Source organism: Camelus dromedarius, chromosome 11 (genome assembly GCF_036321535.1).
Source record: "Camelus dromedarius isolate mCamDro1 chromosome 11, mCamDro1.pat, whole genome shotgun sequence".
Classification (NCBI taxonomy): domain Eukaryota; kingdom Metazoa; phylum Chordata; class Mammalia; order Artiodactyla; family Camelidae; genus Camelus; species Camelus dromedarius.
Genome location: NC_087446.1, coordinates 21,789,534 through 22,942,966, shown reverse-complemented (window position 1 = coordinate 22,942,966; position 1,153,433 = coordinate 21,789,534). Strand labels below are relative to the sequence as shown.

Below are 1,153,433 nucleotides of genomic sequence, written 5' to 3'. Positions count from 1 at the left end.
TGTTTGGTTCTTCTCTATTATAATATCAACTGCCTTAAGACATTTGGTTCTTGTTGGATCCATGCTTGTCCTATATTATTTATTTCTTATTATGTTAACTGAATTTTATATCTATTTATAACAGTCTTTTTGTGTGAAAGGATATGATGCTCCTGGGTCTCACTTGAATGATTTGGTAGGAGGTGAAGTTCAACCGTTGCTGTTTGAAATGAACCAGAGTCGCATCTTCTGGGACAGGAATCCCATTGTTCCTCCCCAGTGTCATTAGCCATCTTGGGCATTGCTCTTTCTCTCTAGTGCTTTCTCTCACACTACTCATTGCTTCCAGCTTCTATTTTGTCTCTTTATGTTCCTTCAAATGAAGGATCCATTTCTTATCTTACATTGCAATTCTATATTGTAAATAGGTCAATTGATAGAGATAGATGAGCTAGAGAGAGATGTGGGTATATGTGTGTATGTGCATATATACATAGTCTTGTCAGTGTTTATGTGTAGGTGTCTGTTTCCTTTTAATCAACTATTAAATGCTGATGTTATAGATTTAGTGATAAATTTTGAGAATTGAGAAGCTCAATGTACCTAACACATTTAATTTATTTTCTATACTCTGAACCAATTGAATGATAGAAATGGAGGGGTGGTCAATGTATCAAATTTTAGAACTTCTAGATTATATACTTTAGGTACACAACTACTATGATTGTATCATTGAATTAAACCAGCTTATCCAACCACTCCAAACAGTCAGTGCTAGAAAACCAATGTTTTTTCCTATGGTCTTAATTCAGGACCACTGATCTAAGTAAGATGATTTTAGTAAGAGTTGCTAACTTTTGTTAAATATGCATAATGATTTACATATATTTACATATATTACATATGTATTTTTTATAATAACCAATTACATAGAAGTGATTTATTCAAGACGATAGCAAATACATGGTCAAATGTGGATTAGTATACAAAAGCCTCACTCATACCATTGACTTTTTTTGCCCAAATAATAATTTTTTTTCAAATAAGTCAATTTGTTTCAGTAATAATCTAGAATCAATAATTTTCTTGTTTGGATTATTGTAACAATTATGAAAAAGAAAGGGAAAGTATGAGGGGAATGTAGAACTCACATGGTGCTGTACAATAAAATGATTTTAAAAATAACAAAAAAAGATGAGACAATGGCAGATGACTCTAAAGTCCTAACCAAAGATTTGGAGAAGACAGTGACATTCTAAAAATAATTTGATAGTCACTATGCATGACTCAGTTTGATATCAAACAAAATAAGCATTTGCCAGATCTTCTTACATTACTTGAGTTGTATAAAAATAATGAAATCAGAAGAAAAAAAATAGAACCAAGAGAGTATGGATTTTCGAGAAGTAGATGTTTAATAGTTAGGAGCCAAAGAATGATCAAAGAAGATTCAAGTTTAAAATCCTATGACATTTTTAAAGGAGTTCATTGGTAAGATTTGCTAGAACACATGAGACATCAAAAGACTGCAAGGAATTAAGAGTCTTTGTGTGAAAAGTAGACAGTACCTTCCTGTTTCTCTTCCAAATATATGTAACAGAGGATATACTTTGGGTTATTTTACTTTCAGGGGCAATACACTTTGTTGAGCCAAGTATGTTTTCTTCATGATTAGAATTCATATTTACTGATGGCATGTGTTTTGTAAGGTAATTCAATATGATGAATATCAATCAATAATCTAGCTTGTCCTGGAATTGATTTTATAATCTCTTGACTAAGATATAGCTAAGAGAGCTGCTCTTTTTCTCTTCCTTCCTTCCTCCCTTCCTTCCTTCCTTTCTTCTTTCTTTCTTCCTTTCTTCTTTCTTTCTTCCTTCCTTCCTTTCTTTCTTTCTTTTTTCTTTCTTTCTTCTTTTGAAACTATATATATATATATAATTTATTAGAAAAAAACACTCTTATGAATAATCTGATTCTTCCAAGACTGATTTGTGACAGTTGGTGTGACAGTAAATTTTCATTACAAACATCTCAGGTGAAATAAAGGTGTGTATTTCAGGAGAAGGATCATCAGGCTACTAGAGTCCACCTTCCTGATGACTTCTGAAAGCCAGATACTTTTTTTCTCTCTGGATCTACCCTTAACTAATGACTAACAGGCATGTGACAGTTGTAAGAAAGATCCAGCTATTTGCCTTAGGTCAGTTCAACTCAGAGGCAAAATTTACACTCCAGAATTCTTCTGTAGGACCAAGTCTATGATAATTTCTGCATGGTTTAGCTTGAAATCTCATCCTTGTTTGGCTTCCTCCTATGTTCTGTTCCATTTCCTACATTTCCCTTATTGGTTTCCCCTCATAGAACTTTATCAATTTATCATTTGCAAACTTATCCTCAACTCTGGAGTCTGCTTCTGGGGAGACTGTCCTAAGAAAGTGCTTCATGAGATTTCTGGGCACTTGATTTATAGCATATAAAGGATGCTGTGATTAATTATCCCAAGTATGTATCAGTCCAACTGAAATATCCTTAAAAGCTAGAATAATCTCCATAATACTATCCATTTATTTAAAAATTTTATTGAGCACCTATATGTATAAGGTCTTGTGGAATCACCAAAGCAAATGTCATATCCTAAATTAAGAAGCAAGACTATGGAAGAGGTTTTCAAAGGGTTCTAATTTTTTTTAATGCTTTTTCACTTTCACTCACATTGTAAAGTCTGAAAGTACCTGGAGTTGGAGGCTAGAATAGGACTTACCGACAAAGCTAGAGTTTACTCTAAGTTCCACTTCTACCACCAGAGGATGGGGGAAATAAAGCTTTCAGAAGACTCAGTCATCTTGATTAATGCCTGTAAAGAGTGCACTGGCCTTTGAGTCCTATAGAGATATCTAAAGCGATAGTGATGATATCACTAGCAGCTTGGACACACACACAAGTGGTAGAAATAGAGCTGCTTTGGGTGACGTACCCTCCCAGAGCTTGTTGGGATAAAGCACCTGTTTTTACCAAGGACCTCATGTGTGCCATGCCCCGAATGAGTTAGCATGGTTTTGTCTTGGACACTATCCAAGAAAACTATCTTGAGGTGTAAAATGACTTCAGATACTACTATGAACTTTATAGTGGAGCCAAGATCAAATGACTAAAATGTGCAGAGATGTTTTTCCCTGATCAAGGCATTTATAGATAACTGACTGCCAGCCCTGAGTGATGGGCAACATCCATAGAGTATTTTAAAAGAGAAAATCAAATTAAAATATTTTCAAGTCTGTGAGTTGAGTTTTAACTTTCCTCTACTCCTACATTTTCTCTTTCTCTATACTCCAACCCTGCAAAGATTAGAAACTTTTATTATTATGATAAGAAAGGGCAGACTACCCAGTTTTTATGACTCCAGAAGACATCACTCCCATTAAACAAAATGTAGATGCTGTCTCAGGACGTACGCAGCATGGCAGCTCTGGATAAGAGACATAGAAGTGTTGTCCGGGAAAAGAGAAAAGTGAACCAGTCGTCTTTCTGGATAGACTTGAATGGGGTAGGGTCAGGTAATAGTTTTGAATTTAAGACTGAAAATTTGGCAAACACACCTGACTAAACTTTCAAATGACTGACCAGAGACTGCGTTTTATGCTTCGGAGTCACCAGATACTTTCTGTTACCTAAGTGTTGCCGTAAGAGTCATGGGTTTTAGCAGACAACTTCCAGGAGGGTGCACAATGATCTTGCTTACTGATACTCATCCCCTTGTAGAGTCTTCTCCCTTTGAGTGTGAACTAGGTCCAGCGACTTGTTTCTAATGAACAGAATATGGCAAAAGGGATGTAAGATTAGGTTCCCAAAGACAGTGAGTTCTGTTTGCTGGCATTTTTTTTCCCCCTAACCTCACACATGTTTACTCTGATGAGGCCAGCTACTGTGTTAAGATCTGTTGTATGGAGAGGCCCACAGAGCAATTAAGTGAGGGAAGCCTACGTTCAACAGCCTGTGAAAAACTAAATCCCGTTAACCTAACAATGAGTAGAATGAGCTTAGAAATGTAAATATGGTCAAGTTTACAGATAAGATCACAGCTCTGCCAAACACCGTGATTGCAGTTCTGTGAAAGAAGACGCAGAGCCTGAAGGCCCAGCTAAGCCATGTCTGGGTTCCTGAGGCACAGAAGTGGTGAAAGAATAAATGTTATTTTAAGCCACTGAGTTTGGGGGCAACTTGTTCCAAAGCAATAGATAACTAAACATGACCCCTGCGTTGGTTTTCAGCCACAGGGTTGGCAGGATATAACCCCAGCAACTAAATGCAAAAAACAGTGAGACGCAAAGATTTAAAAGTTTTGTCTTCTGTTTATACTCCAGAGGACATGCTCTAATAAATGTAATCATTGCAAAGTCTGAATAAAACATGTTATCTGATTTCAGCAGTTTACAGTCTCAAAAGGGAGATTTGCACCAAAGCAGGATGTTGTGAGGAATAGCTAAACATGTATGTACTGTGGAATACGAAGCCCCTATTTTTTGAATTCATAAAATCCTAGAAAGCTTTGAGTTTTCTTCATCACCCAGAGCTCAGAACTCATACTAACAATCCATTGTCTCCATTTAACAGTTATCTCAGTACTCTACAGCTATCACCTCTATTTCACTGTGCTTTCACGTATGTAAAGTTCACCCACGCAGACGCATGCGTGCTTGCACATATGCATGCACACCCACCCTCCAGGAGGGGTTTACACTTAGAAGACTACGTTGATGATTGCAATGGCGGTAGGAAGAACAGAATATGTATTTGTGTCCAAACAATATACATTGATTCAAGTAGAACTTTAAAGAGCAACAATTACAGTTACTACTTCCCTCCAATGATAAATTTCTGTAAGTTATTTCACTGTGTAGGGGCCTTGATCCCACATCATCTCAGCGTTTAGTTATCCAGGCAGCACCTTCTCCCTTGTAATTATTTGTCCCTTCTTTCTTATGAACAAAAATAACTTCCTCTAATTTTCCACATAACACACTTGGTCCCTTCAGTTTCTGAGGCCCTTAGCTAATAGCTGTAACTCTAAAGGTCAACTTTCCTACCCTAGTTACTCATTAAAATATTTTCTTATAAAAGCAGGAAGGTTTTGAATGAAAATGAGTTCTGTTTCAAGCTGCTACTTTTCACCTGGGACAGGAGTTTGACAGTGACCTTGTTTAGATAGGAGCTATGGACACTGAGGGGTGCTCCCCATGTATCGACTTCTTTTTAGAACAGAAGCAGTCACTCCCCCTAGCTGCTTAGAGGGTGACAGCTGAACCTGACAGAATGCCCTACACTGAAGAGCGACCAAATTTGGAACATTTCTTCTGGGGAAAGTCGGTGCCGATGAATGGCCAATATATTGGGGCATAAAGATCTTGATTCCTTGCCACAATATTCTCCCTTTTTCTAATCCTGCCTCCTTCACTACCCGCTTTATGTTGATCATTCTTAACAAATTTCTGCATACAAACTCTATGTGCAGAACTTGTGTGTTGATCACTGTCAGTAAATCTTTGCTTTAGTCTTTTATTCCCAGGGAACCTAACCGACAAATATTGGCAACATATGAGTAGCAGCCTTCAGGAGGATGTTAATGAGATGGATTTTAGATATGTTGGATTCTGTGTACTGCTAGATATCCGGTGTAAATTGTTCACTAGGTAGCAGAGAAAACAAATAGGAGAGAAAGCAAAGTTGAACATGTAGATGTTGGAGTAATCAATATACTGGATATATTTTAAATCACATGAGTTAACTCTTTTTATTGAAAAGTGCTTGCCTTTGGTTTCGAGGAAAACCAAATGGTTTTTTGTCAGGATTTTTTTCTTTGAATTCACCAATTAATCTTCACCTGCTTATTAAACAGTCTAATTAATTCATCTATTAAATAACTGATTTATTAAACTTATATTAACTGAATTCCTAATGTACCAAAGAAGGTCTAAGGTATGTTGTTGTGAACAAGATAGAAAATTTTCCAGCTAATGATTAAAAGGAGGCAGACATTAATAATGTGACAATAATAATCCCAGCAAAGATTGTGATATGTGAATTTATGCGATGTGTTTAGCATTACAAATGAGACCAGTGTAGTTGGAAAGTAGTAAGTGAAACAGGAGAATGTACAGAGATGAGTTATAGAGCTTGACAAGTGTCATTAATTACAAGCTTTTAGACCATGCTTCAAATTTATGCTTTATTTTAGTAACAGTAGGAAGAAGTTGGAGATCTCATACAACAGATAAATTAATTCATTTATTATTTAAACCTGTTAAGTACGTGTTCTGTGCTAGTTTATATTTTTAGGTGTTGGGGTAACAGTGGTGCACAGAACAATGGTACTTACTTGTCCTGTATCTACATTCTAATGATGCAAGAAGTTAACAACAGAAAAATAAATAATAGACAAGAATAATAGAGAAGAAAATAGACAATAAATAATTTTAATAAAATATCAGGTAATGATAAAACTCATGCAAAAAATAATAAAACAGCATAACAGAATAGAGAATGACAAAGGATGTTAATTTAGAATGAGTGATCAAGGAAGACTTTTTCGGCACAGACCCTAATAAAGCATCAGAACAAAATATGACAATAGTTTTATTTATTACAATCATATTTACACTTCAGATTATTGTGTTAGCTGCAAAAAATTCATTGAGACATAGATTTGAGAGTCACAAGCAAATAGATGACTTTTAGAACAACTGATATTAGATAAGTCCTCTTTAGAAGAGAGTGTAGAAAGAAAACAGATAAAAGAAGAAGCAATGGGACTTCAATAAGAGACTTTCAGGTGAGAGGAAATAGAAAGTCCAACTGGAATTGGTTAAAAACAGTATAAAGTGGTGAAAAGTATGAGTCGAAAAGCATGAATGACAGTTTTGAGAAATTCTCCTGGGAGTGGAAAAAGATGTGATGGTATCTTGGGTTGGACGGGCACATGGGATCAAAGGGGTCTTTTTGGTAATTCTATTATGCATTTTGTTTACTAGTGAAATATATTCTTAATGATGCAGAATTTGGTGATGTGGTGAAGAGCAGAAATAATTTTATGAGGAAAATTCTTAATTATGGGGGAGAGAGTATGAGCCAAAGGCAGAGGAAATGGATGTGTGTGTTTTGTGTTCTTAGGATTATAAACACTCCTGTGCAGAATTCATACATTTCTACACATTGACTATTATTTTATTCATCAGATTCTGTGTTACACCTACTAAGTTTACATACACATAGTACTAGGAGAAATAAAAACCAAATGAAGATGGAATTTTATGTTACCATTTTATTGGGACTTTTAAAACCTTGCATTACAGAATATAAAGAGATTTGATACCTTTTCTTTAAAGAGAGTGAGAATAGAGTACATGTAATGATGTTTTCTGTTTGCTTAAAGTAACATTCAAATATATGATTTCACACTAAGTCACTTCCATAAGTTACATCTTTGGTAGATGACAATTCCTGATTGGTTAATTTCTTTGGCCACTTCTATCCCTTCCCATTTCCTTTGTGAAGACCGTTATAAAGAGGAGTTCTTTCCACTCGGAACTAAAGGCAATTTAAAATATATTTTCAAAAGGGTTTCTTATTTTTATGGAAGTTATTTTTAAAATACCTTTTCTCTATATACCACTCACCCAAGCATTATATTTTTAAGTTGGAAATAGCTTATTACTTTATTTCTTGATTCAATACATCAAAATCTTGGTTTTATGTGAGCATTTGAGATATTCCTCATCCAAATATCAAATACTTTAGTTAGAACTTACTATTCTTTGGTGAGATAAATGTCTTCAAATAGTAAAAAACTGCAGAACACACAGACATTAAAAAAATCAAGCATGACTTAAAAAAAGTTGTTGATGTGTTTACTTAATTATTAACATCTCCATCATTTTATATTTACAAATGTAAGTGTATCATCAGAACTGTTGTGTTTCTAATCATAGTTTCCTGGTGCTTTTAAAGAGTCACAGGAGAATACACAAGGCACAGTGATAAATATCTGTTGCAGAAGAGACAATCTTCTCTTTACTGAAATCTAGAAATGTCTTGCTTCTCTTAGATCATCAACACTGTGCATCATTAATTTGTAATACATTTTTCAGTTTCAAAAGAGAACTAAAAAACTGATATATTCTCAAACTTAGGAGGGATTCTTTTATTTTCACCACAAAATTCATTGTGAAAAATATGTAATTTTTAAAAAGTTCCCTTTTTAATTAGCTTTTTTTAACTAAGGAAAATAATTACAAAAAATTTTTTAACTGCTCATTATAAGAGAATATAAATTGCAATAGGTTATAACAATTCAGGTTTATAGTAATAGTTTGTTAACAGTAAGTTCTGACACAAGAGTATGTGCATTTAAACACTTTTAATATGTAAATCATGCTGTCCAAATTCATTGGTAGTGAAATGTCAGACAAACTGTGATATTGTACAATAGAATTTAATAAGCAATGCTTTATAGCAGAAATACCCACACTCTAAACAAACAAACAAAAAATGTATTCAATATGTCAGGTGGTGTTTCAAACATACAGGATATTTAAGGACTTAGTATGCGTTAGAGAAAACTGTATGGCTGCTTCACGGTATCGGCTAGAGAGAATTAAATTTTAGACTTAATGTTAAATGTTACCTACATGCCAAGAAAAAAAAGTGTTTCTGTCTTCATTTACTTCGTGTGGATATGTGTCAGGGACTATTCAAGTCACTGGAAATATAAAAGCAGTCATTTCTACCCTGTTGTCTTATTTTGTCTTCAAGCTATTCTGTGAGATATTAATATCTTCTATTACAGTGGATCACAAAACTGAGAATAATGAAGATATTGTTGAGTTGTAAAATCACCATTATAATCCATGCCTCTCTGAAGCAATGGACATTTTGAGGACAACACCAGTTTGCTATATTTATTAATAGAAAAAGGATAATAAATTCAGCCTTCCAAACTTAGTTCCATACTACTATCTGTTTAAGATAAAGTTAATGAAAATAGTGTAATAGTTTTTCCATTCACATTCATTGCTTTCTCTGTGATGAATGTTGATTAAATTACATCCCATAGAAACAAGGGTCCATTTTTCATTATGAATGAATCACAGTTTTAAATATTTATTTTCTCTAAGTAAGGAAGGGCTTAAGTTGTTCAAATTAAAATCAGTAAGAGGGTGACTTTTAAAAGATGATATTATACCAAATTACATCAGGCAAGGACTATTATAAAGATAATCACTTATGATTGATAAACCTGATAGGATTGAAGAGATAACAGAGTTACATAATTTAAAATACATATGCCTAAACTGTGTGAACTCATAATTATAAACAAAGAACATAAAAGTTTTGTACTTTTGGCTCGTATTTCCATGTTATTATTCTGTATTATACATTTTATTTGAAAGATGATTTGCATTCAGTTTTGCAATTGCATACGTGACAATTAAGAGAAGTTTCTGGGCAGTTAGGCTCAAAGATCAGCTCCCATTATTTGGTTCCAACTTATCCAGTCTTAAACTTTTCTTGTTGACATCAATCTTTTCCTTTATTATGAAACTTTGCTCCTTTCTCTGAGAGGTTAACTTCTTACCTCATATAGAAGAGGCTAAAGCACTATCTAACAATTTCATTCTTGTTCCTATAAGATATTGTGAAAATCCATTAAATAAAACTATCCAAGAAACCATTATTTAATGTTCACTTTAACTTAAATAATAATAGAATTTTATATAACATTTAACCATAGAAATAGTGTGCAGCACTAAATATTGTATATAAAACTCATTTTCCCCTCACATATTTTCTCACTGATAGCCACACTGCATTTTTGGTAGCATTATTCTCCCAGTGATCTAGAATTGAATCACTTGATCTACAATTTCACTTTTCATATTTTCCATATCTACTAAAACTTATAGTCCATGTTATTTTCTTTCCATCCCACAATCATTGTGTCTTTAGAAGTTTTGCTGTTTATATCCTATGATGTTCTATGATACATTTATTGACTTCCTTTTACCTATTTTTTTATCTGGAAGAAATGTAGTCAAATTACATGCTTGTGGAATGGGGGAGTTGATAGGACTTGTTTGTTTTGTTTGTTGGTTGATTGGTTGGTTGGTTTTGGTGTCCCTCAACTTGCCCGTAGGTGAGGTTGAAGCCCTTCTCAGACCTACTCATGGGAGCAGGGTGACCTGCAGTGCACTTTCTAAGGTGTCTGTTGTACCCTGTCTCCCTTCCCAACTGCCTGAGCCTCAAACACTGAAAGGTAGGCCAAGTGAGTTTGTACAGTCCTGACCATATCTTTCAATCCAGACTTTTCCTGCCTCTTACCTTTCTACAGGAATTTATTGTTAAACTGTACCTTTCTCAGGATGCAATGCAGTATCACTAAACACTTAATGTTTTCTGCCATACTAGTCTGTAGGAGTTGCATTTTCTGAAAAGCTGTAAAAGTGGTGTTGGGGAGTTAAGAGTAGAAAACAGTCACCTGGAACAGACACTTACTTTCAAAAGGTTAGTGACAGGAAAGTGGAGAGAGAGTTTCCAAGGTTTCTGTTTGATACCACTGTATTTCTCGGAAGCAGGGGCAAATGGTAGAAAACAGCACATGGCCCCACATGCTTTTAGTCATGCAGGGCTGCACTTGTTCCATGAGGGGATGGAAAGTCCTGCAACTGACGGTGTTAATAAGTGTGATTTATATTCAGTTGATGTTTATCCCAATTGCTGGCATTTTTTAAATTGGCCTTAGGTTTAGTACTTTTAATGAGTTTTCATGTGTTTCTTGCTTTGGGAATAGTTTAAAGGAAAGTAGAAAGAAAGTGACTCCACTTTAATCCAGAAGTTGTCCCCAACTTTCTTTTTTTATAATGTAAATATTGAAAGGGTTTATTTTATTTTTCTTTTGAAGAATCCATGAAGTAGTTGGTTTAGTCATTGTGCCATCTGTTTTTTTTTTTTTCCCCTTTTATTTTTAGGAGGAACGTGTTTTGAAATTTTAGTTTAATTAGGAGAGAAACAGAACAACATAAAAAGCAGATGAACATGAACGTGTAGAGCACTCAGTGTTTGCTTTCTTTTGAATCTTTAAACATCAGTTAATATTACTTTTGTTTTTTCGCATGAATGCTGCCATCAGTTGCCAATAAGTATTTGGGGACAACTTTGAAAGCTTGATAAAAAACAGGCCCAGATGGGCAAACATTTTCCTTACCTTTTCATCCTGGTTATTTTGACCAAGTTTTTTCATATGCATTATAATGAAAAATATGTACTTCAAATAAAATATAATTTGTGCTTTTATGTAAGTATGATCACAACTGGTTTTCTCTATAACCTAAAAAAAACCTAATTTTGTAATGATGGCTTAAAAATCTAGGAATAACTATTTTAATAATGTACAATATTATTTTAATTATTTATTATTAAAAGTCCAATACTTTATACACATTTCCTTCCCTAGTTTTAATAGTGAGATTATACTCAATTAGTCATTGTTAGTTGCATAAAACATCATATCTACATTTTAAGGATATTTTATTATACAACTAAAAACAGGTATGCCTATCTTTTGAAGATCTAGTACAAAAATAAAATACATTTAAAAAAATACAAACAAGGAAGCATCTCATGGTGTCCTGCCAGAATAATCCTGATGAGATGAGATGTGAGATAAGCAGTATGTTCTTAAGGAAAAGAGTGAGGACATCAGGTCTCACACAGATTGTGTTTTGGGAATTTTAAATAAACAAGAGATCCAGATAGGTATGATTAAGCTAAACAAGAAGGCCTACATTTTTTAAGTGCAAAATATTGTCACTTTACATACTTTCTAAAGCTTTCTATTTTACTTTTAGTTTTAACATATAACCAATTAGATTATTTCTGGCATAAATGTGTGGCGGCAGAAACAACTAAAGGAATTTAAGAACCATTTTTCACATGTGAGTTTTAATAAAGTTGAATAAAAATTCACTTTAAAATGTATTCACAATTTTTTAATGTTTTGTTACATATACATCATACATATATATGGCAGAAAATTTGGAACATACTGATAAGAAAAAAACCCTCTTATTTTCTTTGCAAAACTCCAAGAATATAAATAGTACAAGGTAATATTTTTCTAATTTAATTCTCTGTTAATAAATGTATTACACATTAAGTTTTGAATGTGTTCCTCGAATAATTTAATAAACGAATAACTAGGAATATCCAAAATAGTTAACAGAAGTTATCAAGATGTATTTCATTTTTGAACTCTTATATACCAATATATATTTGGAAAATAACTGCTGAATAAGAATAGAAGGAGGAGAAAGAAGTCAATTAATATGTGCAAAGCAGCATTTTAAGTGTTTACATGTCCAGTGAGCTAGAAAGTTTTGTTATCTTTATTTTTCCAATGAGGAAACCAAGACACAAATAGGTAAAATATCTTCCCCAAGTTTTTTATAGCTATTAAATGTTAAAAGCAGAACTTGATTTTAGAAGTTTGACTCAAAGTCTTTTACTTTTAATCAATATTTATTCTGATAGAGATAATTAGGGTAGGTATACAAAATGTGAAGGTGAAAATGAAGATGATATGAGAATAAAATCTACCATTAGGAAAAAAGATAACATCGGAGTTGATATTAAGGCTATGTTCCACAGAATCCTAAAGGACATGACTTTCTAATTTTTCACTCCTTACTAAACTTCATATTCTCCAAATTCCCTCAAGGTCAAGCTGGATGTTCCAGCCTTCACATCAACATTTTAGCCAACCAAAAAGAAAAGGCACAGTTGTACCTTAAAGGAACCATCCTGAATTTTATACATATTCTCTTCCCTACATCTTAATAGTCAGATTATACTCAAATAGTCATGTTAGTTACAAAGGAAATTGGAGTTTTATTATGCTAAAAATTAAATGTGACCTTACTCTAAAACAAAGGGAAAACAGATGTTAGGTTAGAGTTAGCAGTCTCTGCCACATAGATATCATCACAAGTAATACATACAAAAAAGTACAAAAAAAGTTTACATTTGACACAGCTATTGTGTTGAAGCTGAGATTTTAGTTTAGCAACTTGATTCAAGTTAATATAGCAACAAGGAGAGATACTAATGGGGAAAAATAGGTTGATTGAACTGGTTTGAATACAGATAACTTTGGAACAAGATTATAATGAGGATTCACCTAAGATACTGAAAATAATAAAGAAAAATTAAGACAAGTATAAAACCAAAATTATATTTTAGCTCTAAGTAAAATATTCCCTAAGACAAAGATATCTAATTTTCACTGGATAGAAAATTGTACATATCCATCCCAGTGCAGAATTCGTTGAGAATTCATTAACTATATTGCCCTAATGAATGTGAGGAAGCTCCCACTGATAGTTAGAACTCATCTAACTATAAATAAGTTACACTTCAGCTACCTTTTCAAATTGCATAAAAAGTATTTAATGTTGAAGAGTTATATGATTAAAATTTTCTAGTTTAAAAGCTTATAAAAGATTAACCCTAACTTTTTCTTTTGGTATATGAAATAACATAATCTTCTTGGAATTAAAACTTAATGAAAAGTAAAGGCCATTAATATACCCAGTGATCTTTAAAAATCAATACAGCTAAAAATGTACATTATAACAAAGATTACTTACCTGGGAAAATGTATTTAGTTTTTAAATCCAATTGAAGGAAAAACATTATATATAATTCACTCAGACAACCACTTTTCAAGGTGTTCATCCTAGTTTTGATGTAAAAATTGTCAGTAATGCTTGAACACAAGACAAACAGAAGGTATTTATACCATTATAGTAATCTTCTGTACCCAATTAATTTATTCATATTCACTAGGATAAAATAAAGGAAAACTCTGGATCTGAAAAGATAGACAGGATAGAAATATAAGGATCAGTAGAGGAGGAAGATTGTTCACTCAAAAGTTCAAATAAAAAACAGACATAATGAGGTGGGAAGCCCCATAAAAAGACCACAGGACCCCCAAGCAGCGTCACTACTCTCCTGCCAACACCATCTGGTTCCCTGGCCCAGAGGCTCTATCTCACTTTTTGCCTCTGAAACGGCTTACTTACCCCTAAAATTCTATTGGTTCCCTGAGCTCACTTCTGATTGGTTATTTCCTTCACTCCTGATTGGTTATTACTCTCACTTCTGATTGATCTACTCCCCTAACTTCTGACTTGTTAATTTTTTACTACTTCATTTGCATGGAGCTCACTCCTGATTGGTTATTTCTCTCCCTCCTGATTGGCCTATTTCTACAAAGCTTGTTCCTAGTTGGTCAACTTTTGTTATACTTTATTTGCATATAATGTTACAAAGTGTAAACTGTCAGCATATAAAGGCCTGTGTAAACCTACAGATGGGGTCCAGAGCTTGGAGTGTTAACTCCTGTGGGCCCGCTGGCGTAATAAACCTGAGCTCTCCAACTCTCCGAGTGCTGCTTGGTCTCTCGATCCAGGTTGCTGTCACAACTGAGATGTAACACCAAGCTATAACGCTGAGCTGTAACACATTTTTCCACAACAATAAATCTTAAGTATTCAAAGATGATTTGCATTATTCCCTGGAATTCTGGCAGTTCAGTACTTTTATAACTGAAAACTGTCAACTTATGAAACAAAGAAGCAACAAACATTCTTTAAATTCTTCACCAAAGAGAAGGAAATTAAAATATCATTTCAGAGGAGTCAGAAAGATCCTTCTCTTCAGGAAAAGAAATACTCCTCGGTAATACATGTTGAGGGGTAGCCATGGAAACAAATCACTAAGATCTCCTGCTTTGGAGACCACATAGCTGACCAACAGTCCCAGCTGCTGCTGCTCCTTTAGATGTACCATCACATCTATGTCCATGCCATCCTTCTCCGGAGCCACTCCTGGCTAATTATTGAGTGGGGCAGGATACTGGCACTGAACCTTTCCTATGGAAAGTAGGACTCATCTGGCAGGTGACTGGACTCACCACTACCCTGGCCAAAATTTTCTCAGAACTGCACTGTCATGTGAGACTCTTTCTACTCAGCCGCCTTCCTTCCCATTCTCCTTCACAGGCCAGATCTGCACTGTGGTCTGAAGTTTCTCCTGCTTCCTCTCCTTTATTCTTCACAGTCATTTTCCTCGACAAATTTCTTGCATATCTGATCCTATCTGGCCATTTGCTCCTTGAGGAAGCAGAACTAATGCATTTTGTGTAGGAAGTTACATCAGGAAATGAATACTGGCAGCCAAGATACAGGAAGTTTTACATAGTATATAAATTCTCAGGATAATTTGATTGTTAATATTTGTAACTCTTAGCGGCAGAAGATAGCTGATTTTCCTGGGGTTCTTAGAGATAAATTTTAAAGGCAGGAATAACATAAAGTTGGCATGATTTTGAATTTTTGATCTGATTTTAATAAACTAAGGATTTTGTTTAATGTGGCACAGAACTACTTATATATGGAGATATGTCCTCACATAATGTGAAGTTTCAGAGGTATTTCTTTTCTCTTTAAAGTTTCTCCGGCAACTACAAATCTAAGTTCTTGAAAGAAGTCAGTGAAAATACCATAAACAATATTGTTCAATAAATTTACAAGTGAGAGATCGATGAGACCCTTTATATACTTATATAATGGACATTTATGCTTTCTTTTTTTTTTCTTTTTTTTTTTTTCATTCATGCTTTAGAAGTAGATTCTGCATTTTTTCCTCACCATATAATCCAATAAATTAAATCAGTCTTTATGGAAACCTTACCTCATTTTATGCCATTGAATCCTTATTTTTTTGCACCTAAAGTGATAGTTTTATTAGACTGACACACAAACATGATAATGTTTATAAGTCCCCTAGCACAGACTATAAAAAAAGTTAAATTTCACTAAAATACCCACATGTAAGTTGAACTGAGATCAAGTGGTTTAAGAAATTTGGAGGTAATTATAAGGAAAAAAAATCTTGTAGTCTAAAATAGTCTTTTACATGCTATTCAATTATCATAATATAATTAATATGAAATTATTTTCTTATTGATAAACACAAGTAGATTTGTTTGTGTGTTAGAGAAAAAGACAAGTTAAGAGCCAATTAAAAGTTATGCTTCATCACTGTATACAGATTATTGTCCATCCTGTGCAGTTTGATTTGAATGAATTATAAAGCAGACATGAGTAAAAAGATTCAATCAGTGGAAAAGACGTATCATCTAGATCAGTGAGAAAAACAGTGTTAAATAAGGAAGCTCTCTCACCAGAAAGGTATTTACTATACTAGGTTGAATAATGCACCCGCCAAAAAATTTATATTCACCTGAAACCTAAGAATGTGAACCTCCTTGCAAATGCAGTCTTTGCAGACGTAATTAGTTAAGACATGGTCATAGGGGATTAGAGTGGGACCTAAGCCAATGTCTGGTGTCTTCATAAGAAAAGGAAGAGAGACTCAAGACACCAGCACACAGGAAAGAAAGGCAGTTGTTGTTAACAGAGGCAGAGATGGAACTGATGCAGCTGCAAAGCAAGGGTTTACAGGCAACAACCAGAAGCTGAGAGTCGGCAAGGAAGGATTCTTCCCTAGAACCTTCAGAGGAATAACAGCTCTGCTGACATTTTGATTTCAGGCTTTAAGCTTCTAGGACTGTGAGAGGATATATTTCACTTTTTTCAAGCCACCCAATATGTGGGATTTTCTTATAGCAGCATTAAAAAACTAATTATGGATATCTTTCTAATATAAAAATTATTTTAGTCATAAATAAATGTTTTACTCTTGAATTATTCATAGATTATTTCACCTTATTTTCAAAGGGATGGGCAATTTAAAAATATGGGACAGTCTTATAATCTGTTACCAGTATACAAAAGAGAAATATTTCTGATGCTGGTACGACAGCGTTATCTTTGAATTAAACACACACATATGAAACATTCTCTGTAACCTGTCACCATGACTGAAAGCAAAATTTTTACTTATGCTGAAACAACAACATTATTTGTGTATTAAGCACGTGCATGTACACACACACTTACATTTATATTTTCCACAATAAATGTAACTGAAAGAAAAATGAAAGAAAGAGTTTTAACTAATTTAGTACTCATGACAGTGTAAGCAACCGTTGATATTCTAGGAGCAAAAAAAATATATGATTATCTTTTTTTTAAAGGTTTAATAGTCTTTTTCATAGAAGCTTTAATTTTACAGAATAATTAAGCAGAAATTAAAGGGAGTTCTCATAGAGCTCCTCTTCTTAGTGTCTTGCATTATTTTACACTTGATGAATGAATATTAATACAATATTATTAACTCAAGTCCATAGTTTAAGTTAGAATTCATTCTTTCTATTATGCAGTTAAATGGGCTTGACAAATGCATGTCATGTGTCCATTATTACAGCATCAGATAAAACGGTTTCAATGCCCTAAAACTCCTCTGTGTTCTCTTCATTCATACCTCTATCTCTCACCCTAAATCTCTGGCAACCACTAATATTCTCAGTAATCTCTATAAGTTTGACATTTTCAGAATGTCATATGGTTAGGAACGTACAATAAGTAGTCTTTTAAACTGGCTTCTTCACTGAGCCATATGCATTTAAGGTACTTTCATGTCTTTTTGTGGCTTAATAGCTCATTTGTTATTGTCACTGATAATATTCCATTGTATGAATATATGAGTTTGTTTGTCCATTCACCTATTGGAGGATATCTTGATTGCTTCCAGTTTGAGGCAATTATGTAAAAAGCTGCTATAAACAACTGTGTGCAGATTTTTGTATAGACATAACTTTTCAACTCATTCATGTAAATATGTAGGAGCAAAATTGCTGGATCCTATGGTAAACCTATGTCTAACTTTGTAAGAAACTGCCAAAATGTCTTCCAAAGTGGCTGTATTATTTGCATTCCCTCCAGCAGTGACTGAAGGTTTCCGTTGCTCCAGATGTTAGTCAGCATTTGGTGTTGTCAGTGTTGTGGGTTTTACTCATTCTAATAGGTATGTAGTGGTTTCTCATTGTTGTTTTAATTTGCAATTCCCTAATGATATATGATGTTAAACATCTTTTCATATGCATTTTCACAGCCTGTATATCTTCTTTGGTGAGGTGACTGTTGAGATCTTTTTGTCCATTTTTTAAATCGGGTTTTTTCCTTATTGTTGAGTTTGAGGGGAGAACATGACAACCCTGATTCTGGGAGTGTTGTAAAAACAGAAAAACGCTGAAAACTGGAAGCAACTGCCACCATCAGCTGAAGGGCTGTTGTGTGGCTTTGCTGGCAGAAACAACAAGCAATTGGGGCAGAGAAGTTTTTTTCTGTCTTGTAATTGCCTTCTAGATCCCTCTGTTGGCAGAGCTTAACAAGAAGTTAGCTGGTAATGGGAGAGATGGTGGCTCCTTTGCTGTTAAGCAAGGGAAAGTAAACTAAGCAAGTATGCAAAAAGGTATTAATGATGTGATAGTCTATAAAGTTTTATCATATTACTCTTCAAAGTGCTGTATAATTATATTCAATATAATAAAAGGAATTCTCAGGAAAGGAGGTTAAAAAGATAATAACCACAGTCAAAAAATGGACCATTCTTTTTTCTGAAAATGTTTTAACCTTAAAAGGAAATTTCTTCTCATCCAGAGACCTATAATCTTTCAGTAATTGTTTTGAATTATTTGTTACTATGTTAGCAAGTGTTTAAAAAAAGATTTTTTGAATAAACAGTACAGATTTTCACAGTATGACCTAAACTTATATATGATGTATAAATTTTAATTTGTCTGAACTGTAATTCCTGCACATGGAATTACATATATTGTAAAAAGCTTCTCTGTTTTGAAAATGTTTTTTTCTTTCAATGCTTGTGAAAGGCAAATCCTTCTATTGGATATACCTAGCGATATTTAGTTATTTACAAGTGCTGTGGGCTGTACAGCACTCAAAACCCATTTGTTTCAAAGTTGAACTGTTAAAAATATGTGTATGACATTTATAATCCTAGAGGTTCCATACAGTTATTATTAACGTTTACAATTAGATTTTTGCCATATTAGCACACAAAGAAACTATACAAATGTAAAATGCAGCATTTCTAAACATTGTGCAAACATTTCATATTTCTCAGTATATGACCAAATAGAGAGTGGCTTAAAATTATTCAAGCATATTCTGCTTTACATTTTAAAAATCTGAGAATACTTCTGTAGTTCTAGTCTCACAATATTGTCTAGATTAATATTTTTAGAAGACATATATTGGTTGGTATTGAGTTTTTTTGATGATAGCAAAATTCAAGAAAATGTTGCAGAATGGTACTGTAATTTTTGTTGCTTCAAGGAAGATCCCATAAAAATCAACATACAAGTTATGTGTGTGTGTTGTGCGGGGAGGGTGTGTGTTTCCTTTTATTACTAGTCTGTTCAGTATTTTATTCAGGAATGGATATGACATTTTATCAAATATATTAAGATGTATCATATATTGATTTTATTTTAAATTTATACTGTTATAATAAATGTTATGTGGTGGTGAAACTATCACATGTTAGATTTAATAATAGAAAATGTACCAAATAAACTTGTGGCAAGATGGCTTCTAGGCAAATGCTGAAATTTGGGTATTGTTGCTGCATATAAGCTACCAAATAAATGGATAAACTCAGAAAAATAATTGGACAGATTTCATGTAGATAAGAGGTAATGTAGAGAGCCCAAAATTCTGGATGGGAAATAAAACTGTATCTTGTTTCCCACCTCTTCAGTCAGTAAAAGATTCTCAAATTAAGATACAACCTGGGGACACAGGCAAAATCAAAATCATGGGAGTCACTTTGATAAGATACCTGAAAGAATAAAGATGACATCTAGAAGATCTTTTCTTTTGAGCAAAAGAACTTATAAAAGGCATAAGTTCATGGCTTTACTAAAGAAAGATGTACTTAAAGACTCTTAATTATATCTATAGGAAAATAGATGTCTCTAAAATAATTATGGGGTTAGATTGTGACAAAGAAAATTGAGGGGAATCAAAAACATATAAAATCCATGAAGTTTTTAAGAGAAATATGTTTTTAATAGTGCAACAAGCCTTAACTGAGATGGTTCAAGACGAGAATAGTAGTCTTGGTCTCCAACTTTCTACAGGTATGAAGAAGGAGGGGAAAGTTGTTCATCTCCAAAAAAGCACATTTTACAATTTCTCTCCAGAATTGGCCAGAGAAAATGATGGAAAAATAAGGATGTCCTAGGGCATATCCAAGAGTCCTGGAGACTACTGAAATGGCAAAACAGTCACAGGAGGCAGAATCAGTGCCTAATAAAAGACATCTCCTATCCCACAGTTAGGAAGGTCTGCCATCATTTTATCCAGCAGGATTTCAGGATGGTTATGGACAAAAGAACAAGTGACTGCTATGTGTCTCAAATTATCTAAATATGCATTTTTATTAAGGATATTCTTTCCTTGTTCTACCACTATGTGTTGAGGAGATGTTTTCTTTCTAGCTCATAAATCTTTGAATCATAAGGAACTAATCCAAATTTGATGTTGATATAGATCCCAAGATCTTTGGTTTTGGGCTTCATGCTATGATTAGATTAGGGTCCTGGGATGAATGTGGACATGTAGTAAGCTTGTGAATAAATGTGACCGAGAGCACACTGCAGTTAACAGAATTATTGGCTAATATTCTTTATTTCTCCCTCTGTCCATGACCATATATATATATAATAATATATATATTTTATATATATATAAAACTTTGTAGTTTCCTCCATAACAAGTCAAAGTGGCTTTGGTCAAAAGCATGTGGATGGAAGTAATGATGTGCCAGTTCTAAGCCAAAACCTTAAATACCCTTAAGTATGTACTGATTGTTCACTTGTGCTCTGCAAACACTATTAAAAGGCATTTCTTAGCTGACCCACAGGTCCATGAGAAAAGCTGTTGCTTTGAATCAATGAGTTTTTGAGTGGTTTAGTATACAGTGGTTTATAAACAGTAGTTTATTTATCATGATGCTGAAAGCTAACTGATACAGTTATGGACTTAAAAGTGAATCAAATGATGAGATAGTTATAAGAAAATTTGATAACATACTCTTAAACTGTTTTCCAGGTAAATGTAACAATTTATACTCCTTTTAGGAATACTGATAAATTCATATTTCTCACATCCTTACCAACAATATATAGTCTTAAATTTTTATTTTTTCATTTTACCAATCTAATGAGTGATTAAGTCATAGTAAAAATGAGTTTCCAATGATTTTCAGCAACTATTGTGAATTCAATGCTCATATTTGTATGGTTTATCTTTAACAGTTTGGCTTTTTGTATTAATATGTAGGAATTTTCTATTCCTTCCTTGGCAGTGTGAGTTCTAAATATTTTCCTAAGTATGAAGATTTTATTGTTATGTGGTTAATTAATCATTTCCACATGCAGAAGTATATAATTATAATGTAGTCAAATTTATTATTTTTGATTTTTGGTCTTTTAAAAAACTTCATTTACCATGATGTCCAAAAGCATTTATACATTTTTCCAGGTTATTTTTGTAATCTTGCTTTACAAATACATGCTTGTCATGTATTGAATTTTGTCTCCCCCCAAAAAAATATGTTGAAGCCCTAACTCATATGTGGTTTAATTTGCAAATAAGATTGCTACAGATGGAATTAGTTAAGTTAAAATGAGGTCATACTGGACTAGGATAGACTATTAATCCAATATGACTGGTGTCCTTATAAGAAGAGGAAAATTTGGACACAGAGACAAAGATAGATCAAGGAAATACCATGTAATGATACAGCTGTGAGCTGAGGAATTCCAAAGATTGAAGGCCACCACCAGAAACTATGAAGAGGCAATGAAGAGTTTTATCCAGAATTTCAAAGGAAACTTGGTCTTGTTGACATTTCGATTTTGGACTTCTAACTTCCAGAAACTGCGAGAGAACAAATTTATTTTTTAAGCTACCCAGTTGTGGTAATTTGGTATATACCTTCTGGTGTAGACCATGTATCTCAAATTCTTATCCTTCCCTCCACAGTAATACAAATCCTATCATTTCCTAAAGAATACAAAGAAGTATTATCATGTCAGAGGACAAGTCCCCTTTAGGAATTCCAGGTCAAAATCAGATATATCCATTGGTATTCTACTCCTATTGCTAAAATATTACTGTAGTTATTATAATAAAATTACATATTCTGTAATAGAAGAACCTGCTTTTTCTTTTTGATAGGCAGCAAGAAACCAAGAGATAAGTATTCTTATACTGTGTTTAATAATATGGACCCTAAAGCCAGAGTGGTGTTTTCAGATTTAACTCTGTGACTTAGTAGTTGTGTGACCTTACACAAGTGTTCTAATCTCTCTGCAACTTAGTTTCCTCATGTGTAAAAGGAAAATAATTATAGTGACCTATAATAATAATGCAACTCTTGGAACTAATATGCATATTAAATAAATGAATGCATATGTAGCAATTAGAACTGTGGCTAGCAAACAGTAAGCACACAACAAGCATGATCTATTGCTAATATATACAAATGCATGTGTGTACAGGCCTTAAAGCCTGTAAATTTTTGAAGGTAATCCTTCCTGATGAACCAGTAATCCTCCCATGGTAAAACTTCCCCATCATATTTTAAATTACGGAATTTCAGGACTGTCGCAGCTAATACATCTTTAACAGACGTGTCTTTAGCTGATAATGTGAAAGTCTTAGAATAGGTGAATAAGTTAATACTTTCCTTCAGTCAGTTATATTAGTGAATCTATAATAATACCCTTCATGGATGAAAGGTTTTTAAACAATGTGATAGGAAATAAGACTGCAGAAATATTTTGCAGGATCAATAGAATATAGCAAAAAGTTACACTCCTTGTTACCAATTTAAAGCAACTTTCTCTCTGGGAAAAATTCTTTCTTTCTCCACTACTTAGTAGCTGTATGATCTTGTACTAGTTTTGTTTTGTTCGTTTGTTTGTTTTTTCTATATCAGTTTCTCATGCAAAAAAGTTGATAGCATAGGATGTGTCTAATAATGCTGTGAAAATATGAGATGACACATGTAAACACCAACTGTAATATAGCAACCTGCAAATATTGAACTTGTTTTCATTCAGACACAAAATTGAGTTGCCATCATTTACTCTTCTCTTTTTTTAACAGAACTAATCATTTTGGATCTGTCTTCAAAATATGCTCTGAACCCCACCTTTCTCCATCATTTCTACTGCAGTAGTCTAACTCAGGGTTCCAATGGTTTTAAGCTGGGAGCCCTGCAAAGTTGCCCTGACAAATTTATTGATTTTGCTCTTGCACCCACTCCCTTTTCAGACTATTCTCACACACTAACCAGGGATTGCTTTTAAAATGTGAGTTAAATTGTATTACTCCACGTTTTCATAACTATTCACACACTGCAGTGCTTCCTCATTGCATTTAGAATAACACTGAAAATCTTTAATAAGATCTACTCTCATCTCCTTGATATTCCTTGAATAAGTCAAACAAATTTCCACCCCATGACCTTTGCACTTGCCACTTTTTGTTTGACCAGTTATTGTCCAGACATAATACATGACTGAGTATTTAATTTCATTCAGGCCTCTGATCAAAACTCATAAATTTCCTTTACTCTTCTCTATCATTATATTTATTTGTTGCTGCTTCACATATGTTGTGAGTTTAGTGAGTATAAGTACTCTGTTTTACTCAGAGTTGTAACTTAAGTGCCTAGAACAGTGCCTGGAATGCAGTAGGTATTAATATTAATTAATTTAATTGCTATCATAATTATTATCTAAATAAGGTCCAGAGAATATACATCTCCCCTTTAAAAAATGCTATCTTAGTCTCCAAGTTGTCCACACCAGTAATCTAGATAATATAGCAATCTTTACTCTCTCTCCTCCCCTAATTTTAGTCCTACTTGAAGTACTATTTTTTCTAATTCCAAAATTATTTTAAATGTCCCCCCTTTTTTTTCCATCTTTGCTTGTAGCAGTTCATCTCACTAGTCAATTATTGCCACATTCTGTATTCTTGCTACTCTCCAATCTATCCTCCACATGGGAGAAAGAACTTTTTGTGTTAACCCAAATGAGAAGCACTTCCATTACACTTAAGGTGATGCTAAAATTCTACTTGTAAAGCACCAGATATAGCAATTGACAAAGTAAGTAAAATTTTAAAAGAAGATGGGTGTGGTTTTATGCACTTTAGAAGAAGACTGGTTAAGGATACCAAGCAAACACTTGAATTACGTGTGTGGAGCATTGGTCAGGAATTGAAAATAATCATTTAAAAAATGAGAATCAACAGAATTATTTCTTCTAAGCCTGACCTAGTGATAATAATCTTTCTAGTGCACTGACTATTTAAAAATACATCAAGTGTATTAAAATGAAAGTTAGACTCGGTGATTAAATCATGAACTGAAGCACAGAAAGACAGACTAAAGGTGAAGAAAGAAGAGCAACAGCAGAAAGTTGTAAAAAGAAAAGAAAGTAAGATCCAGATGGTAAGCCTCTTTTTCAAAGTGAGTTAGTTAGATACTACAGAAAAATCTGTAACTTCATGTCTTGATTCTAGACCTAAGCACGTGTACACACCAATATATTCTCATAGTCTTCTTAGTCTTTACCGGTTGGATGTTGGAAATCTGCAGTCACAGCACACACACACACACACACACACACACACACACACACATACACATACATCAGTGATCCATCAGGTTATAAAATTCTAAGACAATTTCAATGAAGAAAAAAAATAACGAGCTATTGACTGTAGTTCTGTTTGTCCCGGTTTTTCTGTCTTCTTCCTTAGATATTTGATAAGTCATTTTAGAACTTCAAGTAAGAAACATGTATAGTTTTAAGACATTCCATATAACAACACATAAATAGCCAAAATGATATGAAAGAAATATCCATAACCAAAAATATGTTGAACTAAATGTAATTGTATTGTATTTTTTTACTTTCTTTTGTCAAACCATGTTCTGCACTTTTTTTCATTTTACAGAAGCAGTGTTTTAAATTCATCTACTAATGCCTCTAAAGTCAAAACTGGTACCTTTTTCTCAATCCTTTAGTTTTAATACGTTATTTAAATAAACAAGACAGCAGCTTTAACATATCAAATGAAGCCAACTATGACCCAGGTATAGGCTCACCCTTTCATAGTCCCCAAGTCTCCTATTCTTTTTAACTAGGAACATTTGTTCACAGATGATGATATAAAACTGACAAATATTATCTGACAAGCACCTGGTACTTATTAAATAAGATCTAAAACTAATAATAGATCATTTACCTTTTTTCAGTAATATAACTCAATAAAAAGAAACTGATTAGAGCCCTTTTCAAATATATTAAATATTATTATTATGGAAATATAACTAAATAAACCAATGCTTTTTCTAAAATGTTAAATTTAATGTTGCTCATGCCCTGCCCCTCTTTACCCTAGGTACAACCTCTTAATTTCTTCAGGAAGAATTGCTGTCTTTAGTTCACCAGCTAGAGTGACAATCTCCTCAGCAAGCCCATTGCAACCAACCATTATCCACCCAATGCAATCTAGTAACAAATCAATCACATGCCAATATAGAGATCACCATCACTGAATATTTAAACTTTCTTCTCTCTAATAAGAAACAACTCAATTGAGATACAGCCATGATTTTTAAAAGTCAGTCTACCTGATCAAAGACTCACCCTTTTAGTAAGTTACAAGCAGTTAAATAGTAGTTTGATCTAATTAAAGAGTGCTCAGTACTAGAAAAAGAAAGTAGCTGAGAGCAGAAGTAGAACACTGATTTGCCAATGGCATCTAATTTATACAATTATGGAACATCTGCTCTCTCGAAGTTCTGTTTTTCCAATGAACCCACAACTTATGCTAAAATTTTTCAGGTTGAATTCTGCAAATCACGAGTGCAACAAAATTGCAGTCAGAGGATGTTTATATTTATGTAATGATCTCAGTTGAGACAGATTGGGGCAAATTTTATCCAAAAAGTTTAGGAAGGGGGAAGAGAATAAACTTTCTCTGCCCTAATTCCTTGCAAAAATATTCCTATATATGGCATTCTTAAGATATTTTTGATTGCTGTCTTCAACAAGATGACATTTTGTTTAATTACATACAATCTTTAGATATTGACCCAGCTAAAAGTTAAGACGTCCTTATAGTTACCGCTCAATTCAAAGACTTACATACATAGAGATGATCATTCAAAACATCATAATTAACTTTCTTTTAAAATAGCCCATTCTCCCTCAGTATTATTCAGTATCTGTGAACATATACCCCAACCCCATGCCCTTTTGCATTAGGAGGGTAATCCTGCACATACTGAAAAACCCCAAGTAAGGTATTGCATTGGTCAGCTCAGGCTACCATAACAAAATATTACAGACTAGGTGGCGTAAACAATAGAAATTTATTTATCGCAATTTTGGAAGCTGTAGATCCAAGGTCAGGATGCCAGTTGGTCAGTTTCTGATAAGACATTTTTTGGCTTGTAGGCAGTTGTCATTTCCCTGTGTGTTCACATAACTCCTTTTTGCAGAGAGAGAGAGAGAGAGAAAGAGAAAGATCTCTGGTTTCTCTTATGACACCAATCCTATTGGATCAGAGCCCTTTCCTATGACCTTAATTGCTTCCTTAGAGGCCCCACCTCCAAATCTAGCCACCCTGGGGGTTAGGACTTCAACATACGAATTTGGGGGCACACAAACATTTAGTCCATAACAAGTATGCTGTGAGATATTGTTGCCGAAAGATCGGCCCCGGTCCCTGATGAGCCGAATAACCCAGAGACAAGGTCTTGGAGCTTAGAAGAAAAGAGGCAATTTTATTGCTTTGCCGGGCAAAGGGGCCTCACAGCAGGCTAGTGGCTTCAAAACTGTGAACCCACCTCGGGGATTGGGTGGGGTGGTTATATAGCCATAGCTCAAACAACAGAGCATCGATAACAATCAACAGAAGCATTCTCTCATCAGAAGACTTAGAATGGCGTCGTTATGCCTCTAGGCGACCAATTCTATAGAGGCTAGCAGTTGTCACTTTTTTGCTCTCTTTATCTCTTAAGCACTCAAGGTGTGGTCTTCTTCGTTTTAGCCTACTTTGTAAGGTTACAGTTCTATGACCTTCTCCCTGGAGATCGACTCAGAGACCAAGCATGATTATAGCTTTGGATTACTGGAATAGAAACAGTAAGATCAATAGCTTTAGTTTTAACAATGGGCCTAGAACTGTGAGTAGCAACCGGTCAGTCAGGTCAGTTTACTGTTTAAGGGCAAGCATAAGAATAAGCAATCTGTTAGCCTAAGTGTGCCCATTTTATTAATCTTCCTTCAATAGGAGAGAAATAATGAGAGGAAAAGAAAATTCAGTTCTGTTTTAAATATCAGTTAAAGTAGTGCATACTTTCAAATGTAAATATAATACATTCAATTATCAACACAAGAAGTGGAAAATAACATACAAGCTTTGAATAGGAGAACATTTTTACTTTAATAAACCTTGTCTGCCAAATGTTATCATAACATATGCACAATGGAATGAATTTCAGCAAAAATAGATACTTTTCAATTTAAACATAAGGATGCATGCAGCATTTGGAATTTTTGACTTCTATACTAGTTGTTTAAGTAACACAAGTTACCAAAATAAAATCACAACGGAATGAAAGAATGGGTTTTTTATTTATTTATACAGCGATATCAGCAGCAGTCCTCAATTCATGCAAAGGTCAGATACAGGTTATTATGAATCATGCTGGTACAGTTTTATGAGTAAAATAACCTTTGACCTTCACATTTCCAGATGTTACTATTTGCTGTTTAATAGTCAAAACAGCTCTAACCCACACTGAGAACTGGCAGGAATTCATAGTACAGTAGATCGGGGCTATTTATTTTACGTGTCAACAGAGTTTGGGCGTGTCCCCAGGCAGTATATTCTCATTAATCACTATTCTACACATGTTGTCTAAGGATTCTTTGAATTAATGGTTGTGTACTGGTCCCTTTTTCCTTCCCTTCTGTCTCTCTGTGAGTAAATTGTTTCACCTGCATTAGCACAGAATACAACTTCATTCACTTTATTCAAGATTGAGAAAAACAGTTAATGTTCATTCCTCTGCCTTTCTACGTAACAGAAGTTTTGAGCACTCCACAGATGCAGATATAAAACACAATTTAGAAATAGTGCTAAGTAAATGTGATGTAATACATATTTTATTTAGGAAAATGGGTCTGAGATAACTTTATTATCACTTTCCTTTCTAACATTAAAAATACATTCCTGAAAAACAGCATGGAGTTCATCATTAAGAATCTTTAACTCGTTTGTAAAGATAGTTATATCGGAAGTGAATTTCTTTATACTGTCTATCTGTAATTAAGGATTTTTTTTTCACTTCTTTACTAGCTAGTAGAATCTTTCATTCTCAATAACCTCAGATTGAAATACCAAATTGGAAAAAACAAGAAATAAGTCATTACCACTTGTTAATATATCATATTTATTTATTTACATAAGCCAAGGAAAAGAATCTCATAATCATCCTCATAATTAGAATTTACAATATATTTATCTCAGTATATAAGGATAAATTTACATAATATCTGCTTATTTTTAAATAGTATATGCAATGTAGTTGTAAGTTTAATAAAAATATTTAGTCACTGCATTTACTTTTATAGAAAAAAATTTTAGATTTTTATTAATCCTGTTACTCACTTTTAGAGTCAAGAATTGGTAAGATTGTGTTTTGGGGAAAGTTATAATATTGTATTTCCTCTTGCAGTTCCATGTGCAGCACAATAATGTTTTTCCTCCTAATGTTCTCCTTCTCTTCCTCTTTCTCTTCATCCCCTTATCCGTGATAAGTACTTATTCTGTGGCATTCTATCAAATATTTTATGTGGAATCTATTATTAAACCTCACCACATGTACAAACACTAACAATCCAGATGTGTTATCCTTCTTCTTTTATCGAGAAGGAAATAAAAATTGGGGGAGATTAACTCACAACCATTCAAATAGATGCCAAATATAAATGAGCTGAACTTGTGAGACTATTGCCTCGTTGGAGTTAATAATATTCCAGGTAAGATATTCAGATTTTACAGGTTCTATGGGTAGAATATTCCAATAAAGGGACAAAAAAGAATACGTTACTGTGGTTCAGAGTGGAAGAAAGAACTACCTCTGAGTGTCGTGGATTCACTCTCAGTTGTCCCTGGACCAGCAATGTCAGCATCACCTAAGTATTTGTTAGAAATGCAGATTCTTAGGCCCCTATCCTAGACCGACTGAATCAAAACTAGTTGCAAGTCAGCAATCAAGCCTTCCAGGTGGTGCTAGCTTAATCTGAGAAGTTTCTGTGTTTTTACTCTCTCTAATTGATTGAAATTTGCATTCTGTGATGAAAATACTCCTTTGTCAGAAAAAGTTCTCTTGGAAGGACTTTCAGTACCTGATCGGGGATGGGTGGGGGAGGCTTTTAATTAAGGAGAAATGAGTGGAGAAGAATTAAGTGGACATCTTATGCATTCCTTAAGGAAAGAAAGATACTCATTGAAAATACTTCTTGGCTATTGTTCATATCCTCAAATATACAAATATGAGTCTTTTTCCATAGGTAGATGAAAGGGATATTTATATTGGGATAAAGGCAGAAAGGATGCACACAGACGACAATGGAAGAGGATGAGGGTGCCTTGTAGTGCTGGGAACCTAAAGATGGTAAGCCACAGCCCCAGGTAGAAGCTCCTTCTTGGGGATGCTAAGCCAGTCACTCCAAGGATTGTCTTATGAATTTGTACGCCTATTTTTTTAAATTTATTTCACCCCTTTTTTTTTTCCTACTGGTTACCCTAGACTATTATTTACCTAATAGAATTCACTTCATTTTAGCCTTACTTCTATTAATGAGTTTAATCTCTTAATTGGTTTTCTATTTTTATCTTACTTAAAATTGTACTTCAGTTTAACCTAGATCATTTTATTTACCCTCTTAATTTTGTTCTTATTTTTCAGTTTAACTCTTTGTAGATATTTCTTAGTTGCAGACTAATTATTTTTCTTTATATATCTTTCGTTTTAAATCTCATCCACTTTAAGACTATATAGAATAATACGAGCAATCACATCTTTACATACACATTCCAGTCTTGATCACCTGGAATTAGACTTGCTTATGACAAGATACTAGTGTTTGGACGAAGCTCATTTTCCAGGAGGAAAAGGACACAGCAGTTTAAAAGTGATTGCCAAAACTTTTTCCACATATAAGTATATTGGCTTTTTGTCCAACATAGTCAGGACAGTCCTTATTTTCACCTATTGTACAAAAGTAATTATTAATAACACCCAGTTTAATGTTCAAGTATGCCACCATTTGAACTATAAATTAAATAAATACTCTAACTGTAGGGAAGTTGAGCTAAGCTTTGGGCTCTTCTCTGTATATTGGCCAGTGTGATGCTGTGATATAATAAGAAATATATAATTAGTTTTCATCCCTGGTTTCTGGCACAGGGGTCCTAAAACCCTTCAAATTTCCCTTCTGATAGGATGGAGAGGACAGTCCTTCGTTACTTATAGTAAGCACCTTTCACCCATTCCTGAGTTTATACTAGTTAAGTGAGTCTTAGAGAATGGGGACTGGTTACCAGAGAAACCAACCACATGATTAAAGGGCTGGAGATTGATTTAATTGACTAATGATTTGATTAACCATGACTATGTAATGAAGCCTCCATAAAAACTCTAGCCAAAGGGATTCAGAGAGCTCCTGGGTTGGTGAACAAACTGAGGTTCAGGGAAGGTGGGAGTCCCTGGAGAAGGCATGGAAGCTCTGTGACCCTAAATTATACCTTGTCCTATATACCTCTTTATCTTGCTGCTCATCTGTATCCTTTGCCATATCCTTTGTAATAAACTGGTGATTGTGAGTAACTATGTTCCTGAGTCTATGAAGTATTCTAGCAAAGTATTAAACCAAAGAAGGGGAGTCATGGGGGCCTCCAATTTATAGCTGATCAGTCAGCAGCACAAGTGGCAACGTGAACTTACTATTGGCTTCTGAAATGGGGACTAGTCCTATAGGATGGATCTGTGGTGTTTAACACCATGCAGTAAGTGTCAGAATGAATTAAATTGTAGGACAACCAGTTGGTGTCCACAGAAAGTTGGAGAATTGGTTGGGGGTGGGAAAACTCCCACAGATTTGGTGTTAGAATATTATTATAGTACAGGAAAAAAATTGCCTTTAGCTAGCAAACAACAAAAAATACAATTAACTTTCATGACCACACTTAAAAATTGAAGCTCCTTCTGAACATTCTCCCTTTCCATCCCCTGCTTTAATTTTTTACCATTGCACTTTTATTAAACTGTTTTTGTTGCTTCCCTCTAGAATCTAAGTTCTTATTCTTGAGACTAGGAGTATTTCTTTTTATTCGCTTTTCAAATAGTGTATTCAGCTACTGTTTGAGTGCTTTGCACATAACAGGTGTTCAGTAGATATATTTGTAGAATAAATTAATATTTTTTTTACTTATCTATGATTCTTTCAACTCAGTTCTCCCTTCAGTATGTTTCCTTCTTCCTTGGATGTCCTTTAATGAAGACATATTGATGGCAAATATCCTTGGTTTCTAAAATATAAATTAATCATGCTCAGTTTAAATAATAGGTTAGCTGTTTTGACACACAGTGTTTCTCAGTGCTCTGATGATGTTTCTACTTTTTTGTGGGTATTGTGGTTGCAGCTGAGAATCTGCTGTCAGTGTAATTTCTAGGTATTATGTCTTTTCTTAGATTGATTTTAAGATTATCTTTTAACTTCTGTGATCTTCATTTCTTATTACCTGTTTGGAATATATTGTGATTTCTTCATCTGGTTCAAGCATCAGATCAAAATATTCTCATTCTTTCTGTCATCGCGTTGTGTCTCTCCTCCTTTCACACCCTTCCCTCCTTTAAGATCGCCTATCAGAAGTAATTTTGGCCTTTCTTCATATCTCTTAATCTGTCACTTTTCCACCACTCCCTTCTTTGTGCTGCCTTCTGCCTAATTCCTATTCTGGATAATTCTTTCAGTTTACTACTTCTCCGTTCAATTCCAATTAATTTGAACTTTGCTACTAATTTGAACATCTACTATTAGATGTTGCATTTAATTTTAAAGCCTAAATATTTAATTCATGAGTGTTAGCTTTGGTTATTTTCCAAATCTGCCTGCTCCTGACTAAAAGAGCTTTCTCTTTTTTATTTTCAATTCCTTTTTTTATTTAATCACTTATAAATACTTTATAGTTTACTAATTTGTTTCATGCCAACTGTGGTTACAAAAATACAACCAACCCACAATATATCTGTGCCATATATTGCTTGTAAATATAAATGAGATCAGTCTGGTGTTTTGGGCTGAGTGGTCTTCCTTTGCCTGTTTGAATAAATAATTTCCTTCAATATCTTGGATGCCCCTCCTCCAAACTCATACTGTCCTCTCTATTCTCCAAGGATGAGAAAAAAGAGAATGATGACTGCATGTTGGAAGTTTTTATCAACTACGCCAAGCGACATACATCAGTTTTAGACACATCCCAAAGACCAGAACTTGGTCATATGGACATAGTAGACTAGGAGGGAATATTGGAAATGTAGTCACTTTATCTCTAAATCCAAGAGAAAGATGAAATAGGTTGTGAGAGCAGCTAGCCAGTCAATACCACATAGTCTCCAATCCTTCTGTTCTGCAGTTCTTGACAGATAAATCATGCTGTTTGTTTCTGTCTGCTGCTGACATTATGGTAGCTTGCTTCCTTCTATATGTTGTTATTTTAGATTAAAAGATTATATTTAGTGAAGCTTTATCTCAGAAATCCTGTGTTGTCTGAGTTCCCAGACCTCACAAATAACGTAGTATAAATATTAATACAAAATCCATGTGAATGGAAGCATGTGGTCAGAAAATGGCCCAGGGAATATTTTTTCTACACTATCCACAGCCAAAACTGAAACCCACAAAATTTCTTTTCATTTTCTATTAAAAGTGGGTATTTTTTTTTTCAGTCCACATTTACACAGAGGGCAGAGACCCTTTGAAAGTCCAGGCTTTATTTCAAAGTCTGTTTCTCCAGTTCCCACATCCCACCTTGAGGCTGTACCTGCAGAGCCATACACACTCAAGCTCTTTGATTGTCAGTATCGACAAATGCCGTCAAGCGCAGTTGCAGCTTCAGTGCTCACTCTCTGCCCTCGTCTTCAGCTTACACTTTGTCTTCTGGACCTTTATCAGCCAAGCCTTTGGTCACCACTTTAGACATGCCTCCTAGCACAGCTGCTGCATCAGTTCTCACTTTTTACTCTAGCTTTCAATTCACTGTTTCGTTTTGGACCCAGGGTGTCGCACCTAAAATCCTGTATACATTACAATAGTGTTTGCTATATTCTATTCAACTTCCAAGTGTTTTGTCATAAGAAATTTCCAAAATTTCTTGTCATCTTTATTTCTGAAACAAGGTTTTGTTTTTTCTTGTATCTTCTTTCTCTTACTTTCACTATATTTTAACAATTTCAATTAATATAATAGATCTAACAGTGTTGTAAATGTATACAGGATTATTAGTTGTTATGATTAGTCTCCTCCCAAGATATACAAGATACTTATTATCTGTTACCTCCAATTACTCCACTTCCAACTGTCTTACATCTTTTTCTTTCCGTAATGTTTTATATCTCCCAAATTTAGGTAAACTTTATTGGATTTACCCATATGTTTACAGATTCTTTAGTCAGTATTTCATCTAGTATGCTACTCATTGCTAGTATGTAGACATTCCTTTCTCTTAAGATATTCTTAGTGAGTTTTTTTTAATGAATGTCTAGGAGTGGAGGATTTTTACTAATTGTTTCTTTATAAAATGGCTATTTCATGGCTATTCTTAATGGTAGTTTACCTGGCGTTGGAATTCTAGATTAATAATTCTTTTTTCTGAGCACCATGAATATATCATATTGTCTTTTGACAATTTTGCTGATGTCAAGTTTAATGTCAACCTGATTTTGTTTTTGTAACTATCATTCTTTTTCCCCAGGCTGTTTATAAGATCTCTGAAGTTTCCTTTAGAATAAATATTTCCTGGTATTGACTTACTGTTATTTATCCTTATTTGGAGATGATAATATATCTAGTATTTGAAAATTTATGATCTTCTGGAATATTTTCAGTCATTTTCACATCATAAATTACTGCTATCCTTTTCTTAAAGAGAATTCATTAGAATATTTTAGACAATATAATTCTATCCCACAAATCTCTTAAACCTCACATTTTTTTTATTCTTTTTCACTCTGGTCTGCATTCCACTTAGTCCTTTCTTCCAGTTAACCAATTCTATCTTCAGTCGTCTCCAATTTGCCATTTTATCCATGCAATATGTGTTAAATGTGAATGATATTTTTATTTCTCAGTTTTTTTAACTTACATCCATTGCCTCATGGTATCTTATTTTAAGATTTTAAGATTGTGCCTTCATCATTTAAAATATTAATTTGACTCTCTATCATAACACTTTTCTAAATTCTTGGCATTCTAAACCTACATTTATTTGATATCCATTGCATTCAGTCTTGTTAGATTGTTTCATAATAGGCTTTGTAATTTTGTTTTTAGCTAATAATTTGTTGTGCTTTATCTATGGATAAGGATAGCAGAACCAATAACCCAGAAGTCAAAGCCCAGTGCCACAGGGAAAACAAACAAACAAAGAACCTCCGGATAGTAGAGAGAGTAGACCAAGTCTTCATCAAAAAACTGTCATTATGTACCTGGGTGTACTTCAGAATTTTTAGAGGCCAATCATTGTTATGTAACTTTTTTTGCCATATTTTTATAAATAGAGTGTATCAGTAGAAGTTATCTATGCCCATATCATCATAGATATTACATATGCTTGGGAGAAAGGTGTGGGTCAGAGGAGAAAGAAAACTTATCTCTGCTTCACAGGTCTTCATATCAAGAGTAACTGTATCTGACTAAGTTCATCTGACCTGGATCTGATTTAGATTTTGAGATCTGGGCCTTGAGCCTGAGCCTAATGTTATAAAGAAATATAATTTTTGAGGGGTCTAGGGAGAACTTAGGTATGTTTTTCAAGAGGGAGGTATATGACAAAATGCAGGCTGTCATATTTTAAAATATATCCACAAATTTTTTAACATGTTTCTAACTGAAGGTAGTTTCTGTGTTCCCTTCCTTTGATTCGTGGCTGATATAAATAACTCCCTTTTAACAAATAGAATATCGTGGATGTGATGCTGCAGGACTTACGAAGCTGTGCTATAAATGGCAATGTTGATTCTGACTTGTTCGCTAAGACACTTCATTTTGGATCCTTGAGGCCACCATATACTGGAGAAGCCCAAGTCATGTGGAAAGGCCACATGTTGGTGCCTCTCTGAACCTTAGCTAAGTTTCTAGACAACTGCCAAAATCAACCCACAGACATGTACAGATTCTGTTTGAGTCCAGCCATCAGCCATGGAGTCACCCCTACATGTCAAGTGGTTACAAACCTAGGTCTCAGGCATTATGCAACAAATAAAACAATTGTACCATGTTCTTTCTGAATTCTAAACCCACAGAACCCATGAGTACATGAAAAGTTTATTTTAAGCCAGCAGTTTTGTGAGAATTTGTTATATACCAATAGTAATGCTAATAGGCTTGTAAATTTATATGTTTTATAAACTAAAAATTTGTAATGCTTTACCTTGAAGCTCTTGTGTAGCCTGGGCTTAGAGTTTGTGCTACTACAAAGTGCAATTAATTTAGAATTTAATTTTGTATTTATTTATCAGCTAGACTCCTCCCAGGTCAAGTTGTGGCATACACTGCAACCACACCTATTGGATGGCACACATGTAGTTACAAATCCTTAGAGGACACCTCAGCTGGAGCCCAAGAAAAAAACAATTTTTTGCTTTTTTATTTTTCTTGTTTGTAGGTGGATATTTTAGCCAGTTTTTTCACTGAAGGTCAGTTTTATGGTAGGAGTTTCATTTTTAAACATTGACCCTTCAGGGTCCCAATACAGAGTCCCTCTTTCTGTACGGGCAGTAAGTCCCAATCCTCTAGGTTATAGATAAGCTCCCATTCATCCTCATATACCCACCGACTTAGGGAAGCTGTAACACCAGCCTCGGGATCGGATGCTTACCAAGTTTGTTTTGAACTCTTTCTTTGTAGAGAAAGATAAATTGTGTTTTCCTCTGTGAGATCTCAATTATGCGTGCTTGGTATAATTTGTTGTGAATATCCATGTATTTATAGTAGAAGGTTTTTCTGGTTATCAATTCATGCATATTGCTATTTCACATTTTATTTTTTGTTATGAATGAAAAATAGTACTATTCAAAAATATACGAAGTGAAACGATAAAAAGAATAGCAGGTATTAATTAATTAAAATCAACAAAGAATTAAAGAGAGTCAACAAATGGGAAGTTGTGTTTTTGAAAAGCGGACATAGTTTAACAAACTCTTACAAGAATTGTCGGGAAAAAAAACAGAAAAGGAACACAAAAGTTATTAAGAAAGAAAAAAAGAGAGTTATTTTTGTGAAAATAATATAGAAACAACCAATCATGGCAACAGTATGTAGTATATAATTTAAGTAGACAGAAATCAACAACAGGGAAAATTTATAATGTATTATTTATTTTAAATGACCAAGATAAAAAACAAAATGATAATAAATTTGAGGCAGTGAGAAGGAAAGGGATGAAGATAAGGACATTCGAGATGTACGTAATGTTCTATTATCATTAGGCTGTTTGATGGATTCACAAGTATTCATAATATATTTTATATTAAATATTATACATATTCTGTTTTGTGTCTGAAATATTTCATAATGAAATTTCTAAGGGATAATTTTCTTAAAGGGTAATAGCAGATTCCCTCAGTGAATCTATCTTAACTGTATGAATACATTTATAGTCAATTCAGAATACATGATAGTTATGTATCTTTTTAATTAGATACCTAGCTTGGAGGTAGAAGAAAATGTAAACACTTAAAGGTTGTGATTACTTACATTGCAAAAAACAACTTGTATCTTGAATATTTTATCTATGACTGTTCCATCACACAACTTCTCTTCACTACAAAAGAGTTTTAATTAATTAAAGCAAAAACTTCCTCACTAAAACGTAAATCATATTTTTATTAGGACGGTTCATATAACAAATACTCAACAGCTAGCATTTTAGTATAAGATGAAATAACCTTATTTTAACATTTGATATTAACATTATTTAATATTTCTCTGCTCTGTTTGCTCAGGCAATTTCCTATGTGGTTTCAGTGGTCATTTTTCATTGTTCTTTGCTTGTCTTAATAGTCCTAAAAGGGGTTATGACATATTCAGTAAATTTGTTCAGACCTTCAACTATTCAAATAATGGAAAATATGCTTTGTAAAGCATAGGCTTGTTAGTCTTTGATTCTTTTTATGGTTTAGACTGCTTTATGACTTTCTCTCAATAAAAACCATAAAATTAAAATGACCATGCAGGGGTTTATGAACCACCTCTGACCCAACGTGGTGAAGCTAATGGTAGCAAAATGGTTTCCTAAATCTACAAAAATACCTGAAGGGAACTATTTTACAATATATGGGCAGACAGGAGGTCTAGGAAATCCATTTTTGGGGAAACCCCTCATCTAGCAGTTACACATAGAAAGAAAGTGTCAGTGTCCACAAATTATATTTTAAATATTGCCGAATGGATGCCAAATGACTTCTTAGCTATCATACCTTGGAGAGAAAGGCCTTGGCAAAAATTAAAGTGCAATTATTACAAAAATCATGAACACTAATAGTTACTAGATCATTACTCAACTTACATCTCTCACTGCACTTCTTTTCTAATCGTAGAGACAAAAAAATGAGTGATAAAAACATTGGATTGTTGAATTAAATGCCTCTCACCATTATTTCTTTCCTAAAAATAAAAATTATATTGTCTGAAGGATCTGAGTTTAGGGGAATGGAATTTATCTTCAAATTATTTTAACAAAATATTTTCTCTAAGCATCCTAATACATTTAACTCTCTGCTGTACATATTTTTATACAAAGGTGTTGAAACTTATGTATATTGCTCAATATATAAAAGTAAACAACACTTGTGACTTGGAAGTTTTACAGTCATTGGCTCTGTATTATCTTTTGAGGGAAGCTGAGATCAGAAGATTGAGGAAAAAAAAAGGGAATATGATATCACAATGAACTGAAGCAGCCACTGTATTTGAGTGCTGTCTACAATATGGCTTTCAAATATTTTATTATATTATTGTTAACTTGGTCTTTATATTATTTATTACCCTGGTCATTAGCAGGAAATCTCTGCCTATCAATGGCTTAAATGAATTGGGTTTTTGTTGTTTTGTTTTTTTTTTTATTTTTATTACCTAACAAGAAGGAGTGGTGATGGTAATAGCTAAAACAGCTCAATAATCTTTCAGGTACAGGCATACCTCGGAGATATTGTGGGTTCAACTCCAGATCACTGCAATAAAGTGAATATCACAATAAAGTGAGTCACATGAATTTTTGGTTTCCTAGTGCATATAAAAGTTATGTTTACACTATATGGTAGTCTATTAAATGTACAATAATAGTATGATGTCTAAAAAAATGTGCATACCTAAATTAAAAAATAGTTTATTGCTTAAAAAAATGCCATCATTGAACTTTCAGCCTGTCATAATGTTTTTGCAATAGTAATATCAAAGATCACTGACTATATCAAATATAGTAATAATGAAAATTTGAAATATTGTGAGAATTAACAAAACGTGACACAGTCATGAAGTGAGCAAATATGCTTTTGGGAAAATGGAGCCCATAAACTTGCTCAACACAGGGTTGCCAAAAACCTTTAATTTGTAAAAAAAAAAAAAAGCAATATCTGTGAAATGCAATAAAGAGAGTTCAATAAAAGTAGGTATGCCTGTATTTTATTCTATTTTGTTTGTAACATCTAAATCAGGATCACAGGTTATTATTTTTAGTCCTTTTTTTTTAATATATGCTTTAAGTGTTATGAGATCCTATGGAAACTTTTTGTTTTAGCCTACAAAATTTGATATTATGTGTTAAATATCATATATAGTCTCACTGTAATACATTAGAGGAGTGATATTTTTATTTAGCACTTAGAAGATAGTCTTCTTTCTTCTGCCATCTATATTTTGCTGAGAAGTCAACTACCAGTCTAACTAATATTCTTTTGTAGGCAATAGACTTTTTTTTTCTCTGAATACTCTTAAAATAGTCTTCTCGACTGTGATGCAATGAAGCTTCTATACAATTTGTTTTGCTTAAGATACGTTTGTTGGACTTTATGAATCTGAGGCTTCATGGAAATACCATGACATCTTGCTTGAAGTCATCTTCACTCAAGAGGTTGTGGATTACTTTGGCCAGCTGCCTGTAGGAAGCCTCACTCACTTACATGTATGGCACTTGAGTGAGGAGACTTGAACAGTTGGAGACTGGAACAGCTGGAGTTCCTCAGTTAGCTCTCTACAGATGCATGTGTTTTCTCCAGTTTAGAAACTCCAGGGTACTCATGTTTTTTATATCACAGCTTAGAGCTCCAAATGCACTTGTCCTAAGAGAGAGGGCTAGGTGAAGTCTGTTGCCTTGTACGACCTCTCCTCAGAAGTCATGTAGCATCGATTGTCATGCTCTATGACATAAAGTTTAAGAGATATATCCAGGCTTAAGGAGAGGGAAGAGGATGCGAGACAGGATGTAAATCGGTGAGGCCAAATTCAGAAATTACAGTAGAAGACAAACCACAAGATAACATTTTGGAAAATTTCCTTGGCTATAGTTCATCTTGGAGAGTCAGGTCACACGGATATGAGCTCTGAACCCTCAAGAAAGATATTTATAATTTCAAATTTCCAGGGGAGTCTCATTTCCAATTCTAGACGAAGACATATAAATTTTGTTTGTGGGTTGGATTTTGTCACGGTGGTGTTGGGACAGTTTATCATTGCTGGTTAAGTTTATCATTTCAACAGACAGCTGTCCTCCTTTAGGTAGGGTTACCTATTTCAACCCCCAACCCTGCACTAATCAAATTATAGACTCTTTTTCATCCTTCCACACTGTTTAAAACCTAAACCTGATAGATTTTACCCTTGAAGAATAGTGGAGTAGTGACAAAAAGGGATCTTCTGGAGTTTTATAAATATTCTGTTTCTTGATATTGATTGATTAAACAGTTACATTCAATTTATGAAAACTGATGTGTACATTTATAATTTGTACACTTGTATGTGAATGCTATGATTCTATGCAGTTGAATGCAAAACAAATGAAAAAATGAACAAAAAGCTATGGATAACTATAAATTCAAAAATGATTTCATAAAGCTTTCTTCTGTTTCAGCTTTTTAATCCTTTGTATATAGAGTATTTTCATTTTCTAATCTACTCTATTACTAAAAATGGATGAATGGAAGTATAAAATTTTTCATCCTGAATTATTTTGAAAATGTCATTGTTTTTAATTTACCCAAATCTGACACCATTAAACTAGTACATTACCCCCATTAGAAGGAATAGAAAATTCAGAGAAACTTTGCTCATATCAAAGGACAAGCCAAACCACATTTTGGTTTAAACTATCAATATTCATAAAGAATATTGTGTCCATGATAGAAGCAGGATTGTCATCACATTAAAATCAAAGGCTGGATCTCTTATTTTTAAAAATAAAGAGGAAATTAGATCTCCCAAAAGAATAAGATGGAAAAGAAAGTTTAGCATTTCTATTTGTATAATTTACAAAATAATTTCAAAGAAAGTATTTAATTTTAGACTTATACAAAAATCTGTGTTATTGATCTTATGACCACAGTTACCCTATTGGTGAAATATTTCCTACTACCTCTAGGTAAATACCTTGCATTGTCTCTGGCTTGATCTCTGGGATCTTATTTACATTAATATTTAATTACCATTGTTGTTAATTTCATACCAAACACTTGTAGGACTTACATGTGGAGCTCTGAATCTACAGTCACTCTTGTAATCACTATATTTAACAGCATTGCACTGAAGGAGAAAGTTCATAACCCATTTGGCTTTACCAGGGGTGAGGCTGTTAGCCCTGCCCTAAATTGACTTTCAACTCACCCCAGTTCAAACATTAGCACCTTGAAGGCCTCCCCCCAAATACAGGGAATGTTGTTTTGGTTCTTGAATTTTTATTACTCCTTTGGAAATTCAGACTGCATGTAGGTGTTAGGGGAAAATTTTTAAACTTGGATTTGTTTAACTAGTCAACAAATTTCTGAATTCCTCTTGTATGCCAGGTTCCACCCTAAGTTATAAATGTACAAAGATTGCTAAGACATAACCCCTTGCCTTCAAAGAACTCATGGGATTGTTTTTTTTTTTTAATACAGGAACATTCAGAAAATAAAACTGACAAAATACTTACTTAAAAAGACATCCCCTGTACCTATAACTCTGTTTCTGTTTTGTTATACTTGTACATTTGTTTTGGTTTTTAGATCCTAAATATAAGTGAAATCATACATTATTTACCACACAGTATTTGGTGGTCGCCAGAGGGGAGGAGGATAGGGGGAGGAAAGAAATAGGTGAGGAAGATTAAGAGGTACAAACTTCCAGTTGCAAAATAAGTGAGTCATGGGTATAAAATGTATGTGTGGAATATAGTCAGTGACTATGTAATATATTTATATGATGATATATCATAACTAGACTTATCACGGTGATCATTTTGAAATGTATAGAAACAGCGGATCACTGTGTTGTGTAACAGGAACTAACATAGTGTTGTAGGTCAGTTATACTTCAAAAACAAAAAAACTCATAGAAAAAGAGATCAGATTTGTGGTCACCAGAGGTGGTAACCCCCAGAGGTGGGGGATGAGGGAAAGGGGAATTGACTTTTTTTTTTTTTTAATTAAAAAAAAAAGACATTCTCTTTTCTATCCATGACTCCTTTAGTCTTTTTCATTCTTCGAAAAGAATAAGAGACAATTAAACATAGGTGTAAATGTGTGTGTGGTGGTTGCGACTGCATGCGTTAATCTTTCTGGAATTCCGAGTTAGTATCATCCCCACTATTCAGTAAAGCATGCTATTTGTAGGCTTCTGTCATTGAAGACTTCTGCTTCAAGACAGGCGATGATGCGGAAAACCCAGCCCCTTTTCAGACCAGTGGATAATTCTAGGTAAAAACAAAATATAGTAGACATTGTGATCCCCAGGGAGAACTCAGCATATGCCCTATGTAAAGGCCAACATCAGTTGTAATCAATGTCTTACCCATACCCCCAAGCTCTGGCTTCTCTGCTTTTATACATGAGCAAGCCAGTCAGATCGCATTGGAAACTCTTTTTCTGAAATTCTTCTGCCAGGAGATCCACTGTCAGACAAACTGCAGTTGATAATGATTGCTTTTAAATAGGATTCTTACATAATTTCAGATACATTTTGTGAATGATACCAAATGCTCTTATGCAATTGACAAGTTCAACCTTAGGTACATCACTGACAAAATAGCTGAAGAAAACAGCTAAAATTTAAGTGGAAGAGAAATATGAATTTATTAAGATGAACATCTCATTAGTCACACACTTTGGAAATGTGTTTATTATAGATGCAGATTGCTCTTCAGATTCTCTACACTACATATCACTAACGTTTATATGTAAGAAATGCATTTTTATATTTATCTTTTCCTGAAAGACAGAGAGTATAAGAGGCTATTCAGTATTTGTCAAAACAATTTGCACCCTACACTCTAGGCACCAAGCTGCATATGTTTCCTGAATCCGGCTCCAGCTCATCCTGGGCCTTCTGCCTGGAAACACATTCTCTCCCTGCAGCATCAAACACACACACAAACACACACACACACACACACACACACACATTTACACACAACATGATTTTTTCTGCCTTGTAAACTGTGATTCCTCATTCATTATCATAAGCATCTTGTAGTATGTTGGTTTGTTAATCTTTTAACTCCTTGCTTAGCAATGAACCTTGCATAGCAGGTGATCAATGAAGTAAATAAAGGAAGAAAGGAAGGACAGACGTAACCAATTTACAGAATATATTCAGTAAAACGTGATAAGGATTCACAATATCACAGTATTTATTTCCCTTAAGTAACAAATTTGGGGATTCTGGACCACATAAACTCTAATAAGGGAACAAGAACATTTTCAATTATCACTAATTCATGAAGAATCCAAATATTGAAAACAATTCTAAACATGAAATAAAAGCAGTATGTGAAATCATCATAGTAGAGCATAACTCAAATCTGATATCTGTTGTGGGAACCTACAGAGTATATGCATGTGTCTATGTTTTATATATGAGAGAGAAATAAGTGACACTATAGAGATTAAGGCTTAAGGTATGTTAACTTTCCACAAAGAATGAATTTCCAGCAATGATAAGACTCTATAAAATTTTTCTTGGCATGATGAAAGGACACTTATAATTTTAGAAGTCACAGCAGGAAAAAAGATCAGCAGTATAAGTGAACACATAAAATCAAGTTAAGCATTGCAAGGCACATGCACATGGCAGCTTTTTAGTTAAAAAAATATTAAAAATCTGGGCTTAAAGAAAAAATGACTTTTAAGCTTACAGTCAAAACTAAAAATACCATAGAGTTTATGAAATGTTTCCTTCTTCCATATGTGAACTTTATGGTTATGAAAAAAAATATGTAGACTCTTTATGTTTAAAATTATATTTTTGGAAAAAGTCACGGTACCTTATTGACATATATAAGTGACTCATACTATGTGTCATTAATATACATAATGTTTCACTATTGTTTAAAAAACAGAATTTGACTTCTCTTGTTTGTAATTTATTTATTGTTGTCAGTGTAAGAAAAACCCCTGGGGAAAACAAATGAATTTTGGAGATTTGCTTTATGCTTTAAAGTTATCCCAGTTTTTTTTTTTTTTTCCTTCTCATCTACTTTTCTTTCTGAATCATGGTGTTTTTGAGATTCACATCTAATAGGAACTCGTTACTCTCTGATTTCCTTTATTTGTTTCCATATGCAGGGGTCCCCTGGGCCATGTAAATTATTTTAAAAATACATCTAGAATGTTTCTATTGTTAATAGGTGCCCAGTGTCTCCAGATCCTACCTAAATCTATGTCATTTACATCTATTCTCCATGGAACAAAATCATGTTTTTCTTCTCTTAAAAGAATATTACAGTTGTCCTCAAATGTGGCCTCAGTTGAACAGCTCTGGAGATTCAAGTGTCCCATGAATAAAACCAAGGGATATATATGCTTATTATTCCCCGCTGGTTATTATAGACACAACATTTTAAGGTCAAATAGTTCCTGAAATGGAACATTTGGGAAAGACTCAAATATTTCAGTGATGAAAAAATATTCAAATTAATTACATAACTGATAATGTGTTTCTCTGCAGCTTACTTTTTCATATGTCCTTGTTATTTAAATGTGCGACCATTTGCTAAGATTTTATGAAAAGTGAAATGTTTTTATTCAAACCACATATTTTCTTTTGCACCTTAAAAAAACAACAAAACATCATCAAAAATAATAAAAGTAAAAGAAAAATACTGACATACACTGATGTTATACTGAAAGCTGGAAACTAGCCTATGAGCCTGTGTTACAGTATGGTACATCCTACATGAGAAACCACTTGGTAAAGAAGAAAGCGGAGTAGCAGAGGGGTTTAGAGATGGAAGTCCCAGAGTCAACGGGCTGTACTGAAGACAGCCAAAGTTCATGGGACTTGGTGTCCCTGGATACTGGCCTGGACTCTGTGGTATCCAAAGTGCCATCATCAAGAAACAGATAAAGCAATAATCGGCTATATATCTTATCAAAACATCAATTTATATATTGAGATCCATATTTTGTCTACACCAAGGTCTAACCTATTGAAACCTTTACTAGGAGATTGTGCCTGCTTCAGAAGCTAGTTCATCTACTCATCATGTGGCTGATTCTCCATTTTTCATTCATAGTTTTGCAGATACTTGGAAGTATTTTAAAATATAATATAGTCATCCCTCAGAATTCATGGAGTATTGTTTCCATAACCCCCATGAATATCAAAATGTGTGGATGCTCAAGTCCCTAATATAAAATGCTATAATGTTTGCCTACAACCTACAACACATCCTCTAGTATACTTTAAATCACCTCTAGATTAGTTATACTACCTAATACATAGTAAATGCTATGTAAGTATTTGTAAATACAATGTACATACTATGTAAAAATATGCCTGTGCACATCAAATTCAAGTTTTGAATTTTGGAACTTTCTGGAAATTTTTGTTTTTGAATCTTTTCCATCTGTAGTTGGTAGAAACCATAGGTGCTGGAGGCATGGATACAGAGAGCTGACTGTAGAAGTGTATCTGTACATAACCACACTGTAAAATGAAATGATGCCTCCGTTCTTCACACTTAGCGTTCAGCAAATTTTTTCTTGACTCTTAGTCATTTGTTGGTGAAAACTCTTTTCACTTATTTACTTCATCTTTATCTTTTTTTCTCTCTTTATGGAATTAAAAAGGAAAAGCCAAACAAAGGAGAAAATAAATATTTGTGATACTTAACACTTGAATATGATTAGTTTTTTAATGTGTTTTCTTCAGGTCTTTTCCTTGGTACAAACATTACATTATAAGATTAAAATGTTAAGGGAAAAAAAACCTTTATATTCTGCTTCTGGTGGCGGTGGAGTGGTGGCAGGGGAGGGTTGGTAAGCATATGGGCTTAGGGGCTCCACTCCCGGCACTGAGACGTGGCTGAATTTTAGAAGCTGCAAAGCCTTATGTGACCTTGCTCGTAAAGCCTTATGTCTTCTTGATTGTAACATTGTGAGGATAAATGCATTATATTATATATGTGTGTGTGTGTGTAAGGTTGTTAGCACAGTAAGCACTCTAAATATGAAAATATGATAGCTATCATTATTATTATTTCCCTATCATTACAACATATTTCTGCCATTAAATATTTGTTGAAAACACAGAGAAAACCTGCAGAATAATCTATCAAATGCTTAGATATACTTTATTAAGCAACCCTGACGTGCCTGTGTATAAAATTTAAATTGCATTTAGTTCATCATTATTTTAAATAATTTTACATTGATAGACTTGCATTCGTCTTAATTATCACCTCAAGGTAAATTACTAAAAGTTACATCTGCTCATTTATTATCTATTCTATTTCACTTTTTCAGTTGGTCAGTTTTAGTATCAGAACTATAGTCTTTTAATTACTACAGTGTTTTAAATGTTTTCAAAATACATATTCATCAGATTAGATTCTCTATCCTTATTTTCCAGATGTTTTTTGGGCATCTTCCCTTGAGGTTTTCCTAGTATGTTCTTACAATTATTTTACGTCCTCTGTATATAATCATCCTGATTTCTAACAATCTATATTTTTTCACTTCATTCTTTTTCATTATTTTTATCACTCAATTTGTTGAAAACATATTCATCGTTTGATGATCAGGAAGCAATATGCTACACATCTTATATGCTATTTTGATAATTTTTATGTTTATACAGACATATTACTAAACTGTAATTATGTCTAGGGGACTTCTTGATGATTTTTATTTCATTGTGACCCGTTATAATAATTTTAATTTCAAATAGTGAGAAGTAGGAACTTAGCATTTTCCTGCAAAATGACTGATTTTCAGGAATAGGTTCAACGGGAGATACCTAGGTGTAACATCCAGTCGTGTCTCACTGCATCCACTGCTACTTGCCGATCCAAGGCACTCCCAGTTCTGCCCTGAAGTAATGCTGGAGAATCCTGCTTCCAAACTTGCCCCTTTAGCAGCCATAGTGATTGTTTTAAAATACAAAATTAGTTACCTATACCTCTGCTCAAATATTACTTTGGCCTCCCATTTCACTCTAAAATCCAAAATTATTGCTTAAGTCATCTAACTCCTATGCCCTTTTTGACCTCATAATCTAGTATTCTTAATATTCTCCTCTAAGGCAGCCTTTCCGTTTGTGAAACAGGCAAAGAACTCTGTTTACTTGGAGACTTCATGCTAGTTTTTCATTGTCTGAAGTGTGAATCCCTCAAATATCCACATACTTCCTTCCTCACTTCCAAGTTTATTCTCAGATGATAATCAAAGGCTAAAACTTTCCTTGTCCACCCAACATAAAGTAACACCCGTTTCACCATCATTCCATACATCCTTACCTGCCTTTATTTTAATCCATAACATTCATTACTATCTGACCACATTTGTTTCTATTTTAACGCAAATTAAATATTCATTAAAGAATTTTGAAATCTACAAAATCGTACTCCAAAACAAAGATTCTTAGGGAAAAAATGTTAAGAGCAAATACTCAAAATCTATATACCTTTTTAACTAAAGCACTAACACAGATTATAATTATTATTAGAAAAATACCAAAAGTGTTCTAAAAGATATTTAGAACTCTGACAAATAAAATGACTGTTAATAAAATGTTTTGCCATTAAAAGTGAAGGCACCTTTGATGTCAGGGGGTGTAAAAGAGACTCAAACCTCCAAATTATGAACCAAAAAATGTACAAATATTCTGAAGAAATGAAAAATGAGTACTTTGACAAGAGTGAACATGGCCAAACTAAGGCAAAAGAAAGAAGATGACAGTTGGGAATTCATGGCACATTGAACTTAGCTGCATTAATCTGTTTTTCATTTGTCCACTTAGTTATTATTTCTTACTGCTGTTTCCATCCTTTCATAATCTCCTCAGTAATGCAGGTTCTGGGCCTCTGACAACTGCATTTCTCCTTTACTACCTGGCTTCCCCATACGTTCATCCTACAGGAAGCACTAAAAGAAGGCTTGAAGATAAGAGGAAAGAGAGTCCTTGCTTCTTGTTTGCTTGCTCATCCTTTCAGCATGAACCTAGCCAAGGCTGTTTACTGTAATAATGGCAGTGGTTTCATCTACCAGCTTCTTGTGGTGCTCACAGAACCAGCTCACTGAGCCCCTTGTGAGATGCCAGCACCTTTGGGACATCACTTTCTCAGTGGGCTCCATGGCACCTTTTCCCTGAGCTCCTGAGATTCTAGCAATAGCAGAACATGTTAGTAAATATCTGCTTATTTACTTATTGTTTACCTCTTCCCACTGGAATATAATCTTCATAAGGGAAAAATGTTTTTTTCCTGTTGTTTTCACTCTTAAAACCTAGAGCCTATTAGAGAGACTACATTCAAGCACAAAGGATGCTCAATGAATATGTGTTGATAAGAAAATGCTATCAAAAAAGCCTCCTCCAAACCTCTCACCACGTGTGTACAAAAGCACCTATTTACTTAGTGCTCAATTATGCATCATGGTGGTTCCACCAGCTACCATGTTCTTAAGGAATACAAAATCAATGATAAAATTAACTGACATATAATCAACTGAGAAGGGAAATCTACTGGGAGAAAAATACAAAGTGACATTTTCAAAGCCAAGTCAGGTAATTTGTTTCAGCACTGTTGTTTGCGATTAATTTTCTGTAACTTTTATTTGCACAGACAATTAAATCTGTGAATTTAATTGGTTTCCTTAAGATAGAACTAAAGAAAATGAGTTGCTTCTGTAAACTAAAATTGATGTTTATGTGATGTTAAAATATTGCATAGTTTTAAAGGATTTTATAAAATCTGTCGATAGATATTTTACTTCTATTAGAACAATTTTAAGATTAAATTATTCTCTATAAATATTGAAATATATGAATTTTTATTAAAAATATACATATATATAAATATATAGTCACTTCATAAAATACCCCTGGCATAGGGGAAAAAATTGGGGGAAAAAAAAATGAATTTCTAATTTAAAATTTCTAATGCTTTATTCCATGGTTACTCAGGTCAAAAATAAGTACTAGATAGATAAAACTGAAGAAAATAGTTTCAGTTGGTAGTTGTATATCAAAGTAGCCATTGATTTGCCTTTTTAATTGAGGTGAGACAGTTAATATCATATTAGCAGATGGACATTCAAAGGTTAAACTTTACTCACTAGGGAAGCATATGAAAACTGGGCTGCATATTTGATAAAATCCAATGTCTGACTTGACTCTCAGTTTTTTTGAATTTTTCAGTCAAAAAATATATTTAGTAATTTTAATTTTTAAAATAATAGCAATCAATTCTATACATTCTGGTAAACTCAGGAGTTCACCAAAAAGGTACCTTTACATAAATTTCTTCAAACTTAATGCTGAAATTAGAGGTAAAGATAATCACACATTGCTACGTTTGAGTTACCATAGTACAAGACTATTATCTCCTATTTTCAGGTCAGTTTTAGGATAGTACCATTTTTAAAATAGAATTATAATTAATGACAAAGTAGCTTGGTTAGACTAACTCTCATAAATAATAAAATCTTTCTGAAAAACTGTGAAAATTAATAGTTATTTGAAGACAGTACAGTGTAACTGAAAGAAGGCAGAAACCAAGAGGATATTAAAAATATGAAGGGTTTAAGTTATACTGATTCTGTTTCTTATTCTTTTATTGAAATTAGAAATAATATAAATTTCATGTTAGTATGAATTTAGTTACAGAGAAGTTGGTCATCTCAAAAAACAGTTGATTTTACCTTGTTTTAATTTTATTATGTACTATAAATTTCACAAAAGTTAATGTAGTTTTTTAAAGAATCCATTTCCTAAAACATGAGTTATTATGCCACTTATGAAAGGAAACAAAAGAAAGAATTCAGTAAATGCTAATTTAGACAAGTGAGGAATGTCAATTTAGTTTAGAACAATAATAATTCCTCAGCTTCTAAATTGTTAACATTCATGGACTTTGCTTCCTGGGGTTTCATATTCAATGATCTTCCAATATATTGCTCAAAAGAGACATGAATCTCAGGAAATTGTTTTCATAATTAATCATAAATTGTACTTGCTACTCTAAAGGCAGTGATCTGTAAAAATTTAATTAAGAAATGAATAGTGCCAAGTCTCAATCCTGATTCAATGGTTCTTTGATTCATTTGTTCTATTGTATTTATTTAAATAAATGTCTTGGTGATAAAATAGAAAAATATCATAGTGGCTGCCTCAAAGATTTAACTCTTTCTTATTCCCTTTAGAATTACCTACTGAGAAGTTGTTAATATCATGTAATTGTCAAGATCTCACATAACTAAACCCAAGCCTTACCAACATCTCAGTATGGAAAAGAGGTTATCATACTACACTAGAAAACAATCATACCACTGCCACTTAACTGTAGTTTTTTGAAGTTCAAAACTATGTCTCAAACTTAGTTTATTGCTGATAAACTTAGCACAGAGCTCCACTCATAGTTAAGATTTGAGAAATTAATAATGAATTAATGAACTATGAGTACGAGGTTGACCCAGTGATCTTTGTACAATGATAGTTACTGGAACATCTACCACAAAATACACATAAGCATGAGTGTTGGGACTATAGAAATGAATGATATATTTGACTAACTCAGAGGTAATGGGAAATATAAAGATTTGCCTCTCCCCCGACCTTCTGTTCAATGATTAACCGTACAGTTCCGACTGCTCAATTTCTTCTTATCTTTTAGAGTTGTCCGTGAAAGTTCACATGATGAGGAAGTTCAGGGTGTAATGAAGCAAGTTGTCACAGCCTATCTTAGAAAGTGTGAGGGAATGTGACCTTCAGAAAGTGACATCTATGCTGAGATACAAAGATTGACTCTAGTTTTAAATACATCACATAGAGTGAGGAGGGCAGTGTTAAAATGCTCAAGACAGAGGGAAATGAAGACGTGAAAAAGAAAGTGAATCATATGTTATGATAATTGAAAAACATTGAAGGGTGCTAGAACATAAAGGGAGGAGTCCTAAGAGATAAGACAGAATGAAATCAAGGCAACAGTTATACAATTAGTGTTTTGTACTTTAGCTTAAGATCACTGGGAAGTCACTATAAGTTATTAAGCAAAGAATGGCAGGAACAAACTCAGATTTGCATTTTCAAATGAGTGATCAAGATGAATAAAATTGAGGTTGGTGAGACTAGAGGCTAAGAGACCAGTTAGAAGACAATTGTATTGATCCAGACAGGAGGAAGTGGCCTTCTGAGTGGTGTTAGTAGGGAAGGAAGAAGGAAGAAATTCAATAAGAGAAGGTATTTAGAGGGAAAACTTGACAGCATTTTATTTTTTGATGCCAGAAACAAATCAAACAATTTTAAAGATCAGAGAGTTATCACTCAAACTCACCTTATCTGAGAAGATGTTTGAAGTTGTTTACAAAAATATATACAAATGTTAACATAACTACAGCAATTAAGAGAGATAATTTCACAGTGTGGGCCAAGATATACCTTTGTTAAGTAGCTGAAGTATTTTTTTTCCATAAATAAGTCAATTAATAAATTTGTGTTTGTGTATTAGTCAGCTATCAATAGCTAAGCATTGTGGTAATTCACAATGGATTCTTGCTCAAAAGTAGATGATTGTAAAATTAAATGATTAAGATAAGATCCATGACAATTTGAGGTAAAAATATAAGAAAATGAATGATAGATATTTTCACTAAATAGACATTTATTGAGTGCCTGTAAGATTCAATACATTACAGGATCTGGACTATAAAAATAAAAGTTATGACAATATATGTATTTTAGTGAAAGTATATACATATAAAATGAAGAAAATCAATTTTGCCATCTATATCTGAAATTAGATAGTAACACCCGATTAATGTAATTCAGAAGAAGAAATAAGCTTAAAGTTTTGAATAATAGCATTGTACCTTCAAACTTTGTCATATCCCTTGTCCAATTGATTGAAATTTTTTTAATATCCTAAATTTAAGTGGTCAAATGTGTCCGCATTCATATTTAGAATTCTTCTGGTTGGACAATCATTGAGTAAAATTATTGCTCAAGCTGAAATAATTAATTTCATCAAACTCACTGTTAGACTGATCTGAAATGAAAATATAAACATTTACTTTTTAAGTCTAGGGATTTATGACTTAACATAATAGCTGAGGAATTATATATCTGAAAATTAATATATTTTTAAAACTTAATCAAAAATTTTGAAAAAAATCTGTCTTAGTCTGGGTTACTCTAGAACCCAGATTGCTAGACAAAGACTTAAATGCAAGTAGTTGATTTAGGAGGTAATGGAAAAACTTTTTGAGAACTTAGAATTAAGTCAAGGAAGGGAAAGCAACAAGTAATGACAGCAAAATGGTTGCATTATCAAAACAGTTACCACTACATTAAGTGCTTAAATGTTTAAAAAAGAAAACAATAAAACACTTAGAAAAAAATTTAAGAGTATATATATGGTACCTAGGATTTGAGAAGATAACTTTAAGTCTGAAATCCTATAAGCTGTAATAGAAAAGGCATCCTTATGAATATATAAACAAAATTTTAAGTTATGTAGTAAAAGATGCTAAATCAAAAGAAAATATATGGAATATCTTGTAATAAACTTTAATGAAAAAGAATATGAAAATGAATATATATGCATGTATATGCATGACTGGGACATTGTACTGTACACCAGAAATTGACACATTGTAACTGACTGTGCTTCAATTAAAAAAAAAAAAGAAAAATAAATAAGAAAGTTTTCACTACAAGTGGTGGATAATGTATTAATACCTATGTTACTCAAAAGTATCTGTATACTGAAACTATAAAATAGCCTGATAGAAAATTGTACAAATTAACAATTCAGAGAGCTACTTTCAATAAGTATACCAGATGATGTTGAATCACTCTGTAAGTAGGGGACAAACTGATTTAAGAAAAAATTAAAGTAATAATGAAAGCTGACTTATTACCAGTAAAAAAAGAAACGCCAATAGCTAATAATACTGATGGCTGGCATTAATAAGTGGAAAGACGAACTTTCATATATTACTCATAGAAATTTGAATCATCTCACCTGAAACAATTTGGCAATATCAATTATAGTCAATTATAGCTAAAATAAGTACCTTCTTTATTTCAGTGCTCCCGTTCATGAGCATCTATCTTATAAAAAATAAAAGCACCAATATGCACAAAAATGTAAAACATTTGTTGTAGAATTGTTTGTTGAAAACAAAAATTATAAACAACGTGAATGCCCATCAACGGGGGAAGGGTTGAAAAAAGACTGTCCATTATTGAGTGAAATGGAATAGTTCCCTCTTAAAATACTTATATCTATGCCATTGACTTGAAGATATTTTAATGAGGTAATTTTAAAGTTAGGCAAAATGTTGCTTGAGCAACATATGATATATTGCTGTTGCAAAACAATCACACTAAATCTGATTTTGTGTTTATGTGTGTGACAGTTTTTGTGCATGATTATATATAGAAATGTGCAGAAGGAAACCCACTTACTTGTTTCCTGTGGGTGGGAATCAATTAGGTTAAGAAAGCAAATAAAAATGACTTTAAAAATTTGTCTATTATGAAAATAGCACAAATGGTCTCCTACAAAGATATGTGTTGAATATGGACGTAGAAAATCAGAACAATACACTAAATAACAAACTTTACTTGTATTTAAGTAATTTGGGTTTTTTTTGTTTTTTTTTTTTTTGCTTTTTTTAATTGAAGTATAGTCAGTTTACAATGTTGTGTCAATTTCTGGTGTACAGCATAATGCTTCAATCAAACATGTAGGTTTTTCTTATTGTTTTGCACTAATGTTCTTTTTCTCAGGGCCTAATCAGGAACATATGTTGCATTTGGTCCTCATGTCTCCTAAGTTTCCTGCAATTTGTGACAGACAAATCTCAGTCTTTCCTTATCTTTAAAGACATTCACATTTTTGAGAAGTACTGGCCCCTTATCTTTGCAGAACATCCCTAAATTTGGATTGTCTGATATTTTCTAATAACTGAATTGTAGTTACACATTTTGGGCAAGGATACCCAGAGGTGATATGCCCTTTTAGTGTATCATATTGGGGGTGCCTGCTGTCAATATGACTTTTGAGAAGCTGGATTTTAAAACATATTTTATTACTTAAAATGTTTCATATATATTTTTTATAACAAACATGAACAAGTTACATAGTTAAAGAAAACAGGAGACAATAAATGAAAGTTTGGAGATGGTGCAGTAATTAAGTTACTAACCTTGTTTATAGCCCTAGATACTGAATAGGTTCCTAGTTTTGTGATTTTTTTCTTTTTTAATTTCTGTATATGAATACCCATCTGAATAGTGTTTATTCAGAATAGAATAGTATTTATTAAAAATAAATAGAGGCATTACAAAAAGAAAAGGATCCCCATCATTGTTAAGCCTTCCAAATCAGTGAAATAAAATTTCTATCCACATCCATACAAAGAAAAGTAGTGATTTAAAAAAAAAAAAAAAAAGCCCACAGTGCAATGATCTTTGTGTTCACAATAGCAAGGCCGTCATTCTGATGCTCTATTTATTGGGGTCAATAAGAAGGCACCATTTTTATTTGTATTTTATAGTGTAATTATGAAGGATTTTTGGAAACTCTATCCAAAAAAATTTATAAATCCTAAGTATTCTTTTTAAAAGAAACTGACTAGTCTTTAGTGACCAACCTGGCACTCTTTCTTGATTTCAGATGAAACAAAATAGGCTGTCTTCCAATTCATTAAAAGTATCTGAAGCTAGCCAACTTTTTCCACTATTAAATGTGTTATAGTTCTCAATTGTACGTCAAAGCTATATTGTATAAATATTACAGTAATCAACTGTGAAGGTCCCAGATGCATTGTGGAAGAGAAAGGGAAGCCTTTTATCAAAAGCCAGTTCCTACTTCCTGAACAATGATACAGTTTCTTCAGTTTCTCTCCAGAGACTTAAATTTAGTTAGTATTCATGGAATGGGAAAATGAAATTTTACAGTACACTTGCAAGCACACCACACACACACTGTATGCACTCAAACTTTTCAATGACCTTACGCGTGTTTTTCTTTTGTAGATGTTTGTTTTAATGATTTATTGAGACATATGTTTGTGTTAGATAGTGTGTTTATTAGACAACAATTATCAGTGCACTTCAAGGAAGGAGGGCTTTACTTTTATTTTTTCTTTGTAAAAGGATTCTACCTTCTGCTGATCATCTGAAATATAACATGAAGTTAGTATAATGACCAGATGTTATGCTCATCTAACCAGACCATCTCTAGCCTGCCGCTCAAATTACTACAAATCATTTCTCAAGCAACAAGAAAATTTACACTGTTCATGTTGTCACATTAACTTCAGTTATTTAATGTGGAAGCTTAGGGCAATATCTTGAAAAAATTAGATTTGTTACTACCATGTTAACAAGAAAACTCACACCATCACTTTACCATTATAATACTTTGTAGCAATCTGAAATATACTTTTCTACATTAAATATGTTTGCTTGGTTTCAGGCCTTGGTACACAACATATTTGTTTTCTAAGTGTTCATTTGGAAATATTTAATGCTCTCCTACAGTGTATTAGAGATATAATTATATCAAAAACATGCTCCCTGCCCTAGAAAATTTCGCTTTATCAATTTGTATGTATAATAACATTGGAAGAGATACTTTTTCCTCTTGGCTCTTTTTAGCATCAAAGCTACCTTTTCATATTAATGATTCATATTAATGTATTAATGTGCATGTGTGTATATTTGGGGGCCTAGGAAGAACATTTTTATTTTGTTTCCAGGCAGGCTTTGCTTCTGGATATAGACCATTAGGTCCAAGTATAAGGTGAAAAGTTTTCCTATCAGTCTTTCCACCTGAGAGAGGCCCTGAGGTTGCTCTGTTCTTTCCCTGCTATACCATCAAAGCCGGAAGTTCACATTTGGTGGATAGGTAAATGCCCATGCCTTCAGTCAGATTCCTTAGGTAAAGGACTCAGAGGCAGAATTTTCTTTTGTGGCTTTATAGTGGAGTGCCCTTGGGAGTACTGTAGGTAAAAATACTAGGGAAGCAAGACATTACCTGCTACCTTAAGAAGCTCTGAAGCTGCAACAGCAAAATGTTGACAGAAGAACCAGGGCCTGTGATCGTTTCCATGGATCAGTCATTAGATTAGAGTTGTACCCAGGGAAGGTATCATAATGAGCAAGACAGCTGCTGGGAACAAGTAGCCTAGATCATGTATGTGTATTTAGTATATGTACATGTATGATTATATATGTGCATATGTATATGTATTTTTCTATGATGAATATTTGATTTAAATGGCTATACACACAAAAATACTAATAGAAGCAAACATAAGAAAGAACATATATATCCATGTATGTAGGACCTTTTTGAAGAGATATTTCAAGTAAAACTGCTCTTGAATAAATATTATTAAGATGCTAGTTTACCACAAATCCCTGTATAAATTTAAAGGTAATTCTTATTCAAATTATAACATAGTTTGAAATGACATTAAAGAATAGCTAAAATTAATCTTAAAAGTAGGGAGTCTAAATTTAGGGGTTTTATAAAATTTAAAGAATACTTTCAGTTTGTGCTACATGGAGAAATATAAATTAAAAGGAAATAAAATGAATCCTTTTAAAAAGTTTATTGAATTGTCTGAGGAAACAATTTCTATAACACTTAAAAATAGATTATATAATCTTATTAAATAGAAGAGGGAAATCAGTGAGGATACTGAAGACTGGAACAACATTATGAACTAACTTGGCCTAATTAACATTTATAGAACATGCCATCCAATAATAGAATACACATAACTTTCAAGGACACCCAGAGCGGTAAGTAAAATAAACACTATTATGAATGATAAAACACCTTCAATAAATTTAAGAGAATGAATATTATATGAAGTATGTTCTCTGACCAGCAGAAAATTAAATTGGAAGTCAATAATAGAAATATATCTGCAAAAATCTTCAAATATTTGGAAATTTACCCATAGATCAAAGAGAAAATCACAGAAGATATTAGAAAATGTTTTGATCTGAATGAAAATAAAAAATATCACATATCAAAATTTGTGGGTATGACCAAAGCAGTGCTTAGAAGTTTATAGCCTTAAATGTCTGCATTTGAAAAGAAGAAAGATTTCAAATCAGTTATCTCAGCTTCCATCTTAGGAACTAGAAAAAGAAGAGAAAATTAAACCCAAAATAAGTGGAAGAAAAATAAATTAATTGATAAGAGCTATTTTTACTGAACACTTAAAATAGCTCACGATCCAAAGCACAAGGCCTGGTTGTTCTAACTTTGGTCTTGTATCTTTGGAGAAAACAAGGCACCTTGTTTATTAGTCACACCATAAATGAAGACAACTGCAAAGTATCCAGTCCTCTAAACAAAGCTACAACACCATTAGCACAAGAAAGAAAAATGAAAGCATCATTAGCAAAATAACAAATGATCACCATTTTCTTATAAAATGAACATTCTTCCCCTCCAGTGAGACTACTCAAAGCCATTCTTACAAATAGGTCATAGAGATGCAAATTATTAAAATTATTCTGGAAAGTTTTCTAAGAAAATAAAGTATATATCTATTATCTTGATTGGGTATCTGTCATAAAGAATTAATCTGAAACTTCAGCAAAAATTTATTGACAAAGAGTAAGAGTACACTCTTTGTTAAAATTTTATTTCAGGTTTTAATCTCAGATCCATAACTTGCAAGACCATAGGACATTGACAAGCCCTGGTTCTATCTACACAATAAGAATAAGTGCACTCATGTTATGGGGTAACCACGAGGAGAGTGAGCTGTCAGTAAGTGGAAGCCATTTATAGTAAACATGTTCACTATATCCTTATTTATATTAGTAAAAAATGAAAAAATAAATTTGGTTAAACAAATTATAATGTATTAATCAAACAGGATAAAATATAATCCTAAACATTAAAAAAAGAAACAAAACAGAAGATTTTAAATAGTCATTCCATGGGAACATGTGTGTATGTTGTTAAGCAAAAGAAAATATACTAAATGTTTGTAACTGCCTCTGAGTTTTAATATTGTGAGGATTTGGGGATTTTTTTTTTCTCTATACTTTTCTGTGCTATTTTAACTGAAGTGGTACATTTCATTTTATCAAATAAAAAAGTGTATTGGTTTCTTTCCATTGACAAAAATAACCGTGAAAAAGAAAAAAGAGACTTGCTGTCACCACTATACAACTAGACATGGATAGTAGAATGGACAAATGAAGGCAGTATGCCAGTTTGCCTTTATTACAGGATAAAATATTTATAACTTTTTAACAGTATTATTTTATTAAATGGGAAACTATGAAAATCATCTTGTTAAAATTTTATATAATACCTCCTAAAATGTTGCATTTAAAAACTGCAATAAATGAATTTGGATTTATCAATCTTGAACATTTGTTCTACCTGAACTACTAATAATTGATATAATTAAGCAGTATTATCTACAAGTTATTATATTATTATAGACTTTTTTAAATTAAAAACTTCTTATTTTATAAGAAACTTCAAATATATCAGTTATTAATTTCACTCTCAAGATTTACTATAAATTCTGGAAAGAATGTTGTTTACCCCATAACTAAATCTGTTGATGGAGTTTTATCATGCTGGTAAAATAAAATCACAAGTCTTAAATCATATGAATAAATGAAGATAGACTATATATTACATAAAAATAAGTTTTTAAAAAAAATTAACCACATACTTAACTATTGGAAGATGAATATTATAAATGAAGAACCACACCCAGTAAATCATCTAACAGTCTTGATAGTACCAATTTCAACATTTTTCTCAGCTTATTTTAATAATGAGCAGAGTTGGATGGAGGTACATTTTAAACTACTTCATATCAGTATGAGAAAAAGAAAACATTATAATTACAAGCTATACAAATTAAGTTCTTGATAGAAATAATGACCCAGTGAAGTTTTTTTTTTTTACAATGGGCAAAAATTTTATTACTGTTAATCTGATCCATATTTTATCAAATATTTATCACAAATTGGATATAGTAGGTAGCAGTTGAGAACACAGCATCTTGACAGTCATTTATTCTAGTGAACCTCATGAAAATTTAAACACATATGATTCAAGTTGCATTCAGCCTTGGAATTTTCTTATGCACAGTAATTGTTCATTAATAGTTCCAAGGTTTAGTAGATAAAACAGAAAGAATTGGGTAATTTTAATCCCAATTCTACTTATCCAATATATCAATTTATGTTGTTGCTGTTATGGAATCCCTTGAGAGTCTATAATTTTAAAAATCATATTCCTAGAAAGTGAACAAACACTTAAAATATTTAAGATACATAGCACATTACATAAATTTTCAAGAGGTCTTGATTCCACTTTGAACTAGTTACTATTTTTTTAAATTTAATGTGTGTATGAAAATAAAATATGCACTATAATTATCTAAATACATTTAGAAACAATTTAATCAAAATGTTTAAGTTAATACTTAGACTGTCAACCTCTTTCAAAAACTATTATGACAAAGAAGGTTTATCATTGAATTATCTACTGTATGTTTTAAAGTTAGTTGAGTAGTGGGGAAAGACATCAAATAACCCTGGAGGGTTAAATAAGCACTTACTTCTAATTGCTCTCATAACTTCATTAAAAAGGCAGTGAAGGAAATTTTTAAAAAAAACATGTTAACTAAGAAATGGTAGAAAAGGTAATAGCAGAGATTACAACAAAATTGAGAGAGAGAAACAGAGATGGAGTAGTGACCGTTGACTTAGCTTAGGAATCTGGAATCTAAGGGTCTACAGCAGGACAAAGTTAGCAAGAGGCAAGTACATTTATGACTTATCTCCAGGAAGGATGAATAACTGACTCAACAAGAACTCTTAAGAGGATGGAGAGAATATGGAATCAAAACTGAAAGAGATTGAAAATTTCTGTAAGGAACAGTTAAGAATCTCATCTCTCTTCCATTAGCCCCTGCAGCAAGGAAAACTTTCATCTGAACTCTGTGGATGAAAAGAAGGTTCAACTCTGGAGATGAATATAGACTCATTCAATAAAATAACATTACCAGAATACCAATTCACCTTTTTGAGTCACTGCATGGCCAGTTCCTCTACAGTCAATTCATGGAAAACCAATTAATTGCTCCAGATGGTCAATTTACTAAGTAGCCAATTTGTGAAATGATTATTTGGCTAAATTAGCATGTTGCTTCTATTTCCTTTAAAAACATTTCATCTAAATATACACAGCATATATTATAATTATAGTATGAATAGTTTGTATTAAAGTGTATATTTGAGAATGCATTCATGAATATATTGTTCAGAATTTATATCTAATAATAATATGTGCACAGAGTATATAGCCTTCATAAAATATGTATTTAATATACTCTGGAAGCATATATGACTTATATTTCTGGCAATATAGTGATCCAGATTTTAAGAGAAAAACTTAATCACATCTATAGACACTGGATAAAATATACATATTTTTAGATATGGAGTTTTTTATTTTTATAATCCTCTAGTTTTAAAATACAGTTTTAAATATGGTTTCTAGTCTCTGGCTTTGTGGAGATAAATAAGGATTATTTACTAAGGTCAGAAATGACAAGAAAGCACAAATCCATAAGATTAAGAAAACTTTGGACTGTGATCAGCCTGGGTATATCTACCTATTTCTGGAGCACTAAAAGTTGCCTTTGATTAGCCAAATGCACCTGGTATAGGGCAAAAGCCTGGCACCTGAGATGGTGGGGGAAGGAATGTTTAAGTGGGAAAAAAAAAAAAAAAAGGAGTTTCACACAAAAAGTCAAGATCTGTGAAGAGCAGTTTTAGTGGGTACATCAGAAAGGAACCTGCCCCAGAGACAGTGAGAGAACAGTACCTAGACCTTGGCTATGGGCAATTCCTAAAGAAAGGACTAAGATACAAAAATGAGTTTACGTTATCTCATAAAATGCTTAACCTGTGGATAAACTAAATAAATACTGACCATAAAACATAATAGCAATAATATCTAACTTAGTGTGTTTAAAATCAAGTTAGAATTGAAATAATCCTGGATGATCATGCTAGGTTCACATAATTAATGGGTAAAAGAGATAATTAAGTTGATAATTAGAAATCAATGGAAAAGGTTCATAATAAACTATAAAAATGTTTAAAAATAAAAAATCTGTATTTTCCTCTAAAGACTAATATGTTTAGTGTTTCTTGTACTATTGATAGATGCTTAAAGTTTCTAAGGTTCCAGAAGTAATTTCTGAAAATCATTTTGGGAGCAAACCCAAACTTCTAAGTAAAACTCATACATGGCAAAATGAGTTCACACACACACAAAAGGTTCAGCTTAATCCCTGTGAACCAAATCCTGTAAGCTTTGCTTAAGTTAGTTCAGACAAGGTTCAGATAAAATCTGAGCTCATGATCTCCAGCCAAATCAAATAAAAGGCCAAAATTTTGACATTGTCAGAATACTTTTAATAAGTTCAACATCTGTTGTTCTGTACTCTTCTGTCTGCAAAATATGGAAGAATAATAAGCAATTTCTTACCAAAAGCATATTGCCTTTGTAACTATGCCTATGCTTGCTATTCATAAACTATACTATAATGAATACTTTTTAACATTTTGAATTAAGTGACTCATAGAATCAAAATTAACATTTCCAATTCCACAATATTCTTGACGAATCCATCTCAGTAATGTCTGCTAGGTTCAAGATATTAAGGAAAAGCATATGAAGTACATCTTAGTTGAATTTAGTTGCTTTGCTTTTGTTAGTCTGTATGGAAAGCAAATGGAAACAGATGACATTCTCACATTAGGATAGTTAGAAGAGGATGTATGGATAGGAAATTAATTATGCTGGTATGAACAGAGTATAGAGGAAGTGAAATGGATAGTACAGAAACACAGAGGTAGCAGCAATGGACTGGCATCACTCCTAGGCTCAAAGGACAAGGGAAGAGAATATTGAAAACTGAAAGGAAGGAGGTCCGTGTAGAGCTGACCTCACTGACAGCAGCGATCTTCCCTTTGAGGAGAATTGGTCCTGCAATGTTGGTCAAGGAACCCAGAAATAAATACAATAGTCCCCCTCATCTATGGTTTCAGTTTCATTTTCCAGGGTTTCAGTTATCCGAAGTCTACCACAGTCTGAAAATATTAAATAGAAAATTCCAGAAATAAGCAATTTGTAAGTGTTAAATTATGTAATTGCATATCATTGTGAGTAGCCCGGTGAAATCTCGCGCTGTTCGTGCCAGGGACGTGAATCATGCCTTTGCTCAGCGTTTCCCATTAGTCACTTAGAAGCCATCTTGATTATCAGACCGACTGTCAGGTATCACAGTGCTTGTGTTTAAGTCACCCTTACTTTACTTAATAATGGCCTTGAAGCACAGGAGTAGTGATGCTGACAATTCAGAGATGCCAAAGAGAAGCCCTATAAAGTGCTTCCTTTAAGTGAAAAGGTGAAGGTTCTTGGCTTAATAAGAAAAGGAAAACATTGTATGCTGAGGTCGCCAAGATGTACTATAAGAACAAATCTATCCGTGAAATTGTGAAGAAAGAAAAAGAAATTCATGCTACTTTTGCTGGTGCACCTCAAACTGCAAAAGTTATGGCCTCAGTGAGTAGTAAGTGCTTAATTAAGATTGAAAAGGTATTAAATTTGTACAATAAGACATTTTGAGAGAGAGAAAGACCTCATTTCCAGAACTTTTATTATAGTATAGTTACAATTGTTCTATTTTATTATTAGTTATTGTTGTTAATCTCTCACTGTGCCTAATATATAAGTTAAACTTTATCATAGTATGTATCCATAGGGAAAAATATATATATAGGGTTTAGGACAATTCCTGTATTCAGACATCCACTGGGAGTCTTGGAACGTCCCCTCCGAAGATAAGGGGGGATTACTGTACCTGATTTCTCTCTGCTTCCCAGGTGTTCTGATCAGTGTCACACTGACATAACTCAAACTGAAGGCAGAGGGTAAAGATTATGGTGATGTAATTTATAAATACATAAAATACCTCCTGGTCAAAAATCAGAGTGGGAAGAAAGTGAAATGTCGATCTGGAGGGGCAGTTAAAGAATCTCAACACACTCTGAAGTCGTGAGCTCAGAAAACATAATGTAGGAGCAAAAGAAAAATGAAACATTCATTGTATTACCAAAATCCTCTGATCTGAAAAATCACAATAATAAAAAAGTGCCACATTTCCAAAAGGCCAAGTCAAATGCCCTTGAAAAACTAGAGTACAATAAATTAGTTGAACCGCTTCCTTCTATGTGTGCATGTATATGTGTATGTATGTTTGCATATTCCATTGTTCTTTTGAAGTAAATTTAACGAAATAATGTTTTTTAAATGCTTTAAATATTTAATATCTACATGAAAATGTGTATATTGTCGCTCTAATACTGTAAGCATTCTGTGGTAATAAAAATTCCACTATAATGAATATTTCCATAACAAAATGAAATATGCCATTTTTTCCTAAGTAATTAAATTCATAATTATCCTCATAGGTATTTTTTCAGAAATCTCATAATATTTCAAGTAATAAAAAGTTAAGATAATAAACAGTTAATATTAAAATCTAGATATAAGTTTTGAAGTTTTATTTCATTTAATCTCCATGAGTCCATAGACATTTATAAGATTATAAAATCTTATTTCCCTCCTTACAGAACAAATCAGGACAACTTTTTAAATGACTTTTTTTTTAATAAGTTCCCTAAAGAAAGAAATATCTCATTCCTTTTTGTTAAATGAAAAACAGAATTAAAACGGGGCAATTTTGTTTCTTGAGAACATACAGATATGTGGTAACATTCTTTACTTGTTTTTATTAATTTGGTGTGACTGTTAAGGATACTACCTCTGTAACCACACAGAACTTGGTTAAAATTCTGACTTGGACAATTTCTTTTACTATAAATAGGCAAGGTACTTAATTTCCACAAACTTTACCTCTTTATCTTTAAAATAGAAACAATAAGAATATTAATAATATCTACCAACCTCATGTTCTTAAAAATGTAAAACCAAATAAAAATCTTATAAGTAGAAGTTATTCTTTCACCTCACAACTCCAACAGACATAGCAGATCCTAACATCCACAAGCTTCTAACAGGAAGATTTAAGCTGATTACTGCTAGGAAGAAAACTTCCCTAAAATCTGATTGAAACATGGTGCCAGATCTAAAATGCTAAGAGGGAATTACTTGTTCATACCATATTTGAAAAAAGTAAGGCAGATATAGTCAGAACACACCAAGAGCCCACTTTCTCTCAGCTCATCTAATGCATTATTTTTTCATTAAATATAAAGCATATCTTTATTAACCAGGGTTCTCCAGAAACACAGAAACAGTAGAAGACACACACACACACACACACACACACACACACACACACACACACACACACACACACACACACACACACACACACACATTCATCCTACTGTCTATCCCAAGTTTTTTGAGATAAACTTAGGACATATATTTAATGAATAAACTTTCTCTGGATTAGCAATTGTTTGTTTGCTAAAACCACATTTATTATGGAAGGGTCAAGAGAAATCAGATAAGCCTGTAAATGAAACAAGGTAGCTCACAGAATGCTACAGATTTAATTTTTGTTGCAACATAATTTTCAAACCTAATCATTTACTAAAACAAGAAAATTTTATCTTACTTGAATTTATGAATATCTGTGTTGAAAGTTATTTGAAATACATATGTTAAAAAATGTCACTTTTAGTCTAGAAAGTATATATTAGCTTATATTAGATAAGAAACTATTTTTATTGCCCAAGATCAATTTGAAATTTTACTGCAAGATATCAACTCTGTTTATTGTGTAGCTCAAAGCAAAGATACGATACATTACATGGAATCAATCAAAAAAAGTTTAACGTAAGAATCTCTATCTTGGATTTTCCTGAATTCAAATATTCTGGCCAGTTGTCCTTATCCATACATTTGTATATCTGATACTTGGTTTGGAAAATGTTGCCAACATATAGTATTAAATATCTAGGAATAATTGGTAAAGATTTAGGAATATTAGTGTATCATAATATGTCAACTTTCTTTTTTTTACAGCCCACTCTTTTTTTATACTTATTTTTTTCATGGTGAAGTTTTCCTTGTTTTTTGAATTTCAAATTGAATATGTATTTTCCAAGTATGCATATTCTGAGTATATTCCCTTCAATTAAAAACATTTAATCTATAAAATATCTTACCATTAAATTTAGGCACTGAGTGGATTGCCTCTAATCCTTACCAAAGTGTACAAATGTTAAGGCAGAAAATAAGAGATTTTGCAAATAGCAAGTTATGTATGCATTAGCTTTTAAACATTATTTACATTGCAGAGTATAGATTTGCAAATATTCTAAATTGAGAAGCATCACAATCTTTTTTCAGATTGTTTCCTCTAGATACCTGATAGAACCTGAAAATCATAAGAAACTGCTCATTTTTACTACTAAAAAACTTGGAAAATTGTGAAATTCTAGACAATTTTAGATCTTTCTCCTCTGATGAGTGTCAGAAAGGTGCTAGCCATTTGCCACAATCGGTTTAGCTTTTTCATTTCTTCATGAGCACTGAATCAGTTAGCCTGTGCTGTCTAAAAAGCCCACCCCAGAATTAATGGTTCAAGTGAACTTTTAGTTGTTGTTGTTGTTCCTAGCTATGAGTCAGCAATATGTACTGGGTTCTGCTGAGAAGTGTGGTCTGGGCTGGGCTTGCTAAGGCAGCTGCAGTCAGCTCATAAACCTGCTGGGGCTGGAAGGTCTAGGATGGCCTTTCACGTGTCTGCTGGCTGTTGACCAGGTTCTCCTCCATGTGGTCATCCCATCTACTTTAGACTGACTTCCAATCTTGGCAAATTGCAAGAGGGAGAGAGCAGAAACGGCCAGCCTTTCCAGTCCTGGGTTCAAATGTGCACATGTCACTTACATCCTATTCTTTTGGTTAAAACAACTCATTTGGGCAAGATTAGATTCAAGGTGTGGGAAAAAAAGTCCCCACCCCTTGATGGCAGAGGCCCCAGAAATGTGTAGACAGTTTTAAGTCTAACATAGATGTATAATTAATCTAGCTTTCCCACCCTCTAATCCATTTGAATATGGCCATGTGACTGAGCTCCAACCTGCAAAATATTAGGATGAAGTGACAGCCACCTTCAGGCATAGCCAAGGTAGCCTCCACATATACTTTGCCATGTTTTGTCTTCCAGTTCATGGCAATTGCAGTGCCTATGGTGGCAGGAAACCAGGTAATGAAGATCAAACTTTCTTCAGCCTGAGTCTCTGAATAACAGTAAACAGAGCATCCTTATCTACCCCGACCTCCACACCTATCCCGTCTTCCTGGGGCTATCCTAAACTGCTTGTGAGTAAATTATAAACTTACTTTATATTAAGCTATTGCCTACTGGGGACTAACATTTAGTATAGCCTAACTTATTTTTAAATAATACAGTGAATTTACTTGGGGGTTTTTTGGTATATTTGTCATAATGTAATAAACTCTTTTAATACTAAAATTGCTTTTTCCCAGCAGATCATTTGAGAGTAAGAAGTCCAATTTTAAATAGAAACCTATTTTTACTGAAGGCATAATTTCCATGTGTAAATATGAAGTTTTCTGATAAAATTATTTCAGATATGTGAAACAACTGCAAATTTTTCACATAAGCCGTATAGTATTCTAAGGCCTCTTTCAATCAGGAGTGTAGTGTGTATGAGTTAAACTAGTCCTTAAAGTCTAGGGGTGCTGAAAATTCCTATGTTATATGATAATATTGTTTTAACTTGGAGACTCAGAAAAATTATTTCAGGAAAATAATTTTTGAATAAAATAGAATCCTCTGGGTACTCAAAATTGAATTTTTTCAGAAGCTTTTAATAATCTTAAGAAGAAATCAGATTACCAAAAAGGAGACTCCCTAAAACTCTAAGCAGTAATATTGTCAGTAGCTGTGAGATTTTGGAAGAAAAACTCCAAAATACACTAGTTTTTTTTTTTTTTTAGTATATAATGTTGCTATGACCTAATAATGTAGATTACTTTTCATAAATGTATCTATAATTTTTTCTTTTTAAAATAATGCATCAATATGTTAAAATCTATATAATAATGGAGATATGTAAAAATGAAATGCCTTATCCTTATGCATGACATCAACTCTTCCCACTGCTGAAAGATAACTACACTTCACAAGTTCTTTGATCCTTCAAGAAAATATTGCTAGGTTTCTTTTTCATATTATTCTATCCCTGGAACTTTAATGTAATGCTATAGCTTAGAGATATTTCTATTTAAACATGTACATAAATCTATTTTATGACTTCCTGATTTTAGACAATTTTTGTTAAATCCTCTAAAAACTATAAGGAGGTTAGTACACTTACATTTCCTTATCACCATCTCTTTCCAGATAGTCTCACTTATTTTTTTTATATTGTCAAGATTTAAAACATTTGCATTCTTGTCTATAAATAAAATTCCCATAAATGTTTAGTTACAGTTTTCTATTTAAATGCCTTTCATGTTCATCATCATTCTTTTTACCATAATTTCTCTAAAACTGAAGAATGATGATGATAATGATGATGATTATTATTTTGATACATACATACTTGTCTGAATTTCAACCATAAGATTTTATTAATTTATATTTTAAATCGATAATAACTTGGCTGGGAATAATACTATTCAGTCATACCTTATGTCTCGAACTTTTGCAGACCTGGCAAATGAATCTTCTAGTATTGGCAAATGAATCCTAAGTAAAAGTCTTGAACTCAGATTGCTTTTTGTTGTTGTTGTTGTTTCCACTAATAAGTGGCTGACTTTTTGCATTTGGAGACTCTAGAATTTTTCTTTGTCTTTGAGGTGAAAAAATGAAATAGAAGATTATGTCATCTTGTTGATCATCCTGTACCAAAGTTTCTTGGAACTTAGTTTCCTTTCAGTCTAAAGATGCACGTAGTAGCAAGTGCTATGTTCCACTGATAAGATATTAGTTACCTTTATCATTTTCATGCATACCGACTCCCAGCACAGAATCTCTTTTGGAGGGTTGTCCTCGGGCTACCAGTCTCATCTCACCTGCTCTCTTCATTTCTTTGAAAGTGGGAGATTTTTTTAAAAATGTCCACTCTTCTCTGAACGAATTCTTCATCTTCTATACATGATGTACGTGCTTTCTATTCATATGTCATTGTCCTCCTTTTAATACATTAATTTTAAGAGATGCTTACTTACCACATAAGGTACAGGGTTATATCAGAGGTATATCCTTCATTTGATTATGAAGCAATAGTATGGTAAGTGCTTTTTATACACTATCCCACTTAATTCCCACAACAAATATAAGTTTCTTGTTATCCCCAATTTATAGATGAGAAAACTGTTAATGAGATTGTATATACTGATGATGAAAATGAATGCAGGAAACTGATTTTTCTCTGGTTATTATTTAGTTTTGTAGACAGAGTTCTATAAGTTAGAAGCCATGCCTCATAGTTGTGATTGCAGGCAACTGTTTGCTAAAAATGAGACTAGTATATTGCAAGTAAATTGTCAATTCTGGGAAGGGTCCAGGACTTTTTCAGCACTGAAAATAGTTCTAAAATCACCTCATGAAAACAGTGTTTCAGAATGGTTTGTTTGGATCACACCCAAAAGGAAATGAAAAAAGCAAAAACAAAAGCTTAGCATTCTACATTAAAGTTTTTAGTTTCGTAATATCACCTAATGTATTGTAGCACACACATAATAGATACTGAATACTTTTTGAATGTATGTAACAGAATGTATGTAATCTGAAAATATATTGTCAAGCCATCATGATGCAGTCTGATAACCGTAAGATGTAACTTTTCTGTTGTTTTATTATAATACAAGGAAAAATAATTATGACATATCTTATAACACAATTGAAAAGTCAGTAAACACTGTTTAGAAGAAAGACAAAGGAAGAGGGAGGAGGAAAGGGGAAGAAAGAAGAAAAGAGAGAGAAGGTGGAGGGGAGAGAGAATGAAAGAGAGATAGAGGAGGGATATAGGGCTTGTTAGTTAGATAGAAATGATCACCAGGCTGGGGGAGAGGAAGGGGGAGGAAGCAACCCAGAAAATAACAGTATACCTGTGCCCAGGATAAGGGGCTCCTTTTACTTCTCTAAATGAAGTCTAGCAAAGAAGCTGGCTAGAATCTGGTGCTGTGGCTGCACAGTAGAGAGAAGGACCCAGCTTAACCTGACCCAATGCTCATTATAATGCAATTAACATTACAGTTTGAGCCCCCTCCCGTAGGTTTCTCTGTGCGCATCATGGGTAAAAACATGCGTAAAAGAGATGGGTGTGCCTGAGCACAAGGAACATGAGCTGTCAAGCAGCCTAAGCACTCAAAGAACTTGAGCCGTCAATCAGTCAATCACCAAAAAAAAATGCTTCCTTGGCCAGGATATAAAAACAGGAAAAAGAAAGGAGCAATGCCATTTTTCCTCTCTTGGATTGGCCTGCCCCCAATTCTCCGGGGTGCACTATATTTTACTATGTTTTTACTTCACTAATAAAATCTTTTGTTTATGTCACGTTCTCTGTCTCCCATTAGAAATTCTTTTTTTTTTGGATGACTAAAAACCGGGGTAACTTTTATTCTTCTCCTCCCGGTAATGGGTTTACCTCTTCTTCTAAGGCCATGGAAGGTATTCCTCCTGCTTCCCATTTGGAAGTTGGCTGTGACTATATAACTTATTTTGGCTAGTGAAATATGAATTAAAGTGACTTGTATCACTTCTTAGCTTCTTCTAATACAATTTGGCATTCAGGTGGCAATTTGGTGCCTTTTGCACTGCAAACAATATAGATATTGTTTGATTTTCCTTTTTCAGTAAGGCCATCCCAAACTCATCTTTGCTTTTTTATCCTTTTGAAATGAGCTTATTTTTCTAGCTGAATAGTTTCAGGGCTTCTTCTTCCCTCCCCTGCAATGAAATTCAATAATGCCAGTATCACACAGATTGTCAGGAGAGAGAGAAGAATTTCTTGAGAACTTTGGGCCTTCTTTTGTGCCTTGTTATTTTAAAATTTTTGTAGTCCTAAGTGTAGGGCCTGCCCCTCCAGGTGGGAAGTCTAACCTGTTTTCTGCAAGATGGAATGTGCCACTTGAGTTTGGTTTAATCTCTTGCTTGAGGGTAACAACCAAGTTGGTTAGATTGGTTAGGTCTGCTGGTAGTGACAGCCCTGCAGCTCATGCGCTGTGCTGTTTGTAATCCAGCACCTAATTTTCATTGCACACATGCCTCTTTTCGGCAGGTGAAAAGCAGAATTCTGTTCACAGCTCACCCCTCCCAATCAGGAGACTGATTCTGGATTAAACAAACAAACAAACAAACAAACAAACAAAAAACCATACTAGCTGACTTCTTCTCCAAGGCTGCTTTCTCTGACAACTGCAGTGGAAAAATTAGCTCCAAAAGAGATGCTCTACAATCTTCATATAACCCACATACATGTTCTGCTCTGTCTTGGCTATCTTGTTATTATTGGAGGAGTCTAAGAATTTGTGTTATTTTCCAATCTGCCATGACTCACTATGCTTCCAAGCTGGGGAGTGTGATTCAATATGAAACTCTCAGTTTGGTTATCTCCACATTAAATATGTGGCAGTTATTCTTGGATATGAGTAGAGGATGTAAAATACATGAAAGTTTTCTTTTTAAATTATGTTTTATTTGCTGAGTATTTTTGTTTGTTGATTTCATGTTCTTTGTTCATTATAAAATAAATGTTAGGTTTTGTTTTGTTTTGTCTTTTCATTTTAGTTAAGATTACACACTCTCAGGCAAACTGGGTTCAAATCCTGGCTCTGAGGTTTAGGGATAGTTACCAAACTCCATGTCTCAGTTTTGTTATTTTAAATGGGAATAATGATAGTAGCCATTTTTTGGTATTGTTTTGAGGATTAAATATATCCATTCATATATGGAGTTTATAACAAATACGTAGTAACCACTTGACAGTTGTTGACTGTTACTAGCTATCATCTTTTCTGGAATTCCCTAACTCTGTTCTTTGTCTACCTTATCATATCCTGTCCTCCTAACAGTACTATGCTTGATTATAAGTTACATTTTACACATGAGAAAGCCAAGGTTCATAAAATTTGATTTACTTGCCCAAATCCCACTGACAGTAAGTGGTCAAACCAGCACTTGAAGCCAAAGTTAGCTAATTTTTCAAAGGCCAAATGTATGTTTTCAGTACATGATGGTGCCTTTTGTAATTTTCTAATTCATCACGGAATATTTCTCCTTACAGTCAGTTATTACGTGAAATGTTCCCCCATATCATCTCATGCATATATGAGACTTTAAGTATGACAAAAGAGACATAAATGTTCTACAAAATGTTACGAAATAGCAAAAATGTTAACTTCACGTTTCTAAAAGTGGTGATATAAATAATTTAGGTTCAAAATCTAAAGCTATCATGTTGACTATATTCTACTTTAGGTACTACAACAATTTCAATGAACTGCCTTCTTATTTTTCTGGAGACTTAGTGAGCTAATAATTCATTTCATGATACTTATAAAACAGTTCATCATAGTGGGGGTGAGTGTCTGTGTATGACAGAGAGAGAAAGAGAGGTCGAGAAGGGGGATGGAAGAGGGAGATAGAGTGGGAAATTCTTTCCAAATGGAGACTCTGTACTACAGTCTGTCTCTCAATGTACTACCTTGTTCATGCTCAGTCTTTTTCGTGTTATTGTCTTATTTTTTTTAACCAGAAAAATGTGCAATAGTCACTTAATTTTCTTATACCGTGCCCTTATTTCCACAATGTGTTTCCTCCTTTCCAAACATTAAATTAGACATTATTTTAATATTGCAGTTTTTGTGAATTGAAGCATCTTTAATAAGCATAATTTGCAATTTTAAAAACAGAATAAAAAAGTTCACCACAGAGTTCTGAAATTCATGCAAATGTTAAGGATGCCAAATGAGTTTACTTAGGAACTAGTTTGAATTCTACAGTTACATAGGGGTAACATTTGATTTATTCCAAAATGTGAATTTTAAATTACCATCTATAACTGATTTCAGAGGTGTCTGATATCTCATGCCTTAATTCATTGTACATTCTTTCAAACATCTGTAGTCAGAAAAACATTGATTTGAATTCTGTTTTTGTCGTAATCTCTCAGACTCTGAATAAGAAATATAATCTCATTAGAGCTGATTTCCTAATATAAAATAAGAAAAATAATGCCTAACTTAGAAGTTTTTGGTTAAGATTAAAATATTTGTATGTTAAGAACACACACTCTTGTCATATAGTAAATACTCAATAAGTGGGAGCTCCCATTTCTTGTTGTCTTACTTTTGAGTCACTATTTTTTGCCTTGTACTATATGTGAGTTATCAGCTATATAAATCAGAGAGATGGCTACAGTTTTTAATTTCCATGATATAAAGGAGCTCACCTTTGATATTAGATAATAAAATTAATAGTAAACTTCAGAGTACGTTACACTTCTTTTATTCAGGAGCAACATTATAACAACTAACTCTGTCTGGTGGAGATAAGGGAAGAAGGTAAACATGAGGACAGGAGGGGTAGGCTCAAAGCGTAGCAGCACCTAATGAGACAAAAGACTACTAAAAATCAGCGCCAAAAAGCTCAGCTACCTGCATAAATGTCCATGGCCCATTGTTAACTTTGAAAAAAATAAAAAAGAAATTGAATAATATGTATAGTATGAATATTTTTGTGTAAAAGGAACAACATAAATATCCATAATATTTGACATTTCTCATTTGATCCTACATGTCAAAGGCAGGTTTGAGCTTCCTTATATAAAAGAAGGTAATTTATTGAAAGCATATTTATTTCAGTAGACACAAGTCAGAAGACAATTAAGTGCTCTCCTTTTCTGGAATTTATTTTTAAGCTTATTTCTACCAATGTTTACCATTTTAAAATAACCTCCTATTCTCATTCAGCATTATCTTATTTTAAAAAAGAGAAAGAAATATTAATTTTTTTCATCCTGTGTGTGAATTTGCCTAGGGTGTTTGAGTGCTACATGCCTATAAATGCTATCTGAAATAAAGAATTGACTTTCAGTAAGACAATAAGAAACATTATAAAAATAGCATTTTATTTTCATTAAAAGATAATGTTGGAAGCACTAAAAAGTTGACTTAAACTCTTGACTAAAAAAACATAATAACAAAAACAAAGCAATAGACTAAAAAGAAGATAAATCAGACTAAACTAAATCCCAAAAAGATAATTTGTAAATTTAATAAAAGAAAAAAAAAACTTTTTTTAAATGCTAAAATTATTTTTAACGTATCTTCAGAAATTATCTTTTTTTTTCTTTTTGGATAATTCAATGTGAAAAGACAACCCAAAAATCAAAACAAGCATAAAATGATCACTAAATAGATTCATTCACCCATAAGCATTTTTTTGCATGTACTAGCTATTCCTAGGACAAGAGTCCTAGAGGTAAAAGTGTTGTAGGGTTGCATAAAAAGTAGAGGTAGGAGTGTCATCTAAGAGAATGTAGAGTGAATGTACAAAAAGGAAGAGACTACCTGACATAAATGAATTTATAATAAGGAAGTTATCACTATATCCAGCTGGTCCAGAAAGAACAGGTATAAAACAGAAATCTGAATAGAACCCAATGTGCAAGTAACAGGTTCAAGGGAGTTGAAGATGACTGCAGAAATATTAAACACATAAAATAAGTTTATATGATTCATTCCAGGAAAGGAAGGAAATGTTCTGTAAAAACAGTGGAAAGTGATAGAATTAATGGATTTTAGTTCTTGATGGAGTTGAAGTGTTGTTCACATTTGGGTACTAGAGAAAGTGAGCTGGAAAGGTGGAAAGGTGGGGTTGAGACTGTGATGCTGAAACCGGAAAAATAAATACATCTCCAACCCAGATTAAATCCTTCTTATATAATGTGAGTTTTAAAAAGACACTAGTGTAGCTAAAACCACAACTTACCATATTTATAGAAACACAAGTCAAGGCATATGTTCTACTCATGAAGGGCCAAGAACATGAAGAACAGTATGCTTATGTCATTGCCAAAGGTGTTGAGAAAGCTAAATTTCCCAGTCAGTAGAATCTTGAGCTGCAGCGATGTTGCTAATAATAACAAACATCTTAAATATACTTTGCTTGTTAAGGAACTCTTGGCAGCCAAGGTAATGATAATCTTTTGTATAGAATGATATAGAAAATTCAGTTATTATTTTCCGTAAAAAAGCCTTTTACTTTTAATAAAGGGTTTGCATTATATAATAAACATGCATTCTTGAATTTAAAATTCAGACAGGGTGAATAAAAAAATGGAAGCACCTCTCCTTACCCCTATTACGCATCTTGATATAATTCTTCTATATACCCTAATGAAAATATTCAGAAAATCATTTAATTAGCAGACATTAAATTCTTAAACTCCTAAAACAGAGAAAAATTATAGTTAAAACAATAAAAATGAGCTGGTTTGTTTTAGAAATGTTAGACTCTGACGATGATTATAAAAAATAACTTGTGACCGTGAATAAATATACCTTGAAAAATGTTTTATGCCAAATTATAGAGATTAATCCTTCTATTTCATTGCACTGCCATACTGTTACAGTACCTGGAGAGAATGGGGAGTGGGGCAGTTCTGGCTCCTAGAGCATTTCCTACATTATTAAATATTTTCATGCACTAATAATCTTATTTTAATAAATCTATCTGAAGATAATAGATTTTTTCACACATGGAAGAGGTTTTATTGAAAGACACGTGATATGATTTGTCTGTATCAAGGTGTTTGCCTAAACATCTTGAATATAGCATCAAACTTTCAAGTACACCAAATTTCAACATGAGATTTATTTGAGGAACTTTCTAAAATGAGCACTCTAATCTTGGGAAAGTAAAGAGACCATATTCTCCAACAAACACATCCTTGTATTTGATACAAACTCCTGATTTTTTTTCCTATGGAAACAGCTTTGAACTTCAATGTTCAGTCTGATTGCTAAGCCAAACATCTACCATATCTAAATTTTGAATTATCATTAAACTACCTATAGAATTAAATGAGCACATGGACATGGACACAAACTGTTTTGTTTAAAAAGAATACGGAACTATCGTTCACCATTAGCTGATTTTTTTAAAGACAAAAAGTCGTATAAAGAAGTATTCCAAGAGAAAAAGGACCCCTAACTGCTTCTCCCCCACCATCACTCTGGTTCCACGTGCGTAACTTCCCATTGCCATAACCACATTACGGAAGGAATGCTCAAGACAAAAGGCCCTACCACCTTTACACTTCTTCTGCTGGAACATGTATCACCACATCTACTTCAGCATAAATAATGAAATGGGGATCTAAATGATTTCCTTCTTTACATGAGCTTTAAAGATTCTGGCGTATAACTATATATTCCCATCTAGATGAGAGGTAATAGTTAAAAACTTAATCTCAGGCATTATGGCTCAGGAGATTTATCTTTTCCCTATACTAAGTTTCTGACCTTGAGTAACTCCATTGACTCCCTTGGCCTCCTTTTACTCATCTGAAAAATGTCATATGAGTGTTTTAAGGTTTTTTGTTTGTTTGTTTTAATAATTCTCAGAAATTTGTACAAAGTTGCATAATGGGCACTCAACAGACATCATCGTTTATTATTATTCAGCTTGTTATGTTCTCACGGTTACTCTTCACAGGTACATTTCCCATGGTATTCTTTGCCTCCTTTTTCGTATATCAATTGGTCATAAGTGTGTGGGTTTATTTCTCGGCTCTCTATTCTGTTTCACTGATCTACGTATCTGTTTTTGTGTCAATACCATACTGTTTTGATTATTGTAGCTTAGTAGTATAGTCTGAAGTCAGGGAGCATGATACATCCAGCTCAGTTCTTCTCTCTCAAGATTGCTTTGGCCCGTCAGTGTCTTTTATGTTTCCATACGCATTTTAGAACTATTTATTCTAATTTTGTGAAAAATGCCATGGTTGTTTTGAAAGGGATTGCTTTGAATCTGTAGATTGGCTTGGGTAGTATGGTCATTTTAGCAATATGCATTCTTCCAGTCCAAGAACACAGTATATTTTTACATCTAGTTGTGTTGTCTTCGGTTTCTTCAGAGTTTTATAGTTTTCTGAGTACAGGTATTTTACCACCTTAGATATATTCCAAGTTATTTTATTCTTTATGATGCAGTGGTAAATGAGACTGTTTTCTTAATTTCTCTGTTGATAGTTTATTGTTAGTGTATAGAAATGCAACAGATTTCTGTATATTAATTTTGTATCCTGAAGCTTTACCAAAATCATTAGTAAGCTCTCGTAGTTTTTTGGTGACATCTTTAGGATTTTCTATGTATATTAATATGTCATCTACAAATGGTGATAGTTTTACTGCTTACTTGCCAATTTGGATTCCTTTTATTTCCTTTTCTTATCTGTGTGCTATGGTAGGACTTCCAATATTATATTGCATAAAAATGCTGAGAGTGGGCATCCTTGCCTTGGTCCCAATCTTAGAGAAAAAATATTTTCAACTTTTTAGCCTTGAGTACATTGTTAGCTGTAGGTCTGCATATATGGTCTTTGTTATGTTGAGATATGTTCCCTCTATACAAACTTTGTTGAGAGTTTTTATCATAAGTGAATGCTGAAATTTGTCAAAAGCATTTTCTGCATCTATTGAGATAATCATATGATTTTTATTCTTCAATTCATTAATGTGTTGTGGCACATTGATTAACTTGAAAGTATTGTACCATCCTTGCATCCCTGGGATAGATCCCACTTGATCATGGTGTATGATCCTTTTGAGATACTGTTGAATTCAGCTTGCTAATATTTTACTGAGGATTTTGTATCTATATTCATCAGTGATATTGGCCTATAATTTTCTTTTTTGTGATACCTTATCTGGTTTTGGTATCAGGGTGATACTGGCCTCATAAAATGAGTTTAGAAGCATTCCTTCCTCTGAAGTATTTTGGAATAGTTTGAGAAGATAGATGTTAATTCTTCTCTAAATGTTTGGTAGAACTTACATGTGAAGCCATGTTGTCTTGGGCTTATGTTTGTTGAGTTGTTTTTTTTTTAACTCATTCAATTGCACTTCTGGTAATTGGTCTGTTCATATTTTCTATTTCTGCCTGATTCAATCTTGGGAGAGTGTACATTTCTTAGAATTTGTCTATTTTTTCTAGGTTGTCCATTTTATTGATGTAAAATTGCTCAGAGTAATATCTTATGATCCTTTGTTTTCCTGTGGTGTTTGTTGTAATTTTTTCTTTTTCACTTCTAATTTTATTGATTTGGGCCCTCTCTCTTTTTTCTTGATGAGTCTAGCTAAATTTCATTAATTTTGTTTGTCTTTTCACAAAACCAGTTCTTAGCCATTGATTTTTTCCTACTGATTTTTTGTCTCTATTTTATTTCTGTATGATTTCTTTCCTTTTACTACTGTTAGGTTTTCTTTGTTCTTTCTTTAGTTCCTCTAGGGTAAGTTCGGTTGTTTAATTGAGATTTTTCTTGCTTCTTGAGGTAGGATTGTATTCCTACAAATTTCCCCCTTAGAACTGCTTTGCCGCACTCCATAGATTTTGGATTGTTGTATGCTTGGTTTCATTGCACCCCAGGTATTTTATTTTTTTAATCTCTATTTTGATTTCTTCAGTGAGCCATTGTTTATTTCATAATATATTGTTTAGCTACCACGTGTTTGTGTTTTTTGCAGTTTTTTTTCTTATAGTTTATTTCTAGTCTCATAATGTCATGGTTGGAAGAGATGCTTGATATTTTTCAATTTTCTTAAATTTATCAAGACTTGTTTTGTAGCCTAACATTTGATCTCTCCTAGAGAATATTCTATAGACACTTGAAAAGAATGTATATTCTGCCACTTTGGGGTGGAATGTTTTTTTTATTTATTTATTTATTTATTTATTTATTTATTTATTTATTTATTTATTTATTTAAGTCCATTTGGTCTAATGTGTCATTTAAGGACAGTGTTTCTTTATTGATTTTCTGTCTGGATAATCTGTCCATTGATACAAGTGAAGTGTTAAAGTCCTTTACTATGGTAGGTGTTATTGTCAATTTATCCCTTTATGTTCATTAATACTTGCTTTATGTATTTAGGTGCTCCTATGTTGGGTACATATTTATTTACAGTTGCTGTATCTTCTTGGTTGATTCTTATCCTCAATCATTATATAATGCCTTTCTTTGTCTCTTATTACAGTCTTTGTTTTAACATCTATTTTATGTGATTTAAGTATTGCTACCCCAGCTTTCTTTTGTGTTCCACTTGTATGAAATACCTTTTTCCATCTCTTCCCTTTCAGTCTCTGTGTGTCTTTAGATGTAAAGTGAATCTCTTGTAGGCAGCATATATATGGAACTTGCTTAGAGAAGTCCCATTAAAATTTCTTATAAAGCTGATTTTCTGGTGCTGACCTTAGGATATCAGCTGACTTTTCAGCAGATACTCCACAAGCCAGATGTGAATGGCACAACATGTGTAAAATAATGAAAGGGGAAAACCTCCAGCCAAAACTAATCCACCTGGCAAGCCTTCATTCAGGTTTGATGGAGAGATCAAAAGTTTTATACAGACACAAAAGCTAAAAAGGTCAGCACCAGAAAATCAACTTTACTAGAAATTTTAATGGGACTTCTCTAAGCAAGTTCCACATCTGTAGGTTTCTTCACTCCCGTGTCTGGTGCCTAGGAGGAGGATTCTTGAAGGCTAGTCTTAGCTGGAACTGTTAACTGAAATGCCTACAGGTGGTTCCTACTTGGGGTTAGGCTTCCTCACTGTATGGCAGTCTCAGAATAGCTGTTTAAGCCACCCCAGTCTGTGATATTCTGTTGGTAACCCCAGCAAAGTAATATAGTAGGGAAATATTGGGAGATTTTAAGTAAAGAAATGACAGGTTTGTATTTTACAGTGATCACTATGTCATATGAAAATTGAAGAATGGAAGTAGGGAAAATGTAAAGGTGTGGAAAATGATAAGAATAAAAATTGGTACAGTCATTTTGGAAGGCAGTTTGGCAGTACATATAAAATGTTTATAAATGCATGGTATTTGTTAGAAGAATATTTATTAGAAAATACATAGTATTTGTTAGAAGTTAAAATAGAAGAAATTTCTTCTGTTTTGACTACTTTATAGATGAAGTCACACAATCATCCAAAGAAATTTATAGCAAGATATTCATTGCAGCATTATTTATAATAATGCAAAACTGGGTTCATCTAAAACTATGAAAAAAGTTAAACCAATTATGGTATAACCATAGGGTACAATAAAATACAGCAATTGAAAATACTTACATATACATAATTTTTATGTTTTTAACTATACCTATATATGTACTCAAGGCAAGCATGTATGTGTATGTAACACCCAAATGTACACATACATATGGAATTTTCCTATGAATAGAAAATTTCTTAAAGTCTACATAAGATATGCTACCTATGGGAAATGGAAATGGAAATGGTTAGGTGGGTGAATAGAGTGAATCAAGAAAGTGATTGTTACTTTTCTTTTAATACACTTCTAACTCTTTTAATTTCTTATGAGTATGTATTTCCATTAAATAAATTGATCTATTTTAAAATTAATGAAATATTACAATTATATATCAACCTTTTCTGTGTAGTTAGAGACCTTAAACATCTGGTTTTATGTGCATTAACTACATAATGATTTGGTTTCAATTTTGCTGTGTGCCAAACAAAATAGAAACATATATTTTAGAGAAATTTTTTAGCCAAAGAACTGCTAATAAAAATGTTTGAATACATAATGAATATGATTTTAAACTGACAACACAAACAATGAAGCAGATGGAATGCACCATATTATTTTCAATAAATTTAAAAAAGACTCCATAGTTACTTTTTATCAGAGGGCCTTAAATAGGATGTTGTGTGACTAATTGCCTCATTAATCACTAGGATATTACCTGTGATCTTCACTAGCGACTTTTTGTGCTGCTTTATCATCTTAAATAGAACATGTTTATTCACTTTTCAACACAATTATTCAATTAAAAAAGACAACAGTGTTTGAGGCAATAAAAGTTCTACCACATATTTGTAGCACTGTATCCAGTGTGGTTAAAATAGATCTGTATCATTAAATCATTCTTAGTGATCATATCATGATGTAACAATTTATTAATTTGATAAACTGAATTGATTACTTACTCATGAATCTTAATTTGCTGTCATTTATTAATATAGCTTCAGTATTCACAATCTTAAGTCATAGTGATATGGGTTGTCATTATTTAGAATAAAATTATATTGTTTCCAATTATATTGTGCTTCTCCTGTTTCATGTCTACTCTCTTCTTCTTATGATAGCATGTTTTTCTATGCCTATTTTGTTCATTTCATTGTGTAATCTCTTCTCTTGTATTGCCTCATTTTAAAGACCCAAACTTACATGTGTCTATTAAATCTCCAAACCATCTTCAGTAAATTTCTATGAGCCATCTGTGCAGTAAAATACATTTGCCATATGGTATTATATTGTGCTCATATTTTATCTGAAAAATTTTTCTGGCTATTGAACATTTGTTAACATTTGATGGCAAATTATATAGATGAGGCATTGTTTCTTTGTTTTATATCTTTATCATTCTAGTGGAAGATAGTATAATTAGAGAGTCCTTAGAGATGGAAACACATGCCCCCTTATTCTGCCTTTCTTCTTAAGAGTTTATATGACTTGAGAAGCATAATATTTTTAGTAATTTTGACGTAGATTGGGAAGTCATTAAGCAGTCTTCTTGTTTTGGTACTTGTGCTTTAAAGTATAATAAAAAATATAATTGTTGCCTATGTCTATAAAAACTCTATCTATATACACATTGACAGGAGGCTTTAACATACATTAAAAAGGTACCCAACCAGTTTGTCCATTTATCCACTCTTTGTCCATATGGCTAGCCATTTAATTTAGGGGTTGATAAATTATATTTTCTAAAATCATGACTAAAAGACCTTTATTGTTTATTATACTGTTCCAAGTATTCTTGGGAGAAATCTCTTAAGGGCATGTAAAACTATAAGCTACGTTGTAGCTGCTTAATTAAAATGATCATTATAGGTTTTGTCTATGCCACATCTATACTAGTTTTGTTTATTATCATTTTCTACTACTAAGTGATATTCTAAATATCTTATGCTCCCATTCACTATAATGACTTCTCAGATGTTATAATCATGATCTTTAACACATCTGCATTAAGTGGAATATATCAGGGTGAAAATGAATTAAATGAGGTCTGTTTTGGGGCATTTGATTAACCATTTGATCGTGTTAGTGCTTATATACTCTGGTATAAATATCTTCAATTTATTTGCTATTTCTGTCTTTTAAACCTCTATCTATAACCTTTTCCTTGTGATTTTTACTACTCCTAGGTCATAGAACTCTTTCCATGACAAATAATTAGATACAGTCATTCACATTATAGACACTTAAGCAACATAAGCCACAGAAGAGAGTTCTTTCTTGGCAAAGATGGAAAATACAGAGAAAAAAATGAATTACTCATCCATTTTTGTTTTTCTTCCTACCATGGGCTAAGCAGTTATTTTACTTTTTCTAAATAAAATAAACAACTTAATGTAAAGGCATGAAAATTGATAGACTTAATTTAAAACTTTTAGAAAATGATATGAAACTGAAAAAGATTGTGTAAAAATTCTTAAACCTATTGAAGATACACCTGACTGTCATTCTCTTTTTCATCTTTTCTTGTATATTGCTGCCTAAGTAAACTTTTTCTAATCAAAATTATATTAGAATATTATATGCCTACCATGTACTGGCATGACACTAATTAAAACAATCCTAAAAAATATAAATATTGTTTTAATTAATTACAGTAAGTTTATTGTAAAAACTTGAAAACAGCAGAAAAGTAGAATAAAGTAGGGAAAAATTTAGATAAACACTACTAATCAAAGTGAACCACTGTTATCACTGTTATAATTTTCTCATTTTATTTCATTTTCTATGTATTTAATTGTATATAAACTGGATATTTTAGTATTTTCCACTTATCATTAAAACATTGGTTTTATCTCATGTCCTTAAAACTGAAGTATGAATTCTAGTAGCTACATAGTAACTATTAAATAAAAAAGCTATAATTTCCTTGAATAACCCATGGGTAAGCTTATTTTTTTCATTATTTTACCATCACAAGTAATTACATAATGAAAATGAGTTCACATATATCTTTGCTTATGATTTATATTCTTTTATAAGAATTTATAACTAGAAGTAGTATCACTGGGACAACATACTATCAGTTATAAGGTTATTGATATATGTTAATATAATACTTCAAGACTTTTACAAAATCCATATGGTCAACTTATTGCTAATTTTCCCTAGACATTAATTTAGAAAATATTTCTCTATCACATACCCCTTCACCTCAGATTTGGTTGAATATTTCATGAGCAGCTATTTGTTAATGGGAACAATTCAAAATAATGTTTATTTCAAGGAAAAAAGTCAGTTACCCAGGAATTATTTACATAAGTTAATTTTTCCCGTTTGACTAGATATTTTTATCTTTCAATTATTAAAGTTGGTTTTTTTGGTTAACAGTTTTAAAGTAAAATAATTCACATATCATACAATTTACTTATTTAACATGCACAATTCAGTGGTGTTAAGTACATTCATAGTGTTGTACAACCAATATCACAATCAGTAAACCATTTTCACTACCCCAACGAGAAACCCCATACCCTTAAACAGTCATTTCCCTCAAGCTTCAACTAGCCCTTGGCAACCACCATTACATTTTCTGTCTCTAGAGATGGGCTTATTCTGTGTATTTCACATAGATGGAATCATACACTATATTGTGACTGGCTTCTTTCACTTAAAATCTTTTGAAGGTTCATCCATATTATAGCATATATCAGTACTTCATTACTTTTTATTGCCAAATAATGTTCCTTTATAGAGATACACCACATTTATTTATCCATTTATCAGTTGATGAACATTTGGAGGTTTTCTACTCTTTGACTACTAGCATAATGCTTCTATGGATATTCCTGTACAATTTTCTGGATGGAAATATGTTTTCATTTTACATGGGATATACCTAGGAGTAAAATTGCAGGGTCATGTGATTACTCTACGTTTAGACTTTTAAAGAGATGTTAGTTTTCAAAGTGGCTGTACCATTTTATATTCTCACCAGGAGGGTAGGAGGGTGCCCATTTCTTTACATCCTTGCCAAGACTTGTTATAATCTGTGTTTTTTGTTTTTGATACAGACATCCTAGTGGGTGTCAAGTGGTGCCTCACTGTGATTTGGTTTGCATTTTCCTGATGGCTAAAAAGTTGTTTTTAAAGTTTATAGTCTATGTCTAAGATATTTGTTTTGCTACACTTATATATCTTTCCTTGCACCTGATATATATTTTTTGATTAATTACTTAAGTCTTTAATATATTTTAACATTTATTTCCAATTTCTAGTATAACCCTTCTTTTATAAACATTTTTTGTGTATATATCTTTGTTTCTTAATCATGCTAAAGATTAGAACTATATCTTATGATTTAAAAAACACAATTGTCAATTCTACTTCTGCATATTTATCAAAAAAAAAAAAATTAAAGCAGGGACTCAGAGATATTTGTACACCCATGTTAGTGAAGCATTCTTCACAATAGCCAAAAGGTGGAATCAACCCAAGTGTCCATCAACTGATGAATGGATAAAGAAACAGGGTATACACATACAAAGTTTCAGTTGAAGAATACATAAAAGTTTTGGAGATGAATGGTGGTGATGATTGTACAACAATGTGAATGAACTTAATGCTGTAGAACTGAAATGAACTAAAACACCTAAGAATGATTAAAGTGGTAAAATTTGTTATATATATATATCTTACCACAATAAACAAAATTAAAAAAAAACACAATTGGAAATTTCAGTAAAATTTCATGAAAGCAATAATTTAAGAAAAAGTGTTGACATCTTGTAAAATTTAGTTTTCTCACTAAGGAAAATTTAATATCACTTGACATTAAATGTTACTTTAGTTTCATTACTGAAGTTTTGTAGTAGTTTTCCTAAGATGTCTCTTACTAATCTATTCTGATTTCTTTTACACTTATATTACTAATATAAATAATATGTTAAAATATAGTTCTTAATGGTCTATTGATGGTATAAGCAAAAGATGATTCTTGTCTGACTCATTAATTCTTATCTTTTAAATTTATACACCTTGAATTGTCCTGAAGCTTGCTTATTCAAGAAAATTCTTAATGTTATATGGTCATCAACTGAAAAGTGTAGTTAAAACAACAGATCTTGACGATAATACACTTATATCTAAATGGTTTAATTAAAACATACGTGGGCACTTACTCACCACTCCTTCTGATAAGGCAAGGGCCATCTTTCTGACCATGGATCTGCCTATTTGAGTTTTGCAGTCTTTCTTACCTAAATTGTAATTTATCACTTGTTTTTATTTTAGTGTGGTGGTTTAACACCGTCCAGCCATGGTGACAAAAATCATTCTAGATGCATGATCATTAAGCTCAAGTCAGTCTTTTGTGCTGCCCGAGAGTCCTGTAACACTGCCCGATCCAATCACTTTGCCACTCTCTCAAATAACTTCTCTTTCCTAACATCCAATATTTCCTTTCTCATCAACACTTCTAAGTGATGACCGCACTTTCTTTTTTATTGACAAGTAAAGAAGAGACAGTTATTTGCGTTTCCACTACCACATCTACCAATTTCTTTCCATAGAGCTCTCTTCTTTGTGTGAAAACTTAATTTTACAAGATGCCAACAATTTTTCTCAAATTAATTCTTTTCATGAAATTCTATTGACATTTCCAGTTGTGTTTATATTCTGGTAAAATAGACATAGAAATGTACCTTCATCTTTTTCCCTGTACCTATGGAATGAATAAGCTCTCCATTCCTTTATCTAAGACCATACTTTTCACATATGCACCAGATCTCTCTTGCTTATTCAAGAACATCTCTTCAGCAGTATTCCCTACTCTAACTCAAATCATTCACTTTTCCTCTCCATTGGATCATTCCTGTGAGCATATGAACCATTTGTTATTTCTTTAATCCTACAAAGACCTTCCTTTAGCCTCACATTCTTCTGCAACTACCAGCACCTTTTTTTGGTTGTTGTTCCTGTGTAGACAAAACAAACAAACAAAACGAAATGACTGATTTGTTGTATATGCCGGTTTCCAATCCAGGGCCAACTTTTGTACCTGATTTTTATATCTGATAAACTCCTTTTAATTAACATTAAGTTTTTTAAAAATGTAAATAACTATTGAAGAGACAAGTCTAATTTTTCTACAAAAATCTACATCTTTTTACCTTTCTAAAATTTAGTAAAGATGTGAACATGCAACTAAGTGACTTCTTAGAGCAAGCCTTTTTCACTATTTTGTCCCTAAAAATAAATTCTACTTGACATTTAGAAATTCTTTTGGTAAATGTGGGTCCTATCTTTTTCGTTCTCATAGTTGGTGGGCAGCTTCCATGGGGCAGGGGAGAATGATGATAAATGAAATGTTGAAAACTTTTCTAGGCATATGTCAGTGGATCAACAGAAAAATCAGCTTAGCCATTTGGATATTTACTCTTTAAGCTTAGTGAGCTTTTTAATTTGTGTAAAAAATAAAGATTCTTTTTTTTCTTCACAGTATTATAGTCAAGGACAATTCTCTTGCTAATTCTGTGGTTTTGACCTCGTAGCCTCTTAGTTAGTGTGCAGTGAATATGGACTAATAACATGCAGACCTTTGAGAACTGAAGCTCAAAAGACACATCTGGTCATCAGAAGAGAGTATAGTAAGCCAGTAGCAAATAGTCACATTTACATGATACCATCTGCTTTAGCAGAACTAATAGAGGAAAGAAAAGAGCTAATTTGAAGTAAATGACACATAAGTGGGTTACGGATTCAAAGAGAATGGGGGGAGGGATGTCACTCGCCCATGTTTTGTTCAGTCTAATACGTGGGCAGTGACATTGATGATCTGAGTGATGTGTGCCGCTCTTCAAGTTCAAAAACATTTCAAGTGATAAACATCTCAGGAGAAATCAAACCTTTGGGAAAAGTAATTTTGCCTATTAGTACGAGCCAAGAAATTTGGGACTTTAGAACAATCAACTTATTTAGATTTGGTGGGGGTAGTTATTTCTTCTTTCTTATTTTTAATATTTTGACGTTTTAATAGTTCTGCTAGGAAGAGGAGCTGATTTTTTTTTAAACACTTTTATTGTGTTATGGTTCCTGTACCGTAAACTACACATATTTAATAAATCAATCTTCTGGTCAAGTATGCTTAGAAAATAATTAGTAATTTTTCTAAGATGATGATGTTCAAAATTGCCATCCATTTTCTTTGGAAAGTATGTGAAAATTTTGCAGAATTTTTCTGACATATACAAAATTTCAAGTAGCAGGGAATATTTTGTTTTCCTGAAAATTGTCTGAGTATTGACCCAGCCCCATTTTGACTCAGTCTGACTGTTTCAGTTTCTTTAAAAATGAGATACAAGATGTACAATTTGAGGTAGGTTAGCAGAAGCTCCAATGTGACTTAAAAGAGAAATGGATCATGGAGTACCTTGGATAGAATATAAAGTTTGAAGTGTTGCCTTCTTGAATATTCTTTTGACAGTTTCTCCAGTGAACAATTTTATTTGGAGCTTAGGAAACGAAAGATCAGCTAAACCTTGCTGGTTCTGCAACAGTAATATTTAGGCCTCAATATTCTTAGAGCTGTAAGAGTCAGTGAAAGTGTCAAGGGATTGCACATATTTTTGAGAACATCAAAAGAAATGGCAAGAGAGCCCCTGGCATTGTTACAGCGCTGTTTGACACTGAGGTAGCATTAGCTGCAGCTTCTTACTTGCATATAATTATATATATTAACAACTCACAGAATTGTACTAGATCCCTAGTATTAGGGCTCTGACAATAAGAAGATTAGAATTGATTTTTTTTTCTCTTCTACTAGCAATTAACCATTCATTCTTTGTCTTCTTGCTTTATATCATGAAATTGCCTCTGGATATCATTCCCTTAATCAGTGCAGAAATATGATAATCTAGCAATTAGAGACCTATGCTAAGTGCATGTTTTATGCCATGATCCATGCACACTAACAAAAAAGAAAGTTCCCTAACCATTTCACTCTTAAAGACATTTTAGTCTCAACTTATTTTTAGCAAACATACGGATATGTAAGAAGCACTTTGATCTGTCTCAAAGTACACATGATTTTTTTCTTTCTTTTGCATTTCTCTGTAGAATCAAGTGCATTGCCTGGCCCTGAGTTGGCACGTTTTGATGTGTAGTTTAGTCTTACTTTACTTTTTATTTAATGTAATTTCATTTAAAAGTGTTATTCATTTGGCCTTTTTTATACTAGTGTGTTGGAGATTTTTTTTTCTCAGTACCTATTTTAATAGAACTTATTCTTCACAGATGGAGGAATATCATGTCTTTGAAACAATGTGTTACTCAATGGATCTAAAATACTGTAAAGGCAATTATGTCTCTCTGATATATAAAGATTTAAATTTGGTGAACATATGTAAAAGCACATGAAACCACTGTAATAACATACAGGCAGAAACTGGAAAATGCTCACAGTTACTTTAGAGGACAGAAAAGACTATTTGTAACATTTTGAGCTTATAGAATATTTGTGGAGATAGGTCCGAATTTTGAACTTGTATATATGTGACTTTCAAGGGCAACTTATCAAACTAGGTATTTTGTACATTTTTTTTCTTCTATTGGTGTGTCTGGCAACAATTTTTCCCTAGCTTTTTAGTGTTTCTAAAAATATATCTTGAGATTCTCAAAATACATGAAAGCGAATTCCCAGCCAGTTCCTCACTTGAGCATATTTGCAGTGGTGGTATGATTCTAAAAATAATATTTATGTTCAATGTATCCTGCTTTGAGATTTGTATAGTAGGTTTTATAGCTCTGTGAGTTGTTAGCATATATGATTATATAAATTTAAAAAGCTGCAGCCAATGCTAAATAAATGTCAGCATGGTTGTGAGGGAAACATGTAATCATTCACATCAGCTACCAAGTCTAAACATTGTATAAATATGGTAAAACCTTTAAGATCTGCTCCTGATAAAGAAGACTGGATTTTGCAGCTACAGATTCTGCAGAGGCTAAAATAAAGGACCCAACTAACTTTCCCAGATTTGTGTAGCTTTGGCAATCTCAAGAAGTCAACTTGTAAATATATAGAAAATTAAACCCAAATGAATCTTGAAAAGTAAAGCAATAGTTTCATACACTTAGCAAAAACTAAAGTGCCTCACAGATTCTTTTGATGCCGTACATTTTCATGCGTAGCACTGTCATGGCCATTTTTTTCCCTCGTTTCTATTCATTCCTTTTGATGGTAAGGTTTTCCTCTTCAATCTCAAATCTTAATAATAGAGAAGTAGAACTCATTACCATTCCTAAAAAATAGGGTGTCATAATTATTGTTTAACTTAAAAACTGACTTGTTCATTCTATTCACCATACCAAAAAAATAGATTTCTTTTGTTGTTGATGCTAATTTTTTTTGTTTCATTTTTACTTGTTTGCTCTACTGCAGGATTTCTCAAGCTTGGGACTATTGGTATTTGGAATCAAATATTTATTGTGGCAGGCAGTCTTATGCATTATAAAATATTTTGCAGCGTCCCTGGTCTTTACTTAATAGATGCCAGTCTCACACAGCGTGACAATCAGGACGTGTCTCTAGACATTGCCAGTGGTCACCCAATAGGCATTGAGAACCAACGATCCACAGGACTGTTTGAGAATTTGTGGACTTCTAATATTAGAGAGGAGTATAAAGGGAATATAAACACAGCATTTTATTTTACAATAGAAAACATAATCCAAAAAATAAGAAAATCAAATCACTGTAGCAGTTGTCACAGAGACACAGTACTGACGTGTTCCAAACAAATAACTAGCACAGGTAACTCCCTAAGCAGAAGCACTTACTGGGACAACGAGATACTTGAAATCTAGATTTTCCTAGCATGGCAAACATGTGCAGCTTTGTTTCTTTCTGTCTCGGGAGAGTGGTGGGGCACTTTCCCTTACTCTGCCATTTTTTGTCCGTGTATGGTTTGCTGCTGCCTCACCTTAGCTACTTAATATTCTATTTTCATGATATATGTGCAGCGTAGTATGGCATTTTAGTAGGCTATTGATGCAGAAACATCAGAAAATGAACTCACTTTTGCATCTCAATTATTAGCTTTTAGATATTTTATTATGTAAAAGTTTGTACTATATGCTAATACTGGTAAAAATATTAAACAATGTAAAAAAACTACATTTCTGTGGTGACGATAACAGAGGATTAGTTGATTTATCTGTTGAGAGACATGGATTAATAAAATCATATTTCCATGACAACAATGAGTCCCCTTTGCCCCAACAGCTGTGGTTTTAATTATAGCTTACATTCTCCTAGTAATAACTGTTCACTATTTCCTCACTGTTTTCTGTACTAAATATTTTTCTTGGTGCCTTAGCCATTAAAACTGCAGTCTACAAAGGCTGAATGTCAGGTTAATGCATGTTAAAGCTGAATTTATCTCTTAGATACTACACCTTGACAACACTAGGAAGAGTGACATTAAGTGAAACCACATGGATAGTTTCTAAATGTAGAGGTCTCTCAGTGTATAGCATTATTATTGAGATCTCAATATTTCTTTGTTGCTTCCATTGAGCAATAATAAAATAAGAATTAAATGCATTATACTATGATTTTAATGGTGTATACTTCAGACTATCAAGAAAAGCTTTACAAAAATATTTAGAGAAATTTTTGCTTTAAGTTAAAAAAATACATATATATATATATTTTGGTAGAATGTGTCTTTGGATGACCTCCTAGTTTGTGTCTCCATTATTTTGTTACTAGTCCTCCTCAGCATTTTCACATGTCACCCTGTCACCCAGGACTTCACAGCTTTGTTCCAGGTATGCTGTTGCTCTCCCAGCGTCAAGAGTTTGAACCTGTGAGCACCATCTAGACTTGCATGCATCCCCTTCCCCCACTTCAGTGCCTCGTTATCAGTGTGTCCTACTAGGTTCAAGTCCAACAGTAGTAAGTCCAAGTACTGTTGGGTGCTTTCACAGGTCATCTCACCTCATCACATCAGCCTGTAAGCTAGTTGGTGCCACTTTCAATTTGAAGATGATGAAACTGAAGCTTTGAGAGCTTTGAGTCACCTGCTCATGGACACACAGCCATTTCCTCTGTGCCTTTCAAAGTTTGACTCATCCATCTGATAAATTCAGTTTCACAAATGTGGCCACTAAAGGACCACTGTTCCCCTTTTGGTAGAAATATTTTTCAGAGGATCTTTGAAAATACTCTGACACAGGTTTTGTTTAACCAAAAAGGAAAATAATGTTACTAATCTCAGGTCAAGTGAGAAGCACTCTGGCTATGAGAGACAAAGAAAAGTTATTTTTAAATCACAAATCTTAGTGTTTTGAAAAAAGTTTTACTTACGTGTTGTGATGCTAATGGCAGTTTAACTCATAAAGATGTTTGTAATATTTTAAAACAAAGTTCATGGCATTACAATTAGAATGGCATGTTCTAAAAAAAAACAACTTGCAATTTTTGAATCCTTGATAAACCAAATTAGCTATGAACTATATAAGAGGCATATTTAATAATTAAGGATCCACTTTGTCCTTGACTTTTTTTCCTGGAGAACTCAGCCCTTGGAGGTACATCAAAAAATATGAATAGATATGAAAAATGTAATTTTAAAGTAGAAATGAAGTAATAAGGCCTCTGCCTAGAAGGTGGCTTGTCTAGATTTATTATTCAGATAGTAAAAAAAAGCATTGAGAGTACAAAAAAGAAAAAACCTGATTTTTAAGTCTCTCTCTTGGGGATGAATAAAATGTTGATGCCCCTACAAAAGGATAGTAGTGAGAATGTTCATCTTATACATTGTTAATTATTTTAAATCAATGCAGTTATTTTGGGGAACTATAGACTTTTATGTAATATCCTTACTAGATTTTCAAATTTGTGAAGTAACAATACGGGTTGTAGAATTAGGAGCCTTGTCCAGTAATAAATTCTGTTCCTTTTAAAGAAATGAAACCCCAAAGCATAAGGATAAAGAGTTAAAAATTCTTTTATCCAAGGGCATGATAACCTTCATGTCAATTACAATTCTTTGGGGGTAAAAATTTTTTAAAGACATCTAAATGGTCTTTAAAATTATTCTCTGTCTAAATATCTTTCTGACCTTAAACACAGATTACTGAAATGGACACCAGAACATTTTTAAGGTTGGTAAATATTCTAAACTGATGTAAGAAGAAAAAGATGTTTAAGTGTATTAGAAGAAAGTATATTAGTCAGTTTCACTAATTACCATACTTTTCAGATAAGCCACTGCAAGTCATGATTTCTCAGAAGGCCTTACCAAGAAGTGCAAAATAAGAATAGTAAATTTCACTTTTTCAAGTTAGTGTACAAATAAATTCTACAATGGCATTAATAGAATAGACCATAAGAAAGCAGCCTAAAACACACTGCACAAGTCCAGTGAATTCCATTCCAGGAAGTGTTTGAATTATGGGTACAAAAATGTATCAAATAATTCAAACACTTCTGCACAGTGAGGTGACTTTCCAAGGACTAACCAAACTATTGGTAGTCAATCTCAAACTGAAAATTTCTTCTGTCCCATCAAAACTAAATCAGATGCTATAAAACTCTATTTACCCAAAAGTGTATCCAAAGAAATACAGAACTGGGCACATAGAAAGATAATGGCATAAAGTAGAGGGGCTTGACCCAGGGTTAGAAAACCCATAGAGTGTGTGTGTGTGTGTGTGTATGTGTGTGATAATAAGCAGATATACAGGCATTTTCAGAGCTACTGAAAAAGAAGAGCTTATATTCCAATATTACATGAATGTATAAATCAATTACAGACAGATAAATAGTAAATCAAGGCTCTTTTAAAAAACAATATTGAAGGACTGACATGATAGTGAAACAAAATAATTTGCAATTGATATTAGAACTTATGCTATAATTTCTATGTCCCTGCACCTCCTAGATTCAGGCAACCACTGATCTGCTTTCTGTCACTAGTAGATTGATTGCTTTGCATTTTCTGGAATTTGATATAAATATAATCATATCACATAATCTTTTTCAAGAATTATTTTGATGTAGACTAGAGTGGACGTAGGTTTGTGCATGATGTCAAGATAGACGGCAAAAAAGAAAATCTGATGGCAAACAAGAGAGTGATGTGGTGATACTACCTGGATAAAAATTCCTGCAATTCTCTGGAAAGGAGGAATTACTATCAGAACAACATTGCGTATTATTTTTACCTTGTTTTTAAATATTCTTATATCCTTTAGTTATATACTTAAATATATGTATTTTCATTTGTACAGTGTAGGTTTGTAGGTCCTTGTGTTAGTTTGGTAGAACTGTCATAACAAAGTAGCAGAGACTGAGTGGCTTAAACGACAGGAATTTAGTTCTGGAGGCTGGAAGTCTGAGATCAAAGTGTCGGCAGGTGTGGTTTCTTCTGAGCCTCTCTCCTTGGCTTGCAGACAGCCGCTTTCTCCCTGTGTCTTCATACCACCTTTCCTCATTCTGTGTGTCTGTAACCTGTTCCCTTCTTTAACGACATATTGAATTACTTCCCACCCATATCTTCAAATACAGTCCTGATCCGGGAGTTAGCAGTTCAAGGACTCGGAGTTAGGACTTCAACATACGAGTTTTATGGGACACAATTTGGTCCATAAAAGTCCTCAATTAATCCTTTTCTTACCTTTACAAGATCCTGAATTAAGGGAACCTAAACGTAGACCACAAATGACGAATTCAACTAAAAATCTTCAAGGATTTTTAGAAGGATGCTGCTAAGATTTGGATGTGATGATTATTACAACAAATGCTTTCTGGTATAGAAAGTACTTGTTGGCTGTAAAATGATATGTGTATCATTTTCATTTAACCCACAGTTAGATTCTTCTGTGTTTTAGAGAGTGCTATATAAAACATATTGCTTTGTTTCATCTTTGTCCTGGGAAATATATTTACAAATAGTCCATATAGAGAACATAGTCTAATTACTAATTTTGTAAATTATCGCTATTTATTGCATTTTCAGATAAAGTCATTTTTCCAACTTTTTATTTCAATTAATAAATGTAGTTGCTAATTCTTCTTATTTGGGGCAGTAGCTTTCAAAATTCACCAGGTTTAAATTTTATGATTTGTCAAGTTTTTAAATTTCAAATGTTAAAGTACTAAGTCTGAAAATTATGATCTTTCTCCAAAAGATATGGTTGTCTTTTTGAGACAGTTGAAACAATTTGCTTTTAAAAAGGAGATATTTTAAGTCGTTTAATAACTGTCTGTGATTATATAACATCAAAATGATCTAAAATTTTGACCACAATCTTTTATAATAAACGCCAGGTATTTTTTATTTTCTATAGAAAACAGTATTATAACAGGGTAAATAAAGCACTTTCCTCTTATGCATTGCATAAGTATTTTAAATGTTTAACTAGATACACATACTTTATTTATTCTAGGCATGGTGCTTTGTAATTTCTTATGTTTGTATATTATATATATATCAAAATAATAAATTTAAAATTTCCAGTAAATTTTAGCACACTTAGTTTTAGAAGTCCAACTCTTAAACCTTACCTTGTTTGCTTTTAAGTTTAATTAATAGTTGATCTCATTGTTTTGGACTCTGAAAAGAGTGGTTACTATTTATTATGAAACTGTTAAACAAAAGCAATCACTTAATACAGTGTATATTACTAAATGTAATCTAAAAAGCTTCAGATACCTGAATATAGTAGTGAAATATGTGCTTAACAGCCACATGAATAACAAGTGCATACTGCAAAAAGAGAGTGCAATCACTTTGTGGTAGATTTTGTTATGAGATGAATTCTGTCCTCCCAAATTAATATGTTGAAGCTTCAAACCCCCATCCCTCTGAACTGACTATGTTTGGATCTGTAGTGAAAAAAAATTGAAGTGTTAATAGCAGCTTTCTCTAGCAGTGGCTATATGTGCAAACCGACTTGGCCTAATCCAATAATAAGAGAATCACCTGTATTCACTTAAAAAAAAATATGTATACACACACACACACATATTTAGGTTGCCATTATCTTAACCCTTTCAGCTGATTTCTTCATCTCTGATGGCTGATTTTGAGAGGTGTGGGGGAAACCTGTGATGAGAGACAATGTGCAAAGGCAAGTGTACAAATCAGTCTTTCCTTGCTAAAGACAAAAAGATTGTGCTCTGCCAGTGAACAATGCTGGATGGAGAGTCTGCTGGTGCCAGCCCTTCACCTCTCTGACCCTGGTGGTCCTAAACCTTTCTTTGGGGGTTAAACCACTCTGCGCTGCTGGTGCTCTCAGGGCTACCTGTCTGCTCCCGGCACCTGCAGGCAGTCTGCACGCAGGAAACTTTGCTTCCACACAAGCCACTGCGCCTTTCAAAGTGAGCACGGATGTTCTACAGCAGCTGACCTTTTGTTTGTTCTGGCTGAGTCTTTTTATCTATTTCTTTCATGTCTTGGACTTACAGTCATAATTGATAGGGGAAAAAACCATAATTGTTTCTGGGCACATCATAGGCTTGAAATGTGTATGCTTTGTACATGACAGTTTCTTACAGATGATTGATTTTAAAATATGTATCTCACTTATACTTTCATTGATATGAAGTCTGACAGTTCATCTTCCAAGTATGGCAAAATTACAAATTGATTTCAAAATTAACATATGCTTCCCTATAAAGATCTGATATGTGAGTTTAGATTGTAATACTCTCAGGATGTTAGAGAGACTCAAAACAATCCTTGAAGAAAGCACTACAAAATGCACATATACCTTCCATACTTTTTGACACATGGGAGATAATCTATATTTGTCAAATCAAACCATGAATTCAATTTCAGAGACTTCTGTTTTCCTTGGTAATTATCTTGTTGATATTAATTCACTCTGAATGATGTGGTAGATTAATCTTTGGAAAATAATGGAAGGAACTGGGGTGTTATTTTTATATCCTTTGCATGTCAAAAGTACACTGTGACATAAGTATTTGCTTTTATTCTTTTAAGCATTCTAAGGCTGAGTTTCTTAACAGCAATACAGTTGGTATTTGGGGCTGGGTAATATTCTGTTGTAGGGGATGTCCTGTGCATGTCTAGCAGCATGCTTATACTGTACTTACCAGATGCCAGTAAGATTGCCTCCCTCCTACACACACAGTGCGGCAACAACCAAAAGTGTCTCCAGCCATTGCCAACTATGGTCTTTGACTAGGGAAAATAACCCAACGGAACTAATGTAATTTGGTTGGTCTGGATAGAACCTCTCAAAGGTGACATGAAAAATGAAACATGAAAGAATAAAAATGTAAGTACATGTGCTTTCTCTCCCAGTTAGAGTGATTTTTGTCTGTTTGTTGAAGGAGATTAGAATGTCAGAATGTCACACTAAAGTTTGCCGCTTTGGCATATAGGTATTTTGAGCTGTTGTTGAGACGCAGGAAGAGCTCTGTGCCCTCCCCCATCCACCTAAAAGCCAGACCTAAATTCCCCTCGTGAAGATGTGCTGTGCCTTCCCCTACCAGGAGGAGGGGAGCAGCTCTTACCACCAGGGAGGCAGGCAGCAAGGAGAAGAGTCTGCAGAAAGTCACCACACTAAGTAACGCTTATTTACCATCAGTCTCCCCGACAGCTCTACCTTCTCGTGGTTTTCCACCCTGAGAAGCCCAGCCTCCCTTGCCTTTCTCTAGTCACTTATCCACAATTTATCATCCTTTGTTAAAAACATATATAAGCCCTGGAGTCTAACCACTGCTCTGAATGTTTCCCTTCTGTGAAGGTCCTGTGCACATAAAAAATACTAACATTAAATAAATTGGCACTCTTCTGTTATTTTGTCTTTTATCCATTTGAGTCAAAGGCCCCATTTACAAAAACTAACAGAGTAGAAGAAAAGGTTTTCCTCCCCTACCGCCACTATATGTTTACTTGCCACCAGAAATTCTGGCGTCTATTAGGATCCCACCAATTATTTGTTGAACAGATGAATGTATGAGAATAATACTAATATTTATTTATAGGCCTGATGTCAGAGGAGACAGTGCATGTGAAAGAACTACAAAAATTACATAGTGTCACACATAGCTTATGGTTAGTATTAGCATTTCTGTTTTCACTGTTATTATATTGATACTATACAAGCCAGTATAATACTCATAGTGAAGACACTTTTACTTCATAAAGTTTGGATTGACGTAAGTTTGAATTTAGGGTTACAGATGGAATTTTACCCTTCCATGTAAGCTGGTTCTAGCCACGTTCCTATTATATTTCATTCCTGGTCTCTAAGTGAGTAACTCATCAAAGCTTATGATCATGATGTGATTCCCATATTCTAGAAGACGCATGTTATAGTTGCTGTAATTTTACAAACTGTAAACATACTTTATTCCATGAAGGACACAAAGTGAGTCAGGACCCAATTTTGGTTCTTAAATGGCATGTTTTGTTAAAGAATTCCAGACACTTTACAAACATTACTTTCCTTTTAATTATTTAGAAAATTAACTCTTTATGGGCTATGTGCCATTTACCACCTCATTGACACTACTGAGCTGCAAATATAACTCAACAAAAATTTCATCTTTCATATTAAGTTGGCTTTGATCATCTCTTTGATAAGGTGATTGAAGTGTTATATTTGCTCTAAAGTCCCACTTTTGTCTCCATCTTTTCTCTTTGTGTTTAATAGTCCTTATGAGCCTTTTCAGCTGCTGATAATTTTACACAAAGGTTATAATTAAAAGACAGGTCAGCTTATAAATATTAATAATAACAATTAATTCACCCAGGGCTGTTTCTCTGTGTGGCATGATACAACCATTCTGTAATATTTCCAAGCATCATCTCAAGCATCATCTTACGTAAGGGAAGATAAAGCATGTTGTTTACATATTCAATAACAAGGACAAGTTATAATTTCAGTCACAGTGGTTATCTGACAGTTATGCTGTATGGACACTGGCAAACTGAGGCTAATTTATTCCTGGATCTAAATACTGGTGTTCTTTTTATTTATGGCTAGAAGTAAGTAAGATAATGGACCCTAACTACTGCATTGAGACTCCAGAGAGAGTTAAGGTAAATTAAATGGCACGCTTCCCAAAAAAATACGTTTGTTGGATAATATACTTTTATGTCCTGGGCCCAAGTGGAAGTTTCAGAAATAAACATTATTTTATTAGTCACAAATTAAATATAAGGGGAAGGTCAAAATTATTTATATCTATGACCAAACAAACAAAAATACCGAGTCAGAGGATAAGATGATTTCTGATTTCTGATGCTTCATCTCTTTAATCATTGTTACTGGAAGTACCTGATCTTCATCAAGTTATAGGATTTATAATCAGTCTCTGTAAAATAAAATGAGATTACTCTGATAATGCTAAGCTTTACTGTATCTCTTGAGAAGAAAAAAATTATGAGAACAAATTTGTTTCCATAGTCACAGGAGTTCCTACTTTCTTTGCCTAAAGTTGTCTTCAAGTCACATCTTTTTCACTTCTATATTGGCAAAGTTTTATCATATTATGATATATATTTTTTGGAGTCTATGGTAGACAGAATTCTCAGATGACCCAAGTGCCCCACCCGCTTGTATAATCACCTTTTCTTAAACTTGTGCAGGATGACAAATCACTTTGATGATTATGTTAGATCATATGGAATTTTCCAGATGTAACTAAGGACCTTAATCATTTGATTTTGAGTTAATCAAGAGGGAGATTATCCTGGGTAGACTTGTCTATTCAACTCAGCCCTTAGCAGTGATCAGAGAGATCGGAAGTGAGCTGCTCCTGCTGGCCTTACCGGACATAGTGCCATATTGTGGAGGGGGCTATGTGTCAGGGACCTCTAGGACCTGAGAATGTCCCCTAGTTGACATCCAGCAAGAAAGTAGAGACCTCAGTCTTAGGACCACAAGGAACTAACTTTTGCCAGTAACCAGTGAACTTGGAAATGGATCCTAAGCTCCAAATAAAAATGAAGCTAGAATGACACCTTGATTTCAGCCTTGTGGGACCCTGCAAAGAGAAACCAGTTATAACATGTCTGGACTTCTGATCCACAGAAAATATGAGATAATTAATGGGTGTTATTTTAAACTACTAACTTTGGAGTAACACATTTAAAGTCACTATATTTGTGGTAGCTGGTTACACCACAATAGAAAATTAATATGGTGTCTTTTCTCTAATAATTCCCATTTCTAATGCGTAATAGAAACTCAACGAAATTTGGCATTTCAAGGAATCATTACTCCTGTCAGTTCCCAGTTTTATGTTCAGTCTTGAACATAGATTTAAATATAGTAAAGAAGAGGATACAAGGTCTGAGTCTACCCTACTTAAAAGTATGTAACATCTTAGAAATTTAAAAAAGGAGTCTTAACTTCTATTGGGTAAAACACTCACTTTACAGAAGAGAAACTGAAGGACCTGAATTTATTTATTTATTCTTTTTTTTTTGTATATGCAGCATAATGCTTCAGTCATGTATGAACATACATACATTTGTTTTCATATTCTTTTTCACCATAAGATCATGAATATCACTACAAGATATTGAATATAGTTCCCTGTGCTGCACAGTGTGAGCTTATTTATTATATGTGTGTGTATATATATATATATATATATATATATATATATAATATATATATATGTTAGTATCTGCAAATCTGAATTTATTTTTAATCAAGACTTCAAAAACTGGGGTAAAAATATAAAGACAAAAATTATGCAAATAACAAGTAATGTATTTAAATTTTTTGCAAACATATTTGAAACTTACTATTATTTACCTATAGGTAGATTATTCAGATCTATTTGTCTTATATCCTCATACTACTTACTTCTTCTTCCTGGTTTTTGATTATACCTTTGCCTATGACCGGAAGTGAGCAATGCTAGAGAATATTCTCAATGAATATCTTTTAAAATTTACTAGCATCTGTGATCAAAGCTTGAGTGAAGGACAGGGATGAAGGTAATGTTTAAAAATTAAGCTGCAGTACTTTGGGTAATATTGCAAGTTAAAAACAAACAAAATAAATCATAAAAATTTTAACTTTGAAACATGGTACTGCAAGTCCTTTTTATAAAAGCTGCAAAATGAGAATTTTTAGCTAATGAGTGAGACTTGGCAGGACATAAATGGAAATATGTTTCATTGGCTAACATGTTCTGGAGGCATATGAGTGTCTAACTAGATGATGCTCAAAGAGTATTTTTGGCATGGAAGTGCCTCCAAACATTTTGATCAGGAATTTGATCGCCATATGTCCATATCCTCCAACTTAAACGATGAACGTACTTCGGGTCTCTTGGGATTTCTTACTTCCTGGCAGCGCTGACTCTTTTACCTTTAAGAATTTTGTCCTGCAAAATGCATTCTTTTCCTCTCTCTCATAATTTTCCTTGTACATTGATCATTTCAATATAAACTGTCTGGGATTTTTAGCTAAAGCACTGGTTTATTGAAGCTCAGTATTGAGAGAAGCAGCCATGTTTTGTGTTTGTTCTGGAGCAGTGTTTATGAATTCCACTGTCATGACACTGAACCACTAAAGCGTCCACATTACAGATTCTTCTTTAGTCATAGATGTTCATTTTTCATCTAAACTCCTAGGGTACAAATGTCTAAAGCGCATAATATGTCATTTTAATCTTTGTTTCCCCACAGAAACTTTCAAAAGGAAGGTATCTGAAAATACTCGCAAATACATTACTGAATAGCATACTAGATAATTCATTCGTTTCAATAAATCTCATTTTTTAATAAAACATGCAGATGTCACCAAAAGTAGAAATCTGAGTTTTGGGGGAAGATAGTTGGACCTGAAATTTTTCTTATGCATTAGAAATTCTCAAATAACTGAAAATGTATAAGGAAGAAAATATTTTAATATTTTTCCAATTCACCTTACCGTTTGCTTCCATTTTTTTATGATACCATGAATATCATTTATAAATGTGTATGCACAAGTAATCCTGCCATATGGAAGTCTTAAGAGTAGTTTTTGGTTTTGTTTTGGTTTTTTTTTGTAGTTAACTGTCTAGATCTGACAGTTTGGGATAGGCATTGTAGGCAACTGATGGTTGCATGTTTTCTAAGTTAGTAGACTATATTTTTAGAATGGTTTTAGGTTTATAGGAAAACTGAAAGTACAGAGAAAAATTGTTGCATTTTAATTATAAATGCTTATTTTAATTATTAGGCCTTGTGCACCACATTTTTGCAGTTTCTTTTAAATCCAAATTTTGCTTTGCCTTATTTTTTTATGTCCATTCTTTGAATATCTGAGTTTATATGAAGTTCTTACTAAGGAGCCCCTAGAGTCATGAAATAAAAAACATCAAAATGAAATATAATTGATTGATTAATATTATGGGTAAGGTTGGTATGCCTCCTAGGCAGCAATAGAAAGGGTTCAATCAGAAGCTCAAGTGGCATAATTGAAAATAAAGGCTTTTGTATTTAATACTTCATCTACTGAAAAGGGGAATTTCTCCTCTTGCATTAGATAGCTTGAGGCCTCAATCTCATATCTGATGGTGTCTGGGCCCATTTAAGTTATATATCAAGTTAAATTGCTCCCTGGCTGGCAGACATTTATGAGCAGAATTTTGAATGATCTCAATCTTTCAATTTAATAAAGGAGATAGTATATCTTAATAGTTTCTGTGTATTCAAAGGACTTCATAGAGTTCAGCAATGCCTGAATACAAAACACTCAAAAGACAAGAAGAATGACTGGTTGAATCAGAGAAGCATTAAGTTGTCTGGTCACAATCTGTGAGCCACATCCTGATAATGGTGCACGAAATGCCCTTGTTTCTCCCTGTGGCAAATTGCCATGCTTGACGTCTGTGGGAATTGTCGCACACCTGAATCCCTGAGACACTGTTCTGCAACTTTTATCCCTCTGCAGGATTTTCTTCCCCCAACTCAAGTGCTGAGGGTACAGCAGAAAGGAACAGTAATGTTGGAAATGTGGTCTGACTGCACGAAACACCACTCAGCATGAAAGCTGAACTTAGAAAACAGAATAACTCTATTACTAAAGTGAAGACAATGTACTTGCAATAGTTATTTACTGTTTAAGTAAACTCAAAGATGCGTATGGAAATCTAAAGTTTTTACTGCTTCTGTGAGTCTTGCCCCAAATTCTAGCCAAGTTGTGAGTGTAATCCTTTTTACGACATGATGATAATTAAGCCAACTATTCTCACAATCAGAGCGTCTGCAGGTTACATGCTATATCCATCCATCCTACCATCCATCTGTATATTAATTTATTTCTATCTATCTCTTATCAATCATCTATTTACCTAAAGCTATCTTCCCTAGAAGTACCCCCTGTAAACCTGTCTTTGAATGTTTCTCTATTTGTTCCTACTAGCTAATGATTTAACTTAAGAGGTGTTTTTTTTAATGTTTTGCTGCATAGTACTAAAAGAAACCCCACTTCTTCCAAAAAAAGACATCATTTTCTCAAGTCTGATTTCATCTCCATATCTCTCCATTATATCACATACTAGACCGTCTAGTGTTTTTGCCCAATTTCCTGACTCCCTAAATAGATGATAGGATTCTTCATATCAGACACCACATTTTGTTCATTTTGAATCCTTCGTTTTTCCTAACCTAGTGCCTTATGAATAGTCAGGGCTAAACAAATGTGTATTGTATTAGTGATAAAGAGTATCTTTTATGTTTTTATGCTGGCTAACTTATTTTAGAATATAAATATCTTGGTGCATCTGTTATAGCTCATAGGTACAAATAAGACTAATAATCACGAGTTCATGCTACATGTTAGGCACCGTGCAGCATACTTTATATACATTGTTGCACTGGTTCCTGACAGTAGACATGGAAGATGCAATGGCCGAAGGAAGCTGAGGGTTATGCAGGTTAAGAGACTTGTCCAGATTCAGGGAATGGTACAACTAGGATTTAATTTCTGAGCTTTAAGACTCTCCATATGGGGTCTGTAACTACTAGGCTGTGTTGTAACTGCTTGAGTTTGGCATGTGAGACAGTCATTAAACTGTTCATCATCTGGCCATCTTCCTTGTGGACACATGATCCAGCTGAATTTTCCCACCCTACGTGATTTTAGTATGGCCTTGTGATGTCCTATGACATAAAATATAAATAGAAGTGATGGTGCCCTTTCTGACAGAAGCTTTGAGTACCAGCTGGTGATCTGTCATGTTCTCTTACCTCTGCTGATGTGATTTTGGAAACTTCCTTCAGTCTGAGTCTTTGAGCGACTACAACAAGCATAGCCCTAATGCTGGCCTATGTCATATCTGTACCATGAATGAAGAAACAAATATTACTGTGTTAAGTTGCTGACATATTGGGGTTGTTTATTACTACAAATTAACCAAGTCCATCCTAACTTATATAGGAAGAATCTGTTCTTCTTGCAAAATATCTTTTTCTATGACTTTTCCTTCAGTTACCTGTTTCTTGTTTGAACAGCAGTCTATTTATGCTCAGATACATGATTGCAGTATTATATTCACCAACATGCCACAATAGTTGGAAGGCCAATCCTTATGGAGAATTGAGAGACTTGAAGACTCTTTTATCAGAATCATCTGGGAGATTATGAACAAATACACACTGCAGTCCAACCCAAATCTACTAGATCTAAATCTCTAAGGGTGGGCCATTGAATCCGTACTTTTCACTGATATATATTTTTTTAATTTGGGGGGGGGGATAATTAGGTTTATTTATTCATTTATTTTAATGGAAGTACTGGGGTTTGAACCCAGGACCTTGTGCATGCTAAGCATGTGTTCTACCACTGAGCTATACCCGCCCCCTTCACTGATATCTTGAAGGAGTCTTACATACAGTAAACTTTGAGAATTAATGCCATGGATAGTAGAAGGCAACATTTATTTCCAGAGCTAAGTCTTGGGCTCAGCCTCCTCCTTGAGGCATAGCAGGAGTTATTCTTAGGAATTGCCTTAATGTCTTTCTGATAAGTGACACCCATAAACAGCAACAAAAAATTAACTTGAAATGCAAATTAGAAGTTTAAGAACATTTCAGTTTTTAAGATAAAATGAGCAGGATGTAATGAAAAGGCATATTTAGAGAAATGAAATTGAGACTCAGAATGTAATTACTTTCAGATCATGTTCCTTGGGTAAGAATCCAAGTAATACGCTTTCATTATGGAAAATATATGGATACAAACTACAGATAAGAAAAAAAAAATGAGAGAAATAAAAATAAGCTATAATTTGGTATGTCTTTCCAGACTTCTTTTTTCCTTCTTTTGCAGTGAGATCTCTACTGGATATATATTAGCACACATATAGCATAAATGACACCATACACTAAATACATTTATTAAATATTCTGTGGGCTTTTGTTTCCTTTTATCATTTTATTGTTTTTTTAACAATATTGTTATGCTTATGGTGGTGAATAACATCTCAGTTGTTTATAATATATTCAAGCTTTATAATCCACTATTACCCTCCATAATTTCTCAGTTTGAAGGCATGTAGAACTTAATGCGTTTGACAGCAGCTCTGCTACCAGTCCATATGACCCTAATTGAATTACTTAATTCTCCTGAGATTTACTTTTTAATCTGTGTATTCCTGGCACCATACAACCCTGAATTGTCCCCTTCAGTCCTTGCCACGCCCCTCTAAAGTAAATGTCTTCACCTCTTTTCATAGAGGAGAACTGGGTCCTCTGGGGATGTCACATAGCCAGTAAATAAAGCCAGCGTTGTCTGCTGCTAAAGCTCCCGCCTGTCTCCCACATCTTCAGCATGAGGCCGGTTGTCTTGATTGTTTTTTTTAAAGAAAATGAACTCTGCCTGCAAATATGAGAAACACATCAGTGTAAAACTTAAAATATCTTTTGTTTCTTCTTTGGATGGTATAATCAAAAAGATACTATCTTTGGAACAAAAAACTCCCAAGATTCAAATATCCCCTCTAGCACTTACTAAGTTCTGTGGCCATGGTCAAGTCCTTTTTCCTGTACAAAGAGGATAGTAAAACTTTTTGAAGTTTTCTTTTAAAGTTTACAGAATAATGAATCCAAAGTGCCTAGAGCCGTGTTTGATCCATGGTAAATTTGTGTTGAATTTTACCAGAAGCCATAAGTAGCACTTGACTAACCCGTGTACTTTAAAGGCATATTTTTAAACACAGGGGATTTTTTTATAGATACGAATATTACTTTACTTCTACTAGATGACATCGTTTTCCACTCCCTTTATCACTTTATAGAATATTCCAGTCATAATGAACAAGAGTCTGATGCCTTTATCCAGCACTTATGAATAGGTCTCCCATGTTTACTGCAGTTTTGTAGTTCAGATTACACGAGGGACTCATAATTATTGGGTTTACTATGAATCACTACAGATAATTGTGCACGTGCAAAATAATTATAGATAAGTGGTCACCAAGTCTAATAGGTTTATTTTATTAACATAGGACACTGATATTTATAAAGTACTATGAAACTTCCCTCTATGAACAATAAGGATCAAAGAACAAACTGCATTCTTCTTAGAATGTAGCTAGGCTGACATACAGAAGATTGACTTGATTATAAAAAGGAGCATGCTCTTTGCATTAAATGGTGTATGGCTAAACAAGCTGGATTCATTTGACTTCCCAGACAGCCTGAGTTGGATTCAGAAGCAGCTAATTGCCTTGGGGACCTTCCTTTGGCATCTTGCCCAATGGCACTCTTCGTGGGAGGAGCAGCTTCACACGCAGTGCTTTAAAGCATCTGGGTTGCTGTTGTTCTGAATGCTACTGCTGACAGATTTACCATCTGCCTTTGAGAAAGACAGCGGTCTGGGGAACTTTGATACTAAAGCATTCACATGATAGCCTTTGACAGTCAAAAGCCCTCATTAAATAAGAGACCAAAATATATCCCATCTAAACTAAACAAAAAATAAAGCACAAGCTTTATTTTGATTTTCATTCTCTACAAACGTAGCATGGAGATTCATTGATGATAGCGCATGTATTGAACACTATTGTGCTGCCTACGCGAAGTGCTACACATTTCCATGTGCAATCTACCCAGCCACAAATTAAGGAGGTAGGGTTTTTATCTTGGTTTTTAAAACAAGGAAACTAATACTTAGAGAATAAAAAGTTTGCCCAAGCTCAGTTTAGCTAGTGTCAGAGCAGGAATTTGCATCCAAGTGGTCAAAGTCAGTTTACCATAGTAGAGTTTCACTTCTGTGTATGCTACGTTTTTAACCATTTTCTCCTGGAAGTTGATGTTCTGAATTGCCTTAGCATAGGTTGATTATTTAATTAATGATGCAGGTGCACAGCATATTTCTAATACAGTAGATTTTACAGTCAGGGGAGATTACTCAGAACATGGTTATATTGAGATCAAGAGTGCAAATTTGGTTTTTTTCTTGCCTCATTAGCTTCTCCAGAGGAAAATGTTATTCAGGGAGCAACTGTATCCCTATTCCTTAAAGGTGTCAAAGGTTGGACCAGATACGGTTGACAGAAGTACACTTCACCTTTAAAGCAACCAGAGTACTTGTCACAGTGGTGTGAAAGTACTTTAAAAAGTATAACTATGCAACTTTGAGCTTTATTGTATCTGAAAGATGACAAATTTGGCTAACCTAATGTTTACTAACACTTGCAATAGGTTTTTATAATCATGAGTCTTGCTTTCATAGAGGATTGATAAAATATATGCTCTTAGTAAGTGAGATTGAGTGAGATGTAATAGGCATGTATAATCATATTTGCACACAACTACAATTACATACACTGCTTTGCTTAAACATTCTTGGCCTGCCCTTTAAACACTCAAATCCTGGTGATCTCAATGCCATTAATAAGACATCTATGTTAACTTTAAATGGTAATTTAATTTAAAGTCCCTAAACAGAAATGCATGGACACATTTAAAATTGAATTGCATCTTTTAAAATAGCTCTCTGTGGACATTTCCTTCTGTTCCTTAAAAGGCAGGCACATTCCAGCTGTAAGCATTTGCAGTTGGAATGCGTATTGTGACCGATAGTTGCCCTGCTTTCTTTTCCCTCGGGGAAATCCACCAACCTGGTTGCAGACTGTCAGTGGGAAGATAGGTAGAATGATTTATAGCCAGCCTGTGGCTGTTTATACTGAAGTGCATATAGCCAAATCACACTGGAGAGGAAAATGGAGTGGATGATATTGATTCATATCTTTTTTAGGACAAGCCTTAAACCCCACAAGCACAATCAATACTGAGTCTATTAACTTAAAATATGTAGTATGCTAATGAACAGTAGAAAAAAATTGAGAGCAGTAAAGTAACTTTAAATGTAGAGGAACTACAACATACGAAGGTGATGTGTGTGAGTCTGAAACTTATGATTTAACATCACTCAGTATCAGTGAAATATACTTTCTTATTATGTTTGAAGACTCTGGCTCCTTTTCTGGTATCAGGCAAAGAAACAAGTTAATTTATTTATTGGATATAAAAGTTTCCAATAAGTCAAGTCATAGTTAAAGGAAGAGAGAAAATGTTTGGGTCAATGAAATATAAAGTGATGCGTATGCACTAATCTACAAGGAGGTGGTGTGGTGGCAAGGACTGTGTCCTATGAGTCTAGTTTCACCAATGTGGGGAGATTTCTGGATTTGATGATAAATACACCTGAGGACAAGTCTTGATTTGGCCACTTCTAGTGCATCTCCAGATAAGTTGCTTAACTTTTCTTTGCCTCTGAATTCTTACTTGCAAGATGGGATAATAACACCAATTTCATATATTTCTTATGAGGTTTAGATAAGAGGAAATGAAGTGGTTGCCACATTGAAAACATTGAATCAGTGCTAGTTTCTGTCTTTGCTCCATATTTCACTGCTTCCTGAAAATGTCTTAGCCTGACGTTCAAGAATTCCACCCATTCTTCCAGCTGGATGCCTTACAGTGCCCTATTCAAAAATCATACTTTCCCTGAATTGGTTGGTAAGTAGTCCTTGACTTTCTTACATTTTATCCAATTCCTACTCTTTTACTTAAAGTGAAAAGCTGTTTACATCTTTCTCAAGTGAAAACCAGTCTTTTTGTACGTCAGCTGACCAACAATCATTTTGAGTTGTTTAAAGGAGACTACTTGTCAGTCTTTGTTAATCAGAATGCCTGTGTTTCTCAGGGGATTTTTTTTTTCTCCTTTTAGAAAACAACAACAAACAATTCTACAGAATCTTTTAAATAGAATCTTCAAACTATTTTCAAGAGCATAATAAACTATTTTTTTTTCTGTTCAGACCATACTCCAATGTCCTAAAGAGACGTAAGCATATTTATGTAGTTTATATATCAGATTTCTGTGTAAGATTTCCCTTACTAAAGGAAATTAAAACCAAAACAAAAAACAAAAAAACAAAAAAATTCTGCCTTGAAGGAGTTCTATATAATGGTACAGAAATTCAGGTCAGCAAACTGATTAGTTTAAAACTCAGGAATTTTTCACCTTATATTAACACTATTTAGGTCAGGAGTCCCAAACAAAAGTGTTTTCAAGGGTAAGAAGAGTACTATAATGGACTGCAGTAGACCAGTAAAATTTAACAGGGACTGTTGACAACAAAGGCATATTGAAGAGTGCAAATACCATCCAAATTTATATCTCTGTGTCTCAGGATCTCTGTTTTTCTCTGTACCTCTGCATCCATATAATTGTTCATGACAATTCAAACTATATCTACAAGCCAAATTCTTCCAGAATCCAGCCAGATTGTGACCTTTGTGCTAGTGTAGATAAAACAACAAACACACTCATAAATTTACTTGCAGTTATTGAATATTAAAGGGAAGAGTATTTTGCCCTGAGATGGTGAAAAAGATTGAATCAGAATTAGAAGTGGTACTATTTCAAATACTCTCCTCTTCCTGGACTCTTCCTCTTCCTTTTTCTGCTCCTTTCCATGTACATATTCCATGATCTTCTGTTTTTCTCCCATATTGTAGCAGTACCCAGGCTGGGATCTGGCTTCACACAGGGAGGCAGATCCCATTTCTGGGAGCAGAGTGGAGAGAGGGAGAGAGAAGCAGCCTAAGGAAGAGGGATCCTCAGGATGTCCATGCTACGTGGGTGTCCTATCAGGGGAGGTTGTCCCCCTTTTGGGGTAGTTAACAGAAGCTTCCTGTAAGACTCAACAGTGGGGATGCTTTCTGATCACTGCCTTTGTTGCTTAAGCTTGGCCAAGCCACTTTAAATATTGCTGGGACAGAATTATTTTGTTAAAATATTATGGCAAATTTTATTTTGTATATATATATATATATATGATTTTAGTAAGAGTTCATTTTTATAATATACAAGTCTACTGTTCAGCTTTTATACAGACTTTTATTTCAGATGGAGTTTCAGGAACATGCTGTGTAGAAAGCAGAGTGTTTCCTAAGCTTGCTCTACTTCCCCTCTCTGTCTCTTGACAGTCAAATCCTGTGTGTGACTCCCATCCTGGCTCATTTGTCATTTGACTCCACAGATCCATTCCTGTCTAATCGCAGCACAAAATTGCTGGCTCCTCCTGTAAAGCACCTTTTTTTTTTTTTTCCTTTTTGTGGCACTTATTTTGTAGCTTATAGCATAATTACTTGTGATTACATCTCATCTCTGTTCTGATACCACCTACCCAGCAATCTTAGACATCTCCTCCCCCCAGATGCTCGCTGCTCTACGCTGTAGCAAATACAGAAAAGAGTCATTGGCTGTCTATAACACTTTTAGAAATCGATCAGATTAGTCAGATTATCTACAAGATTCTTTTAATAATAGTATGATGGTTGACTAGTTCTCATCAATGTTAAGAATCAGTGCATATGAGTCAAATAAGAAGTTGACAGTAATAAACAAACGTAAGTCAACTCACGCATTTATGGCCCCTTTAATTTTAGAACCCCAGGTACTGTAGCATCGGGCAAATTCCTAATACGTATATTTTTCCCTTGGGGATCCATAGCTGTCTTCTTCGGGGATTGTTAACATTCCACTCAAATATCCAAGCATACTTTTATGTGCTATTCACTCCTTAGCACTCTCTGACACAGAAATTACAGGAAGGTATTTCCTCTATTTTTATCCCAATTCAAAACATAACCTACAAGACTACATTCTTTTCTGTCTCCTTTTGTGCTTGTACAAGTTTAATACATTCAAGCCTTGATGTCATCTTCACTATCTTACGATTTATTGCTACACATTGGCTTAACTGCCAAAGCCATTAGGCGAGGTGAACATCCATTTGAGGAGAAAATGCAGTTGTTAATCTCAAAAGAGATATTTGTCAGCCTCTTTTTTAAAATTCAAAATTTTAGCAAAGCTCATAAAAAGTTCCAAAAAAGTAATTAAAATCTTAAGAACAGGGCTATAATTATGATTTATCAAGGAATACCAATGTAAATTCAATCCACATCTTGGAATTTGCATTAAAAATAATGCCTCTTTTTGACAAAAGGTGTCAATAATGAAATAAAAAATAAAGTGAACCAATTTAATCTTCCCTGTAGGAAGCAAATTAAAGCCTTATCTCATTTCTTACACAGAAAATTAATAGATTTGAAAAGCAGGCCTTGTAAAAAGGCCTCTCTTGCATTATTAAAATGGGCATCTAAAATTGAAAATAAAAAGTACTTTATGAAAATATTGATGTGGTAATGACTTTGCAATTTTGGAGCACAATGGAAAAATCTCTTCTTATAGCTACTATTCCTCTTTGCATTGTTGCAACACATTTTTAAAAATACCACAGTGCATTTCAAAAATACACAAAGCAAAATAATATTAAGAAAGGGAGAAGTAAATTAGGGGAAATGAAAGGAGCATGATTGGAAGCTTTCATGACTATTGTCAGTAATGTGAAGGAAAATTGAGAGGTTGCAAGCTTTTTATTGAGGAACTAGTGAGTTATCTCATAATTTCCTTTCATTGTTTTATCCAGTTCCCACAATAAATTGCTAAATTGAGTACTGTCCAGTTTTACAGAGAAGAAAAAAGTGGGTGGCCAGGAGATCCTTGGGTATCATTTGTACAAGTTCACACGTGGAATAAGTTGCAGACCAGGAACTAAACCCGTGGCTCTTCTTCTCTCACTATTTTTAAATTAATTTTTTCTGAATACCAAAAAAGCATATAAAGATATTGCTGAATTTAAGGGTCAGTGAATGCCAAAGGAATCATCCGTTCCAATAATGTGATATTAGAAGAACAGTTTGGTAAGATTAAAATATACATTATAATAAGGCAAAGAGGGTGAGATATGTAGCCATTTTTCAGATATTTTTTGTTTCTATGACTGAAGAATATAATATAAAGGTAAATATGATAGTATTTAAAAATTCTTTTGAGAGAAAAGATTGTTACTAGGGTTGTTTCCAAAAGTTGTTTCAAGGGTTTTTCCGGGACATTATTTTTATTTCTACTTGTCAATATAATCACAATAGGGCTGCACATAAATACAGAGGACTTTGATGGCACACTCTTTCAGAAACATGATTCTATGGTATTTTATTATATGTCACAAAGTCAAAATTTGTTAAAAAATCAAAAATTTAATTCACTGGAAACTTTAATGAATCATCCCTGTATAAAGATACTTGTCATCCCACTTGTTTTTATGTTCCTTTAATATGTCAAACATTTTATTCTTATCTGTAGAGCTTTTTTTTTTTACAATTTATCTCACAATTCTTCTATTAAGCTTGCCCTATAGAAAAGAAAATGCTTATTTAATTGATTGCTTAAAATATTTAATAAGCACCAGAAAAATGCACTACTCTAGCATCTGGGATATCCATAAATCAGAAGACCAATCAATTATATATTCATGGTGTATACATTGTAGTGAGAGACAATAAAGAAAAATGAAATACTGTACAAAAATAAAATGATACAATTCATTTAATGCAGAATGCTATGATTCAAAATTAAATGGAGTAAAGGCAAAAAGAATGGTGGGGATTGGTAGTGTTACTTTAGTTTGGGAAATCTGTAGACCTTCACTGAGGATATATCATGTTTCTTGAGGTCTGATACATACATTCTCCTAATACTAACATACTGAAGGTGACATATAAAGGTGACAAGACTAAATTATCCATTAAAACTCAAAGTATATAGGGGATGGAAGATAAATGTCAAAATCTTCATGAGAAAAATAATGCAACACAAGCAGAAAAAATGAGATAAATTAATTATATATTGTATAGAAATTGCCTGGATGCTCATCTGTACACAGAGTAAATTTGTCTAATTTCTTTGCAAACAAGTAAGTGTGGCATTGTGACTGAATCCCAGACAGTGGTACCAAGGCAGATGTGCCACTTCCAGATCCTGTCCAAAATACTCTCATTTGGAATCTTTCTTACTCTTCTTTTTTGGGGGGGTTCTTTGAAATCCCAGAGAAAAATTGTGAGCTATATGTTGAAAATGGCAGAGCCAGGAAATAGAATAAGCTGAGATCCTTGAATCACTAGTTGGAGTGATTGGAGGAGAGCTGATCCGCTAGAACAGCCCACACTGGGCTGTTACATGTGAGAAAGGACCTTTTATTTCGTTATGCCGCTAAGATTTGGAGGTTTATCTGTTATAGTACCCTAAGGAGAAGTAGCCAAACTGCTAGCATCAATTATAGTTAGAAAACAAAAACAAAAATAAAATTGACTGCCAAAAGGGGGAATCAGTAACTGTGGAAACAGAAAAAAAAAATGAAAAAGAAAAGGAATTGAATTAAAAATATTGTGGGTACTTACCTTACCAGAAGTGGGTTAAGTGTCAAGGAAAAATAGATAATGAAGACAAAGTCTTTGCATTTGTGGTGCTTATAGAGTAGAGATAAAATTTTTTAATATCCATTTAGTGTCTTCCAGGTGAAGCCCTGTTCAATTTCTGGCACATGTGTTTCTCAAATATGGAGCCGTAAACATGACAATTATGCCCAACTTGTCATTACGACATTAACTGTCATTAATCTAAGTATATTAACTACTCCCTTTGATGTGACTCCAGCTATCAAGTACCTTACTTAGCCTTTCCAAATGTGATATTCCCAGGATGCACACTTGGGAGAGCAGCTATAAATAACCTAGGCACAGGAAAGAAATACTCAGAGTGTCAATGATAAGATTCAGATTTTGTTTTCTGTTTACTTACTGGTTTGTTTTGGTTTGGGTTGTGGCAGTTATTTGTGGGTTTTATTTGTGTTGATTTACCTCTGTAGGCCTTCCTTGGTCAGAACAAGATTTGACCAAGGTTTTCCACCTGTGAAACATGACTTGGCCAAATGCTAGGTCTTTCTTGATTACATTGCTTCTCCCATCATGCTTTTCAAACTGCAACATTAACTATACTGTGTGACCTTTTACCACATGTTCTCCGATAATGTTTTAAATAAATCTTTTATTAAGTGGGTTTCATGTTGGACATTTCCTGAAATACAAAGAGAATTGTATATGTAGCTATATTAATTAATTTTAGCCAATTGATAGTCAGTAAAAGTGTTAAAATGACAAGAATAAAATTGTTCTAAATTCTTAGTTTTTATATAGTTGTTCAGATTTTTCAGAAAATATTAAGTAGTAAGTTTGGACAGTGTTGTGAAAAACTTGTGTGAAATAGTATATTTTAATAAATTCATTGCCTCTCTGAAGTCATTTACTATCTGAATGTTAATGCTAAGTAATATAGAATTGCTTCCTTATGAAAATGTTTAAGAGTAAACTAAAGAATTCATTGAGAGTACAATTACTTTTGAGAAGCCCATTAAAGTGTGGGTTTAAGGATCCTTGATGATGATTCTATTTTTTTTTTTAATTAAATTTCCAAGATCAGGAGTAGACTTTGGTGTCAATATCTAAGTTCTTTGTGGTTCATTCCAACTGTAACACCATGAAGTAATTTTAAAACTGCTCTCTGGTGCTCTGATGTTGAATGCAAATAGAGTAAAAATAATAATATTACTTTTTTTGAACTTCGTTATTTCAGAAATGTTGTTAATTTTATGTATTATCTTATCTAATAATAATAGAAGTAAGACACCTTACATATGCAAAGTATTATTATTTCCACTTCACAGTTCAGGATCAGACAGTACAGTAACTTGCTAATTATCAAAGAGCCAGTGCCATGCACTTGTGTAATTTGGTGATAAAGTAAGAAACTCTACTCTGAAGTGTTTATGAATGAATTCTAGATAATTGTGATAGCCTGGGAGAATCATGATTTGACAAGTAATACCATGTTTTCCATTATTTATTAGTAGTTTAAATGCATTCAAAAATAAACATTTAATAATTTTATGAGTGACTGGGGATGACATGTTTAGATTTGAGGCAAATAAATGGCAAAATTAAAAATATTTCCACCAATCAATAAGTATATATGAAGATCTTTCTATGTGTGTTTGCCTAGTAATGTGCTGTTTGCCTTCCATAGACATATTTCAAGGGTTTATTAGTGAACCAAAGTAAAATCCAAGGATATTTATCTCGAGTAATATAGTGTACTACTTTTGTGTTTGTTGATGACAAAATGATACTAATTGGTGAATCAGAAAGTACAAAGAAATTACTCAGAATTACGTTACTGGTGAGGGCATGGTACCCTGGGTGTCCTGAATCTATTTCTCATTGGAGGTTTATACTGACTGTATTTGAACTCCTACTGCTGCCTAAAGTCAGAGGTGGGAATGAGTACATTGTGTATTATCAGGTCCATTGCTTTGATAAGCTATCTATATTAGTCCTTCTTTTTCTCAGAAACCAAGATTGTCTTAATATTACTGCATTACCCTCCATCTTCTACCTATTTTGTTATCTACTCTATTTATGATCAGAAAATCCTCTCATAGCTACATATTAGAAATATCTTCTAGAGAAATTTTAACCGTTAATCTTGAAAGATCAAGCTCCTTTTAGGTACTTCCCCAGATACATTGCAAGAGTGTTGGAAAAGCACTGGCATTATGTTAATATTATGGTATTATGTTGCTGTCAAAACTAACCAACACACACACTACAGCTGAAGCGGAAGCCCTGACAGTTTTTTGTTTGTTTGTTTCTTTTACTTTTTTGTAATGCAAGTGCCTGACTTAAGCTTTGATTGCAGATGCATCCATTCAAAAAGACATCCCCTTTAAAGACTAAACATATTGCCAGTGACACCACTTGATAAAGAATAGGCTGCCACCCCAAACTGAGACCCCTTTGTTTTAGAGATCTTGGTTGATTTCAATTGCTGACCATTTGGGCTACTTGGTTTTTTGTTTGTTTGTTATTTTCTGGCACTTTAAACTCCCACTCTCATATTTTAAATTCACTAATACAGAGTGGGCCCAACAAACCCTAGGCTCCCACTCTGGGCCCCAATATAAGCAGAACTCCAGGCTCGGGCACTCTCTTCCTCTCTGCCTGCCACCTTGGTGTGTGGCCCCAGGTCTGCTGTGTAATTTCCAGGTGTTATAAGTCACAGAGCTCTTTTTTTTTTTCAAAGTTTCCTGATAGTTAATGCTGAAGGAAATCTTGCAATCATAATAAAAATCACAAGGGCTGGTTGAACCACAACACTGGTTATTGATAGGTTGAAACCAGCACAACACCCACCCACACACCCACACACCCACGTGTGCACACACACACACACACTCACGCACCTGAAATATCCAGTGGAGCCTCTTTTCATCTGATGTAATATTTACTCTTCGCCTCAATCCCTAACATAACTTTCAGGGTCTGAAGTGAAGTTTTCTAAATGCTAAATATTTAGGAAAATTGATTTTGAAACTAAAAATTGAAGTGCCCTAAAAAACATCCTGTTATATTGTGTTGTGACAAACAGCTATTTTTATTTGTGAAATCAATATGATACAGTTTGCTCGATATTTCACCTTCAGCAGCATGCGTTGGTGACCCTATAAAACTTTCTGATAATCTAGAAACCTTCTAATTGTCTGAAATGGAAAATTCCTTAGACTATATTCATATGGGTAAAAAGATTAGAAATTTTCACATGGGCTTGGCACTAGTATTTCAACATATTGATATGAAGAGTGGAAAGAATAAGAATGGTGTGTTGTATACATGTGTGACAGTTTCCAGAAGTATGGGTCAATGGGAAATTTTTAACCTCTTTGTGCCTCAGATTTATCGCCTGTGAAGTGGATAAAACCATGCCTACTTCAAATATTGAATTATTTTATGCAGGGTGACTGGAGGAAAGGGAATAGGAGAATTACTATCATTATTCTGTTACTTTTAAAATTGGTTCCCACTTTAAACATGTGCTACCCATTACAGTGAGTTTTCTCCATTATGGTTTTTTTTTTTTTCATGCTTTTTATTCCTTCTTCTTTACATGTCTCCTTTACACTTATTCTTCAAAGTCATTTTATAGAAAAGAAGGAATGGAAAAATCCAATAGGAGAGTTGTTCAGAGTTTGAAATGGCAACCACTTTCTTTATCCCCCATAAGCCCAGGAACAATAGTGACAACTAAAGTATTATGTTCTTCATGGTTTGAGAAATTCTTTAAAAGCTGACTCATTCTTCAAAGTATGAAGGATATTTTCATAATGCTTCACAATACGGTCAATCACAGATGTAATAAAGCAAAACCAGAGTGTTAGTTACATAAACGATATAGTGGGCACTCTGGCTCACCAGCTTAGCTCTCATGTGCCTTTCCTCCATTCTAACAGAAACTTGATTTCACTCTGAATTTCTGCTCTTCACATGCAGAATCATTTGGCTCAGGGGAAGTCAGCCCCAGGGGTGAGCCGCAGATGGCTTCAGCCAATCAATCATTACATTACTTAAGCCAAAGTCACAGGTCCAGTAGAGGCATATGCTAAAGCAACCTATGACGTTAAGGGTGCTTCATTGGAATACTGAGATTAAAGCATTCTCTCCACTTTTCCTTCTTCTGGAAGGTGTTATATGTGAAAGTGAACTCAAAACGGCTGCAGTTACTTTATCAGCCTCATGAGGACGAAGCCACAAACAGAGGAAAGCAGATTCAGTAGAATCACGGGGACTGGAGTCAGAATCTGAAATCTTCCAAACCTCTGGACTTCATGTTATATGAGAGATCGCATTTCTCATTTTAAAGTCAACTTTGTTTTGTTTTGTTTTTAATTTACACACAAAGCCATCCTAACTAGTAAAAGATAGGCTTTGAAAATTTTAACATCATGAGAAAAACTGAGGCCTGAATTAAGCAATGTGACACGGCAGGTCTGACAGATAAATTGATTGTTGTAGAATCAGAACTTGTCCTCATATCTCCCCATTTCCCACCGTTAGCCTCTCTTTTACAGGAAGTGCCTTGCAGCGAGGCTTTTAACAAGGAAGTGTAAACATTAGAGTTTCAACCTTATCATATTATTCCACTAGGTCAAGAAACATGTGAAAACCTATAGTCTTTCTAAGGGAATTGTGTCTCCTGTTCTTGTCCCCATGGACTTAATTATGTGCTTACCACTTCAGAATTTATAATTTTAAGTCCAAATATTTCAAATGAACTTCTCACCAACATACTCACATATGGTATTTAATTCAGTGTATTACTGAGACCAGTAAAACCAACTGAAATACCACTATAAAGAACAGGTGAGGACTAGTGGTGTATGAGGTTGTTTCTACCATGACTCTGTGGAGATTTATTCCTGACATGATACATTGATAACTGCTCTTCAATTCTTTTTTAATACCCCAAAGTTAAAACATGTCTCTGGCTAGTTTCTTTAATTTGTAGTTCATAAAATTGTTAATCAATCTACTAGGCACAATGATTTTTTGATATCCTTCCTAACTATATCAGTTAATTATTGCTGTAATATGCTACCCAAAACTTAATGGCTTTTTAAAAAAAAGGTTTAAAAAAGTAAAATTAAAAAAATGTATTAAAATATAAATTACAATGAATAAAGAAAAAACAAATAAAAAACAAAAAGGGGAACATAAAAAGGAGAAAAGAAGACAACAAAAAAAGACAGAAAAGAAATAAAAAGGGAAAAACACAATACTTGATCCTGATACAGTACATGAGCCTGCATGCTGGCTGTCTGGGTCTGTTGCTTTGGGCTGGATCATCAGACTTTGGCCCTCCTCATGCAAACAGTGAGAATATCAGTTGGGATGATCATCTCTGATTCATCTCATCTTTTAGGAGAATAGTCTGGATTCTCATGGCAGAGGCAATATTCCAAGAAAGAGTACAGAAAAGCAGTAGACCCCTTGAGGTCTAGTCTCTGAGTGTCACAGTGATTGGTCATTCATGTATTTTAAATTTTCTCAGTGCCATAGCATGAATTTCTTTATTTGTCAATTTTTTACAAAGTTTAGAGATATTAGAGCTGCATTCATCTCCCTTTGTTAAGATAAATAGGCAAAGAACCATAGGATAAGAACTGCCCCCCACTCCCAATAACAAAGTAATGACAACGATAAATCTTTACTGTGGGGACAACAGTATTTAAGTTCTAGAATATTTGAACTTTTCTCTAAAATACATTTAGGAAAGGATCGAACATGTTGGCAAATACTGGTTCCTTGCTCCTGAAAAGATTTAAGATGATATCATGAAGAAAGAACAGGATGAACTAAATAAAAATTGTTGGAGTGAAAATTATGACAGAGGCCCTATGATTAGGCAAAGGTTCAGTGCTTGGCTTAAAAGACTCACAGAAGTCAGCATATAGTAATACTAAATGGCTAAGATTTACTGCAGTGACATAACAAAGATACATAGCTGACTCAGTAAGGGAAAAACACACATCAGGCAAAGTCTGGATGAATTCACATGCAGACTTCCCAAGTTCTCCGTGAGGGGGCCTCACAAAACATGCCCTCCCTTCCAGCAGCGAAATGTAGTCAGACATACTGTGCTTCTACTCAGGAAAGAGCTGTTTGATTCTATTATTTCCACTGGGGGCTGGTTACATAGGCACAAAGCCAACCATAGCTATTGCAGTTCCAGACTCCCAGAAGGAAAGCAGGTGTTTAGCACCCCAGGTGGGCAAAATAATCTCACCAATGGAGAAAACTGTTCAAAAGCCAATGTCCCAGAGAGCCAAGGTCCATCCCCTTAGTAAGCAGATCTTTCTAAGGAAAACAGCCTCACATAGTATCTAAATTAAAAGATAGCAGAGAGCCAAATAAAATAGTATTAGCAATGTCTTAAAATAATCAATGATTTGGAAACAAACTATAGAAGAATACCTACAATATTTATTCAAAGGACAAAGATAAGAGAATATAGAAAATATAAAAATTAAAAAAGAAAATAAGACAAAGTAGAAACCAAAATGCAGGTAATTTTTTTTAAATCTTTACTCATGTATTTTTCATAAGAGAGTAAAAGAGCAAAATGTAACAAACAAGGATCTAACTTAAAATTGGGGATAAAAAAGCTTTTCTAATGTAATATAGGTCATTAGTTTTAAGCTCACCATGTTTAAGGCAAATTTAACAAAAATTGTGAGAAAAAATAACTTTATATTAAAATTGTGAATTCTAAAAATAAGAATACTTGGTTTTGTAGAAATATGAAGGTGTTGTGTCTCTTTTTCCCTCAAATAAATGAAAATATCATTAATTCTTTTTAAGGAGAGTATATACATGACAACAAATTTGTATACATTAAATGCATAAATAGATCAAAATTTGGATTAAAACAGGATGGAATTCATCTCATTTTGAGCCCAGTGTACCTTTGGAAATATAATTAAAAGGGTATGGAAGTGCCCCACTGAATTTTCTTAAACTTGGTTAGCACTGCCTCAGGTTATGACTGAGAGTTGCTGGAAAAGCTGGGAGATCAAGCCCAGGACATCAGCGTGGCAGTCATACTGTCTATAGCAGGATGAAGTGGGAGATGGAGCTGTGCCACTTGTTTTCTTCGAATCACCCTCCTTACCAGAATAGCCCCAAATGGTACTGTTCTCCTAAAAGTGGGGCCAGAATTGAAATCCAAAAAGATTCTCACCTAGAACCAGAAGGGCTAATGGCAGAGGAGATTGTGTGGGAACATTCAGTTATTAAACATCATGTTTCTTCTGTCTTGCTTCTTCTCTTTAACTCTGCCTGTCATGATCCTAAAAGATCAATTAACTGTTCTCACCTTCCTGCTCAAGTTCTAAGAGTAAAATTAAGAGAACATTTCCTTAAATGAAGATAGGACTTGAAGATATCTCAGATAAAATGTCATATCTGGATATAGCCATCCCCATTAAAAGATAAAGAGTGCTCAGAAATAAATTCAAAATGGACCCTATACATAGATGGCATTTTAAAACAACACACACACACACATACACGCATATACACAAACAAGAGAGAAACACAAGTCATCAAAGGCCAAAAAATAATTTATTTTGCAAGAAGAATTAGTCTAGGAAATTAAAGATAATTTTAGATTGAAAACTTTCTACTTTCTAAAATAAATTTTAAAACAATACAGACTCTTTAAAATAAAACATAAAATATATAAAAATCTAAAGGGACAGATGAAAAGACAATAGAATGAAATGATAGCTGGTGGTACAAATAAAACATAATGAGGGAAACATTAAAATCATTCTAGAAATTAAATAAAAGAAAAATTAGAAGCACCAAAATGTAAAGTCATATGATGAAATGAAAGTTAGTCATGGAAGATAAACTTGAGAAGAATAGAAAAAGATCAAAAAGCTGTCAAAATTCAGTTTAAAAAAAAGTACAAAAAGCTCAAAGTGAAAGTAGAGAAAATGAGAATATGAAAACGAATATATGTATGTACATACACAACTGGGACATTATGCTGTACACCAGAAATGTACACATTATAACTGTACTTCAATTTTTAAAAAAAGAAAAAGTAAGTTGAGAAAATGAAACACAGAAGGCAGACAATAATATAAATACTTAATGCATAAAAATTATGAATTTTTAAAAAGCAAAAATAAAATATCAAAAGAAATAGATATTAAAATATGTAATGTTAGAACTTTATTTTTTTGCAGTTAGAGAGAGATGGTCTTCTAGTAGATTTATAGGGCTTAAACAGTGTATCAGAAATGAGAAAAAAATGAAGGAAACAATAAACCAGAAACAACATTACATCCTGATGACATTACTGCACATTAAAACAAAAACAAAAGAATATCATAAACATCCAGGCAGACAAAACAGATCGTTTACAAATATAAAAATATCAGTGGCGTCTCGTGCTTCTGGACATCCACAATGAAGGCACAATAGAGTGTTGTAAATTCTGTGCAGTTTACATTTTTTTTAAAAGGATGTGACATAATGGTTTAGTTCTTTTAATTCATTTTAATTAGCCACACTATAAAAATTAAATTATGAGCAGTATCTTATTTGTCTACTGCTCTACCTTACGAGCATCTCCCTGGTTCCCAGAAGAAATAATTGTTATTAGTATAATGTATATCCTTTGACATCCTTTTTTGCAACATATGTAGTGAAATTTATTCTGTTCCAAAAAATATTCTAGGAATCGGAGATACAGTTTTGAATTTCTCTGCTGTTACGGTATTTATGTTTTAGTTGAGCAAGAAAATCATTTAAAAATAATAGTATGCAACACCTAATATGCATTTCAACTCCTTGATTCCTTGGTTTTAGGTGTGTCTAAGGATAGCATATACTTGGTTTTGTTTCTGTATTCCAAGTGGAAACTGTTTTTTCTTCTTTAAGAGGTGACTTTATCTCGTTTGAGTTTCACTTTAAGAGGGTATATTTACCTTAATTTTATCTTTTAATTTTATATAATTTTATGTGCAGTATTTTTGAACTTTAGCTTCTTGGCTGTTTTTTCTTTTGCCTTTTCCATATTTTTCTTTCCTACTTTGTCTTCTCCCTTTTCCTTTCTCTGTCAGACATATACAGTATAGGCTCCTTTTTCAGTTCTAATGGTCGATACGTTTGTTTCTTTAAGTAAATGCTTAAATCTATATTTCTCAATTCACCAATTTCAGAAATAAAAGAATCTTCCTTGCTGCCTACTATAAAAGACAAAAGAAACTGTCAGGTTAATTCTAGTTTCTTTTTCATCTTCACATTTATCTTTCACCGCTGAGCGAGCTTCCCTATCTCCTTCTCTCCACCTTCCCTCCTAAATGCTGAGGCCTGGGAGTGGGGATGGAGCGGGGAGAAGGCACATTTAATGTAAGGCAGGCCCAGGAATGTTCTGCCCTCACTTATCAGTCTTGATTTTGGGGCTTGGCCTCTGCGGTCCATGCTGGAAGAATATGATTTGGGGTCTGTTATATTACTTGTCATGTCTGAAATTAGCAGAAATAAAGCCAAGAAGGGCTGAGGAGTGATTGAAGTTGGATGTAAGGAAATACTGGCTAAGTTGTATCTTAGATTAGTCATCAAAGCCACATTTTAATAGCTGCTTCCTCAATCCTCTGAGTTGCACTAGTTCTTTGGGCCAACAGATTTTCTTTTATCCTTAAACTAGTGAGACTTGTTTTGGTGCTTGCAAATGCAGGAGTCTTGGCTAATAGCCCAAGCAAATGCTTTAATAATAGAAAATAACGGTTGTGATATTAGTATTAAAAAGATTTTGTCAATAAGGTATAAAACATTCAATGAAGGAAAGAAAGTCACTTTATCATAACAAAGAGCAAAATGAACAATGGCAATACAGCTGCCAAGAAAGTTTTGGCAAGAGTAATTCCACAGCAAAATATATAAAGCAAAAACTATATAACATATAAAAGAGAAATGAAGAGTATAGAGTTATTTTGGAGGAAATTTTAATATATTCCTCCCAACATTTGGCCATATCAAGTAGTTATCATAAGAAAGGCCATAAAGATTTAGAATTATATAATTAATAAAGATGATTTATTAGATATTTACTATGTGTATATGTATACATTTATAAAACAGTGAACTTTTACTGTCACTCAGAAAATTTAAACTTAAACAATTATTGAAGGGAAAATTCTAGCTTTACATACATACATGAGAAAAGAAAGATAAAAAATTCAGTGATCTAAGCATCCATCTCAAGAAGTCAAGAGAAAAAAATCCCAGCAAATTAAGCAAAAAAAAAAAAAAAAAAAAGAGCCAAAAATACAATAAAGGCAGCAGTCAATGAAATAGAATTAAACACACGAAAGAGAGAATGTACTAATAAAATATATAACTTCCTGGCAAGTCTGATCAATAATATTATTTTCCCTGAGAGAAGATTGATTTTTGCTTATGGCCTGAAACATTTCTGGAGGCAAGTTACATCCTCAATCCAGAGACGGATTGAGAGGTTATGAGATTCCTTCCTGCTCATCACTAGTGCATTTCTGGTTCACCCTCATCCTCCAGGGCTCCTGCTGGAAGCCTACAGTTTTTACCAGAGGCCCTTCTCCTTCTCAGACTTCTGACTTTCCTCCCAAGCCCTATGAGATCTCTAAACACTCCACTTGGTTTATTATCTTTTCTGCCACCAATTTTACTTTTGGAATCAGCAGTTGCTTGAGGGGAAGAAGTGGCCTCAAGGTTTGAGTTAACTTCTCTCATCTTTTCTTCTCATCTTAGCCTGACATATTCTCACTGTGTTGGTAATTTCCTGAGGCTTCCAAAAAGATTTAATAGCATGTTTTGTCCAGTTTATTGAATGATTCTCAGCATGAGCTATAGTCTCAAACAATCTAGCCCATTATTGTTGAATGTGGGATTCCATCTAAGTAACTTTTAAGTAAGATTAAATAAAAATAAAACTGCAATTCATGGTACCTAGAGAGGGAATAAGAAACCACTTAAGAACTTACCTATTGGAAGAATTACATTTCCCTTTTTTACATCATGGCAGCTCTTCATAGAGCCACAAATGGCACTGAGGTTGCTGTCTTCTTCTTCTGACCCTGCCTTCACATTTCATTATTTCAGTGTTGTTTCTTGTTTCTCTGAAATTATCCCAGCATCTGCCCCAGTTCCACCACAGCTATCACCAGACTATCAGTCCGAATTCCTCTGAAGCTGACACGAAGCTCCCTGCAGAGACCTGACAACATACCTTAATCTGCCCTGGACAACTGATGAGCTGTGGCCCTGGAGCTTTTTTGCCACCAGTCATATAAACACTGGTTTAATGCAACATTTTGGTAGCTTTTATTTAGAGGCTGTCTCTCCTAGTCTCTTCTTTATGTAGGCTGAAGGTATGGAATTGAAAGGGTGATGTGTGAGGGCCTGACTCCTTTTTAGTAATCCTAAATGAAGCATTTTGGTAGTTTTGTGCCATTCTGTGCAGTTGTTTTGTGACTATTGATCATCAGTTTTGGAGCTGAACAGAAATTTTCAGAAAAACAGGCAAAATTCCCTACATTTGCTTGTATTAAATTTAGTTAATTTTGGTTTTAAATATCTGATGCATTCATTAATCTGAGATTTTGGAAGATAATTCAAAATCCCAAACAACACTATGGAGAAGTCCTCATAGATATGCTTTTTTGTAAATGTGGTCATATATATTAAATTACTAAATATCTGTTATGCAGACCTGACCTTGTTTGACTGCCAGTTCCTTTACACTAAGAATCGGTCTCTGTCCAGAACATGGTTAGTGCTGTGATTATCTTTCCCACAAAGAAATGCTTAGAGCTAAGGAGAATGGGCAACCATCCCAAGAATTTTGCATTATATTTAAATCCTATGTAGTTGGTTTTCAATAGATAGAAAAACAAGTATTCTGTCACTTCATACTACCCAATATTTGAATAAAATTTTCTCACCGGAGAGGCTGAAGTGTTTACTGGAGTCTTAGTGAACCTTCCTCCTCTGTGTATAGCAGTGACTGTTCTCTTTGAGAAGAGTAGGCTCAGATTAACCAGTCACTCTAGCGTGACTACATATAAATATCAAATCATTTACAAAAACATTTAATATATGAGTAAACAGAGGCACAAAGATGTTGACTAACTTTGCCAGCACAATAAATGGCAAACCCAGAGTTCCAGGAGGCATTCTGTCTCCATGTCTCCTGCTCTAAGCTCCCGTGCAGTGTGCCCGTCGCTCCGGTGCTAGTCCTCACTGCCCTGCTGTTCTGTAGGCTGCCCTTCCTGGTGCTGCAGTATTTTCTACTAACATACAGGATTCTCAGACTCTTACTGTATTTGGTCATCCTCTAATTTTTAACAGCATACTTTCTTATTTCGTACAAAATGTGTTGGGGAGTCTTTGTCAGTACCTAAGCTGGACCATTCTCTCTTTGGTACACGTGCTGTCCTCTATACTCACTTCCATTGTCACTAGTAGAGCACTTTTTAATTTATAACACACTCAGTATTACCTCTCAAGACTGTAAGATCTTTGACTCCTAGGATCATGTCTGATTTAACCCTGTGTTCTCCACACCTTGCATTGCATTTGATATCTTCAACGTGCTTAACCCACGCTCATAGACTTAATTCAAATGTGCTGTGTCCCTAAAGGCTCACTGTACTCTTGTTTCTGCTCTCTTGGTCACGTGTGTCACTGCACTCTCTTCACTTTGTACTCTGTGCACTGAGTCTCATCATGCCAAGACTTTCTGTGAGGATTCTTTTTCATGTGAGAGATGTAGACGTCTGCCTTTTCTCTTCTGCCACCTCCCTCCAGCGGTAATATTACAGACAACCAGTTCTAGTCATATTATCATCGCATAATGACCTCCTAACCTCCCCAAGTTTCCCCTTGGACCTAAGGGCATTGATGCTACTGGTCAAACTGTTGTCTAGCTTGATTATGCTGACTGTTCTCAGTCTGGTTTTACTGGCCCTTTGTCAGTCCCAAGGAATGTAACTGACTGCACTGCTGTCTCTTCTGTCTACGGGGTCTCCACATGATTTTGTTTGTTACCACTCTGCAAATGAGAAGGGAAATTGTTCATATTCTGCACCCATCACTAATTAGGAAACAGGCCTTTACCAGACACTGAATCTTACAGTGCCGTGATCTTGGACTGTCAGCCTCTAGAATTGTGAGAAAATAAATTTCTACCAAAAAATAAACCACTAAGTCTGTGTTTTTTTGTTATGGCAGCCCTAGCAAACTAATATAGAACTCAGTTTGTATTATTCGTTGCCATTATCACATTTTGCTACTTAGAATTACTTACATCTTTCCATATGCATAGCTTGTCTTCCCAACAGATTCCTAATGTCTTCAAAGGCAGGAACTCACCCTGTAGTCTGTTACTTTATTAACAATATCCAGCAATTCAATGCACAGAGCAAAAACTTAGTGAGTATTTATTAAGTCAGTTAATGTGTTGGAGTAACATTTATCTTACAGGTAAAAAGTATGGCTAGTTCACAAAACAGGGAAATGAAATACTTCACATCTATTTTATCTCTACCAATATATTTTATTTTTAACAGAGAATGAGAAAGGAAAAATTAATTGATCGGGCTTTCATACTTTCATATTTATATGTCAAAAATTTATCTTTACACAATACCTTATTATAAAACCAAGATAAAGAAATGAAGCAACAAAAGAAGAAAAAGAAATTCTCTTTTTAGGAAGCAGCTTTACTTTTCACTGTTGTTTTTTTTTTTTTTTCCTTAATTCCATCAGGACTTAAGGGTATGGCAGGTTCTGAGGAACAACAGAATGTCTATCAGTTTTTAGGACACTGGAGTATTATTTAATGCAGAGAAAATGTAATCTTCGAGAGAAAACAGTATACCAATCTGGCAATAACAAATGTTACTGAAAAACAGTAAGTCTTGTACTATCTGTAACAAAATGGAAAGTGGATCATTTGAGCTTCTCAAGATCGAATCAAATCACTCCCTTAACATTGTTGAATAATCTGGGGACTGAAAAACAGAATGACATTAATTTGTATAGGCTACTTATGATGCTTTGTTCATTTTCATGTCACCAGTTATATGGATTAATGGTTGGAATGGACTTTATGCGGTGAACAAATACTAAATGAGCTAGCAATAATGGTGCTACGATTTAATGCCAAGCATAAGTTACTCAGTTATGGTCAGCTAAAACAGCTACAAGTGTATGTATCTATGGCTAAAGCAGACATGACACTAAAAATTTCATCCAGACTAACTTGAGCCTGTTCTATTACCATGCGTTCATTAGTCCTAGAATTATTATTCATAAATTGAGCCATGGGAGTCAACTGTGATTTTACTAAATGTGATTTATATGTATTCTAAAGTCAGCTGATGTCTTTGAGTGTATAGTATCTATTAGCACTGGAAAAAATGGACAAGGAAACTAAAGATTACCAGCGAACCACTAGAAGCTAGGAAGAGGCAAGGAAGAATTGACTTTTTTCCCCTACAAACTTTGTAGGGAGCATGGTCCCGGCAACAGCTTAATTTTTGACTTCTAACTTCTAAATACGTCAGACGATAAATTTTTGTTGTTTTGTCCACACACAAAATGGTGCACAGAGATGCTAGATCGTGGTAAAAGAGAACAATATTAAAAAAAAAAAACAAAAAACTGAAACCAGGGAATCGACGTGGTAATTGAATAAATGATTGATGTTGGGTGTGTATATCCTCAAAAGAGAATGAAGACTTAGTGTCCCTTCTCAAACTTACTTTTAGCTGGCAGGCAGAGCATAAATGCCTGAAACATGTCTAGTATAATATATTTATACCTCATGAATATATAAACGCATGAAGTAGATATAGTAGCATTTGTAAAATTACAAATGTGTGAATTAATTTGATATAAATTTAGTAGGGACAATGCTGATGAAATTGAATAGAGTTATCAGTCACAGTTTTCTATATGAGTCCAGGTTAATAATTCTTTTTAGATTGTATTGTGGCAAGACTTTCAAGAAAAAAAATTTTTAATAACATCTTTGGTGGGCTACATAAATATAAGATCTGAAGATAAAGGGATTCTGGCTAAAGCTTTTGATAATACCTTCATACCTTCATATCAGCTTTGCTATATGTTTGTGTATATACACACAGAACTCTAAATTATGACTATTTCTCCACCTTCTTATGACCATTCTCATTTATATTCCAGTTAGGAAAACAGAATGATATCTGAGAGAGAGTAAAATAGGATAATGCTGTTGTGTACTTCCTTTTCCTCTTTCGAGACCAATGCACACGTTGCCTCGCTGAGTGGGAATGTTGGCTTCTTAAAACTCATGGCTGAATCTTTCTGGAAGTTGCTCTTGGCTAAAAAGAAGCTCTTTTGCCCCAGACACAACACTTGCCCCAAGAGAAACCTGTATCCAATGACTGGCCCATAGTGGAGTACAATGCTTGGCCATTTGTCTTGGTTGAGAACAATTCCGAAGTCCTGTTCCTTCTCCAGAGGTCACTGTGCAGTGCGCTGAGGGTGCTGTCGTAACTGCCTTACAGTTCAGCGTCCCTTGCCAGCCTAGCCTCCTTCCTCACGGGTGCCGCTCCTGAGAACCTTCCCTAAAATACATCCTGCATTCAACTCCTCTTTCATCTCAGAGTCTGTGGCCAGGGAGTCTGGTCTAAGGCTAAATGAAGGAGATCTATTATCAGACTTACAATTTGAATATTTGAAAAATACATAGAACTCCTTCTTTGTGTACAGTACTTAGAGAAAAAAAGGCTTGCAATTTTGAAATTAGTACAGATACATATTTTTAATGATTAGTGTTGATGTGTGGACACATAGGAGCCAAGGGAGAAGTAAAACCACAGGAAGAGTCCTGTCTCCTATCTCCAGACATTTGGCATCTCTCCTATTTTATTTTTTAAGCAAAATGAAAATTTGTTGAATGGACACTAGCATACTTTATAGAACTGAAGAAAGAACAGTAGGCATTAGGACATTGCTGGAGTAACAAATCTTGGCACTCTCAGGATGGTCTCTGCTGTCTCTCATCTCTGCATTTCTCCGGACGCAGCTTCATTCTCTGTGTGCGGTGGGCTAGTGTCCTCTAGGATTGTGTCCATGCAGCTCTAGAACCACAGGAAGACATGGTATCCCTAACCCTCCACTGCATGGGCACACAATACCTTCAAGCCCAGTACACAGGTGCATTAATTCCAGTTGAAACTCCAGGCAAATGATTCCAGCTGTCCTTTCATGGATTATGTCCACCCCTGAAAAAAATCTCTTGAAGCTAATTTATGGATTACGAGTCTTCTAATTTGGGTCCCATGCCTGCCCCTAAGTCTTCTGTCCTTATCACATCATTATTAAGAAAGATAGAAAACATAATATTACTGTTTCCAAAACATGTGATGTTGAAATGATTTTCCCCCCCCCAGTGGAAGAGCATTCCTTGATCTTTTCTGTGAAATGTCTAAGATTACCAATTTAATTTAATTTTTACTTGCTGAAGATATAAACTAAAGTGAGGGCTTTAATGAGACAATCAATCTCCTAAAATACTTAACAAAATTTTGTGCATGTGGATTGTGCTTGTTTACACATGCACATATATGGAAAGAAGACATAGCTTTCATCAGTATTTCCACAGCGTGTGTGAATCAAAAATACTTTTAAATGGCAGTGAAGAATGTGGAATTCAAAAAGTTATCACTTATTTAAATAAAAATATTTCAGCAACGTAAACACTTCATACCCTCCATTGGAGACCTACTAAATACACTGAATAATATTAGTAACACTGCTTGCAAAAATATATCAAGTTCTTGCTCAGAGCTGAGCTCTTTTCTGTACACATTCCATATATTACCTAATTTAGCCCTTGGTACTACACTGGAATATTGCCATTATCACCGCCACAATGCAGCTGAGAATATTGCAACTCAGAATGATGAGATACTGGCCCAGAGTCATATAACAGTGAATGAAGAGTCAGAACTGATATCCATTTCTGGTCCTAAAACCCTTTTTTCTTTCTTTCTTTCTTTCTTTCTTTCTTTCTCTCTTTCTCTCTTTCTTTCTTTCTTTCTTTCTTTCTTTCTTTCTTTCTTTTTCTTTCTTTCTTTCTTTCTTTCTTTCTTTCTTTCTTTCTTTCTTTCTTTCTTTCTTTCTTTCTTTCTTTCTTTCTTTCTTTCTTTCTTTCTTTCTTTCTTTCTTTCTTTCTTTCTTTCTTTCTTTCTTTCTTTCTTTCTTTCTTTCTTTCTTTCTCTTTCTTTCCTTCCTTCCTTCCTTCTTTATTGAAGTATAGTCAGTTACAATGTGTCGATTTCTGGTGTACACCAGTCATGCATATAAATACATATATTCATTTCATATTCTTTTTCATTAAAGGTTATTACAAGATATTGAATATAGTTTCCTGTGCTATACAGAAGAAACTTGTTCTTTAAAATATATTTTTATATATAGTAGCTAACATTTGCAAATCTAAAACTCCCAAATTTGTCCCTTCCCACCTCTTTTCCCCAGTAACCGTAAGATTGTTTACTATGCCTGCAAGTCTGTTTCTGTTTTGTAGATGAGTTCTTAGTGTCTTTTTTTTGTCCTTTTTTTTCCTAAATTCCACATATCAGTGATATATATGGTATTTTTCTTTCTCTTTCTGGCTTACTTCACTTTAGAATGACAATCTCTAGGTCCATCCATGTTGCTGCAAATGGCATTATTTTATTATTTTTTATGGCTGAGTAGTATTCCATTGTATAAATATACCACAACTTTATCCAGTCATCTGTCAATGGACATTTAGGTTGCTTCCATATCTTGGCTACTGTATATAGCGCTGTTATGAACATTGGGGTGCATGTATCTTTTTAAACTATATTTCTGTCCAGATATATACCCAGGAGTGGGATTGCTGGATCATATTGTTAGTGTATTTTTAGTTTTTTGAGGACTCTCCAAACTGTTTTCCATAATAGCTGCACCAAACTGCATTCCCACCAGCAGTGTAGGAGGGTTCCCTTTCTCCACAGCCTCTCCAGCATTTGTCATTTGTGGACTTTTGAATGATGGCCATTCTGACTGGTGTGAGGTGATGCCTCATTGTAGTTTTTGATTTGCATTTCTCTGATAATTGGTGATTTTGAGCATTTTTTCATGTGCATATTGGCCATTAGTATGTCTTCATTGGAAAATCGCCTATTTAAGTCTTCTGCCCATATTTGGATTGGGTTGTTTGCTAAAACCCTTTTTTTTTTCCCTTAGGCCAGAAATAGGGTAGACACTTTAAAAAAGTGAACTGAATTAAATTAAAATTTTGACACAAGAAATGTGTGATAAAAGATATAAATGAAGCATATTTACCTTCCATTAAACTGTCCTTCAAGTAAATAAATTATAATATTCCTTCAGCCCATCTCAATCCCATAACTTTTTTTTAACAGTTTTTAAAATATGTGATATGGGATCACTCTCTTTAATCTTCATTTATTTATTCAAAAAATTATCAAACTACTATTACATGCCTGCCATTTTATTATGGATTCAGTGGGGGAATGTTGTCTATTGGGGACCTACATCAAGTAAGGGAAACAAACAAGAAGCAATTTAAAATAAACAAACCAGAAAGCTTGAGCTGTAGTGGTCAAGGAAGACTTACTCCTTTTTATTGTCTAAAATTAATTATCAAACTACTAAACTAACCAAATATGCTTTTCAACTTCTAAGGGATGATGTGCATTTTTTTTAAAGAGGAAATGTTTTGAATGCATAAAGTCTAAAATCATCCCATAAAATCTGTTTAATAATTTAGATAGAAAGTGAACTGTATAGTTCATCTTTTTCAATCATTTCTTTTTGAAAATGAGGTAACAGGATTCCTCAATAGTTAAGACTTGTTGGGAATTACACATTGACACCTGGGACTAAAAGCCCAGTGTCGTGTATTCTGGGCTAATGTTTATTCTGTGATACAACAGAGCCCTTGTGTAAGATCTTAATGAGTTGGGGAGTTCTGAACGGAAATTGGGCTTTTGGCCGAATGAAAATCAAAGAAAAAGAATGAGTAAAAATAATTTTGCCTTGGCTTTTCCTTGTATTCCTTTAGGTGTCTTGGGAATTATTTTTAGAACCCTTGTGCTTCCCTTGTGTACATGGAGTTCCAAAGAGCATGGCCTGGGATTTACTACATTGGAAATGGTGTCTTAGAGAAAAAAGTTAGAGCCATTAAATTACAGGAAAGGAAAAATAGAAATTGCTTTAAAGTCATATAATGCACTGCACTCTTTTATGTGTAAGGAAAGCAAGACCCAGAGAGAGAGAGAAAATGAATGATCCTCTACAAATTTAGGCTAACTCTATGGACTTTTCTAAGTGCCTTTATTGTGACAAACATAGTCCAATGTTTGATGTAAATAGATACTTAACAAATGCTGAAAAATGGATGGACGATTGAATGTTAGAATGATAAAAAAATTTCATTAAAAGTTAACATTTAAAAATGAAAATGATCAAAAATTTTATGTATTATAGTGTCTCAGAGTGGTTCTTATCTGAAGTACAGAGAATATATTTAATAATTCTTATAGAATTATTTTCTGTTATTCTTTGTTTCATATTATCCCATTCTCCTTTTGGGTTTATATAAACTTTGTTCAATGTAAGTTTTTATAGGACTCATGTCTAGTATAAATATATATGCAATGATTAACCTTAACCATTTCTTGATTTTCTACCATGGATTCTGTTCCTAAGCCACTACTACGTTTACATACTCTTATTTGATAGAAACCTTCCCTAATATAGGATATATAAGTGTAAGGGAACAAATGTAAACCTTTTGTTGATTTAATATTCAACATGGGGATTAATGAAAGTCATAAGTTAGAATGGATTTTGGGCAAAAAAAAACTGTTCCTATGTTCTGAATTTCCATATATATATAGACACATACATACATATCCATACACATGCACATATACTTTATGTATACAAATTTCACCATATCTAACTATTTTGGATCATATTTCTTTCAACTGGTTTGGTTTAAGAAAATTGTGATTTAAGTGTTGTCAGAATAATGAAGTATGTTTTAAAAAAGAGCACAGTAAGAACACTGGAGACCAAAAAAATAAAATAGTCATTCTGTTGGATAAAAACTGCAAAAAGATATTTGGTAATTTTAGATAATAATGACCTTAATAAAACATTTTAGGACTGAATTTCCTGAGTAAATCTGTAATCCGTAGTGTTTTGCTTCTAATGTTGGTGCTGGCCAAGTGGTTTCAAGGGTTATTAGAAATAGCAGCAAAACACAAAAACAAAAGTCAACAAAAACTTCCTGTGTCAGGGCTTTTGCCTGGCTTTGCCTTAAATATATGAACATACGAAGAGAAAATGAGGGGCACAGCTTAAGTATAGTCAATAAAAGTTCGAAGATTTGACAGTAGGACAAAGAGATGTCTTTCAAGTATCCTTCTTGGTTTTTCATGAATGTTATTAAGAGCCAAAGCAGAGTCAAGGAGATAAGGAGACAGCATGACCGCTGCAGCCTGAGAGAACCATAGGTTTTACATGAGATGTAAAGGAGTACACAAAAGCAGGCAAAGCAGGGAAGTGAGCCTAATGACACACAGGGAGTAAGCGATAAAGCAGAGTATGGCAGAAATTTAACACATGAAAGAATAAACCTTGGCAACTTCGCCTCCACTCCCCTCACTGTCATGTTGCCAGTGAACGTTTGCACACCTCATGGCTTTGTGAACAGGTTTCAGTAAGAATTCCATGAACTTCAAAAATAGATAAAGATGGTTAAGGTAGAGTATATGGTCACAAATCAAGGCAAATATGTTTAGGAAAAAAGATAGATTTATTTACACATTCTGGCCTTGTAAGGGTGTGGGACACTCCTGCCAAATCTTGTTTTAAAATTAATTAGAGAAATATTTCTTTTGAATTTAAATAAGATGCATCAGAAAAGCCAGTATGTTCCAGTTATGCTGCTAGTCAAACTGGGGTGGCTTTGATGTGGCATTTTGTGGCTTTTGAAAATGCAGTGAAATAAGTGCACATTTACAAATGTTGTATAAATAGCTCAACCAAGCACAGTTGAAAAGACTATTTAAAAGAAAAGAGACAACAAAAACCCCTGAAGTTGCACAACCGACATGCTGATTTAACGCTCCTGACAGCTCTTAGAACCTGTTAACGTTGCCACTTTATCTTAGCTTTCCTCAGAGTGGGTGTATGGTATCAGCTGTGTGTTGTGGCCTGATGATGAAAACTGTGATAGGTTTGGGGGGCTCTTAAAGGATGTATCTAATCTTTATTGTCTTAAAAAAATAGTCTAAAGCAAGTGGGAAAAAGACATATGGTAACTCCAAACCACAAGGGAAATTATACTTCTTTATATGAAGCATTCCCACCAGAAAAAAAGGGTAACCCTTCTGTTTATCATTATATTTTATGAGGTAACTTCAATGAAATCATGGAAGCATTATCACATGAACAGCAAAGGATAAAATCTCTTTTGCCAAGGCCCTCAAAGGAGAGGAAATTTGGAATACAGCACAATTGGAACTTATTTTCCACACTGCAAATGAGGTTCAAGATGTGGTATGGGTGAATGGCAGAGGGTTTCTTGCCAGCAAAGAGGATGGTCAACATTTTCAAAGCTTCTATGTTGGATATGAGGGTATATTTTACAGGCCCAATTCAGGAACTAAAATGTACTTTTAATATAGTTTACGTTGATATTTTATGTGGGAAGACTTTGTCTGGGTTGACTCAAATGTTCCAATGTGTGAAGGAAGTATCAGCAAACATGCACAGGGAACTCACTAAAAAAATTACATGTAGTGATGGTTTTTAGAGGAAAATTGATGAAGTCATGGCAAGAGTATTTTCCATCAGATGAAAACTACCAGTTCTGTCTATTCATTTCCTTTGGAAAATAGAAGATCAAAGAAAATATTTTAGTAGAGTGTTTCCTTTCAAATATAACAAAGACTTTTTTTGCAATAATAATGTCTCTTTCTCCTTCGTTCCATATGCTCATTTATTCACTCATCAAATGTGTGCTATGTGACAGTCACTATGCCATAATTACAGTAATAGCAGTCAGCATTTATGTACCGCTTATTATGACATTTAGCAGCATGGGTGCTCCATGCCAGTACAGCCACAAGAGAAGTGTGAGGGAAGTGCTCACGTTTTACAGCTGAGAAGCATAGCACTTGGCGAGGTTTTGGAAATGATTTTCTTAAGACTTATTATGGAACCAAAATTTGAATTCAGGACATTGATTCCATAGCCCAAATTTTGATGACTTCCCTCCCCATAAATAACTTGTGTCAGAGAGACAGAGATTATTATTCAGTCATCAAAAACGTAGAACATTTACAGATAATTCACAAGAAAATAAAAGGAAAGTATTTTGAGATCCATACAAAAGGGACATCATAAATTCCACTACTCCAGAGTCACTTGATTAATTATCATTATTTTTAAAGACAATAAATGGTATTGGGCAACTCACTACATCAGTACACTACACGCACTAAAACAGGTAATTCATTTTCCACTTACTTCTGCAGCTGTGCTGAAATGCACACTGCGGTGCGGCTGACTCTTCTCTTTGATTTGAGCAGAATTTGTATAACTAGAGCACTTGAATGGCTGCAGAGCACAGATATTTAACTTTCTCACTTTTTAAGCAAAGAAAGCTATATGTACATATGTACATAAAAATTGCATTTACCCAGCACCAAAACCAGTGTCCACTGAAATAATTATAAAATAACCAAAAAATCAAGTCCCTTGATTGATACAATTATAAAGTAACCAAAAAACCTTTTTATCTAATTACAGCCATAAAAAATGCTGCACAGGTGGGGTAGTGACTTCATCTGAGAAAGAACAAAGTATTCAGGATCAAAGTTACCTTAATTATCACTTATTGTGAGGAGTTGCATTGAAAGTTCATACATTTTTACCTAGGAAAATTTTTTGTCTCTCTAAATTACCCTTTAACCACTCTCTCTAATTTTAGTACTAAATTTATGTTGGTTCCCTTAAGATGAGTTGGATTACTGCGTAACTTCTTGTATTTGTTTTATGTTTTAGTCCCTGAAAGTTTCATAGACATGTGTAAGCCTGTCTGGACCTATGTTGTAGGCAGAATAATGGCCTCTCAAGGATGTTCTTGTCCTAATTCCTGGAACCTGTGAATATGTCACTTTACATGGCCAAGGGGACCTTGCAGGTGTAATTACTTTTAAGGACCTTGAGATGTGACAGTATCCTGGATTCTCCAGGTGCACCCAACTTTTATCACCTGAGTCCTTAAAAGTAGAAGACAGAAGAGTGGGTCACAAATATGTGACTGAGTATGACTGAACCCACTTTCTGTGGCTTTTAAGATGGGTATACAAATACTACAAATATAAAATTAAGGGAAAGAAGCAAGACACAGAAGAATATATACAATGTTCCATTTATTTAATGTTCAAAGCAGCCAAATCTAAAATACAGATTTTAAAAACATATACATAGATGTTGAGCAATACTGGTTGCTGGTACTATTTGATGCTACTGCCTTGATTTCATGCTAAGGGGCCAGCTGACTAAGTCACTGGTGTAGCCAGCTTCCAAAGCGACCCTCCGTGCTTCTCATTTTCTGCTATTAATACCACTGAGTAGTCCCTTTCCCCACTGAATATGGGATGAAGTCTAAGACAGATACAAGGTTGTGAAAGTGATGGCGTGCCTCTTTGGAGGTTAGATCATAAAAGGCTCTCACATTTCTAGCTGGTACTCTTGGAGGAATTGAGCTGCCATGTTGTGTGGACAATCAAACAGCCCTGTGGAGAAGCCCACAAGGGGAGGACTGAGGTCTCCAATCAGTAGCCAGCACCATCTTACTAGCCATGTGTGTGAGACATTTTTTAAAGAGGATCCCCCAGTCTGAATCGCGCCTTCATAGTACTTAGCCCTGCCCAACATCTGACCGCATTTCATAAGGAACTAGCCAGAACTTCCCAGCCACACTCTCAAATTCCTGACCCACCAAACTGTAAGAAGAAAAGCAATTGTTTATTAAGCCACTAAGCTCTGGGATGGTCTGTTACACAGTAGCTAACATATTCACCATCACTTAAGCATCATCAGTGCAAATGTCAACACAATGAAAATTACAAATCTCATTATTATTATGAAAATAATTTTAACTTTGAAAACCTGTGAAAGGTTCTTGGAGACCTTTAAGGTCTGCAAACCACAGGGTGAGAAATTCTTTTCTGACATATTAACTATTATTATGTTTATTATTATTTGGATCTATGTAACATATTTAAATATTCCCCCATTGATAGGCATTTATACTTTTTCCAAAGTCTTCCAGACAATGTTATAACTTTTCTTATATTTATTTTTTTAATATTCTTAACATAAAATTGTGGTTCCCAAACATTTGATTTGTTTGATTCTTAGCATCTTCTAAGTATTAAAAATAGCACACCAAAAAACCTATCACAATTTGCATTGTTAGATATATTGAATCAGTTTGAGATGGGCAACTACAGACAGAGAGGGAAAAGGAGAGACAGTGAAAGAAAAAATGCTATGTTGATTCAGCTATGTACAGGTGACAGCAGACAAGTTTCCAAATTTAGTTCAGTTAGTTATTGGCTGTTTCCATTTGGACAAATTTCTCTAAGTTTTAGTTGCTTCATCTGTGAAACAGGAAAAATAGTAAGTAATTCTGAATAGCTTGGACTGTATAGGTTTTAAATGTCTTAATACAATGCCTGTAAGTACCTGTGACAGTGTTTGGAAGAGAAGAAATGTAATAACTACACATAAATTACCTCCTTAATCATCACACAAGCCTTCACGATATGAATTCTTATTCTAGTTTTACACCCAGTATGGATCCTTACTGGGTCAGATGGGATGCATGGTCTGGTTTTATTGAAGTCCCAGTAGACTGATGCCACTGGGTATCAATTCACCCAAACTGATTTTCCATAGGGATGGAGGCCTGTAAAGGGGAGGAATAATGGTAGAACACAGGGACAAGTAGTCCTACAGAGGGCACTAGCCAGAACCCCACTGACATCATGTTTTATCTGGAATCATATCAAATGATGAGAAGACTAGAGGGCAAAGAATATAAGAATTACCTTCATAAGCACATTTGAGACATTCCTATGGCCTCTAAAAAACTGGGGAGGATTTTGAAACAGAGCTAGCTGTTCTGTAAAGTGTGAGCATGGGCAATTATCCAGAAAATAATTTCTAGGGAAATACGATACCACACAGATCAAGAAACAGCAGCTCAGAGTAGAAAAATAATTTATCCAACTATATACAACTAGCAAGTGGCAGGTTTTCAATCTCATGTCTTTCTGTGTCCCAAGTCTGTGCCCTTAAACATAATAGCCATGAAAATACCTTACCTCATTATTCAAATACATGTATGTATTGTTCAGTAACATATTTCTGCAGTTGAATACTAGCTTCTTCTTGAGGATTTTGATTTTAAGTGATACTTATATAAAACATGGAACCAGTATAGAATTCTCACTCCCAAGATATTTTCTCAGGGATTATTTCAGCATCTCAATCTCTTCTACATACAATTGCCCTCAACCTCACAGCTTCATGGAGTCAAAATTTTCAGTGTGAGGCTCCAGATTCACTTAAGTGCCATCTCCCTGGAGTTTCTAGATTTGTCTTCCATTCTCCGAGAAAGAAACCAACAAGAGGAACCTCACATAACATTAATAAAGATGAGATTATTTGGGAACTTTCATCAAAGCAACTTCAAGCACAAACTAGTTAAATTTAAGGTAGGAGCACTGGATATTGATAACAGAGAGATGAGATTCTGTGAAATTTGGGGACTTGAAGGAATACTGTAAAATTTCAAATCAATTATGGGTATTTTATATTCTATTCTGGGTGATAGCATGATTTTACATATAAAATAGTGTTTAAGATGATTTGGAATCAAGCTTATTTTGTTTTATTTGTTAAAACAAATATAGAGCTTTTACAAAGAGCTAAGCTGTCTTTCTCAATATAGTAAATTGCCTTCATTAATTAATTTTTATTTCATTTGGTAATCACTTTGATGATGTTCTCAAAATAAATATTTCTGCAATATCTGGTCTGGACAGTAGGATGTTCATTTTTTTTGCATAGCTTTAAAGTATTTGCAATTATAAGGCAACTAATAAAAATATTCTAAAAATACAAGATTTTAAATGTGAAAAAATTGTGCTTTGTGTTTTCCATGTAAAGTCAAAAGACCAGAAAGGGCATAGAGTTTTTAAACCAACGACCTTTATCATAATGTGTCTTGTAAACTGAATTCCAAATAGAACATGCTGGTTGAAAGGCAAAGAAATTACTGTCTTTGAAACACAGGATTCATCAAGTTATAATGTCAACTTAGTAATGAAAATGCTTACCTACATTCTTGTCAACTGACAGGCTGTCATCACATATTAAAAGCTGACAAGGCAGTGATGAATTGGGTTGTTTTTATTATGTCCAAAGCAACTAACCTTCAGAAAAGCAGAGGGTATTGCTCATCAGTTAAATGTACCATTTCTTGACTTTATAATTGTTTTAAAGAAAAAGAAAATATTTAGATGAACTTATAGACTTCTAAGTAGATACAGAAAATAATTATACATTATTATTAAGTTTTTAAAGAACTTAAATGCTAATAACTGTGAAATTGAACACATTTCATATGTATACTGAGAATAGAGGAGAAATAAAATATAAAGCTTAATTAAAAGCAGATTAATTCCATTCTTTATAAAATATTTCTATAAACTACAAAGTATAAAACATTGTTGGATATTTTAAAAGTCTAAAATATATTTGGCTGATATGATTGATAACATGATGAAAGAAATTCAAGATGAGACTAATAAAACTTCCAGTGTTCTGGATATTTCCCTCACCACTTTGATGCTAGATCTCTCAATAGCTATAGCTTATATCCATTTTTAAAATTTGCTTCCTTATAATAGTAAAAGATATCTTCCAGTAGCCTCTTAAGAATGGATTCATACATAGTAAATTGTTGATAATATGATGTTTTAAAATGTCTCTTTCATCCTTATACTTGGCAAAGTGTAAAACTAAATAGAAACCATTTTCCCTCAGAATTCTGCAGGTGTAATTCTATTGTCTGCCAGCTTTCACCTTTGCTGATGACTGATGCCGTTCTGATTTTTTGACATTTTGTTTATGGTCTTTGACTTTTCCTTAAATAAAGGATTTTGTATTTCCCATCTTTATACTTCTTGATCCGAGTTCCCATGGTGAATGCCTTGGTGTGGATCTGGTGTTTACATATGTCTGTGTGTGTGCACACACATGTGGTTCTTTTTAACGTGGAGATGTATGTTGTCTAGTTGTGGGAATATTTTTTTCTACCTTTGATAATTTCCTTCCCTCCATATTTTTCAGCTCTTATTAAATACTTCTAATATTCATATATCAAAACTGCTAAACAATACTCTATATTTCTTTTTACTAATACATTTAAAAATCAGGTTTATTATGATAGAATTCACATAAAGTAAAGTTCACCCTTTTTATGTGCACAGATCTATGAATTTTAACAAATATATAAAGCTGTGATATCATCACTACAATCAGAATATAGGCTAATACTATCACCTCCAAAAGTTCTCTTATACCCCTTTGTAATCAACTGTCACTTCCCACACTAGACCCTGGCAACCATTAATCTATTTTCTGTCTCTATAGACATACCTACTGTGGACATTTTATATAAATGGAATCATAGAGTACATGGCCTTTTATGTGTAGCTTCTCTTACTTAGAATAATGCTTTTTAAATTCATCAGTATTATTACGTAGTTGATATCTGTGTTTCCTGAGTGGAATTTACTTGTATAGGTATACCACAGTGTGCTATTCGTTCACCAGTTGGTGGACATTTCAATTGTTTCCAGTTTGGGGAAATTATGAACAAAGCTGCTATAAACATTCTTATAACATTCTTATACAGGCTATCTGTGGACATGTTTTCCTATCTCTTGATTAAATTACTAGGAGTGGAGTTGCTGATCATACAACAGGTTTATGTTTAACTTTGAAAGGAACTGCCAAATGATTTCCCAAAGTGCAGCTGTACAGTTTGTATCCTCAACATCAGTGTATGAGAGTCCTTCCTGTTTAGTACACATTTGTCAGCATTTAATACTTCTGATCTTTTCTTACTTTTTATTTTATTTTCAATTTATGTCAGTTTGACTTTATTTTTAGCCATCTGTAGTAGTTTCACATTGTAGTTTTAATTTTCATTTATCTGATGATTAAAGATATTGCGTTTCCTTCCATTATTTCTGTGTGCTTATTTACTATTCTTCTATCTTCTTTGGTGAGCTTTCTGTTCAAAGCTTTTTTGCCCCTTTAAAATTGAATTGTTTATTTTCTTATTATTGAGTTTTGAGTTTTCTTTATATTGTGGAATTGAGATCTTTACCATATATGGATTTTGCAAAATTTCCTCTGTGCCCTGCTGTGATACTGTGATTTATAAAAGAAATATATATTTCATCTTTATTTCCATTTCTGGGGCTAAGCTCCTAAAATTCTTGGAATTTCCTAAGTGATGAGAGCAACAAAGGTGTCTTTTGTTATGTTAATAAGGTGACTTTTGGACCCCACCCAAGGATAGGGGCTGGTTGCCAGGGGAACTAACCCTGTGATTACAGGGTAGGAACTTTAAGTCCTACTCTTCTGACCTCCAGGCAGGGCACAGAGGCTGAATTTAATCAGTCATCTACTTCTTAATGACTATTTGGACATTAGTAAAAATGATTAAGTTTTCTTTTTAACTCTGTAAAATAGGAATATTAAAAGCTATCTCTCAAGGTAGGTGTAAAGTTTAAAGAAAAATAAAGTGTGTGTATAATATCTTGCACAGTGCTTGGCAGTTTAAAATTATACTATCTTTGATTGTTGTTTTTATGTTTGTTTTTGTCACTATTGTTACTATTATTGAGGTCTCCCAAAATTTAGGTTCTTTCTTGCAAGAGCTTTTCAATATGGAGTCTTATTTTATTATTCCAATTTTATAACAGAAATGAAAAGTAAAAACAAAGATTTTCTTAACGCATTCCAAATGAATAGTAACTAGCCCTCATAGTGTAATAGAGAGGAACAAATCTGACTCCATATTAGATCTGTTCCTTTTACTTTAACCTTTGTTCTCTATTGCTTTTGCTACAAGTTAAGAATGTTGCCTATAGCCAGAAATATACAGGATAGCCCATTCTCAGGGCTCTGACCTTTAAAGGTGTAACACTTTTCCATTCACATAGAGATAAAAAGTTGCAGAACAGAGACTAAATTTGTCTTGTTGGAGGTTTACCGGAACAACACGACCTGACCTATGTGGAAGAGCTGCAAGAACAAAGGATTCCAACATTAAGAAGTTTGCAGCAACTAACCACACCCCCGCCCCTTTTAGCATAAAAGAACCTGAATTCTGACTTGAGTAAGACAGTTCTCTAGGACATTACTTCCCTATCTTTACTGTCTGCTGGCTTTCTGAGTAAAGTCATTGTTCCTTGCCCCAACACCTTGTCTCCAGATTTGTTGGCCTGTCATGCAGCAAGGAGAATGAGTTTGGACTCGGTAACAATGGAGCATGTATTATGGGCCAGCTGCTATTCTAAGTGCTGAAAGGTGGCAGAATGTGCCCCCCAAAATATGCCACTTTGCCATAAGAATTATTTTGCATCAGGGACACTTAAGAAAGAAGCAGATGCAAGAAGGGCACTCTGATCTTCCCTTTTCTTCCTGAAAACAGGAGATATAAACACCCGTGTCAAAGATGGTCTGTATCAGGAGAAAAAAAACAAACCAAAACAAAAAAACTTCTTCGCTGGGAAGTCAAAGCCAAGAGAATTCTATATAAACAGACCTTATTAAAATAACTTACTTTCCTTTAGCCTCCCCATTTATTTTAGTCACTTTCCCACAATTGCCTCTCTTTGTTCAAGCTAGTATAAAAACGTTTAGGTTTTGCCACTTGTTTGGGTCTTCATTTCTTTACGAGCGCTTTTATGTCAGCTAACACATATAAATGTGACAGCTTTACTTCTGTTAATCTCTCTTCTGTCAGTTTAATTCTCAGGCTCATTTGAAAGAACAAGTTTTGGTTTATTTAAATCTGATACTATGGAGGTAAGTACTATGTTTGTCATGTTCCCAATTTTTCTCAGGAAGAAAGAGACTTAAGGATTTGAAATAACTGTCTCAGTGACAAAGGAAGTAGCAGGGCTTGGTTTTGAACCCAGGAAGACTAGGTCCAGAATCTGTGCAGTAAGCATTCTGTTATATTGCCAAGCCCAAGAATTTTGAGCGGAAGGAGGAAAGTGGAGACATGCAATAAAACTATTTAATCAGTTGAAGAAACAATCCAACATGATGGCTTAACTTTGTATCCAAAGAAATGATCTTTGGCTCCCCTTTTCCAGACTTAAGCTCCAATGGAAAGATGTTTGGAACTCTTTCTTTCTCTTTGAACATTCATAGGTATTTTTCCCTTGGAATCAGGTACTCTCCTAGTAACAAATTCATTTTAAGGTAAAGTAGTTGAGACATAATAATCAAATTCTCTAGAGAGGTTCTCTGGTTTGGGTACTGATATGGTCGAAACTTTTTCCATGCTTTGTTATGTTCACAGGGCTGCCTCAGTCTCCAGGGAATGCACATACCATCCGTCCTCTAAATGGTATTTCAACATGTGTTTTCTGTGTCTGCTTTAAGATCCTAAAACGCAAATTGCTATAATAGGAGGATTTTTGTCTATTAAATAGCATTAACATGATATCTCTTTGGACTTGTTTAATAATAACATCTCAATATGGTGGAAATGTGAAAATGCAATTTAAGATTATTCCAAAATCATTTTCCTTTAACCAAAAAATAATCTGAAATAGAAAAGGGATGGTTTACATCATTGAACCCCAAATTCTATGTAGTAATTTTAATGCCACATGCCATCAATAAATACCATTTTCAAAAGGAAATCTGCTTCAAATTGCTGTCAAATTTAATTAGAATATCTCACAAAATAATCTTTAATAAATGTATAAAGATCATTATGAATCATGAATTTTTCTCTGAATAGTAAGTAGAATGTTATCTTTTTAAAATTTAAAACTGAAGTATAACTATCCCTTTGTAATCCATCAAGATATGAAATCTACCTAAAGGAAATCATCTTCTTTCTATGCTAAGTTTATTTCAATCTAAGCAAAGTCAGTCTCCAAGGAAAAAAAGTTTAAAATTTAATTAAAGGACAAATTCTAGGTGATTAAATGCGTAAGCATCTTTAATTAGAGACTTTCCTACTGCAGAATATGTTTCACAGGATCAGTTACTTTTTTGAACACTGGGGTGATTTTAAATTCACTTTCATGAAGGATGAGGTCGTAGGAACTGGCTTTCGTTTTGCTTTCATGACCTCAAATAACAGTGCAGAATGCTTAAAAGGAAAAATGTCAGGGTTTTTCAAGAAAGCTTTTCCAAAATACTGATTGAATTATACTTGAGGATCTGGTAGAATGATCACTGCTTACTAATCTGTAAGAGAGGTGTAGTTTGTACAGCTATTTCTAGCAAAGTCTATTATTTTCACTTAAGTATCTGTTCCTTGACAAAGGTGAAAATGGCAAATTTTGTAGGAGATAAACAAGATAACAGACTATGAAGTAATGATATTCAATACAACCTTATTTTTAAATGTAAGGCAGACTATAAAAAGGCAATAGAAATAGTTTTTTGAAAGAGACAGCGGTTTCTTTGTAAATACACTTCAAATATTTATTTGAAGTTAGTTCTTCAATGATTTTTGTTTTTATTTGAAACTCTCAAACTTCTTTCCATCTGTCTCTACATTTTTTCACTAATTTCCGAGTTTTATTTTTTTCTCATTTGCTTTTTTTGTACCTGGTCAACATTTAACAAGAATTTCCCCTTAAACATGAATTTTAATGGACTTTAGACCTAGTTGAAAAATCTTTCTATCAAAAAAATCAGACTAATTCAAATTCCCTGAATATATATACTCTTCATTATTCCTGAAAACTTCCTTTTAGAATATATTTTCAATGGTCAAAGTGGTGCAATTTAGTGGAATCAGCAATTCACAGGTTTTTAAATTAAACTGTTACAGTCTAATTTTGTGATTTAGTCTCAGGTTTTAAATGAGAATTAGAATAAAAAGTATAGGTGACCCAATGAAGTCTTAACTATGGTGCCAAATATTACGCAGTTACCACGAGTGTTTCTTGGAATTGTTTCCTTTGATATTCACTTGAAACTACTTTTTAAAGGAAATCTTTTTTTAACCTTTTTTTGGGGGGGGAGGGCAGTAATTAGGTTTGTTTAGTTATTTTTAGAGAAGGTCCTGGGGATTGAACCCAGGACCTTGTGCCTGCTAAGCATGCGCTCTACCACTTGAGCTGTACCCTCCCCACCAAAACTACTTTTTAAATGTATAAATAGTTTAATAAAACAGTCTTCTTAAAATTTGTAAAAACATTATATAGAAAGCTGAACTTTTTAATTATCATGCCCTATCACAGTCCACCTCTGTCTCCTCCTGATAATAGCAGTAGCTTCATTTCAGTGTACACACATTGAGATGTATCAGTGCATTTATATGCATTCACATGTACACCTAAATAATATAAAACATTTTTACAGGTTTTCCCATTCATATCATTGAATCTTAATAAAATTTGATTTTTACTTTTATGCAGAAGTATATTTTGGAGTGCTTGCTATTTAAATACGTATTCTTCTGAATGCCATAATAAGAATTTATCTGCTGGTGGTCATCTAAATTTTTTACCTATCTTCTGGTTTATATTTGCATGTTTTTCTCTGTTACACATACAAAATGGAAGTGGCTGCTTGTAGTACTTGTGCAGTTTCCAATTTAATAGAAAATGCCCAACTGTTAAGAAAGTGGATGTCTGTGTTTCACTCATGAACATTCCTGTTGTTTCCCATCCTTGTCAACCTTTGATATTATCAATTGGATTTTTTCCTCAATTTGTTGTAACTGTCACTTTGATGAAATTTTATTTGTATCTTATTACACATGAGGTTGAATACCTTTACCTGTGTTTATTGGTTATTATAAATGTTTTCTTTTGCAAAGTGTCTTAGTATGTATTGCCCCCATTTTTTAAATTACAAAATGATAAGAATTCTGTATATATTTAGGATATGAATTTTTTGCTCATAATATATAATACAGATACCATTGCTTGCACTACAGCTTTTTTTTTTTAACCCTACTATATCTTAGGATGAAAAGAATTTATTAATTTTGATGTTATATAATTTATCAACAGTTTCCTTTATGTTCAATTCTTTTTGTTTTCATTTAAGAAGCTTCTTAATTCAGGCAGTTAAAATATTTTCCTGGTATTTTCTAAAATCTTTGTTGTTTTTCCTTTCCTTTTAAGGTAAGGCTTGTAATCTTTCTAAATTTAGTTTCGAGATTTAAGGGTCCAGTTTTATTTTTTCCATACTGACAGCCTTTATGCAGTGTCAATTTTCAATTTTCAGTATATTTATTTTATTTTTCCTCCCATCCCAATAAGTATCCATAGGTGTTAGTTCCTTGTATATTCTTTCATATATAATTCTAATACATATAAAGGCAAATAGAAATACAGATTTTTTTCCTTCAGCTACTTTTACATAAAACCTATCATTCTATACCTATACTGAGGTGGGAAGCCCCATAAAAAGACCGGCAGGACCCCCAGGCAGGGCCACTACTCTCCTACCAGCACCATCTGGTTCCCTGGCCCAGAGGCTCTATCTCACTTTTTGCCTCTGAAAAGGCTTACTTACCCCTAAAATTCTATTGGTTCCCTGAGCTCAGTCTTGATTGGTTATTTCCCTCACTCCTGATCTGTTATTTCCCTCACTCCTGATTGGTCCATTTCCCTCATTCCTGATTGGTTATTTCTCTCCCTCCTGATTGGTCTATTTCTACAACGCTTGTTTCTAATTAGTCAACTTTTGTTATACCTTATTCGCATATGATGTTGCAAAGTGTAAACTGGCAGCCTATAAAAGCCTCTGTAAACCTACAGACGGGGTCCAGAGCTTGGAGTGTTAACTCCTCTGGACCCGCAGGTGTAATAAACCTGAGTTCTCCAACTCTCTGAAGTGCTGCTTGGTCTCTTGCCGGGATCCTGAGCTGTAACACCGAGCACTGAGCTGTAACACATTCTTCCACAACAATATTGTTCCTCACCCTTTTTTCTTGTCTAATAATATATCTCGAAGGTCTTCCACATTAGTAGAAAAGAGTGTGTTTATTATTTTTAATAACTATATTATTCTGCTGTATCAGCATAATTAATGGAAAATTCTGTTTATTTTGCACCACTTTGCAGTCTCTGTCATGTCATATGTTGACAAATGTATGGGACTATTTCCTTCTTCACTATGTGTTAAATTGGTTTATTTTTAATCTCGGTACTAATGTCCCATTCTCTTAATTACTGTATTTTAAAACAAATCTTAGTATGTAAAAGAACAAGGACCTTTTAGTATTTAAATAGTTGTTTAATATCTAAACCATATGTAATTATGAACACTTTTTCACTCCTAATATTTATTTTTAATTTTTATTCTTAATTAAATATGACAGAACAATGGAAAATTGATAATCTTTAAGGAAGCAATTTTTGTTTTGTATTTATCCCTCTATTTTTTGTATTTTTTATTTCATTGATTTCTGTGGTTAGATTCTTATTTCTTCCCACCTATGTTGTTTATTTTGTGCTTGCTTTCAAACGTTTTAAGGTAGGCAATTTGCTTGTTACTTTTCAGCCTTATTTTCTTCAGTGTTAATTTTAAAGCTAGACTTTTCTTTCTAAACACAGTTTTAGGTGCAACCCACGATATGATATGTAGCATTTTCATTGAAATTCCATTAGGAGTTCTTCTTTGACCCATGGATGATTTAGATACATAAATTTTCAAATATATAGTGATGATCATAGTTACATTTTATTGTATACTTCTAACTTAATTGCATTGTGGTTTGTAAACATACATACACTTTCACAGTCCTTTGAAATTTGTTGAAACATATTTTATAGCCTAGCAAATGGTCAGTTTTTATAAATGTGTTTTGTATGTGCTTGGAAAAAATGGCATTATGCAGTTGTTGGGGATAGGATTCTAACTATGTTCCTTAGGTCTTTTTTAATCAAGTTTACCCAACCTTCTATATTTTCTTAAAATTTCTTTTCTGCTATTAAGAAGTTTTTTTCATCTGTTACTGAGCAACATTACCACTTGATTTTGGATTTGGCTATATCTTGTTATATTGCTCTAAGTTTTTGGGTTTTTTAGAGACTATGTTATTAGATGCATGCAAATTTAAATTTGGTATATCTTTATGGAAATTTAAACATTTAATCATTCTAACATTTTCCTCTTTAGCTCCATTTTTTATTTTATTTAACTTCTAAATGGTCTCTAAAAAATCTCCAAAAAGTTGTATCCATCTTTTAACTTTGTATTTTCCATATTTTCAGACTTTCTGTGCCCTTTGTTTTAGATATGCCTTTTTAAAATAGCATATAATTGGTTTTTAGCTGAGTCTGACAAATCTTTTTATTAATAGCAAAGCATTTAGGCTGTTCACATTTAATCACATTTAGGCTGCCATATTTGGATTTAAGTCTACCATCTTATTGTCTATTTTTAATTGGTTCTTCTTGGACACATTTTTTTACACATTTTTTACTATATACACACACATATATATATATGTATATTTTAAACTTTCATTGAATTAGTGTACTAATTTTTATCAATATGATTTTCCTGATATCTGTCTGTTGACCTAAATACATAGCAAATATTTTTTAAGGACACAAAATTGTAAATAGAAGTTAACCAGGGGAATAGGACTGGGTTGAAAGGTAAAAAAGAGCTTCAAAATTTGTTCTTTATATTGGTTTGACTTGATTTTTTTAAATGGGCATATATTTTATACTGACTTAACTGACATAACTGTAGTAGTTCTGCTAAAAGATAATTCCAAAAATGCATGCAAAAACAAGTAGAAATTATTTTTGCCTTGAATACTTCAGACTATCAGTTCAGCTTTTCCCCATTATCCACTTACTCTCATGCCTAATAAATAGCATAAATGTGACTTACATAGCAAAAACATCCACAGGAAGGTCATGTAGATTTTATAGTGTGTTTCTTAGCATGGCACTGACTGTTTTCTATGCACAGTGACTTCCTTGGGTTCTGGTGTAGGGTCTTTCAGAACTGCTCTGGCCTTTGCATGACCCCTTGTTTTCAGTAAGTGATGCACTCTTAATAAATGTGATACGGGAAGAAAGGCTAGAGTAATGAAAAGATCACAAAAGAAGTTTTTGTTGTTGTTGTTTTGTTGGGGTTTTGGGGGTTTTGTTTTGAGTTTTGTCAAGAGTTGATACAACTGTAGGCTTCATCTGCAAATAAAAGCAGTGAACTAGAGTTGAATGATTTTGGGGCCCTACCAGTCATAAGTACATAACAATGGAAATATTTTGAAATCAGGCAGTGCAGTCGTGCTTTCAAATTCTGCTCTTTCCTGGCTATATGATTTTGACACAGTTACCAAATTTCTCTGTAAGGTGTTTGTCTTTAATAAAACTTGAGTTATTCTGAGTAAATTCCCAGTAAAGCACTGAGCAATTTCCAGTAAAGCACGTGGGAAAAACCTAAGTTCTATCCTATAGCAGATAATCAATTATTATTTATTTTCATCTTTCTAGCAGATAGTAGGCAGGTGATAATTATTAGTTTTACTTCTTACTGACATCCTAGAATTGTATTATTAGGAAGTTCCAAATTAGTGTTATGGAACGACAGTGTAATATTTCTGAAGTCTACAGGTGCTCCTGCGTGGTTGGCCCACTGGAGGTGGCTGTTCTCTGGCTCTCTGCACATCCTCTGCTCAACCAGTGCTTGCCTCACCTGTATCCTTCTCCCACAACTGACCTTCCTACATAGTTACCCCAGGCCCCAGCTAGTGATTGCTCTTACCAAAGGGGCAGTGAGGGGCATGCCCCCCTGCTGGTTTCCTTGTGAGCCAACCTGATGTCACTTCTCCTAGTAACTGCTAACCTTCCCCTGCTCCCAGGAGTGAAGCCGCCACATCCTGCTCAGCGTCTGCTGAACACAGAGGATTGTTGGTGCAGGACCTCACTTCAGACATGTAAGCTCCCTTCATCCATTAAATCATTAATGTCTCTGTCACTGACTCTGGGCTCTTTCTTAGGTCTTGAAGACTGAGAGGTATAGTCCAACAGCTCCCTTCCCCCACATTAATAAAATGTGAAATATTATATAAAACATCTTTCAACAAAAGATGTGAATCCTTAAACATCATTGACTCTACACTGAGAACTTTAAAAAGTTTACACATTTAAACAGTGATATAATCTTATTAACAGTACATAAACAGTATATTGGCAAAGGCAATGTAAAGAATCAGAAAAAACACAACCGAGCAGAAAATGTAATATAAAATTATTTGAGTCTAAAAAAACTTACTACTACTGTAACAGCTATTTTGCCAATGTCATTTCTTATTTTGCATTACTGTGTCACAACTGTAATAAATTTTACTGCAAAGTGGTCAATATTAGGTCTGAAGGTCAGTTTGGTAATTGGAAGTGAGATTCTCCCAAAGTGATGGCAATTGGAAAGCACAACATCTTACTTTCATGAATGCAGTGATTGAGTTCTTTGACCTCTAGTTGGTTAAGCATGATATACAGAAGAACATTTCACTTCTGATATATGCATGGGAACGCCTGACAAGAATTAAAGGTAGAGTGCATATTTAAAATTCTGGCATTCCTCATTCTGCTTGAATAACTGCTAAAGTTCCTTTGAAGTACCTTAGAGAGAGAAAGAAAAAAAGAGAAGGAAGGAAAAGAAAAATGAAAGAAACATTGGAATGAAAGAGAGGAAAAGGAAAGAAGGAAGGAAAGAAAAAAGGAGGGAAGAAAGGATGGAAAAAAGCAGTCAATTTGCTTATTTTCCTTTCTGTACCAATGGCATCCGAAAGAAAAAAAAAATATTTGAAAGGCTTTTAATGTAAACATGGACAGCTGTTTTAGGCATTGTAACATGTGCACGTTTGAAAGTCACATCATGAAAAAAAAATCCATGCTGAAATGTCAATTTTATAGCTCTAAGAGAGAGGTCCTAAGGTTTAGAAGTTAAAAGTAAGTTAACTCCTTGCTTATTCAAACATTAAACTGTCAGCATGGAAGTAAATTTAAAACTTATGATGGTCTGAAAATGTGGTGCTAAATGAAGTCTGAAGACCTATTAACCTGCCTGAGATGTAAACCAGGAACTATTACACTCTGCTGTTGAACGTGTATTCAAGTATTTTGTAATAGTGTGTGAGCTATTAAGAGGTGAACAAGGAAGCTGAATAGCATCTCTTCCTTCTGAAATACAATGATAATGTTAGCTATTCTCAACATTCATTTAGGAATTGCGTGCATATAGAAAATGAAATACTTGCTTGAAAATGATTTCTTCAATTTTTTTATACTAGTAATGCACAACTGACAATCCTTCAAAAAATTGGCCAATAATCAATTTTTTTCCCTTTGTTTTAGAGCTCTACAGGGATTTAAAGAGAAAACACACTTGTAAACATACTTACATGTAGGTGGTAAACACAGTAGATAAGCAATTTTGACAGATTATTCATTGTGCTAATAATAAAACATTTTTTAAAAGGAGCTCCTTAAAGTATATAAATGTAATAAATTCAATATAAACTAAAATTAATTAAATACTTAGGTGAAGAATATGATCATATTTCCTTCTGCAGTTAAAATAGGTTTCTATTTATTCAATATTATTATGTCAAACATTTATGGTTTTAAAAAGCTCCACTTGGACATTTATCAACCATTTTAAGATAGCATATCAATTAGATATATTTAATTTACATTTGAAAAGATGGAATGGACTAAATCCAAATTGCATAAATTAAAATTAATGGTGAAGCAAGTCTACCTTTTTCTGACTGAGAAAATAAAAGTTTATTATGAAAATACCCTTTTCCTAGATGTCCCTGTTTTTGGATGTTTAAATTCAAGTGGGAAAGACAATAACCACTTTTGTTCTAAAAAACACTGTTAGAAATATATATTTTTTAAAGGATTGCATTAAAATATTTGAGTAAGAAAGCAGAGAGTTTCTTACTCCAGTTGCTAGAGAGTGTTCCTACTGAAGGAGGATCAGTAAAATGGCCGCACTTAGGCTAACAGATTGCTTATTCTTATGCTTGCCTTTAAAATGGTCAGCTGACCTGACTGACTGGTTGGTACTCACAGTTCCAGGCCCATTGTTAAAACTAAAGCTATTGATCTTACTGCTTCTACTTTATTCCAGTAATTCAAAGTAATAATCATGCTTGGTCTCTGATTCCTTCTCCAAGGAGAAGGTCACAGGACTGTAACCTTACAAAATAGCCTGAATTACCAAGAAGGCCACACCTTGAGTATTTATGAGATAAAGAGATCTAACCGCTGGGCTCTATAGAATTGGTCACCTGGAGGCATCATGACGCCATTCTGTCTTCTGAGGAGAAAATTATTCTGTTGATTGTTATCGATGCTCTATTGTTTGAGCTATGGCTATATATCCACCCCACCCCATCCCCGAGGTGGGCTCACAGTTTTGAAGGCACTATCCTGCTGTGAATCCCCTTTGCCTGGCAAAGCAGAATTGCCTCTTTTCTTCTAAGCTCCAAGACCTTGTCTCTAGGTTATTTGGCTCATCAGGGAAGGGGGCCGATCTTTTGGCAACACTATCTTAATCGTATGTAAGGTTTTAGGAGCATTATATTAGTTACTAGGGAGTAAAAAAAGAGAAGGCTATGACTCGCTTGTTCCTCACAGAGCTAATATTCAGCCAGTGGAGAAGAGAAAATGAAAGAAAAGATAGTAAAAGCTAATAGCATTCCAATGTCTAAGTATATGATGCACACAATAGGTATTAGGAAATACGAGAAGCAAAAAGATGAATCTAGGACACCATGATTTGATCTAAATTGAACTTTGAAGAATAAATAAGATGTGATGGTTGTCTCTTGTCGACTGAAATAAATACACAACCTAAAAGTTGAGAGTTATGTTTTATTTGGTGGACAATTCTGAGGACTCAGCCCAGGATGACAGCCTCAGATCGCTCTGAGGGACTGCTCCAAAGAGGTAGGGGAGGAGCTAGGATATATAAAAGTTTTACAACAAAGACCAGGTAGTTGGAACATTAAAAGATTACTTGTTAACTAAAGAAAACCAGGCATCTCTAGTTAAAGAATTCAGCCCTTTTCTATGTATGGGAGGAGCAAACATTTGGTCTTATTGAATTCATTCCTTTGACAAGCACCTAGCTATCTAGGGCCAGTATGCTGTCCTTTCTTATTCTGAGTGCCCTTAGGGTGCACTATTGTGAGTGGCTGCAGAGGCTGGGCTGCAGGCTTGTCTTCACTGGGGGGTGGCAGCAGCTGCTGATGACTTGATGGCTTCAGCATTCTTTGTTTACTGATAGGGTTTGCGGTATTTTTCATTCACATCTCCTGCAGGATTGACAAGGAATTGGTCTGTGATTTCATCTGGTTCTGGAGGATATGTGGAAAGTACTGAAAATACGGGAAGAACCTCAATGACATCTGAGATTTGATCTTGTATCATCAGCCGTTTTGTTCTTTGGTGAGTGTTGTGACACACGCTAGCAGGTCTAGAACATGGGCCAGAGACATTGTTAACATGTTTAATTTAGTAATTGGCTTTGTTGTCATCTCTACTTCTCTCAAAAAATTGTTCATGTTGAGTGGGCAAATGTGCAGTTATTACTTAATTGTTGCATTTATTTAGATACACTCTGTCTTTTTGCAAAAATGATTTAAGGACGGAAGCTATTTAAAAAGTTGAAACATAAACATGGTAAGGAAAGTAAAGTTAAGGTTAGAAAAAAATAGGAGAAAAACAAAAGCTTGTGTATTTAGATACAGCAGAATAACTTCTATGAGCTCCAGTGTAGTTTTTCAGCCTCTCTGCCCTGAGCCCTGTTCCTTTAAGATTTTGCTCTCTTCTAAGGAACAGATACATTATTATTTTAGGAAGAAGTAACTTGATATGGACTTTTGAGGGCAATGCCCTAAGCTCCCCAGAAGCAACGTGAATTCAGTTACAATGGATATGAGTGTTTTAGTTCTATTTAATCCAAGGATGTCATAGAAAGTAATTACTGTCAGTATTTATATGAGGTATCAAACTATATAGTTACTGAAATTCCACTTACTGTTCCTATATGGCATTAAGTAAGAGACCTAACTTCTCTGTGCCTTAATTGCCTCAACATTATATTGACATAATCATCTAATTTATCCCGGGGTTGTCAGGAATAAATGAGACAATTCATATGACATACCAAACTTAATATCTGGCACATATGAAGCAATAAATACATGTTAACTCTCTTTAATTTTGTAATACCATAGCAAGGTGAATTTTTAATTCATACCTTCTAAGTTTGCTACAAGTATCACTCCAAATGGCATCTCGAAGAGTGTCATCTTGTAAACTTAAAAGTGTCCCTATCATTATTCTGCTAAGAAACAAGGGGAGTAAGGACAGCAATCCTGCTCTTCTCAGTCTACTTGTTCCTGTATCCCCGTGGCTGAACTGTGACCCTCAGGAAAGAATGATACTGGTCAAAATTCTATTCATGGCTACCTCCTTCCAACCCAGCATTCACAATAGAACCTTGTATGTATTATGCCATTTTGATGCTGTTATGGAAAATGGAGTGTGAATTATTGCTTTCCTACTCAAAATGTAGTCCGTTGACAAGAAAGCTTTAGCAACACTTGGGAGTTTGTCAAAGATACATATCTCAGCCCCTTCCAACATTTGCTAAATCAGAATATGCATTTTAACAAGAGCTTCAGCTGATTCTCAGTGCACATCAAAGTGTGTCCTGGATAAGATATCCTATGCAGATTGTTGGTAATGAGAATCGGGGATTTGGTGGTGGCAGTGCCTTGGCAGCACTTTCAGGTTTCCCCATTCCTGATTGATAATGATCAAAGTAATTGTCTCTGTTTTAATCTATCTGAAATTGAAGAACACTATTTCTTATCTCCTGGAAGAACATAACCAATGTTAATTTCAAGGGAAATCCTCTCTTTCTCTCCTTCAGTGTTGTCATAGTCATCTTCCTTCTCTTTGTTCTCATCACCATCATTTTAATCACAGAACTTAATCGTGGATTACATTTCTCTTTATCACAGTACTTTTGGAGCATACAGCTTTTGCTCCAACATCTGGCGATTTTGTATCTGCTATGATCTCCAACCATACCTAAATACCTACAAATACAATTTTTTTTTGTTTATCCTATCCTCTGTTGCTATTCACTCTTCAGTGTTCTCCAAACTTTTTGTAACTCACTTTGAGTTCACATTAGGTGTTATTGAGCACCTGAAAATTCAGTGAACTGGCTGAATAAGAAATATCTATATATTGGATTAATTGTATGCAGAAATGATGAACCGACACTGTCTGATCCTTTGACATTAGTTTCAGTTTTGCTTACATCGCAGATCATCGGGGTTCTCTCCTTTGCTGATCTTGATTTTATAATCTTGGTTAATTTTCCTCATTCTCCACAGTCTTGTTACTGCCATTCTCATTCTTTTATCTTTCCCGTGACATGTTTCCCATTTAAAATTATCTTTTAATAAATTACTTAACTTCAGAGTTCACCATAGATGAATAATTAGTTCTCCCCAAGTGTAATTTTACTTAGTTATCTATCCTTGTTTATCTAAATAAGTGCTATTTTGTGAATAATAAGTTGTAAATGCTAGACATATTAATGTTAATGATTTCATGGGCCAGGAGGTTTATTAACAGGAAAAAGGGAATAAAGCTTAGTTATCTGATGTAGGCACATAAGGTTAGAGGACACATATCCAAATATGGGAGAAAATTTTCACATGAATTAGCCAAAACAAAAATAATTATGTCTTAATAAGTAGGGACTAAAAAATAACCATTGAGATATTATGTCTATAAACTTATGAAAAATGTTCTTAAGAAATGTTTATTTTTGTGAAGCTTATTTTTCTTACAGCATGAAAAGAACAAACCAACTAGAACAAAACTGGATATTTCTGATGTTGTATTACTATAACTTCACAAGATTTTAAGAGACTGTTAAGAAAGTTAAGAGACTGTTAAGGTTTCTATAGCCTGTAACAATGTTATTCTATTCTCACATATTATTCTTTCCTTAGGTAAATTTGTTTTAGGCAAATCACTTTCTTTCAGCTCCTTAAAGAAGGCATGTTCCCTGTGACCACAGGACCTTTGCATATACAGTATTATTTCCTTCTTCAAAGACTGCTCAACCATTTACTTCCATAAATCCTGCTCAATCTCCAGAATTCATCTCAATCATCCCTCAGAGAAGTCTAGTTCAGTTTCTTTTACTGAAACTTGCCTCATTGTATGTTACTTCTACTCAGTTTTTACCTCATATGGTTTTATGGGAACTAAATAAGCCATATTCTTAAAGCAGAGACTTACCACAGAGACTAAAACATAGAAAATGCTTACTAAATATTAATAGTTTTAAACATTGCTTATAATACCTGGATCACATAGCAGTTTCCTGTATTTTAATAGATCCTTAAATATGATACTGAGATCTTTCTATAAGGAAATTGCCTTCCCAAAGCAATAATTCAAATTCATTCCAAACTTCATAACACATGTGTTGTTAAATAGGTTTTACTTCCTTAGATCAGGAAGATCTAGGCATTTATTGCCTCTTGTTTCTCTATAGATTTTTTTAAACTACTCTGTGACTCTGGGGCTTTGGGTATTTCTCTAATCTACATCTTCTATTCCTTTTAGTTTGATGCTTTATTCTTCTTTCCTCCCTTACCTACTGTTCTGCCTCCTCGTCTGCCTCTTATATCTCTTCTTCCTCCTCCTTTTCATCTTCTTCACCTTTATATGTTGCAACAATAATTGAAGAGAGTAGTCCCCAGTCCCTGCTGATTCTAGGTTGGGTATGAGTTATATATAAAAACAGATCATCCATTACACAGGAATATTGATGCCATAACTTGCTTACTGCAATTCCATTAAGCATCCCCCCCAGTTATCTCAGCATTGCATTTCACTTGTAATCCTGTTTAGTCCTTTACAATGTTGGTCATGGTTACTATAGGCAATTTTATATTATCAGAAACAATAGTTGTTTAAAGGCTCTTCTAGCCACATGATATTCACAGTTGGAACAATATTCTTAATTTTACAGATGAAACTATCTTTTTAACAGATCATTAAACTACCCTTTTTGTAGGCAGTTATAAAATCTGATATTTTAAAGGAAAATGTCCAAGTTTAGAAGAGTTGATTTATAGTTGCCATCAGCCAATGAGATTATTCAATCATCATAAGGAAGAATAATCCATCCTTAAACTGGAAGAACTTTGCTCTGCCTTTTTTGCCACCGTGCACCTGAGGTGTGTTGAATGTAGTCTTTCCTGGCTTGATGCTTAATTAGAAGTGATCACTGATATAGATATGCTATATACTGAATGTGAACTTTGATTAATACTGTGCAATTCATATGTTACATTACCAGCAACATTTTCCGTATCACCAAAATCAGTATTTTTTTCTTGTTCTGAGTGGCGGACTGTCCCACTCTCCATTCTACTTCTATATGCAAGTTTAAAAAGGAATTGCTGGCCAACTAAGTATTCTCACAGTGACGCATATTCACTTGAGTTGGCCACTTATCTGAGTTTCTTCCCTAAGTGAATGCAGAATCATCGCAAAGATAATGTCCATTGTGCTGGGTTGGAGTTTAAATCTCTTACCATGATTTGAAAGGGAATGGTTGATGATGCTTTCTGTAGTTTCTGCAGAAGGAGTTCTGCTAGAATTTTGCCGGTGATGGAGAGAGAATAGGGCAATGCCATCATAGTTGCTGTAGTCAGCTTTCCAGCTTTTTATGTACTAAAATATATATCACAACACTGCTCCCAATCTGTCCCACGGCTCAGAGTATTATGTGAATCGGATCTTGCCCTGGTGTCCCAGCTTTCATCTCAGCTTTTCACATACGTGGAACAAGATTTTGCTAATGGAACACTGTACATAAGTACAGAAAACTGTCACTACCTCTGGAGTTTATAGGTGTTAAAGCACTCTGCAAAGTGTCAGATTTCACAGTAGGAAGTTTATACACCTGGAAGGAGCTGATCTATGTCCTGTAGTTGCACAAAGTCATAAAAATTGAGTAGAGACAAGTGTTATTATGTGGAATATATAAATGTCCTGTGACTTTCTCAAAAGAAATCACATACTCAGATATTCATGACCCACCCTGAGAACCAAATGCACTTTAGAACAGACGGTAGGCTTCAGGCACTTGTTATATTAGCAGGATTCCTTGTTATCTCAGTTGAAAAGAGGTCAGTGTGCCTGTTAACACCAGCTTACCTTGATTTAGTGAAACCTATTGGCAACTGTTATTGTACTTCTAAATTTCAATCTTTGCGGAGGCACAAGAATGAAAGTTAGGAGTAAGAACACTGAGAGAGAGACAATAAAAATAACTTTTGAGCAGGATATTCATTTAAGCAAAAATAAAGGTGATTAGACTGGTTTATATGAAGGAACTAAACTTGCAACAGTGTTTACTTTCACCTAAGTCTCCTAGCACATAAACAGATAAAAATTGAGGGGAGAGGGTCTTTAAAATTCTACTACAATTTCAAATTATCAATAATTAAATAAAAATAAATGTTCTCTTTATTACTAGCTATATGAATTATATTTTGTCATAAAAAATAGAAAATACTTCACAGTAGTATCACTGTTTTCTCCTTTCCCCTCCTAAACATAACCCCTACACAAAAATGTACCACCATTCAGTGAAAGGAAAGAAGCTTACTCTGTCTTTCCTTAAATTGTTTTCTTTAAAAATAAAGTGCACCATTAATTCATCTCTGGAATGTTAAATTTAAAATACTGTAAGTCTCTTTAGGCAAGTAGCCGCCTTCAGAAATTCTGTAAAGACTCCGTTAAGTCTATTCAAGGCTTTTTATTTCCACTAGAGTTGGAATGGCTTTATTTCACCTGTTATACTCTCGTCTGTAGTAGGCACTGTTAAACGCTCCCCCAGGATCCATTCTCACCTCTTTTCATTTCAGTAGTGGAATCCCCTCCCCCTCCCCCTTCACATAGTCCCCAGCCTCCCTGGGTTTGAGCTGGACTTACTTCCCAGCCTCCCTTGCAGTCAGGTGTGTCTACCTAAGTTCTTGCTGGTAAAGTGATGTGCACAATTTACTGGTCATTTTCAGCTTGAAGACAAGTTGTGTGCCCACAACTGCAGGTGTAACCTTTGAGGCAGAGATGAAGGTCATGTTTTGTGTAGAGCCAGAGCCTTCCTGCCTACACTTCTGTTCCAAAATGAGAGAGGCACAAACTTCTGGCTTATTTACTTCACTGTATTGTTAAGCCTCATTCTTATAGTAGCTGAGTCTATATCCATCCAAACTTATAATAAAACCAGAGTGTAAGCTTAGAGTAATAGTTTTCTTGAGCCTTAAGTTACTGGTGCACAAAACTAACATGAAAACACAGTTATTTTAAAGAGAGGAGTGTGAGGCAAAACCAGCATTTCCTTTTTTTTCCAGAGATCTCAGCAGTTTGTACACTTAGTTTCCATTTCACAAGGAATACTGTATAGTCAAAGTCAACCTTACGTCTTGAGAATAGTAATACGTATCTACTGCTGAGAAGAACAAGCAATGTACCCCGTATTCCTCTAAGATCACAACCCATATATGCTGAGCATTGGTATGAGACTCTTCACAGCATTCAATAGCCATCCCTCTGTGCTTCACTCCATCATCATAAATCCATTAGCCTTATCATATCAGTGGTCCTTCAAGTGTGCTCCCCAAACCAGCAGAATCAGAGTCACCTAGGAATTGTTAAAAATTCAGCACAGATGTATTGAATTAGAAATAAGCAGGAGGGCCCAGAGATCCATGGTTCAACAATCCCTCCAGGTGATTCCGGTGCATGATAAAACTGAAGAGCAGTGGTTCCATGGCAACAGCTAGTAGATAAAGCATAATCAGCAGTCATTAATAGAAGACATTTGTTGAAATTACATTTCAATGAATTCAATGTGTTTTTAAAATATCTCAACTTGAGTTATTTTGACTCCTGACACTCAATTTATCTTATTTAATTCTATAAGAATTTTTACTTGTTTAATTATGAAACATTGCAGATGGTGAAATGATTTATTTTTTAAGGATGGAATAGAAATGCTATATAAATATTATTATTTTCATTCATGTATTATGTCAAGATTTTCTCTTTCCTGCTTTATATATAAATGGTACTCTTAAAATTCTGTTGAGCTCTGTTGTATTTTTAGAACATACATTTATGAGTTGTATCACCATACTTATATGTTTATGTGTTTGCCCTTGTATTCCTGTATAATATTCAGAAATAATAACAAATTGCTTAGCATTTTAACTTATATTTTCATATTTGTTAACTAATTTGAGGGTTCTGTTACTTTAGCTCTGTCTTTATGTAAGAATAAAGAGGAAATGCAGAGAAATTATGTGATTTACCTAACATTACACATCTAGTACATGGGACAACCAAAATTAATATTAAGGACTTTTGAATCCAGATCTGACCATTGCACTTGCAAGGAACTAAAAATAATAAATAAGATACAAATTCCATCCCAGAAGGGATATTGTCCCTGTAATTAGTGTTGCAAAGAAGCAGATTATTAGAAAAGAAAGAACAGCTGGGGTGTTGCTTGACTTCTCCCTTAAAATCTCTTACAAGCGCGCTGCAAACCAGCTGAATCATATTTGGGTAATTAACCTCGTGGATTTCCATACCCCGAGAAAGAAGAGGATTCTGGGAACAGCTACAGAAGGCGAGGTAGACGCCAACCTAGCAAGTTTATTTATGTAATGTGGCTAGGATATCCATTTGGCGTTCTCTAAGAAAGATAAATTTTTTCCGTCACAATGACTCACAGGAAGGTATGTCTTTGAATGCAACTCAGTTTCAAGATTGATATCAAAGTGAGAGCAAACTTGTTTATCTTTAACTGGTTAAACTGATATTAAGTCGAAAACAAATATATTAGGCAGCAAAATGCCAACATACTGGGAAAACTTAGGGTGTATTTTGTTATTTCAAAGGAACGTGATGCTTGCTGCTCCATTGGATTTTGTCCTCAGACTTCCTGCTGCAAAATTTCACTTTCTTCTCCCCTGAGGAACCTTGGTGGGAACAGGTAAGAGGCCTTGGGCCAAAGATTTGTACTCTGATTTAAGAGACTTAAAATTCATTATATGATTATTTAAAATATTTGTCAGTAGGAAAGTGAAATTATTGCTATAGACAACTGGAATCAACTTCCAAACACACCTACTGTTCATAAATCAGAATAAAAGCGCCGTTTTTCTTGGGAGATGGGATTACGGTTTGTTTCCATTAAATTTCCAAGTGTGACTTTTTTCTCATTTCCCGCAAGTGTGATGTACTCAGTCTGAGGGAGCAGGTCTCCTCCAACATCCTAGTGAAATTGTGTAACCTTGGCTAGCTAGCTGAAGAGCTTAGTGGCAAGGTTTTCATCTTATTTTGTAGGTTACTCTTCCCTTGGCTCATTCATATGCAGAATTGACTTTGTGTGTTTTTATTCCTGTCCCCTTTTTATGAATATGTTGGCACTAATGAATCCCATAGTGACCCAGTTGAATCGAGTCTGCTACCCGCTGTGCCACCACTGTAAAACTGTCCAAAAAAAAAAAAAAAAAAGCATTTCTCTCTTCTACTCACTTGGGAGTTGCTTACTTCCTATCGTCCCTGAGTTCACAAGGAAAAAGAGAGGCAGGTACTAGTTTCCTACTGTTGCTGCCATTAATTATAAGAGCAGCATTTCGAATGAAGATGGGCAAACCTGGTCTCATTATCTATGTAGAAAAGTGGAAAATGTTATTAAAAGAGTGGGTATTAGCATTTTTTAGGAGGCTCTCCCCTACTCTACCCCAAATACTCTGAAAGTCGGTTTCAGGTGGGGAGTTTGGATCCCTGAAATGATGGTTGGTGAAGATGATTTGTAAACAATGTTAAAGCTCTCTATATAAGAAGTTAATAAGAGTGTTGGTGCTGGATCAAACCGCAACAGGGGAGAAAGCAGAGGAAAAGGAGAACACGGAGCAAGAGTGAGGGAAGCCGGAGCTTGTGGAAAATGTAGGGTAGTGAGGAATTCATTATAATGTGGTCAAAGAATCAGAAATTTACTATTTAGTATTTTATTCATTCAGATGCAATGAAAAATCCTTTGGTCCCAGTCTTTAATAGAGTATATTAAATAAACAAATTCTTTGCGTGAATGTTTTGGGAGAACTCAAGGAAAAAGCCTCATATTTTAGTGCTTCTCAACATATATGCCTGGAACAGCAACATCTGAATCACCTGGGAACTTTTAGAAATGCAAATTATCAGCGCCTAGCCCAGACTGACTGAATCTGGCACGCAGCGGGCAGTGGGTGGAGCTTTGCAGCCTGTGATTTAAGGAACCCTCCAGGTGATTGTAATGTAAGCTACAGGGCGAGGTCTACTGTCTTACTCTGCATCTAGGTTTACGTGGAGCAGAAAGAAGGGAACAGTGATAGGAGATGAGGTGCTGCAGAAATTAAGGAGTCTGCTGAGTAGGAATTTGGTGTTAAATTGCTAAGAACACAGGACAGCAGGGTAAGACTTATCTAGTACTTGGGAAAGACATAGCACATCCTACTATGTGGTAGGTAGTTTAAATCTTTATAGCCAACTATTATAAAAATTTTAAAGAGAGGCTCACCCTAGCTTTGGCTTATCTTTTTTAAATATAAAATTTTGGCTATCCAGTGTTAATAATTCTTTTATTGTGTATACTATACTGATAGGAAAACTTTGAATAGTGCTAGATGATTTTAATCAGAGGTATTTTGATATGTTTATCCGTTCCTATATTGTCTGCCTTAATAAGCGGGAAACATCTTTTGAAAAATATTTTAAGGTTCTTTTTACTGTTTTAAGATCCACCTCTTCCTACCTTTGTGCAAACAATAATTGGCATTCAATTTTAAGGGACATTTAAAACTACCTTAAGGATTTTGATGAAATAGGTATTTTAGACAAGAAAATCTTTGAAAATGTAATATGTGTTCTCTCTTTAATAGTTCACCTCTGTGTATCAGTCTACAACTAAATTGTTATTCCACTATAATGCCCTTTTTTGCTGATGCTATTAGAATAAGTGATCAATTTACTTTTTTCAGAAACCATAAACTCCATTTTTAAATTTTTTATTGAAGTATAATTTATAATGTATTATAGTTTCAGGTGTACAACATAGTGATGTAAAATTTTTATTGATTATACTCCATTTAGAGCTATTATAAAATATTGGTCATATTACCTGAACTGTACAATATATCCTTGTAGAGTATTTTGTACATAGGAGTTTGTATTAATCCCCTACCCCTGATCTTCCCCCTCTCCTCCCTCTCCCACTGGTAACCACTAGTTTACTCACTTTATCTGTGTTTTCTGTTTTGTTATATTATTCATTTTTAGATTACACATATAAATGATAACATAGAGTATTTATTTTTCTGTCTGACTTAACTTCACTCAGCTTAATACCCTCCAGGTCCATCCATGTCATTGCAAATGGCAAAATTTCTTTCTTTTTTATGGCTTAGTAGTGTTCCTCTGTGTGATACTCTTTTTTTTTTTTTTATTCATTCATTTTTGATGAACACTTGCATCACTTCCATATCTTTGTTACTGTAAATAATGCTCTTATGAACATTGGGGTGCATATATCATTTTAAAATAGTGTTTTCCTTCCTTTTTTTTTTTTTGAAGTATAGTCAATTTACAATGCTGTGTTAATTTCTGGTGTATAGCATAGCCATTCATGTATACATATATATATACATTTTCATATTCTTTTTCATTATTGGCCATTACGAGGTATTGAATATAGTTCCCTGTGCTATACAGTAGGACCTTGTTTATCTATTTTATATGTAGAAGGTAGTATCTGCAAATCCCAAACTCCCAATTTATCCCTCCCACTTCATTCCCACTGGTGACCATAGTTTTTTTTTTTTTTCTACGTCTGTGAGTCTGCCTCTGTTTTATAAATAAGTTCATTTTTTTTTCTTTTTTTTCTTTCTTTTTTTTTTTTAGATTCCCCATGTAAGTGATATCATGTGGTATTTTTCTTTCTCTTTCTGGCTTATTTTACTTAGTATGATGATCTCCGGGTCCATCCATGTTGCTGGAAATGGCATTATTTTATTTTTTTTTATGGATGAGTAGTATTCTGTTGTGTATATATACAACATCTTCATCAGGTGATCTGTTGATGAATGTTTAGGTTGCTTCCATATTTTGGCTATTGTAAATAGTGCTGTAATCCTCATCAGAGTTTCCTTCAGATACCTGCCCAAGAGTGGGATTGCTGGGTCATAGAGTAAGTCTATTTTCAGTTTCTTTAGGACTCTCCATAATGTTTTCTATAATGGCTGCACCAAACTACATTCCCAACAACAGTGTGGGAGGGTTCTCTTTTCTCCACACCCTCTCCAGCATTTGTCATTTGTGGACTTTTTAATGATGACCATTCTGACCAGTGTGAGGTCATTGTACTTGATTGGCATTTCTCTGATCAGTAGTGATATTGAGTATTATTTCATGTCCTGTTGGCTATTTGTATGTTCCATTGGAGAAATATTTGTTTAGGTCTTCTGCCCATTTTTGGATGGAGTTGTTTGTTGTTTTGTTTGAGTTGTAGTGTTTTCCATTTCTTTGGATACATAACCAAAAGTGGAATTGCTGGATCATATACTACTTCCTAGTTTTAGATTTTTGAAGGATCTCTGTACTATTTTCCATTGTGACTCTACCATTTACATTCTCACAATGTGTGAGGGTTCCCTTTTCTCCATATTCTTACCAACTCTTGTTATTTGTGGTCTTTTGATGATAGCTGTTCTGACAGGTGAAACCTCATTGTGGTTTTGATTTGCATTTCTCTGATTAACAATGTTGAGCATCTTTTCCTGTACCTATTGGCCATCTGTATGTCTTCTTTGGAAGAATGTTCAGGTCTTCTGCCCATTTTTAAGTTGTTTTTTTCTTTTTGATATTGTATGAGCTGTCCATATAAGTTGGATATTAACTCCTTATTGGCCATATCATTTGCAGATATCTTCTCCCATTCAGTAGGTTGTCTTTTTGTTTTGTTTATGGTTTCCTTTGCTGTGCAAAAGCTTTTAAATTTAATTAGACTAATTAATTTTTTTTTTTTTAAAGTTTGCTTGTGTTTTCTTTGCCTTAGAGATCCAAAAAAATTTTGCTCTGATTCTTGTCAAAGAGTGTTCTGCCTGTGTTTTCCTCTAGGAGTTACATGGTTTCAGGTCTTACATTTAGACCTGAATCCATTTTGAATTTATTTTTATATGTGGTGTTAGATAATATTCTAATTTCATTCTTTTACATGCAACCGTCTAGTTTTCCCAGTACTACTTACTGAAGAGACTGTCTTTTCCCCATTGTGTATTCTTGTCTCCTTTGTCATAGATTAATTGACCATAACTGTGAGGGTTTATTTCTGAGCTTTCTGTCCTGTTCCATTTATGTGTCTGTTTTTGCACCAATACTTTTGGATTACTGTAGCTTTGGAGTATATTCTGAAGTCAGGGAACATGATACCTTCAGCTCTGTTCTTAAGATTCCTTTGGCTATTCAGGGTCTTTTGTGTTTCCGTACAAATTTTAGAATTCTAGTTCTATGAAAAATGCCATTGGTATTTTGATATGGATTGCATTAAATTTGTAGATTGCCTTGGGTGGTATGGTTATTTTGACAATATTCTTTCAATTCATGATCATGGTTTATCTTTCATCTGTTTGCATTGTCTTCAGTTTCTTTCATCAGTGTCTAACAATTTTTCAATTGCAGATCTTTTGCCTCCTCAGTTAGATTTATTCCTAGGCATTTGACTCTTTTTGACACAATGGTAGATGGGACTGTTTTCTTAATTTCTCTTTCTGGTAGTTCATTATTAGTGTACAGAAATGCAACAAATTTATGTATATTAATTTTCTATCCTGCAACTTTATGGACTTCATTGCTGAGCTCTAATTTTTGGTGGTGCCTTTAGGTTTAATAATCAATTAATTCAGAAAAGATTAAAATACAAGATTAAAAGATTCATGATTGTTCAACTATTTTATTTTATCTTAAAATACAAAAATGTGCATTTTATTTATCAAATGTTTCAGGAATTGTTGGGACATTTTTTAAAAAATGAGTCTGTTGATTAAAAAATTGTCTTCTTTGGTATGTAAACTACACCCACAATGCATTCCTTTTAATTTTTTTCTCAGAACTTAAGACATAATGTAATGCAATCTCCATGCAGAATTTTGTAATTATTGTTATTTTTAATGGAACATCACAGATTTGAATGTTATCTTTGTGCAGAGCATATGCAGAATTATTTAAATATTTTTCTCAGAATTTTACTGTTAGCCTTCCCACACCTAATTAGATAGCAATTTTTAAAATAGCTCATCTTTATTAAACTTTTCCAAAATATTCAATTTAGTTACCATAAAACATTTTTTAAAGTAGTATTAATTATATTACGTAGTTAGAATAACAAGTTTATCTAATGTAAGACAGTTTGAGGAATACACCCAACAACCTATTGATGCATGTAAGTCATCTGGAGGCAGCCAAGTTGTGTGGACACACTGGAAAGCCACCTCCATAGGTCTTCTCTAGGCATTGAAGGTATAGTCATTATGTCTCAGAGGATGGGGAGGGCTAATCTACAGTCAAGAAAGTGGATTAAAAGTGGTTGTTTATTGATACTCCATGATCTAAAATTCTGGTATTTATGTTACTAAAAGCCTATTTAAAAGGTGAGTAAAGGTCATTACTTTTAAAGTGTATTTTGATTATTTAGATAAATCAGGTTTTAAATAGATATATATTTTATTTAATTACAATTACCTCTAAATTATAAATTTTTTTTGAGATTATACTGACTTTTTGCTTCTTATCTGGAAAAATGGTTGTTGGGATGGAGTGACAGCCTTCTGAGAGATCTGTGCTTTGCGTGAGTTCAAAATTGCTACTGTTCAAAATGTGCTACAAGACCTGCCACACAATCTTCTAACTAGACAGGAACCTTTGAGGGCGTGATCAAAATTATATTTGTGTATGTTTTGTAAGTGCCTATCACAAAGAGCAGCAATGTGTAGGCACTGAAATTGTTGGGAAGTAAGCAAAAAAGAAACTGAGACATTCTATGATAAGATGTTTTTTCTTATTATGTTACCCTTCTGATATTTTTCTCCTGATTTCTTTCTTTTACAGATACTATCTTTTTTATTAACAAAATATAAAGAAAGGAATACTATATTATCATAAGATAGTCATCCCACCTTGTTCTATTGTTCTGAAGAGACATAAAAGAAGAGGCAGGCTATGCACTGGCTTGTGAAATAAGAATAGAAAAATGACAGTTTCTATGAATATCAATTTGTAAGGCATCCTGCTTATGCTGTGCCTTGCTCTCTGGTCCATAATCTAAAAAGCAGTTTTTACTTAGAAACATACTTACTGGAAAAATAAAGCATCCTATAAGATAACTCCCAACATTTACAGACTCAGAAGATTTGGAAGAAAGCAAATGCATGTTTGATGAAAACTATTAATTTAACTTTAGATTGAGGATTGAAAAGCAATTTATAAAAAGTACAAACATTTATGGGAGATGCCATAATCTCTGGCTTCTGAATCCTAGAAGCACATATTTCTTTTCCTCATCTTAAGGAAAGAGTTGATCCACAGAAAGATGATGTCAAATTGATCTGGTGCTCAAATATTCACCTTGAAACATTTGTATTTTTGCAAACGCAGTCAGTATTAAACAGTATCACACTTTAGTTTTCACACTCATCTTTCTGGCCTCTTCATATGTTTATAAAATTCACAAATGGATTCCACACATGTGGCGTCTATTTCTACATCATAAACTCCCTTCATAATCTCTTAAAATCTGGTTTCTCTTCTTAATCTTAAAATTCAATTCAGTTGTATTCAATTTGAATAATACATATAGCATGTTTTATAAAAAACTAATTTAAGAATTGTTATACTGAAATATTTAAGAATTAATTTTGAGAATAATTGAGAATTATCATGCAAATAATTAACTACACCAACTAAAAAAACTTGGGTGTGTATTGGTCCAGAACCAGGAAGCCCCTGATTAGAGGCCTTGTTAATAAGCACCTGCTGTGGAAGGTAGCGAACCAAATCCAGGGAAAATAAAGATTTCAATTTTTTTTATTACTGGAAAGATGCAACGCTGAGATTGTTCCCGCTATTCTTCCTGCCTCTATACACATCTTCACCTAATTCATCCTCTACATGGCTTCAGGGGTCAGGGCTGGCAAAGCATAGAGAAGTGCAAAATTAAAGTAGAAGCCCCTGTTCAGAAAAAGCAGAAAAAAAAGGCAGTTAAAGGTACTAAAACATAAGGCGTTTAACTTTAAAAACATGCCATAATTTGTAAACATAATAGAGGTAACAGAGGTGCATGAATAACAACATAAATCTGCAGATCGCCACATTGCCCTTCGATGTGTTTGTCCACCTCACGGTCTGCCTCCTAACTTGGAATCTTTACTAGGCTTCTCTGCATTCTCCTCTCTGCATTTGGTTATCCTTGATCTATCCTCCAGCTTGCACTTTAAAAGTCACTTCCTCAGGTACTCATTTTTTACTCCACAGAAGCATCTTTTATTTTTCATTCAGACATATCATAATAAGTAAGTTATATAATCATGTAATGTCCTGCACCCCACTGGATTGTCATCATGAGGGCTGTACACATTGTTTTCTTCTTCTCTCTCTCCTCTCCGGGCCTGATCCAATGCCTGTTACACATTTTTATTCTTATAATGCCTGTCCATGCTAAATATGTGTTGAACGAACAAGTGAATGAATGAATGGAGGCCCCAATATACTTAATGAAGTGCGTGACTCTCCATGAGGAGGCTGTCAGTCACGTGCACAGCCCCATTTCCCACTCAGTTGAGGCCAGTATTTGACATCGTGGGACGGAGGGTGAAAAAGAAAAAAAATCTGTGAATCTGAGATTGCTTGTTTTCAGCTATATGAATTAAGCAGTAAAAATAGAGCTGAAGAGATTCAGATAGCACCTGCCAATCTTGTTTAGTCACCTACACAGAAATATTGATTTGTAGCTCTGCCATCATCTCCAAGGGACAAAGACCAAATTACTGGCATTGGGAGGTTAGGGAAACTACTGAGAGAAGAGTAATGTCATGGCAGCGGTATCAGGGACTACGGAGGGAAAGGGTGTCATCAGTGACTCTATACCCATTGTCCTGAAAAGGACGCAGTGGGAGTCTGCAGTTGGCCTTATAAGCAAAAGCCTAAGCTGCAGATAAAGATGCAAGAACTTAAGTAGCCAGGAGAAGTGTCAGAGATGTAAAATTTAAATTTGGGAGTTTATTTAAAAAAAATGACTAGAATTTCTGGAATAAAAAAATTGAGGGTATAGAGGTCTCCTTATAAAAATAAAGAGAACTAAGGAAAAATGGGATCATTTGGTTGATACCAGCCTTTTAAAAGTGATAACCCATTAAAGATGAGTCTATTATAAAGAATATGACTATGAGAACTTACTTTGGAAGCCTACCAGCTTTTTGCATATCCACTATAATTTGTTGCAAATGCTTGTGACAAATACTGCATATTTCAGATCTCATGATATTTCAAAAGAAATAATTGTTTCAACTATCTTATCATTTTTTATTGGTACTGGTATGTGTATTGCCACATTTTTCATGGAACCAAATAAACATTTCTCGAAGTGAAAGATTTTGAAATGATTTAAATTTAGAGCATCTAAGAATAAAAGAGGTTAAACCTTTCTTTTGCCTGCTGCTCAGGATTAAAATACTAGAAAACAAAGGCCTTCATTTTTGATCCTGTCCTTTTAAGATTAAAATGAAAAGGACAGCTGTACAAGAGATTCTTTTTTCACACATCACTTCTTTTTGATATCTTTCCATTTCTGCCTCTGCTCTGCTCTTAGATATTTTAGAGCAGCTTCAATAAGAGTATGCATTCCTGTTAGGGTTTCCTTAAATGCAGACACCTCTGGGATCTCACTAAAGGAATCTCTGCTTTATAAGCCTACACCTTTTACCAAGTGATGGGAACAATAAGCAGGATTAATTCCTGAGGCCAGTGGGTAGCCCAGAGCTCTCTTTCTAGCTGACAGGCACAAAGTAATAATTTATCTTAAGCAATTAGAACCTTCTGATTCTTTGCACTTTTTCTCTAATTCCTTATTTCCTCTGTCTACTCTATGTGCATATATGTGTGTGTGTGTATAATGTAAAAATAAATATTGTAAGTCTTATCTTTTGTCCTCTATAGGTAAAGATGTTTTTACCTTCTGGCTTCTTTGGGGATTTATTTTCTGTTTGATTTGCTGTATAGTTTGAAGATGATATGCCTAGTGTTGTTTTTTGTTTGTTTGGGGTTTATTTTTTAGGAGGGGGGAGGTAAGTATTTATCCTTCTTGGTGTTATCTGAGCTTTGTGGATCTGTGGTTAGTGTTTGGCTGTAATTTGGGGGAATTCTCAGGCATTATCGTTTCAAATATTTCTGTTCTTTTCTGTCTTTTCCTGTGGAATCCCCATTATGTGTGTGTTAACATTTTTTTGTAGTTACTCCAAAGTCCTTGGAGACTCTGTTCTGCTTTCTTTCAGTCTTTGCTCTTTTTGCTTTTCAGTTTGAGGATTCTATTGATACAGCTTCTATTTCATGAATTCTTTCTTCATCCAGTGTCCAGTCTACTAATAAGCTCATTAAAGAGGACGAAAGATAAGACTTACAACCAACTTCTCAGAAACCATGCAAGCAAGAAGAGAGTGGAGTTGTAATATTTAAAATGTTAAGAGAAAAAAACCCACCAACCTAAAATTCTGTACATTGCAAAATTATCCTTCAAAAGTGATGGAGGAATAAAGGTTTTCTCAGCAAACAAAAATTGAGGGAACATGTTGCCAGTAGACCTGCCTTACAAGAAATGTTAAAATAAGTTCAGTAATTTTAATCTTGTTGAAGAAAGGAAGAGCACTATAAGGAAAAAGTAGAAAAGTAAAATAAAAACTTTTATTTTTCTTACTTTTATTGACCTAACAGAACAATTTGTTTAATTATGTAGTTTTTTGTATACATCTTATGTGTATATTTGTGCGTGTGTATATATATATACATATATGCTTGTGTATCCTTGTAAGTGAAGTGAATGGCAGCGACGATACAAAATATTGGAAAGGTTAGGATTATTTTGTTATTAGGTATTCATACTACCCACGAAGTGGTGTCATGTTATGTAAAAGTATTTGAATTAGTTGCAAATGTATATTGCAAACTGTAGAACAACCACAAAAAAAATGTTTTTAAAATGTATAACTGATGTGCTAAGAAATGAGAGACGATGGAATCATACAAAATTCTCAATTCAAACCTCAAAAAGGAGAAAGCAGTTAAAGACAAAAACAGGAAAAAGAACAAGGGGAACAAGTAGAAAACAATAATGAACACATCAGATTAATCCAACCATATCCATAATCGCTTTTGATACAATGGTGTGAATGTACCAATTAAAAGACAAAGATTGTCAGAGTGGATCAGAAAACAAGACCCAACTGCATAAATACATACATAGATTAAAAGTAAATGGATGGGAAAAAAATATACTATGCTAACACTAATCTTAAAAAAAAAATTGGAATGGCTATATTATTTTCGGACAAAGCTGACTGTCCACAAGTGATAGCCAATCAATAATTTCAGGAAACAGAAGTAGGACAAACCTAATTAAATGAGACAAATTCAGTTTACTAGTCATTGCCTTTCAGAGAGTATCAAGGAAATGTTTCTGCATGTAACTAGCAGGTGGGGATACTACAGAGATTTGGTTTCTTACAATGGAAAGGAAATAATTAGCACATATGTTTTATCAGGAATTTGGTCTTTTGTTTTGCCTTTCCTGTTCCCCTCATGTGCCCTCCTTTCTGGCTCATGTCTGCCTCCTCCCCTTTGTTCCCCCGTCGCAGATTCTCTGTGCCTTACCCTTGTGAGCACATATTCTGATACTTAGCCTCAACAAACTGCCTGGCAGTGTAGGGTTGAGATGAAAAGTGTGTTGCCCTGGAGATGAATTTCCCAGATGTAAATACACATCACACCCCTTGCTAACTGTTAATTTTACTTAACTTAATTTTTTCCCTGGGAAAATTGCTTACACTGTCTGTGTTTGAGGTTCCTGTAAAATGGAAATCTTAGTTGTTCCTACCTTGAGGGACATTGGGAGGGGTAAATGGTTTCAAATTCCCCTACTCTAAGGCAGTCCTCAGACCACACATCTGAAACACTGGGAGCCTGTTAGCACGGAGCTCCCTACAGAACTGCTGAATCAGAATCTCCATTTTTACGAAATCCCCAGGTGATCTGTATGCACCTATGTTAAAGTTTGGAAAGTCCTGGTAGTACGCGGGAAACACGACTGTATGTACACGAAACGTGTCCTCACTAAGGCCTATTCTAATTAAACTAAAGGGGAAAAAATGGATAGAAAAAGTATGGCATTATTACAGAAATGAATTTTTTCAAAGGTTTTTTTTTCCTTACCCACGATCGTTTTACACTAAAGTTACACAGCTTAGGGTTTTGGTTTTGTGTGTGTGTGCGCACGCATACTTGTGCCTGTGTATGTGTTTAAGAAAGAGAGGAAGAGAGAAGGACACAGGGAAAGGGGAAAATATAAGACTTCATAGTTGATAAGGGAAAAAAAGTGATTGTTTTGATTCCAGTCATTCTCTCTAGAAAAAAGGGTTAGTGAATGTGTGTTTTAAGTTCTCCTTGAAAATCCCACCTAAAGTACTTTAAAAAGAACCATCGTACAGCAGGCACTTGCATTTCAGAAAGCTGACTTCAGATGGAAAACAGTCTCAGGGCTGTATGGACCTTAACAAGAAGCACGTTGACTCCTTTTACCATAGAATGTGTTCACTTTCTTTTTATCAAAAATAATAAAAACAGGATTTAAAGCATTTTTAAATATATCATTTAGTGTGCTTATGTATCCTCTCCCATGGAGAATGAAAAAAGGGAAAGCACCCATTTCCACATTAAACGTTTCAGGGATATTGCTCACATAGGTTACTACACTGGCTAACAGCCTGTTCAAATTAAGGCAAGGGAGGAATGATAAATATTCATTTTCTACTTTCCCTCTGGCGCCAAGATGTAAATATAGCTAATCGTGGCCTCCTAAATACAATTATTAATGAGTTTTGCAGCAGCATGTTATTTGTGCGGAGATGTGTGCAAATACTGAGCTTTCTTTTCCTCCAGATGGTGTTCACTGAGTTCAAGCAATCATATAAGCTGGGGCAAGTGCTCTCCCATGTTGTTCCTTCTGTTCACGGGAAGGGAAAAGCAAGGCAAAACCACCACCCAACAGCCCTGCATTGCTTAAAGCTCTTGATGCACTAGAAATTTTAAGACCATTTCAAAACCCAGACAGTCGTCTGTGATTTCAAAAGCTAGGTTGTAAAATGAAGTAACCATACTGCAGCAGTACTCATGCAATAAAACTTCATTCCTTCTGAATTATCAGATAAAAAATCATAGCAGTGCGTTAAGAACAATCCATACTAGTTGTGATACGCAGTCATGCTTCGTATTCTTGGGCATAAAATTAAATATTTTTCATCTTTTAGTTTGTTTGAATTTCTGTTGGTTTGAAGCTTTTAAAAGTAATTTTAATACCATTCATATTTTGAAGAGGAAGAAATTAATCCTGTCATATGTATTTTAGATGAAATGTAAAACAAAGATCCGGAAGGCCTGCAGTAATAAAATAACTCAGGTTGTCATAATAAAAACATTAACTTCAGTATATAGGAAAATTTCCCATGGACATAATTATATTTTGTTTTTCTAATCTTCATCTCTTTTCCTTCTTTTCAAACTTAATTGGAGCCAAAAATATTTGAAAATTTTATAAAGGATAAACAGATAATGGCATATTTTGAAGTGTGTATGTTCATTACGTATTTCATAACTAATGATTAGGAAAACATTTTGAATCTCTGAATCCTATTAAAACTTTTATGCACTTTACCTAAATTATGTAGGTTTAACTATTTTATTTATGAAAGGAAAAAAGCCAGACCTCTTTTATAATACTTTTATAACCTCCATGAAGATAGTGATTTTTTGTCATTTATTCTTTTAACCTTTCAATAACAATGAGTAATGGTAGTATTTACTGAGTAATAATTAATTTGAATTTCATCTCTCAAGGGCCACAAGAACGCTATAAGCAAAGCGTTATTTCCCTTATTTTACTTACGGCATTTTCTTTATTGTTGTAACACTTTATTTCAGAAGTTAAATAATTTGATGAAGCTAAAAGACTAACAAAAGATAGAAACGAATTTTAAACCAAAGCTTTTTGACAATAGAACTCTTACTTTTAACTATATACCAAATCAGCTCACCTCTTTGGTTCTGGTAGTTGATAGAGAAATAAGTTTGTATTCATTTAAACTGTAGGGTGTTCCTATAAGTAAGTGCAGTTTTTCTATGTCACAGATGAGGAAACTAATGCTCTCAGAGGGCTTAAAGAAAAGGATGCTGTAAGGAAGTTGATGTCCCATTATTAACCATTAAGTTAAGATTTCTGACCATATTTGCCTTTTTACTTGATCAACAATATTCATTTTATTATAAGGCATGCTTCATCTTATTGTACTTTGCCTCATTGAGCGTTACAGATCTTGCGTTATTTTTTCTTTAAACAACTTGAAGTTTTGTGGCAACCCTACATCAAGCCAGTCTGTTGGCATCATTTTTCCAATAGCGTTTGCTCACTTTGTGTCTCTGTGTCGCATTTTGGTAATTCTCACAGTATTTCAAACTTTTTCATTACTTTATTTGTTAGGGTGATCTGTAATCTTTGATGTTACTACTACCACTTGCTGATGGTTAGCTTTTTTTTTTTTTAGCAATAATGTATTTTTAAAGTAAGGAATGCACATAATTTTTTTAGGCATAATACTATTGCACATCTAACAGACTACAGTATAGTGTAAATATATGCACTGGGAAACGAAAAACTTTGCATTACTCATTTTACTGCAATATTCACCTTGCTGCAGTGGTCTAGAACTGAACATTCATTATCTCTGAGGTATGCCTGTATATATCATACATTAAAATTTTTGTTTTCTTTTGTTATGAATCTATGCTATAATAATATACTTGCTATTGGTATTTGGACAATATTTAAATCCCCTTTTTATATACCCAGAATGTGACTAGATGACCAAAATGAAGTTAATTTGGAAACATGAATTGGTTGAATTAAAAGTATGCCCATGTATGCTACCTCAATTTTCACTTTTAGCATATTTTTTGAAGTTGATAATCATAAGAAATCAGACTTTGGTCTTTGTCCTTTATTACATATTATCATTTACTTAGTAATTTAAAGAATAACAAAGGTTAATACTTCTATAAGTTTCTTTTGTGCCAGGCACTATTCTAAAAGCTTTATGTGTGTTATTTAATTTTTGCTGGAACGCTTTGTGTTGCATTATATTATTATCGTTCCTATTTTATAGATGAACAGCTATAGAATGATTTTTTAGGATGAGAATCAGTCTGATAAGCTATTTGAATATTTATGGTCTAGAAACACTCCTAACTACATTATCTTTAATAGCCTTCCCATTACACTTCCATCTACTAATAATAGGAAGGAAATAGCCACTCTCAAATTTTCATTAGAAAAGAAAGCATGAAATTTTAAAGACTATGTCAGAGCACATTTAGTTTATCTAATTGGCAAGGTTACATGTTCTCTTTTATAGTCTACAGGAGCACAGGTTTTTGACTACCCTGGAGAATTACTGGATGAAAACACATATTTGTGTGACGGATTTGCCCAAAGAAATTGCTCTTTGCTATGTAGGTGCTGAAAATGAAATTAGTCACACATCATCTGGGAAAGATGTTCCCCGTGTAAGTTCTAAATGCCTTGCAAATTGCCCTTCCTAATTGGGGTTAGATGCCTTTTTGGACACTTGGGTGAGTAAATTATTTAAGTGATCCATAAACTGTGAGACATAGCAACAGGACGTGCACACAAAGGTAGCGCACGTTGTGTGGAGCTCATCAGTCAGGCACAGGTGTATCATCTGTAAGCTGCTTGGTTTCCAGCAACTGAAGGAGTTGTTTCTACTTTCCTTGGCTTGAAAAGTTTACTTCCTAGAAGGAAACTAAATGAGATCTACTCTTTAAGCTACTTTTCCTAGGTTTCCTAAAACCCTTTGTTTATTTCTTGGTCTCAGACATGAATGGCTCTCTTCTACTAGACTGTGAACATTCGGAGGATAGGAATTCTGTCTTATTCATCTCTGTATTTCAGCACTTAACTATAGTAACTGACACATAATCAACTTTCAGTATTGAAAAAATTAATACACCAATGAATGAATAGTAAAGGACTCAGAAATATAAAGGCTATGTGAATATAACCAATTAGTGCAAGCTGAACTAAATACACAATTTCAACTGATATATGGATCTTTCGTTAGTTCATTATAAATGACACAAATGATTTCATAAATTTTTTTTCTAGCTTTTAATCTCAGTTCTAATTAGGCTATTTTTTCCTGTACTTTCACTTTTCTAAGTTTCTATGGTACACTCAGATTTTTAAAATAATTTCTCAGAGACCAGATATTAAAAGTACTTTTCAGCTTTTGTCATGAAAGTGTCTCTATTTTATTTGAATTGTTTTCTCTTAGTCACTGCACATCTTTGTTCACTGAATATCTTATAATGAGTTAAGTTCCCTCTGGTTTCATTTTGCAGGTTGGTTAGACATCTGTGCTCAAGTTCAGACTTTCTCTTGACCATTTGTTTCCCTAAATGATAAGTTTCAGGTTACTGAGTCTTCTGTAGAGTTCCACTGTGGTCCCATGGTCAAAAGGTAGTGGTTTTGCTACTCACATCCTTCTGGTATTGGTTTGTTAAATGATATGGTTGCATTGTCCAGCTCCTTTTCAGTGGCCATAATAGATGATGGTAATACTTGTCCTCACGTTGTGCTAAATGCTGTTTTAGCTGGACTGGACTAGGTCACATTTTTTTTAGGTGTTTCTTCTTGTATCACTAGCTAACTACCCTGTATTTCTCCAAGAACATTATCCTTGTGATTTGCAACTGCCAACAAGACTACTACAAGAAAGGTAAATGTCTTAGAAAATATCGTTTTGTTGTAACAGTCATTAGTTTCTTCTGCTATCTTCTCTTAAAATTCTATCCCAGCTATGCCTGGCTGAAACGCCACCAGTGTGGTGGGTTGAATTGTGTACCCCCAAAATTCATATGTTAAGGTCTTAATCCTCAGTATTTCAGAATGTGACTTTATTTGGAAACTGGGTCATTGCAGACGTAATTAGTTAAGATTAGGTCATAAGGAGTAGGACGAGTCACTAATCCAGTATGACTGGTGCTCTGGATAACTCCTAATGCTTTAGACTCTGGGATATGGTATGGGACCCAGGAATATGACATGTTATTGCCTATTTTCTACTTTACAATTTCTAGAGAACAACAGTATATGCCTTTCTTCTCCTTTCCTTGTCACTGACCACAATAATTAGCCATCATATATTAGGTAAAGTTAAGCCTCTCTAATTTCACAAATGAGATGCCTAAATTAGATTTCAGTTTAATTAACTTCAACTGTAACAAATCCCCCCTTTTTTTTAGGGGTTTTAAAAATTGTTTTATTTGGGAAAAGTTCTTACAAAAGGGCAGCTACAAAACACAGAGACCTCTGCAACAATTACTTGTTTTTTTCTTAAAGTGAAAGAATGGGTGGGATGCAAGGAATCAAAGCAGTAGGTGGAACAATCAGGAGCATCCCCAAGTTATTTTCAGGAAATAGAGCAACAAGACACACACACAAAACCCTCTTTCTGGCCTTTAAGGGAACAAAATCATTCTAGGAGGAACTTGCCTTTGAGTTACAAAACGTTCTACTTGGTCTTCTCCAGGAACCCTAATCTCACCATCTTTTTAAAATGCAAATTTTGAGAAAGGGGCAAGGCACAGCCAACTAGAAGCTGTCCTGCCCTTGGGGATTGTTACAGAGTTGAATTCCAGTTGTTAGGTTTATGGTCGACTACTTATGTCCAGTACCCTGAGAGAACAAAAGCATTCCTAGGAGAAAAGAGAAGAAAAGAGACAAAAGGCAAGCCAGATATGTGGCAACCACCATTGCTCTTTCTGTACCTGGCCCAGAGGTGTATTTCCAGAAATATCCAAAGACCACCAGTCCTTTTACCGCTTCCCAAACGTCCCTGCTTATCTTAAGAGACTAGTAAGTATCTTAAAAAAGAAAAACAAAAATTAAAAAAAACCAAAAAACAACAAAAACAACTTTCTAAGCCCAAGGGAACAAAGTCATTCTAGGAGGAACTTGCCTCCCCTGTCGTTTGCCTCAAATTCCTTTTTAAATGCGATATTTTTACTTCAAATGTGTACTATCATAGACTAGCAATTTTTGAACTGTGTTTTAAAGAACCTTAGAGATTCTGGAAAGTTCTGTTTAGGAATCAAAAATGAAGGAGATTGAGTCCTACATCTCCCCAGTACCTTAATAGGAGCAGTCCCAATTTTACCTATTTTCTTAGTTTTTGCTCTGTGCTAAGATTTCATCTGAAAGATGGTATCTGATGCTAAGACACTTGAAAACTAATGATTGTGTCCTTTACAGTGTATAAATAGCATAAAGGATAAATTTTAAAACAACACACAAAATCACACTTTCCTGAATTTTTATGTTAATTTATGGACTTTAAGAGATAATAGGATTATGGGAATTTGTTAACATCAAATGCAAATGCCTATCAGAGGAGGAAATAGCTGGAAATTTTAGCTATCTTGTTCAAGGTTTCAGAGTGAATTAGGGGTAAATTAAAAGATTAGGACCCAAATTTTCTGATGATGATCTTTTCAAAATACAATAGCATTTCCATCTATAGGAATCATTGTTTCCTAAATAATTAGCTGATCTTTGGTCAGTACCAGTTTTATTACTTTCCATGTTTACTTTTACAAAAGAAACTTTTTAAGCAAAATATTTGTGATTGAGTTTCTTTATTTTGACTTCACGGGAGAAAATGTTGTTTGGAATGATTTTTTGTGATACACCTTCAATAAAAATAAGCACTCTAGTCTTCTATTGAACATATTACATTTGTATATGTTCTCAGTTATCCAAATCTTTATAAATGTGCATTTCCCTCCATCTATGAAGTAGAAGGGATTTATTATTTTAAATCCAGGGACTTATTTAAATTTCTAAATTAATTCATCACTTTTATTTGGCAGAGCTAAAAACTGGCTTTACGTAGTGATCCGAGAAAAATTGTGATGCTCTTCAGTTGCCAAATTCCTTAACAAAATATACTTAAATCAAATACTTGCTAGAGCCACTTGAAGTCAAAAGGTGGATACTATGAAATGATCCAGAGCTTAACTCAATGAATATTCCAGCTTTTATGTCTGGGGAAAGGGATAAAATGAGTAGTTGTACGGCCATCACAGTAAATTAAAGGAAAGCAACTGGAGAATTAAAAGATTTTGATTACAAGTATAGAAATTATATAATATAAAAAGTCAGATGACTTTTAAATAAGTTCTTGTCTGGGCTTTACATCCTGCTTAATATTTAAATAATCTAGGCCAAATATAACAATGGCCTGTTAAACACAATCCTCAAAATTTTTTGGATTTGGTTTCCTGAGTGTGTGATGCAGCCTTTTTGCCATCTGGCATTTCATTTGGGATCATACCCTTTGCTTAAAGAGGAGAACTATCATAAGCTAAAATTATAGTTAATATGGGGTAAACTATAGTAACATCTGTGCACATGACAACTTATATTTAGTTGTATCAAAAATTCTTTGGAATCCTAATGATAATTTGGAAATTTTACTACTTTCATGGCTAAAATAACATTTTCCAAGCAAATTGGTTTTCTCATTTAAATCCTCTGATTTCGGTAGAGTATATGAGCAATCATCTACAGGTTGATTTTGAAAATGCTCTTTGATTATTGCCAATTCTGTTTAATCTTGAATTTAGGAATTTAAAAAAATAAATGGCTATTTGCACTCATCCCCATTACCAAATACCCTGAATATTTTCTCATCAAACTGGCATAAACATGTCTTACCTCACTACTTCTGAATTTATGTATTATACTATTTCATGTCACTTTTTTATTTATTCATGTAGCAGACATTTAAAATGCACAAATCATAAGTATATATCTTGACAGATTTTCACAAAGTGAATATACTAGTGTAATCATATTACAAAACAAACTTAATTTTATTGTTTTCATACTAAGAAATAGAACTTGAAGTGCTTCATAGGAATTCTTATGCTCTACACCAGTAACTATTCCCCTCCTTCACAAAGATTACCACTATCACTTAATAATTAGCTGCTTTGTTTTAGAGCTCTATATAAATGGAATTGTAAAATAGGCAGTATTTTGAATCCAGCAACTTTCACCCAATACTGTATTTGTGAGTTTCCTTCATGTTATTGTGTATAGCAGTAATTAATTTTGTATAGTATTCCATGGTATGAATTTAAAACATTTAATTTTTGATGTACACTCTGATTGCTTCCAGACTATTACAAATGAGACTGATTAAAAACCATCATCCATGTGTTTGGCTGACATATATATGCATTTCTGTTAGTAATATACCTCACAGTAGAGTTCTTTAGAGGTTCTACATCTGTCCAGAAAATTGATTTTCTGAATTCTTTGAAAGAGTTTCAACTTATTTTCAAATATGGTTGCATGATTTACTGTCCCATCAGTAGTGTGTGAGGGTTCCAGTGGCTCCACATCCACATGAATACTTGATAATATCAGTTGTATAAATATCGTTCTTTCTGGTGCATGTGTTGTGATATCACTTTGGAAAGAATCTTCTTGTGGAGACCATCTTCTCAGCTGCTGCACTATGATATTAATTTTCTTATGTTCAGCATATATCAGGATCTATAACTTTACTACTTTCACTTCTAATCCACAGAAGCAAAGAAACCTGATTAAAATAAAGGCAAGGAAGTTGGCAGATGTGCTTGCTATATGATACATATATTCATTCTTGCTGTGATTTTGTGATTTCCAAAATTCAAACTTGTAGTTAAAAATCTGGATTCTGTTCATATTTATAAGACTTTGGCAAATCACTATGTACCACTCTGTGGACATGTTGAAATATCACTTATCTTAATAACAAAAGGAAATTACTGTTTTCTGTTTCTCCTCTTAATGTTTTTACTTATTTTCCATTAACCATTTTTCTTATAAGAGAAGTTGTCTTCCCTTCTTCAACACTCATCCACTCCTGGACACAAAGTAATCTGGTTTATATCGTAATCACTTCCTAGAACTCCATTCAGCTATGTCAGGAATGATGTGGTAGGTAGAATAATGGCCCCCCAAATGTCCACATCTTAACCCTTAGAACTTGTCAATATGTTATGTGACATAGAAAGAGTGAATTAAAGTTGCAGATGAAATTATGTTTGCTAATCAGCTGACCTGAAAATAAGAGATCATCCTGCATTACCTGGGTGGAGCCAATGTAATCACAAGGATCCTCAAAGGGGAGAAGGATTAGAACCAGAGAGATGACATCATAAGCAAACTTGACTGGCCATTACTGGCTTTGAAGATGGAGGAAGGCTACAAGCCAAGGAATGCAGGCAATCTCTAAAAGCTGGTTAAACGCAAGAAAATTAAATTTCCTTTACAGCCTCCAGAAAGGAACGCAGCTCTATCAACACCTTAATGTTAGTCCAGCAGAACTGCTTTTGGACTTCTGATCTCCAGAAATGTAGGATAATAAATTTATGTTGTTCTAAGTGACTGTATTTCTGAGGAATTACTATTGCAATAGAAAGCCAATATAAATCTTGGTTTCTGAGAGTGGGGAGCTTCTGTAACAAATACCCAAAAATGTGGAAGTGATTTTTGGATTGCACAGTTGGCTCTTGAATTTTGAGGAGCATGAGAGAAAAAGCCTAAATTGCTTTGAACAGACCATTATGAGAAATATGGATGTTCATGGCTCTGCTGGTGGTGACTCAAAGAAGTGAGAAAATTTTATATTCTTGTATTTTCTACAGCAGAATTTGGTCATCTTAAGCACTCTTACTCCTGAAAATCTTTATTCCTTTAATATCTCTATTTTTTTTCATATTTCTTCTTCAAATCTGACTATGCCTTTTCTATTTTCTCTTTGTTCAATTCTGTGTATATGGGCACACCTGTATCTTTTGTAAATCTACATAATCTACATAAATCCCTAAATAATAGTATCTGTGTTGAATGACTTCATCTGCTCCTACACAGAATTGATTTACAAATATTTATCTTCAATAGAGATCTCCTCATTGAATTCCTGATTAAAAATCCAATTGCCTAATGAGCAAACTTAATATGATATTCCTCAGGTAATTCTAAATGTTGAACATTGGCCTTATTGTTATCTTTCAAATCTGCCTCCCCTTTCAGTCCCTCTCTAAGTTGGTGCTACTATCATCAGTCCAACTGAAGGAACAAGAAATCTTCAACTCATTCTTCTATGTCTTTCTTTATATCCTCCAAAGCATCAGATTCTGCTTTCTAATTTCCTAATATTTAGTGATGTGCCAAGTACAGGTTTTCAAAGAAAAACACATGTATTAATTAGTTTAATTCTAATAACAATCATATGAGGTGTGTTCTATTACCATCCTAGTTTTACAAATAATCTGAGACAAAGTAAGATATTACCCAAGGTCATGCAGGAGTGAGTAGACAAGATGGGACTGGGAGGCAAGGAGCTTGGCTTAGGGCCTATGATTAAACAATTATTCTGTACTGTTGTCTCTTGAATTCACCATTTATTCCCCTCAGAAAACAGTTTCTTGCTTTTCTCATCTGAAATTTTTGTTTTCTTTCTGCCCTTATTTCTGCCTTTCTCTCTCTTCTTTTCTCCTCCATGTCCTTCACTCTCCACATTCTGCTCCAAACTTGGCATTTTAAATTTTTTTTATTTTAGTCAGTGTGTGTGTTTTACAATACAGTTTAACATTTTTGAGGTTTCTTCTACCATGTTGATCCAATTTCTGTTTTTTTGTTTTGTTTGCTTGCTTGTTTTCTGCCATTATGTTTATGTCACATTACCCACCATGGGTTAATACACTTATAAAAATTCTTTACTGTTATTTATTGGGGTTTTAGCAAGGGATGGAGTTAAATGTATGTGTACAACCCAGTATCTTTCACCAGAAGTCCATTAAAACATTTTCAGTAAAAAGGCAATAAAAATGCATTTACCGTAAAAACAATTCAAGTATTATTCTTATATGGAATAATTTTTTTCAAATGACATGCTTAGTTACTATACCTTTCCTTTCTTGCTCTAGCAAATCCACTAAAGTAGGTAGAAGTAGTTTAAATTACTGTATCTTAGAGACTCTATATTATTTTAAACATAGTCTATGTGGGTTTTTTTTCATGAATAGGTTCATTAAAATTATAATATTTTAAATTTAGGAAATCTAGAACTTGATGGTTCCATGTCTTTGTTGCTGACTTTAACATACCTACAATGCAATCAAGTCCTTCAGGTTTACTTCTCTGATCATACAGATGGCAGTATATTGAGTAAGTAACGCAAACAACAATTTTTTGATCTATGAAATTCCAGTTAAATCAGCTCTGACTTTAGAGTCTACTTTTGAAGATCGTAATGTATAACAATTTATGACCATTTTAATTTTAAAAAGTATGATCTTTATTGTGACAATAAAATTTTCCATTGAGTGAACAAAGCAATCAGGTAATTGCCATGGTAAACAAATCATCCTGACATTTTGATAAAACTCAATTTTAAGCACTTCCTAGTTACATGCTTTAAAGATGCCCTAAATTCCATCTAGCCGTGTAGTTTTTCTTATTCATGAGCACATAGAAAATACGTGGTCTGTTTTTATAGTAGACCTTCTGTAGCTTTAATGGGGAATATAATTATTTTTAGGGGGCTGAGGTAAGGTATTGAAGCCCAGATCCTACTCCTTATTCTCCTTCCAAATTTCTCTGAGTCAACAGACAAACAAAATATCAAATAAGATAATACTTCTATAAACCACCAAGCAATTTCCCAATATCCAGTATTACAAGTACAGACTTTCCCTGGTACCTGTAGGGTATACAGTTCATGTAAAAGACCTAGGCAGGGTTTCCTAATTTATACTGATTTAAAATGAGAAAAGAAAAATGCATCTGAAAGGCAGACTTGAGTTCATTTTTCCGAGGAGCAAAGTGAACAAGCATGACCAGACTTCTTTAAGGGATATGATGTCTGCTTATATAGGGGGGAAGGAAAAAAAGAACACAGAATGCATGAACACTAGCTTTGACTAGAGTGATAGGGCTTACTAATAAAACACAGAATCATGAATACACTGAAATTGAGGATAGATGAATTCACTAATTTATTTCCTGGGGGATAGCAATGCATAAAATATCAAAAGTTCTTTCAAATATTTCTTCCAAATAAAAAGAGAGTGTGTTAATCTTCTAGGGCTGCCATGACAAAATACCAGAGATTGAGTGGCTTAAGCAACATACATCTATTTTATCATCTTTCCGGAGGCTGGAAGCCCAAGACTGAGATGTTGGCAGGTTTAGTTGCTCCTGAGGCTTCTCTCCTTGGTTTGAAGGCAACTGTCTTCTCTTTCTGTCCACAAATAGCCTTTTCTCTGTGGATATCCCTGTATCTCTGTATCTTTTTATAAGGACACCAGCCATACTGGATTAAGGCCCATCCAACTGACGTCATTCAACTTTAATTACCTCTTTAAAGGCTCTGTCTCCAAATGCAGTCATATTATAAAGTACTGTGGGGGTTAGGACTTCAACACATGAATTTCGGGGAAGGGCAACACAATGTAGTCCATGAAGGGAAGAATTATGGATAGATACTTTTTATTTATGTAAGACAGACATGACCCATTCTCCTATAAGCTAGTATATACAATACTAATTTGAATACATGCCTCTGTTGTATCAGTGGATACATGTAATGTGTTCAATTAGTTGTATTCCATTTATCAATAAGTCACTGTGAAAGGGAAAGCAAAGCATAATCAATCTATGGCTAATGAAATTTCTTCCAATAATCTGAAACTGTTGGGGTGGACAAGAAGTTAGAAATATGATTACTGTAGGGCAGAAATAAGTGTGTACTTAATCTTTTAACCCAGACAGACCACTTTGTCTAGTACATATTAGATACTAATAGCTATTCTTTTTTGGTTGAAGGTAATGAAATGGGAAAAAGGTAGAAAAATCCAAGCGGTATAGTAAAACTCTTATTTATTCTATTTAAAATCTACCAAATATCCCATAGGCACTTCAAACTCATCAGTTTCCACCTATACCATGGTTCCTCTTTCTAAATTTGATTTCTCAGGGAACATGGTTCTCCCGCCATCATACCTGTCAGGTACTTAGGAACCACTGTCAACTTCTCACACTCACAGTTCCATTCATGAAGCCCTTTAAATTCCACCTTCAAAACACTGTCATGCATATGTTTATCTCCAAGCCCAGTGTCACTGTTTGTGTATATGTGTGTGTGTGTGTGTGTGTGTGTGTGTATATGCATATATTTATCCAGATTTACTGTATTATTTACCTAGCTATTATACTAACCTCTGTCTCTGCTCCCCTTATACCAACTTCCCAATCTGTTTCCAGTGAGATCTTTGTCAAATAGAAATTTGATACCACCAATAATTAACTTTTCTTGAGGACATACATAACTTGTCACCTAGCTCCTGTTTATATTTCTGACCCTTGTCATGGTTGAACGTCTTACCATGCATGTATTAAAGTTATAATAAAATATTTTATAGATTGGACCCTTAGGTTTTTATATATTAACCCCTCTGTCAGGAAATATACTTATTTTCCCTCTTGTCTATCTTTTCCTTGTCATTCAGAATGAAATAGTTTCCTCCTTACAAGAAATTGTTCCCATAACTAACCTTCCCTTTAGGACTTAAATACTTGCCTACTTTACTCTTATAGGAACCCTATGTATCTAGCTCTACTGGATTAACATTGTACAATAACTGTTTGCTAGCTTGTCTGAATCCCCATCTAGAAAATGTATTCCTTGAGCTCAGGGTTAATCCTTGCTGTTTTTGTTTACATTGCTGTTTGTCTTTTTTGTGTTTTTAAGAAATAAATAGAAACTGAATAAGAGCAATATGTATTTGATAAGACAACACTTGGAAAACTTTCTTCTTCTAACAGAATAAATTTTAGTTCTATTGCATGATACAAGCTTATATACTAGATTTCACACTTCTAGACAAAGAGCATAGAAAATATTTCCTTTATTCTAAATGTGAAATAAACAGATCTTCCAAGGGGGAAAATGTAAACATATCCTTAGAGACAATTTTAAATGAAGAGAGGAATACTCATCAATTAGAAAGTTGCTTGGATTGAACATAAATATATTATATGTAAGTGTATTGTACATGAATGCATAGCAATGAAACTTTTTTGGATTCTTACTATTTTAGTTATCAGTTTATTGGTGTCAATCACTTAAAATAATGATTTCCATTTATTAGCTGTCAATTCTCTGGGGCTGACTGGGCTTAGATGGACTAGTCTTGTTTGTTCCATGTCCCCAGATTTATACTTGTTTGACTTACAACTTTTTGACTTCAAGATGGTGGGAAAGAAATACACATTCAGTAGAAACTATACTTCAAATTTTGAATTCTCATATGGGGAACGTACTTGTCTCACAATACTGAGTAGAAGCAGCAAGCCACAGCTTCAGTCAAGCAGGCAGTCATGAGGGGGAACAACCCACGCTTGGTGATGGTAATGGTGGTACTCATACAACCATCCTGTTTCTCACTTTCAGTCTAGTACTCAACAAATCACATGAAATACTGAACACTTTAGTATGAAGTAGGCTTTGTGTTAGATAGTTTTGCCCAACTGTAGGCTAATGTATGTGTCCTTAGCACATTTAAGTTCGGCTGTGCTACACCATGATGTTCAGTAGACTGGGTGAATTAAATGCATTTTCAGTTGACTATATTTTCAACTTGTGATGTGTTTATCAGGATGCAAACTCATTGTAGGTCGAGGAAGAGCTATTCTACCACCTGGACTGCTTTCATCTAGTGGCTTAACCAGGGTAGGACATTCAACATGACTTACTCATGTGAGTCACAATTAGTGCTGGTGTTGGCTGTGGGTTCTGGTATGGTTTCTTTGAGAGAGTTTGACTTGCACAGTTGGGTAAGATAGGTAAATGATAAGTCTGGTTTAAAGAATTAGGTCATAGAAAGCTTGAATAGCACGTTCAGGAATTTGACTTGTAATAACTACTGGCAGGTTATAAAATAGAGTGAGCAAAAGACTGATTTTTAAAATGTCTTTATTTTTTATGAAGGTAGTTTTGGTGACTGGATAAAAGATACTTCGGGATAGAAAGGGACCGATTTCGGATGCCATTTCCATGTACTAGCTGGGAGTTTACAAAAGACAGATATAGAACAGTAACATTAGTGGGAGAGAAGAGAAAGAACATTTGAAAGGCATTTATCATATCAGATTACTAGGACTTCATTGACTGTCTCAGGGAGAAATGGGAGTGATCATGTTTTGAGAATGAGTTTGAAGCTTTAAGCTTGGGGAATTAGACAGTTCTGACATCACTCATGGAGACAGAAAACAGAAAAAGGCATAAAATTTCTGAGGAAAGTAACGAGTCCAGTTTAGTTTTTACCAAATCTAAGGTAGCTTTGGGACATCTGGGTACTTTGAAATATGGCTCTCAGCATGAAAAGAAAAAGAGGAGTTAGAAATATAGAGTTTGCAATTATCAAAGAAGTACTTTGGAAAATAGCATTGCTCAGGTTGGGACTGGTATTTTTATATTACTATAAGACTGTCAATTGATTCAGCAGTATTATCAAAGAAACCAAACAGCATGAAAAATGCTCCTATTAGAATAAGTAGGGGGAAAATAGCCTAAGCTGAATGTATAATATGTATTCAACAGTCATCTTTTAGTTCGTTGGATTCAGAGGCTGCATTTTGTCTTTCTCCTCCTTGCTGTCTCCTTTTGAGCTAAACTGCATATACTAGGGCCGTGTGGATGGTGAAAATTGCTTGTATGACTAAGTGGTACAGCCCTTCAGGCCGACTTTTCCAGTTGCTCTTTATGTGAAACAAAATGTAGATTTTTAAAGATCTAATGAAGGTGTAACAACAGGCTTTTTTATTCCAAGTATTAAAGTAACTACTGAAGGAAAAAAATTAGCTTCTGATTCCTTCTTTTTTGTAAATAGACATTTGATGGTCAATTCAAGGGTAAATAATAAGAGATCCAGAAACTATTTGCAGAATAATTTTAAAGAGTACTTCCTCAAGAATGTCAATTGCCTGGAGTGTTTATAGCAGAGGGTAGAAAACCTTTTCTAATATTCCACATAATAACTACCCCAAAGCCAGATTTTGATTTTAACACCAGGACCAAACCTCAGGATGGAACCCACAAGGCTAGGAGCCATTAATAATACATATGAAGAGAAATGTAAAATAAATATAATGAGTAATAAAGATGAAATTATGAAAATTTCAAAAAAGATACTTTAGAGAACATAGAAATATTTCAGTATAACTAGAGAAGAGTGACATTTGAAATGATTTTATTAATCCAACACATCTCTTTTATCATTATATAAATATACTAATATTTTTGCTGAAACTCTGAAGTTACAGAAAAGCATAAAATGTGAAATGAGTCACTCATCATCCCAATATTAAAAGGAAAGCTCTACATTTAGGCATCTAAATGTAGATCAATATAGCATACCATATGTAGTATAATAATTGTGTATATACACACAGTAAAAAATTTACAAACGAACTATGAACATTTTCCTGTGACTAAATAATCCGTTTATCTTTATAGGAGTCAATTTTATGATTTCATCATAATTTATTTCTCAGTCTTAAAGTATAATTTAAAATTATTGGATGGCAGGCAGTGATAGAGTAGTATATGGAACAGTTATCAAAGAAATGGTCTCCAGGACTGAACAACGATACTGAAACCAAAATGAAAATAAAATGACCACAGAATGTTTGTTGCAACAGTGATTAGCTAAAGTTGGGGGGAGGAGGGGGGGAGGTGGGGGGGCATTAGATTAAGAAGGACTTTGAAAGCCACACTTAAGAGTTCACATTTTATCCTGAGGGCATGTTTGCTTGCAGAGGCATACTTTAATAAGATCAATGTTTTTGAAAGTGTGATCAAGTGGCCATGTTAGGGGAGCAGAGCGAGGAGAGATTGAAGACAGGCAGACCTGCAAAGTGGTTACTGTTTTAATCCCAGCCAGAGATGAAAGGGATGGCATAGGGAGTGGGAAAAAGGAGGCAGATTAAGAGAAACATTTTGAATAACAATGTCATACAACGATCAGAGAGGAAAAACAAACATTCGTTTTGAACAGGAAATTTAAAGCTATGGCAAACCCCCAACTCGAAATTGTGGTGGCTACTTGGAGTATAATAATGAAAGTCTGTGTTGAAGTTCTTAATAACTTAACAAATGAATTTAACTGTACAAAAGTCACCTGCGATGTTAGAACCTTGAGCAAGCGTAAACTAAGGAGAAAAGACTAAGAGCGAACAGCAAAAGTTTGAGAAGTACATGGAGGGGATGCCCACAGTGAGGAAGACAAGAGGAGGAAAATAACCAACCAGGATGAGGAGAAAAAGAAAGCGGAAGCCTCTGGATCTGGGCAACAGGGTCAGATTAGAGAAAGGAATAAAATATTGAGGCCTGGAAGGACTGTTGGCTTTGACAAAGAGTTCTTGTGGTGATTTCAAGAAGGCAGGGTCAGACAATTTATGGGAGATTAGAGTCAGACTGCAGAGTGAGGAAAATAATGGAATTCAGAAAATGTCTTCATTCGGCCTAAAAGAATGACTGTTTAAAAGAGGGAAAGAGGCGAGCCGCCATATAACTTAATCGAGGGTAGTTGTTTTGTTTGTGTGTTTCTGTTTTTGGTGGGGTTTTGTTTTTGTTTTGTTTGTTTGTTTTTGGGAAATAATGATTAAATTTGAACACAGAGCAATTAGCCAAAAGAAAACTTTTTCTTTTTTTAAATCATTTTTAAAATTTTTTTTAGGAATTTATCTTACAGAAAATCTGGGGACTTGACAGAGTTCACTTAATTTTTGATCCTTTCGCCATCCCCAGGATACATGGAAGACAAAGTGCATAGCACATGGTTAGCAGAGGGAGAAGCAGGCATACTCACGCTGCATGTAGAGCCTCACAATTGTTCTACACTCTCGGGGAAATTTCCTGGCCTCTCTTTGCCCCCCGTGATCTCTCCGGTTCCTAAACTCTGTTGTAGCAGTTGGTTATACAGGACTTTGACATTTAGCTAATATCCTTTAATACAATATGTAAGATTTAATATATACTTGCACTTCTAATTATGGCATGTTTATTTGGTGTAAAGATATATATAGCCAGGGGTGTTGGAATGAAAGACAATTGGGCATAACTTGAAATATGTGCAGTGTAAACCAGCAACTGCCCCTTAATAGTAACTGTGACAATCTAACCCCTTCAAGCTCTACTGCTATTTTCATTCCTACATCCTTGCACCATGTTTGGTGTTTTCCTTCATTTCCTGAGACTTGTTTCAGCCCAGAAGAGTCAGAATTTTCCTTTTAATTACATATCAAATAATATCTTAGTAGGCTGCCTCCTGTTTAATTTTAAATTCTAGGGAGACTGATCAGTAGGTGCTTGGCTGCAGATCCCTGGGATCAAAAACCTGATTAACCCATTGTTTGCTAAGGTCAGCTTCACATTGAAATCTTTTAAAAATCTTTCAAAAATACAAATTCCTGGCTGTCACTGCATACATTGTAATTTAATCTGTATGGAGTGTGACCTGGGAATCAGAACTTTTTGATCACTGCAGATGATTCTAATGTGCAGAGAAGTTTGGAAACTACTGGATTACCCCTTTGTCTCTGTGTCTTAGAGTGCACGTGCACACATCTTATCTCTGAGCAGAAATCATGCCACCTGATTTCTACCTTTCTGGGTTCCCAGTTTTCCTCTCGAGATAAGGGGACCCAATTCGTTTAACCATTTCCTACTGTCATAGCTCGCACAATAGAACTAGCACAGAGGTTTTCAATTATTCTGGTACTTACCCCCCACTCACCCCAACCCAAGATATGCCTTCTTACTTTTGGTAAGGAAGCGTTTTCTGGACTTGGAGGAGCAGGTTGCTCCTAAAAGTCTGCCATTTCAGCAGCCTATGAATTCCATTCTCAAGCCTTTGCTTTTAAAGTTGCTACATTTCAACCTCATTGACTGTAAGGAATCGCTTTGTCCAGGCTTTGATCACTAATCCAATAGAACACATTAAAACCCTAAGTCTCGGTGAGTGCTCATTAAGTTAATGAGTTCAACCTGATCAAGACATGATACATGATCATGATGCATGATTAAGTCATGTATCTTTTCTTCCCTATAGTCCAACACTTTTAGATTGCTCTCCATAATACTCCACAGTTTCCTGCTGATACAGTGCTTAGAACTTAAAACTTTTTTGGTGTAATAACTATCTCTCGGTAGATAACAGTATATGTTTGAGTTAACTAGGGCCCCTAAGTCTATGTATAGACCTGGAGGCAATACTCTGGAAAGAGATTATCTTGAGGAGAATTGGCATTAGTTCATGAGATGTCTTTCTCAGAGTAAACTATGGGATGACTTTTATGCATAGGAGAGCAGTTTCCTGGGGAAGGGAAAGGCTGCTTTGTCCAGGAAGAGCTCAAAGAAATTTGGAAGTTATCAGCCTCTTCCATGTATGCTCCCAAATCCCTATCCCATATCTCAAGTTGTGTTACCTCCCCCCTAGTACCCCTACCCAATTAGCACTGTAAACCTACCACTGCTACAGTCTAACCTAAACTTCATCTTCAGCCATATTCCCTTTTATATTACTGGAGTTAAGATGCTCCTTCAAAGATTCCATGCAGGCTCTCTGTTTCTTAACATTGTAGATTTTAGTTCTCTTTTTCCCTCTGTAAACTCTCTACAGCCATAGGAAATAGCCAATTGACTGCACAATGTTTATAACCATTGCTGCTTAAGCCAAAAGGGGCTTGTTCTCTCAACCCTTTTTCTTTTACCTACACTTCAACTCATGCCACAACAGACATAATTGAATCTGTTGATGATTCAACAGAAGAGGAGCACTTCTTGACATAGATTATCCATGGATCTTTTCTCCACTCCACCTTCCACTAGCAATGAATTTATCCCAATATTCATTTACTTTTTGACCAATCCAATCTCAAAATACCATAGTAAGTGTCTGTTTCTTGGGGTCAATTCATTTACCAATTACCCTACCAAATCAGGGCCTCAATAGGAGATACTTGGCACACTCAAGACAAGATAAGTTGAGGTTAATTAATTTATAAACAGCCCATTTATAAAAGGCTAAATGTAGTAGAAACAGGAGGGATAGTCCTGGGCTTAGCAGAACCACACCTCTTGCCATTCCTAGTCCCGTTGAAAAAGAGGGTAGGGACATTGGTTTGGGGAACCTGGAAATAAATAATTCTGTAGGGTTGGCATGGACTTTGTCAGTCAAAGAAAATAGCCAGCTCTTTGCAGGGAAGGATCCAGGGGGAAATAACCTGGCCACTTTGTTCTGTCTTCCTTTGTTCTCATGTTAGGGTTTCCTGTTTGCCAAATTCAACCTGAAACCCAAAGACATGGGAGCTTGCTAATGTGGTTTCTACAAATCTTCCTCACAGACTAGAGAGCAGGGTTTACAATCGTGGAGAGGAGATATGAAGATTAAGATACCTCGTGTACTCTCAGTTTAGAATAACTGCTTGGAACTTATACATTTTAATGGCTAGGAAACAGGTTTTTTGTGGGGTTTTTTGTTGTTTTTTTTTAAAGAGGAAAGATTTGCCAGTATTTTGTTTTGTTTTACTTTATTTTTTTTTAAACCTTCCCCCTTTAATTGCAAGTTAATGATTGAGATACATAAAAAATGATGGAACATTTCTGAGTATTTTCGGGTATCTCTGTCAATCTCATTTCAGTGATTATTTTTTTGTTTTTTTCAAAAGCCTTTTTTTCATTTTCATATACGTTTTCCTTAAAGGTTATTACAAGATATTGAACATAGTTCTCTGTGCAATACAGAAGTAACTTTTTTAAAGTCTGTTTTTATATGTAGTGGCTAACATTTGCAAATCTCAAACTCCCAAATTTATCCCTTCCCACCCCAGTAACTATGAGATTGTTTACTATGTCTGTGAGTCTGTTTCTGTTTTGTAGATGAGTTCTTAGTGTCCTTTTTTTCTCCCTTTTTTCTTATTTTTAGATTCCACATATAAGTGATATCATATGGTATTTTTCTTTCTCTTTCTGGCTTACTTCACTTAAAATGACAATCTCCAGGTCCATCCATGTTGCTGCAAATGGCATTATTTTATTCTTTTTTATGGCTGAGTAGTATTCCATTGTATAAATATATCACAACTTCTTTGTCTAGTCATCTGCCGATGGACATTTAGGTTGTTTCCATGTCTTGGCTATTGTATATAGTGCTGCTATGGACGTTGGGGTGCATGCCACTATTTTAATACTAGAATTATTTTCAAAGTCATTTTAATCAAACTTTTACTACTTAGAATTTGTGTAAAACAAGAGCTGCATTATATTGAGTGTGTCCTGTATGTCAAGCACATTCCAAATGTATTTCATTTATTGTCATGTATTGTCAAACAATTCTGTTGCTGTATATCCATTGTTAGGTATTTTTGTACCAATTTTGTGGTTCTGAACTGGTGCTTGATAACATTAGCTTGTTTTGTCACATAGATTGTAAGTGGAAATTTAAGATAGGACTTCTGCTCTGTTTGACTGCAAATCCAAAACACTACATCAGAACACTACACTAATAGGTATGATATTGGGGAAATTTTTCAACATTTATCTTCCTAAGTACAATTCAGTTATTCACAGGGCATCTTCTATGAGGCAGACAGTTTAACAAAGATCATGGTAGTCATGAAGAGGGATATGACATAGATCTCTTTCTTGACATGAATATGGTGTTTTAGAGAGTCAGTGTGCCTAGAAGCACTAAAGAAATAGATGCATAAGAGACATGGGTGACAACATCATGGTCATGGCATGACCTGCAGCATTGTATCAGAAAAGTTTGCAGTGACCAAGGAAGCAATTCCAGCTTCCAGGAGTGAGGCCAGCAAGCCTTGGAAAACCAAATAGGGTTTAAAGATAGGCTCCTCTTCTATTAGGATAACAAATAAAATCAAGAACTCAATATGCACTTGAAGGTAGGAATAAGACTTGAGCTTATTATTAAATTTGTAATTAAAAAAAAAAGTCCAAAATTGTCTGGCATTTGAGGAAATTTCAGAGAGGGTAGGGTACTGACATCATGGAGGAAGAGTGTCCAGCCTACCTTTGGTCATCTTGCTTTCTCTTCTCTCACCTGCGTGACTTTTAGTCACCCCTACCTAACCTCGTTAACAGGAAGGAAAAATGAAGGTACTCAAAATTTGAGATGTAGTCATTCCTCATTTCTCATTTGGTGATCTCAGATCTTTACAAACAGAGCTCTGTATTTACCCTAAAGTATCACTGCTTTTGGAAGAAACCTGAAAAGATAAATCTCAGATACTCAATGTGAAAATTATGTGTTTTGTTTCTCACTCTGTGATAATGGGTTGGCTGCTTGAAGATGTTGAAGAAAAAATGCAGTTCTTTTGCAATATCCATTCTCCTAATCATTTAGGAAAACACACAAACACACACACACATTGGTCTCAGTGACATAAATTCAATAAGCAATAAAGGCAATCTCCTTTTGGAAAAAAAGTTTACTCTCCTAAATTAGTTCACAAAATTACTAAATATATGTTGCTGTAGTATGTTCTTGCTTAATTTCTTGATATCCATTTTATCCCCCGTGATTAATCAAAGCCCATCCTGGCATGACTATTTGGTAATAATTGGCACATGATCCAGCCAGGTAAGATGCATGTTACAGCCCTGACCAATGAGAACGAAAGAGAAATCTGCTAAGGGCTTCAAGGAAAGGTTTATATGTTTCTGAAAAGGAGAGGTAAAAAAGATATGCACATCTTCATATTGACACTGACAAATAGAGATGTTAAGCTTGGAAGTTCCATGGCCATCTCACTACCAACCTGATTAAATGGCCACGCACAAGGAGAAGTACAGACTAAGAGGAACACTGAGTAAGAAGTGGAAATAGTGCTCCAGCAGACCCTGCCTGGAGCTCCATTGGCTGTCATGTCTTTTATTTTTGAGTCTGTGTATTTCCTTATTGCTCAAGTGGGCAGAATTTTCTGCTATGAACAAAATACCCACCCAAAGCTGTAGACATAAACCACGGATATCTTGGGTGAGATCGTATTCACAGATATACATTACAGAAAATAATTCCAACATTGACCAGCTGTGCTCAAAGATCATACAGGGTGGCCTGTACTTCACTTGTGCATCTCTTCTGTCCACACATACTCTGTACTCTCTGGTACTTCTCAGGGATATTATCTTGCTTTTGTATGACTTCTGTTTACTACACAGTCTCCCCTGCAAAATCTTCAACAACAAAAAATGCATCCTATGCAGTTCTTTGAGGAATGTGGGTCATTCTGTCTTTTGATGAGTACTTGTATTTGGAGAATGCACCAGTGCCCCTGTGCAGCATTTGCCCATTATTCTGTAAGAAAATGGGGGGACGTGGGGGAGATTAAAAGACAAGGGCATAATGTTCTATGGGAGAGCTGGGCATATAGTTGAGAGATGAGAGGAAGGGAAAGTCTGTGAACTGCAGCAAATAATTGGTCTGCATACATGGGTGAAGAGGTAAATAACATTTTCCAAAATCAATAAAAATTGCCAAGAATTATAGAATCTACACTGGGAAGAAAATAACATAAACATTCTAAGCTCAGAGTTACTGTTTATTATTTCAGTGACAGTAGATGAATTTCTATTGAAATATCTCCTAAGACTGAGTGGAAGTTACTTTAATGAGAGAAAAATACTATTATTATTTTATGGCACTGCTACTTTATATTTCAGTATCATCTGTGTTTATAGCTTTGTAAAGTGATTAAAAGTTGAGTGGCCATCATTTGCTCTTAGTCTATGATTGAATTGCTCTGGAAATCATTGTAATGTTATATGGATTAAGGCTATCCAATTTATAACATTCTAACGTAAGTAGTAAACAAAGATGAGTTTTTATAATGTCAAATGTATAATAAAATAAGCCATTTTACTTCTTCCATGGCTTCATTTCATTTTTATCACCTTCAAATGACTAATCACACCTTTTTTATAATAAAGTTCATTTTGAAGACATTTTGCAGTCTGTTAAATACAGTAAGCCTGCTCAGGACAATTTGGTTTTAGTTTTGTTTATCGTGAAGTTAACAAACAAATACCAACTTCAAGGAGGTTCTAAAAATAATACTCATTAGTTAAACAGTTTAAGAATAATTTTCTAATAAAGATTGATATATTGAACAACTGTAAAATGGTTCTTCATAAAACACTAGTGAGGACACAAAGTAGACATGTAGTGGGTATTACTAAAGACAGTACTGCGGTAGAGAGGATTTTACTGGTCGAATTTGGATTTCCTCCAACGCTTTGATTCTCTGTTACTTTATTAAACTCAGTTAGGCTGTCTTCCCTTAAAACTATCCACTTTTTTAGTTTCTACATTTTGGAAGTTGGGTGACCTTAGAATAACACTTAATTGAGATATTTTGCTTATTTAATACTCACTTTTTGGGAGTGAAATATGGGGTAAGGGGAATCTTAGGTTATGTCCTTGGCTTCTATGGGTGAAATGACAATCATTTTTATGAATGTATTAAAGCTACACAGACACCCCCCCCCCCAAACACAAGAGACATTTCCTCAAGCAATATAAAATCTACTGGTGACTGGGGAGTTACGTAGGGTAGTTAAGTGTTAAGGGGACATACAAGCAGAGGAAGAAGTCTAATGCTCACTGAGTGAGTCAGGGAAAAGTTCTTCGAGGAAGTGACTCTGAAGATGAAACCAGGAGGATATATTAGAATTAATCAGAAGCAGCATAGGCTGTTAGCAGCAAAGGAAGTTCTGGGTACAAATGTTATAGAGCTCCAAGGATTTGAATCCAGATGAAGAATAAAGAGCAAGGGGTGGGGGAAGAATGGAATGCAGAGGCATGCCAGAAATCTGGTAGGGGAGCCTTTGATGTTCATAACGACACTTCCCCAGTTTTCTTCAGGATGTGTTAGAAGAATTTAAAATAGTGAAACGAAGAATTCAAAATAATGAAACGACCTGTTCAGACTTGTCTTTCAGAAAAAATTCATGTGGATAAAATAATGCAGGTATATTGGAAGGGATTAAATATAAATAAAATTGGGGGAAATATTCTGAGCAAGAAAACGTGATTGTATTGAGGTTTGTGATACTATAAATGAGAGAAAAGGATGAATTGGAGCAGAATTAAAGAAATATTAAGTAGACAGAACATATGATTGATTAATTCTATGAGAGAGAAGTGGGAATTAGAAGGGTGGGTTGGGAAAAATAAAACTGGTACCAAGGTTTGAGGATGGGGATATTGGATATATGATGATGGTGTTCCTTAGATAACTTTTAAGTAAGTTTCAAAATACCTCTAACTTTTCCAAACATTCTAAGTAAATAAATGATACCCTGGAATGTCAGGAAGATATTTGACTCAGTTATTCCCAGATAACATAGTCAATGAAGTACAAGTTAACATTTAAAGAGTATCTGAAGATTAAAATTCATCTGTTAGACAAAGCTTGATGTGGAACCTGCATCTCTGAAATCTGTTATTTTCCTAAATATCCATCAGGCATTGCTATCTAATAAAAAGACGCACATATGCTTAGACTATGTGCCCTGGCAATGGCACAGCATTTCCTGTGTTTGAAGCCAGTCCCGTTATGGTACAGACGTGGATTTCTGAAGCTTTCAGACCTTGCAAGGCCATCCGTGGTCATGGTGTTCTCTTTGCCATGGGATGCTGTTTGCCATCGGCAGTGTTCCATCTTTGCAGCTTGAGAACACAGGAAGCGCCTTTTCCTAAGTGGTCTACCACGGCTCTTCACAGTCTCTTTGATGTTGCATTAAAAACAGCTTTTAGCTAAAGCTTTTCTCTTTAGAGTTTTGAAGTGTAGTAAAAGGCACCAATTTTAGGAGGGAGGGAGATTATGTGTGTTTGTATGTGAGATGGACTATGTAAGGGGCTTGTAAATTGTATTTTCTCTTAAACACAATTCAAAGACTTTCCATGTCCATTATCTCTGCTGGATGTCTTTCGTGGACTGATTACAACAATGGTACAAATTTTCCAACCCTCCCTATATGCAGATTTTGCAGTGTGACTTTGCAGTTCTCCCCCTTATAAGCTGGAGTTTGTTTCCCTAGTCCTTGAACCTGAGCTGTCACTTGTTTAAACCAGCAGAATGTGGCAGAAGTGATGCAGTGTCAGTTCAGAGCCAAAGACTGGAGTCCTTGCATACTTTTTTCTGTTGCTTTTCTGCCTTTGCTATGAGAATGAGCCTTGATTAGCCTCCAGCATGTGGAGGGCAGCTGACTTGCATAGTCGACGGGAGACTGACTCCGAACATGCGAGTGAGTCCAGACAAAATTAGCACAGTTGCTTGTCTGTCCCACAGCTAACTGCAGAGGCGTGAGGAAGCCAGATAAGACCAGAAGAACTGCCAGCTATGGGATAAACTTGTAAACAATAAGGCACAGAAATCATTTTAAGTCACCAAGTTTGTGGTGGCTTGCACTGCTGCAATAGCTGACTAGTGAATTTCTTTATGTACCAGAAGAATAGAGGTACCGTCTTAGTACCATCACTACGGTGGATGACATTGCTATGACTTTGTGTTGGTTGCATCCTGAATAGTTAGAGATTCCATGAATCATAACATAGCTTCTTGGTTTATTTACTCACTCCTAATCATACCCTCATAATGGGCCCCAACTTTTCTGCTGATGGGTTGTGGCTAGCAATCCAAGCCAACTTATAAATGCTTCAGTGATAATGCCCTTTGCCTTCACCCTTAATGGAATAATATTAAATTTATTTACACATTGATTTTAAGTATAATCTTTACATCTATGCCATTGAAAAAGAGGCATGTGCTTTTGCTAAAATATTATTTGAGTAACAGGTCCATTACTGATATTCTTCAATCAAATGAGCTCAGACATTCTTCTCCTGTTAAAAAAAAATTTTTTTTTTCCAAACTCTACCCCAGTTTTCCTTTCTGTTTATGATATTGAGAGTGCCAAAATATTTTCAAGAATATCAAAATATCCCTACCTTGTTGGAACTTTCGTCAGTATTGCTCACCAAAGCCATTCTCACTGTGAACTAAGTCAAAGATTTCTTAATTCTAATTCAGTGCATCGTTCCCTTATTTCAAAAGTGATGATTATGTGCGTGCATGGGTGTGTTCCACACTTGATCTTAGCCAAAAGGCCGAGAAGTGATGTGTGTCTATTCCAAAATACACCTGACCACATAATATAATTAGAACTTTTAAACCTAGATAACCCCTAAATAGGTTGTTTTCTCTATACTTAACAATATATCTCTGCTTAAAAAATACTTATCTATTACTCTTCATCTGTTTTGTTAATCAAAAAGACTAAGAATTAATAGTCATTAACTGATACAAGCCACGAATGTATCTTTTCCTTATAACCTGAGAAAACTTAACTTACAATTTTTCCTATTTAACTAGACTAACCAAGTTCATTTTTCTAACCACAAAGTAGACATGGTGAAGCTAAATGAGTGTGGGTAGGTATGGGAGGGAGGGAAAGGAGAGAGGGAGGGAGAAAAGGAGGCAGGGGAAAAAAAAGGAGAACTACTGAGAACTATCTGAAAGGTCATACTGAGGTGATTACAGTAAGGGAAATGTTCCAAACTGCTGGCTCCCCAGATGAATCTTGTGTGCAGATGTGTTTTGTTTGGCATACACATTGTTTAAAACAAACTTAATTGTCACAATTAAAAATTGGGGAATTTCTCCAAAATGAAAAAAAAAAATCTATCTTCTCTTGAAAAGTCAGAAAGTACATCCACACTGACATTACATGCTTGAATGACGAAGGTCTGCTGTAGCCTCATAGTGGTTGCCCCTTCTGACGGCAGATGGACTCTCCAGATCCCTCAATGTCAACTGTCCTATTGCTTATAGTATTTGGCTAAGACAAAAGAATACTTAGAAATTCCTTTTTTTAACAGTACTAATTTTACTTTTTTGCAGAAACAAAGTAGAGAGTTTTAAGGGCTTTGGGAAACAAGGAAGTGAGGGGGTAACAACTGTTTACCTGGCTTCTTAACCTGTTTGCTTCCTGGCTCCTCTAGGCCTTTCATTTCAACCCTGCTTTAAGATTTTTAGAAGAACTGAGATAGTCAATACTTTTGTATCACGGGTAGCAGAAACCAACTCAAGTTTCCTTAAGCAGATGAAAAGTGGGAAGTTATTGCTCGCGTTGTTTGTTCTAGCAGTACAAAATGATGTCACCAGAAGTCTAGTTCCTTTGTTCATTTTCTGACACCATTGTACTCCCTGTTGGCTACATTCTCAGTCTGGTTCTAGCTGTGAGATGACAGAGGCTCCTAGTCCCCCCTATCCTTACATCATCTTTAATGTCCGTAATTCTAGATGGAGGGAGAGTGTCATTTCCACGAATTCCAGTGTGACACTTTGGAGGGCTTTCAGTGGCCTGTGTCAGGCCACATGCCCAACCCAACCAATCAGTATTGCCATAGGGACCGGGGTATTTTCATTCAGCAGACCCAATGTCTAGGTTATCTATTCATCTCGGAGACAGGATCAAGGAGAGTTAATCTGAAACTCAAGGAATAGTACTCCCATAGTAAAGAATAATTCTGGTTATAGAAGAAGGGGAGAGAGACTTGGATCAGACAAAATGACAATGGTCCAAGACAATTACAAATTAAACTACAACACTAGGGAACTGTGTGGTTATTCCGAAATGAATATTTGAGTTACTAAATTTAAAGTGTTACTCACTGTATTTTCCAAGAAATTTATGAGATATGCATAAACATAATCTTTCTACAGACGGGCCACTGAGGAACAGGAAAATAAGAGATGTTACTAAGGAAGTTAAATAAGTCATATTGTAAAATAAAAATAATATAGTAGGAGCCAGATATTATAGCTGTTATTACTAGCTGTGTTACCTTAACTATGCCATTTGTTCTTTTAAGATCTTAGGTTTCACATTTTAAAAAATTGAGATAAGGATGTACGAGTGTACACACATACTTTAAAGAAAAATAATAAAGCAAGCACCCCTGTTACACCACTCAGTTTAACAATGAAAATTCCCTTCACTTAGAACCCCCTGAATTGCCTTGTATTCCATCTGCATCCCTTTTGTTTCAGAAAAATGACCACTCTGTATTTTGTGTTACTCATTTTCTTATTTTTTCTTTTTTCATAAACACACACAAATACAAATACTCTACACATTCCCAACTTTTCTATTGCCAAAATGCTTTTCTTAAAGTCCCTTAGGAATAGGTAAGTGGACATGGGATTACTCTTGATTCACATATACATGGACAGTAGCCTTTGAGGTCCTGGCTTTCTTGACAGGGGGATGTAGGTATCTCCTGTTAGGCTCCCCATCATGGGAAAACCTAGGACTTTAGGTTCTGTTTGTGTCTTATGAGATCACAGCACACTATTATCATGACTGGAAAATATCTTTAGGGAAGAATTGGGCTTCCGTGCTCCACTTGCTTCTCTGAGTAATTTTATACCAAGATTTTGGTTCTTCAGTTTCTGTTATCTTAATTCTTTGAAGCTTTTAAAATAATTTATTAAAATATTCTCATTAGCATGTTAGTTGATTTCAGAGGGAGGAGCAATCTGAATAGGAACTTTGATTACCAAAAACAGGGTGACAACTTTTCGCATTTTCAGTGTCTCAGTGTAGAGTGGCTTGGTAGGGCTCCAACTCTGTAACCGTGTGACTTGGTGATTGGGGGAATCCAAACCCTGGCTGCCTCTTCCCTCCTCTTAGCTCCAGGAGAGAGTACATAGAATTTCTGAGGAAGTCTCTTCTCTTGTTCTAGTGGTAGCAAACAAAAAATATGTTGACACCTTTGCTTGGTAACTTGGAAATTTCCCATAATCACTTGTGATAGAAATTCCTATACTTCAGAGACCATCTTCTCTACAAGCAGAATTATATGACAGAATATGGGTGGTGTTTGGCTGATGAATAGTAACCACAAAAACCTGTTACCAAAATGTGAAAGGTCTTACAGTACTAACTAAATTCAAAATCATGTTATTATATTTTTGCTGGTTTTATACTTTTAAGCTATGCATTATAGTTTACAATACATGTATATTTTTTTGAGTAAAGGTGGATTTATTTAGAGAGATACATACTTCATTAGAATGCAGGCTGTTTCAGAAGGCAAGAGAAAGACCCCATACTCGGAAGGGAGAGCAGCCTAGTTTAGCAGTATGTAAATCTCATTCAGTTCTTCCTTAGAAGGAATTTTACATGTTAGCTATTGGATAAAATATTTGCTGATTATTCCTTGTAGAAGTTTGCGTGGTGCTTGTGTTCTTGTATATTGGGTTGGGGGCAATAAACATGAACCAACTTCAAATTAATATCATTAGATATATTTTACAAAAGTCTCTGATATTGAATATATGAGATAGTTTTATACACTAGTATGCAACTTTATGATGTTTTGCATTAGCATCCTACACTATAATAATATTGGACTTTGACAGCTTTTGCCACAAAAAGGCTCTGTAACAAATAACCTTTGACTTTCAGTGGCTTATGTAACTGCAGATTTATTTCTTACTCACATTTTATGTCCGTGCCTGTGGGTTAGGTACTGACTCTTGTCCAAGTTCAATGTCAGACGTAGGTCTGCTCCAGTATGTCCTCTAATTCCAAGACCAGCGTGATGCAGCACCCCATAGGAGATGTGATGTTTTCGTGGGAAAGTAGAGGAGTACAACAGGGGCATAGAAACTCGCCGTATCACTCACCACTTTTACTCAAAAGTGGCACCTTGCCACTTCTGTCCACATTGCACCAACCAAAGCAAACCTTATGACAAAGTGGCCCATGATTGGGTTGAGAAGGATGTTCTCCACATGAAGTGTGGCAAGAGGAGAGTGGAGATTTGCAAATAAGAAAATCTACCTCAAGGACAGTTTGGTTATTGTTTTTGTGTTTTTGTTAATTGTGAAATAGTTCTAACAGAAATAAAACTATAGAAAATAACAGAAACCAATATACCATCCAACAAGTTTTATCAAAATTAAATATTTTTCCATATCTGCTACAGACATTATTTTTCAATAAACAAACTTTCCAGAGATGGTTGAAACCCCTTGTTTAACTCTTTACCATTCATTCCATTGTCCTCTCTTCTTTCCCAGTTAACCACTATCTTGAAATTCATGCTTCATTTTTTCATGCGTGTGTACACATTGACTAGATATAAGTATATACTTAAGCAAGGAAGTACAAATGTGAAATTTTTCATTGTAGAAATGCTATATTTATAGCATTCTGCAGATTGATTTTTTTATCCTAAAATATTTTCCACAATAATATGCATAGTTTTAGCTTCATTTTAGGTGCTGTATATTATTCTGTGAATAAGTGACAGTTGTTCAATACATTTAAACAGTGTTGAACATTTAAGATTTTCTATTTTTAAAATTGATTTTGCTTGATTTGCTTTATCTTTGCTATTATAAATGTTTTGATAAACATTTTTGTCCATGTCTTCTGGAACAACTATGCATTATTAAAATATTATACTTCAAGTGGATTTGTTAAGTCAAAGGACATGTACATCTTTATCTTTACTCATTACCACTAAATTATTATTTAAAATGATGTTATCAGTTTGTCTCTACCAGCAGTTTATTACAGTTCATATTTGTCCACATTCTAAACAATGTGTTTTTTTTTTAATAAACAGGCTTTTAATTTAAAACATTGGTCATTTAACACTATTATATTCTTCTAGTTTGCATTTCAAGTGAAGTTGAGCATCTGCCAGTATATCTATTGGAATTTTAGATTTCCTCTTCTATGAATTGCTCATTAAATTATTTGGATATTTTGTTAAATAGTTTGCAAATCTCTAATTTGAGTGAATTCCTGATGAATTTTAAATACTAATCTTGAAAACGTGTGACAATCCGTAGATAGTCTTTTTAGAGACTTAGGTTTCTTTTTTGTCACTAATTGTATTTATTTAACTTATTCTCATTTATCAGTCCTTTGTATTACAGTCTGTGCTTTTTAAGTTTTGTTAAATAAAACTCTTCTATTCTAAAGTAACAGATTATTTTGTATTAAAGTTTTATTTTTCACCCATAGACCTTTCATCCATTTGCAATTTATGTTTGTACAGTATGAGATAAGAATTTACTGCCATTTTTCCTACATGTATCCATAATTATTCTACCATTATTCATATAACCCATTATTTTCTCATTGTTTTGGAAATCCATCTCCCCCTTTACCTCTCACGTTCCCTCCTTCTCTCTCCTCCTCTGTCATGAGTCTGTTTCTGTATCCTCAATCTGATCCATGGTTCTATAGGTCACTATTTAAAAAATACACACTTTCCTAATGACCATAACATTACAGCAACTTTAAAACTTGAGAAGTGTTAAAGAAAAAGAAAACTGTTGAAGTTTCATGGGCATTATAGAGAGTTTAGAGAATAATCTGGAGAGAAGTGACTTTCCAATCTATAATGTTACTATACATGAATGTAGTATAAATATCCTCAGTGTTTTTTCAAGTCTTTTTTTTGGTGTCCAATGAATGTTTAGATATGTTTGTGTGTGTGTGTTTGTGTGTGAACAGAGGATATGTACAGGTATTTATGTTCTCTGTTATAAATTGGGTCTATTGTTTAATTAGACTTTACTGTATTATAAGACATTTTTTCCTTTCCCTGTATTTAAAAATCTTGTTGAACTGAAATTTTCATTTTATTTTCCTGCAGTCTCTTTTTTTACGTTTATTTATACTATTCCAAATAAAGACAGACTTTTCTTGTTCAATTTTTATAATTTTTTCTTTTCTATCAACTTGATCAGAACTTCTATTACAAAGTTGAATAAAAGTGGTGCTTTATTCTGAGTTTAAATAGTTGGCTTCTAAAATTTTAACATTAAATAGGATGATTGTTGTATGTTTGGGAACAGTAAATTTATCTGATTATAGACACTACATTTATTCTTAGTTTGCAAAGACGTATTTTTTAAATTATGAATAAGGATTTGATTTTATCAAAGGAACTTTTTTGGCATTTTTAGATAGGGTTTTCCCCTTTATTTGTTAATATGCTAATTTTTATAAAATTTTCTGCTATTGTTTGCCTTTAACATTGTTGAATATGGTCTATTTTTTAAAGTTACTGCTAGATTAATTTAAACAAATTATTACACAGCAGTTTATTTAGATTTTTTTCCATATAGTTTCATTAGTGGGATTGCTCTGTGGGTACATTTTCTTTTTGATTTGTTCTTTTCTGCTTGTTAGCAAAATTTAACTTGTAAAATTAGTTGGAACATTTTACTTCTTTTTCTATTCTCTGGAGAAACAAAATGTATATAACTCTTGGGTAACTTTTAAATGGATTTTCTGCTCCTTGATGACACAGAAAAGTTCCTTGTAAAGTTGACTCTGTCTGTTTTAGAGAGTAGGGGCTATGGAACATAGTTGAAAACGGATTTGATTTTTTTAATTGCTTTATTTAGATTTTCTGTATCATTTTGAACCAACTTTGGTTATTTGTTTTTAGAAAAACATGTCTTTTATCTGATACCATAAAATATATATGTTTCATTTATGATTGTTTAATATCTACTTAATCTGTAGTTTTAGACCTCTTTTCATTCCTATTGCTACTTTTTGGCCATTCCTCTTTTTCTTAATAATTTATAATTTTTTGGTGTTAAAATTTTGTCCACAATTGTTTCAAGTTTAATTTCTTTTGTTTCATTTCCAGTTTATTTTATTTCTTATTTAATCTTTGCCATTTTTTCTAATTAGAACATTTTCCTTCATTCTTTTCATAGATTTCGTGTAGAGCATATAATAGTTATGTGATTTTATGCCTATACATTTTGATCTTTAAAAGACTTTTCCCTTAAACCTACAAGTTTTTATGTTAAGAATCTTTAGTCTTATGTTTACCCTCCCAAACTCATGGATCCTTTAGGGCACAATATACTGTACAGTTTTTCATTTCTAATCAATGGTATCATGACCCAGGTATTTAAGGACTTTGTAGACTTAGTCATTGAGACAGTGGGCACCTTGGTTTAATTGTTGTCTCTTTGATGACAAAGCCCCAGTCTTGTCACTGAAGTGGTGTTTTGTTTTGTTTGTGTTCTGTTTATTCACTTTCTTTCATTGAGCAGGATTGGGCTCAAACCCAGTTCTAATGATTGAGTCTAGTTTTGAGGTCCTACTGACCAGGAGCTGTTTTAGTCCTCTTACCCCACAGGATGGTTCAGATTTCTAGTTGCCACTTCATGCTTCCAGAAGTTGACCCTAGCAGGGCTATGGCAACAGCTTTGCTCTTTACTTTGCATTTCTGATCTTTTTTTAAGTCCAGGGAGAAAAAAAAAATCTTATTTTCAGGCCAGGTATGTCCTAATGGCTTTCCATTTCTATATTTTATTCCTCATTGCTTGTGTCTGGAACAGATTATTTCTGATTAAGTATTAATTCACTTTTAACATTTTCAAACACTTATCATAACCCAAATATGGTTCTCTCCTCAAAGAACTTAGGCTGTTGTTGTAAAAGAGAATTGAAAATAATTGAGAAAGTATATTATTAAAAAAAAAAAAAAAGTAGAGGTGAAACTAATATCCTTAAAGAACAGAAGATGCACCTAGTCTTCCAAGCCTGGAGAAAAGGCAGTGAGGGCAGGTACAACTGTAGAGGACAGCAATTTAAATGAGTTTCAGTTGGGCAGCCATGATTGTTTCAGTGATGTGGAAGGTAACCAGTTGTAAGGGGTGAGGCAGCATAGGGAACGTGTGGGGATTAGAAAAGTTTCATCTAAAGATGTAAAATTTACCCCTTCCTACAAACAGCTTATATTTGAGTGGAAAGAAAAAAGGCATTCACTGCATAATAAAGAGTATGAAGAGAAGCAGCACAGAGAATAAATGTTTTATATGCAATTAAAAAAAAAGACATACAATTTATGTGTTAAAACTATTTTTTAACGTTGAGTGCCAACAGACTAGTGATACTTGAAATCAAGTATTTGAGAGGTGTTTACATGTAACAAATATCAGGGAATTGGCGATCAGGATGCCTCCAAACTCTAGAATTGTATGCAGTTCTGTAATATCATTCAGAAGCCCAGATTTAGGAACACAGAAAATAGAATCACATAAATTAGAAGGTGTAACATTTTGTGAAACACAAAGACAAGAAGATCAGGATACACAATGTTAACAAGAGGTGACTGTAGTGTTGCATTTTGTTGTATAGGGAAGAAAATGAAGCCATGGGGAGGGTGAGGAAGAAAAAATTGTTATTCACTTCTATTTCTGTTTCCCATGCTCAATTTTGGGTACTTTGTGATCAGAGTTATATTTCTTTTTGCTCTGTATCCACAGTGCCTTCTCTGACATACAATAGGATTCAGTAAGGGGTTGAGATGAATATAATTTGTACAAAGATACTTTGACTTAAAAATTGGCAAATGAAAACTTACACAATTCACAGAAGGTGGCTCTTTGAACACTGAAAATGAATTAAACCCCAGTATCCAGATTATTTTTCATAACCAGGTATTTGCGAGGCAGTGGAAATTGCTTTCTGAAATAAGTCACGATGATTTCTATTTCTGGCAGAAGTCCACTGACAGCCTAGAATTTCTCACCTGGATCTCTCCAAAACCATGTATTTTAAACTGTTTTTGGAGGTTTTTGAAGAAAGGCATCAAAAGTAGAGAGGCTAACATGCAAAAGAATGGCAGGATACATTGTGTTAATCTTTTTCATGTGTGAAATGTAATAGAGGTAGGAAGAAAGAATAGTCACTGATAATACTGAAAGAAAACCAAGTGAGAAACCTTAGTGTGGGCACATTTAAAATGCCTAAATATAAAAGCAAAGCAGTAACCCATCATGAAGTTAAGTTCATCTTTGTTCTGCTTCTGCTTTCAAATACAGCATGTGACGTGTTGTTCAGCAAAATATGAGACTCAAAAGAAACAGTGCTTGAAGCAAAGCTTTAAAATTTGCCCATTGAAGAGATCTTTGTGTTTGCTAAGTTTTTTTTTTTCCTGGACATATTTTAGTGACATTGTACAATGCATCTAAAGTTAATATTTCCCTAATATGTAAAAAATAAATGAATCTACCAAAAGGTAATTCCTTTATAGCATTAATAGAGAATTTTGTAACAAAAAAATGAATTATATGGCTGCATTTCATTTTATTGCAGTAATTATAATGTTAAATTAACACAAGTTTATTCTATCTGATTAACAGCTCAAATTTATTGTCAGAATTCTAAAATTGTATAGTTGTAAAGATTAGGTAGACTTCTACATTAATGGTTAAAATATTCTGAAAAAATAGAATATATTTTTCTCTCCAAAATATCTTATTTTTATTTCTCTAGTAGCAAAGTTTTTGTTTCAGAATGTGCTTTGTAAGAAATTTACAAGAAAGCAGTAACATAGGCATTATATATTATAGATATGTATCCATATTTGTGTATTTTATTTAAAGACAGGTTTTATAGAATCATTAGATATTAAAAATAAGAATCCTTACAGATCATCTAAAACAATTCCTTTACAAGCTAATGAAAGTCTCTAAGTGAGAAAACATTGCAAGTACATCAATGTATTTAAAAATTACTTGAATTTCCTGCCTATGCATCCAAATAGCAGTCAGTGTAAATTGTCTTCTGAAACAAAAACAGTTCTGAAAGAACAAAACACTCGTAAATTCAGACTTAGGAGTTCGTTACTTTTTTTGTACTTACTATCAACGTAACAGAAGAAATAATAGTGTTTTGAATGTGACCAATTTGGTGTTCTGCCTTAGTAATGTTTCCAATGAGTTAAGGCTCCTTCAAAATGTTAATTTGAATTTCAAATAATTCTATCAGGCATTACTGGACTGGCACTCATCATTTTGTAAAAATTCTTTCTAATTTAATTGGGGAAGGTGGTATTGACCGTAACTGGTCTTTGTTTTCAGCATTGTTCTCTGCCTTAGCTGACATGTGATTTCCAGGAAGTCACTTAATTTATTTAAGTCTCAATCTTAGTTCTGTAAAGGAATGCATCTCGTGACTTTGGGGAGATTATCAGTCATGTCAATAACGACTTCCTCCTCTGACTTCCTTTGTATTCCCAGTTCATTCATACTGGTGAGGTTTTATTATTTTAATTTTATAGAGAGGAGGTGTTGTCAGGACAGGGATTGATAAGGGGAGAAGAGGAGGACACAGTGTGTGTAAGAGTGTCTGCTCACTACCAGGTTCCTTGTGCTGATTTCTGAATGAGGAGCAGTAGGTGTTAGGTATGTTCAGGGGCAGAGTTATTAGAGCATTTACAATTTTTTTAGATCTGGACACAGGAAAACTTGAGGCTTATGACAATGGACACAGAAGAGACCCTCCCCCTTCTACTTTGACATGCAAACCAGCACTGTTTTGGTACCTGGAAGAATAGAAAGTTGGGGACCACCGACAACCACAGCCTAGATGTCAGAATTCTCCTGATGGGCCCAGATGGTAAGGAAACTTCTTTAGTAGGCATGTCAGGCAGTGGATAGGAATCAGTGAGACCAGAGAAGGGTGAAGCACATCAGGGCAAAATCTTGAGTTGTGACATTAAGCATGAAGGAGGTTTGTGGGTCTGTGTGTGGCATCGCTGGGGGATGTCCAAAAGTAATTCAGAATCCTCAAATCCAGAGAAATCGCTCTCAGCTCAGGCCCTGATTGCATGTACGGTCAGAAGTCTGCCTTTCAGCACATCATACATGCTAATATTCTCCATTCAACAAGAATGTTAGCATCTGGAAAGCAGATTAGTTTCTTAAACGTTTATGTCCCTTAATATCTAGGAAAAGGGGAGACAAAAGTTATATAACTGATACATAAGTATGGATATATTTTAAGGTGGCAACAGTGAGATAATTTGTTTTTACAGAAGTGATAAAGTGGCGAGCACCATACTGTACGCGTTAGGTTATGATTATTTTATTAACCTGAGGAGAAAGTTCAAGGAAGGGAATATAGGAAGGTGTTTGTGAAGAGAACAATAACATTTGTGCCTCAATCTAAAATCTAAAAATAATTACATGCCTGGCTCAGTCTGGCTGAGAATGTACACTCCTCCTGAGTTTGTCTTGGCAATATAGTGAGAAAAAGACCCTTCAAGACAGATGTTTGCGATGGAATTGGAAGTATTTCTGGATTAAGAGAAAGATGTTTTAGTCACAACTTCAGCACTGCATTCACTGTTCTCAGATCCTTGACAATTTGCTTTCTCTCATCATGTAAGATTTTGTTTGCATTGATAATTCATTCTTAATTTGAATGATTAGCTATGGTATGGGTCGTGGGCAGTGGTCAGTAGACCAACAAGGCTTCAGGGCTCTTATTTTGACTGTGGCCTGAACTTTCTGCTTGATATTAGACTAACTCAGAAAACGCTGTTTCTCCAAGTGCAAAGTGACCAAACTATGTCAAGAAAAGGTGACAAAAAATAGTAACATGTTGACAAAAAATAGGAGACAGACAATAACAGTGTGTTTCAAAAATGTTCATGCTCTTATGGACTACAAAAATATGTTGACTCCTTCCTTTTGAAGTTTTTTTTCTGAATTAAAAATTAGAAAAAGCAAAAACGAGTTGGTGTGAAACAAATGCCTCCAAGCCACTGCTGGTCGGGTATTTGAAATTACACTTGTGTGTGCACGTATACCTTCCTCATTCCCAGTTTTTGAAAATATGAAGAGAGAGCAGACTTGCATATATGGGTCAGTTGAGATGCACTTCTTTTTGACTTCTCATCCCAGCACCTTTTTGAAAGTGAAGAGGAATAATGTCAATCAAGTTCACAGTTGCTTCCCCAGTGCCTAGAGTTGTGCTTGGCATCGCATAGTGGTTTAGAATGACTGAGTGAATGTTTGAAGGCAGAACAATGAGCAGACTCCTGTACGGTGTGTATTCATTATATCTAGCAACTTTCTACAGTTTCCTTCCAATTTTTAAACTCAGTGCATTTCAAGGGAAATTTAATTCATGTATTTCCAGTATATTTATGCTTAGTTTATTTAAATGGTATTTTGTGAGAGCTCTGTGAGGTGTCCCTGACTCAATATTATTAGAAAACATAATTATTGTAAGTTGGCTTTCATGATAGATTTTGAGTCTATTTTAATGCTGAGGTAAACAACAGAACTATTCTATTTGAAAGCTGGGAGAAAGCTGAGGTCCTCTAGTCTAGCCGCATAATTTTGCAGCTGAAGCTGGAGGCCAGTGTCATTATGTAATATGTCTGCAATCATCAAGCTAATGGCATTGCAGAGACTGGGAACCCTTGTCCTCTTCCCCACTCCAGTGTTCCTTTCACTAACCAACACTATAGGCAAAGCTAGAAAGCTCTCATTTTTGCTCTGATTCTAACCTATTTTCTGTTATCCTATTCACTTTTCTGCGTAAGCCAGAATCACTTAAATTTTTTTTTAAATGGTCTTCAACTAATGGACATCTCACTGAAGGCCATTTGGCTGAAGTGGTTCTTGTAGGCAATCTTAAGTCAAGTGCGCTGTCATCTTTATTACTGAACACTTGCAGACCCACTCAGACGGACACAACTTGATGCTTTACTTTGACTTTTTCCTCACTCTAACTTAATGAAGTTAGTTGTTTATCATCACCTTCTTTTTCCTTTCTTTTTTTGCTAGAAGAAATTGAGAGTGGCTGGGGGAAATTAAAATGGCTTGTCTGAAGTCACCATTAGGAACTGGGAGGACTAGGGTATAGTTAATAGAGCCAGCTACTTTCAGAAGTGTTCGAGAAGTTTCCTTTGTGTAGCTAGCTTGGTCCTGAAGCCACAGGCCAAATATTTCACACCCTGGGTTGAGCGCAACCAGTTCCTTTAACTCTGTTCCAGGCCAGCCCTGCACAGGATGCGTGGGTGGCAGCTAATGCCATATTTATTGAGACCTATTTGGGAATAATACATAACTTTAACACAGTTTGAATACAATGAGTGTTACAGAGTATCACATTCTAAGGTAAATTCATGACTTTTCATTATTTTAAACAAAATTTGCTCCACCTGGTTCAGTGTAAAGGAAATTTGAAATACTTTATAAACTGGTTATTGACTTCTTGGACCTCACAGAGCTCTTACAAAACACCATTTAAATAAACTAAGTGTAAATATACTAGAAACATATGAATTAAATTTCCCTTGAAATGCACTGGGTTTAAAAATTGGGAGGAAGAGTGCTTGGCCAAGATATTTTATGTTTTGCCAAACCCCAAATGTTTGAAAAAAATAGTTTTAAAAGATTTTATTGAATCAAAATGCTACTGAGTATACACATTCCTTAAAAATCTGTATTTACTTATTGACTCATGAGCCATATTACACTGGTACAAATTAAGTGATTATGGGGCAACGTATCAAACTATTCAGAATATTAATGTAAAGTGCTTGATAATTTAGCAGTGGCCAGAGATTGACAGAGCTGTCCAGAGTGTCCTCTGCTCAAGCTGATAGCTGGAGAACAGCACAGCCGTAGGATTATTTTCCAGAGAAGTAGCGTCGATAATCATTTTAGAGAACAAAAACTTGTTCCCAAACTTAATGACTCTGATAATTACAAAAATAGCTTTAATTGAATAAAAGGGAAAGGAAACAATTTTAAGAATGTGACCTGGTCACAGCAGAACATTGATCACTCTGTGTGTGTGTCTGTAATTTACTCAAATTAGAACCAAACACATTTTTTTATATAAATAATCAGCAGTTCTCAACTTCCTTCAGTGTGTAAGTCACAGTTTTATGTGGACTCTAATAGGAAAAGATATTTACAAAACTAGCTTCTGTAGCAGTGGGTGGGCATGACCTACCCAGCTCACTCCTCTGCTGGGTGATCCGTTAGAGCTTGACGCCTTAGACTCTTAATGGGTTTATGGTCTTCTCGTGCCCACTTTTGAAACAGAATTACCCCGGAGTATCAGGTCGTTGCTACCTAGTTCCTTGACAAGAATTGTTTGAAACTATTGGTAGTTGGATTTACAGCTAGCTGGAAACAAGGCTTTCTGGGAATAGGCTTTAGCCCAAGAGTCAGATGGGAAATGTCTGAGACATCTAAAACTGCAAGTGTAAACGGTCTGCAGTGTGAAAACAGTTGCCTGGCTCTTTTAGTCAGAAATCCATCAAAAAGTTCTCCATTTGTGACTCTTGGCTCTTTATGGGACACAGTACTTTCCCATGACTACATCAGGGTACGTGCTAACATGTTCTTTTCCCAGCGCTGCTCTTAGCTAGCCACTTCTTTCTTCTTTCTTCTTTCACTTTTCAGATTAAATTTTACCTCCCAAGTAAATAGTTGGATGACTCTAATCTTAAGCAGATCCTCAGTGGTCTCAGTTATCTTCTATTTTAGCTTCTTTTTTGTTTCTTTTATAGCATTTACTAGAATTTTGAATTATTATATTTATTGCTGCAAAATTTTAAATTTACCTCCTTCAGCAGAGGAGTTCTGTGGTGAGAGGTAATGTCAGTCAAGTTCACAGTTGACTCCTCAGTACCTGCTGTTGAGCTTGGCATTGAACACATACTTTTGAATGAATGGCATGTTTGTTGCTTGACAGCAGAAAGGTGAGCAGGCTCATATGTGGTATGTTTACTGTATTTAGCAGTCATTTGCTAAAATTTAAGCAAATTATGGTGTTCCTACAATGCAGGGAATTAGCAAATTAACTTGAAATGAACTGTGCCCATGGCTGCGTATTCTATTTCTTCACTCAAGGTATGAGCTTGAATAAATCTATCTCCTGGAAGAAGCTTCAAGAAAGCTGAGAGATTTCCTAATAATTTTTTTTATTATTATTAAAAGATTTATAAATCTGATCACCTAATGCCTGGGGGTGGGGGTGGAGTAGACCCAGGAGGAGGCTCCTATACTAAAGGTCTACGACCTTGTACTTAAGAAAAATACCTCTAGCCTTGCCTGTGGCCAAGCAGCTGAAAGGAAGAGAAGGGACTGAGCAGGGCAGCAGGGAGGTGTCAGGGGAATGCTTTGTCTAAAATTTACTGCATACTGGTATACGTTTAAAACAGTAATAAACGTCCTTTCTGACCTGAAATCAGCTCATTTTCCAGGCAAAAATTTCATAGAAAATGGTGGCCCAAAATTAGTGAGACTTGCTGGAGCCTTCTTGACGTGAGAACAAGCTCTGATTATTCTCTAGGCACATAAGGTCTATTTGGACATTCAACTGAAAAATGAATTCCAGAGTATTTGTTGTTTTTTTTTTTTTCTAATTGCATAATCAAGATCTGTCTTCTAACTCTTTCTTCTATATCTCACCCTCATTTTATCCTAGTGTCTTACTTCCTCTCCTCCTGTCTCACAAGTATTATTTTAGCACCTACTATGTGTCCAGAAATTGGGAGTATAGTAGAAAACAACACATGTTCCCTTTTCTTGTGGAGTGTACACTCTTTCCTATGAATCTCCACAGCCTACTGACATATTCACGGGTTGCAACATTAGAGTCAGCCCAGTTGTTCGATAATTTCACTGACATTGAGGTTGGTCCTTGTCCTTGTTACACTGAGAGGGCAAAGAAAGGATCTGGGAGACTAAATTCCTACATAGTGTTCTGTGTCATTTTTCTGTTTCTATAAAAGAAAAAAATAGCCCCAGTGGGTAGTGAGCAAGAGTGTGACAGGGACATGGCAATGACTGTGTAAGGGGGAAGGAGGTGCCTCTAAGAATAAGTTGGCAAGAAAGCCAGAGTCCTCTCCAGACGTGACTGAGATTGTCAACGTTGCCTTGAGTCTTCTAGTAGCATTTCTACCTCACTCATGTTTCTATCCTGTTTTTTTCCTAATTTCTGATTTTGGGAATCCATTTGTTATAATGAGTTAGGAATTCACACATTGATCATTTTCTAATGAAAATGTTACAATTGCAGATTGGACTGAAACTGGCCCATTGACTTGCCATAGAGAATCAATACAGTGCCCCTGGTCAATATTTTGAGATGCCCGAAATCACATAGGCAAGTGATAAAAAGAGGCCAAAGGTGTAAAGAAGAGGCAAGAACTCTCAGTGGCTTCTCTTTATAGCAGGTGTAGTGAAAACCGAAAACCAGTTAAGATGGAAAATACTGGTTTGGCCCATAAGAATGCTTTTATATTAGAAGAATTGACCAGATGTTTTGATACTTTTGATTGGTATGCAATTTATAGACTGCATTAGGTCAAAAGTAACATTGGAGTTAGCAAGCATTATTATCCAAATGACAGGGGTGATATATATCATATATACTTTTTTGGTGTAAATGAGATGAATAAAATATTTGCATCTCAGTTCTTTCTGTAGTCTTATAATCATTTTAAATCTTGAAACTATGTGTGTGTGTGTATATATATATATATATATATATATATATATATATATATACACACACACATATATCACTTTTTCTCATTGGCCACATGAACTTGCTGAAATTTAAGTTCATCATATCAATAAAAATCTTTACTTGCTTATTAATCTTGTTACCAGTCTAAATTCTTTTTTTCTTCCTAGAATGGAAGAATTTAGCCATTTCTAAAAATATAAGAGACTAATAGAATGGGAATTTGCTATGGTATATCTGACAGGTCCAGATAAAGCTTTTATTCAAATTAAGTGTATTTTGTCAATGCATAGTATTAAGGAGGGAAACCACTTTTCTCCTCCACTCAGATTCACAAGTGAAAGGACTTTCTGGCTTAAAGCAATACTTGGCCCCTTTCCCCATTATTCACATGCTCATCTCCATAGGCAAAGGATAAATTCTCTGCTAAATTTTGTGGAGGGGATTATACGCATTCAGTTCATCTTCCCTTCCCATTACTGTTGTGCCAGCCTCAAAAATGACAAATTTTGGTACCTTCAGTATGAAGTTTGCCAGGGGAAGCTTTGAATTTTTCAGATCTATTCAAGTATGTTTAATAATAACTTGAAGTATTAGCAAGCCCTCTATGCTGCAGATTTAAAGCGAATTCTCTAAGCAGCCTTTCTGTCCTAAAAGCTGACATTTTAATCTCAATGTCTTTGATGCTTATGTTTTATATCACAATTAATTCCCAACCCAAGAGGGAAAGAAAGAGATGTTATTTATTCAAACTTTAAAACCCCAACACAAAGAAACAGATTTCAGTTTTAATTTTCATTTACAATAGTATGGTACGTATTCCACATATTCACCTAATGCACATGTGGAAACACTAAAGTGTACATGTGTGTACACACTCCGGCATCTACACACTTAGAAATCCACATAAAAGCTTTCTATGAAATATTTTTTCCATATTGAGGCAACTTTTAGGTGAACGATAAGTTATGTCTCTATTCTGATTGAAATTTAATTTCCACAGATTCAGTTATATATATAACTTAAAGGTAACTTTATTTTTCTACTGCATGACATGTTTGAAATATTTTCTGATATTTTCCTAGCAAAGACTCTGTGTATTTAAATTGTACTTAGGTTAAGAAGATGAGATAAAAGAACTAAGATGAAAATATACTTAAGAAGAACTTAAAAGAGAAAATTGATTCTTCAGTATAATCTTTATCCTTTGTAAACTATTTGAACTAAATTTACTTAAATTATTTTACTTAACCTAATTAATATTTATTTCTAGGTTTCAAGAGATAACATATTAAAGCTGTTTATATTAATTCACAAATATCTTTCAAAGATAAATCTGGGTTTACATAAGGCAATTGTTTTGAAATTATTACACCTTAAAGACACATATTCTTAATTCTCCCTCACATTTTTTCTCGCATTGGATTCAGCTTATTAGTACTTAGAAGCTGACGAGTTGTTGGAATTTATCAATTCATTGTTCAATAGAACACTTTTAGACTTAAAGAATGGCAAAAAATATATTAATAGGTTAAGCTGGAAACAAACACAAATATAGAGGCTTCTTTATAATAAATAAAATAGACGTTTCAGGCTTTAAGTTATTTTTAGCAGCATTTAACTTACTACACGGTCTCTCTCATTTTAGATTCCTTTTCTCCTACAGTGGTGGAATTATACTGGTTTTCCTTCTACATCTCTGCTGTCTCCTAGGTCATCTACTTTGTAGGCTCATCCTCTGGTACCGGGTCATTAGAGCTGGAGTTCCTGGAAGGTCGGCCCTCAGCCTCCTTTTTCCTCACTGTACATTCCTTGTCTTCACCACGTGCACGTATTCCTTATGAACTTCTTTAACCGAGGAAATTTGCTTTGGATTTTCAGCCCTAATCTTTGCTCTCAGCGTGGATGGATGTTGCCACCCCTTACTTGGCTTTACTTCCCAGCTGTTTAAAGTCACCTGACACCTCATTCTCTTCCAGTTTTCTCCAAGGTGTCCCCACTATTCCTCTAGTTTCACATGTCAGAAAGTAAGGCATCATCACTGACAACTTCCTCTTCCTTATTCTCCATATCCAATCCTTCATCATGTCTCATCAAATGTCTTTCATATGTCTTTCATCCATTCACTTTTTCCTTGTGACCATTCTAGTCCAAATTACCCTTATTTCAGACATTACCAATGGTGATTTAATGTGGATATTAGTATTAATTATTAATACCAATTTTAAATATGTATAAGTTAATTTCAGTAAAATATAAAGAGAAAGCAATACAGGAAGCATACAGTTTTGGTCATGTAAAATTATATCGTTAACATGATTGTAGTCAGGCAACTGGGCAGTGCTAACTGATTCATTTCTCAAGATTCAGGATTACTATTGACCATAAGTAACACTGAAGCCATTTATTGTTCTGGTGACTTCTTAAGCCAGTATCCTTAGATGGAGATCTTTTGGTACAGATGTACCACGAAAGACCTTAATTATTATATTTTATTTATTAGTATTAGTCTTTCGTCTGTATTTGTGGCATTCCTTGGAGGACTTTGGGACTTACAGTGTGTTTCGGGAGAGATCATACAGGGGACATGCTAAGACATGGAAGAGCTTTGCATTTGAATTAGATCAGAATTTAAATCCTAATTTTGGTCACTTTTGTATAAACTTGCATGGCTTCTTCACTTGCTTGCCACCTCACTTTTCTCATCTGTAAAAGGGGAACAATAAAGCCTTCTCTTGGGTTATGAGGAATATTTGCTAAGTTACAATTCATAGAACACATTATGAAGTCTAAAGCATGGCTCATGTGTTCTTAAACAACACTAAAACTACATGTTATAGGAAATATTATTTTAACTTTCTTCCCATTGTACTACACAGAAAGATTAAAACCTAAATTTTGTCTAAATAATAAGAATTCCATGAACAAAAGTAGTTGGTGTATGGTTGCTTCATTAACATATGCTTATTAAGACTTGATATGATCCTTTTAATTCTTTGTGGAAGCTGTTTAGTGCATAAATAGTAAACTAACCAATTAGATAAAATCTTGCTCCTGTATTTTGCATGATTCTTAATCTGTCATAGCTGTGTTATAAGTTACCCTGGAAAGTGCACCTCATATAACACATGCTTATCTGTATAAACCAATAGTAAGAGGCCAATTATGGAATTTATTTGCTAAATTTTTTATCACCTGAATTTTGAATCTGGAAATTTAAACCTGAAAAGACCAATTAAATATAATCTGCCTGTTCAGATGGAAAGTCTGTGCAGTTGTTCTGCTCATTTTTTCCAAAGTAGACAGTTTCATGCCCAATTTTCTCCATTCAACATATTTTACATGAAGCATATGGAATAGCTTTTTTACATCTTCCATCAGGCATGTGGAGGTTGGTGAGAAAATAGATCATAAGAAAACATAAAAAAAAAAAAAAAAACCACATGAAATACATTCAAGATGTGTGAGGGAAACCAAATGCAGATTTTTCATGGCCTGGCATATTTAGGAGTGAGAAAAGCGTTGGATTCAAAGCCTTGATCCTCATTGTTGCTTGAATTACTAAACATAAATAAACAGAAAAAGAAGTAGTTATTTTTTTGTAATTTTCATGTTGCAAGAAAAAATAATTCAATTAAGATTGGAATTAAGTTATTGATTATATATATATCTTTTAAGAGTGTAGTAAAATTTAAATTAAGCGAAAAAGTAAATCCATTTCCTCTGGAGCAACACATATATAATAATCACATATCATTTCAGATTAGAAATGAAAAACCGTATGGTCATTAATATCCACATGAATAATAAAACTAGAAGAAAGCAGAGGAAATGCAGGGGAAACTTCAGTCTTTTTCATGTTCCTTTAGCATGGTGTCTAAGCATGGTAAATAACATTAAATTGTACACTTTTCTAAAAATAAATAAGATACTGAACTCTTCATGGCTTCTTAAATTCAAAGTATTATGCTGATAACTTTATACATGTTTCATCACTTAACTCAAAGCATAATTACATGGTGGTAAGGTACAATGAATAAAATTTCTTTTTTTTTTCCCACTTCAAGAAACTGAGGCTTAAAGATAGTAAGAATTATGTATGTGTAAGATCACACTTCTATAAATCAGTAGACTTGGAGTTTGATTTCAGTCTTTAGATTTGAAAGCTTAGTTTTAAAATCACTAAAATATACTACTTTTTATATGAGTATATTAATAATCCAACAGAAGATATTATTACATTTTGTTACTTTCTCACACAGTGACTTATCTGTAATTACACGTATATCATCTATTTTGTAAAATGATCTGTAACTATTTCGTATGAGGTTTATAGATCATGCAGCTTAGGATTTGAGAAGTTAGGTTTATTTCAGATCAAAGAGAGAGTTAAGTAGCAGAGTTGAAATCTAGGCTTAACCCACTGATTACTTATGTCTTAGAAGGGGTTATTATTCCAGTTGTATAGATATTCAGTTTATACTGATTCACATCTATGCTTTTGTGTGTTTATTCCTTTGAGCATGCCATGCATTTATAAGATTACTAGGTGAGATTCTTTTTCCCTTATTTCAACAGAAATATGTACACTTCCTGCTACTTGCCAGATATATATTGCTATGGATATAATTTTTTTTTTTAAAAGACTGAACCTAGCCTTTAAAGACCTTAAAGCAATAAAAATAATAATAATAACAACAACCAACTGTAATGCAGTGCGGTCAGTATGTACCTCAGTAGTGAAAAAAATCTATTGGGGAAATACTGCAGGACTCATTCTGCCTTGCTTTGAAGCGGTCTGGGAAGAGATGGTACTGAAGCTCTGGGATAGAGTAAAGCTGATTAATTACTAATTTGGCCTAATAAATATGTGTTCCTATACTTTGATTAATCAACTACAAGATTACTCAGCCAATAAATATGGTTTAGGCAGCTCTGAGAAATCTTGCAACTGGCTCTGCTGGTCTGTCACTGCCCTTGAGGAGTTCACAATGAAGTCTAAGAAATGAGACACCACATTTCAAAAGAATGTTTGCTTCCTAAGGGCAGGGGGTTTTCTGCTGTATCCATGAGTGTATTCCAAGCTATTTATAAAGCCTGGGCCCTAATAAGCAGTCAAACAACTATTGAGTAAATGGCTGAATGATTGAATGAGTGTGAAGGAAAATGTGGACTTCAACACCAGATATACCTGGGTTGAAATCATCATGTCCTCCAACTGCTAACCTTTTCAATGCAGGGCTTTGGGGAATAAAAGGATCTAACTTGTATAGTAGTTCTGATGATTTAAAATAATGTATGTGAATTAGAGAGGTGTTTCTGTAGTTCTTCGTAAATGCTGCTCAGCAATGTCATGAGAAAACTGTAAACCTCAATAGGTTGCAGAGATGGTAAAGTGCTGAGTGAGTTGAAGATAGAGTGGATGAACTGAACTTGAGCTTCATAGACAGAACTTCATTTATGTTTCTGGTTCCAGAACTTCCAGCCTCTCCTTCAAGCACGTTGTTTGACTTTCCTATAAAGCTTAGATAGTAGTATTTACCTTATGCGGATTAAAAGCCTGGTGGTTGACTAACGTAGCAGGAATTTCATAAATGGCATCTAACTAGTGATTATTGTAGATTGGAACAGTCAAGGGATGTTTTACACGGGAGAAAAAGGATACATTAAACAAAAAAACAAAAAACACAAAACACAAAACACAGGAAAGTACTCAAGTAGAGAACGAAGGCACATGATAAATGTAGCATATTTGTATGGAAAAGTTAACATGTTTACTTTGCTTAAAAATTTACAGATGTGAGAAGCAGCAGCGATTTTGTACAGTAGAGTAACTGGCTGTTCTGCACCCATAGCTAATTTTGCTTAAAAATAAGAACCCATGCATATTAATTATTTCGTGATTAGCAGTCTTAAGGTGTAATTTGTTTAATCCTTTTAAAGTTAAAGATATCATATATAATTATATTCCTATTATATATCTTTTGTGGATTAGAAGAATGAGAGTTTCAAAGAGGTTAAATAACTCGACCAAGGTCGTACATACATTGAATGAATTTCCAGAAGGTGTTTACCTACCAGCTTGGTATTTCTCCAAGTGTGGGTTTTGGGTACACTTGCATTAGTACCTGTGGTGTAGGTAAGAACACGTATTTCTGGGCTTCATCCCAGACAGACTAAAGTAGCTTGGGGTGGGCCAGACATCTGTATTTTTAACAAACAATCTAGGATAATCATATATATACCATATATATATGTCGTATATAATAATTTGAAAACCATTCCATTATCTACAAGAATCAAATGCTAGCTCAGTTTTTAACATGATTTTTTTTTAACTAGGATGCCTTCAGTTTCCTCATCTACAAAGTAGAGAAAATAAAATATCCTGTAATGAAAAAAATAGAAAAGAAACATATATATATATATGTATAACTGAATCACTATGCCATACACCAGAAATTAACACAACATTGTAAATCGACTATACTTCAATTAAAAATAAGAAGTTTGTTTCATACAATTGTTTTTAGCACTAAATAAATACACTTGTACAAAGCCCTCAGAACAGAGTCTGGTAATTTTTAATTTTCAATAAAGTTAGCTACCACTATTATTTGTCATTTCCTTCAAGATTTCCTTGAGCTAGAATGGGCCTCGGAGACCAGTTAATTCATTTTAATCATTACTCTCTTCACATTCATTTTCTCAGACTGAAGAGTCCTAATCTTCAGATTTTTCACGGAGGCATTCCATCATCGTGGCTATTTAAATTACATCTTCTTGAGCTTTTTCCATCTACATTAAATCTTTCATTTCACTAGCAATCACACTACAGGATATTGCAGATGGGGCCACGCAGTCGTTTCACAGTAGGATAAGCTTATGTTTTCTGTTAGTTCCCTGCCCTTCCTGATGCTGCCCAACCTTTTTTAGTCTTTCTGTGCACATTAAGGGGGAAAATAGCTAAGTCAGTCAGTTTCCTTTTCCGGGATTGGAGCTAAGAGCTCAGAACCCATCATCTAAAAAAACAGCACTTACATGTGTTTTCTTGAAATGCGTTATCCTAATTAAAATACTAACACTTTGTATTCTCACAATGCTTTATGATTCAGAAAATCTATTTGATTAGAAGCCATAAAGGTGCCATCTCATTATATATTTTTATTGTTCTGTAACATTTCTTTATCTTTTTTAATTAATTGACTTTATTTTTAAGAGCAGTTTGAGGTTCACAGCAGAACTGAGCAGAAAATAGAGTCAGTACACAGCCCTCCCCACCCACACATGTATACTCCCCTACCCTCATCATCCCTCATCAGTGTGGCATATTTGGTACAATCGATGAACCAACATGGACACATTATTATCAACCAAAGTCCATAGTTTACATTAGGGTTCACTCTTGATGTACATTCTATGGGTTTTAACAAATGCATAATGGCATGTAGCCACCACTATAGTATCATACAGAATAATTTCATTCTATTCTACAGCATTTCTTAAACACGCATACACACCCACACAGCCATAAAGCCAAAACAAGTATTTTTCACCCCTTATCCCAAATCTGTGCTGCAACCAGTGAGGTAGGATTTAGGGATGATTTCTGTAGGATGTATATATCCTGTGTGTAAGAAAGTAGAACTTTGGAAGTATTTTTGAATTATTAAGAATAAAAGCATATGTATCATCAATTAGTTAATTTGGATTAAACCAAAATCTCCTGATATCCAATTAATTTTTTAAAATCATGCTCAACTGAATCTTGGTGGAGGCACAGAGATTGCCCCTAGACAGCTCACCTCATGTAGGTGGGTAGAGCAGTGGAACTTGAGCAACCAAGCCCTTCACCTCTTCACCAGAATAGCCCAATTTCAAGTGTTAATATCTAGCTTACAATTTTACTTGAAGAAAAGATGCTATGGTTAAAATAGAATTGAAAGCTACCATAGATGATAATAGACAATGGATTTTTTTTTAATCCCCATTCTCAGAAATCAGACAAACAAAAAAATTAGTCTAGTTAACCGACAATGCTAAAATCTCAGGGCATTAAAACCATGCTATGTATTCAGCAGGCAACTGTGTTCCATTTTGGCCATGTTTAGAGGCCTTCTTAGAGCATCTCTGTTTATTCTGACAGAAAAAAAAAAAAGATAAATGGCAAAGTAGACACTACCTCCCAGGGGTGACGCTGCTGAGTGCATCTGCTGTATTTTTTTCATCCAAGCAAATCACACAGTCATGCCTAACTTCAAAAGGTGTGTAAGTTTGCTCCTACTTTGTGCCTTGGAGGAAAACTGGAAATCTCAGCAAACACAATAATGACCACCACAGGAACCAACTTTATGTAAGAGAGTATGCCAAATAAAACAGAAGATATAAATACCCGCACAATTCCGTACCTCATGGATCTTAGAGGAGTAAGTAGATCTGTTGCTACAGAATTTATAGGTAAATACGTGCATCTCATCATAATGTGGACATACAGAAGCAGAACCAGCCAGAACATAAAAAGTGAAATCTTCTGAAAAATGTGACTTTAAAGATCACTGATTATGTGTGCCATTGTAAAGTCTGTTAAACTTCTTCCCAATTTCTGTATTACAAACTGTAATAGAAGTTAATAGGACAAATACGACAATGTTTATAACAATGGTTTCAACTTTCAGAAATAAAATACTTCTTACTTGTGCTCAGACTTTTTACAAAATATCAAGTAAAAGACAAATTTTTTAAAACAAATGCTTCATTAACTTTAAAAACCACATTCTTAGATTAACAGTTTGTATGTTATGCATATTCCCCCATATACTTTCTGTAAGCCTGTGATTTATTATTTATCAATTCCACAGATGTGAACCAAAGGAATACATCTTGATACCCAATCCATGAAGAGTTGTAAGAGTCATCATTCATCAAAATTTCTTCCAACATTCTTCTGGTTGCCAGTCTTGAGGCAACAAAGGGTGATATAATTGAGCATAATAGAAATTTTCGTACAAACACTCAGATGAACTTATTACAAAGTTTTAAGAAAGGGGGTCCTGGTCTTCTCAGACAGTGGAGGAAAGGTCCTTCGGCTGGTGAGCAACATTCAGCAAAATTTGAAGGTTCAACTTTTTTTAGATTCATCTATGTTGTCAGTTTTTCTCAACCCAGTTTCACTCCTTCCAAAGCAATGCTCAAATCCTAACATAGAAAACATGGCAATGATGACTATTTGCATTCTGTTTTAATTCTGTAGTCAGCCTAATTGGATTGTGGATCAGACTTTGAGCCATGCCTGCCCTATAGCTACAAACAAAACAAAACAAAAAACTTATTTGAGGTCACAGTGGAAATGTGCTCTCATTCTCTGATTTTTTGAGATGAAAGTTTAAAAGTCTGAGCTTCTTAGTCTTTTTTAAAGGTCTTCATGATTGTTAGAAGCAGCCAGCAAATATTTGGCATCTCAAAGCTTTCCCTTAAATTGGCATTTCATCTTACATAACTTAGTTGATACTGTGTGATAATACAGGTAATCCCAGTGCATCTGCAAGCCATAGATAGCAGCATCACTTTTTCCTTTAGCAAAAAACTCTCCTGTGATCAGGCTCCAAGAGAAGAGCAATCCAATCCCAGAATCCCATGTTGAGAGTCTCTTTTGGAGAAACATTCTTGGTGCTTAGCCTCTAATAATAGTAAGGGTCTAATTAGCAAAAGAGCCCACCCTAGATAGTTCAACAGAGTGAATTAATTACAAAGGGATAGAAGTTCTGGAAAGCCAAAGGATGGTGAGGCAACCAGAAATTACTAACAGCAGAAGGCCATCATCACCTCTGGATGTGGAGAGAGCAAAGAGGAAGATGGTGTGACCAGAGTCAGGTCCAGTCAGCTGAACTTGGAACTATGGTAGAGGCTGCCTGACCAGAGCTGGGAAAATAGAGTCAAAGCAGAAAGTGCTGGTCATTTCCCTTCCTCAGATCCTCTAAACTCCTTATTGTGTTTTTACTGGCTGACCCAACTAGAATCCTCTTGACGAATGATCCTTGGAAAGACAATTTGAAGGATTCAGTGCCTATCAATGCAAATTAGATTGCGAGAAATTCAGGAAATGGATTGAGGGCAAATAGGGGGAAATGTGACAAGCACACTCATGGTCACTTTTCAAAGATTACAGGGTGGTGAGGTATTTGAGTTTGTAAGAGTGTCAAAATCTTTTATAATTTAATTTTTTAAAAATCATCTCATTCTGGAAGAAAGACTGCCTCACAACTTTCCTTGGTAATTAGTTACATAGTCTAATCTTGGCTCCTTGAATCAGGAGGTTCTTTCTTTCATTTCTGATCTCTGACCCTTTGAAACCAGTATCTATTACTTTTGTCAGTTAAGAAAAATGATTATGAAACACAACCATGTTCATTCTTTTTTTTTAATTTTTATCTTAATGTAGGTGCAGTAGTATTTTGCATGCTTATCTGATGTATGTGCCATATCTTAAAATAATCAACAAATATTCCAGAGGCTCTTATTTCCTAATGCTTTTCCTGTACTATTTCTGATTTCCTATTCTGATTCTAAATTACATTATCTGCCTTTATGAAAGAGACATCACAGGCGTGAAATTGTTCAAATGGTAGTTCCAGCTGGTTTGGCAACTTTGAAGCACAGCACAGCAGATTGACTAGAGCTCAACGTAAGCATACCCCACGACCAGCAATCCCACTCCTTGACAATGCTCATTAAAAGACTTGAGAAAGTTTATAACAGCGTGATCCGTAGTAGCTCAAAATTAGAAACTATCCAGATGCCCGTTAGTGATAAAATGGATTAGCAAGTTGACTTATCAACACAATTTATTATTGTACAACAGTCTGAATGGATTACCTGCAACGACACAAGTCATTACGGGTGAAGCTAGCTGAAAGAAGCTGAACATGAAAGGGCACATGATACAGCATCCCATTACTATAAAATACACGCGGAAAGTGTTGAATCTGTGTAAAAAGAAATCAGCACAGCTTTGCCTTGGTGGTACAGAGGTAGTGGCCAGAAGGGAACCCAAGAGGGGCTTCTGTGGTGCTGGCAATTGTGTGTGTGTGTGGAAATGTTACCAAACACACACGTTTTTAATGGGCTGAATAACGTCCTCTGTAAATTTATATTGTCGAAGCCCTATCCCCCCGTGCCTCAGAATGTGAGCGTATGTGGAGATAAGGCCTTTAAAGAGGTAGTGAAGTTAAAATGAGGCCTTAGGGTGGGCCCTGATCCAATCTGATGGCAGTTATTATAAGAGGAGATTAGGTCACGGACACCAGGGTGAACGTGCACAGATGAAAGGCCACGTCAGGGCACACTGAGAAGGTGGCCGCCTGCAAGCCAAGGACAGGTCTCAGGACGAACCAAGCCAGCCAGCACTTCGGTCTTGGCCTTCTATCCTCCAGAGCTGCGTGAAACTGAGGTTGTTTAAGTCACCTAGTCCAGTGTTTTGTTATGACAACCCTAGCAAACTCACATGCATGTGTTACTCTTTACGTGCATTGTATTTTTTGTCAAACTTACTATGACATGTATACCACTTGCTACATGATACCCAGCAAAGTCTAGAGCAATCCTCTTTAACCACGTTAGCATATCTATGGCAAACCATATGGATGTTCACACTAAGTGGGCTAAATACAAATCATAATTTGCCTCATTTCCCTTTGTATCAGATTTAGCTGCTCAATGAGTCTTGGAATCAAAGTAACAATTTTTTTTTAATTAAAAAAAATTTCAAACCTTTTTAAAACTAAAAATCCTTTTTAAAACTAAAGGACTTTTAGTTTTAAAAAGGTTTGTCAGTTTGGAAATGTGTATAAGTCATTGTGGATCCGGTCTATAGTAATTTTAAAATAAATGTGCAATAACGTCTATTTCTAACTGCCGTTCTCCACTGTAGTCCCGTCAGTTGCCTTCTCAGATAATCTCAGAAATTTTACATTGCCATTTGAACCACAGGAGTCTTAAAATGTTTTAGGCGCCTTGAATTAGAGCACAGTAAAGATAAATACGAAGCATTTGTGAAAAGACTAAGGATCTACTGTGAACCTCACAGTATAGTACAGCCAATATATTTAAAAGGCCAATAAAATAAGGCTGAAAGAATAAAATAACTTATGAAGTACCATGAAATATGCCCCTGGAAATTATACTCCTCTGAGTCCAACTTCAATTTCTAGTAAAACTATGGCATTAACATGGAATAGTATTGGGACTATTAAATAGGTTTAAAAATACCATGAGTAAAACTTGATAGTCTTTTACTAGAATTATAAAATGAAGCTGATAGAAAAATAACACTTTTATACTTTTTTAGAAAGTCACTGGATGCTGTTTCAGGGCAAAGCCCTGATCTCATTTCAGGCCAAAGGAGGCATGCACCCTCCTAAGCACCAAGAATTCATAACCCTTCTGCTGGTTTTATTTTCATCTTAGCATGGTCAAAGTCATGTGATACTGGGAACAACTTTTACTTCTATTTGCTGGACTGTGTGGTTCCTGAATAGATAAAAATATCCCACAAATTAAATCGGCATTTAAATAAATTACCAAGTATCAGTGTGTGTCACTTACAAACTGTAGTTTGCTTTTCTTCTGGGAGGTGAGAAGGTGCTGAAAATACCTGTGAAGACTCCTCTAAAATAGAAGTTGTGTTTAGTATGGGAGGAGAATACTAGAAATCTAAGTTAAAGTTTCCAGAGAGCAAATGAAGGAAGAGAGAGATTATGACAGCTTGTCTCACTTCCTTCTGTTCTCTTCAATTCATGTTTGAGGCCACCATTTTTTTTTTCAAACAGGCATCTTTTAATGGCAAAATCAGAGAGTATGTTCATAGCAACAAATCTGTGACTTCAAAAGTTCAGCTCCAGATGTAACACTAAAAATATTGGAAGAGTACATGATTTGGCAGAATCAGACCGCCCATTCTCCTCATATCTCTCAGTTTGGAATGGTGAAAACCTGGCAGGAACTGCCTTTAACACCCTAATTGATTGCAAATGACTGAGTTGCGAAGGCAAAGAGCATCCTCCACCTCACATTGTTGTGGGAGAGCAGACTCCATATCTATAATTGATCTAGTCACTCCTGTCTGATGTGTACTGTGAATTGTGGTGAACATTTATACAGTGTCTTTAATTTATAAAGCAGTGGAGGCTTAGAACACTTAAGCATCTTGCCCACATTTTCCTAGCATGCAACTGACAAATCTGGACTGTCAGCCTGGCTACTCTGTCTTTAAAACTCATGATAAGAATATATATGAGAGGAGAGGGGATATTTAAAAATGAACAGCAGTTTATGGGAGTTTGGAAAAGATGACTGTGGAGTCGATTCTAACAAAGAGAGCAAGAAGGAAAATTCAAGTTTAGAAAACTGAATGTCAGGGACACTTACTAACAGAAATCTTTTATCTGTAAGAATAAGTTGACTTTGAAAAATAAAGAGATAATTGGGATATTCTTGAGGGTAAGAATCATGTTTTGCTCTACTTTTTCTGATACCCTTTGGATGTTTCATGTGCTTGTGGAATGAATCGCCGGGCTGTGGGTATTTGCTTGGAATATTAGGCATTTATATATAAAGCTCTGTTTGGAGAAGCTGGATACTGGAAAGGGAATTTTAATATTTCTCTTCCTTGGGATAAAATATACTCTTAGTATTGTTAGAACATGTTCTTTAGTGGTTTGGTCCTGTGAGAAACATCGCAAACCCCCAGTTTCTATTTAAGCTTCTAATACCATTTATCTTAGCCTACTCTGTTAAGTGCCTTTTTCTTCTATGTTATACTTTTGTTATCAACTTGTTTATATTTACAATATCTAGAGAATACCTGCCATGTAGCAAATACTAAAAATGTCCAGAATATGTCTTCTGCTTTTTAAACTATGCTCCAATTTTTCTAGATGATAATATGCAGGGAGGGATTAACGAGCATCAATCTCTGATTTGAGATGCAAACATAGCTAGAAGAGGAAATGAATGAATTTGCTGGAGCCGTCACTTAGAAGGCTCTGACACAAAGAAGTACAAAAGAGGAAGGGAAATTCTGATAGTGCTGCCAAGAGTGGGAACCCCACGTAGAGCCACAGAGAAGGTGGCATTGAGAATTATAAGATCACAGCACACGGCTTACTTCACAAATGAAGCAACCAGAGTTTAGAAAGTTGAAGTGTCTAGCTCAAGGTTGTTAATTAAAGAAAAGGTTCTCTTAAGCCCACATGGAACATTCTCCTGGAGAGATTATATGTTAGACCACAAAACAAGTCAATAAATTTAAGAAGATTGAAATTATATCCAGCATCTTTTCCGAACACATTGTTTTACATTCTTGCAAATATCTTGAATGTTCAGTTTAATAGAAAATGAAAGGAACTTCTTTCATATCTGCTTTCTCCATCCCTTGCAATATCACACATCATGTAGTCTCTAGAAAACTCCATGATACATTCATAGAAAATCAAAGATAAAAGAGCAAATGATATCTTAGTATTTTTGTGAAACGAGTTTTGCTTTTATAAAGGCTCTAAGGAAATCAGACTTCACTTTGATCTACTTCTGAAGCAGATATTTTAAATAATTTTCTGGCACTTTTCATTGCTTTTGGAGAAGGCTGTGGTCAGAATATTTTTTTTCTTTCTTTACCTCAGTCTTTTTACATATCTAAATGCTTGTAAGATTGTTTCTTTGTGCTTCAGTTCTAGTAACTTCACCAAGATATGCCTTGCTCTTTTTTGTTCTTCATCAGTTTATCGTTGGACTAAGCTCTGATCTTTAGACAACAATTGAAGGTCCTCTTTCATGCACGACAACTATTCCTTTAATTGAATATATTATTCCGGTTCTGTTTGTACTTTTTTAGGAACACAATTATGTTTATGTCAGATCTTCTGTATATTTAATAGCTATTTAATCAAGAATTTCTGTTCATCTTTTACATTTTCTGTTGTGATATTTTCCCCAAGTCTGTAATCCAGAATTGACTTTGCAGGCAACCCATTTCTCTCTGCTTCTGGTGTGTACTCATTTTGGTAATGACAATGCCGTAATCTACAGTTTGATGAGCACTGCTCTCTGTTCTCACTTTTGATGTCATTGTGTTATCCTATTAACTCTTCTCTGAGCAGTATTTTATGGAATCAAGGGATATCTTGTTCTCAGTAATTTTAAGAATTTAGAGTATTATTTGATTTTAAAATATCTTCTTTTCCTGGAACAACTTTTTTTTTTTTATTTACAATCTACCTTCTTTTACTATTAGTATATAGAAATAGATATCATGTTGAATCCTTGTGCTTATTACTCATATCAAATGGGAAAGGTTTTTAAACCACTTAATTGAGGTATGATTGACAGGTAAAAAGCTATTTATATTTAACGTACAGAACTCAGTGAGTTTGGGTGTGAGGATACACCCATGAAACCATCACCAACAATAAGGCCATAAAACATTGATCACCTGCCAAAATTTGTCCTACTGCCTTTATTATCATCATCACCTTATTGTTTCTGTGTGGTAAGAACACAGGCTAAGAGTTATCCTCTTAGAATGCTTTAAGCGTATGAAACATTATTACTAGCTGTAGGTGCAGTGCTTTACAGTAGCTCTCCAGAACCTATTTATCTTGCATACTGAAACTGTGTACCCTTTGATCATCACCTCCCCATATCTCCCTCCCCTCAGCCTCTGGCAGAGGTCATTCTATTCTCTGCTTCTAGGAACTTGATTATTTTAGAGTCTACATGTAAGTAAGATGACAGTACCTTTCTTTATCTGATCATTTCACTTAGCATAATGTCCTCCAGGTTCATCCATGCTGTTGTAAATGGCAGGGTCCCCTTTCTTTTTAAGGTTGAATAATATTTCATCTTCCCTTTCTTTCTTTCTTCCTCTCCTCCTCATTATTATTACTATTATTATTATTATTATATTTCATTGTATTATGTACATCAACATAAAAAGGGCTATATATACAATAAGCCCACAGCTAGCACCGTCGTCAACAGTGAAAACCTAAAAGCTTTTCCTCCAAGACGAGGAACAAGACAAGGATACCCAGTCTGGCCACTTCGATTCAATGATTTAGTGTTTATATTGCTCTAATCAGCTGACTTGAATCAGCAGGTGGGAGGCTGACTACAAGTTCCTTTCTGTTCTGCACCTTTTTACCTTCAGCCTGCTTCTCATGAATAATAATTTGAAGAAGGAAAACAAATAGTGTATCTATAGCAGTCCCAGTTCCCCACTTGGAGGCAGTGATTTTAGCTGTTTCTCCGGTTACTTTTCTCCCATGTCTCTACTCCTTATATCTAAATTAAAAGGTGTCTTTAGATCTTTCAGAACTTAGTTTTATAAAAATTTCTAGCCTGCTAGAGATCAAAGTGAGTATATTATTTTTACATTGATGACATTAAATACATCGCATTTTGTGTTTGCAAAAACCACCTAACAGTACTGCATATGTCTTGAGGTTAGGAATTGTGGCTACAGACACTTGAAGTCTTCGAATACTACATTTATTACAGCAGTATTGTGTATAATGTGTTACCTAAGTTTGTTAACAGTGAGAAAACGAGCTATCGACAACAGGGATTAGAAAACTACAGCTCGTGGGCCAAATCCTGATCACGCCTTGTTTCTAGCTAAAAAAGGTTTTATTGGCACACAGAAGCATATTTATTTACATATTGTCTCGGGCTGCTTTTCTTTTTTTTTAGTTTTATTTAATTTATTGAAGGACAGTCAATTACAATGTCAATTTCTGGTTTACAGCACAATGTCCCAGTTATATATATGCATACATATATTTGTCTTTTATAATATAAATATATAAATATAAATATATAAATATAAATTTATAATAGCAGAAATTAGTAATTGCGATAGACCCTATGGCCAGCAAAGCCTATAGTATCCATTATTTCGCCCTTGACAGAAAAAAAAAAAAAAGCTAACTCCTGATCTACAAGAAAAAGGTAAAATGAAAAGTGATTTAAATTGCACAAAGACTCTTCTAGTGGTCTATTGATCTCTAAAAAGGTGTATTTCTAAGAAAGAGGAGAGCCCTAGATTTCAGTAAAACTTTATTAAAAAAGGAAAAACTAATGGGTCTTTATAGGCAAAGACTGTAAGACTGCTGGGTAGAGATACATGTACATCGGTGCTAAATTTGAAAGAATTGTGCAAACATAACAGTATATGTAAAAATAACTGAAGTTTGCAAATGTATATAAGGTCAAAATGAATTCATGAGCTCTAAAACATTAATCACAAAATAATTCTCTGTATAAATAAAATGCACATCTCACAAATATGATGATGTATTAGAGACTTTCCTTAAACTGCTGGTATCTTTTTTAACAAGAGCAAATCCTATTTCAGATAGAATATATTATTTTCCTGAAACAAATAATAGAATTATTTATAACCAAGAAGGAATTCAGTGGAAATGACAAAATAAGCTTACTGTTTAAGGAAGCAGAACATTTATTTCTGCTCTCTTTAGAGACTAAGTTTATGATTTATATTTTCTGCATGTAAAAAGAAGAAAGAAAAGAAGTAAAATTCCAGAACACTTAGAACTAGCAAGTCATGCACTATAAGCATAGTTTACTAAGAACAAAAAAAAATATATTCTTTAAAATCCCAATATGTGGGTATCAGAATTAAGCTTCTAACACTGAAAACAGAAGGTAACTTCAAGTTCATTGGAGAGCTTTTAAATGGCTGAGAACAAACTCTGAAAAGCTTAAACTGTAAATGTAGATTTGAGCATATTTAGCATAATTAACAATGCTATTATCACAAGTTGCAATTACAGAAAACTATTCCAATTGAATATACAATAATAACCATTTGTCTATGTGTTAGTCAGGATACATCGTTCTATTGTAAGTTACAGAAATCTGACTCAAACTGTTTTGAGCACATACACACGCAAGTTAATTCACTGACATGTAAATAAATAATCTGGGATACTGCTCGAAGTAATATGAAGTACTAGAATTTAGGTGATGTCATCAGAATTTAGATTTTGTGCAAACATGCCTCCTTTTTTCTCTGTGTTAGATTTATTTTACCTCCCATTGGAGACTCTGGCTACTACAGGCTTATACAACCTCCTAGCTCCGCAGCTTCCTTATAAAAGAGAACGTCTCGTTCTCAGGAGTTCCAGATGAGGTCCTTGCATTACTATAATTCTATCAAATTCCTGAAGTTTAAACAATTAAAGTTCTCACTACTGGCTAAACCCTGACAAGTTGCATCGTCTACAGGAATGAAAACTAGTAAAACCATTGCAGAGTAATCTGTCAGTTTCTGTTAGGGAGGCAGGATATTATGAGGAACAGGAATAAATTTTTTGAAGTTACATAGCATCTCTAAACCTAAGACTCTTTGGCCAAAATAACCAATTTCTGGAATATAATGTAAAGAAATAATCAGAATAAAAAAACTTTATCAAAAAGTTAATCAAAAAGCCTTATTTATTATCAGATGAAAGAGCTTCAAGGGTGTTATTCCTGTTTTCCAGAGTCATAAATGGAAAAGGTTATAGCCATCTTGCCACACTGAAGATATGTTTAACTTGATAAAGAATAAATAAAATCCAAAATAAAAATGTTAATATTCTTTAAAGCTCACTTATAATTTCAAAAACTGGAAGCAAATTCAAAAATTGGAAACCAAGTATTCAATGGTATGAAAAGTTTAGAAAGTGGCAATGCTTACAGTAATTATAACACTTAATATTATGTATCCTATTTTTATTTTGCCATTTATCTAGATATAGAGATATAGATATCTTTTTTGTTATCTTTTCATCCAGTTCTGTAGTGTTATTTCCTTTATTATCCCCTTCCCTCTTGTGAATTTCTTCTTCTCTTTTCCTATTCTTTCCATATTCTTTTCTACTATGGAGTTCATCAAATGGTTTCAGAGATATTCTTTTCCTATTTAGCAGTAGCTTATATTTATTTATTTGTATTTTTATTTTATTTTTTTAATTGATGTATAGTCAGTTACAATATGTCAATTTCTGCTGTACAGAGCAATGCCCCAGTCATGCATATACATGCATATATTTGTTTTCATATTCTTTTTCAGTAAAGGTTATTACAAGATATTAAATATAGTTCCCTGTGCTATACAAAGGAAAATTATTTTTTAAATCTACTTTTATGTATAGTGGCTAACATTTGCAAATCTCAAGCTCCCAAATGTACTCCTTCCCACTCCCTTTCCCCTGGAAACCATTAGATTGTTTACTATGTCTGCAAGTCTGTTTCTGTTTTGCAGATGAGTTCATTAGTGTCCTCTTTTATCCTTTTATTAGATTCCACATATGAGTGATATCACATGGTATTTTTCTTTCTCTTTCTGGCTTACTTGACTTAGAATGACGATCTCTAGGTCCATCCTTGTTGCTGCAAATGGCATTATTTAATAGTATTCCATTGTGTAAATATACCACAACTTCTTTATCCAGTCATCTGTCAATGGACATTGAGGTTGTTTCCATGTCTTCGCTATCCTATGTAGTGTTGCTATGAACACTGGGATGCATGTATCTTTTCAAATTAGTTTCCTCCAGATATATACCCAGGAGTGGGATTGCTGGCTCATATGGTAAGTCTATTTTTAGTTTTTTTGAGGAATCTCCCTACATTTTCCGTAATGACTGCACCAAACTACATTCCCACCAGCAGTCATCATCTGTCAAACTAAGAGCACTGGGTATCTTTCTATTCTTTTTCTTTTAATACATTTTTATTGAAGTATGGTCAGTTTACAATATTGTATAAGTTTCTGGTGTACAGCACAATGCTTCATTCATATAAGACCATACATATATTCATTTTCATATTCTTTTTAACCATAAGTTACTACAAGAAATTGAATATAGTTCCCTGTGCTATATGGTATAAACTTGTTTATCTATTTTATGTATACTTGCATCTGCAAATCTCAAAGTCCCAATTTATCCCTTCCCACCCACTTTCTCCTCTGGTAACTATAAGTTCCATTGTATAAATATATCAGAGCTTATTTATCCAGTCATCTGCTGATGGACATTTAGGCTGTTTCCATGTCTTGGCTGTTGTAAATAGTACTGCTATGAACATTGGGGTGCATGCATCTTTTTGAATTAAGGTTCCCTCTGGATATATGCCCAGGAGTGGGACTGCTAGATTGTATGTTAAGTTTGTTTTTAGTCTTTTGAGGCATCTCCATACTTTTTTCCATAATGGCTGCACCAAACCACATTCCCACCAACAGTGTAGGAGGGTTCCTTTTTCTCCACACCCTTTCTAGCATTTATCGTTTGTGGACTTTTAGTGATGTTCATTCTGATTGATGTGAAGTGATAACCTCACTGTAGTTTTGAATTGCATTTCTGATAATTAGTGATACTGAGCATGTTTTCATGTGCCTATTGGCTATTTGCATGTCTTCATTAGAAAATCGCTTGTTTAGGTCTTCTGTCCAGTTCTGGATTGGGTTGTTTGTTTTTTTGTTATTAAGTTGTATGAACTGTTTATATATTCTGGAAATAAAACCTTTATCAGTTGCATCATTTGGAAATATTTTTTTCCCATTCCGGAGGTTGTCTTTTTGTTTTACTTATGGTTTCCTTTGCTGTGCAAGAGCTTTTAAGTTTGATTAGTTCCCATTTATTTATTTTTGCCTTTATTTTTATTGCGTGGGCAGACTGCCCTAGGAGAACATAACTAAGATTTATGTCAGAGAATGTTTTGCCTATGTTTTCTACCAGGTTTATCATGTCTTGTCTCATATTTGTCTTTAAGACATTTTGAGTTTATTTTTGTGTATGGTGTGAGGGAGTTCTCTAACTTCATTGATTTAGATGCTGCTGTCCTGTTTTCCCAACACCATTTGCTGAAGAGACTGTCTTTTCTCCATTGTATATTCTTGCCTCCTTTGTCGAAGATTAGTTGACCAAAAGTTTGTGGGTTCATTTCTGGGCTCTCTATTCTGTTCCATTGGTCTATATGTCTGTTTTGGTACCAATACCATGCTGTCTTGATGACTGTAGCTCTGTAGTATTGTCTGAAGTCTGGGAGAGTTATTTCTCCAGCTTCATTCTTTTTCTTCAGTAATGCTTTGGCAATTCTGGGTCTTTTGTGATTCCATATAAATTTTAGAAATATTTGCTCTAGTTCTGTGAAAAATGTCCTGGGTAATTTGATAGGGGTCACATTAAATCTGTAGATTGCTTTGGGTAGTATGGCCATTTTAACAATAGTGATTCTTCCAATCCAAGAACATGGGCTATCTTTCCGTTTCTTTAAGTCATCTTTAATTTCCTTAGTCAGTGTTTTGTAGTTCTCCATGTATAAGTCTTTCACTTTCTTGGTCAGATTTATTCCTAAGTATTTTATTGCTTTGGATGCAATTTTAAAAGGGATTGTTTATCTACTCTCTTTTTCTGATATTTCATTGTTAGTGTAAAGAAATGCAACTGATTTCTAAATGTTAATCTTGTATCCTGATACCTTGCTGGATTCTTTTATCAGCTCTAGTAGTTTTTGTGTGGAGCTTTTAGGGTTTTCTGTATATAGGATCATGCCATCTGCGTATAGTGACAATTTTACCTCTTATATTCCAATTTGTATCCTTCTTATTTCTTTCTCTTGCCTGATTGTTGTGGCTCGGACTTCCAAGACTGTGATGAATAGAAGTGGTAAAAGCTGGTATCCTTATCTTGTTCCAGATTTTAGTGGAAAAGCTTTCAGTTTTTCATTGTTGAGTGTTATGCTGGCTGTGAGTTTGTCATAAATAGCTTTTATTACGTTGAGGTATGTTCCCTCTATACCCACTTTGGTAAGGGTTTTTTTTTTAATCATAAATGAGTGTTGAATTTTATCAAAAGCTTTTCCTGCGTGTGTTGAGATGATCGTGGTGCGCTACTGGGACAGCACTGTGTAGCGAGCACAGGTCTGCTGGAATCACCGCTCCTACACTCGCCCCCACTGTGCGAACTCCGCTCATTTGTCTTAGAGGCCTGCACTTACGGGCCCCCAGACCTGTAGTGATTGTGTCGTCAAGCTACTGGGTCAGTGCCATCCCCAGCGCCTCGTCTGCATAGGATGCACAGGTCCACTGAAGACTCTGCACTGGCCCTCACCCCCGCTGTGTGCCGGAACACTGCTCCTTGCTCATTTGACTTAGAGGTATGGGTCCACAAAGGTACCCAGGGAGCAAATCAGCCCCTTCTGCCTGGGCCTGTAAACAAATCTCAATCTCACCTATGAATTTGTATACCCCCTGGTATGGATTCAGGTTTCAACCTTACCTCTGTTTGGGAGCCGTCCGCCACTGAATATGGTGGCTATGGGTGAGACTCACCTCTCGTCTCCAGAGAATGATGCACCAGCGATGATGCCATGGTCCTGTGGAGACAGTGGCTACAGACCAGCTATGTTGCACTCCTCCCCTGCAACATGCAGTTGCAGTGTTTTGTTTTGTTTTGTTTTTTCCTTAAGGGGAGACCTAGGCTATTCTGTTCAGTGTACACTCCTAGCCACAGCCTACAGTACACTCTTGGCCCCTGAGGCTGCCTCTGTGCAGTCAGCCCCAGCCCTCCACTCGGCTCAGGGAGCCAGTCCTGGCCCACCCACTGCCAGCTTGCATCTAGGGCTGGGGGTCGCAGGGACACTTTGTGCCTATTCCTCTCAGTTCTGTCAGCCAAGTGGCGGCTGTGCACTCCTCCAAGCTTCCCCTCCATTGGACCTCTCCGTTGGAGATGGGGTGTCCCAGTGTAAGAGCACTATTCCTCTTTTGCTGCTCCCTCCCAGTGGAAAAGGTCCCACACTAATTTCCTTTTCTTTTTTTTTTTTTTTTCTCTCTCTCCTACCAAATTTTGTAAGGAGTCTTGTCTTTTGAAGTGGGCGCTGTTCTGTCAAAAGTTCAGCAGGTGTTCTGAGTGAATGGGTGGGTCCGTGGAGGTCTCTCTTGATGTATTTGTGGGAGAGGGTGAGCTAAGAGCATCCTTCTACTCCACCATCTTGGCACCCCTAGCAGTAGCTTATATTTAGAGGATTTTTTTCTTGTTAGTTTACTGAGTGTTTTATCTAACATATTCCTCACACGCATGGCACTTTTTGCTCATGGAGTCTATATTGTTTTGTGTTAATTTTCTCCTTACTCATCATCAGTCAAGACTTGGTGTTTGCCAAAGGAAAGAATGATAATGTTTTTTTCTTGATCTCAGCCTTAATTTGTATGGTGGTCTTTTTACATATCTACAATTGAACTACCTACTGGTCCATCCTGCCCTTTAGCAATTGACAGTTCAAACCAAGAAGTTTGTCTGTTTTTTGTTTTTGTTCTTATTTTTTAATTCGAAGACTCTGCCTGTATGCAGCAGTCATTGCCATGAGCCCTGAAAATAACAGTGTAAAGGGTACATCATCCTCTCCAAACAGTTATTGAGGGGTAGAAAGAAATACTTTGTGTCCCTAAGTCAGAAATTGATTCCCAACCTTTTGCGTTATGTCCAGGTAGTTTCTGTGCATTAATCTGCTTTTGCTGTGAAACAAAACCTCAGGATCTCAGCGACTTACAATAACATTTATCTCACTTACTCCTTCCTCTGTTGGTCAGCTGGGTGGCTCTGCCCCATGTGTCTCCCACTATCCTTGAGGAAGTGTCTTCCTCATGGGGACTGGTAGGAGTACAAGAGAAACATGTAGAAACAATATACTTCTTAAGATGTTGGTTTGGAAGTGGCAAACTGTCACATCTGTCTACATTTCACAGGCCAAGGCATGTTACATAGCCAAGTTCAAAATAAACAGGGCAGGAAAAAAATACTTCGGCCATTCTAGCGTGAGCTACCCACTGCAACATCAAATAGGAAAACGTATCAATCGTATCATAGAGAGGGAGTGTAGAGCTGGGAATGCAGTGGCAACACCTACTGCACTCTGCTTCATGAAACAGACCCGAAGTTTATCTTGTGTTAAAGCAGAAACAGATTTTATTGTTCATAAATTCAGCCTGCTTTATAATGTCAGTTACTTCCAGAGTCTCTCATTAAATTACCTGTCAATTTGAGCTTTTTTCCTGCAAGTTTTTATCTTATTCTGTGTCCAATGGTATGTTAGTGAGAAAATGAATGAGATCTTATTGGAGCTTGGTAGAAAGTCATGAGATTGAACTGCATGCTCTTCTGTTTTTTAAAACGAGTTGAACTGGACCTCTGTTTATGAAGGATATGAAAACAGTTTTCAAGTTATATGTGGTGAGATGTAACTTCTCCTTATTGATAGCACAAAGCAACTTTGTAAACTGGGATAAGCCTAGATCCTCTCTCAGCTAGTCTTACCTGTAAAGAAAAGAAAAATTAGAGTTATTGAAATCAAGCTTTGTGTAATGGCATAGTCTTCAGTAGTGTAGTATACAAAATATTTTTCTATTTTCCAATCACTTGTTTTAATCATGCACTATCAAACAAATGAACAAACGACACTTTCTTGTCTCTAAATTATATCTTTGAAAAATCTCATTTTCCAGATACTTTAGAATTTTAATTTTAGTGCATTTTAATAACTACTTTTATTTCTGATTTATCTCCTCTGACTGGGAAGGAGCTAGAGGGAACTCTCTGGGGTATGGAAGTATTCTAAGTCTTGACAGAGATGTGGGTTACAGAGGTGTATGCATTTGTCAAAAATCAAAAAATGTACATTTAAAATTTGAACATTTCACTAGTATAAATTTTACCATAAAATACTACAAATAATTTTTGGTTAATTAGTAAGTTTGTTTTTCACAATAGCATGGGTTATTGATTCTCAGACTACTTTTTGTGTATTACATAGGTTTGAGCAACTAAGTAGATGCATTAAAAACAAGAGGATCCAGGGAGGACAGTGTTGAAGAATTCCTCAGCTTTGTCCACCAAGAGGGTAAAGCAATGACATACCAGAAGCAATGAGCACATTCCGAAGCCAGATCTTGGTTTCTAACAGCCATTTTCCAATAAAGAGAAACGGGGCTCTTGGGGGAAAAAAGACTAAATCTAAGTATAGAAAAAGTGAATCTTCCTCAGAACATCTTGTTAGGCCACAAATGAAGAAAGCATTCAAATAATGCTGGAAACACAGAAAAGTATATAAATGCCAGCTTGAAGGCACTCAAACTGTTCAATTTAGGATATTTTAAACACCAAAAGTAAGTAAGAATAACAATAAGGAATTAAGATCCATTGAATAGAGCAGGGATCCATGAAGGCAAGCAGATAGGAAGGAGGGAAGGGTTGTTCCTTGCAGTAGACTATCAACAAATATTAATAGAAGTGATGTAATTAGAAAATAATCAATGAATGTTAAAATGATTGAGAACCTAAGTTTGATAAGAACACAGTTTCAAAGTATCTCTCCAGAAAGTATTTAATAATTATGAAGGGAAATATAGTGACTTCATAGTAGATAAACTTTGCAGATAACATTTAACCACATGATCAAATTAATATCGCATGCCTTTTGCATGGCGCCTTCTGTGACAGTCCTGCCAAAAGTGTAATAGCTGACACCAATCCTAAACAGGGGACAAATCCATACTGAGATATTCCACAAGCTACTGATCTATATTATATATACACATATAAAAATAAAATATATATATAAGAGAGAGAAGAGAGATGTGTCTTTATCATATATGTAAGAAAATATTAAAGAGAAATATTTTGTTGATACAGTTGATGAAAAATTTTAATACAGACTGTGAATTAGATAATGTAAAATGTTAAATGTCCTGATTTTGATAATTACACAATCATTATGTAAGGGGGGTTTCTACTCTTAAGGCATACAGACTGAAGGATTTAGTGGTAAAAGAATGTTTCCAATTTACATGTATACAAATACACACACTTTATTTTGTTCTTCGTCTTAGGCAAGACCCATGGCTTAAGGAATTTGAAGTAAGAGCAGGAATATGATCTATACTTTCGTTCCTCTTCTCTGCAACTGGCAAGGAATGGTCAGAATCGGGGGTGGGTAGTGTTTGGTTAATGGTTGAGTGGGGCAGGACTCCCTGGACAACCTCTAAACAAATCCTGAAGAGTAGTTATGTCTCCAGTTGTTTGCTGCTCTCTTTAGAAGGTTGCTGTTTTCAGCTGGTGCCCTATCTGTTTATTAAGAAGGAACAAGAAATATCCTGTTATTCTGTGATATCAGCTTATGTCTCTAACATTCACAGTCTAGATGAAGTAATTACATCCCCACACAGTGTGGGTAAAGTACAGAATCTTTACAAGCTTGAACTCACTATATACCCTGACTATAATCTAAACATCATTCCACATTCCTGTATGTGGATGATCAAACTGTTATCCTTGGAACTCGAAATGTTTCATGACATCTAAGTTATACAAGTATAAAACCAGTAAATCACATTAAAATTATTTAAACTCTCCCTCTGTGTGTGTGTGTGTGTGTGTGTGTGTGTGTGTTTATGCTTTATTCTCTCTCTCCATCATATATAGGCTTTATTTTTTAAATATACAACCCAGGTCTGAGAACTCTGAGTCAATTAACTTTGCTACTAGAAATCTTTATTCAGAAGGGTAGAAAGCAAAGTTTGTGTTGCTCCATAGACCAGCTGTTAAATTTCCCAGATACCCTCATGGTCCTTGGAGAGCCACTAGCAAAAAGTTTTACCAAGTAAGAAGACAGCTAAAGAAGTCACTGAAGCGTGGTGTCAGAGAGCTGTAGATAAACAAAGAAAACAAAGATTTATCAAGTAACTATGGAAAGAGAATACATGGGTGTGAAGAATGAAATTGCCTCCGGAGGTTTCACTGCAAATATATTGCCAGCCGTTTTTCTGGAGAGGAAGTACAAAATTGCCTGATGACATTAAAATGAATGCAGACTGAAAGCAGCAAACATGTAGGAGACCAAAATGACCCCAAAATAAAACTTCACCCCCTACATAATATTTATATTTACAGAACTGCGAACCAGCAATCCACTTGCCAACTGTGTCTTCCTTTTGTAACCAGATGATGTATGTCATATAGATGTCAAATTGCACCCAGAATAAGGATATGTGACTTTACAATCAGACACTTAATATTTGGAGCTAGAAAAGGTTATGTTTGTCTTATGTACAAAGAAATCTAAAGCAACGTTTCTCAGTAACAGTCAGGCTATGATTCAGTGTATAACATACAATGGCTGCTATGAAGAGAAATATACTAAACAAATAACCGTTCAACCAAGCAAAGTAATTGCTTTGGACTCAATCATTCAGAATTCCAAGATCATAGACAAATAACTTTTTGTGTCTCAGTATACTTACTTGTAAAGTAAGACAATGACAATTTTTTTGGTTATTTCTAACAATTGTCAAATTCTGATTCCAAATACTTCTAGAAAAATATCTTTTAGAGCCTCTTACTTTAGAGAGAAAATTAGTTTTAAATTCTGTATAATTGTGGACCAAATAGAGCTTTCTTTTCTAAGCCTACTGCAACAAAGAAACTGATTTGTTCAAAACTAACAATTAAATGCAAAGTCCTCAAGTAAGGCAGGAACCTTGAAAGATGATGCTTGGCATTCTCACAACCTTCCCTTTCCTCATTGTTTCTAGAATAACTAGGGCCAGGTCTCAGCATGGCCTCACTAAGGTAATACCGTGCCTAGGGAAGGGGGTGCATAATGTTTGTTTGCTTGTTTTTAACTTGCTCAGTCTGTTGAGAAGGTCTATAAACAATTATATACTAATAACGATGAGAACACCTAGAAGTCAAATGTTTTTTTCTAAATACAATTCCTTATAGAAAAACACTGATTTTTAGGAGTGAGGAAGGGAAGGCCCACATGAGACTAGAGCATTTTGTTATGCTAGAAAATAAAATGTTCTAAGAATGATGGAACAGGTCAAAAGACACAAGGATTATGTTGAGGGGCTCACACTGGTCACCTTAGGTACATCCAATAAATAATGATCACAGTAGATTTTAACTCATTGAAGAAACAATGGTCGGTAAGTCCATACTGATTTATATGCACGCATGGGTGTGTTTTTTATTGAAGTTCAGTGTCAAATAAAAAGTATAGAAAAAGCTGATGCTGTGAGAAAATCATCAGTGGGTATTTAAGTAAGAGTAAAAGTTAAATGAAGAACAGGATAATGGCATAAAATAAAAGTATCTCCCACACATTACTTAAGAACAAAGGGAAGAAAATGGAATTTTTATAGTGGAGAAACTGCCACAGGCAAACACCACATTAACCACATGATCAAATTGACCATTACCAATACTGGGGCAAAATGGTATCATGCATTTCCTGATAAAATGTCATGAGAAAGATTCCACCTCTCTTCTATCATATCCCTGCCCAAAACACATCATCTAAGCCTAATCATGAGGAAACAGAAAAATCCAAATTGAAGGATATTCTACAAAATAATTGCCCTCCACTTTTCACAAAAGTCAAATTCAGAAAGACAAAGCCTGTGAAACTTTTTCAGATTAATGGAGACCAAGGAGAAAGGATACCTAAATGCAATGTGTGTTCTTGAACTAGATCCTGGACTGGGAAATGGAACAGCTATGAAAAACACTATTAACCACATTATGGAGGTGAAATCTGAATGTGGTCTCTGGATTAAATAGCAAAATTATATTACTGTCCATTTTTATTTTGGTAGTTGTGCTATGGTTACTAAGAGAATGTCCTTGTTCCTAAGAAATAAACACTTAACATACCCTCTTTAACATATTTTATCTGCAGCTTACTCTCAAATAATTCAGAAGAAATATTCCCAGAGAGACAATAAAAATGCAGTTAGAACAAAATATAAATAATTGCTGAATCTGAGTAAGGGGTAAACAAGAGAGCCTTGTATTATCCTTGCAACTTTTTCTGAATTTTTGAAAGTATGTTGAAATTAAAAAAATAAAAATCAGGAATGTGGAAGCAGAGGGAGAATTTAGTTCACTACAGTGGAAATTAATGACACCCTCCCCTTGTCTTTACAGTTGTCTCAGTTCTCAATCTCAGAGCCAATCAATTACAGGGGTAGCTGGGTTCTCATGAGGAAGAACCCTACAACACCCTGCAAGTCTGTGCAGCGCTCCTTCACATTTCCCCAGAGTAACCGTCTCTATGGAAAGGAGAACAATCGGTTCATTCAGTGGTTACTGCTTACAAGAGTCTATAAGCTGACAGCAATTGTATATGTGTGTGCATAAATATATATAAATTTTTTAAAGGAAGAGAATGGGTAGTGGTGTACTGGTAGACCAGTTCTCTGGGGGAAAAAATCCTGATTTATAGTGTTTGCTGATTTCTGTGGTGTAAATTCACCCAACACAGTCAATTTCAAGTTCTCAACAGTTTAACAACTGGTTCATAAATTCTTTTAAAATTTTTCTAATTTTTCATTTTTCATTTTCATTGAGATATTGACATAAACCATTATCTCAGTTTCAGGTGTCCAACATGATGAATCAGTATTTGTATATATTGCAAAATGATCCCCACGATAACTCTAGTTAACATCTGACCCCATACATGGTTACAATTTTTTGTGTGTGAAGAGGTCTTAGCAACTTTCATATATACAATACAGTATTATTAACTACAGTTGACCCCTGAACAACACAGGTTTGAACTGTGCACGTCCACTTATCCATAGGGTTTTTTCAACAGTAAATACCACAATACTGCACCATCCATGGTTGGCTGAGTTCAAGGATGGGGAGCTGTGAATACAGGGAGCCACCAACATGAAGAGCTAGGTTACGTGTGGATTTTCATCTTCGTGGAGCTTCAGCACTCCTAACCGCATGTTGTTCAAGGATCATTTGTATAGTCACCATGCTATAACATAAAGATATATTTAAATATAAGTGGAAGTTTGTACCATTTGATTCCCTTTACCCATTTTGCCCAACCCCATGTCTCCAACTCTCTATATATGAGCTTTTTAAAAAATTCCTTATGTACATGAAATCAAATGGTATTTTTCTTTGACTTCACTTAGCATCACACTCTCAAGGTCTATCCACGTTGTCACAAATGGCAGGATAGCCTCTTTTATGTGACTGAATAGTATTCCATTATATATATACATTCCACATCTTTAATAATTCATACATTGACGGACACTTAGATTATTTTTGTATCTTGGCTATTGAAAATAATGCTGCAATGAGTGGGGGTGGATACATCATTTTTAGTTTTTTGTTGTTGTTGTTTTGTTTTTTCAATTTTCTTTGGATAAATATCCAGAAGTGTAATTGCTGGGTTACTTGGTAGTTCTAGTTTTATCTTTTTTTGAAGAACTTCCATACTGTTTTCCACAGGGTCTGTACCAATTTAAATTCCCACCAACAGTGCACAAAGGTCCCCTTTTCTCCATATCATCACCACTACCTTTTATTTCTTGTCTTTTTGGTAACAGCCATCCTAACAAGTGTGAGGTAATATCTTCAGGTGGTTGTGATTTGAATTTTTCTGAGGATTAGTGATGCTGAGCATCTTTTTACATAACTGTTGGCCATCTGTATTTCTTCTTTGAAAAAATTATTCAAATTTTCTGCTTATTTTTTAATCAGAATGTTACTGTTGCTCTTGAGTTGTCTTGAGTTCTTCGGATGTTAACTCCTTATCAGATCTATGATTTGTGAATATTTTCTCCCAGTCAGTACGTTGCCTTTTCATTTGGCTGACAATTTCCTTTAGTGATATCATACTCCAGGTGTAGTGGAAGAGATTAGTGATGCTTTACACAGTGATAAAACTAAAGTATGCATGGGTGCTTGTCCCTATCACAATCCTTTTAATTTACTAGTGTAAACCCTGCAAAAGCCAGGGACAATGGTGGCAAAGGTGAATGTGTTAGATATTGACTGCTGCAAGACAAATCACTACAGAACATAGTGAATGAAAACAATACACATTTATTGTCCAAGGGTTCTGTAAGTGAGAAGTCTGAGCACAGTTTAGGTCTTCTGCCTTAGGGTCTCAAGAGACTATAAGCCACAGTAGGCTAGAGCTGCGGTTTCGTCAGAGGGTCAACTATGGAAACACCTGCTTCAGAGCTCCTTCAGTTTGTTGGCAATATTCCAGTGTTTGCAGGGCTGAGTTTCATGTTCCTACTGGAGATTGCTCTTGTACAAAGAGGCTACCCACTGTTCTTTGACACATGGGGTTTTTAGCATGGCTCTTGCTTCATGGCAGCTTGCTTCTTTAAGCCAACAAGGGGCATTTCTACCACACTGGCTTTAAGATGGAGTTTGCATATATCATAATTACAGTAGTGATATCCTGATACCTTTGCCATATTCCACTGATTAGAAGCAAGTAAAGGGAACAGAAGGGATAAAATTGGGAGTCTGAGATTTGCAGATACTATTATATATAAAATAGATAAATTTATATTGTATAGCACAGGGAACTATATTCAATATCTTGTAACCTATAATGAAAAAGAATATGAAAACAAACATATGTATGTATATGTATGACTGAACTATTATGCTGTACACCAGAAATTGACACAACATTGTAAACTGACTATATTTCAAATTAAAAAAATATTTTAAAAAAGATCATGTAGAGCAGTAGGCAGGAGTCATTGGGAGTTAGTTTAGTGTCTGTTCACTAGAGTGCACTTCTGTAAACTTTCTTAATCATAGCTGCTGTCTTACTAGATGTAGTATATTGATCTGAACAGAGGGATATTTCATAATGATAAAGGAGTTCTCTCAGGAGGATATTATAATGCTAAATCTTTATGTACCTATAGCATAACTTAAAATTGAAGCCTATCAAAATGTCTATAAACAGAATGGGTTAAAAAAAAAAACCAACTATGGCATAGTCACACAATGGAATATTACAATGCAATGAGATTGAACAAACTCCAATTGGTTTTTAGAAACATTTTGAGGTATAACTCATCTAAAATAGTTATGCATGTGTATTTTTACAGAAATGAGAGGACAAAAACACTGACTTCATAAAATAAAACAAATCTAAACAAAAATTAAATGTAGCTTATTTTTATTGCCAAAAATATGAACTGTCATGAATATTATCTTTTGTGACACCAAACAGCTTTAAAACAACATCTGGAAGTGCACACAAAATAAGGCCAATTTAAATTGAGTAATTCTTAAACTTTGGGTTTAACAAATAAGAAAAAAAGATTTCTTCAAACTAACTTTAAAAGTGATTAATCCATCACCTTGGCAACATTAGATTATTCTGACTTGTACTATATATTTACCTTTACCATTCAGATTTATACTTTCATGTTTTTTAAACATTTTTTATTGAGTTATAGTCATTTTACAAGGTAGTGTCAAATTCCAGTGTAGAGCACAATTTTTCAGTTATACATGAACATACATACATTCATTGTCACATTCTCTTTCACTGTGAGCCACCACAAGATCCTGTATATATTTCCCTGTGCTACACAGTAAATTTTATCTATTCTACATTTTGAAATCCCAGTCCCTTCTCACTCCTCGTTCCCCTGGCAACCGCAAGTTTGTATTCTGTCTATGAGTCTATTTCTGTTTTGTATTTGTTTTTGTTTTAAGATTCCACATATAAGCGATCTCATATGGTATTTTTCTTTCTCTTTCTGGCTTACTTCACTTAGAATGACATTCTCCAGTTACATCCATGTTGCTGCAAATGGAGTTGTATTGTCGGTTTTTATGGCTGAAGAGTATTCCATTGTATAAATATACCACGTCTTCTTTATCCAGTCATCTGTTGATGGACATTTAGGCTGTTTCCATGTCTTGGCTATTGTAAATAGTGCTGCTATGAACATTGGGGTGCAGGTATCTTTTTGAATGAGAGTTGCCTCCAGGTATATACCCAGGAGTAGGATTCCTGGGTCATACAGTAAGTCTATTCCTAGTCTTTTGAGGAATCTCCATACTGTTTTCCACAGTGGCTGTACCACACTGCATTCCCACCAGCAGTGTAGGAGGGTTCCCTTTTCTCCACAGCCTCTCCAGCATTTGTCATTTGTGGACTTTTGAATGATGGCCATTCTGACTGGTGTGAGGTGACACCTCATCATAGTTTTGATTTGCATTTCTCTAATAATTAGTGATATTGATCATTTTTTCACTTGCCTATTGATCATTTGTATTTCTTCCTTGGAGAATTGCTTGTTTAGGTCTTTTGCCCATTTTTGGATTGGGTTGTTTGTTTTTTACTTAAGTTGTATGAGCTGCTTATATATTCTGGAGATCAAGCCTTTATCGGTTTCATTTGCAAAAATTTTCTCCCATTCTGTAGGTTATCGTTTTGTTTTACTCATGGTTTGCTTTGCTGTGCAGAAGCTTGTAAGTTTCATTAGGTCCCATTTGTTTATTCTTGCTTTTATTTCTATTGCTTGGGTAGACTGCCCTTGGAGAACATTTTTGAGATGTATGTCGGATAATGTTTTGCCTATATTTTCTTCTAGGAGATTTATTGTATCTTGTCTTATGTTTAAGTCTTTGATCCATTTTGAGTTTATTTTTGTGTATGGTGTAAGAGAGTGTTCTAGCTTTACTGCTTTACATGCTGCTGTCCTGTTTTCCCAACACCATTTGCTGAAGAGACTGTCTTTTCTCCATTGTATATTCTTGCCTCCTTTGTCGAAGATTAGTTGACCAAAAGTTTGTGGGTTCATTTCTGGGCTCTCTCTTCTGTTCCATTGGTCCATATGTCTGTTTTTGTACCAGTACCATGCTGTCTTGATGACTGTAGCTCTGTAGTATTGTCTGAAGTCTGGGAGAGTTATTTCTCCAGCTTCTTTCTTTTTCTTCAGTAATGCTTTGGCAATTCTAGGTCTTTGGGGTTCCATATAAATTTTATTATGATTTGTTCTAGTTCTGTGAACTCCCTCCTGGGTAATTTGATAGGGATTGCATTATATCTGTAGATTCCCTTGGGCAGTATGACCATTTTAACAATATTGATTCTTCCAATCCAGGAGCATAGGATATCTTTCCATTTTTTAAAGTCTTCTTTAATTTCCTTCATCAGTGTTTTATAGTTTTCTGTGTATAATTCTTTCACCTCCTTGGTTAGATTTATTCCCAGATATTTTATTACTTTGGGTGCTATTTTAAAGGGGATTGTTTCTTTACTTTCTTTTTCTGTTGATTCATCATTAGTGTAAAGAAATGCACCTGATTTTTGAATGTTAATCTTGTAACCTGCTATCTTGCTGAATTCTTCAATTAGTTCTAGTAGTTTTTGTATGGACCTCTTAGGATTTTCTATATATAGTATCATGTCATCTGTATAGAGTGACACTTTTACCTCTTCTTTTCCGATTTGGATCCCTTTTATTTCTCTCTCTTGCCTGATTGCTGTGGCTAGGACTTCTAAGACGATGTTGAATAGGAGTGGTGATACTGGGCAGACTTGTTCCAGATTTTAGTGGGAAGCTTTTGAGTTTTTCACTGTGAGTACTTTGCTGGCTGTATGTTTGTCATATATACCTTTTATTATGTTGAGATATGTTCCCTCTATACCCACTTTGGTGAGAGTTTTTATCATAAATGGGTGTTGAATTTTATCAAAAGCTTTTTCTGCATCTATTGAGATGATCATGTGGTTTTTGTCCTTTCTCTTGTTGATGGGATGTATTACATTGATTGATTTGCATATGTTGAACCACCCTTGTGTCCCTGGGATGAACCCCACTTGATCATGATGTATAATCTTTTTTATGTGCTGTTGGATTCTATTTGCTAGTATTTTGGTAAGGATTTTGGCATCTATGTTCATCAGCGATATTGGTCTGTAATTCAAGTTTTTGGTGGTGTCTTTGCCTGGTTTTGGTATTGGGGTAATGGTGGCTTCATAGAATGAGTTTGGGAGTATTCCCTCTCTTTCAATCTTCTGGAAGAGTTTGTGGAGGACTGGTATGAGTTCTTTGTATGTTTGGTAGAATTCTCCGGTGAAGCCGTTCAGTCCTGGACTTTTATTTGTAGGGAGGTTTTTTATTGCTAATTCGATTTCATTTCTAGTGATCAGTTTGTTCAAGTGGTCAGTTTCTTCTTGATTCAGTCTTGGTGGACTGTATGTTTCCAGAAACTTGTCCATCTCCTTTAGGTTATCCATTTTGGTTCCATATAGTTTTTCATAATATTCTCATATGATATTCTGTATTTCTATGTTATTTGTTGTAATTTCTCCATTTTCCTTTCTTATTTTGCTTATTTGTGCTCTTTTTTCTTCTTTGTGAGTCTGGCCAGACATTTGTCGATTTTATTTACTCTTTCAAAAAACCAGCTTTTGGTTTGATGGATTTTTTTCCTATTGTTTTTTTAATCTCTATTTTATTTATTTGCTCCCTGATCTTTATTATTTCCTTCCTTCTGCTGACTTTTGGGTGTCTTTGCTCTTCTTTTTCTAGTTCTATGAGCTGGTGGGTTAGATTGTTTATTTGAGATTGTTCTTCTTTTTTGAGGAAGGCCTATATCACTATAAACTTCCCTCTTAGCACTGCCTTTGCTGTGTCCCATAAGTTTTGTGTGGTTGTGTTTTCATTTTCATTTGTCTCAAGTTATTTTTTAATTTCAGCTTTGATTTCATGATTGACCCATGGTTTTTTAATAGCATGTTGTTTAATCTCCATGCTTTCCTTTTTTTCTCCTTTGTTTCTCTGTAGTTGATTTCTAGTTTCATGGCATTGTGGTCAGTAAAGATGCTTGACATAATTTCTATCTTCTTAAAATTGTTGAGGCTTCTTTTGTGCCCAAGTACATAATCAATCCTAGAAAATGTTCCATGTGCTCTTGAAAAGAATGTATATCCTATTTTTGGTGGGTGTAATGCTCTGAAAATATCCACCAAGTCTAATTTTTCTATTGTATTATTTAATTTCTCTGTTGCCTTATTTATTTTCTGTCTGGAAGATCTGTCTAGTGATGTTAATGCAGTGTTAAAATCTCTGACAATGATTGTATTCCCATCAATTTCCCCCTTTACCTCTGTTAGTAGTTGTTTTAAGTACTTAGATGCTCCTATGTTGAGTGCATATATATTAACAATTGTAATATCCTCATCTTGTATCATTCCTTTAATCATTATAAAATGTCCTTTTTCTTTATGGCCCTTGTTTTAAAGTCTATTTTGTCTGAAATCAGTACTGCAACACCTGCTTTTTTGGCTTTTCCATTTGCATGGAATATCCTTTTCCATCCTTTCACTCTCAATCTATATGTGTCCTTCTCCCTAAAGTGGATCTCTTGTATGCAGCATATTGAAGGTTCTTGCTTTATTATCCAGTCTGCCACTCTATGTCTTTTGACTGGAGCATTTAGTCCATTAACATTTACAGTAATTAATGATAGATGTGTGTTTATTGCCATTTTGAACTTATTTTTGCAGTTGAATTGGTATATCGTCTTTGTTCCTTTCTTCTTCCTTTTGTGGTTTGGTAATTTTCCTTTGTATTATCTTGGATTTTATTTAGTTTTTGTGACTCACTTGTTATACCTTCGTATGTTTTTATGTTACTAATTGGTGCTCTTTTGTTTCAGCTTAAAACAGTCCCCTTTAACATTTCTTGCAAAACCAGTCTAGTGGTAGTGAACTCCTTTACTTTTTGCCTATCTAGAAAACTCTTTACCTCTCCTTCAATTCCAGTGGACAGCCTTGCTGGGTATATTAATTCTTTGTTGTTTTGTTGTTGTTGTTGTTGTTGTTGTTGTTGTTGTTGTTGTTTTCTTTCAGCATTTTGAGTATATTGTACCACTCCCTTCTGGCATGCAAAGTTTCTGCTGAAAATTCTGCTGATAGTCTTATGGGGTCCCTTTGTACATACAAGTTGTTTTGCCCTTGTTGCTTTAATATTATGTGTGTCAGTGTGGGCCCCTTTGTGTCTCCCAGATCTGGATGCATGTTTCCTTGTTCTGGTTAGTGAATTTTACAATTGTAACATTTTCAGGATTCTACCTTTTTGATTGAAGTATAACTGACTATATTAGTTTCAAGCGTGCAACATAATGATTTGATACTCATATATATATTGTGAAATGATCACCACAATAAATCTAGTTAATGTCTGTCACCATAGTTACCGAAAATATATTTTTTTCTTGCAATGAGGACTTTTAAGATCTATTCTCTAAGGTTTCAAATATGTGATACAGTATTATTTACTATAGTCACCATGCTTTCTATTACATCCTCATGACTTATTTATTTTGTGACTGGAAGTTTGTACCTTTTGACTACCTTCATACATTTTTTCCACTCCTCACCCCCCACCTCTGGCAACCACTAATCAGTTCTCTGTATCTATGAGCATGGTTTTGTTTGTTGTAGATACCACATTTAAGATCATACAGTATTTGTCTCCCTCTGTCTGACTTATTTCACTTAGCATAATGCCCTCAAGTACATCCATATTGCTGCAAATGGCAAAATTTTGTTCTTTTTAATGGCTGAGTAGTACTCCAGTGTGTGTCTGTATGTGTGCGCGCACGCGTGTGTGCATGTACCACATCTCCTTTATGCAGTTTTCTGTTGATGGACACTTAGGTTGCTTCCATATCTTGGCAATTGTAAATACTGCTGCAATGAACATTGGGGTGCACGTATCTTTTCAAATTGTTTGTATTTTCTTCAGAGAAATACCCAGAAATGGAATTGCTAGACCATATGGTAGTTTTTGTTTTTTTTTTTTTTGAGGAAACTTCCTGCTGTTTTTCATAGTGACTGCACCATTTATATCATCATCAACATTGCACAAGGGTTCCCTTTTTCTCCACATCCTTGTCAACATTTATTATTCGTGTTCTTTCTGATAGTAGCCATTCTGACAGGTTTGAGATGATATCTCATTGTGGTTTTGATTTGCATTTCCCTGATGATTTACTGATGAGTGTTTTTTCATGTGCCTGTTGGCTATATGTCTTCTTTGGGAAAATGTATATTCAGCTCTTCTGCAAATTTTGTAGTTGGATTTTTATTGCTATTGAGTTATGAGAATTTTTAAAATTATATTTTAGATTTTAACCCCTTATCTGATAATTTGCAAAAATTGTCTCCCATTCAATTGGTTGCTTTTTCATTTTGTTAATAGTTTCCTTCAGTGTGTAAAAGGTACTCAGTTTGATGTAATCCCACTTATTTATTTTTGCTTTTGTTGCCTTTGCTTTTTGGAGTCAGATCAAAAACTAATTGCTAAGACCAGTGTCAAGGTGCTTACCACCTATTTTTCTTTTAGGAGTTTTATGGTTTCAGGTCTTTACATTCAAGTCTTTAATCCATTTTGAGTTAAGTTTTGTGTATAATGGAAGGCAGTAGTCTAGTTTCATTTTTTTGCATGTGATTGTCCAGTTTTCCAAATATCACTTATTGGAAAGGCTGTCCTTTCCCCACTGTATATTCTTCACACTCTTTTGTTGTAAATTAATTGACTGTATATTTTGGACTCTATTCTGTTCCATTGATCTGTGTTTTTATGGCAGTCCAATACTGTTTGATTATTATAGCTCTATTGTGTGAAATCAGGGAGCATGGATTCTACTTTGTTTTCATCATAAGGTGTTTTCAAAATGCTCATTTTGAAATTCTCTTCTTCCATTGAAAGCAGAGTTTCCCTTTTGTCGTAATTTGTGTCTAAAAAATGCTGCTCATATCAAAAGTTCCCTACAGTGGCCATTATAATTCTGCATTATCTTTGGTGAGATCATCCCATTTAGAAAGTTAAGTACATGAATTTGGGATATATTAGAAATACTTGTAAGAAGCAGGAGTCCTTCCTGTAGGAAGAAGCATGAATTTAACTTTTGATTGACACAAATCCATGAGTGTTTAAGAACATTTGATCTTTTGACTGCCAATAGCTTGGCTCTTATATTAGCCATTGAGCTTTCTATTTTTAATTGGCTCCTCTATATAGTTTCAATTTCCTTTTCCAAGTATTCTCTGTCTCCATTCATATTCTCATTTCCTTCAGTGCTTTTATCATTCCCTTTCTGAAGTCATGATCTAGGAGACTGTTGGTCTATCTCATTGTTCATTCTTTAAGGGGACTTCTTTTGTTTGTTTAATTGGGAGTGCTTCCTCTGCTGCTTTTTATTTCTCTGGCTCTATGAGTTTAGGAGTATCAGTTATCTACTGTGGTCTCGAAGGGCTGTTGTTTTTTATGTTTGTTTGTTTTTATTTAGTCCTGTGTAGACTATGTGCATCTAACAGTTTTGTTGCGATGGCTGTTCTTACTATGAATGGTTGCCACATCTTTCTTCCATGTGTGTTGGCTGTTATCCCTTTGACTGGGGGTGTGGTTGGTGGGGTGGTGATCAGAGCCTGCCCTGGTTGTTGTTGTTGAGAAGGGCCTCTTTTTTTTTTTTTTTTCCTCCTGTGGTTGCCACGGCCTTGATAGGAGCCAAGTCTGCTCCTCTATTGCTGGAATAGAGGCTTCTGGACCACTTTCTGAGCTGTGGTGTGTGTAAGCAGGGCTGGAGCGTTTCAGCTGGGAAGAATCACGGAGTGGACCTCCACAGGAGCTGTCAACTGGGAGGTGCTGTCTGTCATTTGTCGTGCTGGGTTACAAAGTGCTCTTTGATACTGCCTTTGTCTCTGCCTTAGCTACAGGAATGTCAGCCACCAGCTCTAGTGTCCCCCAGGTTCTGGGTCCTAGGAACCACCAGTGCAGATCTGCCAATGTGAAACATTAGGACCCACCATGGGGAGCGTACAGTCACACACCTGAATCTGTGGTGCACCACAGGGTCAGTGCAGACCCTAGCTCTGCCTCTGCGTATGGTATGGAAGGCAGCCTGTTGTAAATACCCTTACATGCCCCCACCATGTGCCAAAACTCCGCTCACTGCCTGTTCGTCCACAAGGCACAGGTCCATCAAGGATCCAGAGATAGCAAATACATCCTTTCTGCCTAGGGTTGTAAACAAATCTCAGTCCCGCCTGTGAAGTTTCAGGGCTGCTGGGTATGGATTCAGCTTTCAGCACCCCCTCCATGCAGCAGTGATGGCTATGACCCAGCCCCACCTCTCTTCTCAGGAGAACACACCAACAATGGAGCCAAGGGGAGAAGGCAGCTATGGCGCAGCTGCATTGCGCCCCTCCCCGCCACGCACACCAGTAGTGGTGCTTTTATGGGGGGTCCCGGCTGTTCTGTTCTGCACACACCCTAAGTCAGAACTCACACTGCCCTCCAGTCCCCTGAGGCTGCCTCTGCCCGGTTCCTCACCGATCTCCAGCAGCCAGTCCCGGCTTGTCCCTGCTGGCTAGCGTCTAGGGCCAGGGATCACAGGGACCCTCCATGTCAGCTTCCCTTAGTTCTGTCTACCAAGCAGTTGCCACTTTCTCCTCCAAACATTGGAAGCTCCGCTTCTGTCCCCGCTGGCCTCCCGGTTGGACTGGGGGCATCCAGCATGAGGGTGCCTTCTCCCTGTGCTGCTCCCTCCCTGCAGGACGGGTCCTGCACCAATTTTTTGTTTTTTCGAGAATCCTCCTGTATTTCAAAGTGAGAGATACTCTGCCATAGTTCAGCAGGTGTTCTGTGCAATTCAGTGGGTTTGTAGATGTAATTCTGAGTGGATTTGTGGGAGAGGACAAGCTATGGTTCTCTCTCTACTCCACTATCTTGGCCAGTCTCCACAGCTGTAATTTTTAAAATGAGTTTTCTGCCCCATTCTCTCTCTCATCTCTCTAGGACCCCTATAATGCAAATGTTACTCCATTTGATGTTAGCTCATAAGTCCCTTAAGTTACCTTCTCTCTTTTTCCTTTTTGTTGCTCTGACTAGTATGTCCTGCTGCCCTATCCTCCAGTACATGATCCTTTTTTCTGCTTCATCTGCTCTGCTATTGAGCCCCTCTATAGTTATTCTTTAGCTCTGTGACTTTTATTGGAACTTATATCTTATATTTTCTGTTAAAAATTTAACATCATTCATTCTGCTGCAGAAGTTGGTTAGCATCTTTATGACCATTATGTTGAACTCTTTAAGGTTTTTTTCTAAAAATTTTATTTTGTTCTATTCTGTGTGACTTTTTTGCATTAGATAAAAGAGCCATCTCTCCCAGTCATTAAGGAATAGTCTCATGTAGGATATGAACCTTATCACTCAGTACTGTCCTAGCTCTTGGTTGTCTCTCAGGCTTCTTGGAAAATTACAAGGTTTATTTTGTTTATAGTGACTCACAGAAGATGAGGGTGTGCCAAGACCTGTCAGTGTTGCAAAGGGAAGGATTCTCTTTATATGTTTTCAAACTCCTTATTATAAAACAAATACTAATTTCATTTTTAAAGTATTCTTTTAAGTATTTAGTCTTTTAAAAATATTCTTCCCATACACCATATAAACCATCCATCTGTTTTTCACATACATTTTCTGCCATATTAATCTCAGACTGCAAACAGTTATCCCTGTTTAACAGAGGTAATTTATTGACTCAAATACAGGCCTATTATAAATGACTAAAACAGCACCTAACTTCTTTAAGTAACATAATTTTTTATTAGAGCAAAATCAACAACAAAAAAGAATTAGGTCATACCAGAAACCCTTAAAAAAGATCTGATATTGTGTTACACAAATGAAAACATTTCACAGTAAGCATCACAAAACAAGTCTTTTTGACTTGAAATGAAAAGGGTGCATTTTAGCAGGTAATTTATAGAATAACTTATTCATACAGTTAATATTTCCTGCTCAAGATACATCGGTATCTTCAATTATTCTTTAAGTACTCATAATAAAAGTCCTTATCTATTTTATTTATTTGTTTGGTTACTATACTCACTGAGGAATTGCCCACAGAATGCCTTTTAAGTATTTAGCTAACAAGAAGAAAATCAGGGTAAGCCTCAAAATTTCACTCCTGATATAAAATTGTCAAGTCAGCAGGAGTAAATTTATGTCAACTAGAATGTGCTTTTATGCTTCTTCAGAGTAAGCTATGTGAAAGAGAAGGGAATGCTATTAGTGTTCCCTCTGACACACTGAGTGGTTGATTAGAGAGAAAAGGTCTGAGATCTCTAGCTGCATAAAAACTAAATGAATTAGTCAGGATGTTCTCTTGTTTCTAACACTACACACCCAAAGGTCTGACACAAACAGTATTTTAGTTAAATCAACTGCAAAAACTTTAATGGAAAAATCTGTAGCCTCTGTACTTTAAGGAAATATTACTTATTCTGGAGTAGATCAGATATGCTAGTCAAAGTAATAGTATAACTGTAAGTCTTACTATCTATTACCTGTTTAATAGAAGAGGAGGAGTAGGGGAAGAAATCAAGGTACGGGCACAGAGGTGTCATAGAACTTGCCCAAGGTCACACAGCTTCAAACCTGAGCAGATTGACTTCAGAGCTGAGACTGAAAATGGAAATCCTATAAGCAAAGATACAAAAACAGGATTATGAGACTTGGGTGTAGAATAATATGTTGATCTTTTATGCTTTTTTCTTCAATTATATGGATTTTTATATAGGGAAGTTGACATGACAGGGATAAAAGTTGGTTCCAACATATGGAAGATAATAGAGACCATGGAGGGCTTTCCAGCAGAGAAATAGCAAAATCAAAGTGGTGTCAGGGGAAGGTATAGGTCAGTGGTAGAGTGTATGCTACAGGTCCTGGGTTCAATCATGTGATGCCAAGGTTATACTTAACAGCAATTCAAAATTTAAATAAAGGCACCACTTAAGATATGGGAGCAGTGAGTTTGCTTTTGAGAGACAGCATTACTCCATGGCTCCACTCACAGACTTATGGTAATGGGTCACTTTTTGGCATCTGTTACGTGTTTCATGAATCTGGGACTGTATAAGTACTTGGATAGACTTCTTAGATAACAGATATAATGTGAATCCAAACTAATGTTAATAATACACTGATTTAATTTCTTAATTTAAAAAATTAAATATCCTTAAAGTCCCACCATTTTCCATTTCTACTGTGACCAACCTTAATCAATCTGCTATAACCTCATGTACCAGAACATCAGCTTCCCTAATAGTCTGTTTCAGTCTCCCACCTTCTAATTTACTGTTTTGTCTCTGCAACTAGAATTACATGATTCTCCTCAGCGTTTCTCAGTGACTCTCAATAACTTACCAGCATAATTTCAGACTTCTCAATCTGCCATTTAAGACTTTCCAAAGGGTCCCTCAACCTGTCTATTGAGTGTCTCTCTTATTACTATATGTCATGGCCAGGTGATTCAGCAGGATGATTATCTTGCTTCCTCTCCCTGTGAAGAGACATGAAATGTGGGAATAGACATGCATTTGATTCTCAGTCATTTTGATCTCCTGAGCCACACTTTGCCATTCTGTTAAAATGGGTTTTTCGTACTTCACTCATCTAGCTATTATAAGGATTAAAATAAGTCAAAATGAACTAAAATACATGCATTTTCTTCAACAAACATTACTGTGTTCCAGGATTGATACTAGGTACTGTGGCTACAATGACATTATTTTAGAAAACGATATATATTTTTAAAAATGGACTGTTAGAATTTGAGAGAGTTTAGTAAGTATGCCCATTTTCCCCTCCTAAACCAACTCAGTTACAGAAAGAAGCCAAAGTATCGATTCTGTTACTGATATAACTGTGCGAGAAGGTAGTTTAGTCTTAGAGGATGGTAGGACTGGCCTTTGGACTATGTCTGTATAGGAATAAACATCAAATGCCTATCCTATCTGAGGGATATTTTGCTCTGAAAAGGGGACATATTTGCCCAGGAAAGCTGTATTCCATTTATTGTGTGATGGACTTAGCCAGTCCTAGAGGGTACTATATACAATCTACATCTTTAGGCAGGGATATTTCATTAAGTTGTGTTTAAATTCCTGGCAGAATCCAGTAAAAAACATCTACTACCGTTTCTATTTCACTGTTGGACTAAGTAGTAACCTAATTAATTTGGCCTTGTGCTGACCATCCTTTTGCTCCATCCCTAAACAGTCTGTTTATTTCCTTATCTTTAATACAGTTCTATCATTTGCCTTATCTTTGATGGCTTCCGTCACACATCTATTGAAATTTCCTGACATGCCTCAAAAAATGTGGTGGAGAATAACAGTCACATCTACTATATAAATTGTTCCCAAATGCAGTTCTGAATTGCCGTATCTTTCAGGAGTGTAGACCAAAATTAGATTTAGCAAACAAAGTCCTTTCCCTAAGGACTTTCCCATTTATAAAAATTTCCCATTTCAGTCTCTGGCTGTCATGTAAGTCCTCTATAATTTTGTGATACCATATGACTTGTCTTCCAAAGAAGGACTCTTCTAAAGAGTAAGACATGGTTGTATTATTGGTCACACAATAACAAGACAGTCCCAGACAGGATACCTACTTTACCTAAAATTAACCATACACCTCTAAAGTCTCATGTGTCTTTTGTAATGGACAAACTGAGTCAATATATGATGCAGAAGCAAGACACATCAGTCCTTTTTTCTATATATCTATTTCAATTAGTGATTCTTAGAGTTCTTGGATAACAGGTATAATGTAAATATAATGTAAATGATTATACTATACAGTTTATGGTTCATGGGAACTGACCAACTACCTAAGTGCTGGATCTAGACGTGTATTTCTTTATATGGTATTCATCTAAAATCTCTCCTAACGTCCCAGGATTTAATCACTGTGGATGTACACAAGATGGGCATGGCATGATTCTACCTCTATCAATTTGGTTGTTGTGCAAATCTACAATGATTCTTAATTCAATTAGACTCCTGACAATTACTAGGCTCAGAGGACCTCACAAACCTACCTCCTCCACATTCAGATTTAAATGTACCTCTTTGACAGCCTGAGAATCCAGAACCTCTTCAATCTTTTAATCTTAGAAAGTTAAAAAAAACCCAGTATCAATAGTGAAGTCTCATGGATTTCACTTGTTTACAATCCCCCGAGTATAAGATGGCTACCCCAGGCTTAGTAAAGTGCCAGGACCATAGGTCTGGTCTGCTTTCTTTCTCAGTAGGAGGTTTATGTTATCCCCTTTAACAAGTTCAAAAAAAAAAAATGTTAATTTTTCCTGAGAGTGAGGTAATTTATACTTACAGTGGACACTCAAACAACATGGGCCCACTGACATGTGGATTTTTTCCAGTACGTACTTACCATGGTACTACAGGATCCCTGGTTGGTTGAATCCACACATGAAAAACTAAATTTATACATGGATTTTCCACTGTGTTGAGGGTCAGTGTCCCTAACCTCCACACTGATGAAGGGTCAGCTGTAGAGCAAGTAATTCTTCTGGCAACATTCATAGCTTTAGAATGTCAATAACCCCAGTCATTTACTCACACATAGTGCTCTGCCTTTATCCAAGCACTCACGTGTATCTTCAGTTTCCCAAGGCCTCTGAATTCTATCAACTTTATTCTATTTGTTCCCCCCTCCCCTGGAAGGAGTGCTCATCTTTTGGGTCCCTCTGATCGATATTCCTGCTCTCTATTTAGAAACTTGGACATGTTAGTATTCTTAATTTCTATTTATCAGTCCTTAAATATATTATTTCAATATATGGCTTTTTTTTTGCCATATAGAGTTGGCAAAAGTAAGTGATTTAAAATTTATGAGTACTAATCATCTGGGAGTATTCATTTTGAGCAACATTAGAAGACTGACAATCCATTTCTGAATTAAGTTACTTTCCACTTGGGCAGACAATCCAAGCAGTGCACATCATACAAATAAAATGTGAGCATAACTCCCCAATGTGACCCCAGGTCCTTACAGAGACTGCGTAAAGTTGAATGGTAAATGTAAGCTGCTCTGAGTAAACAGCCAGATCCGAAGTATGAAGAACACAGAACACAACTACTTACACCATTAGACTGGGTGATAGACCATTTCACATATAAAGTTTCTTTTGCATCTCATTTCGTGCATTAGGAGGCTAACACTGGGCCTGGCTATGAACTACCCCTTGTAGTTCAAAAAGGTCTTACCTTTCCTGGGTAGTTATTCCATCTAGAGGAAATTCGCTCATTCCAAACTCTAATCCAGGACTTATTTCTACTAATTGTGGCCTTGCCTGTTTCCCCTTTAGTTTTACATCATGCTCCTATAACTTCTCTTACATTTCTAATTCCATAAATTTCTTGAACATTTTTCCTCAGGGCACAAGCAACCTCTGCATTTCAATAACTGAGTTACCTCAAAACTCACCCAATAATGCTTTCAGTATTTTAAGTTGTTCAAATGTTATGTATTCAAACAGTGGTTCTTTAATTGGCTTTCTTATGAGTCTTTTATCTGCAACTTGACACAGTAAATGTCAATGTGGGGGGAGTTTAGTGTTATTTGGGTTATTTATTCCAGGCTTCCCATGAGATCTCCTTTTTCTTACCTTATTGGATCTTTTTGAGTTATCACTGACTTCCCTAAATGAACAATTAAAATTTACTTCTTTCTAATGATAGGTCCATTAAGGAGTTAATATAAAAAACTATATAATAAACAGCTTATACAACTCAATATCAAAAAAAGCTGAAAACCCAATTGAAAATGCATAGAAGGCCTAAATAGACATTTTTCCAAAGAAGAAATACAGATGGCCAACAGGCACATGAAAATATGCTCAACATTGCTAATCAGAAAATGCAAATCAAAACCACAATGAGATATCATCAAAAGGACCACAAATAACAAATGTTGCCGAGGATGTAGGAAAAAGGGAACCCTTGTGCACTACTGGTGGGAATGAAAATTGGTGTAGCCACTATGGAAAACAGTACAGAGGGTCCTCAAAAAACTAAAAACAGAACTACCAGATGATCCAAACATTCCATTCCTAGGTATACGTCTGAAGAAAATGAAAACACTAATTTGAAAAGATACATGCACCCCAGTGTTCATAGCAGCATTATTTACAAAGCCAAGAAATGGAAGCAGTCTGTCAACAGATGAATATATGAAGAATATGCAGCATATGTGTATATATATATATATATATATACACACACACACACACATATATAAAAATAATGCATGGTAATACTACTTAGTCATAAAAAAGAATGGAATTTTGCCATTTGCAGCACCATGGATGGACCTGGAGGGTATTATAATTAGTGAAATAAGTCAGAGAAAGACAAATACTGCATGTTATCCCTTACATGTGGAATCTGAAAAATGAATATAACAAAAAAAGAAACAGACACACAGATGTTCAGAACAAACTAGAGGTTGCCAGTAGGGAGAAGGAAGGGGGAGGGGGTGAGATATGGTTAGGGACGTAAGAAGTATGAAATACAAAAATACACTATACAGCACAGGAAATATAGCCAATATTTTATAATAGCTTTAAATAGGGTATAATCTATAAAAATTTTGAATCCCTGTATTCTACACCTGAAACTAATATAATATTGTAAATCAACTTTACGTCAAGAAAAAGCACCATAACAAAACAAAAAAAAGTAGTTTACTACTTTCTAGCATTATTTTTAAAATAACATCTAGGTGTAATTTTTAAAGCATGTATCTTTTATTCTTTTAAACATAGGAGACTTGAAGTTTTAAAGCCAATCCTATTGAAGTTTATTTTTTTCTGTATGCCTCCTAAATGTATTCTTTACTATTTTCATAACAAAAGCTTTTTAAAAAATTACTGTAACCACCATTCTCTCTCATCAAAAGCAGTGGTCCTCAGCCTAGGGAGGTGACTGGAAACGTGGGAGACTCTTTGTGTTGTTACAATGACTGAGGGAATACTTGGCATTTGAGGGGTTGTCACCTATATTATCAGAAATAGGATTAGCCCTCACATTGGAACTCTATCCTGCCTGAAATGCCACAAAGTATGCATCCATGGAAAAACACTCATCTAAAAAAAAAAAAAATCAGCTTGTTTAATCTAAGTATTTTCATTCTTTGTATGATAGGCTAAATTCCCAAACTGAGGTACAACAGATACAGGCACATTTTACTGACTTGTTTTGCATTTTGGTTTGAGTGATTTATCTCTCTTTCTATCATTTTTCTAATAAGAAAATATTCTCAGTGATATAGGGTTCCAAGGTAGTTGTATCTGTGGTTAATAAAGCCCTGTGTATTTTTGCGGGTAAAGCCACAATCTAGTTTCCAAGTTTCACAACCACTATTTCTAAACAGTTAAGAGTAAAGTTTCAAAGGGAAGAGATAGCCTAGTCTGTAATTTCTATGTTAAAAGTCCATTGGTCTTAAAAGAAGATAATCATTTAATGGAAAAAAACATTTTGTAGTGTAAGAGACATGGGTGAAAAACACAACCACAGGAACCAAATGAGTCTATCAATGAATCTTAAGATACTCAGAAGCTAATTTTAATTGGTAAGACTCTTCTAAGAATGACAAAGTCAAAGAAACATCAGAAGAGGATTCTGGGAAGGTAGCAGAGTAGGTAGTACCAAGAATCTGTCTTCATATCTGGACCATTCCACTAGCAGAATCTATTTAATGTAGTCATTTGAAACTCTGGAGGCTGTTGAAGGCTTGTAACTTCTAGGGGAAGACTTGGGTGGTACTGGAAAAGCTATACATAGCTTGCTAGAGCCAGGATGGGCAAAAAAGGACCCTCTTCTCCTAATATTGGGGATCTTTACTATGATTGCTGCTTCTGATCACAGAGGAGCAGACAAAGAGGTAGACGGTATCTTTGTTGTTGCACTGTTTCCCATTGATGCAATCCCCTCTCCCTCCAGCTAAAGTGACTTCCAGGGGATTTAAAGTTACAGCACCCTTTTTCCCTCTTTTAGGAGGGAGACTAAAAAAAACATGGACATTCAAAAACAATTGCATATACCAAGAAAATTAGAAAGTGATTGTACATGCCCAGAAAAAGAATGAGCAAAGACATAATGAGACCTTAAGTTAACATCTCAGGCTGATCCTCAGAGCAGAGACACTCTATAACAATCAAAATAACAAAGCCAATGACAACAACAGAAGTAAAACCTGGGGAAGGTAGAGAATCTGATTTCCAGAGTTACCACAATATTAGATTCAAATGTCCAGTGTCCAACAATAACAAAAAAAATCACAAGACGTGCAAAAATAGCCCAATCAAGGAAAACAAATAAATCACAAAACTACCCATGACAAAGACCTAATGGCAGATATATTAGACAAAGACTTTAAAACAACTACCTTTAAAACACTCAAAAACTAGAGACATGGAGAATATCAAGAAAATGACATGTGAACAAATTAGAAATATCAAAGGGATAGAAAACCTAAAAGGGAAAACCAAAAGTACATTCTGGACCTAAAAAGTACAATAACTAAAATAAGAAATACACTGGAGGGATTCAAAGGCAAATGTGAGCAGGCAGCAGAAAACCTGTAGAACAATGGAAATTATTGAATCTGAGGAACAGAAAGAAAAGTACACAGAACCTAAGGGACCTGCGGGATAGCCTTACGCAGACCACACACTCATCATGAGAGTCCCAGAAGGAGGAGAGAAAAATGGCACGGAGAGAATTTTTGAAAAATAACGGCTGAAAACTTACCAAATGTGACAAAAGATATAAATATCCAAGAAGCTAACAAACTTCAAGATGAAATCAAAGAGAACTATACCAAGGCACATTATACTCAGATTTTCAAAAGCCAGAGAGAGAATCTTGAAAGCACTGAAGAGAAGCAATCACATACAAGGGGATCTTCAACAGGATTACCAGCAGATTTCTCATCAGAAAATTTGAGGGTCAGAAGACAGTAAGCCAACAGGTTTTTATTTCTGCACTTTGAATATATCAACCAAGAGTCCTATATACAGCCAAATTGTCCTTCAAAAGTGACAGAAATTGTAACTGTCCCAGATACACAAAAGCTGACGGTGTTGTGACCACTAGACCTGCCCTGCAAGAAATGCTCGAGGGAGTCTTGCAAGGTGAAATGAAAGTATAATCATCTGAAGCCATATAGAAAAACAGGAGTCTCAATACAGGTAAATATGTGGGCAATTATAAAAGATATACTTGTAGTGATTGTAAATATGCTTTTCAAGAGACTGCTACACGTAACAGAAAAAACAGCAACTATTAGTGTAAAAGCTAATATTATTATAACTTTTGTTTATAACTCCAAACCTTGTTTTTTACATAAAGGGACTGATGCATTTAAAAGAATTATTAGTGCCTGAGGGCACATAGATAGAGATGCACTTCTGTGACATCAACAACCCAAAGGGGTGGGGAGAGAGCTGTAAAGCAGAATTTTTGTATGTTATTGAAGTTAAACTGGTATAAATTCAAATTAGAGTATTACAATTTTAGGATATTAGTTGTAATCTCCATGGAAAACACAAAAAATAGCTATAGAATATATACAAAAGGGTATGAGAAAGCAGTTTAAACATTTTACTACAAAAAAACAAACAAATGAAGGACAGTAATGCAGGAAATGAGACACTAAAATGCTGTAAATCATATAGAAAATAAGTCGCACAATGACAGATATAAGTCACTTATTTGAAATGACTTTATAAATAAACTCTCCTAGAATGGACAGAAACATGAGATCCAACTATATATGTTGTCTACCCTGAGATCCACTTAAGATCCACAGACACAAACAGTTTGAAAGTTAAATGATGGAAAAGGATATTATATATCAATAAAAGATTCAATATAGTAAGAATATGTAACAACTATAAACTTTTATGAACCTAACAAACCATCATAATATATGAAGCAAAACAGAACTGAAGAGATAAACAGACACTTCTACAATAATAGTTGAGGACTTCAATAATGGCTAGAACAACCAGACAGAAAGTAAATAAGTAAATAAAGGCAAAGGACTTGAATAGAATTTTCTCCAAATAAGATGTATGAATGGCCAATAAGCACATAAAATGATGCCTGATGTCACTATTCATTAGAGAAATGCAAATCAAAACTATAACATACCACCTCACATCCATTAAGATGGCTACTATCATTAAAAAAACAGAACACAAATGTTGGTAGGGATGTGAAGGAAGTGGAAACCCTGTGTCCTTTTAGCAGGGGTGTAAAATAGTACAGCCACTCTGGAAAACAGTATGGTGGTATCTCAAAAAATTAAAAATGGAATGATCACATGATCCAGCAATTCCACTTCTGGGTAGATACCTAAGAGAACTGAAAATAATGTCTTAAAGTGATATGTGAACACCCATGGTTACAGCAGCATTACTCACAATGGCTTAAACAAGGAAGCAACACGAGCAGCCATGGACAGATGAATGGATAAGCAAAATGTGGCATATGCATAAAATAGAATATTATTCAGCCTTTAAAAAGGAAGGAGATTCTGCAAAATATCATGACATGGATGAACCCTAGGAACATTATGCTAAGCAAAATAAGTCACAAAAAGACAAATCATGTATGATTCCACTTATATGAGGTACTTAATTTAAGGTCAAAATCACAGAAAGTACAATGATGGTTATTAGGGGTTTGAGGGAGGAGAGCATTGGGACATTGTTTAATGGATATAGAGTTTCAGAAGAGTCATGGGGATGGGTGGTGGTGATGGTTGCACAATAATGTGAATGTGTTTAAAACTACTGAACTGTGTGCTTTAAAATGGTTAAGATGGTAAATTTTATGTTAAGTGCATTTTATTACTTACAGTAAAAATAAAATAGAAAACAGTCTCATGCCAGGAGGATAGCACACCACATATTCTACAGGGACAAAGGTTCTGTGTTCAGGTCCTTTCTAGAACTTGTCTTACATCTCTTCATCTGGCTGTTTTTTTTTTTATCTTTTAAAGTATCTTTTTATATAATAGTGAGCTAGTAGATAAAAAAATAAAAAATAGTATATCCAAATATACCCATCCATTTAAATTCACCTACTATAGCTCCAAACACAGCATCTATCTCTAGGTGCTATTCGGTCTCTCAGTTTTGTTCCTTGCCTATTTCTCAAATGTTACAGTAATATACCAAAATGTTAGAAATAAGTATTTTTTCAGAACCAACTGGGAGAGAAATATTAAAAATCAGTATTTTTTCTTTTTCACTATTAATTTGTTGGAGAACATGAACAGCATGAGATTAATATGGGTTAACTGGCTCTTGAAACTCTCATCAGTTTTAAGATAGCCACAGGAAATTTTATTTCCGTACAGCAAACACATATTCCGAGTAGCTGCTCACACTAGTCTGAGGTGGAAAGGGAAGTCAGAGACCAACTACATAATGCATATATGTTTATACAGAGTATCTCCACCTAACTGAAAACTACGTACTGATGCTTGTCATTCCACGCTATGAAAGACACTCCTTCATGAGCGGTTCTGAGTGCTGTTCTGGTGAGGAGACCTTTTGCACAATATCAATGTTATGCTAAGTCTTTCTACCTTAAAAGCTGTAAAAGACCAATGCGTATCACAAAATTGTAAGAAAATTGCAAATGATCCATTTTTCTTGAAGGAAAGCATGCCAGGGGAGGTTGTGAACATTTAAGAATTCCAAAGCACCAGCAGAAGTCTATCAGATGGACAGTGGAAGAGTTCTCACTGAGAGAAACTGACATATGCAAAGTATGGAAGCTCAAAAGAGCAGTGTGCATGTGGAGCAAGTAATTTGGCATGTCTGGTGAGTTAAGCACAAAATTAAAGGAAAGATTGGGCAGAAGTGCATTAAGACAGTCAGGAAGAGGCCAGATCATTTAAGGCTTTACATGCCAGCTGAAGAGTTTAAACATTATTACAAAGGCTATGGGGAACAACTGGCTTAAAAATCAGATTTTAATATTAGAAAAGTCATTTTAATTCCATTATGCATAAGGGATGGAAGGTTTGGGGGACTGGAGGTGTAGTAATGAAAGAAGAGGACCACCGAGGCCCAAAGGAGATGATGAAAGCCCGGACAAAACAGTGCTGATAAGAGTTAAATTCTGAGAGGTGACATAAGACTGGACCACCTGAACAGGGTAAGCAAGAGGAAGGAGTCTGGGCTGACTTCTAGATTTCATTATTTATTACTGATTTGAATGCTAATACCTATGGGCATTATCAGAAGAAATGGGAAAATGTGGGGAAAATACAATGAGTTTATGAATAAAAATGCCGGAAGACATTCAGTGCAGGTTTGAATATATCATTTTGGATCTCAGAAGACAGGACCCAGATTTGAGTTACCAGCATATGGGGTTTATGAAAGACAATGTGAAGGAAACATACAGAATGAAAAGAGAAGGTAAACAAGAAAATGTTATCATTTGAGAATGTGGTTAGAAACAAATAACAGAACACCCAATAGCTAGGAGTCTTTTACAAGGATTATTTTTCTCACTAGCAATGTAGAGGGAATCACTCCAGGGGTTTTGCAACTGTTTTAAGACCACCTTCAAGGAACCGGCTTGTTTCTCTGTTTCTACTATGAATCTGCCGTGTGCTGACTTTCATGTTCACACTTGCTACTTGATGGATCTCAGATGGCACTGCCCCCTCTGTCTCATATCCACACTCTACACAGAATGAGCAAAAGAGAAAGAGGCACTTTTAATATAAAGAAAATATTTCTCAAAAAAACCTAAGATACACTGCATTAACCATAATAGTCCTATGTCTTCATCTAACTGAAAGGAAAGCATGTATTTTGATTTCAGCACATAGCTACTCCAAGCCAGTAAACTTCTATTAAGGTAAGGAGTTGGCGGGGGGAGGGTAGAGCTCACTGGCAGAGCACATGCTTAGTATGTACAAGGTCCTGAGTTCAGTCCCCAGTACCTCCATTAAAAATAAATAAACCTAATTGCCTCCTCTCTCCAAAAAAAGCAATACATTTTAAAAAAGGAAAGAAAGGAAGGAGTAGGCAGCACTGAGATAGGCCATTTACAATCTCCCAAAAACGTAGAACTTTGCTCCAGGAATTATCAGGAGAGGCAGTCCTTGTGACGTGTATTGAAAAGGAGTTAGCCCAAAGACCCTGAGATTCTTAGAATGATACAATTCAGATACATAGGAAGTGAGCAGCAGCGTGTATGTGTGGAGTTCATGTACATGAGAACTGATGAAAGCGTATGCTGAAAATGCTCTGAAACCAGTAGCTTCTTGTTGTCTGGATTGCTCTACTTAATTTGCCCATGAACTGTCCTCCACTTTGAAAAACTGCTCTTTTATCTCTATCTTTTGAAATCCTGCATATTGATCTATCTATGATGATTTTCTTTAATGTGTTAGCTAGATATATTTAATTATGTGGGTCCCTAGAATTTCTTCTTATAATTTTAAAACATTTTGATAGTTTACTTGTTTCATTTGACCTTGAAAATAATAGCATAGCGGATACTGTACTAAAACACGTGCTCCTCCTGATGCTGAGCCGCTAACAGACCCAGGCAGACATTACCTTTGTCTAAAAAGTGCCTCTTCCACCAAGGGAACCTGCTTTCAGTGCTTGATGGGGGTTAGAAACACCCCCTATGCTGGCCCCAATTCTAGACGGCTCTACAATGCCAACTCAGCCACACAGCTCTTCTTGGAACCACAGACTGACTTCTCCCTTGACCTAATGCTGTTTTCTTCTCTTGGCTCACAGGAGTTTACCCTGAGAGTACTCTCCAATCAACTTCCTCACCATTCATCTCCACCTCAGACTCTGCTTCCTGGGAAACTGCTAAGTATTGAATAGTCTTGATATACTATTCACTGCTTGATTCCTTTCTTCCTTTATTCATGCAATATATACATGTGTGAAGCACTATTGTCTGTCAGGCACAGTTCATTTGTAGTAAAAAAAAAAAAAGAATAAAACATGACATCTCTACCTCGTGATGCTTACATTTTAGTAAAGGAATATAGACAGACAGTAAAACTACATTTTATTTACTTATTATCTAGATTGTCAGATAATGAGAAGTGCTTTGGATGCCACCGCATGGATTGATATACCTATTAGATAGACATCCTAGTATAAAAGTTGTATAGGCAGTTAGATTTAAAAAAAATGGAATTCAGGGTGAGATCTTTATTGCAGATATGTATCTGGGAGTCACCCGCATACAAATGGTATTTAAAACCCAAAGAGTAAATACTAATAGAGATCTTAAGATTGAGTCTTGGGCCATTACCATAAACAGAGAACAGGGAGATGAAGAATCAGCAAAGGAGACTCATGAGTGACTAGTAAAATAAAAAAAACAAAAACAAAAACAAGAAAGGGTCTTGATGCAGAAGGCAATTAAAGATTTACAGGTGAGTGGAATAGAAAACAGTATAGTGGAAAAAGAATGAGGAGTAAAATGGATTAAAAAGAATTCCTAAATTCTTATTCTGTGGCAGTAAGCAATTAGAGAAAGGGGAGAGTTAGTGGAAATGGAAAGATACAAGAAACATTGTGAGAAAAAAATTGATGTAGCTTAAATTTGGATTGGATTTTAGATAAAAGAGTGAGGAATAACAGTTATACCTTAATTTTCTTTGTGTCCTCATACTAAACACATTGCTTTGGCCAGCCTGGGTCCATGAATGGATACTTGTTGAAATTCTCTCTTCCAACAGCTCCACCTCTAATTTTCCCATTTTGCTTAATGATTTCTTTGTCACAAAACCCTCATTAAACAAAATGGGAGAACTGGAGGCAGGGCTGCTTGAAGAGAGAAATTCATGAAGTATTCATCATGTACCCAGGATAACCAAAACTATGTACTAAGCACAAGAACACACAAGGGCAATTAAGGCATAACTTTTATTCTCATGAAGATCATAGCAGGTCAAAGATATGTCCTTACCATAAAATAAAATTGTCAATGCAGGATGGAACAAAACAAATGGCTTCAATAGAGGCATTTAAATTCAAAGACTGTTGAACATGGACAGTTTGTAAATCATTTTACTATGTCCTATGGATACCAAGATGAGTAAAGTACAGTCAACTACTATCAATAAATCCAATCCAGTTAGAAAAGAGGGAACACACTTTTATGATGATGGCCACCTTATGTGTAGTCACAGCCATCTGCTTTACAATGTACACATTTAGCCTCTGCTCTCACACATGGAATACAGAATTTCTGTCCTCACTTAATAGACAAAGAAGCAAGCCTAAAAGTAACTATTCAAGATTCTAAGTAATGATATGAAACTTGGAGCCAAATCTATGTGATCTCAACCCGTGTTTTTTCACTATGCTATATCCCTTTTTAATCAGAGTGTGCATCTGTGCATTTTCAAGAGGAAGAGATGGTGCTCAGATGTACCAGAAAGAAGTCATTAATTAAAGTGTGAGTTTCTGTTAAAAATATTTAAACAACTCATACGCTAAACTTTAAAGAAACCTTGGAGATAACCTATTTGTGGCTTCTTAAACTTTTGCATTAAGATATTGAAATATCAGAAGAGTATAAGAAGATAAACCCAGGACCTCCCACAAGTATCAAACTTTTTTCAAGTCAATGTTTGGTCTTAAAAAATGCATGTAAGATTTTCATTTTACTCCATAATGCGTCTGTTTCTATAAGGATAGAATTTTGTTCTCAAAAAATACAGATATCTCTAGCAAGATGTATTCTGCCTTACCTTGGTGTCTCACATGGCTTGCTTGCTCCCTCTTAATCCAAGAGTTACATTTTCCATAGTTAGAAGGAAACCCACTTGGGTTACCTGTCAGAGAGCCTTGCAAAGTTCATGGTGTTAGAATTTGATTACAATTCAAATGTACTTATCTGTCCAGTAGCCATGAGTCCACTGTTGTCATCTGAATTGGGGCTGTATTATAATTTTCATTGGGAAGCAAACAAAGGTTCTCAGAAAATTATCCATACAATGTAGATAACGTGAATTATAAAAACTGAGCTGAAGTTTCAATGAAACATTTATCTGTGATATTTTTAGCTCTTTCTGTGTGGGGCAGGAAGCACCGCATACTTGTGTTTTATCCCCTTTTAGGCTCCGTTAAAATAAAAATTATCCTGGATGGGGGAAAGAAAAGATTTCAGCCAAAAGGAGTTTATTTTGTTTCTGTCTGAGTTTTGAGGGATATGTCTAGTTGTGTTTATTGTTTCTAAAATCTTGGCAGGACAAAGAAAAGCATTTTTTGCTTATAAAAACAAAAAACCATAGGGGAAAATTTTAAATTAATATAAAGAGAATAAGAGCAAGTTTAGGCCATTCCTTTGAAGCTGGCTAGGCAATTCAAAGTCACAGGGCAGGGCATCAAAGAACCGCTGCCTAGGAAGGCCTCTCTCCACCAAATCAAGCCTAAATATGCTGGGAATAAATTGTGTATCTAGTCCAACAGGCTTAAAATGTTTTATTTTAAATTCTCTGGGATTGGAGTTATTGTCCTTCTCATTACTTCAACATTGTTTCTCTTTGTATCGTTTTCCTCCCTGGTTGATCTTTTCCAAGTCCCTTATATGTAAGTGTATCCTGCCCCAAACATCTTCCCTCTCATGTCTACCACTTCTGCCTTCTGAAATCATCAATGGCAGAAAAATATGTACACACTATCATACAGACAAACCTCCCCCACAAACACATTGATGTTGGTAAATTTGACACAGAGTTCCATCTAAAAAAAGCAGGCAGAAAACCAACACAGTTTTGAGCTCTAAAAGATAGTGTGTTCAAGAAAACTTAATCTTTAAATCTGTGATCTGGAAGCATTTTATATTAAACAAGTCAATTGGACACTGAAAATTACAACAGAGGAAGGATTTCTCTTGACCTTCATTTCAGGTTCTAAGGCCCTTAATAGAGGGATTTGACATAAAGAGGTCAGAGAAACATTCCTAGAGGAAGTGACATGTGAACTCAAGAGTTGTAGACTGAATAGCAAATATCTAGTTAAGAGCAGAAAAAGGACTGTTCAAGCCAAAAGGAGCAATATGTATGAACAGGAAGGAGGACAGGAAGAAGGCCGGTGGGACGGGATGAGAAGCAGCAGAGGACAACTGGTACAAGATGAACCTAGGACAGCAGTAGAAGTCTCACGGCTCGGGGTCCTGACGGCCATGGTACGAACTCTACCCTTTATCCTGAAAGTCATACAGTTAATTGAAGGGCATTAAACGTGGGGGGCACCATCATAAGGGAAGTGTTTTAGATACAGAAGGTGAGGAAGAATGCTGTGTGCAAGATGACTGCTACGTTACTTGCTTTTAAAAATAGAAGAATTGCAGTGCAATTCACAAAGATCAGGAAAGTTGAGAAAGGAATAGAACTGAGGGAGAAAATTATGAGTTTTTAAAAAAATATATATATCCTATATTTGAGGTGCTTTTGAGATTGCCAAGAAGGGGTATTAGAGAAAGGGCCTGTTATCTCTGTATAGCTAATAGTAGAAGTCATGAGGGTGAACGAAAATATAAGAGGGGAGAATAGGAGAGATTCTACCTCTAAGCTTAAGCAACTTCAATATGTAATGGCCTTCGGTGATAAGCCTGACAAAGATACAGTGAGGTAGGAAGAAAATTAAAGGGTACTGTTGCAAGGAATTCAAATCATAATGTCACAATCCAAGAAAGTGGAATATAGAGCTGAATGTTACTGAGAAGCAGACTAAGAAAGAAAAAATATTCCTTAGACTTAGAGACAGGAATGGGATTGCTGATCTTACCAAGAACTGTTTTGGTAGAGATGAGGTGTGTCTGATGCCAGGTCAGAATTTGAGGAGAAAAAGACAATAAATGAATGCAGCAATTATAAACATTTCTTTTGAGAAAACTGTGCTGGGATTTTGTTGCAACGACTCCAAAATTCATACTCATACCAAAAACGTGAGTGTTAATCTAGATTCATACTTCTGTTTTACCATTCTGCCCTCAGTTTGCTCTGAGATCTGCAAAGTTTTGTCCGTAAAGGCTTTCAGGGCAAGGAGCATCTTAGACTAGAAAGAAGTAAGCCACTCACAACTGTGAATCCCTGTACCTCTCAGTGACCAGCTGTAAAGCATGAGGAAGCTGCTTAGCCTCTCTAAGCCTGTTACCTCATCATAAATCATCATTAATAAACATCTGTCTTGTAGAACTTCTTAGAAACTAGATTGGTACCGCCATTGTGGAAAACAGTATGGAGATCACAAAAATTTAAAAATAGACTTACCATATGATCCAGCAATCCTACTCCTGGGTATATACCTGGAGGCAACTCTCATTCAAAAAGATACCTGCACCCCAATGTTCATAGCAGCACTATATACAATAGCAAAGACATGGAAACAGCCTAAATGTGCATTGACAGATGATGACTGGATAAAGAAGTTGTGACATATATATGGAATGGAATACATAGCCATAAAAATGAATAAAATAATTCCATTTGCAACAGCATGGATGGACCTAGGGATCATCATTCTAGGTGAAGTAAGCCAGAAAGAGAAAGAAAAATACCAAATGCTATCACTCATATGTGGAAGCAAAAAAAAAGAGGACACTAATGAACTTATCTGCAAAACAGAAAAACTCACATAGTAAACAATCTTATGGTTACTAGGGGAAAAAGGGTTGGTAAGGGATAAATTTGGGAGTTTGAGATTTGCAGATGTTAACCACTATATATAAAAAGTAGATTAAAAAAAACAAATTTCCTCTATATAGCACAGGGAACTATATTCAGTATCTTATAACCTTTAATGAAAAAGAAAATGGAAATGAATACATGTATGTATGTGCATGACTGGGACTGTGCTAACTGACTATACTTCAATAAAAACAAATTAGAGAGATTTCTGTAAAATGCTTTTGAATGAAAGCCATTTTAAATACTAAAATTAGACATCCTTTTATCTTTGTTTCCTTTTCCTTCCCATATATCAATACCTATATTTGGGTTTTACCAACTTTTGCCCAGTTTATTCCAATTTTATCCTAACTAGCCTCTTCAATTCTCTTCCAGATCATTGCCAGGATGAACTTTCTAAAAGGCAAGCATGATCATATTGCAGCCTTGCGTAAAGCCCTTGGAATGTTTCAATTGTTCCCCCTAAGCTTCCAGAGTAAAGTTCAAATTTCTCAGATGATCAGCCAAGGTCCCTCATGACCTGATGCTTGCCCTCAAATCCTAGCTCTGTTTCCTGCCATTTTCACACGTGACCACTTCTAATCAACCCCACAGAACTTGCCATTCTCAGATACATAAACTTAATTCCTCTCCTTCCCAGTGTTCAGAGAGCTCTTCTTCCTGTCTGTTCTCCAAAACTAAACTTAGCCTCCACTGTAAAGATTTTCTTGAATCTGATTGATGTGGATTTTCTCCATGCTCCTATAGCATCCTGTGCATTTTTCTCCCTTGTATAGTGGGTTCAAGCACAGGCACTGCAGTATATATGCTGCCTGGGTTCAAATACTGGCTCTGATATTTATCACTTCTGTTCCTCTAAGCGGATTTACTCTCTCTGGGACTCACATTTCTTACTTGTAGAATGAAGATCACATTAAAGGTCACTTTTTAAATTGTTATAAGGAATTAAAAAGTGTTTACCACTCATATGTTAGATGTTAATATTGAGGATGTGTGACAGCTATTAGCTGGTAACACAGTGATCACTATCGCCTATACTGTCCGCTCCCTGGAATCAAAGGCCTTCCATTATTTGCTTTTATAGCACCAATATGTCACAACTGCTCCAGAGCCTACTGCTGTTCAGTAAATACTGAACAATGAAATAAGTGGATACATTGAATAAATTTCACCACACTGCATCTGGGATCTGAAAGCACCGATATGAAAAAAGGAATAATATGGACACTGAGAAAAATCTCTTGTTGTGTATTAATAAATTAAGGAAAAGTATCTAGGGTGACTGTGTGCTTACATCCCATTAGTTCCCATTTGCTGAAGAAATGAACTGCTGTAATAAGCAGTAATGAACATTCCTTGAAGAGCTATAAATTACATTTTATGGGAATTTTAATATAAATTGAAAATTCACTTATTAAAATTTTCTAGTATGCTTATACAAAATATTCAGGTGTTAACTGAACATATGATGAATAGCCCAAAATATGATGTATATTGTGATGACTAAAAATATCAGTGTGCTTACTGTATAAGGAATAAATGGACTAAAAAATACGTTGGTTTAGCTTCCTCACTTATCTCGTATATTCTGAATTGGCCTCAGCCGTTCAGAGCACATTCTATAATTTCTAGTAAATCAATTTCAACAGTCTGTCATTTTGCACACTAAGGTCAATTCTTGGGAAGCTTAGAATTATTTGTTCCACAAATTACAAAAATATTTCATAAATGACCATCTTAGAAGATTTTGCTCTCTCCAAACAAATAAACTGGTAAGTGGCCATGAGCTAAGTTTCTGACTCAGTTTACTTCACAGAGTTTGGCACAGAGTGATCAAGCCAACTAACAATAACTTACCTGTGTGAAGCTTACTAAATACTTCAGTTCCTCTTTTATCATCATTGTCTGTCATTTTAGAAAAATTTGCAAAGGAAAAATGCAGTTCCAAAGTTTTAATTTGAGAAAACAGAGAGTAATCAAGCCAACTAATGGTAACTTACCTGTATGAAGCTTAGTAAATACTTCAGGTCCTATTTTATAATCATCTTCTGTCATTTTAGAAAATTTTACAAAGGAAAAATGCAGTTCCAAAGTTTTAATTTGAGAAAACAGAATCATGATCCACAAAGTCAAAATAGCAACACAATCATTGTAAAAGAATGGTCACTTGTAGTAGAGACTCTAAGGCTATCTATAACCTTTTGAAGATTCTTTTCCTCTAAATATTTTTTCTGTTCCCAACCTACCTATAACCTGGTTGCCATGGATCCTTGCTTCAAAATCAGAATCCAGTGGGAATGGTCTTGACCTCTTTGCCTTGAGCATGGCCAAGTCCCAGTGTTTTCCCTTATTCTTCCTTTGAGTCTGTGAACCTTCTGGTCAACTCGATTCCTTAACACTTGCTTCATATACTATCAGTTGCTCTATACTCACCTTTCATATCTGACATTAAACATTACTCCCGTGGTACTGAGCAAAATTCCCAGACTGACTTACCTTGCTCCTTGGGGCTATGCCTGCTGCGAGGAAACGTGGTTCACATTCATCTGGCAGCAAGAGTCCCAGCAGAACTCCAGCCCTAGGAATAAAGGTCAGATAATTTTTAAATAAAGGGAATAGAGAGTTTTGAGTATGCATACGTTTCTAGACGCAAAGTATATTAAATTACTTTTCTCCAAGTTTGAAACAGTGATTTAAGCATTAACTCCGAAAAGTTAGATTTTAATATTCACCTTAAGTAGCAAAATACATGTTTTAAAAAATAACTTTGCAGGAGTTTGAAAAATTGAGAATAATTCTAATAGATATGATCTAAGACTACACAAATATGAAAAAAGTATTCGACGTATTTGTTCATTAAATGCAGAACTTGAGCAAAGGCAGTATTAAGCCTAACACATGAGGTACAAAAAAGTTTTTAAAAGAGCATTCTAATCAATGTTTCAGCTGTGCTGAGCTGAGCAAGCTAGACCTAGCCTTTTATGGGTACTTCTTTTCAAATTATATTGCATAATTATCACCAACTACATTTCTGCATAGGGAAAAATGTTCACATGTCATTTCAAATTAAATATTCTTTACTAAGGAATAGAGGCTGTTTAAAGTAAAAGCATGTATGTCAACAGTATAATTCTGCTATAAAATATAAAATTATCCCTATTTTATCATAATAGATATAAGGTACAAAAACTTATCTTGCATTTCATCTTTTATAATAGTAACTTTTCATAACAGCAATGTCTGAAACAACTGTATTAGTAATAAAAACATTACTCACTTCTATCTTATATTTTTCTCCCAAGAAAATGCTACAGCATCTTATTACAGTATTTTGAACTTTACTCAAGCATCTATTGATTTTGGAAAATAGTCTAAATATGCCATGGACACCTACAACTGTGTCTTTGGTCAAAAAATGCTAAGAACTCACAGGAAACTTGGTTTAGGGAATGTGTTATTTCAGCCATTTTTTGAATTTAATAATAATGGATTTTTGTTTGAGTTAATCACATAATTATTACTATGAAGCATGTTCAATTGCTTCTCACTCAAAATCATCTATGAATTAGACAGAATCACCAAAACCTTTTGTTTGTTTTCCTGAATTACCTAAATTCTGACATCAGTAGTAAGCAAGACCACAGCCGCCACAATGGCTTGATGACCTGCTCATTTTTACAAACAGAACCAGATTTCTAGACAGAACCAGATTTCATTTTGGGGACAATGTGTTCTTTAAATTTGGTTACTGGACTGTATCTAAGAACCGGATTGCTTCCATAAAATATTATAGGCCAGTGTACATTTTTAACTTCTGTCAAGAAGCAGCTCTTTCTTTACGCATCTTTATGATGAAAAGAGCGGTGAGACTTCCTTAAGTAGAGACTTAACCACGATTTTCCTTTGTTCTTGAGCCTAATGCTTTAGACTAATTTATAGGCAAAGAAGGGAAGCGCCTGAGGACAAGAAGAGACAGACCAAGGAGAAATATATGTAATCACAGTGACTGAAATTGAAAACCAGTAAATACTGCAGCATAGGAAACGCAGAATAAAGTAACTCACCTCTAACTACAGACATTTTTATATAAAGAATTTAGTTGGAACAATATGGAATGTGCTCTGACTAGAATAAAGGAGGATATGATGAACCTGGTTCTCAGACCAACACAAGGTCTGTTATCAGTGCTGCCTATACTATGTCAGGCAGAGTATTAAATATTAATGAGTTCTAGTTCCTTTCATCTGACCTATAAGCATAAGGTTGCCTGAAGCATATGAGGGAAGATTAATGTGAAACTGCTGAACCTAAACCTGGTGCTAATACGGTACTTCACAATTGTGACGTTTTATCAGCAGTCATCCCTGGCTTATAGACCTTGGGCTTATTTTCATTTATTGCATCCTCTGTGTCAACTTCTTTCATAGCAGATACCACTTATATAGTCACAAGTCCACAAAGTCAGATGTGTCAAATACAACTTTGTTTACAACTGCAATTACTGTTATTGAGATTCCCAATTCCATGGATATCAAAAATGTTTAACTCTGCCAACTCATGGCAATTAAATTACTTCTGTTTTAAAAGTAAGTCTTGCAGAATTCCACCTCCCACACACACCACCATCACCAAGCACACACAAACATACACAGGCGTGGTTCTCCTTAACTTCTCACTGAGTCATCTAAGTCCTAGGGTGGAGTTATATATTATCCTGGCATTAGAAGGGAGACATCTGGTTCTCATGCCAGTTTCTGGCTTCTCTGGTCTGTGAGGAAATGTAGTTCACATTCATCTGTCCCTCACTATTCTATTGCCTTCACTGGCCCAATTCGTGGCTCTATACCACTGTTTAAATTGTCAGGACCATGTAATCCACATCCTCTTTGTCCCAGATGTAAGTCCTCTGCTGGTACCTTGATCCTCCCCACAATTCTGAATCTTTGGCAGGGGTTGGTCGCTCAGGAACATTGGTTACACTCCTACACTACTCTGGAGTTTGTGACTGTGTGTGGTTGACTTCTTACCGATCTAAGAATCTCCTTCAATCAACTGCTGCTCTGATCCTAGGTACCATTTGGATAGTGAGCTTTCTCAGAAGACGTGTGGCTTTCTCGGTTATACTGTGGGAAGCCCAGTGATTAGTCTTTTCTCCTCATATCTGGGGGTTTACTTCATCTCCTCCACTCACTGGGGCTTGGTCCAAAACACAGGAGATGGGCACTTCCCAGAGAACCATTGTTTCTAAGGTCACATTCCTTTGTGATCTCTCTTCCCATATAACAATCAGTCTAAACCTCACTTTCCTCCTCTAAGATATCAATTCTTGGCTCAAATTCCAACAAGCACTAGCTCTTCATATTTCAATGGAAGCTTCTGGCAGTGACAGAAAAATAAACAAACATTTCCTCCTCAAGCACAAATTTCTTGTAATTAAAAGACCAGTCATTTCAAAACATTGCCTCCACCATAAGTTTACAGACATTCAGAGATGAAGAATTTGATTCCTTCTTTTGTTTTTTCCCCTTTTGTTTTATTCTTATCATCTCTGCCCTGAAGACACAGTTCATAGAAACCCCTCCCTGCTGCCTTAGAGGCTGAGCCCATGAAAAAGGAATGGAAAAACATGGTTTAATGTCAAAACTTTGCCCAGTGCACTTGCCACTACCAAAGAGACTTAGACTGGACTCCAGAGCATGGGTGTTTAGCAGCCTGTTCACATGGGCTTTTTGCCTCTGTAGTTGTTCACATGTTTCCCTCCTCAAATTCTTCCCTCCAAGTTTGTATATTCAAACCCAGGCTATCCTGAGCTCAGCTCAAATGCTGCCTCTTCCATGAAGCATCTCTATTCAACAGAAAGTCAAGATAAGTCTCTTCTTCACTAGACATTATGACAGTATCATTTCTGTACCACTGTCATGAACTAGGAAAAATTGTCATTTATAGTGGAATGTTTTTTGGTGTGTTTCTTTCTTTAGTAATATTTTAAGTTCCCTAAATGAATTTACTGTGAGTGCTGTATTAATCACCAGTGGTGACTGTATCTGAATGAGACAGTATATCAGTTTACTTCATAAATTGATCAAACCATTTAGCTTTTCCCAGGGCTTATTAAAATATATAATTCTATATTGGTTTCCTAAGGCTGCTACAACAAAATACCACATACTAGATGTCTTAAAGAACAGAAATGTATTCTCTCAACAGTTCTGGAGACAAGAAGGCCAAAATCACACCAGCAGGGCCATGCTCCCTCTGAAACCTATAAGGGAGAAAGCTTTCTTTGCCTCCTAGTGTATGGTGGTGGCCACTGATCTATAGCACTGCTCCAACCTCTGCCTCTGTTGTCACAAGACTTTTTCCTTGTCTGTTGCTGTCTTCATGTGGCTGTCCTCCTTTCTATGTCTTTCTTTAAATTTCTCTCTTCTTATAAGGACACCAGTCCTATGGCATTAGGGCCCACCCTGATGACATCATCTTAACTTGATTATATCTGCAAAGACTCTGTTTCAAATAAGTCCACATCGATAGGTACCATGGATTTGGACATCAACCTATCTTTCCGGGGAGACTGTCAGTTACTAATGTTTGACACATAGTGTAAGTATTCAAAATGTATTTGAAAAGTGAAAAGAAAAGTTGGTCTACACATGAAGTGTTTTCATAACTTAACAGTACCTACTTTACACAGGCCAGCTTATCAGTGACACGTAGCCGCATGATCCCTGCATTAATCAAATGGTGCGTTTGAATTTAAACAAGTCTCCCTCTATATAACTGCCTAGGAGTCCCTTTCTCCCTAAGACCATCCTTCCTTTTTAATTTTAAAGCTTTTGATCTGAAGCTGACTGCCACTGTGACTTTCCTGTTAAAGGTTCATGTCAAATCCATTTAATCAGTAATGGAATTGGGCCCATTAATCTATTTCATTACACATCACAGAGAAAAATCAAACTGAAAAGAAATAAAAAATGATGCTGTACAATATATTCACTTGCCTCTCTTAACCCAAGCCCTTGGGTCAGCTGTTCAATTTCATTACAAATGATTTAAGATAATTCATATTTATCAACCTTACATTGTGTCAAGATAGTTGCTGAAGCATCTCTACGGGATATGCCACTGTAGTGACACAGAAATATTAAAAACCTAGCTGTGAAAACTGAACAGCACTGCACCATGTAAATGGTATGTGTGGTTATTGCTAATGATGTAAGAATTCAAGGGTGAGTCATTAATATTGTGGATCAAATGATACCTGATTTGTGATTTCAATGAAAATTGCTTTCAACAAAGATGAATGATTAGAATATTATAACATTCCCACTGCCAAATGCTAAATCCCACAATATTAACTTCCTTCCAATCGCATCACTTATATTTGGCATTACTTTTAAAATACCATCCAAAATGCTTTATAGCCGTGGCAAGAGATCTGTAAAGACATTTACAACATAGCAACGTATGAGAAAGTAACACAGAGATAATGTTTGATATAAATAATTTCAAAAGCATTTCCATCTGCAAGTGTAATAAGTCTTTAAAAAACACAAAGTGTCTTGAAATTTCACATTAATGCTGTACCTTAGTGAGAAAATATATTGCTAAAGAGGGAAAAAAGAATTACACATGAATGCATTTCACCACTATGAATTTTTTCATATCGCAACACAAAATAAATGACTACGTTTCTAACTATCTCATTTCATTTCACAAATTATATATTGTTATTCACCATCATAAGATTTGAAACCCAAATGGTAAAAACAACTGAGGTCTCTTGTTGCGTGAAGAAGCAACCTGCCTTGTTCTTCCTTCTTCGTGATCTTTAGCCCTTGCTTATCCCCTTCTGCCTAATCCATCACCTCTGGCACACTTGCCTCTGGGCTTAGTCTGTATAAATTATCACTTTTCATCAGCACGGCTTTTTGGCATTCTCACCTTATAAAATAAAAACCTCATCTGAAGTCAACCAGAGTATGGTGTGGTTGTGCGTCTGTGTGCGCGCGCGCGTGCATGCATGTGTGGTTTGTTTGTTTTCCTAAGCAATACACTGCAATACTAATTGCTCAGATGTTTACTAACATTTTGACATCAGACAGTGTATCCTCTCCTGTTTGAGTCTAAGTTACCTCATGTGTAAAATTAATCATTTGTGCACTCATGTTGAGATACTATAAACCAGTCTACCAAAGACTAGCATATAGCACATAATGAACAAACGACAGTCCCACTCTCAGCTGCATTTAGCTCAAAAAGCATTTCAAAGAAAATTGCCTAACTGTGTTGACTTGACTTCTACTCAAGATAAATTCTCTTCTCAGCCCAAATTGTTCCTGGGCACAGTCTTACTCATCCTTAGTTTGTACCCATTTTCTTTCCCACAATGAGCTTTCAATGTTTTGTCAACTCCCATACATTTTTCAACCCATCCTCAAATGATGTGTTCCTATCCTCTCTAACAAAACGAGGCATGTACATTCTACCTCAAAATTCTATCTATATTTTTGCCCATCGTCAACCTCTTTCCTCAATTATCAGAAGAGCAATTGGCTCTACTAGAATCTCTCTCCTCAGAATACACTGTATCGTAAAATCATAGTTAATCGTCACATCTCATTCAAATCTTTACTCAAATGTCATCTTTTCAAAGAGGTCTACTTGGATTCCCCTATTTAAAATTCAAACTCCTAACTCACAGTCTCCATGATTTTCTCTTAGCATCATACTGTTTTCGTTCCATACCAGGTTATTAACCACTGGCTAACTAGTTTACTTATTCAATTGGTCTAATGGTAGTTGTTCGAGGAAAAGTGAGCTCCTTCACAGAACGGGAGTTCTTCTGCATTTGTTCAGTAAAGGTACTGGAAACAAGGTATAGATATTTAGCAAACATTCACTGGATAAATGAATGAATGTCTTCCTCTTAATCTACCAGCCAGTCTTTTTTCTAACCCTTGGAAAATGAAACATCTTTAAAATGTTTAGTTTAGAAAGACCTTAAAATAGAGAAAATATATTTTTTTAAAGTATGACAAAACTAATACAAATATATTTATCTTAAAAATGTAAATAAGCTGAATTGAACTCTTTAAAATCAGGAAGGAAAGGGAAGGAGAGAGGGAGATGTGGGTGGGTGGGGAGAGAGCATGACAGATTGAGATTTCAGCTTGGAGATTAAAAATGCAAATTCTAAGCTTATAAAAAGAAGACCTATAAACCTAGGTGATTCCAAGATTAAAAAGAAAATAAGTGCAGTATTTTATGATGTTATTTAAAACAAACAAATCAGGATAGGGAGTTATTAAAATAGAGTCAAATTCAAGCAAGTGGAGGGCCAGGAGGTTCCAATATTCATCTCCCCAACAAAAACAATTAAAGAAAAAAAAAAAAAACTACAAACTGATGAAAACAGCTCTGGGAAAACTGAACTACAAAGCAGCAGCAACAGTAATCCTGTAAAAATTAACAAGCAAGAATAGCCACATAGAAAAGTAAAGGACATTTTTATGTGTGCTACTTCATTCTCTAGTCCAGAGCAGCTTGGTACCAAGAGGGATCCTCTCCAAGGGAGTTCACTCCGTAGGGAAAGGAGAGCAGGTGAACTCCAGCAAGCCTCACTGCCATGGACATTTGTAGCCTTTGCTACAGAGGAACCCCACAGTCTTCAGCAACACTAAACCCAGCTGACAGAGCTTCCCAGACTCCTCAGGGCTGGAGCTGTCTTTTTTGTAGGGAGATCTGCCCACAGCTGCCCTAGCTGCTGCTGTGCCCGGCTCCGCAAAATCAGGATGCCATAGTGCCTCACCAGCTATGGGACCACGGCTGCTGCTGCCCAGCCCCCAGGTCTCAAGTTGTGATTTCGCTATTACCAGGTCTAAGATTCCACTGCTCTGAACCGCTCCCTTGGGTCTTAAGTCAGGGCTTTGACCCACCATCACCAGGCTGCGTTGGTGGAGCTCTTTGCCCCAGGCCCAGGGTTCTAACTGATGTCTACTGCATGCCATTACCAGGGTTGCACTGCTGCTCCTCTGTGCCCCGTCCCCTAGCATCACAGTTGGGACTTGGGCCCAGTATCCTCAGGATATGGGATATACTGCTCTTGAACCCTGCCCACTGGTTCCAAGTCACTGCTGCATGCTGTTATCCTAGAACCCATGATGCTACTGCCTCCTGCCCCTGGGGCCTGAATAACTGCAGCAAGCCCCACAGACCAAGAACCCAGGTCCACAGGAGATCTGCATACTCTCACACCTCTGACACTGAGTGTAGGGCATCTGTGCTCCAGGACCAAGGAACTTCCACGGTTCTACATGTGCCTGATCTCAGGACCCTGGCTCCACTGCTGCTCTGAGTGCTAGCATGCCATATCTACCACCAAGAAGGATCTACTCAGCTAAGATGTCTTCCCACAAGCAAAAAAGGAGAACATGAGGACCCCCCCCATAGCACCAGCCACTAATGCCAGCCCCAGACCCTCCCCAGTCTTGACCACAGAAGAGCCCACAGTCTTTGCTGATGTTGACCTCAGTAGAGCGAGCTGCAGAAACTTTACCACTGTGCCCTCCCAGGAATGCTCTGACTGCACTCCTCCCAGCTGGCACCCTCACAGCCACCTTCCCCACTAAAGCCAGGCTGAGAAGACTGAAAGAGGCAACTTCTCCTCAAATGCACAGATATCCAGGCAAAGCCATCAGAAACACGAAAAAGCAAGGAAACATGACACTACAAAGCAACAAAATTTTTCAGTAACTGAGCACCAAAAAACAGAGACCTTGAGTTACTGAAAAAGAATTCAAAATAATTGTGTTAAGGAAGCTCACTGAAATTCAGGAGAACACAGACAATTCAACAAACTCAGAAAAACAATGCATGAACAACATGAGAAGTTCAGCAAAGAGACAGATACCATAAAAAAGGAACAAAACAAATTTAGGACCTCAAGTATACAATGAATAAAATTAAAAATGCAATAGAGAGTTTCAACAGCAGGATCAATCAGACAAAAGAAAGAATCTGCAAAATTGAAGACAGATCTCCGGTCAAAGGAGAGAAAAAGTAATAGAAATGAAAAAGAGTGGTATTCTGATCAAGGCATTGACAGAAGAGGCTCCTGAAATCACCTTCCCCCATGACCACACTGCATGTACAGTTAAATATGCAACAATTACCTGTGAAATCCGAACTAGCTGAGCCACTCCTACACATCAGGTGAATGAGAAAAAAAAAATCATATTGAAATGGGTAAGAGAGGTTGAGACACAATTGGGAAGGAAACTGTAACTTCCAGTTTCTCCCTGAGGGAAAGGTTTGGACTACAAATCTGACATCCCAACTTTCAAGATTTCCCCGAGAGATAGGATCCCAAGACATCTAGCTCTGCAGGCCAACAGGGCTTGCATCCATGAGACAACAATGCTATAGTGAGCTAAGAAACAGTTTTTAAAAAGACTTGCAAGGACTCACCACAGTTTTCTCCCCAGGGTTCATTGAGAGGCATCCAACTGAAATGCCCAGTTTTTCTTTTGAAAGAAGCCTATTTACATGTCTTAAAAGCTGCAGCCTGAATAGCAGGCTTATGATTTAATATGTAAAGCTGACTGTACTTACTCTCCAGAGACAGACGCTAGCAGGTACCAACTTCATGCTCTTTCTCTGTCACACTCCAGACAGCCAGATAGAAGTTTGTGCACATGTCTGATGCTCCAGGGTGTGCATCCCTAGATCACCCAGCTCTGCTGACCAGTGGAGATAATACATATCTGAGTCCCATAGGAGTTTAACAAACCGAAACAGTTCCTAATTGGCTATTCCTCCCTCCCCTCGACCAGGTGCACAACACAGAGGCAGCACGCTGAAACGCCAAGACTTTCTGTAAAAGAAGCAGATTTGCAGGTCTTAAAAGCTGCATACTCAGGGCAGGCTTCTAAATTAACACACACCTAGGGGCTGACTGAAATCCTCCCTAGAGACCAAGAAGGCCAGCAGATGCCATCTTTGTGCTCTCCCTCTGCCCGCCCCAGGTTGCAGGTGTCTCTTTGAAAGGAGTCCGTGCATGTGTCTGGCACCCCAGCTTTTCTGGCTTCCACCCAGAGTACACAGACCTTGACTGTCTGGCTCTAGTGGCCAACAGGGCTTGTATTCATGGGTTCACTGGGATCATAGCAAACCAAAAAAACCAGTTCTTAACTGGCTTCCCCCTCAAGGCTCAGTATAAATGGTGCAGGCAGAAAAGCCAAGCTCCCAGTCTTCCCTTGAAAAAGGTACATTTGCATACTATAAAATCTGCTGCCTGAGGGTCTGGGTTCTGATAAGCCTACATCTAAGTGCTGACAGATGTTTCCCCTTGGAATATTGACAGGTCTTGGCACACAGTCAACTATAGGAACCACTAAGAAAAAAGAAGTCTGCTTGGATAATCAAAGGTTTGAGAGACAATCAAGAGCGAGGGCAGAATTCAATAATAAGGTCCATTTCCTACAAGGGCCACTCATTTAAGACTAGGGGAGATGACTATTTTATCTAATTCACAAAAAGTCAAGAAAAATGCAGAACCATAGGAATATGTTCCAAACAAAAGAACAAAATAAAACCCTAGGAAAAGATATTAATAAAAGCAATCTAAGTGATTTACCTGACAAAGAGTTCAAAATAATAGTTGTAAAGATGCTCACTGAGGTCAAGAGAACAATGCATGAAAAAAGTGAGAATTTCAACAGTCAGAAAATTTAAGAAAGTACCAAACAGAAATCACAGAATTAAAGAATAAAATAATTGATCTGAAAAATTCAACAGAGGGGTTCAAGAGTAGACTAAATGAAGTGGTAGAAAAAAAAAATCAGTTAACTTGAAGACAGGGCAGTGGAATTCATGCAATAGAGGAGCAAAAAGACAAAGGAGTGAAAAAAAAGGGTGAAGATGGCTTAAAGGATTTAAGGGACAACATCAAGATAACCAATATTCACATTGTAGGGATCCAAGAAGGCAAAGAGAGAAAAGGGACAGAAAACTTCTTAGAGGAAATAATGGATGAAAACTCTCCTAGCCTGGGAGATACCCAGATCCAGGAAGCCCACAGGTTCCAAATAAGATGAATCCAAAGATCCCCAGACAAAGAAACATTATAAATAAAATCTCAAAAGTTGAGGACCAGAAGAGAATATTAAAAGCAGCAAGAGAAAAACAATTTATTAAGTATGAGGGAACCCCCATAAGACTATGAGCAGGTGTTTTCAGCAGAAATTTGCAGGCCAGAAGAGAGTGGCACAATATATTCAACTTGCTAAAAGGGAAAAAAGAAAAACAAAACAAAACAAACAAAAAAAAAACTGCCAACCAAGAATACACTACTTGGCCAAGCTGTCATTCAGAATGAAGAAAAGATAATGAGTTTTTCATACAAGCAAAAGCTGAAGTTTTTCACCACTAGACCAGACTTACAAGAAATGTTAAAGGGATTTCTTTAAGCTGAAATGACAGGGTACTATTTAGTAACAGAAAGAAACATATGAAAGTATAAATGTCACTAGAAAAGGTAAATACATAGTTAAATTCAGAAAAATATAATGCTATCAAGGTGGTGGCTAATAATTTAGAAAATCTATTTGAAGGTTAAAAGGCAAAAGTAGTAAAAATAACTATAAATATAGTAGGTTATCAATGAACATACAAGAAGGAGATGCAAATTGTGATATCAAAAACATAAACATGGGGGGAGTAAAAAGTGTATCTTCAGAATGTGTTTGAATGTAAGTTGTTATCAGCTTAAAATATGTTGTTATCACCTTAAGATGATGGTTTATGTGAGCCTTATGGTAACCACAAGGCAGACAGCTATAGGAGATATACACATTTAAAGAGAAAGGAATCTAAGCCTACCACTAAGGAAATCAATAAATCATTAAGAAAGAGAGTTAAAGAAGGAACAAAGTAATTACAAAACATCTAGGAAACAATTAACAAGATGGCAGTAAGTCTATACCTAACATTAATTAGTTAAAATGTAAATGGACTCAAGTCTCAAATAGGAGACACAGAATGGCTGAATAAACACATGAAAAACAAGATCCAACTATTTCTGCCTTCAAGAGACTCACTTCAAATGTAAGGACACACATAGACTGAAAATGAAGAAATAGAAAATGATAGTCTATGCAAATGGAAAGCAAAAGAAAGCTGGGGTAGTTATATCAGACAAAAGAGACTTAAAGAAAAATACCGTAATAAGAGACAAATAAGGCTACTATATAATGATAAAGGTGTCAATCCAACAAGAGGATATAATATTTGTAAATATTTATGCATCCAACATATAAGCACCTAAATATATAAAGCAAGTATTACAGGCCTTATAGGAGAAACAGACATCAGTACAATAATTGTAGGGGACTTTAATACCCCCACTTAATCAATGTATAATCACCCTGGCAGAAAAACAATAAGAAAACATTAGACTTAGACTACACGTTATACCAGATGGATTTAACAGACATTTACAAAACATTCCATCCAAAAGCAACAGAATACACATTCTTCTTAAGTGCCAATGGAATATTCTCCAGGATAAATCATATTCTGAGCCACAAAAAAGGTCATAAATTTAAGAAGATTGAATTCATATCAGACATCTTTTCCAATCACAGTGATATAAAACTGAAATCAATTATAAGAAGAAAACTGGAAAATTCAAATAGGTGGAGATTAAACAATATGCAACTGAACAACCAACAGTCAAAGAAAAACAAAAGAGAAATAAAAAATATCTTGCACAAATGAAAATACAACATATCAAAACTTACAGAATGCAGTAAAAGCAGTTCTAAATGGAAACTTACAGCACTAAACACCTACAGTAACAAACAAGAAAGATCTCAAATAAAAAAACCTAGTTTTACATTCAAGGAACTAGAAAATGAAGAATAAACTAGGACCACAATTAGAAGGAGGAAGGAAATAAAAGAGTGGAAATAAGTGAAATAGAGACTGAAGACAATAGAAAAGACCAGTGAAACTAAGCTTTTTGGGGGGGGAGGGAAACAAATTTGGCAAAACTTTAGCTAGATTCACCAAAAAGAAAGAGGGAGGACTCAAATAAAATTAGAGAAGACATTACAACTTATGGCACATAAATACAAAAGAACTCAGTGGCTGCTATGAACAGCTATATGCCAACATTTTGGAACTGGATAAATTCCTAGAAATATACAACCTATGAAACTGAATCATGGGGGGGGGGGAATCTGAACAGATGAATTACTAGCAAGGAGACTGATTATTGAGTCAAAGTCCTCCCAACAAACAAAAACAAAAGTTCAAGACTAGATGGCTTCACTGGTGAATTCTACCAAGCTTTTAAAAAAGAATATCAATTCATCTCAAATTCTTTCAATAAATAAAACAGGGACACTTCTATACTTATTTTATAAGGCTGCATTACACTGATACTGAAGGCAGATAAAGAAACCACAAGAAAAGAACATGAGAGGCCAGTATCTCTGATGAACACAGATGCAAAAATTGTTAACAAAATACTATTAAATTGAATTCAGGGGCACATTAAAATAATCATACACTATGATCAAGCAGGATATATCCCTTGGATGCAAGGATGGTTCAACACACACAAATCATTAAATGTTATTTACCACATTAACAGAATGATGGACAAAATACATATGATTATTTCAATAGATATAAAAATTGATAAAGTTCAACTTTTTCATAATAAAAACTCTCAACAAGTTAGGCATAGAAGAAAGGTACTTCAATATAATAAAGGTCATAATAAAGACTATAGCTAATATCATATGTAGTGGCGAGTTTTCGAGCTTTTCCTCTGAGATAAGTAGCAAGACAAGAATGCTTGCCCTCAGCATGTCAATAAACATAGTATTGCAATCTAGTTCCAACAATTAGGCAAGAAAAAGAAATAAAGAGCATCCATATAAAAAAGAAAGAAGTAAAATTATCTTTGTATCTGATATATTATATACAGAAAACCTTATAATATTCCATCAAAAACTTTTTAGAACCAATAAAAAATATGATCTAAGAAAAATTAAGAAAACAATCTCATTTACAATCACATTAAAAACAGTAAAACAATTAGGAATAAATTAACCAATGAGTTGAAAGACCTGTACACTGAAAACTGTAAGATATTGATAAAGGAAATTATGGAAAACACAAATAAATGTAAAGGTATTGTCTGCACTTGAACTGGAAGAATTTAAATTGTTGACATTTCTATACTACCCAAAGTGATCTACAGAGTCAGTACAGTCCCTACCAAAATTCCAATGGCATTTTTCACAGAATCAGAGCAAACAATCCTAAAATTTGTGTGGAACAGCAAAAGACCTTGAATAGCCAAAGCAATCTTGAAAAAGAAGAACAAAGCTTGAGGCACCACACTTCCTGATTTCAAACTGTATTACAGACCTGTAGTATTCAAACAGGACAGTACTGGCCTATAACAGGCATGTAGACAAGTGGAACGGAATAGAGAGCCCAGAATCAAACCCACAAATACACAGTCAGCTAATTTTTGCCAGGGATATCAAGAACACACGACAGGTAAAGGACAGGCCCTTCAATAAATGATACTGGGGAAACCGGTTTTTCACAAGGCTGAGGGGATAGGCAAATTGGGAGATGTAAGTCATAGGGTACAAACGTCCAATTGTAGGAAGAGTAAGTTCTAAGGAGCTAATGTATACTTGAAAGTTGCTGAGAGCTGATCTTCTTAAGTGTTCTTATCATACATAGGAAAAAAGTTAACTGTATAAGGTGATGGATGCATTAATTACTTTGATCTTGATAATCAATCCATTGTGTGTGTGTATAAAATCGTCACACTGTACATTTTAATGATACAATATATTTGCCAGTTGTTTCTCAATAAATTTGGGGAAAACAGTTGACTTCATGTCAAAAAAGCATTATAAAAGGTTAAAAAGGGAATTTATGAGGTTAAAGAGGGTTGTTAGAGTATTTGCGGTCTAAGAATAACAAAATCAGTATTATAAAAGAAAAACTGTGGAAGAAAAGGAATATTAGAAGATCCGTAGTATGAGGGAACTGAAGTCATTATTTAGTCTAGAAGGTAAGTGGATAAATAATACCAATGGGAATAATAATCAAAAGCAAAGACAGAAGGGCTAATAAACAAAATAAATGTGATAGATCTCATTGAAACATTCTGAACTCTACATGTGGAAAGATACTCCCTACCTTCTCATAAAACATAAACATGATCAGAATACAAAAAGGCTCCACAGATCCCCAAATACAAATATTGTACCAATATTATTATCTGATTAAAGTAAAAGGAAACTAAAAAAATTTTAAATCAAAATCAGAGAACCAAAATACCCTATCAAATCAAAATTAATATATCTTTCTTTAAACAATCCTTTACCAAAGAAGCAAATAAAATCAAAAGTTTATAAAGTCTAGAAAATATTTAAATGAAGATAGTCTATGTTGAAACCTATAGGGTACAGCGAACACCATATTAAGATAATTCATAGCTACAAATTTTATGTCAATAAAAATAAATAATTACGACGATCTGATTCAAAACATTAGAAAACAAATTAAGCCAAAGAAAACCATAAGAAGTAATTTTTTTATGATAAAAGCAGAAATTATTTATAAACCTGAAAAGATATAACCAATAAAATTGAAAGCTATTTTTCAAAATAACCCCATCATCAACAAACTACTAACCAACCTAGTCATGAAAAAAGGTTAAAGAACAAATCCCCAAAATTTAAAAATATTGAATTAAAAAAAGAGATAAAAGTAGAAAAACCACAAAAATTCTTTGCTCATTAATAAAATAAATTGGAAATCCTGGATAAAACAAAAATTTTTCTAGAAAAATGGAAACTGACTGCATTTGCAATAAAACCCTAAATGTGGCAACTCTCACAGAAGAAATAATGTTGGTAAAATGAGATCTCCCTCTAAAAGCACTAGGAATAGATGGTTTTACATGAAAATATTATAAAATCCTTAAAAAGTAGACCATTTCAAAGCTAGTTAAACTCTTCACCACAGATTAAAAACGAAACACCCAAATTCTCTTTTTTCAAAGCAAGCCTAACACAGGTACCAAAACTTGCCAAGTACTCCATAACAATACTACAATCTATATCATGTATGAACTATAATGAGACATTCATTATAAAATATTTGTAAACAGAATTCATGAGATTATCATAAGAGTAATATATTGTTTCTAAGAGAATTCTATTCTAAACATAAGGATTGTTCAGAATTATACTAGCTATTAATATAATTTAACATATTAATAACCCTAAGGAGAAATGTCATACTGCCATAGATGTTAATGAAATATAAAAATACTTAATAAAATAGTAATTTATAGATACTTTCTTAAAATGGCAAAATATATTGATCTTAGCTCAAAAGGCTTAATGGAAAACCACTAAAAAATTTTCCTGGCAAAGTAAAGGACAAGATAAGGCTGTCCTCCATCACATTAGTATTTAACATTATACTTAAGCCATTGACCAAAATATTTTGATACAAGAAAAACTGGAGGTGTAAGATTTGAAATAAGGTGACCTTACTAATTTAAAGATGATATGATTGAATACCTGTAAAACAGAAGAGAATCAACAAATATTCTATAAGAAATAAAGTACCTTACAATAATACAGCATAAAATATTAATATGCATAAATAAGTAGCACTCAAATAAAATAGTTCGAACCATACTGAACAATTGTTTTGCTCGTCAAAATCTGTAAAAATATCAGCAGTTCAATTAACCACTACCAACAGCAACCAGTAAAAAAGATGTAATAATAAAAAGTTATGAGAGAAGAAAAGACCACACTTAACAAGGGTACAAAAAAAGGCACAGTACCTACAAAAAACTTCACTAGAAATGAATACATAAGGTCTTTGACTAGAAACTTTAAAACATCCGTGAAGGAAGAAGACTCAAACAATTTAAAGTGTAATGTGATTGTCAACTAAAACAATTATTTTTTAAAACTAAACAGGTTATTCTTAGTATCAGATGGAAAATTAATATGAATAACCAGGAAAATTCTTTACAAAAAGGTCAATGAGGGCTACTAACCCACTAATATAAAATAAAATATAAAACTTTTATAATTAAAATAAGTACATTAATAGACATTGGAGTAGAAGAAAACACAGAAATACACACACACGCATATACATGATATTTTAATACATGAGAATGCTTGGATCTCCAATTAGGAAAGAAAAAACAGCTCATTCTATAAAAGGTTTTGGGAAAACTGGGTAACTATCAATACCAAAATAAATTTGGAACTGTATTCATATCATAGATTAGAAAAAAATTCACAATGAATCAAACACTAAAATGTCAAAGCTTAACAATGGCATCTGGGATAGCTATGACATGAATGACCATGGCTTCTCTTATAAAACCAGAACGACCTAATTAGAGAATCCAATTTCCTAATTCTTGATCCACTGGACACATCTGAACATTTTACAGCTGTTCATTTCCATTTGAAATCCTCCAGTCTCTGGCTTCAGGGACTTCAGGGTTCAATACAGACTCGGGCCAGGCAGACTGATACTTGTTCATGATGCCAATATAAGAACACCAAAATGTCAATGAGTAAGTGATGAGAAGAAAAATGAATTCCCGAGACATTTCCTAGGTATATTATTGATTAAACTGCTTGAGTCTGAGGGAAATTCTTCCTTGATTCACCTATAAACACTGTTTTATGAAGGTAGATCTTTTTTTTAACTTCAAGGTTTTTGTTTTGCTGAAGGTTACGCAAACTGAGGAATGCCTTTTTCCACCATCTCCCATGCAAGTGTTTAGCCTCTTCTCTGAATAAATGAGAAATAGCCAGTTACAGAGTGATGTTGGAATGGACACCCCAGCTATTGGCTTGTACTGCTGACACTAAATCTTCAGATCTCCCTGGTTCTTTAAAAGCTTCATCCCTGGGGTCTTTCATGTCCTTAAATATTATTGTTTATCCCACTCAGATCCTCCCCTTCAGAGATCTCATCTACTCTGCCAATTCAAAAATAAAATATATAATCTGATAACTCCAAAACCTATAAAAATTATATCTTTAGGCTAGAAAATCTTTGGCTCCAGACCATTATTATCAATTTCCTATAAATTGATGCCTCAAGTCAAGAGACAACCGCATGAAGGCAGTCTAACCTAGTAGTTAAGAGCATTGGAGCCAGACTGCCTGGGTTCAAATCCCAAGTCAGCCAATTACTAGATACGCGATCCTGCAGAAGTTGCTCAGTATTCACTGTGGTCCCATTTCTCCAGATTGTTAAATTATTTAATATTTGTAAACCATGTAGTACAGGGTATAAGACAGAATAAGAGCTGTTTAAGTGTTAAATGAGTAAAAATAATAATAAATGAGGGAGATTTACAGTGGGGATGTTCCCAATAGGACATCCAGGGAACTTATCCATGTGCTTCATTAGAAAGCCAACATCCATCACTCAGGACTTTGATGACTTTTCAGCCTTAACTGGGAAACTAAGGCAGTTGACATAAAAGACAGTATGCTCACGCAAGCCCAATACACTCTTATCCCTTTACTCTGCATCTCTTCCTAGAGCAAGTAGAGGCATAAAGGCGTAAGATAGATGGTGGGGAGGTGTCCTAGAAAGACAGAGTATCACTTCCCATTTGACTCCCGGTGATAGTAAGGAAACTAGAGAGCAGACCACACTTCCTTCCCCACTCCAAGTTCTCTGGCCCCAAACCAGGCCTGCACAGTGATGGGAAGAGGATATGAGATTAGAGTTGTAAACTAGACTAGACTTTTTAATAAGTTACAGTAGAGAGAAGTTACAGAATCTGCCTGAGACGTCATTAAGAGATCTGCTACCCAGCAGGGAAGGAAGATCTAACATTGCACAGTTGGGAGCACTGATTAGAGAACGTATAAATCCTTTTCAAGTATGTACCCTACAAAGCTCAGAGTCTCCAGTAAACCAGTTATACTACATATAGCTATAAAGAGCTTTGACATGTGAGAGGCAGGCTGTGGCACTCGAATGGCTCTGGTTGGAAAAACTGCAAAATTTAAAATATTTATATCAAGTCAAAAAAAAAAAATCAGTAACTTCTGACAGAAACCAGGAGTCACTTAAAATGGCTTATACTATAACTGATTTTATTGCCATTATGGTAAAAGTCTAATATTAACTTCCCAATGTAATTTCATTAAACTCAGGAATTTCTACAGACAATATGTCTTAACACACACAGTCATACACATATGTAGGCAAAAATCAGAAATTAAGTCATATTTTTAGCAGAGTAAAAATTATGTTCTGAAATATTCTCTTCGTTTACTGTTTCATATGAATTAGATGCATAAGGAGGATACAAATGAAAGTGATAAACAAGGTAGGCAATAAAGAAAGAGTGGAAAACCATCTCCACGGTGCGGTTTGAAGAATGCCGAAACATCTACAGCTGCAGAAGCATATTTTGCCCATTCCACTTACTGACTAATTAATTGACGTTCTCATCCTTCAATGTTGCTATTACCACCACCCTGGGATTACACTGATAAAGCTGGAGTGAGGGAGGCATTATTTCAAAAAGATAAATTAAATCAGGTTGTCACCATATAAAACACTTAGCACCGTAACAAACATTAGATATAGGTAGCAAACATTCAATATATGTAATTTTTGGGCTATTATTATAACCTCTGGGATGGGAGGAGCTTACACATTTCCATCAAAGTCCATTAGTTTAATAGTTTTGATAGTTGAGAAATTTGCTTTCCTGAAGAACTATAAAAGAGAATGAAAACTCTCAATTTTAGATGAATGAAAGAGGAAAGAACAGAGAGCAGACTCGTGGGACAACACAAGGATGTTAACAACTAGATCACAAATGATCACCTGCAAAGATCAAGTCTTTGGGGGATCACAGCCAAAAGGAAAGGAAGATCCAGCTAGTTTTTTCTCCACTTAAGAGATTTTACCAAAGTAGCTTTGCTCTTCAACTTAATTTGATAACAACATCAATAGAAGACACAGAAACAACACAAGAAATGGATGATACAGGGAGAATGGCATGTGATGGCAGGGGCAGAGATTGGATGATGCAATTGCAAACCAAGAGACGTCAGGGATTGCAGGCAACCTGGAAGTCAGGATCTAGAAGGGGGGGGAGGAGCCTCCCTGCAGAGGGCGTGGCCCTGCACCCTCCTTGATCTGGGGCTTCTAGCCTCTAGAACTATGATAAAATAAATTTCTGTTGTATTAGCCACCAACTTCACGGTACTTTATTGGGACAATCCTAGAAAAGTAATACAGATTTGGTTTTCAAGAATCTGCCTATTGTATAAAGGCCTCTAAACATAATGGAGATGGAAGATCTCTGCTTTGTGTGAGGTTTTTAGGTCTTTCTCATGCCCCCAGTACAGTTGACCCTTGACCAACGTAAGTTGGAATTGTGTAGGTCCACTTTTGTCACTAAATATGTCACTACAGTTCTGCATATTCCAGGGTTGGTTGAATCAGCAAATGCAGAACCACGGATACAGAGGGCCTTCTGTAAATTTATGCGAGGATTTTTGCCTGCATGTGAGGTGGTGGATCAGCGCCCCTAATGCTCTCATTGTTCAAGGATCAACTGTAATTCTCTCTAAATCTGAATCCATAAATACCATAGAAAATTCAGTGTAAACACTAACTTTTCCAAATCAGTTTCAGCTGGTTCCTTCAGGTATTTCAGGCGTTCTGTATACTTTCACAATCTCTACATACGTCAGCAACCCAAATCCCGTCCCACTTCTCCTTTTCCTCCTCTTTCCTGTTCTCTCTGTGCACTAACTCCATTTTTATCTTTGTCTCTATTTCTACCTCTTTTGTTATTGCCTCGTCTTTCTCATTCTGCCAACCTTTTAAGTTTGAAATCCTGCTGGAAAGTTCTTGAGGACACCTTCTCTGACAACTGCTCACTTCTCCAGCTAGTATACACAGCTAGGAGGGCCCTGGGTCCCACTCCTTAACCTGTTCTGTAGGAAACTTCCACCCCAGTTTCCCAAGGTCCCTTTGGAAGAAAGTCACAACAAAAGAAGATGGCCATCATGCAGACATTCCATAGGCCCATGGTTCTCAAACTGTGGTCCCCAGACTAGCAGGATCAGTGCTACTTGAGGGCTAGCTAGAAGTGCAAAATTTTTAGCCACACCCCAGACCTGCTAAATTTGAAACTCTGGGGTTGGGGTCCTACAGTTTTTGTTTTAATACGTGATTCTAAATGCACGTTGAAGTTTAAGAATTACCACTGTAGGTGTTGTTCACAAAGTAGCTCTCCACGTGGAAAAGCTGGTTAGTAACCGAGTCAGAAGACTGAGCCAGAAATAAATCAACATGGTTCATTAAGAGAGAATCAGTGAAAAAGCTAGAGCTGTGTTCTGTAGTCCCTTTCCTAGTATTTCTTCAAATGGCTCACAGAGACAGAAGTAGACATTGTACTTTAGTCAGAATAAGTAAAAGGATCATTATCAACTAGTTATGATAAAAAGATCTACAGTTTAATTTATGGCTTGATTTAGTCATTTATTTATTCAGCAATCATTTCCTGAAACTTTTTTTTCTAAGCAATAAGGATGCTAAAGTCAAGAAGACAGAGATTGTACTTCATAAAGTTAAGTCCTAGTAGGTATAAGGAAAGAAAATCTCCTTGACCCTCTGAGTCTCTGGTGGGGCCTAAGAATTTAACTGACGTAAGAAAGATTAACAGGAGAAAAGCATACATGTTTAGTCAAACTTTTACATATACATGGAAGCCTTTGCAAGAGAATGAAGACCTGAGGAAGTGACCAGAGCAAAAAGCTTTTATACTTTTTAGGCAAAGAAACAATACATCCATGAAGAATTAACAAGATGAAGGAGTTTAGGCTGGGGCAGTAAATTGTGAAGGGGTGACCAGGACGATAAGGGTTAGTTTAATAAGGCGGATTAGTACAGATTTTTTTGGCTTCAATTCCCTGTCTCTGGTGATAACAATGTCTTCTTTGTGGTATAGTAAGGGTACCTTTCAAGAAGAGGAAGGAAGAGTCAGAGTAGTTTTCTTTGCCTGCTGTTTCTCAAGTGCCTTTAAACTTGAAATAATCAATATCCCAAAGCAGAATATTTTGGGGTGATATGCTCTGAGTTCCTACATAGGGAAGACAGAAAAACAAAAACTAAGTATTATTTAATTTTAGGTAGTGGTAAGAGTGATAAGCAAAGGAAAACTTTGTAACAGATTAATAATGGTGGATACTAAATGATGGGTGAGCAAAAAAGATGAATATTTAAACAGAAAAAGAATGAAATTCGGGAAGACGACTTCAATTTGGAGATAATATATTCTGGCAGAGAGAAAAGAAAAATGCAAATACCTGGGGGTGAACTTCACTTGTACATTTCAGAAGAGCAGCAAGGTGGCCAGTGCAGCTGCAGCAGAGTCAGCAAAAGGAGGAAAGCGAAGGAGACTAGAAGCAAAGGGAAGGGCCAAGTCATGTAGGGCTTTGAGGACATCCCCAGGATGTCAGACTTTATTCCAAACTTAATGTGAACTCATTGGAAGTGGGAGCTCAAATTAAATGGGAGAACTGACATGATCTGCTCTACTGCTGTGTGAAGAGGTGTAAGCGGGGCAAGAGTAAGACCATTTAGAAGTCTAGTGTAGAGGTCAGAACACAAGTAGGTGAGAACAACGGATAGGATCAAAGGGATGGTCAGATTATGGATGTCCTTCAAAGGGGCAACTAAGAGCTTATGGATGGATTGGATGCGAAATGTGATAGACCAAGGATACAAAGACGACCTCTAGGTTTGGGGGCTGAAAAAGCACATATCTGAGACTGCCTTTTATTGAGCTAGGAACCGCTGTGGTGGCAGCAGGCTTGGAGGGGGATACAGAGGCCAGTTTGGGCAGGTTAAATTTGTCCATCCAGGAGAGATTTCAAGCAAAGAGCTGGATATATCATGCTGGTACTGAGGGGAAAGGTCAGACTGGTGAGAAAAACCAAGAGGAATTCATGATTTAAGAGAGTGAAGAGTTCTGAAGACAACACAACCCACAGGGGGAAAGGAGGGAAAGAGTTTGCTGGTAATCAGGGAAATACTGAACTGTTTTGGTGCAAGTCAATGCTCACCTAGAAACTAGATGGTAAGATTGGAGGTAGGCACGCAATAAGATATGCTGACGTCTGTTCACACGCATGACTGTTCTGGCTAGTTTGATAAATAACTAGATCAATAGGGCTCTAAATTTTTTTTCCATGATCATCTCTCAATGAGCTACAACAATTCAGAGATTTTTCTACCAGTGAATCAGGATGGGTAACATTAATACAAAGACAAAATAGGGAAGGAAAATGGCCTCAAAGAAAAAATTGTCAAATTTTAAATGTGGTTTTTATTTTTGTGTAGAAAAGGGCTAGAAGGGACTATTTATAACAAATATACTATTATTCATAACAAAAAGCACTAAAAAACAGATCTACAGCCAAACTTTAATGATTTATTTAATGTATTTTATATTGTCAAGAGACTTTAATAAATGTGTTCTATTGCCCATTAATGCAGTATGCAGAAACAAAATGATTTGATTTAATATATTTTCTTAAAATGTTTCTATATATCTTTTTGGCCAAGATATTAAAATAACTTGTAACTCTGAATATTTCTTCTGTTATAGCCTAAAGCGACAGAATCTATTTTTATAAACTTATTAATATGTACATATTAAATAACTCTAATATTTCTATTTTGAGAAAATTAATGAATGAATATTTGTCCTAAGTGTTATTTGAACATTATAATTTCAAACAGCTGACTTTTGCATCTAAGGTAGAAAAAATGTACAGTTACCACCCAGAAAACACAAAATAATTGCTGAATAAGAAAGAAAAATCCTAATAGTAAGATAGTGAAAAATCTAATTAACATTATAGCTTTTACCACCAGGATTAGTGGAATATGTAAATCTTTTTTTTTTTTTTTAGAAACTGAAGAGGAAAAAGTTCTTTTGTAAACAATACGTTTTGGTTACAAATTCACAATAGTAATTTCACAGCAAATGTGTAACACGTGTACCACCAGGAAGACAGCACGTGCTGTAATCAGCCGGCTTTGTGAATTTACTATAACAAAATGATTAGACACTGGATTTAATCATGCCACGTCTGGGATTTGGCATTCTAACAACTGTAGCCCAGCTGCCAGTCCTGCCACAGTGGTAGAAACTTACCAGCCCTTTGTAATAAGCATGTCTAGAGCTATTCCTTTCATTATTTTCAAGACAGAGAGACAAAGAATTACATATATTGTCTTCATGTGCAGAGATGGCATGACTCATACGTGACTGGAGGGTTTTCTTACATGTCTTACTACCCAATAATATCCATATGAGTGATCACTGCCATGAACTCAGGAAATGAGTATTTGGGTAGCTTTCATGATGGTACTAATAAACTGTTCTAATGAATTCTGATGAGCATGAACTAATACAATAATTTCAAAGACTTCGAATTATATTATGCTGGATATAGAGTAGCTTGCTGTGGCCTTAGCTGCCTGCCTTTCCGAGTTCTGAAGTGATATATTGTAGTATAAGTACTATAGTAAGAAATCGGATTTTGATGCCATATCATATCTGCTAAAATTTAACAACTGAATGTATCAGGCATTTATAAAAGAGTTAATTCTCCTATGATCACATTTTGAAATGACCCTGCTCTCAGTCTCATCCAAATCCCAAACTAGACAGGTTGCGTCATATTTTCTTTTTTGACAACTAACTTCTAAAATGATGTTAACAGAAAAACCAGAAACGTTGCAAAGGAGAAATGGTTGGAAGGGAACATTAAGATTCTGTTTTGAGATCTTAGAATTTTAAATGACAGTATATTATACAAAGGAAAACTGGGGAGATAATTTGTGATTATCTTACTGGTATGCCTGAAACAAAGTAAATAATACCAGCTGCTGTAGTCACAAAACTGAAAATTTTAGCAACTTCCTATAGTGAGTGTATCCCTAGCTTCAATGTACATATTCCTACTGGCAAGCGCTTCAGGTGATTATTCAGGAGGCAGACACTTCATATCTGGTTGCTCAGACCGTGTCCAGAATCTCCATTCATTTGGTGAATGAAGATTAGGAACGTCAAGTATTGTGTATGAAAGATTTTTGAAAGCTGGGTTTTGAAGTGGCATACATTAATCACCCTTGTCCATATTCCACTGTGTAAAACTCTAAGGATGCTGGAAAATATAGTCTGCTTGTGTGCCTCCGAGTAAAAGGTGATCACACAGAATCTCCACCACATTTTGTTTGGTTGAGAGGTGAGAAACTGTGATGTGAGTCTGAGCAGCAGAACAGAAGTGACCCTGAAAACTTGATTATGGGTATTTTGGAAAAGCGTGTGTACATGAAAAAGCCAAAGGTTAAGCAGCATCTTATAATGCTTTGGTACTTATGGGGAAAGATTACATATAATTTTTATAGTTATATTAGTATTAAGCTGATCTTTGCAAATAAGAGTCATATGAAGTACGTATTTCTGCCAGTAAGATAAATGAAATCAACCCAATGAATTGGTTAAAGAGATCCAAATTCTTTAGTTTTATCCATTATTTAATGTGACTTCTAGGAAAACATTCAGGTTTTTTTTTTTTAAATTAATTTCTTCCAGCTTGAGTCTCTATGGAGATACAGCCTCATGTCAGACCTGCTCAGAAGGACTATTCATTTTAAATCCTACCTTCCACAATATAAAATACCTTTCCCACACTTTCTTCATAGATAATGTTGTAATTCATTGTGGGATTAAATTAAAATTGTGCAAAATAAGAGATGAGCCATATTGTTTGGCAAGGCACCCAAACAGAATCCATAAATAGATATATTCAGCATTTCAAATTGAATATCAAATATCACATCAAAGTAGCTTTGTCCATACAGTGTGGGGCAATACTCTACACATTTCACGGTATATATGGTTAACTGAGATTTATAGTTGAAATTTACCTCAAAGTCTTTTTTTTTTTTAAATATCATCTTTTCCAGTAAATGAGTAGGTTTTTTAATTGGCACATTCTAATATCCTCAATGTTCATTTCAATTGTAGACATGTTACGCTGACAGATGTTTCCAAGTGAAATGTTTATTTCACTATTAGCAGAGAAACATCTGCTGTTGGAAGGAGATTGCCATTTTTATTTCTCCAGATCTTATACAGGCCAGTGGCTCATCACCAAAACCCTCTACCATCCATCTTAAACAAATATATTTATATTATTAGAAATGGATGACCATTTCCTTAATATTTCCTGGAACTCCAATTGTGTTCTGCTAAGATACATGAAAATGTTTTGCAACCCTATAATCTTTTTATTTGGCTATATCCATGCAACCCAAAACTAATAAAGCTAAGATAGACTTGTAACTTAGTTAAAAATTATTACAAATAGAGTAATGGAAAGAGAATATCTACGATGTAAAAGGCAATCAGACTTTTTACTCATCCATCTGAAAATAACTTCAGACCTGGAAGAGATTTTTCTCCTAATAAATTAAAGGTTAGAAATACAGCTGGTGTTTTCTTGAGTTCTGTGGTTGTACAGAGTTTTTTCTTGACCTGATTTTTAACTTCTAAAGAGTTTTAAAGAAAATGAAATTGCATAATCCACAGCATACACCTTTCCATTACTACTTTTTAGGAGAAAATCAAACTCGGTAAGCTTTCATTTAGTGAATACCTTATAATTAGCATTTTTAATATGTAAAACCTAATGTTCCAAATGTAAAGACTCTTAAATATGACTGTTAACTCTCTAATGAACTGTGACATAATACTAAGGAGAAAAAGTTTACCTTTATCATTGCTTCCAGCAACAGAATATCTGAACAGAACAGAAATAATAGCTGTATTGATCTGAGTCCATGTGTTTTTGTCTAAGCCAAATAAAAATTAATAACATCATTTTTTGAGGTAAAAATGGGTTTTTCCAAGCAAAGTAAATATGATGATTGTATCTCCTTACACAATGCATTCTTTCCCCTCAGAGTTACAACTAGTCCCCAAAAAGCCTGGAGGATAAAACTTATTTGGAACACTGAGGAAGAAACTAGCAGTTGGTTCAAGGACTTCACCTAGTTCACAGCCATGGCTGCTTTTACACAGGCGAAGCGAAGACCCCAGCAGGGGGGTTCACAGTTAAGAGCATTTGTCCTCCAGTCTATATACCTAAGTTCAAGTCCCACCTCAACAGCTGTCTAGCTGTGTGACTTGGACAGATGACTGAACCTCTTTCTCCTTCAACTTTCTTATCTGTAAAATGGAAATAATGATAATACTTAATTTGTGGGGTTTAAGTACTAATTTTGTGAAATTCTTAGAATAGTACCTACCACACTGTAAACTATCATTGTTATTAATTTTCTGTTCAAGTAAGAGAAAAATAGATTATAGGAGAGACAAAAATGCGTAACCTGCTGTCATTCTTCTAGTTTAGGCTAAGGGGATTAAATACAAGACACAGAAATTTACTCATCCATTTAATTATTTTTTGATTTTTTTTTTTCAAATTGAAGTACAGTTGATGGTCAATGTTATATGAGATTTTGATGTACAGCAGAGTGATTCACAGTTTTTAAAGGTTATATTCCATTTATAGTTATTATAAAAATGTTGACTATGTTCTCTGTGTTGTACTGAATATTCTTATACCTTACTTACTATATACATAGTACTCTGTGTCTCTTAATTCCCTACCACTGTCCTGCCACGGTCTGACCTTTCCTCTCATTGGTAACTACTAGTTTGTTCTCAGTATCTGTGAGTCAGTTTCTTTTTTATTATGTTCACTAGATTATTTTATTTTTAAGCTTCCACATGTAAGGATGTCATGCAGCATCTGCCTTTCTCTGTCTGCCACTGAGTAATACTGAGTAATATTTTTAAGTCGTCATCTGTATCAGGCTATTTACTAGGAGCTGAGATTGTAGCAACGAACAAGACGGAGGTGGCCTGGCCCTCTGACTGCGCAGAGAACTCCACCACTAGACGGTATTATACAGTTGTACGCAATTCACCAACTCCTTGAAGCAATTGCTCCGTGCTCTGTCTTTATATTTAATAACAATAGTGATACTAAATGTTAATTTTAATCAACAGTAATTTTATATTTGTTATCTCTAACTTCACAACAACCATACGGTACCTATTACACCCATGTGTTAAATAAGGGTCTTGAAATTGCACAGAATTTAATGGTTTCTCCCAGCCCACACAAGGTAGTAAAATGACAGGGCCAGAATTCACATTTCTGCCCTATTCACTCCATTAGCTATTACAAAGCAGAGGTCCCTTCTTAGAAATCCCTACTGTATGCTCTGCACAGTTTTTTGTTTTTTGTTTTCCTAAATGCTTTCTTCCCTCTTAGGGAACAATTCTCCATTTTTACCCAAATCAAAAAGCAAAATTTTAAACCAAGCTATTGGTTCTCAAACCTCCCTGCCTATTGAATTAACACTTTTAAAATACTGATGTATTGTTCCTACCACCAGAGTATCATAATTCAACTGGTCTGAGATATTGCCTGGGTATTGAAAATTTAAAGCTCCCCAGGTGATTTTAGCATTTGCGAAGGCTGAGAACCAATGACCTAAAATATAAACCATGGCTTGAGTGATGCTTAAAACAGGAATCAGAGATGTAAATTAAGGGATTAAGTTTATAGGATTTGGAGAACATTGAAAAATAATACAAAAATTACAAATTCAATTTTATAGGACATTATTATGTAGTATTTCTTCTAAAGATTAGAAAGATAATTGATTTTAAAATGTATTATTGAAAGGCTTAACAAGGTATTTTTAAGACAAAAGTCTCCCCATATAACATATATGTCCTATGATTAGATTTCCCACAAACTAGCTTCTGCCTTCACACATTTCAGACTTCGTGTTTCCTCTACCATACACGTACTTGGGTACTGAGAGCCACAGAATGAGTTTACATTTCGGTACCACCTCTGGCCCTGTCAGGATCCCCTGGTAGATTTGTATCATGAGTAGTAGAAATGTTCCTGAAAGCTATTCATAACTGGCACAGCCAGCAATGACTTGGCTGTACAACAAAGACACCATGAACCAACCATTCAGCTGCATCCTATGAAGCCCAAGGTATGTTTATCCCCAACTCAACTTCCCTTTAACTGGATTCCACTAAGCCTGGGGCTAACCCACAGGCATTATACTAGGGGAAGTGTGATGGAGGGGAAGTCCTATAGTGAAGAGACAATGGTCTCAACTGACTGTTGTTATTACACTACTTTTGAAAATTTTACCAGAACTTCATGACCCTTAAAGGACCTATCCAAGTAAGGGATGCTGAAGATTAAGGTTTATGATATTCATGGCAAATCCATCTCTAAATATTAGCCATTATTGTTGTCAGTAGCATCTCCTTAATTTCAAAAGCGGGTAATAATCTGGTTGGAACATGTAGATAAGTAACTAATATTAGCAAATGCCATTCTGAACATTTCACAGGTATTAATGTATTTAAGCCTCCCTGGAATCTTGTGTAAGTAATATTATGATCACCTTCTCTCAGATGAGGAAGGTGAGACCCACAGAGGCCAATGACCTTAACTTACAAAGCGAGTAAGTGGCAGGTATGATCTGAACACAGGCAGTCTGACTCTACAGGGCACATCAGGGATCTCTGGATCTCTGAGAAGTTCAGAGTCTTAGCTTATTCTTGAAGTTGAAAATGCATAGCCCTTTACCCTAGTATGAGGAATCATCAAATATTTATTTCAAATTAATGGAATAGGGATTGTGGGAGTTGATGAAAACTGTGTTGCTTGAAATGAAAGATAGGTGGGTCTAACCGGCCAGTCTGGGAGTCTGCCACATTCTTTTGAGGCAGCTCACATCATAAAGGGAAACTTTAAGGTGGGCCTGACAAGTGAAAAGGGAACAACAGAAAGAAATGCCAAGCACAATGAAAATTGAGTCAATTTCCCATCGTGTGTCAAAGCAAAAGCCCCAAGCAAACGTGCATTTAAAGTGTGATTTACAAGCATACAGAGCATCAGCTAGCAAGACCAGCTCCACGTTTGCTAGGAGGATAGATACGTAATAATGTAAAAGGATTATGGGTCCAATCAAAGTGTTTACAAAGGATGGGATGCAGTGTCAATTATGGTTCACTCAATCGGAAATGAAAAAGTGGCGTGTGTTGCGGATAATTGTATCCATTCAACATAACATGCATAGTGATTATATTAACTACGTGGTGTGAGAAGGTAAGAGGTGAACTGGAAATAAACTGAGGATCAGTCTTAACTCTGAGAGAGAAACTCAGCAGACTAATTCCCATTCATCCTAATTCAGTTCAGAAGGCAGGAGACAAAATCAGATGCACCAAACCCTGACACACTGTATATTCTTTCTCTCCCCCCCAACCCCAGAACTTATCAGAGCAGTTACCAAAATCATTTGTAACTGTTACTTATTTGCCTGTCTCCTCCAAAACTTGGTGACCTCATGACGGGCAGGTCTTATCTGTTATTTCTGTGTTCTGGTCTGCTTATACTGGAAGTGTTCGGTAAATGACAGAATGATGAATGAACAAATGAATTGGGCGAGGGAAAAATGTAATGTCTCACATTCTGCTTACCATGCGTCGTGAGGTTTATGTTCAGCACCACTAAACACAGCACCAAGCAGCAGCCAGAAATGTGACTCACGAAGCTTTCCACAAGTATCACACACTCCTAACCTACCCTTTGAGCACTTGGAACACTTTTATTCTCCTGTGGTATTTATCATAGCCATTCATCCAATAATTAAACATATACAGAGAGTACCACTATGTGATAGACACCATTTCAGGCAATAGTGTAAAAGGGTTGAACAAAATGGCTCTACTTTGTGTTCTATTTATGGAAGTATTGCTCCTGTCCTGTTCCTCTACTCAGTACTATCTCACCAATAATACCTAGCATTTCATCTAAAACAGAGTAAGTCCACATCTTAATTGCTAAGTGAATTTATACTGAATAAAAAGTAAAACCCTGTGTTCAAATCTTGCAAGCTAAATTCACAGTGAATGTATACAGTTAGGCCAGCAAGTGTCGCATGGGAAACTATTTCTTGACTGCAGAATAGCCTTTCCTGAGGAATATATGTGTGTGCATTGCTGCTACTGAATCAGAGCCTGTGATTAAACAAAAGATATGATCTTATAGAAACGCTCCTCTGAGACATCACCTCACAGATGCACAAGGGTCCAGGATCTGCAGATACTGAGGTAGCCAAGCACCAAACAATGGTATACTTTTTAAGCATCCCCTAGTGTGAACAACAGAGTCCTCACTAAATCTGAGAGAATCAGAATACATCATCTCCTGTTATTACTGGAATCTGAAATTCCGATTTTGCCCATCAATTTAAATAATTTATTCCTAGGCTATGAAATAATAGCCTGATTTTACTTTGAAAATCCTTTTTTGTTTCAATAGGTATTTTTTTAAGAATTCTGAATTTTTTTATTTTAAAACATTACTATGTTTAGAATATGCACTTTCAAGCATTGAAACTCATAATCGATTTACGAGTGCCATCTCAATGTTCCTGTCATTCAAGTTCTGCCAAATGTTCTCTTGCTTGTTCTTTGAAAATGAATGCTATGTTCTCTAACGGTACCAAAACGTTTTCCTTTCATTGCTTTGATTTTACCTCCCCAAATTCATATATAGTTTTATCATTTGTATTTATGGTTTCATTTGTTTTTTGGGGGGAACAATACCTGGAAAAAACAAGGTCAAAAAAAAAAACCACTAGATTTTAAAATTAAGTGAATATTACTAAGAATTCAGAAGACCTCGAAACATGAACTTTGAAACATTTTAATTCTTACCGTCCCTCTTATTTTGAAGAACCTGTAGTACTGTGTGTAATTCTATTCAGAAAACTGTTGTCTCTGTGTGGTAAAACTCTTGACATTAATTAATTCCTTACATAGCTATAGATAAAACTTCGGGTAACTTTCCTTTCCCGTAAAGGAAGTTAGCAAGTTGAGTCTAGTCTAAAGATAAGATGTTCTACAATACCTTATCTACTTCATATTGCTTATTAATTATTCTTTCTTGGAATATTTGCAAATTATTATTATTTTTAAGAGAAATAAATGGAGATATTTTAATGTTTAATTTTGGGTAAGTTGATTTTTCAAAGTCAAGCATTTAACTCAGTCTCTCATCTTCTCATCTTTCATTCCTACCTATGTTCCTACACATGCCTACAAATTCCACTGAGATTAAGGTGTAACCATTCATATCTGTTTGTCTCCATTAATTTCAGTATCTTTACCTAATAAAAGGACTAACTTAATAGTTTTGATAGTGCTAAAATCATAATTAATTTAGGCCATGGATAACATTGTGGAAATCAGAAGTGTCTGCTTTACTCATTGCCTGAAAAACGATTTAACAGTAGCAAGAGTGAAATTTATTTCTTCAAATATAGAAGAAATTCATATTCTGATGCCTGAATCAAACATGCTAATGGAATTCCTTAAGACGATTCTACAAGAAGACTTTTAGAATCTAGTACGTTATTTAATGTTGTGTGAAAAGAAAGAGCAGGAAAAAAAAATAGCCCAAATTCAAGTGACATCCTAAAATGGTACCTTGGCGAAATCACTTGCCCTTTAATTATTTAAAAAGGTCTGTCTCATTCACAGCAAGCAAAAATTAATAACAAACTTCCATGCTGTGCTCAAGAACAGCTCAAAAATATTTCATACAGTATATTACTATGATAAGTCAGTCTGGCATCCAGAGTTAACATGTGCCTTGTTTTCAAGCTAGAAGACACAAAAGCATACATGTAAAATTAAAATATTGTTTTACCGACTGCCTCAGTTAGCAAATTGTTTTGCTCCAAGGGAGAAAATAAAATGTAGGGGGTTTGTGTGTCCTTTCTTTCCAATGTCTTCTTAGTATCACTACTAAAATAATACCAAAATAATACTGCGAAAGTATTATTACTTTAGATTAAGATTTTGGAGTGACCAACCAAGTATATGGTCATTAACACCTTGAAAGCAAATGTAAACCCTCAGGCAGAAAAAAAGCAAGGTAGGGAAAGAGGTGAAAGGAGAAACTGGGGAACACTTATTTAAGGGTCGAACGAAACGACAGACAGAAAACAAGACAGAACTAAGGAGCTTGTGGAGAGGGCCAGAGAGTGGGAAGGTGTAGAGAAAAAAAGAAATCAACTGATGCAGGAATGCCTTGGAGATGGAAAGGAAAAGGTACTGGTCGTGGGAGCCAGAGGATAAATGAAGAAATGAACCAGGACTAGGAAAAATACCTCTGTTTGCACAAGGAACGTTTTAGTATGAATGAATTTGGATGTGGATACTGCCTTGCTAGAATGGCAGTGGAGGAATTCAGGGAAAAAAACGGTCACATATATTATAATTTTGGTGATGTTTAGATTATTATCTATTTAAAATATTTACAGTACAAAATAAAAAGGGAGCTGTCTAGCAGCATGCAGAGGAATATAAGAGTGTGGAAGACAAGCCAATAAACAGGCTTCACTTGTCAAGCTATTTGAAGCGGAGAAACAGCCTGGAAATAGGAAAGGAGAGATGGGTTGATGTTTGTATTGATTCAGAAATTCAAGGACTTTTCTTTGTTGTTTGTCATCATCATCGTTATTTTGTTGGTGGGGCATTTCAGACGGAATATTTAGAGCATGAAGAGATTTAGAATTTGTCAAAAAGGGTAGAGGCACAATTTCAGATACGCAGAATTTTTAAATAGGGTAACTTAGTGCATGGCCTTCCACCATCCGACCACAAGTACCTTGGAAAGAATGAAGATTGCTGTAGCCAAAATGAAAAGGAAAGGGAAAAGTTCATGAAGAGCCTTGCCTTTCAGATTGGCTTGTGAAGCTCATTTCATTGACAGACGTGTAACAGAAAAAAACGTTTCATTTGCAACAGGAGAGACTGTCAAGAAGAACAGAGGAGGATCAGGATCAAAAATCAAGTATCTTGTAGTAACCTACAATGAAAAAGAATATGAAAACGAACACGTGCGTGTGTATGGATGGCTGAAAGATTATGCTGCACACCAGAAATTGACACAACATCGAAAACTGGCAGTACTTCAATTAACAAAGAAGTAAATAAAATTAAAGCGCTGAAGGAAGGTAGCATTATTTCATAAATACAGTTTTAAGAAGTAGGTGAAGAGCAATATCATATAGTTCTTATTTGACACTGTTAGTTCTGGCTGGAAGGTCAGGAAACCCCACAAGGCAGAAAAGGGAGGTCCTCCCCAACCTAGGGGGACCATTCTTGTTAGGGAATCCCCACCTCTTCCAAGAGCAAGTACTGTCTACATCACACTGATAAGAGGGAAGCATTGCCTGTGCTGAGGGGCTACTGAAGAAATCCTACACAGTGCAGACAGTGAGGGGAAGGCAGTCTCTAGGGACACCTGCACGACACTTGCCAATCTTCAGCAGGATAAATTCCCACCACCGTTATCTTCATTGGACAATCTGGTCTTTAATGTCCTAAGTCACTCACCTGCTCTCCTAATAGGACAAGGTCCTGGATAACCAGAGAGACACCTGAAGGTAGAAGGAAGGACAAAACTCCATACGCCCCTGAACTTGAATGCGGACAAGCCGAGCGAGTTCCAGGGTCCCCACACCCTCCAAACAGGGGTGGTGTTGAAGTCTATCCCAATTACACTTTAAAAACACAGTTGATGTAAAAAGATCTTAGAGGGACAATGCAATCAAGAGCAAAGAGACATGTAAGTCACACATGAAGAAGTGGGAATACTTCTTCAGAGATGGGACGGAATTAAGCAGAATTAAGATACAGAGAAGCATAGAAGAAAAGTGAGAGAACTGACTAGATTGTAACCATATTCACATAAATATAGGAGACTAGATAATTCATAAGAAGATGCTTCTGGGAGAATGCTGGGTCTGCTTTGGGGTTTGAGAAGTTTGGGGAGTCTTTGAAACAGATTTGTGGGTTATGTGACATTCTGTAAATAGGACATATTACAAAGGTCCAGCTGATACTAGGCAACATAAATTTGTAGTTTAAAATAACAATAAACTACCAAATCATAGCAACATTCACTATGGTTCAATTTATTTTGGTTTAATTTCTTTCCCTAGTAACAGATGTTCATGTTATTTGCTAGTTGCCAAATCACATAAGTCTGTTTTGATAATAATTGTGGAGCTTATTTAAAAATATGATTTGTTTTATTAGACATAAACTGAATATTTAAATGTCATGAAGTAAAATTAAAAAAAAATAAGGCTACCAAATTCCAGTGAAATTGTTCACACTTCTCCCATCTGTTATGCAAAAAAAGTCCAGGCTTAAAAAATTTTAGCATGTATAAACACTTGATTTCCAGCATTTGCCTATATACTGTGATTTACTAAATTGTTACTTTAAATGAACAGAAAGAATAAAATGAAAATAGAACCAGCAGGAATAGACAAGTTTTATTAGCCCAGAGAGGCATTATACAGAAATGTCAAACTGACCACCCACGGAAAATGGCTGGAACCCTCACTTATTTCTAATGTCACCAACTGCTCAAAATAAACACTATGGATTGATCTACTAGCGGCCTTAAACGATGTTCTTTTAAAGTTATCCATATTTTATTCACTCTTTTTCCCTCTAAACTTCAAGTGACATTGCATTTCATCTTGGGTTTTCCCCAGCAAGTCATAAAACTCTTTTCCCTCGCAGAACTTCTGCTGAACCAGGCTACTTCAGCACACCCTTCCAATCCTCCCAGACTCACTCCAGCTCAACGTGAAAATGGCACGAGTTCTTAAGTCAGAAAACTCGAGTTTAGAATCTGCCCTTTGCTAGTTATGTGGGTCTTTAACAAGTCTCATTCTCTCTGGGCTACAGTTTCTTCCTCTGGAAAACTGAAGGATTCTAAGAGACCCATCCTTCAACCTTTACCATACTGTGATTCAAATGCAGAGCCCATTAATACTGAGAAGGTCAAAGAAGCAGCAATAGTAAATTCTACGACCAAATTCAGATCAAAAAGGATGCCAAAGCTGTCATAGCAGGGAAACCTGGGTTCCTACATCAATACTTTCCCACCAAATTTCCCAGATTTCCTATTTGGGGTTCAAATTTTCATGTGAGTGAGACTATCATTGATAATGTCAGAAAGAAAAGATTTAACTTATTTATCTATCTGTATGTGTACATTAAATGTATATATATATTCTAGAAACCATCTTTCATTGACATCAAAAGGCATTCCAAAGTACTCGTTGGCAATGTTAAGATTTGCTTACTTGATAAATTATACCCACCATATGATTGCTAGGAAAAGCATCGTATAAAAACGCCAGATATGTTATTTATATAAAAAATATGCTTTAAAGCACAAGAACAAACTAGTGCCAAGAATTTGTTAAGATTCCCAAATATTTAAAATTATTTTGATGCAAGTGCCTGCTTTTTAGGAAATGACAATAACAGTGCAATGCTTTTTTTCAATAGCTGAAGTAAAACTAAGCTATTTTGTTTAGTATCAAGAGGAAATGTTTACAGTCTTTTTCCAAAATAACTAAGTTCAATGAATTTGCCATTGCAAAAAGTACTATTTATATGCTCATTTACATGTCTACATGTAGGTAAAATGAGGCAACACCATAATATTTTCATCAGACTCTTATAACTTCTTAATAGTTCATAAATGATTTAGTATTTCCATGTCCTGAGGATGTATTTTAGAGCAAAAATTCATAGTTACAGAAAATTTGTTTTAATGTACTGGTTTTGGAGCTTATAAGTGTGTAAAGGCTTTATGCAAGGCCAAAAGGCTAATTTATAAAGATCACTAGGATAAAATTAAGCAGGAGAAATCAAATTAATTTTAAGAATCATGTTGCACTAAGATACTGGCTAAACCACTGTTTCAAATTATAGAAACTTGTTAAATCATCTCTTACCGTATTGACTTCACGGGAGTCAATGTTTTGTGAGATTCTATATATAAAGACAACTTTGCACATTAAAATCACATTAATACAGAATATCTCAATGAAGAGCCATTTACACAAGAATATAGATTTGACCTTTCTCATTATTTTTAGAGTATATACATACCATCTCAAAAACAAGGTTCAATTTTTCCATTATTCAGCAGGTCACATGGTATGTGAATTGCACACCTGTCTTTTTAAATTATTAATATGAGAAAGAATGCTACCCCTCAGTGCAGGCAGTGGGAGGTCCAACTGCTTACGACTTAGTGACCTGTAACAGCTAAGTTAAAATCATCTTCTTCAAAGCTCTTCTGTCTTAGATAGCTTCAGACCTCTAAACACCAATTCCCATCCTTCCAGCTCACTTACTCTAATCATCAGTCCCACTCCAGTAACTCTGCAACTCACTGAGACCACAAAACCATTCTATCACTTTTCATTGGCAACCAGCCCCTCATTTTCTCATTTTTCAAATGTCCAGTTTAGAATTCCCAGTCCGCAACTCTCCTCTATTCTTTGAGTAAAGCTTGAGTTCCTGTACTTACTCCCTCATGTGTACCTACATGAAGAAAAGCAAAAACCCTCCACCGAATTAAGCCCTACTATCTCACCAGACCACGCCTGTCCCCAGGCTGCTCGCCATGACTGTAGGAGCACCCACAGCCACGTGAGCAAGTCCTACTTTACATCTGGGGCCACTGACCTGTATTGGAACTTCCGCAAGCACTGCTCCGTGATTCTAATCCGTACCCCCAGTGAGCTCACTCTCCCAGTCACAAAGATTATTTCACACCACCTTGGATCTCCTCATATTTTCAGCACCCACTTCTCCTTCCCATTCCCTGTTGATAACCACATTATTAGGTCACTGAACCCACTGAAGCAACCAAAATAGAACTTCTCCTCTTCCCATCTCATCTGCCATCATGCTTAGGTCCGTATCCTCAAGTTTCTCTCTGTGACAATGGATGAAAAGTCTCTACATCTACCTAAAGTCACCCCATTCAGTTACATGCATTTCATCCTTGTCTCCAGCTCAGGGACTTTGTTCCTTCAGTTATCACTTCTCTTTCAAATATAAATTACATTTCTTTTTCTGAGTATTGGACTGTTTCTATTTACATACAATCATTCTATAATAGCTTCCACTAAAGAAAAAAAGAAAACTATACCGTGTGTGCCCATTTAGTTGCTGACCAAATTCTGTTGGCATTTTGGCAAAATTCCTCAAAGGGTTTATGTTTGCTGCCTCCATTTGATCTCTTAGGGCTCTGATCACAACCATTCCAGTGAAATTGTTTTACTCAAGGCTCATGACAGCCTCCATGTTGATAAGCTCTATGGTTGTATGGTCTACATTGAGTTTTAATTTTACTCATCTTCTCAGCATTATTTGACTAGACATCTCCTCATTTTTGAAACATTTTCTTCTTCTTAATTCCAATACACTACATACCCCTACTTTTTATTTTACTATTTCTTTTCAAACTCATTCTCTGCATTTTCTTCCTCTTCCTGACTTAAGGAAGCTTGACCTGGAGCTCAACCTTTGTCTCTCCTGTTTTCTCTATCCACCCCTGCTTCCTTGGTAAAGCCATCCAACCTTAAGGCTTTGGAAACCATCTATATATTTTGATAACTTCTAAGTTTATAACCTCATCTTAAAATGTCCCCCACTGTTTCCTGACTGTTTATCTAACTGCCCAATCTCTTTCCTTACTTGGATCTTTAATAGACATCTCACATTTAATGTTTCTAAAATAGAAACTTAATTATTTCTGTCCCTTCAAACCTGGCACCACCAGCTACTCTGGCCAAAACTTTGGAGTATTCTATTTTTTTTTTTCTAACATTCAAAATCCAAATCCTAAATCCTAAGCAATTACATTGTGCTCAACCTTTAGAATATATCTGAACCTTACTACTTTTCTTCACCTCTATTTCTAACCCCTTATTCTAAGGTATTAACCTCCACAGTAGCTGGAGTGATTTTAATTTTTCAAAAATTTGATTATGAACATATCATATAAAAACTCTGAATCGTTTCCCCTCTGGTTCACCACAGGAACCTATCATCAAGGTCTCGTAGATTCTCCAAGATCTGTCTTAACTGTCCCTTCAACACCATCTCCTACTGCTCCTCCCCTGTTTTGTGAACTCAACATATTCATATTTATTATTTCCTCTTCCTTAAATTCTTTTCTCTGTGTATTGGGAGAATGTGTTCATTCACTTTATTCAGATCTTCTGTCAAATTTAGCTCCCCAGAGAATTCTTTCATGAACACCCTTTTCATCCTCTACTTTTAATCTGCTTTAGTTTTCTTCATAACACCTATCTCCAAGAAACAGTATAATAGTGTGTATGTGTATATATATATATACACACATACATACATATATATACACATACCCCCCACACACACACATATATATGTGTATCTGCTTATTTACTGACTGTCCCCACCAATAGACTATAAACTCATAAGGACATACTCTGTCCTGCAAATCCCTCTATCCCTAACACAGCAGTTGGCACACAGTGAGAACATAATTGTGTGTAGAATGAACACAAGGTGATAAAACAAATGAATTTAGGTAAGTCAAAGACAAATGTCAATAATTCAAGCTTCTCATTCTGTTGCAGATTCTATCACCTATTCTCATGTGTCATAAATAGTGCATTCTTGGTGGCTTGAGTTAAGTTGAAAATTCTTAAGTATTTTTATTATTAACTATGAATTTCAAATACAGGAGTTGTAGAGAATTTCTTTAGTCTCACTACTTTGGCATGATGTTCAAAGATGAATCCCATTCAAGTATATAATCACATTCATCCTAGGGTCTCACCTGCCTTTGTTCTAGAATAGTATTTCACTGTGGCTTTAAGTTAAACTGCTTGGCTTCCTATCCAGACTTCCCGCATTATTAGTTGTGTGACCTCAAACAGACGATTTAACCTCTCTGTGTCTCTGTTTCTTCATCTGTATAACAGAGGCAATTCCCATAATACAAGTAAGAGACATAATGCGTGTAAGGAACCTACCTACAGTGCCTGGTTCCCAACTTGCACTCAAAAAGTGTCAGGTGTCACTACACGTAAATTTCAGGAAGTCCTGACTGCTTTGGCCCTGACTTAACAAAAGGTAAAATATCTGGGGATGCTGACTTCCTTCTTGTTATTAATTATTTTGTGAATGTATCTGGTAGGCAAAGATTGAAAAAAATCAGGAGTTCTAGGATTAGAACTTGCCAGTGTTACCTGGTTATGATATTAGGTCCTGAATATCTGATCCTCAGAGTCTGAGTTCTGCTTACCTTTCTAGACTTTGGAGATCTTCAGTTTGTCTCCCAGGACTTGCCTACTTTCCTCTGGCTCCTAACTACTTACCTGACAGACATCACTGCCTACCATTTGCCAGATCTTTGTACTTCTTAAATCTAGCACCTTTATCTCTCTGCCACAAACTGTGTAAATTATATTTCTGGCTATGTTTCATATTACAAGTTTGTGTATTTATTCCGATAGGTTAATATGACATACTTCTTAGCATAAATTTATATTATGCTCTTTGGAAAATTTAGTCAGAGATAGAATATTATCTAAATTCAAATGAATGTCAGCATCTATATTAATTTGTTCCTTCATCTACTTTACCCTTAGTTTTCAGAGGATTTTTTTCCTCCTTTACATGGCTCTGAAACTAAGGCTTTTTATTGAATACAGTGAATAATGTGTATGATTAAATCAAGAGGATTTTGCTGTTAAAATGGATTTCATTTGTTTTTTCAAAAAATATTTTATGAGGGCAGTTATTCTCAAGCAACTAACTAGTTCCTCCTAAAATCTAGTATAAACTGTTATGTTGTACTATACTGCTTGATTTAAACTGTAAGCTAGAAGTAAAACAAATAAAATCGTTACAGGTTATTTACTAAATTAAAAATGCAATCTCCCAAAATATATTTCTATTGCCACTCTTAAAGTTCAACAACCCTATCTTATTGGATAGATTTGAAACATTCAATCAGAACAGGGTAATAAAGGAGCAATAAATGGGCTGACTTTTTTTTTTTTCCTGTTTAAGTGAGCATATTACTTAAAAAAACATTTTTTTAAAGACTTTAGCTTCAGTGTATACACTGCCTACTCATGCTTGTCTCTAAATTTTAAATTGTTTATGTATTTATAAACTTGAAAGTGAAAAAAAGTAGCATAAGCTTTAAGAGCAAAAAGCAAGGATAAAAATCACCATATAGTTACGCTAAGATTGAATACCTTCACAGTGCTAAATTACAGTGTGAAAATGCAAGCACTCTGCACTTCAGCTGGGTTAACCAACAAGGTACGAGTAGACACCAGAAGTGAAGCTGAATGAATAGCAAAGACTCAAACAAATAATTAAGAAGAGTAAGGTGTTGTAAGTCTCCCAAAATGAAGCTGAAGCACTGAAGGTCATGCTAACTACATGCTAAATACATATAAGTCAACGGTGTGATTCCGCTATTAAAGCTTATGAGTTACTGAAGTGCTTCTGTAATAAAACAGCAGCGCAGATGGAACGTGAAGCCTTCTAAATTACCCAAGCAAAGAAGCACAAAGGTTAGGAAGGACTCAGGGGGAAGATCTAGAATAAGAGCTTGAAACACTAGGAAGGCGTCACAGTGCATCAGAGAAGAGCTGCCCGCAGCGTAGACTGCAGGTGAACAAGATGGAGGGTTCGGGGGGGCACAAGGTACTTGGTCACACAGTGAAATATTTTGACAATAAGGATAGTTAAACGTGAGACCAACTTTTAAGGTGTGGAGTCTTTTACCAAGAGAGATTTTGGCCCAGACCAGGTCCTCATAGATGACAAAGCTGGAACATAGGTCTTTCAAAAATGCTAAAATGTTGACCAGATTGCTGTGACTATCTCCCAAAAATGATTATTAAAAGACAAACCAGACACTTTACTTGGCATTTAATAAAAACTGTTTTGCCTGGTAGCTTTTTTACATTATACTTGGCTGTTCTTAATGAGTTTAGAATATGTTTGTAATTAAAAAAACAAACAAAAAAACAAAACTTGGAATTTAGAATCAGAAAGCCTGATTCTGAATTCCAGCTGAACCAGTGTTTTGTTTCACTCACCATGGCCACAGTAAAAAGGTTGTTTGTTAGTGAGAAGAACCCAGACATGCCCACCTATGTTGAGAGAGAGACATGTACACCAGGAAGCCACAGCCATTCCCAATAATTAAAAAGTAAATGTACATAAATGTAAACATTTTTTAAAAAGGTTCCCAGCCTCTGTGACATGCAAATTGACAGGAAGGACACAAAGTCTTCTATATAAACCACAAATAATGTCTCATCATTTTATTAATGTGCTTTCAGTAAACACATAAGAATACTAAAAAATTTAAACACGATTAATAATGGATCAAATTCAAAAGCAGATCTCCCAGCCCAGAAAATCATAGTTGTGAGATTCAGAAGAGAAAAAGCAGAATTCAGAAGAGTAATCTCCATCATACCAGAAGAGGGACCAGTCCCTTAGTTCCAAGGGTAATAATTGTAAGTACTTTCCAGGGGAGAGGAAACTAACACTTGATAACAGAAAACGAGGCTAGAGATGCATAGTTGTTTATCATTATGCTTGAGTAGAAAACATGCTTATTTCTCATTCCCTAATGGGTTCAGTCATCGCCAACAAATCTTTTTGTAATCTTCAATAAATCCTAAATCTAAAATGTTAAAAAAAACAAACACTCTCCAGGTTTTGCTATCCGAATCTCCATGAGTTAGATTATCTGTTCCCAAATACATCAGTTTGAAGTAAAAATAATAACAACAACAACAATAATAATTAAAGGTAAATATTCTTTAAGACCATCTGAAGGAGACAATTTTGTTTGGATGATCCACAAATGACAAAATTAAGATCAGTAGTTCCTATATTTGGTAAGTGTCTGAAGAGTTTAGAAAGCTTAATGTAAAAAATACCTGCTTTCAGTATTTAGTACCAGAAATTAAAAAAACCCAAAATGGGAACAGCACAGTATTTTTTTTCATTTCCATATAGTATTAACTGTAAACCATACACATGACATGACGTTTACACACACACTCTCGGGAATCAGCCAGACCAGAGATCAGCTTCCAGCACTTCCATTTACTGATCATTTTACCTCTAGTAAGTTAATCTCTACAAGCTGCAGATTCTTCAGGAGAACAATATGGATACTAACACATCATGAGACTGTAGATATTACACATCAATATAATCCGTGTAAATGGCATAGCACGGGACCCAGCACGCAGTGGCAACTGCTGCCAATGTTGTTGAAGTGCTTTTACAAGTATTACCTGAAACTACTCTAACCTCCAGAGGAGGCCGTGCTCGGCGAGACACAGTGCAGTGTTCCCCACAGCGTGGGGCCAGTACCCAGTGGTCGCACACCAGTTGATTTCAGGTGGCCCACAGGCCTGGTCTTAACACTGAGTCACATAGTAAGAAAATCGTCCTTTTTCAAAGCCTCTGATTACATTATAAAAGGTCTTAGTTGATGTCAGTATGTCTTCAGCCTCTTTCGATGACTTACTAATCTCCCTTTATAACAAAGAGCAAACTTCAGGCTCAGATCGTTCGCCAGGTTCTCTCGCTAGAATTTAATGACATTGATTTAGTTTGGGTTTTGTTCCGTGCATGTGCTCTCCAGACACCTCCCACTTACGGCCAGTGTTACTGATTATCCATCTGCAATAACTATATATAATTTCACTTTATATAAATTTATTTAGGTTAAAAAGGAGTCAATTAAAATACATTTAGGATATCATAGAATTCTTGGAACACAGACAAAAAACCATGGTAATTTGCAGTGTCATTTGACTGAAGTTTGGGGGGATTAAAAAAAAAAAAACCTGATACAGTTGGGGAGGGGGAAGTGGTGAGGCAAAAACAACTATGTGAAATCTAAAATCTAGATTTTAGATGCAAATCCAAAACTTACTGAGAGCGCTATTCAGGTAGGCTCAGTGGCTTAGGCAAGAAGATATCTCATCTATTTGAGCATCAGTTTTTTTTACTTGTCAAATATGGATAATTCTATCTGAGCTGTTTTTCTCAGAGGGACATTATGAGAAACAAATGAGGCTTAGTCAATGTACTTCTTAGAAGCAAAATACCATACAATAGTACCATCATTACTATTGCCCCATTTTCAGGAAAAGAGACACAGACACTTTAAGTGATTTGCCTAACTTGGTATTTCTAATAGTGGCAGACACATGGACATGATGTCCTGAATGTCTGATGACAGTTGCATTTTGTTCATACCACACCTGCTCTAGTATTAAGTAGTTCCCAAAGTTCGTAAGTAAGCAGGGCATGTGAGGTCGTACAACGCCAAGTGAAATGATATTTAACTGAGTGATATTCCTGCTCATAGCACACCTAGGAAGAGAAGTTACAAGCCTGTGAGCAGCAGCCGCTTATATACACTTAACAAAGAGGGATTGCCATTCAAGCCTGTGCTGATCATCAATTAGACGCCCTTAGGGGTCCCATCACTGTGATGTCAACTCCTAGGCAGGGGTCATTTTCTAAAATCAAAGCCTGAAGTGAAAGCCAAATGGAGGTAAAAATTACCCTGGAAAAAATTATCACCCACCACTTAACATACGTATTTTCTGTGTGTGCTCTTACAGAGTAATTCTTCTACACTAAAATTTGAGAAAGTCTAAGATAGCATTAAAAAAAGAAGTAGTATAGCAGCTAGAAATTCAAATATATTTGATTTTTATATATTGGCCAGATTCCTAGTAGCAAATGAATGAGGTGTAAATTGATAACCATGAAATATCCCTGCTTGTTTCACTTTATTTTCAATGTTAAGCTTCTAAAATGTAATATATTCAATTAGTTTGTTATCATTTCATGAATTAGTGTGCTTACATATTGGAGGGTGGAGTGTGAAATGAAATGAATTCACGACAGAGGCTTTGCAATGATGCAGTCACATCACTGAGTTACAAAGACACTTTGGGCGGAATATGGTGATTCCTCCGTCTATAGTTCGCCTGTTACCTAGACTTCTCACCAGATGACTGAAACTTCTCTAGGAAATGCAAATTCTAAGCCTGAAACCACAGTTGTCATTACAGATAAAACAGAATTTTCCTCAAACACCCTCCCAATACATCAATCAGAGAACTTCAGAATCCAGACCCACTGGGAAGCTATGTATAGAATCTGCCCTGGGTTACATTAAAAAAATCTAAATCAAAGATCTAAAAGTCTTCTGAATTCTGAAACCTATCTGAGCCCAAAGATTTCAGGTAAGGAATGATGGACCCTTGCTATTTATTCAACTATACAACTGCATTTTTAAAATAGTGTTAATATTAGATTGATGAAACTACTATTTGTGTAGATCAAAATAGTCCAGCACCAGCACTGGTATATGTTTCAAGCTGCTTGTTCCTCATTCCTCATACTTTGAGTTATTGGTGTAACAGGATATAGAATATACGTGGTTCTGTATGTTTCAACGGAAGCTCCGACAATGAGTATGGCTTACAGTCACCTTACCTCACACACAAAGGGAATTCAGAATAGAAATGCAAGGGAACCTACTCCATGATCCTTGGGACCCCTGATCCAGATCAGAGATATTTATTAAAGAGAAGGGAGCACTGCTGAGAAGTCTTCGGAAATCCCACTTCTAACTTGTGGCATAGTAAGAGGAGATGGGGCTTCAACCCCCTTCTACCTAGGAAAATTATTTTTGAAATATGTTTGCTAATTGTTGGATACAGAGAGGGCTGGTGCTTGATTCAATTCTAAGAAATCTAAACTAATGATAGGACCTGGCTCCCGCCTATGACAGGCGCATTCCGTCTTTGTCTTTGCTTAGATGCTGAAGCCAGGAGAGTGCTCGTGTAGAAGCATCGGCCTGCCCTTCAGAGCGTGGCAGACCACGAGATCCAAAAACAGCATTTCCTGCAGACCTGTGAACGCCGTAACAGGACAAGAGCAGGCAAGGAGCCATCTTGGGTCCTTCCCTATAAGGCTGTTTGGAGGGCCCAAAGGCCTCTGGAGAAAGAGGCCAGAGATATAGCAGCAGACGTGCAGGGGCTGAAGAAATCATCTAAGAGAACTTTGTCAATAGAGATGCTTCCTCCCCAGAAAAGAGGGGCCAGGGACAAACCTGGGAGGAACCCCAAAACATGTCCCATCTTACAGATCACAGTGCCGGACGAAGCCTATCTCCTGACCATACTAACTGAAAGCTGTGCTTGTCCTGGCCCCTGACCAAACCTTCCCTCCCCTTATCGAGGTCAAAACAGCAAATGTTAGAAGAAGGAGAAACCTATCTCACTGTCCATCACTCTTGCCTTTTTCCTGAGAATTTCTAGCCTGAAACAAACCCTGGAACTGGGGTTGGGGGGCAACGGTAGAAGAAGAAAGGATTTAATATCTGCAAATTCAGTGTTTAATTATAGGCATTTAACATACTAATATTTGAGTAGAGATTATATGCACTTAAGGTCTAAGCAGAAAACTCAGATTTAATGGAGTTTTCATCCAGAAGAAGGGAAGATTAGTGCACTGGAAAAAGACTATGGAAATAGTAGAAGGCAGAAACCATTCATTACATGATGTCTTGATTACATCACAAGGTGTGTTTCTTAAGCATACTAGTTTATATATACTAAACAAGGCATAAAATTAATTATAATAACCCTTTTGTGGACTAATAACATGAATATGTAGATACAATTTGATATTTTTCCTAAATAATATTTTCCTGTGCAGAAGAACCAGAAGGACATACAATGTAATTCTGTGAATTCAAGAGAAACTCCCAGAAATGCTGCATTAAAATTATTTTAAACATTGTGTTCATTAGGGATAGAAATACATGCAATTAGAAATCTCAATCTCAATTTCATAAACTATCTTCAATATGACATTATTATAAAATATTGGTCATGAATCAAATGCTTTATATATGTCTTCTGGAAGATTTAGTAAGACTTTGTATCATAAAATAAACACAAGGTAATTCAGACTGGAAGCTCCACTTCCTGTTAAGCTATAAACTTCTATGAGAAACATAACCATGTATTTCAAGCCCACAGCTTGAGGATTTCCATCTAATATTTATCTAAACTCAGAGCTACTGTTTATGTATATAATCTTCTCAAATAATGTCTCACATTCATTAATTCACTCTACACATATTCTGAATACCTACTTACATTTCAGACATTACCAATGTATAGGTAAATAATAGTAAACTACACCTAAATGTTCACTGCCCTCAGGAAGCACGGCACAATTAATAACAAATATGACACGTGTCACAAAACGGTAGGAAGCATAAAAGTGCTTCAAGGATTAATGTGTAGTTCTATGGGGGAGTGAGGGAGGGTTAGACATCACTCATTTTTGTGCACAATTAGAAATGTGGTCACTGCAATAGATTTGCTTTGCTTTTAAAATGACAATCAAAACATAATAACTGTGGTACCAATAAAAAATATATAACACTTACAGGGGACTAAATGAATGACTTCAAGTCTATTTTTGGCCTTATTTTCAAACAACATTTTCAAAGATGGCTCTGCTATATTTCAAAGCAAAAGTTCAAAAGAAATGCAGTGGACCCTCGAAAAACATGGCTTGTAGAACTACACGAGTCCACTCAGAAGTGCGTCTTTTTCAATAGTACATACTGCAGTACCACACCACCCACAGCTGGCTGGCTCCATGGCTGCGGAGCCACGGACACGGAACAGCTGAGTGTATGGGGGCCAGCTATACGTTAGACTCGGATTTTCGACTGCGGGGAGAGTCAGAGTCCCTAACACCCAGCTTGTTCAAGGGTCAACTGTATTTGATTTTTCATTCTGTGTGGTGTCACAGGAATTTTACTGGGAGTAATGGACGCCTTTCTCTTACAACAGTTCACCCAGACTGTTATCCTAGTTGCTGAGCCAAATGTCCAGATGCTTCTGTGTGAGTTTTGTTTTGTTTTTTTCTTAAGCCTCCTAAACATATGACTATGATCAGCACAGCTTTTTCTGTCCATCTTAGTGACAGAGTCAGAAGAGAAATAAAGAACTGAACAACCAAATATGCATCCACTGAAAATATCTCAAAGGAGGGCATATTTTTAAAAGGCACCCCAAGGCACATGGGAAGTTAATTTTGGATTTGAAAATACAACTTCAGAAAAGCAATATTGTTTATTTGGAAGAAAAATGGAAGGAAAAAGAACAATGGGTCTAGGTGTAGAGCAAAACAATCTACTATAAAAATAGGCATCAAAGGAAAAAATAAAAATATGCCATGTGGAAATACATATTTCCCCAATGTGTTATGAAAAGCAACAAATTCTACTAAATCAAACTGAGGAAGAGACACTTCGTCATAATGATTTTCTACAGATGTCATCTGTGGCAGGCCACTAATTTATGTTTGGAGAAATAAATAAGAATAGGTTTTAGTTGAAAAATTTTTAGGTTTGGTGCTTAAGCTCTCTTGGAAGGATCACCGGCTCTTCTGTGTGCATAAAGGATACTTGGAAACACATATTCAAAGGAATCTTATTTGTGATATAAAAGCAGTAATGATCTACAAAAAAGGGCTTGCATCACTATCGTAATAAAAACAATCGTCGGTCCCTCTTCTCATCCTCTCTCACAGTCCCCACACCCAGTGGTTATTCATTTTCCTGTTCTGTTAGTGGTGTCACTATTTCCCCGCCTTTCAGCATTGAAAGCGGCTGTTAACATCAGGCTTGGAATTAGACAACCAGCTGATACCCAGCTCTGCCACCAGCTGTTCAACCTTGAGCCAAATACTTAACCCCATTCAGCCCCAGTTCTTTTCTCTACACAACAGGGATCACAGTGTCTTCCTCTCTCTGTTTCTGTAAAGGTCACAAGGATACATGCAGCCCTGAGTCAGCATCCATCACGTGAGCTGGCACCATCAGCACCAGGATCCCACCCCCGCTCAGCATCACTCTGTTGTCTTGGTCTTCTTCTTTCTTATCCATCTTCACCGTCCCTGAGCCTGCTGACCCCCACTTCCTAACGTCTCAAACTCCATTTCCTAGCATTCTACGTTCTTGGTTGCAAACCCATGTTCTACTGTCCTCATAAACAAAACCAGAACAAAAAGAACAGTCCTCCTTTGTACACCCACTTTCTGCTCTCCATACCACCTGCCCCACCCCTCCCCTCCGCCTGCCAAGCCTACCCAAACGTGACACCCAGCTGCATGAAATCACAGGCTAATGGGCTCCCCAGCCCTAAATGTTCTCAGATGGGGAAGCCTGGAAATTACTACCCACTCTATCTGGTAAGCAGAGTCTCATTCCTTCTGCACAGGATTACTCTCCTACCTAAGGCATTTAACCTCTGTCAGTACCTTCCATCAGGGGTTCAGCTGACCTTCCCACATGGAAGCATGAGTGCTCACTGTAAAGAAGAGAACTTCAACAAAGAAAGGGTGAATTTCTCTTTCTCCATAGAGATCACAGTCTCAACATACAGGAACCTTCTGGTTCCTACCACAAGAGGTTGTGTTGAGTTTGGGTTTTTTTTCCTTTCCCTTCTTCCCCTTTCCCTCCTCTCTGCCTCCTCCTCCTCTTTCCTCCCTCGTGCCCTCCACTCCTCCTCTTACATCTCTGCCTTTCTCTTCTTTTTTATTATACCTGAGGGGCTGCTATTTTTTCAGTCCTATGTATGTTTGGGGACATCAAGGTGCATCTGGCCTGAGCGATGCTCAATCACCCAGTGCAGCATCCAGCACCTTCTGTTCCAGAGGGATGATGTAAGATAGAGCTAGGTAGAAATACTCAGCCTGATTGGATCAGTGGGATTTAACTCTTTGTGTTTTATTTCTGCTTTAACTGCCTTACAATGACTAAACCCATTCTAAGAGGAAGAAGGGAAAAGGTATATAGCCAGTCCCTACATCACTTGTCTTAGAATAATATGAAAATATTTCACTCACTTCTGGTGAATATTTGGACATTTAAAGGTTTGACCCCTTGCCCTAGAAAAGAACACTTGTTTTTGACGTCTAATAGTTTGGGCTCTAGATTACTAGTTCATTAAAACCTATGATAAAAGACACATCGAGGCTAGGATCCGTGCAGACTGATAAAAAGGATCCTGGGAAACAGTGGAGACAGGAGGACCAGCAGGATGGCTCCTCCGTGGAATTCCAAATTTGTGGGAGCAAAGGGAAGGAATCTTAGAGGTAATTAATATAACCTCTTGGGCAGAGAATAATGCCTACACAGAAAGGCTCCTGAGCTGCAGTGTCACCAGGAGAGGTCCAGGAGGAAGAGTACTGCAGATACAGATGACGTAATATGCCAGGCAGAGCTGCTTCCTCGTGGTTTTCTGTGGCAAAATGTCAGTGTCACTTCTGACTATGATTATGATTGGCTTGAGACACTGCTCATAGTCTACTGGGAATCACGTGGCTCATGCTTGCCACAATACGCTTTCCCATGGGCCATCTCTTCCATTATCCCAAGGTCAAGCCCAGAGAACCAAGGGGACCACTAGATTCTATAAACATTTGAGTACCTGTGACCCGCCATTAAGCAACATTCTACTTCCACATCTTCCTTCGTCCTACCCATCTTCTCTCTCTTTTTAATCATTAATGCTTCTCTCTGTCTGGAATTATTTCCATCTGACAATCATTCTAAAGTATCTCCCTTATCAAAACAAAACAAAAACCTTCCTGTGATGTTCATATTCTCCTTCAGCTGACATCTAGTACCTGTGCTCCTCATTTAGCCAGAAGTATTGAAAACGTTTTTGTCATCTCTGCTCTACTTCTCTCATTCTCTCCTCAATCCACTCTGGCTTTCATCTTTGCTGGCCCACTGCAACAGTTATTGCCAAATCTGGCATGTATCTCCATTGGTGCTGAATGCTGCCGCATTGTTGGGCCATCCTCTTGTCTTAGCAGCAGCATGTGACACAGTTAATCACAGTCTTCTAATAATTCCCTGACTTAGCCCTCTGTGCTGCCACTCCCGCGGGGTTCAACTCTTCCTTCACTGGGAGTCTTCAACAGGTTACTCTGCCGGATTCTCCTTATCTTCTCAAATTCTAAATTTTGGAGTTCTCCTGAGTGTAATTCTTGTCTCATGATTTTTTTTTTTTTTTTTACCGTCTATATCCTGCTAATTCCTAAATTTATATCTACAGTCTAGTATTCCTCTACCACAAATTCATTTAATGAAATGAAGTATTATAAGCCCGTTTAAACTTTAAAAAACAATGTCCATCTAAGTTATTCCATTTCAACTTTGTAACAGCCCTGAAGTGTAGATATTGTTTTTAGTCCTAGGTGAATAAACTGCTCAGAGGAGTGAAATAACTTCACTTCAAAGTGTTTTAAAAGTGCTAAGAAACATAAAGGATTAAAAATTAGAAAACAGCTTTGATGTAATTGCTCATATACACCTAGGTATTACAATTTTTAGTGGCACAAATATAGTCCTACTTTTCAAAGTGACATTACTCTATTCAATATATAATAAATCTATCCTGTAAGAATATGCATTTTCCATAGAACTCACTAGAATAAAACTATATTAACTTTTAAAATGTATGTAACAAACATACATTTTTTTTCTGAAATGATCCTTCAGGGGGGAAAAAAGTGATCCCCAAAGAAACTAATGTTACTAATGAAACAGTGCCAGACCAACCCAGCAAGACAGACTACTCCAGCCATAATATTTAGTTCCCAATTAGTCTTTGGAGAAAATTTCTAGGGAAAATCATTAACTAAAAGAATTGATTTATTAGAACAATCAAGAAAATCGATGCTTTAAAACCTTAAAGTTCAAACAGGAGTTGAATTAATTTTTTATACTTTCAAACAAATATCGCCACGTCACAAAGCGATAGGCACAGCGAGTGCTGCAAGACGTCCTTGCTTTGTGAGTCTAATTTCACAAGGTTGCTCTAAAATATAAAAGCGGGTCAGCAGGGGACACGACTAATAAATGTGGATGAGATGAAAGCGAACTGTACAAACCCAATATTATTTTTGCAACCTAATGATATTTGAAAACTATTTGCTGGGTAATTATGATTAATCCAAAAGAAAATCTGGCATCCTGTGCTTTTAATTCAATTTATGAGTGATTAGGGCACTGAGAAGGTAAGATAATAGCTCCCTTAATGGGGCCGCTTTTAAGCACAAAATTACCTTTTGAATGCTTGAAGGAAAACATTTCAAGATTTAAAGAACCCTGCAGTGATTATTAAAACCTCTGACAAGTATTCTCTATGCTCTAATAATCAAACAAAATAGGAGTTCTTTGCCCGACTTAGCTTTCACCTTTCAATCCAGGTCAGCCAACCCCACCACGTTGTTGCATCCTGGCTCTCATCTTCATGATAAGCTCTGTAATCTCAAACTAATTTTCCCCTTTTGAGCACAACTTCTTGTCTTTCCCTTCTCCCAAAGCTTCAGTGTTGCAGAATCTGATCATTCACCTCAGCACGGTCCCCACTCCCTCTGCTTATTTTTATCATCAACTCTTTATTTCCCGTAACTCTTTATTTCTTCAACCTCCCTACCAGAGACATATACTTCACTCATATCCTCACCATACCTCTGTTGAGAATATACCAGAACTTGCATAGAGAGCATTCAGAGCCTCAAGGACAAGGCCCGAGATAACTGTCAAAAGGTCATTATGATTATAAAATAAGGAGAGATGAGCACAAATAACAGCAGGAAGGTAAAATACTGGGAAAGCAAAGAACCAGGACAACATGACCAAAAAACAGCAGAAGCAGCAGTTTAGCAGGAGAGAGATCTGGGTGAGTATCAGAGCCCTGCGGCATGTGTGGGAAAGCTGGCTAAATGCCAACAGCCAGATCCTGTTTCCCACCTGTCCTTGGGTTCACCTGTTGGAAAGCTCTGGCATATGCTGGTGCATTTATCAGGCAGGCTGTGGTCTCCTGTGTTCATTTTTCTAATGCTTATGTCATACCAAACACATTAATGGAGTTACTTACAACTCCAATAGTTATAAATAGTTACTGGATAGTATTAATGGTACAGGATTGGATCTCATTATATGGTACATGGTTCAGGGAACAATGGCAGTGTAGCCACCCCTGTTTCTTAAAGATATACGTAATACAGTGTTAACATTAGGTATGTTACAATAACAAGACAAAGTCTGACTGATATGGGCTCAAGATATAAACGGGGCCTTTCCTTTCCCCTAAGTGAAAATAACATACTCAACCAGTCAGGGCTGGTTTCAAATGTGTGACCTGGGCAATCATCCAGAGTCCCACGTCCTGAAGGAACCCAGCTTGGTTTAATGCTCTGTTGTTGCCTTCTTCAAATTTCTAATCATTTTATCTCTGAACTTGTGTTTTGTGAGTCAAGACTGAGGGGACAACGGAGCATGCATCTCAGAAAGGATATGTGCGACATGCCTGTCCATCGCCGTCCCTGGTCACCCCAGTAGCATGTAACATTTGCAATACTCCACAAGCACAGGGGTCTGGATATACAATGCGTGGGAATTCACGAGACTCAAAGTTAGCCCAGGATTTCTGTGTTACATCTACAACTGAGTAAGCGGAGCACACTGGTCCTGAGAGGTCACACTTACCATTAGAACCAGAACTTCCTTCAAATGCAGACAAAAGACAATGGCATTCTACAAACCACGAACAAACCAGAAATCCTACTGTATCCTTTCATGTTTCTGTTACTTCTGGTATTAGCTGAACATTTACACTGAAAATGACAACATAGGGAAAAAAAGGGAAAGAGCAAACTATAGTTCTTTTTCCCTCCCTTACTCATCAGAGAGCTGAAGATAGCACATTGATAGAATGTGTGAATACCAAAACACAAAGTAAGGACAAATTTTGTGCAGCATTTCCATATATATGAAATATGACTTGTATACTTTTGGTGGTTCTGCATATGAGTTAAATGTTCCTGTATTTGCATTATAAACACATATTGCATAATTTAAATATGAGCAGTAAAATCCATGCTAGTAATTTAAAAATTTAATTTTTCTTACTTATAATGACATTAAATAACCAACACAAAACACAATGGCAAGTCAAGAGAGAGACTGTGGAAGGAAAAGAAAAAGCTTTGTGTTCTACTACTTTTAAAGATATTTTTTCTCCTTTTTGAATATGGGGTCCTGCATTTTAATTTCGCATTGGACTCTACAAATTATATAGCCAGTCCTTCAACCAGTTTACAAACAGAGAGGGCTGATCATATTCAGTCGTGTGTGAAAGAGAAGAAAGGCAAAGAGAATGGCTAGGCTTACTTTGGTGGTAAACCCTACTTACTTACATAGTATTTGGACATAGGAAGGTATGATGCACACAAAATGCTTATGTAGTTGCAGCATCTTAATATACGTGCCCAGAAAGTTTTCAGTTTAGAGATGAAAGCTGTGGGATGAAGCAATAGTTTTCTTCTGTTCCCGTGCAACTTCCCCTCCTCCCACTTTTGAGAGTAAAATGAGTATTTATTATCATTTGTGGACATTTTAAGAGATGGTCAATTGTATTATTGAAAATCTAATCTGTTGTAAAGAAATGTGCTAGTTAACATTATACTCTCATCTGTAGGAGAAACACAATGATAAGGGTAGGTGGGTTACACAAAACAGCAGGAATTCTAGCTTCCTGTAGTGGTGTGTGGTTACTTGTGGTGGGGACTTACCTGGGCTCACGGACAGTGTTGCCGCTGGCTTCTATAGAACAATGTGCGATGAAAGCCGCACACTACTGGAATGCTATGGGCCCCGTTCACAATGACAGTCTTCTTGCCTAGGGCATTAATTTCTCAAAGCTAAACCGTGAAGCTGCCAAGGAGGTACTGGGTTCCCTTCAGTCAGCACTGTTCAGGTGCTACACTGTTTTTCCATGTAAAGATGAGGACTCCTGTTCTCTCCAAATAAATGACAGACACTGTCATCATTAATTCATGTATTCAATTAACAAAGCTGTGCTGAATGTCTTCTATGTGCTAAGCACTGCTCAAGACACTGGAGATCAAACAATGAACAAGAGAGTAAAGAGAAAACAATGAACAAGACAGGAAAGGTACCTATTATCGTGGCATTTAAATACAAGTGAGACGAGAGATGATAAATACTTGACAGATCTATGGTTTCAGAGACGATACAGCACAGCCTGTGCTCCCTATCTCAATGCCCTATTTCTCTCAATCGGAGTCACAAGCTTCCTTCATATTTTATGGCTTCTGAAATCAAGATGTCTATTACACTGATGTGTAAATTTAATGTGGTGCATCCTTTTATGTTGTTTTCTGTGAACACTTGTTATTAATAGTGCTTGTGATGAAGGATGGCTCCCTAGGATGAAGGAAATATGGCAATGCCTTCTGAAGGCATCGTTTTTAAGTTCTGCCTGCTGCACCTCCCACTGAACACTGAAAACCAATTCATGGGGTTTTTTTTGGGGGGGGGGCATCTTTGGTTTTGTTTTTGGTAAGTTGATCACTTTTTTTTTTTTTTTTACCATTTCAGAGACTACCCCTCAAAATCATCTACTCAAAGGAAATGCCGTATGCAACCTAGACCAGCTACTTCTTACACTTTCTCCTGAATTCCTCTCCTCAATATTATATAATTACATCCAAAAACCAGCTCATTCAACTGAGCCGAGAACTGGAGAGCACACTCACCACCGACTGTCTTTCCCCAAGGCCTCATATTCATTCTCCATGAAGACCCCCGCATTCCTCTTAATCAGCTCATGAGATACATTCTTGACGGGCCTGCATGACCTCTTCACTAAATGTATTCAGACTCGCCTCAGACTTAACCATAGGCTCTACTTAGGCTCAAGCTGTACAACATTTTATAGCTGAAAATTATCTTGTCCAATCATCTCCTTTTACAGATAAGAAAACCAAAACCTCAGAGGTTACATCAGATGTTCAAAGTCTACTCTAGCGTCAGGATTGGAGCTCCCGTATTCCCAACTTGGAATCCATTTATTTTCCCACAAGACTATGCTACCAACTTACTTTAAATACTTTTAAAATTCTTTCACCTTGCGTCCAGACAGGATTCTTCCTAGATAACACATATGAAATATTCAAAATTAAAATCTGCAAGATCTTGTAAGAAGCTTTGGAAGATATCATTGGGTGCCTCCTCGATAGTGGGGCCACGAGATATTTAAGAATGTGTAAGATGACGTCTCAGCCCTTGAAAAATCACAGTCTCATGGACAATGGAAGGCCAAACATTGCAACTTATGATCATCTTCAAACAATGCTTACTCAAGAAGGACATGTTAGTGTTATACTAACAACTTCTGTTTAATAATTTAAAATGATTGTCAGTTGCTGGTCATGCCTAGGTTGGAGCCTTTTACACACAAAGGACAGTATAAATTATGGGTGACCTATCAGTACAGGCTTCATGTTTCATGACAAAGAGGAAAAATTATATAATAAGGACCGCAGGAGTCTTTATCCCACTCTTTCTCTAAAATTCATCTTCAAGCAGGCAGTGGTAAAGCTAACAAAATTCTCACTTCCTGGAAAGGACAGGAGTCATATCTCTTTTCTTTTTCCTAACAGGCTACATGCACCAAAGCATCCGTGGGAAATGATGATGGGAAATTTTGCTCAGATAAAAGATGGTTCCTTTTTCTGAGAGGGCTGTGAGAAAAAAAATTCTGTGAAAGACTTTGGACTTTGTGATTTACATGTTAGAGGCACTGGATATGAATAATGCAGTATTTTTATAATAAGTAGACAGATGACAGATACTTCATACTGTGTTTGGGAAGAATGCTTCACTCTTAACCACTTTTTAATCTTGATTTTAGAATCATGTGTTTCATCAAATATCACCCAAGTATTATCACAAGGAATTACACACATCATCAAGCAAATACTTGATAGGGAGCCTTGGAAAAGAAATCTATGCTTCCAGTCCACTTGTGCTGAATTTGGAATTCTGCTTTACACTCCTCCTGAAGACAGTGGTAAGAAGAAATGTGAGGGGAGCAGTAGCTGATGAAATGAGGTTGGGAAGTTCTGGACTTTTTCCTAAGGATTAATAAGCATATGAGAAGATATGTTCCCATACCAGAGCTGCTGTAGCAGAGTACCACGAGCTGGCTGTCTTCAAACAATGGAAACATATTGTCTCACAGTTCTGGGGGCAGAAAGTCTAAGACTGAGGTATCAGCAAGGCAATGACCCCTCTGGAGCTGCAGGGAAGGATCTGGTCCAGGCCTCTCTCCTAGCTTCTGGGAGTTTCTTGGTTTGTGGCAGCCCACCTGCAATCCTCAAAGGTGCCATCCCTGTGTACATGTCAGTGTCCAGATCTTCCCTTTTTTATAAAGACACCAGTCATATGGGATCAGGGGTCCCTCCTACTCCAGGATGACCTTTTTCAATTTTATTAATTACATCCACAATGACCCTGTTTTCAAATAGGTTCATGTTCTGAGGTGCTGGGGGCTAGGATGTCAACAAATACATTTTTAGGGAACACAATTCAACATATAACAGTGTATTAAAAGAATAACATTTAATTTTGGCTTTATTTAAGAATGCCTTTTCTTCCTCTGTTTTTTGTTTGTTTGTTTGTTTTAGAATAGAACACTTTATTACTATGTTTTTGTCAGCATCTTATGAAACAGTATAAGAAAGAGGCAAAAGGGAAAATTAAGGCTCAAAATGTAAATACCTAAATTTAAGGTGGTGGTGATGTGAATGGGAAATGGAACTTGAAAAGGAAGTTGTGTAGATCATTGCTGAAAAGGTAGAAAGACGGAAGTGTAATGAATATGAAGGGAAGAAGAGACTGCAACACAAAGAAGATATTCAGTTGGTGGACTGCCTATATCAACTGGCTTTTGCTGCATAACAGGTCACCCCAAATCTCCATGGCTTAAAATGGTCAACATGTATTTCTCACTCCTGTGGAATTCAGCAGCTCTGTACTGAACTTGCCTGATCACTGCTCGTTCACTCACATGTCCCTCATTCTCCTCCTGGGATTAGTAGGCATGGCCAGCACATCCTCTTCAGGAAACGGCAGAGGTAAAGAGGGCAAGTGGAAATATCTAAGGCCTCTTGAGGCCTGGGCTTGGAAATGCACAACTTTGCTTCTACTTCATTCTATCGTCCAAAGCAAATTACATAGCTGAGCCCAGAATTAGAGTGAGAGGGCATCTTCACATCTGAAGCCACTTATCCACTGACCATCCCATCTGAGAGCTAAGGGCCAAAGGGAGCTTTCAGCCCTGTCTTGCCACCCAGAGATGCATCAACTGCAGGGTCTTCCCATGTGTAATTTCTCTCTTCAACCTGGAGTTCTTCCTTCCAAGAGCATTTATGGGCCTTGGTGATGCTACCTAAAGCCAGTGCCTAGGGAATCCAAAGGCTGCCCAAGGGAACGTCTGGTGCACGTGTTCGTGTTTAACAGGGACATAAATAAAGTGCATGTTGATGGGTACTGAGCTGCAGGATACGCAGGTACACATATACGTATCATACATACACGCAAACACACAACACACACATTGGTTCTTTACACTGACAGACTAAAACTTCGGCCTCTTCAATGTAACCTCCCTCTTTATGCCCTGATTCTACCTTCTTAATTTAAGTACAGCCAGTGTCGTTCACCTCTTCCTGTTGGACCATATTTTTTCAATATTCAGTACACTGAGAAACAGTTCAATGACCTGAGATATAAAACCTGAGAATATCACTGGAGAGATATACAACACTTTTGAACACATGGCTAGGTTTGACTACATAAAAGTAGCAAATTTTACATGGGAATGTAAAATTCAATGCATAACGAGTTAGGATACCTATTCATTCACTTTATATATATATACATACAGTACACCTATACATATATACACACAGTACACCTACAGTACATCAAGAATTGTTCTAACTCTGGGGAGAAACTATCACTAAAATCATCTATGTCACAGGACTTTTTATTCTATCACATTAAATCAGCTCTGACATAAAAAATTCAGTACATGATACATTGGATACTCTTTGATTCATTTAATATTTATTGAGTGCCTATTATGTTTCCCCTCACTATTCTAGGCTCCAGAGATACTTTGAACTCAGCTTACATTTCAGCAGTAGTCATATATATTTATATATATAAAACAAATAGATATATAAGTAATGCCAGGTTCCTTAAGTGCTGTGCAGAAAAGCTAAAGCAGAATCAAAGGACAGACTGTGACGGGTAGGTGTTACTTTATATAGGGCTCAGCAGCATGATGTCTTTAACTAGCGGACACCCAAACAAAGTAAAAATTAAACAAGGAGAGAATAAGCCAAGAGAGTATCTGAGAGAGGACTCTACCAGGCAGCGATAAGAGCAGATACAGAAGCCTTGTGGCGGTATTTTGTCATATTCAAGAATAAAACAAAGGCCAGTGTGGCTACCAGAAAAGGAGCCAGCATCCAGATCTGGTGGGGCATCCATCAGAGACCCTGTCAAGATTTGGGACTTCATCCCAAGTGTTAGAAAAAGGCATCGGAGGGTTTTGAATAGGGGGTGTAGGAGGACAGTGAGTCACTGTTTTTGTTAATAATGCATGCTTTTTCACTCTGTCCACCCAAGCTCTACAATCTGGAACCAATCAATCTACCTTACAGACTTATCTTACCCACATTATTCCATAAATCCTAAGTCTCTAGGAAGAGATCCTGTCATCATTTCCCATTACTTCTGTCAATGCTTATCAAAATCTACTCATCTTCCAAAACCCCCAAGGTTAAATGCCACCTCCTTTATAAAAGAACATTTCTGATTGGAATAATTTCTCCATCTTCCATCCTTTTGATCTCTCCATGAGGTTCTTATTTCTGTGTTATTTCCTAGAAGCCCAGTTAAGCAACACAACTGTCCAGTAATCAAATCACTGAAGAGGTCTGTAAAATGGGGAACTGTTAACATTCAGATGGTCACATATTTTATATTAAATTAAAAATGTAGTTGCACATTCATGAATATTTTAGTGCAGGGCCAAGACCTCTTCTTTGAGTGCAGATCTGTTGACTGGAGTTCTGCATAATGCTCTCTCCTAAACCACACTCATAATGCTTTGCCCACTGACCTCAATTTTAGTTAATACTGAGCAGCAACTTTAACTTGAATATAAATCTCAAGGTATAATTCCTGAATGTTTATTATTTTCCTGTCTTTTAGTGTTTCCTAGAATCTTGCTGATCAAAGTCTAGTTCATGAACCAGAATTCTCATCATTATGCCTTGGAAATTGTTGGAGAGAGAATCTCAGGTTCTATAGCGGAATTAACATAAATCTGCACTTTTAACAAAATCTCCAAGTGATTCTTGCAAACATAAAAGTTGGATAAGTAATGGTCTAGCACTTACCTAATTCAACCGCAATTATTTTTTTAACTGCTTTTATCAAGTCTCTTCAAAATATTGAACTTACTTTTCATAGACACACAACTTTCTCTCTTGATCTCCCTCTCTGCACTCATACTTGATTAGTATGTGAATACGCAGAAAAGACTTAACATAGAAGGCAGGCCTGAGCCTGTTCTCTTTAGAAAGTCCTGCCTGCAAAGTTGGCCCTTGGCTGGTGTTAGGCAACTTGACAGGTAAACAGTTCCCTATGTTGGTATAAAGTTGTCTCTAAATAGTAAAAGCGACTCTCTGTGCCTAAACTGTTTGTGCAAACAAAGTAGTTTATGGTGAACAACTGAGAGTCTGGAATTTTGCTGTGTGTTAGGCAGAGGGTGCTGACGTGATGAGTCTAAAACCCCTGGACTCCTGGGCTCATGTGGGCTTCCCAGGCAGATAACACTTTACAAGGGTTGTCACAGCTACTTGCTAGAGGAATTAAGTGTATCCTGTGTGATTCCATTCCTCTTGAAATGTGTGCCAGGTCTCGTCCTAACTCTGCACCCGTCACCTTTTGTTTGCTGACTCTGCTTTGGAACCTTCCCTGTAATCAATCTTAGCTCTATTCAGAACCACACACAGAATCCTTCTAGCAAATCACCCAAGTGGCAAGCAATTTTAGGGATCCAAAACAATGCAATCCTAAATTAAATTACCATATTACTAAAGCAAATACAGCTGATTTTGGAACACACATAACTGATTTTTAGTAAGCATACAACTGAATTAACGGGAGCAAAAGTGCATGGATATTCAAGAGTCACCCAGGGCAATTAGTACATCCCAGACATAAATCAGCATATTTTCAGAGATGAGGTGCTGGTGGTTAATTCGCCAAGGAAATAAAGCTCTCCTTAAGGCAAGATCTAAGCTTAACAGATCTATTTTTCCCCCAAAAGAACACTGTGTCCTACACATAATAAGCTATCAGGGAATATTTGTAAAAAGAATTTTTTAACCATTTAAACATTCAACTGAATTATATTTTAAGTAAACTAAAAGAGTCATTAGGATATTTTTAAAGAAAGGAAACATAAATGACACGCACAGTAAATCTGTATTTGGCCTATAAATATTTTTAACAAAAGAAAAACAAACTATGTTTCCAGTTTTTTATTATCAACTTAACAGGAAAAGATATCAGTAGCTTCTTCTCAACATGCAGCAAAGTATTTATTATGTTTTGTTTTAGTAAATTTGGCTGCCTGACTATTTCAGGTTTTATGTTTTTTATTCTGGATCATTGAAGCCCTCTAAGGCAGAGAAAATCACAGGGGTATTCCTGCTCCAGAACAAATCTGACATTCCCCAAAGCCACCATTCTTCTTAACTTGTCAACAGATTCAGTTCAATTTGCCGTATTGCTATAAAAATTGAACTCTGAAAACTAAAGACCCCAGGAAGCTCTGATCGTTCTCTGCTAGTTTGAAGGGCTTTGCCATTTAGACAAGTAAATGACTTCATTTAGAAACTATTATGAAAATCAAGAACAATTGTTAAAATGTTGATTTATTATAATCTAGGTAAATTGCTTCACTTTGCTGCTAACCTGACTTCCCACAGCCTTTGGTCACCCAGAGAGGGTTGAATTTAAAAACATTAACTTGGAATCGTCTCTGATGTACATGTGCTAAAAATCATTTTATTATTTTTCCCCTGATTTAGAACCCTTTGAATACCTAGACATCTGGTACCAAACAAGTCTATGTGATCATAATTTATCTGAATCCTCAAAATTACTGGTCAACTCCAGCTTGTATTGGGATGACATTTGTAACCCTGTGGAATGGAGTACTGCTAGGTACAATTTTCCAACTATTCTGATGCATAATCTTTTGTACTCATTGTATATAAAGAACCGCAAAACAGTATCATGCTAAAGGCTTTTATAATTAATTTTCCTCGTCAATAAATGTTCTAAACTACAGACTCCATTTTTAAACTGACTTAAGCCATTATCTTCCTGTAAGATTTTCTCCTTGCCCTTAACTCTAGATTTCACAAAAATGTTAGCATGCTGAAGCAATTTGAGATTTATTTTTTAAAGGCAAGAAAAATGTTTTCTGTTATCTTAAGGGATAAAGAAAATGGATCTTATATTGAAAATTTTACAATTGCTCATTCGTATGCTAATAAGTTTAGAAAAATTTTTAAATTCCCTAATACCTGCATTTTAAATTTACCCGAGCACCATGCTGATATATATATTTTTATTCAGATGTGTAATCTAACATGCCAGTTCAGAGCCCAGTTGAGTACTTGATGCATAAAGGAACTAAATAAATATCTTTTGAGTAAAGGGAAAAAATGAGGGCATTAACAAATAAAGGGTTGAATATGTGATTTAGTGAGAGATTTTTAGAGAAATAGATGCTGACCTCTCTGAAACCATAAAATTTACCAGGAGAAAAAGAAGAGGCATCTACAAACGGCACTTTTATGCCTCTAACATAACAGATATTGGGGATGTTGGAGAAAAAAAATCATGTTATTATAGTAATTCTTTGTGATGCATGACTTAGCCCTCACTTCTTAGTATCTAAGTCAAGGAAGAGGCTGCCATACTAACACAGGTGTTTCTAATCATAGGTTTATTTACCAACCTCTACCAATAAAACTAGATATTTGTAGGACAAGTAAGTGTATGCCAGAATTCCCAATTTTTTTAAATGCATTTTTGTAAATCCCTAGAAGGGTCTTAGTTAATCACTAGACTCACTTTTAAGATAGAAAAATTGGAGATGTGGTAATTATACGATTCATAAAAAGGTTTAAGTCAAGGAAGTAGACGATCATGCAATAAAATGATTTTACGCAGTAAAACCATACAATGTGATGCAGTATCTATTTCCATAGTCATCAATGCTAGAGTGAAATAACAGGTATAAAGTAGTTTTATAAATCTTGATTTTGGAATTCAAAAACATTTGGATTTTAATTCTACTGAAAAATTCAAAAGACAACCATCAATGTTAAACCACGCATAAGTTCTTTTGTCAAAGATAAAGCAAAATGTCAGTAGACTGCCTTTGAAAAATACAGTAGAACCCAAGGCCTGAAAATATGCAGATAATGAGTTGTGTTTCACTCTAATTTTCAGAGCCTGAGATCTGCACATAATACATTAGCTTCAATTTATTTCTATTCTTCGACTTCCTCAAGTATCCAGTAGCTAATCCTGATGTTTTCTCCCAAAATTAGCTTTTTGGAAGAAAGCATGTCCTTATATACCTTGTACAGGGGCTATTTCCACTATAATTATGGAATGTCTTTATATACCATATATAGAGGCTATTTCCTTATAATGTCCTTATACAGCTTGTGTAGGAGCTATTTCCACTATAATTGTTTCCTAGTGGAAGAGAACGATGTAATTCAGTCTGTGCCTTGCAATGATCCTTTATCACTTGTCTTCCATTTTAGTATAAACCATGTTTTAAAATGTCCACTTTGGTGTCTGAACAGAAAATATGAAGCATATATATACATATATGAACTGAATATATGAAAAAAGATTGCAAATCATTTTGATAAAGGGAAGGATCATTCCTCAAACAATGCTGGACAAACAGAATTTGAAACATAAATATATATTTTTTAAATCTTTACTTTTTTAATCTGCATTTTTTTTTTTAAACTGAAGTGTAGTTGGTTTACAATGTGTCAATTTCTGGTATACAGCATAATGCTTCAGTTATACATATACATACATATATTCATTTTTATTATCTTTGCTAACCATAAGTTACTACAAGATATTGAATATAGTTCCCTGTGCTATACAGTATAAACTTGTTATCTATTTTATATACAGTAGTTAGTATCTGCAAATCTCAAACTCCCAATTTATCCCTTCTCACCCCCTTTCCCCACTGGTAACTATGTTACCAGTGTTTTGTTTGTTTTCTATGTCTGTGAGTCTGATATTCTTTTGTAGGTAAGTTCATTTGTTTTTGGTTTTTTTCCAGATTCCACATATGAATGGTATCATATGGTATTTTTCATTCTTTTTCTGACTTATTTCACTTAGAATGAAAATCTTCAGGACCATCCATTTTGCTGCAAATGACATTATTTTATTCTTTCTTATGGCTGAGTAGTATTCCATTGTATAAATATGATACAGCCTCCTTATCAAGTCATCTTTCAATGGACATTTTGGTGGTTTCCATGTCTTGGCTGTTGTAAGTAGTGCTGCTATGAACACTGGGGTGCGTGCATCTGTTCAAATTAAAGTCCCCTCTGGATATATGCCCAGGAGTGGGATTGCTGGATCATATGGTAAGTCTATTTCTAATTTCCAGAAATGTATAAACAGCTATAATAATAATAATAATAATAATAATAATAATAATAATAATAATAATAATAATAGCCAATCTAAAAATCGGCAGAGGATCTAAATAAGCAATTCTCCAGTGAGGACATACAAATGGCCAATAGGCATATGAATAAATGTTCAATATTGCTAATTATCAGAGAAATGCAAATCAAAACTACAATGAGGTTATCACCTCACACCAGTCAGAATGGACATCATTCAAAAGTCCACAAACAATAAATGCTGGAGAGGGTGTGGAGAAAAGGGAACCCTCCTGCACTGTTCGTGGGAATGTAGTTTGGTGCAGCCACTACAGAAAACAGTATGGAGATTCCTCAAAATTCCTTTACATGATATATGGCAAAAAAAATTTGTATGTAGTATGTGAATGGCTTGGCTGTGATGTCAGCAATATTGGATTGTTGGCAAGGCAGGAAGCCTAGGACAATTGTGCAGGCCTCACACCCTGGAACCATCAGGGCTGTCTCCTTGATTCTCATCTGTGCATTTCTTTGCATGTTGCCTTAATTCTCTCTTATGCTAAGATAGATCTGCTAGTCAGGGTCATGGCATCAACCTCTGGGCTCAAATTTTCACACCTCAGTGACAGAACTGGAAAAGCTCTTCCTCCATCAAAAGTTGGAAATCTCCCAGGGCAGGGGTTTGACCGGCTGGACCTGGGTTAGTGGATATTTATCAAATCACTGCTGTGACAGGAAACAAGTGTCACAGACAATATGTCACTTCCCATTTGGACTGCAAGTTAAAACTAAGACGAAGTTACTTTGCTCAACAGAGGGGGAGACTACAACATAAATGTCCAGGATTATTTACCTTAATTATTAGCCATAAAAATGTAAAATGAAATCCCTACAAACAAAACTAAAATATAGGGCTTAAATATAAATGCTCACACAATATGTGAACATTAGTTATTTTATTTGTCTCCTTTTCTAACTGCAAAATAGGATTCATAATTTTCCCTGAAAAGATTGTTCTGAAATTAAAATACAAAGTATCTTTAAGGTAGCATGGGCTTAATTTGACATGAGAATCATGACTCAATTTGCTGCTATTATTCAAACTTTAAATGGTCAAATCTGTATTCACTTTGAAAGAATTCTGCTAATGTTGCTTAAATATTAGTTATAAAACAATATATTTCTGGGTTATTATTTTTGTTAATAATGCCACTAATTATTTTGATATTCTGGATTATATTAGCATATGCATCTGTAGAATATCAGCATAAATGAATACATGTATGGTATACAGATAACTCAAAACAACAGCTCAATAAAAAGAAAACTGTTATCTTTTACTACTGATACTCATTTCTTGCACCCAGGTCTACATTTGGAGTGGCACTTTTAGAAGTAATCGACTTTTGTAGTTTCTCTCCAGAGACTATCACCTAGGAGAAGCAATTGTACTTGAAAGAATTACTCCGTGGCAATATTGTGATTTTCCACATTACCTGGGTGGAGTGAAGGTGAAGAACTTTGCCTTCCAGCCAATGAAACAAGCAAACCTTTCCACAGTTCAGTATTACTGAAAAGGTCTCTGTGCATCTCAATTACCTGAGTACAAAGTTGTGATGTGTTTCAACATCTACAAAACCTAAGTCTGTATTTTCAAATTTTTTCTCTCTGTTTAACACTGCATTTCTTCAGTCTGCCTAACTTTCACCTATAGGATAACTCTTTCCCGAAGTTTAATTTGTTTTTTTTTTTTTTGTATGTACATAATGACCAACCGTGTACCAATTACTTAACTGTTGTCTCAAGTCACACAAGCCCAAGAATTGACAGAATAATTCATTACCAGTAATAAGCCCCCTTCATTGTTTGCTACATCCACATGCCTAGGTGTAGCCCTCTCGTCTCCTCAAGCTTACTCTCCATGTAGAATTATGGCAAGTGCCCAAGAGGTAGCTGAGGCCATCTCACAAATTTAGGGGCTTTCTACTCATAATTTCTCTGGCTACACTGTAAATCCTACAGGTAGCACTGTTCTCACCAGCTATTATTAACCTGTTCTGCACACCACTATTTCCTTTGTATGCCTTAAAGTCCAGTGATCATCAAAGCCAGCTCTACTGCTGGTTCGTACTACCAACTGTAATAGGGAGGAACAAACGTGACACCATATTAGATCTGTTCCTTTAGCTCTAACCCTGTGCTCTGTTTCCTGTGCTTAGCCATGCTGGTTCTACACCTTTTGTAAAAGAATGTTGCCTATGGCCTGAAACACACAGGATAGCCCATTCTCAAGGCTCTGACCTTTAAGGATATAACACTTTTCCATTCATATAGAGATAAAAAGTTGCAGAACAGAGAATAATATTTGTTTTGTTGGAGGTTTACAGGAACATCATGACCTGACCTACGTGGACACCTGCAAGAACAAAGGATTCTGACACCAAGAAATTTACAACAACCAACCATACCCTCTCCCCTTTTTAGTATAAAAGGAACCTGAATTCTGACTTGGGTAACATGGTTCTCTAGGATATTAGCTCCCCATCTTCTCGGTCTGCTGGCTTTCCAAATAAGGTCATTATTTCTTGCCCCAATGCCTCGTCTCCCAATTTGGCTTGTCTTGTGGAAAGCAGAATGAGTTTGGACTTGGTAACACAATTACCCTGAGATACAGCTACTGCTTCCCATAGGCATTATCAGACCTATCAGGCACTATCTGTTCTAGGTATTGTGACTGACTGAAAAAAAAGAGAATGTCCATTTGTGCTACCCTCTGAGGCAAGTTCTAAAGCAATGCTTAATAATAGGTATCACTAACTTAGCACTCACAATGTGGTAGGCACTATGCTAAATCATCTCATCCAATGCTCATTACTTAAAAATTAAAATCTGAAGCTAAAATCATTCAGTAAAGTGTTGAAGTTCACTCAGTAGTTCAGCAATGCTGATTTCTACATCTATATTTGACTCCAAAACTCGGATTCTGAACCATGTTTCTAAATATATACAAAGGTTTCATGGAAATTTTCTTTCGGTGTTTACTTAAAGCCTTTCTTTACCGCTAGGATCTAGTGGTAAGACTATGAGCTGCTGAGCTGCTAAAAATCCAAATGAAAAGAACTATGTTCTATGCAAAATCATTCTACCCCAACAACCCTGACATTGCATTACAAAGCCAAGCCTGTTGTATCTGACTTTCTCTTTGGAACAAATTTCTTCCCAAGAAATGCTTAAACATTTTATGTAAATAGGTATCAGTTCTATACCTGCCTGGAAATATCTTAGCCCAGAAATGGATAAAGCTTGGGCTAAAACTGGTATCCATGTACTCTGTGTCATGTGACCTAGAGCAGAAATTTTCTTTATGGTCTAAGGACTCCTGATACCCTTAAAAATGACCAAAGACCTCAAAGAACTTGGACTTGTGAGTTACGTCCATCTATGTTTACCACGTTAGACATTTTTAGAGCGTAGTACATGAAATACAGCCAAAAACTATTTGCAGTTCCTTCAAACAAGAGGTAGAGTCTATTTCCCAACTTTGAATTTTTGCTAGCTTTGTGATTTGCTTTGACCACAATAATGCAGCAGAAGTGACATTCTATAACTTCCAAGAGTAGGTCTTAAAACACTCTGTAGCTTCGGCTTTTGATGTTTTGGAATTCTAAAACCACCATACCATGAAGAAACCATATCTAGTTTATTGAATTAGAGGTCTTGTGGAGGAAAACTGAGATGCCCCAGCTTACAGGTAGCACCAACAGACTTACGAATTAGGACATCCTGCGCCTTGTAGTCCAGCAGACCCTTAGCTAAATGCAGCCTCATTATTGAACTTAGAGGAAATCAAGAGAGGAAATGCTCATTCATTATAAGTTATATGGAGAAACAGTAAGTTGCCATTGTTTTAAACCACTAAATTTGGAGTAGTTTTTTATGTAGAAATAGGTAACTGCCAAGGAAATCTTACGCAGTTTTATGGTAGTTTGGGGTACCTAAACATTGTAGAGTTTGAAACACACAAAGAAAATTACATTCTAGTTAATGAGAAAAATATAATTTACTCTAAATATAATTCATTTGCTCTTTTGATTTTCTGAAAACAAGTACTAGCTTTATTTACACAATAGCCCTTGGGAGGATTTTTAAAAAATTTCCCAATACTCTTCATATATTCCCCTCAAGCTCAGTGTGTGTGCACATATGCATGTCTGCATATGTATTTAATAATCAAAATTTTGGCAATTTCTACTGATGACTCCAATAGTTGAAACATTTTTAATGGCCCTTTTGTATATGTGGCAAGAGTTAGTATAATGGTGCCCATGATCCTTGATTACTGGATTAATATAATGGTCAAAGTGAAATGCACATATTCTTCGGCACTAAAGTTTCATAAAAATAAGTCTAAATTAAGTGTAGAGTTGAGACAATTATCTGGATAATCAATTACCGAGTCTACTATTAAGAAACAGCAGAGATTTGAGGTTTAACATTTTCAGATGCTGTCTACATTGATTGAGTCATCCAGCTTTCCAATTCATCCTTTTTTGCAAACATGATTCAATTCTGTTTGATTCAGAATAATACCTTTAAGTGCCTCTATATCCACGTAAGTAAATGGAGTGAAGTGGTTATCTATTTAATTGGTCTGTTATCAGCAATTGTGTATTTATCTTTAAAATATATACAAAATTGCCTCCATTTAGCTTTTTACTTTGAAAAGATACCATTTTAGTGTGCTGTTACATAAATTCAATTTTAAAACAAACATTTGAAGGGGTTAAGGAGTTCCTAAAAATGATGATATAGGAACTAGAAGACACCGAGAATACTCAAAATCATGTATTTGAACATGACCTATTTCTAACCTGTGAGTTACCTTCTAAGAAAGGAAAAATAATGGTTATAGCATTGACTTAATTATCTGTTGTTCTATTCTTACAGCACAATATTGGCTTTGCCATTAATTCTTTTGACATTAACTCATTAACTAACTTATTAACTCTCATGATATTCCAGGACGTAGATTTTCTTTTCTCCTAAAAGAGACTGTATAGAATGTGAAAAGTGAGAAAAAAAATCTGACAAATTTCCAATTAGTGTGATTGACACAGAAAGTCAAGCAACAATAATCAGGAGCCAAATATAGCTTTTCTTATGAATGATTTACAAACTAATTTGATCAGTCTCGTATGTCACCAATGCCCCCATCATTTTCAAAATCCTTGATCACTCTTTGGTCTTCTTGTAACTGGAGCATACTGTAGCAACTAATTATTAACCCATGTTTTTCCACTGGCTTTTCAATGACAAGTGCTCCATAATTGCTTATTTATTTATTGAAAGACAGGAAGTTTTATCTTGGCATCTCAGTATCATTTATTCCTCTTCAGTCAGAAAGAGAATAGGCCAATAGTGCTGTGATTTTCCTTGACTGCTTCCTTCTTCCTTTTCTCTCAACCAATTACTTAATTCTGTCCATCCCTTCCGTATTTATTTATCTTTAAAGGAAAGGCTAGCTGTATCCTTGGCTTTATAACCACTCGCCTCTAACAGAAACAGTACTATTTAGCAAGCAGGGTGAGCTCTTGAGTTGGAGCCAACTTTGCCTGAACTTTCCTTGGTTTCCTCACTTATAAAACAGTAAACTATCCATCTAAGAAGGGAGTGGTAAGAGTACATCATAAAATTGTTCTTTATGAAAATATGAAAATGCATGTATTCTGATTTATATTACAAATAAAAGCTAGCTTAATTTGGGAGGAAAAAAGTATTTTTCCAGGATTAATTTCTGGAAATTAACCAATTTTAAGACGTTTTTCAGGAATTCTGATTAAACTGTTAGTTTTACAACAAGCTTTTCAGATTTCTGAGAATTACAGAATATAAGGATTGGAAGGGATCCTAAAAATTAGAAGTGAGGGGGAGAGGGAAGAAAAGATAAAGGAATGGGGAAGGAAGGAAAAAAGGAAGATAAAAAGAGACAAATTAAGTACTATCACACCTAAAAAAAATTGTAGGGATAAACCTCACACTTAAATCCTAATAATTTAATGATAAAAGTTTACAGAATAAAGCCACATTATTTTTTAATATAAAAATGAAAAATAAACTTGAAAAAGGCACATAAGGGTGAATTCTCAAAGACTCATGAAGGATGACAGATACAGAATTGCCTCGAGGATCAATCAGTACAGTTCCTTTATTACTTTTGAAATTTTGCATCGTATGTTATGCTTTGAGCATAATAAACTCTCAGAACACGTTTGTAGTCAAACAATACAAAGCCACCTTAGCTTGAGGGAAGGTTAACAATAAAAGAACCAATAGGAAAGTGGACTTCAACATTCTGATAGAGCATTATTTTAATATTATTTATTCAAATGGCCAAAACACATTTCCTTTATTCAGGTTCAACAACAAATAGCTACTGATCTATATAAACTATATACAAGACAATTTATAAAAAATAGTCACTGCTTCCCAAAGCATATAGAGTCACGCTGAGGAGAAAGAACTTTCATGTAGAAAGTTTTTTAAAATAAGGTGGGATTTATGCTTTTGACCAAGAAGTATCGGTGGATGGATTTATCCTTCTGTCTACAACTCCATGAAAAACAAGTAAAATACAGGAAATGGTGTTTTTAGAACATTGGACATCAAGTGACAAAGGACAATGTTGTAACCTCTGAGAGATGAGCAACAGACAAGGTGAGTCCCCGGATTGCACCCGCATACTATCTTTAGAGTCATTCCAGACCATGACACAGAAAGAGTAATCCAGATGGAGCCCAGCAGTCTCCCGTGAATTGAGGAAATGGAGCTGAGAGCCATCAGAACCAAAGTGGCTAGAATTCTCAGGGCAGCCAACTGGTGAGGAGAGAGTTGCAGAGAAAAAATACCCAAGAGATCTCCAGAGGCTCCTGTCTTAAATATTCAGCAGAGTACTGAGCAGTGCATGCACGTGAAGAAATTACTCAAAGCCAGGAAAGAATCACTCAAAAGGATTAGAGGACACAGTACTCAGAGCACACACAGGAACAGCATAATGTGCTTCCCTTAGCCAGAATGAAAACCGGTTAACTCACAGGACATTGGGGAGAATACTCAGAAAGAGCTTGCCTCAGTAGTGGGGAATAAGTAATTAGCCCTAGACTAACCACTGCTCAGGTTCTACCTAATAAGTCTCAGAAGCAAGACCTAGAAGTATCTGTTTTCCAAGTGACTCAACTATATCCCAGAAAAAAGCTCAAGAATACTTTTAGGAATATAAAAAAAATGACACTCAACAATGTGAAATTCGTAACATCTGCAACTAAACAATATACTGAAGAGCACTAGAAACACTACTTAGGTAAATACATATGATGTTTTTCATTTTGTAAATTTACTGAAAAGAAAAAAAACCTGGATTTCTGCTTCGAGGAAGAGGTAATAGAAGTATTCTTCTTTATAGCTTTGCTAAGTCCAACTAAGAACTCTGAACATAATATAAAACACAAATTTAAAACAACTTTGAAAGGTAGAGAAAAGCCAGACTCACTAGGGAAATTGGGACCCAAGGGGTGACACCTTGATGAGTTCTCTGCATTTTCTCTTTGCCTTCTAATATCACAAACTTGGAGCTGCAGAAGCCAGCAATCCACAGAATAGGTAGAAAGTTACTATATTTGAAAAAGTAAGATGGGATTTATGTCTCTGACCAACATGGAGTATCAGGGACTGGATTTATCCTCCTGCCTGAAACCACAAGAAAAATGGGCAAAATACAGGAAACAGTGATTTTTAAAGACACTGGACACCAAGTGACAAAGATGCTTCAGTGTGCAAACACACACAGAGCTTCAAGGAAAGCCTGTGTGTTCTAATGACAGGACAGAGAAAAGGGGCAGCCTAGTCAGACAAAAAAATTTTAGACAATAACTCTTCTACTCCAGTCAAACATGAAAGAAAAAAACAAAACAAAACTGTGGTCACATATCACTGACTCCAGGAAAGGCTGAGTGCAGATCTAGACTTTTAACCTAGTCAGGATATAATGTCATCCCAGTACCCCATCCCTCCCAGGCTGGTGCCAGAGAAGCCCAGGTTGGAACCCAGGATTTTCATCCTTTTTAGTATCTATTAAAAAGCTTCCACCCAAAGTGGTATCAATGAAAACCACCAGAGAAGCAGTAACAAGAAACCCCTGTCTCTCTCTAGCAAGGGGGGCCCAGAGGGGAGCCAGTACTCCCATTTACATGCAACAAGAGCTAGGAAACATTTGTTTGTTCGTTTGTTTCTCAAGAGGCCATGGGGGAACCTTCACTTTGAGGTTCATCTCGCATAACAAAGTATTGCCCTCTCCTTGCCTTATCTATAATGGTCCATGTTATGATCAAGGATTATAATTTGCAAGTAAAGAACTGAGACTTAATCTCAGACTGATCATAATTAACAAAATTGAGTAGAATCCATTTCCCAGCCTTATCTTGATGGAGGATCAACTTCTCTTTGTTCTCAGAACTGCTGTAGTAAGAGTGAATTAGCATGATGCAGGGAATCCAAAACCAGAACATTCAAAACAATTTTGCTGTACTTTAAATGCCTATCCGCATCTTCTTCCATCCAATCCCAAGGTTCAAAAAGATCTGTAGATCTTTGTTACAGTATATTCTTTCTTAGATACCACTGGACCTTCTTTTTATAACTGTGGTGTCAGTCATCGAATCGCTTAGTGTTCAAATTATAGTTTCAAAGCTCCCTTAGTAGCCACTAACCCCAAAAATGTTTGTAATATCTGTGATTAGTAGGTCAAGTTCAATTAGTTATGATGTATAATTTTGTTCCTTTTTTATTGATATACATAATACACAATATTATATAAGTTACATGTGTAGAACAGTGATTCTCAAACTTTCTAAAGGTTATATTCCATTTATAGTTATAATAAAATATCGGCTATATTTCCCATGTTATACAATATATCCTTGTAGCTTATTTAGACATAATAGTTTGTACCTCTTAACTCCCTACCCCTATACTGCCCCTCCCCCATTCTCTCTCCCCACTGATGACCACCCTTTTGTTCTCTATGTGAGTCTATTTCCTTTTTGTTACAGTCATTGTTTATTTCCACATGTAAGTGATACCATACAGTATTTGTCTTTCTGTGTCTGACTTACTTCATTTAGCATGATACCCTCCAAGTCCATCCATGTTGTTGCAAATGGCAAAATTTAATTTTTGATGGCTGAGTAGTATTCCATTGTGTGTATATGCAACATCTTTATTCATTCATCATTTGATGGGCACTTAGGTTGCTTCCCTATCTGGGCAAGTGTAAATAATGCTGCTACAAACATTGTGGTGGATGTATCTTTTCGAATTAGTTTTTTCTTTTCTTTTTTTCAGATGTATACCCAGGAGTGGGTATACAATTCCAGGAGTGGAATTGCTGAGTCATATGGTAGTTCTGTTTTTAGTTTCTTGTGAAACCTCCATAATCTTTTCCACAATGGCTGCACCAGTTTACATTCTTATCTACACTGTATGAGGGTTCCCTTTTCTCCACATCCTCACCAACATTTGTTATTTTGGTCCTTTTTGATGATAGTCATTCTGACAAGTGTGAGGTGGTGTCTCATTGTAGTTTTAATTTACATTTCTCTGATGATTAATGATGTTGAGCATATTTTCCTGTGTCTGTTGGCCATCTGTATGTCTTCTTTGGAAAAATGTCTATTCAGGTCTTCAGCCCATTTGTTAATCAGGTTGTTTGGGGTTTTTTCAATCTTGATTTGTATGAGTTGTTTATGTATGTTGGGTTTTAAACTCTTATTGGTCATATCATCAGCAAATATTTTCTCCCATTCAATAGTTTGTCTTCCCATTTGCTGAGAGTTTCCTTTCCTATGCAAAAGCTTTTAAGTCCAGTTGGGTCCCCTTTGTTTATGTTTGCTTTTATTTTTATTTCCTTTGCTTTAGGAGACAGTTCCAGAGAGATATTGCTTGTCAAAGAGTGTCCTGGCTATGTTTTCTTCTAGAAGTTTTATGGTTTCTTGTCATAAATCTAGGTCTTTAATTCATTTTGAGTTTATTTTTGTATATGGTAAGAGAAATTATTCTAATTTCATTCCTTTGCATGTAGCAAAATTAAAATACAGAATCTGTTGCATTTCTATATGCCAACAATGAACTATCAGAAGGAGAAATTAAGTAAACAATCTCATTTACCACTGCATCAAAAGGAATAAAGTACCTAGGAATAAATCTATCTAAGGAGGTAAAAGACATGTACTCAGAAAACTATAAGACACTAATGAAAGAAACTGAAAACGACACAAACAGAAAGATATACCATGTTCATGGACTGGAAGACTTAATATTGTTAAATGACCATACAACACAAGGCAATCTACAGATTTAATGCAATCTCTATCAAAATACCAAGGGTATTTTCCATAGGACTAGAACAAATAACTTAAAAATTTGTATGGAAACACAAATGATCCTCAATAGCCAAAACAATCTTGAGAAAGGAGGACAGAGCTGAAGGAATAATGCTCCTAGACTTTAGACTATACTGTAAAGCCACAGTAATCAAGATAGTATGATACTGGTGCAAAAACAGACACATGGATCCATGGAACAGAATAGAGAGCCCAGAAATAAACCTACACACTTATGGTCAAGTAATCTATGACAAAAAAGGCAGGAATATTCAATGGAGAAAAGACATTCTGTTCAGTAAGTGGTGCTGGGAAACTGGTGTATATTTTTTTTAGAGTTGGTTCTCAATAAATACCTATGTATTAGTCATACCTATATCTAGAGACATCTTAAATCTATATATTATGAGGAAGCTAGCACCCATAACAGCTTTGCTGTACTTTTTAAGTATCATATTGAGAATATATTATTAAATAAACAGTAATTCCAAAAATTCATATCTCAAGATTAAGTTAATAAAATTTAGATTAATAAATTGTGAGGCAGCTGTGTTGGTGGTGGTAACGGAAGTTTTTGTTTTCTTGGTTGTCCTCACTAGCCATTGGGCACCTGCTAAAAATCACTTAAGTCCAGCATTCGCTACTGGTTCCCAAGTAAAGAGTTCAAGGCATCTTGAATTCAGGGTATGATGAGTTCATTCACTTTGCCTGAACTGTTTTGCCTGAATCCTTTTCCTGTACCACAGTCGATGGAGGTGTCACTGATAAACTGCAAATTTTCAATATGCATCTTCACCTTCTGGGTTCCAGATAATGCAATACATCCCTAGAGTTCTCCCCAGATTTCCTGGGTTTATTCAACTCTATCCTGTATTCTCTCATGAAAAAGAGAAGACATTTCTCCTGGCTTGGAGTTTCTTGCATAGATTTTCCTTCCACCCTGAATACTTAAGGGAGCTTCTAAAATCAGTTTAAGGTTTTATACAGGAAATACTCTAGGTACAACCTATGATGAGAGAGAATTAGGAAACAATGGCTAGTCTATCTGTTCTGCCTCTCTTGCATTTGTACACAGAATGTAGAAAGAAAAGGTATCCAGTTATTGGATGCCTTCCTGCTGGTGACAGAGTTGAGCCAGCACTTAAAAAATAATGTTGGAATTCAATGTAATCAGAACTGTCTACACTTCTGAACTCTTTCCAAGTCTGGGCATATAAGTGTGGCAGTATCTACCTACTGAATGCTGCTATTATCTGGCAAGGAAATTCCAATTAAATGGTATCATTACCTAGATATGGATAGGTTTCAGAATTTCAGCATAAAGAAAGAGAAAAAAGAAAACAAAATAAAGCCAAAATCTAAGCCTGGAGTTGTCTCTCATATTTTTCAAACATACTGCTATCTGAGACCACCAAATTTCTTCCCTCTCACCATACTGCTTCACTGCCTGGGTCCACAATAACCAGTCAAGGTAGTATACCTCACGTGTGTCCCTAAGCTCTCTGAAGACACGTAACAGTACTGTTGGAACTTATATGCATTTTGATATATTCTCATCGACACTGGTAGGTTTGGATCTTGGCTAGTGTCATTTCCACATGCCCTTGTAGGGAATATTTTTTACCCTCTCAGCTTGCCTTCAGCTTCTGCCTCTTTCTTTCCTTGATCAGCCTTAGTAACTAAAAAAGTTGTGGGGAGAAGGGGAGCAATCATTCTCTAATTACACTAAGATAGAACAATTTACTTGGAAAAGCTTGAGCCTGGAACCAATCCAAAAAACATCTGAACTCATATCCGGATTCCGCAGCCTTTCAGGTTGTAAAGAACTATTCTCGCCCAGCATTCTGGGAAGTTATTAAGAAATTAGCTAGAATTGCCCTCCAGCTCTCTATTCACTAAAATGCCCACCTGAAGGCATTTACACGTTCTGCCACAGTCACTGACTTGTTTGTTTTGATTTGTGTTGGTCTGTCCTGGCATTCAAGCACAGAGTTTTCTAACTCTGATACCTCTGTATCTAGCAACAACTCAGTAAGATACCCTGGGTCACAATTTTACAAGTCCCTGTCCTGATGCTAGGGTAGAACTTCCTGAAAATTCCAGCTTTTGATCACAGTTTCTTCCAGTAAGAGAGGAAATAAGTATCCTGATGCTGAGATACATTCACCAGTTTGACAAAGTGTTTTCTGCTCTCCAAAGACCTGCCTTAAGGCTCTCTCCCTTTTTAAAGGATGCATCGGGAAGAAAACTGACCACTTTTTATTGAATCCCTGACTAGCTTCCAACAAACTCTTTTTCAATAGGCTAGCACACAAGGTAGATAATTAACTGCACAGAAACTACTCCCTTCAGTACAGCCTTCCTAAGTATCCATGTCTAATATGATTTTAATGAAGTTTTCAACATCCCATAGATCCTATTCACAGTTGGTCATTATGTCTAACACCAGAAATGTGAGTTTTCATCCCTATGCATTATTCCTACATGAACTTGGTACTAAAGAAGCAAGGGGATGTATTTAATTCTCACTTAGAAGTACTGTTATGCCTGTGAAGCAGTTCAGGTTTCACTCAAGATTTTTCTATATTGAAACGTGGGCAGATGTGTAAATCACCTAAGAAGAAGATGGAAAGATACACCAAAAGAGACAGGGCTGACCGCTTTTATCTGGCTCATTGCAAGATTATATCTGTGTATGATGGAAGCATCCCTCCCTAAAATTAATGGGATGGTGCCAATTCCTCAAAGATTATATTCAGCTAACTCTGAAGTCAGGAAAAGGCTTTTATTATGTGCCTACATTGCAGGTGGATTTACTTTCTCTCCATGTTTTCTAAATAGTACATAAGGTAGAATGTAGTATCAAATCATCATTCCCCTGGGACAATGGGATCGCACATGCTCTGAGATCCCTGTAGAGTCGGCCCACATGCATCACCCCCTACTCTACCACCTGCATCTTGGTGCTCCCTTCTGACAATGTGATTCTCAAATCATCTTTTCCCAGTTGTTATATGAGAATTTCTAAGTCCATCCTGATTATCAGTTCTCATTCTAGTAGCCCACTGGGACTTACTTGCTTTTGTCAGGTCCCTGCTCTAATGGAAGGAAGTCTGCTTCTGAACCCTGGCCCAGGGCAATAACAATGTCACCTGAAGAAAACCTTCTCAGTTGATCACTATTAGTCTACCTGGATTTTAGGTATCGCCAGCGATATGTAGGTGTGATGGTTAACTGTATGTGTCAGCTGGGCTAGGGGGTGTCCGTATAACTGGTAAAATATTATTTCTGGGTGTGTCTGTGATGGCGTTTTCAGAAGCAATCAGCATTTGAATTGGTCAACTGAATAAAAAAGATTACCCTTACCAATTTGGGGTGGGCAGCATTCAATTTGTAGAGAGCCTGAGTAAAACAAAAAAGCAGAGGAAGGGTGGATTTGCTTCCTACTTGAACTGGGACATCATCATCTCCAGTCCTTGGGTTTGGCACTGCTGGTTCTCAGGCCTTTAGATTTTGACTAGAATTATACCACAGACTTGCACAGGCCTCCAGCTAGGAGAGGGCACAATGTAGAACTTCTCAGCCTCTGTAATCACATCATGGTTTGTGATATGTATCAATTTCTGTAAATATTCCTACCATGGACATTTTAAAGCTACCAATATGTCATTATTGAATGCAGAGCTGTGCACTAGGGGCTAGCATGAGCAGATAACACTAGCTGCAGCCCACCTATCTAGATTACCCATGATTCTCTTCTTCATATTGGAACCTCTTTGTCAATTATTTTACTTGAACTATAAATGTGAATGGCTTGTAGAATTTGGAGTCCAACCCAATCCACCCCAAACAGAATGTCTGTGTGTAGGTAAATTTCCCTGTTCAAGTAGACCATCCACACACCAATTCTCACCATATGCTCAACCCAACACCCATAACTACAGGTTTAGTGCCAGACCCTAATCCTGAATATTCCACCAGTACATCACTAAAGAACCGTAAAAAATAACAGGACAAAATCAAGAATACTAGAGTATATTCAGAGCCTTTTTATTTTAGGTCAACTAACTTTAAAGTAAGTTGATTACCAAACTACCAATTAATTGTTCCATACTAATAGAGTGAAGACAAATGACTATGTTATTAAACTATCAGAAGTACTCATATGAGAGGTTACAGGGTTTCAAATATTTTGGCTACAACTTGTCATTGCGTAGGCTAGCAGGTGGTCGTATTTCTGAGCTTTGCAGTAAGTAGCCTAATTAAGGGCTCAGCTATTCTAGTGTAATTTGTCACTGACTCTTTCCAAGTATACTGAGTACTGAGTTGCTTTTCTCTGATATTATCTAAATTAAAAGTAAATCAACAAGGACAGAACATGTGAGCTGGCTAGCAAACAGGTTGAGTAGAACATTAAATCAACTAATTAAACAAATGGAATCCATCTGGTAAAACAAAAAGCGTAGTATAGAAAACTGGTTAAGATCTAGACTTGCTGAGCCACATATCTGTGTCTCAATCCTGATGCATCATCTGTACGACATTGAACAAGTTACCGAACATCTGTTGGCAGAGGCTGCCAGCTGATCATCACACCTACTTTTACTTCTCCTTTGTTCCTGGCTAGACCATCTCTCCCAACCTTTCTTGTAGATAATTGTGGCCATCTGACCAGTTCTTGCCAATGGAAAATGAATAGAAAAGCAACAGATGCTATTCTGGGGTTAAGGATTTTAAGAAGCCAGTATTCCTCTTCCATTCTCCTTTTAAAGTACAGATCAAAATACAGATTCAGATGACAATAAAGATGCTCAGGGATGGTGGAACAAACTGGACCAAGACTGGTTCCTGGAATCACCACAAGAAGAAGACTCTCCTCAAGAGGAAGGCCATCACGCTGACTTTTCCTTGAGGGCACTGTCATTGTCTTTGAACTTCAAGGTATCTATCTGTGACATCAGTTCAGCCTACCCTAATGAATACATCATCTCTTTAAATGACAATACAATACCACTGCCTGACTTAATTAATATTCTCTTGATCGAGAGTGGCCAGACTCCACTGAAACTAGACTAAGCTAAATGAGTATTTTCCATAATGAAGTGGTAGTCCAGGAAAACAGCTGGGTCTCAAGAGGCAATGGACACAACCAGGAAAGCCATTTAAGATCTAAGAAGCCACTTTTTAAATCTCTCTCTTATCTCTGTATATCTTCATTATTCTACCTTCCCCATGTAAATGTCACTCCACAGTTCCTGATTTTACACATCCATGTTCAAGAAAGTACTATCTCTCAACAATTTCAAACTCTAGAGAATCGACTCTATTTGACCCATGTTGGGCCAAGTGTCCACCATCTGGCCACTTCAGACCAAAACAATGAGATCACAAAATAGTAACATCGTTGCCAAAGGCCCACTCCCATGTGCGAGTAAAGAGGGGCATTTCTTAAAGAAGTTTGGGCTAAACAGACATCTCAAAAAGGTGAAGCACACTATTTCATGAATTATCACAAAAATTAAATAAAATGCTCCTGAAATCTTTAGCAAAGTTCCTTACACACAGTAAGAACTCCATGTTACTTCTTACTCTTATAATTATTATTATTAGACACTGTACTAGTTTTCTGTTGCCATAACAAATTACCACAAACATAGCAACTTAAACAGCATCCATTTATCATCTCACGGTTTCCGTGGGTCAGAAGTCTGGGCCCAGTGTGGCTCAGCTGGTTTCTCTTGTCCAGGTCTCAGAAAAACCAAATCAAGATGTTGGCAGAATTGTGTTCCTTTCTAGAGGCAGATTCTTGGAGGCACTTCAAAGTTCTTTTAGTCTGTTGGCAGAATTCAGTTCCCTGCACTCATAGGAAAAAGGGCCCTGTTTCCTTGAAGACTGCCAGCTATGGGCTGTCTATCTCCAGAGGCCTCACCCTGGTCCTTGCAGTTGGTCCCTGTGTCTCAGAACCAGCAATGGCGGTGCATTGACTCCTCCTCACTCGCATTCTCTGACTTCCCCTTCTACAGCATCTTTCCCGCCTTCTCTTCCACCCCATCTCTCTGTCTCCAGCCAGAGAAAATTATCTGCTTCTCAGGCTCATGTGATTAAGTTGGGCTCACCCAAATCATCCAGAATAATCTTCTTACTGTAATGTTTATAGTGCTAATTACACCTTAATTAAATTTGCAAACTCCCTTTAACCTGAAACATAACACTCATAGGCTCCAGTAACTAGGGCATGAACATTTTCTGGGGGCCATTCTACCTACCCCAGAAAGACGTTAAATATTACTACTCTGCACTTCTCAAATTTAGAAACTATGATAAATATATATGACTCAACAACCATTTACTTTTGAATAGTTCCAAAGAAATCTTGCAACAAGTCATGATACAAACATGATTATATTATGCAAGCATACAATGTGTTTGCTTTTGTATAGAAATGAGTTTCTACACATATATTTTAAAATTTATAATTATTCTCTTTGCTAAGTAACATACACCCTGATTTATATATTCATTTCACAATTTTTTTTTCATGTGTTCACAATCTTAGGTGATGGAGGTATGGTCCTAAACAGCACAGTTTAGAATCCCGTGCCATGGAGGCACCTACATACTAGTACTGAGAGACAGGCAATAAGCAAGTTACACTTCAAATCAAGGTAATTTCAGATGGTGATAAAATAGTTCTGTGATGGAGAGGGCCCAGGCGGCTAGGTAGGCAGAAGGCAGCTCTATTTCAGATTGGCTGGTCAGGGCAGGTCTCCCTGAGGAGGTAGGATTTGAGCCTTCCAGGTAGAAGGTTCAGTAGAAGAATGTATCTGTGGGTATGGGAACCAGTCAGAAGTGCTGCGGCAACGAACTCGGAAAAAAGTGACCAATGGGAGAAAGTTACTATGTGAATTCACAGAAGAGGGCAGAGGCCAGATTACGTGCCTAACACTTTTAAATTCTAATTGTCAATATAGGTACCTAAAAATTGCAATCTGATTTTAAAGCTATAAAATAGCACATAAATAATCAGCTCAAACTGAACTTCACCAGGTTGGTCTGTTTGAGCACAATATTTTAATCAAATATAAAACAGTGAAAAGAAAGTTACGATGGATAATTTCACTCCAACATTCGTGAGACCACCTAGTCCTATAAAAATCATTCTTCTCCTTCGAGTGTGAAGAGAACACACATTCTACACAAAAAGATGTTTATGCCCCGTCTCTAATGAGAGAAATAAGAATCCTTCATTTTCCTCACGACCTTTCCCAAGATCATCAGCTTATGTTTTTTCAAGCCAGTTTGCCCTAATTTATTGCTTCTGCCAAGTATTAATCTCACTTGTATCTGTCTTCTGACTGCTTTTTACTCCCTCTTTATTGAGAAAAAGAACCCATTTTCCTTAATTTTCTTCAAATGGACTCTCAATTCACACCCCCCCCCCCAACAATAGCGACATGTAATTGTAACAGACATTATTTCCAGGAAAGAAACAGGAGTAATATTGCAGCTACTTCAAACTTCATAATGGTCATCGCTGTTCCAAATGATATTGGCCATTCCTATCTCGGGGGTAGGGGCATTCATACTGTTCCCTTAACCTTTAACAGTGCTGCAGTCTGATTTCTTCTTTCCTCTTCTATTACCTTAGTCCCTTTCTCAGGATTGTCACAGGAAACGCCAAATCAACTCCCTCATAGCCACCATGTCACAAGAGTACCTCAAGATTTTTCCTTAAATGATATTTGTCTTTAAAGGAAATTCTGCTGTTTGATTAATTTTTTTCTCTTTGCCTTAAAAACTAAGAAGACATTTTTGAAAGATATAGCTAATTTATTTTTCCTTTAGACACTGATTTTCTTCATTATGCCATACATCTCTCTCTGATACACACACACTGTGAAAACATGCTGTATAGATGCAAAGACAATGATAATCATTATTCATAGTTTCCTGTGATATACCAGAATTCATCTGTAAAATGATCACTGAGATGGAAAGAATGAGAGCTATTTAAAACCTTAGAAGGAAAAGGGATTTAGTTACAATGTGTAAAAGTCTTATTTTATTCAGCAACCCAACTTAAATATGGCATTGTTAAAAAGGCTGTATTCAAATTTTCAGTGAATAGAGATCTAAATTTAATTAATCTGTTGGCTTGAAACTTTTATAACTTTTTATCATTCTTACAGAGTCCTAAAATATGGTCTATAAACAGACTTTGACTTTTTTGTACATTCAAACCATATGTCTCTTGTTCAGATTCCCACTTTTTTAACATTTAACATTAACATAGTCTAATGCCTTAAATACCTTGAAAAACCTCGGAATTCTGACTCATAAGTCAAATGATAAACACCTCAAGTTGTCAAATGATGGTTCTGTCTGCCAATCAACACAGTAATATAAATGCTGTGACCAGGTTTCAGAGAAATGCATGTTTAAATAATTTATGGAATTCCATCATCATTTTGATAAGGGACAGTATAAAATTAAGGCCCTGCTCTGTCTGGGTATTAATTCCGGTTCTGTCGTTTACTAGTAAGTTACTTCACTTTTTTTGTCCTTCAGTCCCCTCATCTGTTAAATGGTCAATAATTCATACAGTTGTGTAAGAGTTCAATGAATTAATATAGCTAAAGAAATTCTTAGGTCAATGTCTGGCATGCAATGGTATTTAAAAGGATTAGCTATTAAGATGTAAAATTATATTAAAATATAAAATGATTAAACTTCTTAAAAGTGGGGAAATGAAAAAATATTGCTGCTACTGAGAAAACATTAAATCCAATGAATTATCCAAAACTTTGCCCTCAGTCAAGTGCCAGTTTGATTAATCTTCTCAACTGAATGATCAAATTATGAAGGAAAAATGTATAAAGTGTTGAGAAGAGTTTATTGCGTCTAAATTATTTATAATACTGTTAGCTCGCAGGAGACAGAATCAAACCACCACTCATATTATACAAATCTCTTAGTATTAAATAAAAATAACGTGTTACTTCCTTTCTTCTAATTCAACTGTTTTTCCAAATGCTTATTTAATCATCAGTACATTCTCTAAACCAAAATGGAGACTTTTTTTGCATGTTCAAATCAAAATGCATTAGCAAGATAGTCACGTAATTCACAATTTTTAGGCCATTTAGTTTTCTTTCTTCCTCCAGATAGTCCCAAGTGAACAATGTATTTTTCTTTCTTCCAGAGTAAAATAAATTTCATTATCTTTTTTTTTTTAAGTGACTTTGCCTTTCACAAGTCATAATCTAGAATACAATTCTGTTTTAAAGGTAAGCTATAATTTAAGAAATTCTGATGGTTGATTTGAGTTTAATTCTTAAATGTACACTGGCCTTTTTCTCAAATATCCATGATTGTCAGTAAAGATCTATAGACGTCAAAATCTTTAAAGGATGAGAGCTATCAGTGAGATAAGCAACCACGTCACTAAAGCTATGGAATTGCGTCATGGTAGCACAAATCAACCACACATTCTCCTGCCCACTTCCCACTCCCTGGTAAAGCACGACACAGGAGCGACACAGGAGTGCTAGCGAAGGGAGAGCATGTAGATCACCTCTGGTTCTCTTTTGTACAGGTGAGGGTCCCCCTGCTCGAAGAGACGATGTGCATAGCTCAAGGACACAAATAGTTTAGACTTTTTACAGCTGGAATTCACTTTACAAAACAGGAGGTCTGTTACTACTGTCTCTTGCCACTATAAACTTACACTTAATTTCTCTTACAAAAATCTCATCTGCCTTTATTATCAAAATGTAGTTACAAACCCTAAAGTATCTTTTCATAAGATGGTTCTGATGTCAGCTGTAAGTTCTGTTCTCTGTTTAAAACAAGAAGGAGGGAAGGAAGAGGGGGGGAAAAAAGTTCTGCAAGTTACTCTGAGCCTTGAATTGTGCCTTAATCATCTGTAGCAAATTGGAACAAGCCATCAGGACACTGCGAGTCTCCTCAGAAAGAGAATTAAAGTTTCAGAGATCAGCATGGTATGAATCATCTTGGAATGAGAAAAAGCAGTCTGCTTAAATAGGAGGAATTATAAGGAATTCATAGCATCTTTAACTCAACAGTTTGAACAAGAAAAGATCAGAGTGTAATTTCCACCCACAGTATTTGAAACCTTAATTTTGGTTCATCTTTGGAAGGCAAATTTTGAACAAGGAATCTGAAACAGTTCTTCCTTTTATTTTACTACCACCCCTCTTGAAAAAATAGGACTTAACCAGAATCTTTTCTTCTCAGAATCTAAGTCCTTGTTTGTTTGGGTTTTTTTTTAATGTATAATAATTCATTTAAAATGAAAAAAAATCAGTATTTCAAATACTAGTGTGAGAACATTGTCTGGAATGCTAATTCCTCATTAATATTTGATTACTATGCAAAAAATTCATTATTGAAAATGTTTTAAGGTCACACGTGTCATGTGCTAGTCAACTCACTGTTTTCCCAAAGAATTCCCCTTTGGTTTTCCTTACTTAACAGACAGGAAAGCTCTTGATTTAATAGCTGGAGACTTCACAAATGGCTGATTTTGCATCACAAATTGTACTGTCTCTTCCAGTAAAAGAGAGCAGAACCTATATAATCCATCGCTGTTCTGACATTTCATGATTTATTACAATTTACTGCATTATTTACATGCATTTGGAATGTTATCAGTGTTTTACAACTTTAATTGTTATATGTAACACTCAGTTTTGTTTGGAATTACCTTACAAATTTCCACACTAACGTTTTAAGGTCCCCATATCAAATTCCGCAAGCCTCCACGACGCTGTTCTCATCGTCCAAATAAAAAACAACATATAACAAATTTGAGAGCTGGCACATTGGTTAAATGTTTCATTGCCAATTATGAAGTTCTAACTAAACAACTTTTCTTTTTTTAAGCCAAGACTTCATCATAATTAAAGATGTTATAGAAATCCGACTCAGCAAGCTTAGAAGCAATTTAGGAAAGCAAAATTAAAAAAAAAAAAACATAAATGAGCAATTTGCATGTTTTTCTCCTCTAGTTCACTGCCACAGTGGTGGGAAAATAGACAGTTTATGGATTATGGTGGTCTCATCATTTCTAGTAAATCAACCGATTGACCAAAGTCTCCAGAAACTTTCATGGTTCATGAAGTTTTAAATTACAAATTACAAATTCTCACATCATCCATCTTTCAATTTATAGCAGCTGGAGCAAAAATCTAGTTCTAAACAATTAGCTCAGAAAGTGCTGGCCCCTTTTTGTTTGATTCCATCAGTATCACTCTTCAATGTGGATCCTAAGTCTCTAAGCCAATTCCCTCGAACACTTCTCAAAAGAGTTGCAAATATTTGCTCTCTTGGACTCATTATTCACTGACAGATATTTTGATAGCATTAGCTTACATTGATCACAAATGTTTCATAGCTTTTGTGTTTTTGTTTGTGTGTTGACTTTTTCTTTTTTTTTTGAGAGGGAAAACATTACAGTGAATTACACGAGAAAGAAATGAAACATATCACATAATCATCAACTGGCTATGAAACAAATCAAAGCGTATGACTCAAGGGCATACCCTAATTTCCTGCTCATTGGTTTGTATTTTATGACCTGAAGGGTGAATATGAGATAGTTGCTGCTTAGGTATCAAAAACATATATAGATTATTATGTTCTCAGCTTATGTGATGTCTCAAAACTCATCTTAATGACCAATCCTGACTCCCCGAAATACTCCTTTATCTTATTTTCTGTAATATATTTTCTTAATTTTTTTTTTTTGTTTCTTTTTGGGTGCAGGGGTGGGGGTCTCCTTTATTGGTCATTCCTTCTCTACCATGTTCCATTGCTGAGTTTCTCTGTGTTTGGTGTTGACTTCTCTACCTGGAAGTTGTACCTGTTCCCATAGTTTGAAATATTATTTTTATGCTGACAACTCCAAAACTACCTCCTACAACTAACAGTTCTCCTTGGATTGCAGGCACTCCTATCCAATTTTCTATATAGTATATATTATATTTACATAGGATGTTTTGCAGCCATCTCAAATGAATTACATCCCAAACCAAATTCTTATCTCCCAGTCTTCTGCAAATTGTTCTCTCCCAGTCTTTTCTAAGCATACGGGAAACCATCACATGCCCAAATTACTGAAAGTGTTATCACACAGGTGATAATGCTAGAAAATTGGGAACAATCCTAAATTCCTTTCTCTTCCTCACCACTCACATTCAATCTGTCAGCATAGCCCATGATTTCTGCCTCAAAAATACATCTTGATAATATCCACTTTTCTTCAGATCATCTCCCACCATTACGGGAGAAGCCCCTTCCAGGGCTACTAAAGTAGCTTCCTTACTGGTGTCTCTGCTTTTCCTGTGGTCTTCTCCCAACCTACTGTTACACAACAGCCAATTAAACATAAACTAGATCAGGTCAGGCCTCTTTGTAAAATCCTTTAACATTTCCCTGTTGCACTTCAAATCAAATGTTCCAATGTCAGCCTACAAGTCTTGAAAAGTATGACTTTTGGTTATGTCTACAATTCTATATACCTTCTTAATTACTACCAGCATCATTTCATCTCCTAGAATATACCACTTCTTCCTACTTAGGGACATAATACATATTTTTCATTATACCTGAAATGCTACTATTCTCCAGGTTCTGAACATGTTGGCTCTGCCACATCCTTCAAGTCTCAATTTAAATGTCACCTCATCAGTGAGACCTTCCCTAAGCACCTTGTCCATGCCTTTACGCTCTCTACGTTCTCTAGTCAGATAAGCTTAAACATGAAGACTATGAACTCCACCCTAGCTCCTATCCCAGCCTTACAACTCTTCCTACCTACCGTAGAACACTGGACAACTCACTTGACCTTTTTGTGCCTCGGTTTCCTCACTTTCAGAGCACAAATAACAATAGTACCTACCTCATAGGTCACTGAAAACATTAATGAGTCAACACAGAGAACTGATTCTGGCACAGTTCTGCCAATGTTCAATTCATGTCAGTTTCCTTCAGAGAATTTCACAATTTGCAATTGCTCATTTTTTGGTTTGCTTCATTTTGTTTTAGTTTCTAGTCAGTGTGCTCTAGAGGACTAAAAACTCTCTTAAGCAGGATCTATTTATATGTGTTCTTTGTTATATCATTGTAAACTCAGTGACAAATATAATATCCAGCACACAGTAGATGTGCAGTAAACTCTTACTGAATCAAGAAATCATTTTTGAATGGGCTAGAAAACTCACATTTAAAGATACATCTGGTTTTGTTTTCCCTTTGACTATGGGGGAAAAATGTGATTGCTTTAACCGTATATTAATCATTCACTGATGATTAACATACATATACATGTAAAGAATTATAGTTTATTATATAACTATTGTTTTTAATACTAAATTCGCTCTTACAAAGTTTAAAGTGTTTTAGCCGTGAGTCACCAGATCCATTTGCACATTGTTTTCTATTTATTCTCTACTTTTGTCTACAAATAAACCTTATCTTTTAATATCTAGCTTCTCTATTTTCTATAGCTTCAGGAGCTTTCACTATAGGTATTCGGACCACCTCTGATCTTTCAAAGACACCAATATTATGGTTTAAAGGCCTGCAAAACTGAAGCAAAAGTTCCATGTTACCATCGCTGTTACTGCTGAAATTGCAGCACTTTGTCTTGACCTCTGCGTACTTGAGCTCTGCCAAACAATGTTTTAGGCTTTAGATCACAGGGTTTTTGTGACTCTTTGTTTTCTTCTATATTTACTTTGAAGTTTGTCTTTGACCATCTCCTATCCTGAGATAGGTCTCAGGGTTTCCCATCTTCAAAAGGACTGAACCCTCAGCCTTATGTTTATTGCGTGACCTGTCTTCCTCTGGGTTTCCTGAAAACACTGACTACACTCACCCCTGCCTTGCCCTGAAAAACCTTCGTCAAGCCTCTTACTCACTCGTCAAATCTGCTCTGACTGTACCACTGCACTGGTCTATTTTATCTTTAGTTTTCTTTACTTGATAAAGTCATACACCAGGAGGAGTTAGATGTCATGTTCAAAAACAAAAAAAAAAAGTAGCCCTGGAAATAACTTACTTCCTTCTTATAATCCCTCTTGCTTCCTTCTTATAACCCCTGTCTCATCTGGATACCAAGATATAATCTTACCCTGGCATGCATAAAATTACCTTCAAGTTAAACAAAACTTAGATATATTTATTTTCAGCACTTCTATTATGTCATTTGTTTTGGTGCAGTTAAAAAAAACTATATATGAAGGGAGATCACAGTAAAGGAAACACACGATAAATAAGGGAAAAAACCTTGCTTGCCTGTAGCCATTATTAAAGAAACACCTATTGAGACAACAATGGGATTCCAGTTTTTCACTTATTTGATGGGAAAGGATTATTAAGTTTGATGAAACCTACAATGGACACAAGTGCATCATTGGCTGGAGTATAAATTGAGGTTCTCATTTTGGAGAAAAACTTGGAAATAGCAGGAAAAGTTAAAATGCACATATACGTTTACCCAGCATTTGTACTTCTAATAATTTACCTAGCAAATAGCAAAATGCATAAGTTTACGAAGATATATGCACAAGGAACTAGCAAGAATTTTTTTCCTGTTCTGTTATTTCATTAGCGTTGATACCCCATACTGACAGCAGCATGTGACCCAAAATTGAACCATCAGAGAATCACTTTCCATGAACCCAGCAACTGGTTAAGGGAAATGCTTATGAACCAATCAGACCCAAAGAGAGTAATTCCTACCACTTGTGCTTAAGGTAACAGAAGAGAATATTTCTCTTTTCTGCAGGTTTCCTACAAGGCTCTAAGGCTGGAGCTACTGGCAGCCACTCTGCCATCTTAAAAGGAGAGCCAGCCTAATGAGAGAATCAACCCAGAGGGGAGGCGAGCCAAAAGATGCAGAGAAGCCAGTCACAGACGACATTACTTGAGGCATCACACTCAAAATCGGCTGTACTCCTGATCTTTTTGAGCTGTGATGGGAAACTTCCTTTTTTCTTTAAGCCAGTTTTAACTGGGTTTTTACAACATTTTATTACCAAAAGAAGCCCAATAAAAATATAGTATTTTAGCACACAGAGAATTTTAATGGTGACAATTATGACATACTTATATGGAATACTAAATAGCTATTAAAGAGAATAAGATACAGCTACAGATGTTCCTATAGACAGACATACATCCAGGATATGATAAAGTTCTAGAAACAAAGGTAGATCATAATGCCATTTAAAACATTTAAAAATCTATACATACATATATTTACATTGAAATAGTGAAAAGTGGTTATGATTTCTCATTTAATGGTATACTTTTTATTTTATACTCATCTGTACTGTTTATAAATATTTTACCATGAAGATGTACTTAAATTTATAATAAAGGTTATATTAAAATAATAAAGCATAGAAGCATCAAAACATGAAAGTACTATTTTTTTCTAGCCTCAGTCAAGGTGAAATCAATCTACTACAGAAGAGGGAGAAAGATCTAATACCATTTACTATTCTTTTCTCTGCTCAGAAATTAATAGTGTATTTATCATACAGTTGTAACAAACTGAAACAGAAAATGAAGAAAGATGTCAACGCATCAAGCCAAAATATTTTTATTTTTCTTTCTGTAGTCAATATTGTTGATATGGTGTGGACGACAGACATTAAGGTGGTCTCCATGATTCCATCCCTGGCAGTCTTTCCCTTGAGTATGACTTGCTTCTAACCAATAGAATGTGGCAAATGTGATGGACTGTCACTCCCACGATGAAGCTACCTTCCACAGGAGAAAGTGATGGAATGTCACTTTCATGATTATGTAAGACTCAGTCTTGCTAGTCAGCCCACTCTCAAGTCTCAGGAACTCCGTCTGTCTCAGTCACTGGTTTTGAAAATACAAGCTAACACGAATCCTATAGTCAGAAGGAAACGAATTTTACCAATAACTTAAGGTAATCTGGAAGCAGATCTTTTCTTAGTAGACCTTCCAAATGATAACCAGCTAAGGCATGCTGAAGCTTCTGACCCAGAGAAATTGTGGTAGTGAACATGTGCTGTCTTCAGTCACCACATCTGCAGTAATTGGTTACACAGCATAGAAAGCTAATACAGATAAATTAGACTTGAGTTCCAAATTTCATGAAAAAGTTTGACACTTCCTTATATTTTAAGATAAAAATATTCATTACATACCTGTTGGGAAACGTATCAATGTAATAAAGCTAAATATTTTTAAGTTGTTTATGAACTAAAAGGGGACAAATAGCAAAGAAAAACAGACACCAGGGATAAATTAAATTTTCTTTTCAGAATTTATAAAACCCAACTTTGCTATGCTAGTTTCTGGCATAAAACACCGGTCAACACTATTTTTCAAGCCTAAAACAAAATTTTGGTGCTTTCTACTTAAAAAAGCAAAAAGCAAAAACAAAAACAAAAAACAGAGTACATAACACCCAATTTTAAAAATGGAGTGACGAGGGAGGATAAAATAAACGCATACACACCAAAGGGAGATGTAGGAACAGTTTGGCTCACATAAAAATTATTTCATACAATTTAGATCCTTGGCTTATAAATAATGCAAATTTTAATGAAATATTCTATCCTGAGATGCATAGGTAAAGCTCTCAGTTATTTCAGAGGGAATTGTGCTTGCATACATAAAGCCTAAATTTTCCCTCTAAAAAGCAACAACAAAAATATGCTTATGTTTATAGATACGTTTAGAATATGTTGTTTTCTCTAATAATTTAGTAAATTACATATACTTAAACTCTGATTCTAGAACGTAAAATAAGATCCTTTCTAATTCTGAATGGATTTTAATCAAGTCAGCCCTCATACAAAGTCTCACATAAACACATATTTTATGCGAAATATTTTTCTCCAGTAGAGTTCACATAAATACAGCCTCTCAGACTTTTTAGGAACTGTGGCAGAAAAAGAAAAAAAAATGTTGATTGGGAATTTATTTTTCTTACAGCTTGTATATGTTTTCTTTTTCTTGGATTGTCTGCCCTGGTAGTTGAGGGATTTGAACAATTCTTTCCACAATGGTTAAAAGAGTCAGAGGTCAAAAGTTTCCAAGCATGGACTAAACCTAAATAGCAAGAAAAATATCAAAATGTATGCAAAAATAAACAGAAATGTTATTGATCTCATAAAAGCAAAACATACCAGAAATTTGCCTTAAGAAAATAAACCTTGCGTTGGTCTAACAAAACCTATGAAGAAGTATGTAATAATCACATAAACTGCCTTAAAAATCTTTTTTGTTTTTTAAGCCATACACATAGAATGAACAGTATCAGGCCCAGAAAAAATTTAATGTCCTGTTCAGAATGATAATAAAATGGAGGAACACAGACAGTAGCCAGTCTCATTTAGAGAATGGAACACAACTTAGTGGAAAAACTGACAATTAAAAAAAAAAAAAATCAAACCAAGGCTGTGTGTAAAAGTTTCCAGAATGAAGTGGAGAACTGAATTAATTTTCTGGATAATTAAAGCTTAAAAATGTAAATCTTTCTGCCCCATTGTTTAGGAATTTCAGGGAAATTTTTACTTGGAATTTTCACTTTATGTAACTGGGCAGTTATATTCCCTGAATTAGCATTTCTCCACACAGAGGCCGAGTAAAGACTTTACTCAAGGGTTGAGAGTAATTAAAGGGAACTACAACACAGACACAGAAATATCTTAAACTGCATACTTCACAGAACCTCACAGGTCTCTGGAAGCATTATAAGGAATTGAGGCTTGATTCTAAGGCTAAGAGAAGCCATCCATAGAATTATACTTGCGTCTGGGAAATTTTGCTCTGGCTGAAGTATGGAGAATTAGTCAGAACAAAGCTGGAGGGGCAATAATATAGACAGATGCCAAGGTGAGAGAACGAGTGTGCTACCGCTTTCTCTCTTCTGTGCTCCAACTAATTTGCTCTGCTTCCTTTTCTCTTCGTTCATATTTTCAGTTCAAGTGTCATCCTTTCTATGAAACAACTTCATAAAATTCCAGCTTGTTCTGTAAAGTTAACCATTCCTGCTTTTGTGCCCCGTTAAACTCGGGATATGTTTCTACCCTGGTACACAAACCACTGAAATGCCGTGAGTTGTGTACGCACATTTGTCCTTCTCCTAGTCGATAAATTCTTAATGAAATTTATTTTCTGTTTCCAGGATCTAACACAATGTTTGGACTTGTGCTACTCAAGAAAGTTCTGATTGACACAGGAAACAATTAGTTTGCTACTATTTCCATACCCTCCCTAAAGACTATTCTTAAAAAGACACTTTGAAAATAGCCATTTGGGTAAATATGAATGAGCTAAACAGCACAGTAATTTAAGTTGCTAAAGGAAGGTGTCTTGTGTGTTGTTCACACTGCGTCCGTAGGACCTGGACCAATGTCTGGCATATGGTAGGCATTCAATCAATATTTGAAAAATAAATAAAAGAATGATTTTTTAAATTCAAGTACCAGCTTTTCCCTTCCTTTTGAGAGTGTCATCTACCACTTGTATACTTGGAAAACATAATTCACATCTACTTTTAGGGTCTTCATTTATTTACCAGCTACAATATGGAGCCACTGACTAAGATATCCATCAGTAATTGTGCTTCTGCTTCTGAAGGGGTAGTGTAGAGTAAGACACGTTTTTCTCTCCTGCCACGAAACTACTATGCAGTCTTGAAAATGGAAAAATGGTAGACGTGATATTCTGATTACCTTGGTCTGAAGAAAAGGCATTCAAAAATATTAAACAAATGAGATCACTACTAGATTCTGTAACAATAATCAGCAGAAGTTTTAAAGCCATAGAATTAGCTTTTCTGAATTCAAAATGAGGCTAGTATCTTCTTACCCTGAAAGTCTGATGTTATATGCAGGTTATAACATATGTGGAAATTCCATAAGGTTTTCACATGGAGGCCAGTGCAAAACTCCCTGTTTTAATATATAACCCTTCTATCCCTTCTCTCTTAGTGGCTTCCACATAATTTTTAAAAATAGTTGCCCCTCTGTCTCTAACCACTGCCCAAAAGGAATTTTAGTAAAATGCATGGTTTTCCTTGGAAACATCAATTAAAACATGAATGATCAAATCTACAATATCCCTAGCTTCCTGCCCCACAAGCAGTCTGGATAAAATAGCTACTCAACTCACTCTTTTTACCTGTGCTAATTACAACACTGAGTTTCATAAATTTACTTATCAATATGTGAACGAAAAATACTGCAAACCGTAACAGTAAACAAAGAATGTTGAAAGCATCAAGTCACCAGCAGATGTCCCCCACACCCCCGTGAAGACAAGCCTGCAGCCCAGCCTCTGCAGCCACTCACAATGGTGCCCTCTGAGGGGACTCAGAATAAGAAAGGACAGGATACTGGCCCTAGACAGCTAGGTGCTTGTCAAAGGAATGAATTCAATGAGCCCAAATGTTTGCTTCTTCACATATATAGAAAAGCACTAAATTCTTTAACTTGAGATGACAGGTTTTCTTTAGCTAACAAGTAATTTTTTAATGTTCCAACTACCTGGTCTTTGTGTTAAAGTTCCTGTATATCCTAGCTCCTCCCCTACCTCTTTGGAGCAGTCCCTCAGAGCGATCGGAGAGGCTGTCATCCTGGATCGAGTCCTCCCGCCAAATAAAACATAACTCTCAACTTTTAGGCTGCTCATTTATTTCAGTCGACAAATATAAACACATTGTTTCCTCTCATTTCTTCCTAAACATCTTTTTCAAGCTAAATTCAGGTGCCCAGTGTAAAAGGTTATACTTTATAACGTTTATGGGTGGTGTTGATTTCCATCAGGTTATCCTCATCTATCTTCCCTCTTCTCTTTCCTTGATCATGTAAATTATTAATCTTAGACTCTGTGATTGCTTCCCTTAGGCAAAGAAAATGGAAACTCTCATCGTATGTTGGAGGAAATGGGGTCTATTAGAGATGACTGCAGACACCACTTCTCTGTTCCATTTCCATCACTCTCTCCGATGGTGCCACAGTCGCGGTGACCACACTGACTATTCTTATAAGGAAGAGTTCAAATCCCTTTCCAAAGTTATAGAGCTAGTTTGTGGCCTACTCTCTTATAAATGAATACAGAGTTGAGATGCTTTTCCCTTAATCTCACTCATAGGTAAAGTCTTATGAAGCTTGTCTCTATCCAGCCTGCCTCAGGATCTCTTTCTGCAGCTGGACACCCATTAAGAGGGTACTCTGTCGTCCAGAACGTCGGAGATCAGGAGTGTCTGTGGTGTTGCCATCTTCACAGATTAGGTTAAGTCAGTCTGGGCCCAGCAGCATCTGAAGAGGGCTCTGATTTATTCTTATCCTTATCGTGCCTGTTTGTCTTTGTTTTCCATCACGAAGCAAATTCCCTACCCATGACTAACAACCCCTCCCTGTACCCACCTCAATTTCACAGTAATTCACATTCTTAGAAAATAGCCTCTGATGAGGAACTTTGCCAAAATCTAAATGAAGTGTAAATAACACATATTCCCTAGCCTGCACTAATCCGTTACTTTAGTTACCCACTCAAAGATCTTTAATAGTCAAGGATGATTTCCTTTTACAAAAACCAGGTTCACTTCCTACCAGAAGGTCATATTTATTTATAGTTTCAACATTCTTACCTTTTATCACAGATTCTACTGGCTTATTGATTCCAAACTTTACACTAGATAAAACATATCTAGTCCGAGAGAATTATTTACATTTAAAATGTCAACATAGACTTTAAAATTAGATTTATCTATCACTACTTCACATATCACTCACAGAAACCTTACAAAACAATACTTCAAGAAAAAGTAAAATCACCCCAGTTTCCTCAGTCAAAACCAAGGCATGAGAAAACGAAATAAAGAGAATGTTTGTGACAACATAGATTATTCAAAGACGTAATTCAAAGATAAGAGCTATCTCTACCGAGAATAAATTCCTCAAGACTAGAGATATTCAAGTACATAGTGCAGATAAACTCCAAGTGTCTGAGAAGGTGTAGAAACTGGGAAGGAGAGAGAAAAAGAGCAAAAGAGTAGCAGACTATGTCAGATCACCTTTAGAATTCTGAGATTTTGTGATTCCATTCAATTGTCCCCTATTATCTTCACAGTCTCCTGCTTATTTCACAAGTGTAACGTTCTCCAAAAAAAACAAAAATCAAAGGGAAGGGGGAACTATGGTTTGTTTGTTTTTTTTTTTTTTATATATATTTCATGTAATAAGTACTTAATTCTTTTCTAGAAAACTAGATTTTATTCTGTTTCTTATCTAATAGCTTTGAACATAATGTTAGTACCCTAGGTTGTGTTTAAGAATAATGTTCTATCTATATAAAACATTGCATTTAACATCATCTCAAGAGTTGAAGTTGTTTCATGAGTCACAGCAATTCTTTCTAGGTCAAAACCTGGCAGACAATGGAACAAGTATCTCTTTCTCCTGTCATAATGAAATCTTTTTTGTGTGATTTTTCAATTATACATGCCCCGAAAAAGCCACCTGTAGCTTTTTGATTTGCACAAACACTCTAACATATTACTTTTCCAAACTACTTTGATAATTAACTAGCCAATTGCTCTGCCCAATTAGAATTCAGAAATTCACATTTGCATTTGCCAATAATTTACCATTTCTTTCCTTCTAACTCTTTTTGCTATTTGAAATTAGCTTTTATTTCTTTGATTTTGGTTTGATGGTTATCACAGTGGCATTGTGGTTATCACATTGGTTTCATATGGCATTTTTTAAAAACACTCAATGTAAAGTGACAATAGAGTGTCTCTAATAACTGCCTGAGAGATTTAAATTCCCTTTCTTTTCCACTTTTATAAAGCCCATGCTAAATTAACGTTATTTTTCTTTCTGTTTCAGTTACCATTTTTCTTTCTGCATAATTATTCTTTTAATTATACATAAATATAATTCTTATTAAAAAATGAAATGTTACAGAAAAAGCTAAAGTCTCCTTCATATCATTGTCAATTCCACTCCTCAGCTGTAACCACCATGTCTACACAGATACTCTATTGTACTTCTGTGCGTTTACACCAATATATGCACCCATAGAAAATGCAGTCCTGTTATGTAGGGTTATTTTTTTTTAATGCTACAATATCCGAGAGATCTATCACACCACCTCTTTCTTTTCAACTCTTACGTCACAATCCATAGAATGAATATATCATTATTTATCCATTCTCTTATTGGTGGACATTTAATTATTTTCAAAATGTTTATCAATAGTGTTTTAGTGAATACCCTCGTACCTGATTTCTTAAGTACATAGCACTTAATATTCTCCCCCTTTTCTTCTTTACCTGATTCAACTTCTGTCTAAATGTCATTCAAGGTATCTCAAATATTACTAATATCTGGAAATCTATATAATAGTATTTTTTTTTCTCCCTAGAATGAAAATGACTTCTTATTTGGACACAATATAGCCCAGTTTCTTTTATAGTTACTTATCTGGAATATCCCAAGGAGTAGACAATTTTCTTAATTTTTATTCACTAAGCAAATCTTTGCAAGCATGATCTATGTAACAAAGAACTGTTCTAGATACTAGAAATGCAACAAGAAACAAAAAACCATAGGCTTTGCCAAAAGGAAAAAGGGCCATCTCGTATATCCTGATTCCCTTTCAGTGCTGAACATGTCATAATTGATATAAATGTTCAATAAATCTTTTGGGAAGGCTGACTTATGCTCATGATGTGATATAAATAAATGAGCCAGGATAACTATATACCTAGTGTGATAGTTAATTTTATATCAACTTATTTGAGCCATGGTGCCCTGCTGTGTGATCAAACATTATTCTGGATGTTTCTGTAATGATGTTTTCTGAAAAGATTAACATTTATATCAGTTGATTTTGAATAAAGCAAACTGTCCTCCATAATATGGGTGGGCCTCATCCAATCAGTTGAAAACCTAAATAGCACAAAGACCGACATCGCCTGAACAAAGACAAGATTCTGTCAGTAGACAGCCTTTGAACTTGAACTGCAACAGGTCCTCTCCTTTAGGTCTTCAGCCTGATGACCTCTGGACTAGAATAGCAGCTTTTAGACAAACCACACGCCAGCCTCCACAATAACATGAACCGACTCCTTAAAATAAAAACACATGCGCACGCACTCGCTTGCAGACACACACACACTCTATTGGTTCTATTTCTCTGGAGAACCCTGACTAATACACAGAAGGGAGATAGCAAAATAGTTTAGTTCTTACTCAAGGACCATGGGGAGGCTCTGTAGTAACCTGTGTTACTGCTGCCCTTCCCTTTGTGAAGACTGCCAAAATTAGGCTTGGCTATGTACTAATGGGATCCCTGCCCATGGGAGAACTCTCCTTCCCCATTCTGTCAACAAAATAAAGCTTTCCACATGACTTACTTCAGTCAACAAATGAGTGAATGTAACCTATGCCACTTGCAAGTATACACTATTTTCCCTCCATCACACAAACAGCATGTCCTAGAGACTGCTCCCTCCTACTGAACACCAGACGAAAAGGCACAGAGACTACAGCTATGACTAATTTATAAGTGCTGAACATACATGTGAGTAAGAGAGAAACCTTGCTTGTTTTAATCATTTTGCAACTTCCATTACTATAGCAAAAATAGCCTTCTGCAGCTTCCATTGTTACAGCAAAAGTAGTACAGGTAAAGCTTGAACAGTGAAGTGGTTTGGTGCACCATCTCTTTGCATAGTCAAAAACCCACATATACTTTATTGTCAGCCCTTCATACATGTAGTCTCTCCATGTTTGCAGTTCCACATGCATGGATTCAACCAATCATGGACTATGTAGTACTATCGTATTTACTACTGAAGAAAAATATGCCTGTTGGCCACTCACATAACCTCTTTGGAAAAATGTCTACTCAGTTCCTCTGCCCATTTTCTAATTTTTTTTATTTTTTGATGTTAAGAGCTATTTATATATTTTGGATATTAATCCTTTATCAATCATATCATTTCCAAATATTTTCTCCCATTCAGCAGACTTTTTATTTTGTCAGTAGTTTCCTTTGCTGTGCAAAAGCTTTTAAGTTTAATTAGGCCCCATTTGTTTATTTTTGCTTTTATTTCTTTTACCTTAGGAAACATATACAAAAAGATACTGCTGCAATTTATGTCAAAGAGTATTCTGCCTATGTTTTCCTAGGAGTTTTATAGTATTCAGTCTTACATTTAGGTCTTTAATCCATTTTGAGTTTATCTGGGGCCAAAGGAGACTTCTGGGAATTTAAAGGAAATCCTGGAGATCTACATTACTAGGGAACTTTGAAAATCTCCAACAGGACATATTCTGGAGTTCTGAAAGAATGCACACATGTCAAGGAGACACCTAGGACAGAAGAAGGCTCCAATTGCTCACCTATAGTTAACATTAAGGCTTGCACAACCATTGTGAAAAGCTAAGACTGTCCTGTAAAATGTGAAAAGTCTGAGGTAAACCATCTTACACAGATCCCCTTGGCAAAGGGTGGAAAACAGACAAGGCATTTAAGAAAATATGATTGATCACTGACAGACCATTAAATTACACTTAAGCATGTGAGACCTCTAGAAAGCAGGGTTAAAAAAAACAAGCACTTAAAAACAAAAAGCTAGTAGTAGTAGAAATCTCAGTGTCCACATACCACAGGGAATACAGAAGCTACAGAATTAGTCAAAGGTTTCTAAACAATAAGCAGCAACAAGGGAAAAAAAGCAACAATAAATGCTAGAGAGTAGAGAAATTCCATACCAGAGGTGACAGATTTCTAAAATGTCCCATTTCAACCAAGAATTATGAGAAATGAAAACAAAAAGGAAAGTATGCCACATGTACAAGGAGTGAGGGATTGGGGGAAGCAGCCAACAGAAAATGTCCCAGAGGAAAGCCCAGACATTGGAATTAGCAGGCATTACATTTCCTATAGAAAATGGATAAATTCATTGACATATAATTTTGTTCATAGTAGTCACTTATGATCCTTTTTATCTCTGTGGCATTAGTTGCAATGTCTCCTCTTTTATTTCTGATTGCAAATGTTCTTTTTTCCTTAATTTAGCTAATGGTTTGTCAATTTTGTTTCATTTTGAAAAAAAAACAGTTTTCCTGATTTTTTTCTATTATTTTTCTATTTTGTTTATTTTGAGCTAATCTTTTTATGTTGTACTTTCATTTTGGTTTGCCTCAGGGTATTTACTAACTTCCTTTTTGATGTCTTCTTTGACCTAATGGCTGTTCAAGAGTGAGTTCTTAAGTTTCCACATATTTGTAAATTTCCCAGTTCCCTTTTGCTATTGATATCTTGTTTCACTCCACTGTGGTCAGAAAAGACACTTGGTATGATTTCAATCTTCTTAAATTAAATCTCCTTAAAATCTTAACTTTGTTAAGATTTGTTTTGTGACCTAATATGTAATCTATCCTGGAGAAAGTTCTGTATGCATTTAAGAATGTGTATTCTGCTACTGTTGGGTGAAATGTTCTGTATATGTCTATTGGGATCAATTTGTCAATTATATTAATGTTTTAAGTATCTTGTTTCCCTATTGATTTGTCTAATGTTCTAGTTTTCTGTTTTAACCAAAGAAAAGAGTATAATGTGCTGAATATTGTGTCTAGTAACTTAGAAAATTGTTTTTGGTAAAAGAAAAGACATTTTTTAAAGGAAAGCATAAAATAGTAAGCATCTTATAGAAGGAAATAAGACGAATTTTGATAGCGATTGGGATATATTCCATATGACTTGGTAAGAATCAGTTTTTGCTACCTTTTAAAAATAAACATATTATGTCCTGAAGAAAGAACACACGAATTTTATTTTTAGAATTTATCAAAAATACCTTGATCATTTTTGTAGCCTCAGAAAACACTTTAGTGATGCTTTAAAAAAAAAAAAAAAACTAACCTATCCTGCTTCAGTTTTTGTGGCTGTTTATTTCTAGCTAATTACACATCCCAGAGACAAAGGTCTAGAATAGCTGAGAAGAATTGCTTATACTTGAAAATGCCACTTTTAGCAGTCAGTAATTTTTGTTCCCAAGGACTCTTCCATCGAGAAAAAAAAATGCTTTTTTAAAAAAAATGACAGGGATGGAGGTGAGAATAAAGAGAAAAATAAGTAAAAAGAAAGCTGTCCTTATATTCAAGGCCATACACTACTGTGTATCCGAATTCAGAGTATCTCAACAGACCAAAATATCCAATTTGTAAAAATCTTTTCATTTTGAAAAAAATATAAGAACATCCCTTACAGTATATTTGACTTCCGATTTCTCATTTTTGATGGAATCGTGTTTCCTATCCACAGCAGGAGCTCTCTTATAAGGTTCCAGCAAAATGTCAGCACCTCCCATGGAGATAGATGTCAACATTGTATCTTGAGCAGAGATACTGAGAGTGATTGGGTTATTTACTTTACGGCTTCATAATACTGTGAGGTAACATTCATACCACATATCGTACCTTAAGAATGGTTTTATTTATTCATATATTTGAACCTCTCTATAACCCTGTCCTTAGGTTCCTTGTTCTAAATCTCATTGCTGTATCTTTCTGACCTTTTAGTAGTTCATAAGGAATTCACCACATCCTCATTCTCTACCACACTTGATACAGTAAATAAGACTGTTTTAATCCTAAAATATACTTTAAGATATACTTTTACTATGAAAAGAATTTCTTCTCTTGTGAAAGTTGGTGCTCTGCACAAAATAAACCACATTACTCACACATTGTCTGTTCATCCCTCTGGAATATGCTTATGTAGAAGAATTTTTCCATCAAAAAAGAGCCACAGATTTTGTTCTGAACTAAGGAATCCATTATACATTTAAGTAAATTTGACTCTGTTTAAATAGTCTCAATGCTTTGTAAAATTAAACTTGGCTGATTGTTTGTTTTCTAGGGTGATCATTAAAGGACAAAGCAGAATGTGAGAGCAAAGCATTATTGGCAAGCGTTACTTGTTTGCTTCTCTCTGTAAATGAGCAGCCAATGTAACTTCTGTGCTTATGACAGTGTTCCAAGCAACCCATTTCTCTCAATCTAACATCCATTTGGCCATGAAAGTCTTATTTATTATCAATTCATCCTCTACTCTTCATGACTATTGCAGCTGCCTTACCTCAGACCCTCATTTTTTTTTCTTTCTCTTAAAGTTAAATGTTTTGTATTTTAAAATAACCTCAAACATACAGAAAAGTAGCCAGAACTCCTATATCCCCTTCAATTTGAATACCCAGTTGTTAACATTTTACCACATTTGCCCCATTGTGTCCTCCTGCATACATACACACACACACAATGTGACTGTGTATATAATACACACATGTATGTACCTAAGTCCTTTTCAGAACTTTTTGAGAGCAAGCTGCAGATTTAATAACCCCATTTTCCTTAAATACCCCAAACACTCCAGTATGTACTTCTTTAAAACTCTACATCTATATAAACTACCATATAACCCTCCAAATCAGTTATTCAACACTGATACCACCACCTTCTCAGACTTTTTTCCAAATGTATTTGCTGTCCCACCGTGATAGATCAAAGATGGCTGCAATAACTTTGCTATTTGTCTCATCAAGATGTATCATCCAATATTACAGAGTTACAGTCATCAAAACAGCATGGTATTGGCATAAAAACAGACACATGGATCAATGGAACAGAACAGAGAGCCCAAAAATAAACCTGCAGACCTATGGTCAATTACTCTTTGACAAAGGAGGCAAGAATATACAATAGAGAAAAGACAGCCTCTTCAGCAAGTGGTGTTGGGAAAACTAGATAGCAACCAGTAAATTAATGAATTTAGAAAACTCCCTCACTCTATACACAAAAATTAACTCAAAATGGCTTGAAGATTTAAACTTAAGACATGATAAACCTCCTAGAAGAAAACATAGGCAAAACATTCTGACATAAATCTTAGCAATGCTCTCCTAGCGCAGTCTACCCAGGAAATGGAAACAAGTACAAAAATAAACAAATGGGACCTAATTAAACTCATAAGCTTTTGAACAGCAAAGGAAATCATAAGCAAAACAACAACCTACGGAATAGGAGAAAATATTTCCAAATCATGTGACTGACAAAGGCTTAATTTCCAGAATATATAAACAGCTCATACAACTTAACAAAAAAACAAACAACCCAATCCAAAGATGGGCAGAGGACCTAAACAAGCAATTCTCCAAGGAAGACATACAAATGATCAATAGGCACATGCAAAAATGCTCAATATCACTAATTATCAGAGAAATGCAAATCAAATCTGCAATGAGGTATCACCTCACACCAGTCAGAATGGCCATCATTCAAAAGTCCATGAATGATAAATGCTGGAGAAGGTGTGGAGAAAAGGGAACCTCCTACACTGTTGATGGGAATATAGTTTGGTGCAGCCATTATAGAAAACAATAGGGAGATTCCTCAAAAAAACTAAAAATAGACTTACCATATGATCCAGCAATCCCACTCCTGGGTGTATATCAGGAGGGAACTCTAATTCAAAAAGATACATGCATCCCAATGTTCATAACAGCACTCAATAGCCAAGACATGGAAGCAACCTAAATGTCCATTAACAGATGACGAGATAAAGAAGTTGTGGTATATTTATACAATGGAATATTACTCAGTCATAAAAAAGAATAAAATAATGCCATTTGTAGCAACATGGATGGACCTAGAAATCATCATTCTAAGTGAAATAAGCCAGAAAGAGAAAGAAAAATACCATAAGTTATCACTCGTATGTGGAATCTTAAAAAAAAAAAAAAAAAAAAGAACACTATGAACTTATCTACAAAATAGAAACAGACTCGCAGACGTAGTAAACAATCTTATGGTTACTGGGGAAAGGAGGTAGGAAGAGATAAATTTGGGAGTTTGAGATTTACAAATGTTAGCCACTATATATAAAAATATATTTTTAAAAAATGTTTCTTTTGTATAGCACAGGGAACTATGTTTAATATCATGTAATACCATTTAATGAAAAAGAATATGAAAATGAATATATGTATGTATATACATGATGGGAACATTGTGCTGTACACCAGAAATAGACACATTGTGACTGACTACACTTCAATTAAAAAAAAAAAGTGTCATCTAATTCCTCTACCCTTAAATCAGGGCTGACATTAATGACTCTTACCAATACTATTCATGGGCTCCTGAGCTGCCATATAAAATGTTTCATTTCCTGAGACCACTATGCTGCAGTGGCCACAGGTAAGAAGTAACTTTGAAAGTCCCAGCTGAGCCCAGTCTTCCAACCATCCCTGCCAAGACTCTAGAAATGTGATTGAGGCTGTACTGGGCCCTCTATTCCTGCCCATCTGCCAACAGTCAATACCACATTACAAAGAATAATTGTTCAGGTAAGTCTGGCCTAAATTTCTGACCTAAAAAATCATGAGACATAATATAATGCCTATTTCTTTGTGTCACTAAGTTACGGGGAAATCTTTGCCCAGAAATAGATAAAACATCTCACAAAGTCTCATTTTTCTTTCTAGTCTAATACCCTAGAAATATGCTTACACTTGGTTATTGTGTATTACAGACTCCTTCAATCTGGAACTTTTTGAGTCCTTCTCAGTCTTTCATGTTATTATAGTTTTGAAGAGAACAGGTCTTGCAGTCTGTAGGGTGGCTTTCAGCCTGGACCCATCTAAAGAGTCTTCATGACCAGACTCACATTATGCATTTCTGGCAGGAAAACCACAGAAATGATGCTGTGCTCTTTGTGGTGCCTCACATCAGGTAAGGCATACAATGTCACTCTGTCCCAACACTAGTGATATCAGTGTTGATGATCTTGTCTTGGTGGTGATGTCTACTGGCTTTCTTCACCTTAAATTCACAAATTTTCTGTTTATAATTGATTAGTATTTAGTGGAGAGGTGTTCCAAAATTATACTACTACTCTGTTCCTCAAATTCTACCTGCCAGCCTTAGCACCCATGGGCAATTTTCAATGAAATCAACCTTATCCGACGGCTGTCAAAGGATGATTCTCTATTTCCAGCATTTACTGAAACTCTCTGAGGAATAGCTTTCCATTCTCTGCCATTTACCTATTTGCTTACTTATTAATGCATATTAGCATACATTAATAGATTTTATTATATCAATAATTAATTACTAGCAATATTTTGATACTGAAGTCCCCCTCTATTAATCCACTGAAATGCCTTCAAAATTATTATTTTATCATTTTACAACATCTTTATTATTTTTGAGGACTTTTTTTTTTTTCCCCACAACATGTTTAAAGTCTATCTTGGACCTTCTCTGTCCCAACCTGTAATCAGCCATTTCCCCTTTAAGGGAAGATGATGTTTAGAAAACAAATTCTGGGCATTGGTGGCATTCACGGCTCCTGAGGCATTATTGTTTCTAAGCCCTCTCAGAACTAGGCAACATTTATATTACATCCGTATAATTACATCTATACAATGTTACTTAAGTGATACATATACATACTAGAAATTTGCACTGATGCCTCATATTACCATCTAAGATCAATTCTTTCAAGTCTTCTCCGTATCCCTGATTGTACTGTATCTCCTCCGGGTCTGAGAAACCTGACTCAAAGCTGACGCAAAATGTATCACTTGCTTAATGTACTGTTTGTCTGATGTAACCCGTCTTCCAACACATGAACCATCTCCTCCTGTTGCTGCGTCTGCAGCAGCCCTGCCTGGCCCCATGTCCTCTTTTTCCAGACCCGCCATCTCATGCCTCCATGGAGTTCCTCAACTCTGGACTGATTCTTCTTGCAGCTCCACAACCCTCCCTCCTTGCTCCATGTCTTTGGCTGCCATATTGACTGTGCCAGGAAGGTAGTGGATGACAGTAAAAGAAAAAAAGGGGGGGGGGATGGGAAGGAAGGAGGAGCCCTTGTTCTTTCTTGTGACACTGAATACCTTCTTAACTGTTCTCCTTGCCCAGACTTGCCCCGCACCTCATGTCTTTCCAACCCGACATACTAGAGGCAGACTATTCCTAAAATATGTACTACAATATATAGTGATGAAAATAGGAAGCTGAAAATTAACAATCCAATCATGTATTCTTACTCTTTCACTTACTTGTGTTACTATGGACGTTTAGTTTATCTGAGACTCAGTTTCAAATAGGGAAATAATGCTTACTTAGAAGATGCATTGTAAAGATTCAGGGTGAATATATGGAATGCCAAGAACATAATTACAGCTGCTGTGGTAGTTGTTAAAACCCTCATGACAAACTCAAACTTGATTCTGAAACTCCTGCTAAAAATACTTCTACGTGAAATTCAATTTAAAAGTTTAAAACCTTCCACTACACCTCATGACCAACAGTATAAAATGTAAACTACTGTGTTATCTTTAGAGATGTTCTATGAGATGGCCTCAGCTCACATCCCCAGACTGACTTCCCAACTCTCCCCAGTTGTCACTTACACTGCGGCCAACCTAAAGGCCTTGCATTTCCTTCACTTTAGCATGTTGTCCTCTTTCTATGCTTTGCATGTACTGTTGCCCCAACTTAAAGCTGTTCTTTTCCTAAATATCCAACTACTGCTAAACCTTTACTTACCCTTTAAGATTAGGAAGAAGTTGATCTCCTCTGGAAGCCTCCCTTAACCATCTCCACAGCAAGTAGAATTAACTCTTCCATTTACTGGACCTCGACTGTGACTCTCTGGTGCCTTTATTATGTAACACTTGTAACATATGACAGCTATTTATACACACATCACTTGCCTTACCAGACTGTGAGCTCATTGAGGATAAAGACTACACCTTGCTCATTTTGATATTCCCAAGACATGCATTTTCTGGCCAGTTGTGCAGTCTCACCAATAATAAACTCTCAATAAATATTTGTTTAATAAGGAATCCTTAAAATGGTTAGAATAATCAATAATTATCAACCATATATTAACTACTAATTATTCCATACTATCCTAAGCACTGTCAATTTTTCTTATAAAAGAAACAGCATAAAACCCTGTTATGGTCATCCTAGAAGATCTCTATCCTATACATAAGAAAAATAAGGCTCAGAGGAGTCCCTGATTTGTGTAATTTGTAGCATCTAGTAAAACTGACATCAGGGCTTGAGCTATTACTATACCAGTAATGCAGAAAATACGCAGCATATACATGAATACCAAGGTAAATATAAAGAAAAATATCATCCTAAAATAGGCTTGTCACACTTACTATATATGAGTATATTTATTACATACGTATATTTCATATATACACATACTATATATATATATATATGAAAGTCTCTTCCCCTTGGCACAATAAATCATTAAACACAATAAAACTAAATATTAATGGCTTGTCTAAACTACTCTATAGTGTTGCTCTCCTGGCTCCATTTTGTGTGGCCAAGTAGCCTGCAGGGACCTTGAATTGACATCAGCCCCTCCCTGGAGCACATGCCCTAGAAAAGAGCCTGCAGAGCCACAAGCAAATGTAAATTCTTCGTAAGACTCCTGCAATGGCCCTTGTGATAAAGTTTCCCCACCTCCCAGGGCCTTCCCTTTTTGTGCTCCTTAGATAAGCTACTCAAGCTTATCAAATTCCTACTCTTTCTGGTTTGAATTTATTCATCTAGACTCAGCCTAGGAACCCCAAAGCACTCCAGCCATGGACCTTGATAAAGGCAAGTGTCCAGGTCCCACCATCTCCCTGCCCACATCTTGCCCTGACCTCCCCGTATGATTTCTTGAGGCATGCTGTGTACCTCCTCCAGGAGGTACTAGACTTCTATGTATCAATTTCCTCGTGGTCTTCAATGAAACAGAGGCTCACTGTCCAAGACCCCAGGGCTCTACTTTAAAAACGATAATTTACCAAGGTTACAAGATAAACCATGTGCAAAGGGAATATGTGAAATATTTTATATGCGTTCAACTCCTTTAATGAGTCACAGATGAAAGACCTCAGGTTCAGAAAACGTGACTGCCACACAGCCACTAAACGGCCGAGTTCAAAATTCTCCATTCTATCTGCTTCAGAGTTTGTTTTGCTCAACCACCTTACAATCCCAGAATTTTCAAAATACAAAACACAGCCATCCTTTGTGTTCAAGACAAAACATATCATAGATTTGGGTGCAAAAAAATTAGACAGGAAATAAAATTTTAAAAGAGGAATAAATAATGAGCTAAGGCAGGGTTTGGCAAACTTCTCCCATAAAAGACCACGATAGTAAATATTTTAGGCTTTGTAGGCCATGAAGTCCCTGTCACAACTATTCAATTCTGTGGTTATAGCAATAAAGCAGCCAAGGAATACAGAAGTGAATGAGTGTGGCTGTTTCAATAAAACTTTATTTACAAAAACAAGTGGTACGCCATAGTTTGTGGACCCCCAGACTAAGGAATTGGATGTTCTTAACCATAAAGTATAATGAAAACTACTGATACTCACATTACACATTATACTTTAAGGCCTGCATGCCAAAGGAACAGTAGGAAGTGGTGTAGGGATAACATGATACAAAACTAGGAAAGAGTGAAAATGCAGTGAACCTCAAGGCAAAGGTGAGACCTGTTGGCTTTCCTGAAAACGCCAAAAAGGAAAACTGCCGTTGGGCAGGTAATGTGTAGGATATTGTATAAAGATATAAGCCTGATGGAAAGAGTCTTAGAAACATATGCTGAATGGTTTACAATCAATTGGAAGTCAGAAGAAACAAACAAAAATATGCTTTCTGTTTCTAGGTATATATCTGGGTAGAATTATTTTATTGTGAAATAATCTTTTAGCATCTAAGACATTTGTGAAAACTATTCTCATATGTAATGTTTCAGGTTAGAACAACTGATCTCAACTATTAGTGGATATTAAAATCACTTGAAATGGGTTTATTAATTATGTTGACTCCAGAGTCCCAACCCCAGAGATGCTGATTCAGTAAGTCTTGGGTAGAGCACCCCAAGTTATTTTCACAAGGATGATCCCAGAACCACACATGAGACATTCTCAATGAAAGCAAGAATTGCATGTATGGCATGTATTGTATCAAGCAGCCAGGAGCTTCTGAGAAGTAGAAGTAGATTCTCCTGCCTACTAGGGATAGTAAACAACCAGGAATAAGACTTAAAAAAAGTAACACTGGTTACCTCCTAAGATGGAATTTGGCTCTCAAGAGATGCTTCTGGGAAGCTCCATGTTTAGGAATTGGATATTAAGAAGCTGCCCCCACCCAGTTTCATAGTAAACCAGGGACCTGATCACTTAGCGTACCACATCTATCTGCCTGCTGGACTTCCTCATGTGTTCATTTCCTACGGCTTCTCTAAAAAATTACAACAAGCTTACCAGCTTAAAATCTAACAACGTATAATCTTGTAGATCAAGAGTTTCAAAGTCTAAAGCAGGTTTCACTGGGCTAAACAACCAATGTCTTGAGAGGGCTGTGTTCCTTCTGGAGGCACTGAAGATAATCTTCTTGCCTTTCTTAGCTTCTATAGGTCACCTACACTTCTGTGGCCCCTTCAGCTAGCTTCAAAGCCAGCAGCAAAACACTTCCACATCTCTGACTCTCAGCTTTCTCTTCTGCCTCTCACTTCTGCTGTAAAGGGATCTTATGACTACATTGATCCCAGCCAAATAATTCATGATAATCTAATTTAAAAATCAACTGATGAACAGCTTTAACTTCATCATGTAATTTAATTCCCTATTGCCATGGAGCATGACATATCCACAGGTTCCTGGGAGTAAGACCCAGACATCTTGGGGAGGAGGAAGTACGCATCATTCTTTCTACCACGCCCATAGGGAAGCTTGCTCTCCAACCACCAGAAAACAGGGAGTAGAAAAAAGAAAAGAGATTCTATAAGAAATTGGGAGTAGGCTCCTAATAATGTGAAGGGTAGTAAAGGTGCCATCTAAAGCAGCACCTATATGTCTGGAGTGTGAGTTGCAGCCTGGTGCAATTCAGCAGTGGGAAAACCAGAGGGAAGAAAGCAACACACCACACGATGCCGCAGAGGGAAATTAGGTGGTCACAGACATGAAATCAAAGACCTACTATCTGAGAAAGGGAAATAAAAGGATGTTACAGACTCAAGGTTTGTGTCCCCCCTCAGCATTCATGTACTGCAGCTCTAATTCCCAATGTGGCTGTATTTAGAGATGGTACTTCTAAGGAAATACTTAGGTTAAATGAGGTCATAAAGGTGGGGCCCTGATCTAACAGGTTTAGTGTTCTTGCAAGAGACACCAGAGATCTTTTTCTCCATCTCAAAGCAAACACACCAAGGAAGGGCCATGTGAAGACAGAGAGAAGCTGGTCCCCTGCAAGTCAGGCAGAGAGACTTCACCAGATATCAAATGAGCCAGAATCTTTATCTTTGACGTCTAGCCTCCAAAATTGTGAGAAAAAAAGTTATCTATTTTTTTCATACCACCCAGTCTATGATATCTTATGACAGCCCGAGTAGACTAATACAGAAATAGAAGGGACAAAGGCAGGAGATAAAGAACTATGAGCTCAAGTTCAGGCCTCACAGATCTGAAAGGCTGGAAGAGGCATTCTCATTATTAAGCCACTAAGCCAAACCTTACACCAGGTCAAAAGTCAATTTATTCTTTTTAAAAAAATTGTTTAGAGATATCCCTTAGGAAACATTGTCTACATTAATAGATTAGTACTTTTTTTTGTTCCTGTAATAAAACTCATCTAGAAAAATACAAGTACTTTTCAAATTGTTTTTGTGTTTGTCTCTATTGGCTACCAATGTATAAAATATGTAAATATGAATAAATCAATCTACTTAGATGCATTAACGTCGCAGGTAATTGGAATGCATTTATTCCATAAGATCAAAAATTACTTTAATTTTCAAATTAAGAATTGAAGACTTACTGAAAAATAAAAAATTCTATTTGTCTTCACAGGTCAATTTTTGTATTCACCAGTCAAATCACTCTCAACTTTCGTTTGTTAAAAACTAAGTTTTTAATATGCATAGCACCTTTGACAATATATGAGGTCAAAGACTCACAGAACGTCAGAATCTGAAAATAATAATATATTGTGTTTTCCAAATCCTTCCATTTATTCCTAAAGAAATAAGCAAAAAGACAAAAATAGTCTTGTGGCCCTATAACCCTCTGTGTTCCTCCTTCCCTAGACTTTTGAAGTGTTTCCCTCTGGTTTTCGCCTTCCCTATAATTTTGTTTCATGCTGGAAATCATGGCAGCTATGTCAAAAACACCTGAATGGCTTGAGTAGGGACTTATTTAGAAAGGGTTTATTGGAAATGGGCTTACTGGAACTTGATATTCATTTAAGTTTAAACTATCTTGTAGGTATCAGTGAATCTAGCTCAAGCTCTAGCTGCGCTTGAGCATGTCAGAGTTACGTAAAAGATGCTGCATAAAAGTTAGGTCCGTGGACATTGCCCATGTGTTGGACAGTCTTTTCATACAGTGTCTAGCAACTTATACCAAGAAGTTACCGTTACAGAGAATGAGATAGACTGGGTTCAAGGGACACACTGATTAAAGAAGGAACACTGGCCTACAATAGTGTACTCAGATATTCAAACACATCTGAAACAATGAAATCCTAAAACCTTTACCTATTTCTATTTAAGGAGATGCAGCATAGTAGACTACCTTATAGATGAGAGGTTCCCTGCTTACGGCTGACTTTAAGAGGAGATTCTAAAAGGCTCAGTTGTGGAGTAAATTTGGCAGTACTATTTTTATCACTATCCTATTCCCTTACAAGACTAACAGCTCTGATTAAGAGTGACACGTGCCCCTTCAGAATATTCAAGATTTGGACAAAATGAGAATCAGGCCAATAATTGAGACTGTTCATACTGGTTAGTGCCAAAATTGGGGGGAGAGAAGAGAGGGGGGAGGGGGGAAGGCAGAGAGAAAGAAGAGCTAACAATTGATTTCCTTACTTCCCTTGGCAAACAAAAGGAAATTCCTAAATGCAGTAGTTCACGTATTCCTGAACATGCTACGTTCAAAGCTACTGAACTTTATACTCTGTGGCTTCATAGTTAGGTTTGACTACCAGGAAAACCTGTACAAACCAACCTTTTCTGAAATTTGCTTCTTTCTTTACCAACTAAATTGACAAGCCAATCAAACTAGTTAAACCATTTGCCAAAGTGGATGCCTCCCTATAAATACAATGAGAGCCCTGCCCGACTCGTGTCTCATTTGCTTCTCCTCTTGTTTCTCATCACACTTTAATAAGGTAAAGGGAGTAATGATCCACACTTAGGCAACCAGCTCATTCTTACCATTCGGAAAAAAAAAAAAATCAATAGAGATGTTTTAGTGAAAACACGAATGAATAATGAATCGATACTAATTTTTTTTTAAAAGATGCAAAATTGAGAAGGAAAAGCAGAGGAAAGTCATGAGGAAGGCAGTGGTAAGACATCATGCATGGTTCACATATCACCAGCTTGATATCCAGCTATCACAATGATCAAAGCACATCCACACTAACCCCATCTCCTGAGACAATAAAAAGGATGTCGGCACAAGCTATTCTCTTAGTCGTCCTCTATTTCAAAATTACTACAGCACCGACTGAGAACCTTAAATACAAAAGCCCAAAATTTGGGCTCTAATTTTGTGTTTCAACAGAATGCTGAGTCATGGCTGCTTAATTTTCTTAGAATATTAAAAAAAAAAAAATCATTACCAAACATGATTTGTGAAGACACATCAACTACAGTAACAGTTACAGAAGCTCTAACTTGGATAGGCTGCAAAGTTTCCCTCTACTGGGTGCAAAGAATAGAAAAAAAACCATTTAAGATGCTAAATCCTGAAGGACTGCATGAGGATATGGCACAGCTGTGGAGGGAAAGCGTTTAGGAGTTTGGAGAAGCTCAGGAAAAGCTTTACAGGGCTACAGTGTAGAGGATTATGCAGTTGTTTAAAGAAAGAGTAGAAGTTGGGCAAATTAAGGAATGAAATTCAAGCGTGACCCTCATGCAGCAGGAAGGTGGGTGTACAATGATTTAGAAACATGTCTGGTGAAGAACAAACACCCAGCCTCTCTACAGAAGAGAACGGAAGGAAAGAATTAGGTAAAAGGCAAACTAAAGAAGCTTAAATTTTACAGTCAGTATTTACAGGTTTTTCTTTTTTCTTTTTTACCCATTTCCAAACTTAGTTCCAAAATCAATATGTAAATAATCTCAATTCCTTGCCACTGACGTGAGGGTGGGGGAGACAATCTGAGCATCAACTACAAGACCGAAGAGATAATAAAGGAGTAGGTTCACTCTCGAAAAATACATTATCTTCTTAGCTTATAGATCAAATAGCTAGGAAATACTTCTAAGTTTGGGAGCAACTGCAGGATTTTAAGCATATGACAATTTAAATGATGCATTAAAATTTTAAAACATTCATGTATGTTATTTCGTGTAATCACTCAGGAAAAAAGCGGTAGAAACAAAGCCGTTTAGGCTATTTTTAGGCTATTACTTTGAACAAAATAAAAGACACTAACAAGATTTTAAAGGAAGAAATCTGCTACACTTGAAAGAAATTAAGACTTTTAAAGTTACCTTGAGATCTGGAGCACAAGCTCAGCAAAACTTAGGAGTGTGGTGGACCTGACGTTGCCTTCCTGAGGGCTGGATAAAGCTCATTCCTCCTGCTTAGCTTTCCACTGGTCCTGAAGATGAAAACATGAAGAAATTTCAAACCACGAGGTTCAGAAGCAGGTCCCTTCAGGTTTGAAGAGGAGAAAGCAGATACAACAGCCAAAGAAGCCAGTGGTTTTCAAGGCTACTCTATCAGCATCACCTGAGAACTGTTAAGCAGTCAGGCCACTGGGCCCGCCCCCTCATTTACTAAATCACTTACTCCTGGGGAAGAGCCCTCGCCTGCTGGTTTGGCAAGCTCTCCAGGTGATTCCAATGTGCGCTCAAGTTTAGAAGCCACTGGTATAGCTAGTGTTCTAGAAGCAACAGAAGCAATTATTTCAGCTCAAGTCCTGAGAGAGTGGCTTCATGATTAAAGAGCCCTGATCAAAAATCCTAGTCTGATAACTCCACGGGTAGCTAAGTATTTCAGTTTGCACATGCCCGAGCAACTCAGTCTTGTTAGAAATGACCCCCTGAAAAGACGTATAGGAAAATAAATCTATTACAAATATCAAAATCAGTAACATTTTTTAATAACACCAAATCCGTTTGATTTTTTCATTTCACTCTTTTTGGGATTACCCATCCCCAACGCTCCTCTCCCTAAACACAAAATCTGCTATGTTAAAATCGAAGAACTTTTATACACAAGGAAAGGAAGATATTAGATTGAGTTTTGTTCCATCATAACATATAGCAATACTTTCCTGCAGATGCATATTCAGCTGAAGAATATCCCTTATACCATTTCACTTAGTAATGTTTTATTATTACTATATTCAGAACTGCCCCTCTCCTGTTTTTGTTTTTTTTTTTTTTTAAAGTGCAGGCCAAGCCAATTGTTTCTAAACTACTTTGACAAATACAATCAAAATAAAAATAAAAATTCCATCTCATATTACCCTTGAATCTTTACTATAAGATACTCAATATTATATACTTGACTAAATATACGATTTTATTTTGAAGCATAGAGTGTTCTAGTTTCCCTGTAGAACATCAGTCTTTCCAAAAAAAAAAGAGAGAGAAAAACTAAAGTCATTGAAGCTTTGAACTCTTATTTCACTCAGTTTCAAAGTCAGGCTAGTTATAAAAGCTTTCGACATAGCATAATATGTTTTATTTCTGCACTATTAACTTTATTTTTATATAGAATTTAGGAATCATATCAAAGGAAATATTTTAAATCATTCCAGACTGTAGGTTAGTACGATGCAGCTTGTATTTATTTATGAAATTTCTCTTTCTGTAACTATCCAAGCTTTATTAAACTTGGTGATTTGAAAAAGGGCCAGTGACCAAACATACCCAAACTGTGAAGGTTTATATGAAAAAATGTATCTTTCTGCTCTGATCCACTTGTTTGGTTTATGGGGATCCCAATAAAATCAGTCAAAGAAAACTTGTGCTTCCAAGTAGTATATTCACGAGCTCTTCTGTCAGAAACAGAGATGCTCAGAAACCCCTCCATGAGAATCACCCTCCCCTTAGTAAGAAAATTCCTCCTCTTGTCAGTTCAAAGTCATTTATGCCGTATCTTGAGATTAGATCTTTCACCTTCTACAAAAAAACTGAGAAGCATCAACTATTGCCATTACAATTGTTTCCCCAAGTAGACATAAAAACTTACGAAGAAGAGACTTCAAATTGTGCAGAGATCACTAAAATGATATTAGTGCTTTCCTAATGGGATAGGGTTAGTTGAAATAGTTTTATATACAGACAGTTATAGTCTTTATTGGGTTTAATCATAAGCTTGTTATACACATAAATGATTCAGAACTTCACATTTCCATTGTGCACAGCCATACTGAGTCACCAAGTCTTGCTATTATACAAGTGATGGAGACATCGAAGGAACAGCCATATTTTTATTGAATTTCACACTCATAATTATCAAATTTATCTTTTCTCCCATTCTTATTCTGGAGGGAAAGTTATGAGTCCTAAAAAAGCATTGTTTCCAACATTTAAGAGTTACTATTTTTTGATCCTCCTTCCCTTCCAACAAAAGAAACTGAATTTTTCAAATTAGAAGTGCACACACACACACACACACAGGAACAAGGACATATATCAATTTATATGATTTAAGTAAACAAGAATGCCAGATAATATTCAATGACATTGTGTTAAGTAAGAGATAAGTAACAGAAAAATCTCTGAATCATGTATAGCAAGACTCAATATTATCAAATATTTAATTCTCCCCATTATATTTTATAAATCCACCTAATTATAGTGAAAATCCAAAGGCGATTTGTCATGAAACTTAATAAGATGGTGCCAATACATATTTGTACCAGATACTGTGGGACAAAACCCCAGATATAAGAAGAGATAACAACTACATTTAAAAATTGGGAAAATTAAATAGAGAGGCTATTGGCAGAAAAAGAAATACACCAAAATCAATATGTTTGAAGATACTCAAGACTTGCCAATGATCAGAGAACTGCAAATTGAAACATAAATGGAGTATCATTTTTCCATCCAACTGGTTCAAAAAAAAAGACAATACCCAGTGCTGATCCTGGTAGGAGTACGGCGAAATAGGCTTAGGGTAACATTTCAAAGTAGCTGTCAAAATTTTAAATATTTACAACTTTTGACATAGCAAAATCATAACTAAGCATCTATCCTTCAGAAATATTTAAACAGAAAGAAAAATATAAAAGTAAATTTAATGCAGCATTACTTACAGCAAAGCATCAGAACTGTAAACCTCCAGGTTTGATACAGGATGAGAATGTGTCCATGACATACAACCTGTTTGTATTTTTATACTTCCAAAAAGAACTACTACATGCATATACATAAAGATATGCATGCTATTAAAAATTTTATAAATGCATAGGGAACAATCTGAAAGGATGATAACACACTATAAACAGAATGATAAAAAATAACTAATATTGAGTAATCACTGTATGCCAGGTACTGGGTATGTATTTCTTATAGATTATCTGTGAATCCTCCCATCAACCTTGTGACTAGGTGGGACTACTTAACAAATATGGAACCTGAAGATAAACATCAAAACTCTCACAATATTACACTGTGGATGAGGGTGAATACCCAAGTGAAGGTAGATTTAAAGTTTTCACTATTGTCTTGCTGGAGTTTTTAAGAAAGAGCACGCATATGGTAGTTTTCTAATTAAAAATAAAGAATCACTACCTAGCCACAGTCTCTTACCTCTCAGACTTCTCAGTAATACCAAAACAGCTATACTACAACACAGAACATGGTAAGTACTTTAGAGAGAGAAATTCTGACTAAGAAGATCATTTATAATGGAGGTAACATTTGAAATAGGCCCTGAAAAATGGGGAGGGCTTCAAAAGGTAGAGATGGGAGGGAAGGACTTAACAGAGCCGCATAAGTAATGACAAAAGGGTGAAAAAGTAAGTAGAAGATGAATCCAGGAAAGGCAAAGAACTGCTGAACGGGATCTGAAGTTGTATTTAGCAGAACAGTAAGAGAGAGGAGAGTTGAGCTGTAGGAGGGCTTAAGTGATTTTGATATATCCAAGAAATGACAAGGTAGAGTAGGAGATAAGGTTGAAGAAGCAAGAGGGCTTGAAGCACCATGATTTATTTAACGAATGACTAGAAAGTCAGCCCTTTGGATTAAACTATAATACCGATTCTTCAAAGAGGTGATTCCCAAACTATAGGCCATGCATCCTTGTAACTGGGCAAGTTTTTCCAAGAAGCTCACAAATCCATATACACAATTAAAAAAAAAATTAGTCTACAGTCTAAACATCTTAAATTTTTAAACTGGGCCTGCTTTCAGGCTGGATCCCACAATGGAAGAAACGATGTGGTCGATTTCTTATTTTCCATCGGAGGCTCTCATTTCTGCTTCCCCACTCCATGGGCTGTAGCTAAGTTTTTCAGGATTGAAATGGGAAAAAGAGGTGAAAGACAAGAAAGCTTCCCTTGACTGGCACAGATATAATTTGGTGTTGGTTTCCACTAGGCTTGCCAATGCAAAAAAATTTTTCTATTTACAGGAGCTTATTTATGAGTTCTTCAGCACACTTCCCTTGCTCTCACTAGCAGTAGCTTTAGCCAAGGCTCTTCATCCTGTGCGTGATTACCTTTTGTTTAGGAAACTCTATAAAGAAGGTTTTATTTTGCGGTCACATCATTCTGCTTGAACAAAAGCTTACATTTTTCCCCCTTGGGAAACAGGATCATCCTTGGCCTGGAATAACTCTGGGCTTACAAAGTATTCCCAAAGCTACTATGTCTTGCTGTTCTATTATGAGAGCCACTACCCAGTCACAAGTCTCTCACCTTTTGGAGTTCTCAGATATAGATATGAAACTATATTCTTTCAGCCAACAATTATTGGAGACACGGGCGAAGTTCTTGTGTGTCTCCTTGAAGCCCCTCTAAGCTTATGTAAGGAGGAAATAGCCTTTTCAAGGTGGAGGAAGGGGTCAACAACATTCTAGCAACTATTTCCATACAAATCCCACCCCTATGTTTGGACACTTCTATGCCAACTGTTTAATACACTTGATGTAGGTGAGGAGCTGAGGATTTTAAAACATATCTTGGATCACCCCACCTTCCTCCTTTTCAAGTCCTGTGGAGATTCCACCCTTGCTTGGGGATGGGGAAATATTTGGCCAAAAATTGTCTTGGGTCTTCTACAAACAAATATTGAGCCCTAATTTAATATCCAGTTACAGAGCTAACTAAACCAGAAATCTCAAATGAAACCTAAAGAGGGCCCTCAGTAAGGTTTGAGGATGGACACAATATAACACAAAATTACATGACTGACTAGATGGGAAAAATATTCTTTAGAGTCAGTTGAAGATATAGCTACAAGAAAACAAGGAAAATCTGTAAGAGACAGTGACTCACATGTGTTCACTGTGATTGCTAACACATGAAATAGTTCTTCATTTCACAGTAAAGTTTCAACTGTCCTTAAATAATCTTTTTATACCCCTTTCTAAAAATCCAGAATTAAAGAGCTCCTGGAGTCATGTCAGCAACATAGATGAATAAAGCATCCTTCATTTTACTGCCAACAATAATTTGGCATCCATCCACAGATAAAAGTATCTTTGTGGGAGCTATGGGATTCAGCATCATATGCCAAGGGACCCAGGAGGACTCTTGCCCATCCATGCATTGGGTAACAGGCATACAGACCTCAGTCCTAGCTGTGGACCCTGCAGTGGCTTGTAAACTGTCACCAGCCCCTCTCAACCACAGCCCAGGAGCCCTTGGCAAACACTGCCTTAGACAGTCACCTACAGACAAAAGAGCCTTCGTGGAAGTATAACTCTCCACTGGAGAATTTCCAGAGGACTACTGCAGAAAAAAAAAAAATGCAAGTTTGGACACATTAGAGAGGGTGAGAGGAACAGTTTGACTTTACCTGATTACTCCCTCCCCTAACGTGGCACTTGCTCAATGCCAAGAAAGATCTTCTCACTCTGGGATTTCTCCTGCAGGGGAAAGTAAAAGTGTGTGAGTGAGCACCTGGCTTCCCCAGCTGTAGAGGATTCTGCCAAAGAGGCCCATTTCTCTCTCACCCTATCCATGAGTTATATGACTGGAGAGTGAGAAGGGGCTGAGAGAGCAGCAGATAGCACCTTTGGAAGGTGTTAAAGCAGCGTGGATCCTCTTAATTACACTGAAACTCTATCAAGAACCCTGCCCATGAGCCACTGGGGATGCCCTGTTCATGGATCCCCTCCAATCAGCCAATGGGCACCTGTATTGGTCTACACATCTTATCCACATACACCCCTATCCTGTGGCCATTCCTTTTTTATGCTCCCAACAGCAAAGACAGCAGCTTTGACAAATAGCTAGTGAGTATTTGCAGAAAGCCAGACAGAATCTGTAGGCCAGGGAGAGACAACAAACTTGAGTTTTACCTCTGCCTTTTGGAAAGTAAAAAAGAGGCTGTCAGCACCTAGCCTGGTGCATTGCAGGATCAAGAAAAAGTATATAAGCTTAAGAATTCTGTCACAAGAGTAAGAAACATCAAGCAGGCATATCCACAGAAGGTCTGAGAAAGCCTCAGAAAATGTAGCAGGCTGATGGAAGGTATTTCTTTATTAAAGTGAGTTGATAAAAAAAGAGAGAGAGAGAGAGAGACAACTGCTACTTCAAATGTAAAAACAGCAACACAAGATTTCAAGAAAAGTGAAAAATCAAGGGAAAATTATACCACCAAAAGATCACAATAATATTCCAATTATTGTCCACAAAGACATGGAGATGGGCAGTTTACCCAATAAAGAACTCAAAATACCTGCTTTAAGGAAAGTCAATGAGCTACAAGAAAACATAAAAAGACAATTCAATGAAATCATAAAAACAATGCATGAAAAAAATGAGAAGTTTAATTAAGGGATAGAAATCACAAAAAAAAATCAAACAGAAATCCTGGAGATGAAGAATACAATAAATGAAGTAAGAAAAAAAGTAACAGACACCATTAAAAGTAGGATGAAACAGAAGAAAGAATCTGTGAATTAGAGGACAGAAACTTTGAAGTTATCTAGTCAGATGAGAACAAAGATAAAAGAACTTAAAAAGAATGAAGAAAGCTGACATGATCTATAGGATACCATCAAAAGAAACAATCTTCAAATTATCGCAGTTACAGAAGGAGAAGAGAGGGAGAAGGGGGAAGAGAACTTACTTTAAACAAATAATGGCTGAGAACTTTCCAAATTGCAGAGGGATTTGATATGCATCATCCCTGAAGCCCACAGGTCACCAAATTCAACTTAAGGAGATCTTCTCCAGGACACATTACAAAACTGTCAAAAATCAAAGAAAGTATCTTAAAAGCAGCAAGAGAAAAGTGACTTGTAACTAACAAAGGTAACCGCATAAGACTATAAGCATGTTTCTCAACAGAAACCTTACAGGCCAGGAGAGAGGGGGATGCTATATTTAATGTGTCAAAAGAAAAAAAACTACCAAACTGAATACCAGCAAAGTTTTTCTTCAGAAATGAAGGATAAATACTTTCCTAGATAAATAAAAGCTGATGGAGTTCATTACCATTAGATCTACTTTATAAAACATATTGAATGGAATTCTTCAAGGTGAAATTAATAGACACTAATCAGTAACATAAAACACATGAAAATGTATAACAAACCAGTAAAGATAAATTTATAGTCAAATTTAGAATACTCCAATAATGTAATACAGATATTAAACACATATTCTAGCATAAAAGCTCAAGGACAAAAGTATTAAAAATAACTGTAGTTACAATAATTTGTTAATGAATACACAATATAAAAAGAAGTAAAATGTGACATAAAAATATATAATTGCAGACTAAGTGGATGAACTTCTGCATGCATTCAAAGTTAAGCTGTTATCGGCATAAAAAGACTGTTATAATTATAAAATGTTCTATGTTAGCCTCATGGTAACCACAAAGCAAAAACCTACTGTAGCTACGCAAAGATAAAGGGAAGGGAATCAAAATGTATCACTACAGAAAAATCAATTCACAACGGAAAGCAGCAAGAGGAAGAAGGGAACAAAGGAATTACAAAACAGCAAGAACATATTGAGGTGACATTAGTAAGTCCTTACTTTAAAAAATGATTCTAAATGTATACAGATTAAAATTTCCAATCAAAAGGCAAAGTATAGCTATATACAATTTTTTTAAAAAGACCCAGCTATGTGCTGCCTACAAGAAACTCACTTCAGCTTTAAGAATACACATAGGCTCAAAGTGAAGGGATGTAAAAAGACATGCCATGCATGTAAAAACCAAAAGACAGGAGGGGTAGCTATAGTAACATCAGATAAAACAGACTTGAAGCCAAAAATTGTAACAAAAAATGTCACTATATAATAATAAAGGCATCAATTCATCAAGAGAATATAACAACTATAAATATATATACACAAACCATGAGAGTACCTAAAAATATTAAGCAAATACTAACAGATGTTGAAGGGAGAAATAGACAACACAATAACAGCAGGGGACTCTAATACCCCACTTTCACCAATGGGTACATCATACAGACAAAAAATCCGTATGTACTTGAACCACACTACAGACCTAATGAATCTAACAGACATGTACAGACAACATATTCCATCCTATAGCATATTCTTCTCAAGTACACACTGAACATTCTCTAGAGCTTATCATATGATAGGTCACAAAACAAGTCCTAGTAAATTTAAGAAGACTAGGATTATGCCAAATATCTTTTGCAATCACAGTACTATGAAATTGGAAATCATTAACAGGAGGAAACGTGAAAATTCACAGATATGTGGAAATCAAACATACACTTCTGAACAACCACTGAAACAAAGAAGGATGAAAAAGAAAAATTCAAAATATCTTCAGAAAAAATGAAAACATAACATACCAAAACTTACAGGTTGCAGCAACAGCAGTTCTAAGAGGAAAGTTTATAGGGAAAAATATCTACATTAAGACAAATAAAAATTTTAAATAAACAAACTAACTTAACCTGGAGGAACTGAAAAATGAAAAACAAATCAAGCCCAAAGTTAACAGAAGGAAGGAAACTGCAAATATCAGAGCAGAAATAAATGAAACTGAGAACAGAAAAATAATAGGTCAATGATCCTAAGAGCTGTTTCTTCAAAAGATAAACAAATTTGACAAACCTTTACCTAGAAATCTTTATAAATAAATAATAAATAGATACCAAGAGAAAAGGAGAAACAAATCAAATAAAATCAGAAATAAAAGGTATTATGACATACAAAAGAAATACAAAGGATGATAAGAGACTACTATAAACAATTATATGCCAATAAATTTGATAACCTAGAAGAAATAGATAAATTCCTAGAAACATACAACCTACAAAAACTAACCATGAAGAAACAGAAAATCTGAAGACACTATTAACAAGTAAGATTGAATCTGTAATCAAAAATCTCCCAACAAAGAAAAGCCCAGGACCAGATGGTTTGTTTGATGAATTCTATCAAACATTTAAAAATAATTAATGCTAATCCTTCACAAACTCTTACAAAAAACTAAAAAGGAGGGAATACTTCCTAACTCATTTTACAAGGCTAGCATTACCCTGATACCAAAGCCAGAAAAGAACACTATAATAAAAGAACTATGGGCCAAAATCCCTAAAGAATATAGATGTAAAAATTTTCAACAAAGTATCAGCAAAACAAATTCAACAGCACAGTAAAAGGGTTATTGACCATGATCAAGCATGATTTATCCCCTGAATATAAGGATGGTTCAACATACACGAATCAGTAAGTGTGATGCATCATATTAACAGAATGAAAGATTAAAAATCATATGATCAGGATTGAACTTGACAAAATTCAACATCCTTTGTTGATTAAGAATTCTCTACAAATTTGGTACCTCAACATTATAAAAGCCTTATATGGCAAGTCCATAGCTAGTATTATACTCAATGGTGAAAAGTTTAAAGCTTTTGCTCTAAGATTAGGAACAAGACAAGAGTGCCCACTCTCACCACTACTATTCAATATAATACCTGGAAGTCTTTGCTGGAGAATTAGGCAAGAAAAAGAAATAAAATGAATATAAATTGGGAGTGAAGAAGTAACATTATTTGTTTGTGTATGATATAATTTTACATATATAAACTCCTAAAGAATCCAGAAAAAAGATGTTAGATTAATCAACAAATTCAGTAAAGTTGCAGGATACCAAATCAACATACAGAAATCATTTTCATTTCTATATACTAAAAACAAAATATTTGAAAAAAAAAAATCCCATTCACAATAGCATTAAAAACAATAAAATACTTAGAAATAAATTTAACCAAGGAGTAGAAAGCTTTGTTCAGTGAAAACTAAAAGATATTGATGAAAGAAACTGAAGCAGATAAAAATAAATGAAGATATCCCATATTCGTATACTAGAAAAATCAATATTGCTAAAATATCCATTCTACCCAAAGCCATCTACAGATTCAGCGTAATCCCTATCAAAATTCCAATGGTATTTTTTTCCCAAAGAAATAGAAAAACAATCCTAAAATTTGTATAGAACCACAAAAGATCCCAAATAGCCAAAGCAATCCTGATAAAGAACAAAGCTGGAGACTTTACAATTCCTAATTTTTTTTATAACTACAAAGTTACAATAATCATAATTGGTATTGGCATAAAAATAGAAATATAGATGATTGGAACCAAATCAACAGCCCAGAAATAAATCCTCCCACATATGGTCAACTTATCTTGACAAGGGAGCTAAGAATGTTCAATAGAGAAGGGATAACTCTCCAATAAATGCTGTTGGGCAAACTGGATAATCAAATGCAGAATAATGAACTGGACACCTACCTTACAGTATACATGAAAATGAACTCAAAATGAATTAAAGACAAACATAAAACCCAGATCCATAACACTCCTAGGAGGAAACAGAAAAAAAGTTTGATACAGATCTTGGTTATAATTTTTTTTAATATGACATCAAAAGTATGAACAACAAAAACAAAAATCAGTAAATGAAGCTACCTAAAACTGAAAAGCTTCTGCACAGCAAAAGAAGCAAAAAACAAAATAAAAAAGCAACATACAGAATGGGAGAAAATATTGGCAAATCATGTATCTGATAAGGGGTTAATATCCAAAATATATAAAGAACTCATACACTTCATTAGCGAAAACAAACAAAAAAACCCCCCAAAATCCCACACAATCTGATTAAAAAATGGACAGAGAAACTACAGAGACATTTTCCCAAAGAAGACATACAAGTGGTCGTTAACAGGCAAAAGGAAAGATTTCAACATTAATAATCATAAGGGAAATGTAAATCAAAACCACAGTGAGATATTATGTCATACCTGTTGGGGGGTTATTATCAAAAAAAAAGATAAAACGTACTGGAGAGGATATGAAGAAAAGGAAACTTTTGTGCACTATTGGTGCAGATACAAATTAGTATAGTTACTATGAAAAACAGTATGTAGGTTCCTAAAAAAGTTAAAAATAGAACTACCATATGATCCGTCAATCTACTTTTGGATATTTGGCCAAAATAATAGAAATCAGGAACTTGAAGAGATATCTGCACTTCCATGTTTACTGTAGCATTATTCACAGTAGCTAGTAGTTGGACTCTGAAGGCATTATGCAGTGAAATCAGACAGAGAAAAACTAATACTATATGATATCACTTATAAGTGAAATCTAAAACAAACAAACAAACAAAAACTCATATAAACAGAGAGTAGAATACTGGGTGCCAGGGATTAGGGGTAGGGGAATTGAGGAGATGTCAGTCAAAGGGTACAAACTTCCAGTTATAGGAAGAATATGAGTATGTTCTAGGAATCTAATATACAGCAATGGTGACTATACTTAACAATACTGTATCATAAACTTGAAAGTTGCTAAAAGAATAGCTTTTTAATGTTTTTACCAAAAAAAAAAAAAGAAGGAGAGAGAGAGAAAGAAATGGTAATTACATGAGGTGGTGGAGGTGCTAACTAACCCTACTATGGTCATCAAATTATCACATTGTATACTTCAAACCTACACAATGTTATATGTCAATTATAACTCAATAAATTTTGGGAAAAATTAATTAAAAATAATCTCCTAACAAATATACACTATGTATAAAATTTAAAAAACAAAGACTTAATTTATAGCACAGGGAACTGTAACAGTATCTTGTAATAACCTATAATGGAAAGAATCTGAAAAAGAATATATATATATAATTTTATTTTATATATATTCTCTCTATATATATATATACTAATCACTTTGCTGGACATCTGAAACTAACACAACATTATAAATCAACTACACGTCAACTTTTTAAAAAATCCCCAAAGGTATTTGAGAAGATAATTAACTAAACTAAATACAAAAGTACTAAAATACTATTTTTGTTCAAATTTTGGTATACCATGTAAATATTCCATATCATCAAATATTAATTTTGAGGGATTTAGTTTGGCTTCCAAACTAGCACACGTTAGAGAATGTTATTCTTGGTCAATAGGGCACCGCTGTCATTCTGCAAATTTTGTACGTGCTTAAATAAGAATTTAAAGGCAATAGTTTCTTAACAGAAGGAGAATGCTACATGTTCTCCACCATACTAGTATTCCTGTCTCTTTTTTTTTGACTGCAGTTAAAATTGTACTTCTAAAACAGGGATCTTGAAGGTCATCTTCTCACTCGGTTGTAGTTAGTAACATACAGACCCTCCTAAAGTATCCTTAGGAACGAACCAAACAACCTAGTTCAGGTGGCAGAGAAGCCACCTCTGCAGGGTTGTTCCCTTCTGTGCCATTTTAATTGCTTTCTGACTTTTACAGAAAGCTGACATTTTCAATGAAGACATCAACACCAAGGCAGAGCCAACACTCATGGCTTTATACTGCCTCACATTTCAGGCTCTTACAAATATTTTTAGCTGGATCAAGTCCATAGTGCTGAATATGCTCTATTACATCCATTCCCATGGAAACAGACACGATGTCACAAACACAGGATTACAAATTTCACTGCCTGATGGGGCAAAAGAAAGAAAAGAAAATCTTCTTTGGCTGAAAGAACATGAGCTTTTATTTGAACAAAAAATCCTGTAGCAGGAGCAAGGAAGACCTAGGACCAAAAAATTACCTTTTCTTTCAAAAAACTGAGTTTTCCCAGAACAGAAAACTGTAGTGTGAAAGCTGGAATGGACCTATTAGGCACACATTTAATGAGAAAATAATTTCTAGTGATGTCAGTTACTTAAGGCTGGAAGTTATTTTCAGGGCTAGTCATTCCATGTTTTTTTCACTGAGCAGCTGCTCGTATGGAAAACCATACATAATACAGTAGCCCACGTATGGACTATGACACCAGACTCTTAACTCTACCCCTTTTAACCATGTTGCTCAGAACCCCTAATAAATCTCTTCTTTGGGCAAAATAACATGAAAACTCCTTCATCTGGCCTTCAAGCTTCTCCAGAGTCTGACTCCAAACCCACTTAGTAACCTTAACATTTAAGACCTTACTGTATGCCCACTGCTTGTACATTTCTGCCATCCATATTTTGCTCCTGTGTTTCCCTCTAAAGTAAAAGTTCTGATCTATTATCTCCACATTTTAAAATTTGACCTATCCTTTAAGTCGTGCATCAAATGTGACTTCCATTTGGAAGCCTTCCTTCATTGCCCTAGCCATGAAAAATTTCCCTCCTGTGATTCCTTATTTCTAACCTTCTTATAAACCTAAGACTCACTGCTTTGAATTAGCTTTCTTTCTTAGACATTTTGTTCCTTCATCACTAGACTATAAGACAAAACATTGAATTTGAAAAACACTTATACATAATGAATGCTTAGTAAATATTACTAAAAGTAACCAGTAAATTATGTTGAAATTTTCCATCTACATACAAATTTAATCTGATTGTATCAGGTCCAGGTAGAATTTAAACTGGAAAAAAAGGTACTTGTAAATTTCAGGGCTGTATTGAAGGGACTGGGGTAATAACTAATTTGAATAACATACTTGATTCAGAAGAACATGGTAAGTCATGGTGAGGAGGATTAATGCTTTAGCGTCTTCCTTTCATAAATGAGAAAATGTATATGCGGAGGCTGTATGGTTTACCCAAGTCACAGTGGAAATCAGAGCAAAAAGCTGGGATTAGAGCTGACAACATCCAAGCCGGTGGCTTCACCCACTCAGCCTTATCTCTAAGAAGCCATCTCTAAGCCTCCAACATAGTAGTTCTGAACTCTCTCATGAGAGTGAGTTGCTGTTGTTTTTTAACAACTCACATCTCTCAATATCCCCCCTGAAAATCAGTCCCAGGAAAAGTCAGAGAACACAGAGAACCAGGAAACTAATATTGGCACATGGCTTTATTTACTTATGAAATTAAAATATTTCCTTTGATAGTGGCTGGGAGGCTTATAGAACTCAAATATTCCATCTCACTTCTCTAATAGAGATGCACACTTTACTGGGAGTGAGTAAATACCAAGGAAGGGACACTTTTTTTTTAAATCTCTTTTAGCCAGAATTTTTGCCAGAATTGACTCTAGATCAGAGATGACGGATGGATGCCAGCATTACTTTCCTTCACAGATCAATCATTTATTTTGCTATAATTTGGATGGTCGAAAGTGATTAAAAGAACAGGGCCAATTATTAAGATATTTGCCTGGGATCAGTTAAAAAGCCTCTAGGTACCTACAATTAGCCGTTTAAATCTTATACACTACTGAATTAAATAAAATCTATTTTCCAAACCTACTGCCTTCAGTAATTTGATGATTACTTCTCTTCTTATTGTAATTAATCTCTGTTTAACCTATGCAGTGCCTGATAAAAAGGAGATAAATATTTTTACTTGAGAAGGAATCATGTAGCTGAGATTTTAATTCAAGTGTACATAAACTGAGTCTATGAGTGGACATAGCTTCAAAAGTATTTGTCAATCATATGTCAAAGAGCTAAGATCTAGACAAAGTGAATTTAGGGAGTGTGGTGTGCAGTTGCAGGCATGGCTCCCAGTGATCCCTGCCTCTTGATATTCATGCCTTTGGGTAATACCCTCCCTGCGCAAAATTGCTGGACCTGGAGACTTGCTTCTAATAAATAGAATATGACAGAGATGCTGGAATGACACTTCTGTTATTAAGTTGCAAAAATCCTGTGACTTCCCTCTTGCTGTCATTCTTTATTGCCTCTTTGACTTGCAGCTTTGATCAAACAAGCTGTCATGCTGCAGAGGCCCATGTGGTGAGGAGTTGAGAGATGCCTATGGCCAAGAGCTAGTAAGGATCTGAGTCCTCCAGTCTTGCGCAAGGAACTGACTTCTACCAACAACCATACAAGTGAGCTTGGAAGCAGATAGTTTCCCAGCTGAGCTTTCCCAGTTGAGTGGGGAGTGGCAGAGTCCCCACTGATAACTGGATTCCAGCTTGTGAGAGGCCTTGAAACAGAGAACCCAGCTAAGACATGCCCATATTCCTGACTCACAGAGATTGTGAAATTATAAATGTGGTTGTTTCAAGACACAAAGTTTTGGTATTTTTTTAATACAGCAATAGATCACAAATACGATATAAAGTAAGATTCTCAGGAAGTTGAGTCTATCAACAGAACCAGGGACACAGCTCATGACCCAGGCAAACTAATCAGTGTATTTCATATCTAAATGCACAGTGATTGGCTTAGATTAGACATGTGACCTAATTTGGACATTCATAGTGAATCTTAAGCCACTGCACAGAATGCTGATAGACACGCTCAAGGAATCATGTAGCCCCAGGAGCAGCTGATAGCTGTCTTGGAACCACAAAAGGAGACATCTTACAATGAATTTGAATCCAAGAAAGACAGTAACAGAAAGAAATTTGGTCCTCGATGACATTACTAGACCCTAGATCAAGTCTTACTTGAAGTAACCATGGCTCTGGGTTTTTCAGTTAAGTGAAATATTATTTAACCTAGGATGAAATGAGTTGTCTGATAATTCACAGCATTAAAATTACCCTAAATGTCATAACTCCCATATTCCTCATGTATTTGAATAATTAAAACTAAGAATTTTAAAAGGCATTAAAAAGCACCCAAAACCTTTTCCAATTAAGTGATAAAATATATCTCCCATAACAGTAACAGTCACAAAAAGCATATATTATAACTAAATATTAATATAGAATTGAACTAAAATGAAGTGCAATGAAAGTAGCAGATAAGCAATTCAAGAAAACATCAACACAATTTAATTGTATTTGTTCTGTAATAATTAAACATCAAAGTCAACACATATAAAAGGGTACTTCTGAGGCAGCAGCAGAAGTGTCTCAGAGCCAACTTTCTTTGAAGATAAGCTATGAATTCTATTAAATAGAAAAATAAAATTGCCCCCTGTGTTGAAGATTTGGAAACTGAAGAGAAGCTTAAATAGCTTTTGAACTATATCAACTGTGTGGGGGATTTTCTAGAAACTTCAGAGAGTTTTCAAACAATTCAATATTATACTTTCTCCCACCTAATTCCTCACTTTATTAATAAAAACTTCTATTAGACTTTATTATTTCAAAGAATGAAAAGAAAATTAAATCCTGAAAGTTACAAGAACCAAGAAAGGATATCCAGGCCCTTATTAGTGAGAAAATGGATCAGTTTCCCTTCTGTGGTGGGAAAAGATGTCCATGCAGCCACCAACCCAAGTAGCAGGGCCGTTTCCACAGGTCTGTCTTTTCGAATGGCCAGCTAAATAGATCATAAATAATCTGATCCAAAGTTTCCGCCCTGATTGCACAAACCAGCGAATTTTTGAAAGTTCTAGAAAACCCTCATATTTCCCCTGTGAACTGGCAAATGTCAAGTATTTTTATAGCAATGTAAAGGGTTCTATTGAGACAAATACCAGGCAAATTTGTTTCTTCCTAAAATCTGTTCAGCAAACTCCACTGCCAGGAGGTAAAGGAATGAAAATTTAATGAAAACCTAATATGTTCTAAGTACCATTTTAATATTAGTTATTTGAAAATAATGCCTGCGGTGTTGTACTTCTGTTATTACCTTTACACATTTTTCTACAACTAATGACATAAATGCACTCCCTCTCCCCTCAGCTATTCCCAAAGAAAACAAGGTTTCCTTCTCAGGACAAGTCTATAAATCAACTCATAATAAATCAGGACAGATGTATACCAAGTCGCCTTAAGAATTCCGAATGACTTCCAAGTCAGGAAGGCTATTAACGTATGTAACGCCGTCTGCCTGAATCAGAAGCAGAGTTGGTCAGCTATGGAATCACAGATCAACTAAGAAGCCAAGCGGCACTTCCAAGGACTACTCAGATCAGCATGTTCCCCTAGTGGAGCAGGACTCTAACTTGCTGCTAATGGATCCCCAAGTAACTTTAGATTATCTAACTTGCTGATTTTAATTGATCTGGGTTGTGCCTAGGACATTGTAATGTTTTTTAAAGCTCCCCAGAGCTGCAACCATATCTCCAAAACTATGATCTGACTTGCCCACGTATTGTAAGGATAAACCCATAGGTTATTGGGAGAGGTGAAGAATGCTTTTCCCTCTGTGTTTCATACTATAGAGGTATAGCATAGGATACCAAGTCATGCTGTGTTTCGAAAATGAAAAAATGAACAAGGTCACTGGAAAAGAAATGCTCTGAATCCTCTTAAGATACAAGGTGAAATTCGAAACAACAAATGCCTAAGGCGTTTCCTCTACCCTCACCCTTTCTTGTGAATCTAATGGCTACTATGGAAGGAGGAAGAATAGAGAGGAGACTGAAAAAAAATCATGGTAATTTATTAAATGAAACTCTGCTTAAATTCTATATGGTGCCATACAAAACATGGCTATCATCGTCGTCATCATCCAACTTTCTTCCACCCAACTGGTCTTGCTTTCATTTACATTAACTTAAAACTCTAGGAGTCATAGCTACAGGGAGAATAAGTAATAAGACTGATGCATAAAATGGTAAATCATATTTGACAGTATATAAAAAGTTACTTTCTACATACCTAATACAAATAATAAATAAAATTATTCAATTAAAAAAATAAGAATCTAATCTAAAATAGTATCGGACTTGCTTCTTTGCAAATAGGCCAAAGCAATCTGAGCAATGAGGAAATTACATGGTGAGGTATATCAGAGTGTTACTGTCTGAGCATGCTTTGGACAGATCTCAGGCAAGCTACACAGTAAGTTAAATTAATAAGTGAAGCATATTTGTAATGAAAGAAGTCTAAGTCTGGCATAGTTATAAATGTAGTGTGCAACAGGTCTTCATAGAGGAACAGCAGAATATAGTATGCATTTGTTCTTATTTTAAGAAAGGCTGTTTCATGACTCTGCCATCCTCACCACAGATCACAGGCCCAGGGCTGGGGGTCAGACTACAAAGCTAGCAATCTATATAGATTACTCAAAAGCTGACTCAGAAGCTAGCAATTTTATATAGATTGATGTTGGTCAATGAGATCAATGAAATTCTCTTTCTCAGGGAGTTTGAATGTATGACTTAGAGAGAGAGAGCGCACTGGTTTTAGAAAAGACAGAAAGGCAAAAACAAAAATCATATAAAGAAAAAAGGAATAGAATTGTGGATCATGGCCAGCGAGCAATCAATTCACCATTCTGATGCAGGACTGGAGGGAGGGTGGAAGAGCGGAGGTGGTGGGGACAGGAACGCCGACACTTATTACTGAGTGCCAGCCACTGCTCTATGTGCTTAACATGTAGGAACTCATTTGACTAACACAACACTGTGAATCAACTATACTTCAATCAAAAAAAAAAAAAAAAAGCCTGCAAAAAATGTTAGCAAGATACCATTTTTATCTGCATTTTATAGAAACTGCAGCACCTGCCCAGCATCTTGGAGCTGAGGATGAGTTGAAGACACAAGCTCCGAGATTAACTGCTTAGGTTTGAATAGTGGCTATGTTGTTATGAGGACCAAATGAGTTAATATTTGTAAATGTGCTTAATATATTGCGTGGCACACAGTGATCAGTAAATAAATGTACAGCGATTACAAATATTTGAACAAACATGTAAAAATGTGAAGCCAGGCAGTCCAAATCTATATTAGTCAGGGATCTCCAGAGAAACACAACCTATAGGATATACATAGATCTCTATAAGGGGAGATGTATTATAGGAACTGGTTTACATGCTTATGGAGGCTGGGAGGTTCCACAGTCTGTCTGCAAGACGAAGAAACAGGAGAGCTGGTGGTATAATTTAGTTTGAGTCCAAAGCCAAAGAACTAGAGGAGCAGATGGTGTAAATCCCAGAACAAGACTGAAAGCATGAGAACCAGAAAGGCTGCTGGTGCAAGTATCAGAGTCTGACGGCCCAAGAACCAAGAGCTCCGATGTCCAAGGGCTGGAGAAGATGGACACCCCAGCTCAAGAAGAGAGGAAGAGAAGTAACCCTTTCTCCACTTTTTTTGTCCTATTCGGGCCCTCAACAAATTGAATAATGCCCACTCACACTGGTGAGAGCAGATCTGCTTTACTCAGTCTGCTGATTCAAATGTTAATCTCTTTCAGAAACACCCATACGGACACATCCTGAAATAATGTTTTACGAGCAACCTGGGCATCCCTTAGCCCAGTCAAGTTGACACAAAAAATTAATCATCACGGATTCCATATCTATGCTCTCAGTCACAATGGCTACATTGTAGAGTGAGAGGAGAAACTGACAGCTGCAATTTTGACAAGAGACAACCAAGGTGTTAAATAAAATCCAGCCATTTTTATAGTCTTCTGGCTTTTTTAATGAGAGGAAAGGAGAAAGGCAGTTTGGCAATTTCTGTAACCTAATATCTTGGAGTGTTTCCCTAAGCCATCAAATCTGCTTTTGGCTTATTTTGCATCAATCTAATAGGAAGAAAAAAAAACTTCCCAGAATTTATTCCTACAAATGTATTTCTCCTTTACACTGGGTGTGTGGAGGATTCTCCAGGGTACCAGATTCCACTGTTTCATTATGTGGCAAATAATCAGTATTGGTAAATAAAATTTTCTTTTTAAATGCCTTGAAAATTATCAAAAAATTTACGCACATCATATAGGTTTGACAAGTGAAAAACAGAACCAGGATGTACATTACTTAATCAAGAACTATTCTAGAGGAATCATTTTAAGGAAAAAAGGTTTTAAATTAATTTGGGGGCAGGGACACAAATGAACTTATTTACAAAACAGAGACAGACTCACAGACATAGAGAACAAGTTTATGGTTACTTGGGGGAAAGGTGGTAGGGAGGGATAAATTGGGAGTTCAGGATCTGTAGATATTAACTACTATATATGAAAGAGATAAACAAGGTCCTACTGAATGAATAGCACAAGGAACTCAATATTCCAAACATTGTAATGGCCTATAATGAAAAAGACTATGAAAAGAAATATATGTATATATGTATGTATAAGTTAATCACTATCCTGTACACCAGAAATTAACACAACACTGTAAATTGACTATACATCAATAAAAAAATCAGTATATTCATTAAGCATTAATAATCAATAGAAGTACTTAAAAACAGAACTCAATCTTACAGTTTGTATTTAAAATTTTCTCAAGTTGAAATATTTATAAATTACTGAGGAAATATCTAACCATTTCATAATTTTAGTACAGAGATACTGGAAGCAGAAAAATTCTTAGGAACAAAAAGACCTGTTTTGTATATTTCTAAAGACAGTAAGTAGAGAAAACATGCTTAAAATTAATATTTAAAATAATTTCTTAAGTCTTTGTGAATACCAAAAAAAAAAAAACCCCAAAAACTACAGGTTGGGTTTAAATACAGAGGTCAGCGTAATAGCCTCATTTTTCTCAATTATGTGAATAATTAGGTAACAGAAAAGATTGTTATTGAATTGCCCAGACACTTGTGTCAAATTGGCCAAGATTAACAGTATTATGTTCATAGCAATTGGAAGACTTTCGTGACAGTACAGCCAAACTATTTTTCCTTCTATTTAAAAATCCATGTAGGTAGCTATTCATGCGTTCAACTGTAACAGATCTATAAACACAAGTCAGTAAGCCAGTGTGGGTAAAATTCAGCTAGACCCCAGTCTGGAGCTATGGAAAAAAGGAATTATTTCTCTGTTTCCTGACCCTACTAAGATAAGAGAGGGCTCAATTTCAATGACACTTAATTCCCATGTGTTTCTCAAAAGCTTAGAGCAGAATTAGATATTGTTTTATCTAATGCCAAATTTATGTATCCTTTCTTCTATACCAGCTGGTTGCTCAGGTTCAAAAATAAATCATCTTTTATATAATATGAAATTTAAAGAAAGATTATTTCTGTAGTTTCTTTTCTTTCCAATGATTTATTTTAAAACAAAACAAATGAAACGGTGCATACAATCAAGTCTTTGAGAAAACATCTTCAATAAGGAATGTTTTATAAACATCAGGAATTCTCTACAGGAATAGGAACATAATGAGATGTTATTTCTGAACTTAAATTGGAAGAGGACAAATTATAGGACAGTATTGTAAAGCTGCTGCTATCACTTTGCAAACCCTTAATTTTGCTCCCTGCCTGATTTAAATAAACCTGAAAAGTCAAGGCTATATTCGTCTCAAATCACTAAATTTATCTGGACTGAATAAAAATATAATCACCCCCACACAGTCCCATCAGATTTCACAAAAAAGTCCTGAATTAATCTGTAAACAAAAATTGTAAAATTATATGAAGTTTCAGGCTTACAATAATATAATTTAAGACACACTTATGTTTATTCCACCATCACAACAAAAACAAGTTGCCAAATTTTAACCTTCAAAATAACAAAGTCACAATTCCCAGATTTTGTTTGACATGTATTCCTTGAAGGGGCCTTCAGTTGTTATTTATAATCGACGTCAAAATCATTAAATTTTGTGGTAAATTTGGGGGTATGGTATTTATGAGCTGCTTAAAATAATCAGATTTTGGTCCTCAACCATTTTATCAGGTCTATACTGGCATTAACTCTCAAAAGTGAAAAAACAGTCTGCCAGTAGAATTGTTTGCCTAAAAACAAATACAATTGATAGCAACAGGAGGTTCTAAATAATTTGTTACTCAAATCTAGCTAAACTGAACCAGGAAGATAAGTCATTCATTATCATGTATTTCTGTGATGAAACATATGGCGCAGCAGTGTGTTTGGGCTGGCCCACACCAGATCACAATAACTCATAAATTATTTGATTTTCAGGAATTTTGCAAGCTGGTTGTTAAACACAACTATTATTAAAAATTAAATCATATGAATTTACAAGTCAGTAAATTTTATATGCATTAAATGCTCAAACCTCATCACTTCCTTATTGTTTTAGTATAGCTTACTTTTGGTATTATTTACCTTTCTTATTTCTCTACAGCAGAAAAATAAAGTGTGCCACTGCACACCGCTTCCTGATATCATGATCTTTGGTATCATGTCAGGAGCTTGAAGTCAGCTGTCGCAAGAATATTTACACCAGAGTAACTGGCAAACCAAGGCTTGATTGATTGCTTTACTAATTGTCCAGATTTGGGGGATGCAGAAAATGTTACTCTTGCAGAGTAAACTTAAAGTATATCATGGCTGTATCTGTTCTATTGCAAATAGCACACAATATTGAGGAAATAGCCTTCCAGTATTAGAAAACCATTATCCAATTCAGCAAAGAAGTTGGTCATGTTATTGGCAACTGAGTGACGTACCAATGTATATCTTTGTGGTTTCACTTTGTCTTATTCTTAATGCAAATGAAAATATCAACCAACTGTCATCTTGGAGATACAATCTCTACTTGTTGCAACTATAGCTTGTCTGTGGACACAACATATTTGGCAAAAACCAAAAAGAGCATTATGTGAGAATCAATCAAGTTACACGGAACTTACAATAAAGAGTATTATATACTTCACTATTTTTTGTAAACTGTCTGCCACACATCCTTTATATCTATACAATTTATAATAAACTTATACATATGCACTGTTTTGTTTTAGGAAAACCAGTTGTTGATTTTTTACCAGGACACCAGAGATTCTGTGCCACTATCTTGTCCTAACATAGGTGGTGAGTAGTGTTTTAAAGTATGTTCTGGACCTGCGTGGAGAAGCTGAATCTGTTCCAAGTGAGTGGCATCTGGCTTTTCTGTAACTGCCACCAGAAGTCCCTGTTTGCCTGCTAAGGGGAGGAATCATCTGCTCTGTCATAGCTGTGCCCATGGCTGATTGCACAGGAAAATTTAAAATAAACTGAGGTAAACAAATGGTAGATAAGGCAATCATTCTGGTTGAATCATCTATCTCAATAGAAAGGGTTAAAATTTCAAAGGCTATTAACTGAAAATTGCAATTCACTCAAGTTCTTCCGTCTTTCTCTCCTGCCATTCTCATTATTTTGTTTTTTGTCTTTAAAATGGTTGATGCACCTCCCAGTCATCATCTCCTCACACTGAAATGTGCAACAGAGGAATAACACACACCTTTTCCCTACTTTGCTTTTCAAAGGCAAGAAAAACTCTCACAGCAAACTCCCGGCAGACCTTCCCTCACTTGGCGCTGTATCGCTTACACGCTTCTAATTCAACCGCTGACGAGGGGACTGAATGGCCTCAAATGGTTCCCTTTCCGGGTCACACTCCCCTGAAACGCAAAGCATCCCAACACCTAGGCAAAACTGAAGTTAACAGGAGAAAGGGGGGTTTGTCACCAACAGTATCTACTTCAAGAACAGTCAAACTTCAAGAACACTGTTTCTGAGACTTTGCGTGGACGGTAGGGAGGGTTAAGGGGAAAAGAAACTTGAGCTTTGGTAAAAAGAACTCATTTAATAAATTATTTAACATCTGTATCAAATATTTTCTACCTATCATGCTCTTTACCAGATGCTGGGACTGCAAAGATAGAATTCCCTCTGAGAATTCAATCTTTTTTTTATTTAATGGACAAGTAAATGAAAAATTACGATGCATTGTGAGAAGAATTCTAATAGGTCCATCCTCAGCTGGGTCATCCCAACACTGTGAATTGAAACAAAAACAAAACCTGTGACGTCAGCAACCATAGATTTTAAAAATATCTTATGTGAGTACGGACTTTCTGATGGGTGGGTCCGAAGATGTGAGAACTTCAAACTAGGTTGAGATTCCCAGTTCTTTCCATAACTTCACGTGTAACATTAAGCAAATTCTTCAACCGTTTGATTACTTAGTATCTTCATCTTTAAAAAGTGAATGTGTATTAAATCAAATTTAGAAGCAAGAGGAAAAACATAAATAATATACATGAAGTGATATCTTGTGGGACCACAATAAATGATAGCTATTTTTACAATAATGCAAGGGGTTTTAGCCTCCCCACCAAGAGAAAACATGCATAAATTTTAAAGTACAGGAATACGAAAAGTGTAGAAATATTTTCAGCTAAATTGGAATAGTTGTACTATATTAACTTAAAATTAGGGCTTTTGGTGGGGGTAGGTAGAGCACATGCTTAGCATGCACAAGGTTCTGGGTTCAATCCGTAGTACCTCCATAAATAAACAAATACATAAATAAATAAATTCATTTTTAAAAATAAGTACGTTATTAAAATGCTAATTTAAAAAAAACAGGACTCTTGGAGTAAGAAAAGTGTATATGGAAACTAAAAAGCAAGAATATGAGAGAAAATTTGTCAGGGAATGCTCCATGTTAGCATCAATATACTTTCAGTTTGCTAAGATTTCACTGGTTCAATTGAGAAGTATGTATTGTGTGAGATGCTTTTCAGATTATCTGCTGTCTTCTCTAGTCAAAGATCATGGCCCTGGAGAAAAAGAAAAGGAAATCTCCTAATAGTGTGTAACATGACTGAATGAGTTTAAGAGTGAATGAATGCACTCCTGCCACCTTATGGCTACAAGTCTAAATTACAGGATCAGCTTTTTAACATGAGCCAGACATTTCTTCTTTCTTGTTTGCTTTCTTCCTTTTTCCTTTTATCTACCACGTCTTAATTGCAGGCATCATGTGCAACACTGTGCTAGGTTCCAGGAATGGAAATAATTTTCACCATGTTCCTGTCAAAGAATTACTATCTAGTGAAAGAAAGAAATATACAACCCAATGCAACATACTAAATACTTCAATGGAGGCATGTGCATGATATAGGAGCCCACTGGAAGGCATATATAGTTTTTTAAAAGATATAAGATGACTGTTTGCAATAAATAAAATATTTATAAACTGATTATTTGCCTCTCTTAATTTAGAGAGAAGTAACTGTACTTATTTGAGTATACTATATCTGCTTCAATAAAATCGCTGAAACATAAATTAGAAAAACACCACACTTTCATCTCTTCAAAGGATTCATTATCAAGCATCACTTTCTAAATCATTCAAATCACAACTGTCTATTAAAATTTAGTGATTCCCTAGTGATTAAGAATTCACAACAACTTAACAACCCTAGGAAACCTATGTCAGTGTTTGACCTATCGTACTGGAAAAGACATCTTCTCTATGTGTGAATTCTTCTTTAATAACAAATAAAGTCCATTTTTTTCCTTCAGTCCACACCTGGGAAGATAAAGAACAGGTGAGCAAAAGAATGTCACCTTAAAATTTTTTTTGTATCCAAAGAGTGTTATTCATTCCCTTTTTAAAAATCTTTCTTATTTATCTTTCCAGAAGAAATAATGCCACCTCTTTAGATTATTAGCCTACAGTTTTCCCACCCCTCCAGTGATGTTGAATGCTCTCTAGCTTCTTTTCCCATTTCCTGAAATGAATGATTTTAAGTTGGACACAATATTCAAGTAAAGTTCTCTTTTGAAGATTTTGTTTTAAAAAATGTTGTTTTAGAAGGGAAAGCAGAATTACTATTTTTTGGAAATTAATAAAATAGATATAAATTTGGGGTGTTAAAATAACATTAATTATTTAAAAATCTAAGATGGAAAATCATTTTTTAAAGTATTCCTTTATTGTAAAAAACAAAAACAAAACATCCTAAAATCCCGAAGGCTATATGAGAGGTTATTTTACATTTCCAAGTGTTAATGTGTGGAAAATCACTATCACATACTAGCTTACTGAAAAATATAATTCTAAAAAAAAACCTTCTGTATGATTGGTTATATCAAGTTATAACTCCTTTGTGAGCGAATTTTGAAGTGTTGTACACTTCAGCTTTGATTCGGCAGACAAACTATCCTATCTTACTTTTTTGTTCAGAATTCTAATTGTTGGTCTGTCTCCAGCGAGTTTAATTTTCTGTGATAGACTTACTGGCTAAGAGCACCAAACCTCTGAAAAGTTTATAAAGAAGATAGAAAGTTTTGACACACAACCTTTATTCATACATTCACTTATGCACAACTTCTACTCACACACATAAATTTGGGACACCTAACACAAGAAAATAAAAATAAAATTAAAGAATCAAAACCAAAGCACTATTAGAAGAGAAAGTCAACACGTAAAAAGAATTGCAGTAAACAAGCCATAGCAAAGTATATAAAATTGAGCTTCATTTTTGGATTTAAGCAACTTGATAATTAAAGTAGAAGGAGAAAAATGCGGTCACTTATGTAACTGTATATTTCAGAAAGGGTTTTTTTGTTGATAGGATAGAATTGTACAGAAGACGCTTTACGTACTGCTTTAAAGCCCACAACTTTTACAAACTGCTTATATGGCAACAACCTCAAACTATTCAAAAAGCAAAGACAGCAACAGAATTTCTTAAGACACCAGCTCTCATTAACACTAGAGCACAGCTCAGTGAATGTGCCCTGTGAATACAAGAGCCTGGCTTTCATACATGGGGCTGGTCACCTTGCATGAACAAGCACACACACAATTAATATTTGAAATGCTTAAATTTCTTAATAAATATAATTTTACTGAATGTCCTCTCACTTCTGACAATCTCTCATTTTTTCCTTAGTATTTTTGCAACTGGAAAAATAGGGATTTCTTTATCCTTTTAGGCTTATAGCAAGAGACCACAGTTTACCTTCGATCTTTTTCTTTATAGGAACACTGAGAAAAACTGCTGGATACCCGCATAACTAAAGATATTTCTTATCTGGGATAAGGTAAGAGACCAAGAGATAAAGCCCTCTGTCACTTTCAGCTTAAACGAGCTTTAAGCAAAAGCCCAGCCACATTAGAGAGCAGATAATACAGGTAGCCCTTATCATATTTTATGTTGCATAAATGCTAATAAAAACTAACACCTCTTACTTTTTGTTTGTTTGTTTGTTTCTAGAAAGTAAGTAATTCAATCAGAATGCTTGAAAGGTAATACACTTCAAAATAAATTAGGCAAGCAAAGAACCTCAGAACCTTTTCAAACCATCAATCCAGGATGACTTTGGTACCACTAGTTACAATGTTATCCAAGAAAATTGCTAATGTGATATCCTAGAAGTGAGTCTACTGATTTTCATTTATTCCAACTAAACTTGAAATATTTCTTTGTGAAGTTCGTTGCAGTGTAGCCTATGCCTTGTATGGACATACAATAAAGGCAGGGATTGTTTAATGCCCAAATGACTTTGCACCTTCATACACCTATATACATACTTTCATTATTGTTATCACTTCTGTCTTCCCATCTCCAAGAGACCCAAAAAATTTGGCATAATTCTACATATTCAGAACCAAAAAGCTTGCTATATTCTGTCTCTTGAATTTATATTCAATGTAATCTTGAATCTATATTCATTGTAAGGACAGATTTCAAAAACAATGAGGTAGGAGAGCTCTGATTTATTATGCACATTTTTTAGTGCTAAGGACTAGATTCCCTGCCCACATTTTAATAATTAAAAGTACCTAGGATCACCCAGAATGACCAACATAATATTAAAGAAGGAGAACAAAGTTGGAGTTCTAGTACTATCTGACTTCAAGACTTACTATAAAGCTACAGTAATCAAGAAAGGGCAGTATTGGCAAAAAAAAAAAAAAAAAAAAAAAAAAAAGATTAATGGAATAAAATAGAGAACTCAAAAGTAGACCCCAAAAATACAGTCAGCTAACTTTTAACAAAGGAGCAAAGGCAATATGATGAAGAAAAGATAGTCTTTTCAATATACAGTGCTGGACAACTGGAAAACCATAAGCAGAAAAAAGAAAAGAATGTAAACACAAACCTTACGCCCCCTTCATGAAAATTAATTCAAAATGGGTCATAGACCTAAATGTTAGATGCAAAATTTATAAAATTCCTATAATATAAGAAAATCTAGATGGCCTTGGGTTCAGCAGTGACTTTTAAGATACAACACCAAAGACATGATCCAAGAAAGAAAAAGCCAGAAGTCATTAAAATTAAAAATTTCTGCTTTGTAAAAGACACTGAAGAAAATGAAAAGGCAAGCCACAGACTGAGAAAATATTTGCAAAAGACACATCTGTTAAAGGACTGCTATATATAAAGAACTCTTAAAACTCAACAATAAGAAAAAGAAGAACTGGTTAAAAAATGGGCCAAAGACCTCACCAAAGAAGAAGGACAGATTGCAAATAAACCTATGAAAAGATGCTCTGCATCATATGTCATCAGGGAAATGCAAATTAAAACAACAATGAGATATCACTACACACCTATTAGAATAACCAAAATCCAAAACTCTGACAACACTGGATGATGTGGAGCAACTAAAGCTGTCATTCACTGCTGGTTGGAATGCAAAATGGTACTAACACCTTGAAAGATAATTTGGCAGTTTCTTTCAAAACTGAATATACTCTTACCATAGAGTCCATCAAAAGTGCTTATTGGTATTTACCCACAGGAGTTGAAAACTTATGTCTACACAAAAACCTGCACACATATGCTCATAGCAGCTCTATTTGTAATTGCTAAAACTTGGAAGCAACTAAGATGTTCTTCAACAGGTGAACGGATAAACAAACTGTGGTACGTCCAGATAATGAAACATTACTTAGTGCTAAACAAACAAATAAAAAAAACAAACAACTGAGCTATCAAGCCATGAAAAGACACAGAGAAAACTTAAATTCATATTACCTAGGGAAAGAAACCAATCTGAGAAGACTATACACTATGTGATACCAACTATGTGACATTCTGGAAAAGGCAAAACTATGAAGACAATAAAAAAGATCAGAGATGGCCAGAGGTTAAGGAGGAAGGAGGGATGAAGAGAACAGAGGATTCGGGAAACAGGGAAACGAACTCTGTGTGATACTGTAATGATGGATAAATGTCATTACACATTTGTCCAAACCCATAAAAGGTACATTGTACTACTAAGACTGAATCCTAATGTAAACTATGGACTTTGAGTGATAATGATGTCAGTGTAGGTTCATCAGTTTAATATATGTACTATTCTGGTGAGGGATGTGGGGGTAGGTGGTATAGTAGAAATCTCTGTACCTTCTGATCAATTTTGCTGTGAATCTAATTTTGCTCTAAAAATGTATTTTTCAAAAATTACCTCAGATTTATCCCCAAGTAGTCAGGTTTTCTGGGAGGCTAAAGTAACATTATTGAGAAAAACCCTAAGATTGTATGACTGGAAATTTAAAGGAATAATGTGTATCACTTGATTAATAAAGTTTAATTCCATTATAAAAATCAAATTTCAGTTTATTATATATTGTATATGTTCTGATGGCAATGTTCTTGCTATATAATAACAGTGAAATAACTTTAATAATAATATGCTAACATGTTTGGATATTTACTATTTATTTGCCAAAGAGTCAGTGAATGTGAATATTGTACACATTGTTTCATTTAAATATTCACATTCACTGATAAATGTTACATATTAAAAATACCCAGGCAATGGAGTGAGAGGTTTGGGTGGGTTGATTTTAGATAGGATAACCAGGGAAGAACTTACTGAGAAGGCAATTTTTGAGTAAAGACCTTGAGGATGTGAAGGTGTGAGTCCTGGGCAAAGATTATTTCCGGAAGAAGAAACAGCAAGTGTAAAGGCTCAGAGGTAGGCCTTAAACGTCTGGCACATTTAAAGAAGAATGTGATCTTCAAAGATCTGAAAACTAATGAGGCACCAGATGATGTAGCCTTAGACTCCATCATAATACTTTTGTTTTTATTTTGAGTGAGGCAGGAAGGTGTTAAGAAAGGGCTCTTTAAAGAACCTGGATTAAGAGGTTTTTGTTTTTTGTTTTTTGTTTTAATTAGGAAGAGATATTGGATCAACTTTAAAATGAAGTATTTTATTAAGAGAATTTGCACAAAAAGCTCAAGCATTTTCTACATCTATCTTAGGGTAAACACAAAAATGGAAGTCAAGTTTAAGTGGATTATTTCACCTAGACAAAGGGCAGTGCACTTTAGGGGAAATAACAGCGTATTCACCTTAAGGATTTATCATTGATTATCTTAACAAACTTACTTACTTATCTTGTTTATTCTCTGCCTTTTCCTCCAGGATCTCCAAGTGCACCTAGCCCATATTAGATGCTTAATAAATATTTCTGAGTAAATTACCTCAACAGAAGCCAATATTCTGCTTTAAAGTGAACAATTAAAAAACAAGAAAATGACACCTATTTTATCACCATGTAATATTGTTCCAGGAGTTCTATATATGCTATAAAACAAACAATGATATACAACAATTACAAAGAAGGTAAATTTGGTTTTTAGATGGTCATGATCATCTTTCTGTACAACCTACAGCTTTGTACAACAGACAAAAGTAGAATGAAAAAACCACTGAAGTTCATTAGGGATTTCAAGAAGATGACCAAGTATATGTAATAATTCATATCTTACTTATATTTGAGAATAAAATAAAAAGCTAGAAAACCAATAGACCTTAACATAACAGCATCCAAGATACAAAATATCTTAAGATAAAATTTAAAATAAATTATATGTCATATGAATAAAACTATGAAAACTTAGAAACAAAAGAAAGCACTAATAAACTGATGAGAAAATTCATTAGTAAGATGTCATTATATGCAAATTAGTTGCATATTAATTTTTGCCAGAGTAAGTTCCAGATCAATTACACAATGAAAAAAGATTAAACCACAAATAACTAGAGAAGATAGGAAAGTGACTGTCTCTCCAACATGAAAATGAAGATAGCTACTCTCAACATGAAAATAAAGGAAGAAACCATAAAGGCAAATTTTAATGTATTTAAACTATATTTTAAAACTTCTATTTAAAAATCATGTTAAGCAAATAGATACAAACAACTAACTAGGAAAAAATATTTGTAACATATGGGAAAACCAAAGGCTCTTATCCTCATAGTGGAAATTGTACTGAGAAAAAAATAAGAAAAATCTGCTAACCTCCTATGTCAAGGAAAACAGACATTCACAGAATAAATTAAAACAACCCTATAATATATAACAGTCCTTTTCCCTTACTAGGAACAAAGACATGTGCATAAAATACTGAGCACAGCTGAACCTACATTACAAAGGGAACATGTGCACTATTTGTGGGACTATAAAGCAAGACTGCTTTGGGGAGACAATCTGGCAAAGTGTTTCAAAACTTTCTAAGTGTTCATATGATCTACCCCATAGATGCACTTTGGAAATTGTGTTCAAGAAAATGATCATAAGAATATAAGAATATTTTTATTATCTTTATCTAGAATTGTGACAAGATGGAAACAACGTGAAACTTTGTATAAATAATGCTGTAAGCTTATATTCTGAAGACTCTGCAAGTGGAAAATTCTCATGATACAAAGTTAAAAGGAAAAGTGGACCTCAACATTGCACTCACTTATGAACTTAGTTTTACATAATGCAAATATGTATTAACTATTAGATGTACATAATATATGAACACCAAATGGAAATCATTAATTTAAATGCTTTGACATGCTATTTTCCTTGATAAGCATAAGCTTACTGATTTATTTTGTTTTTGAAATAGAAGTTTGCAAGTACATTTTACATGAGATGGGGTAGGGACAGATGGGAATAGAGTTGATGGTGTCTTTCCATCCTAAGAAATATGGTGTTAAGTGAAGCAAGTGAGAAGGGTGATTCAAGAGTCAAACTACCGGATTCAAACCCCAATAGCTTATCAGCTATTTGAACTTGGACAATCACTGAGAGTCTTCACCTCAGTTCTTTTACCTGTTAACTGGCGGTAGTAACCATAGTGAGCTCACTGAGTTGTGGAAGAACTGAAGTAGTTAATACATATAAAGCCCTTAAAACCGTCCTGGGACAAAGCAAGCACCACATAAGTGTTAGCTATTATTTCCCTGTTAGCACAACTCTACTGAACTGACTGAACCCTCAGGCAATCGTTCCAATCCCCAATGTCTAGTCTCAGTATTGCGCTTTGAATATTTTTATTTTAAGGAGTGAAAATGTGTTATGAACATTATGCTGCAATGGTGAATGGCAGTGTAAGTCAAGTCAGACCAAACCAGAAACTAAATTTTATATGCTCTATGAAACCAAATTTGTCTCAGAGGAATAAATTTTTTAACAGATGCTTGAATACAATGGAAGGTGGATGGTGAACTATTATTTACTAGATTTCACAATATGTGGTTCAATAGCTATGAACTTGCAGATGAAATCAGGATTATTGAAAGGCACGCTCATTTAGAAATATACACGTACTAGAACAGCCTCCACCTTCTCAATTGCCTGCTGAGGTCTCTCTGAATCAGACACAAAACCTCTGGATCGGAAATGACTGAACCAATGCACACTTCCCCCTGTGTGTGTGCCATTTCTTCTTTTGAACGTAGAATTGTAAACCAAACTATGGGTATTGATACAGTAAAAATTATGGATGGAATTTTCAAGCAAGGTGGCAAGGTAATTTATTGAGCTATTAATTTATATTCTGTTCTCACTGAATTTTTCCATCTCCACATTCCCATTAGGTAGTCAGATCTTTTTGCCCCATTATCTCAGAAGAGGCTTGCAGTTACCGGGCTCAAAGCATTAACTGCCTGCAGATTCCCTCTCTCAGTTTTTGTGTTGTGAAAACTAGATTTCAAGAATGAGAGGCTAATGATAGGGTCAAGACAAAGAATATTTTGACAAGGGTAGGGACAAGCAAAATTAAGAGGGAAAATGCTGAGAGTCCTGACAACTAAGGGTGATCGAAGTCACTGGACCCTGAGAATAGTTGGGAACACATGTCCTGTCCCTGGCAGCGCCCCATTATGTGGCAGGATTGCAGTACAGGCAGCATTTGGGGGAGCTGGATCTACCATCTGGAATTAGAGATTTGGAAAAGATGTTCATCCCCACATTTGAGATAAAAGCAACCAAGATGATTACCCCCAAGCTTCAACAAGCAGTGTATCAGCAGCTACGAAGATAGACTGAAGGCTAGATGACCATCTTCTGTTTGCCTGGTTTTTGTACAACACCAGGAAGTCAGGGAGCCTCTAATAATCAAATGACTGAAATTTTACTTCCCATAAATTCTGAGGCTGATTTGATTAAATCTGCTATCTATATATATATGTATGTATCTGTATATGCATGTATGTATGGTATTTCTTGCCCATCTGAATTTATAGACAATGACTCATAAGTTATAAAAATGTAATATAAATATCAATATTGTTGCATATGAGAAGTACATTTGTAACACATACTCAATGTTCCAAACTTCTATCTGTATGATTCCCAACTTGTTGTGAGACTGAATGAGAGTTTATGCTGTGTCTTTGGATCAAAAGTATAAGAGTAACAGTAAAAAAAAAAAAAAAAAAAAAAAAGTATATATATGTATATATATGACTGCATTCTATTTTCCACTATAAAGAAAATAATAGGTTTCTTTTCCAAGTCACAAGTTAAATTGCCACACTGATTTTTTTTTAAGGGAGCAGAGTTGAAGCTAAATCATACACTACTTGCTTATTTGATGAACTATCTAGTGAAAGGAGTCATAATACTGGAATTTAGCACCACTTTATTATCTAGTGAGAAAGTTAAGCTCTTCACAAAAGACTGCATGATAGCACTGTAGAGTAAGTAACAAATCATTATGATTTCCTCTGCTATCCTTTGAAGGAATGCTAATCATAATTAATGTGCACGTAATGTGTAATTTCTTAGGAGTGAGGCCATAAATTAGCATTAATTGTAAGATTTTCAATTCCTTCATCTATTAAAATGCTCAGCCATTCCCTTTAAGTCCCAGCTTTCAAAGAACCACTTGGTCATTTTCTTACTTTCAAGGTGAATCTAGGGTCTGCTGGGTCTTTCAATCAGTAAGAGATAAAGGGAAATGCAAATCGTTTTTTCCTAATCTCCCTGCTAGTCCTGCATCATATAGAGAAATGTTGCATAGCCTTCTTAATCTGGCACAATTTATTACCCTGCCTGAGGCAGAGAAATTTCTTACTCCAAACGTACGCACTTAATGGCTGGAAAAGAGTAAGGAAAAGACACTTGGTCTTCACGAAGTAACTTCTCCTGTGCTAAAAGCATCTCTTCAGGAGAACATGCCATTTAAAATCCTGACTCTTGAGTTACTTTCCATAGTTAACTATTTTGATGCCTAAAATTTACTGCTGTAGTGTAGACTGACAACTGCGAGTATTACTGAAAATTATTAAGTTTTTTTGGTTAGAGATTTAAGATCGAGTTCAAATATATAAGTTAAGTTTACCTATAGCAGTCATAACACCTTTTTACCTTTGGAACAAGCCGTATCACAGTTCATAGTGATTCAGATGCTTAAGTCAGATTATTTTCTACCGTTGACAGTGTAAGAGCTATGCTTCAAGACAGCTTCCCACGTCCGAAGGCGTGATCTGCTGTGTCAGTAAAGCAGGAGCACTGTCAAAACACATTACAATGTCTGTGATATGTCTTCCTGACATCACAGTCTTTTGATTTACATGGACAGGACCTAAAATAAATGAGTGGAATATTCCCTAAGGCATATAATCAATTGCATCTGTTGCAATCCTGGTATTTCCTTTGCCCTGTTTATACCATTACTGCCTCTACTGAAGCAGTATTATCGTTAAGTGTTTCCATGAATATATCTTGGCATCAGCTCAGAGCACCACTACTACGCTACAAACACTTTCAGCCTCAAAGGACCACGGCAGGACTAGCATTACTCCAATACTGTACTGATTGTGATAAATGTTACAAGGGAAAAGAATATGCATTTCTTACTGCATTGCTTTGTATTTTTGTGTCTAGTGACACAAAAGCAAACGGTTGTGGGGACAAAAACATCTGTTAACAATGGTGAGGTAATCTTGCTGCACTGCAAAATAATGTAAAAATAAATTACTGGGTGTTTCTGAACAACATTCTCTGAAGTCTATAAAAATTGGAGGCATTTGACTGTGTTGTAGGAAGATTAGGAAATATCAGACAGGAAAATGTGCTTTGCATTTGCAACAACATATGGTGGAATCAGACAATATTTGCGCAACACAATGTATTCCTAGAAAATGACTGTATCTACATGTACATAGCTTAATTGATTTACCTTACTGATATGCTCTACTAATTTATATATCCTACATCTAATTTTGGTATCCAAATAATGAAAAAAGTTAAGCTGAAAACAAGAGGGGTTAATATCAATAAGAAAAAAAAAAGATGAAAGAAAAGCTATTATTCTATAAAACTAAACAATGGAAGTGAAGTCTATTAACTTTCTAACTTTGCCTGGATGTTTGCTCTCATTTAAAAATAGTATCATATACCTTACAATATGTTTTAGTACATGCAATGGCTCATAAAGAAAGAAAGGTTTTCACAAAGAATTTTTTTCCTAATTAAAATAAGCCATTATTCAAACCTACATAAGATTTTCCTTGTAAAAATGAAAAAAACCTGGTAATGAAATGATTCCATTCATTGCAATCTAAGGATCCTCTGTATTAAATTTTATACAGAAATAAGATTTTGCTTTTCATATTGGAAAATATATATTAAAGTTTTATTGCTCTACAGATTTTAAAATATATCCAGTAGCTTACGTTAGATTTAATATGCCTTTGTAAATGCTTACTAAGAAGTGAAGAAAGGAGTGGTTAGAATATTTTTCAAATAAAAGAAAAAAACTCCAGTCCTAAATGAATGTTTAATTTGTATCCTTAGTTTGAATACCATGGATGTAATGAAATATTTTCTTGAATTTCTGCTTGCATTTAAGGTGAAAAATTCTCTAAATCAATCAGATTGAATTACCTATCATTATAAACACCTTGTGCTAAAAACTTTCAAAAGTGAACCTAATAGTTATTAAATATTTAATATTTTAAAAAATTACACAACGCAAGTTAGTGTTTTGTTTTAAAAATAAACCTTAGAGGTTTTTAGTTTTTGTTTTATCTTCTCATTTCCAAATCCCGAATGCATTCAAATATAAGCAAAATAGAAGTTCAAAAATATACACATTTATTAGTGGCAACCTAACAGATCCATTAAAATAAAATTCAAGTGTACAGAAATATATATCTGTCTATAATGCATTAGGGTTATTTATGGAAAGGGAAAATCTCTGATGTATTCATGTCATCAGTTTCACCACTGTCACATGACTTTATCATTATGACATGACTAAAATGATCCTGTAAAGTTTTGTCATTAATCAGCTTTACATTTTACCCAAAGGCACAACAGGATCATGGAAAGCAGAGACTGGGCAAAGAAGCACTGGAGAACCTGCTAATACAGGAGCCCTGACCATCTCATTACACGACTAGCAAGCTTAAGTCAGAGCTGCTCAAAACCCTCCGGTGGGTTTCCCATCCCTCACAATAAATGCCAAAATCCTTACAATAACCTCCAATATCCTAAGTGATCTGACCCCGTTAGTTTCTGACCTTGTACCCTAGACATGCCTCTTGCTTTCCCTACTGCAGTCTCTCTGGAATCCTAGAAGTTCTAAGAACTGGCCAAGTATGCTTCCGCCTCGGGACTGTGCCCTGGCTCTTCCCTCTTTCTGGAATGTTCTTGCCACAGGTATCACTAGAGCTCAGACTCTCACCTTCTTCAAGCCTTTGCTGAAGAGATTTTTTTTTTCATGGAGACCTCCCCTGCCACTAGCATCTCACCTAACAACCTCTGAGCACTCCTCCCCTCCTCTTCTGTTTATTTCTCTCTAATATACTGTACACCTTATAATTCACTACCTAGTTTCCTTAGGTTTTACCTTGTCTCCTCATTTCCCCACTGGAATGTCAGCTCTTTAATAATGGGGATTTAAAGTGGAGGGCATCTGTGTTTTACCCTCTCATACTCCCAGCACATTTGGCACAGAGAAGACACTCATAAAATATCCTGTAGGATGTTGAATTGAGAAGATTATGAAATACCAAATCAAATTTGAGAATCAAAAGGCATTTTATTTTCTTACTGACGGGCACACCAGAGGATGGCTTTTTATGAAGCATATCTGAAGATGCAGTATACTGATTTTCCTTTATTGTTACTTCCTAGATGACCAAATCTTGAGACCAAGTTGCTGTATTTTAAATGATGAAAATACTGTTACAGCAAAGCCTGGGCTGTGAAATTCTGTGACTTCAGGTTTTACCCTTTATTCTGTCACTGGCAGAAAGTGGATTATACCTGAGATTATACCTTCCAGCCACTAAAGAATACTTTACCAAAATACTGATTTCTGAAAGCTGTTGTATAGGGATTTTTGTGATATACAAAGGGCTTACAGTCCAAAAGATAACCTACATACATGAGTACTTCCATTCAAGGTTACTGGACCATTCAGACACCAGATCATTGAAATAAATCATAAGTCAAAAGACAGGAGTATGTTATGGTATACACTACCAATTTAAAAGAAAAGGTGAAGTTCGTTACACCTTAAGACCTGACTCTAGGATCGAAAAGATAAGTTCTATAAATACAATCTTGGATGTTGGAAAAAGATCTAAGAGATCACTTGCCCTGATTCCTTCCTTTGATAAATGTCTAGCACATATGAGACAATAAAGAAATCTCTGAGGAATAAAATAAAGGAAATTGAAGCCAATGATGTGATTGGCCTTAATTCATAGTAAATGGCAGAAGCAGGAATAGAACCAGACCTCCTGGATTTTCACTCATAGCAAACTAGCTCAGTAACTTGAAGTAGAAAGCTGATACGAGAATTGTGAGAATTAGTTAATTCTGAAGTATAGTCTTACTTAAAAAAAAAAAAAAAAAGACAATTTTGACAAAGAAGAAAACAGACTAGAACAATGTTTCCAAAGTTACACAACTTTAAAAAAGTATAAATTCCCTGAAGTCCCATCGTGGACAAGGAAAATATGAAGAGCAACCTAGCTGAGTAGTTTTAACATGTACGCCTGGTGATGGAAGGTAAGCTGGTCTGGAAAACAATAAACAATGGCCAGGTAGTTCCATTTCTTTTGGCCCCACAACCAATCAGTAATGATAATTAAAGGCTGCTTTTGCTATCAGATCTGTTATGAAGAGTGAAGAGCCAAAAACTGCAGGGTTTGCTTCTGGATGAATCCTCACCCACTAGTCCTGAGACAAATGCCTTCTCACTGATATTTGAATATCTTATACTCAAGCCACAGAGGACACGTCTGTTTCTCCCTGCCCCTCAATCTTCCTTTTTCTAAGTTTCTTAGTTCAGAAAAAGTCCTCAGAATCTATAGATAGAAACAAAGTTTAATCTCAAAAAATCTAAGCTATCTGTAGTTAAGCTTGAGAGTATTAGGAATTCACATTTAGGTGCCAAAATTCAAATATGTAATATTTACTTTCTCAAATGTAGCATGCTTCTCAGCAGATGAGTGCTCATTCATAGAGCTATGCTAACTTTAGACTCAAGTTTTAATCTTGTAGAACCTGCATACCTTAATTCAAAGAAAAAAAGATAAAGACCTATTAAAACACAAACGGGTTCTAAACAATTTTTTAAAGTGTTGTCTTATAAACCGTTTCTTATGATGAGTATTTCAAGGTTTATTTATTTCTATTTGAAAGTTTCAAAAGCACTATTGGTTTGTCAAATTGTCATCCTTGATCTTTAGCTCTCCCTTCCTATAGACAAAAACTCCAGAAAAGAAGGGGGGAAAAGTGTCAGGCAAAATTTTACAATCATCAGCAATAGCATTATCACTGTTCAACACATCAGGTAAGGGGTTAGAATTAATTTCCCTTGATGCCAGGATGATCACAGCATAGAAGGACAGCATAGTATAGAAGAGAACATTCAAGAAGAAATTATGAACCAAATAGTAATTTCTTAAAGAAAGGGAGGGACTTTGGAAAAGCTTTTCTGAAAAGCATGCCAGAATGGACCTTCAGGCAAGTGTCGACAAACTTTAGGAAGTAGAGAGGGTTATGGTTTTACCATGGTTATCACTTTCCAACTTTATGGTGGTGCAAAATCGATATGCATTCATTCAGTAGAAACTGCACTTGAATTTCCAATTTCAGTCTTTTTCCAAGCTAGTGACACGTGGTACCATACACCTTCCTGCTGCTGGGTAGAGGCCACAGCTCCCAGACAGCCACGTGATCATGAGAGAAAACCACCGATACCCTTACAACCATTCTGTACGCATACAATTATTCTGTTTTTCACTTTTAGTACAGTATTCAGTGAATTTCATGAGATATTCAAAACCTTATTATAAAATAGGCTTTGCATTAGATCATTTTGCCAACTATAGACTAACGTAAGTGTTCTGAATACATTTAAGGTAGGCTAGGCTAAGCGATGATGTTTGGCAGGTCAGGTGGATTAAATCCATTTTTAAGGTATGATATTTTCAACTTAAGATGGGTTTATCAAGACGTAACCCCATCAGACGTCAAGGAAGATCTGTACAATAAAACCAATGGTCTTTTTCACGTGTGCAGATTCCAGAGTTTGGACTCCACTGATTCTGACTAAACAGATGGGCCATGTAATTCACAAATCTGTATCCTAACAAATACTTCTGTATTTGGACTAAAAGTTTGGACTTTTCCAACTGTTTAACTCATACGGGATCACTTTTGAAAATCACACAGCAGACTTAAGAAAACAGTGGTGTGCTTGGGTAAGTATATATTCCCAGCTGGGTCCCTCAGTGCCACAAACACTCTTTTCTGCTCAAATTCAGTCCCAAAGATAAATAGAAAATAAAACTATTCACTTTCTGTTCTTGATCCTAATACTAGCAAAATAACATTTGGCCTGGGCTGACACCTCCTCTTACTAAATCAGAAAAGGCAGTCTCAAAGAAAGATTTTTTAGAGTAATATTCTCTCTGGATCATCCAGTTCTGACTCCCAATAAAAATCAGAAAGCTTATCTCTTAAAATGCTGATTTCCATATTAGATGGCTTGTTTGTTGAACAGATTGGACCGAGAAAAAACCACTGTGGTCCAATTTGCTCATTTACAAAGATGCTACAAAAAAAGAATGTATTATGAGTAGCAAGCAAATATGGAGTTATTTTAAGAAAAGGTTTACAAGAAACTCCCTTCAACCTCCTCCTTTGGAGGGTAAGCTCATTTCTTCAGTCTGCTCTTTTGTCTATGCTCATGAAACCAGTTAGAGCCATTTCCCTTCCTGAATAAATCCTAGCTCTTAAGATAGGTGTTTTACAAACATCAAGGGAGTTGGAACAAACGCTCCCTTTTAGCATGCCTTTCCTTTTCACAGCTGTGCTTCTCAGAAGAGATCAAGCTTTGCCAAAACTCAGGGGACTCATAAGGACTTTTCTTTTCCCTCAGGTCATACTAGATAGATATAAACCAAAACTGGTAATAAGAATCAAGGATTTCATCAGGTATGGTAAACATACCTTCACCATTCCCATCACAATGTAGACAATGCAACGTTTAAGCGACTGGAAGGAAGCTACTACAGAAACTCGATTTGCCTTTAAAAAGTGTGAATACATGACTTAATCTAATGCAAATAATGAAAAGTTCCAATTAAACCTTAATATGGTACTTATTTAAAATACAAGTAAACTTAAGAATAAGAAAGCATCTGTGTTGAAATCTCTAGCCTTCAATTAAACATGAAAAAGAGGTTATGAGGAGAAGCAGGATGTTTTAATAGCCAGGGAACTATTTGTTCAGAATAGGAAGCTTTTACAAAACCACGGTAAAGAGACAGCTTCTAAGTTTTAACTTTTTGACTAACTAGCTTTGGGACCTGGAATCTCACTTACTTTCTTTAGACCTCACATTCCTTAACTTTAGTGACAGTCTATTACTGAAATCTCTAAGTACTTTAAGTTGAAGATCCTCTCCTTCTAGATTAATCAGAGAAGGGTTTTTACTGCCAGTTTCACTGAGCAGTTTATAGAAAGCAAAGCCTATTCTGGTGAGCAAGCAAGGAAAAGAAAATAGCTTATAAGAGACTCCTCAGAATCACTTCAGGGTCTTACTTCCTAAGCCAAGTGACTGGAAATACGTTACATTGGTTTAATTTTGACAAAAAAAAAAATACTCTTCAGCAACTAATAGAAAGAAAATTTTAGTTGAAGGGATAAATTGGGAGTTCGAGATTTGCAAATATTAACCAACATATATAAAATAGATAAACAACAAGTTTTTTCTGTAGAGCACTGGGAACTATATTCAATATCTTACAGTAACCTATAATGAAAAATAATATGAAAATGAATATATGTATGTATATATATGACTGCAACTTTATGCTCTACACCAGAAATTGATACATTGAACTGACTATACTTCAATTTTTAAAAAAATGTATTCAAAGAGCTCGAGAACTTCAAACAGTTCTTATAAATCATTTTGCTGATTTTAAGGTACTTGATTCCAGCAGCTGGATTAAATTATATGAGTATAAACAGGTCAAATATTAAGCCAGTAAAGGCTTTAGGAAAAATAACTTAGGTTTTTGCATGCCCTCAGTTGTCTGTAATTGAATTATCTCCAAATGTGGAAAGGTTTTCCTGTCCCTTGTATATATTATGAAACATCAAAATATCAGATTTTTCTGTCCTTCTTCCCTTACTATCATTAAAATATTTAACTGAAAAAAAAAAAAAAAACCTCCTACAGATGAGAACCAAAAAGTCTCATGAATAATGTTTGACGGCTTTAAGAGTCATTCTAATTACGTAATGTTAGGTGAGTGAACACGTTAGAACCCATGTATCTGCGCTCTTCAATTTACAGATGATAAAAAATGAAGCACACTGAGGTCAAGTGACTTATCCAAAATCAAACAGATATTTAGTGACCAAGCACGGGTAAATTATGGGTCTACTTACAACTACAGCTCTTCTCTTTCTACTACTTGGTCATTTTCAAGGCTTTATAAATTGGGCAGGGAAAAACAGGTCCTAGTATCTGAAAAGTATGGAAAATACTGCATATTTATTCCTCTTCTCAGAAACTGACTAAGCTCTAGCAGAAGAAAAATTTTGCTCATCTGGTTTTGTTCAATTCAATGTCTTCACTCTTCCTCTGTTACACATTGTCACTGTGTCTACGTATATTGCTACTTAATATATTACTACATTTACCATGTGATCCTTAGAGTAGTTTGACTTAGCCTAGAGCCAAATTTTGTCCTAAAATTGATAAGCCAAAAGAGCAACATGATTTTACTAATATTCATCAGTAGACGCTTGGATAAAATATGTGGAAATGGATTTAAAAGATGCTAGACCAGGGAATGAAGAACATAAGTTTACATTAGGCCAAAGTTATCTATGCAGTTATACCTATCAGGAATTCTAGACTGAATGTGTTAGAGCAACTGAGCATAGTCTGTTATTTGTTCAATTGATTGCATGAAACTTGAATTCAGTGATGGCCTACGCTTAGTAATTGATGTTCTAGAACTTCTTTGGTAAAAAGTAGAGAAAAGGATTCAAAGATTTAGGAAGACAGGATTGCTGACACGGATTTCCCATATAAGACCTTGCTGTGTATCCCCTGAATGGCGCAGAACACTTCCCTTGTCAAAGCACTCAGAGATCACTGGGAAAAGAAGCACCAACATGCTTGAAAACTGCAGAGTTCAACGTCCTCTGTAGAACAATCCTCTGTGTCATCAGACTCATCATCCTACCTAGTAATTGAGAGATGGTCCATTCTGTCTGCATGGAGCAATCACAAAACAGACGTAACCGGTACTGATCTTTGGAGATGACTGATTCAACACAGGATTTGTGTCAGACAGACCCCTGGTGTTCATGACTTTGTGTCTTCCCCTTGAGTATGGATGGGGTCTATGACTTACTTTTAACCGATAGAAAATAGCAAAAGTAATGGACGACTCTTTGGTGACTATACATTTTATGGCTAAGTTGATGAGTGTTCACTCCCAAGAAATATACACTGTGTCTTGCTAGAAGATAGGCTACAGACTCTCTATATGGTCTTTGATGAAGAAAATGGTCAGATTGGAAAAGTCCATGAGTCAAAAAACTGCACGATTCCTCTACGAACTAAGGGCAGCCTCCATCTAACAGCCAGAAGAAAAAAAAATCTGAGACCCTCAATAACACACCTACAAGGAAATGAATTCTTCCAACAATTCCAATGAGTCTGGAAGTGCACTCTGCCTCAGGTAACCTCTAGATGAGAGTATAATCTGGCTGATACCTTTAGTGCAGCCCTGTGAGTCCCTGAGCAGCACAAGCAACTAAACCATGCTTCTTCCCCAACCAATGGAAACTGTAAGACGATAGATGTGTCTTGTTTTAAATGGCTAAGTTTGTGGTAATCTGTTATGAAATAATGGAAAACTAAAACAGGATTCCTAAGACTGAAATGGACGGGTAGCATCTGAAAGGCAGGGAGGTGGAGAGGGCTGTATGATCTGAAGAAACAAACAGAAAGACAAGAAGTCTAGGTTGAAGAAAATGAGGTCTCATTTGATTTCACACAATGAAGAATCAAAGCCCTTTATATATCCATATATATATATATATACACATATATATTCATATACACATATATACATAAGCGTGTGTGTGTATATATAAAATCTTCAATGGACTCAAATATAGTGTCACCATGGATGAATTCAAAGATGCAGATGATTTGTAGCATATCCTTATTTAACTCACTTGTTTGTCTTGTCAGAGGATGACTGGATCTTTGAGAACTACAATCAATTTTCACAAACTTAACTATTTAGTGACTCCAATTTCAGCTGCTATTATTCCAGGTATAGTTTCTTTACTCAAAACAAAACATCCCTTGAAACCTGGTATGCAGTTACTTAACAGGAAAAAAAAATTTTTTTTCCTATCTCCATAAACGTAGACGATCAGAATCAGTTTACTTTCACCTGTCAAGGACCACAGGTAACCTCCACCGTCCTGTCTCAGGACTGTATCTCTGCTCTCTTAAACTTTGCCATAATTTAGTCCTCAGAGACCATTATCATCTTACTGATCAGCTGCATTGATAGTATCTTGCTCATTGGCTCTAGTGATCAGAAAGTACCCTAGGTATCATGGCAAAGTTGATATATTCCAGGCTTGGGAAAAACTCAAGAGAACATAGCAATTTGTCCTCAGTGAAATAGAAATGTCCTAAGGATGCATTTGCCTAGCAGGACTGCCATGCTTTTTACCACCATCAATAACGGAGGACTTTATGAACACCTTAATCATCTCCATGGTATTCTATAAAACATTGCATCTGACTTTGCCACTTATTAAACAGCACAAAGTAAACCAACAGTCTGATGCCCTGAAGACTCACAGTGTTAGTATATACCTCAACATCCCAAAGTGGCTGGAATTCAAGGTCTCATTGATGAATCAGGTACAGCAACTGGGAGACAGCACCACGTGTAGCTGGGTGCTTTCCTACATGCTGCAATTTGCTCTGAACCAGTTATCAACTTATGATGAAATTATCGACATAATAAGAATACGTGGAACTTGGAATCAAGAGGTAGAAATAAAGATGTGGTATATTTATACAATGGAATACTACTCAGCCATAAAAACCAACAACATAACGCCATTTGCAGCAACATGGATGCTGCTGGAGAATGTCATTCTAAGTGAAGTAAGCCAGAAAGAGAAAGAAAAATACCATATGAGATCGCTCATATGTGGAATCTAAAAAACAAAAACAAAGCATAAATACAAGACAGAAATAGACTCATAGACATAGCATACAGACTTGTGGTTGCCAGGGGGGCAGAGGGTGGGAAGGGATAGACTGGGATTTCAAAATTGAAGAATAGATAAACAAGATTATACTGTATAGCACAGGGAAATATACACAAAATGTTATGGTACCTCACAGAGAAAAAAAATGTGACAATGAGTGTGTATATGTCCATGTATGACTGAAAAATTGTGCTGAACACTGGAATTTGACACAACATTGTAAAATGATTAAAAATCAATAAAAAATGTTTAAAAAAAAAAAAGAGGTAGAAATAACAATACTACCTCTCACTATTGCACACAATAAGACTGGAAAACAATGTTGCTTCCTGGCCACAGAAAGCTGGTTAATTTTTAGGTTTTAGAACTCTGGCTAACCCCTGAAGACCCAGCAATTATTCCCCCGAACTGGAATCTGAGACTGTCACCTGGTCATGTTTGGATCCAAGCGCCAATGTACCAACAACCAAAAAAAAAAAAAAAGATGACTGCAGTGTTTGGTGAATTTGACTCAATATCATTGTTGTCACAAATGAGGAGTGAGGGAAGGGCAGTTTATATCTGATGCTTCCTAAATTTGCCATAACAAGTAATTAAATGTTAACAGGAGACTACAGCAAACCAATACAGATGGAAAATCACTCTGATTCATGAGGAATGAAGACATGTGTCCCCACACCAGGAAAATAACCAGACTACCTAAAGTATTAGCTAATGATAAATGGTACATGGGATGAGTCATGGAGAAGAAAGTTATAGAACCCAACTATGGCCTCATGACCAGTTATAAAAATGAGGATGGAAGTAATTATCTATGTTTTCATTTATATAAAATGTTCTTCCATGTACATACACATTGTATTAGTTATGTTGATGATAGTTAACTTTAAATTTTACTCCTTTTATTAAGGACCTCAAGTTAAGGCAATAAACAAACCCCAAGGATAATGAACATTACTCACCCAGAGACAGAGTCAATGACTGGTGAGCTCTATAGGAAAGGTAAATGTATCTTCCTTTGTACAAGGGAGAGCTACGTCGTGCCAGCCAAAAGCAGTTGATTATTGCTTTTGCTGTTTGGAAGATTTAGGTCAGATAAAGAGGGGCAGATGGATGAATGCTGTGAAGTCAAAGGAACAGACTGTGCTGGATTTTGTCTGCTGGGCTGTGGTGTTTACCTAGCATACTTCCATTCCCACCACATGTCTTCTATGCTGCAGAAGTGACATTTTCACCTCTTCTTACAGCCTGGGATGCAGAGGTAAATTTGCTTCTGCCAATTAGACGTGCTCGGGGCACACTGAGAAAGCAGAAGTGAGGCAGGAAGCATCACCCTGCTGTGGGTTCTCCAGGAAGAAGGTAGCGGAGACAGCAGCACTCAGAGTGGTTTATGACGGTGCAGCACCAGCATCCTGATCCCTGAGCTGCAGACATTGCAGTGTGTTCTGGAACTCAGTCCCTCCAGAGGTAGCCCACTAAATCCAGTTCCTCCAGTACTTCCAGCAATTTGTAACACACAGTATTACTTAAGTATATTATTATAGTCGTTTCTGTTTAAAATATCTAGATTGTTCCAAGCTTAGGAAAAGAAAAAATTTTCTTAGTAGGGTAAACAACGCTTACAAAAAGAAAAGAAAAAAAAAACACTAAAAGAAACATATGCTCAATGGTGAAACATTGCAAACTTTCCCTTGAGAGTGGGAACTAGTCAAAATGCCAACCAATTTTATTTGCTATTAAACTAAAATTCCTAACCAGTGTAATAAGACAATAAAACAAATAAAAGACATAGGATCAGAAAGAAAGACAAAATGTCATTATTCACAGACAACATGATTCAAAAGAATCTACAGAAATCTGTATTTCAAAAAAGGTATATAGAATTAATAAGTGAATTTATCAAGATGTTTGTATACAAGGTCAAAATACAATACTCAACTATATTTCTATATTCTGACAATACACAAATGGAAAATGGAATTTCCCATGATACCTTTTTACCAGAGCATCGAAAATCAGCAAGAACCTAAGAATATCTAATAATATATGTACAAAACTTTAAAAGAAATTAAAGAAGCTATAAATAAAACCACTGCTCTTTTTTCTCTCCTATACATCTATAAGTTCCCTGAGAATAGAAACGAGTCATTCACACTTGTATTCCCTGAGGATCTGGCACTGTGCTTGGCATAAATTAGATGCTCAAACAGTTGAAACACATTTAAACAAAAAGAATTTTATATTATTTTAACCATTATTTCTCAATCCCTATAGGATGCGATATGTATATTGAAATCTGCCATCTCCTAACTTTTCATAATTTTCATTCAAAAGAACAACATTATGAGGAAAAACACGGAGCTAGTCAAGGAGAAAATAAGTGTCTTAAGACAAAGTCAATCCACAGCACCTGGAGAAATGAGATTGCGTTGGGGGAAGAACAAGTATCATCTCCATATCTTAAATTTAAATTTCTCACTGCTCTATGGGAAATAAATTGCACATTAAAAAACACCTTTTTTTTTTAATGTAGGTTTTATGTAAATCACATCTATGTTTCCTAATTATTTTAGACTGCTACCTTTGATTAAATACAGTAGGTTTGGGCAATAATAAAACTTCTTGAATTGCTTTTCATCTTCAATTCACTGTCAAAAAGATTGCAAGCAGAACTGACTGACAACTTACGTGCTGAGTTATTATTCTGATCAGATATTTGGAACAAAAAGTTTCACACCTTCTGATGCATGAGTACCTATTGAGATGGTTTTGTGGAAAAAAAAAGTGTTGGTTTTCTAAAAGTTTTAGATATTGGCACTGCCTAGAAATTGAAGAGCAGAGTTGTTGTGGTCCCCTTGGACAGAGGTACTTTCCTATATCTTCTAACAGCCATGAGGTCTGGTGTTAGCAACTTCTGACATAAATAATACCTTGAGCATATATCGTTGTATTTAATTCTGTGTCGTGTGTGTTAGTGACCCTAGTAAACAGTGTTCCCAATAGGGCTGTTATACAGCCTGGTATCTATGTTATTCTTTTTTGTATCAATGGCATCCAGAAGATAATAAAGTCTAAAATTCTTTTGACAAATGAGTAATGAATGAATGAAGAATGATGCTCTATCTTCATTTTTTAAGTATAAGTGAGAAAGCCAATAATATCCTATGGAATTAATATTTTCTCCAGTATATTACATTTTATATCGATGAAACATCCCAAAAGATATAAAAATCTATTTCTTTTTATCTAAATGTTATCTTAGCTGATAACCTCCCATTTCACCCGGTGTTAGAAAATGTCTTACAAATGCAAAAAACTCAGTCCCATTTGGTTTCAAACTCAGTTTTTCAAAGTTAATTCTCTGTCAGTTTAGGATCTCCCACTGCTTTTTCTTCTTGCATTTTCCCCAGGTGGCATCTAGAGTTACAATAAGTCTGTGCATAATTTCATGCATCACGGGGGGAGTGCTCATCATGGAAATCAATAAAGGACTGCCCAAAAAAGAGCAAGCACAGTCTATTTATTCAAGGCTTGCTATAGCAAGGGAGTCAGCCACTATCACTCACATGTGGCAGAGACTCAAAGGCAGACAGGGAACTGGAAAGCTTTACAGCAGGGAAGAGGGAAGCTTCAGGGGTGCTCTGATTGGGCGTTAATGGCATGGGAAAGGTGGAGGTGGGCTAAGTAGTACTGGAGCATCGAATGTGATTGGTGAGGGAAGCACTGGGGTGCAAAAACTGGGGGAGCTGGCAGTTATTAACCCCAGTCTTAATCTTTGGGGCCGACTGCTAGAGGATGTGGTTTGGCTTTCTGGACTGGTCGCCTCAGGGACTGTGGGTCAGAGTTCTATTTTTACATCTGGTTTAGCCACTGTCCATTTGTATATGCACTGACTTTACACTTAGCCCAGGATGGTTTTCCACCTTTTCCGGACTCTTTGTTACCCTATGTGTTGGGCTAAGTCATTTGCCCCAACTGAAAATAATTGTTTGCTGCAGCCCTGTAAGCTCCAGTCATCAGCCCTGTAAGCTCCAGTCATCCTTCCTGGCATCCAGCCCCCCGAGCCATTTCTAGACCCCCCCTCAGGGGCAACAACAGGACAGGGAGTGGGACTCTGGGGTGCTGCTCCCAGACATGACGGATTCTGTCACGACCAGGTCACACCAAGCTTAGCCAGACAACAGCTTATGTGATAAGGAAGGTGGCTCCCCTAACTTCTCTGGTGTTTCCATTAAACTCTGTCATCCTGTTTTTCTCCAGAATTTACTATAGTAAATGGGACACTAGATCTTATCTTAAGCCAGTAAACTTCAGTTACTCGTCCTCTGATTCTTTTACCACTTTTTAATGGAAAAAAGGGGCTTGTAGATCCTTAAAAATTTTTTCCCATTCTACCATTTATGAAGTATGTTCTAAACTCTGGGTTCCTAGGATTTGGTATCGGAAGTTTAAAGCAAGTATTTTGGAATTAAAACCAGGGCAACAACCATATGCCTTAGTTTCCCCATCTGAACTTTAGGACTAATAGAAGTACCTACCTCATAGGTTTATTGTGATGATTAAATAAATGAAAAACATTTCAAGCACTTAGAACAGTGCCTAACACGTAACAGTCCATCATTGTGTCAGTATATTTTAAAATCTGGATTAATGTGCATGCCTTTTTTCCAATCAGAATACATGTTTCTTGAAGGTGGATATTATGTATTGTATGTCTGCGTTCTCCATATCTAACTCATTTCTATTTCTATATTAGCCAGGGAGAAATGTTTATTAAATTCTACGTTTTAAAATCAACTTTTCTGGCTTTAACATGTAATTGCTGTATCATAGTTAATAATTTGTTATTATATCAACAAACTATTTTCACATATATTATGAAGAAACATCCTGCTCATTCGATAAAATTATATGCTAAAGATTTTGTACCATAAAACATTCTTTTCTGGTATGAGCTAGACAATAACTTTTCCCCCCATTTAAAAAAAAAAGTAATTTCATTTTAAAAAGATTGGTAACACTTGTATGTGTTGAAAAAAGTTCAGAGGATATAAAAGGTCTTACAATGAAACATCAGCTGTCCTCCCATCCTGGTTTTCTATGTCTTAATTTCTTTCTTCTGACTATGCAACCAAAGTTACCTTCTGGAGATAATCCGTGTCTCACAGGAGTATAATGATAGTGACTGCAAGACACAGGCTTTTGCTTCCCTGACACAAACAGTGACCTGTTGACTTGAGAGGTAAACCACGTGTTCACACATTCCGTTGATGACTCCTCCAAGGAGGAACAGCCAGACAGAGCACTAAGATCCCTTTTATGGTCTCATTCCTAGTGGTTCTGCTGCTCCCACTGACCCAAGCTGATGCAGCTCAGAATGAAACCAGACTTCTGACTAGCTTTAAAATCTGTACTTCAACAGGCCTCTCCATCTATCTTTGATGGATCAGACATTCCTGTGCTCCCTACTATGCCAGATTAAGGCATCTGGGGTCTTGCTCTGCTTTAAACACATGGAAAATTAAAAAACTAAAAATAACAACAAACAAAAACCACTCAACATTAAATTCAGCTGCTTTCTATGTGACCTTTCCAGTTAAATGACAGAGACAAATTTCCATAAGCTCTCAAAGAAGGAACTAAAAAATCTGAGATTTATCCATTTAGAATATTAGTAATTATGCACTGTCATTCAATTGTTTCTGTGCCATATGGTATGTGGATTTTAAAAAATCAGATTATGTCATTCCACTGCTGAAGACTATCGAGAGCAAATATTTGAGAAGAAAAGATAGGCATGAAGTGAGGGTGAAAAAGGACAACCTTGATTTCATGAGGATGAGCAAAGATGAGCCGAACAGCACAAAGGTGAGCTAAGCTGGAGGTGGCAACAGTACCTGTGTCCACACTGACCTCCCGGGCATAAAACAGCTGCTGCTTTACAGCCACCTTCCAAGTCTCAAACGAATTCTTTTGTGGCCAATGGTGGCCCAGAACCATGTAGGGAAAGGAATTCTGGGGGACACAGTTCCAACTTAGGTGACACAACACACCACTACTACAAAAGTATACTGGAAGCCACTGGATAGTCTTAAGCAGTGGAATAACATAATCTGATTTTTAAAAAGCATCATGACCATTGCACTGGTAATTAAACTGGAAAGGGAGTTCAGTCTAGCCAGTGGTAGTCTAGTAAAGGTTTAGCAACCTGCTAGGGGAAGAGGAAAAGAGTATTTGTATGTTTGGCAGTCTCCGTGGTCTAAAACCTCCCACCATGGCTATATGCGAGCTACCAGACGTTTAGCAACCAACTCACCAAATTCCTCAAAATGTAACAATTAGCTCTCACGAGCTGGTACCAGTCAGCTCCAGCACACAACTGAGTCTCATTGCGAGACGAAGACTAGCTGAAAGTAAGTTTCTGGTAGGTGAGACAGCTGATCTTACACTTACTATTGGTTCCTCTCTGTGCCCTGAGCGAGCTTGGGTACTTTGACTTTGTCTTTCTTGAGCATAAGATACCTTCCTGGGAGGTTTCTTCAGATTGTCTGCAAATAGATCCCCCATGTACAATTTCAACTTGCCTTTTAAATATTGTAAATTATACCAGTGTCAACTCAAGCAGGATCTCCCACTAGAGAGACAGATGAAATGAGGCATGGCCTATTATGTTTAGCCATTGCACACTGACTAGAATTTGGAAGGAAAAACGTCTGAATCTCCGTGTAACAGGCACAAATGAGCCTCCTCTCACATCTGGTTACCTACCTAGGTTTTGAACTATGGTTTGCAGTATTTTTCGTTCACAAAGCTAAAGCCCATCCCTTGGTCCAGAGAATCAAAATTGATCATCCATATTCAGGTGCAGCTTTTGAATTAGTAACTTAGTTTTGTCCTTGAGACAATATTACCTAACTAGGCTTTGCCCATATATCACCATCTTCTTGAAATGCACAGATCTCACAGCAAAGCAAGAAAATGCAGAGTTGTTCTGATCAACAGAGGGCGTCCTTAAGGAAGGAAGAGAAGGTTCCTATTCTACAAAGAGGAGCAAATACAAACCATAAATTACTGCTCAGGACACAGGAAGATGGTACAATAGCGACCGTCTCTTCATGAAATGGCATTCATCACTCTTTATTTTTATTTACTACCTAGAGAAAAATTTTGTGATTTTTACACTGTCACAGAACAAGCAGGAAAATGAGATATGACTCGTAATTTATACAGTTGATTTAATGTATGGTTCCATCACATTTCTGAGAGTTACAGAAAATGTTTCTTTCACTCTGGGACAACAGGCAACAACCCAACAGGTGGCGTCCTTGGCTCCCCTCGCCCTCCTTCGGCACCGTTATGCTGATAGAGGCTACATTATTTTAGTGAGTTTTGCACAGGAAGAGGCCTATTTGGAGGCTCTCAGAGAAGACACGGCATTACTTTTATAAACTGATTTCTTGTTTGGAGTGAATCCTTGTTCTTTTAACAGAATGCTTCAAAACAAACCTCAAGGTTGGGGAAGTTATTAAAAGGACATTCACCACCCCAATCAAATACTTATCCTACCTCTGTAGTATTGCTACATACCTTTGAATATCTTTAAGGCAGAGCTACAAGCTAAATGCAGGTCTTCTGGTTCCTTACCATTTTTTTTTATTATTATTACAGGTGTCCATCTATGTGTCCTCCACTGCTTAACGGTGTCTTTCTCTCTCGTACATGTACATACATCATACAGATATGATTAACAAAGATATGGGTACAGGGGTGGTATCTTTAAAGCCCTAGGTATGTGGAATCCATCAAGGCTACACTACCTAGCCTTGTCTACTCAAGGTGAACATGCTCGTGGAAGTCAAGTAGTCACATCAAATGAACTGATTTATGAAGAGGTAAGAGTAAAGTAATTAAGATAATGGTCTTGGTAATTAGTCACCCAGCAATCCAGCATTAATAGACAGACAGCTAAGAACAACCGAAGGACTGTGAAGTTGCTGAAATTTCTAAGGTCTTTACTTTTGGATACCTCAGAGGTCAGTCTATTACAGAACTGGTCTATTGGTCTATGAATGGAAACAGGGTTTTTTAGTTACTATGGCTGCAAAACAATCCTCCCCACCCTTAGTGGTGTAAATAACCATTGTATTATACGCACAGATTCTGTTGGTCAGGCTTTCAGAAAGAACACAGGCAGGACAGATTTGTTTTTTTTTTCTGGTTACCACCCCCAGCACCAAAATGCCTGGTGCTTTAGCTGGGAAAACTCAAAGGCTAGAGGTAACAAAACGTCTGGGAGCTGAAATCATCTGAAGGCTGATTAACTCATGTATCTGATAGGAAGTGAAAGCAGCCGCCTCCAACCGTGGCTAGGGCAATTTTGTTTGAATCCTAAGCGCATCAATCCCACGAGGACCAGATTTCCTGTCTTTTATAACGTAGACTCTGAAGACACATATGTAACTTCTGTTGTAATCCCAGCTCACCCAAATTCAATGGGAAGAGAACACAGATTCCCCCTACTTCTCACTGGGAGGAGTGTTAAGGACACATTTTAAGAAGAGCATGTGGGAGCGAAATATGTTCAAAACTAATTTTGAGAAATACAATTTCCCACTGCCAGCCTGCTAGCCCCCCCAAATTCATATATTCTCATGGAAAATGTGCTCTTGATTCCCTCTAAAATCCCCAAATCTAATCCAATTATAACATAAGCTTCAAGTTAAATGTCTTACTATCTAAATCAGGTCCAAATACATACTGGGCTCTTTAAATGTGATTACTTGGCTACAGCTCCTTCAGTACCATTTCTGTCAATCAGAAAAACTGTGAACTAAAGTTATCTGCCCTACACATACCCAAAAAGTGGTGGGATATTCATAGGGTAACGGCTACAGACTCTCCTATTTTAAAGGGATGGAAATAACAGACACGTGGCAAGCATTGTTCTACAGCAATTTTTAAATGTAGTGCATTCCTTGATCAAACTAAGTCCTACTACTTGAGAGCTGTTCTCTACGGCTCTTCGCCCTTCCCTCTAAGCTCCTGATTCTACCTTTTAGGATCTTGGCTTTGCCTTCTGAGTCTTCCTTCTTTTTCTGTAAGAATCGTCCATGTTAGCAGCTGAGAAGTCGTCTCAGCCTGCTTCCTTATACCACAGTGACCGAGTTTCAAGAGTGAGTGTCCGGAGAGGACCAAGTAGAAACTACATTGCCTTTTATAACCGAGTCCTATAAATCACACAGCATCATTTATGTTGTAGTCACAAGCTCTCCAGATTTTAGAACAGAGAACATCACAGACCCTCTATCTCAATAGAAGTTTTAAAGATAAATTTTAAGATGAACTTGTGGAATTATACAAAATGTTTCAGGCATTTTGGGAAAATACAATCAGCCGTTACTGGGGACTCTGTTTTCTGTTTGGCCATTTTAAACCGAAGAGTCTCGACTCAGTCTTCAGACTCCTAATCCAGTTTAGCTACTACTACTAAGAAATACAGGTATAGAGACAGTCTTACGTGGAGGCAGAGTGGCCAGTGACTTCCTGCGTGGGATACGAAGCCCTATTCAAAAAAATTAGCCCTTTCCCCTGGTATTAGTAAAGATAGGCTAGAATGAAGGAGGAAAAAACCCTCAAAAATATCTCTAAAAATAATCACCTCTCTAAAAAAATAATCACCTACTCCAGGCTTTTTTAACAATTCAAAGTGATCTGGTTGATAGTTAGCTCTGCTCCTTTTTGTCAATCAAGGATCCATGGCTCTCGGATTAGCCTACCATCTTCAAGAGTTGAATTCCAAAGTATTCTTGCAGGGGCACCACCCAACACAGTGAGAAGTAGAAAAGAGAAGTAGAAACCAAAGTGGTTTTATAAGGTTTTTATGGGCCAGATCTGGAAGCAGTCTGAGTTCGCTCAGTTTCCATTGCCAGAACTCTGTAACATGGCACACGTAACTGCAAATCTATATATGCATGCATAGTTTGTGCCCAGGCTGAAGAGGCCATGTATTTTCCTGAAAAGTCACATCCAACTTTCCCCAAATACACTCTGCCAGCTCTTTATTAAAACCACCATCTTCCCACTGTTAGGGTGCAGCACATCTCCAACTTTCAGCATCACTTGTGCAGTTTAGTCTCTCTCTACACCCCCTGGAGATCCACAGTGCATCCTTCTCTGTTCTAGTCTGTGCCCTGACAGACTAATCTTAGGGCTGCATCCCCTAGGCTTGCTTGCCCGCTAGTTTCTGGATGGGTGTGGCCAGTGGGAGATGGAGAGAGAAAATCTAAAGGAGAAGGAAAGAGGTCAATGTACTGATTCCCTCCCCCTGGTTATCTAGCAGCAGCTTCATTCTAAGGCTGGAGATCCCAGAGGGTGGCCACTGGACTCCAGTAACACTTGCCCCTCCTGGCCCCTTTAGGTCTGTGGTGTTAACAGCTTCTCACTCAAGCTAATTTCCTAGTGTTTCTCTACTTTTTTGTTGGTTCTCACAGACTTTCCCACCCCTCTCTCTAAGTAGTTCCTTCATTAAATCGTTCTCAGTTAAACTCTCTGAGATGCCATCTGTTTCCCATCTTGCCCCTGACTGATACAAGCATTCTGCGGACCTCATTTGGTTCAACATATAATTATGAGGTGCCTATTTGTGCAAGTCTGGGATACATAAACTAGAAATAAAAGGGGACTGTCTCAGTTTTAGTCATCTATTGTATACAACAAATTATACCAAAATTCGGTGGCTAGAGAGAAAACATTAAGAATTTCTCAGTTTCTTTGGGGAAGGTATCTGGGTGCAACTTAGGTGGGTTCTTTGGCTCAGGGTGTCTCTCACAAGCTACCATCCAGGGGTCAACCAGGGTGCAGTCGTCTTCAGACTCGACTAAGAGAGGCTCTGCTTCCAAGCTCACTTACATGCCAGTCCGAGGCCACCTCAGCTTCACGTCACATGGACCTCTCCAGAGGGCAGCTCACACATAGCAGCTGGCAACAGCCAGAGAGAGCAAATGAGGAGAAAGGACAAGCATGACAGAAGTGGGATCTTCTTGCAGCTCAGTCTCTAAAGTGACATCACATTGTTTTTGCCATATTCTACTCACCAAAAGCAAGTTCTGAGGCCCCGCCCGCCGTCCAGGCGAGGGGATTACACGCGGACAGAAAGTCAGGAGGTAGGCCTCACTGGATGCACCTTAGAAGCTGCCTACTGTGTTCCCTAAGCTGCCCTGTGACCCTGCAGTGTCCCCGCGGCTTGCAAGAAATGCCAGGAGGAAATTTTGATTATAGCCTACAGTCTCTTCTATTTCCCCCTTTCCACAACAGAAGTCAACTTCCCTGCCCTTTTAATACACTCACTACAAAGATATACATACATCAATTAGAACGGCACTGCATCACTCTTAAATAAAAATCATTGCATGAAGAAAGGAAAGAGAATCTGGGTCTCTACAAAAATCTCAGTCAGTAATTTCTTGACATTAATTGCTAAGTAACCAATTCTATTCTACATTCTAATGGACTCTGTAACTGTCTACAGATCCTTGCTGTGTTCTGCGTACCCCGAGTCACAGCGGGCAAAAATGATAAAACTCATTTGGGGATGGATTATTCAGTGGTCCCTACAGAGACTTAAACACAGAGTTAGAATAAAGTTACTTTTTTTTTTCCTTGTTATATCCTACCTTGGGCACGTCCATTTTCTAAAGCCATGCCATTTTTTCCTTGAAAATAATATTTATACGGTAGAAGGGATTTCTTGAGTAAAATTAGATTTTTCAAAGGGATCAGCAATAGAGGTAGACTTCAAAGTAATGTAATTTACACCGCTGAGCTTCTTTTGACCTGTAAATTTACAACACGCCTGCTGTCACTTTCTTGCTCAATCATGGGAGATGCGGAGCATCAGTCCTTGAAAAAAGACAGATGACCTCACAACACACCAGGTCTCCAGAGATCCTCAACAACAGGGTACCAAAAGAAATTACATTTTGCTTTTTTGAAGTACTGGCCAATAAATGACTCTGTCTCTCCAAGTTCTTTTTTAATTCTCTTAAATCTCAAAACCAGCTAAAAGATCAGGACTTTTCCTAAGAAATAGTGTAATACTGAACAGATTATAAATTAACAGCCAGCAAATTTAACTGAGCCCACTTTAACCTGGTGAGCCTAAAGAGATATTTTTAAAGTATAAAGAAAAAAGAAGAAGAGGGGAAAAGTGTGCTCACTAGGCCAGCTTTTCTAACCTGTCTGGATTAAATGTGTCCTTTTAAAATAAGAAGTTTCTATTAGTTATTGCATTTCAAATGATTAAAACATCACATTCAAAAGAGCTCATTTTTAGCACTGATTCTTATCTCCTGAGTTCTTAACAGAAAAATGAAACTCAACACACAGCAAACTGTACCCCTCATGTTACCTTAACATCACTGCCTATATTGGTTTCTTCCCTTTTTTTTCCTTAAATTCAAATCTCTCCTCTGTTTAAATATATACATTATTCTGAAAGTCTGACATATTTACTAACTTCCCTCTCACAGCCTTGACACCCTCCTTAAGCCACCATCTTCAATTTTAGCAGCACTTTGATCTAAACCAAATGGACTTTCCAACTTTGCCCCCAATTCCAGATCTCTTCTTTGCATTTGACTAGACTTCACCGTGTCTTACAATGTGTTACTTTCTCTCAGAGAGACCACCCTTCCCTTGAGTCATTTCTTGACCCTCTCTTGTATCAACTGCTGAGCCTTCCTGCATTTCCACACTGCAGTCATCATCATGGTCCAAGGTCCCGTTACTCTGTGTCCAGATTAAGTCAACAACCTCCCTGATGGTGTCCCTACCGTTTGCCCCTCCTGGTTGTGTGCTGGACTCAGTAACAGTTCATGAAAGCAGTTTGTTAAATTTTCAGGAATTGCCAGTTGGTTTTTGACAAAAAATTCACAATTAAAACGTATTAACCTACACAAATAAATTATATTTAAAATAACAGTGATAAATACACACATCTCACCCCTTCCTGCTTGGCTACATTTTACTATTTTCTATGGTCTGGAGTTGATTTACATCTATTACATCTGTAGAGTGGAAATATAATGTAACGAAGGACTATCGTAGATCTCTTTCCGATTCTTCATTAAATGATGTCTGGAATTGACCGTGGTGGGAGTATTTACAACATGGAAACTGGCAAATCCTACAAATCAGGACATTGGTTTTAGAGAGGAAGCTGTTGAACATTTTTCAGCACATTACTGTCATTGCACAGTGACACATCAGCCTCCTCTGCCTCTTCCTTGGTGAGGAGCCTACAGTGGGATATGGGCATTGTATTAGGCTTCTCTAGAGAAATGGAACCAACAGGATTGATCAGCCGATCAATTGATCTATCTATAATCTATCTATCTATAGTATAAATAGGATAGGCTATATAGATGGGATCTATCTATCTATAGATAGGATAACATCTCTAGATAGGATATATCTACATATAGGTCGAAATAGAAATACAGATATAAGTATAGACATATAGAGATAAACATGTAATATTTATTATAGGAATTGGTTCACACAATAATGGAGTCTGGAAAGTCCCAGGACCTGAAGTCTACAAGCTGCAGAACCAGCAAGCTGGTGATGTCAATTCATTCCACATCCAAGGGTCTGAGAAACAGGAGTGCTGATGTCCAAAGGCAGAAGATGGATGTTCCAGCTCAAGCAGAGGGCAACTTTGCCCTTCTTCTACCTTTTTGTTCTATTTGGGCCCTCAATGGATTAGATGATGCTTATCTGCATTAGGGAGAGCAATCTTTGCTCAGTCTACTGATTCATATGCTAATCTCCTCTGGAAACACCCTCACAGACACACCTAAAAATAAAGTTTTATCAGCTATCTGGGCATCCCTTAGCAGAAGTCAAGTTGACCCAAAAAATTAACCCTCACAGGTGCATCTGGTCGTCAGTCAGTGAAGATCTGCAGGTCCAATACCAGCAGAGAGGATGTAACTGTGGTTTCAGGTAAGACAGAGACACAGAGAAAAGGGACGAGATGGAAGAGAACAGAGTATAAGCCTGTGAAGTCTGAGAACAGGGTCCAGTCAAGAAGCCCTGAGACAACTAAGTCGAGCTTTCCTAGTTCGAGTAACAACTCTATCTCTATCTCATCTAAACTGTCCTAAATGACCTCTCCTGCCTCCAAACAGAACAAAAACAAACAAAAAAGTAATAAATGGTCCTAAATGAGAAAAAATGATCTCTGTTTATTGGATAGAAGATAAATCACTGAGAATATCCATGCCCAATGACAGAAAAATCAGAAAACCTGTGCACTTAGCTGCAAAGGAAGTTAAAGATCTTTGCTTTTACTGCACACATTTTTCTAGCTGTTATGAAAAATTCTCCAGTCTTTTTTTCCACCCTCTCCTGTAGTTAACATTAAACAAAATCAAGCAGATAGCTTATAAGCTATGACTATAACTTAAATTAGAAGAAAGACTTTGTGGTTATATCTTCAAGTATAATCAGCAATTATGAACTGGAAAATTCCCATTCAAAAAGTGTGTTTCAATCTCTTTGATGTTTACGGTGTAATTTCTCTGTCTCAAATGCAAGATGGTTAGGACTTTCATCTTTCCTCCTTTCTTATTATTTGTGATTCATAGGTTTTTGGTTGAAAGTATTTTTAGCAGAAATTTTTAGAAAAGCTTTTTATATTGTACCATAATACCAGTTATTTGATAGTTATTTTATTATCCAAAATAATTTCAACAATTCTGAATTGTTATTATATGTTATGCTACACTAAATTTTTATAAATAAAATTGCTTTCCTAAAAACTATACAGATTAAATTCATCATTATTTTATAACTACTTTGAAATATCACTATATCAAAAAGATAACAAGTGGTTTATTAAAAATGTCTCATACATATCATTATTGTAAGCTACTATATGTCTTTCTTCATTTGTTTCCAAAATCTAATGAAAGTTACAATATTAACCATATTTCATAGCTGTGTTTTCTAAATGTTTCTATGTTGTCCAAATTTCAAGACTTCTACTCTAAAGTCAATTTTCCTTCTTCTAGCTGACCACACAGAGAAAGAATTTTCTATATATAAAGACAATACAGAAGTGAAAACCATTTGTAAGTAAAGAGTTGGAGCCAACAAAATAAGAAAAACTTCTCATTTCTCTATCTCCCTGACTTACTCAAATTTGTTATAACAAATATGAAAAAAAAAAAAAGGAATTGAGGTGACTGCTAAAAACAATAAATTCATTACATAAATAATTCTTTTTATAGTGTATTATTAAAGAATTAACATTAAACTGATGGCCTGATAACAAAACAAATTAGTATGCTATCTCTTTCAGCATGTCTTTCAAAACCTCAGCACCATTTTCTATTTGAGGAATTATAAAAGTCAAATTTTAGTCACCATTTATATGCACTTTAAATTTATTTGTCTTTCACGCTTTCTTTAATGAGAACTTGGTATTAGGAAGTCTAACATGATAGGGTCAATTTCCACTGAAGCTGTTTGCATTTGTGGCGAGAATCCTCCCAAGCTCTCGGGACCCAGTCATCTTACACATACATTTCAAAAATTAAGCACGGGACTCAGCAAGAGAGTGCAAGTGAACAAATCAACATCTACATACCTGTAATCTTGAAAAAAAAAAAAGACACAAATCATGTGGCCTTTTGATGATGGTTCAGGAGCTGCTTATCATATTATGCAAATACAAAGAACACCATAAGGCAAGTAGGGTGAAAACTAACATTACTGAAGTCAGCAAACCTAGGTGTGCAACTTACATGGACAACTGGCAGCTTTATGTTTTCAAATGAGTGACTCAACTACTCTGCTTCTTGTTTTAAAAGTGCCATGAAGGGATACTGTGTACATTAATTCATAAAACATATAAAAAAAAATCCCACCTTAATATTAACCATTAATTCCCACAAACTCTACGAATCTCTCTTACTTCATCCCGCAGAAGTTGTCCACAAGTGCCACCCCAACGGGAACAAGCCTCTACCTTGATTTCAAGCATTTGTTTGTTTCACTAACAAATATTTTTACATCCTTACCAGTTTCTATCAAGTTAGAAAATAGAAGATGCTTGTCAGATCTTTAAGATAGAAATACCTTTCTCCTGATGAAGGTAATAAGCAGCAGTGGAAAGAACACTAGACTCAACATTCTGAAGACACTAAACCTAGCTGATGGTGACAACACTCTATGAACAGGTTGCATAATGTTTCCATTTCACCAAGTAATTTTCTGCACCCACTAGGGGCTAAGTTGTTCTGGCTGCTGGGGATACAATAATGAACAAGAAAAAATATTTCTGCATTTCTCTCGGCTCAGCATCGAATTTGAATAACAGACAACTAACCAAGTCATTATAGTTACATGTGACATTACAGAAGAAATAGGAGCTATAGTGGGAATGCCTAGCAGGGATGCCCAGAAGATATCAGAGCCGGGGTGCAAGAGAGATTTCATAAAGATTTCCTTCCATCCTCCCCTAGCTCACTGTTCAGCTCCACAGGTCTTTTTTTTAATTCCTTGATCACACAGTTCTTCCTTTATTGAAATGTTCTTATTTCAGTTCTGCAAGTAACTGGCTCCCCACTCATCTCTCAAATCTTCATTGATGTCCACTCCTCAGAGTGAACATTCTGAGTTTGTATCGCAAGCAATCACTGACACATCGCCCTGTTTTATTCTCATCATTCCATGTATAGGTGATTAAAACAATCTTCACTTAGAATTGATTTAACCAGATGATATCTATTTCTGGAACTAGGACCGGAGTTCTAGGAAGGCGGAGCCTCTGTTTAATTTTAATCACTGTTGAGTGATCAGTGCTGAAAACACGATAGGTGATTAATAGTTATTTGTTGAATAAATGATGAATCTGCCTTGAGTACCTCACACAATGTTTAGAGAGTCAAATAAATAACAATTAACAACAACAGTGGCAGAAGCTTTGACACTTAAATGCTACTTTTTAGACTGCAGAATAATTTGATATACATCATTTCATTTGAATCACCTATCCGATCTACGAAGGAAGTCTGGCATGATGGAAGAAGCAAAAGTTTGTGGAGGTCAAGTGATTTCTTTAAGGTCTCAAAGATAGTATATGAGTAATAGCAAAAGTGAAATGAAAATATAGATCCTCAATGAACAAACTGACTCACTGTACCACATGGAAATACAAACATTTTGCATACATAAATGGTAGACGTGCACAGGCAGAATCCTAAATAAACAAATTAGAAACTCATCAGCCACTTCCTAATGCAGTTTAACTAGCAAATAATCCCTAAATATTAATGATAAATCCATGCATTTGGCTCCCTTCCCCCAGGCAATATGTCATTATGTTCTGACAACAGTAGCACATTTTTTACCACAGAAATGTTCTTTAAACTGAATGAAAAGGTAATTATTCATTAGCTATTAGTCTGCACAATTTTGTAGCTGCTTGTTATATGTCAGATGCTGAGATGAGACTTGGCAGAGACACATGGAATTGAACAGAGAACCAAAAATGCAATATTCGTCAAATAATTTGTGAAGGTAAGTAATGGCTCAGCAGCAAGGTGAACTGATAAAAGATCAACGCAAATGATTCCACGAAGAGAGGGCCCTCATCTCAACAGGTCTCAATCACAAGTAACATTTGGAACAAATTCATTAATAGGCACTCCAAAAATTCCCTAGGAAGACTCAAATTTAAAGCCATTTGGAAATCTAAAAATATAATGTACGTTAACGTTCCAAAAAGTAATGCAAACTTACAACTCCTGAGCTTTTTCCCAAGTAAGTATCTTCCTACTGTGAAGATTAAGAACTGGGGAAGGCAGATGGGGAGGGAGGCGAGCAAGTCCGTCTTTTAATCCATTATTCACTTAGGACAGGGATAAATCCTTAGAGAATATAAAACTTCTTGTAGACAAAAAAAGAAGAAAAGCCCTATCTTACTGTGCTAGATTAGCATTACCAGGGCAAGCATTTTCTCTGAATCACTGAAAGAAAATATTCCTTCTGGAATCATTGAAAAGTCAGACAGCCAGTGTGATTCCAGCAGAAACATGTGCAAAAATAAGTAAAATAAATTAAAAGTGCTTTATATGTATACATTTGGATCCAAGTTTTGAAATGTGCTATTTCTTAATATTTTCCAAGACCAATTTATGGAACTCTCATTATATTTTATGAACATCTCAGTAATCAACCTATACTGGTCATATTAAATATAAACATTTAACACTACTTATCGAATTCCATTGCTTATGACCAGTAACAAGGAGGCAATTACTGAGTAACTTTTGAGAAACTTTGTTTCTAACATGAAAAAATAAAAATTTACCAATAAATATTATGTCAGGATTAATTCAAAAGTAGACAGCTATGTACAAAATAGTTTTCTGATGTCACTATTTTTCAAAATTATTTAACAGTGTATCTTTAATAGAGTTCAACAAGTCTTCATAGAAAACAGACAACATGCCTGCAATTGTCCTTAGGATGCAAAGGATACAAAGATGAAGAGATGCTGATGCTGTTCTCAAACACAAAATTTCAGCCCACCTGTTATAATACATAAATTCCACCCCCCCCCCAAAATACAATCCTGATGAAAAAGTTTTACTCGGTGAATTTAAATAAACAGAAAGAGTTCATTATAAAGCAAATGCAATCTTAAAATTCCAAAATTTCCTTGGGAGATTAATTTCCTGGTTAAGGTTGTCCAGAATAATCGTCTTCAAAATTAAATATAATTTTCCTAAACACATGCTGATCTGCCTAAAGCTATGTAGGTAACAGCACAAAGTAAAATCAGTGTTTATATGTCTATAAACACTTCACGTATTTTCTCTAATGCCGTGCACGGTTACCTCTGTTTCATAGTCCTTGAAGTCTTAAAAGTAAATACCTTATTAAAATATAGGCCTTTTCTAGAGGAATAATATTAAATCATTATCATCTCCTGATAAACTAGTGTAGATTAGTTTAGAAAAGGAAGGCACTTAGCAATTTGGCTACTTTCCAATTTCATCATTATTGAGGTTCTTATTCAGATGTCTTAAAATTTTGATAAAGTATCAACATTTCACAGACACTGTAACATAAAGATTCCAAACTGGTTTTTTAAGATTTCTACATAAAATTGAATTCTACCTTCCAAAGAATGATTTTTTCTCCTTTTTCAGTTTTATTAGGTAGAATTATTACAGTTTGACTGCACATAAACATTATATTGAATGATTTAAACGCTTAAAATAAAACACACGCACACCCGTGTACAGACATATGCAAAATGCATAACTCTATACACATACACAGCTTTTGAGAACAAGAAATCCCAAATGCTATACACTGAGAAAGATACAAATGATCACTCTCTTGAATTCATTTAATTATCGTGACTGAGACTGAGTTTTGAGTGCACTTCCTTGTTTATTTGCTCATTCCTGAAGGAGAGTATGTATTCTCTAGCGCTCATTATCTTGAAAAAATACTCTCCTGGTATTAACTTCTAAAATGAATTTTGTCTCATGATTCCTTAAACAAATGACACTGAACACCTAATAGACCACGCATACTGACAAGTTTGCAGCATATTCAGGTCTATTCGTGGTTTTGTTTTATGTATTGTTTCTCAAAGAGAACTGAGCATCAAATACAATTCAGTGAAGATTTTACTTCAAGAAGATAGCTAATTAAGGGTTGGTTTATACAGTTCAGGTTTTATTAGCTTGGTAGGGACACAAGATAGACTTCCTATGTTAGATATGGAAACGGTCAGATCTTGGGCCACAGATAATCTGCATGCGTGATTTTTCTGGCCAGCACTTACAATGGAGAGAATTCACATAGCAGTAGTGATTCACAAATGCTCTTGAAACAGAAGATTCTACATCCCTGCATGTCCACCATCAGCTGGAGTTGAGTAAAGACTGCACCCTTTAGATACTACTTGGAGCTGTCCCTTTTTCTGTCACCTGACCCCTTTCACTCATCTTAATTACCTGCCTGGGCTTAATTTTGAGAGAATTAAAAGGCTCACACCTCTTTCAGACTGAAGTCATAGAAAGAAAGAGTGTGAGCTCAACAGCTATACCCTGTTCAAGATTCATTTGTAGTTCAGAACACACTAGTTTTACACATTTACTTCTCCAGCATTTTGGTTGGAGGTAAATAACTGTTCTTAAATTTTCAGAATTTTTTTTAACTACTGTAAGACATATCATCTCTGAACATGTTGTATACACACATAAGAACAAATCAAAACATGGTGCTAAAATAAAATGGTAATTGCTTGTGAGTGGGCAGAGAAAAAAAAAAATCTCCTTCACAGGACTCCAATTCATGAGATCTTTCTTTGAGTACAATTGAAAAAAGTCCCATTTATTCATTTTTTTGGAAAAGCAATGAATGAGAAAATTCTGTTGATGGGATGGCAAAAATGGAATTGTCACACTTTTCAAAACTTAATGCCTTTAGCATAAATTTTTCTCTGTCGTGTTGAATTGAGCAAATATGTTTCTTTCCACTCTTGCTCGCCAATTTCTTAGAAGTTATTTTTGGGAGAATCAATTCCAGTTTGATCGTTACAAAGCAAAATTTTAGAGATTGTCACAATAGCTTTTAAAGTGCTTATAATGTTTTGGCTATTTTAAAATTACAGCTACATTTTAAGAGAGTTGAAATCTCTCCTGGCTTCTTTAACTGAGCAGAAATTCTAAGAGGGAACTGTGCTACATTTTCCCTTCCTTCTCAGGGTGTTCATATTTTTTTTGTTTCAAGGGTTCACACAGAAGACACTGATTTTAAAAAAAAACAAAAACAAAAACCTTTTGTGATTAGCTGAGAAAATATCTTTAAAAAATCAACTTGGGGAAAGTTTTCTGTCCTCCAGCAAATGTCAACACTGAAAACTTGGCAGATGTCTAATTATTATTGCAGTTTTTCAAATAGACTTTTTATGACTCACCAAGACTATGAAATCAGTTCCATTTAAAGACTTCTCCTATATTATTATGTCAGAATATCCTGATTTACATGCTATCTTCTGAGACTCACTGTGTTCAGTCTGCCTGTGCTGCAAACATGGCAATACATCTCGTTCTCGTAACTCGCTCTTGCTCCCCTTCTTCCATCCCTTCCTCCGTGCACTCATCAGATCCTCTGAGGCAGCAAATATCAATTGTTCCCCTGAAGAGGTAAATAGAATAACCATATATCCAGGAACTCCCAGAACAGCTAATGTCACCACAGTCCATTTGTAATAAATGGATATTCAGCATTTTGATACTATAATGCCAAGTACAATGAGCGACGGAGTCTTTAGTCACTGATATCTGATTAAAATATCCAAAAGTTATCCAACTCTAATGCTCAGTTCAGCAATTTTCCAATGTCTGAGCATTGTTCTCTGAAAGAATATATGCTTTTCGAAATACAACTTATTAATGCAATTTAAATCTGCTTAAAATACACAAACTGTAAGGGTGACCAGTGGATTGTAAAACAGAGCTTGAATTTTCCTTCAAATATGTTATAATCAAGTGGGAAAACAGAAGCGTTTTAAAGTGCTCTGCTTAAGGGAATTTAGCGGAAAAGATAAGAACCATGAATCCAACTACACCATATACTTGGTTATAAACATCAGCGGAAGACTGTTCAGTTAGTTTAGGAAGTATTGAATCCACATGAGATCACTACCACAGAGGATCAGATTGTCAAATCTGACTTAAAGAATCAGAATTTTATCCATCCAAAATAATACCAAAAGGCTAAGAAGCAGCAACAAGAGAGTCAACACATTGAAAGCAGCTCCTTGGGTCCTTTCCTGTATCAGATCGGGTTTTGTTTTTGTCTTTGTTTTTTTTTTTGGCCCGGAACATATGTGGTTGATAAGTGAGGTTCTTGGGTTTTTCACACAAGTAGAGGTGTTTCAGTTAGGTTTCAATTATGACACAGCTTCATTTTAGACCCCGGAGAAGTGCATGGCTTACTTGGCATTCTCCAGGGAGCAGTGCCTTCTAGATCCTGGGTTCTATTTCCTACAGGTAATTCTTTGCCAGAGATATCCTGCAAAGGCATTTCAGATACAAGGTTTCTTCTTCCTAGTAAATATTATCCGTCTGTTTACCCAGAGGGCCAGCTGACAAAACAATTAGACTAGGTCACCTGACTCCTTTTTTGTTCCTCTGGAGAAAAGAAGTAAATGTATAGCTGCCCAACTGTCTTAAAGTCCTTCTCCCAGGGATCCAGCCACGTACTACAGAGAGCCCAAATGCCCCAAATTAAATGATTTCTGAACATTCCCATCTCAACCCTGTGAGATTTAACTTCAGACTCACAGGAGCATATGAATTATGATGGTACATCATGTAAAGTTTCAAATGCCCAAATCCACATAGCATATTGTAAACTAAATTAATTCAAAATACAAATATAAGGCATATCCATACTTCCTGTAACAAACATTACTTTCCAAAGATGGTTACTTTCATTATTTAGTTTTGTATTCAACAAGTAAATCTAAGTACAGATTGCCTGAAACTGTATAAAACCTTGAATTTATAACAAAAAAAAATCCAAATGAGTTTCCTACCTTCATTAAGCTTATAATTTAAATGGCATAACTATAAACAAAAAATGTGGGAAAAAAACTGATGAGGGAAGCCTTCAATGCTGTTGACAACCCACAGCAACAATGCTTAACTCAAATTTAATAACTGAGGGAAACTTTCACAAGGAAAAGTTTACCTAAATAATTTGTAAAAGGAAACTGAAGGTTAGAGAAATCACTGTTCAGTTTCAAGAAAACAAAGGATGAAGAGCCTGGAGTTCATAAAAACATGATGCATTTGAGAAACTGAAAGCACTTCAGTCTGGTACAAGACAAAGCTGGAGAACTGAGCGAGGGATTGATCAGGATGTTCTGTTAATACATTTGAATTTCAGTTTAAGCACAATTGGTTCCCACTGAATAATGCTATGGTATGATGCCTTTTGGAAATTCACAATCCAGAAAACAGGATGGGACAACATTAAAGTTTAAGAAACAAATGTGGATACTGCTGCAGGAATCCAGATGAGAGACAGTGGTAGCCTGAGTATGAGCTGTAGCTATGAGAAAAAGTTGACTGGGTTGACTGATCTGCGGGAAACTCAAAGCCAAGACACAGAGATTGAATGGAAATGAAGGATGAAAAAGAGGGAAGTCAAGTATAATACTAAAGCTTATGACTGGGGAACTGAGTAAAGGATTTGCCACTGACTGAGGATGAAAGCACAGGGAGAAGAGAGAATTGCAGAGAAAAACGGTAAGTTAATTTTGTTGAATGTTAAATTTGAAAAGTCAAACTAACTACGTGTAGTATTCTATAGGAAGTCGGATGACTAGACCTGATGCTAATGAGAAGTATCTCGTTGGAACTATGTATTTGGAAATCACTAGCATGGAGTTGGGAAATTAGAGTCATGAAGTTACATACAATTTTTTCGGGGGGATTTGCCCTCAACAGGGAGAAGAATGGAGCATAACACTGCACTATCAAGTGGAAGAACAGGTAAGGAAACAGGGTAAGAGCAAAGAAGAGAGAAAGAAACAAGTTAGTGTGGTGTCATGGAAGCCCAGAGTATAGAAGAGCTTCTTCAAGGGTATACTCAAGAACATTAAATGATGCCAAAAGGGGACTGAGAAATAGCTGTTGCATTTTCTAAAATGAATGTGGTATCTTTAACAACAGAAATATTCATGGAACACTGATGAACAGAAATCAGATGGCATTAAGAGAGAAATTCATTAGGAAGTTAACAAGCCAAGAAATTAAGTAGAGTAAACCAATAAAGAAATAAATTTAAAAAATAATAATAAGTAGACAACTCTTTGAAGAAAACTGAACACAAAGAGAATTAGGGAGGTGACAGAAGGTATGCAGTATGTCAAAGAATGTCATTTTATTTTGCTTAGTTTATTCAGTTGTATAATAAGAGAGACGGTCCTACTTACAGACTAATGCAAAGGAAAAAAGAAGCAGAGAAAGGAAAGAAAAAATAGAGTAAGGACTCCACAGAATATGGTTCCTAGGAAAACAAGTGGGTCGATTAGTCTTGGAAAGGAGAAGTGAAAATCAGAGAAGATGAGTGCGTTTGTCATTTAAATGGTGGAACAGAAAATTGCTATTTGATATATATATATCATCATGTTCTCATTAAAACAGGATATTATACAGCCATTGCCAAAATTGAAGAAGGGTTGGGGTTTGAGGAGAATGGAGAAAGTCTGACATCATATTTTGTGGAAATTAAGTAAAAAGACTGCTCACTTGAGAAACAAACAAATTTTGGAGACACTGAAGACGTGAAGTAGCCCACTGGTGGGATTAGGGAATACAGGGATTACTAATTCAAGAACAAGTCACTCCCTGGTGGGGTATTCCTCCCTGAAACCACAAAAAGTTTCCTTATTATATTTAAAACCTTACCTTGGAATAGCCCATTTCAATCAATTAGATAGCTCAGGAATTGCAATAATTAAAATAAATGGCAAGCTAGAGTTTGCCAGAAATACTCCTTAGAATTCTCCTGCCACCACAGGACAAGTGATATCCCACCATGATTTCCCACCGTATCGGATAATTCTATCAGAAACGTAGGCAATTCTTTCCCTTCACAAATTCCTAATATTTACCATGACCTTCTACATTTTAATCTGTGCCTCTTATCTGTTTTTCACCCCCCAAATTCGGAAATATGTAAACTCTTAGGTATTAAATGGTATTTACTTTGTTAAAGTTAAATACAGACTTTGACTTCAAAATGCCTGAGTTCAGACCCAAGCTCTGCCCCAACCAGTGGCTGATTTAGGCAAGTTGCTGACCTCCTCAAAATCTTATCCTCTCACTGTCAAATGGGAAGAATAATCTCAGAGGATACTGCAGCATTTAATACATCGAAGGATCTTAAATCGTTGCATAATACACAGTCAACTCTCAGTAAATGTAAATTATTATTACTTGGCTGTATCTGGGGGATAGGACGGGGTTTTGTGTTACAGGCTGGCTTTCATCACTGTGTGCTCTTCTTCAGGGAATCTATTTTGATTTGGGGCACAGTTAGGTCCAGCCAATGTTCCACACTGTAATAAGAAACTGCCTCACCAGTTTAATAGGCTAAGACTGCAAAAAGGCTGATTATCAAGAAAACCAACAGTAAAAGTTCTGGAAAGTAGAGAAAGAAAAAAATTAATTTTTTTAATTTCCATCCCATTTTAAAAATTAGATCCACCACCTATCTTTCTCTGGGACCACTGTTTTTGGACCAAAGACTATTTTCATGGGTGGTTTAAATAGCAAGCAGACCTTACTGACTCTAAAGGCTGGCAGACCTGGTAACGACTTTCAGAACGAGGCTGTGGTGCCTACTTGTCTGAATAATTTTAAGGACTTGGCAGATAATTCTCAAGGACTTTTTAATTGTAGTCTTCAGAAAGCCAGAGGACAGGCTAACGACCTTTGAAGCTTTCTTTCATTCTTGACTCTGTAACAGCAAATTCTTAGTTTACCCTAATATGATATATTTTACATATAACGTGAATATGATTCATTCTAATTGGACATAGCATTACTGCCAAGGATGGCTGTGGACAGCACTCCTTCCTGCCTTCCATTTAAGGCAGTGGCCCTGCCTGTTGTTTAAATTAGCCTTTCATGCAACCACTAACTCAAGTCCAGTGGTGATTCAAGCCAGAAACAGTAATTTTATTTATATGATGTCTTGCATAGAATGGAGGGCAGGCTAGTAAAAGAAAAACAAATCTGGGATGGACAATGAATTAAATCAAAGCTGCTCTGTACTCGGGACGTACTCCGCTGGGTCTATCTACAGAGGTTTATAACGACTCTGCCAATATTAATTATTCATCATGCAGCCTGCAATTTTCAGGGAACACGGGCTAATGCTAGTAAATGTGATTCTCAGGGTAATACCTTCCAGCTGAATGATACAGAGCACAGCAGCTTCAGCTGTCATGTCACTAGTTGAAAAAAAAAAAAAGCATTTTTAAGGCAGTATTTCAGTGGATAGAGTAAGTTCAGACAGTTCAAAAGTTCATAATAAGCATACCTCACAGCTCTGTTCGAAATGGTGAAGGAAGGCTTAGGGAGGGAAGTACTTAGTCTAATTCCATTGGGATGGCCCAATATACACAGTGGATTAAATACAATTAGCCCCTGTCTACTTTAAGCTTTTTTTCTTTTGCCTTATACCTATAAATGATTTCACGACTGAAACTGCATTTCATATCAGATGTAAAATAGCAGACTTGTTGGCTGGGTTGGCAAAAAAACATGTTGCCACTTATTGACAGGAAACGAAAAGCCTGTTTCTGTGAATGAAGTCATGAGTAATTTTGTTTGCTGGGAAGAAGTCAGTTTGAAAGTCGTATTAAAAAAGACTCAGGGTATTTGATGGATGTTAATAACAGCATGAGAAAAAGGCTCTTCCCAGTCATGTTTTATTTCTTTATTCTATCCTCAGGATCTTGCCTTTCAAAATGTGATACTATTGGTTTGAGCTGTGGAAAGGACTTTTCCCAAAGAGAAATGCCATGACAGCCTTGACTTTGTTCATTCAGTGAAATGCTATTTGGACTGACTGTGTGAATCTATCTTTAGATATAGCATTTCTACAATGGAAATAATAATAATAGTAATAATGCTTTGTTTTCCTAACACACCATTTTTTACAACTAATCATACTCAGGAGAGCTCTAAAGTATAAATAAGATGTTTTTGTTTTTAAATATCTCAAGTGACTGATGCTCTTCACTTAGGGTATTTCTGAAAATTGTTAAATTCTTGACTTTTTACATTATCTTACGATCACTCTCTTTATAGTTCGAGTAGCTGGCTGAAAATGTAAATGAAATTCATGTTATATTTCCTATAGATGGCCTCTCACTCACCTTAACTGGATTAACTTATCATCAGGGAGATTCTACTCTTTGAGTCAAATTTGATTAAAATTTGGGATGTGAGGGATGTTATCCTCGGCCAGGACTAAAAACCTATTTTTGTGTAAAATACATCCTTGCACTTAAAACAGACATAAAGCCTGATTCTCTGGCATTATTATATATTAGAAAGATGTACTACAAAATAAGGTTTCATCTAGAAGCTTGTGGTACGCATTAAGAAACATGAGTTAATAAGCTGAAAGGAATTTTTAAAGTTAATTCGAAATGTGTTCTTCATAATAAGATGGGAAGAAAGGAAACATTTGGGGGAGGAGCTTTAACTGTTTCTGAGTTTATTTCACAGAAAGACATAATTTTATAATCAGAACAGCCTTTAAAACTACTCCAATTAATCACTAAGACCTCTAAGTTAATCACAGAATTTTGGGACTGGAAATTTTCATATTGTCAAAAGATTTTTCAGAATTATTAAAGCTTGTGTTAAAGTAGATGTAGGAAAGGTAGATATGAATTGGCATCTTTTTTTAAAATTTTTTTTAAGATCAGCTTGCCCACTTCATAAGCACTTAAATATGAAGGAAAAAAGACTTCCCTGATAATTACACAGAAAATGTAGGTGACAAGAGTTCTTGACTCTACGACCGTCCAGACTTTCATATTCTATAAAATTTAAACATTTTGAAAATTCATATTCTTCATGTGTATGCAGATGGCTAAAAAGTTATGCAGAACAAAATGAAGAAACAGTCCATATTACAGGACTTGTGAAAATCACCGTTTGAGTTAAAGTATTTGACTTTGAATAATTTGAAACCTCCTACACTGACACGCCAGGTCAAAGTTATGATCAGGTAAGTGTTTCTCAATTACCATTGTATTTGACCCCAAATTCATTTTCCTTATCTTGTTTCCTAAGCTAATATGCTGTCACTTACCTAGACATGATGAATATATGCAAGTAAGGCTGATCACTGAAAGCCAACCGAGAAACATTTATCTCCAAGATCCTTCTAAATATGGCAAAGATTAAAAAATACTTGTAATGCAGTTAGAACACTGTCAGTCGCAACCCAGAGAGGCAGACAGGGGAAGAGGGTACTTGGCCAGCAATCATAAGAAGATGCTCCCTCTTCAGCCTCTTCTGACCTCATCCCATTCCTAACCCTTAGCTCCTACCTTATTCAATATGCTGAGGCCTGTTTGCTCTTGTACATAGAGACATGGGTAATGCAAATTGCTCAAGCTGACAGCCCACAAAAGAACAGACTGGTGTCCACTCTCCATGAGGATCAGTGAGGTTAGCAAGTCATATTGTTCTCAGGTGAACAGTTGTTCTTCATATGTGTTGTGCTGCAAGTCCACTGCCAGAGGGGTATTGACACTGAATGCCGTGGAAATATTTTTTGAGACAAAGGGCTTTAGGTTATCTTTAAACATTGATAGAAAGAGAAAGAAATTTGAAAGTTTGTGTAGTGCTCCCAAAGAATGTCTCAGTCTTTAGTTTACTAACAGCTCAGGGGTATTCACTATAGCAAAAGAGGTGAATTACTGTGATTAACAACTACCTTAGTAATTCACATTTATTGAGTACTTAAAATTCCTTTCAGCTATTTCATACATATTATCCTCTTGCACATCACAGATTATTAACAAATAAGTGTGTACATCAACTAGACGCATAAAACTGTGTTAAATTAAATAGAGAGTGTATCAAAGTAGATCATATAATCTACTCCCAAGGAGCTTCCATCTTCTTAGGGAGACAACAAAATATACCCATGGGGAAAGTTAACTAGCAGTCATATGTTAATACTGATGAGTATAAATGTTATTTCTTGTTCGGTCTACATGTAAACTTAAGATATAACTACTTTGCAGATACTAAGGTAGTTATTAATATTATACCTATGGGAGATTTAACATGCAGAAAGTACTAGGATTTACGTCATTTGTTTCAAACAATTGCCCCAAACTTATTGTAGAAATTAGCAAGTAATTCAATTTTCTAAAAAGGGATATATATTTTTTCTGTCGCTCACTATCAGTGTTCAAGGATAATAATGCTATAATATACTACCTGCATGCATATTTATACCTGAAAAAAGCCATTAGACAATTCAAGGTATTTCTATTAATATAGCAATGCTTATCTCTGGGACTCCCCCATTAAAAAAAAAATACTGATTTCTTTCTTCATTAATTTTCAAGTTAACTCTTTGCAGAATTTTTTTCTTTCCCCCTTACCTCCCAAATAAATAAATCAAATTCTCACTTTTTTTTAATTGAAGCTCCTTCTGGGCTGCAGGCTTAGAGAGTACTATAGCTGATTTACTGGTTCCCAGACCCAACATACAACCTCTATCTGTTTTCTCCAACTACTTTTTCTCCAACTGATGTCTACAGAGCACCTTTCCTGGAACCACATTTTTAACAATCCTGCTCCAGTTCTGAACACCAAACTGCCTTTCTCTGAAAAATGTCTGAGGTCTGTACATGTAAGATAAGATAGTGGAAGATGACATAGTCTGTGCAGTTTGTCCACAGAAATCTTTACCAAATGATCAATGACCACCTCTAATGGAAATATGGTTTCAATTCTCCCTTTGACAGATGGTCTAGCCTACATTCCCGAGAGATATGTTTTGTCCGTCAACATTTTTTTTAATGTATATGCTGGTGTTTGGGGCCAGTTAAACAACTATATTACCCTGTTGGTGCTATCCCAAAGTACCACATCTGCTTGTGTTTTTTCCTATAAAGTGATATATAGAGTCCCATACCGGAAAATATTTTCAACTCAGATTTCAATGTGGTAATTTCAAATCTAGAAAGAAAACATTAAAAAAAATTCAACATGCTTTTTTTTTTAACTACTAAGAGCCATTACACATCAACAGTTGTACAGAAAATTTAGTGTAAGTTGGCTTATTGTTTCAAAAGAACATAACGGCCCTATCTTTAACTTTGACGTAATTCAATCAAAAGGGATTTGGAGTCATCCATTATGCTGTCAAAAATCACTCTCCTCCTACTGCCTCTCAGACCACAACACTCAAGTACTCAACCTGACAATCAAACTAGCTAAATTAAGAATCAGATTCTGACTTAAGAGGATTCCAAAAATGCTACTGTCCTAGGATGGAAGGTAACAGTTACAAAGTATCTTCAAGTTATTGTTGCTGCCCTTCTAACTATTTATCTTGCTTTATATTTCAGTGAATATAACTCGAAATATAGTCATTGAAATAGCTATGTATCACCTGCTTATCTGTCTGGAATTTTGATTTCTCTCCCAGTTCCCAGCTGTCTAGACTTGGAATCCTCTCTTTGGTCTATTTTTTGGCAGTGACTTTTCTCTTACCTGGGAAAAGTTCAGAACTGGAATTGGATTTTTGGAAATCAAAGTTAGATATGTGGTTTGCACTGTGCTCAATCATTATCAGATACAATGCAATTTCATTTAGGAAGCTAATTTAAAGGAGCAACATGGTAGTTTGTTATAAGTTATTTTGCTTCAGTGGTTCTCTGCATTTTTATTTAAACAGTGGATGGCGAACGGAATGGATGTGAAAAAAATGTGAACAGTTGAAATAAATACAGTCTGGTGTTGATATAAAAAGAAAAATGAATATTTTTCAGAAAAAAACTTTGATGTAACCAAATGCTCTTTGTTCGATGATATGTAAATCTTCCATAATACACATATGTATTTAAACCAAAACTTGAGCCTACGATTTTCAAATTAACACCTTTTTCTGAGTAAAGCATTTTAAATATTATAAATCTATCTAGAGGAGGAACTTAATAAGCTTAATTTTTGCCTGTCCATGTGACTTTGGACCAGCAATTTATCTAAGCCTATATATACACATGTCTATGTATATCTTGGTTTAGCTTAGATATCAAAATTAAATCTCACAAATTTATTGCAATACTGACCCGATTCTTTAAGCCTGTCTTAACTCTCCTAGGATCAGCTCCTTGTCCTCAATGGTTCCCAGCCATGTAGTGAGAAACATATTAATTAATAAACTATAACAATGGTTTCCCAAGTCTGGCTTTACATAAAAATCACCTGATGGAGGTTCTTAAAAAGTATATTAAATGGTCAGTATCCACACCAAATGAGCTAAATCAGAATTTCTGCAAGGAAAAATCTAGATATCAATACTTTTAAGAGCTCTTTAGGCTTGAGAATCACTGGTCTATTCAATATACAGTTCTCGCAGGAAATATGATCTGCCCTCCAGGGCGTTATTAAATCCCTGAAAAGATAATACAGTTGAAAAAAAAAAAGTCAGTGGCCACTGGGAGACAATTTTGATAAAGCTGGCACTCTGGAGTAAAATAAATATGCATTCAATTTTGGGCTCTGCTGCTCACTAGACACGTGAGCAAGAGCAAGTAGCTGAACATCTCAGAGTCAACTGCTTCATCTGCAAAATGTTGATTTGACATCATAGTACTGCAAAAAGCTGTCATGAGAATTAAATGTCAGAAGGCATTAACCAGCAAATCAGAGACAGTGTAATGTCTATATTGTGAGTCAGCAAATAGTTGTAGTGAAAGGAAGATTTCAGGGAAGACTGTTAGGTGAATGGGGCGCTTAACAGGGATTAGGGAGTATGTGGAGAAATGTTATGTAAATTTAACTGTAGCTGTGCTAACAAAGAATTATGAATCAATAAGATTAACTGTAATGACCAATTAAGTGAAAGTACTTGCTATTTTAACAGAATTTACTCTCCTGGTTCAGGGTTTTATATATTGACTATGAAGCATATTTTTCTATGATTTTAATTGAGATATGTAAGTCTCCTTCTCGTACAAGGATAGAAATTCAGCCAAATGTTACTGAAAGGGTGACCAACCACCCTAAGGACTAAGGAGTTACCTAGGAAATGGGACTTCCAGTGCTAAAACCACAGTTATCCCGGGCAAACTGGGACTGTTACTCCAGATGCTTATAATCACACTACCTAACCTAATCTTACCTAACCCAGTTCTCTCTGTGTATGCAGCCCACTACCAGATCAGCTCTCTCCAGATCCTGGCTGTATATACTACCACTCAGTCACACCTGTTCCCTGCTGACTTCCTCAACTGGGTTTTCTAGACATTTTATAGTGATTCTTTTTATGATTCTTTCCTTTCTAAATTAAGTTGAATTTGTTTCTGTTACTTGCAACTAAGAATCTTATTAAAACAGCCAAGGCAACAAGGAGAATTCTGAGACATTATAGTTGTTATGGATTTTCTCATCTTTTCCAGGACTGCAAGTATGTTTTATGCAGCAGTGATGTCCGATGGGGTCCTTGCACATAGTAGATGCTAAAAAAGCAGCTGTTCAATGACTAAGTAAATTCTCTCATTCAGGAAAGTTGATACCCACTAGCGAGTATGGGAACCAGTCTGTGATACAGCTTCATCATGGGGAAAATCAGGAACAGAGATCCTGGAAGCAGCTGGAGAAACTCATTATGTACTTAAATACTAGTTGGGGAAAAAAAAATCTGAAGATTTAGAAATGGTCATGGAAGAAGGAAACAAAATGGCCCCGTAAGTAAAAAAGCTGTGTGTTTCCAGGTGTTAGAAAGATTACAGGAGTGAGGAATAGCTAAGAAAATCAATGCAGCAAAATTTTCAAGTCATGGTTCTATGATTAGTTAGAACACTCAGTAAATACATCTCTCCACCTCTGCAGAATATTATCTTATGGTCAGTGCCCACTGAAATACATTTAGCCCCAACTCATTATTTTTACCTTGGGGGAATCTTGCCTGGCCCTCCACACTGCTCTATCTTTTTCAAACTTATTTCTTCTCAGCCTATTCGTTTTTGTAATGTTACGGTCCAATGTCTAATCGAGGCTCGCATTTGTCAGGTCACTTTTATTTTTAAGCTCAACCTTTCAAAGTAAGAATGTCAGGGTATTTTCATTTTTAACTTCTTTCAAGGTTCACAAACTACTGGGAGTTTCTGGATTCTTTTCTCCTTGGAGAGTTTATTTTTAATTTACTCATCTTGTTTTAATTAAAAATGCTCATATTTTTTCAAAAAATTGGACAGCGTATCTCTCAGTAGTTAGCCCAATAAAATCAAGAAATCCAAGTATTCATTCCTTTCCCCTTCAAAGACTGAAAAACAGTACAAACAGCAAATGTGGAGTCCAAAGATGCAACTATTGGCATTAGAGAGGAGTGTTAGATTTTAAGGGACAGGCAGCCGAAAGTGTGCATATGGAAACTAAGAACATATTCTGTATGTTACTTTATCAATAAGATATCACAGTATTAATCCAATCCAATCACTGTATTACCCCAATGAATTATCATATATTTACCCTGGATTTAAAGTAATCTATATAGCCACTAGTTTGCTTATTCAAAATTAATAGTCTCCTTTCTTCTCTCCTTCTTTCTTTCCTTCCCTAACAACTCAGACAAAGAGCCATTAGGGAGTCCCGATCAAGGAAGGAGAAAAGCCTGACAGGGGTTGAGGCCATGGGAACTTCCAAGGGGAATACAGTCCACTGGGATTGGGATTGGAGAATTGAACAAATAAATTGAGTTTTCTCACTGAAAGAGAAAGAAGGCCTAAGTACAAAAAGAGGGAGCCCAAATGATACCTAGATGTGTATCACTGGCTCCGGAAAGTGCGAGGGTCTGGGAACAGTGAAACCCACTAGCAATCAGCACACGTACCCCTAAGACCTGCTAGGGCTCCTTGGATTAAAGAACTAGGGCAAGAGAATTACAAAATAAGCCTGAAAAATGTTGCACCAGAAATTATGAAAATGCACAAAGAGTGATGGAATCAAGTCAGACAGACACAAAAGCTAGCTTGTCCCCACTCGCATAATCTGGGAGAATTTTGTATCAAAAGACCTACTGACAGTAACAAATTATATCCCACTGAATAAAATAAGAATCCATAAGTCCACACAGAAATAAACAGACAGATAGATGGATAGATAGATAGCAAAGTCTTCCACACAGTAAAATGGCATAGAAGAAATGATGAAACTTGAAAAATTACCATTTATCAACCATAATCATAGTAATTAATTTAGGCAAGAATCAATAAAACTAGTGGGTGAAAGCTGAATGAAGAATAGGCTATTTATGTAAAGAATCTCTACACAAAACACATACTAATTATAAAAGAGAAAAGAGTAGCTTTCCAGTGGAGAAATCTGGAAGACATCACCTTATTCAGGAGATCAAGGTTAAGGTCACCAGCGATGGGACAAACCACCCAAAGAGCCACCTGACAGATGGTACTGAAACAGGCACAGAATCACCACTATGACCTGAATCTAATGAAAGGAAACAGGAGACAACGCCAAAGTCTACAAAATACTTGGCCTGCAATCTTCAAATATCTTAAGGCCATGAAGGTCAAGGAAAGAATGAGGAACAGTCCCAGATAAGACAACTACATTCAACACGTGACCCTGGATTGGATCCTTTTGCTATAAAAGACTTTACTGTAACAGTTGGTGAAACTCTTTTATGAATAAGCATTTTATGGGAGTTTTCTTTACTGTTCTTAGAACTTTTTCTAAAAGTGTAAAATTATTGCAAAATACAAAGTCTAACTTCATCATGTTTTATGGACGAGGAAGTAAAGGCAAAATGTCTGCCAATGTCAAAAAGCAAGTTAGCATCCAAGCAGCCACTACAATTCCAAATTACCATTCCAGTATTCTCTTCACTCTTCCCTCCATCCTCAAGTAGAAAAAGAGTATCAACCCATAAGGTCAGGAGCTTCGTCGTCTGCTCTGCTGAATCTAAGTGCCTACAATCGTGGTAGGCTCCTATCTGATCAAAAATATCACTGTAGTTTGGAATACTCTGGACTATAAGCAATGCTTTTAATCCCCATTTCCAAATTGATATTCTGATTATAATCAAGCAATATGGAAAAATGCTCTCTGCTCTTCTCTGCCTATGAACCTCTGAGAACTAAGACATAAAAAAGGAATTTTTCAGGAAGCAGAAGTAGATCATGTAAACAGTAAAATGGCCTATTGAATTTTCTCTATTCTCACTCATACCTCTAAAAGCTGCACCAGTCCATTCAGGCACTCACAATAAATGTCACTCTTTGCCCTTTATAATCTGCTGTGACCTCCAAGAGTGCCTGCAGACAGGTTAGTTTTCTCATTCCTTATAGGAGAATAATATCTAACAACCACACAGTCTTACAAATGCTTTATGCTAACTCTCATACAATTATAAAACTAAAACAAACTCATCAATTAAGCATGCAAAACAGCAAATAACCATTAAAATTAAGTTGATAGTATCATTTAATGTCATAGATCATGTCGTATTCCTGACACGGTATCAGGAATTTTGAATTTTAAAGTAGAAAGGTGTACATATGAGTTGCATTGGTTGCCTGTCAACTTGATTCTTTAATTTGGGGCAAGAGAGACCGTCTATCCAAAATACCAATGCTGCCTAATGAAAATTTTTCTGGTGAGTATTTATGGCTCACGATGGTAATTTACTGCTCCATTCACTCATTTAACAAATATTTATTGAGTGTCAGTCACTCTCTTAATTAATGAAACTGTTGCCCAAAAAAGTACATACAGAAACGGAATGTGATAAGACAATTGCTGAAAAGCTGAGTAGGGCCGGCTCAGGGTCTTTTTGAGTAGGGAGCTTAGAGCATCCACCGCTTTTATCCAACTATTGCAGAAACTTTATTGACACAGTGCTTCTTAGTCAATTAGCTTCTTTTTTATTGGGATTTTTTTTTTGAGCCCACAAACAAAACAAATCCTTGGTTGCCATGACACTCAATTATATTTTAGACTTAATTATGGCATATATACGATATAAAATATAAATGCATCTTATTTATCCTTTAAGTTTTAGCATTTTAACACAGGACATAATATATTATTGATAATAAGCACTTATTGAATTAAATAATGGAATGAATAAATGTTTGTGTCTCCCCTAGAGCTCCAATTTCTTAATTAAAATAGTATATTTAACCAAGCAGAAAGGCTGTCATCATACGGCTGTTTTTGTTAATGCTTGCAAACATAAGTGAAGAATCACACTGCTGTGTGGTCACCACTCTTGTGACTCTGGAAAAGTTTTTAAGGATGCAGGAAATCTTAATGTTTTGCTAATTTATTGTAATTGGAGGAGGATTCCGCATTGGATGGGACTGCTAATTTAGAAAGATCCCTTCCATGGTTTATCCAGCTTGTCTTTCCCTAGATGCCAAAAAAGCACACAAAACAGTCAACTCAGAGGGAGCTGTGTGCCCAGAGTAAAAGGACTCATAAAATCTTGACACAATTTAAACTAAAAGGGAGACAGTAACAGATGATATTTTAAAGTCTAAAATAAATCATTGCCCACAGTATGGAGAAAACACAGTTTCAAATGTAATTATGTATTTTGCATCAATAAGTCAATTATCCATGTTATAGTAGTCATAAGACAAGAAAGAGATTCTTCTCCATCCAGATGACTCACTTCATTAAAAGGAAAACCTCTTTCAGAAGAGGTTAAGGTTTTGAAAAATAAGCGCACTTTAAGGCTTTATCTGCACTTAGAGTGGAACCAGTAGCTACTCTTCAACGAATACTAATCAGATTTGTGTATAAACCGTGTGCACTCCAATTTCTGGCAGTTGGGTGATCAAACATGTTCCTGTAGATTCTACATTTCTTTGGAGTGTTGGGGTTGGGGCAGGGGAGGGTGGGAAGGGATGAAATGGCCACGGTGGAAAGATAAGGTTGCACTTTATCTACCCCAATGTGTTTTTGTAAGTATCACCTCCCATAATGCCATCCTGTAAGAGCTCAATTTATGTAGACACTGTATTTTGATGATCAAAGCACAGGATTTCTCCCTTCCTCCCCTATGTTGTTACAAGCAGTGAAGTTAGAGTAGGAGAGGAGTCACTTTTCATGGTTTGTTGTATTTGAAATGCCAATACGGACTCGAGTAAAATTTTTAGAAATCAAAGTCATGTTTATCTTTTCTCTTTGTGATATCTAAGTGTTAATCCAAGGATGGCTGTAAGTTAACCTCCTGAGTCACTGAACACTGATTATATATATACGGTAGTTAATTAAAACAGTTTCTTTTACTCACAGGAAGACAGAATAAGAGAATCAGCCCAGGCCTCCGACTTGTCACAGGAGCGTAACTAAACCAGCCAAGGCAGGTGGTTATACGTTTGCTTCCTTCTCGTGTTACCCTGGGCTTTTCCTTCTTTAATGTGAATTTTTACTGTCTTACTCTACTGTTACTCTCTTTTTTTTAGCTTTACTGAGGTATCACTGACAAATAAAATATTCTACTGTATTCTTACTGCAAACATACCCAAACAATTTCTAGAAGCAGATGAAATGTAAAAAATAAAATAAAGAATAGCTTTTAAGCTATCTTTTGGACAGTGCATTTACTTGTTTCTAAAAGTACTTTTATTAAGCTTCTACTTTGTGTCAGATACATTCCTGCATTTCTACTTCCTCTCTCAAAAAACAGGAAATCAGAGATTAAAATCAGTTTTTCATTTCACAAAATTTTGAAAAAAAGTTTAATTGGACTGTAAATTTTAATCAGAAAATTACATAAATATATAATCATGGTTTTTTTTACTACTACAGAGGAGAGTTATACACTACAAGATAGTTTAGTATCATACCAGTTATGTTAAAACTGGACAAGAGAAGAATAAAATGACATCAATATTTCCATTATCAGAATATTTTTGAGCACTGCTCATTCAACCAATGGCCAGACTAGGTAGCTTCTGTATCTTTTACATGTGTGATTTTAAGTCCAACCTCTCATTTACTTCAGTTTAGGTTCTTACCTGGATGAACACAATGGCTAACCTAAATGCCTTCGGACTGTTTCAAACCATTTCTACCGGAGTTACTATCATTAAAAAGCGTTCCTTTATAAAGTACAATTTTGATCATGACATCGAAGAAAAAATGGCAATGAGCTGACAATTTTTGAAGCTGAGTAATATGTAAATGGAAGTTCATTATCACATAATCAAAATTTGCATATATTAGACTTCTCATAAAAAAGAATTGTAAAACCACTTTACCTGATAACTACGGGATGAAACAGAAACAATTCTGTATTACACACAGTGTTTCTCAGATATGCACTGAGGCTAAAAGCTTTGTCTGGAATCAAACAGAACCAGGCATTTTATATCCTAATTTCAATTCCTAACAGCATCCTGATTACTCACATTAGTAAATCAAATTTCAACTTTTCCATAGAGAAAAATTAATCACTGAAGGGAAAACAGAAATAAGGAAGAACAGCAAAAGAAGAAGCCAAACAGAGTTTCTATTTCTCTTTCTATTTCAGTCCATGTGAATGTTGAGATGAATTATTTAAACTTTGAGAATGGTCTCCCCATGAATCAAATTATAGTTATCATTTATTCCAAATACCAGTGAAAATTCTTCCTACAGTGGTGCCATTAGGTAAGTGCAAGTTAAAGTTAAATAAAACAAAAGTGAAACAAGTTGGTAAAAGAAACTGAACAAAATCTTGCCAACTGGCACATGTTCAGAAGATGTCTAAAACATACTAAGAAGAACAAGTCAAAATTTTGATAATATGCTCAAATAGCACCAATCATCTGCCTACAAGAACATAAATATCGCTGACTCTTTGTCTTAACAAACCTTCAATGATCCTTCTTTAGCCTGGTTCTGATGACCTATAAATGACTTTGTAAGATTGCTAAAGATAGTCAACAATAATAATGGACCTTCATTTTTGCCTCCAGTCCCTCTTCTAATAATAACATCTCAAATTTCCTTTAAGAAGCAATCCCTCCTTGACTTTTAGCCCATCAAATTCAGGTGGGACTATTACTACCCTCTTCTTGATGTAAGTCTGACCAATCAGTGAATCCCACCCCACGGGCTCCACCAATCAGCTCAGGGACAACATTTATCACAGGTCATCCCAAGACTTGTGCAGCATCTATTGGGAAAGATAATGTTTCTTTCCATGGAGGTTAATAAGCTATAAGTGTGTGAGTCTGAAGCTACCAGAAGCCACTGTGGGAAAGGTTTGAGAGGTGGGAGTGTTGGGGATAAGCCACAGTGAGAAGGAATCCAACACAGGGACGCAAAGAGAAGAACGTATTATATAAGCTCTTTGAAGAACCTGAACTCAGCTGTCCTAGGTTGCACTCCCCTGAAACCCTCCTACTACATGAGCCTGTAAGTGTGTCAGTGAGTCTGGTTTCTGTACCTTATTAACAGAATCCTGATCACCAAATTGTTCTATGGCTCATTATGCCTTTGTTTTCTTATCTGCAAAATTAGTAAACTACTTCTTTTGAGAGAAGTAAATGAATGAATACATTTAAGGCCTTATTACAGTACTTGTGTACAGTAAGTACTTAATAATACTACATGTAATTATTATAGTTATTATTTTTAAAATATTTATATATTTTAAATATATATATAAATATTTTAAACTATATAAATATTTTAAATACAACAAACTCTAAACATAGATGAACGATGGCTTTGCCTGTTACAGCATCAGCTCTAGTGAGCCCTAAATATGCGTGCAGTGCAATCACTTCATATTTCGAACACACAGAGAAGCAGTCCCATGACTTCACCAAGTTTAAAACTTCGAATAATTGACTCCAGTAGAATTTCTGTTTATTGAGATTGAACAACTGCATTTCACAAAAATTAAAGAAAATCACTTCTGATGACCCTGGAAGTTACTTTTAACTTTATGAGCGACGTCTGTCTGTTCTTTGCCAGACTCCCTGCTATTGCCTTCAAGTGCAGTTCACTCTCTCACACTCCCAATCCCATCCCCATACCCTCTGTTATTTCTCTACCTACTGACGTGTAATAGATCATGTATTTATTTTTACATTAGCTTCCTGAGTGTAGGGATCTTTTCTTTTTTATTCACTCATGTATCTTCATTCCTAGAGTAGGTATACATTAGATAGTAAGCAAATATTCCTGAATAAATGAATTTTCTCCCTGCTGCTTCTCATATCTTCCAAAAGTCTCCTCTCAACACAGCAGCTAGGCAATAACCTCTAAATTTAATTCAGGTCATTAGCGCTCAAAACCTTCTAAGAACTTCTTTCTATAGTTAGACTAAAGTCCAAAATCCATGTGAGGCTCTAGATGACCTGGCCCTTTGCCACCATCTATAATTACCTTTTGCTTTTCCTCTTTCTCATTCCTCACCAGTCACAGGGGCTCTTGGCTGTTTTTTGAGCACACCCAGAATGTTTCACACCCATTCAGGGCCTTTGCACTTTCTCTTCCCTTAGCCCAGAATGCTCTTCCACAAAGATACTCACATGATTTTACTCGAGATTTTGCCCTAAGGTTCTCCTTGAAGAGGACTTGTCAATCCGACTACCTGTAATAGCACAACCTCCTGCCATCTTCTGGTCTTTACGACGGTTGTTTCTACTTGATTTTACTCACAGCACATCACTAATTGACACATGTATTTACATTTATTATGCGGCCTTCCTACCAGAACATAAATTCCTTGAGGGCAGAGACTTTTTCTGGTATTTAACAATAAACAGAGCAAGAAACACATTGAACATTTACTTGTATAGGCACCCTCATAAAGATCGGTCCAGTTGTCTTGGAAATAAAGTCTACCGGTAAGACTTAGACAGATTAGGTAGAATATAGCACCTGAGATATTATTTTTTCCTCTTTTGGTAAATTTTTCCCCATGTTAAGAACTATTAAAGCAAATATTTCAGTCTCTCCCCAAAAATACAACAAAGAGAAAACTCCATCTTTTTGAAACTTTGCTGTACCTTCTATATTAACTGAAGGAAGTAAATCTTAGAGCTATTGTGATAGAAATTAATAATCTTCCTTGTGACTCTAATTACCTAACACAATACAACACACAATTTAATGGCTAATGAGTCTGAATTTATTTCAGATCTCCATGATTTTAAAATATGAAAGGCATACAAGCATTCTTCACTCCCCCTTCCCCATTTTCCACGTAGTGGGGCTTTATCCTTACCCTTTATTCATTTTTCTGCAGGGAGGAGCAATCATTCATTTGGTAGGTTTAGCAGAAGTGGCCCATCGTGTTCTCCGCCCCCACCTTAAATGGAGGCAGTGGAGATTGAACCCAGCACCTCTTGCACACCAAGCATGCACTCTACCACTGAGCTACACCTGCCACCCTACTATGCTTCTTAATCTCTCTCTTCTCTTCCTGAAAGGCAGCTGTCTACAGGAAGCACATAATCACTGCTTTCCCTTCGCCTAAATTTTACACAATCAGGTGTCCAGAGAGGAGGTCAATGGCTTTTTAGCAATGTCTGTAACTTTGTAGGTAGGTTAAACTCACACATGAAATAACAGCGGGATTTCTTTGTTACAGGCCAAGCCACATTTTTCCAAACGTGATTTCTAGGTGCAATTCTCATGTCTGTTTCTCAGGTGCTTCCAAATACAAGCAGAGAGGGATGTGTTATGCCTTGACCTACCAAGACACCAACAACCACATCAATCTCCTTTTCAATTTGATAAATGGTATGGCAGTTGAATTAAAAATATTTGCATGTATTTTTTTTTTTAGGAAAGTACTATAACCTTAAGATATTTAATTAATTTTTCCCTAATGTTCTGGTTTTTTTTCTTTTATAAAGGTTCAAAAGCATTTTAATACAATAATGAAAATTAGAATACATTTATATAATGAATCAAAGACAGGCTTTGGTATTGTAGAGTGTAGTCTCTTTAAAGACTGTCTTTCTTTTCTTTTGACTATTATGGGTTGTCAACCTCCATTCAGAAAAGAATAAAAAGCATTGCTCCCTTGAAATTCCCATCTCACCTTGCCTAACCTTGAAGTCTCACATCCCTCATAACCAATCAGTGTGATAAATGACACCCAGCCTTGCTGACTTTTACTAGAATTTCAATTAATCATAGCTTAAATTCTATGATTCTCTCAGTCCCTTCTCACCCCGTTTCCCAGAAAATTTGAGATACCTCGATAATGTTTAAAAGCTGAATTTTTTATGGGTATTTTCACAGTCATCTCAATAAGCCTGTCTACTATTTTCAAAGTAGAAGTGTGTCTGGAATTTACTGCTTATTGAAAGAAGAATCAGCTCTATAAGGATTAATTATAAAATAAGTAATATATAACAAACCTTCCCCAAAAGGAGGGAAGGGAGGGGGAGTGGCCTGCAACGAATGACCTTGATAGCAGACTGACAGTAAAAGCTCTCAAGAAATTACAAAGCATCAAATTTCGAACTGTAACCAACTGAGCAGGACCCTCTGGGTCCTTCCTGAGACAGCCCCCTCCCCCATATGCTCTGCTGCAGCTCCTCTCTGATGTGCCCAGATAATAGTATCTCATGTCTATTTCCTGAGTTTTTCAGATGCTAAAAACCACAACCAAAGGGAAGAAATTAACTCCTTGATGATCAAGAGCTTGTGGCCCCCAGACCTTCTGGCCCCTAGGGGTTGATAGCATTGACCACTGTTCCCTCAACAACCAATCAGAGAATTGTGCATGAGCTGATCACACACCCTACCACCCCCTCCCTTAACTGACCTTTAAATATGCTTTGCTGAAACTCTTCTTCCAGGTGGTTTTCTAGGGCACGGGCCTCCCGGTCCTCCTTGCTCGGCCCTGTAATAAACCTTTCTCTGCTCCAAACTCCGATGTTTCAGTTTCTTTGTTCTCACGGTGCATTGGGCACACAAACTTGCATTAGGTAACAAATCCAAAATCTGTAAGAAATGGAACAGAAAACTAAATATACATATATATATATATAATGTCTTTTAGGGACTAGTACATATATGAATGTAATTTTAAAATGTATATTTTTTATGAAAGACTTTACTACTAGATTAAATTGTGAAACGACAGTTTGGTAGTAAGAACCAATAGGTTCTTACAAGAGAGTTGATGTATGGTATATATCTTGAGATTTTGCTCTTCTTACCAGAAAAATATTCAAATTTTGTATTGAGTTTGATTCCCCTCCTAACCCACCACCCATGAAAACCTTGATTTGCCAGAACCCAGGAGAGAATAAGTATTTCAAGATTCAATGTTATCTTAATGACAGTTCACATGTATCAGAATTCATGTGTACAAATGATTTACAAAATGATACAGATGTGAATAGATAAGAACAAAATTTTTTTTACTCAAAAATTTAGCAAAATTAAAACATGTAAAATCTAAAAATTATAGGGCAAACATCCATGCTTAATAAGTAGAAATAATTTTATGCTTGACAAATGAATAAATACTTGGAATACATAGAAACATGGATTGATGAATAAAGTAAATAAACTGCATTTAGTAACAGATTACTAAAAGCTGAAGAATTTTTTTTGTTACAATATTTTGTGCAGGGGGTTGTAGAGAGATAAAGAAATAGATATACAAAGCATATTTGATTATCTCTCTAAATACAAAAAAGTAACTTGAACTGCCCTAATAAAAATGGTACCCACAATTTATATGCCCATCATATATCTTACATATTCATCTACTTTATGAAAACTATCATGGTTTAATAAATTATTTTTTGCATAGTTGAAAGTTTTTCTCTAATGTGCGTGATGTTCTACAGAAAAGATTCCAACTTTTAATTTTTAAATGTCTGTTCAAAATGCTGTGACCAGGATATATAGAACTTTCCACCCATATGAATCAGTCTCTCATAGAAATAGAAAAAAAGAATCATGTGTTAGTGCTTGCTTTATACTCACATAGCAACTGGAATAATTTACATTTTTCATATCATACACTGGCTTGCTCTCAAATTATTTTCCTCTCATGAACATATCTCAAAAGAGCATCATAAAAGTTTGTAAGATCTTATCCAAACATTTTCCTAATTTAATATTATAGATGGCATTGATACACTGGGTTATGAAATACAGACTTTCCCAAAGGAGTGAAGTTATTAATAATCAAAGAAAAAATAACCAAAACCAAATTATAAAAGCAGCATTTGAACCCGGGAAGATTATATCCAATAGCAATATTCATCACTATCAACTTAAAAAACTGGCTGCAAATGTTAACCCCAACTTCCACCCTTAAATGGGTGCCAATTTGCTATTTTAACTCTTCTCCTTGGTTTGCAGTGGATTATGAGGCTACAGATAAATTCAATGAATAAAGATGTATTAAACTAATGAAGCTTTAGATTTCTGTTTTACTATATTGAATTATTTCATAAAAATATAAATTTATGCAAAATATGTAATAAAAAACTCATAGCATAGGTCAGAGGCAACATCTAGTTTTCCTGTCAAGGCCTATGCAGTGTATAAAAATTGCCTTTACCGTGACAAACTATAAACTATCTGCCAGTTTCACTTTTTACGTTTGGTAGAGCCACTGTGAGTCTGATAGAAGCAATAAACTACTTTATACTGTTATTTAAAAAACACCTACTTGAAATTTAGTTTTTTCATAACTGCCTCAGACATTAGCTCATCCTGACCTCCCAAGGGCCCTGGAAAGTAAATAAGGTGTATGTTTTTATTCCAACATCAGAGGTTAGGAAACAAACCAACTTATAATAACTGTCTAGATGGGGCCATTTAGTCAAGTGTTCACACAAGGATGATAGCACTCCTCTGTATGTCTACATTCATTCTCAGTTCAAGAATTCCTGCGATTTTGTACTCTAGCTTTAAAAATGTCATACACATCAAGGGTCTGGAGTTAGGTTTAAATGTTTCTAGTCTGTTACTCTTTCTGGTCAGATATGACATATCTAGCCTGAAGTGCTGCTTTCTAAGCTGTGTACCTCCTAGTATTTTAGGAAAGGCAGCCTTAAATACAGATATTTGCACGCCAGTATATGTTTTCTCTCAGTGAGTCACTGTGGTTTTGTGACCAAGAGACGAGCCCTGTCCCTCCTGACCCCGTCCTTTTGTCCCTCTTATGCCATGTTTGCATATATATATGACATAATATCTTATATCCTTTTGCCAAGCTGCTTTTTTCATTGAAAGTCAAATGCAACCACAATTTCCTCACTCTTTCCCTGTATATTCTACTTTCCTCCAAAATTACTCCCCTAGTACCCACCCAAATCCACACAGTAATGCATTATTCTTAAATTTCTCAGCCTATACATGGGCATGGGTTAGTAGCAGAGGAGAAAGAGCACTGGACCAAGAATCAGGCCCCCTAGTTCTGCCCCTAATTAGCACTGAGACACTTGCCAAGTGCCTCAGAGTCTCAGTTCCAGAGGGGATTCAGCCAGGTAAGCACGAGCACGTCTAGTGCTAACATTTTGTAATTATTCAAGATAAAAAGAAATTGCTTATAGAATATGTGTTATTTACTTAAAATACATAAAAATAAGATTAAGAAAAAGCAGAGTGCAGGGTGTTGGTAAAAATAAGATTCTCAGATCGAAAGTCTGTTTTTGCCACTCCATTTATCAATCAGAAGTTTCCATCAACATTTTATCAAACCTTAAGTATAATTCGAAACACATATCCTAAGTAGCTTTAAACTGATGGTTCTAACTGGAAAATTTTAACAAAGCAATAACATACACCCATTTGAAATAGATAATATTATCTATTTTAGTAGCTATCTCTACATCCACATCATTAATGAATAAAATTTATGTTTTGATTGTTGTTCTTTTACTTCACTACAACAAAGCTTGGGTAGATCTTCAACCAAGTTGAATTTTCAAAGTCTGAATATAATCTCTTTAGCATATGCAAAATTCTCTTGGGACATCTATGTGAGGCACCCTCAAATGATGGGCAGTCCTTCAGAGCACTTAGGTATGTCAAGGGTAGTACATACAAACTATCAGTCAATATGTACCATTCATACATTTTAAGTCAGAGAAAACAAGACAGTTTTAAATGAGAGAATCAAGTCAAAATTATAAGGGCATGAGACAGGCTGGGACCTGGGATCTGGGACCCTGGGCTGCAATGCCTGCACTGGGACAGAACAACAGAATACAATGAAAAATATAAGGAACTAAAAATAACTATGTGCATGCCAAGTTGGGGCAAGTTATGAACAATAAGATACAAAAAGACCAAACACCCAACTGTCACTTCTGAGGTGTCGGGAGCAAAAGCAGAATACTGGGAGCAGAAGCAGGAGACTGTTGTGCATGATCCCTGCACAGAGCAACACCAAGGGAGTGGGCAGGCCACCTAAGCCACCCCTCCGGCCCAGGCTCTGGACCCACCTTTACCCTCACCCCACGTAAGGGACCGGCTTGCCCTGCCTCAGGGAGAGAGCAAGGGCAAGTGTTACTGGATTTCACTCCCTCTTGCTACAGCATGAGTCTCAGTAAAGTCATGCCTGAGTTTCTCATCTGGCCTCTTATCAACTTCTATTGATTAAGGAGGCCAAGAACCCGGTCGGTCGGTAACAGGCAGACATTTGGAATTGGGAATAACTTGCAATCAAAGTCTTTTTTAAATGGGGAACTCTTGGTACCTGCTTAAAAGTTAATAGCAATAGAATTCTCTACACTCAGTTTATGATTCCCCTAAACAATGAGGAGACAGCTGGTGATCAAAATATTTATTAATTGTCCAGAGATGATATAAAGTTCACGTCTAAACACACGGGCTCTAGTTTATTCACTCACCAAAGAATTTTGCTTCTGGGAATAAAGTGAGACAAATTATGTTACAGAGTAAAATAAGATGCATGAATGCACTTATATTTTTATACAAAACTTTATCAGCTATGAATTTTATATCATACCAGAAACAAATGTGGAAATGAAGCAGATCAATCTGAAGACTTTTTGGTAAAGTAAGAATATAAGGCACTAGGAATGAAAAACAATATAAACATGTCCCCTCAGGATATTTCATCATCTTGACAATATTGGTTGTGGGTTTAAAACCTGTTTAATCATCCGAACAAAATCTGAACTACACTCAGAAATTGGGTCACCTAAGTCAAAGTCATTTCCGAAATATTCTCAGTAACGACATAAAAACTAACGTTAATGCAAAACAATTACATCAAAAATTACAACTCTTTATTAGTCAGAATCAGCAAGAATAAATCAGATAAGCAGTGACCCAAAATCCCAGTGAGTTACAACAAAGGTCAGTTTTCACCCAAGCTATGTATTTGTCAAGGACTTTCGGCTCAGCTGCATGTTGTCTCTCTCCATGACTCAGGTCTCTATCTGGAATAGTGACGATCTTTGGCAGAGAGAAACAAAACATGGAACACAATGCGCAGGCCCTCAAAGTTTCTGCCTAGAATTTACACAGGTCATTTTCACCCGTATCTGGTTGGCTGGAGAAAGTTGCATGACCACTCCTGTATTCAGAAGGGCTGGAACAGAAAATTCTCCCACAGGAAGTGGACACCACAGAGAGAGAGCTCCACAGGAAGAAAAACTGAAACAGGAACATCCTATTCAATACCAACACATTGTGTTACAATGTTGTGTTGAGTTTTGAATAGGTAAACGTAAGTTTGCTGTTGACCAAAATACACTGTACACTCAATGAAGTTAATCATTCCAAATCAGAAGACCTCCTACAAGAAAAATATGAACTGGAGAGCAATTCATGCACCGTGCCTGGATTTAGTGAACAATATTCCAATCTAGCCCAAAGTTCTAAACATGTGTGCTTCATCTTACTTTTTTGTTTTACATTTTAGATTTACATTTTAAATTTTGTTACATTTTAGAAGTTAAAATGAGGTAATAATTGTATTGGTTAAAAGCACATTAGCTGGAACCAGACTTCAGCACTTCAGATACCTGCTCTGCTGCCTACTAGCTATAAAATCTTGGCCACATAACTTTTCTGTATTTCAGTTTTTCCATCTATCAGACAAGGATAGTAATATTATTTTCCTCATGGTATTGCTATAAAATTTAAATGAGATAGTACACATAAGCGCACTATGCCAGTACCAAACTGTTTTTATTTCAGTGGCTTTCAAGGACAGTTAAGCTGTAATCTAAAGTAAAGCTACCTACGTCCATCCTTTTCTGTTTCCTTCTGAATATTCTAGGCCATCTTTACTAAAAATCTCCAATGTTAAACTGAATATTTTTCTAGTTTTAAAAATAAACAAGTAAACAAATACACCTTCATTTTTATAACTGATACTGCATTAAATTAATATTAATTTGGGAGAGAATTGCTTTTTCTATTACATAACTTCTCATCTAAGAATATGTTATTTCTAATTGTTCAATGGTATGTCTCATCCTTCAATTAGATTTTATAGATTTTGTTTCACTTTTGCAAATCGAATATCTAGTATTTCCATTTCTAACTGTCTATTGCCATTAGGAATATATTTTGTTAATAGATATCCATTATCTTTATAATCTTATTAAATATAGTAGTTTTGCTAGAGACTCGGGAATATAGAAGAAGGAAGGATTTACTGAGGAAACTAACCTGAGCTTTGAGAGCATAAATGAAAGAGGATAGGAAGAGAACAAGAGGCAAAAATGAAGCGAGGCCTGCTTCACCTCCCAGGGATACTAATTCTGGTTTATTTTCTCGAGAGAATTGCGTTTCCTGACATGAGTTTAAACAAAGTTACATTGCTGAGTGATCATGCAGTTTATGGTAAAGAGCTAACCACACTTCCAGTTTGAGTAACTAAAGAAAATACTTGCTGGGACCAATTACTATTCTGTTAATGACACTAAGAAAATACAAAACAAAAACCAAAAAACAAAAACCTTCTGTCGTGCACTGCAGAAAATCATGGAAATGAAAATTTCTCCGGTTGGGTGTCAGAGGCTCACAGAACCAATAAAACTTCAGAAATCCATTTTGTATCAGAGCAAGACCCTGTGGGTCCTTCTTGGCACAGACCCTTCCCCCATATGCTCTGTTGCAGCTCTTCTCTGATGTGCCCGGATAATAGTATCTCATGTCTATTTCCTGAGTTTTTCAGATGCTAAAAACCACCACCAAAGGAAAGAAATTAACTACTTGATGACGGAAAGCTCCCAAACCTTCTGGCGCCCAGGGGTTGACTGTGTTAACCACCTTGTTCCCTCCATATCCACCAGTCAGAGAATTGTGCACAAGCTGATCAAACACCTGCAACCCCTCCTCCCTTACCTGGCCTTTAAATGTGCTTTGCTGAAACCCTTCAGAGAGTTTCAGGTTTTCTTGGGCATGAGCCACCCCATCCTCCTTGCTCGGCCCTGCAATAAACCTTTCTCTGTTCCAAACTCCAGTGTTTCCGTTTGTTTGGCCTCATGGTGCAACAGGCACAAACTTTGCCTTTGGTAACAACCTCTGCTCTGTGATCAATTCATTGTCTATGACTGAGCCCTCGTTTCTGAGTCTAGACAATCCTGACTACCATAAAGAGAGCTGCTAACAACAGATGAGGCAATTTATGTAAAAAGCCCCAAGCATAATACTTAACAAATACAAATTTTCAACATACTGGTTTGCTTTGGGCTTCGTGATAAGTGTTCAAAATAATTTAAATATTCTAAAATTTTATGTTTCCTATAAACCACTTGGGCTATGCTCTATTCTATTTCCTTAGTAAACCAAATCCCGACTGATATGTCTGAGTTTTCTTTGGCATATAAAGTTCATTAATTTTATAGCAAACAGATTTCAGATGACAGTCTTTTAACCTCCAATTTTTTTGGACCAGGAATATATTCTGCTGAGCAAAAATAATAATGCCCCAAACTTGTTTATTCAGCAGTATCACTTCAAGAAACATTAATAGCCTTACCGACGAAAGTAAAAACCTGTTAGATTTTGCTTATGGAATCTGCTATCACAGCCTCTAGTTATTACTCTCTCAAGAGTCTGGGGAAAGGATTGCGCTGTGATCATGATTTATCTTCCTCAGTGTGAACAGTTAGTGACAAAATAAAAAATACAAGCTTGAAAAAGAAGCTGAATTTTTAGCGGAAAGCTTAGCCTTGTTAAGCATGCAATTGGCATAATTTCAGATAAAGAACAGAACAATTTGTGTCTTTGCATACATAATTTAAGACTCAGTCACTATGGTTGCAGCCACAGTGAATGTAAATTGCTCTTTCTGCAGATTTAAAGTTCTCAGGCATCAATAACAGACTCTTCGACCATACAGATCTCACTTCCAGGCAACAGTTAGGAGATAAAGTTTCCAATTTAAATATCTCTTGTTTATTTCAAAGAATGGTTTTTAAACACTTGCTCTAAATGTTGATACTACAAGATCATTTGTTACATAAAAAGCTAGCATGGCAGCAAATTTACAGGGTCCTAGATGGGTTAATAAAATCAGATCTACATGGCTTCAGTACATCTATTGTCTATGTGGATATTCTTCCTTGATTTTTTTTTTCTGTTTTTATCTTTTCCCTTGAACAAGGAAGAGTGAAAATTAACTTTCTAGAAACCACAAACTTATGGGATAGACCAAGAAGTCAAGGTGAACAAATTCAATGTGAAACCAGTCTGTAAAATTTAATAGTACAAATCTTAAGTGTAGAAGGGAGTGTAATAATTTCCTTGACTTTATGGAGTTTTCCCTTTATCCTTTATATTCCTGTCATTCTGATAGAAAATAAAGTTCTAAGGTTTAAAATCTTTTTGATTCACACATGCGTGCATGTGTGCACAAGCATGCGTGCATGCACACACAAACACACACACCCTCTTGTATCAGATGAAGGATAGTCCTACCATTATCTCCAACCCCACTCCCACCCCCACCAGAGGAGCTCTTTGGCATCTTGTAAAGAGCTAAACTGTGGTACATACAGTGGCCCTGGTCCCTACCCACTAACAGTATTGCTCCCTCCTTCAGTATGAGAACCAAACAACAATCTGACCAAACCCTCCTCCCCAAGAAGGGAGAGCAGTTATCACACCTGGTAACCAAGTTACTAACTACTGGACCTTGCCTTATGGAACACAGAATGTTAAAAATCTCCTAAATGGCCTTAGCTGTTATAATTGCCACTTTACTGAGTACTTTAAGGACAAGCAAAAGCAAGCATCTGTGGCTCTCAAATACACAAAGAGAAACAGATATTTATCCTCTCCCTGAATGCACCTTTTCAACAATCCCCCCGTTTCTTCTGAGTAGACATGCAGGTAGTTAGATAGTTGGGTCATTCCTTTCTTCTTCTTCCTGTATCTCTTATCCTCCTAATGATTGTCCTGAAGTTAACTCCTTTTGAACTATTTTTAATATTATTCAACAGTTCAGTCACTCAGAAGTGTAAGGAAAATATAACGAAGTCTCACCTACCCACCATTCAGCTTAGGAAATAAAACATTACAAATAAAATTGAAGTCACTATGTCCTCTGCCTCAACTCACTCCTCTGATTTTCCGGGTGGTGCTAACTACTAGCTTACATTTGTTGTCATTCTCATGTATTTTTAAACAGTTCTATTATATCTGTGATCAGTCTGTAAACAATAGCTGTTATTTTTGTACCTTTTTAAACCTAACGTAAATTGTATCATAATATATGTATCCTTTATAACTCCTTTTTCCATTCAGTATTGTTTGGAACATATACTCATGATTATATTCAGCTCTAGCTAATTTATTTTCAATAAATATATATCTGTTTTTGAATATGTCAGAATACATTTATTTTCTTGATAATGAAACTTAGATGATTTCAACTTAGTCTCTCTATAGAGAGACTAAACTAGTGTCTGTCTGTCTCTCTCTCTATATATATATTTCTCTCTTTATGCACCAAATTTATATACATATTATATACATATACAGCTCTTTATATATATAATATATATATGGATATATAGAGAGAGACAGAGTGAGAGACTATCATAAAAATACAGAAAGACTAAGTAGAAATAAGTAAAGATAATCTAAAATTCATTATCAGAATTAATTACATACATGTGTATATAAATACATAACATGTATATGTTGCATACTGCAATGGCATTCTTAAGCATGTTTTCTTGAGCACACACCAGGCCACATTTAGGTAATATATCTAAAAGTAGAAATGCTTGATTGAAGAGTACATGAATCTTGAGGTATTGTAAGTATTGCCAAATTGCTTACCAGTTGATTTTGCCAATTTATATACTTTCATAAGTAGCGTAATAAGAATTTATGTCACTTTATATCTACAGAAACTCTTCAGACTTTTAAGTTGTTGCCAGTATAATGTGTGTGAAATGAGATGTCTGTTTAGTTTCATTTATAATTCCTAATCTGAAGAGGTCGAGCATCTTTTCAAATATGTGTTGCTCTTTTATGCTTCCTCTCTGGTAAAGTTCTTGTTCACGTATTTGGCAGAGCCTACTAGGTGACACCCAATAGCTGTCTCCTCTAGCAATAAAACTTGCTATTTGTAGTTAGGCACATGGCTACCCAAATTTGGCGTGGTCAAGGGTCAAGGTTCTGGCCAATGAGATGTTGGCAGGAATATGTTATGTAACTTCTAGCAAATGTCCATAAAGAAGGGAGCTTGCTCATCTTTTCTCCTCTTCCTCTTCCTGTGGGTTTAAATGTTGATGTGATTCCTGGCATATGAATGCCCGTCTTGGGCACCAGGAAGTCACACGTGGAGGATGGCAGAGCAATCTGTTAAAGGCACCATGAACTCCTAATGATAGTGGAATTACCAACCAGCTTTTGTATTACTGATAACCTTAACTGGTTACCTTTGCCACAGCTTTATGTAAGAAAAATAAATAAATTTCTGTCTACTATTTCGAGACTGTCTGGCACTTGTAGCCAAAAGTAATTCTCAACAATATAACTTCTGCCTATTTTTCAGGTTGTTTTCAGGTTGCTGTCACTTTCTTTTTTGTAACAGTGTTTTATATGTTCTTCACACAAAACTTTGTTGGCTGTGTATGTGTTCCATGTAACACATACCAGGAGAATAATGGTGGAGGCTGTCTGGCCAAGGCCCATAGAAAGTTGTGGTTTCATGCAGTTGAGTACGTCATGATTTAAGTTTTATAAGCTTCCAGTCTCATCTTTCTACTCTAGAATTCTACATGATAATAATTAAGGATATTTAAAGCATTAAAATCTGGCATATCTGGGTTTGAATCCAAACTCTGAAATCAGCTAGTGAATTCATGTTAAGCAGATTACCTAATTCTCTGAGCCTCAGTGTCCTTATCCAAAAAGTTGGAGTTACTATAACAATTTTATAGTATTTATAAGGACTGAAACAGCTAATAGATGCAAAACGCCTGCACTTAATAACTGGGAGCTTCCATTCTTTTTGGTGCTACTGCTTTTATCTATCTGAGGAAAAGTAAGCAAAGATCATTCTCTTTCATGCACATGGATTTTGATCCCTGGGATAGACCCCATCCCCTAGCTTTTCCATTGGCCGTTAAGAGTTCCCTATTCTAGTCCACATTTTAGGTTTTACAAAAAAGACAGAGAGAGGATGAAAAATTATATGAAAAGAGACCAAAGAAGGAAAATTCATAATCATCCATAACAATTATCAACAATATTCACAACATGACAGACGCTGTCCTTGGAACTTTATAAATACTGTACCCTTTAACCTCTGCAATACTCTGTGAGGTAGTTGCCATTCTACGCAAAGCCAAGACACTTCCTCAGAGTTACAGAGAAAGAAAATAGAAGAGAGAGCACTAAAACTTAGATTTGTTTGGCACCAAAATCCCTGCTCTTATTCAACGTACAACAGTTTGAGAAGACAGGATGGAAGCTCTGGAGCCATTTTCACTCCTTCAATAATGAAAGAACTATTAAAGGGAAAGCGGGCTTCAGTCTTTATATTCCCTAATGCCCATTTCGACCACTGGCTTTGATCCAGCCGCACCACCAGTTCAGTTAGAACAGTAGTCAACTGCAGCGGTAGGCTCCACCAATTACTTTTTATTTACTTTAGCAGATTTGTGGCAGGCAATGTTTGAGCGAAAGTCCTACAAAACATAGCAAACATAATTGTGCTTTTGGATTAGGAACCTTTTCACTGCGCTGGAAATGCGCAGCCTTATCTTAGTCACAAACACAGACATATGCAAAATAAAATAAAAACAGCTGCATGATAAATAGCCAGTCACTCAGCCTTCCTGAATCGGTTTTCTCGTGAGCAAAATGAGGATTTGGTAGGATGGTCTCAAGAGCTAAGATTCAGGGATACAAGAGAAGGAGAAAAAGAAAGCAAAAAACATTTTCAAGTTTTCTTGGAGGCAACCCTCCTAGAGAAGGTGGTAAAAAGCTAACATACTAAAATGCAATATATCTGTCATGTTTTCGGTGAGGCAAAAGGAAACATTTTGGTGAGTAGTGAGTACATATTTCACCTAAAGGACTGGAAATATGGTTTTTTGGGTCTTGTCTCCTATAAACACTCTCCAGGTAGGGCTTATCATTTGTTCAGCTCCCCTGGAGCCGTGGGTACTGCGTGCAAACTGAGTGGAAAAATAAATATCACAATAATAGGAGCTGTCAAACTCCCTTTTTAATTTGTTTCAAGTCAACATCGTTCTCCACTGGTTGACTTTGCCATTTTCAGAATGAAAAACAGAACATCCATTTATATACCCATTAAGAAGCTTATTTTTACCTCTATTTATATACTGCAGATTACAACAGTGAGATTTCCCACAGAACAAAAGAAAAAGCTTTCAGAACCCAGCAGTGACTTCAAAGAATGAACACGTGAGAATACAGCTCTGTACAGAGCCTCCTCCCCCAGGTCTGCATCTTGATCCACGGGTCACTTTCTTCCTTGCATTTTAGTGTCCCTAGACGCCACTAAGGAGTTAATAATCCTATAACTGATCTCCCTCAGGCAAGGTTCGGAGGCTAATCAGAAAGGACTATAAATTAGTGAGTTACTGAAAAGCATGCTTGGGAGATACAGATACTTTTAGAAATAAAGTGCACACAGCCTAGCACACACCCATAGCCCAGCCCGGCACTGTATTAGAGTGCGTGCCCCCCCAGTGATGCGGTACAGCGTCCCTGTGCACAGTAGTCATCAGCCTCCCGCACACAGAAGTCTCTGTACTATCTCCAGCTGAATGAGAGCAGAAAGAACAGTTTGATCATTTATTTATTCTACTTTATGTAAAGTTGTAAATTGCTGACCATAAAATCAAACCGCATAGTATGAAAACCAGGCCACCTGGGCTCATTCTGGCCAGTGGTTTCAACAGAGTTCAATGCAGCTGACATTCCAGCTCCTTGCACGTACACCTACATCCCAAAGGAGACGCACCCTGAACAGGTGAAGCCCTAGAGGGGAGGGCCGGTGACTGAAGGAACAGAGTTCACTCTGTTATTAAAGCACTGTGGTATACAAATAGAGAAAAAGAATAAGCTTCTTAGTAAGTATATAAATGAATGGACAGTCAAGGTCATGTTCCACATATTTACCACAGTGCACTACTTCCTGTGAAAATTCTCCTCTGTCTAAATCTCTCAAATGTCCAAATGATATTGTCCATAACATTTCCTGATCTAAATTTGCTCTTTCATAAATTTAAGGGAAAAATTCGTTTAGGCTAAGATTCTTCCCTAAGTTAAAAGTCCCTGCCTATATGAAAAATTTTAAATCATGCTAATTTATACCCAAAAAGCTGGTGGTGTATTTCAGTGTAACTTTCCTTTGAACTGGATTCCTCTGTCTTGGGGGCTGGGCCAACTTTCTATCTCTATGTGCTCCCAGCAGAGCTGTTCTGGTGCGTCTCCTCATCTTCTTATCCTTTTTACCGAATTTTTACATTCGCTTGAGATTTCAAGATTTTAAGCCAACAAATTATGACAAAGATTCAGCATGCTTTACTAGAATTCCTTTCAAAATTAGTAAACAAACAAACAAAAAAACTAATGTATGCTAAATTTGAGGAAGGTAGTTTCTATATTCAGAGCATTCATTTTGTCTAAAAACAAAGATTCAGATCTCCAGCTTTAGTGCCTCTTAATAGAACAGATAATAGAAACAAAGTGGGGGAAATGGTATTATCTACTCATGACAGATGTTTTAACATATTTTAACAACCTTGGTTGATACATCCTTTTGTGTTATTTTAAATAAATGAAAACACGACTGAATTACTATACTAAAATGCCTTATACCAACAGTTTTAAAAGGAAAAAGGTATCCTCTGTGGCTGAAAGTAATAATTCCATTTAATCCAAAAACAGCTTGAGAGAATGTATCTAACCCTTCAGCACATGACTCCTTATTTTCTATGTGAATGATGAATGTCTGTATTGCTGTTTTTTCCTCCCTAAGTAAAGTGTCTGTACTCTACCAGGGAACTCTGCTGGAACTGGTTCATCTCCTTAGCTGAGTGCACTGGGGCAAACCAAAAATTGGTGTTAACAACTTCACCATGAAGAAGTTGATGTACCACTGAAATGCCTCCAAGACTGGATATGAGCCTGGTCCCAATCAGAAGTGTTCGCTCTGAACCACCTTCCTTTCCCCAGTACACCCAATACCCTTCTCTCATCAGACTAAATGAAGTTTTTGCTTAGCTGACAAAATAGTTTGGTATCAAATGTTGTTTTATAAATATTTATTGTGTTGAATATAAACACAAGAATGCACTTTGGTTCCCAATTAGTCCCTTTATCAAGTCCTCATTAAATTTATGGGGTATCAATCAAATAATGTTAGGAATATTTTGCTATAATTATGTTACACATGTTTTCATCATGTGTTTTACGAATGTGTCACGCAGGAGAGAATCAGATCCCAGACGTCTGAATAATAGTCCACATGTAAACAACCTTAACTGATTTGTTGAAACAACACATCAGATATCAAGTTAATGATGGGTAACATGGTAAAAATATAATAATACTGGAGGGAAGATACCTTTGGAAAACTTTATCAGCTTTGTTAATTCTCATGAGAACAAGGATTTAAATGGTTTTATTATATGGTATGCTAAGTTATTCTTATCTCAGCTCTGTTATAGAAATTCTAGGAGCATAAATTCCCTATTAAATGGACTCTGGCATGAAACACCTGGAGCAAAACTAATCTGGAGATCATCACTCAAGCCAAGGAATGAGTTGAATGGAAGGGCCATACCATCATAACAAGACACTAGATGCCAGTAACAGATGATACTGTCTGTTTGTTGGTTTTCTCAACTATCTTTCATTTATTCACTTATTCCTCAGCAGTGAGTGCCATTTTTTGGTACTAAGTACTGAGCCTGGCACCAGGGTTTTAATTGTGAATAAATCTTGTGTTTGATCATGATTAGAATCTAGTGAGGAATACAGTCAAGGAAACCACATTTGACGCAGAAGCAATTATAGAGATATTGAAGATATTGGAGAATCTGATAATAATTATAGACTCCCTTCCAAGAAAGCGCATATTCTAATTATACCAAGATTTAGTATGCAGTTTCAGAGGCTTCCAGGACCCTCAAACATTCATCCACAAACCACTAAATACTACCATCGAGTAAGAACATCTGGTTTACAGAGTCTCCCTAATTTGTATTTGTGTCCAACTGTCCAACACAAAAACGTTTTCAGTGAAATGTGAACATTTTCTTTAGGTATAGTTTTCTGTGGATAAAAATATCCTTGCCATCAGCCAGCAGCCTTTGGTACAGAAGGAGTTCTGGAGACTCACCACAGCTAGTCTAAACTTCACCAATGCATGCCCTGTTGTGTTTACACAGTCATCTGTTTATAAAGAGCTGATTCAATGAGCATAAAGATGATTTTTATTTAACTTGTTCCCACACCTGGCCATCTACCAGAAGGATTAATTATAAGGTAAAAAGAAAAGGCCATCAAATAGAATTGGCCTGATAAAATATCTGTTTGTGGTAGAAATACTTCATTGATATTTCTGGATTCATTCAAAGCTAAACCCAGACCTTTTTTTTTTTTTTTTTTTCAGCTTAAATCTCCATGTTCAACCATTTTGAGGTTGCCAATGTAGAAGCTGCTAATTTTAAAAAGTAACTGAAAAATACTAAAATAACTTTCCAGTTGTCAACTGAAACCTCCCATGAATTTAGTTAGAAAAAAAGATTTTTCCCCTTTTTCTACAAATTAATAAAAAATATCCAATTGAAATGCACTTAAGTATAGATCTAGATACTCTGGAAAATTAGCTGAGTTTTTATCTAAAATAACAAGAAATAACTGATACAAGCAAATGTTTCTTTTGGAAGAAAACTGGTTGACTAAATAAAGTAGATATATTTTTATAGAATGAGAAATTAAAGCTCAGATTCATCAAAGAGGAACCTGGTTCTACAGGGAAAATGACATAATCCTATAGACAACACTTTCCAACTCTTATCAGTATTACTATTTATACTAGCAAACGTTTTCGGTTTTAATTTTATTCAAATTCGATTCTATAGGCATAGACTTAGTCAAAGGAAAAACAACGCAAAACACTCTTCATTCATTTAACACACTATTCATTCATCCACTTAGCATGCATTTATTCATCCTTCCAATCAGTTAACTTAGTAAATATCTACTGAGTAACTTCCACTTGTTGTGGCCAAGGATTGGAAAGGAGACTGGACTGGAGCAGTGAACTAGGGAACTGGTATGAAGATGTGAGGTCAGAGATGTAGGCAGGAGCCCATCCAGAAGGCCTCAGTGGGGCAGAATAGAGTTCAGATTTTCTTACAAATGCAAGATGAACCCATTCAAATGTTTTAAATAAGCACTTGATAACAAACAGACCTATTTTAAATCCATCTACTCTTAAATTTGCACCTTCTGCTCTGGTAAAATTTGCTTTACAAGTTCTACCAAAACACATCTTGCACTTTTTTCCTTAGTGGCTGACTTCTTGCCATTTGGAAACCTGGACTTTTATAACAATTAGCCATTTAATGATATGAAAGTTTGAGGACCTAAAATACATGACCTTTGGAAATTAGGAAAAATATACTTGGAGGCACACTGAAGTCAGGAGATTTTAAGATCCGTCCAAACTGTTAGTTTCCATGACTAAGTGACTGTGAACATGCTGAGTCCACTCTACATTGACTCTAAGAGCCTATTGATTTGTGGCTATCTCTTCAAACTGGCTACAAAGCCATGCTTCTTTATTACATATAGATTGTCTTTCTCACACTTCTCTCAGGGTCACAGTACTGTCTTTCTTTGCCCTGCTGTTCCTTCATATCTCTTGTTACTAAAGTCAGCAAATGTATCATGTAACCAAATTGATCAACAAACTTCTTTATACTAAACACTATGAAGGGTATCACAGGGGATACAAAATAGGAAACTCTCTTAAGGAAGAAACAGAAGAAGAAAAAAAATCACAGAATGTATTTTGGGCAAAGGGGCAAACAAGAAGAAAATAAAGGAAGTGAAAATCGTATTTACTGTGTGGCTACCACTGCCAGCAAATTTATAAGGCAAACATGCATTTACTGAACACCAAGTATGTGTTACAGCTATTAACAGCTAACCTCACCATATGATTATTAGGCACCAAGCAATGTGCTAAGCACTATGCATCTATTATCTCATGCAACACTCCCAGCAGCAATGTTAGTCAAATTTACAGGTACTATCATTATCCCACATTATAAAGGAGGAAATCGGGAGAATCTGGCTCCAGAGGTTGGACACTTCATCCAGAGTCTTCTCAAACTTCTGTTCAGGATAAGAATCACTTCTTACAAGGTTAAGAATCACTTGGAGCACTTATTTAGAAGACAGAAACATGAATGGTACCCTTTTTAGCAGGATGAGGCCAAGGAACATCAATTTTTACAAACTCATAAACCACCATCAAGCACTACCACCACCATTACCACCACCACCACTACCACCAAACCATCACCCTAACCCAAATGCAATGAGTCTGATATTGATGGTATTTCAACTACATTTGAAAAAACTTGTGCTATGATACACTACATCCTCCAGCACCATGTTAAATTTCATGTGCACATACTCATCTAGAAATAATGATAAAATTCATACTCTGATTCAGTGACCTAAGGTGGCCCTAAGATCCTGTATTCCTAACAAATTAGAGATGATGCCAGTGTGACCAGTCCGAGAATCACATTTTCAATAGCTAAGACCTAGTACAGTACCAGAAACTTTAATATTAAAGATATAAGAAATGTAATTCTGTTCCATAAGAGAATTTATAGTTTCCATCAACAAAATGAAAAGGCAGCCTACTGAATGGGAGGAAATATTTGCAAATCATGTATCAGACAAGGGATTGATAAAGAACTCATGCAACTATCAACAACAAAAAACAAGCCATATGATCAAAAAATGGGCAGAGGACCTGAATAGACATTTTTCCAAATAAGACACACAGATGGCCAGTAGGTACATGGAAAGATGTTCCACATCACTAATCACCAGGGAAATCAAAATCAAAATCACAATGAGATATTATTTCAGACCTGTTAAAATAGTTATTATAAAAAAGACAAGAAATAACAAATGTTGATGAAGATGTAGAGGAAACAGAATCCTGATACACTATTGATGGGAATGTAAACTGATGCAGTCACTATAGAAAACAGTACAGAGGTTCCTCAAAAAATTAAAAATAGAACTATCATATGATCCAGTAATTCCACTCCTGAGTATTTATCCAAAGAAAACAAAAAAGGACTAATTAGACAAGAAATACCCACACCAGTGGTTCATTTCACTATTTTCAATAGCCAAATGGAAGCAACATATGTGTCCATCAATAAAGAAAATGGGATACATTTAAATACACACACATACACATACAACAGAATCTTACTCAGCCATAAAAAAAAGAATGAAATCTTGCAATATGCAACAACATGGATGGAGCTGGAGGGTATTATGCTAAGTGACATAAGTCAGAGAGAGAAAGACAGACACTGTATGATCTCATTTATATGTAGAATTTAAAAAAATATCCACTAAGCTCATAGATACAGAGAACAGATTGGTGGTTGCCAGCAGCAGGGGCTGAAAGATGGACAAATTGGCTGAAGGGGGTCAAAAGGTACAATCTTCCAGTTATGAAATAAGTAAGTCATGGGGATGTAATGTACAATATAGTGACTATAATTAATTACACTGTATTGCATATTTGAAAGGTGCTGAGAGAATAAATGTTCTTATGACAAGAAAAATTGTAACATGTACCTTAATATGTAGTGATGGATGCTCACTAGACTTATTATGATGATCATTTTGCAATAGACACAAATATAGAATCCTTATGTTGTACACCTGAAACTAATATAATGTTATATGTCAATTTTAGCTCAATAAAATCAAGTGTGTATAGCCTAGAGAAGCAGATGGAGATATAACCAGATGCTCTGGGAACATGAGGCATATGAAGTTAGAAAAGCTTACTAGAAAAAGACCCTTAAGCTGAGATTTGAAGGAAACAATCTCAATCAGTTGCATGCTCTGCAGGAAGACAGTTAATATAAGAAGTGTGGCAAATACAAAAACAAATAAAACAAGTAATTTAAGACAAGTATTTCTATATACTCCAGTATATACAAATACTGGAGACCTTTAAAAAAAAGAGAGAGATTACTTCTGACTGTCTCCCCTGTAAATATCCCATACATTTACCAATGGTTTTATATCTCTTTACCAAGATGTCTTTCCCAGTAGACAGAGTTCCTGGGGAGCAGAAACCACCAGAATCATAGTGCCATCAGTATCCATCACTTTGGCTCATATACAACACACATTTTATAAATGTATGTTGAATAACCACTGCAGGCCTCAAGCAGAAGATATGTTTAAAATCCTTGTAAACTTTCTGAATATAAAAGTGCTTAAGGGACAATATTCTGAATTGGCAAAACAGTGCAAGATGCCATTACTACTCTGGTTCCAATACTTCTCATTTTGAGCACTTGTCAATATCACAGAATGAGACCATACTCTGTGTTAAGCCTCAGTCATAAAGCACCAAAGACACCACCACCAAATTTTACATAAAGAAAGGCCCAAGAAGATCCTGCCTTCTGTTTATTTGTAGTTCTTGTCAAAGACAACAGTAGCTTCGTTCTTCAGATTGTTCAGATTGCTTCACCCTTAAGGTTGTCAGTTCCATGAGAATCACAAGCGTATGTAAAAAAAAAAAAAAAAATTAACCTACCCAGAAAATCTCAATAAGGCTTGATTACACTGTACTGGACATTTGGAAATCAAGTTGAATGTGACATAGCCTTATCTGCACACAGCATTGAAAGACATACATATTAACAACTCATAATGCAGTGTGATTTGGTGAGTTCTGCTCTAAGGGCATGACTCAAGACTTATCTTTTCACTCCGCATTCAACTCGTCTGTCAAATACCCTTCTGTCAGAAATCCTGAAGCTTTGCTGCACTATGTATACTTCCCTTCTTGGCTATGGTTTTTTCATATCAAAGGCAGAGATCAGACCTAGAGGAGGCTAACCATTGACTAGCAAGCAGAGAGGGACTTTCTCACAAGAATAGGGACTAAGTGAAATAAACACAGAAAGAAGGGAACTGAGTGATGCCATCAGTAAAATGCTAGAATAAAGTATCACTTTCATTAGTGCTGCTCCCCCAGAGTTACTGCTGTTATTCCCGGAGTTACACTGATTTCTTCCTTTCTTGGGAGTCTGTGACAATTAAACACAAGAATTTTTGAAGCAGACAACCTTGGTTTGAATCTGAGTTCTTTCACTTCCTAGCTGTGTGACAATAAACAAGTCACTACCTCTAAGGGCTAAGCTTCCCCTGTGGCAAATGACATGATACCATTGCAGTCTACCTTAAAGGACTGCTATGAGGGTTGAACGGTAGACAGTCTGTGGGGGACAGACTTCTAAAATGGTACTAAGTGACCATCATCTCCTATATTCACGTCCAGATGTAGTTCCTTCTCTTGCATGTGGACTGAACCTAGTGACTTTCTCCTAACAGAATATCACAAAGATAACAGGATGGTACTTCCTGATTAAGTTACAAAAGATTGTGATTTCTGACTTGCTATCAGACTTTCTTTTGCTGGCTTTGAAGAAGCAAGCTGCCATGCTGGAGAAGTCTGCTTGGCAAATGAACTGAGGGTTCCCTCCAGCCAACACCCAGCAAGAAATGAGGCCCTCAGTCCAACAGCCTTCAAAGCTGTTTATTAGGTGAAAAGTGCAAATCCTGAGCTGACATCTTAATTGCAGCTTTTTGAGAAACAATGAAGTAGAAGACCCAGTTAAGCCGTGCACAGCTTTCTGTTCCCACAGAAGTTGTGGTATAATAAATATGTATTGTTTTCAGCCACTAAATTTGGGGCTCATTTGTTACACAGCCATGGATTACTAATACAAATGTTTAATGTATGGGAAGAACATTTAATCTCTCTTCTCCATGAATCTCTCTCCATTTCATCTAATCTGTGTTTGTGTTACTTAAAAGCAAAATAGCCACAGGTGAGATATGGAGAAGGACAGGATTATTTCTTCCTGAGCACAAAAGCAGGGAAGTTTTTCACAAAGAAGAGGATACTTGTATTGTAATTTATAAGTGAGTAGAATTTTACCAGTCTAAGAAGGAAAGACAGTCACTGCAAGCAGAAGAAACAAAATGATCAAAAGCATAAAAGTAGTGAGCTTTTCAACATCTTATTCCTTGAATTATTATTCAAGAGGTGATGTATGACCCACAGTGGCAAGAATGGGGAAAAAAGCACCAGGAGAATACATTGAAAAGGTCAGGTAGAAATAGGATTTGAACAGCTTTGAGACAGGCTAAATGAGTTCAAATATGTTTTTTATGGCAGTGAGAAACCGAACTAAAGATTTGGTAATAAGAATGGAAAGAGGAGGAGAGATCAGGAAAAAAAAAAATTCTAAAGTAGAATTAGGAGGGTCTGCTGTTGATTTGATATAGAGAGTTAGTAATGGGTGGAAGTGAAATTAGAAAGCAAAATGAGATGGAGGATGATGTGGAAACCTGGGAAGTACCAACAACCACAAATAAGACTCAAAATAGTATGTGGAAGATGCTGAGAATAAACTAACATGTGAAACAGGAGTAGCAACAGCCTGAGAGAAGTCATTGATATAAGTTCTGTACATGTCAAAAGCATACATTTTGAGAAAAAATCATTAGATGTTGTAACCGGAGCAGAGTTGTTGACCACTGAGAGCAATTTCAACAGAAAGTTCTATTCAGAATACTGTATGTTGAGGAATGACCAAGGGACTGAAGCAGGCAACAGCAATGGTGAATTTAATCTTTTTTAAGAGGTAAGTAGAAGGAAAGCAAACTTGTGAACAAATGGAGGTCCAGGGAATTTTTTTTTCTTTTGTAAAATTTATTTGGTGTGATTTTGTGTTACATGAGCAAGTCAGTGATGGTCAGAATCTGAAATGACAGAGTCAATACGAAGAAAATGGAAGACATTATGGAAAGAGTGGAGTCAACAACAGATCAAAGCCACAGACGAGATGGGAGTGGATGAAAAGACCATATTCTTCAGACTAATAGGAGTAAAAATTGGGAAAGGTGTAGTTTGGAGAAAATTTGAGCAAGCCCATTTTATTCAATCAAGACCAAAAGGTCATCTTTTGACAGTGAAGGCTCAAGGATGGATGGAAGAGCTTAAGGAAAATGGTAATGGTTCGTGTCAGAAACAGGAAAGAGAATTGAAGAGGGATAAAGTTGCCAAGCAAAAGTGTCTTTAAAGGCCAAAAGAAGTGAGTAAAAGCATATCACTTTACCAGGTTTAGAAGGAAAGCTTATCAGACTTACAGTTGAAATTAGATTGATCCAAAAGAGCAGATACCTCTGAAATACGAGAATGTCAAAGAATCTTAAAAGCAATGTTTTCTCATTTCCCAAACACCCTCAATTGCAAGGCATATCATCAATTAAATGACAACTTTCAGGGATAAAAACAAAATTAACTGTATCTGGCAATATTCTTTTGTAATCCATGACTCATCCAAGTTCTAGAAATACTAAAATGTATTTGAGGAAACACATTCATCTCTTAAGGAGACAGGTCTTTTCTTTGAATCCCTTTGTATTCCCAGCAGACCCACAACACTCAGAGTAGGATCTCCCTAAGTTTATTTTGCTACCTAAGTTCTTGATGATTTTTAATTTTTCATTCCAAGGAGATAAAGTCTTGGTGGTAACTAACAATGAATAAAATGGAAAAGAAAAACTGTCTTCTCTCCTAATGTAGACTGACAGATGTTTCTAAGGAAGATTCACTTTGAACTCGTAACACAAGATTTGTGATCACGTAATTATAGCATTAAAAGAAGTTGATGTTTTGCAACACGTAGAAAAGGCTTAACTAACCAACAGCCGAAATTCAGTTGCAAGGAAAATATTTTACCTGAGTAGGCAAAAACTATTTTAAAGTATACTAGAAGCAATAAAGAATATGAAAACACATTATGTTCTAATTACAAATCTATGGTATTTATTCTTCAGACCATTGCTAAGGGGTCACTATTGGGCAATAACTTTGATGTCCTAAATTGAGATGCTACAATAAAGACTTACTTAAAAGTAATAAAACTATTTATACTTAGAGTTTTCTGTGATTGTGTATGCTGTTAATTTCAGAGTCTTTTCCCAAGGATTATTCTGCAATAATAATAAGCTCAGTTCTGTCTAGACGGCTCAGTGTTTTGAAAAAACCCCGCCCAGCCCCTGTCCCAGCTCCCCCATCTTATCATCCAACCCAAAGGCTCTCATGTCTGCCTGATAGCTCTGATATAGTCTTGTGACCTCATATCTAGATTCTGCCTTGACCTTTTGGAATGATGCCTCATTGGACTCCCTGCCTCAAATCTCATTTCCAGATTTGTCCCCTCAAAGCTGCCTTTTAGATTCCACTAAATGTCATAGTCTAGAGTCTCGAAGCCAGCCCTATGGTTCCGTCCTGCCTGCCTGAAGGCTCAGACAATGTCCCTGGGGCTCACTCAGACTCTGAGCTCCTTGAGAACAAACGCAGTGGTTGATGTATATGAGAAACTCCATTAATAATGAGTTAACAAATGAATCTAGCCCAGGCCCAGCAACCAGAGTATTGCTTCTCCAGGGAAGATGTTCAGACAAGTTCCCCTTTTCTAGACTACCTCACCCCCTGGTACAAAATCAGTGCTGCCTTCTGTATTTGCAAAATTATACAGCAATTAAGATTAACACGATTTCCAGCTCATTTAGCCTCCAGAAAACTCTAGAAGAGATCTAAGGGTTTTGATGTCTCATGCTGATGAGCAAAAATGGCTGAATGTCACTTCCAAAGGGCAAGGATCTCAAGAATCTCTGAAAGATTAGAGCAGTTGGGTAGTCCCCCGCCCATGAAATCTGAAAGGTACATTTATGAGACATAAACCCTGTCAGCTTTTAGGTATTCATGTCCTGAATCACCAATTTAAGCCACAAGGGGAGACTTTGAAGCCTTTCCAACAGAAATTCCCTGGAATTTTTCAACGAATTCAGTTTAATTTAAGGCAGAATGTTAGCATCGTCAATGAACTTGAAGAAAAGGAGGAGGTCGTGTAAGTCAGTGCTCAGAAACTGATGAGTACTGTACTTCAAAGAAAATAAATCTCTTCTGATGAGTCTGACAGGAAGCATGGTGATGGGAAATCTGTACCTGAAAATGTGGTTAGTGAGCAGAGTTCAACTGTATTTCTTCCCCGAATTGTATTCCTTCTCCATCTGGAGCCTAGAAACCTAAGCTCTTCGTGGAGAATATCTTTCTAAAGAGCACAACAATCAGGGTAAATGTCATCTTCATTAATCATCCCCTCATATAATAGAGTCAACTGTAAAATTGTATGAAGTCTAATTTCCTGGGGAGAAGAGGGGTTACAGCGACGCGGAGCAACTATCAGACCTAAATGTTAACTAAAGCAAGCATCTCTCTTCATGTGCCTCCAACTGTTAACAGCTCCTGCAATTTTCTCTTTTTTCCCCCATTCTCCCCTGTCCCCACCACACTCTACGAAAAAACACCATCAAGGAGAAAACTAAAAATGACCCTTAAATGAAAAGTTCATTTTAGAGAGAAAAGCGCACTCTGGGAATCCTCTATTTTATCAAATGGGACTGACTTTTCCATCTACCCAAAGTACTATAAATATCAAATTTAAAATAATCTGTGACAAATTATCACTGGCATGTTCTTCTCTGATGTTCACAAAAAGGAAATATTCTAAAGCAACCTAGTGGCGTGACATAGGCTCTTCAATCCACTGACAGTGTTTTCATGGACAAAAATACAAGTTCTGTTGAAGCTCTTTCTGTCACCTGTGACAGCATCGGGAGTACTATCCTCTACTGGCTTTTAAGTGAAATGACAAGTTACCAGTTGTTTACCTAACTGAAATCAGTTGAAATATTAGCACGGAACAGAATAATGGATTGAAGAATGAACAAAACAAAGGTGTGATTTACTGTCAGAAAGACCAAATAGACACACATACACACACACACACAAACCCAAGAGCAATACCAACAACAAAAATCCTTATTATACTGCAATCAACAGAAATCTGTAACAGATTCAATAAAATGAGTATATACATCAAAGTGTATTTTTGTTTTGCAAACTCTTTTTGTAAAAGGCCAAATAGTAAATATTTTGGATTTTATGAGCAATATGCTCTCTCACAACTAGTCAACTCTGCCCTGCAGTGTGAAAGCAGCTGTTGACAAATGCCACCAAAATGGCATGGCTACATTTCAAGATTTACCCACAAAAATAGGTGGCAGGCCACATTTAGCCAGGGGACCACGGTCTGCCTGTCTTTGATTTATACCAGCACATGTAACCTGTTGGGCAAGCAATACACACTGGCAAAATTTGAATGAATAAGTAGGTACACAGTGGATAGGACTTTTGAACACTTATATGCAAATACATCTGTTTTAACAGGAAAGAACTGTTTCACGGAGTCTAACTAAATAATAAAATCTTAATTTAGTACTGGAAGTGACCTTAAAATATCTAAATATCAACTCATTAATTTTATAGATGTCTTTCAAGTTCCTGTTAATATTGATATCTGACCCCTTCCCATGAATCAGGAATGTTCTTAATGGCATCTAGAATACTGAATACTTTCCAAAAGGTTTTCAATTTACTTTGCCAGATTCATCAAAGTCACTATCTGTAATAGCTATAGCCTTGCAAAATGTATTTCTTAAATAAAAAAATTTGAAAGTCAAAATTATTCCTTGGTCCATGGGCTACAATCAAAGGCACGAAAATACCAAGAATCTCATTGTACATTTCCCTCAGAGTTCTTGGGTGACTAGGTGCTTTGTCAATGAGCAGTTAATATTTTGAGGAAAAAAAATCTTTTTTTGTGAGCAGTAGTTCTCAATAACAGGCTTTAAATATTCAGTAAACCATGTTGTAAATAGATGTGCCCTCATCCTAAATGTATTGTTCCATTTAGGGAAAAATTCATAAGGGTGCTAGGATTTGGGGAATAGCAAATGAGCACTGGCTTAAACTTAAAGTCACCAACTGAATTAGCTAGCCCCTAATAAGAGTCAGTCTGTCCTTTGAAGCCAGGCATTGACTTCTCCTCTGTAGCTATGAAAGTCCTAGATCGTATTTTCTTCCAATAGAAGACTTCTATCTACATTGAAAATCTGTTTTTTGTGCAGCCATCTTCATTAATGATCTTGGCTAGATATTCTGGATAACTTGCTGTTTCACCTTGAGCTTTGATGTTATGGAAACAGCTTCTTTCCTTAAATCTGATGAATCCACTTCTGCCTGCTTCAAACATTTCTACAGCTTCCTCACCTCTCTCAGCCGTCATAGAATTAAAGAGTGAAGACCTCGCTCTGAACTAGGCTTTGCCTTAAAGGAATGTTGTGGCTGTTTTGATTTTCTATTCAGACCACTAAAACTTTCTCCATATTGGCATCAGGCTGTTTAAACTTCTTATCATTCAACTCACTGGAGTAGCACTTTTAATTTCCTTTGAGAACGTTTCCTCTGCATTCAAAAAACTTGGCTAACTGGCTGGTGCAGGAGGTCTAGCTCTTGGCCTGCCTCGGCTTTCAATGTGCCTTCCTCACTGAGCTGAATCCTTTCTAGCTTTATACTTAAAGTGAGAGACTATGACTCTTCCTTTCACTTGAACACTTAGAAGCCTTTGTAGGGTTATTAACTGGCCTAGTTTCAATATTGTGTCTCAGGGAATAGAGAGTCCTGAAGAGAGGAAGAGAGACTGGGAATGGCCAGTTGGTGAACACACACAACACTTAGCAATTAAGTTCATCATCTTATACGGGGCACAGTTCATGGTCACCCAAAACCGTTATGATAACATCAGAGATCAGTGGTTACAGATCACCATAACAAATATCATAATAATGAAAAAGTATGAAATCCTGCAAGAATCCAGCAACATGAATCGACCTAAAGTTTATCATATTAAGTGAAGAAATTCAGACAGAGAAAGACAGATATCATATAACATCACCTATACATGGAATCTAAAAAAAGAGACAGAGAGAGAGACAAATGGACATATCTACAAAATAAAAAAGATTCACAAAGAAAGCAAACTTATGGTTACCAAAAGGGAAAGGTGGGGGGAGGGATAAATTAGGAGTGTGGGATTAGCAGGCACAAACTACTGTATGTAAAATAGATAAACAACAAAACCCTACAGTATCAGAAGGGGAACTATATTCAATAGCTTGTAATAACCTCAAATGAAAAAGTATTTGAAAAAGATTATGTATATATACTTACTATACTATACACCAGAAACTAACACAACATTGTAAATCAACTATACTTCAATTTAAAAAAATTAAAAATAAGAAATATTTCAAGAATCACCAAAATGTGACAGAGACACAAAGTGAGTAAATGCTATTGGAAAAAATGGTGCTGATAGACTTGCTTGATGCAGTGTTGCCACAAACCTTCAGTTTGTAACAAAACAAAACAAAACCCTAAATTATCTGTGAAGCACAGTAAAGCAAAATGCAATAAAATGAGGCATGCCCATATCTTCAAACCATAGATGGAAACCTATACCTACATAAAGTGGTAAACCCAGATGTTTCATAGCACCGAGGACCCTGAATCCCCAGGTATGTGGTCCCCGGGTCTCCCTGTTTCTGATCTTTGGGCTAAGCCACTCAGTTCCCTAATCCAAAGTCCTTGGATCTCAGTACCAGGATCTATGGCGCTAGAATCCACAGGTACTTCTCTCTTAAGGCTCCACAGACAAGAGTTCCACAGAGGACAGCATACAGTGGCAGGGAGGCAGATGTTAGAAAGCAGCAGAGATGTGGCAGTAACAGCTAGTATCAAGTGCCTCCCTGTCTGGCACTGTGCCGCCCTTGTCACATGCAGTATTTCATATCATCTGACAACTGCCCTGTGGAGAAGGTACTTGTACAAATTGGAAAGCTGAGGTTCAACGCAAGCTCAGTACTAGCTAGGCTTATTAATACAATTCAGTCTGATCTGAGCTCTCTGCTCTTTCAGAGTATTCCAGCAACACAAACAGACTTGGGAGGTGGGGAAACAAATCCGAAGAAATGCACGTATATGGCTGCTGTCCAGTGAGAGCAGGAACTGAGTCCCTGTTGCTGTTCCCAGCACCTCCCTAGGGACATGGTAGCCATTTCCTAGACATTGTTAAATACGTAATAGTTTACCAGCATATTCTTATTTCCATTTTCATGTGGTGCCTTTTACATTCATCATGGTCAAAAACCAACAAGTGAAATAAATATAAAAGTATATATGTATATGCAGAGTTCTACATTTATCACAATAAGAAATGCCAACCTTTACAAAAGTAGACCTAAGAAAATATGAGCTTCCATATTTTTAAATGAAAATTAATTGGCCTTGGCTTCAAAATTGTCAGAGAAGGACGATGCATAAATATACAAAGCAGCAAAAAGAATAAAGAGTTATTGCCAATTACCTTGGAAGATTTTATTCTTGGCTAATTTCACCAAAATCATGTACCAGTTGGATTTATCATATAGGTGATCTTTCTGCTTTAGAGAGGAATAACTACTAGAAAAAGGTGCTTATGATTTGCATTCTCTTCAAAAATGAATTTCCCTTATCATGCTGTAATGGGGCAAAGATTAGATTTAAAAATAGAAATGTGCACTACTGAGGTTGAGGATGATTGTCATTTTTCCACTGGGACTCCAAATTTCATTTTCAGAACTGAACAGAACATGTTCCAAGCCCCAATCTTTCTCATTCATGTATGCAGTAATATCGGTCTCTAAGCATAAACAGGAACTGAACAATGGAGAGCAAACAGTGGGTCTCTCCAACCTAAATAAAACACCACACAGCTGAATTATGTGTATGATCTCATTGCCAAGAATGAATAGGCTTAGGAGAAAGGGCGTGTGACAAGTAGAGATAAGTAAGGGGAAGAAAATAACTCCTCCACCCATATATTCAGCTGGGTCGGAGGACAGGAGAAACAGAAGATTCTCAGGCCTCTGTGAAATGACAGGGGTGCTGGCTACTTCTGTGACATCCTTCTCGCCTCTTTCCCTGTCTTCATCATAGGAACTTTGTTTTAGATTCTGTGCAATATATTTAAGACAAAAACGAAAACCAAAAACCATGGGGTTTAGAGGTAATCAAACCTGGTTAATCCAGGCTCTATCTACCACAAATATAACTTGACCTGAGGAAAGTAATTTCTCCAAAATTCAATTTCTTCACCTCTAGACTGAAGTTAGTACTTGTTTACAGTTTGTTGGGGGGATCTGAAATAATGATGTCAAATGTCAAGCTTTGACATAGAGTAAGTAGATGTTCCTAAATTGAATGAAACTGTTGCTGTTCTTGTTATTAGTATTAAGAATATGGTACCAGTAGCAGCGTTAGTAGTAAACTATTTCGCTGGTAACATTAGAATGTACTATCCCTTTATTATGTAAAAATAAGACTGACAGAGCTGAATTAACCATGTTCCTCTCTTCCGCATTCCTGTATGAGAATTATGCAGTCAGAGCTTAGGGTTCATTCTTCTTAGACAATACCAATCCCTTAGTGTAGCTTGAAACTAACAGCTTAATCACGTAGTTCAAGATCACTTCTCATGACTCTGTTCCAGGTAATGTGGTGCTGAAGCCAGTTTTCCAGGGGCTGACAGATGGGCTACATCATGTTCAAACCCAGCCGGGGCCACGCCCCAGTAGTTCACTCCTCAGCTGATAGAATGATAGTGATTATGAGCAAAAATCTCAAATTCACTTTTAATTCATAGCTTTTCTTAGAGCAAGCCTCAATATTTAAATCTGCAGAAAATCATAGCAAAAATAAATTTAGGCATTGACTACTGCCTATTAAGTCTCTCAGTCACCGTTACTGCAGCTAAAGACTGAAACATTGGAAAATAATATCTATATTGCATGAAAGAACCCCGTGGGAGGAACGATTTTGATTAGAACTCAACACTCAAGTTCAGAAAGTAACAGAATGAAAGAAAATTCCCAACACACGTTATTGCAAAAGGCAACTTTTTTGTTTTACCAGTTGGACAGCACATCAGGTCATTAAAAGTTTGTTCCTCACAAGACTGTAAGGCTTGTAGACTCTTACTAGCCCTCTGCCTTTGCAAAACTGTGATAGACAGCACTTCCCACTGAATTAGAAACAATCTGAACTGACAGAAACATAGTCTCCTACACAGTCTCCTATGTTTTTCTTTATAATCGTTTCTTTCTGAATTAAACGATCAGTTTGAAGGATCTCAAAAAGGCATCCCTTTACTTTCCAATGTGCGTGATCTTAACTTGAACTTTATGTCACTTGAGGCCATGCAGAGTATAGCCCTGTTCAGATACCAGGAAGATGACAGCCCAGCTTTGCAATCTTCCTACAGCCAGTGCTGGCTTTCTGTGAAAGAAGGTGGATAGTTCCCTTGCAATGTCCTCTGTTTCTCATTTGAATGTATTATTTAGTTCTATGTGCTATTTATTTCTCTAGCTGCTTGATTCCTTAAGATGAGTCCTCAAACCAGGATCCCCAAACGTCTCACTTGGGGCTAGCTTTGCTACCCAGGTTTTACTTGACGATGTCTGGAGTTATTTTTGACTGTCACAACTAGGGGGTGCTACTGGCATCTACTGGGTGGAGCTCAGAAAAGCTGCTTAACATCCTACAATGCACAGGACAGTCCTCCACAATAAATAATTATCAGACCACATATACCAATAGTGCCATTATTGAGAAATCCCACAAAAAGGAAGCAATGGATATTTTAAATGTCAGGGAGAAAGAAACATTCCTCCACCTTTTTGAGTTCTTCTGGCTGGTCTATGAACTAATTTGACATGAGACAGATTAACAGGAGAAAAATCAAATAGAAGTTTTACTAATATGTTTACATGAGAGAGACCCAGGAAACCTGAGTAACTCACCAAAATGGCCAAGACCCTCACTTTAAATACCATTTTCTGCTACGGACAAAAGAAGATGTTAGGGGTAGTGGTCTGGAATTTTAAAAAGGAGGAAGGCAATTCACAGGGTGATGGAAAAGCAAGTATTTGGTAAGTATTTGTTTACCAAATATTTGCTGGGCTGTGCAGACACAATGGCAGAGTGAACTCTGATCTCTAGGTCCTGTCCGTTTTCCCTACCATCCCTAGCCCATATTCTTTGTAATATCTCTGCTGATAGCTCTATTCTGGGGACAAGGTCCCTTATTAAAATTCTTTTAAGCAGTTAAGGGGGAGGTACCAAGAAAAACTTTCTGAGTCCTCTGTTTCTTAAAAATAATCAGCCTAAATGAATCCTCATATCTAAGAGACAATTTTTAGGGTGACAAATTTTGCTCCCCTATATAAGCTATTTTTAGTAACATTTAAAAATTTAATATGTGCTTATCTAAGATCACAATGCACAAGCTAACCAGAATCTAATTTTTTGTTCGTTTTCAGTTGAATTCTTAATAAATCAGAGCAATGTTGCTCCTTTCATGCTCATGAGAAGCTCTGATAGGCAGCTGATTTGTATTATTATAATGGGAAATCAGTTGTTAATAAATGCAAACTAGCAATTTTTTTCAATTTTGAAGGTCAATGGAGGAATGAACAGATGAGAGTCATACTGACTACTGATAAAGTCGATAATCACTGACATAGGTCTCAGTATCACAGAATATTTCATCTTACGTGAAAGGTAGTAATAGTTCTTTTGAAAAAAATTGATTTCCACAGTTCTTCTTTTATTCTGTCTTGAATTTCACGATAGTCCACATAGTAACGTACAACCTGTAGTTTCAGTTTTCATTATTTATCTCCCTGCTCACTTGTTACTAAGTGTATGGGTCTCTGTATGGAACTTTCAAACTTTGAAAGCATGTTCTCAGTTGTAAGTAAGAAAATCATTCTCTTAACCCAACCATTCTACTCTCCCATCTCTCTCTCCCTTTCACTAAACTTTTCAAAGGAAAACTCTTCTCTCTACTCCTGTGGTTTGATTTGAATTCTGATCTAAAAGAACCACCCCGACCTATGTCAACAGCAATATTCCTCTGATGATTTATCAAGTTTACTTCCATCTCCACCTGCCCTGACATGTAAAGTAGGCAAAGAGAAGTGAGAATGGTGAGGACAGCTGAACCATTTTTTAACCCTCACACATGTCCAGCAGCATTATGCTGTTTCCAAGTTAGAATCTGGGCGATATCTTTTCATCCCCACAGCCTATCCTCACCCTATTCCTGCTTAGACTTTGCTAAGTCCCTTTACTTCCTGTGAGCCATGTTTTTGTAAAGTCCTGAAAAACATACTTCTTTTTTGACATCCTGTTCTCTAGACTCTATAAGCTTCTGCTACCTCTTAGAAGAGCAGAGTGGCCACCCTGCTCTCCAAAGATGCCATTCTAGAAGGCCTGCAATTTGGAGAGGCTCCGAATCAGCAAAGAACAATTTTTCTGAAGAGATGACAAAATTACATCATGATCACTATCAAGAGTGCGGTTCCCAAAATACAAAGACCATGGGTTATAAATTTTCATTAAATTATTTGATCAACTGCACACAGTGTGCCAGGACCCAGGTGAGGTGCTAGTGAAATAGACATGATCCTCCCTCAAAGGGCTTATATTCTGTTAGAGGAAACCTATGGGTAAGCAAATGATTGCTAATACAATGTGACACATGGTGTGCCAGACGTATACAACGAATATTGAAATATAACACATGCAATAGAAGCATAAAGGGACAGTAGTCAACCCTAGAGGAGTAGGAGAGGGGAAAGCTGGGAGAAAGGGAAACTGAAGTTGGGTCTTGAAATACTTCAAGCAGCAGTTTATCAAGCAAAGGGAAGAAGCCTTTCATTTAAGCTTTCTCATTTCAAAAACTAGAAAACATTAAAACTAGAATACTTTTTTTTTCTCTTTCTTGCTAACAAAAGAGAAAAAGACTATGCTCATAACATCTTCCACCTAAAATTTTCTGTAATCCTACACTATTCCCTCAATCTCTGTGTAAGATACAATTTACTCCCTAAGTAGAAGCTACCAGTGTCTCTGATGTCTCGCTCTCTTTTTCCTTCAGCTTTTTATATCTGTCCCCATTTCCTCAACTGTATTTTCTCTGGACCCTTTCTTGACGACTACTCTTCAATTACCTAGAGACATCTTTCTCCATATCCAGCCATCTAACTGCTACCTCAGTAGCAAAATGCCTGATTGGGTACAACTTGATCTCCAGGGCACTTTTGCCCAGGGCACTTTGTCAGAAGAAATAAATTTAGTTTGAAGAGACTTTTATTCTTTAGGTATTAATTCTACTTTCCTTTTACTACAATTGGGTCCATAGAGAGGCCCAATTTTCCAGCTGGATATTTGGTCTCTGCCTCAATATTTGACTTAGGAAATTTTCAGATAGAAGGAAGGCACAAAAACCTTAGTCAAGGCAAATTTTCACTCAGAAAATAAGATTTTATGGGAATAGCCCCGTTTAAACCTTGCTTTTATTTTATAAACATAATCAAAAGTCATTTGAGCTTCCTTTGAAACTTTCTAGAGCTAATCCTTTTTCAGAGTCCCTCTGGTGCTTAAGCAAATGGTTAGCACTAATTGTTTCCCACCTTGGGGAAAACATTTGTTGTGGAAGAATTAACTAAATCTACAAAGCAGCTACATTCTTATTTTGGACTCCTACCATCTCTAATCCCCACAACATCCTGAGCCCGGTGCCCAGGCAGGTGTGGTATTTTTAGTATCCTTCCCCAAAATATCCTCTGAAAAGCAGTTTGTCTGATTTGGAAATAATGTATTTGTTAAGTCGATTTTAGCAATAATAATAATCTCTTACTTTAAGTATCATGTATTTATACTATACACACACACATCAACACAAATTTAAATTAAATGAGAGAAACATATAATAGCTTGCAAGGAAATTAAGAGAGTAATCTATCCTAGCCATGCTCTCATTTTATAGATAAAGCAACTGATTTCCAGAAACTCAAAAACTACTCAAAGTCATATAAGCTAGTTGATGGCAGAACTAGATTGAACTGATACCAAGAACTCCTCATTTCTACTCCAAAGCCTTGTCCACATTCTGTATTTTATAATTAACTTGTGGGGTAGACAGAGTTAATTATGTTACCATCATTTTGCAGAGATGACAAAAACAAGTATGTGCTTTGAAGCTCTGGGAGACATCTGCAATGCAGGGATGATTAGATGAGAAAATGCTTATAAAGTACAGTGCCCCGAATACAACGTATTATCAGTAAATGTCAGCTTTTGTAGTTGCTACTCTCATAGCTGTTTTGCTGTTGAGGTAACAGTTTGTAGCGTTTATTGTCACTCACATGTCATAACTACTATAAAGATAGGTGCCAGAATTATTTATGATCAAATTATTTCATCCAGCATCTTGCGAGCCAGGGATTCTTAGCTTGGGGTCAATGAGCCTCAGGGTTTCATAAAATGTTTTAGGAAGTTTATAAATGCCCAGAGATGTGTAGTAAATTTTTTGTGTCTGTATGTTTGGAATTTTTTTTTCCCCTTGGGGAGAGAAGTGATAGTTTTCATTAATTCTCAAGGTTTATCCATATTGTTGAATGTATCAGTGTTTCATTCCTTTTAATTAGTGAATAATATTCCATTACAATTGACCTTTGAACAATGTGGGTTTGCACTACGTGCAATTTCAAGAATAGGCAAACCAGGTAGCCAGCTCCACAGAAGGTTATTACCTGTAAAGAGGGGTGAAGGCACCCACTTGTGTATGCAAAATGATCTATTAGAGTGTCAAAAATATTAGAACCCCTTCTTATTTTTTAATTTAAAAATGAGAAAAAAACAATATTTACTGGAATTTAACTATTAATATGATTTCATGTTGATGTCCTCACTCTGTCTATATCCAGATACATAATTCGGATAATTTCATGTCACGTAGGATTGCTATCCCAAAGAAAGAGTAGAAGTTCCGTAACAGAGTGTGGCATGATGGTCACACTCATGCTTTTGCTTTCAACAGAGAATATCACATTTTAGTGGACAGGTAACCAAGCAGCAGATTTACGTATTACATTATCCAGTTTTAAGTAAATTAATCCTCATTAAAGGAGTACATAACTGTAGAATATTTTTGTAAAAAAATCATGGGCTAATGATATGGGAAGGAGGTAAAACTGAGCAATAGAGAATGGCAGAACTAATTCTCCTAATCTCTAGTACCAGCTCCTCATCAGCTACGTTGAAAGATAAATCATGATTCTAATCAGATCAGACAAGAAGCTGCCAAAAATATTAAAATTATCTAGAAGGCTTTTAAATGTGAATTTATATATTATTTACAATGAACATTTTTACAGAGTATTTGTGACTCTAACAATGAGTGAGAAAGTATTTGGTTCCCAAAACAACTTCATGCTATGAAGAGAACACTGTGGAGAAAAGGTTTTTGGAAATACCTGTCCTTATATGAAGTTACTGCAAAAATGTGTGCATATCAATATTTAAAAAGAAAAGCTTATGTCTGTACACTTTCATTCAAAGAAATGGTTTTAGATATTTATGCCATTTGTGCAAAGTCTAGATTTTGTTTACAATTATAAATTTTTGACTCCCAGGGAAGATTAGAATTTGTAAGATGAATTCAGCCTACAAATCTTCGCAGAATGAACGGATGTAGTTTAAAAGTGAGTATCATGTTGCATTAGCTTTAGCGAATGAATTATTTCTTTCATTTTTCACATGTCTTTTTAAATCTTTTTCAAGCTTTGAGATATAATTGGCATACGTTATTGTATAAGCTTAAGGTGTACATCATGATGATTTGATACATAAATTGCAAAATGATTACCACAACAGGGTTAGTTAATACCTCCATCATTCACATAATTACCCTCTTGTGTTCATGTATGCATGTGGTGAAAACATTTAAAATCTACTCTCTTAGAGGCTTCTAAGTATATAATACAGTATTATTTACTACCGTCACTGTACTGTAGTTTAGATCCCTAGAACTTACTCATCTTATCACTGGAAGCTTGTACCCTGTGTTTCTCCGATTGAAAGGTCCTACTTCAGTGACAGCCATTAAAACCAAGAATCGAAATAAACTGAATTCAAAACCTGACTTTTAAATCACTTTGTCAAATGGTACCTAAACCAAGATGTTCAAAAATAAAGCACCTTAAAATATAATATATCTTCTGAAATTTTATTAATAATCTTGGGTAAAAACAAAAAATGAGGTTTGTACTAATAATAAAAATGAATGAAATTATTTTAAAGTGTTTTTACTCTTCACTACTCTTTATTCTTTTAAATCTCTATTGTGAAAATTATATATAGTACTTTAGCAAGTAACTTATCAATAAATAATTTTAGATGTATTAAGAATATTCTCAAAATTTCTCATTAGAGTGTACCACTAAAAAAGTTTGTGAATCACTGTCATAAAGAATGTTGCACAACATACATTTATTACTCTCTGAATGTGCTTTATGGTACACAATCATCTAATAAAGTGGAAATAGCCCAGCACTGAGTGACCTAGATTCTAATCCAATTTAAAAAGTTGTAAAACCCCAGGCAAGTCAACTTACCTCTCTGGGACATTTTTACCCACCTGCAAAATAAAATGGTTGGGCTAGCTGATCTCTAATGACCCATCTAACCCTCAAGTTCTACTTTCAAGATGTTCTTCCTATAAGACTGTGAATTTACAGCTATGTTTTTATTTAATGATAATTAAATGATAATGTATCATAGAACAAGTGACTAATGATGACAAAGGACAAACAAAAAAGCAAAAACTAATTTTTAGAAGATGAATAAAATTCATATTAAATGCCAGATCTCAAGAGTATGATCAATCTGATTGATCAGTTTACAAGCACTATTTCCTGCCAATTGTTAGACATAGTGTTCTGCTTTTGGAGAGACACAAAAGATCAACGTAACGCTATCCCTCTCAATTACACTCTACATAATAATTTGTGAAGAAGTAATAGCAGCACTGATAGAAAGCTCCTATCATTGCTTAATTCTCATTTTACAATGGGGATTATGCTTTCTTTTTTTAAAGTAGAGTTACATCCTAATAAGCAAAGGGAAAGAAATAAAGCAACGCATTTAGATGACTCCAACTAAAATGCATTAGAGGGTATTCTTGTTCCCGGGTTAAATGTAAAAGAAGCTTCATATATTATTTATCTACAGTTTATTTCAAAATTTCTGTTAACATATATCACTTCCCAAATCATACCTTTGGTTACAAAGCACTAAATGTACTATTCTTTTGGCTTATTAATTTTTGCAGTCTTCCTACTGAGGGTGGTCAAAATAAGTAGATAGGACTACAAAAGTGTCAATCATAAAACACAATAAGCCTAATTTACTATAGTTCATATTTATAAACATACTCTAAAGTAAACATTCACCCCAAAATGCATGTGCTTCTGAGATGGTTTTAGAGAAACAATCTTGTAGATGTGACTGAAAAACAGTTATTCTGATATACAATAATTTCTTGAGGAAAAAAATAACTCCCTCATTCACTGTAACTTCTTTAATCACCCATGAATAACAGATACTACCTAACACCCACTCTACATTGTGCATTGTTGTAAATTTGGGCATTTATTATGAACAAGATAAAACTTCTATCCTCCAAAAGTTTCCATTCTCAAGAGAGAAATAGTTATTTAGCAAACAAATAATATAAATAATATAATTCTCAATAGGGAAGCTAGCTCTAAGGAAAACTATAGCAAGGTTTTAAGAGTTAGAGTGGCTATAATGTAATGATAAAGGCCAGATTCTGATGAGGTGTTTGGAAGATTTAGTTGTGGAATAGATTAGAGAAGGAAGTGTGGAAATTCAAATGTTGTGGAGTTCCAGATGATATGAAAATCTATGGTCTGATCATGTAATGAAGAATAATATAGAAAAATAGAGCTTCCATGGTTTGGAATGGAATAACAAAGTCTGAAGGCATCAGATGGGCTAGCAACAGGAACAGTGAGCCACGCAAAAGAGGATGAAAAGAGAGATTAAGACAAGTAGCCAAATTCTTCATGTGTACGGCAGAGTAATTTAAGTTAGAAAAGAGCCATGTTTAAAAGTAGGAGTGATGGCTGGACTCCATTAGACCAGAATAAAGAATGGGGTTTTCACAGAGAGAGAGAGAGAGAGAACAACAATAATCTTTCTATGATCACTCAAAAATATTTAAAACATGCTCAGCTGATCTAAAAATACAGTAGATCTAAAAAACATGGGCATGTAGGAGAATGAGCAGCATTTAAATGAGTGTATAGATCAAGTGTCTTCAATGGACAAAGAAAACTAAGTTGAGGAGGAGAAAGGATGTCAGAAGCACTCCGTGAAGAAGTGAAACACAAACTGGAGCAACAAAAAGGGCTGGGTGAAAAGTTAGCACTGGAAGGACAAATCTCGGGTAGAGGAAAGCATAGAGCAGAATAAGGATTAAAGTTCTTGGCAGGATAATTAATCAGAGGGACTTCTACTTGATTGTGTCCATGAGTGACATAAATAATTAAGGAAATACCAAAATATAAAGTCAGTTCAAATTATTAGACACAAGCAAACACACACATATAATATACAATGTGATATACAATGTAATACATATCAGACATACTCAGTGTTACGCATTTTTCTTCATAAGATGTTTAAGGCAGCTTCATTCACTCATTATTTCACGAACTGTACTATTTCAAGCATAATCAGCAATAGTCTGGCAAACATGAACACACAAAACTATCTGATAACCTCAGGTTTCAGGGCAATTGTGCTAAAAACAATGACATAATCTAAGCATACATGTTAAAATAATAAAATAATTTGAGTTACCTCCCTTCTATGATCTAGTTCCCTTTATTGCTTCCTGATTGATTTAGTGGTTGAAGAGGCCTGAGGGTGTGCATTCGTTCACAGAAATCTAACTAATACAACTTTTACTAAGTCCCAAAGTTTGGAGTCTTACACTTGTGGTAGCAGATGCAGGATTGGCATGAGACTTTATACTGTTAACCCTAGCACATTAGTTTTATAATCATTTTCCCATTTTTTTCTATCATCTTCTATGAGTTCACAAGAACCCTTTCTGAGGGTCTAAATGGTATACAAATATAAATAACTACCCCACAGCCCAGATTAGCCATCCTGTGACTAAAATATTTAACATGGTGCCTTCTACTTCCTGAGGCATTTATTATTTAGCAAGAGTCCATTATTAAGAAATTTCCATCTAAGTATTCATAGCTAATGTGTTTTAGTAATAGCAATCCTTTCTCCATCTCTGGTTATTAAGTTAAACCACATGACATGCTAAACCACTAGAGGTGAAAATCAGTTTGGAGCACTCTCAGAGGAACGAATAGATTCTCACCAGCAACCCACTCCACTAAAAATGCCATAAAAATGATCAGGATAAAATCTGACCTATACTGAGTAAGAAAAGAAAACAAAAGAAATGCAAACAAACTGTCAAACAACAGAAGAAATAAAATTGGTCATTTGGTCATTTCAGTCAAACACCACACAGTAAAACTGATAAACAGACTCAATTTGGGGGTAAAGTTTATCTTTCCAGTTACTGTGACTAGTCATTAATAATTTAAACCTGTATTTATGCTAATATTATCTATACAATATTGGTGATTGATATTACAACCACTCCAAAAAGAAATTTCCAGAGGTTTAATATTTCTGGCAGGGGGAGAAATAGACAATTTACCACCACAGATGTTTGCTTTGCACATACCCCAAGTAAATAGCTTAAAACTAGGTTAGTGTAACAAGATAATTTTTTTTCATTCTCTTTTCTACCACTCAGTTTTCACTGAAAAAACTTCACAAGACACTCTTCCAATAAATATCTAAATAGTATACGAGCTCTTCAATTCGACACTATCACGCAGGCCATATAGGCTGTGGGGTTGTAAAGGAAATTTTATATCTTAAAAGAATTCAGTGCTAATTAAATCAACATTGATGCTACACCCAGGAACAAAGATCGCAAAATGGGAGAAAGACATTTCCCAAGATCACTCCCTCCTCTCAAGCAGTTTCCACCACTCTGTTAGAAAATACATCATTCTTTTTGTTAACCACAGATAAATTCCTGGTCTTCCTCCTTGCTTGTTTTTCACCCTTTTATCCTATCTGGAGGGTTTGGTTTGTTTTTCCTGACAGCATTTGAGATTTCTAAGCTACTGTAGCGGTGCCAGCCCATACTGTGCACAGTAAATGAAGAAGAAACAATCTGGCTGTTGTTTTAACACTCTGCAATAGCAACTTGTTTCTTCTGCTTGATTTTTACCCCTGGACATCCAACAGAGCAATAATCAAGCCACCAAATGAAAGACAGTTTTCCCCTTCATCTTCCCCACATGTGAATTTGGCAATTTGAGATGGCTATTTACAATTCAAAGTAAAGTTTTGTTTTTTAATCATGCATTGGCGTTCTTTTACACAGTAAGAAAATGCTACCTTCCTCAGATTATTTTTCTTACTAAATTCTAGTAAGTCATTCCTTGGAATTTACGCCAACTGCAACACCAAAGAACAAGGCTTTTTTGTTTTTTTTTCTTAAAATGGGCCCAAATGATAAGACTCTTGATCAAATTAATCTACAGTGCTAAACTTTACAGCAACTATCAGAGGGTAAGAACATCATCTCATTGTGTGAGTGCAACAAAAATATTTACTAAAAAGAGTAATTATTAAGCTTGTATATGGGAGCAAAATGTACCATCCAAAAAAATGTTTCTCCTCTGCATGAGAATTAATTTATGCTGATTATTTTTTAAAAAAAAAAAACAGAAGACTCAGGAAGTTTTTCTTGTTACCTCCCTCTTAACTGCCTAAAAGAATTCAGATAAAGGGCCTGTTCCCAGGACAGAGCTATCAGCAGAGTTATCTGCAAAGAATATGGACTAAGTGTGGTGGGGGCCACTTGGTAGGGCCCAGAGACCAGAGTCCACTCTGTGTCCCATTGTCTCTACATGGTCCAGCAAACATTTGTTTAGCAAACACTTGCTTTTCCACCTCCACATGAATTTCCTTCCTCCCTTGTAAAGTCCCGAGCTACTACCCACAAAATCCTCCTTTGCCTGTACCTGAAGGTAGTCTTTAAGGTGAGGGTTTGGGCCATTTTGGCAAGTTTTTCAGTTTTCCTGGCTCTCTCCCATGTAGGCATGTTATTAAACTTCCTTATTTTCTCCTGTTAATCTGTCTCATGTCAATTTAATTCTTTAATCATCCAGAAGAACTTAAAAACGTGGAGGAAATTTTCTTCCTTGATGACAGTTGGTGTAGTCAGCAGGATTCAACTTTACTGGCTGAACACCATTCGCCCCAAGGCTGCTATAGCTAAGAGATCTTGGGGCAACTGACGAAAGCCACAGAAGGTAAGAATTCTTACTATGTCAGTCAGTATCCTGGATCGCTGCCTGCAGATTCTGTTGGAAAGGAGGGTGATAAGACTCTTCTTTCCTTTTGCTAAAATTAGATCAGCAGGAAAACATAATTGTGGAGTTAGTTCCTCACTTAGCAACTCTGGCAAATTTAATATAGTATTTCATGGCTTTATTGATCATTTCCTCCCAGAGATGGTCACTATTTTCCTTATCTCTGCTGTGTTTTTTGTCTGGCTCTATATTCTGAGAGCTTGACTTCATGACCAGTGAGAATGTTCTTTCTGGTCTCTGCCCGGATCTGGAAGGTACATGTACCGCTGTGCATTTGGTGGTCAGTGGAATAGACTGGGATCTGAGCAGCTGTAACCAGTTGATCAGAAGCAGGCAACAAAGTGACTGGTGTCTGTTAGTCTAGCCATGCCAGCTCTCAGGGGAGATTTTCATAGACGGTTTCAGTCCATTAAGGACCTTTGTCAACTCAACCTTTGTTTTTTGTTTGTTTGTTTTACCTTTGGATAGTCTGCTGAAAATCAGGAATTTAACGTTTTATCAAAATAACTTCCTGGGTTGTTTGCATCAGGTCTTTGATTACTTAACCTAAGCCTATTCAATACTGAGTTAAGGCTTTGTATTAGTATTAAATTTTCTCTTTTTGCCCTTGAAGTCTATGTTTAAACATATAACTAAGTGTTGTTTTTGCAGTATCCTATGATCTTATTTGATTAAGTGTTTTAAGACCTTTTTGATATTTTTGACAAACTCCCCAAAACTAAATTCTAAATGAAGTCTTACTGACCTGGAAATAAACGAGATTTTCAAGACAGACCCAGAAATATCTCAAAAGATTCATTTTCTCTCCTTATGAAAGAGAGATACTAAATTAATTAAGCTTTTTGGTATGCTAAATTACATAGGAAGCATTGTAAAATGAATGCTGATAACCCTTCTTAGGTTATACTTTATGGCTAAATGTTATAAATATTCTAGAAATTATTTCTAAAATTCAAATAAAGTCCTGGTAAAATGTTATCAGTCATAATTCTACTTATGCTAAAATATTATCTGTCACAGAAATAACCAAATTTCCTTGTCCAATTACATTATAACAAATCAGATCTTAACCATGCCATTCTAAGTCTTTTGGCATTTATAGACAATTATTGTTTTACTTTGACATTTTCACAAACATGCTTCATCTTCAAGAAGATTTACAGAAAGGATTTTTGACAAATATAAGTTTCTGATAACTTTCACTTTATATCACTGAACTTGGGGAAAAAATAGAGCACTCTAATGGAAAAACTGATTGCTTCACAAAACTGTTAGTAAGAGATCAAGATCAACAAGAACTAACTACATGGACTGAATGAACTGATGAATATAATTAAAATTTTCATGACTTTTTGTCTGAAATATTACTGCTTTTTAATCTCTGTGTTCCATATATAAAGAAACCTCTCCCTTTATGCTAACTATAACTTAACAGCAATTTGGTACATTATACTTTTACAAGCAGAATTAAAACATTTATCTTTTCTTCCCTAGCTTATCCCTCCAGAATTTGGCAACTTTTAGTATTCTTATTTTTGTGATAATATAGTTTTTTTTTTTTTTAACATAAGTCCACTAAGAATCTGTTCTCCTTATAACAGGACACAATTGGAAACATTGGTTATGTTACCAAAGCTTTGACCAGAATGTCATATTTGAGAATGTGCACTCCATCGCATATGACTAGACAGATTTAAGGAACTAAGGTTGACTTCCTGAAGCCTGGAAGTTTCTTGGTAAAATAGCCTGGTACATTGCTTACAGGGTGTAAGCAGCCTTACCAGGTGATTAAGGAAGGTCATTTCCTGGCAGGTACAGGAACCTCAGGAAATTCGGGGGAAACTCAAGAAAAGAATTCACCCAGATCCATAGGCATTACAGATAAGTCTGCTGTCAAGTGACTGACTCAGCTTCTTACCCTTAGGAGGCATTTAAAAGTCCAATCTGGTGATTCCTTATGAGAAGTTCCAGCCAAGCATTTTTTAAGTATCCTATATACTCAATCACTATTCTTAGTAACTTATGTAAATAATTGGTCCAAGTTAATTAAAACTATACTTGTTTTACAAACAACTTAGCCTTAATTTGGCTATCTTTGGTTAAAAATAAGGGCTATTTTAGAGAGAAAAAATGTGTCTCACTAGAAACTATAATACAAAATTATGGTTATTAGATTCTAGTTCTGTAAATCACTTCTGAGGTTTTGTTTTTCCACCCATAACCTGGACTACATCCTGAATTCTCCTAATTTCCTCCAATATTTGGCTACAGCTCTCCAAACTAGTGTTTCCAGTTTTTCTTCCACATTTTACTTGAGTGAGAGTAAAAGCTGTCCTCTTCCTAAAGCCCTGCAAATGGAAGCCAAATAGTTTGATATAAACTTAAGAGATCACCACAGAAGTCCATGTTTAGACAATATTTGAGCCTGCTGCTATGTGAGCCCCTCAGAAAGTTTACCCAAACACTTGATGACATCATCAGAAACATTCAAACTACAAACCAGGAAAACCTATCAGATTGCCACTGCTTGCCCTACTCCATCTGAAGATGCTTCAACCCTGACATATAGAATCTTCTCAACTGGCAGCTCTCAGGATTCAAACACTGGATTTACAATTTGTTCCAATCACTAACATTGTTTTTCTTTCACCTCCAGAGAAATACATCTTATTAAAAACCTGATTGCTTGTATATTATAGGCCTAACTTTGAGAGCTCACCTACATCAACACCTCCTGAAATGAATTTAAGGACTGACCTATTGTCAGGACTAAGTGACTGACTCAATAAAATGCAGCAGTCTACCAACTCAGCTTCTGGACTGTGAAATTTCTTGGAGAAGTTTCAGAGATGGGACTGTAAAGGAGCAAAATTCGTCACCCCAAAATGTGTCTTTTGGGCATGAAGATTAATTTAGGCTGATTATTTTTAAGAAATAGGTAATTGAGGAGAGGTAGAATCAAAATGGCAGAGTAGGGAGACTTTGAGTTCACATCCTCACAGATACATCAAAACTACAGCTACATATAGAACAACTAAGAACAACATTTAGACAAGCAGGGCAGCTCTCCTACAACTGAGGATGTAAAGAAAAAACACACCAAGAGGGGGATACCACAAATTTGAAGAATTCCCCCAAGGAGCAAAGTGTTTGAGATCCACACTGGGCAATCCAGGCTTGGGGGTCAGCACCAGGAAAATGAGCACCTAACATCGGAGCACCTAAATGTATAAAGCAAATATTAACATAAAGTGAGAAATTGACAGTAATACAATAATAATGGAAGAATTTAATACTCCAGTTAAATTATCCAGATAGAAAATCAATAAAGAAACATTGTCCTTAAATGAAAGATTATAACAGATGAACTTATTAGATATCTACAGAATAGTCCATCCCAAAACAGCAGAATACACATTTTTTTCAAGTGCACATTGAACATTTTCCAGGATAGATCACATACTAAGCCACAAAACAAGTCTCAATAAATTTAAGAAGACTGAAACTGTATCAAGCATCTTCAGCAATCACAGTGGTATGAAGTTAGAAGTCAATTAAAGGAAGAAAATGGAGAAAAACACAAACACATGGAAACTAAGTAACATACTACTAAAAATGAATGACTCAAAGAAATCAAAAAGGAAATTAAAAAATACTTTGAGACAAATGAAAACAGAAACACAACCTTCCAAAATCCATGGGGTGCCGCTAAAACAGTTCTAAGAGGGAAGTTTATGACAATACAGGCCTACTTCAAGAAACATGAAAAATCTCAACTTAACTTTATACCTAAAGGAGTTGTAAAAAGAAGAAAAAACAAAGCACAAAGTTAGTAGAAGGAAGGAAATAATAATATAAGAGTGGAAATAAAATTGAGACCCAAAATAATAGAAAAGATCAATAAAACTAAAATCTAGAGTTTTTTTGAAAAGATAAATATTGATAAACCTTTAGTAAGAATCATCAAGAAAAAAAGGACCAAACAGGGAAAAAAATTAGAAATGAAAGAAGAAATTAGAACCACTATCACAGAAATACAATCATAAGAGCATACTATAAACAAATAAGCCAAGAAATTAGACAACCCAGAGTAAGTCGATAAATTCTTAGAAACAAACAACATACCAAGACTGAATCAGAAAAAAAAAAAAAAAAGAACAGAAAATCTGAACAGACTGATTACTGGTAATTAAATTGAATCAGTAATCTAAAATCACAACAAAGAAAAGTTCAAGACCAAATGTTTTCACAGTGGAATTCTACCCAATATTTAAAAAAAGAGTTAATAGCCATCCTTCTCATTTTGGTTTCCTTTTTTTCTTTTTTTTCTTTCTTTTTTTTTTCTTTCAAATAGAGGTACTGGGAATTAAACAAGTACCTTATGCATGCTCAGCATGCACTCTACCAACTGAGCTATACCCCCAACCCCAATAACTATCCTTCTCAAACTATACAAAAAATTAAAGATGAGGAAACAATTTCAAACTTACCCTACAAGGTCAGCATTGCCCCAATACAAAAACCAGACAAAGACACTAACAACAACAACAAAAAAATTCACAGGTCAATATCCCTGATGAACATAGATGCACAAATCCTCAACACAGTATTAGCAAACCAATTTCAACAACACATTAAAGGGATCATACATCATGATCAAGGAGGTTTCATTCCCAGGATGTGAGGATGGTTCGTACATGTCAATCAGTCAACATGATATACCCCATTAACAAAATGAAGAATAAATTCACATGTTCATCACAGTTGATGCAGAAAAAGCTTTTAATAAAATAAAACATCCATTCATGATAAAAAAAACTCTTCACAAAGTTGGTATAGAGAAAGTATACTTCCATATAATAAAGGCCATTTATGACAAATCCACAACCTCATATGCAATGAAAGCTTTTCCTTCTAAGACCAGGAACAAGACAAGAATGCTCACTCTCACCACTTTTATTCAAAATAGTATGGCAGTTTTAGCCATAGCAATCAGGTAAGAAGAAATAAAATAAATCCAAACTGGAAAGGGAGAGGTAAAACTGTTAGTTTGCAGATGACATGATACTATCTATAGAAAATCCTAAATATGCCACCAAAATACTACTAGAGCTCATCAATGAATTTGGTAATGTTGCAAGATACAAAATTAATATACAGAAATCTGTTGCATTTTTATACACTAACAATGAACTATCAGAAAGAGAACAAAAATAAACAAATGGGACTACACCAACCTGAAGAGATTTTGCACAGCAGGGGAAACTATTAACAAAATGAAAAGGCCATTTACTGAATGAGAGAAGATATTTGCAAACAATGTATCTGGTAAGGGATTACTATCCAAAATATACAAAGAGCTCATAGAACTCAATATCAGAAAAGCAAACAACCAATACGAAATGCACAGAGGATCTAAATAGACATTTTTCCAAAGAAGACATAGAGATGGCAAACAGGCACATGAAAAGATGCTCATCACCACTAATCATCAGGGAAATATAAATCAAAAACTCAATGAGTTGTCACCTCACACCTGTCAGAATGGCTACCATCAACAAGATAGGAAATAACAAGTGTTGGCAAGGATGTGGAGAAAAAGGAACACTCATGTACTGTTGGTGTATTGGTGGAAAGTAAATTGGTACAGACACTATGGAAAACAGTATAAAGATTTCTCAAAAAATTAGAAATAAAAGTACCAAAAGATTCAGCAATTCCACTTCTGGGTAATTAATGAGAGAAAATGAAAACACCAATTCAAAATGATATATGTACTCGAATATTCATAGCAGCCTTATTTACAAAGGCCAAGATATGGAAGCAACCTAAGTGTCCATGGACAGATGACTGGATACAGATGTTACATATATATAGAAATAGATATAGTTATAGATAGATACAGATATAGACACATAACACACACCTACACAGTGGGTAGGTGGAACACCATTCAGCCATAAAAAAGAATGAAATACCACAATTTGTAATAATATGAATGAGCCTATAGGGTATTATGCTAAGTCAGAGAGAGAAAGACAAATGTATAGACTTTAAATAAGTCACAGATGTAACGTACATCAAAGAGAATACAGTCAATAATATTAAAACTTTGTACAGTGTATAATCAATAAAATTATCAAATCACTATGTTGTACACCTGAAACTAGTATTATTGTAAGTCAACTATACTTCAACTTTAAAAATTTATACAATAAATAAATAAAAGATGAATCAGGAAGTTTTTGTTACATCCTTCTTAATTGCCTCAAAGAATTTAGATAAGGGCCTGTTCTGGAAGAGAGCTATTGCCAGAAATATCTGGAAAGAATATGGGCTAGGTGTGGTGGGACAACTCAGCAGGGCCTAGAATCCAAGTCCACCTGTGTCCCATTGTCTCTGCAGGGCCCAGCAAACAACTGTTTACCAAAAATTTGCTTTTCTATCTCAGTGTGAGGTGCCTTTATCCCCTCTGAAGTCCCAAACCACTGCCCCCAATATCCTCTTTAGTCTTTAGCTGAAGATGGTATTTAAGGTGAGGATTTTGGTCATTTTTAGGGGTTACTCAGTTTTCTTGGGTTTCTCCCATGCATACATATTGTTAGATTTTTTTTTTCTCCTATTAATATGTCTCATGTAAATTTAATTCTAAAACCAGACAGAAGAACTTAAAAAGAAAAAAAAAAAACGCCTTCCTCACCAACACTTAGACATTTATACACAGTAGAAGTTTAATAAGTGCTCAATAGTCTCTCTGATGGAAACTACTGATTTCCCCCGGTATCAGCTCTCTTTAAGTATCTTAGGTTATGGTTCTCAATATTTGGTGTGCAAATTAATCACCCGGTCTTATTTTAAATAGGTATCTTTGCCCAAATCCTGGAGATTTTATTTCAGTAAGTATGTGTAGGAAAAAAAACACATATGTAGAAGTCCTGAATGGGCATGGGGCCAGATGAGTTGAACAGAGGTGGCTCAGAAACTGGGTTCGAGGAACACTCCTTATTGGCTTATAGCTCACTATGAGACACAAGGTGTCACGAAAGGAACCGTTTCCCTCCCCTCCAATTTCATATATTGGAGTCCGAGCTCTCAGTATGGCTGTAGTTGGAAACGGAGTATCTAAGAAAGCAATTTAAGTTTAAGTGAGGGTCTTGCTCTGACAAGATTAATGTCTTTATAAGAAGAGCCACAGGAAAGGACCTCTCTCTCCATGCACACACCTAGGAAAGGCTATTTTGGGATATAGCAAGAAGGAGGCTGTCTGTAAGCCAGGAAGGAAGTCCTCAGCAAAAACAGAATCAGGTGGAACCTTGATCTTGGACTTCCACCCTCCAGAACTGCGAGAAAATACCTTTTTTTTTTTTTAAGCCGTCCAGTTTGCGGTGTTTCGTTGTGGCCATCTGAGCAGACTAGTGCACACTGTTCTCGTCAGACGATTATCCTGGACCTCTGAGAACCTCTCCAGCCTCCTTCTCTTAGCTCCTGTAGGCAAATAATCCCCCTCAGACAAGCCTTACTATTCTTCAGTGAACTCATTTATCTACCTATGGTATGTAATACATAGAATACAGTTTTATTTTATTTCACCTATGGTATGTAATACATAGAATACAGTTTTTAATACTTCATTTTATTTCACCTACGGTATGTAATACATAGAATACAGTTTTTAATACTTCAACTCTGAATAATCAAAAGACACAAAGCTACAGAAATACACAGAAAATCAAGTGGCCGAATCATTCACTCTCATTGTAGTCTACCTTTTTCTAAGACTTTCCAATTTGATTCAATTGGTACTGAATTTTTATCATATATTAAGCAGAGCTTCTTAACCTGGGATCAATGCACAAATTTCAAGGACAGTCAAATATTGTTTGTAAAACATTGGGTATATAGACATTTCTCTGGTGAAAGAATCTCTAGGGCGTCCTCTGACAAGACTTCCCTTAAGACATAAAAATCTACCTACTTGAACTATAGGATGTGTTTCTCCGGATGTTAGAAGCATGAAGAGCAGTTCCCCTTGCCAACTTAATCTAGTAAAATACTCTTCCTACAAAATAAAAAAAGTTACCCATATGTTTGGAAGCTTAGGGCTTAACAAAGAGGGAAAAAAAAATAAGAAGAGTTTAATAGACTACTTCAAGTCCTGCTGCCTCCTCAGGTCTTTCCTGACCTCTCCAATTCGAGCGTTGTCATCCTTTTCTCACATTCTCCATCATCCTCTGTCTGTGCTGCCCAGGTGATGCTTATGCTCTGTAACCAGCTACTGCCGACTTATCTTGCCTAAGCAGACAATCCCTCACCTTTGTAATACACTACGACATATAGGATGCAGGTTGGAAATCTCGCTAGAACTGTAAACAAAGTAAAAACAATCTTTGAGAGAAAACCTGCACAATGGCCACAGAAGAGGATTTCCTTTTTAACATAAACACTAAAAAGAAGCAACAAGCCCAACTTGGAGTCACTTCTGCTAAAACTCACCTAGACATAACATCTAACCTAAGTGCAGTTTCAGCCTCTCCCAGGAATGGAATTTTAAATCAATCAGCCTGGAATTTCCGAGTCAGAGCTAGTGAGGTAATCTGGATGATAAGACTCCCCGTGCTTCCCCCTGAGGAAAGGTGACCCAGCCTGAAGCAATTCTTTTTTTCATTTTTGTTTTTGTTTGCTAATAACTTCCTTGTCCTGCCCCATTTCCAGGAGAGCCTTCCATTTTGTAACAGCTCCTCAGAGCACCTGTCTGTTTACTAGGTGGGTTGCTGCAGGATTCATGAATCACTGAATAAAGCCAATCACATCTTCAAATTTACTCTGTTGAATTTTGTTTTTTAACTAATACATGTTCTCTTTTAATTAGACTTAAAGGTACTATTTATAAACTGCAGTGTCTTATCCACACAACAATCTGTACTGTCACAGAGAGAGAGGAGTGAAACAAGGAATATTATCTGTCAAATTTAAAGACAGGAAGAAGTTTTCAGAACGATAATATTTAATAAGCAATATTTACCTTCTATAACCGAGCTGGCAATGTATTGGTGTACATGTCATGAATCTGACAATTTGAGGCTACAATAAGGTAAGCTCTAATCAATTAAATTCATAAAATCAACTGTTCTTAGTAATTGGAAGAAAAGTAAAACATTTAAAGGAAGCAGTATAGAAAAACAATTTTTTAACAGGGAATATCAGCCTGTTCATTTGAAAAGCTGAAAGATAATTTGAGAAAAAGAGTTTGAAAAAGAAATTTTAAGTCTGCTTTACATAGTACTGATTACAGTGTTTAGCAAACATTTAGGGTGGAGTTCCCAAAGTCAGTTTCTAAGAACGAAAAAGAAAATTGGGCCTAAAGCAATTTTTTCACATTGAGATTCTTTTAGAAATATTATTGCTGCAGAGTAGGTACTTGTCCTGTTGCAGAAAGAATTCAGAAACAAGACATGGGGGTCAAGAAAGTAAAGTGAGGATTTATTAAGTGGTAGGACGCTCTTAAGGGAAAACTCAGGTGAGAAGCTGCCCTGAGTTTCTTTGGCAAGCTGGTTACATAGGATGCAAAAATGAATGTGCAGAATATTCAACGGAGGGGAAGGGTCTGGGGTCATATTCCCTGATTTCTATTCCAGATCCACCCTCCCAAGGGGAGGGGGAATTTCTGTCCTTGTTTAGTCTTGATCAGAAGTACGACGGCATCCGTGCGTGATGGGTACCTCTTATCTGCAAGGCTTATTTTATTGTAATGAGGGCATAATGAGCAAAAGGTTAATTTGGATGCCAGAGATTCCCACCTTTTCTCACATTTCTTTGCCTCCAGGACATTTGTCACCCCAAAATGTGTGATTTCTTATCAGTCTGGAGGCTCCTGCTTTCCGCTATCTTCCCCTAGGACCCCCGTTGTTCACAAGACGTACGATTTCCTGATAATTTGGCTCGTGTCCCCCTTTCTCTGCTCATATCAGCTATCTGTCTGTTCTAACATTATAACAAAAAACAGAAGAGACTTTATCAAGACACTGAATTAATTAAAGCTAATTCCAATCCAAAATCCTAAATCAAGTTCATCTGATTTTGCCTCTTAAGGTTTGCAAAAATTTTCAAAAGTAATTTTAAACCATCTTTTGCAACAGAAATTTGTTTAACACTATATGGGAATATATAGCCCTGATTAATAACCACTGAATGTAAATAAAATCAACCATGCCACAGTAATCATTTTCTGAAGAAAATAAACTTTTACAAGTAATTAAACATTACATTTAAATTAGTTCATTATCTATAACTATGACAACAAAGTCATCTGGACTGAACCATTCATCTTAATTCTTAAGTCTTCAGTCTGTTTTTACTAAAGGGAGCTTTACTTAAATTTTTATTAAAAAGCAACTACTAATACTCTAAGTTCACTATTTGATGTCATTTATATTACTTAGATTTAATTGGAATGTGAGTGTGTGAGTGATTATGAATTTACAGCTGACCCTTGAACAATGTCAGGGTTACGGATGCTGACCCTCTGAACAATCTCAAATCTCATGTAATTTATGGTCAGCCCTTGGTATCCACAGTTCCTAAGTATCTTTGATTCAACCAGCCTTGGGTCAGGCAGTACCACAGTATTTATTATGGGGGAAAAAAATCAGCATATACGTGGACCCATGCAGTTCAAACTCATGCTGTTCAAGGGTCAACTGCATCCTGTGTTATCAAATCAGTTTTTATTCCCTACAGATTAAATGTCCCTGAAGGACATCTTGAAAGAAAAAAATGAGAAAGATGACATAGGACTGATGTAAATGAAAGTTAGATAACACCAGCCTCTTGGAAACAATTCAGATAACTTGGTCTGGGAATCACTTGGATTCTCACATAAAATATAAAATTAAGAGAGACATATATGACTAGGAAGCAGCTGTCTGGCAGCCCTAACATTTCAGATGCTTTCAAGATAAGGAAACCACCCAGTTTCTCATTTTATGTAAGAAATCACAGTGTAGGGCTATCAGTTGGGGCCAGGGTAATCTCTCAAAAAAAAATGAGATTGACTTCCATTTTCATCAGTATGTCAGAGTGGTTATGCTAAGAAATCCTCCCGGTACAGAATACCTAAGAGTAGTGCACAGAATGCTCATTAAACAAACAAACAAACAACCTTTTAAAAAATTTATTGATGAGCAGGCAGAAAATAAGGGAAATTCCCTGAAACCAGAATTATCAATAAAATAAAACCCATTAATCCCTGAAGCACTAGAACTGGCATTCCCAAGGATCTGATGTTAACTGAACAAAAGCCGCGTTTAGGAGAGCTTTAAAAAAGCTTAGGTCCCTGCAGGTTGGGAAGTCAGAATGGAGAACTCCACATAATGCTGGGCACCTGAAAGTCTTTCCACCTTGCAGGATGTGACCAGAAATGATACTATAAGTTCATCCTAATCCTTCCTCTTCCTGGACACAAAGGAAGGCTGCACTTCCCAGGCTCCCTTGCAGCTGCAGTTTTTACAGGGGGTGTGTGACAGCATTCTGGCCAGCAGGATGTGGGTGGGAGTGATGTTCTCCATTTCTAGACCCGGCTCTCCTAAGGCCATGTATTCCACATAGTAAAGTTTACAAGCGTGGCAGGACAGCCCACTCCACATCAGATTTGGCATGAGGGAAATAAACCTTCATTCTCTTAAGCCATCGAAATTTGGGGGTTTATTTTTAACTACGCTTAAGTCTAATAATTTTGATTATTAAAATAATTGAACCGGGGGAAAAAAAACTTGCTCCAGGGAGAGAAATAATGGGAACAACTGCCTCAATAGGATACGGTGCTGAAATTAATACTCTCAGGTACTGTGAAGAAAAAAAAATGTCCAAGGGAAAAATTAGTTTAGAGTGGCCTCAAATTGTTAGACACCCCAGGTACATTGCAGATGAAATGCAAATTTTCCCTCTGCGGATGTTCAATCTAGGATCAAATATTCTCAAAGACAGAATGCCAGGATTATATTACAAATAAAAATAAGACACAGAAGGAGACAAGATACCATGCACAAGCAAGCAGAAGCAATCAACTGCAGAAGTAGAAATGCAAAAGCTACAAATATTAGAATTATCACAAGGATAACAAAGGTTTCTATTAACAAAATACTATTTTAAAATTGTAATTAAACAGTAATGACGTTTCTAAATTTACCATGTAGATTTGGGAAGAATCAAATGCAATTTCTAGAAATACAACTGGAGTAACTTAATTTAGAAACTCCAGATTAGACACTAATTAAATTCTGAAGAGAGAATAAATAAATTGAAAGATATGAAAATATTTTAGAATATTTAGAATGTAGCACAGCAAAATATATAAAATATATAAAATATAAAAGAAAGTTTAAGAAAGTCAGAGTCAGGCATTCACATAACTGTGAAAGATTCAGAAAATGTCGTGAGGCAGTATAATAAACATTTCACTGGGCTTTCAGAAGAAGAGCTATAGAGAAGAAGGAGAAGGAATATTCAGACATAATACAAGTTTCCAGAATTGATAAAAGACTGCTATTCTAGATTCAGGAAGCAAAATGCAGCCTAAGGGCAATAAAAATAAATAAATCTACAGGCAGATCCATCCAAAGAAACTGAAAAACACCAAATATGAAAAGAAGATACTAAAAACCCAACAGAAAAACAGAACCACTTACAAAGGACTTACATTTAGGCCAACAAGATATTTCTCAACAATGGGGGGCAAGAGAGTCGGATTAAATCTTCGGGAGAAAACAACTTTCAGTGTGCACTCAATTTAACCATATTTCAAGAGCTGAGGTGAATGAAAGACATTTTTATACAAAGATTTACTAAGAGTATTACCACCAACAAATTCTCATTAAAGGAACTTCTAAAGAATGTACTCCAGAGGGAAAGGAATTCACCCCAGAAGAAAAGCTAAGTTGTAAAAATGACTTGTGAGGGATAGAAAATGGTAAACATACAAATAAATCATTAAAAGCTTGATTTTATCAAAGACTAATATCAAAAATGTACAACTGATGGAGTTAAAAACTAATGACAAGGGGGAGCTCTGTTTTAAAACAGGTCAGGACAGGAAAGCACTTCTGCTACAAAACTGGACAAAACCAGATAAATTATAAGTATCGCATTTTTAAAGCATCAGAGAACTTTAGAAGCAGCAAGCAATTTTCCAGAAAGAAGAAAAACTCTTTTCTGTAAGGCTTTTTCTTTCTTTTCCCTGTGGGCATTTGCTGGTTCCAGGTGCTGGCGGTGTCTCTGGCTTGATCGGTCTGAGCCTCGGCTACAGAAAGGAGAAACTAGCGGAATCTGAGCGATTCTGCCGGATAAGCGCGACGGGCTGGAAGCTGGGAGGTTCCAGACACACAATGGCTCCTCCTCACAGAACATTTGCTAAGTTTTGGTGCGACACAGGAAGCGGGGGAACTAGGCTAAAGGCTTCCCTGAAAGCAAAGTGAAATCTCCCGAAGTCCTGGGGAAGTGACCTCAGATACACTGGTCTTACCTTCAAGGAATTTGCCGTATTTTGAAGCAATGCAAGCTGGAAGACTGGAGAGCTGGGCTGACATCTCTGAAAGACAGAGGAGAATTTTCTGCAGTCTTCCAAACTGGAGGAGACAGAGATCTACGCGACTTAGAATCAAACCCCACGCAGGCGGGCAGGGAGCACAGCAAACGTGAGCGGGGGGGCGACGCAGAAGTAGGTGGGGTTTAAAATAGGCTGGGTTTCTTAAAATAGAAGAAACCCAGCCCCCACTTCAATTAATGTCTGATTGGATTCAGGTGCTTCAACCCTCACTCTGTTTACCAACAAAGATAACATTATGTAGAGCCTCCAGAGTTGTAGCACAATGTCCATTATGCATTAAGAAACTACTAGAAGTGTGGAGAGGGCAAAAATATGACCAACTCTCATGAGAAAAAGAGGAGAAGAGCCAGATACTGGAGTTAGCAAACAAGGACTTTGAAAAACCTGTGCTTAATGTTAAGAACAACAGAGAAAAAAAGAGAGACAAAACAGATCAAAGGATGGAGAATTAAAAAGAGAATTTAAATTTATAAAAGCGAATCAAAGGACATTCTACAAATGAAAAAAGAAAATATCTGAAGCTAGGAAATTAATAGATGAATTGAGCAGCGGACTGAACGCAGCTGAAAATAATGAACTAGAACTAGGTTTTAGTTTTCTCAGCGAAGTAGAAATTAGGTTTAAAAAACTGAAGCAAAAAAAAAAAAAAAATGAGAAAGCACACACCTATAAAAATGTAAAAGACTGTGGGACATTGTCTCTGTTCAGGGACCCCAGAAAAGCGACTTTGATGAAAAGATTTGCATTTTGGAGATTTATTAGGGAGAGCTCTCCAGAAAAACATGGTTAGGGAGCGAAGCGGGACTGAGCAGAGGGAGAAACTAACCTGAAATGCAATTGCAAGAGAGGCCTTAGTCCACCTGTAGAAGTTCTGGAACTGGGCTAGCTCTTCAGAGAAGCCCCAGGTTAAGGGAAGGAAGCTGGGCATTTTTGCCTCCACCTTTATCTGTCATGGATGCAGTTGCCTCTGGGAAAGAGCCGTAAACTTGGGCAAAGCGGCTCCCTTTGGTCGACGGCCATGCCAAGCAGGGCCTCAGCTGTGAGTTGTTAGCAGTCAACGTTCCTAGCAGCTGGATTCAGCATGGGCTGGCTCACCGCATTCTCCGCAACAGACAGCACTTTGTGTGCTTGAATCTACCTGCTTTTATCTAAGTTCACCCACCTGGAAATAACTCCTCCAGGATTCTGGTTTATCTCTTTTCCTCCGTAAATTTGCAAGAACAAAGTCAGTGGGTGTTTTACAGTCCTCATAATTGCAACAGTTCCTGGAGATAAAATTCATTGTCCCTCTCCCCTGCTGACCATTCCAGGCTGCCCTTGGCTAGCACATACACTGGTTTAGGTGTGGGGTAACAGACGCTCATTCTGGGCATCTGTTCACTAAGTCTTTCTCTGCCAGGGCTGCTGCCCTTATTCATTCACCATCAAAATTGGGCAAAGAAATGACAAAGGACATCCACCTGGGTCATTTGGGGGCTAAATATATTCATTATGTAACAGTAGTTCTAGCTTCTCCTTAGGATCAGAGTCAATTACCCTTGCCAATATAGCAACTCCTTTCCTTGTCTGCTGGTCTCTTGGAACTAGGAGCTCAAAGTAATTTGGTGGCCACCATATAAAATTTCACAGGAGTCTGTCCCCTGATAGAAGCATTCCCTCCCTGAGAACCAGGCTGTCTATAAACTTGAGTTGGAGATTCAGTAAATATAAAATCCCCAAGTGGATCATTGAGAGTGATATAGGTGAGAAACCCCTATTTCTAGTTCTAGATACTGGTCCTTGCAGACCAACTCAGGACAGAGTGCTTTTTCATGGTTGCCAGTTAGGGTGTATGCTGTGTCCTGGAGGATGAGGCCCTCTCCTTACAGAGTACCATCTCTAAGGCAGCACTTAGGTTGCAACTTTAAAATCCATTCCATTGCTCTGTCAGGCCAGAAGTTTCCGGGTGGTTTGGTAGGTGAGAGGACCAGTGCATCTCAAGGCACGTACTCACTGCTACCACTCCTTTGCTTAGAGGGGATCTTGGTATGAGGCATGCTACATCACGTATCTTATCAGTGAGTCAAATAATTATAAACCCTCATAGAGGGATGCTGGCTAAGGCTTTCTGCGGGCAAGTCAAACAAACAAATATATGGAATACATGTCAATTCCAGGCAAATCACTGACTTCCACAATGCAAGGAATTTAGTGTACTCACTGTCCTACCAATTAACTCTTTAGTCTCCTTGAAGGATGGGGCCATACTGAGGTACAATATTGGTCTGTTCTGTTGGCAGGTAAAACACTCAACAGCGGTACCCTTGGTGAATGGGAGTCCTGACACCATTACTATTGCATGCCTGAGCCCACTGTGCTAGTAACAGAGTGGTGGCTGACAGAGGTTGACTGACATCAACTGACCAAGGCTTTCTATCTGTTTTGCTGTTTAATGTCTACTGTGTCCATTTTCAATTGATTGCCTCTCAGCTCTGAATGTCCCCTTCAATATATGCATTGTGCCAAATAACAGATTCCTTTAAGATTTCTCCTTTAATGTGAGCTCGATGTTAAACTGTCTCAGTACAAGGTGCTAGAGAAGTCTTAGAGGAAGAAGGGAATTCTTGGAGTATCCAGTGTGGGCTGGGGGTCAGCAGTATGAGTGAAGGACATCCAGGAGAGCCTAGCCCAGTAATGGACCTGGTACATCTTCCCTGCATTGCCTCAAAGCTATTTCAATTGTCACATTCTCTACCTTAATCAGAACACAGGGTACCTAGGGAACTTGTTCACTTTCTCATCCCACAATGGTTCACTATGTTGTGGCCATCACACCAGTTGGATATGCTAAGCAGGCTGTAGCAAATACCTTAGGAGATGATCAGTATCAGAAGGAAATACAGTCTATAAAATTCCTGAAGCCCGGCATCTTAGTGAAGTTTCTAAGGGGGTCAATGGTGTAGAGAATGCTAGAAATCCCTTCAAAGGAAAACTGCTATACTCAGCACCACTTAGCACTGAAGAAGAGTCATAATGCCTAGTGGACAGTTTTGTATTTTGAAGGCCAATGTCATACTTGAGTGTCCTGTTCTGATCCATTAAACAAGGAACCATACGTCTGAGAGTTATGGGGCTTAAAGCAAAAGAAGACTCTACATCATGTCTGACCACAGTGAAATGTGTTTATCAATTAATTCGATTTTATGACCCAGAAAGTCCAATGATATCTAAACTGTCCAAGGCCAGGAGGGCACTATATAGAGCCTTTGGCCAGCCCCAAAAGGAGAATCATATTGCAAACCACCCAAGCAATAGAAGTAAAACCATATCCTCTTCTGCAAATAACTACTCTGCTCGCTGCTGGCCCCCGGAAAAGACTGAATATCTGACCAGAGAGCATCCAAAGACCTTGAAACATGTCATGGACTGTTTTTCAACTGATCTACCAAGTTGGAGTCCAGTCACGCAAAGCAGCAATTCACAACCAAGTGGAAATGGTGTCAAAGATGTCAAGCTAAAGCGAGTCTTCAAAAGCACAAGTAAGTTAAATGAACAGACGGCTCAGATGTCTACAGCACCTGGTCCTGCTGCACTGCTCCCTCTGCCTTCACCCACTCTCACAGCCTTAAAAGGGTTCCTCATGATTAGCTGATGACAGAAAGCTCAGGCCAGGTTTACAAGAGGTATTAAGAAGATACTACAAGATATTACAGTAAAATGGTGTATGTTCACACAACAGAATACTATTCAAGAATGAAAATGAATGAACAGTAACTATACGTCTAAAATACATTGATCATAAAACTGTAATTAGTGAAATATTTTATTGGATAAGAGTATATGTATTATAACACCATTTATAAAAGGGTCTAAGACCAGAACGCTAAACATAAAACATTTAGAGGCGCGTGATAGCAAAGCAAGGGATGATTGACACACAATGTACGATTTGGTTACTTTTGTGTATTTGAGGTGAGGAGTGGCGTTAATTCTATTAGAGAAACAGAGGCCTTCAAAGGAACTGGCAGTGTTACATTTCTTAAGCTTATGATGGGTATATGAGTGTTAAGCTTATTATCACTCTTTTTGCTAGTTGCTCTCAATCCAGGCTGCACGTTGGACTCATCTAAAGAGCTTAGAAAACCAAGAACAGAAACCAAAAACTGATGCCCTGGTACTGATTTATTTATCCTGAGCTGTCTGGGTTTAAATGTTTTCCAAGTGACTCTGACACAGAACTAGGCTTGCGGAGCACTGCTTTGTATATACTCTTTTGTATGTATTTTTATATATTTCATGATTTTTTTAGAAGCCCAAAGACACCAGAAATGAAGCAATTCTCCATCCAGCCTCGCAGTGATGTATTGACCCATTTTGCTCCGCGCTTCATGTCAACCAGGTCATGTGTGAGTTTATGGGCCTTTAGAGACCAGCCGTATAAATGTTCTCATGAGGTAATGACCATTCCCAGCCGAACTCAGTCAACCCTCTTTGCTCTTTCCCTTCATCACCACCTCCTCTGCAGACGAATTCTACCCTGGCCTAGCAAACTCCCTGCATCTGAACCACAGGCATTCTCCTTTGTGCTATTTCCTCTCGGATTTTTTCTGTTTCTCTCTTCTCTCTTATTGTTTCACTTTTCTCTGCCTTCCTGCTTTCAGGCCCTGTCACCTTGGCTTTCTTCTTTCCTCCTTGACAATTTCATTGCGTGCTTTTCTTCCCACTGCTTTTCCTTCGTGGAAATGTCTACACGCTGACTCAGTGTTTAGACTCTTTCTAAATGAAGGCGATTATTTTTGAACGAAAAAAAGAAATAAAATGCATTAACTAAGGACCTTGTCTCCTCAAGTGGTAAAAGTAAAAAAGAAAAAGAAATTGTCAAATGAGGATATTAATTCTGACAGCTCTCTCAGGTTTTTCTCTACTTTTATAAGTTCCTAAAAGTTATACAGGAGTGGAATCAATAGCCAAGGTTCTCTTTGTTGTTTAGTTTGTTTGTTTACTTTTTTTCTTTTCTTCTTCCCCTCTTAACAGAGGCACTGGGGGTTGAACCCAAGACCTCATGCACACCAAGCATGCATTCTACCACTGAGCAATACCTCCACCCATGCCAAGTTTTTAAATGTCACTTCTTCAGCGCAGTACTTTAATATTTCTAAGAAACAGTATATTTTAAATATCCTTGAATCTGAATCAAAGATATCAAATGTGTAGAAATGAAAGTATGATCATTTAGGATGAAAGTCAAGGAACTGAGCCTAATAAAACAAATACTAGCTTTATTTTTATCATGTAAGCAAAGTGTGAAAATTCAAGCTAATAACACATTGGGGAAATTTAAGACATGAAACATTTCAAATTCCATTACCAAATGTGAGCTGTGTAAATGTTAATGGGATGCTGAGAATAATTACAATTTTTCACTAGCAAGTTAGAGAACTGCACTGGGACATTTCAAAGGTTTTTGTTATGCAAGATATTGCAAATGAAATATTTTCCTAACACCTTTGAAGGGCCAATTTGTTATCCTAAATAGTTAATACAAATAGAAAATAGAGTATTTCCTGAAAAAGGTCAAATTTTTCAGATTTTAATTTATTTTTGGACTGGAAGCATCTTGGAAAGAAGGAAAGGTATGAGGTTTATTCAAATGTTTATAACTTTTCCCAAAATATTTTCTCAAAATATTTAATAAAAACGAAGTTTAGCGATTATAGTTTCCCAAACATACTAGCATAGAGACAGAAAAATACCAGTTGCCAAGAAATGAACATTAGGATTATTACGTAAAAGTAGTTAACCTTCGAGATAAGACTGATTCCTTTAAGTATATTTCAAAAGATTCCTAGCTCCCAGACAGGAAACTTATAGGTCAAAGTGGTCTTTTCAGGAAAGAAACTAAGATTAGGCAATTAACCTTTTAATCCACTTAACAGTTCAAACTCCCTTCATTTCAAAGTTACACAGGCAGCACAGAGATAATTGAGAGAGATTATGGTGTATGTGTGTGTGTACAGAGGAATTTGATCATTAAAGTAAAAAAGACAAAGCTAAGAGAGGACATGTTTATTCTACATAGTTTTTATGGAGGTTGAATTTAAAGTCATTATTTTTAAATCTCAATAATTTAAGGTGGTGATGAGTATTATATCCTGGATTTCAAATATTTACACATAAATAGTATATTTGGATAAACACAAATACCCACTTACTTACATCGTAGAGTCCAGTAAGATATGTACAAAGATGATGTGGGGCAGAACCAAAACAAATAGCGTACTCGTGGAAGTGGATATGAGACGAAGGTGAATATTTCAAACAGCGTCGACAAAGAAGTGTTAGCATATTTATGCTTCCATCCAATTGGGGATGTTTGTTTTCAGTTTGAGTAGACTTCAAACAGGAAGTTTTCAAACTAGAAGAATTTTTAAATGTCCAACTTTTTCTGATAATACAGAGACTAAAATTAGGCTATTGATTATCTCACATAATATGGTATCCAGAGGAAAAGCAAACTCATTGGTTGATTCAACAGCCTGATTACATTTTTTCAAGAATCAGTTTGGGATTTATTTTTTTCTCAGTCTTTCTGTACTTCCATCCTTCATGCTGGGACTGGTAGTAAGATGGCTGTATAATTTTCAGATGTTTAATCCAGATCCAGCAATATGCCTACAAAGAAGGCTCTTTTAAGAGTAAGAATATTTTCCCTAGAATCCTCCAACACTTCTAATATTTCCTGTGACAGAATGGCCATATTCTTTTTGGAACACATCTCTGGCAAGGAGTAATTTAATGCCATGTGGCTGGACTATTCATTTAGGGTAGAATGGATATTAGGGAGAAAACTCCAGTATTCATTACACAATATAATTTAGCACATAGGGTATTCATTATTTCACTTATTTAATAAGTACTTCTTATGTGTCTGCCATATGTCACTAGAGATGCAGTAGTAAACAGTGCAGCCATTGGTTTTGAGTTCATGTAGCTGACAGTCTGGCTAGAAAGATAGATAGTCCTTAAAATTTTGGAAATAATCAAGTGACTAAATTTTTAAAAAATATTATTGGATCTAACAAAATATTTACAAGATCTATATGAGAAAAACTATCAAACTACTGAAAAAACTCAAAGAACAAAATAAATGGAGAGATACTCCATTTTCATGTATAGGAGTATCAAGATGTCAGTTCTTCCCAACTTGGTTATAGATGTGATGCAGTCTCAATCAAAGTATCAGCAAGTTCTTTTGTGAATATCCACAAATCAATTCTGAAGTTTATATGAAGAGGTAAAAAGATGTAAATAGCTGATATAATGTGAAAGAAGAAGAATAAACTTGGAGGACTGATACCACCTGAGATAAGACTTACTATAAACCTAAAGTAATCAAGATAAGATGGTAATAGTGAAAGAACAGACAAATAGGTCAGCAGAATAGAAATCTCAGAAATAGACCCACAGGTAGTCAAGTGATCTCTGACAAAAGAGCAAAGGCGATACAATGGAGCAAAGATAGTATCTCCAACAAATGTGCTAGAACTGGACATCCACATGAAAAAAATGAATTCAGGCACAGAACTTACACTCTGAAAATGGGTCCCTGACCGAATGTAAAGCACTAAACTATAAGACCTACAGAAGATAACATAGGAGAAAATCTAGATGATTCTGGGTATGGCAATGACTTCTAGATACAATACCAAAGGTATGATTGATGAAAGAAATAACTGACAGGCTGGACTTCATTTAAATTAAAAACTTCTGCTCTGCAAAATACACTGTCAAGAGAATGAGCAGATAAGCCATAAACTGGGAAAAAAATTTGCAAAAGACATATTTGATAAAAGACTGTTCTACCAAATATATAAAGAATTCTTACACTCAAAAAGAAGAAGTCAAACATCCTATGTAAAAAATGGGCCAAAGACTTTAGCAAAGAAGATACACAGAGGCATATAAGCATTTGAAAAGATGCTCCACATCATATGTCATGAGGGAAATTCAAATTAACACAATTAGATACCACTACATACGTATTAGAATGGCTACAATCCAAAACACTGACAACAGATGAAGATGTGCAGCACTATGAACTGGAATGCAAAATGCAACAGCCACTTTAGAAGAGCGTTTGGCAATTTCTTACAAAAGCTAAACATCTTACTGCAAAATGTAGCAATCATGCTGTTTGTTATTTAGGCAAATGAGTTGACAATTGTCCACACAAAAACTTGCACACAGGCATTTATAGTAGCTTTATTAATAACTGCCAAAACTTGGAAGGAACCAAGATGTCCTTCAGTAGGTGAATAGATAAACAACAGTACATTTGAACAATGGAATATTATTCAGGGCTAAAATGAAATGAGCTATCAAGCCATGAAAAGACATGGAGAAACTTGACATACATATTAAAAAATGAAAGAAGTCAACCTGAAAAAGCTATATATGTTGTACGATTTCAACTATATGACATTCTGGGAAAGGCAAAATATGGAGACAGTAAATAAAAATTAGTAGTTCTAGGGGTTGTGGGAGAGGGAAGGATGAGTAGTCAGAGAACAGAAGATTTTTAAGGCAGTCTAATGACTTATTCTGTATGTTATGATGATGGATACATGTCATTATACATTTGTCAAAACCCATAGAATGTGCAACCCCAAGAGTGAACCCTAATTTAAACTATGAACTTTGGGTGATCATGATGTGTTGACAGGTTCATAGACGGTAACAAATGTACCACTCTGGTTGGAGATGTTGATTGTAGGGGAGGCTGTGTATGCGCTGGGGCAGGGAGTATGTGGGAACTCAGCACTCTCCACTCAATTTTTCTGTGAACTTGAAACTGCCCTAAAAAATTTAGTCTACTGAAAAAATACTATCGTACTCTTAATGAGGTAGTGGTATAGTAGTCAGGGGGTGACTCCTTATGCATGGGGAGTGGGCAGCACTCAGGGAAGGACTGCTTAAGGAAATGACCTCAGAGACATAAAGGTGTTTAAGAATTGCCAAGCAAAGAGGATGGGTGGACATAGGGTGGCAGCGGGAGAGAGAAGGCCAGTGTATCCCCTGGCTAATGCTTATATTGTTTCTCCATATCTATCTTCTGTTTCTTTTCAAACAGTAAGATTATATTTATATCCCAGGTGACAGATTCAGATACAATAACATGGGAAGGAAGAAGAAATGACCTTTAAAGAAAAACAGTTATTTAACCCAAAATTTTAGCTGGATGTATGCATTCAAAATAAAAACTACATTTCCCAGCTTTCCTTGCATCCAGGTGTGGCCGTTTATTTAAATTCTAATAAATGGTATGGATACAGAAATACATATGGCACCTTCTAGGAACATTGAGAGAGAGTACATAGACCCTTTGCCTCTTCTGTTTTGTCCCTTTTTCCATCCTGCTCCTAGGTCAGAGATGACACTATAGACAATGAAGTTGAAACCATACATGGTGGAACACCAAGATAGAAGGATCATGGGTCCCAGCCAACACACCCCTGTTAACTCTATGTGAACTTTTAAAAGAGAAATAAACTCTCTCATTTAAGCCAGGATTATTGGACTTTGTGTCACACAGCAGACCTTAATTCCAACTATCCTGATAAGCAATGACCTTGGGTAAAAGACTATGGCACATAGTAGGAGCTAAAGGGAGACCAACATGGCTGGTGTGGAATAGGAAGGAGACCATGGAAGTGTTTCAAGGTGATGTAGGTGTCATGTTAAATAGAGCCCTCAAGGCTCTGTTCAAAAATCTGGACGTAATTCTAGGAGCAATGTGAAGAGACTGAAGAGTTTTAAGCACAGAAGGAACATGATAAAAAAAAATTATATTTTAAGTCCACAAACAGTAAGTGCTGGAGAGGGTATGGAGAAAAGGGAACCTCCTACATTATCGGGTGGGAATGTAATTTGATGCAGCCATGCAGTATGGAGATTCCTTAAAAAACTACAAATAGACTTTCCCTATGATCTAGCAATCCTACTCTTGGGCAAATATCAGAGGAAATTGTAATTCAAAAAGACACATGCACCCCAATGTTCATAGCAGCACTATTTACAATAGCCAAGACACAGAAGCAACCTAATGTCCATCAGCAGATGACTGGATAAAGAAGATGTGGTATATTTATACAATGAAATACTACTCAGCCATAAAAAGAATAAAATAATGCCATTTGCTGTAACATGGATGGACCTGGAGATTGTCATACTAAGGGAATAAGTCAGAAAGAGAAAGAAAAATACCATATGTGGAACCTAAAAAATCATAATAATTAACTCATGGTTCTTTGAACACTGAACAAATTTACAGATGTAAAAAATTTAGAGCAGTACCTGACACCTAAGTGCTTGATAACTGTCAGCTGTTGTGACTTATTGTTAGTTATTATTATCAACAAAAATGAGAGACTCGTCCTATTATCACTTGAATTATCACTCAAATCTCCAAAGTGTGTTTCTCAGAACTCTCCTTCCAGAGGATAGTAACAGGGATTACATGAAAAAACAAAAAAAAAAAAAACAAAAAAAAAAAAACCCAAAAAAACCTCATAATAAAAAGAGATCTATAGATAATTATGTCAAGAAAACATCAGTTAAGCAAAGTTAAACAGATTTTTTTAGCAGAAATGTTATGTCTTTCTTATGTGAAACATATCTGATAAAGACAGGAAGCAAAGAATGCTGCATTTTTCTTATAATTAGTAAACTGAAAGTTGACCCAGGCTGCCTTTGGTTGACTAGGTGAGATAAACTGGCTTGAAATTGTGAAATTAGGGAGAAAGAGCCCTGTTTCTTAGTTTATATCTAAAAATCAGACATTACAATCAAGCTACAAAAAAAAAAAAAAAAAAACCAGATTACCTTCATTTTTCCCTTATCAGAATTCAGTACTAAAATCCTACGTTTGTGAGAGTCTGAGAAACTACTGTTTAAATCCGAAGAACCTAATCTATCTTTGCTTTATCCTTAAGATCCTAATTTAATAGAAAATTAATATGTGGCTGTATCAAATGATCACCTCACTTTGAATATGAAAATTTATTTAATGAAACCACCACAGAATGGAATCTTGACCTTCCTGCATGTGAAAACCCATATATCTCAGTCAGTGATTTGAGTATATAAGATATTTCAATGAAAATTCTACTGTTTTCAAGAAAAATTTACTTTGTATCTGAACAGGCGTATTGTTGTTTACTGATGGTTTTTAACAATTGCCAGGTGGCCACAAGCTAGTTCAAAAATTTTTACACATACATATAAATATTTCACTTGCTCTGAAATTTCTTAAAAAAATAAAAAATAAAACCTGCCACAAGTTGGCCTTTATTTCACCCCATACTTTTAGAGCTAGAAAGAACCTTAGCCATCATCTAATCCAACTCTCTCTCTCATAATTGATGAAGACAGAAAATTGCATAACTTGTTCGGCCTAGAATGCGGATTCCCAGATGTCAGTCCCATTTTCCACATCGGTAATTTAGACTAATATGTCTTTTTTTTTTTTTTTCCAGTCCCCTGCTATCCACTACTGTGCTTAAGTTATTAAAGAAAGGGAAATAATGGGTGTTTGCTGAAACTTATAAAAGTTTGCAACTTATACATCACTATAAGCTCAGGGTCTTGTCCTCAGTTTTCAGGTTTAAACAGTCAGGGTTTTTGGACCACACAGGGGTCAACTAATCCACGAGAAAGTCCTTTTTCTCCTAATAAAAACCCTAACCCTTCCCTCAATAGCAATACCCACCCCCACGTCCCTCTTTGTCCTTTTCCCCCTACTTGATTTTTTTTTCAGAGCATTTATCATGTATAAAATTTATTATTCAGAAGGCTATTTTGAGCATTTTTATGAATGTCTCTTGGTGTACATGTTCACAAGGTTCTCTAGTTAAGAAGCCTTAATATAAAGTATCATAATTATTGTTTTGTACAACATTTGTTTAGATTTCCTCACATGCTTTATCATGTTCTTCTTTCTCCAATCCTCTTTGCTTATCAATGTTCCTTCCCAGGTTAGCTTCCTTATTCTTCAAATGCGTTCTATAGACATCCCTTTAGTGAGGATCTCTTATCAACAAAGCTTCTCACTCTGAAAACATCTATATTTCATCTTCCTTCTTCAAAATATATTCACTGGGAATAGAATTCCAGAATGAAAATTTTCTCTTAACATCTGCATGGCTTTCTCGATTCTAATACTGAGAAATTCTTTGTTGTTATTGAGAAATTACCTGTCAGTCTAATTGAAGTTCCCTCATAAGTAATCTCTCTCCCTATTTTTAAGATCTGTTCTTGGTCTCTGGCAGTCTGTATTTTCACTGTGTTAGTTCCAGGTACAGAATTCTTTTTTTTTTTTTTTTTATCCTACTTGAGATTTGAGGGGGCAGGGTAGTGCTTCTTGAATCTAAGATCAGATATCTTTCATCAATTTGGCAAATTTTTAGCCATTTATCTTTTTAATTACAGCTCCTCTCATTGCTTCTTTTATCGTCTCCTAAAACTTCAATTAGTTTTACGGTGGAACATCTCTCTTCATTAAATTTTTCGGTTGCATCTTCTCAAATTTCTTCAGCTCCATCTCCTGTTTACCATGTCTTCCAGCTTTGTCTAATCAGTGTTTATTACAGCTCCACGTTTTATTTCTAATACAAATAAGTTTTTTTTTTTAATTCTGAAAGTTCTAGTTGGTTCTTTTTCCAATCAGACTTGTCAAACAGGACTATCAGAATTGATCATTTAAATAATGTTTCTTTCCTTCCTAAGCAATAACCATGTAAATTATGTAAACATGTAAACTATATAAATTTTTTAAATTCAGTAATAATTCAGAAAAAGATTATATTTAACAGTAAATATAAGTCTTTCCTTCCTTATAACTTCAAGGTACAATTTCAATGTATAATTTCAATGTAGCTCTGTTTTTCAGGTAGTAAATACTTCAAATTCTATGTGTGCTCTTTTCCCATATTGGCAGGTTTGGTAGTCTGATTCCATAGTTTGTTCCTAATGACTCTTATTGATGGTGTTTGTTTCCTTGTCTGTTTAGTGATTTTTGATGGTGATTTTCATATTCTCTGGAAATTTATCTGTAGAAATTCTTTGACTGGTTTTAAAGAACATCCCTTCAGAGAGTATTTGCTTTTTTTCCACCAGTTTCCTTTACCCACAAGGTAAGACAGGCAAATACCCCTTATGACTACCTGAAAAATATTTAATTTCTCCACTGTGGGTGTCACTCTGAATTTCCTGTCTTTTTACAAGGTTGTCTGTGCCAAGTATCTGTCCTCTTTGCTCTAGGGTTTTTCTCTTGAACTTTGAATAAGTGGTCTTGTAAATCTAGGCTCTACAGGTTCCAGAACATGGGGAAACTCTACAAGATTAACCATCTGGTTTTTCCAACAAATAAATTGCAAGCAAAAGAGACTGAGATAATCCTTGTGGATTATAAAAGATTTATCAATTCAATCACTGGCAATTTAAATCTTATTTGGGTTCTGATTTAAGTGGAAAAGAATTTAAAAAAGACAGACAAACAAAAAAGCCAAACCACTGGGGAAATTTGAACACTGACTATACATTTGTCGATACTGAGGAATTACGTTCATTTTTCAGGTGTGATAGTGGTAGTATGACTAAGTTGAAATAAAGAATGCTTATCTTTTAGAATAAAAAACTAAGACATTTACAGATCAAATAATATAATGTCTTGGATTTGCTTGCAAACAATCCCATGTAGGGAGGGGCATAGTGGACAGAGATATAAATGAAATCAAATGAGTCATGAGTTGGTAGTTGTTCAGCCTGGATGATGGTTTCACAGGGTTCATTAGACATTTATCTCAACTTTTGTGTATGTTTGAATTTTTATTTAAAAGAAAAAAGAAAAAAAGGCCCCTGAAGAATTTCTTGACTTTCAAACCAGATCATCCATATGTTTAACAAAAATTTCTTATGTTGAATCCAGCACTTCAAAGTATGCTTTCCTGGGCAGCATCTCACTCATTAGCTGATCTGCCTTATTTCAGGAAAGAACTGTCTCAAAATACTTCTTGAAGGTGACCCTCTTCAGTTGCTCAACTAGAATCTTGACTCTCTCACCTGCTTCCTTCCATCAATAACTGTTTCCTGCAAATTCTACTTTCTAAATTTTTCACTTGTCTGTGCCCTTGAATCTCTCCATCTGCTCTGTCACCATTCTAGTCTGATCCACTGTCTTCTCACTTCTTTCACCCTGCAAGTCGGACTAATCTTATCTCATTCAGTCTTGTCTACTTTAATCCGTACTTTATATAGCAGCTCAATTCATCTTTTGATCCATGCAAGTTATATCGTATCAGTCCCCTTCTTGATCTCTATTATGCTTTATTGTGACCTGATTATAAATTCTAAAATCCTTAAACAACCCCTGAAGCTCTGCACAAACTCACCTCTAGCCAAAAACTCCAGTTTCACACTGCGCTACTTGCCCTATGTTTATTCTTTACGATCCAGTCAAATGAGCCTTGGTTTCATTCTGTGCTAAGCTCCTCCAGGGCTCCGAGCCCATGTGTATACTTTCTTCTGCCTGGAACTTCTTTCCTTTTCCCACAGCAACAAGCCACCACCTTACTCTTTTGGTCACAGCTTAATATCACTTCCTTAAAGGAAGATTTCCAAACACTACACTCTCACATGGGCAGTCCTGTATACATTTCTGCAGCCCTGGAGCCTTGTCTCAAGTAAAATTGCTTGATCAATATTTATCTTCCTCACTAGCCTGTAAGAATCAAGAAGGCAGGAACCACATTTTCTTGTTAACTATTCCATCTCTAGTGGCTAGGAAAATGATGACGTATAACACATGCTCAACGAAGGTTTAGAATGAATAAACGTCAAGCATTATGTTACTTGCTACAAATAGAATGATGACCAATGTAAACACAGTCCCTACTTTCAGGGGGCTTACAGTGGAGAAGATGAATAATAAAATAGGAAGTTAATCTACAATAAATGTGGCAAGCTATATGATAAAGAGAATATAGTGTGCAATGCTTTTTTTTTCTTTTACTTTGTCATTTTTTCCCTGGGGCCAGTGAGGCAAGTGGTTCACAGTTTGCATCATTCTATGAATTCACGGTTATGACTATTGTTACCACTGACCCCCAAATGTTTTAAGTGAACACTATTAAATCATTTGTTGCCCTTCCTATTTGAGATTGCTCTCACCTCCACACTCCATGCCAGGTTTTATATATAACATGCCAGCCATGCAACAGACTTACAATTAACCTGTGTCTCCATTGGTGACATCCAGGCAGTAACATTACTGACAGGGATATTACAGAGGCCAGTTATAGGAACTAAGATAAACCTGGGGTTGGTTTCTACATGGAAGATTAACATTCATTCAGTTTCTACTATCATTTTTATATTTTCAATTTGATTGAAAACTTGCTCACCTCACCACAACAGACACATATTAGGGGCCTGACACTTCTGGATACATGGACTGAAACACTATTGGTATCACATTATAAATACCTCCCAAGGCCAGGTGAATCGGAGTCAACGCTCTTCTGTTATTAAGCACTCCATCAATGAATAGTATACTGCCGGCAGAATTTGGCAAGTGCTTAATCCTACACTGTTGGCACAATACTTTGGCTGTGTTCCAGTACTGTGTTCCTCTGGCGAGCTTAAAATCAGTAATATGAGGGTTAATTCTGGCATCTTCTCAGCCCTTAAACTCAAGGTGTCTGCTCTGTAATAAGAAAAGTCACCTTTGTCTATTTACTTATTTACCTTTCAGGAAACAATGCTCGAGTGTGTGTGTTTTATCTGTATAGTGTCTATAAAATTTACAGCCATCTTTGCACATGAACAACAGTTTCTTGTAGAGAGATTCAATTTTTTTTTTTCTTGTTTGTTTCTACAGAAAATCTGTTCCCCAGGCTCAGGACTTTTTTCTTTTTCCTTCCTTCAGGACATTGTTTAGAATACCGAGGATGTTAGCCACGATAAGAGGATTCCAACAAGGACTTGTTATAAGCAAATGCATGTAATTTGGTTGAGTATGAGGTTGTGGGTGTGGATTTTGTCCTTGACACAATGTCTCTGCTAAATTACTGACAGTAATTTGCGGCTGTTCTGACTGTTCAGGAATCTCAAGCCCTGATACATATTATACTCTTCTTTTTGATGTCTGGAAGACCCACAGGAGACACAATATATACTTTCTAACTTATTCTTTCCCTTTCAGACTCATTTCTTGTCTCAAGTCATCTCTGTTATTTCCTTACTCATCTCTCTGTTTCTTATTCTCTACCTTAACTGAACTCCCTTTCTCAAAAGGAAAGACATTTATTTTCCCCTTTATGTATTTGGCTTCTGATTCCACAAAGGGCAAGCACTACGAGACACTGTTTTCCAAGAATAACCTGAGGATGATTCCGTGGCTAAACTGATTTGAACCAGGAGCTCCATTCTTCTTGTTTTCTACGTGAGTCCCAATGGAGAGTCTTCTTTCCTCTAGAAATCTCATGTGTTTTCCTGACATTTTTCTTGAACTTCTTTGGTGTTAAAATGAAGATGCCTAATAATAATATAAGTAATAATGACAATTCATCTTTCATCTCTAATTTTAACATGAAGTATCCTTTAAAAATTTTTTTTAATTGAAGTACAGTCAATTACAACATATCAATGTCTGGTGTACAGCACAACGTCCCCGTCATTAGCATGAAGTATCTGACTTAAGGAAGTACATGGGCATAGATTTTTTGAAATGTGAAAGACAATTTATATCTTCCTTTGCTTTAATGTTAGGAGTAACTGGCCTTTTGAAAACATTTACAGAGCACTTTCCTAACTTGAGAATTAGTTTTCATATGATCTGCTAGACCAACGTTTATCAAACCTTAACATACCAATGAATCACCTGGGGGTCTTATTACAGTACAGATTCTGACTCAGTAGGTCTGAGGAGGGCCTGAGATTCTGGATTTTTAACAAGCTTCTAGGGGATGCTGATGCGGTAGTACGCACCGTTCTTTCAATGCAAGTGCTACAGCAATCGCAACAAAGGAGAGAAGACCTTGACTTCGCTGCTCATCACTACACCTGTTTTATCTACTGTCGTGTCTATTACATGCTTGGTTTTCAGTAAATATTTATTAAGAGAAAAATGAACACCCTGAATTGTTCACATGGCACTGAGAGTCATGGCAGACATTATGTTCCAAAAAGAAAGACGTTTTTCCATTTTACAGACATTCCAAAAAGTAAAGTGTCTTGCCTGTAGGTTACACAGTAGCAGAACCACAGCTAGCCTGCTTGTCTAGTTGCTGTTAACGAAGGATAGAAACCACTCCACTTTCCAGTGCCTGCTCACTTATTTTGCCTTTGAAGATGCCAGAGGTTTCCAGTGATTCTGGTGTACATAACTCTGCATTTGACTTCTATGAGTTACAGATGAAGCTGTCTAGGAGGCAGCAAATTTATCTTTGAAGTGCTTATATAGCCACTCATGTGGTCGTGTATAAAAGCTCTTGTAAAACTGCATGGATTTTCCCAGAGACCATTTGTGCCTGTTTCTCTTTGAATGGTAAAATTTGGGAATATCGTTTAGGAGGGAGGAAGATTTAAGATTCCAATTAAAAAAAAAAAGGATTATTTAACATCACCATAACCCTCCTCCTAAAAGATTTCACAAAGTACAAAAATTCGAGGATATAATCACCGTGTTAAATTTGAAATTGCAAAAACAATGTGATCAGGAGGGAACATGAAGCCCTCCCATCAAGACTGTGATTTAGGGGCTACTATTAGTAGCTTCTGAAGTCGTGGGAGTAAATCATTTTCAAATGTTGGAAGCCAATTAACTGTAATGAAATATAGTTGAATAACAATTAGTAATTCTACTTCAAAGTATAGTAATGGATGGAAAATAAACTTTCCAAAGAAGCACATTCATTGTGCAGTTCTTTAAAAAACCACTTTAATTGTCAGGCCTCTTTTGATTCAAGGTGTTCAAAACCACATTTTAGCAGGAATTGTGACAGCTGGGAAAAACCACCTGCTAAGTTACTACCTTTTAATTACCCAAAGAAGAACAAAGTAGAAAGCATGACAAACTTAAATAGAAGAAATGAATTTAAAGTTAAGAAAGATATTATTCATGCACTCTGAGGTTAACTTAGCTCTCCCACAGATGAGAGAAGAAAACCATGTCTCTTACTTACAACTCTTCCTGACTCCTTTCCCTGAACTCTCTCTAAGAAGATGACACCTTAGGGAAACTCCTTTGCCCTGCTGAATAGAGCAGCAGATAAAATAATTTTGAAGGATGCAGGGGAGGCAGGAGGCAGGAAGAGAAATAAACCATTGCTAAATTGTTCCAATAAGAAAAGGAAGTATGACTTATGAGAGGAAGGGTGGGGCAGACTGAAGACTGGAGTTGTGGAAACAGATGTGACAGCCGCCAAAGAAGGAGAGCAGAGGTAATTAAAATGGACTTTTAAGGAAGTTTTATATGGTGATAGGTTTTGTAAGGTCCATCGATTCTCGGCCTTTTGGCTAAGATCAAGTGTAGGTTTTGTAAGATCCATAGCCATCCAGTCTAGGGTTTCTCAGCCTGAGCATCAAGACATTTGGGGCTGGATAGCTCCTCATTTGGGAAACATTCTTATGCATTCTGTTAAGTTTCAGAGCATGTGCTACCCACTAGAGACAACAGCACTCTTCCCCTACTTTGACACCCAAAAATGTCTCTAGACATGGCTAAATGTCTCCTGGGGGCAAAATCACCCGCACTTGTGAACCACTGATCTAATCTCAAATCTTCTGATAAAGGTCTACATTATTTATCCCCGCCTGAACGGTTTAGTAGGTGTACATGTGTAACATTTTAATTTATTTTAGTGTTCTCATTTGTTTGCTTTCCTCAATGTGCAGATGGGTCTCAGTGCAGCCACGGGAAAAGCAGTGGTTTCCAAGTGGGTCCAATTACATTCAGATGAACCCTTGAGGCTTTCTGTCTAGAATATTTTGCCCTAAAATGCAAGTACAGCTATAACTCAGCTTGAATTATCAACTTAGAATCAAGGCAAAAGGGCATCGCCATAATGACAGTGAAGGGCAAGTCAGTGGAGATCAAGCCAACAAGAGGTGTGATGACATCCAGTTTAGAGTAAGAGTGTAGAAACCCCCCCTCCTCCATCACTCTTTCAGTTTTTGACAGCTGAGAGAGTTAAGGAAGTATTCAAGAATGGCCATTTCCACTGAAAAGGCTGGTGGACACAATGCTATAAAATTTTATTCTAATAAAATAATCCAAGGGAATCCATGTGAAATTCTAGACTGAAAATGGCCATTTAACCCAAACTCTCCATACATGATATGTCTTAATAAGTCATATTTTCCCAAGGAAAAGAAAATCAAAGAAAGGTCAGGGATGAACAGATGTGTGTTGGCAAATGTTTTACCAAAAGCTATTGGGGAAAAAAAAAAAAAAGCATTCACTTGGAACATAAATTTGCCCATGTCTATGGTGTAAATACTCCCACCACGGTCAGTTTCAACATTGATACTGTCATTAACATGATGTCACTGAACAGAGGGATAGAAATAATTGCACACAATTGGCTCTCTTGAACCCACGAGTGCAGGCTCTAACACACTACTAGGTGTGAGGCAGAAACGTTTGCGCTGGTTCAGAGCCTTGGTCTGCTTCACCTGCTCAAAATGATCCCTTGGAAAGAGAAATGCTTGTAGGCTCTGGGGTATATTATAAAGTAGGTTTTAAAAACACTGATCCACCAGCCTCTGTGCCATTTCAAAATCTTTCCCTTTGGTACCTCTTCTCTCATTTTATAGAATAATTTAGTCACCTTTATCACTGAAATCTCTTGAGATGTTATTATCTGGCACAGACTGATAAGAAACACTGGCACTCAGGTAAAAACTTATTTTCGGTATGTAACATGTTTACATTTGGTATGTCATATGGCTAAAGCACTGAAATCTGAAAATACACACATATGTGGGATGTTGCCTTCCAAGTCGTGATTAGAACATGCCTCTGAGTACTGTATTGTACATGAAGCCTCACAAGTACACAAGTAACAGAGATGACCTATAGAGGATTCCAGTACTGTAATGATATGAGAACTCAATGCCCCAAAGCTCTCTGTCTATAGAAGAACGTTGCATTTCATTCAGAAGAGCTTAAGAAAAGATGGAGAGATGTGTGGGTTCTTATACTTGTAAGTATATGTAAACAGTAGAGAGAGATTTGCCTGGAATATTTAAACAGAGTCAAAAGATTCTGGTAGCAAGGTCTGGAAGGTTATGGGGAGTGCAGTTTAAAGGACTGGAAACGCCTGCAACAAGGTAGCCAACGATGTATCAGCACGTGGGCACAAGGGACTGAAAAAGCTTAGGATTCCCAGAGCTGGTACGCTTTTACAGATTATTGCAACCAAGTTAGAAAGAACAGGGGGGAAAGCAGAAGGTGTTTACCCTGGAGGAATAAATAAGAAAATCATGTGAAGCCCCGAGCTGGTGTAGGTCTGCCTTGGAGAACTTGGAGACCCGAGGTTGGCTTCTTGACCACTAAGGCCCCCAGGAAGGAGGCTCAATTTCCAACTCCAGTCCAAAGGCTCCTGAGAGCCAGGCTGGGCCCTCAAATCTGCATCAAACGTGGTGACATATGATGTAAGCAAGGTCACCATGATCACATGGGCGCTGTTCGCTTAGAACTAGACCACGAGGCTGGCAGGAAAACTTTAAGATCACTCCACTCCTGGGAGATGGAGATCCTCCCAGATGTCACTGTCAGAAAGTAGCTCTGAACATCTGATCCCTTTTGAAGACATAGGTGGCACTAGGAGCTAGAGTGGACAGTTATTACACTCAGACCCGCTGAAGTTCTATCAGTGGACTTTCCTGAGTCCCAGGGTTGATCTGTGCCACAGAACAACATCCCAGGAGGTTTCAATGATAACGTGGGGAGAGGCTGTCAGAGTAAATAGTGCAACTCAGTGTAAAAAAGATCAGGAAGTTGGGATTTTTTTGTTGCTGTTGTTTTGTTTTGTTTACTAAGAAGAATATGATGGAAAATATTTTGCTATATATCAAAAGTAAGAAATACATATTATAGCAACCTAGTAAACACACACACACAATTGTAGCAAAAGTCTTACAAAACAAAACGTACTTATTTCTGATCTACTATATTTCAATCAAAAACCACTTATCTTACCCTGTACACCGATTTCAGGATTCATTAATGGATAAATATCTATATTTTGGAAATGATGTTTTATAAAACTTCCTGTTTCAAGGTGAGCAGATCCTAAGGCTAAATTTTTCTACATAATAAAAGATCAGAGACACACAAAGAGGGGAAAGATTTTTAGAGGTCAAGGAGTTTGGTGGATCAATGCAAAAAATGGTGACAAAAAAAGCAGGAAAAACTGATTAGAGAGAGAGGAGAGGGGGTGGATGATGTAACATTGACAGGATTAAGAGGCACTTTGAGAAAAGAACACATATGATTACAATGGATTTAAAGAAAGACAAAAAAAAAAACTGGTTTCAGCACAAACTAGCTATGTGGCCTTGGCCATAATACCTGAGCTCTCCAGAGCTTGGGTTTTAAAGGATGAATAATAATAATATCTACTAAAAGGGAGTTATAAGAAAATATGCCTGAAGTATTCATAGTAAATTTAGCTATTATTAAAAGTTGTTAAATTTTTTAATGCTATTATAACACATCTCAAAGCGCATAAAAGTATCTCTATCAAGAGGTCCAGCTGTTTTACCCGATGGGGAAAAAAACGCAAAGATACACATCACAAGAAATTGGTCACAGTGTGGTTCGCATTAACATAGAGTAGAAATAATTCAGGTATTAAAAAACAGGATCACAGTAAGTAAATTAAGATACAACTATAGATAGAATATTTTATAGTTATTAAAAAGTGCTGTGATAATTTTTATGGCACATTAAGTACAAACAACAAAACTTTATATTATGGTATGACCTTAACAAACTAAATACACCTAGAAAAAGACTAAAAGGAAATAGAGTGTGCCAAGATTATTAATAGTTGTTGTCTTTCCCTAAAAGCATAATGAGTGGAATATTTTTCCTATTTTTATGTCTTCCTACTCTCCAATATCTGTACAATGAATATAAATTCCTATAATGTTAAAACATTTTTTAAAAATTCTGTTACTTTCTTTTTCTGGTCTTTATATAAAAAGATACAGATATGCATACAGACATAGGTCTGTCTGTCTGTCTGTCCATCTATCTATCTATCTAATCTTATTTTTAGGAGGAAACTCAGATGTATAGACAAAATTCCAATGAAGGAAATTACACAGACTTCATGCCCTTCCAACATTTGAGACGGTAAGCTCTCCAAAGACAAGCAGTATTGCTTTAAAATCTATTATAACCCACCTAGAACTCAGCTCACTGAAATATACTGAGTGGTTGGTTGACTATATGAACTAAGTATGTGAATATGACTGAATGCATAAATAAATGAATACTTGTAGCATAGATCTGATAAAGTACTCCTGAAAATGATTCTTACTGCTTCATTTTTATTGTAAATTCTTTTGTACTTAGAACTTCATATCATTTGCATGTATTACTTACCCAAAAACGAAATAAACTTTAAATAACTAAAAATATTAGTGATTATCCTATTTTTATAATACAAAATAGAATTCAGATGTGTTTTGATCATTCATATGCCATAAAGCACTGTAAGACTTAACAATAATTTGGAGATATATTTCACTGCAGATCAACAAAATTTTATTAGACATCTATTATATGATGGACTGTTATATACTAAGAACTCTAGAGATGCAGTGGGTATTCAAAGGACTATGAATATTCCAGGAAATGAGAATACCACACAAAAAAGAGACAGTGTTGTATTAACAGAACCTAAGCAGCATGCTGTATTATCTACTATGGAAAATACTTTATTATAAAATTTGAACTATCCATAGCCATATTTTTTTAAAATTTCATTTGTATCACTCATAAGTTTTTATTAATCTCAAATAGCTATATGAATAAAAGATACTTTATTATTTTTATATCTCCTTTCTCTTTACCAATTACTGATAAACATAAGATTTATCATCATGATGTGATATGTAGATTTTATGTAAAAATAAATAAGATCACAATGTAATAGGCAGGACCAAAACGTAACTAAGTTATTTCACACAAAAATTGATGGCAATTTACCAGCACATTATTGCTGAGGCTTTTATGAGTGAGAAATTAATCAGAAGGAATAACATTATTATTGTTTATGTTGTTAGGAGTACAAGAGTAAAAGTTGCATGGTGTGAAACATTGCTGGGCATTCATTAAGCACGTTACTAATTAAAGCTCTTCCACAACTTGCTGTATGAATAAGAAGCTAAACAGAATTGGACTTCATTCAATTAAGAATTTCTTTTTATGGTTCTTCACAGATGCATTGTTTTAAAGAATGAAGAAAGTGATAAGTTACCGATTGCAAGTTATTATTTTAATCATGCCAATCTTTGCACAATTGGTAACTGTTAAGACACGTCACTGATAAATGACTTTGGTCTCCATTTCCTCAATATTTCAGTATTATTGCAAAACAGGAGGTCATAATAATTGGACTGATTTTTTTTTCAAGTAATATTTATTGAGCTATACAATAAGGACTAGGCTAGATGCTAAGTGAATAAAACTTACAAATTTCTTGCTCGAATAGGGATGTCATTCCAGTGGGCAAGTTAAACATTAAATAAAGGAATAAAAATATAATCAAATTAAGTGTTGTTTTAAGTACTATGAAAAATAAGAGTGGGTGGCAATGAAGCAGAAGTGCAATCTATTTAGCTGGTAAGAGAAGTCCTCTCCCAGATGAGGATCTCTGAATGGAAACCTAGAGCATGAAAACTTGATACAGGATGGCTGAGCTTTATGACCAGGAGGTAAAGGGTCAGGGTGAGACTGGAGATGTAGGGAGAGGCAGATCATGCCAATTCCTAGATTTCGCTGGAGATACAACAGGAAGTCAATGGAGGGGTGACGTGACTGAATCCATATTTTTAATATGTGGCTGCTTTGGGGAGTAATTTGGAATGAGACAAGAATGGAAGTCGGGAGAGCAGTAAGGAGGTTCTTACGACGGTCCTGATAAAGTATGATGGTGGCTTGGACTAGAGTGGTAGCCATGGAAATTGAAAGCTTTGAACATGTTTTGATCTGGGTTTGCTGATGGATTAGATGCAAAGAAAATGAAGAAGAGGCAGTACCATCAGGCAAGATGCCTACATTTCTACTTGAGCAACAGTTGAATGGTGGTGTCACTTACAAAAATTAGGAGTAGGTTTTGAGCGTAGAGAGTGGGATCAGTTGTTCAACCTGAGATGTGTAAAGTCTGAAGTGCCGTAAGCCAGGCAAGGGAGGTTAGATACACTAAGCGGAGAAGATTGAGATGTAGACATTATCGCAGGATCATTTATCATATTTATTCCAATAATCTACTGATGTATCTGCCTACCTTGATACAGTGTGAACCACCTGAGGACTTGTACATTTCCAGCTCATCACTGTTCCCCAAATTTCTGATGCTCACTACTGAGTAAAAGAATGTATGAATGAATAAAAGAATGTATGAATGAATAAATACTATGAACTTAATCTCCAAACTGGAACATGTACATTTTTAATTGTACCATATAAGAATTAATAACATTAACAATGTTTAGCCCTTTTTTTTCATGCTGCCAAACAGCTGTGTCAACTCCTAAAATTAAGATTAAGATCTGGAAAATATGTTAAGAATCACCTAATAAAACTCCTCTTTTCACAGGTCAAGAAACTGGAGCTCGGACGAAGAGTTACTCAAGACTATATTTGTTATTTGTTAGTGTCAGAGTTAGAAGCAGACCCCAAGTGTTCTTACTCCATAACTGGTGATCATTTCAGTATTCTGCAGCTTTCTGAGCAAAATCATGTAAAAATGGTTCAACCCATTGGCATGGCACAGATATAACTAAAAGTTTCACACAAGATCACAAACACTGTTTAAATTATAGACTTGCTTATGAAATAGATTCTCCTCAAAAGTAACAAAATGTGGAATACTAACACACCACTTTTTAATTTACTCGCTCAAAGAACTTCATAAATTAAAGAGAAAAACACCCACATACACATTAAATGACTAAATGTTCTTCAGTTTCCAAGGAATTCTCTCACTGGGCCTTACAGCAGAGACATTTATGATGGAAGATGAAGTCACTTTTGAAAAGAAAACATTGGTTCTTTTGACTATATGGAAAAGCAAATGTGTCTCAATATGTTGCTGACTCAAACGGACCACAGGAACCATATGAGAATACTCCACCGTGTTCCCAGACTTCTGAATACCTATGACATTTTCCCATGTTAAGACTATGTCTAAATGACAACAACAGTAAAAATTTGTACAACATAAACATGGCCACACTGAAGAGGACACCACAGGTCCTGTATTTCCAGCATAGAGCTGGCGAAACCCGCATCACAGACTATATAAATTGTTCATGAAAAACGGAACTCTTTAGTCTCTCATTGTCATTTATAGAGAGCTTTAAAACACCCGATTCTTCCTTCAGGACTTAAGAACACAACAAATTTGGAAGTCCATGAATACTTATGACACACCGAGAAATAGCTAAGCCTTAGAACACTGTCACCGTATAGGGTTCTTTCAACTCTGTTAGATCTAGTTTAAGAAAACAACACTGGCTCCCCAAAACTGACATACGCTTTCTAATGACTGCAAATTCAGGCATGTGTTGGCACATCTGAAAGGGTAGTCTGTCTGTCGGAAGAAATGAGAAGACTCTTGTGAAAGAATTAATCCAAAGGGAATAGAGTGTAGACACACAAGTGTGATCCAAAGAGATGAATCGAAAATTTCCAACCTCAACTTGGAACTAAAAAGTGACAGAAATTCTATGCTGTTTCCTTATCCCGAATTCATTCCACCCCTCCAAACGACGACTCCAAACTCTGCTCTCCTGAAGCCGCTGCGTCCTAGCCCTCTCCCTTTCTCTCCACAGATGGTTTCACCTCCCCTCTGAGAAGGAATAGAAGCAACCAGGCTGGAAGACCCTCAGTTTACTACCAGAATCAGTAAACTTACTGACAACCCCAGCCACTCTTTTTAATGCTTTGCTGCTATTCAGGAGAAACGACATCCTTCTTCCTAGTCATTTATAAATGACTTCAACAATAAATCACTGTAGAAGGCTTTGAATTCCACCTTCTTTGGGGAAACTCACTCGCTGGTTATCTTCTCTTTTTCCTCTATCTGTGGTCTCTCCCTTGTTACTGAACCTTTCCCCACAATTTAAACATATTCAGACTTTCCTCATCTTAAAGACATAAACATACAAAAACAAAAGTTATTCCTTTCACCAGAGCTTTCGAGACCCCAGTTCTTACCTATGGTAGCCCTTTCCTTCTCAGACAAATGACCCTAACAAGATGTCTCTACCTCTTTCTTAGCTCCATTTCTACTCCTCCACTTACTTTCCAACCCACCCCAGATGGCTTTCAACCCAACGATTCTTCTGAATATACTCACTTTTATATTAACCTCTACAGAGCAAAATGCAACAGAATATTTTCATCCCTTCTCTGGCTTAGAGTAGCATCAGCATTCAAAACTGATAGATGCCCCCTTTTTCTAAAAATAATTTGCTTCCTTGGTTCCCTGACTCCATATTCTCCTTCCACCTCTTCTACCCCCGTATTTCTATGGCCTCTTCCTCTCAGCCTCAGTAGACAGTGTGACATCCCTCAGGGTTCAGTCCTCGGCCATCTTTTCTCCTCCTGTGTACTCTATCTAATCAACTCCATCTACTCTTACAAATTTGATGACCTCCCACACAGTATATGCTGGTGATCTTCAAACTTGGTCTCCATCTTGGAATTCTCTATTGACCGTCAGACGTATTTTCCATACATCCCTGACTTCTGTAGTTGGGGAAAGCAACTCAAATTCATTTTTCAAAAACTGGATTTATTACCTCCACCCATTCCCAGAGCTGTCAACACAATCCTCGTTCTCCTCCATCAGTAAAGAGGAGCACCTGTGACCAAGTTACTCACGCCAGGAACTTGAGTCACTTGACTCCCTTCTCCTCTTCACACCCTCATAGCCAAACACATAACCCAACACTGCTACCTTCTAAATAGCTCTAGAATCTGTCTACGTTTCTCCCCAAAGTTCCAATAACTGCTCAACTGCACTACTGTAATAGCTTCATCATGATCTACCCGTGTAATTGCATTCTCAAAGTGTAGCCAGACTGAGCTTTAAAAACAGTCTCTACTGTACACCTCCCTGCTTAAAAGCCTTTAGTGATTTTTACATTTTTACTACAGAAATTTGCTTCCATAAATAATAGATAATGTTTATTGATGTATTTAAATGTTTTATACATGAATGATATCCTTGATATTCCTCTGGAATTAGCCTTTTTAACTAAACATTTTATTTTTTATTATCCTCAAAAATTCACAAGCTCCAAGGCACTTTTTTTTTTCAACTGATGAATAGGGTTCCATTCTATGACTAAACCATGGTTTCTTTATTCATCTCTCTACTGAGGGCTATTATGTTAGTCCTACTTTTTCATTGCAACAAACAATGCTGCGATTAAGTTTCTTGAAAACGTCTCTTGTGCATATATGTGAGATCTCTTGAAAATGAATACCTTGAAGACAAATGGCAAGGTCCCAGGGGTCGCAGTTTCTGAGCTCCACCCATTGCATAGGGCTGATAAACTCCAACTTCGGGATAGCAGTTATCTGGGAAGAGAGGAAGGGAGGGAGAGGGCAAAAAGGGATTTTAGCTGAAATGAAACAGTTTATTTCTTTAAAACATGTTAGATTCAATGATAACTGTGAGGTGCACAATGTAATATTCCTTTTTACATTATTTTGTACTTTTATAATATTTTGTAATTTAAAGTATTTTTAATCAAGCTTTCAGTGTTTCTCATTATCTTAGAATAAAATTCAAGCCCTTTACTGTGACGTATATGGTCCCCCTTGATCTGGTTTCTGTTGGTCTTTCCAGCCTCACTGAAGAAAGCACACCACTCTTACCTGACCTCTTCAAATGGGGTTTGTGCTCTGAGAGGGCAGGGTCTTCTCACACTTTGCCTCTGTTTGAGGCACCATCGCTTTTCCTCCAGTTTTCCCCACAGCCATTGACTTATTTAATTCCTCTGTGCTCTCAGATCTCAGCCTAGATGTTACTTGAGGAATCCTTCCCTGACCTCTAAGGTTATTTAATTTTCCTCATTAGACCTTTCCATAGCACTATTTACTTCCCATTTGCAACAACCCTTACATGTGTCATTATTTCTTCCATATCTATCTTTAAACCATAATTGATTGATTTACTTGTTTGCATCTATCACCTCCATTAGACTCAGAAATTGTCTGTCTTGTCCAAAAAAATCTATTTCCAGCACCCAACCTGATGCCTAGCACACACGTGTTCAATCAGTAGTCTCTGGAGAATGAAGCTGTTGGAGGAACATTTGTGAACAGTGCTAGGCAGGGTATGTTGGACCTGCCAGATCAGCCCCCAACCCCCAACCAAACTACAGAGATCTAAGGCAAGAAGCATGAAACTTAATAATAAAAGGAGAATCACATTGTCAAACATCCGTAAGACACTGAGAGCATAAGCAACAAGACCTTGTGGCCCATAGAAGGCTCAAGTTGATGTTAAGTCAACTTTCCGCTTAGGGTGTGACGGGTGGGGCAGGATAGAACAAGAATGGGCCACACAATGAGCCGCAAGCAAGCCGAGCCAGATCTGGAATCAAACACTAGACTTTTGACGGACAGGAGACATCACTGGGCTAATGGGAGAAGTGACCCAGTGGCAGGATACCATGGCTGAGTCAGGAGTCCCACAGGTATAAGCCCTTGGGAGGAGGTCCCACTTACCACAGAGTGGGTCGGGGCAGAATGGTAGAAACAAAGAACTGTTACTCTTATTGCTGCCCTATTGTGCAAACATTTGAGTATTTTGTCACTGGATCACAAAACGAAGACTAGGTAAGTGAAACCTTTTCATAATTCTATGTGACATGGCAGAGCTGGAAATCATAGGTATATACCATTAGTTTCATTTAAAACACAGAAATAAATGCTTTGTCAGATCTTTAAATAAGGGCCAACCTAAGGCAAAGAGAGTTCAAGTTTGCAAACAATCCATGGCTTTCAATAGAAACATCTGCTTTTAGCATTGTTCATACCTTATCAGTTGCTGTCAATTACCTACATCCTAAGAAAATACTTATTTATGTCACATATATGCACAGAGTGGAATAAAACACCTAGAAATATCTTTCCCTTCAACAAATTATTTTTTCTAAATGGGCTATTTTGACTCCCTGGTCCTAAATCCCTGAACTGACTAAGTTCCCATATTTTAGCTGGCTGTTTTATTCTGTTAATTATTTCACTGCCAGAATATCATTTCTGTATATAAACCCAGCAGAGATCATGAAAACATACGCAGTCTGAAGAAGCAGCTCTTTAAATCCACCAACTTCCTCGCTTCTCTTGCTCTTATCCTGGTGCTGTTATAAAACATATTACTTTCCTGACCTCCTGAGACATTTCTTGGGGCCAGTATACTAGACCCCATAATTCACTCAAAAGCTAAAGTTATTGTCAAGGCAGCAGTTATATTCCCAAGAGTTGTGATAAATAATTCATCCAATGCATTCATTTCCAGAAGATCCACTAAGCTATGAACTTGGTTCATCTTCAAGAAAGTGCAAATACTGCCTCAAAATTGAAGAGCTGCTTCAGTGTGGACAAAATACCGGGAAAGCTGGGGTAGAAAGACACATTTTAGTACATAAACATTGAAGAAGACTGTAAATTGCTTGCAAATGTATTGCTGTCTTCCAGAGGCATTTGCAACCACAGGGTGGGAGAGGCAAGGGGAGAATCCTCAGACTCTACAGGCAGTTCCCAGCAGTGCCCTAGGGAAGAAGCAAAAACCCCACACGGCTGTGACCTCTAGAGAGACGAGGGAGGTCCAGAATCAGCTTTTCACCCATTTCCTCCTCTTCAGTTGATATGCATTCACGTTTCTCCAGATGGCCTCGCTGAAAGTGAAAAGTAACAATCCTCAAAGCCTGCCGTTTACACAAGCAGAACTGTATTCAGTTTAACCCTTGTCATGTGAGGCATAGGGTATCATTCAGCAAAAGTAATGGTCATTTGTGTGCCCCTACCATTTGGAAGGAAAAGAATTTCCAAGGCATTTTATTTTCTGTGAACTTGGAGCTACATGTAAATACAATTTTTTTTTCTCTTTTTTGATGAGATTCCCTATTATTGAGTAATATTTTTTTAATGTGATCCTGTGCTATGAAAATAGGTTCCCTGGTTGAAGAGCAGACATAGGCAACATTCCAGGGCAGGCAAGTCCAAAAAACATATTATTACTATTATAATTTTATTTAAGTAATGCTAGTTTGAGGCCACTAGTTTCATGGAAAATGTGTGTGGACCTGCACACGTATAGAAACACTGCCAGAAAATTGCAGAAACACTGACCATCCATTCAAGGACCAAAGAGGAAAGCTGCTGGACTCATTAATAACACATCTCTCAGGGTTCCCGCTACTTACCAGACCAACCATTTTAATTTTCTTACATTTCTCAGAAGCTAGGCTGAAGATTTTCTCACTTGCACAGAGGGAGGGACAATAAACAAGTAAGAAACAAAATCTATGTTACTACCAGGAAGAAGACAAACCAGGGATCTGAGGAGACGTGGTAAAAGGAAAATCTGGAAAGTTGGTAGTTTGATAGAATTTGACCATTTTTGCTAAAAGGAAGTCAGGATTTAAGGAAACATGAGGTTGCACTTTGACTTTCAGCACCCCTAGAGTTTCAGTACGCTGAAAAATCTGTTCTCCTAATTTGGATCTTCAAATTAGGAGACTGAAGGAGCCCCCGAGGACTTTGTTTTATGCATCAAGTTATCATCCCCTTTTGTATCAGGTCTGTTGTAAATGTTCATTATAATCACTGCTGCTTCCTTTGGCAGATGGTCGGAACTGAACAGTTCTTCTCAGAGGAATTAAATATGGTTATGTCATCTCCCAAGCTGACTTAAAAGAAGTAATCTGAGATCAAGCAATGTTTCAGCCTCACTATTAGTTCAGAACCATCACCATAGGTGTTTTCTTTCCTCCATTTCTATAATTTTGATCATCTGTGATGAATGTGCATGGACCTCCATTTTTTTTTTTTTGGCTTGATGTTCTTCAATAAAGAAATAAAGATGAATAAATCATTGTACCCTCATCCCATATTTTGCTACATGCTTCCTCAGGAGCCCCCATAGGGATTTTCCTATTATATTTGCACAGCACTGTTTCTCATCTGTTGTCAGCAAACGCAAGGTGGATAGAAATTATTTCTTACGCCAAACTGCTGGTACGTGTAAATTCCACTTCCCATGAATACCTTGCACTGCTCTCAGGATATCGGTGGTCAAATATAATTAGCATGAAACAGAGAGACTTCATCTAAAAAAATTCTCAGAATCTTCTACCTACTCAGAGTGTCATCTGTTTTTTGTTCAACGGATCTTCAATTGGCCAAGGGCTGTTTTAAGCAGGATGATTTATTTTCAAAGACAAGAATCTGAAAAGGGAGAGATTGTAGCTCCCGATCTGTCTCTAAGTAACAAGGTCCTTCTCCCCACCCCGGGGTCTCTTTCGAAAAGGCAATATTTCTAATCCAAGATTTCGCCATTCATAAAGGCTTATTCTTATGTGTTATTCAACCTTTCTGAACTTCCAATGTCTATGGTCTCTCAGCCTCCAACTCTTCCTGTTGGTTTTCACCTCAGACACCACAGGAAACAAAGGTGGGGGCTGGTATTTAAGGGTATGCATAGATGGCTGATACAGTCAGGGGAGCTCTTTACTATGCCTTGTGTTTTGTGTATAGAAGCTTTCTTCTGAGGAAGTAAAGGATCTTAATTTCAGATAGGAAGTCGGCTTTGCAATTCCCCTGTGAAACCAGCAGATTATACTAAAACAGACAGACATCTAGCAAATGTTGGGACTGTAATAGAAAAGTAGTCAGGAGACCTGGGTTTGTGTTCGTGTCTGCCACCTGCTAGCGCTTTAGATTTCACATTTCTCTGTTTTAGTATCTTCTTCCTAACCACAAATTATGAAGAGGAATATAATAATGGGTATATATAATAATGTGTATGAATAATGGACACACATTATTATATATATTTATATTTTTATATCCTTTTATATATACCTATATATGTTATATATTAAATTATGCATATATACAAAGTAATGTATATATAAATAACATACATAAAATAATATGTATACATTCCATATATATGGAGGCTCTCTATGAATGATAAAAATCATGTTTGTATATAAGGTATTTTTAACATTATCATCACCAGGAACCTCTCCTCACTCTGCAGATAAGTTGCAAGAAAGGAGTGGTAAGATGCCGTCCACGGGCATCCTTGTGCCCTGCCTCAGGCTGTTTTCACGACCGCTGCTTCCTTCTCGGCAACCCCTGAAGGAGATAAAGGAACAGATGTACCCTCTGCCCTGTGCTTGGTCAGCTCCATGCTTTGTATCCCAATCATGAAGATGGCAGCTACTGTGCTGGAGATAAATAGCAGTCCAGCCTGGCTGGAATAGGTTTGCAGCTGGCTTCCCGAGAGAAACCGTCTCCCTGCCTAGCAGAGGGGAAACAGCGTACGTTTTATAGTCGGGGACAAACTCATTTTCTAATGATGGCTTATCTGCTTACCTATTACTGGTGGAATCCCAGGCAGTTACCCAATCCTTGTAATTCTTGTAATCTTGGTTCCCTCCTCCTAAATTAGAAAGAACCGGACTCCCCTTTCAGGAGACTGTAAAGGTTAAGTGAGAAATCAGAAGGAAGCTTCTGGAGAGACGGGCCAAGATGGCGGAGTAGGAGGGCGCTCGTGGCTCACCCTCCCCGACGAGTACACAGAAGGGCCATACACGGACCCACCCGTTCGCTCAGAACACCTGCTGAACTTTGACAGAACACTGCCTTCTTCAAAAGACAAACTACACCACCAGTCTGGTAAGACAAAAGGAAAAAAGAAGGAAGAACAAGGAAAATAGTGCGGGACCAGCGCCGCGGGGAGGCAGCGGCAAAGGAGGGCAAGCGCTCGGTCGGGGGTCTCCCCTCTCCAGCCGAGAGGCCAGCGGGACGGAGCGGAGCCTGCGAGGCTCGGATCTGTGCGGCGCAGCCCTTGGCCGACAGAACTAAGTTAAACGGGCACAGAGGGTCCCTGCGACACCCAGCCCAAGACGTGAACTGGGCCGGGAGGGAGGGGTCAGGCTGCCTGAGCCCCCCCATAAAATACAAAAAAAAGCGCAAAGCAACACTGCTGGCGTGCCCTGGGGGGAAGGGCACCGTAGCCTTTGTCTCCTCAGACCCTCACGCTATTCATGGTGCTTCTCTGGAGAAGAGAGGCGGGGCGCAGCCACAGCCGCCACATCCTCCCAGGGGCTTCGCAACCTCATAGGCGGGACTGAGATTTGTTTACAGCCCTGCTGCCTCTGTGAACTCTTACCTCTAAGACAAAGGAACAAGGAGCAGAGCTCTGGCACAGAGCAGCGGCCAGGGCTGGTGCGGCCATTTTCTCCAAGCCCGCCTACGGGCCGCCAGGACACGCGTTGGGAGGGGGCGGGAACCGCCCGCCTACCTTGCGTGAGAGCGCGGAGCCTAGAAGCGGTGCTGGGAGGAGGCGAGACCCGCCCGCCTACTGGCATTGGGGGGCGGCACAGACTGCGAGCACGACCTGAGGGCCTCTGGCACCAGTGAGCGGAGTTCCTGCAGCAGGGTGAGGGCAGGAGCGGCGACAACCACGGGACAAAAAGGAGGCCCCACTCAGTAGCCAGGGCAGGCTCTGGTCACCAGAACACCGGCCACACCCCAAACTAAAAAACAGACAAAAGGCAGGGAAGGAAGACTTGGCAACCATCCATACTAAAGAAGGACCTCTCAGCAAAATTAAGGGCAGGCACACAGTCTCCATGAGAACACATTCACTTTTTTTTGTTTCCTTTTTTCTTTCTTTTTAAATGTTTAATTAAAAAAAAATTTATATTTCTATTTTTAATCCCTTTTATCATTTTCTTTCAAAACATTTTTATTAATTTTTAAAAAATTTGTCTCAATTTGATTTTTTTAAATTTTATTTATGGAAATAACCTAAATGCCCATCAACAGATGACTAGACAAAGAAGTTGTGGTATACTTATACAATGGAATACTACTCAGCCATAAAAATGATAAAATAATGCCACTTGCAGCAACATGGATGGCCCTGGAGAATGTCATTCTAAGTGAAGTAAGCCAGAAAGAGAAAGAAAAATACCATATGGTATCACTCATATGTGGAATCTAAGGAAAACAAGAAAGGACAAGTGAACTTATATATAAAACAGAAACAGACTCAAGGACATTGAATATAGACTTGTGGTTACCAAGGGGAATGTGGGTGGGAAGGGATAAACTGGGAGTTTGAGATTTGCAGCTACTGACTGGCATATATAAAATAGATAAACAAGTTTATACTGTATAGCACAGGGAAATATATTCAGTATCTTGTAGTAGCTTATGGTATGAAAGAATATGAAAATGAATATATGTATAATCATGCATGACTGAGAAATTTTGCTGTACATCACAGATTGGCACAGCATTTTAAACTGACTAAACCTCAATTTAAAAATAAATGAAGCTTCTGCCACAGTTTTGATCACTTAGCAGGTCTTAAGACATGGTGTATCCTGTCCTTATACCATCCTCAATTCTTCTTTCTATTCTTTAAGTAGCAGACAAGAAGCTGTCAGGATCATTCACTGCAGACTCCTTCTCTCTAAACACATACTTCTCAGCCCACCCCCTCAAAACCAGTATCTCCCCTAGAAAAAGTCTTCTGTTTTCCTTCCCACAAACATCAGTGACATTCATTAGAAAAGTTATCCTTTTGTCATAATTTTGTGATCCAAAGTAGCTTTCCAATTAATTCTTTATTAGGATTATTACTGTATTCTACAAAACAGAGGATGGGAGAAAGCACGAGAGACCTCTTATGTTCTTTTCCTTTACACCATAGTATTTGGGTTTATAAGTTTTTGTCTCAAACTGAGCTTCATTTGAAACCAAGGCAAAGCTTCCCATCTGCAGCCCATTCTTTTATAAGGATTTGCAAGTTTTTACAGACAAAGTTTTGCTGTCACTTTGCATTTCTTTTACTTGAGTTTCCTAGTGGTTATGCCAGGAATACAATCAGTTGTGTGATTCAGAGGTAAATTCTTCTAGCAAACACTGATAAAAGAGTAATGGTTATTAAAATTTCATATGATAGAGTCAATTCAAAGAATCTGAATTTTGAACTATATGAGACCTTGAAGATCACTTGCTTCAATACCTTATTTTTAAACAGCTACCATTATAGAACATTTTCAAATGTCATGACATGTTCTACTAAATGTACCATGTGTACTGTTTAAATTCCACCTGATCACCATTTAACAGATGAAAAACTGAGGATCTGAAAAGTTGAATAAATTTTTCAAGGTCAAGAGGCAGAGAAAGATCTAGAAATTGCTGATTCTTAACTTTGGCTCTTTTTACTAAGCAATGATGTGTTGCTTTATTTATGTAAGAGGAAACACACATCAAGGGCTCTTAATTGGTTTGAAGAGGGTGACAGAGGTGGAATGAGACATCTCAGCTCCTGAACACCTGATTTAGTCTTCCTTTTGACCATATTACCCATTAAGATATTATTAGATGGGTGTTAAAAAGTCCACAAACAATATATGCTGGAGAAAAGGGAACTCCCCCACACTGTTGGTGGGAATGGAGCTTGGTGCAGCCATTATAGAAAACAATACGGAGTTTTCCTTAAAAAACTAAAAACAGACTTATGCTATGATCCAGTAATCCCACTCCTGGGCATATATCCAGAGGAAACTCTAATTCAAAAAGATACATGTGCCCCTATGTTCATAGCACCATTATTTACAATAGCCAAGACATGGAAGCAACCTAAATGCCCATCGACAGATGACTGGATAAAGTTGTGGTATATATATACAGTGGAATACTACTCAGCCATAAAAAAGAATAAAATAACTCCACTTGCAGCAACATGGTTGAAACTGGAGGTCATCATACTAAGTAAGCCAGAAAGAGAAAGGAAAAAACTATATGATATTACTTTTATGTGGAATCTAAAAAACTGACACAAATGAACTTACTTACAAAACAGAAACAGACTCACAGACATAGAAAACAAACTTATGGTTATGAGTGAGGAAAAGGGGTGTGGAGAGAAAAACTAGGAGTTTGGGGTTTGCAGATACTAACTACTATATATAAAAAAGATAAACAATAAAGTCCTTCTGTATAGCACAGGGACCTATATCCAAGATCTTGTAATGGTCTGTAATGAAAAAGAGTATGAAAAAAATATATATATATAACTGAAACACTATGCTGTACACCAGAAATTAATACAATGTTGTAAATCAACCATACTTCAATAAAAAAAGAAAAAAGATATTATGAGATGGGCATCCATCATATTTTCTTGAGGGTTTTCACTTAATATTGAGGAATTAAACACAAACATGGTCCCCAGTCTTTTTACTTTGTCTCAGTTTTCCACTTTTATTCACATTTTCTTTTTCATAATTCTCTACTTCTAATTCCATTGTATTGTTTCTTTTCATTATGTGGGGCCTTTTAAACCTCCTCCATTCTTTATGAGCTAGGTAAGGAATGAATGAATGAAAGTATAAACAGTTCTATAGAGAAATGAAAAATGCACAATCAAATGAAACAGTTTAGGGCTATAAAAAGTGTGATATTTGGAACATCAGGTGGTACTTCTTGCCCTCTCTACCCTGTATTTTATTCTACTCTGTATAGTAAAGTAGCGCAGTCCACTGCATACCTGGAGAAGTACAGCCAGGCTGGGGCCCACAGAAGTAACCAGGAATTCTCCGGGAACTTTTACAGCAAGTGTGTCAGTCACCTTGATTTGCTCCAGCATATCTACCCATAGCTCGGCTGTATCCCAGTTCTGATTTAGAGCTTTAACCCTGGCTTTTGATTCTACCTCCAGGACTGGGACTTGATAGCTGAGCAAGGCTGGCTCTCTGGGCTTGGATTTTCCCGGCTTTCCTAGGCTCTGGCTGAAGCTCACTCTCAGCGCCTTCTGCTCCCTTCTCCTTCAGGATCCATTTGTCTCCTGGTTCCAGGCCTACCCCCCAGGTCTCAAAATTCTGCTCTCTGCCAGATGGAGAACTATTCATGCCAAGACTGCTCTTCCCCCTTCATTAGACCTGTTTCCCCGAGGCAGTGATGATTTTATCCATGTCTCTCCACCATCACATGGTCTCCTCACAGCAGCAAACATTAGCACAAGGAAAAACTCAATTTTTAACAAACTCAGGAGGTCAGAGGGTAAAGAATGTAGCCATACAGGGAAATAAAAGTCTTGATGTGAACAGTAACTTTGACATGGGGACAACAGACATAGCTAACCACTTGATCACACGGCACCAGGGATCATCTTGAATTCATGGGGGAAAAGGAGTGGAAGGACACTGCATCGTTTATCTTACCTCCCCGATGTTCATTCCTGCTACACCGCCGCCTTCTCTCCTAGCCTGCATCCATGGCCTCACGGGGAGTTCCCAATGATCAGCTGCCAGAGAAAGAAAAGACTTGAGCCTGGTTTATAGATGGTTCTGCACGATATGCAGGCACCTCGCGAAGTGGTGGCACCACTGTCCCTCTCCGGGACATCCTTGAGGGACAGCGGTGAAGGGGACTCCTCCCGTGGGCAGGACTTCAGGCAGTGCACCTGGATGCGCTCTTGGCTTGGAAGGAGAATTGGTCAGATGTGCAGTTATATACTAATTCATGGATTGTGGCCAATGGTTTGGACAGGAAGGGACATGATGAAAAAAATTGATAACAAGGACGTTTGGGGGAGAGGTATGTGGATAGACCTGAGTGGGCCCAAAAAAGTGAAGATTTTTGTGTCCCATGTGAAGCTCAGTAAAGGGTGACTTAGCAAAGGAGCATTTTGATAATTAAGAGGGAAAAATGACCTGTTCTGTTCTGTGGATACCAGTCAACCTCTTTCCCCAGCCACCCCTGTCATCTGTCATCACCCAGCAGGCTCCTGAACAAAGTGGCCATGGTGGCAAGAATAATTTTTTATGCACGGGATCAGCAACATGGACTTCCACTCACCAAAGCCAACCTGGGTAAGGCCCTGCTGAGAGTCCAGTCTGTCAGCAGCAAAGACCAACACTGAGATCCCCCTGATGGCACTGTTCCCCAGGGTGATCAGCCAGCTACCTTGGAGACAGGTTGACCACATGGGATGGCTTGCATCCCAGAAGGGGCAGAGTTTTTTTTCTTACTGGAAAAGACACTTACTTTGGATATGGATTTACCTTCCCTGCAACACTTCTGCCAAAACCACCCTCCATGAACTTACAGAACGCCGTATCTACTATCATGCTTTGCATTTCTTCTTATCAAGGAACTCAGTTCGCAGCTAATAAAGTTTTTCTCCTGCCTTCAGACTCAGACTTGGATTCAGATTGGAACTTACATCTTTCACACTTCTGGTTTTTGGACTTGAACTCAGACTTGGGCTGGAACTAGAGCATCAGCTTTCCTGGGTCTCCAGCAGATCTTGAGACATCTCAGCTTCCATAAGCTTGTGGGCCAATTCTTCTCGTGAGCCAATGTATCCTACCCATTCTAGCTCTGTTTCTCTGGAGAACCCTAATATGCCTGCTCAACACTTAATCACTACTTGTCATTATACAGTTATTTGTGAGATCATTTATGGTCTGACTACATGTCCCCTGAGCATAAGGATAATAGTCATAGCTGTTATTATTATTACAGTGTAATCATTACAAAACTATCCACTACAGCAATAATAATAACATCCAACCCTCGTCTTACACTTAAAAAATGCCGGGCACTGTTTTAAGTACTTTACATGTATTAATTCATTCAATCCCTACAACAAACCTGTGAGTTAGATACTATTATGATCCAATTTACTAATAAGTAAACTGAGGCACAGAGAGTTTAATTAATATACTCAAATACATACCACAGCTAGGACTTGAAACCCAGCAGCCTGGACCTAGATTTTCATCATACAAAGTGTATCTTATATTATTCTGCTCTGGAATTCCTTAATGGAGGGCAGTGGTTTTCTTCATACTGTATTCCCTGCATCTAATACGTCAGAGAAGCAGCTTAAAAGTACAGTAGTAAGTGGAGAAGCAGTATCCTGGAACTAGATCTACTGGGTATGAAGCCCGGTCCTAACACAAAGACTTTTTTTAATTGAAGTATAGTCAGTTACAATGTATCAATTTCTGGTGTGGAGCATAATGTCCCAGTCCTACATTTATATACATATATTCAGTTTCATATTCTTTTTCATTAAAGGTTGTTACAAGGTATTGAATATAGTTCCCTGTGCTATACAGAAGAAATTTGTTTTTTTATCTATTTTTGTATATAGTAGCTAATATTTGCAAATCTCAGAACTCCCAGGTTTACCTTTCCCCGCAGTAACCGTAAGATTGTTTACTGTGTCTGCAAGTCTGCTTCTGTTTCATAGATGAGTTCATTAGTGTCTTCTTTTCTCTTTTTTGTGATTGGGGGCAAGTAACTTAACCTCTCTGTGCCACAGGTTTTTCACCTAGATTATTGTTAACATTAAATAAATCAATACTTGTAAAGTACTTAGAACAGGATCTGGCATTTTGTAGCTACTCAATAAATGCTAGCTTTTATAATGATGCTACTTTTATTCATCGCTTTATCCCCATCACCCAGAAAAAGTAAAATAATAGGGACTCAGTGACTATCTGATAATTAAAGAATACATTTGTTGTATTCCACGTTGCGTTCTTTCATCTGACAACTGTGCTGCCTACTTTCCTTCCCTTCATCCCTTCATGACCTACAATGTATGAGGCACTGTGCTAGGATGACAGAGATGCGTAAGTCATGATGTTGTTCATAAGCATTTGGAGCTGAGACATAAGACACATAATATGGTGTCATAAGTGGAATAACATTCTAACCTAAACATTATAGGAGAACAGCAGGTGGAACACCTAACTTGCGGTGAGGGGGGTCTGGAGGGGAGTGGAGTACCACTACCAACAACAATGTAGATGACCTTCTGCTGTGAGCTATTTGTTGTAACAAAGAGAAATAAATTGTTTTCCACCATTTGCCCAAATATCAAAATGATGCGGCTGGAGACACTAGTCTGGCAGGATGAGCAAACTCAAGTATGACTTTACCTGCAGAGAGATGAGACGGCTACCGACTTACTGCTTACTGAACGAATACCAGGAAGGGTTCCCTGGCCCCCACAATTCTTCTTATACGACTGAGACCAAATAGGTTCTTGGCCTAAAGGAAAGAAAGAGGGCACGTCAGTAAGGAAGGCACTGGTGTGCTGGTGACCACATCCCAGGAAGACTGCCCTACAGACAGGGATAATTTTTCTCACATAGTAGGAAGTCTGGCAATAAGCAGGTGTTGGCCTTGGGTCGACATTTTTATCAGGAATTCAAGTCATTTCCTTTCCTCTTGGGTGTCGGCTTTTACTACATTTATGTTCATCACCCTATGGTGGCAAGATGGCTGTTCTCACACCCAGATTTGACTTTCATACTCAAGACCTGAAGGGGGAGTTAAGATGCCAGCCTTCTATGAAGAAAGCAAAGCCTTTCCAGAATTCCCCCGGCAGACCTCTGCTTGCATCTCATTGTCACATGGCACAGCCAGCTGGACGGGAGCCTGGAAAAGCAAGAGACAGGACTATCACAATTCGCTTAGATGAGGGGTCGGCAAACTCACTCTGTAACAGGCCAGAGAGTAAATATTTTAGGGTTTGCAGGCCACACAGTCCCTGCTGTAATCGCTCAGCCCTGCCATCCCAGCCGCCATAGACAACACATAAACGACCGAATGCTGCTGTGTTCCAACGGCACTTTATTTATGGACACGGAAATTTGACATAACGCTCACATATTATGAAATACTATTCTTTTGATTTTTTACAACCATTCAAAAATGTACAAAACAATCTGAGCTCACAGGCTGTATAAAAACAGATGGTGGGTCCGATTTGGCCCAGGCGACCATAGTTTGCCGACCTCTGGCTTGGGCCAATGACAATCCATCAACTGGACCTGGGCAGAAAGCTACGACAAAGCTGGCGTGCTGATAGCTGACTCCAAAGGAGAAACAGCTACTGAACAGGCAACTAACAATGCAGCAACAGAGGGCAGGTTTAATCTTCTATATGAACTAGGACATGCGTAAACTATTTAGTGTATGATGCTTCCTTTCTGTTGTCTCCACTTTAGTGTCGACTTCTTTCTTATTCATAAAGGCCTCCGCTCAGCCCCATTCAAGCAGCTGTTATCCAGACTCTGGTTTTTAAGTAATTAATATCAGGAAAGTTTCTCGGAGGGGTACCTATCTTTCAACCAACATGGGATTGATTACTTCCTATGGCCACACTTTAAGAGAAAGCTAAAGAGCTCTAAAAATTATGAATTAGAAACTCTATGTAAGTTTTATAAATGTTTCACAGTTTTCTTCCTGGCTTCCAGTGGTGAGGAAAATGCAAATAGAACCCAGCCTAGAAAAAGATATTCTGCATTCTGCTTTGGCAATCTCATTATCCATTCCCCATTTATAAGAGAAAAGAAAAAGGAAAGATTTGTAGCAGGCAAAAAATAGCCTCTTTATATATTTAATTACAAAGGCAATTTCCTTTATAGCCTACTTACAGGAATACCTCTTAGCATGTTGCCAACAGTATCACAACTTATTTATTCAAAGGTTATGTGTGAATGAGAGCTTTTTTGATATTAATCAAGTAATTTGCTAGCATTGCTGGGAAAGGGAAAATGTTAGCTTTCTCCTAAAAAATGAAACAGCCCATTAATCAAGTTCACTCTATTGAAGACAATTATGGAGAAAGGGCAAACAGACCCTTTAGATAAGAAATTCCTAAACTGATTAAACCTTTAATATGGTTTGGCATAGACTTCTGCATAGCAAGTGATGATGTAAACTAACTTTATCACCTTACAAATTATACATAGCAGGTATTTACAGATTCAAAAATTATCGTCCATTATTAATTGGAAAAAAAAATCCTAGTCAATGTACCAAATTCAAGAGCAAAATTCTGGTACATGGGCTACTTTGTTGGTGTTCATTTATTATCTCCAGTTAGAGTTAAAAGGTGAAACAGAATATGCATGTTTTTAAACATCTGTCTCATTTTCTGGTTCCCTTAGCAGCACACTCTTGCTAGGTTTGAGACTGGGTCTCCATCAATCAAAATCAAATTCTGCGGTAGAAGGCATTTACAAGTATTTGTATAAATGTAGCCGAATGGATACGGTTGCAAGATAAGGGATATGAAAAATAACTCTGTGCTGAGGCAATATGGTGCATAAGGTGGGGAAGTCTTTTGTCTGATGAACAGCAAAAATCCAGTAGTCAAACACCAACAAAGAGTTAAGCTTTATAAGCCAGGGATTATCTGAATTAGCTAATAACATTAAGGCTAGTTGAGAGGAAAGAGAAAAAGTTTTCATAATATTGCCAATTATTCCCCCAATTCATTTGCAAATTTTATTGTTACTAAAATTAAAAATTTAAAAATGGTATTGTTAGGCAGTCAGATAGAAATAAGCACCTGGGCAAGGGGAGAAGAAGGGGGAGGGGGCAACCCCAAAAATAACCGTACACCTGCACTCAGGATAAGGGGCTCCGGAAACTTTTACTTTCTCTAAATGAGGGCCAGCAAAGAAGCCAGCTAGGATCTAACACTGTGGCTGCACAGTAGAGAGAAGGACCCAGCTTACCTGAGCAATGCTCATTGTAATGAACATTGCAGTTTGAGCCCCTGCCCGCAGGTTTCTCTATGCATGTCATGGGCAAAAAACTTGTGTAAAAGAGATGGGCATGCCTGAGCACAAGGAACGTGGGCTGTCAGTCAGCCTGAGCACTCAAAGAACGGAAGCCATCAATAATCAATCACGAAAACGCCCCCTAAGCCAGGATATGAGAACAGGAAAAACAAAGGAGAGGTGCCACTTTTCCTCTCTTGCATTCAGCCTGCTTCCGATTCTCAGGGGTGCACTATATTTTACTACCTTTTTACTTCACCAGCAAAATCTTCTGTTTATATCATGCTCTCGGTCTCCCGTTAAAAATTCATTTTTTTCAGGTGACCAAGAACTGAGGTAACTTTTATTCTCCCCTCCCAGTAACAGTATGATTTTAGCCACCAGGAAAATGCAAATAAATACTACAATGAGCTACCACTTCCCACCCACTAGGATCTCTATAATAAAAAAAGGAAAAGAAAATATCAAGTGTTGGTGAGGATATGGAGAAACTGAAACTCTCATACACCGCTTGTAGAAACGCAAAATAGTGCAGCCACTGTGGAAAACAGTTGGGCCGTTGCTCAGAAGACTAACTGGAGAATAACCCTCTGACCCCACAATTCTACTCCTGTGTGTCTGTCCAAAAGAACTGAAAACACGTGTTCCCACAAAAGCTTAGACACAAATGTTCCCAGTAGCACTGTTCATAACACCCCAAAACTGAAAACAATTCAATTTTTAAAAAATGGTATGATAGAATTTTTAGTCTTAAAAAATTTTTCAAATATTTAAAAAAGTTACAGATAATCATCATCTTTGAACATTTCCAGTACACTTTTATAAGCTCACGTAGTGGAAAAAAAAAAAGATTAACAGAAGCTGTCACAGTCCCCCATTAAGGGAGGAACTGCCTTTGATTAGAGCAAGAGTCTTATACTCAAATGCATCTGGAGGTCAGGCAGAAGCTGGAGCGCTGTGGACAGTGACGTGCCTGAGAGTAAGTCCTAACTGAATGGAGCAGCAGCTGCTGCAGAGATACGGCCCCAGTTACCAGATATTTTGTATTTCAAGGAAAGTCAGAAACCCAAGCCTTTTTTTTTTTTTTTAAACTCTAGATTCCTTCTTAAAAAATACATCAATTTTATTTACAAGCCAGAAATAGACTCACGGACATAGAAAACAAACTATGGTTACTAAAGGGGCAAGAGGGGAAGGATAAATTAGGAGTTTGGGATTAACAATTACATACCACTATACATAAAATAGATGAACATCAAGGAACTACTGTGTAGCACAGGAACTATATTCAATTTCTTGTAATAAGCTATAATGGAAAATAATCTGAATATATGTCTGTGTGTGTATATATATAGATATATAGATAGACAGATGTATGTATATGCATAATTGACTCACTTTGCTGAACACCTGAAACTAACATTGTAAATCAACTACAGTTTGATTAAAAAAAAACTCTCTAGATTCCTATTTGTTCACATTTTGGAAAACATGTATGAGAGGCTAAACTCAGCCTACAGGCTGTCAGTTTTCAAATTCTTTTAGGAAAAACACCTGGATAATCAGCTTTCCTTACAGTAGGACAGGTCTGGAGGCCTTCACAGAAGCAGGTAACAGAGTTTTGAGACTGGACTGAGCACAGGAGAGAGCACAGCCTGAAAGGGGTCTGAAACCAGTGGAGAGGGGGAACCAGGGAGAAAGAAACCCCACCAGTCACGGGCAGCTAGAGAAATAGGGGTCCAAGGATGTACAATATTCCATTTTAAGTTATTTGATTAAAATCACTTTGCCACCAAAACCTTCCAAATTGACCACACACACAAATGCGAATGGTTTTAGAGGAAATCAGAAAAGAATCTGTTCTGCAACTAGTGAAGGCCGAGCAGCAAGAAGAAGCAGCCAGGAGAGAAAAGCAGAAGCAGGGGCTCGGAGCCTCAGGATGTGAGGGGCAGGTATTTGCAAAAACTAGGCAACCGCATCCAATGTCTCATAGAAGATTGGGGGGGGGGCGTCAGGCTGAGCTCAGCTGACACCTGAACTGCAGGAGAAAACTTCATAAGTCCAACATTTTAAATAGAAACAATTAATGCCAAACCCCCAATACTGAGAAGCAGAGAAACAAACAAAGTGGTTGGACAAAAGTGAAATTATTTTTGTGGTCCATGCACCTTACAGTTGAGTGATCCTCTCCTCCTGTTTCTATCCTCCCACCATGGAAGGATGTAGTTCGAATCAGTATCCAGTTTTGAGAGAAAATCTTTCAAATGGAAACACTCCTTCATTGTATCTGATCCTAAGGGGCTAAGGGAATAAGAAAGGAAAGCAGGAACCCCTGGTGTACTGATTGCACCCACACCCATTCATGCCTGCCCAGGACTTAGACTAAAGTCACAGGATAAAGAGAGAGACCTGCTTTTGTACAGAATGTGATCTTGGGCGAGTCGTATGGCCATTTTAAGCTTCTGAATTCTCCTCTGGAGTTTGGATTTGAGAATAATTATGATTCTCCTGTCTACTTTACCAAACTGCTTTCAAGAGCTAAATATCCAAAAAAAAAAAAAGAAAAAGAAAAAGAAAAAGAAAAAAGAAGCCTTTTGAAAACTGTGAAATGCTCTGCATGTAAAAAGTATAATTACAACAGGAACACAATCTTGAGAGTGAAGAAATGAAATAATTAACTCTCTTCATTCAGATTTATATCTATGGGCAGGCCCACCCTGCCCTGTAATTCCAAGGAGCAAGTTGAATGCTGTGTATGGGATACAATGTCACCTGGGGAGCAAAAGCCAGTAGGGAAAGTGGATACAACTGGGGTGTTCCCGTGGGCACCTCATTTTCAGCAGTGCTCAGAATTACTGAGTGTTGGGTCCTGTACTAGATAATTCGCATTATTTAATTATTTGGTTAATGTCTCCAAGATGAAATACGTTTAAAACTAAGATATTTAAAGGTCACTTTAGTAATTTCTCTTATCCTGAAGATGGAGAGCTGCAAATTGATGCTTGTCATATCTTCTTTTTATCTGATTGGTTTTTCTTTTCCAGAACGAGGGCTGGAAAGTGCCCCAGATAAAGGGGTGATTCAGCTTGATCGCTACAGGCATAGAGGCGAGTGTGAAGAGACATGCCAGGCTGTCTACAACAATGTCTTAAGAAATGCCTGCCCTCATCTCCTTTTGACTCTTCCTTGTCTGAATTTAAATCACTCATCTGAGGACAAAAGCTTTGATCTCACTTTATTTCCTCTGCTCATCAAAACATTTCAAATTATGTTTCAGTCCTCATAATGATTTCCATTAGTACAGATGCTTATGTTTGGACTCATAGTTGTAGACTTTCCAGCCCCACAGTGAGTGTGTGTGTGTGTGAGTGTGTGTGTGAGTGTGTGTGTGTGTGTGTGTGTATAACAGAGAGAAGGTGGACAAGGTCGGTGAAAAGCAATCACATAGATTGGCCAATGATCATAAAGACTTATAGCAAATGTATTTACTGTTGTTACACTGCAATAGGAAAATGACATGCTATCCATATTTTACAGTTATTCTCTGGCTATAAAAAAGCTTTCATGAAGCTAGTATACTCCAAAAAATTTACAAAGAGCCTCAGGTAAAATAAAGGAAAAAAAGCTGGGCAATTTCATCATGAAGGATCACATCCAGTTTGGTTATGTCTACTGCAGTCTTGCATACTGAACCTGCTGTCATGGGCTCAGGAACTCTGGTTCCATGATGCACCATGGCCAGGGCAGAAGAAAGAACCACACAGTATCATCAGATGACAGGGATGGCTCTTTGGAAATGGTTTCATCTACCCCAATGCTCCTCTGTAATACTGTTACTTAGACCAGCTGTGTTCAGCTAGTCATGGTTCATAAATTTATCCTAAAATGAAGAATTCATGCCTTAAATCAAGGACCCAAACTAAATTAGTGTTACAGGATTTTCAGGAAGTAATGGCTTCCATGTCTGCAATCCATAAAGAAACCCTGATGGAACCTTCTCTGTGAGCTTTGGGTCTACCCTCTACTCCAAAGAAGAGATGTTTCACAAACCCTGGATGGGTGGCATGGGCCATGCAGGATGTAACCTGCAGCTGATAGTCAACATTGTACCTGCTACATTGGATGCACTGTAAACGAGAAAGCTTACCTATGTCATTTGACTGCCCTAAACTACAACATCTTCATTGGAAAGTGCAGAGGTCAAATCTAACGTTCTCTCCTGCTCTCCGATGTTGCTGTTATGATTTCTGTGAATGTCACTTTGGGGCCACTTGAGAAATAGCAGCAGACTAACTCATCTTCAGCATCACTCACAGTGCAAAAATTTTGGAATTAATAAAATTCCAAACAAAATTGAGTTCTTCATCTACAAAACAGAAACAGACTCGCAGACATAATAAACAATCTTATGGTTACCAGGGAAAGGGGGTGGGAAGGGATAAATTTGGGAGTTTGAGATTTACAAATGTTAGCCATTATATATAAAGATAAATTCTAAAAAAAGTTTCCTCTGTATAGCACAGGGAACTATGTTCAGTATCTTGCAATCACCTTCAATGGAAAAAAAAACATATGTATGTATATGCATGACATTGTGCTGTACGCCAGAAATTGACACATTGTAACTGACTGTGCTTCAATAAAAAAATTTTTTTAAATAACCCTTCCCCACAAAAAATGAGCTCTATAAAAGAGAAGTGACAAAAAAACTGATAAAGTTCCTTGACTCACCTTATAGAAAGAGGTTTTGTCGGTATAGTAGCATTTTATAAATATCATCAACAGAGTAACTGGGAGGGTCAGACCTGATGGGATATAATAAAACATAATATTGATGTGCTCTTCTCTATCATATAATGCAAGATTATTAAATTACATTTTAATAGAATAGTATGTTTAACATCTAAATATTTGGTGGTATAGAACAGATTTCTATTTTTTTTTTAACTTGTAGCAAATATTACTATCAAACTCAGCATAGAACCTATTTCTAAAAAGACACTTTAAAACATCACAATTCCAGTGAGATTTCCCAAATTGCCATCATTATCAAGTGGAGGCAAAGGCACATTCACAGAATAATAGTCTATTGCAAAGGAAAACACAAAACATACAGACATTAAGCACGACATATTTAAAATAACACAAAAGGATTAAAAATGAAAGCCTACTGAGATTAATTGGCTTTATGTAATTTAATAAGTTGATGCCTGCAGAATTAAAAAGCTAATTATTACTAGAGTCAATATACCATTTCTTGCTAAATGAGATTAGAAAAAGGGCCCACAGTTAAATGCAAGGTTTCCACTCCTCACACACAAACACCCCCCTCCTCCCTCACCAGTTCTGATTTTCCAGTAATAAATGACCTTTTACACTATACAAGAGGAGTGTCCAGCTGAAAAAAGGCATTTTAATCCCTTCATGACATTTTTAGTATTTTTGGAAGTAAATTGCTTGATTTTTCTCTCCATCATGTTTTTCAAACTTTCACTATAGTCTCTAGCTGCTCAATGATGTTGCCAAGAGAAAGTTCTCAGAGGAGTTATTTCATTTTGAGTCTTCTAGGATGGAAAAGAAAGATACATGGTAGAAAATTATTAGAAAAAGCATTTCTAGGAGTCTTGAGCTATTACTAAAATACAGAACTCTGTTCTCTCTGACAGGAGAATGGCTGATAGCTTTGTCTTGAATGAGGGATATTCCTGTCAGATCCAAAGGAGGCAGGTGAGAAATTAAATTTATTTCAGATCAGAATAGATGGCCAGTTCTAGTTTAGACTTCAGGTTGTTTGGACATTTTTTTCCAGCGTCTCCTTTGGTTATATTATCCACTCTCTTATTTGTTAGAGCTTTTCCCCGCTGCAACACAGTGGCTTAATCTTGGCAGGTTATTAAGCAACCAAAAAGGACACAATCTCAAACTATTCTAACCAAATCCCCCACCTCTACAACAAAAACTTAATGATTACTAATTGCAATTAACCATTAATTCCCCATGAATTTCCCCCTTAACTTTCACCTTTTGGGAATCACTAGAAACTTCCCAAATACCATTTTAGATATTATATTAACTTCGTAGATTCCTATAGGTTTTTTTTTTTAATGACCTCAATCAAGTTGTCTCACATATTTGAAACGTTCTCATTGGATCCATGATTTTCTTGCTAAACAAAAGCTCTTCTCTCCACTCTTTGGAATTATACAACCGAATAACACAATAGCATCAGAGAGCAGTTGTAAGAAGTTAGGAGAATGTTTAGGGAAATGTAAAAGAAAAACTTCACAGAAATGTCATGTTACCAAGAAAGGTCAAATTCCAACAGTACTAGGTCAGGGGTAGGGGGAATACTTCTCAAATCTCTGAAATAACAACAAAAGGCCAATATATGAAGTGGCAGATGGAATGAAAGCCAATTCAAAGCCCACTCTGATTGCATCCTGCAGGAAGACCACCAAAAGGACACAGCAAGAAAGTTAAATGCATTTTAAGGCATGCATTTCTCTGCTGCAAAACTAAATCTAACTGAGTTAGCCCGACGGCACTGCCATTTCAGCGTGTTCTTTCTTTACAGCATGTGCCCAGTCCAACGCGTAAGCCCAGTTTTCTAGCAGTACCCCTTCATTCAGCTGAGTTGAGTTTTAAATAGTAGGAAGTATACCAAAATCTATGGTAGTAAAAATAATATTGAAATTAAGTGAAAAGCACATTCCAAAGGTACATACAAATGAATTGGAATTATTACAATTCTTAAATTATCCACAGAAACCCTGTTTTTTTCCCTGTAATATCACAAAACACGCCAGACTGGGTAGTTTATAAACCACAGAAATTTATTTCTTACAGCTCTGGAGGCCAGACGGGAGTCTAACATTAGGGCGCCGGCGTGGTCAGGTGAGGGTCTTCTTCCGGGTTGCAGATTTCTGTACCCTCACACGGTGGAAGTGGTGAGAGAGTTCATTAGAGCCCCTTTTGTAAGGGTATTAATCCCATTCATGAGGGCTTTGTCCCCATTACCTAATCACCTCCTAATACCATCACCTTTGGGCATTAGGTTTTCAACAGAGAAATTTTGGTGGGATGTAAATAATCAGACCATAGCAACCTCCTTTCATCTTCGTGATCATCTGCAGTAAGAGAGGTAGAGAATATGATGTATGGAAGATCGAACAGCTAGAGAAACCCCCAAGGGGGTGAGAAACCTCATCTCTGGATGCAAGTTCACCGCCTGAGTGCTCACATGACACAGGACATGGGCATTCAGGACAGCACGGGAACAGGCCTGCTGGCTGGCTTTGGGCTGTGGGCAGGTTATTTCATACCACTGAGCCCTGGTTTCCTTAGCTGTAAAACTGGAACATAACTTCACAAATCTACAGGGTGTTTAGCATAAAACAAAACGCTTTTAGTTAAATTTTATCCTGTAATAAAGGAATTAGGTGATACATAATAATGTTATTCTGTAACAACAATTTTAACAAGATTATTGAATGCTGCCAGTTTTCACCTTGTCTAGTGTATCTTATGTTCTATTCAACAACCACCTGCGATTTCCTTATAACGGACTCCTGAACGTGTTGTACCTGTGTCTCCCAGCAGAACAGGGATGTGCTCTCCTCCAGGACCAGAGCTAGAGGAACAGCATCTTCTAAATATGGCCATTTTTACCAAACAACCTATGAAGTGGGGAATTGGCCCTGTTTGGGATATTTCCTAACACTTTTCTATAGGTCATCAATAAAACAAAACAGAACGAGAACTATGTCATATTTTTAGAACATGGCAAATCTGATATCAGCAACCCTTATTATTATCATAACTACTACAAATTAACAATCAATGATGATTATTGATGATGTATTAGCTACAGTGTATCTCTAATTTGACTAACAATCTCTACCCTTTTTAAACTTTCTCCCAAGTCTGTTAAAATCCAAGTGTAGGTGTTGTTGCTATCGAGGATTTTAAAAAGGCTTATACAACGCATTTGTTATCAATGCTTTATTGTTGAAAACAAAATCGAAATTCTCTGGCACATAAAACAATTATTTCTACAAAAGGAAAGCCTACAAATCTTGATAATTTATACAAATAACAGTTTCTTAAAAAATAAAATTTTAATTTAGTAAACTTGTCTTGTGCTCTATATTTTTAGCACTGTCTGCAATAATCCACCATAAATCCCTGAGCGGAGACATTTTTTGACCATTTTCTATCGACCCTCCAGCCCTCCCCCCAAGTTGGTCAGTTACTAAGCCCAGCCCTGTAGTGAAAGGTGTCAGGGACATTTAGTTATTAATGATCCATGCATTTTATGACACAGGCCCAATTATTAATGCTACTTGGGAACTGGGTCAACATGAAGTGCCTCTACTGTGCAATTGGCGAACCTATTAAGAACCAAGTGTTTGAAAGGAAGAACAGTAACAACAGAAAGACATAAAATGTTAAGACTAGGAAGTCATCATAGGTCAATAACTATTTAAATAAATAAAAATGTTAGACACTGAATTCATCTCTATATCCTTATATTAAATTCTTTTTTTTCCTTTTTTTTTGCAATCTGCCAATGCACTGGAGGATGAAAGATATATTTCAACCCACACTTTTTGTTTGACCGTGGGTTTGTTGTTGTTAAATGTTAAATATTGTTCTGAAAACACAGTGATTTAGTTATAATTTAACTTTTGGCCCTTCAGTTAAATGTTTACTAAATAATATACATATTAGAAGGGCCTTCTTTTAATGCCATCAACAAATCTCTCTCATTATACTGCCCTTCTCATAAAAACACCAATGCCATAGGAACACTACTTTAAATTCTTTATCCCACTGTATTCATCAGATATGCAGCAAAACGTATAAAATACAAGGAAAACATAACACGATGTATTTGCAAGTCCAGCTTCCCTTTAACAGGAGTGCTGACCATATATACATGGAGTGTGAAAGGACAGGAGAAAATGCTAATTTCAACTTGTAAAGAACTGGTTTAATGAATCAAGTTTTGTTATTTTGCTATGGAAGAATAATAAATAAATAAATATGTAGGGTATTGTCTAGCTACTTTCTCTAGGAAGAAGTTTGAGAGTAGACTGTTATTTCTACAAAGTTAATTTTTAGTAGCGAAGTTTGACGGCAAGTCAAGAAATGTTTCTCTCTACTTCATTTATAGTCGTTTACTTGTGAAATGATCATTAAAGTGGTTACTGATAGTTAAGGAAATAAAATGCCAAATTTACTAGTGAAAAAATAGTTTTCAACTGTGAAGAGCACTTGGCAGGAGACTTAGAAACACGTGGGTTAATGCTCCAGTCTATTGCAGCTTAAAAAAAGTCATTTTTTAAATGTTTTTTGGGGAGAACAAAATATGGTAAAAATAATTCCCTAAAAACTTATCAGCACTGCTGTTTAGGTACCTTTAAGAAAGTGATTAGTATTTCATACCAACTCTTCTCAAACTATAAAATCATTGGCAACCACTCCTTTGCACAGACTTGATTTTTAAACCTGCAACATCTTGGGAGGCACAAAGCATCTTCCCTTTTGTCTAACAGCTGCTCGTCAGTTATGGGAACCGGAACACTTTTTAAGCTTCTGTTTGATTTACTCCTTATATAAGTGTGAGCATTAACCAGGAATAGCCATTTTAAAAGGCAGTATCAAAAGCCTAAGAATGAATACAATGAATTTTTCTAGGCAGTTCTGGGCAGATGGCGGGGCAGGAAGGGTTGGTGACATTAAAGTAAAGTGCCTGCCGGGCACGACTACAGCCTCCCCAGCCTCTCCCACAAGACCAGTGAGAAGCATGGTTCGCTTTCTTCTGCGGATCCTTCTCAGAACACGAAAAGCCAAGGACGCCCAAATGACAGTGACATGTAAATCATAAAACATTATGTGCACTAGTCAGGAAACAACTAGATTCTGACAGATCCTAACACGGTATTTAGGAAAAAAAAAAAGTCTTCTACATTTTAGAAATCGACAAGCAGGCTGCCCCAAAGAGGGAAGACAGCAGCGCCAGGACGACCAGCCAGCTCACCAGGATTCACACGCACTACACTTGAATCACGGCCCTGTGAACACTTGACCTTAATAGTTTACCATGGCTGAACAGACACTCTGACTTCCTCTCACAGTGTTTAAGGAACAATTTCTCAATTAGCTTTCAAAGATGAACAAAATTTGAAACTTCGACCTCCCCACCCCCCCTTTAAGAATGCCAAGAGATCCTGTGTTAAGTGCTCTGGTTCACAGCTCTACGGGTAATAGACGCATCCTTCAGGAGGTTTCCCACGTTCCCCTTTTTTGGTGTTAACGGCTGTGCCAACAGCGAAGTGGATGCTCCCAGAGGCGGCAGTGACCTCAGTGACCTCTCCCTGGGTCTTGACATCCAAACTAGCTCTTGTCATAGCACTGCTGGGAGGCTCTGTTCGTTATTGAAGCCAGTTTTAAAATAGGGAGGAGGATGAGGTACCGTCCTCCTGTGTCAGGTCTTGGAAGTCTTTAAGCCTTGCTTTTCCATGATGTTCCAGAGTTTGCGGAGGTTGGACTGCGTGATGACGTCGTCCGGCTTGAGCTGCAGCGCCCGCAGGTAGTTGGCCTCAGCCTTCTGGAGCCGGCCATTGAGGTGCAGGATGGCTCCCAGGTTCATCAGAGCGGCCGGATACTGGAACCAGAGAGAGGAAGGAGAATGATTAAGAGGCCGTTGCAAGCTTTCCTTCGTGGAAGACAAAAATCTTCATCCACTTATGCAAAGGATTCCCTCATGCTTGGGGTTATTTTATGGAAGCAATTTGCAATTTATACAAATAGACAAAGATAATCAGGAAGGAAAAGAAGTTCTCAAACAGCGGCTGTGTACTCTACACTTTAAAGAAGGCAGGCAGCTAAAGAATTTTTTATTTCTTTAATGAGAGAGCATAGGTTACATATGAAGACCTAGTAACTTAGTCAAACAGCACTTTCTTGAGAAAATAGTGAAAAGGGATACAATTGCAGATGGAAAGAACTGAACATTTTTTTCAACTCAACACCAAGAAATCAAAAATTAAGTGGGAAAAGTTGACAAATCTATGTCTATCCATTCTTTGCTTTCTCTCCTTAGCAATATTCCAGGTCAATCATGGTAACATAAAGAAAGACATAAAACATACTGTAAAATTGTGCTGGTGTTTTCAAGAGTAAAAACTCTGAAAAAAAAATTCAAATACAATCACTAAAGTCCTTTCCAAATCTAACCCAAGTAGTTTTGAGAGACAGTCTTTATTTTTAAGTCAAACAGCTTTTAAACTTCTAATGGTCAATGTTAACAATAAATACAGCAAGGTAAAAACACATCAAAATGGATAAAATATGGTACAGAAAAATGTAATCCTTATAAGAAAAGTTTTACATTATTTGTTTAAAAGTAGTTAAATGATTCTCAAAGATAGAATTTTCTGTGTTGTGTGACAATTGCAGTACAAAGTTATCATGTGAAAAGCAAAGTTAAAAGTATGAGTTACTTGGAACTAGTTTAATGCAAGGGTTTCCACCCCCTAGTTCTCAAACATTAGTTAATACCAACAGGCCCTTCCAAAAGGAAAAAACATGTTGCATGTTATCTATGAATATGGGCTGTTCTGTTCTTGTCTTGTCCCTGGAACTTTCTGGCTAACAAAGAGTAGCTAATATTTTGGCAGTTACATAAATGCATATTTCAAACATCAGATAAAACTAAAATTGTTTATGCTAAGATTAGGTTTTCCTTTTACAGATGGTGTCAGCTATTAATTCTCCTGGCAACGCTATGATACAGACTAAAACAATTCACAATTATTTGTACGATTTAGTGTTTTTACAATGCAAGCATTTTTCAGCTGAATTCATGTGACTCCACTCTTTACTGTAAAAACAATTATTTCTGAACCAAAAACAATGCTGGGGGAGGGCCAAAGAGCTCATAGTAAATCAACTGGGAAGAGATGATCAAATTCAGATTTTAAGAGATCTGGATTTGAGTTTTTGGTCAACTGCTGGCTGTGACCCTGGTGAGGTCCCCTAACATATCTGTGCCCCAATTATGAAATACTGAAGTAACATCAACTTTTTTGTGTGTTGTTAGAAAGATAAAAGGAGAAAATAAATGGAGCTTAGTACGTGCACATAGTAAACGCTCCACAAATGTCAAGTTCACTTTTTCTTGTCTCATTTGCTTTGCACATGCATGTTTGTGATTTTTAAAGTTGTTATACATACTTTATAATTTTATTTCAATAGCTACACGTCTCTGGATGTACATCAAAGTTCTCTTAAGTCCTCAACTGCTGGGCAATATCTTCCAACTTTTTCTACATCTTTTTCTCTTTTCCAAAAATAATGTTGCAAATACAAGCTATTCCTGACCTTCAAAAACCTTTTGGTCAGGATGACTCCATACTTATCAAGAAAAATACAGATGGTCAATTTCTAATTTTAAATACCAATCCAAATAAACATAGCTCTAAAATTACATGTGCAGTAAATAGCTCCACGTTGGAAACCTAAAATAATACCACCAACTCTGTCTTCCTCAAAGAACTTTGTTATCCTACCACCCATTATTATCCTGAGTTTCTTGGTGCCAGGCCAGGACAGACTTTTGAACTATATCCCCTCCCAGAGCTTAGTTCAAGGGTCAATAAACAGCTACTAAGCTTATGGTGAAGTGTGTTCACAGCCTGACTTACTAGAGATGCTAAGTAGATGAAATGTTCAGACTTCCTGCCATCCTGAGTGGGAAGAGAGGAAATGGGGAGGCAGAACCACAGTTGGACACCATTCCTTACTAACCAGAAATAGAAGAGGCCCAGGGATGGGGCTGAGAGAAACCAGATGGCTCCGTGGGGTAGTGGTTATATTTTGAATCACTTTATTATCAGTGTCTGCACCTAACTATAACTGCGACTCGAGGGGATTATTAAAAACACTCAGAGTTTACAGAGTTGCACTAACTAGGTTGCAATGCTAGCTCTGTTCCAGAGACGTGGGCACTTGGACGAGTGCTCTCTGAGCACTGAGACCTCCATTTCTTGTGCAAATGGGATGGTAATGGTACTTGCTTCGTAGGGTTGCTGATGAGATTTTATGAGGACACACAATTTATTGTCTTTTCCCTCTTCTGCCTCCTCATCATCTCAAACAAACAAAGCAGAATCTTCATGTCGACGTGCCTAAATGACCACTGAGTCCAAACACGGAGGATTTGTGAACTGGCTCTGCCTTTACTAGGTTTGTGGCCTTTCTTAGATTAAACTTGGAAAAGACAACTGTGAAAACAGGAAGTATATATCCCGCCACATAAAAAGACTTTATTCTTGTTATGAAATTGCAGCCTGGGGTCCTATTATCCTTAGAATACTTCAAAGTCAACTCTCTACTAACAAATGATGGAAAGAAAGTTAATATTATGCTAAGAAAACACAATTAGAAAGTTCAATCTGTTATCAAAATAAGTTCTGAGAGCTAATTATAATGGTGTTTTTGGAATAACTTTAATTTTGCATAATCCATGCTAGTGTATTACTGAGACAAAAATAATCACAAATTGACATCATGAAGTTAATGTGGGATAGCTGATCTCATAGAAGCTCACATACATTCATTAACTGTGTTCCTTAAAGAGTAAGAGCCGAAGTACACTAAGAATGTGCATATTTAAGAAATCATTCACTATTTTTAAGCAGCTATGGATTTCTATGTTCAGATGAAACATTTTGGTTTGAATGTGTCTATTTTAATAGAGTTAAAAAGTTTCCTTTTTTAGTTTTAAAGATCAATGAACATACATTATGTAATACTTAAAACATCACTATAGCTTTGCATTTGAGTGAATAGAAACTGATGAAATTTACATACTGATGTGCTCAAACGTGATTAAGTGGGGTATCACTGCCTTAGGTAACAACAGTTATTTTGACATAACAATTTCAAGTGTTTGTTAAAAATTTATGAGTAAAACTGGAGATAGACTATTTTTTTCTTACATGATTGTTTTCTCTCTTCAAAGACAAGGGCTTTATCGTTAAAGCCTGCCAAGTCTCCTCTCCACAGCAGTGGCTAGGGTAGCTTAGTGGATGCCCAGTGGACTGAATGCCTTCAGGTCTCCTAGCCTTGCACAAAAATTGCAAGGAGTAGCATTAGAATTACCTGGGAGCCTGAAAGAAATGCAGAATTTCAAGTGCCACTTACTGAATTAAAATCTGAATTTTAACAAGATCCCCCAGTGTTACGTATGCATGTTAAAACTTGAGAAGCACTATTATAGAGGTCATTTCCAGATTCTGGATTATGTCATTTTACAGTTTTTGAGATGAACTTTTCTAGAGGAGGAGGAAGCTCCTATAGAACAAAGTACATCAGATCAAACGTCAACCCTTCCCTGAAGTAGAATTCCTCTCTTGGCCGTGCAATTATTTAAGGTAGTAAATGTTCAAATGAAACTATATTAACAGAAGCTGTAAATGACGAAATATTGTTAGAAGGAGAGGGAATAAAAAGCCTTTCCATCACCAAATAAGAGCTTGTAAAGGTCTCTAAACAGACTTGAAGACTACCTAGCTATGTAACTGAAATGTGAGAAGCCCAGGTGACGGGCTGGCTGAGTACATATCAGTGTCACTGCTCTCTGCCAGCTGTGACTCCCAGGCTGGGGAACAGGAACCCAACCACAAATGCTGCTGTCTTCCCTCACACAAATCTGCTCTTATGAAAGACAGCCGATGAAATTCTCAGCATGTTAACAAAGGCAGTCAAGCAGCTTGCAACGCAGTAACATGGGGCTTGTGGCTCCACACAGCAAATGACCCTGCCTCTTACTTCACAGACTAGAAAGGAGAACCAGACCTTTCTGGTTTCCTTGAAGAGGGCAGATGCTTTACATCAAAGGGGTTGTCTAGCCATCATACTGAGGCAACAAATGATGTCTTTTCCAAGTCTCTAGGGAATTAAGCCTTTTTTATTTTTATTCACTTATTTATTTTGCTACTTTACTGTGGTCTTTGGCTTACTTCTCCAACACTGGAAAAAACAAGCAAAATTAAAAATAATAGATGTATATTGGGGTGGGGTAGAGCAAAGGCAAGATTGTGAAGGTCTGATGCTAGTCTAATGCCCTAAAGGTTCCCAAGGAAGCCAGCTGAACTCACAGGTATCCTGACCACAGAGGACTGGAAGGCAAAGTCATTTTCCTGCTCTGTGCCTATTATGCAGTCTTGGAAAGATATCTATGGAAGAGGAAGAGTGAGATAGTAAGGGGATTTAGGGTTGGGAATTCATGTTTCCACTGGGAATAGGACTAAAATATAGAACACTGAAGAGAGGACTTGGGTGAGGCCCAGAAAGAGGAAAGGAAGGACTTGGTGGAAATGTTCTGGAATTGTAAACCCACACAGGAACTGGCCTCTCTGCATCCTATTAGTCCTTGTTACCACTTCCCTTTTATGAAAATAAATCAACAGGCAAGAGAAGCTATGAAAAAGAGGAAGACAGATAATAGACCTAGAGTTCTGGTTTTATAAATATATCTACTTTCACTCAAAGTGTTGCTGAAATTATCCATATAGTTGTATCTTTACTGTTGTATGAACTAAATAACTTAAGATAGAATGTCAGAAGTTAGCCTTACCCAGTTATCACTCAGTTAATACACTACACATTTGGGGGATTTTTTCAAGATAACCACCTTTAACTTTCCTTTGGAATTTGCAAACTTAAATGAGTCTGCAGAGTCTGAAGTTTTTAATGGAGTCTCACTCTTTTTCTAGTACCAAATAACTTAATGAAGGCTGTGGACTGCCATTCAACTGTATTCAGTCGAAACTGCTTACCCAATTTAATTTACTGGAGTGGTAACGATACTACGATGCTTCAAAACTAATGGTGTAAACTTTTAAGAAACATTTTCATGAAAAAGAGTATTTACACATCAACTCAAGGGATTTCTTTATGTTTATTGTGCCCTGTACATGGCAATTAATTAATAAATAATTACTGAATTAAAGTTTTCAAGATTATCTATCTGGCTTACGGAAAAAAAGTGTTTAACAGGGACTAAGACACAATGAGATACCTTATGCTCTGCAGTCCCAATAGCACTCCTTCTCCTTTGTCTCACTGGCATGCTTAATGGTCCGATGCCAGACTGGAAACCTAAATTAATTATCCTCGATTCCTTGCCTTCCTCCATGCCCACACATATACATTTATCCAGCTGTTAAGTCTTGGCAACTTTACCCCCAAATCTCCCTTAACTCTGTCTTTTAATTATACTCTGTCCCTTTCTCCCAATTTGGTTTAAGCTATAATCATCTTTTCTCAGATTGTTTAAATAAAATTATTTTGACAAAAAAGAATTAATGAATGGGTAGTTGAAAAGACTGATGGGTGACAGATTAAATGAATGGACACAGAAGTAAAGCCTTGTGCAGGGTCTTTTATTATAAACATTTTAGACATACACAAATTTCAGAGAATACAATAAAAAACTGTGCCCTTAATAAAGACAATCAAAGCCCCCTGTCCTGTTCCTGAACTCACCCCCATCTTCCCAAGAAAACCACTACCCTGAAGTTAGCATTTACCATTGCACTGTATGCTTTACATTTTTATTTTTTTGTATGCCTGTAACAAATACATGATCACATACATTGACAAGTTTTAATTTTATAAATTTCTCATTATCCTCATGGGAAGCCATCCTGCCAAGCACCCACCTGGAACTTGAATTTTTTGCTCATCGTTTTGTTTTTCAGATTTATCCACGTTGATATGTGTAAGGTTCGTGGGTTCTTTCCCATGAATTCCACTGAATGACTACTCATTCTCTGAAGGAGGGACACACAGACTCTTTAAAGGAGGCTGCCATCAATATTCTTGTGAACATCTCTACACATACGTATGGGAGAGTTTCTAAGAGCAGAATGGCTGGATCACCGGAGATCTTCAATTTAGCCGGGTAGTTTACCAAACTGCTCTTCAGGGTCACTGTATCCAAATGCATTAGCATCAACATGTGACAGGGGTCTCTGTTTCACATCCTTCCTAACACTCAATATTGTCTGGCTTTTTAAACTTTGCAAATTGAAAGTTGTAAAATAGTACCTTATTCTCTGCTTGATTTTTTTCCTGATGGCTAGGGATGTTAATAACATTTTCATAAGTTTACTAGTTTAAAAAAGCTAGTGCATAAAACATTTCCCCATCAGTAACCACCTGTTCTTCAACACCTGGACAGAATAAGTTTTGGAAGGGTTGTCAATGACGCAGTGATATTTGAAAGTTAATTACTCAGAGCTCCCACTACCTCAAAATGGCCCAAAAATAGGACTGTCTGGTCTGGTGTTTCCCTGGTCAGAGTCAGTTTCCCAAGACTGACAACCAGGTAACTGCTGTTTCTAAAGTGAAAAAATTGGTTATACACAAAATGGTAAATCCTTGATATAGGTTCACTTTCCACGTGGTGAGAAAAGACACAAATCTGGGCAGTGAGAGGGACAGCAGGAGCCACACACATGTGTCACAGTACCTCTAGGGCCCTGGACCACTGTGTGTGGGAGGAGGATGGCGGCTCCCAGCTAGCGAGCACACGAAGCCGACTTCTCTTCCTGACCGGCTTCTCTGTCTTTATCCTGCTTTTTTCCTGCTTTCTGCCTTTCTCCTTAGTTCTTTTTCTCGGAGCCAACAAGAACATTTAAGATGAACAACGTGTTTCACAGTCTCCCTCCATTTCTACTGGTACTGCCTGGGTTAGCACTGCATCCGATTCCTCAATTCCGCCAACCTCCTAGTCTCCCCACCTTCCCTTTCTTCCTTACTCCAGTGTCTTCCACCTGACCTTTGCCTTTCTTACACACCATGGGGCTTGAGAGGGTCAACCTGTGCCTACAGAAAAGAATCCAGACTCTTTTGCCCAGTACTAAGAAACCCTTTACAACCTGGCACCCCAGTAAACCCCCCATATACATTCTGCATGAGCCACGTGAAACTTCTCTTTCTGCCATGTGCTACTGTGAGCATTCACTTCTCACCACACTGCTCTCCAGACAAAGCTCTTCTTCCACTTTCTTTTCCACAACCTTCAGCTCACTTTTAAAATGAACTGAACAATCTCTTATTCATAGCTTCCTTCTCTGTGTTCCTAGAGTTCTGTCTCTATACATTAACTGCAATGCTTACCACGATGAAATAGGTCTACTTGTAAGTGTCTGTCTTCACTGGAGGGTAAGACAGAGAATTTAACTGTATTTATAGTGTTAGGAGAGGTGAATTCTAGCCCAACCTCAATATAATTTAACAGACATTTATTAAGCACTTACTATATGTCAAGATTGCAGCCAGATACTCTAGGTAAGTGGTGAAAAAGAACACTATGCCTTTTTTAGTCTCTATGGGACTTCAGCTAACTTTAGTAGCACACTTGGCATTTACCACAAACTCTTAGGAGGTACACATCCTAGTATACCATGTATGCTCCTGAAACCTATGAGTTAGGTGAAACTGACATTCACGCCCTGTTTTGTAAACTACAGGGGACTGCTCAGAAGGATTCATCACCCTCAAGGAGTTTGCAGTCCAGTGCACGAATACAAAGTCTTTTACTCCAGAGAAGAATGAGACATGTCCACAAGGGAGATACAAGGACTGAGCTATGGGGTGAAGGGAGATTATTTCCTTATAGGTGTGAAACTCTTAGACAAGATGAATTATCAGGTTGCTTTAAAGTCTTTCTATTCTTCCAAATTAAGAATAATCTATAAACTTTGGAAATGAGTGGGTCAGATCAAAATCAATTTTTTACTTTTTAAAAGTGTTTTTGGCAAACTGCTGAGAGCGGAGCCAGCAGCGGAGAGAAGCCCTAATAGAGCAGAGTGTGAATTTCAATTAGGCTTGACATTCAGATGTCAGTGGCAACAGCCATGATGCTAACCCTTTTGAGACCAAACCAAAATGAAAAAAAAAAATTTTACTAAAAACCAAAATCTTAATACAACAAACTAAAAGAACTTTCACAAAATTTATGACCAAAAAAAAAAAAAAAAAAATTTCCCCAAACCACAAGCAATGCAGTGCTCCCAATTCAGAAATGACAGTTCTCTGTAGTCATGTTTTGACTATAGTCATATTTTGAATAAAGCATCTTGGGAAAAAGATTTGCCAAACTGTACCTACAGCAAGGGACTACAACACAGGAAATCTGGTCATGGCGAGGCAAAATCTGACATAACAGAAATGATTCATTCTGATTCTCAGTTTCAGCACAGTATTTGTGTTTCTGCAATAGCTTTGAATAAAACAAAACAGAGGTGACAAGCAGGACACAAAGCTGTATTAAGGGAGCAGTTTCAGTTTGTCAGTGCCACATTTTATCCTGTGTGCTGAAGCCTTCTCTCCTACATCTGTCCCATCCCAGCGGGTGTTACAAGAATGTTCATTTACTTTTATGATGGGCGTGATTGCCACATTGTGGAGTGCTATTCATTTCTGTGGCAACCAGAATGCCAACAGCTGTGGTTTAGGGGACAGCAAACAGTGACTGTAACCGAGTCATTTCAAAGGTGGTGATTTCCAACACATTTTAAAGTGCGTCTACTAAATTAAGAACATGACCTCAGAAATTACTCCTCACTGAAGATGATCTTGTTCCAAAGACAGGTGTTCCTGATGTCTTTAATTTCACAGGAAGTCTCTTATATGATCCAAAAGGAAAACCATGATCTCAGGCCACCTGAATTTCACTCACAGCTTTTTTGTTTTAATTTTCATTGTTTTAATTTTTATTTTTTTTATTGAATGAAAGATTGTTGAAATTCTATGGTGCTTTACAATTTTCAAAAGTTTCATAGACATGATTTCATATAATCTCATAATAACCCTATTTCTCGCTACCCCTCACTCACAGCTTTTATAAAACGCGGTCACTATACTGTTGAACTTGACCTGCAACAAGTACCTAGTTCATCACTTGAAGGAAAACTACTAGATAAAAGTTCTACCTTCGCTAGAAAATATATGATGACATTAAGTGCATGCAGAGTAGAAAAATGAAAATAAGTAGAAGTTATTGAAGGTTAAAAACCTGGAAGGAGAGAAGTTTAGAAAAAGACCTGCACAACAGACAAACATTATCTCCCTCGAACACCCAAGAGCTGTCTTCCCTTACTAATCCAGAGAGCTGCTGCAAAACCCCACAGCACCTTGTTCTCTTCTTTAAACCAAATTCCTTGCCTATTTCTAGTCCAAATATGATTTCAGCAACATAATTCACTCTACACTTTTTTCATTTCTTTTTAGCATGAAGGGGCAGGAGAAACATGTGTGGTATGCTTTCTTGATCACAGTCATATTATGCAGAAGGATTTCCAGCTGTACAGGAATCCAAATGTGTGTGTGTGAAACGTGAGTCTGAATATATCTGACACTCATTTCAAAAAGTTCATACATGTCACTGCAATAATCACATTGTTATTAAAATACATTTCAGGGATATGTTGGAAATTGAGATTTGGGCTTATGGTAATTAAGAACTCAGCTGTCATGGAAAACAGAAGTAGAGCTGTTTTTTTTTTTTTTGGCTGGCCTTTTTTTTTGCTATGCAAATTGATCTGATCAAAAAATACAATACACTAAGAAGTATAGACACACCACATTGACAAAATCAAAGCTGTACTGGAATAAAGACTTGACAGAGGCCAACACAATCAACTTCAGGAAATTATTTTAACCTATGTACATCACTTCTCTAATTGACTTCTATGTTTGCCAATAAATAGCTTTGATCTGAGGGAGGTCAACTGAGAGATACTAGTTTGCATGTTGTGGAAATGAAAAATGTGTTCCTGAATAGGATTAACTGAAAATATTCATTTTTTTATTATGGAAATGAGCATGTCAGAGACCTCAAAACAGGGGACTGAAATAAAATTTAGGTTAGGTGTACACACTCGAAAGATGAGTGAGACTTTTTTTTCCCTCTCATGAAGCAGATGGGGACCCTAGTGTGAATGAGCAGGATTAATGCAAGGGTGGCAATGTCATTCAGAGCAATCACATTTGCAACATGACATGAGAAGACAGCAACTGTCCACCCACAGAATGAATAGGAAAAAACCTCTCCCTGAGAGAATTCACTGCAGGCTTCATGCATGCAGCAAGCGGAAAGCTCTGGGAACGCTCTGAGTTAGGATGACCAGATCAAATGTAACAGGCAGAAGCAGAGCAATTCCTCCAGAAACTATAACTCTTTCCAGGTACTAAAAATAAAATGTAAACACACTGTCTGATGCATGGCATTCTATTTGCACTTTCACAGGGCCAAGACTTTGTTGATACATGCTTGGGAAAATAATGATGCAAGGTCTTCACACATCATTTCAGAAAATATTCCATCAGGACACACCAATCACAGGAAAGCCATGCTTTACTCCAGGCCACTACACTTGCCCAAGTGTCACACCTGCTGAAAATGTAGAAATAAACATGGCTCGTGTGTAGCTAAACTTATGGCAAATCCAGGGAGGGTTAATGTCAGAACTTCTGCCATTCACATGGTCTAAGCTCATGTCTCCCCCTCAAGATTGTTACATTCGATTGTGCACTTTGCCTTTATTTCTAAAATGTTCAGATCTGAAATCATCACATTCAGACTGCACCTCATAAACTTAAAGCCTGTACAGTCAGCACATTACAGGAAGGTTTTAAAGACTGCCTTGATGACACTCCTCTGCATAACAGCTTCCAAAATTGTCTATAAAACAGATTTTGTATTGCCTTGAACTACTCTACCAACTTCTTATCCTTCTGAGCAACTCTGTTTGAAAGTGCTACACGCTTAGTTTTGTGCCTCCCTTCCTTGATTCCTTGATCTACCCTATTAATATAAAACACGCAAGCAAGCAAGCAAGCAAGCAAATAACAAGCAATCGATAAAGCAATCTCACAGACCAAGAGTCCAAGCAACTGCTAGCCTCAAATGTATTTACTGAGTACTTATTCACCCATGCTCACAAATAACAACCAGAACAAGACCTGAACAGGAAGGCAGAACAAAATAAATGATTCCGAAGATTAATTCTCATATTCCAACTCTGATTTCTTTTAGACTCATCTTCAATACTGAGTTAGGGAACCACAATGATTATGGGATACATGTACGTTTTTACAAGATCATCAAGTAATAAATTTTTACCTACTCAAAAAATGTAATTTTGTATTGACGATGCAACAGCCTTGAATAGAGATCTGATATTTGACTACAGAAAAACTTGGCTACATATCCCCTCTACCACCTAGGATTCATGTCTGAACAAATAAAATGAACTTCTTTAGAAGTACAAGAAAGGCACAATTTCTCAATTCTTGAATGTAAGAAACCAGAGGCAAGACCCTGTTCTGCTATTACACATTAGCTATGCTTGAAACAAAGTATGTTATGAATACTTTGCTAACTATCTAATTAAATTGGAGGCCATTTGTCTCATAAATGCTGAATGTCCATTACATATAATAACTAAATCCAATTTCAGTATCTTGAAATGGCTCATAGAAATTAAGCTACGCTCTAATGCCTGTAATTTAACACTTTTATTTACGTCGGGCAAAGACAAAAGTTTAAGAACTTTGTTAACTACTTGGGTCAAGAGAAGTAGAAATTAAGCAGTAATTAGAAAGGCAATATTCTGAGAAAGCTAAGCCCTGGAGGCTAAGTGAGCATGACCACATCCAGCACCAACTGAAAGGGCAGTGTCCAGCAGAGAAACAGGGGGGCGTGTGGCTGACGTGCAGGTCTACTTAACTCTAGCACCTGGAGAACCACAGGAGGACAGGAATCATGGCCATCCCAACAACAAGAGGATCAATGCATTAAGGCATCTCTTAGGAAATAAATGGGGTTTAGGGAGGATGAAAAGAAAATCTGGAACAATGAAATAATTTCAATTTTAATAACAAAGTCACTGAAGGAGCTTTCTGTAGGCTGCAAGTGGCTGCAACCTTTCTCCTGCAGTTAGTTCTACGACTATAATTTCTAAAATACATCGGAGTTCTTCAGTGATCTCATTCATTGTAGCCAATTTTCTTTCCTTTTTAATGTAAATTTGTTCATTCACTTATTCATTCATCTCATCACTGGGCACCCACACTGGGGATTCGGTAGTACACAAAAAAGTTCAAAATCCCAGGCCTCACAGAATAAAAAATAAGTAAAATATATAGCGTGCTATATTTTGATATATGATAGGATAAAAAAATATAGCAAAGAAAAGGTTTAAGGAATGCACGTAAGGAGAGAGGTCAACAAACTATGGTCTGTTGGTTGTCTAGAGGATACGTTTTCAAATGGTTGAAAACCCTCACATGGAAGACAAATACATCATGATACCTGAAAATTACAGAAAATTCACATTTCAAGGCCTACAAATAAAATTTATTGGCACGTAGCCACATTCACTTATGTATGGATTATCTATAGCTGCCTGCATGCTATGGCATGCAAAGACCTGAGTAGTTGCAACAAAGACATAATAACTGCAAAGCCTAAAATATTTTATCATCTGGTCCACTGCAACCAAAGTTTGCCAAATTCTGGTTTACAATATAAACAGGGAGCTCACAAAAGGTCTCTAAAGAAGATGGCACTAGACTGAAGAACTGAAGGAGGAGGCTTCTCAAGGAGTGGTGTGATCTGACTTATGCTTGGAATGCTGTATTGAAAGGAAACTCGTGAAGAAGGGGTCAAGTTCAGTGAGGATGATGTCTTTGACAAGGATAGCTGCAGTGGAAGTCGGTTGTGCGACCAGAAGAATGAAATGACTTACTACAGTGGAAAAGACCATATGAGAAGAAGGTGTAGGAAGATGATCAAGAGGTCAGTTTGGAACCAGTAGCCTGAGGAGTCCCTGCAAGCGGAGATACTAAGAAGACACTGGATAGATCAGTCTGGAGTGCAAAGAAGAGATATCAGCCTGAGATGTAAGTTAGGAAGTCACCATGGCTTCAAATGCTATTTAAAGCCATGAGAGAAGATGAGATCCTTGTTAGAGGGAGTGTACAGAGAAGAGTCAAGAGGCCCAAGAAAAGACGGGAATTTCAAGGTTAAGAGATTGGATGGTTGGGAAGGAACCAGCCAAGGAGATGACAGATATGAGGGATCTGAGTTAAGAGGCAGCAAACAGAGGGTGTGATGGTAAGACAGTATTTCCAGGAGAAATGAGTAATTATCTATGTCAGAGGAGACTGATAGGACAAGTAAAATTAGAACTGAGAACAAACGGATTTAACGATATTGTGTGTTGTTCCAGTAACTTTGACAAGAGCAGTTTCGGTGACGTCATTGGGGAAAAAGCCTGTTTGGAGTAGGTCCAAATAAAAATGGAAAGTTTTGCTATAAAGGGAAGGAAGGAAATGAAGCGGTAGCTGGAGGCACAAATGGGCTTGAGAGGCTTTTTGTTTTTCAGTTTTGGGAGACATCACATCTTGTGTAAATGCTGATGGGAAAAATCTGGTAGGGAGAAAATGTGTTAATTTAAAAGCGTCAGAGATACAGAAACATAAAAACAGAGGGAGAAGGAGAGACAGAGGAAGAGGATTCACGTTCTTTAGTCGAGAATAGAGGTATCTAGTGAAGAAATGAAGAGGCTGGTTTGAGCTAGAAGCATGGACAGTTTAACCATAACAACGGGAGGAAAGGTAGCATTTAAAGGCACAGATGCTAACAGATGGCTAGATTTGGTGATGGAATCCTCTGGAAGTTCTCTCTGATTGCCTTTAAATTCTCAGTGAAAGAGGAAGCAAGGCCATCAGCTGAGTGTGATGACGGAAGAAGAGCTGTTGGAAATTTTAGGTGAGACAGTAAAATACGAACAGAAAAATGCCTAGAAAAATGTCAGACAGAATAGACTAGAAAATTCTAACATGTTTGCCACCCAGCACTGAGGTCTCACTTTGAAGTTGCAGTACTGAGCTTAAAGTGAGTTCTCCTCTTCTCTAGCTATGTTTAGCTTTAAGATGCAGACCTGGAATAGGCAGGGGTCGATTTAACCAGGTGGTGATGGGGCCCCACAAGTATGATGAGGCAAAAAGAAGCAAAGGGGTTGAGGCTGCCTGCAAGGGCGTGATAATGATTGACCTTGAACTTTAATCCCAGCAAGGAGGAGTGCGAGGTATAATGGTCAAGAATATTGAAGCACTGGTGATTTCCAGGGGGTGGCTGAGGCATTTGGGAAGCTGGTGCCAGGGCTAGAGACTGTAGGCAGGTAGTGCACTGTCTGAAATGAGACCATGGAGGCAGAGAAAACAGCAACAGGGTCAGAGGGCTCTCTTGAGAGACCACAGTTAATAAAATATTTCAAGAGTTGGGGATTGATGGGTGATGTAGATGAAACACATATATCCAGAGGCTTATGGGAATTTGATCCTGGAAATAAGAGATGATCTGTGAGAACTGGGCGTTCTGGGGGTGACTTCTGTTAACAGGTATAGAAAACATGACTGAGATTAGTCCTGATGGTACCAAATGGAAAAAAAAAATGACATGAGAATTTTACTAACAAATATTAGCAAAAAAGGGGCATGCATTAGGATAATTTTGTTAGTAAAGTTAATTTTTTTAAAGATAATCTCTACTAGTTAACACCTAACTTTAAGCACTAAATGGGCTGTTACTTGAGCCTCTGGAACTTTCATCAAAAAGTAAGCATGGCACCAAAAGTATTCCCTAAGCTGTTTCTAATAACTGATGAATACATTTCTTAATTTTATTATCAGACTGCTCTAGCAGCCTTGTATTTCAAGTTCTTAATCTTAATTTTCCATGTACTTCAGTAGCTGGCTAAAACTGTAATAGGGAAGAACAAATCTGACTCCATATTAGATCCGTTCCTTCGGCTTTATTTCCCATACTTAATCATGCTGGCTCGCACCTTTGGTAAAAGAAGGTTGCCTGTAGCCTGAAATAAACAGGATAGCCCATTCTCAAGGCTCTGACCTTTAAGGGTATTAACACTTTTCCATTCATATGACAAGTTGCAGAATAGAAAATAATATTTGTTTGGTTGGAGGTTTACAGGGACACCATGACCTGACCCACATGGACAGCTGCAAGAACAAAGGATTCCAACACCAAGAAGTTTGCAGTGACTAGCCACAGCCCCTCCCCTTTTTAGTACAGAAGCAGCCTGAACTCTGGCTTGGGGAAGATGGTTCTCCAGGACACAGTCTGCCATCTTCTTGGTCTGCCAGCTTTCCAAATAAAGTCATTATTCCTTGCTCCAATACCTCATCTCCCGATTTACTGACTTGTCATGTGGCGAGTAGGATGAGTTTGGACTCAGTTACAAAATCAGTATTCTCCAGGGAGGATTTGTGTCTGTCTCTGCAACCAGCCAGAGAACGCCACCACCCTAAAAACACCACATTTCTCCTGGAGGGTGTTGACCCCATCACAGGCCCTGCTCCACCATACTGGCACAGCCACAAGGCTCATTAACGGGAAGGCAGGGCTGCTACTGGCCTCCATGCGGAAGAGAGCCCTGCTCTCCAGGTGACTCACCACTTAGAATCTCAGTTTGAAGATGTTTTCTTTCACCCCTCCCCTACTTTAAAGGGTGGTTCTTATCTCTCTCTTAAAAGCCCAAGAGCATCTCAGAAGGAAAAGATTATTCTATCCTCTACCAGGAGAGAGATTCTCTGTACTCTGCTGGACTGACAAAAGTTGAAGTCTTTGTGATGACAAAAGTCATTGAAATTTCAACTGTTATAAGAATTGGCTTCAAAATTCCCAGGAGATGAAGAGTTAGTCAACAACCCCCAATTCGGAGCCTGCATCTTCTGCAGAAGACCACTGAGACTAAGAGGGGGAGTTAAGAGGAAAGTGGATCTTGTTCTCAAAATGTTTTCAAACTCAAAGGAAGGGAGGAAGTGCCAAATACAGATGAGGAACATAAACAAATAAATGCGTACAGACAGCTCATGAAACACGCTGACATCCTCCTGAAATGTTATCCACTTTTGGCGGTACTCCAGTTTGTTTAGCTTACAATTGAGAACCACTACACAACCCACAGTTTATGTATCAGAAGTATGCAGTGCTTTTCTCACAGAGAACGCTGACTGATTTGCATTTTGACACAGCCCTTTTCTTATATTTCAGTTTGATGTCATGTCAGCAGAGCAATTCTACTTCTGGCCAAGATAGAGTCTAATTTCATCCCCACAAAAATGAGAACAAAGGCATTTGCTTTCCTTCAGCAGTTCTCTCCCTTTATCTTTAAGCAGCAAATGAGATTAGTGACCATATATATTTTGTTCCTTTCTTCACTTATAGAGAGTATAATGTGGTTAACTTTCCATGCTGCCAGGACTGATGTTCACAGGATGGATGGGGACTCAGCGTACTTACTTGCATTGCTGTCTATTCAAAATCAAACTTTTTCTCACATGGTCACAAATGCACCTATAGGAGTATCTGCACCGCAAGGGCCTGAATGTGGCAAAGGTCTACCCAGTTGTAAGGAGCTGATGTCAATGTGTAAGCTGGTTATGTATGCATGACTGTCTTTCAAATTTAGTATTTTGGAATTATCTTTATAATATTAATTTGTTACATGCTTTCTACATGCAGTTTCCCTAGTGAAAACAATGTTAGTCAGTTGTTAACTTGATAAATCATTTTCATTCTCAGTGTAATCATTTGGTCAATATGCATTGTACACAAAGGCCCTAGGTCTTCCTTAGTTTTAGTGTCTTAATGGGTCCAAAAGTCTGGCTTCCGTTGTTTATACTACAAGTATCTTACTCTTTTATGTGTGCTATTTTTAAATCTTTCAAAGCACACATACTTACACGGTCTCACTGGTTCCTTGTAAGTGACCAGAGAGATCTAGATCCTGAAGGATTAAGGTGTTTGCAGTAACACAGTCAGTGATCAGTACTGCTGGGTCCAAAACCCAACTCTCCCCACTCTCTTTCCACTTCTCTTTCCACTCCACTATTTCAATTGATTATGATGTGGCTACGATGATTGTTTTCATTCTGGGAAACACGGACGGTGATTCACAATGTTTGTCACAAGCATTTGGACAGACTGGATTGATAACATCCTGTAACTATAATGTAAGGGCATAAGGCTAAGTGGAAGGACGGAGGGAATGGGAGACAGAGGGATAGACTGATACAGAAAGTCTGTTTGCACCAACATGAATTTCCTATGATTTTTCTGAAACATACTAAAAAGTATTTGAGGTTGATGAAATTATTCGGAATTTAACCTTCCTTTGTTGCTTCAGGTACTCTAAGAATGAAAATAAATCAACGTCTACTTGGAGAAACATAACATTTATATCTTTATAATTGGCCCACTGCTCACAAACTATAGGGTTAAAATTATAATGCTTAGATAGTTAAAAACAAGACACCGCTGTTCAAGATGATTTAATCTCATCAAATATTCTATTGAAGTTTTATCTTTGAAGGCAAAAATCATGTCATAAACAATCATGCTAAATGCCTGTTACTTTAATTTACTTGATTTATAAATTTACTTTTCATTTATCAAGTTCTATTGAATGAAGACTGATTAAAAATGTGATCAATACTGTTTTTAGCTACCTACCAACGTACAGGGAAAACTAAGATGGTAAGACATGAACTGTGAAGCAATTCAGTAATAAAATAATTGTTAATCACTTAGAAGCATCTAGGATGTGCCTGTGGTGCCATGCTCACTTTCTGGAAGAGTCCAGAGGTTTTGTAATACTTACTTCAGTGTTTATTAGGTGGTAGAAGTGGAAAGATGACCTTACCGGCAGCTATTCTTGCTAGTCTATTTGCCAGTGGAAAAGAATATGTTCTAGGTAAGGAAAATACAGAAGAGCCCCACATACATGACCAAGGTTAAGAAGCATTACAACAGGCTTTTTCTCCAATTTGTCTGACCTACACAATTATATTTTGTTCACAGATCGTTCTTACTGAAAATAACAAAAAGATCTCAGATTATAATGGTGTTAAGGTGTTAATAAATTAAATCCTAAATAAGGAGGAACTGTTTTAAGACAAATATACCAAAACAGTATCTATGTCTATGTGTGTGTGCGTATATATATATAAAACGTCAAGTGGGAACAGCTCTGAGTTAACAGCAGGAAGACTTAAACTTTAATTTTTACTTTGAGCTTTCCCTACCTATATGACTTCGGAAAAATTACCCAAAATTGCCGAGTCAGTTTGCTAAATGAAGAAAAGAACTGCAAAAATCGCTGCTGTTTCCATATTAGGTATTATGAGGAACACTAAAGTAGGTATCAGAATAATTTACAAATGTCTAGGATCCCACAGAACTGTTAGATGTTATTTTACAGCATGTTACCAAAAGAAGAGCTGTAACACTTCAGTGGTAACGTGCAAACTTCCAGATGGTACTGCCTTAGCAGAAAGACCTCGACCAAGGGTGACAATACATTATTTGTAAGGGCACGGTGACCCAAACTGGAAGAAAGTCAACACTTTTCTTCTTTCAATTTGTGGGGGAAACATTTGTTTTGTAAATTCTTCACTTGAAGGAAAACAATAATAAACCTTGGAGAATCTCTCAGTCTGGCTTACTCTCAAGAGGCATCTGAGGAGACACAAATATTGGTGCGCAGAACATATACACAAATACATTTCTTTTTCCTTCCTAATGCTGGAGGAATTCGGACTCTGGGAAAAAGGAAAATATATTAATAGTAGCACAAGGAAATTCAGAACCGCATACAGTTAAACTTCAGCTCTAAATCACATGTGTACATTTAAAATCCAAAGTGTGGAAACTGTGTGGATGTTGTGCACAGTAAGAATTTTATTAGAGAAAAAAGTGAAATTGAACTCATCTGTCTGCCTATGGGGTTGTTTCTATGTAGTCTGGAAATTCTCATTACTGTTATAAATCTTGACCATAAATGCTAAGGAATAACACCTATGGTGTAAGAGAAAAAGAACGAAATTAAGCTTTTAATCAAGAAATTAGGAGCTCCCCGGGAAACAGCTGGGGAAGGCGGATATAACACATTTCATTCTTTCGCAAAGTAGGAAACACTGAAAAAAATATTGAACCTTTATAGGAGGATAATGGCATTAAGAAAACCTGATGATTATGGAGAAAAATCACTTTCAGAGATAGAAGTAGATTTCTCTCTCTCTTAGTATAGCATATTCATGAAAAATTCATTAAACAGACATGACATATTCTAATTTATTCTAAATTCCTTACAAGGGTGTAACATACCCTAATCTATCTGATAGGTCATCTCAGTGGACATTTAGGCTCTTTCTACCTTCATGGCTATTAGAAACAATGCTGCAGCACAGATTAGATTATGGCTATTTGATACAGATTTTCAAGGATGAATTCATGGGGCCAGTGAGAAGAACAGGGCTGGACATACAGGCAGAAGACTTCCAAAGAACAAAAGGGTAAATAAAGAGCATGGAACTTCAGAGCATGTTGGGTTCCTGGATGGCAGTGGTGCTGGGGGGGGGGGGCGGTGTGAGGAGAGTAAAACGAGGCGACTGGGAATATTACGGTTGCAAGTAGTGGATAGTTTGGGACCCTTGCTATGGTGACCTCATTTTTTACATCTTTGGTTTCTGATGAAAATGCTTAGAAAAATGACTTTGTTGCCGCCCCCCCAACATGTGGGAAAAGATGATCAGCAATGAGAAGTCAAAGGTCATTTATAACAGTCATTTGAAAGAAATGTGTTTTAGAAAGATGCAGCTCTTGTGGCTTGACTGGAGGGTGGATTTGAGGGACCTGAGATATGAGGCAGAGAGAGTAGTTAGAGACCTCTTGAAAATGGCATGCCAGGAGCTATGGAACCCTAAGCCAAGGCAGTGAAAAGAGAGACAAAGAAGTATTTCAGCAAGCCATTCTGGTTGTTATTTGATAGGATTTGGCGATTTCCTGGTGGAGGATGAAGGGAAAAGAAGAGAAAGGTGAAAGTAACTTGGAAATTATTAGCTTGGCCACTTAAGTGGGTAAATGTAATAACTAACATGAAGAAGCCATGAGGAAGAGATGTTCTGGGATGGAAGGACAGAGTTCTTTATTCTGAATATGTCCATTTTTGCCTTGTCTCTACCCAGGACCAAACCGTCACCGCCTACAGCACAGACCGCTGCAATGGCTGGTTAAGGATCTCTCTACTTCCAGCTTGTCCTTACGATTCATTCTCCAAGCAGGAGCCCCAGACATCTCTGTAACACTTACATAAAACTATTTTACTCCCGCTTAAATTAACCAAGAGATTTCCTTCTGTGCTTAAAATAAAACCAGTCATTCCTGCCTACGCCTACTTAATCTCCACCCTCCACTCCTGCCCCTCTCCCCCTCTCGTATGCTCCCTCCACACGGGCTCTCTTCCGGCTCTAAGCTTCTTTCCATCTCATCTTCAGTCCTTTACACAAGCTGCTCCCTTTCTTTGCATGACTAGCTCCTTGGTATTTCAGTCCCAGATTATCTCTCACTTTTTAGAGAAACTAAACAGCGATTATCCCCAACTACAGTATGTGCCCCTCCCCCAATTCTGTATTTTTTCATGGCTTATGCTTTATTTTTTCACAACATGCATCATTCAATAAATAAATGTTTTTACGTCCTTTCCACCACCAGAATAAAAATCCTTTTTGTAAATAGAAGGGACTTTATTTACCACATTTACTGTTCATTCCTAAGGTCTAGAGAGGTGCTACAAATAGATGTTCAATAAATATGTGGTAAATGAAAGAACAGATGCTGGGTCTGAAGTGCCCATCTCTGCATGATACTGACATGCAGAGAGCTGGGAAGTAGTTTTGAGCCCCGGGGAACGAGAAAGCCTGGGGAGACAGCTAGAGGGAGTAGGTCCAGCTGTCCTACAACTGACGTGTACCTTGTAGGCTCCGCCGTGACCTGTGTTTGCATATGTGAGACTGTGTTTGTGTGTGTGTGTGTGTGTGTGTGTGTGTTTAAAAAGAATGATTTCTCCATAATAACTTCTAGTAAATAACTTCATCATATCCTTTCCAGGACACAGAAGCAAATGACAACTCATCTCTCCCTGATTTCTCTCCGGATGACCAGCAGCCTGAATTGAAACTGCAGCTCCACCACCAGTGAGGTGTGTGACTTCAGGCAGACCACCTACTTTCATATAGTCACCTGGCAACTATTTACTAAGCCCTCACCATGGAAAGACCCCATGGTGGCGTAATGAGTGCGATGCTGAACTAAACCTACACAGAACCGCCCTCATAGAGCCTATACCCTTGTGAGGGAAAAGAACAAGCAATCCCACCACTAAATAGAGATCAATTCTGACAGGAACTACAAACATGAAGCAAACTGTAGGGAGCAGATGCCGTTCAGAGCAGGTGTCCCTAGATGATGATTGCCAAGTTGAGATCAGATGAGTGAGGAGATATCAGAGATGAGGGAAGTGCAGGCAGAAGTTCAAGTTCCTCAGTCGGGACTGAGCAGAGCATGTGGAAGACCCCGCTAGGAAACCAGGCTGACGAGCGCCTGGAGAGCAAAGGAGAGAGAGGTGAGGGACATGACTGCATAGATCGCTCAAGACCACACGGTGCAGCAGCTGAAGGCCATCTTAGGGACTCAGTGAATGAAGGCCCCCCTCTACGTGCTGCCTTTCCCTGGTAGCTTCTCACACTGACAACACCACGCGCACAAGGCAGAAAGCATACTATTCCAAACGGTGGCTCTAAAACTCATGAACTCTTTCAGATATGCAGAAGGTATATTTGAATAATCTGTGAAATACTTGTAAAGGGAACTGAATAAAAATAACTTGGTTTGTGTTGGTTCAAAGTGATGTACCTGTGACATTTGCAAGGTTTTTCTTCTCTCAATCACACATGTGCTCGTGATGTCAGACTTCTCTAACAGTAAGAAATCATCAGTTCTGATTTCAGATCTAGAGGCTGTCTTCCTCATCTGAGTGTAACTTTCCATTTCTAATATCTAACAAGAAAGAGCTTGTTAAGCAAATTAATATCGTGAAGAGGGTTTCCTGGAGGCATATTTAACCTACTTGCAAGGCCAACTACTTTATAATACATGGCTTACATGCAAATGAGAAGCTACTAAATGTAAATTAGTTTGTTCATTACAATGGTCTAGTAAGGCTCAGAAATACATTATCATTAGTTCAGTCACTGTGATGAAATTATAAAGCTGCATTTCTATTAAAACTTACTGATTCTCTATTTCTTTCACTCATTCATTCACTCACTCAATAAATGTGCTTCTTGGGGAAGTCTTCCCCATCTCAGGACATGACAACTCCATCCTTCTGAAAGTTGCTCAAGCCCCAAACCATGGGCTCTTTTTGACTTTTCTCTCTTACACCCTACATCAAATCCATCAGCCAAAACTGTAGACTCGAGATTAAACATACATGTACACGCAGACACAGACACGCATACGTACACCCACAATCATCTCACTTCTTGAAGAACTTCTTCTTAGTCACCTTTGTAAACTTCACTTCTAACTGGCATTAACATGTCAAGTTTGGAAATCACAAAACCTCCTGATACCTTTCCATGGACCCTAGGTTTAAAACATTTATTCTACGTGTTCTCTCTGGGTTTTTTTAAAAAAAACAAAAACAAAAACAAAAAAACAAAAAACTTCCAAACCTGTATCACTAGCCCTGAACTCTCCTCTAATTTTCAGGCTCATATTCAGTTGCCTGATAGGCATCAAGCACATCCAGCGGTCAAGGTCAACGTATTACCTTGCCTATCAGAATGCTCATCCTTCAAGATTCCTTATTTTAATACCAAGTGGCAGAGTCCACTGGATCACCCAAGCTGCAAACTCCTCCCTCTTCCTTACTTCCTTGCCCCTATTAAGGAATCATCAAACGCTGCCCATTTGATCTCCTAAATACTTCTCAGAAATGCCGCTTGCTCCCTTCCCTACTTACTAGTGCCCTAGTATAAGGGAGCTCAGATGTGTTTTCCTCACTTCCTAGACCTTAATGTATCTCCTCTTCTGTTCATGCAAGAAGGACAGGAGAGGAGGTTCCTCTGTAGAGATTTAGCAGCTATAAGCTTAGCATAAACTCATCTACTGCAATCCTTGCTAGTTTCTAGACTCTCACAGAAACAAAGCAAACAACAAGCTGATAACTTATTTAATACACAGAAAACAGTCTAAAGGAAGAGCTATAAAAATATTTTATTGTCTTTTCTTCCCTGTTTCATATGATACATTTGGGAAATAATTCACTGGAGGTCCTGTGTCATTCACTGAACTTGGCATTTTTGACTCTCGGATACAAAGAAAATGGAAAAATCTGGAGATGTCTGGAATGGTGTATTTGCCTTTTTTCTTTTCTTCTTTTTTTTTTTTTCTTTTCTGGTTAAGTTCAGCCAGGGCAGAATATAAAAATATGTAAAATACCACTTATAGACTTAATTACAAGAAATTTAGCTGTGCATCTTAGCGTTTGCAAGGATTTTCTTCTCTAACATTGCGTTACTCAATATCTTGCTGAGCTATTCCACATGCTTCTCAGGTAAAAGAGACTCTGATAGAGGAATGTGCAGAACACAAACACACACACACACACACACACACACACACACACACACACACAGAGTGACGTCTTGAACAGGTAACACAGTTTCTAGTATGCCTCCCAAGAGACAGTGTGGGGATGTCTGAAGCATAACAATACTTCAATACTGAACACATCATATCTTAAAAACGTTCCACGTTACCACCATTACATTTCAAACCAGTGTGTGAATAGCTGTCTACATAACCATAGGGGGAAGAATGTGTTATGCTTGCATTCAACTTTGCCACTTATCTATTTCTCAAGACAAAGGACATCCTAGCTTTGCTTGTCTCTTTACAGTCAATGTATTAAATACCACTGGATACTGTTTGACCAAGGGATGTCTGATAGGGGACCCATGAGAAAAGGTTTATTTTTAATCATGGCGACAGCAAGAACAGAACATGGATGCTATTTTTATTTAACTGAACTATGCAAAACAATCTATTATAAAAAGAAACATGTATTTAGGAAGATAAAAGTGATGAAAACCACATAAATAATACGGTGAAGACTGCTGACTGCTCTCCCAGTACAATCTAGCTTTCCCTTCTTCCTGGGTACAGGGTAGTCAGCTAGGTACAATATTCCCCACTTTCTCTCATGGCTGGGCTTGGCCAATTAATGAAGTTCTCACCAAGGAAATGTAAGCAGAATGGATGTGTGTCACCTGCATAAAAGGCAATCCTGACTCTGAACTTCCTTTCTTTTGTTCTCCAACACAGGCGAGGACAGAGCCACGCCTGGGACTGGTTGTGACCATGCAGGTGAGGCTAACTCTCTCTGAGATGGCAGAACGACAGAATGGAAAGAGGAGTCCCTTAGACTCTCTTGGAAGCTGGGAGCAGCTGGGACTGCCCTCTGTCTAGGTGAGAATACTGCAAAAGTATACCTTTTGGAGAAAACAAGATGATCTCTAAAACACAGTGACAACCATGGAGACGCAGGCCAGTGAGGGATGCGCCAGGAGGTGAACAAGGCTCTTGAAGAAACAAAGGTGCACTTTTCCAAAAAAGGCTTACAATTTCCATTTCTTCCTTTCCATCCAAACCAATATGTATATGTTGGGACTTGCTCCCTCACACATACCCTTCCATCCCCCTTCCTCTATATAAGCGTAAACTCACATGCCATAGTGGGAAAGACAGACAGCTTGATAAGAAGAAAACCTGGTAGAAAATGAGCAAAAAATATATATTACAGGCAAAAAGATGACTAACAAATGATTAATATATAAAACACATGAAAAGATGTGCTACCACAGTAGTTGTCAGAAAGATGCAGCCTGAAATAACAAGATAGCAATTTTTATTCTCAGGTTGTTGATAGTTAGAGAAGATGGATATTATTCAATCTGGCAGTTGTGCTGGTATAAATGGGAACTGCTGTATCTTTTGGGAAAATAATCTGACAGTATAGCAACTATTAAAATTGAGAATGTTCACTTTCTTTGACTCAGCAATCATACTTCTAGGAATTTATCAGAGAGAAGTAAAAACAAAATGCTTAAGGAAATATGTAAAAGGAACCCTGCAGTACTGTTTATGACAGCATTTAGAGCGAGAGGAAAAAAAAAGCAAATGAAATGCTCATCAATAGGGTAACATTTGCCAAAATGATGATAATACCTTAGTGAAGTTTTACTCTTCTTTAGAATGACCTTTGGTTATCCTCCAGCACCTTAAAATGTTTCAAGCCCAATACTGGTGTCTCCTGTGCAAAAGGCAGTTTAAAAAGGGGATTGCATGCAAAGCATGCTGGGATGAGAGCAGTGACAGGAGGGCAAATAGGATGTTCTGGGCCTTAGAACAACACAGGTTTGGATAGAGACAAAGGAAGCTTGTAGGACTAGGAACCCCCCACCCACAGCCCCAGACACTTCTGTAAAACATGTAGCCATTCTTTGGGGAGAAATCTTGAAATTATATAAAGGGTTAAGTTCAGTTGCTGAAATCTGTGTATTAAAGGAAATGTGACTTTATTTGGCAGTTATGTTGAGGCTTGGAGGTATCTGGGTTATATATGATATGACCGAATGTCTTTGTTGATTTATCAACCTTTCAATGAAGCAGAGCAAAGAGGAGCTCTTGGGAGTGCTGGGTGTCAGAGAAACCTGACGAGTGTGAATTTCATTCCAGAGAGTAATGTGGCGAGATTTAATTTTATTTCTTTATTTCTTTAACTGAAGCGTAGTCCATTTACAATGTTGTGTTGATTTCTGGTGTCCAGCATAATGATTCAGTCATACGTATACATACATACGTATATTCCTTTTCATGCTGTGTTTTCATTCTAGGCTGTACAAGATACTGAATACAGTTCCCTGTGCTACACGGTAGAAACTTGTGGTTTATCTATTACATGGTAGTTAGTATCTGCACAGATTTACATTTCAGAAACACCACTCCGCAGCGACCCCGGACATGGATCTAAGCAGGAGGCAGACAACTCTGGTTGGCTGGATGGTAGGATCGTTGTGAGGGGCTGTGAGTGGGCAGTGTGGACAGAGATGGAAAGGGGGAAGGCGGATTTGAGAAATCAGAGAGGGAACGCCTAGCAAAAGGGCGGACTCGGGGCTGCTGTCTGTCTCTTACTCAGTGCCTGGACAGATGATGACACCATTCATAAACTCTGGAAATTCAGGGTGGAAAAGCTAATCTCAGAAATTCATCTTATCCAAAGAGGTTAACTTTTTGCAGACACCTTTTTGTGATATGTCAGCTGCAGGACTCTTAATGCACAACAATGGAAATGGAACCTTCATATTAAATTACCTCTCAGATGAGTTTTCTCTCTAAAGGGCACGAACGTGACACTCCTAGCAGGATATGATGTTAAAAGAAAGTACTTCAGTGATTATATTTCATTTGATTTCTCCAACTGTAATTGTTTTTTTTTCTCCTTCACTCAGCACATGGTTTTAAGTAATTTCTTCAAGACACAGACTAAATTTAGGAAAATATATCTACATTTCCCCTTCCCCTTCTAATGCTTCTGAAAATTAGAGATTTTAATGCCACACTTAAAACATCTAAATCATGGTAACAGTCTTATAGTGTATTATGACTGAGCATAGTATTTCCAACCACCCTATTAAGAACTTGGTGTGAAACTGGAGGCATAAAAAAACACTAAATATGGGGAGAGGAAGATGCTTTTTCTCTCTCTGTCTTCCATCACAAATTGAATTCGAGTCCATGAGCCCAAGTTGACTATAATCCTAGGGTGTATGCACTGAATTCTGCAAAATGTAGGAAGCAGAGAGAAGAGGCACAGAAGCACTAAAAATAACATAAAAATCTGCCTTTTTGTTTTTACACTATCAAGCCAACCCCTTGTTCTGCCTTTATCAAGTCACAAAGCATCATTGAAAACCCTAAGAGTCAGCACTGCCTATGGAAAGGTTGTGACTTAGACGAGGTCAGTATTTGGAGTTGAAAGGAGCTTCTTTTGCTCACCACCAGGCAATACTTCAAACTGGGATTCTCATGATGAGCCAGTAAAGATTTTCAGAATGTAAAATTTAAGGATTTTATGGCTTATGTTTTTGTTCTTGCACTTCTTACACAGGCATCATGCTGGCTACTGGAAAGCAGGCGACTGCTCTTTGATTTAGTCCCAGAGGGCTTATTGTGTCGAAGTGATTACTTCGTTTGGCTAAAAGCACGTAAAAAATACAAAAAAAGTATCTGCTGTACTGTGAATTACTTATCTTCTGAAACACCACAGCTAAGAATAGTAATAGTACTGTAAAGTTAATAGAAAACAGTAATAATTACAGTGACATTTATTGAATGCTTATGAAGTGCCCTTCAATTTTTTCAATTAATTCTCTCACCACTCTATGCAAAAGATAAAGTGAGGAATTCTAGTTAATTTGTTTAAGGCAATACGACATTTAAGTGGCTGACCCAGAACAAAAGCAAAAGTTTCACTCAGTTTTCTAAGGGAGTGAAAGCACAAATGAGCAGATGTTCCAGAAGAGCCCAAGTCAGGAAGCACACAGAACGGAGCAATCCAAAGGGTCACTGTTAACACTTAGATTTTAAAACTGAGATGATAATGCTGATGACAGCTAACCTTTGGTGTGTGCTCATTACATTTCAGGCACTATTTTAAATGCTTAAAATCTGTTAACTCCTTGGGATTCTCAAGATGATTTTATGACTTAAGTACAACGAATGTCCCATCTGACAGAAGAGTAAACTGAAAGACAGAGAAGTTAAGAGACAGACCCAAGGTCACAAAGTAAATGGTTTAGCTGGAACTGGCTGATGGAAGCAAAGCCAATTAAGAACAGGATGCTAGCCTTTAAACTAGGGGTCCACAATCTTACTGCACATTAGAATCAACTGAGGAGCTTTAAAGACTAGGAATGATGGGCTCTGTCTTTGACCAATTAAAATCAGAGTGTCTGGTGAGACCCAGGACTCAGTATGTTACAAAAGCTCCCCGGGCAATTCTCACACAGCTAGGGCTGAGAACCACTGTATAACACAAAGTCAAGATGACTATTTCTCTTCTCAGAAAATAACATTTGGGCTCAAAGTCAATGGCAAGCAGTAGATTAAAAATTTAGTAGTAAATAAGAGAGCTATACCACCATTATCTTAGCTGTGGTTGAAAATTTACTAGCATTGATTGTAAACAAGAATATTATAGACAATCTAAAACACAGTTCCAGAGTGAATGTAGAATATTGTGTTTATTTAAAGAGTCTCAAAGCCGACTTTCTCATCAGTTTTAACTGGACAGTAAATTTACCCTATTGTTTTCAGAAACACTTCAGGAATACCATGTTAGCAGAGGCCATGCAGGATCTTTTTTAAATTGAGCTCAAACAGAGGGTTAATTTCTACAGTGTTAATTTCATTCTGTGGTCCTATTTCTCATGGTCCTTTATTTCCAGTATACACAGAGGGCAATATTTTCAAAGCATAAGAAATATTCTCCCTAATTCAAGTGAATACACACCACTAACAACCCAGTGTTTTGTGAACAGAGTTTCAAACAGAATTTCCCAAAGAGAAATCTGAGATGCAAAACTATGTGTAGCATGATGGAAACTGTGTATGGATTGCCATTAAGAAACTAAATAAGTAAAACTCTGCCCTCTCTCTGGGGCAAATAAAAAACTTCCGAGGAAAAGGTAAGCCAGATAAAGGATAATGCTCGGTAAACCTTATCCCTCCCTGTTGAGGGAAGTGAGGACAAATACTGACTCCATCAAGACATTTCCTCAAAGGCATAGTTTAAAAAAATGGAAGCACACTCCTTGGTTTCCACTCCTTATTTTTCTTTTCCTCAACCGATGGAACTCACGGAAGAACTACTAGCAAATGTACATTGTGGAGGGGCTCAAATTGAGTACTCTTTTCCAGTCATGATGATTCAATGACCCCAGTACAAACAGTCAGAACACCACCACCACCACACCATGACATAGGAGTGCAGTCAACATTCCGGTCCTTGCTTCGGCAAGACCCAACAGACTCACTACCAGGCTAGTCAGAGTGATGGCAGGAAAGAGTCTGGGAAAAAGAGAAACTCTCCCTGGAAAGCATGCATGCTAGTTCAGCCAATTTGTTCTTTTTATCTTAAAAATTATTTAACCACAATCAGGTTTCTTAAAATGAGGCAGTTTCTTTTCTGGAGACTACGGCCTTCCAGCTCATTCCTCTGGTTGACACAAAACCACGGATGCGCCGGGCTGCGGCTTGTCGTATTAGGTCTCTGGCACGTTCGTCCTCTCAGTATAGGTGCCTCACCAGTTTTGCTTTTTGTGTGTTTGTTTTGGTTTTGTTTTTGTCATTTCCCCTTTCATTGATGTTCTCCTCCTACTGTGGCTCCAAATAACAAAGTAAGTCTTCTACACACAAAAGCACAGCAGAATAAATCACAAAATCTAGTCTTTTAATTTCCTCATATAACTGACTTATGGGGAGGAAAATGTTTTGGCTTATTATTCTTATCCTAAGTTTTTTTTCACATATCCTTCTTATTTTTAGCCTTGAAATGTTCATCATTGCTTTTTCAGAATGGAAATCTTACATATAGGGTAAGTGATCTGTTGAGAGGGAGCTATGCCCTTTCGAGGTTCATTTTTTGAAAATCATTGGCCAGTTTTCAATCAAGTCTGAGTGGTTTTATAAAATCAGCTTCTACCTTTCTATTTAGTTTGTGTTTTCTAGCATAAACGTGACGTCAGTAAAGTAGGGATACCATCAGGTCAAGCAAAGAAGTTCAAGGGTTATACTGCTTTTCTAGCTAAGAATAAATACACTTAAAAATCCAAAATTATACAGTCTCTAGCAGCTGGTCCAAAGGTTTATATCTATTTACTCTGTTCGATTTGTTGTCACTTCAACCATGGGCTGAGTTTCAGAATCTAAATGTATGAACACTTATCAAGAGACCCAACTTTCTGGGGGACTCTGAATTTCCTGAGAGTATGAATTCATTTAAAATTAGATGGAGCTCCCAGTTCACAGTGATCACTGTCTCCTGAGACTCAAGCAGACTGACTAGAGAACAGGACTCGGGGGTGAGGTGCACGTCAGGGGTCAGGAGAGATTTCAACATTCTACATTCAGTGAGAGCTAAAAATCAACTTTATTCCTGAAAATTTCTTTTTAAAAAAAAAATCACTGAAATCGCTCTTGAAGTAAACCACAGCACAGCCTCTCAATGTGTTCTTGGCAGCCAGTCCTGTTGCATTTGGTTTTACTTCCAGCATTGTAAAAGATCACCGTGTTTTGTGCTGAGCAGCCCATGTTGTGGTTGGCTTGCATTTAGAGGCTGAGTTTTATTGGGGGAGAGGACATGTTTAAAACAACATGTTGAAAACACAAGAACCACATTCCGTGCTGCAAGATGTCCACGCTGTGAAAGGACAGGAAGCCAGCACAGACTGAGGGGACAGAAGCTTCCCGGGAGTTCCTTCACAATATTGACTGAGCACCTACTGTCTTCCGGGCACCACTGTACGTGCTGCGGAAAGCCAAGTACAGAAAACAAAGTCCCTGCCATCACAGAGCTCATGTTCTAGAGAGCAGAGGCAGATCATGTAAAGATGTAAGAAAGTAGGTAGACTGCAGATGGTGATCAGATCAAGAAGAAAAAGCCCAAGAGGACAGGATAAAAGAGGTAAAGTATATTACTAGTAGTACAGGGATGTTTGCTATGGGGCAGGACGGGAAGTCTTACTGATATAAGGTGTTATTTGAGCAGATAGTTAAGAAAGCGCCAGAGCTAGCCATGGAGGAGAGCATGGCAGCCGAAGGAGGGAGTGAGCATGATCATAAATGCCTGGAGGAAGGGAGCATGCTTGAGCCTGAGATGGGCAACATCAACTTATTCATTGTTTATGTTACCTGGCAAATGGAATGGACTTCTTTATTTAAAAATTATTCTCTCTAGAAAAGGGAACCCTACTACACTATTGGTGGAAATGGAGTTTGGTGCAGCCACTCTGGAAAACAGTATGGAGATTCCTTAAAAAACTAAAAATAGACTTAGCCTATGATCTAGCCATCCTATTCCTGGGCATTTATCCAGAGGAAACTCTAATTTGAAAACACATGCACCCCAATGTTCATAGCAGCACTGTTTACAATAGCCAAGACATGGAAACAACCTAAATGTCCAACGACTGACTGGATCAAGAAGTTGTAGTATATTTATATGATGGAATACTACTCAGCCATAAAAAGGAATAAAATAATACCATCTGTAGCAACATGGATAGATCCAGAGATCATCATTCTAACTGAAGTAAGCCAGAAAGAGAAAGAAAAATGACATATGATATCATTATTATTTAGATTATATGTGGAATCTAAAAAATTGATACAAATGAACTTATTTACAAAATAGAAACAGACTCACAGACATAGGAAAAAAACTTGGTTACCAGGGGGGAAGGAGGTGGGAAGTGATAAATTGGGAGTTTGAGATTTGCAGATACTAGCTACTATATATAAAATAGATAAACAAGTTTCTACTGTATAGCACAGGGGACTATATCCAGTATCTTGTAGTAACCTATACTGAAAAAAAGTGAAAATGAATATATGTACGCATATGTAAGACTGAAACATTATCCTGTATACCAAAAACTGATACATTGTAAACTGACTATATTTCAAATAAAAATAAAAATAAAAAGTTATTCTGTGTTAAGAATACATAGGCAAATTGCTGCAAAGTAAATAATTTAGGACTGGCTACACACCAAGCAGTATGCTAAGTGCTCCGTCTGTATTGTTTAATGCCCATAACAAACCTTTTGAGGTAGTTTTTATTACCTCCATTTACAGAGTGAGCAAATGAAGCTGAGGGAAGTCCACAACATACTCAAAATCTCAGAGCCAGGTGCAGGTGAAGCCTGGTTTAGTCCACCCATGCCATCTAATTCCAATATCACCCACCAGGGCTGGTGAAAATGGCATGATTCCACTGGGACTTCACTACACAGACTGCTCTTTCAAAACCAGTGACATCACTGAAGGATGTTATTTACAGCAACACCTAGTAAATAGATGAATTCTATGTGCTACACGTGTCTCATTCAGGAAAGCGAAACCCCAAGTTTTTCTTGTGAAATGTCATGCAGGAAGTAGGTATCTTTTTTTTTTTTTAATTCCTGCCACACCATGAGTGGAATACATCTTAGCCCTAAACATTTAAGAATTTGTGATGCTATTAAGGTATACAAAATATACATTCATGTTTAAGACTTCACTTTTTGACATATAGCATATATAAGCTATAGCATGTGGGGTTGGATGGATATAGGTTCCTGAAAATATATTAAAAGAAAAACTTGATACATATTTGAAGGTGCTACACTATATCAAATTTACACTGTATCAAGGATCATTTAGCATTACACACTGTGATTTTATGAAAACGTTTAGTTCGAAATAGGCGTCCAAAATCTGCAATGATGAATTTCCCCTTGATTGTCAAGCTTTACTGATGGTGCGTATCATGTTTTGTCACCATTCCTGCCTTCACTGGGGATCCTGACTTGTTCTAAGACTACTGCCAACATTCAACTGGCAGAACTTTGGTTATTCCCAGAGCCTAGCACGTTCAAGCACACTTTAAGTGCTATAGCATGCATATATTTGAGGAGGTAATAAATTTCCATTAAAGCAGAGTTGAAAATTCAAACCAAGTTTTAAAAAGAATTGAGTCATATAATATCTTCATGCTATAGTTCCTTTTACATAAACAGCTTTACCATATCCAGTAACTTAGTTTAGCCATATGAGGAAGTGCTTGGAGCAGACTAATATTAAGGACTGAAAGATCAATTCTGAATTACTCAGTAAGACTTTATGCTGTAATAGTCTATTAATAAAGCTTCATTTAACAGATTAACAACCTACAATCAATTTAGCATATTTCCAAGTAGGTTTTATTTTTTTTCAAGGAATTTGTTAAAGGAGAATATTAATATTACTTTATTTATATGTAGAGGAATTTTAGATTTCTGTGTATTTAAACATTTTTGCACTGGACATGAAATCACAATAACCTTAATATACCAACTTTTCCTCAAATAGATCTCTAGACCATAATAAACAGAGTAGAAATAAAATCTGTTGTGATACATCCATTCTACTGTAACTCTCATTTAAAGAACAGAAATTCAGTAACAGCAAAACTTCACAAATAAACTGCCAGATAAGTAAGAACCTATTGTCCAAAGTACCTGGCCTTCCAAATCCTAAACCAACATTGCACTAAGTCATTTTGCTTGCTTCAGCTTATTAAAGGAAATAAAGTATCTTTAGGAGAAAATGAGAAGCATATTTACTGCAGTTGTATGAGTCAGCCCAGGGTAAAGTAACCACTGCCTTTCAAGCAATACAGAATAGTATTCTGTTTGATATGTTCCTTGAAGTCCCTAAATATTCTCTGAAGACTCAACATGGTAAATGATTGAGTTCATGCCTTTTTAGGCATTGTTGTATGAGCTGTGGAAGATGCAAACTTTCAAGACAAATGACATAAACCACTCATGAAAAAAAAATTAAGACACAATTAAATGCTAAGTCTGCATCAGCTCCTTCTCTGAAAGGGCAGGAATCACATCCTTGGTTCTCATTATATCCCTGGTACCCATTTGAGAAACTGACATAAAATAGGCGCTCTGCTTCTTCAGCTTGAAAACCTATGTCATTTCACTTTTTGCCAATCAGGGCCCATAGGCCATGTGGGGTGGGGTGGATATAGCTCTAATTTGCTGATAGCTATGTATAATAGCATACTTGTGGTTACAAAGAAGAGCACAACCAGTTGAAACAGATGAAAGCTGTGATTACAAAAATTTAAAAAATAGTATGGCTCTGTGGGAAAAGACAGTTAAACTTTCTTAAGAAAAAGGGAAAACCACCTTTGGTTTCAGGAATGATAGTGGAAAATGCACTGTATATTTAAGAAAAATAATTTGTCTTACAGGAAAACTAAATTAATATTGTATTAAGGATTTTTACTCATTTGTTTCCATTGCTTTTATTAGGAGTCCCATATAAACAACCAGTGAAAATTACAAGTGGAGTCAGAAATAAATTGCAGTACAAGTATAGAGTCCATGGGGAAAATCTGGTCATCTTTCATGTGATTAAACAATTAGATAAGGATAGAGTAACTTAGAAAGGAGAATAAGAAAAAAAAAAGTGATTGACAGCAGTAGCAGTGTTCTAAATCTATTCATTCTTGAACTTGTTGAGAATGGTCATATCACACTTGCAAAAACACAGCTTCTACATGTAATTTAAGAAATTTTTTTTTTAGTTATAAATTGTTGTAAGTACTATATATATATATTCATATGTATATTTACATATTCATGTATTTATATATTTATAAAAATTTTGGTAAAGCATTCTAACAAATCTTTTCACAATTGCTTCTCTTTAATGCAGCATTTCTAAGCTGAGGAAGTTACTTTCAAAATGAAACCAATTCGATGATGGACCATTTCAAACTCTCATCACAAGGTCTTTAACGGCAGCATGTTTGCGCTCTTTCAGTTACCACTCACTCTTCAAAAGGGCAAATGCGTCATAATACATCATAACACGTCACAATGTCATAAAGCTCTATTTCTGGGAATTACGTCAGTAGAGATCTCACTTGAGAAAGCGACACAACAAAAAATGGAGATGAAAACCGCAAAGGAATAGTGAGAGTTAGTCAAATATAAATGTCCTATTCCTAAGAAATTGAGTTCTCTATATTTTTTGATGTAACCACAATGCGGGATCAGGATAGCTGATAAAACTCGGAATACTGCACCACACTGGCCATTTGTTGGAACTTGGTATCTAAGGAAGTAACAGCTGATTTTAAGACAAAGAAAAAAATTTTGCAGCATACACGCTTTTTCGCCTCCTTAAAGATGTCATTATTTTCAGCTATTTTCTAGGGTTTGTTAGCAAAGACAATCTTACAGCAATATACTGAAGCAAATTTTTCTTACGTGGATAAAGAGAAACTCTTAATTCTGACATTATCTAGGGACAAGAAGTTTAACACTGTAACAACTCAGTCTGGGGAAACAATGTCCGGGATGACGCAGACTCTCTAAGACTAAAGGAGACAGATGCCCCTGAACCCCCTCTTTGACTAAGCCTCATCCTTGGGCCTTTTCTTAGGCTCAAGCTGTAGTAAGAAGTCTACTAAGTCAACTGAGTTAGACTTGCCCCACTCCTGGTATCTGATCACACTGGCTGGGGCCTTCGGCTAGACTTCTGTTAAGTTGCTTATCAAGAATCTCCCTGCCCTTGATGTCCCTTAGTAATTCTCAGTCCACTGACCATCCCCAGCTGCCCCTGCCGTATCCCAGGTTGAACCTTGTCTCTCTCCCCTACTTCCACAGTCTTGACTTATTCCATAGTCCTGAATAAAGTCTTCCTTACTATTTTTATAAGCATCAGAATATATTTTTTTTCCTTTAACAAAGACACAGCACGTTCAAGAATAAAGTCATCTACCAATCTTTGAATTTTTCAGGATCTGCCCAACTTTTACTTGTCTTGAGGGTAAAGTATAAAATAATTTTTATCTGTAGATGTGAGAGTACAGATAGATAACAAGGAATTAGGAGCAGAGGAAACAAAAACAGGAGCGGAATGTTACAGAACAATCCAAAGAGGGAGGGGGTGAAGATTCAGACACAATTTTTGTGTCAGGCAGCATTTTTGTCAATGTTTCCATGCATATTTAGAGAAACACGACCCCATATGGCCAATCAAGGATCAGAAACATAAATGTCTCAAAGGTTAAGGGAAATGGGGGAGGACAGCTGTGGAAATAACCAAAGGGGATTATGAGGAATGTGGTGTTTGGGGGTAGTGGGGAGGTCACATCCTTGTGGTGGTGGCAGCTACTGGTCCACCCAGGTTGATACTCCCAGGTATGAATGTGGGCTAACGTGGTTAGATCAGCTGAGTTAAAACAAAAATAAAAACAAAACAAAACAAAACAAAACAGAAAAAACCCCAAAACTCAGGAATTCAGTGTCTCTGGAGGAGAAGGGACTAAATGAAATTTTAGTGTGTGGTCCCACAATTCAAACAATTATAGCCATAAATCTATGCAAAAGATACCCCCACAAAGAAATGTGAGTAAAAACAAACATGCTTGGATTTAGGGAACATAATTAAGTGGAATTTCCCAAAGGTTTTGATGTTCCTCAACCCCAAAGTACTCAAGCTGATTTACTTTATAGCCAAGAGCCACGAGTTCCTGCCCAGGCCTGACATCCCCCTCACCGCCCCCCCCCACTTCTGGTTGTGAATCTAAAATACACACACAACGCATACACACACTTTCAAAAAGTGGTGCTCAGAAATGACTGCATGTGGACTATGATGAATAACAATACCCGGAGGATGGGAAAATGTAAAGTCAGCTTCGTTCAGCCCAGATATCTGACCCCAGTCTAGGCGACAACAAGCCCACACCAACAGTCAGTAAACAAGTGGGTTGTACGAACCATCTGTGTCTCCTAAGCCCAAAGAGCTATTATACAAGATGATAAACAAAAGAAAAACAGTAACCACTTCAGAAATACATTTTTTTCCCCTGGTTTATCTAACATTTTGGAAAGAGAAGTGTACTATAAAGCAACGACAACTTAGGCAGGACAGAAAAGAACGCACCAAAAACTCAACTTTGTAACTTGTCAGAAGAAAAGCAACATCTAAATAATTTGGAAATAGGATCTACAGGAGAAAAGGGCTTGAAGGGGTGTGATGGGACTGAAACTGATCTTGGCATAAGTGAAGTTCTCAGGGAAGTGAGCATCTGTTTTGCTGAAATTAGATGAGAAGAATTAGACATTTGATTTCTACTGCTGGGTTCATAAATATACATAATAACAATGAGATGAAGCCTGTTCATGAACTGAAGTAGAATTAGGGTTTGCTGACTTAATCTGGGTATGTGTGAATAAATATTAGTCTATTTCAATGACATCTCTGGCTCCATTTAGTAATAAAAGCAGGTAAAAGGTAGGGGAAGCTGAAGACGATTTCTCCCTCATGGAACCCTATTTATTCTGGGTTTGCCAACTTACTCCATTTTCTGACTGTAAAACAGATAGAAATATTTGAAACTGAAGTGCCTAGTGAGAGTGGGAAATCTATTTGCACTATGAAACACATTTTCCTCATAAAGTCAATCTGATGATTCTGGGATCCGTATATTACTAATGCCTGAAAGTCAAGAGGCACACGGTATGTAATTTTCCCACATCACAGAAGCTTGTGGAAAGTTTTGGAAGAGGCCATATGGTTTTTCCTCCATTTACAAGCAGAAATGTGGTTTAACTGCTTCTCAGACAAATTATTATTAATGCTGTCATTTCCACTCCCCCAACGAAACAGCAATCTCAGTAATACCCCCTCTGCCCCAAATCCCTTATATGGTCAAATCTGAATCTGTTTAAGTTAATTTCATGCTTTCTTATTCTAATTAGGGTTGAGGAATATCTTTGTCATCAGAAGACAACTATAACTCAGAATATTTTCTATCTCTTCTATCAGAAGGTAATTCTTAACCTTTTCCCCCAGATCCTAATCTTAGTGGTTATTTCTACAGCAGAGCCATCTCTCCCGATCCCATTCCACTACCATATTTACCATAAAAAAGGGCAGTCCAAATTGAAAGTAGTGTACTATAGAATCCACGTACTAGCTCGTAACACAGTTTCACTCTTACGGTAAGCTCATTTCTTTGAATCTCATATTTCTCATTTGATCTTTTGACATATAATCATTGCTAAAGAGCTCAAATAGCATCAGCTTTGGTTTCATAATAATGCTCTGATATAATTTGTGTCCTAAGTGCCTGGGAGAGGTATAATGCATGCGTGTAATTTTCTATTGTATAATCTGATCCTTGGAACACATTCCCCTTGAATTCCTATGTCATGAATGCACATTGGAAAACATTTATGAAATAGTATACATAATAGAGATATAAAAGGTGAAGCCAACATCTAGCATAAAAGTCAGAGAGCTGAATCAAAATTAGAAGTAATCTACTGGTGGTTTGAAATTTCTAACCTCATATTTAAACACACACACACACACCCTTTAACACCTGTCTTTAGTATTAAATAAATACATACTTAATATCTCTTTGGTATGGCCCTCTTTCATTTCCACTTACTTACAGAAGTTTATACTCTCTGCTTCCCATTCTCTGTTTCCTCAACGCCTTAAAACCTCCTGCCCATGTCATTTGCATGAAACTGAACTCGTGAAGGTGGTCAGTGTCACCTTATCCTCCAAAATCAAATGGCTTTCTCAGCCCTCTTTTTCTTTACTGTTTAGGAGCAATGGAAACTGCTCACCAGTGATGATTTCTACATCCTGCTGTTGCCTTATGTCTTCTGTGCCCCATATTCCAAATGCAGAGATGCTCAGGGGTGTGAAACTGGCTCTCTTCTCTCTTGGACATTCTCTCCTTTGATCATCTTATTCACGGCTTTGAGGCTATCTCCTTCCTGCAAATGAATCTCACTTCTCTGTCCCTAAAGATGGCCTTTCCCCTATCGCCCACTTGATAGGAATGTACCACAGAAAATTAGAACATCCTCCCTCTCACTTAGAATCTGCTTGGTCCAAACTTAACACATTCCTCTTAAAACAAACACAGTCTTTTGTCCTATTTTTGTGCAGGATATTTTCCCCCCAACGCTTAGTGGGCCAATAAATTTTCTTATTCATATCCTACAAATAATCTGCATATTTCCCCTGCATGTTCTTTTCCATTCTGCTGTGTTTCTGTACTTTAGGATCTATTATGCCTTCTGTCTACACTATTATAATGACCTTTTATTTGGTTTTCCCAAAGCTGCATCTCCCATCTCTACTTTCTCAAATGCAATACACATTCTTCATTACATCATATAAATGGCCATCCTAAATTCCCACTTTCAATACATCATCCTGCTTAACTTAATCCTAGATTACAAACTCCTCATTCTTAGCGTGGTAGTCAATGCCTTTTATCTGATTTTCTATTATTTGGCAGTTCTATTGCCCCTACCTTTTCTCTCTGCCTCGACTCCCCTCACTGGCAGCGTTAACCACATACGCTTACTGATTTCTGAGGCCATGTCCTCGTTCAGTCACATGCCTCTACCTGCCAGAATTCTCTCCTTTCTTCTCCTCCTGTTAAGATCTTCACCTATAAACATCCAATCATTTCAAGATTCTCTAAGTTTGCCAACTCTGACTCAACGTCTTCTAGGATCAATCCAGCTGAAAGTAATTTTTTCTCTCCTGTGTCCTTTTCCAACCCCTAGCTTACATCACTCACAGAGTACTTTCGTAGCATCATTTACCACCCGAAGCGTGAGGATTTGGATCTGTGTGTCCTCTCCTCTACTCTCTCCCCACATTAGATAGCACATTTCTCAAGGTCAGGGTTAATTTTTCATACCTTTGAAATCCTACTGCACTTGGCATAGAGCTTTACACAATGTTGGAACTTGATTAAAAAAAAAAAGAAGAAGAAGTTGAATGAATTCAGACCTAAAACAACTATAGGTAGAAAAATACAAATTCTAGAGACCTGATCATTAGGAAATACCCTCTTCCAACTCTAGAGTTTATTAAAAGCCAAGTAGAAGTAAGTGACTTTGTACTATGCAAATTCCCCAACCTTCTCATTTTTAAAAAAAATTAAAAATTCATAAATTAATGCAGAAATTGGTTTACTTCCCACAGGAGGAACAAAACAGTTTCCTTTTAATGTTCCTTCCAGTCCTCAAGAGTCAGCAGTTTTTGATGTGTGTAAGTAGGAGAGAAGACACAGAAAAGTATTGCCTTTTTAAAGTAACTGCCACAGAAAGATCGATTTTATTTATAAAAATGGCAAACTGAAAGTGTGCAAACTTAAAATGGCAATTTTAGGAAAGAGCTTTCCCACTAGAAAAATGTTTTAATATGAGGTTTAATTTTAGAGCAATCACCCTCGACAAACAAAAATTTTTCTGGTGTCATTTCTGTAATAAATATATTTCTCTAAATGTGTACTTCAGTAAATGGCAATGTATTAAATATCCCTGATGAAGAGACAATGTCAGAATCTAAAAGTTAAAATTACATGTGCATGCTAATTTAGATTTGTCATTATTTTAGCATTTGGTCACCAGAATTCTTTGTATATGAAATAATCCAAAAAGTCAATTAATAATTTTAAAGTAAGTTGTACAGAAAAATAAGGCTTTTGTAGAATAGAAAAAATAAAGCAATTCATCATGGGACATATTGAAGAAGTGGAATAGGTATTTTACTAAGAAAGAAATCCATCCTACAGGTAATCAATAATCTTCTTAATATGATGATAATAAGTGCTCATGCACAAGAGTTGCAATCACTAATTGTCCTTTGCATAGTCATGATCTGACATGAGCAAGGCTGAAACATCCACAGAGTCCTCATACAGAGCTGCTGATTATTGTAGTTGAAACTAAACAATAGAAGAAAATGCTCTATGAAAAATAAGGGTAAAATTAGATTATAGTGTAGACAAGGAAAATAGAAAAGCTAGTGAAACTAAAAGAGGGAATAATGGGGGGAGGGTATAGCTCAGTGGTAGAGCAAACGCGTAGCACGCACGAGGTCCTGGGTTTAGTCCTCAGTACCTCCATTAAAAAAAAAGTGGAATAAGTTTGTTTTCTATGTCTGTGAGTCTGTTTCTGTTCTGCAAATGAGTTCATTTGTGTCTTTTTTTTTTTTTTAGATTCTGCATAAAAGTGATATCATATGGTATTTTTCTTTCTCTTTCTGGCTTACTTCACTTAGAATGATGATCTTTAGGTCCAAGGAGAAAATGGGAGTTCAAGATTTGCAGATACTAATTGCTAAATATAAAATAGATTTTATACAACTTTCTACTGTATAGCACAGGGAACTATACTCACTCTTATTGTGATCTACAATGAAAAAGAATGTGAAAAGGAATACACGTATGTATATGGATGACTGAAACGTTATGCTGTGCACCAGAAATTGACACAACATTGTAAACTGACTATACTTTAATAAAAAAAAGTGGGCAAAAAAAAGGGAATAAGAGTTGAGGTCTGTTTACTATGTTCTCATATAAACAGGTAACTCAAATATATTAAAGTACAGAAATAACATAGAATCTTTTTATGACAAAAGGAATAAACAGCTATAAACAAGATAAATGTCAGATGGATGCTTTAATTTAGATCACATGCTAACTGCTAATAAATCATTACTTGGGGCTGTTGTTTAAATCAATCTCTTCATTTCAGAATAGAAACCTATACTATTGTCAAGGTTTCTATTTTATCAGTGACAACTTGGTGGCATCTTACTTTCCTACATTTTGTACAGACACCCAAACACAATTCATAAAACAGATTAGGGGGAGACCACATCTGTTGCTCCAGCAACTGTAATATCAGTTATCTATTGTTAAATATAAACTTCCTATTCTATCCAAATCTACAAAATATTTAATTCATTGCTGCCAGATAAGGAAAATATTATTTAAATAAATGCATTTTTCCAAAGCAATCTGCAGCATGTTTATAACGAAAGTTTTTTAAGGTTTCAGAAAAAGTGGCTTCAAGTGGGAGATTAAATATTGATTTTATGATTTGGCCAGTCATTTAAAATACATAATCTCATAAGTCAGGCTTACATCTTCTAGTGCTTCATTGTCTTTTTCATTTTGTAGGTAAGGTCAGAGAGTTCAGACAGCCCTTCTCTGGCTAATCCACTACAACGCGCTGAAGAAAACCATCTGATCGATGACTTAACAAAAATAAAAGTGACAGTCAAGCTACTCAACAAATAAAGGTTGAACTTATCATTCAGAGTATGTGTGTGTGTATAAGAAGTATTATATCATTGTATTAATCAATGTGAAGGGAAAACAGAAGGGAAAGGAGGGAGGGCGGGAGAAAGGAAAGAAGGAAGGAAGGAAGAAAAAGGAGGAAGGAAAGAAAGACAGTAAGAAAGACAAAAAAACTCTGGGTCCTGTCTTCAATGAATTTATATTAGTAAGTTAAAGGTCTAAAATCCAACCCTTTTCTTAGAAATGCTACATAAAGATGTCCAAACTCGGGGGTTTACAAAGCCGTGCCTCTAGGGTACCTTCCCCTGCCCGTCCTAATTCCCTGTTTCTGCTCCATTTTTCTCCAGCGCACTTACCACAGTAAGACATACTATAGACTTCACTTATCTGCTCTGCTCAGTCTCCTCGCCATTAGATTATAAGATCCTAAGGGGCAGAGACACCTGCCAGTTGTGTTCACTGCTGGGTATCCAGTGCTTGTGTTCACTGCTGGGTATCCAGTATCTAGTGTCTGGCACTTAACAGGAGCTCACTAAATATTTTATGAATAAATAAATGAGAGGACCATTATTGTTTCGGTTTCCTAGACTTCTGGCTTACATTTTCTTTCTAAGATATAACTGCATTTTTACCATCAAATTTTCTCTTATGCACACCAGCAGCCTGGGTTACAATGTGATTCTACTTTCTAGCTGTGGTACTGGGTGAGTTGTTAATTTCTCTGAACTTCAGCAGAATGGGGATCACAGAAGTATCTGTGGGTTGTTGGAGAAATGAATGAGAGAAGTCACATGAAGTACTCAGCACAATGTTCAACACATAAGTGTTTAACAAATTTTAGTGGTTATTGTTCTTACTATTATAACTAGTAAATTGTCCTCTTCTGTTGCAAACAGCTTATTGATTCTTAAAGCACTTCATAATTAATGAAAGTGGGGACATTTAGATTCAGGACTAAGGTTTACATGATTGAGTCTCCTGAAAAAAAGTTAACTTCCTATACGGGTTGCTTTCAGGAAAGATTAATCCTTCTCTTGTGCTCCCACAGGACTGTCTATACCTCTGTGTACGAACCGCCACATTGTATTTCAATTAGTTGATTATGTTCAATCTTCTCTGCTACACTGTGTGGTCTTTTAGGGTATAAAATTTCTGTATCCTATCACAAAGCAGGCATTCTATAGATGTTTGCCCAAAGAATGAGTTACCGTAAAGATGAGACTGATTCTATTATTTGTAGTTGCATCACATGTACACTTTCATTACTGTTTGAAAATTACATTTCTCAACAGACAGTATAGATCTAGAGAGCAGGGCAGAGGTTTTAGAGTCGGAGAGTGATGCAGGGCAGCGTGTGTGAGGATAAAAGCAATGCCCTGGAATTCAGTGATGGACTGTGAATAAAGAAGGGCTTAGAAGACCCATATAAAACCAGTTCTTATTTTCTCATAAATGGTTACTCTATTTCAATAGTAATGATCTCATTTATATCCATCTTACTTTATGAAAGTGTGACTACCCAGGGAAAAATTCTAATAAAAACATACTTGATCAAGTTGAAAAGCACAGTTATTAGAAATGAAGACTGGGGAAATGGAAAGAAACCCCCAGCTTCAGGTTTGACTCTATGTAAGAATCAAAAAAAATTTGAAATGTGAGGAAGTCCACAGGTATGTAACACCACAGCAAAAATACTTTCGAAGAACTCATTTTAAAAGTCATCCAGATGCAAAATACTGAATAATGCTAAAACCTGTATTCAAATGTTGAAAATTTACAGTGCTTCACACAGGATAGTAAACAGCAATTTGTACCTCTGGAAAAAGAAAGACACTGGAGATGGGCAGATTTTACCGTTGCATCAGCCATTTAGCGCGTATTCAAAATAAAAGATCAGAGAGAAAAATCCCCAGGATCATAAGGCTTCTATGCCTCAAACTCTCACCTGCTGTGAGTCTATCCCTCTGAGTCATGCTTCTCATTAGGAAGGTACTTACATTAGGCCTCAGCCTGGCCGCCAGATCATAATACTTCTCAGCTGCTTCGTTGAGGCTAGCCTGTCTGTTAAAAAAAAAAAAAGGCAATCAAATTATATCATTTATTTTAAAATTACAGATAGGTGAACAGAATCATTATGCAGCAAAATCATATTAACTTTAAAAAATTATAATCATGCCAATCAAATAATATGTTGACTAAGCAGTAAAAGGTCATTAAAAGTTGAATGCACACCTGTACACCAGAAACTAACACAACACTGTCAATCGACGATATTTCAAAAAAAATTTAATGCACACAGTGGTCTTTAAGGCACACAGTGGTCTTTAAGGCATTGTAAATAGCTCAACATAACCCTATTCAGTAGGTATCATTATTTTAAACTTACATATTAGGAATTAGAAATGCTATTTTCCTTTCCCAAGCTAACCCAGATAATATATTACAGGGTTGGGATTCTCTGACTTCAATACAATGTCCCAGAAAAATCTTAATTTTTAAAAACAAACTCAAGATTATTATTTTGTTGCTTTTGTTTTATGAAAATAGTGACTATTTGCAGGTTAAAAAAAAAAAAAGTCCTGTATCTATCTAGACAGCTACTCTTTTTCCAATTCAGGAGGGAAACCTTCCATTGTGTATAGTCTATAGAAGGAAAAAAATTAAAAAAAAAAAGGTCAGTCTCCTCTCTTTGCTCTCTGGCCACCAGGGTAGATGCATGGCATTGCCTAAGCTAGTGGAATGTTCTTACTTAGGACTTGCATTCCTGAGTGAGTGACAGGAAAATGAAGGGATGGCTAGAATTTGCTCACGAGGGTGGATGCAACCAGGCTGTGTCCTGGTCAAACTCCTTCCCTCAGGAGCTGCTATTGGATGTCCTGCTTTTTTACAGGAAGAGGCTGGGCGACCTTGTTTCTGGCTGATTCAAGCTGTGTCTTCCAGCCAGCAGTGAATTCTGTAATTCCCACAGCCTTCAAATAGCTACAGTCAGCTTCTTTAAATTACCAACAAACACCATGAGTAAGTGGCACAGTTGATGTACACAAATAAAATGCACACTGAACCTGACAGATAAGTTTGTGCATTGTCTCTTCTTGTAGTTCACAGTAAACCCCTTGGTTCAGCCAACTGGTTAGCAGAAGAAATCAAAGGTCTGAATCCTGCGTAAGCCCAGCCAATTAGCCATCAAAACACAGTATGTTTTTCGATCATGACACACTGCTTCAGAAAACCTTCCAAGATGGTAGGTGGTAAGAGCTAGAAGCTCTTGCAGATTGTGCTGTAGTTTGGTGACCATATTTGTCGGGTAGAGAACGCTATAGAAAAAGGACAAATTCAACTTCATGATCATGTAGATAGCTCAACTATGACGTGAACAGTAGTACTTAATGCCTTGGGGTCCTGTCATTAAAATGGAGGGTTCTCTTGAAACTGTGATGTTAAAGAAGCTTTTCAGACAAGATGATGGCAAAGAGATCAGGAATAGAGGAGAAACAAAAATTAATTTTCTCAATTAGAAAACCACATTCAAGTTTTAAAAGAGAAGGCAAACTAGCCATATCTATAAAATTGAATTTGCACTTTGGTCAAGGCAGATAAGAACTATAAAGACATATGCCATGCAACCAAATAAATTACGGGAATAAGTGATGATAACATCTCTCGAGAACAGGACAATTTTTTTTTTAATTTTTAAAGGAAAAATAATTAGAAACACTGCCATTTTTAATGGGGTTATAGAGAAAGTAAAACCCTTGACTTAAGGCTCTAGTGGACTCATGACATGTTACAATGTGCTGTTGCAATTTATATTCTCATAAATGTTGAAGTTCAATTTCAATATGTCAAAAAAAGTACTTTAGTCTGGAATGAAACAGTAAAAATTCTCTCGCTAGGGTATTTAATGATGGTTTCCTCCACCAAGCTATAGAATCACTTTGGTTCAGATTCATTTGGAAATTTGAACCAGAATTTGTTAGGTCATGCCCTGGAAGGGTTTTCTCCAGAGGAAAATAAAAGGCATGGAGGTAGGAAACGAGAGTAACTTAATACTACAAAGAAGTAATTGACTTTGAAGCAGATCAACCAATAGACGTCTAACATAGAAAGCACAGCTACTATTAATATTCATTTTTGTGGACAATCAAACTCAAGGATAGATAAGGATCAAAAGAGAAAACAAGGAATTCACTAGGTAAAATGTCTTTAAAATAATAATCAATGAAATTGAAAAAAGGCTTTTCCCCCTAAAAATGGTATGTTTTTCAAGTCTTCACTGTCTTCAGTCTTCAATTGTCAAAGAAAAATCTCTAGTTTAGAAGATTAAGTTTCTTAAGCCAGAAGTAGAATTGATGATATTCTAATGAAATAAAAATAGAGATAGTAGAACTTACTAGATTTATTATATAACTGAAAATTAATTTTGATTCTAGGACTTGGTTTCTAAAATTAAATGGTTTTTTTATTGACTACTAATCAGTGGGCATTTGTGGCAACACATGGAAAACTGTAGGGAAAAGAGTATGTCCATTTTGTCCATGGAATCTTCATGGATAACCTGGTTTTACGCTCTACAAAGAGAGAAAATGCATGAGGAGCTGTCCGGTGTCTACTTTACGGCGTAAGCTCTACCGCATACTCCCCTCTGCAAGAAGCATCCTGGGAGTGCTTAATAAATTTTAATTGCAAAGTGATTGAGTCATTAATCAACATTTGAAAACTGAGGAAATTAACAATATTCTACCTATTGCTTAGGGCATTCTATTAAATATTGTCTAGACATCAACCACTGGATTGTTAGAGACTGATTGCCAGACTCAGGTTCCCGGGACTATTGGGATCAAACTATTTAAAGAAGCTGATAAAATATATTTTTCCTAAATACCCATATTTTCTCTTTGTTCACTCTGTCCTTTCTGGGACAGTAAATTCTCTGTCTATGTATCACTGAAAAAATTCCATGGATTACTCCATTTTCCAGTTGCATCAATACCATGAATAAATTGCTATTATTAACCACATTTCAAACGTGATTAAAATGAGGCTTGGAGATGTTGATTACTCCCCCAAGGTAATACAGCAGGTAAGTGATTGAGCTTGGAATCAAGTACTCTAATGCAAAATAGCTGAACAACAGGATATTTGTAAGAACCAGGATGTAGCAGAAGGACATGTAATACACTGTTCTGTGGCAGATGACTGTAACAATTCCTACATCAAATACTAAGCAAGGAATAAAGCATTCTTTTTGATTATTATTTTTTAAATGGTGATTTAGATGTCAGAAATGAGGTGTGAAAAGGGGCAAACAGGGAGAACACCTGCAATCACAGGTTTCACTTTCTGTCCAACCCCAGCTCCCAAGCTGACAGCCGGGAGCTTCACCTGACCCAGGTGAGCAGAGGACAGTTTTCAGAACAAACAGGGTGAAGTGGACTTCTGAGTTCTGTCCCATGTACCTCGCCCTCTCCCAGAAAGGGGGGGAAAGGGAGGAACTTAAGGGAAAGGCAAAGAAATAGGGAATGAGACAAAGCAAGAACTGTGTTTGGAGACTTACTTTCTTACCCCTATGATCTCCCATGTTTGGTGGGAGGGTGGTCACAGTTAGACAGAGGGAGGAACCATGAGTTTCTGACGAGTCCAAGTAGAAGACTTGGAAGGTGGGGAAAGGGGAAAGCTGTTGGCTCTGCCAAGAGATCCCCTAGGCCATATGGATGCAAGCTTGTGTTCTGGCCACAGCACACTTTACAAAGGCCAGGAATGAAATGGTGAGTAAGAAAAATTACTCTTACCAGCAAACAGCACTGGGTCCAGATGGGGAACTATCCTCATTTAACACGTCACCCTGAGAGTCGACATTACGTCCTGTATCTAGAGAATACAGATGTAATCACTATGCCAACAGTAGACTGATCAACTGGAGACCCATGGAGGCTCCTTGCTCACCATGAACTCCTGTCCACTGTGGACGCGGGGCCCTCTCCCTCTGCCGCGATCTGTGGCTCCTCAGAGCCAGCAAACACACAGAGCTAGTGAAAGCCTAGATAGTGTCTGTAGACTGGACTACGGAGCAAACCTTGAATTCTGAAGAAACTGCTGCATTAGGTTGTTTATATTCATGACGTCTTTAGATTCAGTTTTTCCACCATCAGTGAAAAGGTAGGCTCAGAGCGAAAACAAACAGTAACAAAAGTCACAAACAAATGTCCTCATTCGATTACTACAAAATTCTGTTTTTGCACATGGGACTACGAAACTTACATCTGTTAAAAAATATAGAAATACATTTCACACAGCTAATGCCTCTCTCTGGTATTATTTTATGACAAAAAAAGTATCTTTTGGAACACAGGGTTAGGGCTCAATACCCTTGTAAGAAAAGATGTATAAAAGAAATCTGGGAATCAATTACATTATAAAACAACAACTTAATATACCCTGTAAAATGTTTGAGGAGAATCTGATTAAAAGAATCATTGATGATTACCTACGTTTGTATGTATTCTGTGAGGATTATAAAAATTAAAGGTTGGCAAATTTAAAATCACTTCCTTGAAAAACTAAAAAATAAAAACTCAAGTAGCATTGAGAAGACTACTTAAATATAATTATTAACAGTTGTAAATTGTCAATCTTGAATTAAAATTATTTAATATGGATAATGACCACTGTTTGACTCATACAAAAGATAATATTTTATTAAATAAAGTCTTGGTGATTATTTTCAAGGATAACTTATGAGCAGCATTTTTTTTTTCAAGAACTAGATCTATTTGTTCCTATATCATGAAAGTAGAGTGAACCAGTAGCAAAGATATCCTGGGTCCCTGCCAACTTGCTAAACTTACACTTAGCTGTAAGTTACTCAAAGCAGAGCTAAATTTTAATTCTAGTTGATAAACTGTACAGTAGCAACAGCAGTAGAACAGAAACAAACAAGAACATAAAAATGTAGAGAAAATCTTAAAATAGCAAAACCAGAGTCACATATATGTAAAAATAATGAAGCAGAAAAGGGCCTTATAATGAAACTCCTAGAATACACCATTTATGATCATCAAGCCTTCTTAAATAAAACTTTGTCAGGACATCATGACCTGTAGGCAACCGTTGCAACACTAAATATAAAGAACAGAGAGGCAGAGGAAACGGAGCAGTAACAGGAAAAGACTGCTGTTGGTTTAGTGTTAGAAAAATATTCCTTGAAGTTAGAAATTGCTTGATGCGCCCGTTAAGAGTTTGAGACCATTCTTTCATGGCCTCAAATCTTTCAGGGCTGCTAAGGACAGGTGAAGCTGATATCTAGAAAGATTACTAATGTACTGGATATTGGTAATGTCAACTCTAACATTCCTCTATAGCAAATTACTTATGTTCAAGGTGAAATGCTCGGGTGGGGATAAGGGGTTGAGAGGGATGAGAAGGAAAGGCAAGACGGACCTTGCCTGCAGGGGTGGTCCAAGAACCAACATCATAAGCAACACCTGGGACTTGTTAGATGGGTAAAACCTCAGGCAGGCACCATCCAAACGCAAGAAATCAGAATATGCAGTTTCACAAGATCTCCGGGTGACTGACATATATATTCATGGCAGAGGGGCACTGGGTAGGGAAACGTCTACCTCCAACCTCATCTGCCACGCCCCTTTCCTTTAAAGACCTTATAACCCATGACTACCTAGTTGAAATAAGCCCCTCTTGACCAAAAGTTTGTGATAAACTACAATTTATAAGCAGAAAACCCAGTAATTTTTCAAGTGGTCTCTGGTAATCTGGAAGTGTCAAAGAAGCAAGCAAATGGCTTAAAGGGCCTTGGAAATGCATCTATCTCCAATGTCCAACCTGTATATGCGTGCGTGTGCGTGTGTGTGTGTGTGTGTGTTTTCACAATCTGCGCCGAGAAAATAGAATGATTTTGATCCTTTATCACTTAAAAACTTGAATTTTATGTCACTTTCAGTGAAATTATTTGAGAATGAAAATTGAAAGGTAATTCTTTCTCATATATTCACTCTACTCTCTAGAAGCTAGAGAAACCATGGGAACCAGTTGGTAGAGTGCAATTTTGCTTTCTTTACTTTAGGAAGCAGTGACGATGTGGGCCCTTACACCTGGAAAAAAGGTAACTGCACGCTTATCTCAGCAGTGTGTCCTTCTTCAGACAACATACTATGATGGTATTTCTAAAATCTTAATATCCCTTTGGGAGTACAGACTTAAATTTCTCTCTCCTATGGCTATAAATCTACTTTCTAAAATTAACTATAAAGGGATAATTTAATAACTTTGGAAAGATCTTACTATGTAAGACTTACACATTTGATGACCTATTATTCTCTATAAATCCTGTTTCCATTAATAAACTGAGGAATCACAGCTTCTAGGTAATCCCCCAGTTACAAAGATATGAGGGAGCCAAAGAGACACAGTGAAAACAGTATTATACTTGGTCAGAATACACTAAGTTTAAATTTCAGCTTTGCCAACTGTGGGAAATAGCAATCTTCTTTGACCTTCAGTCTCTTCTTCATCTGTAAAACGGGACTAGTGGTGTCTATTTCACATATATGCAATTATAACTAAGAGGGTGACATATAAAATAAAAAATATGGTGCCAGGCAGATAGGAGATACTCCAATAAATGCTACTTTTGTTCCTTCATTACCCTGTAAGTGGATTAAAAACAAAAACAAAAACAACTTTCCACCACAGCCCATGAAAACTGTGAATAAGTTAAGTCTGTTTTAGTGCCTCTAGACTTCCTCTCAGGTGTAAAATACCTTCCTGCACTTTCTAGCTTCCCCAGTTCTGGGAGAACATTGAATAAACCCATTCATACTTCTAACAGAATAACTGATTCAGTGATTTCCTTTCCCAACTCTATAGACATACCTCTACTTAGTTTTAGTATTTTAAAATCTTTTGATATTTTCCTTTGATGATAACCAATCTGCTTTTTTTTTTTTATGCTCTCATCTGGAAACATTCAGTACTTTTTCCATTTTATTTTAAGTACTAAAAGTGTCAACACGTGTGGTCAACATTCATTATGTGAAGCCATTCAACATCTGTGATCACCCTCCCTGGAAATATATTTGGTAATTGGCCATAATGTGGGTCCTGTCTTCCTGAACCAGGCAGAAACCAGAAATTCCCTCATCTTCCAACTTTCTTTCAGCCAAGGTATCAGCACATGACCCAGATTCCACCAATCACAGGCAACCTCAAAAGACTCAAAGTCAGACGAAAGCATCATGGGGAGACAGCTGCACCCAGAAGAATCATCTTCTAATGAACATGGTGCTTGCTCTACTTGGTTCCTCGTGGGTGGTGGTGGGAGAGCTCCAGACTGGAAAAGCTGCTAAGCCTCAAGGAAAGCCTGGTGGTTAGGCATTATTTCTGGCTGTGTAGAGTGCTCTCGAGCCTGTGGGAGAGTCTGGGGGCTATAGAAGATTCTACAGTAAATCCTGTTTCTGCTTAAACTGCTAAGAGTGGATGCTTTTGTTTGCAAGTAAAAACCGTGACCCATACAAGTAGACAATTTTAGGAGCAGATTTATTTTCATTAATTTTGCTTTCAATATGATGATTAAAGACCTTCATCTTATCTTGGAAATTTTCTCTATTTATTGATGATTGCTTATCTGCTCCATGTTCTCCTTCAGAAATTTTCTATTTACATTAACTTTATATAACTAAACAAATGTAATTATATATGTATATATGCTGTATATAACTACATACCCATATATACAGCTTACAATTATACACATATTTATATATACACAGACAAAAGTATATATCACATATTACATAAACACTACACATATACTATACATGTGTATATATTTAACTGTATATATACAACTATAGTTGTATATACTACATATAATTGTACAAACATACGTATATGAGTATATATACACTATTATCAATCTATCCTCAATCTTTCATCCTTTCAGTTATCATTTTCATGTTTTTAGTATTCTCCATTAAGTTCTAAGAAAATATATATAACCTAAATTATCAACCTAGCAATTTTACATTGCCTTCACTGTACTTATTAACTCAGAAAGTCTATTAATTGCTTAGTAATATTTTATGTTATATATAGCTCCTCTTTCCAATCTATTTTATTTTCACAGATATACTCTGTATCAGTTAGGTCAGGTTAGGGTACCCTGCGATAATAAACACGTCCTAAATCTCAGTGAATTAAGACAAAATTTATTTTGCACTCAGTCAGCCTGTCCAGTGTAGGGGAGAGGGGAGGTTTGTCTCTCTTTGCTTATTTCAGCATCTATTTCCACAATTTCCAAGTCAGAAAAAGGGAAAAGCACTGACTTTTACAGTTTTGGCTCAGAAGTGACATACATCACATTCACACGCAATGACCCCAATAAGACCTACGAAGTTCTTCAACTTGTAAGAAGGCAGGAAAGTGCAATCCTATTATGCCTTCCAAAGGTGAAAGGCCAAATATATTTGGTGAATAGCATCAGTATTTCCTTATCACACAGTGTTCTTGCCAATCACTGTGACAACAGGAATTAGAAATGTTTTAACACCAGACAGAAAAGATCTTTATCCATGATTGGGAATTAAATGGGTCTGTTAGAAATTTCTGAAACTTCAAGCCTCTTGAAGGTTCCAATAAGATAAAGATTTTACTCCTTGATGGCCTCTTCCAAGTAGGATGACTTTTTTTTTTTTTCCCGGCATTTGTGATAAACAGGTTTTTTTCCTCATTAATAGATTCTTTGGGTCATTTCATTGAGAAATAGTCAAGGAAAGAGAAGTTAAATAAGTGTGCTTCAAACCCTATCTTGAACTGTAACATTTTCTAAATCGCTGATTTTGGATGTTAGGTCAATCATGAATCTGGCTAACCAAGACACAACCAGGGAGACATCTGCCCTCTCTCACACCCAACTGATGACCAAACCTTGCCAATACTGTCTCCTCTGAATATCTTAGAAAAGAACACAGCTCTTGAAGAAAATATTAATACCAACTCAGTTTAGAACAATTTGGCATCCCCAGGGTGCCATGTTAGATGTAACATTGAATAAGCAAAATCTTGGCAGCTAACCATTCTGATAAGGCTGTATTCAAGGGAAAAACTAATAACCTTTCTTATTCTTTTCAGCAAAGTCCAAAATGCTCTTGATTAATAAAGAAAGACGCTGGGGTTCAGCTTGCACAGTAAGCATTCAAGAAATACTTGAATTTGTCAGAGATGAAAAAATAAGTAAAAACATTCATAGGGACTGCCACCGAGTTGAACATGATATGGCCAGGCTGCTGTGGTCATACTTGCAATCAATATAGGAAGGCACTGACTGAATGTAAGTTAATGAGGAATGCAGACTGCAGAAAGCTAGAGAAGGTTTTGAAAAAGAAATCCTAAAGATTTCAACATTGCCAACGTATAACAAAAACTTTCCGCTGGTTTCTAGCACTATGGTAACTAAGGTAAAGTTACCAACGATAAATTTAACAAGGACATTTTTTAAAATGTTCTTATAACGTGTTTCCACTGGTAGACCTTGAATTTCAGCTACTGATATACTAGGTAGCAAAACGCCTTGCTGATGAAAGTATCTATTATGATTAAGATGAATTAGCTTGTAGAAACTTGTGCGTTCTCATCCTTGCAAATGTTTTGTTGTGATTAAAAGCACAGTATTTTATTCATGAAGAACACAAAAGTCCTCTTTCCAATAACAGCACCTAACCTTGTCATGTAAAATTACAGTGTCTTTTGAAAATTATCCTCCCATTGAAGGTTCTTGCAAACTGGCTACAGTTTATTTTAAAAATGTATCAACAACAAATTGAACCCTGATTTCTCCTTGTAGATATCTGCACTAATATGGAGTGAGGGTATGCAACTGAAACCTCACAGTACATGCTTTCCACTCAAATAAATTTTGAATTTTTTATTTAAAACTTACTAAAAGCCAAGGAGGAAACCACTAAAATACAGTTATAACAATAATCTCAAATTATAAATCCAAGGTAATCTATAAAACCTGCTTTAACTATTGGTTCCTGGGGAAGATGGGTAGGTAGAAGGCTGTGGTTATAAAAGGACAAGAGGTATGCTTGTGGTGATGGAAATCGTCTACATTTTGACTGGAGTGATGGATACATAAAACAATACATGTGATAAAAGTGCACACAAGTAAATACACACAGATACAAAGATACACAGGGGTACAAGTAAAACTGGGGAAACCCAATAAAACCAGTAGGTGGACTGCATCAATGTCAATTTCTTGGTTTTGAGACTGACCATATGGTAGTTCTATAAGATACTACCATTGGGGAAACTGGATAAATGGTTATAGGAACTTTTCTGTGTTATTTCTTAACTGCATGCAAATCTACAATGATCTCAAAAAAAAATTTTTTTAATGTTCCTCTACTTTTCTCAAAAGTCCATGTTTTAAAACCATCTAAATGTGGACCAACTCCTCTGTTATTTTCCGTCTAATGTAAGAGTAATCTACATAATTAGAAACTTGTCCCTAGAAACCAGGCTCAGAGCTCATAGTGTGAACATCACCTAATGAAGCATGTAAGTGGAGATTTAACAAAGTGAAATCCAGACGAGAGTGTGTGAAAAGGGGTATATGTATGGCTAATAGAACGAATAATACTTTTTAAACAACTGTTTAAAACATTTGAGTTTCTTAAAACATTCTTCTTTAAACACATTGACTTTCATTTTATATTCACAAAATAATTGTTGATCTGCCTTTTAATCGTTTTGCCATTACTGTAATTAGCTTTCAAAATAATCTTTCTGAAAACATAAGCACTAATGGTCTAAAAACATATTGTTTCAATATATAGCAGCAGTGCCAATTATAGGGCCATTCTGAGAATTTCATAGGCCTTAAGTATATTTGTATTTTATAATCAGCTCCACTACCAAGCATAATAAAATGTATCCACATGCCCTAGTCAATATAATTAATATAAAATCACATATACTGAGATGCAGTTGACTAACTGACATAATATTTAGCTTTGGAGACACTGAACTAGATAGATACTAATTTCAATTTTGCAATTTTCTTTTTGTGTTTTAAGGCCAATAATTTTTGAAGGAAAGGGGAAAGGGACCCTAATAATTTTCAGAGAGTCCTAAAAGCTCATATATCCCATGTGCTGTGCACATAAACAATAATGAATTAAACAGACCTAATTTTAACACGGTTAAGTAGCATAATTCTCTTAATTCTCTTTCAAAATGTGCAATAAGGTGGTACGGTACAGAAATTAATATAATTAATTTAATTCTATTAGTTTTATATAATTAAAGCTATAGTGTGGGTCTTTTAAGGTACAGTGGCAAAAGCTAACCTGAGCATGTGGGCAGCATTGAAGACCACATCAAACTCTGTGCTGTCCAGTTCAGCTGCTTTTTTTGCCATCTCGGCTGCTTCTATGAGGCGAGCTTCTTCCAGAAGAAACTGACCTGCAAAGTAGGAAGTCAAGTGAGTTTAAACTTGGAATAATAATCCTGTGAAACAATTAAAGCTGCTATAAGCGAAAAGTTTAAGTACAGTGGGAAGGCTGATACAAAGCAAAGATTTATGCGTGCCCGACATCTGTGTGCTTATTATTCAGTCACATTTTATATGCTTTTTCCTTCATTGCAGGACATCCCATTGTACCCAGTGTGGTACATTAACAACATTTTTTTCCTTACAAATCCTCCATAGACTACTGAGGCAAGAAATAAAATGAACAAATTTAGGGATATATTACAAATATGAACATTTTAAAAATACATACATAAAAAAGACTGCTGGGAAGATTATGTTTTCTGATGGTCAAAGTGTTTGCAGTTGAAGGCACTATATTAGCTCCACTGCTAAATCTACAGCCTGGGTGTAACTTATTTCAATAAGCCACCAATCAACTGGTTTAAACATCATTTGTTGCACCTATAAAGTTGTCACTACAATAATCATATGTTGTACCACTAGTATAAAATTTAATTATTAGCTTTAAGCCTCTGAGATCCTAAGATGATAGATGCTTTGTAGGAAAAAAAAAAGATACATTACAAGATACATTTGATTTTAATTACTGGTCCTTTAAAACAGCTTCTGTCTCTGATGCATATGCACAAACAGGGCTATCTCTACTGATTAATGTAACTGATTTAAGTTACATTAAAATTGTTAAAAGAACAAAAAAAGGTTGGTTTAGCATTACCTTAATTAGGTCGACTAATAAACATGGAAGAAATACTGACAAACTCAGATTTTTGAGATTACTTTCACGTTAGTTTTGCAAGGTTAGGATTATTGTGCATAGAATTACATAATTCTTTAAAACTGTACCTCGAGAACTGTTATATGATACTATCCCAGAATCATACTGTAAATTCAAAGAAAACAACATAAAAGTTGGGCCCAATTTTAAGGCTGTAAGTAAACAGAGAGAACAGGCTGCTTTTTTATAGCTGGGGATTTATTAACAGCAAAAGTAATGATGTTAAGCCTTATCTGATACAGATACTAAAATGAAAATCTAATCAACAGATGACAGAGATACACAGAAACCATTCGCACAGCTGACAGGCTTCAGTTATTTTCTAAAAGAGATACTGGGGATTGAACCCAGGACCTCGTGCATGCTAAGGACACACTCTACCACTGAGCTATGCCCTCCCCACTTACAGTTGTTTTCTATTTATTATTTCTTTTTGCTCTGAGATTCCTGTTTGCTTAAAGTTTAAGACTTAAACTGTATGGAAAATAGTTATAAAAATGATTTGCAAATCCCAAGCTACACATGGAAACAGAAAAACTTTAAGACTGGTAAGTCCTCCCGCCCCATGCCTGTTAGAAGAGCCCACTGTTTACGGCTTATCTAATAAATTTACCAATTGTCTTCTGACCTCAAGGACCAGTTCTTGCGATACAAGGGGAAATTTTCCATTTTAAGGATTTACACTAAACCGCAGCCACTGCTTCTACCTTGGCATTTCTAAACTTCAGTTGGGAAAGAGTGGTAAGTAAAGACAGACCTGGGATTCTCATCCTATTTTTTAAAAGGAAGAGACACAAGTTTTCAGACCAGGAGTTGGAGATCCTTCAGTTATTTCTATAAAAAGTTTTGTATTACTTTCTTAGTTTGTCACCTAACATTTGGTGCCTTTCTCATCTCCCAAAACAAGCATAATTGTTGGGTCAAAAAATAATTAAGAAAACAGTTGTAAGCAGTTGTGTTTATAAGTAGAAAAATGTATTACTTATGAAATTCATGTAGAGGTTAACTTACAAACATGTTGATATGAAATTCAACTTAAAGTATATGTGGTTTTAAAAAAGTAAAGTAAAAATCAGATATTCTGTGGCATACTGAATAATTAATATCTCCTCATTTATATCTTAGTAAAGGACCCTAGGCTAACCTCATTTTTCAGTTAGTTATGTTTATTAGAGATTAAAAAAATTAAAAGAATATTAATTGCTACCTGTTTTCAAGGCATATATATCTAATTAAATGCATTCATAAATATATTAATTAGTCATGTGATATTTAAACAAAGAATAACAGAGGAATTTATTGTTCTTTTTCATTTTCAGACAGCTATTCATTCTAAAATATATTCTGTATTAATAGTTAGGAAAATGCAACAATGAATGGAATAATTAAGGTTATTTTCTTAAAATTCATTACTCCAGATGGTAGAGGGAAAAGGAGATATATTAGCTCTGGTTAAAAAAAAAAAAAAAGAAAAGAAAAAGAGGAATGATGTCTATACTGTCCATACATAAACAGAGAGGGGCAGTGACAAGAAGTCTAAGTGAAGAAGACAGTGATATTCAGTGGCTAACAGGACAGTTTACATGCAAGTTTCAGGGCAGAGCCTTTCAAGTTTTGTTAATGCTGAACACTTCTCCGATGCTCATCAATAAAAATTCATTAGCTAGCTGTGTAAAATCAAATATACAATTTTTAAAGTATTTCCTTATGCCACAGAACATACACTTTGTAGCAGCTTCCAAGATCTCAGAGCTACATTTAAAACAGTAGAATTCATTTAACTGTATTAACACTCAGGAAAAAAAAAAAAAAAACAGTTACACAACACATTAGTAAGGTATTTGCCTAACTCCCACCATTTTGTTCTCGACGGGGCCACATATCTCAGTAGTCCAGCGTTAGCATTCTGCTCTGATAAAGGTATAAAACATTATGGAGTGTGAATCATTTGGGATCTTTTTTTCTAACTGAATTTGAAAATCTGAACCAAAGGTGAAAGTAAATGATCATTCTGCTATGTTATACAATAATTGTTTGTTGCAAGAGTCCACAATTGATGGAAAATAGTCACAAGGATTTCAAACACACAGAATCAGCATAAACAAGGAAACAAAGACATACTAGGTTTCTTCTAAATAATTATCTGAAAGAGCCTACACTGGTATGTTATCAGGGGACTAACAGGAAACACAATTTGCCCTTTCTCCTCAAAGACTTCACCTCAGATCACTCCTCTGCCCCCAGCTTCTTCTGTTATTGCTCCCACTGGACCCTGGCTCTAGACTCTGAACTACTTCCACTTACCTTAGTCCCTTAATCTGATGTTTCACAACCTTATTTGTCCTGAACTCTCATTCTCTAAGGTTTCTCTGCCGTGCCCTACCCCAGCCTCCAGTCCGGTCTTGCCTATCTATTGCAATAGGATACCTTTCATTTTTATTCCCTAAAACATGTCCTCCTTGGTGAATCCTTCTTTGACCATTTTCCAAGTGTTAGAACTACTTATGATGTAAGTTCACTGTAACATAACTTACCAGCTAAACTAGAGCACTTAAAAGAGTGAAAGGGAGTGGTATTATTAATTGTGCTGGAACAAGGGGGGATAAACCAGAATTGTCCCAGTATGGCTGCTCCACTTACAGCCTATGTGCTAGGGCTGTGGATCTCGGTCCTCCCATCTTGGTTGCTCCTCTAAAGTGAACTGTTTTACACAATAAGGCACTGATTTATTGTTAGGAGAAATGATCAATACTAGCAAGTGAGACAGAGGTGCTCTCCATCAAAGAACATAAAGTCGTGCCCAACAAGACTGAGCCAGGTCCTGAAGCCAGGTGGGTAGGAGCTGCTATGGGGGTTCCGGGGGTAGGGGGGCAGACTACAAGTTGCAGCCAGGACACCACAGGGACTGAAGGGCGTTAGAAAAGAAAAGCAAGAAAACTTGAGGAGGGCAGGCATTCTGGGGAGTCTACCGGCATTGGTGGTTTCTGTAAAGCCTGAAAGGTTGCCCACTTCAGTGGTTCTCCAGCTTTAGTGCACATAGAATCTCCCGGAGGACTTGATAAATAAAACAGGGAGCAAGGCCCCATGCCCAGAGTTTCAGATGTAGCGGGTCTGGGTCACAGCCTGCAATCTGCACTTTTAACAAGTTCCCAGCTGATGCTGATGCTGCCAGTCCAGTGCCCACAGCTGGGGAACCAGGTGTCTTATGGGAACAGGAAAGGTGTTTTGTACCATACTCTGGACTCCATGTCTGGCATTAGCTACCAGTTAGACAGAGTTCTTCTGCTAGTCACCTGCATGTGGCATCCTCTTCCTCATATTATGGGCATAATGACCAGGTTCCACATACATGTGGAGCTAGAAATATACATGTGTATGAATCAGATATCCTTATTACATATACCTTTACCCTTTTAAACTCAAAATAAGGAGATTGCAGAGTTTTATCCCACATTTGTGGAATGACCTCTGAGAAATCATTTCTCTTTTCTACAGTACAGATAAACACATTCTTGGGTTTGATAATTGAGTAGAATTTCAAATAAAGAAACCACAAAAATTTAAGTAAAATACATCTTGTTCTCCTGGGTGCATCGTGTGACCACACAGTATCATTATTTCTTTGGTTTGTAATTTGTCTTACCCAAGTTAATTATCATCATTTAATTTGTCTCCAATCAAAGGGATGAAAAAAAACAAGATGAGAAGTTGTCAAGAACAACAACAATGAAAAGACATTCAAACAGGGAAAAATAGAAGAGGATATAAAAAGAAAAAGCATTTGCTAGAGGTCCAGGTATGAAGAGTATCAATCTCCCCCCAGGGCTAAAATGGGAAAAGAGAAAAAGCCATCAACAGTTCTGGGCTCAACTGTTTTGGCATTAAAAGAGGTCTCCCATTTCCTCTCTGGACAAGTCTCTAACTGAACAATTCAAATCACTTGGTAGATTTTTACCAACATAGCAATATGACAATCCTATGAAGATCAATATTTCATTAATTCCTGGATTTAAATAGCTGTGTGAAAAGTAGAAATCCATAAAATTATAAAGCTGGCCCTAAGCAATAGGCTCAAATTCTTCTTTGGAAAAGTTCTGCATAGAAATTCCCTAGATGAGTTGGGACTATCATTTCTTACTAAAAAAAAAATATGAAACATTGACTGGTATGATCAATGCAACTAAAGTCAGGAGCTAAAACAATCTGCAATCAACGCTGTGATGATCCAATTCTCTTCAGGAAAAATCATTCATACATAGCTTTAAAAAATGTTCGAAGAAAATGAAAAATCTTATTTATAAAATAACAGCTAGAACATAGCATTTGCATGAAAAGAGCTCCCCTTGGGAGACGACATCAGATCATCAAAATGTATCCAGAACCGTCTTTTACTGATACCACCTTATCTCAAGCCATCATACCTCCCCACAACCCCAGATCACAGCAATCACTTCCTAACTGGTCTCCACACTTCTGCCCTGGTTCTACAGGGTATTCTCAACACAGCAGTCAGAGAGGTTCTGTCAGATCCTGCCCCTCTCCAGTTGGCTCAGGGAAAGTGAAAGTCATTAACACTGGACTACACTGCCCCATAGGACCAGCATAGAGTTCTCCCTTGACCCTCCTACATCAGTCCTCTGACCTCGTCTCCTTGTCTCTGACTGTTCTCCCTCTTGGCCATGTACACAATCTATATTAGCCTCTTCCTGTTCGTCTAACGCATCAGAGGAATAAACACCCCTGCCTCAGAGTCTCTGCCATTCCCTCCGCCTGGAAGGTATCACAGTAGCTCACTCCCTTACTTCCTGGCACACTATGGGGATTTAACAAACACATGTTCAATGACAGGGCTGAGTTAACTAACTACATCTACCTATGTGGCTAATTGCTTCATCTTCCAGAGCAAGCTAGAACCTGGCCAGCATAGATCACCAGGCACTTTTCTATTCATGGCAGAGCTGCAGTGGATCGTCACACATGTTGGGCACTGCGCAATCCCCAAGGACACCATTCACAATGAAGTCTCTGTGACTGTGCCTCTTGGACTTAAGTAACATGGTGGCCCAGGTCTTAGAGGTCTGAATTTCCCTTGGTATACAACAAATAATCCAGATATCAACAATACCTTCAGAGATCTTAATTCCAGAACAGTTCAAACTATGCAAGGTGGCTAAAATGTATTATATTCCTTTGTACTGTGGAATCAATTCAATAGTCTGGGAAAAGAAGAAACTAGTTAATGTATCCAATCCAAGATACATATATATTTTGCCTTGTATACACAAGGTATAGTGATACTCGCTATGGGGGATACAAAGATGAATTCAACCTTTATCCTTGAGCAGTTCCTATTTAGCAGAGGAAAGATATCGTGGGGATCATTTAACCAATGGATACAAGCTTGAGAAGGGAGGCGTGCAAAGTATCACAAGCTAAGTGCATCACTTCTGTATGGACGTGAATTGTCTGGTTTTGTTCAACTTATAATTAAATTTAAATATCCATAGAGTAAAGGGTACAAGTAATTGTTATCACAGTAATGTTTACAAAAACGGCTATGGTCATTTAATGAGAAGCCAGACCAAGAAAAAGGAGTTCACCAGCATCCAGAAGCAATTATCTGTACCTGAGGGCTCTTTCCAAAGATTCAGATGACTGGAACAGGGACAAAGCCCCAGTGGAAGTACTTGGGCTGACTGGTTTTGGTGACATCTAATGGTAACGGGAAAAGTGGGTGAAGTGGAACTGAGGTGAGTCCTTCATAGGCTGTTGCTTTCTTTATTTTAATGGAAGTATAGTCAATTTACAACGTTGTGTCAATTTCTGGTACACAGCATAATGTTTCACTCAGACATATACATACATATGTTCCTTTTCATTCTCTTTTTCATTAAACATTACTATAAGATATTAAATATAGTTCCCTGTGCTACACACTAGAAACTTGTTTATCTGTTTTATATATAGTAGTATCTGCAAATCCCAAACCCCCAATTTATCCCTTCCCACCCTTTTTCCCCCTGGTAACCATAAGTTGATTTTGCATATGAGACTTCTTTTTTATATTATTATTGAACTGTACTCAGGTTACAGTGTTGTGTCAGCAGTCTGTTTACTATGTCGTGTCCGTCTTCATGGGCTGTTTCTATGGGCTGTGATGCTCCCTGGGAAGACAGGGTGGGCTATACCCAATGGGCAGGATTTAGACTAGCTGTTGGAGAGAGATTCTCCTCTAGAGAGGCTACTTGTTCTTACATGCTTACTACGTCTGCGAGAAATAACGTTATGGAGGGGACTCTGCCCTTTTGCTTCTCTGAAGGGAGGCTTACTGAATGTCTGAGGGGGGTATGTTCTCACGTTTCAAGCCAATCTCTCTCCCGTTCCCTTCTATTAGTTTCGCTGCTTTATGTGTTTGTGTTTTGGCAGCCTGAGTTAAGAAAAGCTCTGGTTTACTGAGACAGACCCAGTGTGATAAATGTGCTGCAGTTACTGGCTAAGAAAACAGGTGGGCCGGGGAAGCAAGGCAAGTACGCCCAGGAGGTCAATTAGACCGCCCACTTTGAGGCTGGAAGGCCTGGATCTGTCCTTAAGTGAATATGAGACCAAGAATTTTCCTGAATTGGACAGATGGCACGAAAGGTGTCTAGTGCAAAGGAGATCAGAGGAGCAGCAGGCCAGGGCTCCACGCTCGGCCAGAAGGGAGGTCGGGAAGACTGGCATTGCTTTATTGCACTGATTTCTCTCCTGACTCTTTTCAGAAGGATCTGAGATGCCAGAAAACCACTGAGAGAGTTAAAAAACTATCAGATGGGGATTGGGAATTGGGGGGGGGGGGAGAAGGAGCAGAAGAGGGGAGACTAGGGAGGAGCTGAAGAGAAGACATGGGAGAGAGGGGAGGAGTGGGGGAAGAAGGGTCAGGGAGAGGGCAGGAACCCAATCCCATTATAGGTTTAAGTAATACAGAGAGTCAGTAGGAATCAAGTGTGCTTCGTCACAGATAATCCATTCCTGCGAAGACTTCAATCTGAGTTTCATCACCTGAAGATGAAAGGAAAGACATAACTAGAAGATGGGTACCACCTCACCAAAGGCAGAGGTAAGTAGCCTCATTTTGTTCTAGGATACTGTACAACCTGAGACAAGGGAGCTGGAAGGGAAGAGATGAGGCAGACAGAGGACTCAAACGCAGGTGCTGAAGTCACTAGGAAAGAATCTGCCTCTGAGACTAAGTTATGTGGGTGGTAACGAGAATGGGGAGGGGTGGTCAACGAGCTTACATCCTCCTCCTAAGAAGTGCTCAGAGTCTTCTCATCATGCTCCCCACCATCTTCATGGACTTTTCAAGCGTCCATGGGGATACAGAGGAGCTAATGGCAGAATACACAAACTTTGGGAACAACTGTTTTAATTACTTCTTCTTATAAGCTGTGATTCCCTATCTCTCTGGTCTGTCTGCATGTTGATGGGTAAGGCTTTCTTCTTCTTCTTCTTCTTCTCCTTCTCCTTTTTTTTTTTTTTTTTTATTTAAATTCCTAGGTTTTTACTGTCTCCTCTTCCCCTAATTTCTGTTTCTTTTTCAGATAGGAGGATATCAGTATGGTTTCCATTATAAAGTTAAAAGAATAAATGGTCATTGTTACAATTTACTGAGCCTTTATTACACACTGGTTACTTTATAAAATCGTAGGTGAACCCTCACAACTTGAGGCAGTAGCAATCATCTCCAGTTTAAGAAACTGAGGAGCAGAGAGGCTAGTGGAAGGTGGAACACACTCAAGGAGATGATAATCAGCTGTGGCTGGGTATGCCTCATTCTAAAATCCAGGATCTACCGTCCAAAATCCAGTGCACTCTCTAATTCCAAACCCAAAATTTAATTCAGTTCTCATCATCTTGTGTTTATGGCTTCTTGAGTCCTATACAAAAACTTGAAAAGAATATATATAAGTTGTGGTTATGGTCTGAATGTCTGTGCCTTCCTCCCATTCATATGTTGAAATGCTAATCCCTAAAGTGATGCTGTTTGGAGGTGGGACTTTTGAGAAATGTCTAGGTCATGAGGGTGGGGCCCTCATAAGTGGGATTAGTGCCCTTATGAGAGAGACCCCAGAGAGCTCCCTTGCTCCTTCTACCACGGAGAACACAGAGAGAAGATGGCTGAAAGTGAGGAGGCAGTCCTCACCAGACACTGAATCTACCTGAGCATGATCTGGGGATGTCTAGCCTCCAGAACTGTGAGAAATAAATTTCTGTTGTTTATAAGCCAGTCTGTGATATTCTGTTATAGCAGCTTGAATAGACAAAGATAGTGAGTCAGACCTGATGTCATTTTGGAATCTCAGAAGCATGGTATTACAAGCATTTCCATGTGGCAGAAGCTTCCTATTGGAGCAAAAAGGAAATTCATGGAGAATCCCTTGAATTACAGGCCCACATGAGACATCCCGGCACCAAAAGCTTACCTTTGACATTTATAAACTAAATTCTATAGCGATTCCACATGACTTGTTTCATATGGACATGGGAATATATTGTAAGCTTGAGGAGCTATGAAGGCAACACTAAACACTGACTGGTAGCTTAGTTTGAAACCTATTGTTATACACTTCTTACAACTTTTCATGAAAGACCAGTGAGAAATTAAGTTTATATTAGCAACAACATGAAGTACAAGTGCTGGAAAGCATTTTGGAAGCCCACACCCATCCTTTTAGTTTACAGATGAGGAACCTTAACCCCAGAGGCTGACACTGAACCAACTTATTTAACCTATTTTATAAACCTCCCTAACTTCCCTTCTTGCAAGCCAATCTGAAGAAAAAAGGCACCCTCTAATGCAATCCTTTCTCCCAAGACATAAAACTAGTGGATTCAAAATACAAATAACTAACAGTACTTTTAAATGCTGCCTTCTAATTGCCATTGCAGCCAGTATAAATTCCTGTAATTCCCTCTGTCCAGTTCCAACTGGATGGCACATTCCAAGTCACTTGTATCATTAACAAGCAAATCAAGCAAATTAAAAGTATGTAACCACCCAGCAGAGTGAATTTCCAAGAGAATAAAACTCACCAACTCTGACATTTTCAATGGCATTTGCAAAAGCATTAAAAAAAAAAGAGAGAGAGACTCAAAACAACATTTAATATTTCATTTATATTACATAAGCATTCATTCAACATTAACATTTCATTTAAATATTTATTTTTAAGCTGAGAAAGTGTTATTATTCATTCCGTCCATGGGTATAAATATCCTATCTATAACCAGTAAATCGAAGAACTTATGTAAGAATTATAGTATGTATCTTCTTGGACAAGAAGTAACAAAAATTCTAACAGAACAAACTTTCAGTCAATTTTGGAAACTACCTCCAATTCTAAAATGGAGAATGTAACTAACTGAGCTCAACATTTATTGCACATCACTGTGACACGGCAATGTGCTAGATATTGACGGTGCAAAAATGGAAAATAGGTCCTCCCTATTCATTATCTTCGCTTTTTCTGAATAAGGTAAATGCATAATTTTAGTATAAATATTTACATTCCCACAACCATTCCCCAGTTCAAGCCACCATCATTTCTTGCCCGTCAGACAGCAGCAGAGTTCCCCATGCTCTACTCTGATCTTTCTCTAATCCTCTTGGCCACATGGTCCCTTCCGCTGCTCTTAAAATAAAATGTGAACTCCTCAGCTTGGTTACAAGGCCTCGGGGGCTCTAGCTCTGCCAGCTCTCCAGTTTCATGTCCTCCCACTTTCCCACCAGGTTCCATAAGCTTCAGTCACATGAGCCTCTTTCTCTGCTGGGAACACGAGCTTGTCTTTGTCTGCAATTTTGAACTTTCTGTTTCTTTTGTCTGCAGTGCTCTTATCTGGCTCTTCAAAGGGTTGGTATAAGCTTCAGATTTCAAATATCACCTCCTCAAAGATGCTTTACCTGACTTTGGTTTCAAGAAGGACCCTACTTCTCACCACATCACCTTCTAAAAATGGCATCGTCCTGTTTATTTCCTACATAGCACTGCTCACTTTCTGCAAGTAGAACAGTGCTTTGCATCCATTAGGCACATCTTATATATATTAAAATTAATAAAAACCCTTCCCTAAGAATTTTAAGCTAAGTCGTGACTTACATGAATTTGACATTCTAAAATTGTGCACAGAAGGCCTGACTAATCAAAAATATCTGTCTGCCTACCCAGACACCTACCTGTCTGCCTATCTACCAATGTTGTAAAAAGAAATGGAATATATATTATAGAAGAAAAAGCAATGATCATTATCAAGGGACCCCATATTTAGTTACTACAACCGACTTGGGCAAACCAACTTCATCTCTCTAGGTTTTAATCTGCTTATTTTATACAACAGAGGTTGTATTAGGTAATTTTAACAGAACTTTTCAGTTCTAAATTTTAGTCATTTGAAGCAGATTTCTCCCAAATAAAAATATTAATATTCCTTTAAATGTTTATTTTTTAATAACCTGAGCACACTGAGTAGGAATATCAAGCACTCAGTTACAGGCTTCCTGTCTGTTTATAGATTATTTTATCTTAACTATTCCTTTTTGATGCTGCACCCCTGAGTCCATTTCCTACTACAGAGTGGGGAGAAAATATATTGAAACTATCTCATAAAAGTATATTGAATTACGCAGTCATACCTCCCTTGGAAAATAAACGTACTTCTAATAATGGATGTATGTAAAAAAATTAAAATAATCCAAGAGTACTAAGAAGAATCAGTTTTACACATGTTTACACAGAACATCTACCATCTTTTCCAAATAATGTACACAATAAAGAATTCGGTGCATTTTCTGTTAAATCTAAAACAAAAATTTCTCATAGGAGAAATACTCTCTACTACCACCACTGGAAAACAATTTTTTTTCAAGAATATAATGTAATATACAAATAAATAAATAAAAAGTTAGAACTGGGTAAAGACAGACAAGCCAGTAAAATAAGGAGGCTAACTCTTAAAATTAATAGTAATTTTTTTTCTAACGGCAATTCAAATGAAGCAATGATGAAGTTTACAGGAGCTGAATGTGAAAAATCTAAAGCATATAATAAAATTATGGGAAACAATCTTAGACGATGCAGTGAGCAGAATTAGTTTGAGGTACAGGAAAAGAAAGCAACAAGATGGGAGAAAAAATTCCTTTTCTGTAAAATGACAAGAGGTCCTTTAGCGCTCAGAGAAAATAATCAGGGAACTGCTTTAGCTCAGTAGGGGTACCCGAAACAGTATGCAAGAGAAAATACTAATTTAAAATACTTCATATAGGAAAGGATGAAAAAATAAAATAAATTCTGCACCAAATTTAAATTAGTTGACTATTGTTTTAACACAGCAATAAAAACTGCACTGTGAGACAAAATCAGGAGTGGTTACGCAGTATGCTGTGTGAAATTACATGCTGCGGGATGCTGGAAAGATAAAGTATCACAACACTAGGTTTATAAACATATACGCACAATATAAATACACAAATGGACCTGTGGTTGGTTAAGAGTATCCTCCATTTTATTATTTCCATTTTCCATACTCGTAGCCTGTCACTGATTTATTTTTACTAGTTGGAAAATGGAAGGAAGAATTTAATATTATATAAGCATATGAGCTTTATTTCCTCGAGACTTTTCATTTCCATCCACCTTTAAGTTTACTACTTGATAATAACTAACACATCAAAGACAAGAATGGTCAAAAAAATTAATTCTATTTTCCAAGGGATCAGCAAAGTAAAGGCTTTTTGGCTCCTTGAAAGCCATTCCAAATGCAAATCTGGTAGAAATCAGCACATTTTACCCATCACTAAACCAGATACACACTTCGTCTCTCTGAACATACAACTTACTCCTAATGATAGCGTGGAGTGTGACAGAGTTGTTACATAAGGCCATTCTGGACTGATTAAGACCAAGGATAAACTAAGTGAGAGAGACATCCTCTTACAGTTTACAGACAACCCTTTACAGTTTTTATTCTTTACCCCAATCTCAGGCACGTACAACTTTATCTTCCAGTAAGCAAGAATTTGAGGCCAAAATGTAAGCCTCTAAAACTTCAAAATGAGGCATTCAATGAACAGTATCACTTAGAATGAAAAGAGAACTAGTATTTTAATTATATCCCATGCATCAGACAAGGAGTGAGATGATTTCCTGGTAAGACCTCATTTAAACTCCAAACTGAACTTGAAAAAAAAAACAAAACTGTGAAAATGCCTTTCCCCGCTGAAGTCCTATGAAAATTACTAAAGGGAAACATAACGCACAGCCCTTGTTAATGTGACTGCTTTGAACAAGAACGTAAGACTGCAGCACAAGGCTAACTCTGCAACAGCAAAGTCAACACCCTCTCAGAATGTTCTTTGACAACAAAACCTAAATCTCATATCAACATTCATAGGAAATGTGGGGGACATGGAAAAAACTATCAACCACTCACCATAATGCATGTAACAGTTTCCTTTGGTGGGATCCAGCTCAATAGCCTTCAAGAAGAACTTTTCAGCCTCACTCTTACGACCCTTGAAAACAGAGAAAATGGATGATTCAGCAGTGGATCATAAGGGACTCGTCACCTCCTGGGCCCAAATGAAGCAGACTCATGTCTACTTGGTAATCATCTTTTTTTTTTTTAAGTGTTTTCTTTTTATCTAAACGAGGATGATCAAGGAGGATATGCTGAGAGAGAAGACCGAGGTCAGAACCCCTGGGAAACATCAAGATTAGAGGAAGAGACAGTGAGAGTGAGTTCATCCAAGAAGGCAAAGAGAAGAGACCAGGAGAGCAAGAGAAAAAAGTGAAAAAAATGGTTTCACAGAAACCAAAAGGATAAGATAGTTTCAAGGAATGGTGGGAAACATATTTTTATTTTCTATTTTATTTACTCCTTTCAATTTGTTTCGTCTTCATTCATTGATTCTTCCTTGCAAAGGATTATCACCATTTTAGCTTCTAAGATGATTCTGTCTTCAGTTTCACACTCTATATATGAAGACACTAAGTCATGATTTATTCAGTCTCAAGCAACTACTGTTTAACCTCGTTGCTGTCATTCAGGACTACAACACTCCTAATCAGGATTTAATCTAAAGCTGCATCTTCTTCCCAGCTATGGTTTTAAGTAAACATTACTATCATCTTCAGAAGAAAATAAGCAAAAAGTAGGGGGAAAGGCTTATATGCAATAAACTCATTTTTCATTAAACAATATCATAATCCAGGCAGATTCTAAAACTATACATTCTTTAGCTTCTTGAACCAAAAAAGAGGTGGCTCAAGGTAGGAGAATAGCCCAAAGAAGAACTTTCCTATAACAGTTCTGTCTTGTCTTACAAGGTTGGAATGAAGATTTATGATGACTGGGCAAAAGCAAGGGACTGGTTGGTGTCCAGAAGCTACAATGTTATCTGCTTATTCTTTCTAATTTATACACCATCTACCACATGAACTTCAGGTGATATCTTTTTTCCCTTCGCATATATTTTTAAAACCACTGTTATGGAGATAAATCTTCCAAATATAGAGGCGTCTAGTTAACCTAACATTCTACATTTCAGGCAACTTTGAGTCATTTCTCCATATGGCCTCTCCTTTTTGTTTATTCATTCATTTAAAACAATTTTTTAAATAAAAATTCCCTGTTGCTGTATCCTTTATTCACCCATGATCCCTGCAGCTATTGATAATCAAATGACCAGTCAATTCCCTTCCTCCTTTCCTCCATTTTGACAGTGCTACTCTAGCCAATAACTCCTCTTAAATTCACAAGTCTTGTCCAACCCCCAACAACTAAAAATTCCCCACAATATTTCTCACAGCACTTCAACTTCAAAGGAAAGCACAGGCAAAATACTTGCCACACATCTCACACTTTGATGAAGTTAGTAAGAATCAGCTAGCATCTTAGCAAGTTAGGATTCTCTACAGGATTAAACAGCTGCGATGAATCGGGCAGCCTCACATATGAGTTAAGAGCAGAGATTCCGATCAACTGAACAGCTCCCACACTTAGGAAGCTATGTGACCCTTAGAAAATCATTTTATCTCTTGGCTCTAATTTTCTCTATGACAAAAGAGAGGACAGGTGGAGCACAGAGGACTTTTAGGGCAGTGAAACTATTCTGTGCGATACTGTAATGGCAGATACATGTCATTATACATTTGTCAAAACCCGTAGAACACATGACACAGAGAGTGAACCCTAATGTAAACTATGGCCCTTGGTCAATAATAATGTATCAGTATTGGCTCATCAATTGTAACATGTGCAACATGAGCTCAAGTTGGTACAATTAGGGAAACTGTGTAGGATGGTAGGAGTGTGACAATATAGGGCAATTCTGTACATTTTGCTCAATTTTTTTTATAAACCAAAAACTGCTCTAAAAATAGTCTACTATTTTTAATAAGGATAATAAAATCTGTTTTATGAGTACTGAATTCTCTGAAAGGATACACATAAAGCAGTTATTCCAGTACACAGGCCTATTTTAAGTTTATAATAAATGTTAACTGTCATTTTATATGTAGATATATACATCCATATATGTTTATAGTCTGCAACAGAATGTAGAGTTCTGAGTGACACAGAGTATGTTGTGTTATTCACACAGCCTCAAAACACACGGTCAGCCTTTAAATCATCACTGGGAAATAATGTACAAGGAACTTGCAGAAGATAATAAAAGATGCAAAACGAAAACTACCATCAGTGTAGAGACTGCACACATGTTATATGCAAAAGTATAAAAGGGTCTGTGAACTTCCTTTCATTTAAGTTTAAAGGATAGAAGAGAAGAAAGTGGCTCATTTATCAATGTCACAGTAAACAGGGCAGTAAAACTCTTACGTGTAGTTCACTGGCAAAGCTATAGTACGTAGCATTAAAAAATGCATTAGAACTCAAAGGACAGCGGTCTCAGATTACTCAAATGAATCAGGTTATTAAAGGCAATGAGTCCGACCACCTCCTAAATGCAAAACAAATACATTGAAGGCCAGAAGAGTCTTTTGAGGGGGAGTATCAAACCATCATGCAAGAACCGATCTTTCTGCTCTGACCACTATTCAAGTGCCAAATAATGAGGAAAATACAATTCTCATGAGGGAATATAAAATCAAGAGTCAGCCAAATGCATAAGTCAACCAAACATACACAATACTGGGTCTTAGGAAGGGGTGGTTGGGAGGTAACACTGCATTTAATCAACTTTACTCTTCTCACTATTACTATTATAGACGGATGGTAGTTAAGAAAGTGGAGAAAAAAGTCATTCTCAGCAGTTTTCTCTTGGTGTCTTTTAGATCATGTCAGTGTTCGCTACAAACAACCGATACAGATTAGTCACTGGTTGTACAAACTCCTGACACCAAACACCATTACTGGTTTTGTATATTGGTTGGGATGTTTGGGCACATGTGATGGTTCAGAAAACCAAGAAAAAGTGACTGCAGTCAGCTGTGACAAACAAGAGAAGTGGGAGCGGAGAGGCTTGGTTTCCACTGCCAGGTCTGACTTATTTGCTTGTTCATGTGTTTTTGTAGGTTAATTTTTTTTTTAATTTGATGCCTACCATTTGCCTTGCACTGTTCTAAGGACTGGAAATAAAACATACAGCCGTGAACAACACAGAGTGCTTGCTTCCAAGCCCTAGTCACAGGAGGCACAGAGCAAACAAATAACCCAATCAGCAAGGGAATGTCACAGAGCACTGAGACCAAGGACTTTCATCATCAAATAAGGTGGTTGGCAAGTGGAATTTCAAGTTTGCAAAGTTGTAATCCTAGGAAAGTATTTAACAGTTTGCACATGACAATTCAGTATCCAAACACACGGCAGTTAAAATAGCAAAAACTAAGTATGCTGACACAAAGAGTGACCGACGGTGCAAAAGATGAGAGAGTCAAGGATATCAAACAGAGCTATCAAAATACTTGGTAAAAACTTTAATCTTAACATCAGAACTTTGAACAATTTTAGATAAGACATTCTCTGCAGTTAGCATATTAGTGCTGATATGAAGAATTAACCTGTCGTACTTAAAGCAGCACGAATGACTTTGGGATCAAGGGGAAGAGCTAGAAAGGTAAGAAAAGAGGAGAACTGACCAGAACCAGTGCAGAGACATCTTCCTGGCCAAGGGCTGCACCAGTAATTCGAGCTGAGGGATTTGAGATGATCAATATGTTTATATTATTATAATATTTGTAGCACTGTATTGAGTATTAAAAACACACACTCAAGATTAGTATCATTTAAACTCATGAAAAACAGTATCATTAATGAGGACTAGGCTTTGTCAGGTCCTCTTCTGAATGGCAGCAATAAAACATATACACGTAAGATATTCAGGAAAGTTTAGACAGACTGTTTCACAGCATAGGATTCATTTTCAGCTCATTTATTTTGTTTTCTAATTAAACTGGAAGCTGCTACCACAGTTCAGAAATAGGTGCCTACCCCTGAGTGGGTGTACAAGGCAAACAGTATCTCTTCTGATGGCTGATCAATACCTTTCCAACTACAACATACAGAAATATTAAAAAAATATATATACATTTATTTATATACACATATCCCCTCCCCCCAAATACTCCTGGAACTCTTACTTGACAAAGCACTCAGGAATATTAAACAAGAGAGAATTATACTATTAATGGTTTCAGATTGAACTGTTGTCTTTTAAAAAGTAAACCATACACCAAATTTTGTACTTATTTTTAGTAATAAATTACTCATTGTATCAACCACCCCTCCCAGTGTGTTTTGATGCCATAGCTCAGAACTGCTATTTTACTGAATGAACCTGAAAACAGCGCAACTTTGCACTGTTACGCTGAATTATGAATATACACACACATACGGTGTAATTACTGAATCCATCTTGTCTTATAAACTAGACTACTCACTCCTGTAAGATACTACTTTTCTCCTAAAGCCATCCGAGCATGCTGTAAATATAATTACCAGTCAACAAGTAAACGAGCTACTGCTGTTTTCTTATATATAACTTAATAGAATAAAGTTACTCCTTAGTTATCTAGTTTGCATGTTTTCAGTAAACTGCAGAGCTGTGAACACAGCAGTAACTTCTCCTTTTTACCTCTGGAAACTGGCACATGAACTAAGGTCTACAGATCTATAAAAAGATCTTGGAAGTAGCCTGATTCTCAACCAAATAGTGACATCGTAACGAGGGACCACCTGGGCCTCCAGCACTGGCAGGGACACCAATGAGACTAATACGAAGAACAAACCACAGCACTGCCCTTAGGTGGCCCCACTCACATTTAGAAGCTGCTTTAAGGTAAATTGTAGAAGAGTCTTCTTCTGTGACTGTGTGTCCAGCAGCCACTTCCATACATTCAGTGTTTACTTTAGAGGACTGTCTGGCAATTGTGAATGTCAGTCATTTTTCACAACCAGTGACAATCACATCTTCAACTATGTAGCCAACAGATAAGAAAGGGAAGCAGTTGATAAAATGGGTCCAAAAACTTATGTGTAGTTTGGTAAATGTGCTGTTTAAACCTGTCTTATAGTCAAATGAGTATAAATGAAAAAGTAGTGAAACAGTCTTGAAAAATTAATTTGTGAACCCCAACATTTACAAATAGAGAAAGCATTATTTGATAGTCTATCTTAACATCAGTCTTTATATGCAATGTGTCTTCAGGATATAAAAGTGTTTCTTCCTCACAAGAAAAATATCATTAAAAAAATCTAACAGTAGAATTAATTCTTACAAACCAAGATGATTTACATCAAAGCATTTAGTTCTAAAGTCCCTCCAAGTCATTATATATAATCAGCCGGAGTTAACCATTAGAGGCAAAGTGAAGGGACGGGCAGTGGTAACTTTCATAATGAAATATTGTTATCTCCAAACTACTGAAACATTTTCCATCAAATTATTAGAGACCTAAAATTTGACCATGATACTCATTTTTTTTTTTTAGGGACAGATAATATTTCTTGCGGAAATCTTTAAAATAAAATGGAATAAGGCTACCAGATACAGAAATAAATGTGGGTAAACCGTGTACTGATAATAGCTTGTGTGTTTCCTCCCTGAATTGTCCAAGTTTCACTTTCTATACATGTCAGGCCTTTTGTTATCTGTTTTCCTAATTGTCCCAAAGCAGAAGCTGCCTGAGAGATACCTGAAGGTTATTGTCATAAGCTTAAGCTCAATGAAAATGTGTGTCCAATGACACAGAGGGCAGGTGGTGGCGACAAGGCGTGCCCTCAGTGTGTTCAGGAGCAGCATCCAGAGAAGCTGTTGAGACCTCAACTGGGAGGGATGGCTCTGGAGTGTACCTAGGGCAAGGCTGGATCCCAGAACCAGAACTCCCAACCTGAACAAAGCTTCTCTGAAAAGCATCCCATCCCAGGTCCTACTGCGGAACCATCAGATTTCAAGGTAGAGGTATCAGCTTAGGCCATGATGACCAAGTCAACCTCCTTCATAGCTTTCTGAGCACCATTAAGACTCCCAGATTTAGGTGAACACTTGGAAGGAGAGGAGGTCACAAAACTGGCTGAAATTAAATGGCTGACCAAGTGGGATGAAAAGCTGCAATAGACCAAACTTCAGTCAAAGAAGTTAAAGTGGGTCATCCACATGCAGCTGGGGTCCTGGCTCAAACATCAGACACGCTTCACGAGCAGCGGGCACAAATAAGCAGTTTGCAAATACCGAAAAATAGAGCCCGATATCCCCATTAAAAACATGTTAAACTTAACTCAATATTCAGTTCACCTAAAATGTAAATTAATACATTGAGATGCTATTATTCATCTATCAGTGAAATTGTCCCCAAATGACAGAACTCAATATTCCTGAGGGTTCATAAAAACAGACACTCAGATAATACATGGCTAAAATACAGTAAAAGACAAGACCTTCCTGGGAGCAATCTGATATGGATCAAAGCCTTTAAGTCAAAGATACACTTGGGCCAAACAATTCTATTTCCAGGCATTTGCCCTAAGGAAATATCTATAAATACCAAGAGATGGCTATTTATTTTCATTGCAGTGTTGTTTATACAGATTCAGTGTCCACTAGCACAGGCTTGATTAATCAAATGTAATTTCAATGAAATATTATGTATCTATTAAAACAACTTTGTAGAAATTATTTAAACCACAAGAGATTTTCATTATTCATTGCTAAATGAAGCAAGTAGGTTGTAAATTATACTTTATACCCTAATGATAATTCTTTCTAAAAAAAAAGCTGAAGGAATACCTGTATCACTGGCTCATCTTACTCTGGGGTTTCAAAGGTGAATGAGCGGGTTGGGCCTTTGGTGTTTCGAGACTGTGACTGAGGGAAGGACACATCTAGAGGGGACTCTTAAAAAATAGTGCTGTGTGAGTGTCATCTAGGTGTCTTGAGAACACAGAATAACTGAGTCTCCTGAGAAGGGAAAGGGAATGCTTTAGAGATGTGACATTTCACTCCACAGAAATGTCTTGAGCGCCTGCTATGGAACAGGCTGTGTTCCAGGTCTTGGTAATGATGACAAAGTTCCTGCTGTCCTGCAGTCCACTCTACTGGTGGAGTGATAGTTCACACACCAGCAGGGGAAACTCTCAGCCTAAAGCAGTTTGGTTAAAAAAAAAAAAAAAATAACACAGGCTAATAACATAGGAAAGAGTAATACACATTGTGGGTGGGGTGTTTTCTGATAAAGTGGTTAAGAAAGGCCTTTGATGACACCTGAGAAGTGACCTAAGTAAAGGGAGTGAGTGAACCACGCAAAGGTCTGGCATGTCTGGAATGTCAGGGCTTACCAAGAAAACCAATATGGCGGCAGCAGAGTAAATGCCACAAAGAATCACAGGAAATGAGGGTGAGAGATAGGGACCAGACTGTGTAGGACATACAAGGCACTGGAAGGTATTTGGAATTAATTTTTCTTTTTTGGTAGTAAAATTCACAGTTTCAGGACTAGATGCCACATGTTGCTTTGATTCATAGCATTTCCTCGGTGTTAACCAGCAAAGCATCGAACAGCCTCTGGGAACTGCACAAAATATGGAACAATTCTCGAGTGTGTGGCATCCTTGCATGGAGGCCATGCTAATCCTCTCTGTGTCATTTCAATTTTGGTATATGTGCTGCTGAGACAAGCCCTGGAATTTCTTTTGACTAGGAAGGAACACCGTGGAGGCTTTTAAGTAGAGGTACAATATGATCTCACTTATATTTTTACCAGAATACACTATAGTTGTTGGATGGAAAACTGACTGGAGGGGACACAGAAGAGACAATAGGGAGACCACTTAGGAGGTTATTAATATTCCACGGCTAAGGTTAGGGTGAAAGCAGTGGAAACAGTGAGATGTGGTTAGATTTGGAGTATCTTGCAGATAGGTGACTAATGGATTGGGTAGGGGTATAACCTAAAAACAGGAGTCAAAGATGACCCCACAGCTTTGGCTTGTGGCTCCAGGTGAATGCAGGAATCATTTATTCACATGGGAGAGATGTCATTGAAGTGAGTGTTGGTGGGAAGACTGGTGTGTAGTGGAGTAATCAAGTTCTGTTTGACCAGGATGCTGGGGCATGAGAATATGGAGGCCTAATGAAGAAGGACCGGCTGGGGAGGAGGCCACAGACCAAGCACTGGCAAGAAAGAGGAACACCCGATGTCTGGTACCCTGCCTGAGAAGAAAGTAAAAGACAGCTTGCAAGAATGCAAAGAAGAAAGCAAAAATGGGCAAAAACAAAAACAAAAACCTCTTGTATGTCAATCATGTTTCAATAAAAGGGGAAAAGAAGGATTTTAAATAATTATTTAAAATAAGTAACTTGCCATTCATAAATATTTAAAATATCTGATTAATAAAAAAATTAAATTATATGTTGCTTTCTACACAGCTTTGACATTATGATTTCAAGTTAGATTTCAAGGTGTAAATACAAATAGCAATTTCTAAAATGTGACATAACTGAAGGTGTTCAGCTCATTCAGATTTCCTTTTATATAACAAGTTTTCATCTCCTTTCTACATCTGCTCACTTGTATATTTTCCCTTCAAGATTAAAGAGGTCATCCACACATAGTGTAATAACATTTTAGTGGGAGATAATTAATTTGAAAGGATACAACCACAGCTTAGGCTCCATCTGGGCAAACTGCTTAGGCTGTTACATTGTACTGCTATACTAAACTCTAAGTCAAGTTAAAGCCAACATCTTAGCAAAACACTTCTCCATCCATAATATCAGCTGATGAGAACGATATTCAGATATGTCTGAGGAAGTCGTGGTGAAGTAAGGAGAAACTGTGTTTGAATCAAATTTATAATTAAATTGTAGATAAATACATACTAAAATTTTATCTGAAAATTATGCAAACCATTTTTAAATCAAAATTGGCTATTTTCAGACTTTAGAATAATACATATAATTTACCTTTGACTCACAGACCAACAGAAAAAATATGTCTGCTTGAAATTAAAACAATAAACTTTCAGCAATTCATTAAGTTTATTCATTGATTTCCTTAATTCAACAAATATTTATTGGGCACTGGGTCAAGCACTAGGATGAAAATGGTGAATAAGGACATGACCCTTGCCCTTGTGAAGCGTCCAAAATTGTAGCTGTTATGAGGATGACAAAAACAAAGACTGTGAATTTCACCTCAAATCTAGTTGAAGAAATCAGGAAACGTTTCCAAAGGAATTGCTGCTTGCTCTAGAAATCTGAAAGCTGAGTATGATTAACTAGTGAAGAGGAGACCAAAGTATTCACAGTAGAGACACAGCAAAGGTAAAATCTATGTGGCAAGAACCCAAAAACACTGCATTGAGCCCAGGATGCCGGAGGCAGAGAGGAGGAGTAGAGACAGATCATGTGAAAAGAACAGTCTGGCTAATGGGTTACAGCAAGGACTCTGTCCTGGTCTGTTCTGTAAATATCACTCTGAGGGCAGTGTGACAGAGATTGTGATGGGAATGGAAGGGATGTAGGCAGATTAATCCAGACTTTTAAAAGAGAGTGATGGGGTTGATAATGAAGATGACGATTAGGGGACCAACAGGAGGCATACTTGGGTAATCCAGATAGGGTTACATGATGGATGGGAGAGGGAGGGGGCGTGGGGAGGGAGGCGAAGGTTGCAAAGATGACCTCAGGTTTCTGATTCTGAAACTGAGACAAGGCTGGTAAATAATAGAAAAAGATCAGGTTAAGGAGAGAGCTTATGAGCTCAGTTTTGAGACTTGTAGAGACTGAGGTACATTTGAGACATCTGAGCTAAGTAAACTAAACCAAAGGTGTGGTTTACTAATCAGGCTGAATCAAGACAGCTAAGGTATAGTAAAACAATATTTTCAAGAAGCTATAAGTAGTCAATTATGTCAATTGCTGAAAAACACCCAGTGGATTTAGTGACACAGAGATCACTGGCAGGTTCAGTCAGGTGTATTTCTACGGCCAAATAGGTCCTGAAACCTGAAGGACTGAGGGGAAGTTTGGAGAGAGGAGTGAGGAAATAGATACCCTCAGTCAACACATCTGGCTCTGAAGGAGACGGGGAGTGACGGTGTCAGCAGATGGGGATGAGACAGAGTGAGTGCTTCGAAAAAGAACACAGAAAATCAAAACATAAATAACAACTGGGCATAAAAATTAATGACTTGAGTTTTTTTTTTTTTCCCTAGTTTAACTGACCATTAAAAGAGAAAATACCCCCCAAAACTCTATTTCTAGAATTCTTCGTTAACTCTCCAATTATGGCCATGGCCAAACTAAAGCAGTCCAGAGTTCTTTACCCTGAGTCAGCTCCTCTTGGTGCTCTAACAGCACTTCATTCCCGCTTTTGTTGTGACACTTCCCATATGCAGGCTAATTACCATTTGTTATCTTCCTGTCTAATAGTAAACCACTTTGGACTTGTTTAGTCAACACTTAGCCAAGGGCCAGATGCATAGTAGGTGGTCATAAATGCATGAAAATATTAAGTATCTTGGAAAAGCAAACACTCAAAACACTCTTCAGAAATGCATACTTTCACTGGGAAGTCCTGTTGCCTTAATGACAGAGGACGTAAGTTTCAGTGGGTAAATCTGACTACATCTGGAGGCCTGAGTGATACCCTGAATGTCAACCCTGTCGTCACTGTCAACAGCTGCTCTATACAAGGGGGAAAAAATAGAAACCACAGTTTTTATCAGCATTCTGTGGTCCATAAGATGGCACCACAAGTTCACAGAAAATAGCTTCCAATAGGGAACTTTGCTTTAGATGGATAAAGTGGTCCCTGGGATCTCCACTTAGGGAATGAGTGCAATTGGAAAGCCCCTGAACCTCAGCTGTTAGCAACGACGCCACCCGTTCGGCTGGGGTGTTTGTGCAGTGGGCGCTTCCGGTTTGCCATGAGAATTCACTGGACCCCTCCGTCGCAAGCGGTTTAGCAACGGCAAAGGAAAGCGGCTATGTTGATCGGTCCCCACAGAGCCGGCCTTGGCTCATGGAGCTCAGGGCTGACACGCTGGCTGCAGAAGTTTAAATCCCTTGGGGATGGTCAAGAGAGCTGCGCTGTGAGAGTGGAAAAGCAAGAGCCTCGACAACAGCTGCTTTGCAGCTGGGTCACAAAGGAAGCGAGAAATCCCGACACCGTAAAAGGTAGCGGATGATGGGAAGGCAGTCTCTGCGCCTCCCCGTTTGTCACTGGCAGGGTGCCACTGGCTCTCAAATCCAAATGCTCTCACAGGAGAATAAAGCCAGATGTAAATAATTCCCTAATTTTAGACTTTTTTCTTTTTGGTAGAAATCTTCTGCAGTAAAGGACAGAGTGTTATTTAACTTATTTAGACACAATTTTTTTTTAAATGGAGGTGCTGGAGATTGAACACAGGACCTTGTGCATGCTAAGCATGCGCTCTACCACTGAGCAATTTCCCCTCCCCACTAGACACAAAACTCTTTGACGATTTAACCAGGGTACCAAATAAAGCACTGGAATCCATCACAGAAACCAGAGTTCTAATCTGGTTCTGATACCATGGAGGTGAACCACCAAGGAAAGTCACTAATTTGAATAGGTTTCATTTTTCTCAGGTGTCAACCAAAGGACTTGGGTTCGCTGAATTCTACTGGTTATGAGTCTCTGCTTCAAAAATGGAATTCAATTCACGGATATAATCACTGGTTAAAAATTCAGATTAAAGAAAAGTTAAATTCTTAATTCATGGCATCCTCCTTCACTTCCATCACTTTCCAATTCATGACAGGGAGGAGGAATTGGCCTTTCTCCCCCAGATTCAGTCAGCTGACCCTGAGACTGGAAATAGTAGCTGAGACCTAAATTCAACCATAGTTGAATGTACTAACAAATGAAACGGAATGGAGTTGGAATAAATGGTCCATTTAGCATCTTCTGAAAATACTTTTGAGGTAAAGATGTCTATCGAAGGGAGAATATCCTAGAAAGGGCCTCATACCAACCAGACCACATACATATTTAAAGTGTATTCTATGTTTTTGGTTTTGTAAATAATTTTAGTAAGTAATTCTGTTTTCCCTGAAACTCCTCTGTCTACATCCACTGTCCCAGGGTAAAAGTAACAGCTCCCCAGCTGTTACTCTCTTCCTGGTTGGGACAAATATTCTCTAACTACCCTAATTCTTGCTCCCCTCTCACAAGTGTTCATCTAAATCAGACGAGTCAACAGTGGTTTCGTGACACGGCAGTGTCCCAGCAGATGAACCCAGTAGGCTCCACGAGCAGCGTCAGTGAGGTCTTACTGTGACCAGTGTTCTATCCCCCACCACACTCCTAACAAATAAAGCATGAACAAAGACGTCCTTTCACAGCACAGGATGACCATGTGACCTCTGTCAAGCGTAATTAAGTTTCCATTAATCTCTAATAAAGATAGATTTTTTTCTAGAAGTCTGTTGTCCGAGCACCTTGCAATTCTACTTTATCTTTACAGGTTATATGATAAGAACAGAAACATTACAGAGCAGCTGACTGTACCAGGCACCATTCCAAGAACTTTCTGTGTAACATCACAATAAATCCTCAAATTGAGATATTATTATCCACTTTACAAAATAAGAAACTGAGGGACAGAGAGGTTAAGTACTTTGCCCAAGGTGCAAAAGCTTGATTTGGCAAAGTTGAAGTTAAAACAGGTAGAATGTGTGCTTAGCATGTGAGAGGTCCTGGGTTCAATCTTCATACCTCCATCAAAAAAATAAATTAAATAGCAATTACTATGGAGGACAGTATGGAGACTCCTTGTAGAACTAAAAATAGACTTATCATATGATCCAGCAATCCCACTCCTGAGCACTTACCTGGAGAAAACTATAATTCGAAAACATACATACACCCCAATGTTCATAGCAGCACTATTTACAATAGTCAAGACATGGAAGCAACTTAAGTGTCCATCAGTAGATGACTGGATAAAGAAGATGTGGTATATATACATAATGTAATACTACTCAGCCATAAAAAAGAGTGAATAATGCCAATTGCAGCAACATGGATGGACCTAGAAATTATCATACTACATGAAGTAAGGCAGACAGAGAAAGGCAGATATCATATCACTTACATATGGAATCTAAACAAATGACACAAATGAACTTATTTACAAAACAAAAATAGACTCCAGACACAGAAAACAAACTGAGGGTTAACCAAGGGGGAAAGGGCAGGGGAGGGATAAATTAAGAGTTTGGGATTAACAGATATATATTACTATATACAAGATAGATTAAAAAAAAAAACAAGGACCTACTGTATAGCACAGGGAATTATCTTCAATTTCTTGTAATAACATATAAAGAAAAAGAATCTGAAGAGAAAAAAATATATATGTATGTATATGTATAACTAAATCACTTTTCTGTGCACCTGAAACTAACACTGTAAATCAACTACACTTCAATACAAAATAAAATTGAAAAAAATTAAAACATTAAGAAAAATATAATGAAGTAAAGATAAGCTTTATGAAGTAGGTCCACACTCATGCACCCACCCATCCACCCATTCCTCAGCATGTATTTAGGGAGTGTCTATCATATGCCTCACATGATGTCAAACACTGGACAGGTGAAGATAAAATGAGATGACTCCCACCTTTATAGACTGAATAGCATCATGGTGACTCTGAAAGTAGGCCCTTTCCAATTGCAAGATCATACTTAAATGAGCACTTGTTAGACATGTGCGTAGGACATAAGGTGAAAACAGAGACCAAGGCATCTCTTCTGCCTGAGTCAGTCAGTGGAGGTCTCTGGAAAGGAGGTGGCATGCTTCAGCTGGCTCACAGATGGAGGAAGAGTTGGCCAAGCATAAGGACAACTAACTGTAAGGCTCTGTCCAAGTGCTTGGTGGCTCAAAAGTTCTCTTTATAAGATCCACGTTAAGAAAATTATTTAGAAATTCAGCTGAATGGAGAAAATTTTCCTTATTTTAGCACCATGAAAAGGACCAGTGGCTTACCAAGGTTAACTTGGACCCACCAACTCAAAACACATCTATCTGAGAAAATGAGTTTTTTGAACAACTGAAGTCACCAAATTTCTACTTTCTGTGAGGCTAACAATTCTTGACCCAATTTTGGGGAACAATAAATTTCTGTGACTTACAAAGAAAGAAAGATCTTTTGAAAATGGCATTGTTTAGTAAGCAACATACACTTTAATTTCTAGAGTGTGAAGTGAGTGTGAAGTGACCAGAGGTAGTATATAGAAGATTACAGGAACCTTTAATCTAGGCAAAAATGGGGAAGACACAGACACATACACACACACACACACACACACACACACACACAGGGAAAATGGTCAGAGGCTGGCGCGTTACCAGCAGAACGTGTCTGTATGTATAAATTTGTATGACAAGCATATCGTGGAATTGGATCCTTCCCAAGTCCTAGAGGTACAGTGCACTAGAAGTACACACACATGAGCTTTGGCATTATTACAGAGTAAGATTCTTCTCTCTCTCTCTCTCTCTCTCTCTCTCTCTCTCTCTCACAGCAAGAGAAAATGTACAGTATCACAAGAAAATGTGGGTCACTAATAGGAAAAAAAATTGAGTACAGAGGTGACACGGAGACGGAAAATAGGAAGTCGTAGGCAAAGTCTCCTTTGCCTCTAGATAGACAATTTAATAGTAGTGTGGCCGAGGGCTAAATTATCACTGTCAACATCTGAAACCCTCTTGACCTTGAGAGGAAAAATACACCATGAAGGCTGCATAGGACTCATTAAACACCAGCCTCCCAAACGGTCTTCATCACATTCTGCAGTTTCATTGACACCTGCGTTGGCAGCTTCACCTGTGAGATCAAGAGGGGCTGAGCTGACACTCCCAATCACAAGCGCATTTTTACCGAGGCCACGGAGAGGTATATAGGAGGGTGGTATAATCAACTTGACATCACTTCTTGCAAGACTGCGATAAATACAGAAGGGACTTTGGAAGAAACATAAGGACCTACTCAACATCTCCAAATGGAATCCATGTGCCCATTGGGGGATACGGTGTCATGCCATGAAAAACAAACACATAGCTCTTTGAAGACTTGAGGGGAAAGAGAAGCTATTAAATTACTAAGTCATTTAAAGCAATTTTAATTTTAAAATAAGCATAGATATGTTATAAAAAGAGAAGCAATGGCAAAGAGGAAAGAATTCAGGCTTGGGGATCAGATAGATCTGAGTTTCCTCACCTCCTCAAGAACAGTCCCTAAAGAGTTGGGCCACTTGGGCAAGCTGTTTAACGTCTTCAGAAACTCAGTACTTTACAGGGATAAGATGATGCCTCCTGATAAAGTTTGTAACTGAGATAGTACATGTAAAGCTCTCACATGCCTGCACGGTATACAACAAGTGCTCAACAGTCTTTCGGTTTTTTTTTTAAATTTTATTTTTTGGGGGAGGAGGTAATTAGGTGTATTTATTTATTTTTTAATTGAACCCAGGACCTCATGCATGCTAGGCACACACGCTACCACTGAGCTACACCCTCCCTTACCAGGTGCTCAATGAATGTTAGCTGCTAAGATGTTTGTGTCTTATAGGAACAGCAGTTGCTACTGTGCAATATCTTAAAAGGACTAAGTAAAATATATTTTAAAAAGCATACCACAGCAATACGTTGTGAGCAGAGAAAAAGTTAGTTCTATTCCTAACTAGATCTTTTATATTTAAATCCATTTACCAAAGGTAGGTCATGGGTATGCTCTTTAGCACTCAGCTATACCCTACCCCCATTCATGTATTTTAAATACCATTACTGTAACACACCCACATGAAGAGCTTTCTGCTCCAAAATATTCAGCCATCAACCAAGCTGTCTCTTGTTCCAGAATGTCTTAGAATATCATGGACAAAATACACCTTTGAGTTTAGAAGATGTGAAGAAAAGAGAAAACAAGAATACCAAAGCTTGAAACTGAAGTTACAGTAAAAAGTACTCATGAGCACTTTTGATCAAACTGGAAAACCCATATAAATACCAGTGACAGTTTGGAAGAATGTATTTCCCCTTATTCAGACATATGTATTTTCCAAAAGGTCCATTTTCGCTTCAAAATCCTGACATGATTTGGCAAGCTCAGGCCAAAGTAGTTAACAGAGATCAATCTGTGACCAATCTTAGAATAAGAAGAAAGTAGAAACATTAGAACTGACTCCCATTATTGCAATATACTGATACCGGGTATTTCGTGGAAGCAAAACTTTGGTTAATCAAAATACAGTTTGATTCAAATCTGCCATACTTCCCACTTCTTTCTCAAAGTAAATGACTGTATAGATGACCATATTAAGGGAGGAAGGAAATAGCTCAGTGGTAGAACACATGATTAGCATGCACAAGGTCCTGGGTTCGATCCCCAGTACCAACCCCATTAAAAAAAAGGTTACCATATTAATATTTTATTTTGTTTTTAAAAGCATAATAATGAAATAAGGCAACGGAGGGACGATAAAAGGAAGTACAGAAAATGCCGAGAGAGGACATTATTTTTGGCAGATGACTTTTGTACTGAAGGATAAACAAGAAACAGTAGAAAAGACATTTTGAGGATTGCGAGACTTACTAGATTAATGATCCAATGAAGTTAGGAAAGCATGAGGAGACAGAGCTAAGTGCCTAAACAAGGGCCATTTAAAATAAATAGTATTATCTTTTAGAAAGATTTTATACAGAAGAACATATTCATTCTTTCTGGGATAGTGACTATTTTAGATGTGGGCGGCTTACGAGAATACAACTAATCCATCCATTTCACAAATATTTGGATATCTGCAATGTCATTACGAAAAAAGAAAAGTTCCTCAGAGTTCCAAATAAAGATTTCTTAAATGTACAGTACTTATTTTAACATTTGTTTCAAATTGAGTAACATTGTATTAATTCAAAGTTAATACTTTCTATCATCACAAATGAAGTTCAGCAAAACTAGAGCAAAAACCCTGAAAAGAAAAGCTTGTTATTCTGTAACCATCATCAGTGTAAATTCCACCTAATCACTTCCAACAGAAAATATTTCATATTGCTCTCTAGCTCATCAAATTTATACATCAGGCTGACTCTTCAAGCAAAATGTATAGATATTATGATAGTCTCTATAAAAGATATTATTCCTGCCTGGCATACATCATACTTAGTAACAAAAAAAAATGAAGGATTATCTGTATTCCATTACACATGTCAGAACCACAAATTCATTACCATCACTACCACTGTTCATGAATTTCTACAAATTCCCTCTGAAATGAATGATTTATATTACGCACTCTACTGAGAGTACATTCCAAGGCTATCAGAGCAAAACAGATAGTCAAAAGATCATATTCCATTATGTTACCAAACAGAAAAACATTCCATTTTGTGTTTTTTCATTTCTACCTTTCAATAACAATCAGGATTTCTAACTTTGTAGGATTACCATAACATTTTTACTGAGACAGAAAGGAGAGAGAAATTTTCCCAAAATGCTGTTATCCAACTATGTGACCCTTTAAATTCACTCATCAATCCTTTTTTAATGCTAAGGACTTGACATTTTTAACCAACAGAATAAAACAAAAAACTATGTTCTCACATTTTTTACTCGCTTGAACCTACTGTAAACATCAACTATTTTCCTTTCTAGTTACTTGTATACTATACTTCCTCTTTGCCATGTATTCTTTCAAATTTTTATTGTTCTTTTCTCTCACCATCTCCTTTCACCATGCAACACTGAAATAATTTGCCTGTTCAACAAATAGTTACTGCTGTACAAGACACTCCCTTGTCATCTAAAAAATGATTAAGACCAAGCTGATTATCTAGACTAGCTCCCAGGTTAGTGCAGAAGACAAGACATGAAAATAACTAACAATAATAGAAACTGATGGAGTCACGTTCATGGGAAAACAGGTAACAGAAGAGTTAAGTCAGGGGGAAGGGTAGGGATATGTCAGTGCTATATCCCAACAGAAGAACTTCACTGTGAATGGGCCAATCTCTGATTCAAAGCCATTTCATTTATACATATTCAATTAATATTTATTGAATAAATACGTGCTAAGCACCAAGCTAGTAAAGGCAACGAAGAGACAGGGTCTCTACTCTCACTGCCTAGAGAAACAAACGACAGTAATATATTAGTATGCAGCTATCTTAGATATTCACGTGCAAACTCTAAAAGAAAGCACTAAGGCTGCATGGAAGAATCAGTCACTATTTTATGAACCAGAGTATTAAAGATGAGACTGGATGGGTGGGTGGCACTCTGCTAAGTGGAGAGACACAGGCAAAAGACATTCTAGGCCAAGGCAGCAGTATACTTGGAAAAGACAAAGAATGAACAGATTCTGTCTTAACACACTTGAAGAGCCATCAGAAGATCAATAATGTGAGGGACAATGGCTGATGGAGTTTAACAAGAAAGGCTGTGACCAAATAATAAACAATGTTCCATGTCACATAAAGACCTAAAGATCTTACTGAATGAGAATCTTAATATTGTTCTTACTGCTAGTGGTTAACAATTCCTCAGTCCTTACAACATCCATATGAGACAGTGTTCTGGATGCTTTTACACTGAGACTCACTTAACTTCTGGACCCTCTCAAGAGGGAAGTATGTTTGCCCTCATTATAAACACAAGTAGAATGAGACAGAGAGAAGTTAAATAATGTGACCGAGACCACTGAGCCAGTAAGTGGTAGAACAAGCCAGGCAGTCCAGAGCCAGTGTTCACATTGATGATCCCCTCCAAGATGAAAGAGGGCTAATGGAGAAGGGAGGCAAGTTATGTCATCGAATATTTTTTCTAAATATCTGTTTCTGTACCTTTGAATTACTAAGAAAATAACTACTGAGCACTTACTGCTTACAAAACATTATGCTTTAAGCCAAGGGAAAACTAAAATATATACTGCATCCCATCAATACCTGAAATTCCCAATATATTCAGACACAGATTGAGATAAACAGAGATAGACAAGAGCGGGTCACAGCCAAGATCTGCTAATCTGATGCAGAAGACAATGGAGCCATAAACTGGTAGGCCCAGTGGACTTTTGATGACTTGCTGGAGACTCAGTGTGGACTAGCTTGACATTGAAAATCTCCTGAAGGCCACAGTCTTTGGGGGGCTCCCACTCTTTCACAGTCTTTACTTCCAGGAACTGGACCAAGTTCTCATAGTGAAGAACCAAAAAAAAAAAAAAAAAAAGATCCCCTCCTGGTGAGGGCAGGGAAGAGTAATCCTTGTAAAATATACCCAGAGACATCTCCATGACAAAGACCTTACTCTCCCAGGTGAAAGACGTTACTAGAGCCTTTTCCCAGGGCTATTGCCAAAAGGAACTGTCTGACTTCACCCTCCTCTAGCCTTTCTGTCTCACCTCAGGTGGTGAGAGGGGAGCAGCGATACAAGCAGAAAAACTCGTGAAGGTCATGGGACAGATACACAGGCTGAATCAAAGACTGAGATTTAACTGAACCATTACAGAACATTCCCCCTCCACCATACCTCAACACCACTACAACAGGGCTCCGGTATGATAATACCGAAGTACACATGAAACAGCTTCAAGACATAGAGTCTCACTGAGAAAGAGTATTAAGAAAAGCCTAACATCAATAGAGGAGATAAAAACAAGGACACTATAGAAATTTGAAGCCTTTAGCACCAATAGTTACAATAAACACTAAACAATGCTGGACTCCCATCCAGATTAACATAAATCCTCTTATTAGAGGCTTTTTCACTTGAATTCCTATTATGAATTCAATATGTCCAACATTCAACAAAAAATTACAAGGTATGACAAAAGGAAAGAAAAATATAGTCCAAAAAGACAACGCTAGCATCATAATCAGACTGAGACACTGGGATAGGAAACAGATGTTGGAACTGTCAGAAAAGGAACTTAAAATAACCATGATTAATATGTTAAGGATTCTAGGGAAAAAGTAGATGACAGGCAAGAACAGATGTGTAATGTAAGCGAAGAGAAATTCTAAGAAAGAATTAAAAGGAAATGCTAGATATCATAACAGAAATGAATGCATTTGATGGGATTATCAGAAGACTCAGCATGATCAAGGAAAGAATCAATGAGCTTGAAAATTGGTCAATATAAACTTCCCAAACTGAAATGAGAAAAATGAACAAAAGTACAGAACATCTAAGAACTATTGGGAAATGTTCCAAATATGTAACACATGAGTAACTGGACTATCAGAAAGGGAAGAAAGACAAAAATGCAGAAGAAATAATTAAAGTAATAATGATGGAGAACTTTCCAAAATTAACAACAGACAACAAACCATATATTCAGAAAACTCAGAGAACACTAAGCCAGATAAATTCCCCAAATAATAAGCCTAGGCACAGTATATCCAAACTGTAAAAAACCCAGAGCAAAGAGAGAATCTTGAAGTTAGAGGGGGGAAAACTTAACTGTGGAGGAAAAAGGTTAAGAATTATATTGGACTTTTCATCAGAAACCATCAAGCAAGAAGACAGCAGAGTAAAACATTCAAAATATTGAGAGTATAAAGAACCTGCAAAACTTGAATTTTATATCCAGCAAAATTATCCTTAGAAAATGAAACAGAAACAAAAACTTTCTGGACAAATAAAAACTGAGGGAATTCACATGCTCATCTCAACTAACACGGAAAAAAAAATGACAAAATTCAATATCCTTTCAAGATAAAAGCACTCAAAAACTAGCAATAGAAGGAAATTATGTCAATAATAACAGAGGTCAGGTATGAAAAACCTATAGTTAACATCACATTCAACAGTGAAAAACTGAAAGCTTTGGCCCTAAAATCAGGAACAAGACAAGGATGCCCACTCTCACCACTTTTAGTCAACATAGTACTAAAAGTTCTTGCCAGAGCAATTAGGCAAAAACAATATGTAAAAGGCATCCAACAGAGAGGGAAAAAAAAAAAAAAAGTAAGATTATCTGTTCTCCGATGACATGATCTTATATGTAGAAAACCCAAAGACTCCAACAAAAAAAACTGTGAGAACAAATTAATTCAACTAAACTGTAAGACACAAAGTTAACACACAATAATCAGATATTTTTCTATATACTAACACTACATAATCTGAAAATGAAATAAAAATAAATCCCAATTATAATGGCATCAAAAATACTTAGAATAAATTTAATCTAGGAGGAGAAGGCCTTGGACATTGAAAACTAAAAAAAATTGCTGAAAGAAACTGAAGAAGACACAAATGAAAAGACATTCTATGTTCATGGATGGGAAGGCTTAATACTGTTAAAATGTCCATACTACCCTATGCAATCTACAGATTCAATGCAAAATCCAACTGGCATTTTTTTGCAAAAATAATTTTAAAAACTTCCTAAAATGCATATGAAATCTGAAAGAATCTCAAATAATTGAAAACATTTTGTGGGGAAGAAGAAAAAAAAAAAGCTAGAGTCCTCACAGTTCCTGATTTTAAAACATCTTAAAAAGCTATAATAATCAAAAGAGTGTGGTAGTGGCATAAAAAACAGACCTATAGACCAGTGGAACAAACTTGAGAGCTCAGAAGTAAACCCTTATGTGTACTGCTCAGGCTATGCAGTGGGGAAAGGATGGCCTCTTCAACAAATGATGCTGGGAAAATGGAATACCCATGTAAAAAACAATAAAGTTGGACCTTTACACCATATACGAATATTAACTCAAAATGGATTAAAGATCTAAACATACGACCTGAAATGATAAAGTTCCTAGAAGAAAACAAAAGGGAAGAGCTTCATGACAGTAGTTTCTACAGTAATTTCTTGGATATGACACCAAAAGAACAAAAGTAAAAGGAGACAAATAGGACTACATCAAACTTAAAAACTCTGTACAACAAAAGAAAGAACTAACCAAGTGAAAAGGCAGTCTATGAGATGGGAGAAAATACTGCTGACCCTTGAACAACTTAGGGGTTAACTGACCAATAATTTATAGTCTTTCCTCTGTAGCCAAGGTTACCCTGAAGCCACAGATTCAACCAACCATGAACCATGTAATGCTGCAGTACGTATTACTGAAAAATACCCATAAATAAGAGGACCTGCACAGTTCAAACCCAAATTGTTCAAGGGCCAACTGTAACTGCAAACCATATTTCACAGGGGTTGGTATCAAGAATATATAAAGAACTGTAAGTCATCAACAAAAAATAAATAATCAGATTTTTAAAATAAGCAAATAACTTGAATAGAGATTTCCCCAAAGAGGATGTACAAACATCGAACAAGCACATGAAAAGGTGCTAAACATCACTAACAATTACAGAAATGCAAGTCTGTCACCTCACAATTACCTCACATCGGTTAGGGATGACCACTGTCAAGAAAACAAACAAACAAACAAACAAACACCCCCCGGAGAATAGCAAGTGTTGGTGAGGATATGGAAAAACTGGAACCCTTGTACACTGCAGGTACAAATGTAAAATGGTATAGCTGTGATGGAAAACAGTATGGAAGTTCCTCAAAAAATTAAACATAGAATGACCACATGATCCAGCCATCTCACTTCTGGGTATACATCCAAAACTGAAAACATGATCTTGAAGTGCTATTTGTGCACCTGCATTCACTGCAGTATTATTCACAGTAGCTATGAGGTAGAAGAACTTAAATGTCCATTCATGGATGAACAAATAAGGAAAGTGTGGTAAATACATACGATGGAATACTAGTCACCTTTGAAAAAGAAGCAAATTCTATTATACGCTACAACATAGATGAATCCTGGGGACATTATACTAAGTGAAACAAATCAGTCACAAAAGACAAATGCTGTGTGTTTCTGTCGATACGAGGTATCCTAAGTAAATAGTCAAACTCTTAGAAACAGAAACAGAAGGCAGAACAGTGGTTGCCAGGGACTGCAGGGAGGATAGGGGAGCTATAGCTCACCGGGTATAGTTTCAGTTTTGCAAGATAAAAAAATCCTGGAGATCCGTTGCACAATGTGCCTACAGTTAACACTACTGTGCTGTATATTTAGAAGTGGCTATGATGGTAAATTTTATTTTTTTTTTAGTACAATAAAAAAATTAGGTGGAAATGTTAAAAAGAGAAGAAAGAAGCCTCTGGCAACAAATAGAAATCAGTTATAAACTTGGCTGACATTACTCAAATACATCAAATAATCACTCTAAATGTAAATCGTCTAAAGGTACCAATTAAAAGAGATTGTCAGAGTGAATAATAATAATAATAAACATTCAAGTATATGTTGTCTACAAGAAAGCCACTTTAAATATAAAGACTCTGACGGTAAAGCAAAGAGGTAAATAAAGATAAACCATTCTAACACTAATTCAAAGAAAGTGATAATATTAATTTCAGACAAAGAAGACTTGGGAGCAAGGAGAATTATTATAAATAAAGAGGGGCATTTAGGAGGTCAGGGGATACCAAAATTAAAGACAGAATGTGACAAAAATCATCATAATATAATACAAATATATAAAACAAGCTCACTGAATGGGGTAAGGGAATGAGGTGCTTATCTGCGTAAGTCTGGAAATAAGTGGAGTCGTAAAACAGAAGGCAAAGTCGTAAAACAGAAGGCAAAAGAAATTAGATATAAGAACAGCCCTCTAGTTGATAAAATTTCTTTCCATGGGGGCACAGGCTAACAATTCTAAAACTATACATGAATACTGGAATTTGAAAACCTAAGAAAATGTGTGGTAGATGGTGGAAGCCAGGTTTCTCTTTGTTGGAATGGAATAAACAAGGAGAGGAGGCTAGAAAGATCCATGTGGTAATGGATTAAAGTTGAAGATATCAGTATGAGCCGATGTTTAGTGAAATATATAGACAGTTACATACAGAATATATATTTTAGATGTGTATATATACATTGGTTAGTACACAGACACATGTCTCCCTGTTCTGTGATCTGGAAGATCCTAGAAGCAACAGCACCCAGTAGCAATCAGTACACACAGGTCTCGGTTTCAAACCATTCTTCAGCAAAGGGAGCCTTGGAAAATGTCTACATCTTGGGCAGCAAATACACAGGATGAGCCTGGAATACGTTATAGTGACAATGAGGGAGGGATGTCAAACAGACTTAGAAGCTTATGAAAGAACTCCTGGGCAACAGAACCAATTTAAGCAATGAAATAAAACAGTATTGTGTTTTAACCTAATGCATAAATGAAATGTCCCTGAGTCCACACTAATATACATATAATTTTGAATAAATAACTCAGGAGAAGAGACAAATCCCCCATAAATTCCAAATTTATGTAGATAATCTGTCCTCAAGGAGAGAGAACATAACTTCCCATCCTTAAGTGTGGATTACATCTACTGACTTCCTTCCAAAGACTACAATATGGAAAGCGAGGGAAAAAAGGTTTTACAAAGGAGAAATTTTACAAAAACAAACTCAAGCCGGATTATCAAAGTTAACCAGTGATATGTCATAATGATAGCATGTAACTTTGATGTGATGGAATAAGGACATTTTAGCTCTGTGGTCCTCCCCAGAACACATAACCCTAGTCTAATCATGACAAAGGACTGCCAAATGCCAACTGAGGAATATTCTATAGAATACATGACCAGTACTCCTCAAAACTCTCAAGGTCATCAGAAACAAGGCCGACCTGAGAAATTGTCAAAACCCAGAGGACCCTAAGAAGAAAAGGCAACTCAAAGAAATGTGATGTCTTAGGTGGGATCTGGAAACCACAGAAGGACAACAGAAAAAACTGAAGAAACCCGAATAAAATATGGATTTTACTTAATAATAATAGGTCAATATTGGCTCACTCATCGTGACAAACGTACCATACTAATGTATAACGTGAATAATAGAGGAAACTGGGGGTAGGGCATACTGGAACTCTCTCTACTAACTTTGCAATAATTCTATATCTAAAACCATTTCAAAAGAAAGAGTTTATTAACAAATTAATTTCTTAAAAATCTAATTAAATGCCACAAAATTTTAGCCTTTGTTTTATTTGAGTTTAAATACATGAGTATCTGTCACACTATTGTCTCTTTCTCTATAAGTTTGAAATAGTTTCTAACAACAACAAATTCGTAAGATAATTTTTTTTTAAAAAAAAAAAAAAACCTTTTGTGACTCAAGCTGCTCAAAGGGAGAGTGAGAGCATTCTAGGCAAAGGAAAAACCTCAAACAACATCATCACTACTTCCTCTGATGGATTGATCACTCATTGGAGGACCTAAGTAGCAGCTTTTACCACATGTAAGTCAGGAAAAGATGTTAAATATTACAATGATCAAATGCTATTTCTATTTCAGGAATTAAAAGCAATTAAAAGATAATTTGCATCTGATCACAAATTAATAAAGTGAAATTCCTCTTTCAAAATTATGGCTGAAATTTAGTGAGCACGAAAACAAAGTTGTTTTGTTCTACCTGTATTCCAGAGACTGTAAACACATCCTCATTCCATTATAACATTATCAACTTTACAGCTCACTTTGGTTTTGGACCATTTCAAACAAACGGCTGTCTTTAGGGTAGCTCTAGTCTTGAGGTAAATAACAACTTTTTTTTCCTTCCAAAATGTTGACTTTGGCGGTATCTCCGTCCTGAGTTCCTGGAACTTTCCTCCTATCCTGTTCACCCACAACAGAGGAAAGCAATGAAGTACATTCAGTTTTATCAAATTCTCAATGTTTAAAACAGAATGATGACTGAAGAAAGAAAGAAATTACTAGATTTGTAATGGATCAGATGTTCTAGCTCTAACCCATTGGTCTACCAGGTAAAAATCAGTGTCTTCTTCACTCAGGTATATTTCTAGAACGTCTGTGGTGTCCACTGTTTCTCCCGGCTCAGTTTGGTATATTATAAAGTTCCTCAGAGTTCATTCAGCAGAATATTTGTTTTTCTGTATGATAAAAGGTTCAACTTGAAAAAAGGGTTCCATGATAAATCTACTAAGTAGGGTTTTAAATACAAAAAGGCTTTCAGAGTCTTTAACGGGCAATATGTCTATTAACATATTTATTCACATATGCCTATTAGCATATTTCCCTCTCCCACACTATCTGACTACTTAATTTTTTCTAAGGAACATCTAGACATACTAATGTCTGTGGAATACATTTTGGGAATGTGTTCTGTACCTTTGGGAAACACTGCTTTAATAGAAACTATCGAAGCAATAATGGCAGTGGTAAAATCTTGGCACCCTTAAATGTCACCATATTGAAGTTCCTCATTTTACTATCAAGTAAAAGCAATTGCTGTCATGTAACATTACTATTTTTTTAATTAAAATTTTTTTTTATTTATTGGGGGGGTAATTAGGTTTATTTACTAATTTCTTTAATGGAGGTACTAGGGATTGAACCCAGGACCTTGTGCATGCTAAGCACACACTACCACTGAGCTGTTACCCTCCCCAGTAACATTACTATCTGAATCAGCTTTGTTAATATTAAAAGGTATCAAATTTAGTGTCATATATATGCATTAATTTATAAAAGTAAGTTGAGGACTGCTGAAGTGGCAAGGAGGGGAGGATGGAAAACCCCTTTTATACATAAATTGAAACGGAGTGGAGAAGATAATAACCACTTTGGGCAAAGGTGCATCCTGGGTGGAAAAGAGAAAAATAGACATCTTCAGGAAAACTATCTTGAGCCAAAGCAATAGATTTCAACTTACTCCTATACCTCTGCTGAGGTCATCTCTTTGAGATATGCAAAGATATATTAAAACAGAAGACTACTCATCAGGAATTTTTTGCTTAAAGTAAGTAAATTTCTGGGTCAAGAAGACAGAAATTCTCTTCTTCTAGCTATTGTTTCACCCCAAGAAATGAGAAGCAGAACAAACTCTACAGTAGATAGTATCTTCAAGTATTTCTCAGGGACAAAATTTTCCCGGATTGACCATATCTACCAACTACACTATTTCTCCATTCTATGGCCTTATACTACATGGCTTTATTCAATGGTCAGTGCCCACCTTAAACTCACTGCCACATGACTAATGTCAAAGGGACCAAAGGGTCCTATTTAACTGGGACTCCTCCTGCATGTTAACATCTTCCACCCAAAGTATTGTCATTACAGTGCACGGTGAATTACAGGGCAGGCTCAAGAACATACCCCACCCTGTCACTTTCGACAAAGAGCCTCAAATATACCTCAGAAGTAAGAGTCCCACAATTTTAAGTCTTTTCAAAGAATTATGCTTTTCACTGTGAGAAGAAATAAATTTGTAGGCAGGTATGTGCTCAGGTGCTCTGGCTCCAATAAAATGTTCTACCAGTTAAAGGTGTACCAGGTAAAAAGGTCAGCAGTTACCTCACTCGGGCCGCTGACCCTGTCCTCCACTTTAGTTTGGAATATCATCATGTTTCCTTCAAGTCTTAAAATATGAGAGGAATTATACACCATACATGCTACACCACATTTAAATGAAAAATTCCACTTTAAATTTCACTATTGCTATTTCCTTGCACACTTCACCTATACAGATACCGAAATCCTTTTTTAGAATTACCTATGTTAAACTTCTCTTTTAATTTAATGATATACGTGGGAATTGTCTTTTTACTTCAGAACTGCATCACAAAAACATCTAAACACTGAATGCAGATTTTCTTTAAAAATGAACTTTCATGCATTTTGAAGTTAGGCATTTGTGCACATGAGGCACCATATATACACATTTTATCATGATAAACAAAAAGTTAGAGAGCAACTTAAATGGTACAGCTTTCAGAAGAATCGAGTATAATGCAGTAGGCTTTGGACATGGGTCTGAACCTCTGTGAACCTCAGCTTCCTCATCTAGAGAGTAGGTACCCAGATCATGGGATCATATGAGGTGGTATTAGAACAGCATATTCACAGTGCCTGCTTCATTGCATGATAAAGAGTATGAGCTAATCCCAGGAAGTCCTGAGATTGATACGATCATTGAAGAGGTGGGGTAAGGGGCCACCCCATAAGTAATATTTAATTCTTTGTTAGGTAGGAAAGCAACGGATGAGGATTTATGTCAAGGGAGAAGGAAATGAATGAGAAGTACAGATGGGCCTAGGAGCTCAAGACTTGGAAAAAAGAAGTTGAATGCAGAATTAACTCTTGTTTGGAAGAAGTATAATTTTAGTGCAAAACTAAGGATAAAATCTACAAGTCTGAGGACTTCATGTTTCAGGCTGCTGAGGCTCGTGGGCCTCAAATGTGGGTAAAGATAAGGGGAAATGACCAAAATGTTATGGGTTTGTGAACATGTTCATGGCTGGGCTGGTTTTCAACCCATTTAGGAGACTGCAAAAATGAAAACTTTCCCATCTCTGAACATATGTGTCTTCCTTTATATACATGCCTGTGTGTGTGTGTGTCTGCCTGCATGTATGAATATATATACCCACATCCAGATGCTACAGTAAGGAAAATAGGCAATCTTTTTTTGCGAAGTGTTAGTCCAGCCACTTAGTAGGAAAGACATTTTGGAGAATGTCTGTTGTTGGTACCACCTTTCTTTAAAGGTAAACACAGGCTTAGACAAGGATGCTGCTTTAATAAGGAAAGATACTCAAATTTTCTACTATTAGAAAAAAAAATGATCAAACTAGGAAAATGTAAACATAAATTAAAAATAGTTTAACTCACATTAAAATGTGTTCATGCTTTATTACATGATGGGAGCATCAACATGTCACAGGAAGAGGAACAAGCTGGAAGTCATGACGTCATGTTGTGTTATCGATGGGGCTTATGTAACAAATTAAAGTACTGTCAAGTGGGAGAAGAATGCCTACTAAGTGGTGTGGAATCCCATGCGTATAATAAAAATTTAAAAGAAAATAACATGAAAGTACCTACATAATTGTCCTTTCTGATACAAAAGCCATTTCCACCAGTCTTAAGCATGGCAGCCCACTGCTGAAGCAGCTACAGATGGGTGCTGTGAATTTCTCCAAAGCAGAAGGCGCTGAGACCTTCTTTAGACCAAAGAAATGCCCAGCTGGTTTTTGTATCACCATTGTTTATTAGAGATCATGACCAAGTTCAGGTTTAGAAAATGTATGTCGAATACAGGTTTTTATAACGCACTGCTTCTTGAGATTCCTGCAGGAAAGGCCAGCTATATTTAAGGGGCACAGCCACTCCCCTTCTATATCCCCCCCAACAACATGGGGTATCAGAGTCCTGAGCGACTTTGAGGCCTGAGCCTGCTGGGCTATTTAAATTGCACTAAATGTTAACTATAGACCAAATACACAAACCAAACAAAACAATGAAATGTAAGGTGGTTTCAAAGCAATATAATCTTATTTATTCCTAAATAAAAAAGCTAACATTTCGTTTCAAACATAGCATCATGTATATGTGGACATAAAGCAGCTAGAATTATTTCCTGTGACCTTTAATGTCTGCGAATGTGAGTATTTTGATTTTATCATTCCTGAAACTACCTGACAAAAGGAAATCTCTAACAATGACTTTTAGAAACTGACATATAAAAGCAGAATAAAAGTCGAGGATACTTTGGAGATATTTGGATTCCTGGGTCACTTAGTGGCAACAAGCAGAGAAATTTTACGATTAATTCTACAACTATACCTCAATTTAAAAAAAAAGACTGATTCTAGATATCAAAATGCATATCTTAAAGTGAGGAGGTGATTTCTAAAAAAATGAACTACTAGATTCATTATGCTTGAGAGTAAAAACAATACAATGATAACTATATTACCTCTAGAATGCCAATCAGAAAGTTTAGATACGGCAACTTCATAGAAAATGCTTAGCTGAATACTATATTGAGTTAGCTTTTCTTCTATATCTCTTCCAATATTTCAGTAGCATAATATATGTGATATATGCCTTATCTTTCCGCAGAATAAATTTTGCAACTTCAATGGTATATATCCATAATAATCATTCAGTCAGAGTCACAGGAAAATTTTTTGTTCCCTGCTCCCTCCAATCTAAACATGGCTGTGCAGTGATTATAATAAGACAAACAGACCTAAATGTTAGTCAACATGGAAAATAGGAAGAACTTTGCTTTAAAGGACTAAATGGAAAAATAATCTCAGCTCTAAATAGTAACAATTATTATAAAAGGCCCAAGGAAACACACAGCACTGGACTTTCAGATAGACTACACTGACACCATGTTAGCCTGGGGTATGGAACTTTTCCATGGAACTTCAAGTACTTTCACAACTGGAGTTTTATGTAGCCCAATTAACTTTGGCTAGACACAGAAATCTGGCTCAGGGCTTCCATGCAGTAGCCAAAATAAAGGTTTGCTGTATCAAGAATTACTGTCAGAGTCTCCCATATCCTTCCTTCTCTCACTAACCTAAATCTGGAAAATAAGCTAACAGCCAAGTTGCTTTTACCACAATTTAAGTCAATATTAATTTTACTGGCTCACAAAACTGCAAAGTATCTGGCTTAAATAAATGGAACGAGACAAAAAGAAAGGATCGAAAAAAAAAAAAAGTCAAAGTAAAAGATGTGCACGCAACTGGAGAACACACACGGGTTTGGAAACAACTATAAAACCATCTGAAACACCATAATAATGGACGTGTTACTCCTTCCTTTCTCTCTTAATTCATGCCCAATTTTAAATTCATGGTATTAGCCCTAGGTAACAAAGTTCAAACAAGGAATAAATCACAATTTTAAAGAGACCTTCTGCTTAGTATTTTAATTGGACATGACATTGGTATGAAAGTTCCACATATTCTAAAGAGATGCCATCTGGGTCCAACTATATCTAAACATGGAGGCTACCAGTGACCCTAAGGCAGAACTAACTCTTCCCTAGGGTACCCTGGAACATTTGTATTTGCATTGCAATGTAATGTAGGACCTAAAAGTGCCCATAGCCAAAGACAGAAGTCCTAAGTTCATGACCTATAATGCCTAATAATAAAAATGTGTTTAACCATTCAAACTAAGCTAGTATTTAGAGGTAATGACAAAAAAAAAAAAAGTTATAAAAAATGGAGAGGGAAGAAGCATTAGTTTACTTTTAAAATCTCTAATCAGATATAAAAGAGAAGGAAAGATTCTCTAACTGTATAAAAGGGAGGAAAATGCTCGACACTTAAAATTATTTAATATAAAGTGAAAATTAATGATGCTTAATTCAGAAACCCTTGAGGATGTATCCAATTCTACTATTTAGTAGCTTATTTATTCTTGGGGACATTTCTTAAATCTTTAAAGCTCAGTTTCCTCATTTGTTAAAAAGAGGATAGTACTCATTATAAAGCTTCATGAAATAGCTCATGTCAGTCACAGGCACTCGAGAGACAAACATCTCTCTTTGTGACCACCTTCCCTTCCAGGGTCTTGGAAGATTACACTGTGTCCATGTTATAATCATGCCATTCTCATTCATATCATTGGGAATTAGAGTGATGCCTAGCATGGATGAATAAATCTCAATACATGTGTTGGCAAAATGAAAGGACTAATGAGCAAATGAGAATCAGGCTAGGGAAACAAAAGTACTAAAAAGTCATGTGCCCTGTACACCTTACTTACACTTATAGAATGCTATGTGTCAACTATATCTCAATAAAACTGAGGGGAAAAAAGTCATATGCCCAACCCTTATGTAACTTAAAAAGGAACATGCACAAGGAGGGTAAAGGGAGAGTTACCAAGATAGTGAAATGCCACATACAGAAGAGATAAAAAGATAAAGTCTTAGTCCCTGTCCCATGTCTAGGGTCCAAAGACAGAGATCTGTGTCTGCCATTCAATTAGAGAAATGCTGCTACGGAATTCTGAAACCAGTGCCATGAAAGCACAGAGAAAAATAACTGCATGAAAGACTCAGACAAGACCTCACAGAGGACATAAAACTTGAACAGGCGGAGACAGGAAAGGGACATTTTTGTCAGAGGAATAAAAAGAGAATCTGATCTATGGAACCTGTCAAAGCATTCTGGGAAACTCTAAATCTCTTTGACCTTTTCTAAATACTATAAATACTACAGATCTTTAAAGAAAATTGGTACGAAAGATGTTCAGAGAGAATCATTCCACTGGCTATAATAAAAAGCACCCAAAATCAATTATTTTTTCTAATTTGTCTTATAAAAATATAGTTCTTTATATGAGATCCTGTTCTTTAAGTCTAATTTTGTTGCATGTCAGTGTTACATATTTTGCCTTTGGTCAGTTTTGATGGAATAGTAAAAATACCATTCCATTTCTATTCCTCTTCTCTTGGAAGTAATAGGCAGTCCCATTCTATAATATTTTATATTTAAAGCATTCAGAAGTCAAAATGTTTGGCATTTTCCACCTTGCCAGTTTCATGTTAAGTCAGTGGCATATTACCAGGCCAAGAAACCCAAAATTAGACAAAGGCAATCTACTGGGATCAGAAATTTGCCAAATCTCATAATTCAAAAAGAAACTGTTAAGGATGGCTGTGAGGTTTTTGGCACTGTCAGTTTAAGCCATTCCGTAACAGGGTTTGTATTTCATCTAATCAGCAAGTCAGAAACTATAAAAGTTCTGTTGGTGGGGGGGATTAAAGTTTGGATTGTAATACATGTGTCTTTCCTTTCCTTCCATATGTTTCAGTAAATTAAAACTGCTAAATCTTGTTTTTAAAAATGCATTCTAAAAAATAAAGCAGCCTGTAAAGTCATATTTTGGGAACAGGAAACTTAAAATATTCAGGCTTGAAAAGAAGAAGGAAAAGAAAGGACACGTGGTTTCTATATTCAACGTAGTGTCACAATTGAGGGATACTCAGAATTAAGTACATTTAAGCATTCTTTTTTTTTTTTCTTTTTCTAAAAGACTTAGAGGGGTGGTAAATTAGGCATCTGAAACTTTTCTAGATGATTTTTGAAGGTGGCCATTTATCAGTCTAATCAAAAATGTTTCCATTTGAAATCCATAAGAACATCTCAAAGACAGTAGTTGAGGCAAGAGGATTCTACTCTTTTATGGAGCTGTGTGAATTACTGTTTCTATCAGAATAGAAAATGGAGAGTTTTCACGAGGTAAAACGATTTTTTAACTCATTAAGTTAGACATATTATGATCCTATAAATTGTCAAAATAGCATCTCATACCCTTCAATTCTGAGCAATGTCCTTTCCCTTTCTCTGTTCCTTCTCTATTGGGCCCCCACATTGATTTCTTTCATAATTTCTTCTTTCCTGTTTCTTCATCTTTTTACTTGTGTATGAAAACATTTTCTCACCCTTCTTCTCCTATCCTTCAAATCACTTTGCCATCATATTTTTAATTTCAAAAAGCTTTTTCTCATTTTTCCCTTACTAATTTTTTATGGCATCCTGAACTTCACAAAATACTACGTTACCATCTCTAAGGATTTTTTTTTTCTTCTGTTTCCTCCAGTTTCCTTCTGCTAGTCATTTGTTTCAGTTCCAATCTTTAACATTTGAAGTTTTCCTAATAAGGCTGAAGACCCTTGGTTACCTGTTGCCATTTAAAAGCTGAGTAAATAAAAGCTGGATGAATTCCTCAGGGATAGGGGTGGTTTCTAGACTGAAAAGATTCACTTTTGTATGTCTGGCTTGGGAGCTAGTCATTTACAGGGATCTCCAAATGTAGGTAGATAGAAATCTTTTCCCTACAGTGATTCACTTTCTCCAGATAAGAATTTAACAATATCTTAGGAGGCGGGGCACGTGTGTGTGTGCTTGTGTGTCTGGGTGAGTGTGTTGATGAGGGAGTATAAACTCTCTGTCGCTGTGTTCTGCACGTGGTAGTGGAGAGGTACTGACAATCTGAGGACACTGCTGGAGGACAATCAATCCTCTTTTCCGTCCTCTCTGCACTCCACCTTCGGCTGTGCAAGCCGTTCCTGGGCCATCATAGGAGCACTCTCATCATCAGCTGCTCCACCACCGCGAGCCTCCTTTCCCCTGACTCGGAGGTGAGTGCCTGCTTGCTGGCACTGTGCGCACGGGGAGAGACCTGACCGTCCCATGCATAGGTTATAACTGATGACCCTATTTGATACTCTTCAGCTCACTCTCCTTTATGCCAACTGCCTCCAAGTCGTGAATCTCCCCAGATTTCTTTTCATCGTTATCCCGTTTCCAAAGCCCCTCTAGATGGTGGTTTACTCTGTTCCGACAAATCAGTTAACACTTCTCTCTTCTTTCTGACTTTTCAGAGATCAGCTTAAACCACATCTCCCCTCCCATTCTGACTGTTCCTCTAAGGTTACTCCTCAATATGTTAGTTAGTGAAAGTTTATTCTGATGTTCACACATAATCACCATTTCTTTGTTCACCATTCTCTTTGCACCCTACTCAGCAACTCCTCCTAAATTAGCTGTGTTCTTTTGAAGGACATCTTCAATAATGTCTTCAGCAAGACTTTTTAGTGGACTGACTTTTATTTAATTTCTTGGCCTAGGAATTCCCTGATCATTCCAAAGTAAAGTAAGTTCAAAACCCAAAGCCTGATAAAGGGAGGGCATTAGTGGCAAACTCCTTGCAGGGATTTCAGACTCTGTGCTGAGACAGGCAAACCCTCATGCTGCCCTCTTGCATGTGAACTTTTCTGCATTATTCTTTCACTGAGGGTATGAATTTTCCTGCTTTATTTAGGTATCTAATCCCTGGCCTTCCGTGGGTCCAAAGCTTTGTCTCTTACTCCAAACAGAATGAAAACAAACAAATAATAAGCTCCTTCCCATAGCTGTTACAATGGGTAAACTATCCCAAATCAGCTGCACGATCAGCCTACTGTTGACTGTTTAGTTATTGCTTCACTTCCTCCCTGGGAAATTCTCGTACGACTTTTTGAGCTGAGCTATGCAGTAAGAGCATATGTGTTAATATTTTATTCAGCATATCTAGATTTTTTTAGTGGGATGTTTTCTGGTTACTTAGTCTGTATATATAATCTCTTTAATAGCATTTTAATGGTATCTTAGAATGGATACATAATACTTTTAAGTGTTTAGCCAATCATCTTCTGCAGGAAGTATTATTTTAAAATAATTATAAGATATCTTTCTATGAAGTCACTTTGGAATCACTTTCCTCATCTTTAATTCTATGTTTTGCTAGTGTTATTTATTTTCATTAATATTGGAGAGAGATTAAGGGATATAACTAAAATAGCATAGATAATGGAGTCAGATTAGGGTTAAAAGCTGGTTCTACCATTTCTTAGCTGGGTGAGCTCAGAAAATTTACTGAAATATTTTGAACAATCCCCTATTTTATAAAAAAAAAAAGCATTAATTACTTTGAAACCTTATTTTGAAATAAATAAAATTACAATTTTTTGTAAGTCACAGTGGTAAAATATCAACAACTTATTATGCTTCAAACTAATACTGCTTTCACAGAAATGTGGCCAAGACTGCTTGTCACAGGGGTGGCCAAATAATGGCTCCCTCCTCGTACAGAATGATTTCCAATTAGTAGGACTTCTAGGTGACAATGATGGACACACATGCAATATCTTATATAAGCTGGTTACTTGGAAAGAATCAGACTTAATTCCACATTAAAGCCAATCTGGGGTTAACACTGGTTTGGAGAACATAATCTTTATACAAATATTGTTATTATGACAAGTTCATTGTACAATTACATATCTGGGGTTCTCCATTTACACATTTCCATTAAGTTACATCAAGGATACAATGCCACATTTTGTCTATGGGAAACCCTATAGCCAAAGGAGCACATTTTTCCATATTTTCTGTACAGGATACTAACTTAGTATTACCATCGTTACATCCTAACAATTGGAGTTAACTAGCCAGGAACCAGTACCTCAAACCCTATCTACCTCAGTCTGCACAGGCAGAACCAATCTCTAAAGAGAGAGAAAGGCAGTTACTCACGGTGAGAGCAAGCAGTTTCCCATAGGTGAGATGAGCTGGGATGTGGTCCGTCTTAGATCTCAGTGACTCCATATACCAGTGCTCTGCTTCAGGGAGTTTGCTTAATCGCATGTACGCTTCACCTGGCAAGAGAATCGTGACAATCAATCTGAGGATACAGCTTTCCAAGAACATTTGCAGCAGCATCACATCATCATGCTTATATTCCATAAATTTTCAGATTCTGTGGCAAGTGCTCTCATCCATTAGCTCATTCCATTCCCCAAAAGTCATCATTTCCATTTTACAGATGAGAAAATTTGTGCTGGGAGAAATTAAGCAAAATGCCTAAAAGTCAAAAAGGCAGTAAGTGGTAAAGCTTTGATTTTTTTTTTTAACCTAGAAACATCTAACTCCCAAGCATATGGGCTTCGTCATAATTTCTTTTTCTTTTTAAAGTCTGTTTTTTCTCATGTATAATCATTTGTTCTTTTTTATTCATATTCATTCAATTCCTACAGAAACTCAAGTATTTACAGAAAAACTACTGATTGGAGAGTACTACGCAGGACCTAGACAAAAGAAGTTAAAGGTCTTCCCGTTAAGGCTTACAACCTCGTTGAGAAAGTAAGACTCAGCGAAGGGGTTAAAAACATTCCGGATTAAGCACTGGTTGGTGCTAGATTTTAGTTTTTTTCAGAATTGATTTGCATTTTATCTTTTAATAAGTAAATTAAAATTGACCAGTTTCATTTGGAAAACCCAGTGAATACATGACAATTATTTAGCATGCCCATCACTATGTGCAAAGCTAGTCTAAGGCCCTTCAGCCGTCAGCAGTTATTTTCAATTTACACAGATCTTTCCTATCAGGGAGCATTTCACTAACAGCCAAGCCAAGAGGAAAAAAGTTGGAAATAAAGCCAAAAGTTTATCAGTTGCCTACTTATTATTATCCCCCTCTCCCTTATATGCCTATGGTATGAAAGATTATTCACCCCTTCACCCCGTGTGAAAATTAGATTTTAAGATGATTTGTGCATTTAAGTTAAATATAGTAGTTATAATAAACACTGCAAATGTAGAAGCTACTCGATTTCTGAGACCAGGCAGCAGACTGGTAACCTGCACTATTTTTCAAGCAGACTTTTATAACTTATCTAATCATAATTACAATGGCTTTTTCCATTTAGAGGAATAATCAGGGGCTTTTCCTAAATGTATTATCCACACTGGTTATGTATCTTTGCTTCAAAGGAAGAGCTAGCTTCCTTTTCTTTAAATTAAATTCTCTTTGCATTAGCATAACACTGTTAGTACAAATATGTTTGATGAATTGAATTGATTTGAGTCTCCTGACCTTTTGAGTGCTCTTTGCTTGTCTGGTTAGTAAAAAAAAAAAAACCAAAAAACAAAAACAAACAACAAAAAATATATATATATGACAAATAATATGTAATAGGCACAAAAATGTGTGTACCACTCACACACATCTATGTGTTTCTAGTTCTGAGAACAGTCCTTGAATTAAACTATCGTAACAGTCCTTAAACTAAACTATCATAAAAATGATAGCTGAAAAAAAATTTTTTTCCTAAGGCTTAAAACCTGTTTGCATTTAAAGAATTTGGTTAGATTTAATCAAATGCTCAGGGTGAGATGCAGGAAGTATTTAAAGCAAACACCAGAATGAAATACACAAAACAACTATGGTTGTTAGAGTGGTAGGAATAGGCACGGATTTAACTTTTTTCACGTTTCTGTAATAATTGCATTATTTTTTATTATAATATCTCTGTAAGTGAAACACTGTCAAACAATTTTCTTCTTGCCATGTTGAATAAATACATGTTTCCAAATAAAACAAACTGTAAGTTTTCCTAGGGAGAGTGAATCACTTCTTCATATTAAAACAATATTAGGTATGATTTATGTAAGAGAAAGGATGCACAATTCCTAATATTAAAATGTTTGAAAGCAATTATATATATATATATATAATATAATCTCTCAAGTTTGATTAAAATCTGAAAATCATAAAAATTCCATAAAGGAAATGGACACAGAGGGAAAAAAAATCAGTAAATTCAGTAAGGAAGGGAATGAAGATCCTTGATCAGGAATAGAGTGGAGGGAGGAGGGTTAAACAGCCACCTTCTCTGGTCCTGTAACTCTTCTTAACTTATAATAACAGACAGAAATGTTTATAGTACCCAGGAGGAAAGAAGCAATGATGACTATTTTTCCTTCCCATCCTACAAAAAAATGACATAATAGAGGCACTTTCCTAAGAATTCAAAGATTTGCTGTGTGATGATGCAGTGATCAGGTTCATCACCCAGATTTATTTCCGATTCACTCACAGACAAAAGGGATTTGGATGACTCCAGGCTGGCTTCAGGCAAATATAAACTAGTTTCAGATGTAGAACAAATAATGTCACTCTTCCTCCCTAAAAAGCCCTGAGTCTAAATAACCCAGGCAAAGGCTAACTCCTTAAAGGAAAGAATGCTGGATTATTGATGATGTAATAGTCCAGATCTCATTGATTCTCATGTTTCAAGTTACTGGACAGTTCCAGCTTACAGATAAAGAACAGAGCATGCAGTGGGGCCATACGGCCCATACCTGCCAGTGTTACCTTTTGTTTCTCCTGCCCTTGCTCAACATAATCTATTTCTATGTTAAGATTTAGTTTAGGTTCCCTATTTTTTTTCTTTTGGTTTTATGTAGATATAAATGACATACAGCATGGTAAAAATTTAAGGTGTACAGTATAATGACTTGACATATATTGTGAAATGATTACCACAATAAGTTTCATTAACATCCATCATGTCATACAGAGACAAAATAATTTTTTCCCTAGGGATGAGATCTTTGAGGATCTACTCTTTAAGCAACATTCAAGTATATCATATAGCAGTGTTAACTACAGTCATCATGTTGTACGTTACACTCCTAGAACTTCTTTATAGATGGACAGTTGTACCTTTTGGCCACATTCATCCAGTTCCTCCAAATTCCCTACTTAAAAAAAATTTTTTTGGACCACCTTTACCAAAAGTAATCACCCCTTACTCAACTCTTACAATAATTATTTCTCCATTCTTAAATACACATCTTGCACATTAGTTTAGGTTAGCCACCATGAATAATACATTTGACACTAAACCTGCTTTCATGGTATTTACAATCTTGGGACAAAGAGATATACTTATCAGCATGTTCCAAAGTTTGATTTTTAGGTGCACATGAAACAAACAACACAGAACCTTCAAAAGCATTTTAGTACTTAAAAATTTCATTCAATCTGGGTTTAAAAATGAAATTTCATACACGTTTTGAATGAAGAAAAATATCAACTAAACAACAAGACAGATGGTAAGTGGCTGTGAGCAAAATCACAGTGGACAGTGGAACATGAGTGAAAAGGTGTGAATGAGACTGAATTGCATGGACCTAGCCACAACTTGAGAAATTATAAAAGTTTTAGAAGTATGTTTGCAAAATTCTGTGATACCAGCCCAATGGGGAGAAAAACTATTTTTGTAAAAGGCCTCACATGAGTTGGAGCATTTTTTTTTTCTGGCCTCTAAAGAATGGAAGCACTCAGAAAATGGCCCCACGTGATTTCTAGCAGGCTTCCTGCTGCTGGTATGGTGAAAGCATCTCATTGTCAATATTGCACATTTTTAGGACACTTTGTCTGAAGGTCAGGCGTCCCATGATAATCTAATTTCTAAGCTTTCCAAGTTTGAGGACTTAGCTGGTCACTAAGGAAATCATTGCATTTTTTGGAAATGCTTATTTTCCATGTAAGACATCAGGTTTATTTGGGTGGTTTTTATACTTAGTGGTTTTCTGTGTTGGTCATTTTTCTTTCTTTTTTTAATTGAAGTATAGTTGGTTTACGATGTTGTGTTAATTTCTGGTTTACAGCACAGTGATTTAGATACACACACACACACACACACACATATTCCTTTTCATATTCTTTTTCATTTTAGGTTACTCCAAGGTATTGAATACAGCTCCTTGTGCTATACTGTGGGAACTTCTTGTTTATTTTACATATAGTAGTTACAAATAGGATCTGCAAATGAGCATTTTACTCATTGTAAAGTTTGTTATGATTATTTTTTATGTTACTTTTAATTCTTTCCTTATGAACTAATTTTGCATACAATTTAAAAATGAAATAAATACATTTTAATTAACTGACTGATTAATTTGGCTTTAGATCAGGACAACACTGCTGCTGACTGCTGTAGCTTCTTCTGATATGTTTAATATCAAGTAGAGCAAGTCTCATCCATTATTCTTCTCTAAAACTTCTCAGCTCTATTTTCCTTTACATCTACCAGATAAACTTTAGAGTCATTTTTGTCAAATTTTTGATAAAATTATTTTTGAGATGGTTTATTGTGACTGAATTATAATCCAGAATCAATTTAAGGGAAATTTTACAAAACTGAGTCTTCCTACACAAGATTAGAACTCAATCCTTCGTTTATTCAAACTTCTACTCCCCCAATCTCTTTAATGTACCAATAGGACCTACCTCGCCAATTGACCTTCAACCAGACTATGAGATGCGCAAAGCTAGGAACAAAACCCTTCATCTCTTTATGTGTCCTCCAAGCCCCTGGCTCCAAAGAGTCTTGATAAATATCTGATAAATAACTGATCACCTGATGCATCAACTTGGATTTAGATGTTACATTTTTACCCAAGCATGTCATTGAAGAGAAATTCCCAAGTAACTCCCTTTTTCCAGAATCTATGGTCCGACAGAACCACAGGACATTGGGAGCCTATTATGTCAAAAGTTTAACTTGCTGTGATTTTAATTCTCACTTTTTACTTCACAGGGTTGGCATTAACATGGAAACATTAGGAAGTCTGGCTTTCTTTCTCTCTTTCTTCATGTTGTAAACTTGCTCTAACTATTGGCTGTTGAATTTTGTGAGTCTTTGCATTTCCATCCTAATCTTTCCCCCAGCCTTATCTTATTCTTATAAAAATAACACAGTCCAGTGGCCTTAGACATATTAGTCCTGATTGGAAATCCTTAAGAGGTAGTGTACAGGGCAGGAAAAGGCAGAGAAAAAATTTAAATGATTCTAGAAATTAGAGAGGCTATTTAGTATCTGACAACAGACTTTAACAAGTATAACTTCCTTCTTTGGGGTGGAGTGATTGAAAGTAAATGAAATAATCCAAGTCTTAAAGTAAGGGTTGTGAAAAGGTTCAGTATATAACTCTTCAGTGAGCTCTACAGCATTAAATTTAAGGGGAAACCCTTGAAGCCAGAAAGGGTAGTTTTAAAGCAGAGATGAAACACAGTGGGGGGGGGGATGAATATATTTCATTAAGTAAAAACTAATCACGAAGAAAGAGATTAAACCAGTGAAAGTTAAAAAGGTTCCTAATAGCTAGTGTGAGGTTAGACACCAGAAACATCTGATGTGCCATTGAAATTTAACTTGGAAAATAGCCAGGAGCCTGTGCCAATATCTCTCTTTTTGCAACTGGGGATCCTGAGGTTCTCTAGGTAAATCAACTTCCTCAATGTTTTCAAGGAAATAAATTACTAAAAATAATCAATCAACAAATGTTTCAGCCAATCCCATAAAATGTTCAGAATTTTCCAAAAAAGAGAAAGTGAGAATGTGTGTGTGTCCATGTACATGCTGGAGATGTTGATCCTCTCCCCCAAAATACAGTACAGACCTTCAAGAGAATTACAGTGGAATAAATAAAATGGCTTAATACAACTGAAACATTCAGGAAATCCTAGAAATATATTCAAGGAGGTGCTAAATTGTGCTTAGAAAAAAACAAAGTTTACACCAGAGAAAAGAAAAAAGAATGAGTAAATGTCGTATGAGCTTGGAAAGAATTAATGAAAATAACAGTATTCTGAGAAATACGATGTAAATATTTGCAGGAGAAAATCAGAAGAGTATAATAAAAGCATTTTCAGTTTTATATATGTCTTCTTAGGAACACATTTCACATGTATTCCTGGATCAAGCAATATGTCTCTATAATACATTATGTAGTGAATAATTTATTTTATAGTATAAATTTTTTGTTGATGTTAATTACTAAGATATATCAGAAATTTTAAAATTCATCCTATATTTAATAGATAATGTAAAAATAAGATTCTCCAACAGCTCACAAAACCCGTGCTCATAATTTACATGTTGGCAAAACAGACTTGCAATCTGGAATCAAATTTTACATGCTCTGGTTTAATGCTTTATTCAATTTGAATATGACAACAGTTTCTATCAGTGTAAATAAATCAAAACTAAGTAACAGTTCACTGAGGAGTTAAATGAGATTTTCATGTAGAAAACAGCCTTTCTCTACCTATTAGGAGAAACAGATAAAAACACACACAGAATAAAGTACATAGCACTTGCCTATTCTAAGTATGTGCAATGACTTACTGTTTCCTTGACACTGACTTTCACGATTGTATCCTTCATACAAGATTTTCAACTTCCTCATGATTATGTTCATTTTATCTCAATGCCATCAAAACTGGCATGTTTGAAGAATGCCAGAATTTGAAATTTAGTTAGTTTTCCAAGTCTAACATGAAATCACTTTTATTTTCTAAGAAGAACCCAACCCATATTTACTACTGAGTAAAAGATTCACCCCACAGATAGTGCCCAATAAAAGAGTAAAATACACACTTTTTTTCTCATTTATTTCTACTGAACCCTCCGAAAATATATTTTTCAAGTAGAACATATTGAAACTATTTGGGAGTTGGAAAATAAGAATATAATTGGGTATTAATTTGAGTATATTCATTTCCGTATAACTCAATTTAAACATAAAGTTTTTAAGCTTCGATCTTTTCCTTCACCACTAAACTGGCACAAGTAAGAATTAATGTAACAGGTGGGCTTGTGTGGTTTTAATAGCAGTGAAATATAATCAGCTGTCTCATATCATATTTCCAGGAAAGCAAGCGACATCTAGACCCAGGCATGATCCTTAGGCAACCTTAGAATTGGCATGAAAGTATTCAACCTCCCCATAGGGACCATATATCTTCTGGTCCTGAGTTTAATTGAAACTTTAAACAAAATATATTACCTATTTAATGCAGCTAAACTGGAGGCCGGCCTTTGTAGTGTAGAGACTAACGCCTAGCAAATTAACGTTTGTAACCATAGTATATAAGGTAGAATTTATATCAAGCGTGAATGGTCAAAAGAAAAAAAAAAAAACCCTATGCGGTTTTATAACAACAAATGAATTTTTAGGAGCATATTTTGTACATACATTTTATATATTTCTTCTCTGTGACACACAGCCAAAAGCTTGTGATCTCCTTATCTTACTGGCTCCATATCTTATAAAGTGAATTTCTACAATTTCTCAAATGTATGTTTCACTTTTCTGGACTGGTAAACTACACACCTGGCACTGGTCTTCTCCTTCCTCCTGGTCTTGTCCTTTCTGACGATGGAAAAAATAAAAGTGCAGTGAATAGATTTATCTTAAAAATTAGAAGTTAATATTCTTTTGGGGGAAATACAGATCAATGGCTAAGCTAGTTATATGGTCATATCATATGTGAAGAGCTGACTCACTGATTTTCAACAGTGCCAATGGAAGCAATCATAGGAAAATCACCAGAACTCAAAATAGGGGAAGCAGGTGGTATAAAAAGCTTAACACTACTGGAGTGTTAATGCTTCCACACTTGAAAGATGTGAAGTTCAAATCTCACACAGTTAAAAACCATCTCTTTCACAGTCGGCATGCTAAATGCCTTGAGCAATCCACTTAAGAACCAGCAGTCACAGAAGAAAATATTCAGCATGTAAACTGTCCTGTCAAAAATTTACTCTGAATATTTCTATTCTAAATATATTCTGGAACAAAGTGAGGTAAACACACACTCACAAACACACTCACTAGAACTATCCAGCAAAAATAAATGATTCAGCTAAAAACCCAGGAGGCTGAGAGAAAAATAGACTTTTTTAATAGCCCTTCTACTAACTGAACTCAGCATATGGTGTACATCCTTCAAGTAGAGTAAGGATAAATTTACAAGGGGGAATTTTTGCATCTTGTTTTCAGGAGCTGCATTTGACAGCTTGCTTGTCAGTTCTTCGCACCTAAGTAAGAGTACAGAATCTAAAGATCACTGGTAGCCTTTTATGACACAACTTTTTCATTTCACAAGTTTCTTTCTCAAAAATACAGTTCTAAAATTTGGGCAAGTGTTTTACTCCCAAAATTGCTCTAATAAATTCATCGTGTTTCCCATGTATTGGCTCTTTCGCCATTCTTATTCTGACTGGCTCAATGAAATTAGTTCTTCATTTAATTTCATAATTAAAGAGCTGTTTGCACAAAACTGAAAGTTAAAAGATTCTGCCCTTTTGATAGATGACTTAAATTGTCGGGTACCCCTTCACTCCTTTTTCCAGGATGCTCTTTGAGATGGGACAGTTTGATGATGCACAAGACTGAGGTGCAGCTTTTGCCTGGTGGGGGAATGGGGGGCCCCTCTATATAAGGTCTCCTTCTTTGAGGTGAGATGTCACATTGAGGTGATTCCCAAGTCAGGCACATAGACTGGTGTTAAATAAAGTCTGCTGTCCCCCAGTTCTGTTTGGTCGTCGTTTTTAATGAGCTCCTCCCAGGAATGTGTGAGTGTCTACACCTGTGTCAGGAGGAGTCATGTTCTTTATAAATAAAGGTAGGAAAAAAAAAAAAAGATTCCTCCCTTCTTAGGAAAGAATGTGAGGAAAAAGCATCTTTTCAATTTTAAACCCATGTAAACAAAAGATTTGTTAGCTGCAGGTTCGTGGAGGAAAATATATATTCTAATACTGACCTGGGATTTCATAAATAACAGGGATGTGTATAAAAAAAAATACAGGAATTACTGGGAATAAGAGAACCAAAACAGTAAGATCAAAATAAAGGCAAATAAGGTAATAAATAGGCAATGATCATTATCATGCAATTCCCCTGGAAGAAGAGTGTAATCTCTCTCTAACATACAAAAGCATGTCATCCAACATAAACACGTATTTTTTTAAAGGACAAGAAAATAAGAATATGTATGCAAATGTTGGCACTAGTGTCATATTAGGGGAAAAAAAAAAGCCGGAGATTTTTCTTTTTGTTTGATTTTGTTTGGTTTGTTTGGTCCAGTCAACATAGCATACCCTACATAGTTACAAACAAAATATTCTTGAGGCTAGAATAATACAATTATCCATTTTACTCATAGGCATTTACTTATTAAGGAAAGACAGTAAAGAGCTCTAGACCAACTATGAAATCACCTGGAAAGTTCCATGAGAGCAGGAACCATATGGACTACTTCCATTTCATCCACTACCACCTCTATAACCCCCCCACTTAGGAACTGTGACTTAAGTTTTTTGTTTGTTTTTTTTTTTTTTTGCACACAGAGGTTATTCTAAACATAGTGATTATAGGCTCCAAGGACAAGGCAGTAACTCAGGATTCTGTTCCTCCATGAATGCATCATGCCCTTTTGTTCTCAAGATATATTACCAAGGTGAAATGGCCTAAACTGCTTATATAATTAAACCCAACAATCACTTTGCATTGAGAAAGCCAATTAATTTTATGTTAAACAGTAAATAGGCTTAAAATGACCTTTGGGATTAGAAGGGCTCAAACTGATAAAATTAAAAGTTACAGCCTAATTTAGTTTGCCATAATCTCTTAGGATTATTCAAAAGCAATGCTTAAGTATACCTAATCAGGGAAATAAATAATTAGAAAAAAAGAGAAAAACTGAGGGTGGTTAAAAATTATTCTACCTCCTAATATCCTGCATATTTCAGGCATCTGCGCTAAAGTCACAATTTCGTAGGTGTTTTATAAGAACTATATCCATGTATCTATTTACCTGTATCCATAGATATAGATATTGCTGGGTTTTAATGGGTAAAGATAAGCTATATTGACATAGTAAAGAATGTGCCAGTTTTGGCAACATAGAAAGGCTAAATGAAAAAAGCATTTGAATTTAAATCAGTAAACTACACTGCTGGTTCTAACCAAACAGTAATCCTAAGCAGATCATCCTAACTCTTCGGGTGTTAATTTCTAGCTTGTAAAATAAAAGACTATGTTAGGAGGATTTTAAAGATACCAATCTTCCATCTCTAACATTCCATGATTCTGTCACTTAGAATTTGAGAACAGAGGAGAAATTGAGATTCAATCAAAGCCTACAATAGGTGTCAGAATAAAGAATAATTTTGACTAAGTCTAGGGGAAAAAACATGTCATGAAAGGAAAAAGAGAAGAAACTCAAAACTGAATATGACAGTTTTAATTTAGAGGGCATACTCTATTAATAGAATTAAGTTAACGGGCCTTAACTGAGTATGCGGTTTCACTTCTGGTAAATGTAGTTACTAACAAAAGGAGAATTTTGACTCTGGTTGTTGAAAAACAAGGGGAAATGGACTTTGAGCAAAAATACAGCAATTCTAGAAAGGACAGAACTAAATAGAATCCCTGTTAAATGTTGGTGACTCCAAGGCCATCACTGTGTCAAAATGTTAGCTACAGAGAAATAATATTTACATTGATAAACACAAAAAGAACTGCCAGAGAATACAGTAAGTTACTTTTAAAGTCCACAGAAAAGATGGTTAAAATGGAAGGTAATATTATGAAACACTTACTAGGTTGGAAATTTGGCCTAGTACACTTTATCTTCACTATCTCAATCCTCAAACTGACACTACCATTACAGGCACCTTATGGATGGGGAATCTGAAGCTTTCATTTAAGTAATCTGCCCAAGGTCACTCAGCTATTAAGTATCAAAGCCGTAATTTGAACCTGGGCTATCTGACTTCACACTGTACTGAGTACCCATTTAATCCAATCCCTTCACTCAAAAGGAAATTGAGGTCCACAGAAATAAAGTCACATAACTGGCTAGGAGCAATTTTAACAGTTATTTTGTGATTTGGTCTGCTAATATTTAATATATTCTTATACCTTGCTAATTGCAACTGCCACCTAGCTGAAGGTTTAATTTTTATTTGTAAAATAATATTTAGTATCTTTTAAAGTATTATTTGTATATGCTTGTAATTCACAATTTTGGATGGGCTGATACTCCTCAGTTACTGTTACTCAATCATCTTGATCCTATAAAATCAGAGAAGAATGAGAATATACTTTTAAATAGCTTTTAAGTGTACTTATAAACTACCACAATAAAAATTAATAGTCTTACGATAAAATACAGAAAAATTTAAGTTGGGACATCAATTAATCACACTTATTATTTGCTATTAATTAATATACAAATGGGAAAAATAGTCTCATTTGATGTTCAGGATAAGCCAACTACTGGTATGCAGCATAGAGTGGTATGTTTTTCATAAAGTGTTCAAGGGAAGAGAAAATGCAAAGGACTGGAGTGGCTTTTTAAAAAGCAGCTTCAATGAACTGAGATATCAGACTAACAATAACATTCAAATTTAACTATTTTTCACACGTATTCCTTTATTTCTCCTAACCTCCAAATAAAAGAAAAAAAGGCTGAAAAAAATTATGTTTGCATATATGCACACAAGGGCTTGGGGGCAGTGGTCTTAAAGGGGTAAACAAATGAGCCATGAGAAAAATGAGTACTTGCAGGCTAAATCTAGCCAGACATTATAATCCATCACTGATCCCTAAAGGGCACCAATAATATGCAAATGTGAGAATTAGAAAACACATTCAAGGCTGTTGATAAACTTGATAGGATAATCAGCACATGCTGACAGGTTAATGAAACTGATGAACTGATAGCGCAGCTTATCTCCGGGGCCATTTTTTTTCCCTTGTCAAATGGAGGCTAATCAAAATGTACTAGGAGTTAAAGCAAACACTCAGAGGATTTCACCCATTTGATTAGGAGGTGAACTCACCCTCAGAGAAAATTATAGTTTTCATGAACAACTGAAATGACAAAACCTGGTCAGCTGACAGACCTTCACATAAAATTAAACAGAAGGCAGTCACCGTAATTATGGGAGAAATCTGGAATTGTAAATTACACTGGGATTCTCCCCTCACAAATTGTCAGAGTGCTTTTCAGAATCTGGGCAAAGCGACTCCCTCCTTCCATAATGGAAAATAAGACAAAGGACTCAGCACTGACCTCAGGGACACATTTAGCTTTTGCCGCCTGCATAGGCTGAGCGTCTGTGTAACCATATGAGACACAGATCCCAAGGCACCAGCTGAATTTTCAATCGAATTTATTTACATAAAATAATTGAATGAATTTTCTGAAATCATTAACTATCATGAATACCACATTTCCTATTAACAATAAAGATGCCATATGCAGTCTGCTGCCAAGGATGAGTCCTTTCCTAATTTAAAAAAAAAAAGATATTTTATTTGATAATTGTGGAAAATTGAGAAAAAGTCCTTCCCAAGTACTAACATTAAAAATAAAATGTGCCACTGTGCCTCCTTAGACAAACCTTAAGAGAAAACAATTCCTTCAATATTCATTTTGACATGAAAAACCATTAACCCAGAAAAGTTAATTCAATGGATAAATCCACATACTAGAGGCACCCGCTTTATCAACATGTATATTTCACCTGGGTGGACAGATTGATGGTAAAATGTTAGACAGTAAAAGGGGCTGTTTTAATTCATAAGACTTTAAGGGCAAAAGTACATTTAGGAAAGCTAGATTTTACCCTTTAGAAATTATACCAAAGAGAAAAGGAAACAGCAACTAAAAATACTCCAGGGTCCTCTTTAACATAAGCATTAAATCACTTCTCTGCTGCCCAGGCTAACTGGCGGCGGGATTCCCAGCGACAAGCAGTGAATCTATGAACCTCTTCCAGGTTTTTTGGGTTTTTTTCCCCCCTATTTACTGACTGGTTCCTCATTCTTTTTAAACTATTTCTAAATTTTCTCTCATTTAGGAAAAAGAGAAAGTGAGTGCACTTGCTAGGCGTATATTTTCCAGTTTGGAAGGATCTGGGATTTTCTGTGTGTACTCAAAAGCTATACAGCTACTATCAAATTTCTCAAATCACTGAACACAGAAGCAGAAAATAATCCTAGAGATCTTGTAGTCACATTTAGTTTATATGCATGAGGGAGGCCTAGAAATATTAAACAACTTCACCAAGTTTAATGAAAGTGTAAGGAAAATCTGAGTTTGCACTTTGTGTTTTGATGAAAAAGAAATATTTGAGGACAAAACAACCCTTTCTCTTCTCTCTCTTATCTGGAAACAGCAAAATTAATCATCAGCAGAACAGCTTAAACTTTAGGGATTCTTTTCAAGAGTCACATACTGAATAGGCAGTTTTCAGTGGTGTCATCATCAATTAGCTGTCGTAACAATTTATTAAAAGGCAATCACGGATCAATTGCAGGGGATGGGTAGATTATTCTGCTAGGAATTCTAGTTCTTGACCCCTTGTACCTAGAAAAATCCATACACTACCTTACATATTTTCTGACAAATAAGAGAATTAAGCTAATTTTTCCACATAGAAAAGGGAATAATCATAGTAGAATATGTACATTCTTCACAGTATTATTTTTACTCTAAAATAATACTCTGAAAAAAGCCTCTGGCGATCCAAGTCTTTATCAAGGAAAACCATACAGTTGGCTCAGTTAGTCTCATCTTTAATAAGCATCACAAATCATATATCTCAGAATATCATCTATATATGGAATCTTAAAAAAAGTGATACAAATGAATTTATTTACAAACCAGAAACAGACTTACAGACATAGAAAACAAACTATGGTTACCAAAGGGAAAGGGGCAGCAAGGAGGGATAAATTAGAAGTTTGGGATTAACATACACACACTATTATATATAAAATAGATAAACAAGGAACTACTGTATAGCACGGGGAACTATATTCAGTATCTTGTAATAACATATAATGGAAAAGCAGCTAAAAAGGAAAAGGAATATATTTGTATATGTATAACTGAATCACTTTGCTGTACACCTGAAACTAACACAAAACTGTATATCAACTATACTTCAATAAAAATAAATTTTAATGAATCTCTACATCATAACATAGCCACTTTTAGGAATATTCTGATTAAGGAAATAGCATAACCAAAAATTATTGTGCATCTGATGAATTCATTAAAATCTATGTCTTTTTTATTCATCATTTTCAATCTCTAGAGTTTAGCTAATACTAAATACCCACATGGGTTTATGAACCCCTCAGCAACAACTCTGGGACCTGGCCAATTTGTTGAGAATCCCTATGTTAACACGTTTATTAGCATCAGAGTAAGTGTGGTTTGTGAAAATTCAAATGTGACACCCAACTGTGAACAGGGTTTTGTTTTTTTTTTAAGTGATGCTTAACAATATGATTTATTAGAATTACATTTAACAGAAGCATTGGTTTTAATTTCTCCACAGGTCCCTGAAATATCATTTAAAATATGACTGCTTTACTTACCCATCATGTTGTACAAGCTTTGGGGGGCAAACTGCCTTGGCATTTTCTGAATTGCTTCCTTGTACACACTCAGAGCATCCTAATTTAAGAAACAGAAAAAGAGTACAGGGATTTTCGCTGGAAATAAAGTAATAACATCCTTGCAAAATTAAACTCTCCCATTGCTCTTTCTCAGTGGTTCATTTAGAGTAAAATAACTGAGCTGTCCTCTGATACCCTATTACCTCAATTTCATGAATAAAAATATTCAACCCGATCAGTGAAGAAGGTCATATAAAATTAGTTTAACAAGGAGTCGAATGCTACCAATGCTCTTTTCCTTTGCTATAAATTTTTCAGTTCACACAGATTATGGAATAAAAATAACTAGAAAAATTCACCCAGAGTCATTTAAATTCATAGTTACTTCGAATCAGGCAATCAAAGAGGATCTAAATAAAATATCAGGTAACCCCTCGTCTAGCTACTGAGACCGACTGAGATTATTAAATGCAATTATTTTTAAAGTAGTATCTTTATCCTTATATTGCAGTCTTGATACATTGTGTAAGAGTAAGAGGGCGTGTGGTCTGAGAGAGGCAGCAGCGGTATGAGAGAAGAAACCCATGAACGTGCAGGCAGACTTAGCGGGAGAGAGGGCGGGCGGGACTGGGCAAACCACCCAACTTCCTGTACATGAGCTTATCCCCATCATTTTTTCTCTCTTCCCAATTAAAAAAAAAAAACACAATAAAATTACTTTTCACTGCAATAGGATTTTAAAAAGAATTAAAGGGGTAGGATTTAACATCAAATCACTTTCTTAATTGAGTACAAAAATGTATTTTTTAACATCAAACAACAGATATAGATAACAGTAAGAATATGTCTTGAAATGTGTCATGAAAAAAAAATCAAGGAGACAGTAAGCCAATAAGCTTGAGAAGCAATGCATGTTATTTCCCTTTCAGAAGGAGTCGCAATTACTCTGATGAATTCATAGTAAAGATCTGTTAAGTTTTGTTTAGCAGAATTCTTCTTCAAAAGAATGGCACCATGAAACTCTTTTAATGAAAACATCGATTAGCTTCTTAAAGGATCATAGTGTCCCTACAATGAGATCATAGGTAGGAAACACTGAGATGGGATCAGAGCAATGGGAAGGAATAGGGCAGAGAGAGAGGTTTCAGCCTGACCTCATAGTGTCCCTGCTCATGGTAGAGCTTCCCCAGGTTGTACAGACAGCTGGTCACCGAGCTCTTATGCGCATGCGGGTCCTTCAGGTTTTCGTCTGGGATCTCAGAACACTTAAGGAACGTGCGTCGGGCTTCTTCTGTCTTTCCTTGGTTCATAAGAATAATTCCGGTGTTTAAATATGCAGCTGAGGGGGAAAAGTGGAAATATTGGTGTAAGAAGATGATGTCCACTGTGGAAACAATAAAGCTCTCTTTACTTCAATTTAGTTTCTATGTATGATTTCTGATTTTAAAAGAAAACCAAGAAATAAATACCTCAGAAACAAATATACAAAAGAACAAGAATATAGTAAGAAGTAGAGGTGCTACTGAAAAATATATGTTTTAGTCTCTGCCTTGAAGGAGCTCAGAATATTATGAGCTTAAAATCTAGATGAACAAGTTGTATTTATTTTAGTATCTTAGAATGCTAAACAGATGTCAAAACATTAAAACTGAGAGAGATGTCGTTGTTAAGGGCTCATAATTTGATCAGCAAGTGTTCAGAAACAGAAATACCATGTTTTTTAATCTGTGAGGCTGTAGGTCACCATTTTTATGGAGAAAGAAAGAGATATTTTAAAACGATTTGACTATTACTTACAAGCCAGGGTAGGCCTGCTCCCGATAGCCAATTTGTAATAATGCAGTGCTTCTGCAAACCTGCTGTTCTCCTGCAGGAGTAACCCTCTGCATGAGGAAAATAGAAATTTGGAGACAGGACTGTATTACTATACATAAAACCACAGATTTTTATTTTATATTTCAAAAATAAAAATGGTTAGCAGGGCCATAAAAATGACCTAGTACTATAAAAATAAATTCTAAATAGAAGGAAATGATTCCTCAGGAGAGAAAATACTGGAGAGGTATCAGTTGCATTTACGTTGCATTAGAAAGTTTTAAAAAGTATTTTCAAAAAGCCCTTTACCCCCCCCCCCCCCACTGAACTTTCCCCTTTCCAGAAGTCTTTTCCCTCCCACTAGAATTACACACCACCTGGATTTCTCCTTGGAACACACACAGTTTTTCATCATTTCAGAACGGAAACTTGTCTAAGGCTGTGAGATATACATACATACATATACATACATACATATATTTTATATATATATATATATAAAATTAACATGAGATGCCTCTCTTACTAGCCATATGGCTTGAGAAATACTGGCCCATGACTGCCCAAAAGGCAAAAGGCAATCTGAGTCAGTAAGATAAAGAAAGACAGAATCTAATCAGATGCCATCAGGGAACAAAGACGGAAAATCATCCACATTATTTCCTTATTAGTTGGATTTGGTCAAATAAGCTTTGAATTTCAGAACACTGGGCAAATTTCAGTTCACTGTTTTGAGATATGCTTTTGTCTACGAACCCTCAGACTCCACGGGCCTCTCCAGGAGGTTCCTTTGGCAGTGAGGGACCATGTGGATTATTCCAGCATTTCCAAGCCCTGCCCTCCTGACCTCAATGAGAATTATAATCATATCTATGAAAATGCAGTGTCAAGAAATTGGACTAAATTCCAAAAGCAATCATGGAGGGCTTTCTGGTCTATCACTATTCTCTTACAATCAGCACATGTCTTCCAGACATTTGGCACCTCTCTTGGGCCTGAGGACTGCTGTCATCAACCTCAAATTGCAGATTCCACTTGCCAGCTTCCAAGGCCTTCAAGAGGCTGGTAAAATGCAGGTTTGTGAAATGAGAAGGCTATGGGCAAAAACTTGTCATTTTGTAGAGTATTTTAAAAATACTCAGCTTATTATTTAATGGGCATGATTGAAAAATAATGAAGTAAATCATTTGTAAATTAAAGTTTGCTCACTTGTGTCATTAGCATATATTCACCTCATTATTCCTAATATTTGTTAAAAGAGCCATTTGAACAGATGAAACCATTCCAAAACTCATGAACACTAGCATGTATACAGAAATGTACATGTCTATAAGCATTTCTGAGCAACAATTTGATTAGGAAATTGATATGCTTCACTATTAAATGCACTTTTCAGTTGCTGGGAACAAGGGAGAATGCAGGTTCCTGCAGTATTCAAGAGCATGTGAACTTTTTTTTTAAATTGCAGTTTACAATGTTGTGTCAATTTCTGGTGTACAGCATAATGTTTCAGTCATACATGTACATACATATATTCATTTCCATATTCTTTTTCATTATAGGTTACTACAAGATATTGAATATAGTTCCCTGTGCTATACAGAAAAATCTTGTTTATCTATTTTATATATAGTAGTTAGTATCTGAAAATCTCAAACTCCCACTTTATCCCTCCCCTCCTATCCCCCCTGGTAACCATAAGTTTGTTTTCTATGCCTGTGAGTCTGTTTCTGTTTTATAAATAAGTTCATTTGTGCCTTTTCTTTTTTTTTTTTTTTTTTTTTTTTTTTAGATTCTACATAGAGTGATAATCACGTGGCATTCTTTTTCTTTCTGGCTTACTTCACTCAGAATGATGATCTCCAGGTCCATCTGTGTTGCTGCAAATGGCATTATTTTATTCTTTTTATGGCTGAGTAGTATTCCATCATATAAATATACCACAGCGTCTTTATCCAGTTATCTGTTGATGGACATTTAGGTTGTTTCCATGTCTTGGCTATTGTATATAGTGCTGCTATGAACATTGGGATGCATGTGTCTTTTTGAAATGCAGTTCCCTCTGGAGGGAATTCTAATTCGTAAAGATACAACTGTCTTTAAAAGCAAGTAAAACTGATAAAGAGAATACTCACACACTTTACAAAAAAGGAATAATATGCTTTATAAAAATAATTTTGACAAAAGCTCTCCAGTGACCTAAGCTCATATACATCATCTCATTTCAGAAACTTATCTACAACCTTAATTGTCTTTATCACGTTCCTGTGTACATACGTCCAATGACTCAAATCTCATTTGCCCCTAAATCTAGTTTAGGCTCTTTCTTGGAATTCTGCTGAAATGTTATCATCAAATTTCCTCTAACTATCAAAACCCCCAAATAGTACGAACCACCCAATCAACTGTAGCACTTCTGACTGTTAAACCCATCTTCCTTTCTGAAACTCCATTTCCTCCGCTTCTGGGGAACCAGTCTCCCCTAGTTCTCTATCCCTGGGACCATACTTCAGAGAATGAAGAAAAGTGTGTATATTCCTTTAAAAGAAGCTGGCATCTCACAGGACTTTGTATTTTTCTCCTTTTCTTGGTAAATACTGTCCCCACAGGACAGCATGCATACCTGCTGCTCATATGTTGACTGTTGTCAGTTCTCAAATAGCAATCTCTCTCCCGACACCCAGAACTGTTGAAAATTCAGCAGCTTACCGAGCCCCGTCAATCTAGGGGCTCACTGGCATTTCAGAATCAACCCATTCAAAAATTGAAAACAGTATCTCCCACTGCAATTCTTCTTTTCCCTCAACAGAGGCACTGAGGATAGAACCCAGGACCTCGTGCAGGCCAAGCACGTGCTCTACCACTGAGCTACACCCCACCCTCCTCCCACTCAAAATTAACTAAAGAGATACATGAAATAGATTTTAAAAAGTCTCCTCAGCCATCAGCACTATCATTCACTCCAGTTGTTAAAAATCAGAAACCTGGTGATCACTCTTGACTTCTCACTTATCCTCACCATTCCAGGTTTAAAAAAGTCTTGAAAGCCTACCAGCTCTTATTTTCTAAGGCTCTTTACTCTGCCCCTCAAGGTTCACTTTTATGCCCTTTTTATCTTTTCTGCCGCCTAAGTAACAGCAATAGCCCACTAATTAGTCTCGCATAATTACATTTCTAAAGGGCAAATATGCTGCTAGGCCAGGCAGAAAGAACAGGACATGAGCACGAATCTTTGACAGTATGCCTAAAGACCAAAAACCTTGAAAATGATGTATTCACCCTCACGGGCTCCCCACTGCTGATGTATTACAGTCCCGTCATTCTCCAACTCAAAATATAGCATGGGAGCCACACCTCGACAATCCTGTCCAGCCCGCCCCATTCTTTGGAAGAAACTAGTCACACTGAGGGATGCAGCAGCCAAGTCTCCAGGATTATTTATCAAGTGGCCCTTTGAGTTAGAGACCATCATCTTCTGCCTGTATCATCTGAATAAAGTTAGCAATGCAGTGAGTCCAAGTTAGATGGCTATTGTGACTGATTTCTCATGGCTAAGGGTTTAATTGAGCATCAACTATGCCCTAGTATGCATGCAGCAATAGGAACCAGACAAATGCACTCGCCTGTGGATGCACAATCTATTGAGAAAGACAAATAAGAAAATAAATGGTGCAGAAAATTACTATGACAGAGGACAGAGTAGCAACACCACTCCAGCTCAGAAATGGACGAGGGGAGGTTCAGAGTCCAAGTGACATTGGCAGAGGCTCGAAGGTAAGGAGCAGTTAGCCGGCAGTAAAAAGTGTCATCATCACTCTAAGGTATCAGGAAGAAAGAGTGATCCACAGAGAATTCACCGACTAACTCTAGGTTTTATGGTTAATAAGAGGCAAAGCCAGGACTGGAACACAGTTTCTCTGATCCTAAATCCCACGCTCTTTCTAAAAGGGGGGAAAAAAAAAAAAAAGAGAGAGAGAGAAAGAGAAGATAATTCAATTCTAGATACATGTACACTAGGCTACGTTTCCTTTGGTCTCAAACTCTCCAGATTTCATATAACATAAACTTGAACTGATACTCTGAAAAGGAATGAAACGTCATTTTGGCAGTTCAGGATGAACTGGGGTCAATTCTGGTGCTGTAACAATGAAGCTTCTCTTACCACTGTTTTCCACATTTATAGAATTCATTCTTCATTTTACTGAAGATTTGATAGAGGGATAGAAACCCTTCACATCATAATTTATGGTGATGATGATAATGATGATGATGACGGTAGCTAAATGTATTTGACACTTACAATGTTACGTATATTACCTTACACTTACACATACTAACTTAATTTGTACTTATCAATAATCTTATGAAATAGGTGATTATTACTAGTCCCGTTTTAAGGATAATGAACCTGGGGCAAGAAAAAGTTCAGTAACATACCAAAGGGCACACAACTAGCATGAATTGTGCTACAATTCAAGCCCAGAAGTCCAAGTACAAAGGAGGAGCTGTATTTTAATAAAGCCTTCACAGCAAAGCCTTTTCCACAGCTGTTTAAAATTGATGGCATAGTTTGTTTACATGCTGATCGTATCAACAAAATTTCTGGTTTCTATGTATGTTAAAAACAAAAACACATTTTAATATTCTCTCAAGCCAGAATCTAATGAGAAAAAAATTGTATTCATATTACGTGAAGTTGCTTTACAATAAGGAAACTGACCCATAATATACACTGATGTGAAGTTAAAGTGTCTTTTGGGGGAGAAATTTAAAAAAATGCTACTGATCTCTAAATAACAAGCAGCAGGATTACTTTTATACGTCTGTGTGTCCTTGGCTATATGATAGTATTTTTAATAGAAGAAAATATTTTACTTATCATATTTCTCCTTCAGTGATTTATCTTTCAGAAACACAGTCACTGAAATTAAGCAGCCAATCAAGAAGGACATAAATTGGGGAAACAAAGCATAAATACTTGTCATAGTCAAAGGAAGACAACACATATGGATATACAAAGTACTGTTCACTCTAAAACTTAAATTCTAGGAGACCACTTTACTTCAGGAAAGAAACAATAAAATTCTCTCCCTCAAATCCTTTCTGCTTTTTTTTTTCACCTGAGTTTGATCACACGTTCTAGGAACGGCCAGTGAGTGCGCAGAATTTCTTATCCTGTGAGAGTGCTCCCCTAACAACCCTGTCTTTGTCTAAAATGCCATTTAAAAGAATCACCATAATCTAGACACTTGATAAATGGAAAGCAGTCAAACCCGTGGTAACAGTGGATTGGTCAGAATTAGATGCAAACATTAAGTGCAAAAAGGCATACAAATCCCCAGCTGATACTAAATATTTACAGAGACAGAAGAGGAACATTTTTTTAGCCCAGTTGTTTCTCAACCAGGGGCAATTTTGCCCCCAGGGGACACTGGACAACTTTTGAGAACAATTCTGATTGTCACTAGGGAATGGATGCTACTGGGTAGAGACCAGGTACACCACTGAATATGTAAACATGTTAGAAGATAGCTCTCAAATCACAAAATGTCAATAGTGCTGAGGTTAAGAAACCACATTTAACATTTCATATGTACTATGGGCAACACATTTTTTGGGAACATAAGGTCCTCATGTCCCTGACAATCACATACACAAACTATGTAAAGATTAGAAAATGTAAGAAAGCAAACTACAGGGAATAAATTTTTTTTTAATAAAAATCTAATCTATCATTATTACCACTGATTGTTCTCCTTTAAATAGGCAAAAAAAATTTTTTCTAAAAATTAAAAAAAAAGCATACCCTCCCCCACCTCAGTCAGTACAACCAAACAAAACATCAGCGGCTCTTCATAGAAGACTGCCCTTCATACAGAACTGTCAAAAAAGCTACGTATCTTCGAGTAAAGCTACCCTTCGCCTCAGGTTCTAACAAAGGACTTTAAAAATGATTGAAATCTGACATACTCAAAAGTTGGTATTGATAAAGCACATCAGAAGATTAAAAAGTATACTTTTCAAGAATACATACTGATTGCAGTTACTAAGCCAATGTTTACACAGAACGTGGGTAACACAGGATGTGGTTTTACATAGAGTCATGTGCCTTTAAAACTAAGGAAATACTATAGGATAGTAGCTTTCTTTCCTTTTCTGATTCCACTAAAGCATAATTTGTGGTACTCCTACAAAATATTACACATTGAGAAAAAAATTACCAAACAATAAATACATAGTTTTTGAATGAACTATCTCATGGTGAAGACGGACAAGTAAACTTTCACAGTATAGTGTAAATTAAGCATCAAATGTTTGGGGAACCCACAAAAGGGATACCTTTCCAAGATGACAGGTCAGGTGAGATTCCTAGAGAAGTCAAGCATGCATGGAGTGGAGTTCCAGGCAGATCAAGCTTCCAAGTGCATGAAAAATCAAAGTTACAGAGGATTGCATTTTGATCTACCAATAGCAACAATGACAGCTTCATGGGAACTAAATGACAATCTACGTAGGAAGCAGTTTGCAAACTGAAAAGCTGAGGCAACTTAAATTATGATTATATTATTGAGAATATTTCAGTAATAAGCAGTTTGGCTACTCCCTGGGCAAAAATTCTTAGTAATCCAAATAAATCAGATAGCTTAATGCTTACAGGCAATGGTACACAAAATAATTTATAATCACCAAGGTCAAATTACTAACAAAAACATCATGTTCATTTTAAATTGAGGCTTTTTTTCTGAATTTCATTTTGTTTGATTATCCTTTAACACATACAGGTACTTAGAAACTAAGATTTCTTTCCTGAGAGATAAAATATTATGTATTTTATTTTTTTATATTATGTATTTTAATGTTCAATTTTTTTCCAAGGTATTTATGTCTTTGGAATTTCCCAACTGAAATTAATTAGCACTGGTTTGGCATCATATTTGAACTTCACATTCATCCAAATTTCCTAATCAAATTTGCTAATTTAGCTAATGACTCTAATAATGAGATTTTATATAATTTAATTGTGAAATGGCATTACAGTTGCATTTCTTCTGTTATTCCAAGATTTATGCTTAGTTTAGGCTAAGTTTATAACAGGGTATTTTTAAAATCTCTATTATCAAACAGAAGTGATAATTAATAGCATGTCACACTCATAACACAAAAATGCCCTCAAATCTTGCTTAATAAAATGGGTATCAGGCAAAAATCTCAAGTGACTATCCCAGTGGTAAATAGAATCAAAGTCCTTTTTTAAAGTGAAAACTGTAAATGAAATAAGTTACTACTGTTGGAATCAACTGCAGTAATTCCAAAGTTCAGAGTAACACAAGAGCTTAGAAAGCAAGTACCTAATATGCACCAGCCATTGAATAGGAACAAAGAATGCTGACCAATCAGGTTGGTGATCTTGGTCATGTGACTAAATTCTGTCCAACGAAATGAAAGCACAGTGGTCCGAGCACCTTCAGGAAAAATCCTTAAAGTGCAAGGAGCATGTTCTCCCTTACTTTTCCTCTGTTCTGACTATAAGGTGGAAGCCCTGTTCTGAGGATGGTGGAGAACAAACTGAATGGAGTCCAGGAAACTGAGCCTTTATAACAACTTTCCTATGATCCCAGGAATGCACACTTCTGGACTTCTTTTTATAAGACAGAGAATGCAACTTTAACTAGTTTAAAGTTCATATTATTTGGGATTTCTCATCACTTACAAACCAACCTCTTCCCTACTGATAAGAAAGCACATGTATTGTTGTTTTGTTTGTTTTTAGCTATATAAATTCATAAAAAATGTAATACCAAGTATGACTCTTACAGAGAATTTTAAGGAAAACTTATTTTAATTATATTTGAATGAATACAAAGTATGAGTTGTCTGGTTTTCAGTGATAACCAGCCCAGGTAATTGCCAAGTGTGAAATTTGCAATTAAAATATTCAATTAAACTTACATAATTTAAGAGCATAATAGGTGCATGAAATTGGAACTCTTATTAAATTAAATGCCTAGACATCAGAGTGGTCAGAATTATCACTGTTTTCCCAAAAGAGTAATGACATTAGTAGCATTTTTTTTAAATAAAAGCATTTTAATTAATCTTCTCAATCCCCAAATAACTAGAAAAAAGGGAAACTCACAGGAATTATCAAGTGAAATAGAAATAGGTAGGATTTTCATCTCAGAAAAAAGATTCAGTGAGATGTAAGTGATTGAATTTGAGCTCCACAGGAGATACCAGAGAAAAAATTATATAAATTTTCTGGTCTCACCTGGCACTTCTATGGCCTTCAGGTCACCCTAGGATAATAGACTTTGTATTTGAGAACCAAGCAAAAGAATTCTCTCTACTTATATTTTTTTTTCTCAGATCATAAGCTCATCTGTCCTCTCCTTTCCCTTTTTTTGAACTAGACTATTTCAATTTAATAGGTAAAAATGACATTTTTACAAAGAGGGTTTGGGGCAGAAAAATACTAAGAGAGGAAGGAAATGTATTTTAAATAGTTAACTTTTTACAGAAAACACAATAGTTTAATTTATTAGAATAATAATACATGTGCTACAAAAAGTGTAATTTAATTGGATACTTATTTTAAATGACTGCTAAGTCATTATACATAATTATTATACACTGTATGTACTGTGAGCAAAATCAAAAGATGTCACTTCTTGAAAAGGTTAAATTCCACGGGGCAGGGTAACGAGCAAATTGCTTCCCAGCTCTGTACTTTTATTGCACGAAGAAGAGTGGAAATGGAGATGCAGAAATAGACAACAACCATGTGACATGAACTAGACAGCTGTGCACACGTGATTCTATTACATAGCTCCCCAAAGCTGAAACCTGCTTCACTGGGTGGCACTTTTAAGTGTCACAGAACTGCCAAGTAGGTTATAGAAAATACAGTTAAGCCTCCTCTCTGGTATCTTTCTTTTGACAGAGACCTGTTTATTTATTCTAAATTGAATTTTGTTTAGACTTTGACAGGTGAATAAAGTACAGTAATAACATCCTACTTCATAAAGATGCTTCTTAAAAATTCTAAGCTGTCAAATATGGGGCAGTAGGCATCCAATCAAAAAACTGGTTGTGTATTTCCAATGCATTACTAAAAACTCTATCAATTAATATCAGGGAGGAAATGAACAAGTTGTAGCTTTTATTTACCTTTTTCATTTTAAAATTAGCTTTTGCTTAGGGTCTAAAGAAGAAGTATATTCTCACTATAGTACAATGTCTGAAAAATAGGTGAAGACATAGAGCATTCACTACAAAGGTGCTTCTCCTGAGTTAGAACCTGGACTATGACATCTAAATAAGCCTTTATCCCATATAAGCCCATTTCTACTCTGAAACAGGTCTTGAACAAAAGGCTTCACAACAATTATCTTGTGTAATTCTCTCAATAATACTGTAATGGTATAACTCCCATTTTACAAATAAGGAGTCCCAAAATCAGAATGGTTACTCAAATTCACGTAGCTAATTATTGTTGGATCTAGGAGTCACAGACTACACTGTATATTAATACATGCATAATTCACTTTACAGGTGTCTTCTGAATGTATAATTAAGGCTATATTTTCCTCTACATGTCATACAATAATAATAGGTGTGAATATACCTTCCTAATTAAAAAATTGTACTTAATAGGAAGTAAGACAGAGAATTAATACCGAGTGGTTTTATGATAGTTTTCTACATTATTTCTTTTCACCTTTAAAATTAGCAGTTTAAAATAGTATTACTCTTTTCACTTTAGAGATATGAAAACATCAGAGAGAGAGTTAAACAACTTGCCCATGGTAACAACAAATGGAAAGTCTGAAGATGAGATTCAAATTCAGAGCTGCCAGGCTTCACACCACAGTCTTCCCACGACCCCACACTGATCCATTGGAAACATGTGCCTATTCTTTGTTGAAACTTTAATAATTGCCCCCTCTCTCCTGCTTATAGAGCCAGTGCTGTTTCATTTTTGGTATCAATAAACTTCTTTCTTTCCAGATTCATACAATATATAAACATCTTGGATTTGCTTCAAAGGTGGATAAACTACAGCCTCCAACTGCCTCCAGTTGCCAATCAGCTTCACCAAGAAATGCATCCTAACCAATACACTGAGAGTAATAGCTAATTTTATGCGTCATTTTCACTGGATCCTAGGATGCCCAGATAATCTGGTTACACATTATTTCTGAGTGTGTCTGTGAGGATGCTTCAGGAAGATTAGCACTGTATTCGGCAGACTGAGCAAAGCAGGTTGCCTTTCTCAATGTGGGTGGGCGTCACCCAATCTGCTGAGGGTCTGGAGAGAGTCAAAAAAAAAAAAAAAAAAAAGAGAGAGAGAATGGGAAGATTTGCTTTCTCTCTCCCTGGGCTGGAACACTGATCTCTGCCTTCAGATCTCCTGGTTCTCAGGTCAACAGACTCAGCCTGGAATTTACACCAGGTTCGCAGGCCTCTGAACCACATCACCATCCTTCCTGGGTCTCCAGCTTACAGAGGGCAGCTCGTCGGACTCCTCAACCTTCATAATTGCATGAATCAGTGCCTTATAATAAATTTCTTTACTGTATATACATACTATTGGTTCTGTTCCTTGGGGAGTCTGATTAACACATCTCATAAAGGGGTTTTTCTTTGTGTTCAGGGCCTACTTCTCTTAGTGGAAATGTTTACCAGTGAGTGTAGGCAATATCCCCGCGCAGGCATAGCTGTGAGTAGTTAGAATCAGAATAAGATTAACACCTAAAAACTCTCTAGCCTTTATTATACAATTATATCAAGCTTCCAGGCATTTTATTTAATCCTTGCTATAACTCTAGGCAGCATCATAACACAGTCTTGCAGATGAAGTATAAGGATTAAGCAATTTGAACAAGGTCCATCACAGGACCAATAAATGGGAGATTTGAATCCAAGCCTGTTTACTGACAAAATTGATGCTCTTAAATATTTCACAAAGCTGCCTCCGTGTTACAAAGAGTTAAAATTTTTTAAAGACAAAATTTTTTCCCTCTTCCCCACTCTATTCCTCCCCCCATGAAAACAAATACTATTCAGGTAGGTCTATATGTATTTCCTGGGATCATAGTCAAATCTCTTTCAAATATTTCCTCTGCCTCCAGGAGAATTTTGTGATATAAAACAAACAAACTTAAGAACTAAAATGCACCTAACACAAATTAAAGGCATTAACCACCAATGATTGAACTTCAAACCCATACACAGACTTACTATTTATTCTTTGCTATTTACAGGGGCTATCCACTATGGACGACTAATTATTATGTAATGTTTTGAAGGATAAATATTTATCAGTTGGATGAGGTACCATCACTGTGGAGGAAATTCACACTGGGATACAGGCTTAGGGCAAAGCCTGACCTGCTCAATGTAAGTCAGTGTAATTAGACTGCTGATTTGTTCATTCATTCATTCAAAACACATTTCGAAAGTACCATTACAGAGATTTAATGACTAGCTGAAAAGAGTGACAATTAAAAAGCAGGAACAAAGTTGTGTACAGGTCATGACACAGTATGATGCACCATGGAAATCTGTAGCAAGAAAACCTAACAAACTAGTTTGTTCAGGCACTTGGGGTGGGGGAGGGGGTGCAGGGGAAGAACATTTGTGACTTCTGCAGGAATCGACATACTAAAAAAAAATTACAAAAAAAAAAGCTTCAGGGTCTGATTCTATCATAGATATGGCTATAATTTGGGTTAGACATGCTCCCATGGGCATATAGTGATTTAGTGCAGTGTACTCACTTTAAACATAAATGTTCAACAAAGTGGGTGTTTTCTTTGTCCCTTAACAGCAGGGCTCTAACAAAAGTCTGCTGTTGAAGCAATAAATTATGAAAGGGGGAAAAGGGATCATGTATCTCACAGACCAGCAGGAATAGGTGTTAGGTCATACCAGCAGTTTCTAACTTAAGAACGAGCAAGAGGAGTTCCAATATGAAAGTGTGTGTCTATCTCTTTTGGCTTGGAATCAATTTTACAACCTAGAAACAATTCACGCAGACATCCGGAAGTACTTGAGGAATTGAAGGAAAACACCATTTCTAACAATGTTCCTGAAATGGCCTTTGCAGGTTTAATTTTGGTGCTGAGAAGGGCTGCCCCTTCACCCAGCTCCAGGGTCAAGGAGAGCAAGGATCTTTTTGTGGCAGGAGTCATCATTTACAGGTTCTGGCAGCAGGAGAAGGAGGTGAATTAGTGGCTGGAGACGGGGAAAAAGCTGGAGGGGTGCCAAAAGACGCAAATGGAATGATAGGAGGTTGGAGATTGAGGTGCTCAGTGAAGAGAAAATTGGTGAATGCTTTCAGCAGCACTAGCTTTTCCTTTTCTTATCTTTTCTGTTCACTCCACCCTCATGTTTTATGAAGGTACCGGTCTTGCCCAGAGAAACTTCTCACCCCTGAATGCTTCCCATTAGTTTTTTTTTTTTTTTTTCTTTTTTTTAGGACAGAGTCTAGAAATTGGCCAGCTTGTTTCTTTCCTCGATATCAGCTGCTGCTTTTGATTAAAGTTCCATTCTCTTTTCCAACCTTAAGTTTTAGGAGATTGAGCACACGATTTGCATCCCAGGATTGCACCCATCCCTAAATCTGGTCTTTGAAGATTTGGAGATTTTTCTAAAGATACTTACTTCAATAGGCAAAGATAGAGGGGATACACACACACACACACACACACACACACACACACACACACACACACACACACACACACACACACACACACACACACACACGATAATTAAAACCAACAAACCAAAGGCTAGTCATAGAATATAAATGATGTTAAAAATTGGATTACCTCTAGATTTCAAGACAGCTTAGATTATTCCCCTAATCTGGACTTCCTTTTTTTTTTAAATTGAATTATAGTTGATTTATAATGTTTTGTTAGTTTGTCCTGTATAGCATATTGATTCAGTTATACACACTCACATATATACATATATATATATACTCTTTTTCATATTCTTTATCATTACAGGCTATTAGAAGAAACTGAATGTAGTTCCCTGTGCTATATAGTATGACCTTGTTGTTTATCTATTTTATACACAGTAGTTAGTATCTGAAAATCCCATATTCCTCTTCTCTGAGAAAGTGCCTGCCTATCATTTTTGGAGCTGGTCATCACCAGATGTGGTTCTACTGACCGCTGGACCTAGTTCTTCTTCTCTAGGTGATTGGTGATCATTTCCCCACACTGTCTTCCTTATATCAGAACAAGATAGGATCATTCCTCCCTCCTGCCTCTCATCCAGCCCCTATCTAGTCATTTCCAACAACCAGGGCGCCTGAGGCCAAAGTCAATGTATGGACACTATAACTGAAAGCAATGGAGGAGTAAAGAGAAAAGGCACCCTTAGTACTCTTTGATTCCACAGAGGTCAACAGGCGCAGAGGGAAAAAGAAAAGGCAGGGGGGCAAGTCTCTAAAATAATCCATGATGCACCCGTCACACATGAAGAGTTTAAGGAAAGTGGATGTACCTAAATCATGGACAGCAGGTACATAGATACATCTATCAAATATTTATCAAGCTTTTACTGTGAGCTAAGCACCATGCTAAGCACTTAGGATCTATATAAAAGCCCTGTCTTCTGGGAGCTTAAGTGTTAGAAATATACAACATAAACTGCACATTTGCATTAATTTGAGTATCACTATATATAGAACAGGAAATTATAAATTTCACTAGAAGGTGATAAATGTAATGTGAAAAGAGGAATTAAGTAAAGAAGAACAGGTGAGGGGCAGAGAGCGGTTGCAGCTGAAATAGGGCAGCTGGGGGCCCGCATACAATTCTTGGAGCAAGAATTGAAACAAGTGAGAAACATGAGATATAACTTAGCCCCAGTAATAATTTAATATATATATTATTTATATGAACAACATATAAGAGATAAATAAGCAGCAGATGACAAGATATTAATTTTTAAAATTCATTATCATCTTAATACCCAGATGGCTTCCCTCAAACTTCAATTATACCTTAAGCAACTTCTCCAACATAAGAGCAAAAATCAGATAGGCATTGTATACGAGAAAAAATAAGTTAAATGGAAGACAATGTTACTATATTTCCTAGTGTATCTAGGAAATAATTCTTAAGTCACAGTAATTGGAAATCTGCAGAGAACTGATTGAAACTACACAGATAACAAATTTACATCTGTTCATTTTTCTTCAGGAGCAGAGGGGAAAAAAACACTATTTTCATAAAGCAAAACTTCCTTCTGAGAAAACTGAAATTAATTTACTTGAAATTCTGCTGTATATCAGCCTGCACTTTCCACAGGAACATAATTTTAGGAACAACAACAAAACTGCTTCTGGTCATGACAGCAACTTTCAACCAGTTTTAAAGTTAAACCAAACAAAAGGCATTATGAAAGAATGCAATAATGAACTTCTTTATAAACCCATTTTACGGGCCTTCTAACACAGGGTTTCAAATTTACCTACAGTGCTCTGGACAGAAATGACTATAAAATTAAAGGTCGTTTTAATGAGATTTCAGAAAAATGCCTTTCATCATTTTTCCATGGAAAATAGTTTAACTCTCTCTGTACAGTTAATTTTGAATGAATATTTCTACATGGAAAAGCATGATCCACACAGTGCCATTTTAAAACTACATTTATAATAGAAAACCTATAATACAAACAAATGTATGAATGATTTAATATCCTCCTTTTTTTTTTGCCAGTCTCTAAAAAGATTCTCATTTCCCTCAATTTCACTTTGGGTTGCAGTGGGGAGGGCAAGATTTAACAGTTAGTTCCAGCAAGCAATCCTCGACACCGATACTACAATGTGTAGTTTCCATCGCTATAAAAGAAATGAGTGTGAAATTTTATGTGGTTTAATTCAATTCTATCCTCAAACATTTGTGAGTACCAAGGAGGTGTCAAGGACTTTATGTGCTAGAAACAAAGACATCAATAATTTACATCCCCAGCCCCCAAGGAGCTCCTAGTGTGAATTTCAACTCTTTGGCCATTGTGTCCATGCATTTTATAGGATAGAATTACTCTCTAGGATATCCTGTAGCTATGTGATGACAAAATGTTATTCTCTACTACATTGAGGAGAAGTGAATACTATTTCTAAGTTTCTAGACTCATGATTGATGCCACTATTTCCACCCCGCCCCCAAAGGAACATAAAAACCTTATAGAAATACTTAACTTCTCTATAGTACACAATCTTTGGCCATTTCTCCCCTTACTGTCCTAATCATAGCATCAAACATCCAGGCTCCTTTCCTTCCACCTCAACATAACTTTATGCTTCCACTTTCTCTACCAAGCTCCTTCATTATTGGTACTCCCCAAGATTGCATCCATGTTCCTTCTTTCACTTATCCTTATACATATTATACACACATACACACACACATACATATTATGTACAGTCAGTTTCAGTTTTCATACTTTACTCCAAAATCTACATCCTCTATCTCAGAATACTCTCGTAAGTGGTAGAAACACATTTTAGTTGCCTACTGGATGCTCAACAGTCATTGGAAACTTACGTAGTAAAAACTGGACAATTTTTCCTCTAAACAACTTTGTTCTTTTATTTTTCTTGTCTTTTTTTTATTATTAGGTTTTCTTTTGATTCAGGTTGATTTGAATTTGTCTTCTCATAATAATATAATCATCTCCCTTAGAAGAGATGTTACCTTAATACTTAACATTTTTTAAAAATTCAAACTTCAAGCTACTCGAGGGCAAAAAATACACTCTCCTGGTCAGCTTACTCTCATCATCTAATACAGTGCCTATCACTCTGAAGCACTAATGTTTGTTGAATGAATTAATGTATCCTTATTTCCAAAACATGAGTTTGTAAATGTGTTCATATCTATAAATGTACTCAGAAAATGTGATTCATGTTAATCAAACTTTATCAATGGTCATTTTATCTCATAAATGTGTGAAAACTGGTGATGTTTGACATAGGTGTTATAAGAATTGGAGATTTTAGAGCGGCAAGAAAACAGATTTCACCTTGAGAACTTAACTGTAAAAATCAACCCACAATGAATCGGAGAACCAGTGTACAAAAATGAACTATGGAAAGAAGGTGGCTCAGAAGCTAGCAGGTATGAAGTGTTAACTTGTCTAACTGTATTAACACAGCTGAGTACGAAATGTGAAAGTCTGCATGAAAGAGCAGTGGTGTAACTTAGAACAAAGTCTATAAGTGAGGATTTACAGAGGTAAATGCCAACAGTACTCATTTCAGCACCTTCCAAGGAAGGAGGAGCTTCAGCCAAGAGGTTTCATAGCATCAGGCTGCCTTAGACTAATATGATTATAAATTAACTCACCCAATACTCTTTGGCCTGATGCTCTTATAAACTGAATGTTTTTAACACATGGATAGATTACATATGTTTATCAAACTTAAGATTCCCACGTAGACTTGACTGGACTGAGTCTTTCTAGTACCTGTGACAATACAGTGGAGGAAATTCCATGAAGACACTAGCAGAGAGGAATTTTCTCTTCCTTCTGTGTCTTTTTGTTATATAAGTACATCTCTCTGGGACTGATCACCCCAGGCAACTAGGCACCTCGGACACCTGAAATGATTGTTTCTTTCCTCAGACCACTTGCAGAAATTTACTGAATACTTTAAAGGCTGCACAATGAGCTTTCATGTTACCCACAATTTGTAACAATTTGTAATTTGAACTATTAATCACATATGATGCTTTACACCATAAAAACTGCAGTAAAAAATCTTTCATCTTGTGCCTTTTTCTGTTTTTAATTGACCTGGATGTATTATAACTGCAGCTTCTCCATTAAATGTCTGACTTCCTCTTTACCATCCTGCAGACGTCCAGGGCATCCTATATTAATTCTCTTGCCTTAATCTATCCTGGCATCTTGACAAGACAGATTTGGCCAAATTTCTTGACTGGCCATATCATGGCCAAAAATCAAGAATGGATAATTTAATGCTAAAATATATTCAAGAATTTACACGCACAAATGCATATAAATGGTTGATGAAGTCATTATGCATGGTTAATTTGCCCTAGTTTCAAATCATTGCTAATTTTTACTTTCAAAAATATTCTCAAAAAAGGCTGCACTTACATCTTTAGTTGATCTACTTGTCCTGTGGAGATGGCTAATGTTACAGTAAGTCTACAAATTCGAACTGAAAATTACTAAAAGCCAAATTTAAATAATGTGTTTCTATAAACAAATATCAGTTGTAGAGCAACTAATACATCTCAAGTAGGATTTCAAAGAGACTACTACTATTTTAAGAATCATGGAACATCTTATTACCACAGTTTTATTAAATCAGAATAGAAGTATACCCTTCGTATTTGCTATTTATTTTTTTTGATTAACAAACTAAAATATTAAAATTTATTGTGTTCAAAGATCCCCTGGAAGGTTATCCAGTTATGTAACATATCCATTGTTTCATCTTACCGATTCTGAAAAACAGCTTGGTTTCAATATGTTTGTAATAAAGAAAATTTTTCGGGTTAGGTGGGAGAAAGGGAAAGAGAACTCAAGTCTTGACACTAGATGATATATTTCAGAATTGTTATGCCACATGAGTATAGAGACAATAACCATGGTCTCTGTGAGAGAATTTCACTACTCTTACGGTTTTTGGACAGTAACTCTTCATAGATATATATAATGGAAAAAGTTGTGGGATAAATCAACATGGAGAGTCAAATATGTCAACATGGCCAGTAATGAGCTGGGAAAGAAGTAGATCAGCAAGATGTAACAGGTAGGACATGGGACAGTTGTCTAGCAAACTTGAACTTAGTTGATTTATTTTCATTCACTAATGTTGTCATTAATCATTTCACTTAACAGTTTATAAATTTGTTTGTTAGCTAATTAATCAACATGTCCATAGTTTAATTCATTCATTAGCTTATTAATCAAAATATACATAATTTAAAGCCCATGTGGTTGGCACTGTGCTTGGTACTAGAAATAGAATGGTACCTAAACATCCCCTGGCCTTAAAGACTGTAATTAAGGGGAACATGGTATCATATGTAAATATGATTCACACTAAAAAGAGCCAAGTGTTAGTTGCTATGGTGGCATCTGGGATGGGTAACTATCTTCCAACTCTGAAAATAGGAAAGGTATCGTCCCAGGAAAGTGTCACTTGAGCTGAAATAGGAAGGATGTACAGGTATCAGGTCAGACAAACGGGATGGGGAGTAGGGTGTAAAGCGGTCAGAAGAGGAGAAAATAGTAGAGAATGTTGCAGGCAAAACAAATAATATGTGCAAACGTCTCCCAACAGATAAGAATATAACATATTTGGGAAAACTCCAAGAAATAAACTTCAACTAAAAATCAGAAATATGATAGAGCAACAACAACAAAAACTTTGAATCAGGCATATTTAGAAAAACCTAAAATCTAAACAATCAGGAATAACCAGTTAAAAATGTAATGAGGGGGAAAAAAGGGATCTAATTCACATTAGCAAAAATACTCTTGAAATCACTGGAATAAATTAACCTCAAATATATGTGACCTTTGTGAACTAAAATACACAGTTTTAACGATGGGAAACTTAAAAATTGAAATAAATTTAGAAATACACGTATCTGGAAGAGAAACTTCAAGAGTATAACAGTGTCAGTTTCCCTCACTTTAACATATAGACACTGGAAAACCAACCAAAAACCCAACTGGACTTCTAATGCAACTTTACAAGGCTATGATCAAGTTCGTATTAAAGACAAAATACATAGGGATAATCAAGAAATGCCTGGAAACAAATAACAAGGATGGGAAACTCGACTTTTAAAATACAAAATTTAGTAGATGTTACAGTAAATAAAACAGTTTGTTCTTGGTGTTGGCTAACAAAAGACCAGAAGAAAGCCCACAACAACGAGCCTATATTTACATACAAACAGTCTAGGTGACATGAATGTAAATTATTACAAAGATATTAGTTTTCATTGTGGAAAAAAAATATATATATACACCTTAATACAAAAAATAATATATTCAGGGTGTCTTAAGTATATAAAGAAAAAAACAAAAATAATTCTAAAACTATTTTAAAAACATAATAGCCTTTTTAAAAAAATTAGCTGGTGAATGGTCTTCATAAAGACACAAAATACATAGGGTTTAAAGGAAAGGACCTGTGGATTTTTCTTTCTATATAGAAATTCAAGTTATGTACAATAAAGATGATCATAAGAAATGTAAAAACACAAGCCAAAACTAGGAGAAAATATTTGTAGAACGATGTTTATATACATACATATACACATATACATATACATATGTATATACATACACACACACACACATACACTTTAAAACCTGCAAATCAACAAGAAAAACTTCGCCCAACAGAAAACTAGGCAAGAAATAGGAACAATTAATTCCCAGGAAAACTACCAAGAACCAATAAACAAAATAAACTCCTGTTTTAATTAGGCGCACAGATTAATTATTAAGGAACATAGTTTTGAAACCATCCCATCGGATATTTATGAATGCTGTCTATGTAATGGCTCCATTAGGAACGATTTAATGTCAGTCAAAGCAGGGACAGTCATGCAAGTCCTGACACATCTGGACACACACACAGAAGAAATCAATGGTGATGCATGTATACAGGGGAAAAGTGAAGTGTGCATGTATGACTTCCATGCTCTAACTACATATATAAATGCTTATTAAAAATGAGAAGATATATACCAGAGGAGAGGAAACACGTGTAATGAGTTTTATGCTTTACTCCATATTCTTCTATACTGCTTCAATATTTTACAAGGTTATATTCGTGTATTAGTCGAGTAGTAAAAATTATCCATTAAAACAAAATGAAATAAGAGGCCTTGCTCTTGCCAAGTGAACAGGAAGACAGGTACCTGTAAACCATCTTACCTTATTCTAGGGATTACTAAAGGGCCAGATGAGTTGTGTGCCCAGAACTCCAGTGATTGCAAGCCAGTGGAATTTCACCAGAATCTCTCAGTCCCATTCACTTTATCTTAGACACAGCAAACACTTCCCGGTGCTCCTGTTTGATAGCCTCTCCTGAATTCTCTATTTTGGGAGATGAGTTTGCTCACCTGATATTTCGTGGATACCTCCCCCCATCTCTCACACACACTCACATACCCACATCCATGGAACCTGGCAGGAAACCTTATCCTGAACTGTAGCCATTTGGCCAAGGGTTATTTTCCCCTCATTTCTGCCAGTCCCCACTTTCATAGGCTTCTCATGCCTTGTTTTCAATGAGGCTCAAGGAATAGCTTGGCCTCATTAACAGGTAGTGAGACCACTTCCATTCTGTAAACTCTAATCCTTCTAACCTCTCAAGGGTTCTCAAAATCAGGCCCTGAATGTACAAATAGATCTCTCATTAGAACCAAATCTAAGGTGACAATCACCCTACATTTCCCTCACTGCTTTATCCTCCTAAATTACTTCCTCCCAAGACAGAGTTCTTGGCATCATGAGATACATGAACTCGTTGAAATTCTATGCAAAATTAACCTCATAAAGGTGCCTTTTACCCAACCCCCTTCTCCCATTAAAAACCACTGTCTGACTCTCTGCCTCTTAAACGGAAGCTCAATGGGCAGCTGTCACTGAATGAATTACGTTATTCCAAAAAAAAAAAAAATTGTTGACATCATAACACCCAATACCGTAGACTATGACTGAATTTGGAAATAGGGTCACTACAGATGCAATGTGACAACAGAGGTGGGTCCCTAATCCAACAGGAGTATCCTTATAAGAGGATGTGAAGACAGTTACCCACGGAGATCATCATGTGATGACAAAGGGAGAGATTGGAGTCATGAAGCTGTAAGTCAAGGAATTCCAATGAATTCCACAGGAAGGAGGCCAGGAAGGATCCCCCTACAGGTTTCAGAGGGAGCGTGTCCTGAGGACACCCAGATGTGGAACTGCTGGCCTCCAAAACTGTGATCCAATAAATTGCTATTATTTTAAGCCACCTAATTTGTGGTACTTTGTTATAGCAGCCCCAGGAAATTAACATACAAATCAACCTAACATAAATGTGTTTGTTTCTGAAATGTCAAGAAAACACAGTTCTAAATATCTAATTCAAGAAGGCTCTGACAACCCAGAACTGTTTAGTGACAATGATGAAATTATACTTACACAATTCAAAGAATGTGGTTATTTAACACTGCCTACTAATCTTATCACTTAGGTGATAAATGGAGTTCCCTTGCTCTGACATGGATTTCATAATTCATTTATGTAATCAACAAATACAGGTTTCCTCCAGGTATGGAGAGATATAATGACCAGTAAAAAATTTCCACCACCTCAAGAAGCTGAATATGGATGGTAGTGATCATATTGCTTCAGTATTAAATAGGGTGTTGCTATTAACTTTAGACAGATAATCTTTATGTTGTAGAAGTATTTATTTATTCCTGGTTTATTTACAGGTCTTGTTTTCTGAGGCAGATGTTTATCAAAAGCCTTCTAGCATTTCTAGAGATGATCATAATTTTTTTCCTCTCTTGACTTTTTAAATTGAAGGAGTACAGCAATTGAACTGTTGTACTGAATATTCCACTATAAATTTGAGAATAAATCCCATCTGATAACGGTGTTTTAATCTTGACTATGCTGCTACACCTACTGTATTAATTTTAAGACATGTCTACATTTATATTCACAAGTCTAATTGGCCTGTTGTGGCTCTGTTATTTATTCCTGCTTGTTTTTTTGTTGGTTTTTTGAGTTTGTCATTGTTGTCATTATTCTTTTTGTGTGTGTGTGTAATGTTAAATAGGGTCAAGACCTTTTGCTGTCAGTTTTATCTAGCTTCACAAAATAAGTAAGAACTGTTAACTAGTGCAAAAAATATCATTTGATTAAAGATTTGATAGAACTTATGAAATGTCTTAACTTAGTTTCTTGCGGAGAAAATTCTTTAATATGGTTTTCAAATTTTTCCAAGGTTTTTGAATCAGACTGTCTACTTCTTCTTGGGCTAATGTTAATGATTTATATTTTCCCAGAAAAGTATTCATATTACTAAGATTTTCATATGTATAAAACTAACATTTTGTTACTTTAAGCTTCCATATTCCTGGTTGTAGCCCCTTTCTCATTCTCAATATTATATATTTAAGATTTTCTATTTTGTCCTATAATTTCCCTTGCCAGTTGCCTGTTGATCTTTCAAAGAACAAGCTCTTACATTTATTCATTACTTCCCATTGTTTCCCTAAATTCTACTTCATTAACATTTTCTTTTTGCTTCCTTCAAATTTATTGTTTATTTTATTGCTCCTTTTTTCCTAGTTTCTCAGATTAAATGATTACTTAGATTCTTAAAGAACAAAAATGAAAACTAACTTATAGTGCAAAATCCCTCTTACCCACAGAAATGATCCCCTTTGTTATGTATTGATTTAAATTACATTAAATTTATTATCTGCATTCTGAAATCTAATGCCTAATGAAATATTCAATGTTCTATTGAATTACCAGTTTAAATAGCAGTTGGAATAGACTGACTGGGCCAAATCTATAACAATGAAAGAACACTGAGAATTTTTCACACTAGAAATCAATTATATTTCAAATGGCAGTGAGTGGTGCAGTTAAAAGGTTGAAAGTCGACTATATATTTATAAAATTTGCCAGAGTAAATGACTAAGCAATGGTCCATTGGCTTTGTCCCTGAAAATTTATTATGCTTGAAAAGAGAAACCAACATCATAAGGCAGATCTGTTAAACCTGGTCTTAAAGTTACTTGAGTGAACTACTGAATGTTAATAAATTGGTAATATGAATAAAAGGCTATGCAATAAATACACTACATCTGTTGCCATTAATGGTAGAAGTGGTGGGGGGTAGGTGGAATGGGTGAAGGAGGTCAAAAGGTACAAACCTCCAGTTATAAAATAAATAAGTCATGGGGATGTAATATATACTATGATCACTAGTTACTAATACTGTATTGCTTATTTAAAAGTTGCCAAGAGAAATTTGCTAAGTAAAAGTGCTCATCACAAGAAAAAATTTTGTAACAATGTTTGGTAACAGATGATAACTAGACTTCCTGTAGTGATCATTTCACAATTTTTACAAAACTGAATCATTATGTTGTACACCTGAAACTAATAAAATCTTATTTGTCAATTATAACCTCATCTCAAAAAAGTAGTACTATTTTACGTTTTACATATATGACTATCATCTGTAAGCACAGGTTGAAGTGATAGCAAAACAATGTAATAATGAAAGGATTTAGATAATTCAAAACAATTTCTACAGTACTTTCTTCTTTTTTAAAATTAAAGTTCACCTTTATTTTGAACAAATTGCTCTATCTTCTTTTTTTAATGGAGGTGCTGAGGACTGAACCCAGGACCTTGTGCATGCTAAGCAGGCACTCTGCCACTGAGCTGTACCCTCCCCCCTGTAGTTCTTTCTTCTTGAAAGCAACTCTTGGCTCTGTTATGCAAACCCATGATCTTTCTAAAAAAATCTACAGTGTGAGTTTAGTAAACTCAGTAACTGCCATTAAAAATAACTTATACTTTCAATTAGATGTAATTCCAAGTATTTTTTTTTCTACATGAAAGGTGATTTGACTTAATTTTTTTTCTGAATTTGAAAGCTGTATACTGAGGTTCCACCTCCACCCCCCGCACCCTTGGTTTATTTCTGCCAGCTTGAGCAGAAAAACTTCTGTTGCATGGATATACACTCAGAACCTCTCAAATTCAAACATGGGATCCTTTACTATTTGTGTGATCTTCCACAAATTCCCTCCGAGTTTCCTTTTCCTCATTCTGTGGGCTTCATTTGAAGATGAACTGTCATAACATGCGAAGGAACTAAGGAGAGTGGTTGTTGGCACATAAAAGTTACTGAAGAAATTGCTATCCTCCCAAATTAAAATTATTTCATTATTTTATAAGTAGAAAACACAACTGTATATATGCACCTCTCATATATAACTTGGTATTATTACTCCTGCAAAAAAAGTCCTTAAATTTAAAATCTTATAATGCATGTTCCCTAAACTTCAGATATAACCACATATCATGTATACTATTGCTTACTTTTTTCCAAATCATCCTTTTTTCTCTATCCTCTCTTAGAACATTATCTAGACATGCTGGTTATATATTTTTAAAATATAAACATAAAAATAAAATTGTAGGGATTAATTTAAAGATTATCTCTGGCCTCTTAGAATCATCTTGTGTCTGGCCAGTGGTGGTATACCTCACTTTAGTAATTATTGTGTTGAAGTTACGTAATGCTGTATGTCTCCAGGTTATACTTCCAAAAAATTTTTTAGCAATAGGATTTTTTTCCACTATTTTACAAAGCAAGTAGATTTATGAACACTGAATTATGTTAAAAAAAAAACCTAGGTTACTGATTAAAAATTAAGTAGAGGATATAACAGGAGCTTATGATTCCCAAAAGCTCCTCAAGTTCACTAATAAATACGGGTATTTCATGCCAACTAATATAATAGCTTCATTAATTTCAGGCTTTGGTCATAAAATGTCTTTAAGAGACAGAACTACAACCAATGATATGAAATGTGATTAATGACTGCTGCTACCACAAAGAAATGTTGTTGGGTTAAGTTTACTGATAAAACTGAGCAAAGCAAATATCTTTCCTTTCAGAGATTTGAAATAGAACTAAGAGGAACTTCTGCATTTCAGAGAAAATTATATAATAAAAATAGCATATAAATCTCAAAAGAAAAATTTGTAATTTGTCATATAGTCTCTAATTGTCCATGAGAAAACCTGGTTCTTTTCCTAACTATGTAAATAAACAGAAAGAAAAGTTTGCTCCAGGGACATATGATACTAGACATATTTATGATATTACAGATTGCAAAAAAATCTATCTTGGTTCATTAGGTTAAGATTTGATTAAAAATCATTGTTAAGAATTCATCTGTTTTGAAACCTAATTATTTCGTATGAGAATTTTGTCCACTACATAAGTTAAAATATTCATTTTCATATTCTTTTTCATTATAGGTTACTACAAGATACTGAATATACTTTCTCTATGCTTTCATAGTTCATATATGCATCCACAGAGGAAGTTATAAGGTACAGCTTTTAAATGACATGTAACGTGTATCTATCTGTCCAACTGAATAAATTTCTTTTCTCAGCAAAGAATAAGCCTGGATAGACTCATTTCCTTTCTCTTTTAACCCTTTCCCAACAAGTATCACCAGAAGGTAGTTAACTTTTAACCAGTGGCTGTAGATAAGAGAGAGAAAAACGAGTTCCAAGAAGAGATACTGGTTGTTCAGCTTACTTTCTTCCCCAATAGTGTATGAAGAATGGGCACCACAAGAAAACTGGCATCCCATATCACAGGACAGGCGGTCTCTTTGGTAACAGTATTTTCAGATGCAAACAATAACAACCCAAAATATTTGTGTAAATTTATCAAATCGTTAAGGTTCTTTTTCATAAAATGAAAAAACTATTAATCAACAATATAGTAACATCACATTATTTAGATTAAGAGCACAGGGGAAAGCCTTTGTTGGAGTATCTAGATATATTCACTCAAGTAAAGGAAAAGATGCAGTCTCAAATTATTTCAGGGAAAAAAAGATTGTCGTACATATGATGAAGCATGAAACACAGCAGAGAATGAATATCAGAGGTTGTGCAACCTGGAGAGGAAGTGCTCCATCTGAAGGCTTTCCAGGTTAAAGAGAGAAAATTGAACACTGTGCAGGTGAACAAAAAACACATGCTGACCTAATACAGACTATAGGCCATGAGACTGAGATCCCAGGGTTAAAGTTGAGGAGGTTAAAGACAAGGTAAATGTACAAACGGTAAGTTAAACTGAGCTCCTGTCTGCTTCCCCTTAAATATCAAGATATTTTGGTGTTTATTTTCATTTATTTTTAATTTTTTTCTAACATCTGTGCTTTTAGATTTAGCCAGTACAAAAGATTTAGATGTAACCAGAACATAATAAACAAATACTAAAAATAAAGCTGACAAAGTAGTTTGATACTGTCAATATTACATACAAGTCATTAAACATAAGCAGGAAACATCTTATTATGCCTGGTTCCTTCCTGCAGGGAATTGCTCCTTCTCCATTCTATTCCAACTCTGGAGGCACTGTCAGTAGAGGGCTCTTATAGCCCCATGCCATGGGGAAGAAAGTAAGCTGAACAACTAGCATCTCTTCCTGGAACTCGTTTTTCTCTCTCTTATCTACAGCCACTGGTTAAAAGTTAACTACCTTCTGGTGATACGTGTTGGGCAAGGGTTGGAAGAAAAGGAAATGAGTCTATCCAGGCTTATTCTTTGCTGAGAAAAGAAATTTATTCAGTTGGACAGATAAGATACACATTACTTGTCATTTAAAAGCTGTACCTTATAACTTCCTCTGTGGATGCATATATGAACTATGAAAGCATAGAGAAAGTATATTCAGTATCTTGTAGTAACCTATAATGAGAAAGAATATGAAAATGAATATACGTATGTATATGTATGACTGAAACATTATGCTGTATGCTAGAAATTGACACAACATTGTAAACTGACTACTTTTCAATTTAAAATTAAAAAGCATATAGATAAACCTCTCCAAACACTAAAGAAAGAGGACACATGATCCCATAAAGGTCAGAGACCTTTTTCCAGGATTAATAGAGGCATTAAGACAATTCTTTCAGAGACTGACAAGAGTCTATAAGCATAAAGGTGCAGGAGTCATCTCATTAACACCGAGTCCCACAGAGAATGGAGTGAATCCAGAGGGAACCAAAGACACAGAATGAAGACAAATTCCAAAAACATACTAAAATACCTGGATCTCATTGTGTCTACATCTAGTCAACTCCAGGAATTTTCAGCTATGGGGCTTAATAAATTCTCTTTTGTGTTGAAGCAAGTTTAGACTAAGTTTCTATTACTTATAAACAAAAGAGTGTGATAAATATAAGAGACAACGAAGGCATTTCAGTTTAATTTGCATTTATCCACTTACATCTAAGTATACCCCCTATGGCTTTCCATTCAAAGAACAGATTTCTAGCCCACCACCACTCCGGGATTTTTCTAATAGACACAGACATTCTAAATTATCCCATTATCTCAACCTAATCATTAGTGCCTTTGTGGGGAAAGTATTACCTTATTTGATAACACACCAGAGCTAGTACATGTTCTATATGTACTTTGACACCAGTAGTTCTCTTAAAAAAAAAAAGGACAAAATCTATTATAATAATTAAGATATCAATTATATAGAGTATCATACATAACAGCCTTATTTTTTGAACCCAACTAAGTATTAATGAAGCAAACTTTAAAAAAAAAAAACAAACTCAAAGCATTTAAATGAACTTCTAGGGTATATGGCATAGTACTTCAAAAAAATTTCAGCCATATCAATGATGTGGCCCAAAACACAGAGATTACAAACACCATCCATTTACTAGTCGTAAGATTCACAAAAATACTATTTCAGAGCACAGCTATCATCATCTCTGTTTCCAGCAGTTAAACCCATAGTCCGTCTCACCACCTTTCAAAGATGAACCCAACCAGAGAAAGCAACGCATACTCACAAATTATAAAGCATGTCGGCCATGTTGCTTCGGTAGTACAAAGCATTTCTATAGGCGCTTTCAGCTTCAGAAATTTTGCTCTGACTCTTCAGAACATTTCCAAGGTTACCCCAGGCTGCCAAAAACAAAAGAAGTATTCAGGCTGAGTGTCATTCCAATTATACATAACATAACATCAGGACATCGGGAAGTACCACAGGGAGAGAGAAAATTCTCGTAAAACATTCTTAAGAAAGAAAATTTGTATCCTTTATACTCTAACATTTCATCAAACCTGTAGATTAAATACAATGAAAGCCTAAAAAATATTATTATGTCTCAAAGCTGATATACACACACAGTTTATCCTAAGGCCAAGAACTACGTTATTTTAAGATCACCTACAAAGACTTCATGCTCTTTCAAATTTTAGTAGGGGTCTTCATACACTCAGATTATTGTATACCTACTGAATCAGAAACTAAGAAATCATCTTAAAATTAAAATTTGAAAGATTTCATTCAAATATGAAAACACTGATAAATGTCACAGAACTGGGGATAAAAAGGAAGATAACTAAGTAAGATAAAAAATTTTATAGAGAGTCTTAATAGTCACCAGGACATATCAGTAAAACACTACACTTCTTAAAACAGTTAAGTATATATGTTTTATTCAGATACAATGTTCTTTTATACTCATCCTGCTAATAAATTCATTTGTGGGAAAAATAAGTGACTCAGTATTTTCGTACATAATCATGTTAAAAATCTTTATTTTCTTTTTGTCTTTTATTTTTCACTCCAAATAATCAAGATTTCTCAACATTAAAATGAACAAAATATATCCCATAAACAGCTGTCCATACAGCATCTGTCCCTCAAACTTGGGTACTTCTCTTGCCTTTCCTTCCCATAAGAAGATAGGGTGCTAGGCCTGAACCAGAGTCCCTTCCAGCTAGATGAGGATGAGAAGAAGGCTGACATGTGTCAAGATCTATTTATGTGGGTAATTACCAGTTTTATCTGAAGGATGAAAGGGGTTTTCAGATACCAATTTTTAATGCATAAAAAAGTATAGAATCTTTTAATCCCAGATTTGTCTATGTGCCCTGTAATTTAACACTCTGTGCTTTCATTCACTCATCTGTAAAATGGGGAAAATAGTATCTCCTGGATTTTGTAATGAGGATAAAATGAGTTAGTATATGTGGGGTATTTAAGACAGCGCCTGCCAGGTGACTAATACTCAATAAATGCTTGTTAATTTCATTAATATCATTGTCATTGATGCCTTTTGCAATTGACAATGCAAAGCATAGCTCTTAGAAACAGCATCAAATATAATGTACTTTCTGTCCTTACTATTATCTACAGTGAATACTAATCTTTCATATTTGGAAAGTCATATATCTCCTTTTGGTTCAGATGGAAAACGGGAAAAGCACTCTACTCACAATTATACAACACCTAATCATGCATATTCACCATATACAAAGGTAAACTCCAGAAAGTTTTAAAAGATAAATGTGAAAAAATGAAGCTCACAGAAGAATATAGAGATTATCTCTGTGGAAGGGAAAGGGACCTCCAAATAGAACTCAAAAAGTAAAAAACTGATGAATTTGAGTATCTCAAAAAGAAGAACTTCTATTTATTGAAGGACATTATGGACAAAGTTAAACATGCATTAATATACCAGAAGATATTTCAAACATCTAAACAAACAAGACACTATACTTAGGAAATAGAACTCCTAACAAAGCAACAAGAAATGATAAGAAATCCAACAAGGGGATAAAAATGGGCAAAGGATATGAACAGGAATCTACAAAAAGGGAAACCATAATAAATACCAGAGTAAATTTTAGAAATTTAATACTCAAATTCCTCAGTAAACACAAATTATAACAATGAGATTTGAGATTGGCAAAAATTAGAAAACTGGATAAAGCCAAGTACTGGTAGGGATATGGGGAAGGAATATTCACTATTGAGAACAGTGTAGCCTGGGGAAGCCATTGTGTTATGCCATCTGCCAATATGCTGTCAAATCAACAAATGTCACTGACTACGTCATGAATAATCCCTGACCAGCAATCCCACTCCGAGAGAAACTCTCATCTAAGAGAACGTGACAGGATGTTTCATGCAAGCCTCTAAGTGTTGGCCAACCACAGGACGTAATCAACCTGCCCATCATGGGAGTATATGTGGGATGACCACACAACAGTGAGGACCAACAAATTCCATGTAAATATTGTGGTATGAATGGACCTTGAAAATTTACAAAAATTCAAAATATCTAAAACATTCTGTCACCAGTTATAAACATTAAAAATTTGTTCCCACTCAAAATATCACTACATACTTCACAAGGGTACATTATAATTCAAAGGATGCAACTCAAGTATGGTAGACCAGATACCTATGGTACAAAGGGAAATTGAAGTTAGGAATAGAGATAAAAGGGAATAAATACGTAAATAAAAGAAAGGAAATTTGTAGGGATCATCCTAAAAATTGCCCACAAACTGAGGAATATAATTAATCCAACTTCTGCAACTGGGTGGTAGGGGAGAAGAAAAAGAAAAAAAGGGAGAAAAGGAAAATCAAGGCCAACAACTCACATTCTTTTAGAATACAGATGAAGTTATCCTATATCCTACTTAAGGAATAAGGAGTATTAACATTCACTAAACTTTTTCTTTTACTATGACAATTTGAAACAGATGTTTGAGATTATCTTCAAATTTTCACTTGGTAATTATACTTTGGGCTAACAAAACTTAAAGAGCTTATATTTTCATTAATATTTAATGTCATTTATATTTTTACATTTCTAAGACCGTATATTTTATTGATGCATTCATTTCATGCCATGATCTTTAAAAGTACAGTTTTACTGGAATAAAATCCCTGAAATTCTTCCAAGAAATTGTGATGAAGCCTAAAAATAAGTATCTCGTTTTTGTAAAGTATTTTAGTAGACAGCATGCCCAGATGAATCCAATTCACACATTAAACTCGGGAGATAATACAACACTTATGTGAAGTTCAGAAAAAGGTAATTATTTTACTCTAAAAATCTCAGTGTAGTTTTTACAAGTTTTTCCTGAAAGTGTTTAAAAATATTCAGAGTACTTATTTTATTCCTGTTGTTTGACAAAATGAATAAGAAGTTGCTTTCATGTGAGGGACGACTGTCCCATCTCATAGGCTTAACTTGTAGCACTAGGGGCCTTGGTGGAAAAAAAGAAAAGAGAAAGAGGAGAAAAGGTGAAGGGAGAAGGGGAGGTACAGATGGAATAAAAATAGATGTATATTATGACAATAAAAATAATCATAGTGCTTTCGTTTATTTAAAGTTTACCAGATGCTTGACAGTGTCCAGAATTTATTTAACCTAATAATAACCTCTCAGGTACAACACTAGACCCATTTCACCGATGAAAAAACTGAAGTTCACTCCTTAAACTGCAAAGTTCATTACAAGGGAGAACCCGATCTGTTTCCAGGCATCGGAAACTCACCCTTTCAAGACTGTGTCTGAATATAAAGTAGAATAACATACTATAGCACTCAAAATTTTCATATATTTAATTGAGGGACTAGAATCTAATATGAAAACCAAAAAAGTTATCCAAATGAGTCATCCCCTCAGAATGGCTAAAGGCAAAATACTCCAGAAACAATAAACTAAAGCTATCTGGTACCCATATTTCATAATGTATTTTCCATCCTACAGAAAAATTAATGCAAATAATATATCAAGTGTTTTACATTTCTTTGGGAATGTAATTTTAAATGTTACATTTTCTAGTTAATGCAATGGAAATAGAACACACTTTACTGATGGAAACAGATGGTTGCTGCTCAAAGATACTGGGGATTCAGGTACATTTATCAGTAAGTGCCCTAAGTGCCCTGAGGATGCCTTATGTGTGACAGAGAGTTAAAAAGCATTGTTTACTATTGTGGTGATCATTTTGCAATATATACAGATGTTGGATCATTATGTTGTACATCTGTAACTAATTTAAGGTTATATGTCAATTATACCTCAATAAAACTAAAAAATTTAAAAATAAATTAAAAAATAAAAGCATTGTTTACCAAGTACATGACTTATTTCTTAGGACTAAGCATATATGATGATTATATTTTTTAAAGAGGCAAACAGATGCTTCTAGAAGGCTTTAGAAAATCTCATCGTGAAGTTATTTTCAAAAAGAAAACAAAAATTTTCTTTAAAAAAATTCAGGAAGCAAAGAAACAAGAATAACTCTTATATCTCAAGAGCCCTACACACTGTTATTTAAGTGCATCTAAAAGGTGTCCGCTTATTAAGAAACTTCACCTTAATTCACAAGGAAAGCTCCTCTAGTACTTTCTGCCACAGTTTATGTTCTTTGAAAGGCAGAAAAACAATTAAATATTCCCATCTTGTGAAAATTTTTCTAAAGATGAAATGTGAGCTCCTTCTGGAAATGTTAAGTGATTTATAGCAATGAATACCTCCAAAATTTTTTCAAAGCCCTCATTCAAATATAGTAGTTCTAAGTTCATAAAATAAATTCAAACTTATTGTAAAGTAACTACTGCAATTTCATAGCTCTTGATGTATTTCATAAAATCAATGCGAAGAGATTTAAGTCATTTTTTCCAAGGATGTTTTTACTCTACACTGGAAGTTTGAAGATATTTATATTCATTTATTATAAAAAAATTTAAATAATTTTCTTACGGTTATGACACACTTTGCTTATTTAAAAATTAGCTAATAAGATGAATGAATCTGTAAATATTAATATTTAAATTTTAGCTACTTAATATTCAGGCAAGCAATCATGCATCAGGGTTAGCACGTCAGCATTTCCATTTCACTGGTACACTGAGAACACAGCTACCAAAATCAGTAAGGACTCTCTCCTATTTTTGACTTCAGCCTTCAGCTGTAATTTATTTTACCTTAGAATTTTGAGATGTCTTCAGTCCCTATGTTAAAATTTTGAGTTCTATGTAAAGATCTGGCAAAATCGAAACATTTAACTGCTTTAAGGTGATAAATCCTAAATTTTGCTTCCTCCAATTCTGAGTTATTTGTTTGAAATCAGAAGCTATCACCAAAAAACGGTTAAACATTGAAATCTTGCCAGTTAGCCAGACCAGCTGCAAAAGAAAATAAATACAGGAGCACAGCCTACCGTATCTGATAAGAATTGTTTCTCTTCCAATGATAGGCCTATTTTTAGGCTCCATTTTACGTAAATATTAACTCTCTTTATTCTCATAATAAAGATTATCATCCAGTTGGTAATGGATGAGGAAACTGCCTCAGAGAAATAAAGTAACACTTAAAAGCTAATACAGCTAAAAGCTGTGTCTGTCTGGTTTCAAAGCTCTTGGTTGTTTTTGTTTTTTTTAATTGAAGTATAGTCAATTTACAATATTGTGTTAATTTCCGGTGTACAGCATAGTGATTCATTTATGCATATACATATATGTGTATGTATATATATATTTTTTCCTTCTCATATTCTTTTTTGTTTTAGGCCATTACAACGTTTTGACTATAGTTTCCTTATACAGTAGGACCTTTTGTTTACCTACCAAAGCTCTTGCTTTTAATCACTATGGGACACGTGGACTTCAGATGTGTTCCAAAAATGATGTTACCAAGGATATAAGTTAAATAAATCTACTTTTAAAATATAAAGGTTAATTATGTTAAACTTCCTACTCTCAATGGAAGGAAAAAAGAAGAAACAAAGTAGAGGGAAGAGGGAAAAGCCATTTAAGTACATGGAACTTAAGATAAATGTGAAAGTGTTTTTGTTTTTGTTTTTTTTTTTTTTTGTTTTTTTTTTTTTTTGCCTTTTTAAACAGAAAGCTTTCTCACTCTATTCATTAACAAAGGTTGTAAGGGGGTCAACATCTGTAGTCTGTACTTTTTACCAATTGTATGATAGTCATTTCATATGACTCCAGAGAAATAAGAGTCCTTCTAAGCCTACAAGAACCTATTTTTCCTAAAGTAATTTTACCTTGGATTATTACAAAAAGGAACATAATTTTAAATAGGTCAAAAAATTGTCCAGTTAGAATGTTAAATGGAGAAAGTAGACATAATTTAAAGATTACGATTCATATGATACCAGAATACATATACTATATACTTTAATGTAGTTCTAATTATAGCAAGTTTATAACATGCAATTATTTCTCTTGTTTCCCTACCTTTGGTTATTTCAGATGGACCTGAAAATAAATTTACTCCTAATCAGGGAAAACAGCATTAAAAATGAAAAGATAAAAGTTTAGTATTCCAACGATATGTTAACATTGTCTTGACAATTCTGTTAGTCACTATAATATCTATGTGCATACTGCAATATTCACATATACAATTCAGTGCAGGTTTTTTTTTTTTTTTTTTTTTTTCAAACATATCTAGGGTTGTTCCTTAGCATTTTACCATCTGCCATTGCTACCATATTCCTAACTAGACTATGAGCCACCTCCACATCAATGGTCCAGTGTCTGCAGTCAGTACCACCCATGGTCCTTGTGACTGGGTCTTACCTGTACCTGCCTTCACTCATTAACTTCCCATCTGTGTTCAGAATTTTTCCCATGGCCTCTCTATCAAAGCAAAACAAAAAATCTGCCTTATGTGCCTTTCTAATAGCAATGTGCTCTCTGCAAAGTTTCTGATTAACGAATCCATAGTACTATATGTGAAGACAGTAAATATAATTGCATCTACAGATATGACTGGACAAGGAGGAAGAATCTGGTAGCACCTGAGCTATGAAGCTCTCCTTGTATTTTACCATGAGGCCTTTTTTTGCCTATTACACTGTTGAAATTAGTCAATAGAACACTTAAATATATAATTGGCATGCCACAAATAGTGACCCTCTTTATATAAAAGACATATCACTTCAGTAAAGGCTCATTAGAAATTCCTCATATCTGGCTGATCTCTTGGCCCATGAAGTTGTTCAATCAGTACCCATAGACTGTAAATTCTGAAGAGTAGTTGAGTTGCTTCTGATTTCCTATTGGGGATAGAACTGTCGCAAAGAATCTCTCACAGTTTGCCTCTATCATTTGACTCTGGGTCAGCTCTAAAAGAGGAAGAAGTTTGAAAAAGGCCAAGAGTTTGGGAATTCTAAACAACTCCAGAGGGGAACAGAGAAGCAACTTAAAAAAAAAAAAATTCCCTCCTTTGTTCTTTTATAATCTAATCTCATAATCTACTTTATCTCAGCGAATCCAGTCTTCATTTGGATGGGTCCCCGCCATCTAACAGCCCTGGGTTAGTTTCCTACTATATGTCACTAAAAGGAAATTTGACATGGCAATGTAAAACAAAATATCCCAAGCCTATGTTTTTAGTTCTAGTCCTGTCACCAGTGAGATCTGGGTACAGTGAAGTAAATTACTTGACTCTTCTGTTTCTTGTTAGCAATAGTAAAAGCAATAATTTAGTCAGCATGTAATCTGGGCCAAACCCTGGGCGAGGTATGCTGCACAAACCCTGAACCACTCGGTGGTGTTATACTATACTCATTGTACAGATCAGCCACCTGTAAGGGCAACGATGACAGTTATGAGTGTCCAGGTTAGGATCAGTACTGGTATCTACCCTCCTGCAAAGTCTGCACTCTCCCATGCCATTTCTCCTTCAGCATTCTGCCTCTCTCTTTCTCATCTGTAAAACACGAGCAGCAATGCTTGCCCAAGTTAAACTCCAGCATCACTGAGATAACTGAATAAGATAATAGATGTATAATTCTCTGAAAAGTGCATTATTCTGGAAAAAGAATAATATGTCATTATGAGATTATCATCCCTAGAAAGCATAACCAGTTAGATGTGAACTTTTATACTACATCTCCTATATTCAGAATCTAGGGGCATGCTGTGGAGAATTCCATTGCCAGGTAAATCCAGGCCAAAAAAAACAAAACTCAGAGCAACATTAAATACTCTCAAAGCCAGTTTTAAGATAAGAAAAATAATGAAAGTCATAAAGATTACATTTTATCTAAAAAAAGTCTGCTCCTGAGATAAAAATATAGTACATCTCAAATATATCAGGACACCATGTTCTACCCTATATTAACTTCTAGATAATAATTTTTGACAGTCACCTTTAGCTCAGCAGGTAATGTTGAACACGGCAAAAGTTAATACTAAAGAAAAACGGCATTTTAAAAAGAAATCATCAATAAAAATACAAATTACAAGAATAAAATATTTACAAGGGGACAAAAATATTTATGCATGCTAATGAGAAGAAAAGAGAAACTAGCTATTAAATAACTAAAAGAAAAGTCTAAGAACTATCAATTCCCTTTGGTAGGTACACAAATCTTGGGCAACTATTATTTTAATGTATTTTCTTCTGTATTTTAAGCTGACTGAACAACAGGAAAAAAAGAAGGAGGTTAATTTTCTTTTTTTTTTTTTCTTCTGCCACAGGACATGAAAGGCCATGCAGCAAATACTTGTATGAGACATTTTTGCATCTCTTGAAAAATGATATTGAACCAAAAAATGCTATCACTCATTTAACAGTCATAAATGCACAGCTCATAAAGATCTACTTTCAAACAGCAAAAGGAAGCAAGTACATAAAAGGCTAAAGTAAACAGGCAAGACCAGAAGTGTCAATGCACAAAATGACATTCCCACACCAGTTCTCTAAGAATGATGACTTCTATGAGTTCTATAGAAAAGAGGACTAGCCCATTCTCCCAAAGCTCTAATCTTAACTGGATTGGATCCCAACAGGGAATCCTCAGAGGCCATGAAAGGATCTTTCACACTGAACACATCCACTGGACACATATTAGTCACTAATGAATATTACCAACTAGAAATTATGACTACATTATGTGGTTTTAGAGGCATAAACCCATATATCCCATCCATGAGTCTGAAATAATGTTGTCATTCAGACGATTTTCATGGTAGGTGGATTAAAACCCACAGAAAAGCTGTATTTTCCTGTGAAATCATCAGGATTGGGGTTCGGATATTCTTCTTTAAGCCTGAACTTTTAACTTAAAACTTCAGAAGTAAATATTACTCCAGGCTTAGTTTGGAAATGAGCTGAGAAACAAAGCCACAACCAAAGCATGGCAGGCCTCTAACCAAAGTACCACTTAGAGCCTCTTGTTTCTAGAATCGCACCACAGAGCCCAAAGGTACGGCACAAAAAGAATTTTAGTGACTGTACTGCTTGCCCCCCCCAAAAAAACCTCAAAATCATTGTCCCAGAGTGTAAAAGGGTTTGTACGCTATCATTAATATACTCATGTTTTCTTTATATAAGCCCAGAAAGTTACCTCTACTTTAAAACTGTTCTCAACACTCACATGAATATGGACAACATCACTCAAGTTTAACCACCAGAGAGACTGTGACTTGAAACCATCCTTGGAAAATATTCAGATTATTTGAAAACTGAGTAAGTGGAGAAATGAGGTGTTCTATACCAGTATTGCAAACCATCCAAACCACCAAAGCTTTATTTGTAAAACTCAAAGAGAGTAAGCCACCTGATAAAGTAAAACTAGATAGTATCTCAAATATCTCAGGCCTGGTCTTTGCTGGTAGTCTCCTAATACAGAACTTGAGAAATTTACTTCCTTTTCCCAAAAAAGAGAAGAGGGGAAAAGAAGAAAAAAATGTTTATCACATTTCTTTAATATACATACTCCCAGTTACAACACACAGGGCCCCAAACATTATAAAACTGTGAGTTTCTCTGCCAACCAGGCAAAGAACTACACTTAAGAAAAAAAGTTGGTTGACACCTCAGTTATCTGCTCTTGTCAAAATCTGACTCTCAGCTATTGTATTGTATATCTAATCTAGTTCCTTCTTCCTAAACTTACAATTTTTAGAGAAAAAGTTCTCCTAATTAAAATGTACGGCTCCACTCCAATGTGAAGAAACCGAATTGTGACTGAATAAATGATCAGAGTGGCAGCTATCATTGTCATTTAGAATCCTAAATATAAGACACAATAAAAGCCTCTAACATAGTTCTGCCCTCAAGAAGAGTTTTTTTGTTTGTCTTTTATTTTTGTGTGTTGCTTTCTATCTACAATTTAATCAAATCAGATTGTGGTTTCTTACTCAGAAAACAATATTATCATTTTTAAATCAAAACTTATAGCATTTGATCCTTATTTAATTTTTTCATAAGCACACATGCGTTTTTTTTGCTAGATGGTACCCTGGATGGTAAGATTCATATTTTTACATTACACATAAATACTGATAGGCAAAATTAAAAAGATGAGATTTCTAACTTAACACCCATATGTATAAAAATAGGGCTCATACTTTATCTTAGTCATCTTCCCATAGAGCTACATATAAACAGTCCTCTACATCCAAGTCTTTTCCAGGAATTATATGACTTGGAACATCTCAGGTTTTTCCATAATCCCTTGAGACTTAACTGGAATTTTCCTTTATTTCCATGGTCACCAGTAATAGGTGTGCATGTATAATAAGAGTAAAACTAAAAAACATGTGTTTGTCTTCTCAAAAATCTGCTGTTTCTGTGACATTATCTATAACTTTATATCACAGCAGAAAATGAACATCTTTTACCCTTCTATATTTTATAAGGGTCAAAAATACCTGTAATCTGATTCTGCCTGAGACAGTGCTCTAATACACTTTTTTGGCTTACTTTAGCAGTTTGGTTCTCTTTTGCTGAAGGAGAATTTAAAAATTCAAAAATATCAGCTATGTCTTAAACAAACACAACTCTAGTCTCAAATGCAACTTCTAACATAGCTAACTCATTCCTTAATAGAGGCAGATTCAAAGATCTTTCTTAGGTTTCCCTTTTGGGTAGTATTGTGAAACTCAGAGAGGTTCCCTCCTTGTCCAGAAGACATAAAAAGGCTAGATAGAAAATACAATAGTTATTAATGAATGTATTAACTGATGGGAAAGTAAAGTGCATCTTCAAGTCTAGAAACCACTAGAAAGCAGGAGTCCAGAAGGTTAAACTGTCCTGAAAATGGCATTCTGCTTATATCTGCGAAAGTATGAGGCACCAGGGCTGGGGATTTAATTGGCTTCAAAAGGGAATTCGGACTGCAGCAGCCACACAAACTCAAGCCCCCTGAAGGGAAGTACTGATCTCATTCAGGAACATGGGTGAAAAGCAAATTTAGAAGACTATAAATACAATATTATAAGTAATGCATTCCAGGAATGCTAAGTAGGTTCAACCTTAGTAAGTCTATTAATAAGGGAGAGGTATATAGCTCAGTGGTAGAGTGTGTGCTTAGCATGCACAAGGTTCTGGGTTCAATTCCTAGTAGCTCTATTAAAACTGAATATAAAGAAATAAACAAATCTAATTACCTCCCCCAAAAATAAAATTAAAAAAAGAAAGTCTATTAACATAAATCATTAACATAAATTAATAGATTCAGTGGTGGGGGATCCCTACCATGATCAATATTATTTCATCAAAAGAAATCTTAAATTAGAAATAAGAGGAAAACTCTACTGATAAAAGCTCCCTACTGAAAAACTTATAAAATGCATCTAACTCATGGTGAAATATTTAAAACATTCTTCTTTAAACAAGGATGAGACAAAAATCCTACTGTCATCACTTCTGTTTAACATAGTAACGGAAATTCTAGCAGAAAATAAGAGAAAACAAGTAAAAGAAAGAAAACTGTGAAGTAAGGAGAGGAATGCGGAGAGGTAATCAAAGACTCTGGTAATGACTTTCTCTTAATCTGCAAAATGGGTTATCTGTTTTAGTAGTATTCTTTAAATGGTACAAATATGATGTGTGTGTATATTTCTCGGTGACTGACATATTTCATGTATTTAATAAAAGAAAAGCAAAGAAATGTTAGAGCATTTTAAGAATCAAATACAAAAACCATTACAGACATCAGAATAATGTAACTTCATACTTATTTTAATCATATGTGAGTTTCAGTTCCTTTGAAATATAGCCACTGGTAAAGATATTCAACCTAAGGCAACACATTCTAGGTTTGAGGATTTGCAAAAACCCAGAACGATTCCAAGAGTTTCGTTACGGATAATTCCAAAGACAGGGTCAGCAGTATGTCAACTACTTCATCGGTAATATACCATAGGACCATTTTCACAGAGTCTGTTGTGGTCTGGGTTGTCTTTTTTTTTTTTTTCCCTACACAACTATACTTGCAGGCATTAGAGCTGGAACCAAAGAAAAGATTTATGTGCCACTCCATTCTTAGAGGCAAGGAAACCATATGCTTTTGAACTTCTGTGACTTAATCCAACCTGAGAAACAACCATAGTTGATTTCCTCAAGACTAAAATGTTTAAAGGAGGCCTGAATTTAATAATTTAGCATATTTAATTTTAAAAATATTTTAGTTGAGCCAATGAGACATTTTCATTTTATTCTTGTTTTATATTACTTCATATATATATATTTTTTCACTCAGAAGAGACAAACTGATCAGAAAAAAACAATTTCTTTACCATATGGAAGCCTGGGTCAACTCTGTTATTTTTCTCTTAATCAGCCTTTTTGGGGGCTTTTAGCTAGCTATCTCCTCCCACATTTCTGTTAAAAATGAAAATCTATATTTTCCAGCTTTTTAACTCAGGCCAGCCAATCTTAACAAAATATTATACTGGTTTTCCTTCCTGACTTAACTGCTAAATTTTATTTTTTTATAAAAATCTGAACCTCTTTTGAAATTTTTTCATCTTACTTTAGAAGCAACATGACAAATTACCTAAGAAGTATAATAAAATTTATTACACAGTTTCAAAGCGCTGGTTCATTGCAATTTACCACAGTTAAAGAAGACAGTCAATTAGAGGTAATCAAAAACTTAGACCATAAAATCCACAACGAATTAGTCAAGTTTCACATGACTTAGAGGTTTAGATTTCATTTAAACTATGAATTGTTTCCTATGTGAAATGATACTCCTTCAACATAGTTATTTCTTAAAATTTGAAACCATGTGAAGTTGACACAGAAATGTCAATTTTACAGAAATCCAGGGGAATAGAAAATTGTCAAATGTCACATGGCTGAAACAACCATTTTGTCTCTGTTTTTCTATATCTAAATGAGAAATATTTTTCATTTGCATAAGGAGGGGTTGAATATAGGATGTCTGAAGTAATCACCTTGAGCTTCACATATGTGCAACATTCAATATACATCATTTTTTAATCTACCATTTACATTAGAAGCAGGCATTAAGTAAACATTAGCTTGTTAAATTTTCTTTGGATGAACGCTGCTTAATTGTTCCTAATTACTCTTAGAAATTGTTTCCAAACAAAAGTCATAGTCATATGTTCTTAAAGCAATCATTCTATAGAGCTGATTTGATTTTTAATGTAAAATTTGAAAAAATGTAAATGCCTTTTTAGCATACCAGATATGCTGCCTATATACTATTGTTCTTTTTTATGTATATGTTCCTGTTTATCCATAATTCTGTTAGTCTGTGCCTATGACCTTTATTAATAAGGAAGTCAGCTAGTAGGTGGTTTTAGGGAAGACTGGTGATGATTTTGAGAGGCTGACAAATCACCTAGGTGGAGAAATTCCACACAGATATGAGGTCACGGGGAGAATAACTTAGAAATTCAATGACACATTTATTGACCCCCTACTGTATACCAGGTAGTTTTCTAGATTCTATACATAAAGGGAAAAAAGGCAGTCTTTGAGCAGAATCTTGAAGAATGAATTAGTTTTGGAAGGAGGCAAAACCATACAAGAGAGAGCTGCAGAAAATGAAAGAAAGATAGTCAACATCGTGTAGTGCGCCTTGAAAGCCAATGTAGCAGAAATCAGTGGTGCCAAATTCTATAAAAGCCAAAGACACTTGGGAATTTAAATGAGACCAGAGGCAAAAGCAAAAGTGATTATACATTTAACCACTTTGTCATAAATTAAGAAATGCTTTTTTCAAGCAAATACTCATCAACATGGTTAATCAAATACAGTATTTTAAACACACCAAAAAAAAACTTTCAAGTATTATATGGCTTGCTTATTAAAGCAGTCATCAGAGAAAATTTCCTCTTTCCAAAGCACAAAAATGCAAAGAGTCATTGTGAAATCAGCAAACTACAGTAATCAACTATGTCTAGTATTTTCCTGACATTATCAACCACATAATGAGATAGGACTTGTGGTTTACATAGTCCAAATCAGCTATCATTTCTCCACTATCCAGATTTAAACCATAAATTAGCAACACAGTCCCCATGACAGGCTCTACCCATCGTCATTTGCATCCAATCAGCTAATGACTGGCAGCTGTCTGCAGGACCCATCACTGAAGGCAGACACTTTCACCTATAATGCTTCATGAGGCTTAAAATCATATTCTGTTAAAGCACATGGTAGACGGAAATACTCCAAGATTTGAAAAGGCTTTCAAAGTAGTAAAAAAAAAAAAAAAAAAAAACAAACCTAATTCAATGAAATAACTGTAATCTCAGAAAACCTGACGAAAGACTGGCTTTAAAGGGTTTCTGACCATTGGGCAGGCTCAAATAACGTAACAGACTAAGGAAAATCTACCTTAAGGAAGATTACTACCAGTCTCATAATTGCTAAGGAAGTAACTGTAGCCACAGCTGTATTATTAGCATGTTATAAATAGAAAAATTAAGGAACCTGGATTTCAAGAGCTTTGCATTTTATCAAAATGGAAGCATATGTCACAGAAGGCAGCCAGGGAATCCAAAGTTAACTCCGCTCCCAATTCTACCCATCTTATATATGGAACATGCCTCAGTACCTGGTCTGTCAATAGCATACTGTATACTTTCATCTCCTTTAATGCATGTACATCTTACCTCTAAACAGGTTATATCAACTCTTTAAGGAGAAGGATTGTGATTGACATTGATTTGTCAGTGTATTCATTACTGAGTCTTCTCTCTCCTGGGCAGTGTCCTACTCACTACATACATTTTACAAATGCACAATTCCTTGACTTCTTATGTCACACATTTTAGTGTATACTGACAGCACATTCAAACAGCAGAGACATAAACATGGAAAACACAGTATGGCAAAAGATAAAAAGCGTTATGAGAAAAACAAAGCACAGAAAGAGGATAAAGAATGCTGGATAAGGCAGCAGAAGAGGAAGAGCTGCAATTTTTTCAAAGGGTGGCCAATTTTACATAAAGTACATTTACTGGGAATGAAACATATGACCGAAGACCTAGAAGAGGTGAGGGAGACAGAGGTGAGACTATCCTGGGAAACACATTCCAAGAAGAAGCAATGACAACTGCAAAAGCCCTGAAGCAAGAACTTGGGGGCCAGGAGGGCTGGAGCGAAGGGAAGGCTGGGAGATGTAGTGTGGAGCCTATGACCGTGTGCTTTGACTTTGGGATAAATGAGTGCCCGTGGTGGGTAGGGGCAGTGAATGTCCTACTCTGGCTTATGTTTCAAAAGAATCATTAGGGCTGTTAATTTATAAAAACAGAAGCAGGAGTTCAGCTCAGACAGGTGAAAAGCTTGGAACTCATCACCCCCATTCCTAGAGCAAGAAAAAGCCAAACAAACTGAAAAATCAATGGCTTTTCTTGGAGTCATCAGTGAATTTAGGTCATAGGGCAAACCATCACCTTGAAACTTAGAGAGACAGGAAAATCCAGTCCCGCAGAGATGAGATGACTTGGGGCAGAAGCTGATAGGAACAAGTAACTGGCAATTTTGAGAGTTTCTGAAAGCTGAAGGTGGACTTGTGAAGTACGAGTGAGAAACCCCTGGAGGCCACAGTCCTAACGCCTCTACTCTTTTGTGGCTTTTACCTCCAAGCACCCCACCAGGTTCTCAAATGGAAGAGCCAAGAAAGGGGCTCTCCTGGCTCTGTAGGAGGAGAAGAAAAATAAACCTTTTGAAATAAGCCCCAGTCCTCCTCCATAACAAAGGTCTACTTTCTAATGAGAGACCTTCCCACAGCCTTTTCCCAAAGCTGTGGCAGACAGGCACTCCCCTCACTCCTGACCCCTCTGCCCTTCCTGTCCCAACCAGGAGAGGAAGGGAAAGCAAAGAAACGCTCACAAAGGTTACAGCCCAGAGGCACGAGGATCGAATCATCAAGAGAACACCTCTCCTCCCAACATTTAACCAACACATCTACGGGGTTCGAGGCTCTGAGTTCTTGGGGAAACCTGAAGACAACAGGGGAGACAAGAACAAGGACCCCAGCAAAATACGATGCCTCTGGCACCTACAGCTACAGCAAATATTAAACCCCTATCCAACTCCCAGCCAGATTAACACTGAAGCTCACATTAAGCTTATCTGCCTAAGTTCCTATTACCTGACACATCATGTATGACTTTCACTAAAACATTAGGAAGCCATGCTAAACAGGCAAGAAAACAGAAGCAGGGAGATCAAGTGAGAGGCTTTTAGTAATAATCTGATGCGAGGCGATGGCGGCTTGGGGCCATGATGGGAGGCACTGCGGTGGTAAAACGTGGTGAAGTTCTGGATGTACTTTTGAAGACGGAGCAGAGAGGATTTGCTGATGAAAAGAACATAGGATACAGGAGAAAAAAAAAAAGAGGAGGTATGGATGGATGACTTCTAAGTATTGGTCAGAGCTTGGGGGAAAATGGAATTGCCGTCAACTGGGATGGTAAATGCTGCAGTTGGCTGGGATGCAGGTTGGGAAGGGAGGTTATTTAAGAATTCAATTTTGGGGAAGAGTGTGTGGGTATAGCTAAGTGGTAGAATGCATGTTTAGCATGCATGAGATACTGGGTTCAATCCCCAGTGTCTCCATTTAAAAAAAAAAAAGAAAGAAATTTTAAAAACAAATTCACAAGAATTCAACTTTTGATATCTCAAAGGGCTTATACTACTGCTCGGTTGTGTTAGGAGTACCTAAATACTACAGCACTTCTTAGGTAATAGGGAGGAGACATGGAAATATACTGGAAACCAAGGAAATGCTTAATAATTGTTTTACTGAGTGAATGGATAAATGAAGAAATAATCAAGCATTTAAACCATGTCACCAGAGTAACCCCAGCAAAATCAGAATCATAACTGCCAGCGGTATGTCATCTAGGAGTTTACAGAATGCTTTCGCCTTCTCTGGGACAGAGACTGCTGCTTAGACCAGCATCTCAACATTTGCCCTCTTCTTCAAGAGTAATAAAATCTGGCTGGGTACTTGGCTTCCCAGAATAAAGATAATATTTCCCGGCCTCCCATGCACATAGGTGTGGCCAATAGTCTGGGAGCAATTTCTGTGGTATGCTCTTGAACAGAATGGGTACACCCACCACTTGCCCTTTTCTCCCTCCTCCTGTTAGCTGAAGTGCCGATGTGATAATGAGGTATCCTGGACCATGTGGACAGGGTGACAGTACTGAGATGGCAAGGGAACAAAAGCGAAGGAGCAGGGATCCTGAAAACCCATGGCGCCATCTTATCAGCTCAAGACCGCACACGCTCAGATTGCTACATGAAAGAATAAAGCCTCTATCGTATTTAAGCCACTGTTATCTTGGCTGTTCGTTACAGTAGCTTAACCTGAAACTTAACCAATAAATTTAATAAATCCTGAGAACAACCGTGCTATGAAATTAACATGCTGGAGTTTTTCTTTTAATTCCCTAGCATGGATCTCTTTTAAACAGCAAGAAGATAAACTGGCAACATAGCCTTGTTTTATATACATATATCTACTGGTAAAGAAAACTAGCTGAAAAGCCTTCTGAGAGAACTGATCGCAACAATTTTTACAGCAAGATTTGGGTTCAGGCACTCAATAGACTGTGCAGCACTCACAACCTACAAAAGGCACATGGTAAGGATTTTTCCATAAGAATTCAGGAATTCTATGCTAGGTACTAGTTCAATTTTAATGTTTCTACTCCCAAGAAAATCCCTGCAATCTATTAAGCATTGTAAGTACCAACAATTAGTCCCTTGGCTTAAAGAAATGTATAGTTGCCCACTGAATTCTTGACTTAATTGGTAATCATATAAGGATGCCAAAGTTGTTTCTGGGGTGTCCAAATCTTTGGATATATATCAGCAGGCCACTTCACTCACTTGGAACAGTTTCATACTTTCAATATTTGACTACTGGTACAGAATTGTGTTGGAAAAAAGTAGAAAAAGCCATGTATAAATGCTACGCAAGCAACCGTAATTTAAAGGATAAATCACTGAAAAATGGCTTATGAAGAACAAGATTCCCTGGCACTCTGTACTTTGATACATTTCTGCTCTTAAAATGTACATTTATTTTCATTCAACTGCTCTCTAGCTTCCATCATCATTTCATTGCCTAAACCAGAGAAACCACTGTTAACAGCTTGTTGACTATTCATTTATGCTTTAAAGTCTCCTTTCTACTCTAATGATTCTGAGATTTGCTAAAATAATTTTCTCCATCAAAAACAATAATGAAAAAGATGCTCAATCTTCCCTTGTATAGCGAAAAGTGTATTTCCTTAAGTGACTTTAAGGATTCAAAGCAGAATATGCTAACTGCTTCGCAACACCCAGATTATTGAGCCCCTGCAAAGCTAAGGGTGAATCACTCTTGCACGCGTGCACACTGACGCCTACAGACACGATGCCAAGACTCAAAGGTAGCCTTACCTCCAAATCTCTTAAAGATGTCAGTGTAAGCCTTGTGGTATTTCCTCAGGCCATGTTTGGAAAACGGAAGAGCTAAAGTATACTTACGTAGGATAACCTGACTTCTATTACATGATGAAAAGAGATGTCGTCCATATCAGTATTTTAAACTGTGGCAACCAAGCATTTTTCTAAATTCTTACGATAGTCAGTATTTTTACACAACAGGACTGCTACTCCTCTGGACAAATGTAGTCAGGAACATAGGGAAACACATCCCTGTCCCAAATATGGAATGCTGGATATGCCTCTAAAGCAGCTGTACTGCTCTCTCTTAAAAAAAAAAACAGAAAGATACAAGTATTACATAATAGGACCTCTTCTTCCTTAATGCTGTGTTTTAAGGCAAGAAGTAAAGATATAAAAAGGCAGAAAGAGTAAACTGTCCAGGCAAAAGCATAAAATAAAATATTACCTTTAGCAGGGTTTACTTTTATCCCTGACCTATAGAGCATTTCCTCATTCTGCCAGTCTCCATTCCTGATTGCGGTCTTGAGTCCATAGAAAACAATTAATGTAGCCGTTGCATAAAAAATCAAGGTCTTGAGAAACCGCTTTTGGACTTTGACATAAAGGGCTCTGGCACCCACAGTAATGAGGAGGCAGAAGCCCATACTAGGAATGTACAATACTCGCTCTGCAATTACAAAGCCGACATAGAAAAACAGGTTCGTGGCAGGAACAAAGGGTATTACTAACAAAGATAAAGACAGAACAACAATGTTCTCCGTAGAAGGAAGCTGTGTTCTCTGTGATGCATTATTTTTAATGCCATTTTCTACTTTGGATGCAAAGCTGGGCTTAATCTCTGAGTTCCGGTACTCCACGTCTGAATGGCAGCTATGTCCATTTGCATTCTGCTTGCCGTTTGTTACAAATTTCCCGTTGCATTCTGTTTCTACGCTTGGGCTCTTCAAACAGTAGTAGGCGAGGAGGAGGAGTCCAGTATAGAAGGCCACAGTGTGTAGGTTTCTCCAGTCACAAATTGTTTTGAGCAGAGGCACGGCATCCATCGACCAATCAAAACTGAGGGTGTCTGGGCATAGCAACAGCCAGAGGTTCTTGGTTGGCAAGTAGAAGAAGGTGAGCGTGCGAGCCAGGAGGCTGTCCGAATCAGCGGCTGGGTTGTCAGAGTTGGAAAAGCTTGGTGGTTTGTTTCCCATCCAGTATAAACGGGCACCCAAAAGGAAAGTCCCCCAGAAAGTTAACAAACTAATGCTGAGAAAAAGAGACAAGTTCTTCCTCTGAAACCAAAAGAGAGGGGGAAAAAAATTAAGATCATCATCAGTACAGCATTGGAAGACTTTATTTAACACTTAGAGATGAAAAATATTTTTAAATGAACCTTTAAAACACAGCATTAGGTTTCAAATATGTGACTTCAATTCCATCTCCTTTAAACACGCTTATGGATATTCTGAGTTAAGAAAATGGACTGTGGGATCCTATGCTGTATGTAACTTTTGATGAGTATCTTTTCTTCTTGTTCCTCTCTAAAATACCAATAACCAAACCTTCAATTCCTTGACCTCTATAAAATGGGTTGAATACATTCCCCTTTCCCTCTTGGAATTGGTGCCATGTCAAAATGAGACCATGATGCAGAAGTACTTAGCACTCTATATGAGATATAATAGACGTCTAGTAATTGTCTTCCTTCATTTTATAGTTTAAATTCCGGGGAAAACAAAGAACAGACATGCCAAAGAATATGCAGCATATAGGATTCTGCATGGCTCAAAGGAGAAATGGCATTTAGCTACAGGTATCCCCTGCTTTCCAAAAATTCACTTTGTGCCACTTTGCTTTTTATAAAAGCCCTAAAGTAGTACCTGTTTTCGTTAACAGAACAAAACCAAAAAATCCAAGGATTTTCACTATACAGAAAAAGGTGAAGCGTGTAATATGTTCAGCATTTGTTTTTTCAGGGGGCCATTTATAGAGGCAGTACGTACCCCAAGCACTGAAAGTGACACTGCCAAGTTTCTTCCTCGAGAACCTCACTCAGCATCTCAGCATCAAGCTGTCATAGCTTTGAATTGTAAGCATCTGAGCATCTGCACTTTATCTTGATTTATTTTATGCATCATTTAGCAAGGTGTGTCCAAGGTAACTGTTCTTTGCTTTACGCCATTTCAGCTTACAAAAGGTTCCACAGGAACAATCTACTTTCGGATAATGAGGAAAACCTCTATGTCTATGCCAGTCCCCATTTAACTGTCTTGATTCTCCTTGTAGAATTTATAAACTGGATTTCATCTGCTACTCTGGTACTCTCAATGACATCAGTGACATCAAACATTTAATAAGACTCCCTGTGAATCTCAAATTTTTCATGTTGATGATAACTTTTCAAAAATAAAATAAAAAATAAAGTTTAAAATAAATAAAATAACTTTAATAATGGACTTAATTATTTTAAGAGAAAGACAAAATTATAAGAGAAAAGCCAAAAGACATCCATGTTAATGAGAATTTTCTGGCAAGCACTTTCAACCTGAGTAACAATTTGGTGACTTCAAACAATCTAAGTCCTGAAGAGGCAGTGGGGGTAGGGGGAAGGACAGACACTATACCCCAATTTTAATGATTCACTGGTAATGCGATCTCTTACTGCACACATTCCGGCACTGTACAGAACCATCTTCCCCAAAAACATTCAGAATGGTGCTTGGAATCTTCCAAAGAATATGCCAAATATTTAGGTAAAAAAAAAAAATCCATAAAAGGCAACAAAAGCAAAAATAAACAGGTGAGACTATACCAAACTCAAAAGCTTCTGCACAGCAAAGGACATGCAACAAAATGAATAGGCAACCTACTAGATGTGAGAAAACGTTGCAAGTCATGTATCTGGTAAAAGGGTTAACATCCAAAATACATAAAAAACTCATACAACTTAATAGAAAAAAAAAAAAAGCAACAATCTATAAAAAATAGGCAGAAGATCTGAACAGACATTTTCCCAGGGAAGACATGCAGATGGCCAACAGGTATATGAAAAGGTGCTCAACATCACTAATCCACAGGGAAATGCAATTCACAACCACAATGAACTCTCATGTCACACCTGTAAGAATGGCTATCATCAAAAAGACAAGAAACAGCAAGTGTTGACAAGGAGAGAAAGAAAAAGGAACTGGTTTACACTGTTGGTAAGAATGTAAATTGGTACAGCCACTACAGAAAACAGTGTGGAGGTCCCTCAAAAATTTAAAAATAGAATGACCATATGATCCAGCAATTCTAATTCTGAGTATTTAACTGAAGATAACAAAATTGCTTTCTCAAAAAGATATCTGCACCTCCATGTTCACTAGAGCATCATTTACAATAGCCAAGACATAGAAGCATCCTAAGTGAACAGATGAAGGAATCTAAAAGAAAATGTGCTATATATGTATAATGGAATATTACTCAACCATAAAAAAGAAAATCTTGCCAATTGCAACAACACAGATGGCCCTTGAAGGCATTATGCTAAGTGAAATAAGTCAGACAGAGAAGGACACATACTGTATGATCTCACTTATAGGTGGAATATTTTTTTAAAAAACAACTCATAAAGAGAACACATTGGTGGCTGCCAGATGCAGGGGTTGGGGGGTGAGCAAAATGAGTGAACAGATAAAGGTGATCAAAAGGTACAAACTTCCAGTTATAAGATAAGTCCTGGGGACGTAACATATAGCATGGTAACTATAGTAAACAATATTGTATTGCAGTTAAACAATACTGTTATCACAAGAGTAAAACAATTTTTTGTAGCTGCTTGTCTAGATGGATGTTAACTAAACTTACTAGGGTGCTCATTTTACAATATAATCATATGCCAGATCATTATGTAGTATACCTAAAACTGATATACTGTTAAGTGTCAATTATACCTCAAAAAAAGAAAAAAAATCTAGTCCACAAAGCAATCTACCCTGAGCATGTACAACTTCCATTAAAACAGTCTCTGTATTAAACTGCCCCTGGACTCTCCTCTCTCACTCACACTATTTCCAATTGCTGGAAGACACAGAACTCGTCATAAACCATCTGTTCCATCTCTCCTCTGAAGCCAATGGTCTCGGCAAGCTTCATGATTTTAAAAAATTATGAGTAAATACTAATAACACCACCTTAACTTTCCTTACCTGTGGGGCATAGTCATAGATACCTTAGGTACCTCAAACTCAAAATGCCCAAAATGGAAACTGCTCATTAATACAAGATCATGGTAATGCTGAATTCACAGAATTAATTCCCTCATTGCTGTAGAAACACCTGAGACAGACTTCTGCTCAAAATTAATTTATATGATGCTATGGGGCATTTTTAATGATAGGAGGGGTAATATATTCAGTCATCACTAACCTTTCAATTTGAGGTGTGTCCTGGAAAAATGCAATGGTTTAAAGACTCATCATCTAAGAGTAACTTTTGCAAACTATTCCTTTGCTCCTCTGAAATTCTACCTAGCAAAAGTCCTAAAAGTTCTTGATTTTTAGGGAAAAAACCACACAAAACCATACATTAAATGCTGTAATAACTTGATGGATCAATCACATAATTAAGTATTCTTAGCTTACACAAGAAAATCACACAAATATTCTTAGATTACAAATATCATTTGGCAAAGATAAATGAGGCAAGGTATTAGGTATCATAAAGAAGACAAGTCTTGAAAAACAACTCAATTTTGAATTTGTACCAGAAGTCCATTTAGTAACTAAGTGTTAAGTAAGTATACCAAGTGTGATTAAGGCCACTCTATTACAGTATCTTCTGATGGCATAAAGAGAGAGGAGGAGAGGGAGGGAGAGGGCATTACAAAACAGCTGTAATCAGGCAAGAAAAGCAAATGAGTAGGAGAACCACATGGGGAGGGAAGTGTAATCAGGTTTCTCTGCTAGTCATGAAACTCCAAAAGAACTTAGTCTCAATGATTACATAATTCTAGTTTATTCCTAAAGACAGAACCATCATAAGGCAAAACTATCTTATCCATTCATTTTTAGTAAGTCATCTCTATATTAAGTTATAGTAAAGTTATTGTCAAAATAAAATATTAAGACTGAAGATATGGTAACAATGATTCTAGTATTAATTATGCTGAAAGAATATTTGAATATATTAAACTCCAAAATAAAGATGTGAGTAATGAAAACTATTCAACAATAAATATTTTATAAGATGACTAAGTGCTGAGAAAGTGATGAAAATGAAAATGCTAGCATTAATTTATGACATGCTTTACACTGTAAAACATTTTCATATAGTCTCCAATTGAAACAATCGACATAATAACTAAGATTAAGAGACACTAAGGTTTTGAAGTGAGATGCTCTTATACATTCATTCTACCTTAATGGTAAAGTCTGCCAGGACTGAAATAACACTATTAAAGGAAAACTGAGCTAACAGGTAAAAGAAAATTGATGTGTTTTTTTGGTGGGGGGGATTATTTTTATTTTTAATGGCGTAGTGGGAAGTGAACCCATGATCTGGTGCATGCTAAGCATGCACTCTACCACTGTGCTATATGCCCCTTCCATGAAAACTGATGCTAAATGTTGAAAGTGGAAGATTTTCTAAGGCCTCATGATTGGCGGACATCTTTTTAAGTATAAGCCTAAATTGGAAATTGCAACTTTCAAATCTCTTTAATGCCTTCTCATAGAGTTTTGTTTAAAGTTATCACCTATACAAATGGGATTTTGATAAAACTAAATCTCTCTTCTAACCTCACACTCACTATTCTTCTGGAGATGGCATTAAAAATAAGGTAGGAAAAAAAAAAGCATAGAAAGGTTTTATTTGTTAATTTCAGTCCCTATGCTCTGATTTTTGCATTAAATCGAACTAAAACTTTCATTGAGCTACAACCAGTAACTAAGTGACTATACAAATAGCCTCAGCATTTCTTCATTTTTGTTGTTGTTCTTGGCTTGGTGCATCAAATGGATTCAACACAGGTATTTCCAAGATAAGGCATGAGAGTTCTGATGAGTCGCCACCATAGACTTTAAAGTCAGAGCGCTTTAAAAAAAAAAAAAAAAAAAAGCACATAGAAGATGAGACTCCAAAGTCTGGGAAACTTAAACATAATCTGAGTAGTACCTTTGATTGGGAGCATTAGAAAATGAATGCAATTTAATAGCACAAACAGCATCAGTTCATCCAACACACATATCATTAAGGCTGCCTTATGTGCACTCTTCTACATGCGGGACACACACCTGTAAGAAGAGATGAGAGACCATGTGCTCTTCAAACTTTGTGTACTCTATTCTTTTATGGTGTGGGTCCAGAAAAACATTTTGGAAGGAGAAGAACCACTGTGCTTTAAATGATACTTTTCAAACCTAAAGGACCATCAATATCAATTGTAAGCTTTTAAAAATACCCATGCCCCAGTCTGAATAAAATCTCTATACGAGATTCTAATGTGGCTGAGGTTGAGAATTACTGCATATCTGCACAAGTCTAATTCTTAGTACTGCCAGTAAAAAAATACTGTTAGACTCTGGCTTTCATTTTACAAAGTCTGAAGCATGTTTTCCTCATTCAAAATGAATAAACCATAATGAAGTATAAATAATGCTTTATCCCAGGCTTTGGGACAAACTGAATTCTTAGCATAATAAATGAGTGTCATGAAGGTCAGGCTACAAAGGAACTGAGATCTTTGTAATAAGTAGAACTCAGGGTTGAAATATTCAAGTCTTGTTGCAAAATATAGAAGGCAGAGGATTTGTTTCCAGAAAAGAAAAAAAGAGCCTTCCAAGTATGAACCACAAAAAGCAAATAATACAAAAGAAAATACAGATTTAAAAACACAGATGGAAAATCAGAGAAAAGATAATAAATATTTTAAAGATGCCCAGTCGCATTCATTAATATAAATGAAAGGTAAAGCAAAAGCAATGTATTTGAAATGAATCTGAGTGAAAAAAAAAACTGGATATAAAAGTCACTGAAATTGTGTTGAAACAATAACTATCACACACTGGGAAAATATAAATTCTACAGTTTTGGTGGGAAATTTGGAAGTATTTAGGAAAACTAATAATTTGCATCCCCTGCTATTTGGTAATCTGGATTTAGTTACATACTCTCTAACAAAACCTCTTAGATTTAAATACAGCGCCATCTAATGCAGCATTATTTATAAAAGCAAAATAACGAAATAGCTAAAAACTTCAATAGTGCAGTATGAAAATAAATCATGGTATAACCATGTTATCTAATCTATAAGGTAATTAAAAGGAAAACCACATATATAAACTATATGTATAACATATATAAAGAGATACCTATATATATGCATACATATACACCAACATGAAGTAACGCTACATAAACTAAGACAAACAAAATCACTACACAGTAGCATGATTTGTAAGAATCAACTCGCAGAATATGCATATTCTAAAATCATACTGGCCATTCAGAAAAAACACCATGTTTTTCACAAATGCATACATATGTATGCAAAGATTTTTTTTTTCCAAGTCTAGAAATAATTACACCAAACATGACATGATGAACTCCCTGGGGCAGGGCAGAGCAGGGCAGTGCAAGGAGATGGATTGACTGATTGGTTGGTAAGAGACAAAGATGGCTTCAAATTCCTGAGTGGTTGCTATTTATTCATAGCCCCCAAAATTTTATTGTAAAAACAAAAAGGTTTGATAACCTGATATGCCTAAACTTCTATTTCGTGGGTTCAACAATTTTTCTGAAACAAATACACAAATAATGCTAACAAATATAAATTCTACTACAGGCACTTAAGTGTCTGATATGTTAGTTTCCATAGTTTCCTATCTTTAGTATTTACTGTAGCTGTTATTTTATAATTAAGTATCAATTTTAAAAAAAGTTTCCTTGTCCCTATTCAATCTACCTATAATTATTTTGTGATCCTTACCTTAATTTTGCTAGAAAATCTCTTTGTTTCACAATTCAACAGTTAGGATACAAAATTATGATAACATTACCCGAAAGCACTCTTTTATATCTGAGCTATAATAACTGACACGTCTTTGAATCCTCAGAGGTCAATACAGACCCTGACATTTGTAGGTATTCAAATCAATTATTCTTAAACTAACTCTGACCCTCAAACCAGAAGTCTGTTTATACCTGTCATCTCATATATTTTGAATCCTGTTATGATAAATCCTCACTCAGTACCTTACAAAGGCTCATATATTAAACAATGTTGCACAACTCCAAGGCCATTTAAAAAGAACTTAGTTGTCATCATATACAGAAACTTGGCCTTGTCACCTTTACATCATAATATTTTTTGCCTGTCTCCATCAGTCTCCATGAAAAGTATACATAAAAGCAATGACATGCGTTTTGGAGGAAAATTCTCCTGACTACAACTTCAATCCCAAACTGGAATTAGAAATAGGAAAATTACTGCATCCCTAAAAACATTCTTATCCAACATTTTATGCCAGTTATTGAATGGACGGGGTTCCTTCATGGAACCACATTTACAGAATGATATTAATCTGCTTTCTAAAAGTCTAGCTCCTCTAAAAGTTCAAATCTATTCATCTTTTTAAAAGTTATTCTTTAAGCTAAGAAGAGAAATCAGCTAAGAATATAAAGTTCAAGACTGACAATTTGACCTCTAGTCTTTGGATGCACTAGTGGAAAACAAGAATGGAGTGCCAGCTTAATAAGCAAATAATGAGAAATGTATCGTAAAATACCAAATCCTTCCCACACGTCACCAGAAACATGAAGGCAAAGCTGGTGAGAAGATCTTGTCATGTTAACTAACCATGATGTCTTTACAGAGAGGCCCTGTAGTGATTTTCTTCTATGGAGAGTCTTTGACTACAGAAGTAACACAAGAGAAAAAGCAAAAAGCAACTATAAGAGCTCACCTCTCTACTATTCAAGGAAAACTGCCATTCGTGATGGCATTGTCAATATTGTCTTCTGATGTCAGATCTTGTCAGACATAAAGGAAGCTGAAAAGGATTATTTTAGACTCAATGAAAGAAAAATGTAAACATTCTGCCTCAAGAGTATTAAAAACCATCATGGGACTCACTTTTTGGCAAACTAATGGAAATAAATTACTTAAGCATAAGGCTCATTTAATTCCAAATTAAGCCCTTGGCAATGATAGTAGAGTTGTAATAATAAAGTAGATAAAAATCAGTATCTGAAAGCTATAAGAATAACTGAGAGAAAAGGTTATCCAGACATAACAAAAATTGAGCATCCTCTATTTTGTATCCACCATTCATCACTGACGTCAAAAGCTTTGCTTATATCAATAATATAGGATTTCTCCCAGCTGCCCTCCTTTCTAAAATAGCTCTTGCTGGAGGCTCACCCCAAAACATGAATATAATGCATGTTTTTCTGAATATATGACAAGAAGGACTACATGGCTAAAAGTAAAACTAAGTGTTTTTTTCCTAGAATATTTCATGTGATGAATCAAATATTGCCATAATCAAATTGTTGGGGTAGTTCTAGTCCCCTGCAAGGAAAAAAATGGGTTTCTTTATTAATAAACACCTCCTATGCAACACTAGAAACTTTTATTCCATATCAACAGGCAAGATAAAAGAATTTTAACGTCTGGTATTTCAAAAGCTATAAAGAGGTTTGATGGATGGGCACATCTAGTCTTTGTGAGGAAAGAATTTAAAGATTAAGGGTGTAACAAAGTATGTTAGTGAGATACTTAGCACTTTAGATTATAAGGAATTCTTCCATTCAATCAAGCTGACGCTATAATACACCATAATACTGTCTGTTAAGGTCAGCCATCCAGCAGAAAGTACTTGCACATATCCAGATAAATATTTAGCAGCAAATAAAATCAATTATAGGTTGAAATTCACTGATGAAAATGTATGGATTTTTTAGACTAGATTATAAGTTACCAAACCAGGCTCTCATCAAGGGAGACTACAGTTATATAAAACTGTACAGTGTCAAAGCATATTTCATGTAGTTGATGTAATGAGGGACACACAATATTTTCCAAAGTTTAAAGTCAAACATATTTGGGTTGATTTGATAGTAAAAGGTCACCAGAGACAACAGGTTTTTTTTTTTTCCTTATTTCAATTACAATCACAACTATTAGCCTACTTGAAATCCCTCACAGGATCTATTCATATATATGATAATAGCTAACACTGGTAAGAATGAACATTTTATTTAGAACATTTTAAAAATGTAATGTAAAGAGAAGAAACTGAAGATGTCTATCTATTCTTTCATTTAAGCATACCTGAAAGCAACTCTTCTTAATTTTACTTAAACATTTGTAGGTTTTTTTTTTTTTTAATTTCTTAAAAGGCATTACCTGGTGTTCACATTTTGATTTCTAATACCATTTTCCAATAAAAAGAATCACAGTTCCTTGGAGAAATGGATTAACTTTGCTATTGGGGCAAGAAGTATACAAGATGAGCCTGGAGCATTCTGTAGTGCTAGGAAGTAGGGAAGGGCACAAAACACACACACACACACAGACGGGATATGTCGAAGTGTCAAGGGGACACAGGAGCCTGCTTCAAGAACTCCCTTGGCCAAGGTTAACCTGCACTGTGGTAAGTCATGTTGATAGCATGCCCCCTTCATCCTTGATATTATGTGATGAAAAGGTCACTTTACCTATGTTCTTCCTCTCAAAACCCATAAACCCAGTCTAATCACGAAAAACCATCAGGCATATTCCAAAGGAGAGCATTTTGCAAAAGATCTGACTAGGAATCCTCGAAACTGTCAAGGTTATCAAAAATAGTTTGAGAAGCCATCACAACCAAGAAGAGCCTAAGGAGATGTGACAAATAAATGTGACATGATATCCCAGGTGGCATTCTGGAACAGGAAAAGAGCATTAGGTAAAAATGGAGGAAATCTCAATACACTATGAATTTTACTTAATGATAACAAATCAGCATTGGTCAATTTGTTGTAACATATATACTATACTAATGTGAAACGTCAATAACAAGCAAAGTGGATGTGAACTATATGGGAACTCTTTTCTACTCAATTTTTCTGTAAACGTAAAGCTGTTCTACGAAAATAAAGTCTACTTTAAAGAATGGCTGTTACTAGAATAAAAGCTGTTAGAAACCAAATGAAATGAAGTAGACAGGTTGGATAGCTATCTGAAAGCTGCAGGTAAAGACATATTAATAACTGAAAATTAACAGCAACATAAGTGTCTTAACATTTTAAATGTCTTCAAACTTTAAAGGATAGAACAAAAGAATGAAATTAAATTCAGTTCAAATGACCACAGCTGTTTATATGGATTCGACGAGACATGATATATTGATTTCAAATCCTGTTTGGGTTTTGTCTGACACTCCACAGCTTTTGTAGTTTACTAGAAACCCCCAAATGAGAAGTAAGTATTCAGGGAAAGATGCTTTCTAAACCCATTGCTAGGGTGTTTTTGTTGGCATGGTGACCCATTCTTCTTCATTAAGCTAACGCGGGGAAATCAAGCAGTTAGCAATTTCTTGCGTCCCCATGGCAAGCTGCTTCTAGAACTAACTATTAGAAACACAAGTACCCAAAGAGTTCAATTACTGTAACGGCAAGGGGTGGGCCACAGCCTCTAACCCATTACACTAAAAGCTAGCCCCCCCAGATGTCAGCCTTCAGAGTAATCTTGTTTAGCCAAAAATAAGAGGTTTAACACTTCCCACCAGGCAGTGCGCCATGGTCAAAAACAGCTTAGCTATGAAACAATCCAGCCTTTATGAAGAAAATATGTGATGCAAATATCCTTTGTGACCTAAGAAACAAAAAATGCTTTAAACAAAAGAGGACACCTCTCTTTAGCTATCAAAACACTTTTGGTTTGTATGAAACCTCTTTCCCTAGACTTTGAGAATACTTCCAATGAGGGTGAGATCAAGATAAAAGACCTCAAAATTCACTGAATTTGGAAAAGGAACTTTTTTCCATCGATCTCTCCTCAAGTTGGGCAACTGCATTGCACGTGGATTTCCTGGGCCAATGGATTAAACTGCAACATTCTTTTAACTCCGTGTGGCTTTAGTGCGACAAACTGGCCATTATGAGACGCGTTCCAGTCTCATTAATGAGTTAAGCATGTGAGCCCAGCATTTTGCAAACATAAAGAGACAAATTATAATGAGACTTCACTCTGTGGGGAGGCCAAGACACGGTCGTCCTCTCTCAAAGATCATAGACAGCTATTTAATGAGTGTGGGAGACTTCCTATGAAGACACAAAAGACACCAAGGAGAAAAAGAAGATTTTATACATATAAATAAAACAACATACATATCTTATGGGTAGATATTCACTAATAAGCATAATTGTAATGCTTAATGTTTTTAAATAGAAATATGTTCCCACTCTATAATTATGCTTGTCTTCTGCTAAACATAAAGAGTAAATTCAATGTCAATATGGCCAACTATTTACTCTTTCTCAAAAATAAAATTGTAGCCCTTTCTCTCTACATTTCTTATGTGGATTTTGTCTTTATTCTCAAAATGCCCACTGATTTATAAAAGAACACTTGTGTTTTTGATTGGGGAAACTGAGGCAGAGTAATTAGAATTTTTGAAAAAAAACTTTTCACTTGTGAAAGCATCCATCAATTTTTAAATTCTTCTTTCCATATCTGGTGGCTACAACTATTCAGAAATTCCCAGACAACACTCTGGCACATACTTCGGCATTATAATTATTAGTCCTCAATAAGAACCCCTGAGTAGAACATTCGGGTTTTCCTGAGCAAGCAGACCGGGTCATCACCTATCCTCCCTATCACCCCTGACTAAAAGAAAACAGAACAAACAATTGCCCATGCCGTGCATCCTATTAGTAAGGGGAGCTATGGTTACTAGAATCTATTACAGAAAAAACACCTCTACTTTCAAATCTTTTGCTGGTAGACTATTTGGTTTGTTCTCTTTAATATAAGAAGAGATGTAAGGAGCAGCAAAGTAGTGACATCAGCAGTAACCTAAGCCTAGTAATTTGAAAATACGTTAAAAACAAAAATATAGTCTAGGGAATGGGTGATGCGGGAAAGGGGGAAAATATAATTCAAATTCTCATCAAGAGGTATCTCTCACATCTATGCACTTATTACTCAGAAAGTGATATTCTTTTGAAAAGTAAATAGTAACCTAGATGGCACTACTTATTATAAATAAATGAGATTACCTTTCGAAGAGCACCAGTTAATACTGAATATGCATTTTTAAATGCACGCCTTTATTAGTTGAAATTAATCATAAAGGGTGACCCTCAAATCCTACTTCCTTTATGAATAATAAACTAGTGGCATCTTTCATGTTATGCAGACAGAGAAATGACTGCTAGAGCAGCCCAGTGGCCACGAGCCAGATGTTTGAGAACAGACAAAAATACTAAAAAGGTTTTCAGTTCAGGTTCTGTGCTGAAGACACTCCAAGAGTGCCTTCCTGCCAGAAGCAACTTGGCAAAATGCAAATTTTGGAGCCTTCTGGTGATGGTGGCTACCAATCTAAACAGATGAAATCTTTGCGTAAATGGCATCTACCTATTTTTTCCTTCTTTTAATGAGATTTGCAATTAAATTTTAATCATATAGTAACTTAAAGATTACATATGGGACATGAGGTATTCAGAAAGTTCATAGGCAACTTCACAAGAAGATTTTGAAACAGAAAGGAACTTGACCACAGTGCAACCCATGTAGCCACTGCAGTATTTGTCTTCCACTTGAATAAGACTTCAAAACGACCCACAAGTTTGATCTCACTTCATATTAGTTTAAACAAAAGAATTCTGCATTTATTAAATACCTATTTTGAGGGCCACTAAAACTTTCCCCATTAAGCATCCTTTTTAAGCATGTCCAGCCTTTGTAGCCATCATTAAAGTACTACATTTCAAATCATTTCAAACTGTGTAAAAATCTGGTATTTTTCATTAAGATGTAGATCTTTGCTTTTTAGCAGTATCAATAAAAAAATCCTAGAGTTTAGTAAGATTTATGGCAAAAGTCTCTCTTGAGTCTTCAAAACATACTTGGATAATTCATTCAGCCCGACACAGCTCCAATTAGCACTAATCATTGCCATGCCCTAATTATTTAAAATTAAATAAATTGAATGTACACGTGTAAACATTTTGCAATTCACCCTGCATCCACTTCTCTTTTCAAGTTAACTCATAAGATTAGACAACTTGTTTTAATAGATTATTCTCTTTGGATTCGGTCCAAAAAGCATTCATCTTACGGGAATTCTGTCTGCTTTAACAGTTGTGGTTTAGTGGATGTTCCTTGACTGAACTGTCAGTCATTTTGACTGGCTCATGGCCCTAAGAACCCTGCTGGGAGACAAGCAAGAGGGTTTTTTCCAGGTGCGTGCCGGGCACTCAGGAAGTTCGGATGACGTACTTACAGGGGAAGTGAGAGGGCTTGGTTAAAAGACCTGACTGGAATGCTCCGGCTGGCTCCCTGCCCCATGCTTAACATGCCCTTGTTCAAATGCATGGGTCGTGCCTGTCCCTGGTACTATGCCCCGTTAGACAGCTTCAATACAGCAGTGAACTCCAGCATCACTTTGAAGTCCAGAAAACTCACGCCACCAACCCATGCCATGGTGAAGTCAAACATTAATAAAACCAAAAGATGGAAAATCATAACACTGTGCTATAAATTTTGATAACCAGAAAATAATAAAAATTACAGGATGTGCCTGTGTCTTTATTTAGCCTCTATAATTGAAACATTCCCTTTTAAGTAGTATTATCAGGAAATTCCATTCTTGAACAGGTTCCGTAACAACTCCTAAATGAAACACACCAGAAATTTGACAGTGAGGATAATATTAATAAATCCATTTTTGTTCAATTTTGTACCATATCGCAAATCTTGTTCCTTCAATAATCTTAACAAGTGCAGGTCATCCAAATGATAGGCTAAAGTGAGTCTTAATTAAGCTCCATTCTTTTTTTCCATGAGAGACCAGATATTATGAGGAAAGAGAGAATTGTGTATAATTGCCTAATGAATTCAAACACCTGCTAAGTCATTTTATACCTCCCAGATGAGGTCCCAGAATCCAGTGAAGAGAGCAGTGCCTAGAAAACAACATTCTATTCTGTCGTTATACTTCACTATGAAATGCAGGGGAAATCATTTATTAGTAGTAGTAACACTAATTATCAAGGTTTAGTAAACATGTCACAGAATGTTTTTACATAAATTATCTCAAGTAATTCTTTCTGAAACCCTGTTTGTAAACTTTGTGAATTAGTATTTTACAAAAGGGCAGGTGGAACTCAGATGAAAGATGTTGCCCACAATCCCACAGCTAAGGGGGAGAAGAACTAGGACTACAAGCCACGTCCTTTACAAACCCAGGATGCTCTGCCCTGCCCCACCCTAATCCACCCAGTTCCCACAGTTCAACCACCATCTCCAGTTCCTCACCAACCACATTCCTCAACCTGCCCCCTCACCTCCAACCTTCAGATGAGATCTGACTTAAAAGACCATTAACTTCCACAGGAGAGACTCAAAACCATAGATGAGTAAATGCTAGAAGAGATCCGAGATCCAGAGATCAGAAATCCCTATTTGTAAAATCCCAGAACTTTGGAGATTATCTCGTTTATATTTGCAGTGAAGAAATGAATGTCCAAAGAGTTTAAATGTGTTCCCCAAGGACTCAGAGCAATGGGGTTGAGGCCAGGACCAGAAATGTCATCTGCCTTTGTGTTTGTGGCATGTACTTGATCCCTTTATTTCTATTTTTAATCACTACTCTTCAACAAGAATCTACAGTAATTCTTGAAAACAGGAATAATCAGATTCCAATGTCTTTGATCTAGTATTCAAAGCTGTCCAAAATCTGGCCTATGATTACTATCTCAATTTCAAAACTCCCTAAGTAATATTGGTATCTTTGTTCAAAACTTCAAAACTCCCCCAGAGATATCAATCTCATTATTTCATATATAAAACAAATTTGCATCCATCTACCTAATGCTGCCACTATCTTAAATGTTCTCCCTCACCTCCAGCTTCAATTTTAGTTCTTCCACAAGCCATCCCCAGTTTCTCCAGGCTATATTAATCCCTGCCTTCACAAAGCTCTTCAGTCTTATAATTTGTACCATACATGAAAGATATCATACACTGTAAAGGTCAAGTCTGAAGCTGTTAAGGCCCAAAGTGATACTAAGCCTACATCATCTTTTCAAAAAAAAAATTTTTTTTTTTGCAATGGGAGAAGTAATTAGGTTTATTTATTTCATTTATTTCTTCGTGGAGGTACTGGGGATTGGACCCAGGACTTGTGCATGCTAAGCAGGAATTTTACCACTGAATTATACCCTCCCCACCCTAAGCCTACAATATATTAATGACTATCACATTCTTCAGAAATAAGTCTCATTGCTTCCACAGGAATACAAGCTCCTAGAAGGCAGGGATTTGTCTGCTTTTTTCACTGAAATATACTATCCACAGCAACTAGACTGGCACCCGGCCCAGGCTAGGCATTCAATGTAAGACAGATGAAGAACTAAATGGATGGTTGAGCAAATGACTGAATAAGTGAAAAAAAGAACAATGAACCAAGACAACAGTCTAGAAGGGAGCTAGAGGAGAGTATATGAGGGCAGTTTTAGATACACCAGAATCTTGATACAATGATCAAATTGTCCAACCTGATGTCTCTAGTCTATGTACCTATAAGGGACAACACAGAGAGGGGGCTCTTTATCCCAGGATTTTTGAAGTCTACACGGCTAGGTAGTAAGGTAGCTCCTCATTTCCTTAATATACATATTTGAGGTCAATGTCTACAGTTTCATTAACAATTTGATCTTTTTTTCCTGGTGGGTACTGCATTAATTTAGGAGTTAGCACAATGATAAAGCATTTAAAAGTCCCTGTAGCTAATAAGGCCTGTTCTCTTTATTGCAGGAAAAACTTCAAATGCTTTTTAAATACACTTGAAACATGAAGCTAGGTCAAGTTCTGAATCCTTAGGGCTATTTTTCATTACTGAAGAATAGGACAAAAATACAGTGTCTTAAGAAAGAAAAGAAAAAAGGAGAGGGAGAGACAGAAAGAGGGGGACAAGGAGAAAAGGAATCAGGAAGACAAGACTTTTACACACTAGACTGGCAAGTTCACCTGAACAAGATCACAGTAGTCAAACTACATGAAAGATCTGGGCATCCTCAGCTCTAAATGAAGAGCCTTAAAACACCCATTTCGCTTCCTGAGAGCTTCAGGAAGTGATCTGAATCGTCAGGAAGGTTTGTAAGCACTATAACACTGGACAAATGGGACACATTACAGATATAAGGGATGGATATTCTTGAAATAGCAATGTCAGTTCCTTCAAAAGGATGCTACTGTGGGATGTGAGATACACCTAGGTAATCACTTATTTTCCAGTACTGGAGACTGTGATACCAGGGAGGAAGCTATTTTTAATCTCATTTCTAAACATCTCTGTTAAAAATGCAGTCACTTCCTAGTTTAGTGTCACAGGTAGTGAATATAATATGTTAACGACTGATAATATAAAAACTGACTGATATCCTTGCAATGTTAGATAACCATATCAGAGTAGTCACATTTGTTGCAATTCTATGAATTCTAAAAATATATATTAAATAACAGAAACAACCCTACATATGATCTTTATGGCACATTTTGTTTTGTTTTGTTTGTTTGGAACATATTTTTAAATCAGCTAATCTGCAGAGAAAAGTAACCATCTTAAATAAAAATAAAAACAATTCACATTAGTGGAACACTTAGTGTGTGCTGGGCATTCAGAGATTTCTGCATACTAATTCATTTAATTTTCAAAAAACTCTAAATTTAAGATGTACTGAGTTACAAAGAGGTAAAATCAGAATTTCCAGGTCATGCCACTATTAAAGCAACAGGCATTATATTTCCTCAGGCAACCAGCTGCCTCATTAAGAAAGGGAAGAAAATATTACAAATCATTGACAAAAAATTCTTAAATAACTTTGAAAAAGGCCAAAGGTAGAGTTGCACTTAAAAAGAACAATTAAACAATACTTATGAGAATGTATTCACAGAACATTGAGGACTGGAGATTTTGACTTGATGAGTTTGGAAGAAAGGAAACTATATGTCAAATTCACAGGGATCTTTGCAGATTTAGTTATCTTGGATTTTTAAAATTCTTAACCAATAATTCTAACGATGTTTGACTGCCCTAAGTGATCCTCATTTAGACAGAAGGAAATGGCTAATTATCAAAGAGATTGGATGAGAGATGCAACACAGTAAGTATAACATTGTTAAACTTTCTGCTACCTCACAACAGAAGTACGCCATAACCACCAACGTACTGATCACCAAGATCATTTAAAAAAAAATCTCTGCCAAAGCCAATAACGTCATATCCACTCAGGAAATAAACACAATAAGACACCATCACTCCACTACTTCCAGCACCAACTCCAGCCATGAAAAAGTATATTATTAAACTGATACTTACTTCTCAGTGTTTGTCTAGTGACAGCTCTCTTTCAGGGTAAAAGTGATTGGCCTCTGTATTAAGACCAACTAAGAAATATACTCAACATATCTTTCCAAGTAATTTGCCAAAAAAAAAAAAAAATCAAGGAAAATGAAAAAAAAGAAAAATTCAAGTACCCTCATATTACAAACTAAATTTCTACTAAAGATATATTTTTACAGCTGCTATGAACTTCTAAGAGCAGGTTATTCTTGGAAACCACCTTCTGCTTACTTGGGCTTCCTTTAGGGGGGAATTGTTACCAAAGTTTACTTTGTGTGATTATTCTGAATGAATTCAGTATCAAGAGAATAGTCACAGTGCTAAAACTGGACTTGAATTTACTTTGAAAACTGAGGGTAAAGGAGAGCCTACTAACACAAAGCAGGACTGGAGGTATCTGTTCAGTGAACTGATTGGTACTCACATAAAATACAGAGCAAGAAAAGAGAATAAAGATCTTGCGTTCTTAGGGCTATCTCAGGCAAATTACACTGTAATAGAAAAGAACAAATCTGACTTCATGTTAGATCTGTTCCTTTGGCTTTAAGCCTGTGCTCTGCTTCCTGCTGGTTCTGCACCTTTTGTAAAAGAATGTTGCCTATAGCCTGACATATACAGGATAGCCTATTCTCAAGGCTCTGACCTTTAAGAGTATTAACATTTTTGCATTCACATAAAGATTAAAAAACTGCAGAATAGAAAATAACATTTGTTGTGTTGGACGTTTAAAGGGACACCAGGACCTGACCCACGTGGACAGCTGCAAGAACAAAGAATTCCAACACCAAGAAGTTTTCAATAGGCACACCTCCTCCCTTTTTTAGTATAAAAGGAGCCTGAATTCTGACTTGGGGAAGATGGTTCTCCAGGACATTAGTCTACCGTCTTCTCCGTCTATTGGCTTCCCGAATAAAGTCGTTATTCCTTGCCCCAACACCTCGTCTCCCGATTTATTGGCCTGTCATGCGGCAAGCAGAACAAGTTTGGACTCGGTAACATCACTCTAGATTTCTTCAACTGTAAAAGAAGACTAATATCCTCTTGACAGAAGTATTAAAGATCCAGATAAAAATAAAAAATGAGTGTGAAAGTCCTTTGTAAAATACATGTGACTTGTATGAAATTGAATGACTGATACTATTATAAAGATATTATCCCAAATTTAGTCTCTCTGGAGAGTCTGTATGACTTAATTCACGTGTATTAGCTAAGTTACCAGATAGAGTCAGCAAACGGGCCAAATCTAGTGCCCGCCTCTTATGTTCAGATAGTTTTGCTAGAACACAGAACATCCACTTGTTTGCAGTAATCCTACAGAGTCGAACAGTTGTAATGGAGCCAATGAAAACATTTACTCTCTCGCCCTTCACAATGAATGCTGGCTGACCTCTGGGACAGAAGATACAGTGTGGCGAGTCCTCTGTCCAGACCACTGTTTGACACTTGACAATATTATTTCCTTTAGCTTTTTTTTTTTCTTTTTTAAATTTCCCTATAGAAAATGGCAAATTCAACTTGCTATTTCAGGAAAACATGCAATTTTTCTTGAATGGAAAAAAAGAATCAAAGCCAATTTCTAATTATATGCCTGAAATGATAGCACTGCCCACGTAAAATGACATAAGGAAACAATTGTGAAGATTAGAATAGGGAATTAAACACTAGAAAGTATGATGGACTTCTTAACGAATCCATTTCAGAAAATCAAGTGTTAACTGTATTTAAGTTTAAAAGGTAATGAAAAAGATAAATTCAAATCCTCATGATAAAAGGGAGATATGAAGATATTTTTAACACAAATAGATTCCTCTGAAGATGAAACAAAACATAGAGCCCACTGCAGTTTGCAATAAACACTTAGTCCTCAAAAAACATTATTATAAGTACTTAGGGATCTGATTTCTGTTCTTGGAATGAATGGAGAACTGCATAATAATTACATCTTTCCAATCAGATTGTTTCAAAGACAAAGAAAGTCATGATTTTACCAAAAAAGAAAAAAAAAGATTAGCAACAAAATTATCTTTCAAATTATGTTTAAAAATAGTATGATAAAAGTACCCCCTGAAACTCCCATATTAGGAAAATAACCCCCAGAGAGGTTAAATGACTTGTCCACAATTACACAACTAGGTGGTGGCAGAAACTGTGAGAACCCAGGTCTGATTAGAACTGCAGGATTTGTCATTATGCTGTACGGCCATACTTTTCACAGCATGTTCCCTTTATCTCTGAAATCACAACTTCTCTCAAATGTCTAACATTTTTCAGAGGCTCTCGTGTAATTAACCTAGAAAAAGGCCACCAGCTGGATGCAAAGGTGTAGCTTCAAACAGCCTCTATATAAATCTGATGTAAATCAGCCAATGTCTTAATGGCATATTAAATTTTTATAGAATCGTTCTCCCATAATTAACTTCATGTTATTGCTCTTTTAAAATTGCTCAAAAGTAAATCTGCCTCTAGGAAATAAGCTGAAACCTATTTTTAGAATGGCCATTTCTTTAAAGGGGTAGAGAAATACTCTAAATTCTGTTTCATCTTTAAATATATTTGGTTTGTCTAAAATTATGCTTCCTATTTTTGAAAAGGTCAGGGAATGGAAATTGGGTGTATTCTACATTTGACAAGCACCTTTCCACTTTGATAAACCCCTGGTCACAGCTAAAAACAAATCAACAAAATGTGTTTAAATACAACACAATTACTCTGCATGTGTAAGACATGCGGAATACACACTGAGAGACATATATACATATATATATAGAAAAGACTAAAAAGGACCCAGATTCCTATTTACACGACATGCCACTGTTACTCATTCAAGAACCAAGGGCTGCATGTACCAAACACACAGCCAAGAAAGCAATCAAATACTGACGTCAGATTCTCACTGCAGAAAATTGCATTTTATGTAGGGGCCCACAATTTATCATAGTTTTGAAGAAACAAAATAAGATCCAAGCATTCTGACCCAAACATAACCCCAGGGAAGATACCCTGATTCCCCAAACTCTGTTACCTATTTGCTAAACAGCAAATAAGACAGACAAGCATATTAAAGACACCAGTGAAAACATTCAGGAGTCTCAGAAAGACTTGAACCAGGTTTACCAAGCCACATGGATTAAAGTCAGAATTTTTCTTTACTGATTCTGGTAAACTTGAAAAGTTTTTTAAAAAGTAAAAAAAAAAAGAAAAAAAAAGAAAACGAAAACAACAATAAACCTACCTCTTCAAAAAACAGTAACTATGGATTCAAACTCCTTTATGCTCAACTTTAAAACACAGAATTAAGATTATGGTGACAGTTGCAAAAATTCGGTGAACACATTGAAAACCAATTAATCTAAACTGTACACTTTAAATGGACTGATTTCATGACATGTGAATTATACCTGCATAAAACTGTCACAAAAAAAAAAAAAAAATTCAAAAAGGCCTGACCTGAACTGACATGAGGCTATTTACAGTCTTTATTCCATTTATTGTAAACAGTCATGTATTTTCCTTCAGAAATACCAAAAAGTTTCTTACTCTGAAATGCCGCCATGTTAGGGGTATTATATAATACAGAATTTATGCACCCTGTTACCTCTAAATAATTTTTTAAAAACCAGAATTACATCTGGACTCAAAGGATATGGATACTGAATCAGGAAACCTATAGTCCTTTATTATATGAATAAAGGAAAGCTCTGATTCCAAAAACATTCTTTACAATCCACATCCAACAAGACCTGACATCCTGTGCAGGCAAGGACCCACTAAGACACACAGGCACTCGCTGGCATCACAGCACGGCTAGTTACTCCAAGCTGTTTTATATTTGTAATGAAATTTACAGAGAAAAGTTTATATCTGAATTATAATGCAACCTCTGTAGCACAGACTCATCTTCTCCCTTACAAAGCCATTAGGAATGCATTGCCTCTCAAGGACACGTAAATCAGTTAATATGGTTGACGAGCAATGATGCAGCAACAGGAAATTCAGGGCCAAGCCAAATGTTTCAATGTGAACTGACTCCAGATAATTCTATTTTGCATGCTTGTGAGAAACACCATGCATTTCAGAGGCGGTAGAGGAAGTTGAAAGGAGTTTAAGAAGCAAATCTAACGCAGCACAACCTCAAAGGCTGTATGTACAATGCCTCTCTTAAATCTGTTCGGTGTAGGTCAAGGCCATGGCAGAGATGCTATGCCCTTGCAGGCCAATGTGATGTTGACGATCAAACTCAGAATACTGATTATCTCAATGCCTGAGATATTGTTTCTCTTCTGGGACAGGGAGCTGCAAAAGAAAGAGTATCCTGTCCTTGATCTCAAGGTTTCTAAACTAACCCCACCACCCACTCCACACACACACTCAGTACTACTTAGTATATACCTTAAATAATCAGGCTACATTTTACTTGAAGGAACTCAACTGAAAGACAATGATCTGCACTAGAAATGATCACTAGATTTGGAATTAACATTGCCTCTGAAATCCAGTTTCACTGTATGCTAATCGATTAAGGGGAGTTCACTAAACCTCTTGTAAAATGAGTACAAATAAGGACCCGACAGTTAAGCTCGAAAACAAATGTAAATTTTAAGACAGCAGATTTGTCTGTTTTCTTCACTACTTCATCCTCCACATCTAGAAGGGTGCTTTATACCTAGAAGACACTCAGCACCTATTTTTCAAAAAAATAAATATTATAAAAAGAGAGCATCTAGCAAATTCCTGGTCACATGACAGGCATTGCAGGGAAAAAAAAGGAAGTTAATATAACTCTGAACCCAAATTAAATGCAGAAGCGTGAAATGGTTCTAAACTCCAAAAAATAAAAATAAAAACAACAAAATCCTGGATGAACTGAGCTATTTAGATGCTACTACTTTTCTGTCACTCAAGACTCCTTCCTAACCAGGCTAAATTAATTTGTCAGGCATGTGTGCTTCTCCAGTACTTTATATGAAATTCTATTAGCACTTAAAGCACAGAGATATAATTAATGCACCCGTCTTATTTTTCCTGGGGACTGGAATAATGCTACTCATCTTTGTATTTTTAGCACTTATAAAACCAGCAATTGCATGTGAAGTATAGATTATTTGTATTGAAAGCTATTGTAGGCAAACAGCATTGGTCCCAAGGTCAATGGACGATTCTTTCATAATTCTATTTAGACCTTCCATTTTAACCAAACTTGCACAAAAACAGTACAATGGAAAGATCACGAGCTTTGGAGTCAGACCTCTGAAGGGAGACCTCTTCTCCACTGTGTTCTCTCTGTGAATACTTGGGCAAATTATTTCACTCTTATAAACCTCCGTTTCCTTATCTGTAAATGAGTTTAATAATCCCTACTCTCATAGAACTGAACAAAGTAATGCACAAAAGACACTTAGCTAGTACACAGTAAGCCTTGATAAATGGTGGTTGCTATCATTACCACCAGTTCTGTGTATATGCAAATGAAAGCTAATGAATTCAAGTAGGGTATTTCTCTTCCTCTTTAAACAATATGGAAGTCAACACAGCCGTGGAGATTACACTGCAGAATGGGAGAAAATCCAAGACTACAAATTATCCTGTCCAAGAACCAGAAACTTTAGGCTGCTGCTTTGACAGCTTAAATTCAGCCCTCTTCTCACTCAGCCTGCCCATTTTTCAATGGGCACCTCTGCATTTTTCTCCTTTCTTGTAATTTTACCTCTAAAGTACATTCATTTGTGGAATCATCTGATTTTTTTGACATGAGTTGTCACCCATTCAAATATTCACCCAACAATGAGAAACTCAAGTCATGTTGTATGGTCAGAAGAAAGTTTAAACATCTTTAAGACACCAGTGTTGCCCCACCACATTCCTGGAATTCAGGAAACCAGGTACCAGGCTGAACAGTCATACACCCAGCTGATGAGTCTACTGCTAACACCTAAAACAGTTCTTGCTCCTGAGTTGGTGCAGTGGTGTACTGGAGATCAGGAAGAGGGTGTCAAAGAATAACTACCCCAGCATTTGTTAACTCTTCACCTCTAGACCAATCTCAGGCTCAGTATCAAAGGGAAGATTTCTCTCTCGAGGGGTAATTTCAAACAATAATATACGGCTAGCAAAGAAAATGAACCAAATTAGAAAGAAAAATTTACTGTGATTTTAGGTTCTTTGGGTTAAGCTTCTGGTAACTATAAAAGTAAATAATCCATTCGAATGTGGACTTCAATCAAGCTGGAGCCCTAGGATGGCCATGTGCAAATAGCTGAATCCTCAACTGAAGTTAGTTTGGGGGTGGAGGGCACAGACAGGGAAAAGAGGGGCCTGGGAGGAGGGAAAGAACCACAAAATAAAAACCAACAGCCAAATGTCAAAAGCTGCCCTGGAATTAACAACAGAACAAAAGAGAAAGAACCGAGGGGGAAATAAAGGCAGAGTTGTAATTAATGATGAACTTGAGGGATGGTACATGGAGGTCCACTGCATGGTCTCTAGTCCTAACTGGCAAATAGAAAATTATTTCCATATTAACAAATTTTTATAAATTTAAGGCAGGAAAGCAATGTACCATGGCAAAAGCATTGCACCTAGAGGAAGAGGTCCAATGTCAATTCTACTCTCAACTAATCCTGTGACTAATTTCCATGGGCCCCAAATTCTGTGAAAAGAGATAGAGTAGCATACAGGTAGACAGGTAAATTCTAATGCCCCTCTCCAGCCATGAAATCTTGTGTTTTGATGAAAATCTTACGTTGAAATATTATATAGGGGATCTAATTCTAAATGTACACACATCACTGAATCCCAAACACAGCTATTCATCAAAATCACAAAGGGAGCTCTTAAAAAGTTGTTTTGAGGGGGGAAGGTATAGCTCAAGTGGTAGAGCCCATGCTTAGTATGCATGAAGTCCTAGGTTCAATCCCCAGTACCTCCTCCAAATATAAATAAATAAACCTAATTACTTCCCTCTCATAAAACAAAAAGCAAAATGTGTATAAAAAAAAAAAGTTGTTTTGAGATACACACTACTCCATATAAAACAGATAAACAACAAGGACCTACTGTATAGCACAGGAAACTATCTTCAATTTCTTATAATAAAATATAATGGAAAATAATCTGAAATATATATGTATATGTATAACTGAATCACTTTGCTGTACATCTGAAACCAACTATACTTCAATAAAAAAATTTTAAAAAAAAGTTGTTTTGAGGGTGGGGATTAGCTCAGTGGTAGAGTGCATGCTTAGCATGCAAGAGGTCTGGAGTTCATTTCCTAGTACCCCCATTAAAATAAATAAATCAGTTAATTAATTAATTAATTAATTAAAAAGTTGTTTCTTTACTGCTACCGCTCCACCAGCTCCCTCTCTACACCTCAAAAACAAAACAAAAAATAAGCAGAGCAAAATGTTCTTATTCAGTGGGTTCTGGTTTTGGGCTACAATCTCTGGTTTAAAATAGTTCCCACATGAGAGGCTGATGATCATCCCAGTTTTAAATATTAAAGAAAACCCATGATGAATCCTAATCTTTAAACAGTCACTACCCTCCTGTTTCACCTCTCAATTAAACCCGATTTTTAAGTATTGGATTTTCTGAAATCAAATCCAATTTTACCTACAGACTCGTCTCAGCAAGTCCAAGCTACTAGGATTTACATTTCTGTAAAAATAATTTGGTCTGAATGTTATTAAGGCATCTAAAATATTTTCTAAAAATTTTGGCAGCCAGCAAATTGTACTGCTTTTAAAATAAAACTTTTTGCCTTCCCTACTCTCCCTAGGAGGTAGAGAAATAAACCAAACTGTGGAACAACAGTAACAGCAAAAAACAGGCTCAATGTTTCCCTGAAAAGGTTTGTTATAAGAGATTCTAGAATCAGCAGCAACAATATTGCCTGCCAGGTCGGGGAAGAATAGGAGGAGGAAAGAGATGCACGTTCACCCTTAGGTGATAACGGTGCTTCCTCTTTCTGCAAAGAATAGACTTGAACTGCAAGCCACTGCAGCTACTGAACTAATCTTCCGTACTCTAAACCTGGCTAAGAGGAAATATACAGGAAACAGGGTGGTGGGGGGAACAGAACAGAAAAAGCTCCTCTCCCCCTCCAGTTTCAGATATATAAGCAACAGCACCATCCTGAGCCCGAAGGGGAAAAAATCAGGCTCTAAAAGTCAGATGATGGCGAGATATCAATGGAGAAAAATTAAGGAGTGACTATGTCTACTTGTCTTCAATCAATTAAACAAAAAGTAAATGATCATATTGTGTTGGTCAGAAGAATTATCCTTGATAAAAGTCCTTTTCTCAATATTTTTTAAATTGTCAGTATTGGTGAACAGGATAGCAAACACACTGATTGACATGTCAACCCATATCTGGTTAGAAAAGCCACAGCTACGCTGAGTGCTCTGTAAAATGAAGGACAAGAAGTTTGCTACTACTGAAATGCTGTGGAAATGCAGTAAATGCTGATGACCATGATGAGATCCACTACAGAAAAGGAACTTGGCTGAAGAGTGTACATTTCCAATAGTCATATCTGACAACAACTTCGCAAGGCAAATATTGTATTCCTATCCTACAGACCGTGTGACTGATGTTCAGTATGTTTAGCAGTTTATCCAAAGTCACATAATTTAAATCTAAATCTGCGGGCTCCAGTTTTCTGGTCTTTTCAAATTGGCCTTACTTGCACCTATCCATGAGAATGCTAGCCAATCACCAAATGGTTCTATTCAAAGTGAACAATACTTTTCTTTAATTAATTTTTGTTGTTGTTAATGGAGGTACTGGGGATTAAACACACGACCTTGTGCAAGCTAAGCATGTGCTCTTACTGCTGAGCTATGGCGCCCACCTCCTAGCATTTGTTTTTATAGTATTAGACACATTTAACTTTTTAATCACACTATGCCATAAGATCTTAAGAAAGAAACTACACTTGATGGAATACGGAAACTGGTAAATTTTTGCCTGAATCTTCAAATTTGGAGAAATAATTCTTTGTAATTTGGAGTGCGTCATTTCATCAAAGTTACGGAAATACCTTCAAATCATTCATGTACAACCTTGGTGTAATCTGGCTATTACAGAAGAATGTATTCATGCAGCTTATTCTGATAAACACACGACACAAACACACACAAACATACACACAGAAAACCTTTTAACAGCGAGGGATTCAGTGTCTTATATATTAAAAACTAAGATAATGTCCTTAAAAGGCTGGGTTGGTATGGCTAATGGCTATAACTCAAAACTCACAAAATTAAAATATGAAAGTTTTTTTTCTTGCTTTTAAATACATAAAATTATGCTTATTTTTTAAACAGCCACAATCAATGTTGCATATAATCTAGGAGTCTATTAAATGTACTTAGTATTAGTCATCTTTAGCAATATATTAACGGAAATTCTAGATATATTTTCCATTTCTTCACATACTAAAAACTAACAGTCGTTTATTTGTTTTTAAATGTCCTTCATTTTTCTTTTGTTGTCCCTGCTGTTTTCTTTGAACCTCACATCAACTATAAGCAAAATGAGAACCACACACCAAAATGCAGGCATTGCAGCTTTGCCAATGAAACCAAAGAGAAGTATTATGATCTTTGAATCTTATTTGATTTCCTGAAATAAAATGAATAAACATGTGAAGAAAGAGAGAAAGTGCCCTTGGAACGGAAACACCAACTTCACTAATCAAGGCCATAATTACTGAGGAAACACGTATTAAATTCTGAATTCATGCTATTTCACTTGATGCAAGAGTTATAATCAGACCAGCAGAGCATACAGGAGCCATCTGGGTGCCGCAGAGTTGTAAAGACAAACCCTAAGAGCAAGGGCATGTTGACCTTCCCAGCACCAAATCATTGCAGACTTTTGTATTAGAAAGTGCTGTTCCTCCCTTTTGATTTCTTATTTTCCTTTTTGAAAAAAGGAATATTGCAATCAATAGGTATGACACGGGATGCAAAAAGTAAAAACATCACACCATACAACCGTTAACACAGGGTCATGTATCATATATATTTTAATCGTTAATGAATTTGATTTAATATTCAGTTTTATCTACCCCACCTCCCACCCTGCTCATGCCTTTTAAGGAATCTCTAATGCACTCCTGGAATCTGGCTTTCTCCAGCTTAAATTTCATTTGCAAAATCAACATGAAATTAGCATTTCCATTGTTTCCAGGCATTTAAGACAGGAATCTGACTTCCAGGCAACGACAATGGATTTCAAATTTGTGCAAACCACATCATTTTCTGTGAAATTGACAGTACCGAGTTGAATATGAGTAACCTGATAATCATGAGATCCCTGTCAGTCAGTGTGATTCCTCTGAGGCAGCAGGTTATCGAAAATTGAGCCGAGTGATGTAATACACATCCCAGACAGTGTTATGAGAACAGCATAGTTGATTTCAATGAGACTCATTATTTATTCATCACAAGGTCCAATCTGCGTGTCATTTTCACTGACGGTATACTGAGTTAACTGGTTGAAATTCAGTGCTGATAGAGTATTTTATTCTGTATTGTAAAAAGGACCCTTTAAATTTTTTCCCTGTCTTCCTGTGTGAAAGAGTACAAAACAAAGAGGGATTTTGTATTTGTGGCCATTCACGGTAACATGTGAACACCGTTCAGCAGTGCTGGAAGAAGGGACATAGGAGAAAGCCCTTAGGGACTTCCTGTTTTTCTCATTAGGAGTGTATAATAATACACCAAATATTACAGAGTAAAAAGTAAAATAATATTAGTTTTCAGAAAATAACTGCTTTTCTTTTAAATGCTAAAGAATGAGATAAACACAGATAGGAGACACACACACTGAACGAGATATAACCTCCACTCTGGAATCTGATCCTTAGTCTCATCACCGAAAGGACCCTCTCTCACGTTTAGGGGGAAAATAGAAAAGAAAGTTCCCCAAGAGGCAAGATGGAGGTGGCCTGGACATTCTTGGGCTTCTCTACATGGATCAGTCCAAATGCTAACACATTTGAAAACCATCCATCATCTCCCAACACTGTTGGGGTCACAACGTCATTAGACACAGTAACTGTCTCAGTCTTCCTTTCCTGATTCATTTTCCTCATAGGCTCATGTGCTCTATGTATCTGCAGAAAGAAGCGGTCCTCAGTCACTTCCTTGAGCTTCCCTCTGTGCAATGCTCAAGCCTGACCCTCCAATTTTCCTTGCCTCTCCAACAATAAATGCCTGTATCCAAAGACTCCTTTGGGGCCCTGATCAAACATCTCTGCTCCAGAAGATGCTTCCTCATCTCCTCAGCTGAAAGTAACCTCCCCCTCCTCTAAAATACCCAGTGCCTCCCTTACAGCCCTCACCTCTCTCCAGCTCCAATTTCAGTTCTACACTTACATGCACTGTTCTCAACTTCTTACGGCTCTCAAATGTCTTTAAGGGAGAATCTTGCCCATCCATCATTGAATCCCCACATCGCCTAATACAGTGCTTTGCACAATGAATCTTTAAAAAATAATAATAATTTGTGAATAGATCACTGTTCCAGGTACCAACACTCTAAAGCAAGCGGTGCAGAAATTTGCAAGGGTACAGTCAGCTTCCCAAATTTAAATGACTCAACTTGAACCTCAACTGCATATGGAATACAGAATCATCTTAAAGAAGCTGACTGAAGAAGCCAACCTGTAGGACTAAAATACCTTATTAATCTTCAACTTTTTGAATTGTAAAAGATTTCTGAACCTCGACTTTGTTTGTGGTATTATCTGGTTAGTGGTGTTGGCAGCTGTTCAAAGTTCTAAAGCACTACAGGTCATGAATATTAAATGCTACAATAAGCCTACTGGGCGGAAATCCAAATTCATTTGTAAGTGCATGACAGTCAGCCCGCCCTCCGGTTTCAACAATGCTAGGAAATACTGAGATCAGAATCGGAGCATCTTTCTCTATCTGGATTCTCACAAAGTCAAATGTAAGACAAATGAAGGGAAAACACAACCCTCAGAAAGCAGGAACGCTACTTAAAGGAGAGTGGCCCAGATGTTGACTGAAGACAATCAGAAACAGGAAAGGTATCACATTTCATTTGGCGCAATCAATATGAGGGTCACATCTTGAGTAAAACTGTAACCTGGTCTAGAAAGCAAAGGGACAAAGCCACCAATGATAATAGATTCCACCAATGACATCCCGAGCTGCTAATCAACTAAAAAAGCACATGTGGATTCAATGCCTAAGTACCTGCAGGCTATACGCTCTCTATTCTGTACATGGGGAGTCACACAAAATAGTCTGATGTACAGAAGCACCGTGTTGAATGACTTCAGTGTTCCAGCAGTGGCAAACCCAAAAACTTCAACAGAACATAAGCCCCCACCCTGAGAAACCATTCTCAAGATAAACCCTGTAAATGGTTTGGAAATATAGGACTGTTTGTTAGTGTGGGTCTGATCACTATGTCCTGTTGTAGAATCCAGCTTGCATAATACCCAAGATAAAGGTATACTTTGCTCACCATATGCAACCTCCATCCATCACATCCTGCTTAGCATTAAAATAAAGTTTCTGGACAGAGATGACTTATTTTCCACACGCAGCAATGCCTCCCTTTTCCCTCTCTAATACTATAGACTCTCTATCTTGTTTATATGAAATAGAGCCACAAAATTTGAAGAAAAGGAGGCTATCCACATAATGCATATCTTGGAAACAACGACAGCAAAATAAATGTAGTCATCTTAAGAGAAAGTTTTAAAAGATCAAATTAAAAGGGCTTCATTTTTCCAAATTATCTTGGGCTATTATTAGAATTGTTACACTGGTTTTCAGATTTCCTTTTAAAAAAATTTTTTTTTCACCTGTAACTGAATAAGTGATAATGGGGCTAATAAAGGGGAAAAAAAGATGTTTCCACATTAAAACAGTTAACAGAAGTTAAATAAGCACAGAAAATGGCCACTGGGCAAACAATGACTGATGTTGGGTAAGTAGAAAAATGTTGCCTTTACTGATTTTATTACCCATGTACCTCCTGGGGTCAAGGGGGACTTGTAAAAAATTTTGTGGGCAGATAAAAGTCTAGCATTTATTTGCAAAGTTAGTTTCATTGTGTTTCAAAGGTTTCTCCTCCACACCCCACCAACCATTCTTTGACAACATAAAACGAAGAAAGTCAAAGTCATCCAAGAAAGGTGAAAATAATCATTTGGTGAGAGGCCAAGAAAACTTCTTTTTCAACATTTTTCTGACATGCATTTCCTCCAGTCTCACCTTCCAGACCCCACTAAACAGGAATGAAATTCTCATTGTAGAAACGAGAGAGGACAGGATTTCACTTTATAATTGTAGGCGGATATTTTAATCTGCAACAAGTGTGAAATCAGGAATTTCCTAAATACCTACTATGTGCCAAATGGTGCATGAGCTGCCAAGAATAATGCAGGAAACACATTAAATAGACATTGAAGTGAAGAACTAGGACATTTTAAAATTTTATAAAAAAATAGTTCAGAACCCTTTGTTCAAACATACGTCTGCAGATTTTATATTTAGTGTTTTCTTACAAATTTTCCTTCTGAAAACTGTATTATTTTATGTCATATTATTTCATACCAAACCACATTATTTCATAAGTCCTACTATTCTCTTGATAAGCACTTATTAAGTAAGTTAAATGTGTTCATCTTTTTGGCATATTCACAACAGTGACTAGCAGATATAAACACTATACATGGTTATTAAATACCCAGTAAAATACGATATTCTGGGTACTGTTTTTCACATACTTCATCAAAGAAAAAGAAAACTTTCATATTCCCTTTGCAGAACTACAAAATTTGTATACATAATACTGACATGGGCACCATTTGCAGGGACTCTCAGAAGTCAAAAAATGGCAGCCAAGAATTCTGCCAAACTGAGCCATCCCAAGGATTTCATCTGGCTCAAATGGAAATATCTGTTTTTAAATTACTAACCAATATTAAATAACAGAGATGTTATAGAAAATCCAGATGCCTGTCTATCTTAGAAAAATCTTAACCTCTACTGAACTGAAACCTGTACTTTCTTTTTTTGAATTCTTATGTTTTATTGAAGTGTAGTGTATTTACAATGTTAGCTTCAGGTCTACAGCAAAGAGATTCAGTTATATATATATATAGATTACATATATTTTTTAGATTTTTTCCATTATATGTTATTATAAGAAATTGAATATAGTTCCCTGTGCTATAAGGCAGGTTCTTGTTGTTTTTCTCTTTTATACATAGTAATGTGTAGCTGTTAATCCCAAACTCCTAATTTATCCCTCCCCCCCATTCCCCCTTTGGTAACCACAGTTTGTTTCTTACGTCCATTAAACCCATTAGACTATTTCTGGTTTGTAAATAAATTCACTTGTATCATTTTTAGATTCCACATACAAGCAACATCACATGATATTTGTCTTTCTCTATTTGACTTCACTTAATTGATAATCTCTAGGTCCATCAATGTTGTTATAAATGACACTATTTCATTCTTTTTTATGGCTGAGTACTAGTCCATTGTATGTGTGTATATACACACACACCACATCTTCTTTATCCAGTCATCTGTTGATGGAGATTTAGGTTATTTCCATGCCTTGATTATTGTAAATGCTGCTGCTATGAACACTGGGATGCATGTATCTTTTCAAATTAGAGTTTTCTCCAGATATATGCCCAGGAGTCAGATTGCTGGATCATAGAGTAAAGCCTTTTTTCAATTTTTTAAAGGAACTTCCATACTGTCCTCCACAGTGGCTGCACCAATTAAAATTCCCACCAACAGTGTAGGAGGGTTCCCTTTTCTCCACACCTTCCCCAATATTTATTATTTGTAGACTTCTTAATGATGGCCATTCTGACTGGTGTGAGGTGATACCTCATTGTAGTTTTAATTTGCATTTCTCTAACAATTAATGATGTTGAGCATCTTTTCATGTGCCTGTTGGCCATCTGGATGTCTTCTTTGGAGAAATGTCTATTTAAACCTGCACTTTCTTATTGCTGTCATGGGATGGAGAGAAGTACTGAGGGAGGGCATAGCCTCTAGTTCCGCCCAGCTCTGGTACCACATTTGAGTTTGGGGCCAAGATCTGATAAGAGGTAGAGAACTGAAAGCTCTGACATTTCTGAAGAAATGTGAAAAAAGAAGCTGAGTGTGAACTACTATGAGAGAAACATTACGATAACACTATAAAAATGGAGAGCCCTGCACTCTGGTTTTAATAATTTCCAGCTTAAGGAGGACCACCATTTTTAGATTTTAAACATTTGGCTAGTTCTCTAGTTTGCACAATAGAGTTAAACATTTGTGCACTGGAGTTTTCTGTTTCTGTATAAGTTATATTTTAACAGGGCAGGGGACTTTACTTCATCTGGCAAACTATGATAACTATGATGCAGAGTCAATTGGTAAGATATTTAAGATGATTATTCTTTTAAGGTTGAAAAGGACCTTCTAAATCCACTTCTTTCAATTTCTCCTAACTCACCCCAGGAATAAAAAAATCTATATATTTTAAAGACAGAATATGGAATTTTTTTGTAACTTCCATATGTAATCTATGCCAGTGTTTACAAGCCCCATGGTCATGAAATTCTAAATGAAAGTTTTTGCTTAAATATTCATGTTTCAGCTTTAGTGGATTCCTAATTCATATGCTTTCAAACCACTGCATGTTTAAAGACTACTAGGACTTTATCTCTTAGCCTTCTCTTTCTTAACATAAAGAATTACAGTTTCCATTGATACTTCTTCTCTCCCTTCAACTAATGTGCAGTAAGTGCCTTCCAAATACTGGGCACCCAGTTCACAATGAACACCCCACAACTTCACGTAATCTTCACATCTCTAGGAAAGAACACTAACTATGCTTCCACATGAAGGAACAGGTCACTGAACTCAGCCAGTGCAGGTTAAGGTTCAATTCCTTTCATTTTCTTCTCATCTGACTACTTTCTTTATTCATCTTCACACTTTCACAGTGTAGTAAAAAGATCACCACACAGTCACAAATATGTGTTCTAGCTCTAGTGATTCCACCATTTTCTAGATGACCTTCACATCTCTGGTTCTCTACAGCTCAGCTGGAAATAAGGGACGGGCATAGATGGTCTCCAGGTTCCTTACAAATCTATACAGTCTCTTATCCCAGTGTCCTCATTTAGCTCACTGGCCCAAAACCTAAGAGTGAAAGAAAGAGCTAAGTTGAGAGAACAATTATCAGATGAAGGATTTTGCTGCCATGACTACGTCCCATGCCCGCAAGCAGCAGTTGCCAGACAGTCTGGGCAAGTTTCCATTTGAAAACTTCTCAAGACACAGAACAGTCAAAGTATTAAGACCTTTCCCAAAGTGTGGGGTCCTTCACACTCTCTAAGTCTTAGGAATTCCTTTGCCAGTGATGGAGTTCCGGGCAGGCTGCTCCAGAAGGTGCCACTTTGGCAGGTGGATTACTTGGACCAGGAGACAATTAAAGCCCAACAGATTCAAGAAGAGCTTTCTACCTCCGCCTTAAGTGCCTAAAAGAATTTAGATAGGAAGCCTGTACCAGGTAGAGAGCTATTATCAAAGATAACATTTTTACATAAGGAATACTCTTTGGCTTGGCATGGAAAACATTTGTTTACCATTTGCTCTTCCCAAACCCTGTGAATTGTCTTCCTCTCCTCTGAAGTCCCAAACCCTACCCCTGCTCCTTAGCACAGGATGGCACAGAAGCCTCAGTTGCCTGACTGCTGGGGAGCTTCTCCTGTCTTTGTGGGGCTCCTTTAACAGTAGATAGATGAATTTAGTTATGTATATAATCTGTCTTAACGGTAACTTAATTATTAGGCCCCCAAAGAACTCAGATGGGAAGAAAGGAAAAGTCTTCCTCCTGTGCACTCATAGCACTTCTCATTTTCTTAAGCAGCAGTTACATGAGTAAGGTTGCCAGATAAAATATGAGATGCCCAGTTATATTTTAATTTCACATCAACAAAGAATACGTTTCTATTGTAAGTATGTCCCAAATACTGCCTGGGCCATATTTATAGTAAGGAGCTCTCGCAGCAACTTTATCCTTGAAAGTCTGCTTAGAGAACTGAAAATTTCTCAGAAGTGAACTTCAAAGGTCTTCAAAGCAAGTCCTGAATTGACAAATCAAAATAATTTCTTAATTCATGAGATAGTCAAATGAAGACTCTGGAGAAGAAACCACAATGTTTCACAGGCTATCAAATGTAAGGTCTTGAAACCCCCAGTCTGCATCCTCAAATAGTTCTCACCCTACACAGGACAAGGACCATGATTTATACTTATTCAATTTGTATTTCCAGTAATACAAGAAAACTTGCTATGGTTGATGACAGGGTTTTAAAAGAAAAGAAAATGATCATTCTCTCTAAATTTCCTGAAAGAATAATTAAAATTGATTTGAAATTAAGAGCTTGACTTTCAAACCATATGTTGTTTTCAAAGCTTCAACCTCTCACCAGAGTTTTCTTTAAAAGTTTCAGCATTTCACTGAAATTACAAAAGAACCTCATTAAGCGCTTGATACTTGGTTTCTAACTGAAAAGGTTATGCTTCCCTGCAGAGCCAAAGCACAGCAGTGATTACTCGCCTACCAAGTTAAAAAAAAAACTAAAACTAAATAATTTTTAGTTCTCAATTTTTTTTCTTTATTTCAATTTCTTCCCGACTTGGTTTTAAGTAAAGTTAAGAATTGAGAGGGGAAAATGTGGTCAAAAACCAAAAAACTTCACAGCTTTCTCAAGGGAAGTATCCAAAACTATTAGGTAGTTGGATAAGTGGGGGCACCGGGCAGACAGATGGAGGAGAGGGAGGATGGTCCAGAAGATGGCCTTGTGCCCACCTCCAGCAGGCACAGTAAAGGGACTTTTCTAAACGAGCGCCAGCAAGAAACCGGTTAGAACCCGACATCCATGACTGCATGGTAGCACAAAGGACTTAACCAGACATGACCCCATGTTCATTGTATTATAATTAACATTGTGGTTTAGCTCCCCCCACCATGGGTTTTTCTGTGTACACCACGAGTAAGGACATGCGCGAAGGGGCCAAACATGACTAAGCATTCCGGGGACAAGAGCCGTCCATCGATCGAGACCATCTCTAAGGGAGGTTATAGAGAAAGGCGAGACAAAAACCACTGCTTTTTCCCCTTGGCTCAGCCCATCTCCCATTCTTGGAGGTGTACTTTTCTTTTCCTAAATAAATCCTTTAAAATCTCTCATTACACAACGCACCATCTCCCGACTATAACCTTAACTTTTGGGTATGACAAGAATTGGGGTCTTTTTCTTTTTCCTTTTGAGATAACAAAATCATAATCCCTTGCTTAAGAGTGTCCAAAAGGATGGAAGACAGGTTGAGGTTTGCAAACAATGACCAAGTTCAGTCCTTACACTTACAGTCAAAGCAAAGGTCAGTTTATTGTGAGGGAGGGAGGATGGGGCAATGAGAAGAGGTTTTTCAAGATGCTTTTGTCCACCCAATGCCTCCTCTTAATTCACTAGCAGAAAACTACTCAGTTCTCTTTAAATATATGGAATCTGAATGTGCTTACGTGACCTTCAAACAACATTGCACTGGAAAGCACTAAGGGAATACAGACGAACAAATATTAAGCCCAGAGGCAAAGGTCTTAATTGGCCTCAGGGCAGGACTTATAATAGCCATTTTCTGTTTTGACTCTTCTGTTCTTACACATGACAACAATAAAGAAAAGGTGAATGTGATTCATTGTTCAAAAATGTGAGTTCCTAGTGCACTTCAGAGGGGGTTGTTTTCTAAAGTCAGCTCAGGAAAAGTAATATGAACAAATGGCAGAGGATTTCCTCTTCATAGAGTCTAGCATCTAACTCTATTATCAGCTGTGTTATTTTTTCAAACACATATTACAGGCAATTTATTGGATTACTGGGAATTGGGGCTGAAATAAAGAATGAATAAAAATAAATCAATGATAAAGAGGAATATTCTTTACAAGGCAGAATTGTCCTTGTACCCTGCTTGGCAATCATGAAAATAAGTTAAGAAACCCAAGAAATAAAATCGTCAGTGACTGAAACCCAGGTTAGTTGGGAAAGGTCAGAGAGGACACTTCCACCTACTAGAGATCAAAAAGTAACTTATTTTAAATTCTCTTTGAAGAGGAACACATTTGCTTTTTAAAAGGTGCCAAGGGGATGATTTAGTAATCCAATGCCCAAGCCCCGACAATCACTTACTTTGTAAATGGTGGGTAGGATCTGGTTCATTTTCAGCCGGTGGAAGACAAAGACATCATAAACCGCTGAGACGGCAAGGACAGTCACTCCCTGTTCCTTCCACAACATGCTGCATCCGGCGCACAGTCCTGTCCCCAGGAACCAGCCCCAGGTCCTGGCTGAGTAGCCTCTTGTTGAACAGTGTTTCACGTAGCAGAGCAAGGAGAGGAGGAAGAAGAGACTGGCCCCAACGTCAGCCCGTCCGACGATACCGGCCACGGCCTCCGTGTGAATGGGATGAGAGGCGAACATCACGCCAGCCAGGACAGTCCAGTATCCGTCCCCCAGGAGTATCTTGGAGAAGCTGGTGAAGAGACCAGTGACCGCCGCGTGCAGTAGGACGTTGACCAGATGGTAGCTCCAGGGATTCAGCCCTCCGATGGCATGGTTCAGGCGAAAAGAGAGAGTACAGAGGGGCCGGTAGGACTTGTGGCTGCCGCTGTGGGTTAGGAGAGTCCCCCAAAAATCATTGTAGAAAATGTGGGTCCATGGAGTTTCTGGGAGGAGGTCCTGATTAGTCTTGATAGCGCGGCTAAAAGACAAAATGTTAAAAAAGAGATCAAATGTAAAATGCAGAAAGGAAAAAAATAAGGAGGAAAATACATCGCTAAAATAGACTGCTAAAATACTGCCTTCTTTTGTAGTGCTGTCGGCATATGGGTTTATGATGGGATTCTGGGCATATGTGATGAATGTTGGTGAGGCTCAAAGAAGGTATTACATAGACACTGAATTCAGCTCCTTAATGCTTACTAGCATCACAATTAAAGTTGTATTTCTTTTCCTCAAAAGCTTTCTTCTTTGAATGCAAATACCTCTGAAGAATAAATGCAAAGTTTCTATCAGTGGTTAAAGCCTCATAAAGCAGTGGCCACACAACTGCCCTCATATAGCATGTTGGCTAAAAATGCAGATTTCAGGCCCCAGGTTGACAGGAGGCCTGGGAATATGCATTTTAAGAAGCAAAGTCCCAGGTGACACTGGTGCAGGGGACACATTTAGAGCAAGGACTAGCTCCCCTACTAGAAATAAATTCTAGATAGAGTATCAGTGCCCAGAGCAATGCTTCCTATACATGCAAACCACCTGGGGATCTGGTTAACTAGCAGGTAGGTAAAGGTTCTAATTCAGCAGGCCTGGGGAGGAGCCCAAGATTCCATGTTTCTGACACCTGGAATTGTTCATTTACCTTCTATGTAGAAAAGCAAAGAACATGGCTTTGCAGGTACAAGAGTGTTCTGATGACCTAGTGCAAAGGACATCTTGGCCCAGTTAGCTGTTGCTGTTATTAATCTACAAAGACTGAGGTGTAACCTACAAAAAGTCCCTTATTAAATTCAGCTTGACCCACAATCTCTGAAATTAGATCCATCTGGGGACTGAAATTAACACAGATATCAACATGCATTAATAGTAGTAGATTGCCTACTCTGCCAAACACTATGCACTGTATGTCCTTTCACATATATTATCTACTTATGAGAAGTAGCTGATTTTTTTTTAAGATGCACAGTAAAAAGGCAGAGGTCTGTTAAAAGTCACATCTCACAAAATATTGAATGTAACAGACAGTTCTCCAACGTCTATATTTTCCTTTCCCCATACACATAGATCTTCAGTTTTTAGCTGAGTACATGGTCACCTGGAAAAAAATTTTCATTTCCTATCTATCCTTGTGCCAAATATATGGTCGTGCAACTAATATTTGGCCAGTGAAACAGAAGCAGAGTGCTATGTACTACTTCTAAAATGTATTCTTAAAAAGAAAAATCTTAGCATTCTTCCTTCCTCCACCCTTATGCCTTGTCTTGCTAGAGCACAGATGTAATAGCTGGAGTCCAGGCAGCCACTTTGGTCCATAAAGTGTCCTTAGGAACAGCAGTCATGCCAGCAGAGCAACGAGACTGGAGGAAATTGAGTCCCTGTCACCAGACCATACCAGCCCTGGGCTAACTATGTAAGTATAAGAAATGAACTTGTTTAAGCTGCAGTATTTTTGGGTGTCAGCTAGTGGCAGCTGAACCTACTCATCAGTGAAATCCTTTGTTAACAGAAGACCTACTATATCACAGTGCTTTGATTTTCCAGTTTGATTTTGATTTTTACAAGTCTCCGTGTATTGACTGTGTATTAAATGAATTTCCATATAAATTGGCTTTTAAAATATTAGAAACAGATGTTATTCTGGATCCATTAAATTAAAATACCCTGTTATGACATTCATCAAGAGTCTAACCCAGAAGTAATTGCTAAAGACTTGATGGGTTATAATTAAAATTTTAAAGAAATATGAAAAACTGCCAAACAGTGTTGTCAGAGAGAGCTGGTTTCAAGCCATTGAGAATGAAAAGCCAACTGGCCTCTACTAAACACCAACCTAGATAGTGATGTGAATTTCTGTAATATCAATGCAGAAACACTCGTGCTATCAGTCAGGGCAGCAGAAAGCTCAACAGCAAAGTATTGTGGGAGGCGGCTTTGCTAATTTCACAAGGAAAGCTGGGAAGCATGTTTTGTTTAGGACAGTATTTCACCCTTTCAGTGGCAGATCCATTTGGAAGGAGAAGCATGTCCCTAAACCAAGTTTTCTACATGCTATTAGTTCAGCTCCATAACCAATTCTATAGACTTTTTGAGGGAAAGGAAAAAAAAAAAACATACACTCTTTTAAAAATCTGTTCAAAGCCGCCAGAGTTTCTTATATTCATAGTAATAAATCTAGTAATCTACAGCAGCCAACAAGACGTACTATAAGCCTAACTCTCACAAAACAAGGATTTCAACACAAAGAACAAAACTAACACATCTCATCGTTTCCCTGGGAGAAAAAACTTTGATGAGGCACAGCCCTAAATTTACACTGTAGAAGAAAAAAATTTCAAGGCAAACAGTATTAATAAAACAAAAGTAGAAAAGCAAAAGTAAACATCTCACCCGTGCTGAAAACATATTCCAGTAAGGGAGACTTTGGTCTGATAAAATGCTGTGACAGGTGTTATCTGATTAGGCAGGTTTTTGTGTATCCCATGAACGTCACGGCAGAACATGAAATAAATCATACTGGGCTTTAGTACATAAGTCATGTCACACGTGCAAGTCCGTGAAAAGAGATGCACTATGTATCCTTTACATATTAAAGATACGGATGCAAAGGGATTTAATGGAATCTTAATAATCTGAATAACCCAGCAAAAGAAGAAGTAAAGGTAGTCGTTCAATACTAAACATAATAGATTTTCATCCGTTTGCATTTCCTTACACAAGTCCAAAATGGAAAGAGTGAACCCTCTTCAGCTATCTCTCAGCTAATGAAAATGCTCAACTCAAAACAAAATTTCACGCTGACAGAATTTCTGAGGTAATTTCTGTGAAGACACTAAGGAGTTAGGAAACGTTCCACTCCAGGAAAGGCGAGCAAGTAAATGCAGCAGACGCGAAAAAGAAACAATCAGAGGCAGAATTCTCCTGACAACACACGACCCACCAAGAGACTGTCTTTTGAAGCAAAAAGATCCAGTCTCTCAAGTCTTCAGGGAGGTCTTAACCTGTTTTCAGTTTCATTCATTTGTGGCTCTTTGTTTTCGCTGCCGTGTGATTTTTCCTTTAAAAAAACGTTGACAAAGGCCAGCACTATTGTAAAACTGACGAATGATCTGACACTGCCCCCTCACCAGCCTTGTGCGTGTTCCTCTCACTGCAACTTCTTCTGCCCGTTGACCTTTTCAGTCACAGCACCCACATAAATGATGACCCTGAGTCCTTCAGGGCAGGAATGATGCTTCAATTCTCCAGACATCAAATGACACTCACTCCCCAAGGGCTTACAACTGTTCTACTGAAGAGTGTCAGCCGAGGGGGGGCTGGAGAAGGATTCGAGAAGGTGAGCTGCCCAACTGGAAAAATGCGCGAGGAGCCGACGTGGAGCGAAACAGCACTTTATTCTAGTACAAGATGGCGCGCGCAGGCGGCGCTCAGGTGTACACACTTGTCCTTTACTGCTAGTGGCGCATGCGTAGTGTTCATAATGCCGATTTACGCTGCTGGCGCATGCGTGGTGTTCATAATGGGGGACGCGCTGCTGGCGCATGCGTACATTTACCCCTTACCAGGTGCAAGCTATTGTGAACTTTGGCCTGGGCCCCACAGCCTACTCATTTAAGGCTGCTGACAGTAAGTAAAAGCCAATGTTTATATTATAAAAAGCAACAAAATTCCTTCTTTTTTTTTTTTTTAATACAGAGGTACTGGGAATTGAACCCAGGACCTTGTGCATACTAAGCAGACATTCTGCCATTGAGGTATACCCTCCCCCAATCCCCCAAAATTTTTTTTAAGTGATGGGTTGAAATTTGTTCTGTAGGAGAAAAAAGAGAGAATGGTCTTTGTTAACGTATCCTGTTTCAGTGCTACCCAAGCACGCCTACCTATGCCGAGGAAGGGCAACGAAATGCAGCGGTTGAGAAAACTGATTCTGGAACCAAATGGACCAGTCCAGTCTGAGACGGTGGACAGAGTGACTCCACCTCTCCATACCTCAGTTTTCTCATCTGCAAAATAAGGATGAGAACTGTGCTTGCTTTACAGGATCATTTTGAGGAGTAAATGGGTTAGTAAGCAAAAAGCACATTGTTATATATAATATGTGTATATGTTATATTTGTAACATGTTAGCTGCTATCATTGTTACTACCATCAACACCAAACACCCAGTGTTGGCCATCAATGCAAACACTGTGCTCTTTCATCACCTTTACAGCCTTCAAAGTCTAGGTATCGTGGTCATGAATATTCCACTTAAAATTCCTTTAAGCTTTATTGACACTCTCAGCACAAAGTAATACACATTTAGGAAAGTCTTACCTTTGTTCTTTAACACATTACTCTTTCCGTTCCCCTTCTATCTTTTTGACTACCTCTTCCCAACTCTCCTTGGCTGGCATCTCCTTCAGAGGTTTCTCCCAAATGTGGATGTTTCACTCCTGGGCCTGTCTCCTGACCTCTCTACACTTTCCAGCTCTGTGGTCATCATCTCTGACACCTGCAACTCAAGAGCTGCTTTCTCCTTCACTGCCTCCAGCATGGGTGTTGCTCATAAGCCTACAGTTCTATTTCCCCAGGTGATATCCATACCTGAATGATGAAATCCTGGCTCCACAACTAACAGCAGGTGTATTACTTTTGGCCAGTTAGTCTCTCTAAAGTGCAGCTACCTTACCTATGGTTAGTAGACAGTAATAATGCTTCTCACAAGCTGTTGTGTTGAAGATCAAATGAGGCAATGTCAGCTTGAATGTTTGAAAATTATAGAGCCTGATGTCATAGACTTTTTTTCAGCCCTCTTCTTCTAGTTAACAGTGTCCTGTTTTTCCTTTTGAGAACAGGCCACATCCACCCTCAGTCCATGTGAAAAGAATGAGGCTATTGTCCTCGCCTCCTGATGAAAGGTCATCATATGATTTGGCCAATGAGGGTACTGTATCGCCCCATCCTCATTCCCGGCCACAACAACTGACTTACCAAGCCAGCTCAAAGTCAACACAGCTCCAATAATCTACTGGGAAAGGACATCTTCATTTGAGAATAAGATGAAATCCTAGAGCTGCTAAAGGATTCTCTGAAGACAGAGCCTAAGAATGCAGCCAACACACACACACACAAAATCCAGATCAAGGAGACAAAGAGGCAGCTCTGAGTGCAGCTGGATCCCATCACGCCTGAATCTATCACTGTTAAGCCAATAAATGCCCTTTACTCATATTAGTTCGAACTGTTATTCTGACATCTGCAACCAAAAGTGCTCAATAAAATAGCACTCTGTCATCATCAAGTAAGACTGTTAGTTGTCCTTTCAGTATCCTCAGTTTAGTAAGAATGAATCCAAATAATTTTCCTCACAAACCATCTCCTTTTCATCCAAGCCCCTCATTAAGTGCCATCGTTTTCCCACGACTGACATCCAGGTTGTACATGAGGGGTCCTCCTCTTTTTGCTCCTACATCTACTTTCAAGCTAGGTAAGGATATTTAAGTGCTGTTCAGGACCTCAGAGAAAAATCCAACTCACAAGTCTCCCCTGAATCCGCCTCTAACTTCTCTTTCCTCCTACCCTCATTCAGACTTCAATTATTTCCTACCTCTACTGCTTAGTATGCTTCCTAAAAGTGCCTGTTTATTTTTCTCTTTCCTTCATTAGGCTCTAAGTCCCCTCTTGGAAGGAGTTTGTTTTCTCCTGGTGCCCCACACGTCTGAGGCACAATAAATATTTGTTAAACTGAACTACATGGTCCTCCCTGCTGGCTTTTATTCCTCCTTTGATCCATTACACATGCTGTGGATAGAGAAACTTCCTGAAATAGAACTCCTGAAATATACCTGTAGCACCATCACTCTGCATCACACAAATCCTTCATCATGCCCTATGTCTTACCATAATAAATGCCCTGCCCAGCCCGGCATTCACAACCATCTCTGCTATGATTTCTCGGCCAGTCTCCCATTATTTCTCCATTCGTATCTTCTTAATGTCAACCAAACTTCCCAGCTTCTCGGTCTTGGCTCAAATCATTTTTTCCCTTCCTCTGCCTGGATTGCTGTCCTTCAACCAGGTGCATCTATCCAAATATGCTCCAATCACCAATGCTTCTTTGTGATGCCAAAGTCTTCCCAAATGTCTTTCCTAGTTATTTTTGCAGACAGGCTGGATTTTGACAATGAGCACTGACACATTGTAACACTGACTTCTTCTGACAATCATCACGGATCTTAAATGAGATGATACGCGGAAGACATTTCAGGAGGATGAGGAAATGTTACGCATTGAAATGGGGGCACAAGTGATTCCTTTTCTAGCCCCTATTGAAAAATCACAGTCCAATAAAATGGACTGATTCTGCCTTAAGAAAATTATTCACTCATTCATTCAGTGATGGGTGAGACACTATAAAGAGCCCTGCAGATAGAATGGTGAGCAAAACAGATTCACTGACTTTGAGAAACAGCCTAGGACAGGAGGCAAAGATGTGTACAAGGCAATTTCACTGCAGGATGATAAATACTCTAACATGAAATTCTGATTGCTGTGGGCGAACAGGACAGACTTCCAACAGTCTTTGTGAGTCAAGAGCTTCTTGGAAGAAAGCACATCTCCATACACGCGAGTTAAACAAAGTAGTAAAGGAGTTAGGATGTTGCCAGACATGTTGCCAGTCAATTTTTTTCAAAGACCATGAGGCAGGAGAGAAGTGGTGAGCTTGGGATCCGAAAAAGTACAATAGGCTGGTTTGGCTGGAGTGAAGTTTGAGGGATGCAGTGGCAGGAATCACTGGCATTACTCTGTCTTGTACCATGTCCTTCATGCGACAGAGGGAAATTTGAAGGGACATTAATCTCCCCAACGGTGTTCAGGTCTGACTTGGCTACCATCTTGTTACAATCTGCTTTATCTCCCCAGTGCACTGTTAACTTCTAAGAAATAGAAAAGCATCTCATTTATCTTTTGGATCCTTGCACATGTAGGCCTTCAAAATATATTATTTTGGGTTTTTCTTCTTTTTTGTAGTTAATGTTTTTTTTTTCTGGGACTTTTTTTTATTGAAGTATAGTTGAAATAAAAATATGATGAAAGAGAAGTATGTTGAAAATAGATAAACAACAAGGTCCTATTGTATGGCAGAGGGAATGACGTTCAACACCTTGTAGTAGCTTATAATGAGAAAGAATGTAAAAAAAATACATAAATATATATATATAAAACAATCACTATGCTGTACACCAGAAATTAACACAACATTGTAAACTGACTATACTTCTATATTTGATGAACTGAATTCTAATTAGAAATGATTGGTATTGATAAGCTGCACTCACCTTTCAGAAAAAAATTACATTAAGTATATAGGGAATTATCACTTTCATCTGAAAGTAGTTCATTCACTGTGGGCACTAACCTCTGCTCGCCCAATGAAAATTAACTGAGAAAAACCATCAGGTTAATTGGCTTACCCAAACGTCTTTGGCACTCACTTGCCACTTAACCTATAAACCCTTCATTAGAGTCCCTCTTTAGGGATAAGCCATTATATTTAGAAAGCTCCAGTTAATATGCAAATACTTAGCTACCAGGGTAGGGAAATGAGAAATACTGTAACATCTTAGTTGGGGGGTAAGCAATGCGTTTCAAATTCCTAGAGAAACTCTGGGCAGGGCAAGTTCATTTCAGTGTAGGGTGCTACGCTGGTTGGGGCGGTGTGAGCTTTCTATGCCCTGCGGAAACTGAAGGCTTTATGCTTTAGGCTTGAATTTATCATTACACATGTAACACATTCCTCAACTTGCCTGTTTCCATCGTGATCTCCTCCTACTAAATTGTAAACCCTTCCATGGCAGAGATGCTGGCTTTCTAAGCAACTAGCACTTTTTAAAAATTGTTAAATTGTCACTGTCTAGATGTGGAATGAAAAGAGGCCGGAGAAGTAACAAAGAGCCTTTGTCAGACATCCAACGGACAGGGCCGTCCAGTAACTGCTTGCTTTGTGAAAAGGTAAGTCTGAGAATGCTCAGCCTTGTAACTAAAATGAATATTCTTAGTGGCCCCCTCTTCCATCCCTTTAGGAGATTTTCCTATAAGCAATAAAGGAGTTTTACGAGCTACATCTGACACAGCAAGCCTCTCCAGCTCCCCCAAGAAACAAGAAAAGTAAGCTTCTGATTAAACATGGCCCCAGCTGCAGCCAAACTAAGCCCCAGAGCTGTTAGAGATTCTGATGCACTCTCATAGAGCCGCCCAAGTCTAGAGTTTCCCCAGACACTCTCTTGTCTTAATAGGAGAAAATGAAAAGGATGAACCTTGGCTAAATAAGTACCCTTAGTTTCCCAAATCAATCAACGCTGCCACTTTCAGAGTTTCGACAGGAAACAGTCAAGAAAAAAACTTTAAGTAACCCAGAAAACTAGTTAATAATCCATATAAAAGAAAGCTGATGATTTAAAATTAAAAATTCAGTCACCCTAAAATGTTTTAAAAGTATTAATATGAAAAGCATTTTGCAAGATTAAAGCAAACACTAACAGCATGAGATGATCATGAAAACCATACTCCAGGTATTTAATTTCACTGATTAAAATAATCCTCTACCTTACTATTAGCTTCTTAAGAACTTGAAATATTTTTCAGTGCCTTGCAATTTGCATGATAAAAATATTAATATTTTCCAATTATTTGTTCACTATATCCATTTCATGCCACCCTAATAAAAATTATTGTAGTACGACTCACCTCCTTCACACTGCACTAAATTGACTTCAGTCTCAACTTAAAAGCTTAATGAACATACCTTTATTCCTAGTTTTCCACACCTGAAATTAGTAACCACTAGCAGAGGTACGATGAAGCTTTTTATTCCCCAGAGTTAACTCCAAGTATATGAATCACTTTAATACACTACTTTGTATAATTTATGAATTTCAGTCAGTTTCTTGGGTTTTCATAAATTCACAAATTCATGTTCTATAAAAAGGTGATTAACTTTTTGTTGTTTACATTTCATACTGTTTCCCTTATAATACTGTTTTCCTCTTGAGCATTTGTGGTATGTTTTAAAGTATGACTGGTTCCTTATAATTTTTCTATTTTAAAAAGTTTACAAATGTTTGACTGCTTTTAAGACAAGAATTAGTATCAGATTATAGTTTTTTTTTTAATATAGTTCAAAGCTTTCAAAAATGATTGGCTTCTACTGAACACCAGAGTCTAAGAAAGAGAACACAAGCGTAACCACGAGATCCCAAGAACACCTGTTTTGTGCATGGTCTTGATCTTTGTGCTTTCATAGAATAAAAGGTGGTATATCTTTGTGCTTAAGGATTTGATTATCCAAATGCATTTGAAACTGGCAGGCATGGCACGCTGAGAATACACCTCCAGTTAAAATACTTGCCTTCGAATATAAATGTGCTGTACAGATTTCAGAATAGAAATCCTAAAGTACATGGAGGCTTTTCCAACTAGTCATGTACTACCTCAAAAAAAAAAAAAAATCACATCCTTGAGGAGGGCTCATAAAACCTTCACTTAAGGGAAACAGGAAGTGTCTTCCGGCCATGACCACTGCCTGGGAACCCACTAAGAGCTCTCACTCCTAGACCACGGAAGACAGGGGAAATTTTTTTAAATCTAAGAAACTTGCGGGGTGGGAAAATATTCATGCTACATCACCCAGATGTTTGGCTTATCTGCAAGCCTACCTCCTGTCTTTTCTGAATTAAGTCTTAACCAAATCACCTTTCTTTATCCACACCTCTCCCTCAGCCAACGAGACTAGCCAAGAAGCTTCTTTTAGCCAAATGTTTGCAACGATCTTTTGTCTTTCCTACTTAAAAATTTCCACATGATGCCAACGTACCCCCCCCCCCCAGGTCTTCATGTTATAATAGCAACTTGTATTTGTTTCACGCTTTTATATTTTACAAAATGTGCTCACGTTCAGGACTGTCTTGAATCCTTGTCACCACCCTCTGACTAAGAAGATGTGAATGGGAGAAGTTGAGAGTCCTGCCTGAGGCAAGTGCATCAGTCAAGACCAGAGCCGTCCATGCTGGAATCCAAACCTCAGTTCCTCATCTACGTCTGCTCTTGCTAAGTTATGGGCTGAATGGTGGCCCCCTAAAATTCATCTGTTGAATCCCTAAGTAGTTCAGAAAGTGACTGGATTTGGAGAGCAGACCTTTACAGAGGTGATTAAGTTAAAATGGGGCCTTCAGGCTAGGCCGTAATGCAATCTAACTGGTGTAAGAAGAGAAATTTGGACAGAGAGACAGTGGAGCACAAGTGAACAGAAAAAAAGACTATGTGAGCCCAATGAGCAGGTGGCCATCTGTAAGCCACGATGAGGCCTCAGGGGAAACCAAACTTTCTGACACCTTGATCTGGGGCTTTTACCCTCCAGAACTGTGAGAAAATAAATTTCTTTCTTTCTTTTTTTTTTAATGGAGTTACTGGGGATTGAACCCAGGACCTCGTGCATGCTAAGCCTGTGCTCTACCACTGAACTACACCCTCCCCTGAAGAAAGTGCATTTCTGTTGTTTAAGCCACCTAGTCTGCGGTATTTTGTCCAGGCTGTCCTAACAAACGAATACACCTACTAGACCACAAAGACTGCCGTATATAATCATATACACTAGGCCGTTTATCCTTCAGAGTTTCAGGGAAACGCGATTTCACACGAAAGTTTTATTGTCTGATACTGTGTCTGGGGCTCTGTTTTTGATGACAGAGGTTGAACTGCTTTGTAAATATAAAAAGGATTTTAAGAAGTATCTTATTCTTAGTTCTGCCAGGATTTGTCTACATTCTTTACTAGACAGGGAAAAAAAAAATTCCTAATCACGCCAATGGGGCATTAACTCCAACTAAATACACGTAATAAAGCTCTAGCGCTACTTCACGTTTACAGTGAGACTGCAGCGCTCACACTGCACACACACGTTATCTCATTTCACCCCAGCACTGCCGTCCAACAGGAGACTGAAGCCGGATGGGATAAGACAGTTAAAGAAGAGCACATACTTAACAGGAGGTAGAGAAAGACCCTGAACATTGTTCTCTAACTATTCCGTTTAACCTTCAAAGCAGCTCTGTTCCTCCACATGGACAATAAATCTCCCAAAAGAAGTGTTTGTAAGACGATTTGAAAGTAAAATCCTAGTCTATTATTGCATTTTGTCTGGAATCCATATATCTGCCCTCAAGATGCAATAAAGCTATAAAAAATGCTTTTGTGCCATATTCTTTTAATTTCTGCATTTCAAAAAGAAAGTCTTCTTTTAACACTAAGGAGTCTTGGAAAACGTGAGTCAAGGGAAGGTGTTAGTTGTCTTCCAGTGACGGGTGAAAAGGCAGCTTTATGAAAGCCAAACACTAACCTATAATTTCATATTACAAAATATAATAGAAAACATATTCTGGCAGGAATTTTGCTGCCTGCATCCCTTCTCAGCTATAAAATAGTTACACACACACACACACACACACACACACATACATCTGAGAAAGATCAGACTTGAAACACATTGCAGCAGCATACACGTACAACATGGGAAGTTTCACCAGGGTTGCCTGTGATGACAGGATACACACACGTCCCTACAATAAAATCAGACTCACAGCTAAATCAGAGAGTCTTTTTGGACACAATAATATATGAGCCCTGATGAAAAACAGATAGGCAAAGGGGAAAACACTCTAATTTAAAACTAACACAGTATCCAAACATTTGGTCCACAAAGCACCAGCAAGCCGCTAATTTGTCATGGAAGGCAAGAGATACTTCACCCAAGAATGAGGAGAGAAAGAGGTAGTAACTCCACCATTAAAATTTATCAACATTCCAATATATATTACTATCTAACAGAGATGTCATTTATTGACTAATCAAGAAATAAATTAAACTTCAGGAAGCCCTGACACTTTTTGCGCCATAGTCCTTTAAATAAATCACATGGTAGGCACTCAAAATACACAGGCGGGATGTTAAACGCAAACTATCAGCTCTCTCAGATCTCGTGTTATAAAAAGACAAATTATGAAGCCCAAACGTGTCCCTTTAAGACTCTCAAGCATGGTCTATTTCACCCTTTTGCTGACCCCCGAATCCTGAGACTTGGAACAGTTGGGTATGAGAAGGGTCTTCTTCAGCTCTCCGTAGCCGCAACTGCTAAATCCTCCACAAGACTGGAAATCCCCCCATCAGACCACAAGATCTTTTTTATTCAATCTTGACCCTCACTGCCTTCACTAAACATCATTCCTGTCACTAATAATTTTTTTTAAACATACAAGTAACCAGGCTAATTCAATAAATTCTCAAGTCAAGAAATGAACAAGTAGAACCTAAGTGTAAGAATGGAAGACAGTATTTAGTCAAAGGAATCTAAGCACAAGAGATCTAATTTTTCACTCCCATCTTTAAAAAAAAGAAATAAACATATCTTCTGGGGAGAAGGTATAGCTCAGTGACAGAACACATGCTTAGCATACACACAAGGTCCTGGGTTCAATCCCCCATACCACCATTAACAAAAAGTTACCAAAAAGCCCACATTTTATCTGAAGCGATTCCTAAAATGCACATTAACTGTAAAGCTCACACACTCACACACTTTAGAGCTAGCCACATCTCAATTCAAATTCTTCCTCTTGGACATACTAACTATAGGATTCAGTTTTCTCATCTATAAATGGCTGTTCCTGGTGAAGATAAAATAAGATAACAATTAAATAAAATATGGAGGTTAACTCCTAGCTCATAGTAGGTCATAGAACAGAAAGAAAAAAATGTCACAGGACTTATGCCATGGGGTACAGCCTAATTAGGACATTCTGGGAAGCAGCCTTACCAGAAGGATGACAGTTGCATATCATCAAAATAGCTAGACTTGGGTATTTCTATTTGACAAAAGATCATCAATTCTAATAAAATCATAATGTGATCTGCACACTATTTTTTTTAAGCTTCTCAAGGCCTGTTTTTTGTTGCACAAAGTAGGAAAAGAATTACCCTAGGCATTTCCAATCTCTCTCTCTCTCTCTCTCTCTCTCTCTCTCTCTCTCTCACACACACACACACACACACACACACACACTATTATGTTTTCAAAGACAGCAAGTTTTTTTTTTAATGGAGGGATTGAACCCAGGACCTCCTGCACGCTAAGCACTCACTCTTCCACTGAGCTGTACCTACCCCCAAAGATAGCAACTTCTAAAAAGTGGGATAATATATATTAAGCCTTTCATATCTTTGTTAACAAAAAATAAAAGTCAACATGCTGTTTGAAAATGTCCTCTTTATATTCCTCATATAAGCCAACCCTATGCAGGTGGGCAGTAAACTGGCTATAATTTGTGATGGTCTGGAATACAATCTAGAAAAGTTTGAAATCAGAAATGTGGTCACCTGATGAAAGAAAGGTAATGTCACACACTCAGTCATGGTCAGTCCACTCAGAGCAGACGGATTTTCACACTAAAACACTCACATTAAAAGTTGCCTTGGGGAGGATAATGGAGCAGGCAGCCCCCAAAGTATATGGGTCCTGCTTTCTAATGATTTCTTTTCTGCAGGCATCCTGGAGAGAAGTTCAAGCTTTCTAATGGGGATATAACTGTACTACACTCTCCAAGGGCATTTACCACTTTCAAAAGGAACTCCAAACTCTGCTGTCTTTAAAAAGCAGCAGGTCATTGGGAAAAGTCATTTTTCAAAGCTCCAGTGAACTGGCACTCTGCTTTTAGCCAGCCACAGAGATAAGGTGTGCAATCTCAGGGACAGAATCACCTTTCTTTACTTTTGAATACTTGTCCATTTGAGGGCTCTCAAGAGGAATCAATGACTTACTCAGGTCATCGTAAATGGCTTGGACTGTGTGGATGCATGAGTTTTGACGAAGCAGAGAGGAAAATCATCCTCAACTACACATTTTAGATGACCCTTTCATACAGGTAATAAGAATCCAAGATAAAGGCATTTTCCTATCCACTCCTGCCAAAAAAAAAAATAATAAAATCATCATCATCACCATCATCATCATCACCATCATCTCATCATGGCCACTCCTCAGAATTTAAGCGAAAATAAAGCTCCAAGAAGGAAAGGCATGTGTTTTTTATTTCCCATTCTGAAAGTGCACACAGGTATCTGCAGTTCAAATGGCAGTGAATTCGTCTGGAATGGGAGAGACCACGGGGTTCACACATATAAAGATCAACAGTTGTTTTAGAAATTAACTACACCACATCTTAAACTTCTACATAAGTTCTAAACTGATCCAGGTGTTATCATCAGGGTAGAAACAGATGCAGTGTTAGCACATTTAACTGTGAATCCGGCTCCAACTTTGCTTAATGGACTCCGCATGCTGAAAACGATCATCGTAGTAGGAAGTGTACTCAACCAAATGCCTGACTTTCAAACAAAACAAGAGTTTCATTATCTCCATTACGCTCACCAACAACTACTCTGGGACACATTGTTTTTACACTGATTACGGTGCATTAGTAGCTTTGAGGGCGGGAAATGATATTAGTAATGCAACTTATAGAAAAACAAAGCCACGGTTGTCACAGGGGTGCTGACATTGTGACCCCAATGCTGTCACCACAATAAAGTCAACACTGATTGCACCAGCCTGTCATAGCCTGTGTTCTCTCTGGATCCCCAAAGTGGCTAAAGTTGGTGAGAGGAATAATGGGGAAGTTTCTGTAAGAACCACCATTATTTGCTGCATGTAGAGAACTTTTTAGTTTTCAAGTATTTTCATATCCACCATGTGATGGCACAAACACTTTCTCTATCTTTTTAGTGGAAATAAAAGACTCTCATCCAAGATCACATAGTGAGTAAAGAATAAGGCAAAATCATCAGATCTTTGCACTGGTGTTCTAGTGTTACTTCTGCTACTCTGATGTCTCCAGTCATGAAATTTCTGCACTGGAGAGGTCCTGGCTCCCATTTCATTTACAATTAAAAAAAAACCCCACAAAAAAACCAAGCAATCCAAATAACAACAATAACAAAAAAAACCCACCTTGGCTTATTCTAGAAGAATAATAACGTACAATAAAGCCATATGACTGTGTTTCAGTCATTTCCCTTTGGCCCACACCATTTCTTTTGCAACTAACAGCACTGACTAAAAGGTCGAACTGATGCTAAATTAGTGCAACAAACTGGACAGCTGTCTGGAACAGAAAGGATTTCACCATGGAGTGTTCTGTGTTTATTGACTTATCTATTGACCAAAAAGCCTTCCAGTCTTTAAATAAGAACTTCAAAAACAGACTGTTAAAATAATGCCAAACTATTTCTTTGGTTTTCCACTTCCAGAGTTCAACTGATGAAAATTAAAGGAATTTTTAAACTCTACTGAGAAGTCACCATTGTATATTTCTTGAACCAAGTCATTTAATTTTTAAATCCATCCTATTTCCTGAGCTTGAGCCTGAGTACTTATTTTGCATCAAGCAGACTTCAGTAGATGGTTTACCCTGAGGCAAGCCAGCTTCCAAGTATAACTCACATTAAGAATAAAAGCTGTTGTTATGATAAGTAGACAACATACGTCCAAATCACATCTCAAGGGTTGGGGCTTCAAGAACAGGTATCAGAGTTTTTGTCCAAAAATACTTCTGAAAACTGAACTTCTGATTTTAACTTTTAATCTAACATTAACTTATTTTTTGCCCTTTTGACTAATGCATATATTATATAGATGAGAAACTAAGTAAATCAGAGGATGGAAAGAGGAGAAAAATGATGGCAGAGTAGTAGAAAAAAATTTTGAGCAGATTTGGGAGAGAGAACACCAACCACACAAAATCCCAAGCCATCCCATCTCAACAATGATAAAGGAATTGAGCCAAGTCAAAGGGTTTTGCTTCTTCTGTCCTCTGGCCTGTGCTTCTCAGTAGAAGTACTGAAGCTAGATAATCTTAATTACTGGCCAAAAAGACAAATTACAACCCCAAACATAGATATTGCTGTCTGTATTATCTTCCTATTGTTATGTAACGAATTACTACACACTTAGCTGCAAAAAAACCCCCACAGATTTAACATCTTCCAGTTCTAGAGGCCGTAAGTCCAAAAGGTCAAGTTGAAATGAGCTCAAATCAAGGTATCAGAAGGATTGTGCCCCTTCTGGAGACTCAAGAGGAGAATCTGGTTCCTTTTCCAGCCGAGAGAGGCCATTCCTTGATTCATAGGCTCTTTCTCCACCTTCCAACTCAAAATTTAATGACATCATACAATCTCTCCTCTGCCTCTGACTCTTTTGCCTCCCTCTTTCCATTGTAAGAATCCCTGTGATTGCACCAGGCCCACCCAATCACACGGGATAATCTCCTATCTTAAAATCCTTAAAGTCTCTTTTGCCATGTAAGACAGCATAGTCACAGCTTGTGAGGATTAGGACGTGGCTATATTTGGGAGGCTGTTATTCTGCCTACCTCAGTGTCCTACTTAGTTAGGCTTCACCAAGCACATTAGCAAGCTTATCAAAATCATTTCCCAACCAAAATATACAAGGTAACTCCATCTCCATCGGTAAACAGAAGCAGGCGTCCACAGTTTATACGTGCAGATAAACCAAGAAAAATTACCAGCATTCCTTTTTTTTGCTATACTAACCAAAAGAAAACATGATACAAAGGGCTGGAGCAACACATGGGTAAGACAAAGTGGAGAGTAAGTTTACATGTAGAACAAACAAAGACTCGACACTTTTTCTGATTTGAAGGAGAGGAACAATTTTCATAGCAAAGCTCCACTCAGCTTTCATCACTCAAATGCCCTCTAAAATCACTCTTGGACCTCAAATGCAATTTAGAGAATCTGACCTTGTCATTAAGGTAAGTCGTTAGTTAATATTCAAAATGTTAACAACTAATGGAGAATGGGCAATCCTGGAACAGGGTTTTATACGGCCTCTGCTATGTTCAGAAGTAATCGTTAAGTAGTTGGACCTTGGGGAGTTCCAGGTGGTCTCAGCTGAGGGCACAGGATGGTCAAGGAAGAGAACAGCCCCAGCAGGGTAGCAGGCAGTAGCAATTTACCAACTGCAATTGCCATACCAGTGAGAACCAGCTAAACGTTAATGTCCCAACAGAACTGAGGTAGTTGGCCAATGATTGCCACAGTGATTATGCATTATATTCCTAATCAGGGAAATAAAGTTAACTGGAAAAAAAAATACTAATTAAAAAAAAAAGTTGATACCATTTTAGGCAGGGAGAATGATTAGATTAACAGAGCGGAGTATCCAAACAGATCCTGATAAAATGGAATGACCAACTGAAGTAAACAAAGTTAAGTTTAAAAAGACTTAGATCCTAAGAACTAAAATTGGGCCCAGAGCCAGCAGCTGCAGGATGGGAAGATGTGAGTCAGCTACATATGCATGGAAAAATACTAGGAGATTTCAGAAAAATACTTGGAGATTTTAAAAAAAAAAAGGCCAACTCAGTGAGTCAGTGTGATGTGGCCACCAAAGAAAAAAAATCAAATGCAAACTCATACTGCAATGAAAACAAATACAACGCATAATCAAAAAGCTATAGTATCTACAACAAGGATAAAATAAACTCAAAACATGTTCTCACTATTATTATGTATTATAATTAGCTATTACCATTATTCTTATTGATTGTTGTTGTTATACACACTAACAATAAAATAATAGCAATGATACATATTTATTACTTAGTTTTGAAACAGACTCTATGTAACAGAAAAGTTAAAATTCACCATCTACTTTGTAGAATGCTCTAAGATTTAAATTAATATCCTCATTTTCAGAATGATTAAGGAAATCATCCAAGGTCACCCAACTTTAGGGAACCATTCTGGAAGATAACGTTAAAAACCAGAAAGCATTCAAAGAAACATACAAAATGACTTGGGGATCTTGAAACCACGTCACTTTGGGAAGATATAAAGAAAACAGGCTTATTTATGCAAGTAAAAAGTAACTGAGAAGAGAGAGTAAATTTCTTCAAATTATCATCACACCAAAGAAGAATTTAGACTTGATCTATGCATAGCATAAAGTCAGAGATCACAGAATTACTATCTGATAGATGTTGAGCTACATGTGGAAGAACTTGAACTGTTACATATATCCAGTGATGGAACACTCCACCTTGGGTTTTAGTGAACTCTCCATCACCACAAGTCCAAACACAGAGGCTAAATGATCATGACAGACTCGTATTACATGAGGGCCACAGTAGACATACTTCGAGAGCATTCCACATTTTGGGATTCAGTGATTCAATATCCCTGGATACCACTTCTTCTAAAACACATTCTCATGACCCAGTGTTTCTTACTCACTAAGTCATTTATACAGAACTTTCATGATTTCTGCCATCCGTATGTACTAACTGTATTACTAATTTACTTAGTATCTTCCTTTAAACTGCCTCACTCCTGTTTTCCTTATTATATTTTGCCTTGTTCTTAGCACTATAACCATGGACTGTCTGACATGCTAATCATTTTTAATAAAACCCCACAAAATAAATATCGAAATCAAATGTTTAGGTGAATACCTATTAAAATCAGACACATGTACCACACTTTAAGCACACTGTTGTAACATCTCAGTTACAAAAGTGCATACGTTTTTCTAATTAGGTATTTTTTCCACAAATTTTCTAAGCCTTGCAAATCACCTTTAAGAGACCTGGTGGGGAATTATCATACTTTGGTACAGTTGTGGTACTGTTGCTGTGTTTACTCTGTTTGTAAGAGGACAGTGGGAAAACATTCCCCAGGCTTCCTACTTACTTGGCTGTACGCACCTCATGCTTTGGAAACCAATTATTTGTATAATGGACAACAGCCTTAAGTGTCAAGACAGACTCCTGATCACCATTAACTTTTCTTAAAGTTGAGCTCAAAAATCTTGAATACATTATTGAATTTGTCCACATTCCAATTAGCTAACAGATTAACAGCTGTATGTTTGGCATATTTGTTTGAGATTTCCATTTTTCTTGCAGACTTATTTGGCAACATACCAGACATTTCATGAGACTGAAACAACTGAATGAATAAAGCAGTATTTTGAGGAAAAGAAACAAGATGTATCTAACTGCTTTTCCTCCACAGCAACCTTGAGAAAGGCTCTCCACAAAGAGCAGAGACTTCTCAGAACCTCAACAACGTACATTCCCAAATGTAGAAGCTTTTAGTAGACTTACTTTTCATTTCATTGACACGGCTTTGTGACCTCACCAGTAATTTTGAAAATATCTGCCATAAACTGAAACAAGGCTCGTAAGAAATGATCAAGGTTCAGATGGGGATTCTCACCCAGCTTTAGCACCTACTTTAGTTGATAAATGTTTGTCCAGCTGGTTTTATTGGTTTATTACGCTGTGGCGAAACAAAATGCTTTCCACCTTGCTACCTTAAAAAACAAACAACATTCTCATTAAAAAACACTTTAGAAAACATGGCAGCATTCTATGTTCCACTCCATAAAGTTTATTGACATTTTGGAAAAGAAGACAAAAAGGAAAGAGGAAACCTTTCACTAAGAGAAAGCAGCTGCGTCTAACGACAGTCAGACTGAGTTTTGTGCTAGATTGATGCCATCTTGGGTAGTCCTTGGACACTATTGAATCTCTTGGATAATGACTTCCTTGACCATGACTCAAACTTTACATTCAATGGGCGGAAGCAGTAGGGAACTGGGAATGCAAATCTGAAACTAGAACATTTGCTTCCTAAGTCAGACCTATGGCATCTCCTCTGTCCTCTATCCCTCTTTCCTCCTTTAAAGAAGTTGTTTCAGTTCTTTGGGTGACAAATTCAGTTAAAGCTAAAATTCAGAGAATTTTAAAACTTTCTGCTAGGATTTAAAAGCTGCTTTGAATTAGGAGCTGCCAGTGGCATGCAATTTATTTGTAGTTATTGGGGTTTTGTTTGTTTGTTTGTTTGTTTGGTGAAGCCTTATGAATTAACCAGAGTTTAATAAAACTTTGCCACTGCTTTGCAAAAGAAATATTGGGGTTACAGAAGATATAACCCAGGCAATAAAGTAGGACAAATTATCACTCAGGACAAAACATAGAGGTATTTTAAGCCACTTACTAAGATAACATTTGTGATTAAAAAAAAAAACAAAAAACTGTTGAAATAGTCCCCAGTAGTAAATTATTTATTCAGCCTGAAAATTTGTAGTACAAGTTCCACTTATAAAAGAACTGCACACATAATTAAAAACAGCAACTGTATCTCAAATAAAATGTACATCAAGTCTGACTATAGCGAAAAAGGGGGGAAGGCTGAAGCAAGTTTAGCAAGGAACTCTGCTATGTAACAACACAACTTGCAAAGTTATATTTCAGGATTCTTTTCCTTTTTAACTTCACATTCAAAAAGAATTTGGCCACATGGCCAGTGCAAAAAAATAAAGACACCAAGTACGTTCGAGTCCATGAAAAAAAGTAGTAATTAACCTGGTTACCCAGTCTGAGAAGCTCACCAGATCTTTAGGTCATTTCAAAATGGTAATGGTTGAGTATTTCACAGATGAAATATTCTATATACTCCACTTCCTATCAATTATAAAGGCAACTCTGAGCTCTGAGTCCAATTTTCATCAAGTGATGACACAATAATATTAAGGAATGCAAGGAGGACATCTATACATCTCAAAGACTTTTCTTAACAGTTTTCAGCCTCACCAAGAGTCCTAGTACAATCCTTTAGAAGAGTCACAGTCCCAACGACATTCTCTGAGTTTGCACAGAGTCAGAAAGAAAGAGAGAGTACACAATGGAGCAGAAATCCAGGGCCAGGGGTTCCAGCATCAGTACGACCACAACGTGTTTGAACATCTACCTCCTCATCTGGGAAAAACAAAATTAAGAGTCTGAGACCAATCTTTCCCATCCTTTTGGGGTCATTAAAAAGAAACAACAACAACTATGAAAATTCCTATACTAAGCATTTCAGTAAAAGTACATCATCAATAAAAACTCTGGCCTGAAAAGAGAGAGCACACACAAACCCAAAGTTCACAGAGTGACTGTGACAATCCCATTGCCTCTTACTAAAGATACATGCATTCAACAAGTATTTATTAAGTACCTGTGATCTACCAGGCCCTGTATTATAAGAGGACCAGGCCTGGGCTCTGGTCAGTGAGACACAATAAACTCTTCTGGGAAGTATCTTCTCATTGGTAAGAGAGAAAAGCACTCCTCATCCCTTCCCCAATCAGTGACTTTCTATGAGAATGTGATGGAACTGCAGCCACCGTACAAAGGGGAGAGACACTGCTGACAAGGATGGACAGACCATGAGTCCTTTATACCATGGTTAAGTCATCAAACCAACACTGAGACCACCTTCCTCCAGACTTCTTAATAAAGAAGAAATAACTGTATTATAGTTCTAGCCACTTTTAATCAGCTGTTATTTGCCCCCAAAGTTAAAGCAACTGACAGTACCTTTCTTTACCTATTTATTTGATATTTCATATATATCATTTGCCATTCAGAACTAACAAATACTCAATGTTTGTATTACTTATTTCAACTAAGCTTTTCTTTTAGAAACAAAAGATATAATTACAGTCTCCTTCTCTCTATTCTATTCCTCACCTTTCCTTTCAGAAGTTACTACCACCTTGAAGTTGGTATGATTCTTTACCCTGTGTTTTCATATTTTATCACTTAAATAGGTTTCCATGTAACATATATAGTATTGTTCTGTGTATATTTAAAACCTACTGAAATATACTTCATTTTACAACTTATATTTTTACCCAACAAGTTTCTGAGGGTTACCCATATTTACACAACTTTTTCATTGTAACTACTATAGAGTATTCTGAAGAATGAAGATTCTACCATCCAGGAATACTGATGAACATTTAGATTCTTTTTTTTTTTTTTTTTTTTTGCTGGACATTTTTTTCTAAACACATAAAACTCAAAGCTACTGCATAGCTTTCCAATTATGCACTAAATGGGGGGGAAAATAAACCTGAAGACACATAGTACACATCCCACGAGACTATTAGGATCTGGTGAGGTGGCATTGTAAGAAAAAAAGGCTTCTGGACATAACTGTTCTTTAGGAAAGCACCACTGTTATCCAATATTCTGCTAACATCATCTCCAGCTATTTAGAAATTAGTATCAGTATCACCAAAAAATGATTCTCAGCACTGAAGGACAAGATATAATGTGCATCAATGGGGCCCTAAAAAGCTAGTTCACCTAAACTGCAGACATTTATATTGGCTAAGGGAAGACTAGATCGATAAACACTTTAAGGCCACTGTGCTGGCAAAGACACAAAGGTACAATTATAAAAACACAACAGAATTCAATTTGAGACGATACAGTTTAGTTTGTGAAAATGCTGTTTCAAACCTTCCAATCTTGCACTCAACATTTGGAAACCAAACAGATTCCCCTTAGAGAAAAAAGAAAAAGAAAAGCTATCAGGTTTTGCAGCAAATCTGCAAACCTCATTTGTAACTCCATTCTTTAAAATATTTTTAAGTGCATCTCATTGCTCTTGGGACAAGAAAACCTTTACCACTGTCTACAGAGTTCAGGGTTACATGACCTCTGCCCACCTTTTTACCTACATCTGAGGCCAGTTTTCCCTGAATATCAAACCTTCAGTCACATCAGACTTTCATCCCTTCTCTTACGGAGTTCTGAATGCCCTCAGTATCTTTAGACCTTCTAAAGCTTTTCCTCCCATCTTAACCCCATCCACCTTTACCTTGCTAACTCCCTCTCATCCTTCAATGTTCAGCATCCAAGTTGACCTCAGAAACCCTCCTAACATTTCTGAGTAGACGAGGTCTCCTTGTTTTACCTTTATAACACCCATCACGATGAGAATTACTTGCTTAGTAATTCTCCCCTCCATTAAGCCAAAAGGGCTGTAAGGGCAAAGATGATGCTTTGTTTTTCTCTCAGTGTATTCCTACATCTTGGAACAGTGCCTGAAACATACTCGGGACTCAAATAACTTCTCAAAACCAATAAAAATGCTGTAAGGGAAATTGTCATAGGTTTTGACACAGTAGACGCTCTGTAAATGCTGGTGGAATAAAATCTCAAATAATACCAACTGCCAAACAGGAGCCAATTTTAAGTCAAATGTAGGCTTAGCACCTCCACAAAGTACAAATACTACAGGTTACATTCTGGTCTTTTCTTCCTCAGAAACATAAACATAACACTGTGATAATCATTATCATTAAATAAAATGACTCTTATAAATGTTCTCATTCATGGACCTGAACGCTCTATAATTATTCTGTCCTGATTTGTGCACCATCTCTATTTCCACTGACATTTAATTTTATTCTATTTTCAAATAACATAAGTTGAATTTAAATAAATTAAGGCAGATTTATGAAGGTTAAGGGTAACCATGTACATTGTAAAAAAAAATCAACCACCTAATATTTTTAAATTGTATTTTTCAGTTTGGTAATTCAGAATATTGAGATTTAATTTTTTTCCCTCCTATCTCCTCTCTCTAAAGAACTAGAAAGTACAGATATCACATATCACTATTATATAGTTAATATTTATTTATGTATTTATTTAGAGGTATAATTGGTATATAACATCATATTAGTTTCAGTTGTACAACATGACTCAATATTTGTATATATTGCAAAATGATCATCACAATAAGTCTAGTTAACATCCAGAACTATTTATTTAACAAAGACTTCTATAGCCCTTGGTACGTGCCAGGCACTGCTCTACTTTTACAAATATGAATTTGTGTAATCTTCTTAGGGTTTAAGAGGTTGGATACCAAATCATAATAATTATATATAAACAGCACTAAGTCGTCTATGTATAATGCTTTCTGAACTAGCATGGATCAATTAGGGGTGATATTTTCCAAAATTAGCTAATGGCATGTTTATTAGTACTAATTTCTATCACTGAGCTAGGACTGCTTTGATGCCTCTTTTCTTAAAGTCAACGATCTCTTCACTTGTAAAATATTTTTTAAAACATTCACAAAACCCCAAAACTTGAAGGGCACAGATTCCCTTTTAAATGAAAACAAAAAGTCACTCATTAAACAAAATTCAAACAAACAAAACCTTAGCAGATAATCCCTGATTTGCTACTCGCATCCTATGTAGGAAAAGGCCTTTTCTTTTCTTTGCACAAATGAGGAATCAAAACAACTGATTTTGAGTCTCCTTCGAATTCCAGCACTGTCTCTCTGCAATATTACCATGAAAATAACAAACACTAGGAAGCAGGTTTGGTTCTGACTGTGGAGTTATGCGACGATCCTGAAAAGCTATCTGAATCATGTCTCTGGTTCCTCAATTGGAAATAAAACAAAACAAAACAAAATTTTAAAATGTTGATGAAACCGTAGTGCAGTCAGGAGATTAAGCATTTAAGATGTACTGCTTTAGATGGATAATCCTGAGACCACCTAAAAAACATCATTGTCAGAATAACGTAATCCCTGGTCTGCACAATAAAGACTTTATTCATCAAAATACTCACGTTATTATTATAACCTGGTTCTGTAACAAGGTCTGATTACTTTTCCCATTCTTGTTTTCCTCAAGATTATTGAGAACAATGCTGCTTTTCAGTAAATAATACTTCTGCATGTATTTTAATCACTAGACTAAGCAGTACATAACTTCCCAAATTATTGCCCCTGAAAATAGCAACTTAACTCCATTTCAGTCTCTGATTGTTTTACTTAATGTCTAGTTCTCTTTTTTCTTAAATTGAGACACCTGTCATCATGATGGGCATTAGCTAATTTTGCAATTGTTTGGGTGCTGTGTATATGGTCTGAGGGTTTTATGGGTGTTAATAGTGTACTACAATTAAATTGCAAATATTTCAAAATCCTTTATTATGTTTCTTTCTCAAAACAACCTAGTAAAGTCTGTCGCTCATAGTAAATGCTTAAATATTTGTCTATTTTGCAAAGAATATTTCTCCCTAGACTGTATCAGGACTGTAAAAAGTTAAAAGCATTTAAGATGGTCATCCTTGCTCTATATCAAGCAAGGACATAGTTATTTGCAGACTCTACCCCCATAGGAAACCTCCTTATCTTCTCATAACACTCTAGATTGCTGATCTGTTCCCCTTATAATACAACAGGATAAAATTTAACCAAAGTTTTTTAAGCTAAATCATGTCTTCAAGCTTCACAGAAGTTGCAAACATATTTCCCTCTTATATTTAATGGCACTATCATTTCATGCAAAGATCAATAAAAGTTTTTAATGCCAGCAAGCATGAGACGTGTCCCAACTTGGACCCTTAGTGAGTGAATTTGAGCCATTTCCTTAACTCCTTGAGCCCCACTTTCCTCAAATGCTTGACAAGGGATAGGTGCTGAGTTAATGACTTACCTTCTTCTTGTCTCCTCCCTTCATAAGAAAGTTTTAACTTCTTTACCAAACAAACCACCTATAAAAGTTTTAACTCTTTACCAAACAAACCAGCTTAATACAGTTCCTTAATTAAGATATAGTGGCTAGCCAACTTCCAATGTCTTTGATGTTTTATGTCTTACTCCTAATATTCCTTTCAAGCATTCATATTAGTAGCCCCACTTATCATTTCATCACACAGTAAAATTATAGAGTGCTGAATTCACAGTTATGGACAGGGCTTCAGACATCAGGCTTGAAAGCTCCTTACAGGTTTGGTCACCACAAAGCTACTCCAATCCCCAGTAAACCAGAGTGCATGTCATATGGCCACGTGAAAGAGTTTCAAATAGCTCATCAGAAAGGCCACGGATATTCAAAGAGAGGGGAAAAAAATCAGTCCATCCAGTAATTAAGAAATACTCTCTACTCCCAGCAAAGATGTGCAATGATTTGAAGCAAATGTTGCTGCATAATTACATGTGAACATAATTGAGGCCCTCCATCTCTGCAAGTCCTTTTATGTGAGTAAATGATTTGAAATGGAATGCAAAATTAAAAATATCTTTTTTTAAGCAGACCATTAAAATTATACTTTGGGTTCTAAAACTTGGCCTGAGACAAGAAAAATCTTAAAAAGATGTGGAGTAAAAAAAATCAAAAAGAAGCACAAAGTTAAACAGCAGAAGATTACATATTTAGTAAAGCCATTATGGGGACAGCATCAGCATGGTGCTCTTGGGATCTAGCGTAGGAAAACAGAAAGCATGTCGGTGCACTCCCACAGAGGCCTCCATCATAATGACCCTTTTAATCTACAATCTTCATAAGAAGGAAGGAGACACCAGGATGAGCATAAGATACACAGTGCTGTAATCAAAGCTCAAACCACAACAAAGCATGTATTCATTTCAGTTTCCTTTACTGGATGAAAAGACATTCAAATGATATTTCAGGATAGATGAATGAATCTACTAAAACATTCTGTTTTGAAAATGAAGTTTGGAAATCAACCTGATATGTGTAAATGTACCCCAGACCAGAATCCCCTGCTGTTTCCTCCCAACTTACTACAACTATCACTCTGAAGTGAGTTTTTAACCTATGGTAAAATTGTCAATTAGTTACTATTTATTTATGTATACTCTCTCACTAGTATTGAAGAAATTCAGTTATGTCCAGCAACCTGGTAGGGTTTTTTGTTTTGTTTCGTTTTGTTTGTATTACAGAGTGAACAAGTTGGGAAGACATATTAAGGCAAGTTAAATATAAAATCTCAGAATAAACAAAATTTATTAGAGGGAAATTTCCATTTCTTAAAGTTAAGTCTTCCCCGGAGTATCCTATTTGATTATCTGAGTAATTATGTTCATATTGCATTTGTAAATACACACACTTATTTGGGAGAGTTCTCTTGTCACTGTGGTTGTTTTAAAAATACATAATAGGGTTTTTCTTCATCCTACCGGGTTGGGGAGATAGTAGACAGACTGTTGGAAGAGAAGGGTCCAAAAAGGCGGCAATTATCTATAAAATGCATGACAAGCAGAAAAGGGAGCCCCAGGAACAAGAGAAAGTACCAGTCAAGAACTGAAAACGCTTAGTTGAACTGAGAAATTGAAATTACTTTAAACACAGCAGCATTGTTCCCTTACATCCCCTGGTTATCTACAATGATTTGCAAATCTGTACCCTCATGGCTGTGTGAATCTGGGAGTCCTGCCTGCCCTTCCCACTCAGATTCAGCAGGAAAATAATAAAAGAGGACACTCCACCTCACATTTCCAACTGTTTTTTTCCCATTTTGAATACCTTCTGTTTCCAGTGCTATTAAGAGATCAAAACTTTTTCAAATAAAATTACTTCAGATACCAACTTTCAGTCAACTTAAGAAAAGAAGCTTTCTTAGTTTCCTACCTAGTCTGTCCAAGGAAGCGCTAAATCATAATGAAACATATATAGTAGCTCCTAAACTACTCATATATCTATTTTTAATAGATGATGTCCAGAAAATACTCTCATCAATAATTAGTTTCCCATTTACTTAACTAGGAAATTTGAAATTCAAGTACCAATTTCAATGATCACAAATCATAGAATCTTTAATAGTCATTTCTAACATCCTAGTGAACAGTGATTTCTCAGGCCATTTAATATTACTATATTTCTACAGGTATGAAATTCCTATTAATTTCTTTCAAATCCATTCTGTATCTTTTCATTATATAAAATACTAGTAGAAATAGTCTCATGGACATAGAAAACAAACTGTGGTTACCAGGGGGAAAGGGGGCAGGGAGGGATAGATTAGGAGTCTGGGATTAAAAGATACATACTACTATATAGAAATAGATAAACAAGGACCTACTGTATAGCACAGGGAACTATATTCAATTTCTTGTAATGAGCTGTAATGGAAAAGAAACTGAAAATATATGTATGTATGTATATGTGTAACTCAACTGCTTTGCTGTACACGTAAAACTAAGCATTTTATGGTTCCTGTAAACTACACATTTCAGATGTACAATTTGATGAATTTTGATAGATGTATACACCAATGAAACCACCAACACAATCAAGATAGCTAACATTTCCATTACTCTCCAAGAGGTAAAAATTTCAAATTCTGTTTATCCCTTCTTATCCCCTTTACTCTCTGGTTACCATAAATTTGTTCTCAGTGTCTGTGAGTCTGTTTCTGTTTTGTAGATAAGTTTATTTGTGATCTTTTCTTTTTTAGATTCCACATATAAATGATATCATATGGTATTTAAGGTGTTAAAAAATAAAAATTAAATGTTATTTTAAAATGAACATTGTAAATCAACTACACTTCAATAAAAATGAGAATTTAATTTTTTAAATAAAAATAAAATAAAATAGTGGCAGCACCCCTTTTCTGTACACACTTATATATCTGATATAAGTTTATTTTCATCCACTTAACTAGCATTTCGGGTCTATTTATTCACACATTATTTACCGAGTGCTTGCTATGTGCCAGACACTTTGATTTAACAGGCGAGTTACAGAACAATCTTGAACCAAATTATTATAATTAATAATGTACATTTTAAGTTTTAAAATTTATTTTATTTATTTTTAATTGAAATATAGTCAGCTTACAATATTGTGTCAACTTTTGGTGTATAGCATAGTTCAGTCATACATATAGATACATTCATTTTCATATTCTTTTTCATTATAATATAATATACATTTTTAGTGTATCAAGGTTACATTCTGACTAGTTTGGGCACCGAACTTCACTAGCAAAAAGTCCTGGGCTCAGCTAATGGTCTCAGCGTGTTACATAGATTATGTTTTCTCTCTTTAAAGGTCAAGTCTCTGCAATATAAATTATAAGACCGAGACAGAGTATCTGCTATTTAGGAGATGGAATAATAACCAGGACCTAGACCAGGACTTAATGTTTATACATTAATCTCTCTGAATCTCTCTTTTTTTTTTTTTTTAGGGGAAGGACAATATTGAAGATTATTTTTTAAAATACTGAAATCAGACTAGGGGTGCATTTGAGTATTAGTTTGGTATTTCATACATCCTTCATGATCTTTGTAGACTCTCCCCCCGACAAAAGGGAGAAGTACAGGGTATATAAGCATACTTTTAAAAATAGAACTACTTTTTAAGAGTAGTTTCAAGTTCCCAGCAAAACTAAGCAGAAAGCAGAGTTCCCGTATACCTACTGTCTCCCCAACACATAACCTTCCCCACCATCAGCCTCCTGCCCTAGGGTGGTACATGTGCTACAATCAATGAACCTACATGGACACATTATCACCTCAAGCCCACAGTTCACATCAAGGTTCACTCTTGGTGTTGTACATTCTCTGGATTTTGACAAATGTAATATGACACATATCCACCGTTACAAGATACAGAATAGTTTTATGACTCTCAAAATCCCTTGGACTCTGCTTATTCCTTCTATCCTCCCCTCAAACCCCTGACAACAACTGATCTTTCTACTGTTTCCATACTTTCGCCTTTCCCAGAATGTCATATTCTTGGAATCACACAGCCTTTTCAGATTAAATTCTTTCAGTTAGTAATAGGCATTTAAGGTTTTCCCGTATCTTATCATGACTCGACAGCTCATCTCTTTTTAGCACTGAATAATACTCCATTGTATTAGAGTACTTCCGGTGAAAATTTTATAGCACCTTGCCAGAGGTCCAAGGCAGAGGCCACATCTATGCTTTTAAAACATCACTGTTCCTATCACAGAGGAGGTATCCAGGAAATGACTTGTTGAATGAATATATTATTGATTAAATGAACGTGCAAATGAAGTTATTTAATCTTTCTAAGACTCATTTTCATAACATGTAAAGCGAGGCTAAAACCTTCCCTCACAACACTATATGAAAACTAGAAAATCTTTAAAAGAGAGTTATTTTCAGTAGTAACTATTCCCATGAATGAATTTAATTGAAACCACATTTTCAGTTAGGGGCCATGAATCTTTTATCTCCAAGAAAATAAAATGGTAAAGAAAGGAGGAAACCAGGGCCAGGACTACAGAGAGAGAGACACCTGAGGCACAGAGTTGAAGGCGGCACTCACTCTCCTGTCTGCTGTGTCAAGATTCAAGACATTTTCAGCAGACCAGTAAAAAGGACTAGAACAAACAAAATGACATTTAATATTCTTGAACATAAAAACATAGAATCCAGACACACAAGTCAAATGCCTCAGAAAAGGGCAAGAGAGCTCTGGCTTAATAGCAGAAAACATAAATGTTTTAATTATTCACAAAGTTATTAAGAATCTATAATATAAGTTGTTTGCAAAAAATAATACAAACATAAGGTGAATTAATAACAATATATAATTTTCTTAGTAAGTGATATGAGGTAGGCAGCAGTCTCTAGTTCTACATACTACATTTCAAAAGGAACCAGGATAAATGGAGATTGTTGAACTATCAAATCACTATGGTATATACCAGGAGCTAACACAGTGTCGTAGGTCAATTATATCCAAAAACAAACTCATAGAAAAAGAGACCAGAGCCAGGGGGGTGGGGGGAATAGGGAGAATGAGATGAAGCTGCTCAAAAGGTACAAACTTTCAGGTATGAGATAAATAAGTACTCAGGATGTAATGGACAATGTGATAAATGTAGTTCACATTGCTATATGTTACATATGAAAGATGTTAAGTAAGAAAATCCTGAGTTCTCATCTATCAAAAAAAATCTTCCGTTTCTTTAATTTTGTATCTATAAGAGATGATGGACATTCACTAAACTTATGCTAATCACTTTATGCCTCATGTAAGTCAAATCATTACGCAGTACACCTTAAACTTACACAGTGCTGTACGTCAACTGTGTCTCAATAAAACTGGAAGAAAAAAGAAATGAGAGAAAACTGATTGAGACAATTGTTAAATGAAAATATGACCTATTAAAGGGAGTTAATAGGGTTAATTGAAGGGTGCTAAACAGGGTAAATCTCATTTTTTACAGCCTCTGCTAAATTAAGTTAGGAAACCAGAGTCAAAGGAGTAAATAAAACTAGCTAAATTTTAGTCACCATAAGAATAGTATAGCAAATGAATGCTTACAAAGGACAAATTCAAATACAAAAGAGAAAAAACTAAAAGTACGTTAAAAACCAATAATGTTAGTAAAAGGACAAAAAAAAGGTTACTAAAAAAATTTACTTTAAAAAAAAGGATAGAAAAAAGAACTGAGGTTACTCAGTGTTTTTTACATCCCCAGATATAGTATAAGTTAAATATAAGTAAATGAATAACTAAGCACACATACACACTCATATGCCTACTTTTAAAGAGTTCATTTAATAAATATTTTTAAAATGGAGCCATAATAAATGAAAGGTTATCTAAAAGAATACCAGAAGAAAGAAGGGTCTAGGAACCATGCTATCCAAATGGTTAAAAAATGAGAGTGTGATAAAAAAAAAAAGTCACTATGTTATATGAGAAATTAATGTTGAAAGTAATAAGGAAGAAAATTCAATCTGAATTGAAATTAAAATGTTTAATAGTTAGAGTTGTTCAAGAATGGCATCTTCCTTTCAAAGAAAAATCTTCCTTTCAAAGAAAGCATTCAAACAGGGACTAGGTGACCATTTCTAAGCAATATCACAGATACTATAATTCTAGCATATTCCTCACATTTAGAATGAAATATAAATCATCCTAAAAACCATGTGAAATACTGCTTAAACACTATAGGATGCCCATGAGACTAATTCCTAGGAATTGTTTAGAAAAGGTTAGATCTTAATTTTATGTTTCCTGTGAATTTGGTCCATAAGTTTACCTTTCTACAGCACAATAAAAAATAACAAAGTTCACAATAGCGGTAAGAAAGCTTATCCACTGCAACTATTTCTGATTTGAGGTGGTCTATAGCTATGCATTTTGCCATTCAGTGATCTACTTTTTATTTTTATATTAAATTAAGTAATTAGTGGCTGTTCATGCAGCTTGAAACAGATATATTTTTCAGGACAAGCCCCTGTCATCATAAAATTCTAATAAGGGGAACATGAGAGAGTAAATAAATGATGGTTAAAAATGCAAGAACACTATTTAACATCACAGAACATTCATTAAGCAGCTAGTAGTGAACACAGCCATATTAAGTATTACAGGGATTCTAAGAACCCTAATTATGTTGAAACGCAAACCAGGGGATGCTTTTCTCTTGATACATTTACACATGAAATAAACACAAATACTTCACCTACATCCATGCTCACTGCCACCAATAACATAGAGAACCCTACAATTAACCCTCTATTGGATCACGGTCTAAGGCATGTGGCCAAGCGCCTGGGAAGAGTTAGTCCAAATTTTGTTACATGTTTGAGAAGAATAAAAGCATTAAAGTTAAGCCATCCATCATTTTTTTAGACCTCCCATAAATAAGAAACAGTTTCAATTTTACAAAGATTTACTATGGAAAACTTACATTGAGAAGAAAAGACCACAACAAGAACAAGGACAAAAGAAATTACTTTTTTATAATATACATCATCTGGAAGTATTTGGAGTTCTACTTTCCTTCACTGATTAACTTAAAATAAAAAAAAAAAAATAGCCAGTCAGCAGTTCTATAGCAATTACTAGAATAAAGTAAAAAATTAAAACTTAGGCCTGGGAAGTCCAAAAGTTAAGACTTTATGTCTGAGAAATGCTCAATTATTTTCAGAAGAAAATAGAGGATGAGATACAAGTCCCGAATGATGAGACACGAGGAAAAAATTAGCCATTTTACTTCCATCTTAAAAATCACAGCTCCAGTTCATTTCTTCCTTTAAGGGGTCAATGTAAGTAAAATATGCTGCCCCATACAATACAGAAAATGCCATCAAGACAGAGATGATAGAAAATAGAGTCCTAAAATTTTCCACTATCACAAAGGTCAACTACACACCCAGGAATGACTGGCATGTGCCACCAAGCTCGAGCCTGCCAGGAAAGAGAAGGCGGCTCCGACACTTGAGTTCCTCTGTACTATGCACTTCCCCACTACCTAATGAGCCTGAATTAATGAACTGACCCTGGGAGTGTCGGTTTTTAAACTTCAGAACCAGTTGCTTTTCGCCTCTCAGCATTTTCTCACTGGCAGACTGAAGCTTGATGGCATACTCCAGTGGTTTGGGGATGTATACCTTGACCTTGGTGATCATGGAAAATTTTAGACTCTAATTTCTATCTTCTCTACTGCAGAGAGGCAAAAGGCAACTAACTAACTGCTCAGGAGTTTAAAAAGTTAACAGTTATCAGGGTCATCTAATCAACTTGGAACTAAAGGAGTACTTATTCTGGAGCAACTTTAGTGCCAATTTCTTGTTTTATGGTCTCACTCTGCACACTCTCTCTGAGGAATGAGACAAAGTTTAATAATTAAAGACACAAATGACCTAATGAATTGGATTCAAACAAGTCATTGGTAGTAAACAGTCACACACATATACGGTCACACACACACGCACACACACAAAGTAATTCTTTTTTCCTTTGCCAAGGGCAATAGATTTTAACAGCACAAATGGCCTTGGCATTCCACTTACAGAGATTCACATTCAAGAATTATTACATGACATAAGCCAAATGGTATTATATAGAGTCATTGAACTACAGGCTCAATTCCCAAAAGAATATTATATAACAGAGAAATAAACACCAGACGGTTTTAGGGAAAGGAAAAAACTTCTCAGACACCAGGTTAAAACATACAAAATTGACCTTCATAGAAAAAAAATTCTTGGTTCTCCTAACTTGTGTTCCTATGTTCATATACTGTGCTTGATTTCAACAAGGCAACCTCAACTACTTTCAGGGTATGGACTAGAATAAGCAGAAGAACAGTTGTATTTGCCTAAAACAAATCGTATCTAATGTTTCTTCCAAGAACAGATTCCAACTAGAATCGTCTCTAATTTTTCCTATCTCTACTAAAGGTTTCCAGTGCTTGGAAATTTACTAACTTCCAAGCCTGCTCTTCCCACTCTTAGAAACAACGAAAGGTCAGAACAGTCCTCTTATCTGTAGAAATAAATTTCCAGACCCAAGATAGAGCTGCTCCTACATAGGCGCCAGGTCAGCAAACCCAGATTTAGATAACTTGGTGTTTCTGTAAGCGGTTTGCTTGACCAGCGATCCAGTCTATCCAGTCAGCCAATCCCCAAATGCCAGGCCAACTCTCGGCCTTCACCCCAAACTAGGTTGACTATGTGACCACAACCAATCAGATTTTCTATGTTTCTCTTCCTGTTTTTTATTCTTGATCCCATTTTTTGCCCTATTTTGCATTCTTATGAAAGGAGACTGTCCACTTCCTGAAGTGTTAAACAAAGTTTGTATTCCCTAAATTGTCTTCTTCAAACATTTTTGAATCTGTCTTAACCTCACCCTATTATTACTTGAAGTAAAAACAGTGAATTTTTGGTGGTCCTGAGCTAATAGAGCCATACCCCTCCCGCCCGGAAAATAATGGAAGTCTATTGTTCTGGACACACATAATGGCTCATTACAAACTCATACTAGGTCTCAGAGGCCACATTTTAAAGCTATCATCAAGGCACCATCTAATCAAGATTCTTTTGTCTTGATTTCCTGGTTGCCTCTTAAATACTCTGTGGCCCTCAAGGAATTAACAAGTATTAAAGTAGCCCCTGATTCTAAGGTGATGCAAATAGAATAAGTGGACTGCATACCTGCATCAAATACAGGCCTTTCCATTGTAAATAAAGTCTTCACAAGTAAAGCTTACTTTCACTAAAAGAATTTGAGCTATTGCTATCATCGGTCATTTTGAAAAGATTCAAATTTCCTTAAGGTCCTAAGGTTTATACATTTTATAGCAACTAAAAAGTTCTCTAAGTGGAAGATGTCCACATTTATTTCTAAAATGAAGAACTAGAAAAAAGGATAACTAGCACATTCAACTCAACAGTTTTTATTTTAATGAGCACACTTCCTTTTAGACAAAATTTGTTCATCCACGCATTTATATGCAATTATTTAATACATACCTACTGTATCAAGTATTACGCTGTTATGAAAATGCCAAGATGAGCACCATCCACTTATAGAGGGGAGAGAGATAGGCTAATATGGGTCTATTAGAATCCTTAGGTGGGGGAGGATATACCTTAGTGGTAGAGTGCATGCTTAGCATGCAGGAGGTCCTGGGTTCAATCCCCAGTACCTCCATTTAAAAAAATCAATCAATCTAATTACCTCTCCCCCAAACAAACAAACAAACAAACAAAAAGAATTTGATAGACTCTTTAGGAAGTAGAAGGAGGAAATGACATGCTCAAATTAAACCATTTTCACTCCAACCTCAACCCATGCACCTAAGAAGAATCATCCTGTATAATGTAAGTTAATGGAGCCCATGATTCTCTCCTGGGAATGGGCAGTATTATCTTTCACTGATTCAACATGTCCACCTGAAAGGCACTGGGCTCTTCAAATTTGCTGGGTCACACCTTCATTGTGCAGTTAATTAAATATTTTAGCCTCCAAACTTTCCTGCTTCTTTCTGAGACAGAGTAAGCAACAATGTATTTGTCTTCAGCAGAACAGTTGCCAACATCAATAAAACTTGAAGGAGAGATTTCCCACAATGAGGATTGACTGTTATGATCCCTTTAAGGGAGGAATAATAGAGAATTCAATTCCTGACCTCAAACGTCAGAAGAGCTACACTTTCCCCTCCAATGTTAAATGTAAGGGCAGATCCAGCCTCAAGGGAATTCTTATTTGTTTCTTTAAAATCTGTAAACGTAAAAACATAGTATTTAAAAGAGGATTGTTTTAAACATTTTCAAAGACAACAATCTTAACCACTAATCAGTATAAATTTGATGGACTGCCAAAGGCATGTTAGGCCATGGATTTCTAAGACTCTGAAGACCACACAGGAAATCCCAAAGAAATCATTATCAAGTAATATAAATCAAGCTACATTTTGCCACAGGGATAGACTACAATGCTTTACAGCAACCTCAGTGAAATCAGTAGATGCAGCCTAGCGATAGGGAAGCATACGTAGGGTTGCTGGCTGCAAGATGCTAACTAGAAAAAAGACATTTGGAATATGGACTCAGAAGAGATGGTAGACGTATATATTACAAAAGTTAAGAGTTCAGAGAAATAACCATGAAGCATTTAAGCCAAGTGATGAAAGGAATGAAAATAAGGCAAGGATCTGGTTGTTAAATTTCAAGTAAAATCTGAAACTTTGGCAAAGATAATGGAATTAGCATCTGGTCTTTGTAATGAAGTGTTTGAGGTTGACCCAGTCATGGAATGAAGCGTAAAAATCAGGAAATGCATAAATGAAGCGCTTAAACTAAAATGACATACGAGGTCCATAAGAAAATGGCCAAGCTGTTATCTGGCACATATCACCTTCAGAAAATTCCACTGGTAATCTCAAGGTTACAAGAAGCACCTGCAAGGTCCCCTCCCTCCTTCGTGCCCTCATACACTATGCTTCACACCTACCTCTTTACATCTAAAGGTGGTTTACATGTATTTTAAAAAAAAAAGATAAAAGAAACAAACAAGCAGGCCCAAAATGGCGTCACTTGTGCTGAGCTCCAGGTCAGCAAACTAAGACAGTATCTAATCAAATCGTAGTTTCAGCCTCTCCCAGTTATGTGACCTTTAACCAGCCATTCTGGAATTAAGTGATCAGCACTAGTGAGGTAGTCTGCATGACAGACCCCAGCCCTTCCCTCAAAAGAAAGTGACCTTGCCTGAAACAATCCACTTTTTGTTAGAAATTTGTCTGTTTCCTTCTATCTTCTGTCTATAAGAGCCTTCCATTTTGTGCAGCTCCTAGGAACACCTTTCTACTTGCTAGATGGGATGCTGCCCAGCTCATGAATTGCTGAATAAAGCCAGTTAGATCACTAAATTTATTCAGCTGTTTTTTTTAAACAGCAGCTCCTCTTTTATCTTTTCTTCCATATCGCTGATTCTCAAACTGCCTATTGGATCTTTCCATCTGGATTTCTCAGCAGTACTTTAGACTTAACATTTTTAAAGGTCAATTACTCCTCATCTTCTTAAAAAAAAAAAAAAAAGTTCCTCAACCACATCTGACTATTTCTGTGAGAAGCATCTTCATTTTCACTTCTTGCTTACTCCAATATTCATTTGGTTTCAAAATCAAATAATTCAAACAATGCCCTGTCTTTTGTATCTGTTCTTTACGTTCTGCTCCTTTCAGTAATAATGGTAATTCTGGCTCTCATTACCTCTTACGTTTGCCAGCTCAAAATTGGCACCTGCCATCTGCCTCTACAAGGATTAGGTCATTAGCCACTGCAGCCACTGACCTTCAACACACCTTCAAAGGAGTTCAGGGTCAAGATCAGGAAAGGAACAAGGCACTCTGTGCTCTGGGAAAAACTGGCGGAACAACTCTTCAGATAGGCATTTTCAGTTGAAGATTTTATGAGCACAAATTCTTGTGTATCATCATATCTAGAAAAGCACTAAAATCATTTATGGTGACATCTGCTCCTTGGGACTAGCAGCAAGCCTCTGCCAAAATGTATTTGACTGCACATACCCACCTTCACTAAAATATGTAAAACTGTCCTTCCCCCCAACCTCTTTGGAGTAGTTTCTCAGAGCTGTCCGTGATACTGTCTCCCGGGCTATAGTCCTCATTTTGCTCCAAACAAACCTTTGCTCACACCTCTTACATTGTGCATTTTTGTTGTCAACAGGTTGATTGCTGAAATGGCCCCTAATTTGTTTCCCATCTGATTGTTTTCTATATGCTTCCTTTGTAATCCTCCCAAAATACTACATCAAGATTACATTTCTAAGGCGTGAAATGTATGGAAGATCCTTGTTTAAACACCACCCACAATTTCCTATTCCTTACCAACAAAATACACTTGTTTTGGCTTAATGTGTAGGGTCCTCAACAATCTGTTTCTAGTCTCTTTTTTCTATCTCACATTCCTCAACATGCCTATGGTATGTCACATTATAGCCAAACTAGACAAAAAGGATTTCCCCCTAATGCTTTGTACACTTCCATGACAGTTCCCTCTACCTGGTGATAGTTTCTAGGCTAGAAACATCTCCCTCAAAAGCTTATTACCTCAAAGAAGCCTTTGTCATTCATGCTGAAGAGCAAAGTCTTTCCCTTACTTAAACTGCTAAGACAGAAACAAGGAGTTATAGAAGAGTAGTTAAGACAATGGACTTTGCAAGCCAACCATCGGGATTCTAAAGTTAGCTCTGCTAACCATTTAGCTGATCATCAAGTTACTTTACAGACCACATTTATTCATCTGCAAAACAGGAATAATAATAATAATAACAACAACAACAACAACAACAAACAACAATATTTTAAGGATTGTTATGAGAACTAAACATACCAGCACCTGATAAGCACCTGCCAGCCATCACCATCATCATCATTCCCCATTCCTTCTGATGGTATAATCAAAATACTGTGACACCAGAGGAAATACGGTTGGTACTACATCTTAATCATCACGAACAACCAGCATTACTAGAATATATGGCACATAGGAGCTCAATAAATATTTGCTGGAATTATCCATAAATGAATGATTCTACAAACATGAAATTAGTAAGAGATTAAAGCTAAGTCTTAAAATTACGGTAAAAAAAATGAGTGCATATAGAAAAGGTAACAGAAAAAATAGAGCTTAAAAGAGTAGGAAGGGTAGGGAAAAAAATTAACAAGCCCAGTACTGTAAACTTGCTGCCAGAAAAGCTTACGGAACTGCAGAAACATCACTGATAGATCAAGGAAGGTAGCAGTTTCATAGTAGTGCTCATTAGTCTATGGCTACATATTGAATGTGCTAAAGATTAAATGGAATATGTCAAGAGTAAGGTGACCAGAATGGTTAAGGACTGAAAAATAAAGCCAAATAAGAAATTTCTGAAAAAAGCAAATGGAATATTTAAACTACAAGAGAAAAGCTAAAGAGGAGATAGGACCATTGCCTTAAAATACCTGAATGGTTTCTCTCTTGGTAAAGGGAATAGCTGGCTTCTGCGTGGCTTCACAGTGAAAGGCTTAATAAGGGAAAGTGTAATGGAAAGAATGTTTTGACTCAATAATAATAAAACTATGAAAGTTGTGGGTATTCAAACAATAAGTGATGAAGAGGATGTGGAGAAAAGGGAACCCTCCTACACTGCTGGTGGGAATGTAGTTAGGTGCAGCCAGTATGGAAAACAGTATGGAGATTCCTTTAAAAAAAAAAAAACAAACTGAAAATAGACTTACCCTATGATCCATCAATCCCACTCCTGGGCATATATCTGGAAGGAACTCTAATTCAAAAAGATACATGCACCTCAATATTCATCATATCAGCACTATTTACAATAGCCAAGACCTAAATGTCCATCACAGATGACTAGATAAAGATGATGTGGTATATTTATATGATGGTATACTACTCAGCCATTAAAAAGGATAAAATGCCATTTGCAGCAACATGGATGGACCTGGAGATTGTCATTCTAAGTGAAGTAAGCCAGAAACAGAAACAAAAATACCATATGATATCACTTATATGTAGAATCTAAAAAAAAAAGGGACACAAATGAACTCATTTACAAAACAGAGACAGGCTCACAGACATAAAAAACAAACTTATGTTTACCAGAGGGGAATGGGTATGGGAAGAGATAAACTGGGAGTTCAAGATCTGTAGATATAACTACTGTATATAAAATAAACAAGGACTGACTCTATAGCACAGGGAACTATAGTCAACACCTTGTAATGCTATAATGAAAAAGAATATGAAAAGGAATGAATATACATATATAAAACTGAATCACTATGCTGTATACCAGAAATTAACACAACATTGTAAAGTAACCATACCTCAATTAAAAAAAAAAAAAAAAGGATGTGGGCATATGTGAGACTAGATCAGCCTATTATTACACTGTAGTGAGTCCTCCAGAAACACAAGCATTCAAGCAGAAACTAGATAGCATCTGTCAGAAATGCTAGAAAATGTTTAAATATACATATTGCCCTAAGTACTATGTAATGAGTTCTTACACACTGAAAGGAAAAGATAATAGTAAACATTAGTACAGCGAGGCTAAGGAATAAATGAATGTACTAATCTGATATGTTTGTTAAAATTTGAGTTTCCACAGATTTTAATAAATTGGGTACACAATATGATTTCAATCAAGGAAACTATATATATCAGTTAAATATAATAATCAAAAATAAAAACTGTTATTCTAGGGACAGAAGTTGTAAGTGATTTTAGTGTTTCTTTACTTTTTTTTCTTGTATATATATATATATATATATATTTTTACTGAGGTATAGTAAGTTTACAATGTTTTGTCAATTTCTGGTGCACAGTATAATGCTTCAGTCATACATGAACATACACATATTCATTTTCTTATTCTTTTTCACTATAAGTTACTACAAGATATTGAATATAGTTCCCTGTGCTATATAGTATGAACCTGCTGTTTTATCTATTTTATATATATTAGTTCATATCTGAAAATCTCGAACTCCCAATTTATCCCTTCCCACCTCCTTGTCCACCAGTAACCTTAAGTTTGTTTTCTATGTCTGAGAGTCTGTTTCTGTTTTGTAGATGAGTTCACTAATGTCCTCTTTTAATCTTTTTTTAGATTCCACATATGAGTAATATATATGGTATTTTTGTTTCTGTTTCTGGCTTACTTCACTTAGAATGACAATCTCCAGGTCCATCCATGTTGCTGCAAATGGCATTATTTTATTCTTTTTTATGGCTGAGTAATATTTCATTGTATAACACAACTTATTTATCCAGTTACCTGTCGACAGACATTTAGGTTGTTTCCATGTCTTGGCTAATGTAAATATTGCTGTTATGAACACTGGGGTACATACATCCTTTTGAATTAAGGTTCCCTCTGGATATATGCCCAGGAGTGGGATTACTGGATCATATGGTAAGTCTATTTTAGTCTTCTGAGGACTCTCCAAACTATTTTCCATACTGCCTACACCAAACAACATTCCCATCAGCAGTGTAGGAGGATTCCCTTTTCTCGACAACCTCTCCAGCATTCATCATTTGTGGACTTTTGAATGTAGGCCATCCTGACTGGTGTGAGGTGATACCTCATTGTAGTTTTGATTTGCATGTCTCTGATAATTAGTGATATTGAGCATTTATTCATATGCCTATTGGCCATTTGTATGTCTTCTTTGGAGAATTGCTTATTTAGGTTTCCCGCCCATTTTTGGATTTTTTTTTTATTAAGCTGTATGAGCTGTTTATATATTCTGAAAATTAAGCCCTTGTCAGTCTCATCTTTTGTAGACATTTTCTGTTTCTTAAAATTTGTCTTTAATCATTATAAAATCATGCTTTAGGGAAGTCACATTTCTTGCATAAAAGAAAATCTAATTCTCAATATTTTTCTATAGTCTTACAAGATATTTATAAAAGAAATAAGAATAAAAGAAAGTAAAAAGGGAAGGAGGGAGACAGATCAAGCCAGTTGAGGATTTACAATCTAATGTGCTCATTGATTTCAATAATCCTTGAGACACCTTTTATCACATATAAAAGACAGCCTCCAAAATTCCATCTTAACTGTCTTTGACAAAACTATTCCACATGATACAGAAAAATATCCAATAGATTAAGTTACTAAAACTCCACTTGATCTTAGTTCTATCCACATTTCAAATCGATCTGATGTCACTTTATATGCCCCTTCCATACAAAAGAGTTAGTTAAGTCTCCTGACGGTTTTCATTAGATGGACAAGTTGTCATACAAGCAGATTTCCAGTTGACCATTATTTTAAAGCAATTCCTTGCCTCTTATTGGGTCTTTTTTTAATTCCCCAGAAACTTGGAGATTTGTGAATCAATTTTCTTCATATAATCACTATCAGAGAGATACAGTTGAAATAACATCTGAGGACAGCTAGTGTAAGACAACTGCAATAACTGATTTTATTTCTAGCATATTTCAGTCAGATAGATGAAGTAGCTACTGAGAATGACAAATTAAGGCATGAACATTCTCCTAAAATTTCAGGTACTTTAAAATAACTTAGGAAGCAGAGCATGCTATATACGGAAAAATTCAAATAAACCTCAAAAAAACACAGTAATTTTACCAATAGCAAGGATTTAATATCAAATAATATTTTTCATGTTATAAATGATTCCTTTATTCAGAAAAATGTACATGAAGTCTTACCATTGCAATTTAAAAAATTGTATTTTGAGTATCTAAAATAATTTGCAAATATATGGAACTTTAGACTTGTCCTATATTTGAAAATAACAGTTTACACAATTTTCCCCAGAGTATTCCTTATACTCATTTACACTGATGATTCCTATTTGTACTTTTTCTAACACTGATTATGATTTATGCATAATATTAGGTTAAGAAATGTGTATGGTAAGTAGTCAAATTATCATTTGTGAAATCATTCTTGTAAAATTTCATTCTTGTGAAATACACCATTCTTGTGCAACACATGTATGTAAGGAATTTACCAAAGCCTCATTAATTCATTAGAGTACAGTTTTTATGAGAGCAGATTTTTCTGGATCCCAATGTCTAAAAGACCTTAGTACTCAGTAAGTGCTCAATAAATATTTCCTCCATAAAGTGAATGAAAACCACTTGATGTGTTTTAGAAAAATGTGGTTGGAAAATATAAAATTTCCCACGCTTTAAGGAGGATTTTATAGGACCAATTTTGGGATCAATATTCTGTGTGTGAAATGCTTGTTTTGTATTCTAATAGTTCTGCTATTAGTGTAAATTATAGCTAATTTCTATGTTGTTTAAAACAGCTTGCAATGTGGAACTGATATAAACATGGCATCCTTGCTTTTTACATGAAAGATAAAATTTATTCACTATACTTGAAGAAAACCCAACATCTTCCAACATTTGACAATAATCATCATAAGCTTTCTTTGACCAAAGCGGAGGGAAAACACATCCACTTTTACTTTTTTAAAGAAAGTGGTGTGTAAGAACAACTGATTATACTTCGCTTCTCTCTCATTAAGCGTGTATAGACTGATTACGAGCAGCATTTTCTCTTCATACACAAAACAAAAGTAAATTATCATTACACATAAGCAAAGCATTCCAGGTTTCTTCAGAAAAGGCTCTGCAGCATATAAATTCTCAGTTTCAGTTCCTCCAAAATGGAAGGAGATTAAGGTGAAATATATCGAAAGGACTGCCCTATTTTAGATAATGTTCAATTTATTTAAACCTATACCACAAGTATTTCTATCTAATACAAAAAATAGCTGTGGAAATACTGTACATCCCAAGCCTGGAGCTCCTATGTTTCTTCTCAAAGTTACCAATCCAGGGAAAATTTGTAAAAAAGGATTATTGTTGTATATTACCCACCCCTGATATGAATCCCCAACTCACTCTCATATTCCAGTCCCAAAACCACTAGGCGCCAGACAAGTGGCAAGGACTGATTACATGTACAGAATCTATTCCTGCCTCCAATCCCTATCTATGCCCAGGGACCGTAAGTTTAAAAAATAAGAAAAAATGCAACTAAGTATTTGCAAGAAGCAATCAAATTTATTTTTTATTTTCTAGTTCCATTTATATCCTGTATCTTTACACTACTTCTGTGCTTTTGTTCCTTCTGTGGCACCATCTCAAGATGCCCATTTCCCCTACAGAAATCTTCTCCTTCAAAATGAGTTTCAATGCAATTTTCTCCTTAAACCCAACACTGTACCAAGAGGATTTAAGCATTTCTTCTTCTGTGCAGTCAAAAAGTGTGTTACACTTATTTTACTCCCCTCTGTAGTGTCAGCTCTGTGATGTACTACCAGTCTCTTCCTCCCCAGGTTACAATGACATTAAAAGCAAGATCTGAGGGTTTTTCTTTTTATTTATCTTATAAAGTACCTAGTATGATACTGAGTAGACATTCAAGAAAAAATTGTTGAACTGGATTTGGAATTTTCTTCCAGTGTATATTACTTATGCCAATGTAAATGACTAGTGATTAGCTGTAATATGTTTTATTTCTCACCATGGATGCTTTCATTTACTATTTCTAAATGCTGGCAGATTTATAAATAAATAATTTCAGAGTCAATCATTTTCTCTTACGCAGGATAGAAAGTCAATTGAGATATCTTCCTCTTCTCATTAAAATAAATCAGTAAGTAACGGATTAAAGAGAGTCAAGAAATCTTTTTTTTTAAATACGCATAGAGAGAAAGAAACCTTGCAAGCAGTGGCTAATACCAAATGGAGAGCAAGATTATATAAAAGTTTTAAGTGTTATTTGATATAGTAATGGACAAAACTTCTAGCTTATACAAATTTACACTTAAAAAAGTTAATTACAGAAAACCTATACACAAAAATGTTAACAGAGAAGAAAATGTATTATAAAGTGAGTTAAAACTGACTAGAAACTCTGCATAGTAAGAAGGCTTGTTATAACTTCTGAACTAAATAGACAACAAGGGATGACTAAAATTATAATTTTGAACTGCACTTGAGATGTAACAAGTGGCAGCAGAAAGAAACAGTGGACTAGAAAAGACTCAGCCATGTGACCAAGTAGTCCCACTTCTGAGTGTATATCCAGAGAAAACTATAACTCAAAAAGACACCTGCACCCCAATGTTCACAGCAACACTACTTACAATAGCCAAGACATGGAAACAACTGAAGTGTACACCGACTGATGACTGGATGAAGAAGATGCAGCATAAATATACAATAGAATATTACTCTGCCATAAGAATGAATGAAATAATGCCATTGCAGTAACATGGATGGACCTAGAGATCATCATTTTAAGAGCAGTTAAGTTAGACAAATACCTTATGGTATCACTTATATGTGGAATCTAAAAAAAATGACACAAATAAACTTACTTTTAAAACAGAAACAGACTCACAGACATAGAAAACAAACATGGTTATCAAAGAAGGAAGGGGGTGGGAGGGATAATTAGGAGTTTGGGATTAACAGATACACATCACTCTATATAAAATAGATAAACAACAAGGACCTACTGTTTAGCACACAGAATTATGTTAAATATCTTATAATAACCTATAATGGAAAAGAATCTGAAAAAGAACATATATATATGTATGTGTATATGTGTAGTTGAATCACTTTGCTGTAAACCCAAAAATTAACACAACATTGTAAATCAATTATACTTCAATTAAAAAAAAAAACAACAAACTCAGTACAAGTTTTGCCTCCAGTACCTACAGAGGGCCTCCTGGCATGCAGAGGGTGATCTGTAAGTATCTGAACAGTAAATAAATGAAAGAAGTGAGAATGGGTAATGCTTGATGATTAATGCATTTGATCTTCCAGTCCAGCTTCCATACCTACAAACCAACAGCAGTAATTCTTTTCTAATTTAGGAATTTTAGAGATTAAGTAAGATTATAAATATAATAGGGCTTTTAAAACTACAAAGCAATGTACAAATAAAAAATCATTTTATTATAATTAACTTATCATTTACATATAGGAATAAAATTATATTGGCAATTTTTTTCAAGTATAATATCAAAAATTCTGGAAAAAAAATTTTTAAAGATAGACGTACACTAATTATATTACCATCCCCCTGCTTTTGTTTTCCTGAAGCATATCAAAAAGTTCAGGATGTTTTAGGTAATTTAGTTAATAATCTCCGAGGTATCTGGAATTTTAATAAAATTTTAGTTCAATTTATATTCATATAAATTCATATTCATTGCTTTTAAATCCCCAGAGAAGAAGCCACAACCATTTTTTAAAGACTGACTCTAGGGATGTCAACTTCTACATCCAATTGAAATAATAAGTCTTTATAAAACAACATCAAATAAGACTTGAAATTTCTTAGAGCCCATTTTAAGTTAATAATGGGCTACTCACTTTCAGATAGCTACAAATATAAATTGGACAATTCTGCTTTAATCATCCATCTGTATTTTAAATAGTTTTACTTTATTTTACTTACATATTCACATAAATTCAGACAATTCCTTTCTAGTCTAAATCTCAATTTAAATATATGGATTAGGGTGACTCCAACACTCATCATACCAATATTCTGTTGTCAGTGCATTTATGATGTCCTAGAATAAATTAGTCTGGATATTTTGTGCTTGTTAGTTATTCCAGTGAGGTGAGTTTTGCCTCTTCAGATGCTGTTCCACATACCCTCACTCAATTTGGCCACACATTCAGAGGTCCTATGTAATTTATCTAAGGTCCAAGAACAGATGGACCTTTATGGAATATTATTTACAGAAATATGCACTGCCTCTCAGATTACCCTTCTGGTGCATCTAAGTCTACCTTTTGTGCGTATGTCACACATGAAACTTGGACTGCATCATCCACTTTATCTCACAGAGGCAGCGCTCAGACATGACAAGGAGAGAAAATGGTATTTTCCCAACGATCGATGTTGAGCCAAGGGGAACTAGCTAGCCTCCCTTTTTGCTCCTCAGGAACAATACAATTTAGAGGTTTGTTCCTAACAGTCTGTTTTCAGCTTCTCTGCCCCTCCAGTCTTCTGTCAGAGAGTTAATGGTCTGGAAACTAACACTCAAATGCACTGGGTGAGATATCTAATTAAAGAAACCCTGGGTGAATCCTTTTATAAAGAAAAATCATTCGGCAATGAACACAATTACCTCCCTATATGATATTTCATGGGTTTAAAAACTGTATATTGAGTGAGATAGCCCATTTGCTTTCTAGAATATTTCTGTTTATTATTTAGAATTTAAAGATTTACCTTCCCATTCCTGAGTGCTTCAAACAGCCTCTCAGTCATATGGATGAAGGGACTGTTGATGTACATAATTCATGTACTGAAGAATGGTGTGTATTTTGGCAGATACAAACTACTCTGTACAGAATAAACAAGGTCCTACTGTATGGCACAGGGAACTATATTCAATAGCTTGTAATAATCTATAGTGAAAAAGAATTTATATATATATATAACTGAATCACTATGCTGTACACCAGAAACTAATACAACATTGTAAATCAATTATACTTATTTTTTTAAATGAGGGGAAAATGGTGTGTATATATGTATCTACATTCTATATTTCTTCTCCCCCAGGGAAATAAAATAAATAGAAATGCCAAATACTGCCATTTGAATATTTATTTGATCCTGGTGGGCAAGCTGAAAAGGAACTGAACTGTAGGTATCAAGGAAAATAATAGCCCAAACTCCTAACTACTTGACTCAAGTAATTTTAATTTTACTTACTTGTGTGACTAATCGAGCCATTTCTTCTTTTCTTTAAAAAAAAACAACCTGCTGTTGATGGAAATAATCAAGGAAACAGAATTTTCTGAATCCTTTATCATTTGTCAACCACTTAGGTTGCTGCTCTCTGACACTGTTTAACTCAACTGCACAAAATAAAAGTCTCAACTTTCCTGGACCTTCCCTCCCCCGTCCTGTCCCCAGAGCACTCTGTCCACATCCTATGATGGTTGAATTGTCCTGTACCTGTTTCCTTTGCTGTCTCTCTCAGTAGACTGAATATGTCTCAAAGAGCCCTTGCTTTGTAAAAAGCTCTTTGACATTCATGAAGAGGTGAGGCAGGGCAAAAGGCAAATATTTGTTTAAGCACCTATTATGTCCCAGACAAAGATTGCCCTTTGTTATTAAATCCCAAATTTAATCATCACTGCTTTATAAATTTCCCAGGGGTAAAGAACTCACCTTCTTTAATTATAAACTTCAAGGTTTGTCTTTCAGAAACAGCTTCCAAGTAACAAAAATAATACATCAAGACTTTTTCAAACAAGGAAATCCTATAAAATTTTAGGGAAAAAAAAAGTCAATATAAGCAGTTTTCACTTTTTTTTTCTTTTTTAACATTTATAAACTCCTTAACTTCATATACTTTGATTTGGATCCCCTTCCTCTTGGCCAAAACCGTTTTCTGAAAGGTGGCCAACCTCTCTAATCCCACTAAAACTCTCTCCTCTACTATTCCATAAAACTGTACTCCTCTTTCTGTTCTCAGAAGTTCATTTTCTCTTTTCTTCTGTTTCCACTTCCCACTTGAAACCAGAAAACTTTTAACTGTATTGTTTTCTTCAAATTACCACCCAAAAGAATTCAACTGTCTTGTCTTATCTTGTCAATGTCCAATATTTGTTCCACCAAAAAAATCTCTTTCCTATTTTCAATTGTTCTGCTCAGTGTATCCATCTGGAAGTCATGATGTCATGTGGGTCACTCAACTCAACATATCCAAAATTTAACATCTGTTTAACTGTATTTCTTACATTTGCTAATGGTACCCAGTCTTCCCAGACACCCTGGACCAAAACATTGGGGCCATCTTTGATTTCCTCTGATATTCTAACCTGCATCAAGTCCTGTTGATAAATAATACTTTTACAGTACTTCACACTTCTTGTCATTCTCCGTACATTCCAGCTTCTATTAACATTCAGGCTCTCATGGCTACAAACCAGGAATACTACAGAAGCTCCTTAAAGGCTCTCCCCATCCATCACCAGTCCCTCTTCTCTAAGTATCCTACTTGTCAGACTAGCCTTCCTACTGTAGAGCTTGCTTAAAGGGGTTGCTCCTTATCACAGGGTATAAACCCCTTAGCTACCAATTCTATCTTTCCACAATCCATTCTCATTCTGCCTTCCCAACATTACCTCTAAACTTTATTCATCAACCCAGGCAATTCACTTTTGTGTATGTCATGCCTTTTACTCAGAATTCCCTCCTTTTCATCCTATTTTCTTTGTCAAAATCAGTTTCATCCTTCAAGGAGAAAAGCTTTAAAAGTTTCTTTGAATTCCCCAACTGGGAATCAGCCCTTCTCCTTCAAGTGCCTTCAGCCTACTGCCTTATGTTCCTTATTACACTGGAAGCTGTCCTCATCCCCACCATGCACAGAGAGCCTTGCACATAAGAGATTTTTTTTAAATGATGATCAAATATTTTGAAAGCTGTCAAAACCCTTGCCTCCTCTTTAAAAGGTTTAAAAATAAATACAGTTGATTAAAAAAAATGAAATTTACAAAAAAATATAGCCTGGTACCCAGCACTTCCATGAATATGCCTTCTAAGCGTGCCAATGTGTGTTTCTCATTTAACCCCCTCTTTGTTGTTTAAAAATGATCTACAACCAACAGGGACAGCTCTAAGCCACACGCAAACACTTTCCATATTTCCCAGTAAATGCTAACAGGAAAAATGTGTTTGTGTAGGATTCGACTCTACCAATCCAAAGATCAACAAGGACAAACCCTGTTTTCTCCCTACCCCTGCAAAGAGCGCGGCCATGACATTTTTATGATTTCATCAATGAGAATAAATCATACATTTCCAAGTTCTCAAGTGTGGGAAGACTAAATTTACTAAAATTTGGAGGGGGGGCAGTTGTTAACTAGCATTGATTATTTTAGGAGCTTAAGTCAACTCTGACATTTGTACCTTTTCCCACTTTTCCTCTAATAATCAACTTCAATGACAAAAATAGGAGCTCTGAAAACACAATAAATTAAATGACCTGAAAGAAGGAAGCCTGATGTCCAGCTGGGTGCCGAGTGCTGAGATCAAGTGCCCAGATGCACAGCTGAACAGAGCAGCAACCACGGCCGAGCCGGACTAGTAGGCGACACAGGTGAGCAGCCCGGGGAGGTGAAGAACCAGAAGTTTCCTCACAGTCTGGGAAATGCCGGCTTCCCAACACCCTCCGGCTGCATGTCTCTGTCTGCCTTCTTAGTAACACTCCTTTAGTGTGCTCACCCTGCCGGCCAGGCATTATACCTAGAGTTTTAATTAAAAGTATTGCCTGGTTTAATCCGCAAACCATTTTTCAGGAGGAAGATACTGTCACTACCTTGGGTTTAGAGAGGAAGAAATTAAGGCTAGAGAGGTTAACATCCTGCCCAAGGTCACACACAGCTAGCAGCTGCCAGGGTTTGAAACCATGTTCTTTTTTTTTTACTCTTTTAAACATTGTACTAAGTGTATTAGTTTACCATTTTTAAAAAAATTACTGTCAGTCACAATGTGTCAATTTCTGGTGTACAGCATAATGTTTCAGTCATATATATATATATACATATATATATATAGACACACACACATACATACATACATATACTCATTTTCAAATTCTTTTTCATGATAGGTTACTACAAGAAATTGAATATAGTTCCCTGTGGAAACCACACTAAATTCTTCTCTGCTTCATATCTACAAACACTGATGATACTGGTTTTTATTCACTTCTATGTATTTATAACTGATCATTATTATTTCACTACTTAGTCCTATGTGTGTCTCAATAAAGGCCAGAGGACTTGATTTGGCCTGGGACTCTCCACAGCAAAACAAGCCTGACTGCAGGCACGTGTGCTGGTTAAAGCTTCGCCATGATGCTTCTCCCCCTGCTCCTCGGGGCCCCAACAGCCCAGGAAACAAGTCTAAGGGGTTCGCCAACAAGACCCTGCAATGGGTTGAGTTGTGTGCTCCCACAAAAGATAAGCTGGAGTTCAAGCCCTCAGTGCCTCAGAATGTGACCTATCTGAAGGGAGGGTCTTTACAGAGGTCATCAAGTTCAAACTAGGTCATTAGGGTGGTCCTCGTCCAGTACGAGCGGTGTCCCTATGCAAAAGGAGAATCTGGACACACACACACAAAATGCCATGAGAAGATGAAGACAGTGATCAGAATGGTGTTTCCACAAGCCAAGGAAGGCCACACATTACCAGCAAATCCCCAGAAGCCAGGGGAGAGGCCTGGAACAGATCCTCTCCTCACAGCCCTCAGACGAAACCAACACTGCTGACACCTTGAGTTCAGACTTCTAGCTCCAGAACTGGGAGACAATAAATGTCTTTTTTTCTGTATCACCCAGCTTGTGGTACTGCGTAATGGCAGCCCTAAGAAATGAATGCATCACCCCTTCCAAAAATTTAACAGACATGTGGCCACAGTAGCAAGTAACAGATCGTATTTCTATTCCACCTCTGCATGGATTCCCTAGGAAATGACTCTTAGTATATTAAGCTCACTTTTCACCTCTGGAAGCAGCAGGGCACAAGCTCTCTTTCTGCAGCAGCCAGATTGGAAGCAAGAGGGTCACGTGACCCCCGTCAAGGCAGCTTTGCACCATTAGTCTACACCCAGCTGATCTCTTATTTGTGGGACTGAATTCATTCTTCATCACTGAGTGTATTTCTCATCAGTGTTGTCAAGAGTGTGATAAGTCTAGGTAAGTTTTACATTTATAGAAAGCTGCTACAGATAATTTAATTCTCTGGTAATAATTCTCCCAAGGAAATATATAAGCTGGAATAGCAGCCAGACTGATGCACAGGCTGGCAGAAGGGAGTGACAGTAAGTTGCATAGGGGAGGAATGATATATTTTGCTGAAGTTACAAATGCAACATAGGCTTTTCTGAGTTCATCAACCAGAGATCATTGCTCTCTTTTTTTATTTTTTATTTTTTAATTGAAGTAGAGTCGATTTACAATGTTGTGTTAATTTCTGGTGTACAGCATAATGATTCATTTATACATAAATATATATATATTCTTTTTCATTTTTTTTATTATAGTCCATTACAAGGTATTAAATATAGTTCCCTGTGCTATATAGTAGGACCTTGTTGTTTATCAATTTTATATATAGTAGCTAGTAGCTACAAATTCCAAACTCCCAATTTATCCCTCCCACCCTCTTTTCCCCCTGGTACTCACGGGCATAGAAAACAAACTTATGGTTACCAGAGATCATTGCTCTTGAAAGCAAAAATTTTCCTGCAAATATCATCACTGCCTGGATGTGTTTCTAAGGTATATTTTCCTTACCTCTAGCTGTCCATTAGTCACCATTTCTCTAAGGAGCAAACCTACCGCGTCCTAGCTCAGAAAGCAGATTGACTATGCAATTCACAGAAGTGGAAAATAAGAGGGACTGAGGCATGTTTTTACATCAGTTATTGATATGACTTTTTCTTTTTTTGTCTACCTAGACCTTATTTCACACAGCACCAGTTTTTATTATGGTACCTGAAGAAAAGAGTTAGTGATACCTAAAAGACCGCATGTCAGGATATCACACGGTCACTTCTGTGAGAAGCTTGGCCGGCCAATTCACTTTAACAACAAGGAGGCCTATTTCTGGGAAGCACACAGGGGTGATGGTCTCATTCACTACACTACAGAAGTATAAGGGCTGCCTTCATGAGTAAAACAACAAAGGAGAGGACAGCCTCCACCCTTTTTATCAAAATTATAATCAGTAGCACATAACCTCGCAGGAGAACCCAGGTTTTATAAGAAATAGTATTTCATCAAATTATTTTCCAATGAGATAAATAAAAACTCCACAGTCACTCGCAGAACATCCATAATGTTACCAAAAAATGGCAATCAATATTGCAGAAAACAAGGTAGGAAAGACAATAAACAACATAACATATGAACAGTCTAGCGTAAATAGTGAGTTTGAAAGGCAACCAAAAACAATGGTTTCAGATACTCTGTTGATATAAATCAAAGTGTGAACCAACATTCAACCTTTTATTACACAGATAAGCCTTAAATAATAATTTGTATTATTATAGCTTTTATTTTGATCTGATTATATCTAACCATATGATGATTTAAACAGAATTTCACAGACTTGTGGGGTGAGAACTGTTAGATCCCCACTTTACAGGTAAGGAAACTGAGGCTTAGAGGAGTTGAGTGACCTGCCCAAGGTCATAACCAGTAGCTGACAAGTTACAGAACCTGCACTGACATCCCAGACTCCCAGGATAAGTTGGTCTGGATTTTTAGGCCACACGGCTTCTCAACAGAACTGGCCTGGAAAGAAAGGGGCTTGGGCAGAAGTTTCAGCCAAGGCTTAGCCAAAAAGCCTGTTCAGGAGGATACTTACAACCTCAGATAAGGCCTCTAAAGGAAACAAAACTGATCCTGGGTGGCCCTTCCGGACTTAACACAGCTTGGAGCGGCCGGGCACCCCCTCCACCCCAGAGGTAGCCACACCATCAACAGGTGGAGGAATCAGCCTGAGGTCAGCCAGGGAAACCCCAACCACACGGCAGGAGGGGAGACCAAAGGGCAGGACTTGTCCCATGGCTTCAAAGCTTTGTTTCTATTTCTGGTAACAAAGTCTCTGACAATCTACTAGAATGCATATTCTTGGTTAACAAAGGTATATTAATGGGTGATTAATGGGTGGGGAGGGCAGAGGGCAGTGATGACAAGAAAAGGTAAAAGACTAAATAAATTCAATGTACATCTACATGTCTACATCTGTTAGGCAGGAGGCTAAAGATGGTGCCAAGTGCTTTCTAATACACCATCTAATACAGGAGAAATACGGGGAATTTTTTTCTCCTAGTGATTTCTTTGTTCCAGGTACTATGTTGGACAGTTAACAAACTAGAACATTGAGGTTCTCAGAGATTCATCATATTCATCAAGGTCACATGGCTACTAGAAAGCACAGGATCCAAGCCCAGGTCTGTTGGATTTCATTATACCACTGTGACACACACCAAGACACTGCAGTGATTACCCACGACATGAAATGGCTCTGGACGACTGGGAGATTTCAGTCATCCCCCGCACGCCCCATTCCTTTGGCTCCAACTCATGAAATGGCCCTATTTTACAAATAAGACTGCATTATTCAAATATACCACATTAACATGTTCCTATTAGAGAAAGAATAAAGAATGAAAGCTAAGTCATGTGTTTAATACATAGTCATCATTAAACACAAATAGATTTGTCACTTTTCCCTCACAAAACTATCTGCCTTATCAACTAAAATTCTTTGCCATCTTTTTTACTGTCTACCCTCCAGTGGTTGCATAGATTACAAATATCACTTCTTAAAATATCTATAATTATGCCTAACTTCAGAAAAACACATTAAATTTAAGTTCTCTGTCACTTAGTATAACTTTATTAAATGTGCTATGCAGAATACATTTTTTTCCCTAAACTAACCACCCCAACAGAATTATTCTTAGACCAACTACTTAAATTGCTGGAATAGAATAAAGTTATTTTTTAATTTTTTTTTTTCACCAAAAGATAAAGGAGGCTATTGAGCATGTTAAAATATATGCAACGGACCAGAAATAATTGGTCATTACATGTCTTAAAATAAATTCCATTAGATTTCCCTGAATTTTTTTCACTAGTAAAACCAGAAGCCAAAGAGTTCAATTTACCACCAGCACCTTCAGCTGGTATCAGTCTATTACAAAGCTTCTTGTTTTTAAAATAGTAAATAAAATCATTCTTCAGCCTTGTTTCAAGATACCTTAGTAACCAGCTCTATTTAGTGACCATCATCCCTCTGTAGTGCTCAAATTCACTGAAATACTGGCAGAGAATCTGGCAAGGTCACCTTGGCTACAAACACCCTCTCTTCTCAACAAACCACCCTCGCTGCTCTGTCTTATTAAAACCCAACAACTCAAGAGGCTCCTAGGAGGGAGGCCTCTAAAACTTATTTCAGATCCACTCCCTGGGTGTCTTCTAGGTGGCTGGCACTGTCTTAAGTTTCTGGTGTACGGAACACATCTGATATTCTAATTCATCCTACTACCTCTGAAAGGCCAAAATCACTGATAACACATAAACTTGTATCTGTTTTATTTTATCAGGCTCTCCAACTGTAAACTGGCAAAAACCAACACTGGTGTCAGACAACCCAATCTCAACTCCTCAGATGCAAACACTAGGCTGAAGACACGACCAGGGTTATCAAGGTGTAGGTGAGTTTTCTAGAGTAGAGAGAATTTATGGAATGAACAGGCTGCCTTATCATATAATTTCCCCAACTTCTTCCAGCCCAAGAGATTGATGAATGAACCATTCCATGTTGCCTTACATTTCTTAGGATCCTAGGCTCTTTTTCTTTATTTTTCCAGAAGATTTCTATGGGCATCACTGGTACCTTTTCTGAAATGCTCCCTACAAGGCAGAGACTGTTACCAGTAACTTTATGTTGGAGAAACTAAAACTCAGAGTAGTTAAGTAGCCTGTCTAAAGTCAACTAGTCTATAGCTAAGGCAAGTCTGTCTGTCTTCCGGCTCTAATCTCTTAAAAAATATGTCAAGAGGTGGTTAAATTCACCTTCTCAAATATATTAGAGTAATTGGAGTATCATTTTCAGATGTTTATAATAGAAGCCTTTATAAAAAGTAGGACTATACGTAACTCGTTGGACCGAACACAAACTAAAACTGGAGATGCTTTTATTTAAAATGTAAAACAGCTAAATGCACAGGAGATACAGTCCTCCATTTGTCTGTGGAATCAACATCCTCTAGGTAAGCAAATGTCACTAACAATATAGCTCAATTTATTTCCCCCAACAGAAACCCTTTCTGTGTGTGAGTGGGGAGATGTCGTGGAAGAGGGGAGACGTGCATCACTTATACCTTTCAAGAACAAAAGGGCAACGAAAGCTCAATGACAGGCAGTCAAAAGAGAGGGGACAAAGGCTAAAGGAAGGAGTCAGAAGGAAGGCGTGCGCCCCAGGAGTCAGCACTAGCTGAACAAATTGCAGGGCTGTGCCTGTCCCACACGCCGGCCGAGGGCAGAGAACAGCCCCACGACCAAGTCACATGTGCCCTCTTCTCACGCATCAACAGACCCGGAGCAAGTAAGTGAATAGCTGCAAGTGAGAGACTACGGCACCCTGGGGGCATCGAATTGTAAAGAAGGTTTTCTATCAGGAAGCTGAAAATCAAATTCGTAAGGTTGACATTGTGGGTACAAAGCAGCTGATGCTGAAACACTTCCCTAGAGATCAAGGAAGCATAAAAGTTAAGTCATTTTCCCAAGTCCCATATACAGTAGATAAGCCTATTAAGAACATTGTAAGCTATGCTAATTGGTTCAGAGGTTATATATCTCTTTTGTTTGTTCCCACTGAGCCTTCACACACTGCAGTGAATTGGGGGGAAAGACAGTGTAATAAATCTATCTGAAACAAAACAGCATTAGGGTTTGAAAGATGCTAATGAGCTGCAGTGTTCCAACTTGCAAACCTCCCATCCCCACCCCCACCCCTACACGATATTACTGCTCCAAAGTCCTTTCATTTCTAACAGGCCCAGGAAGAAGGCGTGTAAAAAGTCAAATCCTCATGCTGTTAATTCCTTATTAAAATGAATAGTTTTAAAGTGAAACCAAGTGTCATTTAAGATGGTGACACTAATTTAGTCATTTAAAATGAAAGCATGTTCCTCTGCATTTAAAATATTAAGGAGAAATTGAATTTGTATCATTTCATTGGAAAACTCCATTAACATTAATTAAATAATGCTTTTTAGAAGTTATTATTTTCAAAGTAAATCTGTGCCTAAATGTAGAATTGGAGATCTGTTTTAATTAAAAAGAAAAAAAAAAAAAGACTGAGTCACTTTATTATCCTGGGATAGAGGCTGAGGAGACATGTAAATGAAAGAACTACACAAGATAACAAGTCCTTTATCATATGTTAAATATTATTCTGGGAGCTTAACAACCCAAGACCTAAAAGGTGAAAGAGAGGGGGAGGGGTTCCTAAAAAAGAAAATAATGTTTTATCCTTTGCACACCAATATCAGGTTTGTGTAAATACCAGGTAGTGAGGACACATATATTCTTGAATAGGCTTCCCTCCTTAGGGCAGAAGCAAAACACACCAAAATGACTTGTTTGTTGGGCAGGATTTACAGAGTGCCCTCAGAGAGAAGCATCTATCTGGTCCTCTAATACAGCAGCCCAGAGGTGATGCCTTCCCCCACCCACTTCATTCGAGTGCTATAGATGAGCTCATTTACCCAGATCTCCTGAACAGGGGCTAAGAGTCACTACCACACTCCAGCAATTATTAATATTTGTTCTAAATTATCAAGAAAGAAGGAAGAAAGGCAGGGAGGGAAGAAAAAGAGGGAATGTATTCTAATACACTGTATCTGCTCCAGTAATTTAATTCTCCCCAGCTAAGTCAGCATCCCCTTCGAAAAAGAATTCACAAGATGAAAAAAAAATGTTGCCAAATGACAATACCAAACCAAAGCTGAACCAACCACTGATGTTAGAGAAATTTCAAATCTTGAGTCTGTCAAACAGGAAAAGGAAACTACAGCCAAAGAGAAAACCAACTCCTACCAGCTTGACCCATTCCTTCCACAACTATGACAAAACTCCAGGCTCTCCATCATAAAGCAAGGGAATCTGGCCATGACAGCATGACCTTGGGTAATTCACTCATTTTTCCAAGCAGTTTCCTTCTCTGCAAAATGAATGATAATATCAATAACACTCGCCTTGCCTACTCCTCAGGTGAAATGTGAAAAGCAAATACAATACAACACAGAAAGCAAACTGATAGCATAATTTGTCACAAATGCTTATTTTATGTATTCCTATCATGATCTCACAAAAGAATCAAGCTAACGCTCAAAGAAGGGAAGATGAATCAAATGCCCATCAGCCAGAATTCTTTCTACAGTATTAACAGCACAAATTTCTTTAGATCCCCTGGCTTCTTTCATCACTGCTGTTTCTCCAGAGGTGATTAAGAGCCAGAATTGTTTGCATATCTTAGCAGAGAGCCTGACTCAGTCAGTATTTCTACATAATTTTAAATCAGGCATGGGATTTCACTTCAAGTCAATTCTATTCATCCTAGATGGAAAGACAATAATAAATCCATCCATTGCTCATGTTGCTAATGCCATTAATATACTATATTTGTATTTATCTACAGAGTTCATATGTCCACATGTCAGTTTATTTCATATTTCAAATGCTTCTTGAACATTATAGTATACTTAAACCTACTGGATCTTCCCTCTTTACTAACAACTTCTGGAATTCAGCATATGCCTAATTAGAGCCTATGGGACGCAATTCTTTTCCCCACGCTGTTTTGGATGCTCTTAATTGCTTGGCAAAGCCCCATTTCTTACACCTGCCATTAAGAAGATTAAAAAAAAACTGTTTAACTTTGTTAATCCCACGTTTCAGTGACTGGTTTCAAAAAGACAAAAGGAATGAATTTAGAGACTTTAAGAAGCCATTTGGCACAAGGAAATGCTTTATCACCTACAGGGAGCATCCCTCAGTGAGTAAGGAACCTCTGGCGACAAACAGAAATAGAAAACAGGCTTCTTCTAAAACTCCATTCAGAGCCCCCTGGTTCTGAAAGTGAAGAAAGGGAGAAGCTACAGGGATTTACAACTTCAGAACTCTAGAAGGAGACAAACAACAGGCCAAGAACCTAAGAGCAGGTAAGTGCTTACAGTGAAGTCAATGGGAGATTTTAAGGACATAATTATAACATCCATTTTCCGGAGTCACTGAGGTGCCAGTTGGAAAAGATGGGGACATCAGTTCTTAAACATGACAAGGGTCTGGGAGAGCTGTGAGAGAGAGAAAGGAAAGCCAACGAAGCTTTCTCATCACACTAGGAAGACTACAACTGAACACAATGTTGATAGGGAAAGAGACACGTGTAAAATACAAACGAGCATGTAAGCAGGGGAGCTGCTGGTGGGAGGGGAAGGGGAGGGCTGCACAGGGGAAAACGAGCATATTGACAGTCCCAGCACTGCCCACCCCCCCACCCAAGCAACTCTGCTATGTATGTACATCACTACTGTTTTTAGCCTACCAAATATTGTTATTAAAAAGAAAAAAAAAATCATGTAGCCACAAGAATTGAGCCCTCAACAAATATGTCACTTAATCTCAATTTTGCCAATAGCTACAGGTACCTGCAATGATGTAAGAATTTTGAATATTTCCACTGAATTTGAGGAAAAATCTTATTTTCCTTATTCTAAATATCTATGGAAGAGGTCAGAAGAAGTCCTGTCATGTCCTCTCTGTACCTGAGTAATACTGCTATAATAAACTCTTTCCCAAAATAAAAAGCACTTTATCAAAAAAGGTATTTCCAAAATGTTACATAATAATACAATAAAAGAAGCCGTTATCAAGTCACATTTAAAATACAGAAACAGATCTGATTTTTTTTTTTAAGGAAACCCATGACAGACTTTTTGTAAAGAAATCATTCAAATATTATTGAGACACTGGAAAGTCTATTCCTAACTCACACTAAAACACCATTTTGGAAAAGTACATTCTACTCTCTTAAAATAGGACACAAACTTTATCAGAATGGAGTAAGGAAAGAAAAGTTTAGCCCACTGTTGCTCCAAGGACATTTAACATTCAATACCTGTCTTTAATCAGCTAAGGGAATTATATACACACAGACCTGTGCTGATATGATAAAATAAATTTTACTTAGGTCAAAGATAACTGTGAAAGATAAAGACTTGAAGAAGCAAATCTTAGCAAGCAACAATCTGGGAAGATTTAGCAAACACCAATACTACAGGGGAAAATATGAATTCATTTCCATATAGATGGGTTCTGTACTATTCGAACCCTTTAAAAATCTAAACATCATTATAAACAATTCCTTAGTAGTAGCTCCTTTCCAATTCAGAAACACTTAAAATAGCAAACAAGCTATTACACATAAAGTGAAAGTTCAGTTCAGAAAATAAGTACGATGACATTTCATAAATAATACCCCTTAGCCATCCCATCCTACTCAGACCATCTAAAATTAACTCTAAAATTAAACTTCAGTGGAAAAACCACGGAACTATAGAAAACGATAAAAACCGCTTCGCCGAGTAGATAGCGAAAATATAAATATGAAAAAGATTTTACCAGTTTATATCGGGTATACTCATCAAAATGTACAACCCTACCACCCAACCAAAACACAACGTGTCAGACAGATACAGCCTGATAAAGATCACTAAGCAAACAAAACACGTCAGGGCCAGACACAAACTGCACTGCCACCCAGGCTTCCACAGCACGATGAAGACAAAGCAAATGAAGCACTTTTCACTTTCTCCAGTTTATAATAAAACAGGTATGCATGGGGAATTCTTTTTTAAATGCTATAGATAGAAATCAACTACAGCATAACTGAAGAGTAAAAATATTCTTAGAAAGAAGAAAACATCTAAGATCCCTTGGGGCGAGGGTTCCTCCCACCACAAGGTCCCTGCAGAGACTGGGGAAACTCCAGGAAGAGCTCTAGGGGGCTTGAGACATTATGTGGGTGTGTGTATTTCAGTAACACTTTATTTGTAAACACTGAAACTTGAATTAAAAATGATTTTTCTTAATATAATATCTTTAAGATTTTTTTTTATTATTATCAAAGTACAGTCAGTTTATAATGTGTCAATTTCTGGTGTACAGCCTAATAGTTCAGTCATGCATATACATACATATATTCATTTTCATATTCTTTTTCATTATAGGTTACTATTGAATATAGTTCCCTGTGCTATACAGTATAAACTTGTTCTTTATTTTATATACAGTAGTTAGTATCTACAAATCTCGAACTCCCAATTTGTCCCTTCCCACTCTTTACCCCTCCTGGTAACCGTAAGTCTATTTCAAAGATGCCAGGCTCGGTCACTGCTGCAGACAAAAGGAAGAGACAGAGCAAGCAATATTCCAATAAAGGAGTCCCCAATTAATGAGTCTGCAAAGTCCACATTTCAACACTCATCATTGATGTTACTTCGAAATACTGGTTGAGGCTCATTTTTCCAGAGAACACTTAACCAAAAAATCTACTTCCCTCTCAGAAATACCTGCTGGTAAAAATAACTCTCAAAGTACAAATGGGAGGAAATTAATTCAGTATTACCGATCTCAGTGTTGACATGACTGAAATGACGGCCACAGAAGAAATAAAATCATCCCACTTCTGAATTGTGAGAGACTACAACTTACTGGGTGATACATAATGGCCTACCGCCTTGTGCCATCTTTCCATTATTGCCTAATACTGTAATTAAAACGGGGTGGGGGAGATAGTCTCCAGGTGTGTATGGTACTTTTTCAACTAGATTGCAATTCCTTTGAAGAAGGAAGGTAGAACTTTAGGTGTGTACCTGTCTTTTTTCCTAACACTTTGCACACATGGAGATAGATACCCTTAGATACCCTTAGAACAATCTGATCTGTTGCTTCTTAATGGAAAGAAAACCTCAGCAAACAGAACACAAGGAAATCAGAAAAAGATATCAGCAAAGCAACAAACAGGTTAACTTTCTATGTTGTTCTACAGGCAAGAAAAAGTAAAAACACCTTAAAGACAGTAGTCACTGCAATGACCAAAACTTGAGAAGAAATCTAAAAATCAGAGAGGATACAATACAAAGCAATCTTGCTTTCTCTCATTATTTTAATATTTACCTGAATCGAAACAGAGATATTAACTCTGACTCAGGGCCTTCCGCCTATTACATGGAGAACAAATATCTGCAGAAATGAACCATACCCTCCAAGGGTCAAGGGTCAGCTCTGAGTCCTGGTCTCTAGAATCCTGAAGACTAGAGAATTCTAAAGTAACAAAGAGAAACCAAGCTTAGGCTGACAACTCAGGTTTGACAATGGGAGATTATAATTTTTTTCTTCAATGTCACTATTTTCTTTAGGGTATTTGAATGAATGTGGTAATAAACATTTCTTCTGTTGCTGCCCTATCTTATGAAGTCTGCTTAAATTATGCAGTCCAGTAATAAATAGTTATAGGTATGCATGTACACACACACATATATATACATACACACGTGTGTGTGTGTGTATGCACAAGTATATATGTAGAATTTAAGTTTAGAAAAACTTAAAATTCTGCATCTGAGAACCAACTCCTTCCATCTGAAAAAAGAGAGGGGGTGGGAGAGGCAGAGGACCAATCTTTATGGAATTCCACCCATCAAGAAAATTACAAGCTTTCTACAGTTTTAAATTCATTGGAAAAATTAATAAGTGGTTTAAAAAATTTCATCAATGGACAAATCATGTAGGAAATTATAACAAGAAGGACAAAAACAACAGATTTTCTTAATAAAGGAACTAATAAAAGTAACATTTCAAAATATTGGGAAAAATTCCTTTAATTCACAGTATCTCTCGTATAATCCAATCATGTGGGTAAAAAAAGAAAGAGAAAAACTTTCAGTCATATAGTCTTTTATTTGTAAAACCTATTTTCCCATTTGAAAACAAAGAGCTTAACTGCCAGTAACTTGGTAAACCAACTAACAGTCACATGATACAAAGAAAAGAAAAGGTTAAATTCTCCTATCCCAGTGCAGAAGAACATGGTCCGAGTTTTGTTTTGGTTTTCTGGTTTTAGATTAAAAATGGAAACAGCTGATACCAAGAGAAAGTATAGGCTCAGGATGAAGCAAAGGACAGGGAAATTCCTATTCCAACAGCATTTCCCAATTGGGACAAAAATCAAAGCAAAGTGGAGTTTGCTCCCTACATCTTTCCTATCTAAAGTTCTGGCGCCCAAGAAATTCCCCAGCAACCTCAGGCTCTAAGGAGAGCTTGCCAAGTAAAACTGAGTCCTTTCCCACTGACCGTATCTTGATGACTCCTCTATCACTGTACCTTTAAGAGAAACAAAAACCGTAAGGCAGGCAGGAAAAATGCCTTCCCTCTGTGCCAGGAAACATCCTTTAATTATTCACTCATATCATTCCCAAATGGAAACTGAAAATAAAGAAGACACAGTAGTTATAACCTACATTATTTTTTTTGAAAAATCTAATGTGACTGGAATGAAAAGCACTCACACACACACACATACAAGATAAATTGATGACATTCAGAAAGCTCCAGGGCAACTCCTGAGCATATATCTGGAGGAAGCTCTAATTCAAAAAGATACATGCACCCCAATGTTCATAGCAGCACTATTTACAATAGTCAAGATATGGAAACAACCTCAATGTCCATCGACAGATGACTGGATAAAGAAGTTGTGGTATATTTATATAATGGAATACTATTCAGCCATAAAAAATAAAATAATGCCATTTGCAGCAACATGGATGGACCTGGAGATTGTCATTCTAAGTGAAGTAAGCCAGAAAGAGAAAGAAAAATACCATATGACATCACTTATATGTGGAATCTAAAAAAAATAAAAAGACAAATAGACTTATTTATAAAACAGAAACAGATTCACAGACATAGAAAACAAACTTATGGTTACTGGGGGGAAGGGCGTAGGGTAGAGGGATAAACTGGGAGTTCAAGATTTGCAAATACTAACTACTATATATAAAACAGATAACAAGGTCCTACTGCACAGCACAGGGAACTATATTCAGTAGCTTGTAATAGCTTATAATGAAAAAGAATATGAAAAGGAATATGGATATATATGCATATATATATATATATATATATACACACACACACACACACATATATGTATGTGTATATGTATATATTGATCTCCACCTCAGGGATATACTTCTCAGTAACATACCGTGTCAGTCTCGTACCATTTCCACTTTCTAAATATGTAGGTCCTCCTACAACACAGCCCACCTTCCCCAGGATGCAATGCCCTATATATATAACTAAATCACTATACTGTATACCAGAAATTAACACAATATTGTAGACTGACTATACTTCAATTAAAAAAATATAAAAAGAAAGCTTCAGGGCAGAATTCTGTAATAAAGCTGATATTCTCCACTAAGGAAAATAATTAGCTGTTAATTCCAGCTGAGTATTTGCTGCGAAAATTAAAGACCAAAAACCAGAAAATAAAGCCTGGAATTTGCCTGACAAAATGCTAACCCCACACTTTCTAACCCCTTTTGAACTTTCAGATAGAAGCCAAAAGGAGGTCAGCCTTGGCCTACAGCCGGAGGGAGAAAGTGGTGAGGTGGCCTTAAGGCACCGGGGTAAAAGAAAGGTGAGAATGTAGCTTCCTTTTAATGTCTACACATTCAACCGGGTGACTGGCAGTGAGGGAGGACACCACGGGACATGATTAATTTGTGACCCTCTATTAATTTTCAACAGGCAAGTAGGAAACAGGAATTTTATCAAGCCATAGGAGCAGAGCAATTACATAGACCTAACACCCATCTCCACCTCAGGGATATACTTCTCAGTAACATACCATGTCAACATCGTACCATTTCCACTTTCTAAATACACAGGTCCTCCTACAACACAGCCCACCTTCCCCAGGATACAATGCCCTAACCAATGCCTTTAAAGGGGGTTTTCAAGCTCCCAAGGAGGGAAGTTGGTCTGAGATAATTAACTGGGATATGGGAGAAATCTACTGAAGCTTCTATTTGTATCTCTTTATTTGGCTTTTTCCATATTTGTCAGCTTCTCATATATGAGACATTTTACTACAGTATATTTTCCAAATATTTAGTGCACATGTGTTTCCAAATTTTTTTGGAAAGACAGAGCAAACTGGTCAGAACAAGAGAAGAAAACCTACCAGCTCACAGGCAGGCCGGCCCTACACTTTGCTGTCTGCTGAGGGGAATTCTCATCAAACACAGCTGTCACGGGATTTCTCATCATCCTGGGTGTCCCATTCTAAAGCTGGCAAAGTACAGTGATAAGCATTATCTCAGCATGACTCCTTGCCACCCTGGGACATAGCAGGTGGATGGGGGCGCAATGCCTGCTGAGAAAACCAAGAATGAGGAGGAACCATCTGAGGGTGATTCCGTCCTCTTCCTCAGCCTGCTGCTCCACTCCCGCACCGGGGTTGTGTTACCCTGGACAAAAATCACCCCCATGAAGATCCTTCAAGTTCTGGGAAACAAACGGTAAGATGTAATCTTCCTGACATGACAACTTGGTACGAGCACTTTGCTCCCAGGTTTTCATAACAGCATAATCATTCTTCCAGCCAGATGGGAAAAAAAAAATCATGACTGTCAGGCCCTCACTGAGAAGAAAATGAATTTAGGTAGAGAGGAAAACTCAGAGCCCTCGTAAAGAAAATGCACCATCAAGGCGGTAGGATATTGCTCAGTGGTAGAGTGTGTGCTTAGCATGCACAAGATCCAGGATTCAATCCCCAGTATCTCCATGAAAATAAATAAATAAACCTAATTACCTACCCCCCACCAAAAAAAAAAAGAAAAAACAAAAAACAAAAAACAAACCAAAACAAACAAAAAATAATAAAGAAAATGCCCAGAGTTCCACAGACAGGACATACTTCTACTCACTGGGCTACACATATTGTAGTGTCAGGTCAATGCCACCAAAAAAAAAGGTCTGTCTCCATCCGCCAGCTTCACGTTAGTATTTAAGAGGAAGACAACGTTGAGGGACAAGAGCAAGGGAGGATCTTTAAATTGGCCTTAAGACCACTGAGAGTGTCTGCCTGGCCCTCCCTCCCTCCCTCTCTTTCTCTGTTTCCCTCTCTCTCTCATACAGTCGTACATCCATCTTTTGGTACAAAGAGCTACCAAAAAAATTACTTAAACGCCAAAAGCCTGCCCAACAACCAAAAAATAGGCATACCTTCTCATGCCATGAATTGTCTAGGTAAGGACTTTGTCTTTAAATGACCTGCCTTCCTTAATTTTAGTACCTATTAATTTTCCCCCAAATCCAGAAAGTTATTCAAACCTATTTGGCATCCAGTCTCCTCTGCCCTTAATTGAAGCATTTCTAATCAAAAATTCTAAATGTATCCAATTTTCATTGTAAAAGAAACTGCAGAAACAAGTTTATCAAGCCAAGTACCCTGTCAACATAAGATTTACCGTGCCCACAAAAGAATACACAGAAGCATCCTTCCCCCCATAAACTCCACATACTCTTTCTATACAAAAAGGAAGAGTCAATAATTTTTGTTAATTTCATTGCACTCAATATGTCACATTCTCAAAATTAGGAATAAAGAGGCTCCTCAGAAGTAACTCAAAGGTATCGTGTATCACACAAGCCTTGAATTCTAACTCTTTAAACAGCCATCATCCTTTCATCTAGGAAGGATAAAGAATATCAATGATCACAGGACGAGATTTCTTTCCATTGCCCTCTTTCCAGAGACAGTGTGCTTCAGTGACTATGCCAGATGCGGATCTCAGAGGTTCTGTCTCAACGTGGCTTTGTAACCAGCTCTCCAAAGGGACCGAGGGTGAGGTCTTGGACGTGCACTGGCTTCGGTTAACACTTCCGTAAGACAAGAATGGCAGAAGGCAGTATTGGTCAAAGAGGTCTGTAATGCATTCCTGAGCCTTCCATTCCATTCGTCAAGCACCAGGAGGGCCTGCAGGACTCTCAGCTAAAATGCAGATTCAATGCCTATCAAATAAAGCCAGTAACAAATGCTGGACCTTTCTTTACCAAGGTCAAACACACGCCAACCATTAGGTCCTCAGAATTTTTCCTTTGTGTCCAATCAGTTGTATCAGACTGTAGATAACCATATTGTAAATATTTCCTAAACCTGAGGCCATGTAACCCGCTCTCTCTTTTTCAGCACTCTTACCATACCTTTACCCACGATCACAGATCACAACGTTAACGTGGGGGCCAAGATCATCTATTTTTTTCAGATCCCGGAGTCAAGGATCAAAGCAGCTTCCTAAGGAGCGTCTGTCCATCATTAAGAAGCACAAAGGCCAGAGAGTCAGTTCTTTCCTATTTGTTTATTTATGTTAATGATGTGATTGCTACATATTTCTAAATAAATAGAAATGTTAAGAGGCTTTTCTCCAGGGGTAGGGGGTCTTCAATTCTGCTAGTTCAGTTTAAGACCACCAATGTGGTCTTTGGAGAGGGTCCTGCTTTCTAAAGCACACAGTTGTTGTAAACAGCAACTGGTTGAAGCTCTAATTAGCATTAAACAGGCTCCACGAATGAACAGCAAGATGACAAGGGTCACTAAACTAAAGAAGAGGTCAAGCTACCCCAGTCCCACAGGACAATGCCCGAGGTACCCATGCAAATTAGGGAAGCAGCCCAGGCATGTCTGGGATGAGCAGCAGGACTAAAACCTCCAATCCGCCTTTTACTTTGCCTCCTACAAAAAAAAAAAAAAAAAAAGGAAGAAAAAGAAGAAGGAAAACAAGGGAAAAGAAAGAGAACAAAAGAAAAGAAAACCAAATGGCCTACTTCTTGGGAACAGCGTGATACGTAATTAGTAATCACTTCTGCCTCATAGAAACAACAAATAAAAGGCAGCTAAGAACATCGCAATAGCAACCAAGAAGAATCAGAGAATACAGTTAGCATCTGTGTTAAGATGGGCAGAGGTTTTCTCCCACAACATCCCAGTATTTCCACCACAAAGAGGAAATCTGTACGACCAACTGCCAACTTGTTGATTTTTTTTTCTGTTGAAAAAAATAATAAAGAACAAACTCCACACACACACTCTATTCAAATGTGACAAAGAACCCCTTTTTCAAAATGTACTACAGGGCTGTTGGTTTTTTTCATCCCCCCAGCAGTAAAAACCCTTCTTCAAACTACTGCAAGATAACTGCAGAAATTCGATTTGGAAAAGTTTGAGAGAGAGATTTTCAGAAAAGCGTTTGGAACCCTATTAAATACTTTGATCTGGTCATCACCTATAAAACCCTGCCCTGTTTTGATTTTTTTTTTAATCCCACTTTTGTTCATATCCAACTTGGGAGAAGTGTTAGCTACTCTGAATGAGAACAGACTTCATATCAGCAAGCAAGTTAGTTAAGGTCAGAAAATATTTGTAATTACGAAGGCAAAACTTTTGCAAGACAATTCAAAAAAAAACACCAAAGTTCAGAAAACATAAAATGCAACATTCATTCTTCATTCATTATTCTAGCCCTATTTTCTAAAATAGAAAGTTGTTTTTGTAGCAGAAACAAATGAGAGACATAACCCTATTAAGAGACTCTTCCTCCAATCAGTGACTTAAGAACCAGTGTTTGCAGCCAGAAAGCCTATTAAATCTACTTAAAAAAAAAAAAAAACTTCTGATATGTTGAAAAATCAATAATAAAAAAGGAAGATAAGATAGAACATTTTTATTTAAATATCTAAGTACATTTTGTATCCTTTGCATTAAGATTTACCTCTGAGAACACAAATACGTTTTTACCAAGAAACTGAAAAGTGTTAGTTCAAATTTCTCATGGGCAAAATACTTTTTTTATTTCTATATCTAAAAGAATTTAAAAAAATTTTTTTGTGGGGGAGAGGTAATTAGGTTCCTTTCGTTCTCCTCCTATGGAGGTACTGGGGATTGAGCCCAGGACCTCATGCATGCCAAGCACAACTCTCTACCACTGAGATACACCCTCCCCACTTCTAAGAGACTTTTTTTTTAAAGCATATTTCTGAACTGTTCTTGGTCATTCCATTTGACTACCAAAGAATATGCAAACTAACTTCATGAACTCCTCTTATATGATGTTACTTATGCTTTTTACTTATTCATGTCATAGAGTATCAGTACAATACATAGAATTTATCATGTATTCAATAATATCTGTATAATATAAACATTCAATAAAAGAGGCTGCTATCCAAAAGCAGCACTGAGTCTATTATTTTAGGGAACCTATCACAAAGCCATGTACTTTATATTTCTTAAAAAAGGGGAAAATGAAATAAAGTTATTTTATTGCTCTTTAAAGCTAGAGAAAACTATCTTTCCTAGATGTTAGAATTATCAGTTAAACTCGTTTGATTAATGAGAATGAGAAAGATATTCTCGTTCACTTTAAGATTATCCAAGGCAGACAAGTAAGCAGCAATTTTGCATTAAACACTGAAAATAGAGGTTTTAAAAGCAGATATCAGCAAACACTTATGCTGTGCTTCGTTCAGTTTATTAATGACCTTACAGTGGGTGTGGATGTGCTAAAAGGAAAACAGAAAAGAGTGAGTAGGAAATTAGTAGGAAAAAACCTTTCCTGTAATTAAGTATTTACAAATAAATGGAACGGAAAGCAACTTACAAAACATCCATCTTTGAAGGAACAACCCCTACCCTGGAAGTAGAAATCTAATCAATGAGACTCCATTAATGCTAGAACTATGACACGTAACATCCTTATAATGCGGCTATTTTGTTTAATTGCTATGCTAAGTGAAACTGCTAAAAGATCCTTACTATTCTTGATCCCAGTACAACCCATACTTGCAAATATACACTTTCTGAACAACAGAGATACTAATCATAAGCTTATCCTGGCAGGTGTTACAACGTACAGCTGTGCCCTGAATATTAGGTTTCTAAATTACACTAAATGTGAGTTATATCTGAAAGGCTTATCATATGAAATACTCTTATTTGCTGTCTTCTATGTATAAATTCATGAGAATATTCTATTTAGTAGATCCCATTTGATACTGGACATTTCCCGTCTAAATCCTTCCGTATCTCCCCATCGGCAAGGTTACCTAATAAGCCCATCAGCATCTGGTTCTGGCCAACCTTTCCCACCTCAGCTCCCACCACTACCAACACCATCTCCAACACTGAAACCATTTCCAACTTCCTACACTTTCTACCTTTGCCTTTGCCCACTTTATGCCCTCTGTCTGGAATGTCCTTTTCAGCCACGTTGTTCGCCCGGAGAGCCACTGAGCCTTGAAGTGTCAGGCTGTGCAAGAATTCTTAACTGACGACAATCACAATAAAAGGAACTCTCCAATTTAATACTTAGCAGGCCTAACTTCAAAATTCTTCAGAAGGATGAAGGTAAAGAAGAAAAAAAGACTTTGGATGGACCTAGAATGCTCAGTATTTAATATGCCCATCACAGCTCTCTGGGCATGACTGGGATAATGACACATTACAGTCTCACTGCTCTTAAACTATGTAGAATATCGTCAGGGTGGTAATACTATTAAACATAAATTAGCAGACACTAATGAACTTGACCAAAAAAAGAGACTGGAATAAAAATGATAAAGACTTACAGAGCATTTTACAGTTTATACTGTAATTTTCCTCTATTACCAAATTTAATCCTTGTATCTGGGTGAAGAAAAGTTTTATACTATACCCAACTTACTGAAAAGAAAATTGAGTCACAAGTTTATACAGCGCTTTTTAAGATAGGTCTAAGATAGGTCTGGAACATGCTTCTAGGACATTACTGTAACTTACTATCACTACTTTCTCAACATGGTACAACCCCATTGAGAAAGCTGACAGAGGAAAGAGACCTTTTAAGCTTTGAAGAACACGAAGGATCTGACAGGGAGAAGGGAAGAAAATAGCTAAGATTTTCACTGGAAAACAACGACAATAGAATGAACATCAACAATTGTGGAGATGGTGAAGAGAGAAATCTGCAAGAGTGTAGCATTCAGCTGGGGAGCCAGCACATGGAGATGCAAAGCCAAGAAAAGGCATTTGGAATGAGATCGTACACAAGTCTGCAATGAAGAGTCTGCAAACAAGGCAACATCAGAGTTAAAGAATTTAAGAAAGACTTTTTAAAATAATAGTCTCCAGAATGTTTTATTGGGAAAAACCTCACCAGGATTCAATATAAATTTAACAGTTTAACTGCTGGAGGAACTTGGACGTAGACAAATAAAAGAGTGGAACATAGTGACTCCCTTGGAAAGACAGCCACAAAACAGAAAATAAATGCATCCTCTAATGAGTTCTTTCAGAAATTACACAGTACGGAAAGAGGAAATCATTCTTGGTATGTTTCACTTTGATTCCTTTGTTTCACTGCCATATTGTATCAACAGAAATGTTTTAAACAGAAAAACATATTTCACCTATCTTAATAATCAACCAAGTGGTATACTGAGTGTTACAATAGGAGAACTACAAGTGCCCCTTTTCCTAAGAAAATCTGAGTTTGTGCGTGTTGTTCTGGCGTCATTATTAGGTATGTACCCTTTCACTCTCAAAACCTAGCTTAGACAATAGATGATAAAGTCATTCTATCTATAACACACTACAATGAACAGAGCAATCTCAAGGTTGTGACCAGAGACATCAACATTACATAACCTGAAGCATCGCCATTCCCACTGAGATCTATGAACCTGGCAACACCAGAGCTGTGTGACACAGAGGAAGAGGGGCCATGAGATCAAAGTATGTTGGCCGGCTCCCACTCTCAGAACAGTTTAACATACACTTTTTAAAGCTTATTTAACATGACACACGTTTATCTGGCAGATTTTAATATCCAAACTCAATCCCCAGCAGGAAAGGAACAGAAATAAAATGTGCAGGTGATCCCAAACCCAGCACACACCCAAAGTGGAAACAGGATGCTGTGCAAGCACTCCCTGGGGACTAGTGTCAGTACCACACCATCAGGTGACGCCCAGGCACCATCAGGAAGACCCACATTGGCCCTTTCCTCTCTGCTCTACATTGCATTATGTTTAGCGTGCGTTATGTTAATATATATATATATATATATATATATACACACACACACAAAAAGCAGGCACTATAGGAAATGATAACATGAATAAGTCAAGACATTCCTAACATATATTAGCTCATATTGATATTTACATATGTATCCCTGGAAACTCAATATTTCAATTCAGTGGGATACTCTATACAGATACATGCTTTTCTTGATAAAACCAGACATGGGGTTTTATGCACATACATACAGACAACCCATTTCCAGTTTTTTTTCCCCCCTAAATTATGTTTCTTCTTAGGAGGAAAGAACACGATTCTCTCAATGAAAAATCTGCCAAGCCCCCAACTAGAGGCTAAAGAAACTGGAAGATTATAATAAATGTGTCAGAGAAACATCAAATCAAGCATAAAGGGAAAATTGGCTGAGTTTTGTCTCCTTCCACAAGATACAACTTGGTACATTTACATTCCCTACCACAGTGCTCTTGAAAAAGGCAGAAATATGAGCACATTATATATCACTGGCTTTTATGGCTACTAGAGACTAAGGCTGGGCTCCAGCAGAACATTTTTATTCTCCAGGAAAAATATTTTTCTTTTCGAGATGGGTGAAAAAGTTCAGTGACCATTCTTAGTTACCTAGACCTCCATGTGCTTCATGGAGCCTCGCATCAGCTCTAATTACTTTCCACACCCTCAACTTTCCCTTCTTTTTCACCTTTCCCATGGTTTACTCTGAGGCCAGCACCCATGGCTCCTGAGTATGGGATTCCTGTTTTATCTCCTTATTTCATGCAGTCCCTAAAAAATAGGCAGCCTGGCTTTCATTTTCCCCTTATGGTTAAATTAATATTATTAGTGGCAAAATCAACCTGAAAATAAAATCCTATTTACTAACAGCATTTTGGTGTCAATTTTAACCAATGGCAATCTTCACGATGTATTTGAAAGCTGATGGAAATCAAGTGGTTGGTTTGTGGCAGAAGCAACACGCTGTTCCTGACGTACTTCTCCCCTTATTTCTGTGGAGTAGAACCCCCAGTTGGGCGGAGGACAGGAATGCTCAAAATACTCCCTGGTAGCTAGCTGTGCGCACGTGATTAAACTCTAGCAGATGGGGCCCAGCAGAGGGGAGAAGGACGATCTCCAGGTTCTGCCTTTGGAGGAAAGTCGCCCCACTCACTCCCTCCTCCCCAGGACTGCCTGGAATAGAGACACAGTGCTGGAAGGCACCACAGCCGTCTAAGACATGAGATGGGAGCCCAGTCCTGAGGATGGATTGAAGGATCTCTCAGCCCTAGTCGGGAATTTTTATGTGTGAGAGAAACAAACTTCTGTCACACTGAGGTCACTGTTATTTTGGCTTTTTTTAAAAAAAAAAACAGCAGTATCAACCTATAAATTGATGACTAAATCAGTTCTTCATGTCTCTTCACTGTTCTTCCTTTCGAGGTAAAATAATAGAGGGAAAAGGTAAAGAAATTCCGGATGAATGAGAGATTCTTCCTAATCACCGGCAGGACAGTATCAATTATGAAAAATGTCCAGTTCTCACAATTAAAAAATACATTTACATAGTCAGACCACATCAAGGGATTATGCTCTTCATTCTGACACAGAAAAATCTTCCCTAAAATTCTCATCTCTGAACCTGCCGGCGCGGGGGGGGGGGGGGGGGGTAACATCTGCTTTAAGAAAATGGAAAAAGGAAAACAAAACAAAAAACAAAAAGGGGCCACCTCAGGGCTCGAACATTAACATCCTGGGTAAAGATATACCCCTCCTCATTTTGCTGTGGATAAATCACATGCTAGAAAAGTTTTCTTTAGTCTTCAGCACATAAACTCCTACCTAGGATAACTCCAACAGTCCGAACAATATTAATTATTTATCGCAAATCAACAGATATTTTACCACAAACTGCAATACAATCAAAAGAATGTTAGGTTGAGCGGTAACAAATCACCATCAAGCTCTTGACTGTATATAATCTGAAACAAGGCTCTAAAACTGCCAGAAAGACACAGAAGCTGGTAGTCCCTGGTGACAAGCACAATAACTAACTGAGGAATAACTGTGAGGAGAAGAGTGTGGGAGAAAGTTTAGAAACAGCAAAGCGACATATAACATTTTGACTTGGGCTCAATTTTCCCATCAAAAAAAGAAAAAAAAAAAACACTCCAATATGGCATATAAATTATAGGAAGAAAAACTCTAAACTACATATACATCAAAATACCAGACCACATTTAAAATGAAACAAAAACAACACCTTCTTTCAAACTTTTGTCAAGAAAGAAATATAAGAACAATTTTTTTAAAGTAATGAGTAATTATCCTGCCTCTTTCTTGCACACGTGGGAAAGATAGCCTCTCCTATGCCAGCGTCACTTTGAACAGCTGAATAATCCCATGGATCATTTATGAAAACAAGGACCCAGTATAGAATTTGAATACTTATAAAATCCCAGAATTTCTTGGGAAATTAGCATTATCTGGCTTAGCTTTTGAGTCCAGAGGAAAAAGAATTTAATTTATTTGAGGGTGGGGAGGGTGGGGACAGGATATACTTGAAATTAACTACTCACTGTTCACCTGAACAGAAGTCAATATTTTCTACCTCCTGCAATGATGTAAACTACTTCCTGTGTCTACCAGCAGGAGACAGTAGACCTGTCAGGAGAACTTTCCGCAATAATGGAAATGTCTTGCAGTATATAAGCCACTAGTCAAGAGAGTTTGTTGACCTCTAGAAATGTGGCTAGTGCAAGTGAGGACTGAATTTCTTATTTTACTTTAATTAATTTTAATTGGCACGTTTGGCTAGTGGCTACCACACTGGAAATACAGGTCTAAACGGTACTCCACTTCCATCACCTTTCAAGCCTCCACTCAAATGCTATCACCTCTAAGAGATATTTAAAGATACAGCCTAGAAGTTAGAACTTTCCTCTGGTATGCCACAACAATTAAAAAACACATGAAGAAGTTGCATAGAGGTTAGGTCAGCATATAAAGAAAAAATTTTGTTTAATCAGAATGACTCAAGAATCTCTTATAAAGAACACCAGTAATTCCTAAGTCAAGTCTAGCCAAGTTTTCTTCCAAGTTAGAAACATATTCCTGATTGTTCAGTCAAACAACAAATGCAGTAGCAGGTTTACATTTAAGGGCCACGATATACGAAAAATTCACATCTAAATATCCAATTGGACAGCAGCAGAGTCGGAGGCACACAATATAAACAAGACTAATGGTGGGAATCATACTTACTTTTTATTTTTTTTTGATTGAAATATAGTCAGTTTACAATGTTGTGTCAATTTCTGGTGTACAGCACAATGCTTCAGTCATATATATAAATATATTGGTTTTCATATTCTTCTTCATTATAGGTTACTACAAGATACTGAATATAGTTCCCTGTGCTATACAGTAGAAACTTTTTATCTATTTTATATACAGTAGTAAAGATCTGCAAATCTTGAACTCCCAATTTATCCCTTTCCACTCCCTTCCCCACAGTAACCATAAGTGTGTTGTCTATGTCTGTGAGTCTGGTAGGAACCACACTTACTCTGCTGCAAACATGAAGGCAGCACAGGGGAACTCATGCAATAGCACCTCTTCCTCTTTCCTCATCTACTGCTACGCCACCTGCCTCGCTTACCTACCTTTCTTTCTTAACTACTTACTTCTTTTCCAGCCTCACTCTTCTGCATCCATCTGAGATATTTCAATTCATGTAAATGGAACAATGGAATTCTACCAAAATAGTCCTTATCATTTTCTACTGTTCATTATTTATGTATAACCTCTCTCTCCTACTCAACTATTTATCTTTGTCTTACCCATGCCAGTATAATTTGTATTGGCATCAAATGCAAAAGCATTGCATGTAAGCCACACCATTTTTTGTTTTTATTTATAATAAAAGTAAGGGCTGATTTACAAGCAAGGGTACTGAACTCCTAAGCCTTCAATGGCCAAGCAGGTTTAAGGAAAAAGAAAGGTGCTCTGTCTAACATGTGACAGTCATTACCCAGTCCTGCTGGTGATGCCATGTGGTGATGCAAGGCCAGGGTTGCCAGCTCTTTCAAGTTTTCAAGGGAAGCCAGAAACTCAGGTGTTTATTTGAAACCCAATTTATAAAGGCTTAACTTATTTAATGAAAAGGGGAAAAAACAAAATAAAACAAAAAGGTACTGACTGCATCAAACAAATGTCTTCTGGAAAGATCCTGCAGGCCATCATATCTGATCTCTGCCCTAAGGAGAAGCTCTAGGCAAATTTCCTCTTGCATTTAAACTCGTTACTGTACATCCAGCAAAAAATACTTTGGTGAACAAGACATTTAAGTTATTTGTTCTGGAACACTTGGGTTTTGAGAGTAGACAGGTAATAAACAAGAAAACAAATTAATAAGGCAATGTTAGATCATCATAAAGGCTATACCTGCAGTAGGGCAGAGAGATTAGATTAGAGAGGGATGGGCTCATGTAGATTAAGTACTTAGGAGCAAATCAAATCAATCCCCCCTTGGCTTTTCTTGTACAAATGAAAAAATTATCTCATGGGAAGGCTCAGGGGTGGCTATTCTAAAGGTCAGTGGTTGTGTTTATTTACCTTGCTTTGAGGATTAACACATCCTCTTTTGTAGGCTATCCTCAATGGAAGAAAGTCATTGAATTCTCAGCAGAAAAATCCTGCTGAACTAGTAAGAGGACTCAGTTCTTCCAACATCGTGTAATACAGTAAAACTCTATCTGAAAATCTGAAACCCTAAATCTTTCAGATGCCCTTATAAACAGTGGGCCAAGAGCTACTAGAAGCAAATCAATTCATCAAACACATGTTTAAGAAATGTAATTGCCTAACCATTTACTCCAATCATAATATATTAAATGGGATACTAAATTTCACAGACTGGAGGGCTTATGACTTCCTAGGCAAACCCAGGTAAAAGTCACAGTCTGCCTTGCAGTTACGCATTTTATTAAGGGTATAGCAATATATTATTCAAGGATACTTCGATTCGAATGGGATTTCATATCCACACAATTAATCTCTACTAGTAGAATTTTATACTTAGGGTAATGTATCTAATTTTCAATAAAAAGTCAGAATGCAGGCATCTTGGTTTTTCAGATTTTTGAGAGGACTATATTAAAAGAAAACAAAACTCAGCTAGTCCATGAAAAGTAAGTATTCTGACATCGCTTTTCACGTTTATGCTTCAGAAACACCCAGGGAAGATGATGGCTTGAACGTGTGCAACTTTGAGGCCATCATCATAAGTGTTTGGTGGTTGCACTTAACCTCTTCAGCTGATGCTGCGAAGACAGGAGGGAAGGGGGCAGGGCAAAGCCACTCAAGGAAGGACAGCAACCAAAATGATGGAAGATTCACCTCCTAGTTGGCCTTGAGGATTAAGAGGTTTAACTTCTAGCAGACCTTAAGCTTCATTATATGCTCATTGTAACAGCGTGATCAAATAACTTGCCCACAGGTACCATGAGAGCCCCAAGGATAAAACCGCAAAAGGCCAAAGAATGGGCAGTGGCCCAATTCCTGGGAATCTCAGCCCCTTCCCCAGGGCAGTTGGACTGATCCCACCTGTAGGCACTTGAAGCTACTGAGACCATAAAAAGTGACAACACCAACCTAGGGGCCCTTTTTGCTCTCTCCCCTTTGGAGACAGCCCACACTCTGTCTGAGGAGTGTGTACGTACTTTTACTTTAACCTTAGCACCCAATTCCCACACCTCTTTCCTTGCCTTTCTTTTGCCTTACACTCTATGCAGTGTGTATCTCTCTAAATAAATCTACCTTTACTCAACGGTGGCTCACACTGGAATTCTTTCCTGCACAAAGCCAAAGACTCACACTTGGCAGGGCACGTCCCAGAGGCTCAGCCGAGACCTGGGACCGGCCCTCCTCAGGCCCCATATCCGTTTTCCTGCATCACTGCTATTAGATTGATATTGCCAGGCCCTCGTGGTCCCTCAACTGGTCCCCAGAGGAAAGGAGGAACTCAAGAGGCTGGGCAAGCTGGGGACAGAGCTGGCTCTGCCCCTCCCTTGCACACTTCGGAGTCCACCTGCCTATAGACACTGTGTATTCTGGTACGTGCTCCTGGCCACAGAGCAGCTAGGCAGATTCTGTCCTTGGAAGAGAAAGTCTCTGTCCAATGTGTTCATAGCCGGGTGCAGAAGAAGCCTTGTTATGGTAAAGTATTAATACTTCCAAGTATCACAATCTCTGCCACATTCAAAACAGCTTTATGGGGGGAACGGGTGTGAGAGCGGTAGGTAACAGCTCAGTGGTACAGTGTGTACTTAGCGTGCATGAGGTCCTGGGTTCAATTCCCAGTACATCCATAAAAAATTAAAATAAAATAAAAATTAAAAGTACTTTAAAATTTTTTAAAAATCTGCTTTATTAGTCATTGAGCAGAGTGTGATCTCCATCTGATTCCTGTATTCTCTCTCAATTGATTGATAGTAGACAAAAAAAAAATTTAAGCTCACAAGCTCAACCATAATAACCAGTAAGTATACAAACGCCAGAAAACTGTATCATAACACTATAATCTATGGAAGCAGCGATACCAAGATGCCAATAACTTTGAGGGGTTTCTCCTGAATAAACTGCACATGGAACCTAATTAACAAGACATTAAAGGCCAAAAAAACCTGGCCACACCACCACAAAATACCCCGTGTTGTAGGAAGTAAACAAAGCGTGTCTGGCAGAGTTCCCCTAACGCACCTTAACTTGCAGGGTTGGGAGCTGGAAGTGTGGCTAGGCCATGGGAGATGGGGCGCACACTATGTAGCATAGCCCAGAGCAGCTGTGCCCACTATTCACACGGCCTCTACAGCATGCAACAAACGAGTGTTGTGGGGCCTTCTCCTTCTGTCAAGAGCGGCAGTACCAGAAAGGGACTTAGACACAGCCGTAGTCCAAACCTGGCCCTGAGGTCACAGCAAAAACACATACTGATAGATGAAACATCAGAGGGAAAGACAGCAGACGCAACACTCCTCTGCTGGACTCTGTAGAGCTCCATCTTCCTCTCTGCCCCTCCTTTAACTTCTAGAACCTTCAGTCTGTAGTGTTGATTTTTATCTACCATCTCCCCAGCACAAGTTCTCAGAGAAGAAGCCTGGTACAAATCCTGCAGGACAGGGAGATAAACTCTGGTTCTGAACAGACCTCTCTGTTTGCAAAGATAATGCCACAGGAGAAAGAATAGAATGAGACTTTGTAAAGACCTGGCTGAGAAAGGAGCAGGATTTAAAGGTAGCTGGGTTCCTTTAAGCAAACAGTTTACTGAAAGTGAAAATTTGAGAGCAGAATTTAAACCCTTACAAGATGAAATAAACAGTAGAATCTTTCAGTAGAAAACAAACTTCCTTCCTCCCAAGGAAATGGCGAGGAAAAACCACATGAAGGAGGAGGGAAACTGGGGTACGGTGTATAAACAACAGGAACCAAACTACAAGTAACCTCAGAAGGGACAGACAGAAGAAAAGGAGGCAAATAGCAAAACTTTGTGAGGAATAAACTTTCGCAGGCTAACACAAAGCTGATAGACTCAGGACAAGTGATGATCAACACCAGCAAAATTAATGAAAACTGATCAAAGTCTAGCTATATCTTAGTTCATCTTTGAGGTATAAGAATTTTTAAATAATCCTAAAAGCATCAAGACAGAAGAATTTTTAAACCACAAAGGAGAAAAAGATCAGACTGGCTTCAAACTTTCCCAGAAGCTAAGGAAGCAATACAGTAACTCAAGATGAATGTACACAAGTTGTTTGTTCTATTGAAAACAGAAAATAGTAACAGATAGGCAAGGGTCCTTGTATATTTGTATATAAAGATGGTATTCACACACAGCTAGAGCCAACAGAAAGAGGAAATAAATAGCTATTGCAAAGGCAAGAGGAAAGAGAATGCAAAAGACACAAAAAAATACCTAAAGAAAAAACACAAATACATGAAAATACAAAAAGAATAATAATATGCCAAAAATAAACAGAAGAGTGGTAAGAGGAAGTAAATTCGAGTAAATATTGCCCGTCTTAAAAGAGTATCAATGCATCTTATAATAATAATGAAGAGAGAAATATATGTTCACCTTCTTTAAAAACTTAAGGTAGATATTATTGGAACTAAAAAATAACTTAAATAACTTAAAACACAATCCATCAAGAGCATCAAACTACACAAGAGAAAAAGATACAAATATTTCAGTCCAGCCAGTATATGTAACTTATACTCCTACATTTAAAGATAGTTTCTTAGGAGGAAAAGATAAAATACAAGTGAAGATAAACATACACAGAGAGAAATAAACAGGGGTGTGTGTGTGTGTGTGTAGACAGGGAAGATGGGAAGGAGAAAGGAGACACATACATATATGTAGTCAATTCTGTGGAACAAATGTAAGGACTCTGACATCTACATTGGACATTTGACCATTACTAAAATCTGTGCAGTAGGCATCATCCCTAAATTGTAAGTGAAAAATCTGCAAATTAGAGGGGTTTCATGTAGTGAAAAATAAACTAATAAAAATATATAAGAAAAGAAAACAAATGCAGAAATATAACAGGCTAGGAAATATTAATGTCTCATTCTTTTTCCATTTAAACAGGCAAAGGAAATGGATACACAGAGAATCTGAATATTACAATTGATAAGGTTGCTTTAACAAATATGTATTAAGTTCTATGCTCTACAAAAGGTACATCTTTCATTGTTACAAAGTACTTTTAAAACTAATCCTGTATTATCACAGAAAAAAATTTCAGCTCATTTTAAAAAGGAAGTCTTTCATTTATCACAAATTAAAATGTATAAATGACTAAATTAAGTATTACTTTATTAGCTAATAAAAGTAAATCAAAACCAAAAATAGAATTAGAAAAGAATGAGGATATCAACACCAACACGTTATTGCCAAGTAGTAATGAGAGGCAATTTTATAAAAAGCTTTCATTTGTAAGCACTATAACGTAGAAAAAGTTAAATAACCATTTTTTACTACAGAAGTTAGAAAAAAAAAAACAACTAACAAAGCTATAAAAATTGAGTCACAAGTATATGAAAAAGACAACCCTGTTGATCAGTAGCTCTCATAACGGCACTGCACTTATAAATTACTTGGGGAAAATTACTTAAAATATACAGACTCACCTGCAGGAGACAGTGTCCGGGAACAGCCAGTCTCAACCAGCCCCCCAGTGTAACGGGGAAGAACAAGTCTGACTCCATACTGGATTTGTTTCTTTTACTTTAACCTTCTTTTTCTATTGCTTTTGCTACAAGTTAATCACTAAAGGGATGTTGCTTACAGCTTAAAGTATACATAATGGTCCATCTCTGGGAACTCTGCCTCTCAAGCCTAAGTGTTAAGCTAAAATACATTTGTTTAAAGTCATAGGAAACATTCTGACCAGGCTCACCTGTGAACGGCTGCAGGAAAGGAGAAATTTAACACATTCCCTCCAGAGTCTGGCCAGATCCAGGAAATATTTGCAACAACTTATTGCCATTTTTACTTTACCCCCTCACCTCTTTCTCTTTTTTCCATAAAAGAAATTAGTATCCAAACCCTGGCAAGATGGTTCTTTGGGACACTAGCCCACTATCTTCCCAGTCTGCTGGCTTGCTCAATAAAGTTGCTATTCCTTGCCCCAACACCTCCTCTCTCAACTGACTGGCTTGATGTGCAGTAAGCAATATGAACTTAAGACTCAGTAACACCAATGGTTCTGATGCCTGTGGTCTGAGGACAAGCCTTTGAGACTCTGAGAATATGTTTTATACCCAGCTCATGTCTCTTAAAATAAATTTTAAAAAATAAAATTATTAATAATAAGGGGACATAAACAAAAATACGACAAGGATGTTTCAAATTATAAGAAAACATTAATCAGCATTTTATCCTAATAAACTTTAAATCCTCAAAGGCATAAATTACTCTCCAGGAAAATAAAATGAATGATTAAAGAAGAAAAATAACATTGAACAGACTAACAGCCACAGAAGCAAAAAAAAAAAGTTGTCAATGAAATATCTTCTAAAGAGAACCAAGAAGGTTATGTAGATAAATTCATACAAACTCAAGGGACACATACCTGTCATATAAAACATTTCTGAGAACATAAAAACTTCCCAAATGATTTACAAATACAGCTTAAAAAAGGAAAAACCACAATCCAATCTCACTCATGAAAACAACTACAAAAATAAACCACCTGAAAATGGACCCTAGCAATATATTCATATATTACCCTGTGCTTACATTGGTCTTTGTCTCAGGTACAGTATTCATTTAGTTATAGGAAAATTATTAGTGTAATTCTTTATATCAATCTGTGAAGGTAGAAAAATAGATGGGGGTGTGCGTGTTTAATGGAGGGTGTCTGTTAAAGACAATAAAGTGAAAACACTTATTTACCTCTGCTCTCTCAAAAAACTCCAGGGAAACATCAGTAAAGGGGCATAAAAGCTCAAGGGTACTTGCTGAAAGGCCACACTTTGCCATGTACTCGTTGCACCTTTCTATCACAGCATTTTTCATTCATTCAATAGATGTGTCTTAAAATTTCGTCTGCATCAGACAGTGTGTCAGGTGTTCTTAATGTCTCTCCTCCCCCCAGGTAGATTATTAGCTTCCTAAAACAGGTACCTTGTCATCACAGTCACTATTTCTCACCCTGGTCATATCACTGGGACTCAAAAAGTATAAAAAGAAAAAAAAAAAAAAAGAAGAAGAAAGAAAGGAAGAAAGAAAGGAGAAAATGAAAGAAAACTTAGAATCTATTTATTAAAAGAAAGTGCTCAAAGAGATTATGAAGAAATTACAAAACTCCAATGGAAAACCTGATGACTTCATCCAAATCAGCAGGAATTAATTACATGGGACTGAAAGAACTGATAAATATTATTTATAATTTTATGATTTTTTTCCTGAAATACTCTGGCCTTGAATCTTTGAAAGATTTCCAGAAAACTGTTCCTCTTACTCTAACATTAACCTAGAGTATGTTGATAAAGTATACCTTTGTAATCAAAGATGAAGCCTTTATCTTTTTCCCCTTTACCTGATCCCCCATCATTTGGCTTCTCCAGTGGGCTCCCCTGTGGACTTGATGGCTTATTGTGACAAAAATACAATTTGTTATACTAATAAAAATTTTTTTAATAATTTTTTAAAATTTCTTAAAGATTATCAAACAAGATTTTTAACTGAAAACACTGAAAAATGTTCAAGAACTCAGTGGATCTCAACATCATTTAACTCTCACCAGACAAGGACTCTCTGGGATGAGACCTAGGATGCAAACCTGCACAGGAAGCCAGGCTGCAAGACCTCCAGGTCCCAGCCCAGGCTCTGCTGGCCTAGAATGCCATGACAGCTTTAGAGTTAAAAGCCTCGTACTGCTTTGGATCATGAAGGCTTAGAAGTTTCTCTGTGTCTGGGCTTTCAGTGCTGATTCAGAAAAGTTCAAGCCTTCCACCTATTTCCAGTATCACAGGGCTCAAGATGCTTCAGACATCAGCTGGCCCTCGCCTTCTCCCCTCCTTCTACCTTCGGGCTGCACACTTCACACTGTAGGCTTCCTGGAACATCCTCACAGATGTGCACTCTTATCTGTGACTACACACTTCCATTGCAAGGAAGAACCCCAACCAAGTCACCATGTCTCCCCTTGCTTCCTGTTTTTCAACAAATAAATACTCCAAAGGAAAAAACATGCTGTTGACTCAGTGCTTCCTTCTTTGATGACTCTGCCTTAAGCCTGAAAGAGTGGACAAACATCTGCCCGGTGACTGATCACTGGTTATATTGTTTTGACTTAGTTCCTCCACTTCATTTCCTCCTTAGAGGAACCACAATTAACAGTGAATGGGTTTTGCTGCTATCAGCCCTTCCATAGCTGCATTTTTAGCCTACTTCTTATAAAGTTAAGTATGTATTCTAAATCTAGGTTGATGGAAATACCATATTTGGCAGAGTTCCTGAATAGTCCAGATTACTGTCCCCTATATCACCCTGTTGGTGTCCTTTACCAGTTATCCATTTGCCTTGCACACAACCCTCCTCCTCTAGTCTCCCAGTGTAGAAATTCTGGACTCATTGTTGATTCTTTCTTCTTTATCCCCTATATTCAATAATATCTCAAGTCTTATCAAAGGAAATAAAGAGGTTAAATGGCCACAGCATTCCTCTCAGGAAGGTAAGTTTGTTGGGAGTAAGGCTGGTGTTATGTAGGTAATGAAAACCAGCATGCTTCGGGACAAAACATTTTAACAGCTCTGTAGTAGAATTGCACAGGCATTTGGAAGAATGAGGATGAGTGAGGTACACAGGACAGAGAAGATGGCCAGCAACGTGGCAGAAGGCTGGTCCCTAAGTAGAAAGTTAAAAAGAAACAATCAGTGAACATTTCCTAGAGCAATGATGGCTGAGGGGCTTTTTTTCTTTGTTAAAGTATAGTCAGTTTACAATGTTGTGTCAATTTCTGGTGTACAGCACAATGTTTCAGTCATCCATATACATATACATATTCATTTTCATATTCTTTTTCATTATAGGTTACTACAAGATATTGAATATAGTTTCCTGTGCTAGACAGTAGAAACTTGTTGTTTATCTGTTTTGTATATATCAATTAGTATCTGCAAATCTCGAACTCCAATTTATCCTTCCATACTCCCCTTCCCCTCTGGTAACCATAAGTTTGTTTTCTAAGACTGTAAGTCTGTTTCTGTTTTGTAAATAAGTTCATTTGTGTCATTTTTTAGCTTCGACATATAAGTGACATCATATGGTATTTTTCTTCCTTTTTCTGGCTTACTTCACTCACTATGACCATCTCCAGGTCCATCTATGTTGATGAAAAGGCATTATTTTATTCTTTTTTATGGCCGAGTAGTATTCCATTGTATAAATATAACACATTTTCTTTATCCAGTCATCTGTCACTGGACATGTAGGTTGCTTCCATGTCTTGGCTGTTGTAAATAGTGCTGCTGTGAACATTGGGGCACACGTGTCTCATCAAATTAGATTCCCTCTGGAGATATGGGAGTGGGGTTGCTAGATCATATGTAAGTCTATTTTTAGTTTTTTAAGGAATTGCCATACATGTTTTCCATAATGGCTGCACCAGACTACAGTGTGAGGGGCTTCTAAAGACGGAAATTTCTAAGGGTCTATTTTAAGTTGTTGCTGTGTTACATCATAAACCCCTCACATCAAACCTTCAAGTCTGCGTACACAATACTAACATCAGCAGGAATCTGGGAAATAAAGAGATCGTTTCAGCTAAGCAGGGTCCCAGGGGGTGGAAAACAGACACTATAAGCAGGAGATACAATGTGTAAAGAGATGCAGACCTCAGCGAAAGCAGAAACTTTAGAGTTGGCAGCGACTAGGGAAATGTGAGCCCTCTATGAACGCCTACAGATAGTAAGGTCACAGGGAATTCCATCACATGCGGACGGGAATTCAAGCTAATACTTACATGAATCTCTGAGGATGGATTTGGCCAAGGCTTGAACGACGTGTGTCTTCCCTGTCGAGCCATCTCCATTTCAACCAACGCCACACTCTTCCCAACTCTCCCTGCTCTGCGATTTCTCCTGCCTGATCTGGTGCATCTCACGGTAACAACAAACCATTAACCATTACCAAGCATCATGACATGACAACCGGACAGGTTAGGACTTTCTATTAGCATCTCCTGTACCATTAGGTACAGTGAGAAATACAGTCCATTCAGTCAGAGGTAAGAAAATGGAGACTCAGAGAAGTTACCAAATTTGATCAAGACCATACTGCTGCTGAGTGGCAAGGATAAAAACTGAACTCATCTTCCTGAGACAGAACCCTACATTCCTCACTGTTCCTGTCCTGTATCCTCATGCTAAGCTGTCTCTTTCTATAGGTGAATGCTGAGCTTCTAACTGCCAATTTGCCATTGACAGCTCTCCAAAGGAACTTTGGGCACAGTGCAAGCTAAAGCCTCATAAGGAATAATTTTAGTAGATGAATTAATACTCTCCTAGTCATTGAGTGAACATCTGAGAATATTTATGCATATGTGTGGTTTTTCACACTGGTTGTACAAGGAAAGATACTGCCAAACAACTGTTAGAAATCTTTCTAGGAAGATACTATAAAGTATCTGTGTAGAGATTCACCTGAGAACTCCTCAGAAATGCTTACAACACATTTTAAAATGAAAATTGAGAAAATCCTGTTGTTTTCTGCTATAAATTCATTACTTCTCAAATTTACTTGGTTAATTTGTTTTTTTCTAATCCTGAGATTTGGCTTTGGACAGAAGTAACAGAATAAGTTGAATACTGCAGAAATTAGAGTAAGGAAAGGAGAAAACACGGGAAACAACCCAGTGGCATCATCATTCACCAGGTAGTTATTTTAGATATACTTCTCTAAAAATCAGGTTATTAAGGTAACTTGAAATCTGTAAAATACTATTGTTTGCATTTAGCTCAGAGGAACACCAAATGTTTAAACACCCTCACATTTACCTAAATCACTTTATACATTAACTCCCAGGTTTCTAACCCACAGGCATTAATTCATCCAAGCATTAACTGGAGTTGATATTTACAAGTTATTTATAGTTTATAAATGAGCTTTTCGGCTGTCATTTATGAAAGGGCATGGCTTCTCTTTGTTACCGGTGCTTGGAAAACCAATTTTTTTTTAAAACTTCTTACATTTCGAACTTTTCACACAGCAAGATTTTAAAATTATTATTAACAAAGTTTATAATATGTCAATCAAGTACTGGAATTTTGTCAGTACTTGAAAGAGAACTCAGTGCTTATATATTAATCACATCAGATAGTTACTAACACAAAGTATCAAGACTTCAATGTCACAGTGCAGTCTCACCATATAAAAGTGCTTTGTATCGTTCTCAGGGATTTTTCCATCCAGAGCAAAGGAAGTATTCAAAATTTACAATTGGAATCTTATCTCTTCTAAGATAAGTCTTAGACAAGCCATCTGAAGGAGAAAAAGTTACTTTAAATTCTTAGGACAGCTTCTTGCTCATTTTATGTAAGAAAATAAAAGCAAGATTAATTATTAAGCAGGGCTCAAGACATTCTTTAAATCAATCTGTTTCAATACACACCAGGCCACTGAGATGTACTCTAAAGGTTGAAAAGGTGTGATCTGAATTCACTTCCTAAAGCAGAGTTCTTCAAGCAACAATGATGGCAACAGGAATAGTAAACACTCAGTTTATACAGCACTTTATCACTAAATTTTCCCATATTCTATTTTACTTAATTGATATACAGCCACGAAAGCAAGTCTGGTATCATCTCCCCTATTTTATCAATGATGAAACTGATGTTCTGAGGTTAAGATCAGATGAGGCTTGAGAGGGAGTGTATGTGTACAGATCCCAAGTCTTGACACCTAATCCAGGATTCTTCACTTTACAGCTACACTGCCTCCTACAGTGACATCTTATACAGTGATCTGCATTTCTCAAATCGAGCTCATGCTAAATGTTCAACAGATTGGAAGCTCTACTGGATATATATTTACATCAAATCATTCTAAACTAACCAAAATGACTTTATGATATATTCAGCATTTTGATTGTTAAAATTTATTCTTATTATAAGGGATAATACACTTTGAATTTAAATTGCTGTCTGAAAAGATAATAATTATTCCTCAGCTTTACCTTCATATTAGGAGTATTAGTTATACGTCACACACAAAACCTTCTATACTACATTTATAAAATGAACACCATCATAAAAATTTTTATAAAATTCAAATTTATCATTCCAGATCTGGGATCCCTAGCTAGGAATGAAACTCCACACAGTTTTATAAGTTACTGTCTAACTATTTTTCAAAGCTATATACTAATTTACACTCACACCCATAATATATAAGAATTTCCACAAATCGATATTAACTCTTGGTATCCATATCAACTCTTGGTATTGTCAGTAATATTGGAGAATATTACATACACCATTATGAATCAATAAGATAGTGCTACGAATCACAACAAAGATGAATTTTTAAAACATTGTACTGAGTTTTTAAAAAGCGAATGGCAAAAGGCTTTACAGAGCTCAATACCATTTTTACAAAGTTCAAAACCAGACAAATGTAGAGAGGTATATACATATATGATAAAACTATTTAAAAAAAACAGCAGAATAATAAACACAAAATTCTGGATGGTGTTTTTCCCCAGTGAAAGTAGATGTATGGGATTTGGGAGAAATACTTAAATATTTATATTTTACTCTTTTGTAAGCATAAATTAATGTAAAATTTGTATTTTTTTAATTGAAACATAGTTGATTTACAATCTTGTGTTAGTTTCAGGTGCACAGCACAGTGACTCAGTATTTTTGCAGATTATACTCCATTATGGGTTATTACATGCTAATTGGTATAATTCCTTGTGCTGCACAGTATATCCTTGGTGCTTAGCTATTAAAATTTGTATTTGTTAAGGTGGCAACAGCACCATACAAATCTTACTACACATCACAGTAAAATCTTAAAAAACACTATTTCTGCCAAAATAGTCTAGAGTTTCTAGAGACTCTCGACTAATCCTTTGATATTTCAATCATACTCTTTTGAAGGGCCTCTCTGGTCATTATCCATGGTGATAACTGCCTGATCCCTCCCTGTCATTGCCCCATTTGTCTATGGGTTTATGTGTTAACTCAGATCTTACTGAGCCACTTCCACTGACTTCATGGAATGTTGCTTCCTTTGCAAGATATCCAATTTAAGTGTGCATTTTGCATAGCATTTGCATATGATTTTGAGATGTTCACAGAAGATAGCAAAAGACTTATCAACTTGCTACCAAAGAGCAGAGATGCTAGAAGGCTTAAGTAGAGAGAGACAAGCAATAAGGAGAGATCATTAATAAGTATTTTCTTGGTTTTGAGAGCAAATCTCATACCTGCAGGAACTGTGATAACAAGCACTGTACAAGTTGGATTTCTGAGCATTAAGTACATTTCCTAACCCATATAGAGCCTCAGATTGCTCTTCAGTGAACTGACTGATGAAAACATTACCAAACCGCTGGCCCCTCAACGTCACTATAAAGAAGGGAAGGCAATTTACATGGAAAACTCTGTAAACATTCAAGCTCATTTAATCAAATGTTAATATTTTAAAGAGATTTTTATTCATGAGCAAATTGCCAGAGAAGGCAATTATTCAAATGAGGCAACGTTTATTTCGACTGAGAACCAAAATGAACAAAGCACATCACAACAAATAACAGAGGAATACCATCAGCCCTCCATATCCCTGGGTTCCACATCTGTGAATTCAACCAACTGCAGATTGAAAATACATATATTTTTTAATTCCAGAAAATCCCAAAAAGCAAAAATTGATTTTGCCTCACACTAGCAACTACTGACATAACATTCATATCATATTAGGTATTTTAAGTAATCTAGAGATGACTGAAAGCATAATAACAGGGGAAGATGTGTGTATATGCAAATACTACATTATACTACATTAGATCTGAGACCCTAACCCCAGCTGATACCAGGGACCATTTCTGCTAAGTGTGTCCCAAAGATCACTAGAGGAGGCTCTCATTTGTTTCCTAATAGATTCTCAGTAAAATTACTGAAACTGCAAGCTCTTCAACTATGTTGAAAATGGGATCAACTTATTTTCAACTTTGAAGGAACATACCTCTATTAAATAAAGTTAAGGCCAGCTACATACTGTAAGCTATGCCCAAACTGATAGTATGTGGGGTTTGTCATGCATTTTCTTTTTATCCCTGGAAATCAGGATTTTGTTGTAGGAAGAGAACCTGAACTGAAAAACACAAGGGGTGTTAAGTAAAATAAAGCTTCTAAAATAGCAATATTTTCATTCTCACAGCTAACACAACGATTCACATTTTCTTCGCAGGAAAAAGAGGCCCTTGAGGCAAAGGGCCCCGTTAGAGCCACGTGCACGAATCCTCCTGTAACAGTGTGATATTTGGATTGGAAGTTGCCCATCTGTGTGTACAAGCAGTAGGGCCATCACTTCCACTATGTGGCAGATTCCCTTCAAAAAAAGTAAATGCTGTTAGGCCAAAGGAAAATGCTGTCAAAATCCAAAAAAAAAAAAGTCTCCACAGTCAACAGAGCTGGTGAGTATTGCTAAATGACTCCCGAAAGCCAGATCTCTCCTGGTCTTCTATCTGCTTGCTTTGTTTATATCCGATCACTGTTCAGGATACTACTCTGACGCTAATTATTCAAAGGTGGGAAGGAGGTCTATGTATTCCTTTGTCTCTTGCTGGGACCAAATCTGGACACAGTAATACCTGCCAAGGCAGAGAGGCCGCAGCGGTAAGGTGAAATCCTCATGCAGCTTTACCCGCAGGAGGATTGCTCCTAAGCATTCCCAACCTCTTCTTTTCTTTGAAAAAGAAAAAATGCGTGCTTTCTTTAACTCTTTGACAGACTAATAACCCAGCTACTCTGCTAATCAAGGCTTGATCTGTCCTTGGAAGGGTTTCACAGATCTCAAAGTCCTGACAGTCCTATATGGGAAAATGGTAAAGCATCAGAGATGGGAAGGACATTGAGGGGCTAGGGTTGTTAATTTTTTTTTCAATCTTACATACTTTTATTAGTAAATAAAGAAAATGTACTAAGCATTCACCTTAAGAAGTTAGAAAAATAAGACAGAAAAAACCCAGAGAACATATAAGGAAATGATAAAGCTATGACTAGGGAGTTTTAGAGATAATTTTACCACATATTCAAAGAACAGGTCATTCTTTTGCTACACAGCTGACTATGTATGAGCTACCGTAACCCTGCCTCCCAAACAAGACAAGGGCCCTCTATGTCACTTATGAGCAGGGACGTAAGAGTTGTTTCTTCTATTATGTCATTTTCCTGTGGTAGTTGTTTACTTTCTGTATCATAATAAACAAAAAACACACTTTATTTTTTACGAAAAATTAAATTACTAACCAAAAAGAAAGTAATGGTACTAGAGACAAAAAATGTTGCTGGCCACTTCAGTAAAGAAAGAATGTTACCTGCCATTCTAGTAAACCAGGAATGTGGTCGCCACCAAGCCATCAGCCACTGCAGCTGCCCACAAAGGTTTGCCTGAGGGGGGTTTAAAATGGAGAAAAACAGGATCATGGCCCTACAGAGTTAAGATGCAGATCTAAGGAATAATTTCAATGAGCCTAGACTCTTGCATCTTCTCACATACAGGAAACACTAAAATCATGAGCTTGAGATGTCCGTATTTGCGATTAGCAGTCATCTTTTGATGTTCAGCTACATGTTGTTTTGTTTTGTTTTTCAACAAAAACTCATATATCCTCGTTCCTCCCTTACCTCTTCAGAACTGTTCCTCTGAGCTATCTGAGAGGCTGTCTCCTGGACTACATAGTCCCCAGTAGGGTCCCCAAATAAAATTTGACTTGAAATTTTTAGGTTGTACGTGTTTCTTCAGTCGACAGTACATAACACTAAGTTAGTTCTGAGGATAAAGGCAGATCCAATATTAAATAAGAACGTATCAATTAGGTCTATTTCAGTTACAAGTGACAGAAATCCAACTTCAACTGGTTTACAAAACAAGAGGAATTCATTGGTTCTTGTAACTGATGAGACATTCAGACTGGACTGTCAGGATTCTTTGTTTCCAGCTCAAGCTTTGACTTCCCCTCCTCCCCCAGGAATGATGGGAGCTCCCACCAACACCAGGCTATCTTACTACAACATGCTAAGAAATTTCAGAGGAAAGAAGTTAAAAGTCTCCTTTCCAATAATTCCAACCAAAATGCCAAGAATTGAGTCTTACTTGATCAATATCAGTTACTTAGCCATCAGTTCATCCCTGTGAGCAAGAGATGGGTCCCTGGTCCATTAAAGCAAGGGGAGCATGCGGGCAGCCCCTCCTGATCTACACAGACCGAGAATATAGGAGGAGAGTTTTCCCAAATGAAACTGCAGACACTATAAGGACAAGAAAAGGGAAATTGATGCTGGAGAAACACAAACAATAGATGCCCATCACAATCAACTACTGCTCCATACATTAAAAGAACAAAGGGAAAATCGATGTACTGAGCAGCTCAACTTACCTGCCAGCGCCTACTGTGTAATACAGTTCCCAATAATCAGAATTGAAACCGCATTTCAACACTGATGGAGCTGAAGAATTTTCCACTCAAAGTGACTGCAAGTTGGAATGTTGGCAGGCATTCCAAATACAATAGTATACAGATGAATTTTGATTTTTGATTCATAACCTCTATTTCAAGGAAGCTTTGATTTGTGCAAGCTGCTCACAGATAGCACTTGGAAAATAATTATGCCTCGCATGACACTTTTATCTGAGATTCTTTCTATAGCTCATTTAACCCATCCTCAAACGTTCCTGCTCATGAGATGAGGGCAATTGTACCATACTTTGAGCAAATCAAACAGAAGAAAACTCAATTTCCAGGCCATGTAAATTCGGGAGTGCTTTTTCACATTCCAAAATGATACAGCCCAGGGGGTTAGGCATAGCTCAATGGTAGAGCACACACTTAGCATGCATGAGGTCCTGGGTTCAATTCCCAGTACCTCCACTAAAAAAAATAAATAAATAAAAATAAATAAATAAATAAGGGGGGAGAGTATAGCTCAGTGATAGAGTGATTAGCATGTACAAGGTCCTGAGTTCAATTCCTAATACCTTCATTAAAAATGAATAAAATAAGTAAGTAAATATGCCTAATTACCTCCCCCCAAAACAAACAAAAACCAAGATGATACAGCCCTGCATGAACTGACTCAGATGAAGTACTTCTGAAAAGTACTTCTAGTACAATCCAAATACTTAATTTACAAAGTTTTATTCTACAAACAAATTAGCAAAGCCCACCTATTACTTTAACCGAGGGCCGTCCACTTCTCATAAAACAAAGTCGCTAAGCCTGATACCCCACGGGTTTTGGTTTTGGTTTTGTAACAGCTTTCTTAACTCAGTGAATTAAACGATTAGTGAGAAAAATCATTAACAAATTATTTGTTTCTGGGAGCCACCAAGAAAGGAGTGCATTTAAAACAATGCAATCAGTCTTTATTATTATTATCTAAGAAAAGCCTTAATTTCTCAATTTTCTCTCAAGTTAATTCTAATAAACAAAAGGCAGAATAATGGAAATATGAGCAGATAGCATTCCCGTGGGGTATCTCCTGGAAAAACAGGTGGACTCCCAGGCATAAATTTCAATCTCCCAATTCTGGTGACATCTCCATTTGTCCCTTTCACAGATGTAACTGTAGGATTTCAGAATGTCCCAATGCCGAGAGAACCTGCTCAATGATGGCTCTAACTCCATCAATCTTTTCTATTTAATGTAGTGCAATTTATTTTCACCTTATTCTCCTAGGAGGGCCAACCACTTTCATTGACAATACACATGCTGTCTTTTGAAATCAATTAACTTCTGCATCAAAAAACTAGAAATGCATTTTGGAAGACCTCTGAAAATTTAAACAGCTTTACACATTAATCAATTGGGTCTTCCAGAGAATTTATTATGCCTTTGGCTCTCTCACATGAGAGACCTACATTTCAGAAGTTATATGTAAAGTTTCCAAACCTCTTTTAAAAGAAATGAGCTTTAGACATTTTCTTTTTTACAGCTTCTTCTCAATTCAGCAAACAGAAATGAACAATTATTTTCCTAAGTCTGTTCTCTCCGATTAAAATGACTAAGCCAATCAATATATAAAACACTGACCAATATATAAAATTAGTTATAAACACTTGTTATAATAACTTTAAAAATTCAACTTTTAAAATTCAACCCTCCTCTCTGTAAAGCCACGTATGAGGAAATCATTTAAAGAATGTTTACACGTGGTCAGTCTTTTTGCTTTTACAAAACTTTTTCCAGTATTTAAAAAAAAAAAATCCCATTTTGTTTTCAGTGAGCAAACTCGCCTGACAATATCAAGACTGCAGCAATAAGTGATTTCCTCTTTGTACATTTTATATTAAAAAATAAACTTTACTACAAATATCATATGATATCACTTATATGTGGAATCTGAAAAAAAAAAATACAAATTCAATTTACAGACCAAAAACAGACTCACGGACACAGGAGATAAACTATGGTTACCAAAGGAAAAAGGGCGGGGAGGGATAAATTCGAGGTTGGGGATTAACAGATACACATTACAATATATAAAATAGATAAACAACAAGGACCTTCTGTATAGCACAGGAAACTATATTCAATTTGTTATAATAATATATAATGGAAAAGAATCTGAAAAGAAAATACATATATGCACGTATATGTATAACTGAATCACTCTGCTGTACACCAGAAACTACCGTTGTAAATTGATAACATTTAATAAATTTTTTTTTAAATAAAAATAAATAAATAAATAAACCTTACACAGTTAATCTTTGGAGTTACTTGGCTCCTGAGGGTAGGAGAGGAAAAGTGATGAGTAAAAAAGACAGCCTACAGGACGGACTGTGTATCTGGTCTGTGCCCCAGTGCTTCTAAACTGGAATAGAAAAACCAGGGGACCAACAACATATATGTCCCCCACCTTGCTGGCTTAACAGAGCAGTGCTCATTCCAAAAGGTGTGGAAAAGACCTGGACAGAAAAACCCTCACTATCACAGGCCTCAAGGACAGCAGGAACAAAAGATCCAGGTGCCTGGAACTTGGGCGTCTAAGGACAAGACAGAAACATCTGACATGGGACATGTCAGAGCAAGCTGCCCCACCGCACAGCACAGCAACGAGCAGGGATAAAGAGAAGACAGAGGGGACGCACCTTCATATATTGTTAAACCTATCCCCGCAAAGTCTTAGGTTATTTTTTATGAAGTTCGTTGCTCCTATGTAAAACAAAAGCCCTATTACAGTGCTTATTTTCTTTGAGGTTACATACTAGATGTTTACTCACATCGACTAAGGTATACGAGATGTTATGGAGATGTATATATCTCTTATATACATATATATCTACTTGCTGGAAGTAGTGGCTGGTCCTTTTAAGTTCTTTAAATTAAAAATATGCCAAGAGTGGCTAGCTACTCCCTAGTTTATGCTCCAAAAAAATATAAATAGCTCACCTATTAGTAACTTGGGATAACCTCATACACGTGATTCTTGTAACCAACTAGAGTGAAAAAAAATCAGAAACTCCCAATAAATGAAAAAATTGAGAGTCTATGGGGGAGTCTGTATCTAGTTAATAACCATTTGGAAAATTGTTTAACTTTACCAAAACTACAGACTGCAAGTTAAAATGGAATGCCATTTTTCTCCTGTAAAAATTGTACTAATCTTGAAAACTAATAGCCAATAATACCAATTACAACAAAGTGTATGATCTGGAGGCCGTGGAAATTGGCACAATCTTTTCTGAAATACTTTGGAATTCTGCCCATCCCTTTAACACTAAACTGTTTAGTTGGAAACACCCAAAATATGTAAGTATCAAAAACACATTTCACACTCCATACAATGTACATGTTCATAATTCCAGACATTTTTTCTAAAAGGGAAAAAAAATTTAGGAAATAGTAATGGTAGGAGCTAAAAAAAAATCAATAAATTTTGAAAATCTACAATTTTAAACATGTATACTTTATGAAATAGTAAACACTGGCAAATTTGCTAAAACTATGCTTTCAATTTTTCCTTCTTTAAATGGACTAAAAACATTATCGTTATAGAATCTTAATATATTCATATATATTCACATACATATTAATATAGTCTTGTGCATTCATATTCCCATAAACAAGCAATACTCACATTATTCATGATTTTTTCAAGATTTGCCCTTTTCAATCCATTGCTTTTTCTTTAAGAGATGATTTACAATAATTTCAAAATGACTTTTTAAACAGTTTTAAAAATAACTTTATACAACTTTTATTTTAGAAATCTAGGATTATATTTTGTTCTGCCTCAGAAATTAATATTATCCCAGAAATTTGTTAGTACAAAAATAACCCCCATAAATGCAAATCAAAATTACAATGAGGTATCAACTCACACCAGTCAGAATGGCCATCACTTAAAAAGTCCACAAATGATCAATGCTGGAGAGGGTGTGGAGAAAAAGGAATCCTCCTACACTATTGGTGGGAATGTAGTTTGGTGCAGCCACTATGGAAAACAGTATGGAGGTTTCTTAAAAAACTGAAAATAGACTTACCCTATGATCCAGCACTCCCATTCCTGGGCATCTATCTGGACAAGACTCTAATTTGAAAAGATACATGCACCCCAATGTCCATAGCAGCACTATTTACAACAGCCAAGACATGGAAGCAACCTAAGTGTCCATCAACAAATGACTGGATAAAGACAATATGATATATTTATACAATGGGATACTACTCAGCCACAAAAAGAATGCAATACCATTTGCAGCAACATGGATGAACCTGCAGATTGTCATACTAAGTGAAGTAAGCCACAGAGAGAAAGAAAAACACCATATGATATCACTTACCTTAAAAAAAGACACAAATGAACTTATTTACAAAACAGAAATAGACTCACAGACATAGAAAAAGAACTCATGGTTACAAGTGGGGGGAGGAGGGTGGGAAGAGATAAAATGGGAATTTGAGATTTGCAGATACTAACTACTATATATAAAAAAGATAAACAAGTTCCTATGGTATAGCACAGGTAACTATATTCAATATCTTGTAACAGCCTATAATGAAAAAGAATAAGAAAAAGAATATATACATGTATGTATATAACTGAATCACTATGCTGTACACCAGAAACTAACACAACATTGTAAATTGACTTTACACCAATTTAATTTTTTTTTTTAATTTTTAAAAGTATCTCTCATAGCACATAGGTAAAGATTCCAGGCTCTGAAGTCATACTTGCCTGGGTACAAATCTCAGCTCCATCACTTGATCTTGAGCAAGTTATTTAACTTCTCTTTGTTTAACAGTTTCTTCATCCAAAAACTAAAAATGTGTTCACACAGTAACTCTCTACTAAATATCTAACAGGCACCAGGCACGATCACATCCACTGTCCTAGGATTTAGCCCAGAGAAGAAAACTAACAGTCACTGACCTCCCAGAGCTTATATATTGGTGGGATAACTCAGAAGGCTGCAGGGAGCAACTCAAAATATATTACATACATAAAGCACTTTGCGTGGTGTTGGAAACGAACATATGCTCAAAAGAGGAAAGCTATAAAGTCACAGGATTGATAATAGTTATTATTATCTCATGCGACTGATGATGGCTCTAATTATCTCACAGGATTGTTGTGAAAATTAAATGAGCTAATTCATACAAAGCACTTGGCCTTAGGTTTAAAAAAATTCTATACATATCAGCTATTATTATAAAATAATAAACGTCAAGATTATTTCCGATGGAATCTCTATTCACTGGGGGTGGGGGTGGGGGGAAGGGAGTGAGGGATACTAGGAAGGTTTTTCACGTCCTGCAAGAAATGGCAAACCCCATGATGTGTCAAGTCACCTCTCAAAACATGAGGAAAGATGGCAAGGGCCATCTCATCCTCCATCTCAATCATGCTTGCTGGTCTCTGACAGAAGCCTCCTGACTGGGTCGGCATTACAGGAAATATTTAACATCAATCATTCCCTATTTTTATTTATTTATTTATTTATTTATTTATTTATTTATTTATTTATTTATTTATTTATTGTTATAGTCAGCTTACAACGTTGTGTCAATTTCTGGTGTACAGCACAATTTTTCAGTCATACATGAATATACATATATTCATTTTCATATTCCTTTTCACCATGAGCTACTACAAGATCTTGAATATATTGCCCTGTGCTATACAGTATAAACTTGTTTATCTATTCTATATATACCTGTCAGTATCTACAAATCTCGACCTCCCAGTTTGTCCCTTCCCACCCCCACCCCCGATCCTGGCAACCACAAGTTTGTATTCTATGTCTGTGAGTCAGTTTCTGTTTTATATTTAAGTTAATTTGTCTTTTTTTTTTTTTTTTAAGATTCTGCATATGAGTGATATCACATGGTATTTTTCTTTCTCTTTCTGGCTTACTTCACTTAGAATGACATTCTCCAGGGACATTCATGTTGCTGCAAATGGCATTATGTTGTCATTAGAGCTGAATAGTATTCCACTGTATAAATATACCACAACTTCTTTAGTCAGTCATCTGTCGATAGACATTTAGATTTTTTCCATGTCTTGGCTATTGTAAATAGTGCTGCTATGAACACTGGGGTGCAGGTGTCTTTTTGAATTAGGGCTCCTTTTGGATATATGCCCAGGAGTGGGATTGCTGGAATCAATCCTTATTTTAAAAATTGTTTTACAACAGATTTCTACTGTATAGAACACGGAACTATATTCAGTATCTTGTAGTGACCTATAATGAAAAAGAATATGAAAATGAATATATGTATGTATATGGATGACTGAAACAAACATTATCCTGTACACCAGAAATTGACACAACATTGTAAACTGACTACACTTTGATTAAAAAAAGCAAAAAAAAAAATGGTTTTAACCTTTAGAGCTCAATGATATAAAACTTAGGGGGTGTTTCATAACTTGAACCAAATATGATTAAAGGGAAGGAAAATAAAACTACAAATAGTATGGCGCGACATCACACAGACATTTGGAATTAGCCAAAAGGAACAACAGAGACACTGAGTTCTCTGTGCTGAGGCTGGGTTTCAAAATCAGGAATTAAGGTGCTGCACAAAACAAGCACCACATGTATAAGGTGGAGCTGTGCTCACATTTTTAGACTTAAGTGAGAAAGGCTGAGAAGGTAGACTACGATAAAAAATGGTTTTTCCTCTATCTTTCTCACGAGGATGTACGTTGAGGACAGCAAAGATTTTGTTTTCTCACTAGGTCATACAAATGAATGAATATTAGTGTCTAAAGTGGAAGCAAGTCCAAGTTGAAAGAGTCTGACAGATCTTAATTGTTCTCAGCCAGAAGAAATGTTAATTATGTAACACAATAGAGGTGTTAGCTAACCTACTATGGTAATCATATTGTACCATAAATACAGTCAAATCAGTATGTTGTACATCTTAAATGTACACAATGTAACATGTTAAATATATCTCAATTTTTTTTTTAAAAAGTGGGGATTGGCACACTCAGGAGAAACCAAGTGATTCCACGATAACATAGGTCCTCTGGAAAAGAGGGAAACCATGGTTATGAAAATAGAAAAACGCGCACTCTCCCTCCTATAGGGAGCAGATATACTCCAGGGCATCAGCAAAGAGTCTCTGCACAGATTTAGTACAAATTGGTAAAGAATGGAATTCACAGGGGAAATTCAATTTCTTGGGTTCAAATAAAACAAGAAGCTACTTGCATTCACCAAACCTGGACACAGAATTTAACTACCACTAAAAATAACATTTTGAAAAACAAACTATGCTTAAGCACAAACTATGTATGAAGTTTATATGTAAGAGAGATTTATACAACTAGTATCATCTAAGCCGATCATTTCATTCATCTATTGAGTAACTCCTAGGTGACAGGTTTAAAGTTAACGCTATTAGTCTCCATTTTACACACGACAAAATCAGGGTCTGCAGAGGTTAACTCACTCAGGATCCTACAACTAGAAAGTTGTCAAGATTCGACTCTCTCCAAAGCACATGTTCTGTTTAACTACTTACTCCAGTCATGCCAACATTGTTCCAAATGACTTCTAAACTTTTTTTTTAATTTAAGAAACAAATAGAAAAGTTCATCTTAATACATGGTAGCAGTATTTTCTTTTTATATCACCAGACCAATTTTGTTACATACTGCCCAGATTGATTTTTATTATATTATTTGGATTGATTACCAAATCTGATTTGTCATATCAGAACCACCCAAAAGCTATTTGGAAACAAGTATCAAATGAACCCTCAAGGGTAAAATACTGCTATCACTGTGGATGCTTAAAATAAAGTGCTAAAATCAAAACTACAATGAGGTATCACCTCATACCAGTCAGAAAGACCATCATCAAAAAGTGTACAGATAATAAATGCTGAAGAGGGTGGAGGGGGGAAAGGGAGCAGGACAAAAGAAACAAATTATTCTGTCACAGTTCCTAATTCAGAAGGCTGGACCATTTTGCGATATTTCTTGAATTTAAAAGGTGATGGGTGGGGTGAGGTTACAAAATGTGCACCATATTTCTAGATCCTCTGAATAAGCTACAGAATTAATATCAATTCAAATAATTTATTCTTGAGCAGCTATGTGCCTGTTTTGCATCTTCATAAAAACAAAGTGGATTTTTTCCCAAAGCATAAATAATCCTGTCGTTTTGCAGGCTGATGTGACATCTGCATAAAGATAATTAATTCCCATCTTCCGCTATTATCTATTTGTCCATTACCAAAGGGTAAATGGTGTTTTCTCTAGGCTCTTGTGCGCTAATGCACGATATTTACTGGTAATAAGTATTTTGAGCTATTGAAGAGCAGCTTCAAAAGGACATGAAATTAGCTAAACATACATCACAACACTGTGGTATTTACAACAGACTCCCATGGATAATGAAACTTCACTTAGGACACTGGATTTCTGTTCAGTCAACACATATCAAATACTACTAAAGGGATTGCTACCTGCAAAGGACCTCAGCTGATGGAATTTAAACTTTATCTTGTAACACAGGGGAGTTTAGAGCATTCTTTGTGACAATCATCTTTTCAGATACTACAAAAGGTTTTCTGCAACAACTGTTATCTGCCCATCTCCAGAACAGCCAGATAAAATTTAATCATTGTGTGCCACACGGCTTGAACTGCTTTAATTTGGGGTTGCCTCAGCTCTGCTTGAGGAATGAAAAAATTAAAGGGCACGCACAGGAACAGAAGGACAAATAAATCCCTGTTGTGTTTTTCAAGATGCTCAGTAATGCTTTATTTTTTTTTTCCCTTCCAGCAATAAAATCGGGTTTCTCTTCTGAGTACTTCTCCAATCCAAACCCAAGATTGCAGTATCTTTTTTTAGACCATCTTTTAACCATAAACCGAAATCCAACAAGCATCAGAGCCCCCCTGAAAAAAGTATAAAGGTCCCTTCAGAAAGTTAAATTAGTAGTTTCCTTAGCCTGAGAAGTTATTTTTTCTGAGAGGTCTCTAGTAGAGGGTACTTCCAAAGTGGGGCTTCAGTTGGGAAGATCACTATTTAAGCTGTTGCTTAATATGTGGATGGGATACTGCCGGTGTCTGCCCCAAGCCTCATCTGCCCCCTCACCACCTTCCGGACAGAGATCACCATGAGGCACTACACCACGCAAGAAAAAGTAGAGGTTTGCAGGCACAAGTTCTACAAATGTTTCTGTTGCTTCTATAAATAAGAAAATGTTTAAAGACCTGGGAGATGTGCACCTTCCCCCATTTTACTTTCTCTGCTTGTCTCTGCCCAGAACATGGACCTGGTGCTTAGAAGGATAATGACGACCATGCAAGAATGGAGTGCTGTGGTGAGACTCAAGGCAACACACCAAGGATGGTGGAAGAGAAAGGAAAGCTCTGGTCTGCCATGTGGAGCAGCCCAGGTCGCTGGCCTCTGAACTTCTTGTTCTTTGAGAAAAAGAAACCCTTAATTATTTAAAGTCTCCAGAGACAGGTTTCCTGTTATTTGCAAACAAAAGCATCTCAAACTGAAAAAGTAGTTGACTCATTCCCTTTGATGAGAGTACTAAAAGTTCCAGTTTCAGAAGGTTGTCATAATATTTGCTGATATTCCTCTCAAACACACAAATACTAAATACTTTTTTTTATTGAAGTGTAGTTGATTTCCAATGTTGTGTTAGTTTCTGGTGTATATCATAGGGATTCAGTTTATATATATATATATATATATATATATATATATATATATATATATATATATATATATATATATTCCCTTTCATATTTTTTTCACTGTAGGTTACTGCAAGTTACTGAATATAGTTCCCAGTGCTATACAGTATGACCTTGTTGTTTACTTATTCTGTACATGGGAGTTAGTATCTACCTATCCCAAACTCCTAATTTATCCCTCCACCCTGACCCTGTAACCCTAAGTTTGTTTTCTGTCTGCCTCTGTTTTGTAAATAAGTTCATTTGTGCCACTTTTTAAGATTCTGTATATAAGTGATATCATATGATATTTGTCTTTTTCTGTCTTCCTTCACTTGGTATGATAATCTCTAGGTCCATCCATGTTGCTGCAAATGGCATTATTTCATTCCTTTTTATGGCTGAGTAATGCTAGCTACTTTTGATAGATACTGCCACTAGAAGGTTATAGAAGTCTAATACATGCAATTTACTACTTATTGCTGGTCAACAGTAGTCAAATTTCTGTATTATGGAATAATTGGTTACAAAGCACTTAACATATGCTTAATTATTTAAAAAAGGAGGAAAAGAGAACAAAACTTTTCTCTCCAGGAGCATAGTTGAAGCAGCTAAGGAAAACACAGGAAAATAATGGAAAACAATGAGAAAAAATACAAAATATATACTTGAAATGCATAAGTCACAATGCCTTGTGACTAAGGAGTCATATTTTCTACACTGTTAAAGCAATTAAAAGGGCAGATTCGTGGGAAATATAACTATCAGCAAAGCATTGGTAAAATAAATAAGAATTATGACAAATTCTGAAGGTCAAAAATGGACATGGAATGTTTAAGAGATTATCACCACCACTCTGGTGAAAGGAAAGACTTGTGGCTGGGAAACAATGAAAAAGAATAATAAGAACTACCATTTATTGAGTGGCTGATAGTCCTTATCTGGCATAATGCCAAAGGCTATCTGCTCTTGCATTTAACTCTCACAATAATTGTATGAAACACCTTTTATAGTCCTTGTTTACCAATGGGTAAATCAAAGCTCAAAAAATAAGTTACCAGCCAAATGCTACACACTACTACCAGAGCTGCAAGACAAAGTGTGTAACAAAGATGGTGAAAAGGTGTAGACACAGCCAAAACTGTTACAGGAAAGTACCTGTCTACACATGAAGCAACCATGATGCATTAGAGGGAGCAAATACTAGAGGCAAGGGGGTCACACGGTCTGGGTACAGATGATGAAGGGGGGGTCATAAAAAAGGACTGGATCTAGGGAATGAAGAATGCACAAGACAGAGTGGAACATCACCTTCTTTAGAAGACAGCTATTTCTAAACTCATTTCTTTTCGTTTGGACTATCTGGTTACTTCCTGTTCTAGTCTACCATATAGTGATGGTATATAATGTAAATATTACAGATATCACAATAGTTTTGAAAGACATCCTTGCCTCACTTAGGCTTAGCCTTGTCTCATTTAGGCTTAGCCATGAGACTGAAGACACAAAGGAAGATGATGTGACATAAGAGAAGTCTCCAAAAGGAAAAAAAATGAAAACCTATTTCTGTCTACCTTGAACGATTTTGGTCACAAGGATGCAGAGCACAGAAGAGTTCATGAAAGTCAAGTACAGGAGTCCTGCATCCAAGGGACAGGGAGGTGCTTTGGGAGTAGCCTCCAAAACATCTGTGGGAATGAGAATCTTCTTTGGCCTACAGATGTTCATGATGACCTCCACATGGTACACAGTGGACCCAGAATTTTATGTGACCTGGGAAGGAAAATGCAAATGCTAAGAAACATACATAGACTGGAAGAACTGTCCTGGGAATCAAACAAAGGGGTTTGTCCAGATTCTCTCAATAGAAAGACAGAACTACTTACATGTTAGCAATCACTTTTTCTGATCACAGGAACAGATGAGAATTCCAAGGGCTCCCTACAGACCTAAGGACCTCATCTCCCCCTCGACCCAGTGTCCGACTTTCTTCTCCATACACCTGCATGACTTCTTGAAGGGAAGCAGACAGACAGGAAGGCAAACCCTAGAGCCTCCCATTTTACCTAAAGATTTGCTTTAATTGTGTGGGACTAAGTTTCTTCTACCTGACTAAGCAGTGATTTCCTTCCCTACTATCCAGGAAGCAAGGAAGGCCAGCTCCATTAAAAGAGTAATGAAAAAGCTCTCATTTTCTCTGCACATCTGGGCTGAGACTGAATAATTTAACCATGCACAGAAATTCAAAAAAAATCAATATTACCCCTAGGAAAGTCCTCTTGAGAGAGAATACAAATAAACAACTTTTATATTGGAAAAGTATGTGTAACTGGATATTAAAATAAGAGCTGTGGTTGAGGCCTCAGAGGATAAATATCAGATACACAGGGAGATGCAAACTGAAATGCAAACTTCAAAGTAGGCTTCACAGAAGTATTGGACCCCGTGCTGACTTAGTGGGCCCCAACTGTCAGCGATGGAGATGGAGGGAAACAGGGGTGATAGTGTGAGCTCCTTCACTTCAAGAAAGAGGAACTCAAGGGCACGTTGAAAGCTTGTTATGTCGTCCCAGAGTGGAAGGCAGCACTTACTGGTGTTCCTAGCCTGAGGAGTATCAGATGGCCTGGGGTAGCATGACAGTGCTGCACTGGAAAGCACCTGATGGTTTCCCTTTCCAAGAGTTGGTCAAAGATAGGCAACTGTTCCCTGTGGATTAGCAGCGGGTCTGGCAGGAGGAAGGGCCAGCTTGGAGCCACCTTGAATTCTTTCAAAGATGGCCACATGGCAGGGTCACCAATAAAGGCTATGACACAGACCATCAAAAAACGGCGGCAGAGGAGAAAGTGTCAACCAGAGGGAAAAACCAAACACTCCAGGGGAGCTGTGGTCAGCGGCTCCCAGCAGGGAAGGCTCTGATGGATTCAGAGACACACCCACAAGAAAACGAGTCAGCTCTGAGTATCTGCCGGGTCTCGAGTAGGCAAAGCCAGTCGAATCCACACTACACACAGAAAGAACTTTCCTGTGGACCCTTTACACCAGTCTGTATTTCAGAAGAGTCTCTGACAGAAGACAGGAGAAGCAGCAGAAAGGAAGAAGCATGCGCCAAGAAGCAGCAGCCCCCTCTGCTTTGTCACTTACCGTATCCCCCAGCCCAGAACTAGTAGGTGTTCAATGAGTCACACTGCCCGTTCCAGAACGCAGACTCCCTTCTACAGCAAAGTCCACCAGAGGCAGAAGATTTATTTCCCAAATAAGACTATAACTGCAATTTAAAGGGATTATAAGGCTTTCTAGTACCAGAAAAGTCAGAATTTTGATTAATACCAGGGGATAAACTTCCCCCTTCGAGGACATTTTAAATGGATAGTAGTAAGCACAATTTCAACTTGTATTATGATTTTATCCCGTGAGTCACACATGGTCAATGTACTAATTACTCAGGCTATGGTTTACAAAGCAACTTACCATACATGTTCCATTTCATCTTTATATCAATCAATGACACTTTCATAGTTTAAGGAATTAGGACTCAATGAATAGTGAGCCCCAATATTGGTTCTATGATACACGTTTTGTAAAGCCAACTCTACTGCTCTTTGCAGTACACCTCCTGGTTTTCCCTTAGGTTCTCCTGAGTAAGTCTTCCTGGATTCCTAGCTAGCAATTCCTACCTACAAAAAGATGGATAACCCTGGACTCTTGCTTTCATTACACCCCAGCTATTCCCAACAGACAGTCCTTTCATCCACTGTTCGATTCACTTAGCCTACCTGCCTTCCTGACCAATGATTAAAAAATCTGTCTCATCAGATTTAACACAGGATTAAGTCCAGCAAAAATAAATAGAAATTCCAAAATAAGAGTGATACAAACAAGATGGGATCTTATTCCATCTACATAAATATATAGTCCAGTACTAGAAATGGCAGGTCCCTAACAATAAGGGACCCAGACATAACCCTATCTTGTTGCTCTGCTATGTTCAACTCATAATTATCTGCCTTTTGGTCCATCCTGGCCCTACCATCACACCTACATTCAAGCCAGCAGGAAATAGGGAAGGAAATCCTGTCTATTAAGGTACACACATCTCTTCTGCTTACATCCCAGTGGCCAGAACTAAATCAAATAGCCATGCTTACCCACAAAGAGGCTGGGAAATCTGAGCCCTTAAAGGGCAGACGTGTGTCTTATTCAAGTGTTCAACATGGACTAAACACTGTTTAAAACATTGGCCACTATGATTCTTATAGTCACCGCTATATTCATTCACACAATAAGCATTTATCAAACAACTTTCTAGGTATCATTTTTAATCAACCAAAGAGAAGACGTACTAAGGATCATTTTACTAATTTTTTTTCATCACCTACAAAAACAGCTACCACTGATATTTAAATAACTAACAACAATAGCTGGTTCTACTTGGCCAAAACAGCCTCAAAGTGTTTAAACATTTGGTGGTAAATGATCTGGAAATCTCACTCCATGTGAAAGAGAGCATATTCAACTCTCACGTTTTCATACTAGGTCAACAGACAATTCATTCCAAGTGTCAGAGGAAAATGTTCCCAAGTCTGAAATAAAACTCATCACACAGCATTAAAACTTGAAAAATGTTATGAAACTAAAATGAACATAAGAGCCAACTCGTTGTTTATATCTATTTAAGAGAGGAAATAAGTATTAATAATTCTTAATGCATTCATTTGGAATGCAAAACTCTCCGCCACTCAGTAAGTGATCACAAAAGTTAACAGGCAACAGATCACTCTTCTTAATCAAAATCACAGGAAATACCCTCATAAACTAACTGGAAGGTAGGAAGTCTGATAAAGCAGCTAAAACCACAGGGTAAAAGTCAATTCCTCCTTGATATTCCACTCCAATTACTCACCACGGGGAAGATGTAGTTTTATGAATAATGAAGATGCTCTGATTTATTCACTAGAGATAATATAGGTTTGTCCCTGGCATACTAATTTAGGGGAACAAAATCATTTCTGCCATTTGTCCTTTGCAAACTTGCAGATGGATAGAAAAGGAAAAAAAATAATTATAGTAGATCAAATGACTTACACTATTTTATTTAACTTGGAACTATTAGGAATTTCTAAGAGAAGCAAAAGGAAAAACACCAAAGTAATTCAATGCCTCCTGTAAATTACCATTGGGAAAGTTGAGAACACAAAGCTAGCTTCCTATACCAATGGGCTTTCCTCCCTTCTCCCAACATATATTTATTATTCCATATCACTGCCTAAAATGCTTTCTTTTGAATGTGATCCTCTGAAGGACATCAGGGAACTGTCTCCCTTGGGGGCTCTGATATTTCTTCTTTCAAATGCATTTAAAAAAGCTCAGTAGGGTGATGGTGGCTTCCTATCAGGAATTTTGAGCATCACAGATTTAAATCTCTCTACAAACAATCAAATTTGTAGTTGGAAACTTCTGTGTTGTTTTAATCTTTAACTTCTATTTATCCATTTTTATTTCCCAGACTATTTGTAATATGTATATAAGCAAAACCAAGAGGCAAGCCTATCATGTTGCTTACAGTGGCATGTACTTCCTGCTCCTTTCCTGGGGTAGGGAGAGCTGCCTGCCATCTTAAATAAATATATTAATCATGTGGCTGTTTTTCAAAGTTTCCCACAGAGCGGTTGCTTCAGAGCAGTAAACAGAACTGTCCAGTCTCCCAGGGTGGATGCTCTGTGTGTACGTTCAAACTCATTTCTAAACAGAGCTACACATAACAATTTTAATTATTAACATGACTATCCCTGTAGTGTCATTTCAGACATGACATTTAAAAAAAAAAAACATGTTACAGATTATTCAGTTGAACATAATATAGGAAAAAATTATTTGGCCAAATCAGTGTTACATTTACCATTATTTAACTTTATCATTACATCAATGTAAATTAAGTTTCTTCAAAGGGTGGGGATTAAACAATACCATAATTTTACAATTCTATACAAAATTTTATTAAGGAAAAGACTGATGGCATTGGCCACTCAACACTTACAGCTATTCAGCACAATTTCTTAATGGAAGTACTATCCTCTCAGTTCGATAAATATTACCTCCCCTTGGACATTTTATTTTAATGGTCATAAATTCTAACTCATCTTTAGTTGCTTATATTTCGTATGATTTAAGAACATCTCAAATCATGGATATATTAATGTATAAAAGTGGAGCACTTGTTGTTTTGTAAGGTAAAAGGAAGATTAATAAGTCTGCCTACTCTATGTATCTTAAAAGCTATATAACTGGGACATTCATTAAAGACTTCACGTCAGCTTCGATTAATTAGAAGCAACCAAGATTTTCCTTTTCCAATTATCTATTCTTAGGTAAAGTCTATTGTTTGGGATACACATCAAATAGCAAGTGGCAATCTTGGTTTGTACTTCTCAGAAACATTAACATGCTAGCAATAATATAGCAATCATAGGACGAAATATCCATCATTGGAATAATGTCAAGACCATAGAAAATGTTAGCCTTTCCTTAGCCTTTTCAGACAAGACTGTGGAAGGAAAACACAATGGAGGGAGGAAAGATTTGAAATAAAAAAGTCATTCTGATATTATGTGGCAGTTGCCCTCACCATTTACATTACTGGAAAGCATGCATAATAGAACACAATAGCTAAAAAGAACAACGATTATAAAGCCACTGAAATCAAAGAGGAATTAAACAAAAAAGTCAAAACTGGAGGACTTGATTACATGAACACTCTAATGGTACTTTATTGATGCTGGAAGATGTTTAAAGCAACTCTAAGACAAAAAGAAATTCTGTTCTTTATACATAGGAAATGTTTGTCAAAAATAAGTTAATCACTTTGACAAGTTGATAATTATTTTAATAAATGAGGAAATGAAAGAACTATTGAGAAGAATGGCTGGATGCTAACCTAAAATAACATTTAAATGTAGTCAAAACAGTATTCAAAGTGAAGTTTAGCTTTGAATTTTCGGTACCATTTATTTCCATTTATGTTCTATTGCTCCCTTCCAAGGTACCTCAATGGAAAAGAAAAGCCCTACACCAGGTGTGCAGGGCCTGGGCTACGGTTAGGTGAGAAAGGCTTTTATCTCAGGTGCAAAATTTAAAACTCAGTAATCAAGATCAAGAAATTAATATAATATTGTAAAAAATAAAGTTAATGTAAAAAAAAAAAAAACAACATTTAAATAAACACAAGATCAGTATTATAATTGAGCAGGATCTTATAGGGTCTTCCCGGGACAGACCTCCCATATCCTCTGCCTGCTTCTTGTTTATAGAAAAGCTGTCATCTCCTAGGCCTCTCTGGAGTTACAAAAGCCTGGCTCAGGAATTAATGATTGAAAGGATTTGAACAGGTAGTAACAAAAGTAGCAGCTGGACCAGGAGAACTGGTAACAATTCAAACAGTAAATCAGCCATATGACAGTCACAGAATCTTTAGTTTCTGCCTGAAGTACATAGATAACAGTATCTGATGCATGTTTTACACATACTACAACCTCCACCAAATGGAAGAAGTTACCTACATGATGACTATGAGTGTGTAGCCCCTAGACCAGCTGGAGCCTGAGAACTGATAATCTTAAATCCTGTGACACCACCATAAGCCAAACACAGAACTGTGCACAAGCTGATCTTATACCTTGTGACCCTCCTCCTTCACCTGGTCTTTAAAATCACTTCCCTGACACCCATCAAGGAGCACAGGCCTTCTGAGCATCAGCTGTTTGGCGCCTTACAATAAACACTGCACTTTGCTCCACCACAACCCTGTGTCAGTAGATGCATTAGCTTTCCTGTGAGCCGGTGAGTGGACCTGTTTGGTTTGGTAATGGTGTTACTGACTTTTTCTTTTGCCTCAAACCAAAATGTGGCTCACTCAGCACAACTGATTACTGATCCTTCCTTTAACGTGATATTTGGTTTGTTATGGAATTTTTGCATTGACTTCACTGATGACTACATTAGCATACAATGTATCTTATTATTGAGTTTTGGGCACTATCCCCTCCCTCTAAAATTTTGTGCTCAGGGCAAGTATCTCCACTTCCTCCTAGTCTCAGCCTGCAGTTTAGGATTCAATAAATATCTGTTGAATGAGGGACAGAAGGTGCAAATTAACCTATGTTAATATTTCCTTGCCACCTGCAACAAATCCCAGGCTCTTTCAATATACTCCCTTGATAGCTCCATTTATGAGCACCCTTCTTTGTCATGTACTTTATTTATATTACCTCTAATTCTCCTAAGAACACTTCCAGGTAAATATAACTCCTATTTTATGACTGAGGAAATGACTTTCTGACAGTGGCTTGCTCACAACACAGGCCCTCAGTAAATAGTGGTTGGATAATAATGACAAAGCCAATAAGCAGAGACCTAAACTTTACCCCAAGTACATGTCCCTCCAGCTCACCAATCGTCAACCCCATGCAGCCATTTTAAACTTCTCTAGTTGGATTTTGGTGTTCCTCTTCTATTTCCAGTAACAGATATGGGAGACAGAATACTAGTATGACCCTCACGACCTCTGCCCCTTGGTGTCATTGCTGTGATCAGGGCAAAGGACTGATGATACAGGTTGGACTAATCTAATCAATGAACCCTTCAAAGGCAAAGAGTTGTCTATGGTTGGTGACAGAAGGGGAGGTCAGAGAGATCCCAAACACGAGGACTTGACACACCACTGCTGGCTTTGCAGAGCACTGCCCTCAGCAAGGAGACGGGAACTTCAGACCTACAACCACAAGGACTGGACTCAGCCAACAACCTATCTTTCCCAGAACCTCCAGATAAAAGCCCAGCTGATTCCTTGACTTCATCCTTGTTGGACTCTCCGCAGAGAACACAGCCAGGCCTGCTCAGACTTATAGTAATTATGCAGCAACATAAAACGTACATATCAACTCCAGCATAACTACCTCATAATATTACCAAGCATGACGATTACCCGTTCACCTGAGCACCTTAGTATTAAGGCCTCGGGATGTGCCCACACACCCTGGTGTGACTTGCCCAAGGTCAGATACATTATGGGGGCACAATTGCTGCTGAAAAGATAAATAAATTCACACACTGGTTCTTCAATAAAATTTTAAGGTTTTGACAGTAAAGATGAGAAGGAAGCAACTTATGTCTAACTTACCTCAATTAGCATCTGTGGGCTAAACTTTGCCACTTCATATCCTGGTATGCAATTGAAGGAACACAGATTTCATAGACCAGTTCCACTACTATGTAAACTTGGGCTATTTACTTGGTTAAACCTCAGCTTCATTTTATAGTCTGTAAAAAACTATGCAAGTTTAGATACATGCACAGTGCCCCCCACAAAGAAGACACATAAAATATCCCTAATGTCACCACGTTCTTATTTTTCTTCACTCCAATTGCCCTGCCTTCCAGCTTCTTCATGGCCATCAGGCTAACACCCAATATCATAATCTCTGAAAAACCTTCTCTCATAACTGCTTCTACCTTCCCCTCATGCACTGTTGGTGAGAGTGTAAATTGGTACAGCCACTGTAAAAACAGAACCACCATATAATCCAGCAATCCCACTTCTGGGTATTTACCTGAAAAAAATAAAAACACTAATTCAAAAAGATACATGCACTCCTATGTTCACTGCAGCGCTATTTACAATAGCCAACCTAAGCATCCATTGACAGATGAATGAATAAAGAAGATGCCTTACACAAACACACACAGGAATATTATTTAGCCATGAAAAAGAATGAAATCTTGCCATTTTTGACAACATGGATGGAACCAAAGGGTATTGTGCTAAGTGAAATAGGCTAGCTAGAGAAAGACAAATACTATATGATCTTACTTATACGTATAATATAAAAAAAACCCAAAAAAACCAAACAAACAAAACAGTAAAATTCAGATACAGAGGGAAACGGGTGGTTACCAGAGGGGAGAGGAGGGTGTGGGAGGCAAAACAGGTGAAGGGGATTAAGAGGTATAAACATTCAGTTATAAAATACATAAGTCATGGGGATGTGAGATACCACACAAGGAATATGGTCAATAATATTGTAATAACTTTGTATGGAGACAGATGGTTACTGGACTTGTGGTGATCATTTTGTAATGTATTTAAATGTTGAATCAGTATGTTGTACAGCTGAAATTAATTTAATATTCTAAATGAACTTCAATTAAAAGGATTAAAAAAAAAGACAAGGTCCTACTGTATAGCACAGGGAACTATATTCAATACCTTGTAAAAGCTTATAATGAAAAAAAGGGAAAAGGAATATATATATATAATTGAATCACTTTGCTATACACCAGAAACTAACACATTTTAAACTGACTATACCTCAATTAAAAAAAATATTTTTAACTTCTATTTCCTAAGAGAGGTATATTCAAAGGCATGTCACAAAAAGAAAAACATAAGAAGGAAAACTAATCACTTAGACTGACTGCCCATAATTAGTTCTTAGAATGTAAATCCACACAACAAAGAAAGGAAAACTCAAACCACTGAATTAGCTGCTTAATGTTGACTTCCATCCATAACCCTAAATTCTGTACAAAGAGGGAGCTGGCACACACACTGTGTATTTAGTCACCTTTTAATCTCAAACACTTATAGTGACACCTTGTAATGTAACAGGTACTCAGTACATGTTTTATTTTAAATGTGTGTAATCTCATTTTTATATAATATTTAAAGATTACATTTATTTAAAAAGTCTTACTATATTACAGTTATTAAAAAAAGATTGGCTATATTCCCTGTGTTGTACAATACATCCTTGCAGCCCACTTTACATCCAATAGTTTGTACCTCCCACCCCCCACCTCTATGTTCCCACTCCCCTTCACTGGTAACTACTAGTTTGTTCTTTTATCTGTGAGTCTGCTTCTTTTTGGTTACACTCACTAGTTTTTTTTTATTTCTTAGATTCCACATATCAGTCATATCATTTAGTATTTGTCTTTCTGTCTGACTCATTTCACTCAGCACAATGACCTCCAGGTTCATCCATGTTGCTGCAAATGGCATTATTTCATTCTTTCTGATGGTTGAGTAGTATACACACATATACACACACACACACACACACACACACACTGCGTCTTCTTTATCCACTCATCTGTTGATGGATATTTACATTGCTTCCATATCTTGGCAATTATAAATAATGCCGTCATAAACATTGGGGTGCATGTATCTTTCTGAATTAGTGTTTTTTTTTTCAGATACATAGGAGCAGAATTGCTATTAATATGTTTATTGAATTGAAATAGCACTAAAATCTGTGAAGACCTTTGGTATCCTTAAACACATAGCTACCCTCATAGCAATGAATTCACTATTTATAATTGCGCAGGCTTAAAATAAATGATATTTTCTAATATTCACTCTTTCTCAACTGTCTTTCTGTTATTCACCTTGCTTTCTTAATTGCATTTATGTATACATAATGAGTAGGAAAAGTGCTTCACCAACAGAAAGTATCTTGAAGAAAATAAAAAGATGCTCTGTAAGGAAAGTTAAAACTATAAAATTTTTGAAAGATTTCTTATATATTAGTCAAAGCCTTTAATTGCTATAATTATGTAAATACAGCCCACTAACATCTCACAATGATGCTGGTATTAGTATTCATGCTTTGAAAATTCCCTTACAAGGTCCTCTTAGGGCAATTAACCCAATTTGGACAGCACCCAAGAGGAATCTGTTTTATCATACCCTAAGCTCCAGCTTAGAGGTAGGTGTTGGCATATTCCAAATCAGAACTATAAAATTACTTAATTGTGAGATCTACAGAAATACAGACAAACCATGCTTCCACACAGCTAGAAACCTAAATTAGCCTCATCTGTCTGTGTATAACTACCATGTTCAATTGTTCACTGAGTCTTTAAGATCATGAGAAGCAAAATGCAAAGAGGTGAGGACTGTCCTTCAATGAAATAGAAGCCAGAATAAAATTTTTTTAAAGCTCCACTGAGATATTTACTCTGAAAAAATCTGTATACAAATCGATCATAAAGCATGATACAGAATTTTAAACTTCCAGAACCAGCATTACACAGCTGGAGTCAACTTGAAATTGCCTTTGGTAAAGAAGTCTGAATAATTTTTCAACTACATTAAAAAAAATCCTGAAATTTAACACCAGCAAAACACTGTAGCAATTTTTCACTTCCAAAACTACCAACCACAATGGCCACCAACTGAATTTCCATCACTCTTCCACCTCAACCTTTTCTAAGCATTACCTTCCAGTTGACACAAAAGTGAGAGGGAAAGGGGACGAGGCACTGAACAAGGAGAAAGAGAAGCTCTCGTGCCTTACAAATTAGGTAAACTTCCTATTAATCAGGAAGAATTGGCTCTGTGTTGTTTTTGCATACATTAGCATGATCCAAGAACTAAAGCTGAGCCATTTCTAACACACACTATTCCTTATAAAATAGAACCTTGCCAGCTAAACACTGGGTTTACTAGTTCCTGAATACACAGCAGTCTGATTGCAGTATGCACACATAACTAAACCGTACGGCCAAGACATCACTTTTGCTAAATCCCCCATTTGTTCTTTTTCTTGACTTTGCCAAAAATAAAGCCTATTATCGTCAAAGCTTGAGACTTTCAACAAATTGATAAGTAAACACGTTAACATCCATATCAAGTATTTAAATAGAGGCTTCCGAGGCCTACAGCTTTGTTAAGAGCAAACAGCTCTAAATTTTTAGCCAAAACTCCCCACTGTTCTAAAATGTGTCTATGGCCTACTAAACACTTCTCACAAATTATGTCCTGACAGCATGTTATTTCTCCTTACTGAAAATATTGCTGTGCTCACTAACATATAATTTTCCCTCTTTAAAAGATGAGGGAAAAAACCCCATACTCTTACATGCCAAGTCTCACCACCACACGGCCAGACACTCTGGAGCCCCACGTTGGCAACCTCCAAAGTCACATTCACTCTGTTCTGCGATAAGCCCGTGAGGTTGCCCGACACAATCTTCTGGGCTCCATGTTACACAGCAGATTTAAGCAGTGACAATTATCAAGTACTGTGCTTTTCAAACGCTGAAACAATGCACATTTGTAAAGGTAGCAGCCAATATTCAATAGGTGTTTTTCATTTGTTGAATATATAAAACCTGGTAACACTGCAACTTGATTCTCAATTCGCCAACTGTAATTACAAACACGTGTGCACCTTTCAGAGCTACAGATGCACTTAAAATAATTACCTCATTGAGGATATCTGCTTCTCCACAAGGTACTAGAAATAGTTGCATCGCCACTCGGAATGCAATAGTTTTCCATGCGCAAACATATTAATCAGAACAATTTATATGCTAGGAAAGGCAATATAGGTATCTGTATGCCACACTTCATTTTACTTCCCTAGAAAATTTTATCCCACAGTTTCCAAGTAGATCTTGTTTTGCAAGTGTGTCCAGTGGGATGCTAAAGGAGAAGATGGCTATAATAATGTAAAGGGCACTGATGGATGGTGAGAGCTTCCTTTTCAGGATAGCTTCATTAAGTTTATCTTCTCATTCCGTTGACTCTGATTCGGAGACACTTAACCAGCTCCCTCTTAATGCCTTCACTGGAGAATACTTATGTAATACACAACTGTACAAAACAATATGCTAAGGCTGTTCATCTCCACAGTGGACATGAGTTGGAAAGAACGGGCAAGAGTTAAGAGCATTAATGGGAGACCCGAAGATCTATCAACACTGTGTAAAACGGACAGAGCTGTGGACTGGGTACCTACCACTGCTTCTTTCCGAGAGCACACCACTGATAAGTGGCCCTGGGGCCACCCTCCTGTAATCCCAATACACAGATACTTATCCAGGAGAAGACTCAGAGATGAAAGTGGTTGTTTGGGGGAAACACAAGTCTAAGACAGGGAGTGGGGTGAGGCAGCGTCTGTTTTTCATTAAAAGTCTGACAGTCTCTTTGACTTTGCAAACAAGAAGGATTACTTTACTACAAATAAACTTCTTATAAAAATTAAGAAAGTTAAACAATCTCAAAACCAGTTTTAAGTAATAATGTTCCTACTTGATAACAGACTCTGGGGGTACACAAAGTAAAAAAATAGACCAGGCCCTTCGTCTCTATTACCTAAGTTCTCACAGCCAGAGGGCCAGAACAGAACCAGGCACTCGGGCCAGGTAAGTGATACCAGGGGCCGGGAGGGGACGACAGGGCCTGGTATTTCCAGCTACTCCCACGTGTGTCCAGATGCTGGGGACACACTACCAGGAGTCAACAGGAAAACAGATCCTTAATTGTGGCTTTGCCACTATGTGAGGTATTTTATTTACCTCCTTGATTTAGGTTCTCAGAACTCTGCCTCAAGGGTAAAAAGGAGACACCGAAATAAAAGACATCAAAGTGCTTAACAGCTATTCAGCAATTTAATATTCTGCCATTTTGTTTTCTTTCGTCTTTTCCTTTTCTTCCCCCCTACTCGTGTGCTTTAAAGCGGAGCTGTGTTGTGGAATAACCTTCCCCCCCACCCCTCAGGTTTCTGAGTAAAGGCTTGAATTAAAAAAAATAAAGTTATATATCCTGTGTGTCGGGCATCTCTGGAGAAGATTCATTCACACCAATCAAAGAGAATCAGACTGAACATCTAAGGCCCAACAAGCAGAACCATGCAAATGGTTTTGAATAATTAGTATAGTTTAATCTCAGTAGAAGAAATAAATCAATACATACAAGGAAAAGGATTAGAAGAAAATACAACAAAAGGTTTACACTGATTATAAGCTTGAGGTGGTAGAATTACAGTTTAATTCATTTTTTTTTCTATTTTTTATCATGAGCACTATGATTGGGGGGAAATAAACATTACCAGTTATTTTTTAAATTATTTTAAGAAAGCCAATACAAAAGATCAAAATTAGAAGGCAAACAATAAAACGCCAGAGTTCCCTTATTTAACAAGTCACAACTGTGTATCAGTGAAGAAAAGGGGCTTTCCTAAGGATATAGAGCAATTGAAAGGCAGAGTGATACTGGTTAAAAGTATACTATTTGAGCTCAAATCCTGCCTTTGCCACTTTCTAGCTATGTGACTTTGGGAAAATTGTATTACACCTGCGGGCTTCAGTTTCCTTATCAATCGGTAAGATACAGGTAACAACAGGACCCTCCTGCCAGGGTCATTAGGAAGCCTACGCAGAGTGCCCAGGGAATGCCTGGCTCATACGAAAAACTCAGAGAATATTTTCTTCGCTAGGAAAAAGAATCACAGTGTCTTCATCATCATCTGGTAGGTATACCTCACACCTACTGTTTGGTCATCTTGGTTTTCCCTGTATTTTGAATCTCAGTCTGTGAGCATTATTAACAGTTGGGAACCACTTTCAGGCAAGAGTAACAATTTTTCTTGATATAACATCTAAGTATTAATGGGAAAAAAAAGTGTGAACTACTCATCACCAAAATACAATCCATAAATCATAAATTCTGCACTCCAGAAATTAACACAACATTGTAAGTAGACTATACTTCAATTTTAAAAATTTTAATCATAAATCATAATTTCAATTTCCTAAAGCAACCTGTTCAAAGGAAAATTAATATTCAGAACAAATAAATTCGCACTTAACAAAAACACCTCCAGGTATTAGGAAGCTGACAGAAAATAAAAAAGGCTAGAAAAGTGACTGGAACAAAGAAAACTGACTTTGAATACACAGATTAGCAAGATCTTTTGGAAAAATAATCTCCTCTCACCCCACTTTCAAATCTGGATGTATTCCAAAAAATATTTTCTACTGATGGTTTAAAAAAGAGAGACATTTTATTAATATTTTTTTTTTTTAAGGAAAGGGCCTCTAGGTCTAAATCTAGTTTATAATTTCTCCTCCTGCTCTCCCTCTACGACTAGAAAAGAACATTCTGAAATTTTGGATAATTAACAGGAAGGGCTCTCAAAAGTTTCAGGCAATTAGCTTATAAGTACCTTTGCCTTTCCAGATGCTCTATGGTTTACACGTAACATCTCCTCAACGCTAAGAGCAGAGAGGTGTTTATTGTACAAGCATGAACTTCGTTAAAATTAAAGGTCATGAAGTCACTCAATATTTGTCCTAGGGAAGTATAAATGGATACTGCGATCTACAAGAAACAAAATAGGAGGCAATAATGTCTCTCAATACTGGCCATTCTCAGAGAGTCAAACCAGTCTATTGCTCTAAGACTTATGATAGAATATAAGTCTGACAATTGATTATCAGTCTCTTTCCAAGTCTCCATCCAACAATTTTATTTCCTTCAAATCTAACAAGTAGGATAATTATGTCCCTCCTCCTTAAGACTGACCGATGAGAGGCTTTGACTCAATAGGCAATCTCCCTTCATTCCTCATCAAGGTCATGACAGATTCTTAATGCACATCATGGCACTTTCATCTAAGCCTCCAAAACTAATAAATTTTTATTTCTGAATTTCTGGTCTGGCATGTACATCTCAATGCCCTGTGTTCAAAGCTGAGCATGTCAGAAGGAAACTGGACAAGAGTTTCCTTCCCTGGGGCCATTAATCTATATCACCACTAATTCTTACAACAAATTGTGAGAATAATTAATTCTTATAAAAAATCCAGAAGTTCTTTGTTTTACTGATGAGGAAATCAGACCTCAGAAAATTAAGTGACATACCCAGCGCTACATGTGATAAGGGCTGGCACGCAAGTGGTTACTTAGCAAGAAAGCCTACTCTGCTTTTCAGCACGCTGAGCAGGCTAGGTGTGTTCTCAGAAGTCCAAGCATGCTTTGTAATGTACTCTAGGCTAAGCTTTGGTTTGGTAATGCAGAAAAGGACGGATTAGATCTCATCTCCCAGAAAGCCTTGCACAAACACAGCTAAGAGGGAGCAGAAAACTGCAGGAGGGGCAGTTCCAACTGAAACAAATGGAAACTTCCAGCCTCTGGTTTTCCCCTCACAAGCAGAATCCCTGCTTCTGAGTAGATAAACTGTACCAGCTACTCTCAGCCTCAAACCCCTTCCTGCATCAAATTATAAGACTTGAGGTCTAATAATTAGTATAGTTACAAACTTCTCTTCAGTTCTATGGCTGTGTTCCTCTTTCACATCAAATGATGAACAACTGAATCCTAATTCATTCATTCAGTATGTACGTAATGAGTGCCTATTATGTGTCAGATTCTGTGTTAGATTCTATGAAGATGCAATGAACAAACTCTAGCAATGAAAAACGTACATCCTTACAGATGAGTTAAAAGCATGTTCAATTTAAATGATTAGAACCAGAAGCAGAAAGTGAAGGTTGCTTGTCAAAATCTGTTTTGTTTCTTAGGATGGATTTTATTTATAAAATGAGGCTATCAAGAACTTCTGGACTTGTTATAAGAATTAATTATTCTCAAAATGTATTATAAGAATTAGTGGGCACTCAATGAAATCAGGAGCGAGAAAGCACTAGAAGAGAATTTTTTTTAATGCCACTGAAGTTAATTTTCCTGGAAATTATCTCTACCCCACAGCTTGGTAAATCATACATTTCTGAAGCGGCAACATTATAGGAGGTCTCACACTAGTATTTAAATCATTCTTTTATAAACAATCTTTAGGGGAAGAAAAAAAGCATGTAAGAAGTTTGTTTCCATGTGAGAATACTACTTAAATCCAGGTCCTTTGATTTTTCTTTTTAAGTCAAATACTGATGCATAATTCATTAGGAGAGTTTTTACAATGGCAGGAGTGAGAGACCTAGTGAACAATCTGCAAAATATATAAAAGAAAAAAAACCTCACAGTTCTTCCAGCAGCAATCCAGCCAAAGGGAAAACAGCCACAAAATGTCTGAGAAAAAGCCCTGATGACATCAGAGGACCCAGATGCTAATCCTCGCTCTCTCAATAATCAGATAACAAATCTGGGGAGGTCATTACCATCTGGAGACTTCAACTTCTTCATCTCCCAAGTGAGGATAGAACTGCGTGTCCTTTTTATAACCAGTTCTCCTGAGGAGTCAAACACAATACTGGATGGGAAAGCACTTTGAAAAAATATTATATCCTACTAAAATGGTCACACATGTCATCACAGTAAGCTTAGAAATTTAGTCAGAGCAAGGCATTGACTCTTCCATAAATGTTTAAATAGCTCGCATATTTTAATCTCTATTTCTGTCTTCTCTCACCAAAATTAACTTGGAATTTTTTTCAAGGAGTTTGTTAAAATCAATCAGTTGTCCTCTTCACTATTTTTAAAAATTACCTCATAGTCAATTGCTGGATGCAAAGAGTCTTTTTTAGACAATGGGGTCATTTCATAATTGTAGACATAGTCCCTGCTCGATAGAAAACTATAATGAAGAAGTCTTATTTCTTTGGGGTTTTTTTTAAATGTTAATACTGAAAGTACACAAAACAGAATTTGTGTAATTCAGAAAAGAAAAAAAATTTTTAAATACAATATAAGCTATTATGAGAGCAAAAGCAAGTAGAAATCTTATTTTTCCCCCTACTTTCCCTGTTCCTTTGTCAAAATACCCATGTTCTCTGGCCCAGATGAAAACTGAACAAGCATGAGTTTCTCCCATCACTGAGTGGCAGACACCAGTGAATCTACCACAGATGCCACTCCCAGAAAGCCTACGAAACAAGGAAGTAAAACGCTCTTCTGATGAGTAACTTTTATTTACCAGAAATTGAAGGGGGGAGGAGGGATTTTAGCTATTTTACTGGAAGGTACACAGATTAAACCCAATGATTTGCGTGTCCTTTCAAATTAACTCCATTTAGAAAACCTCTCATTAAATGTAATCTAATTTAAATGCGTATCGGAACCACTTATATTTGTAACTCCTCTCTTGATGAGCAATTAGTTCTATTCTTGCTTTCTTTCCTGATCTACTTACAGCGAAAAGACAGCTGAGGTGAGAAACATTTATTAAATTATCTATTCTGAAAGCTGAGCTTTCAAGATCCAAATAAATCTTTCTCCTCCTCCAACCCCTACTTAAGCCATTAGGAGTTGGACAAGACAAATAAGACAAAAATTAGGTTTTTGCTCTATTCACAAGTCATAATTGAATGACAAAGAGACACATGAAAAAGATGCTCAATAGCACTAGTCATCAAGAAAATGTAAGTCAAAACCACACGATAACCATTTCACAACCCCCAGGATGACAAGAATGAAAAAGACAGATAGTAACAAGTGTTGATGAGGGTGTGGGGAAAATGGAACACTCATAGACTGCTAGTGGGAATGTAAAATAGTGCGGCCACTTAGGAAAACAATATGGCAGTTCCTCAACTGGTTAAACATAGAATTAGTGTTTTACCAGCCACTCCACTCCTGGGAATACACCCAAAAGAACTGAAAATAGATATTCAAACAATAACCTATAAAGGATTGTATACAGCAGCACTATCTCTGATAAACAAAGGGTGGAAACAATCCAAATGTCCATCAATTGATGGATGGTTAAACACATCTGGTATATCCTTACAACGGAATTCATAGTGTGAAATATTAGTTGGCCATAAAAAGAATGAAGTACCAGTGCATACTACAACATGGGAAACCTTGAAAACATTCTGCTAAGTGAAAGAAGTCAGTCACAAAAGATAACATATTATATAACTCCATTTATATGACTAGTCCAGAACTGGAAAATCTATGCAGAAAAGAAGGTTAATGGATGCACACAACAGGGGGGATGAGGGTATGTATAGGGGGTGACAGCTAAAGGATGTGGAGTTCCTCTTTGAAGTTGTTAAGATGTTCTAATCATGGTGACACCTACACAGATCTGTGAACATATTAAAAACCCACTTCTGGGTATATACCCAAGGAAAATAAAAGTACGATCTCAAAGAGATATCTGCACTCCCATGCTCATTGTAGAATTATCCACAGAGGCCAAGATATGGAGACAACCCAACTGGCCTTCAAGATGAATCAATAAATACATATATGTATGTGTATGTACATATATATAATGAAATAATATTCAGCCATGAAAAAGAAGGAAATCTTGCCTTTGTGACAGCATGGATGGACCTTGAGAATACCATGTTAAGTGAAATAAGCTAGATGGAGAATGACAAATACTGTATGATCTTGCTTTTATACAGAATCTGAAAATAAGAACTTGAACCATAGAAACAGACATTAGAACAATGGCCACCAGGGACTGAGGGAGTGGGGAAAATGAGGAGATGTTGGTCCAAGGGTACAAAGTTGCAGTTACATAAATAAGTATAGATATCAAACGCACAAGCATGATGACTATGCTTAAAGCTCAACACTGGAAAAATGCTAAGAGAATATATTTCAAATGCACTCATCACACACAACAAAATGGTAACTATGTGAGGAGACATGTTAATGAACTTGACTATAGAGATCACTGTATTATGTATATGTATATCAAATCATCATCTTGTACCTTAAATATATACAATTTTTACTAAAAACATATAAATGAAATTACTGAATTGTATTATTTAAATGGGTGAATTGTATGGTATGTGAATTATATTTCAATAAAGCTATTAAGTCTCTCCCCCCCCAAAAAAAGAAAAAAGGACAAAAAAAGTAGAAAGTCTGCAATTTTAGAGATTTGAGAAACTAATCATTGTACATCAAAACTGGAATCACTTTAATTGTAAATATTTCACTATAAAAGTCTTTTCAACAACAAAAACAGTAATAAAAACTACCATTTATCTAGCAGGTGCTATTTGCCAGAAACTTTACACTCCTCATCTCAAACTTTCTTAACATTTGGACGTTATTATTTCCATTATGCAGTTAAATGAGTCTCAGAAAAGCATAACTTGTTGTGGTCACACAGTTGGGAAACCAGTGGCACCAGAACATGTACCCAAGGTTACCTGACACCAGAGCTGTGCTTTCTCCTCCATGATGACATCATGGTTAAAGAAGATAGAACCATCTTTTCTCTATCAGGCCCAAAGGAAACGACTACATGAGTAATTTAGGTATGAAGAAGGAAAACACATTCGCCCAGTGTTGTACCTGTATTACCCGATGTTTTCACATGTTATTTACAGATATTTCCTGAGATTCTAATATCTGCAAACTTGGGAGGTGATTATTAAATCTTTTTGAGTACTTTATTCATTGTCAGTCTTCACTTATGGATTTTGTTACTATATTTCATGATTCAGGCTTATTTTAAATATCATCTTTAAAAAGCCACAGCAATGTAGTTAAGATCCATATCCTAGCACTCAGTAATACGAGTGTATGTGCTAACATAGCAAAGTGCTGCTTCCTATTTGCAACAACAGGATTAAGCCCTCCAGAATCCAGAAGGGATATGAATGTGCTATTTGCAGGTGTAAATCCTGGGTCTCTGCTTATTTGGATCCACAACTTCTATTTGGGTCTTAATACTTGCCCTGAACTTCCTATTTCCATCTTCCTATGAAAGGTTAAATCTCTAAAAACATAAAGTAAAACATGTCAAAAATAATGGTAAATAGATGGTACCCACTGAGCCACATGAAATTGCTGATCTGTGACCATTCTTGACAGACAAAAGGACACTTCCCTATGATTCACCCTACACTTAAGAATTACATATTTCCTGAATTCAGTCTTAATATTCAGACTGTTGGCCAACTCTTGACCTCCATGGTGTTCCAAGAGCTCCAGCACCAGAGTCCAAGGGACCAGAGTTCTAATCCAACATGGTCACTTAGGAGACTTGTGACCACGAATAAATGTCTCCCTGAGCCCCCATAGCTTCCTTTTCTGAAACCCAGGAATTAAAACTGCCTGGATTTATAGGTTGATTATTGGGATATACTGATCAAGTTCAGACTTCGCAGATTTAAAGCATTCCTACATGGCAGGAATATTAGTTTCCCTCCTGCTTTGCTTTGCAACCTCCACAATACTCTGCAACATGGAAGAGTAGAAGGTGCTTTTTTGGTTTTTAATTGGATTAGATGAAGTTTGAAGTCTAACTCCACAACAACCAGCTTTGGGTCCTTGGGGATGCTGCCTAACAGTGTTCCTTAAACTGTCTCATCTATAAAACTGGTAATGAGGGGGCAGCCACTCTTTAGCTCCTGCTAATTGGTTCCATGCAGGAATATAGGCTCACTGTTGTCAAATTCTTTTTTTTTTTTTTTTAATTAAGAAAGCTGTAAATATGAACCAGGCAGTAAAGTGTCCTAATTTTTAAATGTTGGCTACTAACTTTTTTGTTTTGTTCTGTTTTCCCTTGCTTTTTACTTTCTTGTAACACAATTCTGAATAAATAAAAACTAGGCTGCCAATTCACAACTTCAAAAATTTACAGAATGCCTGATATACTGTCAGTGCTAAACACCTTACTGAATCAATGCCCCCTGGATAGTTAATAGAAGTCCCCTGACAATTTCAAAGTATTTTGTGTAGTTCATTTCCTGTTTTATTTTCCAATTGTTTCCACCTTTTTAAAGAACTGATTTTTATTTGTTCAATTTAGGTGACTAAAATATACCTCTTAAAGTACACAATATAAAAATTACCCTTTATCTATTACTCTTACAAGTAAAATCAGCAGATAATAAATTTGTCTTGGCAGCAGGTTCACAACGTGGTGAAGAATTTTATCACTGAATTGCTTGAAGGACCTCAACTTCCAGGCATGCCAGGGTAGAGGTGATAAATTCCTCATGGATACAAACACCCCAGCATTCTAAATCACCTTCTCATCTTCCACCCTGTGATTCGTGATGCTTTAAATATGAAGATGTTTATTTCTGTTTTGCAAGACCAGGTAAATATTATCTGCTCTATACACATGTTTCCTTCCCTGTCTTTCAGTAAATTTTGTAAAGAGCAAAGCTTGTATCTGAGAAGCAGAAAAGGCTCATGGGCATTTCCATAACTAAGTCTTGGTTTTATGTGTCAACTTCATCATTTTCTCTTTAATGAATGATACAGTACTGTTGTGCACAGCCTTAAAACACTCTACTTAGATTTGGGGATAAGTCCAGGGACCTGACATATGTCTGTCCGCACATTTATTTGGCACTTGCAGAAGTAATTTAGCAAATATTCCAAAGCATTCAAATATGAATGCACCAATAACACTTGACAAGTGTCCACTAATTCTGATAACAGCACCATTACCATTGCTAATTCTACCACCAGCAATTTGTGCTTCTCTCTGATGGCACAAACAAGAAGAGATGATTGGAAGTAAAAGCTTGCTCCTTAGAACACAATATTGGTATTTCATATAATAAAATTTAATAAAAACTTGACATCTTGCCCAAAGATGTGCCAGATTTGCCAAAGATTTACCAGAAAAGTCTACTGCATTCAAAATTGGATTCACTTGACAAAAAAAAAAAAAAAAGAAAAACAAATTGATTTAAACACCAAGTTTTCCAAACTAGATAAAGTAAAAGAACTGAAACACCCATTATCCCTTTTCTGTTAAATTTTATATAATATTGGATAATTTAATTTTCACTATTTCAAAATGACAAAAATAAAACCAAGTGATGAGAATGTGACAGGATTTGGGAGGGTGGAGAAGGGGAGGAGGAGGAGCTTTTGTTGTCATCATTTGGCTTTTAGAGGTATCAGAGCTAATCCAGTTTCAGGGAACCCTTTTCATTGACAGCAATAAAATGTGAACTTTCTACACAGGGTTGTGCCCTACTTATGTTCAAGTTCCATGAACCAAGAAACAACTCAAGACCAAGAAACACAGAAGCAATCCTGTAAAGATCCTCCCAGGACTCTGTGAGGGGTGATTTAGAGTCCCACTGAGTCCCTTTTAATATCTAATTTTTAGAATGCTAATTATGAGAATGTTTTAATTATCTTTTTAAAAACTTCCTAGTCCCTAACACAATTCCTGAATATAGAAGGAACAAAGCAAGCAAAGGAGACTCTAAGGGAGGCAGAAGTCAGCTTAGCCACCTCGTACCTTATCCCAAAGGAGACCAGAAACAAGCAAGTTACAAGAGGCAACAAGAAAATGCTTCACAGATAGTAATCAAGCATCAGCTGAAAGATTGGCATAAAAAAAAAGACAAGAAAACCTTTTTTTTTTTTTTTAAGTACAGGTACAGTTTTCAGGGCACCATTTCTGTGTACTCTGACAAGATACCTTTAAGAGTGCTTTTCTATTATGGTCCAGTGAAAACTACAGCTAAAACAAAATTTTCATAATGATCCCATCTTCAAACAGTTTTCTTTTTTTTTTACAACTTTACTAAGTTTTATTTTATACCGTAAAGTTCACCCATTTCAAGTATATCATTCAATGATTTTTTAGTAAATTTACTGAGTGGTGCAGCCATCACTATAAATCAGTTTTAGAGTATTTTCAGAATCTTAATAAGATCCCTAATGCTTACTTGCACTAATCACATTCCCACTCCCAGGAAAAACACTCTTCTGCTTTCTCTTTTCTATAGAAGTAATCCTTTTCTGGGCATCTCATATAAATGGAATCATACGATATTCTACCACTCTCTAGACGAGCATATGATATTTAAGTCATTTAACTTGGCTCTGCCTCATTTTCCTCACAATAATCACACCTACACCTCATAGAGCTATTATAAAGAAGAAATGAGATAATCCATGTAAAATGCTTAGAAACCCTAGCTGGCACATGCCAAGCACAATATGGTCTGCTTGTAACTCTACCACAGCTTCCATGTCAGCAGAGCCTCAGTTTCAACATGTCCCAATGTGAACTCTACATCTCTACCTTCAAAACTGCTTCCCTCCTAAGTCCCTTCATAGAGAATACTCTAAGCATCCGGACAGTTATCAGAAAGTTCCAGAAATTTTAAACCCTTTCTTACTCATTCTCACATCCAGTCAGTAAGTTCTAGAGTCCTCTTTACTCCCCTGAATTTGCCTCTTTCTCTTCATTCCCTCAGCTTTAGTTACAGCTACAATGTTTTTTTCCCCCAATTTAGTGCAAAAGCTTCCTACCTGTTCTCTCTACCTTCAACTGGGTTTTCCTCCTATCCTACTTCTGTCAGAGGAGTCTCTCTTAATATACAAGCCTACTTCTTTCTCCTTCAAGGGCTCCCCTAGCCTTCAGTTTAGCTCTTAAGCTTTCACCCGTCACAAACTGGTTTCTACCTGCTTGTGTATTTCCACCTCTGGCCAGTCTCCCGAACACACCCTTGCTATTGGTCATTCTGCACAATGTGCCGTTTTCTCAATGTATGAACCAGCCTTAGGGCCTTCGGCAAACTAGATGACTCACAGCACTTGGGAGACTGCCATCCGTCTTTCCCAAATCTTAGCTCCAGTACCACTTTGTCTATCAGATTCCCCGGCATGAATCATCATGATTTGGAGGTGCCTTTTCTATCCAGAGTTGAATGAGGTAATATATAAAAAGAAGCTCTCACAGTACCATCAACCCAATAAAGTGGCTCTTCTTAAGCCCAAGTTCAGCATCACTTGACCTCAGAGAAGGATGGGGGTGAGGAAAGTATGGAGGAGACAGGGAGGTGTTGGGACAGGGAGAAGCAGAGAGGAAATGGGTAGAGGAGAAGAGAGGGCAAATGAAAGGACAGGAAGGAAAAGAGGAAAAATGGAAGTTGGTAAAAGAAAAGGACACTCCCTGAGGACAAAGGATGATGGAGGAGAAAGAGGAAGAAGGGGTAGGACACATATCCCTCAAGGCAGGCTTTTCTTTTGCGCATGAGCCTTTAATAACAATGTGAACCCCTTCTTTTCCTCCTACCTGTGATGATAATCATACAATTTTTCTTTCCACTTTTCTGATCCTGAAACACTCCCACTCACAGTGATTCTAGCTCTAAAGCGGAGGGGAAATTTACACACTTTCATCTGCTGGAGACAACATTTCATTTCCTTTCTAAAGCATTCTCCACATTTACTGTCAATCAACCAAGAGTTACTTTTCAGGTTCTCCATCTGTTTTCATTTTTTTTCTTCTCTTTCATCAGAATCCATGGAAAACTAGACTTATTTCAATATGCCATAAATATCGAGGATATTTGGGTGAAAGAATCAAAGTTAAAAGAGGTATTAGAGATTATCCAAATCAGTGGTTTCCAGTATTTTTTACCCAGACCCCTTTAAGTATATCCACCCACACACAATCCAAGGCCTGGCTTTCAAATAGTTTCTATGCCTAACTTTGTATTTTTCACAATGTATTTCCCAATTTTACTAATCAAAATTCAAGGCTAATGATCAGATTTTCTGACCAATATAAGCTACTTAGTGCTAAGGCCCCTGAATTTTTATAATTATTGATCAAAACCCAAGACAGAACAAAATCTCAACATTTTGTTAGCCTATATGATCCTGTATTGGATAACTATAGGCTTTGGGGTTTTAATGGAAGTCAATGGTGAATTCTGATTATGAATTTCCATGTCCCTTCCCATGCTTTGAGCTACTGACTGCAGCCAAACTCCTCAAGATTAGAGAGGTCAAAGCCCAAGAAATCTTCGAGCTCTCTATACACGTGATGATCCTTACTTTCTGCAATATTTCTTCACAGCACCTTCAGAAATGTCTTCTTGTCCTACCAGGGGTCCTTATCTTGGAATGCACAGAGAAAATTTAAAGAGTCCATGAACTTGGATGGGAAAAAAAAGTGCACCTTAGTTGTCACCACTCCTACAGAAACTTAGCATTGCTTTTAATTATGAATAAAGGCAACAAACCACAGCAGTGACTTCCTCACCAGCAGGAATCAAGATGCTTTTCTATCACAGTAAGTTGTTGCAAATTTCTCAAAAAATCATTTACACTCATCACTACTTCCATATTATGACAGTTAATGGATCTTCCACTTGGATTTTTTATTAAATAGATTAATAAAGAAGGATATATTTAACTACACAATAACTTGGTGTTTCGTATTTTGATAAATATATTTCAATTTCTTTGGCTTCTAGATGTTTTGTTTTATGTAGTTAATACAGTTTTTCAGGAAGAAGTCCATAGTATTCACCGATGGACAAAGGGATCCATGATACACACACACACACACAAACTGCTTGGAAAGCAAAATTCACTCAAATTCATCTCTGTGCACCCTGCAATACCAAGATGGGGTAATAAAAAGCAGATACTTCTGTGAGTAAATTGTGCAATCTCACACAATTAGTAGGAAAAAAAAGAAGATTCAATTTCAGATCTCCTGAACCCTCTGTATTCCAGTGCTTTCAGAGAGGGGGTTCAGGAGCCTGACCTTCAGACACAGATGTGTGTGGGTTCAAATCTGATAAATCATTTAAGGGCCAATGACTTTAGGTAAGTTACTTAACTTCACAGAGCCTGTTTTCATGCTCATAACTGCTTTATTGGGTTGAGAGGATTAATTAAATAAAATATGTAGAGAACTTATTATGACAGTTTACACATAATTTAATAATTAAAGAGATACAATCATCTACTTCATGTCTAAATATCTTTATGGAGTTTTCCCTAATACTCCTTATGTTCCGCATAGCTGTATCATTCTCTAAAACTTCACCGCTGTCAGTGTGATGCCACGCTCCATGTAACTCTCAAAATCAGAGCCTACTTTCTTCTCAAAAGAACTCGTGGCCCCAGAAGATCTGAAGGCTGTCAGAGCCAGAGCACCATCTCCCTGATCCTTGTTTCCATCTTCACACGACTCCCTTAGAAACATCTCTAGGACCCCACACATCTTGGGACTCCACAACACTAAGCCACACCACCTCCTCCTGCCCCCATGATCTGTAAGGCCAAGGATCATCATCACGGCCAGCTTGCTTTTTTTCATCTACCATTATCCACACTGAGGACACACACAAAACTTCAGTCACAGATTTGAGGTTTCTATCATTCTAATGACTTCACATTTTCTCCATGAATCCATATGATTCACCATTGGCCTGCCATTCCACTAACATAGTGCCTGACAGATGTGATGGAAAATTAAAGGGTACGATGTTGAATTGGATTTCATGTTCCTAACACCTCTATGAGATCAGAGGTTACTGTCCTCTTCACAGATGATCAGCCCAGGTTCAGACAAGTCACTGACCTGCCCAGTGCAATACTGCCAGAAAGTCAAAAATTGAAGAATAAATTCAAGGACTCCCATGAGTCAATGATCCATCACACTTGATTTTTATTCTCTTTATTAACAAGAAATATTAAGCCTATTTTCTCAATTTCTTATTCCCTTAGAGAATTTACAATTTCTAAATACTTATTTTTAATGTATTATTCATGTATTATGTTCCTAATGATCATGATTCATTCAAATCTTGATTTAAGTACCAAAAAGGTGAGCTGGAAATGACTTGAGATGGAAATACGGGGCTGCCTAGAAAAGAAAGAAGCATCACTGCAAGGACCCAAGACAAAGACACGCACTATGACAGTCAGATCGAAAGAAGAGGAACTAAGAGAGACTGTGATGTACTTTGAACTTCGCAGGGGAAAACAGGGCATCCAGGTTGGAAGGCACGTTCTCCTTGACGATGGCTCAAAACGATCAATGTGATCAGAGCAGAGCCAATAAGGTGTCTAGCTTCAGATGTGAGCCCCTGCCAGAGGAGAACTGTGTCTCCATTGATCACACAGCGCCAAGCAAAACCTTTAAATCTGCAGTGTGAGCTGGGAGGGTAACTTCAATATAAACACTGATTTTATGGACATGATTTCAACAGCACAGATTTTTCCTATCACTCCCATAAAGTCTTTCACTGATAGCAAAATACCTCCAAGCCTTACATAATGTAAGTGCTGCCTGGACACGTTCACATATCACCATATCTTTGGCTCAGAGCAACATCAGCAATTCACTACTTGAAAAGTGAAAAAAACTACAGAATTACAACAGGCCTAGCACTGCTGCCAACAAATTTACTGCCTCTGTGTTATTTGTAAATTGATTGTTTCTTCTTTGGCTTATGGCAAGTAGAGAATTGCACATACGTGCGTTTATATTATATATCAACTCATAAAGTTTAACATTAGAATTGAACACTCCCCACTCTTAGAATATTATGCTACCCTTTAAACAAGTATTACAATATATGTTCGATTTCATGTGTCTCTTCTAGCCTAATTTTTTTTTGTTAACTGTTTTCACTAGCTCCAGGTCAAAACCCTTCTACCTAACTGTCTTTAACAGAAACCGTTTAACTCTCTGGCTTACGAATTAAGAATTTTCAATAGGCCCTTTTTGAAAATCAAATTAACAGGTTTTTTTTGGTGGTGTTCTTAAGTAGAACAGGAAGCTGGTGGCTAAAATGTTATTCCATTTATTTACTAGGCCTCACAAGTTCATTTCATATGCAGGCATAAGGAGTTATTCTTCAAATTCACTATTGAAAATATTATCAAAGGCAGCATTTTTCACTCAGTAAGGATTAATCTAGCTATCATTTTAAATCTGCAAACCAATCTTTGAGGCACAAATTTTGCAAAGCCAGGTAAGACTGTTTTTGTAAAACTTACACTTCTAGCAGCGCAAGTTAACAACACTCCTGAAAAGCGGAATAGGATATAATCCTGCAGTAGGCAGTTCTGGGCCTGACACCGATTTTTCTACCTGAGGACGACTGCACCCAAACTGCAACCATCTGACAACTGGAGGCTCTGGAAGAGTGTGCAAGATGACAATCCAGGTCAAAGCAGAAACATCCGGCCTTTTTCCTTGCCAATAAGAAAACCCTCCTATCACTGCTGCGCATTAGTGAACACATTTTATCAAGGGTGCCCCCTGGGGCACCCAAAGAACAAAAAAGCATCAAGGCTGTCAACAACCAAGCAGCGATACAGAGTCACTTTGCAGGTGTCAAAAACCTCAATCGCAGAAAATTAGGACCAGCCGGCCAACCACAGGAGAAAACGGATACCAGAAGAATACCAAACAGCTGCTTAGGGCCGAGCTAAAGCCAGTCTAGTACCCAGAAGGAGGTCAAGCAAAACACTGGCAGAGCACAGGGAGCCTGAAACAATGTAACAAAGCAGCAGACAGCTGGACAACAACTGGTGGGAAACCCAGGCTTGCGGAGACAGAGGCGGGGGGGGGGGGGCAGGTTCACAACCCCCTCCTCAAGCATCCCGGCGGCAGCCACTCTGAGATGCAGCAGCAGGCGTTTCCTGCGTGCCCAACGGGACTGCCGGGCCGCGCGGCAGGGGCTGGCGGCACCTGCACACAAAGAGGTACTGTTGCTGGAAAACCCACTGCTCAGCAACCGCACTCAGGACCCAGGACGAGTTAGGACACTGCCCGTCAACGATCAGACAGGTGTGGTGTCTACACCATCTAGTCACTTACCCTGGTCCAAACAGGCCACACACTTGCCAAGCTCTACCAAACATCACTGGGGAGGGCTCACTGCAGTGCCGTCTCAGAGAAAGGAAGTCAGTACAATTTAACATCTGTCAGTGTGACCCAGAGTTTTAACTCCTAACAATTGTTATCTTCCATGTGTCTTCCCCAGCGAATGTCAGGGAACCCCCAGGAGTGTCCCGATGTGTTCTCAGGGACCAGTAAGATCATCACTGGAAGAGTTTTAAAAGGATGTGTTTCCGTTTAGATCAGGGGGTGGCAAACTTTTCAGTGAGAGGTCAGATAGCAAAGATTTCAGGCTTTGCGAGCCCTAAGGTCCCTGGTGGAACTACCCAACTCTGCCATTGTAGAGAGAAAGTAGCCCCAGACAAAACTACACAAATCTGTGTGATTGCTCAAAAAACAGGCTACAGGGTGCATCTGGCCCACAAGGATATAGTGCCCACTCCCAATGTAAATGATAATCCAAAATCCAAAATACACACAAACACACACACACACGAATGAATGTTCTACACCTTGTATGTGTGATCACCTCATAACTAAGGCCACATGACTTCTAAGATGGCATTTATGATCAAGCTGGCACCAAAGGGTACTACTCAAATGGTCAAGGGTATGACTAGACAGGAAGTGGACATCATGGGTTCCATGGACATGTGTGGTCTCCCCCTCTTCTCAGAATACCTTCCTCTTCCTTCTAACAGAGGCTCTGTTTCCTGTAATGCATATGGCACAGGCTAGGCAAACCTACATCCTCTCCACTCTGATGTCAGACCAGAGGTACAGGCACATGGCCTGACTGAAGTAGCCCATCACTCTCCTGGTCAGCAACTGCATTTCATGGATGAGCTTGTGATCTAAGTCAGGATAACTAAGGTCCCCCCAGAGCTATTCTGGGAGAGCTAGGGAAGAGACCTGAGGTTGTCACTGTCACAGTGACCGAGATGGCCAGACCAAGAGATGGAGAGGGAAACAAAGTCCTAGTGGCTTCATTCGGGCTCTTGGGTTCAGACAAGCAAGAGCCTCTACCTTTCCTGAACTGGGCTCTGAGCACTTAAAACCAAAAGTATTTATCATGAAAATAAATAATATGCTAGCCAAAGTAAAGGGCCAATGACAATGTTTCAGCAGCAATTCAAAGCAGCAATACAGGCAAGCCTAACTCCAAAGCACCCCCACCACGTCCATGGTGTGACATCTCACTGCTCCTCTTACCCCCAGAGGAAAGTAGACACATCCCTCTGTCTCCTTTCACCCCAAACTGATCTACCTGTGTGCTTCCTTTTTTACCCGCTTGCTCAAGACAGAAACCTGGGAAGAGTCTCTCTCCTCCAACTGTCCACATTCAGCTTATCACATGGGATCAACTTTTCTTCACCTCTCCCCATTCTAATACCCCCAAATTTCTTTTTCACCTCCGTTCCTACCTTGTATTATTAGTCCTTGTCACCACCAAACAAATCCTCCAACATAATCCTATAATGGGGAATTTTCCGATTGCTCGGCTTTGGATTTCACGCTACTTCAGACAATTTTCCAAATTTTATCACAGAACCCAACACCTTCAGTGATCCGGTCCCCACCTACCTGGTCAATTCATCTTTTTCCCCTCTGCTTCCTTCCCTCTGCTCCAGCTTTATGCCCTTTTCTTTGGACATCATGCCTTTCTCTTCCCACACATTTTTTCCTCCAAATAATCTTCCCTCTCTCTCATCTTTAGTAAGCTACTTATTTCTTCTTCAGGAATCAGTTCTCACAAGTGCCTCTCTCATCCTTCCCTCCCAGTTTGGGTCAAATGTCCCTCTTAAATGTACTCACTCACAATCATGTCTCCCTGTTGGAGAAATTATCTGTTGACATGGTCTCCCCCTAGACTCTAAGATCCTTGAGATTATGGACTACATCTTCTTCTGGGTCAGTGCCCCCAATATGAAACATGGTTACTGACACAGCTCAGCATTTACAAATGCTTGCAAAAGGAGTACAGGAATGACATGAGCCAGAGCATCCAGCACTGATGCTTTCTTGGGAGATAGCACACTTCTAGATAAGAATGACTGAACACTTTTAAATCAAAGGTCAATGTCTATTTGATCAGATTTCCTGAATTTAAAATCAACCACATTCAAATCTTCCTCCCAAACTTTGAATAGAATTATCCTATTTTTCTACTACAATTGGCAGAAATCAGGCTACTTAAATGGTAAACATACCCTTTCTTTTTCTTTCTTTCCATCACTTCCAGTAACAACAGTCATTTCTGACCTCTGAGGGAAGTGCTCAGAATATCCAAAACAATTTACAGTGTTATTCCTAAATATCCTTAAATCTTTTGGTTGGCATGTGTATAAGGACAATTACCTCTGTGTAATTTTTGTTTCTTTCTTAATTTCTACTCATCTCCTTTTTCTAATACCAATGCTGATACAAAATAGAGGTTGCCAGCAACTGATGTGATTTTCTTGTGGAAAAAAAATCCTTAAAATACAAATAATCTTCTTTAAGTGAATGAAAACCAGTAATATTTCACAAAAGAAACCATTCATTAGTTTCCATTTACTCAAGACTGTGTGAGAGAATACCATTCCAGTTTTCAATAAAATTACAGCTACAGTGTTACTCTGGCCTATTTCTACCAATTTCAGTCTATTCTGGTAATCTCTTTCTGAACACGCAAATAGGTTGCAGACGTACACAAAAGATTTTCTTCAAATGCAGTAGGTAAGCCTCATCCAAAGCATTCACTCTATTTTTATATTGTTTCTCAAAGATGTTTAAAGAAAAAATATTCAGGCTAACTTCTAGTTTGTGTGGTTTTTTTTCAGGTTTAGAGAAAAAGCTTAAAGGAAATGATGTTCTTGTCATACCATGTATTTTACAGGAACTCTCTGAACTTCATTTCCAACCAGTTTTCATAATTAATGATGACACAAAAAGAAATAAAAATGAAAATTCAAACTTAAGATTATTCTTAGTATTAAAAACTATTTTCAGTACCATTTATGGTCTACCTTGAATCTGTAAGGTTTGTGGTGGATGAATAAACTGTCCAATTTAATGTTAAATTTACTAATCCCTTTGGGCTTTAGTTTGAAAAATAAACCGAACCCCCTCCCCAAAATAATATATTCTCAGATTTCAAATTCTAAATACACAAGATGAACAGGGGGAGGGTATAGCTCAGTGGTAGAATGCCTGTCTAGCATGCATGAGATGCTGGGTTCAATCCCCAGTACCTTCATTAAAACGATAAAGAAAACCTAATTAACAACCCCCCCAATCTTAAAAAAAAAAAAAAGGCAAGAAAAAAATGATGAACATATGGGTATTTATTATAATCACTTCCCTTAAAAAAAATACAAACAAGCTGCTATTTTATAACACACATCCAAAATTCAGCATGCAATCAAAATGTATCACAGAATTTTTTTAAACACCAAAGACCTACTTCTCACAAATACAGCTGAATTCAGAGGACTTCCATTCTAACACCATGTCTTGATTTCATCGCAGGAAGCTGACAGTCATTTGCTGCCCTGGTTCCAACTCAGAAAGGTACTAATAAGAGCAACCCATCTTCCATCACAGTGTCTCTGTTTTCCCCCCAGCAAAGAAAGTTCATCCCAATTTCTCCATAACGACCCCTCCTCTATACCACAGAAGGAAAGCACTGCCTCGTAAGCAAGAAGGGGGTAAAGTCCTCTTCAAGTCAATTTCTCTCAATTTCACCAAAGTTCATTTACAGGGCTGTCATATTCAACCTTCTCCTCCATAGCAGATAACCCCTCCTTCCCATCCAACCCCGCACCCTGCAGAAATCCAGCTGCTAGTCTTTTCTTTAGTCCTAAAAATCACCTGCTGAGGGCACGTTTAATAAGGTCCTGAATCACTGCTTTCTCATACTAATTTAAATTAATCCCAGAGAGTTGAGAGCCATCCTGCAAAAACCATTTGTTGGTTCCCTTTAATAAATTAAAACAGTATGGCTGATTTTTTTTTAACCCGTCAGTAACAGAATCTGGTTTATTAAAACACTTGGTGAATTTTCACCTGAATATTCTAAAAATGTTCCAAGGAACAGATGTGCGCTAGAGAAAACCAGGCTGCTATCCAACAAGAACCAAAAGTGTTCTTCTTTTTAGGAGTTTGCCACTTGCTGTTAGAATTGAGTATCAATAGGAACAGAGTAAACAGTCCAACTGAGAAGAAGGTAACAAACACATAAGAAATAAAATGATGATTATGGCTGAGGTAAAAACATCTTTGGTGCACACAGTTTGTTGTATTAATGTGCCTCCTTTTCTACTGTATGTGTAGCCAAATGACCAATGTTTTACTTAAAACAGTATTAAATTGCTCCCAAATGGCCAACTTCAAATACATTTCTTAGGCAAATGAATGCAACTGCTGAGAACCCCAGAAAGGAACCTGGAAATCATCAGGGCCACACCCTGACCCTGAGGAGAAAACTGTGCCATCAACACGGTGAAACTTCAACATACTAAGCTTACTTGCATTTTGAGAAAGTATTTCGTCTTCTGGAGTTGCAGGGGCAAGGGAAGCAAGAAATGTTAGTATTAAACGTTAAGTAAACGTGTGAAAGACCTGTTTTAATTAAGAGAGTGAACAATATTCTTTTTTGGAGGGGGTAATTAAGTTACTTCTTTATTTGCTTGTTTTTAATGGGGGTACTGAGGATTGAACTCATACATGCTAAGCATGCACTCTACCACTGAGCTATACCCTCCCCACCCTGGGATCAATATTCTTGAATGCAGAACTACCTGTAAATGAATTAATGCAAGTTGTAGGCCTTGGTTAGAGAGCAAGTTAGTGACAAGTTTCCCAGAAAAGACTTCAAAGAACAAACAGAGCTTTTATATCCAATTTTACTCACTGCAGGCAAAAGATATATACAAATATTCCTAGGATTTGAGCTAACTCTTAATTTAACATAACTGAAAACAACTCTGTATTTTTATTATAATTTTTTCCTTATTAATAAGGAATATCTTAATTTTAAGATATTTCCTTAAACAATGATTTTCCTTAAAAACCTAAGCTACACATCATCAAATGAAAAAATTCTTATAAGATGCTAAGAAATCATAAGTTTGCGTATACTCCTACACAGTATCACCTAATCTGAAGAAGAAAGTTATAATGGTGAAGAAAATGGAAGACACCTGAGTTCTGTTTTTTCAGCTGTATACATTTATACTGCAAACATTTTATTGGCAAAATTTGTGTGTATGTGCGTGAATGCATGTGTGTAATGGTTAAATTTCAACATTATTTCTCCAAACTTATAAGCCAAGATGAAAATTGAATTTTACAATTAGTAGTTATTTAATATAGTTCACTGGACTGTTTCAGTGACACTAAATCTATATGAAATACTAAGTTAACCATTACCAGAAATAAGTTTAATTTTGAATATTGGCTTTAAAGAAAAATCCCTAAATGTTCTGTAATATTTTCAGATGTTATTATACAGTGATTTTAAACTATCAGCTATAGAGTTAACGAATAGTTTATTAAGAGAAATTCTTAGTAAGTATTCGAGACACCAATGTACCAGGCACTGTATAAAACTCATCTCATTAAATTCTCCCCAAAACTCTATAAACTAGGTGTTACTATCATCATCATTCTATAGAACAGGGAACAGAGGCTAAAAGAGTTTCGGTAACACAATCAAAATTACACAATTAGCAAGTAATAGTTCTGGGATTAGACCCCTACACTATCTGATTCCAAAATTCTTGTGGTCTTTTTACTTTTTTGCCACCCTATTGCTTAGAAAGGTCTCAAAGAAAGAAATATTTTCTAATTAGTTACAAAAATGTATCACCAGGTTTATATATCAGATGTCACCACCCGGTGTATGTTCTAAGCATACTCACTGCAAATTCTCAGTACGCCACTGATTAACACAAACACTTCACTGAAGAAAAACTTCAGCTTATCTGACATATATCTTTCCTAATCACTAGGCTGCCAGAACTGCTCTGAATCTGAACGTACTCCAAAAAGAAAAAGGGTTTAATTGAAGAGAGAGACCATGAGTACCCAGTAACAATACGCCCTGCCAAGCAAAACCGAAGTACCAAAGATTACTTACACCCGATGCACTGTAACTGGTCCTTTTACCCCAGAGAAGGAAGTAAGTGCTCAGACTGGCCAAAATGTCTATTCAAAATCAGCCTTCATGCCCAGAGACCAGAAACACAGGGAAAGCAAGAGAAAAGAAGCAGAGGAGAGCAACACCTGCTTCTGTGTTCAGTCTAGGGACAGCTGACCAAAAGGGTGGACAGAGATTAGAAGCAGAGACAGGGTGTGGGGGTGGCAACAGAAGCTGGGGCGGCAGGAGCTCAACCACTGAGTCCAAGCGGAAAAGTGAGCGACAACGTGGCGCAGAGCACAGCTCTGTCCTCTCGGGAGGGAGAGTAAGAGCCAAGTCATTCACCCTCAGGTCCAACACCCTCTTCGTCTAATTGTATAATCATACACCTTCCTAAGACACACAGAAAACATTCATCAGACTATTTCATTTGCTCCTCACTCTGTGGTCAGCAGTTGTTATCATCTTCACTTCCTGACCAACTATAAGATCAAGTTTTAGAGGCTCAGTAGCTCAAGTACGAGTTAATAATGTGTTAATTGCAAGACTAAAACTCTTCTATTGTAACCAATGTTCTCTCACAATACTGTCTGTAGAACACAGTATGGTATTTTAAAAAGAAAGAAATAATTATAACTTCCTTATAAGTTCCTTAAAAGACTTCTGAGAAGTAGGAAAGAAAAACTTCAGATATATAAGGTATTCACCTACTCAGAAGTCCCCCAAAGTGCCTAAAGACCAAGATTTAGTGCACTAGGCTAAAAAAAAATCACAGGGACACAAGCATCTCTAATCCCACTTGGATATACCGTTACCCAGTAGCATCACCCAGTGCCTGAATATCGTTAATACATCTTTCCTACTCTCAGCTGCCTAAACACCTGTATATTTTGCTGCCTGCCTAACGTCTATAGACTTCATGCAATGTATGCCAAGTTTCGTTACAAAGAATTGTTCAACAAAAGTACAAACCCATAAAGGCACTGACTGTAGGCTCAGTTTAGGTACCAGTACCTATTCAAGTCATAGGCCTAAAGCAACCACCTATCAGTTTATCTGTCAAAATCAGAATCCAGCATCTGTCTCCACAGTAAGGTTATAAAGAAAACGATATTGTAACACAAGACGGTGACAGATATTTCAACAGAGATCATCTCCTGGATTTTAACAGGCTCTCTACCTTTTCAAAATATACACCATATCTCAAACTCTTATGATCAATTTAAAGATGTCATGATTGAACAAATACAGAAACAAAACAGAAAGAGATTAAATAAAATAGCTAAACTCCTAAGCTTCTGAGATAAAAAAGATTATCCTCAATCTTTCTTAATCCAGGAATGTAGGCAGTCTTTCCCAAATGTCTGTAAAACACACTGAGCTAATGTGTACATTACATGAGCCAGCAGCCTCTACTGCACCTGGAAATGATAGAAATGTAGCTCCTAGGCCCACTCCAGGCAGAATCTGCATTTTAACAAGCTCAGGTGACATGCAATTAGATTGAAGTTTGGGGAGCACTGATGGAAAGAGATCCAACAAGAGGCCCAGCTCAAAAATGTCCCTCTATGAGAGATACAAAGAGACCCACCTGGTTCAAAGAAACGGAGGATTTAAACTCCATTTTAAAAGACTTTTTTTTAAAGGCAATCATTCATATCAAAGGATGAAAGGGGGACGGGGATTGAGGAGCGAGCTATGAGAGAGGACCAGGCCTACAGCTCTTGCTGCCACAGGCATCCTTAATATCACATCAAGCCTGAATTTAAAAGTAGCTACTCAATACTCTCTCTGAGAAGTGGTTTACTTTATGTTGATGACATACAAGAGGTATTAAAAAAGTGAAATTTCTTTTTCTATTCAACATGAAACAAAAGAAAAAACCCCCACTGTTTTTAAAAGAAAAATCAAAAAGATTTAAAAATTATACAGATAGAGGAAGAAGCAAACCTAAAGAGATCATTTTTAATGGAACATTTCAAACAGAAGACTAAGTATCTATTGCAAACTACAGTTGGTTGTTTCAGGCTGCACACTAGTGTCTTTTTAACAGATTTTTGTTCAAATCTCATTCATTTTCTTTGGTTAAGTCAGTACATATCCCTCTAAGAGTGGTTAAAGGGTAAAGCCTTATTTCTTTCGTATGAATTCAGTGACACAACTCAGCACCATTTTTTTTTTTCATTTCAATAGAATAACAAGAATAACCTTCCTATTTTAAATGAGGTTTACCGAATGAATTCAGGTATACCAGTTTTTCACATCAGCTATAAATAATTGCGTCCCTCTAAAGGGCCTATTTTTGCAAATAAAAATGTCTTTTTGCCTGATTAAACTTCTTCATCATCGGAGAACTTTTCTTCTGCAAATTTGTAGCTGGAAAATTCGTCATTAGAAGCTTGTTTTGTCAAAATGAGCTCTTTTCTATTGCTTTGGGTGAGCAGTCTTGTAGTTAATTATTCAGAGGAGGAGAGGAACATCCTATTTTAAAAGTACACTTGACAAAATATTTGGACCCAAGTATTCTACCTTAAGACATCTTTTACATTCCAAGGCAGCAGGGCTCAGTATTTATAATACCTTTAAAAACCTGAAGATAGGAGGGCAGAAGTAGACAAAAGACAGTTTATAAAACAATGAGAGTGGACCCCAGGGGAACATCACAGCTGCCGGCCCTACCTCAAGAACCCCTTTTCCCAAATGGTTCTGGAATGACAAGTGTCCTTTCCAAATGGAGAAAAGTAGCCAAGCCTATGAATACAATCTCTATGGCCACGCTACCACCGCAGGCACCCCCTGTGGAGGACACACTTTGCAGGAATGTTGCTTCAATATGCACTGAGATTGTAAAGAGTCAGACTATTGACTCTCATTTTTAATCCAAGAGATATCCCTAAGAGACAAGAAAGCAGGGTAGATGTGAAACAAATTGGAAATTAACAAAAACAAGATGTTTCCTTTTCCCAAAGTGTTTTCTGCCACTCACTCAGAGACTAGTTTTATACTCTTGGTTTTATAACAGATGCCCAATAACAATAGGCTTTATAATAATATCCTAAATACAGACATGTAACCCAGAGAGAGATGAAAGCAAAAACAAGGAACAAGGCTATGGTCTGCACCCTTTCAGTCTCTTTATAGGATACTTAAAAGCAACTGAAAAAAGAACACAAAAGTTCATTAGACTCAGCTGTAAAAATTGTATTAGCCATATTCATCTTTCTTAAAAAAAGAAAAAAAAATTATTTTATAAAAAGCAAACTTGTGAACTGCATTTAAAATTAATACCCCAAGAATTCCAAGTATGCAGAGTTGTATGGATTGCCATGCTTCCCACTAGATTTTTAAACAATGTTTAAACAGGGCTGTTTGGAATACTTCAGTGGCATCATTTAACCCTGTTCAAAATGTCAAGAGTCATACTGTGCCCCAGTGGCCACTCTTCAGCAAATAACACATCCTTTGAAGTTAAAATCCTCCTAAATGATGCCAATTGAGAATTTCTAGGCTAGGAGAGTTTTTCTACTTTGAAAGAAATCAATAATCTTTGTAATGACAATTAGGAAAAAAGCCCTTTCATCATCAAACTTGTGAATTTTGCAGTTTCAAATGTCAGTAAATTCCTTTACCCCAGGGCAATATTTGTAAACATTCTTTCCTAATTAAGCCATAATCATAAACCTAGACTGAACTTGCTTCTTTTTAAAAAAAAAAACTTGATGCTCTTGAGGAATAATTATATTTATTATAATAAATTCCACAGAAATAAAGGGTAATTATCAAAGACAAAGGGATCTGACAGAAATATTTTATTTGGCCACAACATCTACCACATAGCTGCTATTCCAAGGGCACTGATGTGTGTTTCACTTGATAAATCACGTAATTTACTCAGTCTCCTTGACTATAACTACATGCTGTGCCATGCTTCAAACCCTGCCTCCCTCTGATAGCACAAAATCCCCAGCAAAGACATCAAGAAACAAAAGCTTTCATCAAATTATCATAAGCAAATAGTATCTCCTCTGCCAAATACTATGGTACTTTTAAAACAGATACAGTAGCACTGCTCTCAAGCACTGTGTACAGCCTTGGAATAAGTAAAAGTACATATAACTTCATTATAAATGGAATCTAAAGGCAGAGTTTGAATTTTCAATTCTAATCTCTTTCTCATATTCAAGTTTTAGATATGAGCAAGTCAAAAATCTCTCTCCATCTTCAAAACAATCATTTCTAAGTTGTTCAAACTAACTGCATCTTATGAAATGCCCTTAAATAAAATAATGCCTTTAAATAAAATTAATTACTCTAAAAACATGATAGCAACTTTTAATGTAAAATCTTGAGACTAAATCTTCAAAATTCTCCTGAGTAGATAGAATTACTCAATTCTTCCCCATATACTTGTAAAGAAAAAAGGTCATAGGTGAACCCAAAATTGTAATTCCAGAAAGTTTCTAAAAGACTGAAATGAAGATCCAGACCTTTTATTCTAAGAAATCTTGAGCACCAGAGAAACGGACAAATGTAACTGCAAAGCTAAAATGTCAGAGATGAGGACAAGAGGTTCATTGAAATTTGATAGTGTTGCAATTTATTGGAATTAACTGCCTCGAAAATACAGCCAAAATAATCTCTGAGGCAAGTGTCTTCAACTCCTATGACCAGTCAAGGCAAATCTAGTTAAAGAGCCCAGCCTCGGCAGTCCTCCAAGGAAAATAACTGACCTGGACAGTTAGGAAGAAGATATTTGGGAATGGTAGTCTAAAGCTTCCACATGTAAGAATAAAGTGCCAACGAGCACCAGATCAAGGATAAACTCAGTTCAAACCATCCAAATTCAGTTCAAACCATCTACTATGGATCCTCAGCAGAGATGTTCCAGAAAAAAAGCCAAGAGAATCCCAGTAAAAGTTTCAAAATTTGAGTACCGCTCAAAATAAACATGGGCAAATACAAGCGAAGTTCTGGCAACGGACAAGCTATCAGCCTTTTTTAAGTTCCTCATCACATTCGCAGATTCAAACATTGCATAGTACCTGGTAAAGTACAGGCAGGAAAGGTCAGACAGGTAGGGATGCTTACGGACCAGAGTGAACAGCTGCTGTGGGTATTATGTACCATTTATACGGGAAGCCCGCGTATAGCGATATTCACAATTAGTGAATTAAGGAAGGTAGTCATTTATTCCTCAAAGGCACATACAAATCAAATCTTCCAAGAAACCATCCAGCACTGTGCATAATTACACCTGTAATTATTCAAAATATTATGCCTTTTTCATCCTATGAAGAACAGAAGGTATGTAGCCCCTAGCAAAAGGCCTCTCCCCTTTTTTTTTCCAACTAGGCTGTTAATGAGGATGGCTATTCATTGAAGGCAGGTGGTTACATTCAGTAAATCACTTGTCCTTTCCATCAAAGCTGCAACACTCGTCACTTTTGCGAGGCCATTAAAGTAAGTACCCAAAGCTCATACAAGGCCGTTTCCAAGAGAGAATCAAAAAATTTGAAAGATGAATGTTACTAGGTTAAAAGCAGGTTGGGGGTGAATAATGAAGTTATAAGAAAGTAGGTTTGTCAGCCACAGATTTATCAGAGCGCCTTAAGGGTAAACTCTGTCCTTTCCTCTTATTAGGAAGGTGCCGGTTTTAGAGAAAGCATACCACTTGCCTGTGATAAACAGCTGCACCATCGAGGGCATTTTAAACAAGTGCTTTTAGTGCACTGAACAGCCACAAAGAGATTAGGAAGACAAACTGCTCCTCATTCACGTTGGAATCCGAAAGGTTGTAGCTGTTTTAGAATTACAGCAGCAGGGAATTCAGTGTTACCGTAGGGGCACATTAGCACTGAAAAACTAAGTGCAGACGACGAGATGACGTAAGTGAATGATATGCAATGATACAGCCCCCCAAAATATAGTATATTTATACACAAAAACAACTAAGAGACAGATGGCTGGCAAGCGATTTTCCCTGTGGCATTTCGACTTGTCCGTTCAGTGCTTGTATTTGGGTCATTTGCTAGGATAAACCCCATGTGACAGGCTCAGTGGAGGTAAGGCAAAGTGGTCCATAAGCGCTTCGCCTAATTTTAATTTTAATTTACTGTTAAGAGATGTACTTGTTCAACTAGCAAAAAGAACCTTTTCTACATAGATTTGATTATATAGTCAAAACGGAGCTAGAAAATAAAATGTCATATAAAATAGTTCATAAGCTATAAATTGTACCTGCTGGCCTTTTTTTCAGTATATGATCAACTGGGAAGGAGATGAGAATAAAATAAACTCTTGTACACACTGGCTTCTTTCAATAAAGACCTAAAGAGATGACCTTTGATACAAAGCAAACGTCTCCCTTATTTACTTTGATTTTATAATAATTCTTTCTAAACATGCTTTTACTAAATACCAGACATACCTTCAATGGTTGAACATACTAGAATTTTAAGATAAGAATTCCTGGATTGGTCCAAGGTGAGTCTATTAGACCTTTTTAGAGAGAAGTTAGAGGGACTGAGCATTTCACAAGGGATTCTTATACCAGGTCAAAAACCCAAACTGACAATAACACTAAAAGACCAAGTAGAAGGTCTAGTTGAGTATCTTTAGGGGAACACACACACACACACACACACACACACACACTCACAGGTTTGTTTTTTTTTAAACTTGTCAGTATACCTTAAATCCTCCCTCCATTCCTTCATTTTAAATACTGTTAATCAAAATCTTTATGACTTTAAGGAAAGAAATCTTAACAAAGGTTTCTGTAAAAGCTGAGATTTACATTTATATCTGAACAAGTAACTGAACTAGAAATGTGCTACTGAGAGTTTGGGGTAGTTTTGATTCAAGAGCAGAAATTCCTGCTGTGGAGTTGGTTCTCCAAGTTTCACACAATTACTGCATCTCAATAACTAAGAAATCTAAAGGTAATGTTAATGGTCATGGTTGGATTTAACAACTGCAGAATGGGCAATAAGGAAAAAACTTTCCAAAGCAGCCACAAACCCATTTCCCACTTTCAAAAACTCAAATTGTCTTTTTTTTTTTTTAATAACCAATGCATTATTTTACTCACATGAGAATAAAAAGATGTATTCATTGCATTATCTTCTTATTCACTTGTTATCTATCGTAAGTGGCATGCCGTCAATTAGATGACATGTTCAAAATGAAATCAGACTAGAAAACAGTATTTACAGTTTACTTTTGTTGGTTTAAAGTAAACTGACTTCTCTTTCGGTATTATCTCTGTGCAAAACATAACAGGACTTTTAAAGAGGATGAAGGGAAAAGGATGCAATGGCTATCCTCAACAAATATGTAAGAGAGCAGAGAATTCAGGGTCAGCAAATTTTTTCCACTGACCTCAACATCAAATTTCTCCAGAAAATGAAAGGGTCCTTCAAGAAGTCACAGGCAACATGACTTAAAATTTGGCAAAGACAGCTTATTTATAATTCCAATTCTACTCCAACCACAATTTAAGATTCAATACAGTCATTACCAGATTGAAGGCAGGGGATGAAGCTGAAACCGTATATGCTTTTTCATTAGATATGGTGAATTCGACTCTTTTACCGTTTGTTTCATCACATCATAGCCATATTCTTAAGTTTAGCACAGGAACACTTGTAAAATAGTAAATTTTACTGTAGGGAAATTGATTTTGCTCTAAGAGTTTCAGATTACCCCTTAATCTCAACCAAGCTACAGCAAACGCTGAAAGTAATTATACATATAGTTCATAAAGTAAACTTGATCACTGTATTTAAAAGAAATGATAACTTTGAGAAGTACCACAGCAATAATGTTTAAGCTGAAGCAATAGAAAGCCCTCCTACAGTAAATGCCATATTCTTCAGGGAAAATGCAGTCTTGACTTAGTTAAGCAAGTCAAGCGTAAGAGCCATCTCCCTCCTCAAGCTGCTGCCCTTTCCCTTCTAGCACTGCCCTCTCCCTCCAGACCCACATTTCACAAAAGGTTTGTTTTTTGGGGGGGGAGGGGTGCGGCGGGGAGCAGAGTCCACATCCACAGCTTAAAATTTTACTCTTGGGTCTTTGTCGTCTGAAATGGAGTGGTGGAAATAAACAGGTTATCATCCTCCTAAAGTTTCCACTTGACTCCCCAGCTCTTTCCCCCTTTCTCCCACCAGTGAGATAGAACATCTGTCTCGAAAGAAACCACTTACAGTGCACCTTGGCACTGAATCACCTGAACATGCTATGCAGACCCCAAACAAGCTCCATGCTCCCATTAGTACACATTTCATAATTTCTAGGATACATAAAAAACAAGTTTGGTACCTGTAAGATTTCATACTCTTCAGAGTGGGTGACTACAGATGCAGTTCTGCTACTAAGAAAATTCGAGTCAAATACACTCTTCAAATTGTGGCTAAGTATAATTTATATTTACAGGCCTTCAACATCACATCGGTGTACAATGTCTATGTATCATATACTGAATATGCCAGCCATTAGATGATATGGTCAAATCGTCACATTAAATTCATCTACGTAGGTAGGTGTAAGTCAGAAATTTGGCACTCCATTCAATCTATATAGCAGGTAAAGAACTTATGACAATTGCCCACCCCCACCCCCGCAGCATTCAAAGCACAACTGACTTACCCTCACACTCACACCATTCTGCCCAAGTTACAAAGTCCCAACACTTCTGATAATAAAAGAACACAGAGTAAGCATTAAGTCTATAGAGAAAATGTACATGCAAATTTAGTTTAGTTCCAGCCTTAATCTGAATAGCTTTTTCTGACATGTATTTTTTTAAAGAAGGGACAACAATAAAGAAAAGCTATACCAGGAATGCTTGATTTAGCACCATGTTCTACAATAGTTACAGTATTACAGTAAATTCCTTTTTCTTATAAGCTCTAAATTACTGGTTTAAATTCTTACTTTTCAAACTGTCTCCAGCAGAACCAGTAACTGCCCAGACTCTTCCCTGAGCTCACTTTAGTGAAAAGTCATCCGTCTTTGGAAGCATGAGCTTTTCCTGCCAATGCTCAAGAAATAGCAGGTGCACAGTAACACAAAATTGGAGGGAACAGAAGCAGCTTACCTCACCCTTACACACACACCATTTATTTCTCAGAACATGCAGCACAGCTGCTGAAATCTGCATACTGCTTACAAGTTGAGAAAAAGTTTATGTCTAACAGTGACTTCCTATCAACTAGTCTCTGATAGACACTACATAAAATGCATTAAGAAGGGTTTTCTGGATGTTTTTGTATCTATGATCGGGGGATTTCATAAGAGACAAGACATGGGGTTGTGAACCAAGATTCGCTGACTTAAGGCATACATGCATGAACATGCTTTTAGCCGGACAGTGTGCACATCAGAGAATACAGAATATGGCTAATTACCCCCGGGAACAGATTCTGCCTTCATCTCCCCTCACTATCAACCACTTTGCTTAAGTTCACTCACTGCCTTGCCCTGACCCTGGGGAACCATTCACTTTCCAGAGTCCAGAGAGGCTGCTGAAAAGCTGTCAAAGTAAATCTGTGCTCACTTTTTGGATGGTTTAATTTCAATGGAGCATGAAACATCCCAGGACGGTTAATAAGTTAAGCCAGGCGTGCTGGTCTCCCTAATATATTTTAATTATGCATCTGTTTTAATTGTACTCAGATTAAGTCACCGGAAAAGCACAAATTGTAATTTTCCCTAATGGCTATTGGAGCTTTTCATCAGTTTCTAAACATTAACAACGTTTAAAAAATAGGTGGAGAGACACGAGCACAACTGTGCCATTTTCCAGAAATCGATGCAGTTTCTTTGACAACACAGTTCAGGTCTCATTAGCCACCCAAACTAACCCAAGTGCAAAGACAGCTTCAGTCTCTAGGGGCATCTTCTTCCCCAATTAGCACAAGAGAATCGCTAACGTCTAGTATAAAACTCCCAAACAGAAAGGGAAGCTCAGGCTTTTACAGAGTGCCACTCCATCGACTGGTGAAGGAGGCGGGGGAGCGGGAGAGAGGAGCAGCACCAGCACCGATCTCCTGGCTCAAAGTAAAGTGCACCATACGTCAAAAGGGAAAGTTGAAGCAGAGTGCGATGTCTCCACTATTTTGGCAACTGTCAAACGTGTTTTAACCTCGGGAAATAAAAGTGTCCCATCAATAAAAGGAAACGCTACGGGGAAGATCTATTAGGGGGCGGGGAGCGGCTTCCTTCCAGTCCAGACGTAAAATCGCTCAATGTGCTTTTGTTGTACCAAGGAATACCTAAGTCTTTTTAAAAATAAGCTCATTAAACAGTTTCCCAAATTGCTGTGATTTCCGCTAAGAAACTTAAGCGTCTGCCAAGAGCCGAGAAGGAAGGGGAAGGAACCTGCCTCAAACTAGGAACACAAACTCCCTCAGTCCTCCTAGTGCGCCCGCGTCCCCGGTATTTGCTTCAGGTGTTGATGTTTACGCGTCTCCTAAACCTTCAGGTGCTAGACTAGTTCCTCCAAGACACACTTCGAGGCTTAAAGCGGGAAGCTTCAGAGCCACCGCGGAGTCCCCAAGCAGCCCGTGACCCCTTCCTCTCACCCCCTTACCTGTCATCATAGCAGAAATCCGCACTCAGGGTGTTGAGATACAAGGCGAGCCCCAGAGCGCTGCTCACCAACTCTGCAATCATCTCTCCACCTCCTTTCCTCCGGCTTGGCTCTCAGAGCAAGGGCAGCAGCGGCAACAAAAAACAGAAGCATCAATCCCCACCTTCCGTCGCCTTCTCCTCCCAGCTTCACTTTTCCCTCGCTTCTCTACCCTCCCTTCCTTTCTCAGGTCCTTCCAATCCACTACTCTCCTCTTCCTCCTCGTGCCCGTCTCCGCAGCTCCTGCGTCCTTCCCGGGTGCGGGCTCACACGGCGCTCCCCATGCCCAGCACCGAAGAGCGGCGAGCGGCGTTCGGGCTCCGCGCCCCCCGGCGGATCTGTGCACAGGGCTGGTCCTTCGCGCAGCTCGTGCCGCCACCCTAACCCATGGCAGTGAGGGGCACCCTAGGTGAGGAGTGGGACTCAGAGGAGGTGGAAGAGTGCCGGATCGGGGCAGAGGGACCGGACCGAGCCGGGCTCTGGGACCAGCTGGAGGAAGAGAGAGAAAGAAGGGCGGGTGGGAGGGACGAAGCGAGCCGCCTTGCCTCGCCGCCTCCCGGGCGCACGGCTCCCGTGACGCTCGGGCGGACTCCGGCCGCCACAGCAGCTGCAGCGCATCCACTCTTTATTAGCTCCCTCCCGGCCCCAGCCCCTTCTCCAGTGAAGTGAGAAGCGGTGGCTGGAGACTCTAGAAGCTCCCGCGTGGGGTTCTCGGCGCTGCCCCCGCGCCTGCGTAGCCAACCCTCCATCCCGGGTTCGCCCAGCCCCTTTCTCCACCCAGGCCCGCCCCTACGGTTCCTCCCACAATACCCCCTGGGTTGGAGGCTCCTCCCACCCTCCACAGGGCTGGAGGCTCCTCCCAACCACTTCCCGCCCTCCCCTTGTTTCTTTCACCTTCGATTTCACTCTGGGAAGCCCCTGGGACCCAAGAGCGACGGCTGGAAGGCAGCCCAAAGGGGTAGCTGGAATGCGCCCTGGGCGGGGGAGCTGGAGGAGAAACGAGACCGAGGAGGATGCGGTCGCTCTCCCCGCTTCTGCCGGGCGGCGTCTGGCACCGGCTGGATCTCAACCCCGGCACTATGTGTGCCAGGCGCTGCCAGGCGTAAGTCCGGTCAGCTGGAGAGACTTCTGGGGACCGGGAGGGGAAGAACAGGTTTGACGAGTGCTACAGTCTTGGTTGCCACAAATATACATGCGACCTGTCATACACCCTCGTGCGTGAGTCGAAATGCAGTGGGAGTAGGGGAATTGGAGAGCTTGAGGGGCATCTTAGGAGGCAGAGATTTCAGCTCTGAGCCTACCGTTGCCCCAAATGTCAATGGAAAGACGTGGGGCGGGCGGCGGATGTTCCCGCAATCAGGTTAAAAAGAAAGGATACCAAAAGAGGAAACAAAGATTCGCGCGCACATACATAAACACGCCGCAGGGGCGGGGGCTTTTCGTAGTTTCAAGGGGACTGTCAAACTGACCCCGAGAACACAGAGAAGAGAATACCGGTGCAACCCAGTACAGGCTATCCTTAAACCTAGGAAGGCGGGTAGCTAATGCCCTTTCCTTTACGCCTGGATGCAGGACTGGATGGAAGGCGCCCAACATGATGAAATACGGTGTAGAGGAATGGTCTGTGTAGAACGAGCCCTGGGTAGTAAAGTTGCAAAACCAAAGAGGACTGTGGGCTGCCTGCCACACCTCCTCCTGGCTTGGCCCGCTTTCTGGCTGGATAAGTGGCTCCCTAGGACCACGATGAACACTACTGCAGCGCCCTCTGCTGCATGGCAGCCACAATGCATCAAAAACAGACTTGTAGAGCGTTGACGACCCTCAACACCTCTCTGCCACCACACTCCAAAGGCAGCACCTAACCAGCAAGCTCTCCAAAACAGAGGCAAGAAATTGAGCCCCTTGGATGTCTGGCAGTGGTCTGAACAGCAAATACCATGGTTTGGGTGTCTGCAAAACAAAGTTCCATCTTTTCCTGAATTCAAAAGGAAATCTATGTAGACATAAATGAAATGATGAATATTTATTATACCTATTATGCCACCACGATGGACCCATTTATGGGACCTGGGGAAAAACATAAATGCACATAAAAGAGTACTGTATCTTTAAAGGCAGGGACTGATCTTTTATCTTTTTTTTTTAACCCATAATCTCTGCTCACTGTCAAAATGTTTTTAAAATCGTATCAATTGGCCCATCAAGGTCCTCTGTCTCTGTCCCTCCATTGTACTTAAATGTTGATACTACATCCTAGAATACTGGAGGAAAGGCACCCTCTCTAGAATCTGATGCCTGAGTTGGTGTCCCTGCTCTGCAGCTATGAGACCTTTGGCCAATCATTTTACCTCTCTGTGCCTCAGTGTTCTCATCTATAAAACAGTGACGATAATACCTATCTATGGGTACTATTATTATGCAGATAAAAGTAGTTAACATGTTGGAAGCATCTCAAAGGATCCTAAATGCAATAGAGGTGTTAGTTGCTATTATTAACATTATTATTGTTGTTGTTGTTAGTATTATTATTCTCTCCAACTTCCTCCTATCCTTTTAGTTGTTGACTAAAAATATAGATGTTTACTTCCAAAACATACACCATTACATCCACACTGCTCCAGTCCTAGTCCGAGCTACCCATGTTTCCTGCATGGATGAACGCAGAAGACTTCTAAGTGGTCTCCTTCCTTCTCCTCCTGCAATCCCCACCCCCTCTCACCCACAGTCATAATTTCAGGTATTAGACAGAAGATTCTTTGGAAATCCTACAATCTCTCTGCCAAAAAATGTTCAATGACTTCCTGTCGCACATAGACTAAAACTCGAATTCTTAACCATGGCCAGCCAGACCTTCATCTGACCCTGACTGCCTCTCTCCTGAGTCAGTGTGCTCCAGCAAAACACATCCTTCTCCCCTGGAATTTACACTTTTCCTCCTCTCTTATGCAGTGCTTCTCCCCAGCCCTTCTCCAGTTTGTTCCCAACGTTCAAGTCTTAGTTCGAATGTCATTGCCTCAGGAGGGCTTTCCCAGATTTTATCATGTAGCCCCTCCCTCGTCGATCTCTGTCCCATCAGCTGCATTATTTTCTTCGTAGTATGCTTCAGTATCTGCACTCACCAGAATGGCAGCTCCAAGAGGGCAGGGGCCTCCTCAGTCTTGTTTTCTGTGTGATACCTACGTAAACATCTGGGCAGGGAGAAGGGGAAAAGTTGACAATAAATAAAGAAATGTGCTTCGCAGAAACTGTAAAATAACTGAAAATCCACCCATTTTTATCATGAGAGAATAGGGTAAACTGATTTGTGGTCGACAGTGAAGTATTAACAAAGGAGGAGAGGGAGGAAGTAGGTTAAAAATTCTTAAGATTGCATCAGCTTTGCAGGAAAGTGATGGTGGGAAGTCCAGACAGCTCTCTTCAATAATGAAGAGGACTGAGAGGCATAAAAGTGTGAGAGGGGTTTGACTTCAGCCTGCTAAAAGCTTGTAAGCACTTTCCAGAGCTGTCTCCATTTTCAAGGCTCCAACAGTTCTAAAGAAATCTTTGCTAGCCTCCTCCCCCACCTCCTCCTTGTCTCCTCTCCCCACCCCCAAATCCTCTGAATTAGAAGCACAGGGGACTGTGAGAAATGCCACAAAGTGGCATATCTTGCCATCCCTGATGAATGGAAGGCTGAAAATCCAGCTGTGTTTGAGAAATCCAGTTGCTTTTAACAAATTTTCCTACTATAATTTAACGTGGGTCTCACTATTCTTCCAGTGCATTAAGCCTTGGTCTCTTTCAGACTGTTCTCCAAGCAGCCAATGCCTGCATTTTCTCCCTGCCTGGAACAACTTTGGTGTGGGAAAATCAGATTAAAGATGTAAATGTCATCACTATCCTGGGAGATCAATTCAAACCTGAGGGCACTGCTTTTTAATTTATTAAGGTGTACTTACCCATCGGGAGATTGCTGCATGGGTTCTGAAAAAATATATATATATATATTTCCCTCACTATTTAAAGCTACTGTTGCTCTGCACAGATGAAGGAAATCAGGCTGGCTGGCTTGAGTTTTCTACCTCAGACACAAGACTGGCCAAAAAAGTGCTAAGCTCTTATTTTCCCCAAGTAGGTTCCACACATCTGCTACCTCACCACTTCCTCAATGAATTATTTTTTTATAGTCGCCCCGACCTACCCGGCATTTGTTCTGCATTCCCAGCCCTTTATTGTATAATTCATACCTTTGCAGTGCCAGTCCCTCGGGGTAAAGGTTTCCTTATTTGCCTAAGACATTTTTAGTTTATTGTGCAATACCATCTTCCCTTTGGGTGTTGCATAAATATTAACTAAAACTCCACATATGGTCTTGGTCATCATTTCTATTTGTCCTAATGTAACTTCTCTTTGAACAGCTCATTGGGAAAATGTGCCAAGGGTGAGATGTGGCACATAAATTCTCCTGCTGCCTAGAATGCCTTTTAAAATGCCCACAGATTTGGTTATTTATTAACAGAAGATTTGCACCTCTTCCTTGCTCTCTCAATTCTAAAATTGTCCCAGGCCAAAGTAATTACGATCACCCATATGTTTGGTGAAAAGGTATCCAGAAATCTCCTGCTAAAATCTTAACAGATTGACTAGGAAGCAGAAGCATACTAGCCCAGCAGGTGGAACTGCGTGTTTAGGGAGGTCAGAACAGAGCTCTCTGCTGCGGAACTCATAAGCTCTGGGCTTTACTCAGGAAATAACCCTGTGGGAGAAAAACGGCAGAGCATGGATGAAATGTGGGTCAGGGAGCTGACAGAGGCACCCGGGCTGCTTGGTTAACTAGTGACAGTAAAGGCATCGGCTACACATGTTACCTTTAGATGGTTCCCAGCATCCCTTAAAATGCTGCCCTGTGGACATTACATATGTAACATCGCTTTATCCCCAAACTTGTGATCCATTAGGAATATAATTAGGACAATGCAGCCACAGAAAGAGATCCTGTCACCTGTCACAAACCCAGGGCTATTAAGAACCAACTACTACTACAACGATGATCATTTTAAGAATCTCAGAAGCTCCCAGCTTCTAATTCAGAGGATGTAGAGATGCAGGAGGGGGAGGAGTGTAGAAATAACATGTTAATAACTAGATATGGATAATTGCAGAGATGTTGAGGCTAATGATAGAATTCAGAAACTCAATCAAGAAAAGCAAAGACAGCCTCCTTCCTAGAATCCCTCTGAATGCATTCCCATGTACTGATATAAACAGTGATCAAAAATATTTGAACAGCTTGAAGAATTGCATTGAATCTTGGGTAACACAGTTTTGATAAATCTCAGATTCTGGAAAATTAATGATAAAGAGTATAAAGATGATTAGTTTCGATGTGGACATTAGGTAAATTAACCAATTTTTCATGAATGTTGCCTTGATGTTCAGACCAACATGGACCCTTTAAAGCCAGCATTGTCCAGTAGAAATTTCTGCAAAGGTGATTTTATATCTGTCCTCCCCAGTGTATTAGCCATCAGCTACACATCACTATTGAGCACTTAAAATACAGCTAGTGGGACTGAAGAACTGAATTTTAAATTGTGTTTAATTTTAATTAATTTTAATTTCAATAGCGACATTGGTTAGTGGCTACCACATTGGACAACGCAATGAGTTCACGTCAAAACCAGTTGTCTACTCCTCGCAGTGGTCAAAGCTTTAGTCCCGAACCTCATGCTCTGATCTGCTCCATACCCACGTGCCACCTGTTTTTATTTAAGAAACAGCTACTAGCTGTTGAACACTTTGTAGGCATTAGGCATTTGATTGAGCAAAATCTATATTCATGATTGCATCTAACCCTCACAATCGCCCTGGGAGATAAGAGATAGGTACCATTACGACCATATTTTACAAATAAGGAAATGGAGGCTCAGGAAATTGTCCATGGTCTTACAGCCTCTAAGTAGTGGACCTAACATTTGAATGTATGTCTTTTAACTTCAAAATTCTACCTTTAACCACTACTCAGTATAGCCTAGTTGCTCCTTCTCCCATTCAAAAGTCCACGTCTGCATTAGGATCTATTTCAGGAAAGAGAATTCCTGGCTGCAGCCAAGGTGCCTTGATTAAATTCACATTCTTCCTCCTCCACTGTCCCTCAGATGATTCAGGATAAAATACTGTGGAAATCTTTCTTGGTCTACCATTTTTGCCTAATTTTTCCCAAATGTGGCACAGACACCTGCAAAGACTGCACTCTAATCTGCAGTAAAAATTCTCCCTCATAAAATACACACATATACCATATATTTTTAAGAATAAATGTATTCAAAGCAGACATAGACTTTTTCCTAAGGTAATCCACACCATCTATAAGAAAAATAACTGGGATAAGCGTAATGAAAACTCCAACACAATAATGAAAGTATCAATGCAAATTAAAATTTGGAAAACCAAATAAAGCATTTATAAAAGTGACTTAATATTATGTTTAAAACCCCACTACAAATTTGCACCTCGTAAAGCCTATTTAATCCAGTTATTATTCCTATTCAATGATTAGAAAGTCTACTTGCAGTTTGGCCTAGTCATCCAATAATAACTGACCAAAAGTCAATTCGTTTAGAACTTTTGCAATAGATTTAATTTGCCCATTTGAATGAATGAATATCTTAAAATTTGTGATACTTTATTTAATAATTACAAATGAATGACCTATTTATGGCCTTACATATAGACTTCCACCATCCTATAGTTTTCTTCCCAAATGCTCTTTATCTTCTTCATCTTTTTTTCTGTCCTTTTCAATCTGATCTTTCATTTTTTTCATATTTTGCTCCTACCAAAAGATTTAAATCTTGGTGCACAAAACAACAAAGTTACTCTCCCACATGTGAAGATCTTGCCCTGAGATACACAAACTAGTAAGAAAACAGGTTGTCTGCAGTGGTAGCTTTGAAGGAAAGACATTTATTTTCTTGGCAGTCAGTTCCAGAGAGTAGGTCCTTGGATTCAAGTCGACAAATGATGAAGACATTGAATTCAGCAATTCCAAGCTGAGCACCAACGCGAACCTGGGGCAGGAACTTCTTGTTCCTCTAAACCTCTTCCCTGGAGTTAATCACATGCCAGCGCTAGGCTAGAAGGTTATGATCCATTACCTCGGGTAATTTTGGCCAAGTGTCTCCCCTGATTAATACTGCAAACACGTGATGCCGGCAACTACTGATCTGCTTTCTGTCAAATAGATGGGTAGATATGCATTTTCTAGAATTTTACATAAATGGAAATAATACTACATACTTTTCAGGGGTAAGAGTTACCTTCTTTCACTAAGTGTAATTATTTTGAAATTCTTTCACTTTTTGTGTGTATTAATAGTTCATTTTTTTTTATCTTTGAGTCATATTCTATTTGTATGGCTATACCACAATTTTTTTATCCACAGATCTGTTGATGAGCATTTGAATTGTTTCCAGCTTTTGGCTACTATAGACAAAGCTGCTGTGATCGATATAACATTTCTCATTTTTCCCTGGTTCCTGTTCTATCGTCAGTTTTACTTTTGGGAGGTTTCAGAACAAGACATCTTTGGAAACATCTTACAGTGTTTAAACTTCTGCTGTAAATCACTGGTTCTCAGCAAACAGCATATACCCTGTTCTGTAGTCAGTTTTAACCTTTCAGCTAACAGGAACTACAGACCTGTCTCCGGGCTATTGCACCAGGCCACCTGCTTACAGAAGCAGGCCACAAAAATACCCAGTGGAGATGAGTTGATAATGACCAAAGGGATTTTTGAGTTGCAAGTCAAGGTATCGATCATCTTTACATCTTGTCAGAAAGGAATCAAATATGCACTATATTTCCAATTTATTTCAGTTGTGGTTTTTGTATCCCTAATGGATCAAGCACTAGACAACTGCCTGGTTGACCCATTTTTTTTAACCTGGCTCTGGGGACAGGAGCCAATTCCTTTGCCCAAAGAGCACAACTAAATGCCAAGCGTACGGATGTCCACATGTATGCCTTTACCCTGTTGAATACGCTGTTTTCTTCTAATCCTTCCTCCCTGTCTCCCTTACTGTCTCTCTTACCCACTGCCAAATTATATAGGGTTTCTGATGTAGGGACAGAGAGAAAAAGGCATTTGTATTCACTGAGCCTCTACTATGTAGCAGCACTATGCTAAGTATTTAAAATACACTATGCAACTTAGTTCTCACAGGAGTCTGACCAGATGGGTTTTATTACTGTCTTTTCACAAATGACAAAACTGAGGGTCAAAGATGTTAAGAAACTTGTGCTAAATGGCACAACTAGTAAGTGACAACCCAGGATTCTACATCATGTCTGTTTTGTTCCATTTTAAATTTTATACAATGTCCATCTCATTAACAATATTGAGAGCCATCTTCAAAATAAAGTGACTTTTTTCAGATTCTGACTTCTTTAAACCCTTTGTAAGATGATGAAGAACAGCTTTGGGGAGGACTTCAAAGTGTCATCTTTGCTCTGCTGATATTTTTATAAAATCATGGAATCAAAGGCATGAGCCATACAAATGCAGCCATGTTTAGGTTTTATATAAACAAAAAAGGAGTCAAGTCCAAATGGCTACTGAAATTTGGCAGAATATACAGAATTTGGAATATAAAAAATAGAAATACTAGTGTCAGTGAATTTCTGCAGAGAACACCAAGAAGCTCACATGTCTGCTTGCAAATGACATACCCAATAAGGGGCTAATATCCAAAATATACAAAGAACTCATACAACTCAACATCAAAAAAACCAAATGACCTAATTAAAACATGGGCAGAGGCTCTGAATAGACATTTTTTCAAAGAAGATATACAGATGGGCAACAGGCACATAAAAAGGTGCTCAGCATCACTAATCATCAAGGAAATGCAAATGGAAACCATGGTGAGATGTCACCTCATGCCTGTCAGAATGGCTGTCATCAAGAAAACAACAAATAACAGATATTGGCCAGGATGCCCTCTGCACTGTTGGTGGGAATGCAAATTGGTGCCTACGTGATGAGAAATAGTAAGAACATTCCTCAAAAAATTAAAAATATAACTACCATGCTATCTAGCAATTCCTAGGTATTTATTCAAAGAAAACAAAAATACTAATTAGAAAAGATATACGCACCCCCATTATCACTGCAGCATTATTTACAATAACCAAGATATGGAAGCAACCTAAGTGCCATCAACAGATGAATGAAGAAAATGTGGTGTGTGTGAGTATACACACACACAATAGAATATTACTTAGCCATAAAAAAGAATGAAATCTTGCCATTTGGAACAACATGGGTGGACACAGAGGGCATTACACTAAGTGAAATAAGTTGGACTGATAAAGACAAATACAGTATGATTTCACTTATATGTGAAATCTAAAAAAAATGAAACAAATGAACAAACATAACAAAACAGAAACAGAATCATAGATTCAGAAACAAACAGTTGGTTTCTAGAGGAGAGGGACCCGGGGGAGGAGAGAAAGAGGCGAGGGAGATTAAGAAGTACACATTTCCAGTTGCAAACCAAATGAGTCACGGATATGAAATGCATACTGTGGGAAATATAGTCAATAATTATATAGTATCTTTGTGTGGTGAAAGATGACAACTAGACTTATTGTGGTGATCATTTTGAAACATACAGAAATACCAAACTACTAAGTCATGTAATGGGAACTAACATAGTATTGTAGATCAATTATACTTCACAAACAAACAAACTCATAGAAAGAGATCAGATTTATGGTTACCGGAGACAGAGGGTGGAGGGAGGGGGATCTGGGTGAAGGCAGTCAAAAGATACAAACTTCCAGATACAAGATAAATAAGTACTAGGGATGTAATGTTGAACATGATAAATATAATTAACACTGTATGTTATATATGACAGTTGTTAAGAGAGTCAATCGTAAGAATTCTCATCACAAGGAAAATTGTTTTTGTATTTAATTTTGTATCTATATAGATGATGAATGTTCAGTAAACTTACTGTAATAATCATCTCATGATATATATAAGACAAATCATTATGTTGTATACCTTAAACATACACAATGCTGTATGTCATTTATATCTGAAAAAAAATAGAAGAAAAAAATTTTAAAGAAAAAGAAGCCAAGATTCAGGCAAATAATGGACTAACTCTTACTGCTGGAAGTTTTATCTCCCAATCTAGTATTGAGAGCCAAGGGGGAGATGCCGCTCTGCACAGACAGACATCAAGAAGTACTTTTTAAAACTATTTTATAGATAGAGAAAAATTAGCCTTTTACCTTGAGGCCAGATGCAGAGATTACAGAGTATAATGTATACACAAAGATGTCCTAATTACATTTCCTATCTCTTCATCTTACTAAAATTAACCCTTAAAATTATTTTTATAACAGAAACCCCAGATAACAAAGAAGTCAAAACTGGCCATTCATTCTTGGAAAGCGTTTAAAAGTTCTGGAAACAATTATTCAGTAAAAGCAACTCAAAATTTAAAAAAAATCCTTAATAATATGTATAGATACTTTTGAAAAACTCTGGAACTGTATAATATTAAATAAAAGTGATTCATTCATCAAACTTGATGCTGTGAGTGGTCCTGGGGGATGGGAGGAGGGGGAGATGGGGAGTTCCTATTCACCAGATACAGGGTTTCAGTCATGCAAGGTGAAAACATCTTAGAGATCTGCTGTCCTATAATGTACACATAATTAACAATACTATATGTACCCTTAAAAATTGTTAAGAGAGTAAATTTCATGTTACATGTTTTTTTACTACGGTTAGAAAGAAAGTGATGCTGGAAATCAACTTTCAGTGATAATTAATGAACACTTGCAGTGTACCTCTTGTAATGCCATTTCACATTATCAGATATTAATGGAATTAAGTTACTATTCATCTATGTATGTTTTTTAAAGTTACCCTACAAAATGCACTTTTAAAATACACATTATGGCATATTTCTGTAGTATTAATGCTTATTTCAATAATGACTGTTGGTAGAATAATTTCAGCAAAATACATCATGTATGTAAAGGAAGACTGATTTGTTGTTTGTATTATAGGAAATAAATTGAAACTAGAGTTAAAGTCAAAGTGTTTGCCTGAATATCAGCAAAATAAAGCTTCCACCAAAGCAGTTTCCTAGGAGAGGTCATTCCCTATCTCAGACCAGTCAGAGGAGCTAAAATGTTATTTAAGATAGGAACTTTTTGGGAAAAGCAACAATAAAAATAGTTTCTACTTCCTATGATTCACTAATTGCCACTTACTATTAAAGTGCAGAGTCCCCAAATCTAAGTGGCTCCTGTGTCATAGAAAGAAAAAGGCTTTGGAATGTGAAAGTCAGTAAGAACAGGCAAATATTCCACTATCCTCACCAGTCCCTTGAAATCCAAGCTCCAAATCCAAAGCTCTTTTCTTTGAAATCTCGTATAGCATCAGTATTACTGACAGCATTGAAAGCCATCTTTAGAATGTGAAGTAATCTAGAATTACTTTCCGGGATTTGAAAGAATATGCCTTGGCTTTCTTTGAAAATCTTGTGTTCAGAAATTTTGTGACCCATGGGTCAGCTTAGTTTCGTAATAGACATAAGTTTTTATACTTAATACTAAAAGGCAGTACCCAGTTTTAGTTATTCAACATTGTTGTAAAAACTATTCATATTAAGATAATTGCAGTCATAGGGCCCTGGATTGACTTATAGGGAACAGCAGTTTCAAGAGTCTTAAGATGTATATTAAATATTTTACAAAATTGATTTTATGATATACATCCACCTAAAACAAATTAATGAAAATTTACATAATGTTTTAATTCAAAATTTACCCATAAAAATCAGCTCAAAATGTCATCATAGTTAAATTAAACTTCACCAATATATTGGACCTCTAGATTAAAACCATAATAAATAATTTCCCCAACAATGCCACATATGCACTTTAAAAAAATATGGCATGCCATGGCACTATTTTAAAATTATTCCGCCCATGTCTTCTTGAGCTCCATTCAATGCTAATCACAAATGCCCTTTCCATTCAGATTCAACCTCAACCAAAATCAGAAACAGTTCTCACTATGGCAGAAAATACAACTGCATCATCAGCAAGTGGAAGGGACCCGGGGTCCACATGCTTCCTGAGTCACCCTCACTGTTCGCCTACTGAATCAATGCTTTCCCCCTCACCCTGGTTGTGTGGGTTGAATCTATGTATATATACAGACATCTGTTTTGGTTTTCTCTCATCATTTCAAAACCCATCTGGATGGAGAGTTTTTCCCTGCACCTAAGCCCACTTGGCTGGAGCTCTGACATCCTGCCTAGCTTTGACAGGCTTGTCAATGGAGGCTGAGCTCTGTTACCTGGACCCTCCCGCTACTCAAGGAGGTTCTGCTATATATCATTTGAAACCACAGTTCCATCCATCTCTTGACTTCTAGTGTAGCCTGATGCCTACGGACTCCTTTGGATGTGTTTCCACTGAGCAGATTGAGTCTCCTCCAATAGCCATACCTGCTGGAATCAAGCCCCAGTCCATCCAACATCTTTGGACTCTGTATGTTGGATAAGAGAGTCCCCTCATGAAGTCACCCAACAGCAGGGCGAGTTTTTTGTTTCACAGTAACTGCTTTTTCATCACCCTCAATCTTGTTGCGTTGTTTAGGTCCCAGTGTGCCTTGCTTGCTTACATATTGCCACTCATGATTCTGTCCGTTCTCACAAATTACTGTGATAGTCTCAACTGTTGCACATAGCAGCTGGACTATTATGAAACATTAAACAATTCATTTCTTTTAAATTTATTTTTGTAGGTCTAGTAATAAAATGTGGTACTGATTCTTTACACTGGCAACTACATGGACCTTAAATGGTAGGATTACTAACTGATTTATTTTTATAAAATTCTTTCATGAGATTTATTTAAAGAATTTTAATTTCAAGCATTTATATTTACTAATTATACTTTGTATTTTCCCTATGAATATTTTAGAAGAAATATAATTTATTTCAAAACCAACATAATTTATCTTTATATTTTTACATAAATTTGTTTTTTTGATGAAAATATATTCATATTTTTTATACTTTGAATATAATTACATATTTAGTTCCTTAGATCATTACTGTTATCAGAAAACAAATTATGCAAAAATCTTGATTTCAGAGACATAATTAATGAGTTTGCTGAGACGAAACATGGATGGGAGAAAATAAATTGTATAGAAAACATAAAATAATGTATATATTATGGTTGTTTATTCTATGACTTATCAAGACATCACTGGCCTATCAACTGAATGCCCAACATGAATAACAATAATTAAATTCATTCAGCTCTGGCAATTTGCCAAATTTCAGTCATAAGAGAAAACAGGTTTTCACATATTTTCCAATTCTGTTGCTAAGAAAGTACATTTGTCACAGGAGAAGAACTGTTTGCTTGATTTAAAAGGTAGATGATATGTGTTTATACTCCATTTATACTCTTGCCTAGGGCTTCGCAAATGTTAGGGGCAGCCCTAAGTTCCATTTTATGTCACAAGAACTGGAAAATAATATGTATTTAAAATAGAGTAACAGAACTTTGCCCCTAACTTCTCTGAGCTGTGGTTGTTGCTGTTATTTGTTTTTGTTAGTGGAGGCGAAAGTGGTATTCTACATCCTAGAGTAGGGCTTATGTGAACCTCTGATTACTGATGTTAAGAGGTATTTTGAACAGCTTCCTAAAGAATGTCACAGAAATACTCATTTGTTTTGCCTGATTCTTCTACAGAATACACTATTTCATGTGAGAAGATGATTTCACTTCATGGGTAGGTCTCCTGTACTTAAATCAAAGACACACTGCAACTTGTGAGGACATGATGCAGGTGGAGGGGTTATATGTGTGTCATAGTCTGTGTCTCTTCATTTCTTGGCAGCTTCTTTGTCCTGTAGAGGGGAAACTTAAGGAATAGCTGAAATCTGTTTCTTATCATCATATTTTCCAGAGAATGGAGCAAGTTCTCTTGTCAACTGTTGGCTCCGTATCCACCTCTGCCGTTCGTGCTATAAGATTTCCCCTGAGGTAAAAACACTGAAAGACAGCTTCATTCCTTTCGCGTTCCAGTCCTTTGCATAGCACCTGCTCCATAAATGCCCATCACTTGAGTAGGGTTGTAAGTGGTCCAGTTATCAACTAGTCTGTTTTAAAATTTTAATTTGTAAAACAAAAATACTCTATTTATTCTTTTCACCATACTATAACCCGACAATTTTATCTGTCCTGTTGTTTAGCTTTCCCTGTGTATTCTGCATACATCTGGTTTTATAAGCTATGAAAATGGCTGTATGCAAAACATACATTTTCAGGAGATGGCGTTCCTATATCGTGCAAGGCACTTTTGAACAACTGAAAAATCCTAAACCATGGCGAGTCAGTATGAGAGACAGTACTTGAGGTGATGGTGACATGGTGCAGGGACATGTCTCTTTCTCTAAAAAGAAGTGTTACCTGCAATACTCTGGCCACATTCCCAGATCAATGGTATGCTGCCTGTCTAAATTCTGCAGTTTCAACTACATTCACTGTCCTAACGTACGTCCTGTCAGGAATGGTTGTGTTGATGTGCCCGCTGAAACAACTGTTGCATCTGATGTGTGAGACGCTGTGATCAGGAGAGGAAAGGGATTCTCCCATACAATGCCAGCACAGAAGTCAGAGATTTGCCAAATAAATAAATAAATAAATAAATAAATAAATAATAATTCTTTTGAGGTGTTCCCGACTGTTCTTCATATATTTAAATATATTCCTTCATGCTACCACAACTCGTTTATTAATTTTCAAAAGACATCCTGGTTATACTTATTTTGAACTTTCAAGATTTCCCAGACATTTCCATTAGAATAGTCAGACTGACTCCTTGTGGTGATTCCACTGAAGACGGGTGGCTTTTGTCAGTTGTGTTGTGTATATAAAAACGGCACCACAAAAAGCCATCAGTTGACCCCTTTTTGTTAGCATGGTGCTATTTTACCTAATACATGGTTCCTGCCTTTAGGAATACCAAAAATGGTGTTTCCAAATGGGTATTTTGATCACAAAATCATCTTTATGGTTTTTCTTTAAATAATAAAATGGATTTGTCTATTTTTCCACTTCCAGGCAGAGAAGAAATAAGAACCAGGCTCTGAACACAGTTAAGTATGCAGATTGTTTGACCTTTTCCTCTACTTCTATGCTGAGCATAAAGATTTTTAAAAAATTCAAACAGCCTGAGAATATCCAAGTAGATTGAAAAAAAGAAACACAGAAATTTGCTTCTCTTACTATGGTTAAAGGCAAATTCCCAAAGTTGTGCTGGCACCCAGTGGTTGCATAGTAAGTGCTTGCTGGACTGAAGTGCTGTACCCTTTCCCTGCGTTTATCTCTACGAGAGGCAGTTTAAAATAAAGTATCAATTTAAGAATTGATTTTTTGTTGTTGTTAAAAAAAAAAGTGGCTTCTATGATAAAATTCAACTTAACAGCATATGTTAAATCATTAACTCTATTAGAAAGTGATGAGCACAAACACTGGAAAGAAATATGCTATAGTTATTTATATTTAATAACTTACTTATACACAGTCTTTCTATTTTTTTTTTTTAAGTTACTAAAATGAAACCATAAACCATGGGGCAACTCATTCCTTTTCTCTACCACCAGATGCACATAAAAGAACTATTGCTTGCGAAGAGGATGCTTGTTATTCTCGACATGATCATCAAGAAACAGATGGAGAGTGATTATAAGGTCTATGTGCTGCTGATTGTTTTAAAGCAAGTAAACGTTAATCTGTATTCTCTGAGTTTGGGTTCGTAAACAGTGATCACTTGGAATGAGGAAGATACAACTTCAGAAAATTATCACAGATATAAAATCATATCTGGAGGTTAGGCCTATTTAGCTCAGTTACACAAATCTCGGTGGAAGTGGACCGTTGTTGAAGTATCTGTAGGAAAGGTCTCAAAGTTCTTGTATAACGTGGAATTCATTTGCTAATTCAACCCACCGTGTGGTTAGGGATGTTTTGAGTACATTCTGTTTACATGATGCTGGGGATGTAAAGATGAGTATGACATAGCACAGTTCCCACCATCATGCAAAAACATGCAAAACCGAGGGGCTACCATTACCCTTCTGACGGTCTGCCATGGGTGGCACCCTTAAGCCAAGCTTCTAAGAACACAGGAACTTGGTCAGTAGCTGTCCGATAGGTGACTACTCTGCAGAAGTTATGGTGATGCCCCCTCAGGAGGGTTCAAAGGACTGATGGAAATTCATTATTTTGGCCCTTTGGCATTTAAACCCCTCAGTCCTCTTACTCTTCAGTCATATTTTGGCATTCTCTCCTTCCCTCAGGTGCAGACTTCTCTCCTCTTACAATGGTCCATCACACTTGGCATAAATCTCTCTCCCTTCTTCTCTCTCCCTCTAATGCTATTTTAGTAGAATAAGAATCTTAGTTCCCCCAAGCAAGGTGTGTAGGGAACATCAGGTTGTTAAATTAATTTAAATAAAAAAGAAACTTAACTGGAGTCCTATCACACCGGGTTGTTTGGAGATCAAACTGCAATCATTTGATGGGTAACTGCTCTCTCCCCTGGATGCTCTGGAGTGGCCCGTGGCTCAGGTGTCTGACTGAAATGGAAGGGGAGCCCTTTGTATTCAACCTGACATGGTTGCTGCAGGCAAGTCTCATCGCCTAAACCCATGGGAGCCCTTGAAGTTCGCCAGCCTTTCTGCTATGCTTGGGGACTAAGAATCTCTTTGGCACCAACATTTCAGAACCAAATATTCAGACTTCCAGGATCAACAATGCTTTCTTTTTAAGATCTTGTCACTTCCTTTAGGTACTGCAAGGGAGTGGGTTCAAAATGTCAGAGTCCCCACTCATCCCCTAAGACTTTAATCTTAGATAACAAATATTTTAATTTATGAGTTTAGACAGGAAGTGGGAATTCTCTTCAGATACTTTTGTATTTGCTGAGCCCCATGGATCCTCTTATGACAAGGGAGTCTAAAGGCCCTGGTTAACTTCTTAGATCTGGGAAAGGGATAGAAAATTATAAAGAACAAAACATGATATCTCATAGTCATTATGGTTCTCTCTCTCTCTTTCTCTGAGGACTTAATTGTCTGCTTCTTCTGGTTTCTTTTTCTTTCTTTTAATGTAATGATCAAATGCTTGCTACAGGCCAACCTCACAGAAATCTTTAGAGATCAATATTATTAATTCCATCTGAGAGTTGAAGAAACTGCATGACAGAAAAGATAAATAAAATAGCAGAGCTGAAATCTGAAATTGTGTCTGTTTACTAATTTAAGAGGAAGCATATTTAAATGGAAAGAAATTTCTAATATTGGACTAGACCCCCCTCATTGCTGCCCAAGCTCTTACAAAGTGGGTGATCCTGACAAAGCTCCTTAACCTCTTAGATCCCTAGTTTGCTATCTAGAAATTGATGTACTTGCTCACAGACTTTATTTGGTTGTTAACTGAGATCATGGACGATAAACTACTTTACGAAGGTGGAAGCACTGTACAAATGTCAGACACTTGGATCGTTCTACAATGTTATGGCTCCACAAGCTACACATCCCAGGTGATCAGTTAGCCAATGAGCTGACTGAGATCTCCCCAGGAAACCAGCAAAAGAGAATCTGTGCATAGAATAACAGGAAACTGATTCTAAGAGGCGAGGAGATTAGAAAGATTCTCCAGAGCATTGGAAAGTTTGACCCAGAAGAAAGTAACAGGTTTACCTGGAAGATTGAAGTTATGTTAATTCTTTAGGCAGAGTAAGAAAAGCATTAAAAATCATATTCAGTGATCTCAGACTACTAAAGATACAAGAAATAGTCTCTAAGCATAGACAAACATCAATTAAGAAATAAACAGAAACCAAGTGGAGAATCATCTGTGAAGCATTTATGTACATTAAATTCAAATTTAAAAATCTAAGCATTCTGAAAGAACAAGTTATAGATTACAAGTGAGACTAGAACGGCCATATGTGTTGTGACTAAAGACAAAACAAGACACAAACAAAAAATTTAGGCCCCAAATTGAGGGTAAAAACTGGAAAATATGTAATATTTTCTATTTTTATCACATCTAGCATGGACCAGGCACAGTACAAGGTGAACCTGAAAGTCAGTGTTAGACGACCATTGATATAACTGTTCCTTTTGCATTCAGTCCATTTGAGACATTGTAGACAGAGTCAGAGAACAACAAGACCTTTTTACTAGTAATAATAATTGTTCATTTTTACTGAGCATTTACTAAGTGCTTTACAGGGATTAATTAAGCTAATCTTCTAACAGGGCTTTGAGGAAATCTCTGTATTTATTCCCATTTCACAGATGGGAAAATAGAAAGGGATTGATTTTGCAAAGGAATGAAACATGACTACACAGTAAGTGGCAGACCAGTACTGGAACCCAAAAATCTGATTTCAGGTCATGGCGCTTAACCAGTATGTCATGAAGCTGGACTGGAGAATTTAACTTAGCCGTGAAGCCAGCAGAGGCCTCTTAATATAGCAGCCCAGATACATATCTCTGGACCCACAGTTTGTGAATTTGGACTTCCAGAGAGAACGTCAGGGGGAATTATTACCTGCCTCAAATCCTATCAAGCAGAGAGCAGCCAAAAGGCCAAAAACCTGAGAAACTACTAGATTTTCACCCAAATCTCTGAGGTAGGCTGTACTGGACCAAGACTTCTAAGAAGGGGTTTTGTCCCTCCTCTCTATCTTTCCCTTTCTTCCAGTGGGATGCAGAAAACTACAAGGCTGGGGGACAGTAGAACTACAGCTGAAAGAATCCTCAGCCTCTGAATCACAATGTGTTGGAGAGCTCCTCCCTGCCCCCACCATGTCCAATCCCTGCCAACCAGGAACACCTGCCTTGGACTGTTTATAGGAGGAGAAATAAACCTTTATTGTCACTGACCCATAACACACATTATGGGACTATTTGTTACTGCAGCTAGCCTTACCCTAACCAAAACAGAGAAGCAGAGAGAGAAAGGCCATACATGTATTTACCAGGCTTTAACACAGACCCTCTTCATTTCACCAGTTGTTTAAGCTGCTTCTTGTCCTGTAGGGACAAGCTAGTGAGAAAGGTGAAAGGAAGAGCAGAAAGCTTTAATCCAAAGTCTTTAAGAGGGAGAAGTTTCTATTTTGAGGCAGCAGTGTGAGGAGAGGGAGAAAATTGTTTCCTGTTCTGTTGGTATTATTGTCCTTGTTTGAGGGATGGGAAAATTGTGGTACAAAGAGGTTAAGTAACTTGTCTACATTTGCTTCTCTTTATACTTTCATTTGTAATTTGATTACGTGACAGCAAAACAAAAGGTCTAAAAGCAAAATATGTCAAATGTGAACATAATTATGGAGATTTGAACATGCATTCACTTACTAAAGACCCAAATTAGGGAAAAGCCTTTTTACACAAAATGCTTTTGACAATAAAAGGATAAATCAAAATACAATAGATTTGCCTGTTATACTTCCCTACTATAAACATGAATCCGCGTGAAGCGTTTAACTATGAACTGCTTTTCTTGCAAAAAGAACATCTGGAGACATAATGAGAAAATGAAGGCTTGCCTCCTTGGTACTGAGGAAGAAAGTCGTGTTACAGAGCAGTCCAGGTTTTCCAAAAACTCAGAATCTCTACCTCAGATTGGGTCTTCACTGCCAAGCGATCATTAACGCATACTGCCTTGATTCCCTAGAACTTCACCTAATGCTTATTCCCAGCCATCTCCATCTTCCTCAGGGTTTGGGTCTCTCCAGAATCTCTAGAGAGTGGGATCTTGCTTTCAGCTCCATGGAGACTGGAAGTTGGGATGTGAAAATAAGGAAGTATTATGGGAGCTGAGAGTGGGCTCTAAAGGAGGGAACGTTTGGCTAGATGTGACCCTCTGAAAGTGACAAAGGCCCTGAGACTCTCTCCTGGGGGATTTGGAGAGACTAACGCACCATATCCTAAAATACACAAAAGTAAGATAGCAGCCGAGTGCCAATTTACTAATTCAAATTATAAAATATAACTGTCGGCACATTGTCTCCTCAAGTGTACCCCACACGAGAACCTACATCATTCTCAGGAACAATATTTGAATTTATTTTGTGAAAGGGCTGGCACAGGAATGGGGACACTTGACATCTCCAGGACTAGTGTATTCTCTCCCTGTAGCCAACTCACCCTGAATGTGAAGGCTGCTTAGAAGGCAGGAACCAGGGAGAGCGGGGTTGGAATAAATGTTGAATGTTCTCTGGTTTTGCTCCTTGGCCCTCTTATCTATATCCATTCTCCAGGCTATCTCACCTACACACATAACTTACATCATGGAATGGAGACAGGTGACTCACAAACTGGTATCTCCCAGTCTCAACCTCTTCTCTGAGTTCTAACCCATCTGTCTACTTGACATTTCCACTTGAATGTCTCAAAGGCATCTCAAAATAAACACATCCCCGAAACCAACTCATAAAGTTCCCCCTCAAAACCATCTCTCCCAGTGTTCTGTCTTAGTGAATGGCACTACATTCATCCATCTGCACAAGGTAGAATCCCAGAGTCATCCTTGATAAGATCCTCTCCCTTACCACCCTCATAACTGACTCTTTTCCACGTCCTGTTGTTTCTAGCTTCTAAAAAAATCTCACCAACCTTTATACTTCAATCCATCACCATCAACAAAATTGTGTTTAAATTACCCTCACGTTTCCCCTGGCCAGCTGATCTCCACGCTTCTATTCTCCAATTCATTCTTAATATTACGACTATAACGGTTTATTTAAAATATTTATCATTACCCATGCCCCTATCGGCAATGATTTCCTTACTGTTATTGGGATAAATAACAAATCTTCTAAATGCCATTTGAGGTTCTGGCTGGTCTCAGTGCCTCTCTCCAACTTCATTTCCTCTGCATGCCTCCACCCGCAACAGCCCTGAACATCCTGGTGATTCAGGAACTTGTATTTGCTTTACTTCCCTGAGTCCCAGCAATGCGGCTCGTACTGTCTCACGCTTGTGCTCCTGTCCCTTCTTCATGGAGTCACTGTTACATGTCTTTGTCTATCTTGGCTTAAACAGCACATCCATAAGCAATGTTTCGCTGGCCTCACTGACTTCAACAAATTGCTCTGGTTTAGCCCCATTTACCTCCTTCATGGTGTTTGTCACCATTGCCATTTTATATCTGGACACTCCATGATGGAAATAATTGTATCTGTTTTTACTTATGATTTTGTATCCCGATGCTTTGCACAGTTTAGCCCATAAGAGGTATTCAATAGTATTTACCAAATTGGTAAATAGAAAAGGATGAGTAGAAACAGAACTACCATATGACTCAGCAATTCCACTCCTGGGTATCTAGTCACAAAAAAACAAAAACACTAATCCAAAAAGATACATGTACCCCAATGTTTATAGCAGCACTATTTACAATTGCCAAGATATGAAAGCAACCTAAGTGTCCATCAATAGATGAATAGATAAAGAAAAAAATACACACACACACACACACACACACACACACAATGGAATATTCCTCAGCCATAAAGAAAGAATGAAATGTTGTCATTTGCAGCAACATGGATGGACTTAGAGGGCATTATGCTAAGTGAAAGAAGTCAGACAGAGTAAGACAAAATGTATGATATCACTTATATGTGGAATCTAAAACATACAACAAACTAGTGAATAAAACAAAAAAGCAGCAGACTCATGGATATAGAGAACAAACTAGTGGTTACCAGCGGGAAGAGGGAAGCAGGGAGGAACAGTATAGGGGAAGGGGAAAAAAGATTTATTATGGGATCATATGAAATCATTTGTGTGAAACTTTTAAAACTTATAAAGCACTACGGAATTTTAAAAATTAAAAACATAATAAAGTTGGCAAAACTAGGGGAAAAATGTGATGAGTGGCATATCTACTGGTGGCACCAGGATGAGACTGCCTGATGAATCTCTCTCACCCTAACCACAGGCACACATTAAGAACAAAACACTTGACATCAGATATCTTTGTTCCTTGTCCCAGAGGCCCTGCGACTATCTGCACTGGCCCTGGAGCCAGGCTATCTGGATTAGAACTCACTCTCCACCATTTAGTTGTTGGCCAGGCTAAGTTATTTAACTGCACTAAGTCTCCGTCTTCTCATCCATAAAATAGGAATAAATTTGGTACTTAAATAACTGGATAACTATGAGAATTAAATGGTACTATGGTTGCACACATTCAGTTCTCAGCACATGTTAGCTATTATTTAATAATATACATTTCTCTCTTTTTCTGCGCTGCTTTTTTTTTTCTCTTTTGCTGTACTTCTAAGTCTAATCAGTGGCTTCACAGTCTGACTGACTTAGTCTTTGTGTAGTTACATTAGTATTTAAAGTCAGTATTCCCTGTCCTTTGAGAGGTGGAGGCTGGTATCTGGTATAACATAAAAGGATAAAAACCCCACCCCCACCCACCCAACAGTCAGAACCCTGCTTCTCACATACAGGACAACATACTTGTGATCTGTGTAACTTTCAACCCAGTCTTCTTAGTACTTCTCCTCTGAAGGGACAGTCCTCCTGAAGAGGGGTGCGAAGACTTTCCAAATCTTCTCTTCTCCAATAGAGCAGCCCACCCCCAGTTATTATCCATATAACACTCTTTCTAAAACCTTCATAGCCATGTTCACATCCTGATTCAATTACAATCCCTCTCACGACTGATGGACCCCAAACAGAGTACAATGCATGAAATGTAGTCTAATGATATGCCTTGCTCACCACCGGCCAGTAATAAATACCTTGTGAGTATGTTTATGGATCCAGCTCCATATATATATATACACACATGCGCGCACACACACACACACACACAAATGCAGCCTATTTTAAATTAAGAGTCAGGGAAGGTGTACTGGATTGAATAGTTCCACCCACCCCCCAAATTGATGTCCCTCCCAGAACTCAGAATGTGACCTTTGTTGGAAGCAGGGTCACTGCAGATATAATTAGTGAATATAAAGTCGTGCTGGGGTAGACTGGACCCTAAAGGGTAGACTGGTACCCTTATGAAAGAGAAGAGACAGACAGAGAGAGAGATAGGAGAATGCCATATGATGACACAGATGCACCAAAGAAAGATGGCCCTACAACGACAGAAGGAGACACTGGAATTGTGCAGGAATGCCAAGGACTGCTAATGACTACCCCAAGCTGGAAGGCAGCACAGACAGACGTTCCTTTCAGCCCCTCTAAAGAAACTAATCCTGCTAACACCCTGACTTGACACTTGTAGGCTTCAGAATGGTGAGAAAATTTCTGTTGTTCTAAGGTTCAAAAAAAGAAACTGTAAAATTGAACAAAAAATAAGGTCAGTATTTCCTGTAGGTCTCTCCCCCCGCACCCCCACAACTCCACATGGACCTTGAAGCAGTAGACGGCTTCTGGTGACTTTGCTTATCTCTGCTTGGACCTACTCTGTGTTGGGATCAAAACACCTCAGCACTCAAATTCTTGGGACCACCTTGCCACAGCCCTCAGAACTAACCACAAAGGAAAATGTGGCTGGATTTGTACTTGATTCTTGCCACAGGCATTTGCAATACTACTGCATTTGCCTTGAAGAATTGAAAGGCTTTCAAAAAAAAGAAACAACTTTGTTTATGCTCCTCTTCTATTATTCCCAAAACATATATGTAAGAAAAATTGAAAATGGGAACAGATTTGACAGTCTCCTACCTGTCTTTCCTTAGATGGGAAAATTAAACTTTGACATGTTCTTTGCATGTGGCCAAAAGCACGACATTCAGCTTCCTGTGCTTTCTCTTAGGTCCTGGAATCTCTTATCTCCACTGCGGTCCTCGTGAGCTCTCTGCTTGCCAACTCTGATCGCTCCCTCCCTCCTTTTTGCACAGGTTGAGCCTGGGAAATCTAGTGGTCTTCATTTTCACTCCAAATACAAGGCTATTTCTCTAAGGAAACGTTTTTTACCAAGTATGCTAGCCTTATCAATCTGATGCTTCTCAGAGTGCAAGGGCTTGCCGTGGGCCAGGTGTAGGTCATGGTAATAGAATTCTCCTTTACTTGGGGGCCTTGGACCACTGGCCCCTGAATGAAGCATTTCTGACTACATGCATATCTTGAAAAATCTACATCTATAGTAACACTGCAGCCAAAGAACCAACATACAATTTATTGCTATAAAATGGGATGCCCAAAACTAAAACCCACAACAAAAACCAGTGGCTTTGTGGTCTCAGTAAGGGACTGTCAGAAGGAAGAACTGTTGCTATTAAAAAATTATAGGAAAAGCAGAGACATTAATTTTGCATGTCTTTTATGACTGTGTTTACAATCTGTTATGTTTTAGATAAAGGTCTAGAAAAGGTTTCTCTTCATTTGTGCGCAGCTTAGTTTCAGTGTGCTCCTCCAGGGAAAAAGAATAAGGAAAAATCAAACAAGTATGTTTGTGCATAAGGAACAAATAATTTGGTTGCCAAAGGGAAATTTCATTAGGTTGAAAGTTATTCTCTAGAAATAGTTTTTGTGAAATCAGGGTTTGCTTTTTCTCTCCTTCAAAATTTCTTTGATCTTCTACTTTGTCATTTGTGGAAAAGCTCAATGTCATGAAAAGTATCAAAATATATAATCATTAGAAGCCTTGAGTTCTGAAACAAAACATTTGTAAAATATCAGGAATTCAAGTTCTTAAAAAAATACCTAATGTATCCAAAAATCAAAGCAGTCTGTTATATCATTAAAATAAAGGCAAAAAGAGCAAAACATTAATTTTATGTTCCTTTGGAGCAGGAGGATTTAATCTTTCATCTCTAAGGAAACTATGGTTGGATGATGGACTTCAGGGGGTCCCTGAGCCTCATGAATTTGATTACAAAATTTTAAATGTGGGCATATTCACTTTTTTCTGAGACAAGAGTCTACCATTTCGTCAGATTTTCAAAGGTCCATGACATTTCAAAATTAAGATCCACTACAAAGGAAACTCCAAAGCTTTAAAATAAAATGTTGGACTATGGAACTATTATGGAAGTAATAATTAAATATTAGAAAATAGAAATATTTCTTTTCTTTGGATTATGAGAAAAAATTAAGATTTTTGATTAGTTTTCTTTCAACCAAGTAAGGAAGAGAAAAAGAGAAGTAGAATATTTTCTTTCTAGAAAAGGGTAGTATAGCTACAACTTAGATTGGAGGGCAGAGAGTCAAGGAATCCTAAAACCTCCTGTAAATTTTCCTGAAGTACATGACATATTTCATCCAACACCTCCTGATTAAACACAATGCTGCCTTCCGCCAAACTCTAAACTTCTTGAAAATCATCTTCAATTCTCATTCCATTCTCTCCCGTCCTCACTCAGAATGTTCACCACTATCTGCTAATGATCTTTGTATTTCTCAAGTTAGATCTCTCTTCAAAGAGACAGGAACTTTGTGCATCTCTACTTTGTGAGTCAACTAGTTGGGTGTCTAATATAAAAGTCATATCATTATTTTGCATGTGGCTGTCCAGTTTCCCCAACACCATCTGTTGAAGAGACTATCCTTTCCCCATTGTGTATTCTTGACCCTCTTCTTGAAGGTCAGTTAACTGTAAATACACAGGTTTATTTTTGGGCTCTCTATTCTGTTCCATGAGTCTGTATAACTGTTTTTATGTCAGTAATATACCATTTTTGATTATTGCAGTTTTATAACATATCTTGAAGTCAGGATGTGTGATACTTCTAGTTTTGTTCTTTCTCACGGTTACTTTGGCTATTAAATTTTTTTTTGTGGTTCCATATGAATTTCAGGATTTTTTTTCTTTTTCTGCACAACATAGTTGTATAGTCAACAATATTGTACACTTGAAAAACATTGTACACTTAAAAATTTCAAAATGTAAAATAGATAAACAAGATTATACTGTATAGCACAGGGAAATAGATATAAGATCTTATGGTAGCTCACAGAGAAAAAAATGTGACAATGAATATATATATGTTCATGTATAACTGAAAAATTGTGCTCTACACTGGAATTTGACACAACATTGTAAAATGATTATAAATAATAAAAAAAAGTTAAAAAAATTTACTAAAAGGGTAGACATCATTTTAAGTGTTTTTACCACATAGAAAAAATTAAATTAAATTAAAGTCATACCAAAGGAGCATGCCCTAAACTAAACACATGCTGTTCCTCCCCCTAAACTTGGACTTCCTCCCGTGGTCCTTATCTCATTAAAAGTCTCATCCAATTGCACAAACTAGAAATTGAGGACCCATTCTTGATACCTCCCTCTCCCCTATCCTCATATTCTATTTTTCACAAATTCCTGCCAGTTTTAAACATCTCTCACATCTTTCTCCTTTCCTCTATCTCTGCTATCTCCATCCTGATTCAGGCTACCAACATCACTTGCCTGGATGAAGAATACTCCATTCTGCTAGCTTCACACTTTGTTGCTTTCTTACAAACCATTCTTTCTGTGGCAGCCAGAATTATTATTCTGAAACATAAATCAATAGCCTCCAATAGCTCTTAAGACAATGGCCAAGATGTTTAATGTGAATGCAAAATCCTGGCCAATGTTGTCCCTAACTTGTTCCCCATATTGTCTTCTACCATTCTCCTTGTTCAATAAAACCCAGTTTCACTGGTTTCTAGATTTTGCAAAACTGTGAAGTTCTATGTCTTCTCAAGCCTTTGCACATTTTGTGTTTTGCTTGGAACTTTCATACAACCACATTCTGTGCTTTCCCCATTCCCACTTATTCTCTGAGTTACCATTGTCTTCCTTCAAACCTCAGCACATGTATCACTTCATGAGGAAATTTGCATTGGCTCCTTCCAAGGTTAGTTAGCACTTCTACTTCTATGCTCATAGTTTCCTCTAGTTTTTTTCTTTTATAATAGGTGAGACAGTTTGTAATTTTATGTTTGTGTGATTATTTGAGAACTGTCTCCCTCCATGTCCCCCTACTTAGCTATAAGCTCCGACACTGTTTGTTTCACATATCAGTGCAATAAAAACAGTTTTATTACAAATAAATATTGAATAATGAATGAATGAATGGGTAGTTCTGATCTCTGTAAGGAAACTATACAATATGAGGGTGTGAGCTAAAATGCATAAGGAGAGAGGGTATAGAAAACCCTACTGGCTATCACCTTTCCTTTGTTCATGGCCATTTTCATACATCAACAAAGCAGAACTTTCAGCTCCTTTGAGCTGCAGATCTATTTGTTTTATCATTAACAAAAGATAAAAATGCCCTTTTGAAAATTTCCCTGAGGATATTGTAGCAGTGTTCCAGCAGGAAACAAAATTCATTTCAAACGAAGAGACTTGTTGAAAAACTTTTCATAGAAGTACATATGGGAAAATGAAGGAAACAAACAAGGGATGGCGATGCTCCAGAGACCCTTGATACCAAGGGGAAAAGAGGAAGAAAGATGGACCAGCAGCTTCCCAGTGATCTAGGAGGAACATGGAATCAGCAAATTTAATAATTTTAAGTAAATTTAGCTCTGAAGCAGGAGGGTGCAGGGGAAAAATACTCTAAGCTCCATCTCTTCCCACCTTTATCTCCAATTAGTTGAATCCATTTAGAAGCCAGATGTAAGCAAGTCTGGAATTTGTGGTCCACAGGGGCCAGCCTCTTGTGTAAACAATGCATTATAGACAAGAGTGGAGAGTGGATCTGGGGCCGAGTGTGGACACAGGCACATATTTTCTACTTATGCCATTGGGGGAAAAGTGTCTCCTTTAGGAACAGAGCCTTTTATTTTACTACAAGAAAGAGGTGCTTAAAATGTCAAAAGTTCTGAAAGCCTGGAGAAATGTGGTTGACACTATCTGTGTACTCAACAAATCTAGATCAAAAAGGTGGGTTAGCCACATAGCAAGACTATAATAAAAATTCAAATTCTTTTAAAACAAAGAATTTTCCACCAAAGCCGAGAGATTTCTTTAGCTAAAAGAAATGGAAGAATGAATTGAATCAGCAATGAAGAGCTACAGGATGAGTAGCAAAGATATAAATATAGTCATGGAATGAATCTAAATACCGGCAGTGCCAACTTAACATTTGTAAGCCTCAGTTTCTGTGGTAGGTAGAGTAATGGCCCCCAAAAGATGTCCCAGCCCCAATCCTTGGAATCTGAGAAGATGTTGGGTTACATGGCAAATGGGAATTAAGTTTGAAAGTAGAATTAAATTTGTTAATCAGCTGACTTTAAAATATGGAGATTATCCTGGATTATCAAGCCCAATGTAATCACCCAGTTCCATAAAAGTGGGAGAGAGAGATAGGAAAGAAGTCAGACGGATGCTGTATAAGCAGGACTTCAAAGCTACTATTATTGGCTTTGAAAATGGAGGAAGAGATCAACAAGACAAGGAATATGGGCAGCCTCCAGAAAACTGGAAAGGAAAGGAAACGGATCCTCTCCTGTAGCATTTAGAAAGGAATGGAGGCCTGCAGACAGCTTGATTTAGACCAATGAAACCCATGTCAGATGTATGACCTATAGAACTGTAAGATCATATATTTCTGCTATTTTAAGTCACTAAGTTTGTGGCCATTTTTTTCCAGCCTCAGCAGAAAACTAATGCAGTGTCCTCATTTCTGAGACGGAGGCCTTTTTCCATCCCCTTTCTTAAATAGGCTCTTGAGAATAAACTTAAAATATGACTGAACTTCCTCTAAAAAATATATTGTAGGGCTAAGAACTGAGGCTTATGAAATGATGGGCTGTTTCATAAAGATGTGTCTTCATTTCTAGTGCAGAAGATGTCTCTAAAAGCCTAGCTGGCTGAATTACAGACAAGTCTGTTAAAAAGATTTTTTCCCTACTTGTGGAGCACAACTGCTCTAAATCAATCAGTCAGCTAGACACAATTCTATTTCCTTTCATTAATTATGTATCATTACTTACACTGCTAGTGACAAGAAAAAAAACTGCATATGTTAATAAAATTAATTACAAAATACAAACTAAAATCTCTATGTGTTAGGGTAGCTTAGTTAGGGTAACTTAGCATATAGTACCAAATAGACTTTGAAATCTCGCATTATAGTCCAGGACAGCTACCCAAGTAGCCAGAGTAACCCTCCTCTGGGCTCTGTCCTTCTCTGCTCCCCCTTCCCCTATGCTTTATCACTGTGTCCATCCAGCCAGTGGAAGAGGAAAGAGCTTGGAGCAGCACATGGAGGAGGTTTGTGGGCAGGGTCTAGAAGATGCCCGTATCACTTACCATGGATTAAAACTCAATCACTTAGCTACATTTCACAACAAGAATACTTGGAAATGTAGTCTAGCTGCATGTGAATCCACAAAGAAGAGAGACCCAATTTGGTGAACAGCTAGCAGTCTTCACCTCACACACAATGTAACAAAAGCTAAAAACCTGTCACCATCTATACATAAAAAATATGTCTTATTGGTTCAGCTCTGAGACTTCAACAACAATTAGCTTTAGTTGTAGTAGGAAAGCCATTGTTTGATGATCAATTGCCAGCAGAAACAGGTTATTTTCTATTTTTACTCTAAGTCCCAGTTCATAGTTGTTTGAAGATTAAAGTGATTATATACACTTCAATTATCATAAAATTTGGCACACAGTAAGGATTTCATTAAAGTTAGATCTAATATATTGTTGAAATTATTGCCACAGTTAAAATTGTCATTAATTTGTGATAGAAAAAAGAATAAAACTGATAAATTAAGATAAAAAATAATAACACAATAGTATGGGACTTTAACAGCCCACTTACATTAATGGACAGATCACCCAGACAGAGTGACAAAAAATCAATAAGGAATCACTGGCCTTATATGACACATTACACCAAATGGACTTAATAAATATATATAGAACATTCCATACAAAAGCCACAGAATATGCATTCTTTCCAAGTGCACATATGTCTCAGTAAATTTAAGGAGACAGAAATTCTATCAAGTATCTTTTCTAACCACAATGCTATGGGACTAGAAATCAACAAGAAAAAAAAATGCAAAAAACACAAACATGTGGAGGCTAAATGATATCCTACTAAACAACCAATGGATCATTGAAGAAACCAAAGAAGAAATGGAGAGATACCTGGAGACGAATGAAATTGAAAACACATGATCAAAAACTATGGGCTACAACAAAAGCAATTCTAAGAGGAAGACTTTCAGTGATATAAGCCTACCTCAGGAAATAAGAAAAATTTCAAATAAACAACCTAACCTTACAGCTAAAGGAACTAGAGAAAGAAGAACAAGCAAAACCCAAAGTCAGCAGAAGGAAAGAAACCGTAAAAATCAGAGCAGAAGTAAATAAAAGAGAGATTTTCAAAAAAATACTAGAAAAGATTAATGAAACTAAGAGCTGGTTCCTTTAAAAGGTAAATGAAATTGATAAACTGTTAGCCAGACTCATCAAGAAAAAGAGAGGACCCAAATCAATAAAATCAGAAATGAAAAAGAAGTTGCAACTGACACCACAGAAATACAAAAGATCATAAGAGACTACTATGAACAATTATACACCAATAAAATGGACAACCTAGAAGAAATGGACAAATTCCTAGAATTGTATAATCTCCCAAGACTGAGCCAAGAAGAAGTAGAAAATATGAACAGACCTATCATCAGTAATAAAACAACTCTCAAAAAACAAAATTCTAGGACCAGATGACTTCACAGGTAAATTCTGACAAACATTTAGAGAAAAGAGAATACCTGTCTTTCTCAAACTATTACAAAAAATTGCAGAGGAAGGAATACTTCTAAACTCATTCTACAAGGAAAAGATCATCCTGATAACAAAACCAGATAAAAATATCACACAAAAAAAAGATAATTGCAGGCCAATATCATTGATGAACATAGATGCAAAAATCCTCAACAAAATATTAGCAAACAGAATTCATACATTTAAAGAATCATATATGATCATCAAGTGGGATTTATTCTGGGGATGGAACCATGGAAGAATGGTTCAGTATCCACAAATAAATGTGATACACCACATTAACAAAATGAGAGATAAAAATCATATGATCATCTCAATAGATACAGAAAAAGCTTTTGACAACATTCAACGTCTATTCATGATAAAAACTCTCAACAAAGTGAATATAAAGAAACATACCTCAACACACTAAAGGTCATATAGGACAAGTTCATAGCTAACATCATACTCAACACTGAAAAGATGAAAGCATTTTTTCTAAGATCAGGAATAAGACAAGGATGCCCACTCTTGTCACATTGTATTGGAAGTCCTAGTCACAGCAATCAGACAAGAAGAAGAAATAAAAGGAATCCAAACTGGAAAGGAAGAAGTAAAACTATCACTGTTTGCAGATGACATGATACTATACACAGAAAATCCTCAAGATGCCACCAAAAAACTTCTGGAGTTCATCAATGAATTTGGTGAAGTTGAAGGATATAAAATTAATATACAGAGTATGTTGTATATCTATGCACTAACAATGAACTATCAGAAAGAGGAAGTAAGAAAACAATCCCATTTATAATCATATCAAAAAGAATAAAATATATAGGAATAAATCTAACTAAGAAGGTAAAAGACCTGTAGTCAGAAAATTGTCAGACAATGATGAAAGAAATTGAAGATGACACAGGTAGAAAGACATACTGTGTTCGTGTACTGGAAGAATGAATATTGTTTAAATGGCCATATTCCTTAAGGCAATCTATATTCAATGCAATCCCTATTAAAACACCAACGGCATTTTTCACATAATTAGAACAAATAATTCTAAAATGTGTATGGAAACACAAAAGACCCTGAAGAACCAAAACAATCCTGAGAAAAAAAGACAAACCTGAAGAAATTATGCTCCCTACTTTCACAGTGTACTACAAAGCTACATTAATCAAAACAACACGACACTGCCAAAAAAAAAAAAAAAAAAAAAAGACATAAAAATCAATGGAACAAAATAGCCCAGAAATAAATACACATGGGCAATTAATCTATGACAAAGTAGGCAAGAATAAACAATAGGGAAAAGACAGTCTCTTTAATAGATGGTGTTGGGAAACCAGACAGCTACATGCAAAAGAACCAAATTGAACTGCTCTCTCACATTATGCACAAAAAAAAAATTCAAAATGGACTTAAGACTTAAGTATAAAACCTGACACCATAAAACTTCTAGATGAAAACATAGGAAGTAAGTTCTTTGACATCTGTATTAGTAATATTTCTTTGGATATGTCATCTCAGTCAAGAGCAACAAAAGCAAAAATAAACAAATAGGACTATATCAAACTAAAAGACTTTTGTACAGTGAAGAAAATATCAACAAAACAAAAGGCCACATACTGAATAGGGGAAGATATTTGCAAATGCTATATTTAATAAAAGGTTAATTTCCAAAATATACAAAGAACTCATACAACTCAACATCAAAAATTTTTTTTAAATGGGCAGAAGATCTGAAGACATTTTCCCAAAGACATATAGATGGCTAAAAGGCACATGAAAAGATGCTCAACATTGCTAATCATCAAGGAAAGGCAAATCAAAACCATAATGAGGTATCACCTCACTCTTGTTAGAATGGCTATTATCAAAAAGACAACAAATAACAAGTGTCGGCAAAGGTGTGGAGAAAAAAGGGAAACCTCGTGCACAGTTGGTGGGCATGCAACTTCATGTAGCCAGTACGGAAAACATGGAGATTCCTCAAAAAATTAATAATAGAACTACATATGTTCCAGCAATTTTACTCCTGGGTATTCATCTGAAGAAAATAAAAGGACTAATTAGAAAAGATATATGTATCCCCATGTTTACTGCAGCATTATTTACCATAGGCAAGATATGGAAGCAACTGAAACATCCATCAATAGATGAATGGATAAAGAAGATGTTTAAATATATATATATAGTATTATATGAGAAGTATAATATTTTATATGAGAAGTATAATATTTTGTATTATATGAGAAGATGGATGTTCACTAAACTCATTGTGATCACTTCATGATGTATATAAGTCAAATCATTATGCTGTATCCTTTATGGTGCTTATGTCAATTATATCTCAATAAAGCCAGAAGAAACATAAATAAAGTTGCTTTGTGTTTTGTAAAAAAGTAATATTAAAAAAAAAACGTATAAGGATAAAAAGGAACTTCCCCATAACATCTGATTAGTAACAAAGCTGGGAATGAGGAACTAACCCAGCCTGAGCCAGAGAATTCTCTCCCAAGGTTTTCTAAATGGATCTTATGGAGAAAGTTTCTTTTCTTCTCTGGTCATGAAACCTTAAGGATGTGACATCAAAGTTACTGCAACCATCCCCTGTCTCTAGGGAGAAAGCCCGAAAGAACAAGGCCAACATCTAGAAAAAAGCAAAAAATAAAATACAATAAAATAGAGAGATGCTACATTTTCAGTTTCCAGTGACCCTGGAAGCTATCCTGTTTATTTTAGTTATTTTCATTTTGGGAGCTATTTCAGTATCTTTCCAATAAATCAACCTTTGCACCTTATCTAGCTCAAGTTTAGTTTTGTTACTTGCAACTAAGGAGTCCAAACTAATACAATACAGATGCAAGTTTTTTGAGGTCTTGGTTTTAAAAGTTTAAGAGAAATACTAAAAACCTTCGCTACCCAAGAAGGAAGATGTACTCTCCTGAAAGAAGGGTAAATGCCAGATAAATACTAAGTAAGTAAGTATTATCTACAGAGAAAAGAATTACTTACAAAGAAAGGAACCAGAAAATTGAAAATTGCCTCAGGACAATTCCAAACTACCAGCTGTTTTATCAGCACTCAGAGAGCTGTTGATTCCACACGCTGGTGAGCTGGAGAGAGTGCAGAGAAAAACTTCGTTTTAGCTATCAGTTTCTGTTTTAACTTTATAAGAATTCCTAAGAAGCAGCAGAATTGATTTCATTTTTTTCCCCACTGTCACTGGTTCTTTGAGAGTATTCATCAATGACTGACCTGAGAAAGAATACAAAGCCAAAAAGAAAAAGAAAAAGCACAGGCAAACCTGGAAACTTCATCCCAGGTCACTGAATGATGACTTGAAAATGGAGAGAGGGAATTATTTAGTTCTCAGAAGGTAGTAGTCTGGAGGAAAAATAGGAAACGCAGATGTTGAGACTAACATTTTGGGCATAATCAGGTGTAGGGAAGGAAAAAATTTCCTTGACCTTCTTGGGGTATGAAAATGAAACTGACAGAGACAGATTAACAGGAGGAAAGGATAAAAAATTATGTTTTATGTGACACAGGAGACATCATAGGAAGTGAGGACCCACAGAAAAATTTAGACCTGAGCGTTTACGTTGGTTTGATGACGAGAGGGCAGTCATGGAGGAATAGGGTAGCTTAAAGAGTAAGAGGGAAGTACAGTGAACTGGTGATACTCATCAAGGCCTGTTTGCTTAGATTCTTCTGAGTCCTTTGTTTTTGGAGATAAGGATGTTTCTTTCCTCTGGAGATATGAAAAGCACCTTTTACCTGAGAGTTTTATGACCAGTTTCAGGTGAGAAGGAGTGGGGAATGTCACACTGACCTTCTTGCTTCTGCTGTTTTCTCAGACGTTTTCATTCTAAAATCTTCAGTGAAATGCCAGGGTGCCATGTTTTGGCCTAGCATGTCCAGTACCCCAGCTCAGCTAGTAGAACATGTACATGCTTAAAATAACAATGACGAACATTCTAGAACATTCTAAAATTAAGTTGCTGGTCGTCTCCATCAGTTAAAATGGTACCTCATTTTAAAATGTGACCCACTAATAGAGATCACCACCATGATCATTTGTTGCCAGTCTTTTTGAAGTTGACTTCAGAATAAAGCTTCTTCCATCACTGTTTATAAATATATCATGACTGAGGAGGTTGCAGCATGCTGTGCTGGTCTTCTATCTGAAATATAGATCTGCAGGCCCAAAGACAGAATTGTACCAGTGAGTGCAGTAGTCAGTACATGTGCTCAGATCTTGCATAATTTCCAGGTCAGGCGACTCACATCACGTTAGGTGCATTTGTTCACCTATCTTTTCTCATGCGATAATATTCACTCGTGTAAATTACAATGAATCCCCCACCACGCTTTTCTATGTATCAGAAATATTTTCCAGTGTTCATTTTAGGTTTTGGCTGTTTCAAGGGAAGGAAGCAATTGGTAATTATAGCTAGTTGTTAGAGTCTGAAATAAATAGTTTATGGATATTAAATTCTGAAGTAAAATGACTGGCTGAAATAGGACTTTAAGATTTTTTTTAAAAGCCGTTAGTGAGATTAGGGAAAAAAACCAGGAAAATGACGTTACACATTTCTGTCTTCTTAATTTTAAACACTTGTATTTACCTTTGAGGTAGATCACCCATTTATTTTGGGGGGAAAAACACACACACACTACAATGGGCTTTTTAGTGATGAAATTGCAAAACTCAATCCCTCAGAGTACCCTGACAACAGGGAAATTACCTGAATGCAGATGTTTCAGGTCAAAGTCATTTGTTCTGTTTAGAAATGTAAATTGAGTACCTTTTAGCAGAACCTGGCCTCTGTGGATTTGGTTGTCTCTGGGAGAAGTGCTCATTTTAAAAAAATTCCCAGTGCTATAGATTATTGCTTAGTCTCAGAGTTGTGGGTGTTCTCCTTCTGGCAACTGTTTACAGGAAATCTGCAACAGAGGTCACAGGGAGTGCTGGAAACCGCAGCCGGCAGAAAGCTTACTCCGGAGGACACCTGGACAGAAGAACTTGATTCTACATTTGAATAACTTGGCCCAGGACAGTGGACCCTATTGTTCTTTTGAGTCATAGGACCACACCCTTGTGGATGAGTTTCCTTAAAAGTTCCTTAATCAATGTTCCCACTGTCCTTCACACAGAGAAAGGTTAGCATGAGGACAGGAAGTGAAGCAAGCCTTAGTGGGAAATGGGGTCTGAGAAAAGCATTTCTCTCCCGGGTATATTGGCAGTTTTGTCTAGATTCCTGAAGTGTGGAATGAAGTCTGATTGCTTAAGAGTTCAAAACAAAACTGTGGAGTCCAAGGAATCTTGATCTGCTACTTAAGAACACATGGCTGAACTGTGCTGCTCTGAGATCTGTACACCAGGTCTGGTCCAAGAAGTGTGTGCTATCAGCTACTGCCTGAGAAAGTACAGGAATGTAGAATCAGAAACGTTCAGAGCAGGTTGATAGAGAAATTTTATGTTAAATAAGTTGGGGGTTGTAATTTTATGGCTTTTTTTGTTTCATGTTTACTTCTATTACATTTTATAAAGGTTTGGTCAATGACAGACTAGAAATAAAAATAAAATGGTTCTTTACCACAGATAGTTTGAGAGCACTTGCATTAAACTCTTTATTGAATTTTCTTATCAGAGAAATAGCATAGAATTATTGATTTATTGTAAATAAGGAGAGAATGTTTGGAAAGCGCTGAGCCTGACACCTAGTAGCCATTCAACAGACTAGTTGTAACATACACAGTTTATTGCTCTTTAAGTTGGGTCTTAAAGAATGAGGAGGAACTCAACAGGTGAAGGAGTTAAAGGCAAAGGCTAATGAGCAGCACCAGGAAATTGAAAAATATGGATTTATGAATTTGTGAAAGGGTATTATTAACCTGGCTGAAAATTTAAATGTGCAGGTAAAACCCCTAAAAACTAAAATATAGTTGACTTGAACAACAGGGGCTTAAACTGCACAAACCCATTGATATGTGGATATTTTTCCATGGTAAATACCATGGTGTTACACAATTCATGGAATGTTTAATCCTCAGACACAGAGGAACCTTGGATACAAAGGGCCAACTGTCAGTTATACTTAGACTTTCGAGTGTATGGAGGGCCAACACCCCTAACTGCTCTGTGTCCATTACATACAAGTCCTGGGGTTTGATAAATAGTCTCAATTAATAGTCAGGCCTATTCTCCTTTAAAATTATTTTCAAGGTCCTCAAAATTCCAATATATATGACTTTAATATTTGTCCTAATTTTAGTTCTGGAAGTATGACCATGCAATATAATTGGCAGTATTTGACATTCTCACACTGGTGAGATTCAAATGTATAAGATATGAGCATTAGAGTTTACTTTTGTAAGATGCTCCATGTATCTACATGCAAAACCAAATTTGTTTAAAGATTATAAAGGAACTATTGTAGGCATTTAAAAGATTAAATTTTTATAAGCACTCTATGATACTTTTCATGTAATCAATACTTTTCATTACAAACACTCATAAACTGTGGACCTCTTTTTAACCTCTGCATGGAAGAATGTTGTTGTTCATTACATTAAGTGAGAAGGTGCCCTTGAAGGTAAAAAATCTGTCTTTACAGATATCTATTAATCAGTGTTCCTTCATAGAACCATTCAGAATTATGGAGGTGTAAATGCAGGTGCTCTCATGTTTTAGGAAGGGGCTCAATAACATTTTACTTTTCATTATTCATATGTCACAACACACCCATGATGTAGGAAATACGCTACAATTCTCTGCATTCATAATACTGTTGAATGACAAGTACAGACCATAATGAGTTAATAGCAGAAACTGCATTAAAACATTGAATTCTTCATTCTTTCCTATTTTCCCTTTTCCTGCTGAGACAGCTTGCCTACAATTTTTGTAGGCAGGTTTGTGCTGTTATTTGCACTCTCCACCCCGCTACATTTTACTTTAGACTTTCATTCCTCTGAAACACATTCTCATCTCATTTTTAACTAAAAACAAATGAGTCTCTCATTCTTGTTAATGAGTTATGGTCTTTGACTTTAATGTTAGAAAGTGATCTTTTTTAAGAAAAATTCTAACAGCAGCACAAAGGACCTATTAGCAGTGGTTGGGAGTATGGTCCCCTTCCATGACTGTCACGGTTGTGTTATTTGATGGTGTGGAATTGGCATTGTTTTCCTGACAAAATGCGTGTTGCAGATGGTGGACAGCCAAATGTTGTTGAAATGGGCAATTGTAAGATGGGCCGAGTCCTGAAAAGCCTTCAGCCAGTGCAGAGAAGTGGTTATATTATTTTACTGGGGAGGAGAAAAAAAGGTTGTGATTTGGGCCCTGAATGACTTGAATGATAAATCAGAAGCTCCTTCTCATCTGTTAACTACAATTTGTCAGGGAGATTTTGCTGGACACAGAACTGCAAATTGTCTGCTGAATTAAAGGGTATGAAAATTAAAGTGGCCAATTAAATGCAAATCATCCTGTTCTCAGGACAGGTACTGACTGACCTAATAGGTAAGCTGTGCTTTGATGATTACAGCAGTCATTGCTCTTTTAATTCAGAATGGAATTCAAACAGACATCATAAACAATGACTTGTGCGGTGAACCAGCCAGCTCCCTGCTGACCCTTATATTTGCTGTTCCCCTGCTTGAAAATAAGCTTCTTTTGTAGTTTTGCCTGGCCAGCTCCTTCTCAACATTCTAGCTTCAGCCCAAATATCTCCTCTCTGAGAGGGCCTTTCCTCTCCACCTTCTCTAAAATAGCATTCCCTGCCCACCACTCAAAAAAAAAAAAAAAAAAGTTTTATTTTAGTCATAGCTCCTACCACCATATGATAGTATCTCATTTATAAAACTGATTCCTCACTATTGTCTGTTTCTATAGAACAAACACTTCTGAGAGTAGGGGTCATATTTGCATGTTCACTGTTTCCAGTCCATGCTTCTGTAAGTGCTCAATACGTTTGCATGACCAAGTGAAATAAAATTTTTTTAATGGGGTGTGTACGAAATCTCTTTAAAACAAAAATGACCCCCATGGCATTTTTAACCAGGCCCCAAAAGCCATTGATTTATTATAAAGCTTTATCGTAGAACCGTAAGTGTTCTAAAACCATGCCCTCTTCCTACCAGTTGATATGAAAAAAATTTATATATATATATAATGTATACATATACATATTTGGAACTTGGTTTAAAAGGATTGTTATCAGAAAAAAAAAAGAGCTTTTTATAAATAGGCACACAGAAAGAAATCCATTGACCATAATGCGTAACTATATAGTTGTTTTCCATTTGTTGTTTTTCTCTAGTTGGGAATTTAAGCAAGAATAATATCATTAATACAAAGCTGTGAGGGGATTTGGGGATACCATTTCATATCATACAACTCTCTATATAGTATTCCTTTTCTCAGTAGCTAGTGTTTGTTCTCACTCAAACCCCGTTATTCAATCTCTTTAGCCTACATTTAATCCTTATTGCTCCTTCTTTCATAAAAAGAGAAAAATCAATTTTCTATTACGTTTGTTAAATAGGTAGAGTAAGACTGCAGTGGGTACGGCAAGAAAAGCAATTGATAATTATTTGCTGAGTTGTTCAGCTTAATATGTTAAAGGGAAACTATGAATACGATAATAAATTGCCACTTGGTCTCCATTAGTACTTCTGTTTATCCCGAACACCCCAAAACACATGTGTTGATTTGAATGTTAAAAATTTTAAAGCAATTTTTTAGAGGAAGCAGACATATTTAAATATGTTTACAAATTACGTTTTGAATTTTCATGTGTCCCCTGTACACGAGTTGGAAAACAAAATGAGTATAGGCACCAAAACAGATTAAATTAGCCCAAGGAATCTGGCATTTGAAGCTGAGGTTATCTCTGCCCACCATTCACATATAGCACTCCCAAGGCACCTATGTTCAAGGATCTGTCATTCTCGTGCTTTGGCTTATTCAGAAACTGAATTATTTAATTTTAATGTTCAAGGATTTATACTGTTCATTTCTCCTAAGTTCTGGAAAACAACACAATGCAGGATCTATTACGTCATCTTGCCATTCTATAACCACACTTTCCTTTTTCTAACAGAGAAAAACTGCCCATCTACAAGAGGAAACTAGGCAGGGGACATTTGTATGCATTTATTTTATGCACCTGTTAAACATTCATTATGGGCAGATTACTGGATAGTCACTCGAATACAAAGAGTTATGAAAAACAGATCGCTATGTTTAGAGCTTAAAGGCAAAGGAGATGATGACCTATCTGTGAACCCACTGACAACATATGTGATGCTGAGGGAAAGGGCCCAAAAGTTTTTCTCACAGGAAACTTTGTAAGACTGTGGCGTTTCCATAAGTGACCCATACTCGCATGTAAGTGTCTTCCAGGATTAAGTAAGTAGGACGAGGTAAGAGCATGCACATGGGACTCATTTGAAGGGCACGATGAAACTTCTTTATAATGATAGCCTGCCTATTATTAAAACTTGGGCAGCATTAAACACACTTATAAAACGTGGCTACAACTGAAAGAGGCTAGAGTTATCGTCACTGTGCTCAGCCTGTTAAATAAGATATACTGTGTCTTCTCAGCATCTTTATCCACACGACTAGGGGGAATGAAGGCAAAGAGAGCCAGTAAAATTTGTACAGTGTCCTGAAATTCAAGACTGTAAAAAAATTAATAAACAGAAACTCAAATCAAATACAGTTGGGAGACCAAACAGGGGAGCTCTCACATCCTGTGAGGACAGCAGAGCCCAACAGGAAGAAGAAAGATTCTTCTTTCCTGGCCAGGAGTCAGCCAGTGAAAAGCCATGGACTCTTTGTTTGCCATATCCCTCCTAACTTTTGTTCCATTCTATAAAAGCATTCTCCTTTTCTTGTCATAGAAGATGGGGGAGGTGGGGTGGGACTTGCATTGCAGGTGGTTCCCCATGGTTGTAGACCCCAAATTGCAATTTTGATCTTGAATAAACCCATCTTTGCTAGAGAACTATCTAGCAGTCTATTTATTTCAGGTCAAGATCAAGCTTTGCTGGGGCAAGGTTAGAAAACAAACTTCTGGTGTCTTGCTTAGCACTGGCCCTACCATAAAGCATACCTAGGAGACCGACCTGGTTATTTCCAACTCTGGTGCCTCTAGCAGCCAGAGACAGACTGTCACCAGAAAGCAAGCTGGTAGGGGGGAAAAACAGGAAGAATCTATTGTCTTCAGTCAATCCCCAAATCATACTTATGACCAGTGCTCCCTACCCTGGTTGTATACTGGAAATAGCTAGAAAACTAGTTAAAAATACTGATGCCTGAGCTCCATCCCAAAGATTCTGAATTTAATTGCTTTGAGGTAGGGCCTGGGACGTTGGTTGGCGCTGGCTTCCCCAAGGGATTCTAATATGCAGGTAAGATGGTTAATCACTGTTCTAGGCAAAGAAGTGAGACTGACATTCCCAAGTAAAGGCATTAGGCCAAGACTTGCCCTTTTGAAAATCCTTTCAAACTATTATTTCATGACTTTCCTCAAGGAATACTACCCTTGATATTTATTTAAATCTGATTTTGTATAAGTAAAAGTGCTCAAGGCTTTGGGAGTAGAGGTAGCGGGGAATAATTGTGTCATACACACTGGACTTCACAACCAAATGGTAAATGCGCTTTTGACCAAAGTTCCCAACTTGGAACAAATCAGGCTGTTAGCTATTTAAGGTTGGAAAGTGATAAAGGACATGGAACTAAATGTATTGCAGGAACTGCACATTTTCATGTTTATGAAATAAATGAATAACCAGCAAAAAATCTTGGTGTGTGCATTTATTTTGGTCTGTCAGAGAAAAAGAATGTCTTCATTATCAAACAGGCCTTGGTGTTAAGTGTCCTGGAGCCTCTGGGACTGTTCTAGATATTAGAAGTCTTCAGTAAAATCATAAATGAAAAACACATTGTATCACACAGAGTCTGGACGTTCCAAGCACATATGTCAATAATCTTGACCAAATCCTTAGAAAAGAAAAACTGCAACTAGATTTTCAAGATGCCTAGATCTAGGGGTCTGGAAAGAATTAGTAGACAGTGAGGTGAACAAGAGTAGTTGTGTGTAGTAACAGCAAGAGCTCACTCTTGGCCACCATAGGTCAGCTCGACCGCTGCACGTTGGGTTGTCACTTTTGATTCTTTATTTGCAAAGGTGGACAAGCCAGGTACACATATTCCAAATTTTGAGAATTATCAGAAAGTCCCAACCCCAAGTCTCCACATTTGCCTCGTTGTAGTGCCGAAAATCCCCAACAATGTACAACCGAAGGATTGGCAATCAGGTTTTGTTTCAGGATCTGCTGCAAACCAGCTGAAGAAAATTGGGCAAGTTGTTTAAACTCTTGAGTGTCAGTTTCCTCAAATGTAAGATGACATTACTTTTTTAAAAGCCCTGCCACACCTAACTCCCAAGTTTATGATAAGAAAGATTATAATTTGTTTGGAAGAAATTTAGTGTGCAACTTTGCAAAGTACTGTGTGATGGGGGAATACTAGCATTTTTAAAATATCAGCTTTATAAACTTGCCTTTGAAGAACTACCATGAAAATAGTAACTAAGTCACCAGTTATCTAATGTTGCATAACAAATTATCCCCAAACTTTACTATACTCATAAAATCTCAGGATTAGGAATTTGGGAAGGGCTCAGCCAGGTACTTCTTATTTATGATTTCTCATGGTTACAATTAGACTTCTTTTGAAGCTTAGTCAGTCATCTGAAGACGTGACTGGGCCTGGAGAATTTACTCAAGGTGATTCATCCCAGGGCTGGCAAGCTGGCACTGGCTGTTGGCCTCAGCCCCTCTCCATATGGGCCACTGGGCTGCTTGAGTGTCCTGACACAATGACAGTTGGCATCCACATAGCAAGCAATCCAAGAAACCATGGTGAAGTTGCATTACTACTTATGGCCTAATCTTGGAAGTGACACACAATCACTTCCACTTTGAACTCTGATTCAAAGCAGATGGTACTACACAGAAGTGTAAATCCCAGTAGATGAAAATCAGTGAGGGCACTCTAGGAGGCTTACTACCAACACTTAGCTATTTATATTTCTCTAGTGGGTAGATTATCAGGTGTTCTCAAATGGAGTTTGGTAGGGAAAGGAGAAAGAAAACTCAAACTATGAAATCTACCCAAAGTAAGACTTGTAGGTGCTGTCACAGCACATAACACAAGTCAAGAGGATTCCTAGAAGAGAGGGCATACCAAAGTGTGGAAAACCATGAATAAGAAGATGGAGGACTAGTAGAAATAGCCTACACTATAATACATGATTTTTTGAGGCTAGTCCAGCTCAAAAACAGCTAAAAAGTGGTCCATGTTCAACGATCTTATAATCATATTGGGCCTCTAATCAAAGAGAAAATATTCATTAACTAAACAATTAGCTATCTTTTTAAAATAGCATATGCAGTAAATATTTGATTAAGCAGGCTGTGCTAATGATTTGACTATTCTCAAAACAATTATCCACCCTTCCTTTGCTTTGCTCTGAATTGCAGGCAACTGAACTCTGCCAATCATATTTCTCAGACTCCCTTGCCAATGACTTCTGACTGCTTTCTACCAGTGGGAGGCGTTGGCTGGAGACTGGAGTGTGGGACAAAGAAGCCAGGGTATTTTTTCCCATTTCTCTCTACTCCAGGTAGCACCTCCAGCAATAACTGCATCTTTTCCATATTTCCAACTCTCACCGGACAGCCACTCCCTCTATGGTAATAGTTCCTGTTGCACAGGCTCTGTCAAGGTGCAGTTCTCATAAGGTAACATTAACTCTTTGTCATTTGTACAGCCATGGCCAAGATTAAGGCTTGACTTTCACGGCAAGAAGGAGGAGGAGCTGCTGAAACAACTGGAGGACCTGAAGGTGGAGCTTTCCCAGCTGCGCGTCGCTGAAGTGACAGGCGGCGCGGCTCCCAAGCTCTCCAAGATCCGAGTTGTTTATAAATCCATTGCTCATGTTCTCACCATCATTAACCAGACTCAGAAGGAGAACCTCAGGCAATTCTACAAGGGCAAGAAGTACAAGACCCTGGATCTGCGGCCCAAGAAAATGCATGCCATGCACCGCCGGCTCAACAAGCACGAAGAGAACCCGAAGACCAAGAAGCAGCAACGGAACGAGTGGCTGTACCCACTGCGGAAGCACAGGGTCAAGACCGGAGCATCTGGACATCAACAAAACAAACAAACTGGCCAAAAAAAAAAAAAAAAAATTCAAGAGCACAAAAACATGAGAAATTTACTTTTTACAATGGAACGTCCAGTTTGGCTAGAATACTAGAAGAAAAAGCTACAATAGTAGGCTGGGTGCAAAGAATAAAAGAATGTTAAGTAATACTTTTGAGTCCCAGGTCCTACTTTTCATACAACCATGACTTATAACTAGTGTAGCAGTGACACTTCTGATTTATGTGAGAAAACAGTAGGGCCTTTGTTTTGTTTCCTACCCAATCTGACATGCCTAGTAATGTTCTTGGCATAGTAGGTACTCAGTAAATGTCCGTCAAATAAATTAATGAGGCACAGTCTTCGTATCACAGTTCGCAGGAAGGATAAAACTATTTACTCATTCATATAAGATCAGGCACATCCTAAGAGAAGGGCATTATTTAAACGTCTTCTACAAACATTTCACAAGAACAAAGCACAGCATTAGAAAAACACTTTAACTACATTATCAAGATAACTGCCAACACCTCTCAAAATGTGAGCTTCGAAGCATATGAGTCTGCAAGATCGGGGAGATTATTTACTGCAGTTCTTTTTTAGCACAGTCTGGGCTTGGGTTCAACAGGATTCAACACTTATTTATCCCTTAAAAAATGTTCATACTAAAATGTGGCCCTAAGCAGGGGTTAATGGATCTTCAAACTGGAATGTCCTTCCAAACTTACACAGCTGCTCTGAGTAAAAACACCAGACTCCCAGATGCCAGGCTTGTGTGACAGCACTCTGGCACCAGCTGAGTTTGCTATTCATTATTCCATTGTCTCACAACACACCCGGAAAACAAAGCCCTATAGATGGTTAGTTGTTCTCCTGGCTTATGAAAGAGCACAGGCCCAAAGGGCAGCGCCTGGAAGAAATCCACCTGTGGGTAGGGACTTTTAATTGAAACTTCAAATACACTTCCGAGCTCTGGAACGCCACTTCTTGGAGCTATTGCTACTCTTCCACACTGGGCACATCCTTACCCTAATTTGCGTAAGGATACGCGGCAGCCTGGTAAGTGCGGCAACAGGGAGACAGTAACAAATCCTGCCTTTGGAAAAAGCACTTCTGACCACGGACATTTGCTCTGAGCCCATCCATTTCAGTTAGTGAGATTTCATTTCCTACTATGTCTGTTTTTAACAAGCAGCTAAAAACCTAACAATGAACCTGAGGAAAGCTGGCATTCTTTGTAGTGGGAATGTCCCTTCATCAAACGTTATTTCAAATTAGTGTGTGTGTGTGTGTGTGTGTGTGTGTGTTTTAACAGAACTTTTCATCATAAGGGAATCTGATCTTTAGAGTGCCCTTGACACTCTGGAAAGAGACAGACAGACAGACGGAGACAGAAAAAAGGTTACACTGGTAAAGTGTGAAAAAGGGAGAAAGAACAGTTTGTATGATGATTGCTTACTAACCTGTTGCCAGAGTTCTACATTGCAGCACTTGGAAAACGAAGTTTGGTTATTTTGTTTCCTATGAATGAGTGGAGACCATAGACATGATAATAGAAAAATAGTAACATGCTAGGGATAGAGCTGAGAAGATATTTTTACTTCCTACTCTTCCTTAAGAGCAAAGGATTTTATTTGTCAATGGTAATGTTTGGTTCAGCAGTGAAGAAAACACTCAGATGTCATGCTGAGAATGGGTCCTGGTGGGATTGGGACTAGAGCCCTCAGCTAGGATTCTGGAAATCCAGAACGTTATAGAAACCATGATCATGGCCACGAGGACCAAGTGACCATCAGTTATCACATATGATCCTAATTAAAACTTTAAGTATCTGAGATTCATCTGAGGAGGACTTTTGTGTTATGTAATCCCTAGAGCTATTTCTGTTCAACTTCTTTCCGTAATATATGAAGATAAGTAGAATCTCAAAAATGATTCCCTGTTCAACAACAGACACTCCCAAGCACAGTGGGTAGAATATGTCTAATTATCAACATGAGCCCTCTCAAAGCATGGGCGAGATTTGATTTATAAATAGAAGAAAGAAGGTGTACTTTGTCAAACTTAAAAATTTTTAAATCCATGGCAACACTGTGTGTGTGATTAACTTAGATCTTGGTAAATTGTTTCAGTGTATGTAGTTTGCTCAAAGCACCTTTAGTATTGATTTCTGTAAGGAAACTAACATGGGATACAAATATTGGGAATAGTTTACAGCAATCTTAAAAAGTTTCTACTTGTAATGTTCATCAGCAAAAAAATACGGTTTAATTCTGATTTAAAATCTATCGCTGATTCTTTTTTTATTTATCCTCCTTTGTCCCATTGTGCTACCAATACTATATTTGTTTATTATTCTTGTTTTATTATGACCTCATTTTTTGGTAAAAACTGTGTTTGCTCATCATTTTTGAAAACTTGAAGCAATACGGACAAGTCCCACTAAAGTTTTTTAAAATCCCATTACCTAGAAATAATCATTGTGAATATTGAAATGGGCTTAATTTTACCATCTCTCCTGTGTGGTAAAGAAAGACAAATATATCAATTTATTATTTCTAAATTAATTAGAAGTGTTCAAAGCTGAATTTCCCAGATGCTAAGATAGAATATAGGGAGCAACATATTTCTGAGGGATCACCACACATGAAGGGAAGCAGCAGAGGGAGCAGTCAAGCTGTGATGGAGGTCCAGGAAGGTCCCTGGCCAATCCAGCAGGGAACCCCGGGCATGTGGGGCCTGTGGAGGGTCCTGCATGGAGCCGCATGAGCCCACTTGGTCAGAGGATGCCCACTGGCCCCCGAGAGACTGTGACACAGGCACAAGATTTCCATGCCACTGTGGCTCCCCTCGAAGGAGCAGGGGGCCTCAGTCGGTCACTGGGCAGTGAGTCCTTCCTTGGAGGAGGATCTGGGCAGAACACCTCCATGCCCACTGCAGCAGGAGTCTATTCCGGTCTACATTTACAGAAACATGGCCAAAGACCCAACTCCTCTGGTGCTGATATCAAGTCCAAGAATTGAAACATCTTCAACAGGTAACTTACATAACATGAAACAAAGTACATTTAGATTTGCTCTCACATCATCCTTCTAGCCGAACAATTGCTTTAGTAACCTGATTGCCTTGTAATTTTAGAAATGAATCTGTCATTGTGCCATACGGAAGTTTCTTTATTAATTATCTGCTAATTCCTATTTGTAAGTATTGCTTATGCTACATAAAAATATAGATTCAAGGTGGGGAGGGTATAGCTCAATGGTAGAGCATGTGCTTAGCATGCATGAGGTCCTGGGTTAAGTCCCAGTACTTTCACTAACAAAGCAAACAAAGCATAGATTCAGAATTGGAAAAGACTCGAGAACTCATCTTGTCTAATTTCTGCATTTTACATCTGTGAACACTGGCTCATAGAGGTAAAGTCTCTCATCCTGGGTTACCTGGTGGTAGAACCAGGGCAAGAACTTGTCCCTTAACTCCTGATATAATTGCTATTTTATAAATGATAAAAGCAGGGTTTAAAAAGCCCCATTAAAAATTAGGATAAATGATGAAAATGTACATCAAATCTAATTTCATAAAATTTACCCCACCAATTTTTCAGAGTTTATCATGATAGTTTTCATTATAAAAACCACTATTTGAATAGGTGATTACCAAAGAACTAAATCATCTCAGATGTGATCTATGTGAAAGAGATGAGCTGTAAGTTTGCTCTAAGAAATTTAGCAACATCTATACCCTATAAAAACTCAGAATTCTCACAAATGGTATTTAATATTTAGTTTGTGGTATCATTGTTTAGAAATTTTAGAAAATTGGGAATAAATTTGAACCTATCTTTTGGTCTTTTCAATAAGCGTCTATAGCGACTTACATGAAATTTAAAATCTTGGAAAAGAAAAAAACCTAAAAGCCTAGCCTTAATAATTATGCATTAGGTCTTTTCAGGGTTACAACGTGGAGGGAAAAAACCCTGGAGACAATGTGGGGTAGTCTAAAGGGCTGAAGGGGTACCGAAATTTGACACCCAGCACTAAGTATTTGTAAAGACACACGATCAGATTTGTCTACCATCTCTTTACAATAATGCTCACCCTTCTGAGTCCTTAAGCAACATAGAGAAGCCAAGACCAGTGTATCTCAGAATCTCAGGAGGTTCTAGCAATGCCATGATGTTCAGAGGACTCTCAGGGCTGTCTGATATCTCCTACCCAGTTCACGTTTTAAAGAAAAATATTTCCAAATCCTTACTATCTGCATCCTTCTATCACTATGACAACCAAGAGTATTGTCAGAGAAGTCAGCAAATCACTAATATCTCCTCAGCAAATCCTGAGACATGGAATTTCAGCAACCTTACCTTTTCTCATGAGTTTTTGGAATCTTGTGACAGTTGACACTAACCTATAAGCATCCACATTTTGGTGCCAACGTAGTTAGTCAAGATTTTGGTTCCATATGTCAAAAATCCAACCTAAATCAGGTTAGGGCCAAAAAAAGAAAAAAAGGGAATTTGTTGCCTCATGTGACTGGCAATTCTAAGCAATGATGAATTTAGGCGTTGGTAAATCCGAGTTCAAAGGTGACTTCATTAAACTACTCCCTTTTCTCCATCACTAATTTCTGTTTTTCATTGTAATGGTCTCAATCTCATATAGGCATTGAGTGCCCTCAAAATATCCACTGTCAGATTTAGATTTACATATATACAACCACCAATCCCAGAGAACAGGGCAATCCTTTCTTTAGCTAAAGTCACAGGGAAATCTCTCATTGGATTGGTTTGAGTCATGGGCCCCACACACCAGGAGCTTTGGGTAGAATTAGCACCACGCCAAACAACTGGGCTAAGAATGAAGGAAGATGATTGCACAAAGAGACACTGGGCATTAATAAAATGTTCACTGAACAGCCTGTGGTTTGGGTTGTTTCTCATAAATAGCATAGCATTGAAACAAACAATGTGCAAATTTTACAAATAACCGGAGGAAGGAAGAGACCTTCTAATCCAAAAGTGATCAGGCTGAAAGACAGAGGGCTGAACACCTGACAATCCTAAATAATCATAGAAACACAGTATTATCTGGAGTGACGGTGACTCTATACATTCCCTGAAAAACACACGATTGTTTACTAGGATTACACTGTATTTTAATTTTGATTAGTCAAATCACTTTCTATTTCAAGTCAAACAAACCTTTTAAAACTTGACTGAACAAAAGAAGGAAATTACTAGCTCCTGTAACAGAAAAAAACAGGTCTTGGTTTCAGGCAGGTCTAGGGCTCAAATGCTGTCACTTGGATTTTGTTTCTTTCTGTATCTCAGCTCTGCTTTCTCTATATTGGCTTCAGAAAAGTTGAGAGGCAGCCACGCATCATCTCTGATTGGCACAGCTTAAGTCATGGACCAGCTTTGAACCAATCACTGGACCAGAGAGATGTGGTACTTTGGCCAGACTCGAGTTAGGGGCTTATCTCAGAAGCCAGGAGCTAAGGCCAGTTTTGTTCAAACCGCACAGACAGGGGTTGGGGATTATGCAAAGAAAAGTTAGGATGCAGTATCAACAAGAGGAAAGGAAGATATTCCCTGTAGCTTAGGCAGCCTCTTCATATTCTACCAACATACAGGTTGTAGCATCCTGGAGATAACAGAAGAGGATGAGGTCGAGTGTTTAGATAGATTCTGTAAGACTTAAGTAACACTTAAGCCACATAAGGACAGGAACTTTCAAAAATCTGTAAGGGTGAAAGGGTGAAGCAACAACCTCTGGGTCACCAATGACTGGAAAAAAAAAAAAAGGCTTTCAGCACAATTTACAATTTACACTTGTATTCTTTGATCCCTGTAGCTGCTTTGACTAAATCTATTTCCATCCTTGATTTTTAATGTCTTTCCACTTGGCTATAAACTCAGCTACTGCAGCTCTGTTCTCATTCCATGACTTCCATTTTGGTGCCTCTCCTGGTCTCTTGGATCTTAACGGACTGGATCCTGTGATTCACCCCTGTTTCAAGGTACCCTGTCATCCACACCTGTCCCTCCAGGTGCACTCCTTTGAGATCACAACCCTCTCTAATAATAGAGAGTATTATTCCCAATACTCTCTATCATCTCTCTCGCCTCCATCTGCTCATGGGATGCAGGAATGATTCCTCCTCCTAGAAGAATGATTATGTTATGTTATTTTCTCTTTAAAGTCCAAAAGGACTTAAAGTTTTAGGATTTTAGCAGGGGTAACCTTAGGAAAGAAAGGAGGTACTTATTTTTCATGCACAAAAGATGCAGAGGTAATACAATGATAGAAATGTTGAGGTGGAGAGGAGGGAAGTTGGAAGCGCTCGTGCTATCGTCTCCATTTTCTCAGACATGTAGTAGAGAAACAGATGCTCAGAGGGATGGAGGAACAGCCTGCAGAAACAGCTGTGGAGAAGTGGGAGGTAATCCTTCAGATGACTGAAAATATTTCTGAGCCACTGTGAGATCCCAGCTGAGGTCACATAGCATGAAAGTATGTTGCAGGAGGAAATACATTGCATTTGCCTTCTCTTGGTATTTGAAGATAATTTTTAATATTTGTCTGTGCATACATTCCAGTAATATTTATATCGGTTGAATGGCATCATCATGCCTCCTAGGTTGGTAAAATCACCAATGAGTCAATGATAAATTGAGTCTAAAAATAAGTTTGTGATCTTCAAATATCTTTGATTAAAAAGTTGTGTAGAAAAACCAGACCATTAACAGTTATTTTTTTTTTTGGTTTGTTTTAATTTTTTAAATGTATAGCTTATAAGCTTATAATCCTTTACCAATGATTCTTCAAACTTTGTGTTCAGAAGAGAGATTCTGATTCAGTAGGTCAGTGTCAGAGATTCTAAATGTACCTTATTAAAAGCACCCTATGAATCTCTGAGAGCTGATCCCTTGATGAGGCTTTAAAAGCACTAATCTACGTGGAAGAACAGGCATCGTATCTGTCCGTCTATAGAGCCTCTGTGCTGCAATTACCCCATCAAGTCATCTTCCCCACCAGTTTTATCCTGATGCCAAAGGGTCAAATTTACCCTTCTTCCATTTCAGTGAAGTACGGATATTTCACCAGCTTGCAGAAATGGAACATGGTCCCCAGTAACTAGCAAAGCAGTTCAAATGGCAAACTGTATTTACAAAGGAATCAAAAGATGATAATGAGCAAAGCAAAAAGGCTTCAGGTATCACATTTTAATGGTTGGATGACAGCGGCCTCTGCTAATTGACTGCCTTTTATAGCCACAGTCTAATAAGGAAATTCATCTTGAAGGATTGCCCAAATTCCTACATGTGAATTTCTTAGAAGTGAGAAAGTAATAGTAGAGATAATGGCATATTTTACAGACAGGAGCTTATTATGATAAACGTGACTCTTATAATATGAAGCTGGGGCCTCTGAGCTATGATTTAACAATCTAAGAAGGGGGAAAGCTGCAACTGTGATGAAACATTTGTTATGAACTTAGAACAGTAACTCAAATCACCTGTCTAACATCTCTTGCTGAAAGAAATGTAGCCTGGATCCGGGAAAACTCTGATATCTTAGTTTGGGGAGCACAGAACCACCAGTGGAAAGCTGCGCCTGCTCCCTGCAGTGAGGAAGTAATGGAAGTTAGATTTCAGGGAGGAGGAAAGGGAAGAGACGGGATCTGGCTCATTTTTTAAGGAAACGGACAATTTTCATTTTACTTCATCATTTTTGAGTGCACGCATGCTGCTCTGACGGGTTCCTCTTTGATATATCTGAAATTCAACGTGAGGACAGAATGAGGCAGAGGAGAGCTTTTTTAATCTCTTTATTTCCTCTCTGATCTTTATTATTTCTTTAGCTTGTTTGTTCTTCCTTTTCTAATTCTTTTAGGTTTTCTTTGTTCTTCTTTTTCTAATTCTTTTAGGTGGTAGGTTAGGTTGTTTATTTGAGATTTTTCTTGTTTTTTGAGGAAGGCCTATGAACTTCCCTCTTAGGACTGCTTTTGCTACATCCCATAGATTTTGTGTGGTTGTGTTTTCATAGACATTTGTCTCAAGCTATTTTTTAATTTCCTCTTTGATTTCATCCTTGACCCACTGGCTTTTTAGTAGCATGTTGTTTAGTCTCCATGCAATCTTTTTTTTTCCCCTCATTTCTCTTTCTGTGGTTGATTTTTAATTTCACACCATTGTGCTCAGAAAAAATGCGTGAAATAATTCTATCCTCTTAAATTTTTTGACTGTATGCATGATACAGGTTTCCTTAATCTTATGAGAAATGCTATGCAGATGCACCATCATGATTCATTTCACCGCTTTCTCTAACTAGATGGCCAACCCTAAGACTCAGAAATATCACATAAGTAAAAATTTTAGAGCTGCCCTCCCAGGATTAAGAGGCTCTAGAGATTCTTCCTGCTCTTTCTTCTATTACCTTTCCTTGGACACCAGGCAGAACTTAGTGTCCCATGGGTACATTTTTGTATGGGTATGCATTCTGCCCCCAAACTGTAGTTGAGAAAGAACAAACTAAATCTGACTCTCAGCCTCTATGTTACTAGAATGGTAGAAAGTACAATGTAAGTCACTATATTTTTGAGAGAAAGTGGGGCTTGTCATTCCTCAGAACCCCAAAAAATTCAAGAAACTTCTGTAATGCCTCAGAAGTGAAAGGGTCCACTTCAGTTCATGATGCTCTCCACTGATTTTATTCATTTATTCAACAAGTACTGAGAACCTACTAATGGACAGGCATTGCTGTAGGCACTAAGAGCACATCAGTAAGCCAGACATCACCATCCAGCCCACTTGCCCCTTGCAGGCAGGCAGCTCTCCAATGTCGAAGCGTTTGCAGATGCTGCATGGCCTAAGCCCAAGGTCCAGCTCCTGTAAAAGTCTGCTTCTCACCCATTCCCCACTGCGGTCTTGCCTGCTCCAGCATCACTGCCACTCTCTGTCTTGCTGTATTGCCTGTCTTTCCTCTCTTTCTTCCCTTCACTCTATACAAAATGCACTCTGCCTTTCTTTCTTCCTTCAATGTGTTTCTAAAGCCCAGAAAGCAGATTTTCTGTAAGCAACATTTGCTTTTTTGTCCTCTCCAGACCAACCTCCTTTCTGGCAACCTGACACAAAGGTCTGGTGTGGGAGAAACGGCATAGGACAAAGGGCATGGGAGGAGAAAGAAATGTAAGTTTATGTGACCATAACAAATCTTGAAGGAAGTGGGGTGAGGTCTTAGACAGTCCTTGCTTTCCCAAGGCCAGTTCACCCTTGGCTTCCTGGGGAATTTTTTACAAGCTCAGTCTGATCTTTAGTGAAATTGAGATTATGTTTGCAATAAGTGAAAGGATTTAAGGTCAGAACTCATGAGTTTTATGTAGGTTCTAGTATTTGTGTGATTCTAGGTTTTATTTCTATAATCTGATCCAAAGAAAAATAGATGAACCAGAAATACTCTGGGCCTTTTAAAGTCTATTTTTATTATTAAAGCTTCCTATATTCTTTATTCTTTACTAATTCTCTATAACCTGAACATATTTAATGTAATTATTAGGGATCAAAGCAATTGAATGTAAGAGAATAACACTTATAGTTACTCCTGCAAAAAAAAAAAAAAATTCCTACTTCATTTATATCTCAGGTAGGAAAAGGATATTCAGTCACTTAGCTAAAGGGAAATCAAACAAATCAGAGGGAATTTTAAGAATGTATGATATTCAAGGCAGTCTGTGATCATTTAGCTCTTTGAGAATCAAAAGCTAAACTGGGGTTTTGAAGCCAGCACTTATCTGAAAGTCTAGACGTCAATGAGCTGATGTGAGAAGGAATATAATTTGGTCTTGGGATGGAATACAAATAGCACTGTGAATAAATGATGGGTACAAACGCTACAATTTGCCCAATTTTCTAAATCATCTTCACAGCTAGTTTCATGGAACATAGCATTTAACTTTGACTTTGGACAGCTTTGGCATTTCTGAACTTGAGAGTGACTGTTGATTACTTAAATCCTAAATTATAGATATTCTTTATTCTCTTTCTCTTTTTGGCCTGTTTGGGGTTCAGAAGAAAGCCTTGTGAATGGGGCAGATACCCCTTTCTGGTCAACATTGTGTTTTTGCCCTTTTTCCCATCCCTGCTATCCTCACCCCAAACATTTCCTTGTCTTGCCTCCTGTATGAGCCCCACACAATCCGCTTCCCTATACTCTTTGGCAGGAATCCATATTTTATTTCAAGAACTAGACATTGTGAGAGTAATACATGAAAACAACACAAAAAATGCCTTTAATGCATGCTGGCTAAGAGATTTGGTCAGTTCAAAGATTTATTACCCTCAAGGCAAATGTTTAAGAGACCTCTTTTCAAGTAAAATCTCTATGGAAACTGTGTATTTGCCTAGGAGTTATTTGTATACTAGTCATTTACATCCAGCTGGATGTGTGTATAAGAAGAAAATCCACAACTCCATCTCTGCCATGGTAGCACGTAGGAAAAGGTGGGCTGGAACCACTGATTTGGTCCTCTATAAATTTAGAAGTGAAATGGGTGTTCCAGATCAGTAGTAGTGGTAACTTTACAACCGGGGAAGTGTTTTTGAGAGTCAATTTTTGTTGTCCTTCTGACTTACTTAAGTTTAAGGAATATTATTTGAAATTTTTTATACTTCCGAAAAATTTAACAATATTTACTGCTTCCCCAGATCCTTTGTAGAAAGGAAGAAAGAAGAAAGTAGGGGATGAGAGGAAAAGAAGAGGAATAAATGTGATTAAACGTATATCCCACAATTAACTCTTCTCACTATTTTCACAAAGCATCAATGCATAGATCTAGACAATTTGGGGTTAAGTTTATTATATTATGCATATTTTTGGAAACTTATTTAGACTTTGAGAGCCTACAATTTCACACAAGAGCCTGAAATATTAATTTACACACATTAAGTAAGCACATTAATCAGCCTCATTGTCAAAATGACCGAAAGTGACTGAATGCAATGAAGCTGAAATGGATCAGACTTTCCTTTTCAAAATCATTCTTAATAATTAAAAACACTTCTCAGAGCAAAAAAAAAAAAAACCAAAAAACTAATTCTTTATAAAATTTCAAAAGCATGCCATTAAGCTTCACATCTAAAACATAAAAAGCAAGGTTCTCTCTTTTTTTTATTAAAATCATAAGAGCATGTATTGAGTTCTAACTATGTACAAGTATTTGTGCTAAGGTCTGCACCAATCTTCCTTCACTGTCACAACCTGAGATAGACACGGTTCCCTTCACTTTATAAGGTGGAGTCAGAAATATCCAAGGTCTCAAGGCTGTTATGTAGTAGTCTAGGAGACCAGCCTATGACTGCCCAACTTTGTCCATGCTCTTCCTTTAGGTATCTTACAGCTTTGATATGACCATAGCATTGAGGCCAGAAATGAAAGAACGATGCTCAGAAGAGAAAGCATCTAGAGCCTCGTGCCTGTGTCAGTGAAGCTGAACTGATCACAGATCAAGTTCAGACTGAGGGAGCACTCAGGAGCTGGTCAATTCTCCAAGCCCAGACAAAACCTCTGACATAGAGTAAGTGTTTAAGTGAAAGCAGTGAGGGTAAGTAACTTCAGGAGATGAGACATTTCTATCTGACTTGTAAGCAGGTCAGGAACATAAGAAGGTCAAATTATTTCCAAAACATGTATTGAGTGTATCCTATGTGCCAGGGCAAGAAGCTGGTACCAGGGATACAGAGATGAGTCTTACTGGGAAAAGCAGACAGTGTCTCTGTTAGGACTACTTTGGTTATAATTGATGGACACCTGACCCAAACTGGCTCAAGCAAAAAGAGATAATATTGAGATCTTAATTGAGATCATTGAGATATTCAAGGGGCCATCTGGTTTCAGGCATGGCTTCATTTAGGGCTCCAACAATGTCACCAGATGTTTCATCACTCCCAGTGATTTCAGGTTTATGTTTGCCTTTACTTTGTCCTACAGGTGGAGAGGTTGACAGACACAAAATAACTTTATAGGAGGACAGGAGTTCTGGAATTGAAACTATCAGCTCTGATTTGCCTGGCTTGGATATATTCACCCACCCAGCAGTCACTATGGTGAAGGGGATGGAATGAATGAACCCATTGGCTTAGCCAGGTGCTGGAGTTAGCACAGGAGGTAGAGGCTACACAAACCAAAATCAGGATCTTATTGTCACAAGAAAAAAAATTGGACCCTAGGTGGCAAAACAAACGTTTTCCACCTGTATGCAAATAATTATTTCAATGTGATGAGTCATCTAATAGAATTATAAGGGAGTAAAATCAGGGAGTAGAAAGTTTCTAACTTGATTAAACACAGTACTTATGCCAAGTCTTGAAGATAAACAAAAGTATCTCAGGCAAATGGGGGAAAAGGAGAAGTTACAGCAGTGGTTAAAATGAAAAATCAATGTAGATCAATGTAGTTTTTTTAGAATGATAAGTACTGTGTGACTGGAGAACTGGGTGTTGAGACTGTGAGAGGCAGAGGGAAGGAGGAGGGAGGGTTGAGTAATAAGCAGGTTTATGGTTACTTCATCATGGCTTTGGACTTTATTTACAGAGGGATGTGGTTCACTGAAGGTTTTCAGTGCTCTAAGACAACAGTTTGCAAACTTTTTTTGTAGACAATCAGTTAGTAAATGTATCAGGTTTTGCCGACCATACTGTCTCCACTCCTCACCTCTGCCATTCTAGTAAGATAGCAGCCAAAGGCAATATATAAAATAAATGAGCATGGCTGTGTTCCAAGAAAATTGTATTTATGGACACTGAAATTTGAATTTCATATAATTTTTACATCCCAGAAAATACTATTCTTTAATTTTTTTTCAATCACTGAGAAGTGTAAAAATAAATTCTTAGCTTAGGATGGTTAAGAAAATTTAAAAAGAAGAGTTAGGCCAGGTTAGACCTGCGCACCTGGTCATAGTTTTATTGACCCCTGTTCTAAAATGATCAGTTCTATGTCTCCAGATTACCTAGAGCAAATAAGAAAGAAGCAATAGAATAAAAAGAGAGGAGAGCTATTAGGAGACCACTGCACTAATCCAGGTTGAAGCTGGTTCACTGTAGATGAGAAACTGAAAGTCTTGAGACTTAAGACTTTAAGTCTTTAGAAAGGAGAACTGTGAGCTAAGTGACAAGGTAGCCTTTGTTATTGAGTTAGGCCTATCAGAGAGTTAACCTGGAGTGATTAGACAGAGGATAGGATGGAGGTTGGTGATTCAAGCCAGGAAGGAGGGAGTGACACAATCCTAGAGGGTAGAATGTATTTCCTGAGACTTGAAGGATGAAGCAGAGATGGTAGGTCAATTCTGTTGTGGAAATACCAGAGGTGCTTGGACCTCAGGGTGGAGGGAGATTGTGGACAGCTCTGTAGATGTTAGAGTCAGTGGTTGAGCTTGGCACCCAAGAAATGGATGCTATTAGGGGAGAAGATGGTTTTGAATTGCTCTCCAGTGGACTGGAAAAGACTCTCAGTGGTGACCATTATGGACTGAATAGCCAAAGTCTTCCCTCTTCTCCTAGATTTTATAAATCCTCATCTTCTTTAATGACTTTAAGAGAGGAGGAAGTATCTTTTGGAAACAGACTAAGTTGAGCTTTCCATTATCTGGGGTGGTAAAGCCTGAACCAGATAAAATTTGAGGAAATGTGATATTTTCTGAGTTCTAGTGTTGTGGGCAAATTCATACCAACGACCAATAGCACATTTGAATTTTTGCCAAAAATCTTTTAACTGGGAGGTTGCATCTCCAGGTGATTCTGATCTACACTCAGGGTTGAAAACCACTGGTCTAAGGAAAATAATACAAGCCAACAGACTTATAAAACATTCTGATTTCTGCTTATCGATTTTAGTAAGTTGGAATATAGTATGGGATAAGAAGATTTCATTCTTAACTACGTAAAACATTCCAGCTATATATAGCAGCAAAGAAATATTCCTGCCATCTTGAAAATTTAGTGTATAAAGTGAGAAAGTGAAGATCACTTGATATAAACAAGATCCATCTTGGAAAAAGAACCTCCAAGCGTGGGTCCTTCACCCTCTGAATTCATACAGAATCCACCCATGAGAAGTATAGTCTGTGACTGAAGCATTCAGCTATGAAGTATAGCATAGTGCTACAATGAATACAGACTTTCTTTGTCAGAGAATTTATCAAGTAGAAAAGAAATTACAGACATAATGTAAGAGAATGCTTGCTGTAGTACTGGAACTTTTATTCAAGTTGTAGTGTTCATTATATGAAGGTTAAATTCAGTAGGCTTTATATGAATAAATTCTTTCTGAGATTTTTTTTTCAAAGGGCTTATTCAATGAAGTATTGCTAATAGCCACTTAATCATCCAACTAAGGCACAGATATAGTGCTGTGGAAAGTACAAGGGTTTGCTCAAGGCTACTCTATTCATGCAAGGACTGGAAAGCAAATGGAAATATTGAAATTCCTAACTTAGCTCTCATCTTTACCATTATTGTTGTTATCCTTCTTTTTTTCTCCCACAATTTATACTAATATATGCACCTTTATTATCCTGGGTAATTTCTGATGAGGAAGAGAAAAAAAATTATTTTGCTTAGTGTATTTATTTTCCCTGTACTTGTAATTTTTTCATTCCTTCATTCTTTTGTTTGAAAATAGTTAATGAGTATCTGTTCAATAACAGACATTGGACTAGATGTTTGGGAAACAAATAAATAAGCCAAAATCATAGTCCAAAGCAGGGGTATTCATAATATGGCCACAGATAAGCATCATTACTCTGGAACTTGTTAGAAATGCAAAATCAGGCTTCCAACTTTATCCAACAATTTGTGTTTTAGCAACACCTCCAGGTGATTCTGACCTACACTCAGGTTTGAGAACCACTGGTCTAAGGAAAATAGTACAAGCAAAAATATTTTGATAAGGTGAATGAGAGTTATGTGTAAGTTCCTATTGGAGCAGAGAGGAGAAAGCTTCTAATCTCTTCTACATTTGGTTTAGAAAATACACACTGTCTAAAATTCACAGATGTCCTCAGCATCCCTCCTTTGCATAAAACATTTCACTGCTCCCTATTGCCTTCAAGATAAAATCCAAGATTTCTACATACCATTTGAGGGGTTCCAGGATTTCTTCTTTCCAATCTCATCTCTTGCTCCTCCATCAACATTGTACAACTTGCAGTACACACACACCATGCTGTTCTCACTTCCCCTGTGCCCAGAATATCTTTCCCTCATGCCGCTCCACAACATTGGACAACACTGGGACTCCGCTGGAGAGAAATTTCCTCAGGGAAATCTTCCCTAACTTCCCTATGGCCTTCACATCTCCCTCTGTGTATAACTCTATCACTGAATGTATCACATTACAGTGTTTCTCAGATTATATGTCCATCTCTGCCACATAACCGTTAGTTACTGCAAACAAGAATATTTAGTACTCATGTTAGTGCTTGTAATGCCAATGCAGTGCCTGGGACCAAATGGAAGGACAAAAAGGGTTCAACAAATGCATTTTAAGAAAGGAGTATATTTCTTTTATAGAAGGTCTCTACTATATGGCTAAACATTCAGATGTATTTTTGTCCTTCAACTCTGGGATTATTATGAAGTCTACAGATTGGAAAGTTCCTAAGATTTTCAAATGTTTTGAATCAAAAAAGTTGGAAAATTACTAGAAAGCATTTTAAAATAAGAATTTCAGACATTCTCATTGACATCAATGGCAAGAATGTTTATAACTTTCTTTGGAAACCTCTCTGTTGATATCTGACATTAAGTGACTCCCTCCCCATCTCAACATTTTTTACCAACTTCAGGATTCTGTGCAAGTTAATGCTTTGTCTCTGCCATTTTTACATACTGTTACTCAAAGATTTAATGGATCCCTATTATGTGCTACGTGCTAGAGGTAGAAAGTAGAGTTCTATAAAATAAATATCACATACTGGGAAATTATGTTCCCAATATAGAAGACAGGCATTGAGAATGCTTTATACATTATATGGATTTAATACTACCTGTAATCCATGAAGTAGGGGCCACAATATCCTTGTTAAAAGAGAGATTAAATAATTTGCTAAAGGTCACATGCCTGGTAAGTGACAGAGCCCCAGATGAGAGCTCAGGTTGCTCTGAGAATATTATCCTCTATTAACTGTTTCTTGCTTTTCTTGGCCCCCTTCTAAGTTTCTTGGAACTATTGGTTAGATATGTTTAACTCCATCCTCATAGATGCCTCTGTCATGTACAAAATTTTGTAATGTCTAGCTATTAGATTGCATTTTAGAATGGAAACCTGTAGAGGTGGACAACATTTATTCCTAAGTCCCTTGTACAAAGAATCTATATTACTTTGCTCTGTCATATTCACAGTGACTATAAAAGATTATGTGGAGGATTATATACCACAAATTACTTCAACTCAATTTCCATATGATTAATTCATTCCACAGCTGTTGATTAAGCACCTATTATGTACAAGGTATGTCTATGCACTGGAGCTATACAGAGAAGGAGATAAGGTGTCTCTCTTTGGAGAGATTATATCAAATGGACAAAGACAGACAAACAGGTAATTACTATACAGAGTGTCCTGGGAGCAATTAGCACAGAGTGCTGTGGCAACACGATGGATACACGAGGGAAGGACACATGACCTAGACTTGGGGCTGGAAGAGTTACAAATGAATTTCTAGAAAACTAATACAGCTGATACCTGCCACTGAAGGACTAGTGGAAGCTATGCAAAGGGAGGAGAGTATTTCTGTGTAATTAGAATTGCACGGACAAAAGTCTGGAGGTCAAAATTCACATTCATAGTGCATATGGGAAAAGGTAAGGTAGGAGGGTGTGCTGGAGGTCTTTTATTTTACAATGAGATTAGATCCTGTCCTAACAAACATGGGAAACAACAGAAGAATGACAGATTTGTGTTTTATAAAGTTCCTTTGGTTACTGTGTGGAAAATCAAAGGGATAAAGTAAATATTGAGAGCAAGGAGATCCTAATCCAGGAGCACATGATGGTGGCCTAGAGCACAGGTATTGGGATTAAGAGAAGTCAGTCGACTGAGAAGATCTCTAAGAGTTAAAGTTGACAAGAGTTGGTAGAGGATGGTAGGTGGTAGAAGAATTAAGGGCTGAATCAGGGATAATGTTTAGGTTTCTGACTTGGACAGCTTTTACTAGGTTAGGGAACTCAGACGATGGCTGCTTTTAGAGAGGATGATAATGAGTCCCGTTTCTGATAGATTGAATCTGTGAAGCTGGTAGAATACCTTATAGTGGATTTGGACCCTGCTGGTCACAAAGAAATGTACAGATGACTTAAAGAAGGTAAGTATCAGGAAATGTCTATAACATGTCAAATGGTTTCTTAAAGCTTATTATCATTATCAAAGGTTACCTCCTTTGAATTTAATGTAAGCCTGAATTCCAAAATTTTCTTATAACCCTTGAAAATATTAAATGTGTACCTTGACATAATGCTCAGTACCCACTTAAACTTAATTTTGATTAGCATGATTCCAGTAACTAAGAGTATCTAAATAAAAATAGATACCCTCACTTGTCTTCAACGTATCAGCCATTCCTTGGGCACCACTTAACAGGTATTTTCTTAATATTTCAGAATTCCTGAGTTCAAATTTTAAATTTTCATTAAAGATAAGATTACTGAATTGAACCCTAGAATGGCTTAAATTCAAGAAGAATATTTTGAAGGTATTTTCATTAATTGAAACATAGGAATTTATTGAGGAAAGAATAATACATATGCTCACAACAATTTGGAAGCTAGTGTTTTTTTTTTTTCCCCTCACTTTCACAAAGCCTTAATCTCAGTGGAAATCCATCCTCCTTATTTTATTTACCTTAATAAAAGTGAAGAAACAGCTCATCACCAGGTAATGGGAAAATGTCACTGAATCATCAGTATCTAACAAGTCATATGGCAATTTGCTTTAGTGAACTCTAATATATTACAGTTTGTTTTTTTATTCTGTTAACTGACTGATGATAAATGCTGCTTTTAAATGTTGAAGTTGACTCTTCACTTTGTACCATTTTGAATACATGAGTGCTCTGTCCTTGGCATGTGAAAAGCCTTCACCAGCTCATAGGGTGAATCAGCACAACCAACTGTGCCCCCAGAGAAGTCTGCTACTGTTAGAGTGTTAACTCAGGTTTCTATGGCCCCATACAGTAGCCCTCCTAAAGAACACATCAGCATGCGTGGTATCAAATAATGAAACATGAACAAACTCAACTAATGTTGGCCATAAACACAATAGGTCTGATGAAAATGATTTGACTCAAATCTCTGAACAAAGACTGTGTCACTATTAAATTCAGTTGAAGCATATGCTTTGCAGGTCTCAAATAAAATTTCATTTACTCCACAGTAAAAAAAAAAAAAAAGAACACTTGAAGGATTTTCATGTTCATCTGGCAGTCATTTAAATTACAGCAACCAACAGTGAAAAGTATAGCACCTAGCAAATGCCGTTAAATTTGCAATCTTCCTAGGTTACAACAGAATCTTTTAAAGTCCCTTTTCAGTGCTGTATCAACCTGATACTTAAAAATGCAGCAGAGAAAAGAAACATAATCAGACAGAGTATTGTAAGGTCTATTAACAAAGCAGCTCAGTCACATCAGCTGAAGGGAAACAGCTGTGGATGCTGAAACCCTTAATAAATTAACCCTCCTGTTGCTATTTACAAAAACTCTGTTATCATGCCTGTTGTGTCTGTCATTTGCACCTGGTATGAGGGTTCTTTGGAGCAATCACATATCATGCACTCAAGAGCCACTGCATTGTAGAATCATTATTTCTAAATTCTGACTCTTTTGAATTCAAAGAAAAGACTTGGGTACATTTTAAAATAGCTAACACACTCCACTTAAGTTCATTAACTGGAAGATATGCATAACCTTAACATTGTTTGAGTTCCTATTCTTTTTTTGACTGATGATGCTTAATTAATCCTAGTCATTGTCATGTCTAACTGTGATTTAGAATGCCACTCAAATGTATGCCTCTGCTCAGAATGAAACTGTCACTCAATATATATATATATATATATATATATATATATATATATATATGCTTTTTCCATTTGTTTCCCTTTCTTACTTTTCTCCATGATGATCTTAGTTTTCTTAGAAAAAGTAAATTTCTCTGTTCTTTTTTTCCACACCTCCTTTAGCAGGCAATTACCTGGTTGAAGATTTGCAAAGTTCTTTGGACAATGTGGATCTTTCAACTCAACTACAAATAATTATCAAGAAATAGACACTGATCAAACATATATAAAGTTCTGATGCTACATCCCTCAAACACAAATCTCTTTGATTTGAAATCCTTCTGAATGATCATTTCTGTGGAGGGGAGCAACACGAATGTATATTGTAGGTAACGCCACGTTAGTCAGTAAATGTGGCCAAGATGCTTATGCCAACAAAAGCCAAATAAATGGCTTTCAGTGACATGCTTTATGTTCTCTTTTCTTGAGTTTTTGTTTATCATTGACAAAGACTGTAGTTACTTGGAATGTATGATTAGTTCCCAGAAGAGCCTTGAGTTCTACCCTGCTCCCAATTTTGGATTTGACATACTCAAAGCTCAGCCAAATACCAAGGGAGAAAGACAACTGGTAAAGTCACTAAACCCGTATCACAGAAGGAGAATTTCACTTTCCGCCTACTGCCTCCACTCATGTGGGTGAGGGTAGATCTTCTTTACTCAGTCTATTGATTCCAGTGCTAATCTCTTCCAGAAACATTCTTACAGATGCACCCAGAGGTAAAGCTTCCCAGATATCTGGGCATCCCTTAGCCCAGTCAAGTTGACACATAAAATTAACCATTTCATAAGGCAGTGGTGGAAGCTATGGATTAACTCAGAATAATTTCCAACCCCTGAGAACACGCAGACACACACATGTTTTTTAGACAACCTTGCAGGTGGGGCTTCTCATGTGACTTGAGTTTCACCAACAAAATATTCTCATTCAACTTTGAGTCAGAATTGAAACCTCTCAGAAAAGAAGCACAGTGTGAGATCGCCAATTAGCAGGCATGGATCAAGGCAGAGGTGGCTGGTTCTGGACCCAACAGCCTTGGGGACAACTTCCCAGTTTAGCAGACAATGTGCTACTTTAGCAGTGCTACCAAGTGAAGGCAGCTTCCCTGAGTATAGCAGGAGAACAGTTCTGCAGATGGGGGAACCTGCTCTGGGTGCCCAGCATGGAGACGGGTCCTTCAGTCCAGCTAAAGATTTTATAAGCACCCAATTCCCTGAAATCAATTCCCTTCTGTTTATAGCAGGTTAAGGGATTCTATTTTCTGTGATTGAAACCTGACGTAAAGAAGAGCCAGGAGAAAAAGAGATTAAACAGAAGTGCCATTAGTATTTGCTGACTACTCATTTCCCATTTACTGTTCTAATTTAATTTCAATTTCGAGGACAATACTTTGGAGTAGGTATTATAATTTTATAGAAAAGGAAATTAATTCACAGAGAGGTGAAGAAAGAGGTCACATAGTGTCTAAGCAACGAAGCCATGATTTGAAGCCAGGTCTGTCTCATATTAAGTCCCATGATCACCATCACTATGCTTTAAGCCTCTCCAGCAAAAAGGAAAACTGAGTCACTCTCAGTAACTTGGTAGGTTGTGATTGAGGGCAATTTGGTCAAGATTAAGAAATAACAATTTATTGTGTTCTTGAATACAACCTCAGATTATTACTTGTCAGTATTTGTGCTTCTTAAATATTACACATCTCTTTATTCATCTGTAGGAAGCAACTGGTGACTCTGGGTGAATATCTATGATTTTACACAGTGATGGCTCATGGTTAAGTGCTAGGTTAATGTATCATCTCAGTGTTCTGCTGGGACATCTGTGTTCAGCATATGGCTTTGCTCCCCAGCAAGTAAAACTTTAGTCTGCCCAGAAATTAAGGCTCAGTTTCTACTTAGGGGGCCAACCATTCCAATTTACCCAGGACTGTCCTAGTGTTAAAACCGAAAAAGTTTCACATCCTGGGAAGTCCTTGAGTCTCAAGCAAATGAGGATGTTTGGTTACCTTATTTGTCCCCTCCTTTCTTGGTCTGTTCTCACTTCCCTCCACTCACAGTTTTTATGCCCTGTAAATCCACTACAGCTAAGTTTTTCTATCGATAGTCTTTTCAGAGAGCAAACACCTGTCACCTTTGTCTCCTAATGAGCCCAGTTCCTCGGGGCAGTGATCTGTTCGTTTCTTCTTTTCCCAATACGAAACCAGCCCCATCCAGCCTTGACTGCCTGGTTCTTCCTTGAGGCACAAATGGCACAGAATAGCCTCCAAACTAGAAAAAAACTAAAGACCGGCGTAGAGCTTACTTTTGGTAGCATGGCAACCACTGCGGGCTGCTTTTGAAGCTGCTTGTTAGTGTGAAAGTTATTTTGCATAAACTTATTTGTTAACTGGGCTAGAAACATCCAGCTCTCTGCAAGTCTTGCTTTCTTACAGATTATCTCCCCTCTCAGGAATCTTTCTGATCCAAGAGATGTGAAGAGATCACACTAATAAACTATCTGCCAACACCCTTCCAAATGGTTGATAGTATCCCTGCATCCTCAGCCTTAATTACTGGAGGTTATTTCTTATTCTTTTGACTACCAAATGATGGAGAACAAAACTGCACTCAAATATTCTTTCCCTTCTATTCAAAATGATAGCTTGCTTTCCATCTCATTCAGCCAGGTATATGCATCACAAGGCAAACTGAAAATTATTAGAGGAATTGTTTGGTGATTACCCACCCACTCTCACCTCCAACAAAGAAAAAAAATGACTCGTCTTAGTAATTTGAAGTCTACTGTTAATTCATTTACCCAGGTTTATTTCCCATTACTTTCTAATTCCTTTTACATTTTAACTAGGTGAACTCATTGATCGAAAAATAAACACGTACGGCTATTTCCTAATCTCTGTCCATCCTGTTGCCACCATTAGAGTATCCTCTCCTCTACTCTTTGCTGATACTCACACTTCAGCCCGAGTAATTATTGTTATGACTATTGTTAATACCGCTGCCGCCAGTGCTGCTGCCACCACCACCACTACTGCTAAGACTGGGACCATGACAGCAGCCACTCCTGCAACAGCATTCATCATTAATTACCTCACCAGCATTAAGCATCTTGGATGGGCCTGACTCTAAAGTGAGCACTTTGCAGTAACTGTCTTACTTGAATCTTTGCCACAACTCAATGAGTGACTATTATTTCTGTTTAATGGGTGAGGAAATTGAGACATAAGCTATTAAATAACTTTGTTCAAAGTCACAAAGAAAACAGGCAGTGGGAACTGTTGTGAATGCAGGTCTCTTTGACTTTGAAATTCATGTGCTCAGAAACTCTCCACTGTTGCTCTGCCCAGGGAAATCGTCCTTCATAATTTCAGTCTTACTACTTCGATATTCTTTCCTCTATGGCCCTTAGTTTCTATAGCGTTCATATAAGAAATGATGGTATGTTGCTTAATGTTTTTCACGAACTGGCATGCACATATATTTTCATTCGTTAAAACAGTAAGAGGTTTGTTTCCCCACTTCTGAGCCAATAAATGATAAGCCCATAGTTAAAGCTTAGTAAATGTCTTAAATTGATTTAACTGTTGAATCTCTATGGTTACCTTAGCAAAGGAACTAAAAAATTTCTAACAATACCCTTTGAATTAAAAAGATACAGGAAGTGTTTTTAAATAAATGGAAAGACAACAACCTGCCATAAATAATATATAACATTTTGTGGGCTTAACGACACACTTATAATTGGTATAACACAATTATGGGGTTAAACATCAGTATTTTATAAATAGTATAAATTTCAAAGCATGTGGCAATAAAATGTTAGGGATATAAGACCCCCCTGAGAGATGATAATTATAATCATCAGCCTGTTGGCCAACTCCATTGGGATTATCTCTCCTTTTTTTGAAGTTCTCTAGAAAAATATTCAGTGTAACCCTCCTTTTGAATTTGTAAGCTTGATTTGGGGGCATGATGTCCAAGCCACTGCCTCTCTAACAGCCCTCCCTATTACCGCATTATGACTTAATCAGCCCTTTCCTCAGTGCCAGTCCTTCCTCCAAATACCAGCCCCTAGTTAATCCTCGGTGAATTGTCCTTAGCAAGTGGCTCAGTTCTAGGTTCTTGACCCTTCTATTGCCACACTTCAGTTTGACTCTGTTAAACATTTCCTGGGCACCTCTCTGAGTAAGTATTTTACTATTTAACTTTTGACATTCTAGAAAGGGAGCCATCATGAAAAACATGATGTGATGAGGGCAGTTGTGTTGTTTTACTTAATACTCACTGTGGGAACAGAACAAAGAGATATTATGCTTTTTTAAAGGGACTATGAAACATCATGGTGATTGAAAAAAAAAAACAACAAAAAAACACTGGCACCAAAATATGAAAAGACAACTGCAAAACTTAAGTACCGAAATATGTACTTAAATATCTATGGAACACACCATCATGTCACGATAGTTAAGTGATAAGTTCATGGTGTTTTGAACAATACTGCCCTAGGCTAAAATTTTGGTTCTGTTATTTACTAGTTATGTGACTCCTGGCAAGTTACTTACGTAAAGGATGGCTGTGACAATGGAACAGGCATAAAGTGTGCCTGTGCCTGTCAGTAAGTGCGTGCTCCAAAAAGGTAACTATTTTTAAATCATGTCAGCTTTGCAGGATGTGGATGTGTTTTAATGTTTGCTGTAGGGCAGAGTGGGATCACCAAATGTATGATTGCCCAGGACCCTGATGGTCTTAGAATGTTCTGAGGCAACTGTAGAGGTCTGTACGTCTTGGGGAGGAAGAAGCTGGGATGTGGGTTCTACGTGGAGAGGTCAGTGAGGGACTGAAAGGGAAGGGAAAGTTGGAGATGAGTCTTAGTCTTCCATCATTTGCCTCTTTGATGCTGGTGTGATTCCTTATCCCCAGGTCAGAAAAATGAAACTGAGGATACAGCACTGTATGAACTATTGCTTTTCTCATTTTTCCAATGGGATAAATTTGCCTTTCCTTCATGTTTTTGGACCTGGACCTGACAATTTCTTTTTTAACTTTTTCCCAGGCTTTTTGTTTTCTTTTGTTTTCCTTAGGCCTCTGCTGTGGTTTGTCCTCTTGGGTTCTCTCCGAGAATATAGGTTAATAGCAATATTTTTTCCTTCTTTTTAAAAAAACTAATTTCTTTAACTTTCATAAATAGCTCAAATATGCTTGTTTTTGCTTAAACAGTTTGGTAAAATAAATCGGAAAACTTCTTGCAGAATGAGAACTTCTTGTAGAAGGGCAGACAAGCTTATAATGTAGCTAGAGATAGCTATAGTTGCCATTACAATTCAATTTACTTTCTTTCTATGGTGGGAAAAGCTCAAAGGCATACTGTGACATGAATTCTTCAGTGATTCTTAACACATGAAGGCATTTTCAGAAAAGTATCTTGCATTCAGTGCCTCTTGTTAATGGCAATGTGAAATCTTGACAGCTAGAAATGAGCTGTATAAACTAGCATTTGAGTTGTCTGGAAATATTAAGAATTTTGGAGATGTCATTTATGTTCTCAGGCTCTTTGCTCATGCTAAAGACTGAAAACGTCTCCCTATCTGCTTTACTGGCATGGGATTTTTATTTTTAGAACCTGAAAATAATTACATAGCAGATCAAGCCCAGACTCCTGAATATGGAAACAACCCCATGCAATGGGAGTTCCAGCTTTGTCAAAAGCTTATCTGATATTGCAATTTGAGGAGAGTGAAAGTAAAAGATACTTTCCTTTGAAATGAATTCATTTGGGAATTTTTTTAATAGGGAAAGTTCATACTAATACAGTTTAATGTTCCTATATGAGATATAATAAAGTTTTGGAATCAAACGATATTAATTTCAGTTCAAAGTTTTATCTCCTATTAAGTTTTCCAGTATCTCCTGGGATATGTTTCCTATTTGTAAAATGAAGTTGATAATACACAATTTTATTTTAAGAATTGAAGGAGAAAATTTGTGAAACACGTAATATCATTCTTGAAACATATAAGGCCAAGAAAATATTTATGTCTTTCCTCCTTTCTTTCTAAAGGATAATTTTGAATTTATTCCCTTAATTTAGAAATTCTGACCACTCATTGATTATCAAATGTCTGTAATTTATTTTAAAGTTGGTGATAGAGAAAGAGGCGAGAAGAGTCCAGGACCCTGAAGAGCCCATCTTATCCTTCCACAAGTCACCGTTTCCTGGAGGTCTCCAAGAAGACAAGGCCATGCTGTGCATGTCCTCTATCACTCCGAGGCTTTGGTTCTAAAGCCCAGGCCAGTGTCCCAGGGCTCAGCTAAACTGAGCCACGCGGGTGACTGCTTTCCACAGTCCAGGGGCAGAGCAGTGCCCCCACTGCTTATTCTCTCCTAAACCCCACATGAATCTTGCCTTCCTTCTGACACTCATCAAACAGTGGAGAAAAGTCTTGAATTAGGATAATTGCTAGAAAGGACTGCTTCTTCCCCACTTGAAGAAAGTACCACCAGCAGAAATTTTCTGTTTCTCTCTACTGCCCTCCCTCGGCTCCAACTCCCTCTTCATGAGTTTGCCATAAAGGACGGAGCATGTGCAGCTCACAGCTTGTCAAAGGAAGAAAAACAAGGTTTGACATGTGAACTATTCTGCTACCTATAAACATAGAAAATTAGATATAGTTATTCATTTCTCATTAATCCCTGGTCAAAATAAAAGTTCCCATTCATCAACAATATAAGCTCATATAACTCAAAAAAAAAAAATCCAAAAATGGGCAGAAGACCTAAACAAGCAAATTCTCCAGTGAAGACATACAGATGGCCAAAAGGCACATGAAAAAAATGCTCAATATTGCTAATTATCAGAGACAGGCAAATCAAAACTACAATGAGATATGACCTCACACCAGTCAGAGTGGCTGTCATTAAAAAGTACACGAACAATAATTGCTGGAGAGGCTGTGGAGAAAAGGGAACCCTCCTAAATTGTTGGTGGGAATATAGTTTGGCACAGTATGGAGATTCCTAAAAAGACTAAAAATAGATTTACCATATAATCCAGCAATCCCACTCCTGGGCATATATCCAAAGGGAACTTTAATTCAAAAAGATACATCCACCCCAGTGTTTATAGTAGCACTATTTACAATAGCCAAGGCATGGAAACAATCTAAATGTCCATTGACACATGACCAGATAAAGCTGTGGTATATTTACACAATGGAATACTATTCAGCCATAAAAAATAATAAAATAATGCCATTTGCAGCAACATGGATGGACCTAGAATTGTCATGCTAAGTGAAGCAAGTCAGAAAGAGAAAGAAAAATACCATATGATATCACTTATATGTGGAATCTAAAAAAAAAAAGACAATGAACTTATTCACAAAACAGAAATAGACTCAGACATAGAAAATAAACTTATGGTTACCAGTGGGGGAAGGGGGAGAGAAGGGATAAACTGATAAACTGGGAGTTCAAGATTTGCAGATACTACCAACTATATATAAAATAGATTAACAACAATTTTATACTGTATAGCACAGGGAACTATATTCAGTATCTTGTAGTAACTTATAATGAAAAAGAATATGAAAACAAATATACGTATGCATACGTATGACTGAACTATTATGCTGGACACTAGAAATTGACACAAATATTGTAAACTGACTTCAATTTTTAAAAACAAAATATATTTCATAAAGCAGGATATATATTTATGAATATAGTAATTATTATTTTTCTTTTATTGATAGCATTTAGGTAGAAAATAATATAACAGAACTCCTCTTTGTAGACCACAGCTCTGTAGCAGTATGATGAATACTAAATACATCAGTGTATGAATTATTTGGTGGGTCCTATCAATCATAAAAAATGTAATCAACCTAAGAACAGGCTGAATTGTCTTCCTATCTTCCTACAGTTTCTACAGAAAATTTTGTGGAAGTATCATTATTGTAAGAAGAGGCAATCAAAAAGTATGCAACTAAAAATATAGGAGAAAAATTTTACCATGATGTTTTAAACAATTAATAACATATTCATTTTCTAAATTTGGTGACTTTTATCAGATTTTAAAAGTTTATGACTTACTGTGATTTTTTTTCTCATTCTCAATGACTATGTATTTTTCTTATCTAATTTTGTATTCAAAATTTTGTGTCTTTTTTCTTAAAAGGGAGACACCAAAATTATATAAAGCTTCAAACCTATAAAACATGATTTTTGCCACGGGTTGGTGGGCTAACTCCTTGCTGTCAAACTTTTGTTTACAGATCCTTAAGTCCAGATTGGCTTTGAAGTTGAAGATATGTTATCTGACTATGCCTTTAGATTTTGTAAATACAAAGTGTTAATTCACAGATGGAGATAAAGTAACTGAGAATCTTGTGCCTTGAATATTCCAGTTCTAGCAATTAGTTTTGTTCAGGAAACCAAAGAGAAACCAGAGTAGTTTGAAAAATATCCTGCAGTCTCATTATCAGAAAAGGAGCAGCAGGTAAGAACAAAGAATTAAGTTAGAGGGAGAATTCCTCCTTCCTTAGAAGGAAATTAAAATTTTAGAGGCAGACCAGAGAGATACAAATGGAAAAATGATTAAGAAGGCTGGGACAGAGAGAGATAAAAGTGCACAGGAGACAGATCTAGTTCTAACCTTTCTGAAAATGTGATTCAGAAATGGAGCACATAATTGACTAAATGATACTTGTGCTGGGTTCTGACAGACTCTAGTGGAGAAAGAGAGAGAAGTTCTCAGAAAACTTCCTGGGAAAACCCAGAAGGGATAGAGATCCAGAAAAATTCAGAACAGAAGGAAACCCTGTTAAAATCATAATTAGCATCTATGGTAAGAGTTATCTGGAAATGACCCCTTAAAGATGGTCACAGCTGTTCGAAGTGGTTAAAATGAAGTGGACTGGTCTGCCAAAGGAAGACCAGAAGACCATCATAAAATATTCAAAGGATTACAGAAGACCAAAGAGAAATGAAGCTCTTACTGTGTGTGGGGAGGCAACAGCTATTGCCTGTGTCCTGGGGGAACCTGATTAATAAATTTAAGTCATTGAGGTTCCAAAAGAAAGTGCATTAACTTTATTCAAGGGAAGCCAAACTGGAGAATAGATAAAGGTCAGGGTTTGGACAGATGTTGGTCTGATGGGAGAATTCCTCCTGGGTGAGAATATCCAATTCACAGACATGGAGGTGGCCAAGATTTATTTGAAAAATAGTTGCTTTGGCAGGACCAGCGCTCACTCATTTCCTATTTCTTATTATAAAAGATCCTCCCTAAACTAAATTTATGAAACATTGTTAGACAAATAAATGTCTGTCCAGAAAGCAGAGTAACAGTGAAAAAACCAAGATCTTGAAGTTCTGTAAACAGTACTAATTTTATATTGGTTGGAAGAAAAGGATCCATTTAAGAAGCAGATTCAACTTTCTGAAAATAATTGAGATGATTGAGGCAGGAAAAGATAAAATAATGAGAGAAACACTGTTCATGTTCAACACATTAAAGATGTGAGAAATTTCCATGTCTTAGGAGCACACAGCAGGAATATCAGTCTATCTTAGACCCCAGAGGTACATACTAAAGACTCAAGAGAAACTTCAGTATTTGAATAGGTTGAGGATGATTTCTGCTGAAATGAATGTGGAGATGAAGGAGGAATCTTTCTAGGAGGCAGGTGCCTTTGACTTAAAGAATTTCACAGCAAGATGCACTGTCAAAAGCTTCTGCAGCAGGACTGAAAATACTGGATGTATTATAGACTCTGTCAGTGGGTATAACTTACATTCATTTCAGCCTTGGAGGACCAGAAACACCAGGACCAATGAGCAAATGGAAATTAATAAGTATTAAGTATGCAGAAAAGATACCTCTGTTTAAAACCTGGTAACTGGGGCTACCACCACAAGACATTTTCAAGCTTTGCAAAATGCAGTGCTGTCAAAAATGTCCCTCTCTGTGAGAGAAAATCGTAAGCATAGGTGAACTTCCTGCCAGTATAATCATACAGCCGAAATGAATCTCTAAATGGGAAATTTCCCGCGACTAAGTTTAAGGAACCTAGGCATAGACCCTGGATACTGACCATGGGTTGATTCCCACCTGTGAGGTTGAAATACACAGGATGTTCCTGGTGTCTCCTTCTTTGCTCCTGAGTGCTTGAGTTTCTACTTTGGTTTTTGATAACACTAAATCCTGGGTTTGGGAAACTGCATCAAGTCTGTGGATTGGCTTGTTTTCTAAATTTTTTGGATCCAGAACTGTTGGAATATTCTGTGTCCTATTAACCTTTGGACTCTGAAGTCCTGGACTCTATTTGAATTTTAATTCATTGGAACAAGTACATTTGATTTTAAGTTTTAATTCTCTTAAGACTTTAACTTATAGGTTTTGTACTTTCATTTCTTTGGCAATTTACCTCACTGGTGAGACAATTTGATTTCTGAATTTATCTCTTTAGATTCTGTAATTTTAAATGAGATTTAATCTTTTAAATTTAATTTTTCCCCAAGAAATGCATAACAAGAGAGGTTTACATTGAAATTCTGGTCATCTCTATGTTGTTAGCAATTTTATTTCAGGCTGTCTCTTTATCTCACTTTAGAAACCTTGAATAGTTGATTGGAAAGCAAAGTTTGACATTATTTGGGACAGACTATTGAATAGAGAATGACTTTAGAGTTATTACATTGATTTATCGTTCTGACAAATTTCAGAACATCAAAGGGCCAAATAAACACTGGTCACCAGCATTCCAGGTGGCCGCCTAAAAAAGAAAAAGTGGTGCTGTGGGGACAATGGCCCCTTGAGGTTGGGAGTAAGACTTTCTGATAAATTCCTCCCCTGAGGGGAAAGCCACACTCCTGGTCAGGGATAGGCTCAAGCCAAACAGATTAAGGAAACAGAATTCTGAGCAATATTTCAAGGGAAACTCTTCTTGCTCCCTGCCTCATGTATCTGTCTTAGAGGAAGGACATCCAGCAGTGTAACCAGAACAGTAACTCTCCACTTTGTTGCCCTCTTCCACAGTGGAGGTGGAATGACTTGGAAAATTGGATGATTTGGGATAAGGGTCTGTATCTCACCCTCTTCCTTCTCCTTTTAGGAGTTAGCTACTCTTCTGCTTGTTCCTATACACTTTAGGTTTCCCAGAGGCAACTCCCAACCACCACCACAATCCCCCTAGAAGTGGTCTGCAGTGTTCTAGGACTTCCAGTGACAGGGCGATTAGTCTGCCTAAGTCAGGTGCTCCATGTAAGGAAGGCTGTTTCTAACACCTAACACCTAGGCTGTGTTCTCCAATGTCATCTTTATCAGTAAGAAAAACTGGGTAGGTATTCAGCAGGAACACATGAATAGGATTGTAAAAATGGTTAAAAAATCAAAATACTACTGTACATGTTTTATAAATACTATAGTGGTAACTGCAAATGGTTGTGGTGTTAATTAATAATTAAACTATAAATGAAATAGTTCAAGGTAATGAGCCATCGTAATATTTAAAAATCTTTTACATCCAGTTCAGCCCAAATCAGGGAAGGCAGGCAGCTATGCTGCAAAATCTTTGCCAAGTACTCTGCACTAGTTTATCATGATCTATGCATTAGCTGCTATTATTTGTAAATAGTCTAATTTTGACTTTGGCTTTAAGTTAGTGTGTTGCAACTCATATAAGCAGAAAGTGTGTAGCACTTTGATATACTGAAATTCAAGAATTTACAACAAAATAATTTAAGTGAACTTCTAAATTTAAGAGATCCCAATGTTTGAATAAACTTCTTAACGAGAATTTCAGATTGTGTAGAATCCTCTGATACTGTAGGGTAACGAAGAAGAAATGATACTAACATTAAACCATAGCCTGAAACTATAACACGCAGAACAACCTGGAATGACGGGTGATATTTAAGGAGCAGTCCAAACTTAAGTGAACAAGGCGTATATATGAACAAAAAAATTTTAACTTTGACTTTTTTAGTGGCATTAATGTTGATGCAAATGGTGCCAAAGGTTGCATTATTCTAGTTAAAAGAGTTCCACAATATATTTCTTGAGAGTCACATCACATTTAAGTTTGGTTAAAGCTCATGATTCAAATAAAGAGAATGTACTTTGGTTGTTCTTGGACTCCATTTTTTTCCCCTTCAGGATAGAAAATGGGGGCAAGGAATATTTGGGTTCTAAATCTCAAATCTTCTGATCCCTGTTCCTAACCTTAAACAGACCTAGAAATTTTTAGTGGGAAGTGCTTATAAATTTTACTTTTGAAGACTCTCAGGTGTGAAAAAGGTAACTGTTAAAGTTTCTCTATATACAACACAATGTAACCTTGTTCACAAGGCTGTAGTCTGTGAAAGGTAGATACTAAAATTTTACCCATTGAGGAGAACTCAATCATTCCCACTGTGAAGTTTAGTCACCTCACCTAATCAGTCAATTCAGATTGTGTTTCTCATCCCCTTCTCTTTCTCCTGTTGTCTATAGAGGGAATACGCATTCCCTGGGGCTTACTCATGGGGGCAAGTTGCTACCTCTGATCCAGCTACCATCTTCTGTTGTTCCTGGCCTCTCTGGGGGCAGTTCAGTATGTCTGGAAACTGGCAGATGGTCTTTGTAGCATTCCCTGCTGGAGTTTCCAGTGCTGCAATAGCCTCTGGTTAATTCGAATGTGGACCCTGCATCCTTTTCCCCTGCTATTAGGTTTCTCCCAGTCCACTGGTCTCAGCATCTCCTCTCTTCTCCTTGGGAGTCAGGGGAGCTATGAAGCTGCCCTTAGACCCAGGCATTGGTACACCCTCTCCCGCATTCTGCTTTACTGCTCAGGGACCATGCTGGAAACCCTGCAGAAACCCGTGTCTTTTATATTCTGGGAGACGTATTCTCAAGTATGTTTTGGGTTTCCATCATCGTTTCCATCATGCCACTGCCCACCCAGCCCCATTCCAGAAATGTGGAAAAACCCATGAGCACCCTGCAGGGATTCACAATCTAAGGTCTAGGCATGTCCTTAATAATTCTCCCTTATTACCCATTACCCTAATTTCCCTCTCTTTGAGACAGAAAATTACTTTTACATTGTCACAGATTCCCCTTCATTCTCTGATTTATACATAAACATTGTGCTCTGAGAATTCCACGAATTTCAGGCTTCAGAGATCATCAAAATGTTTTATCACTCGAAGAAGCCTAGCTTCTACATTAGAAAGGCTTGCTTTCAAGACTGTAGCTTATACCATGGACTTTTTAAAAAGCCTAATTTGAAACTGGAAAATGAGCAATGCCTTCTTCTCAGTTATACTCTCAATGGCCCTGAGGGCATTCACAAGCAAAGCTATTGTGGCTGCCTGGATGGCAAGAGAATAATTGGTATGAGAAACCATGAGGAAAAGAAGCAGAAATTAGTTTATATCAAAATATTAACCACAATACTTTACACAAGGCATCAGCAAAAAGGAAGCACTGTTCAAGTCTTTTAAAATATATTTTCCTATTTCTCCTATCTTTAAAATTGTAGTGAGAGCCAATTTTTAGTAAAACAGCTACCCGTGGTACACATGGCCAAAATGGAATGTGAGTTAGCTTATGTATAAGAGAGAAAGATTTATTATAAAGGCACAGATCTAACTTAAGTAAATCAAGGACAAAAATGGGATTGCTGGGCTTATAAAACAACTGAAACCAGGCACACATACCATCAGGACCACAGGTATACCAGAACCAGCCCGACCAGCTCATCAGAGTCAGTGATTAAATTTAGGAATTTTGTAAGCTGTTTGTAAAACACAATCATCATTAAAAATAAAGCAAGCTTACAGCTAAGTAAATTATATTATGCACTAAATAATCAGGCCTCATCTTTCCCTAATTTTTTTTACTATTATTGATTTCAATATTATCTATTTGATATCTTACTATTATCTATGCTCTTGAAATTATTTAGATTTATTGTATCTGTATGTTGGACATATTATATAATGCGGTGTTTCTGGAAATCTCTTTCCAACTCACATTTGGTGATATTCCATTAGTAGTATTTTGAAATCAGCCATGCTAGAAAAATTCTTCCCATTGTCAAGGCAAGTTAAAGAGTTCTTTCTGCCAGATTCAAATGGCTAGACTGGTCTCTTTCTCTGAAAGTGAGACTTTGACACAAGTTTAACTGCAGAAGTCGTCTTTCAAGCTGCCGATGGAAGGCCAAAAAAACAGAAAGATTCTTTGTGAAAACAAGTTAAACTCTCACTAACCCCAGGAAGTTCAGAGGACTTATTTTCCCAAACTCTCATAATTCTAGTTAATTTGTCAAAAAATGTATTCTGCAAAATATAAAGGGTTCGTTTTCAAAATTACTTCAAAAGCTAGGGACTCTCCTGAGCTTTCTTCCTAGCCAAGATGATAGAAAAATGCTTACTGTACAGAACGATGCAATTCAAGTCCCTCTACAGATGTGACATATTACTCCAATTGTTAGACAGTAGACAAGTGGGAGCACTGGGTAGACAGGCGGAGGAGAGGGAGGTTAGTCCAGAAGATGGTGATATGCCCGCTTTCAGCATAAGGGGCTCTACTTCCTCTAAATGAGTGCCAGTAAGAAACTGGTAGGGACCCAATGGCCAAGACTGCACAGTATCAACAAGGACCTAACCGGACATGACCAGATGCTCACTGCCATATAATTAGCATTGCAGTTTAAGCCCCCCTCCCCTGGGCTTTTCTGTGTGCAAGCACATGTGCAGATGGGGACAAGCATGACTAAGTACATCAGGGGCAAGAGCCACCAATCAATCAGGAGACTACACGTATGCGAGGGTATAAAACGGGACTGAGAAAGACCAGGCCATCATCTCCTGGATCAGCCTGCCTCCTGCTCTTGAAGGTATACTTTCACTTTGTTAAGAAAATCTTTAATATCTTTTGCTACACAACGCTTTTGTCTCCCATCTGAACTCTTCTCTTTCAGGCAAGACAAGAACTGAGCCCTTTTCCCCTTTGGAGGGTAACACAGTTATGTGACAAATCTGCCTATAATCTCATTGCTTGACATGAAGAAAGCAACCACTTCAGGAATAAAATTTTAGCGGTTCTATTATTCTTCTTTTTAAAATTTGAAGAATCAGCTGACTCTCCTAGAAATCCACTTTTGACTAATGACAAAATATTTATTGTTCTTCTGGATGACTTTCATCCCTAAACTGTCCGCAATAGCTTAAAAAAATCTGCAAATGAAATAACTGCAAGTCAATTCAAAACAGTTCATGTTTAAATGCTAAAGATTTTCTGATTTTTCTTTTAATTCCAGTAATTCTATATAAACTTGACTTTCAAAGAAACCATGAACAAATTGAGAATAAACCATGTTATGATGCAATACAAAAATGTGCGTTTTAATTTTCAAAATTAAAACTCTTTAACATTCTAATTAATATGGCCCTGGATCATGTCTAATATCTACTTTACGAGCTGTAAGATATTTAGATAACTAGGTCAGAGCTCCTTTCATTTCTCTTGTGAATGAAAAATATTGCCAGCCATATCAGCAAAGGATGCTGTGGACATTAAGTCATCAGCCACAACCGCCACCCTTGACAGTGAGCAGAGGGAACGCAGGGTGGAGACAAGCGGGCAGCCCGGGATCTGCTGCCACCCTCAATGGTGAACCCTGAGGGAACTCAGGATATTGGTCCTAGATAGCTAGGTGCTTATCAAAGGAATGAGTTCAATGAGCCCAAACCTTTCCATATACTGAGATATCTGGTTTTCTTTAATTAACAGTAATATTTTGATGTTCCAACTACCTAGTCTTTGTTGCCAAAACTCCTATATATCCTGGCTTCTCCCTTGCCTGGGCAGAACAGTCTCTTAGAGCAATCTGAGAGGCTGCCTCTTGGGCTCGAGCCGTCAGAAAGTCCGCCAAATAAAACATAACTCTCAACTTTTAGGTTGTGGATTTTATTTCAGTTGACACACTCTTCTAAATATCTCTGCCTAGTTAACTTATCTCAAAGAATGGAATCCTAGATTTTGTGGGAACTGTGATCAAATCCAAGACAGGGATACTAATGTGTATTTCTGATTAAATAGTAATTAATGCAGTGGTTGTCACTGTTTCTAGGCGTTTTCAATATAAAAAGGTATGTAATAAGGTGTTATACTTTGTTATTTTTAGCAAGATAAAAAAAATAAGCTGAACTGATATTTCAGTAAAGACATTACATGACTTTTACTTAATATTTTGAATTTGTATTTTTTATTTTACAAATCTTGGTTCCTAAAGATATTATCATAATTGTTTATTTCTTCTATTCTGCACTGGGTAATTAGAAATTTAAAATATTACATAATGATATTCAATTTTTTTATGACTTTGTTTTTAGAATAAATTCTGCTAGGAATGTACAGTCAAATTACTATGTTTTAAAGTCACTTGAATTAATTCTTCTCAATATTCATTCATCTCACAATGAATCACCAATTTTTGATCACCAATATTGCAAATGCCTAATTTGTAAGGTGGAAATGTGAGTGTCTCTAGCTTTTCTTTCATCTCTTCAAATCTTTATCTTAGCTTAACTTCTAACATTTATACTTTTCACTTTTATATATCAAGGTTATTAGCATATATAATTGTCTCTACAGTCAGTTATTGGAATTTGCTGTTTGATTTGGTTTGGGTTTCTGGAATTTCTAATTGCCTTCTTTTTTCTTGAACAATTTGATCTTATCATATCTTAAACAGACAACTTTTTATGAGTATCTTTCAGAGAAAGGCCTCCATTTTTCTGCTCTAATATGCATTTTTTGCTCTCCAGCAAGGCAGCCTTGCTCCCTAGCTGTCATTCTTCCTTTCATTGACCCTCAGTTTTGTTTCTCCATTTCCTGCCTCTCACATTTATTCCCTTGTTTTGCTAGGCTAAAGTAAACTCCTGAAAAAGGTGTTTGGAAGGTGCACTGGGCTTAGTGTAAGTACTCCTGCAGATCCATGCAGCCACTCTGCTCTCCCTGTGTGCCTCAGTCATCCCTTTGGCCTCTTGCCCAGAGCACATCTACAATGGCTCAATCCATCCCCGCAGTCGCAGAGCCAGGCCTCTGCTGCAGTCGCTGCTACAACTATAGCATGAAGAGGCCCAATCACAGTGCAATGTTGGCAAGAAGACCCAGACTAAGTAGCTTTTCTGGGCCTGTAGGGGTTCCAGAACTGGCCCAGAGAGGTAGGTAACACAGTCTTGACATGGTGCTGTGACATGGCGTGGCCTTGAACAATGGGAGACCTAAAAAGAAGCTAACAGAACACTTCTCTCCTCTTCCCTGACTATGGACTGTGCTGGGACATAGTAACTCATATGGCCTCTCTGAAGATCTCTCTGAAACCAAGAAATCTGCTGCCTAAGTTAAAAAGGTTCAACCAGCTCAGAGATGCACTACTTTAATTTTCTACTCATTCTTCCCTACTTCACTTCTCTCTTTCCCTCATTCTTGCTTTCATGGAACTGAACCACCTCGTAAAGTACTGGTACCTCACCTTTATTACTATGAGTTTATTTCCATTCTTGTTTTCTTGTACTATTTTTCTGTAATTTTACTTCAGTGATGTAAAATTACAAGACTCCAGAGGGACAGTAGGCAAACTTTTGTAACTAGTTTGCCATTCTGAACAGCATGCCAATGCCGCTATTTTAGGAGTTATGAGTATCACACTGGGAAAGTTCATGCATTTGGGCCAAGGCAAGAGTAACTTTGGTTCATTCAGTTATTCAATGAATATTCATTTGTGATAAACCTATGCTAGATGCATGGGGATTCAGAAATAAGAGATATGTTCTCATCCTCAAACTGATTATTTCTAATGGAAATAGACATATTTTCTGAAGAAATACTCTGGTAATTTCTCAGTCATAATACACATTTCTTGCAGTTTAATTTTTGTCAAATCTCTTCCCAGAGCCTCTGTTCTGTCCTTATTTCTAGGAGCTACTAACCTGAAGGCTGGCCTTTACAGTCTCAATCACCTTTTCTTTAGCTGTTTTGTTTTGTTTTTTTTTTAAACTTCTTTCTGCCATCGCTGAGAAATGACTGTTCATAACAAAGGGTGGAAATGATGCCAAAGGGAAAGTAACATTTTTCTCTTGATCTTTTTTCTCAATTTACTAAGCTATTGCATCCATTTTCTCATGTGTTTCTCACAACTCAGAAGGTTAACAGAGCGGGTGTTGTTTCTTCATTGTATAGAAGAGGAAATTAAGGCCCTGCAAGATGAACTATCTGGCTCAGGGGTAATAAACGCAAAATCAGGCAAGAATTCCAGTCACATCTCTTGGACCATTTTTCTCCAGTGACATTTTAATAGAGCTCCAAGGCCCAGGTGAGAGATGGAAAGACAGTACAGGAATCTCTCTGCCTTTTGTTCTTAGCACCCTCTATGGACTCAGCTACCTGTGATCTCAGATGCAGAGATCAATTTCAGAATTTCCAGGATCAAAGGAAGAGTGAAAGAATCAGGCTCAGGAGTAAGAATACGGTGGCTCTAGGCGTCAGAGTAGCTCAGTTGTCCTGTAGATCCTGTTCTGACTGCTCCTTTCCCAAATCAATTAGCCCTTGCTTTGGGTCCCCCTATCTTTGCATCAGGCTGTCCAGCTCGCCTGCTGAGTCCCTGACATGTGTTGTGGGATCTCTTTACTTCCATTCACTTGGATGCCCACTTGTTATCTCATCCCTGACAGACAGGTTAGATATTTAATAAAAAATGTATTAAATCAGTACATGAATGAATACAAGTACATCCTAATCTGAAATTCTGCTTCAGTCTTACTTGTAAAACTTCAGTTCTGTCATTGCTTTCCCTTTCCCCTATTTCTTTAATTTCTCCTCTCATGTCCTGCCATGTTTGTTTTCATAGAAGAGCAGTAATTTGAGTGTTTTTGGTTGTAAGCAAAAGAAATGGATTTTGCTAGACTAAGCAAAAACTTTAAAAAACATAATAAAAAATAAATACATGTAAGTAACAGGGGGAAATTCAAAAAATAGAAGGAAAAGTGAAAGAACCAGGCTCACTAGGAGCAAAAAATGAGATGGCTCCAGGGATCCAAGTAGCTGAATTGGACAGACAGGCTTGTCAGCTTGCCACTGCCACAATGATTCAGCTTCCTCAGTTTTCTTGTCCTAGAATAAGTGTGTCAGGAGCCAAAGTCCCAGAGAGTGAGCCTGACCTGTCTAGCATTGGGTCATATACTAAAGCCCTAGCTGGGGGACAACTTGACCAAACCGTCCCCTAAGATGGTAGACAATGGCAAGAATGAATTTCCCCAAAAGAGCTGAAAGTATTATGACAAAAATAAGGGGAAACAGATGGTAATCATCCAATTTTCAGAGTATACTGGCAAGAGCAAGGAGCAGGAATTAGAAAAACTGGGTTCAGTCATACATATACATACCTATATTCGTTTTCATATTCTTTTTCATACAGGTTACTACAAGACATTAAATATAGTTCCCTGTGCTGTAACAGAAGGAACTTGACACAACATTGTAAACTGATATACTTCAATTTAAAAAATAATAATAAAAGAAAAAGGAAAGAAAAACTGGGTTCACATTTTAGCATTTCTATTACTCAGCACGCTGTTTCATTTCCTGCAGCTCCATTTCCTCATCTACAAAATATGAAGCTTGGGTAGATGATAACTAATATTCCTTTTTTTGGCTGGAAACTGTTTTTCCAACTTCACAGAGTTCTCCCCAGGTAAGTAAACAAGTTTATACCCTACTGGTTTTATCGACCTAAAGCATTTTCTCTGCTTCTATTCAGAAGTATCATTAATACATACCTCATGTCACACACCTTTGAAGTCTTCTTCCTTCTCACCCATGCTCACCATTCTGTGCTGACCCCAATATATCTCCTAAGTCCTGGCCTTCTCTTGTACACCTCATTCTCTTCTGATACATGATATTTTGTCCTTTTAATATTGTCTATTCTTAATTTCTTTTCCTACCAACAACATAGAATACAGAAGCTACTGGTTTCTTTCTTCATTTTTTTCAAAGGACTTTGTCAAACTGACAGTAACATTTTCAATACTATTTTTCTCACCTAGATTAATTTAACCCTTATTTTTTAAAACAGTTCTATTTTCTCTGTTTTACTCACAACAGACATTGAATTTGTCCTAAATAAAAAGTTGAGACATCTAGTTTCCCCACCTTCTTCATACTTTGTTAATGTGAATTTCAGCAGTCATTTATTTTTTAATTCTTTCAACAATTATGTGGATTGGAGCTGAACTGATTCTATGTGTTGCCACTGAGCTAAATAAATTATTTCTTACTTCTCATGTACTATTCATTTTGTATTAGCCACTAAATTAAGCTCTGTTACAAATGCAAAAGATATACATGGAATAGTCACTACCTTGTAGGATCTTAAATTCTAAGATTTTCAAGGGGAGATGAAATGTAACAGCTCCCTAAAATACAAAACTGAATATAATGAATATCCTAAGGCAGTAGCCACACAATGTAAAGAAGAGAGAAATTATCTCCATTCAGGTGAGCAGAGGAGGCTTCATGGGACAAGGAAATACTTGCCCTAGAATCCAGATAAAGACAGAACTAGTCTCCTACCCTCACCTCTCACTCCCCAACAATCTACTCCCAAAGAGGAACAATGACTAACAAGTTAATTGATTCCTGACTGTTCTGTGTCCGACCTTCCAATGACTTGTCATTGTGCTGGGGATAAATCTCCACCTCTTGCTCTGTGGCTCACAGACCCTCCATGATCTGGTCTTTTCTCCTACTATTCTGACACTCACCTACCATTTTCCAGCTGTTCCGGCCTTCTTTCTACATCTTGGATACAGCAAAGGACATTTGCTTTAGGACACTTATTCTTGCTGGTTGTTAGCCCAGAACTCTCTGCCCCCATATCTTGATAGGACTATTGTTTTCTGGTCATTTAGATCTCACCCCAACATCACAGTGTCAGTGAGGGCTTCCACGAACCCAGTCCAGATCAGTGTGTCTCTATGATTCTATTGCATTCTACTTTGTTTCTGTCAAGCTACCTGAAATTTTCATGCTCATTCATTTGCTTATTTTTCAAATTTCTGCTTTCCCTTGACTAGAATTTTATCAGTAGTTTTTATTGTGTGATGGGCCTTTATGTGGGACAGCACTATTCACTGATATTTGGCTTTATTAGTATGTAGTTTACTAACCTTACAATTATAGTAAATAATCAGTTTTTTTTAATTTCTATAAATACTACTTATAGAAATTAATGAAACAAAATGTATGAATTTAACAAAGTAAATTTCTCCAAACTTTTAAATATTGTTTATCAAAAAAAATCTTCCAAACATTTTATATTTTGGGTTACTTTCAATGTCTTAAACACTTTCAAAGATAGACAACCCATTACTACAATAATTACAAAATTAATAAACACATTCATATTAAACCAGGAATAAATTTAAATATATTATATATGACATTATTATATATATGCTATATATAATATTATTTTTGTCTTTATTATTTCGTATCTTATCTTCCTAGGTTTCCACAAAAATCTATGCATGGGGTTTTGATAATCTTTCCAGATCTTTAAGAAAATGGTATCATTTTAGCCTAATCAGGTTTTGAAATGAGTTATGAAGAGTTTAATTCTTGGTGGGACATAGCCCTGGCTGAGCCATCTAAGGTGATTTCTAGGTTGCTAATCAGTAGTAAATCCCTTTTTTATAGTAAAATTCTAACCATTACCCGGTGACATTTTTCATTTTTTTCTGTTTTGTTTATAAAGTTTAAATTTTTTGAGACTTGGTACCTTTCAAAGAAGTAAGGAATTCTTCTAAGTTTTATCTCACCCATTGTGCTGTCATGTTGATATATTAGTGTGGTTTGTCACTACTATTAAAATCTTATATATTTATTAGCAGTATTTTATTTTAATTAGTTGGACCATCAAGAATTGTCAGCTCCTAGGAGATGAGGGATTGTGTCTGCAAAGTCAGCTTTACTCTTTTGTACATTTGGTTAATTTATCATTTTAGAACACACTGTTGAATCCTCCTTTTACTTTATTATTGTATATAACCAGTGAAGCTGATTAGCTGTGGCCACCCTTTGAATGTGATTAATTATATGTGCTGATCAGGCTTTCCTCTTCTTGCTACTGAATCTACTTTTACTGGGATAGCTTGGCTTTCTTATGTACAATTTTGATCACAAGAGGAAATCAATAAACGCAATAAATGCCTTAAGAGAAATAGAGAGTAAAAGATAAAAAATAAAGAAAAGAAGTAAGATGTTAAAAAGTATTTGAGAGACAGTGATGGTTATCAATGGCAGAAAAGGAAGACCAAACACACACATAAAAAGGAGATCCTGAGGACAAAAACTAAAGCAGTGGAAGAGAACAAATATTAGAAAACATACATCAAGGGAACTTTTCTTGAAACCAAAGATGGCTAGAAACTACCCATTGGAAGAGCAGCTGAATTCATTCCTGCTTATGAAACAGCTAATTATATTCTGAGCTTGTGTGTTTCTTGTGATACTTCACCAAATGCAGTCAATGGAACTAACATTTGCTCCTAACATTTCGTCTTTCAACTTCTTCACTAAGGCTTCAATTACAATACTAATTCCTGGTACTAAGACTGTATTAGCCAGGATAGACCAGATGATGCTGTGTTTACTAACAATCCCCAAATCTCAGTGGCTTAAACAATAAGGCTTTTTTTTTTTTTTTTTTTTTTCTCATGTTGTGTCTCTCTTGCAGGTCAACTGGAGGCTCTGCCTCATGGTTTTCTTATTCTAGAATCCAGATGAAGATCTGGACCACTGCCAGCAGCCAAGACAAAGGATGAGAGTTCCCAAGGACCTTGGATCAATAATTAAATGGACAATTTGGGAGGGATTCGTGTCTTACTCATCCTTAATTTACAAAAATTAATAACATGGCCCCATGTAAACATGACATGGTCAGGAAATATATTCGTATCCTGGAAGAGGGGTGAAACAGTATTTACCAAACAACACTCATGATCTTCAATGTAATTGGACACAAATGCTATTTTATACTTTGTTTTTATCACATAACAGTATTTTAGAATTCTTCCTATCAGCAAAACTTTGTATCATTTTTCATAGCCTCATTAGTAACCCATTATACACATAATAATCATTGTTTTAGCCTTTCTGTTGCTGGTGAACATTTAGTAGGTTTTGCTATAAATATCATTATATCGAACACCTCTGTACATAAATCTCTTTGTATAAGTCAAAGTGTATCTTTAAGATATAAGAAAGAAAAAGGCAGCCCCTGACATCACCGACAGATAGGCTTCAGTGTTGTTTGAAGCTAGCAAGGCACTCACAGCTGGACCATATTGTTCTTGTGCTGGAAATAAACAATCTCACAGAACACCGACATCAAACAAGTTCACTCTGAAACCATCCTAAAATTAGTCTAAATAAGACCACTTCATAATTTTCTCTAAGCACAGACAAAAACAAGGTCACTGCACAAACACCACAAAATACCAGTCTCTCTTCTGCTTAATGAGACTGGTTACTGTTTCTTTACTGATTACAGCTTTTGCCTCATTCTAGTCTACCTTTCCTCTAGGTAAGATTGAGATAATCATAGACTGGTCCTGACTTTCTGACAGCACCCAATCCAGAGCAAAGTCTCACTTCTTGGATTCTCCCCCAAAGCATCCAAAGATGAAATCTTGTAACAAGGAGTTAGAAATGAACCCTCTCACTGAGGCATCTCACCACTTCCTGTAGTACACATTCTGTTTTGCTGTAACAAGTCATAAATCCAACTAGTTCAACACCAGGCATGTTCCTGGTACTCTTTGACTGAAAGACATTGGCAGGTACGGTCCTTGAAGTTAAATTACACAGCAGTAAGGTAGTACAATTTTGAGCAAAACTGGCAATTGCCCTTTAAAAAGATTGCACCCATCAAAGATGTGTGAAAAGGTCTATTTCCTTACAGCTTTGTATAAAACCAACATTAAAAAAATTTTTGCTAATCTAATATATGAAAAGTAATGTCTGCTTTTGATTTATATTTCTTTAATTATAACTGAAGTTAAGCATCTTTTCATATTTTAAGCCATTTTTTCCTCTTAATAACTTACACTCAGTTTCCTATTGGGTTTGTCTCTCCTTTTGATTTGTAAGTGTTCTTTCAGCATTAAGGATATTTTTTTCCTTGTGTGTCATATGAGTTATAACTGTGTTACCAGTTAGTTACTTGCCTTATTGTTAATAAAATTGTTTTACTGTAGACATGTAGTTTTACGCAAAATTTTTTTCTCCTTTATGGCTTCTGATTTTGTATGTTAACTAGTTCTCACTTTAAAATTATAAAAATAAAAAGTATCCCATGTTCTCTTCTAGTACTTTTAGAGCAGATATTTTCTATTCTTATACTTCCCCCCGACAGCAAATGCCTTTGATCCTCATGCCTTCCACATGGACAATTTCACAATTATTGGTGCTATCTTTTCTTAGTTTGTTCCTACTAATTTGGTGTTTTACTTTCAGTTTCTTTAAAAGCTTCCCCCGGTCTGATGCGTAACTATTGTTTATGATTCTGTTTTTTTACCTTTCTCTACAGCAGTAATCCCTAAAGAAAATAGTGAGAAACTACTCTGCCATTCTCAGCTATGTATTATTGGGTAAGTCTGCTCCAGAGAAGCCCTCGAAACTCTCAATGGCTTAAGTCGAATAGTGATTGCATCTCCTGGCCATTATGGTCCAAAATAGGACGAAGGGCCTCACTGGAGATAGTTACATACAAGGGACACTTTTTCGCCCTTTTTAGAAGGAGGAATTTACTCTCTCTTTTGCAGGAGCTAAAGAACCCTTCTTCTCTTAGTAGGTATGGTGTGAAGATGTGAAGCTTGGAACAAGGCAGCTACTTTTCAACTCTGATGGACAAGCTTGAATTTACTGAGGTTTCCATGTGAACCCTGAAGGGTAAGGCAGACACACCTTGGAAGGCTGAGGGAAGGACTAGAGAGAAACAATGCTGACATTGTTGGAATTGCTAGATCCAGCCCTGCCTGAATCTAGTCTTACATCTGGATTTTTCACTTAGGTGAGATAATAAATATGTCCCCCTTTAAAAAGCCAATGGGAGTTGCATTTTATGTCATTTGTAACCAAAGAACTCCTGATACATTTTTTTTTTCTTTCTGTCTATTATCTGTTAATGTTTCTAAAAGTTCTGCCTTCTAATTTCATTTCACTCTAAGTCAGAGCTGCCCCTGGTGGGCTATGTTCTGATTCTGGCTTATAGCTACATACACACACACACACACACACACACACACTACTGCCTTACACTGGGCACATGTCCCTTTGTTTACTCACCTGTCTGGTTTCCCTGGGTTTTTGGGTTTGTGATCCTGATCTACAGCATGGTAGAGAAGAGGTATGAAGAAGAGGAGGGAGTTCAGGCTTGTTTCCATGTAGAATAAGAAAATAATGACCCCTATAGGATATCTTCACTACTTTAGAGTAATCTCTATTTGTCTTTCTCAAAGTATTCAGTGAATTGCCAGCCCTACAGGGAGTCCTTAATAAAAAGATTAATTAAAAAATTAAGAATTCCTTTTCCAAAGTCTGTGAAATGCAAAGCTAGTTAAAATAAGAAGTCTTAAAGTTATTTTCTCTCTGCTTAATTTGATACATTATATATGCATAAAAACCCATCTCATAATTGAATGATACTTTAATGAACGTGCTAATGGTGGCATAAAGCTTTTTAAATTCAAAAAGATCTAAAAATATCTCTCCATTCTTATCTCTAACACATTCTACTTTATATAAATCCAGCTTGACTGAGTCTAAATGACACTCAGTGGCACACTTTAGTTCTTTACAAAAGGCTGCACTAACAAGCAAATGTAATCGCAAGATGCTATCAGCCCTTCCAAGCAGGAGAAAGAAATCAGTCCTAGGCTGGAGACATGTCTGGGAGGATTGCTTGCCCTAAGTCAAAGAGGACAGGGATATTTTCTAAGCGAGTCTGATTTCTGTCCTGGTAAATGACCAGGCACCCTGACCCTTGGTGGATTACAACTGGCAGTTATAAAAAGCAGCATTATACAGATAAGAGCTTTTATTTCTAAAATAAAAATCCATCATACTGAAAATAGGGGTATTTGAATAATATATTTATCTAGAAAGTATCTTTAATATATACACTCTACATTATGTGTGAAAGTGTACTTTCATAAGTATTTCTATAAATATTTTATAAACATTATTCATGTATCATGTTCTTATAAGAAAGATATGTTTATTTCTTTGTGTTAAGATTCAAGGTCAAGATTAAGGTTAAGGACATATAAATTCTGTTCAGTGTTCAAAATCTAATCATTTCATTGATCAGTTTGAATATGGAGTTGGACATGAGAAAGGGGAAAAGTGAAGTCAAAGGCTGCTGAATCCTAATAATAGCTGCCATCACTGAGTACTTACTGTATGGCAGCAGGGTATCGAAAATGCTCTATTTCTTATGGAGCCCTTCCAAAACATCCTTATCCTTTCCTTGCCCAAGGACTCTAGAAGAGTTTTAATTGTTGATTTATGGGCATGTGGTCTTTGTCAGGAATCCTGCCCCAGAGATCAAGAGGAAGATATTCATGAGGAGAATGCAAGTAGGAGATGTTGTTATGCACTAGCCTGTGCAGTCGCATGCTCCTTTCTCTAGTGTTTCCATGTAGTTAAGTCTAACGCAAACACTGCAGGCCAGGTGAGCCTCACTAATTTATATGCTGCCTTTGTGCAAATTAGGAAAAGGACTCCTCTCTGGGCAGGCAGGCCAGGCAGGGCTGGCCACAGGAACATGAGTTGTATTTCCACCAATACTAGCTCACTTTGTCAGGCACCCTTGTGCAGAACACAACCTAGCATACCATTTCCTGTGTCTCGGCTGAGGAAAAATACAGGGAAAATGAGGATAATCCAACAAAGCTGAAGCAGGGGCCCCTGAGGTCATGATGGTAGTGGCACAATGAGTCATCGTGACCTTCGAGAGAAGCTGAATCACAAGGTCAGTCTACGGATCTGTGACCCCTGTTCATGTAGAGATTGTTTTTCATTTGAGAGACTTGGGAAGCCCAAATTTACTTTTATCAACGAAGTTATAGGGGTCGTTTAGTTACAGAGACTGTCTTTTAGAAGAAAAGGATCTCAAATAGATTAGAAGTAAACTACAGGGATATGAAAAAGCAAAGAGACTGTCAACTGGTTAACTACAAACTATGGAAGTTTGCACCATGATCTACTTGGAACGCTTCCTAGAGAAGAGGTGATTCAAAGAGTCAAAGAAGCAGAAATAGTAAGATCAGTGTGAGGAAATTTTGACCAGGTACATTGAAGACAACTGGAAATAGTACAGTGGACAAGGATATTCAGACAAAAGAGATTAAGTGATATGGGAGCACTGAATACAAACAACTTGAAAAAAATTTATGCTAATGATGTCTATCCATCAAGTCCCATCTTGATTACGTGCTGTTTGGTTTTTACCAAATAATTTGCCCTCTCTGAGCTTTTGTTTATTGACCTATAAAAGAATACTGAGGATTAAAAGAAACATAAGAACAACATCCACCCACTTCTGATGATTAAATCAAACGAGGTGTATTGAAGTGCTTTGTAACCTGTGATGCACTATGTCAAGTGGTATATCTTTTTATAATTTATCATTTATTTAAACAGCCTCTGCCCATAAGGCAATATGTCGGATCCTGAAGGATGTCAACTGCCAACTCTCTCAAAAAACCTAGGTAACCACCTGGATAACAAAGCAACATTGAGTCATTATGATATTATTATACTACTATTGTTATTATATTATTACATTATACTATAGTAATATACTGCTAGTATATCACCTCGATGAAGTCTTAATAGGAACTCTGAAGGAAGAGGTCAGAGACAGATATTTATGGGGGTTAAAGTCTGGGCCCCTTGGTTTAATCCTGGTCTTTCAAGGCAGGGATCTGCTTGGGATTGGGAAAATTTCATGATACAAATAGTTTAAGATTGGTGGTCATAGACAGGTGAGGATATTGAAGTGATTTTTGATGAGTAAAAGATTATTTCATCAGCAAGCCGCTGGCCAGATGAGCAATCTCTTGTCCTAAGAAGGCAACTGGTGGAATAGTTTATTTTTCTGAATGAATTTTCTTTAAGTTCCTGAAGTAAGCTGGAGAGTAGCAGAATGTATGTCTACCAAAATATGCCTCTTTAGTATAATGATTATTTTGCACTGATCATTTTTAAGAAACTGCAGACACTGGAGAAGCCCTGAAAACAGAGTAGCAATTACCCTGCTCTGTAAGGAAAATCTCCATTTATAAAGGAAATTTATGTGAGAAGGGGGTCTATACCTGGAAAAGAGCTATTACCAGAGAGAATCTTTTTTACCTGACTTACCTGGAAAGCAGAATAACCTTTATTTATCTAACATTTGCTCCCTCCACCTTTCCGTGAATAGCCCTGCCCCCTTTGAAGCCTCAGTCCGCTACTTGCTGTCCCTTTCCTTTGCTCTAGAAGCCTCTGTTGCCTGCCTACGTTTTAAGTCTCGTATCTTTGTGGAGCTCCCTTATGTGTGTACATAATTAAAAAAATTGTTTTTTCTCTTGTTAATCTGACTTTTATTACAAGGGGATTCTCAGCCAAGAACTGTGAAGGATAGAAGGAAAATTAATTTTCCTCCTCTACAAAGCAATGAAGTAATCTGGTTTATAGCCTTATCTTCCCAGAAAAAAAAAAAACAAAACAAAACAGTAAAGTCATATTGACATAGGCAGTCTTAGTTCTGTTGCAATAAACCATCCAGGCCCAAGATGGAGCTGCTCCTGCCAAAGTGCCATGTCAGCAAATCAGAATTTATAAAACTTTTGGGGGGAGGGTAATAGCTCAGTGGTAAAGTGCATGCTTAGTATGCATGAGGTCCTGGGTTCAATTCCCAGCACCTCCCTTTAAAAACATTTTTTTTAAGTGGTTTAAAAAATTTTTTAGGTAACTTTTATGTTCTTGTAAATGTTCCACATGACCAGAAACACAGTCAGCCTGAAACTGAGCCCCTTAAAACTGAGTTGTCCTGCTAAGTTTGTGATTAATCTCTCCATCCAAAACTTTATTCCCTTTCTTGTCCTGCCCCTGTTCTCCTCAGGATTGAGGGGTATCAAAGAAAATGGGGCACTGAAACCGATCAGGACCTTGTGGGGCCTTCCCAGCTACAAAAACCCATCTGTGTCACCCCACTCCTCCATTTGTTTGTAGGAAGAGAAAAGGCCTCAGTCTCCTAAGCCTTCCCTGAGATGCAAAGAGCAGGCTCGAGCAGTTATGATTAGAAAAATAGAAGCCACAGGACTCCTAGTTCCCCCTGAAGGGATAAAGATAACAATCTGACACATTTTTGAGTGACTCTGCAGAAACTAAGACCCCCCCAGCCCCTGTCCGCAAGGGAGGATGATGACTATAAGCTAACCACAAGCGTCCTGGACTTTTTTGTTACCTTACCACCAACCAATCAAAAAAGGTCCACGAGCTGATCACACATCTGAAGACCCTCTCCCCTAGCACTGTCTTTAAAAACCCTTGCCTAACAGCCATTAGAAAGTTTGAGACTTGAGCATGAGCTGCCAGTTCTCCTTGGTTGTCACCTCGCAATCAACACTATACTTTCCTTCACCAGGACCCAGTGTCAGGAGACTGGCTTTGCTGCAAATCTGGAAAGTGGACCCAAGTTAAGTTCGGCATGAAACAAAATTCGTATTTTATGGCAAGACAAGAAAAATTTAAACATAAAAAAGTCTTCTCTGTCCTTTGGCCTCCTCTCTCCCTGCATAGTGCATTGTGTATCTGCATCATGCATTGAGCAAATCTCCCATCAGCAGCCATACTTGCTCAACCATAAGGAGCAACATTCACCCAGCAGCAACAAGACAACTCCTTAAAAGATAACATTCCTTCTTGATCTTCTAAAGGTTCACATGACCCGCCAGGATGGCTTAGAGCTGAATCATGTAAACTGTCAATAATACGTCATTTGACTGATGTACAGCCTTCTGTCTCAAAAACCGTATATAACTGTGCCTTGATTTCTGACCAGCAGAACAGTTCTCTGAGCTTTCTTAGATGTTCTTCCTGGATTATAATCCTCAAATTTGGCTCCAATAAAATTTTCCATTTCTTTCTTAGATCAACTGATTAATGTTTCATTGACATAGGTAACAAGCCAATACCCAAATGCCAAGCTAACTGTGGGCTCTTTACTGATATCCTTGTTTCTTACGCATTTTCCCCCTCTTGCTTGTTCCTTATTCTTTCCTCTTTAAAAGCTTACTGCTTTCTCTCCTGCCTCCCTGTTTTCCTAGTGGAGACTGTCCATTCATGAAGTATTAAATAAAGTTTGTTTGTATCACCTAAATTGTCTTCTTTAATTATTTTTAATAGTTTTTAGTCTTGGGAGTAAAGTTATATGGCTACATGTAGTCTTATTTTCAGGGATATATAAAGATATTTGGAAAGAAAGCCTGGTGCTGTGGAATAGGCTAGGATGTTGGACCTATTGATTTCTAGGTGTAGTTCTTGGAAAATTATTAAATTTCCTCATTTTTGAAAATTGAGACTAACTGTGTTAGTATGACAACTATTTCAGGTAATTCTTGTCCAGGAAGGTAAGAATGTACACTAACATATAATTTCACTTTTTGTTTTAGGAAAATCTTGCAAATTAGTTTTTCTGGGCACAGTTTGCTCATTCTGGCCAACAGTTCTTCTAACAGAACAACAGATTATTCATCTGAGCAAACAACTTACTTAATAGAAAACTTTACTATCAAGACTCCTTTAAAACCTTCATCATGCTGTGTCCTCTAATTTTGAACTATTGTGTCACAAACTGTGCACAGTCCCAATAAATTTCCTCATAGGAAAGATCACATTCAACCACTTAATCTCAGATTCCATATCCTGTACATACCCTTCCCTGCTCTTTCAAGATGGTACCAAGACTTGTCAGAGTGGTGTGCCCCTTCCTGCAGTAAGGCTACTAAACTTAGCTTCACCTAATCAACAGAATTTTATAATGGTCTCTCTTGGGTTCCATAATTGACATCTTAAAAAAGGGAATGCTAATAAACACCTTCCAGGTAGGTTATAAGGATTAGAATACGTAGGTATGAAAGTCCTGAGTACAGTGTCTGGCATACGACAGGGGCTTCTTCAGTGCTGGTCATTATTATTATAAGTTTCAGAAAGATTCCAACAAAGGTGCCCTTTCCCAAATATAAGGATTGTATTTCTGAAAATCCCTTTGGTAGAATTAACAGATTTAAGAATATAAGAAGTTAGGAAAAGGAAGATAGGGTCTTGAGAGATTATATATGAACTTACGAAGTTCCCTAAAAATGTTTTACATTTCCCAAAATAAAACAATGATAATATATAATATGCACACTTAATTATGAGAATACTCATATTTGCATATTTTAAATACAATTAATTTCCAATTACCATTCCCAGTTGCCTAAAAGAAAACCAGATTTCCTTTCTCAGTTTCAAGGAGGTAACATTCATTTTACTTGGTTGAATACAATATGCCATTCAGAATTAGCCAAACTCAAGGTGAAGAACACAATCTTCCAGATTGCCAAGTCAGTCCAAAACTTGATACCAATGGCAAGTTTGGGGATTTCCCAAAACTATCATCAGCTTCCATAATTCACTAGAACGACTCACAGAATTTAGGGAAAGGCTATACTTGCAATTACAGTTTTATTATAGCCAAAGGATACAAATCAAAACTAGCCAAAGAAAGAGATGCACAGAGCTGAATCTGGGACTGGGAGGGCACTGAATGCAGAGCTTCTGTGTCCTCAGGGACACCTTACCCTTCCTGCACCAAGATGTGGTAATCCGTGCATGAAGTATTGCCAACCCAGGAAGCTCACTGGAGCCTCAGTTTCCAGATTTTTTTACTGACATTTTATTATGTAGGTATGATTGAAGTATTGCCCATGTGGTTATACTCAATATCTACTCCTTTCCCCTCCCCTGAGTTCAGACTGATAACCATGACTCAAAGCCTCAATCCTCCTATCACATGGTTGGTGTCTGCATGTGGCCAGCCTCCATCCTGAGTCATCTTACTAGCAAACAAACTATCTAGGGGCCCTCCCAGAGTCATCTCATTACCTCATCACCATAAACTATCAGGTGTGGTCTGAGGCATCCACCATGAATAACAAAGATGCCTCTACTGCATGGGGAAACTCAGGGTTTAGAGTTTAGCTCCCAGGAGCAGGGACAAAAGCCACACTGTTCTCTGAGTAAAGTCAACTCTTCAATTACTTTAGACATTATTTCTAATTCTCAGTAGAATTACTGTGATAAAGTCACATTTTGATGGTTAAGAAACTGAATGCTTTACCTGATGCGAGACTGTAATTTAGCGTGTAGCTACAGCTACTTAGCTCTAACTAGAACCCTGACCTGTCCAGCTTCAAAAGATCGCACCCTTCCTACTACGTCTAGCTTCATTTCACTGTCCACAAATATAAACAGGCACCATACATGCCACTACAATCCCCACTCCAACACCTCCTATGACTGCTCATCCACCTAAATAGTCAATACTTTTCAGCTTTTTTTTCTTTTTAGGTAAAAATACCTAAGTTACACTCCTTAGATAAGAACTTGGAGTGATAGCAATACACTCTGTACGTTTTTATAGGTAAGGAAAGGTGGACATGTGGTAAAATTAAAGGAATTCATCTTTCAGTGTTCTTTGGTTGTAAGGAACAGAAAATACTTCTGGATAAGTTGCAAAAGGAAATTTCTTGGAAAGATTTGAAGTAATTCATAGAATTAAAGGAGAAGCCAAGGAACCAAGTATTACAGTTCCCTGGGCAGAGGGGCAACTGGCCTAGTTTGAGTTATGTTTCTTGTATCCTGACAGCCATAAGCAGCCGTCATGAAAAGGAAGAGGGGTAATACCCTGTAGAAAAATCAAAGTGTTGCTATTGTGAGGAGGACGAACGTATGCTTAAGAAATGGCGCGGGGAGAAAGAGATTCTCACACCAAGGGGAATTAGTCATGATGGAAATACATGCACACATATAAGTATAAGAGGGACATTCATTACAATCTCTACGAAAAGATTGAAGGAAAAAAACAAGCCCTCACTTATGTACACAGAAAAAATTAAAGATGAGACTCACAATATTAGGTTAGTGGTAGTGAAGAAATTTGCTTTAGATAAATCAAGTTCTGAATGACTAAAATATACCAAAAACTTGAACTGGTTTATCTGATTTTTTCCACTGTGCTTTACAGTGTAACATAGTGTCAGCAGTGATAGTGCCAAAAATAAGATGGCATCTAATCTACCTTGATAAAAACACAACCTACACAAAAGCAGGGTGCTTGCTGTGGGAACCACAGCTCTTGAGCTATAACCCCCTCAGTTTCCACTTCTACCAGGGTTGTTGTCCTATGCAATGGATTTACTGCAAAAATGTCTCAATTTCTACCCCTCTTTATGCCCTGCCAGTTTTTTTAAACCATTCTTTTAAATTGAAGTATAGTTAATTTACAATGTTCTGTTAGTTTCAGGTGTACAGCAAAGTGATTCAGTTATACATATATAGATTCTTTTTCAGATTCTTTTCCCTTATAGGTTATTACAAGATACTGAATATAGCTCCCTGTGCTATACAGTAGGACCTTGTTGTTTATCTATTTTTATATACAGTAGTGTGTTTACATTAATCTCAAACTCCTAATTTATCCTTCTCCCCACCCCCTGCTTTCCCCTTTGGTAACCAGGTTTGTTTTCTATGTCTGTGAGTCTATTTCTGTTTTGTAAATAAGTTCATTTGCATCACTTTTTTTGATACCAAATATAAGTGATATCATTTACTTGTCTTTCTCTATCTGACTTACTTCACTTAATATGATAATCTCTAGGTCCATCCATGTAGCAAATGGCATTATTTCATTCATTTTAATAGCTGAATAATATTCCATTTTATATAGATATAAATCTATATACCACATTTCCTGTATCCATTCATCTGTCAGTGGGCATTTAGGTTGCTTCCATGTTTTGGCTATTCTAAGTTGTTCTGCTACGAACATTGGGGGTACATGTATCTTTTCAAATTAGAGTTTTCTCATGATATATGTCCAAGAGTGAGATTGCTGGATCATATGGTAACTCTATTTTTAGTTTTTTAAAGAAACTCCATATTGTTCTGTATAGTGGCTGCACCAATTTACATTTCCACCAACAGTGTAGGAGGGTTCCTTTTTCTTCACACCTTCTGCAGCGTTTATTATTCATGGACTGTTTAATGATGGCCATTCTGAATGGTGTGAGGTGAGACCTCACTGTAGTTTTGATTTGCATTTCTCTAGTAATTAGTGATATGGAACATCTTTTCATGTGCCTGTTGGCCATCTGTATGTCTTCTTTGGAGAACTGTCTAGGTCTTCTGTCCATTTTTCTTTAATTCTTTTTTTACTTTAAAAACATTTTTTATGTTGAGCAGTATGAGCTGTTTGTACATTCTGGAAGTTAAGCCTTTGTCAGTCATATCATTTGCAAATATTTTCTCCTAGTCTATAGGTTGCCTTTTTGTTTTGTTTACTGTGCAAAAGCTTTTAATTTTAATTAGGTCCCATTTGTTTATTTTAGTTTTTATTTCCATTACCCTAGGAGATGGATTCAAAAAAAATAGCTGGGACTTCTGCCTATGGTTTCTTCTAGGAGTTTTATCGTATCCGGTCTTATGTTTAGGTCTTTAATCCATTTTGAGTTTACTTTTGTATATAGTGTTAGAGAATGTTTTAATTTCATTCTTGTACATGTGGCTGTCCAGTTCTCCCATAACCACTTGTTGAAGAGACTGTCTTTTCTACAGATTCAATTCAATCTCTATCAAATTACCAGTGGCATTTTTCACAGAACTTGAATAAAACACTTTTAAAATGTGTATGGAAACACAAAAGACCCTGAATAGCCAAAACAATCTTGAGAAAGAAGAAAGCAGCTGGAGGAATCACACTCCCTGACTTCAGACTATACTACACAGCTACAATAATCAAAACAATGTGGTACTGGCACAAAAATAGACACATAGATCAATGGAACAGGATAGGAAGCCCAGAAATAAAACTACACACTTATGGTCAACTAATCTATGACAAAGGAGGCAAAAACATGTCCACCCAGTTTGAGATGCGACTTTCTAGTTCCTTCCATGAAGACCTGGAGTCTGTCTCCCAGACTTAGCTTTGGGCTAGCCTTGTGACTTGCTTTGTTTATAAGAACACTGGCATAAGCCAAGTAATTTGAGTTCTGAGCCTAGGCCTCAAGGGGCCTTGCATGCTTCTGCTTGCTCTCTTGGATTCATGCCACCATGGTGAGAACAAGCCCTGTAAGCCTGCTAAAGGGAAGCGAGAACACCTTGGAGGTGAGCAGAGCTACTCCTGCTGAGGCCATTCTAGAACAGCCAGCCCTTAGCTGGCTGCAGACACAAAAACCAGACCAGTCCAAAGAGGGAGGGTATAGTGCAAGTGGTAGAGTGCATGCTTAGCATGCATGAGGTCCTGGGTTCAATCCCCAGTACTCCAGCTAAACATAAATAAATAAATAAACCTAATTACCCCCCCAATAATAAAAATGAGTAAATAAAATTAAAAAAAAAATACAGTTCAGGTTAGCTGAGCCCAGCCCAGCAGTATACCAGCCAAGCAGTTTCCTCCTAGGAAAAAATAAGTGTTTATTGTCATGTGTTTTTCCAAAGTGCTGTGTTCATTTTTAATGCAGCAGTATAGTGGCACTGGGTAACTGACGTACCCTCCTGCCGTCTCACAGCCACTGAGAAAAAGGAATCAGAGGCCAGTTCTGGTTTCTCCATGTCTCTTCTCACCAATACTCACAGATAAATCCAAAATGGAAATTGAATTATACTATTTAACCATCATGTTTTCATAAAACATTAAGAGGAACACAGGGAAACCAGAGCAACTAAATTTATACATAACCACTGGCTAAATTTACTTGATCACTGTCAACTTTCCTTTACACTGTGTGGCTTCCTAGTTCCCGGCGCAGAGTCTACTTAAAATAAAATACCCATTAGTAACCATCTTAAAAACATACAGCTATAAGCACATTTTAAGAAAGCGGTTTTCGTTAAAAATTATTTGCTTATATGGTAAGTATAAAAACTCTCCCTTTCCAACCCAGACAACAAGCCAAAAGTATCTCCTCAAGCTTGGAAATTACTTTTCCTGAAATCAAAAAAACCATATGAAGTATATAGCTTGAAATCAGAGCTGAGAACTAGCACTTTAAGTTTTCCAAGTGATATTTATTAATATATAATGCACAGCGATGGGACATTCTGAACTCTATACACCTATATACTTCTGCCTTATGTGTATAGTTCTTGGATTCAGCTTCTTTTTTTAGGTTCCTTCTGAAGCAGAAGGTGTTCAGCACCTGTATTTATGGCAGAATCAAATTGCATCCTCACTGCTAAATCTTTGCTGTTTTTATTTGCCACAACTAAAGGTCTCAACAGAGATTTCTGAGCCTCTTCCATTCCCAGATCTCTCCCTGCTTTCTCCTATTTTACTTAAAATAAGTCAAGATAATTTTAAAAGCAAATGAATAACCACTCCTAAAGGAAGCAATCAGAGTGGACAGTTTCCCAGTGCTTTTTCCCTGAGGACTCCATGGATGCTAGCTTTTCTCTTTACTCCACGTTATAGCAACTTCTTATAACAAGTTAATAAACAATCATCTGAAACCAGATTATGTTCTGGATAGGCTAAAATGAAAGGAGTCAATTCCCTGAATATAAATAGATGACATTTTTCTCTTTGAATACTCTAATCACAAACTTTCTAATGATGGACTTTTCACTGTAGCTTAGCTCCCTTATCAAATAATTATTTTCCACCCATTACATGCAACAGCATTCCCAAAGGACTGCATGGGTTAATCCATGCTTAATAGACAGCTATTTTGTTTTGCTCACTTCCGTGTTTCAAAGAAGGTACAAGGATGCAAAATACACCCTGTACCCCAAAGTAAGGATGAAAAAGACTGGCTACTCCAGGTGGGGAGTGAGGGCAAAAGGTCAGGGTCTGAAATACTACAGACAGACAGGTGTTTCAAAGAGAAAACAATGGAGAAGTCCAAGGACAAATTGATAACTTGTTCTTTCAAGATGAAAATATGCCTCATGAACACCTGACGGGGGTTTGGGAGGATGATGGTAATGAAAAGGAGATATGCAGATTTTGTGTTGAAAAGGTGCTCTTGGCTGGAGGAGATCTTGCCTTGAGACAGTTGATACCCAAGGGTCTAGAATTGTGAAGTGGTAAAGGATATTTTCAAACAAGGCCTAAAAGAAGAAGAGAACAAAAAGAAGAAAATATCTAAGGTCAGTCAAAAAAAATCAACATCTTGGGAACAGCTGGAGAGCTGGACCTAAAAATACAGATTGAAAAGAAGAGACAAAAAAAGAAATACTGTCACCTGGGTCTGGCCTAGGTGGACAGCAAACATGGTCAAGTGTGTGAGTGAGTTAGAATGGTAGAGAAGCCAGCTGAAAAGAGACCTGTGGCCTTGTCTGAGTAGGATCAAGTGCGTATAGAAACCCAAAGGAAGGCTAATAAATCACGATCTGGACCCAGAACAAGGAATTAGAAGTTGAATGGGCTGTTTGAAATCCCAGAACTGCCTCTGCAGAGTAAAAGGGAGCAGATACAGAGCATATGAAATGATTTAATTGTGTGTCAAGAGACATGGCCTTAAGCAGCCTCGTGGCCTCGCATAATCACCCTTGGGTGTAGTCACTTCCCTTATACAATGAAAAGGTTGCATAAACTCATCCCTTAGATGTCAACTCTCATGCTCAAGGAATCTGACGCTTGTAAAACCCTGGTTGCATTTAGTCTGTAGACCTGTGTTTCCAAATGGGGGAGGGGGAATTTGGCCGTGTCTGGAGACATTTTTGGCTGTCACGACTTGGGGGGAATGCTACTGGCATATACTAGGTACAGGGCAGGGAGTCTGCTAAATATTCTATAGCAAACAGGACAGCCCCCACCTCCCCGCTCCCTCAACAAAGAATTATCTAACCCACAATGTCCATCGTGCTGAGGTTGAGAATCTCTGCTAAAGGCCGAAATTCCTTTGAATTCAATTCTTGTTTACTGATCAGTTAGTTCTTCAACTTCTCTAACTGGGGTAGAAAATATTGTTGTAAGCATTCCATTAGAGAGAAAAGGCATAAGCTGGGATCAGAGATTTCTGAAGGAAGAAAGCTTCCCCTTGAAAATACCCACTGATACGGCAAGAATGTTGTGACCACGTTTATCATAGAACAACAATGAAAAAATTTATGTGTGTCCATCATTCTCTACCGAGGCCTATTCAGCATTGTGAACAGATTTTGGGAGCCAGAAGAGGTGGATTCCAATGTATTTGGTCTAGTTCTGTCATTAGTTATCATTAGAGCAAGTCACTCAGTCACTGAGATGTAGTAATACAGAATTAATATCTGTTTTACCTTTCATCAGGGTTGCTATGAAAATCAAATGAAAGGAGATCTGAAAGTGATTTGAAAAAAGTGCTATAACTATATAAAAAGTGATTTATGCTTGTGTTTGACATTATTTAAAGCATATTCTCTAGGTAAATCTTGTAAAATATTAAATTGAGCTCAACAAAAATTTGAATTCCAATTTGAAGGGCATGGTAATAGATATTATCTATACTACAAACAGAAAATCAAGACAAGTAACTTTCTGTCCACTAAGTGTTCCAAGTCTATTTGGGAAAGGTTTCAGTTATCTATTAGCACAACAAACAATGACAAAAACCTAAACATCATACAGCATTAAATAGTCATTGCTCATGTGTCTAGGATCAGCTGAGGTCTAGCCGGGTGGCTCTGTCTTGGCTCATCTCACTCATGTGTATCTGAAGCTTGGCTAGCTGTCAGCTAACCTAGGATACCTTGACTGGGGCAATGAGCTCTGTTCATGTGTCTCTCATCCTTATGTAGATTACTCTTGAGCATCTTCTCAAGTTCATAGTACAAGGCAAGCTTCTGCTTCCTTGTCTGCTCCCATCTCACTGGTCAAAGCATGTCATGTGGCTGAGCTCAGAGTCAAAGGGTGGGTGCAACATTTCATCCACTGTGAGTGGATACTGTAAAGTCACATGGCAAGGGATGTAGACAGAAGGAGTGGTCAAGATTTGGGCCAATGATGGAATCTACTGTAGGAAACAAATATACACAATGGACGATGAAGAGTCACATCTATACCCAATGGAGAGGGTTATACATCTCTGAGATTTTCTGCACTTTGAGTTGGATTAATTTACTGAATGTAACTCTGAGCTGACTTCCTTGAAGAGGTAATGATTTGTTTAATGTATAAGAAGAAGGGTCTACACAAATGTTTAGTGGTCAGAGGGATGGATGGTGGAAAAGACAGCTAACTGTACATCAAAGCTGGTGCTTCCCTTTCTCTCTAGATCTATATGGAATCATATGACTCATTCTCACCAATGGAATATGAGCAGAAGTAACTGTGTCATCTCCAGGATAAGATAGTTAAGCATTCCCTATTCTTTCTTTCCCCTTCTCCTGCCTGGAGGCGAAGTATTTCAAGGCTCCAGGAGATGATGAAGTCACAAAATGGACAGAAGCTGAATCCTTGAATCTCCATATAGAGGAAAGTACACCACAAGCCATCAATAAACATTGGACCAGTATGTGAGTTTGAAAGAAATGGTTATGTTAAGCCACTAACATTTTTAGACTTATTTGTCACATCAGCTAGCATTATCCTAATATCATACAATTTTAATATAACACTATTACCAATTTAAAATGTTTTTAAAATAATTTAAATTGGCCTTTTTTAGAAGTTTATTACAGCTTCTCACCCAAATCTGAGAAATTAAATCTCTAACACATTCTCACCAAGTGAATATCCACTTGAGTAATCCAGCAACAGTAAGCTTACTAACTTCTGAAGCAGCCATTTTTCTGTAAGAAAATTCTTTCTATAAGGAAAATTTTTCTGAGTTTGAGTTGCATACCCCTAATATATCATATCTACCCATTTGTTCATTCTAGAATTCCTAAGCTTAACTTTATTCTCTCTTCTAAAGGGCTGAGCTTTTATTATTTCAAGATATCTACACATTCTGCCTCCAAGCCATAGTGTCTTTTCTTCACAAATTAATCACGCCTTAAAGAAGATAAACTTGAAACTATTTTTGGGAAACCCAGCAGCAGTAATTACATATAAAGTTTCAATATTCTTTGTAAACTGTGATAGTCACTGGTTACACTAACTCTACGACAGGGTAAATTTTACTGTTAGTTGAGAAAACACATTAAAAAAAAATCTTATGTACAGAATGAAAGTCACAGTATATGCTGGGCAAAAACATTTGAGATTTTAAGTGTTCCAAACACAGTGGTAGACAGATACCACAAAGACATTTTACAAATATATGGATTTTAGCATGCTATGATTTGATAACTGTTTGACGTTTTTGTCCCAACATTTTGACATAAAGAAGGATTTGTATTAACTAAGTCAAGTGGAAGAATTTTTAATGTAATTTCTAAGAAATTCTGTTTTTTTGAAGTTCTATAACACCAACATCTTGTATCCATTATTTTTATTTATACTTTTTTCTCCAACTTGAATATTGATTCAATTATGCAAAGCTTCCAAGAGGAAAGCTTCGTACTGAAAACTTCTGACCCCTTTGTGCATTTTTACTAACAAATCAAACGTTCAGGAGTTTTTTCCTCCCCTTAAAATGCTAGAAAGTGGTAGATGGCGCCCTCTGCTGGTTCTCAGATAATGTAGCCAAAGTCACTTGGACAAATTCAGCAACCAGCAGATGTTCTTTATGATGCGGAGGGAAAATTACTAGCATGAATTGAAAAGTAAACGTTTAAGAAAAATAACAGAACTCTGCTGGCTTTAATGCAGCTTCAAATTCTATATTCAATCATTTCTTTAGTTCAAGCAATATGTTTTGGATTTTTACCTCCACCTCCCATCTGTGTTTTACTTATACTTGAGAATAAAAGCAGAGTTGCTATAAAGAGTCAGTACAACACATATTTCCAACTTCAAAAACAATTCTTGATAGATTTATACTTATTACAAAAGGAAGACAAGCTTGGTGTTAAAAAAAAAAATTACTGATACCAGTAAAAAAGTGAAGGCCTTTCATCAGCACTTTCACTCCCTAGTCCTACTTCACAGGATTCAGAGTAATTTACTATGGAAAAAAAAATAGTGTTGGTGTGTGAATTACTTGGTTGAGAATTTTAGGCTTAGTTTATGTAGATTATATTTTCAATGTACGTTGGCTTTTAGAGTAACAGGGGAAAAAATACTCTCTTTCCCTGGCCTTTAAGACTTTAATACTCAAGAAGACTGCTCCTTACAAACACATGACAATGCCAAAAAACAAGCAATCTTAGTAGTTTCTTGGAGTTCATGATTAGATTTAACCTGTAAAAGAGCTTTCTTATTCAGGATGGAAAAAGGAAAGCAAGAATGAAGAGTATTCTGTGCATGTAAGTTACAAGTTTCCTAGTGTTTCAAGATAAGGTAACAATTTTGCTAGAAATTATTCAAAGAGGAGTAAAATCCTAGCCATATCATGTCCTTGAAACTGGAAATTACAAAAAAAACTGTATTCTAAGGAATTTATTGAATGGGGACAGAATAAAACGCCATTCCCCCATAAATGTAAACACTCATTAGAAGATTTAATCACTTTGCCCTAAATTACAGGAGTTTGCTTTCTAGTTAGATGTTGGAAGTTTTTGAATTAAGTTTTAATGGTTGCTTAGGGTAGAAAACTAGCTCAACAAAGTGACTCAAGCTAGTGGTTTTCAATTGTGGGTCTGCAGACCAGCTCTGGTTTGCCGCAATATTTTCCCTGGTCCATGATGACATTAGAACGCTAAGATAAACCAAGATGATTTTTCATGAAGCAAAGCACATTAAATTTAAAGAAATGCACTTGAAACTTTGCGTTTGTGCTATCAAGTATCCACTTTATGAAAAAATGATAATGAATAAAATAAAAATTAATAAAAATAAAATTAAAACTGAGCAGATTTGGCAAAAAAAAAAAAAAAAAAAAAGGTTGACAATGCTCTGGTTCTCCCCACCCCATGCTTTGAAATTATTCTTTTCTCATCTTTAAAATACCAAAGACTGTAATCACTGCCTTGTCAGTCCTTGAATGTTTTCAAAACAGTCATCATACCCTAACATCTGAACTTGGGATGTAACTTCTGAACTAAGTTTGCTCTGGTCAGAGTTGGTACAGCACTCACAAAATCCCCTACTTAACAGTAAGAACATGGCTAAAATAACCTGTGACTTTCCATAAATCCAAAATCTTATAGAACTTTGCATTTTGTGAAAAGAATTTTTTTCTTGTCTTATGGTTTTTGAGAAACACTTGTGAAATCCACATGTTTATCAGTGGGATTTATCTTTCAGAATTGGGAGGATATGTTTTGCCAGTCATAAATGAAGTGTAATCCCTGTAGACTCAAGTTTAATTCAACAACACTCTCTCCAGAGCTGCTAAATTTGGCAGTCCACCGTCTCTCCTCCATATGCTGTCCTTAGGGGATTTTACATACATTGTCCATAATGGTTTCTACTTAGGATGTCTGGAAAAGTAGATATTATGGTCACAGAAGGGCCATTAAAGGGAATTTGAAAACAGATCCATTAAGTTGAAGTATTCAATTGTAAGAGTCTTTAAGTTGGATGGACTATGCTAATTGATATTCAAGGAATAACTCCATCCACTCGCTGCTTATAACGGCATCTAACTACTCATACTTGTATCGCTAACCAACCTGGTTTGGTTGTCTCCCTGGAGAGAGGAGTATTAGCAGAACACAGCGTGCATAAAAAGAAGAGCAGATAAACAATGAATTGTCCCAGAATGTGGGCCTCATTTCCATTCCACTCTGTTGTTCGGTGCCTTTACTGTTTCAAATGGCCATCTTTTTTTCATTAATTACATCAGCTCTGCTTTTGTTATGTCTTGTTGGAAAAGAGGAAACTAAGTTTCCATTATTTCTCTTCTAGACTGTGGAATGCAACAGCTGTTGTGTTTTGCAAACATCCAGTCATATCCTAGAATCTCTGGTCAGTTTTTGAGTGGATTTAAAAATACTTTTCTGCACTGTTACACTCACCCTCCCCAAACGTGTGAGTTTGGGCTTCTTTTGTCTCTCTGCTCGTCTGTTGTGGCCTCACTCCGGTTTCCTCCACCTGGCTCTCATTTTCAAGCCTTGTAATAGTTCTCAAGAGTAACAAAAGTATCCCAAAGGTTTCTCAGCATGGCCGTGTCTCAGGCATGCAACACTATTTTTGAGGTTTTGGTTTCGTTTTGTTTTAATTATATTTCCTTTCCTTCTGTTTACATGATTTTCCGGACACAATCTCTTCTGCCCTGCACGCTGGACAGCATCTCTGTGATCCTCGGCATGTGACACTGGGCAGACAATAAACCTGCAGGTTTACCTATAGCAGCTGCCTTCATGAGATGGGAATCACAGTTGTGATGATTTCCCAAATGTGGACAGTACTTGGTGAGTTTTCAAATTTGTTCCCCATCCATTGTCTCATTTGAACCCACAAGGATCCTGTAAAGCAACTAGGATAGATGCCATTCTTTCCATTTGGTATATGAGGAGAAATACGGCCCTAAAGAGCTGTGGAATTGGATCAGCCAACCCCGAGTACTAGTAAGAGCTGGGATAGGAACAAGAAGCCTGGTCTTTTGTCTTCAGTGTTTTCTCCCAGGGCATTTTCTTGGGCTTCTTTCTTCACCTATAAAATGCGAAAACTCCTACCTTGGTGGTATGAGGAAAGAATGCAAGAATCTAGGCAAGTGCACAAAGTGCTCAATAAATGTTGACTGTGATCCTTTGTCATATAGATACAACAGCTAAATTGGCTGAATAGCACATACATGCAGCTCTCCCTGGCTGCAAGCATCAGAATGTATTGGTCCACAAAGGAGAGCTTTTGAGTAGCCAATGACTGAAATACGATGATTGGCAATTTATGTTGGGTTCCAACTGCTCAGCAGCAACAACCCTCGTCCCCCTGCTCCCATAAGGAAAATTATACTTAGGCTGATTGGTCTCTATAACAAAACCAGCTGACCCACACAGGATGGTGCATGTGTGGATAACAGATTCCGGATTTATATCCAGTCTCACCGTTTACAAGCTGTATGATCATGGTCTGGACAAATGATTTAATCTCTCTGGGCCTCAGTTTTTCCTACCCATAAAATGTGGAAATTGAGGCTTAGATGGGTTTGTTGAGGCGACTGAGGAAAATACAGAGGTTCAACTGAAATTTTTGACCAGGGCACCAACGTATGGTAGCTATCAGATATGAGACCTTCAAAAGACAAAACTATTAAGAAAATACTTGAGTCCATTAAGATTATGAGCCCTTTCCTTGTGGGTCCTTTACTTAGAGCACCAAAATGGAAAAGCCAGAAGGGCGGGCTGGGATTTGGAGAGGATTTGGCAGGAGACTTTTTTAGGTGAGAGCTGCATTCTCATTCGCCTCCCTGGAGAGGGGTGCAGTGGTTCGGCCTCCCAAAGCCTGGCCTGGTGGGAGGGGCTTCCATGGAGCCTCTCAGAGAATGTGCTGGGTGTTCCTGAGCCCCATGGACCCCCTTAGGCTTGAGAAAGTGAGAACAGCTGAGGACAACAGAGCAGCGAGCTTCCCCGGGGAAGTAACGGCACCTACCCCAAGCAAGTTAAAGGGGTGGACCCTGGAGACAAGCTGTGGAGACTATGGCTGTGATGTCGGCCTGCGGCTGTTGTACAAGGGATCCCACTGGAGTACACGGTCTGCCTGGGAGAGGAGACGGCAGGTACATAGGACTACCTTGCTGGGGCAGGGCTGAAGACCAGGCTGGAGGCGCCCAGCCCAAGATACATGAGTTGCAGCGGAGGGAGACTGAAAGGGTCCCGTGAGAGTACATGTCAGCGCCAGCCCGCACCCCCACAACCTCCAGAGGACATGCAGTACCTTACAAAGTACCTGATGGGGAAAACGTTTCCTCAGCCCCTAATTTCTCCTTCCATGAGCCTTCTTGCTCTCCAAGTAGCCAACCAAAGGCAGACGGACCCATGTGGACGTGGAGGCAGGAGAGTTTTCACTTTAAATCAAGTTTAAACTTTTGATTATAACACAATGATGGATGTTTTAAATTATAAGCTAGGTTGTGTTTGTGACTTGAAGTGACTGTAGGACTCTTAACTAAATGTAACTTGTAAAGTCATAGGCTGGCTCAAGATGGCATCCAAACAGGGAAGGGGGCAGCCCCACTCAGCAGGACTAAAAGGAGGGAAAGGGACAAAAGCAGGTTATTCTGTAATTACATCTGTGGGGTTTGATTACAATCAGTTAGGTAAAGAACCTTAAATATAGTATGTTCACCAAACGACTAGTATTTTTTTTTGTTGCTCTGAAAACTGGTTTTATCTGAAAAGTTAACATTTTGAATTCAAAAGATTAAGAAGAAAAGTTTAAATATTTGAAATCTCTCACCCAATAGCATAATAGGAGAGTCATCATGACTTCCAGGATTAAGGAGCTCACCACCCAGTTAAACTGCCAATTAGAAACCTACAGACATTAGAAAGTTTGTTCTTACAACAAAACAAAATCCATAGTTGTGTAATTTCTATCCGTTTGTTCATGTGTTATCCACTTGAGGAATACAGATCACGTTTAGCTGAAATTTTGTAGTTTCAAGGTTTTTTTCTCTCTTCCACATATTGGAAGACAGTTACATCTTCCCTTATTCTTTATTTTCAGCCTGAATGTTACTGTTTTCTTCAACTCTTTTGCATACAACGTAGCATCCTTGTCTTGATCTCCCTCCTCTGCAGGTTTTCCTGTTGGTCAGTTTCCCTCCTCCTGCCTTGAAGACTGGTCCTGGATGTAACCTAATGGCAGAGTTACTTCTGCCATCATATAACATGCATATTAGGTTCGTGGGCAACTCAAACTTCTCCAGGTATTTGCATAGGAAATATCCCGACAAGTCAGGTCCTCTTTATTCTGTACTCATACGGTTGGTTATTAAAAAGTGAAGGGGAAAAAAAGTGCCCTTGTTATACTCCATTCTATCGATTTTACCCTAGTTTTCTAGGCTTCTGCAAATATCTGGAATCTCTTTTCTGATTCAGACTGGTTTTTTAGAAATTATTTTTTCTCTCTCCCAGCTTTGGCCATGTGATAGGTTATAAGCATCCTATAAATCTGCACTTAAGACACTGATTTTAAAAAATTGAGAAGGATAATTATTTTCCAATGAACATACCTGGGTGGTAAAATGTAACCATTTTCATTTTTAGTAGATGTTGATAAAATGCACATTTTTAAGATAATTTAAATACTACTGGGTTACAATTAACTTTATATAAGGGAGTCGCTGTTCATGAAGTCACTGTTTTGACTATGTTGTATAACAGGCTATAAGTACACTAGAAATTAACAATATTGTAAATCGACTATACTTCAATTAAAAAACAAAAAAACAAGCCATGAAACGCATGTGGCAAAGACACCCAGTGTGCAGGGCTGAGCCAGCCAACTGCACGATCCAATTCCCATGCAGGCAGCAGTGGTGATCTCATCGCACTGGCTTGTAGCAGGATTTTGGCTCAATTCTGACCTTGTTTCTGCCCACATTCTAAGCCTGGTTTTCTGGCTTTACAGTGCTTCTATGAGCTAAACTTTACTCATTTAACAAACTCCATTTCTGCTTAAATGTCAGGCCTGAACTATTTACTGTTGCTTACAGCTAAGAGAATATCGCCAACTCTTTCCCCATTACTACTTAAATGCTTATTTCCGTTTCTTTCCCCAACAATTTCAGAGCAAGATTTAACACCTCTGTGAATACACACATTCATACATATTTAGGCACTCCTGCAAACGGAACAACTGCTATCCCAAATGAGATTCAATTTTCTTTTGTTTTGTTTTTTTCTGAATGTCCAGGCTGCTTCTTCAGCTAGGAAATTCAGCAGAAAGGGGCCTCACAGCCTTCTCACACTCTGTATTCTTTCCTCTTTCTTACTCGGCTGTCGGTTTCGTTTAGATTTTGTTCCCATGTTTATTTCTCACGCAGGCAACAAAACAAAACCCAGAAATAAAAAAATATGATATCAGTGGCAGTTAAAATGACCAAATTTAGCAGTGATCGATACTTGGAGGAGAAAGTTGCAGGTGGATGTTATAAAAATACACAGTAGTTCTTATCCTGTTGGAAGTGAGCATTTTCAGCCCCACATATACATGTTGTCACACAAATAAAATTAAAAGAATGCATTGCATGCTTGCTGTCCTGCTGGACTTAAGCTCCATCCTGGCTCCTTTAGTTTGCTTTGCATATTTATGCTCTAATCCATTGACTGTGTAGCTTGTAATTTGTTTCTCAAAGGACAAATTTATTTCTTTCACTTGATAGTTTTTAGGGAAAGGAATGTCATTTTTGGTACATAGCTACATCTTAGGAGTATTTGACACAAATATTCAAAAGTAGCTGAGCTGGGAGTCCCTAAAACTCCTAGTCACCAGTGCTAATGTGTGTGCACAGGTGTTTCCACACTACCAACAAGCAATTCTCCAACATCAGCTGCGAGTCCTACAGTTCAACTCAGTTCTGACACTCCCTAGAGAATAGAACCAGAGCGCACAGATTAAGGGCTCAATCTCACAAGATGCTCTTCCCACAGCAGATGCCAATCACAAGCCCCCGTTGTTACCTGTGCTTCTGAGCAACCAGCTATAGATTGGAGGTTCCAACAACACCCCCTGGCTGGGTTTAATTAATTTGCTAGAGCAACTCACAGAACTCAGGGAAACAATTTACTCGTTAGATTACCTGTTTATTATAAAGGGTATAATTCAGGAACAGTCAGATAGAAGAGAGTGGAGGGCAAGGTGCAGGGAAGCGTCGTAGAGCTTCCGTGCCCTCTCCCAGTGCACCACTTTCCCCAAACCTCCAAGTGTTCACCAACCTGGAAGCTCTCTGAATCCTGTCCTTTTCGGTTTTTATGACGGCTTTATTATAGTTGCATGATTAATTGAATCATTGGCCACCGGTGATTGATTCAACCTCCAACCCAGCTCCTCTCTCTAGAGGTGGGGTAGGATTAAAAATTCGAACCCTCTAATCACAGAGCTGGTTCCCCTGGCAACAAGCACCATTTAAGTGCTGACAAAAGTTCCCTTACTAACGTAAACTCAGGTGTGGTTGAAAGGTGGCTGTTAGGAATGTTAAGACACACATCACTCTTATCACTAGGAAATTCAAGATTTTTAGGGGCTCTGTGCCAGAAACGGGGAGGAGACCGAATACATATTTAATCACATGTCACATTTTTGTTAGTTTCCAGTAACTTGCACCTGAAAAACCTGAATCTCAGAAATAAGTTACAAAACGAAAAAGAAAAGCATCTCAGACTGGAGTCCCTGGGTCCCTGCAACCTTGGTAGACTTCTGAACAAAGCGCCTAATCAGAACCTCTGAGGGTAAGCCTCTAGCATCTCACTCTTACACTGTTCCCAAGTCACTTCAATGCACAGCCTCTGGGGGTTAGTGGTCTAGGAGAAGGTCAATAACACCATGACGGACTTACTGGCATTGCTGGCCTGGTATCCCTCTCTCTCCCGGAGCAGCCATCTTGATTTCCTTCTGGGGAACCATGCTCCTCCACTGACAGCCAATAGCTCAAAAGGGGCTGACCCCAGGCAGCCTGCTCTAGGGGGAGATAAGTAACCCAGGCTTAGTCAATTCATGGTGATTGGTTCAGGGATAGGTAACCAACCCAAACTAGCTCAATAAGGCTGAACTGCAACTCTTGTTAGAACTGTGGGTGAAAAGATGCATTCTTTCCCTGGGATTTCACTAGGCTTAGCCACTAGAATCACTAGGTTAGCCTGGGGAGCAGGGGCACCTACAGGATGCTGAGCTGAGTGTGAAGTCAATTCAGAGGAAAGTAGAACAAGAGTGGGTGAAAGGGACAGAGTGAGTGAGAGAGTAAGAGCGCTAGAGCGAGGATCGTGTGGCATTACTTGAGACCCTGAATCCACCTGTGTCTGAACTGGATTGGCCCTAGGACTTTTCAGAGCCACAGTGTGTTTTAGTCTGCTGGAGCTGCCATAACAAAATACCATACACTGGGGGCCTTAAGCAATATAAACTTATTTCTTATAGTTATGGAGGCTGGGAAGTCCAAGAACTAGATACAAGCAAAGTAGATTTTACTCGAAGACCTCTTCTCTTGGTTTACAGGCAGCCTCTATGCTCTTGTGTGTGTGAGAGAGAGAGGAAGAGAGAGGAGGAGAAAAAAAAAGTGAAGGAAGAGAAGAAGAGTGGGGGAGATGGGAAGGAGAGAAAGATATATGGTGTCTAATTCAAAGGTCACTAATCCTACCACATCAGAGCTCTACCTCTTTGACCTTAATTCTCTCATTATAGGCTCTCTTTGCAAATATGGTCACCCGGCGGGGGGGGGGGGGGGTGTCAGGGCTTCAACGTACGGGCTTTGGGGAGGAGACAACATTCAGTCCACAGCATGATACAATGAATTCCCTCTCTTCTGTTTTCCCTGAAGGCACTGGGTTGGATTTTCAGTCATTTAATATGACGAGTTCCAAGCGCTACACAGTCACTGCTGTTGAGTCCAGCACTCAGCTCATTCCATGTCTGTCCTCATGAGTGTGTCCACCTTGCTAAGCAGACTAGGGCGGAGGGCAGCAAAGCCTTTGGGATAGAACAGACCATCCAGTGGGGTGCTTCAGTGCATGGCCTCTGGAGTCTGACCCCTTAGCTTTGAATTCTAGCTCTGTCATTCACTTAACCTCCCTCTGGGTGAGTGAACTCACCTGTGAATAGTACAAAGTCCCTACCTCTGAGTTATTATGAGGATTTGATGCATTTATCAACTGCCTAAAACAGTGCCTGGCGCTGTGCTACACAAATGTTTGTTAAATACCTACACAGACCTGCCTTAAATCTCTGCTTGTGCATTTATTAGTGTGTGGCTTTGAACTTGAGTATATATTTAACTTGGAACTACTTCATAGATTTATCCAATTCATCTATTTTTCTCTCTTTACTTCAGAAAGCATCAGTTATCTAATGCTCAAATGTAATTATATGGAAATGACAGTTGTGCCCAAATGAGACAGAGTAATTTACACGAGCATTTGGTAACAGTGCGCTTCACAATTCTTAAGAAATCTGCTGCTGAAAAAAATACCAAGGTAAAGTGGAAGTCTACCAGGAGTTGTGTAAGTAGCAATTACTTAGACAGATTACTTTTCTAAGAAACTTTCTGTAATGGAACAAACCTTAGGCCGCCTGTTAAAATTATACTCTGTATTAAAAATAAAGACCAGAAAGTAGAATGGATTGCCTCCTTCAGACTTGTTTAGTCGAAGCAGGGGTTTGTTCAAAGTCAAGGTTCTACCTGACTTTAGATGAGATTTGTATCATGGAATTTCACGTCAAAGATTCTCCTGAACTGTTGGCTTGAGTTAGGAAACGAAGGTGATAATTGTGGGATTTCACAGCCAGATTCACATTAAAAATTAAATTTTTCCATTTTGCCCAAGTTGGTGAGTCTCAGAAGCAGATTTCTCCTTACCAGAGAAATGGATTCCCATCCCAAATAACCAGACTATGAAAGATATTACAGTTTTTGTTTCCAATATGCATTCAAAATTTTTTTCTATTTTAAAATTATTCCTATAAAAAGTTAAACAATAAAGATATGTTTAAAGGAAAATTTAAATAATCTTTCATTCACCACTTCCCCCTCTAGTCTTTTATCTGCCTGAGGTAACTAATATCATCAGTGTACTTGAATTTTTAGTGAAAGTGGAATGATATTGTACACATTAGTCTTTGCCTTGCCCTGCCCCTTTTCTTCCTTCCTTCCTTCCTTCCCTTCTTTCATTCTTCCTTTCTTTCCTTTCTTCCTTCCTTCCTTTATTACTGGTGTGATTAACATCCCTCCTCCAGGACAGTACATGTAGCTCAAACACGTTCTTTACATAGCGGCGTAAAATTTTAAGTAAGCTACACCAGATTTTATTCACCAGACCATTTAAGGTTTTTTTTTGGATTATATTTTTGTCACCAACAAGAACATGTCAATACATTTTTACATGTTCTTACATTGACAAAAACATGAAATGAGATTTCTCTAATGTGCAGTTATTTTAGGGTAATTCCAAGATGATATCACATCCCTCCGAAACAGTAAAAGGAAATAATGACCTTTGTGGACATGGGATTTTGAAAATCAACATGTAAGGAATAAATTTAAACAATTTAGGTCATGACTTATCCCATTCACTTTTGCAATGAGGTGCTTGTTGCAGTCAACCTTTAGAGGTCATTTCTAGATCTGTACAGAAGATCCTGAGTCTCAGTCCTCACTGGAAGGCCTTGGGTAGTTTCTCAAATGTGGTCCTAGAGCCTGACCAGTGGGGATTACACACATGTTCACAGTAAAGATTCCACTGCTCACTGCCCAGAGAGTTTCATTAGTGGGTTTGGAATGGGACCCAGGTAGCTTCCTAGTTCAACAAAAAATTCCCAGGTGGAATTCCTGGGTGAAAGGACTTGGGACTAGATCAGGGGTCAGCCAAATTCAGCCTTCCACCTGTTTTTTACGGCCCATGAGCTAAGACTGGTTTTTACATTTTTAAATGGTTGAAGAACAATCAAAAGAATAATAATATTTCATGATTTGTGAAAATTTAATGCAATTTAAAATTTCAGTGTCCATAAATGCAGTGTTACTGGAACACGGCCACACCCATTCACCCCACACCTGGGGTGCCGCAACAGCAGAGCTGAGTAGTTGCCACAGAAACCATATGGCCACAAAGCCAAAATATTTACAGTCTGGCCCTCTACAGAAAGAGTCTGCCAACTCCTGCACTAGATGATCTCTCAGGTTCCTGTCATTTCTGAGTGTGTTTTATTCACTGTATCATTTACTGAGTTCAACATGCAAATACACTGCCAAACTCTAGAGCCTGTGCAACCCCAAAGAGGTAGGTATGGGTGCAGGCCAGACACCATGTCAGCTGAGGGGGGCTGAAGGGGGATTCGAAGAGGTGAGCTGCCCAAACTGAAAAATGCACAAGGAGCTGACATGTTGGGAAACAGACAGCGCAAGGAGCCGACATGGAGAGAAACAGCACTTTATTGCAGCACAAACGGGTGGCGTGCAAGCGGCGGGTGGCGGCGGTGCCGGCGCTCAGCACTTTCTTCTAGTTCAACAAGATGGTGCCGCCCGCATGGCACACTTGTCCTGCTTTTATTTATTTTGCTCGCACATGTGCATTGTTCATTTCTTTGTTCATACTGCTTACATAATGCTACTAGCGCATGCACGTACCTTTACTGCTGTGTTCATAAGGCTTACATAACTGGCGCATGCCTACATTTACTCCTTACCAGGTGCAAGCTATTGTGAAATTTGGCCCGGGCCCCATGCCTATTCACTTAAGGCTGGACCCCATGGCCTACTTACCTAAGGCTGCTGACACACCAGGATGAGTTATAATCCAGGAGGTGATGGGAGCCACACAGACTAAATTATAAATCAGCACCATCAGAAAGTGAATCATTACTGCAACAGCTAATCCTTCTGTGGTACCTTACAAGCACCAGGCCTTGTTTCCAGTGCGTCCCACATACTGACTCATGGAATCCCTACGACAACTCTGTGATCTAAGATAAGGTATCATCTTTATCCTCCTGTTACAATTGAGGAAACTGAGGCCTGGAGAAAGTAAGTAACTTGCTTAAGGACACATTATTATAAGGAGTAGAGTGGAAATGTGAACCGAGGCATTCTACCTGCAGGATCCAGGCTTAAAAGCACTGAGCCATTACTGCAAGAGATAAGGTAAAAGTAATTTAAAAGTAAAAATCACTATGTTTGGATTCGGATCTCAATTCCAATTTGAAAGTCAGTTGAGTGGGACATTACCCTCTGATGAACATTACCTCACCTTTTTACCCAGGGTCACAAGGTCAAATATCCTCAGGGCCAGGTGGGAACATCACTGAATGAGGAACGCTGCCTTCTCAAACCAAGTTCCTTTTCTTCCTAGGAAGAGCCTGGTGGAAACAGCCTTTTCATCCCAGAGAAACAGCTGTGTAAGGCGAGATGGTAACTAGTATTTGCAGGGTAAGGAAGCAGTCATGTGCGGGGGACACTGGATACAGCCAGAGAGGGCGTGCCCCATTCACAAAGGACCCGCCCATCATCTCTAGCTTACTCTGACATGTAGAAATGAGAGCAGTTAAGATTTTGGTTGTGCAATCTTCCAGTAGTTCAGAGTTCAGCAATTAATTCAAATACTAAATAAACAAACCAACACAGAAAACACGCCGTCTGGGCCAAACAAAATAAGACTTCAAGCCACCAGTGAGGGACCCATGCTTTAGTAATCTTCTCTTTAGGCTAAATCATCTTAATTCCAAACCTTTCCAAATGGATCTCTAGGCCCAGACCTTTCATCAGAATTATGGCCGCCCCCTTGAACGGATGCCAAGCTTTGCAGTCATCTGTATTTGGTGGGAGCTACATAGTTCCTTCCAGAAGTCGGAGTCCCACCTGGCAGTTGGTTATGCGGTGATCAATCCTAATGCCCTCCTCGTGTATAAGAAATGTCTGCTTTATATTAGAGTAGACGCTCTTTACCAGGACTGGCAGCATTGATAAGTGCTTTTCCTTAATGGAAAAGCATATTTTCATAGCTTTTCCAGGAATATCTTGCTGCTTTTAATGGAAGCAGGATCCATTCCCTTAGTTAATCTTCAATCACACAATGCTTATTTCATTGAAGGTAACAGCTCACGCATACTCACTCATGGCCCACAAATAAAAGACCTTTTTAAAAAATTGAAAGAGCTTCAGAGTAGCGTAGACAACAAGGAAAACAAACAGAAAAATGCCGGCTGTTCAGCTCAAGTGAAAACAATGATGTTCAGACTATAAACTTGAGTGATAAACCACTGTAATAAAATGATTAAAAAACATTCATCATTCTGACAATCTGAAATCGTATTTAAATCACTCATTTTACTAAAAATCTACCTAAAGTACTTTCAGATCCCGTAGGAAAGAAATTTTTATGAAACAATATTTTAAAATATTTTTCCATGAGAATCTGTTCAGAAAAATAGTGCCTTAAATGGAATTCCAAAATCAATAAAAATTTATTGCTCAATTTTGACGTTTATGTGTTCATGGACTTTGCACAAAGTAAGCATTATTTTGAATATTTTCAGTTACTTTAATATAAAGTATCATAAATAAGGCACAAGTTGTCTTCAGAGGCCTGCTTAGGAGTTTGGAGTGTGAAAAACATGGCACTATGGCACTGGAAAACAATTCTCAAATGAATACTAAATGATTAGATAGAAGCACAAACAGGACACTGAATTAAGAAATGTGAAACTTTGCAAAACATCAAACAGAAAAATCACAAAACAATGTAGTATTCTGGATTAGATCATGAAACAAAAAAGACACTAGTGTGAAACGACGGAAATCGGAATAAAGTCTAGAGTTAATACTAATGTACCAATGTTGGCCTTTTAGTTTTTACAAATGCATGGTATGAATGTCAGATGTTAACATTAGAGGAAACTGGATGAGATGTATATAGGAACTCTATGTTTGCAACTTTTTTGTAAACCTAAAATTATTCCAAAATAAAAAGCTTATTTGAAAAATCACAAAACAACTGGTAAGTGTATCAATCTGTGCCCTTAAAGCATGTAACAGTATAGGGTAAGATGATAACATTTACGTGCCGCAGTTAGTGCCATCTGTGTACGTACATGTGGGTGGTGTGTGTCAGTACATTGCTGGGGATGTGTGGACACAGCTAACCCACTTCCATCTTCTCCTCAGTTGACAGCCTGCTACTCAAAGTGTAAAAGGACAGAAATGAGGGTGGAGAGTGGGTTTCTGAACATTCTACTAATAAAAATAAATATTAAAATATATTAAATACATTAATTATATTTATATAAATTTAGGAATCCCTGTGTTAAAAAACATAGGTCATCATAACTGGACAATTTTAAACTTTGGCTTTTTTGGGTGTGTTTGTTTTTTTTAAAAAAACTGTTTTATGTCTCTTTGTGGTATCTTTAAATATGTACCAATGAAAAGGCTTATAGTTTGTTTCCAGATTCTATAAAGCACACTTTACACTCATTTCTATCCCTTCACCAAAGAGGCTACATTGCCACAGGTCTCCCTTTTGCTGTACAGAACAGAGGCATTAATGAGGGGGAGTAGACATGGATCAGTATGTTAAAATAACTTAATAGGTCTGCTTTTGGCCAGGATGTAGTAGGTCATGGCAAGCCAACACTTTTGCTGCAACCACCAAAAAAGGGGCAAATAACTACAAAAAAAGGCGCATATTTTAAAATATATCAGAAAATAAGGAAATAGTGTAAACAAAAATTCCAGGGGGAGGAGACCCACTGTCTGAAATAAGCTGACAGTTGTTGGCCATCATTTTCCTTAGGGTCTGAGGATTGATCTTGTCCGAGGCAGAGAGCTTCTGCTGCGGGAAAGGGAGCCCAGCCAGTTTTTTAGCCTTCTTCTGCGGCTAGAGGGATCAAAAGGAAGCGTGAAGGGTCTCAGTGATAGATGGTGACAGTGGAGCATCAGAAATTCAAGTAGAAAGTCGACTTGTGCCAAAAGACATTTTGATATGGTTGAGATCTCAAGAATCAGGATTAGGACACAGTGGTCCACCTGACACAGAGTCTACACAGAAATGAAGAGTGGAGCCGGTAAGCAGATGGGACACAGCCCAGTCCTCCTACCTCATCACCTCTCACAACTCCAGCGGCTGGTTCTGCTCCTCTTCTACCTCTGCACTAGCACCAATTCCTGCATCAAAGGTCCGAGCAGACGGAAACCGTCAGAGGAGCACCGGGTTCAGGGCTGACGGGTTATGTGAGTGAACCAGAGCCAAGCTCCTTCCTGGAGAGCAAAGGAACCTTGGACGGAAGCATAGGATGAGCTCATCTACAGGTTTACCTTCGGGTGCTTCAAAGCTCCATGGTCCAGGAGGAAAATCTATGAGTCTATCCCCGATGTATTAAGACCTGATGACTGTGCCTGGCCTTCCACCCTCTGAGTCAAGTAGGTATGACTTCTTTTTTCTCTCAGGAAAGATGAACTGAGGACATTTTCCTTGAAGGGGCCAGAATCTTTCATTCTTACCAAGAGCTGCGTTACAGAATCACAGCAGCAGCTCTGGGCTGCCAGCTGTGCAGAAGTGACAGAAAGCAACGCTGTAGCTAGTGATTCACAAGTGGAATCTTTCTGTGATAGATTCGATCACAATTAAAAATTTTGTTTTTAAACTCCACTATTCTTGGCATTATTCCAGCATGTATTGCTCTAAGAAGCTGTAAAAAAGAATGTCAAATTCCAGTTTCCTGGTGCACTTCATCTGTCACCATAAAAATACAGTTTAAACCGGAGTCAGCAGAAGGACTGGTTTCTGGGTCTGTTAACTTTAGTGAAATTGAAGAATTGAAACTCTATGTCAGGACCCTCGGAAATATTTTATCCCCTTTATTTCATCCTCATCTTGATGTATAATCAGCCATATGTAACAGGTTAGGGTTTATTTATTGAAACAAAGCAGATATATGGTGCATGAATTAACCTGTAAACAATTTCAGTTTGGTCTACTTGTCATTCAAGGTGTGTACTCAATTTAGAATGGTTTCTGCTCACTCAAGTCTCCCTCTCACATGCTTAGTGATTAAATATTTAGATTTACATCAAGCACCTGACACCACCATAAAAAAGGCCACACTGAAAGGAACTACAAAGTGCAACTAAATACAATCTTGAGAAACACTGCCAATATATGAGAAGATAGGATAGCATATATTTTTATTTTGTTTTATTTTGCCAATTATGTATATTGAGTTCACATAAATAAAAAGAAGCCACGTAAAATCTTGATGGATTCTAAAAAATACTCGAAAGTGTTCTAAAAAAAATCTGTCAAAGCCTAGCTTAATGTGTATGACATTGTTTTGCTTAACAATGGCCTCAATTTGAATTTTGATATAAAGAATTCATAGAAAATTAGGGCCATTTTAGGAGTTAATCTGTGGTAAGTTTTTCTGGTTATAAGGAAACATTAAATTTATATGTTTTTATTCTTATAAAAATTCTAGTAGAGGAAAATAAAACACCAAATATCAATGTCATTAGCAAATATAACTTTTATCATTGGATGTACTACTAGTTTACCTACATAAAACAGAAAGTGTAAGAATGTTTTATCTTTGAATGTAAATCCATTTAGAAATATCTAGATTTATTCATTTTTACACTGCTGTTTGCACATGGGTCAGCTGGAAAGTCTAAACAGTTGCCATGTATTAAAAATATAATACTAGTTGCAGATAATTTTTAGAACTCAATCTTTTATACCAGTTTAGATTCCCCTGTTACTTCCTTTCATAACACCCTTTTTATTTCCTTCATTTCATTTGTTAAATTATAATATGTGATTGAATTAAGTGTGTAATTTTTGGTATAGTGACTTTCCTGTATGTTCTGGATTCCATGAGAGCTGGGACTATGTTTTCCTGCTCACTATGCTATACTTAACATTTAGTCCAGTGCTTAAAACATAGACGTGTACAAAAAAGATGCTCTTAATGAATAAAGAACTGAATGATCTGCACCAGGGGTGGGAAAGCTATGGCTCAACTCCAGCCTGCTGCCTGCTTTATATAGCCCATGACTTAGGAATGTTTTTTCCATTTTTAAACAGATCTATTTTTCAAATGGTTGTATAAGTACCTCTGTAGTAACCTCAATTTTGCCTGTTGGCCCATAAATTCTAAAATCTTTACTATCCAGCACTACGAGGAAAAAAGTTTTCTGACCCTGATCTAGACCAGCACCATTCAATAGAACCACTGTGATGATGAGAGAGTTGTAGGTTTGTGCCATCCAGCAGGACAGCCACGGACCACCTATGGCCAGTGAGCACGTGAAATTTGTCCTGTGTGCGTGAGGGACTGAATTTTTTATTTAGTTTTAACTAATTAAAATAATCCCACATGGCTAGCAGCTAGTGTGTTAGAAAGCAGCAGACCTAGAGATCAAAAAGAATAAATCTCATGTAAATACAGCAGTTATCTGGAGATCAAGAATATCTATGGAAAAAAATTAAAATATGAGCTAATTTAGCGGTTAGTTAGTCTTTCTGGTAAAAAAAAAAAAAAGAATACAAAAATAAGCTAAATTATCTACCACCAGTTCATTAAAATAACTAATGTTATGACAATACTTTGAAAAGGCCCAAAGGTAAAAATTAATTCATTTAATTTGATAGTTACACAGAGACTCATTTAAAATAAGTAGTGGTCCTTCATTCTATGAACTGTGGATGAGAAAAGAACTCTTTTGGATAAGGTAGATAATGTTAATGCTCTATTAAATAAATGAAGAGTTTTGCTTTTATGAGCATTTTAAAGCTTCTCTTTGCCTTATTGAAGGACACATCACTTATTTACAAAGAAATTCTTGAAATACATAGAATCCTATTAAAGCAGAATGTTCTACAGCACAGTAGGAGAATATCAGATTAGCAAAAGCAGTGATATAATCTGATGATATCCCCAAATAGTTAGCATTAAAGTAGGTATTAAAGTGGTTTGAGAAGTGAAGATCCAAACTGCAACGTGAAGTTTATTAACACCCACATTCACATAAGATTTCAAGTCTTTAAGTTGAAGATGCTCTTAGTAGGAAATTTGAATTATGTGCTATTTAGGATTGAAATTGCTTGCTGCTGTTATTTATAACACTTGAAATAAGTTTAAAAAATTAAAAATTGAAGCAATCTCCTTTTCTTGCTTATGCTGTTTCTGACATGTCTATGTATGAAATAGTATCTCCCTGAGTAAAACTACTTTGGCTGCCCTCTTTTGTTTCAAATGATTTTATCATTAGGGAAAAATCTGAAATCACAGTGGACAAATAATCCCTTAATGCTTTTTCTGGCTAGCAAGTAATTTGTCAAAACAATCCAATTTCCAAATAGCAAGCACACTCAATAAGACACTGAGCCAATACATCTGTTCCTCTCTGTATTCAGAGTATGGACAAATGCCTTTCATTTTGGGTTGAATTCTCTAACTTGACAATTCAGCTCTAGCAACTAAATATCCTTTATAATTTCTCTTCGATAAAACTAGAATTTTATAGAAGTCAGGTTTTATTGAGATATAACTCACATGCAGTAATATTCACCTTTTTAAAGTGTATAGTTTAATAAATTTTGCCAAACATTGTGTGTTCACCACTCAAATTAACATGTGGGACATTTTCATCACCCTAGAAAGTTCCCTATGCCCCTTTGTAGACAATCTCTCCCTTTACCTGTAGCCCACTGGTAACCAGTGATCAATCTGTTTCTACCATTTTGACTTTTCTAGAATGTCATATAAACACAGCATGTAGTCTATTGTGTCTAGCTTATTTCACTTAGCCATTTACTATAATGCTTTGGAAATTCATCCATGTTGTTGCTGATGTCAGTAGTTCATTGCTAGGTGCTGCTGAGAAGTATGCTGTTGTATGAATATACCACAGTATCTTTATCTGTTTTTCTATTGATGGACTTTTGGCTGCTAAGAATAAAGCAACTATTAACATTTGCTGTACAAACCTATGTTTTCATTTCTCTTAGGTAAATATCTATGAGTAGAACTGTTGGGTCATATAGTAAGTAGGTTTAACTTTATAAAAATCTGTCAAGTCATTTTCCAAAATAGCTATCATTTGCATTTCCATCAGCCTTCTTTAGAGCTCCAGTTGGTCTACGTTGTCTCCAACAGCCAGTATCATCAATCCTTCTAATTTTAGCCATTCTAAAGGATGTGTATTGGTTCTCTCCTTTTAATTCATATTTTCCTGATGATTAATGATATTGAATATTTTTGTATTTGTTCATTGTATTTGTTCATTGCTGTTTGTATCTCTTCTTTGGTGAAAAGTGTGTGTAAATTTCTTGCCTCTCTTTTTACTGAGTCTGACTATTTATACTCTACAAGCTTTTTATCAGGTATGTGCTCTGCAAATATTTCTTACCAATCTGTGTTCTGCTTTTCATTTTCTTAACAGTGTCTTTTGAAGAGCAGACATTTTAAATTTGATGAAGACCAATTTGTCAAATTTTTTGCTTAAGGTGTATGTTTTTTATGTCCTAAGGAACATTTCCTTAACCAAAGGTCATAAATATTTTCTCCTACATTTTATTTTGATTTTTCTTTTTAATTTTCACTCACATATTTAGGCCTAAAATCCATTTCAAGTAACTTTTTGTATGTGATATGTGGTAAAGGTTGAAATTCTTTTTTTTTTTCTTTCATTTTGATACCTAATTGTTTAATTGTTAGCACCACTAGTTAAAAAGAGTATTTTTCCCCATTAAATAGCTTTGACACCTTTGTCAAAAATCAACTGACTAAATATGTATGGGTCTGTTTCCGAACTCATTAGTTTGTTCCATTCATCTGTGTAGCTATCTGTAAATAGATACCATATTGTCTTGATCTATAGTTTTATAGTAAGTCTTCATTTTATTTTTTAAATTTTTGGGGGTTTTGTCTGTTTGTTTTGGAGGAGGGATAATTAGGTTTATTTGTTTGTTTGTTTATTTTTATGGAGGTGCTGGATTGAACCCAGGACCCCCTGCATGCTAAGCATGCACTCTAACACTGAGCTGTATCTTCTCCCCTATAGTAAGTCTTTAAAGTGAATACTGATATCCTCCAAAAATCTAAGTACTCCTGAAACAGTTGTCTATTATATAGTGTAGGTAGAAGTTTGCACTGATGTGAGAAGATATCATTCCTCCAAAGACGGAGGAATGGCTATTCTTACTAGTTATCTTAGGCGGTCTGCTTTCCTGTGTTCCACAGACAGGGGGTTTACTGAACCCAGGGGGATTCACAGATAGAATTCAGGGCATCCATAATCTTGGATCCTGGAGAAAACTTACTTCTTTCTCATCTTTGATTGAAATTCAGTGTTTCCTTTAGTTATAAATGCGGACAACAAACCTCAGTAGTACTGACAGTACCTGAAAAAATCTTGCCAATAGAAGGCACAGATCTTTTCCTGTCACATTACAGTTGTGGCTGATATCTTCAAATACTGCTTACACTGATTGTTACCTCAAAATTATAGTAGTTTTTAGAACTGCTACTTGACCTTGTTATTTAATGTGTAATAAAGAAACACACATATTATCAAATTACAATCTTAAAAAACTCTTTTGGTAACTACCTCAGTAGGATTGGTTTCCTTTGTCATATAATGTATTTTACTACATAGTAAAAAAATTGTTTGAGAAGGGGCCCAAAGGCATTTCAGACTGGCAAAGGGGTCCCTGGCACAGACACGGTTTAGCTCTACCTTCTGTGTTCCGATTCCACAGACCTACTGTGCAGGTTGTCCCTCTACCCTAGGAGGTCCATTCAAAATGTCTTTAATGCTTCAGTTTAGAATATTGCAAATATTACCAGCTTTGTGTTATTTCATCTTCTGTCACATATAAAATAATCACAATATATAATATATAATGTATTATATTATTTTATCTTATTCATAAATGTGAGATTGAACAATGCTCCACATCAGAAGATTGAAGGGTGTTTCTCATGATTCCTGCCTTTGAGGAAGGAGGCCTGACACACGACACACACTGCTCATGTGCTCCCATGAGGACACACAGAAGTGACCTAGATGATGTCCTTACCCCTCACTTGGGTGGTGCTGGAGGTGTGGGCAGAGTATCAGCCAATGCCTCCCACAGGAAATGACACGTACGAGGAAACCTAGAGAACGAGGAAGCGTTAAACAGAATGAGAAGAGACTTCAACACAGAAAAATGTGTGAGCGTGAAACCTGACTCTGCCTGCAGTCCCGGGGCAGAGGAACGGCCCAGAGAGGAAATGCACACTGCCGGCCTCTCAACACCCCCACCCCCATGTGTCCAGAAAGGCAATCTTTCTCGCAATGCAGAGGGCAAGCGGCCTCCCAGTCTGGATGAGAATACTCAGCTAGCATTTACCATTCTATGCTGGCAGGCGGAGTTTTTTCTCTCAGCCTCTCTTCCCCGCCTTCCACCCCCAGAAGCTGCTAGGAGTGCAGAGCCCTTGGCTGACAGAGCCCTTCCGGAAGGGCCGGTCTCCATGTCCTGCGCCATCTTCAGTGCATCCTCCACCCAAGAGCTCTCCAGTGCGCCTCCATGGCTTTTACAAGCTCCTCCAGTCCCAGACTAGTGAGGGGCGCAGGGTCGTGTGCTTAGATGCCATGGTGCAAACGGTCGGGACACATGGGGACAGACTCACAGTCCCAACTTCCCCGTCAGCCCAGTCTAGAGGGGTGGGGGGTCTCCTCCCACCTGGACTACATGAGTCATTTATTACATCCTAAACAGAGATTATTAGCAAGAGACATTCCTATTTAAACTGTCCTTGAGCATTTCCTCCAGCCAGGCAGCAGCAGGGGCTGCTCAGCTAATTAGGGACTGACTGACTTCTCAGCACCGTTAGCAGCTGTGCCCAAGCCTTGCCCACCTGCGTCTGCCACAGCACTGGGACCACTCCTTTGTGATGGGCTCTGTTTTCACTTTGTGTATCAAGATCTCAATGGAGCAACTGCCAGCCGCATATCTAGCTAGGACAGGGGTGTACATGAAAAATCTTTACATTTTTGAGGGTTGCTGTTTAGTTCAGGGAATTGTTTCACCTTATTCAATTATCCTGATGGGAAACAGGCTGCCTGTCCTCGGGGAGGGGGGGGGGGCTCCTGCTTCCAGCTGCTGAGGTGACATAACACTTTATGAGGAAGAGGATGGTGCCCTTTTTTGCACCATCCTCTGTAGGTTTTGTGTTTGGTTTTGTTTTTTGAGGACATTTTAAATAATGATCATCAGCTTCATGACTTCACTTACGGGGCATTATTCTTTTCTCTCAGAGGACAGCCTAGTTTTCTTTTTCTTTTTTTTCTCCCCTGGAGGATCAGTGTATTCATTTCCTCCCTTTCCTCTCCAACATGTTCTGAATGCTTTCACTGCTAGGCACAGGATAAACAGTAAAAATGACAGATCTCCTGCCCCTCTAGGTCGAATAAAGGAACACAAACATTTTAAAATTAAGTGCAATAAAGTGGTATTGATGCTGTCATAGTCATCTGGGCAGAGTATAGTTGGGATGTAATAAAAGGATGGTGATTTAAGTGTGGGGCAGGCTCGTAAATACTGAAGGACAACAGAACGAAGTGTTGACAGGAAGAGAAAGGGATGTTAGCCTTCCTGGAAGAGGGATTGGTGAGAGCAAAGTCCAGATGGAGACAACACTTGAGATGTTGTGGGAGTCACAGAAAGTCTGGATAATTTGAAACTTGGGTTAGATGGAGTGCAGAGAAAGATTAAATGGATGAAGTAGGCAGAGAAAGCATCATAGAGGATTTGGACACCACGCTAAAGAGTTTTGATTTTCTTATAAGAAAACGGGAAAGCTATGGAAGAGCTATAAGCAGGGGTTAGAGACTGACGCCAAGGAAACCAAAAGAGCAGTTATGAGGCTCTGTACTTAGACAGTAGCAGTGGGACGGGAGAGGGGAGGCAGTGAAGAGAAGCTTTACACCTTGAGAGGAAATGATTCTCTTCAGCACGGCATTCAAGGCTTCCATCTCTAGGACCCTGTCAACCTGTCTGGTCTTATTTCCATACTCACCATTTACATTAATCTACTTTAAGCCCCTAAAGGAGTCATGCTGTCTCATGTTTCTGCAATAAGTGTTGCTAGTCCTTATTGAAAGGTTATTATACATACAAGGATCACTATTACATGATCTATTCCTTCTCACAACTGCATGTGGTCAGTTATTGTTTTTCCCTCATTTGACAGATGGAGAAACTGAAGCACAAATAAGTTAAGTAACCTAACTAAGGTCACACAGCTAGTGAGGGACACAAATGAGATTTGACCTCCATCAGCCTCTTTCTAGAATTCATTCTTTTAACCACTATTTATAGCACTATCACACTGCCCCTTCTCTTAAAAGAAAGACCTCTCTTTCTTCACTTAGCTTACCTAATACTCCACCACCACTTAATTCAGCTTCTGCTTCCATCAACATTTTGAAAAATCGCTCACCAAAAATATCAATAATAGACTCCAGTGGGAACTTTTTCATTTTCTTCTACTTGAGTTTTCAAATGCTTTCAACCACTGGACTACTCAATAAGCCCTGAAATATCCTCTTCCTTGATTCATATGATGATCTGCTGTTAGTCTTTCTACTTTATCTCTGGATGTGCTTTCTCAGCCCCTTCTGTTAATCATCCTTCTCTACAGAAACTTCATATTGGAGTTTCAAAGATTCAGTCGTAACCCACACACCCAGTCAATTAATCTTCAACAAAGGAGGCGAGAATACACAATGGATAAAAGTCAGTCTCTTTGGCAAGTGGTGTTGGGAAAGCTGGACAGCCGCATGTAAATCAGTGAAGTTAGAACACTCCCTCACACCAAACACAAAAATAAACTCAAAATGGCTAAAAGACTTAAACATAAAACAGGATACCATAAATCTCCTAGGAAAAAACATGGGCAAAACATTCCCTGACATAAATCACAGCAATGTTCTTCTAGGTCAGTCTACCAAGGCAATAGAAATAAAAGCAAAAATAAATAAATGAGACCTAGTTAAACTTATAAGCTTTGAACAGCAAAGGATACCATAAACAAAACAAAAAGACAACCTACAGAATGGGGGAAAACATTTGCAAATGATGTGACTGACAAGGGCTTAATTTCCAAAATATACAAACAGCTCATACAACTCAATAACAACAAAAACAAACAACCCAATTCAAAAATGAGCAGACCTAAAAAGACATTTCTCCAATAAAAACATACAGATGGCCAATAGGTACATGAAAAAATGCTCAATATTGCTAATTACCAGAGAAATGCAAACCAAAAATACAATGAGGTATTACCTTATACTGGTCAGAATGGCCACAAACGATAAATGCTGGAGAGAGTGTGGAGAAAAGAGAATCCTTTTACATCGTTTGTGGGAATGTAATTTGATATAGCCGCTACGTAAAACAGTATGGAGATTCCTTAAAAAAGTGAAAACAGACTTATATAATCCAGTAATCTCACTTCTGGGCATTCATTTGGAGAAAATGCTACTTTGAAAAGATACATGCACCCCAACGTTTATAGCAGCACTATTTACAATAGCCAGGACATAAAAGCAACCTGAATGTTCATCAACAGATGATTGGGTAAAGAAGATGTGGTGGATATAGATATAGATATAGATATAGATATAGATATAGATATAGATATAGATAATGGAATACTACTCAGTCATAAAAAAGAATGAAATAATGCCATTTGCAGCACTATGAATGGATCTAGATTATCATACTAAGTAAAATCAGAGGAAGACAACTGCCATACAATATCACTTATATGTGGAATCTAAAAAAATAAAATGGCATAAATGAACTTATTTACAAAATAGAAAGAGACTCAATATAGAAAACAAATTTACGGTTACCAGGGGGAAAAGGTGGGGAGGGGAGGGATAAATTCGGAGTCTGGGATTTGCAGATACTAACTACTATATTAAAAAAAAAAAACAGATAAACAACAAGGTCCTACTATTTAACATGGGGAACTACAGTCAGTATCTTGTAGTAACTTATAATGATAAAGAATATGAAAAAGAATTTATTATCTGTATAAATGAATCAATATTTTGTACACCAGAAGCTACCACAACTATACTTCAATTAAAAAAAAATTAGAATTTGAAGAACTTCGGACAAAAAAAAGAAAAAAACCCAACATAAAGAAGAAACAAAAACAGCAGAAAAGATTCAGTCCTAGTTTTCCCATTCTTTTCTCTCTATGCTTTTTGCACTGAGTGATCTCATCTATGTTCCAGCTTCAATTTCCATCTATATGTTGATAACATCTCAATTTGTATCCAGGCTTCCCCTTTGTTCTACAGACCCTTATAGACCAGTGCTTCTTTAACACTGCTTGAATTGCTCAACAGCACCTCCACTCAACATACCCAAGTGGAATTTTCAGTGCTCTCCCCAATATTGCTCTTCTGTGTACTTCAGCAAACACCTTTCACCTAGTCAAACAATCTAGAAACTTTTAGAGTACATCAACCAAAGAGCACTAAGAACAAAACTGTAGTCTGAATTAGATTTATTTTGCTTACCGTGGCCAGGAGCAATACACTCCAGAGGAATTATGGATCATCTCAGTAAGAGAGTTTTTAGGAGCTTCTTACAGGCTTTGGATTGTAGTGAATGGTTGTAGGGAGGATTTAAAAATGTGAGGTCCAGTTTTGATTGGGAGGTTGTCGGTTGTCAAAAAAGCTAGGGAAATTGAATAACTGGTCTTACTTTTTTTTAAAATTTTAATAGAAGGAAGGAGGATTAAAGTGGGCTGAAAGTGGTCACTGCTACAAAATAGCAATTACATGTTAGCCAGAAGAGAGCACGTTGAGAATAGCTTTGTCTGTCTTGTTCCAGACATGTCACTGAGTGGCCTTCTCTGAATATTGTCTGTAACTTATTTACTTTGAGTTTTAGCACCTCCCAGTTTTAGTTAAATTATTTTGGGAAAAGTGACTTGAACTCTCAGCTTTAATTTTTCAATATAAAACATAAAGCAAGTATCTATTATTATTTTAGGCAGAATATTCAAAATCACTTTACTTATGACTTTAGTTGTACACATATTTTCCTTCATTTTAACAAGGAAACTTTTTTTAGGTTTCTGTCTAAGGAAAAACCAAGTATTATTCTAGCCATATGCAAAAACAGATCCATGTGATTGATAGATAATGAGATCTACATTTTAGAGGCAGGACAACCAAGGAATCATCAATTGCTTGAGGTCTGCAGAGTTTTGAATCTACAAATATCTTGATTTTCTCGAGAGGAAATTAAAAAAAAGACACAGAAGACCCTCAAATAATCAAGAAGACAGTATCTGTAGTGGTTAAGCAGTCAGAAGCCAGAATGCCTGGATATGAACTTTGACTTTACCACTTCATAGTTCTTCCCTGCCTTCTCCTACTTGGAGCAAGTCTCCTACTTGACCTCTCTGTATTTCAATTTTCCCTTCAGTAAAGCAGCAGAAATAATATAGCCCCTTCCTCTTAGGACTGTTGTAAGGATTAAATAAGTTAATAAATATAAAGTGCTTAGAATAGCACCTCCAGCACAAAGTAGGCACTCAATAAATATTTAGTTGGTATTATTATTATAATCCATCATGTCATTTGGAGTTTAAAAAACGTTTTAAAATTTGAGGAGTTGCCAAGGACCCTGTGTATAAATGGTATGTATGTGTATAAGAAAAAGAGAAAGCTGGAGTCACCTCCAAAATTTTTTAAACAGATCTAGCCATTCAAGAAGACTTCTTCAGAGAGAGCTCTCAGATACCAGCACACTGGAGAGTAGTGAATCTAGAATTATGTTAACGTACTGGAAGCTTCAATGGAGACTGGAATGGTGAAAGAGCAATCTGGAGAGTAGACTTTCAAAACTGTCAAAGAAACTGATGATGTATCCCTGCTCGCCAGGAAGGGGCTTATGCAACACCTCTGGACTGCATATAAGAGGAACTTCTAGGGGGATTTCATGAAATCTATAACTGAAGTGGCTCCTTCTTCTCTTCCTGTCAAGCTGGCCATTTTGACATCTATTAACTAATACATGTAAGTGGGGTAAATTTTTTTTGATTATGACATCTGTTTAAATTGGCTTTCTCTGTTCATAATTTCAGTTAAACTATATGCTTTTAGCATTTACTAGATTGGAGGTGGTTTCTTTGGGGCAGAGAAAAACAGTTTGCAACAAAGATTAAATTGTAGTTTTGTTTTTCTTTTTTTTTTTAATAATCATTTGGGGCACACAGAAGAGTTCTTTGTATTTATTCTTATATTTGGTGACTGGTCATTTGTGCATTTTTGGAGGGTGTATTTAAATTTAATTTACTGGCACATTTATGCAGAAGACTTCAGTTATCTGAACTGATCGCTCTCTAGTCATGAGCAGACTGCTTGCCTAAGTTTCGTTGTATTTTATATACACATATCTCCGCAGGAGACCATTCAAGGTTTGCAGTTCACTGTCATGAAGCTGTCTATGGATCCTTTGTTTAACCACCAATGATTCCACAAGCTGGAAGCTTTTATGAGAAAAAATTAGATCCAAATATCCTATATATTTGTTTAAAAATGGCAAATTTGGCCCTGGCTTGAAAAAAAGCAGAGTTCCTAAATAGTTAATGTATACAATGTATTTAATAGACATCATTAACCCTTAAATAGCAATCCTACTTCTGGGAATATACCCACAGAGAGTAAATAATTGAAGAAAAGAATAATGCCATATGCTCAAAGGTGTTTGTAGCAGTCTTAGGTACAATACCAGGAAGTCAGAAACAACCTGAAGGTCTAACAATAAAATAATGGATAAACAGAGTGTATCTCATTAGGATGGACTCTTAAGTCATTAAAAATGATCACTGCAATGGAGAATCAAGGGAAAATGTTAATTACATGTTAAGTAAAAACAGCAGAATATAAGATGGTATATTGACTGTTAAGGCAAATATAAACAATGCACGCATTTGGATCAACTGAAAGTAACTACTTGGTTGTGGGAATATGAGTAATTTTAATATATTTTCTTCATTTTTTTTTAAACAAGAAGAGAGAAAATAAAGAGTATTAAATGGTATGACTACATTATTTGGGAGCCAAATGCCTTATTCATTTTTCAAAGATTTGTAAAAATGACAGCTTTTATGTTAAGGCAATTTGAGCTTTAGCCCAGGAACCTGATTCATTTGCCTTAATAGATTCACTGTATCTTGATTCTCTTAATAAATTCTGTGCAAATTCCAATGCCAATAGGTTTGCTATCTTTATTAATATGAAAAGATCCCATGGGTGAAAGATAACATAATCAGAGACTTAAAAAAGCACAACATATGATGTGGAGAGTCCACCAAAAGATATGAAGGCCTTTTGAAGAGCTGCTCCTAATTTCTGTATATATTTTTCAAAAGTTAAGAGTTTTATGGTAGATATATGGATAATATAGAATCTTTTCACACTGTGAAATTTAACTTTCAAATTAAATCTTTTACATTATAATCAAAAAACATGGTCATAGTCAGTTGTGAGAAATGGCTGCAAAAATCACCATAATTCAACCCCCCAAATTTATTAACAAGTCCCCTTGGAGTAATGCCTGTTAAAGAATGTCAGCTGAAGGCAGGAGGGATTTGTGAAATTCTTGTCTCCTTTGTATTTATTCTTTGGCAGTGACCGAAGAGGAAGAGAGGGAGCAGGAGCCAAGACGTGGTCCGTTTAGGGCAAGGTTGTGAGTTCCCTTGAGATCTGTATGCTCCCCAGCCTTGGAATACAGCAGACACTATGGGGCCTGGCAGGGTCTTCTGTGTTCTTGGGCATAAAACTACCTCAGAGGAGCCTTAAAGGGGCTGTCTTCTTCAACGGTAAGCACTCGGAGATCTCCTTAAAATACCCATTCTGACTGAGCAGGTTTGGGGTAGGGATTGAGATTCTGCCTTTTTAACAGGTTCCCAGGTGATGCTGATGCTGTTGGTCCGTGGAGAGCATTTCTGAGTAATAAGACTCTAAGCTCAGCTAACTGGAGGAAAAAAAGTGATTCAGGGAATTTCCTGTTTTAATCTTTGCTTCCCATATTATTTCTATGACTGGAAACTCATCTTTGGACAAGGAAGTATGCCACCGGTGTGGACTTAAATGTAAAAAGAAGTGTTAGTATATACTGGAATACTTTCTTATAATTTTTATTTATCACTCTGGTGTCCAGAAAGATCTGTATTGGTAACTAAGAAATACATTCTGTAAATCATACGTTGAAGTTTTAAGCATTGCTAAATGCCCACCAGCTTTTTTGGAATGTTACTGCCCTAATATTATGCTGTGTGGTCATCTGTTTGGGTGGCTGTTTTTGAAATTTTGCCTCGGAATTTTCAAATTTTATTTACAGACCTCTTCATAAAACCTCCTCTCTGATTTTTTTGTTGGCCCTTGTATATATGATATGTAAAATGTCAAAGTATTTGGTATTTAATAATTAGCAATTATCCTTGGGTTTATTTTTAGCAAGTATCTTAAGATTTATTTTAAAATTAAAATTAAAGTTAATATCATGGGCAGGAAGCTTCTTGATTTTCACTGATCTTCCTAAGTAAGTTACAATTAACCACTATTTATGGTGTTCAATTCCTTGAAAAGTGACCTTGGGCTGCAACTTTTTACTTTAAATTGCCAACTTCTGATTTTAACTTAGCATATACCTATAAGACAATAAAAGCTAAGTATGAATCTATTACCCAAAGTAGTAAACACAAGATACATTATTTGGAATGTCAATAGGATTCTTAATATTGAATTTTTTTCTCAAACCTATGAACAGTGAGCTGAAAGATCTCTTAGATTTGTTTCCAATGAGAACACATTGCTATGGAAAATAAATTTACATGGTTGTTTAGTTTTGAATACAGTACTTTACACTTTAAATCGTTGGCTCACCAAATTTGGGTACCACAGAGCTAGACAAAAGGGAAAAACAAAAAGGAAGTCTGTAAGTAGATACTGAGCATTGAAATCATTATGCTTTCAAGATAACAATTAAATCCTTACAGTGAATGAAGAATGGGTGAACTATTCTAAAGAATTACTGCTTGCTCCTTGGGTTTACACTACTGTTCTGATACTAAGGATTTATATTCCTAATGTATATTATTGAATTAGTTTGTTCTAAGGATTGAGGTTTATTGTGAAAACACCCAGTTCATAGATGTTTAATTCAAAATGATACATGCACCCCAATGTTCATAAAGCACTATTTATAATAGCCTAGACATGGAAACAACATAAATGTCCATCAACAGATGACTGGATAAATAAATTGTGGTATATTTACACAATGGAATATTAGTCAGCCATAAAAAATAATAAAATAATGCCATTTGCAGCAACATGGATGGACCTGGAGAATGTAATTCTAAGTGAAGTAAGCCAAGAAAGAGAAGGAAAAATACCATATGATGCCACTTACATGTAGAATCTAAAAAAAAAAAATTTACAAAACAGACTCACAGACATAGAAAATAAACTTATGTTAAACAGAGGGGGAAGGGGGAGAAAAGGGATAAATTGGGAGGTCGAGATTTGCAGATACTAACTACTATATATATAAAATAGATAAATAAGTTTATACTGTATAGCACAGGGAACTATATTCAGTATCTTGTAGTAACTTATGGTTAAAAAGAATATGAAAATGAATATATGTATGTTCCTATATGACTGACGTATTGTGCTATACACCAGAAATTGACACAACATTGTAAACTGACTATACTTTAATAAAAATAGTTTTTAAAAAGTTTCATTGGACTTTATATGTCTTACTTGATCAGAAGTACATATACCCTGCTCTTCAAAAAGTTAGAGAGATTTAGTCTTCTGCTTAGTCTAACTTTCCAAGATAGCATTTCTATTCTGGCCCCAACAAACAGCTATCCTATCCTTCTTATGCATTTGTATCTTAGAGAAAGGTTAGAATCTAAAAATCAGGACATAAATTAAATGTGTATTTGATGTGACTCCAGTAGGCTACTATGACCTTCAGAAGCTCTATAACATAGCTTTACTTATTTAACTAAACAAAATTCCAAGGGATATAAAGTTTTAATTTTCATAATAACAGAACACTAAGGAGATCTTGGTTGAATTTAGTATTGTTTCATTAATCTTAAAGGTAGGAGGTATGCTATTAATAGCAGTAATTTTAATGAAATCCTTTCTTCTCTAAGCATCTGCAACCAATTTATGAGAATGAAAACACATTACCAATAACCTCATTAACAAAAGTGGGTATTAAAACTGTGCTAGAGATCTGAAATATGAAGTATATTTTAAAAGAATTTCAAATCTGTTTATTTTCAAGATAAAGAACAGTACTTGCTATTCTTAAGAGAAAAGTAATCCAAGAAAATCATTTATCTTGCAAGAGCTTTCAGTTCTTATACTGTAAATGCTGACCCTCAAAACTACTAAATATCATTTTTCAATACAGTATAACCTGTTGTTAAGAGGTAGCTTCCTGAATATAGTATAAGCTGGTAATGTAAATGTGGACACTTGAAAGGCATTGTCTGCACACACAGAATGATGGTCAATATACTGAAAACTAAAAGTGAATCCTCCTTTGCCTTCAGTTTTATTTTTACTTCTGTCCTTTTGAGTTAAGGAGAAATAGAGCACTAACATTATTTTTTCTGTATGATTTAAAATCTGTCCCTTATGCCTTTATTCACAGAGGTTTACCTGCACAGTTATACTGTCTACTAAAATTGGAAATACTCTGAAGTCACCAGAGCACCAGAGATGTCTACTGTTATAATCAAATGGATCTGGAATTGTTTTATCTTTCCCAAGAAACACATTATTTGAGTATACTTTACTTGATGGAAAACCACCATGAGTTCTTTTTCTTAGAAGTGTCGGAACAGTATTAGAAGACTGGATTCTTTCCTGAGAGGGCAGCTAACTCAGAATACATGTGCATTTAGTTCAACATCATTAGCTGATGCACACCAAATCCTATGTTGACCAAGTGGAAAGCAACATGTTGAATTTCAGGTTGGAATTTGCATACATTCTCTGTTTTTCTAAAATTAGGCTTTTCCTCCCATGAGATTTAAATACATTCCCCTTTGTTCTGTGCTGAAATGTGTTAACTCTCTTATTCTACATTGTGCATTGGAAAATTCTAATAAAGGTAGTACACTTTTTTAAAAAAAGGTCTTCCATTGATAGAATATCTGCAAACTTAATGAGGCAATCCACTGAGGTAAACACATCAGTTAATAAATTTCCACACGTGTAGCTGTAACATCATTGGCCAAGTACAAATCATTTGGGGAGGTTTGGAGCCTTTGAGTTTCTTTGGTCACAGGTGAACCAGAGCACATACTTCACATAGCAGATTATTTCTTAAACAGTCCTCCTCCATGAAAACAAGCCGTTCTACTGACCACATTTAAAAACAACCTAAAGGAAACTGTAATTAAGAGGAAGAATGGGACAGAAGTGAACAGTCTAGGACACAGTTCATGGTAAAGGATTGTGTGTCTATGTAGACACTTTCTTCTCCTAAATGTCATTATCTAAATCTTACCTCTACCATACTCCTCTCGTATGTGTTTCAATGATTAGAGTATGAACTCCTGAAGATTAGGAACTATCAAAAGTTTCTAAATCCTTCTCTCCAACCTTTAGTGTCTAGCACCATCATAGTCACCTAGTTGTGTACTAACAAGATACTGGGGTGGCTGAATTATATTTAGCACCCACAACATACTTTTATTGAGATATAGGGAATTAATAAAGGATTAATTGCAGATTCAATTTAATAGTTATATAATTATTCATGTTTTATTTTTCTTCTTGAGGCAGCTTTGGCATATTGTGTTTCTTGGAGAAAATTCTCCATTGTATACAAATGTTTAAATTTCAAAAAATATTATAAAGTTGTACATAATATTCATATTACCATTAGAATTTTGGCAGGCTCCACAGTGATGCTGTCTTTTATATTCCTGATATTGGTTATTTGAATACTCTTATTTTTTTTTAAATGATTACTCTTGCCAGAGTTACGTCAATTTTATTAGTTATCTAAGAACCAACTTAAGAGGTGTTAATTATTCCTCTGCATATTTTTCTTCCACTAACCAGTTATCTTTTAATCTTCGGTCTTTTTCTTTTCTAATATGTGTTTAAAGCTATTGTTTCCTTATATCATGGTTTTAGCTCATCTCAAAAGTTTTGATGTGTAATTTGCAATGAAAATTACAATGTGTAACAAAAATTTTATAATTTTTTCATTATAATTCAATTCAATTATTTTCATTATTATTCAAAATATTTTCTGATTTCCACTGTGATTTCTTCTTTGACTCAAAAGTTATTTAGATGCATAATTCTTATATTTAAAGCCTATGGGACCCTATCAAAACTCCAGTGGCATTTTTCATAGAATGAGAACAAATAATTCTAAAATTTGTATTAAAACACAAAAGTCCTTGAATAACCAAAACAATTTTGAGAAAGAGCAAGATTGGAATATCATGCTCCCTGATGAAATGAACCCACACTAATGGGCAATTAATCTACGACAAAGGATGCAAGAATATACTATGGGGAAAAGACAGCCTCTTCAATAAATGGTGCTGGGCAAACTGCACAGCTACATGCAAAAGAATCAACCTGGACTACCCTCTCATACCGTGCATAAAAATAAATTCAAAATGGATTAAAATTTAAATGTAAAACCTGAAACCATAAAAATTCTGGAGGAAAACATAGGAAATTAAGCTCTCTGACATCGGTCTCAGTAATATTTTTTTGGATATGTCTCCTCAGGCAAAGGAAACAAAAGCAAAAATAAACACATGGGACTACATCAAACTAAAAGGCTTTGCACAGCATAGGAAACTATCAACAAAATGAAAAGATCACCTACTGAATGGGAGAAGATATTTGCAAACAATATATCCAATAAAAAGTTAATATCCAAAATTTAGGAAGAACTCATACAATTCAACATCAAACACACACACACAACCCCATAAACAACCCAATCAAAAATGGGCAGAGCATCTGAAGAGACATTTTTCCAAAGAGGACATTTTCATGGCCAAAAGATGCTCAACACCACCAGTCATCAGGGAAATGCAAATCAAGACCACAGTGAGGTATCATCTCACACTGTCAGAGTGGCTATCATCAAAAAGAACACAAATGACAAATATATGGTGAGGATGTGGAAAAAAGAGAGCCCTTGTGCATTGCTGGTAGGAACATAAATTGATGCAGCCACTATGGAAAACAGAGATCCCTTAAAAAATTAAAAATAGAACTACCATATGATCCAGTAATTCCACTCTTCAGTATATGAAGGAACTAAAAACACTAATTCAAAAATATATATGCACTCCTATGTTCACTGCAGCATTATTTACAAAAACCAAGATATGGAAGCAATCTATGTGCCTTTTGAGAGATAAATGAATAAGAAGATGTGATATGTATATACATATATATAATATATATATAATAGAATATTATTCAGCCATAAAAAAGAATGAAACCTTGCCATTTGTGACAATGTGGATGGACCTTGAGAGATTTGTGCTAAGTGAAATAAGTCAGATAGAGAAAGACAAACATCATATGATTTTACTTACATGCGGAATCTAAAAAGCAAGACCAATGAACAAACATAACTAAAGAGATACAAATTCATAGACACAGACAACAAACAGATGATTGTCAGAGGGGAGGAAAGAAACAGGTGAAGAGACTAAGAGTTACAAAATTCTGATTGCAAAATAAATGAGTTATGGGTATGAAATATACAGTGTGGGGACTACAGTCAATAACTATGTAATATCTTTGTATCATAACAGATCTAACTAGAGTTACTAGTGTTATCATGGTGATCATCTTGAAATGGATAGAAATATGAAATCACTGTGCTGCGAAACAGGAACTAACATAGTGTTGTAAGTGAATTATACTTCAAAAACAAACAAACTCATAGAAAAAGAGATCAGATTTGTGGTGTCCCTGAGGGGGGGGATTTAGGGAGAGGAAACTGGACGAAGGCAGTCAAAAGGTACAAACTTCTAGTTATAAGATAAATAAGAACTAAGGATATAATGTAAAACACTGATAAAAATAACTAACACTGCTGTATGTTACATATGAAAGTTTTTAAAAGAGTAAATCTTAAAAGTCTTTATCACAGGGAAAAATACATTTTTTCTATTTCTTTAATTTTGTATATATATGAGTTGATGGATGTTCATTAAACTTATTATCCCAATCATTCCATGATGTAAGTCAGATCATTATGCCATAAACTGTAAATGTGTACAGTGCTGTATGTCAATTACATTTCAATAAAACTAGAAGGAAAAAAATAAAGCATATGGGAATTTTCTATGTATTTATATATGTACTTTATATATATATATACACACACACAATGAAATACTGTTCAGCCATAAAAAAGAATGAAATTTTTCCACTTGAAACAGCATGGATAGATTTGGAAGATATTATGCTTAGTGGATAGGTCAGACAGAGAAAGAGAAAAACTGTATGTTATCACTTATATATGGAATCTAAAAAATAAAACAAATCAATGAATATAACAAAAAAGAAATGTATTCAGAGATTTAGAGAACAAGCTAGTGGATACCAGTGGGGAGAGGAAAAGAAAGAGGGATAGTGGTAGGGGATTAAGAATACAAACTACTATGTATAAAGCAAATAAGCTATAAGGATATACAGTATAGGAAATATAGCCAATATTTTATAATAATATAAATGGAGTGTCACCTTTAAAAATTGTGAATCACTACTTTGTACACTTGAAAGATAATATGTAAATCAACTATACCTCAATAAAAAAAATCAAACATATGTATAAAAATAAAGCAGTCAATTTAGCTCATAGCCATCCGGGGCTGGGGTCGGGGCGGGGGATGACTCATGCCTTATGACAAAGACTGGAATAACCGTGCATGTTAAAGAGGGCAATAACAATAAGTATACTATTAATACTACTACTAATTATTATGCACAGTAAACAGAAACACAGATTAAAGAACAATGTTCAGATGCAGCTAGTATGGAGGTTTTTTTGTATAAATCTCTACATTTATATCTACTGGTACAGAATAATCATTGTCAGAAATTATCCTAGAATAAATATTAATCTTAAAATAATAGATTATGTCAGCAAGTAAAATTACTGTGAACTTATCCACTGAACATAAAGTAATGTTCTTTATCCAATAATCAAACCTACTTTTAAACACAGACAATTCCTCAGATTTTGAATGGGGACACTAACAATTCATTCATAAGTTGTCTGGTTAGAACTTAGAATACATTTTGTATTTTTCCTGTAAAATCAATGTTATAAACATGGTTAAGTTCCCATTTCTCTCCCTCTAGGGCACTTAAAAACACAAATATTGCTTTTATATTACGCATTATGTGCCAGGAATTACGTCCTTTACATTGAGAATGACAACCATCTACATCAATATAAAAGAGCTATGAGGTCTAAGAACTGAGACCACCTGTGTTAACATGATTTATTTGTTACACGAAAACTTTGCCCAAAGAAGATAAGACTGTAAACCAATAAATAACTTCATTGTTTCAGGAAGTTCCAATATATTAATTTATCTCAGGCAAACAATCTGTTCACCTTGCCAAAGGGTTCTCTTATCAAGCAATAGTTTACTTATCAAGACTTGCTTCAAGACCCTCACTTCACTGTAGATACTAACCATAAAGCTTATGTCACAAACTTTTCCAACTCCCAGTCTGTTCTTCATCTTTAAAAAGTGAACTTAAACTAGAGCCCAGACTTTCAAATCCTATAAATATACTCCACTGACTTCCCCCTTCAGAGACTGTCAGAACTGTCAAGGGGAAGTCCTCTATTACTGCAGAGAATTCCAATAAACTTAGTTTTGCTTTATTAACAGGGTGCCTGGAGATATTTTGGGGGAATTCAACAACATATATTTATTCCTTTAATCTTCATAACAACCGTATGAGTTAACTCTGTTCTTAAGTTATTTTTACAGTGAGAAAACTGAGGCACACTGAACAGTTAAGTGACAGACAAGGACACAAAACAACTCATGTGAATCTAAACTATGGTACTAATACTACTGAGTTCTTCTTCCCCCAAGTCTGTTAATTTGAAGATACCTTACAGAATCCTGCGCCCTGACCCTCCCAGCGCTGTAGAGTAGTTACAGTACTGACTAGTGTAATTAGTAATTTTACTGACTTCCTCGCTGGACTGTGAACTCTGAGGCAGGGACATATCTCTTGTTTGTCTCCATAGTGCCAGTGCCTATCTAGCATAATCTCTGACACATGGTAGGCAGTCAATAAATGTTTATAAAATAAATATCAAATAAAACCCTACTTTACAAATGAGGTGCTGAGGTATTAAGTGTCTTGCTTTAACTCACCCAGAAAGTAACTGTCAGAAATGGTGCCCCTGCCAATGCACCACATTCTTCAGCTCAACTGTAAATGAGTTATCACAGAGCAGTTTTTATGAGATGAGAGTCTACAAACATTGCAATGGGGATTCATCTACCAAAATATTACATTTCTTTGCCTCTTGCTAAGATCTTATCATCTCAGTGTGATCATACAGGTCATTTCATGTTGATTAGATGCTGGGATCTCACATTTTTCTCTGATTAATAAAAACTGGAAAGCTGTTAATTGGTAAACGCAATTTCTGACAGTGTTTTAAAACATTCGGAAGTGACTATAAAATAGTCTCCTTGGTTAAAACAGTTGTAATGCACTTCCCTACATTAAACAGAGCTTTACACATATAAGGTTCTTTTCTTTCTTTATTATAATGGGAAAAGAATGTTATACAACTATTTGGGCTTCAGGAAAAAACGTGTAAAATTTTATATAGAAATTGAAATGATAAAAGGAAAGAAAGTAGGCTGGAAAGGTTTTCTGTTCCTTCTGAGATAGCTACTCATATAGCAAACAATATGAGGAAATAAAAGAGAGTAAAATAAGAGACACATCAAACAAATGAAAATGGGTGAACCCTGTTTTCATTCTGAATTGAACAAACTGATATAAAAGAAATTTCGAGCCAATCACGGAAATGTGAATGAGGACAAGTAACAGATTATTACGGAAAAAAATCCATAACTTAGAAATATATACTAAAGTATATGAAATATGTGAAATAACAAACTGCCTGAGACTTGCTTTAGAATTCTCTGGGGAAGATGGGTGTGGTGGCAAGGGTGTGTGTGTGCGCCTGCTTGTGTATGCACAGATGAAACAACACGGGTAAATGCTGATCATTAGTGAAGTTGGTGATGTGTACGTGGGGATTCATTATATTCTATGCTCCATTTCTGGACAAGTCTGAAAATTTCAGAATAAAAAGCTTTGTACTTGCTCTTCAAAGCAGCTGATCATTCACTTGTATACTGGCTGCAAACTCAGTATCACAACCTAAAGCAAAGAACTATTCTCATCTGTGGATAGACTCTGAAATTTAAGAAAGAGTTACTTTTTCTTCTGGAAGAATTTTACACAGTCTCTGAGCATCAAGGAAGCTTTTTCCCAGCTGTCCATCTCTTCCATGTGTATTAGAAACCTCAAGTTTTTTAATAATGAAAGGAACATTTACCACACTGGGCAGAGGCTGGCCTTGTCTTATTCACTCTTGCTTTTCTTAGACTGGCCTTTTAAAGAGCAAAAAGCAATTCCAGTAAGTGCCAACCCATCCTTCATTTTAGTAAGATAAATAGCCTCAAGAATCTTTAAAGTGAATATCTCACCTTTAAGGTGCATATTCCTTTAAGGACATGGAATATTTCCTCGCGTTAATTTAGACTAAAAGGCAGTATAAAATATGCTTTATATTAGGCCCTTTTCATGTCTATCCTGGCTCCTGGGCATTTATTTAAGCGTGAATTTTTCCCTCCTGATAACATGGTAAATCCTTCCAAAAGATGGAAGAAAATGTAAATGATCTTCAGACCCAACTGGTTCTACTATACATACACCTATACCTTTTATCTGTTTTTAAGTCAGTAAAACAGTTAGCAAATATCATGGGTCTCAGATATTGAACAGGAAGCAAGACGCAGATTACCATGGATGTACTAACTTAGGAATGTAGGTCAGTCCTTTTACAATATTTTCATGAGTTCTTATTTCATTAATGTATGCTTTGACAATGGAAAAATGGATTAAGGCATTCTGTTGTTAGCTGCTATTTTATCGTCTATTTAAAATACTTAGAAATGTTTTTCAAATACTTATGTAACATGGCATTAATGTTTAAAAAAGCAAAATTAGCAATAGGTTCCACAAACAGATACATCTATTACCTTGCTTCAACTGAAATCACTGCTGCTTCTTCAGCGCAATAATAGCATAACACCTGGGAGATTTCACAGGATCAAACAACTTCACAAGCGCAGACCATGCAATATCATCCTGCAAAGAGATAACTGATTTAAACAGACAACTATTTGTTGAGGGTAAAAACGAAAGATGTCAGACCATATACTGGAATACAAAAACCATGTAAAAACACAAATTATATAAAAAAAATTTTTTTCTGTTGAATAAAATTAACATTAGAATTTCACCTTTGGGAATTTAAGCTGAAGAAATAAAGATTTACATGGAGAGTGAACCAGAAGGCCACTCTTTGCTGCAACTGTGAAAAATGGAAAGTGGCTAGTAACAACTGGGTATTACTTAAGTAAATTATTGTATGATGAAATGTTATTCAGCTTCTGTAGTACATTTAATGAGCTGGAAAAATTCTATATAAAACAAATAAATTAGATGCAACACTGCACCTAATTAAAGTAGAAATAAATGCTCAAACATATACATGCAACATACATACATTAGAAGCGCTAGAAAACACAACTAATAGCTAATGCTGAAGGGTGAGATTATCATTACTTTTAGTTTTCTTTTTTCATATTCTTCATTCAAATTTTCTAACATAAATGTTACTTTTATAATAGTAAAATGCTATTTAAACTATTAAGAAAATTAAAAATTATATGATCTCTATCACTTCATTATCAATCTTTTAATCTTGGTGCACACCATTTTGCCTATTTTACTGATGTCACTGGCAATTGTTTTGAAAAGGGAAATGAGGAGTAAAATAGGCCTGATTCTGTCAACCACCAACTTGGGAACCAAAACTTTCCAGTGATTTTGAGTTAGTAGCTTAGGAAAGTACATCAGTATCTAAATATTTAAAAACTGCCTTTCTCCACAAAAACACCATTTATTAAAAATCCACTTGTTTCAAGTAGCCTGTTGAAAAGAAGCTCCCCATATGATAAAACAGAATTATTAAAATAAAGAGTTTATAGTGGAAACATAAAGCTGAATCCACAAATGCACTTTTTTTAAACAGTTCAAAAACTTTATTTTGACCACAGCTTAGAGTAGAATCTGAAAAACTCATTTTCCCCAAAGATAATCAAAAGTCCAATTTTTTTGGTCATTCAACATAGATGTAACAAATAAGACTGCAAAAAAAGAAGCAATTTTCATTGATCAGAAAGAAATTTCTATACTGCAGAGTGCATATGTCCCAAAATTCAAAAGTGAATTAAAAGGTAATTTTTACAAAATAAAATATATGAATGACAACTTTTATGTATGGCCTTATTAATTTTAGCTATACAATATGTCACAAATGATGGTTTGAGTTCAGTACCTACTACACAGTAATTACCATACAATTAAAAGAATGTAAACTTTATTATAGCAGCTTTGCTGAAAACATCTGTTGTACATATGTTTTTGTTTCAAGAGATGGAAAGAATGTTTAAACTTGGAAAATATAATGAGAAAAATTACCTTACTAGTTCTACGTGAAATTAAGTTATCCTAGTTATAAGTGGATCCATATTACTGGATCTAATAAAGATATTTGTGATGCATTTAAAATTAACATAATTTACCTGCTCTTTCAGGTAGCAAAGTCGATCCAGAAGAATCAATGTCTCTATACAAGGAGCAAGAACAACTTTCAACTAAAAGAAAGAATAAAATAGGATGGTGGTACTTCAAAACAAACAAAAATACTAGCATAACACTTATGTTTAAGAAAATGTACCTACAGAAACTTGAGTAAGGTCAAATCTCCAATACCCAATGTACATCTTCAGAAAATGAATACTTCAGAGATCAAAAGTTGTTCTTTAATAGTAATAGGAAACTAATGTCCTTTGAGTGACTTTGGGGTAGACTCCAAAAGCAATCATACATATGTGATAGAAAGCTTTTAAAGGGGTACTAAGAATGAAATTCATTAAAAGGAATGCTTGTGAATTAACTGAGACCAATATGTGTTCAAAGAACTCTAAAACTTATTTCCGTAAATTTATAATAACACTTTAAGAGAAATCTACCATGTGTTCTCTTTATTACATTATTGACACCTAATATAGTTCTGAAATAGGAAATGATCCAAAACGGTTTTTCTACATTGAGAGAAAAACAACATAGATTGGTTGGTCCTGTTATAAAATTTAATAGGATCCTATTCAAGTCTAGCAACATATTTAGTTTAATATGTTTAATTCTGAGATTTACCATATTAAAAGCCTCCAGCTCATTCATTCTAGGCTTATACTTCTCGTAGTAGTCCATTATAGTTTTTTCTGGCAGCTTTAAGATAAAACAACAATAATAAATAAACTTATTTAACAACAGTGAAAAAATCTTTCTTTATCAAACATACTCTAAAGTAAAATAAACATAATAATTTAAAACAATCTTAGGTGTCTGAAGAGCTCTAAGGATATTCAGGAAGGAGTCAATATAACTAAATTCTTTCATTTAAATTTTCTGCATCTATATAGATTACTCAGCATATCATAAATAAAATCACCAATAACATTCTATTAATTGTTTGATTTCAACAAGAGGTGATGAAATATTTACTTTTTCACTTGTTTCTTTGTTTGGGGTACATAGTAGGAGCTCAATAAACATCTTGAGTAAAATTAAAGTTTAAAACAATAAATCTAAAACTATATATCCTAGAGAATAATTCAAAGGCAACAGGAACACAATAAGGACACACAGTCATAGTTAATTTCCTCTAACATCCACTGAAATCCATCAACAAGCACCGCTTTTTTTTTTTTCTCTAAAACACAATACCCATAATACGCTGAACTCTTGTGGTTAGAAGGCCACTTTCTAGATCACTTACATGATTCTGTTCCCACCAGTTGAGATTTATTCTTACTGAGTTGATCGTATTTGCTCCTCAGGACATGCTACTTTAGAGAACTATATTCTGCTGGTTTTGTCAGTGATCTATATATAACCCTGGGCAATTTCTCCTGGCATCTTTCTGCATCCCTCGTTTCCTTCACTGTACTTCATAATACACATGGTTTGAGATTTAACATGCATTCTGATTTTGTCAAAGAAGGAGTTTGTGTTTCTGTTTTTCATTCTATTTGTTGCTTTAGTGTGACTTTGAAGAAAAAAAGGTGAGAAAGTCATCTTCACTTTCCTATTTGAAAAAATGGAAGTCCTTTTCTTCACTTTGAACCAAAGCTGGATACTGTAGACTACTCATTATAGGTACGTTTGATGAAAAGTTAAGGTAGTTTACTCAAATAGTAAAACTATATACAAAGCTGTGTACAAAACCAAAACAAAACAAATGGCCTTGTTCTTATACCAAAAGTTCAGTGGATAAAATTATATTAATATGTTTCTAAGTGAAAAACTCAGTATTTAAGGTATGATTTCATGCTTTAATCAACATTTTCAATCAAATGCTCAACTACCAGTCTCATAAGATTACATGAGAGATTCTATGGAAATTTTATGAAGACACGATCTTACTTAATTTCAACATCACTCTGTAACACATATATTCATGGTCTCATTTTATAGATGACATTATTGAGTGTCAAATGCAGTAAAAGCCTAGAAAGGGCAAACACCTGATGAAGGCATCAGAACTGAGGTGCTACTGGGGTAGAACATACTTAGGCAATGACAAACAGGCAAAATTACAAACTGAAGTACGCACTGAATGGCAGCTGGGAGTGTAAGTCATGAATTCCATTGCTCCCTGCTGCCCATCTCCTAGACTGCAGAAAAAGGGATTAATATTAGTTACTCTGTGTAATTGGGCCCTAGCTCAGTGGGCTATGGTTTAGGTTCAGGGAGACACCCAGTTCTAAAGAGAACCTGGGTAAGACACAGTATATGAACAGTCATGTTAAGGTGCTTTAGATTTCATTCCCCCTACTTTCCTTACAATTGTTTTGACTGATTTTAACTCCAGTATAGCCTATGTGTTAGACAGTATATGTCCTACAACTCAACACATTTCAAATGCTTGACCAACTTCATCCTGTCTGCAAGTTTCAAGAGTCACAGTTCAGGGGATAAGCATTTCTTTAACGCTTCAGTGAGATTCATCATTCCTTGAATTTCTTCTGCCTTTATTTCAAACCTCAATTTTCCAATCTGTTTGAGAAGTGCATTTATTTTATCTGGTGGCAAGTGCAGATTTTTCTCTTTAGTCTTCCTTGTTGGCCTATTTGACGACTGCTAGTTCTACAAAAACGCTGAACAAGCATTCTTCTTGTGCTCAATGTCTGTTATTAAGTTATACAAATATGATAAAAAGGAGCATGGAATCTAGAGTAAGACAGACTGCACTGAATCCTCCCTCCCCAATTTCCCAGACTTTGGCTTTAAGAAATCTACTTATTCGACTTCTTTACCTATAAGTTGAGGATAACGGTACTCATTTCATAAAGTCATCCTTAGTATTCAGTGAGTTAATATAATCAAAAATTTTAGCACACTGTTTGCCACAAAGCAAAGTTAAATAAATATTAGCTTTTCTCATATTATTTTTAAAAATAAACATCTCAGAACAGTTTTAGATTTACAGAAATTTTGAAGATAATAGTTTAGATATTCCCTACAGCCAGTTTCCCTTATAATAGTTATCTGTTATAGTGAATCAATCCTGATATACTAGTATTAGTCAAAGTCTACATTTCATTCAGCTCTCCATAGTTTTTATCCAATGTCCTTTTTCAGCTCCAGGATCCCATCCAGGATACCACATTGCATTTAGTCCTATTGGTTGTGACAGTTTCTCAGACTTGCCCTGTTGTTGATGGTCTTGGCGGTTTTGAGGGGTACTGGTCAGGCATTTAGTAGAATGTTCCTTCACTAGTGTTTCCCAGATGTTTTCCTCATCATTAGACTCGGGCTATGGGTTTTGAGAGGAAGATTACAAAAGCACAGTGCCATGCTCCTCATGAGATAGTGTTTGTCAGGTTTCTTCACTGTAAATTTCCTCTTTTTCCCCCTTTCCACACTACACGCTTTGGAAGAAAGTCACGATGTGCAGCCCACACTTGACTGGGGAGTTATACTCCATCATCTTGAGGGTGCAGTATCTAAACAGAATATTTGGAATTCTTTTTCATGAAAGATTTGTCTCTTCTCCTCTGTTTATTTATTAAAATTGTCTTTTTATAGATCTATATAAGGGGGTCCAGATAAGGAAGGGTGGACCACACTTCGTGGGGAATGCGTTGGATAAATGGATGAAAGACACACAGTTGTTCAGAGATCCTCCTCACATCCTACCTGATCATAAGATAGGTTAGCAATTGATCATATTTTCACCACTAGATGTTGGGACTGAGGCTGTTATACACCCTTTGGCTAGAACTCAAGGTAGGGGGATGTGATGCCAAATTGTGAGTGCAAGGGAAAAATTCTTGAAGGAAATTAAAAGTCCTACTCCAGTGAACACACAAATGATACAAAAATGAAACAGCCCTATTGCCGATATGGAGAAGATTTTAGTGGTCTGTATAGAAGATCAAACCAGCCACAAAATTCCCTTAAGTCAAAGCCTAATCCAAATCAGGGATCTAACTTTCTTCAATTCTACGAAGTTTGAGAGAGGTGAAGAAGCTGCAGAAGAGAAGTCTGAATCTAGCAGAGGTGGGTTCATGAGGTTTAGAGAAAGAAACAATTGCTATAATATAAAAGTGCAAGGTGAACAGCAAGTGCTGACATACAATCTACAGCAAGTTCTCCGGAAGATCTAGTTAAGATCATTAATGAAGGAGGCTCCACTTAAACAACAGACTTTCAACGTACACCAAAATGCCTTATAATGGAAAAAGATGCCATTTAGGACTTTCATAACTAGAGAGGAGAAGTCAATGCCTGGTTTCAAAGCTTCAAAAGATAGGCTAATTTTCTCATCAGTTAGCGGCTAATACAGCTCATGACTTTAGGTTGAAGCCAGCATCATTTACCATTCCCCAAATCCTAGGGCCCTCAAGAATTACACTAAATCTGCTCTGCCTGTGCTCTACAAATGGAACAACAAAGCCTGGATGACAGCATATCTGTTTACAACATGGTTTACTGAGTATTTTAAGCCCACTGTTAAGACCTATGGCTCAGAAAAAAAAAGATTCTTTTTGAAGTATTATTGCTCATTGACAATGCACCTGGTCACTCAAGCGCTCAGGAGATATACAACAAGATTTGTGTTGTTTTCATGCTGCTAACACAACACCCATTCTGCAGCCCATGGGACAAGCAGCAATTTCGACTTTTAGGTCTTATTATTAAAAAAAATATATAAAGCTATAGTTGCCATAGATAGTAATTCTCTGATGGATCTGGGCAAAGTAAACTGAGAACATTCTTTAAAAGATTTACTATTCTAGATGTCATTAAGAATGTTCATGATTCATGGGAAGAGGTCAAAATAACCTTAACAAGAGTTTGGAAGAAGCTGATTCCAGGCCTCACAGATACTTTGAGGGGTTCAAGACTTCAGTAGAGGAAGTAACTGCAGACGTGGTGGAAATAGCAAGAAAACTAGAACAAGAAGCGGAGTCTAAAGATGTGACGCAATTGCTGCGATCTCATGATAAAAGCTTTCACAGATGTGGAGCTGCTTCTTATGGATGAGCAAAGAAAGTGATTTCTTGAGATCTACTCCTGGTGAAGATGCTGTGAAGACTCTTGAAATGAAAACAAAGGATTTAGAATATTACATAAATTCCATTGATGGAGCAGCAGTATGGTTTGACAGGATTGACTCCGATTTTGAAAGTTCTGTGGGTGAAATCTTTACAGGCAGAGTGAGTCACTCCTTTCCCTATGCCTCCATTGTACTTTATATATGTGTCTACTGTTGTAAGTTCATGTTACAATTACTTTTCTTCTTTTTTCATGGGTTATGTCTTAATTATCTTTGTAGCTTCAGAGTTTACTGCTATTGGCACATGGGAGATACTTCAGATTAAATATTTGCTGATAACTAAACGCTTTTAGTCTCAAAGGTCTTGCTTTTGCTGGCCTGTTTTGGAGAAATATCTAAGGGTTTTTTTGGAATTATCCTTTATCAACTTTCACTAAGGTTCTAATTTAGTGATTTTCAACTTTACCCATCCAACAGCACCCCCTTTCCATCAAATCACCAGTTTTATTGTTTTTATTTCATTTATAATAGCTTAAGTAAACTTTTTCATTCATTTGAATAAATGCTGCAGGCCATGAACAAAACATGAAATTTTAAAGACAATTTTGGAGGTTTTCTGAAATTTGGTGAGATACCAAAGTTTGGGACAGAAGGTAAAGGTTGAAAATGACAAATGCTCAAAGACAGTGACTTTCAGCTGGGGGTGATTTTGCCCCCTTCCCTGTCAGGGCATTTTTGACAATGTCTGGAGACTTTTAAAATATGATAAAATGTAATTTTTAAATGTAATTAAATGCAATCATTTTGATTGTTCACTAGGGTGCTACTGCTGACACCTAGTGGGTAGAGGCCAAGGATGCGGCTAACATCCTACAACTCACAGGACGGCCCCCACAACAATTAGCTAAATGCTAGTGCTGAGTTTGAGAAATTCTGCTCTAAGAGGAAATGTCCAATGCTGTCCTTCACAACTGACTACAGGAATTACGGACTAATATTTTAAGCTGTGTCTGAGCCACATATATCTAGCACACACAGTTCTTGTCTCCTTTGGAATGATGACTTGTCTGGGAATGTTCTTGGGTTTTCCACATGTTTAACAGGATTTCTTGTGACTAAGAATGTGTCAGGGCATGTTTGGAGATTTTCTAGGCACTTCACTTGCTCGCATAGTTTTGAATGTGAAGAGATGTACTTTAAGAGATCAGAAATACATCAATGTGTACACCACACTTTCAATTATATATAAAAGTTTGTTAATAAATGATTATGAGTTTAGTCAAAGATCTTTTAAATATTTTGGTATATTTAATATTTTAAATTTAAGTGGTTTTGATACTTTTTAATAATTAGAATCTCGTGAAAATTAATTCCATTTTATAAATAAAACTATTCATAGATCTCTTTTTACTGTGCTTGTGGTCAAAACTTTCATTTTAGCCCTGCTACTTCGTGATATGGGAGAAAAGTAATAGGATTCTGTTATTAGATCAGAAGTATGTCTGTGGTTTTAATAACTTATCCTATTTCCGGCCACTCTGGCCTGACAGACACAACTCTCTAAATTCCTCTCACTTAACATTAAAATAAACAAAAAAACCCAAACCATGTACTCACCTATCTGCTTCCTCTCGCCCCACTACCTCTTAAATGCCTTATTATGTCCTATACCTTCCTCCCTTGCCAGCTTGGGCTTCTTGTTCCTTTTCCTCATCTATTTTATTTGACATATGTTTTTAATGAGTGTAAATAGTATTAAGAGAAAAATCAGTGGGGCACTGTTATTGCCCTTACTAGCTAGTAAAAGTAGCTTAAAAATCATTTAAGACTGATTTTTCATGGTGATACTTATCTATATTAGCCTTTTTTCCTTTTGTTTTTAATTTCACATTTCCATGTAGTGGTGGTTAACATTTGAGGTTCTGATGAAAGCTGAGTCTGTGTTCAAGTTCCAGCTCTACCAGCTGCATGCTCTCTGACCCTGGGAAAATGACTTGCCTTTTTCTGAGCCCCTCTTTCTAGATCATTACACTAGGAATAACGATAGTATTTACCACAGGTGTTTTTGTGAAGAGTAAATGAGATAATGTTATGATGTTCTTAGCATAAGAACTATATCACATAGTAAGTGCTTAGTAAATATTAGCTATTATTAATATTTGAATCAGTAATATAATAAGCATATTAAGAAACATTTATTATGATTATTATTAGAAACAAACCTGGAAAAAGAAAGCCAGCAGGAAAAATAAGTAACATTCTTTCTGGATTTTTACTATTTGGTTTTTGGCAAAGGATAATATATTATTAGTTTTTGGCAAAGGATAAACACATCATTAGTTTAAGTAAAAACTTAGCTTTCTAATTGTAAAAATTATGCTTAGGTTTGTGATCTTGATATTAAATGTAAGACACAGAATTGAGACACAAAATAAATATATGTACTCATTAAGACTAATTGGAAGGAAAACAAATCTGATTAAAAATATTTTTAAAAGACAAATAAAATAACTAGGATAACAGTGTCTATTTGTATTTATTTATGCAAGACTAGAAGGATCTTCGTTTTGGTGACTAAATAAAAATATTTACAGGAGTCATATCAATTGCATTATTATAAGTAGTACATATACAAATATCAGAATAATAAAAACTAGCGTATTTAGTTAGCACTTACTGTGTACATTGTTTTTAGAATTTTATGTATATTACCTCACTTAATCGTTCTTAAATCATATGAATTAGGAATGCTTTTTAATAGCCATTTTATAGGGGAAGAAACTGATTAGTACCAGTCTAATTGCTTTAAGTAATAAAACAACTGGGGACTAAATGGGTAATTGGTACAATATAACTTAAGCATATCTGTGTAACTTTTCTCTTTCAAGAAATATATTTCATTCCTTTAACCACCTATTTTATTCTTTATTTCAATTTATAATCAATTCAAAATACCAAAGTGATCTAGGTTCAACTTAATATTTTAGCTAACAACTCATCTGAATCATGTCGAGAGTTGCTTTTCTTCTCAGTGTTAGAATATTTATTACCACTAGTCCATCAGTTTACCTTTTTGTCTTCAACAACATGTTCTCAATTATTAGCTTGGGCCTCCTATTATGTTATCACTTCCCAGGATTTTCCCATTCAAAGGCTTTTTGAATTGAAGATTTTTCATTTTAATTAGTTATACAATCTTTAAATAAATGCAGTTTAAAACCTTATCTCCTGTTCTACTTAAAATTCGCATTTGTTCTGTTATCTTGTTTTTTCAAGTCTATTGTGACTTAAGAATTGGCACAATTTTTACCTGAAAAACCTAAAATAGGAATCACTCTGGAGGTAAATGACAGCAAACCATCCATACTGACAGGAAAGGTGAATTGGAATAAAGGTGACTGAAGTTCAGTTTCACAAATAAGAGAAAAGTGCAAGGCAAATAATTTTTGTATTATCTCAATTCAAAATCCCACAGAAGTCTTCTTGTTTCTTATAAAGCAATGGGTAATCATATACCAACCTTGGACTCATCTAATCCAAGCTTCTTTAGAGACTTTTTGACATAATCCAGAAAGGAAGAGGATTTGGCGTAAATTTTACCAACATGCCGATCACTGAAAAACAAAATTGAATCACTTTTTAGTTTTTCCAATTTAAATTATAGATCATTTAAAATTCAATCATAAAATGTTTTTAAATACCTTCTATGTACATGACACAAGCTCCACATGTGAGAAAAATGTAGTAATATTTTTGTGAACAGTTTTAACTTATATATTATAAAAATATTCAAGATCTGCTTTTGAGAATTCCTTTAACATACAACAGTGGAAGACAATACTATGAGAGAGAAGTTGTAAACTTATAATATTAAAAAAGCTGCATTTTTAAAGGGAACTCTAGGTCTTTCAAAAGTTTCCACTGTGCTACAAAACACATTTTAATTTTACTGAAAGAAAGAGGAAATGTAAAGAGACAGCAGCTGAGTATAAAACACTAGATAATGTCAAGATATGCCAAAGGGATGAGTAAGAAGAAAAACACTTCAAAAAGGCAGATGAGTGTTCAGAGTAGGAAAAAGAAACTTAAGAGAAATGCAGCTTAATGGAAGACAATGAGGAAGAGAGTTTGGGAAAAAAACAATGATCAACATGGTCAAATGTGGCTGAAAGGTCAATGAGGCTCTGGAATGAAGTAAGTTTTATCATAAATAATATCTACTGAGTAATACAGGCAGACAAGAATGTGGAGGGTTGGAGAGATCTGAAAAGAAAGGTTCAGAGAAGACTGTATGTAGATGATTTTAAATGGTCATTAAGAGAACAACAAACATATTAATGAAAAGATTCCAGGTCTTAAAGGAATACTTGAGGGGATATGAATTTGCACAATTTTGTGACTTTTTTCCAGCAAGGTTACCATCTTGGGGTGACCTCAGAAAAGGAAGATAGTTTTTGGGAAACTATGAGAAATTCACTTTAAGACATTGTGAAGATTAATATATAAATATATATAAATATATTAGTATCTAAAGAGAATGCAGACTGGGATACAAATTTGGGAGTTATCTACATAGAAATGACAACTGAAACCACCTCTATATACAGAGATATTTGTATGTCATAATTTCTTTCATTAAAAAATGGATTATTTTTTCTTACAAAGAAATTATACCTTATCTGAAAATAGCTCCTATCTCTGTTAAGTGTGGATTCGTTTTTGAGAATTTGAAAATTGCCCTATTTTAATTTGAAGAGTAATCCTATTACAACCAAATGGCTATCAGAATCCTAAAATTACAATCAGTAAGAAGACATTCATGAAACTTGAAGGGATTTTCAATGGATGATTGAGTACAGGAGCTGCTGAACCAATATTATGAAAAATTCTGCCACCCCTTGCCTCTCTGTATAAGAAGTCACTATCTGGGTAAAACAGAAACAAAACAAAACATATGCAGGGCTACTATTCCACCAGTAGAGACATGAATGGCCACAATGGCTGTTTAGGATTGATGCCTGATCTAATTAGCTAAGTGGTTATGAAATATTTTAAATATAACTCCTGCTCATATTAAAATATTATATTCACTGAGTTACTTATATATATATATTTCAGTACTTCTCAAATTCTAAAGTACATTTTATATATATCACTTTATCATCACAATAACCTTTCAGGACAAAAGGGAATCATTAGAGCCTTCACTTTAATAACGATTAACCTAAGGTACAGTTGCTGCATATTTCTTTGTTATTTCCTGATGATGCTCAAATTCAAAGCTGCTTCTACCAGTAACAGTGACCCTGAACAAAGTCACCTGAAAACTAAAAGACTTTTCACTTACAATGCAGGATTGTTATTCTTATTGAAATAAAATTCTTATACCATTTGGTGATGCCATAGCAGTCTTTAATGATATCCTGCAGGACAGCACGATAGAAAAGGGACTCAGTAGGCAGCTGAAAAAAAACGTAGAGATACGTGAGCACAAGAAGCAAACAAAAACAGAAATCAGATCAATCCCTGAGAGTCAAGACCATAAGTGAATGTTACAATGCTGACTTTGTTGCTAAACACAGGAGATAATTTTATAATTTTTCTAAATTAAAATGTACTAAGGCTAATTCTCATTGAGAAAGTAATTCTGCAAGAAAATAGAAGAAACTAGAAAAAAAGTAGTAGTGAATGAGGAAGAAAAGGCATAATTAAAGAAAAATTAGCTAATGTCCCAAATGCAGATAAAACATAAAAACATAGAAATAAATTTTCACAACTAGCCAAGTCGGCTCTATACAAGAGAACAGATAGGTAGGATATGTGCAAACAAGAAGAGAATGTGGGTCTGCCCTAATGGTGATGGATTAGAGACAGTATTACCTGGGATTCACACCAGAGAGAAAAGGTACTACCCCAAGTAAGGACATACTGAAAAGATGTCTGAGGCCTAACACAGCATTGCCTACTACAGAGTTGAAAAGAAGGGCTTTGGAGAGGACGTGAGCTCAGAGACTGAAGTCTAGGCAAGGCTCCACTTCCTGGGAAAAAAAGAGGTGGGAAATGTCCATGAAGGTGCAGAAGTTTTTGAAAGGAAAGAAGGAATGGCTGAAGAGAAGGACTCTAATGAAGCATAATAGTTTCAAAGAAGTAGAAGGTAAAAAAAGGACTATACAGAAAAGAGAGCTTCATTGTAGCAAATACAACTCCTTGACTTGAAATAAAATCTCTGACCTAAATTTTCGTTTCGTGAAGATGTCTCCAAAACATTTCATTCAGAATTTCCCCTCTCGGGATATATTTTTCATTTGACATTTTTTTATCTTAAGTAATTCTTTTCCATAATATCCCAAATCTCTATTTTACCATCTGTCCCCCACGTCCCCCGAAATCCTATCAGTTCTCTCACAAAAATGCTGAAATCTCTTTTCATATATTAACACTTACTTCTATATTGTTCTATTGAAATTCAAGGTATTTTGGGAAATATATTATTACATGAAGTGCAATATTAATATTATAAATGGCTTACAAAGTTCTTAACTTATTATTTGATTAGTTATAATAGATATGAACTTTAATTTTATGGGAAATGCATGTGAAACTCCTAAAAATAGTCGAGTTGTTATTTGAACTGAGGAAGCCTGGCTCTGATGTCCCAGTAGCAAACCATGATGTTATTTTGCCTCTCTGACACTTTGGCAGGGAAGGGGTGTCGTTAATCTTTTTATTACATACTTTCATTTAGGAAAGAAGAGAAAAAAATTCTAAAAATAAAGCTCTCCTTTTCCATGTCTTTGAGAAAAAATACATAAAATAAGTTTAGAAATAAATGTGTATTTATATTGTACTAATTGTAGAGAGACCACAAAAAAAAAAAGACCAAGAAATGTGTTTTAAGCAAGAGAACATACAAAAATGGAATGCAGAGAGGAATACAAACACAACAGAATAAAGCATCATTCCCAAGTTACCCTGAGTAAATAAGAGCTTTACAGCTGTTTCCTAAGACAAAGGAAAGAGAGCTATGAAGTGCTGTCGAATGCACACTCCTGGAATAATCAGGACTATCCATCCTGGTAAATACAGATGGAGATAAGTGGGAAAGAAGTCAGCATCTCTCAAGCAGCCTGTGCCTGACTACTCCAGGAATAAACGAGACGTAACTCCAAGAGTTTACTTTCTTTCCTTCACAAGTGATAGATCAATTTAACATTTTAATGCATTTTAAATGGGAGGGAGTAGAAAGAGTACAGCCTTAAAGTATATCTATTAGACATGCATTTTACAGGTCTAGTGAAGACAGCACTAAGCTGGAAGTCAGAACTCTGCAACAAATTAACTGAGCTAGAACTCACTGTTAAACTGCTGTGTATCATATTCTTATGTAAGTTTAGGGAATATCCAACTCATAAGATAGGCATAACCATAAGCTAACACTTGGGAAATTGAAAAACAGATCACAAATGCATTGGGGCATTATTATGATAACAGCTCTTTCCTCTTCCAGACCCCTAAGGAACCATTAAGTTGATCTGCACTATGGTAGCCTTTAAAAGCTTGGGCTACAGAGTCAGAGATTCAAATCCCAGCGTTCACTACTTAATTTCCTCATGTGTATCATGGGATATACTTCCTATCTCATAGGCTATGTTTGTGGTACTTTAACTGATGAAGAAAACTTTGAACAGTACTTTGGTAAGCACTGTGGTAAATTAGATATTATTTTCATGATCATAATTATTAACCACATATAACAGCAATAACAGTTGACATTTATTGAGCACTTACTATGTGACAGATACTGTTTTAAGCATTTTACATCTTTCAGTCACTGAATCCTTGCAAAACTCTATGAGGAAAGTATTATTGTTACTTTTATTACTATTGCCATTATTTGTATTTTATAGATAAAGAAAGTAAGCTATGGAGAAATCATGACATGCGTCCAAGGTCACTAAACCAGTAACTAATGAAGACAGGATACAATCCAGCAGTTTGAGACTAAAGCCTATACACTTAAACAATATGCTCCAAAGCCTTTAAAAAATCAATTTTTATTAATTTTTAGATCGGAACAATGGATACTTAAATATACACACACACACAAAGTTCTAAACATGATGTCTGGCCCGAGTAAGCACTCTGTAAATGATACTTGTTGCTACTATTTTTAAAAATTCAAACTGACATACTAATGCTCTCTGAAAAGAAGCAAAAGAGAGATTTCTAAAATTTAGGTCCAACAAGAAAACTCTAATAAAAAATTTTTTTAAATCTCTCAAAAAACTTCATTAAACCTCTATTTAAAAAACTCTAAAATTCCTAATATGTTTCATGAATCATAAAGTAGAGGACACGGCAATTACATGAATACCTGGGGGATATATTTAACATGTTTATATGTGGAAACCCATTTGGCTGTTGCAACTAATGACTAATGAAGTCAATAAAGAAAAAAATTAAAAAACAACCAACTGAAATGTGTGTTCTGGACTATAGTTAAAAAATAAATTGAAGGCTATACCTTGTTTATCTTTTTTTGAACTAAGCCCATAAAAGCCTACAGTCAGTGACCGCATTCTTTAGAAATATTTATAGACTATTTAATGTAATATGAAGAAATGAGACAGCAGTACAAGAGTATACTGTGGAAGTTTTTCTAAAAGTTCAATATACTTTTCCTGAAAGCTCACTTCCCTTTTAAAAGTAAACTTACAGAAAATGTATAAATTTGAATATGAAGAAGTGACAAGAAGAGGTGATATTTATTAAAATACATCAGGTTTTAAGTTCATCAGCAGGTCAAGTATGAAGAGTACTTTGGGAAAAACTATCACATTCATCAACTGGATTAGAGTAAACACTCTTACTTACCCCTTGGCCAACTGCAACGCGTTCCAATGCCTTTAAGGAGGAAAAAAATAAGACAAAGACTGCTGATATATTTAGTCTTATCTTATAAGACTTATAAACACACTATATAAGGGCTTATAAAAGTGACATTTAAAAAGATAAATTAAGTGACAACATATAAGTTTATATACTTAAAAGTGTTAATATCATTAAGGAATGTTAACTGGTCCACTTGTATAATTTAGGACTGATGTATGGGTATATGTCATATACACACCCCAACTCTACACACTCCTTGAGTTTTAGAAGGAATTAGAAAATAAGAAAGAAACAAAATGATACATTCTTGGCTCACTTTTATTGTAGCTAAAATAATCAAATAAATCCAAAGTTATTACTGTGTATATATACACATATAAATGTATTTATATACTATTTTTAACCTATTTTCTTCCAATTTTTAATAAATATAATTTCATCTTTTATTAAACAAGATTACATTGAACACATTATAGTTGAAAGTTTAGAAAAGTACTTATATTTTTGGTCTGTATGGTCTGCATTTTTGTTTCGTGGATATAGTATGCCTTTATTTCTAAGGATTTTATTTATTTTATTTTATTTTATCTTATCTTATTTTATTTTATTTTATTTTGGAGAGTACCCATTTCCTCCAAGTTGCTTCTTTTCTATTTGTTTATCTGATCTCTATTCTTCCATGTTAGACTTCCTTAGACAACTAGTGGTTCTTGGCTGTCTGCTGACAATTAAAATGTGGGTATCATAAATGCAACTGGAAACATTGTGCTTATGAGTGAAGACTATTAATTAATTGTGGGCCTCACCACAAAAGTCCTGTTTCATTGTGAAATCCCTCACGCCAATATCTTTAGTCTTTTCTCTTAGGTTAGTCAGATTCCCTACAAAAGACTATTTCTATTTCTTGCCTAGGGTTTATAAACTGCCAGCAATCTAAGAACAAAGTCATTCCAAGAATGACCTGCCATTCTAACAAGATCCTAAACGAGTATCATTTACAAATAAATAAAAGAACAAGGCAAATTCCCAGAAAAGCATTTAAGAGGACTTACAAAAGGGAATCATTGTTTGTGCATAAGTAGATTTTTAAGTTAATTCTCAGATACATGACCGAGAATACTGGCACACTATTTTTTATATTGCTGTGTTACTGGCATAGAAATGATGGACCCATAATTAATCTTGGTGTTGGACATTAAAGACACCATTTTAAAAACTATATTTTAAATTAATGATGACAAAAGTCCATTCACCTCCTTTCACTTGAACCTGCTCCTTTTTAAACCAACGGAAAAGACCATGGGCTAAACTGTTCTAGATCTAAGGAGACTAACTTAATCAGGCACTTTAAATAAAGGTGCACTAAATAGCTAATTCATATCCCAGGTAGCTTAATAATATTTTTCCTATTTTATAAAAAAACAGGAAACCAAATGATCTGCTACAAACACACACAAACATACCATAGAGCTGTGGATAAAGCACTGAAGTAATTCTTTGTTTAAGATGTGGTTGTTGGTACATTTTATATGATAATTAAAGTAATTATATGTAAGAAGTTAAGTAGTATAATGTAGAATTATAGTATGACTATAAATTGTTACCACAGTGCATATAGAGTGAATGATGTTGGAAGGGCAAGTCATTTTTGCCTCATACTTTGCACAAAAGCATTAATGGTGCTCTAAAAAATTTGGCATTTAATACAGCCAAAAAATAAATAAATAAATTCTGCAACATCTGGATAAAACTCTCAGTCTAGAAGAAAAATAGTAATAATCGTACCAAACATGCTGACATTCTGGCATTACGACCACAGAACCATCTCTCTTCCTTTAAATAGTGGCACATTGGAAATCCCCACTTTTCTTGGGTATATTCTGCAGATGGGGAAAAAACATGGATTATTTAAATAAAATTCTTCCTTTTTTAGATAAAGTAAATAATATATTGAGAAAGCAAATCAGTCACTGAGAAAGTCAAACAGTAGTTAAACATGGAAGTGGTAATGTTTAATAGTTCATTCTCATATGCTAATTGAAAGCATATTAATATTATGAAAATGGCATTTTCTCAAAAACAGCTGCTTTGTATTTAAGCTCCAGGTGTGACAGCAACCAACTTGCCAAAATTATTTCTCAAAGACTTAGCAAAAAGCAATTTAAAATGGAAATACTTTTCATATTCAGTGTAACTACAGCAGGTAAGTAATGAGATAACTGGTCATTTACTGCTGACCTGATTTTCTAATAAAATGATTTATTAAATGTGACATTTGGCAGTTTATAATAGAACAATATTAATTTCATTCCTAACAACGTTGAAGCATCAATTTTTTTCCCACGATGTTCACTTTTCAGAAAAAGAACAGCTGTGTGGGCTTTTCTTTCTTCATTATATTAACAGGCTGTAATATTTTCAACTGTGATTCAATTTGGCTCAGATGCATTTATGGCTCAAGTATCAATAACAAACAAAAGCAACATTCATTGCTTAATCATGCATACCTGCTGCTCAACTCACTTATAGATTTACACATGTAATTTGCCGATTTTTAACCCCTTAAGTACAACTATTAATTTACACAGGGTTTTTGAAAAGGGAAAAAAAATTCTAATTTTCTATTATAAAATTATGATTTAATTTTATTAATTAATTTTAATATACAATTAAAATTTAATATAGAATTACTAAAATTAGAAAATACTGTTCTAATTTTAAATTAAAGCCTGGAAAATAAGAGCTTAAGTTTAATCAAAAATCTGACAATTAAATATAAATATAAATTTTCTATTTGGTTAAAAAGTAAAGCAGAACTCAAAAACAAGAAAATGCTTTAAAAGAAAATATTGTTGAGGTAGATTCCACTAAATAAACTTCTGTGCTATGAAAGATCAGATGACTTGATTAAAATAGAGAAAATTTAAATTTTGTGCAGATATAAGCCTGTGATAGTGATTTCTTTCAGGTATTAAATTAAGATTTATAACATCTTACTGATAATCAGATGGAAGATATGGACCTTGTCCCAGGTATATAAATAATAATAATGCTAGTATTTATACAGCACTTAATATTTTAGGCACTATTATAAATGCCTTAAATATATTAACTAGCTTTAAATGTTAACAGCTTTAAATTCATTAACTAGTCCCCACAGCAATAGTATACCTATTGTATACTATTATTCTCATGTTTCAGATAGAGAAACTGAGCACAGGGAAGTTAAGAAAACTGCCTAAGTTGCAAATCCCTCACATGGCTGAGCTGGAATTTAAGCCCAGGCAGTCTGACTCCAGAGGCCATGTTCTTAACCACCAGGCTACATAAACAACTTCACCTAAAACTGCACGGGAATCAGGGAGCCTGCAGTCCTGGTAAACTGCTATTGCCTCCGACTGTTCTTATCTAAAGTATGTTAGCTTTTGGACTTTTATAACTGCTTCCTAACTAGTCTCTCTGTCTCTGATCAAGCTCCATGCCAACCTATCTTCTATTATGCCAAAAATACTCCTTTTCAGAAATGTAAGTGAAATGTATGCAACTCTTTTGCATTAAACACTCAAAAATATTTTTCATGGAACAAAGTATACTTTGTCTTCCACTAAATAATACTCAGGTCTCAGTACAGCACTCATGGCTGTCATAATCCAGTCCTAATTTGTTTCTTTAGTCATGCTTTCTTATTTTTAAGAAAAGTTTATTATTTTTTTTATTGTTCATTTTTCATATTTTCACCCTCATGCCCAACTTAGTCTCTGCCATATATCCATGTGGACTTGCCTTACTCAGAACAAACACAGTTTCTGCCTCTTTGCCTCTTGTCCACAAAGTTTTCAAAGTGTCCTTCCCTAACTCATTTATCTTTTTGAATGAGGATCAAATGTCATCTTTTTCAGAAAGCTTTCCTTTATCCCTCAGTTATGAAAAATTAGTCTCTCTTTTAGTCTTAATAGCATTTGGTTTATACATCCATCACTCATTGCTTCTTTCATTCTTTTTTTCAATAATTCATATTCATGGTTGGTTAAGATCTATAGGTCATGAATATATCATTCTCAGACATGCATGAAAGTTCTGTGTAACTGCTTCTGAATTCCTCACTAGATCATGAGCTCCCTAAGGGGACAGAGAGTACCTCACTTATCTTACATCCTCAGTGCCTACTATAGAACTATGTCGAATTGAATCAACATGTCCTCATTCTATTTTGAAAATATATGCTTTAAAAATTTATTTAGCCATAAATGAAACCTGATATATAATTTTATCTAGGAAAAATAAACAGGTATTATGCCATAGAGACACAAATTTTTATCACCTGAGTTAATAATCTCAACTTATATTACACCTTCATATATAGAGGGTTTTAGAATATTTTATTTAAAACCACAATGACCGTTATTGAAAGACAGCAAAAAAGATAGGAAAATATATACATAAAGTAAGTGATTTTTGAAAAGTTTTATTTTTATCTCCACATTCCTCCCCTGTTCAGTTTTTCTCCTGCTTATAACCTGATGTTATATATCTATTTATTTACTTTTTTATTACTTGATGCCTTCTTATCAGAATGTAAGTCTAGTGAGGACAGGGGCTTTGTTTTGGTCAATCATGTATCCCTGTGCCCTAGAATAGTGACTAGCATGTGTCAGGTACCCAATTAATACTTCTTATATGAAGGGGAAAAAAAATCCCAAAATTACTAGGAATAAATCAAACTAAAACTGGGCAAGATTAACATAAATACCTCAAACAACAACCAAATAAATAAAGAGATAATTTATGTTACAAAGAGGAAAAACATATCATAAAGACATAATTTCTTGCCATAATGATGTTTAAGTTTAATGTATGTCAATTAAAATCCCAACAGGTTTTTTTAACGGATTTTAAAAATCTGATTCTAAAACCCATCTGACACACAAATCATCAAAATCAGCTTTTACTGAATTTGGTCAACAATGTTTATTATGATCCAAACATTATTAAGAAAATGAGATAATTTAAAAATCATTCTTCTTAAGTATAAAACATTTTGCAATTTTCATATGAATTTGCATTGTAACGTACACTTTAATCCCAAAAGAAAGAGTCAAACTTTTCTACCTAAATTTATTAAATGGTTGATGTGATCAGCATTTCAATTCTCCTCTTCCAGATCTCTTGATAAATAAAATATTCCATCTTCAAATTTTAAAATGGTTCTAAATTGTTAATATTAAATAAGCACTTTAATATTAATTATCTCCTTTCCTGAAAGATGGCCTGTGCCTTCCACAGTAGACACATGATAAAGAGCTCTAGCAAAATATGAAACAGAAGCCTTATTGCTTGACTTTCCCATCTGGCACTGTTCACCGTGTAGTACTGTTCACACTAAACGTCCTGGCTTCCATTCCATCAGCAGAAATACTTGCTCAACCATAAAGAGCAACATTTTCCTAGCATCAACAAGATAACTCCTTAAAAGATAACATTCTTTTTTGATCTTGTAAGGGGCCAGATTACCCGTAGATCTGGATTGTGTAAACTGCCCATAATATGTCATTTAATGTACAGCCCCATCTCAAAAAAGTTATATTACTGTGCTTTGACTTCCAATGGGAGGAAGAGTTGTTGGAGCTCTCTGAGATGCTCTTCCTGGGTTATAATTAATCTGGCTTGAATAAAATTTTCCATTTCTTTCTTGGATAGACTGATTGATTTTTCATTGACACTCTTCAGCAGTAATAATGAATATAAATAAACTAAAGAATATAATAAACTGAAGAATTCAAAACAGTACAACGAGAAGAGGAATAACTAGATAATTTAAAAGTAGGCCAATTCTAAAAATTGATCTACTCTCTTAAAATGATTGGAATAAATATGGGTATAAAAATTTGGTAATTTAAAAATATAAAATTTATGTGTAGTTCTCAATAAAGATTCAAGTTGTAAAGCAGGTACAGAGAGATCCTAGAATTCAAGACTTTTAAAGAAAATCACAGCAGGATAATCACATATTCACATAAATTAACTGATTCTATAATATGAGGGAACATACTGGTGGTCCTCTCTGCCTTCACCAGAAAGTTCACATAAATTAACTGATTCTATAATATGAGGGAACATACTGGTCCTCTCTGCCTTCACCAGAAAGTATCCTCAATTAAAGTCACTGAGATATATATCCCATGCATGGTCTTTTGCTTCAGAGAATACTCTAAAGGAGCATAGCTGGTTAGCCAAAGGTAAAAGAGTAACTTATTATTTCTCATTTGTTTCTCTCTAGACAACACCAGGCATAGCCCTATTTATATCATTTTTTTTCTGCTTCTCATCTCTACTTGTGGCTCCATTATGTAACCAATGTACTAATATTTCACTTACCCTTTGGTTAAAAGTGCAGCTGGAAGTATAATCTCAAGGGAATATATAAACTACAGTATATATACAAAAGAAAATAAACACCCATTTACAAATGCATATATTGCTTTAATAGAATCGTACCTACATTCAAACACTGTTTCTGAATGAATCAGTCTGGATACTACTGTCTTGGTATTTTTATGCATGACTATAAGAATGGCAAGTTCAGGTACTGAGAGAAAAACACTGCGTTGGTCTGGCAAACACTGTGACAGCAGCTCCCCAATGGTGCTCCTCACTGTGCATGGCAAATTTCCTCTGCTGCTCTCGATCCACCCTTTATAGTCAAGACTGGAGTCTTGATAAAAGAGTTTACAACTGAGACACATGGAATATCTGAAACATTAAGTCAATGAGACAATCTTTACACTACTATTATAAAGCATGTTGCAACTTCATTCCTATGAAAATTTTGCTCCTTTTGCCAGACTGATGGTGAAGATAACTTAGATAATTTGCTTATAATGTATTTACCATGGGGAAAAAGAAATGTGAGAATACAATATTTATAGCAACATAATTTTCAAGATAATTTGCTGTACAGTATACAAATCCAAATTTGTATACAAAACTAGTAAAATGTAAACTAGTTTTTTTTTAAAGCCTGTTTGATTGTAAACTTTCCAATAAAATTTTCTATCAGCTTTGATTTCATATAACTTTATATTTGGAGCATATACTATTTCTCTTTACTACTTCTTTTAAGTGGATATATTAATTTTTTATTTTAGGTTTAATTACATTCGTGACTTCCTTATTTAACATGAACACAGGGAGAACATGTTTTACGCTGAGTATAATCTACATGAGCTTCTAAAACCACTTTCTATTAGTCATGAAAACCATTAAAGAAAGGGGAAATGTATTAAAACTCCATGTCTAACTACTTCTAGGCAGCAAGCAGATGCCCTATGGCAAAAGTAAAACTCAGTGCCAATACTCTAGAAAATGCACAACTGACTGAAGACCAGACACAGCTGTCTGTGTGAGGTAACTGCACAGACTGCCAAGTACATCTAGAAATCTCTGCATTCACTCCATATTAATTGGCAAGAATTTTCCTGAGACATAAGCCCAAATGAACAGTGAGAAATAATGTGATATTGTAACAAAAGCTTCTAAACAGCTGAATCTACAAGGTTGACAGTAGAGTCTACTTGTCTGCTCTAGGATTACAAGAACAGTATCTATATCAAGCTGAGGTAGCTCCAGATAATTACTGATTGAATTTCTGAACAAGCTAATAAAGTTACTATTGATAGTTAAGAAAACAAAAATTTAAATATGCATTTAACTAGGAATTATTGTTAGATAATTTTACTTAACATAAAACTGTGAAAAGCAACACTTATGGCCATTATTACACTGACATATATTTAAAAGTATAATCTTCAAAAATACCATTTTATCAGTCAAATGCAGAATCATAGCAGGAAAGCAGAGTATTTGTTTATGCAAACCCAATATTATTAAGAAAAAAAGGTAAATTAAACCTAAATGTTGTGATAAAAAAGGTGAGGCTCAGTTTAAATAAAAGGCATGTTTTGGAAAGTTACATTCAAGTCATAGAAGTATATTATTGGAGTCATAAGAGACCTCCAAGATCATTTAATTGAACACTTCTCTTTTTACTAATTGGCAAATGATCCACAAAGGCTAACTGATTTATCTGAGTCCACAGCACTGCAGGGATAGAAGTAAAACTTCAGTCAGTCAAAGCATCTCCTCCTTTACAGGGTACTTGTGGACTTCCTTGGGCATTTATATCTCACTGTCTGTGTATCCAATATAACATACATAACTCTAATATAGAACGTATCACACTGTATTCCAACTGTCTTTTGTTATCTGTCTTCCCGTTGGGTTGTAAATTTCTTTATATTGTCTTCCTAGAAATCCCTGGTCTCTTGCAAAGTGGACAGTTGGTGGGTACACAGTTCCTTGAGTGTCTCCTATATCTCAGCACATTCAATGCTGAGTAAGTGTTCATTGATATTCTCAAAGCTCAAAATTGTTGTTACTAAATCAGCTGCTCCTTAAGACAAAATGTAATCCCTTCCACATGAGCTGGGACACTCAGAGACACCTCACCCTGACCACATTCCAGAGAAGGGAAGCAGCACCAGGTCACTTTATTTGATTGTGAACAAGTTAGAGGACAAAACTGAAGAGAGGGAGGCAGGGATTAGGAAACTGTCTTAAACCAGTGTTAGCAAGGACAGACTTACCAGTTCCCAAACTGTCTCTGTCAAATCAATGTCCCCTACTCAGTTCCTAAACTCAAAGTAACCAAGCTTTTTTCATATTTAAGGAGCACTATTCTTAAAAACAGATGAGGGCTAGAACTAGTGTTCAGTTCTGCATTTGGCCTCTACTCTATACTCAGGAAGAACTAGTATTTGTGTACTCCCCTGAGGGGCAGCTTCCCCTGCTCATCCATTTTGTTCCCACATACTCTGCCTGTGCTTGTGTCTTAGGTTCTGGTTTAGATTCTAGTCCTCTAATAAAATCAGTACCCATTCCAGAACACTAACACATTGGGTTGTAGCCTTGATGGTTTAAAATTTAAACAGAATCTCCCCAGGAGGCCAAATCCTATTCCTCTATGCCAGCCTCTGAGTTTTAACAGTGTGACTCTAGAGCCAGAATGACTAGGCTAAATAATTCCTCCACTTATTAACTGTGTGATCTTAGGCAAGTTACTTAACCTCTGGGATTCAGTTTTCTCATCTAAAAATGAACACAATGATAACAGTACAGTTGGCCCTCCATATTCAGGGGTTCTACATTTACAGGATTCAACCAACCATGGATCAAAATTTTTGGAAAGAAAAAATTCAGAAAGTTCTAAAAGCAAAACTTGAATTTGCTGTGTACCAGGCAACTATCTACATATTATTTTCATTGTATTAGGTATTATAAGTAATCTAGAGATAAACTACACAGGAGGATGTGAGTAGCTTAATACAAATACTATGCCATTTTACATAAGGAACTTGAGCATCCCTGAATTTTGGTATCCACAAGGATCCTGAAATCAACCTCTGGTGGATACTGAGGAATGACTGTATTACCTTACAAGGGTATCATGGGGAACAAAGGAATTAATAAAAGTAAAGTATTTGAAATAGTGCTTCACTTACAGTAAATGCTCATTAAAAATTAGCATTTATTAAGCAACATGGGTAGTTTTGCACCTAATCAGAAACTCTTGCTGCATGTGCTCAAATTTTCCAATAAGACCCTTTGATAACAGATGCCAACTCACATAAACTTACAGGAAAAGTAAACTACCTTTCACCCCTCAGCCTGGGCCTGAGTGACTCAGTTACAGCACTAATACCATTTTCTGACAGAATACATAGCAGGCAGCTACATTAGGGTGAACCAAAACCTAGAGATGACCACGGCCAGAGGCAGCAAAAAAAAAAAAAAAAAAAAAGGCACAATGCTTCTGTCTTGTGTTAAAAAAAAAAAATTCCTAGGGAACCCCCTAGAAGATATGTTCCTCATGCCTCACTGGTTAAGAAATGTGTCTCACGGTTATTCCTAAACAAATGGAATTACCAAAACTAATTTAGATTGAGCGTCAAAAATTTCTAAGGCTATAGCAGGGCTCAATCTCCCTAATAACTGAAGCTTGAAGAAAATCATAGCTCAATTAGCAAGGAAAAGGAGATGTGTGGATCTGGGTAAGTAATGGATAGGTAACTTTAGCATCTTTCTACCTTTATGGGAAAAGTGACCAAAAGAAGTTCTGTCTCCAAATTCTAGGTGAAGAAATAATAACAGTATTTCAAATTAATTATGATAATAATAATCAATATTGAGACAAAACACCAAAACAAGTCAAGATTGAGAAAACAAGCTTTATATTCTATAAAGCACAGCAGTAAAACTGTTTCTGGTATTTCTCGTTCTCCTAGGAACTACTGGCTCCTGATGTATAAATATTTAAAAGCAGTTTTTAAAACATATGGTAGGACTTTGGTATTCATAACTGCTCAGAGAGTTCTGAGGTATTTTTGAAAACCGACGTTCATGACAGACCACCTCTATGGTCTACCACAGTGTACTAGGCAAACACATTCATGTATAACACATATTGTTTACATAGTACATATGATCACAAAAAGAAGCAGTGTACGTACCAGACTCTCCTATACTTTGTTGGACTATTAATAACTCAAATTTATATCCCAGAGGGCAACGCTGCCCTCAATTCAAACTACAAAACAGCTGTGCAAACAAACTAAGGGTTAGGGGGAGGCGTGTAAGATATGAAGGGAGAGACACATGACATACTTGATTATTCAGAGATACAACTTCACGGAATCAAGTCCTAGATATATGACTGGAAATACGCTAGCCCTGTGCATGTAAACCCCTTGCCCTAGAAGTTAGTTACTGTAATGTAATGATTCAACTGTAGAGTGGTGGATTTCTATTTTAGTAAGGAATACTAGGACTATATAGTATATGTTGTATGTATAAAACAAGACCACATCTCTACTCTTCCAAACAGTCACTGCTCAACAGCCGAAACCAAACTGTGCACTGTTTTTTGCCTTCACAGACACACACACACACACACACACGCACCTGCTCATCAGTAAAATTAAGCTATCAAAATTTTAGTGGTACTCATAATTATTTTGGACTTTCTTTGCCTAGATTTTTTTCCCTTGATTTTTTCTAATTTCTAACCCTTAACTTTATTGTGCATTTATGACCCAGTTTGCCCTGTATGTTTGATTTCCCAGGTTTTCACTCTGAGCTCTATACTTCAAGGACTTTTTTTGGTGGGGGTGGGGGGGCGTGGTTAATGACTCTGTCTACACTCTGAACTGTGATATACCCTTCTGGACCCTTTTGGGTTCAGCCTCTGGTTTGGATCTGCAAGCTGGCATGTGAGTAGAGTCCACCTAAGTCTCTGCGTGGGAGAAGTTAGAATAACTACAAGTAACATTGAATATATTTCTAAAAAACATCTAGAATGCTGTACATCTTTTTTAGGAGCCATAATAAGTCCTTGTTTTCAATGATGCTGTTCATTAGAATTACCTATAGAGCTTCTTAAAAATATTTATATTCAAGTCCCATTCTTAGAGACTGTAATCCAGAAGGTCAGAAGCAGGTCCCAGTTATCTAGATACTGAAAGTGTCATATTTGATCCAGTTGGGCAGCCAGTGTTGAGAAACACTGCTATAAAAATTGCAGGAGATGGTCCGTATCTTCTTTCTTTCACTATAGCCAAGATAAGGCAAGAAAAATGAAGATAGGAGTGTGGGAAAGAGAGAAGTGACCACTGCCACCCAGTTTTTGAGATGAGAAAATGCAGAGTCCAAAGCTAGGCAAAACTGCAACGTGAACCAATGTTGCTTTTGTTATTCCTATCACTTATTTTTCTACATTTTCCTCCTCTCTTTTGACTTTCCAACTCTTTCCCTGACTTCCAAAGCACTGGAAGGTGCTCATGTTACATACATCTCCATCTATGTCACCATATCACTCAGTCCTGCTTATTCTTTGCTTTCCTAACAAGCAAAGCTCCCAGCTCTCTGTTCTTTTCAGGCATTTATGAGGAAATCAAATAACACTAAGTTATTACTATTAGCTTTCCCCACTTAAGTCTAGTATTGTTTACCAGATAATCTCAATGATTCTCAATGGTTAAGATATTTTTGACAGGAAGGACTTTCCATGAATTTAGAAGCAAAATGAGAGTCTGTAGCTGCCAGTCACTGTTGTAACAAACCTTTCCAACACTATTTGTCTGAGTCCTGGGGCCAAAAACGTCCTATCAATGTGGTGAACAAAGGTAACTGCTACTCAATTATCTACTCAACAAACCCTGTACAAACAACGATCTACATGAACCGTGTTTGATGCAATGTGCTTAGTTCTGAAGATACAAAAGTGAATAAAAACGAGTGTCTATATTTTAAATACTTATAAATCTATCAAATCTTTCCATGGCAGAAACAAAGTGGAAGAGGCTGAAGATGTGGATGCACTAATTTTCCTTCTTCCTTCAGATTCTGTAAAGGCCTCTCTACTGAACATACCTTAGTCAAAGGAATTTCTTGTTTCAGTTTGAATACATGGTCAGTAAAAGTTGTAAACAGTTTAATACAATAATCTGTTAAAACAGGTACCTAAAGACTGATATAAAATGGATTGACAAAGGAGCAGATGGTCACTCTCTTAAATTTTTCATACCCTGGTAAGCAGCTTCTGCTAACCCCTTTAAGTACAAAACTGAAGAATCAGACATTAGATAAAAAATGTACCAATGACATTTCTGGTTGCAAAAAATTATTGATGGCCCCTTAAATCTGAATTTATTTACATATTCAACAAAAGCCAGACAAAGAATAAAAAAATTATTCATAAGCCACACTTTACATTACAAATCTTTATTTAAATGTAAGTTAGGAAATAAACATCCCAAAGCAGCAGAACCAGCTCAGGGGATCACTCCAGAGGGAGAGGCAGGTGTGGAAAAATGTGTGTGATGGAGAACAAAGTATACTGCTAAAAGAGAGGATCCCATTCATGGTGAGAAATGCAGAGAGCAGGTCTGAGACCTGATGATACAGAGCAATGGCTGCAATGGTCCCGCAGAACCATAGATGGCAGTCTTAAGAAGGTACCACCTAAGGAGGAGGGGGAGCCTCTTAGGAAAGGAAGGCATTTGGTTGGGGGATGATGATAAAGTGAAAGAAGGAAGCAGGCAGCTGAAATGAAAGCTCTTACACTGTAAGACAGTACCTCTGAATTGAAAGACACACCAAGTGACTATACCTACCCCGAACTGAGCCAACTATTAAAAAAAAACCCATTCCATTGTACCCACAGAACAGGAAACTCTTGAACTAAGAATGAAAAGTCCCCTATGTAGAATTTTGTGCTATTGCTGATTCAGGAAAATACTTTGCATTTAATATTTTAAAAGCTGTAAAACTGTGATTGTATTAAAGTGTCTTTTTCCCCCATTTCTTTCAGGAAAAATGCACAAAAGGCTGTGTAAATATTGGGTATATACTTTAGAATAAATAAATTTTTAAGTTCACTTTTCCCACTAAATTTCTACCTTGAAAATTTTTGTACTCAGAGAAAAGCTGGAAATAATGGCATGACAAACATATATTCTCCATTTAAATTAAACAATTGTTAACTTTTTGCCAATTTGTTTTTTTTCTCTCCTTCTGTGTATCTATATAAATTCACAATTTTACTTCTGCATGCCTTTCCCAGAAGACAGTTTTTAAAACCCTGACATAAAAAAATTCAAATTCAGTTAACTCTTTTTCACAAAAACCTTTGCCAGTTTTAAGGATGATCTCTGTTTCACCCAGCTGAATTTCAGTGGAATTATACGATCATAATTTTCACCTCTTGGACATGACTAAATTAAAAGTAATCAAAATTTCATATTCATCTAGGTTTTAAAACTGAGAAAAAGCTAACAATACCAACCATATTCACACAACATTCTGACCTAAAAATTGTTAGCAAGGGACACTGGATGTGGATAGAGACTTCATTAAACTAACAGAAAAGATAACTACTAATATTAATAGAATAAATACATCTACTCTGAATCAGTGGTTTTGAAACCATGTCTAACAGAGAGATATAAGAGAGAAAATGGGTCAAACAGAGGAATGTCAGGAGCTGCTCTGGATGAAGGGTATGGGCATCTTAACATCAACGTCCTCAGTACTTTGCTCCTCAGGTGCCTTCTCAGCCCAGGGAGCACAATCTGAATACTATTATTTTAATGCAACTGCACAGTTTTCTAGCTTTTTAAAATCATAGTATTTTGACTTGTTGAAATACAGTAAGAAACTTTTAGGGAGTGCAGAGAAGTATCAATATTTCTTACAAAACACAGAAGGCTTTGGAAATGAAAGCAAATCTTGCCGAAACTAAATTTATGACAAAATAGCTTAGCTTTACTACCTGAGTAAATGTATATCTTACAAATATTTTTAAACAAAAGTTCTCTAAAGCATAGAGTACACAGAGTTTTCACATATTTGCGTTTTCAACATTCATTAAGACCATACTATGACCAAAGAAACTATAAAAAAACACAAGTGATAGTGCATCAAATTTTATTTGATGTACCATTTCTAAAATTATAAGAATATCAGATATTATCTCAAATATTAATTCAAAGTGACAATGATGTCAACAACAAAAAAAAAAAGAGGGAGAGATACAAAGCAGCCATTACGCTTAAATAGATACAATTATGAGAATGAAGAATTTTGTACCTTTTTGTGGGTTTTCAAACTCTTCAGATAAGAGGTGGTAGCAACAACCCACGCTGCAAACTCCCTTGATTTCAGACTTGGAAGTGAATATTCGCAGAGTATTTGGAGCAAGATCACCACAAGTATGTAGACCTACCATCAAACAATCCTTAAAACATGAGAAGGAAAAATAAATTTTGGAAATTAAATGGAAGGTTAAACAATATTTCAGGTGAAGATTTTAAATGTTCATTAGAATACACAGAGCTTTTAAAATGATGAAGTTCTACCTACAAAGTGTTGTTTGCTTTCTGTTTTCATAACAAATAGTTATTTCCTTTAAAATAAGCAAAATGATTGTGATCTTTTATCAAAAGTGACATACTTTTGAATTGATTTTCTAGTGTTTTTGGTTCCTTATCCATTTGAATTTTCTCTAGTCTTTTTTACAACTAGAATTTGCTTAACAACTACTCAAAATAAAGGTTGGACTAATCCAATACAGCATGCATTACTAGGACAAACATTAATATCTTACTAGTCAAATTTTAAAATTCACTTCACAAATTACCCATCGAAACTTATAAAAAACATTATCATAAAAAACTAACTGTTGCAAAGTTGGCATTTCTACTCCAACATCAAAAAAGATTATTCATGCACTGTATCAAATATGGCAATATTAAATTCAATTAAAATTTTTTGTTCCAAATTTTATAACATGAATTTTATGTAAAAATTCTATGAATGTTACTCCTAATTACCCAAAGCCTAACCTAAATGGATGCATATACAGACTGGGTACCCAGGCATATACTCCCAGAATCTTGATCAATACACCAAGTTTGTTTTAACTCTTCAGTTCCTTAATTTCCTCATCAGTAAAATGAGGCTAATAATAATATCTCACTTCAATGGATTGTTGCAAGACTTTAATAAGTCAATACTAGTAAAGGACTTGGTATAACCTGTGGCATTCAATAAAGGTCGGTAAATGTTTTCTATTTTTATCATCATCATGTTATTATAAATTCAAAATAACAGACATTAAGTTGTGAATCAAGTATATTTTTATAACCATCTTTAGAACAGATACAATTGTTTCATTTCAGTTAGTTTATCAACAAGTTATTTTAGCCCATATAATTTAGTCAGCAGGCAGGGCTGAAGTTGAACCTTTCTAAAGAAAAAACTGTACCTGTAAGTTACTTTGACCTGACAGAACATGCAGTTGCTTCAACCACCATTCTCTTCAAAGCAGTTTCTGGAGTGTTGTACAACTGTTTTGCTTTTCTCAATGGTTAGACAGTTTGGGTAGGTTTTATTTAGATGTTAGGATGTTATAAATGAAATGGAATTCAGACAGGAAGGGTTCATTGCTAATTAAGGGTAAATGACAGAGGTATGACTCTCTGTCTTTAAGCTTTGCTTAATTCTCCCCAAAGATAACACAAGAATTTAATCTCATTCTTTAGTGTATTCATTACACAAGATTAGTTAATAATATCAGTAGGTGGCAAACAAAAATACGCAATCAGTATATTATCCTAACAGTAAAATATTTAAGTACTGCATGTGCGCTGCAGGGTTGTAGCAAGGGAGGGCATGGGGAATACTGGTTAATTCTGGTTGTTAAAATTGCTAATTCACTAAAGACCCATGCAACAATCTTCCAGCATATCTTTTATTAGTCAAGTTCTTATAGAAGTTTGGATATAGTTTTGATTATATACTTTCCAGAAGACTTTGAAAAATAAATATATGATAATAAGCACTAAAAACATGTACTTTTTGAAGTCAGGTTAAAGTAATTGGGGTTGTTTAATCCTAACAAAGTTAAGCTATAACTTACTGATTTCATATACAGGAAAAACTGATGAAGATTACAAAGTTTCCCATAATTAGTGAAATCCAAAAATATCTGGGAAAAAGGAAAATTCTCCATTCTAAAATGACCAAATAACAAAACACTGGTTAGCTACGAAACAAGGATTTAAATTTATAAAGAATTCTGGTATTTTTTGCTTACTCGTTCTTTAGGGAAGAATTTTTGAAAAATTTAACAAGAGTAGACTATTTTAACTTCAAAGGCTATCAATCACATAAATTGCATAATGAAAACTTAGCTGACTAGCCTTTGTATTAGTACATCTGTTTGATTTAGGCTTAAAAATGAGTGGAGGGCACTCCATTCTGGAAAACCATAATTGTCAAACTGTCTGATTTTGTACTCTTGTCATATTTTGATAGCTGTGGAAATCATAAAAGCCTGAATCTAGCTTTGTCTTCTTGGTCCTTTTCATTAATGTAATCAAATAAGATATGCAGGTTAAGTAAACTATTAAAATTTAATTCTATGTCTTAGAACTTTATATAAATCAAATTAAGGAATTCAAAACTAAAATCACCTCCAGATCTTTAATAATATCATGTAGTTCTGAATCAGCAGTGATAAAAGATGTTAAAGGTGAATATATATTTGATTCATTTGACTTTGATATCATTTTTCTTCTCTTTTTATTTGCTTCAGGCATTTTTCTCTTGGGTATTTGGCATGAAGAAGCAGGTTCTATGGCATTAATAGGCAAAAGGTCTCTGAGAGAAAAAGTATTTTCAAAACACAAATTTTCTTCTTGATGTGAATAAACGTGTAGGTTTTCCATTTGTTTCCTGATGTTAGAAATTACAGAGCCTGAAAAATCTGGCAAAAAATCTGAGGTAGACAGCTTTTCTTGATTTGTAGTACTGTTGTTACATACTCCTTCAATATCTGCTTTGCATTTAATTTCATCTTGCACTTTCCTTTCTTCTGCCATTTGTAATCCCATTTCATTGACATCTAAATTTGACCTCCTATGATAGACTTTCCAATGTTTCTTCAACTTCTTGTTTCTCTCCTCAGCTCCATGAGTATTGGTATTTGAGGAATCGATTCCATAAACATTTAAGTTATATTTCAAGGACAAAAAGGAGCTCAGGTAGCCTTTTCCAGAACCGAGGTCAATTATCTAAAGAAAACCAGAATGAATTAAAAAAATTTTAGTCAGATGGCAATAGCATTCTCAGTTTTTTTTAAAACTAGTAAACAAAGGGTTGCATAATTTTTGCAACCTGTTGTGCTTTCTAAAAATTTTTTGATTCCTACTAAAACCCAACAACTCTCATAATTTTTATTCAATATTTTAAAGAAATTCTAAGCAGTGTAATAATAAGTTGAGGAAAAGACATAAAATACATAAATATGGGAAATAAACTGCCTTTCTTCGTAGACAGCTTGACTGTATCTGCAGAAAATTCTGAGAATTTACAAAAAAGTTAACAGAACTAGTAAGTGAACATAGCAATGTGCCAAGATACAGAATCATTAGCAATTAATAAAGAACCATCAGAACATATACAATATGGTAAAGAACCAATAGAAAATAAAATTTAAAACCAACTGAATTAAAATAGCATTAAATAGAAACCTAGGAATAAATTTAACAAAGATTATGCAAGACCTATAAACTGAAAACTATAAAACACTGCACAGAAAAAATTTGAAAGAACTAAATAAAATATAGTATGCTCATGAAACAGCAGACTCAATATTAAGACGGCAATTCTCCCAAATTGACATACAGATTCAATGCAAACCTAATCAAAACCCCAGCAGGGCTTTTTAAAGAAACTGACAAGCAGATATTACAATTTATATGAGAAGGCAAAGTACCTAGAATAACCAAAATAATTTTGAAAAGAAAAAGTTTGAAGATTTACACTTATTCAATAACCAATATAAAACTACAGTAATCAAACACCATAAAGATGGTATAAAAATAGACACAAAAATCAGTGGAATAAACAGAGTCCAGAAACAGAATATATAAAGAACTCTAACAACTCAATAATAAGACAAGCAAGCAACTAAAAAATGGGCAAAACACTGGAACACACACTTCACAAAACAAGATATACAAATGGTCAATAAGAAAATATGCCCAACATCATTATGCTTCAGGGAATCGCAAACTAAAATCAAAATGAGATATACACAAATATAAAGTGGTACAGTCACTTTGGAAAATATCAGCAGTTTACCACAGAGTTAAAACATATACTTACACTAGATGATCTACAAATCCCACTTTGGGTTATTTACCCAAGAAAAATGAAAACGTGTCTACACAGTCTTCTATGTGAATATTCACAGCAGCCAAAAGAAATGGTAACAACTCAAATGTCCATCAACTAATGAATGGAGAAACAAATTGTGGTATATCCTTTCTATAGCATACTACCCCCAAAAACATGGAACAAGGAGTAAATGCACACAACATTGATGACTCTCAAAAGCTATGTGCTAAAGTCAAGTCAAACACAAAAATGTACATACTATTTGATTCCATTTTTACAATTTTCTAGAAAAGTCAAAACCACAAGCAGAGAGCAGTGGTTCCCTAAGAATGGAGGAGGAAATATCTTGCAAAAGGGTATGAGGAAACTTTTTATGGTGACAAATATTTTTTATTACAGTGGTTAAACAACTGCATACAAGTACCAAGTTCATCAAAGTGTACACCTAGAACTGGTGAATATGTAAATTATACCTCAATAAAACTAAGAATGATACAAGAAATATAAAATTACCAAGACTGTTACTGTATTACCATGTCATTTCATAAGAAATAAACGGACAATTACAGAAATCCTATCATAAGAAACCACTATCTAATCTCATTATACCTATCTTTAATTCCTAAAATCAATTAAACCCTAACATAAGTATGAGTCGCTCCAGGAAAATTTCCTATATTTGAAATAATGCATATTATCAAATCCTCAAAAATTTCAAAACTGCAATTAAAGTAGTTCATAGGTAAGACTCCAGTAAATGATGTCTCCTAAATAAGTGTCTAGTTTACAAATAATTTCCTGTGCCCCCTCCTTTTTTTTTAATGTCTAATACGTAGGCTAGGTATTATGGGAAATACAGAAAAATTATACATCTTGATTTTAAGGAACTACAATCTAACGAAAGTTACCACACCCATACTCAAGAATACAAGGACTATACAGCAGAAACTCTGTTAATCAATTTCCTCATATCTGAATCTCCAGAGAAAGCAAAGCTCTCTATCCCTTTTCTTCTACAAAACACATTCACTGATGCCAACGACAGGCTTAATGCTGGCGACCAGCGGGATGCTTGTAAGCACCAGCACATTTGTTCCCACCAATACAGATGTCTTCTTACCAAGAGGTAATTGATTTGTTCCCAGATCTGTTTGTAAAAATTCCACTTGTTAATCAGGAAAATTCTGGCTGCAAGTAACGGAACATCAAGTTTCAAACAATGAAGAAAATTCATCTCACTTAAGAAATCTGGCAGTAGAGTGGCTGAATCATTCAGAGGCTCAACCACATATGGCCACTGGACCAGCTTATTTATAAATCCTCTGGTAGCAAGATGGCTGTGAAAACTCTAAGAATCATGTCTTCACAATATAGTATCTAAAAACCTTTCCGGTAATAGGCACATTTTCTTAGAAAATCTATCAGTTGACTTATATCTTATTGACCCAAATTGATTTTTATCCCTTTCCAAATTGACCTTTTAGTAACATATACAGTTTTAGCTATAGAATGAGAAACTGCAATTAAAGGTTATATAATCATACACATTTTTTACCTTCAAACTATCTGATCTGAATGGTAAAATCTCCACTATCCTGATCTCTTACCCCTTGCTCACAACAGTCTTCTTTCCTGGATCAAAGATAAAGGAGCCTCCAGTCTAATACCTGGTGGGAGGTATCTTCTAGTCTCCTAATTCCACTGAGAAGACTTTCTCAGAAACAATGCTACAGATAGTGGTTATATTCCTTAATAATATTAGTGTGGTACTGTATTTTAGATAGAAGAGCTGTATTTTGTAGACTGACCTAGAGATCTAAGTACCCCTTGAGGCTAATCACTTTCAAGTTTGTAACTCCAGTATGGAATTCTAACATGAGCTTCATACTCATATATGCAACAGTGTACCTAATATTCCCACTTGAATATCTAATAAGGATCTCATTTAACATGTTCAAAACTAAGTTCTTGATAGTCTCTGTAAGACCTGCCCCTCCCATAATCTTTTCCATCATAGTTAATAATATTTCCATCATTCCAGGTGGAGAAGAGGGCTATTTTCTTTCTCTCATACCCTCCATCTGATTTGCAAACAAATCCATGGTCTTACCAAGGATATGTCATACCAACTGCAGTCTAAGCCTGGGCTATTGCAACAGCCTCCTCAGTGATCTCCTTGCTCCCACCTTTTCCACCTTGAGTCTGTTCTCAGGAGAGCAAAAAAAGTCTGATCATACCACCCCTCTTAGTAAAATCTCATCACTTCCCTAATCTCATCTCCAGATACTGACCTCCTTTGTTATTGAGATTTTTGCCTCAACTCTGAAAGCACATGCTCAGGTAGGAGCTAATTTCTAAAAAGAACCAGCCTGAATGTCTACAAAGACTATGGTGAAGAGTGCAATATAATGGAAATATTTGCTTCACAACACTCCTCAACACAGTTGTCAGGGTGATCCAGTGGTTCCAACGGCGCCCCATTCTCACTCAGGGTAAAAGCCCAAATCATCACAATGGTTTCTGTACCTTCATGACTTGCTTCTACCAGCCCAACCTCAGCTCCTACTACTGTGCCCTTGCTGTCACCGCTGGAGTTAATTGGCTTCTTGGCTGTTTCAAGAATACACCAAGTGTATTCCCGCTTTAGGGCCACTGAACCTGTTATTCCCTCTATGTAAAAAGCTTTTTCATCCAGATTGTCTCATAGATAATCCCCTATGTCTTAACTCAAATGTTACCTTTACAATGAGGTATTACTTGCCCCTCCCTTCCTAACTGAAAGCTTTAATCTTACATCCCTGATTTAGCTACTTCCTTTTCACTTATTTTTTTCTCTTTAAAGTGTATCAACGTATACAATAAAATATACTCATAATGGTTTTATTATCTCTCTCTCCTTATTAGAATATAAGTGCCATGAGCACAGAGATAGGCTTTGCTTTATTCACTCCTGTATCCTCAGCATCTGTAACAGCACCTGACACATGGCAGGAGCTTAAAAAGTACTTTATAAGTGAATGCATGCACGCAGGTATGAAGGAAGGAGCATGTTTAAGAAATAAAAATTAAGAAGTAAGAAGACTTGGTAATGTGACTAACAGAGGCAAAGTTTTTGCCATGTAGGGAGCAATATGGTTGAGGCTAAAATGATTTTTTTTTTTCCTTCTCTAGTTGTCTATGGTCACTTGTAAAGTTAAGACTGCAGAGTCTGGGTTTCCAACTATCTCCATGAAATCTGTATTTACTAAATTTGAATTTTTAAATTAAAAATAGTAATATATAGGGGGGCGGGAAGGGACAGACTGGGATTTCAAAATGTAGATTAGATAAACAAGATTATACTGTATAGCACAGGGAAATATATACAAGATCTTGTGGTAGCTCACAGCAAAAAAAAATGTGACAATGAATATATGTATGTTCGTGTACAACTGAAAAATTGTGCTCTACACTGGAATTTGACACAACATTGTAAAATGACTATAACTCAATAAAAAAAGTTAAAAAAAAACAGTAATATATAATACATTTTAAACTTAACTATTTTGAGAATCAAATATTGCTATCAAGTAATTTCAAGAGAAAGACCCTGTAAGTCTTAATTTCAGGTTATTTCACTCTCTAGGAACAATCTCCATTACTATGAAAAAAGTTCCTTTAGAGCAGGTCTAATATGAACATTATGCTACTATAAATTTTTTTCTCTGCATTTTAGAAATAAAATAAATCTGCCTTATTAATTTAAGGCTATTGATGATATAATATTTCATATAAATAAAAGAATAAATGTAGTCAAAATGTAAAGTTATGAAGCATAACAATAAACACCCCTTTCAGATTTGAACATAAGTGATTTATCTGGGAGTGAAAAAAACACCTGATAGGAAAATAGAGAAGAGAAGGAAGACAAAGAAATAAAAGCCCCAATAAAAGGTGTGTTCTGAAGCAAAATACCACTTTAGGACAACCTGGGTTTAATTGCACTGGGAAACTCTAAGAGCTAGTGCAGAACGTATACCTCAGAATCATTCCACCTGGAAAGTCCGGGAGTTGATGTATTTATCAGCTTGTATCAGTCATTGATTCAAGGACGCTCACAGGGAGGAACTAATCCCCAGAACCTGTATGCAGGCAGTGCCTTGCTTCAGCAGCCAGAGAAAACCCACAGGGAAAGAAATGTAGGAAGTGCCAGGTAGAAAGCAGGCTGGCACACCGTGAAATGGTAAAGCCTGAGTGTGTTTGGGTAAAGCATCCAGGAGCATCTGCTGTACCCATGAACCTACCAGCCGTCCTAAGAACTAGAATGTTAGTATTTCCACTGCATATAACAATGCTTTTTTCCACATCCCATCCCCCTGTTTCTCCTACCAGAGGTAAGAACTATTCTCAAATTATTATTTATGATTTCCTTGCTTATTTAGTAGTTTTTTGCATATTTTTTTGCATTAAGAACATATCATTATTTTGCTTAAGAGCTTTTTTTTTAAAAAAAGGTACCATAAACTATGTAGTCTTCTGTAAATTGCTTATTCTTCCCATTCAGTTTTATGTTTCTAATATTCATCCATGTGTTATGTACGGCAACAGTTTGTTAAGTTTTACTATGTACTCGCCCCTTCTACTCCAGCTGAGAGTCACTGCCGTGGTGAGCCTGTTGCTGATTCTGATGGGTGCTACCTACGTGTGATGTACTGGAGAAAAGGTTGAAAACCACTGCCTTAGCTCTTGTCTCTGGTCTCTGCCCTACAGAGCTGTGTTGCCATAAGTGGCTCTGCATGCCTGGCCCAGGCTGTGATAGTTTTCTAATCACCCTCAAACTCTCCACAGGTCTGGAAGAATCGATGGAAAAGATTCTAACACCTAATAAAAACTGAAGAAGGGAAAATCCCCTATTACCCCCATAGATGTTCTTGTAGGCATAAGAAAAATAACTTACTATTTTTATAGGCTAATGTAGGCAATCACTGATTTTACTTTAACATCTGTTTTTAGACATTACTACCTTTCACAAAAGCTATTTTTCACAACAGGAATGCATTATAATTCTGACACTGTGAAAGAATCCAAGCTCTAAAACACAGTTTCTTTGTGTTACTATGATGAGGCAGGTGCCCCAGATTACAGCTTGGTAACCCAGGTCCTTGAGAACACCTAGTAGCAAATAATTTTGCAGAATGTCATATTCATAATGCTGGCTCGAGTTGGAGTTACAACATATCAAAGAGAATTACCATTAACTTCTATCCAATCTGAAAAGAGTGAAATTTATGGCAAAACATTGATAGTCATATCTTATTTTTAGTATGTATTTGTTATAACTACAGTGTATTGGGAAATGAGAGTGTACATTTAAAGAATCAGATATGATGTGACCTATCTCACATCAGCTATTACTTAATGGCATTTAAAGGCTAGACAGTGACAGTAGAAAAGGAAATTTAATGATACCAAAAAATAGCAATAATTTTAACACCTAAAAACACAGGGCAATACTCTTACCTGCTTTATTCCGCAGTAATCAGCAATACTGCTGATGAGCTCTGACATTGCCTGAACTTCATGAGATTTTTTCAAATTCATAAACTCATCTGGCTTCATATTTTCATCTGAACAAAAATAAAACAAAATACTGCCATTAAAGAAACAAAATTTAGCAAGAATCATCAGCTGATGTTCATGTTTTCTATAATTAAATATGAAAATAATATAGACCTCCTACTGTGGTGTCTCTATGATAGATCTCTATAGTTCAGCTGTTATGAATCAAATTTGCATTGATAAAATAAGATGACCCACAGAACATTATTAAAAATGTCCCTTGACACAGAAAACAATTAACTATAAAGAAGAAGACTGATAACTAGACTACAATGTAGGAAAAACGTGGAGATCTATGACTAAGTTGTCCTGTTTAACATGATGCATGAGAAAATCTACTTGTTTAGCACAAGTAGTCTACCAGGGCTCACGATACAAGGTCTAACAGCAAACTAAGGCCATGTTGGAAATACATACATATATGACCAATATATTGCTTCTAAATGCCTAAAAAACATACATACACACACACAAACACACTTACCGGTTTTCTGTTTTTGATTTCCTTGAAGGGCTACAAGCAACTGTTCAAAAGGAGTACATATTCCCAAGTTTTGTATAGAATAATATTTTGCAGCCAGAGCAAAGGCTTCCACATTCACCAGCTTCTGGGAAGTTTCACAAAATATCTTTGGAAAATCAGTAATACCTAAAAAAATCAGGATAAAAAAAGAAATATTAGCAGTAATTGAATAATTAATAGTTAATCTGAGATTAAAAAAACAAGAAATGAAAAACACCAATCTTTATAACAAATTATAATATTTTCATTTTGGTGTGAATTTTGGCAATATCATTAATGGTTCCATTATATTTGTTATTTAAACTATTAGCTATCTGTAGCTCTTAGTTTTCCCTTAATGCACTAGACAATTACACACTTAGATTCCAAATTAAAATTTGGCCTTGTTCTTGTTGTTGTTTCAAGCCAAAAGAAAAGAAAAAAGTTTAAAATGTTTTAAACTGTAATGTGGTCATTAAATTTATGAATGGCCCTACCTGATGGACAACTGTGAATTTAAAGGAGTTCAGTCCATGCAATACTCTTACTCCCTGTCCACACTTCATGTAGGACAATGGCAATATCCCCAATGAAATAAATGTTATTGTATATATGTGTTCAGGCACTGCCAGTATGAATTCTAAAACAAATCAGGTCATGATTAGGTGAAAACAGTTCATTTTCTTCCCATGGTCAGTTTTAAACCATTGTCTAAGTTTCACGTAGAAACTATCAACAGTGGCCGAACGCTCACTCATTTAGAAGAGTATGGTGAACTGTCACACTGTCCATAACAGCCAGTGTTCCTCTCTGGACACATCCTGTTGAAAGCAGATGGGACTACATCTCACCAAGGTGAACTATGCCATTTTCAGGCAGAAGTTTTAAGAGTATCAGAAGATTCATTACACTTTTTTTCCCCAGAACTATTATCGTTGAAGCATGTTTTAGGACGGAAACTGCCTCAGCCCGATTCCCCACGTGACGACAACAAAGACATCACTGCTGTCAAATTACAATGACCAGCAACATACATGACAAGGTAACTTCATTGTTCTTAGTCGCTGAGTTTTTAGGCTTATTACTCCAGCATAATCTTGCCTATTCTAATACACAACAGTATAGTTTTGCTTTTTATTTGTTCAATTTCATTTTACTATAGCCATTTTTAATGCATGTTAATTCATGAAGGTCAAAAAAAGGCATTCCAATTTGTATGTAAGGGTTCAAAGGAACTTTGGATGAAGAAGTCCAATTGAGTCCACTTACTGAAAATTATGTTTAATAATTAAAAGCCCCTATATATTCAATGGCTAAATAAAGTACTTAAAATGTACCCCTTACAAAAGCATGGTGCCAATCAGGAAACAACTTTCGTTCTGCCAGAAAAACAATACCATATGCTATGAAGTCTATTCTTGCAGAGCTGATCCTCCAAAGAAACTTATGAAATTATAAAAACCTACTTAAACACACATGTATCTTTTTAAAGCTAGTATCTATTAAGTTGATGGTACTAATATTCACAAATTAATTAATGAGAATAAAAAAAGAGATGCATAACTTCCATTCCTGAATCAATTAAACAGAAATTTAAACTACAAGAATACTACAGTGAATTCATTTAAGATACATTTTGTCTATTATAGAGAGTTCTTTGGACACTTTGCAAACTGAATTTACTAATGCAGCCAAAAGTAATAAAATCCACATCAAAATATTTAGGCATGATACAGAGGGGGAAACTCAGTCAACTATTAAGTGAGACTCTCAAGTTTAAGGGCAGTCTCAACATCCCCAAGTTCCAGGGCAGCAATTTCTTAGAGTGTGATAGAATAAGAGTATTAAATCTCAAAGTGCAGAGGGACTATTATAATAGTCAGTTATTGGACAATGTTGCCAACAGAAAGAAATGTGATGTTTCTGTTGGAAAAGCAAAGGTTCAAATCAATTTAAGTATCCTACTGAAAATACTTGAAAAAATTCCAATCCAAGCTGAATTAAATGTTGTTAATTTGTTTTTAATTACAGGCCTTCTAGTAATTTCAGAAAGAGTCTAAATTGCAAAGATATTATCTTTTGAACAACGCCCACTTTTATAAAATGGATAGTGTTCTGATTCAGTCCATTAGTTTATGCCATTTAGGGCTATGCCAGTCTATTCAGTTAGTCTAGAACTCTGTGAAAAAAATCTTTCTGAATTATGAAAATATAGCTTCTGTACTTTCTTTGTTTTCAAATGATCCAGCCTGTAACTGTCATTACTTGCAATTTTTAGAGATTCAGAGAGACAGAGAGAGGTGTCAACGATTTTTGTCTTTACTTCTACCCCTGAAACAGTATGTGAGAAAAGCTACCTGGCAATGGTAATGGTGCATATAGTCCTCCAAACGCATCCCTAGGTACTTGCATATCGAGTTTGGGTTTGGCAAATAGCAAAACAGAAACCACAGCATCACCCAACTTATCATTTAGTTAATTCTTAGTTAGTTAGATTTTTTTTACACAGGGAAGGCTTTGTTTTTAAATTTGATGCCCATTTCACCTGTATATTATGTGACTTGATTATTTTGCCAACAACTCCCTCTACTGGAAGTACCAGTGCTGCTTTCTTACATGTTTTCTCTTTATTTACTCTAAGTTTTTGTACACCCTACACTACTCCATAGATGTTTCTTATAAGACAGATTATTTGAGCATGAGGGAGTGAGGAGAGCAAAGAGGCAAGAGAGAAGTTATTTCTATAGATATGAGATCAGGATATTCCTGAGTATTCTTTTTTTCCTACAGCAGAGATCAACGTACAAGGGAAGACAGAAAAGTTATATATACACATTGAATTATAAAAATCCCAAACTAGAGAAATGAATAATAATGCTTCAAAGCTAAAGTAGAAACAATCAATGAATATATAATATTTACAGTAAATAAAAATACAATTTTAAAACTAAATGTCTGGTATTTTACTTGAATATTATCTAGCACTTTAAGGAACACAAAGTACGGCAAGGATTCCCACTATCTCATCACTATTTCGGCTAACATTTATTGCACATATACTATGTGCCACGCAATGTGCTAAACAGTTTCCACTGAATGGAACAGACCGATAAGCTAGTTACATAGTGCTCCTATCCCCATTTACTGAGGAAGAAACAAGACTCAGAGAGGCTGCAATTTAGCCAAGCTCCCACAAACACTAAGTAGCAAAGCGTGTGAACCAAGGCTGTATTCAGACCTTGCTCTGAATTCCCACATTTTGATCACCATGCCACAGCAGTGAGTTCAGAGGGCAACAAATGAAATCAGGAAAGACAGCAATTAAAAAAGTGCGAGGCAGATCTGCCTGCCAGACGCTGGTCTAGCAAGAACTCCCTCTGGCAGAGATCAATACATGGCAGTATCTTAAGATAGTTCAGAGTCACTTTATCTTCTTAATTCTTTCACTTTCCTCACTCCCCTCAATACCTCCCTCTTTACCAGAAATGATTCTAAGAGTTTAAGAAATTAAAAGAGTAATTTCTTCATACAAAACTGTTAAGTCTCTGAAAAGGAAATTAAGGGTTTTACGATAAGATGTAGTTGTAGTTATCTATTTCCACGAAGAAAGCAACCCTACTGCTTCATGCCCAGTTGTAAAGCAATAATACTTTGAATGTATCAGGCATTCAGTAAGTAAGGAATAAATGAATGAATGAAAGCCATTCCTCAATACATTTACTACTGTACCATCACAAGGTACACTGGGAGAAACAAATTCTAAGATTCTTTGGTAGCAGTGATCATGGAGGTCACTTAGGAGTTCAACAGTACTGCTGGCCCTATCACTGAGAAGAGCATAAAGCCTCATCTCAACCCTAATGTTTACAATCACAAGGCGAAACAAAAGTGATTTAAGATATTTAGAATGTGATACAAGATAAAATGCAATTATGTGCTATAATTTGAGGTTTAACTGTGTTACAGGGATGAGGGCAAAGGTCACTGCTCTTATTGTCACACAGCCTAGAAACGTTCTATGGTCCAGAAGTTCAAGAAGAAATCAACAGTGCCCTCTTAATAACAATCTTCACAAGGACATAGAAATGTTGCGTACTCATTTCTACATGAATGTCCTAAAGATGTCTCCAATGTAGAAGGCCCAAAACTGGTCTGAATGTTCTCATGCTCACCAAACCTTTCCCTTCTACTTCCTATCCTGTTTAATAGTGTCATCAGTCTCCCTGTACTGAAAAGTCTTCACATTATCTTAAATGCTCCTTGTACCCTCAATCCACATACCCAGTCACCCAATAATTCTAATGTAAAAATGCGTTTCATTTGGGACCCCCCACACTCCCCATCACTATTGTGGTTCAAGTTCTATTAAGTATTATCAGTGTTACTACAATAGCGTTTATAGGTGATTTTTTCCGTATCAATAAAACTCCCATAGCACAGTGCTCAATAAGTGTTGGACAAACTGAATTGAACATGGTGTCTAAAATGGAAATGTACTTATATTCAATGGAAGTTTAATTACATATTTTAAGGTTCTGGCTTCCACAACCATTGACTTTAGGCTTCAATCTTTCACACTTGTTTAGTAGACTTCAGTCAAAAATTAAAGCTGTCTTGCTGAACTATGAAAATTATAGATGGGATGTATTAAATTTTATGAATGTTTGAAAATATCCACAACCCTATAATCTATGTAAGGAAGAAAACAATATTTACTGTTGCTTTTTAAAATAAATCAATTTATATCACTCAATTATGTGCTAGGAAACTTTTTGCCGAAGCTCCAGCATAATTTATGGTTGCATATGAAATGAAAAAAAAATGTTATTTCAACACATAAACCATGCTCTTAGAAAGGAGATATAATTAAGAAAGAATTGACATTCGTGTCCTTACTGCGCCAATAGTCACATCACATTGGATGCATATAGTATACGTAACCTGAATTTCAAAAGCACTTCCACATTTAACTAAGTTATTTATAAAAATGAAATTAAATATAAAAATAGGAAAATCTAACCAGAGTATTACTACTCTAACAGACCCTTTCCATAGTTTAATTTGAAGGAAAATAAAAATATCATACAAAGAAATAGCCTATTTAGAAAACTGATTTGGTATATAAAAGTTAAACTTGTTAAAAAAAAAATAATTCTGGAATGCCTACTACACGCAAGGTGATAACTGAACCCGATAAAGTTAATTTGTTACAATTTGTGATTCATCTAAGGAATATGGTGTCTTACCACTTACAAAGCGTATGGAGAACAAATGTTCAGTGTGGATTCTAGAAGGCTCAGCAATTCCCAGTTACAATTCTTTTGAGATGCCACACGTGCTGTGCTTACTCAGGCCTTTGCACTTGCTTTTCCCTCTGTCTGATACCATCTTCTCTCAAACATTTCCATGGTTCTCTCTCTCACTTCCTTCAGGTCTTTGCTCAAATGTTACCCTGTCAGTGGAAACTTCTCTGTCAATCCTATTTAAAACTGTTAACCCCACTCAACTCTCATTCCTCATTGATCCTTTATCAATTTTTTTTATACATTCATCACCATCTGACATAGTAAGGTGCAAGAGGACACAGATTTTTGTTCACTGCTGTATCCCGAGTAATGATACAGTAACCCAGATGCTGTAACCCAGAATAATGCCTGTCAGAGAAGGTACTCAATGAATGAATGAGTCAATGAATGAGCAAGAACTAGGTTTGAATTCTGGTTCTCAGACTGTCCATCCCTCTGTGGCCATGAGCAATCTATTTATCTACTCTTAGGACTTGATTTCCTTATCTATAAAATGGAGAGGGGGATATCTATTTTACAGTGTTTTAAGGAATATACATATATATGCACATACACATATATGTAAATTTGTACACACACATACATATTTACATGTATTAATTACATACACCCTAAACATCCTAAAACAGAGTCTAGAACATGGTAGGCAACTCCCAAATCACAAAGTCCAAACTAAGTAACTGAGTGTCCTAACACCACACTTGGGACTTTGTTGGATTATAAATACTCAGTTTCTAAATGCAGGGCCTGCTGGAAGAAAGGAAGTTTGGGCTCTGAGAGTTGGATGCAAAACCTCCATTATTAGAATGAAAGCACGACTGGGGACAGGTCAGCTGTAACTTGAGACACAATGTGGAAGTCCAATAGCCAACACGGGTACTACAATCTAAGTAGGTTGAAAGCAAGAATTTTTCAGTGCTTGGGAGCTCAGCGGTTAGCAGTGGACACCATGTCCTACAATCAGCTTTATCGCTCAAGAGAGAATTTTATTACCAATGATTATTTCTTACTGAATTTGATAAGAAATTTTTGGCAGACGGGTTACAATCCTGACTATGCTTTAAAGACCTAATATAGAGTTTCAAGTTTGCTTTAATACAACATTTTATTTTCCTATATTAGAAGTCTCTACTTTCAGAAAATAACCAAAACCATGAGATAGATTACTAGAAATTCAACAACTTCAAACTCCATTTAAAATTAGAAGCACTGAAGAATAAATATTTATAAATATTTTCTGAAAAATAAATTCAACTTAATAAATCAAATATGATTTTGTTAGCAAAATGCAAAGTAAATTCTAGATCATAAAACTTTAAAAACTGACTTATAATTGTAAAGAATATTTTAAAAATGAACTTATTTCAGTGCAGTAAGTGCTCTGAAATCAATCTCTTGTTCTTCTCTTGTTGCTCCCACAGGCGTCTCATTTCCTACTCTGGCTGTCATTTTCTGCCCCACAGTGCTTCAAGGATGGCAGTATCTTAGTAACTGACACTGCCATTGATCTCTTACTGAGAAGGCCAATATTTTCTTTGTATACATACACAGACTTGGGCCGAGTCTTCCAGGCATTCAAGAATTGAAAAAAAAAAAAAAAAGACTTTTCAGTTTGTTTATTATTAAGGCAGGAAAAAACAAAGGACTTTTTGTCCCAGGTAAACAGTAATTGTAAGGATAATTAAATTACTAATAATGGATTTTCAGAGAGTAAAATTAAATCATACCTCTCTCTTAAAACTACTTTTTCATCACGCATTTCATTAACTTGAGTTTAATTTCATCAGCTATTCTTACTCTAAACTCCATTACTTACATTTCAACAGTAACACAAAATAGATGTGTGTCTATTCTACTGTATCTTAACTGAATTCAGTTATAATCATTGGCCAAGTAAAAGGAACGTGCAAAAGGAATCTGCATTAAATATACACCTTCTCTATCTAGCACCTACTGTACCTCCGGCAGATCTTGCTCTTTACTGGCTGAATTTTTGTAACGATGTATACAATTCATAAAAACCAGATCAATTTTATTCTTTTGGGGCCATTGTTCAAGGTGGCTGCTGTATAGGGAATAAACAAATAAGATGCCCACCTAAACTTAACATTTACATTTGCTATTTTGACTTAATGATCAAATTAAGAGGGAAAAAATCAGTTTCAGTAACTGTTTCTGGTGTTGCTAAAGATATTGGTCTGAGACTCTGGCTATATCTGAAATGCAGTTTCCTTCACAAAGAGAGAGATGGTTTTCAGTACTTAATAAAGATTAGTTAAATAAATGCTTGAAAATATATAAATATATCATAATAAGGAACAAAATGTGACAAGGGAAAAATGAAGAATGAACACAAGTGTTAGTCTAGATCAAGATGAATTCAAAGAGCTTTGTGAGACTAATAATGCTTTCAGGTGGTTCTTATCCTGAGGTCTAAGAGCTAAAGAAGCTTATGAAGCTTTAGGTGTAAACTTACCTATACAGCTAAAATTCTGCTGCAAGACACACAGCTAATCAGAGTCAGAGATGAATTAGAACCACGTCTTCTGACTCAGCCTATCCACCTCTATTTCAGAGGAGCAGAATATGGAAAGGATGGCTAATATTGACTAAATGCCTACTCATTTATGTGCTAGGTTTTAACATGTATCTCGTTTACTTCAATACAACTCTTTCAGGCAGGAATTGATTCCCATTTTTCAAATGAGGAATCTGAGGCTCAAATGCTTAATTTACACAAGATTACACACCACTAAAGTATCAGAGCCAGGATTCAAAGCTGTATCTGACAACCACAAAACCCATATTCTTTCCATGCTGTCTCCTATTTGCTTATATCAACAGCCGAGGTTCCAGCTGGACAGGAGATAGATAACACTGCAAGGTGAAGAACTTTATTTTGTAGGAAATGGAGACCAACTGATGGCTTCTGAGTAGAGGAATGACAACACTAGAACCAAGATTCTGGAAGATAACTGGAAAGTGGCTTGAATGGAGAAGCAACTGAAATATAGAGTCTGAAAACAACAACACCTTGGAAATTATTGCTAAAATTCTGTTGTAAGATTAAAAAAGGAGACAGCTGAACTATTTGCTATGAAAGTGGGAAGCCACAGATGCAAGAGAAATGGAGGAAGGTGAGTTGGCAGATTATGAGCCTAAGTAACAGGAAGAATGTTAATACAATTTACAGGGGACCTTTTTAACCACTGAAGTGATGAGGAGAAAAGACAAAATAGGGAGACCCTAGTAACCATGAAACCATGGAGGCAAGTTTTTTTTTTTTTTAATTCACAGAAAGAATTTAAATCATGATAAAACCATGAATATAGGTTACCATGACAGCAAATTTCTAGTGAAAGGTTAATAATTTGACATACTTTAAACAACAACAACAACAAAACATAAAATGAGTATCTAAAACAAACAGAAGACACTCAAATTTATTCTGACTGGCTAAATATAAATAAAATTTTAGTAGAATGAGGCGGAAAACGCCTCAGATGAGAAGAATCTCCATGAACTTTGTCTTACTGAACTTCTTAGTGAAATGATATGTGGGAAATCAGAAGTTGGAGGGGTAACCATTAAAAACTAGAATGTAAATTCGAGTTCTAAATGGTCTCATCTAAGAGCAATAAATGGAAAGCACTTTCTACATATCAAATAAATAAAATATGATGGCAAATTATCCTGGGTTCCCACAGATTTGTTTACATTTCTGTTCAACCTTACCTATAATTACAGTAGCAACCCAGGAACTGGGCTGACACTTGCCACTATCTTTTTGTAGTGTGAAATTATTTCCACACTTGAAGTCTCCTAAGAAGACCCAGAATATTTTTAACAGGGAAAACAGAGTTCAGGAAAATACATATGGAAAGTGAAAGAAAAAAAGTTAAATACCACAGAGTAAAACAGACGACACTAATTATTTCTCTGTTGTTCTCACTTTCTATTTCCAGCATGCTTTCTGGCTTCATGTGTTTCAAATTAAATGTTAGCACAATTTCAATGCACCATAATCACCAGCATCACCACCACCAACAACAAAATACTTGGAATGGCCAAGAAGAAATTTAATCTAATGGGATGCAATAAAAAATAATTTAAGAGAAACCTCAACGAAATAATCTATCACAGGCATAAACTTTCTGTGTTGTTCAATTAAAATTATAGTAAATTAATTACACAGATGTTCACCAAAAGGAACCAATTTAAAACATTTATTCAGCACCGAGTCCTGGTAAGGATCATTTGAGTGACAACAACAAGAAACAGGAGAAGCAGTACAGGGCCTCAGGAAGCTGAAAGAAGGGAGTCAAGAGGCCCTGGAGGCTCAAGCGGAGCCTTAGAGCAGCCCTGGGCTTTGGCAAAGTCACAGAGGATGGCTCTGCAGGCACAGAAACTGGACTTCCTGAGAGCTGAACAGGTTTTCCACAACTGATTCTAAGCAAAGTTATAAGAAATTGACTTTAAAATATAAATTCATTACTTTACATGGGGAAATACATTTAGAGTAATAAACCACATCATTAATTTAATAGGTATAGTCTCCTAATTTTAGAATTACAACTAGAACAAATAAAGCCAGATATTCTTAAAGAACATTTTAATCAAGCCAGGTAGCTAGTTGAGTTTCCTCTGCAGTCTTGAACTATTTCGGTTTCACAAAATATTTTGGTTATCCCAAATAAGAATATTTCTTCTGTTTTGCCTTTTGGAAGATTTTTCTAGACTTATGAAGACCAATTAATTTCTGAAGACCAGATAATTCACTGAAGAATGTTACAGATTTATACATGTACTCATTACTTCCTAAGGATACAGCCTTGTTCCCTTGAAGAGAGTTAACAAAATCTTAATCTCTGAGATGAGATCTAGGAAACTTGTTTGTCTTATCAGCAAAGTATTTAGAAGCTATCCTACTGGCTTTTTTGTGTGTAGATGGTTAATCTCATTTATGTAGGTAATAAACTTTCAGAAATTTTTTACCTCAAATGATGCCTGAGTTGATTTTATCTCCAGATTCTCAGGGTATCTTATTATAATCGTCAATGTACTGAATGAAGTACTGCATTTTCACAGAGGGAAAGAATATTACTGATTTCTGTCTCCTCAAGTTAAGTTTAAAAAACCTATTAGTTGGATCAAATCACACAAAAACAATAATAAATATAACATGGACAGCGATCACACCAGAAATAACAGATATATCTATTCAGTACCAAATTTCAATGGGTACCTTCAATAACATTCTTTATAGATCTATGCATCACTTTATTCTTTAAGAATAATTCATCTTACTCATCTATATTCCAGAAACTGTTTGATGTGCTAAGAACACAATGAAGCACTGTACTTCTGTTTTTAGCGAGTTTCTAATGTAGTTGCAGAGACAAACCAGTGGACAATGACGAAAGTATGACGTGTTAATATGAGAGAGAATCGAGTTGTTATACAGGAGCATATACATTTCCAAGAGTTCTTGACAATTTGTCTCTTCCAAGGAAAAACCTAATTACACCAACACCACCACAATCATGATTACCACAATTCTCATCACTTACTAACTACAATTTATTGAACCCATGCTATATGTTAGGAGCTACATCACACCATCTTTAATCTCCACTACAGCTCTGTGAAAAACAACAACAATCAGCTGTGACAGACAGACAGCTGCTCACAGCTGGGCCACACAGAGCACACTCTTTCCTACTAATTATGAAAACTTCTACGGTACACCAGTATCAGACAAAGTCTGTGACCATGACAACTCTACAATCATATCTAAACACAGACAGAAACAGGAACACATGCAAACACAACAGCCTCCATGGAAGGCCCCACGGAGAGGCCCAAGTGTGAGAAACCAAGGTCTCGGGCCAACAGGCAGCACCAGCCAGCCTCTCATGTGACTGAGATGCTGTGGGGGTGAGCTCTCCAGCCTCAATCAAGCCTTCAGGAACAGCAGTCCTCGGCAGTCCCCGCCAACACCTGGACTGTGAAATCATGAGACCCTAAGCCAGATCCATGAGTTAATCTGCTCCTAAATTCCTGACCCAAAGAAACTGTGAGAGACCGTGTTTTTCAGCAATAGATAATGTGTAACATTAATGTGTAAATTAATATAATTGTATGTCAATGAGTGTGTACTCTTCCAGTTAGAAGAATTATAAAGGAGGTCGTGCAATTAAACATTCATTAATACTGTGCTTTTAATTCTTAGACTATTTTCTTTTTTGAACATATTTATAACAGCCACTTAAATCCAACATCTGAGCCCAATCAGGATCAGCTCCAATTAATCATTTTCCTCCCCCTCGGGTCACACCTTCCTTTAATTCTATGAACACAGCTACTTAACTCCAGGATCAGAGCTCACATGGAATCAGTTTCCTGAGTATGAATCACAATTTCCTGTTTCTCTGCACATCTAGCAGTTTTTGGTTAAAAGCAGAATTGTGAATAATTTATTGCAGTGGATCTGTTTTGTTTTCCTAGGGATTTTATTGTTGTTGCTCCACGAAGAAGTTAGCCTGCTTGGGCTGGAGCTGTGAAGTCTACCTCCCCTTCAGAGCGCACCAGCCGGTGCCTCTGCTCAGCTGCTGGTTTACTAGCCTGCCCCTGAGGGTATCCCTGGGCCTACGTAGATTAGAAACCAGATAAAAATTTGGGTAGGTTTGATGTCAGATTGGGAGGCTCACCCTCTCGGTAGTTACCTTTGTTTCCAAGGCTCCCCAGCCTAAATTACCAGTTGCTCTCCCAGCCCAGAATTCTGCCCTTAGATATAGGAATTTAATCGGGCTTCCAATTTTTACCATCCAAGCTGTGCACACTTTGGGGGATACACTCCATCAAAGATGCAGCCAATCTGCATAACTTGCCAGAAGCTCTGTCTTTCAAGGGTTCACCATCCTCCTGGTTTTGCCAGCGTTTTTGCTGGACTCTCTGGGTCTCCTGTGGGTGTGTGAGCGTGTAGTCTAGAGGTCAGCCAGGGTTTTAGCCAGAGTTTTAGCTCAGATCTTAGATTCCAGCCCTTCTGTGGCTCTCCTTCCAGAATGTATTCCTTAAATTTCCATCTGCTCTGCTCTCTGAACTTTGTTGTGTCCTCCATGAGCTGGAAGAATGTCGTTTTCCACTGCCAGATCTAGGGGGCTTTGGAGCACCTCCAGCAAGAAAGTCATTAATCCTCAGTTCTTAGCCAACCACAGTAGTCATTCAGCAGCAAACTCTTCTCATGTTTCTGCCTACCTTTGGTCATCTTCTAGAACGTTCCATTAGTTGTTTTTAATAATCTGGCCAGTGTTTGTCATCGTTATCTGCTGGAGGAACTGCCTGACCTCTTTGACCGGCCATTACTTGGAGTACCCGGGATTATTTTAACAGCCTTCCATCCTGTCTTCCTGCATCCACCTTCACCCTCAATTTCCCAGACAGAAGCTAGTGTCACCCCTGGGACATGAAATACACCCATCATAACCCCTCACAAAGTCCTTGCAGAGATTTCCACTTCACTCAGAGCAAAAGCCAAGCCCTCAGTATGGTCTGCAAGTCCTATACGAAGCTGCCCGAAGCCGCCTCTCAAACCTCGTCTCCCCTCAGCCTCATCCGGACGGCTCTGCTGTGCTTCCAACACCCCCAGCATGTTCCGCTGGGCATTTTCTGTCCACTCGGCCTGACTCTCTTCCCTCAGATACCTGCAACAACTGGCTCCCTCACTTTTTTCAAGTCTCTGTTCAAATTCTGTTCTGTTAGGGAAGACTTCCCTGATCACCCCATACAAAACAGCATCTCTCCACACCATCTTTTTCACTTACCCTCCCCAGAACATGTGTATAAACACACACACAGGTTTCTCTGTATCTGTCTTCACAAAAACATGGGCTGCATGCAGGCAAGGACTTTGCTGTGTTCGGTGTCATAACTGAAGGGTCTGGAACAGGGCCTGGGAGGTGGGAGGTGCTTAGTAAACAACAGCCAAACAAGTGAATGGGTTAAGTGCTTCGCTCTGTTAGGCATTATTGTCAACCCTTATGTATTCACTCGTGCAATGTTCACAGCACCTCATCGGGCCGGAAATGTGATTAACCCCACCTTGCGATGAGGGACTGAGGCACAGGGAGTGGATGCCCAAGCTAACCAAGCAAGTAAGCGGTGAGGCCAGGGCTTGAACCAGGCAGTCTGTCTGCAGGGCCCCATCAAATTAGGCTGCTCAAGGTGCCATAACAAAATACCACCGGCTGGGTGGCTTAAGCAACAGAAATTTATTTGTACAGTTCTGGAAGCTGAAGTCCAAGATCAAAGTGCTGGCAGTGCTGGTTCCGTGGTGAAGCCTCTCCCCTTGGCCTGCAGATGGCTGCCTTCTCACTGTGTCCTCAGTAGTTTTTCTTTGGGTGCACTCGCCTAGTGTCTCCTCTTCTTCCTAGTGGACTAGGACTCCACCTTTTTGACCTTGTTTAACCATAATTACTTCCTTAAAGACATTATCTCCAGATATCACACTGGAGGTTAGGGATTCAAATTATGAATTTTGGGAGGACACAATAATCATAATTTATGCCCTTCAAACATCAACACCAAATGATTATGCCAAACATCTGCTAGTGGACGTCCACACACTGTGCACTAATTTAGTGCAGCTCTGGGAACCATGTCCTTTGTAACCCCTCACACGGAGCCGGCAGAAAACCCTACTTCTGGTGAGTCCCTAATGGAAATCTGCTCCGGTCTCTTTGCCGCTCCTTGAACACACTGTGCCTGCTCCCACCGCAGGGCCTCCACACTCCCTGATCTCACAATCTGGAATGCTCTCCTTCCAGAAAGCTCCATGACTCATTTTTCTCTTTATTTAGATTTTTTCCCCCAGAGTTATCTCCATTAAATTTTGCTGGAACAACCTACTTACAACTGCAAGCATACCTTCCCCTAGCATGTCCCCCTACTTCTCCCTTTGCTACTTAAGTCTTCTCTGAGGCACTTTAAAAAAATTACCTATCTTTTTCCTCTAGAACATAAGCAAGATGAAGGTAGGATTTTTATTTACTTTATTTACTGCTATTTCCCCAATTCCTAGAGAAGTTCTGGCACATAGCAGACACTAAGTAAATGTTCGCTGAATGAACAAATGAATGAATGAATGAATTTCCCCAAGGTCACAGAGCTGGTAGAACTGAAATTTGAACCCTATCTGACTAAACAATCTAAAAACTTAACTGCCAAATTATACTGTATAGAGCACCTAACAACTCTTTAGTAAGATACAAATCTGGTCAAATGGCAAAAAATGCTCTTCTTTGACACAAACAGTAAATTTCATACAGTGACGGGAAAATGCCCATCTTTACATAATCTCTACATAAACAAAATTAATATTCCTTACAAGAATAAATTATAAAAATTCATTCTTTTTAATACTGGAGGCAGCTGACCATTTATACAATTGAACATTTTGTATAAAAAATTTGGCAAGGTCAGAGACACTTCAAAGGTGAAAAATCTAGTCCAGATTCCATTATTGTTGAATAGACACAAAATTGGTTATAAGGGTTTCCCCGAAAATGTTATTTTATTCCAAGGTAAGAGAACAAATAAGTGACATTCATTTATTTATTTATTTGTCAAATATTTAGCAACCACCTCTGACCAGGTACTGTTCTAGGCACTAAAGATACAACAGTGAACAATTCTTACATTCCTGAAGGGGAAACAATGATTAAAAAAAATATTAATAAGGAATGTATTCATGTCTTAAAAATATTAGTTTTGATAATAAATGGCCTTTATAAGTCATTCTGAAATAATTTAAAAAAACTTCCAACACAGCAGTAAAGTTTCATACTCTGTGGAGTCAGATGGCCCAGGTTTGAATCTCCATTGCAAGCTGTGTCCCTGGCAAATTATCTCCTCAATTTGCAATTTCACAAATGGGTAAAACAGAGCCCTGCAAGGCTGATGTAAAGATTAAAAGAGAAAATATCCAAACAAACAACACACTGCATGGAAAATTATAAATATCAAAGAATCTTATTATTATTATTATTATTATCATCATCATCATCATTAGGCTATATAAACAAATCTATTTCTTCCATTGTATGCCAACTAGGCTGAACCCATATGAAAAGTCTTGGGCTTCATATTTATTCAGTATCTTTTCTTTTTTTGGAAGCCTGGATGAGTCATTAATTAATTCACACAACAAATTTTCACCTGGCATTTAATAATGCATGAGAGGTGTTTTACTAGGTGCTGGGTATACAACAGGACAGGCAAAATCTCTGCTCTTTTGGAGTTTAAGCTGCCAAGTTACCATAGGTATTAGGTATTATAAGAGTAAACTAAAGAAGTGCCTAACTTTTCAACAATAAACAATGACTTTAAAGAAATCAATATTTACCTAGACCTATTATAGGAGGCCCCTCGAGTGATGCTCTAAAGTTCATGAGCAAGTGCAAGATTGGGAACACCTGGAAGGAAATGAGGAGAAATCCTAGGACTCTACTTCCAAAAGGTACTTGCCTTAGTAGAATCTACTTAATTTCATGGCACACAGTAGTACTTTATAAACAGTTTTCAAATGAACTGGTAAATTACAGGTCTTCACTGCCATCCTAGCCCAGGATCCCATCACCTTTCCTGTACTACTGAAATGGTCTTCTAACTGGCCCCTCAGATTTGCCCTGCTAGTCTGTTCTTCAAATAACTATCAGAGTTACTTTTTCAAATATGTTATATTAAGTCACTACGTTGACTAAATGGCTCCAAAGGTTTCCCACCACACTTCAAACCCTATACCCTTGAAGGCCCAGAGAACCCTGGGCGATCCGGCCCCTGACTACATCCCCAACCGCCCCTGCCTTTGCCCAGCACTTGGCTCTAGCCACTCAGGCTTCCTTTTGAACCTCTACCAGCCCCGCTCTTTCGTGTTTCAGGGCCTCTGAGATCTATGGGTCTGAAAACCCTTCCTTTGGCTCACAGCGCTTTCTCACGCTCCTTGCTCAGGACCAGCTAAGTTAAAGCAGCCTCCTCACACAATCGCTATCACATTTGACTGGTTTCATTTTCTTCTTGGTCATTATCATCATGTGAAATGATCTTGACGGTTTACTACTGATTTATCTTCTGCTGTGTTTCCTCGTGTTATTTATAAGCATTGTGAGAGCCCTGTTCTCCTTGTTTCCCTCCAGCCAAAAAAAATTATTGCTGAGTTACTAAATGAAAGAAGCTCTTAGCTCTGTTTCCTGTTCTCTTTAAATTGCGGAAATAACAAACACCCAGGGACAAAAGGGAGATCCTGGCAGGGCTCAGCTTCATCCCACGGAGGGCCTCCGGAGCCCCCTCGGCCCGCCCGGCCGCGCACCCGTTTCCGCTCGACTTCCACTATGGGGCACGCTTCACTGGGCCGGCCTTCTCTCCGCCTCCCCGCCCGCCCCGTCCACCAGCCATTCACCTGAGCCCCTCTCGACTTCCACCAGGGGGCGCGCCTCTGAGGGTTGGGCCTCAGCGGCGGTCGCCGCCGCCGCCGCCGCCGGCCTCCTCAGCGCCGCCAGCACCGTCTCCGGGGGCAAGTCGACCAGTTTCTCCCACACAGACTCCGTGTAGAAGTCCACCGTATGTGCACTGGAAATGGATAGGGCTTCCCTCAGGAACCGCAGGAGCTCCTGAAACTTGGCACACAATGTGGGCAGGCCTTGGGTCACCGGGAGCGGGCGAGAAGCCGCCATGGCGCACACCCTCCCGGGCTGTAGGTGGCGCAAACGTGGCCGCAAAGCGAGAGCTCGGTAGCACAGGCCCGATAAGTAGAACTCCGATCTGGACTCTGGCTGGGCGGTTGATTGCTTCTGCCTGATGACGTATTTTGACTGCGTCCGTTGTGGTTTTTCTAGCCATGGCGCCGGTAAGGCCGGCTGCAAGGTGGCGAAGAGAGAGTTTTGGGACGCATGGTGAAGGAGTTTCATCGGTTGGATTCAGAAATAAGAATGTGAAACACAGGACGTGGCGACCTAACCATGCGCAGGCCTTCGTGGGGAGCGTTCGCGAAGGTATGTAAGAGGGCGGCCTTTTACAAGTCGTCAGGCCTGCGAAATTTTAGGATACACGATCCACCGAAGCAGGGAAGGGTTTAGGAACCAGACCAGAACCCTTCGTGGGGCAGAGGAATCTTTTCTTAAATGTTCTGATGCTGTGGGCTTCTCAGAGCTCTGGATGGGAAGACGAGGCAGTGTTGCTAACATCTGCCCTGACTTTAAATTTCATTCTTCTTCAGAACGCTTTTTCTCTGCATTTCCCCTTGAAACTATAAATAGAGAGCACCTACGGGTTAATTTGTGCGTGTAGTACAGTACAGGATAGAAAGACGGGGCCAGGTATATACTGCCTCATACCCTTGCTAATTACAAATTACCCCACAGCCCTCCAGTCTTCTCTTACTGTCTTTACTTCTCTTTAATTCGTGTTTTTCATTTTGCCTTGCTGTCTTTCAGTACCCTTAAATTCCATTTGGAGTGTCTTTCAGTACCCTTAAATCTTAAATAAGTTTAGTCTTCTGATAATTGCCAGACGTTCAGAAAGTTATACAGCATCCTCCCTCTTGTGTTGAATTACTTTAGAAAATCAGTTGTATGGTCTTTTCTCTAAGGTAAAATAATAGGGTTTTTTTTTTTACCTTAGATATTTATTGAAGACCTAGATTAAATATTTTAGATGAATTAAGGAATTTGTTTGATTTGTGGGTACAATAAGTTGGAGTTGTGCAACACTCTAGTTATTTTCCCCTCTTTGAAGTTCTTGAGTTCTGCACAACTACTGTTGGTCTGGACTTTTTGCAAAGGACCAACGTACTAGTCATTCCATTAGCTTAAACTTGTTTTCTTGAAATAAGATTTTAAAGCAAAATAATGTAACTCTTGTATCTGAATGTGATGATGTAAAAAGTATTTTAAATTAACAGGTACACTTTTCATGCAACTTATTTTCTGAGAAAGTAATTTATGACCAATATTCTTCAATAGGACAAGGCTTTGCATTTCGAAGAAAACTAAAGATCCAGCAAAGTTACAAGAAATTGCTATGGAGAGAAAAGAAGGCTCAAACCTCACAGGAATCCCAATTCACAGACCGATACCCTGATCATCTGAAACATCTCTATTTAGCTGAAGAGGAAAGACTCAGGAAGCAAGTTAGAAAAGTTAAGCAGCCTTTGTTAGAACAAGTTGACCAGCCTCTGTCAGAAGAACAAGTTACTCAGCCTTTGCGGGAAGAGCAGTGTAGCACTGACCAAGCTTTGTCTGAAGAACATTGTAGCATTGAGCAGCCTCAGCCAGGACAACGGTGTAGCGTAAGAGTGAAGTATGTGTTACCTTCTTTTGAAATTCTTCACTGTAGATGTAAGTAGTGTTTTATGAAAGAGATTACAGGACAGTTTCTGTAGGAATGGTAATTTTTCTCAAAGCATTTTAGAAGTCAAGGTAATTATGTGAAAATATTTTCATGGAGGCTTTCTTGTTAGCTTAAATGTCTGTTAGGCCAGTTTAGCTTAATAGAAGAAGTAATGGAGTGGGAATTAAGAGATTTGGGTTCTGGATTTAAGTCTCTCAAGGCCATTTAACTTATTTGGACATTGATGGACTCCTGTTATTGATGTACTTTTTTTAAAAAAGTAATTTTTAATAAGTGTGTAATTTAGAGCTGCTATATTGCACAAACCTGGAACGGATTATTTGCACAGACTGTGGTATCCCTAACCTATCTCATGATGTTGTGAAGACTAAATGAGTTCATTTAGTTCATACATGGTACTTAAAAAGGCATATGATACATGGGACGTGCTACTTCAGTGTTAACTGATACTACTATTATTAAACTGGATTTTTTGTTGTTGTTGCAAACATAGACTAGGTTGCAATTAAAAAAACAAATGAGATGGAACAGAGACAAGTTGGTCAAAGAGCTTTGGGATTAAAGTTCATGTACACCCAAAACATCCTTCATAACATCCTTTAATGCCTTTTTCAGTCTCTCATTTCTGCCAGTCATATGCTGGTTTTCTATTTTTAAATATTTGAGGGTCTTTGAGAGCTTTCTGTATTTTCCCTGGTTGAAATATTTCTCTCAAACTTTCCGTTTGCCACTTTTTCTATCTTGAAAGCTGTAACTATATTTTTTTAATATGTTATTTGGACAATTTACCAATAAAATTAATGTCCCCTTTCTTTCAACCTGTCTTCCCCTCTTAAGTTGCTACTGAGATTTGACTATACAAGTACTATATTTGACAATTTTGTCATAATTTTGGCTGTATTATTTTTAATCCTTGTGACTTACTTGTCTTCATTTATCTCAAAAAGCTCCATTACTATTCCAAAGAAGAATAAAAAGAAAACATCAAATCAAAAAGCACAGGAAGAATATGAGCGGATACAAGCTAAGCGTGCTGCTAAGAAACAAGTAAGATCTCCTTTTAAAATATTTAGATTCATTTTTCTTTAAGTGTATATGCAAGCTTCTCTTCTTAATATAGGGCACATAATATGCCCTCTATAAATATTTGTATAAACGAATGAGCTGAGCAAAGCGGGAGAATTTTAACATGTTTAAATTCCTTGGTTGTTTGTATTACCCTTGGGAGGTGATACTGGTAGTTCAACAATAGGCTTTTAAAGGTACTGCTTGTAGGTTAATAGTATGAACGTCTGGGACAATGTTTCTCAAGAGTATGGTTCAGGTTGTTGCATTTTAACAAGTGCCTCAAGAGATTCTTATGTGTGATAAAATTTGAGAACTATTAATCTAAGAAAAAGTAGATGATTTTCATAAATTTGCATCAAAGTAAGTTAAAAGTCAGAGGGAGGCATTAGAATAAAATATCTTTTTACTCAGAAGAGTTGGTTTTGCTTATTAAAAACCCTACTAGGTTAATTTAGCAGAAAGTTACCACTCTTTCTTATCATTCAGAAACCCAAAATTATAATAGCATTTTTTAAATGAGTAAAAACACAATTATGTACAACTTCAACAAAATAAAAATCTGTGGTTAATTTGTATTTCTTGTATTGAAGCTATATTAATCTATTACTTTAAAAAGGATTGCACATCAATCAGAAATACTCCAAAGATGGCACTGACATAATTCTTTTTATGTCTTAGCTTTATAGTTTGTGTAATTAAGAAATCTGGAAGTTTAACATCTAAAATTCTTACAATTATTCTTAAACCGATGGCAGACTAGGATGAAGGAGGAACATTTCTCCATGGCAAAACTGGACCTTTGTTGTATTATGCTTTTTTATAACCAACCATATGATATCAGTCAACTTTGGAAATAGTATACCAGATGAAATAAGGACCATTATACTGTAAAACAATATTCTTTAAAAATTTCCTTTATGTATGTATAAATGCTTTGTATTTGTGAAAATTGAGCATCAGCTTCTTATCTGTAAGAGGAAGATGAATTCTAGCATAAAAAGTTTTGAAAGAATGGAATATGCTATGATGTATATGAAAGCACTTTGTTAATTATATCACCATACAAATGTAAGGCTGTGTTATTTGGGGGCTATGTGTGTTACAGAGGAAATTGAAAAATAGTGCACATATTGCATAAAGAACTTTTAAAACTTTCACATTTAATTAAAGAGTATTGCATTTCAAGCAGTGCTTTTCAGGTGTGTATATAACTGAATTATTTTTCCTTAAACTCAAATGAATTTGAGTCTTTATCTTAGGAAATCAAATGAGCATAGTAATTCTTAAAAGATCAAATCATAATACCTAGCACATAGATGCAGTATATAGCTAATAAGTGCTTCTTGAATTAAATCTGTCAGATTGCAAATTAGAAAGAACACCAGATATTCTGGAAATGAAGATTTTAGTGTTATATGGACTAGATAACCTCTAAAACCCTTTTAAGTCTTCAGTGGGTCTGATTAAATGATGAAATCATTAGATAAATATGCCTTCTCTCTTCTGTGCTCTAATTTTATTTGTATACAAATGATTAAAACTGTTCAATAACTTTACATTATTCTATGTTATAGCACGTATTGTAGTATGAAAGCACACATGGTATACTGCTGCACTTACAACACTATATTTTGTAAAATATAAGACAAACCTTAAGTGTTTGCATGGTGGTAACTATTTCAACAGAATTATTGAACAGTATCTGCTGTTTGTTACTGATGAAAATTACATATGTTAATAATTTCAGGAATTTGAGAGGAGAAAGCAAGAGAGAGAAGAAGCTCAAAGGCTCTATAAAAAGAAGAAAATGGAAACGTTCAAAATACTGAGTAAAAAGACTAAAAAGGGCCAACCAAACTTGAATTTACAGATGGAGTATCTTCTGAAAAAAATACAAGAAAAAAATTAAATCAGACGTGTTGTCTGATTAAACAAGAGTTAAAATGTCCTCCAGCTCTTGAGTCCCTTTGTGTGTGTACTGTCCCTCCAAACAGTTAATTAAATTTGTCAGCAGAGACTGGATTGCTAAGCTCTACTAAACATAAAATGTCCAAATATTTTTTTTCTGTAAAAGAACATTTTCTATATATGCTCTACATGATATGATTTGTTTTTTATTTATTTGCTTCATGAAGAAGTGACAGAACCTGCTGTTTGAGTTACAGGTTCAATGTAATACTTTTGTACTGTAGGACATTCAGATGAAATAAAGTGTTTTGAAAATAAGGGAGCAGAATTTTTAATCGTAATATTTAAAAGAGAGTTTTGTGATTTTGTTTCTCAAAAATCTGAAATGTATTTCTGGGTTAGTGTTTATGGACAGATGCTGAAGGGCAGAAAATACAAGTGCGCTGAAGGGAAGATGGGGTCAGGTACTCCTAAGGCAAATACTGAAGGATGCAACCCTGTCTCAGCTTCTCCATTCCCTTTGTTAGTCACTTACCTGTATGTCTTCACTCACCTGTGTGTGTTAAGAGGGTGATGGAAATGGTAGGAGATTTGGAAAGTGATTGTATAAGCTTTTAAACTCACTCTGAAAGCCGTCTGTCTCGATCAGATTTAACCTAGCCTATTGCTTGGTGCCTGTTTCTTGAGAAGTATGCTGAGGCCAATAAACTCTCCCCAGAATCTTTTGACCAAAAAATAAAATAAGGGAGCAGAGCTTTCAACAAATCATTTCAATGAAATGTTTAAATTTAGTAATCAGTTTTAAAATTCATTTTACGGTTTTAAAATTCATTTTAATGATGAAGTCCCCTTGGACTTTTCAATTTATGTATTTTAATTTAGGTACATGTCACAGGGGATGGTCTTTCCAGAAATCTGAGAGCAGGCTACTGGGTGCTGAAACTACTCTCTTCCCCCACCATTCTGCAATGTGGTCTTTATCAAGCAGAGTTGGATGTAAGAATTTGCATAGTCTGATATTTATAAATATTTCCTTGAATGGATGTATATAGCTTGCTAGTTAGTATAAGATCTTTTGAATGATGATAGCAAACCAACAGTGTCACAGCAGGAATTAAGCATTCCGGATCCTGTGGGACTTTGTCATATAAGCACACTGTCACTGGGCCTTACCAGTGTTGTCTCAGTTGGTACCTTTGTCATCCAAGGGAAAGCACTGGAATACTGGTTCTCCTCTTGCCTCCTTGCAATCACTGCAAAATGAGAAGGGCTTGGCTATCATCATTATAAACAAAAGGACGGTACAATAATATTCATAAAACATTGCATAGTAAAGTTTTATAAGTGGTAGCAGGTGCAGCCAAATATTGGAAGCCCTCCAACCCTACTGATGGCTCTGTATTTAAAAGAGCAACAGAAGGGGGTAGGTATAGCTCAGTGGTAGAGTGCATGCTTAGCGTGCACGAGGTCCTGGGTTCAATCCCCAGTACCTCCATTTAAAAACAAAACCAAACTCCCAAAAGTGCAATAGGAGATGCTAAGGAAACGGCTTACTAAACAGAATTCTTTATTGCATAGAAAAACGGTGCTTAGAAATTTGCAGTACATTATATTGCATTTAAAATGAGCAACGTGGCCTAAATTTGGCTATATTGCAAAGCAGAGTAAAATATTTTAATTGCTTTATAATGATTTCACATGTATTTTTCATTTACTTCTAGACATTTTATCAGGGTAGGACAAAACAGGAAGAGATCTGGTCTTTTTGAGAGATGAGTGAAATTAGTTAAGTTCATTTTAACAACTTTTTGTTGAACAGCTGTTATATATGCAGGGTCCATGTTAAGGAGTTATTCTTGAAGAAAAGGAACATACAAGGCAGTAAATGCCAAAGAACAACATCATAGAACAAAAAGCAATCAGTGGCCATTCGGTACAAAACAAAAGGTTCAGACTTTAACGCACCAGAGAAGCACCCACAGAATTTCTTAAAATGCTTATTCAAGGGCCCTACCCAAGACTTGCATAACTGATTGGCTCAGTGATTGATGTTTTAACAAGCAATCCCATGATTCTGTTGTGGTTGGTCCTCAGACCACATTTTGCAAAGCATGGGACCAGGGCCTCCTGAGAGGTGTCATTATGTCTTCAGGCTCAAGGGAATTTTCATGGATGAGATGGCACATGAGAAAAGACTTTCAGGTTGAGAAGAGAATTAAAGGTGAAGAAGCATGAGGAGAATTACAAGGAGAAGAAAACTTGGGATGTATTTAAGAGCTTATCTACTACAGTCTTAAAAATAGTTACAAGATAGATACGTGCATGTCATCATTACTGATGGGGGCTAACACTTCTAACCATTACTGATGTTTCCTTCTACGTGAAGGGGGTACCCTCAGCCTAACACTCATGGTCTCTTTACTCTTCTTACTTGTTCTGCCCAGGGAGGTAGCGAGTTATATAAATGATAAGTTTGGGAGAGGACCTGGCCTGCCTGCACAGTGCACATACTCTTAATTACTATTCTCATACTGAAAACTGTAAAGAATGGGCTGTGTTGATGAAGGCAGAAAGGGGACAGAGGCAGAGCAGGGGAGAGGCCTGTGTTTGGGAGCATGTAATATCTAAAACTCCCAATTTCTGCTGCGTGGGTCAGTACCTTGAGGGACAAAACAGGAATGAAATTTGAGGGAACACGATACACAAGTGGAGAAACTTTGGATGGCCAGAACTTGTGGTTTCAGACTTCAATGTGTGTTCAGGGAGTTTTGATCTTGGCAGTTTGTAGAGGCTTATATTGGACCATTAATTTGACTTTTTAAATGTGCAATAGGCTTTTTATTGCTATGGTTTTGGCAAGAGGCTTTAAGCCTGAGAGGCACTTGGGATTTTTGAGCTGAAGTTTAGGGTAGCTTTGTCCACAGAAAACTGGTTATTTCTACAGAGGTGGCGTACAATTTTGGACCTTAAATAGAAGTGTGTAGGCTTCAACAAAGAAGCAGGGAGGGGAGTGGAAGTGATGGAGACAGGTTTCAATAAAGGCACAGAATGTGGCCGTGTGGTGCCTACCCATATGCTGGCCTCCCGGATGGCCTCAGCTGTATCAGCCAAAATGAAGTTTATCGAGCTATTCTGGCTGTGGTGGCGTTAACAAAGGCATTGGCATGTGCAGGCAGCCTCAGGGTACAGGCTGCTGCAGTTTAACCTTGAACTACATTTAAATTCATGTATGAGCATCAGGGGCCTCATCAGAGGCTGCAGAGACACCAGAATGCAAGTTCATTTGAGGCAAGAATTTAATGATGGAAAAATATTTATAGATATGCTAAACATTAATGACTATATCAGTATTTGCTATTTTTGAACATCAAGGCAGAGGACTTGTAGGCAATACAGAGCTCTAGCAAAGTTCATGGTTTACACTGTCCATGCCAGTCATAAAATGCAGTGTAAAAGAGCAAATTTTGAATATAAAGAGATTTTGATTATACTAGATGGGAAAGATCAGGACCACAAATGAGACCTGGTGACTGGGACTGCACCACTGCAAATCTGTACTTTGCAAGATAGCATCGGTGTCTCAACTGCCACTCTGAGGGAAAGTACAGTGTGCCAGGCAAAATGCATGCTGATAAATTTAACTTCTTGCTGAAAAATTTCTTCCAATTTAGTCTAAGTGTGCAGGGCATAGACCCCTGACAATGGGCATGAACTGATTGGCATTCTGATGAGGCTCAAGCCATCCCCAGTTATCCCCATTCCTACAGACCCATGAGTTTCTACTGTAGAGTTTCAGTAACATGTTGTCTTTGACAAAAATAGCTACTGGGTCTGGGAACATAATTTTGTCCAGGTGTGAAGCAAGTGTTATGATAGCCTTGAGTATTCCATTACTTCTTTAGACCTTTTAAAAATTGAGACACCCCATAGACTTGATGCTGAATTAATTTAACTTTTGAGGAGCTGAAGGAGCTACATCCATTTCCAAGAAAGACACACAGGCTGCAGCTGCTGTCGGAATCTATGTAGTCACTAACATTTCTTGCTGTGAGTTGAACAAAGTAAGAAACTGGGAGGTACTTTAATTTCATTAGACTTCTACCACATAAGGGCAAGAACACTAGATTCTGGGTTGTGATTTTATTGCCTTTGCACATTAACTTGAAAGGTAATAGATTTTTTTTTCTCCCTAGGAGTTTGAGAGGGGGAATATATAAAATACGGGACATCACATTTTGCTGGCAGTTTAACATGGGGCTCTCTTTAAGTATTTGGGTAATTGCCACTGAGAACATCTGATTGAATTATCCATGGCACTGAGAGAGCTCCACCCCAAAGGTCACATTTCATGGGCCTAGTGACCTCGGGGTCTCACAAATAGTAGATTTCTTAAGGTATAATCAATTGAACGTATTTAAAATGTATAATTTGGTGAGTTTGGGGACATGTATACACTCATGAAACCATCGCCACAATCACAAATCTGTCATCATTATCTCCAAAAGTTTCCTCATGGCCCTGAAATCTATGATCTTTCTAGTCTTGCAGATTTTATTGATTTTAATTGTGTGTCTCTGTTCCAGCAAACTTAACTGAGACTTGCTCTATAATAGCATTATGAAATTAAATGTTTGCCAGGTGGCACCACATCAGAGCAACCCAAATTGTGGCAGTTCCTTCACGGTACTGTCCTCTCCTAGTGCAATGTTCGATCAGATTCCTTGTACCCTTTGGGCTAAAGACTCTACTGATATGAGTAGAATATTTGAAACTGGCCTACTAAGATTCAAATGAATCATAACCGCCCCCACCACCACCACACACACACACTGAGGTCATCCCAATATCCATTCAAACCTGAAGAAATCTCAGGAATAAAATACATTACTAATCTTAGAATAAGGATGGCCACATCGTAGTCCTTGCAATACTCCCACAAAGCCAGTTAAGAAGCCTATCAGAAAAGGCTACCCCATTTGTTCAAGATCTCAAGGTGAGGAATAGAATGTCATTCCTAGTTTCCTGGTAATTCCCAACACACATATGTCCTGTCCTCCTGTTAGAGCAGGCAGATAGCTAGATATGAGCAGAGAAAGGGGGACACAGACCAAATGGCAGGAATTGGGCAGAAAGGAGGGTCACAGGCCAAATGCAGGAAAACATACTGTAAGCACCAGGGGTCCCTGGGCAGAGAAAGAAAAGCAGGAATCTTTGGGCTGATAAAGGGCTACACCTTTTGGCCTGGAGACTAACAAAGAAAAGTCAGAAAAGGCAGGAATTTCCAGTGTCCAAACGTAACCTTTTGCTCATTATGCCCTCATTTCAATAAAATTAGCCTTGCAGATCAGAAGTACCCGTTATGCACCGATGCCATGACACTTCTGATCCAGACTAAATAAGGACAAAAATCCCTCCTCCCTTTGGGAAGGTGGAGTTGGGATGATAATCAGGAAATATAACTCCAAGCCCTTCCCTCCTCAATGAATACTCTGCCCATTCATTTTTACACCCTATGTAACTAACTTGCCAAAGAAACTCAGGACAGCCTCTCACCTTGCCTGCCTGCTCTCCCCTTGAAAGTGTACTACCCCTCCTTTAATAAATTCTCACTTTACTTTTTTTTAACCTCTAAGTCCTGTCTCTGAATTCTTTCTGGGACGGGACAAGAACCTGGAACACCAGTTGGATCCACTGGCAACACTCAATCCCCTGAAAAAGTAAATATCTCACAGTAGTCAATTTATATGCAGCTTTCCTTAGTATACACATAGATAAAGACAGTTACTCTTTGCTATTTTTTGTGGAATATTAACAGTATGTCTAGCTGGTTATACCTCAAGGATTTACAGAATTCTCATATTTTCTTCAATCTAAACAAATCAGTCAAAACGAAAGGATTTAATTTTTCTTTTTCTTTCCATCCTTGTACAATTTGTAGATTACTGTGCCCTCTTAATGTAA

At 36.4% G+C, this 1,153,433-nt stretch overlaps 3 protein-coding genes, 1 long non-coding RNA gene and 1 other non-coding gene across 8 annotated transcripts; 1 reads left to right on the top strand and 4 right to left on the bottom strand.

The window, feature by feature from the left end:
- Positions 1–258,977: 258,977 nt before the first annotated feature.
- On the bottom strand, positions 258,978–575,482 carry LOC135322529 (uncharacterized). Its single transcript, XR_010383142.1, has 10 exons — positions 574,233–575,482; positions 574,021–574,132; positions 571,288–571,370; positions 561,286–561,379; positions 478,570–478,748; positions 398,003–398,123; positions 396,725–396,794; positions 391,235–391,344; positions 277,730–277,811; positions 258,978–259,001 (listed from the first exon to the last, which is right to left on the bottom strand). It is a non-coding gene; the product is annotated as an uncharacterized LOC135322529 (long non-coding RNA).
- Positions 575,483–583,469: 7,987 nt separating this feature from the next.
- Positions 583,470–1,053,878, bottom strand: TMTC2 (transmembrane O-mannosyltransferase targeting cadherins 2). 2 transcript variants are annotated; one of them, XM_064491564.1, is made up of 13 exons: positions 1,053,773–1,053,878; positions 944,918–944,986; positions 792,859–793,429; positions 755,465–756,293; positions 736,351–736,465; positions 708,656–708,741; positions 708,013–708,197; positions 706,838–706,916; positions 692,339–692,460; positions 656,393–656,474; positions 643,007–643,121; positions 631,634–631,697; positions 583,470–587,326 (listed from the first exon to the last, which is right to left on the bottom strand). In XM_064491564.1, the coding sequence occupies exons 1-13, from the start codon at positions 1,053,838–1,053,840 to the stop codon at positions 587,147–587,149; spliced, it is 2,565 nt and encodes an 854-aa protein (XP_064347634.1). In that variant the 5' UTR covers positions 1,053,841–1,053,878; the 3' UTR covers positions 583,470–587,146. The 2 variants fall into 2 exon arrangements, with proteins under 2 accessions (XP_064347634.1, XP_010973394.1); XM_010975092.3 differs by lacking the exons at positions 944,918–944,986; positions 1,053,773–1,053,878 and adding an exon at positions 941,760–941,886.
- LOC116156625 (U6 spliceosomal RNA) lies at positions 663,993–664,097 on the bottom strand. Its single transcript, XR_004140470.1, has one exon. It is a non-coding gene; the product is annotated as a U6 spliceosomal RNA (small nuclear RNA).
- Positions 944,928–1,142,883, bottom strand: METTL25 (methyltransferase like 25). 3 transcript variants are annotated; one of them, XM_031463060.2, is made up of 13 exons: positions 1,142,548–1,142,883; positions 1,125,769–1,125,933; positions 1,125,186–1,125,292; positions 1,117,979–1,118,578; positions 1,115,592–1,115,739; positions 1,102,677–1,102,771; positions 1,100,874–1,100,903; positions 1,097,388–1,097,461; positions 1,095,520–1,095,613; positions 1,087,589–1,087,663; positions 1,086,955–1,087,026; positions 1,085,344–1,085,452; positions 944,928–944,986 (listed from the first exon to the last, which is right to left on the bottom strand). In XM_031463060.2, the coding sequence occupies exons 1-12, from the start codon at positions 1,142,819–1,142,821 to the stop codon at positions 1,085,360–1,085,362; spliced, it is 1,827 nt and encodes a 608-aa protein (XP_031318920.2). In that variant the 5' UTR covers positions 1,142,822–1,142,883; the 3' UTR covers positions 944,928–944,986; positions 1,085,344–1,085,359. The 3 variants fall into 3 exon arrangements, with proteins under 3 accessions (XP_031318920.2, XP_031318919.2, XP_031318918.2); XM_031463059.2 differs by lacking the exon at positions 944,928–944,986 and adding an exon at positions 1,053,862–1,053,894; XM_031463058.2 differs by lacking the exon at positions 944,928–944,986 and adding an exon at positions 1,066,812–1,067,076.
- On the top strand, positions 1,142,622–1,147,790 carry CCDC59 (coiled-coil domain containing 59). Its single transcript, XM_031463063.2, has 5 exons — positions 1,142,622–1,142,708; positions 1,142,984–1,143,139; positions 1,144,109–1,144,445; positions 1,145,444–1,145,543; positions 1,147,312–1,147,790. Exons 2-5 carry the CDS (start codon positions 1,142,986–1,142,988, stop codon positions 1,147,471–1,147,473), a joined length of 753 nt encoding a protein of 250 aa, XP_031318923.1. The 5' UTR covers positions 1,142,622–1,142,708; positions 1,142,984–1,142,985; the 3' UTR covers positions 1,147,474–1,147,790.
- The last annotated feature ends 5,643 nt before the right edge of the window (positions 1,147,791–1,153,433 follow it).

Excerpts from the sequence above, each read along its gene's own strand:
- METTL25 (XM_031463060.2), bottom strand. The coding sequence starts at position 1,142,821 with ATGGCGGCTTCTCGCCCGCTCCCGGTGACCCAAGGCCTGCCCACATTG. Across the intron at positions 1,100,904-1,102,676 it reads CCAGAATGTCAGCATGTTTG|GCATTGGAACGCGTTGCAGT; the intron begins GTACGATTATTA and ends TCCTCCTTAAAG. Across the intron at positions 1,097,462-1,100,873 it reads GCGTTGCAGTTGGCCAAGGG|CTGCCTACTGAGTCCCTTTT; the intron begins GTAAGTAAGAGT and ends GTTTTTTTTCAG.
- CCDC59 (XM_031463063.2), top strand. The coding sequence starts at position 1,142,986 with ATGGCGCCGGTAAGGCCGGCTGCAAGGTGGCGAAGAGAGAGTTTTGGG. Across the intron at positions 1,143,140-1,144,108 it reads CGTGGGGAGCGTTCGCGAAG|GACAAGGCTTTGCATTTCGA; the intron begins GTATGTAAGAGG and ends ATTCTTCAATAG. Across the intron at positions 1,145,544-1,147,311 it reads AGCGTGCTGCTAAGAAACAA|GAATTTGAGAGGAGAAAGCA; the intron begins GTAAGATCTCCT and ends TAATAATTTCAG.
- TMTC2 (XM_064491564.1), bottom strand. The coding sequence starts at position 1,053,840 with ATGGTTCCCCAGAAGGAAATCAAGATGGCTGCTCCGGGAGAGAGAGGG. Across the intron at positions 944,987-1,053,772 it reads ATACCAGGCCAGCAATGCCA|ATGTTTACGTAGGTATCACA; the intron begins GTAAGTCCGTCA and ends CTCCCTGCCCAG. Across the intron at positions 708,198-708,655 it reads GAGCAGGCCTACCCTGGCTT|CTGCATATTTAAACACCGGA; the intron begins GTAAGTAATAGT and ends TTTCCCCCTCAG.